The sequence below is a fragment of the Elephas maximus genome, chromosome 4 (assembly GCF_024166365.1).
Source record: "Elephas maximus indicus isolate mEleMax1 chromosome 4, mEleMax1 primary haplotype, whole genome shotgun sequence".
NCBI classification, from domain to species: domain Eukaryota; kingdom Metazoa; phylum Chordata; class Mammalia; order Proboscidea; family Elephantidae; genus Elephas; species Elephas maximus.
Window position 1 is genome coordinate 1,266,555 of NC_064822.1, and position 1,114,202 is coordinate 2,380,756.

The following is a 1,114,202-nucleotide window of genomic DNA, read 5'->3' on the forward strand; positions in this document are numbered from 1 at the left end:
TCTCCCTCTGCCTGCTTTGCTCACAGGACTGGATGAAGTCAGGGACTTCTCCCTTTCACTGAGAAACGTACGGGCTGCTGTTGCCTGGGCGCTCTCTTCTTTGCAAAAGAGTCTGCAGTTCCACGCTTTGAACCGTGGAAAGGCGCCGGGCTCTGCTAAGATTTCCCCCGGCGCTTCGTTTGCCCTGGGCCAAAGCGAGCCTTCACAATAGCTGAACGCTAACACTGCATACTCGTTCCACTTCCAGAACCGGGCTACGGCGAGGCAGTTCTCCGGGGGAAAACGGCCCTTCGCGAAGGGCAGATCTGCCGAGCTCATTGCGGGAAAGCGAAAGCAAAGGACGCTTTTCTCCCTCTAACCGCTTTCGTCAGAGGAACGGGGAAAGTCACAGTGTTCTTTCTCTCCCTGAGATACACACAATCTGACGTTGCCTCTGAGCTCCGTTGCTGGCAAAGAACTGAAACGGACATACATTCCTGTGGGGAAACACAGGGCTTTGCTAGGATTTCTCTAGGCAGTGTGTTTTCCCTGGGCCTCACTGTAGCAACACTATCTCGCCAGGGCAACACTGCATGGGATTTCCTCTGCCAGGAGAGAGCTGCTGCTTTGTAGTTTGTGCTGGGAAACTTTGCTTTGGCAAGTGCCAATTGACCGCATTCAGGCAGAAAGAAAAGAGAATAGCAAGAGGCCTTTTCTCCCCGGCTGCTTTCCCAAGCCCTTCCAGCTCAAACTATGTCGTTGCTCCTCTGGAAGGATCCCTGCACCACGGCGTAGTTTTTCTGAAGAAGCCCTGCGTTTGCAAGAGCAAATGAGGAATTCGTGGCAGGAAAGAGGAAGGAAAGAAAGTTTCTCTCCCTCTGCCTGCTTTGCTCAGAGGACTGCATGAAGTCAGGGAGTTCTCCCTTTCACTGAGAAACGTGCGGGCTGCTGTTGCCTGGGCGCTCTCTTCTTTGCAAAAGAGTCTGCAGTTCCACGCTTTGAACCGTGGAAAGGCGCCGGGCTCTGCTAAGATTTCCCCCGGCGCTTCGTTTGCCCTGGGCCAAAGCGAGCCTTCACAATAGCTGAACGCTAACACTGCATACTCGTTCCACTTCCAGAACCGGGCTACGGCGAGGCAGTTCTCCGGGGGAAAACGGCCCTTCGCGAAGGGCAGATCTGCCGAGCTCATTGCGGGAAAGCGAAAGCAAAGGACGCTTTTCTCCCTCTAACCGCTTTCGTCAGAGGAACGGGGGAAGTCACAGTGTTCTTTCTCTCCCTGAGATACACACAATCTGACGTTGCCTCTGAGCTCCGTTGCTGGCAAAGAACTGAAAGTGACATACATTCCTGTGGGGAAACACAGGGCTTTGCTAGGATTTCTCTAGGCAGTGTGTTTTCCCTGGGCCTCACTGTAGCAACTCTATCTCGCAAGGGCAGAACTGCATGGGATTTCCTCTGCCAGGAGAGAGCTGCTGCTTTGTAGTTTGTGCTGGGAAACCTTGCCTTGGCAAGTGCGAATTGACCGCATTCAGGCAGAAAGAAAAGAGAATAGCAAGAGGCCTTTTCTCCCCGGCTGCTCTGCCAAGCCCTTCCAGCTCAAACTATGTCGTTGCTCCTCTGGAAGGATCCCTGCACCGCGGCGTAGTTTTTCCGAAGAAGCCCTGCGTTTGCAAGAGCAAATGAGGAATTCGTGGCAGGAAAGAGGAAGGAAAGAAAGTTTCTCTCCCTCTGCCTGCTTTGCTCAGAGGACTGCATGAAGTCAGGGACTTCTCCCTTTCACTGAGAAACGTGCGGGCTGCTGTTGCCTGGGCGCTCTCTTCTTTGCAAAAGAGTCTGCAGTTCCACGCTTTGAACCGTGGAACGGCGCCGGGCTCTGCTAAGATTTCCCCCGGCGCTTCGTTTGCCCTGGGCCAAAGCGAGCCTTCACAATAGCTGAACGCTAACACTGCATACTCGTTCCACTTCCAGAACCGGGCTACGGCGAGGCAGTTCTCCGGGGGAAAACGGCCCTTCGCGAAGGGCAGATCTGCCGAGCTCATTGCGGGAAAGCGAAAGCAAAGGACGCTTTTCTCCCTCTAACCGCTTTCGTCAGAGGAACGGGGGAAGTCACAGTGTTCTTTCTCTCACTGAGATACACACAATCTGACGTTGCCTCTGAGCTCCGTTGCTGGCAAAGAACTGAAACTGACATACATTCCTGTGGGGACACCCAGGGCTTTGCTAGGATTTCTCTAGGCAGTGTGTTTTCCCTGGGCCTCACTGTAGCAACACTATCTCGCCAGGGCAACACTGCATGGCATATCCTCTGCCAGGATAGAGCTGCTGCTTTGTAGTTTGTGCTGGGAAACCTTGCTTTGGCAAGTGCCAGTTGACCGCATTCAGGCAGAAAGAAAAGAGAATAGCAAGAGGCCTTTTCTCCCCGGCTGCTTTCCCAAGCCCTTCCAGCTCAAACTATGTCGTTGCTCCTCTGGAAGGATCCCTGCACCGCGGCGTAGTTTTTCCGAAGAAGCCCTGCGTTTGCAAGAGCAAATGAGGAATTCGTGGCAGGAAAGAGGAAGGAAAGAAAGTTTCTCTCCCTCTGCCTGCCTTGCTCAGAGGACTGGATGAAGTCAGGGAGTTCTCCCTTTCACTGAGAAACGTGCGGGCTGCTGTTGCCTGGGCGCTCTCTTCTTTGCAAAAGAGTCTGCAGTTCCACGCTTTGAACCGTGGAAAGGCGCCGGGCTCTGCTAAGATTTCCCCCGGCGCTTCGTTTGCCCTGGGCCAAAGCGAGCCTTCACAATAGCTGAACGCTAACACTGCATACTCGTTCCACTTCCAGAACCGGGCTACGGCGAGGCAGTTCTCCGGGGGAAAACGGCCCTTCGCGAAGGGCAGATCTGCCGAGCTCATTGCGGGAAAGCGAAAGCAAAGGACGCTTTTCTCCCTCTAACCGCTTTCGTCAGAGGAACGGAGGAAGTCACAGTGTTCTTTCTCTCACTGAGATACACACAATCTGACGTTGCCTCTGAGCTCCGTTGCTGGCAAAGAACTGAAACTGACATACATTCCTGTGGGGACACCCAGGGCTTTGCTAGGATTTCTCTAGGCAGTGTGTTTTCCCTGGGCCTCACTGTAGCAACACTATCTCGCCAGGGCAACACTGCATGGCATATCCTCTGCCAGGATAGAGCTGCTGCTTTGTAGTTTGTGCTGGGAAACCTTGCTTTGGCAAGTGCCAATTGACCGCATTCAGGCAGAAAGAAAAGAGAATAGCAAGAGGCCTTTTCTCCCCGGCTGCTCTGCCAAGCCCTTCCAGCTCAAACTATGAAGTTGCTCCTCTGGAAGGATCCCTGCACCGCGGCGTAGTTTTTCCGAAGAAGCCCTGCGTTTGCAAGAGCAAATGAGGAATTCGTGGCAGGAAAGAGGAAGGAAAGAAAGTTTCTCTCCCTCTGCCTGCTTTGCTCACAGGACTGGATGAAGTCAGGGACTTCTCCCTTTCACTGAGAAACGTACGGGCTGCTGTTGCCTGGGCGCTCTCTTCTTTGCAAAAGAGTCTGCAGTTCCACGCTTTGAACCGTGGAAAGGCGCCGGGCTCTGCTAAGATTTCCCCCGGCGCTTCGTTTGCCCTGGGCCAAAGCGAGCCTTCACAATAGCTGAACGCTAACACTGCATACTCGTTCCACTTCCAGAACCGGGCTACGGCGAGGCAGTTCTCCGGGGGAAAACGGCCCTTCGCGAAGGGCAGATCTGCCGAGCTCATTGCGGGAAAGCGAAAGCAAAGGACGCTTTTCTCCCTCTAACCGCTTTCGTCAGAGGAACGGGGGAAGTCACAGTGTTCTTTCTCTCCCTGAGATACACACAATCTGACGTTGCCTCTGAGCTCCGTTGCTGGCAAAGAACTGAAAGTGACATACATTCCTGTGGGGAAACACAGGGCTTTGCTAGGATTTCTCTAGGCAGTGTGTTTTCCCTGGGCCTCACTGTAGCAACTCTATCTCGCAAGGGCAGAACTGCATGGGATTTCCTCTGCCAGGAGAGAGCTGCTGCTTTGTAGTTTGTGCTGGGAAACCTTGCCTTGGCAAGTGCGAATTGACCGCATTCAGGCAGAAAGAAAAGAGAATAGCAAGAGGCCTTTTCTCCCCGGCTGCTCTGCCAAGCCCTTCCAGCTCAAACTATGTCGTTGCTCCTCTGGAAGGATCCCTGCACCGCGGCGTAGTTTTTCCGAAGAAGCCCTGCGTTTGCAAGAGCAAATGAGGAATTCGTGGCAGGAAAGAGGAAGGAAAGAAAGTTTCTCTCCCTCTGCCTGCTTTGCTCAGAGGACTGCATGAAGTCAGGGACTTCTCCCTTTCACTGAGAAACGTGCGGGCTGCTGTTGCCTGGGCGCTCTCTTCTTTGCAAAAGAGTCTGCAGATCCACGCTTTGAACCGTGGAACGGCGCCGGGCTCTGCTAAGATTTCCCCCGGCGCTTCGTTTGCCCTGGGCCAAAGCGAGCCTTCACAATAGCTGAACGCTAACACTGCATACTCGTTCCACTTCCAGAACCGGGCTACGGCGAGGCAGTTCTCCGGGGGAAAACGGCCCTTCGCGAAGGGCAGATCTGCCGAGCTCATTGCGGGAAAGCGAAAGCAAAGGACGCTTTTCTCCCTCTAACCGCTTTCGTCAGAGGAACGGGGGAAGTCACAGTGTTCTTTCTCTCACTGAGATACACACAATCTGACGTTGCCTCTGAGCTCCGTTGCTGGCAAAGAACTGAAACTGACATACATTCCTGTGGGGACACCCAGGGCTTTGCTAGGATTTCTCTAGGCAGTGTGTTTTCCCTGGGCCTCACTGTAGCAACACTATCTCGCCAGGGCAACACTGCATGGCATATCCTCTGCCAGGATAGAGCTGCTGCTTTGTAGTTTGTGCTGGGAAACCTTGCTTTGGCAAGTGCCAATTGACCGCATTCAGGCAGAAAGAAAAGAGAATAGCAAGAGGCCTTTTCTCCCCGGCTGCTTTCCCAAGCCCTTCCAGCTCAAACTATGTCGTTGCTCCTCTGGAAGGATCCCTGCACCGCGGCGTAGTTTTTCCGAAGAAGCCCTGCGTTTGCAAGAGCAAATGAGGAATTCGTGGCAGGAAAGAGGAAGGAAAGAAAGTTTCTCTCCCTCTGCCTGCCTTGCTCAGAGGACTGGATGAAGTCAGGGACTTCTCCCTTTCACTGAGAAACGTGCGGGCTGCTGTTGCCTGGGCGCTCTCTTCTTTGCAAAAGAGTCTGCAGTTCCACGCTTTGAACCGTGGAAAGGCGCCGGGCTCTGCTAAGATTTCCCCCGGCGCTTCGTTTGCCCTGGGCCAAAGCGAGCCTTCACAATAGCTGAACGCTAACACTGCATACTCGTTCCACTTCCAGAACCGGGCTACGGCGAGGCAGTTCTCCGGGGGAAAACGGCCCTTCGCGAAGGGCAGATCTGCCGAGCTCATTGCGGGAAAGCGAAAGCAAAGGACGCTTTTCTCCCTCTAACCGCTTTCGTCAGAGGAACGGGGGAAGTCACAGTGTTCTTTCTCTCACTGAGATACACACAATCTGACGTTGCCTCTGAGCTCCGTTGCTGGCAAAGAACTGAAACGGACATACATTCCTGTGGGGACACCCAGGGCTTTGCTAGGATTTCTCTAGGCAGTGTGTTTTCCCTGGGCCTCACTGTAGCAACACTATCTCGCCAGGGCAACACTGCATGGCATATCCTCTGCCAGGATAGAGCTGCTGCTTTGTAGTTTGTGCTGGGAAACCTTGCTTTGGCAAGTGCCAATTGACCGCATTCAGGCAGAAAGAAAAGAGAATAGCAAGAGGCCTTTTCTCCCCGGCTGCTCTGCCAAGCCCTTCCAGCTCAAACTATGAAGTTGCTCCTCTGGAAGGATCCCTGCACCGCGGCGTAGTTTTTCCGAAGAAGCCCTGCGTTTGCAAGAGCAAATGAGGAATTCGTGGCAGGAAAGAGGAAGGAAAGAAAGTTTCTCTCCCTCTGCCTGCTTTGCTCAGAGGACTGCATGAAGTCAGGGAGTTCTCCCTTTCACTGAGAAACGTGCGGGCTGCTGTTGCCTGGGCGCTCTCTTCTTTGCAAAAGAGTCTGCAGTTCCACGCTTTGAACCGTGGAAAGGCGCCGGGCTCTGCTAAGATTTCCCCCGGCGCTTCGTTTGCCCTGGGCCAAAGCGAGCCTTCACAATAGCTGAACGCTAACACTGCATACTCGTTCCACTTCCAGAACCGGGCTACGGCGAGGCAGTTCTCCGGGGGAAAACGGCCCTTCGCGAAGGGCAGATCTGCCGAGCTCATTGCGGGAAAGCGAAAGCAAAGGACGCTTTTCTCCCTCTAACCGCTTTCGTCAGAGGAACGGGGGAAGTCACAGTGTTCTTTCTCTCACTGAGATACACACAATCTGACGTTGCCTCTGAGCTCCGTTGCTGGCAAAGAACTGAAACGGACATACATTCCTGTGGGGACACCCAGGGCTTTGCTAGGATTTCTCTAGGCAGTGTGTTTTCCCTGGGCCTCACTGTAGCAACACTATCTCGCCAGGGCAACACTGCATGGCATATCCTCTGCCAGGATAGAGCTGCTGCTTTGTAGTTTGTGCTGGGAAACCTTGCTTTGGCAAGTGCCAATTGACCGCATTCAGGCAGAAAGAAAAGAGAATAGCAAGAGGCCTTTTCTCCCCGGCTGCTCTGCCAAGCCCTTCCAGCTCAAACTATGAAGTTGCTCCTCTGGAAGGATCCCTGCACCGCGGCGTAGTTTTTCCGAAGAAGCCCTGCGTTTGCAAGAGCAAATGAGGAATTCGTGGCAGGAAAGAGGAAGGAAAGAAAGTTTCTCTCCCTCTGCCTGCTTTGCTCAGAGGACTGCATGAAGTCAGGGAGTTCTCCCTTTCACTGAGAAACGTGCGGGCTGCTGTTGCCTGGGCGCTCTCTTCTTTGCAAAAGAGTCTGCAGTTCCACGCTTTGAACCGTGGAAAGGCGCCGGGCTCTGCTAAGATTTCCCCCGGCGCTTCGTTTGCCCTGGGCCAAAGCGAGCCTTCACAATAGCTGAACGCTAACACTGCATACTCGTTCCACTTCCAGAACCGGGCTACGGCGAGGCAGTTCTCCGGGGGAAAACGGCCCTTCGCGAAGGGCAGATCTGCCGAGCTCATTGCGGGAAAGCGAAAGCAAAGGACGCTTTTCTCCCTCTAACCGCTTTCGTCAGAGGAACGGGGAAAGTCACAGTGTTCTTTCTCTCCCTGAGATACACACAATCTGACGTTGCCTCTGAGCTCCGTTGCTGGCAAAGAACTGAAACGGACATACATTCCTGTGGGGAAACACAGGGCTTTGCTAGGATTTCTCTAGGCAGTGTGTTTTCCCTGGGCCTCACTGTAGCAACACTATCTCGCCAGGGCAACACTGCATGGGATTTCCTCTGCCAGGAGAGAGCTGCTGCTTTGTAGTTTGTGCTGGGAAACTTTGCTTTGGCAAGTGCCAATTGACCGCATTCAGGCAGAAAGAAAAGAGAATAGCAAGAGGCCTTTTCTCCCCGGCTGCTTTCCCAAGCCCTTCCAGCTCAAACTATGTCGTTGCTCCTCTGGAAGGATCCCTGCACCGCGGCGTAGTTTTTCCGAAGAAGCCCTGCGTTTGCAAGAGCAAATGAGGAATTCGTGGCAGGAAAGAGGAAGGAAAGAAAGTTTCTCTCCCTCTGCCTGCTTTGCTCAGAGGACTGCATGAAGTCAGGGACTTCTCCCTTTCACTGGGAAACGTGCGGGCTGCTGTTGCCTGGGCGCTCTCTTCTTTGCAAAAGAGTCTGCAGTTCCACGCTTTGAACCGTGGAACGGCGCCGGGCTCTGCTAAGATTTCCCCCGGCGCTTCGTTTGCCCTGGGCCAAAGCGAGCCTTCACAATAGCTGAACGCTAACACTGCATACTCGTTCCACTTCCAGAACCGGGCTACGGCGAGGCAGTTCTCCGGGGGAAAACGGCCCTTCGCGAAGGGCAGATCTGCCGAGCTCATTGCGGGAAAGCGAAAGCAAAGGACGCTTTTCTCCCTCTAACCGCTTTCGTCAGAGGAACGGGGGAAGTCACAGTGTTCTTTCTCTCACTGAGATACACACAATCTGACGTTGCCTCTGAGCTCCGTTGCTGGCAAAGAACTGAAACTGACATACATTCCTGTGGGGACACCCAGGGCTTTGCTAGGATTTCTCTAGGCAGTGTGTTTTCCCTGGGCCTCACTGTAGCAACACTATCTCGCCAGGGCAACACTGCATGGCATATCCTCTGCCAGGATAGAGCTGCTGCTTTGTAGTTTGTGCTGGGAAACCTTGCTTTGGCAAGTGCCAATTGACCGCATTCAGGCAGAAAGAAAAGAGAATAGCAAGAGGCCTTTTCTCCCCGGCTGCTCTGCCAAGCCCTTCCAGCTCAAACTATGAAGTTGCTCCTCTGGAAGGATCCCTGCACCGCGGCGTAGTTTTTCCGAAGAAGCCCTGCGTTTGCAAGAGCAAATGAGGAATTCGTGGCAGGAAAGAGGAAGGAAAGAAAGTTTCTCTCCCTCTGCCTGCTTTGCTCACAGGACTGGATGAAGTCAGGGACTTCTCCCTTTCACTGAGAAACGTACGGGCTGCTGTTGCCTGGGCGCTCTCTTCTTTGCAAAAGAGTCTGCAGTTCCACGCTTTGAACCGTGGAAAGGCGCCGGGCTCTGCTAAGATTTCCCCCGGCGCTTCGTTTGCCCTGGGCCAAAGCGAGCCTTCACAATAGCTGAACGCTAACACTGCATACTCGTTCCACTTCCAGAACCGGGCTACGGCGAGGCAGTTCTCCGGGGGAAAACTGCCCTTCGCGAAGGGCAGATCTGCCGAGCTCATTGCGGGAAAGCGAAAGCAAAGGACGCTTTTCTCCCTCTAACCGCTTTCGTCAGAGGAACGGGGAAAGTCACAGTGTTCTTTCTCTCCCTGAGATACACACAATCTGACGTTGCCTCTGAGCTCCGTTGCTGGCAAAGAACTGAAACGGACATACATTCCTGTGGGGAAACACAGGGCTTTGCTAGGATTTCTCTAGGCAGTGTGTTTTCCCTGGGCCTCACTGTAGCAACACTATCTCGCCAGGGCAACACTGCATGGGATTTCCTCTGCCAGGAGAGAGCTGCTGCTTTGTAGTTTGTGCTGGGAAACTTTGCTTTGGCAAGTGCCAATTGACCGCATTCAGGCAGAAAGAAAAGAGAATAGCAAGAGGCCTTTTCTCCCCGGCTGCTTTCCCAAGCCCTTCCAGCTCAAACTATGTCGTTGCTCCTCTGGAAGGATCCCTGCACCACGGCGTAGTTTTTCTGAAGAAGCCCTGCGTTTGCAAGAGCAAATGAGGAATTCGTGGCAGGAAAGAGGAAGGAAAGAAAGTTTCTCTCCCTCTGCCTGCTTTGCTCAGAGGACTGCATGAAGTCAGGGAGTTCTCCCTTTCACTGAGAAACGTGCGGGCTGCTGTTGCCTGGGCGCTCTCTTCTTTGCAAAAGAGTCTGCAGTTCCACGCTTTGAACCGTGGAAAGGCGCCGGGCTCTGCTAAGATTTCCCCCGGCGCTTCGTTTGCCCTGGGCCAAAGCGAGCCTTCACAATAGCTGAACGCTAACACTGCATACTCGTTCCACTTCCAGAACCGGGCTACGGCGAGGCAGTTCTCCGGGGGAAAACGGCCCTTCGCGAAGGGCAGATCTGCCGAGCTCATTGCGGGAAAGCGAAAGCAAAGGACGCTTTTCTCCCTCTAACCGCTTTCGTCAGAGGAACGGGGGAAGTCACAGTGTTCTTTCTCTCCCTGAGATACACACAATCTGACGTTGCCTCTGAGCTCCGTTGCTGGCAAAGAACTGAAAGTGACATACATTCCTGTGGGGACACCCAGGGCTTTGCTAGGATTTCTCTAGGCAGTGTGTTTTCCCTGGGCCTCACTGTAGCAACACTATCTCGCCAGGGCAACACTGCATGGCATATCCTCTGCCAGGATAGAGCTGCTGCTTTGTAGTTTGTGCTGGGAAACCTTGCTTTGGCAAGTGCCAATTGACCGCATTCAGGCAGAAAGAAAAGAGAATAGCAAGAGGCCTTTTCTCCCCGGCTGCTTTCCCAAGCCCTTCCAGCTCAAACTATGTCGTTGCTCCTCTGGAAGGATCCCTGCACCGCGGCGTAGTTTTTCCGAAGAAGCCCTGCGTTTGCAAGAGCAAATGAGGAATTCGTGGCAGGAAAGAGGAAGGAAAGAAAGTTTCTCTCCCTCTGCCTGCCTTGCTCAGAGGACTGGATGAAGTCAGGGACTTCTCCCTTTCACTGAGAAACGTGCGGGCTGCTGTTGCCTGGGCGCTCTCTTCTTTGCAAAAGAGTCTGCAGTTCCACGCTTTGAACCGTGGAAAGGCGCCGGGCTCTGCTAAGATTTCCCCCGGCGCTTCGTTTGCCCTGGGCCAAAGCGAGCCTTCACAATAGCTGAACGCTAACACTGCATACTCGTTCCACTTCCAGAACCGGGCTACGGCGAGGCAGTTCTCCGGGGGAAAACGGCCCTTCGCGAAGGGCAGATCTGCCGAGCTCATTGCGGGAAAGCGAAAGCAAAGGACGCTTTTCTCCCTCTAACCGCTTTCGTCAGAGGAACGGGGGAAGTCACAGTGTTCTTTCTCTCACTGAGATACACACAATCTGACGTTGCCTCTGAGCTCCGTTGCTGGCAAAGAACTGAAACGGACATACATTCCTGTGGGGACACCCAGGGCTTTGCTAGGATTTCTCTAGGCAGTGTGTTTTCCCTGGGCCTCACTGTAGCAACACTATCTCGCCAGGGCAACACTGCATGGCATATCCTCTGCCAGGATAGAGCTGCTGCTTTGTAGTTTGTGCTGGGAAACCTTGCTTTGGCAAGTGCCAATTGACCGCATTCAGGCAGAAAGAAAAGAGAATAGCAAGAGGCCTTTTCTCCCCGGCTGCTCTGCCAAGCCCTTCCAGCTCAAACTATGAAGTTGCTCCTCTGGAAGGATCCCTGCACCGCGGCGTAGTTTTTCCGAAGAAGCCCTGCGTTTGCAAGAGCAAATGAGGAATTCGTGGCAGGAAAGAGGAAGGAAAGAAAGTTTCTCTCCCTCTGCCTGCTTTGCTCAGAGGACTGCATGAAGTCAGGGAGTTCTCCCTTTCACTGAGAAACGTGCGGGCTGCTGTTGCCTGGGCGCTCTCTTCTTTGCAAAAGAGTCTGCAGTTCCACGCTTTGAACCGTGGAAAGGCGCCGGGCTCTGCTAAGATTTCCCCCGGCGCTTCGTTTGCCCTGGGCCAAAGCGAGCCTTCACAATAGCTGAACGCTAACACTGCATACTCGTTCCACTTCCAGAACCGGGCTACGGCGAGGCAGTTCTCCGGGGGAAAACGGCCCTTCGCGAAGGGCAGATCTGCCGAGCTCATTGCGGGAAAGCGAAAGCAAAGGACGCTTTTCTCCCTCTAACCGCTTTCGTCAGAGGAACGGGGAAAGTCACAGTGTTCTTTCTCTCCCTGAGATACACACAATCTGACGTTGCCTCTGAGCTCCGTTGCTGGCAAAGAACTGAAACGGACATACATTCCTGTGGGGAAACACAGGGCTTTGCTAGGATTTCTCTAGGCAGTGTGTTTTCCCTGGGCCTCACTGTAGCAACACTATCTCGCCAGGGCAACACTGCATGGGATTTCCTCTGCCAGGAGAGAGCTGCTGCTTTGTAGTTTGTGCTGGGAAACTTTGCTTTGGCAAGTGCCAATTGACCGCATTCAGGCAGAAAGAAAAGAGAATAGCAAGAGGCCTTTTCTCCCCGGCTGCTTTCCCAAGCCCTTCCAGCTCAAACTATGTCGTTGCTCCTCTGGAAGGATCCCTGCACCGCGGCGTAGTTTTTCCGAAGAAGCCCTGCGTTTGCAAGAGCAAATGAGGAATTCGTGGCAGGAAAGAGGAAGGAAAGAAAGTTTCTCTCCCTCTGCCTGCTTTGCTCAGAGGACTGCATGAAGTCAGGGACTTCTCCCTTTCACTGGGAAACGTGCGGGCTGCTGTTGCCTGGGCGCTCTCTTCTTTGCAAAAGAGTCTGCAGTTCCACGCTTTGAACCGTGGAACGGCGCCGGGCTCTGCTAAGATTTCCCCCGGCGCTTCGTTTGCCCTGGGCCAAAGCGAGCCTTCACAATAGCTGAACGCTAACACTGCATACTCGTTCCACTTCCAGAACCGGGCTACGGCGAGGCAGTTCTCCGGGGGAAAACGGCCCTTCGCGAAGGGCAGATCTGCCGAGCTCATTGCGGGAAAGCGAAAGCAAAGGACGCTTTTCTCCCTCTAACCGCTTTCGTCAGAGGAACGGAGGAAGTCACAGTGTTCTTTCTCTCACTGAGATACACACAATCTGACGTTGCCTCTGAGCTCCGTTGCTGGCAAAGAACTGAAACTGACATACATTCCTGTGGGGACACCCAGGGCTTTGCTAGGATTTCTCTAGGCAGTGTGTTTTCCCTGGGCCTCACTGTAGCAACACTATCTCGCCAGGGCAACACTGCATGGCATATCCTCTGCCAGGATAGAGCTGCTGCTTTGTAGTTTGTGCTGGGAAACCTTGCTTTGGCAAGTGCCAATTGACCGCATTCAGGCAGAAAGAAAAGAGAATAGCAAGAGGCCTTTTCTCCCCGGCTGCTCTGCCAAGCCCTTCCAGCTCAAACTATGAAGTTGCTCCTCTGGAAGGATCCCTGCACCGCGGCGTAGTTTTTCCGAAGAAGCCCTGCGTTTGCAAGAGCAAATGAGGAATTCGTGGCAGGAAAGAGGAAGGAAAGAAAGTTTCTCTCCCTCTGCCTGCTTTGCTCACAGGACTGGATGAAGTCAGGGACTTCTCCCTTTCACTGAGAAACGTACGGGCTGCTGTTGCCTGGGCGCTCTCTTCTTTGCAAAAGAGTCTGCAGTTCCACGCTTTGAACCGTGGAAAGGCGCCGGGCTCTGCTAAGATTTCCCCCGGCGCTTCGTTTGCCCTGGGCCAAAGCGAGCCTTCACAATAGCTGAACGCTAACACTGCATACTCGTTCCACTTCCAGAACCGGGCTACGGCGAGGCAGTTCTCCAGGGGAAAACTGCCCTTCGCGAAGGGCAGATCTGCCGAGCTCATTGCGGGAAAGCGAAAGCAAAGGACGCTTTTCTCCCTCTAACCGCTTTCGTCAGAGGAACGGGGAAAGTCACAGTGTTCTTTCTCTCCCTGAGATACACACAATCTGACGTTGCCTCTGAGCTCCGTTGCTGGCAAAGAACTGAAACGGACATACATTCCTGTGGGGAAACACAGGGCTTTGCTAGGATTTCTCTAGGCAGTGTGTTTTCCCTGGGCCTCACTGTAGCAACACTATCTCGCCAGGGCAACACTGCATGGGATTTCCTCTGCCAGGAGAGAGCTGCTGCTTTGTAGTTTGTGCTGGGAAACTTTGCTTTGGCAAGTGCCAATTGACCGCATTCAGGCAGAAAGAAAAGAGAATAGCAAGAGGCCTTTTCTCCCCGGCTGCTTTCCCAAGCCCTTCCAGCTCAAACTATGTCGTTGCTCCTCTGGAAGGATCCCTGCACCACGGCGTAGTTTTTCTGAAGAAGCCCTGCGTTTGCAAGAGCAAATGAGGAATTCGTGGCAGGAAAGAGGAAGGAAAGAAAGTTTCTCTCCCTCTGCCTGCTTTGCTCAGAGGACTGCATGAAGTCAGGGAGTTCTCCCTTTCACTGAGAAACGTGCGGGCTGCTGTTGCCTGGGCGCTCTCTTCTTTGCAAAAGAGTCTGCAGTTCCACGCTTTGAACCGTGGAAAGGCGCCGGGCTCTGCTAAGATTTCCCCCGGCGCTTCGTTTGCCCTGGGCCAAAGCGAGCCTTCACAATAGCTGAACGCTAACACTGCATACTCGTTCCACTTCCAGAACCGGGCTACGGCGAGGCAGTTCTCCGGGGGAAAACGGCCCTTCGCGAAGGGCAGATCTGCCGAGCTCATTGCGGGAAAGCGAAAGCAAAGGACGCTTTTCTCCCTCTAACCGCTTTCGTCAGAGGAACGGGGGAAGTCACAGTGTTCTTTCTCTCCCTGAGATACACACAATCTGACGTTGCCTCTGAGCTCCGTTGCTGGCAAAGAACTGAAAGTGACATACATTCCTGTGGGGAAACACAGGGCTTTGCTAGGATTTCTCTAGGCAGTGTGTTTTCCCTGGGCCTCACTGTAGCAACTCTATCTCGCAAGGGCAGAACTGCATGGGATTTCCTCTGCCAGGAGAGAGCTGCTGCTTTGTAGTTTGTGCTGGGAAACCTTGCCTTGGCAAGTGCGAATTGACCGCATTCAGGCAGAAAGAAAAGAGAATAGCAAGAGGCCTTTTCTCCCCGGCTGCTCTGCCAAGCCCTTCCAGCTCAAACTATGTCGTTGCTCCTCTGGAAGGATCCCTGCACCGCGGCGTAGTTTTTCCGAAGAAGCCCTGCGTTTGCAAGAGCAAATGAGGAATTCGTGGCAGGAAAGAGGAAGGAAAGAAAGTTTCTCTCCCTCTGCCTGCTTTGCTCAGAGGACTGCATGAAGTCAGGGACTTCTCCCTTTCACTGAGAAACGTGCGGGCTGCTGTTGCCTGGGCGCTCTCTTCTTTGCAAAAGAGTCTGCAGTTCCACGCTTTGAACCGTGGAACGGCGCCGGGCTCTGCTAAGATTTCCCCCGGCGCTTCGTTTGCCCTGGGCCAAAGCGAGCCTTCACAATAGCTGAACGCTAACACTGCATACTCGTTCCACTTCCAGAACCGGGCTACGGCGAGGCAGTTCTCCGGGGGAAAACGGCCCTTCGCGAAGGGCAGATCTGCCGAGCTCATTGCGGGAAAGCGAAAGCAAAGGACGCTTTTCTCCCTCTAACCGCTTTCGTCAGAGGAACGGGGGAAGTCACAGTGTTCTTTCTCTCACTGAGATACACACAATCTGACGTTGCCTCTGAGCTCCGTTGCTGGCAAAGAACTGAAACTGACATACATTCCTGTGGGGACACCCAGGGCTTTGCTAGGATTTCTCTAGGCAGTGTGTTTTCCCTGGGCCTCACTGTAGCAACACTATCTCGCCAGGGCAACACTGCATGGCATATCCTCTGCCAGGATAGAGCTGCTGCTTTGTAGTTTGTGCTGGGAAACCTTGCTTTGGCAAGTGCCAGTTGACCGCATTCAGGCAGAAAGAAAAGAGAATAGCAAGAGGCCTTTTCTCCCCGGCTGCTTTCCCAAGCCCTTCCAGCTCAAACTATGTCGTTGCTCCTCTGGAAGGATCCCTGCACCGCGGCGTAGTTTTTCCGAAGAAGCCCTGCGTTTGCAAGAGCAAATGAGGAATTCGTGGCAGGAAAGAGGAAGGAAAGAAAGTTTCTCTCCCTCTGCCTGCCTTGCTCAGAGGACTGGATGAAGTCAGGGAGTTCTCCCTTTCACTGAGAAACGTGCGGGCTGCTGTTGCCTGGGCGCTCTCTTCTTTGCAAAAGAGTCTGCAGTTCCACGCTTTGAACCGTGGAAAGGCGCCGGGCTCTGCTAAGATTTCCCCCGGCGCTTCGTTTGCCCTGGGCCAAAGCGAGCCTTCACAATAGCTGAACGCTAACACTGCATACTCGTTCCACTTCCAGAACCGGGCTACGGCGAGGCAGTTCTCCGGGGGAAAACGGCCCTTCGCGAAGGGCAGATCTGCCGAGCTCATTGCGGGAAAGCGAAAGCAAAGGACGCTTTTCTCCCTCTAACCGCTTTCGTCAGAGGAACGGAGGAAGTCACAGTGTTCTTTCTCTCACTGAGATACACACAATCTGACGTTGCCTCTGAGCTCCGTTGCTGGCAAAGAACTGAAACTGACATACATTCCTGTGGGGACACCCAGGGCTTTGCTAGGATTTCTCTAGGCAGTGTGTTTTCCCTGGGCCTCACTGTAGCAACACTATCTCGCCAGGGCAACACTGCATGGCATATCCTCTGCCAGGATAGAGCTGCTGCTTTGTAGTTTGTGCTGGGAAACCTTGCTTTGGCAAGTGCCAATTGACCGCATTCAGGCAGAAAGAAAAGAGAATAGCAAGAGGCCTTTTCTCCCCGGCTGCTCTGCCAAGCCCTTCCAGCTCAAACTATGAAGTTGCTCCTCTGGAAGGATCCCTGCACCGCGGCGTAGTTTTTCCGAAGAAGCCCTGCGTTTGCAAGAGCAAATGAGGAATTCGTGGCAGGAAAGAGGAAGGAAAGAAAGTTTCTCTCCCTCTGCCTGCTTTGCTCACAGGACTGGATGAAGTCAGGGACTTCTCCCTTTCACTGAGAAACGTACGGGCTGCTGTTGCCTGGGCGCTCTCTTCTTTGCAAAAGAGTCTGCAGTTCCACGCTTTGAACCGTGGAAAGGCGCCGGGCTCTGCTAAGATTTCCCCCGGCGCTTCGTTTGCCCTGGGCCAAAGCGAGCCTTCACAATAGCTGAACGCTAACACTGCATACTCGTTCCACTTCCAGAACCGGGCTACGGCGAGGCAGTTCTCCGGGGGAAAACGGCCCTTCGCGAAGGGCAGATCTGCCGAGCTCATTGCGGGAAAGCGAAAGCAAAGGACGCTTTTCTCCCTCTAACCGCTTTCGTCAGAGGAACGGGGAAAGTCACAGTGTTCTTTCTCTCCCTGAGATACACACAATCTGACGTTGCCTCTGAGCTCCGTTGCTGGCAAAGAACTGAAACGGACATACATTCCTGTGGGGAAACACAGGGCTTTGCTAGGATTTCTCTAGGCAGTGTGTTTTCCCTGGGCCTCACTGTAGCAACACTATCTCGCCAGGGCAACACTGCATGGGATTTCCTCTGCCAGGAGAGAGCTGCTGCTTTGTAGTTTGTGCTGGGAAACTTTGCTTTGGCAAGTGCCAATTGACCGCATTCAGGCAGAAAGAAAAGAGAATAGCAAGAGGCCTTTTCTCCCCGGCTGCTTTCCCAAGCCCTTCCAGCTCAAACTATGTCGTTGCTCCTCTGGAAGGATCCCTGCACCACGGCGTAGTTTTTCTGAAGAAGCCCTGCGTTTGCAAGAGCAAATGAGGAATTCGTGGCAGGAAAGAGGAAGGAAAGAAAGTTTCTCTCCCTCTGCCTGCTTTGCTCAGAGGACTGCATGAAGTCAGGGAGTTCTCCCTTTCACTGAGAAACGTGCGGGCTGCTGTTGCCTGGGCGCTCTCTTCTTTGCAAAAGAGTCTGCAGTTCCACGCTTTGAACCGTGGAAAGGCGCCGGGCTCTGCTAAGATTTCCCCCGGCGCTTCGTTTGCCCTGGGCCAAAGCGAGCCTTCACAATAGCTGAACGCTAACACTGCATACTCGTTCCACTTCCAGAACCGGGCTACGGCGAGGCAGTTCTCCGGGGGAAAACGGCCCTTCGCGAAGGGCAGATCTGCCGAGCTCATTGCGGGAAAGCGAAAGCAAAGGACGCTTTTCTCCCTCTAACCGCTTTCGTCAGAGGAACGGGGGAAGTCACAGTGTTCTTTCTCTCCCTGAGATACACACAATCTGACGTTGCCTCTGAGCTCCGTTGCTGGCAAAGAACTGAAAGTGACATACATTCCTGTGGGGAAACACAGGGCTTTGCTAGGATTTCTCTAGGCAGTGTGTTTTCCCTGGGCCTCACTGTAGCAACTCTATCTCGCAAGGGCAGAACTGCATGGGATTTCCTCTGCCAGGAGAGAGCTGCTGCTTTGTAGTTTGTGCTGGGAAACCTTGCTTTGGCAAGTGCCAATTGACCGCATTCAGGCAGAAAGAAAAGAGAATAGCAAGAGGCCTTTTCTCCCCGGCTGCTCTGCCAAGCCCTTCCAGCTCAAACTATGAAGTTGCTCCTCTGGAAGGATCCCTGCACCGCGGCGTAGTTTTTCCGAAGAAGCCCTGCGTTTGCAAGAGCAAATGAGGAATTCGTGGCAGGAAAGAGGAAGGAAAGAAAGTTTCTCTCCCTCTGCCTGCTTTGCTCAGAGGACTGCATGAAGTCAGGGAGTTCTCCCTTTCACTGAGAAACGTGCGGGCTGCTGTTGCCTGGGCGCTCTCTTCTTTGCAAAAGAGTCTGCAGTTCCACGCTTTGAACCGTGGAAAGGCGCCGGGCTCTGCTAAGATTTCCCCCGGCGCTTCGTTTGCCCTGGGCCAAAGCGAGCCTTCACAATAGCTGAACGCTAACACTGCATACTCGTTCCACTTCCAGAACCGGGCTACGGCGAGGCAGTTCTCCGGGGGAAAACGGCCCTTCGCGAAGGGCAGATCTGCCGAGCTCATTGCGGGAAAGCGAAAGCAAAGGACGCTTTTCTCCCTCTAACCGCTTTCGTCAGAGGAACGGGGAAAGTCACAGTGTTCTTTCTCTCCCTGAGATACACACAATCTGACGTTGCCTCTGAGCTCCGTTGCTGGCAAAGAACTGAAACGGACATACATTCCTGTGGGGAAACACAGGGCTTTGCTAGGATTTCTCTAGGCAGTGTGTTTTCCCTGGGCCTCACTGTAGCAACACTATCTCGCCAGGGCAACACTGCATGGGATTTCCTCTGCCAGGAGAGAGCTGCTGCTTTGTAGTTTGTGCTGGGAAACTTTGCTTTGGCAAGTGCCAATTGACCGCATTCAGGCAGAAAGAAAAGAGAATAGCAAGAGGCCTTTTCTCCCCGGCTGCTTTCCCAAGCCCTTCCAGCTCAAACTATGTCGTTGCTCCTCTGGAAGGATCCCTGCACCGCGGCGTAGTTTTTCCGAAGAAGCCCTGCGTTTGCAAGAGCAAATGAGGAATTCGTGGCAGGAAAGAGGAAGGAAAGAAAGTTTCTCTCCCTCTGCCTGCTTTGCTCAGAGGACTGCATGAAGTCAGGGACTTCTCCCTTTCACTGGGAAACGTGCGGGCTGCTGTTGCCTGGGCGCTCTCTTCTTTGCAAAAGAGTCTGCAGTTCCACGCTTTGAACCGTGGAACGGCGCCGGGCTCTGCTAAGATTTCCCCCGGCGCTTCGTTTGCCCTGGGCCAAAGCGAGCCTTCACAATAGCTGAACGCTAACACTGCATACTCGTTCCACTTCCAGAACCGGGCTACGGCGAGGCAGTTCTCCGGGGGAAAACGGCCCTTCGCGAAGGGCAGATCTGCCGAGCTCATTGCGGGAAAGCGAAAGCAAAGGACGCTTTTCTCCCTCTAACCGCTTTCGTCAGAGGAACGGGGGAAGTCACAGTGTTCTTTCTCTCACTGAGATACACACAATCTGACGTTGCCTCTGAGCTCCGTTGCTGGCAAAGAACTGAAACTGACATACATTCCTGTGGGGACACCCAGGGCTTTGCTAGGATTTCTCTAGGCAGTGTGTTTTCCCTGGGCCTCACTGTAGCAACACTATCTCGCCAGGGCAACACTGCATGGCATATCCTCTGCCAGGATAGAGCTGCTGCTTTGTAGTTTGTGCTGGGAAACCTTGCTTTGGCAAGTGCCAATTGACCGCATTCAGGCAGAAAGAAAAGAGAATAGCAAGAGGCCTTTTCTCCCCGGCTGCTCTGCCAAGCCCTTCCAGCTCAAACTATGAAGTTGCTCCTCTGGAAGGATCCCTGCACCGCGGCGTAGTTTTTCCGAAGAAGCCCTGCGTTTGCAAGAGCAAATGAGGAATTCGTGGCAGGAAAGAGGAAGGAAAGAAAGTTTCTCTCCCTCTGCCTGCTTTGCTCACAGGACTGGATGAAGTCAGGGACTTCTCCCTTTCACTGAGAAACGTACGGGCTGCTGTTGCCTGGGCGCTCTCTTCTTTGCAAAAGAGTCTGCAGTTCCACGCTTTGAACCGTGGAAAGGCGCCGGGCTCTGCTAAGATTTCCCCCGGCGCTTCGTTTGCCCTGGGCCAAAGCGAGCCTTCACAATAGCTGAACGCTAACACTGCATACTCGTTCCACTTCCAGAACCGGGCTACGGCGAGGCAGTTCTCCGGGGGAAAACGGCCCTTCGCGAAGGGCAGATCTGCCGAGCTCATTGCGGGAAAGCGAAAGCAAAGGACGCTTTTCTCCCTCTAACCGCTTTCGTCAGAGGAACGGGGAAAGTCACAGTGTTCTTTCTCTCCCTGAGATACACACAATCTGACGTTGCCTCTGAGCTCCGTTGCTGGCAAAGAACTGAAACGGACATACATTCCTGTGGGGAAACACAGGGCTTTGCTAGGATTTCTCTAGGCAGTGTGTTTTCCCTGGGCCTCACTGTAGCAACACTATCTCGCCAGGGCAACACTGCATGGGATTTCCTCTGCCAGGAGAGAGCTGCTGCTTTGTAGTTTGTGCTGGGAAACTTTGCTTTGGCAAGTGCCAATTGACCGCATTCAGGCAGAAAGAAAAGAGAATAGCAAGAGGCCTTTTCTCCCCGGCTGCTTTCCCAAGCCCTTCCAGCTCAAACTATGTCGTTGCTCCTCTGGAAGGATCCCTGCACCACGGCGTAGTTTTTCTGAAGAAGCCCTGCGTTTGCAAGAGCAAATGAGGAATTCGTGGCAGGAAAGAGGAAGGAAAGAAAGTTTCTCTCCCTCTGCCTGCTTTGCTCAGAGGACTGCATGAAGTCAGGGAGTTCTCCCTTTCACTGAGAAACGTGCGGGCTGCTGTTGCCTGGGCGCTCTCTTCTTTGCAAAAGAGTCTGCAGTTCCACGCTTTGAACCGTGGAAAGGCGCCGGGCTCTGCTAAGATTTCCCCCGGCGCTTCGTTTGCCCTGGGCCAAAGCGAGCCTTCACAATAGCTGAACGCTAACACTGCATACTCGTTCCACTTCCAGAACCGGGCTACGGCGAGGCAGTTCTCCGGGGGAAAACGGCCCTTCGCGAAGGGCAGATCTGCCGAGCTCATTGCGGGAAAGCGAAAGCAAAGGACGCTTTTCTCCCTCTAACCGCTTTCGTCAGAGGAACGGGGGAAGTCACAGTGTTCTTTCTCTCCCTGAGATACACACAATCTGACGTTGCCTCTGAGCTCCGTTGCTGGCAAAGAACTGAAAGTGACATACATTCCTGTGGGGACACCCAGGGCTTTGCTAGGATTTCTCTAGGCAGTGTGTTTTCCCTGGGCCTCACTGTAGCAACACTATCTCGCCAGGGCAACACTGCATGGCATATCCTCTGCCAGGATAGAGCTGCTGCTTTGTAGTTTGTGCTGGGAAACCTTGCTTTGGCAAGTGCCAATTGACCGCATTCAGGCAGAAAGAAAAGAGAATAGCAAGAGGCCTTTTCTCCCCGGCTGCTTTCCCAAGCCCTTCCAGCTCAAACTATGTCGTTGCTCCTCTGGAAGGATCCCTGCACCGCGGCGTAGTTTTTCCGAAGAAGCCCTGCGTTTGCAAGAGCAAATGAGGAATTCGTGGCAGGAAAGAGGAAGGAAAGAAAGTTTCTCTCCCTCTGCCTGCCTTGCTCAGAGGACTGGATGAAGTCAGGGACTTCTCCCTTTCACTGAGAAACGTGCGGGCTGCTGTTGCCTGGGCGCTCTCTTCTTTGCAAAAGAGTCTGCAGTTCCACGCTTTGAACCGTGGAAAGGCGCCGGGCTCTGCTAAGATTTCCCCCGGCGCTTCGTTTGCCCTGGGCCAAAGCGAGCCTTCACAATAGCTGAACGCTAACACTGCATACTCGTTCCACTTCCAGAACCGGGCTACGGCGAGGCAGTTCTCCGGGGGAAAACGGCCCTTCGCGAAGGGCAGATCTGCCGAGCTCATTGCGGGAAAGCGAAAGCAAAGGACGCTTTTCTCCCTCTAACCGCTTTCGTCAGAGGAACGGGGGAAGTCACAGTGTTCTTTCTCTCACTGAGATACACACAATCTGACGTTGCCTCTGAGCTCCGTTGCTGGCAAAGAACTGAAACGGACATACATTCCTGTGGGGACACCCAGGGCTTTGCTAGGATTTCTCTAGGCAGTGTGTTTTCCCTGGGCCTCACTGTAGCAACACTATCTCGCCAGGGCAACACTGCATGGCATATCCTCTGCCAGGATAGAGCTGCTGCTTTGTAGTTTGTGCTGGGAAACCTTGCTTTGGCAAGTGCCAATTGACCGCATTCAGGCAGAAAGAAAAGAGAATAGCAAGAGGCCTTTTCTCCCCGGCTGCTCTGCCAAGCCCTTCCAGCTCAAACTATGAAGTTGCTCCTCTGGAAGGATCCCTGCACCGCGGCGTAGTTTTTCCGAAGAAGCCCTGCGTTTGCAAGAGCAAATGAGGAATTCGTGGCAGGAAAGAGGAAGGAAAGAAAGTTTCTCTCCCTCTGCCTGCTTTGCTCAGAGGACTGCATGAAGTCAGGGAGTTCTCCCTTTCACTGAGAAACGTGCGGGCTGCTGTTGCCTGGGCGCTCTCTTCTTTGCAAAAGAGTCTGCAGTTCCACGCTTTGAACCGTGGAAAGGCGCCGGGCTCTGCTAAGATTTCCCCCGGCGCTTCGTTTGCCCTGGGCCAAAGCGAGCCTTCACAATAGCTGAACGCTAACACTGCATACTCGTTCCACTTCCAGAACCGGGCTACGGCGAGGCAGTTCTCCGGGGGAAAACGGCCCTTCGCGAAGGGCAGATCTGCCGAGCTCATTGCGGGAAAGCGAAAGCAAAGGACGCTTTTCTCCCTCTAACCGCTTTCGTCAGAGGAACGGGGAAAGTCACAGTGTTCTTTCTCTCCCTGAGATACACACAATCTGACGTTGCCTCTGAGCTCCGTTGCTGGCAAAGAACTGAAACGGACATACATTCCTGTGGGGAAACACAGGGCTTTGCTAGGATTTCTCTAGGCAGTGTGTTTTCCCTGGGCCTCACTGTAGCAACACTATCTCGCCAGGGCAACACTGCATGGGATTTCCTCTGCCAGGAGAGAGCTGCTGCTTTGTAGTTTGTGCTGGGAAACTTTGCTTTGGCAAGTGCCAATTGACCGCATTCAGGCAGAAAGAAAAGAGAATAGCAAGAGGCCTTTTCTCCCCGGCTGCTTTCCCAAGCCCTTCCAGCTCAAACTATGTCGTTGCTCCTCTGGAAGGATCCCTGCACCGCGGCGTAGTTTTTCCGAAGAAGCCCTGCGTTTGCAAGAGCAAATGAGGAATTCGTGGCAGGAAAGAGGAAGGAAAGAAAGTTTCTCTCCCTCTGCCTGCTTTGCTCAGAGGACTGCATGAAGTCAGGGACTTCTCCCTTTCACTGGGAAACGTGCGGGCTGCTGTTGCCTGGGCGCTCTCTTCTTTGCAAAAGAGTCTGCAGTTCCACGCTTTGAACCGTGGAACGGCGCCGGGCTCTGCTAAGATTTCCCCCTGCGCTTCGTTTGCCCTGGGCCAAAGCGAGCCTTCACAATAGCTGAACGCTAACACTGCATACTCGTTCCACTTCCAGAACCGGGCTACGGCGAGGCAGTTCTCCGGGGGAAAACGGCCCTTCGCGAAGGGCAGATCTGCCGAGCTCATTGCGGGAAAGCGAAAGCAAAGGACGCTTTTCTCCCTCTAACCGCTTTCGTCAGAGGAACGGGGGAAGTCACAGTGTTCTTTCTCTCCCTGAGATACACACAATCTGACGTTGCCTCTGAGCTCCGTTGCTGGCAAAGAACTGAAACTGACATACATTCCTGTGGGGACACCCAGGGCTTTGCTAGGATTTCTCTAGGCAGTGTGTTTTCCCTGGGCCTCACTGTAGCAACACTATCTCGCCAGGGCAACACTGCATGGCATATCCTCTGCCAGGATAGAGCTGCTGCTTTGTAGTTTGTGCTGGGAAACCTTGCTTTGGCAAGTGCCAATTGACCGCATTCAGGCAGAAAGAAAAGAGAATAGCAAGAGGCCTTTTCTCCCCGGCTGCTCTGCCAAGCCCTTCCAGCTCAAACTATGAAGTTGCTCCTCTGGAAGGATCCCTGCACCGCGGCGTAGTTTTTCCGAAGAAGCCCTGCGTTTGCAAGAGCAAATGAGGAATTCGTGGCAGGAAAGAGGAAGGAAAGAAAGTTTCTCTCCCTCTGCCTGCTTTGCTCACAGGACTGGATGAAGTCAGGGACTTCTCCCTTTCACTGAGAAACGTACGGGCTGCTGTTGCCTGGGCGCTCTCTTCTTTGCAAAAGAGTCTGCAGTTCCACGCTTTGAACCGTGGAAAGGCGCCGGGCTCTGCTAAGATTTCCCCCGGCGCTTCGTTTGCCCTGGGCCAAAGCGAGCCTTCACAATAGCTGAACGCTAACACTGCATACTCGTTCCACTTCCAGAACCGGGCTACGGCGAGGCAGTTCTCCAGGGGAAAACTGCCCTTCGCGAAGGGCAGATCTGCCGAGCTCATTGCGGGAAAGCGAAAGCAAAGGACGCTTTTCTCCCTCTAACCGCTTTCGTCAGAGGAACGGGGAAAGTCACAGTGTTCTTTCTCTCCCTGAGATACACACAATCTGACGTTGCCTCTGAGCTCCGTTGCTGGCAAAGAACTGAAACGGACATACATTCCTGTGGGGACACCCAGGGCTTTGCTAGGATTTCTCTAGGCAGTGTGTTTTCCCTGGGCCTCACTGTAGCAACACTATCTCGCCAGGGCAACACTGCATGGCATATCCTCTGCCAGGATAGAGCTGCTGCTTTGTAGTTTGTGCTGGGAAACCTTGCTTTGGCAAGTGCCAATAGACCGCATTCAGGCAGAAAGAAAAGAGAATAGCAAGAGGCCTTTTCTCCCCGGCTGCTCTGCCAAGCCCTTCCAGCTCAAACTATGAAGTTGCTCCTCTGGAAGGATCCCTGCACCGCGGCGTAGTTTTTCCGAAGAAGCCCTGCGTTTGCAAGAGCAAATGAGGAATTCGTGGCAGGAAAGAGGAAGGAAAGAAAGTTTCTCTCCCTCTGCCTGCTTTGCTCAGAGGACTGCATGAAGTCAGGGAGTTCTCCCTTTCACTGAGAAACGTGCGGGCTGCTGTTGCCTGGGCGCTCTCTTCTTTGCAAAAGAGTCTGCAGTTCCACGCTTTGAACCGTGGAAAGGCGCCGGGCTCTGCTAAGATTTCCCCCGGCGCTTCGTTTGCCCTGGGCCAAAGCGAGCCTTCACAATAGCTGAACGCTAACACTGCATACTCGTTCCACTTCCAGAACCGGGCTACGGCGAGGCAGTTCTCCGGGGGAAAACGGCCCTTCGCGAAGGGCAGATCTGCCGAGCTCATTGCGGGAAAGCGAAAGCAAAGGACGCTTTTCTCCCTCTAACCGCTTTCGTCAGAGGAACGGGGAAAGTCACAGTGTTCTTTCTCTCCCTGAGATACACACAATCTGACGTTGCCTCTGAGCTCCGTTGCTGGCAAAGAACTGAAACGGACATACATTCCTGTGGGGAAACACAGGGCTTTGCTAGGATTTCTCTAGGCAGTGTGTTTTCCCTGGGCCTCACTGTAGCAACACTATCTCGCCAGGGCAACACTGCATGGGATTTCCTCTGCCAGGAGAGAGCTGCTGCTTTGTAGTTTGTGCTGGGAAACTTTGCTTTGGCAAGTGCCAATTGACCGCATTCAGGCAGAAAGAAAAGAGAATAGCAAGAGGCCTTTTCTCCCCGGCTGCTTTCCCAAGCCCTTCCAGCTCAAACTATGTCGTTGCTCCTCTGGAAGGATCCCTGCACCGCGGCGTAGTTTTTCCGAAGAAGCCCTGCGTTTGCAAGAGCAAATGAGGAATTCGTGGCAGGAAAGAGGAAGGAAAGAAAGTTTCTCTCCCTCTGCCTGCTTTGCTCAGAGGACTGCATGAAGTCAGGGACTTCTCCCTTTCACTGGGAAACGTGCGGGCTGCTGTTGCCTGGGCGCTCTCTTCTTTGCAAAAGAGTCTGCAGTTCCACGCTTTGAACCGTGGAACGGCGCCGGGCTCTGCTAAGATTTCCCCCGGCGCTTCGTTTGCCCTGGGCCAAAGCGAGCCTTCACAATAGCTGAACGCTAACACTGCATACTCGTTCCACTTCCAGAACCGGGCTACGGCGAGGCAGTTCTCCGGGGGAAAACGGCCCTTCGCGAAGGGCAGATCTGCCGAGCTCATTGCGGGAAAGCGAAAGCAAAGGACGCTTTTCTCCCTCTAACCGCTTTCGTCAGAGGAACGGGGGAAGTCACAGTGTTCTTTCTCTCACTGAGATACACACAATCTGACGTTGCCTCTGAGCTCCGTTGCTGGCAAAGAACTGAAACTGACATACATTCCTGTGGGGACACCCAGGGCTTTGCTAGGATTTCTCTAGGCAGTGTGTTTTCCCTGGGCCTCACTGTAGCAACACTATCTCGCCAGGGCAACACTGCATGGCATATCCTCTGCCAGGATAGAGCTGCTGCTTTGTAGTTTGTGCTGGGAAACCTTGCTTTGGCAAGTGCCAATTGACCGCATTCAGGCAGAAAGAAAAGAGAATAGCAAGAGGCCTTTTCTCCCCGGCTGCTCTGCCAAGCCCTTCCAGCTCAAACTATGAAGTTGCTCCTCTGGAAGGATCCCTGCACCGCGGCGTAGTTTTTCCGAAGAAGCCCTGCGTTTGCAAGAGCAAATGAGGAATTCGTGGCAGGAAAGAGGAAGGAAAGAAAGTTTCTCTCCCTCTGCCTGCTTTGCTCACAGGACTGGATGAAGTCAGGGACTTCTCCCTTTCACTGAGAAACGTACGGGCTGCTGTTGCCTGGGCGCTCTCTTCTTTGCAAAAGAGTCTGCAGTTCCACGCTTTGAACCGTGGAAAGGCGCCGGGCTCTGCTAAGATTTCCCCCGGCGCTTCGTTTGCCCTGGGCCAAAGCGAGCCTTCACAATAGCTGAACGCTAACACTGCATACTCGTTCCACTTCCAGAACCGGGCTACGGCGAGGCAGTTCTCCAGGGGAAAACTGCCCTTCGCGAAGGGCAGATCTGCCGAGCTCATTGCGGGAAAGCGAAAGCAAAGGACGCTTTTCTCCCTCTAACCGCTTTCGTCAGAGGAACGGGGAAAGTCACAGTGTTCTTTCTCTCCCTGAGATACACACAATCTGACGTTGCCTCTGAGCTCCGTTGCTGGCAAAGAACTGAAACGGACATACATTCCTGTGGGGAAACACAGGGCTTTGCTAGGATTTCTCTAGGCAGTGTGTTTTCCCTGGGCCTCACTGTAGCAACACTATCTCGCCAGGGCAACACTGCATGGGATTTCCTCTGCCAGGAGAGAGCTGCTGCTTTGTAGTTTGTGCTGGGAAACCTTGCTTTGGCAAGTGCCAATTGACCGCATTCAGGCAGAAAGAAAAGAGAATAGCAAGAGGCCTTTTCTCCCCGGCTGCTTTCCCAAGCCCTTCCAGCTCAAACTATGTCGTTGCTCCTCTGGAAGGATCCCTGCACCACGGCGTAGTTTTTCTGAAGAAGCCCTGCGTTTGCAAGAGCAAATGAGGAATTCGTGGCAGGAAAGAGGAAGGAAAGAAAGTTTCTCTCCCTCTGCCTGCTTTGCTCAGAGGACTGCATGAAGTCAGGGAGTTCTCCCTTTCACTGAGAAACGTGCGGGCTGCTGTTGCCTGGGCGCTCTCTTCTTTGCAAAAGAGTCTGCAGTTCCACGCTTTGAACCGTGGAAAGGCGCCGGGCTCTGCTAAGATTTCCCCCGGCGCTTCGTTTGCCCTGGGCCAAAGCGAGCCTTCACAATAGCTGAACGCTAACACTGCATACTCGTTCCACTTCCAGAACCGGGCTACGGCGAGGCAGTTCTCCGGGGGAAAACGGCCCTTCGCGAAGGGCAGATCTGCCGAGCTCATTGCGGGAAAGCGAAAGCAAAGGACGCTTTTCTCCCTCTAACCGCTTTCGTCAGAGGAACGGGGGAAGTCACAGTGTTCTTTCTCTCCCTGAGATACACACAATCTGACGTTGCCTCTGAGCTCCGTTGCTGGCAAAGAACTGAAAGTGACATACATTCCTGTGGGGAAACACAGGGCTTTGCTAGGATTTCTCTAGGCAGTGTGTTTTCCCTGGGCCTCACTGTAGCAACTCTATCTCGCAAGGGCAGAACTGCATGGGATTTCCTCTGCCAGGAGAGAGCTGCTGCTTTGTAGTTTGTGCTGGGAAACCTTGCCTTGGCAAGTGCGAATTGACCGCATTCAGGCAGAAAGAAAAGAGAATAGCAAGAGGCCTTTTCTCCCCGGCTGCTCTGCCAAGCCCTTCCAGCTCAAACTATGTCGTTGCTCCTCTGGAAGGATCCCTGCACCGCGGCGTAGTTTTTCCGAAGAAGCCCTGCGTTTGCAAGAGCAAATGAGGAATTCGTGGCAGGAAAGAGGAAGGAAAGAAAGTTTCTCTCCCTCTGCCTGCTTTGCTCAGAGGACTGCATGAAGTCAGGGACTTCTCCCTTTCACTGAGAAACGTGCGGGCTGCTGTTGCCTGGGCGCTCTCTTCTTTGCAAAAGAGTCTGCAGTTCCACGCTTTGAACCGTGGAACGGCGCCGGGCTCTGCTAAGATTTCCCCCGGCGCTTCGTTTGCCCTGGGCCAAAGCGAGCCTTCACAATAGCTGAACGCTAACACTGCATACTCGTTCCACTTCCAGAACCGGGCTACGGCGAGGCAGTTCTCCGGGGGAAAACGGCCCTTCGCGAAGGGCAGATCTGCCGAGCTCATTGCGGGAAAGCGAAAGCAAAGGACGCTTTTCTCCCTCTAACCGCTTTCGTCAGAGGAACGGGGGAAGTCACAGTGTTCTTTCTCTCACTGAGATACACACAATCTGACGTTGCCTCTGAGCTCCGTTGCTGGCAAAGAACTGAAACTGACATACATTCCTGTGGGGACACCCAGGGCTTTGCTAGGATTTCTCTAGGCAGTGTGTTTTCCCTGGGCCTCACTGTAGCAACACTATCTCGCCAGGGCAACACTGCATGGCATATCCTCTGCCAGGATAGAGCTGCTGCTTTGTAGTTTGTGCTGGGAAACCTTGCTTTGGCAAGTGCCAGTTGACCGCATTCAGGCAGAAAGAAAAGAGAATAGCAAGAGGCCTTTTCTCCCCGGCTGCTTTCCCAAGCCCTTCCAGCTCAAACTATGTCGTTGCTCCTCTGGAAGGATCCCTGCACCGCGGCGTAGTTTTTCCGAAGAAGCCCTGCGTTTGCAAGAGCAAATGAGGAATTCGTGGCAGGAAAGAGGAAGGAAAGAAAGTTTCTCTCCCTCTGCCTGCCTTGCTCAGAGGACTGGATGAAGTCAGGGAGTTCTCCCTTTCACTGAGAAACGTGCGGGCTGCTGTTGCCTGGGCGCTCTCTTCTTTGCAAAAGAGTCTGCAGTTCCACGCTTTGAACCGTGGAAAGGCGCCGGGCTCTGCTAAGATTTCCCCCGGCGCTTCGTTTGCCCTGGGCCAAAGCGAGCCTTCACAATAGCTGAACGCTAACACTGCATACTCGTTCCACTTCCAGAACCGGGCTACGGCGAGGCAGTTCTCCGGGGGAAAACGGCCCTTCGCGAAGGGCAGATCTGCCGAGCTCATTGCGGGAAAGCGAAAGCAAAGGACGCTTTTCTCCCTCTAACCGCTTTCGTCAGAGGAACGGAGGAAGTCACAGTGTTCTTTCTCTCACTGAGATACACACAATCTGACGTTGCCTCTGAGCTCCGTTGCTGGCAAAGAACTGAAACTGACATACATTCCTGTGGGGACACCCAGGGCTTTGCTAGGATTTCTCTAGGCAGTGTGTTTTCCCTGGGCCTCACTGTAGCAACACTATCTCGCCAGGGCAACACTGCATGGCATATCCTCTGCCAGGATAGAGCTGCTGCTTTGTAGTTTGTGCTGGGAAACCTTGCTTTGGCAAGTGCCAATTGACCGCATTCAGGCAGAAAGAAAAGAGAATAGCAAGAGGCCTTTTCTCCCCGGCTGCTCTGCCAAGCCCTTCCAGCTCAAACTATGAAGTTGCTCCTCTGGAAGGATCCCTGCACCGCGGCGTAGTTTTTCCGAAGAAGCCCTGCGTTTGCAAGAGCAAATGAGGAATTCGTGGCAGGAAAGAGGAAGGAAAGAAAGTTTCTCTCCCTCTGCCTGCTTTGCTCACAGGACTGGATGAAGTCAGGGACTTCTCCCTTTCACTGAGAAACGTACGGGCTGCTGTTGCCTGGGCGCTCTCTTCTTTGCAAAAGAGTCTGCAGTTCCACGCTTTGAACCGTGGAAAGGCGCCGGGCTCTGCTAAGATTTCCCCCGGCGCTTCGTTTGCCCTGGGCCAAAGCGAGCCTTCACAATAGCTGAACGCTAACACTGCATACTCGTTCCACTTCCAGAACCGGGCTACGGCGAGGCAGTTCTCCGGGGGAAAACGGCCCTTCGCGAAGGGCAGATCTGCCGAGCTCATTGCGGGAAAGCGAAAGCAAAGGACGCTTTTCTCCCTCTAACCGCTTTCGTCAGAGGAACGGGGAAAGTCACAGTGTTCTTTCTCTCCCTGAGATACACACAATCTGACGTTGCCTCTGAGCTCCGTTGCTGGCAAAGAACTGAAACGGACATACATTCCTGTGGGGAAACACAGGGCTTTGCTAGGATTTCTGTAGGCAGTGTGTTTTCCCTGGGCCTCACTGTAGCAACACTATCTCGCCAGGGCAACACTGCATGGGATTTCCTCTGCCAGGAGAGAGCTGCTGCTTTGTAGTTTGTGCTGGGAAACTTTGCTTTGGCAAGTGCCAATTGACCGCATTCAGGCAGAAAGAAAAGAGAATAGCAAGAGGCCTTTTCTCCCCGGCTGCTTTCCCAAGCCCTTCCAGCTCAAACTATGTCGTTGCTCCTCTGGAAGGATCCCTGCACCACGGCGTAGTTTTTCTGAAGAAGCCCTGCGTTTGCAAGAGCAAATGAGGAATTCGTGGCAGGAAAGAGGAAGGAAAGAAAGTTTCTCTCCCTCTGCCTGCTTTGCTCAGAGGACTGCATGAAGTCAGGGAGTTCTCCCTTTCACTGAGAAACGTGCGGGCTGCTGTTGCCTGGGCGCTCTCTTCTTTGCAAAAGAGTCTGCAGTTCCACGCTTTGAACCGTGGAAAGGCGCCGGGCTCTGCTAAGATTTCCCCCGGCGCTTCGTTTGCCCTGGGCCAAAGCGAGCCTTCACAATAGCTGAACGCTAACACTGCATACTCGTTCCACTTCCAGAACCGGGCTACGGCGAGGCAGTTCTCCGGGGGAAAACGGCCCTTCGCGAAGGGCAGATCTGCCGAGCTCATTGCGGGAAAGCGAAAGCAAAGGACGCTTTTCTCCCTCTAACCGCTTTCGTCAGAGGAACGGGGGAAGTCACAGTGTTCTTTCTCTCCCTGAGATACACACAATCTGACGTTGCCTCTGAGCTCCGTTGCTGGCAAAGAACTGAAAGTGACATACATTCCTGTGGGGAAACACAGGGCTTTGCTAGGATTTCTCTAGGCAGTGTGTTTTCCCTGGGCCTCACTGTAGCAACTCTATCTCGCAAGGGCAGAACTGCATGGGATTTCCTCTGCCAGGAGAGAGCTGCTGCTTTGTAGTTTGTGCTGGGAAACCTTGCCTTGGCAAGTGCGAATTGACCGCATTCAGGCAGAAAGAAAAGAGAATAGCAAGAGGCCTTTTCTCCCCGGCTGCTCTGCCAAGCCCTTCCAGCTCAAACTATGTCGTTGCTCCTCTGGAAGGATCCCTGCACCGCGGCGTAGTTTTTCCGAAGAAGCCCTGCGTTTGCAAGAGCAAATGAGGAATTCGTGGCAGGAAAGAGGAAGGAAAGAAAGTTTCTCTCCCTCTGCCTGCTTTGCTCAGAGGACTGCATGAAGTCAGGGACTTCTCCCTTTCACTGAGAAACGTGCGGGCTGCTGTTGCCTGGGCGCTCTCTTCTTTGCAAAAGAGTCTGCAGTTCCACGCTTTGAACCGTGGAACGGCGCCGGGCTCTGCTAAGATTTCCCCCGGCGCTTCGTTTGCCCTGGGCCAAAGCGAGCCTTCACAATAGCTGAACGCTAACACTGCATACTCGTTCCACTTCCAGAACCGGGCTACGGCGAGGCAGTTCTCCGGGGGAAAACGGCCCTTCGCGAAGGGCAGATCTGCCGAGCTCATTGCGGGAAAGCGAAAGCAAAGGACGCTTTTCTCCCTCTAACCGCTTTCGTCAGAGGAACGGGGGAAGTCACAGTGTTCTTTCTCTCACTGAGATACACACAATCTGACGTTGCCTCTGAGCTCCGTTGCTGGCAAAGAACTGAAACTGACATACATTCCTGTGGGGACACCCAGGGCTTTGCTAGGATTTCTCTAGGCAGTGTGTTTTCCCTGGGCCTCACTGTAGCAACACTATCTCGCCAGGGCAACACTGCATGGCATATCCTCTGCCAGGATAGAGCTGCTGCTTTGTAGTTTGTGCTGGGAAACCTTGCTTTGGCAAGTGCCAGTTGACCGCATTCAGGCAGAAAGAAAAGAGAATAGCAAGAGGCCTTTTCTCCCCGGCTGCTTTCCCAAGCCCTTCCAGCTCAAACTATGTCGTTGCTCCTCTGGAAGGATCCCTGCACCGCGGCGTAGTTTTTCCGAAGAAGCCCTGCGTTTGCAAGAGCAAATGAGGAATTCGTGGCAGGAAAGAGGAAGGAAAGAAAGTTTCTCTCCCTCTGCCTGCCTTGCTCAGAGGACTGGATGAAGTCAGGGAGTTCTCCCTTTCACTGAGAAACGTGCGGGCTGCTGTTGCCTGGGCGCTCTCTTCTTTGCAAAAGAGTCTGCAGTTCCACGCTTTGAACCGTGGAAAGGCGCCGGGCTCTGCTAAGATTTCCCCCGGCGCTTCGTTTGCCCTGGGCCAAAGCGAGCCTTCACAATAGCTGAACGCTAACACTGCATACTCGTTCCACTTCCAGAACCGGGCTACGGCGAGGCAGTTCTCCGGGGGAAAACGGCCCTTCGCGAAGGGCAGATCTGCCGAGCTCATTGCGGGAAAGCGAAAGCAAAGGACGCTTTTCTCCCTCTAACCGCTTTCGTCAGAGGAACGGAGGAAGTCACAGTGTTCTTTCTCTCACTGAGATACACACAATCTGACGTTGCCTCTGAGCTCCGTTGCTGGCAAAGAACTGAAACTGACATACATTCCTGTGGGGACACCCAGGGCTTTGCTAGGATTTCTCTAGGCAGTGTGTTTTCCCTGGGCCTCACTGTAGCAACACTATCTCGCCAGGGCAACACTGCATGGCATATCCTCTGCCAGGATAGAGCTGCTGCTTTGTAGTTTGTGCTGGGAAACCTTGCTTTGGCAAGTGCCAATTGACCGCATTCAGGCAGAAAGAAAAGAGAATAGCAAGAGGCCTTTTCTCCCCGGCTGCTCTGCCAAGCCCTTCCAGCTCAAACTATGAAGTTGCTCCTCTGGAAGGATCCCTGCACCGCGGCGTAGTTTTTCCGAAGAAGCCCTGCGTTTGCAAGAGCAAATGAGGAATTCGTGGCAGGAAAGAGGAAGGAAAGAAAGTTTCTCTCCCTCTGCCTGCTTTGCTCACAGGACTGGATGAAGTCAGGGACTTCTCCCTTTCACTGAGAAACGTACGGGCTGCTGTTGCCTGGGCGCTCTCTTCTTTGCAAAAGAGTCTGCAGTTCCACGCTTTGAACCGTGGAAAGGCGCCGGGCTCTGCTAAGATTTCCCCCGGCGCTTCGTTTGCCCTGGGCCAAAGCGAGCCTTCACAATAGCTGAACGCTAACACTGCATACTCGTTCCACTTCCAGAACCGGGCTACGGCGAGGCAGTTCTCCGGGGGAAAACGGCCCTTCGCGAAGGGCAGATCTGCCGAGCTCATTGCGGGAAAGCGAAAGCAAAGGACGCTTTTCTCCCTCTAACCGCTTTCGTCAGAGGAACGGGGAAAGTCACAGTGTTCTTTCTCTCCCTGAGATACACACAATCTGACGTTGCCTCTGAGCTCCGTTGCTGGCAAAGAACTGAAACGGACATACATTCCTGTGGGGAAACACAGGGCTTTGCTAGGATTTCTCTAGGCAGTGTGTTTTCCCTGGGCCTCACTGTAGCAACACTATCTCGCCAGGGCAACACTGCATGGGATTTCCTCTGCCAGGAGAGAGCTGCTGCTTTGTAGTTTGTGCTGGGAAACTTTGCTTTGGCAAGTGCCAATTGACCGCATTCAGGCAGAAAGAAAAGAGAATAGCAAGAGGCCTTTTCTCCCCGGCTGCTTTCCCAAGCCCTTCCAGCTCAAACTATGTCGTTGCTCCTCTGGAAGGATACCTGCACCACGGCGTAGTTTTTCTGAAGAAGCCCTGCGTTTGCAAGAGCAAATGAGGAATTCGTGGCAGGAAAGAGGAAGGAAAGAAAGTTTCTCTCCCTCTGCCTGCTTTGCTCAGAGGACTGCATGAAGTCAGGGAGTTCTCCCTTTCACTGAGAAACGTGCGGGCTGCTGTTGCCTGGGCGCTCTCTTCTTTGCAAAAGAGTCTGCAGTTCCACGCTTTGAACCGTGGAAAGGCGCCGGGCTCTGCTAAGATTTCCCCCGGCGCTTCGTTTGCCCTGGGCCAAAGCGAGCCTTCACAATAGCTGAACGCTAACACTGCATACTCGTTCCACTTCCAGAACCGGGCTACGGCGAGGCAGTTCTCCGGGGGAAAACGGCCCTTCGCGAAGGGCAGATCTGCCGAGCTCATTGCGGGAAAGCGAAAGCAAAGGACGCTTTTCTCCCTCTAACCGCTTTCGTCAGAGGAACGGGGGAAGTCACAGTGTTCTTTTTCTCCCTGAGATACACACAATCTGACGTTGCCTCTGAGCTCCGTTGCTGGCAAAGAACTGAAAGTGACATACATTCCTGTGGGGAAACACAGGGCTTTGCTAGGATTTCTCTAGGCAGTGTGTTTTCCCTGGGCCTCACTGTAGCAACACTATCTCGCAAGGGCAGAACTGCATGGGATTTCCTCTGCCAGGAGAGAGCTGCTGCTTTGTAGTTTGTGCTGGGAAACCTTGCTTTGGCAAGTGCCAATTGACCGCATTCAGGCAGAAAGAAAAGAGAATAGCAAGAGGCCTTTTCTCCCCGGCTGCTCTGCCAAGCCCTTCCAGCTCAAACTATGTCGTTGCTCCTCTGGAAGGATCCCTGCACCGCGGCGTAGTTTTTCCGAAGAAGCCCTGCGTTTGCAAGAGCAAATGAGGAATTCGTGGCAGGAAAGAGGAAGGAAAGAAAGTTTCTCTCCCTCTGCCTGCTTTGCTCAGAGGACTGCATGAAGTCAGGGACTTCTCCCTTTCACTGAGAAACGTGCGGGCTGCTGTTGCCTGGGCGCTCTCTTCTTTGCAAAAGAGTCTGCAGTTCCACGCTTTGAACCGTGGAACGGCGCCGGGCTCTGCTAAGATTTCCCCCGGCGCTTCGTTTGCCCTGGGCCAAAGCGAGCCTTCACAATAGCTGAACGCTAACACTGCATACTCGTTCCACTTCCAGAACCGGGCTACGGCGAGGCAGTTCTCCGGGGGAAAACGGCCCTTCGCGAAGGGCAGATCTGCCGAGCTCATTGCGGGAAAGCGAAAGCAAAGGACGCTTTTCTCCCTCTAACCGCTTTCGTCAGAGGAACGGGGGAAGTCACAGTGTTCTTTCTCTCACTGAGATACACACAATCTGACGTTGCCTCTGAGCTCCGTTGCTGGCAAAGAACTGAAAGTGACATACATTCCTGTGGGGACACCCAGGGCTTTGCTAGGATTTCTCTAGGCAGTGTGTTTTCCCTGGGCCTCACTGTAGCAACACTATCTCGCCAGGGCAACACTGCATGGCATATCCTCTGCCAGGATAGAGCTGCTGCTTTGTAGTTTGTGCTGGGAAACCTTGCTTTGGCAAGTGCCAGTTGACCGCATTCAGGCAGAAAGAAAAGAGAATAGCAAGAGGCCTTTTCTCCCCGGCTGCTTTCCCAAGCCCTTCCAGCTCAAACTATGTCGTTGCTCCTCTGGAAGGATCCCTGCACCGCGGCGTAGTTTTTCCGAAGAAGCCCTGCGTTTGCAAGAGCAAATGAGGAATTCGTGGCAGGAAAGAGGAAGGAAAGAAAGTTTCTCTCCCTCTGCCTGCCTTGCTCAGAGGACTGGATGAAGTCAGGGACTTCTCCCTTTCACTGAGAAACGTGCGGGCTGCTGTTGCCTGGGCGCTCTCTTCTTTGCAAAAGAGTCTGCAGTTCCACGCTTTGAACCGTGGAAAGGCGCCGGGCTCTGCTAAGATTTCCCCCGGCGCTTCGTTTGCCCTGGGCCAAAGCGAGCCTTCACAATAGCTGAACGCTAACACTGCATACTCGTTCCACTTCCAGAACCGGGCTACGGCGAGGCAGTTCTCCGGGGGAAAACGGCCCTTCGCGAAGGGCAGATCTGCCGAGCTCATTGCGGGAAAGCGAAAGCAAAGGACGCTTTTCTCCCTCTAACCGCTTTCGTCAGAGGAACGGAGGAAGTCACAGTGTTCTTTCTCTCACTGAGATACACACAATCTGACGTTGCCTCTGAGCTCCGTTGCTGGCAAAGAACTGAAACTGACATACATTCCTGTGGGGACACCCAGGGCTTTGCTAGGATTTCTCTAGGCAGTGTGTTTTCCCTGGGCCTCACTGTAGCAACACTATCTCGCCAGGGCAACACTGCATGGCATATCCTCTGCCAGGATAGAGCTGCTGCTTTGTAGTTTGTGCTGGGAAACCTTGCTTTGGCAAGTGCCAATTGACCGCATTCAGGCAGAAAGAAAAGAGAATAGCAAGAGGCCTTTTCTCCCCGGCTGCTCTGCCAAGCCCTTCCAGCTCAAACTATGTCGTTGCTCCTCTGGAAGGATCCCTGCACCGCGGCGTAGTTTTTCCGAAGAAGCCCTGCGTTTGCAAGAGCAAATGAGGAATTCGTGGCAGGAAAGAGGAAGGAAAGAAAGTTTCTCTCCCTCTGCCTGCTTTGCTCAGAGGACTGCATGAAGTCAGGGACTTCTCCCTTTCACTGAGAAACGTGCGGGCTGCTGTTGCCTGGGCGCTCTCTTCTTTGCAAGAGAGTCTGCAGTTCCACGCTTTGAACCGTGGAACGGCGCCGGGCTCTGCTAAGATTTCCCCCGGCGCTTCGTTTGCCCTGGGCCAAAGCGAGCCTTCACAATAGCTGAACGCTAACACTGCATACTCGTTCCACTTCCAGAACCGGGCTACGGCGAGGCAGTTCTCCGGGGGAAAACGGCCCTTCGCGAAGGGCAGATCTGCCGAGCTCATTGCGGGAAAGCGAAAGCAAAGGACGCTTTTCTCCCTCTAACCGCTTTCGTCAGAGGAACGGGGGAAGTCACAGTGTTCTTTCTCTCCCTGAGATACACACAATCTGACGTTGCCTCTGAGCTCCGTTGCTGGCAAAGAACTGAAAGTCACATACATTCCTGTGGGGAAACACAGGGCTTTGCTAGGATTTCTCTAGGCAGTGTGTTTTCCCTGGGCCTCACTGTAGCAACACTATCTCGCAAGGGCAGAACTGCATGGGATTTCCTCTGCCAGGAGAGAGCTGCTGCTTTGTAGTTTGTGCTGGGAAACCTTGCTTTGGCAAGTGCCAATTGACCGCATTCAGGCAGAAAGAAAAGAGAATAGCAAGAGGCCTTTTCTCCCCGGCTGCTCTGCCAAGCCCTTCCAGCTCAAACTATGTCGTTGCTCCTCTGGAAGGATCCCTGCACCGCGGCGTAGTTTTTCCGAAGAAACCCTGCGTTTGCAAGAGCAAATGAGGAATTCGTGGCAGGAAAGAGGAAGGAAAGAAAGTTTCTCTCCCTCTGCCTGCTTTGCTCAGAGGACTGCATGAAGTCAGGGAGTTCTCCCTTTCACTGAGAAACGTGCGGGCTGCTGTTGCCTGGGCGCTCTCTTCTTTGCAAAAGAGTCTGCAGTTCCACGCTTTGAACCGTGGAAAGGCGCCGGGCTCTGCTAAGATTTCCCCCGGCGCTTCGTTTGCCCTGGGCCAAAGCGAGCCTTCACAATAGCTGAACGCTAACACTGCATACTCGTTCCACTTCCAGAACCGGGCTACGGCGAGGCAGTTCTCCGGGGGAAAACGGCCCTTCGCGAAGGGCAGATCTGCCGAGCTCATTGCGGGAAAGCGAAAGCAAAGGACGCTTTTCTCCCTCTAACCGCTTTCGTCAGAGGAACGGGGGAAGTCACAGTGTTCTTTCTCTCCCTGAGATACACACAATCTGACGTTGCCTCTGAGCTCCGTTGCTGGCAAAGAACTGAAACGGACATACATTCCTGTGGGGAAACACAGGGCTTTGCTAGGATTTCTCTAGGCAGTGTGTTTTCCCTGGGCCTCACTGTAGCAACACTATCTCGCCAGGGCAACACTGCATGGGATTTCCTCTGCCAGGAGAGAGCTGCTGCTTTGTAGTTTGTGCTGGGAAACTTTGCTTTGGCAAGTGCCAATTGACCGCATTCAGGCAGAAAGAAAAGAGAATAGCAAGAGGCCTTTTCTCCCCGGCTGCTTTCCCAAGCCCTTCCAGCTCAAACTATGTCGTTGCTCCTCTGGAAGGATCCCTGCACCGCGGCGTAGTTTTTCCGAAGAAGCCCTGCGTTTGCAAGAGCAAATGAGGAATTCGTGGCAGGAAAGAGGAAGGAAAGAAAGTTTCTCTCCCTCTGCCTGCTTTGCTCAGAGGACTGCATGAAGTCAGGGACTTCTCCCTTTCACTGGGAAACGTGCGGGCTGCTGTTGCCTGGGCGCTCTCTTCTTTGCAAAAGAGTCTGCAGTTCCACGCTTTGAACCGTGGAACGGCGCCGGGCTCTGCTAAGATTTCCCCCGGCGCTTCGTTTGCCCTGGGCCAAAGCGAGCCTTCACAATAGCTGAACGCTAACACTGCATACTCGTTCCACTTCCAGAACCGGGCTACGGCGAGGCAGTTCTCCGGGGGAAAACGGCCCTTCGCGAAGGGCAGATCTGCCGAGCTCATTGCGGGAAAGCGAAAGCAAAGGACGCTTTTCTCCCTCTAACCGCTTTCGTCAGAGGAACGGGGGAAGTCACAGTGTTCTTTCTCTCACTGAGATACACACAATCTGACGTTGCCTCTGAGCTCCGTTGCTGGCAAAGAACTGAAACTGACATACATTCCTGTGGGGACACCCAGGGCTTTGCTAGGATTTCTCTAGGCAGTGTGTTTTCCCTGGGCCTCACTGTAGCAACACTATCTCGCCAGGGCAACACTGCATGGCATATCCTCTGCCAGGATAGAGCTGCTGCTTTGTAGTTTCTGCTGGGAAACCTTGCTTTGGCAAGTGCCAATTGACCGCATTCAGGCAGAAAGAAAAGAGAATAGCAAGAGGCCTTTTCTCCCCGGCTGCTCTGCCAAGCCCTTCCAGCTCAAACTATGAAGTTGCTCCTCTGGAAGGATCCCTGCACCGCGGCGTAGTTTTTCCGAAGAAGCCCTGCGTTTGCAAGAGCAAATGAGGAATTCGTGGCAGGAAAGAGGAAGGAAAGAAAGTTTCTCTCCCTCTGCCTGCTTTGCTCACAGGACTGGATGAAGTCAGGGACTTCTCCCTTTCACTGAGAAACGTACGGGCTGCTGTTGCCTGGGCGCTCTCTTCTTTGCAAAAGAGTCTGCAGTTCCACGCTTTGAACCGTGGAAAGGCGCCGGGCTCTGCTAAGATTTCCCCCGGCGCTTCGTTTGCCCTGGGCCAAAGCGAGCCTTCACAATAGCTGAACGCTAACACTGCATACTCGTTCCACTTCCAGAACCGGGCTACGGCGAGGCAGTTCTCCGGGGGAAAACGGCCCTTCGCGAAGGGCAGATAGGCGAGCTCATTGCGGGAAAGCGAAAGCAAAGGACGCTTTTCTCCCTCTAACCGCTTTCGTCAGAGGAACGGGGGAAGTCACAGTGTTCTTTCTCTCACTGAGATACACACAATCTGACGTTGCCTCTGAGCTCCGTTGCTGGCAAAGAACTGAAACTGACATACATTCCTGTGGGGACACCCAGGGCTTTGCTAGGATTTCTCTAGGCAGTGTGTTTTCCCTGGGCCTCACTGTAGCAACACTATCTCGCCAGGGCAACACTGCATGGCATATCCTCTGCCAGGATAGAGCTGCTGCTTTGTAGTTTGTGCTGGGAAACCTTGCTTTGGCAAGTGCCAATTGACCGCATTCAGGCAGAAAGAAAAGAGAATAGCAAGAGGCCTTTTCTCCCCGGCTGCTCTGCCAAGCCCTTCCAGCTCAAACTATGAAGTTGCTCCTCTGGAAGGATCCCTGCACCGCGGCGTAGTTTTTCCGAAGAAGCCCTGCGTTTGCAAGAGCAAATGAGGAATTCGTGGCAGGAAAGAGGAAGGAAAGAAAGTTTCTCTCCCTCTGCCTGCTTTGCTCAGAGGACTGGATGAAGTCAGGGACTTCTCCCTTTCACTGAGAAACGTACGGGCTGCTGTTGCCTGGGCGCTCTCTTCTTTGCAAAAGAGTCTGCAGTTCCACGCTTTGAACCGTGGAACGGCGCCGGGCTCTGCTAAGATTTCCCCCGGCGCTTCGTTTGCCCTGGGCCAAAGCGAGCCTTCACAATAGCTGAACGCTAACACTGCATACTCGTTCCACTTCCAGAACCGGGCTACGGCGAGGCAGTTCTCCGGGGGAAAACGGCCCTTCGCGAAGGGCAGATCTGCCGAGCTCATTGCGGGAAAGCGAAAGCAAAGGACGCTTTTCTCCCTCTAACCGCTTTCGTCAGAGGAACGGGGGAAGTCACAGTGTTCTTTCTCTCACTGAGATACACACAATCTGACGTTGCCTCTGAGCTCCGTTGCTGGCAAAGAACTGAAACTGACATACATTCCTGTGGGGACACCCAGGGCTTTGCTAGGATTTCTCTAGGCAGTGTGTTTTCCCTGGGCCTCACTGTAGCAACACTATCTCGCCAGGGCAACACTGCATGGCATATCCTCTGCCAGGATAGAGCTGCTGCTTTGTAGTTTGTGCTTGGAAACCTTGCTTTGGCAAGTGCCAATTGACCGCATTCAGGCAGAAAGAAAAGAGAATAGCAAGAGGCCTTTTCTCCCCGGCTGCTCTGCCAAGCCCTTCCAGCTCAAACTATGAAGTTGCTCCTCTGGAAGGATCCCTGCACCGCGGCGTAGTTTTTCCGAAGAAGCCCTGCGTTTGCAAGAGCAAATGAGGAATTCGTGGCAGGAAAGAGGAAGGAAAGAAAGTTTCTCTCCCTCTGCCTGCTTTGCTCACAGGACTGGATGAAGTCAGGGACTTCTCCCTTTCACTGAGAAACGTACGGGCTGCTGTTGCCTGGGCGCTCTCTTCTTTGCAAAAGAGTCTGCAGTTCCACGCTTTGAACCGTGGAAAGGCGCCGGGCTCTGCTAAGATTTCCCCCGGCGCTTCGTTTGCCCTGGGCCAAAGCGAGCCTTCACAATAGCTGAACGCTAACACTGCATACTCGTTCCACTTCCAGAACCGGGCTACGGCGAGGCAGTTCTCCGGGGGAAAACGGCCCTTCGCGAAGGGCAGATCTGCCGAGCTCATTGCGGGAAAGCGAAAGCAAAGGACGCTTTTCTCCCTCTAACCGCTTTCGTCAGAGGAACGGGGAAAGTCACAGTGTTCTTTCTCTCCCTGAGATACACACAATCTGACGTTGCCTCTGAGCTCCGTTGCTGGCAAAGAACTGAAACGGACATACATTCCTGTGGGGAAACACAGGGCTTTGCTAGGATTTCTCTAGGCAGTGTGTTTTCCCTGGGCCTCACTGTAGCAACACTATCTCGCCAGGGCAACACTGCATGGGATTTCCTCTGCCAGGAGAGAGCTGCTGCTTTGTAGTTTGTGCTGGGAAACTTTGCTTTGGCAAGTGCCAATTGACCGCATTCAGGCAGAAAGAAAAGAGAATAGCAAGAGGCCTTTTCTCCCCGGCTGCTTTCCCAAGCCCTTCCAGCTCAAACTATGTCGTTGCTCCTCTGGAAGGATCCCTGCACCACGGCGTAGTTTTTCCGAAGAAGCCCTGCGTTTGCAAGAGCAAATGAGGAATTCGTGGCAGCAAAGAGGAAGGAAAGAAAGTTTCTCTCCCTCTGCCTGCTTTGCTCAGAGGACTGGATGAAGTCAGGGACTTCTCCCTTTCACTGAGAAACGTGCGGGCTGCTGTTGCCTGGGCGCTCTCTTCTTTGCAAAAGAGTCTGCAGTTCCACGCTTTGAACCGTGGAACGGCGCCGGGCTCTGCTAAGATTTCCCCCGGCGCTTCGTTTGCCCTGGGCCAAAGCGAGCCTTCACAATAGCTGAACGCTAACACTGCATACTCGTTCCACTTCCAGAACCGGGCTACGGCGAGGCAGTTCTCCGGGGGAAAACGGCCCTTCGCGAAGGGCAGATCTGCCGAGCTCATTGCGGGAAAGCGAAAGCAAAGGACGCTTTTCTCCCTCTAACCGCTTTCGTCAGAGGAACGGGGAAAGTCACAGTGTTCTTTCTCTCCCTGAGATACACACAATCTGACGTTGCCTCTGAGCTCCGTTGCTGGCAAAGAACTGAAACGGACATACATTCCTGTGGGGAAACACAGGGCTTTGCTAGGATTTCTCTAGGCAGTGTGTTTTCCCTGGGCCTCACTGTAGCAACACTATCTCGCCAGGGCAACACTGCATGGGATTTCCTCTGCCAGGAGAGAGCTGCTGCTTTGTAGTTTGTGCTGGGAAACTTTGCTTTGGCAAGTGCCAATTGACCGCATTCAGGCAGAAAGAAAAGAGAATAGCAAGAGGCCTTTTCTCCCCGGCTGCTTTCCCAAGCCCTTCCAGCTCAAACTATGTCGTTGCTCCTCTGGAAGGATCCCTGCACCGCGGCGTAGTTTTTCCGAAGAAGCCCTGCGTTTGCAAGAGCAAATGAGGAATTCGTGGCAGGAAAGAGGAAGGAAAGAAAGTTTCTCTCCCTCTGCCTGCTTTGCTCAGAGGACTGCATGAAGTCAGGGACTTCTCCCTTTCACTGGGAAACGTGCGGGCTGCTGTTGCCTGGGCGCTCTCTTCTTTGCAAAAGAGTCTGCAGTTCCACGCTTTGAACCGTGGAACGGCGCCGGGCTCTGCTAAGATTTCCCCCGGCGCTTCGTTTGCCCTGGGCCAAAGCGAGCCTTCACAATAGCTGAACGCTAACACTGCATACTCGTTCCACTTCCAGAACCGGGCTACGGCGAGGCAGTTCTCCGGGGGAAAACGGCCCTTCGCGAAGGGCAGATCTGCCGAGCTCATTGCGGGAAAGCGAAAGCAAAGGACGCTTTTCTCCCTCTAACCGCTTTCGTCAGAGGAACGGGGGAAGTCACAGTGTTCTTTCTCTCACTGAGATACACACAATCTGACGTTGCCTCTGAGCTCCGTTGCTGGCAAAGAACTGAAACTGACATACATTCCTGTGGGGACACCCAGGGCTTTGCTAGGATTTCTCTAGGCAGTGTGTTTTCCCTGGGCCTCACTGTAGCAACACTATCTCGCCAGGGCAACACTGCATGGCATATCCTCTGCCAGGATAGAGCTGCTGCTTTGTAGTTTCTGCTGGGAAACCTTGCTTTGGCAAGTGCCAATTGACCGCATTCAGGCAGAAAGAAAAGAGAATAGCAAGAGGCCTTTTCTCCCCGGCTGCTCTGCCAAGCCCTTCCAGCTCAAACTATGAAGTTGCTCCTCTGGAAGGATCCCTGCACCGCGGCGTAGTTTTTCCGAAGAAGCCCTGCGTTTGCAAGAGCAAATGAGGAATTCGTGGCAGGAAAGAGGAAGGAAAGAAAGTTTCTCTCCCTCTGCCTGCTTTGCTCACAGGACTGGATGAAGTCAGGGACTTCTCCCTTTCACTGAGAAACGTACGGGCTGCTGTTGCCTGGGCGCTCTCTTCTTTGCAAAAGAGTCTGCAGTTCCACGCTTTGAACCGTGGAAAGGCGCCGGGCTCTGCTAAGATTTCCCCCGGCGCTTCGTTTGCCCTGGGCCAAAGCGAGCCTTCACAATAGCTGAACGCTAACACTGCATACTCGTTCCACTTCCAGAACCGGGCTACGGCGAGGCAGTTCTCCGGGGGAAAACGGCCCTTCGCGAAGGGCAGATAGGCGAGCTCATTGCGGGAAAGCGAAAGCAAAGGACGCTTTTCTCCCTCTAACCGCTTTCGTCAGAGGAACGGGGGAAGTCACAGTGTTCTTTCTCTCACTGAGATACACACAATCTGACGTTGCCTCTGAGCTCCGTTGCTGGCAAAGAACTGAAACTGACATACATTCCTGTGGGGACACCCAGGGCTTTGCTAGGATTTCTCTAGGCAGTGTGTTTTCCCTGGGCCTCACTGTAGCAACACTATCTCGCCAGGGCAACACTGCATGGCATATCCTCTGCCAGGATAGAGCTGCTGCTTTGTAGTTTGTGCTGGGAAACCTTGCTTTGGCAAGTGCCAATTGACCGCATTCAGGCAGAAAGAAAAGAGAATAGCAAGAGGCCTTTTCTCCCCGGCTGCTCTGCCAAGCCCTTCCAGCTCAAACTATGAAGTTGCTCCTCTGGAAGGATCCCTGCACCGCGGCGTAGTTTTTCCGAAGAAGCCCTGCGTTTGCAAGAGCAAATGAGGAATTCGTGGCAGGAAAGAGGAAGGAAAGAAAGTTTCTCTCCCTCTGCCTGCTTTGCTCAGAGGACTGGATGAAGTCAGGGACTTCTCCCTTTCACTGAGAAACGTACGGGCTGCTGTTGCCTGGGCGCTCTCTTCTTTGCAAAAGAGTCTGCAGTTCCACGCTTTGAACCGTGGAACGGCGCCGGGCTCTGCTAAGATTTCCCCCGGCGCTTCGTTTGCCCTGGGCCAAAGCGAGCCTTCACAATAGCTGAACGCTAACACTGCATACTCGTTCCACTTCCAGAACCGGGCTACGGCGAGGCAGTTCTCCGGGGGAAAACGGCCCTTCGCGAAGGGCAGATCTGCCGAGCTCATTGCGGGAAAGCGAAAGCAAAGGACGCTTTTCTCCCTCTAACCGCTTTCGTCAGAGGAACGGGGGAAGTCACAGTGTTCTTTCTCTCACTGAGATACACACAATCTGACGTTGCCTCTGAGCTCCGTTGCTGGCAAAGAACTGAAACTGACATACATTCCTGTGGGGACACCCAGGGCTTTGCTAGGATTTCTCTAGGCAGTGTGTTTTCCCTGGGCCTCACTGTAGCAACACTATCTCGCCAGGGCAACACTGCATGGCATATCCTCTGCCAGGATAGAGCTGCTGCTTTGTAGTTTGTGCTTGGAAACCTTGCTTTGGCAAGTGCCAATTGACCGCATTCAGGCAGAAAGAAAAGAGAATAGCAAGAGGCCTTTTCTCCCCGGCTGCTCTGCCAAGCCCTTCCAGCTCAAACTATGAAGTTGCTCCTCTGGAAGGATCCCTGCACCGCGGCGTAGTTTTTCCGAAGAAGCCCTGCGTTTGCAAGAGCAAATGAGGAATTCGTGGCAGGAAAGAGGAAGGAAAGAAAGTTTCTCTCCCTCTGCCTGCTTTGCTCACAGGACTGGATGAAGTCAGGGACTTCTCCCTTTCACTGAGAAACGTACGGGCTGCTGTTGCCTGGGCGCTCTCTTCTTTGCAAAAGAGTCTGCAGTTCCACGCTTTGAACCGTGGAAAGGCGCCGGGCTCTGCTAAGATTTCCCCCGGCGCTTCGTTTGCCCTGGGCCAAAGCGAGCCTTCACAATAGCTGAACGCTAACACTGCATACTCGTTCCACTTCCAGAACCGGGCTACGGCGAGGCAGTTCTCCGGGGGAAAACGGCCCTTCGCGAAGGGCAGATCTGCCGAGCTCATTGCGGGAAAGCGAAAGCAAAGGACGCTTTTCTCCCTCTAACCGCTTTCGTCAGAGGAACGGGGAAAGTCACAGTGTTCTTTCTCTCCCTGAGATACACACAATCTGACGTTGCCTCTGAGCTCCGTTGCTGGCAAAGAACTGAAACGGACATACATTCCTGTGGGGAAACACAGGGCTTTGCTAGGATTTCTCTAGGCAGTGTGTTTTCCCTGGGCCTCACTGTAGCAACACTATCTCGCCAGGGCAACACTGCATGGGATTTCCTCTGCCAGGAGAGAGCTGCTGCTTTGTAGTTTGTGCTGGGAAACTTTGCTTTGGCAAGTGCCAATTGACCGCATTCAGGCAGAAAGAAAAGAGAATAGCAAGAGGCCTTTTCTCCCCGGCTGCTTTCCCAAGCCCTTCCAGCTCAAACTATGTCGTTGCTCCTCTGGAAGGATCCCTGCACCACGGCGTAGTTTTTCCGAAGAAGCCCTGCGTTTGCAAGAGCAAATGAGGAATTCGTGGCAGCAAAGAGGAAGGAAAGAAAGTTTCTCTCCCTCTGCCTGCTTTGCTCAGAGGACTGGATGAAGTCAGGGACTTCTCCCTTTCACTGAGAAACGTGCGGGCTGCTGTTGCCTGGGCGCTCTCTTCTTTGCAAAAGAGTCTGCAGTTCCACGCTTTGAACCGTGGAACGGCGCCGGGCTCTGCTAAGATTTCCCCCGGCGCTTCGTTTGCCCTGGGCCAAAGCGAGCCTTCACAATAGCTGAACGCTAACACTGCATACTCGTTCCACTTCCAGAACCGGGCTACGGCGAGGCAGTTCTCCGGGGGAAAACGGCCCTTCGCGAAGGGCAGATCTGCCGAGCTCATTGCGGGAAAGCGAAAGCAAAGGACGCTTTTCTCCCTCTAACCGCTTTCGTCAGAGGAACGGGGAAAGTCACAGTGTTCTTTCTCTCCCTGAGATACACACAATCTGACGTTGCCTCTGAGCTCCGTTGCTGGCAAAGAACTGAAACGGACATACATTCCTGTGGGGAAACACAGGGCTTTGCTAGGATTTCTCTAGGCAGTGTGTTTTCCCTGGGCCTCACTGTAGCAACACTATCTCGCCAGGGCAACACTGCATGGGATTTCCTCTGCCAGGAGAGAGCTGCTGCTTTGTAGTTTGTGCTGGGAAACTTTGCTTTGGCAAGTGCCAATTGACCGCATTCAGGCAGAAAGAAAAGAGAATAGCAAGAGGCCTTTTCTCCCCGGCTGCTTTCCCAAGCCCTTCCAGCTCAAACTATGTCGTTGCTCCTCTGGAAGGATCCCTGCACCGCGGCGTAGTTTTTCCGAAGAAGCCCTGCGTTTGCAAGAGCAAATGAGGAATTCGTGGCAGGAAAGAGGAAGGAAAGAAAGTTTCTCTCCCTCTGCCTGCTTTGCTCAGAGGACTGGATGAAGTCAGGGACTTCTCCCTTTCACTGAGAAACGTGCGGGCTGCTTTTGCCTGGGCGCTCTCTTCTTTGCAAAAGAGTCTGCAGTTCCACGCTTTGAACCGTGGAAAGGCGCCGGGCTCTGCTAAGATTTCCCCCGGCGCTTCGTTTGCCCTGGGCCAAAGCGAGCCTTCACAATAGCTGAACGCTAACACTGCATACTCGTTCCACTTCCAGAACCGGGCTACGGCGAGGCAGTTCTCCGGGGGAAAACGGCCCTTCGCGAAGGGCAGATCTGCCGAGCTCATTGCGGGAAAGCGAAAGCAAAGGACGCTTTTCTCCCTCTAACCGCTTTCGTCAGAGGAACGGGGAAAGTCACAGTGTTCTTTCTCTCCCTGAGATACACACAATCTGACGTTGCCTCTGAGCTCCGTTGCTGGCAAAGAACTGAAACGGACATACATTCCTGTGGGGAAACACAGGGCTTTGCTAGGATTTCTCTAGGCAGTGTGTTTTCCCTGGGCCTCACTGTAGCAACACTATCTCGCCAGGGCAACACTGCATGGGATTTCCTCTGCCAGGAGAGAGCTGCTGCTTTGTAGTTTGTGCTGGGAAACTTTGCTTTGGCAAGTGCCAATTGACCGCATTCAGGCAGAAAGAAAAGAGAATAGCAAGAGGCCTTTTCTCCCCGGCTGCTTTCCCAAGCCCTTCCAGCTCAAACTATGTCGTTGCTCCTCTGGAAGGATCCCTGCACCGCGGCGTAGTTTTTCCGAAGAAGCCCTGCGTTTGCAAGAGCAAATGAGGAATTCGTGGCAGGAAAGAGGAAGGAAAGAAAGTTTCTCTCCCTCTGCCTGCTTTGCTCAGAGGACTGCATGAAGTCAGGGACTTCTCCCTTTCACTGGGAAACGTGCGGGCTGCTGTTGCCTGGGCGCTCTCTTCTTTGCAAAAGAGTCTGCAGTTCCACGCTTTGAACCGTGGAACGGCGCCGGGCTCTGCTAAGATTTCCCCCGGCGCTTCGTTTGCCCTGGGCCAAAGCGAGCCTTCACAATAGCTGAACGCTAACACTGCATACTCGTTCCACTTCCAGAACCGGGCTACGGCGAGGCAGTTCTCCGGGGGAAAACGGCCCTTCGCGAAGGGCAGATCTGCCGAGCTCATTGCGGGAAAGCGAAAGCAAAGGATGCTTTTCTCCCTCTAACCGCTTTCGTCAGAGGAACGGGGGAAGTCACAGTGTTCTTTCTCTCACTGAGATACACACAATCTGACGTTGCCTCTGAGCTCCGTTGCTGGCAAAGAACTGAAACTGACATACATTCCTGTGGGGACACCCAGGGCTTTGCTAGGATTTCTCTAGGCAGTGTGTTTTCCCTGGGCCTCACTGTAGCAACACTATCTCGCCAGGGCAACACTGCATGGCATATCCTCTGCCAGGATAGAGCTGCTGCTTTGTAGTTTGTGCTGGGAAACCTTGCTTTGGCAAGTGCCAATTGACCGCATTCAGGCAGAAAGAAAAGAGAATAGCAAGAGGCCTTTTCTCCCCGGCTGCTCTGCCAAGCCCTTCCAGCTCAAACTATGAAGTTGCTCCTCTGGAAGGATCCCTGCACCGCGGCGTAGTTTTTCCGAAGAAGCCCTGCGTTTGCAAGAGCAAATGAGGAATTCGTGGCAGGAAAGAGGAAGGAAAGAAAGTTTCTCTCCCTCTGCCTGCTTTGCTCACAGGACTGGATGAAGTCAGGGACTTCTCCCTTTCACTGAGAAACGTACGGGCTGCTGTTGCCTGGGCGCTCTCTTCTTTGCAAAAGAGTCTGCAGTTCCACGCTTTGAACCGTGGAAAGGCGCCGGGCTCTGCTAAGATTTCCCCCGGCGCTTCGTTTGCCCTGGGCCAAAGCGAGCCTTCACAATAGCTGAACGCTAACACTGCATACTCGTTCCACTTCCAGAAGCGGGCTACGGCGAGGCAGTTCTCCGGGGGAAAACGGCCCTTCGCGAAGGGCAGATCTGCCGAGCTCATTGCGGGAAAGCGAAAGCAAAGGACGCTTTTCTCCCTCTAACCGCTTTCGTCAGAGGAACGGGGAAAGTCACAGTGTTCTTTCTCTCCCTGAGATACACACAATCTGACGTTGCCTCTGAGCTCCGTTGCTGGCAAAGAACTGAAACGGACATACATTCCTGTGGGGAAACACAGGGCTTTGCTAGGATTTCTCTAGGCAGTGTGTTTTCCCTGGGCCTCACTGTAGCAACACTATCTCGCCAGGGCAACACTGCATGGGATTTCCTCTGCCAGGAGAGAGCTGCTGCTTTGTAGTTTGTGCTGGGAAACTTTGCTTTGGCAAGTGCCAATTGACCGCATTCAGGCAGAAAGAAAAGAGAATAGCAAGAGGCCTTTTCTCCCCGGCTGCTTTCCCAAGCCCTTCCAGCTCAAACTATGTCGTTGCTCCTCTGGAAGGATCCCTGCACCACGGCGTAGTTTTTCTGAAGAAGCCCTGCGTTTGCAAGAGCAAATGAGGAATTCGTGGCAGGAAAGAGGAAGGAAAGAAAGTTTCTCTCCCTCTGCCTGCTTTGCTCAGAGGACTGCATGAAGTCAGGGAGTTCTCCCTTTCACTGAGAAACGTGCGGGCTGCTGTTGCCTGGGCGCTCTCTTCTTTGCAAAAGAGTCTGCAGTTCCACGCTTTGAACCGTGGAAAGGCGCCGGGCTCTGCTAAGATTTCCCCCGGCGCTTCGTTTGCCCTGGGCCAAAGCGAGCCTTCACAATAGCTGAACGCTAACACTGCATACTCGTTCCACTTCCAGAACCGGGCTACGGCGAGGCAGTTCTCCGGGGGAAAACGGCCCTTCGCGAAGGGCAGATCTGCCGAGCTCATTGCGGGAAAGCGAAAGCAAAGGACGCTTTTCTCCCTCTAACCGCTTTCGTCAGAGGAACGGGGGAAGTCACAGTGTTCTTTCTCTCCCTGAGATACACACAATCTGACGTTGCCTCTGAGCTCCGTTGCTGGCAAAGAACTGAAAGTGACATACATTCCTGTGGGGAAACACAGGGCTTTGCTAGGATTTCTCTAGGCAGTGTGTTTTCCCTGGGCCTCACTGTAGCAACTCTATCTCGCCAGGGCAGAACTGCATGGGATTTCCTCTGCCAGGAGAGAGCTGCTGCTTTGTAGTTTGTGCTGGGAAACCTTGCCTTGGCAAGTGCGAATTGACCGCATTCAGGCAGAAAGAAAAGAGAATAGCAAGAGGCCTTTTCTCCCCGGCTGCTCTGCCAAGCCCTTCCAGCTCAAACTATGTCGTTGCTCCTCTGGAAGGATCCCTGCACCGCGGCGTAGTTTTTCCGAAGAAGCCCTGCGTTTGCAAGAGCAAATGAGGAATTCGTGGCAGGAAAGAGGAAGGAAAGAAAGTTTCTCTCCCTCTGCCTGCCTTGCTCAGAGGACTGGATGAAGTCAGGGACTTCTCCCTTTCACTGAGAAACGTGCGGGCTGCTGTTGCCTGGGCGCTCTCTTCTTTGCAAAAGAGTCTGCAGTTCCACGCTTTGAACCGTGGAAAGGCGCCGGGCTCTGCTAAGATTTCCCCCGGCGCTTCGTTTGCCCTGGGCCAAAGCGAGCCTTCACAATAGCTGAACGCTAACACTGCATACTCGTTCCACTTCCAGAACCGGGCTACGGCGAGGCAGTTCTCCGGGGGAAAACGGCCCTTCGCGAAGGGCAGATCTGCCGAGCTCATTGCGGGAAAGCGAAAGCAAAGGACGCTTTTCTCCCTCTAACCGCTTTCGTCAGAGGAACGGGGGAAGTCACAGTGTTCTTTCTCTCACTGAGATACACACAATCTGACGTTGCCTCTGAGCTCCGTTGCTGGCAAAGAACTGAAACTGACATACATTCCTGTGGGGACACCCAGGGCTTTGCTAGGATTTCTCTAGGCAGTGTGTTTTCCCTGGGCCTCACTGTAGCAACACTATCTCGCCAGGGCAACACTGCATGGCATATCCTCTGCCAGGATAGAGCTGCTGCTTTGTAGTTTGTGCTGGGAAACCTTGCTTTGGCAAGTGCCAATTGACCGCATTCAGGCAGAAAGAAAAGAGAATAGCAAGAGGCCTTTTCTCCCCGGCTGCTCTGCCAAGCCCTTCCAGCTCAAACTATGAAGTTGCTCCTCTGGAAGGATCCCTGCACCGCGGCGTAGTTTTTCCGAAGAAGCCCTGCGTTTGCAAGAGCAAATGAGGAATTCGTGGCAGGAAAGAGGAAGGAAAGAAAGTTTCTCTCCCTCTGCCTGCTTTGCTCAGAGGACTGCATGAAGTCAGGGAGTTCTCCCTTTCACTGAGAAACGTGCGGGCTGCTGTTGCCTGGGCGCTCTCTTCTTTGCAAAAGAGTCTGCAGTTCCACGCTTTGAACCGTGGAAAGGCGCCGGGCTCTGCTAAGATTTCCCCCGGCGCTTCGTTTGCCCTGGGCCAAAGCGAGCCTTCACAATAGCTGAACGCTAACACTGCATACTCGTTCCACTTCCAGAAGCGGGCTACGGCGAGGCAGTTCTCCGGGGGAAAACGGCCCTTCGCGAAGGGCAGATCTGCCGAGCTCATTGCGGGAAAGCGAAAGCAAAGGACGCTTTTCTCCCTCTAACCGCTTTCGTCAGAGGAACGGGGAAAGTCACAGTGTTCTTTCTCTCCCTGAGATACACACAATCTGACGTTGCCTCTGAGCTCCGTTGCTGGCAAAGAACTGAAACGGACATACATTCCTGTGGGGAAACACAGGGCTTTGCTAGGATTTCTCTAGGCAGTGTGTTTTCCCTGGGCCTCACTGTAGCAACACTATCTCGCCAGGGCAACACTGCATGGGATTTCCTCTGCCAGGAGAGAGCTGCTGCTTTGTAGTTTGTGCTGGGAAACTTTGCTTTGGCAAGTGCCAATTGACCGCATTCAGGCAGAAAGAAAAGAGAATAGCAAGAGGCCTTTTCTCCCCGGCTGCTTTCCCAAGCCCTTCCAGCTCAAACTATGTCGTTGCTCCTCTGGAAGGATCCCTGCACCACGGCGTAGTTTTTCTGAAGAAGCCCTGCGTTTGCAAGAGCAAATGAGGAATTCGTGGCAGGAAAGAGGAAGGAAAGAAAGTTTCTCTCCCTCTGCCTGCTTTGCTCAGAGGACTGCATGAAGTCAGGGAGTTCTCCCTTTCACTGAGAAACGTGCGGGCTGCTGTTGCCTGGGCGCTCTCTTCTTTGCAAAAGAGTCTGCAGTTCCACGCTTTGAACCGTGGAAAGGCGCCGGGCTCTGCTAAGATTTCCCCCGGCGCTTCGTTTGCCCTGGGCCAAAGCGAGCCTTCACAATAGCTGAACGCTAACACTGCATACTCGTTCCACTTCCAGAACCGGGCTACGGCGAGGCAGTTCTCCGGGGGAAAACGGCCCTTCGCGAAGGGCAGATCTGCCGAGCTCATTGCGGGAAAGCGAAAGCAAAGGACGCTTTTCTCCCTCTAACCGCTTTCGTCAGAGGAACGGGGGAAGTCACAGTGTTCTTTCTCTCCCTGAGATACACACAATCTGACGTTGCCTCTGAGCTCCGTTGCTGGCAAAGAACTGAAAGTGACATACATTCCTGTGGGGAAACACAGGGCTTTGCTAGGATTTCTCTAGGCAGTGTGTTTTCCCTGGGCCTCACTGTAGCAACTCTATCTCGCAAGGGCAGAACTGCATGGGATTTCCTCTGCCAGGAGAGAGCTGCTGCTTTGTAGTTTGTGCTGGGAAACCTTGCCTTGGCAAGTGCGAATTGACCGCATTCAGGCAGAAAGAAAAGAGAATAGCAAGAGGCCTTTTCTCCCCGGCTGCTCTGCCAAGCCCTTCCAGCTCAAACTATGTCGTTGCTCCTCTGGAAGGATCCCTGCACCGCGGCGTAGTTTTTCCGAAGAAGCCCTGCGTTTGCAAGAGCAAATGAGGAATTCGTGGCAGGAAAGAGGAAGGAAAGAAAGTTTCTCTCCCTCTGCCTGCCTTGCTCAGAGGACTGGATGAAGTCAGGGACTTCTCCCTTTCACTGAGAAACGTGCGGGCTGCTGTTGCCTGGGCGCTCTCTTCTTTGCAAAAGAGTCTGCAGTTCCACGCTTTGAACCGTGGAAAGGCGCCGGGCTCTGCTAAGATTTCCCCCGGCGCTTCGTTTGCCCTGGGCCAAAGCGAGCCTTCACAATAGCTGAACGCTAACACTGCATACTCGTTCCACTTCCAGAACCGGGCTACGGCGAGGCAGTTCTCCGGGGGAAAACGGCCCTTCGCGAAGGGCAGATCTGCCGAGCTCATTGCGGGAAAGCGAAAGCAAAGGACGCTTTTCTCCCTCTAACCGCTTTCGTCAGAGGAACGGGGAAAGTCACAGTGTTCTTTCTCTCCCTGAGATACACACAATCTGACGTTGCCTCTGAGCTCCGTTGCTGGCAAAGAACTGAAACGGACATACATTCCTGTGGGGAAACACAGGGCTTTGCTAGGATTTCTCTAGGCAGTGTGTTTTCCCTGGGCCTCACTGTAGCAACACTATCTCGCCAGGGCAACACTGCATGGGATTTCCTCTGCCAGGAGAGAGCTGCTGCTTTGTAGTTTGTGCTGGGAAACTTTGCTTTGGCAAGTGCCAATTGACCGCATTCAGGCAGAAAGAAAAGAGAATAGCAAGAGGCCTTTTCTCCCCGGCTGCTTTCCCAAGCCCTTCCAGCTCAAACTATGTCGTTGCTCCTCTGGAAGGATCCCTGCACCACGGCGTAGTTTTTCTGAAGAAGCCCTGCGTTTGCAAGAGCAAATGAGGAATTCGTGGCAGGAAAGAGGAAGGAAAGAAAGTTTCTCTCCCTCTGCCTGCTTTGCTCAGAGGACTGCATGAAGTCAGGGAGTTCTCCCTTTCACTGAGAAACGTGCGGGCTGCTGTTGCCTGGGCGCTCTCTTCTTTGCAAAAGAGTCTGCAGTTCCACGCTTTGAACCGTGGAAAGGCGCCGGGCTCTGCTAAGATTTCCCCCGGCGCTTCGTTTGCCCTGGGCCAAAGCGAGCCTTCACAATAGCTGAACGCTAACACTGCATACTCGTTCCACTTCCAGAACCGGGCTACGGCGAGGCAGTTCTCCGGGGGAAAACGGCCCTTCGCGAAGGGCAGATCTGCCGAGCTCATTGCGGGAAAGCGAAAGCAAAGGACGCTTTTCTCCCTCTAACCGCTTTCGTCAGAGGAACGGGGGAAGTCACAGTGTTCTTTCTCTCCCTGAGATACACACAATCTGACGTTGCCTCTGAGCTCCGTTGCTGGCAAAGAACTGAAAGTGACATACATTCCTGTGGGGAAACACAGGGCTTTGCTAGGATTTCTCTAGGCAGTGTGTTTTCCCTGGGCCTCACTGTAGCAACTCTATCTCGCAAGGGCAGAACTGCATGGGATTTCCTCTGCCAGGAGAGAGCTGCTGCTTTGTAGTTTGTGCTGGGAAACCTTGCCTTGGCAAGTGCGAATTGACCGCATTCAGGCAGAAAGAAAAGAGAATAGCAAGAGGCCTTTTCTCCCCGGCTGCTCTGCCAAGCCCTTCCAGCTCAAACTATGTCGTTGCTCCTCTGGAAGGATCCCTGCACCGCGGCGTAGTTTTTCCGAAGAAGCCCTGCGTTTGCAAGAGCAAATGAGGAATTCGTGGCAGGAAAGAGGAAGGAAAGAAAGTTTCTCTCCCTCTGCCTGCCTTGCTCAGAGGACTGGATGAAGTCAGGGACTTCTCCCTTTCACTGAGAAACGTGCGGGCTGCTGTTGCCTGGGCGCTCTCTTCTTTGCAAAAGAGTCTGCAGTTCCACGCTTTGAACCGTGGAAAGGCGCCGGGCTCTGCTAAGATTTCCCCCGGCGCTTCGTTTGCCCTGGGCCAAAGCGAGCCTTCACAATAGCTGAACGCTAACACTGCATACTCGTTCCACTTCCAGAACCGGGCTACGGCGAGGCAGTTCTCCGGGGGAAAACGGCCCTTCGCGAAGGGCAGATCTGCCGAGCTCATTGCGGGAAAGCGAAAGCAAAGGACGCTTTTCTCCCTCTAACCGCTTTCGTCAGAGGAACGGGGGAAGTCACAGTGTTCTTTCTCTCACTGAGATACACACAATCTGACGTTGCCTCTGAGCTCCGTTGCTGGCAAAGAACTGAAACTGACATACATTCCTGTGGGGACACCCAGGGCTTTGCTAGGATTTCTCTAGGCAGTGTGTTTTCCCTGGGCCTCACTGTAGCAACACTATCTCGCCAGGGCAACACTGCATGGCATATCCTCTGCCAGGATAGAGCTGCTGCTTTGTAGTTTGTGCTGGGAAACCTTGCTTTGGCAAGTGCCAATTGACCGCATTCAGGCAGAAAGAAAAGAGAATAGCAAGAGGCCTTTTCTCCCCGGCTGCTCTGCCAAGCCCTTCCAGCTCAAACTATGAAGTTGCTCCTCTGGAAGGATCCCTGCACCGCGGCGTAGTTTTTCCGAAGAAGCCCTGCGTTTGCAAGAGCAAATGAGGAATTCGTGGCAGGAAAGAGGAAGGAAAGAAAGTTTCTCTCCCTCTGCCTGCTTTGCTCAGAGGACTGCATGAAGTCAGGGAGTTCTCCCTTTCACTGAGAAACGTGCGGGCTGCTGTTGCCTGGGCGCTCTCTTCTTTGCAAAAGAGTCTGCAGTTCCACGCTTTGAACCGTGGAAAGGCGCCGGGCTCTGCTAAGATTTCCCCCGGCGCTTCGTTTGCCCTGGGCCAAAGCGAGCCTTCACAATAGCTGAACGCTAACACTGCATACTCGTTCCACTTCCAGAACCGGGCTACGGCGAGGCAGTTCTCCGGGGGAAAACGGCCCTTCGCGAAGGGCAGATCTGCCGAGCTCATTGCGGGAAAGCGAAAGCAAAGGACGCTTTTCTCCCTCTAACCGCTTTCGTCAGAGGAACGGGGGAAGTCACAGTGTTCTTTCTCTCCCTGAGATACACACAATCTGACGTTGCCTCTGAGCTCCGTTGCTGGCAAAGAACTGAAACGGACATACATTCCTGTGGGGAAACACAGGGCTTTGCTAGGATTTCTCTAGGCAGTGTGTTTTCCCTGGGCCTCACTGTAGCAACACTATCTCGCCAGGGCAACACTGCATGGGATTTCCTCTGCCAGGAGAGAGCTGCTGCTTTGTAGTTTGTGCTGGGAAACTTTGCTTTGGCAAGTGCCAATTGACCGCATTCAGGCAGAAAGAAAAGAGAATAGCAAGAGGCCTTTTCTCCCCGGCTGCTTTCCCAAGCCCTTCCAGCTCAAACTATGTCGTTGCTCCTCTGGAAGGATCCCTGCACCGCGGCGTAGTTTTTCCGAAGAAGCCCTGCGTTTGCAAGAGCAAATGAGGAATTCGTGGCAGGAAAGAGGAAGGAAAGAAAGTTTCTCTCCCTCTGCCTGCTTTGCTCAGAGGACTGCATGAAGTCAGGGACTTCTCCCTTTCACTGGGAAACGTGCGGGCTGCTGTTGCCTGGGCGCTCTCTTCTTTGCAAAAGAGTCTGCAGTTCCACGCTTTGAACCGTGGAACGGCGCCGGGCTCTGCTAAGATTTCCCCCGGCGCTTCGTTTGCCCTGGGCCAAAGCGAGCCTTCACAATAGCTGAACGCTAACACTGCATACTCGTTCCACTTCCAGAACCGGGCTACGGCGAGGCAGTTCTCCGGGGGAAAACGGCCCTTCGCGAAGGGCAGATCTGCCGAGCTCATTGCGGGAAAGCGAAAGCAAAGGACGCTTTTCTCCCTCTAACCGCTTTCGTCAGAGGAACGGGGGAAGTCACAGTGTTCTTTCTCTCACTGAGATACACACAATCTGACGTTGCCTCTGAGCTCCGTTGCTGGCAAAGAACTGAAACTGACATACATTCCTGTGGGGACACCCAGGGCTTTGCTAGGATTTCTCTAGGCAGTGTGTTTTCCCTGGGCCTCACTGTAGCAACACTATCTCGCCAGGGCAACACTGCATGGCATATCCTCTGCCAGGATAGAGCTGCTGCTTTGTAGTTTGTGCTGGGAAACCTTGCTTTGGCAAGTGCCAATTGACCGCATTCAGGCAGAAAGAAAAGAGAATAGCAAGAGGCCTTTTCTCCCCGGCTGCTCTGCCAAGCCCTTCCAGCTCAAACTATGAAGTTGCTCCTCTGGAAGGATCCCTGCACCGCGGCGTAGTTTTTCCGAAGAAGCCCTGCGTTTGCAAGAGCAAATGAGGAATTCGTGGCAGGAAAGAGGAAGGAAAGAAAGTTTCTCTCCCTCTGCCTGCTTTGCTCAGAGGACTGCATGAAGTCAGGGAGTTCTCCCTTTCACTGAGAAACGTGCGGGCTGCTGTTGCCTGGGCGCTCTCTTCTTTGCAAAAGAGTCTGCAGTTCCACGCTTTGAACCGTGGAAAGGCGCCGGGCTCTGCTAAGATTTCCCCCGGCGCTTCGTTTGCCCTGGGCCAAAGCGAGCCTTCACAATAGCTGAACGCTAACACTGCATACTCGTTCCACTTCCAGAACCGGGCTACGGCGAGGCAGTTCTCCGGGGGAAAACGGCCCTTCGCGAAGGGCAGATCTGCCGAGCTCATTGCGGGAAAGCGAAAGCAAAGGACGCTTTTCTCCCTCTAACCGCTTTCGTCAGAGGAACGGGGGAAGTCACAGTGTTCTTTCTCTCCCTGAGATACACACAATCTGACGTTGCCTCTGAGCTCCGTTGCTGGCAAAGAACTGAAACGGACATACATTCCTGTGGGGAAACACAGGGCTTTGCTAGGATTTCTCTAGGCAGTGTGTTTTCCCTGGGCCTCACTGTAGCAACACTATCTCGCCAGGGCAACACTGCATGGGATTTCCTCTGCCAGGAGAGAGCTGCTGCTTTGTAGTTTGTGCTGGGAAACTTTGCTTTGGCAAGTGCCAATTGACCGCATTCAGGCAGAAAGAAAAGAGAATAGCAAGAGGCCTTTTCTCCCCGGCTGCTTTCCCAAGCCCTTCCAGCTCAAACTATGTCGTTGCTCCTCTGGAAGGATCCCTGCACCGCGGCGTAGTTTTTCCGAAGAAGCCCTGCGTTTGCAAGAGCAAATGAGGAATTCGTGGCAGGAAAGAGGAAGGAAAGAAAGTTTCTCTCCCTCTGCCTGCTTTGCTCAGAGGACTGCATGAAGTCAGGGACTTCTCCCTTTCACTGGGAAACGTGCGGGCTGCTGTTGCCTGGGCGCTCTCTTCTTTGCAAAAGAGTCTGCAGTTCCACGCTTTGAACCGTGGAACGGCGCCGGGCTCTGCTAAGATTTCCCCCGGCGCTTCGTTTGCCCTGGGCCAAAGCGAGCCTTCACAATAGCTGAACGCTAACACTGCATACTCGTTCCACTTCCAGAACCGGGCTACGGCGAGGCAGTTCTCCGGGGGAAAACGGCCCTTCGCGAAGGGCAGATCTGCCGAGCTCATTGCGGGAAAGCGAAAGCAAAGGACGCTTTTCTCCCTCTAACCGCTTTCGTCAGAGGAACGGGGGAAGTCACAGTGTTCTTTCTCTCACTGAGATACACACAATCTGACGTTGCCTCTGAGCTCCGTTGCTGGCAAAGAACTGAAACTGACATACATTCCTGTGGGGACACCCAGGGCTTTGCTAGGATTTCTCTAGGCAGTGTGTTTTCCCTGGGCCTCACTGTAGCAACACTATCTCGCCAGGGCAACACTGCATGGCATATCCTCTGCCAGGATAGAGCTGCTGCTTTGTAGTTTGTGCTGGGAAACCTTGCTTTGGCAAGTGCCAATTGACCGCATTCAGGCAGAAAGAAAAGAGAATAGCAAGAGGCCTTTTCTCCCCGGCTGCTCTGCCAAGCCCTTCCAGCTCAAACTATGAAGTTGCTCCTCTGGAAGGATCCCTGCACCGCGGTGTAGTTTTTCCGAAGAAGCCCTGCGTTTGCAAGAGCAAATGAGGAATTCGTGGCAGGAAAGAGGAAGGAAAGAAAGTTTCTCTCCCTCTGCCTGCTTTGCTCACAGGACTGGATGAAGTCAGGGACTTCTCCCTTTCACTGAGAAACGTACGGGCTGCTGTTGCCTGGGCGCTCTCTTCTTTGCAAAAGAGTCTGCAGTTCCACGCTTTGAACCGTGGAAAGGCGCCGGGCTCTGCTAAGATTTCCCCCGGCGCTTCGTTTGCCCTGGGCCAAAGCGAGCCTTCACAATAGCTGAACGCTAACACTGCATACTCGTTCCACTTCCAGAACCGGGCTACGGCGAGGCTGTTCTCCGGGGGAAAACGGCCCTTCGCGAAGGGCAGATCTGCCGAGCTCATTGCGGGAAAGCGAAAGCAAAGGACGCTTTTCTCCCTCTAACCGCTTTCGTCAGAGGAACGGGGAAAGTCACAGTGTTCTTTCTCTCACTGAGATACACACAATCTGACGTTGCCTCTGAGCTCCGTTGCTGGCAAAGAACTGAAACGGACATACATTCCTGTGGGGAAACACAGGGCTTTGCTAGGATTTCTCTAGGCAGTGTGTTTTCCCTGGGCCTCACTGTAGCAACACTATCTCGCCAGGGCAACACTGCATGGGATTTCCTCTGCCAGGAGAGAGCTGCTGCTTTGTAGTTTGTGCTGGGAAACTTTGCTTTGGCAAGTGCCAATTGACCGCATTCAGGCAGAAAGAAAAGAGAATAGCAAGAGGCCTTTTCTCCCCGGCTGCTTTCCCAAGCCCTTCCAGCTCAAACTATGTCGTTGCTCCTCTGGAAGGATACCTGCACCACGGCGTAGTTTTTCTGAAGAAGCCCTGCGTTTGCAAGAGCAAATGAGGAATTCGTGGCAGGAAAGAGGAAGGAAAGAAAGTTTCTCTCCCTCTGCCTGCTTTGCTCAGAGGACTGCATGAAGTCAGGGAGTTCTCCCTTTCACTGAGAAACGTGCGGGCTGCTGTTGCCTGGGCGCTCTCTTCTTTGCAAAAGAGTCTGCAGTTCCACGCTTTGAACCGTGGAAAGGCGCCGGGCTCTGCTAAGATTTCCCCCGGCGCTTCGTTTGCCCTGGGCCAAAGCGAGCCTTCACAATAGCTGAACGCTAACACTGCATACTCGTTCCACTTCCAGAACCGGGCTACGGCGAGGCAGTTCTCCGGGGGAAAACGGCCCTTCGCGAAGGGCAGATCTGCCGAGCTCATTGCGGGAAAGCGAAAGCAAAGGACGCTTTTCTCCCTCTAACCGCTTTCGTCAGAGGAACGGGGGAAGTCACAGTGTTCTTTCTCTCCCTGAGATACACACAATCTGACGTTGCCTCTGAGCTCCGTTGCTGGCAAAGAACTGAAAGTGACATACATTCCTGTGGGGAAACACAGGGCTTTGCTAGGATTTCTCTAGGCAGTGTGTTTTCCCTGGGCCTCACTGTAGCAACTCTATCTCGCAAGGGCAGAACTGCATGGGGTTTCCTCTGCCAGGAGAGAGCTGCTGCTTTGTAGTTTGTGCTGGGAAACCTTGCTTTGGCAAGTGCCAATTGACCGCATTCAGGCAGAAAGAAAAGAGAATAGCAAGAGGCCTTTTCTCCCCGGCTGCTCTGCCAAGCCCTTCCAGCTCAAACTATGTCGTTGCTCCTCTGGAAGGATCCCTGCACCGCGGCGTAGTTTTTCCGAAGAAGCCCTGCGTTTGCAAGAGCAAATGAGGAATTCGTGGCAGGAAAGAGGAAGGAAAGAAAGTTTCTCTCCCTCTGCCTGCTTTGCTCAGAGGACTGCATGAAGTCAGGGAGTTCTCCCTTTCACTGAGAAACGTGCGGGCTGCTGTTGCCTGGGCGCTCTCTTCTTTGCAAAAGAGTCTGCAGTTCCACGCTTTGAACCGTGGAAAGGCGCCGGGCTCTGCTAAGATTTCCCCCGGCGCTTCGTTTGCCCTGGGCCAAAGCGAGCCTTCACAATAGCTGAACGCTAACACTGCATACTCGTTCCACTTCCAGAACCGGGCTACGGCGAGGCAGTTCTCCGGGGGAAAACGGCCCTTCGCGAAGGGCAGATCTGCCGAGCTCATTGCGGGAAAGCGAAAGCAAAGGACGCTTTTCTCCCTCTAACCGCTTTCGTCAGAGGAACGGGGGAAGTCACAGTGTTCTTTCTCTCACTGAGATACACACAATCTGACGTTGCCTCTGAGCTCCGTTGCTGGCAAAGAACTGAAACGGACATACATTCCTGTGGGGAAACACAGGGCTTTGCTAGGATTTCTCTAGGCAGTGTGTTTTCCCTGGGCCTCACTGTAGCAACACTATCTCGCCAGGGCAACACTGCATGGGATTTCCTCTGCCAGGAGAGAGCTGCTGCTTTGTAGTTTGTGCTGGGAAACTTTGCTTTGGCAAGTGCCAATTGACCGCATTCAGGCAGAAAGAAAAGAGAATAGCAAGAGGCCTTTTCTCCCCGGCTGCTTTCCCAAGCCCTTCCAGCTCAAACTATGTCGTTGCTCCTCTGGAAGGATCCCTGCACCGCGGCGTAGTTTTTCCGAAGAAGCCCTGCGTTTGCAAGAGCAAATGAGGAATTCGTGGCAGGAAAGAGGAAGGAAAGAAAGTTTCTCTCCCTCTGCCTGCTTTGCTCAGAGGACTGCATGAAGTCAGGGACTTCTCCCTTTCACTGGGAAACGTGCTTGCTGCTGTTGCCTGGGCGCTCTCTTCTTTGCAAAAGAGTCTGCAGTTCCACGCTTTGAACCGTGGAACGGCGCCGGGCTCTGCTAAGATTTCCCCCGGCGCTTCGTTTGCCCTGGGCCAAAGCGAGCCTTCACAATAGCTGAACGCTAACACTGCATACTCGTTCCACTTCCAGAACCGGGCTACGGCGAGGCAGTTCTCCGGGGGAAAACGGCCCTTCGCGAAGGGCAGATCTGCCGAGCTCATTGCGGGAAAGCGAAAGCAAAGGACGCTTTTCTCCCTCTAACCGCTTTCGTCAGAGGAACGGGGGAAGTCACAGTGTTCTTTCTCTCACTGAGATACACACAATCTGACGTTGCCTCTGAGCTCCGTTGCTGGCAAAGAACTGAAACTGACATACATTCCTGTGGGGACACCCAGGGCTTTGCTAGGATTTCTCTAGGCAGTGTGTTTTCCCTGGGCCTCACTGTAGCAACACTATCTCGCCAGGGCAACACTGCATGGCATATCCTCTGCCAGGATAGAGCTGCTGCTTTGTAGTTTGTGCTGGGAAACCTTGCTTTGGCAAGTGCCAATTGACCGCATTCAGGCAGAAAGAAAAGAGAATAGCAAGAGGCCTTTTCTCCCCGGCTGCTCTGCCAAGCCCTTCCAGCTCAAACTATGAAGTTGCTCCTCTGGAAGGATCCCTGCACCGCGGCGTAGTTTTTCCGAAGAAGCCCTGCGTTTGCAAGAGCAAATGAGGAATTCGTGGCAGGAAAGAGGAAGGAAAGAAAGTTTCTCTCCCTCTGCCTGCTTTGCTCACAGGACTGGATGAAGTCAGGGACTTCTCCCTTTCACTGAGAAACGTACGGGCTGCTGTTGCCTGGGCGCTCTCTTCTTTGCAAAAGAGTCTGCAGTTCCACGCTTTGAACCGTGGAAAGGCGCCGGGCTCTGCTAAGATTTCCCCCGGCGCTTCGTTTGCCCTGGGCCAAAGCGAGCCTTCACAATAGCTGAACGCTAACACTGCATACTCGTTCCACTTCCAGAACCGGGCTACGGCGAGGCAGTTCTCCGGGGGAAAACGGCCCTTCGCGAAGGGCAGATCTGCCGAGCTCATTGCGGGAAAGCGAAAGCAAAGGACGCTTTTCTCCCTCTAACCGCTTTCGTCAGAGGAACGGGGAAAGTCACAGTGTTCTTTCTCTCCCTGAGATACACACAATCTGACGTTGCCTCTGAGCTCCGTTGCTGGCAAAGAACTGAAACGGACATACATTCCTGTGGGGAAACACAGGGCTTTGCTAGGATTTCTCTAGGCAGTGTGTTTTCCCTGGGCCTCACTGTAGCAACACTATCTCGCCAGGGCAACACTGCATGGGATTTCCTCTGCCAGGAGAGAGCTGCTGCTTTGTAGTTTGTGCTGGGAAACTTTGCTTTGGCAAGTGCCAATTGACCGCATTCAGGCAGAAAGAAAAGAGAATAGCAAGAGGCCTTTTCTCCCCGGCTGCTTTCCCAAGCCCTTCCAGCTCAAACTATGTCGTTGCTCCTCTGGAAGGATCCCTGCACCGCGGCGTAGTTTTTCCGAAGAAGCCCTGCGTTTGCAAGAGCAAATGAGGAATTCGTGGCAGCAAAGAGGAAGGAAAGAAAGTTTCTCTCCCTCTGCCTGCTTTGCTCAGAGGACTGGATGAAGTCAGGGACTTCTCCCTTTCACTGAGAAACGTGCGGGCTGCTGTTGCCTGGGCGCTCTCTTCTTTGCAAAAGAGTCTGCAGTTCCACGCTTTGAACCGTGGAACGGCGCCGGGCTCTGCTAAGATTTCCCCCGGCGCTTCGTTTGCCCTGGGCCAAAGCGAGCCTTCACAATAGCTGAACGCTAACACTGCATACTCGTTCCACTTCCAGAACCGGGCTACGGCGAGGCAGTTCTCCGGGGGAAAACGGCCCTTCGCGAAGGGCAGATCTGCCGAGCTCATTGCGGGAAAGCGAAAGCAAAGGACGCTTTTCTCCCTCTAACCGCTTTCGTCAGAGGAACGGGGGAAGTCACAGTGTTCTTTCTCTCACTGAGATACACACAATCTGACGTTGCCTCTGAGCTCCGTTGCTGGCAAAGAACTGAAACGGACATACATTCCTGTGGGGACACCCAGGGCTTTGCTAGGATTTCTCTAGGCAGTGTGTTTTCCCTGGGCCTCACTGTAGCAACACTATCTCGCCAGGGCAACACTGCATGGGATTTCCTCTGCCAGGATAGAGCTGCTGCTTTGTAGTTTGTGCTGGGAAACCTTGCTTTGGCAAGTGCCAATTGACCGCATTCAGGCAGAAAGAAAAGAGAATAGCAAGAGGCCTTTTCTCCCCGGCTGCTCTGCCAAGCCCTTCCAGCTCAAACTATGAAGTTGCTCCTCTGGAAGGATCCCTGCACCGCGGCGTAGTTTTTCCGAAGAAGCCCTGCGTTTGCAAGAGCAAATGAGGAATTCGTGGCAGGAAAGAGGAAGGAAAGAAAGTTTCTCTCCCTCTGCCTGCTTTGCTCACAGGACTGGATGAAGTCAGGGACTTCTCCCTTTCACTGAGAAACGTACGGGCTGCTGTTGCCTGGGCGCTCTCTTCTTTGCAAAAGAGTCTGCAGTTCCACGCTTTGAACCGTGGAAAGGGGCCGGGCTCTGCTAAGATTTCCCCCGGCGCTTCGTTTGCCCTGGGCCAAAGCGAGCCTTCACAATAGCTGAACGCTAACACTGCATACTCGTTCCACTTCCAGAACCGGGCTACGGCGAGGCAGTTCTCCGGGGGAAAACGGCCCTTCGCGAAGGGCAGATCTGCCGAGCTCATTGCGGGAAAGCGAAAGCAAAGGACGCTTTTCTCCCTCTAACCGCTTTCGTCAGAGGAACGGGGAAAGTCACAGTGTTCTTTCTCTCCCTGAGATACACACAATCTGACGTTGCCTCTGAGCTCCGTTGCTGGCAAAGAACTGAAACGGACATACATTCCTGTGGGGAAACACAGGGCTTTGCTAGGATTTCTCTAGGCAGTGTGTTTTCCCTGGGCCTCACTGTAGCAACACTATCTCGCCAGGGCAACACTGCATGGGATTTCCTCTGCCAGGAGAGAGCTGCTGCTTTGTAGTTTGTGCTGGGAAACTTTGCTTTGGCAAGTGCCAATTGACCGCATTCAGGCAGAAAGAAAAGAGAATAGCAAGAGGCCTTTTCTCCCCGGCTGCTTTCCCAAGCCCTTCCAGCTCAAACTATGTCGTTGCTCCTCTGGAAGGATCCCTGCACCGCGGCGTAGTTTTTCCGAAGAAGCCCTGCGTTTGCAAGAGCAAATGAGGAATTCGTGGCAGCAAAGAGGAAGGAAAGAAAGTTTCTCTCCCTCTGCCTGCTTTGCTCAGAGGACTGGATGAAGTCAGGGACTTCTCCCTTTCACTGAGAAACGTGCGGGCTGCTGTTGCCTGGGCGCTCTCTTCTTTGCAAAAGAGTCTGCAGTTCCACGCTTTGAACCGTGGAACGGCGCCGGGCTCTGCTAAGATTTCCCCCGGCGCTTCGTTTGCCCTGGGCCAAAGCGAGCCTTCACAATAGCTGAACGCTAACACTGCATACTCGTTCCACTTCCAGAAGCGGGCTACGGCGAGGCAGTTCTCCGGGGGAAAACGGCCCTTCGCGAAGGGCAGATCTGCCGAGCTCATTGCGGGAAAGCGAAAGCAAAGGACGCTTTTCTCCCTCTAACCGCTTTCGTCAGAGGAACGGGGGAAGTCACAGTGTTCTTTCTCTCACTGAGATACACACAATCTGACGTTGCCTCTGAGCTCCGTTGCTGGCAAAGAACTGAAACGGACATACATTCCTGTGGGGACACCCAGGGCTTTGCTAGGATTTCTCTAGGCAGTGTGTTTTCCCTGGGCCTCACTGTAGCAACACTATCTCGCCAGGGCAACACTGCATGGGATTTCCTCTGCCAGGATAGAGCTGCTGCTTTGTAGTTTGTGCTGGGAAACCTTGCTTTGGCAAGTGCCAATTGACCGCATTCAGGCAGAAAGAAAAGAGAATAGCAAGAGGCCTTTTCTCCCCGGCTGCTCTGCCAAGCCCTTCCAGCTCAAACTATGTCGTTGCTCCTCTGGAAGGATCCCTGCACCGCGGCGTAGTTTTTCCGAAGAAGCCCTGCGTTTGCAAGAGCAAATGAGGAATTCGTGGCAGGAAAGAGGAAGGAAAGAAAGTTTCTCTCCCTCTGCCTGCTTTGCTCACAGGACTGGATGAAGTCAGGGACTTCTCCCTTTCACTGAGAAACGTACGGGCTGCTGTTGCCTGGGCGCTCTCTTCTTTGCAAAAGAGTCTGCAGTTCCACGCTTTGAACCGTGGAAAGGGGCCGGGCTCTGCTAAGATTTCCCCCGGCGCTTCGTTTGCCCTGGGCCAAAGCGAGCCTTCACAATAGCTGAACGCTAACACTGCATACTCGTTCCACTTCCAGAACCGGGCTACGGCGAGGCAGTTCTCCGGGGGAAAACGGCCCTTCGCGAAGGGCAGATCTGCCGAGCTCATTGCGGGAAAGCGAAAGCAAAGGACGCTTTTCTCCCTCTAACCGCTTTCGTCAGAGGAACGGGGAAAGTCACAGTGTTCTTTCTCTCCCTGAGATACACACAATCTGACGTTGCCTCTGAGCTCCGTTGCTGGCAAAGAACTGAAACGGACATACATTCCTGTGGGGAAACACAGGGCTTTGCTAGGATTTCTCTAGGCAGTGTGTTTTCCCTGGGCCTCACTGTAGCAACACTATCTCGCCAGGGCAACACTGCATGGGATTTCCTCTGCCAGGAGAGAGCTGCTGCTTTGTAGTTTGTGCTGGGAAACTTTGCTTTGGCAAGTGCCAATTGACCGCATTCAGGCAGAAAGAAAAGAGAATAGCAAGAGGCCTTTTCTCCCCGGCTGCTTTCCCAAGCCCTTCCAGCTCAAACTATGTCGTTGCTCCTCTGGAAGGATCCCTGCACCACGGCGTAGTTTTTCCGAAGAAGCCCTGCGTTTGCAAGAGCAAATGAGGAATTCGTGGCAGCAAAGAGGAAGGAAAGAAAGTTTCTCTCCCTCTGCCTGCTTTGCTCAGAGGACTGGATGAAGTCAGGGACTTCTCCCTTTCACTGAGAAACGTGCGGGCTGCTGTTGCCTGGGCGCTCTCTTCTTTGCAAAAGAGTCTGCAGTTCCACGCTTTGAACCGTGGAACGGCGCCGGGCTCTGCTAAGATTTCCCCCGGCGCTTCGTTTGCCCTGGGCCAAAGCGAGCCTTCACAATAGCTGAACGCTAACACTGCATACTCGTTCCACTTCCAGAAGCGGGCTACGGCGAGGCAGTTCTCCGGGGGAAAACGGCCCTTCGCGAAGGGCAGATCTGCCGAGCTCATTGCGGGAAAGCGAAAGCAAAGGACGCTTTTCTCCCTCTAACCGCTTTCGTCAGAGGAACGGGGGAAGTCACAGTGTTCTTTCTCTCCCTGAGATACACACAATCTGACGTTGCCTCTGAGCTCCGTTGCTGGCAAAGAACTGAAACTGACATACATTCCTGTGGGGACACCCAGGGCTTTGCTAGGATTTCTCTAGGCAGTGTGTTTTCCCTGGGCCTCACTGTAGCAACACTATCTCGCCAGGGCAACACTGCATGGCATATCCTCTGCCAGGATAGAGCTGCTGCTTTGTAGTTTGTGCTGGGAAACCTTGCTTTGGCAAGTGCGAATTGACCGCATTCAGGCAGAAAGAAAAGAGAATAGCAAGAGGCCTTTTCTCCCCGGCTGCTCTGCCAAGCCCTTCCAGCTCAAACTATGAAGTTGCTCCTCTGGAAGGATCCCTGCACCGCGGCGTAGTTTTTCCGAAGAAGCCCTGCGTTTGCAAGAGCAAATGAGGAATTCGTGGCAGGAAAGAGGAAGGAAAGAAAGTTTCTCTCCCTCTGCCTGCTTTGCTCACAGGACTGGATGAAGTCAGGGACTTCTCCCTTTCACTGAGAAACGTACGGGCTGCTGTTGCCTGGGCGCTCTCTTCTTTGCAAAAGAGTCTGCAGTTCCACGCTTTGAACCGTGGAAAGGCGCCGGGCTCTGCTAAGATTTCCCCCGGCGCTTCGTTTGCCCTGGGCCAAAGCGAGCCTTCACAATAGCTGAACGCTAACACTGCATACTCGTTCCACTTCCAGAAGCGGGCTACGGCGAGGCAGTTCTCCGGGGGAAAACGGCCCTTCGCGAAGGGCAGATCTGCCGAGCTCATTGCGGGAAAGCGAAAGCAAAGGACGCTTTTCTCCCTCTAACCGCTTTCGTCAGAGGAACGGGGAAAGTCACAGTGTTCTTTCTCTCCCTGAGATACACACAATCTGACGTTGCCTCTGAGCTCCGTTGCTGGCAAAGAACTGAAACTGACATACATTCCTGTGGGGACACCCAGGGCTTTGCTAGGATTTCTCTAGGCAGTGTGTTTTCCCTGGGCCTCACTGTAGCAACACTATCTCGCCAGGGCAACACTGCATGGCATATCCTCTGCCAGGATAGAGCTGCTGCTTTGTAGTTTGTGCTGGGAAACCTTGCTTTGGCAAGTGCCAATTGACCGCATTCAGGCAGAAAGAAAAGAGAATAGCAAGAGGCCTTTTCTCCCCGGCTGCTCTGCCAAGCCCTTCCAGCTCAAACTATGAAGTTGCTCCTCTGGAAGGATCCCTGCACCGCGGCGTAGTTTTTCCGAAGAAGCCCTGCGTTTGCAAGAGCAAATGAGGAATTCGTGGCAGGAAAGAGGAAGGAAAGAAAGTTTCTCTCCCTCTGCCTGCTTTGCTCACAGGACTGGATGAAGTCAGGGACTTCTCCCTTTCACTGAGAAACGTGCGGGCTGCTGTTGCCTGGGCGCTCTCTTCTTTGCAAAAGAGTCTGCAGTTCCACGCTTTGAACCGTGGAAAGGCGCCGGGCTCTGCTAAGATTTCCACCGGCGCTTCGTTTGCCCTGGGCCAAAGCGAGCCTTCACAATAGCTGAACGCTAACACTGCATACTCGTTCCACTTCCAGAACCGGGCTACGGCGAGGCAGTTCTCCGGGGGAAAACGGCCCTTCGCGAAGGGCAGATCTGCCGAGCTCATTGCGGGAAAGCGAAAGCAAAGGACGCTTTTCTCCCTCTAACCGCTTTCGTCAGAGGAACGGGGAAAGTCACAGTGTTCTTTCTCTCCCTGAGATACACACAATCTGACGTTGCCTCTGAGCTCCGTTGCTGGCAAAGAACTGAAACGGACATACATTCCTGTGGGGAAACCCAGGGCTTTGCTAGGATTTCTCTAGGCAGTGTGTTTTCCCTGGGCCTCACTGTAGCAACACTATCTCGCCAGGGCAACACTGCATGGGATTTCCTCTGCCAGGAGAGAGCTGCTGCTTTGTAGTTTGTGCTGGGAAACTTTGCTTTGGCAAGTGCCAATTGACCGCATTCAGGCAGAAAGAAAAGAGAATAGCAAGAGGCCTTTTCTCCCCGGCTGCTTTCCCAAGCCCTTCCAGCTCAAACTATGTCGTTGCTCCTCTGGAAGGATCCCTGCACCACGGCGTAGTTTTTCCGAAGAAGCCCTGCGTTTGCAAGAGCAAATGAGGAATTCGTGGCAGCAAAGAGGAAGGAAAGAAAGTTTCTCTCCCTCTGCCTGCTTTGCTCAGAGGACTGGATGAAGTCAGGGACTTCTCCCTTTCACTGAGAAACGTGCGGGCTGCTGTTGCCTGGGCGCTCTCTTCTTTGCAAAAGAGTCTGCAGTTCCACGCTTTGAACCGTGGAACGGCGCCGGGCTCTGCTAAGATTTCCCCCGGCGCTTCGTTTGCCCTGGGCCAAAGCGAGCCTTCACAATAGCTGAACGCTAACACTGCATACTCGTTCCACTTCCAGAACCGGGCTACGGCGAGGCAGTTCTCCGGGGGAAAACGGCCCTTCGCGAAGGGCAGATCTGCCGAGCTCATTGCGGGAAAGCGAAAGCAAAGGACGCTTTTCTCCCTCTAACCGCTTTCGTCAGAGGAACGGGGAAAGTCACAGTGTTCTTTCTCTCCCTGAGATACACACAATCTGACGTTGCCTCTGAGCTCCGTTGCTGGCAAAGAACTGAAACGGACATACATTCCTGTGGGGAAACACAGGGCTTTGCTAGGATTTCTCTAGGCAGTGTGTTTTCCCTGGGCCTCACTGTAGCAACACTATCTCGCCAGGGCAACACTGCATGGGATTTCCTCTGCCAGGAGAGAGCTGCTGCTTTGTAGTTTGTGCTGGGAAACTTTGCTTTGGCAAGTGCCAATTGACCGCATTCAGGCAGAAAGAAAAGAGAATAGCAAGAGGCCTTTTCTCCCCGGCTGCTTTCCCAAGCCCTTCCAGCTCAAACTATGTCGTTGCTCCTCTGGAAGGATCCCTGCACCACGGCGTAGTTTTTCCGAAGAAGCCCTGCGTTTGCAAGAGCAAATGAGGAATTCGTGGCAGCAAAGAGGAAGGAAAGAAAGTTTCTCTCCCTCTGCCTGCTTTGCTCAGAGGACTGGATGAAGTCAGGGACTTCTCCCTTTCACTGAGAAACGTGCGGGCTGCTGTTGCCTGGGCGCTCTCTTCTTTGCAAAAGAGTCTGCAGTTCCACGCTTTGAACCGTGGAACGGCGCCGGGCTCTGCTAAGATTTCCCCCGGCGCTTCGTTTGCCCTGGGCCAAAGCGAGCCTTCACAATAGCTGAACGCTAACACTGCATACTCGTTCCACTTCCAGAACCGGGCTACGGCGAGGCAGTTCTCCGGGGAAAAACGGCCCTTCGCGAAGGGCAGATAGGCGAGCTCATTGCGGGAAAGCGAAAGCAAAGGACGCTTTTCTCCCTCTAACCGCTTTCGTCAGAGGAACGGGGGAAGTCACAGTGTTCTTTCTCTCCCTGAGATACACACAATCTGACGTTGCCTCTGAGCTCCGTTGCTGGCAAAGAACTGAAACTGACATACATTCCTGTGGGGACACCCAGGGCTTTGCTAGGATTTCTCTAGGCAGTGTGTTTTCCCTGGGCCTCACTGTAGCAACACTATCTCGCCAGGGCAACACTGCATGGCATATCCTCTGCCAGGATAGAGCTGCTGCTTTGTAGTTTGTGCTGGGAAACCTTGCTTTGGCAAGTGCCAATTGACCGCATTCAGGCAGAAAGAAAAGAGAATAGCAAGAGGCCTTTTCTCCCCGGCTGCTCTGCCAAGCCCTTCCAGCTCAAACTATGAAGTTGCTCCTCTGGAAGGATCCCTGCACCGCGGCGTAGTTTTTCCGAAGAAGCCCTGCGTTTGCAAGAGCAAATGAGGAATTCGTGGCAGGAAAGAGGAAGGAAAGAAAGTTTCTCTCCCTCTGCCTGCTTTGCTCACAGGACTGGATGAAGTCAGGGACTTCTCCCTTTCACTGAGAAACGTACGGGCTGCTGTTGCCTGGGCGCTCTCTTCTTTGCAAAAGAGTCTGCAGTTCCACGCTTTGAACCGTGGAAAGGCGCCGGGCTCTGCTAAGATTTCCCCCGGCGCTTCGTTTGCCCTGGGCCAAAGCGAGCCTTCACAATAGCTGAACGCTAACACTGCATACTCGTTCCACTTCCAGAACCGGGCTACGGCGAGGCAGTTCTCCGGGGGAAAACGGCCCTTCGCGAAGGGCAGATCTGCCGAGCTCATTGCGGGAAAGCGAAAGCAAAGGACGCTTTTCTCCCTCTAACCGCTTTCGTCAGAGGAACGGGGAAAGTCACAGTGTTCTTTCTCTCCCTGAGATACACACAATCTGACGTTGCCTCTGAGCTCCGTTGCTGGCAAAGAACTGAAACGGACATACATTCCTGTGGGGAAACACAGGGCTTTGCTAGGATTTCTCTAGGCAGTGTGTTTTCCCTGGGCCTCACTGTAGCAACACTATCTCGCCAGGGCAACACTGCATGGGATTTCCTCTGCCAGGAGAGAGCTGCTGCTTTGTAGTTTGTGCTGGGAAACTTTGCTTTGGCAAGTGCCAATTGACCGCATTCAGGCAGAAAGAAAAGAGAATAGCAAGAGGCCTTTTCTCCCCGGCTGCTTTCCCAAGCCCTTCCAGCTCAAACTATGTCGTTGCTCCTCTGGAAGGATCCCTGCACCACGGCGTAGTTTTTCCGAAGAAGCCCTGCGTTTGCAAGAGCAAATGAGGAATTCGTGGCAGCAAAGAGGAAGGAAAGAAAGTTTCTCTCCCTCTGCCTGCTTTGCTCAGAGGACTGGATGAAGTCAGGGACTTCTCCCTTTCACTGAGAAACGTGCGGGCTGCTGTTGCCTGGGCGCTCTCTTCTTTGCAAAAGAGTCTGCAGTTCCACGCTTTGAACCGTGGAACGGCGCCGGGCTCTGCTAAGATTTCCCCCGGCGCTTCGTTTGCCCTGGGCCAAAGCGAGCCTTCACAATAGCTGAACGCTAACACTGCATACTCGTTCCACTTCCAGAAGCGGGCTACGGCGAGGCAGTTCTCCGGGGGAAAACGGCCCTTCGCGAAGGGCAGATCTGCCGAGCTCATTGCGGGAAAGCGAAAGCAAAGGACGCTTTTCTCCCTCTAACCGCTTTCGTCAGAGGAACGGGGAAAGTCACAGTGTTCTTTCTCTCCCTGAGATACACACAATCTGACGTTGCCTCTGAGCTCCGTTGCTGGCAAAGAACTGAAACGGACATACATTCCTGTGGGGAAACCCAGGGCTTTGCTAGGATTTCTCTAGGCAGTGTGTTTTCCCTGGGCCTCACTGTAGCAACACTATCTCGCCAGGGCAACACTGCATGGGATTTCCTCTGCCAGGAGAGAGCTGCTGCTTTGTAGTTTGTGCTGGGAAACTTTGCTTTGGCAAGTGCCAATTGACCGCATTCAGGCAGAAAGAAAAGAGAATAGCAAGAGGCCTTTTCTCCCCGGCTGCTTTCCCAAGCCCTTCCAGCTCAAACTATGTCGTTGCTCCTCTGGAAGGATCCCTGCACCACGGCGTAGTTTTTCCGAAGAAGCCCTGCGTTTGCAAGAGCAAATGAGGAATTCGTGGCAGCAAAGAGGAAGGAAAGAAAGTTTCTCTCCCTCTGCCTGCTTTGCTCAGAGGACTGGATGAAGTCAGGGACTTCTCCCTTTCACTGAGAAACGTGCGGGCTGCTGTTGCCTGGGCGCTCTCTTCTTTGCAAAAGAGTCTGCAGTTCCACGCTTTGAACCGTGGAACGGCGCCGGGCTCTGCTAAGATTTCCCCCGGCGCTTCGTTTGCCCTGGGCCAAAGCGAGCCTTCACAATAGCTGAACGCTAACACTGCATACTCGTTCCACTTCCAGAACCGGGCTACGGCGAGGCAGTTCTCCGGGGGAAAACGGCCCTTCGCGAAGGGTAGATAGGCGAGCTCATTGCGGGAAAGCGAAAGCAAAGGACGCTTTTCTCCCTCTAACCGCTTTCGTCAGAGGAACGGGGGAAGTCACAGTGTTCTTTCTCTCACTGAGATACACACAATCTGACGTTGCCTCTGAGCTCCGTTGCTGGCAAAGAACTGAAACTGACATACATTCCTGTGGGGACACCCAGGGCTTTGCTAGGATTTCTCTAGGCAGTGTGTTTTCCCTGGGCCTCACTGTAGCAACACTATCTCGCCAGGGCAACACTGCATGGCATATCCTCTGCCAGGATAGAGCTGCTGCTTTGTAGTTTGTGCTGGGAAACCTTGCTTTGGCAAGTGCCAATTGACCGCATTCAGGCAGAAAGAAAAGAGAATAGCAAGAGGCCTTTTCTCCCCGGCTGCTCTGCCAAGCCCTTCCAGCTCAAACTATGTCGTTGCTCCTCTGGAAGGATCCCTGCACCGCGGCGTAGTTTTTCCGAAGAAGCCCTGCGTTTGCAAGAGCAAATGAGGAATTCGTGGCAGGAAAGAGGAAGGAAAGAAAGTTTCTCTCCCTCTGCCTGCTTTGCTCAGAGGACTGGATGAAGTCAGGGAGTTCTCCCTTTCACTGACAAACGTGCGGGCTGCTGTTGCCTGGGCGCTCTCTTCTTTGCAAAAGAGTCTGCAGTTCCACGCTTTGAACCGTGGAAAGGCGCCGGGCTCTGCTAAGATTTCCCCCAGCGCTTCGTTTGCCCTGGGCCAAAGCGAGCCTTCACAATAGCTGAACGCTAACACTGCATACTCGTTCCACTTCCAGAAGCGGGCTACGGCGAGGCAGTTCTCCGGGGGAAAACGGCCCTTCGCGAAGGGCAGATCTGCCGAGCTCATTGCGGGAAAGCGAAAGCAAAGGACGCTTTTCTCCCTCTAACCGCTTTCGTCAGAGGAACGGGGAAAGTCACAGTGTTCTTTCTCTCCCTGAGATACACACAATCTGACGTTGCCTCTGAGCTCCGTTGCTGGCAAAGAACTGAAACTGACATACATTCCTGTGGGGACACCCAGGGCTTTGCTAGGATTTCTCTAGGCAGTGTGTTTTCCCTGGGCCTCACTGTAGCAACACTATCTCGCCGGGGGAACACTGCATGGCATATCCTCTGCCAGGAGAGAGCTGCTGCTTTGTACTTTGTGCTGGGAAACCTTGCTTTGGCAAGTGCCAATTGACCGCATTCAGGCAGAAAGAAAAGAGAATAGCAAGAGGCCTTTTCTCCCCGGCTGCTCTGCCAAGCCCTTCCAGCTCAAACTATGTCGTTGCTCCTCTGGAAGGATCCCTGCACCGCGGCGTAGTTTTTCCGAAGAAGCCCTGCGTTTGCAAGAGCAAATGAGGAATTCGTGGCAGGAAAGAGGAAGGAAAGAAAGTTTCTCTCCCTCTGCCTGCTTTGCTCAGAGGACTGCATGAAGTCAGGGAGTTCTCCCTTTCACTGAGAAACGTGCGGGCTGCTGTTGCCTGGGCGCTCTCTTCTTTGCAAAAGAGTCTGCAGTTCCACGCTTTGAACCGTGGAACGGCGCCGGGCTCTGCTAAGATTTCCCCCGGCGCTTCGTTTGCCCTGGGCCAAAGCGAGCCTTCACAATAGCTGAACGCTAACACTGCATACTCGTTCCACTTCCAGAACCGGGCTACGGCGAGGCAGTTCTCCGGGGGAAAACGGCCCTTCGCGAAGGGCAGATCTGCCGAGCTCATTGCGGGAAAGCGAAAGCAAAGGACGCTTTTCTCCCTCTAACCGCTTTCGTCAGAGGAACGGGGAAAGTCACAGTGTTCTTTCTCTCCCTGAGATACACACAATCTGACGTTGCCTCTGAGCTCCGTTGCTGGCAAAGAACTGAAACTGACATACATTCCTGTGGGGACACCCAGGGCTTTGCTAGGATTTCTCTAGGCAGTGTGTTTTCCCTGGGCCTCACTGTAGCAACACTATCTCGCCGGGGGAACACTGCATGGCATATCCTCTGCCAGGAGAGAGCTGCTGCTTTGTACTTTGTGCTGGGAAACCTTGCTTTGGCAAGTGCCAATTGACCGCATTCAGGCAGAAAGAAAAGAGAATAGCAAGAGGCCTTTTCTCCCCGGCTGCTCTGCCAAGCCCTTCCAGCTCAAACTATGTCGTTGCTCCTCTGGAAGGATCCCTGCACCGCGGCGTAGTTTTTCCGAAGAAGCCCTGCGTTTGCAAGAGCAAATGAGGAATTCGTGGCAGGAAAGAGGAAGGAAAGAAAGTTTCTCTCCCTCTGCCTGCTTTGCTCAGAGGACTGCATGAAGTCAGGGAGTTCTCCCTTTCACTGAGAAACGTGCGGGCTGCTGTTGCCTGGGCGCTCTCTTCTTTGCAAAAGAGTCTGCAGTTCCACGCTTTGAACCGTGGAACGGCGCCGGGCTCTGCTAAGATTTCCCCCGGCGCTTCGTTTGCCCTGGGCCAAAGCGAGCCTTCACAATAGCTGAACGCTAACACTGCATACTCGTTCCACTTCCAGAACCGGGCTACGGCGAGGCAGTTCTCCGGGGGAAAACGGCCCTTCGCGAAGGGCAGATCTGCCGAGCTCATTGCGGGAAAGCGAAAGCAAAGGACGCTTTTCTCCCTCTAACCGCTTTCGTCAGAGGAACGGGGAAAGTCACAGTGTTCTTTCTCTCCCTGAGATACACACAATCTGACGTTGCCTCTGAGCTCCGTTGCTGGCAAAGAACTGAAACGGACATACATTCCTGTGGGGAAACCCAGGGCTTTGCTAGGATTTCTCTAGGCAGTGTGTTTTCCCTGGGCCTCACTGTAGCAACACTATCTCGCCAGGGCAACACTGCATGGGATTTCCTCTGCCAGGAGAGAGCTGCTGCTTTGTAGTTTGTGCTGGGAAACTTTGCTTTGGCAAGTGCCAATTGACCGCATTCAGGCAGAAAGAAAAGAGAATAGCAAGAGGCCTTTTCTCCCCGGCTGCTTTCCCAAGCCCTTCCAGCTCAAACTATGTCGTTGCTCCTCTGGAAGGATCCCTGCACCACGGCGTAGTTTTTCCGAAGAAGCCCTGCGTTTGCAAGAGCAAATGAGGAATTCGTGGCAGCAAAGAGGAAGGAAAGAAAGTTTCTCTCCCTCTGCCTGCTTTGCTCAGAGGACTGGATGAAGTCAGGGACTTCTCCCTTTCACTGAGAAACGTGCGGGCTGCTGTTGCCTGGGCGCTCTCTTCTTTGCAAAAGAGTCTGCAGTTCCACGCTTTGAACCGTGGAACGGCGCCGGGCTCTGCTAAGATTTCCCCCGGCGCTTCGTTTGCCCTGGGCCAAAGCGAGCCTTCACAATAGCTGAACGCTAACACTGCATACTCGTTCCACTTCCAGAACCGGGCTACGGCGAGGCAGTTCTCCGGGGAAAAACGGCCCTTCGCGAAGGGCAGATAGGCGAGCTCATTGCGGGAAAGCGAAAGCAAAGGACGCTTTTCTCCCTCTAACCGCTTTCGTCAGAGGAACGGGGGAAGTCACAGTGTTCTTTCTCTCCCTGAGATACACACAATCTGACGTTGCCTCTGAGCTCCGTTGCTGGCAAAGAACTGAAACTGACATACATTCCTGTGGGGACACCCAGGGCTTTGCTAGGATTTCTCTAGGCAGTGTGTTTTCCCTGGGCCTCACTGTAGCAACACTATCTCGCCAGGGCAACACTGCATGGCATATCCTCTGCCAGGATAGAGCTGCTGCTTTGTAGTTTGTGCTGGGAAACCTTGCTTTGGCAAGTGCCAATTGACCGCATTCAGGCAGAAAGAAAAGAGAATAGCAAGAGGCCTTTTCTCCCCGGCTGCTCTGCCAAGCCCTTCCAGCTCAAACTATGAAGTTGCTCCTCTGGAAGGATCCCTGCACCGCGGCGTAGTTTTTCCGAAGAAGCCCTGCGTTTGCAAGAGCAAATGAGGAATTCGTGGCAGGAAAGAGGAAGGAAAGAAAGTTTCTCTCCCTCTGCCTGCTTTGCTCACAGGACTGGATGAAGTCAGGGACTTCTCCCTTTCACTGAGAAACGTACGGGCTGCTGTTGCCTGGGCGCTCTCTTCTTTGCAAAAGAGTCTGCAGTTCCACGCTTTGAACCGTGGAAAGGCGCCGGGCTCTGCTAAGATTTCCCCCGGCGCTTCGTTTGCCCTGGGCCAAAGCGAGCCTTCACAATAGCTGAACGCTAACACTGCATACTCGTTCCACTTCCAGAACCGGGCTACGGCGAGGCAGTTCTCCGGGGGAAAACGGCCCTTCGCGAAGGGCAGATCTGCCGAGCTCATTGCGGGAAAGCGAAAGCAAAGGACGCTTTTCTCCCTCTAACCGCTTTCGTCAGAGGAACGGGGAAAGTCACAGTGTTCTTTCTCTCCCTGAGATACACACAATCTGACGTTGCCTCTGAGCTCCGTTGCTGGCAAAGAACTGAAACGGACATACATTCCTGTGGGGAAACACAGGGCTTTGCTAGGATTTCTCTAGGCAGTGTGTTTTCCCTGGGCCTCACTGTAGCAACACTATCTCGCCAGGGCAACACTGCATGGGATTTCCTCTGCCAGGAGAGAGCTGCTGCTTTGTAGTTTGTGCTGGGAAACTTTGCTTTGGCAAGTGCCAATTGACCGCATTCAGGCAGAAAGAAAAGAGAATAGCAAGAGGCCTTTTCTCCCCGGCTGCTTTCCCAAGCCCTTCCAGCTCAAACTATGTCGTTGCTCCTCTGGAAGGATCCCTGCACCACGGCGTAGTTTTTCCGAAGAAGCCCTGCGTTTGCAAGAGCAAATGAGGAATTCGTGGCAGCAAAGAGGAAGGAAAGAAAGTTTCTCTCCCTCTGCCTGCTTTGCTCAGAGGACTGGATGAAGTCAGGGACTTCTCCCTTTCACTGAGAAACGTGCGGGCTGCTGTTGCCTGGGCGCTCTCTTCTTTGCAAAAGAGTCTGCAGTTCCACGCTTTGAACCGTGGAACGGCGCCGGGCTCTGCTAAGATTTCCCCCGGCGCTTCGTTTGCCCTGGGCCAAAGCGAGCCTTCACAATAGCTGAACGCTAACACTGCATACTCGTTCCACTTCCAGAAGCGGGCTACGGCGAGGCAGTTCTCCGGGGGAAAACGGCCCTTCGCGAAGGGCAGATCTGCCGAGCTCATTGCGGGAAAGCGAAAGCAAAGGACGCTTTTCTCCCTCTAACCGCTTTCGTCAGAGGAACGGGGAAAGTCACAGTGTTCTTTCTCTCCCTGAGATACACACAATCTGACGTTGCCTCTGAGCTCCGTTGCTGGCAAAGAACTGAAACGGACATACATTCCTGTGGGGAAACCCAGGGCTTTGCTAGGATTTCTCTAGGCAGTGTGTTTTCCCTGGGCCTCACTGTAGCAACACTATCTCGCCAGGGCAACACTGCATGGGATTTCCTCTGCCAGGAGAGAGCTGCTGCTTTGTAGTTTGTGCTGGGAAACTTTGCTTTGGCAAGTGCCAATTGACCGCATTCAGGCAGAAAGAAAAGAGAATAGCAAGAGGCCTTTTCTCCCCGGCTGCTTTCCCAAGCCCTTCCAGCTCAAACTATGTCGTTGCTCCTCTGGAAGGATCCCTGCACCACGGCGTAGTTTTTCCGAAGAAGCCCTGCGTTTGCAAGAGCAAATGAGGAATTCGTGGCAGCAAAGAGGAAGGAAAGAAAGTTTCTCTCCCTCTGCCTGCTTTGCTCAGAGGACTGGATGAAGTCAGGGACTTCTCCCTTTCACTGAGAAACGTGCGGGCTGCTGTTGCCTGGGCGCTCTCTTCTTTGCAAAAGAGTCTGCAGTTCCACGCTTTGAACCGTGGAACGGCGCCGGGCTCTGCTAAGATTTCCCCCGGCGCTTCGTTTGCCCTGGGCCAAAGCGAGCCTTCACAATAGCTGAACGCTAACACTGCATACTCGTTCCACTTCCAGAACCGGGCTACGGCGAGGCAGTTCTCCGGGGGAAAACGGCCCTTCGCGAAGGGCAGATAGGCGAGCTCATTGCGGGAAAGCGAAAGCAAAGGACGCTTTTCTCCCTCTAACCGCTTTCGTCAGAGGAACGGGGGAAGTCACAGTGTTCTTTCTCTCACTGAGATACACACAATCTGACGTTGCCTCTGAGCTCCGTTGCTGGCAAAGAACTGAAACTGACATACATTCCTGTGGGGACACCCAGGGCTTTGCTAGGATTTCTCTAGGCAGTGTGTTTTCCCTGGGCCTCACTGTAGCAACACTATCTCGCCAGGGCAACACTGCATGGCATATCCTCTGCCAGGATAGAGCTGCTGCTTTGTAGTTTGTGCTGGGAAACCTTGCTTTGGCAAGTGCCAATTGACCGCATTCAGGCAGAAAGAAAAGAGAATAGCAAGAGGCCTTTTCTCCCCGGCTGCTCTGCCAAGCCCTTCCAGCTCAAACTATGTCGTTGCTCCTCTGGAAGGATCCCTGCACCGCGGCGTAGTTTTTCCGAAGAAGCCCTGCGTTTGCAAGAGCAAATGAGGAATTCGTGGCAGGAAAGAGGAAGGAAAGAAAGTTTCTCTCCCTCTGCCTGCTTTGCTCAGAGGACTGCATGAAGTCAGGGAGTTCTCCCTTTCACTGACAAACGTGCGGGCTGCTGTTGCCTGGGCGCTCTCTTCTTTGCAAAAGAGTCTGCAGTTCCACGCTTTGAACCGTGGAAAGGCGCCGGGCTCTGCTAAGATTTCCCCCAGCGCTTCGTTTGCCCTGGGCCAAAGCGAGCCTTCACAATAGCTGAACGCTAACACTGCATACTCGTTCCACTTCCAGAACCGGGCTACGGCGAGGCAGTTCTCCGGGGGAAAACGGCCCTTCGCGAAGGGCAGATCTGCCGAGCTCATTGCGGGAAAGCGAAAGCAAAGGACGCTTTTCTCCCTCTAACCGCTTTCGTCAGAGGAACGGGGAAAGTCACAGTGTTCTTTCTCTCCCTGAGATACACACAATCTGACGTTGCCTCTGAGCTCCGTTGCTGGCAAAGAACTGAAACTGACATACATTCCTGTGGGGACACCCAGGGCTTTGCTAGGATTTCTCTAGGCAGTGTGTTTTCCCTGGGCCTCACTGTAGCAACACTATCTCGCCGGGGGAACACTGCATGGCATATCCTCTGCCAGGAGAGAGCTGCTGCTTTGTACTTTGTGCTGGGAAACCTTGCTTTGGCAAGTGCCAATTGACCGCATTCAGGCAGAAAGAAAAGAGAATAGCAAGAGGCCTTTTCTCCCCGGCTGCTCTGCCAAGCCCTTCCAGCTCAAACTATGTCGTTGCTCCTCTGGAAGGATCCCTGCACCGCGGCGTAGTTTTTCCGAAGAAGCCCTGCGTTTGCAAGAGCAAATGAGGAATTCGTGGCAGGAAAGAGGAAGGAAAGAAAGTTTCTCTCCCTCTGCCTGCTTTGCTCAGAGGACTGCATGAAGTCAGGGAGTTCTCCCTTTCACTGAGAAACGTGCGGGCTGCTGTTGCCTGGGCGCTCTCTTCTTTGCAAAAGAGTCTGCAGTTCCACGCTTTGAACCGTGGAAAGGCGCCGGGCTCTGCTAAGATTTCCCCCGGCGCTTCGTTTGCCCTGGGCCAAAGCGAGCCTTCACAATAGCTGAACGCTAACACTGCATACTCGTTCCACTTCCAGAACCGGGCTACGGCGAGGCAGTTCTCCGGGGGAAAACGGCCCTTCGCGAAGGGCAGATCTGCCGAGCTCATTGCGGGAAAGCGAAAGCAAAGGACGCTTTTCTCCCTCTAACCGATTTCGTCAGAGGAACGGGGGAAGTCACAGTGTTCTTTCTCTCACTGAGATACACACAATCTGACGTTGCCTCTGAGCTCCGTTGCTGGCAAAGAACTGAAACTGACATACATTCCTGTGGGGACACCCAGGGCTTTGCTAGGATTTCTCTAGGCAGTGTGTTTTCCCTGGGCCTCACTGTAGCAACACTATCTCGCCAGGGCAACACTGCATGGCATATCCTCTGCCAGGATAGAGCTGCTGCTTTGTAGTTTGTGCTGGGAAACCTTGCTTTGGCAAGTGCCAATTGACCGCATTCAGGCAGAAAGAAAAGAGAATAGCAAGAGGCCTTTTCTCCCCGGCTGCTCTGCCAAGCCCTTCCAGCTCAAACTATGAAGTTGCTCCTCTGGAAGGATCCCTGCACCGCGGCGTAGTTTTTCCGAAGAAGCCCTGCGTTTGCAAGAGCAAATGAGGAATTCGTGGCAGGAAAGAGGAAGGAAAGAAAGTTTCTCTCCCTCTGCCTGCTTTGCTCACAGGACTGGATGAAGTCAGGGACTTCTCCCTTTCACTGAGAAACGTGCGGGCTGCTGTTGCCTGGGCGCTCTCTTCTTTGCAAAAGAGTCTGCAGTTCCACGCTTTGAACCGTGGAACGGCGCCGGGCTCTGCTAAGATTTCCCCCGGCGCTTCGTTTGCCCTGGGCCAAAGCGAGCCTTCACAATAGCTGAACGCTAACACTGCATACTCGTTCCACTTCCAGAACCGGGCTACGGCGAGGCAGTTCTCCGGGGGAAAACGGCCCTTCGCGAAGGGCAGATCTGCCGAGCTCATTGCGGGAAAGCGAAAGCAAAGGACGCTTTTCTCCCTCTAACCGCTTTCGTCAGAGGAACGGGGAAAGTCACAGTGTTCTTTCTCTCCCTGAGATACACACAATCTGACGTTGCCTCTGAGCTCCGTTGCTGGCAAAGAACTGAAACGGACATACATTCCTGTGGGGAAACCCAGGGCTTTGCTAGGATTTCTCTAGGCAGTGTGTTTTCCCTGGGCCTCACTGTAGCAACACTATCTCGCCAGGGCAACACTGCATGGGATTTCCTCTGCCAGGAGAGAGCTGCTGCTTTGTAGTTTGTGCTGGGAAACTTTGCTTTGGCAAGTGCCAATTGACCGCATTCAGGCAGAAAGAAAAGAGAATAGCAAGAGGCCTTTTCTCCCCGGCTGCTTTCCCAAGCCCTTCCAGCTCAAACTATGTCGTTGCTCCTCTGGAAGGATCCCTGCACCACGGCGTAGTTTTTCCGAAGAAGCCCTGCGTTTGCAAGAGCAAATGAGGAATTCGTGGCAGCAAAGAGGAAGGAAAGAAAGTTTCTCTCCCTCTGCCTGCTTTGCTCAGAGGACTGGATGAAGTCAGGGACTTCTCCCTTTCACTGAGAAACGTGCGGGCTGCTGTTGCCTGGGCGCTCTCTTCTTTGCAAAAGAGTCTGCAGTTCCACGCTTTGAACCGTGGAACGGCGCCGGGCTCTGCTAAGATTTCCCCCGGCGCTTCGTTTGCCCTGGGCCAAAGCGAGCCTTCACAATAGCTGAACGCTAACACTGCATACTCGTTCCACTTCCAGAACCGGGCTACGGCGAGGCAGTTCTCCGGGGGAAAACGGCCCTTCGCGAAGGGCAGATCTGCCGAGCTCATTGCGGGAAAGCGAAAGCAAAGGACGCTTTTCTCCCTCTAACCGCTTTCGTCAGAGGAACGGGGGAAGTCACAGTGTTCTTTCTCTCACTGAGATACACACAATCTGACGTTGCCTCTGAGCTCCGTTGCTGGCAAAGAACTGAAACTGACATACATTCCTGTGGGGACACCCAGGGCTTTGCTAGGATTTCTCTAGGCAGTGTGTTTTCCCTGGGCCTCACTGTAGCAACACTATCTCGCCAGGGCAACACTGCATGGCATATCCTCTGCCAGGATAGAGCTGCTGCTTTGTAGATTGTGCTGGGAAACCTTGCTTTGGCAAGTGCCAATTGACCGCATTCAGGCAGAAAGAAAAGAGAATAGCAAGAGGCCTTTTCTCCCCGGCTGCTCTGCCAAGCCCTTCCAGCTCAAACTATGAAGTTGCTCCTCTGGAAGGATCCCTGCACCGCGGCGTAGTTTTTCCGAAGAAGCCCTGCGTTTGCAAGAGCAAATGAGGAATTCGTGGCAGGAAAGAGGAAGGAAAGAAAGTTTCTCTCCCTCTGCCTGCTTTGCTCACAGGACTGGATGAAGTCAGGGACTTCTCCCTTTCACTGAGAAACGTACGGGCTGCTGTTGCCTGGGCGCTCTCTTCTTTGCAAAAGAGTCTGCAGTTCCACGCTTTGAACCGTGGAAAGGCGCCGGGCTCTGCTAAGATTTCCCCCGGCGCTTCGTTTGCCCTGGGCCAAAGCGAGCCTTCACAATAGCTGAACGCTAACACTGCATACTCGTTCCACTTCCAGAACCGGGCTACGGCGAGGCAGTTCTCCGGGGGAAAACGGCCCTTCGCGAAGGGCAGATCTGCCGAGCTCATTGCGGGAAAGCGAAAGCAAAGGACGCTTTTCTCCCTCTAACCGCTTTCGTCAGAGGAACGGGGAAAGTCACAGTGTTCTTTCTCTCCCTGAGATACACACAATCTGACGTTGCCTCTGAGCTCCGTTGCTGGCAAAGAACTGAAACGGACATACATTCCTGTGGGGAAACCCAGGGCTTTGCTAGGATTTCTCTAGGCAGTGTGTTTTCCCTGGGCCTCACTGTAGCAACACTATCTCGCCAGGGCAACACTGCATGGGATTTCCTCTGCCAGGAGAGAGCTGCTGCTTTGTAGTTTGTGCTGGGAAACTTTGCTTTGGCAAGTGCCAATTGACCGCATTCAGGCAGAAAGAAAAGAGAATAGCAAGAGGCCTTTTCTCCCCGGCTGCTTTCCCAAGCCCTTCCAGCTCAAACTATGTCGTTGCTCCTCTGGAAGGATCCCTGCACCACGGCGTAGTTTTTCCGAAGAAGCCCTGCGTTTGCAAGAGCAAATGAGGAATTCGTGGCAGCAAAGAGGAAGGAAAGAAAGTTTCTCTCCCTCTGCCTGCTTTGCTCAGAGGACTGGATGAAGTCAGGGACTTCTCCCTTTCACTGAGAAACGTGCGGGCTGCTGTTGCCTGGGCGCTCTCTTCTTTGCAAAAGAGTCTGCAGTTCCACGCTTTGAACCGTGGAACGGCGCCGGGCTCTGCTAAGATTTCCCCCGGCGCTTCGTTTGCCCTGGGCCAAAGCGAGCCTTCACAATAGCTGAACGCTAACACTGCATACTCGTTCCACTTCCAGAACCGGGCTACGGCGAGGCAGTTCTCCGGGGGAAAACGGCCCTTCGCGAAGGGCAGATCTGCCGAGCTCATTGCGGGAAAGCGAAAGCAAAGGACGCTTTTCTCCCTCTAACCGCTTTCGTCAGAGGAACGGGGGAAGTCACAGTGTTCTTTCTCTCACTGAGATACACACAATCTGACGTTGCCTCTGAGCTCCGTTGCTGGCAAAGAACTGAAACTGACATACATTCCTGTGGGGACACCCAGGGCTTTGCTAGGATTTCTCTAGGCAGTGTGTTTTCCCTGGGCCTCACTGTAGCAACACTATCTCGCCAGGGCAACACTGCATGGCATATCCTCTGCCAGGATAGAGCTGCTGCTTTGTAGATTGTGCTGGGAAACCTTGCTTTGGCAAGTGCCAATTGACCGCATTCAGGCAGAAAGAAAAGAGAATAGCAAGAGGCCTTTTCTCCCCGGCTGCTCTGCCAAGCCCTTCCAGCTCAAACTATGAAGTTGCTCCTCTGGAAGGATCCCTGCACCGCGGCGTAGTTTTTCCGAAGAAGCCCTGCGTTTGCAAGAGCAAATGAGGAATTCGTGGCAGGAAAGAGGAAGGAAAGAAAGTTTCTCTCCCTCTGCCTGCTTTGCTCACAGGACTGGATGAAGTCAGGGACTTCTCCCTTTCACTGAGAAACGTACGGGCTGCTGTTGCCTGGGCGCTCTCTTCTTTGCAAAAGAGTCTGCAGTTCCACGCTTTGAACCGTGGAAAGGCGCCGGGCTCTGCTAAGATTTCCCCCGGCGCTTCGTTTGCCCTGGGCCAAAGCGAGCCTTCACAATAGCTGAACGCTAACACTGCATACTCGTTCCACTTCCAGAACCGGGCTACGGCGAGGCAGTTCTCCGGGGGAAAACGGCCCTTCGCGAAGGGCAGATCTGCCGAGCTCATTGCGGGAAAGCGAAAGCAAAGGACGCTTTTCTCCCTCTAACCGCTTTCGTCAGAGGAACGGGGAAAGTCACAGTGTTCTTTCTCTCCCTGAGATACACACAATCTGACGTTGCCTCTGAGCTCCGTTGCTGGCAAAGAACTGAAACGGACATACATTCCTGTGGGGAAACACAGGGCTTTGCTAGGATTTCTCTAGGCAGTGTGTTTTCCCTGGGCCTCACTGTAGCAACACTATCTCGCCAGGGCAACACTGCATGGGATTTCCTCTGCCAGGAGAGAGCTGCTGCTTTGTAGTTTGTGCTGGGAAACTTTGCTTTGGCAAGTGCCAATTGACCGCATTCAGGCAGAAAGAAAAGAGAATAGCAAGAGGCCTTTTCTCCCCGGCTGCTTTCCCAAGCCCTTCCAGCTCAAACTATGTCGTTGCTCCTCTGGAAGGATCCCTGCACCACAGCGTAGTTTTTCCGAAGAAGCCCTGCGTTTGCAAGAGCAAATGAGGAATTCGTGGCAGCAAAGAGGAAGGAAAGAAAGTTTCTCTCCCTCTGCCTGCTTTGCTCAGAGGACTGGATGAAGTCAGGGACTTCTCCCTTTCACTGAGAAACGTGCGGGCTGCTGTTGCCTGGGCGCTCTCTTCTTTGCAAAAGAGTCTGCAGTTCCACGCTTTGAACCGTGGAAAGGCGCCGGGCTCTGCTAAGATTTCCCCCGGCGCTTCGTTTGCCCTGGGCCAAAGCGAGCCTTCACAATAGCTGAACGCTAACACTGCATACTCGTTCCACTTCCAGAAGCGGGCTACGGCGAGGCAGTTCTCCGGGGGAAAACGGCCCTTCGCGAAGGGCAGATCTGCCGAGCTCATTGCGGGAAAGCGAAAGCAAAGGACGCTTTTCTCCCTCTAACCGCTTTCGTCAGAGGAACGGGGAAAGTCACAGTGTTCTTTCTCTCCCTGAGATACACACAATCTGACGTTGCCTCTGAGCTCCATTGCTGGCAAAGAACTGAAACGGACATATATTCCTGTGGGGAAACACAGGGCTTTGCTAGGATTTCTCTAGGCAGTGTGTTTTCCCTGGGCCTCACTGTAGCAACTCTATCTCGCAAGGGCAGAACTGCATGGGATTTCCTCTGCCAGGAGAGAGCTGCTGCTTTGTAGTTTGTGCTGGGAAACCTTGCCTTGGCAAGTGCGAATTGACCGCATTCAGGCAGAAAGAAAAGAGAATAGCAAGAGGCCTTTTCTCCCCGGCTGCTCTGCCAAGCCCTTCCAGCTCAAACTATGTCGTTGCTCCTCTGGAAGGATCCCTGCACCGCGGCGTAGTTTTTCCGAAGAAGCCCTGCGTTTGCAAGAGCAAATGAGGAATTCGTGGCAGGAAAGAGGAAGGAAAGAAAGTTTCTCTCCCTCTGCCTGCTTTGCTCAGAGGACTGCATGAAGTCAGGGAGTTCTCCCTTTCACTGAGAAACGTGCGGGCTGCTGTTGCCTGGGCGCTCTCTTCTTTGCAAAAGAGTCTGCAGTTCCACGCTTTGAACCGTGGAAAGGCGCCGGGCTCTGCTAAGATTTCCCCCGGCGCTTCGTTTGCCCTGGGCCAAAGCGAGCCTTCACAATAGCTGAACGCTAACACTGCATACTCGTTCCACTTCCAGAACCGGGCTACGGCGAGGCAGTTCTCCGGGGGAAAACGGCCCTTCGCGAAGGGCAGATCTGCCGAGCTCATTGCGGGAAAGCGAAAGCAAAGGACGCTTTTCTCCCTCTAACCGCTTTCGTCAGAGGAACGGGGGAAGTCACAGTGTTCTTTCTCTCACTGAGATACACACAATCTGACGTTGCCTCTGAGCTCCGTTGCTGGCAAAGAACTGAAACTGACATACATTCCTGTGGGGACACCCAGGGCTTTGCTAGGATTTCTCTAGGCAGTGTGTTTTCCCTGGGCCTCACTGTAGCAACACTATCTCGCCAGGGCAACACTGCATGGCATATCCTCTGCCAGGATAGAGCTGCTGCTTTGTAGTTTGTGCTGGGAAACCTTGCTTTGGCAAGTGCCAATTGACCGCATTCAGGCAGAAAGAAAAGAGAATAGCAAGAGGCCTTTCCTTCCCGGCTGCTTTCCCAAGCCCTTCCAGCTCAAACTATGTCGTTGCTCCTCTGGAAGGATCCCTGCACTGCGGCGTAGTTTTTCCGAAGAAGCCCTGCGTTTGCAAGAGCAAATGAGGAATTCGTTGCAGGAAAGAGGAAGGAAAGAAAGTTTCTCTCCCTCTGCCTGCTTTGCTCAGAGGACTGCATGAAGTCAGGGAGTTCTCCCTTTCACTGAGAAACGTGCGGGCTGCTGTTGCCTGGGCGCTCTCTTCTTTGCAAAAGAGTCTGCAGTTCCACGCTTTGAACCGTGGAAAGGCGCCGGGCTCTGCAAAGATTTCCCCCGGCGCTTCGTTTGCCCTGGGCCAAAGCGAGCCTTCACAATAGCTGAACGCTAACACTGCATACTCGTTCCACTTCCAGAAGCGGGCTACGGCGAGGCAGTTCTCCGGGGGAAAACGGCCCTTCGCGAAGGGCAGATCTGCCGAGCTCATTGCGGGAAAGCGAAAGCAAAGGACGCTTTTCTCCCTCTAACCGCTTTCGTCAGAGGAACGGGGAAAGTCACAGTGTTCTTTCTCTCCCTGAGATACACACAATCTGACGTTGCCTCTGAGCTCCGTTGCTGGCAAAGAAGTGAAACGGACATACATTCCTGTGGGGAAACACAGGGCTTTGCTAGGATTTCTCTAGGCAGTGTGTTTTCCCTGGGCCTCACTGTAGCAACACTATCTCGCCGGGGCAACACTGCATGGCATATCCTCTGCCAGGAGAGAGCTGCTGCTTTGTACTTTGTGCTGGGAAACCTTGCTTTGGCAAGTGCCAATTGACCGCATTCAGGCAGAAAGAAAAGAGAATAGCAAGAGGCCTTTTCTCCCCGGCTGCTCTGCCAAGCCCTTCCAGCTCAAACTATGTCGTTGCTCCTCTGGAAGGATCCCTGCACCGCGGCGTAGTTTTTCCGAAGAAGCCCTGCGTTTGCAAGAGCAAATGAGGAATTCGTGGCAGGAAAGAGGAAGGAAAGAAAGTTTCTCTCCCTCTGCCTGCTTTGCTCAGAGGACTGCATGAAGTCAGGGAGTTCTCCCTTTCACTGAGAAACGTGCGGGCTGCTGTTGCCTGGGCGCTCTCTTCTTTGCAAAAGAGTCTGCAGTTCCACGCTTTGAACCGTGGAAAGGCGCCGGGCTCTGCTAAGATTTCCCCCGGCGCTTCGTTTGCCCTGGGCCAAAGCGAGCCTTCACAATAGCTGAACGCTAACACTGCATACTCGTTCCACTTCCAGAACCGGGCTACGGCGAGGCAGTTCTCCGGGGGAAAACGGCCCTTCGCGAAGGGCAGATCTGCCGAGCTCATTGCGGGAAAGCGAAAGCAAAGGACGCTTTTCTCCCTCTAACCGCTTTCGTCAGAGGAACGGGGGAAGTCACAGTGTTCTTTCTCTCACTGAGATACACACAATCTGACGTTGCCTCTGAGCTCCGTTGCTGGCAAAGAACTGAAACGGACATACATTCCTGTGGGGAAACACAGGGCTTTGCTAGGATTTCTCTAGGCAGTGTGTTTTCCCTGGGCCTCACTGTAGCAACACTATCTCGCCAGAGCAACACTGCATGGGATTTCCTCTGCCAGGAGAGAGCTGCTGCTTTGTAGTTTGTGCTGGGAAACTTTACTTTGGCAAGTGCCAATTGACCGCATTCAGGCAGAAAGAAAAGAGAATAGCAAGAGGCCTTTTCTCCCCGGCTGCTCTGCCAAGCCCTTCCAGCTCAAACTATGTCGTTGCTCCTCTGGAAGGATCCCTGCACCGCGGCGTAGTTTTTCCGAAGAAGCCCTGCGTTTGCAAGAGCAAATGAGGAATTCGTGGCAGGAAAGAGGAAGGAAAGAAAGTTTCTCTCCCTCTGCCTGCTTTGCTCAGAGGACCGGATGAAGTCAGGGAGTTCTCCCTTTCACTGAGAAACGTGCGGGCTGCTGTTGCCTGGGCGCTCTCTTCTTTGCAAAAGAGTCTGCAGTTCCACGCTTTGAACCGTGGAAAGGCGCCGGGCTCTGCTAAGAATTCCCCCGGCGCTTCGTTTGCCCTGGGCCAAAGCGAGCCTTCACAATAGCTGAACGCTAACACTGCATACTCGTTCCACTTCCAGAACCGGGCTACGGCGAGGCAGTTCTCCGGGGGAAAACGTCCCTTCGCGAAGGGCAGATCTGCCGAGCTCATTGCGGGAAAGCGAAAGCAAAGGACCCTTTTCTCCCTCTAACCGCCTTCGTCAGAGGAACGGGGGAAGTCACAGTGTTCTTTCTCTCACTGAGATACACACAATCTGACGTTGCCTCTGAGCTCCGTTGCTGGCAAAGAACTGAAACGGACATACATTCCTGTGGGGAAACACAGGGTTTCGCTAGGATTTCTCTAGGCAGTGTGTTTTCCCTGGGCTTCACTGTAGCAACACTATCTCGCCAGGGCAACACTGCATGGCACTTCCTCTGCCAGGAGAGAGCTGCTGCTTTGTAGTTTGTGCTGGGAAACCTTGCTTTGGCAAGTGCCAATTGACCGCATTCAGGCAGAAAGAAAAGAGAATAGCAAGAGGCCTTTTCTCCCCGGCTGCTTTCCCAAGCCCTTCCAGCTCAAACTATGTCGTTGCTCCTCTGGAAGGATCCCTGCACTGCGGCGTAGTTTTTCCGAAGAAGCCCTGCGTTTGCAAGAGCAAATGAGGAATTCGTTGCAGGAAAGAGGAAGGAAAGAAAGTTTCTCTCCCTCTGCCTGCTTTGCTCAGAGGACTGGATGAAGTCAGGGAGTTCTCCCTTTCACTGAGAAACGTGCGGGCTGCTGTTGCCTGGGCGCTCTCTTCTTTGCAAAAGAGTCTGCAGTTCCACGCTTTGAACCGTGGAAAGGCGCCGGGCTCTGCTAAGATTTCCCCCGGCGCTTCGTTTGCCCTGGGCCAAAGCGAGCCTTCACAATAGCTGAACGCTAACACTGCATACTCGTTCCACTTCCAGAAGCGGGCTACGGCGAGGCAGTTCTCCGGGGGAAAACGGCCCTTCGCGAAGGGCAGATCTGCCGAGCTCATTGCGGGAAAGCGAAAGCAAAGGACGCTTTTCTCCCTCTAACCGCTTTCGTCAGAGGAACGGGGAAAGTCACAGTGTTCTTTCTCTCCCTGAGATACACACAATCTGACGTTGCCTCTGAGCTCCGTTGCTGGCAAAGAACTGAAACTGACATACATTCCTGTGGGGACACCCAGGGCTTTGCTAGGATTTCTCTAGGCAGTGTGTTTTCCCTGGGCCTCACTGTAGCAACACTATCTCGCCAGGGCAGAACTGCATGGGATTTCCTCTGCCAGGAGAGAGCTGCTGCTATGTAGTTTGTGCTGGGAAACCTTGCTTTGGCAAGTGCCAATTGACCGCATTCAGGCAGAAAGAAAAGAGAATAGCAAGAGGCCTTTTCTCCCCGGCTGCTCTGCCAAGCCCTTCCAGCTCAAACTATGTCGTTGCTCCTCTGGAAGGATCCCTGCACCGCGGCGTAGTTTTTCCGAAGAAGCCCTGCGTTTGCAAGAGCAAATGAGGAATTCGTGGCAGGAAAGAGGAAGGAAAGAAAGTTTCTCTCCCTCTGCCTGCTTTGCTCAGAGGACTGCATGAAGTCAGGGAGTTCTCCCTTTCACTGAGAAACGTGCGGGCTGCTGTTGCCTGGGCGCTCTCTTCTTTGCAAAAGAGTCTGCAGTTCCACGCTTTGAACCGTGGAAAGGCGCCGGGCTCTGCTAAGATTTCCCCCGGCGCTTCGTTTGCCCTGGGCCAAAGCGAGCCTTCACAATAGCTGAACGCTAACACTGCATACTCGTTCCACTTCCAGAACCGGGCTACGGCGAGGCAGTTCTCCGGGGGAAAACGGCCCTTCGCGAAGGGCAGATCTGCCGAGCTCATTGCGGGAAAGCGAAAGCAAAGGACCCTTTTCTCCCTCTAACCGCCTTCGTCAGAGGAACGGGGGAAGTCACAGTGTTCTTTCTCTCCCTGAGATACACACAATCTGACGTTGCCTCTGAGCTCCGTTGCTGGCAAAGAACTGAAACGGACATACATTCCTGTGGGGAAACACAGGGTTTCGCTAGGATTTCTCTAGGCAGTGTGTTTTCCCTGGGCTTCACTGTAGCAACACTATCTCGCCAGGGCAACACTGCATGGCACTTCCTCTGCCAGGAGAGAGCTGCTGCTTTGTAGTTTGTGCTGGGAAACCTTGCTTTGGCAAGTGCCAATTGACCGCATTCAGGCAGAAAGAAAAGAGAATAGCAAGAGGCCTTTTCTCCCCGGCTGCTTTCCCAAGCCCTTCCAGCTCAAACTATGTCGTTGCTCCTCTGGAAGGATCCCTGCACTGCGGCGTAGTTTTTCCGAAGAAGCCCTGCGTTTGCAAGAGCAAATGAGGAATTCGTTGCAGGAAAGAGGAAGGAAAGAAAGTTTCTCTCCCTCTGCCTGCTTTGCTCAGAGGACTGGATGAAGTCAGGGAGTTCTCCCTTTCACTGAGAAACGTGCGGGCTGCTGTTGCCTGGGCGCTCTCTTCTTTGCAAAAGAGTCTGCAGTTCCACGCTTTGAACCGTGGAAAGCCGCCGGGCTCTGCTAAGATTTCCCCCGGCGCTTCGTTTGCCCTGGGCCAAAGCGAGCCTTCACAATAGCTGAACGCTAACACTGCATACTCGTTCCACTTCCAGAAGCGGGCTACGGCGAGGCAGTTCTCCGGGGGAAAACGGCCCTTCGCGAAGGGCAGATCTGCCGAGCTCATTGCGGGAAAGCGAAAGCAAAGGACGCTTTTCTCCCTCTAACCGCTTTCGTCAGAGGAACGGGGAAAGTCACAGTGTTCTTTCTCTCCCTGAGATACACACAATCTGACGTTGCCTCTGAGCTCCGTTGCTGGCAAAGAACTGAAACTGACATACATTCCTGTGGGGACACCCAGGGCTTTGCTAGGATTTCTCTAGGCAGTGTGTTTTCCCTGGGCCTCACTGTAGCAACACTATCTCGCCAGGGCAGAACTGCATGGGATTTCCTCTGCCAGGAGAGAGCTGCTGCTATGTAGTTTGTGCTGGGAAACCTTGCTTTGGCAAGTGCCAATTGACCGCATTCAGGCAGAAAGAAAAGAGAATAGCAAGAGGCCTTTTCTCCCCGGCTGCTCTGCCAAGCCCTTCCAGCTCAAACTATGTCGTTGCTCCTCTGGAAGGATCCCTGCACCGCGGCGTAGTTTTTCCGAAGAAGCCCTGCGTTTGCAAGAGCAAATGAGGAATTCGTGGCAGGAAAGAGGAAGGAAAGAAAGTTTCTCTCCCTCTGCCTGCTTTGCTCAGAGGACTGCATGAAGTCAGGGAGTTCTCCCTTTCACTGAGAAACGTGCGGGCTGCTGTTGCCTGGGCGCTCTCTTCTTTGCAAAAGAGTCTGCAGTTCCACGCTTTGAACCGTGGAAAGGCGCCGGGCTCTGCTAAGATTTCCCCCGGCGCTTCGTTTGCCCTGGGCCAAAGCGAGCCTTCACAATAGCTGAACGCTAACACTGCATACTCGTTCCACTTCCAGAACCGGGCTACGGCGAGGCAGTTCTCCGGGGGAAAACGGCCCTTCGCGAAGGGCAGATCTGCCGAGCTCATTGCGGGAAAGCGAAAGCAAAGGACGCTTTTCTCCCTCTAACCGCTTTCGTCAGAGGAACGGGGGAAGTCACAGTGTTCTTTCTCTCACTGAGATACACACAATCTGACGTTGCCTCTGAGCTCCGTTGCTGGCAAAGAACTGAAACGGACATACATTCCTGTGGGGAAACACAGGGCTTTGCTAGGATTTCTCTAGGCAGTGTGTTTTCCCTGGGCCTCACTGTAGCAACACTATCTCGCCAGAGCAACACTGCATGGGATTTCCTCTGCCAGGAGAGAGCTGCTGCTTTGTAGTTTGTGCTGGGAAACTTTACTTTGGCAAGTGCCAATTGACCGCATTCAGGCAGAAAGAAAAGAGAATAGCAAGAGGCCTTTTCTCCCCGGCTGCTCTGCCAAGCCCTTCCAGCTCAAACTATGTCGTTGCTCCTCTGGAAGGATCCCTGCACCGCGGCGTAGTTTTTCCGAAGAAGCCCTGCGTTTGCAAGAGCAAATGAGGAATTCGTGGCAGGAAAGAGGAAGGAAAGAAAGTTTCTCTCCCTCTGCCTGCTTTGCTCAGAGGACTGCATGAAGTCAGGGAGTTCTCCCTTTCACTGAGAAACGTGCGGGCTGCTGTTGCCTGGGCGCTCTCTTCTTTGCAAAAGAGTCTGCAGTTCCACGCTTTGAACCGTGGAAAGGCGCCGGGCTCTGCTAAGATTTCCCCCGGCGCTTCGTTTGCCCTGGGCCAAAGCGAGCCTTCACAATAGCTGAACGCTAACACTGCATACTCGTTCCACTTCCAGAACCGGGCTACGGCGAGGCAGTTCTCCGGGGGAAAACGGCCCTTCGCGAAGGGCAGATCTGCCGAGCTCATTGCGGGAAAGCGAAAGCAAAGGACGCTTTTCTCCCTCTAACCGCTTTCGTCAGAGGAACGGGGAAAGTCACAGTGTTCTTTCTCTCCCTGAGATACACACAATCTGACGTTGCCTCTGAGCTCCGTTGCTGGCAAAGAACTGAAACGGACATACATTCCTGTGGGGACACCCAGGGCTTTGCTAGGATTTCTCTAGGCAGTGTGTTTTCCCTGGGCCTCACTGTAGCAACACTATCTCGCCAGGGCAGAACTGCATGGGATTTCCTCTGCCAGGAGAGAGCTGCTGCTATGTAGTTTGTGCTGGGAAACCTTGCTTTGGCAAGTGCCAATTGACCGCATTCAGGCAGAAAGAAAAGAGAATAGCAAGAGGCCTTTTCTCCCCGGCTGCTCTGCCAAGCCCTTCCAGCTCAAACTATGTCGTTGCTCCTCTGGAAGGATCCCTGCACCGCGGCGTAGTTTTTCCGAAGAAGCCCTGCGTTTGCAAGAGCAAATGAGGAATTCGTGGCAGGAAAGAGGAAGGAAAGAAAGTTTCTCCCCCTCTGCCTGCTTTGCTCAGAGGACTGCATGAAGTCAGGGAGTTCTCCCTTTCACTGAGAAACGTGCGGGCTGCTGTTGCCTGGGCGCTCTCTTCTTTGCAAAAGAGTCTGCAGTTCCACGCTTTGAACCGTGGAAAGGCGCCGGGCTCTGCTAAGATTTCCCCCGGCGCTTCGTTTGCCCTGGGCCAAAGCGAGCCTTCACAATAGCTGAACGCTAACACTGCATACTCGTTCCACTTCCAGAACCGGGCTACGGCGAGGCAGTTCTCCGGGGGAAAACGGCCCTTCGCGAAGGGCAGATCTGCCGAGCTCATTGCGGGAAAGCGAAAGCAAAGGACCCTTTTCTCCCTCTAACCGCCTTCGTCAGAGGAACGGGGGAAGTCACAGTGTTCTTTCTCTCCCTGAGATACACACAATCTGACGTTGCCTCTGAGCTCCGTTGCTGGCAAAGAACTGAAACGGACATACATTCCTGTGGGGAAACACAGGGTTTCGCTAGGATTTCTCTAGGCAGTGTGTTTTCCCTGGGCTTCACTGTAGCAACACTATCTCGCCAGGGCAACACTGCATGGCACTTCCTCTGCCAGGAGAGAGCTGCTGCTTTGTAGTTTGTGCTGGGAAACCTTGCTTTGGCAAGTGCCAATTGACCGCATTCAGGCAGAAAGAAAAGAGAATAGCAAGAGGCCTTTCCTTCCCGGCTGCTTTCCCAAGCCCTTCCAGCTCAAACTATGTCGTTGCTCCTCTGGAAGGATCCCTGCACCGCGGCGTAGTTTTTCCGAAGAAGCCCTGCGTTTGCAAGAGCAAATGAGGAATTCGTTGCAGGAAAGAGGAAGGAAAGAAAGTTTCTCTCCCTCTGCCTGCTTTGCTCAGAGGACTGCATGAAGTCAGGGAGTTCTCCCTTTCACTGAGAAACGTGCGGGCTGCTGTTGCCTGGGCGCTCTCTTCTTTGCAAAAGAGTCTGCAGTTCCACGCTTTGAACCGTGGAAAGGCGCCGGGCTCTGCTAAGATTTCCCCCGGCGCTTCGTTTGCCCTGGGCCAAAGCGAGCCTTCACAATAGCTGAACGCTAACACTGCATACTCGTTCCACTTCCAGAACCGGGCTACGGCGAGGCAGTTCTCCGGGGGAAAACGGCCCTTCGCGAAGGGCAGATCTGCCGAGCTCATTGCGGGAAAGCGAAAGCAAAGGACGCTTTTCTCCCTCTAACCGCTTTCGTCAGAGGAACGGGGAAAGTCACAGTGTTCTTTCTCTCCCTGAGATACACACAATCTGACGTTGCCTCTGAGCTCCGTTGCTGGCAAAGAACTGAAACGGACATACATTCCTGTGGGGAAACACAGGGCTTTGCTAGGATTTCTCTAGGCAGTGTGTTTTCCCTGGGCCTCACTGTAGCAACACTATCTCGCCAGGGCAACACTGCATGGCATATCCTCTGCCAGGAGAGAGCTGCTGCTTTGTACTTTGTGCTGGGAAACCTTGCTTTGGCAAGTGCCAATTGACCGCATTCAGGCAGAAAGAAAAGAGAATAGCAAGAGGCCTTTTCTCCCCGGCTGCTCTGCCAAGCCCTTCCAGCTCAAACTATGTCGTTGCTCCTCTGGAAGGATCCCTGCACCGCGGCGTAGTTTTTCCGAAGAAGCCCTGCGTTTGCAAGAGCAAATGAGGAATTCGTGGCAGGAAAGAGGAAGGAAAGAAAGTTTCTCTCCCTCTGCCTGCTTTGCTCAGAGGACTGCATGAAGTCAGGGAGTTCTCCCTTTCACTGAGAAACGTGCGGGCTGCTGTTGCCTGGGCGCTCTCTTCTTTGCAAAAGAGTCTGCAGTTCCACGCTTTGAACCGTGGAAAGGCGCCGGGCTCTGCTAAGATTTCCCCCGGCGCTTCGTTTGCCCTGGGCCAAAGCGAGCCTTCACAATAGCTGAACGCTAACACTGCATACTCGTTCCACTTCCAGAACCGGGCTACGGCGAGGCAGTTCTCCGGGGGAAAACGGCCCTTCGCGAAGGGCAGATCTGCCGAGCTCATTGCGGGAAAGCGAAAGCAAAGGACGCTTTTCTCCCTCTAACCGCTTTCGTCAGAGGAACGGGGGAAGTCACAGTGTTCTTTCTCTCACTGAGATACACACAATCTGACGTTGCCTCTGAGCTCCGTTGCTGGCAAAGAACTGAAACGGACATACATTCCTGTGGGGAAACACAGGGCTTTGCTAGGATTTCTCTAGGCAGTGTGTTTTCCCTGGGCCTCACTGTAGCAACACTATCTCGCCAGAGCAACACTGCATGGGATTTCCTCTGCCAGGAGAGAGCTGCTGCTTTGTAGTTTGTGCTGGGAAACTTTACTTTGGCAAGTGCCAATTGACCGCATTCAGGCAGAAAGAAAAGAGAATAGCAAGAGGCCTTTTCTCCCCGGCTGCTTTCCCAAGCCCTTCCAGCTCAAACTATGTCGTTGCTCCTCTGGAAGGATCCCTGCACCGCGGCGTAGTTTTTCCGAAGAAGCCCTGCGTTTGCAAGAGCAAATGAGGAATTCGTGGCAGGAAAGAGGAAGGAAAGAAAGTTTCTCTCCCTCTGCCTGCTTTGCTCAGAGGACTGCATGAAGTCAGGGAGTTCTCCCTTTCACTGAGAAACGTGCGGGCTGCTGTTGCCTGGGCGCTCTCTTCTTTGCAAAAGAGTCTGCAGTTCCACGCTTTGAACCGTGGAACGGCGCCGGGCTCTGCTAAGATTTTCCCCGGCGCTTCGTTTGCCCTGGGCCAAAGCGAGCCTTCACAATAGCTGAACGCTAACACTGCATACTCGTTCCACTTCCAGAACCGGGCTACGGCGAGGCAGTTCTCCGGGGGAAAACGGCCCTTCGCGAAGGGCAGATCTGCCGAGCTCATTGCGGGAAAGCGAAAGCAAAGGACGCTTTTCTCCCTCTAACCGCTTTCGTCAGAGGAACGGGGGAAGTCACAGTGTTCTTTCTCTCACTGAGATACACACAATCTGACGTTGCCTCTGAGCTCCGTTGCTGGCAAAGAACTGAAACTGACATACATTCCTGTGGGGAAACACAGGGCTTTGCTAGGATTTCTCTAGGCAGTGTGTTTTCCCTGGGCCTCACTGTAGCAACACTATCTCGCCAGGGCAACACTGCATGGCACTTCCTCTGCCAGGAGAGAGCTGCTGCTTTGTAGTTTGTGCTGGGAAACCTTGCTTTGGCAAGTGCCAATAGACCGCATTCAGGCAGAAAGAAAAGAGAATAGCAAGAGGCCTTTTCTCCCCGGCTGCTCTGCCAAGCCCTTCCAGCTCAAACTATGTCGTTGCTCCTCTGGAAGGATCCCTGCACCGCGGCGTAGTTTTTCCGAAGAAGCCCTGCGTTTGCAAGAGCAAATGAGGAATTCGTGGCAGGAAAGAGGAAGGAAAGAAAGTTTCTCTCCCTCTGACTGCTTTGCTCAGAGGACTGCATGAAGTCAGGGAGTTCTCCCTTTCACTGAGAAACGTGCGGGCTGCTGTTGCCTGGGCGCTCTCTTCTTTGCAAAAGAGTCTGCAGTTCCACGTTTTGAACCGTGGAAAGGCGCCGGGCTCTGCTAAGAATTCCCCCGGCGCTTCGTTTGCCCTGGGCCAAAGCGAGCCTTCACAATAGCTGAACGCTAACACTGCATACTCGTTCCACTTCCAGAACCGGGCTACGGCGAGGCAGTTCTCCGGGGGAAAACGGCCCTTCGCGAAGGGCAGATCTGCCGAGCTCATTGCGGGAAAGCGAAAGCAAAGGACCCTTTTCTCCCTCTAACCGCCTTCGTCAGAGGAACGGGGGAAGTCACAGTGTTCTTTCTCTCCCTGAGATACACACAATCTGACGTTGCCTCTGAGCTCCGTTGCTGGCAAAGAACTGAAACGGACATACATTCCTGTGGGGAAACACAGGGTTTCGCTAGGATTTCTCTAGGCAGTGTGTTTTCCCTGGGCTTCACTGTAGCAACACTATCTCGCCAGGGCAACACTGCATGGCACTTCCTCTGCCAGGAGAGAGCTGCTGCTTTGTACTTTGTGCTGGGAAACCTTGCTTTGGCAAGTGCCAATTGACCGCATTCAGGCAGAAAGAAAAGAGAATAGCAAGAGGCCTTTCCTTCCCGGCTGCTTTCCCAAGCCCTTCCAGCTCAAACTATGTCGTTGCTCCTCTGGAAGGATCCCTGCACTGCGGCGTAGTTTTTCCGAAGAAGCCCTGCGTTTGCAAGAGCAAATGAGGAATTCGTTGCAGGAAAGAGGAAGGAAAGAAAGTTTCTCTCCCACTGCCTGCTTTGCTCAGAGGACTGGATGAAGTCAGGGAGTTCTCCCTTTCACTGAGAAACGTGCGGGCTGCTGTTGCCTGGGCGCTCTCTTCTTTGCAAAAGAGTCTGCAGTTCCACGCTTTGAACCGTGGAAAGGCGCCGGGCTCTGCTAAGATTTCCCCCGGCGCTTCGTTTGCCCTGGGCCAAAGCGAGCCTTCACAATAGCTGAACGCTAACACTGCATACTCGTTCCACTTCCAGAACCGGGCTACGGCGAGGCAGTTCTCCGGGGGAAAACGGCCCTTCGCGAAGGGCAGATCTGCCGAGCTCATTGCGGGAAAGCGAAAGCAAAGGACGCTTTTCTCCCTCTAACCGCTTTCGTCAGAGGAACGGGGAAAGTCACAGTGTTCTTTCTCTCCCTGAGATACACACAATCTGACGTTGCCTCTGAGCTCCGTTGCTGGCAAAGAACTGAAACGGACATACATTCCTGTGGGGAAACACAGGGCTTTGCTAGGATTTCTCTAGGCAGTGTGTTTTCCCTGGGCCTCACTGTAGCAACACTATCTCGCCGGGGCAACACTGCATGGCATATCCTCTGCCAGGAGAGAGCTGCTGCTTTGTACTTTGTGCTGGGAAACCTTGCTTTGGCAAGTGCCAATTGACCGCATTCAGGCAGAAAGAAAAGAGAATAGCAAGAGGCCTTTTCTCCCCGGCTGCTCTGCCAAGCCCTTCCAGCTCAAACTATGTCGTTGCTCCTCTGGAAGGATCCCTGCACCGCGGCGTAGTTTTTCCGAAGAAGCCCTGCGTTTGCAAGAGCAAATGAGGAATTCGTGGCAGGAAAGAGGAAGGAAAGAAAGTTTCTCTCCCTCTGCCTGCTTTGCTCAGAGGACTGCATGAAGTCAGGGAGTTCTCCCTTTCACTGAGAAACGTGCGGGCTGCTGTTGCCTGGGCGCTCTCTTCTTTGCAAAAGAGTCTGCAGTTCCACGCTTTGAACCGTGGAAAGGCGCCGGGCTCTGCTAAGATTTCCCCCGGCGCTTCGTTTGCCCTGGGCCAAAGCGAGCCTTCACAATAGCTGAACGCTAACACTGCATACTCGTTCCACTTCCAGAACCGGGCTACGGCGAGGCAGTTCTCCGGGGGAAAACGGCCCTTCGCGAAGGGCAGATCTGCCGAGCTCATTGCGGGAAAGCGAAAGCAAAGGACGCTTTTCTCCCTCTAACCGCTTTCGTCAGAGGAACGGGGGAAGTCACAGTGTTCTTTCTCTCACTGAGATACACACAATCTGACGTTGCCTCTGAGCTCCGTTGCTGGCAAAGAACTGAAACGGACATACATTCCTGTGGGGAAACACAGGGCTTTGCTAGGATTTCTCTAGGCAGTGTGTTTTCCCTGGGCCTCACTGTAGCAACACTATCTCGCCAGGGCAACACTGCATGGGATTTCCTCTGCCAGGAGAGAGCTGCTGCTTTGTAGTTTGTGCTGGGAAACTTTGCTTTGGCAAGTGCCAATTGACCGCATTCAGGCAGAAAGAAAAGAGAATAGCAAGAGGCCTTTTCTCCCCGGCTGCTTTCCCAAGCCCTTCCAGCTCAAACTATGTCGTTGCTCCTCTGGAAGGATCCCTGCACCGCGGCGTAGTTTTTCCGAAGAAGCCCTGCGTTTGCAAGAGCAAATGAGGAATTCGTGGCAGGAAAGAGGAAGGAAAGAAAGTTTCTCTCCCTCTGCCTGCTTTGCTCAGAGGACTGGATGAAGTCAGGGACTTCTCCCTTTCACTGAGAAACGTGCGGGCTGCTGTTGCCTGGGCGCTCTCTTCTTTGCAAAAGAGTCTGCAGTTCCACGCTTTGAACCGTGGAACGGCGCCGGGCTCTGCTAAGATTTCCCCCGGCGCTTCGTTTGCCCTGGGCCAAAGCGAGCCTTCACAATAGCTGAACGCTAACACTGCATACTCGTTCCACTTCCAGAACCGGGCTACGGCGAGGCAGTTCTCCGGGGGAAAACGGCCCTTCGCGAAGGGCAGATCTGCCGAGCTCATTGCGGGAAAGCGAAAGCAAAGGACGCTTTTCTCCCTCTAACCGCTTTCGTCAGAGGAACGGGGGAAGTCACAGTGTTCTTTCTCTCACTGAGATACACACAATCTGACGTTGCCTCTGAGCTCCGTTGCTGGCAAAGAACTGAAACTGACATACATTCCTGTGGGGACACCCAGGGCTTTGCTAGGATTTCTCTAGGCAGTGTGTTTTCCCTGGGCCTCACTGTAGCAACACTATCTCGCCAGGGCAACACTGCATGGCATATCCTCTGCCAGGAGAGAGCTGCTGCTTTGTACTTTGTGCTGGGAAACCTTGCTTTGGCAAGTGCCAATTGACCGCATTCAGGCAGAAAGAAAAGAGAATAGCAAGAGGCCTTTTCTCCCCGGCTGCTCTGCCAAGCCCTTCCAGCTCAAACTATGTCGTTGCTCCTCTGGAAGGATCCCTGCACCGCGGCGTAGTTTTTCCGAAGAAGCCCTGCGTTTGCAAGAGCAAATGAGGAATTCGTGGCAGGAAAGAGGAAGGAAAGAAAGTTTCTCTCCCTCTGCCTGCTTTGCTCAGAGGACTGCATGAAGTCAGGGAGTTCTCCCTTTCACTGAGAAACGTGCGGGCTGCTGTTGCCTGGGCGCTCTCTTCTTTGCAAAAGAGTCTGCAGTTCCACGCTTTGAACCGTGGAAAGGCGCCGGGCTCTGCTAAGATTTCCCCCGGCGCTTCGTTTGCCCTGGGCCAAAGCGAGCCTTCACAATAGCTGAACGCTAACACTGCATACTCGTTCCACTTCCAGAACCGGGCTACGGCGAGGCAGTTCTCCGGGGGAAAACGGCCCTTCGCGAAGGGCAGATCTGCCGAGCTCATTGCGGGAAAGCGAAAGCAAAGGACGCTTTTCTCCCTCTAACCGCTTTCGTCAGAGGAACGGGGGAAGTCACAGTGTTCTTTCTCTCACTGAGATACACACAATCTGACGTTGCCTCTGAGCTCCGTTGCTGGCAAAGAACTGAAACGGACATACATTCCTGTGGGGAAACACAGGGCTTTGCTAGGATTTCTCTAGGCAGTGTGTTTTCCCTGGGCCTCACTGTAGCAACACTATCTCGCCAGAGCAACACTGCATGGGATTTCCTCTGCCAGGAGAGAGCTGCTGCTTTGTAGTTTGTGCTGGGAAACTTTACTTTGGCAAGTGCCAATTGACCGCATTCAGGCAGAAAGAAAAGAGAATAGCAAGAGGCCTTTTCTCCCCGGCTGCTTTCCCAAGCCCTTCCAGCTCAAACTATGTCGTTGCTCCTCTGGAAGGATCCCTGCACCGCGGCGTAGTTTTTCCGAAGAAGCCCTGCGTTTGCAAGAGCAAATGAGGAATTCGTGGCAGGAAAGAGGAAGGAAAGAAAGTTTCTCTCCCTCTGCCTGCTTTGCTCAGAGGACTGCATGAAGTCAGGGAGTTCTCCCTTTCACTGAGAAACGTGTGGGCTGCTGTTGCCTGGGCGCTCTCTTCTTTGCAAAAGAGTCTGCAGTTCCACGCTTTGAACCGTGGAACGGCGCCGGGCTCTGCTAAGATTTTCCCCGGCGCTTCGTTTGCCCTGGGCCAAAGCGAGCCTTCACAATAGCTGAACGCTAACACTGCATACTCGTTCCACTTCCAGAACCGGGCTACGGCGAGGCAGTTCTCCGGGGGAAAACGGCCCTTCGCGAAGGGCAGATCTGCCGAGCTCATTGCGGGAAAGCGAAAGCAAAGGACGCTTTTCTCCCTCTAACCGCTTTCGTCAGAGGAACGGGGGAAGTCACAGTGTTCTTTCTCTCACTGAGATACACACAATCTGACGTTGCCTCTGAGCTCCGTTGCTGGCAAAGAACTGAAACTGACATACATTCCTGTGGGGAAACACAGGGCTTTGCTAGGATTTCTCTAGGCAGTGTGTTTTCCCTGGGCCTCACTGTAGCAACACTATCTCGCCAGGGCAACACTGCATGGCACTTCCTCTGCCAGGAGAGAGCTGCTGCTTTGTAGTTTGTGCTGGGAAACCTTGCTTTGGCAAGTGCCAATAGACCGCATTCAGGCAGAAAGAAAAGAGAATAGCAAGAGGCCTTTTCTCCCCGGCTGCTCTGCCAAGCCCTTCCAGCTCAAACTATGTCGTTGCTCCTCTGGAAGGATCCCTGCACCGCGGCGTAGTTTTTCCGAAGAAGCCCTGCGTTTGCAAGAGCAAATGAGGAATTCGTGGCAGGAAAGAGGAAGGAAAGAAAGTTTCTCTCCCTCTGACTGCTTTGCTCAGAGGACTGCATGAAGTCAGGGAGTTCTCCCTTTCACTGAGAAACGTGCGGGCTGCTGTTGCCTGGGCGCTCTCTTCTTTGCAAAAGAGTCTGCAGTTCCACGTTTTGAACCGTGGAAAGGCGCCGGGCTCTGCTAAGAATTCCCCCGGCGCTTCGTTTGCCCTGGGCCAAAGCGAGCCTTCACAATAGCTGAACGCTAACACTGCATACTCGTTCCACTTCCAGAACCGGGCTACGGCGAGGCAGTTCTCCGGGGGAAAACGGCCCTTCGCGAAGGGCAGATCTGCCGAGCTCATTGCGGGAAAGCGAAAGCAAAGGACCCTTTTCTCCCTCTAACCGCCTTCGTCAGAGGAACGGGGGAAGTCACAGTGTTCTTTCTCTCCCTGAGATACACACAATCTGACGTTGCCTCTGAGCTCCGTTGCTGGCAAAGAACTGAAACGGACATACATTCCTGTGGGGAAACACAGGGTTTCGCTAGGATTTCTCTAGGCAGTGTGTTTTCCCTGGGCTTCACTGTAGCAACACTATCTCGCCAGGGCAACACTGCATGGCACTTCCTCTGCCAGGAGAGAGCTGCTGCTTTGTACTTTGTGCTGGGAAACCTTGCTTTGGCAAGTGCCAATTGACCGCATTCAGGCAGAAAGAAAAGAGAATAGCAAGAGGCCTTTCCTTCCCGGCTGCTTTCCCAAGCCCTTCCAGCTCAAACTATGTCGTTGCTCCTCTGGAAGGATCCCTGCACTGCGGCGTAGTTTTTCCGAAGAAGCCCTGCGTTTGCAAGAGCAAATGAGGAATTCGTTGCAGGAAAGAGGAAGGAAAGAAAGTTTCTCTCCCACTGCCTGCTTTGCTCAGAGGACTGGATGAAGTCAGGGAGTTCTCCCTTTCACTGAGAAACGTGCGGGCTGCTGTTGCCTGGGCGCTCTCTTCTTTGCAAAAGAGTCTGCAGTTCCACGCTTTGAACCGTGGAAAGGCGCCGGGCTCTGCTAAGATTTCCCCCGGCGCTTCGTTTGCCCTGGGCCAAAGCGAGCCTTCACAATAGCTGAACGCTAACACTGCATACTCGTTCCACTTCCAGAACCGGGCTACGGCGAGGCAGTTCTCCGGGGGAAAACGGCCCTTCGCGAAGGGCAGATCTGCCGAGCTCATTGCGGGAAAGCGAAAGCAAAGGACGCTTTTCTCCCTCTAACCGCTTTCGTCAGAGGAACGGGGAAAGTCACAGTGTTCTTTCTCTCCCTGAGATACACACAATCTGACGTTGCCTCTGAGCTCCGTTGCTGGCAAAGAACTGAAACGGACATACATTCCTGTGGGGAAACACAGGGCTTTGCTAGGATTTCTCTAGGCAGTGTGTTTTCCCTGGGCCTCACTGTAGCAACACTATCTCGCCGGGGCAACACTGCATGGCATATCCTCTGCCAGGAGAGAGCTGCTGCTTTGTACTTTGTGCTGGGAAACCTTGCTTTGGCAAGTGCCAATTGACCGCATTCAGGCAGAAAGAAAAGAGAATAGCAAGAGGCCTTTTCTCCCCGGCTGCTCTGCCAAGCCCTTCCAGCTCAAACTATGTCGTTGCTCCTCTGGAAGGATCCCTGCACCGCGGCGTAGTTTTTCCGAAGAAGCCCTGCGTTTGCAAGAGCAAATGAGGAATTCGTGGCAGGAAAGAGGAAGGAAAGAAAGTTTCTCTCCCTCTGCCTGCTTTGCTCAGAGGACTGCATGAAGTCAGGGAGTTCTCCCTTTCACTGAGAAACGTGCGGGCTGCTGTTGCCTGGGCGCTCTCTTCTTTGCAAAAGAGTCTGCAGTTCCACGCTTTGAACCGTGGAAAGGCGCCGGGCTCTGCTAAGATTTCCCCCGGCGCTTCGTTTGCCCTGGGCCAAAGCGAGCCTTCACAATAGCTGAACGCTAACACTGCATACTCGTTCCACTTCCAGAACCGGGCTACGGCGAGGCAGTTCTCCGGGGGAAAACGGCCCTTCGCGAAGGGCAGATCTGCCGAGCTCATTGCGGGAAAGCGAAAGCAAAGGACGCTTTTCTCCCTCTAACCGCTTTCGTCAGAGGAACGGGGGAAGTCACAGTGTTCTTTCTCTCACTGAGATACACACAATCTGACGTTGCCTCTGAGCTCCGTTGCTGGCAAAGAACTGAAACGGACATACATTCCTGTGGGGAAACACAGGGCTTTGCTAGGATTTCTCTAGGCAGTGTGTTTTCCCTGGGCCTCACTGTAGCAACACTATCTCGCCAGGGCAACACTGCATGGGATTTCCTCTGCCAGGAGAGAGCTGCTGCTTTGTAGTTTGTGCTGGGAAACTTTGCTTTGGCAAGTGCCAATTGACCGCATTCAGGCAGAAAGAAAAGAGAATAGCAAGAGGCCTTTTCTCCCCGGCTGCTTTCCCAAGCCCTTCCAGCTCAAACTATGTCGTTGCTCCTCTGGAAGGATCCCTGCACCGCGGCGTAGTTTTTCCGAAGAAGCCCTGCGTTTGCAAGAGCAAATGAGGAATTCGTGGCAGGAAAGAGGAAGGAAAGAAAGTTTCTCTCCCTCTGCCTGCTTTGCTCAGAGGACTGGATGAAGTCAGGGACTTCTCCCTTTCACTGAGAAACGTGCGGGCTGCTGTTGCCTGGGCGCTCTCTTCTTTGCAAAAGAGTCTGCAGTTCCACGCTTTGAACCGTGGAACGGCGCCGGGCTCTGCTAAGATTTCCCCCGGCGCTTCGTTTGCCCTGGGCCAAAGCGAGCCTTCACAATAGCTGAACGCTAACACTGCATACTCGTTCCACTTCCAGAACCGGGCTACGGCGAGGCAGTTCTCCGGGGGAAAACGGCCCTTCGCGAAGGGCAGATCTGCCGAGCTCATTGCGGGAAAGCGAAAGCAAAGGACGCTTTTCTCCCTCTAACCGCTTTCGTCAGAGGAACGGGGGAAGTCACAGTGTTCTTTCTCTCACTGAGATACACACAATCTGACGTTGCCTCTGAGCTCCGTTGCTGGCAAAGAACTGAAACTGACATACATTCCTGTGGGGACACCCAGGGCTTTGCTAGGATTTCTCTAGGCAGTGTGTTTTCCCTGGGCCTCACTGTAGCAACACTATCTCGCCAGGGCAACACTGCATGGCATATCCTCTGCCAGGAGAGAGCTGCTGCTTTGTACTTTGTGCTGGGAAACCTTGCTTTGGCAAGTGCCAATTGACCGCATTCAGGCAGAAAGAAAAGAGAATAGCAAGAGGCCTTTTCTCCCCGGCTGCTCTGCCAAGCCCTTCCAGCTCAAACTATGTCGTTGCTCCTCTGGAAGGATCCCTGCACCGCGGCGTAGTTTTTCCGAAGAAGCCCTGCGTTTGCAAGAGCAAATGAGGAATTCGTGGCAGGAAAGAGGAAGGAAAGAAAGTTTCTCTCCCTCTGCCTGCTTTGCTCAGAGGACTGCATGAAGTCAGGGAGTTCTCCCTTTCACTGAGAAACGTGCGGGCTGCTGTTGCCTGGGCGCTCTCTTCTTTGCAAAAGAGTCTGCAGTTCCACGCTTTGAACCGTGGAAAGGCGCCGGGCTCTGCTAAGATTTCCCCCGGCGCTTCGTTTGCCCTGGGCCAAAGCGAGCCTTCACAATAGCTGAACGCTAACACTGCATACTCGTTCCACTTCCAGAACCGGGCTACGGCGAGGCAGTTCTCCGGGGGAAAACGGCCCTTCGCGAAGGGCAGATCTGCCGAGCTCATTGCGGGAAAGCGAAAGCAAAGGACGCTTTTCTCCCTCTAACCGCTTTCGTCAGAGGAACGGGGGAAGTCACAGTGTTCTTTCTCTCACTGAGATACACACAATCTGACGTTGCCTCTGAGCTCCGTTGCTGGCAAAGAACTGAAACGGACATACATTCCTGTGGGGAAACACAGGGCTTTGCTAGGATTTCTCTAGGCAGTGTGTTTTCCCTGGGCCTCACTGTAGCAACACTATCTCGCCAGGGCAACACTGCATGGGATTTCCTCTGCCAGGAGAGAGCTGCTGCTTTGTAGTTTGTGCTGGGAAACTTTGCTTTGGCAAGTGCCAATTGACCGCATTCAGGCAGAAAGAAAAGAGAATAGCAAGAGGCCTTTTCTCCCCGGCTGCTTTCCCAAGCCCTTCCAGCTCAAACTATGTCGTTGCTCCTCTGGAAGGATCCCTGCACCGCGGCGTAGTTTTTCCGAAGAAGCCCTGCGTTTGCAAGAGCAAATGAGGAATTCGTGGCAGGAAAGAGGAAGGAAAGAAAGTTTCTCTCCCTCTGCCTGCTTTGCTCAGAGGACTGGATGAAGTCAGGGACTTCTCCCTTTCACTGAGAAACGTGCGGGCTGCTGTTGCCTGGGCGCTCTCTTCTTTGCAAAAGAGTCTGCAGTTCCACGCTTTGAACCGTGGAACGGCGCCGGGCTCTGCTAAGATTTCCCCCGGCGCTTCGTTTGCCCTGGGCCAAAGCGAGCCTTCACAATAGCTGAACGCTAACACTGCATACTCGTTCCACTTCCAGAACCGGGCTACGGCGAGGCAGTTCTCCGGGGGAAAACGGCCCTTCGCGAAGGGCAGATCTGCCGAGCTCATTGCGGGAAAGCGAAAGCAAAGGACGCTTTTCTCCCTCTAACCGCTTTCGTCAGAGGAACGGGGGAAGTCACAGTGTTCTTTCTCTCACTGAGATACACACAATCTGACGTTGCCTCTGAGCTCCGTTGCTGGCAAAGAACTGAAACTGACATACATTCCTGTGGGGACACCCAGGGCTTTGCTAGGATTTCTCTAGGCAGTGTGTTTTCCCTGGGCCTCACTGTAGCAACACTATCTCGCCGGGGCAACACTGCATGGCATATCCTCTGCCAGGAGAGAGCTGCTGCTTTGTACTTTGTGCTGGGAAACCTTGCTTTGGCAAGTGCCAATTGACCGCATTCAGGCAGAAAGAAAAGAGAATAGCAAGAGGCCTTTTCTCCCCGGCTGCTCTGCCAAGCCCTTCCAGCTCAAACTATGTCGTTGCTCCTCTGGAAGGATCCCTGCACCGCGGCATAGTTTTTCCGAAGAAGCCCTGCGTTTGCAAGAGCAAATGAGGAATTCGTGGCAGGAAAGAGGAAGGAAAGAAAGTTTCTCTCCCTCTGCCTGCTTTGCTCAGAGGACTGCATGAAGTCAGGGAGTTCTCCCTTTCACTGAGAAACGTGCGGGCTGCTGTTGCCTGGGCGCTCTCTTCTTTGCAAAAGAGTCTGCAGTTCCACGCTTTGAACCGTGGAAAGGCGCCGGGCTCTGCTAAGATTTCCCCCGGCGCTTCGTTTGCCCTGGGCCAAAGCGAGCCTTCACAATAGCTGAACGCTAACACTGCATACTCGTTCCACTTCCAGAACCGGGCTACGGCGAGGCAGTTCTCCGGGGGAAAACGGCCCTTCGCGAAGGGCAGATCTGCCGAGCTCATTGCGGGAAAGCGAAAGCAAAGTACGCTTTTCTCCCTCTAACCGCTTTCGTCAGAGGAACGGGGGAAGTCACAGTGTTCTTTCTCTCACTGAGATACACACAATCTGACGTTGCCTCTGAGCTCCGTTGCTGGCAAAGAACTGAAACGGACATACATTCCTGTGGGGAAACACAGGGCTTTGCTAGGATTTCTCTAGGCAGTGTGTTTTCCCTGGGCCTCACTGTAGCAACACTATCTCGCCAGGGCAACACTGCATGGGATTTCCTCTGCCAGGAGAGAGCTGCTGCTTTGTAGTTTGTGCTGGGAAACTTTGCTTTGGCAAGTGCCAATTGACCGCATTCAGGCAGAAAGAAAAGAGAATAGCAAGAGGCCTTTTCTCCCCGGCTGCTTTCCCAAGCCCTTCCAGCTCAAACTATGTCGTTGCTCCTCTGGAAGGATCCCTGCACCGCGGCGTAGTTTTTCCGAAGAAGCCCTGCGTTTGCAAGAGCAAATGAGGAATTCGTGGCAGGAAAGAGGAAGGAAAGAAAGTTTCTCTCCCTCTGCCTGCTTTGCTCAGAGGACTGGATGAAGTCAGGGACTTCTCCCTTTCACTGAGAAACGTGCGGGCTGCTGTTGCCTGGGCGCTCTCTTCTTTGCAAAAGAGTCTGCAGTTCCACGCTTTGAACCGTGGAACGGCGCCGGGCTCTGCTAAGATTTCCCCCGGCGCTTCGTTTGCCCTGGGCCAAAGCGAGCCTTCACAATAGCTGAACGCTAACACTGCATACTCGTTCCACTTCCAGAACCGGGCTACGGCGAGGCAGTTCTCCGGGGGAAAACGGCCCTTCGCGAAGGGCAGATCTGCCGAGCTCATTGCGGGAAAGCGAAAGCAAAGGACCCTTTTCTCCCTCTAACCGCTTTCGTCAGAGGAACGGGGGAAGTCACAGTGTTCTTTCTCTCACTGAGATACACACAATCTGACGTTGCCTCTGAGCTCCGTTGCTGGCAAAGAACTGAAACTGACATACATTCCTGTGGGGACACCCAGGGCTTTGCTAGGATTTCTCTAGGCAGTGTGTTTTCCCTGGGCCTCACTGTAGCAACACTATCTCGCCAGGGCAACACTGCATGGCATATCCTCTGCCAGGATAGAGCTGCTGCTTTGTAGTTTGTGCTGGGAAACCTTGCTTTGGCAAGTGCCAATTGACCGCATTCAGGCAGAAAGAAAAGAGAATAGCAAGAGGCCTTTTCTCCCCGGCTGCTCTGCCAAGCCCTTCCAGCTCAAACTATGAAGTTGCTCCTCTGGAAGGATCCCTGCACCGCGGCGTAGTTTTTCCGAAGAAGCCCTGCGTTTGCAAGAGCAAATGAGGAATTCGTGGCAGGAAAGAGGAAGGAAAGAAAGTTTCTCTCCCTCTGCCTGCTTTGCTCACAGGACTGGATGAAGTCAGGGACTTCTCCCTTTCACTGAGAAACGTACGGGCTGCTGTTGCCTGGGCGCTCTCTTCTTTGCAAAAGAGTCTGCAGTTCCACGCTTTGAACCGTGGAAAGGCGCCGGGCTCTGCTAAGATTTCCCCCGGCGCTTCGTTTGCCCTGGGCCAAAGCGAGCCTTCACAATAGCTGAACGCTAACACTGCATACTCGTTCCACTTCCAGAACCGGGCTACGGCGAGGCAGTTCTCCGGGGGAAAACGGCCCTTCGCGAAGGGCAGATCTGCCGAGCTCATTGCGGGAAAGCGAAAGCAAAGGACGCTTTTCTCCCTCTAACCGCTTTCGTCAGAGGAACGGGGAAAGTCACAGTGTTCTTTCTCTCCCTGAGATACACACAATCTGACGTTGCCTCTGAGCTCCGTTGCTGGCAAAGAACTGAAACTGACATACATTCCTGTGGGGACACCCAGGGCTTTGCTAGGATTTCTCTAGGCAGTGTGTTTTCCCTGGGCCTCACTGTAGCAACACTATCTCGCCAGGGCAACACTGCATGGCACTTCCTCTGCCAGGAGAGAGCTGCTGCTTTGTAGTTTGTGCTGGGAAACCTTGCTTTGGCAAGTGCCAATAGACCGCATTCAGGCAGAAAGAAAAGAGAATAGCAAGAGGCCTTTTCTCCCCGGCTGCTCTGCCAAGCCCTTCCAGCTCAAACTATGTCGTTGCTCCTCTGGAAGGATCCCTGCACCGCGGCGTAGTTTTTCCGAAGAAGCCCTGCGTTTGCAAGAGCAAATGAGGAATTCGTGGCAGGAAAGAGGAAGGAAAGAAAGTTTCTCTCCCTCTGACTGCTTTGCTCAGAGGACTGCATGAAGTCAGGGAGTTCTCCCTTTCACTGAGAAACGTGCGGGCTGCTGTTGCCTGGGCGCTCTCTTCTTTGCAAAAGAGTCTGCAGTTCCACGTTTTGAACCGTGGAAAGGCGCCGGGCTCTGCTAAGAATTCCCCCGGCGCTTCGTTTGCCCTGGGCCAAAGCGAGCCTTCACAATAGCTGAACGCTAACACTGCATACTCGTTCCACTTCCAGAACCGGGCTACGGCGAGGCAGTTCTCCGGGGGAAAACGGCCCTTCGCGAAGGGCAGATCTGCCGAGCTCATTGCGGGAAAGCGAAAGCAAAGGACCCTTTTCTCCCTCTAACCGCCTTCGTCAGAGGAACGGGGGAAGTCACAGTGTTCTTTCTCTCCCTGAGATACACACAATCTGACGTTGCCTCTGAGCTCCGTTGCTGGCAAAGAACTGAAACGGACATACATTCCTGTGGGGAAACACAGGGTTTCGCTAGGATTTCTCTAGGCAGTGTGTTTTCCCTGGGCTTCACTGTAGCAACACTATCTCGCCAGGGCAACACTGCATGGCACTTCCTCTGCCAGGAGAGAGCTGCTGCTTTGTAGTTTGTGCTGGGAAACCTTGCTTTGGCAAGTGCCAATTGACCGCATTCAGGCAGAAAGAAAAGAGAATAGCAAGAGGCCTTTCCTTCCCGGCTGCTTTCCCAAGCCCTTCCAGCTCAAACTATGTCGTTGCTCCTCTGGAAGGATCCCTGCACTGCGGCGTAGTTTTTCCGAAGAAGCCCTGCGTTTGCAAGAGCAAATGAGGAATTCGTTGCAGGAAAGAGGAAGGAAAGAAAGTTTCTCTCCCTCTGCCTGCTTTGCTCAGAGGACTGGATGAAGTCAGGGAGTTCTCCCTTTCACTGAGAAACGTGCGGGCTGCTGTTGCCTGGGCGCTCTCTTCTTTGCAAAAGAGTCTGCAGTTCCACGCTTTGAACCGTGGAAAGGCGCCGGGCTCTGCTAAGATTTCCCCCGGCGCTTCGTTTGCCCTGGGCCAAAGCGAGCCTTCACAATAGCTGAACGCTAACACTGCATACTCGTTCCACTTCCAGAACCGGGCTACGGCGAGGCAGTTCTCCGGGGGAAAACGGCCCTTCGCGAAGGGCAGATCTGCCGAGCTCATTGCGGGAAAGCGAAAGCAAAGGACGCTTTTCTCCCTCTAACCGCTTTCGTCAGAGGAACGGGGAAAGTCACAGTGTTCTTTCTCTCCCTGAGATACACACAATCTGACGTTGCCTCTGACCTCCATTGCTGGCAAAGAACTGAAACGGACATACATTCCTGTGGGGAAACACAGGGCTTTGCTAGGATTTCTCTAGGCAGTGTGTTTTCCCTGGGCCTCACTGTAGCAACACTATCTCGCCGGGGCAACACTGCATGGCATATCCTCTGCCAGGAGAGAGCTGCTGCTTTGTACTTTGTGCTGGGAAACCTTGCTTTGGCAAGTGCCAATTGACCGCATTCAGGCAGAAAGAAAAGAGAATAGCAAGAGGCCTTTTCTCCCCGGCTGCTCTGCCAAGCCCTTCCAGCTCAAACTATGTCGTTGCTCCTCTGGAAGGATCCCTGCACCGCGGCGTAGTTTTTCCGAAGAAGCCCTGCGTTTGCAAGAGCAAATGAGGAATTCGTGGCAGGAAAGAGGAAGGAAAGAAAGTTTCTCTCCCTCTGCCTGCTTTGCTCAGAGGACTGCATGAAGTCAGGGAGTTCTCCCTTTCACTGAGAAACGTGCGGGCTGCTGTTGCCTGGGCGCTCTCTTCTTTGCAAAAGAGTCTGCAGTTCCACGCTTTGAACCGTGGAAAGGCGCCGGGCTCTGCTAAGATTTCCCCCGGCGCTTCGTTTGCCCTGGGCCAAAGCGAGCCTTCACAATAGCTGAACGCTAACACTGCATACTCGTTCCACTTCCAGAACCGGGCTACGGCGAGGCAGTTCTCCGGGGGAAAACGGCCCTTCGCGAAGGGCAGATCTGCCGAGCTCATTGCGGGAAAGCGAAAGCAAAGGACGCTTTTCTCCCTCTAACCGCTTTCGTCAGAGGAACGGGGGAAGTCACAGTGTTCTTTCTCTCCCTGAGATACACACAATCTGACGTTGCCTCTGAGCTCCGTTGCTGGCAAAGAACTGAAACGGACATACATTCCTGTGGGGAAACACAGGGTTTCGATAGGATTTCTCTAGGCAGTGTGTTTTCCCTGGGCTTCACTGTAGCAACACTATCTCGCCAGGGCAACACTGCATGGCACTTCCTCTGCCAGGAGAGAGCTGCTGCTTTGTAGTTTGTGCTGGGAAACCTTGCTTTGGCAAGTGCCAATTGACCGCATTCAGGCAGAAAGAAAAGAGAATAGCAAGAGGCCTTTCCTTCCCGGCTGCTTTCCCAAGCCCTTCCAGCTCAAACTATGTCGTTGCTCCTCTGGAAGGATCCCTGCACTGCGGCGTAGTTTTTCCGAAGAAGCCCTGCGTTTGCAAGAGCAAATGAGGAATTCGTTGCAGGAAAGAGGAAGGAAAGAAAGTTTCTCTCCCACTGCCTGCTTTGCTCAGAGGACTGGATGAAGTCAGGGAGTTCTCCCTTTCACTGAGAAACGTGCGGGCTGCTGTTGCCTGGGCGCTCTCTTCTTTGCAAAAGAGTCTGCAGTTCCACGCTTTGAACCGTGGAAAGGCGCCGGGCTCTGCTAAGATTTCCCCCGGCGCTTCGTTTGCCCTGGGCCAAAGCGAGCCTTCACAATAGCTGAACGCTAACACTGCATACTCGTTCCACTTCCAGAACCGGGCTACGGCGAGGCAGTTCTCCGGGGGAAAACGGCCCTTCGCGAAGGGCAGATCTGCCGAGCTCATTGCGGGAAAGCGAAAGCAAAGGACGCTTTTCTCCCTCTAACCGCTTTCGTCAGAGGAACGGGGGAAGTCACAGTGTTCTTCCTCTCCCTGAGATACACACAATCTGACGTTGCCTCTGAGCTCCGTTGCTGGCAAAGAACTGAAAGTGACATACATTCCTGTGGGGAAACACAGGGCTTTGCTAGGATTTCTCTAGGCAGTGTGTTTTCCCTGGGCCTCACTGTAGCAACACTATCTCGCCGGGGCAACACTGCATGGCATATCCTCTGCCAGGAGAGAGCTGCTGCTTTGTAGTTTGTGCTGGGAAACCTTGCTTTGGCAAGTGCCAATTGACCGCATTCAGGCAGAAAGAAAAGAGAATAGCAAGAGGCCTTTTCTCCCCGGCTGCTCTGCCAAGCCCTTCCAGCTCAAACTATGTCGTTGCTCCTCTGGAAGGATCCCTGCACCGCGGCGTAGTTTTTCCGAAGAAGCCCTGCGTTTGCAAGAGCAAATGAGGAATTCGTGGCAGGAAAGAGGAAGGAAAGAAAGTTTCTCTCCCTCTGCCTGCTTTGCTCAGAGGACTGGATGAAGTCAGGGACTTCTCCCTTTCACTGAGAAACGTGCGGGCTGCTGTTGCCTGGGCGCTCTCTTCTTTGCAAAAGAGTCTGCAGTTCCACGCTTTGAACCGTGGAACGGCGCCGGGCTCTGCTAAGATTTCCCCCGGCGCTTCGTTTGCCCTGGGCCAAAGCGAGCCTTCACAATAGCTGAACGCTAACACTGCATACTCGTTCCACTTCCAGAACCGGGCTACGGCGAGGCAGTTCTCCGGGGGAAAACGGCCCTTCGCGAAGGGCAGATCTGCCGAGCTCATTGCGGGAAAGCGAAAGCAAAGGACGCTTTTCTCCCTCTAACCGCTTTCGTCAGAGGAACGGGGGAAGTCACAGTGTTCTTTCTCTCACTGAGATACACACAATCTGACGTTGCCTCTGAGCTCCGTTGCTGGCAAAGAACTGAAACTGACATACATTCCTGTGGGGACACCCAGGGCTTTGCTAGGATTTCTCTAGGCAGTGTGTTTTCCCTGGGCCTCACTGTAGCAACACTATCTCGCCAGGGCAACACTGCATGGCATATCCTCTGCCAGGAGAGAGCTGCTGCTTTGTACTTTGTGCTGGGAAACCTTGCTTTGGCAAGTGCCAATTGACCGCATTCAGGCAGAAAGAAAAGAGAATAGCAAGAGGCCTTTTCTCCCCGGCTGCTCTGCCAAGCCCTTCCAGCTCAAACTATGTCGTTGCTCCTCTGGAAGGATCCCTGCACCGCGGCGTAGTTTTTCCGAAGAAGCCCTGCGTTTGCAAGAGCAAATGAGGAATTCGTGGCAGGAAAGAGGAAGGAAAGAAAGTTTCTCTCCCTCTGCCTGCTTTGCTCAGAGGACTGCATGAAGTCAGGGAGTTCTCCCTTTCACTGAGAAACGTGCGGGCTGCTGTTGCCTGGGCGCTCTCTTCTTTGCAAAAGAGTCTGCAGTTCCACGCTTTGAACCGTGGAAAGGCGCCGGGCTCTGCTAAGATTTCCCCCGGCGCTTCGTTTGCCCTGGGCCAAAGCGAGCCTTCACAATAGCTGAACGCTAACACTGCATACTCGTTCCACTTCCAGAACCGGGCTACGGCGAGGCAGTTCTCCGGGGGAAAACGGCCCTTCGCGAAGGGCAGATCTGCCGAGCTCATTGCGGGAAAGCGAAAGCAAAGGACGCTTTTCTCCCTCTAACCGCTTTCGTCAGAGGAACGGGGGAAGTCACAGTGTTCTTTCTCTCACTGAGATACACACAATCTGACGTTGCCTCTGAGCTCCGTTGCTGGCAAAGAACTGAAACGGACATACATTCCTGTGGGGAAACACAGGGCTTTGCTAGGATTTCTCTAGGCAGTGTGTTTTCCCTGGGCCTCACTGTAGCAACACTATCTCGCCAGGGCAACACTGCATGGGATTTCCTCTGCCAGGAGAGAGCTGCTGCTTTGTAGTTTGTGCTGGGAAACTTTGCTTTGGCAAGTGCCAATTGACCGCATTCAGGCAGAAAGAAAAGAGAATAGCAAGAGGCCTTTTCTCCCCGGCTGCTTTCCCAAGCCCTTCCAGCTCAAACTATGTCGTTGCTCCTCTGGAAGGATCCCTGCACCGCGGCGTAGTTTTTCCGAAGAAGCCCTGCGTTTGCAAGAGCAAATGAGGAATTCGTGGCAGGAAAGAGGAAGGAAAGAAAGTTTCTCTCCCTCTGCCTGCTTTGCTCAGAGGACTGGATGAAGTCAGGGACTTCTCCCTTTCACTGAGAAACGTGCGGGCTGCTGTTGCCTGGGCGCTCTCTTCTTTGCAAAAGAGTCTGCAGTTCCACGCTTTGAACCGTGGAACGGCGCCGGGCTCTGCTAAGATTTCCCCCGGCGCTTCGTTTGCCCTGGGCCAAAGCGAGCCTTCACAATAGCTGAACGCTAACACTGCATACTCGTTCCACTTCCAGAACCGGGCTACGGCGAGGCAGTTCTCCGGGGGAAAACGGCCCTTCGCGAAGGGCAGATCTGCCGAGCTCATTGCGGGAAAGCGAAAGCAAAGGACGCTTTTCTCCCTCTAACCGCTTTCGTCAGAGGAACGGGGGAAGTCACAGTGTTCTTTCTCTCACTGAGATACACACAATCTGACGTTGCCTCTGAGCTCCGTTGCTGGCAAAGAACTGAAACTGACATACATTCCTGTGGGGACACCCAGGGCTTTGCTAGGATTTCTCTAGGCAGTGTGTTTTCCCTGGGCCTCACTGTAGCAACACTATCTCGCCAGGGCAACACTGCATGGCATATCCTCTGCCAGGAGAGAGCTGCTGCTTTGTACTTTGTGCTGGGAAACCTTGCTTTGGCAAGTGCCAATTGACCGCATTCAGGCAGAAAGAAAAGAGAATAGCAAGAGGCCTTTTCTCCCCGGCTGCTCTGCCAAGCCCTTCCAGCTCAAACTATGTCGTTGCTCCTCTGGAAGGATCCCTGCACCGCGGCGTAGTTTTTCCGAAGAAGCCCTGCGTTTGCAAGAGCAAATGAGGAATTCGTGGCAGGAAAGAGGAAGGAAAGAAAGTTTCTCTCCCTCTGCCTGCTTTGCTCAGAGGACTGCATGAAGTCAGGGAGTTCTCCCTTTCACTGAGAAACGTGCGGGCTGCTGTTGCCTGGGCGCTCTCTTCTTTGCAAAAGAGTCTGCAGTTCCACGCTTTGAACCGTGGAAAGGCGCCGGGCTCTGCTAAGATTTCCCCCGGCGCTTCGTTTGCCCTGGGCCAAAGCGAGCCTTCACAATAGCTGAACGCTAACACTGCATACTCGTTCCACTTCCAGAACCGGGCTACGGCGAGGCAGTTCTCCGGGGGAAAACGGCCCTTCGCGAAGGGCAGATCTGCCGAGCTCATTGCGGGAAAGCGAAAGCAAAGGACGCTTTTCTCCCTCTAACCGCTTTCGTCAGAGGAACGGGGGAAGTCACAGTGTTCTTTCTCTCACTGAGATACACACAATCTGACGTTGCCTCTGAGCTCCGTTGCTGGCAAAGAACTGAAACGGACATACATTCCTGTGGGGAAACACAGGGCTTTGCTAGGATTTCTCTAGGCAGTGTGTTTTCCCTGGGCCTCACTGTAGCAACACTATCTCGCCAGGGCAACACTGCATGGGATTTCCTCTGCCAGGAGAGAGCTGCTGCTTTGTAGTTTGTGCTGGGAAACTTTGCTTTGGCAAGTGCCAATTGACCGCATTCAGGCAGAAAGAAAAGAGAATAGCAAGAGGCCTTTTCTCCCCGGCTGCTTTCCCAAGCCCTTCCAGCTCAAACTATGTCGTTGCTCCTCTGGAAGGATCCCTGCACCGCGGCGTAGTTTTTCCGAAGAAGCCCTGCGTTTGCAAGAGCAAATGAGGAATTCGTGGCAGGAAAGAGGAAGGAAAGAAAGTTTCTCTCCCTCTGCCTGCTTTGCTCAGAGGACTGGATGAAGTCAGGGACTTCTCCCTTTCACTGAGAAACGTGCGGGCTGCTGTTGCCTGGGCGCTCTCTTCTTTGCAAAAGAGTCTGCAGTTCCACGCTTTGAACCGTGGAACGGCGCCGGGCTCTGCTAAGATTTCCCCCGGCGCTTCGTTTGCCCTGGGCCAAAGCGAGCCTTCACAATAGCTGAACGCTAACACTGCATACTCGTTCCACTTCCAGAACCGGGCTACGGCGAGGCAGTTCTCCGGGGGAAAACGGCCCTTCGCGAAGGGCAGATCTGCCGAGCTCATTGCGGGAAAGCGAAAGCAAAGGACCCTTTTCTCCCTCTAACCGCTTTCGTCAGAGGAACGGGGGAAGTCACAGTGTTCTTTCTCTCACTGAGATACACACAATCTGACGTTGCCTCTGAGCTCCGTTGCTGGCAAAGAACTGAAACTGACATACATTCCTGTGGGGACACCCAGGGCTTTGCTAGGATTTCTCTAGGCAGTGTGTTTTCCCTGGGCCTCACTGTAGCAACACTATCTCGCCAGGGCAACACTGCATGGCATATCCTCTGCCAGGATAGAGCTGCTGCTTTGTAGTTTGTGCTGGGAAACCTTGCTTTGGCAAGTGCCAATTGACCGCATTCAGGCAGAAAGAAAAGAGAATAGCAAGAGGCCTTTTCTCCCCGGCTGCTCTGCCAAGCCCTTCCAGCTCAAACTATGAAGTTGCTCCTCTGGAAGGATCCCTGCACCGCGGCGTAGTTTTTCCGAAGAAGCCCTGCGTTTGCAAGAGCAAATGAGGAATTCGTGGCAGGAAAGAGGAAGGAAAGAAAGTTTCTCTCCCTCTGCCTGCTTTGCTCACAGGACTGGATGAAGTCAGGGACTTCTCCCTTTCACTGAGAAACGTACGGGCTGCTGTTGCCTGGGCGCTCTCTTCTTTGCAAAAGAGTCTGCAGTTCCACGCTTTGAACCGTGGAAAGGCGCCGGGCTCTGCTAAGATTTCCCCCGGCGCTTCGTTTGCCCTGGGCCAAAGCGAGCCTTCACAATAGCTGAACGCTAACACTGCATACTCGTTCCACTTCCAGAACCGGGCTACGGCGAGGCAGTTCTCCGGGGGAAAACGGCCCTTCGCGAAGGGCAGATCTGCCGAGCTCATTGCGGGAAAGCGAAAGCAAAGGACGCTTTTCTCCCTCTAACCGCTTTCGTCAGAGGAACGGGGAAAGTCACAGTGTTCTTTCTCTCCCTGAGATACACACAATCTGACGTTGCCTCTGAGCTCCGTTGCTGGCAAAGAACTGAAACTGACATACATTCCTGTGGGGACACCCAGGGCTTTGCTAGGATTTCTCTAGGCAGTGTGTTTTCCCTGGGCCTCACTGTAGCAACACTATCTCGCCAGGGCAACACTGCATGGCACTTCCTCTGCCAGGAGAGAGCTGCTGCTTTGTAGTTTGTGCTGGGAAACCTTGCTTTGGCAAGTGCCAATAGACCGCATTCAGGCAGAAAGAAAAGAGAATAGCAAGAGGCCTTTTCTCCCCGGCTGCTCTGCCAAGCCCTTCCAGCTCAAACTATGTCGTTGCTCCTCTGGAAGGATCCCTGCACCGCGGCGTAGTTTTTCCGAAGAAGCCCTGCGTTTGCAAGAGCAAATGAGGAATTCGTGGCAGGAAAGAGGAAGGAAAGAAAGTTTCTCTCCCTCTGACTGCTTTGCTCAGAGGACTGCATGAAGTCAGGGAGTTCTCCCTTTCACTGAGAAACGTGCAGGCTGCTGTTGCCTGGGCGCTCTCTTCTTTGCAAAAGAGTCTGCAGTTCCACGTTTTGAACCGTGGAAAGGCGCCGGGCTCTGCTAAGAATTCCCCCGGCGCTTCGTTTGCCCTGGGCCAAAGCGAGCCTTCACAATAGCTGAACGCTAACACTGCATACTCGTTCCACTTCCAGAACCGGGCTACGGCGAGGCAGTTCTCCGGGGGAAAACGGCCCTTCGCGAAGGGCAGATCTGCCGAGCTCATTGCGGGAAAGCGAAAGCAAAGGACCCTTTTCTCCCTCTAACCGCCTTCGTCAGAGGAACGGGGGAAGTCACAGTGTTCTTTCTCTCCCTGAGATACACACAATCTGACGTTGCCTCTGAGCTCCGTTGCTGGCAAAGAACTGAAACGGACATACATTCCTGTGGGGAAACACAGGGTTTCGCTAGGATTTCTCTAGGCAGTGTGTTTTCCCTGGGCTTCACTGTAGCAACACTATCTCGCCAGGGCAACACTGCATGGCACTTCCTCTGCCAGGAGAGAGCTGCTGCTTTGTAGTTTGTGCTGGGAAACCTTGCTTTGGCAAGTGCCAATTGACCGCATTCAGGCAGAAAGAAAAGAGAATAGCAAGAGGCCTTTTCTCCCCGGCTGCTTTCCCAAGCCCTTCCAGCTCAAACTATGTCGTTGCTCCTCTGGAAGGATCCCTGCACCGCGGCGTAGTTTTTCCGAAGAAGCCCTGCGTTTGCAAGAGCAAATGAGGAATTCGTGGCAGGAAAGAGGAAGGAAAGAAAGTTTCTCTCCCTCTGCCTGCTTTGCTCAGAGGACTGGATGAAGTCAGGGACTTCTCCCTTTCACTGAGAAACGTGCGGGCTGCTGTTGCCTGGGCGCTCTCTTCTTTGCAAAAGAGTCTGCAGTTCCACGCTTTGAACCGTGGAACGGCGCCGGGCTCTGCTAAGATTTCCCCCGGCGCTTCGTTTGCCCTGGGCCAAAGCGAGCCTTCACAATAGCTGAACGCTAACACTGCATACTCGTTCCACTTCCAGAACCGGGCTACGGCGAGGCAGTTCTCCGGGGGAAAACGGCCCTTCGCGAAGGGCAGATCTGCCGAGCTCATTGCGGGAAAGCGAAAGCAAAGGACGCTTTTCTCCCTCTAACCGCTTTCGTCAGAGGAACGGGGGAAGTCACAGTGTTCTTTCTCTCACTGAGATACACACAATCTGACGTTGCCTCTGAGCTCCGTTGCTGGCAAAGAACTGAAACTGACATACATTCCTGTGGGGACACCCAGGGCTTTGCTAGGATTTCTCTAGGCAGTGTGTTTTCCCTGGGCCTCACTGTAGCAACACTATCTCGCCAGGGCAACACTGCATGGCATATCCTCTGCCAGGAGAGAGCTGCTGCTTTGTACTTTGTGCTGGGAAACCTTGCTTTGGCAAGTGCCAATTGACCGCATTCAGGCAGAAAGAAAAGAGAATAGCAAGAGGCCTTTTCTCCCCGGCTGCTCTGCCAAGCCCTTCCAGCTCAAACTATGTCGTTGCTCCTCTGGAAGGATCCCTGCACCGCGGCGTAGTTTTTCCGAAGAAGCCCTGCGTTTGCAAGAGCAAATGAGGAATTCGTGGCAGGAAAGAGGAAGGAAAGAAAGTTTCTCTCCCTCTGCCTGCTTTGCTCAGAGGACTGCATGAAGTCAGGGAGTTCTCCCTTTCACTGAGAAACGTGCGGGCTGCTGTTGCCTGGGCGCTCTCTTCTTTGCAAAAGAGTCTGCAGTTCCACGCTTTGAACCGTGGAAAGGCGCCGGGCTCTGCTAAGATTTCCCCCGGCGCTTCGTTTGCCCTGGGCCAAAGCGAGCCTTCACAATAGCTGAACGCTAACACTGCATACTCGTTCCACTTCCAGAACCGGGCTACGGCGAGGCAGTTCTCCGGGGGAAAACGGCCCTTCGCGAAGGGCAGATCTGCCGAGCTCATTGCGGGAAAGCGAAAGCAAAGGACGCTTTTCTCCCTCTAACCGCTTTCGTCAGAGGAACGGGGGAAGTCACAGTGTTCTTTCTCTCACTGAGATACACACAATCTGACGTTGCCTCTGAGCTCCGTTGCTGGCAAAGAACTGAAACGGACATACATTCCTGTGGGGAAACACAGGGCTTTGCTAGGATTTCTCTAGGCAGTGTGTTTTCCCTGGGCCTCACTGTAGCAACACTATCTCGCCAGGGCAACACTGCATGGGATTTCCTCTGCCAGGAGAGAGCTGCTGCTTTGTAGTTTGTGCTGGGAAACTTTGCTTTGGCAAGTGCCAATTGACCGCATTCAGGCAGAAAGAAAAGAGAATAGCAAGAGGCCTTTTCTCCCCGGCTGCTTTCCCAAGCCCTTCCAGCTCAAACTATGTCGTTGCTCCTCTGGAAGGATCCCTGCACCGCGGCGTAGTTTTTCCGAAGAAGCCCTGCGTTTGCAAGAGCAAATGAGGAATTCGTGGCAGGAAAGAGGAAGGAAAGAAAGTTTCTCTCCCTCTGCCTGCTTTGCTCAGAGGACTGGATGAAGTCAGGGACTTCTCCCTTTCACTGAGAAACGTGCGGGCTGCTGTTGCCTGGGCGCTCTCTTCTTTGCAAAAGAGTCTGCAGTTCCACGCTTTGAACCGTGGAACGGCGCCGGGCTCTGCTAAGATTTCCCCCGGCGCTTCGTTTGCCCTGGGCCAAAGCGAGCCTTCACAATAGCTGAACGCTAACACTGCATACTCGTTCCACTTCCAGAACCGGGCTACGGCGAGGCAGTTCTCCGGGGGAAAACGGCCCTTCGCGAAGGGCAGATCTGCCGAGCTCATTGCGGGAAAGCGAAAGCAAAGGACCCTTTTCTCCCTCTAACCGCTTTCGTCAGAGGAACGGGGGAAGTCACAGTGTTCTTTCTCTCACTGAGATACACACAATCTGACGTTGCCTCTGAGCTCCGTTGCTGGCAAAGAACTGAAACTGACATACATTCCTGTGGGGACACCCAGGGCTTTGCTAGGATTTCTCTAGGCAGTGTGTTTTCCCTGGGCCTCACTGTAGCAACACTATCTCGCCAGGGCAACACTGCATGGCATATCCTCTGCCAGGATAGAGCTGCTGCTTTGTAGTTTGTGCTGGGAAACCTTGCTTTGGCAAGTGCCAATTGACCGCATTCAGGCAGAAAGAAAAGAGAATAGCAAGAGGCCTTTTCTCCCCGGCTGCTCTGCCAAGCCCTTCCAGCTCAAACTATGAAGTTGCTCCTCTGGAAGGATCCCTGCACCGCGGCGTAGTTTTTCCGAAGAAGCCCTGCGTTTGCAAGAGCAAATGAGGAATTCGTGGCAGGAAAGAGGAAGGAAAGAAAGTTTCTCTCCCTCTGCCTGCTTTGCTCACAGGACTGGATGAAGTCAGGGACTTCTCCCTTTCACTGAGAAACGTACGGGCTGCTGTTGCCTGGGCGCTCTCTTCTTTGCAAAAGAGTCTGCAGTTCCACGCTTTGAACCGTGGAAAGGCGCCGGGCTCTGCTAAGATTTCCCCCGGCGCTTCGTTTGCCCTGGGCCAAAGCGAGCCTTCACAATAGCTGAACGCTAACACTGCATACTCGTTCCACTTCCAGAACCGGGCTACGGCGAGGCAGTTCTCCGGGGGAAAACGGCCCTTCGCGAAGGGCAGATCTGCCGAGCTCATTGCGGGAAAGCGAAAGCAAAGGACGCTTTTCTCCCTCTAACCGCTTTCGTCAGAGGAACGGGGAAAGTCACAGTGTTCTTTCTCTCCCTGAGATACACACAATCTGACGTTGCCTCTGAGCTCCGTTGCTGGCAAAGAACTGAAACTGACATACATTCCTGTGGGGACACCCAGGGCTTTGCTAGGATTTCTCTAGGCAGTGTGTTTTCCCTGGGCCTCACTGTAGCAACACTATCTCGCCAGGGCAACACTGCATGGCACTTCCTCTGCCAGGAGAGAGCTGCTGCTTTGTAGTTTGTGCTGGGAAACCTTGCTTTGGCAAGTGCCAATAGACCGCATTCAGGCAGAAAGAAAAGAGAATAGCAAGAGGCCTTTTCTCCCCGGCTGCTCTGCCAAGCCCTTCCAGCTCAAACTATGTCGTTGCTCCTCTGGAAGGATCCCTGCACCGCGGCGTAGTTTTTCCGAAGAAGCCCTGCGTTTGCAAGAGCAAATGAGGAATTCGTGGCAGGAAAGAGGAAGGAAAGAAAGTTTCTCTCCCTCTGACTGCTTTGCTCAGAGGACTGCATGAAGTCAGGGAGTTCTCCCTTTCACTGAGAAACGTGCGGGCTGCTGTTGCCTGGGCGCTCTCTTCTTTGCAAAAGAGTCTGCAGTTCCACGTTTTGAACCGTGGAAAGGCGCCGGGCTCTGCTAAGAATTCCCCCGGCGCTTCGTTTGCCCTGGGCCAAAGCGAGCCTTCACAATAGCTGAACGCTAACACTGCATACTCGTTCCACTTCCAGAACCGGGCTACGGCGAGGCAGTTCTCCGGGGGAAAACGGCCCTTCGCGAAGGGCAGATCTGCCGAGCTCATTGCGGGAAAGCGAAAGCAAAGGACCCTTTTCTCCCTCTAACCGCCTTCGTCAGAGGAACGGGGGAAGTCACAGTGTTCTTTCTCTCCCTGAGATACACACAATCTGACGTTGCCTCTGAGCTCCGTTGCTGGCAAAGAACTGAAACGGACATACATTCCTGTGGGGAAACACAGGGTTTCGCTAGGATTTCTCTAGGCAGTGTGTTTTCCCTGGGCTTCACTGTAGCAACACTATCTCGCCAGGGCAACACTGCATGGCACTTCCTCTGCCAGGAGAGAGCTGCTGCTTTGTAGTTTGTGCTGGGAAACCTTGCTTTGGCAAGTGCCAATTGACCGCATTCAGGCAGAAAGAAAAGAGAATAGCAAGAGGCCTTTCCTTCCCGGCTGCTTTCCCAAGCCCTTCCAGCTCAAACTATGTCGTTGCTCCTCTGGAAGGATCCCTGCACTGCGGCGTAGTTTTTCCGAAGAAGCCCTGCGTTTGCAAGAGCAAATGAGGAATTCGTTGCAGGAAAGAGGAAGGAAAGAAAGTTTCTCTCCCTCTGCCTGCTTTGCTCAGAGGACTGGATGAAGTCAGGGAGTTCTCCCTTTCACTGAGAAACGTGCGGGCTGCTGTTGCCTGGGCGCTCTCTTCTTTGCAAAAGAGTCTGCAGTTCCACGCTTTGAACCGTGGAAAGGCGCCGGGCTCTGCTAAGATTTCCCCCGGCGCTTCGTTTGCCCTGGGCCAAAGCGAGCCTTCACAATAGCTGAACGCTAACACTGCATACTCGTTCCACTTCCAGAACCGGGCTACGGCGAGGCAGTTCTCCGGGGGAAAACGGCCCTTCGCGAAGGGCAGATCTGCCGAGCTCATTGCGGGAAAGCGAAAGCAAAGGACGCTTTTCTCCCTCTAACCGCTTTCGTCAGAGGAACGGGGAAAGTCACAGTGTTCTTTCTCTCCCTGAGATACACACAATCTGACGTTGCCTCTGACCTCCATTGCTGGCAAAGAACTGAAACGGACATACATTCCTGTGGGGAAACACAGGGCTTTGCTAGGATTTCTCTAGGCAGTGTGTTTTCCCTGGGCCTCACTGTAGCAACACTATCTCGCCGGGGCAACACTGCATGGCATATCCTCTGCCAGGAGAGAGCTGCTGCTTTGTACTTTGTGCTGGGAAACCTTGCTTTGGCAAGTGCCAATTGACCGCATTCAGGCAGAAAGAAAAGAGAATAGCAAGAGGCCTTTTCTCCCCGGCTGCTCTGCCAAGCCCTTCCAGCTCAAACTATGTCGTTGCTCCTCTGGAAGGATCCCTGCACCGCGGCGTAGTTTTTCCGAAGAAGCCCTGCGTTTGCAAGAGCAAATGAGGAATTCGTGGCAGGAAAGAGGAAGGAAAGAAAGTTTCTCTCCCTCTGCCTGCTTTGCTCAGAGGACTGCATGAAGTCAGGGAGTTCTCCCTTTCACTGAGAAACGTGCGGGCTGCTGTTGCCTGGGCGCTCTCTTCTTTGCAAAAGAGTCTGCAGTTCCACGCTTTGAACCGTGGAAAGGCGCCGGGCTCTGCTAAGATTTCCCCCGGCGCTTCGTTTGCCCTGGGCCAAAGCGAGCCTTCACAATAGCTGAACGCTAACACTGCATACTCGTTCCACTTCCAGAACCGGGCTACGGCGAGGCAGTTCTCCGGGGGAAAACGGCCCTTCGCGAAGGGCAGATCTGCCGAGCTCATTGCGGGAAAGCGAAAGCAAAGGACGCTTTTCTCCCTCTAACCGCTTTCGTCAGAGGAACGGGGGAAGTCACAGTGTTCTTTCTCTCCCTGAGATACACACAATCTGACGTTGCCTCTGAGCTCCGTTGCTGGCAAAGAACTGAAACGGACATACATTCCTGTGGGGAAACACAGGGTTTCGCTAGGATTTCTCTAGGCAGTGTGTTTTCCCTGGGCTTCACTGTAGCAACACTATCTCGCCAGGGCAACACTGCATGGCACTTCCTCTGCCAGGAGAGAGCTGCTGCTTTGTAGTTTGTGCTGGGAAACCTTGCTTTGGCAAGTGCCAATTGACCGCATTCAGGCAGAAAGAAAAGAGAATAGCAAGAGGCCTTTCCTTCCCGGCTGCTTTCCCAAGCCCTTCCAGCTCAAACTATGTCGTTGCTCCTCTGGAAGGATCCCTGCACTGCGGCGTAGTTTTTCCGAAGAAGCCCTGCGTTTGCAAGAGCAAATGAGGAATTCGTTGCAGGAAAGAGGAAGGAAAGAAAGTTTCTCTCCCACTGCCTGCTTTGCTCAGAGGACTGGATGAAGTCAGGGAGTTCTCCCTTTCACTGAGAAACGTGCGGGCTGCTGTTGCCTGGGCGCTCTCTTCTTTGCAAAAGAGTCTGCAGTTCCACGCTTTGAACCGTGGAAAGGCGCCGGGCTCTGCTAAGATTTCCCCCGGCGCTTCGTTTGCCCTGGGCCAAAGCGAGCCTTCACAATAGCTGAACGCTAACACTGCATACTCGTTCCACTTCCAGAACCGGGCTACGGCGAGGCAGTTCTCCGGGGGAAAACGGCCCTTCGCGAAGGGCAGATCTGCCGAGCTCATTGCGGGAAAGCGAAAGCAAAGGACGCTTTTCTCCCTCTAACCGCTTTCGTCAGAGGAACGGGGGAAGTCACAGTGTTCTTTCTCTCCCTGAGATACACACAATCTGACGTTGCCTCTGAGCTCCGTTGCTGGCAAAGAACTGAAACGGACATACATTCCTGTGGGGAAACACAGGGTTTCGCTAGGATTTCTCTAGGCAGTGTGTTTTCCCTGGGCTTCACTGTAGCAACACTATCTCGCCAGGGCAACACTGCATGGCATATCCTCTGCCAGGAGAGAGCTGCTGCTTTGTACTTTGTGCTGGGAAACCTTGCTTTGGCAAGTGCCAATTGACCGCATTCAGGCAGAAAGAAAAGAGAATAGCAAGAGGCCTTTTCTCCCCGGCTGCTCTGCCAAGCCCTTCCAGCTCAAACTATGTCGTTGCTCCTCTGGAAGGATCCCTGCACCGCGGCGTAGTTTTTCCGAAGAAGCCCTGCGTTTGCAAGAGCAAATGAGGAATTCGTGGCAGGAAAGAGGAAGGAAAGAAAGTTTCTCTCCCTCTGCCTGCTTTGCTCAGAGGACTGCATGAAGTCAGGGAGTTCTCCCTTTCACTGAGAAACGTGCGGGCTGCTGTTGCCTGGGCGCTCTCTTCTTTGCAAAAGAGTCTGCAGTTCCACGCTTTGAACCGTGGAAAGGCGCCGGGCTCTGCTAAGATTTCCCCCGGCGCTTCGTTTGCCCTGGGCCAAAGCGAGCCTTCACAATAGCTGAACGCTAACACTGCATACTCGTTCCACTTCCAGAACCGGGCTACGGCGAGGCAGTTCTCCGGGGGAAAACGGCCCTTCGCGAAGGGCAGATCTGCCGAGCTCATTGCGGGAAAGCGAAAGCAAAGGACGCTTTTCTCCCTCTAACCGCTTTCGTCAGAGGAACGGGGGAAGTCACAGTGTTCTTTCTCTCACTGAGATACACACAATCTGACGTTGCCTCTGAGCTCCGTTGCTGGCAAAGAACTGAAACGGACATACATTCCTGTGGGGAAACACAGGGCTTTGCTAGGATTTCTCTAGGCAGTGTGTTTTCCCTGGGCCTCACTGTAGCAACACTATCTCGCCAGGGCAACACTGCATGGGATTTCCTCTGCCAGGAGAGAGCTGCTGCTTTGTAGTTTGTGCTGGGAAACTTTGCTTTGGCAAGTGCCAATTGACCGCATTCAGGCAGAAAGAAAAGAGAATAGCAAGAGGCCTTTTCTCCCCGGCTGCTTTCCCAAGCCCTTCCAGCTCAAACTATGTCGTTGCTCCTCTGGAAGGATCCCTGCACTGCGGCGTAGTTTTTCCGAAGAAGCCCTGCGTTTGCAAGAGCAAATGAGGAATTCGTGGCAGGAAAGAGGAAGGAAAGAAAGTTTCTCTCCCTCTGCCTGCTTTGCTCAGAGGACTGGATGAAGTCAGGGACTTCTCCCTTTCACTGAGAAACGTGCGGGCTGCTGTTGCCTGGGCGCTCTCTTCTTTGCAAAAGAGTCTGCAGTTCCACGCTTTGAACCGTGGAACGGCGCCGGGCTCTGCTAAGATTTCCCCCGGCGCTTCGTTTGCCCTGGGCCAAAGCGAGCCTTCACAATAGCTGAACGCTAACACTGCATACTCGTTCCACTTCCAGAACCGGGCTACGGCGAGGCAGTTCTCCGGGGGAAAACGGCCCTTCGCGAAGGGCAGATCTGCCGAGCTCATTGCGGGAAAGCGAAAGCAAAGGACGCTTTTCTCCCTCTAACCGCTTTCGTCAGAGGAACGGGGGAAGTCACAGTGTTCTTTCTCTCACTGAGATACACACAATCTGACGTTGCCTCTGAGCTCCGTTGCTGGCAAAGAACTGAAACTGACATACATTCCTGTGGGGACACCCAGGGCTTTGCTAGGATTTCTCTAGGCAGTGTGTTTTCCCTGGGCCTCACTGTAGCAACACTATCTCGCCAGGGCAACACTGCATGGCATATCCTCTGCCAGGATAGAGCTGCTGCTTTGTAGTTTGTGCTGGGAAACCTTGCTTTGGCAAGTGCCAATTGACCGCATTCAGGCAGAAAGAAAAGAGAATAGCAAGAGGCCTTTTCTCCCCGGCTGCTCTGCCAAGCCCTTCCAGCTCAAACTATGAAGTTGCTCCTCTGGAAGGATCCCTGCACCGCGGCGTAGTTTTTCCGAAGAAGCCCTGCGTTTGCAAGAGCAAATGAGGAATTCGTGGCAGGAAAGAGGAAGGAAAGAAAGTTTCTCTCCCTCTGCCTGCTTTGCTCACAGGACTGGATGAAGTCAGGGACTTCTCCCTTTCACTGAGAAACGTACGGGCTGCTGTTGCCTGGGCGCTCTCTTCTTTGCAAAAGAGTCTGCAGTTCCACGCTTTGAACCGTGGAAAGGCGCCGGGCTCTGCTAAGATTTCCCCCGGCGCTTCGTTTGCCCTGGGCCAAAGCGAGCCTTCACAATAGCTGAACGCTAACACTGCATACTCGTTCCACTTCCAGAACCGGGCTACGGCGAGGCAGTTCTCCGGGGGAAAACGGCCCTTCGCGAAGGGCAGATCTGCCGAGCTCATTGCGGGAAAGCGAAAGCAAAGGACGCTTTTCTCCCTCTAACCGCTTTCGTCAGAGGAACGGGGAAAGTCACAGTGTTCTTTCTCTCCCTGAGATACACACAATCTGACGTTGCCTCTGAGCTCCGTTGCTGGCAAAGAACTGAAACTGACATACATTCCTGTGGGGACACCCAGGGCTTTGCTAGGATTTCTCTAGGCAGTGTGTTTTCCCTGGGCCTCACTGTAGCAACACTATCTCGCCAGGGCAACACTGCATGGCACTTCCTCTGCCAGGAGAGAGCTGCTGCTTTGTAGTTTGTGCTGGGAAACCTTGCTTTGGCAAGTGCCAATAGACCGCATTCAGGCAGAAAGAAAAGAGAATAGCAAGAGGCCTTTTCTCCCCGGCTGCTCTGCCAAGCCCTTCCAGCTCAAACTATGTCGTTGCTCCTCTGGAAGGATCCCTGCACCGCGGCGTAGTTTTTCCGAAGAAGCCCTGCGTTTGCAAGAGCAAATGAGGAATTCGTGGCAGGAAAGAGGAAGGAAAGAAAGTTTCTCTCCCTCTGACTGCTTTGCTCAGAGGACTGCATGAAGTCAGGGAGTTCTCCCTTTCACTGAGAAACGTGCGGGCTGCTGTTGCCTGGGCGCTCTCTTCTTTGCAAAAGAGTCTGCAGTTCCACGTTTTGAACCGTGGAAAGGCGCCGGGCTCTGCTAAGAATTCCCCCGGCGCTTCGTTTGCCCTGGGCCAAAGCGAGCCTTCACAATAGCTGAACGCTAACACTGCATACTCGTTCCACTTCCAGAACCGGGCTACGGCGAGGCAGTTCTCCGGGGAAAAACGGCCCTTCGCGAAGGGCAGATCTGCCGAGCTCATTGCGGGAAAGCGAAAGCAAAGGACCCTTTTCTCCCTCTAACCGCCTTCGTCAGAGGAACGGGGGAAGTCACAGTGTTCTTTCTCTCCCTGAGATACACACAATCTGACGTTGCCTCTGAGCTCCGTTGCTGGCAAAGAACTGAAACGGACATACATTCCTGTGGGGAAACACAGGGTTTCGCTAGGATTTCTCTAGGCAGTGTGTTTTCCCTGGGCTTCACTGTAGCAACACTATCTCGCCAGGGCAACACTGCATGGCACTTCCTCTGCCAGGAGAGAGCTGCTGCTTTGTAGTTTGTGCTGGGAAACCTTGCTTTGGCAAGTGCCAATTGACCGCATTCAGGCAGAAAGAAAAGAGAATAGCAAGAGGCCTTTCCTTCCCGGCTGCTTTCCCAAGCCCTTCCAGCTCAAACTATGTCGTTGCTCCTCTGGAAGGATCCCTGCACTGCGGCGTAGTTTTTCCGAAGAAGCCCTGCGTTTGCAAGAGCAAATGAGGAATTCGTTGCAGGAAAGAGGAAGGAAAGAAAGTTTCTCTCCCTCTGCCTGCTTTGCTCAGAGGACTGGATGAAGTCAGGGAGTTCTCCCTTTCACTGAGAAACGTGCGGGCTGCTGTTGCCTGGGCGCTCTCTTCTTTGCAAAAGAGTCTGCAGTTCCACGCTTTGAACCGTGGAAAGGCGCCGGGCTCTGCTAAGATTTCCCCCGGCGCTTCGTTTGCCCTGGGCCAAAGCGAGCCTTCACAATAGCTGAACGCTAACACTGCATACTCGTTCCACTTCCAGAACCGGGCTACGGCGAGGCAGTTCTCCGGGGGAAAACGGCCCTTCGCGAAGGGCAGATCTGCCGAGCTCATTGCGGGAAAGCGAAAGCAAAGGACGCTTTTCTCCCTCTAACCGCTTTCGTCAGAGGAACGGGGAAAGTCACAGTGTTCTTTCTCTCCCTGAGATACACACAATCTGACGTTGCCTCTGACCTCCATTGCTGGCAAAGAACTGAAACGGACATACATTCCTGTGGGGAAACACAGGGCTTTGCTAGGATTTCTCTAGGCAGTGTGTTTTCCCTGGGCCTCACTGTAGCAACACTATCTCGCCGGGGCAACACTGCATGGCATATCCTCTGCCAGGAGAGAGCTGCTGCTTTGTAGTTTGTGCTGGGAAACCTTGCTTTGGCAAGTGCCAATTGACCGCATTCAGGCAGAAAGAAAAGAGAATAGCAAGAGGCCTTTTCTCCCCGGCTGCTCTGCCAAGCCCTTCCAGCTCAAACTATGTCGTTGCTCCTCTGGAAGGATCCCTGCACCGCGGCGTAGTTTTTCCGAAGAAGCCCTGCGTTTGCAAGAGCAAATGAGGAATTCGTGGCAGGAAAGAGGAAGGAAAGAAAGTTTCTCTCCCTCTGCCTGCTTTGCTCAGAGGACTGCATGAAGTCAGGGAGTTCTCCCTTTCACTGAGAAACGTGCGGGCTGCTGTTGCCTGGGCGCTCTCTTCTTTGCAAAAGAGTCTGCAGTTCCACGCTTTGAACCGTGGAAAGGCGCCGGGCTCTGCTAAGATTTCCCCCGGCGCTTCGTTTGCCCTGGGCCAAAGCGAGCCTTCACAATAGCTGAACGCTAACACTGCATACTCGTTCCACTTCCAGAACCGGGCTACGGCGAGGCAGTTCTCCGGGGGAAAACGGCCCTTCGCGAAGGGCAGATCTGCCGAGCTCATTGCGGGAAAGCGAAAGCAAAGGACGCTTTTCTCCCTCTAACCGCTTTCGTCAGAGGAACGGGGAAAGTCACAGTGTTCTTTCTCTCCCTGAGATACACACAATCTGACGTTGCCTCTGAGCTCCGTTGCTGGCAAAGAACTGAAACTGACATACATTCCTGTGGGGACACCCAGGGCTTTGCTAGGATTTCTCTAGGCAGTGTGTTTTCCCTGGGCCTCACTGTAGCAACACTATCTCGCCAGGGCAACACTGCATGGCACTTCCTCTGCCAGGAGAGAGCTGCTGCTTTGTAGTTTGTGCTGGGAAACCTTGCTTTGGCAAGTGCCAATAGACCGCATTCAGGCAGAAAGAAAAGAGAATAGCAAGAGGCCTTTTCTCCCCGGCTGCTCTGCCAAGCCCTTCCAGCTCAAACTATGTCGTTGCTCCTCTGGCAGGATCCCTGCACCGCGGCGTAGTTTTTCCGAAGAAGCCCTGCGTTTGCAAGAGCAAATGAAGAATTCGTGGCAGGAAAGAGGAAGGAAAGAAAGTTTCTCTCCCTCTGACTGCTTTGCTCAGAGGACTGCATGAAGTCAGGGAGTTCTCCCTTTCACTGAGAAACGTGCGGGCTGCTGTTGCCTGGGCGCTCTCTTCTTTGCAAAAGAGTCTGCAGTTCCACGTTTTGAACCGTGGAAAGGCGCCGGGCTCTGCTAAGAATTCCCCCGGCGCTTCGTTTGCCCTGGGCCAAAGCGAGCCTTCACAATAGCTGAACGCTAACACTGCATACTCGTTCCACTTCCAGAACCGGGCTACGGCGAGGCAGTTCTCCGGGGGAAAACGGCCCTTCGCGAAGGGCAGATCTGCCGAGCTCATTGCGGGAAAGCGAAAGCAAAGGACCCTTTTCTCCCTCTAACCGCCTTCGTCAGAGGAACGGGGGAAGTCACAGTGTTCTTTCTCTCCCTGAGATACACACAATCTGACGTTGCCTCTGAGCTCCGTTGCTGGCAAAGAACTGAAACGGACATACATTCCTGTGGGGAAACACAGGGTTTCGCTAGGATTTCTCTAGGCAGTGTGTTTTCCCTGGGCTTCACTGTAGCAACACTATCTCGCCAGGGCAACACTGCATGGCACTTCCTCTGCCAGGAGAGAGCTGCTGCTTTGTAGTTTGTGCTGGGAAACCTTGCTTTGGCAAGTGCCAATTGACCGCATTCAGGCAGAAAGAAAAGAGAATAGCAAGAGGCCTTTCCTTCCCGGCTGCTTTCCCAAGCCCTTCCAGCTCAAACTATGTCGTTGCTCCTCTGGAAGGATCCCTGCACTGCGGCGTAGTTTTTCCGAAGAAGCCCTGCGTTTGCAAGAGCAAATGAGGAATTCGTTGCAGGAAAGAGGAAGGAAAGAAAGTTTCTCTCCCTCTGCCTGCTTTGCTCAGAGGACTGGATGAAGTCAGGGAGTTCTCCCTTTCACTGAGAAACGTGCGGGCTGCTGTTGCCTGGGCGCTCTCTTCTTTGCAAAAGAGTCTGCAGTTCCACGCTTTGAACCGTGGAAAGGCGCCGGGCTCTGCTAAGATTTCCCCCGGCGCTTCGTTTGCCCTGGGCCAAAGCGAGCCTTCACAATAGCTGAACGCTAACACTGCATACTCGTTCCACTTCCAGAACCGGGCTACGGCGAGGCAGTTCTCCGGGGGAAAACGGCCCTTCGCGAAGGGCAGATCTGCCGAGCTCATTGCGGGAAAGCGAAAGCAAAGGACGCTTTTCTCCCTCTAACCGCTTTCGTCAGAGGAACGGGGAAAGTCACAGTGTTCTTTCTCTCCCTGAGATACACACAATCTGACGTTGCCTCTGACCTCCATTGCTGGCAAAGAACTGAAACGGACATACATTCCTGTGGGGAAACACAGGGCTTTGCTAGGATTTCTCTAGGCAGTGTGTTTTCCCTGGGCCTCACTGTAGCAACACTATCTCGCCGGGGCAACACTGCATGGCATATCCTCTGCCAGGAGAGAGCTGCTGCTTTGTACTTTGTGCTGGGAAACCTTGCTTTGGCAAGTGCCAATTGACCGCATTCAGGCAGAAAGAAAAGAGAATAGCAAGAGGCCTTTTCTCCCCGGCTGCTCTGCCAAGCCCTTCCAGCTCAAACTATGTCGTTGCTCCTCTGGAAGGATCCCTGCACCGCGGCGTAGTTTTTCCGAAGAAGCCCTGCGTTTGCAAGAGCAAATGAGGAATTCGTGGCAGGAAAGAGGAAGGAAAGAAAGTTTCTCTCCCTCTGCCTGCTTTGCTCAGAGGACTGCATGAAGTCAGGGAGTTCTCCCTTTCACTGAGAAACGTGCGGGCTGCTGTTGCCTGGGCGCTCTCTTCTTTGCAAAAGAGTCTGCAGTTCCACGCTTTGAACCGTGGAAAGGCGCCGGGCTCTGCTAAGATTTCCCCCGGCGCTTCGTTTGCCCTGGGCCAAAGCGAGCCTTCACAATAGCTGAACGCTAACACTGCATACTCGTTCCACTTCCAGAACCGGGCTACGGCGAGGCAGTTCTCCGGGGGAAAACGGCCCTTCGCGAAGGGCAGATCTGCCGAGCTCATTGCGGGAAAGCGAAAGCAAAGGACGCTTTTCTCCCTCTAACCGCTTTCGTCAGAGGAACGGGGGAAGTCACAGTGTTCTTTCTCTCCCTGAGATACACACAATCTGACGTTGCCTCTGAGCTCCGTTGCTGGCAAAGAACTGAAACGGACATACATTCCTGTGGGGAAACACAGGGTTTCGCTAGGATTTCTCTAGGCAGTGTGTTTTCCCTGGGCTTCACTGTAGCAACACTATCTCGCCAGGGCAACACTGCATGGCACTTCCTCTGCCAGGAGAGAGCTGCTGCTTTGTAGTTTGTGCTGGGAAACCTTGCTTTGGCAAGTGCCAATTGACCGCATTCAGGCAGAAAGAAAAGAGAATAGCAAGAGGCCTTTTCTCCCCGGCTGCTCTGCCAAGCCCTTCCAGCTCAAACTATGTCGTTGCTCCTCTGGAAGGATCCCTGCACCGCGGCGTAGTTTTTCCGAAGAAGCCCTGCGTTTGCAAGAGCAAATGAGGAATTCGTGGCAGGAAAGAGGAAGGAAAGAAAGTTTCTCTCCCTCTGCCTGCTTTGCTCACAGGACTGGATGAAGTCAGGGAGTTCTCCCTTTCACTGAGAAACGTGCGGGCTGCTGTTGCCTGGGCGCTCTCTTCTTTGCAAAAGAGTCTGCAGTTCCACGCTTTGAACCGTGGAAAGGCGCCGGGCTCTGCTAAGATTTCCCCCGGCGCTTCGTTTGCCCTGGGCCAAAGCGAGCCTTCACAATAGCTGAACGCTAACACTGCATACTCGTTCCACTTCCAGAACCGGGCTACGGCGAGGCAGTTCTCCGGGGGAAAACGGCCCTTCGCGAAGGGCAGATCTGCCGAGCTCATTGCGGGAAAGCGAAAGCAAAGGACGCTTTTCTCCCTCTAACCGCTTTCGTCAGAGGAACGGGGAAAGTCACAGTGTTCTTTCTCTCCCTGAGATACACACAATCTGACGTTGCCTCTGACCTCCATTGCTGGCAAAGAACTGAAACGGACATACATTCCTGTGGGGAAACACAGGGCTTTGCTAGGATTTCTCTAGGCAGTGTGTTTTCCCTGGGCCTCACTGTAGCAACACTATCTCGCCAGGGCAACACTGCATGGGATTTCCTCTGCCAGGAGAGAGCTGCTGCTTTGTAGTTTGTGCTGGGAAACTTTGCTTTGGCAAGTGCCAATTGACCGCATTCAGGCAGAAAGAAAAGAGAATAGCAAGAGGCCTTTTCTCCCCGGCTGCTTTCCCAAGCCCTTCCAGCTCAAACTATGTCGTTGCTCCTCTGGAAGGATCCCTGCACCGCGGCGTAGTTTTTCCGAAGAAGCCCTGCGTTTGCAAGAGCAAATGAGGAATTCGTGGCAGGAAAGAGGAAGGAAAGAAAGTTTCTCTCCCTCTGCCTGCTTTGCTCAGAGGACTGGATGAAGTCAGGGAGTTCTCCCTTTCACTGAGAAACGTGCGGGCTGCTGTTGCCTGGGCGCTCTCTTCTTTGCAAAAGAGTCTGCAGTTCCACGCTTTGAACCGTGGAACGGCGCCGGGCTCTGCTAAGATTTCCCCCGGCGCTTCGTTTGCCCTGGGCCAAAGCGAGCCTTCACAATAGCTGAACGCTAACACTGCATACTCGTTCCACTTCCAGAACCGGGCTACGGCGAGGCAGTTCTCCGGGGGAAAACGGCCCTTCGCGAAGGGCAGATCTGCCGAGCTCATTGCGGGAAAGCGAAAGCAAAGGACGCTTTTCTCCCTCTAACCGCTTTCGTCAGAGGAACGGGGGAAGTCACAGTGTTCTTTCTCTCACTGAGATACACACAATCTGACGTTGCCTCTGAGCTCCGTTGCTGGCAAAGAACTGAAACTGACATACATTCCTGTGGGGACACCCAGGGCTTTGCTAGGATTTCTCTAGGCAGTGTGTTTTCCCTGGGCCTCACTGTAGCAACACTATCTCGCCAGGGCAACACTGCATGGCATATCCTCTGCCAGGAGAGAGCTGCTGCTTTGTACTTTGTGCTGGGAAACCTTGCTTTGGCAAGTGCCAATTGACCGCATTCAGGCAGAAAGAAAAGAGAATAGCAAGAGGCCTTTTCTCCCCGGCTGCTCTGCCAAGCCCTTCCAGCTCAAACTATGTCGTTGCTCCTCTGGAAGGATCCCTGCACCGCGGCGTAGTTTTTCCGAAGAAGCCCTGCGTTTGCAAGAGCAAATGAGGAATTCGTGGCAGGAAAGAGGAAGGAAAGAAAGTTTCTCTCCCTCTGCCTGCTTTGCTCAGAGGACTGCATGAAGTCAGGGAGTTCTCCCTTTCACTGAGAAACGTGCGGGCTGCTGTTGCCTGGGCGCTCTCTTCTTTGCAAAAGAGTCTGCAGTTCCACGCTTTGAACCGTGGAAAGGCGCCGGGCTCTGCTAAGATTTCCCCCGGCGCTTCGTTTGCCCTGGGCCAAAGCGAGCCTTCACAATAGCTGAACGCTAACACGGCATACTCGTTCCACTTCCAGAACCGGGCTACGGCGAGGCAGTTCTCCGGGGGAAAACGGCCCTTCGCGAAGGGCAGATCTGCCGAGCTCATTGCGGGAAAGCGAAAGCAAAGGACGCTTTTCTCCCTCTAACCGCTTTCGTCAGAGGAACGGGGGAAGTCACAGTGTTCTTTCTCTCACTGAGATACACACAATCTGACGTTGCCTCTGAGCTCCGTTGCTGGCAAAGAACTGAAACGGACATACATTCCTGTGGGGAAACACAGGGCTTTGCTAGGATTTCTCTAGGCAGTGTGTTTTCCCTGGGCCTCACTGTAGCAACACTATCTCGCCAGGGCAACACTGCATGGGATTTCCTCTGCCAGGAGAGAGCTGCTGCTTTGTAGTTTGTGCTGGGAAACTTTGCTTTGGCAAGTGCCAATTGACCGCATTCAGGCAGAAAGAAAAGAGAATAGCAAGAGGCCTTTTCTCCCCGGCTGCTTTCCCAAGCCCTTCCAGCTCAAACTATGTCGTTGCTCCTCTGGAAGGATCCCTGCACCGCGGCGTAGTTTTTCCGAAGAAGCCCTGCGTTTGCAAGAGCAAATGAGGAATTCGTGGCAGGAAAGAGGAAGGAAAGAAAGTTTCTCTCCCTCTGCCTGCTTTGCTCAGAGGACTGGATGAAGTCAGGGAGTTCTCCCTTTCACTGAGAAACGTGCGGGCTGCTGTTGCCTGGGCGCTCTCTTCTTTGCAAAAGAGTCTGCAGTTCCACGCTTTGAACCGTGGAAAGGCGCCGGGCTCTGCTAAGATTTCCCCCGGCGCTTCGTTTGCCCTGGGCCAAAGCGAGCCTTCACAATAGCTGAACGCTAACACTGCATACTCGTTCCACTTCCAGAACCGGGCTACGGCGAGGCAGTTCTCCGGGGGAAAACGGCCCTTCGCGAAGGGCAGATCTGCCGAGCTCATTGCGGGAAAGCGAAAGCAAAGGACGCTTTTCTCCCTCTAACCGCTTTCGTCAGAGGAACGGGGAAAGTCACAGTGTTCTTTCTCTCCCTGAGATACACACAATCTGACGTTGCCTCTGACCTCCATTGCTGGCAAAGAACTGAAACGGACATACATTCCTGTGGGGAAACACAGGGCTTTGCTAGGATTTCTCTAGGCAGTGTGTTTTCCCTGGGCCTCACTGTAGCAACACTATCTCGCCGGGGCAACACTGCATGGCATATCCTCTGCCAGGAGAGAGCTGCTGCTTTGTACTTTGTGCTGGGAAACCTTGCTTTGGCAAGTGCCAATTGACCGCATTCAGGCAGAAAGAAAAGAGAATAGCAAGAGGCCTTTTCTCCCCGGCTGCTCTGCCAAGCCCTTCCAGCTCAAACTATGTCGTTGCTCCTCTGGAAGGATCCCTGCACCGCGGCGTAGTTTTTCCGAAGAAGCCCTGCGTTTGCAAGAGCAAATGAGGAATTCGTGGCAGGAAAGAGGAAGGAAAGAAAGTTTCTCTCCCTCTGCCTGCTTTGCTCAGAGGACTGCATGAAGTCAGGGAGTTCTCCCTTTCACTGAGAAACGTGCGGGCTGCTGTTGCCTGGGCGCTCTCTTCTTTGCAAAAGAGTCTGCAGTTCCACGCTTTGAACCGTGGAAAGGCGCCGGGCTCTGCTAAGATTTCCCCCGGCGCTTCGTTTGCCCTGGGCCAAAGCGAGCCTTCACAATAGCTGAACGCTAACACTGCATACTCGTTCCACTTCCAGAACCGGGCTACGGCGAGGCAGTTCTCCGGGGGAAAACGGCCCTTCGCGAAGGGCAGATCTGCCGAGCTCATTGCGGGAAAGCGAAAGCAAAGGACGCTTTTCTCCCTCTAACCGCTTTCGTCAGAGGAACGGGGGAAGTCACAGTGTTCTTTCTCTCCCTGAGATACACACAATCTGACGTTGCCTCTGAGCTCCGTTGCTGGCAAAGAACTGAAACGGACATACATTCCTGTGGGGAAACACAGGGTTTCGCTAGGATTTCTCTAGGCAGTGTGTTTTCCCTGGGCTTCACTGTAGCAACACTATCTCGCCAGGGCAACACTGCATGGCACTTCCTCTGCCAGGAGAGAGCTGCTGCTTTGTAGTTTGTGCTGGGAAACCTTGCTTTGGCAAGTGCCAATTGACCGCATTCAGGCAGAAAGAAAAGAGAATAGCAAGAGGCCTTTCCTTCCCGGCTGCTTTCCCAAGCCCTTCCAGCTCAAACTATGTCGTTGCTCCTCTGGAAGGATCCCTGCACTGCGGCGTAGTTTTTCCGAAGAAGCCCTGCGTTTGCAAGAGCAAATGAGGAATTCGTTGCAGGAAAGAGGAAGGAAAGAAAGTTTCTCTCCCACTGCCTGCTTTGCTCAGAGGACTGGATGAAGTCAGGGAGTTCTCCCTTTCACTGAGAAACGTGCGGGCTGCTGTTGCCTGGGCGCTCTCTTCTTTGCAAAAGAGTCTGCAGTTCCACGCTTTGAACCGTGGAAAGGCGCCGGGCTCTGCTAAGATTTCCCCCGGCGCTTCGTTTGCCCTGGGCCAAAGCGAGCCTTCACAATAGCTGAACGCTAACACTGCATACTCGTTCCACTTCCAGAACCGGGCTACGGCGAGGCAGTTCTCCGGGGGAAAACGGCCCTTCGCGAAGGGCAGATCTGCCGAGCTCATTGCGGGAAAGCGAAAGCAAAGGACGCTTTTCTCCCTCTAACCGCTTTCGTCAGAGGAACGGGGAAAGTCACAGTGTTCTTTCTCTCCCTGAGATACACACAATCTGACGTTGCCTCTGAGCTCCGTTGCTGGCAAAGAACTGAAACGGACATACATTCCTGTGGGGAAACACAGGGCTTTGCTAGGATTTCTCTAGGCAGTGTGTTTTCCCTGGGCCTCACTGTAGCAACACTATCTCGCCGGGGCAACACTGCATGGCATATCCTCTGCCAGGAGAGAGCTGCTGCTTTGTAGTTTGTGCTGGGAAACCTTGCTTTGGCAAGTGCCAATTGACCGCATTCAGGCAGAAAGAAAAGAGAATAGCAAGAGGCCTTTTCTCCCCGGCTGCTCTGCCAAGCCCTTCCAGCTCAAACTATGTCGTTGCTCCTCTGGAAGGATCCCTGCACCGCGGCGTAGTTTTTCCGAAGAAGCCCTGCGTTTGCAAGAGCAAATGAGGAATTCGTGGCAGGAAAGAGGAAGGAAAGAAAGTTTCTCTCCCTCTGCCTGCTTTGCTCAGAGGACTGCATGAAGTCAGGGAGTTCTCCCTTTCACTGAGAAACGTGCGGGCTGCTGTTGCCTGGGCGCTCTCTTCTTTGCAAAAGAGTCTGCAGTTCCACGCTTTGAACCGTGGAAAGGCGCCGGGCTCTGCTAAGATTTCCCCCGGCGCTTCGTTTGCCCTGGGCCAAAGCGAGCCTTCACAATAGCTGAACGCTAACACTGCATACTCGTTCCACTTCCAGAACCGGGCTACGGCGAGGCAGTTCTCCGGGGGAAAACGGCCCTTCGCGAAGGGCAGATCTGCCGAGCTCATTGCGGGAAAGCGAAAGCAAAGGACGCTTTTCTCCCTCTAACCGCTTTCGTCAGAGGAACGGGGGAAGTCACAGTGTTCTTTCTCTCACTGAGATACACACAATCTGACGTTGCCTCTGAGCTCCGTTGCTGGCAAAGAACTGAAACGGACATACATTCCTGTGGGGAAACACAGGGCTTTGCTAGGATTTCTCTAGGCAGTGTGTTTTCCCTGGGCCTCACTGTAGCAACACTATCTCGCCAGGGCAACACTGCATGGGATTTCCTCTGCCAGGAGAGAGCTGCTGCTTTGTAGTTTGTGCTGGGAAACTTTGCTTTGGCAAGTGCCAATTGACCGCATTCAGGCAGAAAGAAAAGAGAATAGCAAGAGGCCTTTTCTCCCCGGCTGCTTTCCCAAGCCCTTCCAGCTCAAACTATGTCGTTGCTCCTCTGGAAGGATCCCTGCACCGCGGCGTAGTTTTTCCGAAGAAGCCCTGCGTTTGCAAGAGCAAATGAGGAATTCGTGGCAGGAAAGAGGAAGGAAAGAAAGTTTCTCTCCCTCTGCCTGCTTTGCTCAGAGGACTGGATGAAGTCAGGGACTTCTCCCTTTCACTGAGAAACGTGCGGGCTGCTGTTGCCTGGGCGCTCTCTTCTTTGCAAAAGAGTCTGCAGTTCCACGCTTTGAACCGTGGAACGGCGCCGGGCTCTGCTAAGATTTCCCCCGGCGCTTCGTTTGCCCTGGGCCAAAGCGAGCCTTCACAATAGCTGAACGCTAACACTGCATACTCGTTCCACTTCCAGAACCGGGCTACGGCGAGGCAGTTCTCCGGGGGAAAACGGCCCTTCGCGAAGGGCAGATCTGCCGAGCTCATTGCGGGAAAGCGAAAGCAAAGGACGCTTTTCTCCCTCTAACCGCTTTCGTCAGAGGAACGGGGGAAGTCACAGTGTTCTTTCTCTCACTGAGATACACACAATCTGACGTTGCCTCTGAGCTCCGTTGCTGGCAAAGAACTGAAACTGACATACATTCCTGTGGGGACACCCAGGGCTTTGCTAGGATTTCTCTAGGCAGTGTGTTTTCCCTGGGCCTCACTGTAGCAACACTATCTCGCCAGGGCAACACTGCATGGCATATCCTCTGCCAGGAGAGAGCTGCTGCTTTGTACTTTGTGCTGGGAAACCTTGCTTTGGCAAGTGCCAATTGACCGCATTCAGGCAGAAAGAAAAGAGAATAGCAAGAGGCCTTTTCTCCCCGGCTGCTCTGCCAAGCCCTTCCAGCTCAAACTATGAAGTTGCTCCTCTGGAAGGATCCCTGCACCGCGGCGTAGTTTTTCCGAAGAAGCCCTGCGTTTGCAAGAGCAAATGAGGAATTCGTGGCAGGAAAGAGGAAGGAAAGAAAGTTTCTCTCCCTCTGCCTGCTTTGCTCACAGGACTGGATGAAGTCAGGGACTTCTCCCTTTCACTGAGAAACGTACGGGCTGCTGTTGCCTGGGCGCTCTCTTCTTTGCAAAAGAGTCTGCAGTTCCACGCTTTGAACCGTGGAAAGGCGCCGGGCTCTGCTAAGATTTCCCCCGGCGCTTCGTTTGCCCTGGGCCAAAGCGAGCCTTCACAATAGCTGAACGCTAACACTGCATACTCGTTCCACTTCCAGAACCGGGCTACGGCGAGGCAGTTCTCCGGGGGAAAACGGCCCTTCGCGAAGGGCAGATCTGCCGAGCTCATTGCGGGAAAGCGAAAGCAAAGGACGCTTTTCTCCCTCTAACCGCTTTCGTCAGAGGAACGGGGAAAGTCACAGTGTTCTTTCTCTCCCTGAGATACACACAATCTGACGTTGCCTCTGAGCTCCGTTGCTGGCAAAGAACTGAAACTGACATACATTCCTGTGGGGACACCCAGGGCTTTGCTAGGATTTCTCTAGGCAGTGTGTTTTCCCTGGGCCTCACTGTAGCAACACTATCTCGCCAGGGCAACACTGCATGGCACTTCCTCTGCCAGGAGAGAGCTGCTGCTTTGTAGTTTGTGCTGGGAAACCTTGCTTTGGCAAGTGCCAATAGACCGCATTCAGGCAGAAAGAAAAGAGAATAGCAAGAGGCCTTTTCTCCCCGGCTGCTCTGCCAAGCCCTTCCAGCTCAAACTATGTCGTTGCTCCTCTGGAAGGATCCCTGCACCGCGGCGTAGTTTTTCCGAAGAAGCCCTGCGTTTGCAAGAGCAAATGAGGAATTCGTGGCAGGAAAGAGGAAGGAAAGAAAGTTTCTCTCCCTCTGACTGCTTTGCTCAGAGGACTGCATGAAGTCAGGGAGTTCTCCCTTTCACTGAGAAACGTGCGGGCTGCTGTTGCCTGGGCGCTCTCTTCTTTGCAAAAGAGTCTGCAGTTCCACGTTTTGAACCGTGGAAAGGCGCCGGGCTCTGCTAAGAATTCCCCCGGCGCTTCGTTTGCCCTGGGCCAAAGCGAGCCTTCACAATAGCTGAACGCTAACACTGCATACTCGTTCCACTTCCAGAACCGGGCTACGGCGAGGCAGTTCTCCGGGGAAAAACGGCCCTTCGCGAAGGGCAGATCTGCCGAGCTCATTGCGGGAAAGCGAAAGCAAAGGACCCTTTTCTCCCTCTAACCGCCTTCGTCAGAGGAACGGGGGAAGTCACAGTGTTCTTTCTCTCCCTGAGATACACACAATCTGACGTTGCCTCTGAGCTCCGTTGCTGGCAAAGAACTGAAACGGACATACATTCCTGTGGGGAAACACAGGGTTTCGCTAGGATTTCTCTAGGCAGTGTGTTTTCCCTGGGCTTCACTGTAGCAACACTATCTCGCCAGGGCAACACTGCATGGCACTTCCTCTGCCAGGAGAGAGCTGCTGCTTTGTAGTTTGTGCTGGGAAACCTTGCTTTGGCAAGTGCCAATTGACCGCATTCAGGCAGAAAGAAAAGAGAATAGCAAGAGGCCTTTCCTTCCCGGCTGCTTTCCCAAGCCCTTCCAGCTCAAACTATGTCGTTGCTCCTCTGGAAGGATCCCTGCACTGCGGCGTAGTTTTTCCGAAGAAGCCCTGCGTTTGCAAGAGCAAATGAGGAATTCGTTGCAGGAAAGAGGAAGGAAAGAAAGTTTCTCTCCCTCTGCCTGCTTTGCTCAGAGGACTGGATGAAGTCAGGGAGTTCTCCCTTTCACTGAGAAACGTGCGGGCTGCTGTTGCCTGGGCGCTCTCTTCTTTGCAAAAGAGTCTGCAGTTCCACGCTTTGAACCGTGGAAAGGCGCCGGGCTCTGCTAAGATTTCCCCCGGCGCTTCGTTTGCCCTGGGCCAAAGCGAGCCTTCACAATAGCTGAACGCTAACACTGCATACTCGTTCCACTTCCAGAACCGGGCTACGGCGAGGCAGTTCTCCGGGGGAAAACGGCCCTTCGCGAAGGGCAGATCTGCCGAGCTCATTGCGGGAAAGCGAAAGCAAAGGACGCTTTTCTCCCTCTAACCGCTTTCGTCAGAGGAACGGGGAAAGTCACAGTGTTCTTTCTCTCCCTGAGATACACACAATCTGACGTTGCCTCTGACCTCCATTGCTGGCAAAGAACTGAAACGGACATACATTCCTGTGGGGAAACACAGGGCTTTGCTAGGATTTCTCTAGGCAGTGTGTTTTCCCTGGGCCTCACTGTAGCAACACTATCTCGCCGGGGCAACACTGCATGGCATATCCTCTGCCAGGAGAGAGCTGCTGCTTTGTACTTTGTGCTGGGAAACCTTGCTTTGGCAAGTGCCAATTGACCGCATTCAGGCAGAAAGAAAAGAGAATAGCAAGAGGCCTTTTCTCCCCGGCTGCTCTGCCAAGCCCTTCCAGCTCAAACTATGTCGTTGCTCCTCTGGAAGGATCCCTGCACCGCGGCGTAGTTTTTCCGAAGAAGCCCTGCGTTTGCAAGAGCAAATGAGGAATTCGTGGCAGGAAAGAGGAAGGAAAGAAAGTTTCTCTCCCTCTGCCTGCTTTGCTCAGAGGACTGCATGAAGTCAGGGAGTTCTCCCTTTCACTGAGAAACGTGCGGGCTGCTGTTGCCTGGGCGCTCTCTTCTTTGCAAAAGAGTCTGCAGTTCCACGCTTTGAACCGTGGAAAGGCGCCGGGCTCTGCTAAGATTTCCCCCGGCGCTTCGTTTGCCCTGGGCCAAAGCGAGCCTTCACAATAGCTGAACGCTAACACTGCATACTCGTTCCACTTCCAGAACCGGGCTACGGCGAGGCAGTTCTCCGGGGGAAAACGGCCCTTCGCGAAGGGCAGATCTGCCGAGCTCATTGCGGGAAAGCGAAAGCAAAGGACGCTTTTCTCCCTCTAACCGCTTTCGTCAGAGGAACGGGGGAAGTCACAGTGTTCTTTCTCTCACTGAGATACACACAATCTGACGTTGCCTCTGAGCTCCGTTGCTGGCAAAGAACTGAAACGGACATACATTCCTGTGGGGAAACACAGGGCTTTGCTAGGATTTCTCTAGGCAGTGTGTTTTCCCTGGGCCTCACTGTAGCAACACTATCTCGCCAGGGCAACACTGCATGGGATTTCCTCTGCCAGGAGAGAGCTGCTGCTTTGTAGTTTGTGCTGGGAAACTTTGCTTTGGCAAGTGCCAATTGACCGCATTCAGGCAGAAAGAAAAGAGAATAGCAAGAGGCCTTTTCTCCCCGGCTGCTTTCCCAAGCCCTTCCAGCTCAAACTATGTCGTTGCTCCTCTGGAAGGATCCCTGCACTGCGGCGTAGTTTTTCCGAAGAAGCCCTGCGTTTGCAAGAGCAAATGAGGAATTCGTGGCAGGAAAGAGGAAGGAAAGAAAGTTTCTCTCCCTCTGCCTGCTTTGCTCAGAGGACTGGATGAAGTCAGGGACTTCTCCCTTTCACTGAGAAACGTGCGGGCTGCTGTTGCCTGGGCGCTCTCTTCTTTGCAAAAGAGTCTGCAGTTCCACGCTTTGAACCGTGGAACGGCGCCGGGCTCTGCTAAGATTTCCCCCGGCGCTTCGTTTGCCCTGGGCCAAAGCGAGCCTTCACAATAGCTGAACGCTAACACTGCATACTCGTTCCACTTCCAGAACCGGGCTACGGCGAGGCAGTTCTCCGGGGGAAAACGGCCCTTCGCGAAGGGCAGATCTGCCGAGCTCATTGCGGGAAAGCGAAAGCAAAGGACGCTTTTCTCCCTCTAACCGCTTTCGTCAGAGGAACGGGGGAAGTCACAGTGTTCTTTCTCTCACTGAGATACACACAATCTGACGTTGCCTCTGAGCTCCGTTGCTGGCAAAGAACTGAAACTGACATACATTCCTGTGGGGACACCCAGGGCTTTGCTAGGATTTCTCTAGGCAGTGTGTTTTCCCTGGGCCTCACTGTAGCAACACTATCTCGCCAGGGCAACACTGCATGGCATATCCTCTGCCAGGATAGAGCTGCTGCTTTGTAGTTTGTGCTGGGAAACCTTGCTTTGGCAAGTGCCAATTGACCGCATTCAGGCAGAAAGAAAAGAGAATAGCAAGAGGCCTTTTCTCCCCGGCTGCTCTGCCAAGCCCTTCCAGCTCAAACTATGAAGTTGCTCCTCTGGAAGGATCCCTGCACCGCGGCGTAGTTTTTCCGAAGAAGCCCTGCGTTTGCAAGAGCAAATGAGGAATTCGTGGCAGGAAAGAGGAAGGAAAGAAAGTTTCTCTCCCTCTGCCTGCTTTGCTCACAGGACTGGATGAAGTCAGGGACTTCTCCCTTTCACTGAGAAACGTACGGGCTGCTGTTGCCTGGGCGCTCTCTTCTTTGCAAAAGAGTCTGCAGTTCCACGCTTTGAACCGTGGAAAGGCGCCGGGCTCTGCTAAGATTTCCCCCGGCGCTTCGTTTGCCCTGGGCCAAAGCGAGCCTTCACAATAGCTGAACGCTAACACTGCATACTCGTTCCACTTCCAGAACCGGGCTACGGCGAGGCAGTTCTCCGGGGGAAAACGGCCCTTCGCGAAGGGCAGATCTGCCGAGCTCATTGCGGGAAAGCGAAAGCAAAGGACGCTTTTCTCCCTCTAACCGCTTTCGTCAGAGGAACGGGGAAAGTCACAGTGTTCTTTCTCTCCCTGAGATACACACAATCTGACGTTGCCTCTGAGCTCCGTTGCTGGCAAAGAACTGAAACTGACATACATTCCTGTGGGGACACCCAGGGCTTTGCTAGGATTTCTCTAGGCAGTGTGTTTTCCCTGGGCCTCACTGTAGCAACACTATCTCGCCAGGGCAACACTGCATGGCACTTCCTCTGCCAGGAGAGAGCTGCTGCTTTGTAGTTTGTGCTGGGAAACCTTGCTTTGGCAAGTGCCAATAGACCGCATTCAGGCAGAAAGAAAAGAGAATAGCAAGAGGCCTTTTCTCCCCGGCTGCTCTGCCAAGCCCTTCCAGCTCAAACTATGTCGTTGCTCCTCTGGAAGGATCCCTGCACCGCGGCGTAGTTTTTCCGAAGAAGCCCTGCGTTTGCAAGAGCAAATGAGGAATTCGTGGCAGGAAAGAGGAAGGAAAGAAAGTTTCTCTCCCTCTGACTGCTTTGCTCAGAGGACTGCATGAAGTCAGGGAGTTCTCCCTTTCACTGAGAAACGTGCGGGCTGCTGTTGCCTGGGCGCTCTCTTCTTTGCAAAAGAGTCTGCAGTTCCACGTTTTGAACCGTGGAAAGGCGCCGGGCTCTGCTAAGAATTCCCCCGGCGCTTCGTTTGCCCTGGGCCAAAGCGAGCCTTCACAATAGCTGAACGCTAACACTGCATACTCGTTCCACTTCCAGAACCGGGCTACGGCGAGGCAGTTCTCCGGGGAAAAACGGCCCTTCGCGAAGGGCAGATCTGCCGAGCTCATTGCGGGAAAGCGAAAGCAAAGGACCCTTTTCTCCCTCTAACCGCCTTCGTCAGAGGAACGGGGGAAGTCACAGTGTTCTTTCTCTCCCTGAGATACACACAATCTGACGTTGCCTCTGAGCTCCGTTGCTGGCAAAGAACTGAAACGGACATACATTCCTGTGGGGAAACACAGGGTTTCGCTAGGATTTCTCTAGGCAGTGTGTTTTCCCTGGGCTTCACTGTAGCAACACTATCTCGCCAGGGCAACACTGCATGGCACTTCCTCTGCCAGGAGAGAGCTGCTGCTTTGTAGTTTGTGCTGGGAAACCTTGCTTTGGCAAGTGCCAATTGACCGCATTCAGGCAGAAAGAAAAGAGAATAGCAAGAGGCCTTTCCTTCCCGGCTGCTTTCCCAAGCCCTTCCAGCTCAAACTATGTCGTTGCTCCTCTGGAAGGATCCCTGCACTGCGGCGTAGTTTTTCCGAAGAAGCCCTGCGTTTGCAAGAGCAAATGAGGAATTCGTTGCAGGAAAGAGGAAGGAAAGAAAGTTTCTCTCCCTCTGCCTGCTTTGCTCAGAGGACTGGATGAAGTCAGGGAGTTCTCCCTTTCACTGAGAAACGTGCGGGCTGCTGTTGCCTGGGCGCTCTCTTCTTTGCAAAAGAGTCTGCAGTTCCACGCTTTGAACCGTGGAAAGGCGCCGGGCTCTGCTAAGATTTCCCCCGGCGCTTCGTTTGCCCTGGGCCAAAGCGAGCCTTCACAATAGCTGAACGCTAACACTGCATACTCGTTCCACTTCCAGAACCGGGCTACGGCGAGGCAGTTCTCCGGGGGAAAACGGCCCTTCGCGAAGGGCAGATCTGCCGAGCTCATTGCGGGAAAGCGAAAGCAAAGGACGCTTTTCTCCCTCTAACCGCTTTCGTCAGAGGAACGGGGGAAGTCACAGTGTTCTTTCTCTCACTGAGATACACACAATCTGACGTTGCCTCTGAGCTCCGTTGCTGGCAAAGAACTGAAACGGACATACATTCCTGTGGGGAAACACAGGGCTTTGCTAGGATTTCTCTAGGCAGTGTGTTTTCCCTGGGCCTCACTGTAGCAACACTATCTCGCCAGGGCAACACTGCATGGGATTTCCTCTGCCAGGAGAGAGCTGCTGCTTTGTAGTTTGTGCTGGGAAACTTTGCTTTGGCAAGTGCCAATTGACCGCATTCAGGCAGAAAGAAAAGAGAATAGCAAGAGGCCTTTTCTCCCCGGCTGCTTTCCCAAGCCCTTCCAGCTCAAACTATGTCGTTGCTCCTCTGGAAGGATCCCTGCACTGCGGCGTAGTTTTTCCGAAGAAGCCCTGCGTTTGCAAGAGCAAATGAGGAATTCGTGGCAGGAAAGAGGAAGGAAAGAAAGTTTCTCTCCCTCTGCCTGCTTTGCTCAGAGGACTGGATGAAGTCAGGGACTTCTCCCTTTCACTGAGAAACGTGCGGGCTGCTGTTGCCTGGGCGCTCTCTTCTTTGCAAAAGAGTCTGCAGTTCCACGCTTTGAACCGTGGAACGGCGCCGGGCTCTGCTAAGATTTCCCCCGGCGCTTCGTTTGCCCTGGGCCAAAGCGAGCCTTCACAATAGCTGAACGCTAACACTGCATACTCGTTCCACTTCCAGAACCGGGCTACGGCGAGGCAGTTCTCCGGGGGAAAACGGCCCTTCGCGAAGGGCAGATCTGCCGAGCTCATTGCGGGAAAGCGAAAGCAAAGGACGCTTTTCTCCCTCTAACCGCTTTCGTCAGAGGAACGGGGGAAGTCACAGTGTTCTTTCTCTCACTGAGATACACACAATCTGACGTTGCCTCTGAGCTCCGTTGCTGGCAAAGAACTGAAACTGACATACATTCCTGTGGGGACACCCAGGGCTTTGCTAGGATTTCTCTAGGCAGTGTGTTTTCCCTGGGCCTCACTGTAGCAACACTATCTCGCCAGGGCAACACTGCATGGCATATCCTCTGCCAGGATAGAGCTGCTGCTTTGTAGTTTGTGCTGGGAAACCTTGCTTTGGCAAGTGCCAATTGACCGCATTCAGGCAGAAAGAAAAGAGAATAGCAAGAGGCCTTTTCTCCCCGGCTGCTCTGCCAAGCCCTTCCAGCTCAAACTATGAAGTTGCTCCTCTGGAAGGATCCCTGCACCGCGGCGTAGTTTTTCCGAAGAAGCCCTGCGTTTGCAAGAGCAAATGAGGAATTCGTGGCAGGAAAGAGGAAGGAAAGAAAGTTTCTCTCCCTCTGCCTGCTTTGCTCACAGGACTGGATGAAGTCAGGGACTTCTCCCTTTCACTGAGAAACGTACGGGCTGCTGTTGCCTGGGCGCTCTCTTCTTTGCAAAAGAGTCTGCAGTTCCACGCTTTGAACCGTGGAAAGGCGCCGGGCTCTGCTAAGATTTCCCCCGGCGCTTCGTTTGCCCTGGGCCAAAGCGAGCCTTCACAATAGCTGAACGCTAACACTGCATACTCGTTCCACTTCCAGAACCGGGCTACGGCGAGGCAGTTCTCCGGGGGAAAACGGCCCTTCGCGAAGGGCAGATCTGCCGAGCTCATTGCGGGAAAGCGAAAGCAAAGGACGCTTTTCTCCCTCTAACCGCTTTCGTCAGAGGAACGGGGAAAGTCACAGTGTTCTTTCTCTCCCTGAGATACACACAATCTGACGTTGCCTCTGAGCTCCGTTGCTGGCAAAGAACTGAAACTGACATACATTCCTGTGGGGACACCCAGGGCTTTGCTAGGATTTCTCTAGGCAGTGTGTTTTCCCTGGGCCTCACTGTAGCAACACTATCTCGCCAGGGCAACACTGCATGGCACTTCCTCTGCCAGGAGAGAGCTGCTGCTTTGTAGTTTGTGCTGGGAAACCTTGCTTTGGCAAGTGCCAATAGACCGCATTCAGGCAGAAAGAAAAGAGAATAGCAAGAGGCCTTTTCTCCCCGGCTGCTCTGCCAAGCCCTTCCAGCTCAAACTATGTCGTTGCTCCTCTGGAAGGATCCCTGCACCGCGGCGTAGTTTTTCCGAAGAAGCCCTGCGTTTGCAAGAGCAAATGAGGAATTCGTGGCAGGAAAGAGGAAGGAAAGAAAGTTTCTCTCCCTCTGACTGCTTTGCTCAGAGGACTGCATGAAGTCAGGGAGTTCTCCCTTTCACTGAGAAACGTGCGGGCTGCTGTTGCCTGGGCGCTCTCTTCTTTGCAAAAGAGTCTGCAGTTCCACGTTTTGAACCGTGGAAAGGCGCCGGGCTCTGCTAAGAATTCCCCCGGCGCTTCGTTTGCCCTGGGCCAAAGCGAGCCTTCACAATAGCTGAACGCTAACACTGCATACTCGTTCCACTTCCAGAACCGGGCTACGGCGAGGCAGTTCTCCGGGGAAAAACGGCCCTTCGCGAAGGGCAGATCTGCCGAGCTCATTGCGGGAAAGCGAAAGCAAAGGACCCTTTTCTCCCTCTAACCGCCTTCGTCAGAGGAACGGGGGAAGTCACAGTGTTCTTTCTCTCCCTGAGATACACACAATCTGACGTTGCCTCTGAGCTCCGTTGCTGGCAAAGAACTGAAACGGACATACATTCCTGTGGGGAAACACAGGGTTTCGCTAGGATTTCTCTAGGCAGTGTGTTTTCCCTGGGCTTCACTGTAGCAACACTATCTCGCCAGGGCAACACTGCATGGCACTTCCTCTGCCAGGAGAGAGCTGCTGCTTTGTAGTTTGTGCTGGGAAACCTTGCTTTGGCAAGTGCCAATTGACCGCATTCAGGCAGAAAGAAAAGAGAATAGCAAGAGGCCTTTCCTTCCCGGCTGCTTTCCCAAGCCCTTCCAGCTCAAACTATGTCGTTGCTCCTCTGGAAGGATCCCTGCACTGCGGCGTAGTTTTTCCGAAGAAGCCCTGCGTTTGCAAGAGCAAATGAGGAATTCGTTGCAGGAAAGAGGAAGGAAAGAAAGTTTCTCTCCCTCTGCCTGCTTTGCTCAGAGGACTGGATGAAGTCAGGGAGTTCTCCCTTTCACTGAGAAACGTGCGGGCTGCTGTTGCCTGGGCGCTCTCTTCTTTGCAAAAGAGTCTGCAGTTCCACGCTTTGAACCGTGGAAAGGCGCCGGGCTCTGCTAAGATTTCCCCCGGCGCTTCGTTTGCCCTGGGCCAAAGCGAGCCTTCACAATAGCTGAACGCTAACACTGCATACTCGTTCCACTTCCAGAACCGGGCTACGGCGAGGCAGTTCTCCGGGGGAAAACGGCCCTTCGCGAAGGGCAGATCTGCCGAGCTCATTGCGGGAAAGCGAAAGCAAAGGACGCTTTTCTCCCTCTAACCGCTTTCGTCAGAGGAACGGGGAAAGTCACAGTGTTCTTTCTCTCCCTGAGATACACACAATCTGACGTTGCCTCTGACCTCCATTGCTGGCAAAGAACTGAAACGGACATACATTCCTGTGGGGAAACACAGGGCTTTGCTAGGATTTCTCTAGGCAGTGTGTTTTCCCTGGGCCTCACTGTAGCAACACTATCTCGCCGGGGCAACACTGCATGGCATATCCTCTGCCAGGAGAGAGCTGCTGCTTTGTAGTTTGTGCTGGGAAACCTTGCTTTGGCAAGTGCCAATTGACCGCATTCAGGCAGAAAGAAAAGAGAATAGCAAGAGGCCTTTTCTCCCCGGCTGCTCTGCCAAGCCCTTCCAGCTCAAACTATGTCGTTGCTCCTCTGGAAGGATCCCTGCACCGCGGCGTAGTTTTTCCGAAGAAGCCCTGCGTTTGCAAGAGCAAATGAGGAATTCGTGGCAGGAAAGAGGAAGGAAAGAAAGTTTCTCTCCCTCTGCCTGCTTTGCTCAGAGGACTGCATGAAGTCAGGGAGTTCTCCCTTTCACTGAGAAACGTGCGGGCTGCTGTTGCCTGGGCGCTCTCTTCTTTGCAAAAGAGTCTGCAGTTCCACGCTTTGAACCGTGGAAAGGCGCCGGGCTCTGCTAAGATTTCCCCCGGCGCTTCGTTTGCCCTGGGCCAAAGCGAGCCTTCACAATAGCTGAACGCTAACACTGCATACTCGTTCCACTTCCAGAACCGGGCTACGGCGAGGCAGTTCTCCGGGGGAAAACGGCCCTTCGCGAAGGGCAGATCTGCCGAGCTCATTGCGGGAAAGCGAAAGCAAAGGACGCTTTTCTCCCTCTAACCGCTTTCGTCAGAGGAACGGGGAAAGTCACAGTGTTCTTTCTCTCCCTGAGATACACACAATCTGACGTTGCCTCTGAGCTCCGTTGCTGGCAAAGAACTGAAACTGACATACATTCCTGTGGGGACACCCAGGGCTTTGCTAGGATTTCTCTAGGCAGTGTGTTTTCCCTGGGCCTCACTGTAGCAACACTATCTCGCCAGGGCAACACTGCATGGCACTTCCTCTGCCAGGAGAGAGCTGCTGCTTTGTAGTTTGTGCTGGGAAACCTTGCTTTGGCAAGTGCCAATAGACCGCATTCAGGCAGAAAGAAAAGAGAATAGCAAGAGGCCTTTTCTCCCCGGCTGCTCTGCCAAGCCCTTCCAGCTCAAACTATGTCGTTGCTCCTCTGGAAGGATCCCTGCACCGCGGCGTAGTTTTTCCGAAGAAGCCCTGCGTTTGCAAGAGCAAATGAGGAATTCGTGGCAGGAAAGAGGAAGGAAAGAAAGTTTCTCTCCCTCTGACTGCTTTGCTCAGAGGACTGCATGAAGTCAGGGAGTTCTCCCTTTCACTGAGAAACGTGCGGGCTGCTGTTGCCTGGGCGCTCTCTTCTTTGCAAAAGAGTCTGCAGTTCCACGTTTTGAACCGTGGAAAGGCGCCGGGCTCTGCTAAGAATTCCCCCGGCGCTTCGTTTGCCCTGGGCCAAAGCGAGCCTTCACAATAGCTGAACGCTAACACTGCATACTCGTTCCACTTCCAGAACCGGGCTACGGCGAGGCAGTTCTCCGGGGGAAAACGGCCCTTCGCGAAGGGCAGATCTGCCGAGCTCATTGCGGGAAAGCGAAAGCAAAGGACCCTTTTCTCCCTCTAACCGCCTTCGTCAGAGGAACGGGGGAAGTCACAGTGTTCTTTCTCTCCCTGAGATACACACAATCTGACGTTGCCTCTGAGCTCCGTTGCTGGCAAAGAACTGAAACGGACATACATTCCTGTGGGGAAACACAGGGTTTCGCTAGGATTTCTCTAGGCAGTGTGTTTTCCCTGGGCTTCACTGTAGCAACACTATCTCGCCAGGGCAACACTGCATGGCACTTCCTCTGCCAGGAGAGAGCTGCTGCTTTGTAGTTTGTGCTGGGAAACCTTGCTTTGGCAAGTGCCAATTGACCGCATTCAGGCAGAAAGAAAAGAGAATAGCAAGAGGCCTTTCCTTCCCGGCTGCTTTCCCAAGCCCTTCCAGCTCAAACTATGTCGTTGCTCCTCTGGAAGGATCCCTGCACTGCGGCGTAGTTTTTCCGAAGAAGCCCTGCGTTTGCAAGAGCAAATGAGGAATTCGTTGCAGGAAAGAGGAAGGAAAGAAAGTTTCTCTCCCTCTGCCTGCTTTGCTCAGAGGACTGGATGAAGTCAGGGAGTTCTCCCTTTCACTGAGAAACGTGCGGGCTGCTGTTGCCTGGGCGCTCTCTTCTTTGCAAAAGAGTCTGCAGTTCCACGCTTTGAACCGTGGAAAGGCGCCGGGCTCTGCTAAGATTTCCCCCGGCGCTTCGTTTGCCCTGGGCCAAAGCGAGCCTTCACAATAGCTGAACGCTAACACTGCATACTCGTTCCACTTCCAGAACCGGGCTACGGCGAGGCAGTTCTCCGGGGGAAAACGGCCCTTCGCGAAGGGCAGATCTGCCGAGCTCATTGCGGGAAAGCGAAAGCAAAGGACGCTTTTCTCCCTCTAACCGCTTTCGTCAGAGGAACGGGGAAAGTCACAGTGTTCTTTCTCTCCCTGAGATACACACAATCTGACGTTGCCTCTGACCTCCATTGCTGGCAAAGAACTGAAACGGACATACATTCCTGTGGGGAAACACAGGGCTTTGCTAGGATTTCTCTAGGCAGTGTGTTTTCCCTGGGCCTCACTGTAGCAACACTATCTCGCCGGGGCAACACTGCATGGCATATCCTCTGCCAGGAGAGAGCTGCTGCTTTGTACTTTGTGCTGGGAAACCTTGCTTTGGCAAGTGCCAATTGACCGCATTCAGGCAGAAAGAAAAGAGAATAGCAAGAGGCCTTTTCTCCCCGGCTGCTCTGCCAAGCCCTTCCAGCTCAAACTATGTCGTTGCTCCTCTGGAAGGATCCCTGCACCGCGGCGTAGTTTTTCCGAAGAAGCCCTGCGTTTGCAAGAGCAAATGAGGAATTCGTGGCAGGAAAGAGGAAGGAAAGAAAGTTTCTCTCCCTCTGCCTGCTTTGCTCAGAGGACTGCATGAAGTCAGGGAGTTCTCCCTTTCACTGAGAAACGTGCGGGCTGCTGTTGCCTGGGCGCTCTCTTCTTTGCAAAAGAGTCTGCAGTTCCACGCTTTGAACCGTGGAAAGGCGCCGGGCTCTGCTAAGATTTCCCCCGGCGCTTCGTTTGCCCTGGGCCAAAGCGAGCCTTCACAATAGCTGAACGCTAACACTGCATACTCGTTCCACTTCCAGAACCGGGCTACGGCGAGGCAGTTCTCCGGGGGAAAACGGCCCTTCGCGAAGGGCAGATCTGCCGAGCTCATTGCGGGAAAGCGAAAGCAAAGGACGCTTTTCTCCCTCTAACCGCTTTCGTCAGAGGAACGGGGGAAGTCACAGTGTTCTTTCTCTCCCTGAGATACACACAATCTGACGTTGCCTCTGAGCTCCGTTGCTGGCAAAGAACTGAAACGGACATACATTCCTGTGGGGAAACACAGGGTTTCGCTAGGATTTCTCTAGGCAGTGTGTTTTCCCTGGGCTTCACTGTAGCAACACTATCTCGCCAGGGCAACACTGCATGGCACTTCCTCTGCCAGGAGAGAGCTGCTGCTTTGTAGTTTGTGCTGGGAAACCTTGCTTTGGCAAGTGCCAATTGACCGCATTCAGGCAGAAAGAAAAGAGAATAGCAAGAGGCCTTTCCTTCCCGGCTGCTTTCCCAAGCCCTTCCAGCTCAAACTATGTCGTTGCTCCTCTGGAAGGATCCCTGCACTGCGGCGTAGTTTTTCCGAAGAAGCCCTGCGTTTGCAAGAGCAAATGAGGAATTCGTTGCAGGAAAGAGGAAGGAAAGAAAGTTTCTCTCCCTCTGCCTGCTTTGCTCAGAGGACTGGATGAAGTCAGGGAGTTCTCCCTTTCACTGAGAAACGTGCGGGCTGCTGTTGCCTGGGCGCTCTCTTCTTTGCAAAAGAGTCTGCAGTTCCACGCTTTGAACCGTGGAAAGGCGCCGGGCTCTGCTAAGATTTCCCCCGGCGCTTCGTTTGCCCTGGGCCAAAGCGAGCCTTCACAATAGCTGAACGCTAACACTGCATACTCGTTCCACTTCCAGAACCGGGCTACGGCGAGGCAGTTCTCCGGGGGAAAACGGCCCTTCGCGAAGGGCAGATCTGCCGAGCTCATTGCGGGAAAGCGAAAGCAAAGGACGCTTTTCTCCCTCTAACCGCTTTCGTCAGAGGAACGGGGAAAGTCACAGTGTTCTTTCTCTCCCTGAGATACACACAATCTGACGTTGCCTCTGAGCTCCGTTGCTGGCAAAGAACTGAAACGGACATACATTCCTGTGGGGAAACACAGGGCTTTGCTAGGATTTCTCTAGGCAGTGTGTTTTCCCTGGGCCTCACTGTAGCAACACTATCTCGCCGGGGCAACACTGCATGGCATATCCTCTGCCAGGAGAGAGCTGCTGCTTTGTACTTTGTGCTGGGAAACCTTGCTTTGGCAAGTGCCAATTGACCGCATTCAGGCAGAAAGAAAAGAGAATAGCAAGAGGCCTTTTCTCCCCGGCTGCTCTGCCAAGCCCTTCCAGCTCAAACTATGTCGTTGCTCCTCTGGAAGGATCCCTGCACCGCGGCGTAGTTTTTCCGAAGAAGCCCTGCGTTTGCAAGAGCAAATGAGGAATTCGTGGCAGGAAAGAGGAAGGAAAGAAAGTTTCTCTCCCTCTGCCTGCTTTGCTCAGAGGACTGCATGAAGTCAGGGAGTTCTCCCTTTCACTGAGAAACGTGCGGGCTGCTGTTGCCTGGGCGCTCTCTTCTTTGCAAAAGAGTCTGCAGTTCCACGCTTTGAACCGTGGAAAGGCGCCGGGCTCTGCTAAGATTTCCCCCGGCGCTTCGTTTGCCCTGGGCCAAAGCGAGCCTTCACAATAGCTGAACGCTAACACTGCATACTCGTTCCACTTCCAGAACCGGGCTACGGCGAGGCAGTTCTCCGGGGGAAAACGGCCCTTCGCGAAGGGCAGATCTGCCGAGCTCATTGCGGGAAAGCGAAAGCAAAGGACGCTTTTCTCCCTCTAACCGCTTTCGTCAGAGGAACGGGGGAAGTCACAGTGTTCTTTCTCTCACTGAGATACACACAATCTGACGTTGCCTCTGAGCTCCGTTGCTGGCAAAGAACTGAAACGGACATACATTCCTGTGGGGAAACACAGGGCTTTGCTAGGATTTCTCTAGGCAGTGTGTTTTCCCTGGGCCTCACTGTAGCAACACTATCTCGCCAGGGCAACACTGCATGGGATTTCCTCTGCCAGGAGAGAGCTGCTGCTTTGTAGTTTGTGCTGGGAAACTTTGCTTTGGCAAGTGCCAATTGACCGCATTCAGGCAGAAAGAAAAGAGAATAGCAAGAGGCCTTTTCTCCCCGGCTGCTTTCCCAAGCCCTTCCAGCTCAAACTATGTCGTTGCTCCTCTGGAAGGATCCCTGCACCGCGGCGTAGTTTTTCCGAAGAAGCCCTGCGTTTGCAAGAGCAAATGAGGAATTCGTGGCAGGAAAGAGGAAGGAAAGAAAGTTTCTCTCCCTCTGCCTGCTTTGCTCAGAGGACTGGATGAAGTCAGGGACTTCTCCCTTTCACTGAGAAACGTGCGGGCTGCTGTTGCCTGGGCGCTCTCTTCTTTGCAAAAGAGTCTGCAGTTCCACGCTTTGAACCGTGGAACGGCGCCGGGCTCTGCTAAGATTTCCCCCGGCGCTTCGTTTGCCCTGGGCCAAAGCGAGCCTTCACAATAGCTGAACGCTAACACTGCATACTCGTTCCACTTCCAGAACCGGGCTACGGCGAGGCAGTTCTCCGGGGGAAAACGGCCCTTCGCGAAGGGCAGATCTGCCGAGCTCATTGCGGGAAAGCGAAAGCAAAGGACGCTTTTCTCCCTCTAACCGCTTTCGTCAGAGGAACGGGGGAAGTCACAGTGTTCTTTCTCTCACTGAGATACACACAATCTGACGTTGCCTCTGAGCTCCGTTGCTGGCAAAGAACTGAAACTGACATACATTCCTGTGGGGACACCCAGGGCTTTGCTAGGATTTCTCTAGGCAGTGTGTTTTCCCTGGGCCTCACTGTAGCAACACTATCTCGCCAGGGCAACACTGCATGGCATATCCTCTGCCAGGAGAGAGCTGCTGCTTTGTACTTTGTGCTGGGAAACCTTGCTTTGGCAAGTGCCAATTGACCGCATTCAGGCAGAAAGAAAAGAGAATAGCAAGAGGCCTTTTCTCCCCGGCTGCTCTGCCAAGCCCTTCCAGCTCAAACTATGTCGTTGCTCCTCTGGAAGGATCCCTGCACCGCGGCGTAGTTTTTCCGAAGAAGCCCTGCGTTTGCAAGAGCAAATGAGGAATTCGTGGCAGGAAAGAGGAAGGAAAGAAAGTTTCTCTCCCTCTGCCTGCTTTGCTCAGAGGACTGCATGAAGTCAGGGAGTTCTCCCTTTCACTGAGAAACGTGCGGGCTGCTGTTGCCTGGGCGCTCTCTTCTTTGCAAAAGAGTCTGCAGTTCCACGCTTTGAACCGTGGAAAGGCGCCGGGCTCTGCTAAGATTTCCCCCGGCGCTTCGTTTGCCCTGGGCCAAAGCGAGCCTTCACAATAGCTGAACGCTAACACGGCATACTCGTTCCACTTCCAGAACCGGGCTACGGCGAGGCAGTTCTCCGGGGGAAAACGGCCCTTTGCGAAGGGCAGATCTGCCGAGCTCATTGCGGGAAAGCGAAAGCAAAGGACGCTTTTCTCCCTCTAACCGCTTTCGTCAGAGGAACGGGGGAAGTCACAGTGTTCTTTCTCTCACTGAGATACACACAATCTGACGTTGCCTCTGAGCTCCGTTGCTGGCAAAGAACTGAAACGGACATACATTCCTGTGGGGAAACACAGGGCTTTGCTAGGATTTCTCTAGGCAGTGTGTTTTCCCTGGGCCTCACTGTAGCAACACTATCTCGCCAGGGCAACACTGCATGGGATTTCCTCTGCCAGGAGAGAGCTGCTGCTTTGTAGTTTGTGCTGGGAAACTTTGCTTTGGCAAGTGCCAATTGACCGCATTCAGGCAGAAAGAAAAGAGAATAGCAAGAGGCCTTTTCTCCCCGGCTGCTTTCCCAAGCCCTTCCAGCTCAAACTATGTCGTTGCTCCTCTGGAAGGATCCCTGCACCGCGGCGTAGTTTTTCCGAAGAAGCCCTGCGTTTGCAAGAGCAAATGAGGAATTCGTGGCAGGAAAGAGGAAGGAAAGAAAGTTTCTCTCCCTCTGCCTGCTTTGCTCAGAGGACTGGATGAAGTCAGGGAGTTCTCCCTTTCACTGAGAAACGTGCGGGCTGCTGTTGCCTGGGCGCTCTCTTCTTTGCAAAAGAGTCTGCAGTTCCACGCTTTGAACCGTGGAACGGCGCCGGGCTCTGCTAAGATTTCCCCCGGCGCTTCGTTTGCCCTGGGCCAAAGCGAGCCTTCACAATAGCTGAACGCTAACACTGCATACTCGTTCCACTTCCAGAACCGGGCTACGGCGAGGCAGTTCTCCGGGGGAAAACGGCCCTTCGCGAAGGGCAGATCTGCCGAGCTCATTGCGGGAAAGCGAAAGCAAAGGACGCTTTTCTCCCTCTAACCGCTTTCGTCAGAGGAACGGGGGAAGTCACAGTGTTCTTTCTCTCACTGAGATACACACAATCTGACGTTGCCTCTGAGCTCCGTTGCTGGCAAAGAACTGAAACTGACATACATTCCTGTGGGGACACCCAGGGCTTTGCTAGGATTTCTCTAGGCAGTGTGTTTTCCCTGGGCCTCACTGTAGCAACACTATCTCGCCAGGGCAACACTGCATGGCATATCCTCTGCCAGGATAGAGCTGCTGCTTTGTAGTTTGTGCTGGGAAACCTTGCTTTGGCAAGTGCGAATTGACCGCATTCAGGCAGAAAGAAAAGAGAATAGCAAGAGGCCTTTTCTCCCCGGCTGCTCTGCCAAGCCCTTCCAGCTCAAACTATGAAGTTGCTCCTCTGGAAGGATCCCTGCACCGCGGCGTAGTTTTTCCGAAGAAGCCCTGCGTTTGCAAGAGCAAATGAGGAATTCGTGGCAGGAAAGAGGAAGGAAAGAAGTTTCTCTCCCTCTGCCTGCTTTGCTCACAGGACTGGATGAAGTCAGGGACTTCTCCCTTTCACTGAGAAACGTACGGGCTGCTGTTGCCTGGGCGCTCTCTTCTTTGCAAAAGAGTCTGCAGTTCCAGGCTTTGAACCGTGGAAAGGCGCCGGGCTCTGCTAAGATTTCCCCCGGCGCTTCGTTTGCCCTGGGCCAAAGCGAGCCTTCACAATAGCTGAACGCTAACACTGCATACTCGTTCCACTTCCAGAACCGGGCTACGGCGAGGCAGTTCTCCGGGGGAAAACGGCCCTTCGCGAAGGGCAGATCTGCCGAGCTCATTGCGGGAAAGCGAAAGCAAAGGACGCTTTTCTCCCTCTAACCGCTTTCGTCAGAGGAACGGGGAAAGTCACAGTGTTCTTTCTCTCCCTGAGATACACACAATCTGACGTTGCCTCTGAGCTCCGTTGCTGGCAAAGAACTGAAACTGACATACATTCCTGTGGGGACACCCAGGGCTTTGCTAGGATTTCTCTAGGCAGTGTGTTTTCCCTGGGCCTCACTGTAGCAACACTATCTCGCCAGGGCAACACTGCATGGCACTTCCTCTGCCAGGAGAGAGCTGCTGCTTTGTAGTTTGTGCTGGGAAACCTTGCTTTGGCAAGTGCCAATAGACCGCATTCAGGCAGAAAGAAAAGAGAATAGCAAGAGGCCTTTTCTCCCCGGCTGCTCTGCCAAGCCCTTCCAGCTCAAACTATGTCGTTGCTCCTCTGGAAGGATCCCTGCACCGCGGCGTAGTTTTTCCGAAGAAGCCCTGCGTTTGCAAGAGCAAATGAGGAATTCGTGGCAGGAAAGAGGAAGGAAAGAAAGTTTCTCTCCCTCTGCCTGCTTTGCTCAGAGGACTGCATGAAGTCAGGGAGTTCTCCCTTTCACTGAGAAACGTGCGGGCTGCTGTTGCCTGGGCGCTCTCTTCTTTGCAAAAGAGTCTGCAGTTCCACGTTTTGAACCGTGGAAAGGCGCCGGGCTCTGCTAAGAATTCCCCCGGCGCTTCGTTTGCCCTGGGCCAAAGCGAGCCTTCACAATAGCTGAACGCTAACACTGCATACTCGTTCCACTTCCAGAACCGGGCTACGGCGAGGCAGTTCTCCGGGGGAAAACGGCCCTTCGCGAAGGGCAGATCTGCCGAGCTCATTGCGGGAAAGCGAAAGCAAAGGACCCTTTTCTCCCTCTAACCGCCTTCGTCAGAGGAACGGGGGAAGTCACAGTGTTCTTTCTCTCCCTGAGATACACACAATCTGACGTTGCCTCTGAGCTCCGTTGCTGGCAAAGAACTGAAACGGACATACATTCCTGTGGGGAAACACAGGGTTTCGCTAGGATTTCTCTAGGCAGTGTGTTTTCCCTGGGCTTCACTGTAGCAACACTATCTCGCCAGGGCAACACTGCATGGCACTTCCTCTGCCAGGAGAGAGCTGCTGCTTTGTAGTTTGTGCTGGGAAACCTTGCTTTGGCAAGTGCCAATTGACCGCATTCAGGCAGAAAGAAAAGAGAATAGCAAGAGGCCTTTCCTTCCCGGCTGCTTTCCCAAGCCCTTCCAGCTCAAACTATGTCGTTGCTCCTCTGGAAGGATCCCTGCACTGCGGCGTAGTTTTTCCGAAGAAGCCCTGCGTTTGCAAGAGCAAATGAGGAATTCGTTGCAGGAAAGAGGAAGGAAAGAAAGTTTCTCTCCCTCTGCCTGCTTTGCTCAGAGGACTGGATGAAGTCAGGGAGTTCTCCCTTTCACTGAGAAACGTGCGGGCTGCTGTTGCCTGGGCGCTCTCTTCTTTGCAAAAGAGTCTGCAGTTCCACGCTTTGAACCGTGGAAAGGCGCCGGGCTCTGCTAAGATTTCCCCCGGCGCTTCGTTTGCCCTGGGCCAAAGCGAGCCTTCACAATAGCTGAACGCTAACACTGCATACTCGTTCCACTTCCAGAACCGGGCTACGGCGAGGCAGTTCTCCGGGGGAAAACGGCCCTTCGCGAAGGGCAGATCTGCCGAGCTCATTGCGGGAAAGCGAAAGCAAAGGACGCTTTTCTCCCTCTAACCGCTTTCGTCAGAGGAACGGGGAAAGTCACAGTGTTCTTTCTCTCCCTGAGATACACACAATCTGACGTTGCCTCTGACCTCCATTGCTGGCAAAGAACTGAAACGGACATACATTCCTGTGGGGAAACACAGGGCTTTGCTAGGATTTCTCTAGGCAGTGTGTTTTCCCTGGGCCTCACTGTAGCAACACTATCTCGCCGGGGCAACACTGCATGGCATATCCTCTGCCAGGAGAGAGCTGCTGCTTTGTACTTTGTGCTGGGAAACCTTGCTTTGGCAAGTGCCAATTGACCGCATTCAGGCAGAAAGAAAAGAGAATAGCAAGAGGCCTTTTCTCCCCGGCTGCTCTGCCAAGCCCTTCCAGCTCAAACTATGTCGTTGCTCCTCTGGAAGGATCCCTGCACCGCGGCGTAGTTTTTCCGAAGAAGCCCTGCGTTTGCAAGAGCAAATGAGGAATTCGTGGCAGGAAAGAGGAAGGAAAGAAAGTTTCTCTCCCTCTGCCTGCTTTGCTCAGAGGACTGCATGAAGTCAGGGAGTTCTCCCTTTCACTGAGAAACGTGCGGGCTGCTGTTGCCTGGGCGCTCTCTTCTTTGCAAAAGAGTCTGCAGTTCCACGCTTTGAACCGTGGAAAGGCGCCGGGCTCTGCTAAGATTTCCCCCGGCGCTTCGTTTGCCCTGGGCCAAAGCGAGCCTTCACAATAGCTGAACGCTAACACTGCATACTCGTTCCACTTCCAGAACCGGGCTACGGCGAGGCAGTTCTCCGGGGGAAAACGGCCCTTCGCGAAGGGCAGATCTGCCGAGCTCATTGCGGGAAAGCGAAAGCAAAGGACCCTTTTCTCCCTCTAACCGCCTTCGTCAGAGGAACGGGGGAAGTCACAGTGTTCTTTCTCTCCCTGAGATACACACAATCTGACGTTGCCTCTGAGCTCCGTTGCTGGCAAAGAACTGAAACGGACATACATTCCTGTGGGGAAACACAGGGTTTCGCTAGGATTTCTCTAGGCAGTGTGTTTTCCCTGGGCTTCACTGTAGCAACACTATCTCGCCAGGGCAACACTGCATGGCACTTCCTCTGCCAGGAGAGAGCTGCTGCTTTGTAGTTTGTGCTGGGAAACCTTGCTTTGGCAAGTGCCAATTGACCGCATTCAGGCAGAAAGAAAAGAGAATAGCAAGAGGCCTTTCCTTCCCGGCTGCTTTCCCAAGCCCTTCCAGCTCAAACTATGTCGTTGCTCCTCTGGAAGGATCCCTGCACTGCGGCGTAGTTTTTCCGAAGAAGCCCTGCGTTTGCAAGAGCAAATGAGGAATTCGTTGCAGGAAAGAGGAAGGAAAGAAAGTTTCTCTCCCTCTGCCTGCTTTGCTCAGAGGACTGGATGAAGTCAGGGAGTTCTCCCTTTCACTGAGAAACGTGCGGGCTGCTGTTGCCTGGGCGCTCTCTTCTTTGCAAAAGAGTCTGCAGTTCCACGCTTTGAACCGTGGAAAGGCGCCGGGCTCTGCTAAGATTTCCCCCGGCGCTTCGTTTGCCCTGGGCCAAAGCGAGCCTTCACAATAGCTGAACGCTAACACTGCATACTCGTTCCACTTCCAGAACCGGGCTACGGCGAGGCAGTTCTCCGGGGGAAAACGGCCCTTCGCGAAGGGCAGATCTGCCGAGCTCATTGCGGGAAAGCGAAAGCAAAGGACGCTTTTCTCCCTCTAACCGCTTTCGTCAGAGGAACGGGGAAAGTCACAGTGTTCTTTCTCTCCCTGAGATACACACAATCTGACGTTGCCTCTGACCTCCATTGCTGGCAAAGAACTGAAACGGACATACATTCCTGTGGGGAAACACAGGGCTTTGCTAGGATTTCTCTAGGCAGTGTGTTTTCCCTGGGCCTCACTGTAGCAACACTATCTCGCCGGGGCAACACTGCATGGCATATCCTCTGCCAGGAGAGAGCTGCTGCTTTGTACTTTGTGCTGGGAAACCTTGCTTTGGCAAGTGCCAATTGACCGCATTCAGGCAGAAAGAAAAGAGAATAGCAAGAGGCCTTTTCTCCCCGGCTGCTCTGCCAAGCCCTTCCAGCTCAAACTATGTCGTTGCTCCTCTGGAAGGATCCCTGCACCGCGGCGTAGTTTTTCCGAAGAAGCCCTGCGTTTGCAAGAGCAAATGAGGAATTCGTGGCAGGAAAGAGGAAGGAAAGAAAGTTTCTCTCCCTCTGCCTGCTTTGCTCAGAGGACTGCATGAAGTCAGGGAGTTCTCCCTTTCACTGAGAAACGTGCGGGCTGCTGTTGCCTGGGCGCTCTCTTCTTTGCAAAAGAGTCTGCAGTTCCACGCTTTGAACCGTGGAAAGGCGCCGGGCTCTGCTAAGATTTCCCCCGGCGCTTCGTTTGCCCTGGGCCAAAGCGAGCCTTCACAATAGCTGAACGCTAACACTGCATACTCGTTCCACTTCCAGAACCGGGCTACGGCGAGGCAGTTCTCCGGGGGAAAACGGCCCTTCGCGAAGGGCAGATCTGCCGAGCTCATTGCGGGAAAGCGAAAGCAAAGGACGCTTTTCTCCCTCTAACCGCTTTCGTCAGAGGAACGGGGGAAGTCACAGTGTTCTTTCTCTCCCTGAGATACACACAATCTGACGTTGCCTCTGAGCTCCGTTGCTGGCAAAGAACTGAAAGTGACATACATTCCTGTGGGGAAACACAGGGCTTTGCTAGGATTTCTCTAGGCAGTGTGTTTTCCCTGGGCCTCACTGTAGCAACTCTATCTCGCAAGGGCAGAACTGCATGGGATTTCCTCTGCCAGGAGAGAGCTGCTGCTTTGTAGTTTGTGCTGGGAAACCTTGCCTTGGCAAGTGCGAATTGACCGCATTCAGGCAGAAAGAAAAGAGAATAGCAAGAGGCCTTTTCTCCCCGGCTGCTCTGCCAAGCCCTTCCAGCTCAAACTATGTCGTTGCTCCTCTGGAAGGATCCCTGCACCGCGGCGTAGTTTTTCCGAAGAAGCCCTGCGTTTGCAAGAGCAAATGAGGAATTCGTGGCAGGAAAGAGGAAGGAAAGAAAGTTTCTCTCCCTCTGCCTGCTTTGCTCAGAGGACTGCATGAAGTCAGGGACTTCTCCCTTTCACTGAGAAACGTGCGGGCTGCTGTTGCCTGGGCGCTCTCTTCTTTGCAAAAGAGTCTGCAGTTCCACGCTTTGAACCGTGGAAAGGCGCCGGGCTCTGCTAAGATTTCCCCCAGCGCTTCGTTTGCCCTGGGCCAAAGCGAGCCTTCACAATAGCTGAACGCTAACACTGCATACTCGTTCCACTTCCAGAAGCGGGCTACGGCGAGGCAGTTCTCCGGGGGAAAACGGCCCTTCGCGAAGCGCAGATCTGCCGAGCTCATTGCGGGAAAGCGAAAGCAAAGGACGCTTTTCTCCTCTAACCGCTTTCGTCAGAGGAACGGGGAAAGTCACAGTGTTCTTTCTCTCCCTGAGATACACACAATCTGACGTTGCCTCTGAGCTCCGTTGCTGGCAAAGAACTGAAACTGACATACATTCCTGTGGGGACACCCAGGGCTTTGCTAGGATTTCTCTAGGCAGTGTGTTTTCCCTGGGCCTCACTGTAGCAACACTATCTCGCCGGGGCAACACTGCATGGCATATCCTCTGCCAGGAGAGAGCTGCTGCTTTGTACTTTGTGCTGGGAAACCTTGCTTTGGCAAGTGCCAATTGACCGCATTCAGGCAGAAAGAAAAGAGAATAGCATGAGGCCTTTTCTCCCCGGCTGCTCTGCCAAGCCCTTCCAGCTCAAACTATGTCGTTGCTCCTCTGGAAGGATCCCTGCACCGCGGCGTAGTTTTTCCGAAGAAGCCCTGCGTTTGCAAGAGCAAATGAGGAATTCGTGGCAGGAAAGAGGAAGGAAAGAAAGTTTCTCTCCCTCTGACTGCTTTGCTCAGAGGACTGCATGAAGTCAGGGAGTTCTTCCTTTCACTGAGAAACGTGCGGGCTGCTGTTGCCTGGGCGCTCTCTTCTTTGCAAAAGAGTCTGCAGTTCCACGCTTTGAACCGTGGAAAGGCGCCGGGCTCTGCTAAGAATTCCCCCGGCGCTTCGTTTGCCCTGGGCCAAAGCGAGCCTTCACAATAGCTGAACGCTAACACTGCATACTCGTTCCACTTCCAGAACCGGGCTACGGCGAGGCAGTTCTCCGGGGGAAAATGGCCCTTCGCGAAGGGCAGATCTGCCGAGCTCATTGCGGGAAAGCGAAAGCAAAGGACCCTTTTCTCCCTCTAACCGCCTTCGTCAGAGGAACGGGGGAAGTCACAGTGTTCTTTCTCTCCCTGAGATACACACAATCTGACGTTGCCTCTGAGCTCCGTTGCTGGCAAAGAACTGAAACGGACATACATTCCTGTGGGGAAACACAGGGTTTCGCTAGGATTTCTCTAGGCAGTGTGTTTTCCCTGGGCTTCACTGTAGCAACACTATCTCGCCAGGGCAACACTGCATGGCACTTCCTCTGCCAGGAGAGAGCTGCTGCTTTGTAGTTTGTGCTGGGAATCCTTGCTTTGGCAAGTGCCAATTGACCGCATTCAGGCAGAAAGAAAAGAGAATAGCAAGAGGCCTTTCCTTCCCGGCTGCTTTCCCAAGCCCTTCCAGCTCAAACTATGTCGTTGCTCCTCTGGAAGGATCCCTGCACTGCGGCGTAGTTTTTCCGAAGAAGCCCTGCGTTTGCAAGAGCAAATGAGGAATTCGTTGCAGGAAAGAGGAAGGAAAGAAAGTTTCTCTCCCTCTGCCTGCTTTGCTCAGAGGACTGGATGAAGTCAGGGAGTTCTCCCTTTCACTGAGAAACGTGCGGGCTGCTGTTGCCTGGGCGCTCTCTTCTTTGCAAAAGAGTCTGCAGTTCCACGCTTTGAACCATGGAAAGGCGCCGGGCTCTGCTAAGATTTCCCCCGGCGCTTCGTTTGCCCTGGGCCAAAGCGAGCCTTCACAATAGCTGAACGCTAACACTGCATACTCGTTCCACTTCCAGAACCGGGCTACGGCGAGGCAGTTCTCCGGGGGAAAACGGCCCTTCGCGAAGGGCAGATCTGCCGAGCTCATTGCGGGAAAGCGAAAGCAAAGGACGCTTTTCTCCCTCTAACCGCTTTCGTCAGAGGAACGGGGAAAGTCACAGTGTTCTTTCTCTCCCTGAGATACACACAATCTGACGTTGCCTCTGACCTCCATTGCTGGCAAAGAACTGAAACGGACATACATTCCTGTGGGGAAACACAGGGCTTTGCTAGGATTTCTCTAGGCAGAGTGTTTTCCCTGGGCCTCACTGTAGCAACACTATCTCGCCGGGGCAACACTGCATGGCATATCCTCTGCCAGGAGAGAGCTGCTGCTTTGTACTTTGTGCTGGGAAACCTTGCTTTGGCAAGTGCCAATTGACCGCATTCAGGCAGAAAGAAAAGAGAATAGCAAGAGGCCTTTTCTCCCCGGCTGCTCTGCCAAGCCCTTCCAGCTCAAACTATGTCGTTGCTCCTCTGGAAGGATCCCTGCACCGCGGCGTAGTTTTTCCGAAGAAGCCCTGCGTTTGCAAGAGCAAATGAGGAATTCGTGGCAGGAAAGAGGAAGGAAAGAAAGTTTCTCTCCCTCTGCCTGCTTTGCTCAGAGGACTGCATGAAGTCAGGGAGTTCTCCCTTTCACTGAGAAACGTGCGGGCTGCTGTTGCCTGGGCGCTCTCTTCTTTGCAAAAGAGTCTGCAGTTCCACGCTTTGAACCGTGGAAAGGCGCCGGGCTCTGCTAAGATTTCCCCCGGCGCTTCGTTTGCCCTGGGCCAAAGCGAGCCTTCACAATAGCTGAACGCTAACACTGCATACTCGTTCCACTTCCAGAACCGGGCTACGGCGAGGCAGTTCTCCGGGGGAAAACGGCCCTTCGCGAAGGGCAGATCTGCCGAGCTCATTGCGGGAAAGCGAAAGCAAAGGACGCTTTTCTCCCTCTAACCGCTTTCGTCAGAGGAACGGGGAAAGTCACAGTGTTCTTTCTCTCCCTGAGATACACACAATCTGACGTTGCCTCTGACCTCCATTGCTGGCAAAGAACTGAAACGGACATACATTCCTGTGGGGAAACACAGGGCTTTGCTAGGATTTCTCTAGGCAGTGTGTTTTCCCTGGGCCTCACTGTAGCAACACTATCTCGCCGGGGCAACACTGCATGGCATATCCTCTGCCAGGAGAGAGCTGCTGCTTTGTACTTTGTGCTGGGAAACCTTGCTTTGGCAAGTGCCAATTGACCGCATTCAGGCAGAAAGAAAAGAGAATAGCAAGAGGCCTTTTCTCCCCGGCTGCTCTGCCAAGCCCTTCCAGCTCAAACTATGTCGTTGCTCCTCTGGAAGGATCCCTGCACCGCGGCGTAGTTTTTCCGAAGAAGCCCTGCGTTTGCAAGAGCAAATGAGGAATTCGTGGCAGGAAAGAGGAAGGAAAGAAAGTTTCTCTCCCTCTGCCTGCTTTGCTCAGAGGACTGCATGAAGTCAGGGACTTCTCCCTTTCACTGAGAAACGTGCGGGCTGCTGTTGCCTGGGCGCTCTCTTCTTTGCAAAAGAGTCTGCAGTTCCACGCTTTGAACCGTGGAACGGCGCCGGGCTCTGCTAAGATTTCCCCCAGCGCTTCGTTTGCCCTGGGCCAAAGCGAGCCTTCACAATAGCTGAACGCTAACACTGCATACTCGTTCCACTTCCAGAAGCGGGCTACGGCGAGGCAGTTCTCCGGGGGAAAACGGCCCTTCGCGAAGGGCAGATCTGCCGAGCTCATTGCGGGAAAGCGAAAGCAAAGGACGCTTTTCTCCTCTAACCGCTTTCGTCAGAGGAACGGGGAAAGTCACAGTGTTCTTTCTCTCCCTGAGATACACACAATCTGACGTTGCCTCTGAGCTCCGTTGCTGGCAAAGAACTGAAACTGACATACATTCCTGTGGGGACACCCAGGGCTTTGCTAGGATTTCTCTAGGCAGTGTGTTTTCCCTGGGCCTCACTGTAGCAACACTATCTCGCCGGGGCAACACTGCATGGCATATCCTCTGCCAGGAGAGAGCTGCTGCTTTGTACTTTGTGCTGGGAAACCTTGCTTTGGCAAGTGCCAATTGACCGCATTCAGGCAGAAAGAAAAGAGAATAGCATGAGGCCTTTTCTCCCCGGCTGCTCTGCCAAGCCCTTCCAGCTCAAACTATGTCGTTGCTCCTCTGGAAGGATCCCTGCACCGCGGCGTAGTTTTTCCGAAGAAGCCCTGCGTTTGCAAGAGCAAATGAGGAATTCGTGGCAGGAAAGAGGAAGGAAAGAAAGTTTCTCTCCCTCTGACTGCTTTGCTCAGAGGACTGCATGAAGTCAGGGAGTTCTTCCTTTCACTGAGAAACGTGCGGGCTGCTGTTGCCTGGGCGCTCTCTTCTTTGCAAAAGAGTCTGCAGTTCCACGCTTTGAACCGTGGAAAGGCGCCGGGCTCTGCTAAGAATTCCCCCGGCGCTTCGTTTGCCCTGGGCCAAAGCGAGCCTTCACAATAGCTGAACGCTAACACTGCATACTCGTTCCACTTCCAGAACCGGGCTACGGCGAGGCAGTTCTCCGGGGGAAAACGGCCCTTCGCGAAGGGCAGATCTGCCGAGCTCATTGCGGGAAAGCGAAAGCAAAGGACCCTTTTCTCCCTCTAACCGCCTTCGTCAGAGGAACGGGGGAAGTCACAGTGTTCTTTCTCTCCCTGAGATACACACAATCTGACGTTGCCTCTGAGCTCCGTTGCTGGCAAAGAACTGAAAGTGACATACATTCCTGTGGGGAAACACAGGGCTTTGCTAGGATTTCTCTAGGCAGTGTGTTTTCCCTGGGCCTCACTGTAGCAACTCTATCTCGCAAGGGCAGAACTGCATGGGATTTCCTCTGCCAGGAGAGAGCTGCTGCTTTGTAGTTTGTGCTGGGAAACCTTGCCTTGGCAAGTGCGAATTGACCGCATTCAGGCAGAAAGAAAAGAGAATAGCAAGAGGCCTTTTCTCCCCGGCTGCTCTGCCAAGCCCTTCCAGCTCAAACTATGTCGTTGCTCCTCTGGAAGGATCCCTGCACCGCGGCGTAGTTTTTCCGAAGAAGCCCTGCGTTTGCAAGAGCAAATGAGGAATTCGTGGCAGGAAAGAGGAAGGAAAGAAAGTTTCTCTCCCTCTGCCTGCTTTGCTCAGAGGACTGCATGAAGTCAGGGACTTCTCCCTTTCACTGAGAAACGTGCGGGCTGCTGTTGCCTGGGCGCTCTCTTCTTTGCAAAAGAGTCTGCAGTTCCACGCTTTGAACCGTGGAAAGGCGCCGGGCTCTGCTAAGATTTCCCCCGGCGCTTCGTTTGCCCTGGGCCAAAGCGAGCCTTCACAATAGCTGAACGCTAACACTGCATACTCGTTCCACTTCCAGAACCGGGCTACGGCGAGGCAGTTCTCCGGGGGAAAACGGCCCTTCGCGAAGGGCAGATCTGCCGAGCTCATTGCGGGAAAGCGAAAGCAAAGGACGCTTTTCTCCCTCTAACCGCTTTCGTCAGAGGAACGGGGAAAGTCACAGTGTTCTTTCTCTCCCTGAGATACACACAATCTGACGTTGCCTCTGACCTCCATTGCTGGCAAAGAACTGAAAGTGACATACATTCCTGTGGGGAAACACAGGGCTTTGCTAGGATTTCTCTAGGCAGTGTGTTTTCCCTGGGCCTCACTGTAGCAACTCTATCTCGCAAGGGCAGAACTGCATGGGATTTCCTCTGCCAGGAGAGAGCTGCTGCTTTGTAGTTTGTGCTGGGAAACCTTGCCTTGGCAAGTGCGAATTGACCGCATTCAGGCAGAAAGAAAAGAGAATAGCAAGAGGCCTTTTCTCCCCGGCTGCTCTGCCAAGCCCTTCCAGCTCAAACTATGTCGTTGCTCCTCTGGAAGGATCCCTGCACCGCGGCGTAGTTTTTCCGAAGAAGCCCTGCGTTTGCAAGAGCAAATGAGGAATTCGTGGCAGGAAAGAGGAAGGAAAGAAAGTTTCTCTCCCTCTGCCTGCTTTGCTCAGAGGACTGCATGAAGTCAGGGACTTCTCCCTTTCACTGAGAAACGTGCGGGCTGCTGTTGCCTGGGCGCTCTCTTCTTTGCAAAAGAGTCTGCAGTTCCACGCTTTGAACCGTGGAAAGTCGCCGGGCTCTGCTAAGATTTCCCCCAGCGCTTCGTTTGCCCTGGGCCAAAGCGAGCCTTCACAATAGCTGAACGCTAACACTGCATACTCGTTCCACTTCCAGAAGCGGGCTACGGCGAGGCAGTTCTCCGGGGGAAAACGGCCCTTCGCGAAGGGCAGATCTGCCGAGCTCATTGCGGGAAAGCGAAAGCAAAGGACGCTTTTCTCCTCTAACCGCTTTCGTCAGAGGAACGGGGAAAGTCACAGTGTTCTTTCTCTCCCTGAGATACACACAATCTGACGTTGCCTCTGAGCTCCGTTGCTGGCAAAGAACTGAAACTGACATACATTCCTGTGGGGACACCCAGGGCTTTGCTAGGATTTCTCTAGGCAGTGTGTTTTCCCTGGGCCTCACTGTAGCAACACTATCTCGCCGGGGCAACACTGCATGGCATATCCTCTGCCAGGAGAGAGCTGCTGCTTTGTACTTTGTGCTGGGAAACCTTGCTTTGGCAAGTGCCAATTGACCGCATTCAGGCAGAAAGAAAAGAGAATAGCATGAGGCCTTTTCTCCCCGGCTGCTCTGCCAAGCCCTTCCAGCTCAAACTATGTCGTTGCTCCTCTGGAAGGATCCCTGCACCGCGGCGTAGTTTTTCCGAAGAAGCCCTGCGTTTGCAAGAGCAAATGAGGAATTCGTGGCAGGAAAGAGGAAGGAAAGAAAGTTTCTCTCCCTCTGACTGCTTTGCTCAGAGGACTGCATGAAGTCAGGGAGTTCTTCCTTTCACTGAGAAACGTGCGGGCTGCTGTTGCCTGGGCGCTCTCTTCTTTGCAAAAGAGTCTGCAGTTCCACGCTTTGAACCGTGGAAAGGCGCCGGGCTCTGCTAAGAATTCCCCCGGCGCTTCGTTTGCCCTGGGCCAAAGCGAGCCTTCACAATAGCTGAACGCTAACACTGCATACTCGTTCCACTTCCAGAACCGGGCTACGGCGAGGCAGTTCTCCGGGGGAAAACGGCCCTTCGCGAAGGGCAGATCTGCCGAGCTCATTGCGGGAAAGCGAAAGCAAAGGACCCTTTTCTCCCTCTAACCGCCTTCGTCAGAGGAACGGGGGAAGTCACAGTGTTCTTTCTCTCCCTGAGATACACACAATCTGACGTTGCCTCTGAGCTCCGTTGCTGGCAAAGAACTGAAACGGACATACATTCCTGTGGGGAAACACAGGGTTTCGCTAGGATTTCTCTAGGCAGTGTGTTTTCCCTGGGCTTCACTGTAGCAACACTATCTCGCCAGGGCAACACTGCATGGCACTTCCTCTGCCAGGAGAGAGCTGCTGCTTTGTAGTTTGTGCTGGGAAACCTTGCTTTGGCAAGTGCCAATTGACCGCATTCAGGCAGAAAGAAAAGAGAATAGCAAGAGGCCTTTCCTTCCCGGCTGCTTTCCCAAGCCCTTCCAGCTCAAACTATGTCGTTGCTCCTCTGGAAGGATCCCTGCACTGCGGCGTAGTTTTTCCGAAGAAGCCCTGCGTTTGCAAGAGCAAATGAGGAATTCGTTGCAGGAAAGAGGAAGGAAAGAAAGTTTCTCTCCCTCTGCCTGCTTTGCTCAGAGGACTGGATGAAGTCAGGGAGTTCTCCCTTTCACTGAGAAACGTGCGGGCTGCTGTTGCCTGGGCGCTCTCTTCTTTGCAAAAGAGTCTGCAGTTCCACGCTTTGAACCGTGGAAAGGCGCCGGGCTCTGCTAAGATTTCCCCCGGCGCTTCGTTTGCCCTGGGCCAAAGCGAGCCTTCACAATAGCTGAACGCTAACACTGCATACTCGTTCCACTTCCAGAAGCGGGCTACGGCGAGGCAGTTCTCCGGGGGAAAACGGCCCTTCGCGATGGGCAGATCTGCCGAGCTCATTGCGGGAAAGCGAAAGCAAAGGACGCTTTTCTCCCTCTAACCGCTTTCGTCAGAGGAACGGGGAAAGTCACAGTGTTCTTTCTCTCCCTGAGATACACACAATCTGACGTTGCCTCTGACCTCCATTGCTGGCAAAGAACTGAAACGGACATACATTCCTGTGGGGAAACACAGGGCTTTGCTAGGATTTCTCTAGGCAGTGTGTTTTCCCTGGGCCTCACTGTAGCAACACTATCTCGCCGGGGCAACACTGCATGGCATATCCTCTGCCAGGAGAGAGCTGCTGCTTTGTACTTTGTGCTGGGAAACCTTGCTTTGGCAAGTGCCAATTGACCGCATTCAGGCAGAAAGAAAAGAGAATAGCAAGAGGCCTTTTCTCCCCGGCTGCTCTGCCAAGCCCTTCCAGCTCAAACTATGTCGTTGCTCCTCTGGAAGGATCCCTGCACCGCGGCGTAGTTTTTCCGAAGAAGCCCTGCGTTTGCAAGAGCAAATGAGGAATTCGTGGCAGGAAAGAGGAAGGAAAGAAAGTTTCTCTCCCTCTGCCTGCTTTGCTCAGAGGACTGCATGAAGTCAGGGAGTTCTCCCTTTCACTGAGAAACGTGCGGGCTGCTGTTGCCTGGGCGCTCTCTTCTTTGCAAAAGAGTCTGCAGTTCCACGCTTTGAACCGTGGAAAGGCGCCGGGCTCTGCTAAGATTTCCCCCGGCGCTTCGTTTGCCCTGGGCCAAAGCGAGCCTTCACAATAGCTGAACGCTAACACTGCATACTCGTTCCACTTCCAGAACCGGGCTACGGCGAGGCAGTTCTCCGGGGGAAAACGGCCCTTCGCGAAGGGCAGATCTGCCGAGCTCATTGCGGGAAAGCGAAAGCAAAGGACGCTTTTCTCCCTCTAACCGCTTTCGTCAGAGGAACGGGGGAAGTCACAGTGTTCTTTCTCTCCCTGAGATACACACAATCTGACGTTGCCTCTGAGCTCCGTTGCTGGCAAAGAACTGAAACGGACATACATTCCTGTGGGGAAACACAGGGTTTCGCTAGGATTTCTCTAGGCAGTGTGTTTTCCCTGGGCTTCACTGTAGCAACACTATCTCGCCAGGGCAACACTGCATGGCACTTCCTCTGCCAGGAGAGAGCTGCTGCTTTGTAGTTTGTGCTGGGAAACCTTGCTTTGGCAAGTGCCAATTGACCGCATTCAGGCAGAAAGAAAAGAGAATAGCAAGAGGCCTTTCCTTCCCGGCTGCTTTCCCAAGCCCTTCCAGCTCAAACTATGTCGTTGCTCCTCTGGAAGGATCCCTGCACTGCGGCGTAGTTTTTCCGAAGAAGCCCTGCGTTTGCAAGAGCAAATGAGGAATTCGTTGCAGGAAAGAGGAAGGAAAGAAAGTTTCTCTCCCACTGCCTGCTTTGCTCAGAGGACTGGATGAAGTCAGGGAGTTCTCCCTTTCACTGAGAAACGTGCGGGCTGCTGTTGCCTGGGCGCTCTCTTCTTTGCAAAAGAGTCTGCAGTTCCACGCTTTGAACCGTGGAAAGGCGCCGGGCTCTGCTAAGATTTCCCCCGGCGCTTCGTTTGCCCTGGGCCAAAGCGAGCCTTCACAATAGCTGAACGCTAACACTGCATACTCGTTCCACTTCCAGAACCGGGCTACGGCGAGGCAGTTCTCCGGGGGAAAACGGCCCTTCGCGAAGGGCAGATCTGCCGAGCTCATTGCGGGAAAGCGAAAGCAAAGGACGCTTTTCTCCCTCTAACCGCTTTCGTCAGAGGAACGGGGAAAGTCACAGTGTTCTTTCTCTCCCTGAGATACACACAATCTGACGTTGCCTCTGAGCTCCGTTGCTGGCAAAGAACTGAAACGGACATACATTCCTGTGGGGAAACACAGGGCTTTGCTAGGATTTCTCTAGGCAGTGTGTTTTCCCTGGGCCTCACTGTAGCAACACTATCTCGCCGGGGCAACACTGCATGGCATATCCTCTGCCAGGAGAGAGCTGCTGCTTTGTACTTTGTGCTGGGAAACCTTGCTTTGGCAAGTGCCAATTGACCGCATTCAGGCAGAAAGAAAAGAGAATAGCAAGAGGCCTTTTCTCCCCGGCTGCTCTGCCAAGCCCTTCCAGCTCAAACTATGTCGTTGCTCCTCTGGAAGGATCCCTGCACCGCGGCGTAGTTTTTCCGAAGAAGCCCTGCGTTTGCAAGAGCAAATGAGGAATTCGTGGCAGGAAAGAGGAAGGAAAGAAAGTTTCTCTCCCTCTGCCTGCTTTGCTCAGAGGACTGCATGAAGTCAGGGAGTTCTCCCTTTCACTGAGAAACGTGCGGGCTGCTGTTGCCTGGGCGCTCTCTTCTTTGCAAAAGAGTCTGCAGTTCCACGCTTTGAACCGTGGAAAGGCGCCGGGCTCTGCTAAGATTTCCCCCGGCGCTTCGTTTGCCCTGGGCCAAAGCGAGCCTTCACAATAGCTGAACGCTAACACTGCATACTCGTTCCACTTCCAGAACCGGGCTACGGCGAGGCAGTTCTCCGGGGGAAAACGGCCCTTCGCGAAGGGCAGATCTGCCGAGCTCATTGCGGGAAAGCGAAAGCAAAGGACGCTTTTCTCCCTCTAACCGCTTTCGTCAGAGGAACGGGGGAAGTCACAGTGTTCTTTCTCTCACTGAGATACACACAATCTGACGTTGCCTCTGAGCTCCGTTGCTGGCAAAGAACTGAAACGGACATACATTCCTGTGGGGAAACACAGGGCTTTGCTAGGATTTCTCTAGGCAGTGTGTTTTCCCTGGGCCTCACTGTAGCAACACTATCTCGCCAGGGCAACACTGCATGGGATTTCCTCTGCCAGGAGAGAGCTGCTGCTTTGTAGTTTGTGCTGGGAAACTTTGCTTTGGCAAGTGCCAATTGACCGCATTCAGGCAGAAAGAAAAGAGAATAGCAAGAGGCCTTTTCTCCCCGGCTGCTTTCCCAAGCCCTTCCAGCTCAAACTATGTCGTTGCTCCTCTGGAAGGATCCCTGCACCGCGGCGTAGTTTTTCCGAAGAAGCCCTGCGTTTGCAAGAGCAAATGAGGAATTCGTGGCAGGAAAGAGGAAGGAAAGAAAGTTTCTCTCCCTCTGCCTGCTTTGCTCAGAGGACTGGATGAAGTCAGGGACTTCTCCCTTTCACTGAGAAACGTGCGGGCTGCTGTTGCCTGGGCGCTCTCTTCTTTGCAAAAGAGTCTGCAGTTCCACGCTTTGAACCGTGGAACGGCGCCGGGCTCTGCTAAGATTTCCCCCGGCGCTTCGTTTGCCCTGGGCCAAAGCGAGCCTTCACAATAGCTGAACGCTAACACTGCATACTCGTTCCACTTCCAGAACCGGGCTACGGCGAGGCAGTTCTCCGGGGGAAAACGGCCCTTCGCGAAGGGCAGATCTGCCGAGCTCATTGCGGGAAAGCGAAAGCAAAGGACGCTTTTCTCCCTCTAACCGCTTTCGTCAGAGGAACGGGGAAAGTCACAGTGTTCTTTCTCTCCCTGAGATACACACAATCTGACGTTGCCTCTGACCTCCATTGCTGGCAAAGAACTGAAACGGACATACATTCCTGTGGGGAAACACAGGGCTTTGCTAGGATTTCTCTAGGCAGTGTGTTTTCCCTGGGCCTCACTGTAGCAACACTATCTCGCCGGGGCAACACTGCATGGCATATCCTCTGCCAGGAGAGAGCTGCTGCTTTGTACTTTGTGCTGGGAAACCTTGCTTTGGCAAGTGCCAATTGACCGCATTCAGGCAGAAAGAAAAGAGAATAGCAAGAGGCCTTTTCTCCCCGGCTGCTCTGCCAAGCCCTTCCAGCTCAAACTATGTCGTTGCTCCTCTGGAAGGATCCCTGCACCGCGGCGTAGTTTTTCCGAAGAAGCCCTGCGTTTGCAAGAGCAAATGAGGAATTCGTGGCAGGAAAGAGGAAGGAAAGAAAGTTTCTCTCCCTCTGCCTGCTTTGCTCAGAGGACTGCATGAAGTCAGGGAGTTCTCCCTTTCACTGAGAAACGTGCGGGCTGCTGTTGCCTGGGCGCTCTCTTCTTTGCAAAAGAGTCTGCAGTTCCACGCTTTGAACCGTGGAAAGGCGCCGGGCTCTGCTAAGATTTCCCCCGGCGCTTCGTTTGCCCTGGGCCAAAGCGAGCCTTCACAATAGCTGAACGCTAACACTGCATACTCGTTCCACTTCCAGAACCGGGCTACGGCGAGGCAGTTCTCCGGGGGAAAACGGCCCTTCGCGAAGGGCAGATCTGCCGAGCTCATTGCGGGAAAGCGAAAGCAAAGGACGCTTTTCTCCCTCTAACCGCTTTCGTCAGAGGAACGGGGGAAGTCACAGTGTTCTTTCTCTCCCTGAGATACACACAATCTGACGTTGCCTCTGAGCTCCGTTGCTGGCAAAGAACTGAAACGGACATACATTCCTGTGGGGAAACACAGGGTTTCGCTAGGATTTCTCTAGGCAGTGTGTTTTCCCTGGGCTTCACTGTAGCAACACTATCTCGCCAGGGCAACACTGCATGGCACTTCCTCTGCCAGGAGAGAGCTGCTGCTTTGTAGTTTGTGCTGGGAAACCTTGCTTTGGCAAGTGCCAATTGACCGCATTCAGGCAGAAAGAAAAGAGAATAGCAAGAGGCCTTTCCTTCCCGGCTGCTTTCCCAAGCCCTTCCAGCTCAAACTATGTCGTTGCTCCTCTGGAAGGATCCCTGCACTGCGGCGTAGTTTTTCCGAAGAAGCCCTGCGTTTGCAAGAGCAAATGAGGAATTCGTTGCAGGAAAGAGGAAGGAAAGAAAGTTTCTCTCCCACTGCCTGCTTTGCTCAGAGGACTGGATGAAGTCAGGGAGTTCTCCCTTTCACTGAGAAACGTGCGGGCTGCTGTTGCCTGGGCGCTCTCTTCTTTGCAAAAGAGTCTGCAGTTCCACGCTTTGAACCGTGGAAAGGCGCCGGGCTCTGCTAAGATTTCCCCCGGCGCTTCGTTTGCCCTGGGCCAAAGCGAGCCTTCACAATAGCTGAACGCTAACACTGCATACTCGTTCCACTTCCAGAACCGGGCTACGGCGAGGCAGTTCTCCGGGGGAAAACGGCCCTTCGCGAAGGGCAGATCTGCCGAGCTCATTGCGGGAAAGCGAAAGCAAAGGACGCTTTTCTCCCTCTAACCGCTTTCGTCAGAGGAACGGGGAAAGTCACAGTGTTCTTTCTCTCCCTGAGATACACACAATCTGACGTTGCCTCTGAGCTCCGTTGCTGGCAAAGAACTGAAACGGACATACATTCCTGTGGGGAAACACAGGGCTTTGCTAGGATTTCTCTAGGCAGTGTGTTTTCCCTGGGCCTCACTGTAGCAACACTATCTCGCCGGGGCAACACTGCATGGCATATCCTCTGCCAGGAGAGAGCTGCTGCTTTGTACTTTGTGCTGGGAAACCTTGCTTTGGCAAGTGCCAATTGACCGCATTCAGGCAGAAAGAAAAGAGAATAGCAAGAGGCCTTTTCTCCCCGGCTGCTCTGCCAAGCCCTTCCAGCTCAAACTATGTCGTTGCTCCTCTGGAAGGATCCCTGCACCGCGGCGTAGTTTTTCCGAAGAAGCCCTGCGTTTGCAAGAGCAAATGAGGAATTCGTGGCAGGAAAGAGGAAGGAAAGAAAGTTTCTCTCCCTCTGCCTGCTTTGCTCAGAGGACTGCATGAAGTCAGGGAGTTCTCCCTTTCACTGAGAAACGTGCGGGCTGCTGTTGCCTGGGCGCTCTCTTCTTTGCAAAAGAGTCTGCAGTTCCACGCTTTGAACCGTGGAAAGGCGCCGGGCTCTGCTAAGATTTCCCCCGGCGCTTCGTTTGCCCTGGGCCAAAGCGAGCCTTCACAATAGCTGAACGCTAACACTGCATACTCGTTCCACTTCCAGAACCGGGCTACGGCGAGGCAGTTCTCCGGGGGAAAACGGCCCTTCGCGAAGGGCAGATCTGCCGAGCTCATTGCGGGAAAGCGAAAGCAAAGGACGCTTTTCTCCCTCTAACCGCTTTCGTCAGAGGAACGGGGGAAGTCACAGTGTTCTTTCTCTCCCTGAGATACACACAATCTGACGTTGCCTCTGAGCTCCGTTGCTGGCAAAGAACTGAAACGGACATACATTCCTGTGGGGAAACACAGGGTTTCGCTAGGATTTCTCTAGGCAGTGTGTTTTCCCTGGGCTTCACTGTAGCAACACTATCTCGCCAGGGCAACACTGCATGGCACTTCCTCTGCCAGGAGAGAGCTGCTGCTTTGTAGTTTGTGCTGGGAAACCTTGCTTTGGCAAGTGCCAATTGACCGCATTCAGGCAGAAAGAAAAGAGAATAGCAAGAGGCCTTTCCTTCCCGGCTGCTTTCCCAAGCCCTTCCAGCTCAAACTATGTCGTTGCTCCTCTGGAAGGATCCCTGCACTGCGGCGTAGTTTTTCCGAAGAAGCCCTGCGTTTGCAAGAGCAAATGAGGAATTCGTTGCAGGAAAGAGGAAGGAAAGAAAGTTTCTCTCCCACTGCCTGCTTTGCTCAGAGGACTGGATGAAGTCAGGGAGTTCTCCCTTTCACTGAGAAACGTGCGGGCTGCTGTTGCCTGGGCGCTCTCTTCTTTGCAAAAGAGTCTGCAGTTCCACGCTTTGAACCGTGGAAAGGCGCCGGGCTCTGCTAAGATTTCCCCCGGCGCTTCGTTTGCCCTGGGCCAAAGCGAGCCTTCACAATAGCTGAACGCTAACACTGCATACTCGTTCCACTTCCAGAACCGGGCTACGGCGAGGCAGTTCTCCGGGGGAAAACGGCCCTTCGCGAAGGGCAGATCTGCCGAGCTCATTGCGGGAAAGCGAAAGCAAAGGACGCTTTTCTCCCTCTAACCGCTTTCGTCAGAGGAACGGGGAAAGTCACAGTGTTCTTTCTCTCCCTGAGATACACACAATCTGACGTTGCCTCTGAGCTCCGTTGCTGGCAAAGAACTGAAACGGACATACATTCCTGTGGGGAAACACAGGGCTTTGCTAGGATTTCTCTAGGCAGTGTGTTTTCCCTGGGCCTCACTGTAGCAACACTATCTCGCCGGGGCAACACTGCATGGCATATCCTCTGCCAGGAGAGAGCTGCTGCTTTGTAGTTTGTGCTGGGAAACCTTGCTTTGGCAAGTGCCAATTGACCGCATTCAGGCAGAAAGAAAAGAGAATAGCAAGAGGCCTTTTCTCCCCGGCTGCTCTGCCAAGCCCTTCCAGCTCAAACTATGTCGTTGCTCCTCTGGAAGGATCCCTGCACCGCGGCGTAGTTTTTCCGAAGAAGCCCTGCGTTTGCAAGAGCAAATGAGGAATTCGTGGCAGGAAAGAGGAAGGAAAGAAAGTTTCTCTCCCTCTGCCTGCTTTGCTCAGAGGACTGCATGAAGTCAGGGAGTTCTCCCTTTCACTGAGAAACGTGCGGGCTGCTGTTGCCTGGGCGCTCTCTTCTTTGCAAAAGAGTCTGCAGTTCCACGCTTTGAACCGTGGAAAGGCGCCGGGCTCTGCTAAGATTTCCCCCGGCGCTTCGTTTGCCCTGGGCCAAAGCGAGCCTTCACAATAGCTGAACGCTAACACTGCATACTCGTTCCACTTCCAGAACCGGGCTACGGCGAGGCAGTTCTCCGGGGGAAAACGGCCCTTCGCGAAGGGCAGATCTGCCGAGCTCATTGCGGGAAAGCGAAAGCAAAGGACGCTTTTCTCCCTCTAACCGCTTTCGTCAGAGGAACGGGGGAAGTCACAGTGTTCTTTCTCTCACTGAGATACACACAATCTGACGTTGCCTCTGAGCTCCGTTGCTGGCAAAGAACTGAAACGGACATACATTCCTGTGGGGAAACACAGGGCTTTGCTAGGATTTCTCTAGGCAGTGTGTTTTCCCTGGGCCTCACTGTAGCAACACTATCTCGCCAGGGCAACACTGCATGGGATTTCCTCTGCCAGGAGAGAGCTGCTGCTTTGTAGTTTGTGCTGGGAAACTTTGCTTTGGCAAGTGCCAATTGACCGCATTCAGGCAGAAAGAAAAGAGAATAGCAAGAGGCCTTTTCTCCCCGGCTGCTTTCCCAAGCCCTTCCAGCTCAAACTATGTCGTTGCTCCTCTGGAAGGATCCCTGCACCGCGGCGTAGTTTTTCCGAAGAAGCCCTGCGTTTGCAAGAGCAAATGAGGAATTCGTGGCAGGAAAGAGGAAGGAAAGAAAGTTTCTCTCCCTCTGCCTGCTTTGCTCAGAGGACTGGATGAAGTCAGGGACTTCTCCCTTTCACTGAGAAACGTGCGGGCTGCTGTTGCCTGGGCGCTCTCTTCTTTGCAAAAGAGTCTGCAGTTCCACGCTTTGAACCGTGGAACGGCGCCGGGCTCTGCTAAGATTTCCCCCGGCGCTTCGTTTGCCCTGGGCCAAAGCGAGCCTTCACAATAGCTGAACGCTAACACTGCATACTCGTTCCACTTCCAGAACCGGGCTACGGCGAGGCAGTTCTCCGGGGGAAAACGGCCCTTCGCGAAGGGCAGATCTGCCGAGCTCATTGCGGGAAAGCGAAAGCAAAGGACGCTTTTCTCCCTCTAACCGCTTTCGTCAGAGGAACGGGGGAAGTCACAGTGTTCTTTCTCTCACTGAGATACACACAATCTGACGTTGCCTCTGAGCTCCGTTGCTGGCAAAGAACTGAAACTGACATACATTCCTGTGGGGACACCCAGGGCTTTGCTAGGATTTCTCTAGGCAGTGTGTTTTCCCTGGGCCTCACTGTAGCAACACTATCTCGCCAGGGCAACACTGCATGGCATATCCTCTGCCAGGAGAGAGCTGCTGCTTTGTACTTTGTGCTGGGAAACCTTGCTTTGGCAAGTGCCAATTGACCGCATTCAGGCAGAAAGAAAAGAGAATAGCAAGAGGCCTTTTCTCCCCGGCTGCTCTGCCAAGCCCTTCCAGCTCAAACTATGTCGTTGCTCCTCTGGAAGGATCCCTGCACCGCGGCGTAGTTTTTCCGAAGAAGCCCTGCGTTTGCAAGAGCAAATGAGGAATTCGTGGCAGGAAAGAGGAAGGAAAGAAAGTTTCTCTCCCTCTGCCTGCTTTGCTCAGAGGACTGCATGAAGTCAGGGAGTTCTCCCTTTCACTGAGAAACGTGCGGGCTGCTGTTGCCTGGGCGCTCTCTTCTTTGCAAAAGAGTCTGCAGTTCCACGCTTTGAACCGTGGAAAGGCGCCGGGCTCTGCTAAGATTTCCCCCGGCGCTTCGTTTGCCCTGGGCCAAAGCGAGCCTTCACAATAGCTGAACGCTAACACTGCATACTCGTTCCACTTCCAGAACCGGGCTACGGCGAGGCAGTTCTCCGGGGGAAAACGGCCCTTCGCGAAGGGCAGATCTGCCGAGCTCATTGCGGGAAAGCGAAAGCAAAGGACGCTTTTCTCCCTCTAACCGCTTTCGTCAGAGGAACGGGGGAAGTCACAGTGTTCTTTCTCTCACTGAGATACACACAATCTGACGTTGCCTCTGAGCTCCGTTGCTGGCAAAGAACTGAAACGGACATACATTCCTGTGGGGAAACACAGGGCTTTGCTAGGATTTCTCTAGGCAGTGTGTTTTCCCTGGGCCTCACTGTAGCAACACTATCTCGCCAGGGCAACACTGCATGGGATTTCCTCTGCCAGGAGAGAGCTGCTGCTTTGTAGTTTGTGCTGGGAAACTTTGCTTTGGCAAGTGCCAATTGACCGCATTCAGGCAGAAAGAAAAGAGAATAGCAAGAGGCCTTTTCTCCCCGGCTGCTTTCCCAAGCCCTTCCAGCTCAAACTATGTCGTTGCTCCTCTGGAAGGATCCCTGCACTGCGGCGTAGTTTTTCCGAAGAAGCCCTGCATTTGCAAGAGCAAATGAGGAATTCGTGGCAGGAAAGAGGAAGGAAAGAAAGTTTCTCTCCCTCTGCCTGCTTTGCTCAGAGGACTGGATGAAGTCAGGGACTTCTCCCTTTCACTGAGAAACGTGCGGGCTGCTGTTGCCTGGGCGCTCTCTTCTTTGCAAAAGAGTCTGCAGTTCCACGCTTTGAACCGTGGAACGGCGCCGGGCTCTGCTAAGATTTCCCCCGGCGCTTCGTTTGCCCTGGGCCAAAGCGAGCCTTCACAATAGCTGAACGCTAACACTGCATACTCGTTCCACTTCCAGAACCGGGCTACGGCGAGGCAGTTCTCCGGGGGAAAACGGCCCTTCGCGAAGGGCAGATCTGCCGAGCTCATTGCGGGAAAGCGAAAGCAAAGGACGCTTTTCTCCCTCTAACCGCTTTCGTCAGAGGAACGGGGGAAGTCACAGTGTTCTTTCTCTCACTGAGATACACACAATCTGACGTTGCCTCTGAGCTCCGTTGCTGGCAAAGAACTGAAACTGACATACATTCCTGTGGGGACACCCAGGGCTTTGCTAGGATTTCTCTAGGCAGTGTGTTTTCCCTGGGCCTCACTGTAGCAACACTATCTCGCCAGGGCAACACTGCATGGCATATCCTCTGCCAGGATAGAGCTGCTGCTTTGTAGTTTGTGCTGGGAAACCTTGCTTTGGCAAGTGCCAATTGACCGCATTCAGGCAGAAAGAAAAGAGAATAGCAAGAGGCCTTTTCTCCCCGGCTGCTCTGCCAAGCCCTTCCAGCTCAAACTATGAAGTTGCTCCTCTGGAAGGATCCCTGCACCGCGGCGTAGTTTTTCCGAAGAAGCCCTGCGTTTGCAAGAGCAAATGAGGAATTCGTGGCAGGAAAGAGGAAGGAAAGAAAGTTTCTCTCCCTCTGCCTGCTTTGCTCACAGGACTGGATGAAGTCAGGGACTTCTCCCTTTCACTGAGAAACGTACGGGCTGCTGTTGCCTGGGCGCTCTCTTCTTTGCAAAAGAGTCTGCAGTTCCACGCTTTGAACCGTGGAAAGGCGCCGGGCTCTGCTAAGATTTCCCCCGGCGCTTCGTTTGCCCTGGGCCAAAGCGAGCCTTCACAATAGCTGAACGCTAACACTGCATACTCGTTCCACTTCCAGAACCGGGCTACGGCGAGGCAGTTCTCCGGGGGAAAACGGCCCTTCGCGAAGGGCAGATCTGCCGAGCTCATTGCGGGAAAGCGAAAGCAAAGGACGCTTTTCTCCCTCTAACCGCTTTCGTCAGAGGAACGGGGAAAGTCACAGTGTTCTTTCTCTCCCTGAGATACACACAATCTGACGTTGCCTCTGAGCTCCGTTGCTGGCAAAGAACTGAAACTGACATACATTCCTGTGGGGACACCCAGGGCTTTGCTAGGATTTCTCTAGGCAGTGTGTTTTCCCTGGGCCTCACTGTAGCAACACTATCTCGCCAGGGCAACACTGCATGGCACTTCCTCTGCCAGGAGAGAGCTGCTGCTTTGTAGTTTGTGCTGGGAAACCTTGCTTTGGCAAGTGCCAATAGACCGCATTCAGGCAGAAAGAAAAGAGAATAGCAAGAGGCCTTTTCTCCCCGGCTGCTCTGCCAAGCCCTTCCAGCTCAAACTATGTCGTTGCTCCTCTGGAAGGATCCCTGCACCGCGGCGTAGTTTTTCCGAAGAAGCCCTGCGTTTGCAAGAGCAAATGAGGAATTCGTGGCAGGAAAGAGGAAGGAAAGAAAGTTTCTCTCCCTCTGACTGCTTTGCTCAGAGGACTGCATGAAGTCAGGGAGTTCTCCCTTTCACTGAGAAACGTGCGGGCTGCTGTTGCCTGGGCGCTCTCTTCTTTGCAAAAGAGTCTGCAGTTCCACGTTTTGAACCGTGGAAAGGCGCCGGGCTCTGCTAAGAATTCCCCCGGCGCTTCGTTTGCCCTGGGCCAAAGCGAGCCTTCACAATAGCTGAACGCTAACACTGCATACTCGTTCCACTTCCAGAACCGGGCTACGGCGAGGCAGTTCTCCGGGGAAAAACGGCCCTTCGCGAAGGGCAGATCTGCCGAGCTCATTGCGGGAAAGCGAAAGCAAAGGACCCTTTTCTCCCTCTAACCGCCTTCGTCAGAGGAACGGGGGAAGTCACAGTGTTCTTTCTCTCCCTGAGATACACACAATCTGACGTTGCCTCTGAGCTCCGTTGCTGGCAAAGAACTGAAACGGACATACATTCCTGTGGGGAAACACAGGGTTTCGCTAGGATTTCTCTAGGCAGTGTGTTTTCCCTGGGCTTCACTGTAGCAACACTATCTCGCCAGGGCAACACTGCATGGCACTTCCTCTGCCAGGAGAGAGCTGCTGCTTTGTAGTTTGTGCTGGGAAACCTTGCTTTGGCAAGTGCCAATTGACCGCATTCAGGCAGAAAGAAAAGAGAATAGCAAGAGGCCTTTCCTTCCCGGCTGCTTTCCCAAGCCCTTCCAGCTCAAACTATGTCGTTGCTCCTCTGGAAGGATCCCTGCACTGCGGCGTAGTTTTTCCGAAGAAGCCCTGCGTTTGCAAGAGCAAATGAGGAATTCGTTGCAGGAAAGAGGAAGGAAAGAAAGTTTCTCTCCCTCTGCCTGCTTTGCTCAGAGGACTGGATGAAGTCAGGGAGTTCTCCCTTTCACTGAGAAACGTGCGGGCTGCTGTTGCCTGGGCGCTCTCTTCTTTGCAAAAGAGTCTGCAGTTCCACGCTTTGAACCGTGGAAAGGCGCCGGGCTCTGCTAAGATTTCCCCCGGCGCTTCGTTTGCCCTGGGCCAAAGCGAGCCTTCACAATAGCTGAACGCTAACACTGCATACTCGTTCCACTTCCAGAACCGGGCTACGGCGAGGCAGTTCTCCGGGGGAAAACGGCCCTTCGCGAAGGGCAGATCTGCCGAGCTCATTGCGGGAAAGCGAAAGCAAAGGACGCTTTTCTCCCTCTAACCGCTTTCGTCAGAGGAACGGGGAAAGTCACAGTGTTCTTTCTCTCCCTGAGATACACACAATCTGACGTTGCCTCTGACCTCCATTGCTGGCAAAGAACTGAAACGGACATACATTCCTGTGGGGAAACACAGGGCTTTGCTAGGATTTCTCTAGGCAGTGTGTTTTCCCTGGGCCTCACTGTAGCAACACTATCTCGCCGGGGCAACACTGCATGGCATATCCTCTGCCAGGAGAGAGCTGCTGCTTTGTAGTTTGTGCTGGGAAACCTTGCTTTGGCAAGTGCCAATTGACCGCATTCAGGCAGAAAGAAAAGAGAATAGCAAGAGGCCTTTTCTCCCCGGCTGCTCTGCCAAGCCCTTCCAGCTCAAACTATGTCGTTGCTCCTCTGGAAGGATCCCTGCACCGCGGCGTAGTTTTTCCGAAGAAGCCCTGCGTTTGCAAGAGCAAATGAGGAATTCGTGGCAGGAAAGAGGAAGGAAAGAAAGTTTCTCTCCCTCTGCCTGCTTTGCTCAGAGGACTGCATGAAGTCAGGGAGTTCTCCCTTTCACTGAGAAACGTGCGGGCTGCTGTTGCCTGGGCGCTCTCTTCTTTGCAAAAGAGTCTGCAGTTCCACGCTTTGAACCGTGGAAAGGCGCCGGGCTCTGCTAAGATTTCCCCCGGCGCTTCGTTTGCCCTGGGCCAAAGCGAGCCTTCACAATAGCTGAACGCTAACACTGCATACTCGTTCCACTTCCAGAACCGGGCTACGGCGAGGCAGTTCTCCGGGGGAAAACGGCCCTTCGCGAAGGGCAGATCTGCCGAGCTCATTGCGGGAAAGCGAAAGCAAAGGACGCTTTTCTCCCTCTAACCGCTTTCGTCAGAGGAACGGGGAAAGTCACAGTGTTCTTTCTCTCCCTGAGATACACACAATCTGACGTTGCCTCTGAGCTCCGTTGCTGGCAAAGAACTGAAACTGACATACATTCCTGTGGGGACACCCAGGGCTTTGCTAGGATTTCTCTAGGCAGTGTGTTTTCCCTGGGCCTCACTGTAGCAACACTATCTCGCCAGGGCAACACTGCATGGCACTTCCTCTGCCAGGAGAGAGCTGCTGCTTTGTAGTTTGTGCTGGGAAACCTTGCTTTGGCAAGTGCCAATAGACCGCATTCAGGCAGAAAGAAAAGAGAATAGCAAGAGGCCTTTTCTCCCCGGCTGCTCTGCCAAGCCCTTCCAGCTCAAACTATGTCGTTGCTCCTCTGGAAGGATCCCTGCACCGCGGCGTAGTTTTTCCGAAGAAGCCCTGCGTTTGCAAGAGCAAATGAGGAATTCGTGGCAGGAAAGAGGAAGGAAAGAAAGTTTCTCTCCCTCTGACTGCTTTGCTCAGAGGACTGCATGAAGTCAGGGAGTTCTCCCTTTCACTGAGAAACGTGCGGGCTGCTGTTGCCTGGGCGCTCTCTTCTTTGCAAAAGAGTCTGCAGTTCCACGTTTTGAACCGTGGAAAGGCGCCGGGCTCTGCTAAGAATTCCCCCGGCGCTTCGTTTGCCCTGGGCCAAAGCGAGCCTTCACAATAGCTGAACGCTAACACTGCATACTCGTTCCACTTCCAGAACCGGGCTACGGCGAGGCAGTTCTCCGGGGGAAAACGGCCCTTCGCGAAGGGCAGATCTGCCGAGCTCATTGCGGGAAAGCGAAAGCAAAGGACCCTTTTCTCCCTCTAACCGCCTTCGTCAGAGGAACGGGGGAAGTCACAGTGTTCTTTCTCTCCCTGAGATACACACAATCTGACGTTGCCTCTGAGCTCCGTTGCTGGCAAAGAACTGAAACGGACATACATTCCTGTGGGGAAACACAGGGTTTCGCTAGGATTTCTCTAGGCAGTGTGTTTTCCCTGGGCTTCACTGTAGCAACACTATCTCGCCAGGGCAACACTGCATGGCACTTCCTCTGCCAGGAGAGAGCTGCTGCTTTGTAGTTTGTGCTGGGAAACCTTGCTTTGGCAAGTGCCAATTGACCGCATTCAGGCAGAAAGAAAAGAGAATAGCAAGAGGCCTTTCCTTCCCGGCTGCTTTCCCAAGCCCTTCCAGCTCAAACTATGTCGTTGCTCCTCTGGAAGGATCCCTGCACTGCGGCGTAGTTTTTCCGAAGAAGCCCTGCGTTTGCAAGAGCAAATGAGGAATTCGTTGCAGGAAAGAGGAAGGAAAGAAAGTTTCTCTCCCTCTGCCTGCTTTGCTCAGAGGACTGGATGAAGTCAGGGAGTTCTCCCTTTCACTGAGAAACGTGCGGGCTGCTGTTGCCTGGGCGCTCTCTTCTTTGCAAAAGAGTCTGCAGTTCCACGCTTTGAACCGTGGAAAGGCGCCGGGCTCTGCTAAGATTTCCCCCGGCGCTTCGTTTGCCCTGGGCCAAAGCGAGCCTTCACAATAGCTGAACGCTAACACTGCATACTCGTTCCACTTCCAGAACCGGGCTACGGCGAGGCAGTTCTCCGGGGGAAAACGGCCCTTCGCGAAGGGCAGATCTGCCGAGCTCATTGCGGGAAAGCGAAAGCAAAGGACGCTTTTCTCCCTCTAACCGCTTTCGTCAGAGGAACGGGGAAAGTCACAGTGTTCTTTCTCTCCCTGAGATACACACAATCTGACGTTGCCTCTGACCTCCATTGCTGGCAAAGAACTGAAACGGACATACATTCCTGTGGGGAAACACAGGGCTTTGCTAGGATTTCTCTAGGCAGTGTGTTTTCCCTGGGCCTCACTGTAGCAACACTATCTCGCCAGGGCAACACTGCATGGGATTTCCTCTGCCAGGAGAGAGCTGCTGCTTTGTAGTTTGTGCTGGGAAACTTTGCTTTGGCAAGTGCCAATTGACCGCATTCAGGCAGAAAGAAAAGAGAATAGCAAGAGGCCTTTTCTCCCCGGCTGCTTTCCCAAGCCCTTCCAGCTCAAACTATGTCGTTGCTCCTCTGGAAGGATCCCTGCACCGCGGCGTAGTTTTTCCGAAGAAGCCCTGCGTTTGCAAGAGCAAATGAGGAATTCGTGGCAGGAAAGAGGAAGGAAAGAAAGTTTCTCTCCCTCTGCCTGCTTTGCTCAGAGGACTGGATGAAGTCAGGGACTTCTCCCTTTCACTGAGAAACGTGCGGGCTGCTGTTGCCTGGGCGCTCTCTTCTTTGCAAAAGAGTCTGCAGTTCCACGCTTTGAACCGTGGAACGGCGCCGGGCTCTGCTAAGATTTCCCCCGGCGCTTCGTTTGCCCTGGGCCAAAGCGAGCCTTCACAATAGCTGAACGCTAACACTGCATACTCGTTCCACTTCCAGAACCGGGCTACGGCGAGGCAGTTCTCCGGGGGAAAACGGCCCTTCGCGAAGGGCAGATCTGCCGAGCTCATTGCGGGAAAGCGAAAGCAAAGGACGCTTTTCTCCCTCTAACCGCTTTCGTCAGAGGAACGGGGGAAGTCACAGTGTTCTTTCTCTCACTGAGATACACACAATCTGACGTTGCCTCTGAGCTCCGTTGCTGGCAAAGAACTGAAACTGACATACATTCCTGTGGGGACACCCAGGGCTTTGCTAGGATTTCTCTAGGCAGTGTGTTTTCCCTGGGCCTCACTGTAGCAACACTATCTCGCCAGGGCAACACTGCATGGCATATCCTCTGCCAGGAGAGAGCTGCTGCTTTGTACTTTGTGCTGGGAAACCTTGCTTTGGCAAGTGCCAATTGACCGCATTCAGGCAGAAAGAAAAGAGAATAGCAAGAGGCCTTTTCTCCCCGGCTGCTCTGCCAAGCCCTTCCAGCTCAAACTATGTCGTTGCTCCTCTGGAAGGATCCCTGCACCGCGGCGTAGTTTTTCCGAAGAAGCCCTGCGTTTGCAAGAGCAAATGAGGAATTCGTTGCAGGAAAGAGGAAGGAAAGAAAGTTTCTCTCCCACTGCCTGCTTTGCTCAGAGGACTGGATGAAGTCAGGGAGTTCTCCCTTTCACTGAGAAACGTGCGGGCTGCTGTTGCCTGGGCGCTCTCTTCTTTGCAAAAGAGTCTGCAGTTCCACGCTTTGAACCGTGGAAAGGCGCCGGGCTCTGCTAAGATTTCCCCCGGCGCTTCGTTTGCCCTGGGCCAAAGCGAGCCTTCACAATAGCTGAACGCTAACACTGCATACTCGTTCCACTTCCAGAACCGGGCTACGGCGAGGCAGTTCTCCGGGGGAAAACGGCCCTTCGCGAAGGGCAGATCTGCCGAGCTCATTGCGGGAAAGCGAAAGCAAAGGACGCTTTTCTCCCTCTAACCGCTTTCGTCAGAGGAACGGGGAAAGTCACAGTGTTCTTTCTCTCCCTGAGATACACACAATCTGACGTTGCCTCTGAGCTCCGTTGCTGGCAAAGAACTGAAACGGACATACATTCCTGTGGGGAAACACAGGGCTTTGCTAGGATTTCTCTAGGCAGTGTGTTTTCCCTGGGCCTCACTGTAGCAACACTATCTCGCCGGGGCAACACTGCATGGCATATCCTCTGCCAGGAGAGAGCTGCTGCTTTGTACTTTGTGCTGGGAAACCTTGCTTTGGCAAGTGCCAATTGACCGCATTCAGGCAGAAAGAAAAGAGAATAGCAAGAGGCCTTTTCTCCCCGGCTGCTCTGCCAAGCCCTTCCAGCTCAAACTATGTCGTTGCTCCTCTGGAAGGATCCCTGCACCGCGGCGTAGTTTTTCCGAAGAAGCCCTGCGTTTGCAAGAGCAAATGAGGAATTCGTGGCAGGAAAGAGGAAGGAAAGAAAGTTTCTCTCCCTCTGCCTGCTTTGCTCAGAGGACTGCATGAAGTCAGGGAGTTCTCCCTTTCACTGAGAAACGTGCGGGCTGCTGTTGCCTGGGCGCTCTCTTCTTTGCAAAAGAGTCTGCAGTTCCACGCTTTGAACCGTGGAAAGGCGCCGGGCTCTGCTAAGATTTCCCCCGGCGCTTCGTTTGCCCTGGGCCAAAGCGAGCCTTCACAATAGCTGAACGCTAACACTGCATACTCGTTCCACTTCCAGAACCGGGCTACGGCGAGGCAGTTCTCCGGGGGAAAACGGCCCTTCGCGAAGGGCAGATCTGCCGAGCTCATTGCGGGAAAGCGAAAGCAAAGGACGCTTTTCTCCCTCTAACCGCTTTCGTCAGAGGAACGGGGGAAGTCACAGTGTTCTTTCTCTCACTGAGATACACACAATCTGACGTTGCCTCTGAGCTCCGTTGCTGGCAAAGAACTGAAACGGACATACATTCCTGTGGGGAAACACAGGGCTTTGCTAGGATTTCTCTAGGCAGTGTGTTTTCCCTGGGCCTCACTGTAGCAACACTATCTCGCCAGGGCAACACTGCATGGGATTTCCTCTGCCAGGAGAGAGCTGCTGCTTTGTAGTTTGTGCTGGGAAACTTTGCTTTGGCAAGTGCCAATTGACCGCATTCAGGCAGAAAGAAAAGAGAATAGCAAGAGGCCTTTTCTCCCCGGCTGCTTTCCCAAGCCCTTCCAGCTCAAACTATGTCGTTGCTCCTCTGGAAGGATCCCTGCACCGCGGCGTAGTTTTTCCGAAGAAGCCCTGCGTTTGCAAGAGCAAATGAGGAATTCGTGGCAGGAAAGAGGAAGGAAAGAAAGTTTCTCTCCCTCTGCCTGCTTTGCTCAGAGGACTGGATGAAGTCAGGGACTTCTCCCTTTCACTGAGAAACGTGCGGGCTGCTGTTGCCTGGGCGCTCTCTTCTTTGCAAAAGAGTCTGCAGTTCCACGCTTTGAACCGTGGAACGGCGCCGGGCTCTGCTAAGATTTCCCCCGGCGCTTCGTTTGCCCTGGGCCAAAGCGAGCCTTCACAATAGCTGAACGCTAACACTGCATACTCGTTCCACTTCCAGAACCGGGCTACGGCGAGGCAGTTCTCCGGGGGAAAACGGCCCTTCGCGAAGGGCAGATCTGCCGAGCTCATTGCGGGAAAGCGAAAGCAAAGGACGCTTTTCTCCCTCTAACCGCTTTCGTCAGAGGAACGGGGGAAGTCACAGTGTTCTTTCTCTCACTGAGATACACACAATCTGACGTTGCCTCTGAGCTCCGTTGCTGGCAAAGAACTGAAACTGACATACATTCCTGTGGGGACACCCAGGGCTTTGCTAGGATTTCTCTAGGCAGTGTGTTTTCCCTGGGCCTCACTGTAGCAACACTATCTCGCCAGGGCAACACTGCATGGCATATCCTCTGCCAGGAGAGAGCTGCTGCTTTGTACTTTGTGCTGGGAAACCTTGCTTTGGCAAGTGCCAATTGACCGCATTCAGGCAGAAAGAAAAGAGAATAGCAAGAGGCCTTTTCTCCCCGGCTGCTCTGCCAAGCCCTTCCAGCTCAAACTATGTCGTTGCTCCTCTGGAAGGATCCCTGCACCGCGGCGTAGTTTTTCCGAAGAAGCCCTGCGTTTGCAAGAGCAAATGAGGAATTCGTTGCAGGAAAGAGGAAGGAAAGAAAGTTTCTCTCCCACTGCCTGCTTTGCTCAGAGGACTGGATGAAGTCAGGGAGTTCTCCCTTTCACTGAGAAACGTGCGGGCTGCTGTTGCCTGGGCGCTCTCTTCTTTGCAAAAGAGTCTGCAGTTCCACGCTTTGAACCGTGGAAAGGCGCCGGGCTCTGCTAAGATTTCCCCCGGCGCTTCGTTTGCCCTGGGCCAAAGCGAGCCTTCACAATAGCTGAACGCTAACACTGCATACTCGTTCCACTTCCAGAACCGGGCTACGGCGAGGCAGTTCTCCGGGGGAAAACGGCCCTTCGCGAAGGGCAGATCTGCCGAGCTCATTGCGGGAAAGCGAAAGCAAAGGACGCTTTTCTCCCTCTAACCGCTTTCGTCAGAGGAACGGGGAAAGTCACAGTGTTCTTTCTCTCCCTGAGATACACACAATCTGACGTTGCCTCTGAGCTCCGTTGCTGGCAAAGAACTGAAACGGACATACATTCCTGTGGGGAAACACAGGGCTTTGCTAGGATTTCTCTAGGCAGTGTGTTTTCCCTGGGCCTCACTGTAGCAACACTATCTCGCCGGGGCAACACTGCATGGCATATCCTCTGCCAGGAGAGAGCTGCTGCTTTGTACTTTGTGCTGGGAAACCTTGCTTTGGCAAGTGCCAATTGACCGCATTCAGGCAGAAAGAAAAGAGAATAGCAAGAGGCCTTTTCTCCCCGGCTGCTCTGCCAAGCCCTTCCAGCTCAAACTATGTCGTTGCTCCTCTGGAAGGATCCCTGCACCGCGGCGTAGTTTTTCCGAAGAAGCCCTGCGTTTGCAAGAGCAAATGAGGAATTCGTGGCAGGAAAGAGGAAGGAAAGAAAGTTTCTCTCCCTCTGCCTGCTTTGCTCAGAGGACTGCATGAAGTCAGGGAGTTCTCCCTTTCACTGAGAAACGTGCGGGCTGCTGTTGCCTGGGCGCTCTCTTCTTTGCAAAAGAGTCTGCAGTTCCACGCTTTGAACCGTGGAAAGGCGCCGGGCTCTGCTAAGATTTCCCCCGGCGCTTCGTTTGCCCTGGGCCAAAGCGAGCCTTCACAATAGCTGAACGCTAACACTGCATACTCGTTCCACTTCCAGAACCGGGCTACGGCGAGGCAGTTCTCCGGGGGAAAACGGCCCTTCGCGAAGGGCAGATCTGCCGAGCTCATTGCGGGAAAGCGAAAGCAAAGGACGCTTTTCTCCCTCTAACCGCTTTCGTCAGAGGAACGGGGGAAGTCACAGTGTTCTTTCTCTCACTGAGATACACACAATCTGACGTTGCCTCTGAGCTCCGTTGCTGGCAAAGAACTGAAACGGACATACATTCCTGTGGGGAAACACAGGGCTTTGCTAGGATTTCTCTAGGCAGTGTGTTTTCCCTGGGCCTCACTGTAGCAACACTATCTCGCCAGGGCAACACTGCATGGGATTTCCTCTGCCAGGAGAGAGCTGCTGCTTTGTAGTTTGTGCTGGGAAACTTTGCTTTGGCAAGTGCCAATTGACCGCATTCAGGCAGAAAGAAAAGAGAATAGCAAGAGGCCTTTTCTCCCCGGCTGCTTTCCCAAGCCCTTCCAGCTCAAACTATGTCGTTGCTCCTCTGGAAGGATCCCTGCACCGCGGCGTAGTTTTTCCGAAGAAGCCCTGCGTTTGCAAGAGCAAATGAGGAATTCGTGGCAGGAAAGAGGAAGGAAAGAAAGTTTCTCTCCCTCTGCCTGCTTTGCTCAGAGGACTGGATGAAGTCAGGGACTTCTCCCTTTCACTGAGAAACGTGCGGGCTGCTGTTGCCTGGGCGCTCTCTTCTTTGCAAAAGAGTCTGCAGTTCCACGCTTTGAACCGTGGAACGGCGCCGGGCTCTGCTAAGATTTCCCCCGGCGCTTCGTTTGCCCTGGGCCAAAGCGAGCCTTCACAATAGCTGAACGCTAACACTGCATACTCGTTCCACTTCCAGAACCGGGCTACGGCGAGGCAGTTCTCCGGGGGAAAACGGCCCTTCGCGAAGGGCAGATCTGCCGAGCTCATTGCGGGAAAGCGAAAGCAAAGGACGCTTTTCTCCCTCTAACCGCTTTCGTCAGAGGAACGGGGGAAGTCACAGTGTTCTTTCTCTCACTGAGATACACACAATCTGACGTTGCCTCTGAGCTCCGTTGCTGGCAAAGAACTGAAACTGACATACATTCCTGTGGGGACACCCAGGGCTTTGCTAGGATTTCTCTAGGCAGTGTGTTTTCCCTGGGCCTCACTGTAGCAACACTATCTCGCCAGGGCAACACTGCATGGCATATCCTCTGCCAGGAGAGAGCTGCTGCTTTGTACTTTGTGCTGGGAAACCTTGCTTTGGCAAGTGCCAATTGACCGCATTCAGGCAGAAAGAAAAGAGAATAGCAAGAGGCCTTTTCTCCCCGGCTGCTCTGCCAAGCCCTTCCAGCTCAAACTATGTCGTTGCTCCTCTGGAAGGATCCCTGCACCGCGGCGTAGTTTTTCCGAAGAAGCCCTGCGTTTGCAAGAGCAAATGAGGAATTCGTGGCAGGAAAGAGGAAGGAAAGAAAGTTTCTCTCCCTCTGCCTGCTTTGCTCAGAGGACTGCATGAAGTCAGGGAGTTCTCCCTTTCACTGAGAAACGTGCGGGCTGCTGTTGCCTGGGCGCTCTCTTCTTTGCAAAAGAGTCTGCAGTTCCACGCTTTGAACCGTGGAAAGGCGCCGGGCTCTGCTAAGATTTCCCCCGGCGCTTCGTTTGCCCTGGGCCAAAGCGAGCCTTCACAATAGCTGAACGCTAACACGGCATACTCGTTCCACTTCCAGAACCGGGCTACGGCGAGGCAGTTCTCCGGGGGAAAACGGCCCTTCGCGAAGGGCAGATCTGCCGAGCTCATTGCGGGAAAGCGAAAGCAAAGGACGCTTTTCTCCCTCTAACCGCTTTCGTCAGAGGAACGGGGGAAGTCACAGTGTTCTTTCTCTCACTGAGATACACACAATCTGACGTTGCCTCTGAGCTCCGTTGCTGGCAAAGAACTGAAACGGACATACATTCCTGTGGGGAAACACAGGGCTTTGCTAGGATTTCTCTAGGCAGTGTGTTTTCCCTGGGCCTCACTGTAGCAACACTATCTCGCCAGGGCAACACTGCATGGGATTTCCTCTGCCAGGAGAGAGCTGCTGCTTTGTAGTTTGTGCTGGGAAACTTTGCTTTGGCAAGTGCCAATTGACCGCATTCAGGCAGAAAGAAAAGAGAATAGCAAGAGGCCTTTTCTCCCCGGCTGCTTTCCCAAGCCCTTCCAGCTCAAACTATGTCGTTGCTCCTCTGGAAGGATCCCTGCACCGCGGCGTAGTTTTTCCGAAGAAGCCCTGCGTTTGCAAGAGCAAATGAGGAATTCGTGGCAGGAAAGAGGAAGGAAAGAAAGTTTCTCTCCCTCTGCCTGCTTTGCTCAGAGGACTGGATGAAGTCAGGGAGTTCTCCCTTTCACTGAGAAACGTGCGGGCTGCTGTTGCCTGGGCGCTCTCTTCTTTGCAAAAGAGTCTGCAGTTCCACGCTTTGAACCGTGGAACGGCGCCGGGCTCTGCTAAGATTTCCCCCGGCGCTTCGTTTGCCCTGGGCCAAAGCGAGCCTTCACAATAGCTGAACGCTAACACTGCATACTCGTTCCACTTCCAGAACCGGGCTACGGCGAGGCAGTTCTCCGGGGGAAAACGGCCCTTCGCGAAGGGCAGATCTGCCGAGCTCATTGCGGGAAAGCGAAAGCAAAGGACGCTTTTCTCCCTCTAACCGCTTTCGTCAGAGGAACGGGGGAAGTCACAGTGTTCTTTCTCTCACTGAGATACACACAATCTGACGTTGCCTCTGAGCTCCGTTGCTGGCAAAGAACTGAAACTGACATACATTCCTGTGGGGACACCCAGGGCTTTGCTAGGATTTCTCTAGGCAGTGTGTTTTCCCTGGGCCTCACTGTAGCAACACTATCTCGCCAGGGCAACACTGCATGGCATATCCTCTGCCAGGATAGAGCTGCTGCTTTGTAGTTTGTGCTGGGAAACCTTGCTTTGGCAAGTGCCAATTGACCGCATTCAGGCAGAAAGAAAAGAGAATAGCAAGAGGCCTTTTCTCCCCGGCTGCTCTGCCAAGCCCTTCCAGCTCAAACTATGAAGTTGCTCCTCTGGAAGGATCCCTGCACCGCGGCGTAGTTTTTCCGAAGAAGCCCTGCGTTTGCAAGAGCAAATGAGGAATTCGTGGCAGGAAAGAGGAAGGAAAGAAGTTTCTCTCCCTCTGCCTGCTTTGCTCACAGGACTGGATGAAGTCAGGGACTTCTCCCTTTCACTGAGAAACGTACGGGCTGCTGTTGCCTGGGCGCTCTCTTCTTTGCAAAAGAGTCTGCAGTTCCAGGCTTTGAACCGTGGAAAGGCGCCGGGCTCTGCTAAGATTTCCCCCGGCGCTTCGTTTGCCCTGGGCCAAAGCGAGCCTTCACAATAGCTGAACGCTAACACTGCATACTCGTTCCACTTCCAGAACCGGGCTACGGCGAGGCAGTTCTCCGGGGGAAAACGGCCCTTCGCGAAGGGCAGATCTGCCGAGCTCATTGCGGGAAAGCGAAAGCAAAGGACGCTTTTCTCCCTCTAACCGCTTTCGTCAGAGGAACGGGGAAAGTCACAGTGTTCTTTCTCTCCCTGAGATACACACAATCTGACGTTGCCTCTGAGCTCCGTTGCTGGCAAAGAACTGAAACTGACATACATTCCTGTGGGGACACCCAGGGCTTTGCTAGGATTTCTCTAGGCAGTGTGTTTTCCCTGGGCCTCACTGTAGCAACACTATCTCGCCAGGGCAACACTGCATGGCACTTCCTCTGCCAGGAGAGAGCTGCTGCTTTGTAGTTTGTGCTGGGAAACCTTGCTTTGGCAAGTGCCAATAGACCGCATTCAGGCAGAAAGAAAAGAGAATAGCAAGAGGCCTTTTCTCCCCGGCTGCTCTGCCAAGCCCTTCCAGCTCAAACTATGTCGTTGCTCCTCTGGAAGGATCCCTGCACCGCGGCGTAGTTTTTCCGAAGAAGCCCTGCGTTTGCAAGAGCAAATGAGGAATTCGTGGCAGGAAAGAGGAAGGAAAGAAAGTTTCTCTCCCTCTGCCTGCTTTGCTCAGAGGACTGCATGAAGTCAGGGAGTTCTCCCTTTCACTGAGAAACGTGCGGGCTGCTGTTGCCTGGGCGCTCTCTTCTTTGCAAAAGAGTCTGCAGTTCCACGCTTTGAACCGTGGAAAGGCGCCGGGCTCTGCTAAGATTTCCCCCGGCGCTTCGTTTGCCCTGGGCCAAAGCGAGCCTTCACAATAGCTGAACGCTAACACTGCATACTCGTTCCACTTCCAGAACCGGGCTACGGCGAGGCAGTTCTCCGGGGGAAAACGGCCCTTCGCGAAGGGCAGATCTGCCGAGCTCATTGCGGGAAAGCGAAAGCAAAGGACCCTTTTCTCCCTCTAACCGCCTTCGTCAGAGGAACGGGGGAAGTCACAGTGTTCTTTCTCTCCCTGAGATACACACAATCTGACGTTGCCTCTGAGCTCCGTTGCTGGCAAAGAACTGAAACGGACATACATTCCTGTGGGGAAACACAGGGTTTCGCTAGGATTTCTCTAGGCAGTGTGTTTTCCCTGGGCTTCACTGTAGCAACACTATCTCGCCAGGGCAACACTGCATGGCACTTCCTCTGCCAGGAGAGAGCTGCTGCTTTGTAGTTTGTGCTGGGAAACCTTGCTTTGGCAAGTGCCAATTGACCGCATTCAGGCAGAAAGAAAAGAGAATAGCAAGAGGCCTTTCCTTCCCGGCTGCTTTCCCAAGCCCTTCCAGCTCAAACTATGTCGTTGCTCCTCTGGAAGGATCCCTGCACTGCGGCGTAGTTTTTCCGAAGAAGCCCTGCGTTTGCAAGAGCAAATGAGGAATTCGTTGCAGGAAAGAGGAAGGAAAGAAAGTTTCTCTCCCTCTGCCTGCTTTGCTCAGAGGACTGGATGAAGTCAGGGAGTTCTCCCTTTCACTGAGAAACGTGCGGGCTGCTGTTGCCTGGGCGCTCTCTTCTTTGCAAAAGAGTCTGCAGTTCCACGCTTTGAACCGTGGAAAGGCGCCGGGCTCTGCTAAGATTTCCCCCGGCGCTTCGTTTGCCCTGGGCCAAAGCGAGCCTTCACAATAGCTGAACGCTAACACTGCATACTCGTTCCACTTCCAGAACCGGGCTACGGCGAGGCAGTTCTCCGGGGGAAAACGGCCCTTCGCGAAGGGCAGATCTGCCGAGCTCATTGCGGGAAAGCGAAAGCAAAGGACGCTTTTCTCCCTCTAACCGCTTTCGTCAGAGGAACGGGGAAAGTCACAGTGTTCTTTCTCTCCCTGAGATACACACAATCTGACGTTGCCTCTGACCTCCATTGCTGGCAAAGAACTGAAACGGACATACATTCCTGTGGGGAAACACAGGGCTTTGCTAGGATTTCTCTAGGCAGTGTGTTTTCCCTGGGCCTCACTGTAGCAACACTATCTCGCCGGGGCAACACTGCATGGCATATCCTCTGCCAGGAGAGAGCTGCTGCTTTGTACTTTGTGCTGGGAAACCTTGCTTTGGCAAGTGCCAATTGACCGCATTCAGGCAGAAAGAAAAGAGAATAGCAAGAGGCCTTTTCTCCCCGGCTGCTCTGCCAAGCCCTTCCAGCTCAAACTATGTCGTTGCTCCTCTGGAAGGATCCCTGCACCGCGGCGTAGTTTTTCCGAAGAAGCCCTGCGTTTGCAAGAGCAAATGAGGAATTCGTGGCAGGAAAGAGGAAGGAAAGAAAGTTTCTCTCCCTCTGCCTGCTTTGCTCAGAGGACTGCATGAAGTCAGGGAGTTCTCCCTTTCACTGAGAAACGTGCGGGCTGCTGTTGCCTGGGCGCTCTCTTCTTTGCAAAAGAGTCTGCAGTTCCACGCTTTGAACCGTGGAAAGGCGCCGGGCTCTGCTAAGATTTCCCCCGGCGCTTCGTTTGCCCTGGGCCAAAGCGAGCCTTCACAATAGCTGAACGCTAACACTGCATACTCGTTCCACTTCCAGAACCGGGCTACGGCGAGGCAGTTCTCCGGGGGAAAACGGCCCTTCGCGAAGGGCAGATCTGCCGAGCTCATTGCGGGAAAGCGAAAGCAAAGGACCCTTTTCTCCCTCTAACCGCCTTCGTCAGAGGAACGGGGGAAGTCACAGTGTTCTTTCTCTCCCTGAGATACACACAATCTGACGTTGCCTCTGAGCTCCGTTGCTGGCAAAGAACTGAAACGGACATACATTCCTGTGGGGAAACACAGGGTTTCGCTAGGATTTCTCTAGGCAGTGTGTTTTCCCTGGGCTTCACTGTAGCAACACTATCTCGCCAGGGCAACACTGCATGGCACTTCCTCTGCCAGGAGAGAGCTGCTGCTTTGTAGTTTGTGCTGGGAAACCTTGCTTTGGCAAGTGCCAATTGACCGCATTCAGGCAGAAAGAAAAGAGAATAGCAAGAGGCCTTTCCTTCCCGGCTGCTTTCCCAAGCCCTTCCAGCTCAAACTATGTCGTTGCTCCTCTGGAAGGATCCCTGCACTGCGGCGTAGTTTTTCCGAAGAAGCCCTGCGTTTGCAAGAGCAAATGAGGAATTCGTTGCAGGAAAGAGGAAGGAAAGAAAGTTTCTCTCCCTCTGCCTGCTTTGCTCAGAGGACTGGATGAAGTCAGGGAGTTCTCCCTTTCACTGAGAAACGTGCGGGCTGCTGTTGCCTGGGCGCTCTCTTCTTTGCAAAAGAGTCTGCAGTTCCACGCTTTGAACCGTGGAAAGGCGCCGGGCTCTGCTAAGATTTCCCCCGGCGCTTCGTTTGCCCTGGGCCAAAGCGAGCCTTCACAATAGCTGAACGCTAACACTGCATACTCGTTCCACTTCCAGAACCGGGCTACGGCGAGGCAGTTCTCCGGGGGAAAACGGCCCTTCGCGAAGGGCAGATCTGCCGAGCTCATTGCGGGAAAGCGAAAGCAAAGGACGCTTTTCTCCCTCTAACCGCTTTCGTCAGAGGAACGGGGAAAGTCACAGTGTTCTTTCTCTCCCTGAGATACACACAATCTGACGTTGCCTCTGACCTCCATTGCTGGCAAAGAACTGAAACGGACATACATTCCTGTGGGGAAACACAGGGCTTTGCTAGGATTTCTCTAGGCAGTGTGTTTTCCCTGGGCCTCACTGTAGCAACACTATCTCGCCGGGGCAACACTGCATGGCATATCCTCTGCCAGGAGAGAGCTGCTGCTTTGTACTTTGTGCTGGGAAACCTTGCTTTGGCAAGTGCCAATTGACCGCATTCAGGCAGAAAGAAAAGAGAATAGCAAGAGGCCTTTTCTCCCCGGCTGCTCTGCCAAGCCCTTCCAGCTCAAACTATGTCGTTGCTCCTCTGGAAGGATCCCTGCACCGCGGCGTAGTTTTTCCGAAGAAGCCCTGCGTTTGCAAGAGCAAATGAGGAATTCGTGGCAGGAAAGAGGAAGGAAAGAAAGTTTCTCTCCCTCTGCCTGCTTTGCTCAGAGGACTGCATGAAGTCAGGGAGTTCTCCCTTTCACTGAGAAACGTGCGGGCTGCTGTTGCCTGGGCGCTCTCTTCTTTGCAAAAGAGTCTGCAGTTCCACGCTTTGAACCGTGGAAAGGCGCCGGGCTCTGCTAAGATTTCCCCCGGCGCTTCGTTTGCCCTGGGCCAAAGCGAGCCTTCACAATAGCTGAACGCTAACACTGCATACTCGTTCCACTTCCAGAACCGGGCTACGGCGAGGCAGTTCTCCGGGGGAAAACGGCCCTTCGCGAAGGGCAGATCTGCCGAGCTCATTGCGGGAAAGCGAAAGCAAAGGACGCTTTTCTCCCTCTAACCGCTTTCGTCAGAGGAACGGGGGAAGTCACAGTGTTCTTTCTCTCCCTGAGATACACACAATCTGACGTTGCCTCTGAGCTCCGTTGCTGGCAAAGAACTGAAAGTGACATACATTCCTGTGGGGAAACACAGGGCTTTGCTAGGATTTCTCTAGGCAGTGTGTTTTCCCTGGGCCTCACTGTAGCAACTCTATCTCGCAAGGGCAGAACTGCATGGGATTTCCTCTGCCAGGAGAGAGCTGCTGCTTTGTAGTTTGTGCTGGGAAACCTTGCCTTGGCAAGTGCGAATTGACCGCATTCAGGCAGAAAGAAAAGAGAATAGCAAGAGGCCTTTTCTCCCCGGCTGCTCTGCCAAGCCCTTCCAGCTCAAACTATGTCGTTGCTCCTCTGGAAGGATCCCTGCACCGCGGCGTAGTTTTTCCGAAGAAGCCCTGCGTTTGCAAGAGCAAATGAGGAATTCGTGGCAGGAAAGAGGAAGGAAAGAAAGTTTCTCTCCCTCTGCCTGCTTTGCTCAGAGGACTGCATGAAGTCAGGGACTTCTCCCTTTCACTGAGAAACGTGCGGGCTGCTGTTGCCTGGGCGCTCTCTTCTTTGCAAAAGAGTCTGCAGTTCCACGCTTTGAACCGTGGAAAGGCGCCGGGCTCTGCTAAGATTTCCCCCAGCGCTTCGTTTGCCCTGGGCCAAAGCGAGCCTTCACAATAGCTGAACGCTAACACTGCATACTCGTTCCACTTCCAGAAGCGGGCTACGGCGAGGCAGTTCTCCGGGGGAAAACGGCCCTTCGCGAAGCGCAGATCTGCCGAGCTCATTGCGGGAAAGCGAAAGCAAAGGACGCTTTTCTCCTCTAACCGCTTTCGTCAGAGGAACGGGGAAAGTCACAGTGTTCTTTCTCTCCCTGAGATACACACAATCTGACGTTGCCTCTGAGCTCCGTTGCTGGCAAAGAACTGAAACTGACATACATTCCTGTGGGGACACCCAGGGCTTTGCTAGGATTTCTCTAGGCAGTGTGTTTTCCCTGGGCCTCACTGTAGCAACACTATCTCGCCGGGGCAACACTGCATGGCATATCCTCTGCCAGGAGAGAGCTGCTGCTTTGTACTTTGTGCTGGGAAACCTTGCTTTGGCAAGTGCCAATTGACCGCATTCAGGCAGAAAGAAAAGAGAATAGCATGAGGCCTTTTCTCCCCGGCTGCTCTGCCAAGCCCTTCCAGCTCAAACTATGTCGTTGCTCCTCTGGAAGGATCCCTGCACCGCGGCGTAGTTTTTCCGAAGAAGCCCTGCGTTTGCAAGAGCAAATGAGGAATTCGTGGCAGGAAAGAGGAAGGAAAGAAAGTTTCTCTCCCTCTGACTGCTTTGCTCAGAGGACTGCATGAAGTCAGGGAGTTCTTCCTTTCACTGAGAAACGTGCGGGCTGCTGTTGCCTGGGCGCTCTCTTCTTTGCAAAAGAGTCTGCAGTTCCACGCTTTGAACCGTGGAAAGGCGCCGGGCTCTGCTAAGAATTCCCCCGGCGCTTCGTTTGCCCTGGGCCAAAGCGAGCCTTCACAATAGCTGAACGCTAACACTGCATACTCGTTCCACTTCCAGAACCGGGCTACGGCGAGGCAGTTCTCCGGGGGAAAATGGCCCTTCGCGAAGGGCAGATCTGCCGAGCTCATTGCGGGAAAGCGAAAGCAAAGGACCCTTTTCTCCCTCTAACCGCCTTCGTCAGAGGAACGGGGGAAGTCACAGTGTTCTTTCTCTCCCTGAGATACACACAATCTGACGTTGCCTCTGAGCTCCGTTGCTGGCAAAGAACTGAAACGGACATACATTCCTGTGGGGAAACACAGGGTTTCGCTAGGATTTCTCTAGGCAGTGTGTTTTCCCTGGGCTTCACTGTAGCAACACTATCTCGCCAGGGCAACACTGCATGGCACTTCCTCTGCCAGGAGAGAGCTGCTGCTTTGTAGTTTGTGCTGGGAATCCTTGCTTTGGCAAGTGCCAATTGACCGCATTCAGGCAGAAAGAAAAGAGAATAGCAAGAGGCCTTTCCTTCCCGGCTGCTTTCCCAAGCCCTTCCAGCTCAAACTATGTCGTTGCTCCTCTGGAAGGATCCCTGCACTGCGGCGTAGTTTTTCCGAAGAAGCCCTGCGTTTGCAAGAGCAAATGAGGAATTCGTTGCAGGAAAGAGGAAGGAAAGAAAGTTTCTCTCCCTCTGCCTGCTTTGCTCAGAGGACTGGATGAAGTCAGGGAGTTCTCCCTTTCACTGAGAAACGTGCGGGCTGCTGTTGCCTGGGCGCTCTCTTCTTTGCAAAAGAGTCTGCAGTTCCACGCTTTGAACCATGGAAAGGCGCCGGGCTCTGCTAAGATTTCCCCCGGCGCTTCGTTTGCCCTGGGCCAAAGCGAGCCTTCACAATAGCTGAACGCTAACACTGCATACTCGTTCCACTTCCAGAACCGGGCTACGGCGAGGCAGTTCTCCGGGGGAAAACGGCCCTTCGCGAAGGGCAGATCTGCCGAGCTCATTGCGGGAAAGCGAAAGCAAAGGACGCTTTTCTCCCTCTAACCGCTTTCGTCAGAGGAACGGGGAAAGTCACAGTGTTCTTTCTCTCCCTGAGATACACACAATCTGACGTTGCCTCTGACCTCCATTGCTGGCAAAGAACTGAAACGGACATACATTCCTGTGGGGAAACACAGGGCTTTGCTAGGATTTCTCTAGGCAGAGTGTTTTCCCTGGGCCTCACTGTAGCAACACTATCTCGCCGGGGCAACACTGCATGGCATATCCTCTGCCAGGAGAGAGCTGCTGCTTTGTACTTTGTGCTGGGAAACCTTGCTTTGGCAAGTGCCAATTGACCGCATTCAGGCAGAAAGAAAAGAGAATAGCAAGAGGCCTTTTCTCCCCGGCTGCTCTGCCAAGCCCTTCCAGCTCAAACTATGTCGTTGCTCCTCTGGAAGGATCCCTGCACCGCGGCGTAGTTTTTCCGAAGAAGCCCTGCGTTTGCAAGAGCAAATGAGGAATTCGTGGCAGGAAAGAGGAAGGAAAGAAAGTTTCTCTCCCTCTGCCTGCTTTGCTCAGAGGACTGCATGAAGTCAGGGAGTTCTCCCTTTCACTGAGAAACGTGCGGGCTGCTGTTGCCTGGGCGCTCTCTTCTTTGCAAAAGAGTCTGCAGTTCCACGCTTTGAACCGTGGAAAGGCGCCGGGCTCTGCTAAGATTTCCCCCGGCGCTTCGTTTGCCCTGGGCCAAAGCGAGCCTTCACAATAGCTGAACGCTAACACTGCATACTCGTTCCACTTCCAGAACCGGGCTACGGCGAGGCAGTTCTCCGGGGGAAAACGGCCCTTCGCGAAGGGCAGATCTGCCGAGCTCATTGCGGGAAAGCGAAAGCAAAGGACGCTTTTCTCCCTCTAACCGCTTTCGTCAGAGGAACGGGGAAAGTCACAGTGTTCTTTCTCTCCCTGAGATACACACAATCTGACGTTGCCTCTGACCTCCATTGCTGGCAAAGAACTGAAACGGACATACATTCCTGTGGGGAAACACAGGGCTTTGCTAGGATTTCTCTAGGCAGTGTGTTTTCCCTGGGCCTCACTGTAGCAACACTATCTCGCCGGGGCAACACTGCATGGCATATCCTCTGCCAGGAGAGAGCTGCTGCTTTGTACTTTGTGCTGGGAAACCTTGCTTTGGCAAGTGCCAATTGACCGCATTCAGGCAGAAAGAAAAGAGAATAGCAAGAGGCCTTTTCTCCCCGGCTGCTCTGCCAAGCCCTTCCAGCTCAAACTATGTCGTTGCTCCTCTGGAAGGATCCCTGCACCGCGGCGTAGTTTTTCCGAAGAAGCCCTGCGTTTGCAAGAGCAAATGAGGAATTCGTGGCAGGAAAGAGGAAGGAAAGAAAGTTTCTCTCCCTCTGCCTGCTTTGCTCAGAGGACTGCATGAAGTCAGGGACTTCTCCCTTTCACTGAGAAACGTGCGGGCTGCTGTTGCCTGGGCGCTCTCTTCTTTGCAAAAGAGTCTGCAGTTCCACGCTTTGAACCGTGGAACGGCGCCGGGCTCTGCTAAGATTTCCCCCAGCGCTTCGTTTGCCCTGGGCCAAAGCGAGCCTTCACAATAGCTGAACGCTAACACTGCATACTCGTTCCACTTCCAGAAGCGGGCTACGGCGAGGCAGTTCTCCGGGGGAAAACGGCCCTTCGCGAAGGGCAGATCTGCCGAGCTCATTGCGGGAAAGCGAAAGCAAAGGACGCTTTTCTCCTCTAACCGCTTTCGTCAGAGGAACGGGGAAAGTCACAGTGTTCTTTCTCTCCCTGAGATACACACAATCTGACGTTGCCTCTGAGCTCCGTTGCTGGCAAAGAACTGAAACTGACATACATTCCTGTGGGGACACCCAGGGCTTTGCTAGGATTTCTCTAGGCAGTGTGTTTTCCCTGGGCCTCACTGTAGCAACACTATCTCGCCGGGGCAACACTGCATGGCATATCCTCTGCCAGGAGAGAGCTGCTGCTTTGTACTTTGTGCTGGGAAACCTTGCTTTGGCAAGTGCCAATTGACCGCATTCAGGCAGAAAGAAAAGAGAATAGCATGAGGCCTTTTCTCCCCGGCTGCTCTGCCAAGCCCTTCCAGCTCAAACTATGTCGTTGCTCCTCTGGAAGGATCCCTGCACCGCGGCGTAGTTTTTCCGAAGAAGCCCTGCGTTTGCAAGAGCAAATGAGGAATTCGTGGCAGGAAAGAGGAAGGAAAGAAAGTTTCTCTCCCTCTGACTGCTTTGCTCAGAGGACTGCATGAAGTCAGGGAGTTCTTCCTTTCACTGAGAAACGTGCGGGCTGCTGTTGCCTGGGCGCTCTCTTCTTTGCAAAAGAGTCTGCAGTTCCACGCTTTGAACCGTGGAAAGGCGCCGGGCTCTGCTAAGAATTCCCCCGGCGCTTCGTTTGCCCTGGGCCAAAGCGAGCCTTCACAATAGCTGAACGCTAACACTGCATACTCGTTCCACTTCCAGAACCGGGCTACGGCGAGGCAGTTCTCCGGGGGAAAACGGCCCTTCGCGAAGGGCAGATCTGCCGAGCTCATTGCGGGAAAGCGAAAGCAAAGGACCCTTTTCTCCCTCTAACCGCCTTCGTCAGAGGAACGGGGGAAGTCACAGTGTTCTTTCTCTCCCTGAGATACACACAATCTGACGTTGCCTCTGAGCTCCGTTGCTGGCAAAGAACTGAAAGTGACATACATTCCTGTGGGGAAACACAGGGCTTTGCTAGGATTTCTCTAGGCAGTGTGTTTTCCCTGGGCCTCACTGTAGCAACTCTATCTCGCAAGGGCAGAACTGCATGGGATTTCCTCTGCCAGGAGAGAGCTGCTGCTTTGTAGTTTGTGCTGGGAAACCTTGCCTTGGCAAGTGCGAATTGACCGCATTCAGGCAGAAAGAAAAGAGAATAGCAAGAGGCCTTTTCTCCCCGGCTGCTCTGCCAAGCCCTTCCAGCTCAAACTATGTCGTTGCTCCTCTGGAAGGATCCCTGCACCGCGGCGTAGTTTTTCCGAAGAAGCCCTGCGTTTGCAAGAGCAAATGAGGAATTCGTGGCAGGAAAGAGGAAGGAAAGAAAGTTTCTCTCCCTCTGCCTGCTTTGCTCAGAGGACTGCATGAAGTCAGGGACTTCTCCCTTTCACTGAGAAACGTGCGGGCTGCTGTTGCCTGGGCGCTCTCTTCTTTGCAAAAGAGTCTGCAGTTCCACGCTTTGAACCGTGGAAAGGCGCCGGGCTCTGCTAAGATTTCCCCCGGCGCTTCGTTTGCCCTGGGCCAAAGCGAGCCTTCACAATAGCTGAACGCTAACACTGCATACTCGTTCCACTTCCAGAACCGGGCTACGGCGAGGCAGTTCTCCGGGGGAAAACGGCCCTTCGCGAAGGGCAGATCTGCCGAGCTCATTGCGGGAAAGCGAAAGCAAAGGACGCTTTTCTCCCTCTAACCGCTTTCGTCAGAGGAACGGGGAAAGTCACAGTGTTCTTTCTCTCCCTGAGATACACACAATCTGACGTTGCCTCTGACCTCCATTGCTGGCAAAGAACTGAAAGTGACATACATTCCTGTGGGGAAACACAGGGCTTTGCTAGGATTTCTCTAGGCAGTGTGTTTTCCCTGGGCCTCACTGTAGCAACTCTATCTCGCAAGGGCAGAACTGCATGGGATTTCCTCTGCCAGGAGAGAGCTGCTGCTTTGTAGTTTGTGCTGGGAAACCTTGCCTTGGCAAGTGCGAATTGACCGCATTCAGGCAGAAAGAAAAGAGAATAGCAAGAGGCCTTTTCTCCCCGGCTGCTCTGCCAAGCCCTTCCAGCTCAAACTATGTCGTTGCTCCTCTGGAAGGATCCCTGCACCGCGGCGTAGTTTTTCCGAAGAAGCCCTGCGTTTGCAAGAGCAAATGAGGAATTCGTGGCAGGAAAGAGGAAGGAAAGAAAGTTTCTCTCCCTCTGCCTGCTTTGCTCAGAGGACTGCATGAAGTCAGGGACTTCTCCCTTTCACTGAGAAACGTGCGGGCTGCTGTTGCCTGGGCGCTCTCTTCTTTGCAAAAGAGTCTGCAGTTCCACGCTTTGAACCGTGGAAAGTCGCCGGGCTCTGCTAAGATTTCCCCCAGCGCTTCGTTTGCCCTGGGCCAAAGCGAGCCTTCACAATAGCTGAACGCTAACACTGCATACTCGTTCCACTTCCAGAAGCGGGCTACGGCGAGGCAGTTCTCCGGGGGAAAACGGCCCTTCGCGAAGGGCAGATCTGCCGAGCTCATTGCGGGAAAGCGAAAGCAAAGGACGCTTTTCTCCTCTAACCGCTTTCGTCAGAGGAACGGGGAAAGTCACAGTGTTCTTTCTCTCCCTGAGATACACACAATCTGACGTTGCCTCTGAGCTCCGTTGCTGGCAAAGAACTGAAACTGACATACATTCCTGTGGGGACACCCAGGGCTTTGCTAGGATTTCTCTAGGCAGTGTGTTTTCCCTGGGCCTCACTGTAGCAACACTATCTCGCCGGGGCAACACTGCATGGCATATCCTCTGCCAGGAGAGAGCTGCTGCTTTGTACTTTGTGCTGGGAAACCTTGCTTTGGCAAGTGCCAATTGACCGCATTCAGGCAGAAAGAAAAGAGAATAGCATGAGGCCTTTTCTCCCCGGCTGCTCTGCCAAGCCCTTCCAGCTCAAACTATGTCGTTGCTCCTCTGGAAGGATCCCTGCACCGCGGCGTAGTTTTTCCGAAGAAGCCCTGCGTTTGCAAGAGCAAATGAGGAATTCGTGGCAGGAAAGAGGAAGGAAAGAAAGTTTCTCTCCCTCTGACTGCTTTGCTCAGAGGACTGCATGAAGTCAGGGAGTTCTTCCTTTCACTGAGAAACGTGCGGGCTGCTGTTGCCTGGGCGCTCTCTTCTTTGCAAAAGAGTCTGCAGTTCCACGCTTTGAACCGTGGAAAGGCGCCGGGCTCTGCTAAGAATTCCCCCGGCGCTTCGTTTGCCCTGGGCCAAAGCGAGCCTTCACAATAGCTGAACGCTAACACTGCATACTCGTTCCACTTCCAGAACCGGGCTACGGCGAGGCAGTTCTCCGGGGGAAAACGGCCCTTCGCGAAGGGCAGATCTGCCGAGCTCATTGCGGGAAAGCGAAAGCAAAGGACCCTTTTCTCCCTCTAACCGCCTTCGTCAGAGGAACGGGGGAAGTCACAGTGTTCTTTCTCTCCCTGAGATACACACAATCTGACGTTGCCTCTGAGCTCCGTTGCTGGCAAAGAACTGAAACGGACATACATTCCTGTGGGGAAACACAGGGTTTCGCTAGGATTTCTCTAGGCAGTGTGTTTTCCCTGGGCTTCACTGTAGCAACACTATCTCGCCAGGGCAACACTGCATGGCACTTCCTCTGCCAGGAGAGAGCTGCTGCTTTGTAGTTTGTGCTGGGAAACCTTGCTTTGGCAAGTGCCAATTGACCGCATTCAGGCAGAAAGAAAAGAGAATAGCAAGAGGCCTTTCCTTCCCGGCTGCTTTCCCAAGCCCTTCCAGCTCAAACTATGTCGTTGCTCCTCTGGAAGGATCCCTGCACTGCGGCGTAGTTTTTCCGAAGAAGCCCTGCGTTTGCAAGAGCAAATGAGGAATTCGTTGCAGGAAAGAGGAAGGAAAGAAAGTTTCTCTCCCTCTGCCTGCTTTGCTCAGAGGACTGGATGAAGTCAGGGAGTTCTCCCTTTCACTGAGAAACGTGCGGGCTGCTGTTGCCTGGGCGCTCTCTTCTTTGCAAAAGAGTCTGCAGTTCCACGCTTTGAACCGTGGAAAGGCGCCGGGCTCTGCTAAGATTTCCCCCGGCGCTTCGTTTGCCCTGGGCCAAAGCGAGCCTTCACAATAGCTGAACGCTAACACTGCATACTCGTTCCACTTCCAGAAGCGGGCTACGGCGAGGCAGTTCTCCGGGGGAAAACGGCCCTTCGCGAAGGGCAGATCTGCCGAGCTCATTGCGGGAAAGCGAAAGCAAAGGACGCTTTTCTCCCTCTAACCGCTTTCGTCAGAGGAACGGGGAAAGTCACAGTGTTCTTTCTCTCCCTGAGATACACACAATCTGACGTTGCCTCTGACCTCCATTGCTGGCAAAGAACTGAAACGGACATACATTCCTGTGGGGAAACACAGGGCTTTGCTAGGATTTCTCTAGGCAGTGTGTTTTCCCTGGGCCTCACTGTAGCAACACTATCTCGCAAGGGCAGAACTGCATGGGATTTCCTCTGCCAGGAGAGAGCTGCTGCTTTGTAGTTTGTGCTGGGAAACCTTGCTTTGGCAAGTGCCAATTGACCGCATTCAGGCAGAAAGAAAAGAGAATAGCAAGAGGCCTTTTCTCCCCGGCTGCTTTCCCAAGCCCTTCCAGCTCAAAGTATGTCGTTGCTCCTCTGGAAGGATCCCTGCACCGCGGCGTAGTTTTTCCGAAGAAGCCCTGCGTTTGCAAGAGCAAATGAGGAATTCGTGGCAGGAAAGAGGAAGGAAAGAAAGTTTCTCTCCCTCTGCCTGCTTTGCTCAGAGGACTGCATGAAGTCAGGGAGTTCTCCCTTTCACTGAGAAACGTGCGGGCTGCTGTTGCCTGGGCGCTCTCTTCTTTGCAAAAGAGTCTGCAGTTCCACGCTTTGAACCGTGGAAAGGCGCCGGGCTCTGCTAAGATTTCCCCCGGCGCTTCGTTTGCCCTGGGCCAAAGCGAGCCTTCACAATAGCTGAACGCTAACACTGCATACTCGTTCCACTTCCAGAACCGGGCTACGGCGAGGCAGTTCTCCGGGGGAAAACGGCCCTTCGCGAAGGGCAGATCTGCCGAGCTCATTGCGGGAAAGCGAAAGCAAAGGACGCTTTTCTCCCTCTAACCGCTTTCGTCAGAGGAACGGGGGAAGTCACAGTGTTCTTTCTCTCACTGAGATACACACAATCTGACGTTGCCTCTGAGCTCCGTTGCTGGCAAAGAACTGAAACGGACATACATTCCTGTGGGGAAACCCAGGGCTTTGCTAGGATTTCTCTAGGCAGTGTGTTTTCCCTGGGCCTCACTGTAGCAACACTATCTCGCCAGGGCAACACTGCATGGGATTTCCTCTGCCAGGAGAGAGCTGCTGCTTTGTAGTTTGTGCTGGGAAACTTTGCTTTGGCAAGTGCCAATTGACCGCATTCAGGCAGAAAGAAAAGAGAATAGCAAGAGGCCTTTTCTCCCCGGCTGCTTTCCCAAGCCCTTCCAGCTCAAACTATGTCGTTGCTCCTCTGGAAGGATCCCTGCACCGCGGCGTAGTTTTTCCGAAGAAGCCCTGCGTTTGCAAGAGCAAATGAGGAATTCGTGGCAGGAAAGAGGAAGGAAAGAAAGTTTCTCTCCCTCTGCCTGCTTTGCTCAGAGGACTGGATGAAGTCAGGGACTTCTCCCTTTCACTGAGAAACGTGCGGGCTGCTGTTGCCTGGGCGCTCTCTTCTTTGCAAAAGAGTCTGCAGTTCCACGCTTTGAACCGTGGAACGGCGCCGGGCTCTGCTAAGATTTCCCCCGGCGCTTCGTTTGCCCTGGGCCAAAGCGAGCCTTCACAATAGCTGAACGCTAACACTGCATACTCGTTCCACTTCCAGAACCGGGCTACGGCGAGGCAGTTCTCCGGGGGAAAACGGCCCTTCGCGAAGGGCAGATCTGCCGAGCTCATTGCGGGAAAGCGAAAGCAAAGGACGCTTTTCTCCCTCTAACCGCTTTCGTCAGAGGAACGGGGGAAGTCACAGTGTTCTTTCTCTCACTGAGATACACACAATCTGACGTTGCCTCTGAGCTCCGTTGCTGGCAAAGAACTGAAACTGACATACATTCCTGTGGGGACACCCAGGGCTTTGCTAGGATTTCTCTAGGCAGTGTGTTTTCCCTGGGCCTCACTGTAGCAACACTATCTCGCCAGGGCAACACTGCATGGCATATCCTCTGCCAGGATAGAGCTGCTGCTTTGTAGTTTGTGCTGGGAAACCTTGCTTTGGCAAGTGCGAATTGACCGCATTCAGGCAGAAAGAAAAGAGAATAGCAAGAGGCCTTTTCTCCCCGGCTGCTCTGCCAAGCCCTTCCAGCTCAAACTATGAAGTTGCTCCTCTGGAAGGATCCCTGCACCGCGGCGTAGTTTTTCCGAAGAAGCCCTGCGTTTGCAAGAGCAAATGAGGAATTCGTGGCAGGAAAGAGGAAGGAAAGAAAGTTTCTCTCCCTCTGCCTGCTTTGCTCACAGGACCGGATGAAGTCAGGGACTTCTCCCTTTCACTGAGAAACGTACGGGCTGCTGTTGCCTGGGCGCTCTCTTCTTTGCAAAAGAGTCTGCAGTTCCACGCTTTGAACCGTGGAAAGGCGCCGGGCTCTGCTAAGATTTCCCCCGGCGCTTCGTTTGCCCTGGGCCAAAGCGAGCCTTCACAATAGCTGAACGCTAACACTGCATACTCGTTCCACTTCCAGAACCGGGCTACGGCGAGGCAGTTCTCCGGGGGAAAACGGCCCTTCGCGAAGGGCAGATCTGCCGAGCTCATTGCGGGAAAGCGAAAGCAAAGGACGCTTTTCTCCCTCTAACCGCTTTCGTCAGAGGAACGGGGAAAGTCACAGTGTTCTTTCTCTCCCTGAGATACACACAATCTGACGTTGCCTCTGAGCTCCGTTGCTGGCAAAGAACTGAAACGGACATACATTCCTGTGGGGAAACACAGGGCTTTGCTAGGATTTCTCTAGGCAGTGTGTTTTCCCTGGGCCTCACTGTAGCAACACTATCTCGCCAGGGCAACACTGCATGGGATTTCCTCTGCCAGGAGAGAGCTGCTGCTTTGTAGTTTGTGCTGGGAAACTTTGCTTTGGCAAGTGCCAATTGACCGCATTCAGGCAGAAAGAAAAGAGAATAGCAAGAGGCCTTTTCTCCCCGGCTGCTTTCCCAAGCCCTTCCAGCTCAAACTATGTCGTTGCTCCTCTGGAAGGATCCCTGCACGGCGGCGTAGTTTTTCCGAAGAAGCCCTGCGTTTGCAAGAGCAAATGAGGAATTCGTGGCAGGAAAGAGGAAGGAAAGAAAGTTTCTCTCCCTCTGCCTGCTTTGCTCAGAGGACTGCATGAAGTCAGGGAGTTCTCCCTTTCACTGAGAAACGTGCGGGCTGCTGTTGCCTGGGCGCTCTCTTCTTTGCAAAAGAGTCTGCAGTTCCACGCTTTGAACCGTGGAAAGGCGCCGGGCTCTGCTAAGATTTCCCCCGGCGCTTCGTTTGCCCTGGGCCAAAGCGAGCCTTCACAATAGCTGAACGCTAACACTGCATACTCGTTCCACTTCCAGAAGCGGGCTACGGCGAGGCAGTTCTCCGGGGGAAAACGGCCCTTCGCGAAGGGCAGATCTGCCGAGCTCATTGCGGGAAAGCGAAAGCAAAGGACGCTTTTCTCCCTCTAACCGCTTTCGTCAGAGGAACGGGGGAAGTCACAGTGTTCTTTCTCTCCCTGAGATACACACAATCTGACGTTGCCTCTGAGCTCCGTTGCTGGCAAAGAACTGAAAGTGACATACATTCCTGTGGGGAAACACAGGGCTTTGCTAGGATTTCTCTAGGCAGTGTGTTTTCCCTGGGCCTCACTGTAGCAACTCTATCTCGCAAGGGCAGAACTGCATGGGATTTCCTCTGCCAGGAGAGAGCTGCTGCTTTGTAGTTTGTGCTGGGAAACCTTGCCTTGGCAAGTGCGAATTGACCGCATTCAGGCAGAAAGAAAAGAGAATAGCAAGAGGCCTTTTCTCCCCGGCTGCTCTGCCAAGCCCTTCCAGCTCAAACTATGTCGTTGCTCCTCTGGAAGGATCCCTGCACCGCGGCGTAGTTTTTCCGAAGAAGCCCTGCGTTTGCAAGAGCAAATGAGGAATTCGTGGCAGGAAAGAGGAAGGAAAGAAAGTTTCTCTCCCTCTGCCTGCTTTGCTCAGAGGACTGCATGAAGTCAGGGACTTCTCCCTTTCACTGAGAAACGTGCGGGCTGCTGTTGCCTGGGCGCTCTCTTCTTTGCAAAAGAGTCTGCAGTTCCACGCTTTGAACCGTGGAACGGCGCCGGGCTCTGCTAAGATTTCCCCCGGCGCTTCGTTTGCCCTGGGCCAAAGCGAGCCTTCACAATAGCTGAACGCTAACACTGCATACTCGTTCCACTTCCAGAAGCGGGCTACGGCGAGGCAGTTCTCCGGGGGAAAACGGCCCTTCGCGAAGGGCAGATCTGCCGAGCTCATTGCGGGAAAGCGAAAGCAAAGGACGCTTTTCTCCCTCTAACCGCTTTCGTCAGAGGAACGGGGGAAGTCACAGTGTTCTTTCTCTCACTGAGATACACACAATCTGACGTTGCCTCTGAGCTCCGTTGCTGGCAAAGAACTGAAACTGACATACATTCCTGTGGGGACACCCAGGGCTTTGCTAGGATTTCTCAAGGCAGTGTGTTTTCCCTGGGCCTCACTGTAGCAACACTATCTCGCCAGGGCAACACTGCATGGCATATCCTCTGCCAGGATAGAGCTGCTGCTTTGTAGTTTGTGCTGGGAAACCTTGCTTTGGCAAGTGCCAATTGACCGCATTCAGGCAGAAAGAAAAGAGAATAGCAAGAGGCCTTTTCTCCCCGGCTGCTTTCCCAAGCCCTTCCAGCTCAAACTATGTCGTTGCTCCTCTGGAAGGATCCCTGCACCGCGGCGTAGTTTTTCCGAAGAAGCCCTGCGTTTGCAAGAGCAAATGAGGAATTCGTGGCAGGAAAGAGGAAGGAAAGAAAGTTTCTCTCCCTCTGCCTGCTTTGCTCAGAGGACTGGATGAAGTCAGGGACTTCTCCCTTTCACTGAGAAACGTGCGGGCTGCTGTTGCCTGGGCGCTCTCTTCTTTGCAAAAGAGTCTGCAGTTCCACGCTTTGAACCGTGGAACGGCGCCGGGCTCTGCTAAGATTTCCCCCGGCGCTTCGTTTGCCCTGGGCCAAAGCGAGCCTTCACAATAGCTGAACGCTAACACTGCATACTCGTTCCACTTCCAGAACCGGGCTACGGCGAGGCAGTTCTCCGGGGGAAAACGGCCCTTCGCGAAGGGCAGATCTGCCGAGCTCATTGCGGGAAAGCGAAAGCAAAGGACGCTTTTCTCCCTCTAACCGCTTTCGTCAGAGGAACGGGGAAAGTCACAGTGTTCTTTCTCTCCCTGAGATACACACAATCTGACGTTGCCTCTGAGCTCCGTTGCTGGCAAAGAACTGAAACGGACATACATTCCTGTGGGGAAACACAGGGCTTTGCTAGGATTTCTCTAGGCAGTGTGTTTTCCCTGGGCCTCACTGTAGCAACTCTATCTCGCAAGGGCAGAACTGCATGGGATTTCCTCTGCCAGGAGAGAGCTGCTGCTTTGTAGTTTGTGCTGGGAAACCTTGCCTTGGCAAGTGCGAATTGACCGCATTCAGGCAGAAAGAAAAGAGAATAGCAAGAGGCCTTTTCTCCCCGGCTGCTCTGCCAAGCCCTTCCAGCTCAAACTATGTCGTTGCTCCTCTGGAAGGATCCCTGCACCGCGGCGTAGTTTTTCCGAAGAAGCCCTGCGTTTGCAAGAGCAAATGAGGAATTCGTGGCAGGAAAGAGGAAGGAAAGAAAGTTTCTCTCCCTCTGCCTGCTTTGCTCAGAGGACTGCATGAAGTCAGGGAGTTCTCCCTTTCACTGAGAAACGTGCGGGCTGCTGTTGCCTGGGCGCTCTCTTCTTTGCAAAAGAGTCTGCAGTTCCACGCTTTGAACCGTGGAAAGGCGCCGGGCTCTGCTAAGATTTCCCCCAGCGCTTCGTTTGCCCTGGGCGAAAGCGAGCCTTCACAATAGCTGAACGCTAACAAGGCATACTCGTTCCACTTCCAGAAGCGGGCTACGGCGAGGCAGTTCTCCGGGGGAAAACGGCCCTTCGCGAAGGGCAGATCTGCCGAGCTCATTGCGGGAAAGCGAAAGCAAAGGACGCTTTTCTCCTCTAACCGCTTTCGTCAGAGGAACGGGGAAAGTCACAGTGTTCTTTCTCTCCCTGAGATACACACAATCTGACGTTGCCTCTGAGCTCCGTTGCTGGCAAAGAACTGAAACTGACATACATTCCTGTGGGGACACCCAGGGCTTTGCTAGGATTTCTCTAGGCAGTGTGTTTTCCCTGGGCCTCACTGTAGCAACACTATCTCGCCGGGGCAACACTGCATGGCATATCCTCTGCCAGGAGAGAGCTGCTGCTTTGTAGTTTGTGCTGGGAAACCTTGCTTTGGCAAGTGCCAATTGACCGCATTCAGGCAGAAAGAAAAGAGAATAGCAAGAGGCCTTTTCTCCCCGGCTGCTCTGCCAAGCCCTTCCAGCTCAAACTATGTCGTTGCTCCTCTGGAAGGATCCCTGCACCGCGGCGTAGTTTTTCCGAAGAAGCCCTGCGTTTGCAAGAGCAAATGAGGAATTCGTGGCAGGAAAGAGGAAGGAAAGAAAGTTTCTCTCCCTCTGCCTGCTTTGCTCAGAGGACTGCATGAAGTCAGGGACTTCTCCCTTTCACTGAGAAACGTGCGGGCTGCTGTTGCCTGGGCGCTCTCTTCTTTGCAAAAGAGTCTGCAGTTCCACGCTTTGAACCGTGGAACGGCGCCGGGCTCTGCTAAGATTTCCCCCGGCGCTTCGTTTGCCCTGGGCCAAAGCGAGCCTTCACAATAGCTGAACGCTAACACTGCATACTCGTTCCACTTCCAGAACCGGGCTACGGCGAGGCAGTTCTCCGGGGGAAAACGGCCCTTCGCGAAGGGCAGATCTGCCGAGCTCATTGCGGGAAAGCGAAAGCAAAGGACGCTTTTCTCCCTCTAACCGCTTTCGTCAGAGGAACGGGGGAAGTCACAGTGTTCTTTCTCTCACTGAGATACACACAATCTGACGTTGCCTCTGAGCTCCGTTGCTGGCAAAGAACTGAAACGGACATACATTCCTGTGGGGACACCCAGGGCTTTGCTAGGATTTCTCAAGGCAGTGTGTTTTCCCTGGGCCTCACTGTAGCAACACTATCTCGCCAGGGCAACACTGCATGGCATATCCTCTGCCAGGATAGAGCTGCTGCTTTGTAGTTTGTGCTGGGAAACCTTGCTTTGGCAAGTGCCAATTGACCGCATTCAGGCAGAAAGAAAAGAGAATAGCAAGAGGCCTTTTCTCCCCGGCTGCTTTCCCAAGCCCTTCCAGCTCAAACTATGTCGTTGCTCCTCTGGAAGGATCCCTGCACCGCGGCGTAGTTTTTCCGAAGAAGCCCTGCGTTTGCAAGAGCAAATGAGGAATTCGTGGCAGGAAAGAGGAAGGAAAGAAAGTTTCTCTCCCTCTGCCTGCTTTGCTCAGAGGACTGGATGAAGTCAGGGACTTCTCCCTTTCACTGAGAAACGTGCGGGCTGCTGTTGCCTGGGCGCTCTCTTCTTTGCAAAAGAGTCTGCAGTTCCACGCTTTGAACCGTGGAACGGCGCCGGGCTCTGCTAAGATTTCCCCCGGCGCTTCGTTTGCCCTGGGCCAAAGCGAGCCTTCACAATAGCTGAACGCTAACACTGCATACTCGTTCCACTTCCAGAACCGGGCTACGGCGAGGCAGTTCTCCGGGGGAAAACGGCCCTTCGCCAAGGGCAGATCTGCCGAGCTCATTGCGGGAAAGCGAAAGCAAAGGACGCTTTTCTCCCTCTAACCGCTTTCGTCAGAGGAACGGGGAAAGTCACAGTGTTCTTTCTCTCCCTGAGATACACACAATCTGACGTTGCCTCTGAGCTCCGTTGCTGGCAAAGAACTGAAACGGACATACATTCCTGTGGGGAAACACAGGGCTTTGCTAGGATTTCTCTAGGCAGTGTGTTTTCCCTGGGCCTCACTGTAGCAACTCTATCTCGCAAGGGCAGAACTGCATGGGATTTCCTCTGCCAGGAGAGAGCTGCTGCTTTGTAGTTTGTGCTGGGAAACCTTGCCTTGGCAAGTGCGAATTGACCGCATTCAGGCAGAAAGAAAAGAGAATAGCAAGAGGCCTTTTCTCCCCGGCTGCTCTGCCAAGCCCTTCCAGCTCAAACTATGTCGTTGCTCCTCTGGAAGGATCCCTGCACCGCGGCGTAGTTTTTCCGAAGAAGCCCTGCGTTTGCAAGAGCAAATGAGGAATTCGTGGCAGGAAAGAGGAAGGAAAGAAAGTTTCTCTCCCTCTGCCTGCTTTGCTCAGAGGACTGCATGAAGTCAGGGAGTTCTCCCTTTCACTGAGAAACGTGCGGGCTGCTGTTGCCTGGGCGCTCTCTTCTTTGCAAAAGAGTCTGCAGTTCCACGCTTTGAACCGTGGAAAGGCGCCGGGCTCTGCTAAGATTTCCCCCAGCGCTTCGTTTGCCCTGGGCGAAAGCGAGCCTTCACAATAGCTGAACGCTAACAAGGCATACTCGTTCCACTTCCAGAAGCGGGCTACGGCGAGGCAGTTCTCCGGGGGAAAACGGCCCTTCGCGAAGGGCAGATCTGCCGAGCTCATTGCGGGAAAGCGAAAGCAAAGGACGCTTTTCTCCTCTAACCGCTTTCGTCAGAGGAACGGGGAAAGTCACAGTGTTCTTTCTCTCCCTGAGATACACACAATCTGACGTTGCCTCTGAGCTCCGTTGCTGGCAAAGAACTGAAACTGACATACATTCCTGTGGGGACACCCAGGGCTTTGCTAGGATTTCTCTAGGCAGTGTGTTTTCCCTGGGCCTCACTGTAGCAACACTATCTCGCCGGGGCAACACTGCATGGCATATCCTCTGCCAGGAGAGAGCTGCTGCTTTGTAGTTTGTGCTGGGAAACCTTGCTTTGGCAAGTGCCAATTGACCGCATTCAGGCAGAAAGAAAAGAGAATAGCAAGAGGCCTTTTCTCCCCGGCTGCTCTGCCAAGCCCTTCCAGCTCAAACTATGTCGTTGCTCCTCTGGAAGGATCCCTGCACCGCGGCGTAGTTTTTCCGAAGAAGCCCTGCGTTTGCAAGAGCAAATGAGGAATTCGTGGCAGGAAAGAGGAAGGAAAGAAAGTTTCTCTCCCTCTGCCTGCTTTGCTCAGAGGACCGGATGAAGTCAGGGAGTTCTCCCTTTCACTGAGAAACGTGCGGGCTGCTGTTGCCTGGGCGCTCTCTTCTTTGCAAAAGAGTCTGCAGTTCCACGCTTTGAACCGTGGAAAGGCGCCGGGCTCTGCTAAGAATTCCCCCGGCGCTTCGTTTGCCCTGGGCCAAAGCGAGCCTTCACAATAGCTGAACGCTAACACTGCATACTCGTTCCACTTCCAGAACCGGGCTACGGCGAGGCAGTTCTCCGGGGGAAAACGGCCCTTCGCGAAGGGCAGATCTGCCGAGCTCATTGCGGGAAAGCGAAAGCAAAGGACCCTTTTCTCCCTCTAACCGCCTTCGTCAGAGGAACGGGGGAAGTCACAGTGTTCTTTCTCTCCCTGAGATACACACAATCTGACGTTGCCTCTGAGCTCCGTTGCTGGCAAAGAACTGAAACGGACATACATTCCTGTGGGGAAACACAGGGTTTCGCTAGGATTTCTCTAGGCAGTGTGTTTTCCCTGGGCTTCACTGTAGCAACACTATCTCGCCAGGGCAACACTGCATGGCACTTCCTCTGCCAGGAGAGAGCTGCTGCTTTGTAGTTTGTGCTGGGAAACTTTGCTTTGGCAAGTGCCAATTGACCGCATTCAGGCAGAAAGAAAAGAGAATAGCAAGAGGCCTTTTCTCCCCGGCTGCTTTCCCAAGCCCTTCCAGCTCAAACTATGTCGTTGCTTCTCTGGAAGGATCCCTGCACTGCGGCGTAGTTTTTCCGAAGAAGCCCTGCGTTTGCAAGAGCAAATGAGGAATTCGTTGCAGGAAAGAGGAAGGAAAGAAAGTTTCTCTCCCTCTGCCTGCTTTGCTCAGAGGACTGCATGAAGTCAGGGAGTTCTCCCTTTCACTGAGAAACGTGCGGGCTGCTGTTGCCTGGGCGCTCTCTTCTTTGCAAAAGAGTCTGCAGTTCCACGCTTTGAACCGTGGAAAGGCGCCGGGCTCTGCTAAGATTTCCCCCGGCGCTTCGTTTGCCCTGGGCCAAAGCGAGCCTTCACAATAGCTGAACGCTAACACTGCATACTCGTTCCACTTCCAGAAGCGGGCTACGGCGAGGCAGTTCTCCGGGGGAAAACGGCCCTTCGCGAAGGGCAGATCTGCCGAGCTCATTGCGGGAAAGCGAAAGCAAAGGACGCTTTTCTCCCTCTAACCGCTTTCGTCAGAGGAACGGGGAAAGTCACAGTGTTCTTTCTCTCCCTGAGATACACACAATCTGACGTTGCCTCTGAGCTCCGTTGCTGGCAAAGAACTGAAACTGACATACATTCCTGTGGGGACACCCAGGGCTTTGCTAGGATTTCTCTAGGCAGTGTGTTTTCCCTGGGCCTCACTGTAGCAACACTATCTCGCCAGGGCAGAACTGCATGGGATTTCCTCTGCCAGGAGAGAGCTGCTGCTTTGTAGTTTGTGCTGGGAAACCTTGCTTTGGCAAGTGCCAATTGACCGCATTCAGGCAGAAAGAAAAGAGAATAGCAAGAGGCCTTTTCTCCCCGGCTGCTCTGCCAAGCCCTTCCAGCTCAAACTATGTCGTTGCTCCTCTGGAAGGATCCCTGTACCGCGGCGTAGTTTTTCCGAAGAAGCCCTGCGTTTGCAAGAGCAAATGAGGAATTCGTGGCAGGAAAGAGGAAGGAAAGAAAGTTTCTCTCCCTCTGCCTGCTTTGCTCAGAGGACTGCATGAAGTCAGGGAGTTCTCCCTTTCACTGAGAAACGTGCGGGCTGCTGTTGCCTGGGCGCTCTCTTCTTTGCAAAAGAGTCTGCAGTTCCACGCTTTGAACCGTGGAAAGGCGCCGGGCTCTGCTAAGATTTCCCCCGGCGCTTCGTTTGCCCTGGGCCAAAGCGAGCCTTCACAATAGCTGAACGCTAACACTGCATACTCGTTCCACTTCCAGAACCGGGCTACGGCGAGGCAGTTCTCCGGGGGAAAACGGCCCTTCGCGAAGGGCAGATCTGCCGAGCTCATTGCGGGAAAGCGAAAGCAAAGGACGCTTTTCTCCCTCTAACCGCTTTCGTCAGAGGAACGGGGGAAGTCACAGTGTTCTTTCTCTCACTGAGATACACACAATCTGACGTTGCCTCTGAGCTCCGTTGCTGGCAAAGAACTGAAACGGACATACATTCCTGTGGGGAAACACAGGGCTTTGCTAGGATTTCTCTAGGCAGTGTGTTTTCCCTGGGCCTCACTGTAGCAACACTATCTCGCCAGAGCAACACTGCATGGGATTTCCTCTGCCAGGAGAGAGCTGCTGCTTTGTAGTTTGTGCTGGGAAAATTTACTTTGGCAAGTGCCAATTGACCGCATTCAGGCAGAAAGAAAAGAGAATAGCAAGAGGCCTTTTCTCCCCGGCTGCTTTCCCAAGCCCTTCCAGCTCAAACTATGTCGTTGCTCCTCTGGAAGGATCCCTGCACCGCGGCGTAGTTTTTCCGAAGAAGCCCTGCGTTTGCAAGAGCAAATGAGGAATTCGTGGCAGGAAAGAGGAAGGAAAGAAAGTTTCTCTCCCTCTGCCTGCTTTGCTCAGAGGACTGGATGAAGTCAGGGAGTTCTCCCTTTCACTGAGAAACGTGCGGGCTGCTGTTGCCTGGGCGCTCTCTTCTTTGCAAAAGAGTCTGCAGTTCCACGCTTTGAACCGTGGAAAGGCGCCGGGCTCTGCTAAGATTTCCCCCGGCGCTTCGTTTGCCCTGGGCCAAAGCGAGCCTTCACAATAGCTGAACGCTAACACTGCATACTCGTTCCACTTCCAGAACCGGGCTACGGCGAGGCAGTTCTCCGGGGGAAAACGGCCCTTCGCGAAGGGCAGATCTGCCGAGCTCATTGCGGGAAAGCGAAAGCAAAGGACGCTTTTCTCCCTCTAACCGCTTTCGTCAGAGGAACGGGGGAAGTCACAGTGTTCTTTCTCTCACTGAGATACACACAATCTGACGTTGCCTCTGAGCTCCGTTGCTGGCAAAGAACTGAAACGGACATACATTCCTGTGGGGAAACACAGGGCTTTGCTAGGATTTCTCTAGGCAGTGTGTTTTCCCTGGGCCTCACTGTAGCAACACTATCTCGCCAGAGCAACACTGCATGGGATTTCCTCTGCCAGGAGAGAGCTGCTGCTTTGTAGTTTGTGCTGGGAAAATTTACTTTGGCAAGTGCCAATTGACCGCATTCAGGCAGAAAGAAAAGAGAATAGCAAGAGGCCTTTTCTCCCCGGCTGCTTTCCCAAGCCCTTCCAGCTCAAACTATGTCGTTGCTCCTCTGGAAGGATCCCTGCACCGCGGCGTAGTTTTTCCGAAGAAGCCCTGCGTTTGCAAGAGCAAATGAGGAATTCGTGGCAGGAAAGAGGAAGGAAAGAAAGTTTCTCTCCCTCTGCCTGCTTTGCTCAGAGGACTGGATGAAGTCAGGGAGTTCTCCCTTTCACTGAGAAACGTGCGGGCTGCTGTTGCCTGGGCGCTCTCTTCTTTGCAAAAGAGTCTGCAGTTCCACGCTTTGAACCGTGGAACGGCGCCGGGCTCTGCTAAGATTTCCCCCGGCGCTTCGTTTGCCCTGGGCCAAAGCGAGCCTTCACAATAGCTGAACGCTAACACTGCATACTCGTTCCACTTCCAGAAGCGGGCTACGGCGAGGCAGTTCTCCGGGGGAAAACGGCCCTTCGCGAAGGGCAGATCTGCCGAGCTCATTGCGGGAAAGCGAAAGCAAAGGACGCTTTTCTCCCTCTAACCGCTTTCGTCAGAGGAACGGGGAAAGTCACAGTGTTCTTTCTCTCCCTGAGATACACACAATCTGACGTTGCCTCTGAGCTCCGTTGCTGGCAAAGAACTGAAACTGACATACATTCCTGTGGGGACACCCAGGGCTTTGCTAGGATTTCTCTAGGCAGTGTGTTTTCCCTGGGCCTCACTGTAGCAACACTATCTCGCCGGGGCAACACTGCATGGCATATCCTCTGCCAGGAGAGAGCTGCTGCTTTGTACTTTGTGCTGGGAAACCTTGCTTTGGCAAGTGCCAATTGACCGCATTCAGGCAGAAAGAAAAGAGAATAGCAAGAGGCCTTTTCTCCCCGGCTGCTCTGCCAAGCCCTTCCAGCTCAAACTATGTCGTTGCTCCTCTGGAAGGATCCCTGCACCGCGGCGTAGTTTTTCCGAAGAAGCCCTGCGTTTGCAAGAGCAAATGAGGAATTCGTGGCAGGAAAGAGGAAGGAAAGAAAGTTTCTCTCCCTCTGCCTGCTTTGCTCAGAGGACTGCATGAAGTCAGGGAGTTCTCCCTTTCACTGAGAAACGTGCGGGCTGCTGTTGCCTGGGCGCTCTCTTCTTTGCAAAAGAGTCTGCAGTTCCACGCTTTGAACCGTGGAAAGGCGCCGGGCTCTGCTAAGATTTCCCCCGGCGCTTCGTTTGCCCTGGGCCAAAGCGAGCCTTCACAATAGCTGAACGCTAACAAGGCATACTCGTTCCACTTCCAGAACCGGGCTACGGCGAGGCAGTTCTCCGGGGGAAAAAGGCCCTTCGCGAAGGGCAGATCTGCCGAGCTCATTGCGGGAAAGCAAAAGCAAAGGACGCTTTTCTCCCTCTAACCGCTTTCGTCAGAGGAACGGGGGAAGTCACGGTGTTCTTTCTCTCCCTGAGATACACACAATCTGACGTTGCCTCTGAGCTCCATTGCTGGCAAAGAACTGAAACGGACATACATTCCTGTGGGGAAACACAGGGCTTTGCTAGGATTTCTCTAGGCAGTGTGTTTTCCCTGGGCCTCACTGTAGCAACACTATCTCGCCAGGGCAACACTGCATGGCACTTCCTCTGCCAGGAGAGAGCTGCTGCTTTGTAGTTTGTGCTGGGAAACCTTGCTTTGGCAAGTGCCAATAGACCGCATTCAGGCAGAAAGAAAAGAGAATAGCAAGAGGCCTTTTCTCCCCGGCTGCTCTGCCAAGCCCTTCCAGCTCAAACTATGTCGTTGCTCCTCTGGAAGGATCCCTGCACCGCGGCGTAGTTTTTCCGAAGAAGCCCTGCGTTTGCAAGAGCAAATGAGGAATTCGTGGCAGGAAAGAGGAAGGAAAGAAAGTTTCTCTCCCTCTGACTGCTTTGCTCAGAGGACTGCATGAAGTCAGGGAGTTCTCCCTTTCACTGAGAAACGTGCGGGCTGCTGTTGCCTGGGCGCTCTCTTCTTTGCAAAAGAGTCTGCAGTTCCACGCTTTGAACCGTGGAAAGGCGCCGGGCTCTGCTAAGAATTCCCCCGGCGCTTCGTTTGCCCTGGGCCAAAGCGAGCCTTCACAATAGCTGAACGCTAACACTGCATACTCGTTCCACTTCCAGAACCGGGCTACGGCGAGGCAGTTCTCCGGGGAAAAACGGCCCTTCGCGAAGGGCAGATCTGCCGAGCTCATTGCGGGAAAGCGAAAGCAAAGGACCCTTTTCTCCCTCTAACCGCCTTCGTCAGAGGAACGGGGGAAGTCACAGTGTTCTTTCTCTCCCTGAGATACACACAATCTGACGTTGCCTCTGAGCTCCGTTGCTGGCAAAGAACTGAAACTGACATACATTCCTGTGGGGACACCCAGGGCTTTGCTAGGATTTCTCTAGGCAGTGTGTTTTCCCTGGGCCTCACTGTAGCAACACTATCTCGCCAGGGCAACACTGCATGGCACTTCCTCTGCCAGGAGAGAGCTGCTGCTTTGTAGTTTGTGCTGGGAAACCTTGCTTTGGCAAGTGCCAATAGACCGCATTCAGGCAGAAAGAAAAGAGAATAGCAAGAGGCCTTTTCTCCCCGGCTGCTCTGCCAAGCCCTTCCAGCTCAAACTATGTCGTTGCTCCTCTGGAAGGATCCCTGCACCGCGGCGTAGTTTTTCCGAAGAAGCCCTGCGTTTGCAAGAGCAAATGAGGAATTCGTGGCAGGAAAGAGGAAGGAAAGAAAGTTTCTCTCCCTCTGACTGCTTTGCTCAGAGGACTGCATGAAGTCAGGGAGTTCTCCCTTTCACTGAGAAACGTGCGGGCTGCTGTTGCCTGGGCGCTCTCTTCTTTGCAAAAGAGTCTGCAGTTCCACGTTTTGAACCGTGGAAAGGCGCCGGGCTCTGCTAAGAATTCCCCCGGCGCTTCGTTTGCCCTGGGCCAAAGCGAGCCTTCACAATAGCTGAACGCTAACACTGCATACTCGTTCCACTTCCAGAACCGGGCTACGGCGAGGCAGTTCTCCGGGGGAAAACGGCCCTTCGCGAAGGGCAGATCTGCCGAGCTCATTGCGGGAAAGCGAAAGCAAAGGACCCTTTTCTCCCTCTAACCGCCTTCGTCAGAGGAACGGGGGAAGTCACAGTGTTCTTTCTCTCCCTGAGATACACACAATCTGACGTTGCCTCTGAGCTCCGTTGCTGGCAAAGAACTGAAACGGACATACATTCCTGTGGGGAAACACAGGGTTTCGCTAGGATTTCTCTAGGCAGTGTGTTTTCCCTGGGCTTCACTGTAGCAACACTATCTCGCCAGGGCAACACTGCATGGCACTTCCTCTGCCAGGAGAGAGCTGCTGCTTTGTAGTTTGTGCTGGGAAACCTTGCTTTGGCAAGTGCCAATTGACCGCATTCAGGCAGAAAGAAAAGAGAATAGCAAGAGGCCTTTCCTTCCCGGCTGCTTTCCCAAGCCCTTCCAGCTCAAACTATGTCGTTGCTCCTCTGGAAGGATCCCTGCACTGCGGCGTAGTTTTTCCGAAGAAGCCCTGCGTTTGCAAGAGCAAATGAGGAATTCGTTGCAGGAAAGAGGAAGGAAAGAAAGTTTCTCTCCCTCTGCCTGCTTTGCTCAGAGGACTGGATGAAGTCAGGGAGTTCTCCCTTTCACTGAGAAACGTGCGGGCTGCTGTTGCCTGGGCGCTCTCTTCTTTGCAAAAGAGTCTGCAGTTCCACGCTTTGAACCGTGGAAAGGCGCCGGGCTCTGCTAAGATTTCCCCCGGCGCTTCGTTTGCCCTGGGCCAAAGCGAGCCTTCACAATAGCTGAACGCTAACACTGCATACTCGTTCCACTTCCAGAACCGGGCTACGGCGAGGCAGTTCTCCGGGGGAAAACGGCCCTTCGCGAAGGGCAGATCTGCCGAGCTCATTGCGGGAAAGCGAAAGCAAAGGACGCTTTTCTCCCTCTAACCGCTTTCGTCAGAGGAACGGGGAAAGTCACAGTGTTCTTTCTCTCCCTGAGATACACACAATCTGACGTTGCCTCTGACCTCCATTGCTGGCAAAGAACTGAAACGGACATACATTCCTGTGGGGAAACACAGGGCTTTGCTAGGATTTCTCTAGGCAGTGTGTTTTCCCTGGGCCTCACTGTAGCAACACTATCTCGCCGGGGCAACACTGCATGGCATATCCTCTGCCAGGAGAGAGCTGCTGCTTTGTACTTTGTGCTGGGAAACCTTGCTTTGGCAAGTGCCAATTGACCGCATTCAGGCAGAAAGAAAAGAGAATAGCAAGAGGCCTTTTCTCCCCGGCTGCTCTGCCAAGCCCTTCCAGCTCAAACTATGTCGTTGCTCCTCTGGAAGGATCCCTGCACCGCGGCGTAGTTTTTCCGAAGAAGCCCTGCGTTTGCAAGAGCAAATGAGGAATTCGTGGCAGGAAAGAGGAAGGAAAGAAAGTTTCTCTCCCTCTGCCTGCTTTGCTCAGAGGACTGCATGAAGTCAGGGAGTTCTCCCTTTCACTGAGAAACGTGCGGGCTGCTGTTGCCTGGGCGCTCTCTTCTTTGCAAAAGAGTCTGCAGTTCCACGCTTTGAACCGTGGAAAGGCGCCGGGCTCTGCTAAGATTTCCCCCGGCGCTTCGTTTGCCCTGGGCCAAAGCGAGCCTTCACAATAGCTGAACGCTAACACTGCATACTCGTTCCACTTCCAGAAGCGGGCTACGGCGAGGCAGTTCTCCGGGGGAAAACGGCCCTTCGCGAAGGGCAGATCTGCCGAGCTCATTGCGGGAAAGCGAAAGCAAAGGACGCTTTTCTCCCTCTAACCGCTTTCGTCAGAGGAACGGGGGAAGTCACAGTGTTCTTTCTCTCCCTGAGATACACACAATCTGACGTTGCCTCTGAGCTCCGTTGCTGGCAAAGAACTGAAACGGACATACATTCCTGTGGGGAAACACAGGGTTTCGCTAGGATTTCTCTAGGCAGTGTGTTTTCCCTGGGCTTCACTGTAGCAACACTATCTCGCCAGGGCAACACTGCATGGCACTTCCTCTGCCAGGAGAGAGCTGCTGCTTTGTAGTTTGTGCTGGGAAACCTTGCTTTGGCAAGTGCCAATTGACCGCATTCAGGCAGAAAGAAAAGAGAATAGCAAGAGGCCTTTCCTTCCCGGCTGCTTTCCCAAGCCCTTCCAGCTCAAACTATGTCGTTGCTCCTCTGGAAGGATCCCTGCACTGCGGCGTAGTTTTTCCGAAGAAGCCCTGCGTTTGCAAGAGCAAATGAGGAATTCGTTGCAGGAAAGAGGAAGGAAAGAAAGTTTCTCTCCCACTGCCTGCTTTGCTCAGAGGACTGGATGAAGTCAGGGAGTTCTCCCTTTCACTGAGAAACGTGCGGGCTGCTGTTGCCTGGGCGCTCTCTTCTTTGCAAAAGAGTCTGCAGTTCCACGCTTTGAACCGTGGAAAGGCGCCGGGCTCTGCTAAGATTTCCCCCGGCGCTTCGTTTGCCCTGGGCCAAAGCGAGCCTTCACAATAGCTGAACGCTAACACTGCATACTCGTTCCACTTCCAGAACCGGGCTACGGCGAGGCAGTTCTCCGGGGGAAAACGGCCCTTCGCGAAGGGCAGATCTGCCGAGCTCATTGCGGGAAAGCGAAAGCAAAGGACGCTTTTCTCCCTCTAACCGCTTTCGTCAGAGGAACGGGGAAAGTCACAGTGTTCTTTCTCTCCCTGAGATACACACAATCTGACGTTGCCTCTGAGCTCCGTTGCTGGCAAAGAACTGAAACGGACATACATTCCTGTGCGGAAACACAGGGCTATGCTAGGATTTCTCTAGGCAGTGTGTTTTCCCTGGGCCTCACTGTAGCAACACTATCTCGCCGGGGCAACACTGCATGGCATATCCTCTGCCAGGAGAGAGCTGCTGCTTTGTACTTTGTGCTGGGAAACCTTGCTTTGGCAAGTGCCAATTGACCGCATTCAGGCAGAAAGAAAAGAGAATAGCAAGAGGCCTTTTCTCCCCGGCTGCTCTGCCAAGCCCTTCCAGCTCAAACTATGTCGTTGCTCCTCTGGAAGGATCCCTGCACCGCGGCGTAGTTTTTCCGAAGAAGCCCTGCGTTTGCAAGAGCAAATGAGGAATTCGTGGCAGGAAAGAGGAAGGAAAGAAAGTTTCTCTCCCTCTGCCTGCTTTGCTCAGAGGACTGCATGAAGTCAGGGAGTTCTCCCTTTCACTGAGAAACGTGCGGGCTGCTGTTGCCTGGGCGCTCTCTTCTTTGCAAAAGAGTCTGCAGTTCCACGCTTTGAACCGTGGAAAGGCGCCGGGCTCTGCTAAGATTTCCCCCGGCGCTTCGTTTGCCCTGGGCCAAAGCGAGCCTTCACAATAGCTGAACGCTAACACTGCATACTCGTTCCACTTCCAGAACCGGGCTACGGCGAGGCAGTTCTCCGGGGGAAAACGGCCCTTCGCGAAGGGCAGATCTGCCGAGCTCATTGCGGGAAAGCGAAAGCAAAGGACGCTTTTCTCCCTCTAACCGCTTTCGTCAGAGGAACGGGGAAAGTCACAGTGTTCTTTCTCTCCCTGAGATACACACAATCTGACGTTGCCTCTGAGCTCCATTGCTGGCAAAGAACTGAAACTGACATACATTCCTGTGGGGACACCCAGGGCTTTGCTAGGATTTCTCTAGGCAGTGTGTTTTCCCTGGGCCTCACTGTAGCAACACTATCTCGCCAGGGCAACACTGCATGGCACTTCCTCTGCCAGGAGAGAGCTGCTGCTTTGTAGTTTGTGCTGGGAAACCTTGCTTTGGCAAGTGCCAATAGACCGCATTCAGGCAGAAAGAAAAGAGAATAGCAAGAGGCCTTTTCTCCCCGGCTGCTCTGCCAAGCCCTTCCAGCTCAAACTATGTCGTTGCTCCTCTGGAAGGATCCCTGCACCGCGGCGTAGTTTTTCCGAAGAAGCCCTGCGTTTGCAAGAGCAAATGAGGAATTCGTGGCAGGAAAGAGGAAGGAAAGAAAGTTTCTCTCCCTCTGACTGCTTTGCTCAGAGGACTGCATGAAGTCAGGGAGTTCTCCCTTTCACTGAGAAACGTGCGGGCTGCTGTTGCCTGGGCGCTCTCTTCTTTGCAAAAGAGTCTGCAGTTCCACGTTTTGAACCGTGGAAAGGCGCCGGGCTCTGCTAAGAATTCCCCCGGCGCTTCGTTTGCCCTGGGCCAAAGCGAGCCTTCACAATAGCTGAACGCTAACACTGCATACTCGTTCCACTTCCAGAACCGGGCTACGGCGAGGCAGTTCTCCGGGGGAAAACGGCCCTTCGCGAAGGGCAGATCTGCCGAGCTCATTGCGGGAAAGCGAAAGCAAAGGACCCTTTTCTCCCTCTAACCGCCTTCGTCAGAGGAACGGGGGAAGTCACAGTGTTCTTTCTCTCCCTGAGATACACACAATCTGACGTTGCCTCTGAGCTCCGTTGCTGGCAAAGAACTGAAACGGACATACATTCCTGTGGGGAAACACAGGGTTTCGCTAGGATTTCTCTAGGCAGTGTGTTTTCCCTGGGCTTCACTGTAGCAACACTATCTCGCCAGGGCAACACTGCATGGCACTTCCTCTGCCAGGAGAGAGCTGCTGCTTTGTAGTTTGTGCTGGGAAACCTTGCTTTGGCAAGTGCCAATTGACCGCATTCAGGCAGAAAGAAAAGAGAATAGCAAGAGGCCTTTCCTTCCCGGCTGCTTTCCCAAGCCCTTCCAGCTCAAACTATGTCGTTGCTCCTCTGGAAGGATCCCTGCACTGCGGCGTAGTTTTTCCGAAGAAGCCCTGCGTTTGCAAGAGCAAATGAGGAATTCGTTGCAGGAAAGAGGAAGGAAAGAAAGTTTCTCTCCCTCTGCCTGCTTTGCTCAGAGGACTGGATGAAGTCAGGGAGTTCTCCCTTTCACTGAGAAACGTGCGGGCTGCTGTTGCCTGGGCGCTCTCTTCTTTGCAAAAGAGTCTGCAGTTCCACGCTTTGAACCGTGGAAAGGCGCCGGGCTCTGCTAAGATTTCCCCCGGCGCTTCGTTTGCCCTGGGCCAAAGCGAGCCTTCACAATAGCTGAACGCTAACACTGCATACTCGTTCCACTTCCAGAACCGGGCTACGGCGAGGCAGTTCTCCGGGGGAAAACGGCCCTTCGCGAAGGGCAGATCTGCCGAGCTCATTGCGGGAAAGCGAAAGCAAAGGACGCTTTTCTCCCTCTAACCGCTTTCGTCAGAGGAACGGGGAAAGTCACAGTGTTCTTTCTCTCCCTGAGATACACACAATCTGACGTTGCCTCTGACCTCCATTGCTGGCAAAGAACTGAAACGGACATACATTCCTGTGGGGAAACACAGGGCTTTGCTAGGATTTCTCTAGGCAGTGTGTTTTCCCTGGGCCTCACTGTAGCAACACTATCTCGCCGGGGCAACACTGCATGGCATATCCTCTGCCAGGAGAGAGCTGCTGCTTTGTACTTTGTGCTGGGAAACCTTGCTTTGGCAAGTGCCAATTGACCGCATTCAGGCAGAAAGAAAAGAGAATAGCAAGAGGCCTTTTCTCCCCGGCTGCTCTGCCAAGCCCTTCCAGCTCAAACTATGTCGTTGCTCCTCTGGAAGGATCCCTGCACCGCGGCGTAGTTTTTCCGAAGAAGCCCTGCGTTTGCAAGAGCAAATGAGGAATTCGTGGCAGGAAAGAGGAAGGAAAGAAAGTTTCTCTCCCTCTGCCTGCTTTGCTCAGAGGACTGCATGAAGTCAGGGAGTTCTCCCTTTCACTGAGAAACGTGCGGGCTGCTGTTGCCTGGGCGCTCTCTTCTTTGCAAAAGAGTCTGCAGTTCCACGCTTTGAACCGTGGAAAGGCGCCGGGCTCTGCTAAGATTTCCCCCGGCGCTTCGTTTGCCCTGGGCCAAAGCGAGCCTTCACAATAGCTGAACGCTAACACTGCATACTCGTTCCACTTCCAGAACCGGGCTACGGCGAGGCAGTTCTCCGGGGGAAAACGGCCCTTCGCGAAGGGCAGATCTGCCGAGCTCATTGCGGGAAAGCGAAAGCAAAGGACGCTTTTCTCCCTCTAACCGCTTTCGTCAGAGGAACGGGGGAAGTCACAGTGTTCTTTCTCTCCCTGAGATACACACAATCTGACGTTGCCTCTGAGCTCCGTTGCTGGCAAAGAACTGAAACGGACATACATTCCTGTGGGGAAACACAGGGTTTCGCTAGGATTTCTCTAGGCAGTGTGTTTTCCCTGGGCTTCACTGTAGCAACACTATCTCGCCAGGGCAACACTGCATGGCACTTCCTCTGCCAGGAGAGAGCTGCTGCTTTGTAGTTTGTGCTGGGAAACCTTGCTTTGGCAAGTGCCAATTGACCGCATTCAGGCAGAAAGAAAAGAGAATAGCAAGAGGCCTTTCCTTCCCGGCTGCTTTCCCAAGCCCTTCCAGCTCAAACTATGTCGTTGCTCCTCTGGAAGGATCCCTGCACTGCGGCGTAGTTTTTCCGAAGAAGCCCTGCGTTTGCAAGAGCAAATGAGGAATTCGTTGCAGGAAAGAGGAAGGAAAGAAAGTTTCTCTCCCACTGCCTGCTTTGCTCAGAGGACTGGATGAAGTCAGGGAGTTCTCCCTTTCACTGAGAAACGTGCGGGCTGCTGTTGCCTGGGCGCTCTCTTCTTTGCAAAAGAGTCTGCAGTTCCACGCTTTGAACCGTGGAAAGGCGCCGGGCTCTGCTAAGATTTCCCCCGGCGCTTCGTTTGCCCTGGGCCAAAGCGAGCCTTCACAATAGCTGAACGCTAACACTGCATACTCGTTCCACTTCCAGAACCGGGCTACGGCGAGGCAGTTCTCCGGGGGAAAACGGCCCTTCGCGAAGGGCAGATCTGCCGAGCTCATTGCGGGAAAGCGAAAGCAAAGGACGCTTTTCTCCCTCTAACCGCTTTCGTCAGAGGAACGGGGAAAGTCACAGTGTTCTTTCTCTCCCTGAGATACACACAATCTGACGTTGCCTCTGAGCTCCGTTGCTGGCAAAGAACTGAAACGGACATACATTCCTGTGGGGAAACACAGGGCTTTGCTAGGATTTCTCTAGGCAGTGTGTTTTCCCTGGGCCTCACTGTAGCAACACTATCTCGCCGGGGCAACACTGCATGGCATATCCTCTGCCAGGAGAGAGCTGCTGCTTTGTACTTTGTGCTGGGAAACCTTGCTTTGGCAAGTGCCAATTGACCGCATTCAGGCAGAAAGAAAAGAGAATAGCAAGAGGCCTTTTCTCCCCGGCTGCTCTGCCAAGCCCTTCCAGCTCAAACTATGTCGTTGCTCCTCTGGAAGGATCCCTGCACCGCGGCGTAGTTTTTCCGAAGAAGCCCTGCGTTTGCAAGAGCAAATGAGGAATTCGTGGCAGGAAAGAGGAAGGAAAGAAAGTTTCTCTCCCTCTGCCTGCTTTGCTCAGAGGACTGCATGAAGTCAGGGAGTTCTCCCTTTCACTGAGAAACGTGCGGGCTGCTGTTGCCTGGGCGCTCTCTTCTTTGCAAAAGAGTCTGCAGTTCCACGCTTTGAACCGTGGAAAGGCGCCGGGCTCTGCTAAGATTTCCCCCGGCGCTTCGTTTGCCCTGGGCCAAAGCGAGCCTTCACAATAGCTGAACGCTAACACTGCATACTCGTTCCACTTCCAGAACCGGGCTACGGCGAGGCAGTTCTCCGGGGGAAAACGGCCCTTCGCGAAGGGCAGATCTGCCGAGCTCATTGCGGGAAAGCGAAAGCAAAGGACGCTTTTCTCCCTCTAACCGCTTTCGTCAGAGGAACGGGGGAAGTCACAGTGTTCTTTCTCTCACTGAGATACACACAATCTGACGTTGCCTCTGAGCTCCGTTGCTGGCAAAGAACTGAAACTGACATACATTCCTGTGGGGACACCCAGGGCTTTGCTAGGATTTCTCTAGGCAGTGTGTTTTCCCTGGGCCTCACTGTAGCAACACTATCTCGCCAGGGCAACACTGCATGGCATATCCTCTGCCAGGAGAGAGCTGCTGCTTTGTACTTTGTGCTGGGAAACCTTGCTTTGGCAAGTGCCAATTGACCGCATTCAGGCAGAAAGAAAAGAGAATAGCAAGAGGCCTTTTCTCCCCGGCTGCTCTGCCAAGCCCTTCCAGCTCAAACTATGTCGTTGCTCCTCTGGAAGGATCCCTGCACCGCGGCGTAGTTTTTCCGAAGAAGCCCTGCGTTTGCAAGAGCAAATGAGGAATTCGTGGCAGGAAAGAGGAAGGAAAGAAAGTTTCTCTCCCTCTGCCTGCTTTGCTCAGAGGACTGCATGAAGTCAGGGACTTCTCCCTTTCACTGAGAAACGTGCGGGCTGCTGTTGCCTGGGCGCTCTCTTCTTTGCAAAAGAGTCTGCAGTTCCACGCTTTGAACCGTGGAAAGGCGCCGGGCTCTGCTAAGATTTCCCCCGGCGCTTCGTTTGCCCTGGGCCAAAGCGAGCCTTCACAATAGCTGAACGCTAACACTGCATACTCGTTCCACTTCCAGAACCGGGCTACGGCGAGGCAGTTCTCCGGGGGAAAACGGCCCTTCGCGAAGGGCAGATCTGCCGAGCTCATTGCGGGAAAGCGAAAGCAAAGGACGCTTTTCTCCCTCTAACCGCTTTCGTCAGAGGAACGGGGGAAGTCACAGTGTTCTTTCTCTCACTGAGATACACACAATCTGACGTTGCCTCTGAGCTCCGTTGCTGGCAAAGAACTGAAACGGACATACATTCCTGTGGGGAAACACAGGGCTTTGCTAGGATTTCTCTAGGCAGTGTGTTTTCCCTGGGCCTCACTGTAGCAACACTATCTCGCCAGGGCAACACTGCATGGGATTTCCTCTGCCAGGAGAGAGCTGCTGCTTTGTAGTTTGTGCTGGGAAACTTTGCTTTGGCAAGTGCCAATTGACCGCATTCAGGCAGAAAGAAAAGAGAATAGCAAGAGGCCTTTTCTCCCCGGCTGCTTTCCCAAGCCCTTCCAGCTCAAACTATGTCGTTGCTCCTCTGGAAGGATCCCTGCACTGCGGCGTAGTTTTTCCGAAGAAGCCCTGCGTTTGCAAGAGCAAATGAGGAATTCGTGGCAGGAAAGAGGAAGGAAAGAAAGTTTCTCTCCCTCTGCCTGCTTTGCTCAGAGGACTGGATGAAGTCAGGGAGTTCTCCCTTTCACTGAGAAACGTGCGGGCTGCTGTTGCCTGGGCGCTCTCTTCTTTGCAAAAGAGTCTGCAGTTCCACGCTTTGAACCGTGGAACGGCGCCGGGCTCTGCTAAGATTTCCCCCGGCGCTTCGTTTGCCCTGGGCCAAAGCGAGCCTTCACAATAGCTGAACGCTAACACTGCATACTCGTTCCACTTCCAGAACCGGGCTACGGCGAGGCAGTTCTCCGGGGGAAAACGGCCCTTCGCGAAGGGCAGATCTGCCGAGCTCATTGCGGGAAAGCGAAAGCAAAGGACGCTTTTCTCCCTCTAACCGCTTTCGTCAGAGGAACGGGGGAAGTCACAGTGTTCTTTCTCTCACTGAGATACACACAATCTGACGTTGCCTCTGAGCTCCGTTGCTGGCAAAGAACTGAAACTGACATACATTCCTGTGGGGACACCCAGGGCTTTGCTAGGATTTCTCTAGGCAGTGTGTTTTCCCTGGGCCTCACTGTAGCAACACTATCTCGCCAGGGCAACACTGCATGGCATATCCTCTGCCAGGATAGAGCTGCTGCTTTGTAGTTTGTGCTGGGAAACCTTGCTTTGGCAAGTGCCAATTGACCGCATTCAGGCAGAAAGAAAAGAGAATAGCAAGAGGCCTTTTCTCCCCGGCTGCTCTGCCAAGCCCTTCCAGCTCAAACTATGAAGTTGCTCCTCTGGAAGGATCCCTGCACCGCGGCATAGTTTTTCCGAAGAAGCCCTGCGTTTGCAAGAGCAAATGAGGAATTCGTGGCAGGAAAGAGGAAGGAAAGAAGTTTCTCTCCCTCTGCCTGCTTTGCTCAGAGGACTGGATGAAGTCAGGGACTTCTCCCTTTCACTGAGAAACGTACGGGCTGCTGTTGCCTGGGCGCTCTCTTCTTTGCAAAAGAGTCTGCAGTTCCACGCTTTGAACCGTGGAAAGGCGCCGGGCTCTGCTAAGATTTCCCCCGGCGCTTCGTTTGCCCTGGGCCAAAGCGAGCCTTCACAATAGCTGAACGCTAACACTGCATACTCGTTCCACTTCCAGAACCGGGCTACGGCGAGGCAGTTCTCCGGGGGAAAACGGCCCTTCGCGAAGGGCAGATCTGCCGAGCTCATTGCGGGAAAGCGAAAGCAAAGGACGCTTTTCTCCCTCTAACCGCTTTCGTCAGAGGAACGGGGAAAGTCACAGTGTTCTTTCTCTCCCTGAGATACACACAATCTGACGTTGCCTCTGAGCTCCGTTGCTGGCAAAGAACTGAAACTGACATACATTCCTGTGGGGACACCCAGGGCTTTGCTAGGATTTCTCTAGGCAGTGTGTTTTCCCTGGGCCTCACTGTAGCAACACTATCTCGCCAGGGCAACACTGCATGGCACTTCCTCTGCCAGGAGAGAGCTGCTGCTTTGTAGTTTGTGCTGGGAAACCTTGCTTTGGCAAGTGCCAATAGACCGCATTCAGGCAGAAAGAAAAGAGAATAGCAAGAGGCCTTTTCTCCCCGGCTGCTCTGCCAAGCCCTTCCAGCTCAAACTATGTCGTTGCTCCTCTGGAAGGATCCCTGCACCGCGGCGTAGTTTTTCCGAAGAAGCCCTGCGTTTGCAAGAGCAAATGAGGAATTCGTGGCAGGAAAGAGGAAGGAAAGAAAGTTTCTCTCCCTCTGACTGCTTTGCTCAGAGGACTGCATGAAGTCAGGGAGTTCTCCCTTTCACTGAGAAACGTGCGGGCTGCTGTTGCCTGGGCGCTCTCTTCTTTGCAAAAGAGTCTGCAGTTCCACGTTTTGAACCGTGGAAAGGCGCCGGGCTCTGCTAAGAATTCCCCCGGCGCTTCGTTTGCCCTGGGCCAAAGCGAGCCTTCACAATAGCTGAACGCTAACACTGCATACTCGTTCCACTTCCAGAACCGGGCTACGGCGAGGCAGTTCTCCGGGGGAAAACGGCCCTTCGCGAAGGGCAGATCTGCCGAGCTCATTGCGGGAAAGCGAAAGCAAAGGACCCTTTTCTCCCTCTAACCGCCTTCGTCAGAGGAACGGGGGAAGTCACAGTGTTCTTTCTCTCCCTGAGATACACACAATCTGACGTTGCCTCTGAGCTCCGTTGCTGGCAAAGAACTGAAACGGACATACATTCCTGTGGGGAAACACAGGGTTTCGCTAGGATTTCTCTAGGCAGTGTGTTTTCCCTGGGCTTCACTGTAGCAACACTATCTCGCCAGGGCAACACTGCATGGCACTTCCTCTGCCAGGAGAGAGCTGCTGCTTTGTAGTTTGTGCTGGGAAACCTTGCTTTGGCAAGTGCCAATTGACCGCATTCAGGCAGAAAGAAAAGAGAATAGCAAGAGGCCTTTCCTTCCCGGCTGCTTTCCCAAGCCCTTCCAGCTCAAACTATGTCGTTGCTCCTCTGGAAGGATCCCTGCACTGCGGCGTAGTTTTTCCGAAGAAGCCCTGCGTTTGCAAGAGCAAATGAGGAATTCGTTGCAGGAAAGAGGAAGGAAAGAAAGTTTCTCTCCCTCTGCCTGCTTTGCTCAGAGGACTGGATGAAGTCAGGGAGTTCTCCCTTTCACTGAGAAACGTGCGGGCTGCTGTTGCCTGGGCGCTCTCTTCTTTGCAAAAGAGTCTGCAGTTCCACGCTTTGAACCGTGGAAAGGCGCCGGGCTCTGCTAAGATTTCCCCCGGCGCTTCGTTTGCCCTGGGCCAAAGCGAGCCTTCACAATAGCTGAACGCTAACACTGCATACTCGTTCCACTTCCAGAACCGGGCTACGGCGAGGCAGTTCTCCGGGGGAAAACGGCCCTTCGCGAAGGGCAGATCTGCCGAGCTCATTGCGGGAAAGCGAAAGCAAAGGACGCTTTTCTCCCTCTAACCGCTTTCGTCAGAGGAACGGGGAAAGTCACAGTGTTCTTTCTCTCCCTGAGATACACACAATCTGACGTTGCCTCTGACCTCCATTGCTGGCAAAGAACTGAAACGGACATACATTCCTGTGGGGAAACACAGGGCTTTGCTAGGATTTCTCTAGGCAGTGTGTTTTCCCTGGGCCTCACTGTAGCAACACTATCTCGCCGGGGCAACACTGCATGGCATATCCTCTGCCAGGAGAGAGCTGCTGTTTTGTACTTTGTGCTGGGAAACCTTGCTTTGGCAAGTGCCAATTGACCGCATTCAGGCAGAAAGAAAAGAGAATAGCAAGAGGCCTTTTCTCCCCGGCTGCTCTGCCAAGCCCTTCCAGCTCAAACTATGTCGTTGCTCCTCTGGAAGGATCCCTGCACCGCGGCGTAGTTTTTCCGAAGAAGCCCTGCGTTTGCAAGAGCAAATGAGGAATTCGTGGCAGGAAAGAGGAAGGAAAGAAAGTTTCTCTCCCTCTGCCTGCTTTGCTCAGAGGACTGCATGAAGTCAGGGAGTTCTCCCTTTCACTGAGAAACGTGCGGGCTGCTGTTGCCTGGGCGCTCTCTTCTTTGCAAAAGAGTCTGCAGTTCCACGCTTTGAACCGTGGAAAGGCGCCGGGCTCTGCTAAGATTTCCCCCGGCGCTTCGTTTGCCCTGGGCCAAAGCGAGCCTTCACAATAGCTGAACGCTAACACTGCATACTCGTTCCACTTCCAGAACCGGGCTACGGCGAGGCAGTTCTCCGGGGGAAAACGGCCCTTCGCGAAGGGCAGATCTGCCGAGCTCATTGCGGGAAAGCGAAAGCAAAGGACGCTTTTCTCCCTCTAACCGCTTTCGTCAGAGGAACGGGGGAAGTCACAGTGTTCTTTCTCTCCCTGAGATACACACAATCTGACGTTGCCTCTGAGCTCCGTTGCTGGCAAAGAACTGAAAGTGACATACATTCCTGTGGGGAAACACAGGGCTTTGCTAGGATTTCTCTAGGCAGTGTGTTTTCCCTGGGCCTCACTGTAGCAACTCTATCTCGCAAGGGCAGAACTGCATGGGATTTCCTCTGCCAGGAGAGAGCTGCTGCTTTGTAGTTTGTGCTGGGAAACCTTGCCTTGGCAAGTGCGAATTGACCGCATTCAGGCAGAAAGAAAAGAGAATAGCAAGAGGCCTTTTCTCCCCGGCTGCTCTGCCAAGCCCTTCCAGCTCAAACTATGTCGTTGCTCCTCTGGAAGGATCCCTGCACCGCGGCGTAGTTTTTCCGAAGAAGCCCTGCGTTTGCAAGAGCAAATGAGGAATTCGTGGCAGGAAAGAGGAAGGAAAGAAAGTTTCTCTCCCTCTGCCTGCTTTGCTCAGAGGACTGCATGAAGTCAGGGACTTCTCCCTTTCACTGAGAAACGTGCGGGCTGCTGTTGCCTGGGCGCTCTCTTCTTTGCAAAAGAGTCTGCAGTTCCACGCTTTGAACCGTGGAAAGGCGCCGGGCTCTGCTAAGATTTCCCCCAGCGCTTCGTTTGCCCTGGGCCAAAGCGAGCCTTCACAATAGCTGAACGCTAACACTGCATACTCGTTCCACTTCCAGAAGCGGGCTACGGCGAGGCAGTTCTCCGGGGGAAAACGGCCCTTCGCGAAGGGCAGATCTGCCGAGCTCATTGCGGGAAAGCGAAAGCAAAGGACGCTTTTCTCCTCTAACCGCTGTCGTCAGAGGAACGGGGAAAGTCACAGTGTTCTTTCTCTCCCTGAGATACACACAATCTGACGTTGCCTCTGAGCTCCGTTGCTGGCAAAGAACTGAAACTGACATACATTCCTGTGGGGACACCCAGGGCTTTGCTAGGATTTCTCTAGGCAGTGTGTTTTCCCTGGGCCTCACTGTAGCAACACTATCTCGCCGGGGCAACACTGCATGGCATATCCTCTGCCAGGAGAGAGCTGCTGCTTTGTAGTTTGTGCTGGGAAACCTTGCTTTGGCAAGTGCCAATAGACCGCATTCAGGCAGAAAGAAAAGAGAATAGCAAGAGGCCTTTTCTCCCCGGCTGCTCTGCCAAGCCCTTCCAGCTCAAACTATGTCGTTGCTCCTCTGGAAGGATCCCTGCACCGCGGCGTAGTTTTTCCGAAGAAGCCCTGCGTTTGCAAGAGCAAATGAGGAATTCGTGGCAGGAAAGAGGAAGGAAAGAAAGTTTCTCTCCCTCTGACTGCTTTGCTCAGAGGACTGCATGAAGTCAGGGAGTTCTCCCTTTCACTGAGAAACGTGCGGGCTGCTGTTGCCTGGGCGCTCTCTTCTTTGCAAAAGAGTCTGCAGTTCCACGTTTTGAACCGTGGAAAGGCGCCGGGCTCTGCTAAGAATTCCCCCGGCGCTTCGTTTGCCCTGGGCCAAAGCGAGCCTTCACAATAGCTGAACGCTAACACTGCATACTCGTTCCACTTCCAGAACCGGGCTACGGCGAGGCAGTTCTCCGGGGGAAAACGGCCCTTCGCGAAGGGCAGATCTGCCGAGCTCATTGCGGGAAAGCGAAAGCAAAGGACCCTTTTCTCCCTCTAACCGCCTTCGTCAGAGGAACGGGGGAAGTCACAGTGTTCTTTCTCTCCCTGAGATACACACAATCTGACGTTGCCTCTGAGCTCCGTTGCTGGCAAAGAACTGAAACGGACATACATTCCTGTGGGGAAACACAGGGTTTCGCTAGGATTTCTCTAGGCAGTGTGTTTTCCCTGGGCTTCACTGTAGCAACACTATCTCGCCAGGGCAACACTGCATGGCACTTCCTCTGCCAGGAGAGAGCTGCTGCTTTGTAGTTTGTGCTGGGAAACCTTGCTTTGGCAAGTGCCAATTGACCGCATTCAGGCAGAAAGAAAAGAGAATAGCAAGAGGCCTTTCCTTCCCGGCTGCTTTCCCAAGCCCTTCCAGCTCAAACTATGTCGTTGCTCCTCTGGAAGGATCCCTGCACTGCGGCGTAGTTTTTCCGAAGAAGCCCTGCGTTTGCAAGAGCAAATGAGGAATTCGTTGCAGGAAAGAGGAAGGAAAGAAAGTTTCTCTCCCTCTGCCTGCTTTGCTCAGAGGACTGGATGAAGTCAGGGAGTTCTCCCTTTCACTGAGAAACGTGCGGGCTGCTGTTGCCTGGGCGCTCTCTTCTTTGCAAAAGAGTCTGCAGTTCCACGCTTTGAACCGTGGAAAGGCGCCGGGCTCTGCTAAGATTTCCCCCGGCGCTTCGTTTGCCCTGGGCCAAAGCGAGCCTTCACAATAGCTGAACGCTAACACTGCATACTCGTTCCACTTCCAGAACCGGGCTACGGCGAGGCAGTTCTCCGGGGGAAAACGGCCCTTCGCGAAGGGCAGATCTGCCGAGCTCATTGCGGGAAAGCGAAAGCAAAGGACGCTTTTCTCCCTCTAACCGCTTTCGTCAGAGGAACGGGGAAAGTCACAGTGTTCTTTCTCTCCCTGAGATACACACAATCTGACGTTGCCTCTGACCTCCATTGCTGGCAAAGAACTGAAACGGACATACATTCCTGTGGGGAAACACAGGGCTTTGCTAGGATTTCTCTAGGCAGTGTGTTTTCCCTGGGCCTCACTGTAGCAACACTATCTCGCCGGGGCAACACTGCATGGCATATCCTCTGCCAGGAGAGAGCTGCTGCTTTGTACTTTGTGCTGGGAAACCTTGCTTTGGCAAGTGCCAATTGACCGCATTCAGGCAGAAAGAAAAGAGAATAGCAAGAGGCCTTTTCTCCCCGGCTGCTCTGCCAAGCCCTTCCAGCTCAAACTATGTCGTTGCTCCTCTGGAAGGATCCCTGCACCGCGGCGTAGTTTTTCCGAAGAAGCCCTGCGTTTGCAAGAGCAAATGAGGAATTCGTGGCAGGAAAGAGGAAGGAAAGAAAGTTTCTCTCCCTCTGCCTGCTTTGCTCAGAGGACTGCATGAAGTCAGGGAGTTCTCCCTTTCACTGAGAAACGTGCGGGCTGCTGTTGCCTGGGCGCTCTCTTCTTTGCAAAAGAGTCTGCAGTTCCACGCTTTGAACCGTGGAAAGGCGCCGGGCTCTGCTAAGATTTCCCCCGGCGCTTCGTTTGCCCTGGGCCAAAGCGAGCCTTCACAATAGCTGAACGCTAACACTGCATACTCGTTCCACTTCCAGAACCGGGCTACGGCGAGGCAGTTCTCCGGGGGAAAACGGCCCTTCGCGAAGGGCAGATCTGCCGAGCTCATTGCGGGAAAGCGAAAGCAAAGGACGCTTTTCTCCCTCTAACCGCTTTCGTCAGAGGAACGGGGGAAGTCACAGTGTTCTTTCTCTCCCTGAGATACACACAATCTGACGTTGCCTCTGAGCTCCGTTGCTGGCAAAGAACTGAAAGTGACATACATTCCTGTGGGGAAACACAGGGCTTTGCTAGGATTTCTCTAGGCAGTGTGTTTTCCCTGGGCCTCACTGTAGCAACTCTATCTCGCAAGGGCAGAACTGCATGGGATTTCCTCTGCCAGGAGAGAGCTGCTGCTTTGTAGTTTGTGCTGGGAAACCTTGCCTTGGCAAGTGCGAATTGACCGCATTCAGGCAGAAAGAAAAGAGAATAGCAAGAGGCCTTTTCTCCCCGGCTGCTCTGCCAAGCCCTTCCAGCTCAAACTATGTCGTTGCTCCTCTGGAAGGATCCCTGCACCGCGGCGTAGTTTTTCCGAAGAAGCCCTGCGTTTGCAAGAGCAAATGAGGAATTCGTGGCAGGAAAGAGGAAGGAAAGAAAGTTTCTCTCCCTCTGCCTGCTTTGCTCACAGGACTGCATGAAGTCAGGGACTTCTCCCTTTCACTGAGAAACGTGCGGGCTGCTGTTGCCTGGGCGCTCTCTTCTTTGCAAAAGAGTCTGCAGTTCCACGCTTTGAACCGTGGAAAGGCGCCGGGCTCTGCTAAGATTTCCCCCAGCGCTTCGTTTGCCCTGGGCCAAAGCGAGCCTTCACAATAGCTGAACGCTAACACTGCATACTCGTTCCACTTCCAGAAGCGGGCTACGGCGAGGCAGTTCTCCGGGGGAAAACGGCCCTTCGCGAAGCGCAGATCTGCCGAGCTCATTGCGGGAAAGCGAAAGCAAAGGACGCTTTTCTCCTCTAACCGCTTTCGTCAGAGGAACGGGGAAAGTCACAGTGTTCTTTCTCTCCCTGAGATACACACAATCTGACGTTGCCTCTGAGCTCCGTTGCTGGCAAAGAACTGAAACTGACATACATTCCTGTGGGGACACCCAGGGCTTTGCTAGGATTTCTCTAGGCAGTGTGTTTTCCCTGGGCCTCACTGTAGCAACACTATCTCGCCGGGGCAACACTGCATGGCATATCCTCTGCCAGGAGAGAGCTGCTGCTTTGTACTTTGTGCTGGGAAATCTTGCTTTGGCAAGTGCCAATTGACCGCATTCAGGCAGAAAGAAAAGAGAATAGCATGAGGCCTTTTCTCCCCGGCTGCTCTGCCAAGCCCTTCCAGCTCAAACTATGTCGTTGCTCCTCTGGAAGGATCCCTGCACCGCGGCGTAGTTTTTCCGAAGAAGCCCTGCGTTTGCAAGAGCAAATGAGGAATTCGTGGCAGGAAAGAGGAAGGAAAGAAAGTTTCTCTCCCTCTGACTGCTTTGCTCAGAGGACTGCATGAAGTCAGGGAGTTCTTCCTTTCACTGAGAAACGTGCGGGCTGCTGTTGCCTGGGCGCTCTCTTCTTTGCAAAAGAGTCTGCAGTTCCACGCTTTGAACCGTGGAAAGGCGCCGGGCTCTGCTAAGAATTCCCCCGGCGCTTCGTTTGCCCTGGGCCAAAGCGAGCCTTCACAATAGCTGAACGCTAACACTGCATACTCGTTCCACTTCCAGAACCGGGCTACGGCGAGGCAGTTCTCCGGGGGAAAATGGCCCTTCGCGAAGGGCAGATCTGCCGAGCTCATTGCGGGAAAGCGAAAGCAAAGGACCCTTTTCTCCCTCTAACCGCCTTCGTCAGAGGAACGGGGGAAGTCACAGTGTTCTTTCTCTCCCTGAGATACACACAATCTGACGTTGCCTCTGAGCTCCGTTGCTGGCAAAGAACTGAAACGGACATACATTCCTGTGGGGAAACACAGGGTTTCGCTAGGATTTCTCTAGGCAGTGTGTTTTCCCTGGGCTTCACTGTAGCAACACTATCTCGCCAGGGCAACACTGCATGGCACTTCCTCTGCCAGGAGAGAGCTGCTGCTTTGTAGTTTGTGCTGGGAAACCTTGCTTTGGCAAGTGCCAATTGACCGCATTCAGGCAGAAAGAAAAGAGAATAGCAAGAGGCCTTTCCTTCCCGGCTGCTTTCCCAAGCCCTTCCAGCTCAAACTATGTCGTTGCTCCTCTGGAAGGATCCCTGCACTGCGGCGTAGTTTTTCCGAAGAAGCCCTGCGTTTGCAAGAGCAAATGAGGAATTCGTTGCAGGAAAGAGGAAGGAAAGAAAGTTTCTCTCCCTCTGCCTGCTTTGCTCAGAGGACTGGATGAAGTCAGGGAGTTCTCCCTTTCACTGAGAAACGTGCGGGCTGCTGTTGCCTGGGCGCTCTCTTCTTTGCAAAAGAGTCTGCAGTTCCACGCTTTGAACCGTGGAAAGGCGCCGGGCTCTGCTAAGATTTCCCCCGGCGCTTCGTTTGCCCTGGGCCAAAGCGAGCCTTCACAATAGCTGAACGCTAACACTGCATACTCGTTCCACTTCCAGAACCGGGCTACGGCGAGGCAGTTCTCCGGGGGAAAACGGCCCTTCGCGAAGGGCAGATCTGCCGAGCTCATTGCGGGAAAGCGAAAGCAAAGGACGCTTTTCTCCCTCTAACCGCTTTCGTCAGAGGAACGGGGAAAGTCACAGTGTTCTTTCTCTCCCTGAGATACACACAATCTGACGTTGCCTCTGACCTCCATTGCTGGCAAAGAACTGAAACGGACATACATTCCTGTGGGGAAACACAGGGCTTTGCTAGGATTTCTCTAGGCAGAGTGTTTTCCCTGGGCCTCACTGTAGCAACACTATCTCGCCGGGGCAACACTGCATGGCATATCCTCTGCCAGGAGAGAGCTGCTGCTTTGTACTTTGTGCTGGGAAACCTTGCTTTGGCAAGTGCCAATTGACCGCATTCAGGCAGAAAGAAAAGAGAATAGCAAGAGGCCTTTTCTCCCCGGCTGCTCTGCCAAGCCCTTCCAGCTCAAACTATGTCGTTGCTCCTCTGGAAGGATCCCTGCACCGCGGCGTAGTTTTTCCGAAGAAGCCCTGCGTTTGCAAGAGCAAATGAGGAATTCGTGGCAGGAAAGAGGAAGGAAAGAAAGTTTCTCTCCCTCTGCCTGCTTTGCTCAGAGGACTGCATGAAGTCAGGGAGTTCTCCCTTTCACTGAGAAACGTGCGGGCTGCTGTTGCCTGGGCGCTCTCTTCTTTGCAAAAGAGTCTGCAGTTCCACGCTTTGAACCGTGGAAAGGCGCCGGGCTCTGCTAAGATTTCCCCCGGCGCTTCGTTTGCCCTGGGCCAAAGCGAGCCTTCACAATAGCTGAACGCTAACACTGCATACTCGTTCCACTTCCAGAACCGGGCTACGGCGAGGCAGTTCTCCGGGGGAAAACGGCCCTTCGCGAAGGGCAGATCTGCCGAGCTCATTGCGGGAAAGCGAAAGCAAAGGACGCTTTTCTCCCTCTAACCGCTTTCGTCAGAGGAACGGGGGAAGTCACAGTGTTCTTTCTCTCCCTGAGATACACACAATCTGACGTTGCCTCTGAGCTCCGTTGCTGGCAAAGAACTGAAAGTGACATACATTCCTGTGGGGAAACACAGGGCTTTGCTAGGATTTCTCTAGGCAGTGTGTTTTCCCTGGGCCTCACTGTAGCAACTCTATCTCGCAAGGGCAGAACTGCATGGGATTTCCTCTGCCAGGAGAGAGCTGCTGCTTTGTAGTTTGTGCTGGGAAACCTTGCCTTGGCAAGTGCGAATTGACCGCATTCAGGCAGAAAGAAAAGAGAATAGCAAGAGGCCTTTTCTCCCCGGCTGCTCTGCCAAGCCCTTCCAGCTCAAACTATGTCGTTGCTCCTCTGGAAGGATCCCTGCACCGCGGCGTAGTTTTTCCGAAGAAGCCCTGCGTTTGCAAGAGCAAATGAGGAATTCGTTGCAGGAAAGAGGAAGGAAAGAAAGTTTCTCTCCCTCTGACTGCTTTGCTCAGAGGACTGCATGAAGTCAGGGAGTTCTTCCTTTCACTGAGAAACGTGCGGGCTGCTGTTGCCTGGGCGCTCTCTTCTTTGCAAAAGAGTCTGCAGTTCCACGCTTTGAACCGTGGAAAGGCGCCGGGCTCTGCTAAGAATTCCCCCGGCGCTTCGTTTGCCCTGGGCCAAAGCGAGCCTTCACAATAGCTGAACGCTAACACTGCATACTCGTTCCACTTCCAGAACCGGGCTACGGCGAGGCAGTTCTCCGGGGGAAAATGGCCCTTCGCGAAGGGCAGATCTGCCGAGCTCATTGCGGGAAAGCGAAAGCAAAGGACCCTTTTCTCCCTCTAACCGCCTTCGTCAGAGGAACGGGGGAAGTCACAGTGTTCTTTCTCTCCCTGAGATACACACAATCTGACGTTGCCTCTGAGCTCCGTTGCTGGCAAAGAACTGAAACGGACATACATTCCTGTGGGGAAACACAGGGTTTCGCTAGGATTTCTCTAGGCAGTGTGTTTTCCCTGGGCTTCACTGTAGCAACACTATCTCGCCAGGGCAACACTGCATGGCACTTCCTCTGCCAGGAGAGAGCTGCTGCTTTGTAGTTTGTGCTGGGAAACCTTGCTTTGGCAAGTGCCAATTGACCGCATTCAGGCAGAAAGAAAAGAGAATAGCAAGAGGCCTTTCCTTCCCGGCTGCTTTCCCAAGCCCTTCCAGCTCAAACTATGTCGTTGCTCCTCTGGAAGGATCCCTGCACTGCGGCGTAGTTTTTCCGAAGAAGCCCTGCGTTTGCAAGAGCAAATGAGGAATTCGTTGCAGGAAAGAGGAAGGAAAGAAAGTTTCTCTCCCTCTGCCTGCTTTGCTCAGAGGACTGGATGAAGTCAGGGAGTTCTCCCTTTCACTGAGAAACGTGCGGGCTGCTGTTGCCTGGGCGCTCTCTTCTTTGCAAAAGAGTCTGCAGTTCCACGCTTTGAACCGTGGAAAGGCGCCGGGCTCTGCTAAGATTTCCCCCGGCGCTTCGTTTGCCCTGGGCCAAAGCGAGCCTTCACAATAGCTGAACGCTAACACTGCATACTCGTTCCACTTCCAGAACCGGGCTACGGCGAGGCAGTTCTCCGGGGGAAAACGGCCCTTCGCGAAGGGCAGATCTGCCGAGCTCATTGCGGGAAAGCGAAAGCAAAGGACGCTTTTCTCCCTCTAACCGCTTTCGTCAGAGGAACGGGGAAAGTCACAGTGTTCTTTCTCTCCCTGAGATACACACAATCTGACGTTGCCTCTGACCTCCATTGCTGGCAAAGAACTGAAACGGACATACATTCCTGTGGGGAAACACAGGGCTTTGCTAGGATTTCTCTAGGCAGAGTGTTTTCCCTGGGCCTCACTGTAGCAACACTATCTCGCCGGGGCAACACTGCATGGGATTTCCTCTGCCAGGAGAGAGCTGCTGCTTTGTAGTTTGTGCTGGGAAACCTTGCCTTGGCAAGTGCGAATTGACCGCATTCAGGCAGAAAGAAAAGAGAATAGCAAGAGGCCTTTTCTCCCCGGCTGCTCTGCCAAGCCCTTCCAGCTCAAACTATGTCGTTGCTCCTCTGGAAGGATCCCTGCACCGCGGCGTAGTTTTTCCGAAGAAGCCCTGCGTTTGCAAGAGCAAATGAGGAATTCGTGGCAGGAAAGAGGAAGGAAAGAAAGTTTCTCTCCCTCTGCCTGCTTTGCTCAGAGGACTGCATGAAGTCAGGGACTTCTCCCTTTCACTGAGAAACGTGCGGGCTGCTGTTGCCTGGGCGCTCTCTTCTTTGCAAAAGAGTCTGCAGTTCCACGCTTTGAACCGTGGAACGGCGCCGGGCTCTGCTAAGATTTCCCCCAGCGCTTCGTTTGCCCTGGGCCAAAGCGAGCCTTCACAATAGCTGAACGCTAACACTGCATACTCGTTCCACTTCCAGAAGCGGGCTACGGCGAGGCAGTTCTCCGGGGGAAAACGGCCCTTCGCGAAGGGCAGATCTGCCGAGCTCATTGCGGGAAAGCGAAAGCAAAGGACGCTTTTCTCCTCTAACCGCTTTCGTCAGAGGAACGGGGAAAGTCACAGTGTTCTTTCTCTCCCTGAGATACACACAATCTGACGTTGCCTCTGAGCTCCGTTGCTGGCAAAGAACTGAAACTGACATACATTCCTGTGGGGACACCCAGGGCTTTGCTAGGATTTCTCTAGGCAGTGTGTTTTCCCTGGGCCTCACTGTAGCAACACTATCTCGCCGGGGCAACACTGCATGGCATATCCTCTGCCAGGAGAGAGCTGCTGCTTTGTACTTTGTGCTGGGAAACCTTGCTTTGGCAAGTGCCAATTGACCGCATTCAGGCAGAAAGAAAAGAGAATAGCATGAGGCCTTTTCTCCCCGGCTGCTCTGCCAAGCCCTTCCAGCTCAAACTATGTCGTTGCTCCTCTGGAAGGATCCCTGCACCGCGGCGTAGTTTTTCCGAAGAAGCCCTGCGTTTGCAAGAGCAAATGAGGAATTCGTGGCAGGAAAGAGGAAGGAAAGAAAGTTTCTCTCCCTCTGCCTGCTTTGCTCAGAGGACTGGATGAAGTCAGGGAGTTCTCCCTTTCACTGAGAAACGTGCGGGCTGCTGTTGCCTGGGCGCTCTCTTCTTTGCAAAAGAGTCTGCAGTTCCACGCTTTGAACCGTGGAAAGGCGCCGGGCTCTGCTAAGATTTCCCCCGGCGCTTCGTTTGCCCTGGGCCAAAGCGAGCCTTCACAATAGCTGAACGCTAACACTGCATACTCGTTCCACTTCCAGAACCGGGCTACGGCGAGGCAGTTCTCCGGGGGAAAACGGCCCTTCGCGAAGGGCAGATCTGCCGAGCTCATTGCGGGAAAGCGAAAGCAAAGGACGCTTTTCTCCCTCTAACCGCTTTCGTCAGAGGAACGGGGAAAGTCACAGTGTTCTTTCTCTCCCTGAGATACACACAATCTGACGTTGCCTCTGACCTCCATTGCTGGCAAAGAACTGAAACGGACATACATTCCTGTGGGGAAACACAGGGCTTTGCTAGGATTTCTCTAGGCAGAGTGTTTTCCCTGGGCCTCACTGTAGCAACACTATCTCGCCGGGGCAACACTGCATGGCATATCCTCTGCCAGGAGAGAGCTGCTGCTTTGTACTTTGTGCTGGGAAACCTTGCTTTGGCAAGTGCCAATTGACCGCATTCAGGCAGAAAGAAAAGAGAATAGCAAGAGGCCTTTTCTCCCCGGCTGCTCTGCCAAGCCCTTCCAGCTCAAACTATGTCGTTGCTCCTCTGGAAGGATCCCTGCACCGCGGCGTAGTTTTTCCGAAGAAGCCCTGCGTTTGCAAGAGCAAATGAGGAATTCGTGGCAGGAAAGAGGAAGGAAAGAAAGTTTCTCTCCCTCTGCCTGCTTTGCTCAGAGGACTGCATGAAGTCAGGGAGTTCTCCCTTTCACTGAGAAACGTGCGGGCTGCTGTTGCCTGGGCGCTCTCTTCTTTGCAAAAGAGTCTGCAGTTCCACGCTTTGAACCGTGGAAAGGCGCCGGGCTCTGCTAAGATTTCCCCCGGCGCTTCGTTTGCCCTGGGCCAAAGCGAGCCTTCACAATAGCTGAACGCTAACACTGCATACTCGTTCCACTTCCAGAACCGGGCTACGGCGAGGCAGTTCTCCGGGGGAAAACGGCCCTTCGCGAAGGGCAGATCTGCCGAGCTCATTGCGGGAAAGCGAAAGCAAAGGACGCTTTTCTCCCTCTAACCGCTTTCGTCAGAGGAACGGGGGAAGTCACAGTGTTCTTTCTCTCCCTGAGATACACACAATCTGACGTTGCCTCTGAGCTCCGTTGCTGGCAAAGAACTGAAAGTGACATACATTCCTGTGGGGAAACACAGGGCTTTGCTAGGATTTCTCTAGGCAGTGTGTTTTCCCTGGGCCTCACTGTAGCAACTCTATCTCGCAAGGGCAGAACTGCATGGGATTTCCTCTGCCAGGAGAGAGCTGCTGCTTTGTAGTTTGTGCTGGGAAACCTTGCCTTGGCAAGTGCGAATTGACCGCATTCAGGCAGAAAGAAAAGAGAATAGCAAGAGGCCTTTTCTCCCCGGCTGCTCTGCCAAGCCCTTCCAGCTCAAACTATGTCGTTGCTCCTCTGGAAGGATCCCTGCACCGCGGCGTAGTTTTTCCGAAGAAGCCCTGCGTTTGCAAGAGCAAATGAGGAATTCGTGGCAGGAAAGAGGAAGGAAAGAAAGTTTCTCTCCCTCTGCCTGCTTTGCTCAGAGGACTGCATGAAGTCAGGGACTTCTCCCTTTCACTGAGAAACGTGCGGGCTGCTGTTGCCTGGGCGCTCTCTTCTTTGCAAAAGAGTCTGCAGTTCCACGCTTTGAACCGTGGAACGGCGCCGGGCTCTGCTAAGATTTCCCCCAGCGCTTCGTTTGCCCTGGGCCAAAGCGAGCCTTCACAATAGCTGAACGCTAACACTGCATACTCGTTCCACTTCCAGAAGCGGGCTACGGCGAGGCAGTTCTCCGGGGGAAAACGGCCCTTCGCGAAGGGCAGATCTGCCGAGCTCATTGCGGGAAAGCGAAAGCAAAGGACGCTTTTCTCCTCTAACCGCTTTCGTCAGAGGAACGGGGAAAGTCACAGTGTTCTTTCTCTCCCTGAGATACACACAATCTGACGTTGCCTCTGAGCTCCGTTGCTGGCAAAGAACTGAAACTGACATACATTCCTGTGGGGACACCCAGGGCTTTGCTAGGATTTCTCTAGGCAGTGTGTTTTCCCTGGGCCTCACTGTAGCAACACTATCTCGCCGGGGCAACACTGCATGGCATATCCTCTGCCAGGAGAGAGCTGCTGCTTTGTACTTTGTGCTGGGAAACCTTGCTTTGGCAAGTGCCAATTGACCGCATTCAGGCAGAAAGAAAAGAGAATAGCATGAGGCCTTTTCTCCCCGGCTGCTCTGCCAAGCCCTTCCAGCTCAAACTATGTCGTTGCTCCTCTGGAAGGATCCCTGCACCGCGGCGTAGTTTTTCCGAAGAAGCCCTGCGTTTGCAAGAGCAAATGAGGAATTCGTGGCAGGAAAGAGGAAGGAAAGAAAGTTTCTCTCCCTCTGACTGCTTTGCTCAGAGGACTGCATGAAGTCAGGGAGTTCTTCCTTTCACTGAGAAACGTGCGGGCTGCTGTTGCCTGGGCGCTCTCTTCTTTGCAAAAGAGTCTGCAGTTCCACGCTTTGAACCGTGGAAAGGCGCCGGGCTCTGCTAAGAATTCCCCCGGCGCTTCGTTTGCCCTGGGCCAAAGCGAGCCTTCACAATAGCTGAACGCTAACACTGCATACTCGTTCCACTTCCAGAACCGGGCTACGGCGAGGCAGTTCTCCGGGGGAAAACGGCCCTTCGCGAAGGGCAGATCTGCCGAGCTCATTGCGGGAAAGCGAAAGCAAAGGACCCTTTTCTCCCTCTAACCGCCTTCGTCAGAGGAACGGGGGAAGTCACAGTGTTCTTTCTCTCCCTGAGATACACACAATCTGACGTTGCCTCTGAGCTCCGTTGCTGGCAAAGAACTGAAACGGACATACATTCCTGTGGGGAAACACAGGGTTTCGCTAGGATTTCTCTAGGCAGTGTGTTTTCCCTGGGCTTCACTGTAGCAACACTATCTCGCCAGGGCAACACTGCATGGCACTTCCTCTGCCAGGAGAGAGCTGCTGCTTTGTAGTTTGTGCTGGGAAACCTTGCTTTGGCAAGTGCCAATTGACCGCATTCAGGCAGAAAGAAAAGAGAATAGCAAGAGGCCTTTCCTTCCCGGCTGCTTTCCCAAGCCCTTCCAGCTCAAACTATGTCGTTGCTCCTCTGGAAGGATCCCTGCACTGCGGCGTAGTTTTTCCGAAGAAGCCCTGCGTTTGCAAGAGCAAATGAGGAATTCGTTGCAGGAAAGAGGAAGGAAAGAAAGTTTCTCTCCCTCTGCCTGCTTTGCTCAGAGGACTGGATGAAGTCAGGGAGTTCTCCCTTTCACTGAGAAACGTGCGGGCTGCTGTTGCCTGGGCGCTCTCTTCTTTGCAAAAGAGTCTGCAGTTCCACGCTTTGAACCGTGGAAAGGCGCCGGGCTCTGCTAAGATTTCCCCCGGCGCTTCGTTTGCCCTGGGCCAAAGCGAGCCTTCACAATAGCTGAACGCTAACACTGCATACTCGTTCCACTTCCAGAACCGGGCTACGGCGAGGCAGTTCTCCGGGGGAAAACGGCCCTTCGCGAAGGGCAGATCTGCCGAGCTCATTGCGGGAAAGCGAAAGCAAAGGACGCTTTTCTCCCTCTAACCGCTTTCGTCAGAGGAACGGGGAAAGTCACAGTGTTCTTTCTCTCCCTGAGATACACACAATCTGACGTTGCCTCTGACCTCCATTGCTGGCAAAGAACTGAAAGTGACATACATTCCTGTGGGGAAACACAGGGCTTTGCTAGGATTTCTCTAGGCAGTGTGTTTTCCCTGGGCCTCACTGTAGCAACTCTATCTCGCAAGGGCAGAACTGCATGGGATTTCCTCTGCCAGGAGAGAGCTGCTGCTTTGTAGTTTGTGCTGGGAAACCTTGCCTTGGCAAGTGCGAATTGACCGCATTCAGGCAGAAAGAAAAGAGAATAGCAAGAGGCCTTTTCTCCCCGGCTGCTCTGCCAAGCCCTTCCAGCTCAAACTATGTCGTTGCTCCTCTGGAAGGATCCCTGCACCGCGGCGTAGTTTTTCCGAAGAAGCCCTGCGTTTGCAAGAGCAAATGAGGAATTCGTGGCAGGAAAGAGGAAGGAAAGAAAGTTTCTCTCCCTCTGCCTGCTTTGCTCAGAGGACTGCATGAAGTCAGGGACTTCTCCCTTTCACTGAGAAACGTGCGGGCTGCTGTTGCCTGGGCGCTCTCTTCTTTGCAAAAGAGTCTGCAGTTCCACGCTTTGAACCGTGGAAAGTCGCCGGGCTCTGCTAAGATTTCCCCCAGCGCTTCGTTTGCCCTGGGCCAAAGCGAGCCTTCACAATAGCTGAACGCTAACACTGCATACTCGTTCCACTTCCAGAAGCGGGCTACGGCGAGGCAGTTCTCCGGGGGAAAACGGCCCTTCGCGAAGGGCAGATCTGCCGAGCTCATTGCGGGAAAGCGAAAGCAAAGGACGCTTTTCTCCTCTAACCGCTTTCGTCAGAGGAACGGGGAAAGTCACAGTGTTCTTTCTCTCCCTGAGATACACACAATCTGACGTTGCCTCTGAGCTCCGTTGCTGGCAAAGAACTGAAACTGACATACATTCCTGTGGGGACACCCAGGGCTTTGCTAGGATTTCTCTAGGCAGTGTGTTTTCCCTGGGCCTCACTGTAGCAACACTATCTCGCCGGGGCAACACTGCATGGCATATCCTCTGCCAGGAGAGAGCTGCTGCTTTGTACTTTGTGCTGGGAAACCTTGCTTTGGCAAGTGCCAATTGACCGCATTCAGGCAGAAAGAAAAGAGAATAGCATGAGGCCTTTTCTCCCCGGCTGCTCTGCCAAGCCCTTCCAGCTCAAACTATGTCGTTGCTCCTCTGGAAGGATCCCTGCACCGCGGCGTAGTTTTTCCGAAGAAGCCCTGCGTTTGCAAGAGCAAATGAGGAATTCGTGGCAGGAAAGAGGAAGGAAAGAAAGTTTCTCTCCCTCTGACTGCTTTGCTCAGAGGACTGCATGAAGTCAGGGAGTTCTTCCTTTCACTGAGAAACGTGCGGGCTGCTGTTGCCTGGGCGCTCTCTTCTTTGCAAAAGAGTCTGCAGTTCCACGCTTTGAACCGTGGAAAGGCGCCGGGCTCTGCTAAGAATTCCCCCGGCGCTTCGTTTGCCCTGGGCCAAAGCGAGCCTTCACAATAGCTGAACGCTAACACTGCATACTCGTTCCACTTCCAGAACCGGGCTACGGCGAGGCAGTTCTCCGGGGGAAAACGGCCCTTCGCGAAGGGCAGATCTGCCGAGCTCATTGCGGGAAAGCGAAAGCAAAGGACCCTTTTCTCCCTCTAACCGCCTTCGTCAGAGGAACGGGGGAAGTCACAGTGTTCTTTCTCTCCCTGAGATACACACAATCTGACGTTGCCTCTGAGCTCCGTTGCTGGCAAAGAACTGAAACGGACATACATTCCTGTGGGGAAACACAGGGTTTCGCTAGGATTTCTCTAGGCAGTGTGTTTTCCCTGGGCTTCACTGTAGCAACACTATCTCGCCAGGGCAACACTGCATGGCACTTCCTCTGCCAGGAGAGAGCTGCTGCTTTGTAGTTTGTGCTGGGAAACCTTGCTTTGGCAAGTGCCAATTGACCGCATTCAGGCAGAAAGAAAAGAGAATAGCAAGAGGCCTTTCCTTCCCGGCTGCTTTCCCAAGCCCTTCCAGCTCAAACTATGTCGTTGCTCCTCTGGAAGGATCCCTGCACTGCGGCGTAGTTTTTCCGAAGAAGCCCTGCGTTTGCAAGAGCAAATGAGGAATTCGTTGCAGGAAAGAGGAAGGAAAGAAAGTTTCTCTCCCTCTGCCTGCTTTGCTCAGAGGACTGGATGAAGTCAGGGAGTTCTCCCTTTCACTGAGAAACGTGCGGGCTGCTGTTGCCTGGGCGCTCTCTTCTTTGCAAAAGAGTCTGCAGTTCCACGCTTTGAACCGTGGAAAGGCGCCGGGCTCTGCTAAGATTTCCCCCGGCGCTTCGTTTGCCCTGGGCCAAAGCGAGCCTTCACAATAGCTGAACGCTAACACTGCATACTCGTTCCACTTCCAGAACCGGGCTACGGCGAGGCAGTTCTCCGGGGGAAAACGGCCCTTCGCGAAGGGCAGATCTGCCGAGCTCATTGCGGGAAAGCGAAAGCAAAGGACGCTTTTCTCCCTCTAACCGCTTTCGTCAGAGGAACGGGGAAAGTCACAGTGTTCTTTCTCTCCCTGAGATACACACAATCTGACGTTGCCTCTGACCTCCATTGCTGGCAAAGAACTGAAACGGACATACATTCCTGTGGGGAAACACAGGGCTTTGCTAGGATTTCTCTAGGCAGTGTGTTTTCCCTGGGCCTCACTGTAGCAACACTATCTCGCAAGGGCAGAACTGCATGGGATTTCCTCTGCCAGGAGAGAGCTGCTGCTTTGTAGTTTGTGCTGGGAAACCTTGCTTTGGCAAGTGCCAATTGACCGCATTCAGGCAGAAAGAAAAGAGAATAGCAAGAGGCCTTTTCTCCCCGGCTGCTTTCCCAAGCCCTTCCAGCTCAAAGTATGTCGTTGCTCCTCTGGAAGGATCCCTGCACCGCGGCGTAGTTTTTCCGAAGAAGCCCTGCGTTTGCAAGAGCAAATGAGGAATTCGTGGCAGGAAAGAGGAAGGAAAGAAAGTTTCTCTCCCTCTGCCTGCTTTGCTCAGAGGACTGCATGAAGTCAGGGAGTTCTCCCTTTCACTGAGAAACGTGCGGGCTGCTGTTGCCTGGGCGCTCTCTTCTTTGCAAAAGAGTCTGCAGTTCCACGCTTTGAACCGTGGAAAGGCGCCGGGCTCTGCTAAGATTTCCCCCGGCGCTTCGTTTGCCCTGGGCCAAAGCGAGCCTTCACAATAGCTGAACGCTAACACTGCATACTCGTTCCACTTCCAGAACCGGGCTACGGCGAGGCAGTTCTCCGGGGGAAAACGGCCCTTCGCGAAGGGCAGATCTGCCGAGCTCATTGCGGGAAAGCGAAAGCAAAGGACGCTTTTCTCCCTCTAACCGCTTTCGTCAGAGGAACGGGGGAAGTCACAGTGTTCTTTCTCTCACTGAGATACACACAATCTGACGTTGCCTCTGAGCTCCGTTGCTGGCAAAGAACTGAAACGGACATACATTCCTGTGGGGAAACCCAGGGCTTTGCTAGGATTTCTCTAGGCAGTGTGTTTTCCCTGGGCCTCACTGTAGCAACACTATCTCGCCAGGGCAAAACTGCATGGGATTTCCTCTGCCAGGAGAGAGCTGCTGCTTTGTAGTTTGTGCTGGGAAACTTTGCTTTGGCAAGTGCCAATTGACCGCATTCAGGCAGAAAGAAAAGAGAATAGCAAGAGGCCTTTTCTCCCCGGCTGCTTTCCCAAGCCCTTCCAGCTCAAACTATGTCGTTGCTCCTCTGGAAGGATCCCTGCACCGCGGCGTAGTTTTTCCGAAGAAGCCCTGCGTTTGCAAGAGCAAATGAGGAATTCGTGGCAGGAAAGAGGAAGGAAAGAAAGTTTCTCTCCCTCTGCCTGCTTTGCTCAGAGGACTGGATGAAGTCAGGGACTTCTCCCTTTCACTGAGAAACGTGCGGGCTGCTGTTGCCTGGGCGCTCTCTTCTTTGCAAAAGAGTCTGCAGTTCCACGCTTTGAACCGTGGAACGGCGCCGGGCTCTGCTAAGATTTCCCCCGGCGCTTCGTTTGCCCTGGGCCAAAGCGAGCCTTCACAATAGCTGAACGCTAACACTGCATACTCGTTCCACTTCCAGAACCGGGCTACGGCGAGGCAGTTCTCCGGGGGAAAACGGCCCTTCGCGAAGGGCAGATCTGCCGAGCTCATTGCGGGAAAGCGAAAGCAAAGGACGCTTTTCTCCCTCTAACCGCTTTCGTCAGAGGAACGGGGGAAGTCACAGTGTTCTTTCTCTCACTGAGATACACACAATCTGACGTTGCCTCTGAGCTCCGTTGCTGGCAAAGAACTGAAACTGACATACATTCCTGTGGGGACACCCAGGGCTTTGCTAGGATTTCTCTAGGCAGTGTGTTTTCCCTGGGCCTCACTGTAGCAACACTATCTCGCCAGGGCAACACTGCATGGCATATCCTCTGCCAGGATAGAGCTGCTGCTTTGTAGTTTGTGCTGGGAAACCTTGCTTTGGCAAGTGCCAATTGACCGCATTCAGGCAGAAAGAAAAGAGAATAGCAAGAGGCCTTTTCTCCCCGGCTGCTCTGCCAAGCCCTTCCAGCTCAAACTATGAAGTTGCTCCTCTGGAAGGATCCCTGCACCGCGGCGTAGTTTTTCCGAAGAAGCCCTGCGTTTGCAAGAGCAAATGAGGAATTCGTGGCAGGAAAGAGGAAGGAAAGAAAGTTTCTCTCCCTCTGCCTGCTTTGCTCACAGGACTGGATGAAGTCAGGGACTTCTCCCTTTCACTGAGAAACGTGCGGGCTGCTGTTGCCTGGGCGCTCTCTTCTTTGCAAAAGAGTCTGCAGTTCCACGCTTTGAACCGTGGAAAGGCGCCGGGCTCTGCTAAGATTTCCCCCGGCGCTTCGTTTGCCCTGGGCCAAAGCGAGCCTTCACAATAGCTGAACGCTAACACTGCATACTCGTTCCACTTCCAGAAGCGGGCTACGGCGAGGCAGTTCTCCGGGGGAAAACGGCCCTTCGCGAAGGGCAGATCTGCCGAGCTCATTGCGGGAAAGCGAAAGCAAAGGACGCTTTTCTCCCTCTAACCGCTTTCGTCAGAGGAACGGGGGAAGTCACAGTGTTCTTTCTCTCCCTGAGATACACACAATCTGACGTTGCCTCTGAGCTCCGTTGCTGGCAAAGAACTGAAAGTGACATACATTCCTGTGGGGAAACACAGGGCTTTGCTAGGATTTCTCTAGGCAGTGTGTTTTCCCTGGGCCTCACTGTAGCAACTCTATCTCGCAAGGGCAGAACTGCATGGGATTTCCTCTGCCAGGAGAGAGCTGCTGCTTTGTAGTTTGTGCTGGGAAACCTTGCCTTGGCAAGTGCGAATTGACCGCATTCAGGCAGAAAGAAAAGAGAATAGCAAGAGGCCTTTTCTCCCCGGCTGCTCTGCCAAGCCCTTCCAGCTCAAACTATGTCGTTGCTCCTCTGGAAGGATCCCTGCACCGCGGCGTAGTTTTTCCGAAGAAGCCCTGCGTTTGCAAGAGCAAATGAGGAATTCGTGGCAGGAAAGAGGAAGGAAAGAAAGTTTCTCTCCCTCTGCCTGCTTTGCTCAGAGGACTGCATGAAGTCAGGGACTTCTCCCTTTCACTGAGAAACGTGCGGGCTGCTGTTGCCTGGGCGCTCTCTTCTTTGCAAAAGAGTCTGCAGTTCCACGCTTTGAACCGTGGAACGGCGCCGGGCTCTGCTAAGATTTCCCCCGGCGCTTCGTTTGCCCTGGGCCAAAGCGAGCCTTCACAATAGCTGAACGCTAACACTGCATACTCGTTCCACTTCCAGAACCGGGCTACGGCGAGGCAGTTCTCCGGGGGAAAACGGCCCTTCGCGAAGGGCAGATCTGCCGAGCTCATTGCGGGAAAGCGAAAGCAAAGGACGCTTTTCTCCCTCTAACCGCTTTCGTCAGAGGAACGGGGGAAGTCACAGTGTTCTTTCTCTCACTGAGATACACACAATCTGACGTTGCCTCTGAGCTCCGTTGCTGGCAAAGAACTGAAACTGACATACATTCCTGTGGGGACACCCAGGGCTTTGCTAGGATTTCTCAAGGCAGTGTGTTTTCCCTGGGCCTCACTGTAGCAACACTATCTCGCCAGGGCAACACTGCATGGCATATCCTCTGCCAGGATAGAGCTGCTGCTTTGTAGTTTGTGCTGGGAAACCTTGCTTTGGCAAGTGCCAATTGACCGCATTCAGGCAGAAAGAAAAGAGAATAGCAAGAGGCCTTTTCTCCCCGGCTGCTTTCCCAAGCCCTTCCAGCTCAAACTATGTCGTTGCTCCTCTGGAAGGATCCCTGCACCGCGGCGTAGTTTTTCCGAAGAAGCCCTGCGTTTGCAAGAGCAAATGAGGAATTCGTGGCAGGAAAGAGGAAGGAAAGAAAGTTTCTCTCCCTCTGCCTGCTTTGCTCAGAGGACTGGATGAAGTCAGGGACTTCTCCCTTTCACTGAGAAACGTGCGGGCTGCTGTTGCCTGGGCGCTCTCTTCTTTGCAAAAGAGTCTGCAGTTCCACGCTTTGAACCGTGGAACGGCGCCGGGCTCTGCTAAGATTTCCCCCGGCGCTTCGTTTGCCCTGGGCCAAAGCGAGCCTTCACAATAGCTGAACGCTAACACTGCATACTCGTTCCACTTCCAGAACCGGGCTACGGCGAGGCAGTTCTCCGGGGGAAAACGGCCCTTCGCGAAGGGCAGATCTGCCGAGCTCATTGCGGGAAAGCGAAAGCAAAGGACGCTTTTCTCCCTCTAACCGCTTTCGTCAGAGGAACGGGGAAAGTCACAGTGTTCTTTCTCTCCCTGAGATACACACAATCTGACGTTGCCTCTGAGCTCCGTTGCTGGCAAAGAACTGAAACGGACATACATTCCTGTGGGGAAACACAGGGCTTTGCTAGGATTTCTCTAGGCAGTGTGTTTTCCCTGGGCCTCACTGTAGCAACTCTATCTCGCAAGGGCAGAACTGCATGGGATTTCCTCTGCCAGGAGAGAGCTGCTGCTTTGTAGTTTGTGCTGGGAAACCTTGCCTTGGCAAGTGCGAATTGACCGCATTCAGGCAGAAAGAAAAGAGAATAGCAAGAGGCCTTTTCTCCCCGGCTGCTCTGCCAAGCCCTTCCAGCTCAAACTATGTCGTTGCTCCTCTGGAAGGATCCCTGCACCGCGGCGTAGTTTTTCCGAAGAAGCCCTGCGTTTGCAAGAGCAAATGAGGAATTCGTGGCAGGAAAGAGGAAGGAAAGAAAGTTTCTCTCCCTCTGCCTGCTTTGCTCAGAGGACTGCATGAAGTCAGGGAGTTCTCCCTTTCACTGAGAAACGTGCGGGCTGCTGTTGCCTGGGCGCTCTCTTCTTTGCAAAAGAGTCTGCAGTTCCACGCTTTGAACCGTGGAAAGGCGCCGGGCTCTGCTAAGATTTCCCCCAGCGCTTCGTTTGCCCTGGGCGAAAGCGAGCCTTCACAATAGCTGAACGCTAACAAGGCATACTCGTTCCACTTCCAGAAGCGGGCTACGGCGAGGCAGTTCTCCGGGGGAAAACGGCCCTTCGCGAAGGGCAGATCTGCCGAGCTCATTGCGGGAAAGCGAAAGCAAAGGACGCTTTTCTCCTCTAACCGCTTTCGTCAGAGGAACGGGGAAAGTCACAGTGTTCTTTCTCTCCCTGAGATACACTCAATCTGACGTTGCCTCTGAGCTCCGTTGCTGGCAAAGAACTGAAACTGACATACATTCCTGTGGGGACACCCAGGGCTTTGCTAGGATTTCTCTAGGCAGTGTGTTTTCCCTGGGCCTCACTGTAGCAACACTATCTCGCCGGGGCAACACTGCATGGCATATCCTCTGCCAGGAGAGAGCTGCTGCTTTGTAGTTTGTGCTGGGAAACCTTGCTTTGGCAAGTGCCAATTGACCGCATTCAGGCAGAAAGAAAAGAGAATAGCAAGAGGCCTTTTCTCCCCGGCTGCTCTGCCAAGCCCTTCCAGCTCAAACTATGTCGTTGCTCCTCTGGAAGGATCCCTGCACCGCGGCGTAGTTTTTCCGAAGAAGCCCTGCGTTTGCAAGAGCAAATGAGGAATTCGTGGCAGGAAAGAGGAAGGAAAGAAAGTTTCACTCCCTCTGCCTGCTTTGCTCAGAGGACTGCATGAAGTCAGGGAGTTCTCCCTTTCACTGAGAAACGTGCGGGCTGCTGTTGCCTGGGCGCTCTCTTCTTTGCAAAAGAGTCTGCAGTTCCACGCTTTGAACCGTGGAAAGGCGCCGGGCTCTGCTAAGATTTCCCCCAGCGCTTCGTTTGCCCTGGGCCAAAGCGAGCCTTCACAATAGCTGAACGCTAACAAGGCATACTCGTTCCACTTCCAGAACCGGGCTACGGCGAGGCAGTTCTCCGGGGGAAAACGGCCCTTCGCGAAGGGCAGATCTGCCGAGCTCATTGCGGGAAAGCGAAAGCAAAGGACGCTTTTCTCCCTCTAACCGCTTTCGTCAGAGGAACGGGGGAAGTCACGGTGTTCTTTCTCTCCCTGAGATACACACAATCTGACGTTGCCTCTGAGCTCCATTGCTGGCAAAGAACTGAAACGGACATACATTCCTGTGGGGAAACACAGGGCTTTGCTAGGATTTCTCTAGGCAGTGTGTTTTCCCTGGGCCTCACTGTAGCAACACTATCTCGCCAGGGCAACACTGCATGGCACTTCCTCTGCCAGGAGAGAGCTGCTGCTTTGTAGTTTGTGCTGGGAAACCTTGCTTTGGCAAGTGCCAATAGACCGCATTCAGGCAGAAAGAAAAGAGAATAGCAAGAGGCCTTTTCTCCCCGGCTGCTCTGCCAAGCCCTTCCAGCTCAAACTATGTCGTTGCTCCTCTGGAAGGATCCCTGCACCGCGGCGTAGTTTTTCCGAAGAAGCCCTGCGTTTGCAAGAGCAAATGAGGAATTCGTGGCAGGAAAGAGGAAGGAAAGAAAGTTTCTCTCCCTCTGCCTGCTTTGCTCAGAGGACCGGATGAAGTCAGGGAGTTCTCCCTTTCACTGAGAAACGTGCGGGCTGCTGTTGCCTGGGCGCTCTCTTCTTTGCAAAAGAGTCTGCAGTTCCACGCTTTGAACCGTGGAAAGGCGCCGGGCTCTGCTAAGAATTCCCCCGGCGCTTCGTTTGCCCTGGGCCAAAGCGAGCCTTCACAATAGCTGAACGCTAACACTGCATACTCGTTCCACTTCCAGAACCGGGCTACGGCGAGGCAGTTCTCCGGGGGAAAACGGCCCTTCGCGAAGGGCAGATCTGCCGAGCTCATTGCGGGAAAGCGAAAGCAAAGGACCCTTTTCTCCCTCTAACCGCCTTCGTCAGAGGAACGGGGGAAGTCACAGTGTTCTTTCTCTCCCTGAGATACACACAATCTGACGTTGCCTCTGAGCTCCGTTGCTGGCAAAGAACTGAAACGGACATACATTCCTGTGGGGAAACACAGGGTTTCGCTAGGATTTCTCTAGGCAGTGTGTTTTCCCTGGGCTTCACTGTAGCAACACTATCTCGCCAGGGCAACACTGCATGGCACTTCCTCTGCCAGGAGAGAGCTGCTGCTTTGTAGTTTGTGCTGGGAAACTTTGCTTTGGCAAGTGCCAATTGACCGCATTCAGGCAGAAAGAAAAGAGAATAGCAAGAGGCCTTTTCTCCCCGGCTGCTCTGCCAAGCCCTTCCAGCTCAAACTATGAAGTTGCTCCTCTGGAAGGATCCCTGCACCGCGGCGTAGTTTTTCCGAAGAAGCCCTGCGTTTGCAAGAGCAAATGAGGAATTCGTGGCAGGAAAGAGGAAGGAAAGAAAGTTTCTCTCCCTCTGCCTGCTTTGCTCACAGGACTGGATGAAGTCAGGGACTTCTCCCTTTCACTGAGAAACGTGCGGGCTGCTGTTGCCTGGGCGCTCTCTTCTTTGCAAAAGAGTCTGCAGTTCCACGCTTTGAACCGTGGAAAGGCGCCGGGCTCTGCTAAGATTTCCCCCGGCGCTTCGTTTGCCCTGGGCCAAAGCGAGCCTTCACAATAGCTGAACGCTAACACTGCATACTCGTTCCACTTCCAGAAGCGGGCTACGGCGAGGCAGTTCTCCGGGGGAAAACGGCCCTTCGCGAAGGGCAGATCTGCCGAGCTCATTGCGGGAAAGCGAAAGCAAAGGACGCTTTTCTCCCTCTAACCGCTTTCGTCAGAGGAACGGGGGAAGTCACAGTGTTCTTTCTCTCCCTGAGATACACACAATCTGACGTTGCCTCTGAGCTCCGTTGCTGGCAAAGAACTGAAAGTGACATACATTCCTGTGGGGAAACACAGGGCTTTGCTAGGATTTCTCTAGGCAGTGTGTTTTCCCTGGGCCTCACTGTAGCAACTCTATCTCGCAAGGGCAGAACTGCATGGGATTTCCTCTGCCAGGAGAGAGCTGCTGCTTTGTAGTTTGTGCTGGGAAACCTTGCCTTGGCAAGTGCGAATTGACCGCATTCAGGCAGAAAGAAAAGAGAATAGCAAGAGGCCTTTTCTCCCCGGCTGCTCTGCCAAGCCCTTCCAGCTCAAACTATGTCGTTGCTCCTCTGGAAGGATCCCTGCACCGCGGCGTAGTTTTTCCGAAGAAGCCCTGCGTTTGCAAGAGCAAATGAGGAATTCGTGGCAGGAAAGAGGAAGGAAAGAAAGTTTCTCTCCCTCTGCCTGCTTTGCTCAGAGGACTGCATGAAGTCAGGGACTTCTCCCTTTCACTGAGAAACGTGCGGGCTGCTGTTGCCTGGGCGCTCTCTTCTTTGCAAAAGAGTCTGCAGTTCCACGCTTTGAACCGTGGAACGGCGCCGGGCTCTGCTAAGATTTCCCCCGGCGCTTCGTTTGCCCTGGGCCAAAGCGAGCCTTCACAATAGCTGAACGCTAACACTGCATACTCGTTCCACTTCCAGAACCGGGCTACGGCGAGGCAGTTCTCCGGGGGAAAACGGCCCTTCGCGAAGGGCAGATCTGCCGAGCTCATTGCGGGAAAGCGAAAGCAAAGGACGCTTTTCTCCCTCTAACCGCTTTCGTCAGAGGAACGGGGGAAGTCACAGTGTTCTTTCTCTCACTGAGATACACACAATCTGACGTTGCCTCTGAGCTCCGTTGCTGGCAAAGAACTGAAACTGACATACATTCCTGTGGGGACACCCAGGGCTTTGCTAGGATTTCTCAAGGCAGTGTGTTTTCCCTGGGCCTCACTGTAGCAACACTATCTCGCCAGGGCAACACTGCATGGCATATCCTCTGCCAGGATAGAGCTGCTGCTTTGTAGTTTGTGCTGGGAAACCTTGCTTTGGCAAGTGCCAATTGACCGCATTCAGGCAGAAAGAAAAGAGAATAGCAAGAGGCCTTTTCTCCCCGGCTGCTTTCCCAAGCCCTTCCAGCTCAAACTATGTCGTTGCTCCTCTGGAAGGATCCCTGCACCGCGGCGTAGTTTTTCCGAAGAAGCCCTGCGTTTGCAAGAGCAAATGAGGAATTCGTGGCAGGAAAGAGGAAGGAAAGAAAGTTTCTCTCCCTCTGCCTGCTTTGCTCAGAGGACTGGATGAAGTCAGGGACTTCTCCCTTTCACTGAGAAACGTGCGGGCTGCTGTTGCCTGGGCGCTCTCTTCTTTGCAAAAGAGTCTGCAGTTCCACGCTTTGAACCGTGGAACGGCGCCGGGCTCTGCTAAGATTTCCCCCGGCGCTTCGTTTGCCCTGGGCCAAAGCGAGCCTTCACAATAGCTGAACGCTAACACTGCATACTCGTTCCACTTCCAGAACCGGGCTACGGCGAGGCAGTTCTCCGGGGGAAAACGGCCCTTCGCGAAGGGCAGATCTGCCGAGCTCATTGCGGGAAAGCGAAAGCAAAGGACGCTTTTCTCCCTCTAACCGCTTTCGTCAGAGGAACGGGGAAAGTCACAGTGTTCTTTCTCTCCCTGAGATACACACAATCTGACGTTGCCTCTGAGCTCCGTTGCTGGCAAAGAACTGAAACGGACATACATTCCTGTGGGGAAACACAGGGCTTTGCTAGGATTTCTCTAGGCAGTGTGTTTTCCCTGGGCCTCACTGTAGCAACTCTATCTCGCAAGGGCAGAACTGCATGGGATTTCCTCTGCCAGGAGAGAGCTGCTGCTTTGTAGTTTGTGCTGGGAAACCTTGCCTTGGCAAGTGCGAATTGACCGCATTCAGGCAGAAAGAAAAGAGAATAGCAAGAGGCCTTTTCTCCCCGGCTGCTCTGCCAAGCCCTTCCAGCTCAAACTATGTCGTTGCTCCTCTGGAAGGATCCCTGCACCGCGGCGTAGTTTTTCCGAAGAAGCCCTGCGTTTGCAAGAGCAAATGAGGAATTCGTGGCAGGAAAGAGGAAGGAAAGAAAGTTTCTCTCCCTCTGCCTGCTTTGCTCAGAGGACTGCATGAAGTCAGGGAGTTCTCCCTTTCACTGAGAAACGTGCGGGCTGCTGTTGCCTGGGCGCTCTCTTCTTTGCAAAAGAGTCTGCAGTTCCACGCTTTGAACCGTGGAAAGGCGCCGGGCTCTGCTAAGATTTCCCCCAGCGCTTCGTTTGCCCTGGGCGAAAGCGAGCCTTCACAATAGCTGAACGCTAACAAGGCATACTCGTTCCACTTCCAGAAGCGGGCTACGGCGAGGCAGTTCTCCGGGGGAAAACGGCCCTTCGCGAAGGGCAGATCTGCCGAGCTCATTGCGGGAAAGCGAAAGCAAAGGACGCTTTTCTCCTCTAACCGCTTTCGTCAGAGGAACGGGGAAAGTCACAGTGTTCTTTCTCTCCCTGAGATACACTCAATCTGACGTTGCCTCTGAGCTCCGTTGCTGGCAAAGAACTGAAACTGACATACATTCCTGTGGGGACACCCAGGGCTTTGCTAGGATTTCTCTAGGCAGTGTGTTTTCCCTGGGCCTCACTGTAGCAACACTATCTCGCCGGGGCAACACTGCATGGCATATCCTCTGCCAGGAGAGAGCTGCTGCTTTGTAGTTTGTGCTGGGAAACCTTGCTTTGGCAAGTGCCAATTGACCGCATTCAGGCAGAAAGAAAAGAGAATAGCAAGAGGCCTTTTCTCCCCGGCTGCTCTGCCAAGCCCTTCCAGCTCAAACTATGTCGTTGCTCCTCTGGAAGGATCCCTGCACCGCGGCGTAGTTTTTCCGAAGAAGCCCTGCGTTTGCAAGAGCAAATGAGGAATTCGTGGCAGGAAAGAGGAAGGAAAGAAAGTTTCACTCCCTCTGCCTGCTTTGCTCAGAGGACTGCATGAAGTCAGGGAGTTCTCCCTTTCACTGAGAAACGTGCGGGCTGCTGTTGCCTGGGCGCTCTCTTCTTTGCAAAAGAGTCTGCAGTTCCACGCTTTGAACCGTGGAAAGGCGCCGGGCTCTGCTAAGATTTCCCCCAGCGCTTCGTTTGCCCTGGGCCAAAGCGAGCCTTCACAATAGCTGAACGCTAACAAGGCATACTCGTTCCACTTCCAGAACCGGGCTACGGCGAGGCAGTTCTCCGGGGGAAAACGGCCCTTCGCGAAGGGCAGATCTGCCGAGCTCATTGCGGGAAAGCGAAAGCAAAGGACGCTTTTCTCCCTCTAACCGCTTTCGTCAGAGGAACGGGGGAAGTCACGGTGTTCTTTCTCTCCCTGAGATACACACAATCTGACGTTGCCTCTGAGCTCCATTGCTGGCAAAGAACTGAAACGGACATACATTCCTGTGGGGAAACACAGGGCTTTGCTAGGATTTCTCTAGGCAGTGTGTTTTCCCTGGGCCTCACTGTAGCAACACTATCTCGCCAGGGCAACACTGCATGGCACTTCCTCTGCCAGGAGAGAGCTGCTGCTTTGTAGTTTGTGCTGGGAAACCTTGCTTTGGCAAGTGCCAATAGACCGCATTCAGGCAGAAAGAAAAGAGAATAGCAAGAGGCCTTTTCTCCCCGGCTGCTCTGCCAAGCCCTTCCAGCTCAAACTATGTCGTTGCTCCTCTGGAAGGATCCCTGCACCGCGGCGTAGTTTTTCCGAAGAAGCCCTGCGTTTGCAAGAGCAAATGAGGAATTCGTGGCAGGAAAGAGGAAGGAAAGAAAGTTTCTCTCCCTCTGCCTGCTTTGCTCAGAGGACCGGATGAAGTCAGGGAGTTCTCCCTTTCACTGAGAAACGTGCGGGCTGCTGTTGCCTGGGCGCTCTCTTCTTTGCAAAAGAGTCTGCAGTTCCACGCTTTGAACCGTGGAAAGGCGCCGGGCTCTGCTAAGAATTCCCCCGGCGCTTCGTTTGCCCTGGGCCAAAGCGAGCCTTCACAATAGCTGAACGCTAACACTGCATACTCGTTCCACTTCCAGAACCGGGCTACGGCGAGGCAGTTCTCCGGGGGAAAACGGCCCTTCGCGAAGGGCAGATCTGCCGAGCTCATTGCGGGAAAGCGAAAGCAAAGGACCCTTTTCTCCCTCTAACCGCCTTCGTCAGAGGAACGGGGGAAGTCACAGTGTTCTTTCTCTCCCTGAGATACACACAATCTGACGTTGCCTCTGAGCTCCGTTGCTGGCAAAGAACTGAAACGGACATACATTCCTGTGGGGAAACACAGGGTTTCGCTAGGATTTCTCTAGGCAGTGTGTTTTCCCTGGGCTTCACTGTAGCAACACTATCTCGCCAGGGCAACACTGCATGGCACTTCCTCTGCCAGGAGAGAGCTGCTGCTTTGTAGTTTGTGCTGGGAAACTTTGCTTTGGCAAGTGCCAATTGACCGCATTCAGGCAGAAAGAAAAGAGAATAGCAAGAGGCCTTTTCTCCCCGGCTGCTTTCCCAAGCCCTTCCAGCTCAAACTATGTCGTTGCTTCTCTGGAAGGATCCCTGCACTGCGGCGTAGTTTTTCCGAAGAAGCCCTGCGTTTGCAAGAGCAAATGAGGAATTCGTTGCAGGAAAGAGGAAGGAAAGAAAGTTTCTCTCCCTCTGCCTGCTTTGCTCAGAGGACTGCATGAAGTCAGGGAGTTCTCCCTTTCACTGAGAAACGTGCGGGCTGCTGTTGCCTGGGCGCTCTCTTCTTTGCAAAAGAGTCTGCAGTTCCACGCTTTGAACCGTGGAAAGGCGCCGGGCTCTGCTAAGATTTCCCCCGGCGCTTCGTTTGCCCTGGGCCAAAGCGAGCCTTCACAATAGCTGAACGCTAACACTGCATACTCGTTCCACTTCCAGAAGCGGGCTACGGCGAGGCAGTTCCCCGGGGGAAAACGGCCCTTCGCGAAGGGCAGATCTGCCGAGCTCATTGCGGGAAAGCGAAAGCAAAGGACGCTTTTCTCCTCTAACCGCTTTCGTCAGAGGAACGGGGAAAGTCACAGTGTTCTTTCTCTCCCTGAGATACACACAATCTGACGTTGCCTCTGAGCTCCGTTGCTGGCAAAGAACTGAAACTGACATACATTCCTGTGGGGACACCCAGGGCTTTGCTAGGATTTCTCTAGGCAGTGTGTTTTCCCTGGGCCTCACTGTAGCAACACTATCTCGCCGGGGCAACACTGCATGGCATATCCTCTGCCAGGAGAGAGCTGCTGCTTTGTAGTTTGTGCTGGGAAACCTTGCTTTGGCAAGTGCCAATTGACCGCATTCAGGCAGAAAGAAAAGAGAATAGCAAGAGGCCTTTTCTCCCCGGCTGCTCTGCCAAGCCCTTCCAGCTCAAACTATGTCGTTGCTCCTCTGGAAGGATCCCTGCACCGCGGCGTAGTTTTTCCGAAGAAGCCCTGCGTTTGCAAGAGCAAATGAGGAATTCGTGGCAGGAAAGAGGAAGGAAAGAAAGTTTCACTCCCTCTGCCTGCTTTGCTCAGAGGACTGCATGAAGTCAGGGAGTTCTCCCTTTCACTGAGAAACGTGCGGGCTGCTGTTGCCTGGGCGCTCTCTTCTTTGCAAAAGAGTCTGCAGTTCCACGCTTTGAACCGTGGAAAGGCGCCGGGCTCTGCTAAGATTTCCCCCAGCGCTTCGTTTGCCCTGGGCCAAAGCGAGCCTTCACAATAGCTGAACGCTAACAAGGCATACTCGTTCCACTTCCAGAACCGGGCTACGGCGAGGCAGTTCTCCGGGGGAAAACGGCCCTTCGCGAAGGGCAGATCTGCCGAGCTCATTGCGGGAAAGCGAAAGCAAAGGACGCTTTTCTCCCTCTAACCGCTTTCGTCAGAGGAACGGGGGAAGTCACGGTGTTCTTTCTCTCCCTGAGATACACACAATCTGACGTTGCCTCTGAGCTCCATTGCTGGCAAAGAACTGAAACGGACATACATTCCTGTGGGGAAACACAGGGCTTTGCTAGGATTTCTCTAGGCAGTGTGTTTTCCCTGGGCCTCACTGTAGCAACACTATCTCGCCAGGGCAACACTGCATGGCACTTCCTCTGCCAGGAGAGAGCTGCTGCTTTGTAGTTTGTGCTGGGAAACCTTGCTTTGGCAAGTGCCAATAGACCGCATTCAGGCAGAAAGAAAAGAGAATAGCAAGAGGCCTTTTCTCCCCGGCTGCTCTGCCAAGCCCTTCCAGCTCAAACTATGTCGTTGCTCCTCTGGAAGGATCCCTGCACCGCGGCGTAGTTTTTCCGAAGAAGCCCTGCGTTTGCAAGAGCAAATGAGGAATTCGTGGCAGGAAAGAGGAAGGAAAGAAAGTTTCTCTCCCTCTGCCTGCTTTGCTCAGAGGACCGGATGAAGTCAGGGAGTTCTCCCTTTCACTGAGAAACGTGCGGGCTGCTGTTGCCTGGGCGCTCTCTTCTTTGCAAAAGAGTCTGCAGTTCCACGCTTTGAACCGTGGAAAGGCGCCGGGCTCTGCTAAGAATTCCCCCGGCGCTTCGTTTGCCCTGGGCCAAAGCGAGCCTTCACAATAGCTGAACGCTAACACTGCATACTCGTTCCACTTCCAGAACCGGGCTACGGCGAGGCAGTTCTCCGGGGGAAAACGGCCCTTCGCGAAGGGCAGATCTGCCGAGCTCATTGCGGGAAAGCGAAAGCAAAGGACCCTTTTCTCCCTCTAACCGCCTTCGTCAGAGGAACGGGGGAAGTCACAGTGTTCTTTCTCTCCCTGAGATACACACAATCTGACGTTGCCTCTGAGCTCCGTTGCTGGCAAAGAACTGAAACGGACATACATTCCTGTGGGGAAACACAGGGTTTCGCTAGGATTTCTCTAGGCAGTGTGTTTTCCCTGGGCTTCACTGTAGCAACACTATCTCGCCAGGGCAACACTGCATGGCACTTCCTCTGCCAGGAGAGAGCTGCTGCTTTGTAGTTTGTGCTGGGAAACTTTGCTTTGGCAAGTGCCAATTGACCGCATTCAGGCAGAAAGAAAAGAGAATAGCAAGAGGCCTTTTCTCCCCGGCTGCTTTCCCAAGCCCTTCCAGCTCAAACTATGTCGTTGCTTCTCTGGAAGGATCCCTGCACTGCGGCGTAGTTTTTCCGAAGAAGCCCTGCGTTTGCAAGAGCAAATGAGGAATTCGTTGCAGGAAAGAGGAAGGAAAGAAAGTTTCTCTCCCTCTGCCTGCTTTGCTCAGAGGACTGCATGAAGTCAGGGAGTTCTCCCTTTCACTGAGAAACGTGCGGGCTGCTGTTGCCTGGGCGCTCTCTTCTTTGCAAAAGAGTCTGCAGTTCCACGCTTTGAACCGTGGAAAGGCGCCGGGCTCTGCTAAGATTTCCCCCGGCGCTTCGTTTGCCCTGGGCCAAAGCGAGCCTTCACAATAGCTGAACGCTAACACTGCATACTCGTTCCACTTCCAGAAGCGGGCTACGGCGAGGCAGTTCCCCGGGGGAAAACGGCCCTTCGCGAAGGGCAGATCTGCCGAGCTCATTGCGGGAAAGCGAAAGCAAAGGACGCTTTTCTCCCTCTAACCGCTTTCGTCAGAGGAACGGGGAAAGTCACAGTGTTCTTTCTCTCCCTGAGATACACACAATCTGACGTTGCCTCTGAGCTCCGTTGCTGGCAAAGAACTGAAACTGACATACATTCCTGTGGGGACACCCAGGGCTTTGCTAGGATTTCTCTAGGCAGTGTGTTTTCCCTGGGCCTCACTGTAGCAACACTATCTCGCCAGGGCAGAACTGCATGGGATTTCCTCTGCCAGGAGAGAGCTGCTGCTTTGTAGTTTGTGCTGGGAAACCTTGCTTTGGCAAGTGCCAATTGACCGCATTCAGGCAGAAAGAAAAGAGAATAGCAAGAGGCCTTTTCTCCCCGGCTGCTCTGCCAAGCCCTTCCAGCTCAAACTATGTCGTTGCTCCTCTGGAAGGATCCCTGTACCGCGGCGTAGTTTTTCCGAAGAAGCCCTGCGTTTGCAAGAGCAAATGAGGAATTCGTGGCAGGAAAGAGGAAGGAAAGAAAGTTTCTCTCCCTCTGCCTGCTTTGCTCAGAGGACTGCATGAAGTCAGGGAGTTCTCCCTTTCACTGAGAAACGTGCGGGCTGCTGTTGCCTGGGCGCTCTCTTCTTTGCAAAAGAGTCTGCAGTTCCACGCTTTGAACCGTGGAAAGGCGCCGGGCTCTGCTAAGATTTCCCCCGGCGCTTCGTTTGCCCTGGGCCAAAGCGAGCCTTCACAATAGCTGAACGCTAACACTGCATACTCGTTCCACTTCCAGAACCGGGCTACGGCGAGGCAGTTCTCCGGGGGAAAACGGCCCTTCGCGAAGGGCAGATCTGCCGAGCTCATTGCGGGAAAGCGAAAGCAAAGGACGCTTTTCTCCCTCTAACCGCTTTCGTCAGAGGAACGGGGGAAGTCACAGTGTTCTTTCTCTCACTGAGATACACACAATCTGACGTTGCCTCTGAGCTCCGTTGCTGGCAAAGAACTGAAACGGACATACATTCCTGTGGGGAAACACAGGGCTTTGCTAGGATTTCTCTAGGCAGTGTGTTTTCCCTGGGCCTCACTGTAGCAACACTATCTCGCCAGAGCAACACTGCATGGGATTTCCTCTGCCAGGAGAGAGCTGCTGCTTTGTAGTTTGTGCTGGGAAAATTTACTTTGGCAAGTGCCAATTGACCGCATTCAGGCAGAAAGAAAAGAGAATAGCAAGAGGCCTTTTCTCCCCGGCTGCTTTCCCAAGCCCTTCCAGCTCAAACTATGTCGTTGCTCCTCTGGAAGGATCCCTGCACCGCGGCGTAGTTTTTCCGAAGAAGCCCTGCGTTTGCAAGAGCAAATGAGGAATTCGTGGCAGGAAAGAGGAAGGAAAGAAAGTTTCTCTCCCTCTGCCTGCTTTGCTCAGAGGACTGGATGAAGTCAGGGAGTTCTCCCTTTCACTGAGAAACGTGCGGGCTGCTGTTGCCTGGGCGCTCTCTTCTTTGCAAAAGAGTCTGCAGTTCCACGCTTTGAACCGTGGAAAGGCGCCGGGCTCTGCTAAGATTTCCCCCGGCGCTTCGTTTGCCCTGGGCCAAAGCGAGCCTTCACAATAGCTGAACGCTAACACTGCATACTCGTTCCACTTCCAGAACCGGGCTACGGCGAGGCAGTTCTCCGGGGGAAAACGGCCCTTCGCGAAGGGCAGATCTGCCGAGCTCATTGCGGGAAAGCGAAAGCAAAGGACGCTTTTCTCCCTCTAACCGCTTTCGTCAGAGGAACGGGGGAAGTCACAGTGTTCTTTCTCTCACTGAGATACACACAATCTGACGTTGCCTCTGAGCTCCGTTGCTGGCAAAGAACTGAAACGGACATACATTCCTGTGGGGAAACACAGGGCTTTGCTAGGATTTCTCTAGGCAGTGTGTTTTCCCTGGGCCTCACTGTAGCAACACTATCTCGCCAGAGCAACACTGCATGGGATTTCCTCTGCCAGGAGAGAGCTGCTGCTTTGTAGTTTGTGCTGGGAAAATTTACTTTGGCAAGTGCCAATTGACCGCATTCAGGCAGAAAGAAAAGAGAATAGCAAGAGGCCTTTTCTCCCCGGCTGCTTTCCCAAGCCCTTCCAGCTCAAACTATGTCGTTGCTCCTCTGGAAGGATCCCTGCACCGCGGCGTAGTTTTTCCGAAGAAGCCCTGCGTTTGCAAGAGCAAATGAGGAATTCGTGGCAGGAAAGAGGAAGGAAAGAAAGTTTCTCTCCCTCTGCCTGCTTTGCTCAGAGGACTGGATGAAGTCAGGGAGTTCTCCCTTTCACTGAGAAACGTGCGGGCTGCTGTTGCCTGGGCGCTCTCTTCTTTGCAAAAGAGTCTGCAGTTCCACGCTTTGAACCGTGGAACGGCGCCGGGCTCTGCTAAGATTTCCCCCGGCGCTTCGTTTGCCCTGGGCCAAAGCGAGCCTTCACAATAGCTGAACGCTAACACTGCATACTCGTTCCACTTCCAGAAGCGGGCTACGGCGAGGCAGTTCTCCGGGGGAAAACGGCCCTTCGCGAAGGGCAGATCTGCCGAGCTCATTGCGGGAAAGCGAAAGCAAAGGACGCTTTTCTCCCTCTAACCGCTTTCGTCAGAGGAACGGGGAAAGTCACAGTGTTCTTTCTCTCCCTGAGATACACACAATCTGACGTTGCCTCTGAGCTCCGTTGCTGGCAAAGAACTGAAACTGACATACATTCCTGTGGGGACACCCAGGGCTTTGCTAGGATTTCTCTAGGCAGTGTGTTTTCCCTGGGCCTCACTGTAGCAACACTATCTCGCCGGGGCAACACTGCATGGCATATCCTCTGCCAGGAGAGAGCTGCTGCTTTGTACTTTGTGCTGGGAAACCTTGCTTTGGCAAGTGCCAATTGACCGCATTCAGGCAGAAAGAAAAGAGAATAGCAAGAGGCCTTTTCTCCCCGGCTGCTCTGCCAAGCCCTTCCAGCTCAAACTATGTCGTTGCTCCTCTGGAAGGATCCCTGCACCGCGGCGTAGTTTTTCCGAAGAAGCCCTGCGTTTGCAAGAGCAAATGAGGAATTCGTGGCAGGAAAGAGGAAGGAAAGAAAGTTTCTCTCCCTCTGCCTGCTTTGCTCAGAGGACTGCATGAAGTCAGGGAGTTCTCCCTTTCACTGAGAAACGTGCGGGCTGCTGTTGCCTGGGCGCTCTCTTCTTTGCAAAAGAGTCTGCAGTTCCACGCTTTGAACCGTGGAAAGGCGCCGGGCTCTGCTAAGATTTCCCCCGGCGCTTCGTTTGCCCTGGGCCAAAGCGAGCCTTCACAATAGCTGAACGCTAACAAGGCATACTCGTTCCACTTCCAGAACCGGGCTACGGCGAGGCAGTTCTCCGGGGGAAAAAGGCCCTTCGCGAAGGGCAGATCTGCCGAGCTCATTGCGGGAAAGCAAAAGCAAAGGACGCTTTTCTCCCTCTAACCGCTTTCGTCAGAGGAACGGGGGAAGTCACGGTGTTCTTTCTCTCCCTGAGATACACACAATCTGACGTTGCCTCTGAGCTCCATTGCTGGCAAAGAACTGAAACGGACATACATTCCTGTGGGGAAACACAGGGCTTTGCTAGGATTTCTCTAGGCAGTGTGTTTTCCCTGGGCCTCACTGTAGCAACACTATCTCGCCAGGGCAACACTGCATGGCACTTCCTCTGCCAGGAGAGAGCTGCTGCTTTGTAGTTTGTGCTGGGAAACCTTGCTTTGGCAAGTGCCAATAGACCGCATTCAGGCAGAAAGAAAAGAGAATAGCAAGAGGCCTTTTCTCCCCGGCTGCTCTGCCAAGCCCTTCCAGCTCAAACTATGTCGTTGCTCCTCTGGAAGGATCCCTGCACCGCGGCGTAGTTTTTCCGAAGAAGCCCTGCGTTTGCAAGAGCAAATGAGGAATTCGTGGCAGGAAAGAGGAAGGAAAGAAAGTTTCTCTCCCTCTGACTGCTTTGCTCAGAGGACTGCATGAAGTCAGGGAGTTCTCCCTTTCACTGAGAAACTTGCGGGCTGCTGTTGCCTGGGCGCTCTCTTCTTTGCAAAAGAGTCTGCAGTTCCACGTTTTGAACCGTGGAAAGGCGCCGGGCTCTGCTAAGAATTCCCCCGGCGCTTCGTTTGCCCTGGGCCAAAGCGAGCCTTCACAATAGCTGAACGCTAACACTGCATACTCGTTCCACTTCCAGAACCGGGCTACGGCGAGGCAGTTCTCCGGGGGAAAACGGCCCTTCGCGAAGGGCAGATCTGCCGAGCTCATTGCGGGAAAGCGAAAGCAAAGGACCCTTTTCTCCCTCTAACCGCCTTCGTCAGAGGAACGGGGGAAGTCACAGTGTTCTTTCTCTCCCTGAGATACACACAATCTGACGTTGCCTCTGAGCTCCGTTGCTGGCAAAGAACTGAAACGGACATACATTCCTGTGGGGAAACACAGGGTTTCGCTAGGATTTCTCTAGGCAGTGTGTTTTCCCTGGGCTTCACTGTAGCAACACTATCTCGCCAGGGCAACACTGCATGGCACTTCCTCTGCCAGGAGAGAGCTGCTGCTTTGTAGTTTGTGCTGGGAAACCTTGCTTTGGCAAGTGCCAATTGACCGCATTCAGGCAGAAAGAAAAGAGAATAGCAAGAGGCCTTTCCTTCCCGGCTGCTTTCCCAAGCCCTTCCAGCTCAAACTATGTCGTTGCTCCTCTGGAAGGATCCCTGCACTGCGGCGTAGTTTTTCCGAAGAAGCCCTGCGTTTGCAAGAGCAAATGAGGAATTCGTGGCAGGAAAGAGGAAGGAAAGAAAGTTTCACTCCCTCTGCCTGCTTTGCTCAGAGGACTGCATGAAGTCAGGGAGTTCTCCCTTTCACTGAGAAACGTGCGGGCTGCTGTTGCCTGGGCGCTCTCTTCTTTGCAAAAGAGTCTGCAGTTCCACGCTTTGAACCGTGGAAAGGCGCCGGGCTCTGCTAAGATTTCCCCCAGCGCTTCGTTTGCCCTGGGCCAAAGCGAGCCTTCACAATAGCTGAACGCTAACAAGGCATACTCGTTCCACTTCCAGAACCGGGCTACGGCGAGGCAGTTCTCCGGGGGAAAACGGCCCTTCGCGAAGGGCAGATCTGCCGAGCTCATTGCGGGAAAGCGAAAGCAAAGGACGCTTTTCTCCCTCTAACCGCTTTCGTCAGAGGAACGGGGGAAGTCACGGTGTTCTTTCTCTCCCTGAGATACACACAATCTGACGTTGCCTCTGAGCTCCATTGCTGGCAAAGAACTGAAACGGACATACATTCCTGTGGGGAAACACAGGGCTTTGCTAGGATTTCTCTAGGCAGTGTGTTTTCCCTGGGCCTCACTGTAGCAACACTATCTCGCCAGGGCAACACTGCATGGCACTTCCTCTGCCAGGAGAGAGCTGCTGCTTTGTAGTTTGTGCTGGGAAACCTTGCTTTGGCAAGTGCCAATAGACCGCATTCAGGCAGAAAGAAAAGAGAATAGCAAGAGGCCTTTTCTCCCCGGCTGCTCTGCCAAGCCCTTCCAGCTCAAACTATGTCGTTGCTCCTCTGGAAGGATCCCTGCACCGCGGCGTAGTTTTTCCGAAGAAGCCCTGCGTTTGCAAGAGCAAATGAGGAATTCGTGGCAGGAAAGAGGAAGGAAAGAAAGTTTCTCTCCCTCTGCCTGCTTTGCTCAGAGGACCGGATGAAGTCAGGGAGTTCTCCCTTTCACTGAGAAACGTGCGGGCTGCTGTTGCCTGGGCGCTCTCTTCTTTGCAAAAGAGTCTGCAGTTCCACGCTTTGAACCGTGGAAAGGCGCCGGGCTCTGCTAAGAATTCCCCCGGCGCTTCGTTTGCCCTGGGCCAAAGCGAGCCTTCACAATAGCTGAACGCTAACACTGCATACTCGTTCCACTTCCAGAACCGGGCTACGGCGAGGCAGTTCTCCGGGGGAAAACGGCCCTTCGCGAAGGGCAGATCTGCCGAGCTCATTGCGGGAAAGCGAAAGCAAAGGACCCTTTTCTCCCTCTAACCGCCTTCGTCAGAGGAACGGGGGAAGTCACAGTGTTCTTTCTCTCCCTGAGATACACACAATCTGACGTTGCCTCTGAGCTCCGTTGCTGGCAAAGAACTGAAACGGACATACATTCCTGTGGGGAAACACAGGGTTTCGCTAGGATTTCTCTAGGCAGTGTGTTTTCCCTGGGCTTCACTGTAGCAACACTATCTCGCCAGGGCAACACTGCATGGCACTTCCTCTGCCAGGAGAGAGCTGCTGCTTTGTAGTTTGTGCTGGGAAACTTTGCTTTGGCAAGTGCCAATTGACCGCATTCAGGCAGAAAGAAAAGAGAATAGCAAGAGGCCTTTTCTCCCCGGCTGCTTTCCCAAGCCCTTCCAGCTCAAACTATGTCGTTGCTTCTCTGGAAGGATCCCTGCACTGCGGCGTAGTTTTTCCGAAGAAGCCCTGCGTTTGCAAGAGCAAATGAGGAATTCGTTGCAGGAAAGAGGAAGGAAAGAAAGTTTCTCTCCCTCTGCCTGCTTTGCTCAGAGGACTGCATGAAGTCAGGGAGTTCTCCCTTTCACTGAGAAACGTGCGGGCTGCTGTTGCCTGGGCGCTCTCTTCTTTGCAAAAGAGTCTGCAGTTCCACGCTTTGAACCGTGGAAAGGCGCCGGGCTCTGCTAAGATTTCCCCCGGCGCTTCGTTTGCCCTGGGCCAAAGCGAGCCTTCACAATAGCTGAACGCTAACACTGCATACTCGTTCCACTTCCAGAAGCGGGCTACGGCGAGGCAGTTCCCCGGGGGAAAACGGCCCTTCGCGAAGGGCAGATCTGCCGAGCTCATTGCGGGAAAGCGAAAGCAAAGGACGCTTTTCTCCCTCTAACCGCTTTCGTCAGAGGAACGGGGAAAGTCACAGTGTTCTTTCTCTCCCTGAGATACACACAATCTGACGTTGCCTCTGAGCTCCGTTGCTGGCAAAGAACTGAAACTGACATACATTCCTGTGGGGACACCCAGGGCTTTGCTAGGATTTCTCTAGGCAGTGTGTTTTCCCTGGGCCTCACTGTAGCAACACTATCTCGCCAGGGCAGAACTGCATGGGATTTCCTCTGCCAGGAGAGAGCTGCTGCTTTGTAGTTTGTGCTGGGAAACCTTGCTTTGGCAAGTGCCAATTGACCGCATTCAGGCAGAAAGAAAAGAGAATAGCAAGAGGCCTTTTCTCCCCGGCTGCTCTGCCAAGCCCTTCCAGCTCAAACTATGTCGTTGCTCCTCTGGAAGGATCCCTGTACCGCGGCGTAGTTTTTCCGAAGAAGCCCTGCGTTTGCAAGAGCAAATGAGGAATTCGTGGCAGGAAAGAGGAAGGAAAGAAAGTTTCTCTCCCTCTGCCTGCTTTGCTCAGAGGACTGCATGAAGTCAGGGAGTTCTCCCTTTCACTGAGAAACGTGCGGGCTGCTGTTGCCTGGGCGCTCTCTTCTTTGCAAAAGAGTCTGCAGTTCCACGCTTTGAACCGTGGAAAGGCGCCGGGCTCTGCTAAGATTTCCCCCGGCGCTTCGTTTGCCCTGGGCCAAAGCGAGCCTTCACAATAGCTGAACGCTAACACTGCATACTCGTTCCACTTCCAGAACCGGGCTACGGCGAGGCAGTTCTCCGGGGGAAAACGGCCCTTCGCGAAGGGCAGATCTGCCGAGCTCATTGCGGGAAAGCGAAAGCAAAGGACGCTTTTCTCCCTCTAACCGCTTTCGTCAGAGGAACGGGGGAAGTCACAGTGTTCTTTCTCTCACTGAGATACACACAATCTGACGTTGCCTCTGAGCTCCGTTGCTGGCAAAGAACTGAAACGGACATACATTCCTGTGGGGAAACACAGGGCTTTGCTAGGATTTCTCTAGGCAGTGTGTTTTCCCTGGGCCTCACTGTAGCAACACTATCTCGCCAGAGCAACACTGCATGGGATTTCCTCTGCCAGGAGAGAGCTGCTGCTTTGTAGTTTGTGCTGGGAAAATTTACTTTGGCAAGTGCCAATTGACCGCATTCAGGCAGAAAGAAAAGAGAATAGCAAGAGGCCTTTTCTCCCCGGCTGCTTTCCCAAGCCCTTCCAGCTCAAACTATGTCGTTGCTCCTCTGGAAGGATCCCTGCACCGCGGCGTAGTTTTTCCGAAGAAGCCCTGCGTTTGCAAGAGCAAATGAGGAATTCGTGGCAGGAAAGAGGAAGGAAAGAAAGTTTCTCTCCCTCTGCCTGCTTTGCTCAGAGGACTGGATGAAGTCAGGGAGTTCTCCCTTTCACTGAGAAACGTGCGGGCTGCTGTTGCCTGGGCGCTCTCTTCTTTGCAAAAGAGTCTGCAGTTCCACGCTTTGAACCGTGGAAAGGCGCCGGGCTCTGCTAAGATTTCCCCCGGCGCTTCGTTTGCCCTGGGCCAAAGCGAGCCTTCACAATAGCTGAACGCTAACACTGCATACTCGTTCCACTTCCAGAACCGGGCTACGGCGAGGCAGTTCTCCGGGGGAAAACGGCCCTTCGCGAAGGGCAGATCTGCCGAGCTCATTGCGGGAAAGCGAAAGCAAAGGACGCTTTTCTCCCTCTAACCGCTTTCGTCAGAGGAACGGGGGAAGTCACGGTGTTCTTTCTCTCCCTGAGATACACACAATCTGACGTTGCCTCTGAGCTCCATTGCTGGCAAAGAACTGAAACGGACATACATTCCTGTGGGGAAACACAGGGCTTTGCTAGGATTTCTCTAGGCAGTGTGTTTTCCCTGGGCCTCACTGTAGCAACACTATCTCGCCAGGGCAACACTGCATGGCACTTCCTCTGCCAGGAGAGAGCTGCTGCTTTGTAGTTTGTGCCGGGAAACCTTGCTTTGGCAAGTGCCAATAGACCGCATTCAGGCAGAAAGAAAAGAGAATAGCAAGAGGCCTTTTCTCCCCGGCTGCTCTGCCAAGCCCTTCCAGCTCAAACTATGTCGTTGCTCCTCTGGAAGGATCCCTGCACCGCGGCGTAGTTTTTCCGAAGAAGCCCTGCGTTTGCAAGAGCAAATGAGGAATTCGTGGCAGGAAAGAGGAAGGAAAGAAAGTTTCTCTCCCTCTGCCTGCTTTGCTCAGAGGACCGGATGAAGTCAGGGAGTTCTCCCTTTCACTGAGAAACGTGCGGGCTGCTGTTGCCTGGGCGCTCTCTTCTTTGCAAAAGAGTCTGCAGTTCCACGCTTTGAACCGTGGAAAGGCGCCGGGCTCTGCTAAGAATTCCCCCGGCGCTTCGTTTGCCCTGGGCCAAAGCGAGCCTTCACAATAGCTGAACGCTAACACTGCATACTCGTTCCACTTCCAGAACCGGGCTACGGCGAGGCAGTTCTCCGGGGGAAAACGGCCCTTCGCGAAGGGCAGATCTGCCGAGCTCATTGCGGGAAAGCGAAAGCAAAGGACCCTTTTCTCCCTCTAACCGCCTTCGTCAGAGGAACGGGGGAAGTCACAGTGTTCTTTCTCTCCCTGAGATACACACAATCTGACGTTGCCTCTGAGCTCCGTTGCTGGCAAAGAACTGAAACGGACATACATTCCTGTGGGGAAACACAGGGTTTCGCTAGGATTTCTCTAGGCAGTGTGTTTTCCCTGGGCTTCACTGTAGCAACACTATCTCGCCAGGGCAACACTGCATGGCACTTCCTCTGCCAGGAGAGAGCTGCTGCTTTGTAGTTTGTGCTGGGAAACTTTGCTTTGGCAAGTGCCAATTGACCGCATTCAGGCAGAAAGAAAAGAGAATAGCAAGAGGCCTTTTCTCCCCGGCTGCTTTCCCAAGCCCTTCCAGCTCAAACTATGTCGTTGCTTCTCTGGAAGGATCCCTGCACTGCGGCGTAGTTTTTCCGAAGAAGCCCTGCGTTTGCAAGAGCAAATGAGGAATTCGTTGCAGGAAAGAGGAAGGAAAGAAAGTTTCTCTCCCTCTGCCTGCTTTGCTCAGAGGACTGCATGAAGTCAGGGAGTTCTCCCTTTCACTGAGAAACGTGCGGGCTGCTGTTGCCTGGGCGCTCTCTTCTTTGCAAAAGAGTCTGCAGTTCCACGCTTTGAACCGTGGAAAGGCGCCGGGCTCTGCTAAGATTTCCCCCGGCGCTTCGTTTGCCCTGGGCCAAAGCGAGCCTTCACAATAGCTGAACGCTAACACTGCATACTCGTTCCACTTCCAGAAGCGGGCTACGGCGAGGCAGTTCCCCGGGGGAAAACGGCCCTTCGCGAAGGGCAGATCTGCCGAGCTCATTGCGGGAAAGCGAAAGCAAAGGACGCTTTTCTCCCTCTAACCGCTTTCGTCAGAGGAACGGGGAAAGTCACAGTGTTCTTTCTCTCCCTGAGATACACACAATCTGACGTTGCCTCTGAGCTCCGTTGCTGGCAAAGAACTGAAACTGACATACATTCCTGTGGGGACACCCAGGGCTTTGCTAGGATTTCTCTAGGCAGTGTGTTTTCCCTGGGCCTCACTGTAGCAACACTATCTCGCCAGGGCAGAACTGCATGGGATTTCCTCTGCCAGGAGAGAGCTGCTGCTTTGTAGTTTGTGCTGGGAAACCTTGCTTTGGCAAGTGCCAATTGACCGCATTCAGGCAGAAAGAAAAGAGAATAGCAAGAGGCCTTTTCTCCCCGGCTGCTCTGCCAAGCCCTTCCAGCTCAAACTATGTCGTTGCTCCTCTGGAAGGATCCCTGTACCGCGGCGTAGTTTTTCCGAAGAAGCCCTGCGTTTGCAAGAGCAAATGAGGAATTCGTGGCAGGAAAGAGGAAGGAAAGAAAGTTTCTCTCCCTCTGCCTGCTTTGCTCAGAGGACTGCATGAAGTCAGGGAGTTCTCCCTTTCACTGAGAAACGTGCGGGCTGCTGTTGCCTGGGCGCTCTCTTCTTTGCAAAAGAGTCTGCAGTTCCACGCTTTGAACCGTGGAAAGGCGCCGGGCTCTGCTAAGATTTCCCCCGGCGCTTCGTTTGCCCTGGGCCAAAGCGAGCCTTCACAATAGCTGAACGCTAACACTGCATACTCGTTCCACTTCCAGAACCGGGCTACGGCGAGGCAGTTCTCCGGGGGAAAACGGCCCTTCGCGAAGGGCAGATCTGCCGAGCTCATTGCGGGAAAGCGAAAGCAAAGGACGCTTTTCTCCCTCTAACCGCTTTCGTCAGAGGAACGGGGGAAGTCACAGTGTTCTTTCTCTCACTGAGATACACACAATCTGACGTTGCCTCTGAGCTCCGTTGCTGGCAAAGAACTGAAACGGACATACATTCCTGTGGGGAAACACAGGGCTTTGCTAGGATTTCTCTAGGCAGTGTGTTTTCCCTGGGCCTCACTGTAGCAACACTATCTCGCCAGAGCAACACTGCATGGGATTTCCTCTGCCAGGAGAGAGCTGCTGCTTTGTAGTTTGTGCTGGGAAAATTTACTTTGGCAAGTGCCAATTGACCGCATTCAGGCAGAAAGAAAAGAGAATAGCAAGAGGCCTTTTCTCCCCGGCTGCTTTCCCAAGCCCTTCCAGCTCAAACTATGTCGTTGCTCCTCTGGAAGGATCCCTGCACCGCGGCGTAGTTTTTCCGAAGAAGCCCTGCGTTTGCAAGAGCAAATGAGGAATTCGTGGCAGGAAAGAGGAAGGAAAGAAAGTTTCTCTCCCTCTGCCTGCTTTGCTCAGAGGACTGGATGAAGTCAGGGAGTTCTCCCTTTCACTGAGAAACGTGCGGGCTGCTGTTGCCTGGGCGCTCTCTTCTTTGCAAAAGAGTCTGCAGTTCCACGCTTTGAACCGTGGAAAGGCGCCGGGCTCTGCTAAGATTTCCCCCGGCGCTTCGTTTGCCCTGGGCCAAAGCGAGCCTTCACAATAGCTGAACGCTAACACTGCATACTCGTTCCACTTCCAGAACCGGGCTACGGCGAGGCAGTTCTCCGGGGGAAAACGGCCCTTCGCGAAGGGCAGATCTGCCGAGCTCATTGCGGGAAAGCGAAAGCAAAGGACGCTTTTCTCCCTCTAACCGCTTTCGTCAGAGGAACGGGGGAAGTCACAGTGTTCTTTCTCTCACTGAGATACACACAATCTGACGTTGCCTCTGAGCTCCGTTGCTGGCAAAGAACTGAAACGGACATACATTCCTGTGGGGAAACACAGGGCTTTGCTAGGATTTCTCTAGGCAGTGTGTTTTCCCTGGGCCTCACTGTAGCAACACTATCTCGCCAGAGCAACACTGCATGGGATTTCCTCTGCCAGGAGAGAGCTGCTGCTTTGTAGTTTGTGCTGGGAAAATTTACTTTGGCAAGTGCCAATTGACCGCATTCAGGCAGAAAGAAAAGAGAATAGCAAGAGGCCTTTTCTCCCCGGCTGCTTTCCCAAGCCCTTCCAGCTCAAACTATGTCGTTGCTCCTCTGGAAGGATCCCTGCACCGCGGCGTAGTTTTTCCGAAGAAGCCCTGCGTTTGCAAGAGCAAATGAGGAATTCGTGGCAGGAAAGAGGAAGGAAAGAAAGTTTCTCTCCCTCTGCCTGCTTTGCTCAGAGGACTGGATGAAGTCAGGGAGTTCTCCCTTTCACTGAGAAACGTGCGGGCTGCTGTTGCCTGGGCGCTCTCTTCTTTGCAAAAGAGTCTGCAGTTCCACGCTTTGAACCGTGGAACGGCGCCGGGCTCTGCTAAGATTTCCCCCGGCGCTTCGTTTGCCCTGGGCCAAAGCGAGCCTTCACAATAGCTGAACGCTAACACTGCATACTCGTTCCACTTCCAGAAGCGGGCTACGGCGAGGCAGTTCTCCGGGGGAAAACGGCCCTTCGCGAAGGGCAGATCTGCCGAGCTCATTGCGGGAAAGCGAAAGCAAAGGACGCTTTTCTCCCTCTAACCGCTTTCGTCAGAGGAACGGGGAAAGTCACAGTGTTCTTTCTCTCCCTGAGATACACACAATCTGACGTTGCCTCTGAGCTCCGTTGCTGGCAAAGAACTGAAACTGACATACATTCCTGTGGGGACACCCAGGGCTTTGCTAGGATTTCTCTAGGCAGTGTGTTTTCCCTGGGCCTCACTGTAGCAACACTATCTCGCCGGGGCAACACTGCATGGCATATCCTCTGCCAGGAGAGAGCTGCTGCTTTGTACTTTGTGCTGGGAAACCTTGCTTTGGCAAGTGCCAATTGACCGCATTCAGGCAGAAAGAAAAGAGAATAGCAAGAGGCCTTTTCTCCCCGGCTGCTCTGCCAAGCCCTTCCAGCTCAAACTATGTCGTTGCTCCTCTGGAAGGATCCCTGCACCGCGGCGTAGTTTTTCCGAAGAAGCCCTGCGTTTGCAAGAGCAAATGAGGAATTCGTGGCAGGAAAGAGGAAGGAAAGAAAGTTTCTCTCCCTCTGCCTGCTTTGCTCAGAGGACTGCATGAAGTCAGGGAGTTCTCCCTTTCACTGAGAAACGTGCGGGCTGCTGTTGCCTGGGCGCTCTCTTCTTTGCAAAAGAGTCTGCAGTTCCACGCTTTGAACCGTGGAAAGGCGCCGGGCTCTGCTAAGATTTCCCCCGGCGCTTCGTTTGCCCTGGGCCAAAGCGAGCCTTCACAATAGCTGAACGCTAACAAGGCATACTCGTTCCACTTCCAGAACCGGGCTACGGCGAGGCAGTTCTCCGGGGGAAAAAGGCCCTTCGCGAAGGGCAGATCTGCCGAGCTCATTGCGGGAAAGCAAAAGCAAAGGACGCTTTTCTCCCTCTAACCGCTTTCGTCAGAGGAACGGGGGAAGTCACGGTGTTCTTTCTCTCCCTGAGATACACACAATCTGACGTTGCCTCTGAGCTCCATTGCTGGCAAAGAACTGAAACGGACATACATTCCTGTGGGGAAACACAGGGCTTTGCTAGGATTTCTCTAGGCAGTGTGTTTTCCCTGGGCCTCACTGTAGCAACACTATCTCGCCAGGGCAACACTGCATGGCACTTCCTCTGCCAGGAGAGAGCTGCTGCTTTGTAGTTTGTGCTGGGAAACCTTGCTTTGGCAAGTGCCAATAGACCGCATTCAGGCAGAAAGAAAAGAGAATAGCAAGAGGCCTTTTCTCCCCGGCTGCTCTGCCAAGCCCTTCCAGCTCAAACTATGTCGTTGCTCCTCTGGAAGGATCCCTGCACCGCGGCGTAGTTTTTCCGAAGAAGCCCTGCGTTTGCAAGAGCAAATGAGGAATTCGTGGCAGGAAAGAGGAAGGAAAGAAAGTTTCTCTCCCTCTGACTGCTTTGCTCAGAGGACTGCATGAAGTCAGGGAGTTCTCCCTTTCACTGAGAAACTTGCGGGCTGCTGTTGCCTGGGCGCTCTCTTCTTTGCAAAAGAGTCTGCAGTTCCACGTTTTGAACCGTGGAAAGGCGCCGGGCTCTGCTAAGAATTCCCCCGGCGCTTCGTTTGCCCTGGGCCAAAGCGAGCCTTCACAATAGCTGAACGCTAACACTGCATACTCGTTCCACTTCCAGAACCGGGCTACGGCGAGGCAGTTCTCCGGGGGAAAACGGCCCTTCGCGAAGGGCAGATCTGCCGAGCTCATTGCGGGAAAGCGAAAGCAAAGGACCCTTTTCTCCCTCTAACCGCCTTCGTCAGAGGAACGGGGGAAGTCACAGTGTTCTTTCTCTCCCTGAGATACACACAATCTGACGTTGCCTCTGAGCTCCGTTGCTGGCAAAGAACTGAAACGGACATACATTCCTGTGGGGAAACACAGGGTTTCGCTAGGATTTCTCTAGGCAGTGTGTTTTCCCTGGGCTTCACTGTAGCAACACTATCTCGCCAGGGCAACACTGCATGGCACTTCCTCTGCCAGGAGAGAGCTGCTGCTTTGTAGTTTGTGCTGGGAAACCTTGCTTTGGCAAGTGCCAATTGACCGCATTCAGGCAGAAAGAAAAGAGAATAGCAAGAGGCCTTTCCTTCCCGGCTGCTTTCCCAAGCCCTTCCAGCTCAAACTATGTCGTTGCTCCTCTGGAAGGATCCCTGCACTGCGGCGTAGTTTTTCCGAAGAAGCCCTGCGTTTGCAAGAGCAAATGAGGAATTCGTGGCAGGAAAGAGGAAGGAAAGAAAGTTTCTCTCCCTCTGCCTGCTTTGCTCAGAGGACTGCATGAAGTCAGGGAGTTCTCCCTTTCACTGAGAAACGTGCGGGCTGCTGTTGCCTGGGCGCTCTCTTCTTTGCAAAAGAGTCTGCAGTTCCACGCTTTGAACCGTGGAAAGGCGCCGGGCTCTGCTAAGATTTCCCCCGGCGCTTCGTTTGCCCTGGGCCAAAGCGAGCCTTCACAATAGCTGAACGCTAACACTGCATACTCGTTCCACTTCCAGAACCGGGCTACGGCGAGGCAGTTCTCCGGGGGAAAACGGCCCTTCGCGAAGGGCAGATCTGCCGAGCTCATTGCGGGAAAGCGAAAGCAAAGGACGCTTTTCTCCCTCTAACCGCTTTCGTCAGAGGAACGGGGAAAGTCACAGTGTTCTTTCTCTCCCTGAGATACACACAATCTGACGTTGCCTCTGACCTCCATTGCTGGCAAAGAACTGAAACGGACATACATTCCTGTGGGGAAACACAGGGCTTTGCTAGGATTTCTCTAGGCAGTGTGTTTTCCCTGGGCCTCACTGTAGCAACACTATCTCGCAAGGGCAGAACTGCATGGGATTTCCTCTGCCAGGAGAGAGCTGCTGCTTTGTAGTTTGTGCTGGGAAACCTTGCTTTGGCAAGTGCCAATTGACCGAATTCAGGCAGAAAGAAAAGAGAATAGCAAGAGGCCTTTTCTCCCCGGCTGCTTTCCCAAGCCCTTCCAGCTCAAAGTATGTCGTTGCTCCTCTGGAAGGATCCCTGCACCGCGGCGTAGTTTTTCCGAAGAAGCCCTGCGTTTGCAAGAGCAAATGAGGAATTCGTGGCAGGAAAGATGAAGGAAAGAAAGTTTCTCTCCCTCTGCCTGCTTTGCTCAGAGGACTGCATGAAGTCAGGGAGTTCTCCCTTTCACTGAGAAACGTGCGGGCTGCTGTTGCCTGGGCGCTCTCTTCTTTGCAAAAGAGTCTGCAGTTCCACGCTTTGAACCGTGGAAAGGCGCCGGGCTCTGCTAAGATTTCCCCCGGCGCTTCGTTTGCCCTGGGCCAAAGCGAGCCTTCACAATAGCTGAACGCTAACACTGCATACTCGTTCCACTTCCAGAACCGGGCTACGGCGAGGCAGTTCTCCGGGGGAAAACGGCCCTTCGCGAAGGGCAGATCTGCCGAGCTCATTGCGGGAAAGCGAAAGCAAAGGACGCTTTTCTCCCTCTAACCGCTTTCGTCAGAGGAACGGGGGAAGTCACAGTGTTCTTTCTCTCCCTGAGATACACACAATCTGACGTTGCCTCTGAGCTCCGTTGCTGGCAAAGAACTGAAACGGACATACATTCCTGTGGGGAAACCCAGGGCTTTGCTAGGATTTCTCTAGGCAGTGTGTTTTCCCTGGGCCTCACTGTAGCAACACTATCTCGCCAGGGCAACACTGCATGGGATATCCTCTGCCAGGAGAGAGCTGGTGCTTTGTAGTTTGTGCTGGGAAACTTTGCTTTGGCAAGTGCCAATTGACCGCATTCAGGCAGAAAGAAAAGAGAATAGCAAGAGGCCTTTTCTCCCCGGCTGCTTTCCCAAGCCCTTCCAGCTCAAACTATGTCGTTGCTCCTCTGGAAGGATCCCTGCACCGCGGCGTAGTTTTTCCGAAGAAGCCCTGCGTTTGCAAGAGCAAATGAGGAATTCGTGGCAGGAAAGAGGAAGGAAAGAAAGTTTCTCTCCCTCTGCCTGCTTTGCTCAGAGGACTGGATGAAGTCAGGGACTTCTCCCTTTCACTGAGAAACGTGCGGGCTGCTGTTGCCTGGGCGCTCTCTTCTTTGCAAAAGAGTCTGCAGTTCCACGCTTTGAACCGTGGAACGGCGCCGGGCTCTGCTAAGATTTCCCCCGGCGCTTCGTTTGCCCTGGGCCAAAGCGAGCCTTCACAATAGCTGAACGCTAACACTGCATACTCGTTCCACTTCCAGAACCGGGCTACGGCGAGGCAGTTCTCCGGGGGAAAACGGCCCTTCGCGAAGGGCAGATCTGCCGAGCTCATTGCGGGAAAGCGAAAGCAAAGGACGCTTTTCTCCCTCTAACCGCTTTCGTCAGAGGAACGGGGGAAGTCACAGTGTTCTTTCTCTCACTGAGATACACACAATCTGACGTTGCCTCTGAGCTCCGTTGCTGGCAAAGAACTGAAACTGACATACATTCCTGTGGGGACACCCAGGGCTTTGCTAGGATTTCTCTAGGCAGTGTGTTTTCCCTGGGCCTCACTGTAGCAACTCTATCTCGCAAGGGCAGAACTGCATGGGATTTCCTCTGCCAGGAGAGAGCTGCTGCTTTGTAGTTTGTGCTGGGAAACCTTGCCTTGGCAAGTGCGAATTGACCGCATTCAGGCAGAAAGAAAAGAGAATAGCAAGAGGCCTTTTCTCCCCGGCTGCTCTGCCAAGCCCTTCCAGCTCAAACTATGTCGTTGCTCCTCTGGAAGGATCCCTGCACCGCGGCGTAGTTTTTCCGAAGAAGCCCTGCGTTTGCAAGAGCAAATGAGGAATTCGTGGCAGGAAAGAGGAAGGAAAGAAAGTTTCTCTCCCTCTGCCTGCTTTGCTCAGAGGACTGGATGAAGTCAGGGACTTCTCCCTTTCACTGAGAAACGTGCGGGCTGCTGTTGCCTGGGCGCTCTCTTCTTTGCAAAAGAGTCTGCAGTTCCACGCTTTGAACCGTGGAAAGGCGCCGGGGTCTGCTAAGATTTCCCCCAGCGCTTCGTTTGCCCTGGGCCAAAGCGAGCCTTCACAATAGCTGAACGCTAACACTGCATACTCGTTCCACTTCCAGAAGCGGGCTACGGCGAGGCAGTTCTCCGGGGGAAAACGGCCCTTCGCGAAGGGCAGATCTGCCGAGCTCATTGCGGGAAAGCGAAAGCAAAGGACGCTTTTCTCCTCTAACCGCTTTCGTCAGAGGAACGGGGAAAGTCACAGTGTTCTTTCTCTCCCTGAGATACACACAATCTGACGTTGCCTCTGAGCTCCGTTGCTGGCAAAGAACTGAAACTGACATACATTCCTGTGGGGACACCCAGGGCTTTGCTAGGATTTCTCTAGGCAGTGTGTTTTCCCTGGGCCTCACTGTAGCAACACTATCTCGCCGGGGCAACACTGCATGGCATATCCTCTGCCAGGAGAGAGCTGCTGCTTTGTACTTTGTGCTGGGAAACCTTGCTTTGGCAAGTGCCAATTGACCGCATTCAGGCAGAAAGAAAAGAGAATAGCAAGAGGCCTTTCCTTCCCGGCTGCTTTCCCAAGCCCTTCCAGCTCAAACTATGTCGTTGCTCCTCTGGAAGGATCCCTGCACTGCGGCGTAGTTTTTCCGAAGAAGCCCTGCGTTTGCAAGAGAAAATGAGGAATTCGTTGCAGGAAAGAGGAAGGAAAGAAAGTTTCTCTCCCTCTGCCTGCTTTGCTCAGAGGACTGGATGAAGTCAGGGAGTTCTCCCTTTCACTGAGAAACGTGCGGGCTGCTGTTGCCTGGGCGCTCTCTTCTTTGCAAAAGAGTCTGCAGTTCCACGCTTTGAACCGTGGAAAGGCGCCGGGCTCTGCTAAGATTTCCCCCGGCGCTTCGTTTGCCCTGGGCCAAAGCGAGCCTTCACAATAGCTGAACGCTAACACTGCATACTCGTTCCACTTCCAGAACCGGGCTACGGCGAGGCAGTTCTCCGGGGGAAAACGGCCCTTCGCGAAGGGCAGATCTGCCGAGCTCATTGCGGGAAAGCGAAAGCAAAGGACGCTTTTCTCCCTCTAACCGCTTTCGTCAGAGGAACGGGGAAAGTCACAGTGTTCTTTCTCTCCCTGAGATACACACAATCTGACGTTGCCTCTGACCTCCATTGCTGGCAAAGAACTGAAACGGACATACATTCCTGTGGGGAAACACAGGGCTTTGCTAGGATTTCTCTAGGCAGTGTGTTTTCCCTGGGCCTCACTGTAGCAACACTATCTCGCAAGGGCAGAACTGCATGGGATTTCCTCTGCCAGGAGAGAGCTGCTGCTTTGTAGTTTGTGCTGGGAAACCTTGCTTTGGCAAGTGCCAATTGACCGCATTCAGGCAGAAAGAAAAGAGAATAGCAAGAGGCCTTTTCTCCCCGGCTGCTTTCCCAAGCCCTTCCAGCTCAAAGTATGTCGTTGCTCCTCTGGAAGGATCCCTGCACCGCGGCGTAGTTTTTCCGAAGAAGCCCTGCGTTTGCAAGAGCAAATGAGGAATTCGTGGCAGGAAAGATGAAGGAAAGAAAGTTTCTCTCCCTCTGCCTGCTTTGCTCAGAGGACTGCATGAAGTCAGGGAGTTCTCCCTTTCACTGAGAAACGTGCGGGCTGCTGTTGCCTGGGCGCTCTCTTCTTTGCAAAAGAGTCTGCAGTTCCACGCTTTGAACCGTGGAAAGGCGCCGGGCTCTGCTAAGATTTCCCCCGGCGCTTCGTTTGCCCTGGGCCAAAGCGAGCCTTCACAATAGCTGAACGCTAACACTGCATACTCGTTCCACTTCCAGAACCGGGCTACGGCGAGGCAGTTCTCCGGGGGAAAACGGCCCTTCGCGAAGGGCAGATCTGCCGAGCTCATTGCGGGAAAGCGAAAGCAAAGGACGCTTTTCTCCCTCTAACCGCTTTCGTCAGAGGAACGGGGGAAGTCACAGTGTTCTTTCTCTCACTGAGATACACACAATCTGACGTTGCCTCTGAGCTCCGTTGCTGGCAAAGAACTGAAACAGACATACATTCCTGTGGGGAAACCCAGGGCTTTGCTAGGATTTCTCTAGGCAGTGTGTTTTCCCTGGGCCTCACTGTAGCAACACTATCTCGCCAGGGCAACACTGCATGGGATTTCCTCTGCCAGGAGAGAGCTGCTGCTTTGTAGTTTGTGCTGGGAAACTTTGCTTTGGCAAGTGCCAATTGACCGCATTCAGGCAGAAAGAAAAGAGAATAGCAAGAGGCCTTTTCTCCCCGGCTGCTTTCCCAAGCCCTTCCAGCTCAAACTATGTCGTTGCTCCTCTGGAAGGATCCCTGCACCGCGGCGTAGTTTTTCCGAAGAAGCCCTGCGTTTGCAAGAGCAAATGAGGAATTCGTGGCAGGAAAGAGGAAGGAAAGAAAGTTTCTCTCCCTCTGCCTGCTTTGCTCAGAGGACTGGATGAAGTCAGGGACTTCTCCCTTTCACTGAGAAACGTGCGGGCTGCTGTTGCCTGGGCGCTCTCTTCTTTGCAAAAGAGTCTGCAGTTCCACGCTTTGAACCGTGGAACGGCGCCGGGCTCTGCTAAGATTTCCCCCGGCGCTTCGTTTGCCCTGGGCCAAAGCGAGCCTTCACAATAGCTGAACGCTAACACTGCATACTCGTTCCACTTCCAGAACCGGGCTACGGCGAGGCAGTTCTCCGGGGGAAAACGGCCCTTCGCGAAGGGCAGATCTGCCGAGCTCATTGCGGGAAAGCGAAAGCAAAGGACGCTTTTCTCCCTCTAACCGCTTTCGTCAGAGGAACGGGGGAAGTCACAGTGTTCTTTCTCTCACTGAGATACACACAATCTGACGTTGCCTCTGAGCTCCGTTGCTGGCAAAGAACTGAAACTGACATACATTCCTGTGGGGACACCCAGGGCTTTGCTAGGATTTCTCTAGGCAGTGTGTTTTCCCTGGGCCTCACTGTAGCAACACTATCTCGCCAGGGCAACACTGCATGGCATATCCTCTGCCAGGATAGAGCTGCTGCTTTGTAGTTTGTGCTGGGAAACCTTGCTTTGGCAAGTGCCAATTGACCGCATTCAGGCAGAAAGAAAAGAGAATAGCAAGAGGCCTTTTCTCCCCGGCTGCTCTGCCAAGCCCTTCCAGCTCAAACTATGAAGTTGCTCCTCTGGAAGGATCCCTGCACCGCGGCGTAGTTTTTCCGAAGAAGCCCTGCGTTTGCAAGAGCAAATGAGGAATTCGTGGCAGGAAAGAGGAAGGAAAGAAAGTTTCTCTCCCTCTGCCTGCTTTGCTCACAGGACTGGATGAAGTCAGGGACTTCTCCCTTTCACTGAGAAACGTGCGGGCTGCTGTTGCCTGGGCGCTCTCTTCTTTGCAAAAGAGTCTGCAGTTCCACGCTTTGAACCGTGGAAAGGCGCCGGGCTCTGCTAAGATTTCCCCCAGCGCTTCGTTTGCCCTGGGCCAAAGCGAGCCTTCACAATAGCTGAACGCTAACACTGCATACTCGTTCCACTTCCAGAAGCGGGCTACGGCGAGGCAGTTCTCCGGGGGAAAACGGCCCTTCGCGAAGGGCAGATCTGCCGAGCTCATTGCGGGAAAGCGAAAGCAAAGGACGCTTTTCTCCTCTAACCGCTTTCGTCAGAGGAACGGGGAAAGTCACAGTGTTCTTTCTCTCCCTGAGATACACACAATCTGACGTTGCCTCTGAGCTCCGTTGCTGGCAAAGAACTGAAACTGACATACATTCCTGTGGGGAAACCCAGGGCTTTGCTAGGATTTCTCTAGGCAGTGTGTTTTCCCTGGGCCTCACTGTAGCAACACTATCTCGCCAGGGCAACACTGCATGGGATTTCCTCTGCCAGGAGAGAGCTGCTGCTTTGTAGTTTGTGCTGGGAAACTTTGCTTTGGCAAGTGCCAATTGACCGCATTCAGGCAGAAAGAAAAGAGAATAGCAAGAGGCCTTTTCTCCCCGGCTGCTTTCCCAAGCCCTTCCAGCTCAAACTATGTCGTTGCTCCTCTGGAAGGATCCCTGCACCGCGGCGTAGTTTTTCCGAAGAAGCCCTGCGTTTGCAAGAGCAAATGAGGAATTCGTGGCAGGAAAGAGGAAGGAAAGAAAGTTTCTCTCCCTCTGCCTGCTTTGCTCAGAGGACTGGATGAAGTCAGGGACTTCTCCCTTTCACTGAGAAACGTGCGGGCTGCTGTTGCCTGGGCGCTCTCTTCTTTGCAAAAGAGTCTGCAGTTCCACGCTTTGAACCGTGGAACGGCGCCGGGCTCTGCTAAGATTTCCCCCGGCGCTTCGTTTGCCCTGGGCCAAAGCGAGCCTTCACAATAGCTGAACGCTAACACTGCATACTCGTTCCACTTCCAGAACCGGGCTACGGCGAGGCAGTTCTCCGGGGGAAAACGGCCCTTCGCGAAGGGCAGATCTGCCGAGCTCATTGCGGGAAAGCGAAAGCAAAGGACGCTTTTCTCCCTCTAACCGCTTTCGTCAGAGGAACGGGGGAAGTCACAGTGTTCTTTCTCTCACTGAGATACACACAATCTGACGTTGCCTCTGAGCTCCGTTGCTGGCAAAGAACTGAAACTGACATACATTCCTGTGGGGACACCCAGGGCTTTGCTAGGATTTCTCTAGGCAGTGTGTTTTCCCTGGGCCTCACTGTAGCAACACTATCTCGCCAGGGCAACACTGCATGGCATATCCTCTGCCAGGATAGAGCTGCTGCTTTGTAGTTTGTGCTGGGAAACCTTGCTTTGGCAAGTGCCAATTGACCGCATTCAGGCAGAAAGAAAAGAGAATAGCAAGAGGCCTTTTCTCCCCGGCTGCTCTGCCAAGCCCTTCCAGCTCAAACTATGAAGTTGCTCCTCTGGAAGGATCCCTGCACCGCGGCGTAGTTTTTCCGAAGAAGCCCTGCGTTTGCAAGAGCAAATGAGGAATTCGTGGCAGGAAAGAGGAAGGAAAGAAAGTTTCTCTCCCTCTGCCTGCTTTGCTCACAGGACTGGATGAAGTCAGGGACTTCTCCCTTTCACTGAGAAACGTACGGGCTGCTGTTGCCTGGGCGCTCTCTTCTTTGCAAAAGAGTCTGCAGTTCCACGCTTTGAACCGTGGAAAGGCGCCGGGCTCTGCTAAGATTTCCCCCGGCGCTTCGTTTGCCCTGGGCCAAAGCGAGCCTTCACAATAGCTGAACGCTAACACTGCATACTCGTTCCACTTCCAGAACCGGGCTACGGCGAGGCAGTTCTCCGGGGGAAAACGGCCCTTCGCGAAGGGCAGATCTGCCGAGCTCATTGCGGGAAAGCGAAAGCAAAGGACGCTTTTCTCCCTCTAACCGCTTTCGTCAGAGGAACGGGGAAAGTCACAGTGTTCTTTCTCTCCCTGAGATACACACAATCTGACGTTGCCTCTGAGCTCCGTTGCTGGCAAAGAACTGAAACGGACATACATTCCTGTGGGGAAACACAGGGCTTTGCTAGGATTTCTCTAGGCAGTGTGTTTTCCCTGGGCCTCACTGTAGCAACACTATCTCGCCAGGGCAACACTGCATGGGATTTCCTCTGCCAGGAGAGAGCTGCTGCTTTGTAGTTTGTGCTGGGAAACTTTGCTTTGGCAAGTGCCAATTGACCGCATTCAGGCAGAAAGAAAAGAGAATAGCAAGAGGCCTTTTCTCCCCGGCTGCTTTCCCAAGCCCTTCCAGCTCAAACTATGTCGTTGCTCCTCTGGAAGGATCCCTGCACCACGGCGTAGTTTTTCTGAAGAAGCCCTGCGTTTGCAAGAGCAAATGAGGAATTCGTGGCAGGAAAGAGGAAGGAAAGAAAGTTTCTCTCCCTCTGCCTGCTTTGCTCAGAGGACTGCATGAAGTCAGGGAGTTCTCCCTTTCACTGAGAAACGTGCGGGCTGCTGTTGCCTGGGCGCTCTCTTCTTTGCAAAAGAGTCTGCAGTTCCACGCTTTGAACCGTGGAAAGGCGCCGGGCTCTGCTAAGATTTCCCCCGGCGCTTCGTTTGCCCTGGGCCAAAGCGAGCCTTCACAATAGCTGAACGCTAACACTGCATACTCGTTCCACTTCCAGAACCGGGCTACGGCGAGGCAGTTCTCCGGGGGAAAACGGCCCTTCGCGAAGGGCAGATCTGCCGAGCTCATTGCGGGAAAGCGAAAGCAAAGGACGCTTTTCTCCCTCTAACCGCTTTCGTCAGAGGAACGGGGAAAGTCACAGTGTTCTTTCTCTCCCTGAGATACACACAATCTGACGTTGCCTCTGACCTCCATTGCTGGCAAAGAACTGAAACTGACATACATTCCTGTGGGGAAACACAGGGCTTTGCTAGGATTTCTCTAGGCAGTGTGTTTTCCCTGGGCCTCACTGTAGCAACACTATCTCGCAAGGGCAGAACTGCATGGGATTTCCTCTGCCAGGAGAGAGCTGCTGCTTTGTAGTTTGTGCTGGGAAACCTTGCTTTGGCAAGTGCCAATTGACCGCATTCAGGCAGAAAGAAAAGAGAATAGCAAGAGGCCTTTTCTCCCCGGCTGCTTTCCCAAGCCCTTCCAGCTCAAAGTATGTCGTTGCTCCTCTGGAAGGATCCCTGCACCGCGGCGTAGTTTTTCCGAAGAAGCCCTGCGTTTGCAAGAGCAAATGAGGAATTCGTGGCAGGAAAGATGAAGGAAAGAAAGTTTCTCTCCCTCTGCCTGCTTTGCTCAGAGGACTGCATGAAGTCAGGGAGTTCTCCCTTTCACTGAGAAACGTGCGGGCTGCTGTTGCCTGGGCGCTCTCTTCTTTGCAAAAGAGTCTGCAGTTCCACGCTTTGAACCGTGGAAAGGCGCCGGGCTCTGCTAAGATTTCCCCCGGCGCTTCGTTTGCCCTGGGCCAAAGCGAGCCTTCACAATAGCTGAACGCTAACACTGCATACTCGTTCCACTTCCAGAACCGGGCTACGGCGAGGCAGTTCTCCGGGGGAAAACGGCCCTTCGCGAAGGGCAGATCTGCCGAGCTCATTGCGGGAAAGCGAAAGCAAAGGACGCTTTTCTCCCTCTAACCGCTTTCGTCAGAGGAACGGGGGAAGTCACAGCGTTCTTTCTCTCACTGAGATACACACAATCTGACGTTGCCTCTGAGCTCCGTTGCTGGCAAAGAACTGAAACGGACATACATTCCTGTGGGGAAACCCAGGGCTTTGCTAGGATTTCTCTAGGCAGTGTGTTTTCCCTGGGCCTCACTGTAGCAACACTATCTCGCCAGGGCAACACTGCATGGGATTTCCTCTGCCAGGAGAGAGCTGGTGCTTTGTAGTTTGTGCTGGGAAACTTTGCATTGGCAAGTGCCAATTGACCGCATTCAGGCAGAAAGAAAAGAGAATAGCAAGAGGCCTTTTCTCCCCGGCTGCTTTCCCAAGCCCTTCCAGCTCAAACTATGTCGTTGCTCCTCTGGAAGGATCCCTGCACCGCGGCGTAGTTTTTCCGAAGAAGCCCTGCGTTTGCAAGAGCAAATGAGGAATTCGTGGCAGGAAAGAGGAAGGAAAGAAAGTTTCTCTCCCTCTGCCTGCTTTGCTCAGAGGACTGGATGAAGTCAGGGACTTCTCCCTTTCACTGAGAAACGTGCGGGCTGCTGTTGCCTGGGCGCTCTCTTCTTTGCAAAAGAGTCTGCAGTTCCACGCTTTGAACCGTGGAACGGCGCCGGGCTCTGCTAAGATTTCCCCCGGCGCTTCGTTTGCCCTGGGCCAAAGCGAGCCTTCACAATAGCTGAACGCTAACACTGCATACTCGTTCCACTTCCAGAACCGGGCTACGGCGAGGCAGTTCTCCGGGGGAAAACGGCCCTTCGCGAAGGGCAGATCTGCCGAGCTCATTGCGGGAAAGCGAAAGCAAAGGACGCTTTTCTCCCTCTAACCGCTTTCGTCAGAGGAACGGGGGAAGTCACAGTGTTCTTTCTCTCACTGAGATACACACAATCTGACGTTGCCTCTGAGCTCCGTTGCTGGCAAAGAACTGAAACTGACATACATTCCTGTGGGGACACCCAGGGCTTTGCTAGGATTTCTCTAGGCAGTGTGTTTTCCCTGGGCCTCACTGTAGCAACACTATCTCGCCAGGGCAACACTGCATGGCATATCCTCTGCCAGGATAGAGCTGCTGCTTTGTAGTTTGTGCTGGGAAACCTTGCTTTGGCAAGTGCCAATTGACCGCATTCAGGCAGAAAGAAAAGAGAATAGCAAGAGGCCTTTTCTCCCCGGCTGCTCTGCCAAGCCCTTCCAGCTCAAACTATGAAGTTGCTCCTCTGGAAGGATCCCTGCACCGCGGCGTAGTTTTTCCGAAGAAGCCCTGCGTTTGCAAGAGCAAATGAGGAATTCGTGGCAGGAAAGAGGAAGGAAAGAAAGTTTCTCTCCCTCTGCCTGCTTTGCTCACAGGACTGGATGAAGTCAGGGACTTCTCCCTTTCACTGAGAAACGTACGGGCTGCTGTTGCCTGGGCGCTCTCTTCTTTGCAAAAGAGTCTGCAGTTCCACGCTTTGAACCGTGGAAAGGCGCCGGGCTCTGCTAAGATTTCCCCCGGCGCTTCGTTTGCCCTGGGCCAAAGCGAGCCTTCACAATAGCTGAACGCTAACACTGCATACTCGTTCCACTTCCAGAACCGGGCTACGGCGAGGCAGTTCTCCGGGGGAAAACGGCCCTTCGCGAAGGGCAGATCTGCCGAGCTCATTGCGGGAAAGCGAAAGCAAAGGACGCTTTTCTCCCTCTAACCGCTTTCGTCAGAGGAACGGGGAAAGTCACAGTGTTCTTTCTCTCCCTGAGATACACACAATCTGACGTTGCCTCTGAGCTCCGTTGCTGGCAAAGAACTGAAACGGACATACATTCCTGTGGGGAAACACAGGGCTTTGCTAGGATTTCTCTAGGCAGTGTGTTTTCCCTGGGCCTCACTGTAGCAACACTATCTCGCCAGGGCAACACTGCATGGGATTTCCTCTGCCAGGAGAGAGCTGCTGCTTTGTAGTTTGTGCTGGGAAACTTTGCTTTGGCAAGTGCCAATTGACCGCATTCAGGCAGAAAGAAAAGAGAATAGCAAGAGGCCTTTTCTCCCCGGCTGCTTTCCCAAGCCCTTCCAGCTCAAACTATGTCGTTGCTCCTCTGGAAGGATCCCTGCACCACGGCGTAGTTTTTCTGAAGAAGCCCTGCGTTTGCAAGAGCAAATGAGGAATTCGTGGCAGGAAAGAGGAAGGAAAGAAAGTTTCTCTCCCTCTGCCTGCTTTGCTCAGAGGACTGCATGAAGTCAGGGAGTTCTCCCTTTCACTGAGAAACGTGCGGGCTGCTGTTGCCTGGGCGCTCTCTTCTTTGCAAAAGAGTCTGCAGTTCCACGCTTTGAACCGTGGAAAGGCGCCGGGCTCTGCTAAGATTTCCCCCGGCGCTTCGTTTGCCCTGGGCCAAAGCGAGCCTTCACAATAGCTGAACGCTAACACTGCATACTCGTTCCACTTCCAGAACCGGGCTACGGCGAGGCAGTTCTCCGGGGGAAAACGGCCCTTCGCGAAGGGCAGATCTGCCGAGCTCATTGCGGGAAAGCGAAAGCAAAGGACGCTTTTCTCCCTCTAACCGCTTTCGTCAGAGGAACGGGGAAAGTCACAGTGTTCTTTCTCTCCCTGAGATACACACAATCTGACGTTGCCTCTGAGCTCCGTTGCTGGCAAAGAACTGAAAGTGACATACATTCCTGTGGGGAAACACAGGGCTTTGCTAGGATTTCTCTAGGCAGTGTGTTTTCCCTGGGCCTCACTGTAGCAACTCTATCTCGCAAGGGCAGAACTGCATGGGATTTCCTCTGCCAGGAGAGAGCTGCTGCTTTGTAGTTTGTGCTGGGAAACCTTGCCTTGGCAAGTGCGAATTGACCGCATTCAGGCAGAAAGAAAAGAGAATAGCAAGAGGCCTTTTCTCCCCGGCTGCTCTGCCAAGCCCTTCCAGCTCAAACTATGTCGTTGCTCCTCTGGAAGGATCCCTGCACCGCGGCGTAGTTTTTCCGAAGAAGCCCTGCGTTTGCAAGAGCAAATGAGGAATTCGTGGCAGGAAAGAGGAAGGAAAGAAAGTTTCTCTCCCTCTGCCTGCTTTGCTCAGAGGACTGCATGAAGTCAGGGACTTCTCCCTTTCACTGAGAAACGTGCGGGCTGCTGTTGCCTGGGCGCTCTCTTCTTTGCAAAAGAGTCTGCAGTTCCACGCTTTGAACCGTGGAACGGCGCCGGGCTCTGCTAAGATTTCCCCCGGCGCTTCGTTTGCCCTGGGCCAAAGCGAGCCTTCACAATAGCTGAACGCTAACACTGCATACTCGTTCCACTTCCAGAACCGGGCTACGGCGAGGCAGTTCTCCGGGGGAAAACGGCCCTTCGCGAAGGGCAGATCTGCCGAGCTCATTGCGGGAAAGCGAAAGCAAAGGACGCTTTTCTCCCTCTAACCGCTTTCGTCAGAGGAACGGGGGAAGTCACAGTGTTCTTTCTCTCACTGAGATACACACAATCTGACGTTGCCTCTGAGCTCCGTTGCTGGCAAAGAACTGAAACTGACATACATTCCTGTGGGGACACCCAGGGCTTTGCTAGGATTTCTCTAGGCAGTGTGTTTTCCCTGGGCCTCACTGTAGCAACACTATCTCGCCAGGGCAACACTGCATGGCATATCCTCTGCCAGGATAGAGCTGCTGCTTTGTAGTTTGTGCTGGGAAACCTTGCTTTGGCAAGTGCCAATTGACCGCATTCAGGCAGAAAGAAAAGAGAATAGCAAGAGGCCTTTTCTCCCCGGCTGCTCTGCCAAGCCCTTCCAGCTCAAACTATGAAGTTGCTCCTCTGGAAGGATCCCTGCACCGCGGCGTAGTTTTTCCGAAGAAGCCCTGCGTTTGCAAGAGCAAATGAGGAATTCGTGGCAGGAAAGAGGAAGGAAAGAAAGTTTCTCTCCCTCTGCCTGCTTTGCTCACAGGACTGGATGAAGTCAGGGACTTCTCCCTTTCACTGAGAAACGTACGGGCTGCTGTTGCCTGGGCGCTCTCTTCTTTGCAAAAGAGTCTGCAGTTCCACGCTTTGAACCGTGGAAAGGCGCCGGGCTCTGCTAAGATTTCCCCCGGCGCTTCGTTTGCCCTGGGCCAAAGCGAGCCTTCACAATAGCTGAACGCTAACACTGCATACTCGTTCCACTTCCAGAACCGGGCTACGGCGAGGCAGTTCTCCGGGGGAAAACGGCCCTTCGCGAAGGGCAGATCTGCCGAGCTCATTGCGGGAAAGCGAAAGCAAAGGACGCTTTTCTCCCTCTAACCGCTTTCGTCAGAGGAACGGGGGAAGTCACAGTGTTCTTTCTCTCCCTGAGATACACACAATCTGACGTTGCCTCTGAGCTCCGTTGCTGGCAAAGAACTGAAACGGACATACATTCCTGTGGGGAAACACAGGGCTTTGCTAGGATTTCTCTAGGCAGTGTGTTTTCCCTGGGCCTCACTGTAGCAACACTATCTCGCCAGGGCAACACTGCATGGGATTTCCTCTGCCAGGAGAGAGCTGCTGCTTTGTAGTTTGTGCTGGGAAACTTTGCTTTGGCAAGTGCCAATTGACCGCATTCAGGCAGAAAGAAAAGAGAATAGCAAGAGGCCTTTTCTCCCCGGCTGCTTTCCCAAGCCCTTCCAGCTCAAACTATGTCGTTGCTCCTCTGGAAGGATACCTGCACCACGGCGTAGTTTTTCTGAAGAAGCCCTGCGTTTGCAAGAGCAAATGAGGAATTCGTGGCAGGAAAGAGGAAGGAAAGAAAGGTTCTCTCCCTCTGCCTGCTTTGCTCAGAGGACTGCATGAAGTCAGGGAGTTCTCCCTTTCACTGAGAAACGTGCGGGCTGCTGTTGCCTGGGCGCTCTCTTCTTTGCAAAAGAGTCTGCAGTTCCACGCTTTGAACCGTGGAAAGGCGCCGGGCTCTGCTAAGATTTCCCCCGGCGCTTCGTTTGCCCTGGGCCAAAGCGAGCCTTCACAATAGCTGAACGCTAACACTGCATACTCGTTCCACTTCCAGAACCGGGCTACGGCGAGGCAGTTCTCCGGGGGAAAACGGCCCTTCGCGAAGGGCAGATCTGCCGAGCTCATTGCGGGAAAGCGAAAGCAAAGGACGCTTTTCTCCCTCTAACCGCTTTCGTCAGAGGAACGGGGAAAGTCACAGTGTTCTTTCTCTCCCTGAGATACACACAATCTGACGTTGCCTCTGACCTCCATTGCTGGCAAAGAACTGAAACTGACATACATTCCTGTGGGGAAACACAGGGCTTTGCTAGGATTTCTCTAGGCAGTGTGTTTTCCCTGGGCCTCACTGTAGCAACACTATCTCGCAAGGGCAGAACTGCATGGGATTTCCTCTGCCAGGAGAGAGCTGCTGCTTTGTAGTTTGTGCTGGGAAACCTTGCTTTGGCAAGTGCCAATTGACCGCATTCAGGCAGAAAGAAAAGAGAATAGCAAGAGGCCTTTTCTCCCCGGCTGCTTTCCCAAGCCCTTCCAGCTCAAAGTATGTCGTTGCTCCTCTGGAAGGATCCCTGCACCGCGGCGTAGTTTTTCCGAAGAAGCCCTGCGTTTGCAAGAGCAAATGAGGAATTCGTGGCAGGAAAGATGAAGGAAAGAAAGTTTCTCTCCCTCTGCCTGCTTTGCTCAGAGGACTGCATGAAGTCAGGGAGTTCTCCCTTTCACTGAGAAACGTGCGGGCTGCTGTTGCCTGGGCGCTCTCTTCTTTGCAAAAGAGTCTGCAGTTCCACGCTTTGAACCGTGGAAAGGCGCCGGGCTCTGCTAAGATTTCCCCCGGCGCTTCGTTTGCCCTGGGCCAAAGCGAGCCTTCACAATAGCTGAACGCTAACACTGCATACTCGTTCCACTTCCAGAACCGGGCTACGGCGAGGCAGTTCTCCGGGGGAAAACGGCCCTTCGCGAAGGGCAGATCTGCCGAGCTCATTGCGGGAAAGCGAAAGCAAAGGACGCTTTTCTCCCTCTAACCGCTTTCGTCAGAGGAACGGGGGAAGTCACAGCGTTCTTTCTCTCACTGAGATACACACAATCTGACGTTGCCTCTGAGCTCCGTTGCTGGCAAAGAACTGAAACGGACATACATTCCTGTGGGGAAACCCAGGGCTTTGCTAGGATTTCTCTAGGCAGTGTGTTTTCCCTGGGCCTCACTGTAGCAACACTATCTCGCCAGGGCAACACTGCATGGGATTTCCTCTGCCAGGAGAGAGCTGGTGCTTTGTAGTTTGTGCTGGGAAACTTTGCATTGGCAAGTGCCAATTGACCGCATTCAGGCAGAAAGAAAAGAGAATAGCAAGAGGCCTTTTCTCCCCGGCTGCTTTCCCAAGCCCTTCCAGCTCAAAGTATGTCGTTGCTCCTCTGGAAGGATCCCTGCACCGCGGCGTAGTTTTTCCGAAGAAGCCCTGCGTTTGCAAGAGCAAATGAGGAATTCGTGGCAGGAAAGAGGAAGGAAAGAAAGTTTCTCTCCCTCTGCCTGCTTTGCTCAGAGGACTGGATGAAGTCAGGGACTTCTCCCTTTCACTGAGAAACGTGCGGGCTGCTGTTGCCTGGGCGCTCTCTTCTTTGCAAAAGAGTCTGCAGTTCCACGCTTTGAACCGTGGAACGGCGCCGGGCTCTGCTAAGATTTCCCCCGGCGCTTCGTTTGCCCTGGGCCAAAGCGAGCCTTCACAATAGCTGAACGCTAACACTGCATACTCGTTCCACTTCCAGAACCGGGCTACGGCGAGGCAGTTCTCCGGGGGAAAACGGCCCTTCGCGAAGGGCAGATCTGCCGAGCTCATTGCGGGAAAGCGAAAGCAAAGGACGCTTTTCTCCCTCTAACCGCTTTCGTCAGAGGAACGGGGGAAGTCACAGTGTTCTTTCTCTCACTGAGATACACACAATCTGACGTTGCCTCTGAGCTCCGTTGCTGGCAAAGAACTGAAACTGACATACATTCCTGTGGGGACACCCAGGGCTTTGCTAGGATTTCTCTAGGCAGTGTGTTTTCCCTGGGCCTCACTGTAGCAACACTATCTCGCCAGGGCAACACTGCATGGCATATCCTCTGCCAGGATAGAGCTGCTGCTTTGTAGTTTGTGCTGGGAAACCTTGCTTTGGCAAGTGCCAATTGACCGCATTCAGGCAGAAAGAAAAGAGAATAGCAAGAGGCCTTTTCTCCCCGGCTGCTCTGCCAAGCCCTTCCAGCTCAAACTATGAAGTTGCTCCTCTGGAAGGATCCCTGCACCGCGGCGTAGTTTTTCCGAAGAAGCCCTGCGTTTGCAAGAGCAAATGAGGAATTCGTGGCAGGAAAGAGGAAGGAAAGAAAGTTTCTCTCCCTCTGCCTGCTTTGCTCACAGGACTGGATGAAGTCAGGGACTTCTCCCTTTCACTGAGAAACGTACGGGCTGCTGTTGCCTGGGCGCTCTCTTCTTTGCAAAAGAGTCTGCAGTTCCACGCTTTGAACCGTGGAAAGGCGCCGGGCTCTGCTAAGATTTCCCCCGGCGCTTCGTTTGCCCTGGGCCAAAGCGAGCCTTCACAATAGCTGAACGCTAACACTGCATACTCGTTCCACTTCCAGAACCGGGCTACGGCGAGGCAGTTCTCCGGGGGAAAACGGCCCTTCGCGAAGGGCAGATCTGCCGAGCTCATTGCGGGAAAGCGAAAGCAAAGGACGCTTTTCTCCCTCTAACCGCTTTCGTCAGAGGAACGGGGAAAGTCACAGTGTTCTTTCTCTCCCTGAGATACACACAATCTGACGTTGCCTCTGAGCTCCGTTGCTGGCAAAGAACTGAAACGGACATACATTCCTGTGGGGAAACACAGGGCTTTGCTAGGATTTCTCTAGGCAGTGTGTTTTCCCTGGGCCTCACTGTAGCAACACTATCTCGCCAGGGCAACACTGCATGGGATTTCCTCTGCCAGGAGAGAGCTGCTGCTTTGTAGTTTGTGCTGGGAAACTTTGCTTTGGCAAGTGCCAATTGACCGCATTCAGGCAGAAAGAAAAGAGAATAGCAAGAGGCCTTTTCTCCCCGGCTGCTTTCCCAAGCCCTTCCAGCTCAAACTATGTCGTTGCTCCTCTGGAAGGATCCCTGCACCACGGCGTAGTTTTTCTGAAGAAGCCCTGCGTTTGCAAGAGCAAATGAGGAATTCGTGGCAGGAAAGAGGAAGGAAAGAAAGTTTCTCTCCCTCTGCCTGCTTTGCTCAGAGGACTGCATGAAGTCAGGGAGTTCTCCCTTTCACTGAGAAACGTGCGGGCTGCTGTTGCCTGGGCGCTCTCTTCTTTGCAAAAGAGTCTGCAGTTCCACGCTTTGAACCGTGGAAAGGCGCCGGGCTCTGCTAAGATTTCCCCCGGCGCTTCGTTTGCCCTGGGCCAAAGCGAGCCTTCACAATAGCTGAACGCTAACACTGCATACTCGTTCCACTTCCAGAACCGGGCTACGGCGAGGCAGTTCTCCGGGGGAAAACGGCCCTTCGCGAAGGGCAGATCTGCCGAGCTCATTGCGGGAAAGCGAAAGCAAAGGACGCTTTTCTCCCTCTAACCGCTTTCGTCAGAGGAACGGGGAAAGTCACAGTGTTCTTTCTCTCCCTGAGATACACACAATCTGACGTTGCCTCTGAGCTCCGTTGCTGGCAAAGAACTGAAAGTGACATACATTCCTGTGGGGAAACACAGGGCTTTGCTAGGATTTCTCTAGGCAGTGTGTTTTCCCTGGGCCTCACTGTAGCAACTCTATCTCGCAAGGGCAGAACTGCATGGGATTTCCTCTGCCAGGAGAGAGCTGCTGCTTTGTAGTTTGTGCTGGGAAACCTTGCCTTGGCAAGTGCGAATTGACCGCATTCAGGCAGAAAGAAAAGAGAATAGCAAGAGGCCTTTTCTCCCCGGCTGCTCTGCCAAGCCCTTCCAGCTCAAACTATGTCGTTGCTCCTCTGGAAGGATCCCTGCACCGCGGCGTAGTTTTTCCGAAGAAGCCCTGCGTTTGCAAGAGCAAATGAGGAATTCGTGGCAGGAAAGAGGAAGGAAAGAAAGTTTCTCTCCCTCTGCCTGCTTTGCTCAGAGGACTGCATGAAGTCAGGGACTTCTCCCTTTCACTGAGAAACGTGCGGGCTGCTGTTGCCTGGGCGCTCTCTTCTTTGCAAAAGAGTCTGCAGTTCCACGCTTTGAACCGTGGAACGGCGCCGGGCTCTGCTAAGATTTCCCCCGGCGCTTCGTTTGCCCTGGGCCAAAGCGAGCCTTCACAATAGCTGAACGCTAACACTGCATACTCGTTCCACTTCCAGAACCGGGCTACGGCGAGGCAGTTCTCCGGGGGAAAACGGCCCTTCGCGAAGGGCAGATCTGCCGAGCTCATTGCGGGAAAGCGAAAGCAAAGGACGCTTTTCTCCCTCTAACCGCTTTCGTCAGAGGAACGGGGGAAGTCACAGTGTTCTTTCTCTCACTGAGATACACACAATCTGACGTTGCCTCTGAGCTCCGTTGCTGGCAAAGAACTGAAACTGACATACATTCCTGTGGGGACACCCAGGGCTTTGCTAGGATTTCTCTAGGCAGTGTGTTTTCCCTGGGCCTCACTGTAGCAACACTATCTCGCCAGGGCAACACTGCATGGCATATCCTCTGCCAGGATAGAGCTGCTGCTTTGTAGTTTGTGCTGGGAAACCTTGCTTTGGCAAGTGCCAATTGACCGCATTCAGGCAGAAAGAAAAGAGAATAGCAAGAGGCCTTTTCTCCCCGGCTGCTCTGCCAAGCCCTTCCAGCTCAAACTATGAAGTTGCTCCTCTGGAAGGATCCCTGCACCGCGGCGTAGTTTTTCCGAAGAAGCCCTGCGTTTGCAAGAGCAAATGAGGAATTCGTGGCAGGAAAGAGGAAGGAAAGAAAGTTTCTCTCCCTCTGCCTGCTTTGCTCACAGGACTGGATGAAGTCAGGGACTTCTCCCTTTCACTGAGAAACGTACGGGCTGCTGTTGCCTGGGCGCTCTCTTCTTTGCAAAAGAGTCTGCAGTTCCACGCTTTGAACCGTGGAAAGGCGCCGGGCTCTGCTAAGATTTCCCCCGGCGCTTCGTTTGCCCTGGGCCAAAGCGAGCCTTCACAATAGCTGAACGCTAACACTGCATACTCGTTCCACTTCCAGAACCGGGCTACGGCGAGGCAGTTCTCCGGGGGAAAACGGCCCTTCGCGAAGGGCAGATCTGCCGAGCTCATTGCGGGAAAGCGAAAGCAAAGGACGCTTTTCTCCCTCTAACCGCTTTCGTCAGAGGAACGGGGGAAGTCACAGTGTTCTTTCTCTCCCTGAGATACACACAATCTGACGTTGCCTCTGAGCTCCGTTGCTGGCAAAGAACTGAAACGGACATACATTCCTGTGGGGAAACACAGGGCTTTGCTAGGATTTCTCTAGGCAGTGTGTTTTCCCTGGGCCTCACTGTAGCAACACTATCTCGCCAGGGCAACACTGCATGGGATTTCCTCTGCCAGGAGAGAGCTGCTGCTTTGTAGTTTGTGCTGGGAAACTTTGCTTTGGCAAGTGCCAATTGACCGCATTCAGGCAGAAAGAAAAGAGAATAGCAAGAGGCCTTTTCTCCCCGGCTGCTTTCCCAAGCCCTTCCAGCTCAAACTATGTCGTTGCTCCTCTGGAAGGATACCTGCACCACGGCGTAGTTTTTCTGAAGAAGCCCTGCGTTTGCAAGAGCAAATGAGGAATTCGTGGCAGGAAAGAGGAAGGAAAGAAAGGTTCTCTCCCTCTGCCTGCTTTGCTCAGAGGACTGCATGAAGTCAGGGAGTTCTCCCTTTCACTGAGAAACGTGCGGGCTGCTGTTGCCTGGGCGCTCTCTTCTTTGCAAAAGAGTCTGCAGTTCCACGCTTTGAACCGTGGAAAGGCGCCGGGCTCTGCTAAGATTTCCCCCGGCGCTTCGTTTGCCCTGGGCCAAAGCGAGCCTTCACAATAGCTGAACGCTAACACTGCATACTCGTTCCACTTCCAGAACCGGGCTACGGAGAGGCAGTTCTCCGGGGGAAAACGGCCCTTCGCGAAGGGCAGATCTGCCGAGCTCATTGCGGGAAAGCGAAAGCAAAGGACGCTTTTCTCCCTCTAACCGCTTTCGTCAGAGGAACGGGGGAAGTCACAGTGTTCTTTCTCTCCCTGAGATACACACAATCTGCCGTTGCCTCTGAGCTCCGTTGCTGGCAAAGAACTGAAAGTGACATACATTCCTGTGGGGAAACACAGGGCTTTGCTAGGATTTCTCTAGGCAGTGTGTTTTCCCTGGGCCTCACTGTAGCAACACTATCTCGCAAGGGCAGAACTGCATGGGATTTCCTCTGCCAGGAGAGAGCTGCTGCTTTGTAGTTTGTGCTGGGAAACCTTGCTTTGGCAAGTGCCAATTGACCGCATTCAGGCAGAAAGAAAAGAGAATAGCAAGAGGCCTTTTCTCCCCGGCTGCTCTGCCAAGCCCTTCCAGCTCAAACTATGTCGTTGCTCCTCTGGAAGGATCCCTGCACCGCGGCGTAGTTTTTCCGAAGAAGCCCTGCGTTTGCAAGAGCAAATGAGGAATTCGTGGCAGGAAAGAGGAAGGAAAGAAAGTTTCTCTCCCTCTGCCTGCTTTGCTCAGAGGACTGCATGAAGTCAGGGAGTTCTCCCTTTCACTGAGAAACGTGCGGGCTGCTGTTGCCTGGGCGCTCTCTTCTTTGCAAAAGAGTCTGCAGTTCCACGCTTTGAACCGTGGAAAGGCGCCGGGCTCTGCTAAGATTTCCCCCGGCGCTTCGTTTGCCCTGGGCCAAAGCGAGCCTTCACAATAGCTGAACGCTAACACTGCATACTCGTTCCACTTCCAGAACCGGGCTACGGCGAGGCAGTTCTCCGGGGGAAAACGGCCCTTCGCGAAGGGCAGATCTGCCGAGCTCATTGCGGGAAAGCGAAAGCAAAGGACGCTTTTCTCCCTCTAACCGCTTTCGTCAGAGGAACGGGGGAAGTCACAGTGTTCTTTCTCTCACTGAGATACACACAATCTGACGTTGCCTCTGAGCTCCGTTGCTGGCAAAGAACTGAAACGGACATACATTCCTGTGGGGAAACACAGGGCTTTGCTAGGATTTCTCTAGGCAGTGTGTTTTCCCTGGGCCTCACTGTAGCAACACTATCTCGCCAGGGCAACACTGCATGGGATTTCCTCTGCCAGGAGAGAGCTGCTGCTTTGTAGTTTGTGCTGGGAAACTTTGCTTTGGCAAGTGCCAATTGACCGCATTCAGGCAGAAAGAAAAGAGAATAGCAAGAGGCCTTTTCTCCCCGGCTGCTTTCCCAAGCCCTTCCAGCTCAAACTATGTCGTTGCTCCTCTGGAAGGATACCTGCACCACGGCGTAGTTTTTCTGAAGAAGCCCTGCGTTTGCAAGAGCAAATGAGGAATTCGTGGCAGGAAAGAGGAAGGAAAGAAAGGTTCTCTCCCTCTGCCTGCTTTGCTCAGAGGACTGCATGAAGTCAGGGAGTTCTCCCTTTCACTGAGAAACGTGCGGGCTGCTGTTGCCTGGGCGCTCTCTTCTTTGCAAAAGAGTCTGCAGTTCCACGCTTTGAACCGTGGAAAGGCGCCGGGCTCTGCTAAGATTTCCCCCGGCGCTTCGTTTGCCCTGGGCCAAAGCGAGCCTTCACAATAGCTGAACGGTAACACTGCATACTCGTTCCACTTCCAGAACCGGGCTACGGAGAGGCAGTTCTCCGGGGGAAAACGGCCCTTCTTGAAGGGCAGATCTGCCGAGCTCATTGCGGGAAAGCGAAAGCAAAGGACGCTTTTCTCCCTCTAACCGCTTTCGTCAGAGGAACGGGGGAAGTCACAGTGTTCTTTCTCTCCCTGAGATACACACAATCTGCCGTTGCCTCTGAGCTCCGTTGCTGGCAAAGAACTGAAAGTGACATACATTCCTGTGGGGAAACACAGGGCTTTGCTAGGATTTCTCTAGGCAGTGTGTTTTCCCTGGGCCTCACTGTAGCAACACTATCTCGCAAGGGCAGAACTGCATGGGATTTCCTCTGCCAGGAGAGAGCTGCTGCTTTGTAGTTTGTGCTGGGAAACCTTGCTTTGGCAAGTGCCAATTGACCGCATTCAGGCAGAAAGAAAAGAGAATAGCAAGAGGCCTTTTCTCCCCGGCTGCTCTGCCAAGCCCTTCCAGCTCAAACTATGTCGTTGCTCCTCTGGAAGGATCCCTGCACCGCGGCGTAGTTTTTCCGAAGAAGCCCTGCGTTTGCAAGAGCAAATGAGGAATTCGTGGCAGGAAAGAGGAAGGAAAGAAAGTTTCTCTCCCTCTGCCTGCTTTGCTCAGAGGACTGCATGAAGTCAGGGAGTTCTCCCTTTCACTGAGAAACGTGCGGGCTGCTGTTGCCTGGGCGCTCTCTTCTTTGCAAAAGAGTCTGCAGATCCACGCTTTGAACCGTGGAACGGCGCCGGGCTCTGCTAAGATTTCCCCCGGCGCTTCGTTTGCCCTGGGCCAAAGCGAGCCTTCACAATAGCTGAACGCTAACACTGCATACTCGTTCCACTTCCAGAACCGGGCTACGGCGAGGCAGTTCTCCGGGGGAAAACGGCCCTTCGCGAAGGGCAGATCTGCCGAGCTCATTGCGGGAAAGCGAAAGCAAAGGACGCTTTTCTCCCTCTAACCGCTTTCGTCAGAGGAACGGGGGAAGTCACAGTGTTCTTTCTCTCACTGAGATACACACAATCTGACGTTGCCTCTGAGCTCCGTTGCTGGCAAAGAACTGAAACTGACATACATTCCTGTGGGGACACCCAGGGCTTTGCTAGGATTTCTCTAGGCAGTGTGTTTTCCCTGGGCCTCACTGTAGCAACACTATCTCGCCAGGGCAACACTGCATGGCATATCCTCTGCCAGGATAGAGCTGCTGCTTTGTAGTTTGTGCTGGGAAACCTTGCTTTGGCAAGTGCCAATTGACCGCATTCAGGCAGAAAGAAAAGAGAATAGCAAGAGGCCTTTTCTCCCCGGCTGCTTTCCCAAGCCCTTCCAGCTCAAACTATGTCGTTGCTCCTCTGGAAGGATCCCTGCACCGCGGCGTAGTTTTTCCGAAGAAGCCCTGCGTTTGCAAGAGCAAATGAGGAATTCGTGGCAGGAAAGAGGAAGGAAAGAAAGTTTCTCTCCCTCTGCCTGCTTTGCTCAGAGGACTGCATGAAGTCAGGGAGTTCTCCCTTTCACTGAGAAACGTGCGGGCTGCTGTTGCCTGGGCGCTCTCTTCTTTGCAAAAGAGTCTGCAGTTCCACGCTTTGAACCGTGGAAAGGCGCCGGGCTCTGCTAAGATTTCCCCCGGCGCTTCGTTTGCCCTGGGCCAAAGCGAGCCTTCACAATAGCTGAACGCTAACACTGCATACTCGTTCCACTTCCAGAACCGGGCTACGGCGAGGCAGTTCTCCGGGGGAAAACGGCCCTTCGCGAAGGGCAGATCTGCCGAGCTCATTGCGGGAAAGCGAAAGCAAAGGACGCTTTTCTCCCTCTAACCGCTTTCGTCAGAGGAACGGGGGAAGTCACAGTGCTCTTTCTCTCCCTGAGATACACACAATCTGACGTTGCCTCTGAGCTCCGTTGCTGGCAAAGAACTGAAAGTGACATACATTCCTGTGGGGAAACACAGGGCTTTGCTAGGATTTCTCTAGGCAGTGTGTTTTCCCTGGGCCTCACTGTAGCAACTCTATCTCGCAAGGGCAGAACTGCATGGGATTTCCTCTGCCAGGAGAGAGCTGCTGCTTTGTAGTTTGTGCTGGGAAACCTTGCCTTGGCAAGTGCGAATTGACCGCATTCAGGCAGAAAGAAAAGAGAATAGCAAGAGGCCTTTTCTCCCCGGCTGCTCTGCCAAGCCCTTCCAGCTCAAACTATGTCGTTGCTCCTCTGGAAGGATCCCTGCACCGCGGCGTAGTTTTTCCGAAGAAGCCCTGCGTTTGCAAGAGCAAATGAGGAATTCGTGGCAGGAAAGAGGAAGGAAAGAAAGTTTCTCTCCCTCTGCCTGCTTTGCTCAGAGGACTGCATGAAGTCAGGGACTTCTCCCTTTCACTGAGAAACGTGCGGGCTGCTGTTGCCTGGGCGCTCTCTTCTTTGCAAAAGAGTCTGCAGATCCACGCTTTGAACCGTGGAACGGCGCCGGGCTCTGCTAAGATTTCCCCCGGCGCTTCGTTTGCCCTGGGCCAAAGCGAGCCTTCACAATAGCTGAACGCTAACACTGCATACTCGTTCCACTTCCAGAACCGGGCTACGGCGAGGCAGTTCTCCGGGGGAAAACGGCCCTTCGCGAAGGGCAGATCTGCCGAGCTCATTGCGGGAAAGCGAAAGCAAAGGACGCTTTTCTCCCTCTAACCGCTTTCGTCAGAGGAACGGGGGAAGTCACAGTGTTCTTTCTCTCACTGAGATACACACAATCTGACGTTGCCTCTGAGCTCCGTTGCTGGCAAAGAACTGAAACTGACATACATTCCTGTGGGGACACCCAGGGCTTTGCTAGGATTTCTCTAGGCAGTGTGTTTTCCCTGGGCCTCACTGTAGCAACACTATCTCGCCAGGGCAACACTGCATGGCATATCCTCTGCCAGGATAGAGCTGCTGCTTTGTAGTTTGTGCTGGGAAACCTTGCTTTGGCAAGTGCCAATTGACCGCATTCAGGCAGAAAGAAAAGAGAATAGCAAGAGGCCTTTTCTCCCCGGCTGCTTTCCCAAGCCCTTCCAGCTCAAACTATGTCGTTGCTCCTCTGGAAGGATCCCTGCACCGCGGCGTAGTTTTTCCGAAGAAGCCCTGCGTTTGCAAGAGCAAATGAGGAATTCGTGGCAGGAAAGAGGAAGGAAAGAAAGTTTCTCTCCCTCTGCCTGCTTTGCTCAGAGGACTGCATGAAGTCAGGGAGTTCTCCCTTTCACTGAGAAACGTGCGGGCTGCTGTTGCCTGGGCGCTCTCTTCTTTGCAAAAGAGTCTGCAGTTCCACGCTTTGAACCGTGGAAAGGCGCCGGGCTCTGCTAAGATTTCCCCCGGCGCTTCGTTTGCCCTGGGCCAAAGCGAGCCTTCACAATAGCTGAACGCTAACACTGCATACTCGTTCCACTTCCAGAACCGGGCTACGGCGAGGCAGTTCTCCGGGGGAAAACGGCCCTTCGCGAAGGGCAGATCTGCCGAGCTCATTGCGGGAAAGCGAAAGCAAAGGACGCTTTTCTCCCTCTAACCGCTTTCGTCAGAGGAACGGGGAAAGTCACAGTGTTCTTTCTCTCCCTGAGATACACACAATCTGACGTTGCCTCTGAGCTCCGTTGCTGGCAAAGAACTGAAACGGACATACATTCCTGTGGGGAAACACAGGGCTTTGCTAGGATTTCTCTAGGCAGTGTGTTTTCCCTGGGCCTCACTGTAGCAACACTATCTCGCCAGGGCAACACTGCATGGGATTTCCTCTGCCAGGAGAGAGCTGCTGCTTTGTAGTTTGTGCTGGGAAACTTTGCTTTGGCAAGTGCCAATTGACCGCATTCAGGCAGAAAGAAAAGAGAATAGCAAGAGGCCTTTTCTCCCCGGCTGCTTTCCCAAGCCCTTCCAGCTCAAACTATGTCGTTGCTCCTCTGGAAGGATCCCTGCACCGCAGCGTAGTTTTTCCGAAGAAGCCCTGCGTTTGCAAGAGCAAATGAGGAATTCGTGGCAGGAAAGAGGAAGGAAAGAAAGTTTCTCTCCCTCTGCCTGCTTTGCTCAGAGGACTGCATGAAGTCAGGGACTTCTCCCTTTCACTGGGAAACGTGCGGGCTGCTGTTGCCTGGGCGCTCTCTTCTTTGCAAAAGAGTCTGCAGTTCCACGCTTTGAACCGTGGAACGGCGCCGGGCTCTGCTAAGATTTCCCCCGGCGCTTCGTTTGCCCTGGGCCAAAGCGAGCCTTCACAATAGCTGAACGCTAACACTGCATACTCGTTCCACTTCCAGAACCGGGCTACGGCGAGGCAGTTCTCCGGGGGAAAACGGCCCTTCGCGAAGGGCAGATCTGCCGAGCTCATTGCGGGAAAGCGAAAGCAAAGGACGCTTTTCTCCCTCTAACCGCTTTCGTCAGAGGAACGGGGGAAGTCACAGTGTTCTTTCTTTCCCTGAGATACACACAATCTGACGTTGCCTCTGAGCTCCGTTGCTGGCAAAGAACTGAAACGGACATACATTCCTGTGGGGAAACACAGGGCTTTGCTAGGATTTCTCTAGGCAGTGTGTTTTCCCTGGGCCTCACTGTAGCAACACTATCTCGCCAGGGCAACACTGCATGGGATTTCCTCTGCCAGGAGAGAGCTGCTGCTTTGTAGTTTGTGCTGGGAAACTTTGCTTTGGCAAGTGCCAATTGACCGCATTCAGGCAGAAAGAAAAGAGAATAGCAAGAGGCCTTTTCTCCCCGGCTGCTTTCCCAAGCCCTTCCAGCTCAAACTATGTCGTTGCTCCTCTGGAAGGATCCCTGCACCACGGCGTAGTTTTTCTGAAGAAGCCCTGCGTTTGCAAGAGCAAATGAGGAATTCGTGGCAGGAAAGAGGAAGGAAAGAAAGTTTCTCTCCCTCTGCCTGCTTTGCTCAGAGGACTGCATGAAGTCAGGGAGTTCTCCCTTTCACTGAGAAACGTGCGGGCTGCTGTTGCCTGGGCGCTCTCTTCTTTGCAAAAGAGTCTGCAGTTCCACGCTTTGAACCGTGGAAAGGCGCCGGGCTCTGCTAAGATTTCCCCCGGCGCTTCGTTTGCCCTGGGCCAAAGCGAGCCTTCACAATAGCTGAACGCTAACACTGCATACTCGTTCCACTTCCAGAACCGGGCTACGGCGAGGCAGTTCTCCGGGGGAAAACGGCCCTTCGCGAAGGGCAGATCTGCCGAGCTCATTGCGGGAAAGCGAAAGCAAAGGACGCTTTTCTCCCTCTAACCGCTTTCGTCAGAGGAACGGGGGAAGTCACAGTGTTCTTTCTCTCCCTGAGATACACACAATCTGACGTTGCCTCTGAGCTCCGTTGCTGGCAAAGAACTGAAAGTGACATACATTCCTGTGGGGAAACACAGGGCTTTGCTAGGATTTCTCTAGGCAGTGTGTTTTCCCTGGGCCTCACTGTAGCAACTCTATCTCGCAAGGGCAGAACTGCATGGGATTTCCTCTGCCAGGAGAGAGCTGCTGCTTTGTAGTTTGTGCTGGGAAACCTTGCCTTGGCAAGTGCGAATTGACCGCATTCAGGCAGAAAGAAAAGAGAATAGCAAGAGGCCTTTTCTCCCCGGCTGCTCTGCCAAGCCCTTCCAGCTCAAACTATGTCGTTGCTCCTCTGGAAGGATCCCTGCACCGCGGCGTAGTTTTTCCGAAGAAGCCCTGCGTTTGCAAGAGCAAATGAGGAATTCGTGGCAGGAAAGAGGAAGGAAAGAAAGTTTCTCTCCCTCTGCCTGCTTTGCTCAGAGGACTGCATGAAGTCAGGGACTTCTCCCTTTCACTGAGAAACGTGCGGGCTGCTGTTGCCTGGGCGCTCTCTTCTTTGCAAAAGAGTCTGCAGTTCCACGCTTTGAACCGTGGAACGGCGCCGGGCTCTGCTAAGATTTCCCCCGGCGCTTCGTTTGCCCTGGGCCAAAGCGAGCCTTCACAATAGCTGAACGCTAACACTGCATACTCGTTCCACTTCCAGAACCGGGCTACGGCGAGGCAGTTCTCCGGGGGAAAACGGCCCTTCGCGAAGGGCAGATCTGCCGAGCTCATTGCGGGAAAGCGAAAGCAAAGGACGCTTTTCTCCCTCTAACCGCTTTCGTCAGAGGAACGGGGGAAGTCACAGTGTTCTTTCTCTCACTGAGATACACACAATCTGACGTTGCCTCTGAGCTCCGTTGCTGGCAAAGAACTGAAACTGACATACATTCCTGTGGGGACACCCAGGGCTTTGCTAGGATTTCTCTAGGCAGTGTGTTTTCCCTGGGCCTCACTGTAGCAACACTATCTCGCCAGGGCAACACTGCATGGCATATCCTCTGCCAGGATAGAGCTGCTGCTTTGTAGTTTGTGCTGGGAAACCTTGCTTTGGCAAGTGCCAGTTGACCGCATTCAGGCAGAAAGAAAAGAGAATAGCAAGAGGCCTTTTCTCCCCGGCTGCTTTCCCAAGCCCTTCCAGCTCAAACTATGTCGTTGCTCCTCTGGAAGGATCCCTGCACCGCGGCGTAGTTTTTCCGAAGAAGCCCTGCGTTTGCAAGAGCAAATGAGGAATTCGTGGCAGGAAAGAGGAAGGAAAGAAAGTTTCTCTCCCTCTGCCTGCCTTGCTCAGAGGACTGGATGAAGTCAGGGACTTCTCCCTTTCACTGAGAAACGTGCGGGCTGCTGTTGCCTGGGCGCTCTCTTCTTTGCAAAAGAGTCTGCAGTTCCACGCTTTGAACCGTGGAAAGGCGCCGGGCTCTGCTAAGATTTCCCCCGGCGCTTCGTTTGCCCTGGGCCAAAGCGAGCCTTCACAATAGCTGAACGCTAACACTGCATACTCGTTCCACTTCCAGAACCGGGCTACGGCGAGGCAGTTCTCCGGGGGAAAACGGCCCTTCGCGAAGGGCAGATCTGCCGAGCTCATTGCGGGAAAGCGAAAGCAAAGGACGCTTTTCTCCCTCTAACCGCTTTCGTCAGAGGAACGGAGGAAGTCACAGTGTTCTTTCTCTCACTGAGATACACACAATCTGACGTTGCCTCTGAGCTCCGTTGCTGGCAAAGAACTGAAACTGACATACATTCCTGTGGGGACACCCAGGGCTTTGCTAGGATTTCTCTAGGCAGTGTGTTTTCCCTGGGCCTCACTGTAGCAACACTATCTCGCCAGGGCAACACTGCATGGCATATCCTCTGCCAGGATAGAGCTGCTGCTTTGTAGTTTGTGCTGGGAAACCTTGCTTTGGCAAGTGCCAATTGACCGCATTCAGGCAGAAAGAAAAGAGAATAGCAAGAGGCCTTTTCTCCCCGGCTGCTCTGCCAAGCCCTTCCAGCTCAAACTATGAAGTTGCTCCTCTGGAAGGATCCCTGCACCGCGGCGTAGTTTTTCCGAAGAAGCCCTGCGTTTGCAAGAGCAAATGAGGAATTCGTGGCAGGAAAGAGGAAGGAAAGAAAGTTTCTCTCCCTCTGCCTGCTTTGCTCACAGGACTGGATGAAGTCAGGGACTTCTCCCTTTCACTGAGAAACGTACGGGCTGCTGTTGCCTGGGCGCTCTCTTCTTTGCAAAAGAGTCTGCAGTTCCACGCTTTGAACCGTGGAAAGGCGCCGGGCTCTGCTAAGATTTCCCCCGGCGCTTCGTTTGCCCTGGGCCAAAGCGAGCCTTCACAATAGCTGAACGCTAACACTGCATACTCGTTCCACTTCCAGAACCGGGCTACGGCGAGGCAGTTCTCCGGGGGAAAACGGCCCTTCGCGAAGGGCAGATCTGCCGAGCTCATTGCGGGAAAGCGAAAGCAAAGGACGCTTTTCTCCCTCTAACCGCTTTCGTCAGAGGAACGGGGAAAGTCACAGTGTTCTTTCTCTCCCTGAGATACACACAATCTGACGTTGCCTCTGAGCTCCGTTGCTGGCAAAGAACTGAAACGGACATACATTCCTGTGGGGAAACACAGGGCTTTGCTAGGATTTCTCTAGGCAGTGTGTTTTCCCTGGGCCTCACTGTAGCAACACTATCTCGCCAGGGCAACACTGCATGGGATTTCCTCTGCCAGGAGAGAGCTGCTGCTTTGTAGTTTGTGCTGGGAAACTTTGCTTTGGCAAGTGCCAATTGACCGCATTCAGGCAGAAAGAAAAGAGAATAGCAAGAGGCCTTTTCTCCCCGGCTGCTTTCCCAAGCCCTTCCAGCTCAAACTATGTCGTTGCTCCTCTGGAAGGATACCTGCACCACGGCGTAGTTTTTCTGAAGAAGCCCTGCGTTTGCAAGAGCAAATGAGGAATTCGTGGCAGGAAAGAGGAAGGAAAGAAAGTTTCTCTCCCTCTGCCTGCTTTGCTCAGAGGACTGCATGAAGTCAGGGAGTTCTCCCTTTCACTGAGAAACGTGCGGGCTGCTGTTGCCTGGGCGCTCTCTTCTTTGCAAAAGAGTCTGCAGTTCCACGCTTTGAACCGTGGAAAGGCGCCGGGCTCTGCTAAGATTTCCCCCGGCGCTTCGTTTGCCCTGGGCCAAAGCGAGCCTTCACAATAGCTGAACGCTAACACTGCATACTCGTTCCACTTCCAGAACCGGGCTACGGCGAGGCAGTTCTCCGGGGGAAAACGGCCCTTCGCGAAGGGCAGATCTGCCGAGCTCATTGCGGGAAAGCGAAAGCAAAGGACGCTTTTCTCCCTCTAACCGCTTTCGTCAGAGGAACGGGGGAAGTCACAGTGTTCTTTCTCTCCCTGAGATACACACAATCTGACGTTGCCTCTGAGCTCCGTTGCTGGCAAAGAACTGAAAGTGACATACATTCCTGTGGGGAAACACAGGGCTTTGCTAGGATTTCTCTAGGCAGTGTGTTTTCCCTGGGCCTCACTGTAGCAACACTATCTCGCAAGGGCAGAACTGCATGGGATTTCCTCTGCCAGGAGAGAGCTGCTGCTTTGTAGTTTGTGCTGGGAAACCTTGCTTTGGCAAGTGCCAATTGACCGCATTCAGGCAGAAAGAAAAGAGAATAGCAAGAGGCCTTTTCTCCCCGGCTGCTCTGCCAAGCCCTTCCAGCTCAAACTATGTCGTTGCTCCTCTGGAAGGATCCCTGCACCGCGGCGTAGTTTTTCCAAAGAAGCCCTGCGTTTGCAAGAGCAAATGAGGAATTCGTGGCAGGAAAGAGGAAGGAAAGAAAGTTTCTCTCCCTCTGCCTGCTTTGCTCAGAGGACTGCATGAAGTCAGGGAGTTCTCCCTTTCACTGAGAAACGTGCGGGCTGCTGTTGCCTGGGCGCTCTCTTCTTTGCAAAAGAGTCTGCAGTTCCACGCTTTGAACCGTGGAAAGGCGCCGGGCTCTGCTAAGATTTCCCCCGGCGCTTCGTTTGCCCTGGGCCAAAGCGAGCCTTCACAATAGCTGAACGCTAACACTGCATACTCGTTCCACTTCCAGAACCGGGCTACGGCGAGGCAGTTCTCCGGGGGAAAACGGCCCTTCGCGAAGGGCAGATCTGCCGAGCTCATTGCGGGAAAGCGAAAGCAAAGGACGCTTTTCTCCCTCTAACCGCTTTCGTCAGAGGAACGGGGGAAGTCACAGTGTTCTTTCTCTCCCTGAGATACACACAATCTGACGTTGCCTCTGAGCTCCGTTGCTGGCAAAGAACTGAAACGGACATACATTCCTGTGGGGAAACACAGGGCTTTGCTAGGATTTCTCTAGGCAGTGTGTTTTCCCTGGGCCTCACTGTAGCAACACTATCTCGCCAGGGCAACACTGCATGGGATTTCCTCTGCCAGGAGAGAGCTGCTGCTTTGTAGTTTGTGCTGGGAAACTTTGCTTTGGCAAGTGCCAATTGACCGCATTCAGGCAGAAAGAAAAGAGAATAGCAAGAGGCCTTTTCTCCCCGGCTGCTTTCCCAAGCCCTTCCAGCTCAAACTATGTCGTTGCTCCTCTGGAAGGATCCCTGCACCGCGGCGTAGTTTTTCCGAAGAAGCCCTGCGTTTGCAAGAGCAAATGAGGAATTCGTGGCAGGAAAGAGGAAGGAAAGAAAGTTTCTCTCCCTCTGCCTGCTTTGCTCAGAGGACTGCATGAAGTCAGGGACTTCTCCCTTTCACTGGGAAACGTGCGGGCTGCTGTTGCCTGGGCGCTCTCTTCTTTGCAAAAGAGTCTGCAGTTCCACGCTTTGAACCGTGGAACGGCGCCGGGCTCTGCTAAGATTTCCCCCGGCGCTTCGTTTGCCCTGGGCCAAAGCGAGCCTTCACAATAGCTGAACGCTAACACTGCATACTCGTTCCACTTCCAGAACCGGGCTACGGCGAGGCAGTTCTCCGGGGGAAAACGGCCCTTCGCGAAGGGCAGATCTGCCGAGCTCATTGCGGGAAAGCGAAAGCAAAGGACGCTTTTCTCCCTCTAACCGCTTTCGTCAGAGGAACGGGGGAAGTCACAGTGTTCTTTCTCTCACTGAGATACACACAATCTGACGTTGCCTCTGAGCTCCGTTGCTGGCAAAGAACTGAAACTGACATACATTCCTGTGGGGACACCCAGGGCTTTGCTAGGATTTCTCTAGGCAGTGTGTTTTCCCTGGGCCTCACTGTAGCAACACTATCTCGCCAGGGCAACACTGCATGGGATTTCCTCTGCCAGGAGAGAGCTGCTGCTTTGTAGTTTGTGCTGGGAAACTTTGCTTTGGCAAGTGCCAATTGACCGCATTCAGGCAGAAAGAAAAGAGAATAGCAAGAGGCCTTTTCTCCCCGGCTGCTTTCCCAAGCCCTTCCAGCTCAAACTATGTCGTTGCTCCTCTGGAAGGATCCCTGCACCACGGCGTAGTTTTTCTGAAGAAGCCCTGCGTTTGCAAGAGCAAATGAGGAATTCGTGGCAGGAAAGAGGAAGGAAAGAAAGTTTCTCTCCCTCTGCCTGCTTTGCTCAGAGGACTGCATGAAGTCAGGGAGTTCTCCCTTTCACTGAGAAACGTGCGGGCTGCTGTTGCCTGGGCGCTCTCTTCTTTGCAAAAGAGTCTGCAGTTCCACGCTTTGAACCGTGGAAAGGCGCCGGGCTCTGCTAAGATTTCCCCCGGCGCTTCGTTTGCCCTGGGCCAAAGCGAGCCTTCACAATAGCTGAACGCTAACACTGCATACTCGTTCCACTTCCAGAACCGGGCTACGGCGAGGCAGTTCTCCGGGGGAAAACGGCCCTTCGCGAAGGGCAGATCTGCCGAGCTCATTGCGGGAAAGCGAAAGCAAAGGACGCTTTTCTCCCTCTAACCGCTTTCGTCAGAGGAACGGGGGAAGTCACAGTGTTCTTTCTCTCCCTGAGATACACACAATCTGACGTTGCCTCTGAGCTCCGTTGCTGGCAAAGAACTGAAAGTGACATACATTCCTGTGGGGAAACACAGGGCTTTGCTAGGATTTCTCTAGGCAGTGTGTTTTCCCTGGGCCTCACTGTAGCAACTCTATCTCGCAAGGGCAGAACTGCATGGGATTTCCTCTGCCAGGAGAGAGCTGCTGCTTTGTAGTTTGTGCTGGGAAACCTTGCCTTGGCAAGTGCGAATTGACCGCATTCAGGCAGAAAGAAAAGAGAATAGCAAGAGGCCTTTTCTCCCCGGCTGCTCTGCCAAGCCCTTCCAGCTCAAACTATGTCGTTGCTCCTCTGGAAGGATCCCTGCACCGCGGCGTAGTTTTTCCGAAGAAGCCCTGCGTTTGCAAGAGCAAATGAGGAATTCGTGGCAGGAAAGAGGAAGGAAAGAAAGTTTCTCTCCCTCTGCCTGCTTTGCTCAGAGGACTGCATGAAGTCAGGGACTTCTCCCTTTCACTGAGAAACGTGCGGGCTGCTGTTGCCTGGGCGCTCTCTTCTTTGCAAAAGAGTCTGCAGTTCCACGCTTTGAACCGTGGAACGGCGCCGGGCTCTGCTAAGATTTCCCCCGGCGCTTCGTTTGCCCTGGGCCAAAGCGAGCCTTCACAATAGCTGAACGCTAACACTGCATACTCGTTCCACTTCCAGAACCGGGCTACGGCGAGGCAGTTCTCCGGGGGAAAACGGCCCTTCGCGAAGGGCAGATCTGCCGAGCTCATTGCGGGAAAGCGAAAGCAAAGGACGCTTTTCTCCCTCTAACCGCTTTCGTCAGAGGAACGGGGGAAGTCACAGTGTTCTTTCTCTCACTGAGATACACACAATCTGACGTTGCCTCTGAGCTCCGTTGCTGGCAAAGAACTGAAACTGACATACATTCCTGTGGGGACACCCAGGGCTTTGCTAGGATTTCTCTAGGCAGTGTGTTTTCCCTGGGCCTCACTGTAGCAACACTATCTCGCCAGGGCAACACTGCATGGCATATCCTCTGCCAGGATAGAGCTGCTGCTTTGTAGTTTGTGCTGGGAAACCTTGCTTTGGCAAGTGCCAGTTGACCGCATTCAGGCAGAAAGAAAAGAGAATAGCAAGAGGCCTTTTCTCCCCGGCTGCTTTCCCAAGCCCTTCCAGCTCAAACTATGTCGTTGCTCCTCTGGAAGGATCCCTGCACCGCGGCGTAGTTTTTCCGAAGAAGCCCTGCGTTTGCAAGAGCAAATGAGGAATTCGTGGCAGGAAAGAGGAAGGAAAGAAAGTTTCTCTCCCTCTGCCTGCCTTGCTCAGAGGACTGGATGAAGTCAGGGACTTCTCCCTTTCACTGAGAAACGTGCGGGCTGCTGTTGCCTGGGCGCTCTCTTCTTTGCAAAAGAGTCTGCAGTTCCACGCTTTGAACCGTGGAAAGGCGCCGGGCTCTGCTAAGATTTCCCCCGGCGCTTCGTTTGCCCTGGGCCAAAGCGAGCCTTCACAATAGCTGAACGCTAACACTGCATACTCGTTCCACTTCCAGAACCGGGCTACGGCGAGGCAGTTCTCCGGGGGAAAACGGCCCTTCGCGAAGGGCAGATCTGCCGAGCTCATTGCGGGAAAGCGAAAGCAAAGGACGCTTTTCTCCCTCTAACCGCTTTCGTCAGAGGAACGGAGGAAGTCACAGTGTTCTTTCTCTCACTGAGATACACACAATCTGACGTTGCCTCTGAGCTCCGTTGCTGGCAAAGAACTGAAACTGACATACATTCCTGTGGGGACACCCAGGGCTTTGCTAGGATTTCTCTAGGCAGTGTGTTTTCCCTGGGCCTCACTGTAGCAACACTATCTCGCCAGGGCAACACTGCATGGCATATCCTCTGCCAGGATAGAGCTGCTGCTTTGTAGTTTGTGCTGGGAAACCTTGCTTTGGCAAGTGCCAATTGACCGCATTCAGGCAGAAAGAAAAGAGAATAGCAAGAGGCCTTTTCTCCCCGGCTGCTCTGCCAAGCCCTTCCACCTCAAACTATGAAGTTGCTCCTCTGGAAGGATCCCTGCACCGCGGCGTAGTTTTTCCGAAGAAGCCCTGCGTTTGCAAGAGCAAATGAGGAATTCGTGGCAGGAAAGAGGAAGGAAAGAAAGTTTCTCTCCCTCTGCCTGCTTTGCTCACAGGACTGGATGAAGTCAGGGACTTCTCCCTTTCACTGAGAAACGTACGGGCTGCTGTTGCCTGGGCGCTCTCTTCTTTGCAAAAGAGTCTGCAGTTCCACGCTTTGAACCGTGGAAAGGCGCCGGGCTCTGCTAAGATTTCCCCCGGCGCTTCGTTTGCCCTGGGCCAAAGCGAGCCTTCACAATAGCTGAACGCTAACACTGCATACTCGTTCCACTTCCAGAACCGGGCTACGGCGAGGCAGTTCTCCGGGGGAAAACGGCCCTTCGCGAAGGGCAGATCTGCCGAGCTCATTGCGGGAAAGCGAAAGCAAAGGACGCTTTTCTCCCTCTAACCGCTTTCGTCAGAGGAACGGGGAAAGTCACAGTGTTCTTTCTCTCCCTGAGATACACACAATCTGACGTTGCCTCTGAGCTCCGTTGCTGGCAAAGAACTGAAACGGACATACATTCCTGTGGGGAAACACAGGGCTTTGCTAGGATTTCTCTAGGCAGTGTGTTTTCCCTGGGCCTCACTGTAGCAACACTATCTCGCCAGGGCAACACTGCATGGGATTTCCTCTGCCAGGAGAGAGCTGCTGCTTTGTAGTTTGTGCTGGGAAACTTTGCTTTGGCAAGTGCCAATTGACCGCATTCAGGCAGAAAGAAAAGAGAATAGCAAGAGGCCTTTTCTCCCCGGCTGCTTTCCCAAGCCCTTCCAGCTCAAACTATGTCGTTGCTCCTCTGGAAGGATACCTGCACCACGGCGTAGTTTTTCTGAAGAAGCCCTGCGTTTGCAAGAGCAAATGAGGAATTCGTGGCAGGAAAGAGGAAGGAAAGAAAGTTTCTCTCCCTCTGCCTGCTTTGCTCAGAGGACTGCATGAAGTCAGGGAGTTCTCCCTTTCACTGAGAAACGTGCGGGCTGCTGTTGCCTGGGCGCTCTCTTCTTTGCAAAAGAGTCTGCAGTTCCACGCTTTGAACCGTGGAAAGGCGCCGGGCTCTGCTAAGATTTCCCCCGGCGCTTCGTTTGCCCTGGGCCAAAGCGAGCCTTCACAATAGCTGAACGCTAACACTGCATACTCGTTCCACTTCCAGAACCGGGCTACGGCGAGGCAGTTCTCCGGGGGAAAACGGCCCTTCGCGAAGGGCAGATCTGCCGAGCTCATTGCGGGAAAGCGAAAGCAAAGGACGCTTTTCTCCCTCTAACCGCTTTCGTCAGAGGAACGGGGGAAGTCACAGTGTTCTTTCTCTCCCTGAGATACACACAATCTGACGTTGCCTCTGAGCTCCGTTGCTGGCAAAGAACTGAAAGTGACATACATTCCTGTGGGGAAACACAGGGCTTTGCTAGGATTTCTCTAGGCAGTGTGTTTTCCCTGGGCCTCACTGTAGCAACACTATCTCGCAAGGGCAGAACTGCATGGGATTTCCTCTGCCAGGAGAGAGCTGCTGCTTTGTAGTTTGTGCTGGGAAACCTTGCTTTGGCAAGTGCCAATTGACCGCATTCAGGCAGAAAGAAAAGAGAATAGCAAGAGGCCTTTTCTCCCCGGCTGCTCTGCCAAGCCCTTCCAGCTCAAACTATGTCGTTGCTCCTCTGGAAGGATCCCTGCACCGCGGCGTAGTTTTTCCAAAGAAGCCCTGCGTTTGCAAGAGCAAATGAGGAATTCGTGGCAGGAAAGAGGAAGGAAAGAAAGTTTCTCTCCCTCTGCCTGCTTTGCTCAGAGGACTGCATGAAGTCAGGGAGTTCTCCCTTTCACTGAGAAACGTGCGGGCTGCTGTTGCCTGGGCGCTCTCTTCTTTGCAAAAGAGTCTGCAGTTCCACGCTTTGAACCGTGGAAAGGCGCCGGGCTCTGCTAAGATTTCCCCCGGCGCTTCGTTTGCCCTGGGCCAAAGCGAGCCTTCACAATAGCTGAACGCTAACACTGCATACTCGTTCCACTTCCAGAACCGGGCTACGGCGAGGCAGTTCTCCGGGGGAAAACGGCCCTTCGCGAAGGGCAGATCTGCCGAGCTCATTGCGGGAAAGCGAAAGCAAAGGACGCTTTTCTCCCTCTAACCGCTTTCGTCAGAGGAACGGGGGAAGTCACAGTGTTCTTTCTCTCCCTGAGATACACACAATCTGACGTTGCCTCTGAGCTCCGTTGCTGGCAAAGAACTGAAACGGACATACATTCCTGTGGGGAAACACAGGGCTTTGCTAGGATTTCTCTAGGCAGTGTGTTTTCCCTGGGCCTCACTGTAGCAACACTATCTCGCCAGGGCAACACTGCATGGGATTTCCTCTGCCAGGAGAGAGCTGCTGCTTTGTAGTTTGTGCTGGGAAACTTTGCTTTGGCAAGTGCCAATTGACCGCATTCAGGCAGAAAGAAAAGAGAATAGCAAGAGGCCTTTTCTCCCCGGCTGCTTTCCCAAGCCCTTCCAGCTCAAACTATGTCGTTGCTCCTCTGGAAGGATCCCTGCACCGCGGCGTAGTTTTTCCGAAGAAGCCCTGCGTTTGCAAGAGCAAATGAGGAATTCGTGGCAGGAAAGAGGAAGGAAAGAAAGTTTCTCTCCCTCTGCCTGCCTTGCTCAGAGGACTGGATGAAGTCAGGGACTTCTCCCTTTCACTGAGAAACGTGCGGGCTGCTGTTGCCTGGGCGCTCTCTTCTTTGCAAAAGAGTCTGCAGTTCCACGCTTTGAACCGTGGAAAGGCGCCGGGCTCTGCTAAGATTTCCCCCGGCGCTTCGTTTGCCCTGGGCCAAAGCGAGCCTTCACAATAGCTGAACGCTAACACTGCATACTCGTTCCACTTCCAGAACCGGGCTACGGCGAGGCAGTTCTCCGGGGGAAAACGGCCCTTCGCGAAGGGCAGATCTGCCGAGCTCATTGCGGGAAAGCGAAAGCAAAGGACGCTTTTCTCCCTCTAACCGCTTTCGTCAGAGGAACGGAGGAAGTCACAGTGTTCTTTCTCTCACTGAGATACACACAATCTGACGTTGCCTCTGAGCTCCGTTGCTGGCAAAGAACTGAAACTGACATACATTCCTGTGGGGACACCCAGGGCTTTGCTAGGATTTCTCTAGGCAGTGTGTTTTCCCTGGGCCTCACTGTAGCAACACTATCTCGCCAGGGCAACACTGCATGGCATATCCTCTGCCAGGATAGAGCTGCTGCTTTGTAGTTTGTGCTGGGAAACCTTGCTTTGGCAAGTGCCAATTGACCGCATTCAGGCAGAAAGAAAAGAGAATAGCAAGAGGCCTTTTCTCCCCGGCTGCTCTGCCAAGCCCTTCCAGCTCAAACTATGAAGTTGCTCCTCTGGAAGGATCCCTGCACCGCGGCGTAGTTTTTCCGAAGAAGCCCTGCGTTTGCAAGAGCAAATGAGGAATTCGTGGCAGGAAAGAGGAAGGAAAGAAAGTTTCTCTCCCTCTGCCTGCTTTGCTCACAGGACTGGATGAAGTCAGGGACTTCTCCCTTTCACTGAGAAACGTACGGGCTGCTGTTGCCTGGGCGCTCTCTTCTTTGCAAAAGAGTCTGCAGTTCCACGCTTTGAACCGTGGAAAGGCGCCGGGCTCTGCTAAGATTTCCCCCGGCGCTTCGTTTGCCCTGGGCCAAAGCGAGCCTTCACAATAGCTGAACGCTAACACTGCATACTCGTTCCACTTCCAGAACCGGGCTACGGCGAGGCAGTTCTCCGGGGGAAAACGGCCCTTCGCGAAGGGCAGATCTGCCGAGCTCATTGCGGGAAAGCGAAAGCAAAGGACGCTTTTCTCCCTCTAACCGCTTTCGTCAGAGGAACGGGGAAAGTCACAGTGTTCTTTCTCTCCCTGAGATACACACAATCTGACGTTGCCTCTGAGCTCCGTTGCTGGCAAAGAACTGAAACGGACATACATTCCTGTGGGGAAACACAGGGCTTTGCTAGGATTTCTCTAGGCAGTGTGTTTTCCCTGGGCCTCACTGTAGCAACACTATCTCGCCAGGGCAACACTGCATGGGATTTCCTCTGCCAGGAGAGAGCTGCTGCTTTGTAGTTTGTGCTGGGAAACTTTGCTTTGGCAAGTGCCAATTGACCGCATTCAGGCAGAAAGAAAAGAGAATAGCAAGAGGCCTTTTCTCCCCGGCTGCTTTCCCAAGCCCTTCCAGCTCAAACTATGTCGTTGCTCCTCTGGAAGGATACCTGCACCACGGCGTAGTTTTTCTGAAGAAGCCCTGCGTTTGCAAGAGCAAATGAGGAATTCGTGGCAGGAAAGAGGAAGGAAAGAAAGTTTCTCTCCCTCTGCCTGCTTTGCTCAGAGGACTGCATGAAGTCAGGGAGTTCTCCCTTTCACTGAGAAACGTGCGGGCTGCTGTTGCCTGGGCGCTCTCTTCTTTGCAAAAGAGTCTGCAGTTCCACGCTTTGAACCGTGGAAAGGCGCCGGGCTCTGCTAAGATTTCCCCCGGCGCTTCGTTTGCCCTGGGCCAAAGCGAGCCTTCACAATAGCTGAACGCTAACACTGCATACTCGTTCCACTTCCAGAACCGGGCTACGGCGAGGCAGTTCTCCGGGGGAAAACGGCCCTTCGCGAAGGGCAGATCTGCCGAGCTCATTGCGGGAAAGCGAAAGCAAAGGACGCTTTTCTCCCTCTAACCGCTTTCGTCAGAGGAACGGGGGAAGTCACAGTGTTCTTTCTCTCCCTGAGATACACACAATCTGACGTTGCCTCTGAGCTCCGTTGCTGGCAAAGAACTGAAAGTGACATACATTCCTGTGGGGAAACACAGGGCTTTGCTAGGATTTCTCTAGGCAGTGTGTTTTCCCTGGGCCTCACTGTAGCAACACTATCTCGCAAGGGCAGAACTGCATGGGATTTCCTCTGCCAGGAGAGAGCTGCTGCTTTGTAGTTTGTGCTGGGAAACCTTGCTTTGGCAAGTGCCAATTGACCGCATTCAGGCAGAAAGAAAAGAGAATAGCAAGAGGCCTTTTCTCCCCGGCTGCTCTGCCAAGCCCTTCCAGCTCAAACTATGTCGTTGCTCCTCTGGAAGGATCCCTGCACCGCGGCGTAGTTTTTCCAAAGAAGCCCTGCGTTTGCAAGAGCAAATGAGGAATTCGTGGCAGGAAAGAGGAAGGAAAGAAAGTTTCTCTCCCTCTGCCTGCTTTGCTCAGAGGACTGCATGAAGTCAGGGAGTTCTCCCTTTCACTGAGAAACGTGCGGGCTGCTGTTGCCTGGGCGCTCTCTTCTTTGCAAAAGAGTCTGCAGTTCCACGCTTTGAACCGTGGAAAGGCGCCGGGCTCTGCTAAGATTTCCCCCGGCGCTTCGTTTGCCCTGGGCCAAAGCGAGCCTTCACAATAGCTGAACGCTAACACTGCATACTCGTTCCACTTCCAGAACCGGGCTACGGCGAGGCAGTTCTCCGGGGGAAAACGGCCCTTCGCGAAGGGCAGATCTGCCGAGCTCATTGCGGGAAAGCGAAAGCAAAGGACGCTTTTCTCCCTCTAACCGCTTTCGTCAGAGGAACGGGGGAAGTCACAGTGTTCTTTCTCTCCCTGAGATACACACAATCTGACGTTGCCTCTGAGCTCCGTTGCTGGCAAAGAACTGAAACGGACATACATTCCTGTGGGGAAACACAGGGCTTTGCTAGGATTTCTCTAGGCAGTGTGTTTTCCCTGGGCCTCACTGTAGCAACACTATCTCGCCAGGGCAACACTGCATGGGATTTCCTCTGCCAGGAGAGAGCTGCTGCTTTGTAGTTTGTGCTGGGAAACTTTGCTTTGGCAAGTGCCAATTGACCGCATTCAGGCAGAAAGAAAAGAGAATAGCAAGAGGCCTTTTCTCCCCGGCTGCTTTCCCAAGCCCTTCCAGCTCAAACTATGTCGTTGCTCCTCTGGAAGGATCCCTGCACCGCGGCGTAGTTTTTCCGAAGAAGCCCTGCGTTTGCAAGAGCAAATGAGGAATTCGTGGCAGGAAAGAGGAAGGAAAGAAAGTTTCTCTCCCTCTGCCTGCTTTGCTCAGAGGACTGCATGAAGTCAGGGACTTCTCCCTTTCACTGGGAAACGTGCGGGCTGCTGTTGCCTGGGCGCTCTCTTCTTTGCAAAAGAGTCTGCAGTTCCACGCTTTGAACCGTGGAACGGCGCCGGGCTCTGCTAAGATTTCCCCCGGCGCTTCGTTTGCCCTGGGCCAAAGCGAGCCTTCACAATAGCTGAACGCTAACACTGCATACTCGTTCCACTTCCAGAACCGGGCTACGGCGAGGCAGTTCTCCGGGGGAAAACGGCCCTTCGCGAAGGGCAGATCTGCCGAGCTCATTGCGGGAAAGCGAAAGCAAAGGACGCTTTTCTCCCTCTAACCGCTTTCGTCAGAGGAACGGGGGAAGTCACAGTGTTCTTTCTCTCACTGAGATACACACAATCTGACGTTGCCTCTGAGCTCCGTTGCTGGCAAAGAACTGAAACTGACATACATTCCTGTGGGGACACCCAGGGCTTTGCTAGGATTTCTCTAGGCAGTGTGTTTTCCCTGGGCCTCACTGTAGCAACACTATCTCGCCAGGGCAACACTGCATGGCATATCCTCTGCCAGGATAGAGCTGCTGCTTTGTAGTTTGTGCTGGGAAACCTTGCTTTGGCAAGTGCCAATTGACCGCATTCAGGCAGAAAGAAAAGAGAATAGCAAGAGGCCTTTTCTCCCCGGCTGCTCTGCCAAGCCCTTCCAGCTCAAACTATGAAGTTGCTCCTCTGGAAGGATCCCTGCACCGCGGCGTAGTTTTTCCGAAGAAGCCCTGCGTTTGCAAGAGCAAATGAGGAATTCGTGGCAGGAAAGAGGAAGGAAAGAAAGTTTCTCTCCCTCTGCCTGCTTTGCTCACAGGACTGGATGAAGTCAGGGACTTCTCCCTTTCACTGAGAAACGTACGGGCTGCTGTTGCCTGGGCGCTCTCTTCTTTGCAAAAGAGTCTGCAGTTCCACGCTTTGAACCGTGGAACGGCGCCGGGCTCTGCTAAGATTTCCCCCGGCGCTTCGTTTGCCCTGGGCCAAAGCGAGCCTTCACAATAGCTGAACGCTAACACTGCATACTCGTTCCACTTCCAGAACCGGGCTACGGCGAGGCAGTTCTCCGGGGGAAAACGGCCCTTCGCGAAGGGCAGATCTGCCGAGCTCATTGCGGGAAAGCGAAAGCAAAGGACGCTTTTCTCCCTCTAACCGCTTTCGTCAGAGGAACGGGGAAAGTCACAGTGTTCTTTCTCTCCCTGAGATACACACAATCTGACGTTGCCTCTGAGCTCCGTTGCTGGCAAAGAACTGAAACGGACATACATTCCTGTGGGGAAACACAGGGCTTTGCTAGGATTTCTCTAGGCAGTGTGTTTTCCCTGGGCCTCACTGTAGCAACACTATCTCGCCAGGGCAACACTGCATGGGATTTCATCTGCCAGGAGAGAGCTGCTGCTTTGTAGTTTGTGCTGGGAAACTTTGCTTTGGCAAGTGCCAATTGACCGCATTCAGGCAGAAAGAAAAGAGAATAGCAAGAGGCCTTTTCTCCCCGGCTGCTTTCCCAAGCCCTTCCAGCTCAAACTATGTCGTTGCTCCTCTGGAAGGATCCCTGCACCGCGGCGTAGTTTTTCCGAAGAAGCCCTGCGTTTGCAAGAGCAAATGAGGAATTCGTGGCAGCAAAGAGGAAGGAAAGAAAGTTTCTCTCCCTCTGCCTGCTTTGCTCAGAGGACTGGATGAAGTCAGGGACTTCTCCCTTTCACTGAGAAACGTGCGGGCTGCTGTTGCCTGGGCGCTCTCTTCTTTGCAAAAGAGTCTGCAGTTCCACGCTTTGAACCGTGGAACGGCGCCGGGCTCTGCTAAGATTTCCCCCGGCGCTTCGTTTGCCCTGGGCCAAAGCGAGCCTTCACAATAGCTGAACGCTAACACTGCATACTCGTTCCACTTCCAGAACCGGGCTACGGCGAGGCAGTTCTCCGGGGGAAAACGGCCCTTCGCGAAGGGCAGATCTGCCGAGCTCATTGCGGGAAAGCGAAAGCAAAGGACGCTTTTCTCCCTCTAACCGCTTTCGTCAGAGGAACGGGGGAAGTCACAGTGTTCTTTCTCTCACTGAGATACACACAATCTGACGTTGCCTCTGAGCTCCGTTGCTGGCAAAGAACTGAAACTGACATACATTCCTGTGGGGACACCCAGGGCTTTGCTAGGATTTCTCTAGGCAGTGTGTTTTCCCTGGGCCTCACTGTAGCAACACTATCTCGCCAGGGCAACACTGCATGGCATATCCTCTGCCAGGATAGAGCTGCTGCTTTGTAGTTTGTGCTTGGAAACCTTGCTTTGGCAAGTGCCAATTGACCGCATTCAGGCAGAAAGAAAAGAGAATAGCAAGAGGCCTTTTCTCCCCGGCTGCTCTGCCAAGCCCTTCCAGCTCAAACTATGAAGTTGCTCCTCTGGAAGGATCCCTGCACCGCGGCGTAGTTTTTCCGAAGAAGCCCTGCGTTTGCAAGAGCAAATGAGGAATTCGTGGCAGGAAAGAGGAAGGAAAGAAAGTTTCTCTCCCTCTGCCTGCTTTGCTCACAGGACTGGATGAAGTCAGGGACTTCTCCCTTTCACTGAGAAACGTACGGGCTGCTGTTGCCTGGGTGCTCTCTTCTTTGCAAAAGAGTCTGCAGTTCCACGCTTTGAACCGTGGAAAGGCGCCGGGCTCTGCTAAGATTTCCCCCGGCGCTTCGTTTGCCCTGGGCCAAAGCGAGCCTTCACAATAGCTGAACGCTAACACTGCATACTCGTTCCACTTCCAGAACCGGGCTACGGCGAGGCAGTTCTCCGGGGGAAAACGGCCCTTCGCGAAGGGCAGATCTGCCGAGCTCATTGCGGGAAAGCGAAAGCAAAGGACGCTTTTCTCCCTCTAACCGCTTTCGTCAGAGGAACGGGGAAAGTCACAGTGTTCTTTCTCTCCCTGAGATACACACAATCTGACGTTGCCTCTGAGCTCCGTTGCTGGCAAAGAACTGAAACGGACATACATTCCTGTGGGGAAACACAGGGCTTTGCTAGGATTTCTCTAGGCAGTGTGTTTTCCCTGGGCCTCACTGTAGCAACACTATCTCGCCAGGGCAACACTGCATGGGATTTCCTCTGCCAGGAGAGAGCTGCTGCTTTGTAGTTTGTGCTGGGAAACTTTGCTTTGGCAAGGGCCAATTGACCGCATTCAGGCAGAAAGAAAAGAGAATAGCAAGAGGCCTTTTCTCCCCGGCTGCTTTCCCAAGCCCTTCCAGCTCAAACTATGTCGTTGCTCCTCTGGAAGGATCCCTGCACCACGGCGTAGTTTTTCTGAAGAAGCCCTGCGTTTGCAAGAGCAAATGAGGAATTCGTGGCAGCAAAGAGGAAGGAAAGAAAGTTTCTCTCCCTCTGCCTGCTTTGCTCAGAGGACTGGATGAAGTCAGGGACTTCTCCCTTTCACTGAGAAACGTGCGGGCTGCTGTTGCCTGGGCGCTCTCTTCTTTGCAAAAGAGTCTGCAGTTCCACGCTTTGAACCGTGGAACGGCGCCGGGCTCTGCTAAGATTTCCCCCGGCGCTTCGTTTGCCCTGGGCCAAAGCGAGCCTTCACAATAGCTGAACGCTAACACTGCATACTCGTTCCACTTCCAGAACCGGGCTACGGCGAGGCAGTTCTCCGGGGGAAAACGGCCCTTCGCGAAGGGCAGATCTGCCGAGCTCATTGCGGGAAAGCGAAAGCAAAGGACGCTTTTCTCCCTCTAACCGCTTTCGTCAGAGGAACGGGGAAAGTCACAGTGTTCTTTCTCTCCCTGAGATACACACAATCTGACGTTGCCTCTGAGCTCCGTTGCTGGCAAAGAACTGAAACGGACATACATTCCTGTGGGGAAACACAGGGCTTTGCTAGGATTTCTCTAGGCAGTGTGTTTTCCCTGGGCCTCACTGTAGCAACACTATCTCGCCAGGGCAACACTGCATGGGATTTCCTCTGCCAGGAGAGAGCTGCTGCTTTGTAGTTTGTGCTGGGAAACTTTGCTTTGGCAAGTGCCAATTGACCGCATTCAGGCAGAAAGAAAAGAGAATAGCAAGAGGCCTTTTCTCCCCGGCTGCTTTCCCAAGCCCTTCCAGCTCAAACTATGTCGTTGCTCCTCTGGAAGGATCCCTGCACCGCGGCGTAGTTTTTCCGAAGAAGCCCTGCGTTTGCAAGAGCAAATGAGGAATTCGTGGCAGGAAAGAGGAAGGAAAGAAAGTTTCTCTCCCTCTGCCTGCTTTGCTCAGAGGACTGGATGAAGTCAGGGACTTCTCCCTTTCACTGAGAAACGTGCGGGCTGCTTTTGCCTGGGCGCTCTCTTCTTTGCAAAAGAGTCTGCAGTTCCACGCTTTGAACCGTGGAAAGGCGCCGGGCTCTGCTAAGATTTCCCCCGGCGCTTCGTTTGCCCTGGGCCAAAGCGAGCCTTCACAATAGCTGAACGCTAACACTGCATACTCGTTCCACTTCCAGAACCGGGCTACGGCGAGGCAGTTCTCCGGGGGAAAACGGCCCTTCGCGAAGGGCAGATCTGCCGAGCTCATTGCGGGAAAGCGAAAGCAAAGGACGCTTTTCTCCCTCTAACCGCTTTCGTCAGAGGAACGGGGAAAGTCACAGTGTTCTTTCTCTCCCTGAGATACACACAATCTGACGTTGCCTCTGAGCTCCGTTGCTGGCAAAGAACTGAAACGGACATACATTCCTGTGGGGAAACACAGGGCTTTGCTAGGATTTCTCTAGGCAGTGTGTTTTCCCTGGGCCTCACTGTAGCAACACTATCTCGCCAGGGCAACACTGCATGGGATTTCCTCTGCCAGGAGAGAGCTGCTGCTTTGTAGTTTGTGCTGGGAAACTTTGCTTTGGCAAGTGCCAATTGACCGCATTCAGGCAGAAAGAAAAGAGAATAGCAAGAGGCCTTTTCTCCCCGGCTGCTTTCCCAAGCCCTTGCAGCTCAAACTATGTCGTTGCTCCTCTGGAAGGATACCTGCACCACGGCGTAGTTTTTCTGAAGAAGCCCTGCGTTTGCAAGAGCAAATGAGGAATTCGTGGCAGGAAAGAGGAAGGAAAGAAAGTTTCTCTCCCTCTGCCTGCTTTGCTCAGAGGACTGCATGAAGTCAGGGAGTTCTCCCTTTCACTGAGAAACGTGCGGGCTGCTGTTGCCTGGGCGCTCTCTTCTTTGCAAAAGAGTCTGCAGTTCCACGCTTTGAACCGTGGAAAGGCGCCGGGCTCTGCTAAGATTTCCCCCGGCGCTTCGTTTGCCCTGGGCCAAAGCGAGCCTTCACAATAGCTGAACGCTAACACTGCATACTCGTTCCACTTCCAGAACCGGGCTACGGCGAGGCAGTTCTCCGGGGGAAAACGGCCCTTCGCGAAGGGCAGATCTGCCGAGCTCATTGCGGGAAAGCGAAAGCAAAGGACGCTTTTCTCCCTCTAACCGCTTTCGTCAGAGGAACGGGGGAAGTCACAGTGTTCTTTATCTCCCTGAGATACACACAATCTGACGTTGCCTCTGAGCTCCGTTGCTGGCAAAGAACTGAAAGTGACATACATTCCTGTGGGGAAACACAGGGCTTTGCTAGGATTTCTCTAGGCAGTGTGTTTTCCCTGGGCCTCACTGTAGCAACACTATCTCGCAAGGGCAGAACTGCATGGGATTTCCTCTGCCAGGAGAGAGCTGCTGCTTTGTAGTTTGTGCTGGGAAACCTTGCTTTGGCAAGTGCCAATTGACCGCATTCAGGCAGAAAGAAAAGAGAATAGCAAGAGGCCTTTTCTCCCCGGCTGCTCTGCCAAGCCCTTCCAGCTCAAACTATGTCGTTGCTCCTCTGGAAGGATCCCTGCACCGCGGCGTAGTTTTTCCGAAGAAGCCCTGCGTTTGCAAGAGCAAATGAGGAATTCGTGGCAGGAAAGAGGAAGGAAAGAAAGTTTCTCTCCCTCTGCCTGCTTTGCTCAGAGGACTGCATGAAGTCAGGGAGTTCTCCCTTTCACTGAGAAACGTGCGGGCTGCTGTTGCCTGGGCGCTCTCTTCTTTGCAAAAGAGTCTGCAGTTCCACGCTTTGAACCGTGGAAAGGCGCCGGGCTCTGCTAAGATTTCCCCCGGCGCTTCGTTTGCCCTGGGCCAAAGCGAGCCTTCACAATAGCTGAACGCTAACACTGCATACTCGTTCCACTTCCAGAACCGGGCTACGGCGAGGCAGTTCTCCGGGGGAAAACGGCCCTTCGCGAAGGGCAGATCTGCCGAGCTCATTGCGGGAAAGCGAAAGCAAAGGACGCTTTTCTCCCTCTAACCGCTTTCGTCAGAGGAACGGGGGAAGTCACAGTGTTCTTTCTCTCCCTGAGATACACACAATCTGACGTTGCCTCTGAGCTCCGTTGCTGGCAAAGAACTGAAACGGACATACATTCCTGTGGGGAAACACAGGGCTTTGCTAGGATTTCTCTAGGCAGTGTGTTTTCCCTGGGCCTCACTGTAGCAACACTATCTCGCCAGGGCAACACTGCATGGGATTTCCTCTGCCAGGAGAGAGCTGCTGCTTTGTAGTTTGTGCTGGGAAACTTTGCTTTGGCAAGTGCCAATTGACCGCATTCAGGCAGAAAGAAAAGAGAATAGCAAGAGGCCTTTTCTCCCCGGCTGCTTTCCCAAGCCCTTCCAGCTCAAACTATGTCGTTGCTCCTCTGGAAGGATCCCTGCACCGCGGCGTAGTTTTTCCGAAGAAGCCCTGCGTTTGCAAGAGCAAATGAGGAATTCGTGGCAGGAAAGAGGAAGGAAAGAAAGTTTCTCTCCCTCTGCCTGCTTTGCTCAGAGGACTGCATGAAGTCAGGGACTTCTCCCTTTCACTGGGAAACGTGCGGGCTGCTGTTGCCTGGGCGCTCTCTTCTTTGCAAAAGAGTCTGCAGTTCCACGCTTTGAACCGTGGAACGGCGCCGGGCTCTGCTAAGATTTCCCCCGGCGCTTCGTTTGCCCTGGGCCAAAGCGAGCCTTCACAATAGCTGAACGCTAACACTGCATACTCGTTCCACTTCCAGAACCGGGCTACGGCGAGGCAGTTCTCCGGGGGAAAACGGCCCTTCGCGAAGGGCAGATCTGCCGAGCTCATTGCGGGAAAGCGAAAGCAAAGGACGCTTTTCTCCCTCTAACCGCTTTCGTCAGAGGAACGGGGGAAGTCACAGTGTTCTTTCTCTCACTAAGATACACACAATCTGACGTTGCCTCTGAGCTCCGTTGCTGGCAAAGAACTGAAACTGACATACATTCCTGTGGGGACACCCAGGGCTTTGCTAGGATTTCTCTAGGCAGTGTGTTTTCCCTGGGCCTCACTGTAGCAACACTATCTCGCCAGGGCAACACTGCATGGCATATCCTCTGCCAGGATAGAGCTGCTGCTTTGTAGTTTGTGCTGGGAAACCTTGCTTTGGCAAGTGCCAATTGACCGCATTCAGGCAGAAAGAAAAGAGAATAGCAAGAGGCCTTTTCTCCCCGGCTGCTCTGCCAAGCCCTTCCAGCTCAAACTATGAAGTTGCTCCTCTGGAAGGATCCCTGCACCGCGGCGTAGTTTTTCCGAAGAAGCCCTGCGTTTGCAAGAGCAAATGAGGAATTCGTGGCAGGAAAGAGGAAGGAAAGAAAGTTTCTCTCCCTCTGCCTGCTTTGCTCACAGGACTGGATGAAGTCAGGGACTTCTCCCTTTCACTGAGAAACGTACGGGCTGCTGTTGCCTGGGCGCTCTCTTCTTTGCAAAAGAGTCTGCAGTTCCACGCTTTGAACCGTGGAAAGGCGCCGGGCTCTGCTAAGATTTCCCCCGGCGCTTCGTTTGCCCTGGGCCAAAGCGAGCCTTCACAATAGCTGAACGCTAACACTGCATACTCGTTCCACTTCCAGAAGCGGGCTACGGCGAGGCAGTTCTCCGGGGGAAAACGGCCCTTCGCGAAGGGCAGATCTGCCGAGCTCATTGCGGGAAAGCGAAAGCAAAGGACGCTTTTCTCCCTCTAACCGCTTTCGTCAGAGGAACGGGGAAAGTCACAGTGTTCTTTCTCTCCCTGAGATACACACAATCTGACGTTGCCTCTGAGCTCCGTTGCTGGCAAAGAACTGAAACGGACATACATTCCTGTGGGGAAACACAGGGCTTTGCTAGGATTTCTCTAGGCAGTGTGTTTTCCCTGGGCCTCACTGTAGCAACACTATCTCGCCAGGGCAACACTGCATGGGATTTCCTCTGCCAGGAGAGAGCTGCTGCTTTGTAGTTTGTGCTGGGAAACTTTGCTTTGGCAAGTGCCAATTGACCGCATTCAGGCAGAAAGAAAAGAGAATAGCAAGAGGCCTTTTCTCCCCGGCTGCTTTCCCAAGCCCTTCCAGCTCAAACTATGTCGTTGCTCCTCTGGAAGGATCCCTGCACCACGGCGTAGTTTTTCTGAAGAAGCCCTGCGTTTGCAAGAGCAAATGAGGAATTCGTGGCAGGAAAGAGGAAGGAAAGAAAGTTTCTCTCCCTCTGCCTGCTTTGCTCAGAGGACTGCATGAAGTCAGGGAGTTCTCCCTTTCACTGAGAAACGTGCGGGCTGCTGTTGCCTGGGCGCTCTCTTCTTTGCAAAAGAGTCTGCAGTTCCACGCTTTGAACCGTGGAAAGGCGCCGGGCTCTGCTAAGATTTCCCCCGGCGCTTCGTTTGCCCTGGGCCAAAGCGAGCCTTCACAATAGCTGAACGCTAACACTGCATACTCGTTCCACTTCCAGAACCGGGCTACGGCGAGGCAGTTCTCCGGGGGAAAACGGCCCTTCGCGAAGGGCAGATCTGCCGAGCTCATTGCGGGAAAGCGAAAGCAAAGGACGCTTTTCTCCCTCTAACCGCTTTCGTCAGAGGAACGGGGGAAGTCACAGTGTTCTTTCTCTCCCTGAGATACACACAATCTGACGTTGCCTCTGAGCTCCGTTGCTGGCAAAGAACTGAAAGTGACATACATTCCTGTGGGGAAACACAGGGCTTTGCTAGGATTTCTCTAGGCAGTGTGTTTTCCCTGGGCCTCACTGTAGCAACTCTATCTCGCAAGGGCAGAACTGCATGGGATTTCCTCTGCCAGGAGAGAGCTGCTGCTTTGTAGTTTGTGCTGGGAAACCTTGCCTTGGCAAGTGCGAATTGACCGCATTCAGGCAGAAAGAAAAGAGAATAGCAAGAGGCCTTTTCTCCCCGGCTGCTCTGCCAAGCCCTTCCAGCTCAAACTATGTCGTTGCTCCTCTGGAAGGATCCCTGCACCGCGGCGTAGTTTTTCCAAAGAAGCCCTGCGTTTGCAAGAGCAAATGAGGAATTCGTGGCAGGAAAGAGGAAGGAAAGAAAGTTTCTCTCCCTCTGCCTGCTTTGCTCAGAGGACTGCATGAAGTCAGGGAGTTCTCCCTTTCACTGAGAAACGTGCGGGCTGCTGTTGCCTGGGCGCTCTCTTCTTTGCAAAAGAGTCTGCAGTTCCACGCTTTGAACCGTGGAAAGGCGCCGGGCTCTGCTAAGATTTCCCCCGGCGCTTCGTTTGCCCTGGGCCAAAGCGAGCCTTCACAATAGCTGAACGCTAACACTGCATACTCGTTCCACTTCCAGAACCGGGCTACGGCGAGGCAGTTCTCCGGGGGAAAACGGCCCTTCGCGAAGGGCAGATCTGCCGAGCTCATTGCGGGAAAGCGAAAGCAAAGGACGCTTTTCTCCCTCTAACCGCTTTCGTCAGAGGAACGGGGGAAGTCACAGTGTTCTTTCTCTCCCTGAGATACACACAATCTGACGTTGCCTCTGAGCTCCGTTGCTGGCAAAGAACTGAAACGGACATACATTCCTGTGGGGAAACACAGGGCTTTGCTAGGATTTCTCTAGGCAGTGTGTTTTCCCTGGGCCTCACTGTAGCAACACTATCTCGCCAGGGCAACACTGCATGGGATTTCCTCTGCCAGGAGAGAGCTGCTGCTTTGTAGTTTGTGCTGGGAAACTTTGCTTTGGCAAGTGCCAATTGACCGCATTCAGGCAGAAAGAAAAGAGAATAGCAAGAGGCCTTTTCTCCCCGGCTGCTTTCCCAAGCCCTTCCAGCTCAAACTATGTCGTTGCTCCTCTGGAAGGATCCCTGCACCGCGGCGTAGTTTTTCCGAAGAAGCCCTGCGTTTGCAAGAGCAAATGAGGAATTCGTGGCAGGAAAGAGGAAGGAAAGAAAGTTTCTCTCCCTCTGCCTGCTTTGCTCAGAGGACTGCATGAAGTCAGGGACTTCTCCCTTTCACTGAGAAACGTGCGGGCTGCTGTTGCCTGGGCGCTCTCTTCTTTGCAAAAGAGTCTGCAGTTCCACGCTTTGAACCGTGGAACGGCGCCGGGCTCTGCTAAGATTTCCCCCGGCGCTTCGTTTGCCCTGGGCCAAAGCGAGCCTTCACAATAGCTGAACGCTAACACTGCATACTCGTTCCACTTCCAGAACCGGGCTACGGCGAGGCAGTTCTCCGGGGGAAAACGGCCCTTCGCGAAGGGCAGATCTGCCGAGCTCATTGCGGGAAAGCGAAAGCAAAGGACGCTTTTCTCCCTCTAACCGCTTTCGTCAGAGGAACGGGGGAAGTCACAGTGTTCTTTCTCTCACTGAGATACACACAATCTGACGTTGCCTCTGAGCTCCGTTGCTGGCAAAGAACTGAAACTGACATACATTCCTGTGGGGACACCCAGGGCTTTGCTAGGATTTCTCTAGGCAGTGTGTTTTCCCTGGGCCTCACTGTAGCAACACTATCTCGCCAGGGCAACACTGCATGGCATATCCTCTGCCAGGATAGAGCTGCTGCTTTGTAGTTTGTGCTGGGAAACCTTGCTTTGGCAAGTGCCAATTGACCGCATTCAGGCAGAAAGAAAAGAGAATAGCAAGAGGCCTTTTCTCCCCGGCTGCTTTCCCAAGCCCTTCCAGCTCAAACTATGTCGTTGCTCCTCTGGAAGGATCCCTGCACCGCGGCGTAGTTTTTCCGAAGAAGCCCTGCGTTTGCAAGAGCAAATGAGGAATTCGTGGCAGGAAAGAGGAAGGAAAGAAAGTTTCTCTCCCTCTGCCTGCCTTGCTCAGAGGACTGGATGAAGTCAGGGACTTCTCCCTTTCACTGAGAAACGTGCGGGCTGCTGTTGCCTGGGCGCTCTCTTCTTTGCAAAAGAGTCTGCAGTTCCACGCTTTGAACCGTGGAAAGGCGCCGGGCTCTGCTAAGATTTCCCCCGGCGCTTCGTTTGCCCTGGGCCAAAGCGAGCCTTCACAATAGCTGAACGCTAACACTGCATACTCGTTCCACTTCCAGAACCGGGCTACGGCGAGGCAGTTCTCCGGGGGAAAACGGCCCTTCGCGAAGGGCAGATCTGCCGAGCTCATTGCGGGAAAGCGAAAGCAAAGGACGCTTTTCTCCCTCTAACCGCTTTCGTCAGAGGAACGGGGGAAGTCACAGTGTTCTTTCTCTCACTGAGATACACACAATCTGACGTTGCCTCTGAGCTCCGTTGCTGGCAAAGAACTGAAACTGACATACATTCCTGTGGGGACACCCAGGGCTTTGCTAGGATTTCTCTAGGCAGTGTGTTTTCCCTGGGCCTCACTGTAGCAACACTATCTCGCCAGGGCAACACTGCATGGCATATCCTCTGCCAGGATAGAGCTGCTGCTTTGTAGTTTGTGCTGGGAAACCTTGCTTTGGCAAGTGCCAATTGACCGCATTCAGGCAGAAAGAAAAGAGAATAGCAAGAGGCCTTTTCTCCCCGGCTGCTCTGCCAAGCCCTTCCAGCTCAAACTATGAAGTTGCTCCTCTGGAAGGATCCCTGCACCGCGGCGTAGTTTTTCCGAAGAAGCCCTGCGTTTGCAAGAGCAAATGAGGAATTCGTGGCAGGAAAGAGGAAGGAAAGAAAGTTTCTCTCCCTCTGCCTGCTTTGCTCACAGGACTGGATGAAGTCAGGGACTTCTCCCTTTCACTGAGAAACGTACGGGCTGCTGTTGCCTGGGCGCTCTCTTCTTTGCAAAAGAGTCTGCAGTTCCACGCTTTGAACCGTGGAAAGGCGCCGGGCTCTGCTAAGATTTCCCCCGGCGCTTCGTTTGCCCTGGGCCAAAGCGAGCCTTCACAATAGCTGAACGCTAACACTGCATACTCGTTCCACTTCCAGAAGCGGGCTACGGCGAGGCAGTTCTCCGGGGGAAAACGGCCCTTCGCGAAGGGCAGATCTGCCGAGCTCATTGCGGGAAAGCGAAAGCAAAGGACGCTTTTCTCCCTCTAACCGCTTTCGTCAGAGGAACGGGGAAAGTCACAGTGTTCTTTCTCTCCCTGAGATACACACAATCTGACGTTGCCTCTGAGCTCCGTTGCTGGCAAAGAACTGAAACGGACATACATTCCTGTGGGGAAACACAGGGCTTTGCTAGGATTTCTCTAGGCAGTGTGTTTTCCCTGGGCCTCACTGTAGCAACACTATCTCGCCAGGGCAACACTGCATGGGATTTCCTCTGCCAGGAGAGAGCTGCTGCTTTGTAGTTTGTGCTGGGAAACTTTGCTTTGGCAAGTGCCAATTGACCGCATTCAGGCAGAAAGAAAAGAGAATAGCAAGAGGCCTTTTCTCCCCGGCTGCTTTCCCAAGCCCTTCCAGCTCAAACTATGTCGTTGCTCCTCTGGAAGGATCCCTGCACCGCGGCGTAGTTTTTCCGAAGAAGCCCTGCGTTTGCAAGAGCAAATGAGGAATTCGTGGCAGGAAAGAGGAAGGAAAGAAAGTTTCTCTCCCTCTGCCTGCTTTGCTCAGAGGACTGCATGAAGTCAGGGACTTCTCCCTTTCACTGGGAAACGTGCGGGCTGCTGTTGCCTGGGCGCTCTCTTCTTTGCAAAAGAGTCTGCAGTTCCACGCTTTGAACCGTGGAACGGCGCCGGGCTCTGCTAAGATTTCCCCCGGCGCTTCGTTTGCCCTGGGCCAAAGCGAGCCTTCACAATAGCTGAACGCTAACACTGCATACTCGTTCCACTTCCAGAACCGGGCTACGGCGAGGCAGTTCTCCGGGGGAAAACGGCCCTTCGCGAAGGGCAGATCTGCCGAGCTCATTGCGGGAAAGCGAAAGCAAAGGACGCTTTTCTCCCTCTAACCGCTTTCGTCAGAGGAACGGGGGAAGTCACAGTGTTCTTTCTCTCACTGAGATACACACAATCTGACGTTGCCTCTGAGCTCCGTTGCTGGCAAAGAACTGAAACTGACATACATTCCTGTGGGGACACTCAGGGCTTTGCTAGGATTTCTCTAGGCAGTGTGTTTTCCCTGGGCCTCACTGTAGCAACACTATCTCGCCAGGGCAACACTGCATGGCATATCCTCTGCCAGGATAGAGCTGCTGCTTTGTAGTTTGTGCTGGGAAACCTTGCTTTGGCAAGTGCCAATTGACCGCATTCAGGCAGAAAGAAAAGAGAATAGCAAGAGGCCTTTTCTCCCCGGCTGCTCTGCCAAGCCCTTCCAGCTCAAACTATGAAGTTGCTCCTCTGGAAGGATCCCTGCACCGCGGCGTAGTTTTTCCGAAGAAGCCCTGCGTTTGCAAGAGCAAATGAGGAATTCGTGGCAGGAAAGAGGAAGGAAAGAAAGTTTCTCTCCCTCTGCCTGCTTTGCTCACAGGACTGGATGAAGTCAGGGACTTCTCCCTTTCACTGAGAAACGTACGGGCTGCTGTTGCCTGGGCGCTCTCTTCTTTGCAAAAGAGTCTGCAGTTCCACGCTTTGAACCGTGGAAAGGCGCCGGGCTCTGCTAAGATTTCCCCCGGCGCTTCGTTTGCCCTGGGCCAAAGCGAGCCTTCACAATAGCTGAACGCTAACACTGCATACTCGTTCCACTTCCAGAAGCGGGCTACGGCGAGGCAGTTCTCCGGGGGAAAACGGCCCTTCGCGAAGGGCAGATCTGCCGAGCTCATTGCGGGAAAGCGAAAGCAAAGGACGCTTTTCTCCCTCTAACCGCTTTCGTCAGAGGAACGGGGAAAGTCACAGTGTTCTTTCTCTCCCTGAGATACACACAATCTGACGTTGCCTCTGAGCTCCGTTGCTGGCAAAGAACTGAAACGGACATACATTCCTGTGGGGAAACACAGGGCTTTGCTAGGATTTCTCTAGGCAGTGTGTTTTCCCTGGGCCTCACTGTAGCAACACTATCTCGCCAGGGCAACACTGCATGGGATTTCCTCTGCCAGGAGAGAGCTGCTGCTTTGTAGTTTGTGCTGGGAAACTTTGCTTTGGCAAGTGCCAATTGACCGCATTCAGGCAGAAAGAAAAGAGAATAGCAAGAGGCCTTTTCTCCCCGGCTGCTTTCCCAAGCCCTTCCAGCTCAAACTATGTCGTTGCTCCTCTGGAAGGATCCCTGCACCACGGCGTAGTTTTTCTGAAGAAGCCCTGCGTTTGCAAGAGCAAATGAGGAATTCGTGGCAGGAAAGAGGAAGGAAAGAAAGTTTCTCTCCCTCTGCCTGCTTTGCTCAGAGGACTGCATGAAGTCAGGGAGTTCTCCCTTTCACTGAGAAACGTGCGGGCTGCTGTTGCCTGGGCGCTCTCTTCTTTGCAAAAGAGTCTGCAGTTCCACGCTTTGAACCGTGGAAAGGCGCCGGGCTCTGCTAAGATTTCCCCCGGCGCTTCGTTTGCCCTGGGCCAAAGCGAGCCTTCACAATAGCTGAACGCTAACACTGCATACTCGTTCCACTTCCAGAACCGGGCTACGGCGAGGCAGTTCTCCGGGGGAAAACGGCCCTTCGCGAAGGGCAGATCTGCCGAGCTCATTGCGGGAAAGCGAAAGCAAAGGACGCTTTTCTCCCTCTAACCGCTTTCGTCAGAGGAACGGGGGAAGTCACAGTGTTCTTTCTCTCCCTGAGATACACACAATCTGACGTTGCCTCTGAGCTCCGTTGCTGGCAAAGAACTGAAAGTGACATACATTCCTGTGGGGAAACACAGGGCTTTGCTAGGATTTCTCTAGGCAGTGTGTTTTCCCTGGGCCTCACTGTAGCAACTCTATCTCGCAAGGGCAGAACTGCATGGGATTTCCTCTGCCAGGAGAGAGCTGCTGCTTTGTAGTTTGTGCTGGGAAACCTTGCCTTGGCAAGTGCGAATTGACCGCATTCAGGCAGAAAGAAAAGAGAATAGCAAGAGGCCTTTTCTCCCCGGCTGCTCTGCCAAGCCCTTCCAGCTCAAACTATGTCGTTGCTCCTCTGGAAGGATCCCTGCACCGCGGCGTAGTTTTTCCGAAGAAGCCCTGCGTTTGCAAGAGCAAATGAGGAATTCGTGGCAGGAAAGAGGAAGGAAAGAAAGTTTCTCTCCCTCTGCCTGCTTTGCTCAGAGGACTGCATGAAGTCAGGGACTTCTCCCTTTCACTGAGAAACGTGCGGGCTGCTGTTGCCTGGGCGCTCTCTTCTTTGCAAAAGAGTCTGCAGTTCCACGCTTTGAACCGTGGAACGGCGCCGGGCTCTGCTAAGATTTCCCCCGGCGCTTCGTTTGCCCTGGGCCAAAGCGAGCCTTCACAATAGCTGAACGCTAACACTGCATACTCGTTCCACTTCCAGAACCGGGCTACGGCGAGGCAGTTCTCCGGGGGAAAACGGCCCTTCGCGAAGGGCAGATCTGCCGAGCTCATTGCGGGAAAGCGAAAGCAAAGGACGCTTTTCTCCCTCTAACCGCTTTCGTCAGAGGAACGGGGGAAGTCACAGTGTTCTTTCTCTCACTGAGATACACACAATCTGACGTTGCCTCTGAGCTCCGTTGCTGGCAAAGAACTGAAACTGACATACATTCCTGTGGGGACACCCAGGGCTTTGCTAGGATTTCTCTAGGCAGTGTGTTTTCCCTGGGCCTCACTGTAGCAACACTATCTCGCCAGGGCAACACTGCATGGCATATCCTCTGCCAGGATAGAGCTGCTGCTTTGTAGTTTGTGCTGGGAAACCTTGCTTTGGCAAGTGCCAATTGACCGCATTCAGGCAGAAAGAAAAGAGAATAGCAAGAGGCCTTTTCTCCCCGGCTGCTTTCCCAAGCCCTTCCAGCTCAAACTATGTCGTTGCTCCTCTGGAAGGATCCCTGCACCGCGGCGTAGTTTTTCCGAAGAAGCCCTGCGTTTGCAAGAGCAAATGAGGAATTCGTGGCAGGAAAGAGGAAGGAAAGAAAGTTTCTCTCCCTCTGCCTGCCTTGCTCAGAGGACTGGATGAAGTCAGGGACTTCTCCCTTTCACTGAGAAACGTGCGGGTGGCTGTTGCCTGGGCGCTCTCTTCTTTGCAAAAGAGTCTGCAGTTCCACGCTTTGAACCGTGGAAAGGCGCCGGGCTCTGCTAAGATTTCCCCCGGCGCTTCGTTTGCCCTGGGCCAAAGCGAGCCTTCACAATAGCTGAACGCTAACACTGCATACTCGTTCCACTTCCAGAACCGGGCTACGGCGAGGCAGTTCTCCGGGGGAAAACGGCCCTTCGCGAAGGGCAGATCTGCCGAGCTCATTGCGGGAAAGCGAAAGCAAAGGACGCTTTTCTCCCTCTAACCGCTTTCGTCAGAGGAACGGGGGAAGTCACAGTGTTCTTTCTCTCACTGAGATACACACAATCTGACGTTGCCTCTGAGCTCCGTTGCTGGCAAAGAACTGAAACTGACATACATTCCTGTGGGGACACCCAGGGCTTTGCTAGGATTTCTCTAGGCAGTGTGTTTTCCCTGGGCCTCACTGTAGCAACACTATCTCGCCAGGGCAACACTGCATGGCATATCCTCTGCCAGGATAGAGCTGCTGCTTTGTAGTTTGTGCTGGGAAACCTTGCTTTGGCAAGTGCCAATTGACCGCATTCAGGCAGAAAGAAAAGAGAATAGCAAGAGGCCTTTTCTCCCCGGCTGCTTTCCCAAGCCCTTCCAGCTCAAACTATGTCGTTGCTCCTCTGGAAGGATCCCTGCACCGCGGCGTAGTTTTTCCGAAGAAGCCCTGCGTTTGCAAGAGCAAATGAGGAATTCGTGGCAGGAAAGAGGAAGGAAAGAAAGTTTCTCTCCCTCTGCCTGCTTTGCTCAGAGGACTGCATGAAGTCAGGGACTTCTCCCTTTCACTGGGAAACGTGCGGGCTGCTGTTGCCTGGGCGCTCTCTTCTTTGCAAAAGAGTCTGCAGTTCCACGCTTTGAACCGTGGAACGGCGCCGGGCTCTGCTAAGATTTCCCCCGGCGCTTCGTTTGCCCTGGGCCAAAGCGAGCCTTCACAATAGCTGAACGCTAACACTGCATACTCGTTCCACTTCCAGAACCGGGCTACGGCGAGGCAGTTCTCCGGGGGAAAACGGCCCTTCGCGAAGGGCAGATCTGCCGAGCTCATTGCGGGAAAGCGAAAGCAAAGGACGCTTTTCTCCCTCTAACCGCTTTCGTCAGAGGAACGGGGGAAGTCACAGTGTTCTTTCTCTCACTGAGATACACACAATCTGACGTTGCCTCTGAGCTCCGTTGCTGGCAAAGAACTGAAACTGACATACATTCCTGTGGGGACACCCAGGGCTTTGCTAGGATTTCTCTAGGCAGTGTGTTTTCCCTGGGCCTCACTGTAGCAACACTATCTCGCCAGGGCAACACTGCATGGCATATCCTCTGCCAGGATAGAGCTGCTGCTTTGTAGTTTGTGCTGGGAAACCTTGCTTTGGCAAGTGCCAATTGACCGCATTCAGGCAGAAAGAAAAGAGAATAGCAAGAGGCCTTTTCTCCCCGGCTGCTCTGCCAAGCCCTTCCAGCTCAAACTATGAAGTTGCTCCTCTGGAAGGATCCCTGCACCGCGGCGTAGTTTTTCCGAAGAAGCCCTGCGTTTGCAAGAGCAAATGAGGAATTCGTGGCAGGAAAGAGGAAGGAAAGAAAGTTTCTCTCCCTCTGCCTGCTTTGCTCACAGGACTGGATGAAGTCAGGGACTTCTCCCTTTCACTGAGAAACGTACGGGCTGCTGTTGCCTGGGCGCTCTCTTCTTTGCAAAAGAGTCTGCAGTTCCACGCTTTGAACCGTGGAAAGGCGCCGGGCTCTGCTAAGATTTCCCCCGGCGCTTCGTTTGCCCTGGGCCAAAGCGAGCCTTCACAATAGCTGAACGCTAACACTGCATACTCGTTCCACTTCCAGAAGCGGGCTACGGCGAGGCAGTTCTCCGGGGGAAAACGGCCCTTCGCGAAGGGCAGATCTGCCGAGCTCATTGCGGGAAAGCGAAAGCAAAGGACGCTTTTCTCCCTCTAACCGCTTTCGTCAGAGGAACGGGGAAAGTCACAGTGTTCTTTCTCTCCCTGAGATACACACAATCTGACGTTGCCTCTGAGCTCCGTTGCTGGCAAAGAACTGAAACGGACATACATTCCTGTGGGGAAACACAGGGCTTTGCTAGGATTTCTCTAGGCAGTGTGTTTTCCCTGGGCCTCACTGTAGCAACACTATCTCGCCAGGGCAACACTGCATGGGATTTCCTCTGCCAGGAGAGAGCTGCTGCTTTGTAGTTTGTGCTGGGAAACTTTGCTTTGGCAAGTGCCAATTGACCGCATTCAGGCAGAAAGAAAAGAGAATAGCAAGAGGCCTTTTCTCCCCGGCTGCTTTCCCAAGCCCTTCCAGCTCAAACTATGTCGTTGCTCCTCTGGAAGGATCCCTGCACCACGGCGTAGTTTTTCTGAAGAAGCCCTGCGTTTGCAAGAGCAAATGAGGAATTCGTGGCAGGAAAGAGGAAGGAAAGAAAGTTTCTCTCCCTCTGCCTGCTTTGCTCAGAGGACTGCATGAAGTCAGGGAGTTCTCCCTTTCACTGAGAAACGTGCGGGCTGCTGTTGCCTGGGCGCTCTCTTCTTTGCAAAAGAGTCTGCAGTTCCACGCTTTGAACCGTGGAAAGGCGCCGGGCTCTGCTAAGATTTCCCCCGGCGCTTCGTTTGCCCTGGGCCAAAGCGAGCCTTCACAATAGCTGAACGCTAACACTGCATACTCGTTCCACTTCCAGAACCGGGCTACGGCGAGGCAGTTCTCCGGGGGAAAACGGCCCTTCGCGAAGGGCAGATCTGCCGAGCTCATTGCGGGAAAGCGAAAGCAAAGGACGCTTTTCTCCCTCTAACCGCTTTCGTCAGAGGAACGGGGGAAGTCACAGTGTTCTTTCTCTCCCTGAGATACACACAATCTGACGTTGCCTCTGAGCTCCGTTGCTGGCAAAGAACTGAAAGTGACATACATTCCTGTGGGGAAACACAGGGCTTTGCTAGGATTTCTCTAGGCAGTGTGTTTTCCCTGGGCCTCACTGTAGCAACTCTATCTCGCAAGGGCAGAACTGCATGGGATTTCCTCTGCCAGGAGAGAGCTGCTGCTTTGTAGTTTGTGCTGGGAAACCTTGCCTTGGCAAGTGCGAATTGACCGCATTCAGGCAGAAAGAAAAGAGAATAGCAAGAGGCCTTTTCTCCCCGGCTGCTCTGCCAAGCCCTTCCAGCTCAAACTATGTCGTTGCTCCTCTGGAAGGATCCCTGCACCGCGGCGTAGTTTTTCCGAAGAAGCCCTGCGTTTGCAAGAGCAAATGAGGAATTCGTGGCAGGAAAGAGGAAGGAAAGAAAGTTTCTCTCCCTCTGCCTGCTTTGCTCAGAGGACTGCATGAAGTCAGGGACTTCTCCCTTTCACTGAGAAACGTGCGGGCTGCTGTTGCCTGGGCGCTCTCTTCTTTGCAAAAGAGTCTGCAGTTCCACGCTTTGAACCGTGGAACGGCGCCGGGCTCTGCTAAGATTTCCCCCGGCGCTTCGTTTGCCCTGGGCCAAAGCGAGCCTTCACAATAGCTGAACGCTAACACTGCATACTCGTTCCACTTCCAGAACCGGGCTACGGCGAGGCAGTTCTCCGGGGGAAAACGGCCCTTCGCGAAGGGCAGATCTGCCGAGCTCATTGCGGGAAAGCGAAAGCAAAGGACGCTTTTCTCCCTCTAACCGCTTTCGTCAGAGGAACGGGGGAAGTCACAGTGTTCTTTCTCTCACTGAGATACACACAATCTGACGTTGCCTCTGAGCTCCGTTGCTGGCAAAGAACTGAAACTGACATACATTCCTGTGGGGACACCCAGGGCTTTGCTAGGATTTCTCTAGGCAGTGTGTTTTCCCTGGGCCTCACTGTAGCAACACTATCTCGCCAGGGCAACACTGCATGGCATATCCTCTGCCAGGATAGAGCTGCTGCTTTGTAGTTTGTGCTGGGAAACCTTGCTTTGGCAAGTGCCAATTGACCGCATTCAGGCAGAAAGAAAAGAGAATAGCAAGAGGCCTTTTCTCCCCGGCTGCTTTCCCAAGCCCTTCCAGCTCAAACTATGTCGTTGCTCCTCTGGAAGGATCCCTGCACCGCGGCGTAGTTTTTCCGAAGAAGCCCTGCGTTTGCAAGAGCAAATGAGGAATTCGTGGCAGGAAAGAGGAAGGAAAGAAAGTTTCTCTCCCTCTGCCTGCCTTGCTCAGAGGACTGGATGAAGTCAGGGACTTCTCCCTTTCACTGAGAAACGTGCGGGCTGCTGTTGCCTGGGCGCTCTCTTCTTTGCAAAAGAGTCTGCAGTTCCACGCTTTGAACCGTGGAAAGGCGCCGGGCTCTGCTAAGATTTCCCCCGGCGCTTCGTTTGCCCTGGGCCAAAGCGAGCCTTCACAATAGCTGAACGCTAACACTGCATACTCGTTCCACTTCCAGAACCGGGCTACGGCGAGGCAGTTCTCCGGGGGAAAACGGCCCTTCGCGAAGGGCAGATCTGCCGAGCTCATTGCGGGAAAGCGAAAGCAAAGGACGCTTTTCTCCCTCTAACCGCTTTCGTCAGAGGAACGGGGGAAGTCACAGTGTTCTTTCTCTCACTGAGATACACACAATCTGACGTTGCCTCTGAGCTCCGTTGCTGGCAAAGAACTGAAACTGACATACATTCCTGTGGGGACACCCAGGGCTTTGCTAGGATTTCTCTAGGCAGTGTGTTTTCCCTGGGCCTCACTGTAGCAACACTATCTCGCCAGGGCAACACTGCATGGCATATCCTCTGCCAGGATAGAGCTGCTGCTTTGTAGTTTGTGCTGGGAAACCTTGCTTTGGCAAGTGCCAATTGACCGCATTCAGGCAGAAAGAAAAGAGAATAGCAAGAGGCCTTTTCTCCCCGGCTGCTCTGCCAAGCCCTTCCAGCTCAAACTATGAAGTTGCTCCTCTGGAAGGATCCCTGCACCGCGGCGTAGTTTTTCCGAAGAAGCCCTGCGTTTGCAAGAGCAAATGAGGAATTCGTGGCAGGAAAGAGGAAGGAAAGAAAGTTTCTCTCCCTCTGCCTGCTTTGCTCACAGGACTGGATGAAGTCAGGGACTTCTCCCTTTCACTGAGAAACGTACGGGCTGCTGTTGCCTGGGCGCTCTCTTCTTTGCAAAAGAGTCTGCAGTTCCACGCTTTGAACCGTGGAAAGGCGCCGGGCTCTGCTAAGATTTCCCCCGGCGCTTCGTTTGCCCTGGGCCAAAGCGAGCCTTCACAATAGCTGAACGCTAACACTGCATACTCGTTCCACTTCCAGAAGCGGGCTACGGCGAGGCAGTTCTCCGGGGGAAAACGGCCCTTCGCGAAGGGCAGATCTGCCGAGCTCATTGCGGGAAAGCGAAAGCAAAGGACGCTTTTCTCCCTCTAACCGCTTTCGTCAGAGGAACGGGGAAAGTCACAGTGTTCTTTCTCTCCCTGAGATACACACAATCTGACGTTGCCTCTGAGCTCCGTTGCTGGCAAAGAACTGAAACGGACATACATTCCTGTGGGGAAACACAGGGCTTTGCTAGGATTTCTCTAGGCAGTGTGTTTTCCCTGGGCCTCACTGTAGCAACACTATCTCGCCAGGGCAACACTGCATGGGATTTCCTCTGCCAGGAGAGAGCTGCTGCTTTGTAGTTTGTGCTGGGAAACTTTGCTTTGGCAAGTGCCAATTGACCGCATTCAGGCAGAAAGAAAAGAGAATAGCAAGAGGCCCTTTCTCCCCGGCTGCTTTCCCAAGCCCTTCCAGCTCAAACTATGTCGTTGCTCCTCTGGAAGGATACCTGCACCACGGCGTAGTTTTTCTGAAGAAGCCCTGCGTTTGCAAGAGCAAATGAGGAATTCGTGGCAGGAAAGAGGAAGGAAAGAAAGTTTCTCTCCCTCTGCCTGCTTTGCTCAGAGGACTGCATGAAGTCAGGGAGTTCTCCCTTTCACTGAGAAACGTGCGGGCTGCTGTTGCCTGGGCGCTCTCTTCTTTGCAAAAGAGTCTGCAGTTCCACGCTTTGAACCGTGGAAAGGCGCCGGGCTCTGCTAAGATTTCCCCCGGCGCTTCGTTTGCCCTGGGCCAAAGCGAGCCTTCACAATAGCTGAACGCTAACACTGCATACTCGTTCCACTTCCAGAACCGGGCTACGGCGAGGCAGTTCTCCGGGGGAAAACGGCCCTTCGCGAAGGGCAGATCTGCCGAGCTCATTGCGGGAAAGCGAAAGCAAAGGACGCTTTTCTCCCTCTAACCGCTTTCGTCAGAGGAACGGGGGAAGTCACAGTGTTCTTTCTCTCCCTGAGATACACACAATCTGACGTTGCCTCTGAGCTCCGTTGCTGGCAAAGAACTGAAAGTGACATACATTCCTGTGGGGAAACACAGGGCTTTGCTAGGATTTCTCTAGGCAGTGTGTTTTCCCTGGGCCTCACTGTAGCAACACTATCTCGCAAGGGCAGAACTGCATGGGATTTCCTCTGCCAGGAGAGAGCTGCTGCTTTGTAGTTTGTGCTGGGAAACCTTGCTTTGGCAAGTGCCAATTGACCGCATTCAGGCAGAAAGAAAAGAGAATAGCAAGAGGCCTTTTCTCCCCGGCTGCTCTGCCAAGCCCTTCCAGCTCAAACTATGTCGTTGCTCCTCTGGAAGGATCCCTGCACCGCGGCGTAGTTTTTCCAAAGAAGCCCTGCGTTTCCAAGAGCAAATGAGGAATTCGTGGCAGGAAAGAGGAAGGAAAGAAAGTTTCTCTCCCTCTGCCTGCTTTGCTCAGAGGACTGCATGAAGTCAGGGAGTTCTCCCTTTCACTGAGAAACGTGCGGGCTGCTGTTGCCTGGGCGCTCTCTTCTTTGCAAAAGAGTCTGCAGTTCCACGCTTTGAACCGTGGAAAGGCGCCGGGCTCTGCTAAGATTTCCCCCGGCGCTTCGTTTGCCCTGGGCCAAAGCGAGCCTTCACAATAGCTGAACGCTAACACTGCATACTCGTTCCACTTCCAGAACCGGGCTACGGCGAGGCAGTTCTCCGGGGGAAAACGGCCCTTCGCGAAGGGCAGATCTGCCGAGCTCATTGCGGGAAAGCGAAAGCAAAGGACGCTTTTCTCCCTCTAACCGCTTTCGTCAGAGGAACGGGGGAAGTCACAGTGTTCTTTCTCTCCCTGAGATACACACAATCTGACGTTGCCTCTGAGCTCCGTTGCTGGCAAAGAACTGAAACGGACATACATTCCTGTGGGGAAACACAGGGCTTTGCTAGGATTTCTCTAGGCAGTGTGTTTTCCCTGGGCCTCACTGTAGCAACACTATCTCGCCAGGGCAACACTGCATGGGATTTCCTCTGCCAGGAGAGAGCTGCTGCTTTGTAGTTTGTGCTGGGAAACTTTGCTTTGGCAAGTGCCAATTGACCGCATTCAGGCAGAAAGAAAAGAGAATAGCAAGAGGCCTTTTCTCCCCGGCTGCTTTCCCAAGCCCTTCCAGCTCAAACTATGTCGTTGCTCCTCTGGAAGGATCCCTGCACCGCGGCGTAGTTTTTCCGAAGAAGCCCTGCGTTTGCAAGAGCAAATGAGGAATTCGTGGCAGGAAAGAGGAAGGAAAGAAAGTTTCTCTCCCTCTGCCTGCTTTGCTCAGAGGACTGCATGAAGTCAGGGACTTCTCCCTTTCACTGAGAAACGTGCGGGCTGCTGTTGCCTGGGCGCTCTCTTCTTTGCAAAAGAGTCTGCAGTTCCACGCTTTGAACCGTGGAACGGCGCCGGGCTCTGCTAAGATTTCCCCCGGCGCTTCGTTTGCCCTGGGCCAAAGCGAGCCTTCACAATAGCTGAACGCTAACACTGCATACTCGTTCCACTTCCAGAACCGGGCTACGGCGAGGCAGTTCTCCGGGGGAAAACGGCCCTTCGCGAAGGGCAGATCTGCCGAGCTCATTGCGGGAAAGCGAAAGCAAAGGACGCTTTTCTCCCTCTAACCGCTTTCGTCAGAGGAACGGGGGAAGTCACAGTGTTCTTTCTCTCACTGAGATACACACAATCTGACGTTGCCTCTGAGCTCCGTTGCTGGCAAAGAACTGAAACTGACATACATTCCTGTGGGGACACCCAGGGCTTTGCTAGGATTTCTCTAGGCAGTGTGTTTTCCCTGGGCCTCACTGTAGCAACACTATCTCGCCAGGGCAACACTGCATGGCATATCCTCTGCCAGGATAGAGCTGCTGCTTTGTAGTTTGTGCTGGGAAACCTTGCTTTGGCAAGTGCCAATTGACCGCATTCAGGCAGAAAGAAAAGAGAATAGCAAGAGGCCTTTTCTCCCCGGCTGCTTTCCCAAGCCCTTCCAGCTCAAACTATGTCGTTGCTCCTCTGGAAGGATCCCTGCACCGCGGCGTAGTTTTTCCGAAGAAGCCCTGCGTTTGCAAGAGCAAATGAGGAATTCGTGGCAGGAAAGAGGAAGGAAAGAAATTTTCTCTCCCTCTGCCTGCCTTGCTCAGAGGACTGGATGAAGTCAGGGACTTCTCCCTTTCACTGAGAAACGTGCGGGCTGCTGTTGCCTGGGCGCTCTCTTCTTTGCAAAAGAGTCTGCAGTTCCACGCTTTGAACCGTGGAAAGGCGCCGGGCTCTGCTAAGATTTCCCCCGGCGCTTCGTTTGCCCTGGGCCAAAGCGAGCCTTCACAATAGCTGAACGCTAACACTGCATACTCGTTCCACTTCCAGAACCGGGCTACGGCGAGGCAGTTCTCCGGGGGAAAACGGCCCTTCGCGAAGGGCAGATCTGCCGAGCTCATTGCGGGAAAGCGAAAGCAAAGGACGCTTTTCTCCCTCTAACCGCTTTCGTCAGAGGAACGGGGGAAGTCACAGTGTTCTTTCTCTCACTGAGATACACACAATCTGACGTTGCCTCTGAGCTCCGTTGCTGGCAAAGAACTGAAACTGACATACATTCCTGTGGGGACACCCAGGGCTTTGCTAGGATTTCTCTAGGCAGTGTGTTTTCCCTGGGCCTCACTGTAGCAACACTATCTCGCCAGGGCAACACTGCATGGCATATCCTCTGCCAGGATAGAGCTGCTGCTTTGTAGTTTGTGCTGGGAAACCTTGCTTTGGCAAGTGCCAATTGACCGCATTCAGGCAGAAAGAAAAGAGAATAGCAAGAGGCCTTTTCTCCCCGGCTGCTCTGCCAAGCCCTTCCAGCTCAAACTATGAAGTTGCTCCTCTGGAAGGATCCCTGCACCGCGGCGTAGTTTTTCCGAAGAAGCCCTGCGTTTGCAAGAGCAAATGAGGAATTCGTGGCAGGAAAGAGGAAGGAAAGAAAGTTTCTCTCCCTCTGCCTGCTTTGCTCACAGGACTGGATGAAGTCAGGGACTTCTCCCTTTCACTGAGAAACGTACGGGCTGCTGTTGCCTGGGCGCTCTCTTCTTTGCAAAAGAGTCTGCAGTTCCACGCTTTGAACCGTGGAAAGGCGCCGGGCTCTGCTAAGATTTCCCCCGGCGCTTCGTTTGCCCTGGGCCAAAGCGAGCCTTCACAATAGCTGAACGCTAACACTGCATACTCGTTCCACTTCCAGAAGCGGGCTACGGCGAGGCAGTTCTCCGGGGGAAAACGGCCCTTCGCGAAGGGCAGATCTGCCGAGCTCATTGCGGGAAAGCGAAAGCAAAGGACGCTTTTCTCCCTCTAACCGCTTTCGTCAGAGGAACGGGGAAAGTCACAGTGTTCTTTCTCTCCCTGAGATACACACAATCTGACGTTGCCTCTGAGCTCCGTTGCTGGCAAAGAACTGAAACGGACATACATTCCTGTGGGGAAACACAGGGCTTTGCTAGGATTTCTCTAGGCAGTGTGTTTTCCCTGGGCCTCACTGTAGCAACACTATCTCGCCAGGGCAACACTGCATGGGATTTCCTCTGCCAGGAGAGAGCTGCTGCTTTGTAGTTTGTGCTGGGAAACTTTGCTTTGGCAAGTGCCAATTGACCGCATTCAGGCAGAAAGAAAAGAGAATAGCAAGAGGCCTTTTCTCCCCGGCTGCTTTCCCAAGCCCTTCCAGCTCAAACTATGTCGTTGCTCCTCTGGAAGGATACCTGCACCACGGCGTAGTTTTTCTGAAGAAGCCCTGCGTTTGCAAGAGCAAATGAGGAATTCGTGGCAGGAAAGAGGAAGGAAAGAAAGTTTCTCTCCCTCTGCCTGCTTTGCTCAGAGGACTGCATGAAGTCAGGGAGTTCTCCCTTTCACTGAGAAACGTGCGGGCTGCTGTTGCCTGGGCGCTCTCTTCTTTGCAAAAGAGTCTGCAGTTCCACGCTTTGAACCGTGGAAAGGCGCCGGGCTCTGCTAAGATTTCCCCCGGCGCTTCGTTTGCCCTGGGCCAAAGCGAGCCTTCACAATAGCTGAACGCTAACACTGCATACTCGTTCCACTTCCAGAACCGGGCTACGGCGAGGCAGTTCTCCGGGGGAAAACGGCCCTTCGCGAAGGGCAGATCTGCCGAGCTCATTGCGGGAAAGCGAAAGCAAAGGACGCTTTTCTCCCTCTAACCGCTTTCGTCAGAGGAACGGGGGAAGTCACAGTGTTCTTTCTCTCCCTGAGATACACACAATCTGACGTTGCCTCTGAGCTCCGTTGCTGGCAAAGAACTGAAAGTGACATACATTCCTGTGGGGAAACACAGGGCTTTGCTAGGATTTCTCTAGGCAGTGTGTTTTCCCTGGGCCTCACTGTAGCAACACTATCTCGCAAGGGCAGAACTGCATGGGATTTCCTCTGCCAGGAGAGAGCTGCTGCTTTGTAGTTTGTGCTGGGAAACCTTGCTTTGGCAAGTGCCAATTGACCGCATTCAGGCAGAAAGAAAAGAGAATAGCAAGAGGCCTTTTCTCCCCGGCTGCTCTGCCAAGCCCTTCCAGCTCAAACTATGTCGTTGCTCCTCTGGAAGGATCCCTGCACCGCGGCGTAGTTTTTCCAAAGAAGCCCTGCGTTTGCAAGAGCAAATGAGGAATTCGTGGCAGGAAAGAGGAAGGAAAGAAAGTTTCTCTCCCTCTGCCTGCTTTGCTCAGAGGACTGCATGAAGTCAGGGAGTTCTCCCTTTCACTGAGAAACGTGCGGGCTGCTGTTGCCTGGGCGCTCTCTTCTTTGCAAAAGAGTCTGCAGTTCCACGCTTTGAACCGTGGAAAGGCGCCGGGCTCTGCTAAGATTTCCCCCGGCGCTTCGTTTGCCCTGGGCCAAAGCGAGCCTTCACAATAGCTGAACGCTAACACTGCATACTCGTTCCACTTCCAGAACCGGGCTACGGCGAGGCAGTTCTCCGGGGGAAAACGGCCCTTCGCGAAGGGCAGATCTGCCGAGCTCATTGCGGGAAAGCGAAAGCAAAGGACGCTTTTCTCCCTCTAACCGCTTTCGTCAGAGGAACGGGGGAAGTCACAGTGTTCTTTCTCTCCCTGAGATACACACAATCTGACGTTGCCTCTGAGCTCCGTTGCTGGCAAAGAACTGAAACGGACATACATTCCTGTGGGGAAACACAGGGCTTTGCTAGGATTTCTCTAGGCAGTGTGTTTTCCCTGGGCCTCACTGTAGCAACACTATCTCGCCAGGGCAACACTGCATGGGATTTCCTCTGCCAGGAGAGAGCTGCTGCTTTGTAGTTTGTGCTGGGAAACTTTGCTTTGGCAAGTGCCAATTGACCGCATTCAGGCAGAAAGAAAAGAGAATAGCAAGAGGCCTTTTCTCCCCGGCTGCTTTCCCAAGCCCTTCCAGCTCAAACTATGTCGTTGCTCCTCTGGAAGGATCCCTGCACCGCGGCGTAGTTTTTCCGAAGAAGCCCTGCGTTTGCAAGAGCAAATGAGGAATTCGTGGCAGGAAAGAGGAAGGAAAGAAAGTTTCTCTCCCTCTGCCTGCTTTGCTCAGAGGACTGCATGAAGTCAGGGACTTCTCCCTTTCACTGGGAAACGTGCGGGCTGCTGTTGCCTGGGCGCTCTCTTCTTTGCAAAAGAGTCTGCAGTTCCACGCTTTGAACCGTGGAACGGCGCCGGGCTCTGCTAAGATTTCCCCCGGCGCTTCGTTTGCCCTGGGCCAAAGCGAGCCTTCACAATAGCTGAACGCTAACACTGCATACTCGTTCCACTTCCAGAACCGGGCTACGGCGAGGCAGTTCTCCGGGGGAAAACGGCCCTTCGCGAAGGGCAGATCTGCCGAGCTCATTGCGGGAAAGCGAAAGCAAAGGACGCTTTTCTCCCTCTAACCGCTTTCGTCAGAGGAACGGGGGAAGTCACAGTGTTCTTTCTCTCACTGAGATACACACAATCTGACGTTGCCTCTGAGCTCCGTTGCTGGCAAAGAACTGAAACTGACATACATTCCTGTGGGGACACCCAGGGCTTTGCTAGGATTTCTCTAGGCAGTGTGTTTTCCCTGGGCCTCACTGTAGCAACACTATCTCGCCAGGGCAACACTGCATGGCATATCCTCTGCCAGGATAGAGCTGCTGCTTTGTAGTTTGTGCTGGGAAACCTTGCTTTGGCAAGTGCCAATTGACCGCATTCAGGCAGAAAGAAAAGAGAATAGCAAGAGGCCTTTTCTCCCCGGCTGCTCTGCCAAGCCCTTCCAGCTCAAACTATGAAGTTGCTCCTCTGGAAGGATCCCTGCACCGCGGCGTAGTTTTTCCGAAGAAGCCCTGCGTTTGCAAGAGCAAATGAGGAATTCGTGGCAGGAAAGAGGAAGGAAAGAAAGTTTCTCTCCCTCTGCCTGCTTTGCTCACAGGACTGGATGAAGTCAGGGACTTCTCCCTTTCACTGAGAAACGTACGGGCTGCTGTTGCCTGGGCGCTCTCTTCTTTGCAAAAGAGTCTGCAGTTCCACGCTTTGAACCGTGGAAAGGCGCCGGGCTCTGCTAAGATTTCCCCCGGCGCTTCGTTTGCCCTGGGCCAAAGCGAGCCTTCACAATAGCTGAACGCTAACACTGCATACTCGTTCCACTTCCAGAACCGGGCTACGGCGAGGCAGTTCTCCGGGGGAAAACGGCCCTTCGCGAAGGGCAGATAGGCGAGCTCATTGCGGGAAAGCGAAAGCAAAGGACGCTTTTCTCCCTCTAACCGCTTTCGTCAGAGGAACGGGGGAAGTCACAGTGTTCTTTCTCTCACTGAGATACACACAATCTGACGTTGCCTCTGAGCTCCGTTGCTGGCAAAGAACTGAAACTGACATACATTCCTGTGGGGACACCCAGGGCTTTGCTAGGATTTCTCTAGGCAGTGTGTTTTCCCTGGGCCTCACTGTAGCAACACTATCTCGCCAGGGCAACACTGCATGGCATATCCTCTGCCAGGATAGAGCTGCTGCTTTGTAGTTTGTGCTGGGAAACCTTGCTTTGGCAAGTGCCAATTGACCGCATTCAGGCAGAAAGAAAAGAGAATAGCAAGAGGCCTTTTCTCCCCGGCTGCTCTGCCAAGCCCTTCCAGCTCAAACTATGAAGTTGCTCCTCTGGAAGGATCCCTGCACCGCGGCGTAGTTTTTCCGAAGAAGCCCTGCGTTTGCAAGAGCAAATGAGGAATTCGTGGCAGGAAAGAGGAAGGAAAGAAAGTTTCTCTCCCTCTGCCTGCTTTGCTCACAGGACTGGATGAAGTCAGGGACTTCTCCCTTTCACTGAGAAACGTACGGGCTGCTGTTGCCTGGGCGCTCTCTTCTTTGCAAAAGAGTCTGCAGTTCCACGCTTTGAACCGTGGAAAGGCGCCGGGCTCTGCTAAGATTTCCCCCGGCGCTTCGTTTGCCCTGGGCCAAAGCGAGCCTTCACAATAGCTGAACGCTAACACTGCATACTCGTTCCACTTCCAGAACCGGGCTACGGCGAGGCAGTTCTCCGGGGGAAAACGGCCCTTCGCGAAGGGCAGATCTGCCGAGCTCATTGCGGGAAAGCGAAAGCAAAGGACGCTTTTCTCCCTCTAACCGCTTTCGTCAGAGGAACGGGGAAAGTCACAGTGTTCTTTCTCTCCCTGAGATACACACAATCTGACGTTGCCTCTGAGCTCCGTTGCTGGCAAAGAACTGAAACGGACATACATTCCTGTGGGGAAACACAGGGCTTTGCTAGGATTTCTCTAGGCAGTGTGTTTTCCCTGGGCCTCACTGTAGCAACACTATCTCGCCAGGGCAACACTGCATGGGATTTCCTCTGCCAGGAGAGAGCTGCTGCTTTGTAGTTTGTGCTGGGAAACTTTGCTTTGGCAAGTGCCAATTGACCGCATTCAGGCAGAAAGAAAAGAGAATAGCAAGAGGCCTTTTCTCCCCGGCTGCTTTCCCAAGCCCTTCCAGCTCAAACTATGTCGTTGCTCCTCTGGAAGGATCCCTGCACCACGGCGTAGTTTTTCCGAAGAAGCCCTGCGTTTGCAAGAGCAAATGAGGAATTCGTGGCAGCAAAGAGGAAGGAAAGAAAGTTTCTCTCCCTCTGCCTGCTTTGCTCAGAGGACTGGATGAAGTCAGGGACTTCTCCCTTTCACTGAGAAACGTGCGGGCTGCTGTTGCCTGGGCGCTCTCTTCTTTGCAAAAGAGTCTGCAGTTCCACGCTTTGAACCGTGGAACGGCGCCGGGCTCTGCTAAGATTTCCCCCGGCGCTTCGTTTGCCCTGGGCCAAAGCGAGCCTTCACAATAGCTGAACGCTAACACTGCATACTCGTTCCACTTCCAGAACCGGGCTACGGCGAGGCAGTTCTCCGGGGGAAAACGGCCCTTCGCGAAGGGCAGATCTGCCGAGCTCATTGCGGGAAAGCGAAAGCAAAGGACGCTTTTCTCCCTCTAACCGCTTTCGTCAGAGGAACGGGGGAAGTCACAGTGTTCTTTCTCTCACTGAGATACACACAATCTGACGTTGCCTCTGAGCTCCGTTGCTGGCAAAGAACTGAAACTGACATACATTCCTGTGGGGACACCCAGGGCTTTGCTAGGATTTCTCTAGGCAGTGTGTTTTCCCTGGGCCTCACTGTAGCAACACTATCTCGCCAGGGCAACACTGCATGGCATATCCTCTGCCAGGATAGAGCTGCTGCTTTGTAGTTTGTGCTTGGAAACCTTGCTTTGGCAAGTGCCAATTGACCGCATTCAGGCAGAAAGAAAAGAGAATAGCAAGAGGCCTTTTCTCCCCGGCTGCTCTGCCAAGCCCTTCCAGCTCAAACTATGAAGTTGCTCCTCTGGAAGGATCCCTGCACCGCGGCGTAGTTTTTCCGAAGAAGCCCTGCGTTTGCAAGAGCAAATGAGGAATTCGTGGCAGGAAAGAGGAAGGAAAGAAAGTTTCTCTCCCTCTGCCTGCTTTGCTCACAGGACTGGATGAAGTCAGGGACTTCTCCCTTTCACTGAGAAACGTACGGGCTGCTGTTGCCTGGGCGCTCTCTTCTTTGCAAAAGAGTCTGCAGTTCCACGCTTTGAACCGTGGAAAGGCGCCGGGCTCTGCTAAGATTTCCCCCGGCGCTTCGTTTGCCCTGGGCCAAAGCGAGCCTTCACAATAGCTGAACGCTAACACTGCATACTCGTTCCACTTCCAGAACCGGGCTACGGCGAGGCAGTTCTCCGGGGGAAAACGGCCCTTCGCGAAGGGCAGATCTGCCGAGCTCATTGCGGGAAAGCGAAAGCAAAGGACGCTTTTCTCCCTCTAACCGCTTTCGTCAGAGGAACGGGGAAAGTCACAGTGTTCTTTCTCTCCCTGAGATACACACAATCTGACGTTGCCTCTGAGCTCCGTTGCTGGCAAAGAACTGAAACGGACATACATTCCTGTGGGGAAACACAGGGCTTTGCTAGGATTTCTCTAGGCAGTGTGTTTTCCCTGGGCCTCACTGTAGCAACACTATCTCGCCAGGGCAACACTGCATGGGATTTCCTCTGCCAGGAGAGAGCTGCTGCTTTGTAGTTTGTGCTGGGAAACTTTGCTTTGGCAAGGGCCAATTGACCGCATTCAGGCAGAAAGAAAAGAGAATAGCAAGAGGCCTTTTCTCCCCGGCTGCTTTCCCAAGCCCTTCCAGCTCAAACTATGTCGTTGCTCCTCTGGAAGGATCCCTGCACCACGGCGTAGTTTTTCTGAAGAAGCCCTGCGTTTGCAAGAGCAAATGAGGAATTCGTGGCAGCAAAGAGGAAGGAAAGAAAGTTTCTCTCCCTCTGCCTGCTTTGCTCAGAGGACTGGATGAAGTCAGGGACTTCTCCCTTTCACTGAGAAACGTGCGGGCTGCTGTTGCCTGGGCGCTCTCTTCTTTGCAAAAGAGTCTGCAGTTCCACGCTTTGAACCGTGGAACGGCGCCGGGCTCTGCTAAGATTTCCCCCGGCGCTTCGTTTGCCCTGGGCCAAAGCGAGCCTTCACAATAGCTGAACGCTAACACTGCATACTCGTTCCACTTCCAGAACCGGGCTACGGCGAGGCAGTTCTCCGGGGGAAAACGGCCCTTCGCGAAGGGCAGATCTGCCGAGCTCATTGCGGGAAAGCGAAAGCAAAGGACGCTTTTCTCCCTCTAACCGCTTTCGTCAGAGGAACGGGGAAAGTCACAGTGTTCTTTCTCTCCCTGAGATACACACAATCTGACGTTGCCTCTGAGCTCCGTTGCTGGCAAAGAACTGAAACGGACATACATTCCTGTGGGGAAACACAGGGCTTTGCTAGGATTTCTCTAGGCAGTGTGTTTTCCCTGGGCCTCACTGTAGCAACACTATCTCGCCAGGGCAACACTGCATGGGATTTCCTCTGCCAGGAGAGAGCTGCTGCTTTGTAGTTTGTGCTGGGAAACTTTGCTTTGGCAAGTGCCAATTGACCGCATTCAGGCAGAAAGAAAAGAGAATAGCAAGAGGCCTTTTCTCCCCGGCTGCTTTCCCAAGCCCTTCCAGCTCAAACTATGTCGTTGCTCCTCTGGAAGGATCCCTGCACCGCGGCGTAGTTTTTCCGAAGAAGCCCTGCGTTTGCAAGAGCAAATGAGGAATTCGTGGCAGGAAAGAGGAAGGAAAGAAAGTTTCTCTCCCTCTGCCTGCTTTGCTCAGAGGACTGGATGAAGTCAGGGACTTCTCCCTTTCACTGAGAAACGTGCGGGCTGCTTTTGCCTGGGCGCTCTCTTCTTTGCAAAAGAGTCTGCAGTTCCACGCTTTGAACCGTGGAAAGGCGCCGGGCTCTGCTAAGATTTCCCCCGGCGCTTCGTTTGCCCTGGGCCAAAGCGAGCCTTCACAATAGCTGAACGCTAACACTGCATACTCGTTCCACTTCCAGAACCGGGCTACGGCGAGGCAGTTCTCCGGGGGAAAACGGCCCTTCGCGAAGGGCAGATCTGCCGAGCTCATTGCGGGAAAGCGAAAGCAAAGGACGCTTTTCTCCCTCTAACCGCTTTCGTCAGAGGAACGGGGAAAGTCACAGTGTTCTTTCTCTCCCTGAGATACACACAATCTGACGTTGCCTCTGAGCTCCGTTGCTGGCAAAGAACTGAAACGGACATACATTCCTGTGGGGAAACACAGGGCTTTGCTAGGATTTCTCTAGGCAGTGTGTTTTCCCTGGGCCTCACTGTAGCAACACTATCTCGCCAGGGCAACACTGCATGGGATTTCCTCTGCCAGGAGAGAGCTGCTGCTTTGTAGTTTGTGCTGGGAAACTTTGCTTTGGCAAGTGCCAATTGACCGCATTCAGGCAGAAAGAAAAGAGAATAGCAAGAGGCCTTTTCTCCCCGGCTGCTTTCCCAAGCCCTTGCAGCTCAAACTATGTCGTTGCTCCTCTGGAAGGATACCTGCACCACGGCGTAGTTTTTCTGAAGAAGCCCTGCGTTTGCAAGAGCAAATGAGGAATTCGTGGCAGGAAAGAGGAAGGAAAGAAAGTTTCTCTCCCTCTGCCTGCTTTGCTCAGAGGACTGCATGAAGTCAGGGAGTTCTCCCTTTCACTGAGAAACGTGCGGGCTGCTGTTGCCTGGGCGCTCTCTTCTTTGCAAAAGAGTCTGCAGTTCCACGCTTTGAACCGTGGAAAGGCGCCGGGCTCTGCTAAGATTTCCCCCGGCGCTTCGTTTGCCCTGGGCCAAAGCGAGCCTTCACAATAGCTGAACGCTAACACTGCATACTCGTTCCACTTCCAGAACCGGGCTACGGCGAGGCAGTTCTCCGGGGGAAAACGGCCCTTCGCGAAGGGCAGATCTGCCGAGCTCATTGCGGGAAAGCGAAAGCAAAGGACGCTTTTCTCCCTCTAACCGCTTTCGTCAGAGGAACGGGGGAAGTCACAGTGTTCTTTATCTCCCTGAGATACACACAATCTGACGTTGCCTCTGAGCTCCGTTGCTGGCAAAGAACTGAAACGGACATACATTCCTGTGGGGAAACACAGGGCTTTGCTAGGATTTCTCTAGGCAGTGTGTTTTCCCTGGGCCTCACTGTAGCAACACTATCTCGCAAGGGCAGAACTGCATGGGATTTCCTCTGCCAGGAGAGAGCTGCTGCTTTGTAGTTTGTGCTGGGAAACCTTGCTTTGGCAAGTGCCAATTGACCGCATTCAGGCAGAAAGAAAAGAGAATAGCAAGAGGCCTTTTCTCCCCGGCTGCTCTGCCAAGCCCTTCCAGCTCAAACTATGTCGTTGCTCCTCTGGAAGGATCCCTGCACCGCGGCGTAGTTTTTCCGAAGAAGCCCTGCGTTTGCAAGAGCAAATGAGGAATTCGTGGCAGGAAAGAGGAAGGAAAGAAAGTTTCTCTCCCTCTGCCTGCTTTGCTCAGAGGACTGCATGAAGTCAGGGAGTTCTCCCTTTCACTGAGAAACGTGCGGGCTGCTGTTGCCTGGGCGCTCTCTTCTTTGCAAAAGAGTCTGCAGTTCCACGCTTTGAACCGTGGAAAGGCGCCGGGCTCTGCTAAGATTTCCCCCGGCGCTTCGTTTGCCCTGGGCCAAAGCGAGCCTTCACAATAGCTGAACGCTAACACTGCATACTCGTTCCACTTCCAGAACCGGGCTACGGCGAGGCAGTTCTCCGGGGGAAAACGGCCCTTCGCGAAGGGCAGATCTGCCGAGCTCATTGCGGGAAAGCGAAAGCAAAGGACGCTTTTCTCCCTCTAACCGCTTTCGTCAGAGGAACGGGGGAAGTCACAGTGTTCTTTCTCTCCCTGAGATACACACAATCTGACGTTGCCTCTGAGCTCCGTTGCTGGCAAAGAACTGAAACGGACATACATTCCTGTGGGGACACCCAGGGCTTTGCTAGGATTTCTCTAGGCAGTGTGTTTTCCCTGGGCCTCACTGTAGCAACACTATCTCGCCAGGGCAACACTGCATGGGATTTCCTCTGCCAGGAGAGAGCTGCTGCTTTGTAGTTTGTGCTGGGAAACTTTGCTTTGGCAAGTGCCAATTGACCGCATTCAGGCAGAAAGAAAAGAGAATAGCAAGAGGCCTTTTCTCCCCGGCTGCTTTCCCAAGCCCTTCCAGCTCAAACTATGTCGTTGCTCCTCTGGAAGGATCCCTGCACCGCGGCGTAGTTTTTCCGAAGAAGCCCTGCGTTTGCAAGAGCAAATGAGGAATTCGTGGCAGGAAAGAGGAAGGAAAGAAAGTTTCTCTCCCTCTGCCTGCTTTGCTCAGAGGACTGCATGAAGTCAGGGACTTCTCCCTTTCACTGGGAAACGTGCGGGCTGCTGTTGCCTGGGCGCTCTCTTCTTTGCAAAAGAGTCTGCAGTTCCACGCTTTGAACCGTGGAACGGCGCCGGGCTCTGCTAAGATTTCCCCCGGCGCTTCGTTTGCCCTGGGCCAAAGCGAGCCTTCACAATAGCTGAACGCTAACACTGCATACTCGTTCCACTTCCAGAACCGGGCTACGGCGAGGCAGTTCTCCGGGGGAAAACGGCCCTTCGCGAAGGGCAGATCTGCCGAGCTCATTGCGGGAAAGCGAAAGCAAAGGACGCTTTTCTCCCTCTAACCGCTTTCGTCAGAGGAACGGGGGAAGTCACAGTGTTCTTTCTCTCACTGAGATACACACAATCTGACGTTGCCTCTGAGCTCCGTTGCTGGCAAAGAACTGAAACTGACATACATTCCTGTGGGGACACCCAGGGCTTTGCTAGGATTTCTCTAGGCAGTGTGTTTTCCCTGGGCCTCACTGTAGCAACACTATCTCGCCAGGGCAACACTGCATGGCATATCCTCTGCCAGGATAGAGCTGCTGCTTTGTAGTTTGTGCTGGGAAACCTTGCTTTGGCAAGTGCCAAGTGACCGCATTCAGGCAGAAAGAAAAGAGAATAGCAAGAGGCCTTTTCTCCCCGGCTGCTCTGCCAAGCCCTTCCAGCTCAAACTATGAAGTTGCTCCTCTGGAAGGATCCCTGCACCGCGGCGTAGTTTTTCCGAAGAAGCCCTGCGTTTGCAAGAGCAAATGAGGAATTCGTGGCAGGAAAGAGGAAGGAAAGAAAGTTTCTCTCCCTCTGCCTGCTTTGCTCACAGGACTGGATGAAGTCAGGGACTTCTCCCTTTCACTGAGAAACGTACGGGCTGCTGTTGCCTGGGCGCTCTCTTCTTTGCAAAAGAGTCTGCAGTTCCACGCTTTGAACCGTGGAAAGGCGCCGGGCTCTGCTAAGATTTCCCCCGGCGCTTCGTTTGCCCTGGGCCAAAGCGAGCCTTCACAATAGCTGAACGCTAACACTGCATACTCGTTCCACTTCCAGAAGCGGGCTACGGCGAGGCAGTTCTCCGGGGGAAAACGGCCCTTCGCGAAGGGCAGATCTGCCGAGCTCATTGCGGGAAAGCGAAAGCAAAGGACGCTTTTCTCCCTCTAACCGCTTTCGTCAGAGGAACGGGGAAAGTCACAGTGTTCTTTCTCTCCCTGAGATACACACAATCTGACGTTGCCTCTGAGCTCCGTTGCTGGCAAAGAACTGAAACGGACATACATTCCTGTGGGGAAACACAGGGCTTTGCTAGGATTTCTCTAGGCAGTGTGTTTTCCCTGGGCCTCACTGTAGCAACACTATCTCGCCAGGGCAACACTGCATGGGATTTCCTCTGCCAGGAGAGAGCTGCTGCTTTGTAGTTTGTGCTGGGAAACTTTGCTTTGGCAAGTGCCAATTGACCGCATTCAGGCAGAAAGAAAAGAGAATAGCAAGAGGCCTTTTCTCCCCGGCTGCTTTCCCAAGCCCTTCCAGCTCAAACTATGTCGTTGCTCCTCTGGAAGGATCCCTGCACCACGGCGTAGTTTTTCTGAAGAAGCCCTGCGTTTGCAAGAGCAAATGAGGAATTCGTGGCAGGAAAGAGGAAGGAAAGAAAGTTTCTCTCCCTCTGCCTGCTTTGCTCAGAGGACTGCATGAAGTCAGGGAGTTCTCCCTTTCACTGAGAAACGTGCGGGCTGCTGTTGCCTGGGCGCTCTCTTCTTTGCAAAAGAGTCTGCAGTTCCACGCTTTGAACCGTGGAAAGGCGCCGGGCTCTGCTAAGATTTCCCCCGGCGCTTCGTTTGCCCTGGGCCAAAGCGAGCCTTCACAATAGCTGAACGCTAACACTGCATACTCGTTCCACTTCCAGAACCGGGCTACGGCGAGGCAGTTCTCCGGGGGAAAACGGCCCTTCGCGAAGGGCAGATCTGCCGAGCTCATTGCGGGAAAGCGAAAGCAAAGGACGCTTTTCTCCCTCTAACCGCTTTCGTCAGAGGAACGGGGGAAGTCACAGTGTTCTTTCTCTCCCTGAGATACACACAATCTGACGTTGCCTCTGAGCTCCGTTGCTGGCAAAGAACTGAAAGTGACATACATTCCTGTGGGGAAACACAGGGCTTTGCTAGGATTTCTCTAGGCAGTGTGTTTTCCCTGGGCCTCACTGTAGCAACTCTATCTCGCAAGGGCAGAACTGCATGGGATTTCCTCTGCCAGGAGAGAGCTGCTGCTTTGTAGTTTGTGCTGGGAAACCTTGCCTTGGCAAGTGCGAATTGACCGCATTCAGGCAGAAAGAAAAGAGAATAGCAAGAGGCCTTTTCTCCCCGGCTGCTCTGCCAAGCCCTTCCAGCTCAAACTATGTCGTTGCTCCTCTGGAAGGATCCCTGCACCGCGGCGTAGTTTTTCCGAAGAAGCCCTGCGTTTGCAAGAGCAAATGAGGAATTCGTGGCAGGAAAGAGGAAGGAAAGAAAGTTTCTCTCCCTCTGCCTGCTTTGCTCAGAGGACTGCATGAAGTCAGGGACTTCTCCCTTTCACTGAGAAACGTGCGGGCTGCTGTTGCCTGGGCGCTCTCTTCTTTGCAAAAGAGTCTGCAGTTCCACGCTTTGAACCGTGGAACGGCGCCGGGCTCTGCTAAGATTTCCCCCGGCGCTTCGTTTGCCCTGGGCCAAAGCGAGCCTTCACAATAGCTGAACGCTAACACTGCATACTCGTTCCACTTCCAGAACCGGGCTACGGCGAGGCAGTTCTCCGGGGGAAAACGGCCCTTCGCGAAGGGCAGATCTGCCGAGCTCATTGCGGGAAAGCGAAAGCAAAGGACGCTTTTCTCCCTCTAACCGCTTTCGTCAGAGGAACGGGGGAAGTCACAGTGTTCTTTCTCTCACTGAGATACACACAATCTGACGTTGCCTCTGAGCTCCGTTGCTGGCAAAGAACTGAAACTGACATACATTCCTGTGGGGACACCCAGGGCTTTGCTAGGATTTCTCTAGGCAGTGTGTTTTCCCTGGGCCTCACTGTAGCAACACTATCTCGCCAGGGCAACACTGCATGGCATATCCTCTGCCAGGATAGAGCTGCTGCTTTGTAGTTTGTGCTGGGAAACCTTGCTTTGGCAAGTGCCAATTGACCGCATTCAGGCAGAAAGAAAAGAGAATAGCAAGAGGCCTTTTCTCCCCGGCTGCTCTGCCAAGCCCTTCCAGCTCAAACTATGTCGTTGCTCCTCTGGAAGGATCCCTGCACCGCGGCGTAGTTTTTCCGAAGAAGCCCTGCGTTTGCAAGAGCAAATGAGGAATTCGTGGCAGGAAAGAGGAAGGAAAGAAAGTTTCTCTCCCTCTGCCTGCTTTGCTCAGAGGACTGCATGAAGTCAGGGAGTTCTCCCTTTCACTGAGAAACGTGCGGGCTGCTGTTGCCTGGGCGCTCTCTTCTTTGCAAAAGAGTCTGCAGTTCCACGCTTTGAACCGTGGAAAGGCGCCGGGCTCTGCTAAGATTTCCCCCGGCGCTTCGTTTGCCCTGGGCCAAAGCGAGCCTTCACAATAGCTGAACGCTAACACTGCATACTCGTTCCACTTCCAGAACCGGGCTACGGCGAGGCAGTTCTCCGGGGGAAAACGGCCCTTCGCGAAGGGCAGATCTGCCGAGCTCATTGCGGGAAAGCGAAAGCAAAGGACGCTTTTCTCCCTCTAACCGCTTTCGTCAGAGGAACGGGGGAAGTCACAGTGTTCTTTATCTCCCTGAGATACACACAATCTGACGTTGCCTCTGAGCTCCGTTGCTGGCAAAGAACTGAAACGGACATACATTCCTGTGGGGAAACACAGGGCTTTGCTAGGATTTCTCTAGGCAGTGTGTTTTCCCTGGGCCTCACTGTAGCAACACTATCTCGCAAGGGCAGAACTGCATGGGATTTCCTCTGCCAGGAGAGAGCTGCTGCTTTGTAGTTTGTGCTGGGAAACCTTGCTTTGGCAAGTGCCAATTGACCGCATTCAGGCAGAAAGAAAAGAGAATAGCAAGAGGCCTTTTCTCCCCGGCTGCTCTGCCAAGCCCTTCCAGCTCAAACTATGTCGTTGCTCCTCTGGAAGGATCCCTGCACCGCGGCGTAGTTTTTCCGAAGAAGCCCTGCGTTTGCAAGAGCAAATGAGGAATTCGTGGCAGGAAAGAGGAAGGAAAGAAAGTTTCTCTCCCTCTGCCTGCTTTGCTCAGAGGACTGCATGAAGTCAGGGAGTTCTCCCTTTCACTGAGAAACGTGCGGGCTGCTGTTGCCTGGGCGCTCTCTTCTTTGCAAAAGAGTCTGCAGTTCCACGCTTTGAACCGTGGAAAGGCGCCGGGCTCTGCTAAGATTTCCCCCGGCGCTTCGTTTGCCCTGGGCCAAAGCGAGCCTTCACAATAGCTGAACGCTAACACTGCATACTCGTTCCACTTCCAGAACCGGGCTACGGCGAGGCAGTTCTCCGGGGGAAAACGGCCCTTCGCGAAGGGCAGATCTGCCGAGCTCATTGCGGGAAAGCGAAAGCAAAGGACGCTTTTCTCCCTCTAACCGCTTTCGTCAGAGGAACGGGGGAAGTCACAGTGTTCTTTCTCTCCCTGAGATACACACAATCTGACGTTGCCTCTGAGCTCCGTTGCTGGCAAAGAACTGAAACGGACATACATTCCTGTGGGGACACCCAGGGCTTTGCTAGGATTTCTCTAGGCAGTGTGTTTTCCCTGGGCCTCACTGTAGCAACACTATCTCGCCAGGGCAACACTGCATGGGATTTCCTCTGCCAGGAGAGAGCTGCTGCTTTGTAGTTTGTGCTGGGAAACTTTGCTTTGGCAAGTGCCAATTGACCGCATTCAGGCAGAAAGAAAAGAGAATAGCAAGAGGCCTTTTCTCCCCGGCTGCTTTCCCAAGCCCTTCCAGCTCAAACTATGTCGTTGCTCCTCTGGAAGGATCCCTGCACCGCGGCGTAGTTTTTCCGAAGAAGCCCTGCGTTTGCAAGAGCAAATGAGGAATTCGTGGCAGGAAAGAGGAAGGAAAGAAAGTTTCTCTCCCTCTGCCTGCTTTGCTCAGAGGACTGCATGAAGTCAGGGACTTCTCCCTTTCACTGGGAAACGTGCGGGCTGCTGTTGCCTGGGCGCTCTCTTCTTTGCAAAAGAGTCTGCAGTTCCACGCTTTGAACCGTGGAACGGCGCCGGGCTCTGCTAAGATTTCCCCCGGCGCTTCGTTTGCCCTGGGCCAAAGCGAGCCTTCACAATAGCTGAACGCTAACACTGCATACTCGTTCCACTTCCAGAACCGGGCTACGGCGAGGCAGTTCTCCGGGGGAAAACGGCCCTTCGCGAAGGGCAGATCTGCCGAGCTCATTGCGGGAAAGCGAAAGCAAAGGACGCTTTTCTCCCTCTAACCGCTTTCGTCAGAGGAACGGGGGAAGTCACAGTGTTCTTTCTCTCACTGAGATACACACAATCTGACGTTGCCTCTGAGCTCCGTTGCTGGCAAAGAACTGAAACTGACATACATTCCTGTGGGGACACCCAGGGCTTTGCTAGGATTTCTCTAGGCAGTGTGTTTTCCCTGGGCCTCACTGTAGCAACACTATCTCGCCAGGGCAACACTGCATGGCATATCCTCTGCCAGGATAGAGCTGCTGCTTTGTAGTTTGTGCTGGGAAACCTTGCTTTGGCAAGTGCCAAGTGACCGCATTCAGGCAGAAAGAAAAGAGAATAGCAAGAGGCCTTTTCTCCCCGGCTGCTCTGCCAAGCCCTTCCAGCTCAAACTATGAAGTTGCTCCTCTGGAAGGATCCCTGCACCGCGGCGTAGTTTTTCCGAAGAAGCCCTGCGTTTGCAAGAGCAAATGAGGAATTCGTGGCAGGAAAGAGGAAGGAAAGAAAGTTTCTCTCCCTCTGCCTGCTTTGCTCACAGGACTGGATGAAGTCAGGGACTTCTCCCTTTCACTGAGAAACGTACGGGCTGCTGTTGCCTGGGCGCTCTCTTCTTTGCAAAAGAGTCTGCAGTTCCACGCTTTGAACCGTGGAAAGGCGCCGGGCTCTGCTAAGATTTCCCCCGGCGCTTCGTTTGCCCTGGGCCAAAGCGAGCCTTCACAATAGCTGAACGCTAACACTGCATACTCGTTCCACTTCCAGAAGCGGGCTACGGCGAGGCAGTTCTCCGGGGGAAAACGGCCCTTCGCGAAGGGCAGATCTGCCGAGCTCATTGCGGGAAAGCGAAAGCAAAGGACGCTTTTCTCCCTCTAACCGCTTTCGTCAGAGGAACGGGGAAAGTCACAGTGTTCTTTCTCTCCCTGAGATACACACAATCTGACGTTGCCTCTGAGCTCCGTTGCTGGCAAAGAACTGAAACGGACATACATTCCTGTGGGGAAACACAGGGCTTTGCTAGGATTTCTCTAGGCAGTGTGTTTTCCCTGGGCCTCACTGTAGCAACACTATCTCGCCAGGGCAACACTGCATGGGATTTCCTCTGCCAGGAGAGAGCTGCTGCTTTGTAGTTTGTGCTGGGAAACTTTGCTTTGGCAAGTGCCAATTGACCGCATTCAGGCAGAAAGAAAAGAGAATAGCAAGAGGCCTTTTCTCCCCGGCTGCTTTCCCAAGCCCTTCCAGCTCAAACTATGTCGTTGCTCCTCTGGAAGGATCCCTGCACCACGGCGTAGTTTTTCTGAAGAAGCCCTGCGTTTGCAAGAGCAAATGAGGAATTCGTGGCAGGAAAGAGGAAGGAAAGAAAGTTTCTCTCCCTCTGCCTGCTTTGCTCAGAGGACTGCATGAAGTCAGGGAGTTCTCCCTTTCACTGAGAAACGTGCGGGCTGCTGTTGCCTGGGCGCTCTCTTCTTTGCAAAAGAGTCTGCAGTTCCACGCTTTGAACCGTGGAAAGGCGCCGGGCTCTGCTAAGATTTCCCCCGGCGCTTCGTTTGCCCTGGGCCAAAGCGAGCCTTCACAATAGCTGAACGCTAACACTGCATACTCGTTCCACTTCCAGAACCGGGCTACGGCGAGGCAGTTCTCCGGGGGAAAACGGCCCTTCGCGAAGGGCAGATCTGCCGAGCTCATTGCGGGAAAGCGAAAGCAAAGGACGCTTTTCTCCCTCTAACCGCTTTCGTCAGAGGAACGGGGGAAGTCACAGTGTTCTTTCTCTCCCTGAGATACACACAATCTGACGTTGCCTCTGAGCTCCGTTGCTGGCAAAGAACTGAAAGTGACATACATTCCTGTGGGGAAACACAGGGCTTTGCTAGGATTTCTCTAGGCAGTGTGTTTTCCCTGGGCCTCACTGTAGCAACTCTATCTCGCAAGGGCAGAACTGCATGGGATTTCCTCTGCCAGGAGAGAGCTGCTGCTTTGTAGTTTGTGCTGGGAAACCTTGCCTTGGCAAGTGCGAATTGACCGCATTCAGGCAGAAAGAAAAGAGAATAGCAAGAGGCCTTTTCTCCCCGGCTGCTCTGCCAAGCCCTTCCAGCTCAAACTATGTCGTTGCTCCTCTGGAAGGATCCCTGCACCGCGGCGTAGTTTTTCCGAAGAAGCCCTGCGTTTGCAAGAGCAAATGAGGAATTCGTGGCAGGAAAGAGGAAGGAAAGAAAGTTTCTCTCCCTCTGCCTGCTTTGCTCAGAGGACTGCATGAAGTCAGGGACTTCTCCCTTTCACTGAGAAACGTGCGGGCTGCTGTTGCCTGGGCGCTCTCTTCTTTGCAAAAGAGTCTGCAGTTCCACGCTTTGAACCGTGGAACGGCGCCGGGCTCTGCTAAGATTTCCCCCGGCGCTTCGTTTGCCCTGGGCCAAAGCGAGCCTTCACAATAGCTGAACGCTAACACTGCATACTCGTTCCACTTCCAGAACCGGGCTACGGCGAGGCAGTTCTCCGGGGGAAAACGGCCCTTCGCGAAGGGCAGATCTGCCGAGCTCATTGCGGGAAAGCGAAAGCAAAGGACGCTTTTCTCCCTCTAACCGCTTTCGTCAGAGGAACGGGGGAAGTCACAGTGTTCTTTCTCTCACTGAGATACACACAATCTGACGTTGCCTCTGAGCTCCGTTGCTGGCAAAGAACTGAAACTGACATACATTCCTGTGGGGACACCCAGGGCTTTGCTAGGATTTCTCTAGGCAGTGTGTTTTCCCTGGGCCTCACTGTAGCAACACTATCTCGCCAGGGCAACACTGCATGGCATATCCTCTGCCAGGATAGAGCTGCTGCTTTGTAGTTTGTGCTGGGAAACCTTGCTTTGGCAAGTGCCAATTGACCGCATTCAGGCAGAAAGAAAAGAGAATAGCAAGAGGCCTTTTCTCCCCGGCTGCTTTCCCAAGCCCTTCCAGCTCAAACTATGTCGTTGCTCCTCTGGAAGGATCCCTGCACCGCGGCGTAGTTTTTCCGAAGAAGCCCTGCGTTTGCAAGAGCAAATGAGGAATTCGTGGCAGGAAAGAGGAAGGAAAGAAAGTTTCTCTCCCTCTGCCTGCCTTGCTCAGAGGACTGGATGAAGTCAGGGACTTCTCCCTTTCACTGAGAAACGTGCGGGCTGCTGTTGCCTGGGCGCTCTCTTCTTTGCAAAAGAGTCTGCAGTTCCACGCTTTGAACCGTGGAAAGGCGCCGGGCTCTGCTAAGATTTCCCCCGGCGCTTCGTTTGCCCTGGGCCAAAGCGAGCCTTCACAATAGCTGAACGCTAACACTGCATACTCGTTCCACTTCCAGAACCGGGCTACGGCGAGGCAGTTCTCCGGGGGAAAACGGCCCTTCGCGAAGGGCAGATCTGCCGAGCTCATTGCGGGAAAGCGAAAGCAAAGGACGCTTTTCTCCCTCTAACCGCTTTCGTCAGAGGAACGGGGGAAGTCACAGTGTTCTTTCTCTCACTGAGATACACACAATCTGACGTTGCCTCTGAGCTCCGTTGCTGGCAAAGAACTGAAACTGACATACATTCCTGTGGGGACACCCAGGGCTTTGCTAGGATTTCTCTAGGCAGTGTGTTTTCCCTGGGCCTCACTGTAGCAACACTATCTCGCCAGGGCAACACTGCATGGCATATCCTCTGCCAGGATAGAGCTGCTGCTTTGTAGTTTGTGCTGGGAAACCTTGCTTTGGCAAGTGCCAATTGACCGCATTCAGGCAGAAAGAAAAGAGAATAGCAAGAGGCCTTTTCTCCCCGGCTGCTCTGCCAAGCCCTTCCAGCTCAAACTATGAAGTTGCTCCTCTGGAAGGATCCCTGCACCGCGGCGTAGTTTTTCCGAAGAAGCCCTGCGTTTGCAAGAGCAAATGAGGAATTCGTGGCAGGAAAGAGGAAGGAAAGAAAGTTTCTCTCCCTCTGCCTGCTTTGCTCAGAGGACTGCATGAAGTCAGGGAGTTCTCCCTTTCACTGAGAAACGTGCGGGCTGCTGTTGCCTGGGCGCTCTCTTCTTTGCAAAAGAGTCTGCAGTTCCACGCTTTGAACCGTGGAAAGGCGCCGGGCTCTGCTAAGATTTCCCCCGGCGCTTCGTTTGCCCTGGGCCAAAGCGAGCCTTCACAATAGCTGAACGCTAACACTGCATACTCGTTCCACTTCCAGAACCGGGCTACGGCGAGGCAGTTCTCCGGGGGAAAACGGCCCTTCGCGAAGGGCAGATCTGCCGAGCTCATTGCGGGAAAGCGAAAGCAAAGGACGCTTTTCTCCCTCTAACCGCTTTCGTCAGAGGAACGGGGGAAGTCACAGTGTTCTTTCTCTCCCTGAGATACACACAATCTGACGTTGCCTCTGAGCTCCGTTGCTGGCAAAGAACTGAAAGTGACATACATTCCTGTGGGGAAACACAGGGCTTTGCTAGGATTTCTCTAGGCAGTGTGTTTTCCCTGGGCCTCACTGTAGCAACACTATCTCGCAAGGGCAGAACTGCATGGGATTTCCTCTGCCAGGAGAGAGCTGCTGCTTTGTAGTTTGTGCTGGGAAACCTTGCTTTGGCAAGTGCCAATTGACCGCATTCAGGCAGAAAGAAAAGAGAATAGCAAGAGGCCTTTTCTCCCCGGCTGCTCTGCCAAGCCCTTCCAGCTCAAACTATGTCGTTGCTCCTCTGGAAGGATCCCTGCACCGCGGCGTAGTTTTTCCGAAGAAGCCCTGCGTTTGCAAGAGCAAATGAGGAATTCGTGGCAGGAAAGAGGAAGGAAAGAAAGTTTCTCTCCCTCTGCCTGCTTTGCTCAGAGGACTGCATGAAGTCAGGGAGTTCTCCCTTTCACTGGGAAACGTGCGGGCTGCTGTTGCCTGGGCGCTCTCTTCTTTGCAAAAGAGTCTGCAGTTCCACGCTTTGAACCGTGGAACGGCGCCGGGCTCTGCTAAGATTTCCCCCGGCGCTTCGTTTGCCCTGGGCCAAAGCGAGCCTTCACAATAGCTGAACGCTAACACTGCATACTCGTTCCACTTCCAGAACCGGGCTACGGCGAGGCAGTTCTCCGGGGGAAAACGGCCCTTCGCGAAGGGCAGATCTGCCGAGCTCATTGCGGGAAAGCGAAAGCAAAGGACGCTTTTCTCCCTCTAACCGCTTTCGTCAGAGGAACGGGGGAAGTCACAGTGTTCTTTCTCTCACTGAGATACACACAATCTGACGTTGCCTCTGAGCTCCGTTGCTGGCAAAGAACTGAAACTGACATACATTCCTGTGGGGACACCCAGGGCTTTGCTAGGATTTCTCTAGGCAGTGTGTTTTCCCTGGGCCTCACTGTAGCAACACTATCTCGCCAGGGCAACACTGCATGGCATATCCTCTGCCAGGATAGAGCTGCTGCTTTGTAGTTTGTGCTGGGAAACCTTGCTTTGGCAAGTGCCAATTGACCGCATTCAGGCAGAAAGAAAAGAGAATAGCAAGAGGCCTTTTCTCCCCGGCTGCTCTGCCAAGCCCTTCCAGCTCAAACTATGAAGTTGCTCCTCTGGAAGGATCCCTGCACCGCGGTGTAGTTTTTCCGAAGAAGCCCTGCGTTTGCAAGAGCAAATGAGGAATTCGTGGCAGGAAAGAGGAAGGAAAGAAAGTTTCTCTCCCTCTGCCTGCTTTGCTCACAGGACTGGATGAAGTCAGGGACTTCTCCCTTTCACTGAGAAACGTACGGGCTGCTGTTGCCTGGGCGCTCTCTTCTTTGCAAAAGAGTCTGCAGTTCCACGCTTTGAACCGTGGAAAGGCGCCGGGCTCTGCTAAGATTTCCCCCGGCGCTTCGTTTGCCCTGGGCCAAAGCGAGCCTTCACAATAGCTGAACGCTAACACTGCATACTCGTTCCACTTCCAGAACCGGGCTACGGCGAGGCAGTTCTCCGGGGGAAAACGGCCCTTCGCGAAGGGCAGATCTGCCGAGCTCATTGCGGGAAAGCGAAAGCAAAGGACGCTTTTCTCCCTCTAACCGCTTTCGTCAGAGGAACGGGGAAAGTCACAGTGTTCTTTCTCTCACTGAGATACACACAATCTGACGTTGCCTCTGAGCTCCGTTGCTGGCAAAGAACTGAAACGGACATACATTCCTGTGGGGAAACACAGGGCTTTGCTAGGATTTCTCTAGGCAGTGTGTTTTCCCTGGGCCTCACTGTAGCAACACTATCTCGCCAGGGCAACACTGCATGGGATTTCCTCTGCCAGGAGAGAGCTGCTGCTTTGTAGTTTGTGCTGGGAAACCTTGCTTTGGCAAGTGCCAATTGACCGCATTCAGGCAGAAAGAAAAGAGAATAGCAAGAGGCCTTTTCTCCCCGGCTGCTTTCCCAAGCCCTTCCAGCTCAAAATATGTCGTTGCTCCTCTGGAAGGATACCTGCACCACGGCGTAGTTTTTCTGAAGAAGCCCTGCGTTTGCAAGAGCAAATGAGGAATTCGTGGCAGGAAAGAGGAAGGAAAGAAAGTTTCTCTCCCTCTGCCTGCTTTGCTCAGAGGACTGCATGAAGTCAGGGAGTTCTCCCTTTCACTGAGAAACGTGCGGGCTGCTGTTGCCTGGGCGCTCTCTTCTTTGCAAAAGAGTCTGCAGTTCCACGCTTTGAACCGTGGAAAGGCGCCGGGCTCTGCTAAGATTTCCCCCGGCGCTTCGTTTGCCCTGGGCCAAAGCGAGCCTTCACAATAGCTGAACGCTAACACTGCATACTCGTTCCACTTCCAGAAGCGGGCTACGGCGAGGCAGTTCTCCGGGGGAAAACGGCCCTTCGCGAAGGGCAGATCTGCCGAGCTCATTGCGGGAAAGCGAAAGCAAAGGACGCTTTTCTCCCTCTAACCGCTTTCGTCAGAGGAACGGGGGAAGTCACAGTGTTCTTTCTCTCCCTGAGATACACACAATCTGACGTTGCCTCTGAGCTCCGTTGCTGGCAAAGAACTGAAAGTGACATACATTCCTGTGGGGAAACACAGGGCTTTGCTAGGATTTCTCTAGGCAGTGTGTTTTCCCTGGGCCTCACTGTAGCAACTCTATCTCGCAAGGGCAGAACTGCATGGGATTTCCTCTGCCAGGAGAGAGCTGCTGCTTTGTAGTTTGTGCTGGGAAACCTTGCTTTGGCAAGTGCCAATTGACCGCATTCAGGCAGAAAGAAAAGAGAATAGCAAGAGGCCTTTTCTCCCCGGCTGCTCTGCCAAGCCCTTCCAGCTCAAACTATGTCGTTGCTCCTCTGGAAGGATCCCTGCACCGCGGCGTAGTTTTTCCGAAGAAGCCCTGCGTTTGCAAGAGCAAATGAGGAATTCGTGGCAGGAAAGAGGAAGGAAAGAAAGTTTCTCTCCCTCTGCCTGCTTTGCTCAGAGGACTGCATGAAGTCAGGGAGTTCTCCCTTTCACTGAGAAACGTGCGGGCTGCTGTTGCCTGGGCGCTCTCTTCTTTGCAAAAGAGTCTGCAGTTCCACGCTTTGAACCGTGGAAAGGCGCCGGGCTCTGCTAAGATTTCCCCCGGCGCTTCGTTTGCCCTGGGCCAAAGCGAGCCTTCACAATAGCTGAACGCTAACACTGCATACTCGTTCCACTTCCAGAAGCGGGCTACGGCGAGGCAGTTCTCCGGGGGAAAACGGCCCTTCGCGAAGGGCAGATCTGCCGAGCTCATTGCGGGAAAGCGAAAGCAAAGGACGCTTTTCTCCCTCTAACCGCTTTCGTCAGAGGAACGGGGGAAGTCACAGTGTTCTTTCTCTCACTGAGATACACACAATCTGACGTTGCCTCTGAGCTCCGTTGCTGGCAAAGAACTGAAACGGACATACATTCCTGTGGGGAAACACAGGGCTTTGCTAGGATTTCTCTAGGCAGTGTGTTTTCCCTGGGCCTCACTGTAGCAACACTATCTCGCCAGGGCAACACTGCATGGGATTTCCTCTGCCAGGAGAGAGCTGCTGCTTTGTAGTTTGTGCTGGGAAACTTTGCTTTGGCAAGTGCCAATTGACCGCATTCAGGCAGAAAGAAAAGAGAATAGCAAGAGGCCTTTTCTCCCCGGCTGCTTTCCCAAGCCCTTCCAGCTCAAACTATGTCGTTGCTCCTCTGGAAGGATACCTGCACCACGGCGTAGTTTTTCTGAAGAAGCCCTGCGTTTGCAAGAGCAAATGAGGAATTCGTGGCAGGAAAGAGGAAGGAAAGAAAGTTTCTCTCCCTCTGCCTGCTTTGCTCAGAGGACTGCATGAAGTCAGGGAGTTCTCCCTTTCACTGAGAAACGTGCGGGCTGCTGTTGCCTGGGCGCTCTCTTCTTTGCAAAAGAGTCTGCAGTTCCACGCTTTGAACCGTGGAAAGGCGCCGGGCTCTGCTAAGATTTCCCCCGGCGCTTCGTTTGCCCTGGGCCAAAGCGAGCCTTCACAATAGCTGAACGCTAACACTGCATACTCGTTCCACTTCCAGAACCGGGCTACGGCGAGGCAGTTCTCCGGGGGAAAACGGCCCTTCGCGAAGGGCAGATCTGCCGAGCTCATTGCGGGAAAGCGAAAGCAAAGGACGCTTTTCTCCCTCTAACCGCTTTCGTCAGAGGAACGGGGGAAGTCACAGTGTTCTTTCTCTCACTGAGATACACACAATCTGACGTTGCCTCTGAGCTCCGTTGCTGGCAAAGAACTGAAACTGACATACATTCCTGTGGGGACACCCAGGGCTTTGCTAGGATTTCTCTAGGCAGTGTGTTTTCCCTGGGCCTCACTGTAGCAACACTATCTCGCCAGGGCAACACTGCATGGCATATCCTCTGCCAGGATAGAGCTGCTGCTTTGTAGTTTGTGCTGGGAAACCTTGCTTTGGCAAGTGCCAATTGACCGCATTCAGGCAGAAAGAAAAGAGAATAGCAAGAGGCCTTTTCTCCCCGGCTGCTCTGCCAAGCCCTTCCAGCTCAAACTATGAAGTTGCTCCTCTGGAAGGATCCCTGCACCGCGGTGTAGTTTTTCCGAAGAAGCCCTGCGTTTGCAAGAGCAAATGAGGAATTCGTGGCAGGAAAGAGGAAGGAAAGAAAGTTTCTCTCCCTCTGCCTGCTTTGCTCACAGGACTGGATGAAGTCAGGGACTTCTCCCTTTCACTGAGAAACGTACGGGCTGCTGTTGCCTGGGCGCTCTCTTCTTTGCAAAAGAGTCTGCAGTTCCACGCTTTGAACCGTGGAAAGGCGCCGGGCTCTGCTAAGATTTCCCCCGGCGCTTCGTTTGCCCTGGGCCAAAGCGAGCCTTCACAATAGCTGAACGCTAACACTGCATACTCGTTCCACTTCCAGAACCGGGCTACGGCGAGGCAGTTCTCCGGGGGAAAACGGCCCTTCGCGAAGGGCAGATCTGCCGAGCTCATTGCGGGAAAGCGAAAGCAAAGGACGCTTTTCTCCCTCTAACCGCTTTCGTCAGAGGAACGGGGAAAGTCACAGTGTTCTTTCTCTCACTGAGATACACACAATCTGACGTTGCCTCTGAGCTCCGTTGCTGGCAAAGAACTGAAACGGACATACATTCCTGTGGGGAAACACAGGGCTTTGCTAGGATTTCTCTAGGCAGTGTGTTTTCCCTGGGCCTCACTGTAGCAACACTATCTCGCCAGGGCAACACTGCATGGGATTTCCTCTGCCAGGAGAGAGCTGCTGCTTTGTAGTTTGTGCTGGGAAACTTTGCTTTGGCAAGTGCCAATTGACCGCATTCAGGCAGAAAGAAAAGAGAATAGCAAGAGGCCTTTTCTCCCCGGCTGCTTTCCCAAGCCCTTCCAGCTCAAAATATGTCGTTGCTCCTCTGGAAGGATACCTGCACCACGGCGTAGTTTTTCTGAAGAAGCCCTGCGTTTGCAAGAGCAAATGAGGAATTCGTGGCAGGAAAGAGGAAGGAAAGAAAGTTTCTCTCCCTCTGCCTGCTTTGCTCAGAGGACTGCATGAAGTCAGGGAGTTCTCCCTTTCACTGAGAAACGTGCGGGCTGCTGTTGCCTGGGCGCTCTCTTCTTTGCAAAAGAGTCTGCAGTTCCACGCTTTGAACCGTGGAAAGGCGCCGGGCTCTGCTAAGATTTCCCCCGGCGCTTCGTTTGCCCTGGGCCAAAGCGAGCCTTCACAATAGCTGAACGCTAACACTGCATACTCGTTCCACTTCCAGAACCGGGCTACGGCGAGGCAGTTCTCCGGGGGAAAACGGCCCTTCGCGAAGGGCAGATCTGCCGAGCTCATTGCGGGAAAGCGAAAGCAAAGGACGCTTTTCTCCCTCTAACCGCTTTCGTCAGAGGAACGGGGGAAGTCACAGTGTTCTTTCTCTCCCTGAGATACACACAATCTGACGTTGCCTCTGAGCTCCGTTGCTGGCAAAGAACTGAAAGTGACATACATTCCTGTGGGGAAACACAGGGCTTTGCTAGGATTTCTCTAGGCAGTGTGTTTTCCCTGGGCCTCACTGTAGCAACTCTATCTCGCAAGGGCAGAACTGCATGGGATTTCCTCTGCCAGGAGAGAGCTGCTGCTTTGTAGTTTGTGCTGGGAAACCTTGCTTTGGCAAGTGCCAATTGACCGCATTCAGGCAGAAAGAAAAGAGAATAGCAAGAGGCCTTTTCTCCCCGGCTGCTCTGCCAAGCCCTTCCAGCTCAAACTATGTCGTTGCTCCTCTGGAAGGATCCCTGCACCGCGGCGTAGTTTTTCCGAAGAAGCCCTGCGTTTGCAAGAGCAAATGAGGAATTCGTGGCAGGAAAGAGGAAGGAAAGAAAGTTTCTCTCCCTCTGCCTGCTTTGCTCAGAGGACTGCATGAAGTCAGGGAGTTCTCCCTTTCACTGAGAAACGTGCGGGCTGCTGTTGCCTGGGCGCTCTCTTCTTTGCAAAAGAGTCTGCAGTTCCACGCTTTGAACCGTGGAAAGGCGCCGGGCTCTGCTAAGATTTCCCCCGGCGCTTCGTTTGCCCTGGGCCAAAGCGAGCCTTCACAATAGCTGAACGCTAACACTGCATACTCGTTCCACTTCCAGAAGCGGGCTACGGCGAGGCAGTTCTCCGGGGGAAAACGGCCCTTCGCGAAGGGCAGATCTGCCGAGCTCATTGCGGGAAAGCGAAAGCAAAGGACGCTTTTCTCCCTCTAACCGCTTTCGTCAGAGGAACGGGGGAAGTCACAGTGTTCTTTCTCTCACTGAGATACACACAATCTGACGTTGCCTCTGAGCTCCGTTGCTGGCAAAGAACTGAAACGGACATACATTCCTGTGGGGAAACACAGGGCTTTGCTAGGATTTCTCTAGGCAGTGTGTTTTCCCTGGGCCTCACTGTAGCAACACTATCTCGCCAGGGCAACACTGCATGGGATTTCCTCTGCCAGGAGAGAGCTGCTGCTTTGTAGTTTGTGCTGGGAAACTTTGCTTTGGCAAGTGCCAATTGACCGCATTCAGGCAGAAAGAAAAGAGAATAGCAAGAGGCCTTTTCTCCCCGGCTGCTTTCCCAAGCCCTTCCAGCTCAAACTATGTCGTTGCTCCTCTGGAAGGATACCTGCACCACGGCGTAGTTTTTCTGAAGAAGCCCTGCGTTTGCAAGAGCAAATGAGGAATTCGTGGCAGGAAAGAGGAAGGAAAGAAAGTTTCTCTCCCTCTGCCTGCTTTGCTCAGAGGACTGCATGAAGTCAGGGAGTTCTCCCTTTCACTGAGAAACGTGCGGGCTGCTGTTGCCTGGGCGCTCTCTTCTTTGCAAAAGAGTCTGCAGTTCCACGCTTTGAACCGTGGAAAGGCGCCGGGCTCTGCTAAGATTTCCCCCGGCGCTTCGTTTGCCCTGGGCCAAAGCGAGCCTTCACAATAGCTGAACGCTAACACTGCATACTCGTTCCACTTCCAGAACCGGGCTACGGCGAGGCAGTTCTCCGGGGGAAAACGGCCCTTCGCGAAGGGCAGATCTGCCGAGCTCATTGCGGGAAAGCGAAAGCAAAGGACGCTTTTCTCCCTCTAACCGCTTTCGTCAGAGGAACGGGGGAAGTCACAGTGTTCTTTCTCTCACTGAGATACACACAATCTGACGTTGCCTCTGAGCTCCGTTGCTGGCAAAGAACTGAAACGGACATACATTCCTGTGGGGAAACACAGGGCTTTGCTAGGATTTCTCTAGGCAGTGTGTTTTCCCTGGGCCTCACTGTAGCAACACTATCTCGCCAGGGCAACACTGCATGGGATTTCCTCTGCCAGGAGAGAGCTGCTGCTTTGTAGTTTGTGCTGGGAAACTTTGCTTTGGCAAGTGCCAATTGACCGCATTCAGGCAGAAAGAAAAGAGAATAGCAAGAGGCCTTTTCTCCCCGGCTGCTTTCCCAAGCCCTTCCAGCTCAAACTATGTCGTTGCTCCTCTGGAAGGATCCCTGCACCGCGGCGTAGTTTTTCCGAAGAAGCCCTGCGTTTGCAAGAGCAAATGAGGAATTCGTGGCAGGAAAGAGGAAGGAAAGAAAGTTTCTCTCCCTCTGCCTGCTTTGCTCAGAGGACTGCATGAAGTCAGGGACTTCTCCCTTTCACTGGGAAACGTGCGGGCTGCTGTTGCCTGGGCGCTCTCTTCTTTGCAAAAGAGTCTGCAGTTCCACGCTTTGAACCGTGGAACGGCGCCGGGCTCTGCTAAGATTTCCCCCGGCGCTTCGTTTGCCCTGGGCCAAAGCGAGCCTTCACAATAGCTGAACGCTAACACTGCATACTCGTTCCACTTCCAGAACCGGGCTACGGCGAGGCAGTTCTCCGGGGGAAAACGGCCCTTCGCGAAGGGCAGATCTGCCGAGCTCATTGCGGGAAAGCGAAAGCAAAGGACGCTTTTCTCCCTCTAACCGCTTTCGTCAGAGGAACGGGGGAAGTCACAGTGTTCTTTCTCTCACTGAGATACACACAATCTGACGTTGCCTCTGAGCTCCGTTGCTGGCAAAGAACTGAAACTGACATACATTCCTGTGGGGACACCCAGGGCTTTGCTAGGATTTCTCTAGGCAGTGTGTTTTCCCTGGGCCTCACTGTAGCAACACTATCTCGCCAGGGCAACACTGCATGGCATATCCTCTGCCAGGATAGAGCTGCTGCTTTGTAGTTTGTGCTGGGAAACCTTGCTTTGGCAAGTGCCAATTGACCGCATTCAGGCAGAAAGAAAAGAGAATAGCAAGAGGCCTTTTCTCCCCGGCTGCTCTGCCAAGCCCTTCCAGCTCAAACTATGAAGTTGCTCCTCTGGAAGGATCCCTGCACCGCGGCGTAGTTTTTCCGAAGAAGCCCTGCGTTTGCAAGAGCAAATGAGGAATTCGTGGCAGGAAAGAGGAAGGAAAGAAAGTTTCTCTCCCTCTGCCTGCTTTGCTCACAGGACTGGATGAAGTCAGGGACTTCTCCCTTTCACTGAGAAACGTGCGGGCTGCTGTTGCCTGGGCGCTCTCTTCTTTGCAAAAGAGTCTGCAGTTCCACGCTTTGAACCGTGGAAAGGCGCCGGGCTCTGCTAAGATTTCCCCCGGCGCTTCGTTTGCCCTGGGCCAAAGCGAGCCTTCACAATAGCTGAACGCTAACACTGCATACTCGTTCCACTTCCAGAACCGGGCTACGGCGAGGCAGTTCTCCGGGGGAAAACGGCCCTTCGCGAAGGGCAGATCTGCCGAGCTCATTGCGGGAAAGCGAAAGCAAAGGACGCTTTTCTCCCTCTAACCGCTTTCGTCAGAGGAACGGGGGAAGTCACAGTGTTCTTTCTCTCACTGAGATACACACAATCTGACGTTGCCTCTGAGCTCCGTTGCTGGCAAAGAACTGAAACGGACATACATTCCTGTGGGGAAACACAGGGCTTTGCTAGGATTTCTCTAGGCAGTGTGTTTTCCCTGGGCCTCACTGTAGCAACACTATCTCGCCAGGGCAACACTGCATGGGATTTCCTCTGCCAGGAGAGAGCTGCTGCTTTGTAGTTTGTGCTGGGAAACTTTGCTTTGGCAAGTGCCAATTGACCGCATTCAGGCAGAAAGAAAAGAGAATAGCAAGAGGCCTTTTCTCCCCGGCTGCTTTCCCAAGCCCTTCCAGCTCAAACTATGTCGTTGCTCCTCTGGAAGGATACCTGCACCACGGCGTAGTTTTTCTGAAGAAGCCCTGCGTTTGCAAGAGCAAATGAGGAATTCGTGGCAGGAAAGAGGAAGGAAAGAAAGTTTCTCTCCCTCTGCCTGCTTTGCTCAGAGGACTGCATGAAGTCAGGGAGTTCTCCCTTTCACTGAGAAACGTGCGGGCTGCTGTTGCCTGGGCGCTCTCTTCTTTGCAAAAGAGTCTGCAGTTCCACGCTTTGAACCGTGGAAAGGCGCCGGGCTCTGCTAAGATTTCCCCCGGCGCTTCGTTTGCCCTGGGCCAAAGCGAGCCTTCACAATAGCTGAACGCTAACACTGCATACTCGTTCCACTTCCAGAACCGGGCTACGGCGAGGCAGTTCTCCGGGGGAAAACGGCCCTTCGCGAAGGGCAGATCTGCCGAGCTCATTGCGGGAAAGCGAAAGCAAAGGACGCTTTTCTCCCTCTAACCGCTTTCGTCAGAGGAACGGGGGAAGTCACAGTGTTCTTTCTCTCACTGAGATACACACAATCTGACGTTGCCTCTGAGCTCCGTTGCTGGCAAAGAACTGAAACGGACATACATTCCTGTGGGGAAACACAGGGCTTTGCTAGGATTTCTCTAGGCAGTGTGTTTTCCCTGGGCCTCACTGTAGCAACACTATCTCGCCAGGGCAACACTGCATGGGATTTCCTCTGCCAGGAGAGAGCTGCTGCTTTGTAGTTTGTGCTGGGAAACTTTGCTTTGGCAAGTGCCAATTGACCGCATTCAGGCAGAAAGAAAAGAGAATAGCAAGAGGCCTTTTCTCCCCGGCTGCTTTCCCAAGCCCTTCCAGCTCAAACTATGTCGTTGCTCCTCTGGAAGGATCCCTGCACCGCGGCGTAGTTTTTCCGAAGAAGCCCTGCGTTTGCAAGAGCAAATGAGGAATTCGTGGCAGGAAAGAGGAAGGAAAGAAAGTTTCTCTCCCTCTGCCTGCTTTGCTCAGAGGACTGCATGAAGTCAGGGACTTCTCCCTTTCACTGGGAAACGTGCGGGCTGCTGTTGCCTGGGCGCTCTCTTCTTTGCAAAAGAGTCTGCAGTTCCACGCTTTGAACCGTGGAACGGCGCCGGGCTCTGCTAAGATTTCCCCCGGCGCTTCGTTTGCCCTGGGCCAAAGCGAGCCTTCACAATAGCTGAACGCTAACACTGCATACTCGTTCCACTTCCAGAACCGGGCTACGGCGAGGCAGTTCTCCGGGGGAAAACGGCCCTTCGCGAAGGGCAGATCTGCCGAGCTCATTGCGGGAAAGCGAAAGCAAAGGACGCTTTTCTCCCTCTAACCGCTTTCGTCAGAGGAACGGGGGAAGTCACAGTGTTCTTTCTCTCACTGAGATACACACAATCTGACGTTGCCTCTGAGCTCCGTTGCTGGCAAAGAACTGAAACTGACATACATTCCTGTGGGGACACCCAGGGCTTTGCTAGGATTTCTCTAGGCAGTGTGTTTTCCCTGGGCCTCACTGTAGCAACACTATCTCGCCAGGGCAACACTGCATGGCATATCCTCTGCCAGGATAGAGCTGCTGCTTTGTAGTTTGTGCTGGGAAACCTTGCTTTGGCAAGTGCCAATTGACCGCATTCAGGCAGAAAGAAAAGAGAATAGCAAGAGGCCTTTTCTCCCCGGCTGCTCTGCCAAGCCCTTCCAGCTCAAACTATGAAGTTGCTCCTCTGGAAGGATCCCTGCACCGCGGCGTAGTTTTTCCGAAGAAGCCCTGCGTTTGCAAGAGCAAATGAGGAATTCGTGGCAGGAAAGAGGAAGGAAAGAAAGTTTCTCTCCCTCTGCCTGCTTTGCTCACAGGACTGGATGAAGTCAGGGACTTCTCCCTTTCACTGAGAAACGTACGGGCTGCTGTTGCCTGGGCGCTCTCTTCTTTGCAAAAGAGTCTGCAGTTCCACGCTTTGAACCGTGGAAAGGCGCCGGGCTCTGCTAAGATTTCCCCCGGCGCTTCGTTTGCCCTGGGCCAAAGCGAGCCTTCACAATAGCTGAACGCTAACACTGCATACTCGTTCCACTTCCAGAACCGGGCTACGGCGAGGCAGTTCTCCGGGGGAAAACGGCCCTTCGCGAAGGGCAGATCTGCCGAGCTCATTGCGGGAAAGCGAAAGCAAAGGACGCTTTTCTCCCTCTAACCGCTTTCGTCAGAGGAACGGGGAAAGTCACAGTGTTCTTTCTCTCCCTGAGATACACACAATCTGACGTTGCCTCTGAGCTCCGTTGCTGGCAAAGAACTGAAACGGACATACATTCCTGTGGGGAAACACAGGGCTTTGCTAGGATTTCTATAGGCAGTGTGTTTTCCCTGGGCCTCACTGTAGCAACACTATCTCGCCAGGGCAACACTGCATGGGATTTCCTCTGCCAGGAGAGAGCTGCTGCTTTGTAGTTTGTGCTGGGAAACTTTGCTTTGGCAAGTGCCAATTGACCGCATTCAGGCAGAAAGAAAAGAGAATAGCAAGAGGCCTTTTCTCCCCGGCTGCTTTCCCAAGCCCTTCCAGCTCAAACTATGTCGTTGCTCCTCTGGAAGGATCCCTGCACCGCGGCGTAGTTTTTCCGAAGAAGCCCTGCGTTTGCAAGAGCAAATGAGGAATTCGTGGCAGCAAAGAGGAAGGAAAGAAAGTTTCTCTCCCTCTGCCTGCTTTGCTCAGAGGACTGGATGAAGTCAGGGACTTCTCCCTTTCACTGAGAAACGTGCGGGCTGCTGTTGCCTGGGCGCTCTCTTCTTTGCAAAAGAGTCTGCAGTTCCACGCTTTGAACCGTGGAACGGCGCCGGGCTCTGCTAAGATTTCCCCCGGCGCTTCGTTTGCCCTGGGCCAAAGCGAGCCTTCACAATAGCTGAACGCTAACACTGCATACTCGTTCCACTTCCAGAACCGGGCTACGGCGAGGCAGTTCTCCGGGGGAAAACGGCCCTTCGCGAAGGGCAGATCTGCCGAGCTCATTGCGGGAAAGCGAAAGCAAAGGACGCTTTTCTCCCTCTAACCGCTTTCGTCAGAGGAACGGGGGAAGTCACAGTGTTCTTTCTCTCACTGAGATACACACAATCTGACGTTGCCTCTGAGCTCCGTTGCTGGCAAAGAACTGAAACTGACATACATTCCTGTGGGGACACCCAGGGCTTTGCTAGGATTTCTCTAGGCAGTGTGTTTTCCCTGGGCCTCACTGTAGCAACACTATCTCGCCAGGGCAACACTGCATGGCATATCCTCTGCCAGGATAGAGCTGCTGCTTTGTAGTTTGTGCTGGGAAACCTTGCTTTGGCAAGTGCCAATTGACCGCATTCAGGCAGAAAGAAAAGAGAATAGCAAGAGGCCTTTTCTCCCCGGCTGCTCTGCCAAGCCCTTCCAGCTCAAACTATGAAGTTGCTCCTCTGGAAGGATCCCTGCACCGCGGCGTAGTTTTTCCGAAGAAGCCCTGCGTTTGCAAGAGCAAATGAGGAATTCGTGGCAGGAAAGAGGAAGGAAAGAAAGTTTCTCTCCCTCTGCCTGCTTTGCTCACAGGACTGGATGAAGTCAGGGACTTCTCCCTTTCACTGAGAAACGTACGGGCTGCTGTTGCCTGGGCGCTCTCTTCTTTGCAAAAGAGTCTGCAGTTCCACGCTTTGAACCGTGGAAAGGCGCCGGGCTCTGCTAAGATTTCCCCCGGCGCTTCGTTTGCCCTGGGCCAAAGCGAGCCTTCACAATAGCTGAACGCTAACACTGCATACTCGTTCCACTTCCAGAACCGGGCTACGGCGAGGCAGTTCTCCGGGGGAAAACGGCCCTTCGCGAAGGGCAGATCTGCCGAGCTCATTGCGGGAAAGCGAAAGCAAAGGACGCTTTTCTCCCTCTAACCGCTTTCGTCAGAGGAACGGGGGAAGTCACAGTGTTCTTTCTCTCCCTGAGATACACACAATCTGACGTTGCCTCTGAGCTCCGTTGCTGGCAAAGAACTGAAACTGACATACATTCCTGTGGGGACACCCAGGGCTTTGCTAGGATTTCTCTAGGCAGTGTGTTTTCCCTGGGCCTCACTGTAGCAACACTATCTCGCCAGGGCAACACTGCATGGCATATCCTCTGCCAGGATAGAGCTGCTGCTTTGTAGTTTGTGCTGGGAAACCTTGCTTTGGCAAGTGCCAATTGACCGCATTCAGGCAGAAAGAAAAGAGAATAGCAAGAGGCCTTTTCTCCCCGGCTGCTCTGCCAAGCCCTTCCAGCTCAAACTATGAAGTTGCTCCTCTGGAAGGATCCCTGCACCGCGGCGTAGTTTTTCCGAAGAAGCCCTGCGTTTGCAAGAGCAAATGAGGAATTCGTGGCAGGAAAGAGGAAGGAAAGAAAGTTTCTCTCCCTCTGCCTGCTTTGCTCAGAGGACTGGATGAAGTCAGGGACTTCTCCCTTTCACTGAGAAACGTGCGGGCTGCTGTTGCCTGGGCGCTCTCTTCTTTGCAAAAGAGTCTGCAGTTCCACGCTTTGAACCGTGGAAAGGCGCCGGGCTCTGCTAAGATTTCCACCGGCGCTTCGTTTGCCCTGGGCCAAAGCGAGCCTTCACAATAGCTGAACGCTAACACTGCATACTCGTTCCACTTCCAGAACCGGGCTACGGCGAGGCAGTTCTCCGGGGGAAAACGGCCCTTCGCGAAGGGCAGATCTGCCGAGCTCATTGCGGGAAAGCGAAAGCAAAGGACGCTTTTCTCCCTCTAACCGCTTTCGTCAGAGGAACGGGGAAAGTCACAGTGTTCTTTCTCTCCCTGAGATACACACAATCTGACGTTGCCTCTGAGCTCCATTGCTGGCAAAGAACTGAAACGGACATACATTCCTGTGGGGAAACACAGGGCTTTGCTAGGATTTCTCTAGGAAGTGTGTTTTCCCTGGGCCTCACTGTAGCAACTCTATCTCGCAAGGGCAGAACTGCATGGGATTTCCTCTGCCAGGAGAGAGCTGCTGCTTTGTAGTTTGTGCTGGGAAACCTTGCCTTGGCAAGTGCGAATTGACCGCATTCAGGCAGAAAGAAAAGAGAATAGCAAGAGGCCTTTTCTCCCCGGCTGCTCTGCCAAGCCCTTCCAGCTCAAACTATGTCGTTGCTCCTCTGGAAGGATCCCTGCACCGCGGCGTAGTTTTTCCGAAGAAGCCCGGCGTTTGCAAGAGCAAATGAGGAATTCGTGGCAGGAAAGAGGAAGGAAAGAAAGTTTCTCTCCCTCTGCCTGCTTTGCTCAGAGGACTGGATGAAGTCAGGGAGTTCTCCCTTTCACTGAGAAACGTGCGGGCTGCTGTTGCCTGGGCGCTCTCTTCTTTGCAAAAGAGTCTGCAGTTCCACGCTTTGAACCGTGGAAAGGCGCCGGGCTCTGCTAAGATTTCCCCCAGCGCTTCGTTTGCCCTGGGCCAAAGCGAGCCTTCACAATAGCTGAACGCTAACACTGCATACTCGTTCCACTTCCAGAAGCGGGCTACGGCGAGGCAGTTCTCCGGGGGAAAACGGCCCTTCGCGAAGGGCAGATCTGCCGAGCTCATTGCGGGAAAGCGAAAGCAAAGGACGCTTTTCTCCCTCTAACCGCTTTCGTCAGAGGAACGGGGAAAGTCACAGTGTTCTTTCTCTCCCTGAGATACACACAATCTGACGTTGCCTCTGAGCTCCGTTGCTGGCAAAGAACTGAAACTGACATACATTCCTGTGGGGACACCCAGGGCTTTGCTAGGATTTCTCTAGGCAGTGTGTTTTCCCTGGGCCTCACTGTAGCAACACTATCTCGCCAGGGCAACACTGCATGGCATATCCTCTGCCAGGATAGAGCTGCTGCTTTGTAGTTTGTGCTGGGAAACCTTGCTTTGGCAAGTGCCAATTGACCGCATTCAGGCAGAAAGAAAAGAGAATAGCAAGAGGCCTTTTCTCCCCGGCTGCTCTGCCAAGCCCTTCCAGCTCAAACTATGTCGTTGCTCCTCTGGAAGGATCCCTGCACCGCGGCGTAGTTTTTCCGAAGAAGCCCTGCGTTTGCAAGAGCAAATGAGGAATTCGTGGCAGCAAAGAGGAAGGAAAGAAAGTTTCTCTCCCTCTGCCTGCTTTGCTCAGAGGACTGGATGAAGTCAGGGACTTCTCCCTTTCACTGAGAAACGTGCGGGCTGCTGTTGCCTGGGCGCTCTCTTCTTTGCAAAAGAGTCTGCAGTTCCACGCTTTGAACCGTGGAACGGCGCCGGGCTCTGCTAAGATTTCCCCCGGCGCTTCGTTTGCCCTGGGCCAAAGCGAGCCTTCACAATAGCTGAACGCTAACACTGCATACTCGTTCCACTTCCAGAACCGGGCTACGGCGAGGCAGTTCTCCGGGGGAAAACGGCCCTTCGCGAAGGGCAGATCTGCCGAGCTCATTGCGGGAAAGCGAAAGCAAAGGACGCTTTTCTCCCTCTAACCGCTTTCGTCAGAGGAACGGGGGAAGTCACAGTGTTCTTTCTCTCACTGAGATACACACAATCTGACGTTGCCTCTGAGCTCCGTTGCTGGCAAAGAACTGAAACTGACATACATTCCTGTGGGGACACCCAGGGCTTTGCTAGGATTTCTCTAGGCAGTGTGTTTTCCCTGGGCCTCACTGTAGCAACACTATCTCGCCAGGGCAACACTGCATGGCATATCCTCTGCCAGGATAGAGCTGCTGCTTTGTAGTTTGTGCTGGGAAACCTTGCTTTGGCAAGTGCGAATTGACCGCATTCAGGCAGAAAGAAAAGAGAATAGCAAGAGGCCTTTTCTCCCCGGCTGCTCTGCCAAGCCCTTCCAGCTCAAACTATGAAGTTGCTCCTCTGGAAGGATCCCTGCACCGCGGCGTAGTTTTTCCGAAGAAGCCCTGCGTTTGCAAGAGCAAATGAGGAATTCGTGGCAGGAAAGAGGAAGGAAAGAAAGTTTCTCTCCCTCTGCCTGCTTTGCTCACAGGACTGGATGAAGTCAGGGACTTCTCCCTTTCACTGAGAAACGTACGGGCTGCTGTTGCCTGGGCGCTCTCTTCTTTGCAAAAGAGTCTGCAGTTCCACGCTTTGAACCGTGGAAAGGCGCCGGGCTCTGCTAAGATTTCCCCCGGCGCTTCGTTTGCCCTGGGCCAAAGCGAGCCTTCACAATAGCTGAACGCTAACACTGCATACTCGTTCCACTTCCAGAACCGGGCTACGGCGAGGCAGTTCTCCGGGGGAAAACGGCCCTTCGCGAAGGGCAGATCTGCCGAGCTCATTGCGGGAAAGCGAAAGCAAAGGACGCTTTTCTCCCTCTAACCGCTTTCGTCAGAGGAACGGGGAAAGTCACAGTGTTCTTTCTCTCCCTGAGATACACACAATCTGACGTTGCCTCTGAGCTCCGTTGCTGGCAAAGAACTGAAACTGACATACATTCCTGTGGGGACACCCAGGGCTTTGCTAGGATTTCTCTAGGCAGTGTGTTTTCCCTGGGCCTCACTGTAGCAACACTATCTCGCCAGGGCAACACTGCATGGCATATCCTCTGCCAGGATAGAGCTGCTGCTTTGTAGTTTGTGCTGGGAAACCTTGCTTTGGCAAGTGCCAATTGACCGCATTCAGGCAGAAAGAAAAGAGAATAGCAAGAGGCCTTTTCTCCCCGGCTGCTCTGCCAAGCCCTTCCAGCTCAAACTATGAAGTTGCTCCTCTGGAAGGATCCCTGCACCGCGGCGTAGTTTTTCCGAAGAAGCCCTGCGTTTGCAAGAGCAAATGAGGAATTCGTGGCAGGAAAGAGGAAGGAAAGAAAGTTTCTCTCCCTCTGCCTGCTTTGCTCACAGGACTGGATGAAGTCAGGGACTTCTCCCTTTCACTGAGAAACGTACGGGCTGCTGTTGCCTGGGCGCTCTCTTCTTTGCAAAAGAGTCTGCAGTTCCACGCTTTGAACCGTGGAACGGCGCCGGGCTCTGCTAACATTTCCCCCGGCGCTTCGTTTGCCCTGGGCCAAAGCGAGCCTTCACAATAGCTGAACGCTAACACTGCATACTCGTTCCACTTCCAGAACCGGGCTACGGCGAGGCAGTTCTCCGGGGGAAAACGGCCCTTCGCGAAGGGCAGATCTGCCGAGCTCATTGCGGGAAAGCGAAAGCAAAGGACGCTTTTCTCCCTCTAACCGCTTTCGTCAGAGGAACGGGGAAAGTCACAGTGTTCTTTCTCTCCCTGAGATACACACAATCTGACGTTGCCTCTGAGCTCCGTTGCTGGCAAAGAACTGAAACGGACATACATTCCTGTGGGGAAACACAGGGCTTTGCTAGGATTTCTCTAGGCAGTGTGTTTTCCCTGGGCCTCACTGTAGCAACACTATCTCGCCAGGGCAACACTGCATGGGATTTCCTCTGCCAGGAGAGAGCTGCTGCTTTGTAGTTTGTGCTGGGAAACTTTGCTTTGGCAAGTGCCAATTGACCGCATTCAGGCAGAAAGAAAAGAGAATAGCAAGAGGCCTTTTCTCCCCGGCTGCTTTCCCAAGCCCTTCCAGCTCAAACTATGTCGTTGCTCCTCTGGAAGGATCCCTGCACCACGGCGTAGTTTTTCCGAAGAAGCCCTGCGTTTGCAAGAGCAAATGAGGAATTCGTGGCAGCAAAGAGGAAGGAAAGAAAGTTTCTCTCCCTCTGCCTGCTTTGCTCAGAGGACTGGATGAAGTCAGGGACTTCTCCCTTTCACTGAGAAACGTACGGGCTGCTGTTGCCTGGGCGCTCTCTTCTTTGCAAAAGAGTCTGCAGTTCCACGCTTTGAACCGTGGAAAGGCGCCGGGCTCTGCTAAGATTTCCCCCGGCGCTTCGTTTGCCCTGGGCCAAAGCGAGCCTTCACAATAGCTGAACGCTAACACTGCATACTCGTTCCACTTCCAGAAGCGGGCTACGGCGAGGCAGTTCTCCGGGGGAAAACGGCCCTTCGCGAAGGGCAGATCTGCCGAGCTCATTGCGGGAAAGCGAAAGCAAAGGACGCTTTTCTCCCTCTAACCGCTTTCGTCAGAGGAACGGGGAAAGTCACAGTGTTCTTTCTCTCCCTGAGATACACACAATCTGACGTTGCCTCTGAGCTCCGTTGCTGGCAAAGAACTGAAACTGACATACATTCCTGTGGGGACACCCAGGGCTTTGCTAGGATTTCTCTAGGCAGTGTGTTTTCCCTGGGCCTCACTGTAGCAACACTATCTCGCCAGGGCAACACTGCATGGCATATCCTCTGCCAGGATAGAGCTGCTGCTTTGTAGTTTGTGCTGGGAAACCTTGCTTTGGCAAGTGCGAATTGACCGCATTCAGGCAGAAAGAAAAGAGAATAGCAAGAGGCCTTTTCTCCCCGGCTGCTCTGCCAAGCCCTTCCAGCTCAAACTATGAAGTTGCTCCTCTGGAAGGATCCCTGCACCGCGGCGTAGTTTTTCCGAAGAAGCCCTGCGTTTGCAAGAGCAAATGAGGAATTCGTGGCAGGAAAGAGGAAGGAAAGAAAGTTTCTCTCCCTCTGCCTGCTTTGCTCACAGGACTGGATGAAGTCAGGGACTTCTCCCTTTCACTGAGAAACGTACGGGCTGCTGTTGCCTGGGCGCTCTCTTCTTTGCAAAAGAGTCTGCAGTTCCACGCTTTGAACCGTGGAAAGGCGCCGGGCTCTGCTAAGATTTCCCCCGGCGCTTCGTTTGCCCTGGGCCAAAGCGAGCCTTCACAATAGCTGAACGCTAACACTGCATACTCGTTCCACTTCCAGAACCGGGCTACGGCGAGGCAGTTCTCCGGGGGAAAACGGCCCTTCGCGAAGGGCAGATCTGCCGAGCTCATTGCGGGAAAGCGAAAGCAAAGGACGCTTTTCTCCCTCTAACCGCTTTCGTCAGAGGAACGGGGAAAGTCACAGTGTTCTTTCTCTCCCTGAGATACACACAATCTGACGTTGCCTCTGAGCTCCGTTGCTGGCAAAGAACTGAAACGGACATACATTCCTGTGGGGAAACCCAGGGCTTTGCTAGGATTTCTCTAGGCAGTGTGTTTTCCCTGGGCCTCACTGTAGCAACACTATCTCGCCAGGGCAACACTGCATGGGATTTCCTCTGCCAGGAGAGAGCTGCTGCTTTGTAGTTTGTGCTGGGAAACTTTGCTTTGGCAAGTGCCAATTGACCGCATTCAGGCAGAAAGAAAAGAGAATAGCAAGAGGCCTTTTCTCCCCGGCTGCTTTCCCAAGCCCTTCCAGCTCAAACTATGTCGTTGCTCCTCTGGAAGGATCCCTGCACCACGGCGTAGTTTTTCTGAAGAAGCCCTGCGTTTGCAAGAGCAAATGAGGAATTCGTGGCAGCAAAGAGGAAGGAAAGAAAGTTTCTCTCCCTCTGCCTGCTTTGCTCAGAGGACTGGATGAAGTCAGGGACTTCTCCCTTTCACTGAGAAACGTGCGGGCTGCTGTTGCCTGGGCGCTCTCTTCTTTGCAAAAGAGTCTGCAGTTCCACGCTTTGAACCGTGGAACGGCGCCGGGCTCTGCTAAGATTTCCCCCGGCGCTTCGTTTGCCCTGGGCCAAAGCGAGCCTTCACAATAGCTGAACGCTAACACTGCATACTCGTTCCACTTCCAGAACCGGGCTACGGCGAGGCAGTTCTCCGGGGGAAAACGGCCCTTCGCGAAGGGCAGATCTGCCGAGCTCATTGCGGGAAAGCGAAAGCAAAGGACGCTTTTCTCCCTCTAACCGCTTTCGTCAGAGGAACGGGGAAAGTCACAGTGTTCTTTCTCTCCCTGAGATACACACAATCTGACGTTGCCTCTGAGCTCCGTTGCTGGCAAAGAACTGAAACGGACATACATTCCTGTGGGGAAACACAGGGCTTTGCTAGGATTTCTCTAGGCAGTGTGTTTTCCCTGGGCCTCACTGTAGCAACACTATCTCGCCAGGGCAACACTGCATGGGATTTCCTCTGCCAGGAGAGAGCTGCTGCTTTGTAGTTTGTGCTGGGAAACTTTGCTTTGGCAAGTGCCAATTGACCGCATTCAGGCAGAAAGAAAAGAGAATAGCAAGAGGCCTTTTCTCCCCGGCTGCTTTCCCAAGCCCTTCCAGCTCAAACTATGTCGTTGCTCCTCTGGAAGGATCCCTGCACCACGGCGTAGTTTTTCCGAAGAAGCCCTGCGTTTGCAAGAGCAAATGAGGAATTCGTGGCAGGAAAGAGGAAGGAAAGAAAGTTTCTCTCCCTCTGCCTGCTTTGCTCAGAGGACTGGATGAAGTCAGGGACTTCTCCCTTTCACTGAGAAACGTGCGGGCTGCTGTTGCCTGGGCGCTCTCTTCTTTGCAAAAGAGTCTGCAGTTCCACGCTTTGAACCGTGGAACGGCGCCGGGCTCTGCTAAGATTTCCCCCGGCGCTTCGTTTGCCCTGGGCCAAAGCGAGCCTTCACAATAGCTGAACGCTAACACTGCATACTCGTTCCACTTCCAGAACCGGGCTACGGCGAGGCAGTTCTCCGGGGGAAAACGGCCCTTCGCGAAGGGCAGATAGGCGAGCTCATTGCGGGAAAGCGAAAGCAAAGGACGCTTTTCTCCCTCTAACCGCTTTCGTCAGAGGAACGGGGGAAGTCACAGTGTTCTTTCTCTCACTGAGATACACACAATCTGACGTTGCCTCTGAGCTCCGTTGCTGGCAAAGAACTGAAACTGACATACATTCCTGTGGGGACACCCAGGGCTTTGCTAGGATTTCTCTAGGCAGTGTGTTTTCCCTGGGCCTCACTGTAGCAACTCTATCTCGCAAGGGCAGAACTGCATGGGATTTCCTCTGCCAGGAGAGAGCTGCTGCTTTGTAGTTTGTGCTGGGAAACCTTGCTTTGGCAAGTGCCAATTGACCGCATTCAGGCAGAAAGAAAAGAGAATAGCAAGAGGCCTTTTCTCCCCGGCTGCTCTGCCAAGCCCTTCCAGCTCAAACTATGTCGTTGCTCCTCTGGAAGGATCCCTGCACCGCGGCGTAGTTTTTCCGAAGAAGCCCTGCGTTTGCAAGAGCAAATGAGGAATTCGTGGCAGGAAAGAGGAAGGAAAGAAAGTTTCTCTCCCTCTGCCTGCTTTGCTCACAGGACTGGATGAAGTCAGGGACTTCTCCCTTTCACTGAGAAACGTACGGGCTGCTGTTGCCTGGGCGCTCTCTTCTTTGCAAAAGAGTCTGCAGTTCCACGCTTTGAACCGTGGAAAGGCGCCGGGCTCTGCTAAGATTTCCCCCGGCGCTTCGTTTGCCCTGGGCCAAAGCGAGCCTTCACAATAGCTGAACGCTAACACTGCATACTCGTTCCACTTCCAGAACCGGGCTACGGCGAGGCAGTTCTCCGGGGGAAAACGGCCCTTCGCGAAGGGCAGATCTGCCGAGCTCATTGCGGGAAAGCGAAAGCAAAGGACGCTTTTCTCCCTCTAACCGCTTTCGTCAGAGGAACGGGGAAAGTCACAGTGTTCTTTCTCTCCCTGAGATACACACAATCTGACGTTGCCTCTGAGCTCCGTTGCTGGCAAAGAACTGAAACGGACATACATTCCTGTGGGGAAACACAGGGCTTTGCTAGGATTTCTCTAGGCAGTGTGTTTTCCCTGGGCCTCACTGTAGCAACACTATCTCGCCAGGGCAACACTGCATGGGATTTCCTCTGCCAGGAGAGAGCTGCTGCTTTGTAGTTTGTGCTGGGAAACTTTGCTTTGGCAAGTGCCAATTGACCGCATTCAGGCAGAAAGAAAAGAGAATAGCAAGAGGCCTTTTCTCCCCGGCTGCTTTCCCAAGCCCTTCCAGCTCAAACTATGTCGTTGCTCCTCTGGAAGGATCCCTGCACCACGGCGTAGTTTTTCCGAAGAAGCCCTGCGTTTGCAAGAGCAAATGAGGAATTCGTGGCAGCAAAGAGGAAGGAAAGAAAGTTTCTCTCCCTCTGCCTGCTTTGCTCAGAGGACTGGATGAAGTCAGGGACTTCTCCCTTTCACTGAGAAACGTGCGGGCTGCTGTTGCCTGGGCGCTCTCTTCTTTGCAAAAGAGTCTGCAGTTCCACGCTTTGAACCGTGGAACGGCGCCGGGCTCTGCTAAGATTTCCCCCGGCGCTTCGTTTGCCCTGGGCCAAAGCGAGCCTTCACAATAGCTGAACGCTAACACTGCATACTCGTTCCACTTCCAGAACCGGGCTACGGCGAGGCAGTTCTCCGGGGGAAAACGGCCCTTCGCGAAGGGCAGATCTGCCGAGCTCATTGCGGGAAAGCGAAAGCAAAGGACGCTTTTCTCCCTCTAACCGCTTTCGTCAGAGGAACGGGGGAAGTCACAGTGTTCTTTCTCTCACTGAGATACACACAATCTGACGTTGCCTCTGAGCTCCGTTGCTGGCAAAGAACTGAAACTGACATACATTCCTGTGGGGACACCCAGGGCTTTGCTAGGATTTCTCTAGGCAGTGTGTTTTCCCTGGGCCTCACTGTAGCAACACTATCTCGCCAGGGCAACACTGCATGGCATATCCTCTGCCAGGATAGAGCTGCTGCTTTGTAGTTTGTGCTGGGAAACCTTGCTTTGGCAAGTGCCAATTGACCGCATTCAGGCAGAAAGAAAAGAGAATAGCAAGAGGCCTTTTCTCCCCGGCTGCTCTGCCAAGCCCTTCCAGCTCAAACTATGAAGTTGCTCCTCTGGAAGGATCCCTGCACCGCGGCGTAGTTTTTCCGAAGAAGCCCTGCGTTTGCAAGAGCAAATGAGGAATTCGTGGCAGGAAAGAGGAAGGAAAGAAAGTTTCTCTCCCTCTGCCTGCTTTGCTCAGAGGACTGGATGAAGTCAGGGACTTCTCCCTTTCACTGAGAAACGTGCGGGCTGCTGTTGCCTGGGCGCTCTCTTCTTTGCAAAAGAGTCTGCAGTTCCACGCTTTGAACCGTGGAAAGGCGCCGGGCTCTGCTAAGATTTCCACCGGCGCTTCGTTTGCCCTGGGCCAAAGCGAGCCTTCACAATAGCTGAACGCTAACACTGCATACTCGTTCCACTTCCAGAAGCGGCCTACGGCGAGGCAGTTCTCCGGGGGAAAACGGCCCTTCGCGAAGGGCAGATCTGCCGAGCTCATTGCGGGAAAGCGAAAGCAAAGGACGCTTTTCTCCCTCTAACCGCTTTCGTCAGAGGAACGGGGAAAGTCACAGTGTTCTTTCTCTCCCTGAGATACACACAATCTGACGTTGCCTCTGAGCTCCATTGCTGGTAAAGAACTGAAACGGACATACATTCCTGTGGGGAAACACAGGGCTTTGCTAGGATTTCTCTAGGCAGTGTGTTTTCCCTGGGCCTCACTGTAGCAACTCTATCTCGCAAGGGCAGAACTGCATGGGATTTCCTCTGCCAGGAGAGAGCTGCTGCTTTGTAGTTTGTGCTGGGAAACCTTGCCTTGGCAAGTGCGAATTGACCGCATTCAGGCAGAAAGAAAAGAGAATAGCAAGAGGCCTTTTCTCCCCGGCTGCTCTGCCAAGCCCTTCCAGCTCAAACTATGTCGTTGCTCCTCTGGAAGGATCCCTGCACCGCGGCGTAGTTTTTCCGAAGCAGCCCTGCGTTTGCAAGAGCAAATGAGGAATTCGTGGCAGGAAAGAGGAAGGAAAGAAAGTTTCTCTCCCTCTGCCTGCTTTGCTCAGAGGACTGGATGAAGTCAGGGAGTTCTCCCTTTCACTGAGAAACGTGCGGGCTGCTGTTGCCTGGGCGCTCTCTTCTTTGCAAAAGAGTCTGCAGTTCCACGCTTTGAACCGTGGAAAGGCGCCGGGCTCTGCTAAGATTTCCCCCAGCGCTTCGTTTGCCCTGGGCCAAAGCGAGCCTTCACAATAGCTGAACGCTAACACTGCATACTCGTTCCACTTCCAGAAGCGGGCTACGGCGAGGCAGTTCTCCGGGGGAAAACGGCCCTTCGCGAAGGGCAGATCTGCCGAGCTCATTGCGGGAAAGCGAAAGCAAAGGACGCTTTTCTCCCTCTAACCGCTTTCGTCAGAGGAACGGGGAAAGTCACAGTGTTCTTTCTCTCCCTGAGATACACACAATCTGACGTTGCCTCTGAGCTCCGTTGCTGGCAAAGAACTGAAACTGACATACATTCCTGTGGGGACACCCAGGGCTTTGCTAGGATTTCTCTAGGCAGTGTGTTTTCCCTGGGCCTCACTGTAGCAACACTATCTCGCCGGGGGAACACTGCATGGCATATCCTCTGCCAGGAGAGAGCTGCTGCTTTGTACTTTGTGCTGGGAAACCTTGCTTTGGCAAGTGCCAATTGACCGCATTCAGGCAGAAAGAAAAGAGAATAGCAAGAGGCCTTTTCTCCCCGGCTGCTCTGCCAAGCCCTTCCAGCTCAAACTATGAAGTTGCTCCTCTGGAAGGATCCCTGCACCGCGGCGTAGTTTTTCCGAAGAAGCCCTGCGTTTGCAAGAGCAAATGAGGAATTCGTGGCAGGAAAGAGGAAGGAAAGAAAGTTTCTCTCCCTCTGCCTGCTTTGCTCAGAGGACTGCATGAAGTCAGGGAGTTCTCCCTTTCACTGAGAAACGTGCGGGCTGCTGTTGCCTGGGCGCTCTCTTCTTTGCAAAAGAGTCTGCAGTTCCACGCTTTGAACCGTGGAAAGGCGCCGGGCTCTGCTAAGATTTCCCCCGGCGCTTCGTTTGCCCTGGGCCAAAGCGAGCCTTCACAATAGCTGAACGCTAACACTGCATACTCGTTCCACTTCCAGAAGCGGGCTACGGCGAGGCAGTTCTCCGGGGGAAAACGGCCCTTCGCGAAGGGCAGATCTGCCGAGCTCATTGCGGGAAAGCGAAAGCAAAGGACGCTTTTCTCCCTCTAACCGCTTTCGTCAGAGGAACGGGGGAAGTCACAGTGTTCTTTCTCTCACTGAGATACACACAATCTGACGTTGCCTCTGAGCTCCGTTGCTGGCAAAGAACTGAAACTGACATACATTCCTGTGGGGACACCCAGGGCTTTGCTAGGATTTCTCTAGGCAGTGTGTTTTCCCTGGGCCTCACTGTAGCAACACTATCTCGCCAGGGCAACACTGCATGGCATATCCTCTGCCAGGATAGAGCTGCTGCTTTGTAGTTTGTGCTGGGAAACCTTGCTTTGGCAAGTGCCAATTGACCGCATTCAGGCAGAAAGAAAAGAGAATAGCAAGAGGCCTTTTCTCCCCGGCTGCTCTGCCAAGCCCTTCCAGCTCAAACTATGAAGTTGCTCCTCTGGAAGGATCCCTGCACCGCGGCGTAGTTTTTCCGAAGAAGCCCTGCGTTTGCAAGAGCAAATGAGGAATTCGTGGCAGGAAAGAGGAAGGAAAGAAAGTTTCTCTCCCTCTGCCTGCTTTGCTCAGAGGACTGGATGAAGTCAGGGACTTCTCCCTTTCACTGAGAAACGTGCGGGCTGCTGTTGCCTGGGCGCTCTCTTCTTTGCAAAAGAGTCTGCAGTTCCACGCTTTGAACCGTGGAAAGGCGCCGGGCTCTGCTAAGATTTCCACCGGCGCTTCGTTTGCCCTGGGCCAAAGCGAGCCTTCACAATAGCTGAACGCTAACACTGCATACTCGTTCCACTTCCAGAAGCGGCCTACGGCGAGGCAGTTCTCCGGGGGAAAACGGCCCTTCGCGAAGGGCAGATCTGCCGAGCTCATTGCGGGAAAGCGAAAGCAAAGGACGCTTTTCTCCCTCTAACCGCTTTCGTCAGAGGAACGGGGAAAGTCACAGTGTTCTTTCTCTCCCTGAGATACACACAATCTGACGTTGCCTCTGAGCTCCATTGCTGGTAAAGAACTGAAACGGACATACATTCCTGTGGGGAAACACAGGGCTTTGCTAGGATTTCTCTAGGCAGTGTGTTTTCCCTGGGCCTCACTGTAGCAACTCTATCTCGCAAGGGCAGAACTGCATGGGATTTCCTCTGCCAGGAGAGAGCTGCTGCTTTGTAGTTTGTGCTGGGAAACCTTGCCTTGGCAAGTGCGAATTGACCGCATTCAGGCAGAAAGAAAAGAGAATAGCAAGAGGCCTTTTCTCCCCGGCTGCTCTGCCAAGCCCTTCCAGCTCAAACTATGTCGTTGCTCCTCTGGAAGGATCCCTGCACCGCGGCGTAGTTTTTCCGAAGCAGCCCTGCGTTTGCAAGAGCAAATGAGGAATTCGTGGCAGGAAAGAGGAAGGAAAGAAAGTTTCTCTCCCTCTGCCTGCTTTGCTCAGAGGACTGGATGAAGTCAGGGAGTTCTCCCTTTCACTGAGAAACGTGCGGGCTGCTGTTGCCTGGGCGCTCTCTTCTTTGCAAAAGAGTCTGCAGTTCCACGCTTTGAACCGTGGAAAGGCGCCGGGCTCTGCTAAGATTTCCCCCAGCGCTTCGTTTGCCCTGGGCCAAAGCGAGCCTTCACAATAGCTGAACGCTAACACTGCATACTCGTTCCACTTCCAGAAGCGGGCTACGGCGAGGCAGTTCTCCGGGGGAAAACGGCCCTTCGCGAAGGGCAGATCTGCCGAGCTCATTGCGGGAAAGCGAAAGCAAAGGACGCTTTTCTCCCTCTAACCGCTTTCGTCAGAGGAACGGGGAAAGTCACAGTGTTCTTTCTCTCCCTGAGATACACACAATCTGACGTTGCCTCTGAGCTCCGTTGCTGGCAAAGAACTGAAACTGACATACATTCCTGTGGGGACACCCAGGGCTTTGCTAGGATTTCTCTAGGCAGTGTGTTTTCCCTGGGCCTCACTGTAGCAACACTATCTCGCCGGGGGAACACTGCATGGCATATCCTCTGCCAGGAGAGAGCTGCTGCTTTGTACTTTGTGCTGGGAAACCTTGCTTTGGCAAGTGCCAATTGACCGCATTCAGGCAGAAAGAAAAGAGAATAGCAAGAGGCCTTTTCTCCCCGGCTGCTCTGCCAAGCCCTTCCAGCTCAAACTATGAAGTTGCTCCTCTGGAAGGATCCCTGCACCGCGGCGTAGTTTTTCCGAAGAAGCCCTGCGTTTGCAAGAGCAAATGAGGAATTCGTGGCAGGAAAGAGGAAGGAAAGAAAGTTTCTCTCCCTCTGCCTGCTTTGCTCAGAGGACTGCATGAAGTCAGGGAGTTCTCCCTTTCACTGAGAAACGTGCGGGCTGCTGTTGCCTGGGCGCTCTCTTCTTTGCAAAAGAGTCTGCAGTTCCACGCTTTGAACCGTGGAAAGGCGCCGGGCTCTGCTAAGATTTCCCCCGGCGCTTCGTTTGCCCTGGGCCAAAGCGAGCCTTCACAATAGCTGAACGCTAACACTGCATACTCGTTCCACTTCCAGAAGCGGGCTACGGCGAGGCAGTTCTCCGGGGGAAAACGGCCCTTCGCGAAGGGCAGATCTGCCGAGCTCATTGCGGGAAAGCGAAAGCAAAGGACGCTTTTCTCCCTCTAACCGCTTTCGTCAGAGGAACGGGGGAAGTCACAGTGTTCTTTCTCTCACTGAGATACACACAATCTGACGTTGCCTCTGAGCTCCGTTGCTGGCAAAGAACTGAAACTGACATACATTCCTGTGGGGACACCCAGGGCTTTGCTAGGATTTCTCTAGGCAGTGTGTTTTCCCTGGGCCTCACTGTAGCAACACTATCTCGCCAGGGCAACACTGCATGGCATATCCTCTGCCAGGATAGAGCTGCTGCTTTGTAGTTTGTGCTGGGAAACCTTGCTTTGGCAAGTGCCAATTGACCGCATTCAGGCAGAAAGAAAAGAGAATAGCAAGAGGCCTTTTCTCCCCGGCTGCTCTGCCAAGCCCTTCCAGCTCAAACTATGAAGTTGCTCCTCTGGAAGGATCCCTGCACCGCGGCGTAGTTTTTCCGAAGAAGCCCTGCGTTTGCAAGAGCAAATGAGGAATTCGTGGCAGGAAAGAGGAAGGAAAGAAAGTTTCTCTCCCTCTGCCTGCTTTGCTCACAGGACTGGATGAAGTCAGGGACTTCTCCCTTTCACTGAGAAACGTACGGGCTGCTGTTGCCTGGGCGCTCTCTTCTTTGCAAAAGAGTCTGCAGTTCCACGCTTTGAACCGTGGAACGGCGCCGGGCTCTGCTAAGATTTCCCCCGGCGCTTCGTTTGCCCTGGGCCAAAGCGAGCCTTCACAATAGCTGAACGCTAACACTGCATACTCGTTCCACTTCCAGAACCGGGCTACGGCGAGGCAGTTCTCCGGGGGAAAACGGCCCTTCGCGAAGGGCAGATCTGCCGAGCTCATTGCGGGAAAGCGAAAGCAAAGGACGCTTTTCTCCCTCTAACCGCTTTCGTCAGAGGAACGGGGAAAGTCACAGTGTTCTTTCTCTCCCTGAGATACACACAATCTGACGTTGCCTCTGAGCTCCGTTGCTGGCAAAGAACTGAAACGGACATACATTCCTGTGGGGAAACACAGGGCTTTGCTAGGATTTCTCTAGGCAGTGTGTTTTCCCTGGGCCTCACTGTAGCAACACTATCTCGCCAGGGCAACACTGCATGGGATTTCCTCTGCCAGGAGAGAGCTGCTGCTTTGTAGTTTGTGCTGGGAAACTTTGCTTTGGCAAGTGCCAATTGACCGCATTCAGGCAGAAAGAAAAGAGAATAGCAAGAGGCCTTTTCTCCCCGGCTGCTTTCCCAAGCCCTTCCAGCTCAAACTATGTCGTTGCTCCTCTGGAAGGATCCCTGCACCACGGCGTAGTTTTTCCGAAGAAGCCCTGCGTTTGCAAGAGCAAATGAGGAATTCGTGGCAGCAAAGATGAAGGAAAGAAAGTTTCTCTCCCTCTGCCTGCTTTGCTCAGAGGACTGGATGAAGTCAGGGACTTCTCCCTTTCACTGAGAAACGTGCGGGCTGCTGTTGCCTGGGCGCTCTCTTCTTTGCAAAAGAGTCTGCAGTTCCACGCTTTGAACCGTGGAACGGCGCCGGGCTCTGCTAAGATTTCCCCCGGCGCTTCGTTTGCCCTGGGCCAAAGCGAGCCTTCACAATAGCTGAACGCTAACACTGCATACTCGTTCCACTTCCAGAACCGGGCTACGGCGAGGCAGTTCTCCGGGGGAAAACGGCCCTTCGCGAAGGGCAGATAGGCGAGCTCATTGCGGGAAAGCGAAAGCAAAGGACGCTTTTCTCCCTCTAACCGCTTTCGTCAGAGGAACGGGGGAAGTCACAGTGTTCTTTCTCTCACTGAGATACACACACTCTGACGTTGCCTCTGAGCTCCGTTGCTGGCAAAGAACTGAAACTGACATACATTCCTGTGGGGACACCCAGGGCTTTGCTAGGATTTCTCTAGGCAGTGTGTTTTCCCTGGGCCTCACTGTAGCAACACTATCTCGCCAGGGCAACACTGCATGGCATATCCTCTGCCAGGATAGAGCTGCTGCTTTGTAGTTTGTGCTGGGAAACCTTGCTTTGGCAAGTGCCAATTGACCGCATTCAGGCAGAAAGAAAAGAGAATAGCAAGAGGCCTTTTCTCCCCGGCTGCTCTGCCAAGCCCTTCCAGCTCAAACTATGAAGTTGCTCCTCTGGAAGGATCCCTGCACCGCGGCGTAGTTTTTCCGAAGAAGCCCTGCGTTTGCAAGAGCAAATGAGGAATTCGTGGCAGGAAAGAGGAAGGAAAGAAAGTTTCTCTCCCTCTGCCTGCTTTGCTCACAGGACTGGATGAAGTCAGGGACTTCTCCCTTTCACTGAGAAACGTACGGGCTGCTGTTGCCTGGGCGCTCTCTTCTTTGCAAAAGAGTCTGCAGTTCCACGCTTTGAACCGTGGAAAGGCGCCGGGCTCTGCTAAGATTTCCCCCGGCGCTTCGTTTGCCCTGGGCCAAAGCGAGCCTTCACAATAGCTGAACGCTAACACTGCATACTCGTTCCACTTCCAGAAGCGGGCTACGGCGAGGCAGTTCTCCGGGGGAAAACGGCCCTTCGCGAAGGGCAGATCTGCCGAGCTCATTGCGGGAAAGCGAAAGCAAAGGACGCTTTTCTCCCTCTAACCGCTTTCGTCAGAGGAACGGGGAAAGTCACAGTGTTCTTTCTCTCCCTGAGATACACACAATCTGACGTTGCCTCTGAGCTCCGTTGCTGGCAAAGAACTGAAACTGACATACATTCCTGTGGGGACACCCAGGGCTTTGCTAGGATTTCTCTAGGCAGTGTGTTTTCCCTGGGCCTCACTGTAGCAACACTATCTCGCCAGGGCAACACTGCATGGCATATCCTCTGCCAGGATAGAGCTGCTGCTTTGTAGTTTGTGCTGGGAAACCTTGCTTTGGCAAGTGCGAATTGACCGCATTCAGGCAGAAAGAAAAGAGAATAGCAAGAGGCCTTTTCTCCCCGGCTGCTCTGCCAAGCCCTTCCAGCTCAAACTATGAAGTTGCTCCTCTGGAAGGATCCCTGCACCGCGGCGTAGTTTTTCCGAAGAAGCCCTGCGTTTGCAAGAGCAAATGAGGAATTCGTGGCAGGAAAGAGGAAGGAAAGAAAGTTTCTCTCCCTCTGCCTGCTTTGCTCACAGGACTGGATGAAGTCAGGGACTTCTCCCTTTCACTGAGAAACGTACGGGCTGCTGTTGCCTGGGCGCTCTCTTCTTTGCAAAAGAGTCTGCAGTTCCACGCTTTGAACCGTGGAACGGCGCCGGGCTCTGCTAAGATTTCCCCCGGCGCTTCGTTTGCCCTGGGCCAAAGCGAGCCTTCACAATAGCTGAACGCTAACACTGCATACTCGTTCCACTTCCAGAACCGGGCTACGGCGAGGCAGTTCTCCGGGGGAAAACGGCCCTTCGCGAAGGGCAGATCTGCCGAGCTCATTGCGGGAAAGCGAAAGCAAAGGACGCTTTTCTCCCTCTAACCGCTTTCGTCAGAGGAACGGGGGAAGTCACAGTGTTCTTTCTCTCACTGAGATACACACAATCTGACGTTGCCTCTGAGCTCCGTTGCTGGCAAAGAACTGAAACTGACATACATTCCTGTGGGGACACCCAGGGCTTTGCTAGGATTTCTCTAGGCAGTGTGTTTTCCCTGGGCCTCACTGTAGCAACACTATCTCGCCAGGGCAACACTGCATGGCATATCCTCTGCCAGGATAGAGCTGCTGCTTTGTAGTTTGTGCTGGGAAACCTTGCTTTGGCAAGTGCCAATTGACCGCATTCAGGCAGAAAGAAAAGAGAATAGCAAGAGGCCTTTTCTCCCCGGCTGCTCTGCCAAGCCCTTCCAGCTCAAACTATGAAGTTGCTCCTCTGGAAGGATCCCTGCACCGCGGCGTAGTTTTTCCGAAGAAGCCCTGCGTTTGCAAGAGCAAATGAGGAATTCGTGGCAGGAAAGAGGAAGGAAAGAAAGTTTCTCTCCCTCTGCCTGCTTTGCTCAGAGGACTGGATGAAGTCAGGGACTTCTCCCTTTCACTGAGAAACGTGCGGGCTGCTGTTGCCTGGGCGCTCTCTTCTTTGCAAAAGAGTCTGCAGTTCCACGCTTTGAACCGTGGAAAGGCGCCGGGCTCTGCTAAGATTTCCACCGGCGCTTCGTTTGCCCTGGGCCAAAGCGAGCCTTCACAATAGCTGAACGCTAACACTGCATACTCGTTCCACTTCCAGAAGCGGCCTACGGCGAGGCAGTTCTCCGGGGGAAAACGGCCCTTCGCGAAGGGCAGATCTGCCGAGCTCATTGCGGGAAAGCGAAAGCAAAGGACGCTTTTCTCCCTCTAACCGCTTTCGTCAGAGGAACGGGGAAAGTCACAGTGTTCTTTCTCTCCCTGAGATACACACAATCTGACGTTGCCTCTGAGCTCCATTGCTGGCAAAGAACTGAAACGGACATACATTCCTGTGGGGAAACACAGGGCTTTGCTAGGATTTCTCTAGGCAGTGTGTTTTCCCTGGGCCTCACTGTAGCAACTCTATCTCGCAAGGGCAGAACTGCATGGGATTTCCTCTGCCAGGAGAGAGCTGCTGCTTTGTAGTTTGTGCTGGGAAACCTTGCCTTGGCAAGTGCGAATTGACCGCATTCAGGCAGAAAGAAAAGAGAATAGCAAGAGGCCTTTTCTCCCCGGCTGCTCTGCCAAGCCCTTCCAGCTCAAACTATGTCGTTGCTCCTCTGGAAGGATCCCTGCACCACGGCGTAGTTTTTCCGAAGCAGCCCTGCGTTTGCAAGAGCAAATGAGGAATTCGTGGCAGGAAAGAGGAAGGAAAGAAAGTTTCTCTCCCTCTGCCTGCTTTGCTCAGAGGACTGGATGAAGTCAGGGAGTTCTCCCTTTCACTGAGAAACGTGCGGGCTGCTGTTGCCTGGGCGCTCTCTTCTTTGCAAAAGAGTCTGCAGTTCCACGCTTTGAACCGTGGAAAGGCGCCGGGCTCTGCTAAGATTTCCCCCAGCGCTTCGTTTGCCCTGGGCCAAAGCGAGCCTTCACAATAGCTGAACGCTAACACTGCATACTCGTTCCACTTCCAGAAGCGGGCTACGGCGAGGCAGTTCTCCGGGGGAAAACGGCCCTTCGCGAAGGGCAGATCTGCCGAGCTCATTGCGGGAAAGCGAAAGCAAAGGACGCTTTTCTCCCTCTAACCGCTTTCGTCAGAGGAACGGGGAAAGTCACAGTGTTCTTTCTCTCCCTGAGATACACACAATCTGACGTTGCCTCTGAGCTCCGTTGCTGGCAAAGAACTGAAACTGACATACATTCCTGTGGGGACACCCAGGGCTTTGCTAGGATTTCTCTAGGCAGTGTGTTTTCCCTGGGCCTCACTGTAGCAACACTATCTCGCCGGGGGAACACTGCATGGCATATCCTCTGCCAGGAGAGAGCTGCTGCTTTGTACTTTGTGCTGGGAAACCTTGCTTTGGCAAGTGCCAATTGACCGCATTCAGGCAGAAAGAAAAGAGAATAGCAAGAGGCCTTTTCTCCCCGGCTGCTCTGCCAAGCCCTTCCAGCTCAAACTATGTCGTTGCTCCTCTGGAAGGATCCCTGCACCGCGGCGTAGTTTTTCCGAAGAAGCCCTGCGTTTGCAAGAGCAAATGAGGAATTCGTGGCAGGAAAGAGGAAGGAAAGAAAGTTTCTCTCCCTCTGCCTGCTTTGCTCAGAGGACTGCATGAAGTCAGGGAGTTCTCCCTTTCACTGAGAAACGTGCGGGCTGCTGTTGCCTGGGCGCTCTCTTCTTTGCAAAAGAGTCTGCAGTTCCACGCTTTGAACCGTGGAAAGGCGCCGGGCTCTGCTAAGATTTCCCCCGGCGCTTCGTTTGCCCTGGGCCAAAGCGAGCCTTCACAATAGCTGAACGCTAACACTGCATACTCGTTCCACTTCCAGAACCGGGCTACGGCGAGGCAGTTCTCCGGGGGAAAACGGCCCTTCGCGAAGGGCAGATCTGCCGAGCTCATTGCGGGAAAGCGAAAGCAAAGGACGCTTTTCTCCCTCTAACCGCTTTCGTCAGAGGAACGGGGGAAGTCACAGTGTTCTTTCTCTCACTGAGATACACACAATCTGACGTTGCCTCTGAGCTCCGTTGCTGGCAAAGAACTGAAACTGACATACATTCCTGTGGGGACACCCAGGGCTTTGCTAGGATTTCTCTAGGCAGTGTGTTTTCCCTGGGCCTCACTGTAGCAACACTATCTCGCCAGGGCAACACTGCATGGCATATCCTCTGCCAGGATAGAGCTGCTGCTTTGTAGTTTGTGCTGGGAAACCTTGCTTTGGCAAGTGCGAATTGACCGCATTCAGGCAGAAAGAAAAGAGAATAGCAAGAGGCCTTTTCTCCCCGGCTGCTCTGCCAAGCCCTTCCAGCTCAAACTATGAAGTTGCTCCTCTGGAAGGATCCCTGCACCGCGGCGTAGTTTTTCCGAAGAAGCCCTGCGTTTGCAAGAGCAAATGAGGAATTCGTGGCAGGAAAGAGGAAGGAAAGAAAGTTTCTCTCCCTCTGCCTGCTTTGCTCACAGGACTGGATGAAGTCAGGGACTTCTCCCTTTCACTGAGAAACGTACGGGCTGCTGTTGCCTGGGCGCTCTCTTCTTTGCAAAAGAGTCTGCAGTTCCACGCTTTGAACCGTGGAAAGGCGCCGGGCTCTGCTAAGATTTCCCCCGGCGCTTCGTTTGCCCTGGGCCAAAGCGAGCCTTCACAATAGCTGAACGCTAACACGGCATACTCGTTCCACTTCCAGAACCGGGCTACGGCGAGGCAGTTCTCCGGGGGAAAACGGCCCTTCGCGAAGGGCAGATCTGCCGAGCTCATTGCGGGAAAGCGAAAGCAAAGGACGCTTTTCTCCCTCTAACCGCTTTCGTCAGAGGAACGGGGAAAGTCACAGTGTTCTTTCTCTCCCTGAGATACACACAATCTGACGTTGCCTCTGAGCTCCGTTGCTGGCAAAGAACTGAAACGGACATACATTCCTGTGGGGAAACACAGGGCTTTGCTAGGATTTCTCTAGGCAGTGTGTTTTCCCTGGGCCTCACTGTAGCAACACTATCTCGCCAGGGCAACACTGCATGGGATTTCCTCTGCCAGGAGAGAGCTGCTGCTTTGTAGTTTGTGCTGGGAAACTTTGCTTTGGCAAGTGCCAATTGACCGCATTCAGGCAGAAAGAAAAGAGAATAGCAAGAGGCCTTTTCTCCCCGGCTGCTTTCCCAAGCCCTTCCAGCTCAAACTATGTCGTTGCTCCTCTGGAAGGATCCCTGCACCACGGCGTAGTTTTTCCGAAGAAGCCCTGCGTTTGCAAGAGCAAATGAGGAATTCGTGGCAGCAAAGAGGAAGGAAAGAAAGTTTCTCTCCCTCTGCCTGCTTTGCTCAGAGGACTGGATGAAGTCAGGGACTTCTCCCTTTCACTGAGAAACGTGCGGGCTGCTGTTGCCTGGGCGCTCTCTTCTTTGCAAAAGAGTCTGCAGTTCCACGCTTTGAACCGTGGAAAGGCGCCGGGCTCTGCTAAGATTTCCACCGGCGCTTCGTTTGCCCTGGGCCAAAGCGAGCCTTCACAATAGCTGAACGCTAACACTGCATACTCGTTCCACTTCCAGAAGCGGGCTACGGCGAGGCAGTTCTCCGGGGGAAAACGGCCCTTCGCGAAGGGCAGATCTGCCGAGCTCATTGCGGGAAAGCGAAAGCAAAGGACGCTTTTCTCCCTCTAACCGCTTTCGTCAGAGGAACGGGGAAAGTCACAGTGTTCTTTCTCTCCCTGAGATACACACAATCTGACGTTGCCTCTGAGCTCCATTGCTGGCAAAGAACTGAAACGGACATACATTCCTGTGGGGAAACACAGGGCTTTGCTAGGATTTCTCTAGGCAGTGTGTTTTCCCTGGGCCTCACTGTAGCAACTCTATCTCGCAAGGGCAGAACTGCATGGGATTTCCTCTGCCAGGAGAGAGCTGCTGCTTTGTAGTTTGTGCTGGGAAACCTTGCCTTGGCAAGTGCGAATTGACCGCATTCAGGCAGAAAGAAAAGAGAATAGCAAGAGGCCTTTTCTCCCCGGCTGCTCTGCCAAGCCCTTCCAGCTCAAACTATGTCGTTGCTCCTCTGGAAGGATCCCTGCACCGCGGCGTAGTTTTTCCGAAGAAGCCCTGCGTTTGCAAGAGCAAATGAGGAATTCGTGGCAGGAAAGAGGAAGGAAAGAAAGTTTCTCTCCCTCTGCCTGCTTTGCTCAGAGGACTGCATGAAGTCAGGGAGTTCTCCCTTTCACTGAGAAACGTGCGGGCTGCTGTTGCCTGGGCGCTCTCTTCTTTGCAAAAGAGTCTGCAGTTCCACGCTTTGAACCGTGGAACGGCGCCGGGCTCTGCTAAGATTTCCCCCGGCGCTTCGTTTGCCCTGGGCCAAAGCGAGCCTTCACAATAGCTGAACGCTAACACTGCATACTCGTTCCACTTCCAGAACCGGGCTACGGCGAGGCAGTTCTCCGGGGGAAAACGGCCCTTCGCGAAGGGCAGATAGGCGAGCTCATTGCGGGAAAGCGAAAGCAAAGGACGCTTTTCTCCCTCTAACCGCTTTCGTCAGAGGAACGGGGGAAGTCACAGTGTTCTTTCTCTCACTGAGATACACACACTCTGACGTTGCCTCTGAGCTCCGTTGCTGGCAAAGAACTGAAACTGACATACATTCCTGTGGGGACACCCAGGGCTTTGCTAGGATTTCTCTAGGCAGTGTGTTTTCCCTGGGCCTCACTGTAGCAACACTATCTCGCCAGGGCAACACTGCATGGCATATCCTCTGCCAGGATAGAGCTGCTGCTTTGTAGTTTGTGCTGGGAAACCTTGCTTTGGCAAGTGCCAATTGACCGCATTCAGGCAGAAAGAAAAGAGAATAGCAAGAGGCCTTTTCTCCCCGGCTGCTCTGCCAAGCCCTTCCAGCTCAAACTATGAAGTTGCTCCTCTGGAAGGATCCCTGCACCGCGGCGTAGTTTTTCCGAAGAAGCCCTGCGTTTGCAAGAGCAAATGAGGAATTCGTGGCAGGAAAGAGGAAGGAAAGAAAGTTTCTCTCCCTCTGCCTGCTTTGCTCAGAGGACTGGATGAAGTCAGGGACTTCTCCCTTTCACTGAGAAACGTGCGGGCTGCTGTTGCCTGGGCGCTCTCTTCTTTGCAAAAGAGTCTGCAGTTCCACGCTTTGAACCGTGGAAAGGCGCCGGGCTCTGCTAAGATTTCCCCCGGCGCTTCGTTTGCCCTGGGCCAAAGCGAGCCTTCACAATAGCTGAACGCTAACACTGCATACTCGTTCCACTTCCAGAACCGGGCTACGGCGAGGCAGTTCTCCGGGGGAAAACGGCCCTTCGCGAAGGGCAGATCTGCCGAGCTCATTGCGGGAAAGCGAAAGCAAAGGACGCTTTTCTCCCTCTAACCGCTTTCGTCAGAGGAACGGGGAAAGTCACAGTGTTCTTTCTCTCCCTGGGATACACACAATCTGACGTTGCCTCTGAGCTCCATTGCTGGCAAAGAACTGAAACGGACATACATTCCTGTGGGGAAACACAGGGCTTTGCTAGGATTTCTCTAGGCAGTGTGTTTTCCCTGGGCCTCACTGTAGCAACTCTATCTCGCAAGGGCAGAACTGCATGGGATTTCCTCTGCCAGGAGAGAGCTGCTGCTTTGTAGTTTGTGCTGGGAAACCTTGCCTTGGCAAGTGCGAATTGACCGCATTCAGGCAGAAAGAAAAGAGAATAGCAAGAGGCCTTTTCTCCCCGGCTGCTCTGCCAAGCCCTTCCAGCTCAAACTATGTCGTTGCTCCTCTGGAAGGATCCCTGCACCACGGCGTAGTTTTTCCGAAGCAGCCCTGCGTTTGCAAGAGCAAATGAGGAATTCGTGGCAGGAAAGAGGAAGGAAAGAAAGTTTCTCTCCCTCTGCCTGCTTTGCTCAGAGGACTGGATGAAGTCAGGGACTTCTCCCTTTCACTGAGAAACGTGCGGGCTGCTGTTGCCTGGGCGCTCTCTTCTTTGCAAAAGAGTCTGCAGTTCCACGCTTTGAACCGTGGAAAGGCGCCGGGCTCTGCTAAGATTTCCCCCGGCGCTTCGTTTGCCCTGGGCCAAAGCGAGCATTCACAATAGCTGAACGCTAACACTGCATACTCGTTCCACTTCCAGAAGCGGGCTACGGCGAGGCAGTTCTCCGGGGGAAAACGGCCCTTCGCGAAGGGCAGATCTGCCGAGCTCATTGCGGGAAAGCGAAAGCAAAGGACGCTTTTCTCCCTCTAACCGCTTTCGTCAGAGGAACGGGGAAAGTCACAGTGTTCTTTCTCTCCCTGAGATACACACAATCTGACGTTGCCTCTGAGCTCCGTTGCTGGCAAAGAACTGAAACTGACATACATTCCTGTGGGGACACCCAGGGCTTTGCTAGGATTTCTCTAGGCAGTGTGTTTTCCCTGGGCCTCACTGTAGCAACACTATCTCGCCGGGGGAACACTGCATGGCATATCCTCTGCCAGGAGAGAGCTGCTGCTTTGTACTTTGTGCTGGGAAACCTTGCTTTGGCAAGTGCCAATTGACCGCATTCAGGCAGAAAGAAAAGAGAATAGCAAGAGGCCTTTTCTCCCCGGCTGCTCTGCCAAGCCCTTCCAGCTCAAACTATGTCGATGCTCCTCTGGAAGGATCCCTGCACCGCGGCGTAGTTTTTCCGAAGAAGCCCTGCGTTTGCAAGAGCAAATGAGGAATTCGTGGCAGGAAAGAGGAAGGAAAGAAAGTTTCTCTCCCTCTGCCTGCTTTGCTCAGAGGACTGCATGAAGTCAGGGAGTTCTCCCTTTCACTGAGAAACGTGCGGGCTGCTGTTGCCTGGGCGCTCTCTTCTTTGCAAAAGAGTCTGCAGTTCCACGCTTTGAACCGTGGAAAGGCGCCGGGCTCTGCTAAGATTTCCCCCGGCGCTTCGTTTGCCCTGGGCCAAAGCGAGCCTTCACAATAGCTGAACGCTAACACTGCATACTCGTTCCACTTCCAGAACCGGGCTACGGCGAGGCAGTTCTCCGGGGGAAAACGGCCCTTCGCGAAGGGCAGATCTGCCGAGCTCATTGCGGGAAAGCGAAAGCAAAGGACGCTTTTCTCCCTCTAACCGCTTTCGTCAGAGGAACGGGGGAAGTCACAGTGTTCTTTCTCTCACTGAGATACACACAATCTGACGTTGCCTCTGAGCTCCGTTGCTGGCAAAGAACTGAAACTGACATACATTCCTGTGGGGACACCCAGGGCTTTGCTAGGATTTCTCTAGGCAGTGTGTTTTCCCTGGGCCTCACTGTAGCAACACTATCTCGCCAGGGCAACACTGCATGGCATATCCTCTGCCAGGATAGAGCTGCTGCTTTGTAGTTTGTGCTGGGAAACCTTGCTTTGGCAAGTGCGAATTGACCGCATTCAGGCAGAAAGAAAAGAGAATAGCAAGAGGCCTTTACTCCCCGGCTGCTCTGCCAAGCCCTTCCAGCTCAAACTATGAAGTTGCTCCTCTGGAAGGATCCCTGCACCGCGGCGTAGTTTTTCCGAAGAAGCCCTGCGTTTGCAAGAGCAAATGAGGAATTCGTGGCAGGAAAGAGGAAGGAAAGAAAGTTTCTCTCCCTCTGCCTGCTTTGCTCACAGGACTGGATGAAGTCAGGGACTTCTCCCTTTCACTGAGAAACGTACGGGCTGCTGTTGCCTGGGCGCTCTCTTCTTTGCAAAAGAGTCTGCAGTTCCACGCTTTGAACCGTGGAAAGGCGCCGGGCTCTGCTAAGATTTCCCCCGGCGCTTCGTTTGCCCTGGGCCAAAGCGAGCCTTCACAATAGCTGAACGCTAACACTGCATACTCGTTCCACTTCCAGAACCGGGCTACGGCGAGGCAGTTCTCCGGGGGAAAACGGCCCTTCGCGAAGGGCAGATCTGCCGAGCTCATTGCGGGAAAGCGAAAGCAAAGGACGCTTTTCTCCCTCTAACCGCTTTCGTCAGAGGAACGGGGAAAGTCACAGTGTTCTTTCTCTCCCTGAGATACACACAATCTGACGTTGCCTCTGAGCTCCGTTGCTGGCAAAGAACTGAAACTGACATACATTCCTGTGGGGACACCCAGGGCTTTGCTAGGATTTCTCTAGGCAGTGTGTTTTCCCTGGGCCTCACTGTAGCAACACTATCTCGCCAGGGCAACACTGCATGGCATATCCTCTGCCAGGATAGAGCTGCTGCTTTGTAGTTTGTGCTGGGAAACCTTGCTTTGGCAAGTGCGAATTGACCGCATTCAGGCAGAAAGAAAAGAGAATAGCAAGAGGCCTTTTCTCCCCGGCTGCTCTGCCAAGCCCTTCCAGCTCAAACTATGAAGTTGCTCCTCTGGAAGGATCCCTGCACCGCGGCGTAGTTTTTCCGAAGAAGCCCTGCGTTTGCAAGAGCAAATGAGGAATTCGTGGCAGGAAAGAGGAAGGAAAGAAAGTTTCTCTCCCTCTGCCTGCTTTGCTCACAGGACTGGATGAAGTCAGGGACTTCTCCCTTTCACTGAGAAACGTACGGGCTGCTGTTGCCTGGGCGCTCTCTTCTTTGCAAAAGAGTCTGCAGTTCCACGCTTTGAACCGTGGAAAGGCGCCGGGCTCTGCTAAGATTTCCCCCGGCGCTTCGTTTGCCCTGGGCCAAAGCGAGCCTTCACAATAGCTGAACGCTAACACTGCATACTCGTTCCACTTCCAGAACCGGGCTACGGCGAGGCAGTTCTCCGGGGGAAAACGGCCCTTCGCGAAGGGCAGATCTGCCGAGCTCATTGCGGGAAAGCGAAAGCAAAGGACGCTTTTCTCCCTCTAACCGCTTTCGTCAGAGGAACGGGGAAAGTCACAGTGTTCTTTCTCTCCCTGAGATACACACAATCTGACGTTGCCTCTGAGCTCCGTTGCTGGCAAAGAACTGAAACGGACATACATTCCTGTGGGGAAACACAGGGCTTTGCTAGGATTTCTCTAGGCAGTGTGTTTTCCCTGGGCCTCACTGTAGCAACACTATCTCGCCAGGGCAACACTGCATGGGATTTCCTCTGCCAGGAGAGAGCTGCTGCTTTGTAGTTTGTGCTGGGAAACTTTGCTTTGGCAAGTGCCAATTGACCGCATTCAGGCAGAAAGAAAAGAGAATAGCAAGAGGCCTTTTCTCCCCGGCTGCTTTCCCAAGCCCTTCCAGCTCAAACTATGTCGTTGCTCCTCTGGAAGGATCCCTGCACCACGGCGTAGTTTTTCCGAAGAAGCCCTGCGTTTGCAAGAGCAAATGAGGAATTCGTGGCAGCAAAGAGGAAGGAAAGAAAGTTTCTCTCCCTCTGCCTGCTTTGCTCAGAGGACTGGATGAAGTCAGGGACTTCTCCCTTTCACTGAGAAACGTGCGGGCTGCTGTTGCCTGGGCGCTCTCTTCTTTGCAAAAGAGTCTGCAGTTCCACGCTTTGAACCGTGGAACGGCGCCGGGCTCTGCTAAGATTTCCCCCGGCGCTTCGTTTGCCCTGGGCCAAAGCGAGCCTTCACAATAGCTGAACGCTAACACTGCATACTCGTTCCACTTCCAGAACCGGGCTACGGCGAGGCAGTTCTCCGGGGGAAAACGGCCCTTCGCGAAGGGCAGATAGGCGAGCTCATTGCGGGAAAGCGAAAGCAAAGGACGCTTTTCTCCCTCTAACCGCTTTCGTCAGAGGAACGGGGGAAGTCACAGTGTTCTTTCTCTCACTGAGATACACACACTCTGACGTTGCCTCTGAGCTCCGTTGCTGGCAAAGAACTGAAACTGACATACATTCCTGTGGGGACACCCAGGGCTTTGCTAGGATTTCTCTAGGCAGTGTGTTTTCCCTGGGCCTCACTGTAGCAACACTATCTCGCCAGGGCAACACTGCATGGCATATCCTCTGCCAGGATAGAGCTGCTGCTTTGTAGTTTGTGCTGGGAAACCTTGCTTTGGCAAGTGCCAATTGACCGCATTCAGGCAGAAAGAAAAGAGAATAGCAAGAGGCCTTTTCTCCCCGGCTGCTCTGCCAAGCCCTTCCAGCTCAAACTATGAAGTTGCTCCTCTGGAAGGATCCCTGCACCGCGGCGTAGTTTTTCCGAAGAAGCCCTGCGTTTGCAAGAGCAAATGAGGAATTCGTGGCAGGAAAGAGGAAGGAAAGAAAGTTTCTCTCCCTCTGCCTGCTTTGCTCACAGGACTGGATGAAGTCAGGGACTTCTCCCTTTCACTGAGAAACGTACGGGCTGCTGTTGCCTGGGCGCTCTCTTCTTTGCAAAAGAGTCTGCAGTTCCACGCTTTGAACCGTGGAAAGGCGCCGGGCTCTGCTAAGATTTCCCCCGGCGCTTCGTTTGCCCTGGGCCAAAGCGAGCCTTCACAATAGCTGAACGCTAACACTGCATACTCGTTCCACTTCCAGAACCGGGCTACGGCGAGGCAGTTCTCCGGGGGAAAACGGCCCTTCGCGAAGGGCAGATCTGCCGAGCTCATTGCGGGAAAGCGAAAGCAAAGGACGCTTTTCTCCCTCTAACCGCTTTCGTCAGAGGAACGGGGAAAGTCACAGTGTTCTTTCTCTCCCTGAGATACACACAATCTGACGTTGCCTCTGAGCTCCGTTGCTGGCAAAGAACTGAAACGGACATACATTCCTGTGGGGAAACACAGGGCTTTGCTAGGATTTCTCTAGGCAGTGTGTTTTCCCTGGGCCTCACTGTAGCAACACTATCTCGCCAGGGCAACACTGCATGGGATTTCCTCTGCCAGGAGAGAGCTGCTGCTTTGTAGTTTGTGCTGGGAAACTTTGCTTTGGCAAGTGCCAATTGACCGCATTCAGGCAGAAAGAAAAGAGAATAGCAAGAGGCCTTTTCTCCCCGGCTGCTTTCCCAAGCCCTTCCAGCTCAAACTATGTCGTTGCTCCTCTGGAAGGATCCCTGCACCACGGCGTAGTTTTTCTGAAGAAGCCCTGCGTTTGCAAGAGCAAATGAGGAATTCGTGGCAGCAAAGAGGAAGGAAAGAAAGTTTCTCTCCCTCTGCCTGCTTTGCTCAGAGGACTGGATGAAGTCAGGGACTTCTCCCTTTCACTGAGAAACGTGCGGGCTGCTGTTGCCTGGGCGCTCTCTTCTTTGCAAAAGAGTCTGCAGTTCCACGCTTTGAACCGTGGAACGGCGCCGGGCTCTGCTAAGATTTCCCCCGGCGCTTCGTTTGCCCTGGGCCAAAGCGAGCCTTCACAATAGCTGAACGCTAACACTGCATACTCGTTCCACTTCCAGAACCGGGCTACGGCGAGGCAGTTCTCCGGGGGAAAACGGCCCTTCGCGAAGGGCAGATCTGCCGAGCTCATTGCGGGAAAGCGAAAGCAAAGGACGCTTTTCTCCCTCTAACCGCTTTCGTCAGAGGAACGGGGAAAGTCACAGTGTTCTTTCTCTCCCTGAGATACACACAATCTGACGTTGCCTCTGAGCTCCGTTGCTGGCAAAGAACTGAAACGGACATACATTCCTGTGGGGAAACCCAGGGCTTTGCTAGGATTTCTCTAGGCAGTGTGTTTTCCCTGGGCCTCACTGTAGCAACACTATCTCGCCAGGGCAACACTGCATGGGATTTCCTCTGCCAGGAGAGAGCTGCTGCTTTGTAGTTTGTGCTGGGAAACTTTGCTTTGGCAAGTGCCAATTGACCGCATTCAGGCAGAAAGAAAAGAGAATAGCAAGAGGCCTTTTCTCCCCGGCTGCTTTCCCAAGCCCTTCCAGCTCAAACTATGTCGTTGCTCCTCTGGAAGGATCCCTGCACCACGGCGTAGTTTTTCCGAAGAAGCCCTGCGTTTGCAAGAGCAAATGAGGAATTCGTGGCAGCAAAGAGGAAGGAAAGAAAGTTTCTCTCCCTCTGCCTGCTTTGCTCAGAGGACTGGATGAAGTCAGGGACTTCTCCCTTTCACTGAGAAACGTGCGGGCTGCTGTTGCCTGGGCGCTCTCTTCTTTGCAAAAGAGTCTGCAGTTCCACGCTTTGAACCGTGGAACGGCGCCGGGCTCTGCTAAGATTTCCCCCGGCGCTTCGTTTGCCCTGGGCCAAAGCGAGCCTTCACAATAGCTGAACGCTAACACTGCATACTCGTTCCACTTCCAGAAGCGGGCTACGGCGAGGCAGTTCTCCGGGGGAAAACGGCCCTTCGCGAAGGGCAGATCTGCCGAGCTCATTGCGGGAAAGCGAAAGCAAAGGACGCTTTTCTCCCTCTAACCGCTTTCGTCAGAGGAACGGGGAAAGTCACAGTGTTCTTTCTCTCCCTGAGATACACACAATCTGACGTTGCCTCTGAGCTCCGTTGCTGGCAAAGAACTGAAACTGACATACATTCCTGTGGGGACACCCAGGGCTTTGCTAGGATTTCTCTAGGCAGTGTGTTTTCCCTGGGCCTCACTGTAGCAACACTATCTCGCCAGGGCAACACTGCATGGCATATCCTCTGCCAGGATAGAGCTGCTGCTTTGTAGTTTGTGCTGGGAAACCTTGCTTTGGCAAGTGCCAATTGACCGCATTCAGGCAGAAAGAAAAGAGAATAGCAAGAGGCCTTTTCTCCCCGGCTGCTCTGCCAAGCCCTTCCAGCTCAAACTATGAAGTTGCTCCTCTGGAAGGATCCCTGCACCGCGGCGTAGTTTTTCCGAAGAAGCCCTGCGTTTGCAAGAGCAAATGAGGAATTCGTGGCAGGAAAGAGGAAGGAAAGAAAGTTTCTCTCCCTCTGCCTGCTTTGCTCACAGGACTGGATGAAGTCAGGGACTTCTCCCTTTCACTGAGAAACGTACGGGCTGCTGTTGCCTGGGCGCTCTCTTCTTTGCAAAAGAGTCTGCAGTTCCACGCTTTGAACCGTGGAACGGCGCCGGGCTCTGCTAAGATTTCCCCCGGCGCTTCGTTTGCCCTGGGCCAAAGCGAGCCTTCACAATAGCTGAACGCTAACACTGCATACTCGTTCCACTTCCAGAACCGGGCTACGGCGAGGCAGTTCTCCGGGGGAAAACGGCCCTTCGCGAAGGGCAGATCTGCCGAGCTCATTGCGGGAAAGCGAAAGCAAAGGACGCTTTTCTCCCTCTAACCGCTTTCGTCAGAGGAACGGGGAAAGTCACAGTGTTCTTTCTCTCCCTGAGATACACACAATCTGACGTTGCCTCTGAGCTCCGTTGCTGGCAAAGAACTGAAACGGACATACATTCCTGTGGGGAAACACAGGGCTTTGCTAGGATTTCTCTAGGCAGTGTGTTTTCCCTGGGCCTCACTGTAGCAACACTATCTCGCCAGGGCAACACTGCATGGGATTTCCTCTGCCAGGAGAGAGCTGCTGCTTTGTAGTTTGTGCTGGGAAACTTTGCTTTGGCAAGTGCCAATTGACCGCATTCAGGCAGAAAGAAAAGAGAATAGCAAGAGGCCTTTTCTCCCCGGCTGCTTTCCCAAGCCCTTCCAGCTCAAACTATGTCGTTGCTCCTCTGGAAGGATCCCTGCACCACGGCGTAGTTTTTCCGAAGAAGCCCTGCGTTTGCAAGAGCAAATGAGGAATTCGTGGCAGCAAAGAGGAAGGAAAGAAAGTTTCTCTCCCTCTGCCTGCTTTGCTCAGAGGACTGGATGAAGTCAGGGACTTCTCCCTTTCACTGAGAAACGTGCGGGCTGCTGTTGCCTGGGCGCTCTCTTCTTTGCAAAAGAGTCTGCAGTTCCACGCTTTGAACCGTGGAAAGGCGCCGGGCTCTGCTAAGATTTCCCCCGGCGCTTCGTTTGCCCTGGGCCAAAGCGAGCCTTCACAATAGCTGAACGCTAACACTGCATACTCGTTCCACTTCCAGAAGCGGGCTACGGCGAGGCAGTTCTCCGGGGGAAAACGGCCCTTCGCGAAGGGCAGATCTGCCGAGCTCATTGCGGGAAAGCGAAAGCAAAGGACGCTTTTCTCCCTCTAACCGCTTTCGTCAGAGGAACGGGGAAAGTCACAGTGTTCTTTCTCTCCCTGAGATACACACAATCTGACGTTGCCTCTGAGCTCCGTTGCTGGCAAAGAACTGAAACTGACATACATTCCTGTGGGGACACCCAGGGCTTTGCTAGGATTTCTCTAGGCAGTGTGTTTTCCCTGGGCCTCACTGTAGCAACACTATCTCGCCAGGGCAACACAGCATGGCATATCCTCTGCCAGGATAGAGCTGCTGCTTTGTAGTTTGTGCTGGGAAACCTTGCTTTGGCAAGTGCGAATTGACCGCATTCAGGCAGAAAGAAAAGAGAATAGCAAGAGGCCTTTTCTCCCCGGCTGCTCTGCCAAGCCCTTCCAGCTCAAACTATGAAGTTGCTCCTCTGGAAGGATCCCTGCACCGCGGCGTAGTTTTTCCGAAGAAGCCCTGCGTTTGCAAGAGCAAATGAGGAATTCGTGGCAGGAAAGAGGAAGGAAAGAAAGTTTCTCTCCCTCTGCCTGCTTTGCTCACAGGACTGGATGAAGTCAGGGACTTCTCCCTTTCACTGAGAAACGTACGGGCTGCTGTTGCCTGGGCGCTCTCTTCTTTGCAAAAGAGTCTGCAGTTCCACGCTTTGAACCGTGGAACGGCGCCGGGCTCTGCTAAGATTTCCCCCGGCGCTTCGTTTGCCCTGGGCCAAAGCGAGCCTTCACAATAGCTGAACGCTAACACTGCATACTCGTTCCACTTCCAGAACCGGGCTACGGCGAGGCAGTTCTCCGGGGGAAAACGGCCCTTCGCGAAGGGCAGATCTGCCGAGCTCATTGCGGGAAAGCGAAAGCAAAGGACGCTTTTCTCCCTCTAACCGCTTTCGTCAGAGGAACGGGGAAAGTCACAGTGTTCTTTCTCTCCCTGAGATACACACAATCTGACGTTGCCTCTGAGCTCCGTTGCTGGCAAAGAACTGAAACGGACATACATTCCTGTGGGGAAACCCAGGGCTTTGCTAGGATTTCTCTAGGCAGTGTGTTTTCCCTGGGCCTCACTGTAGCAACACTATCTCGCCAGGGCAACACTGCATGGGATTTCCTCTGCCAGGAGAGAGCTGCTGCTTTGTATTTTGTGCTGGGAAACTTTGCTTTGGCAAGTGCCAATTGACCGCATTCAGGCAGAAAGAAAAGAGAATAGCAAGAGGCCTTTTCTCCCCGGCTGCTTTCCCAAGCCCTTCCAGCTCAAACTATGTCGTTGCTCCTCTGGAAGGATCCCTGCACCACGGCGTAGTTTTTCTGAAGAAGCCCTGCGTTTGCAAGAGCAAATGAGGAATTCGTGGCAGCAAAGAGGAAGGAAAGAAAGTTTCTCTCCCTCTGCCTGCTTTGCTCAGAGGACTGGATGAAGTCAGGGACTTCTCCCTTTCACTGAGAAACGTGCGGGCTGCTGTTGCCTGGGCGCTCTCTTCTTTGCAAAAGAGTCTGCAGTTCCACGCTTTGAACCGTGGAACGGCGCCGGGCTCTGCTAAGATTTCCCCCGGCGCTTCGTTTGCCCTGGGCCAAAGCGAGCCTTCACAATAGCTGAACGCTAACACTGCATACTCGTTCCACTTCCAGAACCGGGCTACGGCGAGGCAGTTCTCCGGGGGAAAACGGCCCTTCGCGAAGGGCAGATCTGCCGAGCTCATTGCGGGAAAGCGAAAGCAAAGGACGCTTTTCTCCCTCTAACCGCTTTCGTCAGAGGAACGGGGAAAGTCACAGTGTTCTTTCTCTCCCTGAGATACACACAATCTGACGTTGCCTCTGAGCTCCGTTGCTGGCAAAGAACTGAAACGGACATACATTCCTGTGGGGAAACACAGGGCTTTGCTAGGATTTCTCTAGGCAGTGTGTTTTCCCTGGGCCTCACTGTAGCAACACTATCTCGCCAGGGCAACACTGCATGGGATTTCCTCTGCCAGGAGAGAGCTGCTGCTTTGTAGTTTGTGCTGGGAAACTTTGCTTTGGCAAGTGCCAATTGACCGCATTCAGGCAGAAAGAAAAGAGAATAGCAAGAGGCCTTTTCTCCCCGGCTGCTTTCCCAAGCCCTTCCAGCTCAAACTATGTCGTTGCTCCTCTGGAAGGATCCCTGCACCACGGCGTAGTTTTTCCGAAGAAGCCCTGCGTTTGCAAGAGCAAATGAGGAATTCGTGGCAGCAAAGAGGAAGGAAAGAAAGTTTCTCTCCCTCTGCCTGCTTTGCTCAGAGGACTGGATGAAGTCAGGGACTTCTCCCTTTCACTGAGAAACGTGCGGGCTGCTGTTGCCTGGGCGCTCTCTTCTTTGCAAAAGAGTCTGCAGTTCCACGCTTTGAACCGTGGAACGGCGCCGGGCTCTGCTAAGATTTCCCCCGGCGCTTCGTTTGCCCTGGGCCAAAGCGAGCCTTCACAATAGCTGAACGCTAACACTGCATACTCGTTCCACTTCCAGAACCGGGCTACGGCGAGGCAGTTCTCCGGGGGAAAACGGCCCTTCGCGAAGGGCAGATCTGCCGAGCTCATTGCGGGAAAGCGAAAGCAAAGGACGCTTTTCTCCCTCTAACCGCTTTCGTCAGAGGAACGGGGGAAGTCACAGTGTTCTTTCTCTCACTGAGATACACACAATCTGACGTTGCCTCTGAGCTCCGTTGCTGGCAAAGAACTGAAACTGACATACATTCCTGTGGGGACACCCAGGGCTTTGCTAGGATTTCTCTAGGCAGTGTGTTTTCCCTGGGCCTCACTGTAGCAACACTATCTCGCCAGGGCAACACTGCATGGCATATCCTCTGCCAGGATAGAGCTGCTGCTTTGTAGTTTGTGCTGGGAAACCTTGCTTTGGCAAGTGCGAATTGACCGCATTCAGGCAGAAAGAAAAGAGAATAGCAAGAGGCCTTTTCTCCCCGGCTGCTCTGCCAAGCCCTTCCAGCTCAAACTATGAAGTTGCTCCTCTGGAAGGATCCCTGCACCGCGGCGTAGTTTTTCCGAAGAAGCCCTGCGTTTGCAAGAGCAAATGAGGAATTCGTGGCAGGAAAGAGGAAGGAAAGAAAGTTTCTCTCCCTCTGCCTGCTTTGCTCAGAGGACTGGATGAAGTCAGGGAGTTCTCCCTTTCACTGAGAAACGTGCGGGCTGCTGTTGCCTGGGCGCTCTCTTCTTTGCAAAAGAGTCTGCAGTTCCACGCTTTGAACCGTGGAACGGCGCCGGGCTCTGCTAAGATTTCCCCCGGCGCTTCGTTTGCCCTGGGCCAAAGCGAGCCTTCACAATAGCTGAACGCTAACACTGCATACTCGTTCCACTTCCAGAACCGGGCTACGGCGAGGCAGTTCTCCGGGGGAAAATGGCCCTTCGCGAAGGGCAGATCTGCCGAGCTCATTGCGGGAAAGCGAAAGCAAAGGACCCTTTTCTCCCTCTAACCGCCTTCGTCAGAGGAACGGGGGAAGTCACAGTGTTCTTTCTCTCCCTGAGATACACACAATCTGACGTTGCCTCTGAGCTCCGTTGCTGGCAAAGAACTGAAACGGACATACATTCCTGTGGGGAAACACAGGGTTTCGCTAGGATTTCTCTAGGCAGTGTGTTTTCCCTGGGCTTCACTGTAGCAACACTATCTCGCCAGGGCAACACTGCATGGCACTTCCTCTGCCAGGAGAGAGCTGCTGCTTTGTAGTTTGTGCTGGGAAACCTTGCTTTGGCAAGTGCCAATTGACCGCATTCAGGCAGAAAGAAAAGAGAATAGCAAGAGGCCTTTCCTTCCCGGCTGCTTTCCCAAGCCCTTCCAGCTCAAACTATGTCGTTGCTCCTCTGGAAGGATCCCTGCACTGCGGCGTAGTTTTTCCGAAGAAGCCCTGCGTTTGCAAGAGCAAATGAGGAATTCGTTGCAGGAAAGAGGAAGGAAAGAAAGTTTCTCTCCCTCTGCCTGCTTTGCTCAGAGGACTGGATGAAGTCAGGGAGTTCTCCCTTTCACTGAGAAACGTGCGGGCTGCTGTTGCCTGGGCGCTCTCTTCTTTGCAAAAGAGTCTGCAGTTCCACGCTTTGAACCGTGGAAAGGCGCCGGGCTCTGCTAAGATTTCCCCCGGCGCTTCGTTTGCCCTGGGCCAAAGCGAGCCTTCACAATAGCTGAACGCTAACACTGCATACTCGTTCCACTTCCAGAACCGGGCTACGGCGAGGCAGTTCTCCGGGGGAAAACGGCCCTTCGCGAAGGGCAGATCTGCCGAGCTCATTGCGGGAAAGCGAAAGCAAAGGACGCTTTTCTCCCTCTAACCGCTTTCGTCAGAGGAACGGGGAAAGTCACAGTGTTCTTTCTCTCCCTGAGATACACACAATCTGACGTTGCCTCTGACCTCCATTGCTGGCAAAGAACTGAAACGGACATACATTCCTGTGGGGAAACACAGGGCTTTGCTAGGATTTCTCTAGGCAGAGTGTTTTCCCTGGGCCTCACTGTAGCAACACTATCTCGCCGGGGCAACACTGCATGGCATATCCTCTGCCAGGAGAGAGCTGCTGCTTTGTACTTTGTGCTGGGAAACCTTGCTTTGGCAAGTGCCAATTGACCGCATTCAGGCAGAAAGAAAAGAGAATAGCAAGAGGCCTTTTCTCCCCGGCTGCTCTGCCAAGCCCTTCCAGCTCAAACTATGTCGTTGCTCCTCTGGAAGGATCCCTGCACCGCGGCGTAGTTTTTCCGAAGAAGCCCTGCGTTTGCAAGAGCAAATGAGGAATTCGTGGCAGGAAAGAGGAAGGAAAGAAAGTTTCTCTCCCTCTGCCTGCTTTGCTCAGAGGACTGCATGAAGTCAGGGAGTTCTCCCTTTCACTGAGAAACGTGCGGGCTGCTGTTGCCTGGGCGCTCTCTTCTTTGCAAAAGAGTCTGCAGTTCCACGCTTTGAACCGTGGAAAGGCGCCGGGCTCTGCTAAGATTTCCCCCGGCGCTTCGTTTGCCCTGGGCCAAAGCGAGCCTTCACAATAGCTGAACGCTAACACTGCATACTCGTTCCACTTCCAGAACCGGGCTACGGCGAGGCAGTTCTCCGGGGGAAAACGGCCCTTCGCGAAGGGCAGATCTGCCGAGCTCATTGCGGGAAAGCGAAAGCAAAGGACGCTTTTCTCCCTCTAACCGCTTTCGTCAGAGGAACGGGGGAAGTCACAGTGTTCTTTCTCTCCCTGAGATACACACAATCTGACGTTGCCTCTGAGCTCCGTTGCTGGCAAAGAACTGAAAGTGACATACATTCCTGTGGGGAAACACAGGGCTTTGCTAGGATTTCTCTAGGCAGTGTGTTTTCCCTGGGCCTCACTGTAGCAACTCTATCTCGCAAGGGCAGAACTGCATGGGATTTCCTCTGCCAGGAGAGAGCTGCTGCTTTGTAGTTTGTGCTGGGAAACCTTGCCTTGGCAAGTGCGAATTGACCGCATTCAGGCAGAAAGAAAAGAGAATAGCAAGAGGCCTTTTCTCCCCGGCTGCTCTGCCAAGCCCTTCCAGCTCAAACTATGTCGTTGCTCCTCTGGAAGGATCCCTGCACCGCGGCGTAGTTTTTCCGAAGAAGCCCTGCGTTTGCAAGAGCAAATGAGGAATTCGTGGCAGGAAAGAGGAAGGAAAGAAAGTTTCTCTCCCTCTGCCTGCTTTGCTCAGAGGACTGCATGAAGTCAGGGACTTCTCCCTTTCACTGAGAAACGTGCGGGCTGCTGTTGCCTGGGCGCTCTCTTCTTTGCAAAAGAGTCTGCAGTTCCACGCTTTGAACCGTGGAACGGCGCCGGGCTCTGCTAAGATTTCCCCCAGCGCTTCGTTTGCCCTGGGCCAAAGCGAGCCTTCACAATAGCTGAACGCTAACACTGCATACTCGTTCCACTTCCAGAAGCGGGCTACGGCGAGGCAGTTCTCCGGGGGAAAACGGCCCTTCGCGAAGGGCAGATCTGCCGAGCTCATTGCGGGAAAGCGAAAGCAAAGGACGCTTTTCTCCTCTAACCGCTTTCGTCAGAGGAACGGGGAAAGTCACAGTGTTCTTTCTCTCCCTGAGATACACACAATCTGACGTTGCCTCTGAGCTCCGTTGCTGGCAAAGAACTGAAACTGACATACATTCCTGTGGGGACACCCAGGGCTTTGCTAGGATTTCTCTAGGCAGTGTGTTTTCCCTGGGCCTCACTGTAGCAACACTATCTCGCCGGGGCAACACTGCATGGCATATCCTCTGCCAGGAGAGAGCTGCTGCTTTGTACTTTGTGCTGGGAAACCTTGCTTTGGCAAGTGCCAATTGACCGCATTCAGGCAGAAAGAAAAGAGAATAGCATGAGGCCTTTTCTCCCCGGCTGCTCTGCCAAGCCCTTCCAGCTCAAACTATGTCGTTGCTCCTCTGGAAGGATCCCTGCACCGCGGCGTAGTTTTTCCGAAGAAGCCCTGCGTTTGCAAGAGCAAATGAGGAATTCGTGGCAGGAAAGAGGAAGGAAAGAAAGTTTCTCTCCCTCTGCCTGCTTTGCTCAGAGGACTGGATGAAGTCAGGGAGTTCTCCCTTTCACTGAGAAACGTGCGGGCTGCTGTTGCCTGGGCGCTCTCTTCTTTGCAAAAGAGTCTGCAGTTCCACGCTTTGAACCGTGGAAAGGCGCCGGGCTCTGCTAAGATTTCCCCCGGCGCTTCGTTTGCCCTGGGCCAAAGCGAGCCTTCACAATAGCTGAACGCTAACACTGCATACTCGTTCCACTTCCAGAACCGGGCTACGGCGAGGCAGTTCTCTGGGGGAAAACGGCCCTTCGCGAAGGGCAGATCTGCCGAGCTCATTGCGGGAAAGCGAAAGCAAAGGACGCTTTTCTCCCTCTAACCGCTTTCGTCAGAGGAACGGGGAAAGTCACAGTGTTCTTTCTCTCCCTGAGATACACACAATCTGACGTTGCCTCTGACCTCCATTGCTGGCAAAGAACTGAAACGGACATACATTCCTGTGGGGAAACACAGGGCTTTGCTAGGATTTCTCTAGGCAGAGTGTTTTCCCTGGGCCTCACTGTAGCAACACTATCTCGCCGGGGCAACACTGCATGGCATATCCTCTGCCAGGAGAGAGCTGCTGCTTTGTACTTTGTGCTGGGAAACCTTGCTTTGGCAAGTGCCAATTGACCGCATTCAGGCAGAAAGAAAAGAGAATAGCAAGAGGCCTTTTCTCCCCGGCTGCTCTGCCAAGCCCTTCCAGCTCAAACTATGTCGTTGCTCCTCTGGAAGGATCCCTGCACCGCGGCGTAGTTTTTCCGAAGAAGCCCTGCGTTTGCACGAGGAAATGAGGAATTCGTGGCAGGAAAGAGGAAGGAAAGAAAGTTTCTCTCCCTCTGCCTGCTTTGCTCAGAGGACTGCATGAAGTCAGGGAGTTCTCCCTTTCACTGAGAAACGTGCGGGCTGCTGTTGCCTGGGCGCTCTCTTCTTTGCAAAAGAGTCTGCAGTTCCACGCTTTGAACCGTGGAAAGGCGCCGGGCTCTGCTAAGATTTCCCCCGGCGCTTCGTTTGCCCTGGGCCAAAGCGAGCCTTCACAATAGCTGAACGCTAACACTGCATACTCGTTCCACTTCCAGAACCGGGCTACGGCGAGGCAGTTCTCCGGGGGAAAACGGCCCTTCGCGAAGGGCAGATCTGCCGAGCTCATTGCGGGAAAGCGAAAGCAAAGGACGCTTTTCTCCCTCTAACCGCTTTCGTCAGAGGAACGGGGGAAGTCACAGTGTTCTTTCTCTCCCTGAGATACACACAATCTGACGTTGCCTCTGAGCTCCGTTGCTGGCAAAGAACTGAAAGTGACATACATTCCTGTGGGGAAACACAGGGCTTTGCTAGGATTTCTCTAGGCAGTGTGTTTTCCCTGGGCCTCACTGTAGCAACTCTATCTCGCAAGGGCAGAACTGCATGGGATTTCCTCTGCCAGGAGAGAGCTGCTGCTTTGTAGTTTGTGCTGGGAAACCTTGCCTTGGCAAGTGCGAATTGACCGCATTCAGGCAGAAAGAAAAGAGAATAGCAAGAGGCCTTTTCTCCCCGGCTGCTCTGCCAAGCCCTTCCAGCTCAAACTATGTCGTTGCTCCTCTGGAAGGATCCCTGCACCGCGGCGTAGTTTTTCCGAAGAAGCCCTGCGTTTGCAAGAGCAAATGAGGAATTCGTGGCAGGAAAGAGGAAGGAAAGAAAGTTTCTCTCCCTCTGCCTGCTTTGCTCAGAGGACTGCATGAAGTCAGGGACTTCTCCCTTTCACTGAGAAACGTGCGGGCTGCTGTTGCCTGGGCGCTCTCTTCTTTGCAAAAGAGTCTGCAGTTCCACGCTTTGAACCGTGGAACGGCGCCGGGCTCTGCTAAGATTTCCCCCAGCGCTTCGTTTGCCCTGGGCCAAAGCGAGCCTTCACAATAGCTGAACGCTAACACTGCATACTCGTTCCACTTCCAGAAGCGGGCTACGGCGAGGCAGTTCTCCGGGGGAAAACGGCCCTTCGCGAAGGGCAGATCTGCCGAGCTCATTGCGGGAAAGCGAAAGCAAAGGACGCTTTTCTCCTCTAACCGCTTTCGTCAGAGGAACGGGGAAAGTCACAGTGTTCTTTCTCTCCCTGAGATACACACAATCTGACGTTGCCTCTGAGCTCCGTTGCTGGCAAAGAACTGAAACTGACATACATTCCTGTGGGGACACCCAGGGCTTTGCTAGGATTTCTCTAGGCAGTGTGTTTTCCCTGGGCCTCACTGTAGCAACACTATCTCGCCGGGGCAACACTGCATGGCATATCCTCTGCCAGGAGAGAGCTGCTGCTTTGTACTTTGTGCTGGGAAACCTTGCTTTGGCAAGTGCCAATTGACCGCATTCAGGCAGAAAGAAAAGAGAATAGCATGAGGCCTTTTCTCCCCGGCTGCTCTGCCAAGCCCTTCCAGCTCAAACTATGTCGTTGCTCCTCTGGAAGGATCCCTGCACCGCGGCGTAGTTTTTCCGAAGAAGCCCTGCGTTTGCAAGAGCAAATGAGGAATTCGTGGCAGGAAAGAGGAAGGAAAGAAAGTTTCTCTCCCTCTGACTGCTTTGCTCAGAGGACTGCATGAAGTCAGGGAGTTCTTCCTTTCACTGAGAAACGTGCGGGCTGCTGTTGCCTGGGCGCTCTCTTCTTTGCAAAAGAGTCTGCAGTTCCACGCTTTGAACCGTGGAAAGGCGCCGGGCTCTGCTAAGAATTCCCCCGGCGCTTCGTTTGCCCTGGGCCAAAGCGAGCCTTCACAATAGCTGAACGCTAACACTGCATACTCGTTCCACTTCCAGAACCGGGCTACGGCGAGGCAGTTCTCCGGGGGAAAACGGCCCTTCGCGAAGGGCAGATCTGCCGAGCTCATTGCGGGAAAGCGAAAGCAAAGGACCCTTTTCTCCCTCTAACCGCCTTCGTCAGAGGAACGGGGGAAGTCACAGTGTTCTTTCTCTCCCTGAGATACACACAATCTGACGTTGCCTCTGAGCTCCGTTGCTGGCAAAGAACTGAAACGGACATACATTCCTGTGGGGAAACACAGGGTTTCGCTAGGATTTCTCTAGGCAGTGTGTTTTCCCTGGGCTTCACTGTAGCAACACTATCTCGCCAGGGCAACACTGCATGGCACTTCCTCTGCCAGGAGAGAGCTGCTGCTTTGTAGTTTGTGCTGGGAAACCTTGCTTTGGCAAGTGCCAATTGACCGCATTCAGGCAGAAAGAAAAGAGAATAGCAAGAGGCCTTTCCTTCCCGGCTGCTTTCCCAAGCCCTTCCAGCTCAAACTATGTCGTTGCTCCTCTGGAAGGATCCCTGCACTGCGGCGTAGTTTTTCCGAAGAAGCCCTGCGTTTGCAAGAGCAAATGAGGAATTCGTTGCAGGAAAGAGGAAGGAAAGAAAGTTTCTCTCCCTCTGCCTGCTTTGCTCAGAGGACTGGATGAAGTCAGGGAGTTCTCCCTTTCACTGAGAAACGTGCGGGCTGCTGTTGCCTGGGCGCTCTCTTCTTTGCAAAAGAGTCTGCAGTTCCACGCTTTGAACCGTGGAAAGGCGCCGGGCTCTGCTAAGATTTCCCCCGGCGCTTCGTTTGCCCTGGGCCAAAGCGAGCCTTCACAATAGCTGAACGCTAACACTGCATACTCGTTCCACTTCCAGAACCGGGCTACGGCGAGGCAGTTCTCCGGGGGAAAACGGCCCTTCGCGAAGGGCAGATCTGCCGAGCTCATTGCGGGAAAGCGAAAGCAAAGGACGCTTTTCTCCCTCTAACCGCTTTCGTCAGAGGAACGGGGAAAGTCACAGTGTTCTTTCTCTCCCTGAGATACACACAATCTGACGTTGCCTCTGACCTCCATTGCTGGCAAAGAACTGAAACGGACATACATTCCTGTGGGGAAACACAGGGCTTTGCTAGGATTTCTCTAGGCAGTGTGTTTTCCCTGGGCCTCACTGTAGCAACACTATCTCGCAAGGGCAGAACTGCATGGGATTTCCTCTGCCAGGAGAGAGCTGCTGCTTTGTAGTTTGTGCTGGGAAACCTTGCTTTGGCAAGTGCCAATTGACCGCATTCAGGCAGAAAGAAAAGAGAATAGCAAGAGGCCTTTTCTCCCCGGCTGCTTTCCCAAGCCCTTCCAGCTCAAAGTATGTCGTTGCTCCTCTGGAAGGATCCCTGCACCGCGGCGTAGTTTTTCCGAAGAAGCCCTGCGTTTGCAAGAGCAAATGAGGAATTCGTGGCAGGAAAGAGGAAGGAAAGAAAGTTTCTCTCCCTCTGCCTGCTTTGCTCAGAGGACTGCATGAAGTCAGGGAGTTCTCCCTTTCACTGAGAAACGTGCGGGCTGCTGTTGCCTGGGCGCTCTCTTCTTTGCAAAAGAGTCTGCAGTTCCACGCTTTGAACCGTGGAAAGGCGCCGGGCTCTGCTAAGATTTCCCCCGGCGCTTCGTTTGCCCTGGGCCAAAGCGAGCCTTCACAATAGCTGAACGCTAACACTGCATACTCGTTCCACTTCCAGAACCGGGCTACGGCGAGGCAGTTCTCCGGGGGAAAACGGCCCTTCGCGAAGGGCAGATCTGCCGAGCTCATTGCGGGAAAGCGAAAGCAAAGGACGCTTTTCTCCCTCTAACCGCTTTCGTCAGAGGAACGGGGGAAGTCACAGTGTTCTTTCTCTCACTGAGATACACACAATCTGACGTTGCCTCTGAGCTCCGTTGCTGGCAAAGAACTGAAACGGACATACATTCCTGTGGGGAAATCCAGGGCTTTGCTAGGATTTCTCTAGGCAGTGTGTTTTCCCTGGGCTTCACTGTAGCAACACTATCTCGCCAGGGCAACACTGCATGGCACTTCCTCTGCCAGGAGAGAGCTGCTGCTTTGTAGTTTGTGCTGGGAAACCTTGCTTTGGCAAGTGCCAATTGACCGCATTCAGGCAGAAAGAAAAGAGAATAGCAAGAGGCCTTTCCTTCCCGGCTGCTTTCCCAAGCCCTTCCAGCTCAAACTATGTCGTTGCTCCTCTGGAAGGATCCCTGCACTGCGGCGTAGTTTTTCCGAAGAAGCCCTGCGTTTGCAAGAGCAAATGAGGAATTCGTTGCAGGAAAGAGGAAGGAAAGAAAGTTTCTCTCCCTCTGCCTGCTTTGCTCAGAGGACTGGATGAAGTCAGGGAGTTCTCCCTTTCACTGAGAAACGTGCGGGCTGCTGTTGCCTGGGCGCTCTCTTCTTTGCAAAAGAGTCTGCAGTTCCACGCTTTGAACCGTGGAAAGGCGCCGGGCTCTGCTAAGATTTCCCCCGGCGCTTCGTTTGCCCTGGGCCAAAGCGAGCCTTCACAATAGCTGAACGCTAACACTGCATACTCGTTCCACTTCCAGAACCGGGCTACGGCGAGGCAGTTCTCCGGGGGAAAACGGCCCTTCGCGAAGGGCAGATCTGCCGAGCTCATTGCGGGAAAGCGAAAGCAAAGGACGCTTTTCTCCCTCTAACCGCTTTCGTCAGAGGAACGGGGAAAGTCACAGTGTTCTTTCTCTCCCTGAGATACACACAATCTGACGTTGCCTCTGACCTCCATTGCTGGCAAAGAACTGAAACGGACATACATTCCTGTGGGGAAACACAGGGCTTTGCTAGGATTTCTCTAGGCAGTGTGTTTTCCCTGGGCCTCACTGTAGCAACACTATCTCGCAAGGGCAGAACTGCATGGGATTTCCTCTGCCAGGAGAGAGCTGCTGCTTTGTAGTTTGTGCTGGGAAACCTTGCTTTGGCAAGTGCCAATTGACCGCATTCAGGCAGAAAGAAAAGAGAATAGCAAGAGGCCTTTTCTCCCCGGCTGCTTTCCCAAGCCCTTCCAGCTCAAAGTATGTCGTTGCTCCTCTGGAAGGATCCCTGCACCGCGGCGTAGTTTTTCCGAAGAAGCCCTGCGTTTGCAAGAGCAAATGAGGAATTCGTGGCAGGAAAGAGGAAGGAAAGAAAGTTTCTCTCCCTCTGCCTGCTTTGCTCAGAGGACTGCATGAAGTCAGGGAGTTCTCCCTTTCACTGAGAAACGTGCGGGCTGCTGTTGCCTGGGCGCTCTCTTCTTTGCAAAAGAGTCTGCAGTTCCACGCTTTGAACCGTGGAAAGGCGCCGGGCTCTGCTAAGATTTCCCCCAGCGCTTCGTTTGCCCTGGGCCAAAGCGAGCCTTCACAATAGCTGAACGCTAACACTGCATACTCGTTCCACTTCCAGAACCGGGCTACGGCGAGGCAGTTCTCCGGGGGAAAACGGCCCTTCGCGAAGGGCAGATCTGCCGAGCTCATTGCGGGAAAGCGAAAGCAAAGGACGCTTTTCTCCCTCTAACCGCTTTCGTCAGAGGAACGGGGGAAGTCACAGTGTTCTTTCTCTCACTGAGATACACACAATCTGACGTTGCCTCTGAGCTCCGTTGCTGGCAAAGAACTGAAACGGACATACATTCCTGTGGGGAAATCCAGGGCTTTGCTAGGATTTCTCTAGGCAGTGTGTTTTCCCTGGGCCTCACTGTAGCAACACTATCTCGCCAGGGCAACACTGCATGGGATTTCCTCTGCCAGGAGAGAGCTGCTGCTTTGTAGTTTGTGCTGGGAAACTTTGCTTTGGCAAGTGCCAATTGACCGCATTCAGGCAGAAAGAAAAGAGAATAGCAAGAGGCCTTTTCTCCCCGGCTGCTTTCCCAAGCCCTTCCAGCTCAAACTATGTCGTTGCTCCTCTGGAAGGATCCCTGCACCGCGGCGTAGTTTTTCCGAAGAAGCCCTGCGTTTGCAAGAGCAAATGAGGAATTCGTGGCAGGAAAGAGGAAGGAAAGAAAGTTTCTCTCCCTCTGCCTGCTTTGCTCAGAGGACTGGATGAAGTCAGGGACTTCTCCCTTCACTGAGAAACGTGCGGGCTGCTGTTGCCTGGGCGCTCTCTTCTTTGCAAAAGAGTCTGCAGTTCCACGCTTTGAACCGTGGAACGGCGCCGGGCTCTGCTAAGATTTCCCCCGGCGCTTCGTTTGCCCTGGGCCAAAGCGAGCCTTCACAATAGCTGAACGCTAACACTGCATACTCGTTCCACTTCCAGAACCGGGCTACGGCGAGGCAGTTCTCCGGGGGAAAACGGCCCTTCGCGAAGGGCAGATCTGCCGAGCTCATTGCGGGAAAGCGAAAGCAAAGGACGCTTTTCTCCCTCTAACCGCTTTCGTCAGAGGAACGGGGGAAGTCACAGTGTTCTTTCTCTCACTGAGATACACACAATCTGACGTTGCCTCTGAGCTCCGTTGCTGGCAAAGAACTGAAACTGACATACATTCCTGTGGGGACACCCAGGGCTTTGCTAGGATTTCTCTAGGCAGTGTGTTTTCCCTGGGCCTCACTGTAGCAACACTATCTCGCCAGGGCAACACTGCATGGCATATCCTCTGCCAGGATAGAGCTGCTGCTTTGTAGTTTGTGCTGGGAAACCTTGCTTTGGCAAGTGCGAATTGACCGCATTCAGGCAGAAAGAAAAGAGAATAGCAAGAGGCCTTTTCTCCCCGGCTGCTCTGCCAAGCCCTTCCAGCTCAAACTATGAAGTTGCTCCTCTGGAAGGATCCCTGCACCGCGGCGTAGTTTTTCCGAAGAAGCCCTGCGTTTGCAAGAGCAAATGAGGAATTCGTGGCAGGAAAGAGGAAGGAAAGAAAGTTTCTCTCCCTCTGCCTGCTTTGCTCACAGGACTGGATGAAGTCAGGGACTTCTCCCTTTCACTGAGAAACGTACGGGCTGCTGTTGCCTGGGCGCTCTCTTCTTTGCAAAAGAGTCTGCAGTTCCACGCTTTGAACCGTGGAAAGGCGCCGGGCTCTGCTAAGATTTCCCCCGGCGCTTCGTTTGCCCTGGGCCAAAGCGAGCCTTCACAATAGCTGAACGCTAACACTGCATACTCGTTCCACTTCCAGAACCGGGCTACGGCGAGGCAGTTCTCCGGGGGAAAACGGCCCTTCGCGAAGGGCAGATCTGCCGAGCTCATTGCGGGAAAGCGAAAGCAAAGGACGCTTTTCTCCCTCTAACCGCTTTCGTCAGAGGAACGGGGAAAGTCACAGTGTTCTTTCTCTCCCTGAGATACACACAATCTGACGTTGCCTCTGAGCTCCGTTGCTGGCAAAGAACTGAAACGGACATACATTCCTGTGGGGAAACACAGGGCTTTGCTAGGATTTCTCTAGGCAGTGTGTTTTCCCTGGGCCTCACTGTAGCAACACTATCTCGCCAGGGCAACACTGCATGGGATTTCCTCTGCCAGGAGAGAGCTGCTGCTTTGTAGTTTGTGCTGGGAAACTTTGCTTTGGCAAGTGCCAATTGACCGCATTCAGGCAGAAAGAAAAGAGAATAGCAAGAGGCCTTTTCTCCCCGGCTGCTTTCCCAAGCCCTTCCAGCTCAAACTATGTCGTTGCTCCTCTGGAAGGATCCCTGCACGGCGGCGTAGTTTTTCCGAAGAAGCCCTGCGTTTGCAAGAGCAAATGAGGAATTCGTGGCAGGAAAGAGGAAGGAAAGAAAGTTTCTCTCCCTCTGCCTGCTTTGCTCAGAGGACTGCATGAAGTCAGGGAGTTCTCCCTTTCACTGAGAAACGTGCGGGCTGCTGTTGCCTGGGCGCTCTCTTCTTTGCAAAAGAGTCTGCAGTTCCACGCTTTGAACCGTGGAAAGGCGCCGGGCTCTGCTAAGATTTCCCCCGGCGCTTCGTTTGCCCTGGGCCAAAGCGAGCCTTCACAATAGCTGAACGCTAACACTGCATACTCGTTCCACTTCCAGAAGCGGGCTACGGCGAGGCAGTTCTCCGGGGGAAAACGGCCCTTCGCGAAGGGCAGATCTGCCGAGCTCATTGCGGGAAAGCGAAAGCAAAGGACGCTTTTCTCCCTCTAACCGCTTTCGTCAGAGGAACGGGGGAAGTCACAGTGTTCTTTCTCTCCCTGAGATACACACAATCTGACGTTGCCTCTGAGCTCCGTTGCTGGCAAAGAACTGAAAGTGACATACATTCCTGTGGGGAAACACAGGGCTTTGCTAGGATTTCTCTAGGCAGTGTGTTTTCCCTGGGCCTCACTGTAGCAACTCTATCTCGCAAGGGCAGAACTGCATGGGATTTCCTCTGCCAGGAGAGAGCTGCTGCTTTGTAGTTTGTGCTGGGAAACCTTGCCTTGGCAAGTGCGAATTGACCGCATTCAGGCAGAAAGAAAAGAGAATAGCAAGAGGCCTTTTCTCCCCGGCTGCTCTGCCAAGCCCTTCCAGCTCAAACTATGTCGTTGCTCCTCTGGAAGGATCCCTGCACCGCGGCGTAGTTTTTCCGAAGAAGCCCTGCGTTTGCAAGAGCAAATGAGGAATTCGTGGCAGGAAAGAGGAAGGAAAGAAAGTTTCTCTCCCTCTGCCTGCTTTGCTCAGAGGACTGCATGAAGTCAGGGACTTCTCCCTTTCACTGAGAAACGTGCGGGCTGCTGTTGCCTGGGCGCTCTCTTCTTTGCAAAAGAGTCTGCAGTTCCACGCTTTGAACCGTGGAACGGCGCCGGGCTCTGCTAAGATTTCCCCCGGCGCTTCGTTTGCCCTGGGCCAAAGCGAGCCTTCACAATAGCTGAACGCTAACACTGCATACTCGTTCCACTTCCAGAACCGGGCTACGGCGAGGCAGTTCTCCGGGGGAAAACGGCCCTTCGCGAAGGGCAGATCTGCCGAGCTCATTGCGGGAAAGCGAAAGCAAAGGACGCTTTTCTCCCTCTAACCGCTTTCGTCAGAGGAACGGGGGAAGTCACAGTGTTCTTTCTCTCACTGAGATACACACAATCTGACGTTGCCTCTGAGCTCCGTTGCTGGCAAAGAACTGAAACTGACATACATTCCTGTGGGGACACCCAGGGCTTTGCTAGGATTTCTCAAGGCAGTGTGTTTTCCCTGGGCCTCACTGTAGCAACACTATCTCGCCAGGGCAACACTGCATGGCATATCCTCTGCCAGGATAGAGCTGCTGCTTTGTAGTTTGTGCTGGGAAACCTTGCTTTGGCAAGTGCCAATTGACCGCATTCAGGCAGAAAGAAAAGAGAATAGCAAGAGGCCTTTTCTCCCCGGCTGCTTTCCCAAGCCCTTCCAGCTCAAACTATGTCGTTGCTCCTCTGGAAGGATCCCTGCACCGCGGCGTAGTTTTTCCGAAGAAGCCCTGCGTTTGCAAGAGCAAATGAGGAATTCGTGGCAGGAAAGAGGAAGGAAAGAAAGTTTCTCTCCCTCTGCCTGCTTTGCTCAGAGGACTGGATGAAGTCAGGGACTTCTCCCTTTCACTGAGAAACGTGCGGGCTGCTGTTGCCTGGGCGCTCTCTTCTTTGCAAAAGAGTCTGCAGTTCCACGCTTTGAACCGTGGAACGGCGCCGGGCTCTGCTAAGATTTCCCCCGGCGCTTCGTTTGCCCTGGGCCAAAGCGAGCCTTCACAATAGCTGAACGCTAACACTGCATACTCGTTCCACTTCCAGAACCGGGCTACGGCGAGGCAGTTCTCCGGGGGAAAACGGCCCTTCGCGAAGGGCAGATCTGCCGAGCTCATTGCGGGAAAGCGAAAGCAAAGGACGCTTTTCTCCCTCTAACCGCTTTCGTCAGAGGAACGGGGAAAGTCACAGTGTTCTTTCTCTCCCTGAGATACACACAATCTGACGTTGCCTCTGAGCTCCGTTGCTGGCAAAGAACTGAAACGGACATACATTCCTGTGGGGAAACACAGGGCTTTGCTAGGATTTCTCTAGGCAGTGTGTTTTCCCTGGGCCTCACTGTAGCAACTCTATCTCGCAAGGGCAGAACTGCATGGGATTTCCTCTGCCAGGAGAGAGCTGCTGCTTTGTAGTTTGTGCTGGGAAACCTTGCCTTGGCAAGTGCGAATTGACCGCATTCAGGCAGAAAGAAAAGAGAATAGCAAGAGGCCTTTTCTCCCCGGCTGCTCTGCCAAGCCCTTCCAGCTCAAACTATGTCGTTGCTCCTCTGGAAGGATCCCTGCACCGCGGCGTAGTTTTTCCGAAGAAGCCCTGCGTTTGCAAGAGCAAATGAGGAATTCGTGGCAGGAAAGAGGAAGGAAAGAAAGTTTCTCTCCCTCTGCCTGCTTTGCTCAGAGGACTGCATGAAGTCAGGGAGTTCTCCCTTTCACTGAGAAACGTGCGGGCTGCTGTTGCCTGGGCGCTCTCTTCTTTGCAAAAGAGTCTGCAGTTCCACGCTTTGAACCGTGGAAAGGCGCCGGGCTCTGCTAAGATTTCCCCCAGCGCTTCGTTTGCCCTGGGCGAAAGCGAGCCTTCACAATAGCTGAATGCTAACAAGGCATACTCGTTCCACTTCCAGAACCGGGCTACGGCGAGGCAGTTCTCCGGGGGAAAACGGCCCTTCGCGAAGGGCAGATCTGCCGAGCTCATTGCGGGAAAGCGAAAGCAAAGGACGCTTTTCTCCTCTAACCGCTTTCGTCAGAGGAACGGGGAAAGTCACAGTGTTCTTTCTCTCCCTGAGATACACACAATCTGACGTTGCCTCTGAGCTCCGTTGCTGGCAAAGAACTGAAACTGACATACATTCCTGTGGGGACACCCAGGGCTTTGCTAGGATTTCTCTAGGCAGTGTGTTTTCCCTGGGCCTCACTGTAGCAACACTATCTCGCCGGGGCAACACTGCATGGCATATCCTCTGCCAGGAGAGAGCTGCTGCTTTGTAGTTTGTGCTGGGAAACCTTGCTTTGGCAAGTGCCAATTGACCGCATTCAGGCAGAAAGAAAAGAGAATAGCAAGAGGCCTTTTCTCCCCGGCTGCTCTGCCAAGCCCTTCCAGCTCAAACTATGTCGTTGCTCCTCTGGAAGGATCCCTGCACCGCGGCGTAGTTTTTCCGAAGAAGCCCTGCGTTTGCAAGAGCAAATGAGGAATTCGTGGCAGGAAAGAGGAAGGAAAGAAAGTTTCACTCCCTCTGCCTGCTTTGCTCAGAGGACTGCATGAAGTCAGGGAGTTCTCCCTTTCACTGAGAAACGTGCGGGCTGCTGTTGCCTGGGCGCTCTCTTCTTTGCAAAAGAGTCTGCAGTTCCACGCTTTGAACCGTGGAAAGGCGCCGGGCTCTGCTAAGATTTCCCCCAGCGCTTCGTTTGCCCTGGGCCAAAGCGAGCCTTCACAATAGCTGAACGCTAACAAGGCATACTCGTTCCACTTCCAGAACCGGGCTACGGCGAGGCAGTTCTCCGGGGGAAAACGGCCCTTCGCGAAGGGCAGATCTGCCGAGCTCATTGCGGGAAAGCGAAAGCAAAGGACGCTTTTCTCCCTCTAACCGCTTTCGTCAGAGGAACGGGGGAAGTCACGGTGTTCTTTCTCTCCCTGAGATACACACAATCTGACGTTGCCTCTGAGCTCCATTGCTGGCAAAGAACTGAAACGGACATACATTCCTGTGGGGAAACACAGGGCTTTGCTAGGATTTCTCTAGGCAGTGTGTTTTCCCTGGGCCTCACTGTAGCAACACTATCTCGCCAGGGCAACACTGCATGGCACTTCCTCTGCCAGGAGAGAGCTGCTGCTTTGTAGTTTGTGCTGGGAAACCTTGCTTTGGCAAGTGCCAATAGACCGCATTCAGGCAGAAAGAAAAGAGAATAGCAAGAGGCCTTTTCTCCCCGGCTGCTCTGCCAAGCCCTTCCAGCTCAAACTATGTCGTTGCTCCTCTGGAAGGATCCCTGCACCGCGGCGTAGTTTTTCCGAAGAAGCCCTGCGTTTGCAAGAGCAAATGAGGAATTCGTGGCAGGAAAGAGGAAGGAAAGAAAGTTTCTCTCCCTCTGCCTGCTTTGCTCAGAGGACCGGATGAAGTCAGGGAGTTCTCCCTTTCACTGAGAAACGTGCGGGCTGCTGTTGCCTGGGCGCTCTCTTCTTTGCAAAAGAGTCTGCAGTTCCACGCTTTGAACCGTGGAAAGGCGCCGGGCTCTGCTAAGAATTCCCCCGGCGCTTCGTTTGCCCTGGGCCAAAGCGAGCCTTCACAATAGCTGAACGCTAACACTGCATACTCGTTCCACTTCCAGAACCGGGCTACGGCGAGGCAGTTCTCCGGGGGAAAACGGCCCTTCGCGAAGGGCAGATCTGCCGAGCTCATTGCGGGAAAGCGAAAGCAAAGGACCCTTTTCTCCCTCTAACCGCCTTCGTCAGAGGAACGGGGGAAGTCACAGTGTTCTTTCTCTCCCTGAGATACACACAATCTGACGTTGCCTCTGAGCTCCGTTGCTGGCAAAGATCTGAAACGGACATACATTCCTGTGGGGAAACACAGGGTTTCGCTAGGATTTCTCTAGGCAGTGTGTTTTCCCTGGGCTTCACTGTAGCAACACTATCTCGCCAGGGCAACACTGCATGGCACTTCCTCTGCCAGGAGAGAGCTGCTGCTTTGTAGTTTGTGCTGGGAAACTTTGCTTTGGCAAGTGCCAATTGACCGCATTCAGGCAGAAAGAAAAGAGAATAGCAAGAGGCCTTTTCTCCCCGGCTGCTTTCCCAAGCCCTTCCAGCTCAAACTATGTCGTTGCTTCTCTGGAAGGATCCCTGCACTGCGGCGTAGTTTTTCCGAAGAAGCCCTGCGTTTGCAAGAGCAAATGAGGAATTCGTTGCAGGAAAGAGGAAGGAAAGAAAGTTTCTCTCCCTCTGCCTGCTTTGCTCAGAGGACTGCATGAAGTCAGGGAGTTCTCCCTTTCACTGAGAAACGTGCGGGCTGCTGTTGCCTGGGCGCTCTCTTCTTTGCAAAAGAGTCTGCAGTTCCACGCTTTGAACCGTGGAAAGGCGCCGGGCTCTGCTAAGATTTCCCCCGGCGCTTCGTTTGCCCTGGGCCAAAGCGAGCCTTCACAATAGCTGAACGCTAACACTGCATACTCGTTCCACTTCCAGAAGCGGGCTACGGCGAGGCAGTTCTCCGGGGGAAAACGGCCCTTCGCGAAGGGCAGATCTGCCGAGCTCATTGCGGGAAAGCGAAAGCAAAGGACGCTTTTCTCCCTCTAACCGCTTTCGTCAGAGGAACGGGGGAAGTCACAGTGTTCTTTCTCTCCCTGAGATACACACAATCTGACGTTGCCTCTGAGCTCCGTTGCTGGCAAAGAACTGAAACTGACATACATTCCTGTGGGGACACCCAGGGCTTTGCTAGGATTTCTCTAGGCAGTGTGTTTTCCCTGGGCCTCACTGTAGCAACACTATCTCGCCAGGGCAGAACTGCATGGGATTTCCTCTGCCAGGAGAGAGCTGCTGCTTTGTAGTTTGTGCTGGGAAACCTTGCTTTGGCAAGTGCCAATTGACCGCATTCAGGCAGAAAGAAAAGAGAATAGCAAGAGGCCTTTTCTCCCCGGCTGCTCTGCCAAGCCCTTCCAGCTCAAACTATGTCGTTGCTCCTCTGGAAGGATCCCTGTACCGCGGCGTAGTTTTTCCGAAGAAGCCCTGCGTTTGCAAGAGCAAATGAGGAATTCGTGGCAGGAAAGAGGAAGGAAAGAAAGTTTCTCTCCCTCTGCCTGCTTTGCTCAGAGGACTGCATGAAGTCAGGGAGTTCTCCCTTTCACTGAGAAACGTGCGGGCTGCTGTTGCCTGGGCGCTCTCTTCTTTGCAAAAGAGTCTGCAGTTCCACGCTTTGAACCGTGGAAAGGCGCCGGGCTCTGCTAAGATTTCCCCCGGCGCTTCGTTTGCCCTGGGCCAAAGCGAGCCTTCACAATAGCTGAACGCTAACACTGCATACTCGTTCCACTTCCAGAACGGCGAGGCAGTTCTCCGGGGGAAAACGGCCCTTCGCGAAGGGCAGATCTGCCGAGCTCATTGCGGGAAAGCGAAAGCAAAGGACGCTTTTCTCCCTCTAACCGCTTTCGTCAGAGGAACGGGGGAAGTCACAGTGTTCTTTCTCTCACTGAGATACACACAATCTGACGTTGCCTCTGAGCTCCGTTGCTGGCAAAGAACTGAAACGGACATACATTCCTGTGGGGAAACACAGGGCTTTGCTAGGATTTCTCTAGGCAGTGTGTTTTCCCTGGGCCTCACTGTAGCAACACTATCTCGCCAGAGCAACACTGCATGGGATTTCCTCTGCCAGGAGAGAGCTGCTGCTTTGTAGTTTGTGCTGGGAAAATTTACTTTGGCAAGTGCCAATTGACCGCATTCAGGCAGAAAGAAAAGAGAATAGCAAGAGGCCTTTTCTCCCCGGCTGCTTTCCCAAGCCCTTCCAGCTCAAACTATGTCGTTGCTCCTCTGGAAGGATCCCTGCACCGCGGCGTAGTTTTTCCGAAGAAGCCCTGCGTTTGCAAGAGCAAATGAGGAATTCGTGGCAGGAAAGAGGAAGGAAAGAAAGTTTCTCTCCCTCTGCCTGCTTTGCTCAGAGGACTGGATGAAGTCAGGGAGTTCTCCCTTTCACTGAGAAACGTGCGGGCTGCTGTTGCCTGGGCGCTCTCTTCTTTGCAAAAGAGTCTGCAGTTCCACGCTTTGAACCGTGGAAAGGCGCCGGGCTCTGCTAAGATTTCCCCCGGCGCTTCGTTTGCCCTGGGCCAAAGCGAGCCTTCACAATAGCTGAACGCTAACACTGCATACTCGTTCCACTTCCAGAACCGGGCTACGGCGAGGCAGTTCTCCGGGGGAAAACGGCCCTTCGCGAAGGGCAGATCTGCCGAGCTCATTGCGGGAAAGCGAAAGCAAAGGACGCTTTTCTCCCTCTAACCGCTTTCGTCAGAGGAACGGGGGAAGTCACAGTGTTCTTTCTCTCACTGAGATACACACAATCTGACGTTGCCTCTGAGCTCCGTTGCTGGCAAAGAACTGAAACGGACATACATTCCTGTGGGGAAACACAGGGCTTTGCTAGGATTTCTCTAGGCAGTGTGTTTTCCCTGGGCCTCACTGTAGCAACACTATCTCGCCAGAGCAACACTGCATGGGATTTCCTCTGCCAGGAGAGAGCTGCTGCTTTGTAGTTTGTGCTGGGAAAATTTACTTTGGCAAGTGCCAATTGACCGCATTCAGGCAGAAAGAAAAGAGAATAGCAAGAGGCCTTTTCTCCCCGGCTGCTTTCCCAAGCCCTTCCAGCTCAAACTATGTCGTTGCTCCTCTGGAAGGATCCCTGCACCGCGGCGTAGTTTTTCCGAAGAAGCCCTGCGTTTGCAAGAGCAAATGAGGAATTCGTGGCAGGAAAGAGGAAGGAAAGAAAGTTTCTCTCCCTCTGCCTGCTTTGCTCAGAGGACTGGATGAAGTCAGGGAGTTCTCCCTTTCACTGAGAAACGTGCGGGCTGCTGTTGCCTGGGCGCTCTCTTCTTTGCAAAAGAGTCTGCAGTTCCACGCTTTGAACCGTGGAACGGCGCCGGGCTCTGCTAAGATTTCCCCCGGCGCTTCGTTTGCCCTGGGCCAAAGCGAGCCTTCACAATAGCTGAACGCTAACACTGCATACTCGTTCCACTTCCAGAAGCGGGCTACGGCGAGGCAGTTCTCCGGGGGAAAACGGCCCTTCGCGAAGGGCAGATCTGCCGAGCTCATTGCGGGAAAGCGAAAGCAAAGGACGCTTTTCTCCCTCTAACCGCTTTCGTCAGAGGAACGGGGAAAGTCACAGTGTTCTTTCTCTCCCTGAGATACACACAATCTGACGTTGCCTCTGAGCTCCGTTGCTGGCAAAGAACTGAAACTGACATACATTCCTGTGGGGACACCCAGGGCTTTGCTAGGATTTCTCTAGGCAGTGTGTTTTCCCTGGGCCTCACTGTAGCAACACTATCTCGCCGGGGCAACACTGCATGGCATATCCTCTGCCAGGAGAGAGCTGCTGCTTTGTACTTTGTGCTGGGAAACCTTGCTTTGGCAAGTGCCAATTGACCGCATTCAGGCAGAAAGAAAAGAGAATAGCAAGAGGCCTTTTCTCCCCGGCTGCTCTGCCAAGCCCTTCCAGCTCAAACTATGTCGTTGCTCCTCTGGAAGGATCCCTGCACCGCGGCGTAGTTTTTCCGAAGAAGCCCTGCGTTTGCAAGAGCAAATGAGGAATTCGTGGCAGGAAAGAGGAAGGAAAGAAAGTTTCTCTCCCTCTGCCTGCTTTGCTCAGAGGACTGCATGAAGTCAGGGAGTTCTCCCTTTCACTGAGAAACGTGCGGGCTGCTGTTGCCTGGGCGCTCTCTTCTTTGCAAAAGAGTCTGCAGTTCCACGCTTTGAACCGTGGAAAGGCGCCGGGCTCTGCTAAGATTTCCCCCGGCGCTTCGTTTGCCCTGGGCCAAAGCGAGCCTTCACAATAGCTGAACGCTAACAAGGCATACTCGTTCCACTTCCAGAACCGGGCTACGGCGAGGCAGTTCTCCGGGGGAAAAAGGCCCTTCGCGAAGGGCAGATCTGCCGAGCTCATTGCGGGAAAGCAAAAGCAAAGGACGCTTTTCTCCCTCTAACCGCTTTCGTCAGAGGAACGGGGGAAGTCACGGTGTTCTTTCTCTCCCTGAGATACACACAATCTGACGTTGCCTCTGAGCTCCATTGCTGGCAAAGAACTGAAACGGACATACATTCCTGTGGGGAAACACAGGGCTTTGCTAGGATTTCTCTAGGCAGTGTGTTTTCCCTGGGCCTCACTGTAGCAACACTATCTCGCCAGGGCAACACTGCATGGCACTTCCTCTGCCAGGAGAGAGCTGCTGCTTTGTAGTTTGTGCTGGGAAACCTTGCTTTGGCAAGTGCCAATAGACCGCATTCAGGCAGAAAGAAAAGAGAATAGCAAGAGGCCTTTTCTCCCCGGCTGCTCTGCCAAGCCCTTCCAGCTCAAACTATGTCGTTGCTCCTCTGGAAGGATCCCTGCACCGCGGCGTAGTTTTTCCGAAGAAGCCCTGCGTTTGCAAGAGCAAATGAGGAATTCGTGGCAGGAAAGAGGAAGGAAAGAAAGTTTCTCTCCCTCTGACTGCTTTGCTCAGAGGACTGCATGAAGTCAGGGAGTTCTCCCTTTCACTGAGAAACGTGCGGGCTGCTGTTGCCTGGGCGCTCTCTTCTTTGCAAAAGAGTCTGCAGTTCCACGTTTTGAACCGTGGAAAGGCGCCGGGCTCTGCTAAGAATTCCCCCGGCGCTTCGTTTGCCCTGGGCCAAAGCGAGCCTTCACAATAGCTGAACGCTAACACTGCATACTCGTTCCACTTCCAGAACCGGGCTACGGCGAGGCAGTTCTCCGGGGGAAAACGGCCCTTCGCGAAGGGCAGATCTGCCGAGCTCATTGCGGGAAAGCGAAAGCAAAGGACGCTTTTCTCCCTCTAACCGCTTTCGTCAGAGGAACGGGGGAAGTCACAGTGTTCTTTCTCTCACTGAGATACACACAATCTGACGTTGCCTCTGAGCTCCGTTGCTGGCAAAGAACTGAAACGGACATACATTCCTGTGGGGAAACCCAGGGCTTTGCTAGGATTTCTCTAGGCAGTGTGTTTTCCCTGGGCCTCACTGTAGCAACACTATCTCGCCAGGGCAACACTGCATGGGATATCCTCTGCCAGGAGAGAGCTGGTGCTTTGTAGTTTGTGCTGGGAAACTTTGCTTTGGCAAGTGCCAATTGACCGCATTCAGGCAGAAAGAAAAGAGAATAGCAAGAGGCCTTTTCTCCCCGGCTGCTTTCCCAAGCCCTTCCAGCTCAAACTATGTCGTTGCTCCTCTGGAAGGATCCCTGCACCGCGGCGTAGTTTTTCCGAAGAAGCCCTGCGTTTGCAAGAGCAAATGAGGAATTCGTGGCAGGAAAGAGGAAGGAAAGAAAGTTTCTCTCCCTCTGCCTGCTTTGCTCAGAGGACTGGATGAAGTCAGGGACTTCTCCCTTTCACTGAGAAACGTGCGGGCTGCTGTTGCCTGGGCGCTCTCTTCTTTGCAAAAGAGTCTGCAGTTCCACGCTTTGAACCGTGGAACGGCGCCGGGCTCTGCTAAGATTTCCCCCGGCGCTTCGTTTGCCCTGGGCCAAAGCGAGCCTTCACAATAGCTGAACGCTAACACTGCATACTCGTTCCACTTCCAGAACCGGGCTACGGCGAGGCAGTTCTCCGGGGGAAAACGGCCCTTCGCGAAGGGCAGATCTGCCGAGCTCATTGCGGGAAAGCGAAAGCAAAGGACGCTTTTCTCCCTCTAACCGCTTTCGTCAGAGGAACGGGGGAAGTCACAGTGTTCTTTCTCTCACTGAGATACACACAATCTGACGTTGCCTCTGAGCTCCGTTGCTGGCAAAGAACTGAAACTGACATACATTCCTGTGGGGACACCCAGGGCTTTGCTAGGATTTCTCTAGGCAGTGTGTTTTCCCTGGGCCTCACTGTAGCAACACTATCTCGCCAGGGCAACACTGCATGGCATATCCTCTGCCAGGATAGAGCTGCTGCTTTGTAGTTTGTGCTGGGAAACCTTGCTTTGGCAAGTGCCAATTGACCGCATTCAGGCAGAAAGAAAAGAGAATAGCAAGAGGCCTTTTCTCCCCGGCTGCTCTGCCAAGCCCTTCCAGCTCAAACTATGTCGTTGCTCCTCTGGAAGGATCCCTGCACCGCGGCGTAGTTTTTCCGAAGAAGCCCTGCGTTTGCAAGAGCAAATGAGGAATTCGTGGCAGGAAAGAGGAAGGAAAGAAAGTTTCTCTCCCTCTGCCTGCTTTGCTCAGAGGACTGCATGAAGTCAGGGAGTTCTCCCTTTCACTGAGAAACGTGCGGGCTGCTGTTGCCTGGGCGCTCTCTTCTTTGCAAAAGAGTCTGCAGTTCCAGGCTTTGAACCGTGGAAAGGCGCCGGGCTCTGCTAAGATTTCCCCCGGCGCTTCGTTTGCCCTGGGCCAAAGCGAGCCTTCACAATAGCTGAACGCTAACACTGCATACTCGTTCCACTTCCAGAACCGGGCTACGGCGAGGCAGTTCTCCGGGGGAAAACGGCCCTTCGCGAAGGGCAGATCTGCCGAGCTCATTGCGGGAAAGCGAAAGCAAAGGACGCTTTTCTCCCTCTAACCGCTTTCGTCAGAGGAACGGGGGAAGTCACAGTGTTCTTTCTCTCCCTGAGAAACACACAATCTGACGTTGCCTCTGAGCTCCGTTGCTGGCAAAGAACTGAAAGTGACATACATTCCTGTGGGGAAACACAGGGCTTTGCTAGGATTTCTCTAGGCAGTGTGTTTTCCCTGGGCCTCACTGTAGCAACTCTATCTCGCAAGGGCAGAACTGCATGGGATTTCCTCTGCCAGGAGAGAGCTGCTGCTTTGTAGTTTGTGCTGGGAAACCTTGCCTTGGCAAGTGCGAATTGACCGCATTCAGGCAGAAAGAAAAGAGAATAGCAAGAGGCCTTTTCTCCCCGGCTGCTCTGCCAAGCCCTTCCAGCTCAAACTATGTCGTTGCTCCTCTGGAAGGATCCCTGCACCGCGGCGTAGTTTTTCCGAAGAAGCCCTGCGTTTGCAAGAGCAAATGAGGAATTCGTGGCAGGAAAGAGGAAGGAAAGAAAGTTTCTCTCCCTCTGCCTGCTTTGCTCAGAGGACTGGATGAAGTCAGGGACTTCTCCCTTTCACTGAGAAACGTGCGGGCTGCTGTTGCCTGGGCGCTCTCTTCTTTGCAAAAGAGTCTGCAGTTCCACGCTTTGAACCGTGGAAAGGCGCCGGGCTCTGCTAAGATTTCCCCCAGCGCTTCGTTTGCCCTGGGCCAAAGCGAGCCTTCACAATAGCTGAACGCTAACACTGCATACTCGTTCCACTTCCAGAAGCGGGCTACGGCGAGGCAGTTCTCCGGGGGAAAACGGCCCTTCGCGAAGGGCAGATCTGCCGAGCTCATTGCGGGAAAGCGAAAGCAAAGGACGCTTTTCTCCTCTAACCGCTTTCGTCAGAGGAACGGGGAAAGTCACAGTGTTCTTTCTCTCCCTGAGATACACACAATCTGACGTTGCCTCTGAGCTCCGTTGCTGGCAAAGAACTGAAACTGACATACATTCCTGTGGGGACACCCAGGGCTTTGCTAGGATTTCTCTAGGCAGTGTGTTTTCCCTGGGCCTCACTGTAGCAACACTATCTCGCCGGGGCAACACTGCATGGCATATCCTCTGCCAGGAGAGAGCTGCTGCTTTGTACTTTGTGCTGGGAAACCTTGCTTTGGCAAGTGCCAATTGACCGCATTCAGGCAGAAAGAAAAGAGAATAGCATGAGGCCTTTTCTCCCCGGCTGCTCTGCCAAGCCCTTCCAGCTCAAACTATGTCGTTGCTCCTCTGGAATTATCCCTGCACCGCGGCGTAGTTTTTCCGAAGAAGCCCTGCGTTTGCAAGAGCAAATGAGGAATTCGTGGCAGGAAAGAGGAAGGAAAGAAAGTTTCTCTCCCTCTGACTGCTTTGCTCAGAGGACTGCATGAAGTCAGGGAGTTCTTCCTTTCACTGAGAAACGTGCGGGCTGCTGTTGCCTGGGCGCTCTCTTCTTTGCAAAAGAGTCTGCAGTTCCACGCTTTGAACCGTGGAAAGGCGCCGGGCTCTGCTAAGAATTCCCCCGGCGCTTCGTTTGCCCTGGGCCAAAGCGAGCCTTCACAATAGCTGAACGCTAACACTGCATACTCGTTCCACTTCCAGAACCGGGCTACGGCGAGGCAGTTCTCCGGGGGAAAACGGCCCTTCGCGAAGGGCAGATCTGCCGAGCTCATTGCGGGAAAGCGAAAGCAAAGGACCCTTTTCTCCCTCTAACCGCCTTCGTCAGAGGAACGGGGGAAGTCACAGTGTTCTTTCTCTCCCTGAGATACACACAATCTGACGTTGCCTCTGAGCTCCGTTGCTGGCAAAGAACTGAAACGGACATACATTCCTGTGGGGAAACACAGGGTTTCGCTAGGATTTCTCTAGGCAGTGTGTTTTCCCTGGGCTTCACTGTAGCAACACTATCTCGCCAGGGCAACACTGCATGGCACTTCCTCTGCCAGGAGAGAGCTGCTGCTTTGTAGTTTGTGCTGGGAAACCTTGCTTTGGCAAGTGCCAATTGACCGCATTCAGGCAGAAAGAAAAGAGAATAGCAAGAGGCCTTTCCTTCCCGGCTGCTTTCCCAAGCCCTTCCAGCTCAAACTATGTCGTTGCTCCTCTGGAAGGATCCCTGCACTGCGGCGTAGTTTTTCCGAAGAAGCCCTGCGTTTGCAAGAGAAAATGAGGAATTCGTTGCAGGAAAGAGGAAGGAAAGAAAGTTTCTCTCCCTCTGCCTGCTTTGCTCAGAGGACTGGATGAAGTCAGGGAGTTCTCCCTTTCACTGAGAAACGTGCGGGCTGCTGTTGCCTGGGCGCTCTCTTCTTTGCAAAAGAGTCTGCAGTTCCACGCTTTGAACCGTGGAAAGGCGCCGGGCTCTGCTAAGATTTCCCCCGGCGCTTCGTTTGCCCTGGGCCAAAGCGAGCCTTCACAATAGCTGAACGCTAACACTGCATACTCGTTCCACTTCCAGAACCGGGCTACGGCGAGGCAGTTCTCCGGGGGAAAACGGCCCTTCGCGAAGGGCAGATCTGCCGAGCTCATTGCGGGAAAGCGAAAGCAAAGGACGCTTTTCTCCCTCTAACCGCTTTCGTCAGAGGAACGGGGAAAGTCACAGTGTTCTTTCTCTCCCTGAGATACACACAATCTGACGTTGCCTCTGACCTCCATTGCTGGCAAAGAACTGAAACGGACATACATTCCTGTGGGGAAACACAGGGCTTTGCTAGGATTTCTCTAGGCAGTGTGTTTTCCCTGGGCCTCACTGTAGCAACACTATCTCGCAAGGGCAGAACTGCATGGGATTTCCTCTGCCAGGAGAGAGCTGCTGCTTTGTAGTTTGTGCTGGGAAACCTTGCTTTGGCAAGTGCCAATTGACCGCATTCAGGCAGAAAGAAAAGAGAATAGCAAGAGGCCTTTTCTCCCCGGCTGCTTTCCCAAGCCCTTCCAGCTCAAAGTATGTCGTTGCTCCTCTGGAAGGATCCCTGCACCGCGGCGTAGTTTTTCCGAAGAAGCCCTGCGTTTGCAAGAGCAAATGAGGAATTCGTGGCAGGAAAGATGAAGGAAAGAAAGTTTCTCTCCCTCTGCCTGCTTTGCTCAGAGGACTGCATGAAGTCAGGGAGTTCTCCCTTTCACTGAGAAACGTGCGGGCTGCTGTTGCCTGGGCGCTCTCTTCTTTGCAAAAGAGTCTGCAGTTCCACGCTTTGAACCGTGGAAAGGCGCCGGGCTCTGCTAAGATTTCCCCCGGCGCTTCGTTTGCCCTGGGCCAAAGCGAGCCTTCACAATAGCTGAACGCTAACACTGCATACTCGTTCCACTTCCAGAACCGGGCTACGGCGAGGCAGTTCTCCGGGGGAAAACGGCCCTTCGCGAAGGGCAGATCTGCCGAGCTCATTGCGGGAAAGCGAAAGCAAAGGACGCTTTTCTCCCTCTAACCGCTTTCGTCAGAGGAACGGGGGAAGTCACAGTGTTCTTTCTCTCACTGAGATACACACAATCTGACGTTGCCTCTGAGCTCCGTTGCTGGCAAAGAACTGAAACTGACATACATTCCTGTGGGGAAACCCAGGGCTTTGCTAGGATTTCTCTAGGCAGTGTGTTTTCCCTGGGCCTCACTGTAGCAACACTATCTCGCCAGGGCAACACTGCATGGGATTTCCTCTGCCAGGAGAGAGCTGCTGCTTTGTAGTTTGTGCTGGGAAACTTTGCTTTGGCAAGTGCCAATTGACCGCATTCAGGCAGAAAGAAAAGAGAATAGCAAGAGGCCTTTTCTCCCCGGCTGCTTTCCCAAGCCCTTCCAGCTCAAACTATGTCGTTGCTCCTCTGGAAGGATCCCTGCACCGCGGCGTAGTTTTTCCGAAGAAGCCCTGCGTTTGCAAGAGCAAATGAGGAATTCGTGGCAGCAAAGAGGAAGGAAAGAAAGTTTCTCTCCCTCTGCCTGCTTTGCTCACAGGACTGGATGAAGTCAGGGACTTCTCCCTTTCACTGAGAAACGTACGGGCTGCTGTTGCCTGGGCGCTCTCTTCTTTGCAAAAGAGTCTGCAGTTCCACGCTTTGAACCGTGGAAAGGCGCCGGGCTCTGCTAAGATTTCCCCCGGCGCTTCGTTTGCCCTGGGCCAAAGCGAGCCTTCACAATAGCTGAACGCTAACACTGCATACTCGTTCCACTTCCAGAACCGGGCTACGGCGAGGCAGTTCTCCGGGGGAAAACGGCCCTTCGCGAAGGGCAGATCTGCCGAGCTCATTGCGGGAAAGCGAAAGCAAAGGACGCTTTTCTCCCTCTAACCGCTTTCGTCAGAGGAACGGGGAAAGTCACAGTGTTCTTTCTCTCCCTGAGATACACACAATCTGACGTTGCCTCTGAGCTCCGTTGCTGGCAAAGAACTGAAACGGACATACATTCCTGTGGGGAAACACAGGGCTTTGCTAGGATTTCTCTAGGCAGTGTGTTTTCCCTGGGCCTCACTGTAGCAACACTATCTCGCCAGGGCAACACTGCATGGGATTTCCTCTGCCAGGAGAGAGCTGCTGCTTTGTAGTTTGTGCTGGGAAACTTTGCTTTGGCAAGTGCCAATTGACCGCATTCAGGCAGAAAGAAAAGAGAATAGCAAGAGGCCTTTTCTCCCCGGCTGCTTTCCCAAGCCCTTCCAGCTCAAACTATGTCGTTGCTCCTCTGGAAGGATCCCTGCACCACGGCGTAGTTTTTCTGAAGAAGCCCTGCGTTTGCAAGAGCAAATGAGGAATTCGTGGCAGGAAAGAGGAAGGAAAGAAAGTTTCTCTCCCTCTGCCTGCTTTGCTCAGAGGACTGCATGAAGTCAGGGAGTTCTCCCTTTCACTGAGAAACGTGCGGGCTGCTGTTGCCTGGGCGCTCTCTTCTTTGCAAAAGAGTCTGCAGTTCCACGCTTTGAACCGTGGAAAGGCGCCGGGCTCTGCTAAGATTTCCCCCGGCGCTTCGTTTGCCCTGGGCCAAAGCGAGCCTTCACAATAGCTGAACGCTAACACTGCATACTCGTTCCACTTCCAGAACCGGGCTACGGCGAGGCAGTTCTCCGGGGGAAAACGGCCCTTCGCGAAGGGCAGATCTGCCGAGCTCATTGCGGGAAAGCAAAAGCAAAGGACGCTTTTCTCCCTCTAACCGCTTTCGTCAGAGGAACGGGGAAAGTCACAGTGTTCTTTCTCTCCCTGAGATACACACAATCTGACGTTGCCTCTGACCTCCATTGCTGGCAAAGAACTGAAACGGACATACATTCCTGTGGGGAAACACAGGGCTTTGCTAGGATTTCTCTAGGCAGTGTGTTTTCCCTGGGCCTCACTGTAGCAACACTATCTCGCAAGGGCAGAACTGCATGGGATTTCCTCTGCCAGGAGAGAGCTGCTGCTTTGTAGTTTGTGCTGGGAAACCTTGCTTTGGCAAGTGCCAATTGACCGCATTCAGGCAGAAAGAAAAGAGAATAGCAAGAGGCCTTTTCTCCCCGGCTGCTTTCCCAAGCCCTTCCAGCTCAAAGTATGTCGTTGCTCCTCTGGAAGGATCCCTGCACCGCGGCGTAGTTTTTCCGAAGAAGCCCTGCGTTTGCAAGAGCAAATGAGGAATTCGTGGCAGCAAAGAGGAAGGAAAGAAAGTTTCTCTCCCTCTGCCTGCTTTGCTCAGAGGACTGCATGAAGTCAGGGAGTTCTCCCTTTCACTGAGAAACGTGCGGGCTGCTGTTGCCTGGGCGCTCTCTTCTTTGCAAAAGAGTCTGCAGTTCCACGCTTTGAACCGTGGAAAGGCGCCGGGCTCTGCTAAGATTTCCCCCGGCGCTTCGTTTGCCCTGGGCCAAAGCGAGCCTTCACAATAGCTGAACGCTAACACTGCATACTCGTTCCACTTCCAGAACCGGGCTACGGCGAGGCAGTTCTCCGGGGGAAAACGGCCCTTCGCGAAGGGCAGATCTGCCGAGCTCATTGCGGGAAAGCGAAAGCAAAGGACGCTTTTCTCCCTCTAACCGCTTTCGTCAGAGGAACGGGGGAAGTCACAGTGTTCTTTCTCTCACTGAGATACACACAATCTGACGTTGCCTCTGAGCTCCGTTGCTGGCAAAGAACTGAAACGGACATACATTCCTGTGGGGAAACCCAGGGCTTTGCTAGGATTTCTCTAGGCAGTGTGTTTTCCCTGGGCCTCACTGTAGCAACACTATCTCGCCAGGGCAACACTGCATGGGATTTCCTCTGCCAGGAGAGAGCTGGTGCTTTGTAGTTTGTGCTGGGAAACTTTGCTTTGGCAAGTGCCAATTGACCGCATTCAGGCAGAAAGAAAAGAGAATAGCAAGAGGCCTTTTCTCCCCGGCTGCTTTCCCAAGCCCTTCCAGCTCAAACTATGTCGTTGCTCCTCTGGAAGGATCCCTGCACCGCGGCGTAGTTTTTCCGAAGAAGCCCTGCGTTTGCAAGAGCAAATGAGGAATTCGTGGCAGGAAAGAGGAAGGAAAGAAAGTTTCTCTCCCTCTGCCTGCTTTGCTCAGAGGACTGGATGAAGTCAGGGACTTCTCCCTTTCACTGAGAAACGTGCGGGCTGCTGTTGCCTGGGCGCTCTCTTCTTTGCAAAAGAGTCTGCAGTTCCACGCTTTGAACCGTGGAACGGCGCCGGGCTCTGCTAAGATTTCCCCCGGCGCTTCGTTTGCCCTGGGCCAAAGCGAGCCTTCACAATAGCTGAACGCTAACACTGCATACTCGTTCCACTTCCAGAACCGGGCTACGGCGAGGCAGTTCTCCGGGGGAAAACGGCCCTTCGCGAAGGGCAGATCTGCCGAGCTCATTGCGGGAAAGCGAAAGCAAAGGACGCTTTTCTCCCTCTAACCGCTTTCGTCAGAGGAACGGGGGAAGTCACAGTGTTCTTTCTCTCACTGAGATACACACAATCTGACGTTGCCTCTGAGCTCCGTTGCTGGCAAAGAACTGAAACTGACATACATTCCTGTGGGGACACCCAGGGCTTTGCTAGGATTTCTCTAGGCAGTGTGTTTTCCCTGGGCCTCACTGTAGCAACACTATCTCGCCAGGGCAACACTGCATGGCATATCCTCTGCCAGGATAGAGCTGCTGCTTTGTAGTTTGTGCTGGGAAACCTTGCTTTGGCAAGTGCCAATTGACCGCATTCAGGCAGAAAGAAAAGAGAATAGCAAGAGGCCTTTTCTCCCCGGCTGCTCTGCCAAGCCCTTCCAGCTCAAACTATGAAGTTGCTCCTCTGGAAGGATCCCTGCACCGCGGCGTAGTTTTTCCGAAGAAGCCCTGCGTTTGCAAGAGCAAATGAGGAATTCGTGGCAGGAAAGAGGAAGGAAAGAAAGTTTCTCTCCCTCTGCCTGCTTTGCTCACAGGACTGGATGAAGTCAGGGACTTCTCCCTTTCACTGAGAAACGTACGGGCTGCTGTTGCCTGGGCGCTCTCTTCTTTGCAAAAGAGTCTGCAGTTCCACGCTTTGAACCGTGGAAAGGCGCCGGGCTCTGCTAAGATTTCCCCCGGCGCTTCGTTTGCCCTGGGCCAAAGCGAGCCTTCACAATAGCTGAACGCTAACACTGCATACTCGTTCCACTTCCAGAACCGGGCTACGGCGAGGCAGTTCTCCGGGGGAAAACGGCCCTTCGCGAAGGGCAGATCTGCCGAGCTCATTGCGGGAAAGCGAAAGCAAAGGACGCTTTTCTCCCTCTAACCGCTTTCGTCAGAGGAACGGGGAAAGTCACAGTGTTCTTTCTCTCCCTGAGATACACACAATCTGACGTTGCCTCTGAGCTCCGTTGCTGGCAAAGAACTGAAACGGACATACATTCCTGTGGGGAAACACAGGGCTTTGCTAGGATTTCTCTAGGCAGTGTGTTTTCCCTGGGCCTCACTGTAGCAACACTATCTCGCCAGGGCAACACTGCATGGGATTTCCTCTGCCAGGAGAGAGCTGCTGCTTTGTAGTTTGTGCTGGGAAACTTTGCTTTGGCAAGTGCCAATTGACCGCATTCAGGCAGAAAGAAAAGAGAATAGCAAGAGGCCTTTTCTCCCCGGCTGCTTTCCCAAGCCCTTCCAGCTCAAACTATGTCGTTGCTCCTCTGGAAGGATACCTGCACCACGGCGTAGTTTTTCTGAAGAAGCCCTGCGTTTGCAAGAGCAAATGAGGAATTCGTGGCAGGAAAGAGGAAGGAAAGAAAGTTTCTCTCCCTCTGCCTGCTTTGCTCAGAGGACTGCATGAAGTCAGGGAGTTCTCCCTTTCACTGAGAAACGTGCGGGCTGCTGTTGCCTGGGCGCTCTCTTCTTTGCAAAAGAGTCTGCAGTTCCACGCTTTGAACCGTGGAAAGGCGCCGGGCTCTGCTAAGATTTCCCCCGGCGCTTCGTTTGCCCTGGGCCAAAGCGAGCCTTCACAATAGCTGAACGCTAACACTGCATACTCGTTCCACTTCCAGAACCGGGCTACGGCGAGGCAGTTCTCCGGGGGAAAACGGCCCTTCGCGAAGGGCAGATCTGCCGAGCTCATTGCGGGAAAGCGAAAGCAAAGGACGCTTTTCTCCCTCTAACCGCTTTCGTCAGAGGAACGGGGAAAGTCACAGTGTTCTTTCTCTCCCTGAGATACACACAATCTGACGTTGCCTCTGAGCTCCGTTGCTGGCAAAGAACTGAAAGTGACATACATTCCTGTGGGGAAACACAGGGCTTTGCTAGGATTTCTCTAGGCAGTGTGTTTTCCCTGGGCCTCACTGTAGCAACTCTATCTCGCAAGGGCAGAACTGCATGGGATTTCCTCTGCCAGGAGAGAGCTGCTGCTTTGTAGTTTGTGCTGGGAAACCTTGCCTTGGCAAGTGCGAATTGACCGCATTCAGGCAGAAAGAAAAGAGAATAGCAAGAGGCCTTTTCTCCCCGGCTGCTCTGCCAAGCCCTTCCAGCTCAAACTATGTCGTTGCTCCTCTGGAAGGATCCCTGCACCGCGGCGTAGTTTTTCCGAAGAAGCCCTGCGTTTGCAAGAGCAAATGAGGAATTCGTGGCAGGAAAGAGGAAGGAAAGAAAGTTTCTCTCCCTCTGCCTGCTTTGCTCAGAGGACTGCATGAAGTCAGGGACTTCTCCCTTTCACTGAGAAACGTGCGGGCTGCTGTTGCCTGGGCGCTCTCTTCTTTGCAAAAGAGTCTGCAGTTCCACGCTTTGAACCGTGGAACGGCGCCGGGCTCTGCTAAGATTTCCCCCGGCGCTTCGTTTGCCCTGGGCCAAAGCGAGCCTTCACAATAGCTGAACGCTAACACTGCATACTCGTTCCACTTCCAGAACCGGGCTACGGCGAGGCAGTTCTCCGGGGGAAAACGGCCCTTCGCGAAGGGCAGATCTGCCGAGCTCATTGCGGGAAAGCGAAAGCAAAGGACGCTTTTCTCCCTCTAACCGCTTTCGTCAGAGGAACGGGGGAAGTCACAGTGTTCTTTCTCTCACTGAGATACACACAATCTGACGTTGCCTCTGAGCTCCGTTGCTGGCAAAGAACTGAAACTGACATACATTCCTGTGGGGACACCCAGGGCTTTGCTAGGATTTCTCTAGGCAGTGTGTTTTCCCTGGGCCTCACTGTAGCAACACTATCTCGCCAGGGCAACACTGCATGGCATATCCTCTGCCAGGATAGAGCTGCTGCTTTGTAGTTTGTGCTGGGAAACCTTGCTTTGGCAAGTGCCAATTGACCGCATTCAGGCAGAAAGAAAAGAGAATAGCAAGAGGCCTTTTCTCCCCGGCTGCTCTGCCAAGCCCTTCCAGCTCAAACTATGAAGTTGCTCCTCTGGAAGGATCCCTGCACCGCGGCGTAGTTTTTCCGAAGAAGCCCTGCGTTTGCAAGAGCAAATGAGGAATTCGTGGCAGGAAAGAGGAAGGAAAGAAAGTTTCTCTCCCTCTGCCTGCTTTGCTCACAGGACTGGATGAAGTCAGGGACTTCTCCCTTTCACTGAGAAACGTACGGGCTGCTGTTGCCTGGGCGCTCTCTTCTTTGCAAAAGAGTCTGCAGTTCCACGCTTTGAACCGTGGAAAGGCGCCGGGCTCTGCTAAGATTTCCCCCGGCGCTTCGTTTGCCCTGGGCCAAAGCGAGCCTTCACAATAGCTGAACGCTAACACTGCATACTCGTTCCACTTCCAGAACCGGGCTACGGCGAGGCAGTTCTCCGGGGGAAAACGGCCCTTCGCGAAGGGCAGATCTGCCGAGCTCATTGCGGGAAAGCGAAAGCAAAGGACGCTTTTCTCCCTCTAACCGCTTTCGTCAGAGGAACGGGGGAAGTCACAGTGTTCTTTCTCTCCCTGAGATACACACAATCTGACGTTGCCTCTGAGCTCCGTTGCTGGCAAAGAACTGAAACGGACATACATTCCTGTGGGGAAACACAGGGCTTTGCTAGGATTTCTCTAGGCAGTGTGTTTTCCCTGGGCCTCACTGTAGCAACACTATCTCGCCAGGGCAACACTGCATGGGATTTCCTCTGCCAGGAGAGAGCTGCTGCTTTGTAGTTTGTGCTGGGAAACTTTGCTTTGGCAAGTGCCAATTGACCGCATTCAGGCAGAAAGAAAAGAGAATAGCAAGAGGCCTTTTCTCCCCGGCTGCTTTCCCAAGCCCTTCCAGCTCAAACTATGTCGTTGCTCCTCTGGAAGGATACCTGCACCACGGCGTAGTTTTTCTGAAGAAGCCCTGCGTTTGCAAGAGCAAATGAGGAATTCGTGGCAGGAAAGAGGAAGGAAAGAAAGGTTCTCTCCCTCTGCCTGCTTTGCTCAGAGGACTGCATGAAGTCAGGGAGTTCTCCCTTTCACTGAGAAACGTGCGGGCTGCTGTTGCCTGGGCGCTCTCTTCTTTGCAAAAGAGTCTGCAGTTCCACGCTTTGAACCGTGGAAAGGCGCCGGGCTCTGCTAAGATTTCCCCCGGCGCTTCGTTTGCCCTGGGCCAAAGCGAGCCTTCACAATAGCTGAACGCTAACACTGCATACTCGTTCCACTTCCAGAACCGGGCTACGGAGAGGCAGTTCTCCGGGGGAAAACGGCCCTTCGCGAAGGGCAGATCTGCCGAGCTCATTGCGGGAAAGCGAAAGCAAAGGACGCTTTTCTCCCTCTAACCGCTTTCGTCAGAGGAACGGGGGAAGTCACAGTGTTCTTTCTCTCCCTGAGATACACACAATCTGCCGTTGCCTCTGAGCTCCGTTGCTGGCAAAGAACTGAAAGTGACATACATTCCTGTGGGGAAACACAGGGCTTTGCTAGGATTTCTCTAGGCAGTGTGTTTTCCCTGGGCCTCACTGTAGCAACACTATCTCGCAAGGGCAGAACTGCATGGGATTTCCTCTGCCAGGAGAGAGCTGCTGCTTTGTAGTTTGTGCTGGGAAACCTTGCTTTGGCAAGTGCCAATTGACCGCATTCAGGCAGAAAGAAAAGAGAATAGCAAGAGGCCTTTTCTCCCCGGCTGCTCTGCCAAGCCCTTCCAGCTCAAACTATGTCGTTGCTCCTCTGGAAGGATCCCTGCACCGCGGCGTAGTTTTTCCGAAGAAGCCCTGCGTTTGCAAGAGCAAATGAGGAATTCGTGGCAGGAAAGAGGAAGGAAAGAAAGTTTCTCTCCCTCTGCCTGCTTTGCTCAGAGGACTGCATGAAGTCAGGGAGTTCTCCCTTTCACTGAGAAACGTGCGGGCTGCTGTTGCCTGGGCGCTCTCTTCTTTGCAAAAGAGTCTGCAGTTCCACGCTTTGAACCGTGGAAAGGCGCCGGGCTCTGCTAAGATTTCCCCCGGCGCTTCGTTTGCCCTGGGCCAAAGCGAGCCTTCACAATAGCTGAACGCTAACACTGCATACTCGTTCCACTTCCAGAACCGGGCTACGGCGAGGCAGTTCTCCGGGGGAAAACGGCCCTTCGCGAAGGGCAGATCTGCCGAGCTCATTGCGGGAAAGCGAAAGCAAAGGACGCTTTTCTCCCTCTAACCGCTTTCGTCAGAGGAACGGGGGAAGTCACAGTGTTCTTTCTCTCACTGAGATACACACAATCTGACGTTGCCTCTGAGCTCCGTTGCTGGCAAAGAACTGAAACGGACATACATTCCTGTGGGGAAACACAGGGCTTTGCTAGGATTTCTCTAGGCAGTGTGTTTTCCCTGGGCCTCACTGTAGCAACACTATCTCGCCAGGGCAACACTGCATGGGATTTCCTCTGCCAGGAGAGAGCTGCTGCTTTGTAGTTTGTGCTGGGAAACTTTGCTTTGGCAAGTGCCAATTGACCGCATTCAGGCAGAAAGAAAAGAGAATAGCAAGAGGCCTTTTCTCCCCGGCTGCTTTCCCAAGCCCTTCCAGCTCAAACTATGTCGTTGCTCCTCTGGAAGGATACCTGCACCACGGCGTAGTTTTTCTGAAGAAGCCCTGCGTTTGCAAGAGCAAATGAGGAATTCGTGGCAGGAAAGAGGAAGGAAAGAAAGGTTCTCTCCCTCTGCCTGCTTTGCTCAGAGGACTGCATGAAGTCAGGGAGTTCTCCCTTTCACTGAGAAACGTGCGGGCTGCTGTTGCCTGGGCGCTCTCTTCTTTGCAAAAGAGTCTGCAGTTCCACGCTTTGAACCGTGGAAAGGCGCCGGGCTCTGCTAAGATTTCCCCCGGCGCTTCGTTTGCCCTGGGCCAAAGCGAGCCTTCACAATAGCTGAACGCTAACACTGCATACTCGTTCCACTTCCAGAACCGGGCTACGGAGAGGCAGTTCTCCGGGGGAAAACGGCCCTTCACGAAGGGCAGATCTGCCGAGCTCATTGCGGGAAAGCGAAAGCAAAGGACGCTTTTCTCCCTCTAACCGCTTTCGTCAGAGGAACGGGGGAAGTCACAGTGTTCTTTCTCTCCCTGAGATACACACAATCTGCCGTTGCCTCTGAGCTCCGTTGCTGGCAAAGAACTGAAAGTGACATACATTCCTGTGGGGAAACACAGGGCTTTGCTAGGATTTCTCTAGGCAGTGTGTTTTCCCTGGGCCTCACTGTAGCAACACTATCTCGCAAGGGCAGAACTGCATGGGATTTCCTCTGCCAGGAGAGAGCTGCTGCTTTGTAGTTTGTGCTGGGAAACCTTGCTTTGGCAAGTGCCAATTGACCGCATTCAGGCAGAAAGAAAAGAGAATAGCAAGAGGCCTTTTCTCCCCGGCTGCTCTGCCAAGCCCTTCCAGCTCAAACTATGTCGTTGCTCCTCTGGAAGGATCCCTGCACCGCGGCGTAGTTTTTCCGAAGAAGCCCTGCGTTTGCAAGAGCAAATGAGGAATTCGTGGCAGGAAAGAGGAAGGAAAGAAAGTTTCTCTCCCTCTGCCTGCTTTGCTCAGAGGACTGCATGAAGTCAGGGAGTTCTCCCTTTCACTGAGAAACGTGCGGGCTGCTGTTGCCTGGGCGCTCTCTTCTTTGCAAAAGAGTCTGCAGTTCCACGCTTTGAACCGTGGAAAGGCGCCGGGCTCTGCTAAGATTTCCCCCGGCGCTTCGTTTGCCCTGGGCCAAAGCGAGCCTTCACAATAGCTGAACGCTAACACTGCATACTCGTTCCACTTCCAGAACCGGGCTACGGCGAGGCAGTTCTCCGGGGGAAAACGGCCCTTCGCGAAGGGCAGATCTGCCGAGCTCATTGCGGGAAAGCGAAAGCAAAGGACGCTTTTCTCCCTCTAACCGCTTTCGTCAGAGGAACGGGGGAAGTCACAGTGTTCTTTCTCTCACTGAGATACACACAATCTGACGTTGCCTCTGAGCTCCGTTGCTGGCAAAGAACTGAAACGGACATACATTCCTGTGGGGAAACACAGGGCTTTGCTAGGATTTCTCTAGGCAGTGTGTTTTCCCTGGGCCTCACTGTAGCAACACTATCTCGCCAGGGCAACACTGCATGGGATTTCCTCTTCCAGGAGAGAGCTGCTGCTTTGTAGTTTGTGCTGGGAAACTTTGCTTTGGCAAGTGCCAATTGACCGCATTCAGGCAGAAAGAAAAGAGAATAGCAAGAGGCCTTTTCTCCCCGGCTGCTTTCCCAAGCCCTTCCAGCTCAAACTATGTCGTTGCTCCTCTGGAAGGATCCCTGCACCGCGGCGTAGTTTTTCCGAAGAAGCCCTGCGTTTGCAAGAGCAAATGAGGAATTCGTGGCAGGAAAGAGGAAGGAAAGAAAGTTTCTCTCCCTCTGCCTGCTTTGCTCAGAGGACTGCATGAAGTCAGGGACTTCTCCCTTTCACTGGGAAACGTGCGGGCTGCTGTTGCCTGGGCGCTCTCTTCTTTGCAAAAGAGTCTGCAGTTCCACGCTTTGAACCGTGGAACGGCGCCGGGCTCTGCTAAGATTTCCCCCGGCGCTTCGTTTGCCCTGGGCCAAAGCGAGCCTTCACAATAGCTGAACGCTAACACTGCATACTCGTTCCACTTCCAGAACCGGGCTACGGCGAGGCAGTTCTCCGGGGGAAAACGGCCCTTCGCGAAGGGCAGATCTGCCGAGCTCATTGCGGGAAAGCGAAAGCAAAGGACGCTTTTCTCCCTCTAACCGCTTTCGTCAGAGGAACGGGGGAAGTCACAGTGTTCTTTCTCTCACTGAGATACACACAATCTGACGTTGCCTCTGAGCTCCGTTGCTGGCAAAGAACTGAAACTGACATACATTCCTGTGGGGACACCCAGGGCTTTGCTAGGATTTCTCTAGGCAGTGTGTTTTCCCTGGGCCTCACTGTAGCAACACTATCTCGCCAGGGCAACACTGCATGGCATATCCTCTGCCAGGATAGAGCTGCTGCTTTGTAGTTTGTGCTGGGAAACCTTGCTTTGGCAAGTGCCAATTGACCGCATTCAGGCAGAAAGAAAAGAGAATAGCAAGAGGCCTTTTCTCCCCGGCTGCTCTGCCAAGCCCTTCCAGCTCAAACTATGAAGTTGCTCCTCTGGAAGGATCCCTGCACCGCGGCGTAGTTTTTCCGAAGAAGCCCTGCGTTTGCAAGAGCAAATGAGGAATTCGTGGCAGGAAAGAGGAAGGAAAGAAAGTTTCTCTCCCTCTGCCTGCTTTGCTCACAGGACTGGATGAAGTCAGGGACTTCTCCCTTTCACTGAGAAACGTACGGGCTGCTGTTGCCTGGGCGCTCTCTTCTTTGCAAAAGAGTCTGCAGTTCCACGCTTTGAACCGTGGAAAGGCGCCGGGCTCTGCTAAGATTTCCCCCGGCGCTTCGTTTGCCCTGGGCCAAAGCGAGCCTTCACAATAGCTGAACGCTAACACTGCATACTCGTTCCACTTCCAGAACCGGGCTACGGCGAGGCAGTTCTCCGGGGGAAAACGGCCCTTCGCGAAGGGCAGATCTGCCGAGCTCATTGCGGGAAAGCGAAAGCAAAGGACGCTTTTCTCCCTCTAACCGCTTTCGTCAGAGGAACGGGGAAAGTCACAGTGTTCTTTCTCTCACTGAGATACACACAATCTGACGTTGCCTCTGAGCTCCGTTGCTGGCAAAGAACTGAAACGGACATACATTCCTGTGGGGAAACACAGGGTTTTGCTAGGATTTCTCTAGGCAGTGTGTTTTCCCTGGGCCTCACTGTAGCAACACTATCTCGCCAGGGCAACACTGCATGGGATTTCCTCTGCCAGGAGAGAGCTGCTGCTTTGTAGTTTGTGCTGGGAAACTTTGCTTTGGCAAGTGCCAATTGACCGCATTCAGGCAGAAAGAAAAGAGAATAGCAAGAGGCCTTTTCTCCCCGGCTGCTTTCCCAAGCCCTTCCAGCTCAAACTATGTCGTTGCTCCTCTGGAAGGATCCCTGCACCACGGCGTAGTTTTTCTGAAGAAGCCCTGCGTTTGCAAGAGCAAATGAGGAATTCGTGGCAGGAAAGAGGAAGGAAAGAAAGTTTCTCTCCCTCTGCCTGCTTTGCTCAGAGGACTGCATGAAGTCAGGGAGTTCTCCCTTTCACTGAGAAACGTGCGGGCTGCTGTTGCCTGGGCGCTCTCTTCTTTGCAAAAGAGTCTGCAGTTCCACGCTTTGAACCGTGGAAAGGCGCCGGGCTCTGCTAAGATTTCCCCCGGCGCTTCGTTTGCCCTGGGCCAAAGCGAGCCTTCACAATAGCTGAACGCTAACACTGCATACTCGTTCCACTTCCAGAACCGGGCTACGGCGAGGCAGTTCTCCGGGGGAAAACGGCCCTTCGCGAAGGGCAGATCTGCCGAGCTCATTGCGGGAAAGCGAAAGCAAAGGACGCTTTTCTCCCTCTAACCGCTTTCGTCAGAGGAACGGGGGAAGTCACAGTGTTCTTTCTCTCCCTGAGATACACACAATCTGACGTTGCCTCTGAGCTCCGTTGCTGGCAAAGAACTGAAAGTGACATACATTCCTGTGGGGAAACACAGGGCTTTGCTAGGATTTCTCTAGGCAGTGTGTTTTCCCTGGGCCTCACTGTAGCAACTCTATCTCGCAAGGGCAGAACTGCATGGGATTTCCTCTGCCAGGAGAGAGCTGCTGCTTTGTAGTTTGTGCTGGGAAACCTTGCCTTGGCAAGTGCGAATTGACCGCATTCAGGCAGAAAGAAAAGAGAATAGCAAGAGGCCTTTTCTCCCCGGCTGCTCTGCCAAGCCCTTCCAGCTCAAACTATGTCGTTGCTCCTCTGGAAGGATCCCTGCACCGCGGCGTAGTTTTTCCGAAGAAGCCCTGCGTTTGCAAGAGCAAATGAGGAATTCGTGGCAGGAAAGAGGAAGGAAAGAAAGTTTCTCTCCCTCTGCCTGCTTTGCTCAGAGGACTGCATGAAGTCAGGGACTTCTCCCTTTCACTGAGAAACGTGCGGGCTGCTGTTGCCTGGGCGCTCTCTTCTTTGCAAAAGAGTCTGCAGATCCACGCTTTGAACCGTGGAACGGCGCCGGGCTCTGCTAAGATTTCCCCCGGCGCTTCGTTTGCCCTGGGCCAAAGCGAGCCTTCACAATAGCTGAACGCTAACACTGCATACTCGTTCCACTTCCAGAACCGGGCTACGGCGAGGCAGTTCTCCGGGGGAAAACGGCCCTTCGCGAAGGGCAGATCTGCCGAGCTCATTGCGGGAAAGCGAAAGCAAAGGACGCTTTTCTCCCTCTAACCGCTTTCGTCAGAGGAACGGGGGAAGTCACAGTGTTCTTTCTCTCACTGAGATACACACAATCTGACGTTGCCTCTGAGCTCCGTTGCTGGCAAAGAACTGAAACTGACATACATTCCTGTGGGGACACCCAGGGCTTTGCTAGGATTTCTCTAGGCAGTGTGTTTTCCCTGGGCCTCACTGTAGCAACACTATCTCGCCAGGGCAACACTGCATGGCATATCCTCTGCCAGGATAGAGCTGCTGCTTTGTAGTTTGTGCTGGGAAACCTTGCTTTGGCAAGTGCCAATTGACCGCATTCAGGCAGAAAGAAAAGAGAATAGCAAGAGGCCTTTTCTCCCCGGCTGCTTTCCCAAGCCCTTCCAGCTCAAACTATGTCGTTGCTCCTCTGGAAGGATCCCTGCACCGCGGCGTAGTTTTTCCGAAGAAGCCCTGCGTTTGCAAGAGCAAATGAGGAATTCGTGGCAGGAAAGAGGAAGGAAAGAAAGTTTCTCTCCCTCTGCCTGCTTTGCTCAGAGGACTGCATGAAGTCAGGGACTTCTCCCTTTCACTGAGAAACGTGCGGGCTGCTGTTGCCTGGGCGCTCTCTTCTTTGCAAAAGAGTCTGCAGTTCCACGCTTTGAACCGTGGAAAGGCGCCGGGCTCTGCTAAGATTTCCCCCGGCGCTTCGTTTGCCCTGGGCCAAAGCGAGCCTTCACAATAGCTGAACGCTAACACTGCATACTCGTTCCACTTCCAGAACCGGGCTACGGCGAGGCAGTTCTCCGGGGGAAAACGGCCCTTCGCGAAGGGCAGATCTGCCGAGCTCATTGCGGGAAAGCGAAAGCAAAGGACGCTTTTCTCCCTCTAACCGCTTTCGTCAGAGGAACGGGGGAAGTCACAGTGTTCTTTCTCTCCCTGAGATACACACAATCTGACGTTGCCTCTGAGCTCCGTTGCTGGCAAAGAACTGAAAGTGACATACATTCCTGTGGGGAAACACAGGGCTTTGCTAGGATTTCTCTAGGCAGTGTGTTTTCCCTGGGCCTCACTGTAGCAACTCTATCTCGCAAGGGCAGAACTGCATGGGATTTCCTCTGCCAGGAGAGAGCTGCTGCTTTGTAGTTTGTGCTGGGAAACCTTGCCTTGGCAAGTGCGAATTGACCGCATTCAGGCAGAAAGAAAAGAGAATAGCAAGAGGCCTTTTCTCCCCGGCTGCTCTGCCAAGCCCTTCCAGCTCAAACTATGTCGTTGCTCCTCTGGAAGGATCCCTGCACCGCGGCGTAGTTTTTCCGAAGAAGCCCTGCGTTTGCAAGAGCAAATGAGGAATTCGTGGCAGGAAAGAGGAAGGAAAGAAAGTTTCTCTCCCTCTGCCTGCTTTGCTCAGAGGACTGCATGAAGTCAGGGACTTCTCCCTTTCACTGAGAAACGTGCGGGCTGCTGTTGCCTGGGCGCTCTCTTCTTTGCAAAAGAGTCTGCAGATCCACGCTTTGAACCGTGGAACGGCGCCGGGCTCTGCTAAGATTTCCCCCGGCGCTTCGTTTGCCCTGGGCCAAAGCGAGCCTTCACAATAGCTGAACGCTAACACTGCATACTCGTTCCACTTCCAGAACCGGGCTACGGCGAGGCAGTTCTCCGGGGGAAAACGGCCCTTCGCGAAGGGCAGATCTGCCGAGCTCATTGCGGGAAAGCGAAAGCAAAGGACGCTTTTCTCCCTCTAACCGCTTTCGTCAGAGGAACGGGGGAAGTCACAGTGTTCTTTCTCTCACTGAGATACACACAATCTGACGTTGCCTCTGAGCTCCGTTGCTGGCAAAGAACTGAAACTGACATACATTCCTGTGGGGACACCCAGGGCTTTGCTAGGATTTCTCTAGGCAGTGTGTTTTCCCTGGGCCTCACTGTAGCAACACTATCTCGCCAGGGCAACACTGCATGGCATATCCTCTGCCAGGATAGAGCTGCTGCTTTGTAGTTTGTGCTGGGAAACCTTGCTTTGGCAAGTGCCAATTGACCGCATTCAGGCAGAAAGAAAAGAGAATAGCAAGAGGCCTTTTCTCCCCGGCTGCTTTCCCAAGCCCTTCCAGCTCAAACTATGTCGTTGCTCCTCTGGAAGGATCCCTGCACCGCGGCGTAGTTTTTCCGAAGAAGCCCTGCGTTTGCAAGAGCAAATGAGGAATTCGTGGCAGGAAAGAGGAAGGAAAGAAAGTTTCTCTCCCTCTGCCTGCTTTGCTCAGAGGACTGCATGAAGTCAGGGAGTTCTCCCTTTCACTGAGAAACGTGCGGGCTGCTGTTGCCTGGGCGCTCTCTTCTTTGCAAAAGAGTCTGCAGTTCCACGCTTTGAACCGTGGAAAGGCGCCGGGCTCTGCTAAGATTTCCCCCGGCGCTTCGTTTGCCCTGGGCCAAAGCGAGCCTTCACAATAGCTGAACGCTAACACTGCATACTCGTTCCACTTCCAGAACCGGGCTACGGCGAGGCAGTTCTCCGGGGGAAAACGGCCCTTCGCGAAGGGCAGATCTGCCGAGCTCATTGCGGGAAAGCGAAAGCAAAGGACGCTTTTCTCCCTCTAACCGCTTTCGTCAGAGGAACGGGGGAAGTCACAGTGTTCTTTCTCTCCCTGAGATACACACAATCTGACGTTGCCTCTGAGCTCCGTTGCTGGCAAAGAACTGAAAGTGACATACATTCCTGTGGGGAAACACAGGGCTTTGCTAGGATTTCTCTAGGCAGTGTGTTTTCCCTGGGCCTCACTGTAGCAACTCTATCTCGCAAGGGCAGAACTGCATGGGATTTCCTCTGCCAGGAGAGAGCTGCTGCTTTGTAGTTTGTGCTGGGAAACCTTGCCTTGGCAAGTGCGAATTGACCGCATTCAGGCAGAAAGAAAAGAGAATAGCAAGAGGCCTTTTCTCCCCGGCTGCTCTGCCAAGCCCTTCCAGCTCAAACTATGTCGTTGCTCCTCTGGAAGGATCCCTGCACCGCGGCGTAGTTTTTCCGAAGAAGCCCTGCGTTTGCAAGAGCAAATGAGGAATTCGTGGCAGGAAAGAGGAAGGAAAGAAAGTTTCTCTCCCTCTGCCTGCTTTGCTCAGAGGACTGCATGAAGTCAGGGACTTCTCCCTTTCACTGAGAAACGTGCGGGCTGCTGTTGCCTGGGCGCTCTCTTCTTTGCAAAAGAGTCTGCAGATCCACGCTTTGAACCGTGGAACGGCGCCGGGCTCTGCTAAGATTTCCCCCGGCGCTTCGTTTGCCCTGGGCCAAAGCGAGCCTTCACAATAGCTGAACGCTAACACTGCATACTCGTTCCACTTCCAGAACCGGGCTACGGCGAGGCAGTTCTCCGGGGGAAAACGGCCCTTCGCGAAGGGCAGATCTGCCGAGCTCATTGCGGGAAAGCGAAAGCAAAGGACGCTTTTCTCCCTCTAACCGCTTTCGTCAGAGGAACGGGGGAAGTCACAGTGTTCTTTCTCTCACTGAGATACACACAATCTGACGTTGCCTCTGAGCTCCGTTGCTGGCAAAGAACTGAAACTGACATACATTCCTGTGGGGACACCCAGGGCTTTGCTAGGATTTCTCTAGGCAGTGTGTTTTCCCTGGGCCTCACTGTAGCAACACTATCTCGCCAGGGCAACACTGCATGGCATATCCTCTGCCAGGATAGAGCTGCTGCTTTGTAGTTTGTGCTGGGAAACCTTGCTTTGGCAAGTGCCAATTGACCGCATTCAGGCAGAAAGAAAAGAGAATAGCAAGAGGCCTTTTCTCCCCGGCTGCTCTGCCAAGCCCTTCCAGCTCAAACTATGTCGTTGCTCCTCTGGAAGGATCCCTGCACCGCGGCGTAGTTTTTCCGAAGAAGCCCTGCGTTTGCAAGAGCAAATGAGGAATTCGTGGCAGGAAAGAGGAAGGAAAGAAAGTTTCTCTCCCTCTGCCTGCTTTGCTCAGAGGACTGCATGAAGTCAGGGAGTTCTCCCTTTCACTGAGAAACGTGCGGGCTGCTGTTGCCTGGGCGCTCTCTTCTTTGCAAAAGAGTCTGCAGTTCCACGCTTTGAACCGTGGAAAGGCGCCGGGCTCTGCTAAGATTTCCCCCGGCGCTTCGTTTGCCCTGGGCCAAAGCGAGCCTTCACAATAGCTGAACGCTAACACTGCATACTCGTTCCACTTCCAGAACCGGGCTACGGCGAGGCAGTTCTCCGGGGGAAAACGGCCCTTCGCGAAGGGCAGATCTGCCGAGCTCATTGCGGGAAAGCGAAAGCAAAGGACGCTTTTCTCCCTCTAACCGCTTTCGTCAGAGGAACGGGGGAAGTCACAGTGTTCTTTCTCTCACTGAGATACACACAATCTGACGTTGCCTCTGAGCTCCGTTGCTGGCAAAGAACTGAAACGGACATACATTCCTGTGGGGAAACACAGGGCTTTGCTAGGATTTCTCTAGGCAGTGTGTTTTCCCTGGGCCTCACTGTAGCAACACTATCTCGCCAGGGCAACACTGCATGGGATTTCCTCTGCCAGGAGAGAGCTGCTGCTTTGTAGTTTGTGCTGGGAAACTTTGCTTTGGCAAGTGCCAATTGACCGCATTCAGGCAGAAAGAAAAGAGAATAGCAAGAGGCCTTTTCTCCCCGGCTGCTTTCCCAAGCCCTTCCAGCTCAAACTATGTCGTTGCTCCTCTGGAAGGATACCTGCACCACGGCGTAGTTTTTCTGAAGAAGCCCTGCGTTTGCAAGAGCAAATGAGGAATTCGTGGCAGGAAAGAGGAAGGAAAGAAAGGTTCTCTCCCTCTGCCTGCTTTGCTCAGAGGACTGCATGAAGTCAGGGACTTCTCCCTTTCACTGAGAAACGTGCGGGCTGCTGTTGCCTGGGCGCTCTCTTCTTTGCAAAAGAGTCTGCAGTTCCACGCTTTGAACCGTGGAAAGGCGCCGGGCTCTGCTAAGATTTCCCCCGGCGCTTCGTTTGCCCTGGGCCAAAGCGAGCCTTCACAATAGCTGAACGCTAACACTGCATACTCGTTCCACTTCCAGAACCGGGCTACGGAGAGGCAGTTCTCCGGGGGAAAACGGCCCTTCGCGAAGGGCAGATCTGCCGAGCTCATTGCGGGAAAGCGAAAGCAAAGGACGCTTTTCTCCCTCTAACCGCTTTCGTCAGAGGAACGGGGGAAGTCACAGTGTTCTTTCTCTCCCTGAGATACACACAATCTGCCGTTGCCTCTGAGCTCCGTTGCTGGCAAAGAACTGAAAGTGACATACATTCCTGTGGGGAAACACAGGGCTTTGCTAGGATTTCTCTAGGCAGTGTGTTTTCCCTGGGCCTCACTGTAGCAACACTATCTCGCAAGGGCAGAACTGCATGGGATTTCCTCTGCCAGGAGAGAGCTGCTGCTTTGTAGTTTGTGCTGGGAAACCTTGCTTTGGCAAGTGCCAATTGACCGCATTCAGGCAGAAAGAAAAGAGAATAGCAAGAGGCCTTTTCTCCCCGGCTGCTCTGCCAAGCCCTTCCAGCTCAAACTATGTCGTTGCTCCTCTGGAAGGATCCCTGCACCGCGGCGTAGTTTTTCCGAAGAAGCCCTGCGTTTGCAAGAGCAAATGAGGAATTCGTGGCAGGAAAGAGGAAGGAAAGAAAGTTTCTCTCCCTCTGCCTGCTTTGCTCAGAGGACTGCATGAAGTCAGGGAGTTCTCCCTTTCACTGAGAAACGTGCGGGCTGCTGTTGCCTGGGCGCTCTCTTCTTTGCAAAAGAGTCTGCAGTTCCACGCTTTGAACCGTGGAAAGGCGCCGGGCTCTGCTAAGATTTCCCCCGGCGCTTCGTTTGCCCTGGGCCAAAGCGAGCCTTCACAATAGCTGAACGCTAACACTGCATACTCGTTCCACTTCCAGAACCGGGCTACGGCGAGGCAGTTCTCCGGGGGAAAACGGCCCTTCGCGAAGGGCAGATCTGCCGAGCTCATTGCGGGAAAGCGAAAGCAAAGGACGCTTTTCTCCCTCTAACCGCTTTCGTCAGAGGAACGGGGGAAGTCACAGTGTTCTTTCTCTCACTGAGATACACACAATCTGACGTTGCCTCTGAGCTCCGTTGCTGGCAAAGAACTGAAACGGACATACATTCCTGTGGGGAAACACAGGGCTTTGCTAGGATTTCTCTAGGCAGTGTGTTTTCCCTGGGCCTCACTGTAGCAACACTATCTCGCCAGGGCAACACTGCATGGGATTTCCTCTGCCAGGAGAGAGCTGCTGCTTTGTAGTTTGTGCTGGGAAACTTTGCTTTGGCAAGTGCCAATTGACCGCATTCAGGCAGAAAGAAAAGAGAATAGCAAGAGGCCTTTTCTCCCCGGCTGCTTTCCCAAGCCCTTCCAGCTCAAACTATGTCGTTGCTCCTCTGGAAGGATCCCTGCACCGCGGCGTAGTTTTTCCGAAGAAGCCCTGCGTTTGCAAGAGCAAATGAGGAATTCGTGGCAGGAAAGAGGAAGGAAAGAAAGTTTCTCTCCCTCTGCCTGCTTTGCTCAGAGGACTGCATGAAGTCAGGGACTTCTCCCTTTCACTGGGAAACGTGCGGGCTGCTGTTGCCTGGGCGCTCTCTTCTTTGCAAAAGAGTCTGCAGTTCCACGCTTTGAACCGTGGAAAGGCGCCGGGCTCTGCTAAGATTTCCCCCGGCGCTTCGTTTGCCCTGGGCCAAAGCGAGCCTTCACAATAGCTGAACGCTAACACTGCATACTCGTTCCACTTCCAGAACCGGGCTACGGCGAGGCAGTTCTCCGGGGGAAAACGGCCCTTCGCGAAGGGCAGATCTGCCGAGCTCATTGCGGGAAAGCGAAAGCAAAGGACGCTTTTCTCCCTCTAACCGCTTTCGTCAGAGGAACGGGGGAAGTCACAGTGTTCTTTCTCTCACTGAGATACACACAATCTGACGTTGCCTCTGAGCTCCGTTGCTGGCAAAGAACTGAAACTGACATACATTCCTGTGGGGACACCCAGGGCTTTGCTAGGATTTCTCTAGGCAGTGTGTTTTCCCTGGGCCTCACTGTAGCAACACTATCTCGCCAGGGCAACACTGCATGGCATATCCTCTGCCAGGATAGAGCTGCTGCTTTGTAGTTTGTGCTGGGAAACCTTGCTTTGGCAAGTGCCAATTGACCGCATTCAGGCAGAAAGAAAAGAGAATAGCAAGAGGCCTTTTCTCCCCGGCTGCTCTGCCAAGCCCTTCCAGCTCAAACTATGAAGTTGCTCCTCTGGAAGGATCCCTGCACCGCGGCGTAGTTTTTCCGAAGAAGCCCTGCGTTTGCAAGAGCAAATGAGGAATTCGTGGCAGGAAAGAGGAAGGAAAGAAAGTTTCTCTCCCTCTGCCTGCTTTGCTCACAGGACTGGATGAAGTCAGGGACTTCTCCCTTTCACTGAGAAACGTACGGGCTGCTGTTGCCTGGGCGCTCTCTTCTTTGCAAAAGAGTCTGCAGTTCCACGCTTTGAACCGTGGAAAGGCGCCGGGCTCTGCTAAGATTTCCCCCGGCGCTTCGTTTGCCCTGGGCCAAAGCGAGCCTTCACAATAGCTGAACGCTAACACTGCATACTCGTTCCACTTCCAGAACCGGGCTACGGCGAGGCAGTTCTCCGGGGGAAAACGGCCCTTCGCGAAGGGCAGATCTGCCGAGCTCATTGCGGGAAAGCGAAAGCAAAGGACGCTTTTCTCCCTCTAACCGCTTTCGTCAGAGGAACGGGGAAAGTCACAGTGTTCTTTCTCTCACTGAGATACACACAATCTGACGTTGCCTCTGAGCTCCGTTGCTGGCAAAGAACTGAAACGGACATACATTCCTGTGGGGAAACACAGGGCTTTGCTAGGATTTCTCTAGGCAGTGTGTTTTCCCTGGGCCTCACTGTAGCAACACTATCTCGCCAGGGCAACACTGCATGGGATTTCCTCTGCCAGGAGAGAGCTGCTGCTTTGTAGTTTGTGCTGGGAAACTTTGCTTTGGCAAGTGCCAATTGACCGCATTCAGGCAGAAAGAAAAGAGAATAGCAAGAGGCCTTTTCTCCCCGGCTGCTTTCCCAAGCCCTTCCAGCTCAAACTATGTCGTTGCTCCTCTGGAAGGATCCCTGCACCACGGCGTAGTTTTTCTGAAGAAGCCCTGCGTTTGCAAGAGCAAATGAGGAATTCGTGGCAGGAAAGAGGAAGGAAAGAAAGTTTCTCTCCCTCTGCCTGCTTTGCTCAGAGGACTGCATGAAGTCAGGGAGTTCTCCCTTTCACTGAGAAACGTGCGGGCTGCTGTTGCCTGGGCGCTCTCTTCTTTGCAAAAGAGTCTGCAGTTCCACGCTTTGAACCGTGGAAAGGCGCCGGGCTCTGCTAAGATTTCCCCCGGCGCTTCGTTTGCCCTGGGCCAAAGCGAGCCTTCACAATAGCTGAACGCTAACACTGCATACTCGTTCCACTTCCAGAACCGGGCTACGGCGAGGCAGTTCTCCGGGGGAAAACGGCCCTTCGCGAAGGGCAGATCTGCCGAGCTCATTGCGGGAAAGCGAAAGCAAAGGACGCTTTTCTCCCTCTAACCGCTTTCGTCAGAGGAACGGGGGAAGTCACAGTGTTCTTTCTCTCCCTGAGATACACACAATCTGACGTTGCCTCTGAGCTCCGTTGCTGGCAAAGAACTGAAAGTGACATACATTCCTGTGGGGAAACACAGGGCTTTGCTAGGATTTCTCTAGGCAGTGTGTTTTCCCTGGGCCTCACTGTAGCAACTCTATCTCGCAAGGGCAGAACTGCATGGGATTTCCTCTGCCAGGAGAGAGCTGCTGCTTTGTAGTTTGTGCTGGGAAACCTTGCCTTGGCAAGTGCGAATTGACCGCATTCAGGCAGAAAGAAAAGAGAATAGCAAGAGGCCTTTTCTCCCCGGCTGCTCTGCCAAGCCCTTCCAGCTCAAACTATGTCGTTGCTCCTCTGGAAGGATCCCTGCACCGCGGCGTAGTTTTTCCGAAGAAGCCCTGCGTTTGCAAGAGCAAATGAGGAATTCGTGGCAGGAAAGAGGAAGGAAAGAAAGTTTCTCTCCCTCTGCCTGCTTTGCTCAGAGGACTGCATGAAGTCAGGGACTTCTCCCTTTCACTGAGAAACGTGCGGGCTGCTGTTGCCTGGGCGCTCTCTTCTTTGCAAAAGAGTCTGCAGATCCACGCTTTGAACCGTGGAACGGCGCCGGGCTCTGCTAAGATTTCCCCCGGCGCTTCGTTTGCCCTGGGCCAAAGCGAGCCTTCACAATAGCTGAACGCTAACACTGCATACTCGTTCCACTTCCAGAACCGGGCTACGGCGAGGCAGTTCTCCGGGGGAAAACGGCCCTTCGCGAAGGGCAGATCTGCCGAGCTCATTGCGGGAAAGCGAAAGCAAAGGACGCTTTTCTCCCTCTAACCGCTTTCGTCAGAGGAACGGGGGAAGTCACAGTGTTCTTTCTCTCACTGAGATACACACAATCTGACGTTGCCTCTGAGCTCCGTTGCTGGCAAAGAACTGAAACTGACATACATTCCTGTGGGGACACCCAGGGCTTTGCTAGGATTTCTCTAGGCAGTGTGTTTTCCCTGGGCCTCACTGTAGCAACACTATCTCGCCAGGGCAACACTGCATGGCATATCCTCTGCCAGGATAGAGCTGCTGCTTTGTAGTTTGTGCTGGGAAACCTTGCTTTGGCAAGTGCCAATTGACCGCATTCAGGCAGAAAGAAAAGAGAATAGCAAGAGGCCTTTTCTCCCCGGCTGCTTTCCCAAGCCCTTCCAGCTCAAACTATGTCGTTGCTCCTCTGGAAGGATCCCTGCACCGCGGCGTAGTTTTTCCGAAGAAGCCCTGCGTTTGCAAGAGCAAATGAGGAATTCGTGGCAGGAAAGAGGAAGGAAAGAAAGTTTCTCTCCCTCTGCCTGCTTTGCTCAGAGGACTGCATGAAGTCAGGGAGTTCTCCCTTTCACTGAGAAACGTGCGGGCTGCTGTTGCCTGGGCGCTCTCTTCTTTGCAAAAGAGTCTGCAGTTCCACGCTTTGAACCGTGGAAAGGCGCCGGGCTCTGCTAAGATTTCCCCCGGCGCTTCGTTTGCCCTGGGCCAAAGCGAGCCTTCACAATAGCTGAACGCTAACACTGCATACTCGTTCCACTTCCAGAACCGGGCTACGGCGAGGCAGTTCTCCGGGGGAAAACGGCCCTTCGCGAAGGGCAGATCTGCCGAGCTCATTGCGGGAAAGCGAAAGCAAAGGACGCTTTTCTCCCTCTAACCGCTTTCGTCAGAGGAACGGGGAAAGTCACAGTGTTCTTTCTCTCACTGAGATACACACAATCTGACGTTGCCTCTGAGCTCCGTTGCTGGCAAAGAACTGAAACGGACATACATTCCTGTGGGGAAACACAGGGCTTTGCTAGGATTTCTCTAGGCAGTGTGTTTTCCCTGGGCCTCACTGTAGCAACACTATCTCGCCAGGGCAACACTGCATGGGATTTCCTCTGCCAGGAGAGAGCTGCTGCTTTGTAGTTTGTGCTGGGAAACTTTGCTTTGGCAAGTGCCAATTGACCGCATTCAGGCAGAAAGAAAAGAGAATAGCAAGAGGCCTTTTCTCCCCGGCTGCTTTCCCAAGCCCTTCCAGCTCAAACTATGTCGTTGCTCCTCTGGAAGGATCCCTGCACCACGGCGTAGTTTTTCCGAAGAAGCCCTGCGTTTGCAAGAGCAAATGAGGAATTCGTGGCAGGAAAGAGGAAGGAAAGAAAGTTTCTCTCCCTCTGCCTGCTTTGCTCAGAGGACTGCATGAAGTCAGGGAGTTCTCCCTTTCACTGAGAAACGTGCGGGCTGCTGTTGCCTGGGCGCTCTCTTCTTTGCAAAAGAGTCTGCAGTTCCACGCTTTGAACCGTGGAAAGGCGCCGGGCTCTGCTAAGATTTCCCCCGGCGCTTCGTTTGCCCTGGGCCAAAGCGAGCCTTCACAATAGCTGAACGCTAACACTGCATACTCGTTCCACTTCCAGAACCGGGCTACGGCGAGGCAGTTCTCCGGGGGAAAACGGCCCTTCGCGAAGGGCAGATCTGCCGAGCTCATTGCGGGAAAGCGAAAGCAAAGGACGCTTTTCTCCCTCTAACCGCTTTCGTCAGAGGAACGGGGGAAGTCACAGTGTTCTTTCTCTCCCTGAGATACACACAATCTGACGTTGCCTCTGAGCTCCGTTGCTGGCAAAGAACTGAAAGTGACATACATTCCTGTGGGGAAACACAGGGCTTTGCTAGGATTTCTCTAGGCAGTGTGTTTTCCCTGGGCCTCACTGTAGCAACTCTATCTCGCAAGGGCAGAACTGCATGGGATTTCCTCTGCCAGGAGAGAGCTGCTGCTTTGTAGTTTGTGCTGGGAAACCTTGCCTTGGCAAGTGCGAATTGACCGCATTCAGGCAGAAAGAAAAGAGAATAGCAAGAGGCCTTTTCTCCCCGGCTGCTCTGCCAAGCCCTTCCAGCTCAAACTATGTCGTTGCTCCTCTGGAAGGATCCCTGCACCGCGGCGTAGTTTTTCCGAAGAAGCCCTGCGTTTGCAAGAGCAAATGAGGAATTCGTGGCAGGAAAGAGGAAGGAAAGAAAGTTTCTCTCCCTCTGCCTGCTTTGCTCAGAGGACTGCATGAAGTCAGGGACTTCTCCCTTTCACTGAGAAACGTGCGGGCTGCTGTTGCCTGGGCGCTCTCTTCTTTGCAAAAGAGTCTGCAGATCCACGCTTTGAACCGTGGAACGGCGCCGGGCTCTGCTAAGATTTCCCCCGGCGCTTCGTTTGCCCTGGGCCAAAGCGAGCCTTCACAATAGCTGAACGCTAACACTGCATACTCGTTCCACTTCCAGAACCGGGCTACGGCGAGGCAGTTCTCCGGGGGAAAACGGCCCTTCGCGAAGGGCAGATCTGCCGAGCTCATTGCGGGAAAGCGAAAGCAAAGGACGCTTTTCTCCCTCTAACCGCTTTCGTCAGAGGAACGGGGGAAGTCACAGTGTTCTTTCTCTCACTGAGATACACACAATCTGACGTTGCCTCTGAGCTCCGTTGCTGGCAAAGAACTGAAACTGACATACATTCCTGTGGGGACACCCAGGGCTTTGCTAGGATTTCTCTAGGCAGTGTGTTTTCCCTGGGCCTCACTGTAGCAACACTATCTCGCCAGGGCAACACTGCATGGCATATCCTCTGCCAGGATAGAGCTGCTGCTTTGTAGTTTGTGCTGGGAAACCTTGCTTTGGCAAGTGCCAATTGACCGCATTCAGGCAGAAAGAAAAGAGAATAGCAAGAGGCCTTTTCTCCCCGGCTGCTTTCCCAAGCCCTTCCAGCTCAAACTATGTCGTTGCTCCTCTGGAAGGATCCCTGCACCGCGGCGTAGTTTTTCCGAAGAAGCCCTGCGTTTGCAAGAGCAAATGAGGAATTCGTGGCAGGAAAGAGGAAGGAAAGAAAGTTTCTCTCCCTCTGCCTGCTTTGCTCAGAGGACTGCATGAAGTCAGGGAGTTCTCCCTTTCACTGAGAAACGTGCGGGCTGCTGTTGCCTGGGCGCTCTCTTCTTTGCAAAAGAGTCTGCAGTTCCACGCTTTGAACCGTGGAAAGGCGCCGGGCTCTGCTAAGATTTCCCCCGGCGCTTCGTTTGCCCTGGGCCAAAGCGAGCCTTCACAATAGCTGAACGCTAACACTGCATACTCGTTCCACTTCCAGAACCGGGCTACGGCGAGGCAGTTCTCCGGGGGAAAACGGCCCTTCGCGAAGGGCAGATCTGCCGAGCTCATTGCGGGAAAGCGAAAGCAAAGGACGCTTTTCTCCCTCTAACCGCTTTCGTCAGAGGAACGGGGGAAGTCACAGTGTTCTTTCTCTCCCTGAGATACACACAATCTGACGTTGCCTCTGAGCTCCGTTGCTGGCAAAGAACTGAAAGTGACATACATTCCTGTGGGGAAACACAGGGCTTTGCTAGGATTTCTCTAGGCAGTGTGTTTTCCCTGGGCCTCACTGTAGCAACTCTATCTCGCAAGGGCAGAACTGCATGGGATTTCCTCTGCCAGGAGAGAGCTGCTGCTTTGTAGTTTGTGCTGGGAAACCTTGCCTTGGCAAGTGCGAATTGACCGCATTCAGGCAGAAAGAAAAGAGAATAGCAAGAGGCCTTTTCTCCCCGGCTGCTCTGCCAAGCCCTTCCAGCTCAAACTATGTCGTTGCTCCTCTGGAAGGATCCCTGCACCGCGGCGTAGTTTTTCCGAAGAAGCCCTGCGTTTGCAAGAGCAAATGAGGAATTCGTGGCAGGAAAGAGGAAGGAAAGAAAGTTTCTCTCCCTCTGCCTGCTTTGCTCAGAGGACTGCATGAAGTCAGGGACTTCTCCCTTTCACTGAGAAACGTGCGGGCTGCTGTTGCCTGGGCGCTCTCTTCTTTGCAAAAGAGTCTGCAGATCCACGCTTTGAACCGTGGAACGGCGCCGGGCTCTGCTAAGATTTCCCCCGGCGCTTCGTTTGCCCTGGGCCAAAGCGAGCCTTCACAATAGCTGAACGCTAACACTGCATACTCGTTCCACTTCCAGAACCGGGCTACGGCGAGGCAGTTCTCCGGGGGAAAACGGCCCTTCGCGAAGGGCAGATCTGCCGAGCTCATTGCGGGAAAGCGAAAGCAAAGGACGCTTTTCTCCCTCTAACCGCTTTCGTCAGAGGAACGGGGGAAGTCACAGTGTTCTTTCTCTCACTGAGATACACACAATCTGACGTTGCCTCTGAGCTCCGTTGCTGGCAAAGAACTGAAACTGACATACATTCCTGTGGGGACACCCAGGGCTTTGCTAGGATTTCTCTAGGCAGTGTGTTTTCCCTGGGCCTCACTGTAGCAACACTATCTCGCCAGGGCAACACTGCATGGCATATCCTCTGCCAGGATAGAGCTGCTGCTTTGTAGTTTGTGCTGGGAAACCTTGCTTTGGCAAGTGCCAATTGACCGCATTCAGGCAGAAAGAAAAGAGAATAGCAAGAGGCCTTTTCTCCCCGGCTGCTTTCCCAAGCCCTTCCAGCTCAAACTATGTCGTTGCTCCTCTGGAAGGATCCCTGCACCGCGGCGTAGTTTTTCCGAAGAAGCCCTGCGTTTGCAAGAGCAAATGAGGAATTCGTGGCAGGAAAGAGGAAGGAAAGAAAGTTTCTCTCCCTCTGCCTGCTTTGCTCAGAGGACTGCATGAAGTCAGGGAGTTCTCCCTTTCACTGAGAAACGTGCGGGCTGCTGTTGCCTGGGCGCTCTCTTCTTTGCAAAAGAGTCTGCAGTTCCACGCTTTGAACCGTGGAAAGGCGCCGGGCTCTGCTAAGATTTCCCCCGGCGCTTCGTTTGCCCTGGGCCAAAGCGAGCCTTCACAATAGCTGAACGCTAACACTGCATACTCGTTCCACTTCCAGAACCGGGCTACGGCGAGGCAGTTCTCCGGGGGAAAACGGCCCTTCGCGAAGGGCAGATCTGCCGAGCTCATTGCGGGAAAGCGAAAGCAAAGGACGCTTTTCTCCCTCTAACCGCTTTCGTCAGAGGAACGGGGAAAGTCACAGTGTTCTTTCTCTCCCTGAGATACACACAATCTGACGTTGCCTCTGAGCTCCGTTGCTGGCAAAGAACTGAAACGGACATACATTCCTGTGGGGAAACACAGGGCTTTGCTAGGATTTCTCTAGGCAGTGTGTTTTCCCTGGGCCTCACTGTAGCAACACTATCTCGCCAGGGCAACACTGCATGGGATTTCCTCTGCCAGGAGAGAGCTGCTGCTTTGTAGTTTGTGCTGGGAAACTTTGCTTTGGCAAGTGCCAATTGACCGCATTCAGGCAGAAAGAAAAGAGAATAGCAAGAGGCCTTTTCTCCCCGGCTGCTCTGCCAAGCCCTTCCAGCTCAAACTATGTCGTTGCTCCTCTGGAAGGATCCCTGCACCGCGGCGTAGTTTTTCCGAAGAAGCCCTGCGTTTGCAAGAGCAAATGAGGAATTCGTGGCAGGAAAGAGGAAGGAAAGAAAGTTTCTCTCCCTCTGCCTGCTTTGCTCAGAGGACTGCATGAAGTCAGGGACTTCTCCCTTTCACTGGGAAACGTGCGGGCTGCTGTTGCCTGGGCGCTCTCTTCTTTGCAAAAGAGTCTGCAGTTCCACGCTTTGAACCGTGGAACGGCGCCGGGCTCTGCTAAGATTTCCCCCGGCGCTTCGTTTGCCCTGGGCCAAAGCGAGCCTTCACAATAGCTGAACGCTAACACTGCATACTCGTTCCACTTCCAGAACCGGGCTACGGCGAGGCAGTTCTCCGGGGGAAAACGGCCCTTCGCGAAGGGCAGATCTGCCGAGCTCATTGCGGGAAAGCGAAAGCAAAGGACGCTTTTCTCCCTCTAACCGCTTTCGTCAGAGGAACGGGGGAAGTCACAGTGTTCTTTCTCTCCCTGAGATACACACAATCTGACGTTGCCTCTGAGCTCCGTTGCTGGCAAAGAACTGAAACTGACATACATTCCTGTGGGGACACCCAGGGCTTTGCTAGGATTTCTCTAGGCAGTGTGTTTTCCCTGGGCCTCACTGTAGCAACACTATCTCGCCAGGGCAACACTGCATGGCATATCCTCTGCCAGGATAGAGCTGCTGCTTTGTAGTTTGTGCTGGGAAACCTTGCTTTGGCAAGTGCCAATTGACCGCATTCAGGCAGAAAGAAAAGAGAATAGCAAGAGGCCTTTTCTCCCCGGCTGCTCTGCCAAGCCCTTCCAGCTCAAACTATGAAGTTGCTCCTCTGGAAGGATCCCTGCACCGCGGCGTAGTTTTTCCGAAGAAGCCCTGCGTTTGCAAGAGCAAATGAGGAATTCGTGGCAGGAAAGAGGAAGGAAAGAAAGTTTCTCTCCCTCTGCCTGCTTTGCTCACAGGACTGGATGAAGTCAGGGACTTCTCCCTTTCACTGAGAAACGTACGGGCTGCTGTTGCCTGGGCGCTCTCTTCTTTGCAAAAGAGTCTGCAGTTCCACGCTTTGAACCGTGGAAAGGCGCCGGGCTCTGCTAAGATTTCCCCCGGCGCTTCGTTTGCCCTGGGCCAAAGCGAGCCTTCACAATAGCTGAACGCTAACACTGCATACTCGTTCCACTTCCAGAACCGGGCTACGGCGAGGCAGTTCTCCAGGGGAAAACTGCCCTTCGCGAAGGGCAGATCTGCCGAGCTCATTGCGGGAAAGCGAAAGCAAAGGACGCTTTTCTCCCTCTAACCGCTTTCGTCAGAGGAACGGGGAAAGTCACAGTGTTCTTTCTCTCCCTGAGATACACACAATCTGACGTTGCCTCTGAGCTCCGTTGCTGGCAAAGAACTGAAACGGACATACATTCCTGTGGGGAAACACAGGGCTTTGCTAGGATTTCTCTAGGCAGTGTGTTTTCCCTGGGCCTCACTGTAGCAACACTATCTCGCCAGGGCAACACTGCATGGGATTTCCTCTGCCAGGAGAGAGCTGCTGCTTTGTAGTTTGTGCTGGGAAACTTTGCTTTGGCAAGTGCCAATTGACCGCATTCAGGCAGAAAGAAAAGAGAATAGCAAGAGGCCTTTTCTCCCCGGCTGCTTTCCCAAGCCCTTCCAGCTCAAACTATGTCGTTGCTCCTCTGGAAGGATCCCTGCACCACGGCGTAGTTTTTCTGAAGAAGCCCTGCGTTTGCAAGAGCAAATGAGGAATTCGTGGCAGGAAAGAGGAAGGAAAGAAAGTTTCTCTCCCTCTGCCTGCTTTGCTCAGAGGACTGCATGAAGTCAGGGAGTTCTCCCTTTCACTGAGAAACGTGCGGGCTGCTGTTGCCTGGGCGCTCTCTTCTTTGCAAAAGAGTCTGCAGTTCCACGCTTTGAACCGTGGAAAGGCGCCGGGCTCTGCTAAGATTTCCCCCGGCGCTTCGTTTGCCCTGGGCCAAAGCGAGCCTTCACAATAGCTGAACGCTAACACTGCATACTCGTTCCACTTCCAGAACCGGGCTACGGCGAGGCAGTTCTCCGGGGGAAAACGGCCCTTCGCGAAGGGCAGATCTGCCGAGCTCATTGCGGGAAAGCGAAAGCAAAGGACGCTTTTCTCCCTCTAACCGCTTTCGTCAGAGGAACGGGGGAAGTCACAGTGTTCTTTCTCTCCCTGAGATACACACAATCTGACGTTGCCTCTGAGCTCCGTTGCTGGCAAAGAACTGAAAGTGACATACATTCCTGTGGGGAAACACAGGGCTTTGCTAGGATTTCTCTAGGCAGTGTGTTTTCCCTGGGCCTCACTGTAGCAACTCTATCTCGCAAGGGCAGAACTGCATGGGATTTCCTCTGCCAGGAGAGAGCTGCTGCTTTGTAGTTTGTGCTGGGAAACCTTGCCTTGGCAAGTGCGAATTGACCGCATTCAGGCAGAAAGAAAAGAGAATAGCAAGAGGCCTTTTCTCCCCGGCTGCTCTGCCAAGCCCTTCCAGCTCAAACTATGTCGTTGCTCCTCTGGAAGGATCCCTGCACCGCGGCGTAGTTTTTCCGAAGAAGCCCTGCGTTTGCAAGAGCAAATGAGGAATTCGTGGCAGGAAAGAGGAAGGAAAGAAAGTTTCTCTCCCTCTGCCTGCTTTGCTCAGAGGACTGCATGAAGTCAGGGACTTCTCCCTTTCACTGAGAAACGTGCGGGCTGCTGTTGCCTGGGCGCTCTCTTCTTTGCAAAAGAGTCTGCAGTTCCACGCTTTGAACCGTGGAACGGCGCCGGGCTCTGCTAAGATTTCCCCCGGCGCTTCGTTTGCCCTGGGCCAAAGCGAGCCTTCACAATAGCTGAACGCTAACACTGCATACTCGTTCCACTTCCAGAACCGGGCTACGGCGAGGCAGTTCTCCGGGGGAAAACGGCCCTTCGCGAAGGGCAGATCTGCCGAGCTCATTGCGGGAAAGCGAAAGCAAAGGACGCTTTTCTCCCTCTAACCGCTTTCGTCAGAGGAACGGGGGAAGTCACAGTGTTCTTTCTCTCACTGAGATACACACAATCTGACGTTGCCTCTGAGCTCCGTTGCTGGCAAAGAACTGAAACTGACATACATTCCTGTGGGGACACCCAGGGCTTTGCTAGGATTTCTCTAGGCAGTGTGTTTTCCCTGGGCCTCACTGTAGCAACACTATCTCGCCAGGGCAACACTGCATGGCATATCCTCTGCCAGGATAGAGCTGCTGCTTTGTAGTTTGTGCTGGGAAACCTTGCTTTGGCAAGTGCCAGTTGACCGCATTCAGGCAGAAAGAAAAGAGAATAGCAAGAGGCCTTTTCTCCCCGGCTGCTTTCCCAAGCCCTTCCAGCTCAAACTATGTCGTTGCTCCTCTGGAAGGATCCCTGCACCGCGGCGTAGTTTTTCCGAAGAAGCCCTGCGTTTGCAAGAGCAAATGAGGAATTCGTGGCAGGAAAGAGGAAGGAAAGAAAGTTTCTCTCCCTCTGCCTGCCTTGCTCAGAGGACTGGATGAAGTCAGGGACTTCTCCCTTTCACTGAGAAACGTGCGGGCTGCTGTTGCCTGGGCGCTCTCTTCTTTGCAAAAGAGTCTGCAGTTCCACGCTTTGAACCGTGGAAAGGCGCCGGGCTCTGCTAAGATTTCCCCCGGCGCTTCGTTTGCCCTGGGCCAAAGCGAGCCTTCACAATAGCTGAACGCTAACACTGCATACTCGTTCCACTTCCAGAACCGGGCTACGGCGAGGCAGTTCTCCGGGGGAAAACGGCCCTTCGCGAAGGGCAGATCTGCCGAGCTCATTGCGGGAAAGCGAAAGCAAAGGACGCTTTTCTCCCTCTAACCGCTTTCGTCAGAGGAACGGAGGAAGTGACAGTGTTCTTTCTCTCACTGAGATACACACAATCTGACGTTGCCTCTGAGCTCCGTTGCTGGCAAAGAACTGAAACGGACATACATTCCTGTGGGGACACCCAGGGCTTTGCTAGGATTTCTCTAGGCAGTGTGTTTTCCCTGGGCCTCACTGTAGCAACACTATCTCGCCAGGGCAACACTGCATGGCATATCCTCTGCCAGGATAGAGCTGCTGCTTTGTAGTTTGTGCTGGGAAACCTTGCTTTGGCAAGTGCCAATTGACCGCATTCAGGCAGAAAGAAAAGAGAATAGCAAGAGGCCTTTTCTCCCCGGCTGCTCTGCCAAGCCCTTCCAGCTCAAACTATGAAGTTGCTCCTCTGGAAGGATCCCTGCACCGCGGCGTAGTTTTTCCGAAGAAGCCCTGCGTTTGCAAGAGCAAATGAGGAATTCGTGGCAGGAAAGAGGAAGGAAAGAAAGTTTCTCTCCCTCTGCCTGCTTTGCTCACAGGACTGGATGAAGTCAGGGACTTCTCCCTTTCACTGAGAAACGTACGGGCTGCTGTTGCCTGGGCGCTCTCTTCTTTGCAAAAGAGTCTGCAGTTCCACGCTTTGAACCGTGGAAAGGCGCCGGGCTCTGCTAAGATTTCCCCCGGCGCTTCGTTTGCCCTGGGCCAAAGCGAGCCTTCACAATAGCTGAACGCTAACACTGCATACTCGTTCCACTTCCAGAACCGGGCTACGGCGAGGCAGTTCTCCGGGGGAAAACGGCCCTTCGCGAAGGGCAGATCTGCCGAGCTCATTGCGGGAAAGCGAAAGCAAAGGACGCTTTTCTCCCTCTAACCGCTTTCGTCAGAGGAACGGGGGAAGTCACAGTGTTCTTTCTCTCACTGAGATACACACAATCTGACGTTGCCTCTGAGCTCCGTTGCTGGCAAAGAACTGAAACTGACATACATTCCTGTGGGGACACCCAGGGCTTTGCTAGGATTTCTCTAGGCAGTGTGTTTTCCCTGGGCCTCACTGTAGCAACACTATCTCGCCAGGGCAACACTGCATGGGATTTCCTCTGCCAGGAGAGAGCTGCTGCTTTGTAGTTTGTGCTGGGAAACTTTGCTTTGGCAAGTGCCAATTGACCGCATTCAGGCAGAAAGAAAAGAGAATAGCAAGAGGCCTTTTCTCCCCGGCTGCTTTCCCAAGCCCTTCCAGCTCAAACTATGTCGTTGCTCCTCTGGAAGGATCCCTGCACCACGGCGTAGTTTTTCTGAAGAAGCCCTGCGTTTGCAAGAGCAAATGAGGAATTCGTGGCAGGAAAGAGGAAGGAAAGAAAGTTTCTCTCCCTCTGCCTGCTTTGCTCAGAGGACTGCATGAAGTCAGGGAGTTCTCCCTTTCACTGAGAAACGTGCGGGCTGCTGTTGCCTGGGCGCTCTCTTCTTTGCAAAAGAGTCTGCAGTTCCACGCTTTGAACCGTGGAAAGGCGCCGGGCTCTGCTAAGATTTCCCCCGGCGCTTCGTTTGCCCTGGGCCAAAGCGAGCCTTCACAATAGCTGAACGCTAACACTGCATACTCGTTCCACTTCCAGAACCGGGCTACGGCGAGGCAGTTCTCCGGGGGAAAACGGCCCTTCGCGAAGGGCAGATCTGCCGAGCTCATTGCGGGAAAGCGAAAGCAAAGGACGCTTTTCTCCCTCTAACCGCTTTCGTCAGAGGAACGGGGGAAGTCACAGTGTTCTTTCTCTCCCTGAGATACACACAATCTGACGTTGCCTCTGAGCTCCGTTGCTGGCAAAGAACTGAAAGTGACATACATTCCTGTGGGGAAACACAGGGCTTTGCTAGGATTTCTCTAGGCAGTGTGTTTTCCCTGGGCCTCACTGTAGCAACTCTATCTCGCAAGGGCAACACTGCATGGGATTTCCTCTGCCAGGAGAGAGCTGCTGCTTTGTAGTTTGTGCTGGGAAACCTTGCCTTGGCAAGTGCGAATTGACCGCATTCAGGCAGAAAGAAAAGAGAATAGCAAGAGGCCTTTTCTCCCCGGCTGCTCTGCCAAGCCCTTCCAGCTCAAACTATGTCGTTGCTCCTCTGGAAGGATCCCTGCACCGCGGCGTAGTTTTTCCGAAGAAGCCCTGCGTTTGCAAGAGCAAATGAGGAATTCGTGGCAGGAAAGAGGAAGGAAAGAAAGTTTCTCTCCCTCTGCCTGCTTTGCTCAGAGGACTGCATGAAGTCAGGGACTTCTCCCTTTCACTGAGAAACGTGCGGGCTGCTGTTGCCTGGGCGCTCTCTTCTTTGCAAAAGAGTCTGCAGTTCCACGCTTTGAACCGTGGAACGGCGCCGGGCTCTGCTAAGATTTCCCCCGGCGCTTCGTTTGCCCTGGGCCAAAGCGAGCCTTCACAATAGCTGAACGCTAACACTGCATACTCGTTCCACTTCCAGAACCGGGCTACGGCGAGGCAGTTCTCCGGGGGAAAACGGCCCTTCGCGAAGGGCAGATCTGCCGAGCTCATTGCGGGAAAGCGAAAGCAAAGGACGCTTTTCTCCCTCTAACCGCTTTCGTCAGAGGAACGGGGGAAGTCACAGTGTTCTTTCTCTCACTGAGATACACACAATCTGACGTTGCCTCTGAGCTCCGTTGCTGGCAAAGAACTGAAACTGACATACATTCCTGTGGGGACACCCAGGGCTTTGCTAGGATTTCTCTAGGCAGTGTGTTTTCCCTGGGCCTCACTGTAGCAACACTATCTCGCCAGGGCAACACTGCATGGCATATCCTCTGCCAGGATAGAGCTGCTGCTTTGTAGTTTGTGCTGGGAAACCTTGCTTTGGCAAGTGCCAGTTGACCGCATTCAGGCAGAAAGAAAAGAGAATAGCAAGAGGCCTTTTCTCCCCGGCTGCTTTCCCAAGCCCTTCCAGCTCAAACTATGTCGTTGCTCCTCTGGAAGGATCCCTGCACCGCGGCGTAGTTTTTCCGAAGAAGCCCTGCGTTTGCAAGAGCAAATGAGGAATTCGTGGCAGGAAAGAGGAAGGAAAGAAAGTTTCTCTCCCTCTGCCTGCCTTGCTCAGAGGACTGGATGAAGTCAGGGACTTCTCCCTTTCACTGAGAAACGTGCGGGCTGCTGTTGCCTGGGCGCTCTCTTCTTTGCAAAAGAGTCTGCAGTTCCACGCTTTGAACCGTGGAAAGGCGCCGGGCTCTGCTAAGATTTCCCCCGGCGCTTCGTTTGCCCTGGGCCAAAGCGAGCCTTCACAATAGCTGAACGCTAACACTGCATACTCGTTCCACTTCCAGAACCGGGCTACGGCGAGGCAGTTCTCCGGGGGAAAACGGCCCTTCGCGAAGGGCAGATCTGCCGAGCTCATTGCGGGAAAGCGAAAGCAAAGGACGCTTTTCTCCCTCTAACCGCTTTCGTCAGAGGAACGGAGGAAGTCACAGTGTTCTTTCTCTCACTGAGATACACACAATCTGACGTTGCCTCTGAGCTCCGTTGCTGGCAAAGAACTGAAACTGACATACATTCCTGTGGGGACACCCAGGGCTTTGCTAGGATTTCTCTAGGCAGTGTGTTTTCCCTGGGCCTCACTGTAGCAACACTATCTCGCCAGGGCAACACTGCATGGCATATCCTCTGCCAGGATAGAGCTGCTGCTTTGTAGTTTGTGCTGGGAAACCTTGCTTTGGCAAGTGCCAATTGACCGCATTCAGGCAGAAAGAAAAGAGAATAGCAAGAGGCCTTTTCTCCCCGGCTGCTCTGCCAAGCCCTTCCAGCTCAAACTATGAAGTTGCTCCTCTGGAAGGATCCCTGCACCGCGGCGTAGTTTTTCCGAAGAAGCCCTGCGTTTGCAAGAGCAAATGAGGAATTCGTGGCAGGAAAGAGGAAGGAAAGAAAGTTTCTCTCCCTCTGCCTGCTTTGCTCACAGGACTGGATGAAGTCAGGGACTTCTCCCTTTCACTGAGAAACGTACGGGCTGCTGTTGCCTGGGCGCTCTCTTCTTTGCAAAAGAGTCTGCAGTTCCACGCTTTGAACCGTGGAAAGGCGCCGGGCTCTGCTAAGATTTCCCCCGGCGCTTCGTTTGCCCTGGGCCAAAGCGAGCCTTCACAATAGCTGAACGCTAACACTGCATACTCGTTCCACTTCCAGAACCGGGCTACGGAGAGGCAGTTCTCCGGGGGAAAACGGCCCTTCGCGAAGGGCAGATCTGCCGAGCTCATTGCGGGAAAGCGAAAGCAAAGGACGCTTTTCTCCCTCTAACCGCTTTCGTCAGAGGAACGGGGAAAGTCACAGTGTTCTTTCTCTCCCTGAGATACACACAATCTGACGTTGCCTCTGAGCTCCGTTGCTGGCAAAGAACTGAAACGGACATACATTCCTGTGGGGAAACACAGGGCTTTGCTAGGATTTCTCTAGGCAGTGTGTTTTCCCTGGGCCTCACTGTAGCAACACTATCTCGCCAGGGCAACACTGCATGGGATTTCCTCTGCCAGGAGAGAGCTGCTGCTTTGTAGTTTGTGCTGGGAAACTTTGCTTTGGCAAGTGCCAATTGACCGCATTCAGGCAGAAAGAAAAGAGAATAGCAAGAGGCCTTTTCTCCCCGGCTGCTTTCCCAAGCCCTTCCAGCTCAAACTATGTCGTTGCTCCTCTGGAAGGATACCTGCACCACGGCGTAGTTTTTCTGAAGAAGCCCTGCGTTTGCAAGAGCAAATGAGGAATTCGTGGCAGGAAAGAGGAAGGAAAGAAAGTTTCTCTCCCTCTGCCTGCTTTGCTCAGAGGACTGCATGAAGTCAGGGAGTTCTCCCTTTCACTGAGAAACGTGCGGGCTGCTGTTGCCTGGGCGCTCTCTTCTTTGCAAAAGAGTCTGCAGTTCCACGCTTTGAACCGTGGAAAGGCGCCGGGCTCTGCTAAGATTTCCCCCGGCGCTTCGTTTGCCCTGGGCCAAAGCGAGCCTTCACAATAGCTGAACGCTAACACTGCATACTCGTTCCACTTCCAGAACCGGGCTACGGCGAGGCAGTTCTCCGGGGGAAAACGGCCCTTCGCGAAGGGCAGATCTGCCGAGCTCATTGCGGGAAAGCGAAAGCAAAGGACGCTTTTCTCCCTCTAACCGCTTTCGTCAGAGGAACGGGGGAAGTCACAGTGTTCTTTCTCTCCCTGAGATACACACAATCTGCCGTTGCCTCTGAGCTCCGTTGCTGGCAAAGAACTGAAAGTGACATACATTCCTGTGGGGAAACACAGGGCTTTGCTAGGATTTCTCTAGGCAGTGTGTTTTCCCTGGGCCTCACTGTAGCAACACTATCTCGCAAGGGCAGAACTGCATGGGATTTCCTCTGCCAGGAGAGAGCTGCTGCTTTGTAGTTTGTGCTGGGAAACCTTGCTTTGGCAAGTGCCAATTGACCGCATTCAGGCAGAAAGAAAAGAGAATAGCAAGAGGCCTTTTCTCCCCGGCTGCTCTGCCAAGCCCTTCCAGCTCAAACTATGTCGTTGCTCCTCTGGAAGGATCCCTGCACCGCGGCGTAGTTTTTCCGAAGAAGCCCTGCGTTTGCAAGAGCAAATGAGGAATTCGTGGCAGGAAAGAGGAAGGAAAGAAAGTTTCTCTCCCTCTGCCTGCTTTGCTCAGAGGACTGCATGAAGTCAGGGAGTTCTCCCTTTCACTGAGAAACGTGCGGGCTGCTGTTGCCTGGGCGCTCTCTTCTTTGCAAAAGAGTCTGCAGTTCCACGCTTTGAACCGTGGAAAGGCGCCGGGCTCTGCTAAGATTTCCCCCGGCGCTTCGTTTGCCCTGGGCCAAAGCGAGCCTTCACAATAGCTGAACGCTAACACTGCATACTCGTTCCACTTCCAGAACCGGGCTACGGCGAGGCAGTTCTCCGGGGGAAAACGGCCCTTCGCGAAGGGCAGATCTGCCGAGCTCATTGCGGGAAAGCGAAAGCAAAGGACGCTTTTCTCCCTCTAACCGCTTTCGTCAGAGGAACGGGGGAAGTCACAGTGTTCTTTCTCTCACTGAGATACACACAATCTGACGTTGCCTCTGAGCTCCGTTGCTGGCAAAGAACTGAAACGGACATACATTCCTGTGGGGAAACACAGGGCTTTGCTAGGATTTCTCTAGGCAGTGTGTTTTCCCTGGGCCTCACTGTAGCAACACTATCTCGCCAGGGCAACACTGCATGGGATTTCCTCTGCCAGGAGAGAGCTGCTGCTTTGTAGTTTGTGCTGGGAAACTTTGCTTTGGCAAGTGCCAATTGACCGCATTCAGGCAGAAAGAAAAGAGAATAGCAAGAGGCCTTTTCTCCCCGGCTGCTTTCCCAAGCCCTTCCAGCTCAAACTATGTCGTTGCTCCTCTGGAAGGATCCCTGCACCGCGGCGTAGTTTTTCCGAAGAAGCCCTGCGTTTGCAAGAGCAAATGAGGAATTCGTGGCAGGAAAGAGGAAGGAAAGAAAGTTTCTCTCCCTCTGCCTGCTTTGCTCAGAGGACTGCATGAAGTCAGGGACTTCTCCCTTTCACTGGGAAACGTGCGGGCTGCTGTTGCCTGGGCGCTCTCTTCTTTGCAAAAGAGTCTGCAGTTCCACGCTTTGAACCGTGGAACGGCGCCGGGCTCTGCTAAGATTTCCCCCGGCGCTTCGTTTGCCCTGGGCCAAAGCGAGCCTTCACAATAGCTGAACGCTAACACTGCATACTCGTTCCACTTCCAGAACCGGGCTACGGCGAGGCAGTTCTCCGGGGGAAAACGGCCCTTCGCGAAGGGCAGATCTGCCGAGCTCATTGCGGGAAAGCGAAAGCAAAGGACGCTTTTCTCCCTCTAACCGCTTTCGTCAGAGGAACGGGGGAAGTCACAGTGTTCTTTCTCTCCCTGAGATACACACAATCTGCCGTTGCCTCTGAGCTCCGTTGCTGGCAAAGAACTGAAAGTGACATACATTCCTGTGGGGAAACACAGGGCTTTGCTAGGATTTCTCTAGGCAGTGTGTTTTCCCTGGGCCTCACTGTAGCAACACTATCTCGCAAGGGCAGAACTGCATGGGATTTCCTCTGCCAGGAGAGAGCTGCTGCTTTGTAGTTTGTGCTGGGAAACCTTGCTTTGGCAAGTGCCAATTGACCGCATTCAGGCAGAAAGAAAAGAGAATAGCAAGAGGCCTTTTCTCCCCGGCTGCTCTGCCAAGCCCTTCCAGCTCAAACTATGTCGTTGCTCCTCTGGAAGGATCCCTGCACCGCGGCGTAGTTTTTCCGAAGAAGCCCTGCGTTTGCAAGAGCAAATGAGGAATTCGTGGCAGGAAAGAGGAAGGAAAGAAAGTTTCTCTCCCTCTGCCTGCTTTGCTCAGAGGACTGCATGAAGTCAGGGAGTTCTCCCTTTCACTGAGAAACGTGCGGGCTGCTGTTGCCTGGGCGCTCTCTTCTTTGCAAAAGAGTCTGCAGTTCCACGCTTTGAACCGTGGAAAGGCGCCGGGCTCTGCTAAGATTTCCCCCGGCGCTTCGTTTGCCCTGGGCCAAAGCGAGCCTTCACAATAGCTGAACGCTAACACTGCATACTCGTTCCACTTCCAGAACCGGGCTACGGCGAGGCAGTTCTCCGGGGGAAAACGGCCCTTCGCGAAGGGCAGATCTGCCGAGCTCATTGCGGGAAAGCGAAAGCAAAGGACGCTTTTCTCCCTCTAACCGCTTTCGTCAGAGGAACGGGGGAAGTCACAGTGTTCTTTCTCTCACTGAGATACACACAATCTGACGTTGCCTCTGAGCTCCGTTGCTGGCAAAGAACTGAAACGGACATACATTCCTGTGGGGAAACACAGGGCTTTGCTAGGATTTCTCTAGGCAGTGTGTTTTCCCTGGGCCTCACTGTAGCAACACTATCTCGCCAGGGCAACACTGCATGGGATTTCCTCTGCCAGGAGAGAGCTGCTGCTTTGTAGTTTGTGCTGGGAAACTTTGCTTTGGCAAGTGCCAATTGACCGCATTCAGGCAGAAAGAAAAGAGAATAGCAAGAGGCCTTTTCTCCCCGGCTGCTTTCCCAAGCCCTTCCAGCTCAAACTATGTCGTTGCTCCTCTGGAAGGATCCCTGCACCGCGGCGTAGTTTTTCCGAAGAAGCCCTGCGTTTGCAAGAGCAAATGAGGAATTCGTGGCAGGAAAGAGGAAGGAAAGAAAGTTTCTCTCCCTCTGCCTGCTTTGCTCAGAGGACTGCATGAAGTCAGGGACTTCTCCCTTTCACTGGGAAACGTGCGGGCTGCTGTTGCCTGGGCGCTCTCTTCTTTGCAAAAGAGTCTGCAGTTCCACGCTTTGAACCGTGGAACGGCGCCGGGCTCTGCTAAGATTTCCCCCGGCGCTTCGTTTGCCCTGGGCCAAAGCGAGCCTTCACAATAGCTGAACGCTAACACTGCATACTCGTTCCACTTCCAGAACCGGGCTACGGCGAGGCAGTTCTCCGGGGGAAAACGGCCCTTCGCGAAGGGCAGATCTGCCGAGCTCATTGCGGGAAAGCGAAAGCAAAGGACGCTTTTCTCCCTCTAACCGCTTTCGTCAGAGGAACGGGGGAAGTCACAGTGTTCTTTCTCTCACTGAGATACACACAATCTGACGTTGCCTCTGAGCTCCGTTGCTGGCAAAGAACTGAAACTGACATACATTCCTGTGGGGACACCCAGGGCTTTGCTAGGATTTCTCTAGGCAGTGTGTTTTCCCTGGGCCTCACTGTAGCAACACTATCTCGCCAGGGCAACACTGCATGGCATATCCTCTGCCAGGATAGAGCTGCTGCTTTGTAGTTTGTGCTGGGAAACCTTGCTTTGGCAAGTGCCAATTGACCGCATTCAGGCAGAAAGAAAAGAGAATAGCAAGAGGCCTTTTCTCCCCGGCTGCTCTGCCAAGCCCTTCCAGCTCAAACTATGAAGTTGCTCCTCTGGAAGGATCCCTGCACCGCGGCGTAGTTTTTCCGAAGAAGCCCTGCGTTTGCAAGAGCAAATGAGGAATTCGTGGCAGGAAAGAGGAAGGAAAGAAAGTTTCTCTCCCTCTGCCTGCTTTGCTCACAGGACTGGATGAAGTCAGGGACTTCTCCCTTTCACTGAGAAACGTACGGGCTGCTGTTGCCTGGGCGCTCTCTTCTTTGCAAAAGAGTCTGCAGTTCCACGCTTTGAACCGTGGAAAGGCGCCGGGCTCTGCTAAGATTTCCCCCGGCGCTTCGTTTGCCCTGGGCCAAAGCGAGCCTTCACAATAGCTGAACGCTAACACTGCATACTCGTTCCACTTCCAGAACCGGGCTACGGCGAGGCAGTTCTCCGGGGGAAAACGGCCCTTCGCGAAGGGCAGATCTGCCGAGCTCATTGCGGGAAAGCGAAAGCAAAGGACGCTTTTCTCCCTCTAACCGCTTTCGTCAGAGGAACGGGGAAAGTCACAGTGTTCTTTCTCTCACTGAGATACACACAATCTGACGTTGCCTCTGAGCTCCGTTGCTGGCAAAGAACTGAAACGGACATACATTCCTGTGGGGAAACACAGGGCTTTGCTAGGATTTCTCTAGGCAGTGTGTTTTCCCTGGGCCTCACTGTAGCAACACTATCTCGCCAGGGCAACACTGCATGGGATTTCCTCTGCCAGGAGAGAGCTGCTGCTTTGTAGTTTGTGCTGGGAAACTTTGCTTTGGCAAGTGCCAATTGACCGCATTCAGGCAGAAAGAAAAGAGAATAGCAAGAGGCCTTTTCTCCCCGGCTGCTTTCCCAAGCCCTTCCAGCTCAAACTATGTCGTTGCTCCTCTGGAAGGATCCCTGCACCACGGCGTAGTTTTTCCGAAGAAGCCCTGCGTTTGCAAGAGCAAATGAGGAATTCGTGGCAGGAAAGAGGAAGGAAAGAAAGTTTCTCTCCCTCTGCCTGCTTTGCTCAGAGGACTGCATGAAGTCAGGGAGTTCTCCCTTTCACTGAGAAACGTGCGGGCTGCTGTTGCCTGGGCGCTCTCTTCTTTGCAAAAGAGTCTGCAGTTCCACGCTTTGAACCGTGGAAAGGCGCCGGGCTCTGCTAAGATTTCCCCCGGCGCTTCGTTTGCCCTGGGCCAAAGCGAGCCTTCACAATAGCTGAACGCTAACACTGCATACTCGTTCCACTTCCAGAACCGGGCTACGGCGAGGCAGTTCTCCGGGGGAAAACGGCCCTTCGCGAAGGGCAGATCTGCCGAGCTCATTGCGGGAAAGCGAAAGCAAAGGACGCTTTTCTCCCTCTAACCGCTTTCGTCAGAGGAACGGGGGAAGTCACAGTGTTCTTTCTCTCCCTGAGATACACACAATCTGCCGTTGCCTCTGAGCTCCGTTGCTGGCAAAGAACTGAAAGTGACATACATTCCTGTGGGGAAACACAGGGCTTTGCTAGGATTTCTCTAGGCAGTGTGTTTTCCCTGGGCCTCACTGTAGCAACACTATCTCGCAAGGGCAGAACTGCATGGGATTTCCTCTGCCAGGAGAGAGCTGCTGCTTTGTAGTTTGTGCTGGGAAACCTTGCTTTGGCAAGTGCGAATTGACCGCATTCAGGCAGAAAGAAAAGAGAATAGCAAGAGGCCTTTTCTCCCCGGCTGCTCTGCCAAGCCCTTCCAGCTCAAACTATGTCGTTGCTCCTCTGGAAGGATCCCTGCACCGCGGCGTAGTTTTTCCGAAGAAGCCCTGCGTTTGCAAGAGCAAATGAGGAATTCGTGGCAGGAAAGAGGAAGGAAAGAAAGTTTCTCTCCCTCTGCCTGCTTTGCTCAGAGGACTGCATGAAGTCAGGGAGTTCTCCCTTTCACTGAGAAACGTGCGGGCTGCTGTTGCCTGGGCGCTCTCTTCTTTGCAAAAGAGTCTGCAGTTCCACGCTTTGAACCGTGGAAAGGCGCCGGGCTCTGCTAAGATTTCCCCCGGCGCTTCGTTTGCCCTGGGCCAAAGCGAGCCTTCACAATAGCTGAACGCTAACACTGCATACTCGTTCCACTTCCAGAACCGGGCTACGGCGAGGCAGTTCTCCGGGGGAAAACGGCCCTTCGCGAAGGGCAGATCTGCCGAGCTCATTGCGGGAAAGCGAAAGCAAAGGACGCTTTTCTCCCTCTAACCGCTTTCGTCAGAGGAACGGGGGAAGTCACAGTGTTCTTTCTCTCACTGAGATACACACAATCTGACGTTGCCTCTGAGCTCCGTTGCTGGCAAAGAACTGAAACGGACATACATTCCTGTGGGGAAACACAGGGCTTTGCTAGGATTTCTCTAGGCAGTGTGTTTTCCCTGGGCCTCACTGTAGCAACACTATCTCGCCAGGGCAACACTGCATGGGATTTCCTCTGCCAGGAGAGAGCTGCTGCTTTGTAGTTTGTGCTGGGAAACTTTGCTTTGGCAAGTGCCAATTGACCGCATTCAGGCAGAAAGAAAAGAGAATAGCAAGAGGCCTTTTCTCCCCGGCTGCTTTCCCAAGCCCTTCCAGCTCAAACTATGTCGTTGCTCCTCTGGAAGGATCCCTGCACCGCGGCGTAGTTTTTCCGAAGAAGCCCTGCGTTTGCAAGAGCAAATGAGGAATTCGTGGCAGGAAAGAGGAAGGAAAGAAAGTTTCTCTCCCTCTGCCTGCTTTGCTCAGAGGACTGCATGAAGTCAGGGACTTCTCCCTTTCACTGGGAAACGTGCGGGCTGCTGTTGCCTGGGCGCTCTCTTCTTTGCAAAAGAGTCTGCAGTTCCACGCTTTGAACCGTGGAACGGCGCCGGGCTCTGCTAAGATTTCCCCCGGCGCTTCGTTTGCCCTGGGCCAAAGCGAGCCTTCACAATAGCTGAACGCTAACACTGCATACTCGTTCCACTTCCAGAACCGGGCTACGGCGAGGCAGTTCTCCGGGGGAAAACGGCCCTTCGCGAAGGGCAGATCTGCCGAGCTCATTGCGGGAAAGCGAAAGCAAAGGACGCTTTTCTCCCTCTAACCGCTTTCGTCAGAGGAACGGGGGAAGTCACAGTGTTCTTTCTCTCACTGAGATACACACAATCTGACGTTGCCTCTGAGCTCCGTTGCTGGCAAAGAACTGAAACTGACATACATTCCTGTGGGGACACCCAGGGCTTTGCTAGGATTTCTCTAGGCAGTGTGTTTTCCCTGGGCCTCACTGTAGCAACACTATCTCGCCAGGGCAACACTGCATGGCATATCCTCTGCCAGGATAGAGCTGCTGCTTTGTAGTTTGTGCTGGGAAACCTTGCTTTGGCAAGTGCCAATTGACCGCATTCAGGCAGAAAGAAAAGAGAATAGCAAGAGGCCTTTTCTCCCCGGCTGCTCTGCCAAGCCCTTCCAGCTCAAACTATGAAGTTGCTCCTCTGGAAGGATCCCTGCACCGCGGCGTAGTTTTTCCGAAGAAGCCCTGCGTTTGCAAGAGCAAATGAGGAATTCGTGGCAGGAAAGAGGAAGGAAAGAAAGTTTCTCTCCCTCTGCCTGCTTTGCTCACAGGACTGGATGAAGTCAGGGACTTCTCCCTTTCACTGAGAAACGTACGGGCTGCTGTTGCCTGGGCGCTCTCTTCTTTGCAAAAGAGTCTGCAGTTCCACGCTTTGAACCGTGGAAAGGCGCCGGGCTCTGCTAAGATTTCCCCCGGCGCTTCGTTTGCCCTGGGCCAAAGCGAGCCTTCACAATAGCTGAACGCTAACACTGCATACTCGTTCCACTTCCAGAACCGGGCTACGGCGAGGCAGTTCTCCGGGGGAAAACGGCCCTTCGCGAAGGGCAGATCTGCCGAGCTCATTGCGGGAAAGCGAAAGCAAAGGACGCTTTTCTCCCTCTAACCGCTTTCGTCAGAGGAACGGGGAAAGTCACAGTGTTCTTTCTCTCACTGAGATACACACAATCTGACGTTGCCTCTGAGCTCCGTTGCTGGCAAAGAACTGAAACGGACATACATTCCTGTGGGGAAACACAGGGCTTTGCTAGGATTTCTCTAGGCAGTGTGTTTTCCCTGGGCCTCACTGTAGCAACACTATCTCGCCAGGGCAACACTGCATGGGATTTCCTCTGCCAGGAGAGAGCTGCTGCTTTGTAGTTTGTGCTGGGAAACTTTGCTTTGGCAAGTGCCAATTGACCGCATTCAGGCAGAAAGAAAAGAGAATAGCAAGAGGCCTTTTCTCCCCGGCTGCTTTCCCAAGCCCTTCCAGCTCAAACTATGTCGTTGCTCCTCTGGAAGGATCCCTGCACCACGGCGTAGTTTTTCTGAAGAAGCCCTGCGTTTGCAAGAGCAAATGAGGAATTCGTGGCAGGAAAGAGGAAGGAAAGAAAGTTTCTCTCCCTCTGCCTGCTTTGCTCAGAGGACTGCATGAAGTCAGGGAGTTCTCCCTTTCACTGAGAAACGTGCGGGCTGCTGTTGCCTGGGCGCTCTCTTCTTTGCAAAAGAGTCTGCAGTTCCACGCTTTGAACCGTGGAAAGGCGCCGGGCTCTGCTAAGATTTCCCCCGGCGCTTCGTTTGCCCTGGGCCAAAGCGAGCCTTCACAATAGCTGAACGCTAACACTGCATACTCGTTCCACTTCCAGAACCGGGCTACGGCGAGGCAGTTCTCCGGGGGAAAACGGCCCTTCGCGAAGGGCAGATCTGCCGAGCTCATTGCGGGAAAGCGAAAGCAAAGGACGCTTTTCTCCCTCTAACCGCTTTCGTCAGAGGAACGGGGGAAGTCACAGTGTTCTTTCTCTCCCTGAGATACACACAATCTGACGTTGCCTCTGAGCTCCGTTGCTGGCAAAGAACTGAAAGTGACATACATTCCTGTGGGGAAACACAGGGCTTTGCTAGGATTTCTCTAGGCAGTGTGTTTTCCCTGGGCCTCACTGTAGCAACTCTATCTCGCAAGGGCAGAACTGCATGGGATTTCCTCTGCCAGGAGAGAGCTGCTGCTTTGTAGTTTGTGCTGGGAAACCTTGCCTTGGCAAGTGCGAATTGACCGCATTCAGGCAGAAAGAAAAGAGAATAGCAAGAGGCCTTTTCTCCCCGGCTGCTCTGCCAAGCCCTTCCAGCTCAAACTATGTCGTTGCTCCTCTGGAAGGATCCCTGCACCGCGGCGTAGTTTTTCCGAAGAAGCCCTGCGTTTGCAAGAGCAAATGAGGAATTCGTGGCAGGAAAGAGGAAGGAAAGAAAGTTTCTCTCCCTCTGCCTGCTTTGCTCAGAGGACTGCATGAAGTCAGGGACTTCTCCCTTTCACTGAGAAACGTGCGGGCTGCTGTTGCCTGGGCGCTCTCTTCTTTGCAAAAGAGTCTGCAGATCCACGCTTTGAACCGTGGAACGGCGCCGGGCTCTGCTAAGATTTCCCCCGGCGCTTCGTTTGCCCTGGGCCAAAGCGAGCCTTCACAATAGCTGAACGCTAACACTGCATACTCGTTCCACTTCCAGAACCGGGCTACGGCGAGGCAGTTCTCCGGGGGAAAACGGCCCTTCGCGAAGGGCAGATCTGCCGAGCTCATTGCGGGAAAGCGAAAGCAAAGGACGCTTTTCTCCCTCTAACCGCTTTCGTCAGAGGAACGGGGGAAGTCACAGTGTTCTTTCTCTCACTGAGATACACACAATCTGACGTTGCCTCTGAGCTCCGTTGCTGGCAAAGAACTGAAACTGACATACATTCCTGTGGGGACACCCAGGGCTTTGCTAGGATTTCTCTAGGCAGTGTGTTTTCCCTGGGCCTCACTGTAGCAACACTATCTCGCCAGGGCAACACTGCATGGCATATCCTCTGCCAGGATAGAGCTGCTGCTTTGTAGTTTGTGCTGGGAAACCTTGCTTTGGCAAGTGCCAATTGACCGCATTCAGGCAGAAAGAAAAGAGAATAGCAAGAGGCCTTTTCTCCCCGGCTGCTTTCCCAAGCCCTTCCAGCTCAAACTATGTCGTTGCTCCTCTGGAAGGATCCCTGCACCGCGGCGTAGTTTTTCCGAAGAAGCCCTGCGTTTGCAAGAGCAAATGAGGAATTCGTGGCAGGAAAGAGGAAGGAAAGAAAGTTTCTCTCCCTCTGCCTGCTTTGCTCAGAGGACTGCATGAAGTCAGGGAGTTCTCCCTTTCACTGAGAAACGTGCGGGCTGCTGTTGCCTGGGCGCTCTCTTCTTTGCAAAAGAGTCTGCAGTTCCACGCTTTGAACCGTGGAAAGGCGCCGGGCTCTGCTAAGATTTCCCCCGGCGCTTCGTTTGCCCTGGGCCAAAGCGAGCCTTCACAATAGCTGAACGCTAACACTGCATACTCGTTCCACTTCCAGAACCGGGCTACGGCGAGGCAGTTCTCCGGGGGAAAACGGCCCTTCGCGAAGGGCAGATCTGCCGAGCTCATTGCGGGAAAGCGAAAGCAAAGGACGCTTTTCTCCCTCTAACCGCTTTCGTCAGAGGAACGGGGGAAGTCACAGTGTTCTTTCTCTCCCTGAGATACACACAATCTGACGTTGCCTCTGAGCTCCGTTGCTGGCAAAGAACTGAAAGTGACATACATTCCTGTGGGGAAACACAGGGCTTTGCTAGGATTTCTCTAGGCAGTGTGTTTTCCCTGGGCCTCACTGTAGCAACTCTATCTCGCAAGGGCAGAACTGCATGGGATTTCCTCTGCCAGGAGAGAGCTGCTGCTTTGTAGTTTGTGCTGGGAAACCTTGCCTTGGCAAGTGCGAATTGACCGCATTCAGGCAGAAAGAAAAGAGAATAGCAAGAGGCCTTTTCTCCCCGGCTGCTCTGCCAAGCCCTTCCAGCTCAAACTATGTCGTTGCTCCTCTGGAAGGATCCCTGCACCGCGGCGTAGTTTTTCCGAAGAAGCCCTGCGTTTGCAAGAGCAAATGAGGAATTCGTGGCAGGAAAGAGGAAGGAAAGAAAGTTTCTCTCCCTCTGCCTGCTTTGCTCAGAGGACTGCATGAAGTCAGGGACTTCTCCCTTTCACTGAGAAACGTGCGGGCTGCTGTTGCCTGGGCGCTCTCTTCTTTGCAAAAGAGTCTGCAGATCCACGCTTTGAACCGTGGAACGGCGCCGGGCTCTGCTAAGATTTCCCCCGGCGCTTCGTTTGCCCTGGGCCAAAGCGAGCCTTCACAATAGCTGAACGCTAACACTGCATACTCGTTCCACTTCCAGAACCGGGCTACGGCGAGGCAGTTCTCCGGGGGAAAACGGCCCTTCGCGAAGGGCAGATCTGCCGAGCTCATTGCGGGAAAGCGAAAGCAAAGGACGCTTTTCTCCCTCTAACCGCTTTCGTCAGAGGAACGGGGGAAGTCACAGTGTTCTTTCTCTCACTGAGATACACACAATCTGACGTTGCCTCTGAGCTCCGTTGCTGGCAAAGAACTGAAACTGACATACATTCCTGTGGGGACACCCAGGGCTTTGCTAGGATTTCTCTAGGCAGTGTGTTTTCCCTGGGCCTCACTGTAGCAACACTATCTCGCCAGGGCAACACTGCATGGCATATCCTCTGCCAGGATAGAGCTGCTGCTTTGTAGTTTGTGCTGGGAAACCTTGCTTTGGCAAGTGCCAATTGACCGCATTCAGGCAGAAAGAAAAGAGAATAGCAAGAGGCCTTTTCTCCCCGGCTGCTTTCCCAAGCCCTTCCAGCTCAAACTATGTCGTTGCTCCTCTGGAAGGATCCCTGCACCGCGGCGTAGTTTTTCCGAAGAAGCCCTGCGTTTGCAAGAGCAAATGAGGAATTCGTGGCAGGAAAGAGGAAGGAAAGAAAGTTTCTCTCCCTCTGCCTGCTTTGCTCAGAGGACTGCATGAAGTCAGGGAGTTCTCCCTTTCACTGAGAAACGTGCGGGCTGCTGTTGCCTGGGCGCTCTCTTCTTTGCAAAAGAGTCTGCAGTTCCACGCTTTGAACCGTGGAAAGGCGCCGGGCTCTGCTAAGATTTCCCCCGGCGCTTCGTTTGCCCTGGGCCAAAGCGAGCCTTCACAATAGCTGAACGCTAACACTGCATACTCGTTCCACTTCCAGAACCGGGCTACGGCGAGGCAGTTCTCCGGGGGAAAACGGCCCTTCGCGAAGGGCAGATCTGCCGAGCTCATTGCGGGAAAGCGAAAGCAAAGGACGCTTTTCTCCCTCTAACCGCTTTCGTCAGAGGAACGGGGGAAGTCACAGTGTTCTTTCTCTCCCTGAGATACACACAATCTGACGTTGCCTCTGAGCTCCGTTGCTGGCAAAGAACTGAAAGTGACATACATTCCTGTGGGGAAACACAGGGCTTTGCTAGGATTTCTCTAGGCAGTGTGTTTTCCCTGGGCCTCACTGTAGCAACTCTATCTCGCAAGGGCAGAACTGCATGGGATTTCCTCTGCCAGGAGAGAGCTGCTGCTTTGTAGTTTGTGCTGGGAAACCTTGCCTTGGCAAGTGCGAATTGACCGCATTCAGGCAGAAAGAAAAGAGAATAGCAAGAGGCCTTTTCTCCCCGGCTGCTCTGCCAAGCCCTTCCAGCTCAAACTATGTCGTTGCTCCTCTGGAAGGATCCCTGCACCGCGGCGTAGTTTTTCCGAAGAAGCCCTGCGTTTGCAAGAGCAAATGAGGAATTCGTGGCAGGAAAGAGGAAGGAAAGAAAGTTTCTCTCCCTCTGCCTGCTTTGCTCAGAGGACTGCATGAAGTCAGGGACTTCTCCCTTTCACTGAGAAACGTGCGGGCTGCTGTTGCCTGGGCGCTCTCTTCTTTGCAAAAGAGTCTGCAGATCCACGCTTTGAACCGTGGAACGGCGCCGGGCTCTGCTAAGATTTCCCCCGGCGCTTCGTTTGCCCTGGGCCAAAGCGAGCCTTCACAATAGCTGAACGCTAACACTGCATACTCGTTCCACTTCCAGAACCGGGCTACGGCGAGGCAGTTCTCCGGGGGAAAACGGCCCTTCGCGAAGGGCAGATCTGCCGAGCTCATTGCGGGAAAGCGAAAGCAAAGGACGCTTTTCTCCCTCTAACCGCTTTCGTCAGAGGAACGGGGAAAGTCACAGTGTTCTTTCTCTCACTGAGATACACACAATCTGACGTTGCCTCTGAGCTCCGTTGCTGGCAAAGAACTGAAACTGACATACATTCCTGTGGGGACACCCAGGGCTTTGCTAGGATTTCTCTAGGCAGTGTGTTTTCCCTGGGCCTCACTGTAGCAACACTATCTCGCCAGGGCAACACTGCATGGCATATCCTCTGCCAGGATAGAGCTGCTGCTTTGTAGTTTGTGCTGGGAAACCTTGCTTTGGCAAGTGCCAATTGACCGCATTCAGGCAGAAAGAAAAGAGAATAGCAAGAGGCCTTTTCTCCCCGGCTGCTTTCCCAAGCCCTTCCAGCTCAAACTATGTCGTTGCTCCTCTGGAAGGATCCCTGCACCGCGGCGTAGTTTTTCCGAAGAAGCCCTGCGTTTGCAAGAGCAAATGAGGAATTCGTGGCAGGAAAGAGGAAGGAAAGAAAGTTTCTCTCCCTCTGCCTGCTTTGCTCAGAGGACTGCATGAAGTCAGGGAGTTCTCCCTTTCACTGAGAAACGTGCGGGCTGCTGTTGCCTGGGCGCTCTCTTCTTTGCAAAAGAGTCTGCAGTTCCACGCTTTGAACCGTGGAAAGGCGCCGGGCTCTGCTAAGATTTCCCCCGGCGCTTCGTTTGCCCTGGGCCAAAGCGAGCCTTCACAATAGCTGAACGCTAACACTGCATACTCGTTCCACTTCCAGAACCGGGCTACGGCGAGGCAGTTCTCCGGGGGAAAACGGCCCTTCGCGAAGGGCAGATCTGCCGAGCTCATTGCGGGAAAGCGAAAGCAAAGGACGCTTTTCTCCCTCTAACCGCTTTCGTCAGAGGAACGGGGGAAGTCACAGTGTTCTTTCTCTCCCTGAGATACACACAATCTGACGTTGCCTCTGAGCTCCGTTGCTGGCAAAGAACTGAAAGTGACATACATTCCTGTGGGGAAACACAGGGCTTTGCTAGGATTTCTCTAGGCAGTGTGTTTTCCCTGGGCCTCACTGTAGCAACTCTATCTCGCAAGGGCAGAACTGCATGGGATTTCCTCTGCCAGGAGAGAGCTGCTGCTTTGTAGTTTGTGCTGGGAAACCTTGCCTTGGCAAGTGCGAATTGACCGCATTCAGGCAGAAAGAAAAGAGAATAGCAAGAGGCCTTTTCTCCCCGGCTGCTCTGCCAAGCCCTTCCAGCTCAAACTATGTCGTTGCTCCTCTGGAAGGATCCCTGCACCGCGGCGTAGTTTTTCCGAAGAAGCCCTGCGTTTGCAAGAGCAAATGAGGAATTCGTGGCAGGAAAGAGGAAGGAAAGAAAGTTTCTCTCCCTCTGCCTGCTTTGCTCAGAGGACTGCATGAAGTCAGGGACTTCTCCCTTTCACTGAGAAACGTGCGGGCTGCTGTTGCCTGGGCGCTCTCTTCTTTGCAAAAGAGTCTGCAGATCCACGCTTTGAACCGTGGAACGGCGCCGGGCTCTGCTAAGATTTCCCCCGGCGCTTCGTTTGCCCTGGGCCAAAGCGAGCCTTCACAATAGCTGAACGCTAACACTGCATACTCGTTCCACTTCCAGAACCGGGCTACGGCGAGGCAGTTCTCCGGGGGAAAACGGCCCTTCGCGAAGGGCAGATCTGCCGAGCTCATTGCGGGAAAGCGAAAGCAAAGGACGCTTTTCTCCCTCTAACCGCTTTCGTCAGAGGAACGGGGGAAGTCACAGTGTTCTTTCTCTCACTGAGATACACACAATCTGACGTTGCCTCTGAGCTCCGTTGCTGGCAAAGAACTGAAACTGACATACATTCCTGTGGGGACACCCAGGGCTTTGCTAGGATTTCTCTAGGCAGTGTGTTTTCCCTGGGCCTCACTGTAGCAACACTATCTCGCCAGGGCAACACTGCATGGCATATCCTCTGCCAGGATAGAGCTGCTGCTTTGTAGTTTGTGCTGGGAAACCTTGCTTTGGCAAGTGCCAATTGACCGCATTCAGGCAGAAAGAAAAGAGAATAGCAAGAGGCCTTTTCTCCCCGGCTGCTTTCCCAAGCCCTTCCAGCTCAAACTATGTCGTTGCTCCTCTGGAAGGATCCCTGCACCGCGGCGTAGTTTTTCCGAAGAAGCCCTGCGTTTGCAAGAGCAAATGAGGAATTCGTGGCAGGAAAGAGGAAGGAAAGAAAGTTTCTCTCCCTCTGCCTGCTTTGCTCAGAGGACTGCATGAAGTCAGGGAGTTCTCCCTTTCACTGAGAAACGTGCGGGCTGCTGTTGCCTGGGCGCTCTCTTCTTTGCAAAAGAGTCTGCAGTTCCACGCTTTGAACCGTGGAAAGGCGCCGGGCTCTGCTAAGATTTCCCCCGGCGCTTCGTTTGCCCTGGGCCAAAGCGAGCCTTCACAATAGCTGAACGCTAACACTGCATACTCGTTCCACTTCCAGAACCGGGCTACGGCGAGGCAGTTCTCCGGGGGAAAACGGCCCTTCGCGAAGGGCAGATCTGCCGAGCTCATTGCGGGAAAGCGAAAGCAAAGGACGCTTTTCTCCCTCTAACCGCTTTCGTCAGAGGAACGGGGGAAGTCACAGTGTTCTTTCTCTCCCTGAGATACACACAATCTGACGTTGCCTCTGAGCTCCGTTGCTGGCAAAGAACTGAAACTGACATACATTCCTGTGGGGACACCCAGGGCTTTGCTAGGATTTCTCTAGGCAGTGTGTTTTCCCTGGGCCTCACTGTAGCAACACTATCTCGCCAGGGCAACACTGCATGGCATATCCTCTGCCAGGATAGAGCTGCTGCTTTGTAGTTTGTGCTGGGAAACCTTGCTTTGGCAAGTGCCAATTGACCGCATTCAGGCAGAAAGAAAAGAGAATAGCAAGAGGCCTTTTCTCCCCGGCTGCTCTGCCAAGCCCTTCCAGCTCAAACTATGAAGTTGCTCCTCTGGAAGGATCCCTGCACCGCGGCGTAGTTTTTCCGAAGAAGCCCTGCGTTTGCAAGAGCAAATGAGGAATTCGTGGCAGGAAAGAGGAAGGAAAGAAAGTTTCTCTCCCTCTGCCTGCTTTGCTCACAGGACTGGATGAAGTCAGGGACTTCTCCCTTTCACTGAGAAACGTACGGGCTGCTGTTGCCTGGGCGCTCTCTTCTTTGCAAAAGAGTCTGCAGTTCCACGCTTTGAACCGTGGAAAGGCGCCGGGCTCTGCTAAGATTTCCCCCGGCGCTTCGTTTGCCCTGGGCCAAAGCGAGCCTTCACAATAGCTGAACGCTAACACTGCATACTCGTTCCACTTCCAGAACCGGGCTACGGCGAGGCAGTTCTCCAGGGGAAAACTGCCCTTCGCGAAGGGCAGATCTGCCGAGCTCATTGCGGGAAAGCGAAAGCAAAGGACGCTTTTCTCCCTCTAACCGCTTTCGTCAGAGGAACGGGGAAAGTCACAGTGTTCTTTCTCTCCCTGAGATACACACAATCTGACGTTGCCTCTGAGCTCCGTTGCTGGCAAAGAACTGAAACGGACATACATTCCTGTGGGGAAACACAGGGCTTTGCTAGGATTTCTCTAGGCAGTGTGTTTTCCCTGGGCCTCACTGTAGCAACACTATCTCGCCAGGGCAACACTGCATGGGATTTCCTCTGCCAGGAGAGAGCTGCTGCTTTGTAGTTTGTGCTGGGAAACTTTGCTTTGGCAAGTGCCAATTGACCGCATTCAGGCAGAAAGAAAAGAGAATAGCAAGAGGCCTTTTCTCCCCGGCTGCTTTCCCAAGCCCTTCCAGCTCAAACTATGTCGTTGCTCCTCTGGAAGGATCCCTGCACCACGGCGTAGTTTTTCTGAAGAAGCCCTGCGTTTGCAAGAGCAAATGAGGAATTCGTGGCAGGAAAGAGGAAGGAAAGAAAGTTTCTCTCCCTCTGCCTGCTTTGCTCAGAGGACTGCATGAAGTCAGGGAGTTCTCCCTTTCACTGAGAAACGTGCGGGCTGCTGTTGCCTGGGCGCTCTCTTCTTTGCAAAAGAGTCTGCAGTTCCACGCTTTGAACCGTGGAAAGGCGCCGGGCTCTGCTAAGATTTCCCCCGGCGCTTCGTTTGCCCTGGGCCAAAGCGAGCCTTCACAATAGCTGAACGCTAACACTGCATACTCGTTCCACTTCCAGAACCGGGCTACGGCGAGGCAGTTCTCCGGGGGAAAACGGCCCTTCGCGAAGGGCAGATCTGCCGAGCTCATTGCGGGAAAGCGAAAGCAAAGGACGCTTTTCTCCCTCTAACCGCTTTCGTCAGAGGAACGGGGGAAGTCACAGTGTTCTTTCTCTCCCTGAGATACACACAATCTGACGTTGCCTCTGAGCTCCGTTGCTGGCAAAGAACTGAAAGTGACATACATTCCTGTGGGGAAACACAGGGCTTTGCTAGGATTTCTCTAGGCAGTGTGTTTTCCCTGGGCCTCACTGTAGCAACTCTATCTCGCAAGGGCAGAACTGCATGGGATTTCCTCTGCCAGGAGAGAGCTGCTGCTTTGTAGTTTGTGCTGGGAAACCTTGCCTTGGCAAGTGCGAATTGACCGCATTCAGGCAGAAAGAAAAGAGAATAGCAAGAGGCCTTTTCTCCCCGGCTGCTCTGCCAAGCCCTTCCAGCTCAAACTATGTCGTTGCTCCTCTGGAAGGATCCCTGCACCGCGGCGTAGTTTTTCCGAAGAAGCCCTGCGTTTGCAAGAGCAAATGAGGAATTCGTGGCAGGAAAGAGGAAGGAAAGAAAGTTTCTCTCCCTCTGCCTGCTTTGCTCAGAGGACTGCATGAAGTCAGGGACTTCTCCCTTTCACTGAGAAACGTGCGGGCTGCTGTTGCCTGGGCGCTCTCTTCTTTGCAAAAGAGTCTGCAGTTCCACGCTTTGAACCGTGGAACGGCGCCGGGCTCTGCTAAGATTTCCCCCGGCGCTTCGTTTGCCCTGGGCCAAAGCGAGCCTTCACAATAGCTGAACGCTAACACTGCATACTCGTTCCACTTCCAGAACCGGGCTACGGCGAGGCAGTTCTCCGGGGGAAAACGGCCCTTCGCGAAGGGCAGATCTGCCGAGCTCATTGCAGGAAAGCGAAAGCAAAGGACGCTTTTCTCCCTCTAACCGCTTTCGTCAGAGGAACGGGGGAAGTCACAGTGTTCTTTCTCTCACTGAGATACACACAATCTGACGTTGCCTCTGAGCTCCGTTGCTGGCAAAGAACTGAAACTGACATACATTCCTGTGGGGACACCCAGGGCTTTGCTAGGATTTCTCTAGGCAGTGTGTTTTCCCTGGGCCTCACTGTAGCAACACTATCTCGCCAGGGCAACACTGCATGGCATATCCTCTGCCAGGATAGAGCTGCTGCTTTGTAGTTTGTGCTGGGAAACCTTGCTTTGGCAAGTGCCAGTTGACCGCATTCAGGCAGAAAGAAAAGAGAATAGCAAGAGGCCTTTTCTCCCCGGCTGCTTTCCCAAGCCCTTCCAGCTCAAACTATGTCGTTGCTCCTCTGGAAGGATCCCTGCACCGCGGCGTAGTTTTTCCGAAGAAGCCCTGCGTTTGCAAGAGCAAATGAGGAATTCGTGGCAGGAAAGAGGAAGGAAAGAAAGTTTCTCTCCCTCTGCCTGCCTTGCTCAGAGGACTGGATGAAGTCAGGGACTTCTCCCTTTCACTGAGAAACGTGCGGGCTGCTGTTGCCTGGGCGCTCTCTTCTTTGCAAAAGAGTCTGCAGTTCCACGCTTTGAACCGTGGAAAGGCGCCGGGCTCTGCTAAGATTTCCCCCGGCGCTTCGTTTGCCCTGGGCCAAAGCGAGCCTTCACAATAGCTGAACGCTAACACTGCATACTCGTTCCACTTCCAGAACCGGGCTACGGCGAGGCAGTTCTCCGGGGGAAAACGGCCCTTCGCGAAGGGCAGATCTGCCGAGCTCATTGCGGGAAAGCGAAAGCAAAGGACGCTTTTCTCCCTCTAACCGCTTTCGTCAGAGGAACGGAGGAAGTGACAGTGTTCTTTCTCTCACTGAGATACACACAATCTGACGTTGCCTCTGAGCTCCGTTGCTGGCAAAGAACTGAAACGGACATACATTCCTGTGGGGACACCCAGGGCTTTGCTAGGATTTCTCTAGGCAGTGTGTTTTCCCTGGGCCTCACTGTAGCAACACTATCTCGCCAGGGCAACACTGCATGGCATATCCTCTGCCAGGATAGAGCTGCTGCTTTGTAGTTTGTGCTGGGAAACCTTGCTTTGGCAAGTGCCAATTGACCGCATTCAGGCAGAAAGAAAAGAGAATAGCAAGAGGCCTTTTCTCCCCGGCTGCTCTGCCAAGCCCTTCCAGCTCAAACTATGAAGTTGCTCCTCTGGAAGGATCCCTGCACCGCGGCGTAGTTTTTCCGAAGAAGCCCTGCGTTTGCAAGAGCAAATGAGGAATTCGTGGCAGGAAAGAGGAAGGAAAGAAAGTTTCTCTCCCTCTGCCTGCTTTGCTCACAGGACTGGATGAAGTCAGGGACTTCTCCCTTTCACTGAGAAACGTACGGGCTGCTGTTGCCTGGGCGCTCTCTTCTTTGCAAAAGAGTCTGCAGTTCCACGCTTTGAACCGTGGAAAGGCGCCGGGCTCTGCTAAGATTTCCCCCGGCGCTTCGTTTGCCCTGGGCCAAAGCGAGCCTTCACAATAGCTGAACGCTAACACTGCATACTCGTTCCACTTCCAGAAGCGGGCTACGGCGAGGCAGTTCTCCGGGGGAAAACGGCCCTTCGCGAAGGGCAGATCTGCCGAGCTCATTGCGGGAAAGCGAAAGCAAAGGACGCTTTTCTCCCTCTAACCGCTTTCGTCAGAGGAACGGGGAAAGTCACAGTGTTCTTTCTCTCCCTGAGATACACACAATCTGACGTTGCCTCTGAGCTCCGTTGCTGGCAAAGAACTGAAACGGACATACATTCCTGTGGGGAAACACAGGGCTTTGCTAGGATTTCTCTAGGCAGTGTGTTTTCCCTGGGCCTCACTGTAGCAACACTATCTCGCCAGGGCAACACTGCATGGGATTTCCTCTGCCAGGAGAGAGCTGCTGCTTTGTAGTTTGTGCTGGGAAACTTTGCTTTGGCAAGTGCCAATTGACCGCATTCAGGCAGAAAGAAAAGAGAATAGCAAGAGGCCTTTTCTCCCCGGCTGCTTTCCCAAGCCCTTCCAGCTCAAACTATGTCGTTGCTCCTCTGGAAGGATACCTGCACCACGGCGTAGTTTTTCTGAAGAAGCCCTGCGTTTGCAAGAGCAAATGAGGAATTCGTGGCAGGAAAGAGGAAGGAAAGAAAGTTTCTCTCCCTCTGCCTGCTTTGCTCAGAGGACTGCATGAAGTCAGGGAGTTCTCCCTTTCACTGAGAAACGTGCGGGCTGCTGTTGCCTGGGCGCTCTCTTCTTTGCAAAAGAGTCTGCAGTTCCACGCTTTGAACCGTGGAAAGGCGCCGGGCTCTGCTAAGATTTCCCCCGGCGCTTCGTTTGCCCTGGGCCAAAGCGAGCCTTCACAATAGCTGAACGCTAACACTGCATACTCGTTCCACTTCCAGAACCGGGCTACGGCGAGGCAGTTCTCCGGGGGAAAACGGCCCTTCGCGAAGGGCAGATCTGCCGAGCTCATTGCGGGAAAGCGAAAGCAAAGGACGCTTTTCTCCCTCTAACCGCTTTCGTCAGAGGAACGGGGGAAGTCACAGTGTTCTTTCTCTCCCTGAGATACACACAATCTGACGTTGCCTCTGAGCTCCGTTGCTGGCAAAGAACTGAAAGTGACATACATTCCTGTGGGGAAACACAGGGCTTTGCTAGGATTTCTCTAGGCAGTGTGTTTTCCCTGGGCCTCACTGTAGCAACACTATCTCGCAAGGGCAGAACTGCATGGGATTTCCTCTGCCAGGAGAGAGCTGCTGCTTTGTAGTTTGTGCTGGGAAACCTTGCTTTGGCAAGTGCCAATTGACCGCATTCAGGCAGAAAGAAAAGAGAATAGCAAGAGGCCTTTTCTCCCCGGCTGCTCTGCCAAGCCCTTCCAGCTCAAACTATGTCGTTGCTCCTCTGGAAGGATCCCTGCACCGCGGCGTAGTTTTTCCAAAGAAGCCCTGCGTTTGCAAGAGCAAATGAGGAATTCGTGGCAGGAAAGAGGAAGGAAAGAAAGTTTCTCTCCCTCTGCCTGCTTTGCTCAGAGGACTGCATGAAGTCAGGGAGTTCTCCCTTTCACTGAGAAACGTGCGGGCTGCTGTTGCCTGGGCGCTCTCTTCTTTGCAAAAGAGTCTGCAGTTCCACGCTTTGAACCGTGGAAAGGCGCCGGGCTCTGCTAAGATTTCCCCCGGCGCTTCGTTTGCCCTGGGCCAAAGCGAGCCTTCACAATAGCTGAACGCTAACACTGCATACTCGTTCCACTTCCAGAACCGGGCTACGGCGAGGCAGTTCTCCGGGGGAAAACGGCCCTTCGCGAAGGGCAGATCTGCCGAGCTCATTGCGGGAAAGCGAAAGCAAAGGACGCTTTTCTCCCTCTAACCGCTTTCGTCAGAGGAACGGGGGAAGTCACAGTGTTCTTTCTCTCCCTGAGATACACACAATCTGACGTTGCCTCTGAGCTCCGTTGCTGGCAAAGAACTGAAACGGACATACATTCCTGTGGGGAAACACAGGGCTTTGCTAGGATTTCTCTAGGCAGTGTGTTTTCCCTGGGCCTCACTGTAGCAACACTATCTCGCCAGGGCAACACTGCATGGGATTTCCTCTGCCAGGAGAGAGCTGCTGCTTTGTAGTTTGTGCTGGGAAACTTTGCTTTGGCAAGTGCCAATTGACCGCATTCAGGCAGAAAGAAAAGAGAATAGCAAGAGGCCTTTTCTCCCCGGCTGCTTTCCCAAGCCCTTCCAGCTCAAACTATGTCGTTGCTCCTCTGGAAGGATCCCTGCACCGCGGCGTAGTTTTTCCGAAGAAGCCCTGCGTTTGCAAGAGCAAATGAGGAATTCGTGGCAGGAAAGAGGAAGGAAAGAAAGTTTCTCTCCCTCTGCCTGCTTTGCTCAGAGGACTGCATGAAGTCAGGGACTTCTCCCTTTCACTGGGAAACGTGCGGGCTGCTGTTGCCTGGGCGCTCTCTTCTTTGCAAAAGAGTCTGCAGTTCCACGCTTTGAACCGTGGAACGGCGCCGGGCTCTGCTAAGATTTCCCCCGGCGCTTCGTTTGCCCTGGGCCAAAGCGAGCCTTCACAATAGCTGAACGCTAACACTGCATACTCGTTCCACTTCCAGAACCGGGCTACGGCGAGGCAGTTCTCCGGGGGAAAACGGCCCTTCGCGAAGGGCAGATCTGCCGAGCTCATTGCGGGAAAGCGAAAGCAAAGGACGCTTTTCTCCCTCTAACCGCTTTCGTCAGAGGAACGGGGGAAGTCACAGTGTTCTTTCTCTCACTGAGATACACACAATCTGACGTTGCCTCTGAGCTCCGTTGCTGGCAAAGAACTGAAACTGACATACATTCCTGTGGGGACACCCAGGGCTTTGCTAGGATTTCTCTAGGCAGTGTGTTTTCCCTGGGCCTCACTGTAGCAACACTATCTCGCCAGGGCAACACTGCATGGCATATCCTCTGCCAGGATAGAGCTGCTGCTTTGTAGTTTGTGCTGGGAAACCTTGCTTTGGCAAGTGCCAGTTGACCGCATTCAGGCAGAAAGAAAAGAGAATAGCAAGAGGCCTTTTCTCCCCGGCTGCTTTCCCAAGCCCTTCCAGCTCAAACTATGTCGTTGCTCCTCTGGAAGGATCCCTGCACCGCGGCGTAGTTTTTCCGAAGAAGCCCTGCGTTTGCAAGAGCAAATGAGGAATTCGTGGCAGGAAAGAGGAAGGAAAGAAAGTTTCTCTCCCTCTGCCTGCCTTGCTCAGAGGACTGGATGAAGTCAGGGACTTCTCCCTTTCACTGAGAAACGTGCGGGCTGCTGTTGCCTGGGCGCTCTCTTCTTTGCAAAAGAGTCTGCAGTTCCACGCTTTGAACCGTGGAAAGGCGCCGGGCTCTGCTAAGATTTCCCCCGGCGCTTCGTTTGCCCTGGGCCAAAGCGAGCCTTCACAATAGCTGAACGCTAACACTGCATACTCGTTCCACTTCCAGAACCGGGCTACGGCGAGGCAGTTCTCCGGGGGAAAACGGCCCTTCGCGAAGGGCAGATCTGCCGAGCTCATTGCGGGAAAGCGAAAGCAAAGGACGCTTTTCTCCCTCTAACCGCTTTCGTCAGAGGAACGGAGGAAGTCACAGTGTTCTTTCTCTCACTGAGATACACACAATCTGACGTTGCCTCTGAGCTCCGTTGCTGGCAAAGAACTGAAACTGACATACATTCCTGTGGGGACACCCAGGGCTTTGCTAGGATTTCTCTAGGCAGTGTGTTTTCCCTGGGCCTCACTGTAGCAACACTATCTCGCCAGGGCAACACTGCATGGCATATCCTCTGCCAGGATAGAGCTGCTGCTTTGTAGTTTGTGCTGGGAAACCTTGCTTTGGCAAGTGCCAATTGACCGCATTCAGGCAGAAAGAAAAGAGAATAGCAAGAGGCCTTTTCTCCCCGGCTGCTCTGCCAAGCCCTTCCAGCTCAAACTATGAAGTTGCTCCTCTGGAAGGATCCCTGCACCGCGGCGTAGTTTTTCCGAAGAAGCCCTGCGTTTGCAAGAGCAAATGAGGAATTCGTGGCAGGAAAGAGGAAGGAAAGAAAGTTTCTCTCCCTCTGCCTGCTTTGCTCACAGGACTGGATGAAGTCAGGGACTTCTCCCTTTCACTGAGAAACGTACGGGCTGCTGTTGCCTGGGCGCTCTCTTCTTTGCAAAAGAGTCTGCAGTTCCACGCTTTGAACCGTGGAAAGGCGCCGGGCTCTGCTAAGATTTCCCCCGGCGCTTCGTTTGCCCTGGGCCAAAGCGAGCCTTCACAATAGCTGAACGCTAACACTGCATACTCGTTCCACTTCCAGAACCGGGCTACGGAGAGGCAGTTCTCCGGGGGAAAACGGCCCTTCGCGAAGGGCAGATCTGCCGAGCTCATTGCGGGAAAGCGAAAGCAAAGGACGCTTTTCTCCCTCTAACCGCTTTCGTCAGAGGAACGGGGAAAGTCACAGTGTTCTTTCTCTCCCTGAGATACACACAATCTGACGTTGCCTCTGAGCTCCGTTGCTGGCAAAGAACTGAAACGGACATACATTCCTGTGGGGAAACACAGGGCTTTGCTAGGATTTCTCTAGGCAGTGTGTTTTCCCTGGGCCTCACTGTAGCAACACTATCTCGCCAGGGCAACACTGCATGGGATTTCCTCTGCCAGGAGAGAGCTGCTGCTTTGTAGTTTGTGCTGGGAAACTTTGCTTTGGCAAGTGCCAATTGACCGCATTCAGGCAGAAAGAAAAGAGAATAGCAAGAGGCCTTTTCTCCCCGGCTGCTTTCCCAAGCCCTTCCAGCTCAAACTATGTCGTTGCTCCTCTGGAAGGATACCTGCACCACGGCGTAGTTTTTCTGAAGAAGCCCTGCGTTTGCAAGAGCAAATGAGGAATTCGTGGCAGGAAAGAGGAAGGAAAGAAAGTTTCTCTCCCTCTGCCTGCTTTGCTCAGAGGACTGCATGAAGTCAGGGAGTTCTCCCTTTCACTGAGAAACGTGCGGGCTGCTGTTGCCTGGGCGCTCTCTTCTTTGCAAAAGAGTCTGCAGTTCCACGCTTTGAACCGTGGAAAGGCGCCGGGCTCTGCTAAGATTTCCCCCGGCGCTTCGTTTGCCCTGGGCCAAAGCGAGCCTTCACAATAGCTGAACGCTAACACTGCATACTCGTTCCACTTCCAGAACCGGGCTACGGCGAGGCAGTTCTCCGGGGGAAAACGGCCCTTCGCGAAGGGCAGATCTGCCGAGCTCATTGCGGGAAAGCGAAAGCAAAGGACGCTTTTCTCCCTCTAACCGCTTTCGTCAGAGGAACGGGGGAAGTCACAGTGTTCTTTCTCTCCCTGAGATACACACAATCTGACGTTGCCTCTGAGCTCCGTTGCTGGCAAAGAACTGAAAGTGACATACATTCCTGTGGGGAAACACAGGGCTTTGCTAGGATTTCTCTAGGCAGTGTGTTTTCCCTGGGCCTCACTGTAGCAACACTATCTCGCAAGGGCAGAACTGCATGGGATTTCCTCTGCCAGGAGAGAGCTGCTGCTTTGTAGTTTGTGCTGGGAAACCTTGCTTTGGCAAGTGCCAATTGACCGCATTCAGGCAGAAAGAAAAGAGAATAGCAAGAGGCCTTTTCTCCCCGGCTGCTCTGCCAAGCCCTTCCAGCTCAAACTATGTCGTTGCTCCTCTGGAAGGATCCCTGCACCGCGGCGTAGTTTTTCCAAAGAAGCCCTGCGTTTGCAAGAGCAAATGAGGAATTCGTGGCAGGAAAGAGGAAGGAAAGAAAGTTTCTCTCCCTCTGCCTGCTTTGCTCAGAGGACTGCATGAAGTCAGGGAGTTCTCCCTTTCACTGAGAAACGTGCGGGCTGCTGTTGCCTGGGCGCTCTCTTCTTTGCAAAAGAGTCTGCAGTTCCACGCTTTGAACCGTGGAAAGGCGCCGGGCTCTGCTAAGATTTCCCCCGGCGCTTCGTTTGCCCTGGGCCAAAGCGAGCCTTCACAATAGCTGAACGCTAACACTGCATACTCGTTCCACTTCCAGAACCGGGCTACGGCGAGGCAGTTCTCCGGGGGAAAACGGCCCTTCGCGAAGGGCAGATCTGCCGAGCTCATTGCGGGAAAGCGAAAGCAAAGGACGCTTTTCTCCCTCTAACCGCTTTCGTCAGAGGAACGGGGGAAGTCACAGTGTTCTTTCTCTCCCTGAGATACACACAATCTGACGTTGCCTCTGAGCTCCGTTGCTGGTAAAGAACTGAAACGGACATACATTCCTGTGGGGAAACACAGGGCTTTGCTAGGATTTCTCTAGGCAGTGTGTTTTCCCTGGGCCTCACTGTAGCAACACTATCTCGCCAGGGCAACACTGCATGGGATTTCCTCTGCCAGGAGAGAGCTGCTGCTTTGTAGTTTGTGCTGGGAAACTTTGCTTTGGCAAGTGCCAATTGACCGCATTCAGGCAGAAAGAAAAGAGAATAGCAAGAGGCCTTTTCTCCCCGGCTGCTTTCCCAAGCCCTTCCAGCTCAAACTATGTCGTTGCTCCTCTGGAAGGATCCCTGCACCGCGGCGTAGTTTTTCCGAAGAAGCCCTGCGTTTGCAAGAGCAAATGAGGAATTCGTGGCAGGAAAGAGGAAGGAAAGAAAGTTTCTCTCCCTCTGCCTGCTTTGCTCAGAGGACTGCATGAAGTCAGGGACTTCTCCCTTTCACTGGGAAACGTGCGGGCTGCTGTTGCCTGGGCGCTCTCTTCTTTGCAAAAGAGTCTGCAGTTCCATGCTTTGAACCGTGGAACGGCGCCGGGCTCTGCTAAGATTTCCCCCGGCGCTTCGTTTGCCCTGGGCCAAAGCGAGCCTTCACAATAGCTGAACGCTAACACTGCATACTCGTTCCACTTCCAGAACCGGGCTACGGCGAGGCAGTTCTCCGGGGGAAAACGGCCCTTCGCGAAGGGCAGATCTGCCGAGCTCATTGCGGGAAAGCGAAAGCAAAGGACGCTTTTCTCCCTCTAACCGCTTTCGTCAGAGGAACGGGGGAAGTCACAGTGTTCTTTCTCTCACTGAGATACACACAATCTGACGTTGCCTCTGAGCTCCGTTGCTGGCAAAGAACTGAAACTGACATACATTCCTGTGGGGACACCCAGGGCTTTGCTAGGATTTCTCTAGGCAGTGTGTTTTCCCTGGGCCTCACTGTAGCAACACTATCTCGCCAGGGCAACACTGCATGGCATATCCTCTGCCAGGATAGAGCTGCTGCTTTGTAGTTTGTGCTGGGAAACCTTGCTTTGGCAAGTGCCAATTGACCGCATTCAGGCAGAAAGAAAAGAGAATAGCAAGAGGCCTTTTCTCCCCGGCTGCTCTGCCAAGCCCTTCCAGCTCAAACTATGAAGTTGCTCCTCTGGAAGGATCCCTGCACCGCGGCGTAGTTTTTCCGAAGAAGCCCTGCGTTTGCAAGAGCAAATGAGGAATTCGTGGCAGGAAAGAGGAAGGAAAGAAAGTTTCTCTCCCTCTGCCTGCTTTGCTCACAGGACTGGATGAAGTCAGGGACTTCTCCCTTTCACTGAGAAACGTACGGGCTGCTGTTGCCTGGGCGCTCTCTTCTTTGCAAAAGAGTCTGCAGTTCCACGCTTTGAACCGTGGAAAGGCGCCGGGCTCTGCTAAGATTTCCCCCGGCGCTTCGTTTGCCCTGGGCCAAAGCGAGCCTTCACAATAGCTGAACGCTAACACTGCATACTCGTTCCACTTCCAGAACCGGGCTACGGCGAGGCAGTTCTCCGGGGGAAAACGGCCCTTCGCGAAGGGCAGATAGGCGAGCTCATTGCGGGAAAGCGAAAGCAAAGGACGCTTTTCTCCCTCTAACCGCTTTCGTCAGAGGAACGGGGGAAGTCACAGTGTTCTTTCTCTCACTGAGATACACACAATCTGACGTTGCCTCTGAGCTCCGTTGCTGGCAAAGAACTGAAACTGACATACATTCCTGTGGGGACACCCAGGGCTTTGCTAGGATTTCTCTAGGCAGTGTGTTTTCCCTGGGCCTCACTGTAGCAACACTATCTCGCCAGGGCAACACTGCATGGCATATCCTCTGCCAGGATAGAGCTGCTGCTTTGTAGTTTGTGCTGGGAAACCTTGCTTTGGCAAGTGCCAATTGACCGCATTCAGGCAGAAAGAAAAGAGAATAGCAAGAGGCCTTTTCTCCCCGGCTGCTCTGCCAAGCCCTTCCAGCTCAAACTATGAAGTTGCTCCTCTGGAAGGATCCCTGCACCGCGGCGTAGTTTTTCCGAAGAAGCCCTGCGTTTGCAAGAGCAAATGAGGAATTCGTGGCAGGAAAGAGGAAGGAAAGAAAGTTTCTCTCCCTCTGCCTGCTTTGCTCACAGGACTGGATGAAGTCAGGGACTTCTCCCTTTCACTGAGAAACGTACGGGCTGCTGTTGCCTGGGCGCTCTCTTCTTTGCAAAAGAGTCTGCAGTTCCACGCTTTGAACCGTGGAAAGGCGCCGGGCTCTGCTAAGATTTCCCCCGGCGCTTCGTTTGCCCTGGGCCAAAGCGAGCCTTCACAATAGCTGAACGCTAACACTGCATACTCGTTCCACTTCCAGAACCGGGCTACGGCGAGGCAGTTCTCCGGGGGAAAACGGCCCTTCGCGAAGGGCAGATCTGCCGAGCTCATTGCGGGAAAGCGAAAGCAAAGGACGCTTTTCTCCCTCTAACCGCTTTCGTCAGAGGAACGGGGAAAGTCACAGTGTTCTTTCTCTCCCTGAGATACACACAATCTGACGTTGCCTCTGAGCTCCGTTGCTGGCAAAGAACTGAAACGGACATACATTCCTGTGGGGAAACACAGGGCTTTGCTAGGATTTCTCTAGGCAGTGTGTTTTCCCTGGGCCTCACTGTAGCAACACTATCTCGCCAGGGCAACACTGCATGGGATTTCCTCTGCCAGGAGAGAGCTGCTGCTTTGTAGTTTGTGCTGGGAAACTTTGCTTTGGCAAGTGCCAATTGACCGCATTCAGGCAGAAAGAAAAGAGAATAGCAAGAGGCCTTTTCTCCCCGGCTGCTTTCCCAAGCCCTTCCAGCTCAAACTATGTCGTTGCTCCTCTGGAAGGATCCCTGCACCGCGGCGTAGTTTTTCCGAAGAAGCCCTGCGTTTGCAAGAGCAAATGAGGAATTCGTGGCAGCAAAGAGGAAGGAAAGAAAGTTTCTCTCCCTCTGCCTGCTTTGCTCAGAGGACTGGATGAAGTCAGGGACTTCTCCCTTTCACTGAGAAACGTGCGGGCTGCTGTTGCCTGGGCGCTCTCTTCTTTGCAAAAGAGTCTGCAGTTCCACGCTTTGAACCGTGGAACGGCGCCGGGCTCTGCTAAGATTTCCCCCGGCGCTTCGTTTGCCCTGGGCCAAAGCGAGCCTTCACAATAGCTGAACGCTAACACTGCATACTCGTTCCACTTCCAGAACCGGGCTACGGCGAGGCAGTTCTCCGGGGGAAAACGGCCCTTCGCGAAGGGCAGATCTGCCGAGCTCATTGCGGGAAAGCGAAAGCAAAGGACGCTTTTCTCCCTCTAACCGCTTTCGTCAGAGGAACGGGGGAAGTCACAGTGTTCTTTCTCTCACTGAGATACACACAATCTGACGTTGCCTCTGAGCTCCGTTGCTGGCAAAGAACTGAAACTGACATACATTCCTGTGGGGACACCCAGGGCTTTGCTAGGATTTCTCTAGGCAGTGTGTTTTCCCTGGGCCTCACTGTAGCAACACTATCTCGCCAGGGCAACACTGCATGGCATATCCTCTGCCAGGATAGAGCTGCTGCTTTGTAGTTTGTGCTGGGAAACCTTGCTTTGGCAAGTGCCAATTGACCGCATTCAGGCAGAAAGAAAAGAGAATAGCAAGAGGCCTTTTCTCCCCGGCTGCTCTGCCAAGCCCTTCCAGCTCAAACTATGAAGTTGCTCCTCTGGAAGGATCCCTGCACCGCGGCGTAGTTTTTCCGAAGAAGCCCTGCGTTTGCAAGAGCAAATGAGGAATTCGTGGCAGGAAAGAGGAAGGAAAGAAAGTTTCTCTCCCTCTGCCTGCTTTGCTCACAGGACTGGATGAAGTCAGGGACTTCTCCCTTTCACTGAGAAACGTACGGGCTGCTGTTGCCTGGGCGCTCTCTTCTTTGCAAAAGAGTCTGCAGTTCCACGCTTTGAACCGTGGAAAGGCGCCGGGCTCTGCTAAGATTTCCCCCGGCGCTTCGTTTGCCCTGGGCCAAAGCGAGCCTTCACAATAGCTGAACGCTAACACTGCATACTCGTTCCACTTCCAGAACCGGGCTACGGCGAGGCAGTTCTCCGGGGGAAAACGGCCCTTCGCGAAGGGCAGATCTGCCGAGCTCATTGCGGGAAAGCGAAAGCAAAGGACGCTTTTCTCCCTCTAACCGCTTTCGTCAGAGGAACGGGGAAAGTCACAGTGTTCTTTCTCTCCCTGAGATACACACAATCTGACGTTGCCTCTGAGCTCCGTTGCTGGCAAAGAACTGAAACGGACATACATTCCTGTGGGGAAACACAGGGCTTTGCTAGGATTTCTCTAGGCAGTGTGTTTTCCCTGGGCCTCACTGTAGCAACACTATCTCGCCAGGGCAACACTGCATGGGATTTCCTCTGCCAGGAGAGAGCTGCTGCTTTGTAGTTTGTGCTGGGAAACTTTGCTTTGGCAAGGGTCAATTGACCGCATTCAGGCAGAAAGAAAAGAGAATAGCAAGAGGCCTTTTCTCCCCGGCTGCTTTCCCAAGCCCTTCCAGCTCAAACTATGTCGTTGCTCCTCTGGAAGGATCCCTGCACCACGGCGTAGTTTTTCTGAAGAAGCCCTGCGTTTGCAAGAGCAAATGAGGAATTCGTGGCAGCAAAGAGGAAGGAAAGAAAGTTTCTCTCCCTCTGCCTGCTTTGCTCAGAGGACTGGATGAAGTCAGGGACTTCTCCCTTTCACTGAGAAACGTGCGGGCTGCTGTTGCCTGGGCGCTCTCTTCTTTGCAAAAGAGTCTGCAGTTCCACGCTTTGAACCGTGGAACGGCGCCGGGCTCTGCTAAGATTTCCCCCGGCGCTTCGTTTGCCCTGGGCCAAAGCGAGCCTTCACAATAGCTGAACGCTAACACTGCATACTCGTTCCACTTCCAGAACCGGGCTACGGCGAGGCAGTTCTCCGGGGGAAAACGGCCCTTCGCGAAGGGCAGATCTGCCGAGCTCATTGCGGGAAAGCGAAAGCAAAGGACGCTTTTCTCCCTCTAACCGCTTTCGTCAGAGGAACGGGGAAAGTCACAGTGTTCTTTCTCTCCCTGAGATACACACAATCTGACGTTGCCTCTGAGCTCCGTTGCTGGCAAAGAACTGAAACGGACATACATTCCTGTGGGGAAACACAGGGCTTTGCTAGGATTTCTCTAGGCAGTGTGTTTTCCCTGGGCCTCACTGTAGCAACACTATCTCGCCAGGGCAACACTGCATGGGATTTCCTCTGCCAGGAGAGAGCTGCTGCTTTGTAGTTTGTGCTGGGAAACTTTGCTTTGGCAAGTGCCAATTGACCGCATTCAGGCAGAAAGAAAAGAGAATAGCAAGAGGCCTTTTCTCCCCGGCTGCTTTCCCAAGCCCTTCCAGCTCAAACTATGTCGTTGCTCCTCTGGAAGGATCCCTGCACCGCGGCGTAGTTTTTCCGAAGAAGCCCTGCGTTTGCAAGAGCAAATGAGGAATTCGTGGCAGGAAAGAGGAAGGAAAGAAAGTTTCTCTCCCTCTGCCTGCTTTGCTCAGAGGACTGGATGAAGTCAGGGACTTCTCCCTTTCACTGAGAAACGTGCGGGCTGCTTTTGCCTGGGCGCTCTCTTCTTTGCAAAAGAGTCTGCAGTTCCACGCTTTGAACCGTGGAAAGGCGCCGGGCTCTGCTAAGATTTCCCCCGGCGCTTCGTTTGCCCTGGGCCAAAGCGAGCCTTCACAATAGCTGAACGCTAACACTGCATACTCGTTCCACTTCCAGAACCGGGCTACGGCGAGGCAGTTCTCCGGGGGAAAACGGCCCTTCGCGAAGGGCAGATCTGCCGAGCTCATTGCGGGAAAGCGAAAGCAAAGGACGCTTTTCTCCCTCTAACCGCTTTCGTCAGAGGAACGGGGAAAGTCACAGTGTTCTTTCTCTCCCTGAGATACACACAATCTGACGTTGCCTCTGAGCTCCGTTGCTGGCAAAGAACTGAAACGGACATACATTCCTGTGGGGAAACACAGGGCTTTGCTAGGATTTCTCTAGGCAGTGTGTTTTCCCTGGGCCTCACTGTAGCAACACTATCTCGCCAGGGCAACACTGCATGGGATTTCCTCTGCCAGGAGAGAGCTGCTGCTTTGTAGTTTGTGCTGGGAAACTTTGCTTTGGCAAGTGCCAATTGACCGCATTCAGGCAGAAAGAAAAGAGAATAGCAAGAGGCCTTTTCTCCCCGGCTGCTTTCCCAAGCCCTTGCAGCTCAAACTATGTCGTTGCTCCTCTGGAAGGATACCTGCACCACGGCGTAGTTTTTCTGAAGAAGCCCTGCGTTTGCAAGAGCAAATGAGGAATTCGTGGCAGGAAAGAGGAAGGAAAGAAAGTTTCTCTCCCTCTGCCTGCTTTGCTCAGAGGACTGCATGAAGTCAGGGAGTTCTCCCTTTCACTGAGAAACGTGCGGGCTGCTGTTGCCTGGGCGCTCTCTTCTTTGCAAAAGAGTCTGCAGTTCCACGCTTTGAACCGTGGAAAGGCGCCGGGCTCTGCTAAGATTTCCCCCGGCGCTTCGTTTGCCCTGGGCCAAAGCGAGCCTTCACAATAGCTGAACGCTAACACTGCATACTCGTTCCACTTCCAGAACCGGGCTACGGCGAGGCAGTTCTCCGGGGGAAAACGGCCCTTCGCGAAGGGCAGATCTGCCGAGCTCATTGCGGGAAAGCGAAAGCAAAGGACGCTTTTCTCCCTCTAACCGCTTTCGTCAGAGGAACGGGGGAAGTCACAGTGTTCTTTATCTCCCTGAGATACACACAATCTGACGTTGCCTCTGAGCTCCGTTGCTGGCAAAGAACTGAAAGTGACATACATTCCTGTGGGGAAACACAGGGCTTTGCTAGGATTTCTCTAGGCAGTGTGTTTTCCCTGGGCCTCACTGTAGCAACACTATCTCGCAAGGGCAGAACTGCATGGGATTTCCTCTGCCAGGAGAGAGCTGCTGCTTTGTAGTTTGTGCTGGGAAACCTTGCTTTGGCAAGTGCCAATTGACCGCATTCAGGCAGAAAGAAAAGAGAATAGCAAGAGGCCTTTTCTCCCCGGCTGCTCTGCCAAGCCCTTCCAGCTCAAACTATGTCGTTGCTCCTCTGGAAGGATCCCTGCACCACGGCGTAGTTTTTCCGAAGAAGCCCTGCGTTTGCAAGAGCAAATGAGGAATTCGTGGCAGGAAAGAGGAAGGAAAGAAAGTTTCTCTCCCTCTGCCTGCTTTGCTCACAGGACTGGATGAAGTCAGGGACTTCTCCCTTTCACTGAGAAACGTACGGGCTGCTGTTGCCTGGGCGCTCTCTTCTTTGCAAAAGAGTCTGCAGTTCCACGCTTTGAACCGTGGAAAGGCGCCGGGCTCTGCTAAGATTTCCCCCGGCGCTTCGTTTGCCCTGGGCCAAAGCGAGCCTTCACAATAGCTGAACGCTAACACTGCATACTCGTTCCACTTCCAGAAGCGGGCTACGGCGAGGCAGTTCTCCGGGGGAAAACGGCCCTTCGCGAAGGGCAGATCTGCCGAGCTCATTGCGGGAAAGCGAAAGCAAAGGACGCTTTTCTCCCTCTAACCGCTTTCGTCAGAGGAACGGGGAAAGTCACAGTGTTCTTTCTCTCCCTGAGATACACACAATCTGACGTTGCCTCTGAGCTCCGTTGCTGGCAAAGAACTGAAACGGACATACATTCCTGTGGGGAAACACAGGGCTTTGCTAGGATTTCTCTAGGCAGTGTGTTTTCCCTGGGCCTCACTGTAGCAACACTATCTCGCCAGGGCAACACTGCATGGGATTTCCTCTGCCAGGAGAGAGCTGCTGCTTTGTAGTTTGTGCTGGGAAACTTTGCTTTGGCAAGTGCCAATTGACCGCATTCAGGCAGAAAGAAAAGAGAATAGCAAGAGGCCTTTTCTCCCCGGCTGCTTTCCCAAGCCCTTCCAGCTCAAACTATGTCGTTGCTCCTCTGGAAGGATCCCTGCACCACGGCGTAGTTTTTCTGAAGAAGCCCTGCGTTTGCAAGAGCAAATGAGGAATTCGTGGCAGGAAAGAGGAAGGAAAGAAAGTTTCTCTCCCTCTGCCTGCTTTGCTCAGAGGACTGCATGAAGTCAGGGAGTTCTCCCTTTCACTGAGAAACGTGCGGGCTGCTGTTGCCTGGGCGCTCTCTTCTTTGCAAAAGAGTCTGCAGTTCCACGCTTTGAACCGTGGAAAGGCGCCGGGCTCTGCTAAGATTTCCCCCGGCGCTTCGTTTGCCCTGGGCCAAAGCGAGCCTTCACAATAGCTGAACGCTAACACTGCATACTCGTTCCACTTCCAGAACCGGGCTACGGCGAGGCAGTTCTCCGGGGGAAAACGGCCCTTCGCGAAGGGCAGATCTGCCGAGCTCATTGCGGGAAAGCGAAAGCAAAGGACGCTTTTCTCCCTCTAACCGCTTTCGTCAGAGGAACGGGGAAAGTCACAGTGTTCTTTCTCTCCCTGAGATACACACAATCTGACGTTGCCTCTGAGCTCCGTTGCTGGCAAAGAACTGAAAGTGACATACATTCCTGTGGGGAAACACAGGGCTTTGCTAGGATTTCTCTAGGCAGTGTGTTTTCCCTGGGCCTCACTGTAGCAACTCTATCTCGCAAGGGCAGAACTGCATGGGATTTCCTCTGCCAGGAGAGAGCTGCTGCTTTGTAGTTTGTGCTGGGAAACCTTGCCTTGGCAAGTGCGAATTGACCGCATTCAGGCAGAAAGAAAAGAGAATAGCAAGAGGCCTTTTCTCCCCGGCTGCTCTGCCAAGCCCTTCCAGCTCAAACTATGTCGTTGCTCCTCTGGAAGGATCCCTGCACCGCGGCGTAGTTTTTCCGAAGAAGCCCTGCGTTTGCAAGAGCAAATGAGGAATTCGTGGCAGGAAAGAGGAAGGAAAGAAAGTTTCTCTCCCTCTGCCTGCTTTGCTCAGAGGACTGCATGAAGTCAGGGACTTCTCCCTTTCACTGAGAAACGTGCGGGCTGCTGTTGCCTGGGCGCTCTCTTCTTTGCAAAAGAGTCTGCAGTTCCACGCTTTGAACCGTGGAACGGCGCCGGGCTCTGCTAAGATTTCCCCCGGCGCTTCGTTTGCCCTGGGCCAAAGCGAGCCTTCACAATAGCTGAACGCTAACACTGCATACTCGTTCCACTTCCAGAACCGGGCTACGGCGAGGCAGTTCTCCGGGGGAAAACGGCCCTTCGCGAAGGGCAGATCTGCCGAGCTCATTGCGGGAAAGCGAAAGCAAAGGACGCTTTTCTCCCTCTAACCGCTTTCGTCAGAGGAACGGGGGAAGTCACAGTGTTCTTTCTCTCACTGAGATACACACAATCTGACGTTGCCTCTGAGCTCCGTTGCTGGCAAAGAACTGAAACTGACATACATTCCTGTGGGGACACCCAGGGCTTTGCTAGGATTTCTCTAGGCAGTGTGTTTTCCCTGGGCCTCACTGTAGCAACACTATCTCGCCAGGGCAACACTGCATGGCATATCCTCTGCCAGGATAGAGCTGCTGCTTTGTAGTTTGTGCTGGGAAACCTTGCTTTGGCAAGTGCCAATTGACCGCATTCAGGCAGAAAGAAAAGAGAATAGCAAGAGGCCTTTTCTCCCCGGCTGCTTTCCCAAGCCCTTCCAGCTCAAACTATGTCGTTGCTCCTCTGGAAGGATCCCTGCACCGCGGCGTAGTTTTTCCGAAGAAGCCCTGCGTTTGCAAGAGCAAATGAGGAATTCGTGGCAGGAAAGAGGAAGGAAAGAAAGTTTCTCTCCCTCTGCCTGCCTTGCTCAGAGGACTGGATGAAGTCAGGGACTTCTCCCTTTCACTGAGAAACGTGCGGGCTGCTGTTGCCTGGGCGCTCTCTTCTTTGCAAAAGAGTCTGCAGTTCCACGCTTTGAACCGTGGAAAGGCGCCGGGCTCTGCTAAGATTTCCCCCGGCGCTTCGTTTGCCCTGGGCCAAAGCGAGCCTTCACAATAGCTGAACGCTAACACTGCATACTCGTTCCACTTCCAGAACCGGGCTACGGCGAGGCAGTTCTCCGGGGGAAAACGGCCCTTCGCGAAGGGCAGATCTGCCGAGCTCATTGCGGGAAAGCGAAAGCAAAGGACGCTTTTCTCCCTCTAACCGCTTTCGTCAGAGGAACGGGGGAAGTCACAGTGTTCTTTCTCTCACTGAGATACACACAATCTGACGTTGCCTCTGAGCTCCGTTGCTGGCAAAGAACTGAAACTGACATACATTCCTGTGGGGACACCCAGGGCTTTGCTAGGATTTCTCTAGGCAGTGTGTTTTCCCTGGGCCTCACTGTAGCAACACTATCTCGCCAGGGCAACACTGCATGGCATATCCTCTGCCAGGAGAGAGCTGCTGCTTTGTAGTTTGTGCTGGGAAACCTTGCCTTGGCAAGTGCGAATTGACCGCATTCAGGCAGAAAGAAAAGAGAATAGCAAGAGGCCTTTTCTCCCCGGCTGCTCTGCCAAGCCCTTCCAGCTCAAACTATGTCGTTGCTCCTCTGGAAGGATCCCTGCACCGCGGCGTAGTTTTTCCGAAGAAGCCCTGCGTTTGCAAGAGCAAATGAGGAATTCGTGGCAGGAAAGAGGAAGGAAAGAAAGTTTCTCTCCCTCTGCCTGCTTTGCTCAGAGGACTGCATGAAGTCAGGGACTTCTCCCTTTCACTGAGAAACGTGCGGGCTGCTGTTGCCTGGGCGCTCTCTTCTTTGCAAAAGAGTCTGCAGTTCCACGCTTTGAACCGTGGAACGGCGCCGGGCTCTGCTAAGATTTCCCCCGGCGCTTCGTTTGCCCTGGGCCAAAGCGAGCCTTCACAATAGCTGAACGCTAACACTGCATACTCGTTCCACTTCCAGAACCGGGCTACGGCGAGGCAGTTCTCCGGGGGAAAACGGCCCTTCGCGAAGGGCAGATCTGCCGAGCTCATTGCGGGAAAGCGAAAGCAAAGGACGCTTTTCTCCCTCTAACCGCTTTCGTCAGAGGAACGGGGGAAGTCACAGTGTTCTTTCTCTCACTGAGATACACACAATCTGACGTTGCCTCTGAGCTCCGTTGCTGGCAAAGAACTGAAACTGACATACATTCCTGTGGGGACACCCAGGGCTTTGCTAGGATTTCTCTAGGCAGTGTGTTTTCCCTGGGCCTCACTGTAGCAACACTATCTCGCCAGGGCAACACTGCATGGCATATCCTCTGCCAGGATAGAGCTGCTGCTTTGTAGTTTGTGCTGGGAAACCTTGCTTTGGCAAGTGCCAATTGACCGCATTCAGGCAGAAAGAAAAGAGAATAGCAAGAGGCCTTTTCTCCCCGGCTGCTTTCCCAAGCCCTTCCAGCTCAAACTATGTCGTTGCTCCTCTGGAAGGATCCCTGCACCGCGGCGTAGTTTTTCCGAAGAAGCCCTGCGTTTGCAAGAGCAAATGAGGAATTCGTGGCAGGAAAGAGGAAGGAAAGAAAGTTTCTCTCCCTCTGCCTGCCTTGCTCAGAGGACTGGATGAAGTCAGGGACTTCTCCCTTTCACTGAGAAACGTGCGGGCTGCTGTTGCCTGGGCGCTCTCTTCTTTGCAAAAGAGTCTGCAGTTCCACGCTTTGAACCGTGGAAAGGCGCCGGGCTCTGCTAAGATTTCCCCCGGCGCTTCGTTTGCCCTGGGCCAAAGCGAGCCTTCACAATAGCTGAACGCTAACACTGCATACTCGTTCCACTTCCAGAACCGGGCTACGGCGAGGCAGTTCTCCGGGGGAAAACGGCCCTTCGCGAAGGGCAGATCTGCCGAGCTCATTGCGGGAAAGCGAAAGCAAAGGACGCTTTTCTCCCTCTAACCGCTTTCGTCAGAGGAACGGGGGAAGTCACAGTGTTCTTTCTCTCACTGAGATACACACAATCTGACGTTGCCTCTGAGCTCCGTTGCTGGCAAAGAACTGAAACTGACATACATTCCTGTGGGGACACCCAGGGCTTTGCTAGGATTTCTCTAGGCAGTGTGTTTTCCCTGGGCCTCACTGTAGCAACACTATCTCGCCAGGGCAACACTGCATGGCATATCCTCTGCCAGGATAGAGCTGCTGCTTTGTAGTTTGTGCTGGGAAACCTTGCTTTGGCAAGTGCCAATTGACCGCATTCAGGCAGAAAGAAAAGAGAATAGCAAGAGGCCTTTTCTCCCCGGCTGCTCTGCCAAGCCCTTCCAGCTCAAACTATGAAGTTGCTCCTCTGGAAGGATCCCTGCACCGCGGCGTAGTTTTTCCGAAGAAGCCCTGCGTTTGCAAGAGCAAATGAGGAATTCGTGGCAGGAAAGAGGAAGGAAAGAAAGTTTCTCTCCCTCTGCCTGCTTTGCTCACAGGACTGGATGAAGTCAGGGACTTCTCCCTTTCACTGAGAAACGTACGGGCTGCTGTTGCCTGGGCGCTCTCTTCTTTGCAAAAGAGTCTGCAGTTCCACGCTTTGAACCGTGGAAAGGCGCCGGGCTCTGCTAAGATTTCCCCCGGCGCTTCGTTTGCCCTGGGCCAAAGCGAGCCTTCACAATAGCTGAACGCTAACACTGCATACTCGTTCCACTTCCAGAAGCGGGCTACGGCGAGGCAGTTCTCCGGGGGAAAACGGCCCTTCGCGAAGGGCAGATCTGCCGAGCTCATTGCGGGAAAGCGAAAGCAAAGGACGCTTTTCTCCCTCTAACCGCTTTCGTCAGAGGAACGGGGAAAGTCACAGTGTTCTTTCTCTCCCTGAGATACACACAATCTGACGTTGCCTCTGAGCTCCGTTGCTGGCAAAGAACTGAAACGGACATACATTCCTGTGGGGAAACACAGGGCTTTGCTAGGATTTCTCTAGGCAGTGTGTTTTCCCTGGGCCTCACTGTAGCAACACTATCTCGCCAGGGCAACACTGCATGGGATTTCCTCTGCCAGGAGAGAGCTGCTGCTTTGTAGTTTGTGCTGGGAAACTTTGCTTTGGCAAGTGCCAATTGACCGCATTCAGGCAGAAAGAAAAGAGAATAGCAAGAGGCCTTTTCTCCCCGGCTGCTTTCCCAAGCCCTTCCAGCTCAAACTATGTCGTTGCTCCTCTGGAAGGATACCTGCACCACGGCGTAGTTTTTCTGAAGAAGCCCTGCGTTTGCAAGAGCAAATGAGGAATTCGTGGCAGGAAAGAGGAAGGAAAGAAAGTTTCTCTCCCTCTGCCTGCTTTGCTCAGAGGACTGCATGAAGTCAGGGAGTTCTCCCTTTCACTGAGAAACGTGCGGGCTGCTGTTGCCTGGGCGCTCTCTTCTTTGCAAAAGAGTCTGCAGTTCCACGCTTTGAACCGTGGAAAGGCGCCGGGCTCTGCTAAGATTTCCCCCGGCGCTTCGTTTGCCCTGGGCCAAAGCGAGCCTTCACAATAGCTGAACGCTAACACTGCATACTCGTTCCACTTCCAGAACCGGGCTACGGCGAGGCAGTTCTCCGGGGGAAAACGGCCCTTCACGAAGGGCAGATCTGCCGAGCTCATTGCGGGAAAGCGAAAGCAAAGGACGCTTTTCTCCCTCTAACCGCTTTCGTCAGAGGAACGGGGGAAGTCACAGTGTTCTTTCTCTCCCTGAGATACACACAATCTGACGTTGCCTCTGAGCTCCGTTGCTGGCAAAGAACTGAAAGTGACATACATTCCTGTGGGGAAACACAGGGCTTTGCTAGGATTTCTCTAGGCAGTGTGTTTTCCCTGGGCCTCACTGTAGCAACACTATCTCGCAAGGGCAGAACTGCATGGGATTTCCTCTGCCAGGAGAGAGCTGCTGCTTTGTAGTTTGTGCTGGGAAACCTTGCTTTGGCAAGTGCCAATTGACCGCATTCAGGCAGAAAGAAAAGAGAATAGCAAGAGGCCTTTTCTCCCCGGCTGCTCTGCCAAGCCCTTCCAGCTCAAACTATGTCGTTGCTCCTCTGGAAGGATCCCTGCACCGCGGCGTAGTTTTTCCAAAGAAGCCCTGCGTTTGCAAGAGCAAATGAGGAATTCGTGGCAGGAAAGAGGAAGGAAAGAAAGTTTCTCTCCCTCTGCCTGCTTTGCTCAGAGGACTGCATGAAGTCAGGGAGTTCTCCCTTTCACTGAGAAACGTGCGGGCTGCTGTTGCCTGGGCGCTCTCTTCTTTGCAAAAGAGTCTGCAGTTCCACGCTTTGAACCGTGGAAAGGCGCCGGGCTCTGCTAAGATTTCCCCCGGCGCTTCGTTTGCCCTGGGCCAAAGCGAGCCTTCACAATAGCTGAACGCTAACACTGCATACTCGTTCCACTTCCAGAACCGGGCTACGGCGAGGCAGTTCTCCGGGGGAAAACGGCCCTTCGCGAAGGGCAGATCTGCCGAGCTCATTGCGGGAAAGCGAAAGCAAAGGACGCTTTTCTCCCTCTAACCGCTTTCGTCAGAGGAACGGGGGAAGTCACAGTGTTCTTTCTCTCCCTGAGATACACACAATCTGACGTTGCCTCTGAGCTCCGTTGCTGGCAAAGAACTGAAACGGACATACATTCCTGTGGGGAAACACAGGGCTTTGCTAGGATTTCTCTAGGCAGTGTGTTTTCCCTGGGCCTCACTGTAGCAACACTATCTCGCCAGGGCAACACTGCATGGGATTTCCTCTGCCAGGAGAGAGCTGCTGCTTTGTAGTTTGTGCTGGGAAACTTTGCTTTGGCAAGTGCCAATTGACCGCATTCAGGCAGAAAGAAAAGAGAATAGCAAGAGGCCTTTTCTCCCCGGCTGCTTTCCCAAGCCCTTCCAGCTCAAACTATGTCGTTGCTCCTCTGGAAGGATCCCTGCACCGCGGCGTAGTTTTTCCGAAGAAGCCCTGCGTTTGCAAGAGCAAATGAGGAATTCGTGGCAGGAAAGAGGAAGGAAAGAAAGTTTCTCTCCCTCTGCCTGCTTTGCTCAGAGGACTGCATGAAGTCAGGGACTTCTCCCTTTCACTGGGAAACGTGCGGGCTGCTGTTGCCTGGGCGCTCTCTTCTTTGCAAAAGAGTCTGCAGTTCCACGCTTTGAACCGTGGAACGGCGCCGGGCTCTGCTAAGATTTCCCCCGGCGCTTCGTTTGCCCTGGGCCAAAGCGAGCCTTCACAATAGCTGAACGCTAACACTGCATACTCGTTCCACTTCCAGAACCGGGCTACGGCGAGGCAGTTCTCCGGGGGAAAACGGCCCTTCGCGAAGGGCAGATCTGCCGAGCTCATTGCGGGAAAGCGAAAGCAAAGGACGCTTTTCTCCCTCTAACCGCTTTCGTCAGAGGAACGGGGGAAGTCACAGTGTTCTTTCTCTCACTGAGATACACACAATCTGACGTTGCCTCTGAGCTCCGTTGCTGGCAAAGAACTGAAACTGACATACATTCCTGTGGGGACACCCAGGGCTTTGCTAGGATTTCTCTAGGCAGTGTGTTTTCCCTGGGCCTCACTGTAGCAACACTATCTCGCCAGGGCAACACTGCATGGCATATCCTCTGCCAGGATAGAGCTGCTGCTTTGTAGTTTGTGCTGGGAAACCTTGCTTTGGCAAGTGCCAATTGACCGCATTCAGGCAGAAAGAAAAGAGAATAGCAAGAGGCCTTTTCTCCCCGGCTGCTCTGCCAAGCCCTTCCAGCTCAAACTATGAAGTTGCTCCTCTGGAAGGATCCCTGCACCGCGGCGTAGTTTTTCCGAAGAAGCCCTGCGTTTGCAAGAGCAAATGAGGAATTCGTGGCAGCAAAGAGGAAGGAAAGAAAGTTTCTCTCCCTCTGCCTGCTTTGCTCAGAGGACTGGATGAAGTCAGGGACTTCTCCCTTTCACTGAGAAACGTGCGGGCTGCTGTTGCCTGGGCGCTCTCTTCTTTGCAAAAGAGTCTGCAGTTCCACGCTTTGAACCGTGGAACGGCGCCGGGCTCTGCTAAGATTTCCCCCGGCGCTTCGTTTGCCCTGGGCCAAAGCGAGCCTTCACAATAGCTGAACGCTAACACTGCATACTCGTTCCACTTCCAGAACCGGGCTACGGCGAGGCAGTTCTCCGGGGGAAAACGGCCCTTCGCGAAGGGCAGATCTGCCGAGCTCATTGCGGGAAAGCGAAAGCAAAGGACGCTTTTCTCCCTCTAACCGCTTTCGTCAGAGGAACGGGGGAAGTCACAGTGTTCTTTCTCTCACTGAGATACACACAATCTGACGTTGCCTCTGAGCTCCGTTGCTGGCAAAGAACTGAAACTGACATACATTCCTGTGGGGACACCCAGGGCTTTGCTAGGATTTCTCTAGGCAGTGTGTTTTCCCTGGGCCTCACTGTAGCAACACTATCTCGCCAGGGCAACACTGCATGGCATATCCTCTGCCAGGATAGAGCTGCTGCTTTGTAGTTTGTGCTGGGAAACCTTGCTTTGGCAAGTGCCAATTGACCGCATTCAGGCAGAAAGAAAAGAGAATAGCAAGAGGCCTTTTCTCCCCGGCTGCTCTGCCAAGCCCTTCCAGCTCAAACTATGAAGTTGCTCCTCTGGAAGGATCCCTGCACCGCGGCGTAGTTTTTCCGAAGAAGCCCTGCGTTTGCAAGAGCAAATGAGGAATTCGTGGCAGGAAAGAGGAAGGAAAGAAAGTTTCTCTCCCTCTGCCTGCTTTGCTCACAGGACTGGATGAAGTCAGGGACTTCTCCCTTTCACTGAGAAACGTACGGGCTGCTGTTGCCTGGGCGCTCTCTTCTTTGCAAAAGAGTCTGCAGTTCCACGCTTTGAACCGTGGAAAGGCGCCGGGCTCTGCTAAGATTTCCCCCGGCGCTTCGTTTGCCCTGGGCCAAAGCGAGCCTTCACAATAGCTGAACGCTAACACTGCATACTCGTTCCACTTCCAGAACCGGGCTACGGCGAGGCAGTTCTCCGGGGGAAAACGGCCCTTCGCGAAGGGCAGATCTGCCGAGCTCATTGCGGGAAAGCGAAAGCAAAGGACGCTTTTCTCCCTCTAACCGCTTTCGTCAGAGGAACGGGGAAAGTCACAGTGTCCTTTCTCTCCCTGAGATACACACAATCTGACGTTGCCTCTGAGCTCCGTTGCTGGCAAAGAACTGAAACGGACATACATTCCTGTGGGGAAACACAGGGCTTTGCTAGGATTTCTCTAGGCAGTGTGTTTTCCCTGGGCCTCACTGTAGCAACACTATCTCGCCAGGGCAACACTGCATGGGATTTCCTCTGCCAGGAGAGAGCTGCTGCTTTGTAGTTTGTGCTGGGAAACTTTGCTTTGGCAAGGGCCAATTGACCGCATTCAGGCAGAAAGAAAAGAGAATAGCAAGAGGCCTTTTCTCCCCGGCTGCTTTCCCAAGCCCTTCCAGCTCAAACTATGTCGTTGCTCCTCTGGAAGGATCCCTGCACCACGGCGTAGTTTTTCTGAAGAAGCCCTGCGTTTGCAAGAGCAAATGAGGAATTCGTGGCAGCAAAGAGGAAGGAAAGAAAGTTTCTCTCCCTCTGCCTGCTTTGCTCAGAGGACTGGATGAAGTCAGGGACTTCTCCCTTTCACTGAGAAACGTGCGGGCTGCTGTTGCCTGGGCGCTCTCTTCTTTGCAAAAGAGTCTGCAGTTCCACGCTTTGAACCGTGGAACGGCGCCGGGCTCTGCTAAGATTTCCCCCGGCGCTTCGTTTGCCCTGGGCCAAAGCGAGCCTTCACAATAGCTGAACGCTAACACTGCATACTCGTTCCACTTCCAGAACCGGGCTACGGCGAGGCAGTTCTCCGGGGGAAAACGGCCCTTCGCGAAGGGCAGATCTGCCGAGCTCATTGCGGGAAAGCGAAAGCAAAGGACGCTTTTCTCCCTCTAACCGCTTTCGTCAGAGGAACGGGGAAAGTCACAGTGTTCTTTCTCTCCCTGAGATACACACAATCTGACGTTGCCTCTGAGCTCCGTTGCTGGCAAAGAACTGAAACGGACATACATTCCTGTGGGGAAACACAGGGCTTTGCTAGGATTTCTCTAGGCAGTGTGTTTTCCCTGGGCCTCACTGTAGCAACACTATCTCGCCAGGGAAACACTGCATGGGATTTCCTGTGCCAGGAGAGAGCTGCTGCTTTGTAGTTTGTGCTGGGAAACTTTGCTTTGGCAAGTGCCAATTGACCGCATTCAGGCAGAAAGAAAAGAGAATAGCAAGAGGCCTTTTCTCCCCGGCTGCTTTCCCAAGCCCTTCCAGCTCAAACTATGTCGTTGCTCCTCTGGAAGGATCCCTGCACCGCGGCGTAGTTTTTCCGAAGAAGCCCTGCGTTTGCAAGAGCAAATGAGGAATTCGTGGCAGGAAAGAGGAAGGAAAGAAAGTTTCTCTCCCTCTGCCTGCTTTGCTCAGAGGACTGGATGAAGTCAGGGACTTCTCCCTTTCACTGAGAAACGTGCGGGCTGCTTTTGCCTGGGCGCTCTCTTCTTTGCAAAAGAGTCTGCAGTTCCACGCTTTGAACCGTGGAAAGGCGCCGGGCTCTGCTAAGATTTCCCCCGGCGCTTCGTTTGCCCTGGGCCAAAGCGAGCCTTCACAATAGCTGAACGCTAACACTGCATACTCGTTCCACTTCCAGAACCGGGCTACGGCGAGGCAGTTCTCCGGGGGAAAACGGCCCTTCGCGAAGGGCAGATCTGCCGAGCTCATTGCGGGAAAGCGAAAGCAAAGGACGCTTTTCTCCCTCTAACCGCTTTCGTCAGAGGAACGGGGAAAGTCACAGTGTTCTTTCTCTCCCTGAGATACACACAATCTGACGTTGCCTCTGAGCTCCGTTGCTGGCAAAGAACTGAAACGGACATACATTCCTGTGGGGAAACACAGGGCTTTGCTAGGATTTCTCTAGGCAGTGTGTTTTCCCTGGGCCTCACTGTAGCAACACTATCTCGCCAGGGCAACACTGCATGGGATTTCCTCTGCCAGGAGAGAGCTGCTGCTTTGTAGTTTGTGCTGGGAAACTTTGCTTTGGCAAGTGCCAATTGACCGCATTCAGGCAGAAAGAAAAGAGAATAGCAAGAGGCCTTTTCTCCCCGGCTGCTTTCCCAAGCCCTTGCAGCTCAAACTATGTCGTTGCTCCTCTGGAAGGATACCTGCACCACGGCGTAGTTTTTCTGAAGAAGCCCTGCGTTTGCAAGAGCAAATGAGGAATTCGTGGCAGGAAAGAGGAAGGAAAGAAAGTTTCTCTCCCTCTGCCTGCTTTGCTCAGAGGACTGCATGAAGTCAGGGAGTTCTCCCTTTCACTGAGAAACGTGCGGGCTGCTGTTGCCTGGGCGCTCTCTTCTTTGCAAAAGAGTCTGCAGTTCCACGCTTTGAACCGTGGAAAGGCGCCGGGCTCTGCTAAGATTTCCCCCGGCGCTTCGTTTGCCCTGGGCCAAAGCGAGCCTTCACAATAGCTGAACGCTAACACTGCATACTCGTTCCACTTCCAGAACCGGGCTACGGCGAGGCAGTTCTCCGGGGGAAAACGGCCCTTCGCGAAGGGCAGATCTGCCGAGCTCATTGCGGGAAAGCGAAAGCAAAGGACGCTTTTCTCCCTCTAACCGCTTTCGTCAGAGGAACGGGGGAAGTCACAGTGTTCTTTATCTCCCTGAGATACACACAATCTGACGTTGCCTCTGAGCTCCGTTGCTGGCAAAGAACTGAAAGTGACATACATTCCTGTGGGGAAACACAGGGCTTTGCTAGGATTTCTCTAGGCAGTGTGTTTTCCCTGGGCCTCACTGTAGCAACACTATCTCGCAAGGGCAGAACTGCATGGGATTTCCTCTGCCAGGAGAGAGCTGCTGCTTTGTAGTTTGTGCTGGGAAACCTTGCTTTGGCAAGTGCCAATTGACCGCATTCAGGCAGAAAGAAAAGAGAATAGCAAGAGGCCTTTTCTCCCCGGCTGCTCTGCCAAGCCCTTCCAGCTCAAACTATGTCGTTGCTCCTCTGGAAGGATCCCTGCACCGCGGCGTAGTTTTTCCGAAGAAGCCCTGCGTTTGCAAGAGCAAATGAGGAATTCGTGGCAGGAAAGAGGAAGGAAAGAAAGTTTCTCTCCCTCTGCCTGCTTTGCTCAGAGGACTGCATGAAGTCAGGGAGTTCTCCCTTTCACTGAGAAACGTGCGGGCTGCTGTTGCCTGGGCGCTCTCTTCTTTGCAAAAGAGTCTGCAGTTCCACGCTTTGAACCGTGGAAAGGCGCCGGGCTCTGCTAAGATTTCCCCCGGCGCTTCGTTTGCCCTGGGCCAAAGCGAGCCTTCACAATAGCTGAACGCTAACACTGCATACTCGTTCCACTTCCAGAACCGGGCTACGGCGAGGCAGTTCTCCGGGGGAAAACGGCCCTTCGCGAAGGGCAGATCTGCCGAGCTCATTGCGGGAAAGCGAAAGCAAAGGACGCTTTTCTCCCTCTAACCGCTTTCGTCAGAGGAACGGGGGAAGTCACAGTGTTCTTTCTCTCCCTGAGATACACACAATCTGACGTTGCCTCTGAGCTCCGTTGCTGGCAAAGAACTGAAACGGACATACATTCCTGTGGGGAAACACAGGGCTTTGCTAGGATTTCTCTAGGCAGTGTGTTTTCCCTGGGCCTCACTGTAGCAACACTATCTCGCCAGGGCAACACTGCATGGGATTTCCTCTGCCAGGAGAGAGCTGCTGCTTTGTAGTTTGTGCTGGGAAACTTTGCTTTGGCAAGTGCCAATTGACCGCATTCAGGCAGAAAGAAAAGAGAATAGCAAGAGGCCTTTTCTCCCCGGCTGCTTTCCCAAGCCCTTCCAGCTCAAACTATGTCGTTGCTCCTCTGGAAGGATCCCTGCACCGCGGCGTAGTTTTTCCGAAGAAGCCCTGCGTTTGCAAGAGCAAATGAGGAATTCGTGGCAGGAAAGAGGAAGGAAAGAAAGTTTCTCTCCCTCTGCCTGCTTTGCTCAGAGGACTGCATGAAGTCAGGGACTTCTCCCTTTCACTGGGAAACGTGCGGGCTGCTGTTGCCTGGGCGCTCTCTTCTTTGCAAAAGAGTCTGCAGTTCCACGCTTTGAACCGTGGAACGGCGCCGGGCTCTGCTAAGATTTCCCCCGGCGCTTCGTTTGCCCTGGGCCAAAGCGAGCCTTCACAATAGCTGAACGCTAACACTGCATACTCGTTCCACTTCCAGAACCGGGCTACGGCGAGGCAGTTCTCCGGGGGAAAACGGCCCTTCGCGAAGGGCAGATCTGCCGAGCTCATTGCGGGAAAGCGAAAGCAAAGGACGCTTTTCTCCCTCTAACCGCTTTCGTCAGAGGAACGGGGGAAGTCACAGTGTTCTTTCTCTCACTGAGATACACACAATCTGACGTTGCCTCTGAGCTCCGTTGCTGGCAAAGAACTGAAACTGACATACATTCCTGTGGGGACACCCAGGGCTTTGCTAGGATTTCTCTAGGCAGTGTGTTTTCCCTGGGCCTCACTGTAGCAACACTATCTCGCCAGGGCAACACTGCATGGCATATCCTCTGCCAGGATAGAGCTGCTGCTTTGTAGTTTGTGCTGGGAAACCTTGCTTTGGCAAGTGCCAATTGACCGCATTCAGGCAGAAAGAAAAGAGAATAGCAAGAGGCCTTTTCTCCCCGGCTGCTCTGCCAAGCCCTTCCAGCTCAAACTATGAAGTTGCTCCTCTGGAAGGATCCCTGCACCGCGGCGTAGTTTTTCCGAAGAAGCCCTGCGTTTGCAAGAGCAAATGAGGAATTCGTGGCAGCAAAGAGGAAGGAAAGAAAGTTTCTCTCCCTCTGCCTGCTTTGCTCAGAGGACTGGATGAAGTCAGGGACTTCTCCCTTTCACTGAGAAACGTGCGGGCTGCTGTTGCCTGGGCGCTCTCTTCTTTGCAAAAGAGTCTGCAGTTCCACGCTTTGAACCGTGGAACGGCGCCGGGCTCTGCTAAGATTTCCCCCGGCGCTTCGTTTGCCCTGGGCCAAAGCGAGCCTTCACAATAGCTGAACGCTAACACTGCATACTCGTTCCACTTCCAGAACCGGGCTACGGCGAGGCAGTTCTCCGGGGGAAAACGGCCCTTCGCGAAGGGCAGATCTGCCGAGCTCATTGCGGGAAAGCGAAAGCAAAGGACGCTTTTCTCCCTCTAACCGCTTTCGTCAGAGGAACGGGGGAAGTCACAGTGTTCTTTCTCTCACTGAGATACACACAATCTGACGTTGCCTCTGAGCTCCGTTGCTGGCAAAGAACTGAAACTGACATACATTCCTGTGGGGACACCCAGGGCTTTGCTAGGATTTCTCTAGGCAGTGTGTTTTCCCTGGGCCTCACTGTAGCAACACTATCTCGCCAGGGCAACACTGCATGGCATATCCTCTGCCAGGATAGAGCTGCTGCTTTGTAGTTTGTGCTGGGAAACCTTGCTTTGGCAAGTGCCAATTGACCGCATTCAGGCAGAAAGAAAAGAGAATAGCAAGAGGCCTTTTCTCCCCGGCTGCTCTGCCAAGCCCTTCCAGCTCAAACTATGAAGTTGCTCCTCTGGAAGGATCCCTGCACCGCGGCGTAGTTTTTCCGAAGAAGCCCTGCGTTTGCAAGAGCAAATGAGGAATTCGTGGCAGGAAAGAGGAAGGAAAGAAAGTTTCTCTCCCTCTGCCTGCTTTGCTCACAGGACTGGATGAAGTCAGGGACTTCTCCCTTTCACTGAGAAACGTACGGGCTGCTGTTGCCTGGGCGCTCTCTTCTTTGCAAAAGAGTCTGCAGTTCCACGCTTTGAACCGTGGAAAGGCGCCGGGCTCTGCTAAGATTTCCCCCGGCGCTTCGTTTGCCCTGGGCCAAAGCGAGCCTTCACAATAGCTGAACGCTAACACTGCATACTCGTTCCACTTCCAGAACCGGGCTACGGCGAGGCAGTTCTCCGGGGGAAAACGGCCCTTCGCGAAGGGCAGATCTGCCGAGCTCATTGCGGGAAAGCGAAAGCAAAGGACGCTTTTCTCCCTCTAACCGCTTTCGTCAGAGGAACGGGGAAAGTCACAGTGTCCTTTCTCTCCCTGAGATACACACAATCTGACGTTGCCTCTGAGCTCCGTTGCTGGCAAAGAACTGAAACGGACATACATTCCTGTGGGGAAACACAGGGCTTTGCTAGGATTTCTCTAGGCAGTGTGTTTTCCCTGGGCCTCACTGTAGCAACACTATCTCGCCAGGGCAACACTGCATGGGATTTCCTCTGCCAGGAGAGAGCTGCTGCTTTGTAGTTTGTGCTGGGAAACTTTGCTTTGGCAAGGGCCAATTGACCGCATTCAGGCAGAAAGAAAAGAGAATAGCAAGAGGCCTTTTCTCCCCGGCTGCTTTCCCAAGCCCTTCCAGCTCAAACTATGTCGTTGCTCCTCTGGAAGGATCCCTGCACCACGGCGTAGTTTTTCTGAAGAAGCCCTGCGTTTGCAAGAGCAAATGAGGAATTCGTGGCAGCAAAGAGGAAGGAAAGAAAGTTTCTCTCCCTCTGCCTGCTTTGCTCAGAGGACTGGATGAAGTCAGGGACTTCTCCCTTTCACTGAGAAACGTGCGGGCTGCTGTTGCCTGGGCGCTCTCTTCTTTGCAAAAGAGTCTGCAGTTCCACGCTTTGAACCGTGGAACGGCGCCGGGCTCTGCTAAGATTTCCCCCGGCGCTTCGTTTGCCCTGGGCCAAAGCGAGCCTTCACAATAGCTGAACGCTAACACTGCATACTCGTTCCACTTCCAGAACCGGGCTACGGCGAGGCAGTTCTCCGGGGGAAAACGGCCCTTCGCGAAGGGCAGATCTGCCGAGCTCATTGCGGGAAAGCGAAAGCAAAGGACGCTTTTCTCCCTCTAACCGCTTTCGTCAGAGGAACGGGGAAAGTCACAGTGTTCTTTCTCTCCCTGAGATACACACAATCTGACGTTGCCTCTGAGCTCCGTTGCTGGCAAAGAACTGAAACGGACATACATTCCTGTGGGGAAACACAGGGCTTTGCTAGGATTTCTCTAGGCAGTGTGTTTTCCCTGGGCCTCACTGTAGCAACACTATCTCGCCAGGGAAACACTGCATGGGATTTCCTGTGCCAGGAGAGAGCTGCTGCTTTGTAGTTTGTGCTGGGAAACTTTGCTTTGGCAAGTGCCAATTGACCGCATTCAGGCAGAAAGAAAAGAGAATAGCAAGAGGCCTTTTCTCCCCGGCTGCTTTCCCAAGCCCTTCCAGCTCAAACTATGTCGTTGCTCCTCTGGAAGGATCCCTGCACCGCGGCGTAGTTTTTCCGAAGAAGCCCTGCGTTTGCAAGAGCAAATGAGGAATTCGTGGCAGGAAAGAGGAAGGAAAGAAAGTTTCTCTCCCTCTGCCTGCTTTGCTCAGAGGACTGGATGAAGTCAGGGACTTCTCCCTTTCACTGAGAAACGTGCGGGCTGCTTTTGCCTGGGCGCTCTCTTCTTTGCAAAAGAGTCTGCAGTTCCACGCTTTGAACCGTGGAAAGGCGCCGGGCTCTGCTAAGATTTCCCCCGGCGCTTCGTTTGCCCTGGGCCAAAGCGAGCCTTCACAATAGCTGAACGCTAACACTGCATACTCGTTCCACTTCCAGAACCGGGCTACGGCGAGGCAGTTCTCCGGGGGAAAACGGCCCTTCGCGAAGGGCAGATCTGCCGAGCTCATTGCGGGAAAGCGAAAGCAAAGGACGCTTTTCTCCCTCTAACCTCTTTCGTCAGAGGAACGGGGAAAGTCACAGTGTTCTTTCTCTCCCTGAGATACACACAATCTGACGTTGCCTCTGAGCTCCGTTGCTGGCAAAGAACTGAAACGGACATACATTCCTGTGGGGAAACACAGGGCTTTGCTAGGATTTCTCTAGGCAGTGTGTTTTCCCTGGGCCTCACTGTAGCAACACTATCTCGCCAGGGCAACACTGCATGGGATTTCCTCTGCCAGGAGAGAGCTGCTGCTTTGTAGTTTGTGCTGGGAAACTTTGCTTTGGCAAGTGCCAATTGACCGCATTCAGGCAGAAAGAAAAGAGAATAGCAAGAGGCCTTTTCTCCCCGGCTGCTTTCCCAAGCCCTTGCAGCTCAAACTATGTCGTTGCTCCTCTGGAAGGATACCTGCACCACGGCGTAGTTTTTCTGAAGAAGCCCTGCGTTTGCAAGAGCAAATGAGGAATTCGTGGCAGGAAAGAGGAAGGAAAGAAAGTTTCTCTCCCTCTGCCTGCTTTGCTCAGAGGACTGCATGAAGTCAGGGAGTTCTCCCTTTCACTGAGAAACGTGCGGGCTGCTGTTGCCTGGGCGCTCTCTTCTTTGCAAAAGAGTCTGCAGTTCCACGCTTTGAACCGTGGAAAGGCGCCGGGCTCTGCTAAGATTTCCCCCGGCGCTTCGTTTGCCCTGGGCCAAAGCGAGCCTTCACAATAGCTGAACGCTAACACTGCATACTCGTTCCACTTCCAGAACCGGGCTACGGCGAGGCAGTTCTCCGGGGGAAAACGGCCCTTCGCGAAGGGCAGATCTGCCGAGCTCATTGCGGGAAAGCGAAAGCAAAGGACGCTTTTCTCCCTCTAACCGCTTTCGTCAGAGGAACGGGGGAAGTCACAGTGTTCTTTATCTCCCTGAGATACACACAATCTGACGTTGCCTCTGAGCTCCGTTGCTGGCAAAGAACTGAAAGTGACATACATTCCTGTGGGGAAACACAGGGCTTTGCTAGGATTTCTCTAGGCAGTGTGTTTTCCCTGGGCCTCACTGTAGCAACACTATCTCGCAAGGGCAGAACTGCATGGGATTTCCTCTGCCAGGAGAGAGCTGCTGCTTTGTAGTTTGTGCTGGGAAACCTTGCTTTGGCAAGTGCCAATTGACCGCATTCAGGCAGAAAGAAAAGAGAATAGCAAGAGGCCTTTTCTCCCCGGCTGCTCTGCCAAGCCCTTCCAGCTCAAACTATGTCGTTGCTCCTCTGGAAGGATCCCTGCACCGCGGCGTAGTTTTTCCGAAGAAGCCCTGCGTTTGCAAGAGCAAATGAGGAATTCGTGGCAGGAAAGAGGAAGGAAAGAAAGTTTCTCTCCCTCTGCCTGCTTTGCTCAGAGGACTGCATGAAGTCAGGGAGTTCTCCCTTTCACTGAGAAACGTGCGGGCTGCTGTTGCCTGGGCGCTCTCTTCTTTGCAAAAGAGTCTGCAGTTCCACGCTTTGAACCGTGGAAAGGCGCCGGGCTCTGCTAAGATTTCCCCCGGCGCTTCGTTTGCCCTGGGCCAAAGCGAGCCTTCACAATAGCTGAACGCTAACACTGCATACTCGTTCCACTTCCAGAACCGGGCTACGGCGAGGCAGTTCTCCGGGGGAAAACGGCCCTTCGCGAAGGGCAGATCTGCCGAGCTCATTGCGGGAAAGCGAAAGCAAAGGACGCTTTTCTCCCTCTAACCGCTTTCGTCAGAGGAACGGGGGAAGTCACAGTGTTCTTTCTCTCCCTGAGATACACACAATCTGACGTTGCCTCTGAGCTCCGTTGCTGGCAAAGAACTGAAACGGACATACATTCCTGTGGGGAAACACAGGGCTTTGCTAGGATTTCTCTAGGCAGTGTGTTTTCCCTGGGCCTCACTGTAGCAACACTATCTCGCCAGGGCAACACTGCATGGGATTTCCTCTGCCAGGAGAGAGCTGCTGCTTTGTAGTTTGTGCTGGGAAACTTTGCTTTGGCAAGTGCCAATTGACCGCATTCAGGCAGAAAGAAAAGAGAATAGCAAGAGGCCTTTTCTCCCCGGCTGCTTTCCCAAGCCCTTCCAGCTCAAACTATGTCGTTGCTCCTCTGGAAGGATCCCTGCACCGCGGCGTAGTTTTTCCGAAGAAGCCCTGCGTTTGCAAGAGCAAATGAGGAATTCGTGGCAGGAAAGAGGAAGGAAAGAAAGTTTCTCTCCCTCTGCCTGCTTTGCTCAGAGGACTGCATGAAGTCAGGGACTTCTCCCTTTCACTGGGAAACGTGCGGGCTGCTGTTGCCTGGGCGCTCTCTTCTTTGCAAAAGAGTCTGCAGTTCCACGCTTTGAACCGTGGAACGGCGCCGGGCTCTGCTAAGATTTCCCCCGGCGCTTCGTTTGCCCTGGGCCAAAGCGAGCCTTCACAATAGCTGAACGCTAACACTGCATACTCGTTCCACTTCCAGAACCGGGCTACGGCGAGGCAGTTCTCCGGGGGAAAACGGCCCTTCGCGAAGGGCAGATCTGCCGAGCTCATTGCGGGAAAGCGAAAGCAAAGGACGCTTTTCTCCCTCTAACCGCTTTCGTCAGAGGAACGGGGGAAGTCACAGTGTTCTTTCTCTCCCTGAGATACACACAATCTGACGTTGCCTCTGAGCTCCGTTGCTGGCAAAGAACTGAAACTGACATACATTCCTGTGGGGACACCCAGGGCTTTGCTAGGATTTCTCTAGGCAGTGTGTTTTCCCTGGGCCTCACTGTAGCAACACTATCTCGCCAGGGCAACACTGCATGGCATATCCTCTGCCAGGATAGAGCTGCTGCTTTGTAGTTTGTGCTGGGAAACCTTGCTTTGGCAAGTGCGAATTGACCGCATTCAGGCAGAAAGAAAAGAGAATAGCAAGAGGCCTTTTCTCCCCGGCTGCTCTGCCAAGCCCTTCCAGCTCAAACTATGAAGTTGCTCCTCTGGAAGGATCCCTGCACCGCGGCGTAGTTTTTCCGAAGAAGCCCTGCGTTTGCAAGAGCAAATGAGGAATTCGTGGCAGGAAAGAGGAAGGAAAGAAAGTTTCTCTCCCTCTGCCTGCTTTGCTCACAGGACTGGATGAAGTCAGGGACTTCTCCCTTTCACTGAGAAACGTACGGGCTGCTGTTGCCTGGGCGCTCTCTTCTTTGCAAAAGAGTCTGCAGTTCCACGCTTTGAACCGTGGAAAGGCGCCGGGCTCTGCTAAGATTTCCCCCGGCGCTTCGTTTGCCCTGGGCCAAAGCGAGCCTTCACAATAGCTGAACGCTAACACTGCATACTCGTTCCACTTCCAGAAGCGGGCTACGGCGAGGCAGTTCTCCGGGGGAAAACGGCCCTTCGCGAAGGGCAGATCTGCCGAGCTCATTGCGGGAAAGCGAAAGCAAAGGACGCTTTTCTCCCTCTAACCGCTTTCGTCAGAGGAACGGGGAAAGTCACAGTGTTCTTTCTCTCCCTGAGATACACACAATCTGACGTTGCCTCTGAGCTCCGTTGCTGGCAAAGAACTGAAACGGACATACATTCCTGTGGGGAAACACAGGGCTTTGCTAGGATTTCTCTAGGCAGTGTGTTTTCCCTGGGCCTCACTGTAGCAACACTATCTCGCCGGGGGAACACTGCATGGCATATCCTCTGCCAGGAGAGAGCTGCTGCTTTGTACTTTGTGCTGGGAAACCTTGCTTTGGCAAGTGCCAATTGACCGCATTCAGGCAGAAAGAAAAGAGAATAGCAAGAGGCCTTTTCTCCCCGGCTGCTCTGCCAAGCCCTTCCAGCTCAAACTATGTCGTTGCTCCTCTGGAAGGATCCCTGCACCGCGGCGTAGTTTTTCCGAAGAAGCCCTGCGTTTGCAAGAGCAAATGAGGAATTCGTGGCAGGAAAGAGGAAGGAAAGAAAGTTTCTCTCCCTCTGCCTGCTTTGCTCAGAGGACTGGATGAAGTCAGGGACTTCTCCCTTTCACTGAGAAACGTGCGGGCTGCTGTTGCCTGGGCGCTCTCTTCTTTGCAAAAGAGTCTGCAGTTCCACGCTTTGAACCGTGGAACGGCGCCGGGCTCTGCTAAGATTTCCCCCGGCGCTTCGTTTGCCCTGGGCCAAAGCGAGCCTTCACAATAGCTGAACGCTAACACTGCATACTCGTTCCACTTCCAGAACCGGGCTACGGCGAGGCAGTTCTCCGGGGGAAAACGGCCCTTCGCGAAGGGCAGATCTGCCGAGCTCATTGCGGGAAAGCGAAAGCAAAGGACGCTTTTCTCCCTCTAACCGCTTTCGTCAGAGGAACGGGGGAAGTCACAGTGTTCTTTCTCTCACTGAGATACACACAATCTGACGTTGCCTCTGAGCTCCGTTGCTGGCAAAGAACTGAAACTGACATACATTCCTGTGGGGACACCCAGGGCTTTGCTAGGATTTCTCTAGGCAGTGTGTTTTCCCTGGGCCTCACTGTAGCAACACTATCTCGCCAGGGCAACACTGCATGGCATATCCTCTGCCAGGATAGAGCTGCTGCTTTGTAGTTTGTGCTGGGAAACCTTGCTTTGGCAAGTGCGAATTGACCGCATTCAGGCAGAAAGAAAAGAGAATAGCAAGAGGCCTTTTCTCCCCGGCTGCTCTGCCAAACCCTTCCAGCTCAAACTATGAAGTTGCTCCTCTGGAAGGATCCCTGCACCGCGGCGTAGTTTTTCCGAAGAAGCCCTGCGTTTGCAAGAGCAAATGAGGAATTCGTGGCAGGAAAGAGGAAGGAAAGAAAGTTTCTCTCCCTCTGCCTGCTTTGCTCACAGGACTGGATGAAGTCAGGGACTTCTCCCTTTCACTGAGAAACGTACGGGCTGCTGTTGCCTGGGCGCTCTCTTCTTTGCAAAAGAGTCTGCAGTTCCACGCTTTGAACCGTGGAAAGGCGCCGGGCTCTGCTAAGATTTCCCCCGGCGCTTCGTTTGCCCTGGGCCAAAGCGAGCCTTCACAATAGCTGAACGCTAACACTGCATACTCGTTCCACTTCCAGAACCGGGCTACGGCGAGGCAGTTCTCCGGGGGAAAACGGCCCTTCGCGAAGGGCAGATCTGCCGAGCTCATTGCGGGAAAGCGAAAGCAAAGGACGCTTTTCTCCCTCTAACCGCTTTCGTCAGAGGAACGGGGAAAGTCACAGTGTTCTTTCTCTCCCTGAGATACACACAATCTGACGTTGCCTCTGAGCTCCGTTGCTGGCAAAGAACTGAAACTGACATACATTCCTGTGGGGACACCCAGGGCTTTGCTAGGATTTCTCTAGGCAGTGTGTTTTCCCTGGGCCTCACTGTAGCAACACTATCTCGCCAGGGCAACACTGCATGGCATATCCTCTGCCAGGATAGAGCTGCTGCTTTGTAGTTTGTGCTGGGAAACCTTGCTTTGGCAAGTGCCAATTGACAGCATTCAGGCAGAAAGAAAAGAGAATAGCAAGAGGCCTTTTCTCCCCGGCTGCTCTGCCAAGCCCTTCCAGCTCAAACTATGAAGTTGCTCCTCTGGAAGGATCCCTGCACCGCGGCGTAGTTTTTCCGAAGAAGCCCTGCGTTTGCAAGAGCAAATGAGGAATTCGTGGCAGGAAAGAGGAAGGAAAGAAAGTTTCTCTCCCTCTGCCTGCTTTGCTCACAGGACTGGATGAAGTCAGGGACTTCTCCCTTTCACTGAGAAACGTACGGGCTGCTGTTGCCTGGGCGCTCTCTTCTTTGCAAAAGAGTCTGCAGTTCCACGCTTTGAACCGTGGAACGGCGCCGGGCTCTGCTAACATTTCCCCCGGCGCTTCGTTTGCCCTGGGCCAAAGCGAGCCTTCACAATAGCTGAACGCTAACACTGCATACTCGTTCCACTTCCAGAACCGGGCTACGGCGAGGCAGTTCTCCGGGGGAAAACGGCCCTTCGCGAAGGGCAGATCTGCCGAGCTCATTGCGGGAAAGCGAAAGCAAAGGACGCTTTTCTCCCTCTAACCGCTTTCGTCAGAGGAACGGGGAAAGTCACAGTGTTCTTTCTCTCCCTGAGATACACACAATCTGACGTTGCCTCTGAGCTCCGTTGCTGGCAAAGAACTGAAACGGACATACATTCCTGTGGGGAAACACAGGGCTTTGCTAGGATTTCTCTAGGCAGTGTGTTTTCCCTGGGCCTCACTGTAGCAACACTATCTCGCCAGGGCAACACTGCATGGGATTTCCTCTGCCAGGAGAGAGCTGCTGCTTTGTAGTTTGTGCTGGGAAACTTTGCTTTGGCAAGTGCCAATTGACCGCATTCAGGCAGAAAGAAAAGAGAATAGCAAGAGGCCTTTTCTCCCCGGCTGCTTTCCCAAGCCCTTCCAGCTCAAACTATGTCGTTGCTCCTCTGGAAGGATCCCTGCACCACGGCGTAGTTTTTCCGAAGAAGCCCTGCGTTTGCAAGAGCAAATGAGGAATTCGTGGCAGCAAAGAGGAAGGAAAGAAAGTTTCTCTCCCTCTGCCTGCTTTGCTCAGAGGACTGGATGAAGTCAGGGACTTCTCCCTTTCACTGAGAAACGTACGGGCTGCTGTTGCCTGGGCGCTCTCTTCTTTGCAAAAGAGTCTGCAGTTCCACGCTTTGAACCGTGGAAAGGCGCCGGGCTCTGCTAAGATTTCCCCCGGCGCTTCGTTTGCCCTGGGCCAAAGCGAGCCTTCACAATAGCTGAACGCTAACACTGCATACTCGTTCCACTTCCAGAAGCGGGCTACGGCGAGGCAGTTCTCCGGGGGAAAACGGCCCTTCGCGAAGGGCAGATCTGCCGAGCTCATTGCGGGAAAGCGAAAGCAAAGGACGCTTTTCTCCCTCTAACCGCTTTCGTCAGAGGAACGGGGAAAGTCACAGTGTTCTTTCTCTCCCTGAGATACACACAATCTGACGTTGCCTCTGAGCTCCGTTGCTGGCAAAGAACTGAAACTGACATACATTCCTGTGGGGACACCCAGGGCTTTGCTAGGATTTCTCTAGGCAGTGTGTTTTCCCTGGGCCTCACTGTAGCAACACTATCTCGCCAGGGCAACACTGCATGGCATATCCTCTGCCAGGATAGAGCTGCTGCTTTGTAGTTTGTGCTGGGAAACCTTGCTTTGGCAAGTGCGAATTGACCGCATTCAGGCAGAAAGAAAAGAGAATAGCAAGAGGCCTTTTCTCCCCGGCTGCTCTGCCAAGCCCTTCCAGCTCAAACTATGAAGTTGCTCCTCTGGAAGGATCCCTGCACCGCGGCGTAGTTTTTCCGAAGAAGCCCTGCGTTTGCAAGAGCAAATGAGGAATTCGTGGCAGGAAAGAGGAAGGAAAGAAAGTTTCTCTCCCTCTGCCTGCTTTGCTCACAGGACTGGATGAAGTCAGGGACTTCTCCCTTTCACTGAGAAACGTACGGGCTGCTGTTGCCTGGGCGCTCTCTTCTTTGCAAAAGAGTCTGCAGTTCCACGCTTTGAACCGTGGAAAGGCGCCGGGCTCTGCTAAGATTTCCCCCGGCGCTTCGTTTGCCCTGGGCCAAAGCGAGCCTTCACAATAGCTGAACGCTAACACTGCATACTCGTTCCACTTCCAGAACCGGGCTACGGCGAGGCAGTTCTCCGGGGGAAAACGGCCCTTCGCGAAGGGCAGATCTGCCGAGCTCATTGCGGGAAAGCGAAAGCAAAGGACGCTTGTCTCCCTCTAACCGCTTTCGTCAGAGGAACGGGGAAAGTCACAGTGTTCTTTCTCTCCCTGAGATACACACAATCTGACGTTGCCTCTGAGCTCCGTTGCTGGCAAAGAACTGAAACGGACATACATTCCTGTGGGGAAACACAGGGCTTTGCTAGGATTTCTCTAGGCAGTGTGTTTTCCCTGGGCCTCACTGTAGCAACACTATCTCGCCAGGGCAACACTGCATGGGATTTCCTCTGCCAGGAGAGAGCTGCTGCTTTGTAGTTTGTGCTGGGAAACTTTGCTTTGGCAAGTGCCAATTGACCGCATTCAGGCAGAAAGAAAAGAGAATAGCAAGAGGCCTTTTCTCCCCGGCTGCTTTCCCAAGCCCTTCCAGCTCAAACTATGTCGTTGCTCCTCTGGAAGGATCCCTGCACCACGGCGTAGTTTTTCCGAAGAAGCCCTGCGTTTGCAAGAGCAAATGAGGAATTCGTGGCAGCAAAGAGGAAGGAAAGAAAGTTTCTCTCCCTCTGCCTGCTTTGCTCAGAGGACTGGATGAAGTCAGGGACTTCTCCCTTTCACTGAGAAACGTGCGGGCTGCTGTTGCCTGGGCGCTCTCTTCTTTGCAAAAGAGTCTGCAGTTCCACGCTTTGAACCGTGGAACGGCGCCGGGCTCTGCTAAGATTTCCCCCGGCGCTTCGTTTGCCCTGGGCCAAAGCGAGCCTTCACAATAGCTGAACGCTAACACTGCATACTCGTTCCACTTCCAGAACCGGGCTACGGCGAGGCAGTTCTCCGGGGGAAAACGGCCCTTCGCGAAGGGCAGATCTGCCGAGCTCATTGCGGGAAAGCGAAAGCAAAGGACGCTTTTCTCCCTCTAACCGCTTTCGTCAGAGGAACGGGGGAAGTCACAGTGTTCTTTCTCTCACTGAGATACACACAATCTGACGTTGCCTCTGAGCTCCGTTGCTGGCAAAGAACTGAAACTGACATACATTCCTGTGGGGACACCCAGGGCTTTGCTAGGATTTCTCTAGGCAGTGTGTTTTCCCTGGGCCTCACTGTAGCAACACTATCTCGCCAGGGCAACACTGCATGGCATATCCTCTGCCAGGATAGAGCTGCTGCTTTGTAGTTTGTGCTGGGAAACCTTGCTTTGGCAAGTGCCAATTGACCGCATTCAGGCAGAAAGAAAAGAGAATAGCAAGAGGCCTTTTCTCCCCGGCTGCTCTGCCAAGCCCTTCCAGCTCAAACTATGAAGTTGCTCCTCTGGAAGGATCCCTGCACCGCGGCGTAGTTTTTCCGAAGAAGCCCTGCGTTTGCAAGAGCAAATGAGGAATTCGTGGCAGGAAAGAGGAAGGAAAGAAAGTTTCTCTCCCTCTGCCTGCTTTGCTCAGAGGACTGGATGAAGTCAGGGACTTCTCCCTTTCACTGAGAAACGTGCGGGCTGCTGTTGCCTGGGCGCTCTCTTCTTTGCAAAAGAGTCTGCAGTTCCACGCTTTGAACCGTGGAAAGGCGCCGGGCTCTGCTAAGATTTCCACCGGCGCTTCGTTTGCCCTGGGCCAAAGCGAGCCTTCACAATAGCTGAACGCTAACACTGCATACTCGTTCCACTTCCAGAAGCGGCCTACGGCGAGGCAGTTCTCCGGGGGAAAACGGCCCTTCGCGAAGGGCAGATCTGCCGAGCTCATTGCGGGAAAGCGAAAGCAAAGGACGCTTGTCTCCCTCTAACCGCTTTCGTCAGAGGAACGGGGAAAGTCACAGTGTTCTTTCTCTCCCTGAGATACACACAATCTGACGTTGCCTCTGAGCTCCATTGCTGGCAAAGAACTGAAACGGACATACATTCCTGTGGGGAAACACAGGGCTTTGCTAGGATTTCTCTAGGCAGTGTGTTTTCCCTGGGCCTCACTGTAGCAACTCTATCTCGCAAGGGCAGAACTGCATGGGATTTCCTCTGCCAGGAGAGAGCTGCTGCTTTGTAGTTTGTGCTGGGAAACCTTGCCTTGGCAAGTGCGAATTGACCGCATTCAGGCAGAAAGAAAAGAGAATAGCAAGAGGCCTTTTCTCCCCGGCTGCTCTGCCAAGCCCTTCCAGCTCAAACTATGTCGTTGCTCCTCTGGAAGGATCCCTGCACCGCGGCGTAGTTTTTCCGAAGCAGCCCTGCGTTTGCAAGAGCAAATGAGGAATTCGTGGCAGGAAAGAGGAAGGAAAGAAAGTTTCTCTCCCTCTGCCTGCTTTGCTCAGAGGACTGGATGAAGTCAGGGAGTTCTCCCTTTCACTGAGAAACGTGCGGGCTGCTGTTGCCTGGGCGCTCTCTTCTTTGCAAAAGAGTCTGCAGTTCCACGCTTTGAACCGTGGAAAGGCGCCGGGCTCTGCTAAGATTTCCCCCAGCGCTTCGTTTGCCCTGGGCCAAAGCGAGCCTTCACAATAGCTGAACGCTAACACTGCATACTCGTTCCACTTCCAGAAGCGGGTTACGGCGAGGCAGTTCTCCGGGGGAAAACGGCCCTTCGCGAAGGGCAGATCTGCCGAGCTCATTGCGGGAAAGCGAAAGCAAAGGACGCTTTTCTCCCTCTAACCGCTTTCGTCAGAGGAACGGGGGAAGTCACAGTGTTCTTTCTCTCACTGAGATACACACAATCTGACGTTGCCTCTGAGCTCCGTTGCTGGCAAAGAACTGAAACTGACATACATTCCTGTGGGGACACCCAGGGCTTTGCTAGGATTTCTCTAGGCAGTGTGTTTTCCCTGGGCCTCACTGTAGCAACACTATCTCGCCAGGGCAACACTGCATGGCATATCCTCTGCCAGGATAGAGCTGCTGCTTTGTAGTTTGTGCTGGGAAACCTTGCTTTGGCAAGTGCCAATTGACCGCATTCAGGCAGAAAGAAAAGAGAATAGCAAGAGGCCTTTTCTCCCCGGCTGCTCTGCCAAGCCCTTCCAGCTCAAACTATGAAGTTGCTCCTCTGGAAGGATCCCTGCACCGCGGCGTAGTTTTTCCGAAGAAGCCCTGCGTTTGCAAGAGCAAATGAGGAATTCGTGGCAGGAAAGAGGAAGGAAAGAAAGTTTCTCTCCCTCTGCCTGCTTTGCTCACAGGACTGGATGAAGTCAGGGACTTCTCCCTTTCACTGAGAAACGTACGGGCTGCTGTTGCCTGGGCGCTCTCTTCTTTGCAAAAGAGTCTGCAGTTCCACGCTTTGAACCGTGGAACGGCGCCGGGCTCTGCTAAGATTTCCCCCGGCGCTTCGTTTGCCCTGGGCCAAAGCGAGCCTTCACAATAGCTGAACGCTAACACTGCATACTCGTTCCACTTCCAGAACCGGGCTACGGCGAGGCAGTTCTCCGGGGGAAAACGGCCCTTCGCGAAGGGCAGATCTGCCGAGCTCATTGCGGGAAAGCGAAAGCAAAGGACGCTTTTCTCCCTCTAACCGCTTTCGTCAGAGGAACGGGGAAAGTCACAGTGTTCTTTCTCTCCCTGAGATACACACAATCTGACGTTGCCTCTGAGCTCCGTTGCTGGCAAAGAACTGAAACGGACATACATTCCTGTGGGGAAACACAGGGCTTTGCTAGGATTTCTCTAGGCAGTGTGTTTTCCCTGGGCCTCACTGTAGCAACACTATCTCGCCAGGGCAACACTGCATGGGATTTCCTCTGCCAGGAGAGAGCTGCTGCTTTGTAGTTTGTGCTGGGAAACTTTGCTTTGGCAAGTGCCAATTGACCGCATTCAGGCAGAAAGAAAAGAGAATAGCAAGAGGCCTTTTCTCCCCGGCTGCTTTCCCAAGCCCTTCCAGCTCAAACTATGAAGTTGCTCCTCTGGAAGGATCCCTGCACCGCGGCGTAGTTTTTCCGAAGAAGCCCTGCGTTTGCAAGAGCAAATGAGGAATTCGTGGCAGGAAAGAGGAAGGAAAGAAAGTTTCTCTCCCTCTGCCTGCTTTGCTCACAGGACTGGATGAAGTCAGGGACTTCTCCCTTTCACTGAGAAACGTACGGGCTGCTGTTGCCTGGGCGCTCTCTTCTTTGCAAAAGAGTCTGCAGTTCCACGCTTTGAACCGTGGAACGGCGCCGGGCTCTGCTAAGATTTCCCCCGGCGCTTCGTTTGCCCTGGGCCAAAGCGAGCCTTCACAATAGCTGAACGCTAACACTGCATACTCGTTCCACTTCCAGAACCGGGCTACGGCGAGGCAGTTCTCCGGGGGAAAACGGCCCTTCGCGAAGGGCAGATCTGCCGAGCTCATTGCGGGAAAGCGAAAGCAAAGGACGCTTTTCTCCCTCTAACCGCTTTCGTCAGAGGAACGGGGGAAGTCACAGTGTTCTTTCTCTCACTGAGATACACACAATCTGACGTTGCCTCTGAGCTCCGTTGCTGGCAAAGAACTGAAACTGACATACATTCCTGTGGGGACACCCAGGGCTTTGCTAGGATTTCTCTAGGCAGTGTGTTTTCCCTGGGCCTCACTGTAGCAACACTATCTCGCCAGGGCAACACTGCATGGCATATCCTCTGCCAGGATAGAGCTGCTGCTTTGTAGTTTGTGCTGGGAAACCTTGCTTTGGCAAGTGCGAATTGACCGCATTCAGGCAGAAAGAAAAGAGAATAGCAAGAGGCCTTTTCTCCCCGGCTGCTCTGCCAAGCCCTTCCAGCTCAAACTATGAAGTTGCTCCTCTGGAAGGATCCCTGCACCGCGGCGTAGTTTTTCCGAAGAAGCCCTGCGTTTGCAAGAGCAAATGAGGAATTCGTGGCAGGAAAGAGGAAGGAAAGAAAGTTTCTCTCCCTCTGCCTGCTTTGCTCACAGGACTGGATGAAGTCAGGGACTTCTCCCTTTCACTGAGAAACGTACGGGCTGCTGTTGCCTGGGCGCTCTCTTCTTTGCAAAAGAGTCTGCAGTTCCACGCTTTGAACCGTGGAACGGCGCCGGGCTCTGCTAAGATTTCCCCCGGCGCTTCGTTTGCCCTGGGCCAAAGCGAGCCTTCACAATAGCTGAACGCTAACACTGCATACTCGTTCCACTTCCAGAACCGGGCTACGGCGAGGCAGTTCTCCGGGGGAAAACGGCCCTTCGCGAAGGGCAGATCTGCCGAGCTCATTGCGGGAAAGCGAAAGCAAAGGACGCTTTTCTCCCTCTAACCGCTTTCGTCAGAGGAACGGGGGAAGTCACAGTGTTCTTTCTCTCACTGAGATACACACAATCTGACGTTGCCTCTGAGCTCCGTTGCTGGCAAAGAACTGAAACTGACATACATTCCTGTGGGGACACCCAGGGCTTTGCTAGGATTTCTCTAGGCAGTGTGTTTTCCCTGGGCCTCACTGTAGCAACACTATCTCGCCAGGGCAACACTGCATGGGATTTCCTCTGCCAGGAGAGAGCTGCTGCTTTGTAGTTTGTGCTGGGAAACCTTGCTTTGGCAAGTGCCAATTGACCGCATTCAGGCAGAAAGAAAAGAGAATAGCAAGAGGCCTTTTCTCCCCGGCTGCTCTGCCAAGCCCTTCCAGCTCAAACTATGAAGTTGCTCCTCTGGAAGGATCCCTGCACCGCGGCGTAGTTTTTCCGAAGAAGCCCTGCGTTTGCAAGAGCAAATGAGGAATTCGTGGCAGGAAAGAGGAAGGAAAGAAAGTTTCTCTCCCTCTGCCTGCTTTGCTCAGAGGACTGGATGAAGTCAGGGACTTCTCCCTTTCACTGAGAAACGTGCGGGCTGCTGTTGCCTGGGCGCTCTCTTCTTTGCAAAAGAGTCTGCAGTTCCACGCTTTGAACCGTGGAAAGGCGCCGGGCTCTGCTAAGATTTCCACCGGCGCTTCGTTTGCCCTGGGCCAAAGCGAGCCTTCACAATAGCTGAACGCTAACACTGCATACTCGTTCCACTTCCAGAAGCGGCCTACGGCGAGGCAGTTCTCCGGGGGAAAACGGCCCTTCGCGAAGGGCAGATCTGCCGAGCTCATTGCGGGAAAGCGAAAGCAAAGGACGCTTTTCTCCCTCTAACCGCTTTCGTCAGAGGAACGGGGAAAGTCACAGTGTTCTTTCTCTCCCTGAGATACACACAATCTGACGTTGCCTCTGAGCTCCATTGCTGGCAAAGAACTGAAACGGACATACATTCCTGTGGGGAAACACAGGGCTTTGCTAGGATTTCTCTAGGCAGTGTGTTTTCCCTGGGCCTCACTGTAGCAACTCTATCTCGCAAGGGCAGAACTGCATGGGATTTCCTCTGCCAGGAGAGAGCTGCTGCTTTGTAGTTTGTGCTGGGAAACCTTGCCTTGGCAAGTGCGAATTGACCGCATTCAGGCAGAAAGAAAAGAGAATAGCAAGAGGCCTTTTCTCCCCGGCTGCTCTGCCAAGCCCTTCCAGCTCAAACTATGTCGTTGCTCCTCTGGAAGGATCCCTGCACCACGGCGTAGTTTTTCCGAAGCAGCCCTGCGTTTGCAAGAGCAAATGAGGAATTCGTGGCAGGAAAGAGGAAGGAAAGAAAGTTTCTCTCCCTCTGCCTGCTTTGCTCAGAGGACTGGATGAAGTCAGGGAGTTCTCCCTTTCACTGAGAAACGTGCGGGCTGCTGTTGCCTGGGCGCTCTCTTCTTTGCAAAAGAGTCTGCAGTTCCACGCTTTGAACCGTGGAAAGGCGCCGGGCTCTGCTAAGATTTCCCCCGGCGCTTCGTTTGCCCTGGGCCAAAGCGAGCCTTCACAATAGCTGAACGCTAACACTGCATACTCGTTCCACTTCCAGAAGCGGGCTACGGCGAGGCAGTTCTCCGGGGGAAAACGGCCCTTCGCGAAGGGCAGATCTGCCGAGCTCATTGCGGGAAAGCGAAAGCAAAGGACGCTTTTCTCCCTCTAACCGCTTTCGTCAGAGGAACGGGGAAAGTCACAGTGTTCTTTCTCTCCCTGAGATACACACAATCTGACGTTGCCTCTGAGCTCCGTTGCTGGCAAAGAACTGAAACTGACATACATTCCTGTGGGGACACCCAGGGCTTTGCTAGGATTTCTCTAGGCAGTGTGTTTTCCCTGGGCCTCACTGTAGCAACACTATCTCGCCGGGGGAACACTGCATGGCATATCCTCTGCCAGGAGAGAGCTGCTGCTTTGTACTTTGTGCTGGGAAACCTTGCTTTGGCAAGTGCCAATTGACCGCATTCAGGCAGAAAGAAAAGAGAATAGCAAGAGGCCTTTTCTCCCCGGCTGCTCTGCCAAGCCCTTCCAGCTCAAACTATGTCGTTGCTCCTCTGGAAGGATCCCTGCACCGCGGCGTAGTTTTTCCGAAGAAGCCCTGCGTTTGCAAGAGCAAATGAGGAATTCGTGGCAGGAAAGAGGAAGGAAAGAAAGTTTCTCTCCCTCTGCCTGCTTTGCTCAGAGGACTGCATGAAGTCAGGGAGTTCTCCCTTTCACTGAGAAACGTGCGGGCTGCTGTTGCCTGGGCGCTCTCTTCTTTGCAAAAGAGTCTGCAGTTCCACGCTTTGAACCGTGGAAAGGCGCCGGGCTCTGCTAAGATTTCCCCCGGCGCTTCGTTTGCCCTGGGCCAAAGCGAGCCTTCACAATAGCTGAACGCTAACACTGCATACTCGTTCCACTTCCAGAAGCGGCCTACGGCGAGGCAGTTCTCCGGGGGAAAACGGCCCTTCGCGAAGGGCAGATCTGCCGAGCTCATTGCGGGAAAGCGAAAGCAAAGGACGCTTTTCTCCCTCTAACCGCTTTCGTCAGAGGAACGGGGGAAGTCACAGTGTTCTTTCTCTCACTGAGATACACACAATCTGACGTTGCCTCTGAGCTCCGTTGCTGGCAAAGAACTGAAACTGACATACATTCCTGTGGGGACACCCAGGGCTTTGCTAGGATTTCTCTAGGCAGTGTGTTTTCCCTGGGCCTCACTGTAGCAACACTATCTCGCCAGGGCAACACTGCATGGCATATCCTCTGCCAGGATAGAGCTGCTGCTTTGTACTTTGTGCTGGGAAACCTTGCTTTGGCAAGTGCCAATTGACCGCATTCAGGCAGAAAGAAAAGAGAATAGCAAGAGGCCTTTTCTCCCCGGCTGCTCTGCCAAGCCCTTCCAGCTCAAACTATGAAGTTGCTCCTCTGGAAGGATCCCTGCACCGCGGCGTAGTTTTTCCGAAGAAGCCCTGCGTTTGCAAGAGCAAATGAGGAATTCGTGGCAGGAAAGAGGAAGGAAAGAAAGTTTCTCTCCCTCTGCCTGCTTTGCTCACAGGACTGGATGAAGTCAGGGACTTCTCCCTTTCACTGAGAAACGTACGGGCTGCTGTTGCCTGGGCGCTCTCTTCTTTGCAAAAGAGTCTGCAGTTCCACGCTTTGAACCGTGGAACGGCGCCGGGCTCTGCTAAGATTTCCCCCGGCGCTTCGTTTGCCCTGGGCCAAAGCGAGCCTTCACAATAGCTGAACGCTAACACTGCATACTCGTTCCACTTCCAGAACCGGGCTACGGCGAGGCAGTTCTCCGGGGGAAAACGGCCCTTCGCGAAGGGCAGATCTGCCGAGCTCATTGCGGGAAAGCGAAAGCAAAGGACGCTTTTCTCCCTCTAACCGCTTTCGTCAGAGGAACGGGGAAAGTCACAGTGTTCTTTCTCTCCCTGAGATACACACAATCTGACGTTGCCTCTGAGCTCCGTTGCTGGCAAAGAACTGAAACGGACATACATTCCTGTGGGGAAACACAGGGCTTTGCTAGGATTTCTCTAGGCAGTGTGTTTTCCCTGGGCCTCACTGTAGCAACACTATCTCGCCAGGGCAACACTGCATGGGATTTCCTCTGCCAGGAGAGAGCTGCTGCTTTGTAGTTTGTGCTGGGAAACTTTGCTTTGGCAAGTGCCAATTGACCGCATTCAGGCAGAAAGAAAAGAGAATAGCAAGAGGCCTTTTCTCCCCGGCTGCTTTCCCAAGCCCTTCCAGCTCAAACTATGTCGTTGCTCCTCTGGAAGGATCCCTGCACCACGGCGTAGTTTTTCCGAAGAAGCCCTGCGTTTGCAAGAGCAAATGAGGAATTCGTGGCAGCAAAGAGGAAGGAAAGAAAGTTTCTCTCCCTCTGCCTGCTTTGCTCAGAGGACTGGATGAAGTCAGGGACTTCTCCCTTTCACTGAGAAACGTGCGGGCTGCTGTTGCCTGGGCGCTCTCTTCTTTGCAAAAGAGTCTGCAGTTCCACGCTTTGAACCGTGGAACGGCGCCGGGCTCTGCTAAGATTTCCCCCGGCGCTTCGTTTGCCCTGGGCCAAAGCGAGCCTTCACAATAGCTGAACGCTAACACTGCATACTCGTTCCACTTCCAGAACCGGGCTACGGCGAGGCAGTTCTCCGGGGGAAAACGGCCCTTCGCGAAGGGCAGATAGGCGAGCTCATTGCGGGAAAGCGAAAGCAAAGGACGCTTTTCTCCCTCTAACCGCTTTCGTCAGAGGAACGGGGGAAGTCACAGTGTTCTTTCTCTCACTGAGATACACACACTCTGACGTTGCCTCTGAGCTCCGTTGCTGGCAAAGAACTGAAACTGACATACATTCCTGTGGGGACACCCAGGGCTTTGCTAGGATTTCTCTAGGCAGTGTGTTTTCCCTGGGCCTCACTGTAGCAACACTATCTCGCCAGGGCAACACTGCATGGCATATCCTCTGCCAGGATAGAGCTGCTGCTTTGTAGTTTGTGCTGGGAAACCTTGCTTTGGCAAGTGCCAATTGACCGCATTCAGGCAGAAAGAAAAGAGAATAGCAAGAGGCCTTTTCTCCCCGGCTGCTCTGCCAAGCCCTTCCAGCTCAAACTATGAAGTTGCTCCTCTGGAAGGATCCCTGCACCGCGGCGTAGTTTTTCCGAAGAAGCCCTGCGTTTGCAAGAGCAAATGAGGAATTCGTGGCAGGAAAGAGGAAGGAAAGAAAGTTTCTCTCCCTCTGCCTGCTTTGCTCACAGGACTGGATGAAGTCAGGGACTTCTCCCTTTCACTGAGAAACTTACGGGCTGCTGTTGCCTGGGCGCTCTCTTCTTTGCAAAAGAGTCTGCAGTTCCACGCTTTGAACCGTGGAAAGGCGCCGGGCTCTGCTAAGATTTCCCCCGGCGCTTCGTTTGCCCTGGGCCAAAGCGAGCCTTCACAATAGCTGAACGCTAACACTGCATACTCGTTCCACTTCCAGAAGCGGGCTACGGCGAGGCAGTTCTCCGGGGGAAAACGGCCCTTCGCGAAGGGCAGATCTGCCGAGCTCATTGCGGGAAAGCGAAAGCAAAGGACGCTTTTCTCCCTCTAACCGCTTTCGTCAGAGGAACGGGGGAAGTCACAGTGTTCTTTCTCTCACTGAGATACACACAATCTGACGTTGCCTCTGAGCTCCGTTGCTGGCAAAGAACTGAAACTGACATACATTCCTGTGGGGACACCCAGGGCTTTGCTAGGATTTCTCTAGGCAGTGTGTTTTCCCTGGGCCTCACTGTAGCAACACTATCTCGCCAGGGCAACACTGCATGGCATATCCTCTGCCAGGATAGAGCTGCTGCTTTGTAGTTTGTGCTGGGAAACCTTGCTTTGGCAAGTGCGAATTGACCGCATTCAGGCAGAAAGAAAAGAGAATAGCAAGAGGCCTTTTCTCCCCGGCTGCTCTGCCAAGCCCTTCCAGCTCAAACTATGAAGTTGCTCCTCTGGAAGGATCCCTGCACCGCGGCGTAGTTTTTCCGAAGAAGCCCTGCGTTTGCAAGAGCAAATGAGGAATTCGTGGCAGGAAAGAGGAAGGAAAGAAAGTTTCTCTCCCTCTGCCTGCTTTGCTCACAGGACTGGATGAAGTCAGGGACTTCTCCCTTTCACTGAGAAACGTACGGGCTGCTGTTGCCTGGGCGCTCTCTTCTTTGCAAAAGAGTCTGCAGTTCCACGCTTTGAACCGTGGAACGGCGCCGGGCTCTGCTAAGATTTCCCCCGGCGCTTCGTTTGCCCTGGGCCAAAGCGAGCCTTCACAATAGCTGAACGCTAACACTGCATACTCGTTCCACTTCCAGAACCGGGCTACGGCGAGGCAGTTCTCCGGGGGAAAACGGCCCTTCGCGAAGGGCAGATCTGCCGAGCTCATTGCGGGAAAGCGAAAGCAAAGGACGCTTTTCTCCCTCTAACCGCTTTCGTCAGAGGAACGGGGAAAGTCACAGTGTTCTTTCTCTCCCTGAGATACACACAATCTGACGTTGCCTCTGAGCTCCGTTGCTGGCAAAGAACTGAAACGGACATACATTCCTGTGGGGAAACACAGGGCTTTGCTAGGATTTCTCTAGGCAGTGTGTTTTCCCTGGGCCTCACTGTAGCAACACTATCTCGCCAGGGCAACACTGCATGGGATTTCCTCTGCCAGGAGAGAGCTGCTGCTTTGTAGTTTGTGCTGGGAAACTTTGCTTTGGCAAGTGCCAATTGACCGCATTCAGGCAGAAAGAAAAGAGAATAGCAAGAGGCCTTTTCTCCCCGGCTGCTTTCCCAAGCCCTTCCAGCTCAAACTATGTCGTTGCTCCTCTGGAAGGATCCCTGCACCACGGCGTAGTTTTTCCGAAGAAGCCCTGCGTTTGCAAGAGCAAATGAGGAATTCGTGGCAGCAAAGAGGAAGGAAAGAAAGTTTCTCTCCCTCTGCCTGCTTTGCTCAGAGGACTGGATGAAGTCAGGGACTTCTCCCTTTCACTGAGAAACGTGCGGGCTGCTGTTGCCTGGGCGCTCTCTTCTTTGCAAAAGAGTCTGCAGTTCCACGCTTTGAACCGTGGAACGGCGCCGGGCTCTGCTAAGATTTCCCCCGGCGCTTCGTTTGCCCTGGGCCAAAGCGAGCCTTCACAATAGCTGAACGCTAACACTGCATACTCGTTCCACTTCCAGAACCGGGCTACGGCGAGGCAGTTCTCCGGGGGAAAACGGCCCTTCGCGAAGGGCAGATAGGCGAGCTCATTGCGGGAAAGCGAAAGCAAAGGACGCTTTTCTCCCTCTAACCGCTTTCGTCAGAGGAACGGGGGAAGTCACAGTGTTCTTTCTCTCACTGAGATACACACACTCTGACGTTGCCTCTGAGCTCCGTTGCTGGCAAAGAACTGAAACTGACATACATTCCTGTGGGGACACCCAGGGCTTTGCTAGGATTTCTCTAGGCAGTGTGTTTTCCCTGGGCCTCACTGTAGCAACACTATCTCGCCAGGGCAACACTGCATGGCATATCCTCTGCCAGGATAGAGCTGCTGCTTTGTAGTTTGTGCTGGGAAACCTTGCTTTGGCAAGTGCCAATTGACCGCATTCAGGCAGAAAGAAAAGAGAATAGCAAGAGGCCTTTTCTCCCCGGCTGCTCTGCCAAGCCCTTCCAGCTCAAACTATGAAGTTGCTCCTCTGGAAGGATCCCTGCACCGCGGCGTAGTTTTTCCGAAGAAGCCCTGCGTTTGCAAGAGCAAATGAGGAATTCGTGGCAGGAAAGAGGAAGGAAAGAAAGTTTCTCTCCCTCTGCCTGCTTTGCTCACAGGACTGGATGAAGTCAGGGACTTCTCCCTTTCACTGAGAAACGTACGGGCTGCTGTTGCCTGGGCGCTCTCTTCTTTGCAAAAGAGTCTGCAGTTCCACGCTTTGAACCGTGGAAAGGCGCCGGGCTCTGCTAAGATTTCCCCCGGCGCTTCGTTTGCCCTGGGCCAAAGCGAGCCTTCACAATAGCTGAACGCTAACACTGCATACTCGTTCCACTTCCAGAAGCGGGCTACGGCGAGGCAGTTCTCCGGGGGAAAACGGCCCTTCGCGAAGGGCAGATCTGCCGAGCTCATTGCGGGAAAGCGAAAGCAAAGGACGCTTTTCTCCCTCTAACCGCTTTCGTCAGAGGAACGGGGAAAGTCACAGTGTTCTTTCTCTCCCTGAGATACACACAATCTGACGTTGCCTCTGAGCTCCGTTGCTGGCAAAGAACTGAAACTGACATACATTCCTGTGGGGACACCCAGGGCTTTGCTAGGATTTCTCTAGGCAGTGTGTTTTCCCTGGGCCTCACTGTAGCAACACTATCTCGCCAGGGCAACACTGCATGGCATATCCTCTGCCAGGATAGAGCTGCTGCTTTGTAGTTTGTGCTGGGAAACCTTGCTTTGGCAAGTGCGAATTGACCGCATTCAGGCAGAAAGAAAAGAGAATAGCAAGAGGCCTTTTCTCCCCGGCTGCTCTGCCAAGCCCTTCCAGCTCAAACTATGAAGTTGCTCCTCTGGAAGGATCCCTGCACCGCGGCGTAGTTTTTCCGAAGAAGCCCTGCGTTTGCAAGAGCAAATGAGGAATTCGTGGCAGGAAAGAGGAAGGAAAGAAAGTTTCTCTCCCTCTGCCTGCTTTGCTCACAGGACTGGATGAAGTCAGGGACTTCTCCCTTTCACTGAGAAACGTACGGGCTGCTGTTGCCTGGGCGCTCTCTTCTTTGCAAAAGAGTCTGCAGTTCCACGCTTTGAACCGTGGAACGGCGCCGGGCTCTGCTAAGATTTCCCCCGGCGCTTCGTTTGCCCTGGGCCAAAGCGAGCCTTCACAATAGCTGAACGCTAACACTGCATACTCGTTCCACTTCCAGAACCGGGCTACGGCGAGGCAGTTCTCCGGGGGAAAACGGCCCTTCGCGAAGGGCAGATCTGCCGAGCTCATTGCGGGAAAGCGAAAGCAAAGGACGCTTTTCTCCCTCTAACCGCTTTCGTCAGAGGAACGGGGGAAGTCACAGTGTTCTTTCTCTCACTGAGATACACACAATCTGACGTTGCCTCTGAGCTCCGTTGCTGGCAAAGAACTGAAACTGACATACATTCCTGTGGGGACACCCAGGGCTTTGCTAGGATTTCTCTAGGCAGTGTGTTTTCCCTGGGCCTCACTGTAGCAACACTATCTCGCCAGGGCAACACTGCATGGCATATCCTCTGCCAGGATAGAGCTGCTGCTTTGTAGTTTGTGCTGGGAAACCTTGCTTTGGCAAGTGCCAATTGACCGCATTCAGGCAGAAAGAAAAGAGAATAGCAAGAGGCCTTTTCTCCCCGGCTGCTCTGCCAAGCCCTTCCAGCTCAAACTATGAAGTTGCTCCTCTGGAAGGATCCCTGCACCGCGGCGTAGTTTTTCCGAAGAAGCCCTGCGTTTGCAAGAGCAAATGAGGAATTCGTGGCAGGAAAGAGGAAGGAAAGAAAGTTTCTCTCCCTCTGCCTGCTTTGCTCAGAGGACTGGATGAAGTCAGGGACTTCTCCCTTTCACTGAGAAACGTGCGGGCTGCTGTTGCCTGGGCGCTCTCTTCTTTGCAAAAGAGTCTGCAGTTCCACGCTTTGAACCGTGGAAAGGCGCCGGGCTCTGCTAAGATTTCCACCGGCGCTTCGTTTGCCCTGGGCCAAAGCGAGCCTTCACAATAGCTGAACGCTAACACTGCATACTCGTTCCACTTCCAGAAGCGGCCTACGGCGAGGCAGTTCTCCGGGGGAAAACGGCCCTTCGCGAAGGGCAGATCTGCCGAGCTCATTGCGGGAAAGCGAAAGCAAAGGACGCTTTTCTCCCTCTAACCGCTTTCGTCAGAGGAACGGGGAAAGTCACAGTGTTCTTTCTCTCCCTGAGATACACACAATCTGACGTTGCCTCTGAGCTCCATTGCTGGCAAAGAACTGAAACGGACATACATTCCTGTGGGGAAACACAGGGCTTTGCTAGGATTTCTCTAGGCAGTGTGTTTTCCCTGGGCCTCACTGTAGCAACTCTATCTCGCAAGGGCAGAACTGCATGGGATTTCCTCTGCCAGGAGAGAGCTGCTGCTTTGTAGTTTGTGCTGGGAAACCTTGCCTTGGCAAGTGCGAATTGACCGCATTCAGGCAGAAAGAAAAGAGAATAGCAAGAGGCCTTTTCTCCCCGGCTGCTCTGCCAAGCCCTTCCAGCTCAAACTATGTCGTTGCTCCTCTGGAAGGATCCCTGCACCACGGCGTAGTTTTTCCGAAGCAGCCCTGCGTTTGCAAGAGCAAATGAGGAATTCGTGGCAGGAAAGAGGAAGGAAAGAAAGTTTCTCTCCCTCTGCCTGCTTTGCTCAGAGGACTGGATGAAGTCAGGGAGTTCTCCCTTTCACTGAGAAACGTGCGGGCTGCTGTTGCCTGGGCGCTCTCTTCTTTGCAAAAGAGTCTGCAGTTCCACGCTTTGAACCGTGGAAAGGCGCCGGGCTCTGCTAAGATTTCCCCCGGCGCTTCGTTTGCCCTGGGCCAAAGCGAGCCTTCACAATAGCTGAACGCTAACACTGCATACTCGTTCCACTTCCAGAAGCGGGCTACGGCGAGGCAGTTCTCCGGGGGAAAACGGCCCTTCGCGAAGGGCAGATCTGCCGAGCTCATTGCGGGAAAGCGAAAGCAAAGGACGCTTTTCTCCCTCTAACCGCTTTCGTCAGAGGAACGGGGAAAGTCACAGTGTTCTTTCTCTCCCTGAGATACACACAATCTGACGTTGCCTCTGAGCTCCGTTGCTGGCAAAGAACTGAAACTGACATACATTCCTGTGGGGACACCCAGGGCTTTGCTAGGATTTCTCTAGGCAGTGTGTTTTCCCTGGGCCTCACTGTAGCAACACTATCTCGCCGGGGGAACACTGCATGGCATATCCTCTGCCAGGAGAGAGCTGCTGCTTTGTACTTTGTGCTGGGAAACCTTGCTTTGGCAAGTGCCAATTGACCGCATTCAGGCAGAAAGAAAAGAGAATAGCAAGAGGCCTTTTCTCCCCGGCTGCTCTGCCAAGCCCTTCCAGCTCAAACTATGTCGTTGCTCCTCTGGAAGGATCCCTGCACCGCGGCGTAGTTTTTCCGAAGAAGCCCTGCGTTTGCAAGAGCAAATGAGGAATTCGTGGCAGGAAAGAGGAAGGAAAGAAAGTTTCTCTCCCTCTGCCTGCTTTGCTCAGAGGACTGCATGAAGTCAGGGAGTTCTCCCTTTCACTGAGAAACGTGCGGGCTGCTGTTGCCTGGGCGCTCTCTTCTTTGCAAAAGAGTCTGCAGTTCCACGCTTTGAACCGTGGAAAGGCGCCGGGCTCTGCTAAGATTTCCCCCGGCGCTTCGTTTGCCCTGGGCCAAAGCGAGCCTTCACAATAGCTGAACGCTAACACTGCATACTCGTTCCACTTCCAGAAGCGGCCTACGGCGAGGCAGTTCTCCGGGGGAAAACGGCCCTTCGCGAAGGGCAGATCTGCCGAGCTCATTGCGGGAAAGCGAAAGCAAAGGACGCTTTTCTCCCTCTAACCGCTTTCGTCAGAGGAACGGGGGAAGTCACAGTGTTCTTTCTCTCACTGAGATACACACAATCTGACGTTGCCTCTGAGCTCCGTTGCTGGCAAAGAACTGAAACTGACATACATTCCTGTGGGGACACCCAGGGCTTTGCTAGGATTTCTCTAGGCAGTGTGTTTTCCCTGGGCCTCACTGTAGCAACACTATCTCGCCAGGGCAACACTGCATGGCATATCCTCTGCCAGGATAGAGCTGCTGCTTTGTAGTTTGTGCTGGGAAACCTTGCTTTGGCAAGTGCCAATTGACCGCATTCAGGCAGAAAGAAAAGAGAATAGCAAGAGGCCTTTTCTCCCCGGCTGCTCTGCCAAGCCCTTCCAGCTCAAACTATGAAGTTGCTCCTCTGGAAGGATCCCTGCACCGCGGCGTAGTTTTTCCGAAGAAGCCCTGCGTTTGCAAGAGCAAATGAGGAATTCGTGGCAGGAAAGAGGAAGGAAAGAAAGTTTCTCTCCCTCTGCCTGCTTTGCTCACAGGACTGGATGAAGTCAGGGACTTCTCCCTTTCACTGAGAAACGTACGGGCTGCTGTTGCCTGGGCGCTCTCTTCTTTGCAAAAGAGTCTGCAGTTCCACGCTTTGAACCGTGGAAAGGCGCCGGGCTCTGCTAAGATTTCCCCCGGCGCTTCGTTTGCCCTGGGCCAAAGCGAGCCTTCACAATAGCTGAACGCTAACACTGCATACTCGTTCCACTTCCAGAACCGGGCTACGGCGAGGCAGTTCTCCGGGGGAAAACGGCCCTTCGCGAAGGGCAGATCTGCCGAGCTCATTGCGGGAAAGCGAAAGCAAAGGACGCTTTTCTCCCTCTAACCGCTTTCGTCAGAGGAACGGGGAAAGTCACAGTGTTCTTTCTCTCCCTGAGATACACACAATCTGACGTTGCCTCTGAGCTCCGTTGCTGGCAAAGAACTGAAACTGACATACATTCCTGTGGGGACACCCAGGGCTTTGCTAGGATTTCTCTAGGCAGTGTGTTTTCCCTGGGCCTCACTGTAGCAACACTATCTCGCCAGGGCAACACTGCATGGCATATCCTCTGCCAGGATAGAGCTGCTGCTTTGTAGTTTGTGCTGGGAAACCTTGCTTTGGCAAGTGCGAATTGACCGCATTCAGGCAGAAAGAAAAGAGAATAGCAAGAGGCCTTTTCTCCCCGGCTGCTCTGCCAAGCCCTTCCAGCTCAAACTATGAAGTTGCTCCTCTGGAAGGATCCCTGCACCGCGGCGTAGTTTTTCCGAAGAAGCCCTGCGTTTGCAAGAGCAAATGAGGAATTCGTGGCAGGAAAGAGGAAGGAAAGAAAGTTTCTCTCCCTCTGCCTGCTTTGCTCACAGGACTGGATGAAGTCAGGGACTTCTCCCTTTCACTGAGAAACGTACGGGCTGCTGTTGCCTGGGCGCTCTCTTCTTTGCAAAAGAGTCTGCAGTTCCACGCTTTGAACCGTGGAAAGGCGCCGGGCTCTGCTAAGATTTCCCCCGGCGCTTCGTTTGCCCTGGGCCAAAGCGAGCCTTCACAATAGCTGAACGCTAACACTGCATACTCGTTCCACTTCCAGAACCGGGCTACGGCGAGGCAGTTCTCCGGGGGAAAACGGCCCTTCGCGAAGGGCAGATCTGCCGAGCTCATTGCGGGAAAGCGAAAGCAAAGGACGCTTTTCTCCCTCTAACCGCTTTCGTCAGAGGAACGGGGAAAGTCACAGTGTTCTTTCTCTCCCTGAGATACACACAATCTGACGTTGCCTCTGAGCTCCGTTGCTGGCAAAGAACTGAAACGGACATACATTCCTGTGGGGAAACACAGGGCTTTGCTAGGATTTCTCTAGGCAGTGTGTTTTCCCTGGGCCTCACTGTAGCAACACTATCTCGCCAGGGCAACACTGCATGGGATTTCCTCTGCCAGGAGAGAGCTGCTGCTTTGTAGTTTGTGCTGGGAAACTTTGCTTTGGCAAGTGCCAATTGACCGCATTCAGGCAGAAAGAAAAGAGAATAGCAAGAGGCCTTTTCTCCCCGGCTGCTTTCCCAAGCCCTTCCAGCTCAAACTATGTCGTTGCTCCTCTGGAAGGATCCCTGCACCACGGCGTAGTTTTTCTGAAGAAGCCCTGCGTTTGCAAGAGCAAATGAGGAATTCGTGGCAGCAAAGAGGAAGGAAAGAAAGTTTCTCTCCCTCTGCCTGCTTTGCTCAGAGGACTGGATGAAGTCAGGGACTTCTCCCTTTCACTGAGAAACGTGCGGGCTGCTGTTGCCTGGGCGCTCTCTTCTTTGCAAAAGAGTCTGCAGTTCCACGCTTTGAACCGTGGAACGGCGCCGGGCTCTGCTAAGATTTCCCCCGGCGCTTCGTTTGCCCTGGGCCAAAGCGAGCCTTCACAATAGCTGAACGCTAACACTGCATACTCGTTCCACTTCCAGAACCGGGCTACGGCGAGGCAGTTCTCCGGGGGAAAACGGCCCTTCGCGAAGGGCAGATAGGCGAGCTCATTGCGGGAAAGCGAAAGCAAAGGACGCTTTTCTCCCTCTAACCGCTTTCGTCAGAGGAACGGGGGAAGTCACAGTGTTCTTTCTCTCACTGAGATACACACACTCTGACGTTGCCTCTGAGCTCCGTTGCTGGCAAAGAACTGAAACTGACATACATTCCTGTGGGGACACCCAGGGCTTTGCTAGGATTTCTCTAGGCAGTGTGTTTTCCCTGGGCCTCACTGTAGCAACACTATCTCGCCAGGGCAACACTGCATGGCATATCCTCTGCCAGGATAGAGCTGCTGCTTTGTAGTTTGTGCTGGGAAACCTTGCTTTGGCAAGTGCCAATTGACCGCATTCAGGCAGAAAGAAAAGAGAATAGCAAGAGGCCTTTTCTCCCCGGCTGCTCTGCCAAGCCCTTCCAGCTCAAACTATGAAGTTGCTCCTCTGGAAGGATCCCTGCACCGCGGCGTAGTTTTTCCGAAGAAGCCCTGCGTTTGCAAGAGCAAATGAGGAATTCGTGGCAGGAAAGAGGAAGGAAAGAAAGTTTCTCTCCCTCTGCCTGCTTTGCTCACAGGACTGGATGAAGTCAGGGACTTCTCCCTTTCACTGAGAAACGTACGGGCTGCTGTTGCCTGGGCGCTCTCTTCTTTGCAAAAGAGTCTGCAGTTCCACGCTTTGAACCGTGGAAAGGCGCCGGGCTCTGCTAAGATTTCCCCCGGCGCTTCGTTTGCCCTGGGCCAAAGCGAGCCTTCACAATAGCTGAACGCTAACACTGCATACTCGTTCCACTTCCAGAACCGGGCTACGGCGAGGCAGTTCTCCGGGGGAAAACGGCCCTTCGCGAAGGGCAGATCTGCCGAGCTCATTGCGGGAAAGCGAAAGCAAAGGACGCTTTTCTCCCTCTAACCGCTTTCGTCAGAGGAACGGGGAAAGTCACAGTGTTCTTTCTCTCCCTGAGATACACACAATCTGACGTTGCCTCTGAGCTCCGTTGCTGGCAAAGAACTGAAACGGACATACATTCCTGTGGGGAAACACAGGGCTTTGCTAGGATTTCTCTAGGCAGTGTGTTTTCCCTGGGCCTCACTGTAGCAACACTATCTCGCCAGGGCAACACTGCATGGGATTTCCTCTGCCAGGAGAGAGCTGCTGCTTTGTAGTTTGTGCTGGGAAACTTTGCTTTGGCAAGTGCCAATTGACCGCATTCAGGCAGAAAGAAAAGAGAATAGCAAGAGGCCTTTTCTCCCCGGCTGCTTTCCCAAGCCCTTCCAGCTCAAACTATGTCGTTGCTCCTCTGGAAGGATCCCTGCACCACGGCGTAGTTTTTCTGAAGAAGCCCTGCGTTTGCAAGAGCAAATGAGGAATTCGTGGCAGCAAAGAGGAAGGAAAGAAAGTTTCTCTCCCTCTGCCTGCTTTGCTCAGAGGACTGGATGAAGTCAGGGACTTCTCCCTTTCACTGAGAAACGTGCGGGCTGCTGTTGCCTGGGCGCTCTCTTCTTTGCAAAAGAGTCTGCAGTTCCACGCTTTGAACCGTGGAACGGCGCCGGGCTCTGCTAAGATTTCCCCCGGCGCTTCGTTTGCCCTGGGCCAAAGCGAGCCTTCACAATAGCTGAACGCTAACACTGCATACTCGTTCCACTTCCAGAACCGGGCTACGGCGAGGCAGTTCTCCGGGGGAAAACGGCCCTTCGCGAAGGGCAGATCTGCCGAGCTCATTGCGGGAAAGCGAAAGCAAAGGACGCTTTTCTCCCTCTAACCGCTTTCGTCAGAGGAACGGGGAAAGTCACAGTGTTCTTTCTCTCCCTGAGATACACACAATCTGACGTTGCCTCTGAGCTCCGTTGCTGGCAAAGAACTGAAACGGACATACATTCCTGTGGGGAAACCCAGGGCTTTGCTAGGATTTCTCTAGGCAGTGTGTTTTCCCTGGGCCTCACTGTAGCAACACTATCTCGCCAGGGCAACACTGCATGGGATTTCCTCTGCCAGGAGAGAGCTGCTGCTTTGTAGTTTGTGCTGGGAAACTTTGCTTTGGCAAGTGCCAATTGACCGCATTCAGGCAGAAAGAAAAGAGAATAGCAAGAGGCCTTTTCTCCCCGGCTGCTTTCCCAAGCCCTTCCAGCTCAAACTATGTCGTTGCTCCTCTGGAAGGATCCCTGCACCACGGCGTAGTTTTTCCGAAGAAGCCCTGCGTTTGCAAGAGCAAATGAGGAATTCGTGGCAGCAAAGAGGAAGGAAAGAAAGTTTCTCTCCCTCTGCCTGCTTTGCTCAGAGGACTGGATGAAGTCAGGGACTTCTCCCTTTCACTGAGAAACGTGCGGGCTGCTGTTGCCTGGGCGCTCTCTTCTTTGCAAAAGAGTCTGCAGTTCCACGCTTTGAACCGTGGAACGGCGCCGGGCTCTGCTAAGATTTCCCCCGGCGCTTCGTTTGCCCTGGGCCAAAGCGAGCCTTCACAATAGCTGAACGCTAACACTGCATACTCGTTCCACTTCCAGAACCGGGCTACGGCGAGGCAGTTCTCCGGGGAAAAACGGCCCTTCGCGAAGGGCAGATAGGCGAGCTCATTGCGGGAAAGCGAAAGCAAAGGACGCTTTTCTCCCTCTAACCGCTTTCGTCAGAGGAACGGGGGAAGTCACAGTGTTCTTTCTCTCCCTGAGATACACACAATCTGACGTTGCCTCTGAGCTCCGTTGCTGGCAAAGAACTGAAACTGACATACATTCCTGTGGGGACACCCAGGGCTTTGCTAGGATTTCTCTAGGCAGTGTGTTTTCCCTGGGCCTCACTGTAGCAACACTATCTCGCCAGGGCAACACTGCATGGCATATCCTCTGCCAGGATAGAGCTGCTGCTTTGTAGTTTGTGCTGGGAAACCTTGCTTTGGCAAGTGCCAATTGACCGCATTCAGGCAGAAAGAAAAGAGAATAGCAAGAGGCCTTTTCTCCCCGGCTGCTCTGCCAAGCCCTTCCAGCTCAAACTATGAAGTTGCTCCTCTGGAAGGATCCCTGCACCGCGGCGTAGTTTTTCCGAAGAAGCCCTGCGTTTGCAAGAGCAAATGAGGAATTCGTGGCAGGAAAGAGGAAGGAAAGAAAGTTTCTCTCCCTCTGCCTGCTTTGCTCAGAGGACTGGATGAAGTCAGGGACTTCTCCCTTTCACTGAGAAACGTGCGGGCTGCTGTTGCCTGGGCGCTCTCTTCTTTGCAAAAGAGTCTGCAGTTCCACGCTTTGAACCGTGGAAAGGCGCCGGGCTCTGCTAAGATTTCCCCCGGCGCTTCGTTTGCCCTGGGCCAAAGCGAGCCTTCACAATAGCTGAACGCTAACACTGCATACTCGTTCCACTTCCAGAACCGGGCTACGGCGAGGCAGTTCTCCGGGGGAAAACGGCCCTTCGCGAAGGGCAGATCTGCCGAGCTCATTGCGGGAAAGCGAAAGCAAAGGACGCTTTTCTCCCTCTAACCGCTTTCGTCAGAGGAACGGGGGAAGTCACAGTGTTCTTTCTCTCACTGAGATACACACACTCTGACGTTGCCTCTGAGCTCCGTTGCTGGCAAAGAACTGAAACTGACATACATTCCTGTGGGGACACCCAGGGCTTTGCTAGGATTTCTCTAGGCAGTGTGTTTTCCCTGGGCCTCACTGTAGCAACACTATCTCGCCAGGGCAACACTGCATGGCATATCCTCTGCCAGGATAGAGCTGCTGCTTTGTAGTTTGTGCTGGGAAACCTTGCTTTGGCAAGTGCCAATTGACCGCATTCAGGCAGAAAGAAAAGAGAATAGCAAGAGGCCTTTTCTCCCCGGCTGCTCTGCCAAGCCCTTCCAGCTCAAACTATGAAGTTGCTCCTCTGGAAGGATCCCTGCACCGCGGCGTAGTTTTTCCGAAGAAGCCCTGCGTTTGCAAGAGCAAATGAGGAATTCGTGGCAGGAAAGAGGAAGGAAAGAAAGTTTCTCTCCCTCTGCCTGCTTTGCTCACAGGACTGGATGAAGTCAGGGACTTCTCCCTTTCACTGAGAAACGTACGGGCTGCTGTTGCCTGGGCGCTCTCTTCTTTGCAAAAGAGTCTGCAGTTCCACGCTTTGAACCGTGGAAAGGCGCCGGGCTCTGCTAAGATTTCCCCCGGCGCTTCGTTTGCCCTGGGCCAAAGCGAGCCTTCACAATAGCTGAACGCTAACACTGCATACTCGTTCCACTTCCAGAACCGGGCTACGGCGAGGCAGTTCTCCGGGGGAAAACGGCCCTTCGCGAAGGGCAGATCTGCCGAGCTCATTGCGGGAAAGCGAAAGCAAAGGACGCTTTTCTCCCTCTAACCGCTTTCGTCAGAGGAACGGGGAAAGTCACAGTGTTCTTTCTCTCCCTGAGATACACACAATCTGACGTTGCCTCTGAGCTCCGTTGCTGGCAAAGAACTGAAACTGACATACATTCCTGTGGGGACACCCAGGGCTTTGCTAGGATTTCTCTAGGCAGTGTGTTTTCCCTGGGCCTCACTGTAGCAACACTATCTCGCCAGGGCAACACTGCATGGCATATCCTCTGCCAGGATAGAGCTGCTGCTTTGTAGTTTGTGCTGGGAAACCTTGCTTTGGCAAGTGCCAATTGACCGCATTCAGGCAGAAAGAAAAGAGAATAGCAAGAGGCCTTTTCTCCCCGGCTGCTCTGCCAAGCCCTTCCAGCTCAAACTATGAAGTTGCTCCTCTGGAAGGATCCCTGCACCGCGGCGTAGTTTTTCCGAAGAAGCCCTGCGTTTGCAAGAGCAAATGAGGAATTCGTGGCAGGAAAGAGGAAGGAAAGAAAGTTTCTCTCCCTCTGCCTGCTTTGCTCACAGGACTGGATGAAGTCAGGGACTTCTCCCTTTCACTGAGAAACGTACGGGCTGCTGTTGCCTGGGCGCTCTCTTCTTTGCAAAAGAGTCTGCAGTTCCACGCTTTGAACCGTGGAACGGCGCCGGGCTCTGCTAACATTTCCCCCGGCGCTTCGTTTGCCCTGGGCCAAAGCGAGCCTTCACAATAGCTGAACGCTAACACTGCATACTCGTTCCACTTCCAGAACCGGGCTACGGCGAGGCAGTTCTCCGGGGGAAAACGGCCCTTCGCGAAGGGCAGATCTGCCGAGCTCATTGCGGGAAAGCGAAAGCAAAGGACGCTTTTCTCCCTCTAACCGCTTTCGTCAGAGGAACGGGGAAAGTCACAGTGTTCTTTCTCTCCCTGAGATACACACAATCTGACGTTGCCTCTGAGCTCCGTTGCTGGCAAAGAACTGAAACGGACATACATTCCTGTGGGGAAACACAGGGCTTTGCTAGGATTTCTCTAGGCAGTGTGTTTTCCCTGGGCCTCACTGTAGCAACACTATCTCGCCAGGGCAACACTGCATGGGATTTCCTCTGCCAGGAGAGAGCTGCTGCTTTGTAGTTTGTGCTGGGAAACTTTGCTTTGGCAAGTGCCAATTGACCGCATTCAGGCAGAAAGAAAAGAGAATAGCAAGAGGCCTTTTCTCCCCGGCTGCTTTCCCAAGCCCTTCCAGCTCAAACTATGTCGTTGCTCCTCTGGAAGGATCCCTGCACCACGGCGTAGTTTTTCCGAAGAAGCCCTGCGTTTGCAAGAGCAAATGAGGAATTCGTGGCAGCAAAGAGGAAGGAAAGAAAGTTTCTCTCCCTCTGCCTGCTTTGCTCAGAGGACTGGATGAAGTCAGGGACTTCTCCCTTTCACTGAGAAACGTGCGGGCTGCTGTTGCCTGGGCGCTCTCTTCTTTGCAAAAGAGTCTGCAGTTCCACGCTTTGAACCGTGGAAAGGCGCCGGGCTCTGCTAAGATTTCCCCCGGCGCTTCGTTTGCCCTGGGCCAAAGCGAGCCTTCACAATAGCTGAACGCTAACACTGCATACTCGTTCCACTTCCAGAAGCGGGCTACGGCGAGGCAGTTCTCCGGGGGAAAACGGCCCTTCGCGAAGGGCAGATCTGCCGAGCTCATTGCGGGAAAGCGAAAGCAAAGGACGCTTTTCTCCCTCTAACCGCTTTCGTCAGAGGAACGGGGAAAGTCACAGTGTTCTTTCTCTCCCTGAGATACACACAATCTGACGTTGCCTCTGAGCTCCGTTGCTGGCAAAGAACTGAAACTGACATACATTCCTGTGGGGACACCCAGGGCTTTGCTAGGATTTCTCTAGGCAGTGTGTTTTCCCTGGGCCTCACTGTAGCAACACTATCTCGCCAGGGCAACACAGCATGGCATATCCTCTGCCAGGATAGAGCTGCTGCTTTGTAGTTTGTGCTGGGAAACCTTGCTTTGGCAAGTGCGAATTGACCGCATTCAGGCAGAAAGAAAAGAGAATAGCAAGAGGCCTTTTCTCCCCGGCTGCTCTGCCAAGCCCTTCCAGCTCAAACTATGAAGTTGCTCCTCTGGAAGGATCCCTGCACCGCGGCGTAGTTTTTCCGAAGAAGCCCTGCGTTTGCAAGAGCAAATGAGGAATTCGTGGCAGGAAAGAGGAAGGAAAGAAAGTTTCTCTCCCTCTGCCTGCTTTGCTCACAGGACTGGATGAAGTCAGGGACTTCTCCCTTTCACTGAGAAACGTACGGGCTGCTGTTGCCTGGGCGCTCTCTTCTTTGCAAAAGAGTCTGCAGTTCCACGCTTTGAACCGTGGAACGGCGCCGGGCTCTGCTAAGATTTCCCCCGGCGCTTCGTTTGCCCTGGGCCAAAGCGAGCCTTCACAATAGCTGAACGCTAACACTGCATACTCGTTCCACTTCCAGAACCGGGCTACGGCGAGGCAGTTCTCCGGGGGAAAACGGCCCTTCGCGAAGGGCAGATCTGCCGAGCTCATTGCGGGAAAGCGAAAGCAAAGGACGCTTTTCTCCCTCTAACCGCTTTCGTCAGAGGAACGGGGAAAGTCACAGTGTTCTTTCTCTCCCTGAGATACACACAATCTGACGTTGCCTCTGAGCTCCGTTGCTGGCAAAGAACTGAAACGGACATACATTCCTGTGGGGAAACCCAGGGCTTTGCTAGGATTTCTCTAGGCAGTGTGTTTTCCCTGGGCCTCACTGTAGCAACACTATCTCGCCAGGGCAACACTGCATGGGATTTCCTCTGCCAGGAGAGAGCTGCTGCTTTGTAGTTTGTGCTGGGAAACTTTGCTTTGGCAAGTGCCAATTGACCGCATTCAGGCAGAAAGAAAAGAGAATAGCAAGAGGCCTTTTCTCCCCGGCTGCTTTCCCAAGCCCTTCCAGCTCAAACTATGTCGTTGCTCCTCTGGAAGGATCCCTGCACCACGGCGTAGTTTTTCTGAAGAAGCCCTGCGTTTGCAAGAGCAAATGAGGAATTCGTGGCAGCAAAGAGGAAGGAAAGAAAGTTTCTCTCCCTCTGCCTGCTTTGCTCAGAGGACTGGATGAAGTCAGGGACTTCTCCCTTTCACTGAGAAACGTGCGGGCTGCTGTTGCCTGGGCGCTCTCTTCTTTGCAAAAGAGTCTGCAGTTCCACGCTTTGAACCGTGGATCGGCGCCGGGCTCTGCTAAGATTTCCCCCGGCGCTTCGTTTGCCCTGGGCCAAAGCGAGCCTTCACAATAGCTGAACGCTAACACTGCATACTCGTTCCACTTCCAGAACCGGGCTACGGCGAGGCAGTTCTCCGGGGGAAAACGGCCCTTCGCGAAGGGCAGATCTGCCGAGCTCATTGCGGGAAAGCGAAAGCAAAGGACGCTTTTCTCCCTCTAACCGCTTTCGTCAGAGGAACGGGGAAAGTCACAGTGTTCTTTCTCTCCCTGAGATACACACAATCTGACGTTGCCTCTGAGCTCCGTTGCTGGCAAAGAACTGAAACGGACATACATTCCTGTGGGGAAACACAGGGCTTTGCTAGGATTTCTCTAGGCAGTGTGTTTTCCCTGGGCCTCACTGTAGCAACACTATCTCGCCAGGGCAACACTGCATGGGATTTCCTCTGCCAGGAGAGAGCTGCTGCTTTGTAGTTTGTGCTGGGAAACTTTGCTTTGGCAAGTGCCAATTGACCGCATTCAGGCAGAAAGAAAAGAGAATAGCAAGAGGCCTTTTCTCCCCGGCTGCTTTCCCAAGCCCTTCCAGCTCAAACTATGTCGTTGCTCCTCTGGAAGGATCCCTGCACCACGGCGTAGTTTTTCCGAAGAAGCCCTGCGTTTGCAAGAGCAAATGAGGAATTCGTGGCAGCAAAGAGGAAGGAAAGAAAGTTTCTCTCCCTCTGCCTGCTTTGCTCACAGGACTGGATGAAGTCAGGGACTTCTCCCTTTCACTGAGAAACGTGCGGGCTGCTGTTGCCTGGGCGCTCTCTTCTTTGCAAAAGAGTCTGCAGTTCCACGCTTTGAACCGTGGAACGGCGCCGGGCTCTGCTAAGATTTCCCCCGGCGCTTCGTTTGCCCTGGGCCAAAGCGAGCCTTCACAATAGCTGAACGCTAACACTGCATACTCGTTCCACTTCCAGAAGCGGGCTACGGCGAGGCAGTTCTCCGGGGGAAAACGGCCCTTCGCGAAGGGCAGATCTGCCGAGCTCATTGCGGGAAAGCGAAAGCAAAGGACGCTTTTCTCCCTCTAACCGCTTTCGTCAGAGGAACGGGGGAAGTCACAGTGTTCTTTCTCTCACTGAGATACACACAATCTGACGTTGCCTCTGAGCTCCGTTGCTGGCAAAGAACTGAAACTGACATACATTCCTGTGGGGACACCCAGGGCTTTGCTAGGATTTCTCTAGGCAGTGTGTTTTCCCTGGGCCTCACTGTAGCAACACTATCTCGCCAGGGCAACACTGCATGGCATATCCTCTGCCAGGATAGAGCTGCTGCTTTGTAGTTTGTGCTGGGAAACCTTGCTTTGGCAAGTGCCAATTGACCGCATTCAGGCAGAAAGAAAAGAGAATAGCAAGAGGCCTTTTCTCCCCGGCTGCTCTGCCAAGCCCTTCCAGCTCAAACTATGAAGTTGCTCCTCTGGAAGGATCCCTGCACCGCGGCGTAGTTTTTCCGAAGAAGCCCTGCGTTTGCAAGAGCAAATGAGGAATTCGTGGCAGGAAAGAGGAAGGAAAGAAAGTTTCTCTCCCTCTGCCTGCTTTGCTCAGAGGACTGGATGAAGTCAGGGACTTCTCCCTTTCACTGAGAAACGTGCGGGCTGCTGTTGCCTGGGCGCTCTCTTCTTTGCAAAAGAGTCTGCAGTTCCACGCTTTGAACCGTGGAAAGGCGCCGGGCTCTGCTAAGATTTCCACCGGCGCTTCGTTTGCCCTGGGCCAAAGCGAGCCTTCACAATAGCTGAACGCTAACACTGCATACTCGTTCCACTTCCAGAAGCGGCCTACGGCGAGGCAGTTCTCCGGGGGAAAACGGCCCTTCGCGAAGGGCAGATCTGCCGAGCTCATTGCGGGAAAGCGAAAGCAAAGGACGCTTTTCTCCCTCTAACCGCTTTCGTCAGAGGAACGGGGAAAGTCACAGTGTTCTTTCTCTCCCTGAGATACACACAATCTGACGTTGCCTCTGAGCTCCGTTGCTGGCAAAGAACTGAAACTGACATACATTCCTGTGGGGACACCCAGGGCTTTGCTAGGATTTCTCTAGGCAGTGTGTTTTCCCTGGGCCTCACTGTAGCAACACTATCTCGCCAGGGCAACACTGCATGGCATATCCTCTGCCAGGATAGAGCTGCTGCTTTGTAGTTTGTGCTGGGAAACCTTGCTTTGGCAAGTGCCAATTGACCGCATTCAGGCAGAAAGAAAAGAGAATAGCAAGAGGCCTTTTCTCCCCGGCTGCTCTGCCAAGCCCTTCCAGCTCAAACTATGAAGTTGCTCCTCTGGAAGGATCCCTGCACCGCGGCGTAGTTTTTCCGAAGAAGCCCTGCGTTTGCAAGAGCAAATGAGGAATTCGTGGCAGGAAAGAGGAAGGAAAGAAAGTTTCTCTCCCTCTGCCTGCTTTGCTCACAGGACTGGATGAAGTCAGGGACTTCTCCCTTTCACTGAGAAACGTACGGGCTGCTGTTGCCTGGGCGCTCTCTTCTTTGCAAAAGAGTCTGCAGTTCCACGCTTTGAACCGTGGAAAGGCGCCGGGCTCTGCTAAGATTTCCCCCGGCGCTTCGTTTGCCCTGGGCCAAAGCGAGCCTTCACAATAGCTGAACGCTAACACTGCATACTCGTTCCACTTCCAGAACCGGGCTACGGCGAGGCAGTTCTCCGGGGGAAAACGGCCCTTCGCGAAGGGCAGATCTGCCGAGCTCATTGCGGGAAAGCGAAAGCAAAGGACGCTTTTCTCCCTCTAACCGCTTTCGTCAGAGGAACGGGGAAAGTCACAGTGTTCTTTCTCTCCCTGAGATACACACAATCTGACGTTGCCTCTGAGCTCCGTTGCTGGCAAAGAACTGAAACGGACATACATTCCTGTGGGGAAACACAGGGCTTTGCTAGGATTTCTCTAGGCAGTGTGTTTTCCCTGGGCCTCACTGTAGCAACACTATCTCGCCAGGGCAACACTGCATGGGATTTCCTCTGCCAGGAGAGAGCTGCTGCTTTGTAGTTTGTGCTGGGAAACTTTGCTTTGGCAAGTGCCAATTGACCGCATTCAGGCAGAAAGAAAAGAGAATAGCAAGAGGCCTTTTCTCCCCGGCTGCTTTCCCAAGCCCTTCCAGCTCAAACTATGTCGTTGCTCCTCTGGAAGGATCCCTGCACCACGGCGTAGTTTTTCCGAAGAAGCCCTGCGTTTGCAAGAGCAAATGAGGAATTCGTGGCAGCAAAGAGGAAGGAAAGAAAGTTTCTCTCCCTCTGCCTGCTTTGCTCAGAGGACTGGATGAAGTCAGGGACTTCTCCCTTTCACTGAGAAACGTGCGGGCTGCTGTTGCCTGGGCGCTCTCTTCTTTGCAAAAGAGTCTGCAGTTCCACGCTTTGAACCGTGGAACGGCGCCGGGCTCTGCTAAGATTTCCCCCGGCGCTTCGTTTGCCCTGGGCCAAAGCGAGCCTTCACAATAGCTGAACGCTAACACTGCATACTCGTTCCACTTCCAGAACCGGGCTACGGCGAGGCAGTTCTCCGGGGGAAAACGGCCCTTCGCGAAGGGCAGATAGGCGAGCTCATTGCGGGAAAGCGAAAGCAAAGGACGCTTTTCTCCCTCTAACCGCTTTCGTCAGAGGAACGGGGGAAGTCACAGTGTTCTTTCTCTCACTGAGATACACACACTCTGACGTTGCCTCTGAGCTCCGTTGCTGGCAAAGAACTGAAACTGACATACATTCCTGTGGGGACACCCAGGGCTTTGCTAGGATTTCTCTAGGCAGTGTGTTTTCCCTGGGCCTCACTGTAGCAACACTATCTCGCCAGGGCAACACTGCATGGCATATCCTCTGCCAGGATAGAGCTGCTGCTTTGTAGTTTGTGCTGGGAAACCTTGCTTTGGCAAGTGCCAATTGACCGCATTCAGGCAGAAAGAAAAGAGAATAGCAAGAGGCCTTTTCTCCCCGGCTGCTCTGCCAAGCCCTTCCAGCTCAAACTATGAAGTTGCTCCTCTGGAAGGATCCCTGCACCGCGGCGTAGTTTTTCCGAAGAAGCCCTGCGTTTGCAAGAGCAAATGAGGAATTCGTGGCAGGAAAGAGGAAGGAAAGAAAGTTTCTCTCCCTCTGCCTGCTTTGCTCACAGGACTGGATGAAGTCAGGGACTTCTCCCTTTCACTGAGAAACGTACGGGCTGCTGTTGCCTGGGCGCTCTCTTCTTTGCAAAAGAGTCTGCAGTTCCACGCTTTGAACCGTGGAAAGGCGCCGGGCTCTGCTAAGATTTCCCCCGGCGCTTCGTTTGCCCTGGGCCAAAGCGAGCCTTCACAATAGCTGAACGCTAACACTGCATACTCGTTCCACTTCCAGAACCGGGCTACGGCGAGGCAGTTCTCCGGGGGAAAACGGCCCTTCGCGAAGGGCAGATCTGCCGAGCTCATTGCGGGAAAGCGAAAGCAAAGGACGCTTTTCTCCCTCTAACCGCTTTCGTCAGAGGAACGGGGAAAGTCACAGTGTTCTTTCTCTCCCTGAGATACACACAATCTGACGTTGCCTCTGAGCTCCATTGCTGGCAAAGAACTGAAACGGACATACATTCCTGTGGGGAAACACAGGGCTTTGCTAGGATTTCTCTAGGCAGTGTGTTTTCCCTGGGCCTCACTGTAGCAACACTATCTCGCCAGGGCAACACTGCATGGGATTTCCTCTGCCAGGAGAGAGCTGCTGCTTTGTAGTTTGTGCTGGGAAACTTTGCTTTGGCAAGTGCCAATTGACCGCATTCAGGCAGAAAGAAAAGAGAATAGCAAGAGGCCTTTTCTCCCCGGCTGCTTTCCCAAGCCCTTCCAGCTCAAACTATGTCGTTGCTCCTCTGGAAGGATCCCTGCACCACGGCGTAGTTTTTCTGAAGAAGCCCTGCGTTTGCAAGAGCAAATGAGGAATTCGTGGCAGCAAAGAGGAAGGAAAGAAAGTTTCTCTCCCTCTGCCTGCTTTGCTCAGAGGACTGGATGAAGTCAGGGACTTCTCCCTTTCACTGAGAAACGTGCGGGCTGCTGTTGCCTGGGCGCTCTCTTCTTTGCAAAAGAGTCTGCAGTTCCACGCTTTGAACCGTGGAACGGCGCCGGGCTCTGCTAAGATTTCCCCCGGCGCTTCGTTTGCCCTGGGCCAAAGCGAGCCTTCACAATAGCTGAACGCTAACACTGCATACTCGTTCCACTTCCAGAACCGGGCTACGGCGAGGCAGTTCTCCGGGGGAAAACGGCCCTTCGCGAAGGGCAGATCTGCCGAGCTCATTGCGGGAAAGCGAAAGCAAAGGACGCTTTTCTCCCTCTAACCGCTTTCGTCAGAGGAACGGGGAAAGTCACAGTGTTCTTTCTCTCCCTGAGATACACACAATCTGACGTTGCCTCTGAGCTCCGTTGCTGGCAAAGAACTGAAACGGACATACATTCCTGTGGGGAAACACAGGGCTTTGCTAGGATTTCTCTAGGCAGTGTGTTTTCCCTGGGCCTCACTGTAGCAACACTATCTCGCCAGGGCAACACTGCATGGGATTTCCTCTGCCAGGAGAGAGCTGCTGCTTTGTAGTTTGTGCTGGGAAACTTTGCTTTGGCAAGTGCCAATTGACCGCATTCAGGCAGAAAGAAAAGAGAATAGCAAGAGGCCTTTTCTCCCCGGCTGCTTTCCCAAGCCCTTCCAGCTCAAACTATGTCGTTGCTCCTCTGGAAGGATCCCTGCACCACGGCGTAGTTTTTCCGAAGAAGCCCTGCGTTTGCAAGAGCAAATGAGGAATTCGTGGCAGCAAAGAGGAAGGAAAGAAAGTTTCTCTCCCTCTGCCTGCTTTGCTCAGAGGACTGGATGAAGTCAGGGACTTCTCCCTTTCACTGAGAAACGTGCGGGCTGCTGTTGCCTGGGCGCTCTCTTCTTTGCAAAAGAGTCTGCAGTTCCACGCTTTGAACCGTGGAACGGCGCCGGGCTCTGCTAAGATTTCCCCCGGCGCTTCGTTTGCCCTGGGCCAAAGCGAGCCTTCACAATAGCTGAACGCTAACACTGCATACTCGTTCCACTTCCAGAACCGGGCTACGGCGAGGCAGTTCTCCGGGGGAAAACGGCCCTTCGCGAAGGGCAGATAGGCGAGCTCATTGCGGGAAAGCGAAAGCAAAGGACGCTTTTCTCCCTCTAACCGCTTTCGTCAGAGGAACGGGGGAAGTCACAGTGTTCTTTCTCTCACTGAGATACACACACTCGGACGTTGCCTCTGAGCTCCGTTGCTGGCAAAGAACTGAAACTGACATACATTCCTGTGGGGACACCCAGGGCTTTGCTAGGATTTCTCTAGGCAGTGTGTTTTCCCTGGGCCTCACTGTAGCAACACTATCTCGCCAGGGCAACACTGCATGGCATATCCTCTGCCAGGATAGAGCTGCTGCTTTGTAGTTTGTGCTGGGAAACCTTGCTTTGGCAAGTGCCAATTGACCGCATTCAGGCAGAAAGAAAAGAGAATAGCAAGAGGCCTTTTCTCCCCGGCTGCTCTGCCAAGCCCTTCCAGCTCAAACTATGAAGTTGCTCCTCTGGAAGGATCCCTGCACCGCGGCGTAGTTTTTCCGAAGAAGCCCTGCGTTTGCAAGAGCAAATGAGGAATTCGTGGCAGGAAAGAGGAAGGAAAGAAAGTTTCTCTCCCTCTGCCTGCTTTGCTCACAGGACTGGATGAAGTCAGGGACTTCTCCCTTTCACTGAGAAACGTACGGGCTGCTGTTGCCTGGGCGCTCTCTTCTTTGCAAAAGAGTCTGCAGTTCCACGCTTTGAACCGTGGAAAGGCGCCGGGCTCTGCTAAGATTTCCCCCGGCGCTTCGTTTGCCCTGGGCCAAAGCGAGCCTTCACAATAGCTGAACGCTAACACTGCATACTCGTTCCACTTCCAGAACCGGGCTACGGCGAGGCAGTTCTCCGGGGGAAAACGGCCCTTCGCGAAGGGCAGATCTGCCGAGCTCATTGCGGGAAAGCGAAAGCAAAGGACGCTTTTCTCCCTCTAACCGCTTTCGTCAGAGGAACGGGGAAAGTCACAGTGTTCTTTCTCTCCCTGAGATACACACAATCTGACGTTGCCTCTGAGCTCCGTTGCTGGCAAAGAACTGAAACGGACATACATTCCTGTGGGGAAACACAGGGCTTTGCTAGGATTTCTCTAGGCAGTGTGTTTTCCCTGGGCCTCACTGTAGCAACACTATCTCGCCAGGGCAACACTGCATGGGATTTCCTCTGCCAGGAGAGAGCTGCTGCTTTGTAGTTTGTGCTGGGAAACTTTGCTTTGGCAAGTGCCAATTGACCGCATTCAGGCAGAAAGAAAAGAGAATAGCAAGAGGCCTTTTCTCCCCGGCTGCTTTCCCAAGCCCTTCCAGCTCAAACTATGTCGTTGCTCCTCTGGAAGGATCCCTGCACCACGGCGTAGTTTTTCTGAAGAAGCCCTGCGTTTGCAAGAGCAAATGAGGAATTCGTGGCAGCAAAGAGGAAGGAAAGAAAGTTTCTCTCCCTCTGCCTGCTTTGCTCAGAGGACTGGATGAAGTCAGGGACTTCTCCCTTTCACTGAGAAACGTGCGGGCTGCTGTTGCCTGGGCGCTCTCTTCTTTGCAAAAGAGTCTGCAGTTCCACGCTTTGAACCGTGGAACGGCGCCGGGCTCTGCTAAGATTTCCCCCGGCGCTTCGTTTGCCCTGGGCCAAAGCGAGCCTTCACAATAGCTGAACGCTAACACTGCATACTCGTTCCACTTCCAGAACCGGGCTACGGCGAGGCAGTTCTCCGGGGGAAAACGGCCCTTCGCGAAGGGCAGATCTGCCGAGCTCATTGCGGGAAAGCGAAAGCAAAGGACGCTTTTCTCCCTCTAACCGCTTTCGTCAGAGGAACGGGGAAAGTCACAGTGTTCTTTCTCTCCCTGAGATACACACAATCTGACGTTGCCTCTGAGCTCCGTTGCTGGCAAAGAACTGAAACGGACATACATTCCTGTGGGGAAACACAGGGCTTTGCTAGGATTTCTCTAGGCAGTGTGTTTTCCCTGGGCCTCACTGTAGCAACACTATCTCGCCAGGGCAACACTGCATGGGATTTCCTCTGCCAGGAGAGAGCTGCTGCTTTGTAGTTTGTGCTGGGAAACTTTGCTTTGGCAAGTGCCAATTGACCGCATTCAGGCAGAAAGAAAAGAGAATAGCAAGAGGCCTTTTCTCCCCGGCTGCTTTCCCAAGCCCTTCCAGCTCAAACTATGTCGTTGCTCCTCTGGAAGGATCCCTGCACCACGGCGTAGTTTTTCTGAAGAAGCCCTGCGTTTGCAAGAGCAAATGAGGAATTCGTGGCAGCAAAGAGGAAGGAAAGAAAGTTTCTCTCCCTCTGCCTGCTTTGCTCAGAGGACTGGATGAAGTCAGGGACTTCTCCCTTTCACTGAGAAACGTGCGGGCTGCTGTTGCCTGGGCGCTCTCTTCTTTGCAAAAGAGTCTGCAGTTCCACGCTTTGAACCGTGGAACGGCGCCGGGCTCTGCTAAGATTTCCCCCGGCGCTTCGTTTGCCCTGGGCCAAAGCGAGCCTTCACAATAGCTGAACGCTAACACTGCATACTCGTTCCACTTCCAGAACCGGGCTACGGCGAGGCAGTTCTCCGGGGAAAAACGGCCCTTCGCGAAGGGCAGATAGGCGAGCTCATTGCGGGAAAGCGAAAGCAAAGGACGCTTTTCTCCCTCTAACCGCTTTCGTCAGAGGAACGGGGGAAGTCACAGTGTTCTTTCTCTCCCTGAGATACACACAATCTGACGTTGCCTCTGAGCTCCGTTGCTGGCAAAGAACTGAAACTGACATACATTCCTGTGGGGACACCCAGGGCTTTGCTAGGATTTCTCTAGGCAGTGTGTTTTCCCTGGGCCTCACTGTAGCAACACTATCTCGCCAGGGCAACACTGCATGGCATATCCTCTGCCAGGATAGAGCTGCTGCTTTGTAGTTTGTGCTGGGAAACCTTGCTTTGGCAAGTGCCAATTGACCGCATTCAGGCAGAAAGAAAAGAGAATAGCAAGAGGCCTTTTCTCCCCGGCTGCTCTGCCAAGCCCTTCCAGCTCAAACTATGAAGTTGCTCCTCTGGAAGGATCCCTGCACCGCGGCGTAGTTTTTCCGAAGAAGCCCTGCGTTTGCAAGAGCAAATGAGGAATTCGTGGCAGGAAAGAGGAAGGAAAGAAAGTTTCTCTCCCTCTGCCTGCTTTGCTCAGAGGACTGGATGAAGTCAGGGACTTCTCCCTTTCACTGAGAAACGTGCGGGCTGCTGTTGCCTGGGCGCTCTCTTCTTTGCAAAAGAGTCTGCAGTTCCACGCTTTGAACCGTGGAAAGGCGCCGGGCTCTGCTAAGATTTCCCCCGGCGCTTCGTTTGCCCTGGGCCAAAGCGAGCCTTCACAATAGCTGAACGCTAACACTGCATACTCGTTCCACTTCCAGAACCGGGCTACGGCGAGGCAGTTCTCCGGGGGAAAACGGCCCTTCGCGAAGGGCAGATCTGCCGAGCTCATTGCGGGAAAGCGAAAGCAAAGGACGCTTTTCTCCCTCTAACCGCTTTCGTCAGAGGAACGGGGGAAGTCACAGTGTTCTTTCTCTCACTGAGATACACACAATCTGACGTTGCCTCTGAGCTCCGTTGCTGGCAAAGAACTGAAACTGACATACATTCCTGTGGGGACACCCAGGGCTTTGCTAGGATTTCTCTAGGCAGTGTGTTTTCCCTGGGCCTCACTGTAGCAACACTATCTCGCCAGGGCAACACTGCATGGCATATCCTCTGCCAGGATAGAGCTGCTGCTTTGTAGTTTGTGCTGGGAAACCTTGCTTTGGCAAGTGCGAATTGACCGCATTCAGGCAGAAAGAAAAGAGAATAGCAAGAGGCCTTTTCTCCCCGGCTGCTCTGCCAAGCCCTTCCAGCTCAAACTATGAAGTTGCTCCTCTGGAAGGATCCCTGCACCGCGGCGTAGTTTTTCCGAAGAAGCCCTGCGTTTGCAAGAGCAAATGAGGAATTCGTGGCAGGAAAGAGGAAGGAAAGAAAGTTTCTCTCCCTCTGCCTGCTTTGCTCACAGGACTGGATGAAGTCAGGGACTTCTCCCTTTCACTGAGAAACGTACGGGCTGCTGTTGCCTGGGCGCTCTCTTCTTTGCAAAAGAGTCTGCAGTTCCACGCTTTGAACCGTGGAAAGGCGCCGGGCTCTGCTAAGATTTCCCCCGGCGCTTCGTTTGCCCTGGGCCAAAGCGAGCCTTCACAATAGCTGAACGCTAACACTGCATACTCGTTCCACTTCCAGAACCGGGCTACGGCGAGGCAGTTCTCCGGGGGAAAACGGCCCTTCGCGAAGGGCAGATCTGCCGAGCTCATTGCGGGAAAGCGAAAGCAAAGGACGCTTTTCTCCCTCTAACCGCTTTCGTCAGAGGAACGGGGAAAGTCACAGTGTTCTTTCTCTCCCTGAGATACACACAATCTGACGTTGCCTCTGAGCTCCGTTGCTGGCAAAGAACTGAAACTGACATACATTCCTGTGGGGACACCCAGGGCTTTGCTAGGATTTCTCTAGGCAGTGTGTTTTCCCTGGGCCTCACTGTAGCAACACTATCTCGCCAGGGCAACACAGCATGGCATATCCTCTGCGAGGATAGAGCTGCTGCTTTGTAGTTTGTGCTGGGAAACCTTGCTTTGGCAAGTGCCAATTGACCGCATTCAGGCAGAAAGAAAAGAGAATAGCAAGAGGCCTTTTCTCCCCGGCTGCTCTGCCAAGCCCTTCCAGCTCAAACTATGAAGTTGCTCCTCTGGAAGGATCCCTGCACCGCGGCGTAGTTTTTCCGAAGAAGCCCTGCGTTTGCAAGAGCAAATGAGGAATTCGTGGCAGGAAAGAGGAAGGAAAGAAAGTTTCTCTCCCTCTGCCTGCTTTGCTCACAGGACTGGATGAAGTCAGGGACTTCTCCCTTTCACTGAGAAACGTACGGGCTGCTGTTGCCTGGGCGCTCTCTTCTTTGCAAAAGAGTCTGCAGTTCCACGCTTTGAACCGTGGAACGGCGCCGGGCTCTGCTAACATTTCCCCCGGCGCTTCGTTTGCCCTGGGCCAAAGCGAGCCTTCACAATAGCTGAACGCTAACACTGCATACTCGTTCCACTTCCAGAACCGGGCTACGGCGAGGCAGTTCTCCGGGGGAAAACGGCCCTTCGCGAAGGGCAGATCTGCCGAGCTCATTGCGGGAAAGCGAAAGCAAAGGACGCTTTTCTCCCTCTAACCGCTTTCGTCAGAGGAACGGGGAAAGTCACAGTGTTCTTTCTCTCCCTGAGATACACACAATCTGACGTTGCCTCTGAGCTCCGTTGCTGGCAAAGAACTGAAACGGACATACATTCCTGTGGGGAAACACAGGGCTTTGCTAGGATTTCTCTAGGCAGTGTGTTTTCCCTGGGCCTCACTGTAGCAACACTATCTCGCCAGGGCAACACTGCATGGGATTTCCTCTGCCAGGAGAGAGCTGCTGCTTTGTAGTTTGTGCTGGGAAACTTTGCTTTGGCAAGTGCCAATTGACCGCATTCAGGCAGAAAGAAAAGAGAATAGCAAGAGGCCTTTTCTCCCCGGCTGCTTTCCCAAGCCCTTCCAGCTCAAACTATGTCGTTGCTCCTCTGGAAGGATCCCTGCACCACGGCGTAGTTTTTCCGAAGAAGCCCTGCGTTTGCAAGAGCAAATGAGGAATTCGTGGCAGCAAAGAGGAAGGAAAGAAAGTTTCTCTCCCTCTGCCTGCTTTGCTCAGAGGACTGGATGAAGTCAGGGACTTCTCCCTTTCACTGAGAAACGTGCGGGCTGCTGTTGCCTGGGCGCTCTCTTCTTTGCAAAAGAGTCTGCAGTTCCACGCTTTGAACCGTGGAAAGGCGCCGGGCTCTGCTAAGATTTCCCCCGGCGCTTCGTTTGCCCTGGGCCAAAGCGAGCCTTCACAATAGCTGAACGCTAACACTGCATACTCGTTCCACTTCCAGAAGCGGGCTACGGCGAGGCAGTTCTCCGGGGGAAAACGGCCCTTCGCGAAGGGCAGATCTGCCGAGCTCATTGCGGGAAAGCGAAAGCAAAGGACGCTTTTCTCCCTCTAACCGCTTTCGTCAGAGGAACGGGGAAAGTCACAGTGTTCTTTCTCTCCCTGAGATACACACAATCTGACGTTGCCTCTGAGCTCCGTTGCTGGCAAAGAACTGAAACTGACATACATTCCTGTGGGGACACCCAGGGCTTTGCTAGGATTTCTCTAGGCAGTGTGTTTTCCCTGGGCCTCACTGTAGCAACACTATCTCGCCAGGGCAACACAGCATGGCATATCCTCTGCCAGGATAGAGCTGCTGCTTTGTAGTTTGTGCTGGGAAACCTTGCTTTGGCAAGTGCGAATTGACCGCATTCAGGCAGAAAGAAAAGAGAATAGCAAGAGGCCTTTTCTCCCCGGCTGCTCTGCCAAGCCCTTCCAGCTCAAACTATGAAGTTGCTCCTCTGGAAGGATCCCTGCACCGCGGCGTAGTTTTTCCGAAGAAGCCCTGCGTTTGCAAGAGCAAATGAGGAATTCGTGGCAGGAAAGAGGAAGGAAAGAAAGTTTCTCTCCCTCTGCCTGCTTTGCTCACAGGACTGGATGAAGTCAGGGACTTCTCCCTTTCACTGAGAAACGTACGGGCTGCTGTTGCCTGGGCGCTCTCTTCTTTGCAAAAGAGTCTGCAGTTCCACGCTTTGAACCGTGGAACGGCGCCGGGCTCTGCTAAGATTTCCCCCGGCGCTTCGTTTGCCCTGGGCCAAAGCGAGCCTTCACAATAGCTGAACGCTAACACTGCATACTCGTTCCACTTCCAGAACCGGGCTACGGCGAGGCAGTTCTCCGGGGGAAAACGGCCCTTCGCGAAGGGCAGATCTGCCGAGCTCATTGCGGGAAAGCGAAAGCAAAGGACGCTTTTCTCCCTCTAACCGCTTTCGTCAGAGGAACGGGGAAAGTCACAGTGTTCTTTCTCTCCCTGAGATACACACAATCTGACGTTGCCTCGGAGCTCCGTTGTTGGCAAAGAACTGAAACGGACATACATTCCTGTGGGGAAACCCAGGGCTTTGCTAGGATTTCTCTAGGCAGTGTGTTTTCCCTGGGCCTCACTGTAGCAACACTATCTCGCCAGGGCAACACTGCATGGGATTTCCTCTGCCAGGAGAGAGCTGCTGCTTTGTAGTTTGTGCTGGGAAACTTTGCTTTGGCAAGTGCCAATTGACCGCATTCAGGCAGAAAGAAAAGAGAATAGCAAGAGGCCTTTTCTCCCCGGCTGCTTTCCCAAGCCCTTCCAGCTCAAACTATGTCGTTGCTCCTCTGGAAGGATCCCTGCACCACGGCGTAGTTTTTCTGAAGAAGCCCTGCGTTTGCAAGAGCAAATGAGGAATTCGTGGCAGCAAAGAGGAAGGAAAGAAAGTTTCTCTCCCTCTGCCTGCTTTGCTCAGAGGACTGGATGAAGTCAGGGACTTCTCCCTTTCACTGAGAAACGTGCGGGCTGCTGTTGCCTGGGCGCTCTCTTCTTTGCAAAAGAGTCTGCAGTTCCACGCTTTGAACCGTGGAACGGCGCCGGGCTCTGCTAAGATTTCCCCCGGCGCTTCGTTTGCCCTGGGCCAAAGCGAGCCTTCACAATAGCTGAACGCTAACACTGCATACTCGTTCCACTTCCAGAACCGGGCTACGGCGAGGCAGTTCTCCGGGGGAAAACGGCCCTTCGCGAAGGGCAGATCTGCCGAGCTCATTGCGGGAAAGCGAAAGCAAAGGACGCTTTTCTCCCTCTAACCGCTTTCGTCAGAGGAACGGGGAAAGTCACAGTGTTCTTTCTCTCCCTGAGATACACACAATCTGACGTTGCCTCTGAGCTCCGTTGCTGGCAAAGAACTGAAACGGACATACATTCCTGTGGGGAAACACAGGGCTTTGCTAGGATTTCTCTAGGCAGTGTGTTTTCCCTGGGCCTCACTGTAGCAACACTATCTCGCCAGGGCAACACTGCATGGGATTTCCTCTGCCAGGAGAGAGCTGCTGCTTTGTAGTTTGTGCTGGGAAACTTTGCTTTGGCAAGTGCCAATTGACCGCATTCAGGCAGAAAGAAAAGAGAATAGCAAGAGGCCTTTTCTCCCCGGCTGCTTTCCCAAGCCCTTCCAGCTCAAACTATGTCGTTGCTCCTCTGGAAGGATCCCTGCACCACGGCGTAGTTTTTCCGAAGAAGCCCTGCGTTTGCAAGAGCAAATGAGGAATTCGTGGCAGCAAAGAGGAAGGAAAGAAAGTTTCTCTCCCTCTGCCTGCTTTGCTCAGAGGACTGGATGAAGTCAGGGACTTCTCCCTTTCACTGAGAAACGTGCGGGCTGCTGTTGCCTGGGCGCTCTCTTCTTTGCAAAAGAGTCTGCAGTTCCACGCTTTGAACCGTGGAACGGCGCCGGGCTCTGCTAAGATTTCCCCCGGCGCTTCGTTTGCCCTGGGCCAAAGCGAGCCTTCACAATAGCTGAACGCTAACACTGCATACTCGTTCCACTTCCAGAACCGGGCTACGGCGAGGCAGTTCTCCGGGGGAAAACGGCCCTTCGCGAAGGGCAGATCTGCCGAGCTCATTGCGGGAAAGCGAAAGCAAAGGACGCTTTTCTCCCTCTAACCGCTTTCGTCAGAGGAACGGGGGAAGTCACAGTGTTCTTTCTCTCACTGAGATACACACAATCTGACGTTGCCTCTGAGCTCCGTTGCTGGCAAAGAACTGAAACTGACATACATTCCTGTGGGGACACCCAGGGCTTTGCTAGGATTTCTCTAGGCAGTGTGTTTTCCCTGGGCCTCACTGTAGCAACACTATCTCGCCAGGGCAACACTGCATGGCATATCCTCTGCCAGGATAGAGCTGCTGCTTTGTAGTTTGTGCTGGGAAACCTTGCTTTGGCAAGTGCCAATTGACCGCATTCAGGCAGAAAGAAAAGAGAATAGCAAGAGGCCTTTTCTCCCCGGCTGCTCTGCCAAGCCCTTCCAGCTCAAACTATGAAGTTGCTCCTCTGGAAGGATCCCTGCACCGCGGCGTAGTTTTTCCGAAGAAGCCCTGCGTTTGCAAGAGCAAATGAGGAATTCGTGGCAGGAAAGAGGAAGGAAAGAAAGTTTCTCTCCCTCTGCCTGCTTTGCTCAGAGGACTGGATGAAGTCAGGGACTTCTCCCTTTCACTGAGAAACGTGCGGGCTGCTGTTGCCTGGGCGCTCTCTTCTTTGCAAAAGAGTCTGCAGTTCCACGCTTTGAACCGTGGAAAGGCGCCGGGCTCTGCTAAGATTTCCACCGGCGCTTCGTTTGCCCTGGGCCAAAGCGAGCCTTCACAATAGCTGAACGCTAACACTGCATACTCGTTCCACTTCCAGAAGCGGCCTACGGCGAGGCAGTTCTCCGGGGGAAAACGGCCCTTCGCGAAGGGCAGATCTGCCGAGCTCATTGCGGGAAAGCGAAAGCAAAGGACGCTTTTCTCCCTCTAACCGCTTTCGTCAGAGGAACGGGGAAAGTCACAGTGTTCTTTCTCTCCCTGAGATACACACAATCTGACGTTGCCTCTGAGCTCCATTGCTGGCAAAGAACTGAAACGGACATACATTCCTGTGGGGAAACACAGGGCTTTGCTAGGATTTCTCTAGGCAGTGTGTTTTCCCTGGGCCTCACTGTAGCAACTCTATCTCGCAAGGGCAGAACTGCATGGGATTTCCTCTGCCAGGAGAGAGCTGCTGCTTTGTAGTTTGTGCTGGGAAACCTTGCCTTGGCAAGTGCGAATTGACCGCATTCAGGCAGAAAGAAAAGAGAATAGCAAGAGGCCTTTTCTCCCCGGCTGCTCTGCCAAGCCCTTCCAGCTCAAACTATGAAGTTGCTCCTCTGGAAGGATCCCTGCACCGCGGCGTAGTTTTTCCGAAGAAGCCCTGCGTTTGCAAGAGCAAATGAGGAATTCGTGGCAGGAAAGAGGAAGGAAAGAAAGTTTCTCTCCCTCTGCCTGCTTTGCTCACAGGACTGGATGAAGTCAGGGACTTCTCCCTTTCACTGAGAAACGTACGGGCTGCTGTTGCCTGGGCGCTCTCTTCTTTGCAAAAGAGTCTGCAGTTCCACGCTTTGAACCGTGGAACGGCGCCGGGCTCTGCTAAGATTTCCCCCGGCGCTTCGTTTGCCCTGGGCCAAAGCGAGCCTTCACAATAGCTGAACGCTAACACTGCATACTCGTTCCACTTCCAGAACCGGGCTACGGCGAGGCAGTTCTCCGGGGGAAAACGGCCCTTCGCGAAGGGCAGATCTGCCGAGCTCATTGCGGGAAAGCGAAAGCAAAGGACGCTTTTCTCCCTCTAACCGCTTTCGTCAGAGGAACGGGGAAAGTCACAGTGTTCTTTCTCTCCCTGAGATACACACAATCTGACGTTGCCTCTGAGCTCCGTTGCTGGCAAAGAACTGAAACGGACATACATTCCTGTGGGGAAACACAGGGCTTTGCTAGGATTTCTCTAGGCAGTGTGTTTTCCCTGGGCCTCACTGTAGCAACACTATCTCGCCAGGGCAACACTGCATGGGATTTCCTCTGCCAGGAGAGAGCTGCTGCTTTGTAGTTTGTGCTGGGAAACTTTGCTTTGGCAAGTGCCAATTGACCGCATTCAGGCAGAAAGAAAAGAGAATAGCAAGAGGCCTTTTCTCCCCGGCTGCTTTCCCAAGCCCTTCCAGCTCAAACTATGTCGTTGCTCCTCTGGAAGGATCCCTGCACCACGGCGTAGTTTTTCCGAAGAAGCCCTGCGTTTGCAAGAGCAAATGAGGAATTCGTGGCAGCAAAGAGGAAGGAAAGAAAGTTTCTCTCCCTCTGCCTGCTTTGCTCAGAGGACTGGATGAAGTCAGGGACTTCTCCCTTTCACTGAGAAACGTGCGGGCTGCTGTTGCCTGGGCGCTCTCTTCTTTGCAAAAGAGTCTGCAGTTCCACGCTTTGAACCGTGGAACGGCGCCGGGCTCTGCTAAGATTTCCCCCGGCGCTTCGTTTGCCCTGGGCCAAAGCGAGCCTTCACAATAGCTGAACGCTAACACTGCATACTCGTTCCACTTCCAGAACCGGGCTACGGCGAGGCAGTTCTCCGGGGGAAAACGGCCCTTCGCGAAGGGCAGATAGGCGAGCTCATTGCGGGAAAGCGAAAGCAAAGGACGCTTTTCTCCCTCTAACCGCTTTCGTCAGAGGAACGGGGGAAGTCACAGTGTTCTTTCTCTCCCTGAGATACACACACTCTGACGTTGCCTCTGAGCTCCGTTGCTGGCAAAGAACTGAAACTGACATACATTCCTGTGGGGACACCCAGGGCTTTGCTAGGATTTCTCTAGGCAGTGTGTTTTCCCTGGGCCTCACTGTAGCAACACTATCTCGCCAGGGCAACACTGCATGGCATATCCTCTGCCAGGATAGAGCTGCTGCTTTGTAGTTTGTGCTGGGAAACCTTGCTTTGGCAAGTGCCAATTGACCGCATTCAGGCAGAAAGAAAAGAGAATAGCAAGAGGCCTTTTCTCCCCGGCTGCTCTGCCAAGCCCTTCCAGCTCAAACTATGAAGTTGCTCCTCTGGAAGGATCCCTGCACCGCGGCGTAGTTTTTCCGAAGAAGCCCTGCGTTTGCAAGAGCAAATGAGGAATTCGTGGCAGGAAAGAGGAAGGAAAGAAAGTTTCTCTCCCTCTGCCTGCTTTGCTCACAGGACTGGATGAAGTCAGGGACTTCTCCCTTTCACTGAGAAACGTACGGGCTGCTGTTGCCTGGGCGCTCTCTTCTTTGCAAAAGAGTCTGCAGTTCCACGCTTTGAACCGTGGAAAGGCGCCGGGCTCTGCTAAGATTTCCCCCGGCGCTTCGTTTGCCCTGGGCCAAAGCGAGCCTTCACAATAGCTGAACGCTAACACTGCATACTCGTTCCACTTCCAGAAGCGGGCTACGGCGAGGCAGTTCTCCGGGGGAAAACGGCCCTTCGCGAAGGGCAGATCTGCCGAGCTCATTGCGGGAAAGCGAAAGCAAAGGACGCTTTTCTCCCTCTAACCGCTTTCGTCAGAGGAACGGGGAAAGTCACAGTGTTCTTTCTCTCCCTGAGATACACACAATCTGACGTTGCCTCTGAGCTCCGTTGCTGGCAAAGAACTGAAACTGACATACATTCCTGTGGGGACACCCAGGGCTTTGCTAGGATTTCTCTAGGCAGTGTGTTTTCCCTGGGCCTCACTGTAGCAACACTATATCGCCAGGGCAACACTGCATGGCATATCCTCTGCCAGGATAGAGCTGCTGCTTTGTAGTTTGTGCTGGGAAACCTTGCTTTGGCAAGTGCGAATAGACCGCATTCAGGCAGAAAGAAAAGAGAATAGCAAGAGGCCTTTTCTCCCCGGCTGCTCTGCCAAGCCCTTCCAGCTCAAACTATGAAGTTGCTCCTCTGGAAGGATCCCTGCACCGCGGCGTAGTTTTTCCGAAGAAGCCCTGCGTTTGCAAGAGCAAATGAGGAATTCGTGGCAGGAAAGAGGAAGGAAAGAAAGTTTCTCTCCCTCTGCCTGCTTTGCTCACAGGACTGGATGAAGTCAGGGACTTCTCCCTTTCACTGAGAAACGTACGGGCTGCTGTTGCCTGGGCGCTCTCTTCTTTGCAAAAGAGTCTGCAGTTCCACGCTTTGAACCGTGGAACGGCGCCGGGCTCTGCTAAGATTTCCCCCGGCGCTTCGTTTGCCCTGGGCCAAAGCGAGCCTTCACAATAGCTGAACGCTAACACTGCATACTCGTTCCACTTCCAGAACCGGGCTACGGCGAGGCAGTTCTCCGGGGGAAAACGGCCCTTCGCGAAGGGCAGATCTGCCGAGCTCATTGCGGGAAAGCGAAAGCAAAGGACGCTTTTCTCCCTCTAACCGCTTTCGTCAGAGGAACGGGGGAAGTCACAGTGTTCTTTCTCTCACTGAGATACACACAATCTGACGTTGCCTCTGAGCTCCGTTGCTGGCAAAGAACTGAAACTGACATACATTCCTGTGGGGACACCCAGGGCTTTGCTAGGATTTCTCTAGGCAGTGTGTTTTCCCTGGGCCTCACTGTAGCAACACTATCTCGCCAGGGCAACACTGCATGGCATATCCTCTGCCAGGATAGAGCTGCTGCTTTGTAGTTTGTGCTGGGAAACCTTGCTTTGGCAAGTGCCAATTGACCGCATTCAGGCAGAAAGAAAAGAGAATAGCAAGAGGCCTTTTCTCCCCGGCTGCTCTGCCAAGCCCTTCCAGCTCAAACTATGAAGTTGCTCCTCTGGAAGGATCCCTGCACCGCGGCGTAGTTTTTCCGAAGAAGCCCTGCGTTTGCAAGAGCAAATGAGGAATTCGTGGCAGGAAAGAGGAAGGAAAGAAAGTTTCTCTCCCTCTGCCTGCTTTGCTCAGAGGACTGGATGAAGTCAGGGACTTCTCCCTTTCACTGAGAAACGGGCGGGCTGCTGTTGCCTGGGCGCTCTCTTCTTTGCAAAAGAGTCTGCAGTTCCACGCTTTGAACCGTGGAAAGGCGCCGGGCTCTGCTAAGATTTCCACCGGCGCTTCGTTTGCCCTGGGCCAAAGCGAGCCTTCACAATAGCTGAACGCTAACACTGCATACTCGTTCCACTTCCAGAAGCGGCCTACGGCGAGGCAGTTCTCCGGGGGAAAACGGCCCTTCGCGAAGGGCAGATCTGCCGAGCTCATTGCGGGAAAGCGAAAGCAAAGGACGCTTTTCTCCCTCTAACCGCTTTCGTCAGAGGAACGGGGAAAGTCACAGTGTTCTTTCTCTCCCTGAGATACACACAATCTGACGTTGCCTCTGAGCTCCATTGCTGGCAAAGAACTGAAACGGACATACATTCCTGTGGGGAAACACAGGGCTTTGCTAGGATTTCTCTAGGCAGTGTGTTTTCCCTGGGCCTCACTGTAGCAACTCTATCTCGCAAGGGCAGAACTGCATGGGATTTCCTCTGCCAGGAGAGAGCTGCTGCTTTGTAGTTTGTGCTGGGAAACCTTGCCTTGGCAAGTGCGAATTGACCGCATTCAGGCAGAAAGAAAAGAGAATAGCAAGAGGCCTTTTCTCCCCGGCTGCTCTGCCAAGCCCTTCCAGCTCAAACTATGTCGTTGCTCCTCTGGAAGGATCCCTGCACCGCGGCGTAGTTTTTCCGAAGAAGCCCGGCGTTTGCAAGAGCAAATGAGGAATTCGTGGCAGGAAAGAGGAAGGAAAGAAAGTTTCTCTCCCTCTGCCTGCTTTGCTCAGAGGACTGGATGAAGTCAGGGAGTTCTCCCTTTCACTGAGAAACGTGCGGGCTGCTGTTGCCTGGGCGCTCTCTTCTTTGCAAAAGAGTCTGCAGTTCCACGCTTTGAACCGTGGAAAGGCGCCGGGCTCTGCTAAGATTTCCCCCAGCGCTTCGTTTGCCCTGGGCCAAAGCGAGCCTTCACAATAGCTGAACGCTAACACTGCATACTCGTTCCACTTCCAGAAGCGGGCTACGGCGAGGCAGTTCTCCGGGGGAAAACGGCCCTTCGCGAAGGGCAGATCTGCCGAGCTCATTGCGGGAAAGCGAAAGCAAAGGACGCTTTTCTCCCTCTAACCGCTTTCGTCAGAGGAACGGGGAAAGTCACAGTGTTCTTTCTCTCCCTGAGATACACACAATCTGACGTTGCCTCTGAGCTCCGTTGCTGGCAAAGAACTGAAACTGACATACATTCCTGTGGGGACACCCAGGGCTTTGCTAGGATTTCTCTAGGCAGTGTGTTTTCCCTGGGCCTCACTGTAGCAACACTATCTCGCCGGGGGAACACTGCATGGCATATCCTCTGCCAGGAGAGAGCTGCTGCTTTGTACTTTGTGCTGGGAAACCTTGCTTTGGCAAGTGCCAATTGACCGCATTCAGGCAGAAAGAAAAGAGAATAGCAAGAGGCCTTTTCTCCCCGGCTGCTCTGCCAAGCCCTTCCAGCTCAAACTATGAAGTTGCTCCTCTGGAAGGATCCCTGCACCGCGGCGTAGTTTTTCCGAAGAAGCCCTGCGTTTGCAAGAGCAAATGAGGAATTCGTGGCAGGAAAGAGGAAGGAAAGAAAGTTTCTCTCCCTCTGCCTGCTTTGCTCACAGGACTGGATGAAGTCAGGGACTTCTCCCTTTCACTGAGAAGCGTACGGGCTGCTGTTGCCTGGGCGCTCTCTTCTTTGCAAAAGAGTCTGCAGTTCCACGCTTTGAACCGTGGAAAGGCGCCGGGCTCTGCTAAGATTTCCCCCGGCGCTTCGTTTGCCCTGGGCCAAAGCGAGCCTTCACAATAGCTGAACGCTAACACTGCATACTCGTTCCACTTCCAGAACCGGGCTACGGCGAGGCAGTTCTCCGGGGGAAAACGGCCCTTCGCGAAGGGCAGATCTGCCGAGCTCATTGCGGGAAAGCGAAAGCAAAGGACGCTTTTCTCCCTCTAACCGCTTTCGTCAGAGGAACGGGGAAAGTCACAGTGTTCTTTCTCTCCCTGAGATACACACAATCTGACGTTGCCTCTGAGCTCCGTTGCTGGCAAAGAACTGAAACGGACATACATTCCTGTGGGGAAACACAGGGCTTTGCTAGGATTTCTCTAGGCAGTGTGTTTTCCCTGGGCCTCACTGTAGCAACACTATCTCGCCAGGGCAACACTGCATGGGATTTCCTCTGCCAGGAGAGAGCTGCTGCTTTGTAGTTTGTGCTGGGAAACTTTGCTTTGGCAAGTGCCAATTGACCGCATTCAGGCAGAAAGAAAAGAGAATAGCAAGAGGCCTTTTCTCCCCGGCTGCTTTCCCAAGCCCTTCCAGCTCAAACTATGTCGTTGCTCCTCTGGAAGGATCCCTGCACCACGGCGTAGTTTTTCCGAAGAAGCCCTGCGTTTGCAAGAGCAAATGAGGAATTCGTGGCAGCAAAGAGGAAGGAAAGAAAGTTTCTCTCCCTCTGCCTGCTTTGCTCAGAGGACTGGATGAAGTCAGGGACTTCTCCCTTTCACTGAGAAACGTGCGGGCTGCTGTTGCCTGGGCGCTCTCTTCTTTGCAAAAGAGTCTGCAGTTCCACGCTTTGAACCGTGGAAAGGCGCCGGGCTCTGCTAAGATTTCCACCGGCGCTTCGTTTGCCCTGGGCCAAAGCGAGCCTTCACAATAGCTGAACGCTAACACTGCATACTCGTTCCACTTCCAGAAGCGGGCTACGGCGAGGCAGTTCTCCGGGGGAAAACGGCCCTTCGCGAAGGGCAGATCTGCCGAGCTCATTGCGGGAAAGCGAAAGCAAAGGACGCTTTTCTCCCTCTAACCGCTTTCGTCAGAGGAACGGGGAAAGTCACAGTGTTCTTTCTCTCCCTGAGATACACACAATCTGACGTTGCCTCTGAGCTCCATTGCTGGCAAAGAACTGAAACGGACATATATTCCTGTGGGGAAACACAGGGCTTTGCTAGGATTTCTCTAGGCAGTGTGTTTTCCCTGGGCCTCACTGTAGCAACTCTATCTCGCAAGGGCAGAACTGCATGGGATTTCCTCTGCCAGGAGAGAGCTGCTGCTTTGTAGTTTGTGCTGGGAAACCTTGCCTTGGCAAGTGCGAATTGACCGCATTCAGGCAGAAAGAAAAGAGAATAGCAAGAGGCCTTTTCTCCCCGGCTGCTCTGCCAAGCCCTTCCAGCTCAAACTATGTCGTTGCTCCTCTGGAAGGATCCCTGCACCGCGGCGTAGTTTTTCCGAAGAAGCCCTGCGTTTGCAAGAGCAAATGAGGAATTCGTGGCAGGAAAGAGGAAGGAAAGAAAGTTTCTCTCCCTCTGCCTGCTTTGCTCAGAGGACTGCATGAAGTCAGGGAGTTCTCCCTTTCACTGAGAAACGTGCGGGCTGCTGTTGCCTGGGCGCTCTCTTCTTTGCAAAAGAGTCTGCAGTTCCACGCTTTGAACCGTGGAAAGGCGCCGGGCTCTGCTAAGATTTCCCCCGGCGCTTCGTTTGCCCTGGGCCAAAGCGAGCCTTCACAATAGCTGAACGCTAACACTGCATACTCGTTCCACTTCCAGAACCGGGCTACGGCGAGGCAGTTCTCCGGGGGAAAACGGCCCTTCGCGAAGGGCAGATCTGCCGAGCTCATTGCGGGAAAGCGAAAGCAAAGGACGCTTTTCTCCCTCTAACCGCTTTCGTCAGAGGAACGGGGGAAGTCACAGTGTTCTTTCTCTCACTGAGATACACACAATCTGACGTTGCCTCTGAGCTCCGTTGCTGGCAAAGAACTGAAACTGTCATACATTCCTGTGGGGACACCCAGGGCTTTGCTAGGATTTCTCTAGGCAGTGTGTTTTCCCTGGGCCTCACTGTAGCAACACTATCTCGCCAGGGCAACACTGCATGGCATATCCTCTGCCAGGATAGAGCTGCTGCTTTGTAGTTTGTGCTGGGAAACCTTGCTTTGGCAAGTGCCAATTGACCGCATTCAGGCAGAAAGAAAAGAGAATAGCAAGAGGCCTTTCCTTCCCGGCTGCTTTCCCAAGCCCTTCCAGCTCAAACTATGTCGTTGCTCCTCTGGAAGGATCCCTGCACTGCGGCGTAGTTTTTCCGAAGAAGCCCTGCGTTTGCAAGAGCAAATGAGGAATTCGTTGCAGGAAAGAGGAAGGAAAGAAAGTTTCTCTCCCTCTGCCTGCTTTGCTCAGAGGACTGCATGAAGTCAGGGAGTTCTCCCTTTCACTGAGAAACGTGCGGGCTGCTGTTGCCTGGGCGCTCTCTTCTTTGCAAAAGAGTCTGCAGTTCCACGCTTTGAACCGTGGAAAGGCGCCGGGCTCTGCAAAGATTTCCCCCGGCGCTTCGTTTGCCCTGGGCCAAAGCGAGCCTTCACAATAGCTGAACGCTAACACTGCATACTCGTTCCACTTCCAGAAGCGGGCTACGGCGAGGCAGTTCTCCGGGGGAAAACGGCCCTTCGCGAAGGGCAGATCTGCCGAGCTCATTGCGGGAAAGCGAAAGCAAAGGACGCTTTTCTCCCTCTAACCGCTTTCGTCAGAGGAACGGGGAAAGTCACAGTGTTCTTTCTCTCCCTGAGATACACACAATCTGACGTTGCCTCTGAGCTCCGTTGCTGGCAAAGAACTGAAACGGACATACATTCCTGTGGGGAAACACAGGGCTTTGCTAGGATTTCTCTAGGCAGTGTGTTTTCCCTGGGCCTCACTGTAGCAACACTATCTCGCTGGGGCAACACTGCATGGCATATCCTCTGCCAGGAGAGAGCTGCTGCTTTGTACTTTGTGCTGGGAAACCTTGCTTTGGCAAGTGCCAATTGACCGCATTCAGGCAGAAAGAAAAGAGAATAGCAAGAGGCCTTTTCTCCCCGGCTGCTCTGCCAAGCCCTTCCAGCTCAAACTATGTCGTTGCTCCTCTGGAAGGATCCCTGCACCGCGGCGTAGTTTTTCCGAAGAAGCCCTGCGTTTGCAAGAGCAAATGAGGAATTCGTGGCAGGAAAGAGGAAGGAAAGAAAGTTTCTCTCCCTCTGCCTGCTTTGCTCAGAGGACTGCATGAAGTCAGGGAGTTCTCCCTTTCACTGAGAAACGTGCGGGCTGCTGTTGCCTGGGCGCTCTCTTCTTTGCAAAAGAGTCTGCAGTTCCACGCTTTGAACCGTGGAAAGGCGCCGGGCTCTGCTAAGATTTCCCCCGGCGCTTCGTTTGCCCTGGGCCAAAGCGAGCCTTCACAATAGCTGAACGCTAACACTGCATACTCGTTCCACTTCCAGAACCGGGCTACGGCGAGGCAGTTCTACGGGGGAAAACGGCCCTTCGCGAAGGGCAGATCTGCCGAGCTCATTGCGGGAAAGCGAAAGCAAAGGACGCTTTTCTCCCTCTAACCGCTTTCGTCAGAGGAACGGGGGAAGTCACAGTGTTCTTTCTCTCACTGAGATACACACAATCTGACGTTGCCTCTGAGCTCCGTTGCTGGCAAAGAACTGAAACGGACATACATTCCTGTGGGGAAACACAGGGCTTTGCTAGGATTTCTCTAGGCAGTGTGTTTTCCCTGGGCCTCACTGTAGCAACACTATCTCGCCAGAGCAACACTGCATGGGATTTCCTCTGCCAGGAGAGAGCTGCTGCTTTGTAGTTTGTGCTGGGAAACTTTACTTTGGCAAGTGCCAATTGACCGCATTCAGGCAGAAAGAAAAGAGAATAGCAAGAGGCCTTTTCTCCCCGGCTGCTCTGCCAAGCCCTTCCAGCTCAAACTATGTCGTTGCTCCTCTGGAAGGATCCCTGCACCGCGGCGTAGTTTTTCCGAAGAAGCCCTGCGTTTGCAAGAGCAAATGAGGAATTCGTGGCAGGAAAGAGGAAGGAAAGAAAGTTTCTCTCCCTCTGCCTGCTTTGCTCAGAGGACCGGATGAAGTCAGGGAGTTCTCCCTTTCACTGAGAAACGTGCGGGCTGCTGTTGCCTGGGCGCTCTCTTCTTTGCAAAAGAGTCTGCAGTTCCACGCTTTGAACCGTGGAAAGGCACCGGGCTCTGCTAAGAATTCCCCCGGCGCTTCGTTTGCCCTGGGCCAAAGCGAGCCTTCACAATAGCTGAACGCTAACACTGCATACTCGTTCCACTTCCAGAACCGGGCTACGGCGAGGCAGTTCTCCGGGGGAAAACGGCCCTTCGCGAAGGGCAGATCTGCCGAGCTCATTGCGGGAAAGCGAAAGCAAAGGACGCTTTTCTCCCTCTAACCGCTTTCGTCAGAGGAACGGGGAAAGTCACAGTGTTCTTTCTCTCCCTGAGATACACACAATCTGACGTTGCCTCTGAGCTCCGTTGCTGGCAAAGAACTGAAACGGACATACATTCCTGTGGGGAAACACAGGGCTTTGCTAGGATTTCTCTAGGCAGTGTGTTTTCCCTGGGCCTCACTGTAGCAACACTATCTCGCCAGGGCAACACTGCATGGGATTTCCTCTGCCAGGAGAGAGCTGCTGCTTTGTAGTTTGTGCTGGGAAACTTTGCTTTGGCAAGTGCCAATTGACCGCATTCAGGCAGAAAGAAAAGAGAATAGCAAGAGGCCTTTTCTCCCCGGCTGCTTTCCCAAGCCCTTCCAGCTCAAACTATGTCGTTGCTCCTCTGGAAGGATCCCTGCACCACGGCGTAGTTTTTCCGAAGAAGCCCTGCGTTTGCAAGAGCAAATGAGGAATTCGTGGCAGCAAAGAGGAAGGAAAGAAAGTTTCTCTCCCTCTGCCTGCTTTGCTCAGAGGACTGGATGAAGTCAGGGACTTCTCCCTTTCACTGAGAAACGTGCGGGCTGCTGTTGCCTGGGCGCTCTCTTCTTTGCAAAAGAGTCTGCAGTTCCACGCTTTGAACCGTGGAAAGGCGCCGGGCTCTGCTAAGATTTCCACCGGCGCTTCGTTTGCCCTGGGCCAAAGCGAGCCTTCACAATAGCTGAACGCTAACACTGCATACTCGTTCCACTTCCAGAAGCGGGCTACGGCGAGGCAGTTCTCCGGGGGAAAACGGCCCTTCGCGAAGGGCAGATCTGCCGAGCTCATTGCGGGAAAGCGAAAGCAAAGGACGCTTTTCTCCCTCTAACCGCTTTCGTCAGAGGAACGGGGAAAGTCACAGTGTTCTTTCTCTCCCTGAGATACACACAATCTGACGTTGCCTCTGAGCTCCATTGCTGGCAAAGAACTGAAACGGACATATATTCCTGTGGGGAAACACAGGGCTTTGCTAGGATTTCTCTAGGCAGTGTGTTTTCCCTGGGCCTCACTGTAGCAACTCTATCTCGCAAGGGCAGAACTGCATGGGATTTCCTCTGCCAGGAGAGAGCTGCTGCTTTGTAGTTTGTGCTGGGAAACCTTGCCTTGGCAAGTGCGAATTGACCGCATTCAGGCAGAAAGAAAAGAGAATAGCAAGAGGCCTTTTCTCCCCGGCTGCTCTGCCAAGCCCTTCCAGCTCAAACTATGTCGTTGCTCCTCTGGAAGGATCCCTGCACCGCGGCGTAGTTTTTCCGAAGAAGCCCTGCGTTTGCAAGAGCAAATGAGGAATTCGTGGCAGGAAAGAGGAAGGAAAGAAAGTTTCTCTCCCTCTGCCTGCTTTGCTCAGAGGACTGCATGAAGTCAGGGAGTTCTCCCTTTCACTGAGAAACGTGCGGGCTGCTGTTGCCTGGGCGCTCTCTTCTTTGCAAAAGAGTCTGCAGTTCCACGCTTTGAACCGTGGAAAGGCGCCGGGCTCTGCTAAGATTTCCCCCGGCGCTTCGTTTGCCCTGGGCCAAAGCGAGCCTTCACAATAGCTGAACGCTAACACTGCATACTCGTTCCACTTCCAGAACCGGGCTACGGCGAGGCAGTTCTCCGGGGGAAAACGGCCCTTCGCGAAGGGCAGATCTGCCGAGCTCATTGCGGGAAAGCGAAAGCAAAGGACGCTTTTCTCCCTCTAACCGCTTTCGTCAGAGGAACGGGGGAAGTCACAGTGTTCTTTCTCTCACTGAGATACACACAATCTGACGTTGCCTCTGAGCTCCGTTGCTGGCAAAGAACTGAAACTGACATACATTCCTGTGGGGACACCCAGGGCTTTGCTAGGATTTCTCTAGGCAGTGTGTTTTCCCTGGGCCTCACTGTAGCAACACTATCTCGCCAGGGCAACACTGCATGGCATATCCTCTGCCAGGATAGAGCTGCTGCTTTGTAGTTTGTGCTGGGAAACCTTGCTTTGGCAAGTGCCAATTGACCGCATTCAGGCAGAAAGAAAAGAGAATAGCAAGAGGCCTTTCCTTCCCGGCTGCTTTCCCAAGCCCTTCCAGCTCAAACTATGTCGTTGCTCCTCTGGAAGGATCCCTGCACTGCGGCGTAGTTTTTCCGAAGAAGCCCTGCGTTTGCAAGAGCAAATGAGGAATTCGTTGCAGGAAAGAGGAAGGAAAGAAAGTTTCTCTCCCTCTGCCTGCTTTGCTCAGAGGACTGCATGAAGTCAGGGAGTTCTCCCTTTCACTGAGAAACGTGCGGGCTGCTGTTGCCTGGGCGCTCTCTTCTTTGCAAAAGAGTCTGCAGTTCCACGCTTTGAACCGTGGAAAGGCGCCGGGCTCTGCAAAGATTTCCCCCGGCGCTTCGTTTGCCCTGGGCCAAAGCGAGCCTTCACAATAGCTGAACGCTAACACTGCATACTCGTTCCACTTCCAGAAGCGGGCTACGGCGAGGCAGTTCTCCGGGGGAAAACGGCCCTTCGCGAAGGGCAGATCTGCCGAGCTCATTGCGGGAAAGCGAAAGCAAAGGACGCTTTTCTCCCTCTAACCGCTTTCGTCAGAGGAACGGGGGAAGTCACAGTGTTCTTTCTCTCACTGAGATACACACAATCTGACGTTGCCTCTGAGCTCCGTTGCTGGCAAAGAACTGAAACGGACATACATTCCTGTGGGGAAACACAGGGCTTTGCTAGGATTTCTCTAGGCAGTGTGTTTTCCCTGGGCCTCACTGTAGCAACACTATCTCGCCGGGGCAACACTGCATGGCATATCCTCTGCCAGGAGAGAGCTGCTGCTTTGTACTTTGTGCTGGGAAACCTTGCTTTGGCAAGTGCCAATTGACCGCATTCAGGCAGAAAGAAAAGAGAATAGCAAGAGGCCTTTTCTCCCCGGCTGCTCTGCCAAGCCCTTCCAGCTCAAACTATGTCGTTGCTCCTCTGGAAGGATCCCTGCACCGCGGCGTAGTTTTTCCGAAGAAGCCCTGCGTTTGCAAGAGCAAATGAGGAATTCGTGGCAGGAAAGAGGAAGGAAAGAAAGTTTCTCTCCCTCTGCCTGCTTTGCTCAGAGGACTGCATGAAGTCAGGGAGTTCTCCCTTTCACTGAGAAACGTGCGGGCTGCTGTTGCCTGGGCGCTCTCTTCTTTGCAAAAGAGTCTGCAGTTCCACGCTTTGAACCGTGGAAAGGCGCCGGGCTCTGCTAAGATTTCCCCCGGCGCTTCGTTTGCCCTGGGCCAAAGCGAGCCTTCACAATAGCTGAACGCTAACACTGCATACTCGTTCCACTTCCAGAACCGGGCTACGGCGAGGCAGTTCTACGGGGGAAAACGGCCCTTCGCGAAGGGCAGATCTGCCGAGCTCATTGCGGGAAAGCGAAAGCAAAGGACGCTTTTCTCCCTCTAACCGCTTTCGTCAGAGGAACGGGGGAAGTCACAGTGTTCTTTCTCTCACTGAGATACACACAATCTGACGTTGCCTCTGAGCTCCGTTGCTGGCAAAGAACTGAAACGGACATACATTCCTGTGGGGAAACACAGGGCTTTGCTAGGATTTCTCTAGGCAGTGTGTTTTCCCTGGGCCTCACTGTAGCAACACTATCTCGCCAGAGCAACACTGCATGGGATTTCCTCTGCCAGGAGAGAGCTGCTGCTTTGTAGTTTGTGCTGGGAAACTTTACTTTGGCAAGTGCCAATTGACCGCATTCAGGCAGAAAGAAAAGAGAATAGCAAGAGGCCTTTTCTCCCCGGCTGCTCTGCCAAGCCCTTCCAGCTCAAACTATGTCGTTGCTCCTCTGGAAGGATCCCTGCACCGCGGCGTAGTTTTTCCGAAGAAGCCCTGCGTTTGCAAGAGCAAATGAGGAATTCGTGGCAGGAAAGAGGAAGGAAAGAAAGTTTCTCTCCCTCTGCCTGCTTTGCTCAGAGGACCGGATGAAGTCAGGGAGTTCTCCCTTTCACTGAGAAACGTGCGGGCTGCTGTTGCCTGGGCGCTCTCTTCTTTGCAAAAGAGTCTGCAGTTCCACGCTTTGAACCGTGGAAAGGCGCCGGGCTCTGCTAAGAATTCCCCCGGCGCTTCGTTTGCCCTGGGCCAAAGCGAGCCTTCACAATAGCTGAACGCTAACACTGCATACTCGTTCCACTTCCAGAACCGGGCTACGGCGAGGCAGTTCTCCGGGGGAAAACGTCCCTTCGCGAAGGGCAGATCTGCCGAGCTCATTGCGGGAAAGCGAAAGCAAAGGACCCTTTTCTCCCTCTAACCGCCTTCGTCAGAGGAACGGGGGAAGTCACAGTGTTCTTTCTCTCACTGAGATACACACAATCTGACGTTGCCTCTGAGCTCCGTTGCTGGCAAAGAACTGAAACGGACATACATTCCTGTGGGGAAACACAGGGTTTCGCTAGGATTTCTCTAGGCAGTGTGTTTTCCCTGGGCTTCACTGTAGCAACACTATCTCGCCAGGGCAACACTGCATGGCACTTCCTCTGCCAGGAGAGAGCTGCTGCTTTGTAGTTTGTGCTGGGAAACCTTGCTTTGGCAAGTGCCAATTGACCGCATTCAGGCAGAAAGAAAAGAGAATAGCAAGAGGCCTTTCCTTCCCGGCTGCTTTCCCAAGCCCTTCCAGCTCAAACTATGTCGTTGCTCCTCTGGAAGGATCCCTGCACTGCGGCGTAGTTTTTCCGAAGAAGCCCTGCGTTTGCAAGAGCAAATGAGGAATTCGTTGCAGGAAAGAGGAAGGAAAGAAAGTTTCTCTCCCTCTGCCTGCTTTGCTCAGAGGACTGCATGAAGTCAGGGAGTTCTCCCTTTCACTGAGAAACGTGCGGGCTGCTGTTGCCTGGGCGCTCTCTTCTTTGCAAAAGAGTCTGCAGTTCCACGCTTTGAACCGTGGAAAGGCGCCGGGCTCTGCAAAGATTTCCCCCGGCGCTTCGTTTGCCCTGGGCCAAAGCGAGCCTTCACAATAGCTGAACGCTAACACTGCATACTCGTTCCACTTCCAGAAGCGGGCTACGGCGAGGCAGTTCTCCGGGGGAAAACGGCCCTTCGCGAAGGGCAGATCTGCCGAGCTCATTGCGGGAAAGCGAAAGCAAAGGACGCTTTTCTCCCTCTAACCGCTTTCGTCAGAGGAACGGGGAAAGTCACAGTGTTCTTTCTCTCCCTGAGATACACACAATCTGACGTTGCCTCTGAGCTCCGTTGCTGGCAAAGAACTGAAACGGACATACATTCCTGTGGGGAACCCAGGGCTTTGCTAGGATTTCTCTAGGCAGTGTGTTTTCCCTGGGCCTCACTGTAGCAACACTATCTCGCTGGGGCAACACTGCATGGCATATCCTCTGCCAGGAGAGAGCTGCTGCTTTGTACTTTGTGCTGGGAAACCTTGCTTTGGCAAGTGCCAATTGACCGCATTCAGGCAGAAAGAAAAGAGAATAGCAAGAGGCCTTTTCTCCCCGGCTGCTCTGCCAAGCCCTTCCAGCTCAAACTATGTCGTTGCTCCTCTGGAAGGATCCCTGCACCGCGGCGTAGTTTTTCCGAAGAAGCCCTGCGTTTGCAAGAGCAAATGAGGAATTCGTGGCAGGAAAGAGGAAGGAAAGAAAGTTTCTCTCCCTCTGCCTGCTTTGCTCAGAGGACTGCATGAAGTCAGGGAGTTCTCCCTTTCACTGAGAAACGTGCGGGCTGCTGTTGCCTGGGCGCTCTCTTCTTTGCAAAAGAGTCTGCAGTTCCACGCTTTGAACCGTGGAAAGGCGCCGGGCTCTGCTAAGATTTCCCCCGGCGCTTCGTTTGCCCTGGGCCAAAGCGAGCCTTCACAATAGCTGAACGCTAACACTGCATACTCGTTCCACTTCCAGAACCGGGCTACGGCGAGGCAGTTCTACGGGGGAAAACGGCCCTTCGCGAAGGGCAGATCTGCCGAGCTCATTGCGGGAAAGCGAAAGCAAAGGACGCTTTTCTCCCTCTAACCGCTTTCGTCAGAGGAACGGGGGAAGTCACAGTGTTCTTTCTCTCACTGAGATACACACAATCTGACGTTGCCTCTGAGCTCCGTTGCTGGCAAAGAACTGAAACGGACATACATTCCTGTGGGGAAACACAGGGCTTTGCTAGGATTTCTCTAGGCAGTGTGTTTTCCCTGGGCCTCACTGTAGCAACACTATCTCGCCAGAGCAACACTGCATGGGATTTCCTCTGCCAGGAGAGAGCTGCTGCTTTGTAGTTTGTGCTGGGAAACTTTACTTTGGCAAGTGCCAATTGACCGCATTCAGGCAGAAAGAAAAGAGAATAGCAAGAGGCCTTTTCTCCCCGGCTGCTCTGCCAAGCCCTTCCAGCTCAAACTATGTCGTTGCTCCTCTGGAAGGATCCCTGCACCGCGGCGTAGTTTTTCCGAAGAAGCCCTGCGTTTGCAAGAGCAAATGAGGAATTCGTGGCAGGAAAGAGGAAGGAAAGAAAGTTTCTCTCCCTCTGCCTGCTTTGCTCAGAGGACCGGATGAAGTCAGGGAGTTCTCCCTTTCACTGAGAAACGTGCGGGCTGCTGTTGCCTGGGCGCTCTCTTCTTTGCAAAAGAGTCTGCAGTTCCACGCTTTGAACCGTGGAAAGGCGCCGGGCTCTGCTAAGAATTCCCCCGGCGCTTCGTTTGCCCTGGGCCAAAGCGAGCCTTCACAATAGCTGAACGCTAACACTGCATACTCGTTCCACTTCCAGAACCGGGCTACGGCGAGGCAGTTCTCCGGGGGAAAACGGCCCTTCGCGAAGGGCAGATCTGCCGAGCTCATTGCGGGAAAGCGAAAGCAAAGGACGCTTTTCTCCCTCTAACCGCTTTCGTCAGAGGAACGGGGAAAGTCACAGTGTTCTTTCTCTCCCTGAGATACACACAATCTGACGTTGCCTCTGAGCTCCGTTGCTGGCAAAGAACTGAAACGGACATACATTCCTGTGGGGAAACACAGGGCTTTGCTAGGATTTCTCTAGGCAGTGTGTTTTCCCTGGGCCTCACTGTAGCAACACTATCTCGCCAGGGCAACACTGCATGGGATTTCCTCTGCCAGGAGAGAGCTGCTGCTTTGTAGTTTGTGCTGGGAAACTTTGCTTTGGCAAGTGCCAATTGACCGCATTCAGGCAGAAAGAAAAGAGAATAGCAAGAGGCCTTTTCTCCCCGGCTGCTTTCCCAAGCCCTTCCAGCTCAAACTATGTCGTTGCTCCTCTGGAAGGATCCCTGCACCACGGCGTAGTTTTTCCGAAGAAGCCCTGCGTTTGCAAGAGCAAATGAGGAATTCGTGGCAGCAAAGAGGAAGGAAAGAAAGTTTCTCTCCCTCTGCCTGCTTTGCTCAGAGGACTGGATGAAGTCAGGGACTTCTCCCTTTCACTGAGAAACGTGCGGGCTGCTGTTGCCTGGGCGCTCTCTTCTTTGCAAAAGAGTCTGCAGTTCCACGCTTTGAACCGTGGAAAGGCGCCGGGCTCTGCTAAGATTTCCACCGGGGCTTCGTTTGCCCTGGGCCAAAGCGAGCCTTCACAATAGCTGAACGCTAACACTGCATACTCGTTCCACTTCCAGAAGCGGGCTACGGCGAGGCAGTTCTCCGGGGGAAAACGGCCCTTCGCGAAGGGCAGATCTGCCGAGCTCATTGCGGGAAAGCGAAAGCAAAGGACGCTTTTCTCCCTCTAACCGCTTTCGTCAGAGGAACGGGGAAAGTCACAGTGTTCTTTCTCTCCCTGAGATACACACAATCTGACGTTGCCTCTGAGCTCCATTGCTGGCAAAGAACTGAAACGGACATATATTCCTGTGGGGAAACACAGGGCTTTGCTAGGATTTCTCTAGGCAGTGTGTTTTCCCTGGGCCTCACTGTAGCAACTCTATCTCGCAAGGGCAGAACTGCATGGGATTTCCTCTGCCAGGAGAGAGCTGCTGCTTTGTAGTTTGTGCTGGGAAACCTTGCCTTGGCAAGTGCGAATTGACCGCATTCAGGCAGAAAGAAAAGAGAATAGCAAGAGGCCTTTTCTCCCCGGCTGCTCTGCCAAGCCCTTCCAGCTCAAACTATGTCGTTGCTCCTCTGGAAGGATCCCTGCACCGCGGCGTAGTTTTTCCGAAGAAGCCCTGCGTTTGCAAGAGCAAATGAGGAATTCGTGGCAGGAAAGAGGAAGGAAAGAAAGTTTCTCTCCCTCTGCCTGCTTTGCTCAGAGGACTGCATGAAGTCAGGGAGTTCTCCCTTTCACTGAGAAACGTGCGGGCTGCTGTTGCCTGGGCGCTCTCTTCTTTGCAAAAGAGTCTGCAGTTCCACGCTTTGAACCGTGGAAAGGCGCCGGGCTCTGCTAAGATTTCCCCCGGCGCTTCGTTTGCCCTGGGCCAAAGCGAGCCTTCACAATAGCTGAACGCTAACACTGCATACTCGTTCCACTTCCAGAACCGGGCTACGGCGAGGCAGTTCTCCGGGGGAAAACGGCCCTTCGCGAAGGGCAGATCTGCCGAGCTCATTGCGGGAAAGCGAAAGCAAAGGACGCTTTTCTCCCTCTAACCGCTTTCGTCAGAGGAACGGGGGAAGTCACAGTGTTCTTTCTCTCACTGAGATACACACAATCTGACGTTGCCTCTGAGCTCCGTTGCTGGCAAAGAACTGAAACTGACATACATTCCTGTGGGGACACCCAGGGCTTTGCTAGGATTTCTCTAGGCAGTGTGTTTTCCCTGGGCCTCACTGTAGCAACACTATCTCGCCAGGGCAACACTGCATGGCATATCCTCTGCCAGGATAGAGCTGCTGCTTTGTAGTTTGTGCTGGGAAACCTTGCTTTGGCAAGTGCCAATTGACCGCATTCAGGCAGAAAGAAAAGAGAATAGCAAGAGGCCTTTCCTTCCCGGCTGCTTTCCCAAGCCCTTCCAGCTCAAACTATGTCGTTGCTCCTCTGGAAGGATCCCTGCACTGCGGCGTAGTTTTTCCGAAGAAGCCCTGCGTTTGCAAGAGCAAATGAGGAATTCGTTGCAGGAAAGAGGAAGGAAAGAAAGTTTCTCTCCCTCTGCCTGCTTTGCTCAGAGGACTGCATGAAGTCAGGGAGTTCTCCCTTTCACTGAGAAACGTGCGGGCTGCTGTTGCCTGGGCGCTCTCTTCTTTGCAAAAGAGTCTGCAGTTCCACGCTTTGAACCGTGGAAAGGCGCCGGGCTCTGCAAAGATTTCCCCCGGCGCTTCGTTTGCCCTGGGCCAAAGCGAGCCTTCACAATAGCTGAACGCTAACACTGCATACTCGTTCCACTTCCAGAAGCGGGCTACGGCGAGGCAGTTCTCCGGGGGAAAACGGCCCTTCGCGAAGGGCAGATCTGCCGAGCTCATTGCGGGAAAGCGAAAGCAAAGGACGCTTTTCTCCCTCTAACCGCTTTCGTCAGAGGAACGGGGAAAGTCACAGTGTTCTTTCTCTCCCTGAGATACACACAATCTGACGTTGCCTCTGAGCTCCGTTGCTGGCAAAGAACTGAAACGGACATACATTCCTGTGGGGAAACACAGGGCTTTGCTAGGATTTCTCTAGGCAGTGTGTTTTCCCTGGGCCTCACTGTAGCAACACTATCTCGCCGGGGCAACACTGCATGGCATATCCTCTGCCAGGAGAGAGCTGCTGCTTTGTACTTTGTGCTGGGAAACCTTGCTTTGGCAAGTGCCAATTGACCGCATTCAGGCAGAAAGAAAAGAGAATAGCAAGAGGCCTTTTCTCCCCGGCTGCTCTGCCAAGCCCTTCCAGCTCAAACTATGTCGTTGCTCCTCTGGAAGGATCCCTGCACCGCGGCGTAGTTTTTCCGAAGAAGCCCTGCGTTTGCAAGAGCAAATGAGGAATTCGTGGCAGGAAAGAGGAAGGAAAGAAAGTTTCTCTCCCTCTGCCTGCTTTGCTCAGAGGACTGCATGAAGTCAGGGAGTTCTCCCTTTCACTGAGAAACGTGCGGGCTGCTCTTGCCTGGGCGCTCTCTTCTTTGCAAAAGAGTCTGCAGTTCCACGCTTTGAACCGTGGAAAGGCGCCGGGCTCTGCTAAGATTTCCCCCGGCGCTTCGTTTGCCCTGGGCCAAAGCGAGCCTTCACAATAGCTGAACGCTAACACTGCATACTCGTTCCACTTCCAGAACCGGGCTACGGCGAGGCAGTTCTACGGGGGAAAACGGCCCTTCGCGAAGGGCAGATCTGCCGAGCTCATTGCGGGAAAGCGAAAGCAAAGGACGCTTTTCTCCCTCTAACCGCTTTCGTCAGAGGAACGGGGGAAGTCACAGTGTTCTTTCTCTCACTGAGATACACACAATCTGACGTTGCCTCTGAGCTCCGTTGCTGGCAAAGAACTGAAACGGACATACATTCCTGTGGGGAAACACAGGGCTTTGCTAGGATTTCTCTAGGCAGTGTGTTTTCCCTGGGCCTCACTGTAGCAACACTATCTCGCCAGAGCAACACTGCATGGGATTTCCTCTGCCAGGAGAGAGCTGCTGCTTTGTAGTTTGTGCTGGGAAACTTTACTTTGGCAAGTGCCAATTGACCGCATTCAGGCAGAAAGAAAAGAGAATAGCAAGAGGCCTTTTCTCCCCGGCTGCTCTGCCAAGCCCTTCCAGCTCAAACTATGTCGTTGCTCCTCTGGAAGGATCCCTGCACCGCGGCGTAGTTTTTCCGAAGAAGCCCTGCGTTTGCAAGAGCAAATGAGGAATTCGTGGCAGGAAAGAGGAAGGAAAGAAAGTTTCTCTCCCTCTGCCTGCTTTGCTCAGAGGACCGGATGAAGTCAGGGAGTTCTCCCTTTCACTGAGAAACGTGCGGGCTGCTGTTGCCTGGGCGCTCTCTTCTTTGCAAAAGAGTCTGCAGTTCCACGCTTTGAACCGTGGAAAGGCGCCGGGCTCTGCTAAGAATTCCCCCGGCGCTTCGTTTGCCCTGGGCCAAAGCGAGCCTTCACAATAGCTGAACGCTAACACTGCATACTCGTTCCACTTCCAGAACCGGGCTACGGCGAGGCAGTTCTCCGGGGGAAAACGTCCCTTCGCGAAGGGCAGATCTGCCGAGCTCATTGCGGGAAAGCGAAAGCAAAGGACCCTTTTCTCCCTCTAACCGCCTTCGTCAGAGGAACGGGGGAAGTCACAGTGTTCTTTCTCTCACTGAGATACACACAATCTGACGTTGCCTCTGAGCTCCGTTGCTGGCAAAGAACTGAAACGGACATACATTCCTGTGGGGAAACACAGGGTTTCGCTAGGATTTCTCTAGGCAGTGTGTTTTCCCTGGGCTTCACTGTAGCAACACTATCTCGCCAGGGCAACACTGCATGGCACTTCCTCTGCCAGGAGAGAGCTGCTGCTTTGTAGTTTGTGCTGGGAAACCTTGCTTTGGCAAGTGCCAATTGACCGCATTCAGGCAGAAAGAAAAGAGAATAGCAAGAGGCCTTTTCTCCCCGGCTGCTTTCCCAAGCCCTTCCAGCTCAAACTATGTCGTTGCTCCTCTGGAAGGATCCCTGCACTGCGGCGTAGTTTTTCCGAAGAAGCCCTGCGTTTGCAAGAGCAAATGAGGAATTCGTTGCAGGAAAGAGGAAGGAAAGAAAGTTTCTCTCCCTCTGCCTGCTTTGCTCAGAGGACTGGATGAAGTCAGGGAGTTCTCCCTTTCACTGAGAAACGTGCGGGCTGCTGTTGCCTGGGCGCTCTCTTCTTTGCAAAAGAGTCTGCAGTTCCACGCTTTGAACCGTGGAAAGGCGCCGGGCTCTGCTAAGATTTCCCCCGGCGCTTCGTTTGCCCTGGGCCAAAGCGAGCCTTCACAATAGCTGAACGCTAACACTGCATACTCGTTCCACTTCCAGAAGCGGGCTACGGCGAGGCAGTTCTCCGGGGGAAAACGGCCCTTCGCGAAGGGCAGATCTGCCGAGCTCATTGCGGGAAAGCGAAAGCAAAGGACGCTTTTCTCCCTCTAACCGCTTTCGTCAGAGGAACGGGGAAAGTCACAGTGTTCTTTCTCTCCCTGAGATACACACAATCTGACGTTGCCTCTGAGCTCCGTTGCTGGCAAAGAACTGAAACTGACATACATTCCTGTGGGGACACCCAGGGCTTTGCTAGGATTTCTCTAGGCAGTGTGTTTTCCCTGGGCCTCACTGTAGCAACACTATCTCGCCAGGGCAGAACTGCATGGGATTTCCTCTGCCAGGAGAGAGCTGCTGCTATGTAGTTTGTGCTGGGAAACCTTGCTTTGGCAAGTGCCAATTGACCGCATTCAGGCAGAAAGAAAAGAGAATAGCAAGAGGCCTTTTCTCCCCGGCTGCTCTGCCAAGCCCTTCCAGCTCAAACTATGTCGTTGCTCCTCTGGAAGGATCCCTGCACCGCGGCGTAGTTTTTCCGAAGAAGCCCTGCGTTTGCAAGAGCAAATGAGGAATTCGTGGCAGGAAAGAGGAAGGAAAGAAAGTTTCTCTCCCTCTGCCTGCTTTGCTCAGAGGACTGCATGAAGTCAGGGAGTTCTCCCTTTCACTGAGAAACGTGCGGGCTGCTGTTGCCTGGGCGCTCTCTTCTTTGCAAAAGAGTCTGCAGTTCCACGCTTTGAACCGTGGAAAGGCGCCGGGCTCTGCTAAGATTTCCCCCGGCGCTTCGTTTGCCCTGGGCCAAAGCGAGCCTTCACAATAGCTGAACGCTAACACTGCATACTCGTTCCACTTCCAGAACCGGGCTACGGCGAGGCAGTTCTCCGGGGGAAAACGGCCCTTCGCGAAGGGCAGATCTGCCGAGCTCATTGCGGGAAAGCGAAAGCAAAGGACCCTTTTCTCCCTCTAACCGCCTTCGTCAGAGGAACGGGGGAAGTCACAGTGTTCTTTCTCTCCCTGAGATACACACAATCTGACGTTGCCTCTGAGCTCCGTTGCTGGCAAAGAACTGAAACGGACATACATTCCTGTGGGGAAACACAGGGTTTCGCTAGGATTTCTCTAGGCAGTGTGTTTTCCCTGGGCTTCACTGTAGCAACACTATCTCGCCAGGGCAACACTGCATGGCACTTCCTCTGCCAGGAGAGAGCTGCTGCTTTGTAGTTTGTGCTGGGAAACCTTGCTTTGGCAAGTGCCAATTGACCGCATTCAGGCAGAAAGAAAAGAGAATAGCAAGAGGCCTTTTCTCCCCGGCTGCTTTCCCAAGCCCTTCCAGCTCAAACTATGTCGTTGCTCCTCTGGAAGGATCCCTGCACTGCGGCGTAGTTTTTCCGAAGAAGCCCTGCGTTTGCAAGAGCAAATGAGGAATTCGTTGCAGGAAAGAGGAAGGAAAGAAAGTTTCTCTCCCTCTGCCTGCTTTGCTCAGAGGACTGGATGAAGTCAGGGAGTTCTCCCTTTCACTGAGAAACGTGCGGGCTGCTGTTGCCTGGGCGCTCTCTTCTTTACAAAAGAGTCTGCAGTTCCACGCTTTGAACCGTGGAAAGGCGCCGGGCTCTGCTAAGATTTCCCCCGGCGCTTCGTTTGCCCTGGGCCAAAGCGAGCCTTCACAATAGCTGAACGCTAACACTGCATACTCGTTCCACTTCCAGAAGCGGGCTACGGCGAGGCAGTTCTCCGGGGGAAAACGGCCCTTCGCGAAGGGCAGATCTGCCGAGCTCATTGCGGGAAAGCGAAAGCAAAGGACGCTTTTCTCCCTCTAACCGCTTTCGTCAGAGGAACGGGGAAAGTCACAGTGTTCTTTCTCTCCCTGAGATACACACAATCTGACGTTGCCTCTGAGCTCCGTTGCTGGCAAAGAACTGAAACTGACATACATTCCTGTGGGGACACCCAGGGCTTTGCTAGGATTTCTCTAGGCAGTGTGTTTTCCCTGGGCCTCACTGTAGCAACACTATCTCGCCAGGGCAGAACTGCATGGGATTTCCTCTGCCAGGAGAGAGCTGCTGCTATGTAGTTTGTGCTGGGAAACCTTGCTTTGGCAAGTGCCAATTGACCGCATTCAGGCAGAAAGAAAAGAGAATAGCAAGAGGCCTTTTCTCCCCGGCTGCTCTGCCAAGCCCTTCCAGCTCAAACTATGTCGTTGCTCCTCTGGAAGGATCCCTGCACCGCGGCGTAGTTTTTCCGAAGAAGCCCTGCGTTTGCAAGAGCAAATGAGGAATTCGTGGCAGGAAAGAGGAAGGAAAGAAAGTTTCTCTCCCTCTGCCTGCTTTGCTCAGAGGACTGCATGAAGTCAGGGAGTTCTCCCTTTCACTGAGAAACGTGCGGGCTGCTGTTGCCTGGGCGCTCTCTTCTTTGCAAAAGAGTCTGCAGTTCCACGCTTTGAACCGTGGAAAGGCGCCGGGCTCTGCTAAGATTTCCCCCGGCGCTTCGTTTGCCCTGGGCCAAAGCGAGCCTTCACAATAGCTGAACGCTAACACTGCATACTCGTTCCACTTCCAGAACCGGGCTACGGCGAGGCAGTTCTCCGGGGGAAAACGGCCCTTCGCGAAGGGCAGATCTGCCGAGCTCATTGCGGGAAAGCGAAAGCAAAGGACCCTTTTCTCCCTCTAACCGCCTTCGTCAGAGGAACGGGGGAAGTCACAGTGTTCTTTCTCTCCCTGAGATACACACAATCTGACGTTGCCTCTGAGCTCCGTTGCTGGCAAAGAACTGAAACGGACATACATTCCTGTGGGGAAACACAGGGTTTCGCTAGGATTTCTCTAGGCAGTGTGTTTTCCCTGGGCTTCACTGTAGCAACACTATCTCACCAGGGCAACACTGCATGGCACTTCCTCTGCCAGGAGAGAGCTGCTGCTTTGTAGTTTGTGCTGGGAAACCTTGCTTTGGCAAGTGCCAATTGACCGCATTCAGGCAGAAAGAAAAGAGAATAGCAAGAGGCCTTTTCTCCCCGGCTGCTCTGCCAAGCCCTTCCAGCTCAAACTATGTCGTTGCTCCTCTGGAAGGATCCCTGCACCGCGGCGTAGTTTTTCCGAAGAAGCCCTGCGTTTGCAAGAGCAAATGAGGAATTCGTGGCAGGAAAGAGGAAGGAAAGAAAGTTTCTCTCCCTCTGCCTGCTTTGCTCAGAGGACTGCATGAAGTCAGGGAGTTCTCCCTTTCACTGAGAAACGTGCGGGCTGCTGTTGCCTGGGCGCTCTCTTCTTTGCAAAAGAGTCTGCAGTTCCACGCTTTGAACCGTGGAAAGGCGCCGGGCTCTGCTAAGATTTCCCCCGGCGCTTCGTTTGCCCTGGGCCAAAGCGAGCCTTCACAATAGCTGAACGCTAACACTGCATACTCGTTCCACTTCCAGAACCGGGCTACGGCGAGGCAGTTCTACGGGGGAAAACGGCCCTTCGCGAAGGGCAGATCTGCCGAGCTCATTGCGGGAAAGCGAAAGCAAAGGACGCTTTTCTCCCTCTAACCGCTTTCGTCAGAGGAACGGGGGAAGTCACAGTGTTCTTTCTCTCACTGAGATACACACAATCTGACGTTGCCTCTGAGCTCCGTTGCTGGCAAAGAACTGAAACGGACATACATTCCTGTGGGGAAACACAGGGCTTTGCTAGGATTTCTCTAGGCAGTGTGTTTTCCCTGGGCCTCACTGTAGCAACACTATCTCGCCAGAGCAACACTGCATGGGATTTCCTCTGCCAGGAGAGAGCTGCTGCTTTGTAGTTTGTGCTGGGAAACTTTACTTTGGCAAGTGCCAATTGACCGCATTCAGGCAGAAAGAAAAGAGAATAGCAAGAGGCCTTTTCTCCCCGGCTGCTCTGCCAAGCCCTTCCAGCTCAAACTATGTCGTTGCTCCTCTGGAAGGATCCCTGCACCGCGGCGTAGTTTTTCCGAAGAAGCCCTGCGTTTGCAAGAGCAAATGAGGAATTCGTGGCAGGAAAGAGGAAGGAAAGAAAGTTTCTCTCCCTCTGCCTGCTTTGCTCAGAGGACCGGATGAAGTCAGGGAGTTCTCCCTTTCACTGAGAAACGTGCGGGCTGCTGTTGCCTGGGCGCTCTCTTCTTTGCAAAAGAGTCTGCAGTTCCACGCTTTGAACCGTGGAAAGGCGCCGGGCTCTGCTAAGAATTCCCCCGGCGCTTCGTTTGCCCTGGGCCAAAGCGAGCCTTCACAATAGCTGAACGCTAACACTGCATACTCGTTCCACTTCCAGAACCGGGCTACGGCGAGGCAGTTCTCCGGGGGAAAACGGCCCTTCGCGAAGGGCAGATCTGCCGAGCTCATTGCGGGAAAGCGAAAGCAAAGGACGCTTTTCTCCCTCTAACCGCTTTCGTCAGAGGAACGGGGAAAGTCACAGTGTTCTTTCTCTCCCTGAGATACACACAATCTGACGTTGCCTCTGAGCTCCGTTGCTGGCAAAGAACTGAAACGGACATACATTCCTGTGGGGAAACACAGGGCTTTGCTAGGATTTCTCTAGGCAGTGTGTTTTCCCTGGGCCTCACTGTAGCAACACTATCTCGCCAGGGCAACACTGCATGGGATTTCCTCTGCCAGGAGAGAGCTGCTGCTTTGTAGTTTGTGCTGGGAAACTTTGCTTTGGCAAGTGCCAATTGACCGCATTCAGGCAGAAAGAAAAGAGAATAGCAAGAGGCCTTTTCTCCCCGGCTGCTTTCCCAAGCCCTTCCAGCTCAAACTATGTCGTTGCTCCTCTGGAAGGATCCCTGCACCACGGCGTAGTTTTTCCGAAGAAGCCCTGCGTTTGCAAGAGCAAATGAGGAATTCGTGGCAGCAAAGAGGAAGGAAAGAAAGTTTCTCTCCCTCTGCCTGCTTTGCTCAGAGGACTGGATGAAGTCAGGGACTTCTCCCTTTCACTGAGAAACGTGCGGGCTGCTGTTGCCTGGGCGCTCTCTTCTTTGCAAAAGAGTCTGCAGTTCCACGCTTTGAACCGTGGAAAGGCGCCGGGCTCTGCTAAGATTTCCACCGGCGCTTCGTTTGCCCTGGGCCAAAGCGAGCCTTCACAATAGCTGAACGCTAACACTGCATACTCGTTCCACTTCCAGAAGCGGGCTACGGCGAGGCAGTTCTCCGGGGGAAAACGGCCCTTCGCGAAGGGCAGATCTGCCGAGCTCATTGCGGGAAAGCGAAAGCAAAGGACGCTTTTCTCCCTCTAACCGCTTTCGTCAGAGGAACGGGGAAAGTCACAGTGTTCTTTCTCTCCCTGAGATACACACAATCTGACGTTGCCTCTGAGCTCCGTTGCTGGCAAAGAACTGAAACGGACATACATTCCTGTGGGGAAACACAGGGCTTTGCTAGGATTTCTCTAGGCAGTGTGTTTTCCCTGGGCCTCACTGTAGCAACACTATCTCGCCGGGGCAACACTGCATGGCATATCCTCTGCCAGGAGAGAGCTGCTGCTTTGTACTTTGTGCTGGGAAACCTTGCTTTGGCAAGTGCCAATTGACCGCATTCAGGCAGAAAGAAAAGAGAATAGCAAGAGGCCTTTTCTCCCCGGCTGCTCTGCCAAGCCCTTCCAGCTCAAACTATGTCGTTGCTCCTCTGGAAGGATCCCTGCACCGCGGCGTAGTTTTTCCGAAGAAGCCCTGCGTTTGCAAGAGCAAATGAGGAATTCGTGGCAGGAAAGAGGAAGGAAAGAAAGTTTCTCTCCCTCTGCCTGCTTTGCTCAGAGGACTGCATGAAGTCAGGGAGTTCTCCCTTTCACTGAGAAACGTGCGGGCTGCTGTTGCCTGGGCGCTCTCTTCTTTGCAAAAGAGTCTGCAGTTCCACGCTTTGAACCGTGGAAAGGCGCCGGGCTCTGCTAAGATTTCCCCCGGCGCTTCGTTTGCCCTGGGCCAAAGCGAGCCTTCACAATAGCTGAACGCTAACACTGCATACTCGTTCCACTTCCAGAACCGGGCTACGGCGAGGCAGTTCTACGGGGGAAAACGGCCCTTCGCGAAGGGCAGATCTGCCGAGCTCATTGCGGGAAAGCGAAAGCAAAGGACGCTTTTCTCCCTCTAACCGCTTTCGTCAGAGGAACGGGGGAAGTCACAGTGTTCTTTCTCTCACTGAGATACACACAATCTGACGTTGCCTCTGAGCTCCGTTGCTGGCAAAGAACTGAAACGGACATACATTCCTGTGGGGAAACACAGGGCTTTGCTAGGATTTCTCTAGGCAGTGTGTTTTCCCTGGGCCTCACTGTAGCAACACTATCTCGCCAGAGCAACACTGCATGGGATTTCCTCTGCCAGGAGAGAGCTGCTGCTTTGTAGTTTGTGCTGGGAAACTTTACTTTGGCAAGTGCCAATTGACCGCATTCAGGCAGAAAGAAAAGAGAATAGCAAGAGGCCTTTTCTCCCCGGCTGCTCTGCCAAGCCCTTCCAGCTCAAACTATGTCGTTGCTCCTCTGGAAGGATCCCTGCACCGCGGCGTAGTTTTTCCGAAGAAGCCCTGCGTTTGCAAGAGCAAATGAGGAATTCGTGGCAGGAAAGAGGAAGGAAAGAAAGTTTCTCTCCCTCTGCCTGCTTTGCTCAGAGGACTGGATGAAGTCAGGGAGTTCTCCCTTTCACTGAGAAACGTGCGGGCTGCTGTTGCCTGGGCGCTCTCTTCTTTGCAAAAGAGTCTGCAGTTCCACGCTTTGAACCGTGGAAAGGCGCCGGGCTCTGCTAAGAATTCCCCCGGCGCTTCGTTTGCCCTGGGCCAAAGCGAGCCTTCACAATAGCTGAACGCTAACACTGCATACTCGTTCCACTTCCAGAACCGGGCTACGGCGAGGCAGTTCTCCGGGGGAAAACGTCCCTTCGCGAAGGGCAGATCTGCCGAGCTCATTGCGGGAAAGCGAAAGCAAAGGACCCTTTTCTCCCTCTAACCGCCTTCGTCAGAGGAACGGGGGAAGTCACAGTGTTCTTTCTCTCACTGAGATACACACAATCTGACGTTGCCTCTGAGCTCCGTTGCTGGCAAAGAACTGAAACGGACATACATTCCTGTGGGGAAACACAGGGTTTCGCTAGGATTTCTCTAGGCAGTGTGTTTTCCCTGGGCTTCACTGTAGCAACACTATCTCGCCAGGGCAACACTGCATGGCACTTCCTCTGCCAGGAGAGAGCTGCTGCTTTGTAGTTTGTGCTGGGAAACCTTGCTTTGGCAAGTGCCAATTGACCGCATTCAGGCAGAAAGAAAAGAGAATAGCAAGAGGCCTTTTCTCCCCGGCTGCTTTCCCAAGCCCTTCCAGCTCAAACTATGTCGTTGCTCCTCTGGAAGGATCCCTGCACTGCGGCGTAGTTTTTCCGAAGAAGCCCTGCGTTTGCAAGAGCAAATGAGGAATTCGTTGCAGGAAAGAGGAAGGAAAGAAAGTTTCTCTCCCTCTGCCTGCTTTGCTCAGAGGACTGGATGAAGTCAGGGAGTTCTCCCTTTCACTGAGAAACGTGCGGGCTGCTGTTGCCTGGGCGCTCTCTTCTTTGCAAAAGAGTCTGCAGTTCCACGCTTTGAACCGTGGAAAGGCGCCGGGCTCTGCTAAGATTTCCCCCGGCGCTTCGTTTGCCCTGGGCCAAAGCGAGCCTTCACAATAGCTGAACGCTAACACTGCATACTCGTTCCACTTCCAGAAGCGGGCTACGGCGAGGCAGTTCTCCGGGGGAAAACGGCCCTTCGCGAAGGGCAGATCTGCCGAGCTCATTGCGGGAAAGCGAAAGCAAAGGACGCTTTTCTCCCTCTAACCGCTTTCGTCAGAGGAACGGGGAAAGTCACAGTGTTCTTTCTCTCCCTGAGATACACACAATCTGACGTTGCCTCTGAGCTCCGTTGCTGGCAAAGAACTGAAACTGACATACATTCCTGTGGGGACACCCAGGGCTTTGCTAGGATTTCTCTAGGCAGTGTGTTTTCCCTGGGCCTCACTGTAGCAACACTATCTCGCCAGGGCAGAACTGCATGGGATTTCCTCTGCCAGGAGAGAGCTGCTGCTATGTAGTTTGTGCTGGGAAACCTTGCTTTGGCAAGTGCCAATTGACCGCATTCAGGCAGAAAGAAAAGAGAATAGCAAGAGGCCTTTTCTCCCCGGCTGCTCTGCCAAGCCCTTCCAGCTCAAACTATGTCGTTGCTCCTCTGGAAGGATCCCTGCACCGCGGCGTAGTTTTTCCGAAGAAGCCCTGCGTTTGCAAGAGCAAATGAGGAATTCGTGGCAGGAAAGAGGAAGGAAAGAAAGTTTCTCTCCCTCTGCCTGCTTTGCTCAGAGGACTGCATGAAGTCAGGGAGTTCTCCCTTTCACTGAGAAACGTGCGGGCTGCTGTTGCCTGGGCGCTCTCTTCTTTGCAAAAGAGTCTGCAGTTCCACGCTTTGAACCGTGGAAAGGCGCCGGGCTCTGCTAAGATTTCCCCCGGCGCTTCGTTTGCCCTGGGCCAAAGCGAGCCTTCACAATAGCTGAACGCTAACACTGCATACTCGTTCCACTTCCAGAACCGGGCTACGGCGAGGCAGTTCTCCGGGGGAAAACGGCCCTTCGCGAAGGGCAGATCTGCCGAGCTCATTGCGGGAAAGCGAAAGCAAAGGACCCTTTTCTCCCTCTAACCGCCTTCGTCAGAGGAACGGGGGAAGTCACAGTGTTCTTTCTCTCCCTGAGATACACACAATCTGACGTTGCCTCTGAGCTCCGTTGCTGGCAAAGAACTGAAACGGACATACATTCCTGTGGGGAAACACAGGGTTTCGCTAGGATTTCTCTAGGCAGTGTGTTTTCCCTGGGCTTCACTGTAGCAACACTATCTCGCCAGGGCAACACTGCATGGCACTTCCTCTGCCAGGAGAGAGCTGCTGCTTTGTAGTTTGTGCTGGGAAACCTTGCTTTGGCAAGTGCCAATTGACCGCATTCAGGCAGAAAGAAAAGAGAATAGCAAGAGGCCTTTTCTCCCCGGCTGCTTTCCCAAGCCCTTCCAGCTCAAACTATGTCGTTGCTCCTCTGGAAGGATCCCTGCACTGCGGCGTAGTTTTTCCGAAGAAGCCCTGCGTTTGCAAGAGCAAATGAGGAATTCGTTGCAGGAAAGAGGAAGGAAAGAAAGTTTCTCTCCCTCTGCCTGCTTTGCTCAGAGGACTGGATGAAGTCAGGGAGTTCTCCCTTTCACTGAGAAACGTGCGGGCTGCTGTTGCCTGGGCGCTCTCTTCTTTACAAAAGAGTCTGCAGTTCCACGCTTTGAACCGTGGAAAGGCGCCGGGCTCTGCTAAGATTTCCCCCGGCGCTTCGTTTGCCCTGGGCCAAAGCGAGCCTTCACAATAGCTGAACGCTAACACTGCATACTCGTTCCACTTCCAGAAGCGGGCTACGGCGAGGCAGTTCTCCGGGGGAAAACGGCCCTTCGCGAAGGGCAGATCTGCCGAGCTCATTGCGGGAAAGCGAAAGCAAAGGACGCTTTTCTCCCTCTAACCGCTTTCGTCAGAGGAACGGGGAAAGTCACAGTGTTCTTTCTCTCCCTGAGATACACACAATCTGACGTTGCCTCTGAGCTCCGTTGCTGGCAAAGAACTGAAACTGACATACATTCCTGTGGGGACACCCAGGGCTTTGCTAGGATTTCTCTAGGCAGTGTGTTTTCCCTGGGCCTCACTGTAGCAACACTATCTCGCCAGGGCAGAACTGCATGGGATTTCCTCTGCCAGGAGAGAGCTGCTGCTATGTAGTTTGTGCTGGGAAACCTTGCTTTGGCAAGTGCCAATTGACCGCATTCAGGCAGAAAGAAAAGAGAATAGCAAGAGGCCTTTTCTCCCCGGCTGCTCTGCCAAGCCCTTCCAGCTCAAACTATGTCGTTGCTCCTCTGGAAGGATCCCTGCACCGCGGCGTAGTTTTTCCGAAGAAGCCCTGCGTTTGCAAGAGCAAATGAGGAATTCGTGGCAGGAAAGAGGAAGGAAAGAAAGTTTCTCTCCCTCTGCCTGCTTTGCTCAGAGGACTGCATGAAGTCAGGGAGTTCTCCCTTTCACTGAGAAACGTGCGGGCTGCTGTTGCCTGGGCGCTCTCTTCTTTGCAAAAGAGTCTGCAGTTCCACGCTTTGAACCGTGGAAAGGCGCCGGGCTCTGCTAAGATTTCCCCCGGCGCTTCGTTTGCCCTGGGCCAAAGCGAGCCTTCACAATAGCTGAACGCTAACACTGCATACTCGTTCCACTTCCAGAACCGGGCTACGGCGAGGCAGTTCTCCGGGGGAAAACGGCCCTTCGCGAAGGGCAGATCTGCCGAGCTCATTGCGGGAAAGCGAAAGCAAAGGACCCTTTTCTCCCTCTAACCGCCTTCGTCAGAGGAACGGGGGAAGTCACAGTGTTCTTTCTCTCCCTGAGATACACACAATCTGACGTTGCCTCTGAGCTCCGTTGCTGGCAAAGAACTGAAACGGACATACATTCCTGTGGGGAAACACAGGGTTTCGCTAGGATTTCTCTAGGCAGTGTGTTTTCCCTGGGCTTCACTGTAGCAACACTATCTCACCAGGGCAACACTGCATGGCACTTCCTCTGCCAGGAGAGAGCTGCTGCTTTGTAGTTTGTGCTGGGAAACCTTGCTTTGGCAAGTGCCAATTGACCGCATTCAGGCAGAAAGAAAAGAGAATAGCAAGAGGCCTTTTCTCCCCGGCTGCTCTGCCAAGCCCTTCCAGCTCAAACTATGTCGTTGCTCCTCTGGAAGGATCCCTGCACCGCGGCGTAGTTTTTCCGAAGAAGCCCTGCGTTTGCAAGAGCAAATGAGGAATTCGTGGCAGGAAAGAGGAAGGAAAGAAAGTTTCTCTCCCTCTGCCTGCTTTGCTCAGAGGACTGCATGAAGTCAGGGAGTTCTCCCTTTCACTGAGAAACGTGCGGGCTGCTGTTGCCTGGGCGCTCTCTTCTTTGCAAAAGAGTCTGCAGTTCCACGCTTTGAACCGTGGAAAGGCGCCGGGCTCTGCTAAGATTTCCCCCGGCGCTTCGTTTGCCCTGGGCCAAAGCGAGCCTTCACAATAGCTGAACGCTAACACTGCATACTCGTTCCACTTCCAGAACCGGGCTACGGCGAGGCAGTTCTCCGGGGGAAAACGGCCCTTCGCGAAGGGCAGATCTGCCGAGCTCATTGCGGGAAAGCGAAAGCAAAGGACGCTTTTCTCCCTCTAACCGCTTTCGTCAGAGGAACGGGGGAAGTCACAGTGTTCTTTCTCTCACTGAGATACACACAATCTGACGTTGCCTCTGAGCTCCGTTGCTGGCAAAGAACTGAAACGGACATACATTCCTGTGGGGAAACACAGGGCTTTGCTAGGATTTCTCTAGGCAGTGTGTTTTCCCTGGGCCTCACTGTAGCAACACTATCTCGCCAGAGCAACACTGCATGGGATTTCCTCTGCCAGGAGAGAGCTGCTGCTTTGTAGTTTGTGCTGGGAAACTTTACTTTGGCAAGTGCCAATTGACCGCATTCAGGCAGAAAGAAAAGAGAATAGCAAGAGGCCTTTTCTCCCCGGCTGCTCTGCCAAGCCCTTCCAGCTCAAACTATGTCGTTGCTCCTCTGGAAGGATCCCTGCACCGCGGCGTAGTTTTTCCGAAGAAGCCCTGCGTTTGCAAGAGCAAATGAGGAATTCGTGGCAGGAAAGAGGAAGGAAAGAAAGTTTCTCTCCCTCTGCCTGCTTTGCTCAGAGGACCGGATGAAGTCAGGGAGTTCTCCCTTTCACTGAGAAACGTGCGGGCTGCTGTTGCCTGGGCGCTCTCTTCTTTGCAAAAGAGTCTGCAGTTCCACGCTTTGAACCGTGGAAAGGCGCCGGGCTCTGCTAAGAATTCCCCCGGCGCTTCGTTTGCCCTGGGCCAAAGCGAGCCTTCACAATAGCTGAACGCTAACACTGCATACTCGTTCCACTTCCAGAACCGGGCTACGGCGAGGCAGTTCTCCGGGGGAAAACGTCCCTTCGCGAAGGGCAGATCTGCCGAGCTCATTGCGGGAAAGCGAAAGCAAAGGACCCTTTTCTCCCTCTAACCGCCTTCGTCAGAGGAACGGGGGAAGTCACAGTGTTCTTTCTCTCACTGAGATACACACAATCTGACGTTGCCTCTGAGCTCCGTTGCTGGCAAAGAACTGAAACGGACATACATTCCTGTGGGGAAACACAGGGTTTCGCTAGGATTTCTCTAGGCAGTGTGTTTTCCCTGGGCTTCACTGTAGCAACACTATCTCGCCGGGGCAACACTGCATGGCACTTCCTCTGCCAGGAGAGAGCTGCTGCTTTGTAGTTTGTGCTGGGAAACCTTGCTTTGGCAAGTGCCAATTGACCGCATTCAGGCAGAAAGAAAAGAGAATAGCAAGAGGCCTTTTCTCCCCGGCTGCTTTCCCAAGCCCTTCCAGCTCAAACTATGTCGTTGCTCCTCTGGAAGGATCCCTGCACTGCGGCGTAGTTTTTCCGAAGAAGCCCTGCGTTTGCAAGAGCAAATGAGGAATTCGTTGCAGGAAAGAGGAAGGAAAGAAAGTTTCTCTCCCTCTGCCTGCTTTGCTCAGAGGACTGCATGAAGTCAGGGAGTTCTCCCTTTCACTGAGAAACGTGCGGGCTGCTGTTGCCTGGGCGCTCTCTTCTTTGCAAAAGAGTCTGCAGTTCCACGCTTTGAACCGTGGAAAGGCGCCGGGCTCTGCTAAGATTTCCCCCGGCGCTTCGTTTGCCCTGGGCCAAAGCGAGCCTTCACAATAGCTGAACGCTAACACTGCATACTCGTTCCACTTCCAGAACCGGGCTACGGCGAGGCAGTTCTCCGGGGGAAAACGGCCCTTCGCGAAGGGCAGATCTGCCGAGCTCATTGCGGGAAAGCGAAAGCAAAGGACGCTTTTCTCCCTCTAACCGCTTTCGTCAGAGGAACGGGGAAAGTCACAGTGTTCTTTCTCTCCCTGAGATACACACAATCTGACGTTGCCTCTGAGCTCCGTTGCTGGCAAAGAACTGAAACGGACATACATTCCTGTGGGGACACCCAGGGCTTTGCTAGGATTTCTCTAGGCAGTGTGTTTTCCCTGGGCCTCACTGTAGCAACACTATCTCGCCAGGGCAGAACTGCATGGGATTTCCTCTGCCAGGAGAGAGCTGCTGCTATGTAGTTTGTGCTGGGAAACCTTGCTTTGGCAAGTGCCAATTGACCGCATTCAGGCAGAAAGAAAAGAGAATAGCAAGAGGCCTTTTCTCCCCGGCTGCTCTGCCAAGCCCTTCCAGCTCAAACTATGTCGTTGCTCCTCTGGAAGGATCCCTGCACCGCGGCGTAGTTTTTCCGAAGAAGCCCTGCGTTTGCAAGAGCAAATGAGGAATTCGTGGCAGGAAAGAGGAAGGAAAGAAAGTTTCTCTCCCTCTGCCTGCTTTGCTCAGAGGACTGCATGAAGTCAGGGAGTTCTCCCTTTCACTGAGAAACGTGCGGGCTGCTGTTGCCTGGGCGCTCTCTTCTTTGCAAAAGAGTCTGCAGTTCCACGCTTTGAACCGTGGAAAGGCGCCGGGCTCTGCTAAGATTTCCCCCGGCGCTTCGTTTGCCCTGGGCCAAAGCGAGCCTTCACAATAGCTGAACGCTAACACTGCATACTCGTTCCACTTCCAGAACCGGGCTACGGCGAGGCAGTTCTCCGGGGGAAAACGGCCCTTCGCGAAGGGCAGATCTGCCGAGCTCATTGCGGGAAAGCGAAAGCAAAGGACGCTTTTCTCCCTCTAACCGCTTTCGTCAGAGGAACGGGGGAAGTCACAGTGTTCTTTCTCTCACTGAGATACACACAATCTGACGTTGCCTCTGAGCTCCGTTGCTGGCAAAGAACTGAAACGGACATACATTCCTGTGGGGAAACACAGGGCTTTGCTAGGATTTCTCTAGGCAGTGTGTTTTCCCTGGGCCTCACTGTAGCAACACTATCTCGCCAGAGCAACACTGCATGGGATTTCCTCTGCCAGGAGAGAGCTGCTGCTTTGTAGTTTGTGCTGGGAAACTTTACTTTGGCAAGTGCCAATTGACCGCATTCAGGCAGAAAGAAAAGAGAATAGCAAGAGGCCTTTTCTCCCCGGCTGCTCTGCCAAGCCCTTCCAGCTCAAACTATGTCGTTGCTCCTCTGGAAGGATCCCTGCACCGCGGCGTAGTTTTTCCGAAGAAGCCCTGCGTTTGCAAGAGCAAATGAGGAATTCGTGGCAGGAAAGAGGAAGGAAAGAAAGTTTCTCTCCCTCTGCCTGCTTTGCTCAGAGGACCGGATGAAGTCAGGGAGTTCTCCCTTTCACTGAGAAACGTGCGGGCTGCTGTTGCCTGGGCGCTCTCTTCTTTGCAAAAGAGTCTGCAGTTCCACGCTTTGAACCGTGGAAAGGCACCGGGCTCTGCTAAGAATTCCCCCGGCGCTTCGTTTGCCCTGGGCCAAAGCGAGCCTTCACAATAGCTGAACGCTAACACTGCATACTCGTTCCACTTCCAGAACCGGGCTACGGCGAGGCAGTTCTCCGGGGGAAAACGGCCCTTCGCGAAGGGCAGATCTGCCGAGCTCATTGCGGGAAAGCGAAAGCAAAGGACGCTTTTCTCCCTCTAACCGCTTTCGTCAGAGGAACGGGGAAAGTCACAGTGTTCTTTCTCTCCCTGAGATACACACAATCTGACGTTGCCTCTGAGCTCCGTTGCTGGCAAAGAACTGAAACGGACATACATTCCTGTGGGGAAACACAGGGCTTTGCTAGGATTTCTCTAGGCAGTGTGTTTTCCCTGGGCCTCACTGTAGCAACACTATCTCGCCAGGGCAACACTGCATGGGATTTCCTCTGCCAGGAGAGAGCTGCTGCTTTGTAGTTTGTGCTGGGAAACTTTGCTTTGGCAAGTGCCAATTGACCGCATTCAGGCAGAAAGAAAAGAGAATAGCAAGAGGCCTTTTCTCCCCGGCTGCTTTCCCAAGCCCTTCCAGCTCAAACTATGTCGTTGCTCCTCTGGAAGGATCCCTGCACCACGGCGTAGTTTTTCCGAAGAAGCCCTGCGTTTGCAAGAGCAAATGAGGAATTCGTGGCAGCAAAGAGGAAGGAAAGAAAGTTTCTCTCCCTCTGCCTGCTTTGCTCAGAGGACTGGATGAAGTCAGGGACTTCTCCCTTTCACTGAGAAACGTGCGGGCTGCTGTTGCCTGGGCGCTCTCTTCTTTGCAAAAGAGTCTGCAGTTCCACGCTTTGAACCGTGGAAAGGCGCCGGGCTCTGCTAAGATTTCCACCGGCGCTTCGTTTGCCCTGGGCCAAAGCGAGCCTTCACAATAGCTGAACGCTAACACTGCATACTCGTTCCACTTCCAGAAGCGGGCTACGGCGAGGCAGTTCTCCGGGGGAAAACGGCCCTTCGCGAAGGGCAGATCTGCCGAGCTCATTGCGGGAAAGCGAAAGCAAAGGACGCTTTTCTCCCTCTAACCGCTTTCGTCAGAGGAACGGGGAAAGTCACAGTGTTCTTTCTCTCCCTGAGATACACACAATCTGACGTTGCCTCTGAGCTCCATTGCTGGCAAAGAACTGAAACGGACATATATTCCTGTGGGGAAACACAGGGCTTTGCTAGGATTTCTCTAGGCAGTGTGTTTTCCCTGGGCCTCACTGTAGCAACTCTATCTCGCAAGGGCAGAACTGCATGGGATTTCCTCTGCCAGGAGAGAGCTGCTGCTTTGTAGTTTGTGCTGGGAAACCTTGCCTTGGCAAGTGCGAATTGACCGCATTCAGGCAGAAAGAAAAGAGAATAGCAAGAGGCCTTTTCTCCCCGGCTGCTCTGCCAAGCCCTTCCAGCTCAAACTATGTCGTTGCTCCTCTGGAAGGATCCCTGCACCGCGGCGTAGTTTTTCCGAAGAAGCCCTGCGTTTGCAAGAGCAAATGAGGAATTCGTGGCAGGAAAGAGGAAGGAAAGAAAGTTTCTCTCCCTCTGCCTGCTTTGCTCAGAGGACTGCATGAAGTCAGGGAGTTCTCCCTTTCACTGAGAAACGTGCGGGCTGCTGTTGCCTGGGCGCTCTCTTCTTTGCAAAAGAGTCTGCAGTTCCACGCTTTGAACCGTGGAAAGGCGCCGGGCTCTGCTAAGATTTCCCCCGGCGCTTCGTTTGCCCTGGGCCAAAGCGAGCCTTCACAATAGCTGAACGCTAACACTGCATACTCGTTCCACTTCCAGAACCGGGCTACGGCGAGGCAGTTCTCCGGGGGAAAACGGCCCTTCGCGAAGGGCAGATCTGCCGAGCTCATTGCGGGAAAGCGAAAGCAAAGGACGCTTTTCTCCCTCTAACCGCTTTCGTCAGAGGAACGGGGGAAGTCACAGTGTTCTTTCTCTCACTGAGATACACACAATCTGACGTTGCCTCTGAGCTCCGTTGCTGGCAAAGAACTGAAACTGACATACATTCCTGTGGGGACACCCAGGGCTTTGCTAGGATTTCTCTAGGCAGTGTGTTTTCCCTGGGCCTCACTGTAGCAACACTATCTCGCCAGGGCAACACTGCATGGCATATCCTCTGCCAGGATAGAGCTGCTGCTTTGTAGTTTGTGCTGGGAAACCTTGCTTTGGCAAGTGCCAATTGACCGCATTCAGGCAGAAAGAAAAGAGAATAGCAAGAGGCCTTTCCTTCCCGGCTGCTTTCCCAAGCCCTTCCAGCTCAAACTATGTCGTTGCTCCTCTGGAAGGATCCCTGCACTGCGGCGTAGTTTTTCCGAAGAAGCCCTGCGTTTGCAAGAGCAAATGAGGAATTCGTTGCAGGAAAGAGGAAGGAAAGAAAGTTTCTCTCCCTCTGCCTGCTTTGCTCAGAGGACTGCATGAAGTCAGGGAGTTCTCCCTTTCACTGAGAAACGTGCGGGCTGCTGTTGCCTGGGCGCTCTCTTCTTTGCAAAAGAGTCTGCAGTTCCACGCTTTGAACCGTGGAAAGGCGCCGGGCTCTGCAAAGATTTCCCCCGGCGCTTCGTTTGCCCTGGGCCAAAGCGAGCCTTCACAATAGCTGAACGCTAACACTGCATACTCGTTCCACTTCCAGAAGCGGGCTACGGCGAGGCAGTTCTCCGGGGGAAAACGGCCCTTCGCGAAGGGCAGATCTGCCGAGCTCATTGCGGGAAAGCGAAAGCAAAGGACGCTTTTCTCCCTCTAACCGCTTTCGTCAGAGGAACGGGGGAAGTCACAGTGTTCTTTCTCTCACTGAGATACACACAATCTGACGTTGCCTCTGAGCTCCGTTGCTGGCAAAGAACTGAAACGGACATACATTCCTGTGGGGAAACACAGGGCTTTGCTAGGATTTCTCTAGGCAGTGTGTTTTCCCTGGGCCTCACTGTAGCAACACTATCTCGCCGGGGCAACACTGCATGGCATATCCTCTGCCAGGAGAGAGCTGCTGCTTTGTACTTTGTGCTGGGAAACCTTGCTTTGGCAAGTGCCAATTGACCGCATTCAGGCAGAAAGAAAAGAGAATAGCAAGAGGCCTTTTCTCCCCGGCTGCTCTGCCAAGCCCTTCCAGCTCAAACTATGTCGTTGCTCCTCTGGAAGGATCCCTGCACCGCGGCGTAGTTTTTCCGAAGAAGCCCTGCGTTTGCAAGAGCAAATGAGGAATTCGTGGCAGGAAAGAGGAAGGAAAGAAAGTTTCTCTCCCTCTGCCTGCTTTGCTCAGAGGACTGCATGAAGTCAGGGAGTTCTCCCTTTCACTGAGAAACGTGCGGGCTGCTGTTGCCTGGGCGCTCTCTTCTTTGCAAAAGAGTCTGCAGTTCCACGCTTTGAACCGTGGAAAGGCGCCGGGCTCTGCTAAGATTTCCCCCGGCGCTTCGTTTGCCCTGGGCCAAAGCGAGCCTTCACAATAGCTGAACGCTAACACTGCATACTCGTTCCACTTCCAGAACCGGGCTACGGCGAGGCAGTTCTACGGGGGAAAACGGCCCTTCGCGAAGGGCAGATCTGCCGAGCTCATTGCGGGAAAGCGAAAGCAAAGGACGCTTTTCTCCCTCTAACCGCTTTCGTCAGAGGAACGGGGGAAGTCACAGTGTTCTTTCTCTCACTGAGATACACACAATCTGACGTTGCCTCTGAGCTCCGTTGCTGGCAAAGAACTGAAACGGACATACATTCCTGTGGGGAAACACAGGGCTTTGCTAGGATTTCTCTAGGCAGTGTGTTTTCCCTGGGCCTCACTGTAGCAACACTATCTCGCCAGAGCAACACTGCATGGGATTTCCTCTGCCAGGAGAGAGCTGCTGCTTTGTAGTTTGTGCTGGGAAACTTTACTTTGGCAAGTGCCAATTGACCGCATTCAGGCAGAAAGAAAAGAGAATAGCAAGAGGCCTTTTCTCCCCGGCTGCTCTGCCAAGCCCTTCCAGCTCAAACTATGTCGTTGCTCCTCTGGAAGGATCCCTGCACCGCGGCGTAGTTTTTCCGAAGAAGCCCTGCGTTTGCAAGAGCAAATGAGGAATTCGTGGCAGGAAAGAGGAAGGAAAGAAAGTTTCTCTCCCTCTGCCTGCTTTGCTCAGAGGACCGGATGAAGTCAGGGAGTTCTCCCTTTCACTGAGAAACGTGCGGGCTGCTGTTGCCTGGGCGCTCTCTTCTTTGCAAAAGAGTCTGCAGTTCCACGCTTTGAACCGTGGAAAGGCGCCGGGCTCTGCTAAGAATTCCCCCGGCGCTTCGTTTGCCCTGGGCCAAAGCGAGCCTTCACAATAGCTGAACGCTAACACTGCATACTCGTTCCACTTCCAGAACCGGGCTACGGCGAGGCAGTTCTCCGGGGGAAAACGTCCCTTCGCGAAGGGCAGATCTGCCGAGCTCATTGCGGGAAAGCGAAAGCAAAGGACCCTTTTCTCCCTCTAACCGCCTTCGTCAGAGGAACGGGGGAAGTCACAGTGTTCTTTCTCTCACTGAGATACACACAATCTGACGTTGCCTCTGAGCTCCGTTGCTGGCAAAGAACTGAAACGGACATACATTCCTGTGGGGAAACACAGGGTTTCGCTAGGATTTCTCTAGGCAGTGTGTTTTCCCTGGGCTTCACTGTAGCAACACTATCTCGCCAGGGCAACACTGCATGGCACTTCCTCTGCCAGGAGAGAGCTGCTGCTTTGTAGTTTGTGCTGGGAAACCTTGCTTTGGCAAGTGCCAATTGACCGCATTCAGGCAGAAAGAAAAGAGAATAGCAAGAGGCCTTTCCTTCCCGGCTGCTTTCCCAAGCCCTTCCAGCTCAAACTATGTCGTTGCTCCTCTGGAAGGATCCCTGCACTGCGGCGTAGTTTTTCCGAAGAAGCCCTGCGTTTGCAAGAGCAAATGAGGAATTCGTTGCAGGAAAGAGGAAGGAAAGAAAGTTTCTCTCCCTCTGCCTGCTTTGCTCAGAGGACTGCATGAAGTCAGGGAGTTCTCCCTTTCACTGAGAAACGTGCGGGCTGCTGTTGCCTGGGCGCTCTCTTCTTTGCAAAAGAGTCTGCAGTTCCACGCTTTGAACCGTGGAAAGGCGCCGGGCTCTGCAAAGATTTCCCCCGGCGCTTCGTTTGCCCTGGGCCAAAGCGAGCCTTCACAATAGCTGAACGCTAACACTGCATACTCGTTCCACTTCCAGAAGCGGGCTACGGCGAGGCAGTTCTCCGGGGGAAAACGGCCCTTCGCGAAGGGCAGATCTGCCGAGCTCATTGCGGGAAAGCGAAAGCAAAGGACGCTTTTCTCCCTCTAACCGCTTTCGTCAGAGGAACGGGGAAAGTCACAGTGTTCTTTCTCTCCCTGAGATACACACAATCTGACGTTGCCTCTGAGCTCCGTTGCTGGCAAAGAACTGAAACGGACATACATTCCTGTGGGGAACCCAGGGCTTTGCTAGGATTTCTCTAGGCAGTGTGTTTTCCCTGGGCCTCACTGTAGCAACACTATCTCGCTGGGGCAACACTGCATGGCATATCCTCTGCCAGGAGAGAGCTGCTGCTTTGTACTTTGTGCTGGGAAACCTTGCTTTGGCAAGTGCCAATTGACCGCATTCAGGCAGAAAGAAAAGAGAATAGCAAGAGGCCTTTTCTCCCCGGCTGCTCTGCCAAGCCCTTCCAGCTCAAACTATGTCGTTGCTCCTCTGGAAGGATCCCTGCACCGCGGCGTAGTTTTTCCGAAGAAGCCCTGCGTTTGCAAGAGCAAATGAGGAATTCGTGGCAGGAAAGAGGAAGGAAAGAAAGTTTCTCTCCCTCTGCCTGCTTTGCTCAGAGGACTGCATGAAGTCAGGGAGTTCTCCCTTTCACTGAGAAACGTGCGGGCTGCTGTTGCCTGGGCGCTCTCTTCTTTGCAAAAGAGTCTGCAGTTCCACGCTTTGAACCGTGGAAAGGCGCCGGGCTCTGCTAAGATTTCCCCCGGCGCTTCGTTTGCCCTGGGCCAAAGCGAGCCTTCACAATAGCTGAACGCTAACACTGCATACTCGTTCCACTTCCAGAAGCGGGCTACGGCGAGGCAGTTCTCCGGGGGAAAACGGCCCTTCGCGAAGGGCAGATCTGCCGAGCTCATTGCGGGAAAGCGAAAGCAAAGGACGCTTTTCTCCCTCTAACCGCTTTCGTCAGAGGAACGGGGGAAGTCACAGTGTTCTTTCTCTCACTGAGATACACACAATCTGACGTTGCCTCTGAGCTCCGTTGCTGGCAAAGAACTGAAACGGACATACATTCCTGTGGGGAAACACAGGGCTTTGCTAGGATTTCTCTAGGCAGTGTGTTTTCCCTGGGCCTCACTGTAGCAACACTATCTCGCCAGAGCAACACTGCATGGGATTTCCTCTGCCAGGAGAGAGCTGCTGCTTTGTAGTTTGTGCTGGGAAACTTTACTTTGGCAAGTGCCAATTGACCGCATTCAGGCAGAAAGAAAAGAGAATAGCAAGAGGCCTTTTCTCCCCGGCTGCTCTGCCAAGCCCTTCCAGCTCAAACTATGTCGTTGCTCCTCTGGAAGGATCCCTGCACCGCGGCGTAGTTTTTCCGAAGAAGCCCTGCGTTTGCAAGAGCAAATGAGGAATTCGTGGCAGGAAAGAGGAAGGAAAGAAAGTTTCTCTCCCTCTGCCTGCTTTGCTCAGAGGACCGGATGAAGTCAGGGAGTTCTCCCTTTCACTGAGAAACGTGCGGGCTGCTGTTGCCTGGGCGCTCTCTTCTTTGCAAAAGAGTCTGCAGTTCCACGCTTTGAACCGTGGAAAGGCGCCGGGCTCTGCTAAGAATTCCCCCGGCGCTTCGTTTGCCCTGGGCCAAAGCGAGCCTTCACAATAGCTGAACGCTAACACTGCATACTCGTTCCACTTCCAGAACCGGGCTACGGCGAGGCAGTTCTCCGGGGGAAAACGGCCCTTCGCGAAGGGCAGATCTGCCGAGCTCATTGCGGGAAAGCGAAAGCAAAGGACGCTTTTCTCCCTCTAACCGCTTTCGTCAGAGGAACGGGGAAAGTCACAGTGTTCTTTCTCTCCCTGAGATACACACAATCTGACGTTGCCTCTGAGCTCCGTTGCTGGCAAAGAACTGAAACGGACATACATTCCTGTGGGGAAACACAGGGCTTTGCTAGGATTTCTCTAGGCAGTGTGTTTTCCCTGGGCCTCACTGTAGCAACACTATCTCGCCAGGGCAACACTGCATGGGATTTCCTCTGCCAGGAGAGAGCTGCTGCTTTGTAGTTTGTGCTGGGAAACTTTGCTTTGGCAAGTGCCAATTGACCGCATTCAGGCAGAAAGAAAAGAGAATAGCAAGAGGCCTTTTCTCCCCGGCTGCTTTCCCAAGCCCTTCCAGCTCAAACTATGTCGTTGCTCCTCTGGAAGGATCCCTGCACCACGGCGTAGTTTTTCCGAAGAAGCCCTGCGTTTGCAAGAGCAAATGAGGAATTCGTGGCAGCAAAGAGGAAGGAAAGAAAGTTTCTCTCCCTCTGCCTGCTTTGCTCAGAGGACTGGATGAAGTCAGGGACTTCTCCCTTTCACTGAGAAACGTGCGGGCTGCTGTTGCCTGGGCGCTCTCTTCTTTGCAAAAGAGTCTGCAGTTCCACGCTTTGAACCGTGGAAAGGCGCCGGGCTCTGCTAAGATTTCCACCGGGGCTTCGTTTGCCCTGGGCCAAAGCGAGCCTTCACAATAGCTGAACGCTAACACTGCATACTCGTTCCACTTCCAGAAGCGGGCTACGGCGAGGCAGTTCTCCGGGGGAAAACGGCCCTTCGCGAAGGGCAGATCTGCCGAGCTCATTGCGGGAAAGCGAAAGCAAAGGACGCTTTTCTCCCTCTAACCGCTTTCGTCAGAGGAACGGGGAAAGTCACAGTGTTCTTTCTCTCCCTGAGATACACACAATCTGACGTTGCCTCTGAGCTCCATTGCTGGCAAAGAACTGAAACGGACATATATTCCTGTGGGGAAACACAGGGCTTTGCTAGGATTTCTCTAGGCAGTGTGTTTTCCCTGGGCCTCACTGTAGCAACTCTATCTCGCAAGGGCAGAACTGCATGGGATTTCCTCTGCCAGGAGAGAGCTGCTGCTTTGTAGTTTGTGCTGGGAAACCTTGCCTTGGCAAGTGCGAATTGACCGCATTCAGGCAGAAAGAAAAGAGAATAGCAAGAGGCCTTTTCTCCCCGGCTGCTCTGCCAAGCCCTTCCAGCTCAAACTATGTCGTTGCTCCTCTGGAAGGATCCCTGCACCGCGGCGTAGTTTTTCCGAAGAAGCCCTGCGTTTGCAAGAGCAAATGAGGAATTCGTGGCAGGAAAGAGGAAGGAAAGAAAGTTTCTCTCCCTCTGCCTGCTTTGCTCAGAGGACTGCATGAAGTCAGGGAGTTCTCCCTTTCACTGAGAAACGTGCGGGCTGCTGTTGCCTGGGCGCTCTCTTCTTTGCAAAAGAGTCTGCAGTTCCACGCTTTGAACCGTGGAAAGGCGCCGGGCTCTGCTAAGATTTCCCCCGGCGCTTCGTTTGCCCTGGGCCAAAGCGAGCCTTCACAATAGCTGAACGCTAACACTGCATACTCGTTCCACTTCCAGAACCGGGCTACGGCGAGGCAGTTCTCCGGGGGAAAACGGCCCTTCGCGAAGGGCAGATCTGCCGAGCTCATTGCGGGAAAGCGAAAGCAAAGGACGCTTTTCTCCCTCTAACCGCTTTCGTCAGAGGAACGGGGGAAGTCACAGTGTTCTTTCTCTCACTGAGATACACACAATCTGACGTTGCCTCTGAGCTCCCTTGCTGGCAAAGAACTGAAACTGACATACATTCCTGTGGGGACACCCAGGGCTTTGCTAGGATTTCTCTAGGCAGTGTGTTTTCCCTGGGCCTCACTGTAGCAACACTATCTCGCCAGGGCAACACTGCATGGCATATCCTCTGCCAGGATAGAGCTGCTGCTTTGTAGTTTGTGCTGGGAAACCTTGCTTTGGCAAGTGCCAATTGACCGCATTCAGGCAGAAAGAAAAGAGAATAGCAAGAGGCCTTTCCTTCCCGGCTGCTTTCCCAAGCCCTTCCAGCTCAAACTATGTCGTTGCTCCTCTGGAAGGATCCCTGCACTGCGGCGTAGTTTTTCCGAAGAAGCCCTGCGTTTGCAAGAGCAAATGAGGAATTCGTTGCAGGAAAGAGGAAGGAAAGAAAGTTTCTCTCCCTCTGCCTGCTTTGCTCAGAGGACTGCATGAAGTCAGGGAGTTCTCCCTTTCACTGAGAAACGTGCGGGCTGCTGTTGCCTGGGCGCTCTCTTCTTTGCAAAAGAGTCTGCAGTTCCACGCTTTGAACCGTGGAAAGGCGCCGGGCTCTGCAAAGATTTCCCCCGGCGCTTCGTTTGCCCTGGGCCAAAGCGAGCCTTCACAATAGCTGAACGCTAACACTGCATACTCGTTCCACTTCCAGAAGCGGGCTACGGCGAGGCAGTTCTCCGGGGGAAAACGGCCCTTCGCGAAGGGCAGATCTGCCGAGCTCATTGCGGGAAAGCGAAAGCAAAGGACGCTTTTCTCCCTCTAACCGCTTTCGTCAGAGGAACGGGGAAAGTCACAGTGTTCTTTCTCTCCCTGAGATACACACAATCTGACGTTGCCTCTGAGCTCCGTTGCTGGCAAAGAACTGAAACGGACATACATTCCTGTGGGGAAACACAGGGCTTTGCTAGGATTTCTCTAGGCAGTGTGTTTTCCCTGGGCCTCACTGTAGCAACACTATCTCGCCGGGGCAACACTGCATGGCATATCCTCTGCCAGGAGAGAGCTGCTGCTTTGTACTTTGTGCTGGGAAACCTTGCTTTGGCAAGTGCCAATTGACCGCATTCAGGCAGAAAGAAAAGAGAATAGCAAGAGGCCTTTTCTCCCCGGCTGCTCTGCCAAGCCCTTCCAGCTCAAACTATGTCGTTGCTCCTCTGGAAGGATCCCTGCACCGCGGCGTAGTTTTTCCGAAGAAGCCCTGCGTTTGCAAGAGCAAATGAGGAATTCGTGGCAGGAAAGAGGAAGGAAAGAAAGTTTCTCTCCCTCTGCCTGCTTTGCTCAGAGGACTGCATGAAGTCAGGGAGTTCTCCCTTTCACTGAGAAACGTGCGGGCTGCTCTTGCCTGGGCGCTCTCTTCTTTGCAAAAGAGTCTGCAGTTCCACGCTTTGAACCGTGGAAAGGCGCCGGGCTCTGCTAAGATTTCCCCCGGCGCTTCGTTTGCCCTGGGCCAAAGCGAGCCTTCACAATAGCTGAACGCTAACACTGCATACTCGTTCCACTTCCAGAACCGGGCTACGGCGAGGCAGTTCTACGGGGGAAAACGGCCCTTCGCGAAGGGCAGATCTGCCGAGCTCATTGCGGGAAAGCGAAAGCAAAGGACGCTTTTCTCCCTCTAACCGCTTTCGTCAGAGGAACGGGGGAAGTCACAGTGTTCTTTCTCTCACTGAGATACACACAATCTGACGTTGCCTCTGAGCTCCGTTGCTGGCAAAGAACTGAAACGGACATACATTCCTGTGGGGAAACACAGGGCTTTGCTAGGATTTCTCTAGGCAGTGTGTTTTCCCTGGGCCTCACTGTAGCAACACTATCTCGCCAGAGCAACACTGCATGGGATTTCCTCTGCCAGGAGAGAGCTGCTGCTTTGTAGTTTGTGCTGGGAAACTTTACTTTGGCAAGTGCCAATTGACCGCATTCAGGCAGAAAGAAAAGAGAATAGCAAGAGGCCTTTTCTCCCCGGCTGCTCTGCCAAGCCCTTCCAGCTCAAACTATGTCGTTGCTCCTCTGGAAGGATCCCTGCACCGCGGCGTAGTTTTTCCGAAGAAGCCCTGCGTTTGCAAGAGCAAATGAGGAATTCGTGGCAGGAAAGAGGAAGGAAAGAAAGTTTCTCTCCCTCTGCCTGCTTTGCTCAGAGGACCGGATGAAGTCAGGGAGTTCTCCCTTTCACTGAGAAACGTGCGGGCTGCTGTTGCCTGGGCGCTCTCTTCTTTGCAAAAGAGTCTGCAGTTCCACGCTTTGAACCGTGGAAAGGCGCCGGGCTCTGCTAAGAATTCCCCCGGCGCTTCGTTTGCCCTGGGCCAAAGCGAGCCTTCACAATAGCTGAACGCTAACACTGCATACTCGTTCCACTTCCAGAACCGGGCTACGGCGAGGCAGTTCTCCGGGGGAAAACGTCCCTTCGCGAAGGGCAGATCTGCCGAGCTCATTGCGGGAAAGCGAAAGCAAAGGACCCTTTTCTCCCTCTAACCGCCTTCGTCAGAGGAACGGGGGAAGTCACAGTGTTCTTTCTCTCACTGAGATACACACAATCTGACGTTGCCTCTGAGCTCCGTTGCTGGCAAAGAACTGAAACGGACATACATTCCTGTGGGGAAACACAGGGTTTCGCTAGGATTTCTCTAGGCAGTGTGTTTTCCCTGGGCTTCACTGTAGCAACACTATCTCGCCAGGGCAACACTGCATGGCACTTCCTCTGCCAGGAGAGAGCTGCTGCTTTGTAGTTTGTGCTGGGAAACCTTGCTTTGGCAAGTGCCAATTGACCGCATTCAGGCAGAAAGAAAAGAGAATAGCAAGAGGCCTTTTCTCCCCGGCTGCTTTCCCAAGCCCTTCCAGCTCAAACTATGTCGTTGCTCCTCTGGAAGGATCCCTGCACTGCGGCGTAGTTTTTCCGAAGAAGCCCTGCGTTTGCAAGAGCAAATGAGGAATTCGTTGCAGGAAAGAGGAAGGAAAGAAAGTTTCTCTCCCTCTGCCTGCTTTGCTCAGAGGACTGGATGAAGTCAGGGAGTTCTCCCTTTCACTGAGAAACGTGCGGGCTGCTGTTGCCTGGGCGCTCTCTTCTTTGCAAAAGAGTCTGCAGTTCCACGCTTTGAACCGTGGAAAGGCGCCGGGCTCTGCTAAGATTTCCCCCGGCGCTTCGTTTGCCCTGGGCCAAAGCGAGCCTTCACAATAGCTGAACGCTAACACTGCATACTCGTTCCACTTCCAGAAGCGGGCTACGGCGAGGCAGTTCTCCGGGGGAAAACGGCCCTTCGCGAAGGGCAGATCTGCCGAGCTCATTGCGGGAAAGCGAAAGCAAAGGACGCTTTTCTCCCTCTAACCGCTTTCGTCAGAGGAACGGGGAAAGTCACAGTGTTCTTTCTCTCCCTGAGATACACACAATCTGACGTTGCCTCTGAGCTCCGTTGCTGGCAAAGAACTGAAACTGACATACATTCCTGTGGGGACACCCAGGGCTTTGCTAGGATTTCTCTAGGCAGTGTGTTTTCCCTGGGCCTCACTGTAGCAACACTATCTCGCCAGGGCAGAACTGCATGGGATTTCCTCTGCCAGGAGAGAGCTGCTGCTATGTAGTTTGTGCTGGGAAACCTTGCTTTGGCAAGTGCCAATTGACCGCATTCAGGCAGAAAGAAAAGAGAATAGCAAGAGGCCTTTTCTCCCCGGCTGCTCTGCCAAGCCCTTCCAGCTCAAACTATGTCGTTGCTCCTCTGGAAGGATCCCTGCACCGCGGCGTAGTTTTTCCGAAGAAGCCCTGCGTTTGCAAGAGCAAATGAGGAATTCGTGGCAGGAAAGAGGAAGGAAAGAAAGTTTCTCTCCCTCTGCCTGCTTTGCTCAGAGGACTGCATGAAGTCAGGGAGTTCTCCCTTTCACTGAGAAACGTGCGGGCTGCTGTTGCCTGGGCGCTCTCTTCTTTGCAAAAGAGTCTGCAGTTCCACGCTTTGAACCGTGGAAAGGCGCCGGGCTCTGCTAAGATTTCCCCCGGCGCTTCGTTTGCCCTGGGCCAAAGCGAGCCTTCACAATAGCTGAACGCTAACACTGCATACTCGTTCCACTTCCAGAACCGGGCTACGGCGAGGCAGTTCTCCGGGGGAAAACGGCCCTTCGCGAAGGGCAGATCTGCCGAGCTCATTGCGGGAAAGCGAAAGCAAAGGACCCTTTTCTCCCTCTAACCGCCTTCGTCAGAGGAACGGGGGAAGTCACAGTGTTCTTTCTCTCCCTGAGATACACACAATCTGACGTTGCCTCTGAGCTCCGTTGCTGGCAAAGAACTGAAACGGACATACATTCCTGTGGGGAAACACAGGGTTTCGCTAGGATTTCTCTAGGCAGTGTGTTTTCCCTGGGCTTCACTGTAGCAACACTATCTCGCCAGGGCAACACTGCATGGCACTTCCTCTGCCAGGAGAGAGCTGCTGCTTTGTAGTTTGTGCTGGGAAACCTTGCTTTGGCAAGTGCCAATTGACCGCATTCAGGCAGAAAGAAAAGAGAATAGCAAGAGGCCTTTTCTCCCCGGCTGCTTTCCCAAGCCCTTCCAGCTCAAACTATGTCGTTGCTCCTCTGGAAGGATCCCTGCACTGCGGCGTAGTTTTTCCGAAGAAGCCCTGCGTTTGCAAGAGCAAATGAGGAATTCGTTGCAGGAAAGAGGAAGGAAAGAAAGTTTCTCTCCCTCTGCCTGCTTTGCTCAGAGGACTGGATGAAGTCAGGGAGTTCTCCCTTTCACTGAGAAACGTGCGGGCTGCTGTTGCCTGGGCGCTCTCTTCTTTACAAAAGAGTCTGCAGTTCCACGCTTTGAACCGTGGAAAGGCGCCGGGCTCTGCTAAGATTTCCCCCGGCGCTTCGTTTGCCCTGGGCCAAAGCGAGCCTTCACAATAGCTGAACGCTAACACTGCATACTCGTTCCACTTCCAGAAGCGGGCTACGGCGAGGCAGTTCTCCGGGGGAAAACGGCCCTTCGCGAAGGGCAGATCTGCCGAGCTCATTGCGGGAAAGCGAAAGCAAAGGACGCTTTTCTCCCTCTAACCGCTTTCGTCAGAGGAACGGGGAAAGTCACAGTGTTCTTTCTCTCCCTGAGATACACACAATCTGACGTTGCCTCTGAGCTCCGTTGCTGGCAAAGAACTGAAACTGACATACATTCCTGTGGGGACACCCAGGGCTTTGCTAGGATTTCTCTAGGCAGTGTGTTTTCCCTGGGCCTCACTGTAGCAACACTATCTCGCCAGGGCAGAACTGCATGGGATTTCCTCTGCCAGGAGAGAGCTGCTGCTATGTAGTTTGTGCTGGGAAACCTTGCTTTGGCAAGTGCCAATTGACCGCATTCAGGCAGAAAGAAAAGAGAATAGCAAGAGGCCTTTTCTCCCCGGCTGCTCTGCCAAGCCCTTCCAGCTCAAACTATGTCGTTGCTCCTCTGGAAGGATCCCTGCACCGCGGCGTAGTTTTTCCGAAGAAGCCCTGCGTTTGCAAGAGCAAATGAGGAATTCGTGGCAGGAAAGAGGAAGGAAAGAAAGTTTCTCTCCCTCTGCCTGCTTTGCTCAGAGGACTGCATGAAGTCAGGGAGTTCTCCCTTTCACTGAGAAACGTGCGGGCTGCTGTTGCCTGGGCGCTCTCTTCTTTGCAAAAGAGTCTGCAGTTCCACGCTTTGAACCGTGGAAAGGCGCCGGGCTCTGCTAAGATTTCCCCCGGCGCTTCGTTTGCCCTGGGCCAAAGCGAGCCTTCACAATAGCTGAACGCTAACACTGCATACTCGTTCCACTTCCAGAACCGGGCTACGGCGAGGCAGTTCTCCGGGGGAAAACGGCCCTTCGCGAAGGGCAGATCTGCCGAGCTCATTGCGGGAAAGCGAAAGCAAAGGACCCTTTTCTCCCTCTAACCGCCTTCGTCAGAGGAACGGGGGAAGTCACAGTGTTCTTTCTCTCCCTGAGATACACACAATCTGACGTTGCCTCTGAGCTCCGTTGCTGGCAAAGAACTGAAACGGACATACATTCCTGTGGGGAAACACAGGGTTTCGCTAGGATTTCTCTAGGCAGTGTGTTTTCCCTGGGCTTCACTGTAGCAACACTATCTCACCAGGGCAACACTGCATGGCACTTCCTCTGCCAGGAGAGAGCTGCTGCTTTGTAGTTTGTGCTGGGAAACCTTGCTTTGGCAAGTGCCAATTGACCGCATTCAGGCAGAAAGAAAAGAGAATAGCAAGAGGCCTTTTCTCCCCGGCTGCTCTGCCAAGCCCTTCCAGCTCAAACTATGTCGTTGCTCCTCTGGAAGGATCCCTGCACCGCGGCGTAGTTTTTCCGAAGAAGCCCTGCGTTTGCAAGAGCAAATGAGGAATTCGTGGCAGGAAAGAGGAAGGAAAGAAAGTTTCTCTCCCTCTGCCTGCTTTGCTCAGAGGACTGCATGAAGTCAGGGAGTTCTCCCTTTCACTGAGAAACGTGCGGGCTGCTGTTGCCTGGGCGCTCTCTTCTTTGCAAAAGAGTCTGCAGTTCCACGCTTTGAACCGTGGAAAGGCGCCGGGCTCTGCTAAGATTTCCCCCGGCGCTTCGTTTGCCCTGGGCCAAAGCGAGCCTTCACAATAGCTGAACGCTAACACTGCATACTCGTTCCACTTCCAGAACCGGGCTACGGCGAGGCAGTTCTACGGGGGAAAACGGCCCTTCGCGAAGGGCAGATCTGCCGAGCTCATTGCGGGAAAGCGAAAGCAAAGGACGCTTTTCTCCCTCTAACCGCTTTCGTCAGAGGAACGGGGGAAGTCACAGTGTTCTTTCTCTCACTGAGATACACACAATCTGACGTTGCCTCTGAGCTCCGTTGCTGGCAAAGAACTGAAACGGACATACATTCCTGTGGGGAAACACAGGGCTTTGCTAGGATTTCTCTAGGCAGTGTGTTTTCCCTGGGCCTCACTGTAGCAACACTATCTCGCCAGAGCAACACTGCATGGGATTTCCTCTGCCAGGAGAGAGCTGCTGCTTTGTAGTTTGTGCTGGGAAACTTTACTTTGGCAAGTGCCAATTGACCGCATTCAGGCAGAAAGAAAAGAGAATAGCAAGAGGCCTTTTCTCCCCGGCTGCTCTGCCAAGCCCTTCCAGCTCAAACTATGTCGTTGCTCCTCTGGAAGGATCCCTGCACCGCGGCGTAGTTTTTCCGAAGAAGCCCTGCGTTTGCAAGAGCAAATGAGGAATTCGTGGCAGGAAAGAGGAAGGAAAGAAAGTTTCTCTCCCTCTGCCTGCTTTGCTCAGAGGACCGGATGAAGTCAGGGAGTTCTCCCTTTCACTGAGAAACGTGCGGGCTGCTGTTGCCTGGGCGCTCTCTTCTTTGCAAAAGAGTCTGCAGTTCCACGCTTTGAACCGTGGAAAGGCGCCGGGCTCTGCTAAGAATTCCCCCGGCGCTTCGTTTGCCCTGGGCCAAAGCGAGCCTTCACAATAGCTGAACGCTAACACTGCATACTCGTTCCACTTCCAGAACCGGGCTACGGCGAGGCAGTTCTCCGGGGGAAAACGGCCCTTCGCGAAGGGCAGATCTGCCGAGCTCATTGCGGGAAAGCGAAAGCAAAGGACGCTTTTCTCCCTCTAACCGCTTTCGTCAGAGGAACGGGGAAAGTCACAGTGTTCTTTCTCTCCCTGAGATACACACAATCTGACGTTGCCTCTGAGCTCCGTTGCTGGCAAAGAACTGAAACGGACATACATTCCTGTGGGGAAACACAGGGCTTTGCTAGGATTTCTCTAGGCAGTGTGTTTTCCCTGGGCCTCACTGTAGCAACACTATCTCGCCAGGGCAACACTGCATGGGATTTCCTCTGCCAGGAGAGAGCTGCTGCTTTGTAGTTTGTGCTGGGAAACTTTGCTTTGGCAAGTGCCAATTGACCGCATTCAGGCAGAAAGAAAAGAGAATAGCAAGAGGCCTTTTCTCCCCGGCTGCTTTCCCAAGCCCTTCCAGCTCAAACTATGTCGTTGCTCCTCTGGAAGGATCCCTGCACCACGGCGTAGTTTTTCCGAAGAAGCCCTGCGTTTGCAAGAGCAAATGAGGAATTCGTGGCAGCAAAGAGGAAGGAAAGAAAGTTTCTCTCCCTCTGCCTGCTTTGCTCAGAGGACTGGATGAAGTCAGGGACTTCTCCCTTTCACTGAGAAACGTGCGGGCTGCTGTTGCCTGGGCGCTCTCTTCTTTGCAAAAGAGTCTGCAGTTCCACGCTTTGAACCGTGGAAAGGCGCCGGGCTCTGCTAAGATTTCCACCGGCGCTTCGTTTGCCCTGGGCCAAAGCGAGCCTTCACAATAGCTGAACGCTAACACTGCATACTCGTTCCACTTCCAGAAGCGGGCTACGGCGAGGCAGTTCTCCGGGGGAAAACGGCCCTTCGCGAAGGGCAGATCTGCCGAGCTCATTGCGGGAAAGCGAAAGCAAAGGACGCTTTTCTCCCTCTAACCGCTTTCGTCAGAGGAACGGGGAAAGTCACAGTGTTCTTTCTCTCCCTGAGATACACACAATCTGACGTTGCCTCTGAGCTCCGTTGCTGGCAAAGAACTGAAACGGACATACATTCCTGTGGGGAAACACAGGGCTTTGCTAGGATTTCTCTAGGCAGTGTGTTTTCCCTGGGCCTCACTGTAGCAACACTATCTCGCCGGGGCAACACTGCATGGCATATCCTCTGCCAGGAGAGAGCTGCTGCTTTGTACTTTGTGCTGGGAAACCTTGCTTTGGCAAGTGCCAATTGACCGCATTCAGGCAGAAAGAAAAGAGAATAGCAAGAGGCCTTTTCTCCCCGGCTGCTCTGCCAAGCCCTTCCAGCTCAAACTATGTCGTTGCTCCTCTGGAAGGATCCCTGCACCGCGGCGTAGTTTTTCCGAAGAAGCCCTGCGTTTGCAAGAGCAAATGAGGAATTCGTGGCAGGAAAGAGGAAGGAAAGAAAGTTTCTCTCCCTCTGCCTGCTTTGCTCAGAGGACTGCATGAAGTCAGGGAGTTCTCCCTTTCACTGAGAAACGTGCGGGCTGCTGTTGCCTGGGCGCTCTCTTCTTTGCAAAAGAGTCTGCAGTTCCACGCTTTGAACCGTGGAAAGGCGCCGGGCTCTGCTAAGATTTCCCCCGGCGCTTCGTTTGCCCTGGGCCAAAGCGAGCCTTCACAATAGCTGAACGCTAACACTGCATACTCGTTCCACTTCCAGAACCGGGCTACGGCGAGGCAGTTCTACGGGGGAAAACGGCCCTTCGCGAAGGGCAGATCTGCCGAGCTCATTGCGGGAAAGCGAAAGCAAAGGACGCTTTTCTCCCTCTAACCGCTTTCGTCAGAGGAACGGGGGAAGTCACAGTGTTCTTTCTCTCACTGAGATACACACAATCTGACGTTGCCTCTGAGCTCCGTTGCTGGCAAAGAACTGAAACGGACATACATTCCTGTGGGGAAACACAGGGCTTTGCTAGGATTTCTCTAGGCAGTGTGTTTTCCCTGGGCCTCACTGTAGCAACACTATCTCGCCAGAGCAACACTGCATGGGATTTCCTCTGCCAGGAGAGAGCTGCTGCTTTGTAGTTTGTGCTGGGAAACTTTACTTTGGCAAGTGCCAATTGACCGCATTCAGGCAGAAAGAAAAGAGAATAGCAAGAGGCCTTTTCTCCCCGGCTGCTCTGCCAAGCCCTTCCAGCTCAAACTATGTCGTTGCTCCTCTGGAAGGATCCCTGCACCGCGGCGTAGTTTTTCCGAAGAAGCCCTGCGTTTGCAAGAGCAAATGAGGAATTCGTGGCAGGAAAGAGGAAGGAAAGAAAGTTTCTCTCCCTCTGCCTGCTTTGCTCAGAGGACCGGATGAAGTCAGGGAGTTCTCCCTTTCACTGAGAAACGTGCGGGCTGCTGTTGCCTGGGCGCTCTCTTCTTTGCAAAAGAGTCTGCAGTTCCACGCTTTGAACCGTGGAAAGGCGCCGGGCTCTGCTAAGAATTCCCCCGGCGCTTCGTTTGCCCTGGGCCAAAGCGAGCCTTCACAATAGCTGAACGCTAACACTGCATACTCGTTCCACTTCCAGAACCGGGCTACGGCGAGGCAGTTCTCCGGGGGAAAACGTCCCTTCGCGAAGGGCAGATCTGCCGAGCTCATTGCGGGAAAGCGAAAGCAAAGGACCCTTTTCTCCCTCTAACCGCCTTCGTCAGAGGAACGGGGGAAGTCACAGTGTTCTTTCTCTCACTGAGATACACACAATCTGACGTTGCCTCTGAGCTCCGTTGCTGGCAAAGAACTGAAACGGACATACATTCCTGTGGGGAAACACAGGGTTTCGCTAGGATTTCTCTAGGCAGTGTGTTTTCCCTGGGCTTCACTGTAGCAACACTATCTCGCCAGGGCAACACTGCATGGCACTTCCTCTGCCAGGAGAGAGCTGCTGCTTTGTAGTTTGTGCTGGGAAACCTTGCTTTGGCAAGTGCCAATTGACCGCATTCAGGCAGAAAGAAAAGAGAATAGCAAGAGGCCTTTTCTCCCCGGCTGCTTTCCCAAGCCCTTCCAGCTCAAACTATGTCGTTGCTCCTCTGGAAGGATCCCTGCACTGCGGCGTAGTTTTTCCGAAGAAGCCCTGCGTTTGCAAGAGCAAATGAGGAATTCGTTGCAGGAAAGAGGAAGGAAAGAAAGTTTCTCTCCCTCTGCCTGCTTTGCTCAGAGGACTGGATGAAGTCAGGGAGTTCTCCCTTTCACTGAGAAACGTGCGGGCTGCTGTTGCCTGGGCGCTCTCTTCTTTGCAAAAGAGTCTGCAGTTCCACGCTTTGAACCGTGGAAAGGCGCCGGGCTCTGCTAAGATTTCCCCCGGCGCTTCGTTTGCCCTGGGCCAAAGCGAGCCTTCACAATAGCTGAACGCTAACACTGCATACTCGTTCCACTTCCAGAAGCGGGCTACGGCGAGGCAGTTCTCCGGGGGAAAACGGCCCTTCGCGAAGGGCAGATCTGCCGAGCTCATTGCGGGAAAGCGAAAGCAAAGGACGCTTTTCTCCCTCTAACCGCTTTCGTCAGAGGAACGGGGAAAGTCACAGTGTTCTTTCTCTCCCTGAGATACACACAATCTGACGTTGCCTCTGAGCTCCGTTGCTGGCAAAGAACTGAAACTGACATACATTCCTGTGGGGACACCCAGGGCTTTGCTAGGATTTCTCTAGGCAGTGTGTTTTCCCTGGGCCTCACTGTAGCAACACTATCTCGCCAGGGCAGAACTGCATGGGATTTCCTCTGCCAGGAGAGAGCTGCTGCTATGTAGTTTGTGCTGGGAAACCTTGCTTTGGCAAGTGCCAATTGACCGCATTCAGGCAGAAAGAAAAGAGAATAGCAAGAGGCCTTTTCTCCCCGGCTGCTCTGCCAAGCCCTTCCAGCTCAAACTATGTCGTTGCTCCTCTGGAAGGATCCCTGCACCGCGGCGTAGTTTTTCCGAAGAAGCCCTGCGTTTGCAAGAGCAAATGAGGAATTCGTGGCAGGAAAGAGGAAGGAAAGAAAGTTTCTCTCCCTCTGCCTGCTTTGCTCAGAGGACTGCATGAAGTCAGGGAGTTCTCCCTTTCACTGAGAAACGTGCGGGCTGCTGTTGCCTGGGCGCTCTCTTCTTTGCAAAAGAGTCTGCAGTTCCACGCTTTGAACCGTGGAAAGGCGCCGGGCTCTGCTAAGATTTCCCCCGGCGCTTCGTTTGCCCTGGGCCAAAGCGAGCCTTCACAATAGCTGAACGCTAACACTGCATACTCGTTCCACTTCCAGAACCGGGCTACGGCGAGGCAGTTCTCCGGGGGAAAACGGCCCTTCGCGAAGGGCAGATCTGCCGAGCTCATTGCGGGAAAGCGAAAGCAAAGGACCCTTTTCTCCCTCTAACCGCCTTCGTCAGAGGAACGGGGGAAGTCACAGTGTTCTTTCTCTCCCTGAGATACACACAATCTGACGTTGCCTCTGAGCTCCGTTGCTGGCAAAGAACTGAAACGGACATACATTCCTGTGGGGAAACACAGGGTTTCGCTAGGATTTCTCTAGGCAGTGTGTTTTCCCTGGGCTTCACTGTAGCAACACTATCTCGCCAGGGCAACACTGCATGGCACTTCCTCTGCCAGGAGAGAGCTGCTGCTTTGTAGTTTGTGCTGGGAAACCTTGCTTTGGCAAGTGCCAATTGACCGCATTCAGGCAGAAAGAAAAGAGAATAGCAAGAGGCCTTTTCTCCCCGGCTGCTTTCCCAAGCCCTTCCAGCTCAAACTATGTCGTTGCTCCTCTGGAAGGATCCCTGCACTGCGGCGTAGTTTTTCCGAAGAAGCCCTGCGTTTGCAAGAGCAAATGAGGAATTCGTTGCAGGAAAGAGGAAGGAAAGAAAGTTTCTCTCCCTCTGCCTGCTTTGCTCAGAGGACTGGATGAAGTCAGGGAGTTCTCCCTTTCACTGAGAAACGTGCGGGCTGCTGTTGCCTGGGCGCTCTCTTCTTTACAAAAGAGTCTGCAGTTCCACGCTTTGAACCGTGGAAAGGCGCCGGGCTCTGCTAAGATTTCCCCCGGCGCTTCGTTTGCCCTGGGCCAAAGCGAGCCTTCACAATAGCTGAACGCTAACACTGCATACTCGTTCCACTTCCAGAAGCGGGCTACGGCGAGGCAGTTCTCCGGGGGAAAACGGCCCTTCGCGAAGGGCAGATCTGCCGAGCTCATTGCGGGAAAGCGAAAGCAAAGGACGCTTTTCTCCCTCTAACCGCTTTCGTCAGAGGAACGGGGAAAGTCACAGTGTTCTTTCTCTCCCTGAGATACACACAATCTGACGTTGCCTCTGAGCTCCGTTGCTGGCAAAGAACTGAAACTGACATACATTCCTGTGGGGACACCCAGGGCTTTGCTAGGATTTCTCTAGGCAGTGTGTTTTCCCTGGGCCTCACTGTAGCAACACTATCTCGCCAGGGCAGAACTGCATGGGATTTCCTCTGCCAGGAGAGAGCTGCTGCTATGTAGTTTGTGCTGGGAAACCTTGCTTTGGCAAGTGCCAATTGACCGCATTCAGGCAGAAAGAAAAGAGAATAGCAAGAGGCCTTTTCTCCCCGGCTGCTCTGCCAAGCCCTTCCAGCTCAAACTATGTCGTTGCTCCTCTGGAAGGATCCCTGCACCGCGGCGTAGTTTTTCCGAAGAAGCCCTGCGTTTGCAAGAGCAAATGAGGAATTCGTGGCAGGAAAGAGGAAGGAAAGAAAGTTTCTCTCCCTCTGCCTGCTTTGCTCAGAGGACTGCATGAAGTCAGGGAGTTCTCCCTTTCACTGAGAAACGTGCGGGCTGCTGTTGCCTGGGCGCTCTCTTCTTTGCAAAAGAGTCTGCAGTTCCACGCTTTGAACCGTGGAAAGGCGCCGGGCTCTGCTAAGATTTCCCCCGGCGCTTCGTTTGCCCTGGGCCAAAGCGAGCCTTCACAATAGCTGAACGCTAACACTGCATACTCGTTCCACTTCCAGAACCGGGCTACGGCGAGGCAGTTCTCCGGGGGAAAACGGCCCTTCGCGAAGGGCAGATCTGCCGAGCTCATTGCGGGAAAGCGAAAGCAAAGGACCCTTTTCTCCCTCTAACCGCCTTCGTCAGAGGAACGGGGGAAGTCACAGTGTTCTTTCTCTCCCTGAGATACACACAATCTGACGTTGCCTCTGAGCTCCGTTGCTGGCAAAGAACTGAAACGGACATACATTCCTGTGGGGAAACACAGGGTTTCGCTAGGATTTCTCTAGGCAGTGTGTTTTCCCTGGGCTTCACTGTAGCAACACTATCTCACCAGGGCAACACTGCATGGCACTTCCTCTGCCAGGAGAGAGCTGCTGCTTTGTAGTTTGTGCTGGGAAACCTTGCTTTGGCAAGTGCCAATTGACCGCATTCAGGCAGAAAGAAAAGAGAATAGCAAGAGGCCTTTTCTCCCCGGCTGCTCTGCCAAGCCCTTCCAGCTCAAACTATGTCGTTGCTCCTCTGGAAGGATCCCTGCACCGCGGCGTAGTTTTTCCGAAGAAGCCCTGCGTTTGCAAGAGCAAATGAGGAATTCGTGGCAGGAAAGAGGAAGGAAAGAAAGTTTCTCTCCCTCTGCCTGCTTTGCTCAGAGGACTGCATGAAGTCAGGGAGTTCTCCCTTTCACTGAGAAACGTGCGGGCTGCTGTTGCCTGGGCGCTCTCTTCTTTGCAAAAGAGTCTGCAGTTCCACGCTTTGAACCGTGGAAAGGCGCCGGGCTCTGCTAAGATTTCCCCCGGCGCTTCGTTTGCCCTGGGCCAAAGCGAGCCTTCACAATAGCTGAACGCTAACACTGCATACTCGTTCCACTTCCAGAACCGGGCTACGGCGAGGCAGTTCTCCGGGGGAAAACGGCCCTTCGCGAAGGGCAGATCTGCCGAGCTCATTGCGGGAAAGCGAAAGCAAAGGACGCTTTTCTCCCTCTAACCGCTTTCGTCAGAGGAACGGGGGAAGTCACAGTGTTCTTTCTCTCACTGAGATACACACAATCTGACGTTGCCTCTGAGCTCCGTTGCTGGCAAAGAACTGAAACGGACATACATTCCTGTGGGGAAACACAGGGCTTTGCTAGGATTTCTCTAGGCAGTGTGTTTTCCCTGGGCCTCACTGTAGCAACACTATCTCGCCAGAGCAACACTGCATGGGATTTCCTCTGCCAGGAGAGAGCTGCTGCTTTGTAGTTTGTGCTGGGAAACTTTACTTTGGCAAGTGCCAATTGACCGCATTCAGGCAGAAAGAAAAGAGAATAGCAAGAGGCCTTTTCTCCCCGGCTGCTCTGCCAAGCCCTTCCAGCTCAAACTATGTCGTTGCTCCTCTGGAAGGATCCCTGCACCGCGGCGTAGTTTTTCCGAAGAAGCCCTGCGTTTGCAAGAGCAAATGAGGAATTCGTGGCAGGAAAGAGGAAGGAAAGAAAGTTTCTCTCCCTCTGCCTGCTTTGCTCAGAGGACCGGATGAAGTCAGGGAGTTCTCCCTTTCACTGAGAAACGTGCGGGCTGCTGTTGCCTGGGCGCTCTCTTCTTTGCAAAAGAGTCTGCAGTTCCACGCTTTGAACCGTGGAAAGGCGCCGGGCTCTGCTAAGAATTCCCCCGGCGCTTCGTTTGCCCTGGGCCAAAGCGAGCCTTCACAATAGCTGAACGCTAACACTGCATACTCGTTCCACTTCCAGAACCGGGCTACGGCGAGGCAGTTCTCCGGGGGAAAACGTCCCTTCGCGAAGGGCAGATCTGCCGAGCTCATTGCGGGAAAGCGAAAGCAAAGGACCCTTTTCTCCCTCTAACCGCCTTCGTCAGAGGAACGGGGGAAGTCACAGTGTTCTTTCTCTCACTGAGATACACACAATCTGACGTTGCCTCTGAGCTCCGTTGCTGGCAAAGAACTGAAACGGACATACATTCCTGTGGGGAAACACAGGGTTTCGCTAGGATTTCTCTAGGCAGTGTGTTTTCCCTGGGCTTCACTGTAGCAACACTATCTCGCCGGGGCAACACTGCATGGCACTTCCTCTGCCAGGAGAGAGCTGCTGCTTTGTAGTTTGTGCTGGGAAACCTTGCTTTGGCAAGTGCCAATTGACCGCATTCAGGCAGAAAGAAAAGAGAATAGCAAGAGGCCTTTTCTCCCCGGCTGCTTTCCCAAGCCCTTCCAGCTCAAACTATGTCGTTGCTCCTCTGGAAGGATCCCTGCACTGCGGCGTAGTTTTTCCGAAGAAGCCCTGCGTTTGCAAGAGCAAATGAGGAATTCGTTGCAGGAAAGAGGAAGGAAAGAAAGTTTCTCTCCCTCTGCCTGCTTTGCTCAGAGGACTGCATGAAGTCAGGGAGTTCTCCCTTTCACTGAGAAACGTGCGGGCTGCTGTTGCCTGGGCGCTCTCTTCTTTGCAAAAGAGTCTGCAGTTCCACGCTTTGAACCGTGGAAAGGCGCCGGGCTCTGCTAAGATTTCCCCCGGCGCTTCGTTTGCCCTGGGCCAAAGCGAGCCTTCACAATAGCTGAACGCTAACACTGCATACTCGTTCCACTTCCAGAACCGGGCTACGGCGAGGCAGTTCTCCGGGGGAAAACGGCCCTTCGCGAAGGGCAGATCTGCCGAGCTCATTGCGGGAAAGCGAAAGCAAAGGACGCTTTTCTCCCTCTAACCGCTTTCGTCAGAGGAACGGGGAAAGTCACAGTGTTCTTTCTCTCCCTGAGATACACACAATCTGACGTTGCCTCTGAGCTCCGTTGCTGGCAAAGAACTGAAACGGACATACATTCCTGTGGGGACACCCAGGGCTTTGCTAGGATTTCTCTAGGCAGTGTGTTTTCCCTGGGCCTCACTGTAGCAACACTATCTCGCCAGGGCAGAACTGCATGGGATTTCCTCTGCCAGGAGAGAGCTGCTGCTATGTAGTTTGTGCTGGGAAACCTTGCTTTGGCAAGTGCCAATTGACCGCATTCAGGCAGAAAGAAAAGAGAATAGCAAGAGGCCTTTTCTCCCCGGCTGCTCTGCCAAGCCCTTCCAGCTCAAACTATGTCGTTGCTCCTCTGGAAGGATCCCTGCACCGCGGCGTAGTTTTTCCGAAGAAGCCCTGCGTTTGCAAGAGCAAATGAGGAATTCGTGGCAGGAAAGAGGAAGGAAAGAAAGTTTCTCCCCCTCTGCCTGCTTTGCTCAGAGGACTGCATGAAGTCAGGGAGTTCTCCCTTTCACTGAGAAACGTGCGGGCTGCTGTTGCCTGGGCGCTCTCTTCTTTGCAAAAGAGTCTGCAGTTCCACGCTTTGAACCGTGGAAAGGCGCCGGGCTCTGCTAAGATTTCCCCCGGCGCTTCGTTTGCCCTGGGCCAAAGCGAGCCTTCACAATAGCTGAACGCTAACACTGCATACTCGTTCCACTTCCAGAACCGGGCTACGGCGAGGCAGTTCTCCGGGGGAAAACGGCCCTTCGCGAAGGGCAGATCTGCCGAGCTCATTGCGGGAAAGCGAAAGCAAAGGACCCTTTTCTCCCTCTAACCGCCTTCGTCAGAGGAACGGGGGAAGTCACAGTGTTCTTTCTCTCCCTGAGATACACACAATCTGACGTTGCCTCTGAGCTCCGTTGCTGGCAAAGAACTGAAACGGACATACATTCCTGTGGGGAAACACAGGGTTTCGCTAGGATTTCTCTAGGCAGTGTGTTTTCCCTGGGCTTCACTGTAGCAACACTATCTCGCCAGGGCAACACTGCATGGCACTTCCTCTGCCAGGAGAGAGCTGCTGCTTTGTAGTTTGTGCTGGGAAACCTTGCTTTGGCAAGTGCCAATTGACCGCATTCAGGCAGAAAGAAAAGAGAATAGCAAGAGGCCTTTCCTTCCCGGCTGCTTTCCCAAGCCCTTCCAGCTCAAACTATGTCGTTGCTCCTCTGGAAGGATCCCTGCACTGCGGCGTAGTTTTTCCGAAGAAGCCCTGCGTTTGCAAGAGCAAATGAGGAATTCGTTGCAGGAAAGAGGAAGGAAAGAAAGTTTCTCTCCCTCTGCCTGCTTTGCTCAGAGGACTGCATGAAGTCAGGGAGTTCTCCCTTTCACTGAGAAACGTGCGGGCTGCTGTTGCCTGGGCGCTCTCTTCTTTGCAAAAGAGTCTGCAGTTCCACGCTTTGAACCGTGGAACGGCGCCGGGCTCTGCTAAGATTTCCCCCGGCGCTTCGTTTGCCCTGGGCCAAAGCGAGCCTTCACAATAGCTGAACGCTAACACTGCATACTCGTTCCACTTCCAGAACCGGGCTACGGCGAGGCAGTTCTCCGGGGGAAAACGGCCCTTCGCGAAGGGCAGATCTGCCGAGCTCATTGCGGGAAAGCGAAAGCAAAGGACGCTTTTCTCCCTCTAACCGCTTTCGTCAGAGGAACGGGGAAAGTCACAGTGTTCTTTCTCTCCCTGAGATACACACAATCTGACGTTGCCTCTGAGCTCCGTTGCTGGCAAAGAACTGAAACGGACATACATTCCTGTGGGGAAACACAGGGCTTTGCTAGGATTTCTCTAGGCAGTGTGTTTTCCCTGGGCCTCACTGTAGCAACACTATCTCGCCGGGGCAACACTGCATGGCATATCCTCTGCCAGGAGAGAGCTGCTGCTTTGTACTTTGTGCTGGGAAACCTTGCTTTGGCAAGTGCCAATTGACCGCATTCAGGCAGAAAGAAAAGAGAATAGCAAGAGGCCTTTTCTCCCCGGCTGCTCTGCCAAGCCCTTCCAGCTCAAACTATGTCGTTGCTCCTCTGGAAGGATCCCTGCACCGCGGCGTAGTTTTTCCGAAGAAGCCCTGCGTTTGCAAGAGCAAATGAGGAATTCGTGGCAGGAAAGAGGAAGGAAAGAAAGTTTCTCTCCCTCTGCCTGCTTTGCTCAGAGGACTGCATGAAGTCAGGGAGTTCTCCCTTTCACTGAGAAACGTGCGGGCTGCTGTTGCCTGGGCGCTCTCTTCTTTGCAAAAGAGTCTGCAGTTCCACGCTTTGAACCGTGGAAAGGCGCCGGGCTCTGCTAAGATTTCCCCCGGCGCTTCGTTTGCCCTGGGCCAAAGCGAGCCTTCACAATAGCTGAACGCTAACACTGCATACTCGTTCCACTTCCAGAACCGGGCTACGGCGAGGCAGTTCTCCGGGGGAAAACGGCCCTTCGCGAAGGGCAGATCTGCCGAGCTCATTGCGGGAAAGCGAAAGCAAAGGACGCTTTTCTCCCTCTAACCGCTTTCGTCAGAGGAACGGGGGAAGTCACAGTGTTCTTTCTCTCACTGAGATACACACAATCTGACGTTGCCTCTGAGCTCCGTTGCTGGCAAAGAACTGAAACGGACATACATTCCTGTGGGGAAACACAGGGCTTTGCTAGGATTTCTCTAGGCAGTGTGTTTTCCCTGGGCCTCACTGTAGCAACACTATCTCGCCAGAGCAACACTGCATGGGATTTCCTCTGCCAGGAGAGAGCTGCTGCTTTGTAGTTTGTGCTGGGAAACTTTACTTTGGCAAGTGCCAATTGACCGCATTCAGGCAGAAAGAAAAGAGAATAGCAAGAGGCCTTTTCTCCCCGGCTGCTTTCCCAAGCCCTTCCAGCTCAAACTATGTCGTTGCTCCTCTGGAAGGATCCCTGCACCGCGGCGTAGTTTTTCCGAAGAAGCCCTGCGTTTGCAAGAGCAAATGAGGAATTCGTGGCAGGAAAGAGGAAGGAAAGAAAGTTTCTCTCCCTCTGCCTGCTTTGCTCAGAGGACTGCATGAAGTCAGGGAGTTCTCCCTTTCACTGAGAAACGTGCGGGCTGCTGTTGCCTGGGCGCTCTCTTCTTTGCAAAAGAGTCTGCAGTTCCACGCTTTGAACCGTGGAACGGCGCCGGGCTCTGCTAAGATTTCCCCCGGCGCTTCGTTTGCCCTGGGCCAAAGCGAGCCTTCACAATAGCTGAACGCTAACACTGCATACTCGTTCCACTTCCAGAACCGGGCTACGGCGAGGCAGTTCTCCGGGGGAAAACGGCCCTTCGCGAAGGGCAGATCTGCCGAGCTCATTGCGGGAAAGCGAAAGCAAAGGACGCTTTTCTCCCTCTAACCGCTTTCGTCAGAGGAACGGGGGAAGTCACAGTGTTCTTTCTCTCACTGAGATACACACAATCTGACGTTGCCTCTGAGCTCCGTTGCTGGCAAAGAACTGAAACTGACATACATTCCTGTGGGGAAACACAGGGCTTTGCTAGGATTTCTCTAGGCAGTGTGTTTTCCCTGGGCCTCACTGTAGCAACACTATCTCGCCAGGGCAACACTGCATGGCACTTCCTCTGCCAGGAGAGAGCTGCTGCTTTGTAGTTTGTGCTGGGAAACCTTGCTTTGGCAAGTGCCAATAGACCGCATTCAGGCAGAAAGAAAAGAGAATAGCAAGAGGCCTTTTCTCCCCGGCTGCTCTGCCAAGCCCTTCCAGCTCAAACTATGTCGTTGCTCCTCTGGAAGGATCCCTGCACCGCGGCGTAGTTTTTCCGAAGAAGCCCTGCGTTTGCAAGAGCAAATGAGGAATTCGTGGCAGGAAAGAGGAAGGAAAGAAAGTTTCTCTCCCTCTGACTGCTTTGCTCAGAGGACTGCATGAAGTCAGGGAGTTCTCCCTTTCACTGAGAAACGTGCGGGCTGCTGTTGCCTGGGCGCTCTCTTCTTTGCAAAAGAGTCTGCAGTTCCACGTTTTGAACCGTGGAAAGGCGCCGGGCTCTGCTAAGAATTCCCCCGGCGCTTCGTTTGCCCTGGGCCAAAGCGAGCCTTCACAATAGCTGAACGCTAACACTGCATACTCGTTCCACTTCCAGAACCGGGCTACGGCGAGGCAGTTCTCCGGGGGAAAACGGCCCTTCGCGAAGGGCAGATCTGCCGAGCTCATTGCGGGAAAGCGAAAGCAAAGGACCCTTTTCTCCCTCTAACCGCCTTCGTCAGAGGAACGGGGGAAGTCACAGTGTTCTTTCTCTCCCTGAGATACACACAATCTGACGTTGCCTCTGAGCTCCGTTGCTGGCAAAGAACTGAAACGGACATACATTCCTGTGGGGAAACACAGGGTTTCGCTAGGATTTCTCTAGGCAGTGTGTTTTCCCTGGGCTTCACTGTAGCAACACTATCTCGCCAGGGCAACACTGCATGGCACTTCCTCTGCCAGGAGAGAGCTGCTGCTTTGTACTTTGTGCTGGGAAACCTTGCTTTGGCAAGTGCCAATTGACCGCATTCAGGCAGAAAGAAAAGAGAATAGCAAGAGGCCTTTCCTTCCCGGCTGCTTTCCCAAGCCCTTCCAGCTCAAACTATGTCGTTGCTCCTCTGGAAGGATCCCTGCACTGCGGCGTAGTTTTTCCGAAGAAGCCCTGCGTTTGCAAGAGCAAATGAGGAATTCGTTGCAGGAAAGAGGAAGGAAAGAAAGTTTCTCTCCCACTGCCTGCTTTGCTCAGAGGACTGGATGAAGTCAGGGAGTTCTCCCTTTCACTGAGAAACGTGCGGGCTGCTGTTGCCTGGGCGCTCTCTTCTTTGCAAAAGAGTCTGCAGTTCCACGCTTTGAACCGTGGAAAGGCGCCGGGCTCTGCTAAGATTTCCCCCGGCGCTTCGTTTGCCCTGGGCCAAAGCGAGCCTTCACAATAGCTGAACGCTAACACTGCATACTCGTTCCACTTCCAGAACCGGGCTACGGCGAGGCAGTTCTCCGGGGGAAAACGGCCCTTCGCGAAGGGCAGATCTGCCGAGCTCATTGCGGGAAAGCGAAAGCAAAGGACGCTTTTCTCCCTCTAACCGCTTTCGTCAGAGGAACGGGGAAAGTCACAGTGTTCTTTCTCTCCCTGAGATACACACAATCTGACGTTGCCTCTGAGCTCCGTTGCTGGCAAAGAACTGAAACGGACATACATTCCTGTGGGGAAACACAGGGCTTTGCTAGGATTTCTCTAGGCAGTGTGTTTTCCCTGGGCCTCACTGTAGCAACACTATCTCGCCGGGGCAACACTGCATGGCATGTCCTCTGCCAGGAGAGAGCTGCTGCTTTGTACTTTGTGCTGGGAAACCTTGCTTTGGCAAGTGCCAATTGACCGCATTCAGGCAGAAAGAAAAGAGAATAGCAAGAGGCCTTTTCTCCCCGGCTGCTCTGCCAAGCCCTTCCAGCTCAAACTATGTCGTTGCTCCTCTGGAAGGATCCCTGCACCGCGGCGTAGTTTTTCCGAAGAAGCCCTGCGTTTGCAAGAGCAAATGAGGAATTCGTGGCAGGAAAGAGGAAGGAAAGAAAGTTTCTCTCCCTCTGCCTGCTTTGCTCAGAGGACTGCATGAAGTCAGGGAGTTCTCCCTTTCACTGAGAAACGTGCGGGCTGCTGTTGCCTGGGCGCTCTCTTCTTTGCAAAAGAGTCTGCAGTTCCACGCTTTGAACCGTGGAAAGGCGCCGGGCTCTGCTAAGATTTCCCCCGGCGCTTCGTTTGCCCTGGGCCAAAGCGAGCCTTCACAATAGCTGAACGCTAACACTGCATACTCGTTCCACTTCCAGAACCGGGCTACGGCGAGGCAGTTCTCCGGGGGAAAACGGCCCTTCGCGAAGGGCAGATCTGCCGAGCTCATTGCGGGAAAGCGAAAGCAAAGGACGCTTTTCTCCCTCTAACCGCTTTCGTCAGAGGAACGGGGGAAGTCACAGTGTTCTTTCTCTCACTGAGATACACACAATCTGACGTTGCCTCTGAGCTCCGTTGCTGGCAAAGAACTGAAACGGACATACATTCCTGTGGGGAAACACAGGGCTTTGCTAGGATTTCTCTAGGCAGTGTGTTTTCCCTGGGCCTCACTGTAGCAACACTATCTCGCCAGGGCAACACTGCATGGGATTTCCTCTGCCAGGAGAGAGCTGCTGCTTTGTAGTTTGTGCTGGGAAACTTTGCTTTGGCAAGTGCCAATTGACCGCATTCAGGCAGAAAGAAAAGAGAATAGCAAGAGGCCTTTTCTCCCCGGCTGCTTTCCCAAGCCCTTCCAGCTCAAACTATGTCGTTGCTCCTCTGGAAGGATCCCTGCACCGCGGCGTAGTTTTTCCGAAGAAGCCCTGCGTTTGCAAGAGCAAATGAGGAATTCGTGGCAGGAAAGAGGAAGGAAAGAAAGTTTCTCTCCCTCTGCCTGCTTTGCTCAGAGGACTGGATGAAGTCAGGGACTTCTCCCTTTCACTGAGAAACGTGCGGGCTGCTGTTGCCTGGGCGCTCTCTTCTTTGCAAAAGAGTCTGCAGTTCCACGCTTTGAACCGTGGAACGGCGCCGGGCTCTGCTAAGATTTCCCCCGGCGCTTCGTTTGCCCTGGGCCAAAGCGAGCCTTCACAATAGCTGAACGCTAACACTGCATACTCGTTCCACTTCCAGAACCGGGCTACGGCGAGGCAGTTCTCCGGGGGAAAACGGCCCTTCGCGAAGGGCAGATCTGCCGAGCTCATTGCGGGAAAGCGAAAGCAAAGGACGCTTTTCTCCCTCTAACCGCTTTCGTCAGAGGAACGGGGGAAGTCACAGTGTTCTTTCTCTCCCTGAGATACACACAATCTGACGTTGCCTCTGAGCTCCGTTGCTGGCAAAGAACTGAAACTGACATACATTCCTGTGGGGACACCCAGGGCTTTGCTAGGATTTCTCTAGGCAGTGTGTTTTCCCTGGGCCTCACTGTAGCAACACTATCTCGCCAGGGCAACACTGCATGGCATATCCTCTGCCAGGAGAGAGCTGCTGCTTTGTACTTTGTGCTGGGAAACCTTGCTTTGGCAAGTGCCAATTGACCGCATTCAGGCAGAAAGAAAAGAGAATAGCAAGAGGCCTTTTCTCCCCGGCTGCTCTGCCAAGCCCTTCCAGCTCAAACTATGTCGTTGCTCCTCTGGAAGGATCCCTGCACCGCGGCGTAGTTTTTCCGAAGAAGCCCTGCGTTTGCAAGAGCAAATGAGGAATTCGTGGCAGGAAAGAGGAAGGAAAGAAAGTTTCTCTCCCTCTGCCTGCTTTGCTCAGAGGACTGCATGAAGTCAGGGAGTTCTCCCTTTCACTGAGAAACGTGCGGGCTGCTGTTGCCTGGGCGCTCTCTTCTTTGCAAAAGAGTCTGCAGTTCCACGCTTTGAACCGTGGAAAGGCGCCGGGCTCTGCTAAGATTTCCCCCGGCGCTTCGTTTGCCCTGGGCCAAAGCGAGCCTTCACAATAGCTGAACGCTAACACTGCATACTCGTTCCACTTCCAGAACCGGGCTACGGCGAGGCAGTTCTCCGGGGGAAAACGGCCCTTCGCGAAGGGCAGATCTGCCGAGCTCATTGCGGGAAAGCGAAAGCAAAGGACGCTTTTCTCCCTCTAACCGCTTTCGTCAGAGGAACGGGGGAAGTCACAGTGTTCTTTCTCTCACTGAGATACACACAATCTGACGTTGCCTCTGAGCTCCGTTGCTGGCAAAGAACTGAAACGGACATACATTCCTGTGGGGAAACACAGGGCTTTGCTAGGATTTCTCTAGGCAGTGTGTTTTCCCTGGGCCTCACTGTAGCAACACTATCTCGCCAGGGCAACACTGCATGGGATTTCCTCTGCCAGGAGAGAGCTGCTGCTTTGTAGTTTGTGCTGGGAAACTTTGCTTTGGCAAGTGCCAATTGACCGCATTCAGGCAGAAAGAAAAGAGAATAGCAAGAGGCCTTTTCTCCCCGGCTGCTTTCCCAAGCCCTTCCAGCTCAAACTATGTCGTTGCTCCTCTGGAAGGATCCCTGCACCGCGGCGTAGTTTTTCCGAAGAAGCCCTGCGTTTGCAAGAGCAAATGAGGAATTCGTGGCAGGAAAGAGGAAGGAAAGAAAGTTTCTCTCCCTCTGCCTGCTTTGCTCAGAGGACTGGATGAAGTCAGGGACTTCTCCCTTTCACTGAGAAACGTGCGGGCTGCTGTTGCCTGGGCGCTCTCTTCTTTGCAAAAGAGTCTGCAGTTCCACGCTTTGAACCGTGGAACGGCGCCGGGCTCTGCTAAGATTTCCCCCGGCGCTTCGTTTGCCCTGGGCCAAAGCGAGCCTTCACAATAGCTGAACGCTAACACTGCATACTCGTTCCACTTCCAGAACCGGGCTACGGCGAGGCAGTTCTCCGGGGGAAAACGGCCCTTCGCGAAGGGCAGATCTGCCGAGCTCATTGCGGGAAAGCGAAAGCAAAGGACGCTTTTCTCCCTCTAACCGCTTTCGTCAGAGGAACGGGGGAAGTCACAGTGTTCTTTCTCTCCCTGAGATACACACAATCTGACGTTGCCTCTGAGCTCCGTTGCTGGCAAAGAACTGAAACTGACATACATTCCTGTGGGGACACCCAGGGCTTTGCTAGGATTTCTCTAGGCAGTGTGTTTTCCCTGGGCCTCACTGTAGCAACACTATCTCGCCAGGGCAACACTGCATGGCATATCCTCTGCCAGGAGAGAGCTGCTGCTTTGTACTTTGTGCTGGGAAACCTTGCTTTGGCAAGTGCCAATTGACCGCATTCAGGCAGAAAGAAAAGAGAATAGCAAGAGGCCTTTTCTCCCCGGCTGCTCTGCCAAGCCCTTCCAGCTCAAACTATGTCGTTGCTCCTCTGGAAGGATCCCTGCACCGCGGCGTAGTTTTTCCGAAGAAGCCCTGCGTTTGCAAGAGCAAATGAGGAATTCGTGGCAGGAAAGAGGAAGGAAAGAAAGTTTCTCTCCCTCTGCCTGCTTTGCTCAGAGGACTGCATGAAGTCAGGGAGTTCTCCCTTTCACTGAGAAACGTGCGGGCTGCTGTTGCCTGGGCGCTCTCTTCTTTGCAAAAGAGTCTGCAGTTCCACGCTTTGAACCGTGGAAAGGCGCCGGGCTCTGCTAAGATTTCCCCCGGCGCTTCGTTTGCCCTGGGCCAAAGCGAGCCTTCACAATAGCTGAACGCTAACACTGCATACTCGTTCCACTTCCAGAACCGGGCTACGGCGAGGCAGTTCTCCGGGGGAAAACGGCCCTTCGCGAAGGGCAGATCTGCCGAGCTCATTGCGGGAAAGCGAAAGCAAAGGACGCTTTTCTCCCTCTAACCGCTTTCGTCAGAGGAACGGGGGAAGTCACAGTGTTCTTTCTCTCACTGAGATACACACAATCTGACGTTGCCTCTGAGCTCCGTTGCTGGCAAAGAACTGAAACGGACATACATTCCTGTGGGGAAACACAGGGCTTTGCTAGGATTTCTCTAGGCAGTGTGTTTTCCCTGGGCCTCACTGTAGCAACACTATCTCGCCAGGGCAACACTGCATGGGATTTCCTCTGCCAGGAGAGAGCTGCTGCTTTGTAGTTTGTGCTGGGAAACTTTGCTTTGGCAAGTGCCAATTGACCGCATTCAGGCAGAAAGAAAAGAGAATAGCAAGAGGCCTTTTCTCCCCGGCTGCTTTCCCAAGCCCTTCCAGCTCAAACTATGTCGTTGCTCCTCTGGAAGGATCCCTGCACCGCGGCGTAGTTTTTCCGAAGAAGCCCTGCGTTTGCAAGAGCAAATGAGGAATTCGTGGCAGGAAAGAGGAAGGAAAGAAAGTTTCTCTCCCTCTGCCTGCTTTGCTCAGAGGACTGGATGAAGTCAGGGACTTCTCCCTTTCACTGAGAAACGTGCGGGCTGCTGTTGCCTGGGCGCTCTCTTCTTTGCAAAAGAGTCTGCAGTTCCACGCTTTGAACCGTGGAACGGCGCCGGGCTCTGCTAAGATTTCCCCCGGCGCTTCGTTTGCCCTGGGCCAAAGCGAGCCTTCACAATAGCTGAACGCTAACACTGCATACTCGTTCCACTTCCAGAACCGGGCTACGGCGAGGCAGTTCTCCGGGGGAAAACGGCCCTTCGCGAAGGGCAGATCTGCCGAGCTCATTGCGGGAAAGCGAAAGCAAAGGACGCTTTTCTCCCTCTAACCGCTTTCGTCAGAGGAACGGGGGAAGTCACAGTGTTCTTTCTCTCACTGAGATACACACAATCTGACGTTGCCTCTGAGCTCCGTTGCTGGCAAAGAACTGAAACTGACATACATTCCTGTGGGGACACCCAGGGCTTTGCTAGGATTTCTCTAGGCAGTGTGTTTTCCCTGGGCCTCACTGTAGCAACACTATCTCGCCAGGGCAACACTGCATGGCATATCCTCTGCCAGGATAGAGCTGCTGCTTTGTAGTTTGTGCTGGGAAACCTTGCTTTGGCAAGTGCCAATTGACCGCATTCAGGCAGAAAGAAAAGAGAATAGCAAGAGGCCTTTTCTCCCCGGCTGCTCTGCCAAGCCCTTCCAGCTCAAACTATGAAGTTGCTCCTCTGGAAGGATTCCTGCACCGCGGCGTAGTTTTTCCGAAGAAGCCCTGCGTTTGCAAGAGCAAATGAGGAATTCGTGGCAGGAAAGAGGAAGGAAAGAAAGTTTCTCTCCCTCTGCCTGCTTTGCTCACAGGACTGGATGAAGTCAGGGACTTCTCCCTTTCACTGAGAAACGTACGGGCTGCTGTTGCCTGGGCGCTCTCTTCTTTGCAAAAGAGTCTGCAGTTCCACGCTTTGAACCGTGGAAAGGCGCCGGGCTCTGCTAAGATTTCCCCCGGCGCTTCGTTTGCCCTGGGCCAAAGCGAGCCTTCACAATAGCTGAACGCTAACACTGCATACTCGTTCCACTTCCAGAACCGGGCTACGGCGAGGCAGTTCTCCGGGGGAAAACGGCCCTTCGCGAAGGGCAGATCTGCCGAGCTCATTGCGGGAAAGCGAAAGCAAAGGACGCTTTTCTCCCTCTAACCGCTTTCGTCAGAGGAACGGGGAAAGTCACAGTGTTCTTTCTCTCCCTGAGATACACACAATCTGACGTTGCCTCTGAGCTCCGTTGCTGGCAAAGAACTGAAACTGACATACATTCCTGTGGGGACACCCAGGGCTTTGCTAGGATTTCTCTAGGCAGTGTGTTTTCCCTGGGCCTCACTGTAGCAACACTATCTCGCCAGGGCAACACTGCATGGCACTTCCTCTGCCAGGAGAGAGCTGCTGCTTTGTAGTTTGTGCTGGGAAACCTTGCTTTGGCAAGTGCCAATAGACCGCATTCAGGCAGAAAGAAAAGAGAATAGCAAGAGGCCTTTTCTCCCCGGCTGCTCTGCCAAGCCCTTCCAGCTCAAACTATGTCGTTGCTCCTCTGGAAGGATCCCTGCACCGCGGCGTAGTTTTTCCGAAGAAGCCCTGCGTTTGCAAGAGCAAATGAGGAATTCGTGGCAGGAAAGAGGAAGGAAAGAAAGTTTCTCTCCCTCTGACTGCTTTGCTCAGAGGACTGCATGAAGTCAGGGAGTTCTCCCTTTCACTGAGAAACGTGCGGGCTGCTGTTGCCTGGGCGCTCTCTTCTTTGCAAAAGAGTCTGCAGTTCCACGTTTTGAACCGTGGAAAGGCGCCGGGCTCTGCTAAGAATTCCCCCGGCGCTTCGTTTGCCCTGGGCCAAAGCGAGCCTTCACAATAGCTGAACGCTAACACTGCATACTCGTTCCACTTCCAGAACCGGGCTACGGCGAGGCAGTTCTCCGGGGGAAAACGGCCCTTCGCGAAGGGCAGATCTGCCGAGCTCATTGCGGGAAAGCGAAAGCAAAGGACCCTTTTCTCCCTCTAACCGCCTTCGTCAGAGGAACGGGGGAAGTCACAGTGTTCTTTCTCTCCCTGAGATACACACAATCTGACGTTGCCTCTGAGCTCCGTTGCTGGCAAAGAACTGAAACGGACATACATTCCTGTGGGGAAACACAGGGTTTCGCTAGGATTTCTCTAGGCAGTGTGTTTTCCCTGGGCTTCACTGTAGCAACACTATCTCGCCAGGGCAACACTGCATGGCACTTCCTCTGCCAGGAGAGAGCTGCTGCTTTGTAGTTTGTGCTGGGAAACCTTGCTTTGGCAAGTGCCAATTGACCGCATTCAGGCAGAAAGAAAAGAGAATAGCAAGAGGCCTTTCCTTCCCGGCTGCTTTCCCAAGCCCTTCCAGCTCAAACTATGTCGTTGCTCCTCTGGAAGGATCCCTGCACTGCGGCGTAGTTTTTCCGAAGAAGCCCTGCGTTTGCAAGAGCAAATGAGGAATTCGTTGCAGGAAAGAGGAAGGAAAGAAAGTTTCTCTCCCTCTGCCTGCTTTGCTCAGAGGACTGGATGAAGTCAGGGAGTTCTCCCTTTCACTGAGAAACGTGCGGGCTGCTGTTGCCTGGGCGCTCTCTTCTTTGCAAAAGAGTCTGCAGTTCCACGCTTTGAACCGTGGAAAGGCGCCGGGCTCTGCTAAGATTTCCCCCGGCGCTTCGTTTGCCCTGGGCCAAAGCGAGCCTTCACAATAGCTGAACGCTAACACTGCATACTCGTTCCACTTCCAGAACCGGGCTACGGCGAGGCAGTTCTCCGGGGGAAAACGGCCCTTCGCGAAGGGCAGATCTGCCGAGCTCATTGCGGGAAAGCGAAAGCAAAGGACGCTTTTCTCCCTCTAACCGCTTTCGTCAGAGGAACGGGGAAAGTCACAGTGTTCTTTCTCTCCCTGAGATACACACAATCTGACGTTGCCTCTGACCTCCATTGCTGGCAAAGAACTGAAACGGACATACATTCCTGTGGGGAAACACAGGGCTTTGCTAGGATTTCTCTAGGCAGTGTGTTTTCCCTGGGCCTCACTGTAGCAACACTATCTCGCCGGGGCAACACTGCATGGCATATCCTCTGCCAGGAGAGAGCTGCTGCTTTGTACTTTGTGCTGGGAAACCTTGCTTTGGCAAGTGCCAATTGACCGCATTCAGGCAGAAAGAAAAGAGAATAGCAAGAGGCCTTTTCTCCCCGGCTGCTCTGCCAAGCCCTTCCAGCTCAAACTATGTCGTTGCTCCTCTGGAAGGATCCCTGCACCGCGGCGTAGTTTTTCCGAAGAAGCCCTGCGTTTGCAAGAGCAAATGAGGAATTCGTGGCAGGAAAGAGGAAGGAAAGAAAGTTTCTCTCCCTCTGCCTGCTTTGCTCAGAGGACTGCATGAAGTCAGGGAGTTCTCCCTTTCACTGAGAAACGTGCGGGCTGCTGTTGCCTGGGCGCTCTCTTCTTTGCAAAAGAGTCTGCAGTTCCACGCTTTGAACCGTGGAAAGGCGCCGGGCTCTGCTAAGATTTCCCCCGGCGCTTCGTTTGCCCTGGGCCAAAGCGAGCCTTCACAATAGCTGAACGCTAACACTGCATACTCGTTCCACTTCCAGAACCGGGCTACGGCGAGGCAGTTCTCCGGGGGAAAACGGCCCTTCGCGAAGGGCAGATCTGCCGAGCTCATTGCGGGAAAGCGAAAGCAAAGGACGCTTTTCTCCCTCTAACCGCTTTCGTCAGAGGAACGGGGGAAGTCACAGTGTTCTTTCTCTCCCTGAGATACACACAATCTGACGTTGCCTCTGAGCTCCGTTGCTGGCAAAGAACTGAAACGGACATACATTCCTGTGGGGAAACACAGGGTTTCGCTAGGATTTCTCTAGGCAGTGTGTTTTCCCTGGGCTTCACTGTAGCAACACTATCTCGCCAGGGCAACACTGCATGGCACTTCCTCTGCCAGGAGAGAGCTGCTGCTTTGTAGTTTGTGCTGGGAAACCTTGCTTTGGCAAGTGCCAATTGACCGCATTCAGGCAGAAAGAAAAGAGAATAGCAAGAGGCCTTTCCTTCCCGGCTGCTTTCCCAAGCCCTTCCAGCTCAAACTATGTCGTTGCTCCTCTGGAAGGATCCCTGCACCGCGGCGTAGTTTTTCCGAAGAAGCCCTGCGTTTGCAAGAGCAAATGAGGAATTCGTGGCAGGAAAGAGGAAGGAAAGAAAGTTTCTCTCCCTCTGCCTGCTTTGCTCAGAGGACTGGATGAAGTCAGGGACTTCTCCCTTTCACTGAGAAACGTGCGGGCTGCTGTTGCCTGGGCGCTCTCTTCTTTGCAAAAGAGTCTGCAGTTCCACGCTTTGAACCGTGGAACGGCGCCGGGCTCTGCTAAGATTTCCCCCGGCGCTTCGTTTGCCCTGGGCCAAAGCGAGCCTTCACAATAGCTGAACGCTAACACTGCATACTCGTTCCACTTCCAGAACCGGGCTACGGCGAGGCAGTTCTCCGGGGGAAAACGGCCCTTCGCGAAGGGCAGATCTGCCGAGCTCATTGCGGGAAAGCGAAAGCAAAGGACGCTTTTCTCCCTCTAACCGCTTTCGTCAGAGGAACGGGGAAAGTCACAGTGTTCTTTCTCTCCCTGAGATACACACAATCTGACGTTGCCTCTGAGCTCCGTTGCTGGCAAAGAACTGAAACTGACATACATTCCTGTGGGGACACCCAGGGCTTTGCTAGGATTTCTCTAGGCAGTGTGTTTTCCCTGGGCCTCACTGTAGCAACACTATCTCGCCAGGGCAACACTGCATGGCATATCCTCTGCCAGGAGAGAGCTGCTGCTTTGTACTTTGTGCTGGGAAACCTTGCTTTGGCAAGTGCCAATTGACCGCATTCAGGCAGAAAGAAAAGAGAATAGCAAGAGGCCTTTTCTCCCCGGCTGCTCTGCCAAGCCCTTCCAGCTCAAACTATGTCGTTGCTCCTCTGGAAGGATCCCTGCACCGCGGCGTAGTTTTTCCGAAGAAGCCCTGCGTTTGCAAGAGCAAATGAGGAATTCGTGGCAGGAAAGAGGAAGGAAAGAAAGTTTCTCTCCCTCTGCCTGCTTTGCTCAGAGGACTGCATGAAGTCAGGGAGTTCTCCCTTTCACTGAGAAACGTGCGGGCTGCTGTTGCCTGGGCGCTCTCTTCTTTGCAAAAGAGTCTGCAGTTCCACGCTTTGAACCGTGGAAAGGCGCCGGGCTCTGCTAAGATTTCCCCCGGCGCTTCGTTTGCCCTGGGCCAAAGCGAGCCTTCACAATAGCTGAACGCTAACACTGCATACTCGTTCCACTTCCAGAACCGGGCTACGGCGAGGCAGTTCTCCGGGGGAAAACGGCCCTTCGCGAAGGGCAGATCTGCCGAGCTCATTGCGGGAAAGCGAAAGCAAAGGACGCTTTTCTCCCTCTAACCGCTTTCGTCAGAGGAACGGGGGAAGTCACAGTGTTCTTTCTCTCACTGAGATACACACAATCTGACGTTGCCTCTGAGCTCCGTTGCTGGCAAAGAACTGAAACGGACATACATTCCTGTGGGGAAACACAGGGCTTTGCTAGGATTTCTCTAGGCAGTGTGTTTTCCCTGGGCCTCACTGTAGCAACACTATCTCGCCAGGGCAACACTGCATGGGATTTCCTCTGCCAGGAGAGAGCTGCTGCTTTGTAGTTTGTGCTGGGAAACTTTGCTTTGGCAAGTGCCAATTGACCGCATTCAGGCAGAAAGAAAAGAGAATAGCAAGAGGCCTTTTCTCCCCGGCTGCTTTCCCAAGCCCTTCCAGCTCAAACTATGTCGTTGCTCCTCTGGAAGGATCCCTGCACCGCGGCGTAGTTTTTCCGAAGAAGCCCTGCGTTTGCAAGAGCAAATGAGGAATTCGTGGCAGGAAAGAGGAAGGAAAGAAAGTTTCTCTCCCTCTGCCTGCTTTGCTCAGAGGACTGGATGAAGTCAGGGACTTCTCCCTTTCACTGAGAAACGTGCGGGCTGCTGTTGCCTGGGCGCTCTCTTCTTTGCAAAAGAGTCTGCAGTTCCACGCTTTGAACCGTGGAACGGCGCCGGGCTCTGCTAAGATTTCCCCCGGCGCTTCGTTTGCCCTGGGCCAAAGCGAGCCTTCACAATAGCTGAACGCTAACACTGCATACTCGTTCCACTTCCAGAACCGGGCTACGGCGAGGCAGTTCTCCGGGGGAAAACGGCCCTTCGCGAAGGGCAGATCTGCCGAGCTCATTGCGGGAAAGCGAAAGCAAAGGACGCTTTTCTCCCTCTAACCGCTTTCGTCAGAGGAACGGGGGAAGTCACAGTGTTCTTTCTCTCACTGAGATACACACAATCTGACGTTGCCTCTGAGCTCCGTTGCTGGCAAAGAACTGAAACTGACATACATTCCTGTGGGGACACCCAGGGCTTTGCTAGGATTTCTCTAGGCAGTGTGTTTTCCCTGGGCCTCACTGTAGCAACACTATCTCGCCAGGGCAACACTGCATGGCATATCCTCTGCCAGGATAGAGCTGCTGCTTTGTAGTTTGTGCTGGGAAACCTTGCTTTGGCAAGTGCCAATTGACCGCATTCAGGCAGAAAGAAAAGAGAATAGCAAGAGGCCTTTTCTCCCCGGCTGCTCTGCCAAGCCCTTCCAGCTCAAACTATGAAGTTGCTCCTCTGGAAGGATTCCTGCACCGCGGCGTAGTTTTTCCGAAGAAGCCCTGCGTTTGCAAGAGCAAATGAGGAATTCGTGGCAGGAAAGAGGAAGGAAAGAAAGTTTCTCTCCCTCTGCCTGCTTTGCTCACAGGACTGGATGAAGTCAGGGACTTCTCCCTTTCACTGAGAAACGTACGGGCTGCTGTTGCCTGGGCGCTCTCTTCTTTGCAAAAGAGTCTGCAGTTCCACGCTTTGAACCGTGGAAAGGCGCCGGGCTCTGCTAAGATTTCCCCCGGCGCTTCGTTTGCCCTGGGTCAAAGCGAGCCTTCACAATAGCTGAACGCTAACACTGCATACTCGTTCCACTTCCAGAACCGGGCTACGGCGAGGCAGTTCTCCGGGGGAAAACGGCCCTTCGCGAAGGGCAGATCTGCCGAGCTCATTGCGGGAAAGCGAAAGCAAAGGACGCTTTTCTCCCTCTAACCGCTTTCGTCAGAGGAACGGGGAAAGTCACAGTGTTCTTTCTCTCCCTGAGATACACACAATCTGACGTTGCCTCTGAGCTCCGTTGCTGGCAAAGAACTGAAACTGACATACATTCCTGTGGGGACACCCAGGGCTTTGCTAGGATTTCTCTAGGCAGTGTGTTTTCCCTGGGCCTCACTGTAGCAACACTATCTCGCCAGGGCAACACTGCATGGCACTTCCTCTGCCAGGAGAGAGCTGCTGCTTTGTAGTTTGTGCTGGGAAACCTTGCTTTGGCAAGTGCCAATAGACCGCATTCAGGCAGAAAGAAAAGAGAATAGCAAGAGGCCTTTTCTCCCCGGCTGCTCTGCCAAGCCCTTCCAGCTCAAACTATGTCGTTGCTCCTCTGGAAGGATCCCTGCACCGCGGCGTAGTTTTTCCGAAGAAGCCCTGCGTTTGCAAGAGCAAATGAGGAATTCGTGGCAGGAAAGAGGAAGGAAAGAAAGTTTCTCTCCCTCTGACTGCTTTGCTCAGAGGACTGCATGAAGTCAGGGAGTTCTCCCTTTCACTGAGAAACGTGCGGGCTGCTGTTGCCTGGGCGCTCTCTTCTTTGCAAAAGAGTCTGCAGTTCCACGTTTTGAACCGTGGAAAGGCGCCGGGCTCTGCTAAGAATTCCCCCGGCGCTTCGTTTGCCCTGGGCCAAAGCGAGCCTTCACAATAGCTGAACGCTAACACTGCATACTCGTTCCACTTCCAGAACCGGGCTACGGCGAGGCAGTTCTCCGGGGGAAAACGGCCCTTCGCGAAGGGCAGATCTGCCGAGCTCATTGCGGGAAAGCGAAAGCAAAGGACCCTTTTCTCCCTCTAACCGCCTTCGTCAGAGGAACGGGGGAAGTCACAGTGTTCTTTCTCTCCCTGAGATACACACAATCTGACGTTGCCTCTGAGCTCCGTTGCTGGCAAAGAACTGAAACGGACATACATTCCTGTGGGGAAACACAGGGTTTCGCTAGGATTTCTCTAGGCAGTGTGTTTTCCCTGGGCTTCACTGTAGCAACACTATCTCGCCAGGGCAACACTGCATGGGATTTCCTCTGCCAGGAGAGAGCTGCTGCTTTGTAGTTTGTGCTGGGAAACTTTGCTTTGGCAAGTGCCAATTGACCGCATTCAGGCAGAAAGAAAAGAGAATAGCAAGAGGCCTTTTCTCCCCGGCTGCTTTCCCAAGCCCTTCCAGCTCAAACTATGTCGTTGCTCCTCTGGAAGGATCCCTGCACCGCGGCGTAGTTTTTCCGAAGAAGCCCTGCGTTTGCAAGAGCAAATGAGGAATTCGTGGCAGGAAAGAGGAAGGAAAGAAAGTTTCTCTCCCTCTGCCTGCTTTGCTCACAGGACTGGATGAAGTCAGGGACTTCTCCCTTTCACTGAGAAACGTGCGGGCTGCTGTTGCCTGGGCGCTCTCTTCTTTGCAAAAGAGTCTGCAGTTCCACGCTTTGAACCGTGGAACGGCGCCGGGCTCTGCTAAGATTTCCCCCGGCGCTTCGTTTGCCCTGGGCCAAAGCGAGCCTTCACAATAGCTGAACGCTAACACTGCATACTCGTTCCACTTCCAGAACCGGGCTACGGCGAGGCAGTTCTCCGGGGGAAAACGGCCCTTCGCGAAGGGCAGATCTGCCGAGCTCATTGCGGGAAAGCGAAAGCAAAGGACGCTTTTCTCCCTCTAACCGCTTTCGTCAGAGGAACGGGGGAAGTCACAGTGTTCTTTCTCTCACTGAGATACACACAATCTGACGTTGCCTCTGAGCTCCGTTGCTGGCAAAGAACTGAAACTGACATACATTCCTGTGGGGACACCCAGGGCTTTGCTAGGATTTCTCTAGGCAGTGTGTTTTCCCTGGGCCTCACTGTAGCAACACTATCTCGCCAGGGCAACACTGCATGGCATATCCTCTGCCAGGAGAGAGCTGCTGCTTTGTACTTTGTGCTGGGAAACCTTGCTTTGGCAAGTGCCAATTGACCGCATTCAGGCAGAAAGAAAAGAGAATAGCAAGAGGCCTTTTCTCCCCGGCTGCTCTGCCAAGCCCTTCCAGCTCAAACTATGTCGTTGCTCCTCTGGAAGGATCCCTGCACCGCGGCGTAGTTTTTCCGAAGAAGCCCTGCGTTTGCAAGAGCAAATGAGGAATTCGTGGCAGGAAAGAGGAAGGAAAGAAAGTTTCTCTCCCTCTGCCTGCTTTGCTCAGAGGACTGCATGAAGTCAGGGAGTTCTCCCTTTCACTGAGAAACGTGCGGGCTGCTGTTGCCTGGGCGCTCTCTTCTTTGCAAAAGAGTCTGCAGTTCCACGCTTTGAACCGTGGAAAGGCGCCGGGCTCTGCTAAGATTTCCCCCGGCGCTTCGTTTGCCCTGGGCCAAAGCGAGCCTTCACAATAGCTGAACGCTAACACTGCATACTCGTTCCACTTCCAGAACCGGGCTACGGCGAGGCAGTTCTCCGGGGGAAAACGGCCCTTCGCGAAGGGCAGATCTGCCGAGCTCATTGCGGGAAAGCGAAAGCAAAGGACGCTTTTCTCCCTCTAACCGCTTTCGTCAGAGGAACGGGGGAAGTCACAGTGTTCTTTCTCTCACTGAGATACACACAATCTGACGTTGCCTCTGAGCTCCGTTGCTGGCAAAGAACTGAAACGGACATACATTCCTGTGGGGAAACACAGGGCTTTGCTAGGATTTCTCTAGGCAGTGTGTTTTCCCTGGGCCTCACTGTAGCAACACTATCTCGCCAGGGCAACACTGCATGGGATTTCCTCTGCCAGGAGAGAGCTGCTGCTTTGTAGTTTGTGCTGGGAAACTTTGCTTTGGCAAGTGCCAATTGACCGCATTCAGGCAGAAAGAAAAGAGAATAGCAAGAGGCCTTTTCTCCCCGGCTGCTTTCCCAAGCCCTTCCAGCTCAAACTATGTCGTTGCTCCTCTGGAAGGATCCCTGCACTGCGGCGTAGTTTTTCCGAAGAAGCCCTGCGTTTGCAAGAGCAAATGAGGAATTCGTGGCAGGAAAGAGGAAGGAAAGAAAGTTTCTCTCCCTCTGCCTGCTTTGCTCAGAGGACTGGATGAAGTCAGGGACTTCTCCCTTTCACTGAGAAACGTGCGGGCTGCTGTTGCCTGGGCGCTCTCTTCTTTGCAAAAGAGTCTGCAGTTCCACGCTTTGAACCGTGGAACGGCGCCGGGCTCTGCTAAGATTTCCCCCGGCGCTTCGTTTGCCCTGGGCCAAAGCGAGCCTTCACAATAGCTGAACGCTAACACTGCATACTCGTTCCACTTCCAGAACCGGGCTACGGCGAGGCAGTTCTCCGGGGGAAAACGGCCCTTCGCGAAGGGCAGATCTGCCGAGCTCATTGCGGGAAAGCGAAAGCAAAGGACGCTTTTCTCCCTCTAACCGCTTTCGTCAGAGGAACGGGGGAAGTCACAGTGTTCTTTCTCTCACTGAGATACACACAATCTGACGTTGCCTCTGAGCTCCGTTGCTGGCAAAGAACTGAAACTGACATACATTCCTGTGGGGACACCCAGGGCTTTGCTAGGATTTCTCTAGGCAGTGTGTTTTCCCTGGGCCTCACTGTAGCAACACTATCTCGCCAGGGCAACACTGCATGGCATATCCTCTGCCAGGATAGAGCTGCTGCTTTGTAGTTTGTGCTGGGAAACCTTGCTTTGGCAAGTGCCAATTGACCGCATTCAGGCAGAAAGAAAAGAGAATAGCAAGAGGCCTTTTCTCCCCGGCTGCTCTGCCAAGCCCTTCCAGCTCAAACTATGAAGTTGCTCCTCTGGAAGGATCCCTGCACCGCGGTGTAGTTTTTCCGAAGAAGCCCTGCGTTTGCAAGAGCAAATGAGGAATTCGTGGCAGGAAAGAGGAAGGAAAGAAAGTTTCTCTCCCTCTGCCTGCTTTGCTCACAGGACTGGATGAAGTCAGGGACTTCTCCCTTTCACTGAGAAACGTACGGGCTGCTGTTGCCTGGGCGCTCTCTTCTTTGCAAAAGAGTCTGCAGTTCCACGCTTTGAACCGTGGAAAGGCGCCGGGCTCTGCTAAGATTTCCCCCGGCGCTTCGTTTGCCCTGGGCCAAAGCGAGCCTTCACAATAGCTGAACGCTAACACTGCATACTCGTTCCACTTCCAGAACCGGGCTACGGCGAGGCAGTTCTCCGGGGGAAAACGGCCCTTCGCGAAGGGCAGATCTGCCGAGCTCATTGCGGGAAAGCGAAAGCAAAGGACGCTTTTCTCCCTCTAACCGCTTTCGTCAGAGGAACGGGGGAAGTCACAGTGTTCTTTCTCTCACTGAGATACACACAATCTGACGTTGCCTCTGAGCTCCGTTGCTGGCAAAGAACTGAAACGGACATACATTCCTGTGGGGAAACACAGGGCTTTGCTAGGATTTCTCTAGGCAGTGTGTTTTCCCTGGGCCTCACTGTAGCAACACTATCTCGCCAGGGCAACACTGCATGGGATTTCCTCTGCCAGGAGAGAGCTGCTGCTTTGTAGTTTGTGCTGGGAAACTTTGCTTTGGCAAGTGCCAATTGACCGCATTCAGGCAGAAAGAAAAGAGAATAGCAAGAGGCCTTTTCTCCCCGGCTGCTTTCCCAAGCCCTTCCAGCTCAAACTATGTCGTTGCTCCTCTGGAAGGATCCCTGCACTGCGGCGTAGTTTTTCCGAAGAAGCCCTGCGTTTGCAAGAGCAAATGAGGAATTCGTGGCAGGAAAGAGGAAGGAAAGAAAGTTTCTCTCCCTCTGCCTGCTTTGCTCAGAGGACTGGATGAAGTCAGGGACTTCTCCCTTTCACTGAGAAACGTGCGGGCTGCTGTTGCCTGGGCGCTCTCTTCTTTGCAAAAGAGTCTGCAGTTCCACGCTTTGAACCGTGGAACGGCGCCGGGCTCTGCTAAGATTTCCCCCGGCGCTTCGTTTGCCCTGGGCCAAAGCGAGCCTTCACAATAGCTGAACGCTAACACTGCATACTCGTTCCACTTCCAGAACCGGGCTACGGCGAGGCAGTTCTCCGGGGGAAAACGGCCCTTCGCGAAGGGCAGATCTGCCGAGCTCATTGCGGGGAAAGCGAAAGCAAAGGACGCTTTTCTCCCTCTAACCGCTTTCGTCAGAGGAACGGGGGAAGTCACAGTGTTCTTTCTCTCACTGAGATACACACAATCTGACGTTGCCTCTGAGCTCCGTTGCTGGCAAAGAACTGAAACTGACATACATTCCTGTGGGGACACCCAGGGCTTTGCTAGGATTTCTCTAGGCAGTGTGTTTTCCCTGGGCCTCACTGTAGCAACACTATCTCGCCAGGGCAACACTGCATGGCATATCCTCTGCCAGGATAGAGCTGCTGCTTTGTAGTTTGTGCTGGGAAACCTTGCTTTGGCAAGTGCCAATTGACCGCATTCAGGCAGAAAGAAAAGAGAATAGCAAGAGGCCTTTTCTCCCCGGCTGCTCTGCCAAGCCCTTCCAGCTCAAACTATGAAGTTGCTCCTCTGGAAGGATCCCTGCACCGCGGCGTAGTTTTTCCGAAGAAGCCCTGCGTTTGCAAGAGCAAATGAGGAATTCGTGGCAGGAAAGAGGAAGGAAAGAAAGTTTCTCTCCCTCTGCCTGCTTTGCTCACAGGACTGGATGAAGTCAGGGACTTCTCCCTTTCACTGAGAAACGTACGGGCTGCTGTTGCCTGGGCGCTCTCTTCTTTGCAAAAGAGTCTGCAGTTCCACGCTTTGAACCGTGGAAAGGCGCCGGGCTCTGCTAAGATTTCCCCCGGCGCTTCGTTTGCCCTGGGCCAAAGCGAGCCTTCACAATAGCTGAACGCTAACACTGCATACTCGTTCCACTTCCAGAACCGGGCTACGGCGAGGCAGTTCTCCGGGGGAAAACGGCCCTTCGCGAAGGGCAGATCTGCCGAGCTCATTGCGGGAAAGCGAAAGCAAAGGACGCTTTTCTCCCTCTAACCGCTTTCGTCAGAGGAACGGGGAAAGTCACAGTGTTCTTTCTCTCCCTGAGATACACACAATCTGACGTTGCCTCTGAGCTCCGTTGCTGGCAAAGAACTGAAACTGACATACATTCCTGTGGGGACACCCAGGGCTTTGCTAGGATTTCTCTAGGCAGTGTGTTTTCCCTGGGCCTCACTGTAGCAACACTATCTCGCCAGGGCAACACTGCATGGCACTTCCTCTGCCAGGAGAGAGCTGCTGCTTTGTAGTTTGTGCTGGGAAACCTTGCTTTGGCAAGTGCCAATAGACCGCATTCAGGCAGAAAGAAAAGAGAATAGCAAGAGGCCTTTTCTCCCCGGCTGCTCTGCCAAGCCCTTCCAGCTCAAACTATGTCGTTGCTCCTCTGGAAGGATCCCTGCACCGCGGCGTAGTTTTTCCGAAGAAGCCCTGCGTTTGCAAGAGCAAATGAGGAATTCGTGGCAGGAAAGAGGAAGGAAAGAAAGTTTCTCTCCCTCTGACTGCTTTGCTCAGAGGACTGCATGAAGTCAGGGACTTCTCCCTTTCACTGAGAAACGTGCGGGCTGCTGTTGCCTGGGCGCTCTCTTCTTTGCAAAAGAGTCTGCAGTTCCACGTTTTGAACCGTGGAAAGGCGCCGGGCTCTGCTAAGAATTCCCCCGGCGCTTCGTTTGCCCTGGGCCAAAGCGAGCCTTCACAATAGCTGAACGCTAACACTGCATACTCGTTCCACTTCCAGAACCGGGCTACGGCGAGGCAGTTCTCCGGGGAAAAACGGCCCTTCGCGAAGGGCAGATCTGCCGAGCTCATTGCGGGAAAGCGAAAGCAAAGGACCCTTTTCTCCCTCTAACCGCCTTCGTCAGAGGAACGGGGGAAGTCACAGTGTTCTTTCTCTCCCTGAGATACACACAATCTGACGTTGCCTCTGAGCTCCGTTGCTGGCAAAGAACTGAAACGGACATACATTCCTGTGGGGAAACACAGGGTTTCGCTAGGATTTCTCTAGGCAGTGTGTTTTCCCTGGGCTTCACTGTAGCAACACTATCTCGCCGGGGCAACACTGCATGGCACTTCCTCTGCCAGGAGAGAGCTGCTGCTTTGTAGTTTGTGCTGGGAAACCTTGCTTTGGCAAGTGCCAATTGACCGCATTCAGGCAGAAAGAAAAGAGAATAGCAAGAGGCCTTTCCTTCCCGGCTGCTTTCCCAAGCCCTTCCAGCTCAAACTATGTCGTTGCTCCTCTGGAAGGATCCCTGCACTGCGGCGTAGTTTTTCCGAAGAAGCCCTGCGTTTGCAAGAGCAAATGAGGAATTCGTTGCAGGAAAGAGGAAGGAAAGAAAGTTTCTCTCCCTCTGCCTGCTTTGCTCAGAGGACCGGATGAAGTCAGGGAGTTCTCCCTTTCACTGAGAAACGTGCGGGCTGCTGTTGCCTGGGCGCTCTCTTCTTTGCAAAAGAGTCTGCAGTTCCACGCTTTGAACCGTGGAAAGGCGCCGGGCTCTGCTAAGATTTCCCCCGGCGCTTCGTTTGCCCTGGGCCAAAGCGAGCCTTCACAATAGCTGAACGCTAACACTGCATACTCGTTCCACTTCCAGAACCGGGCTACGGCGAGGCAGTTCTCCGGGGGAAAACGGCCCTTCGCGAAGGGCAGATCTGCCGAGCTCATTGCGGGAAAGCGAAAGCAAAGGACGCTTTTCTCCCTCTAACCGCTTTCGTCAGAGGAACGGGGAAAGTCACAGTGTTCTTTCTCTCCCTGAGATACACACAATCTGACGTTGCCTCTGACCTCCATTGCTGGCAAAGAACTGAAACGGACATACATTCCTGTGGGGAAACACAGGGCTTTGCTAGGATTTCTCTAGGCAGTGTGTTTTCCCTGGGCCTCACTGTAGCAACACTATCTCGCCGGGGCAACACTGCATGGCATATCCTCTGCCAGGAGAGAGCTGCTGCTTTGTACTTTGTGCTGGGAAACCTTGCTTTGGCAAGTGCCAATTGACCGCATTCAGGCAGAAAGAAAAGAGAATAGCAAGAGGCCTTTTCTCCCCGGCTGCTCTGCCAAGCCCTTCCAGCTCAAACTATGTCGTTGCTCCTCTGGAAGGATCCCTGCACCGCGGCGTAGTTTTTCCGAAGAAGCCCTGCGTTTGCAAGAGCAAATGAGGAATTCGTGGCAGGAAAGAGGAAGGAAAGAAAGTTTCTCTCCCTCTGCCTGCTTTGCTCAGAGGACTGCATGAAGTCAGGGAGTTCTCCCTTTCACTGAGAAACGTGCGGGCTGCTGTTGCCTGGGCGCTCTCTTCTTTGCAAAAGAGTCTGCAGTTCCACGCTTTGAACCGTGGAAAGGCGCCGGGCTCTGCTAAGATTTCCCCCGGCGCTTCGTTTGCCCTGGGCCAAAGCGAGCCTTCACAATAGCTGAACGCTAACACTGCATACTCGTTCCACTTCCAGAACCGGGCTACGGCGAGGCAGTTCTCCGGGGGAAAACGGCCCTTCGCGAAGGGCAGATCTGCCGAGCTCATTGCGGGAAAGCGAAAGCAAAGGACGCTTTTCTCCCTCTAACCGCTTTCGTCAGAGGAACGGGGAAAGTCACAGTGTTCTTTCTCTCCCTGAGATACACACAATCTGACGTTGCCTCTGAGCTCCGTTGCTGGCAAAGAACTGAAACTGACATACATTCCTGTGGGGACACCCAGGGCTTTGCTAGGATTTCTCTAGGCAGTGTGTTTTCCCTGGGCCTCACTGTAGCAACACTATCTCGCCAGGGCAACACTGCATGGCACTTCCTCTGCCAGGAGAGAGCTGCTGCTTTGTAGTTTGTGCTGGGAAACCTTGCTTTGGCAAGTGCCAATAGACCGCATTCAGGCAGAAAGAAAAGAGAATAGCAAGAGGCCTTTTCTCCCCGGCTGCTCTGCCAAGCCCTTCCAGCTCAAACTATGTCGTTGCTCCTCTGGAAGGATCCCTGCACCGCGGCGTAGTTTTTCCGAAGAAGCCCTGCGTTTGCAAGAGCAAATGAGGAATTCGTGGCAGGAAAGAGGAAGGAAAGAAAGTTTCTCTCCCTCTGACTGCTTTGCTCAGAGGACTGCATGAAGTCAGGGAGTTCTCCCTTTCACTGAGAAACGTGCGGGCTGCTGTTGCCTGGGCGCTCTCTTCTTTGCAAAAGAGTCTGCAGTTCCACGTTTTGAACCGTGGAAAGGCGCCGGGCTCTGCTAAGAATTCCCCCGGCGCTTCGTTTGCCCTGGGCCAAAGCGAGCCTTCACAATAGCTGAACGCTAACACTGCATACTCGTTCCACTTCCAGAACCGGGCTACGGCGAGGCAGTTCTCCGGGGGAAAACGGCCCTTCGCGAAGGGCAGATCTGCCGAGCTCATTGCGGGAAAGCGAAAGCAAAGGACCCTTTTCTCCCTCTAACCGCCTTCGTCAGAGGAACGGGGGAAGTCACAGTGTTCTTTCTCTCCCTGAGATACACACAATCTGACGTTGCCTCTGAGCTCCGTTGCTGGCAAAGAACTGAAACGGACATACATTCCTGTGGGGAAACACAGGGTTTCGCTAGGATTTCTCTAGGCAGTGTGTTTTCCCTGGGCTTCACTGTAGCAACACTATCTCGCCAGGGCAACACTGCATGGCACTTCCTCTGCCAGGAGAGAGCTGCTGCTTTGTAGTTTGTGCTGGGAAACCTTGCTTTGGCAAGTGCCAATTGACCGCATTCAGGCAGAAAGAAAAGAGAATAGCAAGAGGCCTTTCCTTCCCGGCTGCTTTCCCAAGCCCTTCCAGCTCAAACTATGTCGTTGCTCCTCTGGAAGGATCCCTGCACTGCGGCGTAGTTTTTCCGAAGAAGCCCTGCGTTTGCAAGAGCAAATGAGGAATTCGTTGCAGGAAAGAGGAAGGAAAGAAAGTTTCTCTCCCTCTGCCTGCTTTGCTCAGAGGACTGGATGAAGTCAGGGAGTTCTCCCTTTCACTGAGAAACGTGCGGGCTGCTGTTGCCTGGGCGCTCTCTTCTTTGCAAAAGAGTCTGCAGTTCCACGCTTTGAACCGTGGAAAGGCGCCGGGCTCTGCTAAGATTTCCCCCGGCGCTTCGTTTGCCCTGGGCCAAAGCGAGCCTTCACAATAGCTGAACGCTAACACTGCATACTCGTTCCACTTCCAGAACCGGGCTACGGCGAGGCAGTTCTCCGGGGGAAAACGGCCCTTCGCGAAGGGCAGATCTGCCGAGCTCATTGCGGGAAAGCGAAAGCAAAGGACGCTTTTCTCCCTCTAACCGCTTTCGTCAGAGGAACGGGGAAAGTCACAGTGTTCTTTCTCTCCCTGATATACACACAATCTGACGTTGCCTCTGACCTCCATTGCTGGCAAAGAACTGAAACGGACATACATTCCTGTGGGGAAACACAGGGCTTTGCTAGGATTTCTCTAGGCAGTGTGTTTTCCCTGGGCCTCACTGTAGCAACACTATCTCGCCGGGGCAACACTGCATGGCATATCCTCTGCCAGGAGAGAGCTGCTGCTTTGTACTTTGTGCTGGGAAACCTTGCTTTGGCAAGTGCCAATTGACCGCATTCAGGCAGAAAGAAAAGAGAATAGCAAGAGGCCTTTTCTCCCCGGCTGCTCTGCCAAGCCCTTCCAGCTCAAACTATGTCGTTGCTCCTCTGGAAGGATCCCTGCACCGCGGCGTAGTTTTTCCGAAGAAGCCCTGCGTTTGCAAGAGCAAATGAGGAATTCGTGGCAGGAAAGAGGAAGGAAAGAAAGTTTCTCTCCCTCTGCCTGCTTTGCTCAGAGGACTGCATGAAGTCAGGGAGTTCTCCCTTTCACTGAGAAACGTGCGGGCTGCTGTTGCCTGGGCGCTCTCTTCTTTGCAAAAGAGTCTGCAGTTCCACGCTTTGAACCGTGGAAAGGCGCCGGGCTCTGCTAAGATTTCCCCCGGCGCTTCGTTTGCCCTGGGCCAAAGCGAGCCTTCACAATAGCTGAACGCTAACACTGCATACTCGTTCCACTTCCAGAACCGGGCTACGGCGAGGCAGTTCTCCGGGGGAAAACGGCCCTTCGCGAAGGGCAGATCTGCCGAGCTCATTGCGGGAAAGCGAAAGCAAAGGACGCTTTTCTCCCTCTAACCGCTTTCGTCAGAGGAACGGGGGAAGTCACAGTGTTCTTTCTCTCCCTGAGATACACACAATCTGACGTTGCCTCTGAGCTCCGTTGCTGGCAAAGAACTGAAACGGACATACATTCCTGTGGGGAAACACAGGGTTTCGCTAGGATTTCTCTAGGCAGTGTGTTTTCCCTGGGCTTCACTGTAGCAACACTATCTCGCCAGGGCAACACTGCATGGCACTTCCTCTGCCAGGAGAGAGCTGCTGCTTTGTAGTTTGTGCTGGGAAACCTTGCTTTGGCAAGTGCCAATTGACCGCATTCAGGCAGAAAGAAAAGAGAATAGCAAGAGGCCTTTCCTTCCCGGCTGCTTTCCCAAGCCCTTCCAGCTCAAACTATGTCGTTGCTCCTCTGGAAGGATCCCTGCACTGCGGCGTAGTTTTTCCGAAGAAGCCCTGCGTTTGCAAGAGCAAATGAGGAATTCGTTGCAGGAAAGAGGAAGGAAAGAAAGTTTCTCTCCCACTGCCTGCTTTGCTCAGAGGACTGGATGAAGTCAGGGAGTTCTCCCTTTCACTGAGAAACGTGCGGGCTGCTGTTGCCTGGGCGCTCTCTTCTTTGCAAAAGAGTCTGCAGTTCCACGCTTTGAACCGTGGAAAGGCGCCGGGCTCTGCTAAGATTTCCCCCGGCGCTTCGTTTGCCCTGGGCCAAAGCGAGCCTTCACAATAGCTGAACGCTAACACTGCATACTCGTTCCACTTCCAGAACCGGGCTACGGCGAGGCAGTTCTCCGGGGGAAAACGGCCCTTCGCGAAGGGCAGATCTGCCGAGCTCATTGCGGGAAAGCGAAAGCAAAGGACGCTTTTCTCCCTCTAACCGCTTTCGTCAGAGGAACGGGGAAAGTCACAGTGTTCTTTCTCTCCCTGAGATACACACAATCTGACGTTGCCTCTGAGCTCCGTTGCTGGCAAAGAACTGAAACGGACATACATTCCTGTGGGGAAACACAGGGCTTTGCTAGGATTTCTCTAGGCAGTGTGTTTTCCCTGGGCCTCACTGTAGCAACACTATCTCGCCGGGGCAACACTGCATGGCATATCCTCTGCCAGGAGAGAGCTGCTGCTTTGTACTTTGTGCTGGGAAACCTTGCTTTGGCAAGTGCCAATTGACCGCATTCAGGCAGAAAGAAAAGAGAATAGCAAGAGGCCTTTTCTCCCCGGCTGCTCTGCCAAGCCCTTCCAGCTCAAACTATGTCGTTGCTCCTCTGGAAGGATCCCTGCACCGCGGCGTAGTTTTTCCGAAGAAGCCCTGCGTTTGCAAGAGCAAATGAGGAATTCGTGGCAGGAAAGAGGAAGGAAAGAAAGTTTCTCTCCCTCTGCCTGCTTTGCTCAGAGGACTGCATGAAGTCAGGGAGTTCTCCCTTTCACTGAGAAACGTGCGGGCTGCTGTTGCCTGGGCGCTCTCTTCTTTGCAAAAGAGTCTGCAGTTCCACGCTTTGAACCGTGGAAAGGCGCCGGGCTCTGCTAAGATTTCCCCCGGCGCTTCGTTTGCCCTGGGCCAAAGCGAGCCTTCACAATAGCTGAACGCTAACACTGCATACTCGTTCCACTTCCAGAACCGGGCTACGGCGAGGCAGTTCTCCGGGGGAAAACGGCCCTTCGCGAAGGGCAGATCTGCCGAGCTCATTGCGGGAAAGCGAAAGCAAAGGACGCTTTTCTCCCTCTAACCGCTTTCGTCAGAGGAACGGGGGAAGTCACAGTGTTCTTTCTCTCCCTGAGATACACACAATCTGACGTTGCCTCTGAGCTCCGTTGCTGGCAAAGAACTGAAACGGACATACATTCCTGTGGGGAAACACAGGGCTTTGCTAGGATTTCTCTAGGCAGTGTGTTTTCCCTGGGCCTCACTGTAGCAACACTATCTCGCCAGGGCAACACTGCATGGGATTTCCTCTGCCAGGAGAGAGCTGCTGCTTTGTAGTTTGTGCTGGGAAACTTTGCTTTGGCAAGTGCCAATTGACCGCATTCAGGCAGAAAGAAAAGAGAATAGCAAGAGGCCTTTTCTCCCCGGCTGCTTTCCCAAGCCCTTCCAGCTCAAACTATGTCGTTGCTCCTCTGGAAGGATCCCTGCACCGCGGCGTAGTTTTTCCGAAGAAGCCCTGCGTTTGCAAGAGCAAATGAGGAATTCGTGGCAGGAAAGAGGAAGGAAAGAAAGTTTCTCTCCCTCTGCCTGCTTTGCTCAGAGGACTGGATGAAGTCAGGGACTTCTCCCTTTCACTGAGAAACGTGCGGGCTGCTGTTGCCTGGGCGCTCTCTTCTTTGCAAAAGAGTCTGCAGTTCCACGCTTTGAACCGTGGAAAGGCGCCGGGCTCTGCTAAGATTTCCCCCGGCGCTTCGTTTGCCCTGGGCCAAAGCGAGCCTTCACAATAGCTGAACGCTAACACTGCATACTCGTTCCACTTCCAGAACCGGGCTACGGCGAGGCAGTTCTCCGGGGGAAAACGGCCCTTCGCGAAGGGCAGATCTGCCGAGCTCATTGCGGGAAAGCGAAAGCAAAGGACGCTTTTCTCCCTCTAACCGCTTTCGTCAGAGGAACGGGGGAAGTCACAGTGTTCTTTCTCTCACTGAGATACACACAATCTGACGTTGCCTCTGAGCTCCGTTGCTGGCAAAGAACTGAAACTGACATACATTCCTGTGGGGACACCCAGGGCTTTGCTAGGATTTCTCTAGGCAGTGTGTTTTCCCTGGGCCTCACTGTAGCAACACTATCTCGCCAGGGCAACACTGCATGGCATATCCTCTGCCAGGAGAGAGCTGCTGCTTTGTACTTTGTGCTGGGAAACCTTGCTTTGGCAAGTGCCAATTGACCGCATTCAGGCAGAAAGAAAAGAGAATAGCAAGAGGCCTTTTCTCCCCGGCTGCTCTGCCAAGCCCTTCCAGCTCAAACTATGTCGTTGCTCCTCTGGAAGGATCCCTGCACCGCGGCGTAGTTTTTCCGAAGAAGCCCTGCGTTTGCAAGAGCAAATGAGGAATTCGTGGCAGGAAAGAGGAAGGAAAGAAAGTTTCTCTCCCTCTGCCTGCTTTGCTCAGAGGACTGCATGAAGTCAGGGAGTTCTCCCTTTCACTGAGAAACGTGCGGGCTGCTGTTGCCTGGGCGCTCTCTTCTTTGCAAAAGAGTCTGCAGTTCCACGCTTTGAACCGTGGAAAGGCGCCGGGCTCTGCTAAGATTTCCCCCGGCGCTTCGTTTGCCCTGGGCCAAAGCGAGCCTTCACAATAGCTGAACGCTAACACTGCATACTCGTTCCACTTCCAGAACCGGGCTACGGCGAGGCAGTTCTCCGGGGGAAAACGGCCCTTCGCGAAGGGCAGATCTGCCGAGCTCATTGCGGGAAAGCGAAAGCAAAGGACGCTTTTCTCCCTCTAACCGCTTTCGTCAGAGGAACGGGGAAAGTCACAGTGTTCTTTCTCTCCCTGAGATACACACAATCTGACGTTGCCTCTGAGCTCCGTTGCTGGCAAAGAACTGAAACGGACATACATTCCTGTGGGGAAACACAGGGCTTTGCTAGGATTTCTCTAGGCAGTGTGTTTTCCCTGGGCCTCACTGTAGCAACACTATCTCGCCAGGGCAACACTGCATGGGATTTCCTCTGCCAGGAGAGAGCTGCTGCTTTGTAGTTTGTGCTGGGAAACTTTGCTTTGGCAAGTGCCAATTGACCGCATTCAGGCAGAAAGAAAAGAGAATAGCAAGAGGCCTTTTCTCCCCGGCTGCTCTGCCAAGCCCTTCCAGCTCAAACTATGTCGTTGCTCCTCTGGAAGGATCCCTGCACCGCGGCGTAGTTTTTCCGAAGAAGCCCTGCGTTTGCAAGAGCAAATGAGGAATTCGTGGCAGGAAAGAGGAAGGAAAGAAAGTTTCTCTCCCTCTGCCTGCTTTGCTCAGAGGACTGCATGAAGTCAGGGACTTCTCCCTTTCACTGAGAAACGTGCGGGCTGCTGTTGCCTGGGCGCTCTCTTCTTTGCAAAAGAGTCTGCAGTTCCACGCTTTGAACCGTGGAACGGCGCCGGGCTCTGCTAAGATTTCCCCCGGCGCTTCGTTTGCCCTGGGCCAAAGCGAGCCTTCACAATAGCTGAACGCTAACACTGCATACTCGTTCCACTTCCAGAAGCGGGCTACGGCGAGGCAGTTCTCCGGGGGAAAACGGCCCTTCGCGAAGGGCAGATCTGCCGAGCTCATTGCGGGAAAGCGAAAGCAAAGGACGCTTTTCTCCTCTAACCGCTTTCGTCAGAGGAACGGGGAAAGTCACAGTGTTCTTTCTCTCCCTGAGATACACACAATCTGACGTTGCCTCTGAGCTCCGTTGCTGGCAAAGAACTGAAACTGACATACATTCCTGTGGGGACACCCAGGGCTTTGCTAGGATTTCTCTAGGCAGTGTGTTTTCCCTGGGCCTCACTGTAGCAACACTATCTCGCCGGGGCAACACTGCATGGCATATCCTCTGCCAGGAGAGAGCTGCTGCTTTGTACTTTGTGCTGGGAAACCTTGCTTTGGCAAGTGCCAATTGACCGCATTCAGGCAGAAAGAAAAGAGAATAGCATGAGGCCTTTTCTCCCCGGCTGCTCTGCCAAGCCCTTCCAGCTCAAACTATGTCGTTGCTCCTCTGGAAGGATCCCTGCACCGCGGCGTAGTTTTTCCGAAGAAGCCCTGCGTTTGCAAGAGCAAATGAGGAATTCGTGGCAGGAAAGAGGAAGGAAAGAAAGTTTCTCTCCCTCTGACTGCTTTGCTCAGAGGACTGCATGAAGTCAGGGAGTTCTTCCTTTCACTGAGAAACGTGCGGGCTGCTGTTGCCTGGGCGCTCTCTTCTTTGCAAAAGAGTCTGCAGTTCCACGCTTTGAACCGTGGAAAGGCGCCGGGCTCTGCTAAGAATTCCCCCGGCGCTTCGTTTGCCCTGGGCCAAAGCGAGCCTTCACAATAGCTGAACGCTAACACTGCATACTCGTTCCACTTCCAGAACCGGGCTACGGCGAGGCAGTTCTCCGGGGGAAAACGGCCCTTCGCGAAGGGCAGATCTGCCGAGCTCATTGCGGGAAAGCGAAAGCAAAGGACCCTTTTCTCCCTCTAACCGCCTTCGTCAGAGGAACGGGGGAAGTCACAGTGTTCTTTCTCTCCCTGAGATACACACAATCTGACGTTGCCTCTGAGCTCCGTTGCTGGCAAAGAACTGAAACGGACATACATTCCTGTGGGGAAACACAGGGTTTCGCTAGGATTTCTCTAGGCAGTGTGTTTTCCCTGGGCTTCACTGTAGCAACACTATCTCGCCAGGGCAACACTGCATGGCACTTCCTCTGCCAGGAGAGAGCTGCTGCTTTGTAGTTTGTGCTGGGAAACCTTGCTTTGGCAAGTGCCAATTGACCGCATTCAGGCAGAAAGAAAAGAGAATAGCAAGAGGCCTTTCCTTCCCGGCTGCTTTCCCAAGCCCTTCCAGCTCAAACTATGTCGTTGCTCCTCTGGAAGGATCCCTGCACTGCGGCGTAGTTTTTCCGAAGAAGCCCTGCGTTTGCAAGAGCAAATGAGGAATTCGTTGCAGGAAAGAGGAAGGAAAGAAAGTTTCTCTCCCTCTGCCTGCTTTGCTCAGAGGACTGGATGAAGTCAGGGAGTTCTCCCTTTCACTGAGAAACGTGCGGGCTGCTGTTGCCTGGGCGCTCTCTTCTTTGCAAAAGAGTCTGCAGTTCCACGCTTTGAACCGTGGAAAGGCGCCGGGCTCTGCTAAGATTTCCCCCGGCGCTTCGTTTGCCCTGGGCCAAAGCGAGCCTTCACAATAGCTGAACGCTAACACTGCATACTCGTTCCACTTCCAGAACCGGGCTACGGCGAGGCAGTTCTCCGGGGGAAAACGGCCCTTCGCGAAGGGCAGATCTGCCGAGCTCATTGCGGGAAAGCGAAAGCAAAGGACGCTTTTCTCCCTCTAACCGCTTTCGTCAGAGGAACGGGGAAAGTCACAGTGTTCTTTCTCTCCCTGAGATACACACAATCTGACGTTGCCTCTGACCTCCATTGCTGGCAAAGAACTGAAACGGACATACATTCCTGTGGGGAAACACAGGGCTTTGCTAGGATTTCTCTAGGCAGAGTGTTTTCCCTGGGCCTCACTGTAGCAACACTATCTCGCCGGGGCAACACTGCATGGCATATCCTCTGCCAGGAGAGAGCTGCTGCTTTGTACTTTGTGCTGGGAAACCTTGCTTTGGCAAGTGCCAATTGACCGCATTCAGGCAGAAAGAAAAGAGAATAGCAAGAGGCCTTTTCTCCCCGGCTGCTCTGCCAAGCCCTTCCAGCTCAAACTATGTCGTTGCTCCTCTGGAAGGATCCCTGCACCGCGGCGTAGTTTTTCCGAAGAAGCCCTGCGTTTGCAAGAGCAAATGAGGAATTCGTGGCAGGAAAGAGGAAGGAAAGAAAGTTTCTCTCCCTCTGCCTGCTTTGCTCAGAGGACTGCATGAAGTCAGGGAGTTCTCCCTTTCACTGAGAAACGTGCGGGCTGCTGTTGCCTGGGCGCTCTCTTCTTTGCAAAAGAGTCTGCAGTTCCACGCTTTGAACCGTGGAAAGGCGCCGGGCTCTGCTAAGATTTCCCCCGGCGCTTCGTTTGCCCTGGGCCAAAGCGAGCCTTCACAATAGCTGAACGCTAACACTGCATACTCGTTCCACTTCCAGAACCGGGCTACGGCGAGGCAGTTCTCCGGGGGAAAACGGCCCTTCGCGAAGGGCAGATCTGCCGAGCTCATTGCGGGAAAGCGAAAGCAAAGGACGCTTTTCTCCCTCTAACCGCTTTCGTCAGAGGAACGGGGGAAGTCACAGTGTTCTTTCTCTCCCTGAGATACACACAATCTGACGTTGCCTCTGAGCTCCGTTGCTGGCAAAGAACTGAAAGTGACATACATTCCTGTGGGGAAACACAGGGCTTTGCTAGGATTTCTCTAGGCAGTGTGTTTTCCCTGGGCCTCACTGTAGCAACTCTATCTCGCAAGGGCAGAACTGCATGGGATTTCCTCTGCCAGGAGAGAGCTGCTGCTTTGTAGTTTGTGCTGGGAAACCTTGCCTTGGCAAGTGCGAATTGACCGCATTCAGGCAGAAAGAAAAGAGAATAGCAAGAGGCCTTTTCTCCCCGGCTGCTCTGCCAAGCCCTTCCAGCTCAAACTATGTCGTTGCTCCTCTGGAAGGATCCCTGCACCGCGGCGTAGTTTTTCCGAAGAAGCCCTGCGTTTGCAAGAGCAAATGAGGAATTCGTGGCAGGAAAGAGGAAGGAAAGAAAGTTTCTCTCCCTCTGCCTGCTTTGCTCAGAGGACTGCATGAAGTCAGGGACTTCTCCCTTTCACTGAGAAACGTGCGGGCTGCTGTTGCCTGGGCGCTCTCTTCTTTGCAAAAGAGTCTGCAGTTCCACGCTTTGAACCGTGGAACGGCGCCGGGCTCTGCTAAGATTTCCCCCAGCGCTTCGTTTGCCCTGGGCCAAAGCGAGCCTTCACAATAGCTGAACGCTAACACTGCATACTCGTTCCACTTCCAGAAGCGGGCTACGGCGAGGCAGTTCTCCGGGGGAAAACGGCCCTTCGCGAAGGGCAGATCTGCCGAGCTCATTGCGGGAAAGCGAAAGCAAAGGACGCTTTTCTCCTCTAACCGCTTTCGTCAGAGGAACGGGGAAAGTCACAGTGTTCTTTCTCTCCCTGAGATACACACAATCTGACGTTGCCTCTGAGCTCCGTTGCTGGCAAAGAACTGAAACTGACATACATTCCTGTGGGGACACCCAGGGCTTTGCTAGGATTTCTCTAGGCAGTGTGTTTTCCCTGGGCCTCACTGTAGCAACACTATCTCGCCGGGGCAACACTGCATGGCATATCCTCTGCCAGGAGAGAGCTGCTGCTTTGTACTTTGTGCTGGGAAACCTTGCTTTGGCAAGTGCCAATTGACCGCATTCAGGCAGAAAGAAAAGAGAATAGCATGAGGCCTTTTCTCCCCGGCTGCTCTGCCAAGCCCTTCCAGCTCAAACTATGTCGTTGCTCCTCTGGAAGGATCCCTGCACCGCGGCGTAGTTTTTCCGAAGAAGCCCTGCGTTTGCAAGAGCAAATGAGGAATTCGTGGCAGGAAAGAGGAAGGAAAGAAAGTTTCTCTCCCTCTGACTGCTTTGCTCAGAGGACTGCATGAAGTCAGGGAGTTCTTCCTTTCACTGAGAAACGTGCGGGCTGCTGTTGCCTGGGCGCTCTCTTCTTTGCAAAAGAGTCTGCAGTTCCACGCTTTGAACCGTGGAAAGGCGCCGGGCTCTGCTAAGAATTCCCCCGGCGCTTCGTTTGCCCTGGGCCAAAGCGAGCCTTCACAATAGCTGAACGCTAACACTGCATACTCGTTCCACTTCCAGAACCGGGCTACGGCGAGGCAGTTCTCCGGGGGAAAACGGCCCTTCGCGAAGGGCAGATCTGCCGAGCTCATTGCGGGAAAGCGAAAGCAAAGGACCCTTTTCTCCCTCTAACCGCCTTCGTCAGAGGAACGGGGGAAGTCACAGTGTTCTTTCTCTCCCTGAGATACACACAATCTGACGTTGCCTCTGAGCTCCGTTGCTGGCAAAGAACTGAAACGGACATACATTCCTGTGGGGAAACACAGGGTTTCGCTAGGATTTCTCTAGGCAGTGTGTTTTCCCTGGGCTTCACTGTAGCAACACTATCTCGCCAGGGCAACACTGCATGGCACTTCCTCTGCCAGGAGAGAGCTGCTGCTTTGTAGTTTGTGCTGGGAAACCTTGCTTTGGCAAGTGCCAATTGACCGCATTCAGGCAGAAAGAAAAGAGAATAGCAAGAGGCCTTTCCTTCCCGGCTGCTTTCCCAAGCCCTTCCAGCTCAAACTATGTCGTTGCTCCTCTGGAAGGATCCCTGCACTGCGGCGTAGTTTTTCCGAAGAAGCCCTGCGTTTGCAAGAGCAAATGAGGAATTCGTTGCAGGAAAGAGGAAGGAAAGAAAGTTTCTCTCCCTCTGCCTGCTTTGCTCAGAGGACTGGATGAAGTCAGGGAGTTCTCCCTTTCACTGAGAAACGTGCGGGCTGCTGTTGCCTGGGCGCTCTCTTCTTTGCAAAAGAGTCTGCAGTTCCACGCTTTGAACCGTGGAAAGGCGCCGGGCTCTGCTAAGATTTCCCCCGGCGCTTCGTTTGCCCTGGGCCAAAGCGAGCCTTCACAATAGCTGAACGCTAACACTGCATACTCGTTCCACTTCCAGAACCGGGCTACGGCGAGGCAGTTCTCCGGGGGAAAACGGCCCTTCGCGAAGGGCAGATCTGCCGAGCTCATTGCGGGAAAGCGAAAGCAAAGGACGCTTTTCTCCCTCTAACCGCTTTCGTCAGAGGAACGGGGAAAGTCACAGTGTTCTTTCTCTCCCTGAGATACACACAATCTGACGTTGCCTCTGACCTCCATTGCTGGCAAAGAACTGAAACGGACATACATTCCTGTGGGGAAACACAGGGCTTTGCTAGGATTTCTCTAGGCAGTGTGTTTTCCCTGGGCCTCACTGTAGCAACACTATCTCGCAAGGGCAGAACTGCATGGGATTTCCTCTGCCAGGAGAGAGCTGCTGCTTTGTAGTTTGTGCTGGGAAACCTTGCTTTGGCAAGTGCCAATTGACCGCATTCAGGCAGAAAGAAAAGAGAATAGCAAGAGGCCTTTTCTCCCCGGCTGCTTTCCCAAGCCCTTCCAGCTCAAAGTATGTCGTTGCTCCTCTGGAAGGATCCCTGCACCGCGGCGTAGTTTTTCCGAAGAAGCCCTGCGTTTGCAAGAGCAAATGAGGAATTCGTGGCAGGAAAGAGGAAGGAAAGAAAGTTTCTCTCCCTCTGCCTGCTTTGCTCAGAGGACTGCATGAAGTCAGGGAGTTCTCCCTTTCACTGAGAAACGTGCGGGCTGCTGTTGCCTGGGCGCTCTCTTCTTTGCAAAAGAGTCTGCAGTTCCACGCTTTGAACCGTGGAAAGGCGCCGGGCTCTGCTAAGATTTCCCCCGGCGCTTCGTTTGCCCTGGGCCAAAGCGAGCCTTCACAATAGCTGAACGCTAACACTGCATACTCGTTCCACTTCCAGAACCGGGCTACGGCGAGGCAGTTCTCCGGGGGAAAACGGCCCTTCGCGAAGGGCAGATCTGCCGAGCTCATTGCGGGAAAGCGAAAGCAAAGGACGCTTTTCTCCCTCTAACCGCTTTCGTCAGAGGAACGGGGAAAGTCACAGTGTTCTTTCTCTCCCTGAGATACACACAATCTGACGTTGCCTCTGACCTCCATTGCTGGCAAAGAACTGAAACGGACATACATTCCTGTGGGGAAACACAGGGCTTTGCTAGGATTTCTCTAGGCAGAGTGTTTTCCCTGGGCCTCACTGTAGCAACACTATCTCGCCGGGGCAACACTGCATGGCATATCCTCTGCCAGGAGAGAGCTGCTGCTTTGTACTTTGTGCTGGGAAACCTTGCTTTGGCAAGTGCCAATTGACCGCATTCAGGCAGAAAGAAAAGAGAATAGCAAGAGGCCTTTTCTCCCCGGCTGCTCTGCCAAGCCCTTCCAGCTCAAACTATGTCGTTGCTCCTCTGGAAGGATCCCTGCACCGCGGCGTAGTTTTTCCGAAGAAGCCCTGCGTTTGCAAGAGCAAATGAGGAATTCGTGGCAGGAAAGAGGAAGGAAAGAAAGTTTCTCTCCCTCTGCCTGCTTTGCTCAGAGGACTGCATGAAGTCAGGGAGTTCTCCCTTTCACTGAGAAACGTGCGGGCTGCTGTTGCCTGGGCGCTCTCTTCTTTGCAAAAGAGTCTGCAGTTCCACGCTTTGAACCGTGGAAAGGCGCCGGGCTCTGCTAAGATTTCCCCCGGCGCTTCGTTTGCCCTGGGCCAAAGCGAGCCTTCACAATAGCTGAACGCTAACACTGCATACTCGTTCCACTTCCAGAACCGGGCTACGGCGAGGCAGTTCTCCGGGGGAAAACGGCCCTTCGCGAAGGGCAGATCTGCCGAGCTCATTGCGGGAAAGCGAAAGCAAAGGACGCTTTTCTCCCTCTAACCGCTTTCGTCAGAGGAACGGGGGAAGTCACAGTGTTCTTTCTCTCCCTGAGATACACACAATCTGACGTTGCCTCTGAGCTCCGTTGCTGGCAAAGAACTGAAAGTGACATACATTCCTGTGGGGAAACACAGGGCTTTGCTAGGATTTCTCTAGGCAGTGTGTTTTCCCTGGGCCTCACTGTAGCAACTCTATCTCGCAAGGGCAGAACTGCATGGGATTTCCTCTGCCAGGAGAGAGCTGCTGCTTTGTAGTTTGTGCTGGGAAACCTTGCCTTGGCAAGTGCGAATTGACCGCATTCAGGCAGAAAGAAAAGAGAATAGCAAGAGGCCTTTTCTCCCCGGCTGCTCTGCCAAGCCCTTCCAGCTCAAACTATGTCGTTGCTCCTCTGGAAGGATCCCTGCACCGCGGCGTAGTTTTTCCGAAGAAGCCCTGCGTTTGCAAGAGCAAATGAGGAATTCGTGGCAGGAAAGAGGAAGGAAAGAAAGTTTCTCTCCCTCTGCCTGCTTTGCTCAGAGGACTGCATGAAGTCAGGGACTTCTCCCTTTCACTGAGAAACGTGCGGGCTGCTGTTGCCTGGGCGCTCTCTTCTTTGCAAAAGAGTCTGCAGTTCCACGCTTTGAACCGTGGAACGGCGCCGGGCTCTGCTAAGATTTCCCCCAGCGCTTCGTTTGCCCTGGGCCAAAGCGAGCCTTCACAATAGCTGAACGCTAACACTGCATACTCGTTCCACTTCCAGAAGCGGGCTACGGCGAGGCAGTTCTCCGGGGGAAAACGGCCCTTCGCGAAGGGCAGATCTGCCGAGCTCATTGCGGGAAAGCGAAAGCAAAGGACGCTTTTCTCCTCTAACCGCTTTCGTCAGAGGAACGGGGAAAGTCACAGTGTTCTTTCTCTCCCTGAGATACACACAATCTGACGTTGCCTCTGAGCTCCGTTGCTGGCAAAGAACTGAAACTGACATACATTCCTGTGGGGACACCCAGGGCTTTGCTAGGATTTCTCTAGGCAGTGTGTTTTCCCTGGGCCTCACTGTAGCAACACTATCTCGCCGGGGCAACACTGCATGGCATATCCTCTGCCAGGAGAGAGCTGCTGCTTTGTACTTTGTGCTGGGAAACCTTGCTTTGGCAAGTGCCAATTGACCGCATTCAGGCAGAAAGAAAAGAGAATAGCAAGAGGCCTTTTCTCCCCGGCTGCTCTGCCAAGCCCTTCCAGCTCAAACTATGTCGTTGCTCCTCTGGAAGGATCCCTGCACCGCGGCGTAGTTTTTCCGAAGAAGCCCTGCGTTTGCAAGAGCAAATGAGGAATTCGTGGCAGGAAAGAGGAAGGAAAGAAAGTTTCTCTCCCTCTGACTGCTTTGCTCAGAGGACTGCATGAAGTCAGGGAGTTCTTCCTTTCACTGAGAAACGTGCGGGCTGCTGTTGCCTGGGCGCTCTCTTCTTTGCAAAAGAGTCTGCAGTTCCACGCTTTGAACCGTGGAAAGGCGCCGGGCTCTGCTAAGAATTCCCCCGGCGCTTCGTTTGCCCTGGGCCAAAGCGAGCCTTCACAATAGCTGAACGCTAACACTGCATACTCGTTCCACTTCCAGAACCGGGCTACGGCGAGGCAGTTCTCCGGGGGAAAACGGCCCTTCGCGAAGGGCAGATCTGCCGAGCTCATTGCGGGAAAGCGAAAGCAAAGGACCCTTTTCTCCCTCTAACCGCCTTCGTCAGAGGAACGGGGGAAGTCACAGTGTTCTTTCTCTCCCTGAGATACACACAATCTGACGTTGCCTCTGAGCTCCGTTGCTGGCAAAGAACTGAAACGGACATACATTCCTGTGGGGAAACACAGGGTTTCGCTAGGATTTCTCTAGGCAGTGTGTTTTCCCTGGGCTTCACTGTAGCAACACTATCTCGCCAGGGCAACACTGCATGGCACTTCCTCTGCCAGGAGAGAGCTGCTGCTTTGTAGTTTGTGCTGGGAAACCTTGCTTTGGCAAGTGCCAATTGACCGCATTCAGGCAGAAAGAAAAGAGAATAGCAAGAGGCCTTTCCTTCCCGGCTGCTTTCCCAAGCCCTTCCAGCTCAAACTATGTCGTTGCTCCTCTGGAAGGATCCCTGCACTGCGGCGTAGTTTTTCCGAAGAAGCCCTGCGTTTGCAAGAGCAAATGAGGAATTCGTTGCAGGAAAGAGGAAGGAAAGAAAGTTTCTCTCCCTCTGCCTGCTTTGCTCAGAGGACTGGATGAAGTCAGGGAGTTCTCCCTTTCACTGAGAAACGTGCGGGCTGCTGTTGCCTGGGCGCTCTCTTCTTTGCAAAAGAGTCTGCAGTTCCACGCTTTGAACCGTGGAAAGGCGCCGGGCTCTGCTAAGATTTCCCCCGGCGCTTCGTTTGCCCTGGGCCAAAGCGAGCCTTCACAATAGCTGAACGCTAACACTGCATACTCGTTCCACTTCCAGAACCGGGCTACGGCGAGGCAGTTCTCCGGGGGAAAACGGCCCTTCGCGAAGGGCAGATCTGCCGAGCTCATTGCGGGAAAGCGAAAGCAAAGGACGCTTTTCTCCCTCTAACCGCTTTCGTCAGAGGAACGGGGAAAGTCACAGTGTTCTTTCTCTCCCTGAGATACACACAATCTGACGTTGCCTCTGACCTCCATTGCTGGCAAAGAACTGAAACGGACATACATTCCTGTGGGGAAACACAGGGCTTTGCTAGGATTTCTCTAGGCAGTGTGTTTTCCCTGGGCCTCACTGTAGCAACACTATCTCGCAAGGGCAGAACTGCATGGGATTTCCTCTGCCAGGAGAGAGCTGCTGCTTTGTAGTTTGTGCTGGGAAACCTTGCTTTGGCAAGTGCCAATTGACCGCATTCAGGCAGAAAGAAAAGAGAATAGCAAGAGGCCTTTTCTCCCCGGCTGCTTTCCCAAGCCCTTCCAGCTCAAAGTATGTCGTTGCTCCTCTGGAAGGATCCCTGCACCGCGGCGTAGTTTTTCCGAAGAAGCCCTGCGTTTGCAAGAGCAAATGAGGAATTCGTGGCAGGAAAGAGGAAGGAAAGAAAGTTTCTCTCCCTCTGCCTGCTTTGCTCAGAGGACTGCATGAAGTCAGGGAGTTCTCCCTTTCACTGAGAAACGTGCGGGCTGCTGTTGCCTGGGCGCTCTCTTCTTTGCAAAAGAGTCTGCAGTTCCACGCTTTGAACCGTGGAAAGGCGCCGGGCTCTGCTAAGATTTCCCCCGGCGCTTCGTTTGCCCTGGGCCAAAGCGAGCCTTCACAATAGCTGAACGCTAACACTGCATACTCGTTCCACTTCCAGAACCGGGCTACGGCGAGGCAGTTCTCCGGGGGAAAACGGCCCTTCGCGAAGGGCAGATCTGCCGAGCTCATTGCGGGAAAGCGAAAGCAAAGGACGCTTTTCTCCCTCTAACCGCTTTCGTCAGAGGAACGGGGGAAGTCACAGTGTTCTTTCTCTCACTGAGATACACACAATCTGACGTTGCCTCTGAGCTCCGTTGCTTTCAAAGAACTGAAAGTGACATACATTCCTGTGGGGAAACCCAGGGCTTTGCTAGGATTTCTCTAGGCAGTGTGTTTTCCCTGGGCCTCACTGTAGCAACACTATCTCGCCAGGGCAACACTGCATGGGATTTCCTCTGCCAGGAGAGAGCTGCTGCTTTGTAGTTTGTGCTGGGAAACTTTGCTTTGGCAAGTGCCAATTGACCGCATTCAGGCAGAAAGAAAAGAGAATAGCAAGAGGCCTTTTCTCCCCGGCTGCTTTCCCAAGCCCTTCCAGCTCAAACTATGTCGTTGCTCCTCTGGAAGGATCCCTGCACCGCGGCGTAGTTTTTCCGAAGAAGCCCTGCGTTTGCAAGAGCAAATGAGGAATTCGTGGCAGGAAAGAGGAAGGAAAGAAAGTTTCTCTCCCTCTGCCTGCTTTGCTCAGAGGACTGGATGAAGTCAGGGACTTCTCCCTTTCACTGAGAAACGTGCGGGCTGCTGTTGCCTGGGCGCTCTCTTCTTTGCAAAAGAGTCTGCAGTTCCACGCTTTGAACCGTGGAACGGCGCCGGGCTCTGCTAAGATTTCCCCCGGCGCTTCGTTTGCCCTGGGCCAAAGCGAGCCTTCACAATAGCTGAACGCTAACACTGCATACTCGTTCCACTTCCAGAACCGGGCTACGGCGAGGCAGTTCTCCGGGGGAAAACGGCCCTTCGCGAAGGGCAGATCTGCCGAGCTCATTGCGGGAAAGCGAAAGCAAAGGACGCTTTTCTCCCTCTAACCGCTTTCGTCAGAGGAACGGGGGAAGTCACAGTGTTCTTTCTCTCACTGAGATACACACAATCTGACGTTGCCTCTGAGCTCCGTTGCTGGCAAAGAACTGAAACTGACATACATTCCTGTGGGGACACCCAGGGCTTTGCTAGGATTTCTCTAGGCAGTGTGTTTTCCCTGGGCCTCACTGTAGCAACACTATCTCGCCAGGGCAACACTGCATGGCATATCCTCTGCCAGGATAGAGCTGCTGCTTTGTAGTTTGTGCTGGGAAACCTTGCTTTGGCAAGTGCGAATTGACCGCATTCAGGCAGAAAGAAAAGAGAATAGCAAGAGGCCTTTTCTCCCCGGCTGCTCTGCCAAGCCCTTCCAGCTCAAACTATGAAGTTGCTCCTCTGGAAGGATCCCTGCACCGCGGCGTAGTTTTTCCGAAGAAGCCCTGCGTTTGCAAGAGCAAATGAGGAATTCGTGGCAGGAAAGAGGAAGGAAAGAAAGTTTCTCTCCCTCTGCCTGCTTTGCTCACAGGACTGGATGAAGTCAGGGACTTCTCCCTTTCACTGAGAAACGTACGGGCTGCTGTTGCCTGGGCGCTCTCTTCTTTGCAAAAGAGTCTGCAGTTCCACGCTTTGAACCGTGGAAAGGCGCCGGGCTCTGCTAAGATTTCCCCCGGCGCTTCGTTTGCCCTGGGCCAAAGCGAGCCTTCACAATAGCTGAACGCTAACACTGCATACTCGTTCCACTTCCAGAACCGGGCTACGGCGAGGCAGTTCTCCGGGGGAAAACGGCCCTTCGCGAAGGGCAGATCTGCCGAGCTCATTGCGGGAAAGCGAAAGCAAAGGACGCTTTTCTCCCTCTAACCGCTTTCGTCAGAGGAACGGGGAAAGTCACAGTGTTCTTTCTCTCCCTGAGATACACACAATCTGACGTTGCCTCTGAGCTCCGTTGCTGGCAAAGAACTGAAACGGACATACATTCCTGTGGGGAAACACAGGGCTTTGCTAGGATTTCTCTAGGCAGTGTGTTTTCCCTGGGCCTCACTGTAGCAACACTATCTCGCCAGGGCAACACTGCATGGGATTTCCTCTGCCAGGAGAGAGCTGCTGCTTTGTAGTTTGTGCTGGGAAACTTTGCTTTGGCAAGTGCCAATTGACCGCATTCAGGCAGAAAGAAAAGAGAATAGCAAGAGGCCTTTTCTCCCCGGCTGCTTTCCCAAGCCCTTCCAGCTCAAACTATGTCGTTGCTCCTCTGGAAGGATCCCTGCACGGCGGCGTAGTTTTTCCGAAGAAGCCCTGCGTTTGCAAGAGCAAATGAGGAATTCGTGGCAGGAAAGAGGAAGGAAAGAAAGTTTCTCTCCCTCTGCCTGCTTTGCTCAGAGGACTGCATGAAGTCAGGGAGTTCTCCCTTTCACTGAGAAACGTGCGGGCTGCTGTTGCCTGGGCGCTCTCTTCTTTGCAAAAGAGTCTGCAGTTCCACGCTTTGAACCGTGGAAAGGCGCCGGGCTCTGCTAAGATTTCCCCCGGCGCTTCGTTTGCCCTGGGCCAAAGCGAGCCTTCACAATAGCTGAACGCTAACACTGCATACTCGTTCCACTTCCAGAAGCGGGCTACGGCGAGGCAGTTCTCCGGGGGAAAACGGCCCTTCGCGAAGGGCAGATCTGCCGAGCTCATTGCGGGAAAGCGAAAGCAAAGGACGCTTTTCTCCCTCTAACCGCTTTCGTCAGAGGAACGGGGGAAGTCACAGTGTTCTTTCTCTCCCTGAGATACACACAATCTGACGTTGCCTCTGAGCTCCGTTGCTGGCAAAGAACTGAAAGTGACATACATTCCTGTGGGGAAACACAGGGCTTTGCTAGGATTTCTCTAGGCAGTGTGTTTTCCCTGGGCCTCACTGTAGCAACTCTATCTCGCAAGGGCAGAACTGCATGGGATTTCCTCTGCCAGGAGAGAGCTGCTGCTTTGTAGTTTGTGCTGGGAAACCTTGCCTTGGCAAGTGCGAATTGACCGCATTCAGGCAGAAAGAAAAGAGAATAGCAAGAGGCCTTTTCTCCCCGGCTGCTCTGCCAAGCCCTTCCAGCTCAAACTATGTCGCTCCTCTGGAAGGATCCCTGCACCGCGGCGTAGTTTTTCCGAAGAAGCCCTGCGTTTGCAAGAGCAAATGAGGAATTCGTGGCAGGAAAGAGGAAGGAAAGAAAGTTTCTCTCCCTCTGCCTGCTTTGCTCAGAGGACTGCATGAAGTCAGGGACTTCTCCCTTTCACTGAGAAACGTGCGGGCTGCTGTTTCCTGGGCGCTCTCTTCTTTGCAAAAGAGTCTGCAGTTCCACGCTTTGAACCGTGGAACGGCGCCGGGCTCTGCTAAGATTTCCCCCGGCGCTTCGTTTGCCCTGGGCCAAAGCGAGCCTTCACAATAGCTGAACGCTAACACTGCATACTCGTTCCACTTCCAGAACCGGGCTACGGCGAGGCAGTTCTCCGGGGGAAAACGGCCCTTCGCGAAGGGCAGATCTGCCGAGCTCATTGCGGGAAAGCGAAAGCAAAGGACGCTTTTCTCCCTCTAACCGCTTTCGTCAGAGGAACGGGGGAAGTCACAGTGTTCTTTCTCTCACTGAGATACACACAATCTGACGTTGCCTCTGAGCTCCGTTGCTGGCAAAGAACTGAAACTGATATACATTCCTGTGGGGACACCCAGGGCTTTGCTAGGATTTCTCTAGGCAGTGTGTTTTCCCTGGGCCTCACTGTAGCAACACTATCTCGCCAGGGCAACACTGCATGGCATATCCTCTGCCAGGATAGAGCTGCTGCTTTGTAGTTTGTGCTGGGAAACCTTGCTTTGGCAAGTGCCAATTGACCGCATTCAGGCAGAAAGAAAAGAGAATAGCAAGAGGCCTTTTCTCCCCGGCTGCTTTCCCAAGCCCTTCCAGCTCAAACTATGTCGTTGCTCCTCTGGAAGGATCCCTGCACCGCGGCGTAGTTTTTCCGAAGAAGCCCTGCGTTTGCAAGAGCAAATGAGGAATTCGTGGCAGGAAAGAGGAAGGAAAGAAAGTTTCTCTCCCTCTGCCTGCTTTGCTCAGAGGACTGGATGAAGTCAGGGAGTTCTCCCTTTCACTGAGAAACGTGCGGGCTGCTGTTGCCTGGGCGCTCTCTTCTTTGCAAAAGAGTCTGCAGTTCCACGCTTTGAACCGTGGAACGGCGCCGGGCTCTGCTAAGATTTCCCCCGGCGCTTCGTTTGCCCTGGGCCAAAGCGAGCCTTCACAATAGCTGAACGCTAACACTGCATACTCGTTCCACTTCCAGAACCGGGCTACGGCGAGGCAGTTCTCCGGGGGAAAACGGCCCTTCGCGAAGGGCAGATCTGCCGAGCTCATTGCGGGAAAGCGAAAGCAAAGGACGCTTTTCTCCCTCTAACCGCTTTCGTCAGAGGAACGGGGAAAGTCACAGTGTTCTTTCTCTCCCTGAGATACACACAATCTGACGTTGCCTCTGAGCTCCGTTGCTGGCAAAGAACTGAAACGGACATACATTCCTGTGGGGAAACACAGGGCTTTGCTAGGATTTCTCTAGGCAGTGTGTTTTCCCTGGGCCTCACTGTAGCAACTCTATCTCGCAAGGGCAGAACTGCATGGGATTTCCTCTGCCAGGAGAGAGCTGCTGCTTTGTAGTTTGTGCTGGGAAACCTTGCCTTGGCAAGTGCGAATTGACCGCATTCAGGCAGAAAGAAAAGAGAATAGCAAGAGGCCTTTTCTCCCCGGCTGCTCTGCCAAGCCCTTCCAGCTCAAACTATGTCGTTGCTCCTCTGGAAGGATCCCTGCACCGCGGCGTAGTTTTTCCGAAGAAGCCCTGCGTTTGCAAGAGCAAATGAGGAATTCGTGGCAGGAAAGAGGAAGGAAAGAAAGTTTCTCTCCCTCTGCCTGCTTTGCTCAGAGGACTGCATGAAGTCAGGGAGTTCTCCCTTTCACTGAGAAACGTGCGGGCTGCTGTTGCCTGGGCGCTCTCTTCTTTGCAAAAGAGTCTGCAGTTCCACGCTTTGAACCGTGGAAAGGCGCCGGGCTCTGCTAAGATTTCCCCCAGCGCTTCGTTTGCCCTGGGCGAAAGCGAGCCTTCACAATAGCTGAACGCTAACAAGGCATACTCGTTCCACTTCCAGAAGCGGGCTACGGCGAGGCAGTTCTCCGGGGGAAAACGGCCCTTCGCGAAGGGCAGATCTGCCGAGCTCATTGCGGGAAAGCGAAAGCAAAGGACGCTTTTCTCCTCTAACCGCTTTCGTCAGAGGAACGGGGAAAGTCACAGTGTTCTTTCTCTCCCTGAGATACACACAATCTGACGTTGCCTCTGAGCTCCGTTGCTGGCAAAGAACTGAAACTGACATACATTCCTGTGGGGACACCCAGGGCTTTGCTAGGATTTCTCTAGGCAGTGTGTTTTCCCTGGGCCTCACTGTAGCAACACTATCTCGCCGGGGCAACACTGCATGGCATATCCTCTGCCAGGAGAGAGCTGCTGCTTTGTAGTTTGTGCTGGGAAACCTTGCTTTGGCAAGTGCCAATTGACCGCATTCAGGCAGAAAGAAAAGAGAATAGCAAGAGGCCTTTTCTCCCCGGCTGCTCTGCCAAGCCCTTCCAGCTCAAACTATGTCGTTGCTCCTCTGGAAGGATCCCTGCACCGCGGCGTAGTTTTTCCGAAGAAGCCCTGCGTTTGCAAGAGCAAATGAGGAATTCGTGGCAGGAAAGAGGAAGGAAAGAAAGTTTCACTCCCTCTGCCTGCTTTGCTCAGAGGACTGCATGAAGTCAGGGAGTTCTCCCTTTCACTGAGAAACGTGCGGGCTGCTGTTGCCTGGGCGCTCTCTTCTTTGCAAAAGAGTCTGCAGTTCCACGCTTTGAACCGTGGAAAGGCGCCGGGCTCTGCTAAGATTTCCCCCAGCGCTTCGTTTGCCCTGGGCCAAAGCGAGCCTTCACAATAGCTGAACGCTAACAAGGCATACTCGTTCCACTTCCAGAACCGGGCTACGGCGAGGCAGTTCTCCGGGGGAAAACGGCCCTTCGCGAAGGGCAGATCTGCCGAGCTCATTGCGGGAAAGCGAAAGCAAAGGACGCTTTTCTCCCTCTAACCGCTTTCGTCAGAGGAACGGGGGAAGTCACGGTGTTCTTTCTCTCCCTGAGATACACACAATCTGACGTTGCCTCTGAGCTCCATTGCTGGCAAAGAACTGAAACGGACATACATTCCTGTGGGGAAACACAGGGCTTTGCTAGGATTTCTCTAGGCAGTGTGTTTTCCCTGGGCCTCACTGTAGCAACACTATCTCGCCAGGGCAACACTGCATGGCACTTCCTCTGCCAGGAGAGAGCTGCTGCTTTGTAGTTTGTGCTGGGAAACCTTGCTTTGGCAAGTGCCAATAGACCGCATTCAGGCAGAAAGAAAAGAGAATAGCAAGAGGCCTTTTCTCCCCGGCTGCTTTCCCAAGCCCTTCCAGCTCAAAGTATGTCGTTGCTCCTCTGGAAGGATCCCTGCACCGCGGCGTAGTTTTTCCGAAGAAGCCCTGCGTTTGCAAGAGCAAATGAGGAATTCGTGGCAGGAAAGAGGAAGGAAAGAAAGTTTCTCTCCCTCTGCCTGCTTTGCTCAGAGGACTGCATGAAGTCAGGGAGTTCTCCCTTTCACTGAGAAACGTGCGGGCTGCTGTTGCCTGGGCGCTCTCTTCTTTGCAAAAGAGTCTGCAGTTCCACGCTTTGAACCGTGGAAAGGCGCCGGGCTCTGCTAAGATTTCCCCCGGCGCTTCGTTTGCCCTGGGCCAAAGCGAGCCTTCACAATAGCTGAACGCTAACACTGCATACTCGTTCCACTTCCAGAACCGGGCTACGGCGAGGCAGTTCTCCGGGGGAAAACGGCCCTTCGCGAAGGGCAGATCTGCCGAGCTCATTGCGGGAAAGCGAAAGCAAAGGACGCTTTTCTCCCTCTAACCGCTTTCGTCAGAGGAACGGGGGAAGTCACAGTGTTCTTTCTCTCACTGAGATACACACAATCTGACGTTGCCTCTGAGCTCCGTTGCTTTCAAAGAACTGAAAGTGACATACATTCCTGTGGGGAAACCCAGGGCTTTGCTAGGATTTCTCTAGGCAGTGTGTTTTCCCTGGGCCTCACTGTAGCAACACTATCTCGCCAGGGCAACACTGCATGGGATTTCCTCTGCCAGGAGAGAGCTGCTGCTTTGTAGTTTGTGCTGGGAAACTTTGCTTTGGCAAGTGCCAATTGACCGCATTCAGGCAGAAAGAAAAGAGAATAGCAAGAGGCCTTTTCTCCCCGGCTGCTTTCCCAAGCCCTTCCAGCTCAAACTATGTCGTTGCTCCTCTGGAAGGATCCCTGCACCGCGGCGTAGTTTTTCCGAAGAAGCCCTGCGTTTGCAAGAGCAAATGAGGAATTCGTGGCAGGAAAGAGGAAGGAAAGAAAGTTTCTCTCCCTCTGCCTGCTTTGCTCAGAGGACTGGATGAAGTCAGGGACTTCTCCCTTTCACTGAGAAACGTGCGGGCTGCTGTTGCCTGGGCGCTCTCTTCTTTGCAAAAGAGTCTGCAGTTCCACGCTTTGAACCGTGGAACGGCGCCGGGCTCTGCTAAGATTTCCCCCGGCGCTTCGTTTGCCCTGGGCCAAAGCGAGCCTTCACAATAGCTGAACGCTAACACTGCATACTCGTTCCACTTCCAGAACCGGGCTACGGCGAGGCAGTTCTCCGGGGGAAAACGGCCCTTCGCGAAGGGCAGATCTGCCGAGCTCATTGCGGGAAAGCGAAAGCAAAGGACGCTTTTCTCCCTCTAACCGCTTTCGTCAGAGGAACGGGGGAAGTCACAGTGTTCTTTCTCTCACTGAGATACACACAATCTGACGTTGCCTCTGAGCTCCGTTGCTGGCAAAGAACTGAAACTGACATACATTCCTGTGGGGACACCCAGGGCTTTGCTAGGATTTCTCTAGGCAGTGTGTTTTCCCTGGGCCTCACTGTAGCAACACTATCTCGCCAGGGCAACACTGCATGGCATATCCTCTGCCAGGATAGAGCTGCTGCTTTGTAGTTTGTGCTGGGAAACCTTGCTTTGGCAAGTGCGAATTGACCGCATTCAGGCAGAAAGAAAAGAGAATAGCAAGAGGCCTTTTCTCCCCGGCTGCTCTGCCAAGCCCTTCCAGCTCAAACTATGAAGTTGCTCCTCTGGAAGGATCCCTGCACCGCGGCGTAGTTTTTCCGAAGAAGCCCTGCGTTTGCAAGAGCAAATGAGGAATTCGTGGCAGGAAAGAGGAAGGAAAGAAAGTTTCTCTCCCTCTGCCTGCTTTGCTCACAGGACTGGATGAAGTCAGGGACTTCTCCCTTTCACTGAGAAACGTACGGGCTGCTGTTGCCTGGGCGCTCTCTTCTTTGCAAAAGAGTCTGCAGTTCCACGCTTTGAACCGTGGAAAGGCGCCGGGCTCTGCTAAGATTTCCCCCGGCGCTTCGTTTGCCCTGGGCCAAAGCGAGCCTTCACAATAGCTGAACGCTAACACTGCATACTCGTTCCACTTCCAGAACCGGGCTACGGCGAGGCAGTTCTCCGGGGGAAAACGGCCCTTCGCGAAGGGCAGATCTGCCGAGCTCATTGCGGGAAAGCGAAAGCAAAGGACGCTTTTCTCCCTCTAACCGCTTTCGTCAGAGGAACGGGGAAAGTCACAGTGTTCTTTCTCTCCCTGAGATACACACAATCTGACGTTGCCTCTGAGCTCCGTTGCTGGCAAAGAACTGAAACGGACATACATTCCTGTGGGGAAACACAGGGCTTTGCTAGGATTTCTCTAGGCAGTGTGTTTTCCCTGGGCCTCACTGTAGCAACACTATCTCGCCAGGGCAACACTGCATGGGATTTCCTCTGCCAGGAGAGAGCTGCTGCTTTGTAGTTTGTGCTGGGAAACTTTGCTTTGGCAAGTGCCAATTGACCGCATTCAGGCAGAAAGAAAAGAGAATAGCAAGAGGCCTTTTCTCCCCGGCTGCTTTCCCAAGCCCTTCCAGCTCAAACTATGTCGTTGCTCCTCTGGAAGGATCCCTGCACGGCGGCGTAGTTTTTCCGAAGAAGCCCTGCGTTTGCAAGAGCAAATGAGGAATTCGTGGCAGGAAAGAGGAAGGAAAGAAAGTTTCTCTCCCTCTGCCTGCTTTGCTCAGAGGACTGCATGAAGTCAGGGAGTTCTCCCTTTCACTGAGAAACGTGCGGGCTGCTGTTGCCTGGGCGCTCTCTTCTTTGCAAAAGAGTCTGCAGTTCCACGCTTTGAACCGTGGAAAGGCGCCGGGCTCTGCTAAGATTTCCCCCGGCGCTTCGTTTGCCCTGGGCCAAAGCGAGCCTTCACAATAGCTGAACGCTAACACTGCATACTCGTTCCACTTCCAGAAGCGGGCTACGGCGAGGCAGTTCTCCGGGGGAAAACGGCCCTTCGCGAAGGGCAGATCTGCCGAGCTCATTGCGGGAAAGCGAAAGCAAAGGACGCTTTTCTCCCTCTAACCGCTTTCGTCAGAGGAACGGGGGAAGTCACAGTGTTCTTTCTCTCCCTGAGATACACACAATCTGACGTTGCCTCTGAGCTCCGTTGCTGGCAAAGAACTGAAAGTGACATACATTCCTGTGGGGAAACACAGGGCTTTGCTAGGATTTCTCTAGGCAGTGTGTTTTCCCTGGGCCTCACTGTAGCAACTCTATCTCGCAAGGGCAGAACTGCATGGGATTTCCTCTGCCAGGAGAGAGCTGCTGCTTTGTAGTTTGTGCTGGGAAACCTTGCCTTGGCAAGTGCGAATTGACCGCATTCAGGCAGAAAGAAAAGAGAATAGCAAGAGGCCTTTTCTCCCCGGCTGCTCTGCCAAGCCCTTCCAGCTCAAACTATGTCGCTCCTCTGGAAGGATCCCTGCACCGCGGCGTAGTTTTTCCGAAGAAGCCCTGCGTTTGCAAGAGCAAATGAGGAATTCGTGGCAGGAAAGAGGAAGGAAAGAAAGTTTCTCTCCCTCTGCCTGCTTTGCTCAGAGGACTGCATGAAGTCAGGGACTTCTCCCTTTCACTGAGAAACGTGCGGGCTGCTGTTGCCTGGGCGCTCTCTTCTTTGCAAAAGAGTCTGCAGTTCCACGCTTTGAACCGTGGAACGGCGCCGGGCTCTGCTAAGATTTCCCCCGGCGCTTCGTTTGCCCTGGGCCAAAGCGAGCCTTCACAATAGCTGAACGCTAACACTGCATACTCGTTCCACTTCCAGAACCGGGCTACGGCGAGGCAGTTCTCCGGGGGAAAACGGCCCTTCGCGAAGGGCAGATCTGCCGAGCTCATTGCGGGAAAGCGAAAGCAAAGGACGCTTTTCTCCCTCTAACCGCTTTCGTCAGAGGAACGGGGGAAGTCACAGTGTTCTTTCTCTCACTGAGATACACACAATCTGACGTTGCCTCTGAGCTCCGTTGCTGGCAAAGAACTGAAACTGATATACATTCCTGTGGGGACACCCAGGGCTTTGCTAGGATTTCTCTAGGCAGTGTGTTTTCCCTGGGCCTCACTGTAGCAACACTATCTCGCCAGGGCAACACTGCATGGCATATCCTCTGCCAGGATAGAGCTGCTGCTTTGTAGTTTGTGCTGGGAAACCTTGCTTTGGCAAGTGCCAATTGACCGCATTCAGGCAGAAAGAAAAGAGAATAGCAAGAGGCCTTTTCTCCCCGGCTGCTTTCCCAAGCCCTTCCAGCTCAAACTATGTCGTTGCTCCTCTGGAAGGATCCCTGCACCGCGGCGTAGTTTTTCCGAAGAAGCCCTGCGTTTGCAAGAGCAAATGAGGAATTCGTGGCAGGAAAGAGGAAGGAAAGAAAGTTTCTCTCCCTCTGCCTGCTTTGCTCAGAGGACTGGATGAAGTCAGGGAGTTCTCCCTTTCACTGAGAAACGTGCGGGCTGCTGTTGCCTGGGCGCTCTCTTCTTTGCAAAAGAGTCTGCAGTTCCACGCTTTGAACCGTGGAACGGCGCCGGGCTCTGCTAAGATTTCCCCCGGCGCTTCGTTTGCCCTGGGCCAAAGCGAGCCTTCACAATAGCTGAACGCTAACACTGCATACTCGTTCCACTTCCAGAACCGGGCTACGGCGAGGCAGTTCTCCGGGGGAAAACGGCCCTTCGCGAAGGGCAGATCTGCCGAGCTCATTGCGGGAAAGCGAAAGCAAAGGACGCTTTTCTCCCTCTAACCGCTTTCGTCAGAGGAACGGGGAAAGTCACAGTGTTCTTTCTCTCCCTGAGATACACACAATCTGACGTTGCCTCTGAGCTCCGTTGCTGGCAAAGAACTGAAACGGACATACATTCCTGTGGGGAAACACAGGGCTTTGCTAGGATTTCTCTAGGCAGTGTGTTTTCCCTGGGCCTCACTGTAGCAACTCTATCTCGCAAGGGCAGAACTGCATGGGATTTCCTCTGCCAGGAGAGAGCTGCTGCTTTGTAGTTTGTGCTGGGAAACCTTGCCTTGGCAAGTGCGAATTGACCGCATTCAGGCAGAAAGAAAAGAGAATAGCAAGAGGCCTTTTCTCCCCGGCTGCTCTGCCAAGCCCTTCCAGCTCAAACTATGTCGTTGCTCCTCTGGAAGGATCCCTGCACCGCGGCGTAGTTTTTCCGAAGAAGCCCTGCGTTTGCAAGAGCAAATGAGGAATTCGTGGCAGGAAAGAGGAAGGAAAGAAAGTTTCTCTCCCTCTGCCTGCTTTGCTCAGAGGACTGCATGAAGTCAGGGAGTTCTCCCTTTCACTGAGAAACGTGCGGGCTGCTGTTGCCTGGGCGCTCTCTTCTTTGCAAAAGAGTCTGCAGTTCCACGCTTTGAACCGTGGAAAGGCGCCGGGCTCTGCTAAGATTTCCCCCAGCGCTTCGTTTGCCCTGGGCGAAAGCGAGCCTTCACAATAGCTGAACGCTAACAAGGCATACTCGTTCCACTTCCAGAAGCGGGCTACGGCGAGGCAGTTCTCCGGGGGAAAACGGCCCTTCGCGAAGGGCAGATCTGCCGAGCTCATTGCGGGAAAGCGAAAGCAAAGGACGCTTTTCTCCTCTAACCGCTTTCGTCAGAGGAACGGGGAAAGTCACAGTGTTCTTTCTCTCCCTGAGATACACACAATCTGACGTTGCCTCTGAGCTCCGTTGCTGGCAAAGAACTGAAACTGACATACATTCCTGTGGGGACACCCAGGGCTTTGCTAGGATTTCTCTAGGCAGTGTGTTTTCCCTGGGCCTCACTGTAGCAACACTATCTCGCCGGGGCAACACTGCATGGCATATCCTCTGCCAGGAGAGAGCTGCTGCTTTGTAGTTTGTGCTGGGAAACCTTGCTTTGGCAAGTGCCAATTGACCGCATTCAGGCAGAAAGAAAAGAGAATAGCAAGAGGCCTTTTCTCCCCGGCTGCTCTGCCAAGCCCTTCCAGCTCAAACTATGTCGTTGCTCCTCTGGAAGGATCCCTGCACCGCGGCGTAGTTTTTCCGAAGAAGCCCTGCGTTTGCAAGAGCAAATGAGGAATTCGTGGCAGGAAAGAGGAAGGAAAGAAAGTTTCACTCCCTCTGCCTGCTTTGCTCAGAGGACTGCATGAAGTCAGGGAGTTCTCCCTTTCACTGAGAAACGTGCGGGCTGCTGTTGCCTGGGCGCTCTCTTCTTTGCAAAAGAGTCTGCAGTTCCACGCTTTGAACCGTGGAAAGGCGCCGGGCTCTGCTAAGATTTCCCCCAGCGCTTCGTTTGCCCTGGGCCAAAGCGAGCCTTCACAATAGCTGAACGCTAACAAGGCATACTCGTTCCACTTCCAGAACCGGGCTACGGCGAGGCAGTTCTCCGGGGGAAAACGGCCCTTCGCGAAGGGCAGATCTGCCGAGCTCATTGCGGGAAAGCGAAAGCAAAGGACGCTTTTCTCCCTCTAACCGCTTTCGTCAGAGGAACGGGGGAAGTCACGGTGTTCTTTCTCTCCCTGAGATACACACAATCTGACGTTGCCTCTGAGCTCCATTGCTGGCAAAGAACTGAAACGGACATACATTCCTGTGGGGAAACACAGGGCTTTGCTAGGATTTCTCTAGGCAGTGTGTTTTCCCTGGGCCTCACTGTAGCAACACTATCTCGCCAGGGCAACACTGCATGGCACTTCCTCTGCCAGGAGAGAGCTGCTGCTTTGTAGTTTGTGCTGGGAAACCTTGCTTTGGCAAGTGCCAATAGACCGCATTCAGGCAGAAAGAAAAGAGAATAGCAAGAGGCCTTTTCTCCCCGGCTGCTCTGCCAAGCCCTTCCAGCTCAAACTATGTCGTTGCTCCTCTGGAAGGATCCCTGCACCGCGGCGTAGTTTTTCCGAAGAAGCCCTGCGTTTGCAAGAGCAAATGAGGAATTCGTGGCAGGAAAGAGGAAGGAAAGAAAGTTTCTCTCCCTCTGCCTGCTTTGCTCAGAGGACCGGATGAAGTCAGGGAGTTCTCCCTTTCACTGAGAAACGTGCGGGCTGCTGTTGCCTGGGCGCTCTCTTCTTTGCAAAAGAGTCTGCAGTTCCACGCTTTGAACCGTGGAAAGGCGCCGGGCTCTGCTAAGAATTCCCCCGGCGCTTCGTTTGCCCTGGGCCAAAGCGAGCCTTCACAATAGCTGAACGCTAACACTGCATACTCGTTCCACTTCCAGAACCGGGCTACGGCGAGGCAGTTCTCCGGGGGAAAACGGCCCTTCGCGAAGGGCAGATCTGCCGAGCTCATTGCGGGAAAGCGAAAGCAAAGGACCCTTTTCTCCCTCTAACCGCCTTCGTCAGAGGAACGGGGGAAGTCACAGTGTTCTTTCTCTCCCTGAGATACACACAATCTGACGTTGCCTCTGAGCTCCGTTGCTGGCAAAGAACTGAAACGGACATACATTCCTGTGGGGAAACACAGGGTTTCGCTAGGATTTCTCTAGGCAGTGTGTTTTCCCTGGGCTTCACTGTAGCAACACTATCTCGCCAGGGCAACACTGCATGGCACTTCCTCTGCCAGGAGAGAGCTGCTGCTTTGTAGTTTGTGCTGGGAAACTTTGCTTTGGCAAGTGCCAATTGACCGCATTCAGGCAGAAAGAAAAGAGAATAGCAAGAGGCCTTTTCTCCCCGGCTGCTTTCCCAAGCCCTTCCAGCTCAAACTATGTCGTTGCTTCTCTGGAAGGATCCCTGCACTGCGGCGTAGTTTTTCTGAAGAAGCCCTGCGTTTGCAAGAGCAAATGAGGAATTCGTTGCAGGAAAGAGGAAGGAAAGAAAGTTTCTCTCCCTCTGCCTGCTTTGCTCAGAGGACTGCATGAAGTCAGGGAGTTCTCCCTTTCACTGAGAAACGTGCGGGCTGCTGTTGCCTGGGCGCTCTCTTCTTTGCAAAAGAGTCTGCAGTTCCACGCTTTGAACCGTGGAAAGGCGCCGGGCTCTGCTAAGATTTCCCCCGGCGCTTCGTTTGCCCTGGGCCAAAGCGAGCCTTCACAATAGCTGAACGCTAACACTGCATACTCGTTCCACTTCCAGAAGCGGGCTACGGCGAGGCAGTTCTCCGGGGGAAAACGGCCCTTCGCGAAGGGCAGATCTGCCGAGCTCATTGCGGGAAAGCGAAAGCAAAGGACGCTTTTCTCCCTCTAACCGCTTTCGTCAGAGGAACGGGGAAAGTCACAGTGTTCTTTCTCTCCCTGAGATACACACAATCTGACGTTGCCTCTGAGCTCCGTTGCTGGCAAAGAACTGAAACTGACATACATTCCTGTGGGGACACCCAGGGCTTTGCTAGGATTTCTCTAGGCAGTGTGTTTTCCCTGGGCCTCACTGTAGCAACACTATCTCGCCAGGGCAGAACTGCATGGGATTTCCTCTGCCAGGAGAGAGCTGCTGCTTTGTAGTTTGTGCTGGGAAACCTTGCTTTGGCAAGTGCCAATTGACCGCATTCAGGCAGAAAGAAAAGAGAATAGCAAGAGGCCTTTTCTCCCCGGCTGCTCTGCCAAGCCCTTCCAGCTCAAACTATGTCGTTGCTCCTCTGGAAGGATCCCTGTACCGCGGCGTAGTTTTTCCGAAGAAGCCCTGCGTTTGCAAGAGCAAATGAGGAATTCGTGGCAGGAAAGAGGAAGGAAAGAAAGTTTCTCTCCCTCTGCCTGCTTTGCTCAGAGGACTGCATGAAGTCAGGGAGTTCTCCCTTTCACTGAGAAACGTGCGGGCTGCTGTTGCCTGGGCGCTCTCTTCTTTGCAAAAGAGTCTGCAGTTCCACGCTTTGAACCGTGGAAAGGCGCCGGGCTCTGCTAAGATTTCCCCCGGCGCTTCGTTTGCCCTGGGCCAAAGCGAGCCTTCACAATAGCTGAACGCTAACACTGCATACTCGTTCCACTTCCAGAACCGGGCTACGGCGAGGCAGTTCTCCGGGGGAAAACGGCCCTTCGCGAAGGGCAGATCTGCCGAGCTCATTGCGGGAAAGCGAAAGCAAAGGACGCTTTTCTCCCTCTAACCGCTTTCGTCAGAGGAACGGGGGAAGTCACAGTGTTCTTTCTCTCACTGAGATACACACAATCTGACGTTGCCTCTGAGCTCCGTTGCTGGCAAAGAACTGAAACGGACATACATTCCTGTGGGGAAACACAGGGCTTTGCTAGGATTTCTCTAGGCAGTGTGTTTTCCCTGGGCCTCACTGTAGCAACACTATCTCGCCAGAGCAACACTGCATGGGATTTCCTCTGCCAGGAGAGAGCTGCTGCTTTGTAGTTTGTGCTGGGAAAATTTACTTTGGCAAGTGCCAATTGACCGCATTCAGGCAGAAAGAAAAGAGAATAGCAAGAGGCCTTTTCTCCCCGGCTGCTTTCCCAAGCCCTTCCAGCTCAAACTATGTCGTTGCTCCTCTGGAAGGATCCCTGCACCGCGGCGTAGTTTTTCCGAAGAAGCCCTGCGTTTGCAAGAGCAAATGAGGAATTCGTGGCAGGAAAGAGGAAGGAAAGAAAGTTTCTCTCCCTCTGCCTGCTTTGCTCAGAGGACTGGATGAAGTCAGGGAGTTCTCCCTTTCACTGAGAAACGTGCGGGCTGCTGTTGCCTGGGCGCTCTCTTCTTTGCAAAAGAGTCTGCAGTTCCACGCTTTGAACCGTGGAAAGGCGCCGGGCTCTGCTAAGATTTCCCCCGGCGCTTCGTTTGCCCTGGGCCAAAGCGAGCCTTCACAATAGCTGAACGCTAACACTGCATACTCGTTCCACTTCCAGAAGCGGGCTACGGCGAGGCAGTTCTCCGGGGGAAAACGGCCCTTCGCGAAGGGCAGATCTGCCGAGCTCATTGCGGGAAAGCGAAAGCAAAGGACGCTTTTCTCCCTCTAACCGCTTTCGTCAGAGGAACGGGGGAAGTCACAGTGTTCTTTCTCTCACTGAGATACACACAATCTGACGTTGCCTCTGAGCTCCGTTGCTGGCAAAGAACTGAAACGGACATACATTCCTGTGGGGAAACACAGGGCTTTGCTAGGATTTCTCTAGGCAGTGTGTTTTCCCTGGGCCTCACTGTAGCAACACTATCTCGCCAGAGCAACACTGCATGGGATTTCCTCTGCCAGGAGAGAGCTGCTGCTTTGTAGTTTGTGCTGGGAAAATTTACTTTGGCAAGTGCCAATTGACCGCATTCAGGCAGAAAGAAAAGAGAATAGCAAGAGGCCTTTTCTCCCCGGCTGCTTTCCCAAGCCCTTCCAGCTCAAACTATGTCGTTGCTCCTCTGGAAGGATCCCTGCACCGCGGCGTAGTTTTTCCGAAGAAGCCCTGCGTTTGCAAGAGCAAATGAGGAATTCGTGGCAGGAAAGAGGAAGGAAAGAAAGTTTCTCTCCCTCTGCCTGCTTTGCTCAGAGGACTGGATGAAGTCAGGGAGTTCTCCCTTTCACTGAGAAACGTGCGGGCTGCTGTTGCCTGGGCGCTCTCTTCTTTGCAAAAGAGTCTGCAGTTCCACGCTTTGAACCGTGGAACGGCGCCGGGCTCTGCTAAGATTTCCCCCGGCGCTTCGTTTGCCCTGGGCCAAAGCGAGCCTTCACAATAGCTGAACGCTAACACTGCATACTCGTTCCACTTCCAGAAGCGGGCTACGGCGAGGCAGTTCTCCGGGGGAAAACGGCCCTTCGCGAAGGGCATATCTGCCGAGCTCATTGCGGGAAAGCGAAAGCAAAGGACGCTTTTCTCCCTCTAACCGCTTTCGTCAGAGGAACGGGGAAAGTCACAGTGTTCTTTCTCTCCCTGAGATACACACAATCTGACGTTGCCTCTGAGCTCCGTTGCTGGCAAAGAACTGAAACTGACATACATTCCTGTGGGGACACCCAGGGCTTTGCTAGGATTTCTCTAGGCAGTGTGTTTTCCCTGGGCCTCACTGTAGCAACACTATCTCGCCGGGGCAACACTGCATGGCATATCCTCTGCCAGGAGAGAGCTGCTGCTTTGTAGTTTGTGCTGGGAAACCTTGCTTTGGCAAGTGCCAATTGACCGCATTCAGGCAGAAAGAAAAGAGAATAGCAAGAGGCCTTTTCTCCCCGGCTGCTCTGCCAAGCCCTTCCAGCTCAAACTATGTCGTTGCTCCTCTGGAAGGATCCCTGCACCGCGGCGTAGTTTTTCCGAAGAAGCCCTGCGTTTGCAAGAGCAAATGAGGAATTCGTGGCAGGAAAGAGGAAGGAAAGAAAGTTTCTCTCCCTCTGCCTGCTTTGCTCAGAGGACTGCATGAAGTCAGGGACTTCTCCCTTTCACTGAGAAACGTGCGGGCTGCTGTTGCCTGGGCGCTCTCTTCTTTGCAAAAGAGTCTGCAGTTCCACGCTTTGAACCGTGGAAAGGCGCCGGGCTCTGCTAAGATTTCCCCCGGCGCTTCGTTTGCCCTGGGCCAAAGCGAGCCTTCACAATAGCTGAACGCTAACAAGGCATACTCGTTCCACTTCCAGAACCGGGCTACGGCGAGGCAGTTCTCCGGGGGAAAAAGGCCCTTCGCGAAGGGCAGATCTGCCGAGCTCATTGCGGGAAAGCAAAAGCAAAGGACGCTTTTCTCCCTCTAACCGCTTTCGTCAGAGGAACGGGGGAAGTCACGGTGTTCTTTCTCTCCCTGAGATACACACAATCTGACGTTGCCTCTGAGCTCCATTGCTGGCAAAGAACTGAAACGGACATACATTCCTGTGGGGAAACACAGGGCTTTGCTAGGATTTCTCTAGGCAGTGTGTTTTCCCTGGGCCTCACTGTAGCAACACTATCTCGCCAGGGCAACACTGCATGGCACTTCCTCTGCCAGGAGAGAGCTGCTGCTTTGTAGTTTGTGCTGGGAAACCTTGCTTTGGCAAGTGCCAATAGACCGCATTCAGGCAGAAAGAAAAGAGAATAGCAAGAGGCCTTTTCTCCCCGGCTGCTCTGCCAAGCCCTTCCAGCTCAAACTATGTCGTTGCTCCTCTGGAAGGATCCCTGCACCGCGGCGTAGTTTTTCCGAAGAAGCCCTGCGTTTGCAAGAGCAAATGAGGAATTCGTGGCAGGAAAGAGGAAGGAAAGAAAGTTTCTCTCCCTCTGACTGCTTTGCTCAGAGGACTGCATGAAGTCAGGGAGTTCTCCCTTTCACTGAGAAACGTGCGGGCTGCTGTTGCCTGGGCGCTCTCTTCTTTGCAAAAGAGTCTGCAGTTCCACGTTTTGAACCGTGGAAAGGCGCCGGGCTCTGCTAAGAATTCCCCCGGCGCTTCGTTTGCCCTGGGCCAAAGCGAGCCTTCACAATAGCTGAACGCTAACACTGCATACTCGTTCCACTTCCAGAACCGGGCTACGGCGAGGCAGTTCTCCGGGGGAAAACGGCCCTTCGCGAAGGGCAGATCTGCCGAGCTCATTGCGGGAAAGCGAAAGCAAAGGACCCTTTTCTCCCTCTAACCGCCTTCGTCAGAGGAACGGGGGAAGTCACAGTGTTCTTTCTCTCCCTGAGATACACACAATCTGACGTTGCCTCTGAGCTCCGTTGCTGGCAAAGAACTGAAACGGACATACATTCCTGTGGGGAAACACAGGGTTTCGCTAGGATTTCTCTAGGCAGTGTGTTTTCCCTGGGCTTCACTGTAGCAACACTATCTCGCCAGGGCAACACTGCATGGCACTTCCTCTGCCAGGAGAGAGCTGCTGCTTTGTAGTTTGTGCTGGGAAACCTTGCTTTGGCAAGTGCCAATTGACCGCATTCAGGCAGAAAGAAAAGAGAATAGCAAGAGGCCTTTCCTTCCCGGCTGCTTTCCCAAGCCCTTCCAGCTCAAACTATGTCGTTGCTCCTCTGGAAGGATCCCTGCACTGCGGCGTAGTTTTTCCGAAGAAGCCCTGCGTTTGCAAGAGCAAATGAGGAATTCGTGGCAGGAAAGAGGAAGGAAAGAAAGTTTCTCTCCCTCTGCCTGCTTTGCTCAGAGGACTGCATGAAGTCAGGGAGTTCTCCCTTTCACTGAGAAACGTGCGGGCTGCTGTTGCCTGGGCGCTCTCTTCTTTGCAAAAGAGTCTGCAGTTCCACGCTTTGAACCGTGGAAAGGCGCCGGGCTCTGCTAAGATTTCCCCCGGCGCTTCGTTTGCCCTGGGCCAAAGCGAGCCTTCACAATAGCTGAACGCTAACACTGCATACTCGTTCCACTTCCAGAACCGGGCTACGGCGAGGCAGTTCTCCGGGGGAAAACGGCCCTTCGCGAAGGGCAGATCTGCCGAGCTCATTGCGGGAAAGCGAAAGCAAAGGACGCTTTTCTCCCTCTAACCGCTTTCGTCAGAGGAACGGGGAAAGTCACAGTGTTCTTTCTCTCCCTGAGATACACACAATCTGACGTTGCCTCTGACCTCCATTGCTGGCAAAGAACTGAAACGGACATACATTCCTGTGGGGAAACACAGGGCTTTGCTAGGATTTCTCTAGGCAGTGTGTTTTCCCTGGGCCTCACTGTAGCAACACTATCTCGCAAGGGCAGAACTGCATGGGATTTCCTCTGCCAGGAGAGAGCTGCTGCTTTGTAGTTTGTGCTGGGAAACCTTGCTTTGGCAAGTGCCAATTGACCGAATTCAGGCAGAAAGAAAAGAGAATAGCAAGAGGCCTTTTCTCCCCGGCTGCTTTCCCAAGCCCTTCCAGCTCAAAGTATGTCGTTGCTCCTCTGGAAGGATCCCTGCACCGCGGCGTAGTTTTTCCGAAGAAGCCCTGCGTTTGCAAGAGCAAATGAGGAATTCGTGGCAGGAAAGATGAAGGAAAGAAAGTTTCTCTCCCTCTGCCTGCTTTGCTCAGAGGACTGCATGAAGTCAGGGAGTTCTCCCTTTCACTGAGAAACGTGCGGGCTGCTGTTGCCTGGGCGCTCTCTTCTTTGCAAAAGAGTCTGCAGTTCCACGCTTTGAACCGTGGAAAGGCGCCGGGCTCTGCTAAGATTTCCCCCGGCGCTTCGTTTGCCCTGGGCCAAAGCGAGCCTTCACAATAGCTGAACGCTAACACTGCATACTCGTTCCACTTCCAGAACCGGGCTACGGCGAGGCAGTTCTCCGGGGGAAAACGGCCCTTCGCGAAGGGCAGATCTGCCGAGCTCATTGCGGGAAAGCGAAAGCAAAGGACGCTTTTCTCCCTCTAACCGCTTTCGTCAGAGGAACGGGGGAAGTCACAGTGTTCTTTCTCTCACTGAGATACACACAATCTGACGTTGCCTCTGAGCTCCGTTGCTGGCAAAGAACTGAAACGGACATACATTCCTGTGGGGAAACCCAGGGCTTTGCTAGGATTTCTCTAGGCAGTGTGTTTTCCCTGGGCCTCACTGTAGCAACACTATCTCGCCAGGGCAACACTGCATGGGATATCCTCTGCCAGGAGAGAGCTGGTGCTTTGTAGTTTGTGCTGGGAAACTTTGCTTTGGCAAGTGCCAATTGACCGCATTCAGGCAGAAAGAAAAGAGAATAGCAAGAGGCCTTTTCTCCCCGGCTGCTTTCCCAAGCCCTTCCAGCTCAAACTATGTCGTTGCTCCTCTGGAAGGATCCCTGCACCGCGGCGTAGTTTTTCCGAAGAAGCCCTGCGTTTGCAAGAGCAAATGAGGAATTCGTGGCAGGAAAGAGGAAGGAAAGAAAGTTTCTCTCCCTCTGCCTGCTTTGCTCAGAGGACTGGATGAAGTCAGGGACTTCTCCCTTTCACTGAGAAACGTGCGGGCTGCTGTTGCCTGGGCGCTCTCTTCTTTGCAAAAGAGTCTGCAGTTCCACGCTTTGAACCGTGGAACGGCGCCGGGCTCTGCTAAGATTTCCCCCGGCGCTTCGTTTGCCCTGGGCCAAAGCGAGCCTTCACAATAGCTGAACGCTAACACTGCATACTCGTTCCACTTCCAGAACCGGGCTACGGCGAGGCAGTTCTCCGGGGGAAAACGGCCCTTCGCGAAGGGCAGATCTGCCGAGCTCATTGCGGGAAAGCGAAAGCAAAGGACGCTTTTCTCCCTCTAACCGCTTTCGTCAGAGGAACGGGGGAAGTCACAGTGTTCTTTCTCTCACTGAGATACACACAATCTGACGTTGCCTCTGAGCTCCGTTGCTGGCAAAGAACTGAAACTGACATACATTCCTGTGGGGACACCCAGGGCTTTGCTAGGATTTCTCTAGGCAGTGTGTTTTCCCTGGGCCTCACTGTAGCAACACTATCTCGCCAGGGCAACACTGCATGGCATATCCTCTGCCAGGATAGAGCTGCTGCTTTGTAGTTTGTGCTGGGAAACCTTGCTTTGGCAAGTGCCAATTGACCGCATTCAGGCAGAAAGAAAAGAGAATAGCAAGAGGCCTTTTCTCCCCGGCTGCTCTGCCAAGCCCTTCCAGCTCAAACTATGTCGTTGCTCCTCTGGAAGGATCCCTGCACCGCGGCGTAGTTTTTCCGAAGAAGCCCTGCGTTTGCAAGAGCAAATGAGGAATTCGTGGCAGGAAAGAGGAAGGAAAGAAAGTTTCTCTCCCTCTGCCTGCTTTGCTCAGAGGACTGGATGAAGTCAGGGAGTTCTCCCTTTCACTGAGAAACGTGCGGGCTGCTGTTGCCTGGGCGCTCTCTTCTTTGCAAAAGAGTCTGCAGTTCCAGGCTTTGAACCGTGGAAAGGCGCCGGGCTCTGCTAAGATTTCCCCCGGCGCTTCGTTTGCCCTGGGCCAAAGCGAGCCTTCACAATAGCTGAACGCTAACACTGCATACTCGTTCCACTTCCAGAACCGGGCTACGGCGAGGCAGTTCTCCGGGGGAAAACGGCCCTTCGCGAAGGGCAGATCTGCCGAGCTCATTGCGGGAAAGCGAAAGCAAAGGACGCTTTTCTCCCTCTAACCGCTTTCGTCAGAGGAACGGGGAAAGTCACAGTGTTCTTTCTCTCCCTGAGATACACACAATCTGACGTTGCCTCTGACCTCCATTGCTGGCAAAGAACTGAAACGGACATACATTCCTGTGGGGAAACACAGGGCTTTGCTAGGATTTCTCTAGGCAGTGTGTTTTCCCTGGGCCTCACTGTAGCAACACTATCTCGCAAGGGCAGAACTGCATGGGATTTCCTCTGCCAGGAGAGAGCTGCTGCTTTGTAGTTTGTGCTGGGAAACCTTGCTTTGGCAAGTGCCAATTGACCGCATTCAGGCAGAAAGAAAAGAGAATAGCAAGAGGCCTTTTCTCCCCGGCTGCTTTCCCAAGCCCTTCCAGCTCAAAGTATGTCGTTGCTCCTCTGGAAGGATCCCTGCACCGCGGCGTAGTTTTTCCGAAGAAGCCCTGCGTTTGCAAGAGCAAATGAGGAATTCGTGGCAGGAAAGATGAAGGAAAGAAAGTTTCTCTCCCTCTGCCTGCTTTGCTCAGAGGACTGCATGAAGTCAGGGAGTTCTCCCTTTCACTGAGAAACGTGCGGGCTGCTGTTGCCTGGGCGCTCTCTTCTTTGCAAAAGAGTCTGCAGTTCCACGCTTTGAACCGTGGAAAGGCGCCGGGCTCTGCTAAGATTTCCCCCGGCGCTTCGTTTGCCCTGGGCCAAAGCGAGCCTTCACAATAGCTGAACGCTAACACTGCATACTCGTTCCACTTCCAGAACCGGGCTACGGCGAGGCAGTTCTCCGGGGGAAAACGGCCCTTCGCGAAGGGCAGATCTGCCGAGCTCATTGCGGGAAAGCGAAAGCAAAGGACGCTTTTCTCCCTCTAACCGCTTTCGTCAGAGGAACGGGGGAAGTCACAGTGTTCTTTCTCTCACTGAGATACACACAATCTGACGTTGCCTCTGAGCTCCGTTGCTGGCAAAGAACTGAAACGGACATACATTCCTGTGGGGAAACCCAGGGCTTTGCTAGGATTTCTCTAGGCAGTGTGTTTTCCCTGGGCCTCACTGTAGCAACACTATCTCGCCAGGGCAACACTGCATGGGATTTCCTCTGCCAGGAGAGAGCTGGTGCTTTGTAGTTTGTGCTGGGAAACTTTGCTTTGGCAAGTGCCAATTGACCGCATTCAGGCAGAAAGAAAAGAGAATAGCAAGAGGCCTTTTCTCCCCGGCTGCTTTCCCAAGCCCTTCCAGCTCAAACTATGTCGTTGCTCCTCTGGAAGGATCCCTGCACCGCGGCGTAGTTTTTCCGAAGAAGCCCTGCGTTTGCAAGAGCAAATGAGGAATTCGTGGCAGGAAAGAGGAAGGAAAGAAAGTTTCTCTCCCTCTGCCTGCTTTGCTCAGAGGACTGCATGAAGTCAGGGAGTTCTCCCTTTCACTGAGAAACGTGCGGGCTGCTGTTGCCTGGGCGCTCTCTTCTTTGCAAAAGAGTCTGCAGTTCCACGCTTTGAACCGTGGAAAGGCGCCGGGCTCTGCTAAGATTTCCCCCGGCGCTTCGTTTGCCCTGGGCCAAAGCGAGCCTTCACAATAGCTGAACGCTAACACTGCATACTCGTTCCACTTCCAGAACCGGGCTACGGCGAGGCAGTTCTCCGGGGGAAAACGGCCCTTCGCGAAGGGCAGATCTGCCGAGCTCATTGCGGGAAAGCGAAAGCAAAGGACGCTTTTCTCCCTCTAACCGCTTTCGTCAGAGGAACGGGGAAAGTCACAGTGTTCTTTCTCTCCCTGAGATACACACAATCTGACGTTGCCTCTGAGCTCCGTTGCTGGCAAAGAACTGAAAGTGACATACATTCCTGTGGGGAAACACAGGGCTTTGCTAGGATTTCTCTAGGCAGTGTGTTTTCCCTGGGCCTCACTGTAGCAACTCTATCTCGCAAGGGCAGAACTGCATGGGATTTCCTCTGCCAGGAGAGAGCTGCTGCTTTGTAGTTTGTGCTGGGAAACCTTGCCTTGGCAAGTGCGAATTGACCGCATTCAGGCAGAAAGAAAAGAGAATAGCAAGAGGCCTTTTCTCCCCGGCTGCTCTGCCAAGCCCTTCCAGCTCAAACTATGTCGTTGCTCCTCTGGAAGGATCCCTGCACCGCGGCGTAGTTTTTCCGAAGAAGCCCTGCGTTTGCAAGAGCAAATGAGGAATTCGTGGCAGGAAAGAGGAAGGAAAGAAAGTTTCTCTCCCTCTGCCTGCTTTGCTCAGAGGACTGCATGAAGTCAGGGACTTCTCCCTTTCACTGAGAAACGTGCGGGCTGCTGTTGCCTGGGCGCTCTCTTCTTTGCAAAAGAGTCTGCAGTTCCACGCTTTGAACCGTGGAACGGCGCCGGGCTCTGCTAAGATTTCCCCCGGCGCTTCGTTTGCCCTGGGCCAAAGCGAGCCTTCACAATAGCTGAACGCTAACACTGCATACTCGTTCCACTTCCAGAACCGGGCTACGGCGAGGCAGTTCTCCGGGGGAAAACGGCCCTTCGCGAAGGGCAGATCTGCCGAGCTCATTGCGGGAAAGCGAAAGCAAAGGACGCTTTTCTCCCTCTAACCGCTTTCGTCAGAGGAACGGGGGAAGTCACAGTGTTCTTTCTCTCACTGAGATACACACAATCTGACGTTGCCTCTGAGCTCCGTTGCTGGCAAAGAACTGAAACTGACATACATTCCTGTGGGGACACCCAGGGCTTTGCTAGGATTTCTCTAGGCAGTGTGTTTTCCCTGGGCCTCACTGTAGCAACACTATCTCGCCAGGGCAACACTGCATGGCATATCCTCTGCCAGGATAGAGCTGCTGCTTTGTAGTTTGTGCTGGGAAACCTTGCTTTGGCAAGTGCCAATTGACCGCATTCAGGCAGAAAGAAAAGAGAATAGCAAGAGGCCTTTTCTCCCCGGCTGCTCTGCCAAGCCCTTCCAGCTCAAACTATGAAGTTGCTCCTCTGGAAGGATCCCTGCACCGCGGCGTAGTTTTTCCGAAGAAGCCCTGCGTTTGCAAGAGCAAATGAGGAATTCGTGGCAGGAAAGAGGAAGGAAAGAAAGTTTCTCTCCCTCTGCCTGCTTTGCTCAGAGGACTGGATGAAGTCAGGGAGTTCTCCCTTTCACTGAGAAACGTGCGGGCTGCTGTTGCCTGGGCGCTCTCTTCTTTGCAAAAGAGTCTGCAGTTCCACGCTTTGAACCGTGGAAAGGCGCCGGGCTCTGCTAAGATTTCCCCCGGCGCTTCGTTTGCCCTGGGCCAAAGCGAGCCTTCACAATAGCTGAACGCTAACACTGCATACTCGTTCCACTTCCAGAACCGGGCTACGGCGAGGCAGTTCTCCGGGGGAAAACGGCCCTTCGCGAAGGGCAGATCTGCCGAGCTCATTGCGGGAAAGCGAAAGCAAAGGACGCTTTTCTCCCTCTAACCGCTTTCGTCAGAGGAACGGGGGAAGTCACAGTGTTCTTTCTCTCCCTGAGATACACACAATCTGACGTTGCCTCTGAGCTCCGTTGCTGGCAAAGAACTGAAACGGACATACATTCCTGTGGGGAAACACAGGGCTTTGCTAGGATTTCTCTAGGCAGTGTGTTTTCCCTGGGCCTCACTGTAGCAACACTATCTCGCCAGGGCAACACTGCATGGGATTTCCTCTGCCAGGAGAGAGCTGCTGCTTTGTAGTTTGTGCTGGGAAACTTTGCTTTGGCAAGTGCCAATTGACCGCATTCAGGCAGAAAGAAAAGAGAATAGCAAGAGGCCTTTTCTCCCCGGCTGCTTTCCCAAGCCCTTCCAGCTCAAACTATGTCGTTGCTCCTCTGGAAGGATACCTGCACCACGGCGTAGTTTTTCTGAAGAAGCCCTGCGTTTGCAAGAGCAAATGAGGAATTCGTGGCAGGAAAGAGGAAGGAAAGAAAGGTTCTCTCCCTCTGCCTGCTTTGCTCAGAGGACTGCATGAAGTCAGGGAGTTCTCCCTTTCACTGAGAAACGTGCGGGCTGCTGTTGCCTGGGCGCTCTCTTCTTTGCAAAAGAGTCTGCAGTTCCACGCTTTGAACCGTGGAAAGGCGCCGGGCTCTGCTAAGATTTCCCCCGGCGCTTCGTTTGCCCTGGGCCAAAGCGAGCCTTCACAATAGCTGAACGCTAACACTGCATACTCGTTCCACTTCCAGAACCGGGCTACGGAGAGGCAGTTCTCCGGGGGAAAACGGCCCTTCGCGAAGGGCAGATCTGCCGAGCTCATTGCGGGAAAGCGAAAGCAAAGGACGCTTTTCTCCCTCTAACCGCTTTCGTCAGAGGAACGGGGGAAGTCACAGTGTTCTTTCTCTCCCTGAGATACACACAATCTGCCGTTGCCTCTGAGCTCCGTTGCTGGCAAAGAACTGAAAGTGACATACATTCCTGTGGGGAAACACAGGGCTTTGCTAGGATTTCTCTAGGCAGTGTGTTTTCCCTGGGCCTCACTGTAGCAACACTATCTCGCAAGGGCAGAACTGCATGGGATTTCCTCTGCCAGGAGAGAGCTGCTGCTTTGTAGTTTGTGCTGGGAAACCTTGCTTTGGCAAGTGCCAATTGACCGCATTCAGGCAGAAAGAAAAGAGAATAGCAAGAGGCCTTTTCTCCCCGGCTGCTCTGCCAAGCCCTTCCAGCTCAAACTATGTCGTTGCTCCTCTGGAAGGATCCCTGCACCGCGGCGTAGTTTTTCCGAAGAAGCCCTGCGTTTGCAAGAGCAAATGAGGAATTCGTGGCAGGAAAGAGGAAGGAAAGAAAGTTTCTCTCCCTCTGCCTGCTTTGCTCAGAGGACTGCATGAAGTCAGGGAGTTCTCCCTTTCACTGAGAAACGTGCGGGCTGCTGTTGCCTGGGCGCTCTCTTCTTTGCAAAAGAGTCTGCAGTTCCACGCTTTGAACCGTGGAAAGGCGCCGGGCTCTGCTAAGATTTCCCCCGGCGCTTCGTTTGCCCTGGGCCAAAGCGAGCCTTCACAATAGCTGAACGCTAACACTGCATACTCGTTCCACTTCCAGAACCGGGCTACGGCGAGGCAGTTCTCCGGGGGAAAACGGCCCTTCGCGAAGGGCAGATCTGCCGAGCTCATTGCGGGAAAGCGAAAGCAAAGGACGCTTTTCTCCCTCTAACCGCTTTCGTCAGAGGAACGGGGGAAGTCACAGTGTTCTTTCTCTCACTGAGATACACACAATCTGACGTTGCCTCTGAGCTCCGTTGCTGGCAAAGAACTGAAACGGACATACATTCCTGTGGGGAAACACAGGGCTTTGCTAGGATTTCTCTAGGCAGTGTGTTTTCCCTGGGCCTCACTGTAGCAACACTATCTCGCCAGGGCAACACTGCATGGGATTTCCTCTGCCAGGAGAGAGCTGCTGCTTTGTAGTTTGTGCTGGGAAACTTTGCTTTGGCAAGTGCCAATTGACCGCATTCAGGCAGAAAGAAAAGAGAATAGCAAGAGGCCTTTTCTCCCCGGCTGCTTTCCCAAGCCCTTCCAGCTCAAACTATGTCGTTGCTCCTCTGGAAGGATACCTGCACCACGGCGTAGTTTTTCTGAAGAAGCCCTGCGTTTGCAAGAGCAAATGAGGAATTCGTGGCAGGAAAGAGGAAGGAAAGAAAGGTTCTCTCCCTCTGCCTGCTTTGCTCAGAGGACTGCATGAAGTCAGGGAGTTCTCCCTTTCACTGAGAAACGTGCGGGCTGCTGTTGCCTGGGCGCTCTCTTCTTTGCAAAAGAGTCTGCAGTTCCACGCTTTGAACCGTGGAAAGGCGCCGGGCTCTGCTAAGATTTCCCCCGGCGCTTCGTTTGCCCTGGGCCAAAGCGAGCCTTCACAATAGCTGAACGCTAACACTGCATACTCGTTCCACTTCCAGAACCGGGCTACGGAGAGGCAGTTCTCCGGGGGAAAACGGCCCTTCGCGAAGGGCAGATCTGCCGAGCTCATTGCGGGAAAGCGAAAGCAAAGGACGCTTTTCTCCCTCTAACCGCTTTCGTCAGAGGAACGGGGGAAGTCACAGTGTTCTTTCTCTCCCTGAGATACACACAATCTGCCGTTGCCTCTGAGCTCCGTTGCTGGCAAAGAACTGAAAGTGACATACATTCCTGTGGGGAAACACAGGGCTTTGCTAGGATTTCTCTAGGCAGTGTGTTTTCCCTGGGCCTCACTGTAGCAACACTATCTCACAAGGGCAGAACTGCATGGGATTTCCTCTGCCAGGAGAGAGCTGCTGCTTTGTAGTTTGTGCTGGGAAACCTTGCTTTGGCAAGTGCCAATTGACCGCATTCAGGCAGAAAGAAAAGAGAATAGCAAGAGGCCTTTTCTCCCCGGCTGCTCTGCCAAGCCCTTCCAGCTCAAACTATGTCGTTGCTCCTCTGGAAGGATCCCTGCACCGCGGCGTAGTTTTTCCGAAGAAGCCCTGCGTTTGCAAGAGCAAATGAGGAATTCGTGGCAGGAAAGAGGAAGGAAAGAAAGTTTCTCTCCCTCTGCCTGCTTTGCTCAGAGGACTGCATGAAGTCAGGGACTTCTCCCTTTCACTGAGAAAGGTGCGGGCTGCTGTTGCCTGGGCGCTCTCTTCTTTGCAAAAGAGTCTGCAGTTCCACGCTTTGAACCGTGGAACGGCGCCGGGCTCTGCTAAGATTTCCCCCGGCGCTTCGTTTGCCCTGGGCCAAAGCGAGCCTTCACAATAGCTGAACGCTAACACTGCATACTCGTTCCACTTCCAGAACCGGGCTACGGCGAGGCAGTTCTCCGGGGGAAAACGGCCCTTCGCGAAGGGCAGATCTGCCGAGCTCATTGCGGGAAAGCGAAAGCAAAGGACGCTTTTCTCCCTCTAACCGCTTTCGTCAGAGGAACGGGGGAAGTCACAGTGTTCTTTCTCTCACTGAGATACACACAATCTGACGTTGCCTCTGAGCTCCGTTGCTGGCAAAGAACTGAAACTGACATACATTCCTGTGGGGACACCCAGGGCTTTGCTAGGATTTCTCTAGGCAGTGTGTTTTCCCTGGGCCTCACTGTAGCAACACTATCTCGCCAGGGCAACACTGCATGGCATATCCTCTGCCAGGATAGAGCTGCTGCTTTGTAGTTTGTGCTGGGAAACCTTGCTTTGGCAAGTGCCAATTGACCGCATTCAGGCAGAAAGAAAAGAGAATAGCAAGAGGCCTTTTCTCCCCGGCTGCTCTGCCAAGCCCTTCCAGCTCAAACTATGAAGTTGCTCCTCTGGAAGGATCCCTGCACCGCGGCGTAGTTTTTCCGAAGAAGCCCTGCGTTTGCAAGAGCAAATGAGGAATTCGTGGCAGGAAAGAGGAAGGAAAGAAAGTTTCTCTCCCTCTGCCTGCTTTGCTCACAGGACTGGATGAAGTCAGGGACTTCTCCCTTTCACTGAGAAACGTACGGGCTGCTGTTGCCTGGGCGCTCTCTTCTTTGCAAAAGAGTCTGCAGTTCCACGCTTTGAACCGTGGAAAGGCGCCGGGCTCTGCTAAGATTTCCCCCGGCGCTTCGTTTGCCCTGGGCCAAAGCGAGCCTTCACAATAGCTGAACGCTAACACTGCATACTCGTTCCACTTCCAGAACCGGGCTACGGCGAGGCAGTTCTCCGGGGGAAAACGGCCCTTCGCGAAGGGCAGATCTGCCGAGCTCATTGCGGGAAAGCGAAAGCAAAGGACGCTTTTCTCCCTCTAACCGCTTTCGTCAGAGGAACGGGGGAAGTCACAGTGTTCTTTCTCTCCCTGAGATACACACAATCTGACGTTGCCTCTGAGCTCCGTTGCTGGCAAAGAACTGAAACGGACATACATTCCTGTGGGGAAACACAGGGCTTTGCTAGGATTTCTCTAGGCAGTGTGTTTTCCCTGGGCCTCACTGTAGCAACACTATCTCGCCAGGGCAACACTGCATGGGATTTCCTCTGCCAGGAGAGAGCTGCTGCTTTGTAGTTTGTGCTGGGAAACTTTGCTTTGGCAAGTGCCAATTGACCGCATTCAGGCAGAAAGAAAAGAGAATAGCAAGAGGCCTTTTCTCCCCGGCTGCTTTCCCAAGCCCTTCCAGCTCAAACTATGTCGTTGCTCCTCTGGAAGGATACCTGCACCACGGCGTAGTTTTTCTGAAGAAGCCCTGCGTTTGCAAGAGCAAATGAGGAATTCGTGGCAGGAAAGAGGAAGGAAAGAAAGGTTCTCTCCCTCTGCCTGCTTTGCTCAGAGGACTGCATGAAGTCAGGGAGTTCTCCCTTTCACTGAGAAACGTACGGGCTGCTGTTGCCTGGGCGCTCTCTTCTTTGCAAAAGAGTCTGCAGTTCCACGCTTTGAACCGTGGAAAGGCGCCGGGCTCTGCTAAGATTTCCCCCGGCGCTTCGTTTGCCCTGGGCCAAAGCGAGCCTTCACAATAGCTGAACGCTAACACTGCATACTCGTTCCACTTCCAGAACCGGGCTACGGAGAGGCAGTTCTCCGGGGGAAAACGGCCCTTCGCGAAGGGCAGATCTGCCGAGCTCATTGCGGGAAAGCGAAAGCAAAGGACGCTTTTCTCCCTCTAACCGCTTTCGTCAGAGGAACGGGGGAAGTCACAGTGTTCTTTCTCTCCCTGAGATACACACAATCTGCCGTTGCCTCTGAGCTCCGTTGCTGGCAAAGAACTGAAAGTGACATACATTCCTGTGGGGAAACACAGGGCTTTGCTAGGATTTCTCTAGGCAGTGTGTTTTCCCTGGGCCTCACTGTAGCAACACTATCTCGCAAGGGCAGAACTGCATGGGATTTCCTCTGCCAGGAGAGAGCTGCTGCTTTGTAGTTTGTGCTGGGAAACCTTGCTTTGGCAAGTGCCAATTGACCGCATTCAGGCAGAAAGAAAAGAGAATAGCAAGAGGCCTTTTCTCCCCGGCTGCTCTGCCAAGCCCTTCCAGCTCAAACTATGTCGTTGCTCCTCTGGAAGGATCCCTGCACCGCGGCGTAGTTTTTCCGAAGAAGCCCTGCGTTTGCAAGAGCAAATGAGGAATTCGTGGCAGGAAAGAGGAAGGAAAGAAAGTTTCTCTCCCTCTGCCTGCTTTGCTCAGAGGACTGCATGAAGTCAGGGAGTTCTCCCTTTCACTGAGAAACGTGCGGGCTGCTGTTGCCTGGGCGCTCTCTTCTTTGCAAAAGAGTCTGCAGTTCCACGCTTTGAACCGTGGAAAGGCGCCGGGCTCTGCTAAGATTTCCCCCGGCGCTTCGTTTGCCCTGGGCCAAAGCGAGCCTTCACAATAGCTGAACGCTAACACTGCATACTCGTTCCACTTCCAGAACCGGGCTACGGCGAGGCAGTTCTCCGGGGGAAAACGGCCCTTCGCGAAGGGCAGATCTGCCGAGCTCATTGCGGGAAAGCGAAAGCAAAGGACGCTTTTCTCCCTCTAACCGCTTTCGTCAGAGGAACGGGGGAAGTCACAGTGTTCTTTCTCTCACTGAGATACACACAATCTGACGTTGCCTCTGAGCTCCGTTGCTGGCAAAGAACTGAAACGGACATACATTCCTGTGGGGAAACACAGGGCTTTGCTAGGATTTCTCTAGGCAGTGTGTTTTCCCTGGGCCTCACTGTAGCAACACTATCTCGCCAGGGCAACACTGCATGGGATTTCCTCTGCCAGGAGAGAGCTGCTGCTTTGTAGTTTGTGCTGGGAAACTTTGCTTTGGCAAGTGCCAATTGACCGCATTCAGGCAGAAAGAAAAGAGAATAGCAAGAGGCCTTTTCTCCCCGGCTGCTTTCCCAAGCCCTTCCAGCTCAAACTATGTCGTTGCTCCTCTGGAAGGATACCTGCACCACGGCGTAGTTTTTCTGAAGAAGCCCTGCGTTTGCAAGAGCAAATGAGGAATTCGTGGCAGGAAAGAGGAAGGAAAGAAAGGTTCTCTCCCTCTGCCTGCTTTGCTCAGAGGACTGCATGAAGTCAGGGAGTTCTCCCTTTCACTGAGAAACGTGCGGGCTGCTGTTGCCTGGGCGCTCTCTTCTTTGAAAAGAGTCTGCAGTTCCACGCTTTGAACCGTGGAAAGGCGCCGGGCTCTGCTAAGATTTCCCCCGGCGCTTCGTTTGCCCTGGGCCAAAGCGAGCCTTCACAATAGCTGAACGCTAACACTGCATACTCGTTCCACTTCCAGAACCGGGCTACGGAGAGGCAGTTCTCCGGGGGAAAACGGCCCTTCGCGAAGGGCAGATCTGCCGAGCTCATTGCGGGAAAGCGAAAGCAAAGGACGCTTTTCTCCCTCTAACCGCTTTCGTCAGAGGAACGGGGGAAGTCACAGTGTTCTTTCTCTCCCTGAGATACACACAATCTGCCGTTGCCTCTGAGCTCCGTTGCTGGCAAAGAACTGAAAGTGACATACATTCCTGTGGGGAAACACAGGGCTTTGCTAGGATTTCTCTAGGCAGTGTGTTTTCCCTGGGCCTCACTGTAGCAACACTATCTCGCAAGGGCAGAACTGCATGGGATTTCCTCTGCCAGGAGAGAGCTGCTGCTTTGTAGTTTGTGCTGGGAAACCTTGCTTTGGCAAGTGCCAATTGACCGCATTCAGGCAGAAAGAAAAGAGAATAGCAAGAGGCCTTTTCTCCCCGGCTGCTCTGCCAAGCCCTTCCAGCTCAAACTATGTCGTTGCTCCTCTGGAAGGATCCCTGCACCGCGGCGTAGTTTTTCCGAAGAAGCCCTGCGTTTGCAAGAGCAAATGAGGAATTCGTGGCAGGAAAGAGGAAGGAAAGAAAGTTTCTCTCCCTCTGCCTGCTTTGCTCAGAGGACTGCATGAAGTCAGGGAGTTCTCCCTTTCACTGAGAAACGTGCGGGCTGCTGTTGCCTGGGCGCTCTCTTCTTTGCAAAAGAGTCTGCAGTTCCACGCTTTGAACCGTGGAAAGGCGCCGGGCTCTGCTAAGATTTCCCCCGGCGCTTCGTTTGCCCTGGGCCAAAGCGAGCCTTCACAATAGCTGAACGCTAACACTGCATACTCGTTCCACTTCCAGAACCGGGCTACGGCGAGGCAGTTCTCCGGGGGAAAACGGCCCTTCGCGAAGGGCAGATCTGCCGAGCTCATTGCGGGAAAGCGAAAGCAAAGGACGCTTTTCTCCCTCTAACCGCTTTCGTCAGAGGAACGGGGGAAGTCACAGTGTTCTTTCTCTCCCTGAGATACACACAATCTGACGTTGCCTCTGAGCTCCGTTGCTGGCAAAGAACTGAAAGTGACATACATTCCTGTGGGGAAACACAGGGCTTTGCTAGGATTTCTCTAGGCAGTGTGTTTTCCCTGGGCCTCACTGTAGCAACTCTATCTCGCAAGGGCAGAACTGCATGGGATTTCCTCTGCCAGGAGAGAGCTGCTGCTTTGTAGTTTGTGCTGGGAAACCTTGCCTTGGCAAGTGCGAATTGACCGCATTCAGGCAGAAAGAAAAGAGAATAGCAAGAGGCCTTTTCTCCCCGGCTGCTCTGCCAAGCCCTTCCAGCTCAAACTATGTCGTTGCTCCTCTGGAAGGATCCCTGCACCGCGGCGTAGTTTTTCCGAAGAAGCCCTGCGTTTGCAAGAGCAAATGAGGAATTCGTGGCAGGAAAGAGGAAGGAAAGAAAGTTTCTCTCCCTCTGCCTGCTTTGCTCAGAGGACTGCATGAAGTCAGGGACTTCTCCCTTTCACTGAGAAACGTGCGGGCTGCTGTTGCCTGGGCGCTCTCTTCTTTGCAAAAGAGTCTGCAGATCCACGCTTTGAACCGTGGAACGGCGCCGGGCTCTGCTAAGATTTCCCCCGGCGCTTCGTTTGCCCTGGGCCAAAGCGAGCCTTCACAATAGCTGAACGCTAACACTGCATACTCGTTCCACTTCCAGAACCGGGCTACGGCGAGGCAGTTCTCCGGGGGAAAACGGCCCTTCGCGAAGGGCAGATCTGCCGAGCTCATTGCGGGAAAGCGAAAGCAAAGGACGCTTTTCTCCCTCTAACCGCTTTCGTCAGAGGAACGGGGGAAGTCACAGTGTTCTTTCTCTCACTGAGATACACACAATCTGACGTTGCCTCTGAGCTCCGTTGCTGGCAAAGAACTGAAACTGACATACATTCCTGTGGGGACACCCAGGGCTTTGCTAGGATTTCTCTAGGCAGTGTGTTTTCCCTGGGCCTCACTGTAGCAACACTATCTCGCCAGGGCAACACTGCATGGCATATCCTCTGCCAGGATAGAGCTGCTGCTTTGTAGTTTGTGCTGGGAAACCTTGCTTTGGCAAGTGCCAATTGACCGCATTCAGGCAGAAAGAAAAGAGAATAGCAAGAGGCCTTTTCTCCCCGGCTGCTTTCCCAAGCCCTTCCAGCTCAAACTATGTCGTTGCTCCTCTGGAAGGATCCCTGCACCGCGGCGTAGTTTTTCCGAAGAAGCCCTGCGTTTGCAAGAGCAAATGAGGAATTCGTGGCAGGAAAGAGGAAGGAAAGAAAGTTTCTCTCCCTCTGCCTGCTTTGCTCAGAGGACTGCATGAAGTCAGGGAGTTCTCCCTTTCACTGAGAAACGTGCGGGCTGCTGTTGCCTGGGCGCTCTCTTCTTTGCAAAAGAGTCTGCAGTTCCACGCTTTGAACCGTGGAAAGGCGCCGGGCTCTGCTAAGATTTCCCCCGGCGCTTCGTTTGCCCTGGGCCAAAGCGAGCCTTCACAATAGCTGAACGCTAACACTGCATACTCGTTCCACTTCCAGAACCGGGCTACGGCGAGGCAGTTCTCCGGGGGAAAACGGCCCTTCGCGAAGGGCAGATCTGCCGAGCTCATTGCGGGAAAGCGAAAGCAAAGGACGCTTTTCTCCCTCTAACCGCTTTCGTCAGAGGAACGGGGGAAGTCACAGTGTTCTTTCTCTCCCTGAGATACACACAATCTGACGTTGCCTCTGAGCTCCGTTGCTGGCAAAGAACTGAAAGTGACATACATTCCTGTGGGGAAACACAGGGCTTTGCTAGGATTTCTCTAGGCAGTGTGTTTTCCCTGGGCCTCACTGTAGCAACTCTATCTCGCAAGGGCAGAACTGCATGGGATTTCCTCTGCCAGGAGAGAGCTGCTGCTTTGTAGTTTGTGCTGGGAAACCTTGCCTTGGCAAGTGCGAATTGACCGCATTCAGGCAGAAAGAAAAGAGAATAGCAAGAGGCCTTTTCTCCCCGGCTGCTCTGCCAAGCCCTTCCAGCTCAAACTATGTCGTTGCTCCTCTGGAAGGATCCCTGCACCGCGGCGTAGTTTTTCCGAAGAAGCCCTGCGTTTGCAAGAGCAAATGAGGAATTCGTGGCAGGAAAGAGGAAGGAAAGAAAGTTTCTCTCCCTCTGCCTGCTTTGCTCAGAGGACTGCATGAAGTCAGGGACTTCTCCCTTTCACTGAGAAACGTGCGGGCTGCTGTTGCCTGGGCGCTCTCTTCTTTGCAAAAGAGTCTGCAGATCCACGCTTTGAACCGTGGAACGGCGCCGGGCTCTGCTAAGATTTCCCCCGGCGCTTCGTTTGCCCTGGGCCAAAGCGAGCCTTCACAATAGCTGAACGCTAACACTGCATACTCGTTCCACTTCCAGAACCGGGCTACGGCGAGGCAGTTCTCCGGGGGAAAACGGCCCTTCGCGAAGGGCAGATCTGCCGAGCTCATTGCGGGAAAGCGAAAGCAAAGGACGCTTTTCTCCCTCTAACCGCTTTCGTCAGAGGAACGGGGGAAGTCACAGTGTTCTTTCTCTCACTGAGATACACACAATCTGACGTTGCCTCTGAGCTCCGTTGCTGGCAAAGAACTGAAACTGACATACATTCCTGTGGGGACACCCAGGGCTTTGCTAGGATTTCTCTAGGCAGTGTGTTTTCCCTGGGCCTCACTGTAGCAACACTATCTCGCCAGGGCAACACTGCATGGCATATCCTCTGCCAGGATAGAGCTGCTGCTTTGTAGTTTGTGCTGGGAAACCTTGCTTTGGCAAGTGCCAATTGACCGCATTCAGGCAGAAAGAAAAGAGAATAGCAAGAGGCCTTTTCTCCCCGGCTGCTTTCCCAAGCCCTTCCAGCTCAAACTATGTCGTTGCTCCTCTGGAAGGATCCCTGCACCGCGGCGTAGTTTTTCCGAAGAAGCCCTGCGTTTGCAAGAGCAAATGAGGAATTCGTGGCAGGAAAGAGGAAGGAAAGAAAGTTTCTCTCCCTCTGCCTGCTTTGCTCAGAGGACTGCATGAAGTCAGGGAGTTCTCCCTTTCACTGAGAAACGTGCGGGCTGCTGTTGCCTGGGCGCTCTCTTCTTTGCAAAAGAGTCTGCAGTTCCACGCTTTGAACCGTGGAAAGGCGCCGGGCTCTGCTAAGATTTCCCCCGGCGCTTCGTTTGCCCTGGGCCAAAGCGAGCCTTCACAATAGCTGAACGCTAACACTGCATACTCGTTCCACTTCCAGAACCGGGCTACGGCGAGGCAGTTCTCCGGGGGAAAACGGCCCTTCGCGAAGGGCAGATCTGCCGAGCTCATTGCGGGAAAGCGAAAGCAAAGGACGCTTTTCTCCCTCTAACCGCTTTCGTCAGAGGAACGGGGAAAGTCACAGTGTTCTTTCTCTCCCTGAGATACACACAATCTGACGTTGCCTCTGAGCTCCGTTGCTGGCAAAGAACTGAAACGGACATACATTCCTGTGGGGAAACACAGGGCTTTGCTAGGATTTCTCTAGGCAGTGTGTTTTCCCTGGGCCTCACTGTAGCAACACTATCTCGCCAGGGCAACACTGCATGGGATTTCCTCTGCCAGGAGAGAGCTGCTGCTTTGTAGTTTGTGCTGGGAAACTTTGCTTTGGCAAGTGCCAATTGACCGCATTCAGGCAGAAAGAAAAGAGAATAGCAAGAGGCCTTTTCTCCCCGGCTGCTTTCCCAAGCCCTTCCAGCTCAAACTATGTCGTTGCTCCTCTGGAAGGATCCCTGCACCGCGGCGTAGTTTTTCCGAAGAAGCCCTGCGTTTGCAAGAGCAAATGAGGAATTCGTGGCAGGAAAGAGGAAGGAAAGAAAGTTTCTCTCCCTCTGCCTGCTTTGCTCACAGGACTGGATGAAGTCAGGGACTTCTCCCTTTCACTGAGAAACATACGGGCTGCTGTTGCCTGGGCGCTCTCTTCTTTGCAAAAGAGTCTGCAGTTCCACGCTTTGAACCGTGGAAAGGCGCCGGGCTCTGCTAAGATTTCCCCCGGCGCTTCGTTTGCCCTGGGCCAAAGCGAGCCTTCACAATAGCTGAACGCTAACACTGCATACTCGTTCCACTTCCAGAACCGGGCTACGGCGAGGCAGTTCTCCAGGGGAAAACTGCCCTTCGCGAAGGGCAGATCTGCCGAGCTCATTGCGGGAAAGCGAAAGCAAAGGACGCTTTTCTCCCTCTAACCGCTTTCGTCAGAGGAACGGGGAAAGTCACAGTGTTCTTTCTCTCCCTGAGATACACACAATCTGACGTTGCCTCTGAGCTCCGTTGCTGGCAAAGAACTGAAACGGACATACATTCCTGTGGGGAAACACAGGGCTTTGCTAGGATTTCTCTAGGCAGTGTGTTTTCCCTGGGCCTCACTGTAGCAACACTATCTCGCCAGGGCAACACTGCATGGGATTTCCTCTGCCAGGAGAGAGCTGCTGCTTTGTAGTTTGTGCTGGGAAACTTTGCTTTGGCAAGTGCCAATTGACCGCATTCAGGCAGAAAGAAAAGAGAATAGCAAGAGGCCTTTTCTCCCCGGCTGCTTTCCCAAGCCCTTCCAGCTCAAACTATGTCGTTGCTCCTCTGGAAGGATCCCTGCACCACGGCGTAGTTTTTCTGAAGAAGCCCTGCGTTTGCAAGAGCAAATGAGGAATTCGTGGCAGGAAAGAGGAAGGAAAGAAAGTTTCTCTCCCTCTGCCTGCTTTGCTCAGAGGACTGCATGAAGTCAGGGAGTTCTCCCTTTCACTGAGAAACGTGCGGGCTGCTGTTGCCTGGGCGCTCTCTTCTTTGCAAAAGAGTCTGCAGTTCCACGCTTTGAACCGTGGAAAGGCGCCGGGCTCTGCTAAGATTTCCCCCGGCGCTTCGTTTGCCCTGGGCCAAAGCGAGCCTTCACAATAGCTGAACGCTAACACTGCATACTCGTTCCACTTCCAGAACCGGGCTACGGCGAGGCAGTTCTCCGGGGGAAAACGGCCCTTCGCGAAGGGCAGATCTGCCGAGCTCATTGCGGGAAAGCGAAAGCAAAGGACGCTTTTCTCCCTCTAACCGCTTTCGTCAGAGGAACGGGGGAAGTCACAGTGTTCTTTCTCTCCCTGAGATACACACAATCTGACGTTGCCTCTGAGCTCCGTTGCTGGCAAAGAACTGAAAGTGACATACATTCCTGTGGGGAAACACAGGGCTTTGCTAGGATTTCTCTAGGCAGTGTGTTTTCCCTGGGCCTCACTGTAGCAACTCTATCTCGCAAGGGCAGAACTGCATGGGATTTCCTCTGCCAGGAGAGAGCTGCTGCTTTGTAGTTTGTGCTGGGAAACCTTGCCTTGGCAAGTGCGAATTGACCGCATTCAGGCAGAAAGAAAAGAGAATAGCAAGAGGCCTTTTCTCCCCGGCTGCTCTGCCAAGCCCTTCCAGCTCAAACTATGTCGTTGCTCCTCTGGAAGGATCCCTGCACCGCGGCGTAGTTTTTCCGAAGAAGCCCTGCGTTTGCAAGAGCAAATGAGGAATTCGTGGCAGGAAAGAGGAAGGAAAGAAAGTTTCTCTCCCTCTGCCTGCTTTGCTCAGAGGACTGCATGAAGTCAGGGACTTCTCCCTTTCACTGAGAAACGTGCGGGCTGCTGTTGCCTGGGCGCTCTCTTCTTTGCAAAAGAGTCTGCAGATCCACGCTTTGAACCGTGGAACGGCGCCGGGCTCTGCTAAGATTTCCCCCGGCGCTTCGTTTGCCCTGGGCCAAAGCGAGCCTTCACAATAGCTGAACGCTAACACTGCATACTCGTTCCACTTCCAGAACCGGGCTACGGCGAGGCAGTTCTCCGGGGGAAAACGGCCCTTCGCGAAGGGCAGATCTGCCGAGCTCATTGCGGGAAAGCGAAAGCAAAGGACGCTTTTCTCCCTCTAACCGCTTTCGTCAGAGGAACGGGGGAAGTCACAGTGTTCTTTCTCTCACTGAGATACACACAATCTGACGTTGCCTCTGAGCTCCGTTGCTGGCAAAGAACTGAAACTGACATACATTCCTGTGGGGACACCCAGGGCTTTGCTAGGATTTCTCTAGGCAGTGTGTTTTCCCTGGGCCTCACTGTAGCAACACTATCTCGCCAGGGCAACACTGCATGGCATATCCTCTGCCAGGATAGAGCTGCTGCTTTGTAGTTTGTGCTGGGAAACCTTGCTTTGGCAAGTGCCAATTGACCGCATTCAGGCAGAAAGAAAAGAGAATAGCAAGAGGCCTTTTCTCCCCGGCTGCTTTCCCAAGCCCTTCCAGCTCAAACTATGTCGTTGCTCCTCTGGAAGGATCCCTGCACCGCGGCGTAGTTTTTCCGAAGAAGCCCTGCGTTTGCAAGAGCAAATGAGGAATTCGTGGCAGGAAAGAGGAAGGAAAGAAAGTTTCTCTCCCTCTGCCTGCTTTGCTCAGAGGACTGCATGAAGTCAGGGAGTTCTCCCTTTCACTGAGAAACGTGCGGGCTGCTGTTGCCTGGGCGCTCTCTTCTTTGCAAAAGAGTCTGCAGTTCCACGCTTTGAACCGTGGAAAGGCGCCGGGCTCTGCTAAGATTTCCCCCGGCGCTTCGTTTGCCCTGGGCCAAAGCGAGCCTTCACAATAGCTGAACGCTAACACTGCATACTCGTTCCACTTCCAGAACCGGGCTACGGCGAGGCAGTTCTCCGGGGGAAAACGGCCCTTCGCGAAGGGCAGATCTGCCGAGCTCATTGCGGGAAAGCGAAAGCAAAGGACGCTTTTCTCCCTCTAACCGCTTTCGTCAGAGGAACGGGGAAAGTCACAGTGTTCTTTCTCTCCCTGAGATACACACAATCTGACGTTGCCTCTGAGCTCCGTTGCTGGCAAAGAACTGAAACGGACATACATTCCTGTGGGGAAACACAGGGCTTTGCTAGGATTTCTCTAGGCAGTGTGTTTTCCCTGGGCCTCACTGTAGCAACACTATCTCGCCAGGGCAACACTGCATGGGATTTCCTCTGCCAGGAGAGAGCTGCTGCTTTGTAGTTTGTGCTGGGAAACTTTGCTTTGGCAAGTGCCAATTGACCGCATTCAGGCAGAAAGAAAAGAGAATAGCAAGAGGCCTTTTCTCCCCGGCTGCTTTCCCAAGCCCTTCCAGCTCAAACTATGTCGTTGCTCCTCTGGAAGGATCCCTGCACCGCGGCGTAGTTTTTCCGAAGAAGCCCTGCGTTTGCAAGAGCAAATGAGGAATTCGTGGCAGGAAAGAGGAAGGAAAGAAAGTTTCTCTCCCTCTGCCTGCTTTGCTCACAGGACTGGATGAAGTCAGGGACTTCTCCCTTTCACTGAGAAACATACGGGCTGCTGTTGCCTGGGCGCTCTCTTCTTTGCAAAAGAGTCTGCAGTTCCACGCTTTGAACCGTGGAAAGGCGCCGGGCTCTGCTAAGATTTCCCCCGGCGCTTCGTTTGCCCTGGGCCAAAGCGAGCCTTCACAATAGCTGAACGCTAACACTGCATACTCGTTCCACTTCCAGAACCGGGCTACGGCGAGGCAGTTCTCCAGGGGAAAACTGCCCTTCGCGAAGGGCAGATCTGCCGAGCTCATTGCGGGAAAGCGAAAGCAAAGGACGCTTTTCTCCCTCTAACCGCTTTCGTCAGAGGAACGGGGAAAGTCACAGTGTTCTTTCTCTCCCTGAGATACACACAATCTGACGTTGCCTCTGAGCTCCGTTGCTGGCAAAGAACTGAAACGGACATACATTCCTGTGGGGAAACACAGGGCTTTGCTAGGATTTCTCTAGGCAGTGTGTTTTCCCTGGGCCTCACTGTAGCAACACTATCTCGCCAGGGCAACACTGCATGGGATTTCCTCTGCCAGGAGAGAGCTGCTGCTTTGTAGTTTGTGCTGGGAAACTTTGCTTTGGCAAGTGCCAATTGACCGCATTCAGGCAGAAAGAAAAGAGAATAGCAAGAGGCCTTTTCTCCCCGGCTGCTTTCCCAAGCCCTTCCAGCTCAAACTATGTCGTTGCTCCTCTGGAAGGATCCCTGCACCACGGCGTAGTTTTTCTGAAGAAGCCCTGCGTTTGCAAGAGCAAATGAGGAATTCGTGGCAGGAAAGAGGAAGGAAAGAAAGTTTCTCTCCCTCTGCCTGCTTTGCTCAGAGGACTGCATGAAGTCAGGGAGTTCTCCCTTTCACTGAGAAACGTGCGGGCTGCTGTTGCCTGGGCGCTCTCTTCTTTGCAAAAGAGTCTGCAGTTCCACGCTTTGAACCGTGGAAAGGCGCCGGGCTCTGCTAAGATTTCCCCCGGCGCTTCGTTTGCCCTGGGCCAAAGCGAGCCTTCACAATAGCTGAACGCTAACACTGCATACTCGTTCCACTTCCAGAACCGGGCTACGGCGAGGCAGTTCTCCGGGGGAAAACGGCCCTTCGCGAAGGGCAGATCTGCCGAGCTCATTGCGGGAAAGCGAAAGCAAAGGACGCTTTTCTCCCTCTAACCGCTTTCGTCAGAGGAACGGGGGAAGTCACAGTGTTCTTTCTCTCCCTGAGATACACACAATCTGACGTTGCCTCTGAGCTCCGTTGCTGGCAAAGAACTGAAAGTGACATACATTCCTGTGGGGAAACACAGGGCTTTGCTAGGATTTCTCTAGGCAGTGTGTTTTCCCTGGGCCTCACTGTAGCAACTCTATCTCGCAAGGGCAGAACTGCATGGGATTTCCTCTGCCAGGAGAGAGCTGCTGCTTTGTAGTTTGTGCTGGGAAACCTTGCCTTGGCAAGTGCGAATTGACCGCATTCAGGCAGAAAGAAAAGAGAATAGCAAGAGGCCTTTTCTCCCCGGCTGCTCTGCCAAGCCCTTCCAGCTCAAACTATGTCGTTGCTCCTCTGGAAGGATCCCTGCACCGCGGCGTAGTTTTTCCGAAGAAGCCCTGCGTTTGCAAGAGCAAATGAGGAATTCGTGGCAGGAAAGAGGAAGGAAAGAAAGTTTCTCTCCCTCTGCCTGCTTTGCTCAGAGGACTGCATGAAGTCAGGGACTTCTCCCTTTCACTGAGAAACGTGCGGGCTGCTGTTGCCTGGGCGCTCTCTTCTTTGCAAAAGAGTCTGCAGATCCACGCTTTGAACCGTGGAACGGCGCCGGGCTCTGCTAAGATTTCCCCCGGCGCTTCGTTTGCCCTGGGCCAAAGCGAGCCTTCACAATAGCTGAACGCTAACACTGCATACTCGTTCCACTTCCAGAACCGGGCTACGGCGAGGCAGTTCTCCGGGGGAAAACGGCCCTTCGCGAAGGGCAGATCTGCCGAGCTCATTGCGGGAAAGCGAAAGCAAAGGACGCTTTTCTCCCTCTAACCGCTTTCGTCAGAGGAACGGGGGAAGTCACAGTGTTCTTTCTCTCACTGAGATACACACAATCTGACGTTGCCTCTGAGCTCCGTTGCTGGCAAAGAACTGAAACTGACATACATTCCTGTGGGGACACCCAGGGCTTTGCTAGGATTTCTCTAGGCAGTGTGTTTTCCCTGGGCCTCACTGTAGCAACACTATCTCGCCAGGGCAACACTGCATGGCATATCCTCTGCCAGGATAGAGCTGCTGCTTTGTAGTTTGTGCTGGGAAACCTTGCTTTGGCAAGTGCCAATTGACCGCATTCAGGCAGAAAGAAAAGAGAATAGCAAGAGGCCTTTTCTCCCCGGCTGCTTTCCCAAGCCCTTCCAGCTCAAACTATGTCGTTGCTCCTCTGGAAGGATCCCTGCACCGCGGCGTAGTTTTTCCGAAGAAGCCCTGCGTTTGCAAGAGCAAATGAGGAATTCGTGGCAGGAAAGAGGAAGGAAAGAAAGTTTCTCTCCCTCTGCCTGCTTTGCTCAGAGGACTGCATGAAGTCAGGGAGTTCTCCCTTTCACTGAGAAACGTGCGGGCTGCTGTTGCCTGGGCGCTCTCTTCTTTGCAAAAGAGTCTGCAGTTCCACGCTTTGAACCGTGGAAAGGCGCCGGGCTCTGCTAAGATTTCCCCCGGCGCTTCGTTTGCCCTGGGCCAAAGCGAGCCTTCACAATAGCTGAACGCTAACACTGCATACTCGTTCCACTTCCAGAACCGGGCTACGGCGAGGCAGTTCTCCGGGGGAAAACGGCCCTTCGCGAAGGGCAGATCTGCCGAGCTCATTGCGGGAAAGCGAAAGCAAAGGACGCTTTTCTCCCTCTAACCGCTTTCGTCAGAGGAACGGGGGAAGTCACAGTGTTCTTTCTCTCCCTGAGATACACACAATCTGACGTTGCCTCTGAGCTCCGTTGCTGGCAAAGAACTGAAAGTGACATACATTCCTGTGGGGAAACACAGGGCTTTGCTAGGATTTCTCTAGGCAGTGTGTTTTCCCTGGGCCTCACTGTAGCAACTCTATCTCGCAAGGGCAGAACTGCATGGGATTTCCTCTGCCAGGAGAGAGCTGCTGCTTTGTAGTTTGTGCTGGGAAACCTTGCCTTGGCAAGTGCGAATTGACCGCATTCAGGCAGAAAGAAAAGAGAATAGCAAGAGGCCTTTTCTCCCCGGCTGCTCTGCCAAGCCCTTCCAGCTCAAACTATGTCGTTGCTCCTCTGGAAGGATCCCTGCACCGCGGCGTAGTTTTTCCGAAGAAGCCCTGCGTTTGCAAGAGCAAATGAGGAATTCGTGGCAGGAAAGAGGAAGGAAAGAAAGTTTCTCTCCCTCTGCCTGCTTTGCTCAGAGGACTGCATGAAGTCAGGGACTTCTCCCTTTCACTGAGAAACGTGCGGGCTGCTGTTGCCTGGGCGCTCTCTTCTTTGCAAAAGAGTCTGCAGATCCACGCTTTGAACCGTGGAACGGCGCCGGGCTCTGCTAAGATTTCCCCCGGCGCTTCGTTTGCCCTGGGCCAAAGCGAGCCTTCACAATAGCTGAACGCTAACACTGCATACTCGTTCCACTTCCAGAACCGGGCTACGGCGAGGCAGTTCTCCGGGGGAAAACGGCCCTTCGCGAAGGGCAGATCTGCCGAGCTCATTGCGGGAAAGCGAAAGCAAAGGACGCTTTTCTCCCTCTAACCGCTTTCGTCAGAGGAACGGGGGAAGTCACAGTGTTCTTTCTCTCACTGAGATACACACAATCTGACGTTGCCTCTGAGCTCCGTTGCTGGCAAAGAACTGAAACTGACATACATTCCTGTGGGGACACCCAGGGCTTTGCTAGGATTTCTCTAGGCAGTGTGTTTTCCCTGGGCCTCACTGTAGCAACACTATCTCGCCAGGGCAACACTGCATGGCATATCCTCTGCCAGGATAGAGCTGCTGCTTTGTAGTTTGTGCTGGGAAACCTTGCTTTGGCAAGTGCCAATTGACCGCATTCAGGCAGAAAGAAAAGAGAATAGCAAGAGGCCTTTTCTCCCCGGCTGCTTTCCCAAGCCCTTCCAGCTCAAACTATGTCGTTGCTCCTCTGGAAGGATCCCTGCACCGCGGCGTAGTTTTTCCGAAGAAGCCCTGCGTTTGCAAGAGCAAATGAGGAATTCGTGGCAGGAAAGAGGAAGGAAAGAAAGTTTCTCTCCCTCTGCCTGCTTTGCTCAGAGGACTGCATGAAGTCAGGGAGTTCTCCCTTTCACTGAGAAACGTGCGGGCTGCTGTTGCCTGGGCGCTCTCTTCTTTGCAAAAGAGTCTGCAGTTCCACGCTTTGAACCGTGGAAAGGCGCCGGGCTCTGCTAAGATTTCCCCCGGCGCTTCGTTTGCCCTGGGCCAAAGCGAGCCTTCACAATAGCTGAACGCTAACACTGCATACTCGTTCCACTTCCAGAACCGGGCTACGGCGAGGCAGTTCTCCGGGGGAAAACGGCCCTTCGCGAAGGGCAGATCTGCCGAGCTCATTGCGGGAAAGCGAAAGCAAAGGACGCTTTTCTCCCTCTAACCGCTTTCGTCAGAGGAACGGGGAAAGTCACAGTGTTCTTTCTCTCCCTGAGATACACACAATCTGACGTTGCCTCTGAGCTCCGTTGCTGGCAAAGAACTGAAACGGACATACATTCCTGTGGGGAAACACAGGGCTTTGCTAGGATTTCTCTAGGCAGTGTGTTTTCCCTGGGCCTCACTGTAGCAACACTATCTCGCCAGGGCAACACTGCATGGGATTTCCTCTGCCAGGAGAGAGCTGCTGCTTTGTAGTTTGTGCTGGGAAACTTTGCTTTGGCAAGTGCCAATTGACCGCATTCAGGCAGAAAGAAAAGAGAATAGCAAGAGGCCTTTTCTCCCCGGCTGCTTTCCCAAGCCCTTCCAGCTCAAACTATGTCGTTGCTCCTCTGGAAGGATCCCTGCACCGCGGCGTAGTTTTTCCGAAGAAGCCCTGCGTTTGCAAGAGCAAATGAGGAATTCGTGGCAGGAAAGAGGAAGGAAAGAAAGTTTCTCTCCCTCTGCCTGCTTTGCTCACAGGACTGGATGAAGTCAGGGACTTCTCCCTTTCACTGAGAAACGTACGGGCTGCTGTTGCCTGGGCGCTCTCTTCTTTGCAAAAGAGTCTGCAGTTCCACGCTTTGAACCGTGGAAAGGCGCCGGGCTCTGCTAAGATTTCCCCCGGCGCTTCGTTTGCCCTGGGCCAAAGCGAGCCTTCACAATAGCTGAACGCTAACACTGCATACTCGTTCCACTTCCAGAACCGGGCTACGGCGAGGCAGTTCTCCAGGGGAAAACTGCCCTTCGCGAAGGGCAGATCTGCCGAGCTCATTGCGGGAAAGCGAAAGCAAAGGACGCTTTTCTCCCTCTAACCGCTTTCGTCAGAGGAACGGGGAAAGTCACAGTGTTCTTTCTCTCCCTGAGATACACACAATCTGACGTTGCCTCTGAGCTCCGTTGCTGGCAAAGAACTGAAACGGACATACATTCCTGTGGGGAAACACAGGGCTTTGCTAGGATTTCTCTAGGCAGTGTGTTTTCCCTGGGCCTCACTGTAGCAACACTATCTCGCCAGGGCAACACTGCATGGGATTTCCTCTGCCAGGAGAGAGCTGCTGCTTTGTAGTTTGTGCTGGGAAACTTTGCTTTGGCAAGTGCCAATTGACCGCATTCAGGCAGAAAGAAAAGAGAATAGCAAGAGGCCTTTTCTCCCCGGCTGCTTTCCCAAGCCCTTCCAGCTCAAACTATGTCGTTGCTCCTCTGGAAGGATCCCTGCACCACGGCGTAGTTTTTCTGAAGAAGCCCTGCGTTTGCAAGAGCAAATGAGGAATTCGTGGCAGGAAAGAGGAAGGAAAGAAAGTTTCTCTCCCTCTGCCTGCTTTGCTCAGAGGACTGCATGAAGTCAGGGAGTTCTCCCTTTCACTGAGAAACGTGCGGGCTGCTGTTGCCTGGGCGCTCTCTTCTTTGCAAAAGAGTCTGCAGTTCCACGCTTTGAACCGTGGAAAGGCGCCGGGCTCTGCTAAGATTTCCCCCGGCGCTTCGTTTGCCCTGGGCCAAAGCGAGCCTTCACAATAGCTGAACGCTAACACTGCATACTCGTTCCACTTCCAGAACCGGGCTACGGCGAGGCAGTTCTCCGGGGGAAAACGGCCCTTCGCGAAGGGCAGATCTGCCGAGCTCATTGCGGGAAAGCGAAAGCAAAGGACGCTTTTCTCCCTCTAACCGCTTTCGTCAGAGGAACGGGGGAAGTCACAGTGTTCTTTCTCTCCCTGAGATACACACAATCTGACGTTGCCTCTGAGCTCCGTTGCTGGCAAAGAACTGAAAGTGACATACATTCCTGTGGGGAAACACAGGGCTTTGCTAGGATTTCTCTAGGCAGTGTGTTTTCCCTGGGCCTCACTGTAGCAACTCTATCTCGCAAGGGCAGAACTGCATGGGATTTCCTCTGCCAGGAGAGAGCTGCTGCTTTGTAGTTTGTGCTGGGAAACCTTGCCTTGGCAAGTGCGAATTGACCGCATTCAGGCAGAAAGAAAAGAGAATAGCAAGAGGCCTTTTCTCCCCGGCTGCTCTGCCAAGCCCTTCCAGCTCAAACTATGTCGTTGCTCCTCTGGAAGGATCCCTGCACCGCGGCGTAGTTTTTCCGAAGAAGCCCTGCGTTTGCAAGAGCAAATGAGGAATTCGTGGCAGGAAAGAGGAAGGAAAGAAAGTTTCTCTCCCTCTGCCTGCTTTGCTCAGAGGACTGGATGAAGTCAGGGACTTCTCCCTTTCACTGAGAAACGTGCGGGCTGCTGTTGCCTGGGCGCTCTCTTCTTTGCAAAAGAGTCTGCAGATCCACGCTTTGAACCGTGGAACGGCGCCGGGCTCTGCTAAGATTTCCCCCGGCGCTTCGTTTGCCCTGGGCCAAAGCGAGCCTTCACAATAGCTGAACGCTAACACTGCATACTCGTTCCACTTCCAGAACCGGGCTACGGCGAGGCAGTTCTCCGGGGGAAAACGGCCCTTCGCGAAGGGCAGATCTGCCGAGCTCATTGCGGGAAAGCGAAAGCAAAGGACGCTTTTCTCCCTCTAACCGCTTTCGTCAGAGGAACGGGGGAAGTCACAGTGTTCTTTCTCTCACTGAGATACACACAATCTGACGTTGCCTCTGAGCTCCGTTGCTGGCAAAGAACTGAAACTGACATACATTCCTGTGGGGACACCCAGGGCTTTGCTAGGATTTCTCTAGGCAGTGTGTTTTCCCTGGGCCTCACTGTAGCAACACTATCTCGCCAGGGCAACACTGCATGGCATATCCTCTGCCAGGATAGAGCTGCTGCTTTGTAGTTTGTGCTGGGAAACCTTGCTTTGGCAAGTGCCAATTGACCGCATTCAGGCAGAAAGAAAAGAGAATAGCAAGAGGCCTTTTCTCCCCGGCTGCTTTCCCAAGCCCTTCCAGCTCAAACTATGTCGTTGCTCCTCTGGAAGGATCCCTGCACCGCGGCGTAGTTTTTCCGAAGAAGCCCTGCGTTTGCAAGAGCAAATGAGGAATTCGTGGCAGGAAAGAGGAAGGAAAGAAAGTTTCTCTCCCTCTGCCTGCTTTGCTCAGAGGACTGCATGAAGTCAGGGAGTTCTCCCTTTCACTGAGAAACGTGCGGGCTGCTGTTGCCTGGGCGCTCTCTTCTTTGCAAAAGAGTCTGCAGTTCCACGCTTTGAACCGTGGAAAGGCGCCGGGCTCTGCTAAGATTTCCCCCGGCGCTTCGTTTGCCCTGGGCCAAAGCGAGCCTTCACAATAGCTGAACGCTAACACTGCATACTCGTTCCACTTCCAGAACCGGGCTACGGCGAGGCAGTTCTCCGGGGGAAAACGGCCCTTCGCGAAGGGCAGATCTGCCGAGCTCATTGCGGGAAAGCGAAAGCAAAGGACGCTTTTCTCCCTCTAACCGCTTTCGTCAGAGGAACGGGGAAAGTCACAGTGTTCTTTCTCTCCCTGAGATACACACAATCTGACGTTGCCTCTGAGCTCCGTTGCTGGCAAAGAACTGAAACGGACATACATTCCTGTGGGGAAACACAGGGCTTTGCTAGGATTTCTCTAGGCAGTGTGTTTTCCCTGGGCCTCACTGTAGCAACACTATCTCGCCAGGGCAACACTGCATGGGATTTCCTCTGCCAGGAGAGAGCTGCTGCTTTGTAGTTTGTGCTGGGAAACTTTGCTTTGGCAAGTGCCAATTGACCGCATTCAGGCAGAAAGAAAAGAGAATAGCAAGAGGCCTTTTCTCCCCGGCTGCTTTCCCAAGCCCTTCCAGCTCAAACTATGTCGTTGCTCCTCTGGAAGGATCCCTGCACCGCGGCGTAGTTTTTCCGAAGAAGCCCTGCGTTTGCAAGAGCAAATGAGGAATTCGTGGCAGGAAAGAGGAAGGAAAGAAAGTTTCTCTCCCTCTGCCTGCTTTGCTCACAGGACTGGATGAAGTCAGGGACTTCTCCCTTTCACTGAGAAACGTACGGGCTGCTGTTGCCTGGGCGCTCTCTTCTTTGCAAAAGAGTCTGCAGTTCCACGCTTTGAACCGTGGAAAGGCGCCGGGCTCTGCTAAGATTTCCCCCGGCGCTTCGTTTGCCCTGGGCCAAAGCGAGCCTTCACAATAGCTGAACGCTAACACTGCATACTCGTTCCACTTCCAGAACCGGGCTACGGCGAGGCAGTTCTCCAGGGGAAAACTGCCCTTCGCGAAGGGCAGATCTGCCGAGCTCATTGCGGGAAAGCGAAAGCAAAGGACGCTTTTCTCCCTCTAACCGCTTTCGTCAGAGGAACGGGGAAAGTCACAGTGTTCTTTCTCTCCCTGAGATACACACAATCTGACGTTGCCTCTGAGCTCCGTTGCTGGCAAAGAACTGAAACGGACATACATTCCTGTGGGGAAACACAGGGCTTTGCTAGGATTTCTCTAGGCAGTGTGTTTTCCCTGGGCCTCACTGTAGCAACACTATCTCGCCAGGGCAACACTGCATGGGATTTCCTCTGCCAGGAGAGAGCTGCTGCTTTGTAGTTTGTGCTGGGAAACTTTGCTTTGGCAAGTGCCAATTGACCGCATTCAGGCAGAAAGAAAAGAGAATAGCAAGAGGCCTTTTCTCCCCGGCTGCTTTCCCAAGCCCTTCCAGCTCAAACTATGTCGTTGCTCCTCTGGAAGGATCCCTGCACCACGGCGTAGTTTTTCTGAAGAAGCCCTGCGTTTGCAAGAGCAAATGAGGAATTCGTGGCAGGAAAGAGGAAGGAAAGAAAGTTTCTCTCCCTCTGCCTGCTTTGCTCAGAGGACTGCATGAAGTCAGGGAGTTCTCCCTTTCACTGAGAAACGTGCGGGCTGCTGTTGCCTGGGCGCTCTCTTCTTTGCAAAAGAGTCTGCAGTTCCACGCTTTGAACCGTGGAAAGGCGCCGGGCTCTGCTAAGATTTCCCCCGGCGCTTCGTTTGCCCTGGGCCAAAGCGAGCCTTCACAATAGCTGAACGCTAACACTGCATACTCGTTCCACTTCCAGAACCGGGCTACGGCGAGGCAGTTCTCCGGGGGAAAACGGCCCTTCGCGAAGGGCAGATCTGCCGAGCTCATTGCGGGAAAGCGAAAGCAAAGGACGCTTTTCTCCCTCTAACCGCTTTCGTCAGAGGAACGGGGGAAGTCACAGTGTTCTTTCTCTCCCTGAGATACACACAATCTGACGTTGCCTCTGAGCTCCGTTGCTGGCAAAGAACTGAAAGTGACATACATTCCTGTGGGGAAACACAGGGCTTTGCTAGGATTTCTCTAGGCAGTGTGTTTTCCCTGGGCCTCACTGTAGCAACTCTATCTCGCAAGGGCAGAACTGCATGGGATTTCCTCTGCCAGGAGAGAGCTGCTGCTTTGTAGTTTGTGCTGGGAAACCTTGCCTTGGCAAGTGCGAATTGACCGCATTCAGGCAGAAAGAAAAGAGAATAGCAAGAGGCCTTTTCTCCCCGGCTGCTCTGCCAAGCCCTTCCAGCTCAAACTATGTCGTTGCTCCTCTGGAAGGATCCCTGCACCGCGGCGTAGTTTTTCCGAAGAAGCCCTGCGTTTGCAAGAGCAAATGAGGAATTCGTGGCAGGAAAGAGGAAGGAAAGAAAGTTTCTCTCCCTCTGCCTGCTTTGCTCAGAGGACTGCATGAAGTCAGGGACTTCTCCCTTTCACTGAGAAACGTGCGGGCTGCTGTTGCCTGGGCGCTCTCTTCTTTGCAAAAGAGTCTGCAGTTCCACGCTTTGAACCGTGGAACGGCGCCGGGCTCTGCTAAGATTTCCCCCGGCGCTTCGTTTGCCCTGGGCCAAAGCGAGCCTTCACAATAGCTGAACGCTAACACTGCATACTCGTTCCACTTCCAGAACCGGGCTACGGCGAGGCAGTTCTCCGGGGGAAAACGGCCCTTCGCGAAGGGCAGATCTGCCGAGCTCATTGCGGGAAAGCGAAAGCAAAGGACGCTTTTCTCCCTCTAACCGCTTTCGTCAGAGGAACGGGGGAAGTCACAGTGTTCTTTCTCTCACTGAGATACACACAATCTGACGTTGCCTCTGAGCTCCGTTGCTGGCAAAGAACTGAAACTGACATACATTCCTGTGGGGACACCCAGGGCTTTGCTAGGATTTCTCTAGGCAGTGTGTTTTCCCTGGGCCTCACTGTAGCAACACTATCTCGCCAGGGCAACACTGCATGGCATATCCTCTGCCAGGATAGAGCTGCTGCTTTGTAGTTTGTGCTGGGAAACCTTGCTTTGGCAAGTGCCAGTTGACCGCATTCAGGCAGAAAGAAAAGAGAATAGCAAGAGGCCTTTTCTCCCCGGCTGCTTTCCCAAGCCCTTCCAGCTCAAACTATGTCGTTGCTCCTCTGGAAGGATCCCTGCACCGCGGCGTAGTTTTTCCGAAGAAGCCCTGCGTTTGCAAGAGCAAATGAGGAATTCGTGGCAGGAAAGAGGAAGGAAAGAAAGTTTCTCTCCCTCTGCCTGCTTTGCTCAGAGGACTGCATGAAGTCAGGGAGTTCTCCCTTTCACTGAGAAACGTGCGGGCTGCTGTTGCCTGGGCGCTCTCTTCTTTGCAAAAGAGTCTGCAGTTCCACGCTTTGAACCGTGGAAAGGCGCCGGGCTCTGCTAAGATTTCCCCCGGCGCTTCGTTTGCCCTGGGCCAAAGCGAGCCTTCACAATAGCTGAACGCTAACACTGCATACTCGTTCCACTTCCAGAACCGGGCTACGGCGAGGCAGTTCTCCGGGGGAAAACGGCCCTTCGCGAAGGGCAGATCTGCCGAGCTCATTGCGGGAAAGCGAAAGCAAAGGACGCTTTTCTCCCTCTAACCGCTTTCGTCAGAGGAACGGGGGAAGTCACAGTGTTCTTTCTCTCCCTGAGATACACACAATCTGACGTTGCCTCTGAGCTCCGTTGCTGGCAAAGAACTGAAACGGACATACATTCCTGTGGGGAAACACAGGGCTTTGCTAGGATTTCTCTAGGCAGTGTGTTTTCCCTGGGCCTCACTGTAGCAACACTATCTCGCCAGGGCAACACTGCATGGGATTTCCTCTGCCAGGAGAGAGCTGCTGCTTTGTAGTTTGTGCTGGGAAACTTTGCTTTGGCAAGTGCCAATTGACCGCATTCAGGCAGAAAGAAAAGAGAATAGCAAGAGGCCTTTTCTCCCCGGCTGCTTTCCCAAGCCCTTCCAGCTCAAACTATGTCGTTGCTCCTCTGGAAGGATCCCTGCACCGCGGCGTAGTTTTTCCGAAGAAGCCCTGCGTTTGCAAGAGCAAATGAGGAATTCGTGGCAGGAAAGAGGAAGGAAAGAAAGTTTCTCTCCCTCTGCCTGCTTTGCTCAGAGGACTGCATGAAGTCAGGGACTTCTCCCTTTCACTGAGAAACGTGCGGGCTGCTGTTGCCTGGGCGCTCTCTTCTTTGCAAAAGAGTCTGCAGTTCCACGCTTTGAACCGTGGAACGGCGCCGGGCTCTGCTAAGATTTCCCCCGGCGCTTCGTTTGCCCTGGGCCAAAGCGAGCCTTCACAATAGCTGAACGCTAACACTGCATACTCGTTCCACTTCCAGAACCGGGCTACGGCGAGGCAGTTCTCCGGGGGAAAACGGCCCTTCGCGAAGGGCAGATCTGCCGAGCTCATTGCGGGAAAGCGAAAGCAAAGGACGCTTTTCTCCCTCTAACCGCTTTCGTCAGAGGAACGGGGGAAGTCACAGTGTTCTTTCTCTCACTGAGATACACACAATCTGACGTTGCCTCTGAGCTCCGTTGCTGGCAAAGAACTGAAACTGACATACATTCCTGTGGGGACACCCAGGGCTTTGCTAGGATTTCTCTAGGCAGTGTGTTTTCCCTGGGCCTCACTGTAGCAACACTATCTCGCCAGGGCAACACTGCATGGCATATCCTCTGCCAGGATAGAGCTGCTGCTTTGTAGTTTGTGCTGGGAAACCTTGCTTTGGCAAGTGCCAATTGACCGCATTCAGGCAGAAAGAAAAGAGAATAGCAAGAGGCCTTTTCTCCCCGGCTGCTCTGCCAAGCCCTTCCAGCTCAAACTATGAAGTTGCTCCTCTGGAAGGATCCCTGCACCGCGGTGTAGTTTTTCCGAAGAAGCCCTGCGTTTGCAAGAGCAAATGAGGAATTCGTGGCAGGAAAGAGGAAGGAAAGAAAGTTTCTCTCCCTCTGCCTGCTTTGCTCACAGGACTGGATGAAGTCAGGGACTTCTCCCTTTCACTGAGAAACGTACGGGCTGCTGTTGCCTGGGCGCTCTCTTCTTTGCAAAAGAGTCTGCAGTTCCACGCTTTGAACCGTGGAAAGGCGCCGGGCTCTGCTAAGATTTCCCCCGGCGCTTCGTTTGCCCTGGGCCAAAGCGAGCCTTCACAATAGCTGAACGCTAACACTGCATACTCGTTCCACTTCCAGAACCGGGCTACGGCGAGGCAGTTCTCCGGGGGAAAACGGCCCTTCGCGAAGGGCAGATCTGCCGAGCTCATTGCGGGAAAGCGAAAGCAAAGGACGCTTTTCTCCCTCTAACCGCTTTCGTCAGAGGAACGGGGGAAGTCACAGTGTTCTTTCTCTCACTGAGATACACACAATCTGACGTTGCCTCTGAGCTCCGTTGCTGGCAAAGAACTGAAACTGACATACATTCCTGTGGGGACACCCAGGGCTTTGCTAGGATTTCTCTAGGCAGTGTGTTTTCCCTGGGCCTCACTGTAGCAACACTATCTCGCCAGGGCAACACTGCATGGCATATCCTCTGCCAGGATAGAGCTGCTGCTTTGTAGTTTGTGCTGGGAAACCTTGCTTTGGCAAGTGCCAATTGACCGCATTCAGGCAGAAAGAAAAGAGAATAGCAAGAGGCCTTTTCTCCCCGGCTGCTCTGCCAAGCCCTTCCAGCTCAAACTATGAAGTTGCTCCTCTGGAAGGATCCCTGCACCGCGGCGTAGTTTTTCCGAAGAAGCCCTGCGTTTGCAAGAGCAAATGAGGAATTCGTGGCAGGAAAGAGGAAGGAAAGAAAGTTTCTCTCCCTCTGCCTGCTTTGCTCACAGGACTGGATGAAGTCAGGGACTTCTCCCTTTCACTGAGAAACGTACGGGCTGCTGTTGCCTGGGCGCTCTCTTCTTTGCAAAAGAGTCTGCAGTTCCACGCTTTGAACCGTGGAAAGGCGCCGGGCTCTGCTAAGATTTCCCCCGGCGCTTCGTTTGCCCTGGGCCAAAGCGAGCCTTCACAATAGCTGAACGCTAACACTGCATACTCGTTCCACTTCCAGAACCGGGCTACGGCGAGGCAGTTCTCCGGGGGAAAACGGCCCTTCGCGAAGGGCAGATCTGCCGAGCTCATTGCGGGAAAGCGAAAGCAAAGGACGCTTTTCTCCCTCTAACCGCTTTCGTCAGAGGAACGGGGAAAGTCACAGTGTTCTTTCTCTCCCTGAGATACACACAATCTGACGTTGCCTCTGAGCTCCGTTGCTGGCAAAGAACTGAAACGGACATACATTCCTGTGGGGAAACACAGGGCTTTGCTAGGATTTCTCTAGGCAGTGTGTTTTCCCTGGGCCTCACTGTAGCAACACTATCTCGCCAGGGCAACACTGCATGGGATTTCCTCTGCCAGGAGAGAGCTGCTGCTTTGTAGTTTGTGCTGGGAAACTTTGCTTTGGCAAGTGCCAATTGACCGCATTCAGGCAGAAAGAAAAGAGAATAGCAAGAGGCCTTTTCTCCCCGGCTGCTTTCCCAAGCCCTTCCAGCTCAAACTATGTCGTTGCTCCTCTGGAAGGATCCCTGCACCGCGGCGTAGTTTTTCCGAAGAAGCCCTGCGTTTGCAAGAGCAAATGAGGAATTCGTGGCAGCAAAGAGGAAGGAAAGAAAGTTTCTCTCCCTCTGCCTGCTTTGCTCAGAGGACTGGATGAAGTCAGGGACTTCTCCCTTTCACTGAGAAACGTGCGGGCTGCTGTTGCCTGGGCGCTCTCTTCTTTGCAAAAGAGTCTGCAGTTCCACGCTTTGAACCGTGGAACGGCGCCGGGCTCTGCTAAGATTTCCCCCGGCGCTTCGTTTGCCCTGGGCCAAAGCGAGCCTTCACAATAGCTGAACGCTAACACTGCATACTCGTTCCACTTCCAGAACCGGGCTACGGCGAGGCAGTTCTCCGGGGGAAAACGGCCCTTCGCGAAGGGCAGATCTGCCGAGCTCATTGCGGGAAAGCGAAAGCAAAGGACGCTTTTCTCCCTCTAACCGCTTTCGTCAGAGGAACGGGGGAAGTCACAGTGTTCTTTCTCTCACTGAGATACACACAATCTGACGTTGCCTCTGAGCTCCGTTGCTGGCAAAGAACTGAAACTGACATACATTCCTGTGGGGACACCAAGGGCTTTGCTAGGATTTCTCTAGGCAGTGTGTTTTCCCTGGGCCTCACTGTAGCAACACTATCTCGCCAGGGCAACACTGCATGGCATATCCTCTGCCAGGATAGAGCTGCTGCTTTGTAGTTTGTGCTTGGAAACCTTGCTTTGGCAAGTGCCAATTGACCGCATTCAGGCAGAAAGAAAAGAGAATAGCAAGAGGCCTTTTCTCCCCGGCTGCTCTGCCAAGCCCTTCCAGCTCAAACTATGAAGTTGCTCCTCTGGAAGGATCCCTGCACCGCGGCGTAGTTTTTCCGAAGAAGCCCTGCGTTTGCAAGAGCAAATGAGGAATTCGTGGCAGGAAAGAGGAAGGAAAGAAAGTTTCTCTCCCTCTGCCTGCTTTGCTCACAGGACTGGATGAAGTCAGGGACTTCTCCCTTTCACTGAGAAACGTACGGGCTGCTGTTGCCTGGGCGCTCTCTTCTTTGCAAAAGAGTCTGCAGTTCCACGCTTTGAACCGTGGAAAGGCGCCGGGCTCTGCTAAGATTTCCCCCGGCGCTTCGTTTGCCCTGGGCCAAAGCGAGCCTTCACAATAGCTGAACGCTAACACTGCATACTCGTTCCACTTCCAGAACCGGGCTACGGCGAGGCAGTTCTCCGGGGGAAAACGGCCCTTCGCGAAGGGCAGATCTGCCGAGCTCATTGCGGGAAAGCGAAAGCAAAGGACGCTTTTCTCCCTCTAACCGCTTTCGTCAGAGGAACGGGGAAAGTCACAGTGTTCTTTCTCTCCCTGAGATACACACAATCTGACGTTGCCTCTGAGCTCCGTTGCTGGCAAAGAACTGAAACGGACATACATTCCTGTGGGGAAACACAGGGCTTTGCTAGGATTTCTCTAGGCAGTGTGTTTTCCCTGGGCCTCACTGTAGCAACACTATCTCGCCAGGGCAACACTGCATGGGATTTCCTCTGCCAGGAGAGAGCTGCTGCTTTGTAGTTTGTGCTGGGAAACTTTGCTTTGGCAAGGGCCAATTGACCGCATTCAGGCAGAAAGAAAAGAGAATAGCAAGAGGCCTTTTCTCCCCGGCTGCTTTCCCAAGCCCTTCCAGCTCAAACTATGTCGTTGCTCCTCTGGAAGGATCCCTGCACCACGGCGTAGTTTTTCTGAAGAAGCCCTGCGTTTGCAAGAGCAAATGAGGAATTCGTGGCAGCAAAGAGGAAGGAAAGAAAGTTTCTCTCCCTCTGCCTGCTTTGCTCAGAGGACTGGATGAAGTCAGGGACTTCTCCCTTTCACTGAGAAACGTGCGGGCTGCTGTTGCCTGGGCGCTCTCTTCTTTGCAAAAGAGTCTGCAGTTCCACGCTTTGAACCGTGGAACGGCGCCGGGCTCTGCTAAGATTTCCCCCGGCGCTTCGTTTGCCCTGGGCCAAAGCGAGCCTTCACAATAGCTGAACGCTAACACTGCATACTCGTTCCACTTCCAGAACCGGGCTACGGCGAGGCAGTTCTCCGGGGGAAAACGGCCCTTCGCGAAGGGCAGATCTGCCGAGCTCATTGCGGGAAAGCGAAAGCAAAGGACGCTTTTCTCCCTCTAACCGCTTTCGTCAGAGGAACGGGGAAAGTCACAGTGTTCTTTCTCTCCCTGAGATACACACAATCTGACGTTGCCTCTGAGCTCCGTTGCTGGCAAAGAACTGAAACGGACATACATTCCTGTGGGGAAACACAGGGCTTTGCTAGGATTTCTCTAGGCAGTGTGTTTTCCCTGGGCCTCACTGTAGCAACACTATCTCGCCAGGGCAACACTGCATGGGATTTCCTCTGCCAGGAGAGAGCTGCTGCTTTGTAGTTTGTGCTGGGAAACTTTGCTTTGGCAAGTGCCAATTGACCGCATTCAGGCAGAAAGAAAAGAGAATAGCAAGAGGCCTTTTCTCCCCGGCTGCTTTCCCAAGCCCTTCCAGCTCAAACTATGTCGTTGCTCCTCTGGAAGGATCCCTGCACCGCGGCGTAGTTTTTCCGAAGAAGCCCTGCGTTTGCAAGAGCAAATGAGGAATTCGTGGCAGGAAAGAGGAAGGAAAGAAAGTTTCTCTCCCTCTGCCTGCTTTGCTCAGAGGACTGCATGAAGTCAGGGACTTCTCCCTTTCACTGGGAAACGTGCGGGCTGCTGTTGCCTGGGCGCTCTCTTCTTTGCAAAAGAGTCTGCAGTTCCACGCTTTGAACCGTGGAACGGCGCCGGGCTCTGCTAAGATTTCCCCCGGCGCTTCGTTTGCCCTGGGCCAAAGCGAGCCTTCACAATAGCTGAACGCTAACACTGCATACTCGTTCCACTTCCAGAACCGGGCTACGGCGAGGCAGTTCTCCGGGGGAAAACGGCCCTTCGCGAAGGGCAGATCTGCCGAGCTCATTGCGGGAAAGCGAAAGCAAAGGACGCTTTTCTCCCTCTAACCGCTTTCGTCAGAGGAACGGGGAAAGTCACAGTGTTCTTTCTCTCCCTGAGATACACACAATCTGACGTTGCCTCTGAGCTCCGTTGCTGGCAAAGAACTGAAACGGACATACATTCCTGTGGGGAAACACAGGGCTTTGCTAGGATTTCTCTAGGCAGTGTGTTTTCCCTGGGCCTCACTGTAGCAACACTATCTCGCCAGGGCAACACTGCATGGGATTTCCTCTGCCAGGAGAGAGCTGCTGCTTTGTAGTTTGTGCTGGGAAACTTTGCTTTGGCAAGGGCCAATTGACCGCATTCAGGCAGAAAGAAAAGAGAATAGCAAGAGGCCTTTTCTCCCCGGCTGCTTTCCCAAGCCCTTCCAGCTCAAACTATGTCGTTGCTCCTCTGGAAGGATCCCTGCACCACGGCGTAGTTTTTCTGAAGAAGCCCTGCGTTTGCAAGAGCAAATGAGGAATTCGTGGCAGCAAAGAGGAAGGAAAGAAAGTTTCTCTCCCTCTGCCTGCTTTGCTCAGAGGACTGGATGAAGTCAGGGACTTCTCCCTTTCACTGAGAAACGTGCGGGCTGCTGTTGCCTGGGCGCTCTCTTCTTTGCAAAAGAGTCTGCAGTTCCACGCTTTGAACCGTGGAACGGCGCCGGGCTCTGCTAAGATTTCCCCCGGCGCTTCGTTTGCCCTGGGCCAAAGCGAGCCTTCACAATAGCTGAACGCTAACACTGCATACTCGTTCCACTTCCAGAACCGGGCTACGGCGAGGCAGTTCTCCGGGGGAAAACGGCCCTTCGCGAAGGGCAGATCTGCCGAGCTCATTGCGGGAAAGCGAAAGCAAAGGACGCTTTTCTCCCTCTAACCGCTTTCGTCAGAGGAACGGGGAAAGTCACAGTGTTCTTTCTCTCCCTGAGATACACACAATCTGACGTTGCCTCTGAGCTCCGTTGCTGGCAAAGAACTGAAACGGACATACATTCCTGTGGGGAAACACAGGGCTTTGCTAGGATTTCTCTAGGCAGTGTGTTTTCCCTGGGCCTCACTGTAGCAACACTATCTCGCCAGGGCAACACTGCATGGCATATCCTCTGCCAGGATAGAGCTGCTGCTTTGTAGTTTGTGCTGGGAAACCTTGCTTTGGCAAGTGCCAATTGACCGCATTCAGGCAGAAAGAAAAGAGAATAGCAAGAGGCCTTTTCTCCCCGGCTGCTCTGCCAAGCCCTTCCAGCTCAAACTATGAAGTTGCTCCTCTGGAAGGATCCCTGCACCGCGGTGTAGTTTTTCCGAAGAAGCCCTGCGTTTGCAAGAGCAAATGAGGAATTCGTGGCAGGAAAGAGGAAGGAAAGAAAGTTTCTCTCCCTCTGCCTGCTTTGCTCACAGGACTGGATGAAGTCAGGGACTTCTCCCTTTCACTGAGAAACGTACGGGCTGCTGTTGCCTGGGCGCTCTCTTCTTTGCAAAAGAGTCTGCAGTTCCACGCTTTGAACCGTGGAAAGGCGCCGGGCTCTGCTAAGATTTCCCCCGGCGCTTCGTTTGCCCTGGGCCAAAGCGAGCCTTCACAATAGCTGAACGCTAACACTGCATACTCGTTCCACTTCCAGAACCGGGCTACGGCGAGGCAGTTCTCCGGGGGAAAACGGCCCTTCGCGAAGGGCAGATCTGCCGAGCTCATTGCGGGAAAGCGAAAGCAAAGGACGCTTTTCTCCCTCTAACCGCTTTCGTCAGAGGAACGGGGGAAGTCACAGTGTTCTTTCTCTCACTGAGATACACACAATCTGACGTTGCCTCTGAGCTCCGTTGCTGGCAAAGAACTGAAACTGACATACATTCCTGTGGGGACACCCAGGGCTTTGCTAGGATTTCTCTAGGCAGTGTGTTTTCCCTGGGCCTCACTGTAGCAACACTATCTCGCCAGGGCAACACTGCATGGCATATCCTCTGCCAGGATAGAGCTGCTGCTTTGTAGTTTGTGCTGGGAAACCTTGCTTTGGCAAGTGCCAATTGACCGCATTCAGGCAGAAAGAAAAGAGAATAGCAAGAGGCCTTTTCTCCCCGGCTGCTCTGCCAAGCCCTTCCAGCTCAAACTATGAAGTTGCTCCTCTGGAAGGATCCCTGCACCGCGGCGTAGTTTTTCCGAAGAAGCCCTGCGTTTGCAAGAGCAAATGAGGAATTCGTGGCAGGAAAGAGGAAGGAAAGAAAGTTTCTCTCCCTCTGCCTGCTTTGCTCACAGGACTGGATGAAGTCAGGGACTTCTCCCTTTCACTGAGAAACGTACGGGCTGCTGTTGCCTGGGCGCTCTCTTCTTTGCAAAAGAGTCTGCAGTTCCACGCTTTGAACCGTGGAAAGGCGCCGGGCTCTGCTAAGATTTCCCCCGGCGCTTCGTTTGCCCTGGGCCAAAGCGAGCCTTCACAATAGCTGAACGCTAACACTGCATACTCGTTCCACTTCCAGAACCGGGCTACGGCGAGGCAGTTCTCCGGGGGAAAACGGCCCTTCGCGAAGGGCAGATCTGCCGAGCTCATTGCGGGAAAGCGAAAGCAAAGGACGCTTTTCTCCCTCTAACCGCTTTCGTCAGAGGAACGGGGAAAGTCACAGTGTTCTTTCTCTCCCTGAGATACACACAATCTGACGTTGCCTCTGAGCTCCGTTGCTGGCAAAGAACTGAAACGGACATACATTCCTGTGGGGAAACACAGGGCTTTGCTAGGATTTCTCTAGGCAGTGTGTTTTCCCTGGGCCTCACTGTAGCAACACTATCTCGCCAGGGCAACACTGCATGGGATTTCCTCTGCCAGGAGAGAGCTGCTGCTTTGTAGTTTGTGCTGGGAAACTTTGCTTTGGCAAGTGCCAATTGACCGCATTCAGGCAGAAAGAAAAGAGAATAGCAAGAGGCCTTTTCTCCCCGGCTGCTTTCCCAAGCCCTTCCAGCTCAAACTATGTCGTTGCTCCTCTGGAAGGATCCCTGCACCGCGGCGTAGTTTTTCCGAAGAAGCCCTGCGTTTGCAAGAGCAAATGAGGAATTCGTGGCAGCAAAGAGGAAGGAAAGAAAGTTTCTCTCCCTCTGCCTGCTTTGCTCAGAGGACTGGATGAAGTCAGGGACTTCTCCCTTTCACTGAGAAACGTGCGGGCTGCTGTTGCCTGGGCGCTCTCTTCTTTGCAAAAGAGTCTGCAGTTCCACGCTTTGAACCGTGGAACGGCGCCGGGCTCTGCTAAGATTTCCCCCGGCGCTTCGTTTGCCCTGGGCCAAAGCGAGCCTTCACAATAGCTGAACGCTAACACTGCATACTCGTTCCACTTCCAGAACCGGGCTACGGCGAGGCAGTTCTCCGGGGGAAAACGGCCCTTCGCGAAGGGCAGATCTGCCGAGCTCATTGCGGGAAAGCGAAAGCAAAGGACGCTTTTCTCCCTCTAACCGCTTTCGTCAGAGGAACGGGGGAAGTCACAGTGTTCTTTCTCTCACTGAGATACACACAATCTGACGTTGCCTCTGAGCTCCGTTGCTGGCAAAGAACTGAAACTGACATACATTCCTGTGGGGACACCAAGGGCTTTGCTAGGATTTCTCTAGGCAGTGTGTTTTCCCTGGGCCTCACTGTAGCAACACTATCTCGCCAGGGCAACACTGCATGGCATATCCTCTGCCAGGATAGAGCTGCTGCTTTGTAGTTTGTGCTTGGAAACCTTGCTTTGGCAAGTGCCAATTGACCGCATTCAGGCAGAAAGAAAAGAGAATAGCAAGAGGCCTTTTCTCCCCGGCTGCTCTGCCAAGCCCTTCCAGCTCAAACTATGAAGTTGCTCCTCTGGAAGGATCCCTGCACCGCGGCGTAGTTTTTCCGAAGAAGCCCTGCGTTTGCAAGAGCAAATGAGGAATTCGTGGCAGGAAAGAGGAAGGAAAGAAAGTTTCTCTCCCTCTGCCTGCTTTGCTCACAGGACTGGATGAAGTCAGGGACTTCTCCCTTTCACTGAGAAACGTACGGGCTGCTGTTGCCTGGGCGCTCTCTTCTTTGCAAAAGAGTCTGCAGTTCCACGCTTTGAACCGTGGAAAGGCGCCGGGCTCTGCTAAGATTTCCCCCGGCGCTTCGTTTGCCCTGGGCCAAAGCGAGCCTTCACAATAGCTGAACGCTAACACTGCATACTCGTTCCACTTCCAGAACCGGGCTACGGCGAGGCAGTTCTCCGGGGGAAAACGGCCCTTCGCGAAGGGCAGATCTGCCGAGCTCATTGCGGGAAAGCGAAAGCAAAGGACGCTTTTCTCCCTCTAACCGCTTTCGTCAGAGGAACGGGGAAAGTCACAGTGTTCTTTCTCTCCCTGAGATACACACAATCTGACGTTGCCTCTGAGCTCCGTTGCTGGCAAAGAACTGAAACGGACATACATTCCTGTGGGGAAACACAGGGCTTTGCTAGGATTTCTCTAGGCAGTGTGTTTTCCCTGGGCCTCACTGTAGCAACACTATCTCGCCAGGGCAACACTGCATGGGATTTCCTCTGCCAGGAGAGAGCTGCTGCTTTGTAGTTTGTGCTGGGAAACTTTGCTTTGGCAAGGGCCAATTGACCGCATTCAGGCAGAAAGAAAAGAGAATAGCAAGAGGCCTTTTCTCCCCGGCTGCTTTCCCAAGCCCTTCCAGCTCAAACTATGTCGTTGCTCCTCTGGAAGGATCCCTGCACCACGGCGTAGTTTTTCTGAAGAAGCCCTGCGTTTGCAAGAGCAAATGAGGAATTCGTGGCAGCAAAGAGGAAGGAAAGAAAGTTTCTCTCCCTCTGCCTGCTTTGCTCAGAGGACTGGATGAAGTCAGGGACTTCTCCCTTTCACTGAGAAACGTGCGGGCTGCTGTTGCCTGGGCGCTCTCTTCTTTGCAAAAGAGTCTGCAGTTCCACGCTTTGAACCGTGGAACGGCGCCGGGCTCTGCTAAGATTTCCCCCGGCGCTTCGTTTGCCCTGGGCCAAAGCGAGCCTTCACAATAGCTGAACGCTAACACTGCATACTCGTTCCACTTCCAGAACCGGGCTACGGCGAGGCAGTTCTCCGGGGGAAAACGGCCCTTCGCGAAGGGCAGATCTGCCGAGCTCATTGCGGGAAAGCGAAAGCAAAGGACGCTTTTCTCCCTCTAACCGCTTTCGTCAGAGGAACGGGGAAAGTCACAGTGTTCTTTCTCTCCCTGAGATACACACAATCTGACGTTGCCTCTGAGCTCCGTTGCTGGCAAAGAACTGAAACGGACATACATTCCTGTGGGGAAACACAGGGCTTTGCTAGGATTTCTCTAGGCAGTGTGTTTTCCCTGGGCCTCACTGTAGCAACACTATCTCGCAAGGGCAGAACTGCATGGGATTTCCTCTGCCAGGAGAGAGCTGCTGCTTTGTAGTTTGTGCTGGGAAACCTTGCTTTGGCAAGTGCCAATTGACCGCATTCAGGCAGAAAGAAAAGAGAATAGCAAGAGGCCTTTTCTCCCCGGCTGCTCTGCCAAGCCCTTCCAGCTCAAACTATGTCGTTGCTCCTCTGGAAGGATCCCTGCACCGCGGCGTAGTTTTTCCGAAGAAGCCCTGCGTTTGCAAGAGCAAATGAGGAATTCGTGGCAGGAAAGAGGAAGGAAAGAAAGTTTCTCTCCCTCTGCCTGCTTTGCTCAGAGGACTGCATGAAGTCAGGGAGTTCTCCCTTTCACTGAGAAACGTGCGGGCTGCTGTTGCCTGGGCGCTCTCTTCTTTGCAAAAGAGTCTGCAGTTCCACGCTTTGAACCGTGGAAAGGCGCCGGGCTCTGCTAAGATTTCCCCCGGCGCTTCGTTTGCCCTGGGCCAAAGCGAGCCTTCACAATAGCTGAACGCTAACACTGCATACTCGTTCCACTTCCAGAACCGGGCTACGGCGAGGCAGTTCTCCGGGGGAAAACGGCCCTTCGCGAAGGGCAGATCTGCCGAGCTCATTGCGGGAAAGCGAAAGCAAAGGACGCTTTTCTCCCTCTAACCGCTTTCGTCAGAGGAACGGGGGAAGTCACAGTGTTCTTTCTCTCCCTGAGATACACACAATCTGACGTTACCTCTGAGCTCCGTTGCTGGCAAAGAACTGAAACTGACATACATTCCTGTGGGGACACCCAGGGCTTTGCTAGGATTTCTCTAGGCAGTGTGTTTTCCCTGGGCCTCACTGTAGCAACACTATCTCGCCAGGGCAACACTGCATGGCATATCCTCTGCCAGGATAGAGCTGCTGCTTTGTAGTTTGTGCTGGGAAACCTTGCTTTGGCAAGTGCCAAGTGACCGCATTCAGGCAGAAAGAAAAGAGAATAGCAAGAGGCCTTTTCTCCCCGGCTGCTTTCCCAAGCCCTTCCAGCTCAAACTATGAAGTTGCTCCTCTGGAAGGATCCCTGCACCACGGCGTAGTTTTTCTGAAGAAGCCCTGCGTTTGCAAGAGCAAATGAGGAATTCGTGGCAGGAAAGAGGAAGGAAAGAAAGTTTCTCTCCCTCTGCCTGCTTTGCTCAGAGGACTGCATGAAGTCAGGGAGTTCTCCCTTTCACTGAGAAACGTACGGGCTGCTGTTGCCTGGGCGCTCTCTTCTTTGCAAAAGAGTCTGCAGTTCCACGCTTTGAACCGTGGAAAGGCGCCGGGCTCTGCTAAGATTTCCCCCGGCGCTTCGTTTGCCCTGGGCCAAAGCGAGCCTTCACAATAGCTGAACGCTAACACTGCATACTCGTTCCACTTCCAGAACCGGGCTACGGCGAGGCAGTTCTCCGGGGGAAAACGGCCCTTCGCGAAGGGCAGATCTGCCGAGCTCATTGCGGGAAAGCGAAAGCAAAGGACGCTTTTCTCCCTCTAACCGCTTTCGTCAGAGGAACGGGGGAAGTCACAGTGTTCTTTCTCTCCCTGAGATACACACAATCTGACGTTGCCTCTGAGCTCCGTTGCTGGCAAAGAACTGAAAGTGACATACATTCCTGTGGGGAAACACAGGGCTTTGCTAGGATTTCTCTAGGCAGTGTGTTTTCCCTGGGCCTCACTGTAGCAACTCTATCTCGCAAGGGCAGAACTGCATGTGATTTCCTCTGCCAGGAGAGAGCTGCTGCTTTGTAGTTTGTGCTGGGAAACCTTGCCTTGGCAAGTGCGAATTGACCGCATTCAGGCAGAAAGAAAAGAGAATAGCAAGAGGCCTTTTCTCCCCGGCTGCTCTGCCAAGCCCTTCCAGCTCAAACTATGTCGTTGCTCCTCTGGAAGGATCCCTGCACCGCGGCGTAGTTTTTCCGAAGAAGCCCTGCGTTTGCAAGAGCAAATGAGGAATTCGTGGCAGGAAAGAGGAAGGAAAGAAAGTTTCTCTCCCTCTGCCTGCTTTGCTCAGAGGACTGCATGAAGTCAGGGACTTCTCCCTTTCACTGAGAAACGTGCGGGCTGCTGTTGCCTGGGCGCTCTCTTCTTTGCAAAAGAGTCTGCAGTTCCACGCTTTGAACCGTGGAACGGCGCCGGGCTCTGCTAAGATTTCCCCCGGTGCTTCGTTTGCCCTGGGCCAAAGCGAGCCTTCACAATAGCTGAACGCTAACACTGCATACTCGTTCCACTTCCAGAACCGGGCTACGGCGAGGCAGTTCTCCGGGGGAAAACGGCCCTTCGCGAAGGGCAGATCTGCCGAGCTCATTGCGGGAAAGCGAAAGCAAAGGACGCTTTTCTCCCTCTAACCGCTTTCGTCAGAGGAACGGGGGAAGTCACAGTGTTCTTTCTCTCACTGAGATACACACAATCTGACGTTGCCTCTGAGCTCCGTTGCTGGCAAAGAACTGAAACTGACATACATTCCTGTGGGGACACCCAGGGCTTTGCTAGGATTTCTCTAGGCAGTGTGTTTTCCCTGGGCCTCACTGTAGCAACACTATCTCGCCAGGGCAACACTGCATGGCATATCCTCTGCCAGGATAGAGCTGCTGCTTTGTAGTTTGTGCTGGGAAACCTTGCTTTGGCAAGTGCCAATTGACCGCATTCAGGCAGAAAGAAAAGAGAATAGCAAGAGGCCTTTTCTCCCCGGCTGCTTTCCCAAGCCCTTCCAGCTCAAACTATGTCGTTGCTCCTCTGGAAGGATCCCTGCACCGCGGCGTAGTTTTTCCGAAGAAGCCCTGCGTTTGCAAGAGCAAATGAGGAATTCGTGGCAGGAAAGAGGAAGGAAAGAAAGTTTCTCTCCCTCTGCCTGCCTTGCTCAGAGGACTGGATGAAGTCAGGGACTTCTCCCTTTCACTGAGAAACGTGCGGGCTGCTGTTGCCTGGGCGCTCTCTTCTTTGCAAAAGAGTCTGCAGTTCCACGCTTTGAACCGTGGAAAGGCGCCGGGCTCTGCTAAGATTTCCCCCGGCGCTTCGTTTGCCCTGGGCCAAAGCGAGCCTTCACAATAGCTGAACGCTAACACTGCATACTCGTTCCACTTCCAGAACCGGGCTACGGCGAGGCAGTTCTCCGGGGGAAAACGGCCCTTCGCGAAGGGCAGATCTGCCGAGCTCATTGCGGGAAAGCGAAAGCAAAGGACGCTTTTCTCCCTCTAACCGCTTTCGTCAGAGGAACGGGGGAAGTCACAGTGTTCTTTCTCTCACTGAGATACACACAATCTGACGTTGCCTCTGAGCTCCGTTGCTGGCAAAGAACTGAAACTGACATACATTCCTGTGGGGACACCCAGGGCTTTGCTAGGATTTCTCTAGGCAGTGTGTTTTCCCTGGGCCTCACTGTAGCAACACTATCTCGCCAGGGCAACACTGCATGGCATATCCTCTGCCAGGATAGAGCTGCTGCTTTGTAGTTTGTGCTGGGAAACCTTGCTTTGGCAAGTGCCAATTGACCGCATTCAGGCAGAAAGAAAAGAGAATAGCAAGAGGCCTTTTCTCCCCGGCTGCTCTGCCAAGCCCTTCCAGCTCAAACTATGAAGTTGCTCCTCTGGAAGGATCCCTGCACCGCGGCGTAGTTTTTCCGAAGAAGCCCTGCGTTTGCAAGAGCAAATGAGGAATTCGTGGCAGGAAAGAGGAAGGAAAGAAAGTTTCTCTCCCTCTGCCTGCTTTGCTCACAGGACTGGATGAAGTCAGGGACTTCTCCCTTTCACTGAGAAACGTACGGGCTGCTGTTGCCTGGGCGCTCTCTTCTTTGCAAAAGAGTCTGCAGTTCCACGCTTTGAACCGTGGAAAGGCGCCGGGCTCTGCTAAGATTTCCCCCGGCGCTTCGTTTGCCCTGGGCCAAAGCGAGCCTTCACAATAGCTGAACGCTAACACTGCATACTCGTTCCACTTCCAGAAGCGGGCTACGGCGAGGCAGTTCTCCGGGGGAAAACGGCCCTTCGCGAAGGGCAGATCTGCCGAGCTCATTGCGGGAAAGCGAAAGCAAAGGACGCTTTTCTCCCTCTAACCGCTTTCGTCAGAGGAACGGGGAAAGTCACAGTGTTCTTTCTCTCCCTGAGATACACACAATCTGACGTTGCCTCTGAGCTCCGTTGCTGGCAAAGAACTGAAACGGACATACATTCCTGTGGGGAAACACAGGGCTTTGCTAGGATTTCTCTAGGCAGTGTGTTTTCCCTGGGCCTCACTGTAGCAACACTATCTCGCCAGGGCAACACTGCATGGGATTTCCTCTGCCAGGAGAGAGCTGCTGCTTTGTAGTTTGTGCTGGGAAACCTTGCTTTGGCAAGTGCCAATTGACCGCATTCAGGCAGAAAGAAAAGAGAATAGCAAGAGGCCTTTTCTCCCCGGCTGCTCTGCCAAGCCCTTCCAGCTCAAACTATGTCGTTGCTCCTCTGGAAGGATCCCTGCACCGCGGCGTAGTTTTTCCGAAGAAGCCCTGCGTTTGCAAGAGCAAATGAGGAATTCGTGGCAGGAAAGAGGAAGGAAAGAAAGTTTCTCTCCCTCTGCCTGCTTTGCTCAGAGGACTGCATGAAGTCAGGGAGTTCTCCCTTTCACTGGGAAACGTGCGGGCTGCTGTTGCCTGGGCGCTCTCTTCTTTGCAAAAGAGTCTGCAGTTCCACGCTTTGAACCGTGGAACGGCGCCGGGCTCTGCTAAGATTTCCCCCGGCGCTTCGTTTGCCCTGGGCCAAAGCGAGCCTTCACAATAGCTGAACGCTAACACTGCATACTCGTTCCACTTCCAGAACCGGGCTACGGCGAGGCAGTTCTCCGGGGGAAAACGGCCCTTCGCGAAGGGCAGATCTGCCGAGCTCATTGCGGGAAAGCGAAAGCAAAGGACGCTTTTCTCCCTCTAACCGCTTTCGTCAGAGGAACGGGGGAAGTCACAGTGTTCTTTCTCTCACTGAGATACACACAATCTGACGTTGCCTCTGAGCTCCGTTGCTGGCAAAGAACTGAAACTGACATACATTCCTGTGGGGACACCCAGGGCTTTGCTAGGATTTCTCTAGGCAGTGTGTTTTCCCTGGGCCTCACTGTAGCAACACTATCTCGCCAGGGCAACACTGCATGGCATATCCTCTGCCAGGATAGAGCTGCTGCTTTGTAGTTTGTGCTGGGAAACCTTGCTTTGGCAAGTGCCAATTGACCGCATTCAGGCAGAAAGAAAAGAGAATAGCAAGAGGCCTTTTCTCCCCGGCTGCTCTGCCAAGCCCTTCCAGCTCAAACTATGAACTTGCTCCTCTGGAAGGATCCCTGCACCGCGGTGTAGTTTTTCCGAAGAAGCCCTGCGTTTGCAAGAGCAAATGAGGAATTCGTGGCAGGAAAGAGGAAGGAAAGAAAGTTTCTCTCCCTCTGCCTGCTTTGCTCACAGGACTGGATGAAGTCAGGGACTTCTCCCTTTCACTGAGAAACGTACGGGCTGCTGTTGCCTGGGCGCTCTCTTCTTTGCAAAAGAGTCTGCAGTTCCACGCTTTGAACCGTGGAAAGGCGCCGGGCTCTGCTAAGATTTCCCCCGGCGCTTCGTTTGCCCTGGGCCAAAGCGAGCCTTCACAATAGCTGAACGCTAACACTGCATACTCGTTCCACTTCCAGAACCGGGCTACGGCGAGGCAGTTCTCCGGGGGAAAACGGCCCTTCGCGAAGGGCAGATCTGCCGAGCTCATTGCGGGAAAGCGAAAGCAAAGGACGCTTTTCTCCCTCTAACCGCTTTCGTCAGAGGAACGGGGGAAGTCACAGTGTTCTTTCTCTCACTGAGATACACACAATCTGACGTTGCCTCTGAGCTCCGTTGCTGGCAAAGAACTGAAACTGACATACATTCCTGTGGGGACACCCAGGGCTTTGCTAGGATTTCTCTAGGCAGTGTGTTTTCCCTGGGCCTCACTGTAGCAACACTATCTCGCCAGGGCAACACTGCATGGCATATCCTCTGCCAGGATAGAGCTGCTGCTTTGTAGTTTGTGCTGGGAAACCTTGCTTTGGCAAGTGCCAATTGACCGCATTCAGGCAGAAAGAAAAGAGAATAGCAAGAGGCCTTTTCTCCCCGGCTGCTTTCCCAAGCCCTTCCAGCTCAAACTATGTCGTTGCTCCTCTGGAAGGATACCTGCACCACGGCGTAGTTTTTCTGAAGAAGCCCTGCGTTTGCAAGAGCAAATGAGGAATTCGTGGCAGGAAAGAGGAAGGAAAGAAAGTTTCTCTCCCTCTGCCTGCTTTGCTCAGAGGACTGCATGAAGTCAGGGAGTTCTCCCTTTCACTGAGAAACGTGCGGGCTGCTGTTGCCTGGGCGCTCTCTTCTTTGCAAAAGAGTCTGCAGTTCCACGCTTTGAACCGTGGAAAGGCGCCGGGCTCTGCTAAGATTTCCCCCGGCGCTTCGTTTGCCCTGGGCCAAAGCGAGCCTTCACAATAGCTGAACGCTAACACTGCATACTCGTTCCACTTCCAGAACCGGGCTACGGCGAGGCAGTTCTCCGGGGGAAAACGGCCCTTCGCGAAGGGCAGATCTGCCGAGCTCATTGCGGGAAAGCGAAAGCAAAGGACGCTTTTCTCCCTCTAACCGCTTTCGTCAGAGGAACGGGGGAAGTCACAGTGTTCTTTCTCTCCCTGAGATACACACAATCTGCCGTTGCCTCTGAGCTCCGTTGCTGGCAAAGAACTGAAAGTGACATACATTCCTGTGGGGAAACACAGGGCTTTGCTAGGATTTCTCTAGGCAGTGTGTTTTCCCTGGGCCTCACTGTAGCAACTCTATCTCGCAAGGGCAGAACTGCATGGGATTTCCTCTGCCAGGAGAGAGCTGCTGCTTTGTAGTTTGTGCTGGGAAACCTTGCTTTGGCAAGTGCCAATTGACCGCATTCAGGCAGAAAGAAAAGAGAATAGCAAGAGGCCTTTTCTCCCCGGCTGCTCTGCCAAGCCCTTCCAGCTCAAACTATGTCGTTGCTCCTCTGGAAGGATCCCTGCACCGCGGCGTAGTTTTTCCGAAGAAGCCCTGCGTTTGCAAGAGCAAATGAGGAATTCGTGGCAGGAAAGAGGAAGGAAAGAAAGTTTCTCTCCCTCTGCCTGCTTTGCTCAGAGGACTGCATGAAGTCAGGGAGTTCTCCCTTTCACTGAGAAACGTGCGGGCTGCTGTTGCCTGGGCGCTCTCTTCTTTGCAAAAGAGTCTGCAGTTCCACGCTTTGAACCGTGGAAAGGCGCCGGGCTCTGCTAAGATTTCCCCCGGCGCTTCGTTTGCCCTGGGCCAAAGCGAGCCTTCACAATAGCTGAACGCTAACACTGCATACTCGTTCCACTTCCAGAACCGGGCTACGGCGAGGCAGTTCTCCGGGGGAAAACGGCCCTTCGCGAAGGGCAGATCTGCCGAGCTCATTGCGGGAAAGCGAAAGCAAAGGACGCTTTTCTCCCTCTAACCGCTTTCGTCAGAGGAACGGGGGAAGTCACAGTGTTCTTTCTCTCACTGAGATACACACAATCTGACGTTGCCTCTGAGCTCCGTTGCTGGCAAAGAACTGAAACGGACATACATTCCTGTGGGGAAACACAGGGCTTTGCTAGGATTTCTCTAGGCAGTGTGTTTTCCCTGGGCCTCACTGTAGCAACACTATCTCGCCAGGGCAACACTGCATGGGATTTCCTCTGCCAGGAGAGAGCTGCTGCTTTGTAGTTTGTGCTGGGAAACTTTGCTTTGGCAAGTGCCAATTGACCGCATTCAGGCAGAAAGAAAAGAGAATAGCAAGAGGCCTTTTCTCCCCGGCTGCTTTCCCAAGCCCTTCCAGCTCAAACTATGTCGTTGCTCCTCTGGAAGGATCCCTGCACCGCGGCGTAGTTTTTCCGAAGAAGCCCTGCGTTTGCAAGAGCAAATGAGGAATTCGTGGCAGGAAAGAGGAAGGAAAGAAAGTTTCTCTCCCTCTGCCTGCTTTGCTCAGAGGACTGCATGAAGTCAGGGACTTCTCCCTTTCACTGGGAAACGTGCGGGCTGCTGTTGCCTGGGCGCTCTCTTCTTTGCAAAAGAGTCTGCAGTTCCACGCTTTGAACCGTGGAACGGCGCCGGGCTCTGCTAAGATTTCCCCCGGCGCTTCGTTTGCCCTGGGCCAAAGCGAGCCTTCACAATAGCTGAACGCTAACACTGCATACTCGTTCCACTTCCAGAACCGGGCTACGGCGAGGCAGTTCTCCGGGGGAAAACGGCCCTTCGCGAAGGGCAGATCTGCCGAGCTCATTGCGGGAAAGCGAAAGCAAAGGACGCTTTTCTCCCTCTAACCGCTTTCGTCAGAGGAACGGGGGAAGTCACAGTGTTCTTTCTCTCCCTGAGATACACACAATCTGCCGTTGCCTCTGAGCTCCGTTGCTGGCAAAGAACTGAAAGTGACATACATTCCTGTGGGGAAACACAGGGCTTTGCTAGGATTTCTCTAGGCAGTGTGTTTTCCCTGGGCCTCACTGTAGCAACACTATCTCGCAAGGGCAGAACTGCATGGGATTTCCTCTGCCAGGAGAGAGCTGCTGCTTTGTAGTTTGTGCTGGGAAACCTTGCTTTGGCAAGTGCCAATTGACCGCATTCAGGCAGAAAGAAAAGAGAATAGCAAGAGGCCTTTTCTCCCCGGCTGCTCTGCCAAGCCCTTCCAGCTCAAACTATGTCGTTGCTCCTCTGGAAGGATCCCTGCACCGCGGCGTAGTTTTTCCGAAGAAGCCCTGCGTTTGCAAGAGCAAATGAGGAATTCGTGGCAGGAAAGAGGAAGGAAAGAAAGTTTCTCTCCCTCTGCCTGCTTTGCTCAGAGGACTGCATGAAGTCAGGGAGTTCTCCCTTTCACTGAGAAACGTGCGGGCTGCTGTTGCCTGGGCGCTCTCTTCTTTGCAAAAGAGTCTGCAGTTCCACGCTTTGAACCGTGGAAAGGCGCCGGGCTCTGCTAAGATTTCCCCCGGCGCTTCGTTTGCCCTGGGCCAAAGCGAGCCTTCACAATAGCTGAACGCTAACACTGCATACTCGTTCCACTTCCAGAACCGGGCTACGGCGAGGCAGTTCTCCGGGGGAAAACGGCCCTTCGCGAAGGGCAGATCTGCCGAGCTCATTGCGGGAAAGCGAAAGCAAAGGACGCTTTTCTCCCTCTAACCGCTTTCGTCAGAGGAACGGGGGAAGTCACAGTGTTCTTTCTCTCCCTGAGATACACACAATCTGACGTTGCCTCTGAGCTCCGTTGCTGGCAAAGAACTGAAAGTGACATACATTCCTGTGGGGAAACACAGGGCTTTGCTAGGATTTCTCTAGGCAGTGTGTTTTCCCTGGGCCTCACTGTAGCAACTCTATCTCGCAAGGGCAGAACTGCATGGGATTTCCTCTGCCAGGAGAGAGCTGCTGCTTTGTAGTTTGTGCTGGGAAACCTTGCCTTGGCAAGTGCGAATTGACCGCATTCAGGCAGAAAGAAAAGAGAATAGCAAGAGGCCTTTTCTCCCCGGCTGCTCTGCCAAGCCCTTCCAGCTCAAACTATGTCGTTGCTCCTCTGGAAGGATCCCTGCACCGCGGCGTAGTTTTTCCGAAGAAGCCCTGCGTTTGCAAGAGCAAATGAGGAATTCGTGGCAGGAAAGAGGAAGGAAAGAAAGTTTCTCTCCCTCTGCCTGCTTTGCTCAGAGGACTGCATGAAGTCAGGGACTTCTCCCTTTCACTGAGAAACGTGCGGGCTGCTGTTGCCTGGGCGCTCTCTTCTTTGCAAAAGAGTCTGCAGATCCACGCTTTGAACCGTGGAACGGCGCCGGGCTCTGCTAAGATTTCCCCCGGCGCTTCGTTTGCCCTGGGCCAAAGCGAGCCTTCACAATAGCTGAACGCTAACACTGCATACTCGTTCCACTTCCAGAACCGGGCTACGGCGAGGCAGTTCTCCGGGGGAAAACGGCCCTTCGCGAAGGGCAGATCTGCCGAGCTCATTGCGGGAAAGCGAAAGCAAAGGACGCTTTTCTCCCTCTAACCGCTTTCGTCAGAGGAACGGGGGAAGTCACAGTGTTCTTTCTCTCACTGAGATACACACAATCTGACGTTGCCTCTGAGCTCCGTTGCTGGCAAAGAACTGAAACTGACATACATTCCTGTGGGGACACCCAGGGCTTTGCTAGGATTTCTCTAGGCAGTGTGTTTTCCCTGGGCCTCACTGTAGCAACACTATCTCGCCAGGGCAACACTGCATGGCATATCCTCTGCCAGGATAGAGCTGCTGCTTTGTAGTTTGTGCTGGGAAACCTTGCTTTGGCAAGTGCCAATTGACCGCATTCAGGCAGAAAGAAAAGAGAATAGCAAGAGGCCTTTTCTCCCCGGCTGCTTTCCCAAGCCCTTCCAGCTCAAACTATGTCGTTGCTCCTCTGGAAGGATCCCTGCACCGCGGCGTAGTTTTTCCGAAGAAGCCCTGCGTTTGCAAGAGCAAATGAGGAATTCGTGGCAGGAAAGAGGAAGGAAAGAAAGTTTCTCTCCCTCTGCCTGCTTTGCTCAGAGGACTGCATGAAGTCAGGGAGTTCTCCCTTTCACTGAGAAACGTGCGGGCTGCTGTTGCCTGGGCGCTCTCTTCTTTGCAAAAGAGTCTGCAGTTCCACGCTTTGAACCGTGGAAAGGCGCCGGGCTCTGCTAAGATTTCCCCCGGCGCTTCGTTTGCCCTGGGCCAAAGCGAGCCTTCACAATAGCTGAACGCTAACACTGCATACTCGTTCCACTTCCAGAACCGGGCTACGGCGAGGCAGTTCTCCGGGGGAAAACGGCCCTTCGCGAAGGGCAGATCTGCCGAGCTCATTGCGGGAAAGCGAAAGCAAAGGACGCTTTTCTCCCTCTAACCGCTTTCGTCAGAGGAACGGGGGAAGTCACAGTGTTCTTTCTCTCCCTGAGATACACACAATCTGACGTTGCCTCTGAGCTCCGTTGCTGGCAAAGAACTGAAAGTGACATACATTCCTGTGGGGAAACACAGGGCTTTGCTAGGATTTCTCTAGGCAGTGTGTTTTCCCTGGGCCTCACTGTAGCAACTCTATCTCGCAAGGGCAGAACTGCATGGGATTTCCTCTGCCAGGAGAGAGCTGCTGCTTTGTAGTTTGTGCTGGGAAACCTTGCCTTGGCAAGTGCGAATTGACCGCATTCAGGCAGAAAGAAAAGAGAATAGCAAGAGGCCTTTTCTCCCCGGCTGCTCTGCCAAGCCCTTCCAGCTCAAACTATGTCGTTGCTCCTCTGGAAGGATCCCTGCACCGCGGCGTAGTTTTTCCGAAGAAGCCCTGCGTTTGCAAGAGCAAATGAGGAATTCGTGGCAGGAAAGAGGAAGGAAAGAAAGTTTCTCTCCCTCTGCCTGCTTTGCTCAGAGGACTGCATGAAGTCAGGGACTTCTCCCTTTCACTGAGAAACGTGCGGGCTGCTGTTGCCTGGGCGCTCTCTTCTTTGCAAAAGAGTCTGCAGATCCACGCTTTGAACCGTGGAACGGCACCGGGCTCTGCTAAGATTTCCCCCGGCGCTTCGTTTGCCCTGGGCCAAAGCGAGCCTTCACAATAGCTGAACGCTAACACTGCATACTCGTTCCACTTCCAGAACCGGGCTACGGCGAGGCAGTTCTCCGGGGGAAAACGGCCCTTCGCGAAGGGCAGATCTGCCGAGCTCATTGCGGGAAAGCGAAAGCAAAGGACGCTTTTCTCCCTCTAACCGCTTTCGTCAGAGGAACGGGGGAAGTCACAGTGTTCTTTCTCTCACTGAGATACACACAATCTGACGTTGCCTCTGAGCTCCGTTGCTGGCAAAGAACTGAAACTGACATACATTCCTGTGGGGACACCCAGGGCTTTGCTAGGATTTCTCTAGGCAGTGTGTTTTCCCTGGGCCTCACTGTAGCAACACTATCTCGCCAGGGCAACACTGCATGGCATATCCTCTGCCAGGATAGAGCTGCTGCTTTGTAGTTTGTGCTGGGAAACCTTGCTTTGGCAAGTGCCAATTGACCGCATTCAGGCAGAAAGAAAAGAGAATAGCAAGAGGCCTTTTCTCCCCGGCTGCTTTCCCAAGCCCTTCCAGCTCAAACTATGTCGTTGCTCCTCTGGAAGGATCCCTGCACCGCGGCGTAGTTTTTCCGAAGAAGCCCTGCGTTTGCAAGAGCAAATGAGGAATTCGTGGCAGGAAAGAGGAAGGAAAGAAAGTTTCTCTCCCTCTGCCTGCTTTGCTCAGAGGACTGCATGAAGTCAGGGAGTTCTCCCTTTCACTGAGAAACGTGCGGGCTGCTGTTGCCTGGGCGCTCTCTTCTTTGCAAAAGAGTCTGCAGTTCCACGCTTTGAACCGTGGAAAGGCGCCGGGCTCTGCTAAGATTTCCCCCGGCGCTTCGTTTGCCCTGGGCCAAAGCGAGCCTTCACAATAGCTGAACGCTAACACTGCATACTCGTTCCACTTCCAGAACCGGGCTACGGCGAGGCAGTTCTCCGGGGGAAAACGGCCCTTCGCGAAGGGCAGATCTGCCGAGCTCATTGCGGGAAAGCGAAAGCAAAGGACGCTTTTCTCCCTCTAACCGCTTTCGTCAGAGGAACGGGGAAAGTCACAGTGTTCTTTCTCTCCCTGAGATACACACAATCTGACGTTGCCTCTGAGCTCCGTTGCTGGCAAAGAACTGAAACGGACATACATTCCTGTGGGGAAACACAGGGCTTTGCTAGGATTTCTCTAGGCAGTGTGTTTTCCCTGGGCCTCACTGTAGCAACACTATCTCGCCAGGGCAACACTGCATGGGATTTCCTCTGCCAGGAGAGAGCTGCTGCTTTGTAGTTTGTGCTGGGAAACTTTGCTTTGGCAAGTGCCAATTGACCGCATTCAGGCAGAAAGAAAAGAGAATAGCAAGAGGCCTTTTCTCCCCGGCTGCTTTCCCAAGCCCTTCCAGCTCAAACTATGTCGTTGCTCCTCTGGAAGGATCCCTGCACCGCGGCGTAGTTTTTCCGAAGAAGCCCTGCGTTTGCAAGAGCAAATGAGGAATTCGTGGCAGGAAAGAGGAAGGAAAGAAAGTTTCTCTCCCTCTGCCTGCTTTGCTCACAGGACTGGATGAAGTCAGGGACTTCTCCCTTTCACTGAGAAACGTACGGGCTGCTGTTGCCTGGGCGCTCTCTTCTTTGCAAAAGAGTCTGCAGTTCCACGCTTTGAACCGTGGAAAGGCGCCGGGCTCTGCTAAGATTTCCCCCGGCGCTTCGTTTGCCCTGGGCCAAAGCGAGCCTTCACAATAGCTGAACGCTAACACTGCATACTCGTTCCACTTCCAGAACCGGGCTACGGCGAGGCAGTTCTCCAGGGGAAAACTGCCCTTCGCGAAGGGCAGATCTGCCGAGCTCATTGCGGGAAAGCGAAAGCAAAGGACGCTTTTCTCCCTCTAACCGCTTTCGTCAGAGGAACGGGGAAAGTCACAGTGTTCTTTCTCTCCCTGAGATACACACAATCTGACGTTGCCTCTGAGCTCCGTTGCTGGCAAAGAACTGAAACGGACATACATTCCTGTGGGGAAACACAGGGCTTTGCTAGGATTTCTCTAGGCAGTGTGTTTTCCCTGGGCCTCACTGTAGCAACACTATCTCGCCAGGGCAACACTGCATGGGATTTCCTCTGCCAGGAGAGAGCTGCTGCTTTGTAGTTTGTGCTGGGAAACTTTGCTTTGGCAAGTGCCAATTGACCGCATTCAGGCAGAAAGAAAAGAGAATAGCAAGAGGCCTTTTCTCCCCGGCTGCTTTCCCAAGCCCTTCCAGCTCAAACTATGTCGTTGCTCCTCTGGAAGGATCCCTGCACCACGGCGTAGTTTTTCTGAAGAAGCCCTGCGTTTGCAAGAGCAAATGAGGAATTCGTGGCAGGAAAGAGGAAGGAAAGAAAGTTTCTCTCCCTCTGCCTGCTTTGCTCAGAGGACTGCATGAAGTCAGGGAGTTCTCCCTTTCACTGAGAAACGTGCGGGCTGCTGTTGCCTGGGCGCTCTCTTCTTTGCAAAAGAGTCTGCAGTTCCACGCTTTGAACCGTGGAAAGGCGCCGGGCTCTGCTAAGATTTCCCCCGGCGCTTCGTTTGCCCTGGGCCAAAGCGAGCCTTCACAATAGCTGAACGCTAACACTGCATACTCGTTCCACTTCCAGAACCGGGCTACGGCGAGGCAGTTCTCCGGGGGAAAACGGCCCTTCGCGAAGGGCAGATCTGCCGAGCTCATTGCGGGAAAGCGAAAGCAAAGGACGCTTTTCTCCCTCTAACCGCTTTCGTCAGAGGAACGGGGGAAGTCACAGTGTTCTTTCTCTCCCTGAGATACACACAATCTGACGTTGCCTCTGAGCTCCGTTGCTGGCAAAGAACTGAAAGTGACATACATTCCTGTGGGGAAACACAGGGCTTTGCTAGGATTTCTCTAGGCAGTGTGTTTTCCCTGGGCCTCACTGTAGCAACTCTATCTCGCAAGGGCAGAACTGCATGGGATTTCCTCTGCCAGGAGAGAGCTGCTGCTTTGTAGTTTGTGCTGGGAAACCTTGCCTTGGCAAGTGCGAATTGACCGCATTCAGGCAGAAAGAAAAGAGAATAGCAAGAGGCCTTTTCTCCCCGGCTGCTCTGCCAAGCCCTTCCAGCTCAAACTATGAAGTTGCTCCTCTGGAAGGATCCCTGCACCGCGGCGTAGTTTTTCCGAAGAAGCCCTGCGTTTGCAAGAGCAAATGAGGAATTCGTGGCAGGAAAGAGGAAGGAAAGAAAGTTTCTCTCCCTCTGCCTGCTTTGCTCAGAGGACTGGATGAAGTCAGGGACTTCTCCCTTTCACTGAGAAACGTGCGGGCTGCTGTTGCCTGGGCGCTCTCTTCTTTGCAAAAGAGTCTGCAGATCCACGCTTTGAACCGTGGAACGGCGCCGGGCTCTGCTAAGATTTCCCCCGGCGCTTCGTTTGCCCTGGGCCAAAGCGAGCCTTCACAATAGCTGAACGCTAACACTGCATACTCGTTCCACTTCCAGAACCGGGCTACGGCGAGGCAGTTCTCCGGGGGAAAACGGCCCTTCGCGAAGGGCAGATCTGCCGAGCTCATTGCGGGAAAGCGAAAGCAAAGGACGCTTTTCTCCCTCTAACCGCTTTCGTCAGAGGAACGGGGGAAGTCACAGTGTTCTTTCTCTCACTGAGATACACACAATCTGACGTTGCCTCTGAGCTCCGTTGCTGGCAAAGAACTGAAACGGACATACATTCCTGTGGGGAAACACAGGGCTTTGCTAGGATTTCTCTAGGCAGTGTGTTTTCCCTGGGCCTCACTGTAGCAACACTATCTCGCCAGGGCAACACTGCATGGGATTTCCTCTGCCAGGAGAGAGCTGCTGCTTTGTAGTTTGTGCTGGGAAACTTTGCTTTGGCAAGTGCCAATTGACCGCATTCAGGCAGAAAGAAAAGAGAATAGCAAGAGGCCTTTTCTCCCCGGCTGCTTTCCCAAGCCCTTCCAGCTCAAACTATGTCGTTGCTCCTCTGGAAGGATCCCTGCACCGCGGCGTAGTTTTTCCGAAGAAGCCCTGCGTTTGCAAGAGCAAATGAGGAATTCGTGGCAGGAAAGAGGAAGGAAAGAAAGTTTCTCTCCCTCTGCCTGCTTTGCTCACAGGACTGGATGAAGTCAGGGACTTCTCCCTTTCACTGAGAAACGTACGGGCTGCTGTTGCCTGGGCGCTCTCTTCTTTGCAAAAGAGTCTGCAGTTCCACGCTTTGAACCGTGGAAAGGCGCCGGGCTCTGCTAAGATTTCCCCCGGCGCTTCGTTTGCCCTGGGCCAAAGCGAGCCTTCACAATAGCTGAACGCTAACACTGCATACTCGTTCCACTTCCAGAACCGGGCTACGGCGAGGCAGTTCTCCAGGGGAAAACTGCCCTTCGCGAAGGGCAGATCTGCCGAGCTCATTGCGGGAAAGCGAAAGCAAAGGACGCTTTTCTCCCTCTAACCGCTTTCGTCAGAGGAACGGGGAAAGTCACAGTGTTCTTTCTCTCCCTGAGATACACACAATCTGACGTTGCCTCTGAGCTCCGTTGCTGGCAAAGAACTGAAACGGACATACATTCCTGTGGGGAAACACAGGGCTTTGCTAGGATTTCTCTAGGCAGTGTGTTTTCCCTGGGCCTCACTGTAGCAACACTATCTCGCCAGGGCAACACTGCATGGGATTTCCTCTGCCAGGAGAGAGCTGCTGCTTTGTAGTTTGTGCTGGGAAACTTTGCTTTGGCAAGTGCCAATTGACCGCATTCAGGCAGAAAGAAAAGAGAATAGCAAGAGGCCTTTTCTCCCCGGCTGCTTTCCCAAGCCCTTCCAGCTCAAACTATGTCGTTGCTCCTCTGGAAGGATCCCTGCACCACGGCGTAGTTTTTCTGAAGAAGCCCTGCGTTTGCAAGAGCAAATGAGGAATTCGTGGCAGGAAAGAGGAAGGAAAGAAAGTTTCTCTCCCTCTGCCTGCTTTGCTCAGAGGACTGCATGAAGTCAGGGAGTTCTCCCTTTCACTGAGAAACGTGCGGGCTGCTGTTGCCTGGGCGCTCTCTTCTTTGCAAAAGAGTCTGCAGTTCCACGCTTTGAACCGTGGAAAGGCGCCGGGCTCTGCTAAGATTTCCCCCGGCGCTTCGTTTGCCCTGGGCCAAAGCGAGCCTTCACAATAGCTGAACGCTAACACTGCATACTCGTTCCACTTCCAGAACCGGGCTACGGCGAGGCAGTTCTCCGGGGGAAAACGGCCCTTCGCGAAGGGCAGATCTGCCGAGCTCATTGCGGGAAAGCGAAAGCAAAGGACGCTTTTCTCCCTCTAACCGCTTTCGTCAGAGGAACGGGGGAAGTCACAGTGTTCTTTCTCTCCCTGAGATACACACAATCTGACGTTGCCTCTGAGCTCCGTTGCTGGCAAAGAACTGAAAGTGACATACATTCCTGTGGGGAAACACAGGGCTTTGCTAGGATTTCTCTAGGCAGTGTGTTTTCCCTGGGCCTCACTGTAGCAACTCTATCTCGCAAGGGCAGAACTGCATGGGATTTCCTCTGCCAGGAGAGAGCTGCTGCTTTGTAGTTTGTGCTGGGAAACCTTGCCTTGGCAAGTGCGAATTGACCGCATTCAGGCAGAAAGAAAAGAGAATAGCAAGAGGCCTTTTCTCCCCGGCTGCTCTGCCAAGCCCTTCCAGCTCAAACTATGTCGTTGCTCCTCTGGAAGGATCCCTGCACCGCGGCGTAGTTTTTCCGAAGAAGCCCTGCGTTTGCAAGAGCAAATGAGGAATTCGTGGCAGGAAAGAGGAAGGAAAGAAAGTTTCTCTCCCTCTGCCTGCTTTGCTCAGAGGACTGCATGAAGTCAGGGACTTCTCCCTTTCACTGAGAAACGTGCGGGCTGCTGTTGCCTGGGCGCTCTCTTCTTTGCAAAAGAGTCTGCAGTTCCACGCTTTGAACCGTGGAACGGCGCCGGGCTCTGCTAAGATTTCCCCCGGCGCTTCGTTTGCCCTGGGCCAAAGCGAGCCTTCACAATAGCTGAACGCTAACACTGCATACTCGTTCCACTTCCAGAACCGGGCTACGGCGAGGCAGTTCTCCGGGGGAAAACGGCCCTTCGCGAAGGGCAGATCTGCCGAGCTCATTGCGGGAAAGCGAAAGCAAAGGACGCTTTTCTCCCTCTAACCGCTTTCGTCAGAGGAACGGGGGAAGTCACAGTGTTCTTTCTCTCACTGAGATACACACAATCTGACGTTGCCTCTGAGCTCCGTTGCTGGCAAAGAACTGAAACTGACATACATTCCTGTGGGGACACCCAGGGCTTTGCTAGGATTTCTCTAGGCAGTGTGTTTTCCCTGGGCCTCACTGTAGCAACACTATCTCGCCAGGGCAACACTGCATGGCATATCCTCTGCCAGGATAGAGCTGCTGCTTTGTAGTTTGTGCTGGGAAACCTTGCTTTGGCAAGTGCCAGTTGACCGCATTCAGGCAGAAAGAAAAGAGAATAGCAAGAGGCCTTTTCTCCCCGGCTGCTTTCCCAAGCCCTTCCAGCTCAAACTATGTCGTTGCTCCTCTGGAAGGATCCCTGCACCGCGGCGTAGTTTTTCCGAAGAAGCCCTGCGTTTGCAAGAGCAAATGAGGAATTCGTGGCAGGAAAGAGGAAGGAAAGAAAGTTTCTCTCCCTCTGCCTGCTTTGCTCAGAGGACTGCATGAAGTCAGGGAGTTCTCCCTTTCACTGAGAAACGTGCGGGCTGCTGTTGCCTGGGCGCTCTCTTCTTTGCAAAAGAGTCTGCAGTTCCACGCTTTGAACCGTGGAAAGGCGCCGGGCTCTGCTAAGATTTCCCCCGGCGCTTCGTTTGCCCTGGGCCAAAGCGAGCCTTCACAATAGCTGAACGCTAACACTGCATACTCGTTCCACTTCCAGAACCGGGCTACGGCGAGGCAGTTCTCCGGGGGAAAACGGCCCTTCGCGAAGGGCAGATCTGCCGAGCTCATTGCGGGAAAGCGAAAGCAAAGGACGCTTTTCTCCCTCTAACCGCTTTCGTCAGAGGAACGGGGGAAGTCACAGTGTTCTTTCTCTCCCTGAGATACACACAATCTGACGTTGCCTCTGAGCTCCGTTGCTGGCAAAGAACTGAAACGGACATACATTCCTGTGGGGAAACACAGGGCTTTGCTAGGATTTCTCTAGGCAGTGTGTTTTCCCTGGGCCTCACTGTAGCAACACTATCTCGCCAGGGCAACACTGCATGGGATTTCCTCTGCCAGGAGAGAGCTGCTGCTTTGTAGTTTGTGCTGGGAAACTTTGCTTTGGCAAGTGCCAATTGACCGCATTCAGGCAGAAAGAAAAGAGAATAGCAAGAGGCCTTTTCTCCCCGGCTGCTTTCCCAAGCCCTTCCAGCTCAAACTATGTCGTTGCTCCTCTGGAAGGATCCCTGCACCGCGGCGTAGTTTTTCCGAAGAAGCCCTGCGTTTGCAAGAGCAAATGAGGAATTCGTGGCAGGAAAGAGGAAGGAAAGAAAGTTTCTCTCCCTCTGCCTGCTTTGCTCAGAGGACTGCATGAAGTCAGGGACTTCTCCCTTTCACTGGGAAACGTGCGGGCTGCTGTTGCCTGGGCGCTCTCTTCTTTGCAAAAGAGTCTGCAGTTCCACGCTTTGAACCGTGGAACGGCGCCGGGCTCTGCTAAGATTTCCCCCGGCGCTTCGTTTGCCCTGGGCCAAAGCGAGCCTTCACAATAGCTGAACGCTAACACTGCATACTCGTTCCACTTCCAGAACCGGGCTACGGCGAGGCAGTTCTCCGGGGGAAAACGGCCCTTCGCGAAGGGCAGATCTGCCGAGCTCATTGCGGGAAAGCGAAAGCAAAGGACGCTTTTCTCCCTCTAACCGCTTTCGTCAGAGGAACGGGGGAAGTCACAGTGTTCTTTCTCTCCCTGAGATACACACAATCTGACGTTGCCTCTGAGCTCCGTTGCTGGCAAAGAACTGAAAGTGACATACATTCCTGTGGGGAAACACAGGGCTTTGCTAGGATTTCTCTAGGCAGTGTGTTTTCCCTGGGCCTCACTGTAGCAACTCTATCTCGCAAGGGCAGAACTGCATGGGATTTCCTCTGCCAGGAGAGAGCTGCTGCTTTGTAGTTTGTGCTGGGAAACCTTGCCTTGGCAAGTGCGAATTGACCGCATTCAGGCAGAAAGAAAAGAGAATAGCAAGAGGCCTTTTCTCCCCGGCTGCTCTGCCAAGCCCTTCCAGCTCAAACTATGTCGTTGCTCCTCTGGAAGGATCCCTGCACCGCGGCGTAGTTTTTCCGAAGAAGCCCTGCGTTTGCAAGAGCAAATGAGGAATTCGTGGCAGGAAAGAGGAAGGAAAGAAAGTTTCTCTCCCTCTGCCTGCTTTGCTCAGAGGACTGCATGAAGTCAGGGACTTCTCCCTTTCACTGAGAAACGTGCGGGCTGCTGTTGCCTGGGCGCTCTCTTCTTTGCAAAAGAGTCTGCAGTTCCACGCTTTGAACCGTGGAACGGCGCCGGGCTCTGCTAAGATTTCCCCCGGCGCTTCGTTTGCCCTGGGCCAAAGCGAGCCTTCACAATAGCTGAACGCTAACACTGCATACTCGTTCCACTTCCAGAACCGGGCTACGGCGAGGCAGTTCTCCGGGGGAAAACGGCCCTTCGCGAAGGGCAGATCTGCCGAGCTCATTGCGGGAAAGCGAAAGCAAAGGACGCTTTTCTCCCTCTAACCGCTTTCGTCAGAGGAACGGGGGAAGTCACAGTGTTCTTTCTCTCACTGAGATACACACAATCTGACGTTGCCTCTGAGCTCCGTTGCTGGCAAAGAACTGAAACTGACATACATTCCTGTGGGGACACCCAGGGCTTTGCTAGGATTTCTCTAGGCAGTGTGTTTTCCCTGGGCCTCACTGTAGCAACACTATCTCGCCAGGGCAACACTGCATGGCATATCCTCTGCCAGGATAGAGCTGCTGCTTTGTAGTTTGTGCTGGGAAACCTTGCTTTGGCAAGTGCCAGTTGACCGCATTCAGGCAGAAAGAAAAGAGAATAGCAAGAGGCCTTTTCTCCCCGGCTGCTTTCCCAAGCCCTTCCAGCTCAAACTATGTCGTTGCTCCTCTGGAAGGATCCCTGCACCGCGGCGTAGTTTTTCCGAAGAAGCCCTGCGTTTGCAAGAGCAAATGAGGAATTCGTGGCAGGAAAGAGGAAGGAAAGAAAGTTTCTCTCCCTCTGCCTGCTTTGCTCAGAGGACTGCATGAAGTCAGGGAGTTCTCCCTTTCACTGAGAAACGTGCGGGCTGCTGTTGCCTGGGCGCTCTCTTCTTTGCAAAAGAGTCTGCAGTTCCACGCTTTGAACCGTGGAAAGGCGCCGGGCTCTGCTAAGATTTCCCCCGGCGCTTCGTTTGCCCTGGGCCAAAGCGAGCCTTCACAATAGCTGAACGCTAACACTGCATACTCGTTCCACTTCCAGAACCGGGCTACGGCGAGGCAGTTCTCCGGGGGAAAACGGCCCTTCGCGAAGGGCAGATCTGCCGAGCTCATTGCGGGAAAGCGAAAGCAAAGGACGCTTTTCTCCCTCTAACCGCTTTCGTCAGAGGAACGGGGGAAGTCACAGTGTTCTTTCTCTCCCTGAGATACACACAATCTGACGTTGCCTCTGAGCTCCGTTGCTGGCAAAGAACTGAAACGGACATACATTCCTGTGGGGAAACACAGGGCTTTGCTAGGATTTCTCTAGGCAGTGTGTTTTCCCTGGGCCTCACTGTAGCAACACTATCTCGCCAGGGCAACACTGCATGGGATTTCCTCTGCCAGGAGAGAGCTGCTGCTTTGTAGTTTGTGCTGGGAAACTTTGCTTTGGCAAGTGCCAATTGACCGCATTCAGGCAGAAAGAAAAGAGAATAGCAAGAGGCCTTTTCTCCCCGGCTGCTTTCCCAAGCCCTTCCAGCTCAAACTATGTCGTTGCTCCTCTGGAAGGATCCCTGCACCGCGGCGTAGTTTTTCCGAAGAAGCCCTGCGTTTGCAAGAGCAAATGAGGAATTCGTGGCAGGAAAGAGGAAGGAAAGAAAGTTTCTCTCCCTCTGCCTGCTTTGCTCAGAGGACTGCATGAAGTCAGGGACTTCTCCCTTTCACTGGGAAACGTGCGGGCTGCTGTTGCCTGGGCGCTCTCTTCTTTGCAAAAGAGTCTGCAGTTCCACGCTTTGAACCGTGGAACGGCGCCGGGCTCTGCTAAGATTTCCCCCGGCGCTTCGTTTGCCCTGGGCCAAAGCGAGCCTTCACAATAGCTGAACGCTAACACTGCATACTCGTTCCACTTCCAGAACCGGGCTACGGCGAGGCAGTTCTCCGGGGGAAAACGGCCCTTCGCGAAGGGCAGATCTGCCGAGCTCATTGCGGGAAAGCGAAAGCAAAGGACGCTTTTCTCCCTCTAACCGCTTTCGTCAGAGGAACGGGGGAAGTCACAGTGTTCTTTCTCTCACTGAGATACACACAATCTGACGTTGCCTCTGAGCTCCGTTGCTGGCAAAGAACTGAAACTGACATACATTCCTGTGGGGACACCCAGGGCTTTGCTAGGATTTCTCTAGGCAGTGTGTTTTCCCTGGGCCTCACTGTAGCAACACTATCTCGCCAGGGCAACACTGCATGGCATATCCTCTGCCAGGATAGAGCTGCTGCTTTGTAGTTTGTGCTGGGAAACCTTGCTTTGGCAAGTGCCAATTGACCGCATTCAGGCAGAAAGAAAAGAGAATAGCAAGAGGCCTTTTCTCCCCGGCTGCTCTGCCAAGCCCTTCCAGCTCAAACTATGAAGTTGCTCCTCTGGAAGGATCCCTGCACCGCGGTGTAGTTTTTCCGAAGAAGCCCTGCGTTTGCAAGAGCAAATGAGGAATTCGTGGCAGGAAAGAGGAAGGAAAGAAAGTTTCTCTCCCTCTGCCTGCTTTGCTCACAGGACTGGATGAAGTCAGGGACTTCTCCCTTTCACTGAGAAACGTACGGGCTGCTGTTGCCTGGGCGCTCTCTTCTTTGCAAAAGAGTCTGCAGTTCCACGCTTTGAACCGTGGAAAGGCGCCGGGCTCTGCTAAGATTTCCCCCGGCGCTTCGTTTGCCCTGGGCCAAAGCGAGCCTTCACAATAGCTGAACGCTAACACTGCATACTCGTTCCACTTCCAGAACCGGGCTACGGCGAGGCAGTTCTCCGGGGGAAAACGGCCCTTCGCGAAGGGCAGATAGGCGAGCTCATTGCGGGAAAGCGAAAGCAAAGGACGCTTTTCTCCCTCTAACCGCTTTCGTCAGAGGAACGGGGGAAGTCACAGTGTTCTTTCTCTCACTGAGATACACACAATCTGACGTTGCCTCTGAGCTCCGTTGCTGGCAAAGAACTGAAACTGACATACATTCCTGTGGGGACACCCAGGGCTTTGCTAGGATTTCTCTAGGCAGTGTGTTTTCCCTGGGCCTCACTGTAGCAACACTATCTCGCCAGGGCAACACTGCATGGCATATCCTCTGCCAGGATAGAGCTGCTGCTTTGTAGTTTGTGCTGGGAAACCTTGCTTTGGCAAGTGCCAATTGACCGCATTCAGGCAGAAAGAAAAGAGAATAGCAAGAGGCCTTTTCTCCCCGGCTGCTCTGCCAAGCCCTTCCAGCTCAAACTATGAAGTTGCTCCTCTGGAAGGATCCCTGCACCGCGGCGTAGTTTTTCCGAAGAAGCCCTGCGTTTGCAAGAGCAAATGAGGAATTCGTGGCAGGAAAGAGGAAGGAAAGAAAGTTTCTCTCCCTCTGCCTGCTTTGCTCACAGGACTGGATGAAGTCAGGGACTTCTCCCTTTCACTGAGAAACGTACGGGCTGCTGTTGCCTGGGCGCTCTCTTCTTTGCAAAAGAGTCTGCAGTTCCACGCTTTGAACCGTGGAAAGGCGCCGGGCTCTGCTAAGATTTCCCCCGGCGCTTCGTTTGCCCTGGGCCAAAGCGAGCCTTCACAATAGCTGAACGCTAACACTGCATACTCGTTCCACTTCCAGAACCGGGCTACGGCGAGGCAGTTCTCCGGGGGAAAACGGCCCTTCGCGAAGGGCAGATCTGCCGAGCTCATTGCGGGAAAGCGAAAGCAAAGGACGCTTTTCTCCCTCTAACCGCTTTCGTCAGAGGAACGGGGAAAGTCACAGTGTTCTTTCTCTCCCTGAGATACACACAATCTGACGTTGCCTCTGAGCTCCGTTGCTGGCAAAGAACTGAAACGGACATACATTCCTGTGGGGAAACACAGGGCTTTGCTAGGATTTCTCTAGGCAGTGTGTTTTCCCTGGGCCTCACTGTAGCAACACTATCTCGCCAGGGCAACACTGCATGGGATTTCCTCTGCCAGGAGAGAGCTGCTGCTTTGTAGTTTGTGCTGGGAAACTTTGCTTTGGCAAGTGCCAATTGACCGCATTCAGGCAGAAAGAAAAGAGAATAGCAAGAGGCCTTTTCTCCCCGGCTGCTTTCCCAAGCCCTTCCAGCTCAAACTATGTCGTTGCTCCTCTGGAAGGATCCCTGCACCGCGGCGTAGTTTTTCCGAAGAAGCCCTGCGTTTGCAAGAGCAAATGAGGAATTCGTGGCAGCAAAGAGGAAGGAAAGAAAGTTTCTCTCCCTCTGCCTGCTTTGCTCAGAGGACTGCATGAAGTCAGGGACTTCTCCCTTTCACTGAGAAACGTGCGGGCTGCTGTTGCCTGGGCGCTCTCTTCTTTGCAAAAGAGTCTGCAGTTCCACGCTTTGAACCGTGGAACGGCGCCGGGCTCTGCTAAGATTTCCCCCGGCGCTTCGTTTGCCCTGGGCCAAAGCGAGCCTTCACAATAGCTGAACGCTAACACTGCATACTCGTTCCACTTCCAGAACCGGGCTACGGCGAGGCAGTTCTCCGGGGGAAAACGGCCCTTCGCGAAGGGCAGATCTGCCGAGCTCATTGCGGGAAAGCGAAAGCAAAGGACGCTTTTCTCCCTCTAACCGCTTTCGTCAGAGGAACGGGGGAAGTCACAGTGTTCTTTCTCTCACTGAGATACACACAATCTGACGTTGCCTCTGAGCTCCGTTGCTGGCAAAGAACTGAAACTGACATACATTCCTGTGGGGACACCCAGGGCTTTGCTAGGATTTCTCTAGGCAGTGTGTTTTCCCTGGGCCTCACTGAAGCAACACTATCTCGCCAGGGCAACACTGCATGGCATATCCTCTGCCAGGATAGAGCTGCTGCTTTGTAGTTTGTGCTTGGAAACCTTGCTTTGGCAAGTGCCAATTGACCGCATTCAGGCAGAAAGAAAAGAGAATAGCAAGAGGCCTTTTCTCCCCGGCTGCTCTGCCAAGCCCTTCCAGCTCAAACTATGAAGTTGCTCCTCTGGAAGGATCCCTGCACCGCGGCGTAGTTTTTCCGAAGAAGCCCTGCGTTTGCAAGAGCAAATGAGGAATTCGTGGCAGGAAAGAGGAAGGAAAGAAAGTTTCTCTCCCTCTGCCTGCTTTGCTCACAGGACTGGATGAAGTCAGGGACTTCTCCCTTTCACTGAGAAACGTACGGGCTGCTGTTGCCTGGGCGCTCTCTTCTTTGCAAAAGAGTCTGCAGTTCCACGCTTTGAACCGTGGAAAGGCGCCGGGCTCTGCTAAGATTTCCCCCGGCGCTTCGTTTGCCCTGGGCCAAAGCGAGCCTTCACAATAGCTGAACGCTAACACTGCATACTCGTTCCACTTCCAGAACCGGGCTACGGCGAGGCAGTTCTCCGGGGGAAAACGGCCCTTCGCGAAGGGCAGATCTGCCGAGCTCATTGCGGGAAAGCGAAAGCAAAGGACGCTTTTCTCCCTCTAACCGCTTTCGTCAGAGGAACGGGGAAAGTCACAGTGTTCTTTCTCTCCCTGAGATACACACAATCTGACGTTGCCTCTGAGCTCCGTTGCTGGCAAAGAACTGAAACGGACATACATTCCTGTGGGGAAACACAGGGCTTTGCTAGGATTTCTCTAGGCAGTGTGTTTTCCCTGGGCCTCACTGTAGCAACACTATCTCGCCAGGGCAACACTGCATGGGATTTCCTCTGCCAGGAGAGAGCTGCTGCTTTGTAGTTTGTGCTGGGAAACTTTGCTTTGGCAAGGGCCAATTGACCGCATTCAGGCAGAAAGAAAAGAGAATAGCAAGAGGCCTTTTCTCCCCGGCTGCTTTCCCAAGCCCTTCCAGCTCAAACTATGTCGTTGCTCCTCTGGAAGGATCCCTGCACCACGGCGTAGTTTTTCTGAAGAAGCCCTGCGTTTGCAAGAGCAAATGAGGAATTCGTGGCAGCAAAGAGGAAGGAAAGAAAGTTTCTCTCCCTCTGCCTGCTTTGCTCAGAGGACTGGATGAAGTCAGGGACTTCTCCCTTTCACTGAGAAACGTGCGGGCTGCTGTTGCCTGGGCGCTCTCTTCTTTGCAAAAGAGTCTGCAGTTCCACGCTTTGAACCGTGGAACGGCGCCGGGCTCTGCTAAGATTTCCCCCGGCGCTTCGTTTGCCCTGGGCCAAAGCGAGCCTTCACAATAGCTGAACGCTAACACTGCATACTCGTTCCACTTCCAGAACCGGGCTACGGCGAGGCAGTTCTCCGGGGGAAAACGGCCCTTCGCGAAGGGCAGATCTGCCGAGCTCATTGCGGGAAAGCGAAAGCAAAGGACGCTTTTCTCCCTCTAACCGCTTTCGTCAGAGGAACGGGGAAAGTCACAGTGTTCTTTCTCTCCCTGAGATACACACAATCTGACGTTGCCTCTGAGCTCCGTTGCTGGCAAAGAACTGAAACGGACATACATTCCTGTGGGGAAACACAGGGCTTTGCTAGGATTTCTCTAGGCAGTGTGTTTTCCCTGGGCCTCACTGTAGCAACACTATCTCGCAAGGGCAGAACTGCATGGGATTTCCTCTGCCAGGAGAGAGCTGCTGCTTTGTAGTTTGTGCTGGGAAACCTTGCTTTGGCAAGTGCCAATTGACCGCATTCAGGCAGAAAGAAAAGAGAATAGCAAGAGGCCTTTTCTCCCCGGCTGCTCTGCCAAGCCCTTCCAGCTCAAACTATGTCGTTGCTCCTCTGGAAGGATCCCTGCACCGCGGCGTAGTTTTTCCGAAGAAGCCCTGCGTTTGCAAGAGCAAATGAGGAATTCGTGGCAGGAAAGAGGAAGGAAAGAAAGTTTCTCTCCCTCTGCCTGCTTTGCTCAGAGGACTGCATGAAGTCAGGGAGTTCTCCCTTTCACTGAGAAACGTGCGGGCTGCTGTTGCCTGGGCGCTCTCTTCTTTGCAAAAGAGTCTGCAGTTCCACGCTTTGAACCGTGGAAAGGCGCCGGGCTCTGCTAAGATTTCCCCCGGCGCTTCGTTTGCCCTGGGCCAAAGCGAGCCTTCACAATAGCTGAACGCTAACACTGCATACTCGTTCCACTTCCAGAACCGGGCTACGGCGAGGCAGTTCTCCGGGGGAAAACGGCCCTTCGCGAAGGGCAGATCTGCCGAGCTCATTGCGGGAAAGCGAAAGCAAAGGACGCTTTTCTCCCTCTAACCGCTTTCGTCAGAGGAACGGGGGAAGTCACAGTGTTCTTTCTCTCCCTGAGATACACACAATCTGACGTTGCCTCTGAGCTCCGTTGCTGGCAAAGAACTGAAACTGACATACATTCCTGTGGGGACACCCAGGGCTTTGCTAGGATTTCTCTAGGCAGTGTGTTTTCCCTGGGCCTCACTGTAGCAACACTATCTCGCCAGGGCAACACTGCATGGCATATCCTCTGCCAGGATAGAGCTGCTGCTTTGTAGTTTGTGCTGGGAAACCTTGCTTTGGCAAGTGCCAATTGACCGCATTCAGGCAGAAAGAAAAGAGAATAGCAAGAGGCCTTTTCTCCCCGGCTGCTCTGCCAAGCCCTTCCAGCTCAAACTATGAAGTTGCTCCTCTGGAAGGATCCCTGCACCGCGGTGTAGTTTTTCCGAAGAAGCCCTGCGTTTGCAAGAGCAAATGAGGAATTCGTGGCAGGAAAGAGGAAGGAAAGAAAGTTTCTCTCCCTCTGCCTGCTTTGCTCACAGGACTGGATGAAGTCAGGGACTTCTCCCTTTCACTGAGGAACGTACGGGCTGCTGTTGCCTGGGCGCTCTCTTCTTTGCAAAATAGTCTGCAGTTCCACGCTTTGAACCGTGGAAAGGCGCCGGGCTCTGCTAAGATTTCCCCCGGCGCTTCGTTTGCCCTGGGCCAAAGCGAGCCTTCACAATCGCTGAACGCTAACACTGCATACTCGTTCCACTTCCAGAACCGGGCTACGGCGAGGCAGTTCTCCGGGGGAAAACGGCCCTTCGCGAAGGGCAGATAGGCGAGCTCATTGCGGGAAAGCGAAAGCAAAGGACGCTTTTCTCCCTCTAACCGCTTTCGTCAGAGGAACGGGGGAAGTCACAGTGTTCTTTCTCTCACTGAGATACACACAATCTGACGTTGCCTCTGAGCTCCGTTGCTGGCAAAGAACTGAAACTGACATACATTCCTGTGGGGACACCCAGGGCTTTGCTAGGATTTCTCTAGGCAGTGTGTTTTCCCTGGGCCTCACTGTAGCAACACTATCTCGCCAGGGCAACACTGCATGGCATATCCTCTGCCAGGATAGAGCTGCTGCTTTGTAGTTTGTGCTGGGAAACCTTGCTTTGGCAAGTGCCAATTGACCGCATTCAGGCAGAAAGAAAAGAGAATAGCAAGAGGCCTTTTCTCCCCGGCTGCTCTGCCAAGCCCTTCCAGCTCAAACTATGAAGTTGCTCCTCTGGAAGGATCCCTGCACCGCGGCGTAGTTTTTCCGAAGAAGCCCTGCGTTTGCAAGAGCAAATGAGGAATTCGTGGCAGGAAAGAGGAAGGAAAGAAAGTTTCTCTCCCTCTGCCTGCTTTGCTCACAGGACTGGATGAAGTCAGGGACTTCTCCCTTTCACTGAGAAACGTACGGGCTGCTGTTGCCTGGGCGCTCTCTTCTTTGCAAAAGAGTCTGCAGTTCCACGCTTTGAACCGTGGAAAGGCGCCGGGCTCTGCTAAGATTTCCCCCGGCGCTTCGTTTGCCCTGGGCCAAAGCGAGCCTTCACAATAGCTGAACGCTAACACTGCATACTCGTTCCACTTCCAGAACCGGGCTACGGCGAGGCAGTTCTCCGGGGGAAAACGGCCCTTCGCGAAGGGCAGATCTGCCGAGCTCATTGCGGGAAAGCGAAAGCAAAGGACGCTTTTCTCCCTCTAACCGCTTTCGTCAGAGGAACGGGGAAAGTCACAGTGTTCTTTCTCTCCCTGAGATACACACAATCTGACGTTGCCTCTGAGCTCCGTTGCTGGCAAAGAACTGAAACGGACATACATTCCTGTGGGGAAACACAGGGCTTTGCTAGGATTTCTCTAGGCAGTGTGTTTTCCCTGGGCCTCACTGTAGCAACACTATCTCGCCAGGGCAACACTGCATGGGATTTCCTCTGCCAGGAGAGAGCTGCTGCTTTGTAGTTTGTGCTGGGAAACTTTGCTTTGGCAAGTGCCAATTGACCGCATTCAGGCAGAAAGAAAAGAGAATAGCAAGAGGCCTTTTCTCCCCGGCTGCTTTCCCAAGCCCTTCCAGCTCAAACTATGTCGTTGCTCCTCTGGAAGGATCCCTGCACCGCGGCGTAGTTTTTCCGAAGAAGCCCTGCGTTTGCAAGAGCAAATGAGGAATTCGTGGCAGCAAAGAGGAAGGAAAGAAAGTTTCTCTCCCTCTGCCTGCTTTGCTCAGAGGACTGCATGAAGTCAGGGACTTCTCCCTTTCACTGAGAAACGTGCGGGCTGCTGTTGCCTGGGCGCTCTCTTCTTTGCAAAAGAGTCTGCAGTTCCACGCTTTGAACCGTGGAACGGCGCCGGGCTCTGCTAAGATTTCCCCCGGCGCTTCGTTTGCCCTGGGCCAAAGCGAGCCTTCACAATAGCTGAACGCTAACACTGCATACTCGTTCCACTTCCAGAACCGGGCTACGGCGAGGCAGTTCTCCGGGGGAAAACGGCCCTTCGCGAAGGGCAGATCTGCCGAGCTCATTGCGGGAAAGCGAAAGCAAAGGACGCTTTTCTCCCTCTAACCGCTTTCGTCAGAGGAACGGGGGAAGTCACAGTGTTCTTTCTCTCACTGAGATACACACAATCTGACGTTGCCTCTGAGCTCCGTTGCTGGCAAAGAACTGAAACTGACATACATTCCTGTGGGGACACCCAGGGCTTTGCTAGGATTTCTCTAGGCAGTGTGTTTTCCCTGGGCCTCACTGTAGCAACACTATCTCGCCAGGGCAACACTGCATGGCATATCCTCTGCCAGGATAGAGCTGCTGCTTTGTAGTTTGTGCTTGGAAACCTTGCTTTGGCAAGTGCCAATTGACCGCATTCAGGCAGAAAGAAAAGAGAATAGCAAGAGGCCTTTTCTCCCCGGCTGCTCTGCCAAGCCCTTCCAGCTCAAACTATGAAGTTGCTCCTCTGGAAGGATCCCTGCACCGCGGCGTAGTTTTTCCGAAGAAGCCCTGCGTTTGCAAGAGCAAATGAGGAATTCGTGGCAGGAAAGAGGAAGGAAAGAAAGTTTCTCTCCCTCTGCCTGCTTTGCTCACAGGACTGGATGAAGTCAGGGACTTCTCCCTTTCACTGAGAAACGTACGGGCTGCTGTTGCCTGGGCGCTCTCTTCTTTGCAAAAGAGTCTGCAGTTCCACGCTTTGAACCGTGGAAAGGCGCCGGGCTCTGCTAAGATTTCCCCCGGCGCTTCGTTTGCCCTGGGCCAAAGCGAGCCTTCACAATAGCTGAACGCTAACACTGCATACTCGTTCCACTTCCAGAACCGGGCTACGGCGAGGCAGTTCTCCGGGGGAAAACGGCCCTTCGCGAAGGGCAGATCTGCCGAGCTCATTGCGGGAAAGCGAAAGCAAAGGACGCTTTTCTCCCTCTAACCGCTTTCGTCAGAGGAACGGGGAAAGTCACAGTGTTCTTTCTCTCCCTGAGATACACACAATCTGACGTTGCCTCTGAGCTCCGTTGCTGGCAAAGAACTGAAACGGACATACATTCCTGTGGGGAAACACAGGGCTTTGCTAGGATTTCTCTAGGCAGTGTGTTTTCCCTGGGCCTCACTGTAGCAACACTATCTCGCCAGGGCAACACTGCATGGGATTTCCTCTGCCAGGAGAGAGCTGCTGCTTTGTAGTTTGTGCTGGGAAACTTTGCTTTGGCAAGGGCCAATTGACCGCATTCAGGCAGAAAGAAAAGAGAATAGCAAGAGGCCTTTTCTCCCCGGCTGCTTTCCCAAGCCCTTCCAGCTCAAACTATGTCGTTGCTCCTCTGGAAGGATCCCTGCACCACGGCGTAGTTTTTCTGAAGAAGCCCTGCGTTTGCAAGAGCAAATGAGGAATTCGTGGCAGCAAAGAGGAAGGAAAGAAAGTTTCTCTCCCTCTGCCTGCTTTGCTCAGAGGACTGGATGAAGTCAGGGACTTCTCCCTTTCACTGAGAAACGTGCGGGCTGCTGTTGCCTGGGCGCTCTCTTCTTTGCAAAAGAGTCTGCAGTTCCACGCTTTGAACCGTGGAACGGCGCCGGGCTCTGCTAAGATTTCCCCCGGCGCTTCGTTTGCCCTGGGCCAAAGCGAGCCTTCACAATAGCTGAACGCTAACACTGCATACTCGTTCCACTTCCAGAACCGGGCTACGGCGAGGCAGTTCTCCGGGGGAAAACGGCCCTTCGCGAAGGGCAGATCTGCCGAGCTCATTGCGGGAAAGCGAAAGCAAAGGACGCTTTTCTCCCTCTAACCGCTTTCGTCAGAGGAACGGGGAAAGTCACAGTGTTCTTTCTCTCCCTGAGATACACACAATCTGACGTTGCCTCTGAGCTCCGTTGCTGGCAAAGAACTGAAACGGACATACATTCCTGTGGGGAAACACAGGGCTTTGCTAGGATTTCTCTAGGCAGTGTGTTTTCCCTGGGCCTCACTGTAGCAACACTATCTCGCAAGGGCAGAACTGCATGGGATTTCCTCTGCCAGGAGAGAGCTGCTGCTTTGTAGTTTGTGCTGGGAAACCTTGCTTTGGCAAGTGCCAATTGACCGCATTCAGGCAGAAAGAAAAGAGAATAGCAAGAGGCCTTTTCTCCCCGGCTGCTCTGCCAAGCCCTTCCAGCTCAAACTATGTCGTTGCTCCTCTGGAAGGATCCCTGCACCGCGGCGTAGTTTTTCCGAAGAAGCCCTGCGTTTGCAAGAGCAAATGAGGAATTCGTGGCAGGAAAGAGGAAGGAAAGAAAGTTTCTCTCCCTCTGCCTGCTTTGCTCAGAGGACTGCATGAAGTCAGGGAGTTCTCCCTTTCACTGAGAAACGTGCGGGCTGCTGTTGCCTGGGCGCTCTCTTCTTTGCAAAAGAGTCTGCAGTTCCACGCTTTGAACCGTGGAAAGGCGCCGGGCTCTGCTAAGATTTCCCCCGGCGCTTCGTTTGCCCTGGGCCAAAGCGAGCCTTCACAATAGCTGAACGCTAACACTGCATACTCGTTCCACTTCCAGAACCGGGCTACGGCGAGGCAGTTCTCCGGGGGAAAACGGCCCTTCGCGAAGGGCAGATCTGCCGAGCTCATTGCGGGAAAGCGAAAGCAAAGGACGCTTTTCTCCCTCTAACCGCTTTCGTCAGAGGAACGGGGGAAGTCACAGTGTTCTTTCTCTCCCTGAGATACACACAATCTGACGTTGCCTCTGAGCTCCGTTGCTGGCAAAGAACTGAAACTGACATACATTCCTGTGGGGACACCCAGGGCTTTGCTAGGATTTCTCTAGGCAGTGTGTTTTCCCTGGGCCTCACTGTAGCAACACTATCTCGCCAGGGCAACACTGCATGGCATATCCTCTGCCAGGATAGAGCTGCTGCTTTGTAGTTTGTGCTGGGAAACCTTGCTTTGGCAAGTGCCAAGTGACCGCATTCAGGCAGAAAGAAAAGAGAATAGCAAGAGGCCTTTTCTCCCCGGCTGCTTTCCCAAGCCCTTCCAGCTCAAACTATGAAGTTGCTCCTCTGGAAGGATCCCTGCACCACGGCGTAGTTTTTCTGAAGAAGCCCTGCGTTTGCAAGAGCAAATGAGGAATTCGTGGCAGGAAAGAGGAAGGAAAGAAAGTTTCTCTCCCTCTGCCTGCTTTGCTCAGAGGACTGCATGAAGTCAGGGAGTTCTCCCTTTCACTGAGAAACGTGCGGGCTGCTGTTGCCTGGGCGCTCTCTTCTTTGCAAAAGAGTCTGCAGTTCCACGCTTTGAACCGTGGAAAGGCGCCGGGCTCTGCTAAGATTTCCCCCGGCGCTTCGTTTGCCCTGGGCCAAAGCGAGCCTTCACAATAGCTGAACGCTAACACTGCATACTCGTTCCACTTCCAGAAGCGGGCTACGGCGAGGCAGTTCTCCGGGGGAAAACGGCCCTTCGCGAAGGGCAGATCTGCCGAGCTCATTGCGGGAAAGCGAAAGCAAAGGACGCTTTTCTCCCTCTAACCGCTTTCGTCAGAGGAACGGGGGAAGTCACAGTGTTCTTTCTCTCCCTGAGATACACACAATCTGACGTTGCCTCTGAGCTCCGTTGCTGGCAAAGAACTGAAAGTGACATACATTCCTGTGGGGAAACACAGGGCTTTGCTAGGATTTCTCTAGGCAGTGTGTTTTCCCTGGGCCTCACTGTAGCAACTCTATCTCGCAAGGGCAGAACTGCATGGGATTTCCTCTGCCAGGAGAGAGCTGCTGCTTTGTAGTTTGTGCTGGGAAACCTTGCCTTGGCAAGTGCGAATTGACCGCATTCAGGCAGAAAGAAAAGAGAATAGCAAGAGGCCTTTTCTCCCCGGCTGCTCTGCCAAGCCCTTCCAGCTCAAACTATGTCGTTGCTCCTCTGGAAGGATCCCTGCACCGCGGCGTAGTTTTTCCGAAGAAGCCCTGCGTTTGCAAGAGCAAATGAGGAATTCGTGGCAGGAAAGAGGAAGGAAAGAAAGTTTCTCTCCCTCTGCCTGCTTTGCTCAGAGGACTGCATGAAGTCAGGGACTTCTCCCTTTCACTGAGAAACGTGCGGGCTGCTGTTGCCTGGGCGCTCTCTTCTTTGCAAAAGAGTCTGCAGTTCCACGCTTTGAACCGTGGAACGGCGCCGGGCTCTGCTAAGATTTCCCCCGGCGCTTCGTTTGCCCTGGGCCAAAGCGAGCCTTCACAATAGCTGAACGCTAACACTGCATACTCGTTCCACTTCCAGAACCGGGCTACGGCGAGGCAGTTCTCCGGGGGAAAACGGCCCTTCGCGAAGGGCAGATCTGCCGAGCTCATTGCGGGAAAGCGAAAGCAAAGGACGCTTTTCTCCCTCTAACCGCTTTCGTCAGAGGAACGGGGGAAGTCACAGTGTTCTTTCTCTCACTGAGATACACACAATCTGACGTTGCCTCTGAGCTCCGTTGCTGGCAAAGAACTGAAACTGACATACATTCCTGTGGGGACACCCAGGGCTTTGCTAGGATTTCTCTAGGCAGTGTGTTTTCCCTGGGCCTCACTGTAGCAACACTATCTCGCCAGGGCAACACTGCATGGCATATCCTCTGCCAGGATAGAGCTGCTGCTTTGTAGTTTGTGCTGGGAAACCTTGCTTTGGCAAGTGCCAATTGACCGCATTCAGGCAGAAAGAAAAGAGAATAGCAAGAGTCCTTTTCTCCCCGGCTGCTTTCCCAAGCCCTTCCAGCTCAAACTATGTCGTTGCTCCTCTGGAAGGATCCCTGCACCGCGGCGTAGTTTTTCCGAAGAAGCCCTGCGTTTGCAAGAGCAAATGAGGAATTCGTGGCAGGAAAGAGGAAGGAAAGAAAGTTTCTCTCCCTCTGCCTGCCTTGCTCAGAGGACTGGATGAAGTCAGGGACTTCTCCCTTTCACTGAGAAACGTGCGGGCTGCTGTTGCCTGGGCGCTCTCTTCTTTGCAAAAGAGTCTGCAGTTCCACGCTTTGAACCGTGGAAAGGCGCCGGGCTCTGCTAAGATTTCCCCCGGCGCTTCGTTTGCCCTGGGCCAAAGCGAGCCTTCACAATAGCTGAACGCTAACACTGCATACTCGTTCCACTTCCAGAACCGGGCTACGGCGAGGCAGTTCTCCGGGGGAAAACGGCCCTTCGCGAAGGGCAGATCTGCCGAGCTCATTGCGGGAAAGCGAAAGCAAAGGACGCTTTTCTCCCTCTAACCGCTTTCGTCAGAGGAACGGGGGAAGTCACAGTGTTCTTTCTCTCACTGAGATACACACAATCTGACGTTGCCTCTGAGCTCCGTTGCTGGCAAAGAACTGAAACTGACATACATTCCTGTGGGGACACCCAGGGCTTTGCTAGGATTTCTCTAGGCAGTGTGTTTTCCCTGGGCCTCACTGTAGCAACACTATCTCGCCAGGGCAACACTGCATGGCATATCCTCTGCCAGGATAGAGCTGCTGCTTTGTAGTTTGTGCTGGGAAACCTTGCTTTGGCAAGTGCGAATTGACCGCATTCAGGCAGAAAGAAAAGAGAATAGCAAGAGGCCTTTTCTCCCCGGCTGCTCTGCCAAGCCCTTCCAGCTCAAACTATGAAGTTGCTCCTCTGGAAGGATCCCTGCACCGCGGCGTAGTTTTTCCGAAGAAGCCCTGCGTTTGCAAGAGCAAATGAGGAATTCGTGGCAGGAAAGAGGAAGGAAAGAAAGTTTCTCTCCCTCTGCCTGCTTTGCTCACAGGACTGGATGAAGTCAGGGACTTCTCCCTTTCACTGAGAAACGTACGGGCTGCTGTTGCCTGGGCGCTCTCTTCTTTGCAAAAGAGTCTGCAGTTCCACGCTTTGAACCGTGGAAAGGCGCCGGGCTCTGCTAAGATTTCCCCCGGCGCTTCGTTTGCCCTGGGCCAAAGCGAGCCTTCACAATAGCTGAACGCTAACACTGCATACTCGTTCCACTTCCAGAACCGGGCTACGGCGAGGCAGTTCTCCGGGGGAAAACGGCCCTTCGCGAAGGGCAGATCTGCCGAGCTCATTGCGGGAAAGCGAAAGCAAAGGACGCTTTTCTCCCTCTAACCGCTTTCGTCAGAGGAACGGGGAAAGTCACAGTGTTCTTTCTCTCCCTGAGATACACACAATCTGACGTTGCCTCTGAGCTCCGTTGCTGGCAAAGAACTGAAACGGACATACATTCCTGTGGGGAAACACAGGGCTTTGCTAGGATTTCTCTAGGCAGTGTGTTTTCCCTGGGCCTCACTGTAGCAACACTATCTCGCCAGGGCAACACTGCATGGGATTTCCTCTGCCAGGAGAGAGCTGCTGCTTTGTAGTTTGTGCTGGGAAACCTTGCTTTGGCAAGTGCCAATTGACCGCATTCAGGCAGAAAGAAAAGAGAATAGCAAGAGGCCTTTTCTCCCCGGCTGCTCTGCCAAGCCCTTCCAGCTCAAACTATGTCGTTGCTCCTCTGGAAGGATCCCTGCACCGCGGCGTAGTTTTTCCGAAGAAGCCCTGCGTTTGCAAGAGCAAATGAGGAATTCGTGGCAGGAAAGAGGAAGGAAAGAAAGTTTCTCTCCCTCTGCCTGCTTTGCTCAGAGGACTGCATGAAGTCAGGGAGTTCTCCCTTTCACTGGGAAACGTGCGGGCTGCTGTTGCCTGGGCGCTCTCTTCTTTGCAAAAGAGTCTGCAGTTCCACGCTTTGAACCGTGGAACGGCGCCGGGCTCTGCTAAGATTTCCCCCGGCGCTTCGTTTGCCCTGGGCCAAAGCGAGCCTTCACAATAGCTGAACGCTAACACTGCATACTCGTTCCACTTCCAGAACCGGGCTACGGCGAGGCAGTTCTCCGGGGGAAAACGGCCCTTCGCGAAGGGCAGATCTGCCGAGCTCATTGCGGGAAAGCGAAAGCAAAGGACGCTTTTCTCCCTCTAACCGCTTTCGTCAGAGGAACGGGGGAAGTCACAGTGTTCTTTCTCTCACTGAGATACACACAATCTGACGTTGCCTCTGAGCTCCGTTGCTGGCAAAGAACTGAAACTGACATACATTCCTGTGGGGACACCCAGGGCTTTGCTAGGATTTCTCTAGGCAGTGTGTTTTCCCTGGGCCTCACTGTAGCAACACTATCTCGCCAGGGCAACACTGCATGGCATATCCTCTGCCAGGATAGAGCTGCTGCTTTGTAGTTTGTGCTGGGAAACCTTGCTTTGGCAAGTGCCAATTGACCGCATTCAGGCAGAAAGAAAAGAGAATAGCAAGAGGCCTTTTCTCCCCGGCTGCTCTGCCAAGCCCTTCCAGCTCAAACTATGAACTTGCTCCTCTGGAAGGATCCCTGCACCGCGGTGTAGTTTTTCCGAAGAAGCCCTGCGTTTGCAAGAGCAAATGAGGAATTCGTGGCAGGAAAGAGGAAGGAAAGAAAGTTTCTCTCCCTCTGCCTGCTTTGCTCACAGGACTGGATGAAGTCAGGGACTTCTCCCTTTCACTGAGAAACGTACGGGCTGCTGTTGCCTGGGCGCTCTCTTCTTTGCAAAAGAGTCTGCAGTTCCACGCTTTGAACCGTGGAAAGGCGCCGGGCTCTGCTAAGATTTCCCCCGGCGCTTCGTTTGCCCTGGGCCAAAGCGAGCCTTCACAATAGCTGAACGCTAACACTGCATACTCGTTCCACTTCCAGAACCGGGCTACGGCGAGGCAGTTCTCCGGGGGAAAACGGCCCTTCGCGAAGGGCAGATCTGCCGAGCTCATTGCGGGAAAGCGAAAGCAAAGGACGCTTTTCTCCCTCTAACCGCTTTCGTCAGAGGAACGGGGAAAGTCACAGTGTTCTTTCTCTCACTGAGATACACACAATCTGACGTTGCCTCTGAGCTCCGTTGCTGGCAAAGAACTGAAACGGACATACATTCCTGTGGGGAAACACAGGGCTTTGCTAGGATTTCTCTAGGCAGTGTGTTTTCCCTGGGCCTCACTGTAGCAACACTATCTCGCCAGGGCAACACTGCATGGGATTTCCTCTGCCAGGAGAGAGCTGCTGCTTTGTAGTTTGTGCTGGGAAACTTTGCTTTGGCAAGTGCCAATTGACCGCATTCAGGCAGAAAGAAAAGAGAATAGCAAGAGGCCTTTTCTCCCCGGCTGCTTTCCCAAGCCCTTCCAGCTCAAACTATGTCGTTGCTCCTCTGGAAGGATACCTGCACCACGGCGTAGTTTTTCTGAAGAAGCCCTGCGTTTGCAAGAGCAAATGAGGAATTCGTGGCAGGAAAGAGGAAGGAAAGAAAGTTTCTCTCCCTCTGCCTGCTTTGCTCAGAGGACTGCATGAAGTCAGGGAGTTCTCCCTTTCACTGAGAAACGTGCGGGCTGCTGTTGCCTGGGCGCTCTCTTCTTTGCAAAAGAGTCTGCAGTTCCACGCTTTGAACCGTGGAAAGGCGCCGGGCTCTGCTAAGATTTCCCCCGGCGCTTCGTTTGCCCTGGGCCAAAGCGAGCCTTCACAATAGCTGAACGCTAACACTGCATACTCGTTCCACTTCCAGAACCGGGCTACGGCGAGGCAGTTCTCCGGGGGAAAACGGCCCTTCGCGAAGGGCAGATCTGCCGAGCTCATTGCGGGAAAGCGAAAGCAAAGGACGCTTTTCTCCCTCTAACCGCTTTCGTCAGAGGAACGGGGGAAGTCACAGTGTTCTTTCTCTCCCTGAGATACACACAATCTGACGTTGCCTCTGAGCTCCGTTGCTGGCAAAGAACTGAAAGTGACATACATTCCTGTGGGGAAACACAGGGCTTTGCTAGGATTTCTCTAGGCAGTGTGTTTTCCCTGGGCCTCACTGTAGCAACTCTATCTCGCAAGGGCAGAACTGCATGGGATTTCCTCTGCCAGGAGAGAGCTGCTGCTTTGTAGTTTGTGCTGGGAAACCTTGCTTTGGCAAGTGCCAATTGACCGCATTCAGGCAGAAAGAAAAGAGAATAGCAAGAGGCCTTTTCTCCCCGGCTGCTCTGCCAAGCCCTTCCAGCTCAAACTATGTCGTTGCTCCTCTGGAAGGATCCCTGCACCGCGGCGTAGTTTTTCCGAAGAAGCCCTGCGTTTGCAAGAGCAAATGAGGAATTCGTGGCAGGAAAGAGGAAGGAAAGAAAGTTTCTCTCCCTCTGCCTGCTTTGCTCAGAGGACTGCATGAAGTCAGGGAGTTCTCCCTTTCACTGAGAAACGTGCGGGCTGCTGTTGCCTGGGCGCTCTCTTCTTTGCAAAAGAGTCTGCAGTTCCACGCTTTGAACCGTGGAACGGCGCCGGGCTCTGCTAAGATTTCCCCCGGCGCTTCGTTTGCCCTGGGCCAAAGCGAGCCTTCACAATAGCTGAACGCTAACACTGCATACTCGTTCCACTTCCAGAACCGGGCTACGGCGAGGCAGTTCTCCGGGGGAAAACGGCCCTTCGCGAAGGGCAGATCTGCCGAGCTCATTGCGGGAAAGCGAAAGCAAAGGACGCTTTTCTCCCTCTAACCGCTTTCGTCAGAGGAACGGGGGAAGTCACAGTGTTCTTTCTCTCACTGAGATACACACAATCTGACGTTGCCTCTGAGCTCCGTTGCTGGCAAAGAACTGAAACTGACATACATTCCTGTGGGGACACCCAGGGCTTTGCTAGGATTTCTCTAGGCAGTGTGTTTTCCCTGGGCCTCACTGTAGCAACACTATCTCGCCAGGGCAACACTGCATGGCATATCCTCTGCCAGGATAGAGCTGCTGCTTTGTAGTTTGTGCTGGGAAACCTTGCTTTGGCAAGTGCCAATTGACCGCATTCAGGCAGAAAGAAAAGAGAATAGCAAGAGGCCTTTTCTCCCCGGCTGCTCTGCCAAGCCCTTCCAGCTCAAACTATGAAGTTGCTCCTCTGGAAGGATCCCTGCACCGCGGCGTAGTTTTTCCGAAGAAGCCCTGCGTTTGCAAGAGCAAATGAGGAATTCGTGGCAGGAAAGAGGAAGGAAAGAAAGTTTCTCTCCCTCTGCCTGCTTTGCTCACAGGACTGGATGAAGTCAGGGACTTCTCCCTTTCACTGAGAAACGTACGGGCTGCTGTTGCCTGGGCGCTCTCTTCTTTGCAAAAGAGTCTGCAGTTCCACGCTTTGAACCGTGGAAAGGCGCCGGGCTCTGCTAAGATTTCCCCCGGCGCTTCGTTTGCCCTGGGCCAAAGCGAGCCTTCACAATAGCTGAACGCTAACACTGCATACTCGTTCCACTTCCAGAACCGGGCTACGGCGAGGCAGTTCTCCGGGGGAAAACGGCCCTTCGCGAAGGGCAGATCTGCCGAGCTCATTGCGGGAAAGCGAAAGCAAAGGACGCTTTTCTCCCTCTAACCGCTTTCGTCAGAGGAACGGGGAAAGTCACAGTGTTCTTTCTCTCCCTGAGATACACACAATCTGACGTTGCCTCTGAGCTCCGTTGCTGGCAAAGAACTGAAACGGACATACATTCCTGTGGGGAAACACAGGGCTTTGCTAGGATTTCTCTAGGCAGTGTGTTTTCCCTGGGCCTCACTGTAGCAACACTATCTCGCCAGGGCAACACTGCATGGGATTTCCTCTGCCAGGAGAGAGCTGCTGCTTTGTAGTTTGTGCTGGGAAACTTTGCTTTGGCAAGTGCCAATTGACCGCATTCAGGCAGAAAGAAAAGAGAATAGCAAGAGGCCTTTTCTCCCCGGCTGCTTTCCCAAGCCCTTCCAGCTCAAACTATGTCGTTGCTCCTCTGGAAGGATCCCTGCACCGCGGCGTAGTTTTTCCGAAGAAGCCCTGCGTTTGCAAGAGCAAATGAGGAATTCGTGGCAGCAAAGAGGAAGGAAAGAAAGTTTCTCTCCCTCTGCCTGCTTTGCTCAGAGGACTGGATGAAGTCAGGGACTTCTCCCTTTCACTGAGAAACGTGCGGGCTGCTGTTGCCTGGGCGCTCTCTTCTTTGCAAAAGAGTCTGCAGTTCCACGCTTTGAACCGTGGAACGGCGCCGGGCTCTGCTAAGATTTCCCCCGGCGCTTCGTTTGCCCTGGGCCAAAGCGAGCCTTCACAATAGCTGAACGCTAACACTGCATACTCGTTCCACTTCCAGAACCGGGCTACGGCGAGGCAGTTCTCCGGGGGAAAACGGCCCTTCGCGAAGGGCAGATCTGCCGAGCTCATTGCGGGAAAGCGAAAGCAAAGGACGCTTTTCTCCCTCTAACCGCTTTCGTCAGAGGAACGGGGGAAGTCACAGTGTTCTTTCTCTCACTGAGATACACACAATCTGACGTTGCCTCTGAGCTCCGTTGCTGGCAAAGAACTGAAACTGACATACATTCCTGTGGGGACACCCAGGGCTTTGCTAGGATTTCTCTAGGCAGTGTGTTTTCCCTGGGCCTCACTGTAGCAACACTATCTCGCCAGGGCAACACTGCATGGCATATCCTCTGCCAGGATAGAGCTGCTGCTTTGTAGTTTGTGCTGGGAAACCTTGCTTTGGCAAGTGCCAATTGACCGCATTCAGGCAGAAAGAAAAGAGAATAGCAAGAGGCCTTTTCTCCCCGGCTGCTCTGCCAAGCCCTTCCAGCTCAAACTATGAAGTTGCTCCTCTGGAAGGATCCCTGCACCGCGGCGTAGTTTTTCCGAAGAAGCCCTGCGTTTGCAAGAGCAAATGAGGAATTCGTGGCAGGAAAGAGGAAGGAAAGAAAGTTTCTCTCCCTCTGCCTGCTTTGCTCACAGGACTGGATGAAGTCAGGGACTTCTCCCTTTCACTGAGAAACGTACGGGCTGCTGTTGCCTGGGCGCTCTCTTCTTTGCAAAAGAGTCTGCAGTTCCACGCTTTGAACCGTGGAAAGGCGCCGGGCTCTGCTAAGATTTCCCCCGGCGCTTCGTTTGCCCTGGGCCAAAGCGAGCCTTCACAATAGCTGAACGCTAACACTGCATACTCGTTCCACTTCCAGAACCGGGCTACGGCGAGGCAGTTCTCCGGGGGAAAACGGCCCTTCGCGAAGGGCAGATCTGCCGAGCTCATTGCGGGAAAGCGAAAGCAAAGGACGCTTTTCTCCCTCTAACCGCTTTCGTCAGAGGAACGGGGAAAGTCACAGTGTTCTTTCTCTCCCTGAGATACACACAATCTGACGTTGCCTCTGAGCTCCGTTGCTGGCAAAGAACTGAAACGGACATACATTCCTGTGGGGAAACACAGGGCTTTGCTAGGATTTCTCTAGGCAGTGTGTTTTCCCTGGGCCTCACTGTAGCAACACTATCTCGCCAGGGCAACACTGCATGGGATTTCCTCTGCCAGGAGAGAGCTGCTGCTTTGTAGTTTGTGCTGGGAAACTTTGCTTTGGCAAGTGCCAATTGACCGCATTCAGGCAGAAAGAAAAGAGAATAGCAAGAGGCCTTTTCTCCCCGGCTGCTTTCCCAAGCCCTTCCAGCTCAAACTATGTCGTTGCTCCTCTGGAAGGATCCCTGCACCACGGCGTAGTTTTTCCGAAGAAGCCCTGCGTTTGCAAGAGCAAATGAGGAATTCGTGGCAGCAAAGAGGAAGGAAAGAAAGTTTCTCTCCCTCTGCCTGCTTTGCTCAGAGGACTGGATGAAGTCAGGGACTTCTCCCTTTCACTGAGAAACGTGCGGGCTGCTGTTGCCTGGGCGCTCTCTTCTTTGCAAAAGAGTCTGCAGTTCCACGCTTTGAACCGTGGAACGGCGCCGGGCTCTGCTAAGATTTCCCCCGGCGCTTCGTTTGCCCTGGGCCAAAGCGAGCCTTCACAATAGCTGAACGCTAACACTGCATACTCGTTCCACTTCCAGAACCGGGCTACGGCGAGGCAGTTCTCCGGGGGAAAACGGCCCTTCGCGAAGGGCAGATCTGCCGAGCTCATTGCGGGAAAGCGAAAGCAAAGGACGCTTTTCTCCCTCTAACCGCTTTCGTCAGAGGAACGGGGAAAGTCACAGTGTTCTTTCTCTCCCTGAGATACACACAATCTGACGTTGCCTCTGAGCTCCGTTGCTGGCAAAGAACTGAAACGGACATACATTCCTGTGGGGAAACCCAGGGCTTTGCTAGGATTTCTCTAGGCAGTGTGTTTTCCCTGGGCCTCACTGTAGCAACACTATCTCGCCAGGGCAACACTGCATGGGATTTCCTCTGCCAGGAGAGAGCTGCTGCTTTGTAGTTTGTGCTGGGAAACTTTGCTTTGGCAAGTGCCAATTGACCGCATTCAGGCAGAAAGAAAAGAGAATAGCAAGAGGCCTTTTCTCCCCGGCTGCTTTCCCAAGCCCTTCCAGCTCAAACTATGTCGTTGCTCCTCTGGAAGGATCCCTGCACCACGGCGTAGTTTTTCCGAAGAAGCCCTGCGTTTGCAAGAGCAAATGAGGAATTCGTGGCAGCAAAGAGGAAGGAAAGAAAGTTTCTCTCCCTCTGCCTGCTTTGCTCAGAGGACTGGATGAAGTCAGGGACTTCTCCCTTTCACTGAGAAACGTGCGGGCTGCTGTTGCCTGGGCGCTCTCTTCTTTGCAAAAGAGTCTGCAGTTCCACGCTTTGAACCGTGGAACGGCGCCGGGCTCTGCTAAGATTTCCCCCGGCGCTTCGTTTGCCCTGGGCCAAAGCGAGCCTTCACAATAGCTGAACGCTAACACTGCATACTCGTTCCACTTCCAGAACCGGGCTACGGCGAGGCAGTTCTCCGGGGGAAAACGGCCCTTCGCGAAGGGCAGATAGGCGAGCTCATTGCGGGAAAGCGAAAGCAAAGGACGCTTTTCTCCCTCTAACCGCTTTCGTCAGAGGAACGGGGGAAGTCACAGTGTTCTTTCTCTCACTGAGATACACACAATCTGACGTTGCCTCTGAGCTCCGTTGCTGGCAAAGAACTGAAACTGACATACATTCCTGTGGGGACACCCAGGGCTTTGCTAGGATTTCTCTAGGCAGTGTGTTTTCCCTGGGCCTCACTGTAGCAACACTATCTCGCCAGGGCAACACTGCATGGCATATCCTCTGCCAGGATAGAGCTGCTGCTTTGTAGTTTGTGCTGGGAAACCTTGCTTTGGCAAGTGCCAATTGACCGCATTCAGGCAGAAAGAAAAGAGAATAGCAAGAGGCCTTTTCTCCCCGGCTGCTCTGCCAAGCCCTTCCAGCTCAAACTATGTCGTTGCTCCTCTGGAAGGATCCCTGCACCGCGGCGTAGTTTTTCCGAAGAAGCCCTGCGTTTGCAAGAGCAAATGAGGAATTCGTGGCAGGAAAGAGGAAGGAAAGAAAGTTTCTCTCCCTCTGCCTGCTTTGCTCAGAGGACTGGATGAAGTCAGGGAGTTCTCCCTTTCACTGACAAACGTGCGGGCTGCTGTTGCCTGGGCGCTCTCTTCTTTGCAAAAGAGTCTGCAGTTCCACGCTTTGAACCGTGGAAAGGCGCCGGGCTCTGCTAAGATTTCCCCCAGCGCTTCGTTTGCCCTGGGCCAAAGCGAGCCTTCACAATAGCTGAACGCTAACACTGCATACTCGTTCCACTTCCAGAAGCGGGCTACGGCGAGGCAGTTCTCCGGGGGAAAACGGCCCTTCGCGAAGGGCAGATCTGCCGAGCTCATTGCGGGAAAGCGAAAGCAAAGGACGCTTTTCTCCCTCTAACCGCTTTCGTCAGAGGAACGGGGAAAGTCACAGTGTTCTTTCTCTCCCTGAGATACACACAATCTGACGTTGCCTCTGAGCTCCGTTGCTGGCAAAGAACTGAAACTGACATACATTCCTGTGGGGACACCCAGGGCTTTGCTAGGATTTCTCTAGGCAGTGTGTTTTCCCTGGGCCTCACTGTAGCAACACTATCTCGCCAGGGCAACACTGCATGGCATATCCTCTGCCAGGATAGAGCTGCTGCTTTGTAGTTTGTGCTGGGAAACCTTGCTTTGGCAAGTGCCAATTGACCGCATTCAGGCAGAAAGAAAAGAGAATAGCAAGAGGCCTTTTCTCCCCGGCTGCTCTGCCAAGCCCTTCCAGCTCAAACTATGAAGTTGCTCCTCTGGAAGGATCCCTGCACCGCGGCGTAGTTTTTCCGAAGAAGCCCTGCGTTTGCAAGAGCAAATGAGGAATTCGTGGCAGGAAAGAGGAAGGAAAGAAAGTTTCTCTCCCTCTGCCTGCTTTGCTCACAGGACTGGATGAAGTCAGGGACTTCTCCCTTTCACTGAGAAACGTGCGGGCTGCTGTTGCCTGGGCGCTCTCTTCTTTGCAAAAGAGTCTGCAGTTCCACGCTTTGAACCGTGGAACGGCGCCGGGCTCTGCTAAGATTTCCCCCGGCGCTTCGTTTGCCCTGGGCCAAAGCGAGCCTTCACAATAGCTGAACGCTAACACTGCATACTCGTTCCACTTCCAGAACCGGGCTACGGCGAGGCAGTTCTCCGGGGGAAAACGGCCCTTCGCGAAGGGCAGATCTGCCGAGCTCATTGCGGGAAAGCGAAAGCAAAGGACGCTTTTCTCCCTCTAACCGCTTTCGTCAGAGGAACGGGGAAAGTCACAGTGTTCTTTCTCTCCCTGAGATACACACAATCTGACGTTGCCTCTGAGCTCCGTTGCTGGCAAAGAACTGAAACGGACATACATTCCTGTGGGGAAACCCAGGGCTTTGCTAGGATTTCTCTAGGCAGTGTGTTTTCCCTGGGCCTCACTGTAGCAACACTATCTCGCCAGGGCAACACTGCATGGGATTTCCTCTGCCAGGAGAGAGCTGCTGCTTTGTAGTTTGTGCTGGGAAACTTTGCTTTGGCAAGTGCCAATTGACCGCATTCAGGCAGAAAGAAAAGAGAATAGCAAGAGGCCTTTTCTCCCCGGCTGCTTTCCCAAGCCCTTCCAGCTCAAACTATGTCGTTGCTCCTCTGGAAGGATCCCTGCACCACGGCGTAGTTTTTCCGAAGAAGCCCTGCGTTTGCAAGAGCAAATGAGGAATTCGTGGCAGCAAAGAGGAAGGAAAGAAAGTTTCTCTCCCTCTGCCTGCTTTGCTCAGAGGACTGGATGAAGTCAGGGAGTTCTCCCTTTCACTGAGAAACGTGCGGGCTGCTGTTGCCTGGGCGCTCTCTTCTTTGCAAAAGAGTCTGCAGTTCCACGCTTTGAACCGTGGAACGGCGCCGGGCTCTGCTAAGATTTCCCCCGGCGCTTCGTTTGCCCTGGGCCAAAGCGAGCCTTCACAATAGCTGAACGCTAACACTGCATACTCGTTCCACTTCCAGAACCGGGCTACGGCGAGGCAGTTCTCCGGGGGAAAACGGCCCTTCGCGAAGGGCAGATCTGCCGAGCTCATTGCGGGAAAGCGAAAGCAAAGGACGCTTTTCTCCCTCTAACCGCTTTCGTCAGAGGAACGGGGGAAGTCACAGTGTTCTTTCTCTCACTGAGATACACACAATCTGACGTTGCCTCTGAGCTCCGTTGCTGGCAAAGAACTGAAACTGACATACATTCCTGTGGGGACACCCAGGGCTTTGCTAGGATTTCTCTAGGCAGTGTGTTTTCCCTGGGCCTCACTGTAGCAACACTATCTCGCCAGGGCAACACTGCATGGCATATCCTCTGCCAGGATAGAGCTGCTGCTTTGTAGTTTGTGCTGGGAAACCTTGCTTTGGCAAGTGCCAATTGACCGCATTCAGGCAGAAAGAAAAGAGAATAGCAAGAGGCCTTTTCTCCCCGGCTGCTCTGCCAAGCCCTTCCAGCTCAAACTATGAAGTTGCTCCTCTGGAAGGATCCCTGCACCGCGGCGTAGTTTTTCCGAAGAAGCCCTGCGTTTGCAAGAGCAAATGAGGAATTCGTGGCAGGAAAGAGGAAGGAAAGAAAGTTTCTCTCCCTCTGCCTGCTTTGCTCACAGGACTGGATGAAGTCAGGGACTTCTCCCTTTCACTGAGAAACGTACGGGCTGCTGTTGCCTGGGCGCTCTCTTCTTTGCAAAAGAGTCTGCAGTTCCACGCTTTGAACCGTGGAAAGGCGCCGGGCTCTGCTAAGATTTCCCCCGGCGCTTCGTTTGCCCTGGGCCAAAGCGAGCCTTCACAATAGCTGAACGCTAACACTGCATACTCGTTCCACTTCCAGAACCGGGCTACGGCGAGGCAGTTCTCCGGGGGAAAACGGCCCTTCGCGAAGGGCAGATCTGCCGAGCTCATTGCGGGAAAGCGAAAGCAAAGGACGCTTTTCTCCCTCTAACCGCTTTCGTCAGAGGAACGGGGAAAGTCACAGTGTTCTTTCTCTCCCTGAGATACACACAATCTGACGTTGCCTCTGAGCTCCGTTGCTGGCAAAGAACTGAAACGGACATACATTCCTGTGGGGAAACACAGGGCTTTGCTAGGATTTCTCTAGGCAGTGTGTTTTCCCTGGGCCTCACTGTAGCAACACTATCTCGCCAGGGCAACACTGCATGGGATTTCCTCTGCCAGGAGAGAGCTGCTGCTTTGTAGTTTGTGCTGGGAAACTTTGCTTTGGCAAGTGCCAATTGACCGCATTCAGGCAGAAAGAAAAGAGAATAGCAAGAGGCCTTTTCTCCCCGGCTGCTTTCCCAAGCCCTTCCAGCTCAAACTATGTCGTTGCTCCTCTGGAAGGATCCCTGCACCACGGCGTAGTTTTTCCGAAGAAGCCCTGCGTTTGCAAGAGCAAATGAGGAATTCGTGGCAGCAAAGAGGAAGGAAAGAAAGTTTCTCTCCCTCTGCCTGCTTTGCTCAGAGGACTGGATGAAGTCAGGGACTTCTCCCTTTCACTGAGAAACGTGCGGGCTGCTGTTGCCTGGGCGCTCTCTTCTTTGCAAAAGAGTCTGCAGTTCCACGCTTTGAACCGTGGAACGGCGCCGGGCTCTGCTAAGATTTCCCCCGGCGCTTCGTTTGCCCTGGGCCAAAGCGAGCCTTCACAATAGCTGAACGCTAACACTGCATACTCGTTCCACTTCCAGAACCGGGCTACGGCGAGGCAGTTCTCCGGGGGAAAACGGCCCTTCGCGAAGGGCAGATCTGCCGAGCTCATTGCGGGAAAGCGAAAGCAAAGGACGCTTTTCTCCCTCTAACCGCTTTCGTCAGAGGAACGGGGAAAGTCACAGTGTTCTTTCTCTCCCTGAGATACACACAATCTGACGTTGCCTCTGAGCTCCGTTGCTGGCAAAGAACTGAAACGGACATACATTCCTGTGGGGAAACCCAGGGCTTTGCTAGGATTTCTCTAGGCAGTGTGTTTTCCCTGGGCCTCACTGTAGCAACACTATCTCGCCAGGGCAACACTGCATGGGATTTCCTCTGCCAGGAGAGAGCTGCTGCTTTGTAGTTTGTGCTGGGAAACTTTGCTTTGGCAAGTGCCAATTGACCGCATTCAGGCAGAAAGAAAAGAGAATAGCAAGAGGCCTTTTCTCCCCGGCTGCTTTCCCAAGCCCTTCCAGCTCAAACTATGTCGTTGCTCCTCTGGAAGGATCCCTGCACCACGGCGTAGTTTTTCCGAAGAAGCCCTGCGTTTGCAAGAGCAAATGAGGAATTCGTGGCAGCAAAGAGGAAGGAAAGAAAGTTTCTCTCCCTCTGCCTGCTTTGCTCAGAGGACTGGATGAAGTCAGGGACTTCTCCCTTTCACTGAGAAACGTGCGGGCTGCTGTTGCCTGGGCGCTCTCTTCTTTGCAAAAGAGTCTGCAGTTCCACGCTTTGAACCGTGGAACGGCGCCGGGCTCTGCTAAGATTTCCCCCGGCGCTTCGTTTGCCCTGGGCCAAAGCGAGCCTTCACAATAGCTGAACGCTAACACTGCATACTCGTTCCACTTCCAGAACCGGGCTACGGCGAGGCAGTTCTCCGGGGGAAAACGGCCCTTCGCGAAGGGCAGATAGGCGAGCTCATTGCGGGAAAGCGAAAGCAAAGGACGCTTTTCTCCCTCTAACCGCTTTCGTCAGAGGAACGGGGGAAGTCACAGTGTTCTTTCTCTCACTGAGATACACACAATCTGACGTTGCCTCTGAGCTCCGTTGCTGGCAAAGAACTGAAACTGACATACATTCCTGTGGGGACACCCAGGGCTTTGCTAGGATTTCTCTAGGCAGTGTGTTTTCCCTGGGCCTCACTGTAGCAACACTATCTCGCCAGGGCAACACTGCATGGCATATCCTCTGCCAGGATAGAGCTGCTGCTTTGTAGTTTGTGCTGGGAAACCTTGCTTTGGCAAGTGCCAATTGACCGCATTCAGGCAGAAAGAAAAGAGAATAGCAAGAGGCCTTTTCTCCCCGGCTGCTCTGCCAAGCCCTTCCAGCTCAAACTATGTCGTTGCTCCTCTGGAAGGATCCCTGCACCGCGGCGTAGTTTTTCCGAAGAAGCCCTGCGTTTGCAAGAGCAAATGAGGAATTCGTGGCAGGAAAGAGGAAGGAAAGAAAGTTTCTCTCCCTCTGCCTGCTTTGCTCAGAGGACTGGATGAAGTCAGGGAGTTCTCCCTTTCACTGACAAACGTGCGGGCTGCTGTTGCCTGGGCGCTCTCTTCTTTGCAAAAGAGTCTGCAGTTCCACGCTTTGAACCGTGGAAAGGCGCCGGGCTCTGCTAAGATTTCCCCCAGCGCTTCGTTTGCCCTGGGCCAAAGCGAGCCTTCACAATAGCTGAACGCTAACACTGCATACTCGTTCCACTTCCAGAAGCGGGCTACGGCGAGGCAGTTCTCCGGGGGAAAACGGCCCTTCGCGAAGGGCAGATCTGCCGAGCTCATTGCGGGAAAGCGAAAGCAAAGGACGCTTTTCTCCCTCTAACCGCTTTCGTCAGAGGAACGGGGAAAGTCACAGTGTTCTTTCTCTCCCTGAGATACACACAATCTGACGTTGCCTCTGAGCTCCGTTGCTGGCAAAGAACTGAAACTGACATACATTCCTGTGGGGACACCCAGGGCTTTGCTAGGATTTCTCTAGGCAGTGTGTTTTCCCTGGGCCTCACTGTAGCAACACTATCTCGCCAGGGCAACACTGCATGGCATATCCTCTGCCAGGATAGAGCTGCTGCTTTGTAGTTTGTGCTGGGAAACCTTGCTTTGGCAAGTGCCAATTGACCGCATTCAGGCAGAAAGAAAAGAGAATAGCAAGAGGCCTTTTCTCCCCGGCTGCTCTGCCAAGCCCTTCCAGCTCAAACTATGAAGTTGCTCCTCTGGAAGGATCCCTGCACCGCGGCGTAGTTTTTCCGAAGAAGCCCTGCGTTTGCAAGAGCAAATGAGGAATTCGTGGCAGGAAAGAGGAAGGAAAGAAAGTTTCTCTCCCTCTGCCTGCTTTGCTCACAGGACTGGATGAAGTCAGGGACTTCTCCCTTTCACTGAGAAACGTGCGGGCTGCTGTTGCCTGGGCGCTCTCTTCTTTGCAAAAGAGTCTGCAGTTCCACGCTTTGAACCGTGGAACGGCGCCGGGCTCTGCTAAGATTTCCCCCGGCGCTTCGTTTGCCCTGGGCCAAAGCGAGCCTTCACAATAGCTGAACGCTAACACTGCATACTCGTTCCACTTCCAGAACCGGGCTACGGCGAGGCAGTTCTCCGGGGGAAAACGGCCCTTCGCGAAGGGCAGATCTGCCGAGCTCATTGCGGGAAAGCGAAAGCAAAGGACGCTTTTCTCCCTCTAACCGCTTTCGTCAGAGGAACGGGGAAAGTCACAGTGTTCTTTCTCTCCCTGAGATACACACAATCTGACGTTGCCTCTGAGCTCCGTTGCTGGCAAAGAACTGAAACGGACATACATTCCTGTGGGGAAACCCAGGGCTTTGCTAGGATTTCTCTAGGCAGTGTGTTTTCCCTGGGCCTCACTGTAGCAACACTATCTCGCCAGGGCAACACTGCATGGGATTTCCTCTGCCAGGAGAGAGCTGCTGCTTTGTAGTTTGTGCTGGGAAACTTTGCTTTGGCAAGTGCCAATTGACCGCATTCAGGCAGAAAGAAAAGAGAATAGCAAGAGGCCTTTTCTCCCCGGCTGCTTTCCCAAGCCCTTCCAGCTCAAACTATGTCGTTGCTCCTCTGGAAGGATCCCTGCACCACGGCGTAGTTTTTCCGAAGAAGCCCTGCGTTTGCAAGAGCAAATGAGGAATTCGTGGCAGCAAAGAGGAAGGAAAGAAAGTTTCTCTCCCTCTGCCTGCTTTGCTCAGAGGACTGGATGAAGTCAGGGAGTTCTCCCTTTCACTGAGAAACGTGCGGGCTGCTGTTGCCTGGGCGCTCTCTTCTTTGCAAAAGAGTCTGCAGTTCCACGCTTTGAACCGTGGAACGGCGCCGGGCTCTGCTAAGATTTCCCCCGGCGCTTCGTTTGCCCTGGGCCAAAGCGAGCCTTCACAATAGCTGAACGCTAACACTGCATACTCGTTCCACTTCCAGAACCGGGCTACGGCGAGGCAGTTCTCCGGGGGAAAACGGCCCTTCGCGAAGGGCAGATCTGCCGAGCTCATTGCGGGAAAGCGAAAGCAAAGGACGCTTTTCTCCCTCTAACCGCTTTCGTCAGAGGAACGGGGGAAGTCACAGTGTTCTTTCTCTCACTGAGATACACACAATCTGACGTTGCCTCTGAGCTCCGTTGCTGGCAAAGAACTGAAACTGACATACATTCCTGTGGGGACACCCAGGGCTTTGCTAGGATTTCTCTAGGCAGTGTGTTTTCCCTGGGCCTCACTGTAGCAACACTATCTCGCCAGGGCAACACTGCATGGCATATCCTCTGCCAGGATAGAGCTGCTGCTTTGTAGATTGTGCTGGGAAACCTTGCTTTGGCAAGTGCCAATTGACCGCATTCAGGCAGAAAGAAAAGAGAATAGCAAGAGGCCTTTTCTCCCCGGCTGCTCTGCCAAGCCCTTCCAGCTCAAACTATGAAGTTGCTCCTCTGGAAGGATCCCTGCACCGCGGCGTAGTTTTTCCGAAGAAGCCCTGCGTTTGCAAGAGCAAATGAGGAATTCGTGGCAGGAAAGAGGAAGGAAAGAAAGTTTCTCTCCCTCTGCCTGCTTTGCTCACAGGACTGGATGAAGTCAGGGACTTCTCCCTTTCACTGAGAAACGTACGGGCTGCTGTTGCCTGGGCGCTCTCTTCTTTGCAAAAGAGTCTGCAGTTCCACGCTTTGAACCGTGGAACGGCGCCGGGCTCTGCTAAGATTTCCCCCGGCGCTTCGTTTGCCCTGGGCCAAAGCGAGCCTTCACAATAGCTGAACGCTAACACTGCATACTCGTTCCACTTCCAGAACCGGGCTACGGCGAGGCAGTTCTCCGGGGGAAAACGGCCCTTCGCGAAGGGCAGATCTGCCGAGCTCATTGCGGGAAAGCGAAAGCAAAGGACGCTTTTCTCCCTCTAACCGCTTTCGTCAGAGGAACGGGGAAAGTCACAGTGTTCTTTCTCTCCCTGAGATACACACAATCTGACGTTGCCTCTGAGCTCCGTTGCTGGCAAAGAACTGAAACGGACATACATTCCTGTGGGGAAACACAGGGCTTTGCTAGGATTTCTCTAGGCAGTGTGTTTTCCCTGGGCCTCACTGTAGCAACACTATCTCGCCAGGGCAACACTGCATGGGATTTCCTCTGCCAGGAGAGAGCTGCTGCTTTGTAGTTTGTGCTGGGAAACTTTGCTTTGGCAAGTGCCAATTGACCGCATTCAGGCAGAAAGAAAAGAGAATAGCAAGAGGCCTTTTCTCCCCGGCTGCTTTCCCAAGCCCTTCCAGCTCAAACTATGTCGTTGCTCCTCTGGAAGGATCCCTGCACCACGGCGTAGTTTTTCTGAAGAAGCCCTGCGTTTGCAAGAGCAAATGAGGAATTCGTGGCAGCAAAGAGGAAGGAAAGAAAGTTTCTCTCCCTCTGCCTGCTTTGCTCACAGGACTGGATGAAGTCAGGGACTTCTCCCTTTCACTGAGAAACGTGCGGGCTGCTGTTGCCTGGGCGCTCTCTTCTTTGCAAAAGAGTCTGCAGTTCCACGCTTTGAACCGTGGAACGGCGCCGGGCTCTGCTAAGATTTCCCCCGGCGCTTCGTTTGCCCTGGGCCAAAGCGAGCCTTCACAATAGCTGAACGCTAACACTGCATACTCGTTCCACTTCCAGAACCGGGCTACGGCGAGGCAGTTCTCCGGGGGAAAACGGCCCTTCGCGAAGGGCAGATCTGCCGAGCTCATTGCGGGAAAGCGAAAGCAAAGGACGCTTTTCTCCCTCTAACCGCTTTCGTCAGAGGAACGGGGAAAGTCACAGTGTTCTTTCTCTCCCTGAGATACACACAATCTGACGTTGCCTCTGAGCTCCGTTGCTGGCAAAGAACTGAAACGGACATACATTCCTGTGGGGAAACCCAGGGCTTTGCTAGGATTTCTCTAGGCAGTGTGTTTTCCCTGGGCCTCACTGTAGCAACACTATCTCGCCAGGGCAACACTGCATGGGATTTCCTCTGCCAGGAGAGAGCTGCTGCTTTGTAGTTTGTGCTGGGAAACTTTGCTTTGGCAAGTGCCAATTGACCGCATTCAGGCAGAAAGAAAAGAGAATAGCAAGAGGCCTTTTCTCCCCGGCTGCTTTCCCAAGCCCTTCCAGCTCAAACTATGTCGTTGCTCCTCTGGAAGGATCCCTGCACCACGGCGTAGTTTTTCCGAAGAAGCCCTGCGTTTGCAAGAGCAAATGAGGAATTCGTGGCAGCAAAGAGGAAGGAAAGAAAGTTTCTCTCCCTCTGCCTGCTTTGCTCAGAGGACTGGATGAAGTCAGGGACTTCTCCCTTTCACTGAGAAACGTGCGGGCTGCTGTTGCCTGGGCGCTCTCTTCTTTGCAAAAGAGTCTGCAGTTCCACGCTTTGAACCGTGGAACGGCGCCGGGCTCTGCTAAGATTTCCCCCGGCGCTTCGTTTGCCCTGGGCCAAAGCGAGCCTTCACAATAGCTGAACGCTAACACTGCATACTCGTTCCACTTCCAGAACCGGGCTACGGCGAGGCAGTTCTCCGGGGAAAAACGGCCCTTCGCGAAGGGCAGATAGGCGAGCTCATTGCGTGAAAGCGAAAGCAAAGGACGCTTTTCTCCCTCTAACCGCTTTCGTCAGAGGAACGGGGGAAGTCACAGTGTTCTTTCTCTCCCTGAGATACACACAATCTGACGTTGCCTCTGAGCTCCGTTGCTGGCAAAGAACTGAAACTGACATACATTCCTGTGGGGACACCCAGGGCTTTGCTAGGATTTCTCTAGGCAGTGTGTTTTCCCTGGGCCTCACTGTAGCAACACTATCTCGCCAGGGCAACACTGCATGGCATATCCTCTGCCAGGATAGAGCTGCTGCTTTGTAGTTTGTGCTGGGAAACCTTGCTTTGGCAAGTGCCAATTGACCGCATTCAGGCAGAAAGAAAAGAGAATAGCAAGAGGCCTTTTCTCCCCGGCTGCTCTGCCAAGCCCTTCCAGCTCAAACTATGAAGTTGCTCCTCTGGAAGGATCCCTGCACCGCGGCGTAGTTTTTCCGAAGAAGCCCTGCGTTTGCAAGAGCAAATGAGGAATTCGTGGCAGGAAAGAGGAAGGAAAGAAAGTTTCTCTCCCTCTGCCTGCTTTGCTCGTGCGGGCTGCTGTTGCCTGGGCGCTCTCTTCTTTGCAAAAGAGTCTGCAGTTCCACGCTTTGAACCGTGGAAAGGCGCCGGGCTCTGCTAAGATTTCCACCGGCGCTTCGTTTGCCCTGGGCCAAAGCGAGCCTTCACAATAGCTGAACGCTAACACTGCATACTCGTTCCACTTCCAGAAGCGGGCTACGGCGAGGCAGTTCTCCGGGGGAAAACGGCCCTTCGCGAAGGGCAGATCTGCCGAGCTCATTGCGGGAAAGCGAAAGCAAAGGACGCTTTTCTCCCTCTAACCGCTTTCGTCAGAGGAACGGGGAAAGTCACAGTGTTCTTTCTCTCCCTGAGATACACACAATCTGACGTTGCCTCTGAGCTCCATTGCTGGCAAAGAACTGAAACGGACATACATTCCTGTGGGGAAACACAGGGCTTTGCTAGGATTTCTCTAGGCAGTGTGTTTTCCCTGGGCCTCACTGTAGCAACTCTATCTCGCAAGGGCAGAACTGCATGGGATTTCCTCTGCCAGGAGAGAGCTGCTGCTTTGTAGTTTGTGCTGGGAAACCTTGCCTTGGCAAGTGCGAATTGACCGCATTCAGGCAGAAAGAAAAGAGAATAGCAAGAGGCCTTTTCTCCCCGGCTGCTCTGCCAAGCCCTTCCAGCTCAAACTATGTCGTTGCTCCTCTGGAAGGATCCCTGCACCGCGGCGTAGTTTTTCCGAAGAAGCCCGGCGTTTGCAAGAGCAAATGAGGAATTCGTGGCAGGAAAGAGGAAGGAAAGAAAGTTTCTCTCCCTCTGCCTGCTTTGCTCAGAGGACTGGATGAAGTCAGGGAGTTCTCCCTTTCACTGAGAAACGTGCGGGCTGCTGTTGCCTGGGCGCTCTCTTCTTTGCAAAAGAGTCTGCAGTTCCACGCTTTGAACCGTGGAAAGGCGCCGGGCTCTGCTAAGATTTCCCCCAGCGCTTCGTTTGCCCTGGGCCAAAGCGAGCCTTCACAATAGCTGAACGCTAACACTGCATACTCGTTCCACTTCCAGAAGCGGGCTACGGCGAGGCAGTTCTCCGGGGGAAAACGGCCCTTCGCGAAGGGCAGATCTGCCGAGCTCATTGCGGGAAAGCGAAAGCAAAGGACGCTTTTCTCCCTCTAACCGCTTTCGTCAGAGGAACGGGGGAAGTCACAGTGTTCTTTCTCTCACTGAGATACACACAATCTGACGTTGCCTCTGAGCTCCGTTGCTGGCAAAGAACTGAAACTGACATACATTCCTGTGGGGACACCCAGGGCTTTGCTAGGATTTCTCTAGGCAGTGTGTTTTCCCTGGGCCTCACTGTAGCAACACTATCTCGCCAGGGCAACACTGCATGGCATATCCTCTGCCAGGATAGAGCTGCTGCTTTGTAGTTTGTGCTGGGAAACCTTGCTTTGGCAAGTGCCAATTGACCGCATTCAGGCAGAAAGAAAAGAGAATAGCAAGAGGCCTTTTCTCCCCGGCTGCTCTGCCAAGCCCTTCCAGCTCAAACTATGAAGTTGCTCCTCTGGAAGGATCCCTGCACCGCGGCGTAGTTTTTCCGAAGAAGCCCTGCGTTTGCAAGAGCAAATGAGGAATTCGTGGCAGGAAAGAGGAAGGAAAGAAAGTTTCTCTCCCTCTGCCTGCTTTGCTCACAGGACTGGATGAAGTCAGGGACTTCTCCCTTTCACTGAGAAACGTACGGGCTGCTGTTGCCTGGGCGCTCTCTTCTTTGCAAAAGAGTCTGCAGTTCCACGCTTTGAACCGTGGAAAGGCGCCGGGCTCTGCTAAGATTTCCCCCGGCGCTTCGTTTGCCCTGGGCCAAAGCGAGCCTTCACAATAGCTGAACGCTAACACTGCATACTCGTTCCACTTCCAGAACCGGGCTACGGCGAGGCAGTTCTCCGGGGGAAAACGGCCCTTCGCGAAGGGCAGATCTGCCGAGCTCATTGCGGGAAAGCGAAAGCAAAGGACGCTTTTCTCCCTCTAACCGCTTTCGTCAGAGGAACGGGGAAAGTCACAGTGTTCTTTCTCTCCCTGAGATACACACAATCTGACGTTGCCTCTGAGCTCCGTTGCTGGCAAAGAACTGAAACGGACATACATTCCTGTGGGGAAACACAGGGCTTTGCTAGGATTTCTCTAGGCAGTGTGTTTTCCCTGGGCCTCACTGTAGCAACACTATCTCGCCAGGGCAACACTGCATGGGATTTCCTCTGCCAGGAGAGAGCTGCTGCTTTGTAGTTTGTGCTGGGAAACTTTGCTTTGGCAAGTGCCAATTGACCGCATTCAGGCAGAAAGAAAAGAGAATAGCAAGAGGCCTTTTCTCCCCGGCTGCTTTCCCAAGCCCTTCCAGCTCAAACTATGTCGTTGCTCCTCTGGAAGGATCCCTGCACCACGGCGTAGTTTTTCCGAAGAAGCCCTGCGTTTGCAAGAGCAAATGAGGAATTCGTGGCAGCAAAGAGGAAGGAAAGAAAGTTTCTCTCCCTCTGCCTGCTTTGCTCAGAGGACTGGATGAAGTCAGGGACTTCTCCCTTTCACTGAGAAACGTGCGGGCTGCTGTTGCCTGGGCGCTCTCTTCTTTGCAAAAGAGTCTGCAGTTCCACGCTTTGAACCGTGGAACGGCGCCGGGCTCTGCTAAGATTTCCCCCGGCGCTTCGTTTGCCCTGGGCCAAAGCGAGCCTTCACAATAGCTGAACGCTAACACTGCATACTCGTTCCACTTCCAGAACCGGGCTACGGCGAGGCAGTTCTCCGGGGGAAAACGGCCCTTCGCGAAGGGCAGATAGGCGAGCTCATTGCGGGAAAGCGAAAGCAAAGGACGCTTTTCTCCCTCTAACCGCTTTCGTCAGAGGAACGGGGGAAGTCACAGTGTTCTTTCTCTCACTGAGATACACACACTCTGACGTTGCCTCTGAGCTCCGTTGCTGGCAAAGAACTGAAACTGACATACATTCCTGTGGGGACACCCAGGGCTTTGCTAGGATTTCTCTAGGCAGTGTGTTTTCCCTGGGCCTCACTGTAGCAACACTATCTCGCCAGGGCAACACTGCATGGCATATCCTCTGCCAGGATAGAGCTGCTGCTTTGTAGTTTGTGCTGGGAAACCTTGCTTTGGCAAGTGCCAATTGACCGCATTCAGGCAGAAAGAAAAGAGAATAGCAAGAGGCCTTTTCTCCCCGGCTGCTCTGCCAAGCCCTTCCAGCTCAAACTATGAAGTTGCTCCTCTGGAAGGATCCCTGCACCGCGGCGTAGTTTTTCCGAAGAAGCCCTGCGTTTGCAAGAGCAAATGAGGAATTCGTGGCAGGAAAGAGGAAGGAAAGAAAGTTTCTCTCCCTCTGCCTGCTTTGCTCACAGGACTGGATGAAGTCAGGGACTTCTCCCTTTCACTGAGAAACGTACGGGCTGCTGTTGCCTGGGCGCTCTCTTCTTTGCAAAAGAGTCTGCAGTTCCACGCTTTGAACCGTGGAAAGGCGCCGGGCTCTGCTAAGATTTCCCCCGGCGCTTCGTTTGCCCTGGGCCAAAGCGAGCCTTCACAATAGCTGAACGCTAACACTGCATACTCGTTCCACTTCCAGAAGCGGGCTACGGCGAGGCAGTTCTCCGGGGGAAAACGGCCCTTCGCGAAGGGCAGATCTGCCGAGCTCATTGCGGGAAAGCGAAAGCAAAGGACGCTTTTCTCCCTCTAACCGCTTTCGTCAGAGGAACGGGGAAAGTCACAGTGTTCTTTCTCTCCCTGAGATACACACAATCTGACGTTGCCTCTGAGCTCCGTTGCTGGCAAAGAACTGAAACTGACATACATTCCTGTGGGGACACCCAGGGCTTTGCTAGGATTTCTCTAGGCAGTGTGTTTTCCCTGGGCCTCACTGTAGCAACACTATCTCGCCGGGGGAACACTGCATGGCATATCCTCTGCCAGGAGAGAGCTGCTGCTTTGTACTTTGTGCTGGGAAACCTTGCTTTGGCAAGTGCCAATTGACCGCATTCAGGCAGAAAGAAAAGAGAATAGCAAGAGGCCTTTTCTCCCCGGCTGCTCTGCCAAGCCCTTCCAGCTCAAACTATGTCGTTGCTCCTCTGGAAGGATCCCTGCACCGCGGCGTAGTTTTTCCGAAGAAGCCCTGCGTTTGCAAGAGCAAATGAGGAATTCGTGGCAGGAAAGAGGAAGGAAAGAAAGTTTCTCTCCCTCTGCCTGCTTTGCTCAGAGGACTGCATGAAGTCAGGGAGTTCTCCCTTTCACTGAGAAACGTGCGGGCTGCTGTTGCCTGGGCGCTCTCTTCTTTGCAAAAGAGTCTGCAGTTCCACGCTTTGAACCGTGGAAAGGCGCCGGGCTCTGCTAAGATTTCCCCCGGCGCTTCGTTTGCCCTGGGCCAAAGCGAGCCTTCACAATAGCTGAACGCTAACACTGCATACTCGTTCCACTTCCAGAAGCGGGCTACGGCGAGGCAGTTCTCCGGGGGAAAACGGCCCTTCGCGAAGGGCAGATCTGCCGAGCTCATTGCGGGAAAGCGAAAGCAAAGGACGCTTTTCTCCCTCTAACCGCTTTCGTCAGAGGAACGGGGGAAGTCACAGTGTTCTTTCTCTCACTGAGATACACACAATCTGACGTTGCCTCTGAGCTCCGTTGCTGGCAAAGAACTGAAACTGACATACATTCCTGTGGGGACACCCAGGGCTTTGCTAGGATTTCTCTAGGCAGTGTGTTTTCCCTGGGCCTCACTGTAGCAACACTATCTCGCCAGGGCAACACTGCATGGCATATCCTCTGCCAGGATAGAGCTGCTGCTTTGTAGTTTGTGCTGGGAAACCTTGCTTTGGCAAGTGCCAATTGACCGCATTCAGGCAGAAAGAAAAGAGAATAGCAAGAGGCCTTTTCTCCCCGGCTGCTCTGCCAAGCCCTTCCAGCTCAAACTATGAAGTTGCTCCTCTGGAAGGATCCCTGCACCGCGGCGTAGTTTTTCCGAAGAAGCCCTGCGTTTGCAAGAGCAAATGAGGAATTCGTGGCAGGAAAGAGGAAGGAAAGAAAGTTTCTCTCCCTCTGCCTGCTTTGCTCACAGGACTGGATGAAGTCAGGGACTTCTCCCTTTCACTGAGAAACGTACGGGCTGCTGTTGCCTGGGCGCTCTCTTCTTTGCAAAAGAGTCTGCAGTTCCACGCTTTGAACCGTGGAAAGGCGCCGGGCTCTGCTAAGATTTCCCCCGGCGCTTCGTTTGCCCTGGGCCAAAGCGAGCCTTCACAATAGCTGAACGCTAACACTGCATACTCGTTCCACTTCCAGAACCGGGCTACGGCGAGGCAGTTCTCCGGGGGAAAACGGCCCTTCGCGAAGGGCAGATCTGCCGAGCTCATTGCGGGAAAGCGAAAGCAAAGGACGCTTTTCTCCCTCTAACCGCTTTCGTCAGAGGAACGGGGAAAGTCACAGTGTTCTTTCTCTCCCTGAGATACACACAATCTGACGTTGCCTCTGAGCTCCGTTGCTGGCAAAGAACTGAAACGGACATACATTCCTGTGGGGAAACACAGGGCTTTGCTAGGATTTCTCTAGGCAGTGTGTTTTCCCTGGGCCTCACTGTAGCAACACTATCTCGCCAGGGCAACACTGCATGGGATTTCCTCTGCCAGGAGAGAGCTGCTGCTTTGTAGTTTGTGCTGGGAAACTTTGCTTTGGCAAGTGCCAATTGACCGCATTCAGGCAGAAAGAAAAGAGAATAGCAAGAGGCCTTTTCTCCCCGGCTGCTTTCCCAAGCCCTTCCAGCTCAAACTATGTCCTTGCTCCTCTGGAAGGATCCCTGCACCACGGCGTAGTTTTTCCGAAGAAGCCCTGCGTTTGCAAGAGCAAATGAGGAATTCGTGGCAGCAAAGAGGAAGGAAAGAAAGTTTCTCTCCCTCTGCCTGCTTTGCTCAGAGGACTGGATGAAGTCAGGGACTTCTCCCTTTCACTGAGAAACGTGCGGGCTGCTGTTGCCTGGGCGCTCTCTTCTTTGCAAAAGAGTCTGCAGTTCCACGCTTTGAACCGTGGAACGGCGCCGGGCTCTGCTAAGATTTCCCCCGGCGCTTCGTTTGCCCTGGGCCAAAGCGAGCCTTCACAATAGCTGAACGCTAACACTGCATACTCGTTCCACTTCCAGAACCGGGCTACGGCGAGGCAGTTCTCCGGGGGAAAACGGCCCTTCGCGAAGGGCAGATAGGCGAGCTCATTGCGGGAAAGCGAAAGCAAAGGACGCTTTTCTCCCTCTAACCGCTTTCGTCAGAGGAACGGGGGAAGTCACAGTGTTCTTTCTCTCACTGAGATACACACACTCTGACGTTGCCTCTGAGCTCCGTTGCTGGCAAAGAACTGAAACTGACATACATTCCTGTGGGGACACCCAGGGCTTTGCTAGGATTTCTCTAGGCAGTGTGTTTTCCCTGGGCCTCACTGTAGCAACACTATCTCGCCGGGGCAACACTGCATGGCATATCCTCTGCCAGGATAGAGCTGCTGCTTTGTAGTTTGTGCTGGGAAACCTTGCTTTGGCAAGTGCCAATTGACCGCATTCAGGCAGAAAGAAAAGAGAATAGCAAGAGGCCTTTTCTCCCCGGCTGCTCTGCCAAGCCCTTCCAGCTCAAACTATGAAGTTGCTCCTCTGGAAGGATCCCTGCACCGCGGCGTAGTTTTTCCGAAGAAGCCCTGCGTTTGCAAGAGCAAATGAGGAATTCGTGGCAGGAAAGAGGAAGGAAAGAAAGTTTCTCTCCCTCTGCCTGCTTTGCTCAGAGGACTGGATGAAGTCAGGGACTTCTCCCTTTCACTGAGAAACGTGCGGGCTGCTGTTGCCTGGGCGCTCTCTTCTTTGCAAAAGAGTCTGCAGTTCCACGCTTTGAACCGTGGAAAGGCGCCGGGCTCTGCTAAGATTTCCACCGGCGCTTCGTTTGCCCTGGGCCAAAGCGAGCCTTCACAATAGCTGAACGCTAACACTGCATACTCGTTCCACTTCCAGAAGCGGCCTACGGCGAGGCAGTTCTCCGGGGGAAAACGGCCCTTCGCGAAGGGCAGATCTGCCGAGCTCATTGCGGGAAAGCGAAAGCAAAGGACGCTTTTCTCCCTCTAACCGCTTTCGTCAGAGGAACGGGGAAAGTCACAGTGTTCTTTCTCTCCCTGAGATACACACAATCTGACGTTGCCTCTGAGCTCCATTGCTGGCAAAGAACTGAAACGGACATACATTCCTGTGGGGAAACACAGGGCTTTGCTAGGATTTCTCTAGGCAGTGTGTTTTCCCTGGGCCTCACTGTAGCAACTCTATCTCGCAAGGGCAGAACTGCATGGGATTTCCTCTGCCAGGAGAGAGCTGCTGCTTTGTAGTTTGTGCTGGGAAACCTTGCCTTGGCAAGTGCGAATTGACCGCATTCAGGCAGAAAGAAAAGAGAATAGCAAGAGGCCTTTTCTCCCCGGCTGCTCTGCCAAGCCCTTCCAGCTCAAACTATGTCGTTGCTCCTCTGGAAGGATCCCTGCACCGCGGCGTAGTTTTTCCGAAGAAGCCCTGCGTTTGCAAGAGCAAATGAGGAATTCGTGGCAGGAAAGAGGAAGGAAAGAAAGTTTCTCTCCCTCTGCCTGCTTTGCTCAGAGGACTGGATGAAGTCAGGGACTTCTCCCTTTCACTGAGAAACGTGCGGGCTGCTGTTGCCTGGGCGCTCTCTTCTTTGCAAAAGAGTCTGCAGTTCCACGCTTTGAACCGTGGAAAGGCGCCGGGCTCTGCTAAGATTTCCCCCAGCGCTTCGTTTGCCCTGGGCCAAAGCGAGCCTTCACAATAGCTGAACGCTAACACTGCATACTCGTTCCACTTCCAGAAGCGGGCTACGGCGAGGCAGTTCTCCGGGGGAAAACGGCCCTTCGCGAAGGGCAGATCTGCCGAGCTCATTGCGGGAAAGCGAAAGCAAAGGACGCTTTTCTCCCTCTAACCGCTTTCGTCAGAGGAACGGGGAAAGTCACAGTGTTCTTTCTCTCCCTGAGATACACACAATCTGACGTTGCCTCTGAGCTCCGTTGCTGGCAAAGAACTGAAACTGACATACATTCCTGTGGGGACACCCAGGGCTTTGCTAGGATTTCTCTAGGCAGTGTGTTTTCCCTGGGCCTCACTGTAGCAACACTATCTCGCCGGGGGAACACTGCATGGCATATCCTCTGCCAGGAGAGAGCTGCTGCTTTGTACTTTGTGCTGGGAAACCTTGCTTTGGCAAGTGCCAATTGACCGCATTCAGGCAGAAAGAAAAGAGAATAGCAAGAGGCCTTTTCTCCCCGGCTGCTCTGCCAAGCCCTTCCAGCTCAAACTATGTCGTTGCTCCTCTGGAAGGATCCCTGCACCGCGGCGTAGTTTTTCCGAAGAAGCCCTGCGTTTGCAAGAGCAAATGAGGAATTCGTGGCAGGAAAGAGGAAGGAAAGAAAGTTTCTCTCCCTCTGCCTGCTTTGCTCAGAGGACTGCATGAAGTCAGGGAGTTCTCCCTTTCACTGAGAAACGTGCGGGCTGCTGTTGCCTGGGCGCTCTCTTCTTTGCAAAAGAGTCTGCAGTTCCACGCTTTGAACCGTGGAAAGGCGCCGGGCTCTGCTAAGATTTCCCCCGGCGCTTCGTTTGCCCTGGGCCAAAGCGAGCCTTCACAATAGCTGAACGCTAACACTGCATACTCGTTCCACTTCCAGAACCGGGCTACGGCGAGGCAGTTCTCCGGGGGAAAACGGCCCTTCGCGAAGGGCAGATCTGCCGAGCTCATTGCGGGAAAGCGAAAGCAAAGGACGCTTTTCTCCCTCTAACCGCTTTCGTCAGAGGAACGGGGGAAGTCACAGTGTTCTTTCTCTCACTGAGATACACACAATCTGACGTTGCCTCTGAGCTCCGTTGCTGGCAAAGAACTGAAACTGACATACATTCCTGTGGGGACACCCAGGGCTTTGCTAGGATTTCTCTAGGCAGTGTGTTTTCCCTGGGCCTCACTGTAGCAACACTATCTCGCCAGGGCAACACTGCATGGCATATCCTCTGCCAGGATAGAGCTGCTGCTTTGTAGTTTGTGCTGGGAAACCTTGCTTTGGCAAGTGCGAATTGACCGCATTCAGGCAGAAAGAAAAGAGAATAGCAAGAGGCCTTTTCTCCCCGGCTGCTCTGCCAAGCCCTTCCAGCTCAAACTATGAAGTTGCTCCTCTGGAAGGATCCCTGCACCGCGGCGTAGTTTTTCCGAAGAAGCCCTGCGTTTGCAAGAGCAAATGAGGAATTCGTGGCAGGAAAGAGGAAGGAAAGAAAGTTTCTCTCCCTCTGCCTGCTTTGCTCACAGGACTGGATGAAGTCAGGGACTTCTCCCTTTCACTGAGAAACGTACGGGCTGCTGTTGCCTGGGCGCTCTCTTCTTTGCAAAAGAGTCTGCAGTTCCACGCTTTGAACCGTGGAAAGGCGCCGGGCTCTGCTAAGATTTCCCCCGGCGCTTCGTTTGCCCTGGGCCAAAGCGAGCCTTCACAATAGCTGAACGCTAACACTGCATACTCGTTCCACTTCCAGAACCGGGCTACGGCGAGGCAGTTCTCCGGGGGAAAACGGCCCTTCGCGAAGGGCAGATCTGCCGAGCTCATTGCGGGAAAGCGAAAGCAAAGGACGCTTTTCTCCCTCTAACCGCTTTCGTCAGAGGAACGGGGAAAGTCACAGTGTTCTTTCTCTCCCTGAGATACACACAATCTGACGTTGCCTCTGAGCTCCGTTGCTGGCAAAGAACTGAAACTGACATACATTCCTGTGGGGACACCCAGGGCTTTGCTAGGATTTCTCTAGGCAGTGTGTTTTCCCTGGGCCTCACTGTAGCAACACTATCTCGCCGGGGGAACACTGCATGGCATATCCTCTGCCAGGAGAGAGCTGCTGCTTTGTACTTTGTGCTGGGAAACCTTGCTTTGGCAAGTGCCAATTGACCGCATTCAGGCAGAAAGAAAAGAGAATAGCAAGAGGCCTTTTCTCCCCGGCTGCTCTGCCAAGCCCTTCCAGCTCAAACTATGTCGTTGCTCCTCTGGAAGGATCCCTGCACCGCGGCGTAGTTTTTCCGAAGAAGCCCTGCGTTTGCAAGAGCAAATGAGGAATTCGTGGCAGGAAAGAGGAAGGAAAGAAAGTTTCTCTCCCTCTGCCTGCTTTGCTCACAGGACTGGATGAAGTCAGGGACTTCTCCCTTTCACTGAGAAACGTACGGGCTGCTGTTGCCTGGGCGCTCTCTTCTTTGCAAAAGAGTCTGCAGTTCCACGCTTTGAACCGTGGAAAGGCGCCGGGCTCTGCTAAGATTTCCCCCGGCGCTTCGTTTGCCCTGGGCCAAAGCGAGCCTTCACAATAGCTGAACGCTAACACTGCATACTCGTTCCACTTCCAGAACCGGGCTACGGCGAGGCAGTTCTCCGGGGGAAAACGGCCCTTCGCGAAGGGCAGATCTGCCGAGCTCATTGCGGGAAAGCGAAAGCAAAGGACGCTTTTCTCCCTCTAACCGCTTTCGTCAGAGGAACGGGGAAAGTCACAGTGTTCTTTCTCTCCCTGAGATACACACAATCTGACGTTGCCTCTGAGCTCCGTTGCTGGCAAAGAACTGAAACGGACATACATTCCTGTGGGGAAACACAGGGCTTTGCTAGGATTTCTCTAGGCAGTGTGTTTTCCCTGGGCCTCACTGTAGCAACACTATCTCGCCAGGGCAACACTGCATGGGATTTCCTCTGCCAGGAGAGAGCTGCTGCTTTGTAGTTTGTGCTGGGAAACTTTGCTTTGGCAAGTGCCAATTGACCGCATTCAGGCAGAAAGAAAAGAGAATAGCAAGAGGCCTTTTCTCCCCGGCTGCTTTCCCAAGCCCTTCCAGCTCAAACTATGTCGTTGCTCCTCTGGAAGGATCCCTGCACCACGGCGTAGTTTTTCCGAAGAAGCCCTGCGTTTGCAAGAGCAAATGAGGAATTCGTGGCAGCAAAGAGGAAGGAAAGAAAGTTTCTCTCCCTCTGCCTGCTTTGCTCAGAGGACTGGATGAAGTCAGGGACTTCTCCCTTTCACTGAGAAACGTGCGGGCTGCTGTTGCCTGGGCGCTCTCTTCTTTGCAAAAGAGTCTGCAGTTCCACGCTTTGAACCGTGGAAAGGCGCCGGGCTCTGCTAAGATTTCCCCCGGCGCTTCGTTTGCCCTGGGCCAAAGCGAGCCTTCACAATAGCTGAACGCTAACACTGCATACTTGTTCCACTTCCAGAACCGGGCTACGGCGAGGCAGTTCTCCGGGGGAAAACGGCCCTTCGCGAAGGGCAGATAGGCGAGCTCATTGCGGGAAAGCGAAAGCAAAGGACGCTTTTCTCCCTCTAACCGCTTTCGTCAGAGGAACGGGGGAAGTCACAGTGTTCTTTCTCTCACTGAGATACACACACTCTGACGTTGCCTCTGAGCTCCGTTGCTGGCAAAGAACTGAAACTGACATACATTCCTGTGGGGACACCCAGGGCTTTGCTAGGATTTCTCTAGGCAGTGTGTTTTCCCTGGGCCTCACTGTAGCAACACTATCTCGCCAGGGCAACACTGCATGGCATATCCTCTGCCAGGATAGAGCTGCTGCTTTGTACTTTGTGCTGGGAAACCTTGCTTTGGCAAGTGCCAATTGACCGCATTCAGGCAGAAAGAAAAGAGAATAGCAAGAGGCCTTTTCTCCCCGGCTGCTCTGCCAAGCCCTTCCAGCTCAAACTATGAAGTTGCTCCTCTGGAAGGATCCCTGCACCGCGGCGTAGTTTTTCCGAAGAAGCCCTGCGTTTGCAAGAGCAAATGAGGAATTCGTGGCAGGAAAGAGGAAGGAAAGAAAGTTTCTCTCCCTCTGCCTGCTTTGCTCACAGGACTGGATGAAGTCAGGGACTTCTCCCTTTCACTGAGAAACGTACGGGCTGCTGTTGCCTGGGCGCTCTCTTCTTTGCAAAAGAGTCTGCAGTTCCACGCTTTGAACCGTGGAACGGCGCCGGGCTCTGCTAAGATTTCCCCCGGCGCTTCGTTTGCCCTGGGCCAAAGCGAGCCTTCACAATAGCTGAACGCTAACACTGCATACTCGTTCCACTTCCAGAACCGGGCTACGGCGAGGCAGTTCTCCGGGGGAAAACGGCCCTTCGCGAAGGGCAGATCTGCCGAGCTCATTGCCGGAAAGCGAAAGCAAAGGACGCTTTTCTCCCTCTAACCGCTTTCGTCAGAGGAACGGGGAAAGTCACAGTGTTCTTTCTCTCCCTGAGATACACACAATCTGACGTTGCCTCTGAGCTCCGTTGCTGGCAAAGAACTGAAACGGACATACATTCCTGTGGGGAAACACAGGGCTTTGCTAGGATTTCTCTAGGCAGTGTGTTTTCCCTGGGCCTCACTGTAGCAACACTATCTCGCCAGGGCAACACTGCATGGGATTTCCTCTGCCAGGAGAGAGCTGCTGCTTTGTAGTTTGTGCTGGGAAACTTTGCTTTGGCAAGTGCCAATTGACCGCATTCAGGCAGAAAGAAAAGAGAATAGCAAGAGGCCTTTTCTCCCCGGCTGCTTTCCCAAGCCCTTCCAGCTCAAACTATGTCGTTGCTCCTCTGGAAGGATCCCTGCACCACGGCGTAGTTTTTCCGAAGAAGCCCTGCGTTTGCAAGAGCAAATGAGGAATTCGTGGCAGGAAAGAGGAAGGAAAGAAAGTTTCTCTCCCTCTGCCTGCTTTGCTCAGAGGACTGGATGAAGTCAGGGACTTCTCCCTTTCACTGAGAAACGTGCGGGCTGCTGTTGCCTGGGCGCTCTCTTCTTTGCAAAAGAGTCTGCAGTTCCACGCTTTGAACCGTGGAAAGGCGCCGGGCTCTGCTAAGATTTCCCCCGGCGCTTCGTTTGCCCTGGGCCAAAGCGAGCCTTCACAATAGCTGAACGCTAACACTGCATACTCGTTCCACTTCCAGAAGCGGGCTACGGCGAGGCAGTTCTCCGGGGGAAAACGGCCCTTCGCGAAGGGCAGATCTGCCGAGCTCATTGCGGGAAAGCGAAAGCAAAGGACGCTTTTCTCCCTCTAACCGCTTTCGTCAGAGGAACGGGGAAAGTCACAGTGTTCTTTCTCTCCCTGAGATACACACAATCTGACGTTGCCTCTGAGCTCCGTTGCTGGCAAAGAACTGAAACTGACATACATTCCTGTGGGGACACCCAGGGCTTTGCTAGGATTTCTCTAGGCAGTGTGTTTTCCCTGGGCCTCACTGTAGCAACACTATCTCGCCGGGGGAACACTGCATGGCATATCCTCTGCCAGGAGAGAGCTGCTGCTTTGTACTTTGTGCTGGGAAACCTTGCTTTGGCAAGTGCCAATTGACCGCATTCAGGCAGAAAGAAAAGAGAATAGCAAGAGGCCTTTTCTCCCCGGCTGCTCTGCCAAGCCCTTCCAGCTCAAACTATGTCGTTGCTCCTCTGGAAGGATCCCTGCACCGCGGCGTAGTTTTTCCGAAGAAGCCCTGCGTTTGCAAGAGCAAATGAGGAATTCGTGGCAGGAAAGAGGAAGGAAAGAAAGTTTCTCTCCCTCTGCCTGCTTTGCTCACAGGACTGGATGAAGTCAGGGACTTCTCCCTTTCACTGAGAAACGTACGGGCTGCTGTTGCCTGGGCGCTCTCTTCTTTGCAAAAGAGTCTGCAGTTCCACGCTTTGAACCGTGGAAAGGCGCCGGGCTCTGCTAAGATTTCCCCCGGCGCTTCGTTTGCCCTGGGCCAAAGCGAGCCTTCACAATAGCTGAACGCTAACACTGCATACTCGTTCCACTTCCAGAACCGGGCTACGGCGAGGCAGTTCTCCGGGGGAAAACGGCCCTTCGCGAAGGGCAGATCTGCCGAGCTCATTGCGGGAAAGCGAAAGCAAAGGACGCTTTTCTCCCTCTAACCGCTTTCGTCAGAGGAACGGGGAAAGTCACAGTGTTCTTTCTCTCCCTGAGATACACACAATCTGACGTTGCCTCTGAGCTCCGTTGCTGGCAAAGAACTGAAACGGACATACATTCCTGTGGGGAAACACAGGGCTTTGCTAGGATTTCTCTAGGCAGTGTGTTTTCCCTGGGCCTCACTGTAGCAACACTATCTCGCCAGGGCAACACTGCATGGGATTTCCTCTGCCAGGAGAGAGCTGCTGCTTTGTAGTTTGTGCTGGGAAACTTTGCTTTGGCAAGTGCCAATTGACCGCATTCAGGCAGAAAGAAAAGAGAATAGCAAGAGGCCTTTTCTCCCCGGCTGCTTTCCCAAGCCCTTCCAGCTCAAACTATGTCGTTGCTCCTCTGGAAGGATCCCTGCACCACGGCGTAGTTTTTCCGAAGAAGCCCTGCGTTTGCAAGAGCAAATGAGGAATTCGTGGCAGCAAAGAGGAAGGAAAGAAAGTTTCTCTCCCTCTGCCTGCTTTGCTCAGAGGACTGGATGAAGTCAGGGACTTCTCCCTTTCACTGAGAAACGTGCGGGCTGCTGTTGCCTGGGCGCTCTCTTCTTTGCAAAAGAGTCTGCAGTTCCACGCTTTGAACCGTGGAAAGGCGCCGGGCTCTGCTAAGATTTCCCCCGGCGCTTCGTTTGCCCTGGGCCAAAGCGAGCCTTCACAATAGCTGAACGCTAACACTGCATACTTGTTCCACTTCCAGAACCGGGCTACGGCGAGGCAGTTCTCCGGGGGAAAACGGCCCTTCGCGAAGGGCAGATAGGCGAGCTCATTGCGGGAAAGCGAAAGCAAAGGACGCTTTTCTCCCTCTAACCGCTTTCGTCAGAGGAACGGGGGAAGTCACAGTGTTCTTTCTCTCACTGAGATACACACACTCTGACGTTGCCTCTGAGCTCCGTTGCTGGCAAAGAACTGAAACTGACATACATTCCTGTGGGGACACCCAGGGCTTTGCTAGGATTTCTCTAGGCAGTGTGTTTTCCCTGGGCCTCACTGTAGCAACACTATCTCGCCAGGGCAACACTGCATGGCATATCCTCTGCCAGGATAGAGCTGCTGCTTTGTACTTTGTGCTGGGAAACCTTGCTTTGGCAAGTGCCAATTGACCGCATTCAGGCAGAAAGAAAAGAGAATAGCAAGAGGCCTTTTCTCCCCGGCTGCTCTGCCAAGCCCTTCCAGCTCAAACTATGAAGTTGCTCCTCTGGAAGGATCCCTGCACCGCGGCGTAGTTTTTCCGAAGAAGCCCTGCGTTTGCAAGAGCAAATGAGGAATTCGTGGCAGGAAAGAGGAAGGAAAGAAAGTTTCTCTCCCTCTGCCTGCTTTGCTCACAGGACTGGATGAAGTCAGGGACTTCTCCCTTTCACTGAGAAACGTACGGGCTGCTGTTGCCTGGGCGCTCTCTTCTTTGCAAAAGAGTCTGCAGTTCCACGCTTTGAACCGTGGAACGGCGCCGGGCTCTGCTAAGATTTCCCCCGGCGCTTCGTTTGCCCTGGGCCAAAGCGAGCCTTCACAATAGCTGAACGCTAACACTGCATACTCGTTCCACTTCCAGAACCGGGCTACGGCGAGGCAGTTCTCCGGGGGAAAACGGCCCTTCGCGAAGGGCAGATCTGCCGAGCTCATTGCCGGAAAGCGAAAGCAAAGGACGCTTTTCTCCCTCTAACCGCTTTCGTCAGAGGAACGGGGAAAGTCACAGTGTTCTTTCTCTCCCTGAGATACACACAATCTGACGTTGCCTCTGAGCTCCGTTGCTGGCAAAGAACTGAAACGGACATACATTCCTGTGGGGAAACACAGGGCTTTGCTAGGATTTCTCTAGGCAGTGTGTTTTCCCTGGGCCTCACTGTAGCAACACTATCTCGCCAGGGCAACACTGCATGGGATTTCCTCTGCCAGGAGAGAGCTGCTGCTTTGTAGTTTGTGCTGGGAAACTTTGCTTTGGCAAGTGCCAATTGACCGCATTCAGGCAGAAAGAAAAGAGAATAGCAAGAGGCCTTTTCTCCCCGGCTGCTTTCCCAAGCCCTTCCAGCTCAAACTATGTCGTTGCTCCTCTGGAAGGATCCCTGCACCACGGCGTAGTTTTTCCGAAGAAGCCCTGCGTTTGCAAGAGCAAATGAGGAATTCGTGGCAGGAAAGAGGAAGGAAAGAAAGTTTCTCTCCCTCTGCCTGCTTTGCTCAGAGGACTGGATGAAGTCAGGGACTTCTCCCTTTCACTGAGAAACGTGCGGGCTGCTGTTGCCTGGGCGCTCTCTTCTTTGCAAAAGAGTCTGCAGTTCCACGCTTTGAACCGTGGAAAGGCGCCGGGCTCTGCTAAGATTTCCCCCGGCGCTTCGTTTGCCCTGGGCCAAAGCGAGCCTTCACAATAGCTGAACGCTAACACTGCATACTCGTTCCACTTCCAGAAGCGGGCTACGGCGAGGCAGTTCTCCGGGGGAAAACGGCCCTTCGCGAAGGGCAGATCTGCCGAGCTCATTGCGGGAAAGCGAAAGCAAAGGACGCTTTTCTCCCTCTAACCGCTTTCGTCAGAGGAACGGGGAAAGTCACAGTGTTCTTTCTCTCCCTGAGATACACACAATCTGACGTTGCCTCTGAGCTCCGTTGCTGGCAAAGAACTGAAACTGACATACATTCCTGTGGGGACACCCAGGGCTTTGCTAGGATTTCTCTAGGCAGTGTGTTTTCCCTGGGCCTCACTGTAGCAACACTATCTCGCCGGGGGAACACTGCATGGCATATCCTCTGCCAGGAGAGAGCTGCTGCTTTGTACTTTGTGCTGGGAAACCTTGCTTTGGCAAGTGCCAATTGACCGCATTCAGGCAGAAAGAAAAGAGAATAGCAAGAGGCCTTTTCTCCCCGGCTGCTCTGCCAAGCCCTTCCAGCTCAAACTATGTCGTTGCTCCTCTGGAAGGATCCCTGCACCGCGGCGTAGTTTTTCCGAAGAAGCCCTGCGTTTGCAAGAGCAAATGAGGAATTCGTGGCAGGAAAGAGGAAGGAAAGAAAGTTTCTCTCCCTCTGCCTGCTTTGCTCACAGGACTGGATGAAGTCAGGGACTTCTCCCTTTCACTGAGAAACGTACGGGCTGCTGTTGCCTGGGCGCTCTCTTCTTTGCAAAAGAGTCTGCAGTTCCACGCTTTGAACCGTGGAAAGGCGCCGGGCTCTGCTAAGATTTCCCCCGGCGCTTCGTTTGCCCTGGGCCAAAGCGAGCCTTCACAATAGCTGAACGCTAACACTGCATACTCGTTCCACTTCCAGAACCGGGCTACGGCGAGGCAGTTCTCCGGGGGAAAACGGCCCTTCGCGAAGGGCAGATCTGCCGAGCTCATTGCGGGAAAGCGAAAGCAAAGGACGCTTTTCTCCCTCTAACCGCTTTCGTCAGAGGAACGGGGAAAGTCACAGTGTTCTTTCTCTCCCTGAGATACACACAATCTGACGTTGCCTCTGAGCTCCGTTGCTGGCAAAGAACTGAAACGGACATACATTCCTGTGGGGAAACACAGGGCTTTGCTAGGATTTCTCTAGGCAGTGTGTTTTCCCTGGGCCTCACTGTAGCAACACTATCTCGCCAGGGCAACACTGCATGGGATTTCCTCTGCCAGGAGAGAGCTGCTGCTTTGTAGTTTGTGCTGGGAAACTTTGCTTTGGCAAGTGCCAATTGACCGCATTCAGGCAGAAAGAAAAGAGAATAGCAAGAGGCCTTTTCTCCCCGGCTGCTTTCCCAAGCCCTTCCAGCTCAAACTATGTCGTTGCTCCTCTGGAAGGATCCCTGCACCACGGCGTAGTTTTTCCGAAGAAGCCCTGCGTTTGCAAGAGCAAATGAGGAATTCGTGGCAGCAAAGAGGAAGGAAAGAAAGTTTCTCTCCCTCTGCCTGCTTTGCTCAGAGGACTGGATGAAGTCAGGGACTTCTCCCTTTCACTGAGAAACGTGCGGGCTGCTGTTGCCTGGGCGCTCTCTTCTTTGCAAAAGAGTCTGCAGTTCCACGCTTTGAACCGTGGAAAGGCGCCGGGCTCTGCTAAGATTTCCCCCGGCGCTTCGTTTGCCCTGGGCCAAAGCGAGCCTTCACAATAGCTGAACGCTAACACTGCATACTCGTTCCACTTCCAGAACCGGGCTACGGCGAGGCAGTTCTCCGGGGGAAAACGGCCCTTCGCGAAGGGCAGATAGGCGAGCTCATTGCGGGAAAGCGAAAGCAAAGGACGCTTTTCTCCCTCTAACCGCTTTCGTCAGAGGAACGGGGGAAGTCACAGTGTTCTTTCTCTCACTGAGATACACACACTCTGACGTTGCCTCTGAGCTCCGTTGCTGGCAAAGAACTGAAACTGACATACATTCCTGTGGGGACACCCAGGGCTTTGCTAGGATTTCTCTAGGCAGTGTGTTTTCCCTGGGCCTCACTGTAGCAACACTATCTCGCCAGGGCAACACTGCATGGCATATCCTCTGCCAGGATAGAGCTGCTGCTTTGTACTTTGTGCTGGGAAACCTTGCTTTGGCAAGTGCCAATTGACCGCATTCAGGCAGAAAGAAAAGAGAATAGCAAGAGGCCTTTTCTCCCCGGCTGCTCTGCCAAGCCCTTCCAGCTCAAACTATGAAGTTGCTCCTCTGGAAGGATCCCTGCACCGCGGCGTAGTTTTTCCGAAGAAGCCCTGCGTTTGCAAGAGCAAATGAGGAATTCGTGGCAGGAAAGAGGAAGGAAAGAAAGTTTCTCTCCCTCTGCCTGCTTTGCTCACAGGACTGGATGAAGTCAGGGACTTCTCCCTTTCACTGAGAAACGTACGGGCTGCTGTTGCCTGGGCGCTCTCTTCTTTGCAAAAGAGTCTGCAGTTCCACGCTTTGAACCGTGGAACGGCGCCGGGCTCTGCTAAGATTTCCCCCGGCGCTTCGTTTGCCCTGGGCCAAAGCGAGCCTTCACAATAGCTGAACGCTAACACTGCATACTCGTTCCACTTCCAGAACCGGGCTACGGCGAGGCAGTTCTCCGGGGGAAAACGGCCCTTCGCGAAGGGCAGATCTGCCGAGCTCATTGCCGGAAAGCGAAAGCAAAGGACGCTTTTCTCCCTCTAACCGCTTTCGTCAGAGGAACGGGGAAAGTCACAGTGTTCTTTCTCTCCCTGAGATACACACAATCTGACGTTGCCTCTGAGCTCCGTTGCTGGCAAAGAACTGAAACGGACATACATTCCTGTGGGGAAACACAGGGCTTTGCTAGGATTTCTCTAGGCAGTGTGTTTTCCCTGGGCCTCACTGTAGCAACACTATCTCGCCAGGGCAACACTGCATGGGATTTCCTCTGCCAGGAGAGAGCTGCTGCTTTGTAGTTTGTGCTGGGAAACTTTGCTTTGGCAAGTGCCAATTGACCGCATTCAGGCAGAAAGAAAAGAGAATAGCAAGAGGCCTTTTCTCCCCGGCTGCTTTCCCAAGCCCTTCCAGCTCAAACTATGTCGTTGCTCCTCTGGAAGGATCCCTGCACCACGGCGTAGTTTTTCCGAAGAAGCCCTGCGTTTGCAAGAGCAAATGAGGAATTCGTGGCAGGAAAGAGGAAGGAAAGAAAGTTTCTCTCCCTCTGCCTGCTTTGCTCAGAGGACTGGATGAAGTCAGGGACTTCTCCCTTTCACTGAGAAACGTGCGGGCTGCTGTTGCCTGGGCGCTCTCTTCTTTGCAAAAGAGTCTGCAGTTCCACGCTTTGAACCGTGGAAAGGCGCCGGGCTCTGCTAAGATTTCCCCCGGCGCTTCGTTTGCCCTGGGCCAAAGCGAGCCTTCACAATAGCTGAACGCTAACACTGCATACTCGTTCCACTTCCAGAAGCGGGCTACGGCGAGGCAGTTCTCCGGGGGAAAACGGCCCTTCGCGAAGGGCAGATCTGCCGAGCTCATTGCGGGAAAGCGAAAGCAAAGGACGCTTTTCTCCCTCTAACCGCTTTCGTCAGAGGAACGGGGAAAGTCACAGTGTTCTTTCTCTCCCTGAGATACACACAATCTGACGTTGCCTCTGAGCTCCGTTGCTGGCAAAGAACTGAAACTGACATACATTCCTGTGGGGACACCCAGGGCTTTGCTAGGATTTCTCTAGGCAGTGTGTTTTCCCTGGGCCTCACTGTAGCAACACTATCTCGCCGGGGGAACACTGCATGGCATATCCTCTGCCAGGAGAGAGCTGCTGCTTTGTACTTTGTGCTGGGAAACCTTGCTTTGGCAAGTGCCAATTGACCGCATTCAGGCAGAAAGAAAAGAGAATAGCAAGAGGCCTTTTCTCCCCGGCTGCTCTGCCAAGCCCTTCCAGCTCAAACTATGTCGTTGCTCCTCTGGAAGGATCCCTGCACCGCGGCGTAGTTTTTCCGAAGAAGCCCTGCGTTTGCAAGAGCAAATGAGGAATTCGTGGCAGGAAAGAGGAAGGAAAGAAAGTTTCTCTCCCTCTGCCTGCTTTGCTCACAGGACTGGATGAAGTCAGGGACTTCTCCCTTTCACTGAGAAACGTACGGGCTGCTGTTGCCTGGGCGCTCTCTTCTTTGCAAAAGAGTCTGCAGTTCCACGCTTTGAACCGTGGAAAGGCGCCGGGCTCTGCTAAGATTTCCCCCGGCGCTTCGTTTGCCCTGGGCCAAAGCGAGCCTTCACAATAGCTGAACGCTAACACTGCATACTCGTTCCACTTCCAGAACCGGGCTACGGCGAGGCAGTTCTCCGGGGGAAAACGGCCCTTCGCGAAGGGCAGATCTGCCGAGCTCATTGCGGGAAAGCGAAAGCAAAGGACGCTTTTCTCCCTCTAACCGCTTTCGTCAGAGGAACGGGGAAAGTCACAGTGTTCTTTCTCTCCCTGAGATACACACAATCTGACGTTGCCTCTGAGCTCCGTTGCTGGCAAAGAACTGAAACGGACATACATTCCTGTGGGGAAACACAGGGCTTTGCTAGGATTTCTCTAGGCAGTGTGTTTTCCCTGGGCCTCACTGTAGCAACACTATCTCGCCAGGGCAACACTGCATGGGATTTCCTCTGCCAGGAGAGAGCTGCTGCTTTGTAGTTTGTGCTGGGAAACTTTGCTTTGGCAAGTGCCAATTGACCGCATTCAGGCAGAAAGAAAAGAGAATAGCAAGAGGCCTTTTCTCCCCGGCTGCTTTCCCAAGCCCTTCCAGCTCAAACTATGTCGTTGCTCCTCTGGAAGGATCCCTGCACCACGGCGTAGTTTTTCCGAAGAAGCCCTGCGTTTGCAAGAGCAAATGAGGAATTCGTGGCAGCAAAGAGGAAGGAAAGAAAGTTTCTCTCCCTCTGCCTGCTTTGCTCAGAGGACTGGATGAAGTCAGGGACTTCTCCCTTTCACTGAGAAACGTGCGGGCTGCTGTTGCCTGGGCGCTCTCTTCTTTGCAAAAGAGTCTGCAGTTCCACGCTTTGAACCGTGGAAAGGCGCCGGGCTCTGCTAAGATTTCCCCCGGCGCTTCGTTTGCCCTGGGCCAAAGCGAGCCTTCACAATAGCTGAACGCTAACACTGCATACTCGTTCCACTTCCAGAACCGGGCTACGGCGAGGCAGTTCTCCGGGGGAAAACGGCCCTTCGCGAAGGGCAGATAGGCGAGCTCATTGCGGGAAAGCGAAAGCAAAGGACGCTTTTCTCCCTCTAACCGCTTTCGTCAGAGGAACGGGGGAAGTCACAGTGTTCTTTCTCTCACTGAGATACACACACTCTGACGTTGCCTCTGAGCTCCGTTGCTGGCAAAGAACTGAAACTGACATACATTCCTGTGGGGACACCCAGGGCTTTGCTAGGATTTCTCTAGGCAGTGTGTTTTCCCTGGGCCTCACTGTAGCAACACTATCTCGCCAGGGCAACACTGCATGGCATATCCTCTGCCAGGATAGAGCTGCTGCTTTGTACTTTGTGCTGGGAAACCTTGCTTTGGCAAGTGCCAATTGACCGCATTCAGGCAGAAAGAAAAGAGAATAGCAAGAGGCCTTTTCTCCCCGGCTGCTCTGCCAAGCCCTTCCAGCTCAAACTATGAAGTTGCTCCTCTGGAAGGATCCCTGCACCGCGGCGTAGTTTTTCCGAAGAAGCCCTGCGTTTGCAAGAGCAAATGAGGAATTCGTTGCAGGAAAGAGGAAGGAAAGAAAGTTTCTCTCCCTCTGCCTGCTTTGCTCACAGGACTGGATGAAGTCAGGGACTTCTCCCTTTCACTGAGAAACGTACGGGCTGCTGTTGCCTGGGCGCTCTCTTCTTTGCAAAAGAGTCTGCAGTTCCACGCTTTGAACCGTGGAACGGCGCCGGGCTCTGCTAAGATTTCCCCCGGCGCTTCGTTTGCCCTGGGCCAAAGCGAGCCTTCACAATAGCTGAACGCTAACACTGCATACTCGTTCCACTTCCAGAACCGGGCTACGGCGAGGCAGTTCTCCGGGGGAAAACGGCCCTTCGCGAAGGGCAGATCTGCCGAGCTCATTGCGGGAAAGCGAAAGCAAAGGACGCTTTTCTCCCTCTAACCGCTTTCGTCAGAGGAACGGGGAAAGTCACAGTGTTCTTTCTCTCCCTGAGATACACACAATCTGACGTTGCCTCTGAGCTCCGTTGCTGGCAAAGAACTGAAACGGACATACATTCCTGTGGGGAAACACAGGGCTTTGCTAGGATTTCTCTAGGCAGTGTGTTTTCCCTGGGCCTCACTGTAGCAACACTATCTCGCCAGGGCAACACTGCATGGGATTTCCTCTGCCAGGAGAGAGCTGCTGCTTTGTAGTTTGTGCTGGGAAACTTTGCTTTGGCAAGTGCCAATTGACCGCATTCAGGCAGAAAGAAAAGAGAATAGCAAGAGGCCTTTTCTCCCCGGCTGCTTTCCCAAGCCCTTCCAGCTCAAACTATGTCGTTGCTCCTCTGGAAGGATCCCTGCACCACGGCGTAGTTTTTCCGAAGAAGCCCTGCGTTTGCAAGAGCAAATGAGGAATTCGTGGCAGCAAAGAGGAAGGAAAGAAAGTTTCTCTCCCTCTGCCTGCTTTGCTCAGAGGACTGGATGAAGTCAGGGACTTCTCCCTTTCACTGAGAAACGTGCGGGCTGCTGTTGCCTGGGCGCTCTCTTCTTTGCAAAAGAGTCTGCAGTTCCACGCTTTGAACCGTGGAAAGGCGCCGGGCTCTGCTAAGATTTCCCCCGGCGCTTCGTTTGCCCTGGGCCAAAGCGAGCCTTCACAATAGCTGAACGCTAACACTGCATACTCGTTCCACTTCCAGAAGCGGGCTACGGCGAGGCAGTTCTCCGGGGGAAAACGGCCCTTCGCGAAGGGCAGATCTGCCGAGCTCATTGCGGGAAAGCGAAAGCAAAGGACGCTTTTCTCCCTCTAACCGCTTTCGTCAGAGGAACGGGGAAAGTCACAGTGTTCTTTCTCTCCCTGAGATACACACAATCTGACGTTGCCTCTGAGCTCCGTTGCTGGCAAAGAACTGAAACTGACATACATTCCTGTGGGGACACCCAGGGCTTTGCTAGGATTTCTCTAGGCAGTGTGTTTTCCCTGGGCCTCACTGTAGCAACACTATCTCGCCGGGGGAACACTGCATGGCATATCCTCTGCCAGGAGAGAGCTGCTGCTTTGTACTTTGTGCTGGGAAACCTTGCTTTGGCAAGTGCCAATTGACCGCATTCAGGCAGAAAGAAAAGAGAATAGCAAGAGGCCTTTTCTCCCCGGCTGCTCTGCCAAGCCCTTCCAGCTCAAACTATGTCGTTGCTCCTCTGGAAGGATCCCTGCACCGCGGCGTAGTTTTTCCGAAGAAGCCCTGCGTTTGCAAGAGCAAATGAGGAATTCGTGGCAGGAAAGAGGAAGGAAAGAAAGTTTCTCTCCCTCTGCCTGCTTTGCTCACAGGACTGGATGAAGTCAGGGACTTCTCCCTTTCACTGAGAAACGTACGGGCTGCTGTTGCCTGGGCGCTCTCTTCTTTGCAAAAGAGTCTGCAGTTCCACGCTTTGAACCGTGGAAAGGCGCCGGGCTCTGCTAAGATTTCCCCCGGCGCTTCGTTTGCCCTGGGCCAAAGCGAGCCTTCACAATAGCTGAACGCTAACACTGCATACTCGTTCCACTTCCAGAACCGGGCTACGGCGAGGCAGTTCTCCGGGGGAAAACGGCCCTTCGCGAAGGGCAGATCTGCCGAGCTCATTGCGGGAAAGCGAAAGCAAAGGACGCTTTTCTCCCTCTAACCGCTTTCGTCAGAGGAACGGGGAAAGTCACAGTGTTCTTTCTCTCCCTGAGATACACACAATCTGACGTTGCCTCTGAGCTCCGTTGCTGGCAAAGAACTGAAACGGACATACATTCCTGTGGGGAAACACAGGGCTTTGCTAGGATTTCTCTAGGCAGTGTGTTTTCCCTGGGCCTCACTGTAGCAACACTATCTCGCCAGGGCAACACTGCATGGGATTTCCTCTGCCAGGAGAGAGCTGCTGCTTTGTAGTTTGTGCTGGGAAACTTTGCTTTGGCAAGTGCCAATTGACCGCATTCAGGCAGAAAGAAAAGAGAATAGCAAGAGGCCTTTTCTCCCCGGCTGCTTTCCCAAGCCCTTCCAGCTCAAACTATGTCGTTGCTCCTCTGGAAGGATCCCTGCACCACGGCGTAGTTTTTCCGAAGAAGCCCTGCGTTTGCAAGAGCAAATGAGGAATTCGTGGCAGCAAAGAGGAAGGAAAGAAAGTTTCTCTCCCTCTGCCTGCTTTGCTCAGAGGACTGGATGAAGTCAGGGACTTCTCCCTTTCACTGAGAAACGTGCGGGCTGCTGTTGCCTGGGCGCTCTCTTCTTTGCAAAAGAGTCTGCAGTTCCACGCTTTGAACCGTGGAAAGGCGCCGGGCTCTGCTAAGATTTCCCCCGGCGCTTCGTTTGCCCTGGGCCAAAGCGAGCCTTCACAATAGCTGAACGCTAACACTGCATACTCGTTCCACTTCCAGAACCGGGCTACGGCGAGGCAGTTCTCCGGGGGAAAACGGCCCTTCGCGAAGGGCAGATAGGCGAGCTCATTGCGGGAAAGCGAAAGCAAAGGACGCTTTTCTCCCTCTAACCGCTTTCGTCAGAGGAACGGGGGAAGTCACAGTGTTCTTTCTCTCACTGAGATACACACACTCTGACGTTGCCTCTGAGCTCCGTTGCTGGCAAAGAACTGAAACTGACATACATTCCTGTGGGGACACCCAGGGCTTTGCTAGGATTTCTCTAGGCAGTGTGTTTTCCCTGGGCCTCACTGTAGCAACACTATCTCGCCAGGGCAACACTGCATGGCATATCCTCTGCCAGGATAGAGCTGCTGCTTTGTACTTTGTGCTGGGAAACCTTGCTTTGGCAAGTGCCAATTGACCGCATTCAGGCAGAAAGAAAAGAGAATAGCAAGAGGCCTTTTCTCCCCGGCTGCTCTGCCAAGCCCTTCCAGCTCAAACTATGAAGTTGCTCCTCTGGAAGGATCCCTGCACCGCGGCGTAGTTTTTCCGAAGAAGCCCTGCGTTTGCAAGAGCAAATGAGGAATTCGTTGCAGGAAAGAGGAAGGAAAGAAAGTTTCTCTCCCTCTGCCTGCTTTGCTCACAGGACTGGATGAAGTCAGGGACTTCTCCCTTTCACTGAGAAACGTACGGGCTGCTGTTGCCTGGGCGCTCTCTTCTTTGCAAAAGAGTCTGCAGTTCCACGCTTTGAACCGTGGAACGGCGCCGGGCTCTGCTAAGATTTCCCCCGGCGCTTCGTTTGCCCTGGGCCAAAGCGAGCCTTCACAATAGCTGAACGCTAACACTGCATACTCGTTCCACTTCCAGAACCGGGCTACGGCGAGGCAGTTCTCCGGGGGAAAACGGCCCTTCGCGAAGGGCAGATCTGCCGAGCTCATTGCGGGAAAGCGAAAGCAAAGGACGCTTTTCTCCCTCTAACCGCTTTCGTCAGAGGAACGGGGAAAGTCACAGTGTTCTTTCTCTCCCTGAGATACACACAATCTGACGTTGCCTCTGAGCTCCGTTGCTGGCAAAGAACTGAAACGGACATACATTCCTGTGGGGAAACACAGGGCTTTGCTAGGATTTCTCTAGGCAGTGTGTTTTCCCTGGGCCTCACTGTAGCAACACTATCTCGCCAGGGCAACACTGCATGGGATTTCCTCTGCCAGGAGAGAGCTGCTGCTTTGTAGTTTGTGCTGGGAAACTTTGCTTTGGCAAGTGCCAATTGACCGCATTCAGGCAGAAAGAAAAGAGAATAGCAAGAGGCCTTTTCTCCCCGGCTGCTTTCCCAAGCCCTTCCAGCTCAAACTATGTCGTTGCTCCTCTGGAAGGATCCCTGCACCACGGCGTAGTTTTTCCGAAGAAGCCCTGCGTTTGCAAGAGCAAATGAGGAATTCGTGGCAGCAAAGAGGAAGGAAAGAAAGTTTCTCTCCCTCTGCCTGCTTTGCTCAGAGGACTGGATGAAGTCAGGGACTTCTCCCTTTCACTGAGAAACGTGCGGGCTGCTGTTGCCTGGGCGCTCTCTTCTTTGCAAAAGAGTCTGCAGTTCCACGCTTTGAACCGTGGAAAGGCGCCGGGCTCTGCTAAGATTTCCCCCGGCGCTTCGTTTGCCCTGGGCCAAAGCGAGCCTTCACAATAGCTGAACGCTAACACTGCATACTCGTTCCACTTCCAGAACCGGGCTACGGCGAGGCAGTTCTCCGGGGGAAAACGGCCCTTCGCGAAGGGCAGATAGGCGAGCTCATTGCGGGAAAGCGAAAGCAAAGGACGCTTTTCTCCCTCTAACCGCTTTCGTCAGAGGAACGGGGGAAGTCACAGTGTTCTTTCTCTCACTGAGATACACACACTCTGACGTTGCCTCTGAGCTCCGTTGCTGGCAAAGAACTGAAACTGACATACATTCCTGTGGGGACACCCAGGGCTTTGCTAGGATTTCTCTAGGCAGTGTGTTTTCCCTGGGCCTCACTGTAGCAACACTATCTCGCCGCGGCAACACTGCATGGCATATCCTCTGCCAGGATAGAGCTGCTGCTTTGTAGTTTGTGCTGGGAAACCTTGCTTTGGCAAGTGCCAATTGACCGCATTCAGGCAGAAAGAAAAGAGAATAGCAAGAGGCCTTTTCTCCCCGGCTGCTCTGCCAAGCCCTTCCAGCTCAAACTATGAAGTTGCTCCTCTGGAAGGATCCCTGCACCGCGGCGTAGTTTTTCCGAAGAAGCCCTGCGTTTGCAAGAGCAAATGAGGAATTCGTGGCAGGAAAGAGGAAGGAAAGAAAGTTTCTCTCCCTCTGCCTGCTTTGCTCAGAGGACTGGATGAAGTCAGGGACTTCTCCCTTTCACTGAGAAACGTGCGGGCTGCTGTTGCCTGGGCGCTCTCTTCTTTGCAAAAGAGTCTGCAGTTCCACGCTTTGAACCGTGGAAAGGCGCCGGGCTCTGCTAAGATTTCCACCGGCGCTTCGTTTGCCCTGGGCCAAAGCGAGCCTTCACAATAGCTGAACGCTAACACTGCATACTCGTTCCACTTCCAGAAGCGGCCTACGGCGAGGCAGTTCTCCGGGGGAAAACGGCCCTTCGCGAAGGGCAGATCTGCCGAGCTCATTGCGGGAAAGCGAAAGCAAAGGACGCTTTTCTCCCTCTAACCGCTTTCGTCAGAGGAACGGGGAAAGTCACAGTGTTCTTTCTCTCCCTGAGATACACACAATCTGACGTTGCCTCTGAGCTCCATTGCTGGCAAAGAACTGAAACGGACATACATTCCTGTGGGGAAACACAGGGCTTTGCTAGGATTTCTCTAGGCAGTGTGTTTTCCCTGGGCCTCACTGTAGCAACTCTATCTCGCAAGGGCAGAACTGCATGGGATTTCCTCTGCCAGGAGAGAGCTGCTGCTTTGTAGTTTGTGCTGGGAAACCTTGCCTTGGCAAGTGCGAATTGACCGCATTCAGGCAGAAAGAAAAGAGAATAGCAAGAGGCCTTTTCTCCCCGGCTGCTCTGCCAAGCCCTTCCAGCTCAAACTATGTCGTTGCTCCTCTGGAAGGATCCCTGCACCGCGGCGTAGTTTTTCCGAAGCAGCCCTGCGTTTGCAAGAGCAAATGAGGAATTCGTGGCAGGAAAGAGGAAGGAAAGAAAGTTTCTCTCCCTCTGCCTGCTTTGCTCAGAGGACTGGATGAAGTCAGGGAGTTCTCCCTTTCACTGAGAAACGTGCGGGCTGCTGTTGCCTGGGCGCTCTCTTCTTTGCAAAAGAGTCTGCAGTTCCACGCTTTGAACCGTGGAAAGGCGCCGGGCTCTGCTAAGATTTCCCCCAGCGCTTCGTTTGCCCTGGGCCAAAGCGAGCCTTCACAATAGCTGAACGCTAACACTGCATACTCGTTCCACTTCCAGAAGCGGGCTACGGCGAGGCAGTTCTCCGGGGGAAAACGGCCCTTCGCGAAGGGCAGATCTGCCGAGCTCATTGCGGGAAAGCGAAAGCAAAGGACGCTTTTCTCCCTCTAACCGCTTTCGTCAGAGGAACGGGGAAAGTCACAGTGTTCTTTCTCTCCCTGAGATACACACAATCTGACGTTGCCTCTGAGCTCCGTTGCTGGCAAAGAACTGAAACTGACATACATTCCTGTGGGGACACCCAGGGCTTTGCTAGGATTTCTCTAGGCAGTGTGTTTTCCCTGGGCCTCACTGTAGCAACACTATCTCGCCGGGGGAACACTGCATGGCATATCCTCTGCCAGGAGAGAGCTGCTGCTTTGTACTTTGTGCTGGGAAACCTTGCTTTGGCAAGTGCCAATTGACCGCATTCAGGCAGAAAGAAAAGAGAATAGCAAGAGGCCTTTTCTCCCCGGCTGCTCTGCCAAGCCCTTCCAGCTCAAACTATGTCGTTGCTCCTCTGGAAGGATCCCTGCACCGCGGCGTAGTTTTTCCGAAGAAGCCCTGCGTTTGCAAGAGCAAATGAGGAATTCGTGGCAGGAAAGAGGAAGGAAAGAAAGTTTCTCTCCCTCTGCCTGCTTTGCTCAGAGGACTGCATGAAGTCAGGGAGTTCTCCCTTTCACTGAGAAACGTGCGGGCTGCTGTTGCCTGGGCGCTCTCTTCTTTGCAAAAGAGTCTGCAGTTCCACGCTTTGAACCGTGGAAAGGCGCCGGGCTCTGCTAAGATTTCCCCCGGCGCTTCGTTTGCCCTGGGCCAAAGCGAGCCTTCACAATAGCTGAACGCTAACACTGCATACTCGTTCCACTTCCAGAACCGGGCTACGGCGAGGCAGTTCTCCGGGGGAAAACGGCCCTTCGCGAAGGGCAGATCTGCCGAGCTCATTGCGGGAAAGCGAAAGCAAAGGACGCTTTTCTCCCTCTAACCGCTTTCGTCAGAGGAACGGGGGAAGTCACAGTGTTCTTTCTCTCACTGAGATACACACAATCTGACGTTGCCTCTGAGCTCCGTTGCTGGCAAAGAACTGAAACTGACATACATTCCTGTGGGGACACCCAGGGCTTTGCTAGGATTTCTCTAGGCAGTGTGTTTTCCCTGGGCCTCACTGTAGCAACACTATCTCGCCAGGGCAACACTGCATGGCATATCCTCTGCCAGGATAGAGCTGCTGCTTTGTAGTTTGTGCTGGGAAACCTTGCTTTGGCAAGTGCGAATTGACCGCATTCAGGCAGAAAGAAAAGAGAATAGCAAGAGGCCTTTTCTCCCCGGCTGCTCTGCCAAGCCCTTCCAGCTCAAACTATGAAGTTGCTCCTCTGGAAGGATCCCTGCACCGCGGCGTAGTTTTTCCGAAGAAGCCCTGCGTTTGCAAGAGCAAATGAGGAATTCGTGGCAGGAAAGAGGAAGGAAAGAAAGTTTCTCTCCCTCTGCCTGCTTTGCTCACAGGACTGGATGAAGTCAGGGACTTCTCCCTTTCACTGAGAAACGTACGGGCTGCTGTTGCCTGGGCGCTCTCTTCTTTGCAAAAGAGTCTGCAGTTCCACGCTTTGAACCGTGGAAAGGCGCCGGGCTCTGCTAAGATTTCCCCCGGCGCTTCGTTTGCCCTGGGCCAAAGCGAGCCTTCACAATAGCTGAACGCTAACACTGCATACTCGTTCCACTTCCAGAACCGGGCTACGGCGAGGCAGTTCTCCGGGGGAAAACGGCCCTTCGCGAAGGGCAGATCTGCCGAGCTCATTGCGGGAAAGCGAAAGCAAAGGACGCTTTTCTCCCTCTAACCGCTTTCGTCAGAGGAACGGGGAAAGTCACAGTGTTCTTTCTCTCCCTGAGATACACACAATCTGACGTTGCCTCTGAGCTCCGTTGCTGGCAAAGAACTGAAACTGACATACATTCCTGTGGGGACACCCAGGGCTTTGCTAGGATTTCTCTAGGCAGTGTGTTTTCCCTGGGCCTCACTGTAGCAACACTATCTCGCCAGGGCAACACTGCATGGCGTATCCTCTGCCAGGATAGAGCTGCTGCTTTGTAGTTTGTGCTGGGAAACCTTGCTTTGGCAAGTGCCAATTGACCGCATTCAGGCAGAAAGAAAAGAGAATAGCAAGAGGCCTTTTCTCCCCGGCTGCTCTGCCAAGCCCTTCCAGCTCAAACTATGAAGTTGCTCCTCTAGAAGGATCCCTGCACCGCGGCGTAGTTTTTCCGAAGAAGCCCTGCGTTTGCAAGAGCAAATGAGGAATTCGTGGCAGGAAAGAGGAAGGAAAGAAAGTTTCTCTCCCTCTGCCTGCTTTGCTCACAGGACTGGATGAAGTCAGGGACTTCTCCCTTTCACTGAGAAACGTACGGGCTGCTGTTGCCTGGGCGCTCTCTTCTTTGCAAAAGAGTCTGCAGTTCCACGCTTTGAACCGTGGAACGGCGCCGGGCTCTGCTAAGATTTCCCCCGGCGCTTCGTTTGCCCTGGGCCAAAGCGAGCCTTCACAATAGCTGAACGCTAACACTGCATACTCGTTCCACTTCCAGAACCGGGCTACGGCGAGGCAGTTCTCCGGGGGAAAACGGCCCTTCGCGAAGGGCAGATCTGCCGAGCTCATTGCCGGAAAGCGAAAGCAAAGGACGCTTTTCTCCCTCTAACCGCTTTCGTCAGAGGAACGGGGAAAGTCACAGTGTTCTTTCTCTCCCTGAGATACACACAATCTGACGTTGCCTCTGAGCTCCGTTGCTGGCAAAGAACTGAAACGGACATACATTCCTGTGGGGAAACACAGGGCTTTGCTAGGATTTCTCTAGGCAGTGTGTTTTCCCTGGGCCTCACTGTAGCAACACTATCTCGCCAGGGCAACACTGCATGGGATTTCCTCTGCCAGGAGAGAGCTGCTGCTTTGTAGTTTGTGCTGGGAAACTTTGCTTTGGCAAGTGCCAATTGACCGCATTCAGGCAGAAAGAAAAGAGAATAGCAAGAGGCCTTTTCTCCCCGGCTGCTTTCCCAAGCCCTTCCAGCTCAAACTATGTCGTTGCTCCTCTGGAAGGATCCCTGCACCACGGCGTAGTTTTTCCGAAGAAGCCCTGCGTTTGCAAGAGCAAATGAGGAATTCGTGGCAGGAAAGAGGAAGGAAAGAAAGTTTCTCTCCCTCTGCCTGCTTTGCTCAGAGGACTGGATGAAGTCAGGGACTTCTCCCTTTCACTGAGAAACGTGCGGGCTGCTGTTGCCTGGGCGCTCTCTTCTTTGCAAAAGAGTCTGCAGTTCCACGCTTTGAACCGTGGAAAGGCGCCGGGCTCTGCTAAGATTTCCCCCGGCGCTTCGTTTGCCCTGGGCCAAAGCGAGCCTTCACAATAGCTGAACGCTAACACTGCATACTCGTTCCACTTCCAGAAGCGGGCTACGGCGAGGCAGTTCTCCGGGGGAAAACGGCCCTTCGCGAAGGGCAGATCTGCCGAGCTCATTGCGGGAAAGCGAAAGCAAAGGACGCTTTTCTCCCTCTAACCGCTTTCGTCAGAGGAACGGGGAAAGTCACAGTGTTCTTTCTCTCCCTGAGATACACACAATCTGACGTTGCCTCTGAGCTCCGTTGCTGGCAAAGAACTGAAACTGACATACATTCCTGTGGGGACACCCAGGGCTTTGCTAGGATTTCTCTAGGCAGTGTGTTTTCCCTGGGCCTCACTGTAGCAACACTATCTCGCCGGGGGAACACTGCATGGCATATCCTCTGCCAGGAGAGAGCTGCTGCTTTGTACTTTGTGCTGGGAAACCTTGCTTTGGCAAGTGCCAATTGACCGCATTCAGGCAGAAAGAAAAGAGAATAGCAAGAGGCCTTTTCTCCCCGGCTGCTCTGCCAAGCCCTTCCAGCTCAAACTATGTCGTTGCTCCTCTGGAAGGATCCCTGCACCGCGGCGTAGTTTTTCCGAAGAAGCCCTGCGTTTGCAAGAGCAAATGAGGAATTCGTGGCAGGAAAGAGGAAGGAAAGAAAGTTTCTCTCCCTCTGCCTGCTTTGCTCACAGGACTGGATGAAGTCAGGGACTTCTCCCTTTCACTGAGAAACGTACGGGCTGCTGTTGCCTGGGCGCTCTCTTCTTTGCAAAAGAGTCTGCAGTTCCACGCTTTGAACCGTGGAAAGGCGCCGGGCTCTGCTAAGATTTCCCCCGGCGCTTCGTTTGCCCTGGGCCAAAGCGAGCCTTCACAATAGCTGAACGCTAACACTGCATACTCGTTCCACTTCCAGAACCGGGCTACGGCGAGGCAGTTCTCCGGGGGAAAACGGCCCTTCGCGAAGGGCAGATCTGCCGAGCTCATTGCGGGAAAGCGAAAGCAAAGGACGCTTTTCTCCCTCTAACCGCTTTCGTCAGAGGAACGGGGAAAGTCACAGTGTTCTTTCTCTCCCTGAGATACACACAATCTGACGTTGCCTCTGAGCTCCGTTGCTGGCAAAGAACTGAAACGGACATACATTCCTGTGGGGAAACACAGGGCTTTGCTAGGATTTCTCTAGGCAGTGTGTTTTCCCTGGGCCTCACTGTAGCAACACTATCTCGCCAGGGCAACACTGCATGGGATTTCCTCTGCCAGGAGAGAGCTGCTGCTTTGTAGTTTGTGCTGGGAAACTTTGCTTTGGCAAGTGCCAATTGACCGCATTCAGGCAGAAAGAAAAGAGAATAGCAAGAGGCCTTTTCTCCCCGGCTGCTTTCCCAAGCCCTTCCAGCTCAAACTATGTCGTTGCTCCTCTGGAAGGATCCCTGCACCACGGCGTAGTTTTTCCGAAGAAGCCCTGCGTTTGCAAGAGCAAATGAGGAATTCGTGGCAGCAAAGAGGAAGGAAAGAAAGTTTCTCTCCCTCTGCCTGCTTTGCTCAGAGGACTGGATGAAGTCAGGGACTTCTCCCTTTCACTGAGAAACGTGCGGGCTGCTGTTGCCTGGGCGCTCTCTTCTTTGCAAAAGAGTCTGCAGTTCCACGCTTTGAACCGTGGAAAGGCGCCGGGCTCTGCTAAGATTTCCCCCGGCGCTTCGTTTGCCCTGGGCCAAAGCGAGCCTTCACAATAGCTGAACGCTAACACTGCATACTCGTTCCACTTCCAGAACCGGGCTACGGCGAGGCAGTTCTCCGGGGGAAAACGGCCCTTCGCGAAGGGCAGATAGGCGAGCTCATTGCGGGAAAGCGAAAGCAAAGGACGCTTTTCTCCCTCTAACCGCTTTCGTCAGAGGAACGGGGGAAGTCACAGTGTTCTTTCTCTCACTGAGATACACACACTCTGACGTTGCCTCTGAGCTCCGTTGCTGGCAAAGAACTGAAACTGACATACATTCCTGTGGGGACACCCAGGGCTTTGCTAGGATTTCTCTAGGCAGTGTGTTTTCCCTGGGCCTCACTGTAGCAACACTATCTCGCCAGGGCAACACTGCATGGCATATCCTCTGCCAGGATAGAGCTGCTGCTTTGTACTTTGTGCTGGGAAACCTTGCTTTGGCAAGTGCCAATTGACCGCATTCAGGCAGAAAGAAAAGAGAATAGCAAGAGGCCTTTTCTCCCCGGCTGCTCTGCCAAGCCCTTCCAGCTCAAACTATGAAGTTGCTCCTCTGGAAGGATCCCTGCACCGCGGCGTAGTTTTTCCGAAGAAGCCCTGCGTTTGCAAGAGCAAATGAGGAATTCGTGGCAGGAAAGAGGAAGGAAAGAAAGTTTCTCTCCCTCTGCCTGCTTTGCTCAGAGGACTGGATGAAGTCAGGGACTTCTCCCTTTCACTGAGAAACGTGCGGGCTGCTGTTGCCTGGGCGCTCTCTTCTTTGCAAAAGAGTCTGCAGTTCCACGCTTTGAACCGTGGAAAGGCGCCGGGCTCTGCTAAGATTTCCCCCAGCGCTTCGTTTGCCCTGGGCCAAAGCGAGCCTTCACAATAGCTGAACGCTAACACTGCATACTCGTTCCACTTCCAGAAGCGGGCTACGGCGAGGCAGTTCTCCGGGGGAAAACGGCCCTTCGCGAAGGGCAGATCTGCCGAGCTCATTGCGGGAAAGCGAAAGCAAAGGACGCTTTTCTCCCTCTAACCGCTTTCGTCAGAGGAACGGGGAAAGTCACAGTGTTCTTTCTCTCCCTGAGATACACACAATCTGACGTTGCCTCTGAGCTCCGTTGCTGGCAAAGAACTGAAACTGACATACATTCCTGTGGGGACACCCAGGGCTTTGCTAGGATTTCTCTAGGCAGTGTGTTTTCCCTGGGCCTCACTGTAGCAACACTATCTCGCCGGGGGAACACTGCATGGCATATCCTCTGCCAGGAGAGAGCTGCTGCTTTGTACTTTGTGCTGGGAAACCTTGCTTTGGCAAGTGCCAATTGACCGCATTCAGGCAGAAAGAAAAGAGAATAGCAAGAGGCCTTTTCTCCCCGGCTGCTCTGCCAAGCCCTTCCAGCTCAAACTATGAAGTTGCTCCTCTGGAAGGATCCCTGCACCGCGGCGTAGTTTTTCCGAAGAAGCCCTGCGTTTGCAAGAGCAAATGAGGAATTCGTGGCAGGAAAGAGGAAGGAAAGAAAGTTTCTCTCCCTCTGCCTGCTTTGCTCACAGGACTGGATGAAGTCAGGGACTTCTCCCTTTCACTGAGAAACGTACGGGCTGCTGTTGCCTGGGCGCTCTCTTCTTTGCAAAAGAGTCTGCAGTTCCACGCTTTGAACCGTGGAAAGGCGCCGGGCTCTGCTAAGATTTCCCCCGGCGCTTCGTTTGCCCTGGGCCAAAGCGAGCCTTCACAATAGCTGAACGCTAACACTGCATACTCGTTCCACTTCCAGAACCGGGCTACGGCGAGGCAGTTCTCCGGGGGAAAACGGCCCTTCGCGAAGGGCAGATCTGCCGAGCTCATTGCGGGAAAGCGAAAGCAAAGGACGCTTTTCTCCCTCTAACCGCTTTCGTCAGAGGAACGGGGAAAGTCACAGTGTTCTTTCTCTCCCTGAGATACACACAATCTGACGTTGCCTCTGAGCTCCGTTGCTGGCAAAGAACTGAAACTGACATACATTCCTGTGGGGACACCCAGGGCTTTGCTAGGATTTCTCTAGGCAGTGTGTTTTCCCTGGGCCTCACTGTAGCAACACTATCTCGCCAGGGCAACACTGCATGGCATATCCTCTGCCAGGATAGAGCTGCTGCTTTGTAGTTTGTGCTGGGAAACCTTGCTTTGGCAAGTGCGAATTGACCGCATTCAGGCAGAAAGAAAAGAGAATAGCAAGAGGCCTTTTCTCCCCGGCTGCTCTGCCAAGCCCTTCCAGCTCAAACTATGAAGTTGCTCCTCTGGAAGGATCCCTGCACCGCGGCGTAGTTTTTCCGAAGAAGCCCTGCGTTTGCAAGAGCAAATGAGGAATTCGTGGCAGGAAAGAGGAAGGAAAGAAAGTTTCTCTCCCTCTGCCTGCTTTGCTCACAGGACTGGATGAAGTCAGGGACTTCTCCCTTTCACTGAGAAACGTACGGGCTGCTGTTGCCTGGGCGCTCTCTTCTTTGCAAAAGAGTCTGCAGTTCCACGCTTTGAACCGTGGAAAGGCGCCGGGCTCTGCTAAGATTTCCCCCAGCGCTTCGTTTGCCCTGGGCCAAAGCGAGCCTTCACAATAGCTGAACGCTAACACTGCATACTCGTTCCACTTCCAGAACCGGGCTACGGCGAGGCAGTTCTCCGGGGGAAAACGGCCCTTCGCGAAGGGCAGATCTGCCGAGCTCATTGCGGGAAAGCGAAAGCAAAGGACGCTTTTCTCCCTCTAACCGCTTTCGTCAGAGGAACGGGGAAAGTCACAGTGTTCTTTCTCTCCCTGAGATACACACAATCTGACGTTGCCTCTGAGCTCCGTTGCTGGCAAAGAACTGAAACGGACATACATTCCTGTGGGGAAACACAGGGCTTTGCTAGGATTTCTCTAGGCAGTGTGTTTTCCCTGGGCCTCACTGTAGCAACACTATCTCGCCAGGGCAACACTGCATGGGATTTCCTCTGCCAGGAGAGAGCTGCTGCTTTGTAGTTTGTGCTGGGAAACTTTGCTTTGGCAAGTGCCAATTGACCGCATTCAGGCAGAAAGAAAAGAGAATAGCAAGAGGCCTTTTCTCCCCGGCTGCTTTCCCAAGCCCTTCCAGCTCAAACTATGTCGTTGCTCCTCTGGAAGGATCCCTGCACCACGGCGTAGTTTTTCCGAAGAAGCCCTGCGTTTGCAAGAGCAAATGAGGAATTCGTGGCAGGAAAGAGGAAGGAAAGAAAGTTTCTCTCCCTCTGCCTGCTTTGCTCAGAGGACTGGATGAAGTCAGGGAGTTCTCCCTTTCACTGAGAAACGTGCGGGCTGCTGTTGCCTGGGCGCTCTCTTCTTTGCAAAAGAGTCTGCAGTTCCACGCTTTGAACCGTGGAACGGCGCCGGGCTCTGCTAAGATTTCCCCCGGCGCTTCGTTTGCCCTGGGCCAAAGCGAGCCTTCACAATAGCTGAACGCTAACACTGCATACTCGTTCCACTTCCAGAACCGGGCTACGGCGAGGCAGTTCTCCGGGGGAAAACGGCCCTTCGCGAAGGGCAGATAGGCGAGCTCATTGCGGGAAAGCGAAAGCAAAGGACGCTTTTCTCCCTCTAACCGCTTTCGTCAGAGGAACGGGGGAAGTCACAGTGTTCTTTCTCTCACTGAGATACACACAATCTGACGTTGCCTCTGAGCTCCGTTGCTGGCAAAGAACTGAAACTGACATACATTCCTGTGGGGACACCCAGGGCTTTGCTAGGATTTCTCTAGGCAGTGTGTTTTCCCTGGGCCTCACTGTAGCAACACTATATCGCCAGGGCAACACTGCATGGCATATCCTCTGCCAGGATAGAGCTGCTGCTTTGTAGTTTGTGCTGGGAAACCTTGCTTTGGCAAGTGCCAATTGACCGCATTCAGGCAGAAAGAAAAGAGAATAGCAAGAGGCCTTTTCTCCCCGGCTGCTCTGCCAAGCCCTTCCAGCTCAAACTATGAAGTTGCTCCTCTGGAAGGATCCCTGCACCGCGGCGTAGTTTTTCCGAAGAAGCCCTGCGTTTGCAAGAGCAAATGAGGAATTCGTGGCAGGAAAGAGGAAGGAAAGAAAGTTTCTCTCCCTCTGCCTGCTTTGCTCAGAGGACTGGATGAAGTCAGGGACTTCTCCCTTTCACTGAGAAACGTGCGGGCTGCTGTTGCCTGGGCGCTCTCTTCTTTGCAAAAGAGTCTGCAGTTCCACGCTTTGAACCGTGGAAAGGCGCCGGGCTCTGCTAAGATTTCCACCGGCGCTTCGTTTGCCCTGGGCCAAAGCGAGCCTTCACAATAGCTGAACGCTAACACTGCATACTCGTTCCACTTCCAGAAGCGGGCTACGGCGAGGCAGTTCTCCGGGGGAAAACGGCCCTTCGCGAAGGGCAGATCTGCCGAGCTCATTGCGGGAAAGCGAAAGCAAAGGACGCTTTTCTCCCTCTAACCGCTTTCGTCAGAGGAACGGGGAAAGTCACAGTGTTCTTTCTCTCCCTGAGATACACACAATCTGACGTTGCCTCTGAGCTCCATTGCTGGCAAAGAACTGAAACGGACATACATTCCTGTGGGGAAACACAGGGCTTTGCTAGGATTTCTCTAGGCAGTGTGTTTTCCCTGGGCCTCACTGTAGCAACTCTATCTCGCAAGGGCAGAACTGCATGGGATTTCCTCTGCCAGGAGAGAGCTGCTGCTTTGTAGTTTGTGCTGGGAAACCTTGCCTTGGCAAGTGCGAATTGACCGCATTCAGGCAGAAAGAAAAGAGAATAGCAAGAGGCCTTTTCTCCCCGGCTGCTCTGCCAAGCCCTTCCAGCTCAAACTATGTCGTTGCTCGTCTGGAAGGATCCCTGCACCGCGGCGTAGTTTTTCCGAAGAAGCCCTGCGTTTGCAAGAGCAAATGAGGAATTCGTGGCAGGAAAGAGGAAGGAAAGAAAGTTTCTCTCCCTCTGCCTGCTTTGCTCACAGGACTGGATGAAGTCAGGGACTTCTCCCTTTCACTGAGAAACGTACGGGCTGCTGTTGCCTGGGCGCTCTCTTCTTTGCAAAAGAGTCTGCAGTTCCACGCTTTGAACCGTGGAAAGGCGCCGGGCTCTGCTAAGATTTCCCCCGGCGCTTCGTTTGCCCTGGGCCAAAGCGAGCCTTCACAATAGCTGAACGCTAACACTGCATACTCGTTCCACTTCCAGAACCGGGCTACGGCGAGGCAGTTCTCCGGGGGAAAACGGCCCTTCGCGAAGGGCAGATCTGCCGAGCTCATTGCGGGAAAGCGAAAGCAAAGGACGCTTTTCTCCCTCTAACCGCTTTCGTCAGAGGAACGGGGAAAGTCACAGTGTTCTTTCTCTCCCTGAGATACACACAATCTGACGTTGCCTCTGAGCTCCGTTGCTGGCAAAGAACTGAAACTGACATACATTCCTGTGGGGACACCCAGGGCTTTGCTAGGATATCTCTAGGCAGTGTGTTTTCCCTGGGCCTCACTGTAGCAACACTATCTCGCCAGGGCAACACTGCATGGCATATCCTCTGCCAGGATAGAGCTGCTGCTTTGTAGTTTGTGCTGGGAAACCTTGCTTTGGCAAGTGCCAATTGACCGCATTCAGGCAGAAAGAAAAGAGAATAGCAAGAGGCCTTTTCTCCCCGGCTGCTCTGCCAAGCCCTTCCAGCTCAAACTATGAAGTTGCTCCTCTGGAAGGATCCCTGCACCGCGGCGTAGTTTTTCCGAAGAAGCCCTGCGTTTGCAAGAGCAAATGAGGAATTCGTGGCAGGAAAGAGGAAGGAAAGAAAGTTTCTCTCCCTCTGCCTGCTTTGCTCACAGGACTGGATGAAGTCAGGGACTTCTCCCTTTCACTGAGAAACGTACGGGCTGCTGTTGCCTGGGCGCTCTCTTCTTTGCAAAAGAGTCTGCAGTTCCACGCTTTGAACCGTGGAAAGGCGCCGGGCTCTGCTAAGATTTCCCCCGGCGCTTCGTTTGCCCTGGGCCAAAGCGAGCCTTCACAATAGCTGAACGCTAACACTGCATACTCGTTCCACTTCCAGAACCGGGCTACGGCGAGGCAGTTCTCCGGGGGAAAACGGCCCTTCGCGAAGGGCAGATCTGCCGAGCTCATTGCGGGAAAGCGAAAGCAAAGGACGCTTTTCTCCCTCTAACCGCTTTCGTCAGAGGAACGGGGAAAGTCACAGTGTTCTTTCTCTCCCTGAGATACACACAATCTGACGTTGCCTCTGAGCTCCGTTGCTGGCAAAGAACTTAAACGGACATACATTCCTGTGGGGAAACACAGGGCTTTGCTAGGATTTCTCTAGGCAGTGTGTTTTCCCTGGGCCTCACTGTAGCAACACTATCTCGCCAGGGCAACACTGCATGGGATTTCCTCTGCCAGGAGAGAGCTGCTGCTTTGTAGTTTGTGCTGGGAAACTTTGCTTTGGCAAGTGCCAATTGACCGCATTCAGGCAGAAAGAAAAGAGAATAGCAAGAGGCCTTTTCTCCCCGGCTGCTCTGCCAAGCCCTTCCAGCTCAAACTATGAAGTTGCTCCTCTGGAAGGATCCCTGCACCGCGGCGTAGTTTTTCCGAAGAAGCCCTGCGTTTGCAAGAGCAAATGAGGAATTCGTGGCAGGAAAGAGGAAGGAAAGAAAGTTTCTCTCCCTCTGCCTGCTTTGCTCAGAGGACTGGATGAAGTCAGGGACTTCTCCCTTTCACTGAGAAACGTGCGGGCTGCTGTTGCCTGGGCGCTCTCTTCTTTGCAAAAGAGTCTGCAGTTCCACGCTTTGAACCGTGGAAAGGCGCCGGGCTCTGCTAAGATTTCCACCGGCGCTTCGTTTGCCCTGGGCCAAAGCGAGCCTTCACAATAGCTGAACGCTAACACTGCATACTCGTTCCACTTCCAGAAGCGGGCTACGGCGAGGCAGTTCTCCGGGGGAAAACGGCCCTTCGCGAAGGGCAGATCTGCCGAGCTCATTGCGGGAAAGCGAAAGCAAAGGACGCTTTTCTCCCTCTAACCGCTTTCGTCAGAGGAACGGGGAAAGTCACAGTGTTCTTTCTCTCCCTGAGATACACACAATCTGACGTTGCCTCTGAGCTCCATTGCTGGCAAAGAACTGAAACGGACATACATTCCTGTGGGGAAACACAGGGCTTTGCTAGGATTTCTCTAGGCAGTGTGTTTTCCCTGGGCCTCACTGTAGCAACTCTATCTCGCAAGGGCAGAACTGCATGGGATTTCCTCTGCCAGGAGAGAGCTGCTGCTTTGTAGTTTGTGCTGGGAAACCTTGCCTTGGCAAGTGCGAATTGACCGCATTCAGGCAGAAAGAAAAGAGAATAGCAAGAGGCCTTTTCTCCCCGGCTGCTCTGCCAAGCCCTTCCAGCTCAAACTATGTCGTTGCTCGTCTGGAAGGATCCCTGCACCGCGGCGTAGTTTTTCCGAAGAAGCCCTGCGTTTGCAAGAGCAAATGAGGAATTCGTGGCAGGAAAGAGGAAGGAAAGAAAGTTTCTCTCCCTCTGCCTGCTTTGCTCACAGGACTGGATGAAGTCAGGGACTTCTCCCTTTCACTGAGAAACGTACGGGCTGCTGTTGCCTGGGCGCTCTCTTCTTTGCAAAAGAGTCTGCAGTTCCACGCTTTGAACCGTGGAAAGGCGCCGGGCTCTGCTAAGATTTCCCCCGGCGCTTCGTTTGCCCTGGGCCAAAGCGAGCCTTCACAATAGCTGAACGCTAACACTGCATACTCGTTCCACTTCCAGAACCGGGCTACGGCGAGGCAGTTCTCCGGGGGAAAACGGCCCTTCGCGAAGGGCAGATCTGCCGAGCTCATTGCGGGAAAGCGAAAGCAAAGGACGCTTTTCTCCCTCTAACCGCTTTCGTCAGAGGAACGGGGAAAGTCACAGTGTTCTTTCTCTCCCTGAGATACACACAATCTGACGTTGCCTCTGAGCTCCGTTGCTGGCAAAGAACTGAAACTGACATACATTCCTGTGGGGACACCCAGGGCTTTGCTAGGATATCTCTAGGCAGTGTGTTTTCCCTGGGCCTCACTGTAGCAACACTATCTCGCCAGGGCAACACTGCATGGCATATCCTCTGCCAGGATAGAGCTGCTGCTTTGTAGTTTGTGCTGGGAAACCTTGCTTTGGCAAGTGCCAATTGACCGCATTCAGGCAGAAAGAAAAGAGAATAGCAAGAGGCCTTTTCTCCCCGGCTGCTCTGCCAAGCCCTTCCAGCTCAAACTATGAAGTTGCTCCTCTGGAAGGATCCCTGCACCGCGGCGTAGTTTTTCCGAAGAAGCCCTGCGTTTGCAAGAGCAAATGAGGAATTCGTGGCAGGAAAGAGGAAGGAAAGAAAGTTTCTCTCCCTCTGCCTGCTTTGCTCACAGGACTGGATGAAGTCAGGGACTTCTCCCTTTCACTGAGAAACGTACGGGCTGCTGTTGCCTGGGCGCTCTCTTCTTTGCAAAAGAGTCTGCAGTTCCACGCTTTGAACCGTGGAAAGGCGCCGGGCTCTGCTAAGATTTCCCCCGGCGCTTCGTTTGCCCTGGGCCAAAGCGAGCCTTCACAATAGCTGAACGCTAACACTGCATACTCGTTCCACTTCCAGAACCGGGCTACGGCGAGGCAGTTCTCCGGGGGAAAACGGCCCTTCGCGAAGGGCAGATCTGCCGAGCTCATTGCGGGAAAGCGAAAGCAAAGGACGCTTTTCTCCCTCTAACCGCTTTCGTCAGAGGAACGGGGAAAGTCACAGTGTTCTTTCTCTCCCTGAGATACACACAATCTGACGTTGCCTCTGAGCTCCGTTGCTGGCAAAGAACTTAAACGGACATACATTCCTGTGGGGAAACACAGGGCTTTGCTAGGATTTCTCTAGGCAGTGTGTTTTCCCTGGGCCTCACTGTAGCAACACTATCTCGCCAGGGCAACACTGCATGGGATTTCCTCTGCCAGGAGAGAGCTGCTGCTTTGTAGTTTGTGCTGGGAAACTTTGCTTTGGCAAGTGCCAATTGACCGCATTCAGGCAGAAAGAAAAGAGAATAGCAAGAGGCCTTTTCTCCCCGGCTGCTTTCCCAAGCCCTTCCAGCTCAAACTATGTCGTTGCTCCTCTGGAAGGATCCCTGCACCACGGCGTAGTTTTTCCGAAGAAGCCCTGCGTTTGCAAGAGCAAATGAGGAATTCGTGGCAGCAAAGAGGAAGGAAAGAAAGTTTCTCTCCCTCTGCCTGCTTTGCTCAGAGGACTGGATGAAGTCAGGGAGTTCTCCCTTTCACTGAGAAACGTGCGGGCTGCTGTTGCCTGGGCGCTCTCTTCTTTGCAAAAGAGTCTGCAGTTCCACGCTTTGAACCGTGGAACGGCGCCGGGCTCTGCTAAGATTTCCCCCGGCGCTTCGTTTGCCCTGGGCCAAAGCGAGCCTTCACAATAGCTGAACGCTAACACTGCATACTCGTTCCACTTCCAGAACCGGGCTACGGCGAGGCAGTTCTCCGGGGGAAAACGGCCCTTCGCGAAGGGCAGATAGGCGAGCTCATTGCGGGAAAGCGAAAGCAAAGGACGCTTTTCTCCCTCTAACCGCTTTCGTCAGAGGAACGGGGGAAGTCACAGTGTTCTTTCTCTCACTGAGATACACACAATCTGACGTTGCCTCTGAGCTCCGTTGCTGGCAAAGAACTGAAACTGACATACATTCCTGTGGGGACACCCAGGGCTTTGCTAGGATTTCTCTAGGCAGTGTGTTTTCCCTGGGCCTCACTGTAGCAACACTATCTCGCCAGGGCAACACTGCATGGCATATCCTCTGCCAGGATAGAGCTGCTGCTTTGTAGTTTGTGCTGGGAAACCTTGCTTTGGCAAGTGCCAATTGACCGCATTCAGGCAGAAAGAAAAGAGAATAGCAAGAGGCCTTTTCTCCCCGGCTGCTCTGCCAAGCCCTTCCAGCTCAAACTATGAAGTTGCTCCTCTGGAAGGATCCCTGCACCGCGGCGTAGTTTTTCCGAAGAAGCCCTGCGTTTGCAAGAGCAAATGAGGAATTCGTGGCAGGAAAGAGGAAGGAAAGAAAGTTTCTCTCCCTCTGCCTGCTTTGCTCAGAGGACTGGATGAAGTCAGGGACTTCTCCCTTTCACTGAGAAACGTGCGGGCTGCTGTTGCCTGGGCGCTCTCTTCTTTGCAAAAGAGTCTGCAGTTCCACGCTTTGAACCGTGGAAAGGCGCCGGGCTCTGCTAAGATTTCCACCGGCGCTTCGTTTGCCCTGGGCCAAAGCGAGCCTTCACAATAGCTGAACGCTAACACTGCATACTCGTTCCACTTCCAGAAGCGGGCTACGGCGAGGCAGTTCTCCGGGGGAAAACGGCCCTTCGCGAAGGGCAGATCTGCCGAGCTCATTGCGGGAAAGCGAAAGCAAAGGACGCTTTTCTCCCTCTAACCGCTTTCGTCAGAGGAACGGGGAAAGTCACAGTGTTCTTTCTCTCCCTGAGATACACACAATCTGACGTTGCCTCTGAGCTCCATTGCTGGCAAAGAACTGAAACGGACATACATTCCTGTGGGGAAACACAGGGCTTTGCTAGGATTTCTCTAGGCAGTGTGTTTTCCCTGGGCCTCACTGTAGCAACTCTATCTCGCAAGGGCAGAACTGCATGGGATTTCCTCTGCCAGGAGAGAGCTGCTGCTTTGTAGTTTGTGCTGGGAAACCTTGCCTTGGCAAGTGCGAATTGACCGCATTCAGGCAGAAAGAAAAGAGAATAGCAAGAGGCCTTTTCTCCCCGGCTGCTCTGCCAAGCCCTTCCAGCTCAAACTATGTCGTTGCTCCTCTGGAAGGATCCCTGCACCGCGGCGTAGTTTTTCCGAAGAAGCCCTGCGTTTGCAAGAGCAAATGAGGAATTCGTGGCAGGAAAGAGGAAGGAAAGAAAGTTTCTCTCCCTCTGCCTGCTTTGCTCAGAGGACTGGATGAAGTCAGGGAGTTCTCCCTTTCACTGAGAAACGTGCGGGCTGCTGTTGCCTGGGCGCTCTCTTCTTTGCAAAAGAGTCTGCAGTTCCACGCTTTGAACCGTGGAACGGCGCCGGGCTCTGCTAAGATTTCCCCCGGCGCTTCGTTTGCCCTGGGCCAAAGCGAGCCTTCACAATAGCTGAACGCTAACACTGCATACTCGTTCCACTTCCAGAACCGGGCTACGGCGAGGCAGTTCTCCGGGGGAAAACGGCCCTTCGCGAAGGGCAGATAGGCGAGCTCATTGCGGGAAAGCGAAAGCAAAGGACGCTTTTCTCCCTCTAACCGCTTTCGTCAGAGGAACGGGGGAAGTCACAGTGTTCTTTCTCTCACTGAGATACACACAATCTGACGTTGCCTCTGAGCTCCGTTGCTGGCAAAGAACTGAAACTGACATACATTCCTGTGGGGACACCCAGGGCTTTGCTAGGATTTCTCTAGGCAGTGTGTTTTCCCTGGGCCTCACTGTAGCAACACTATCTCGCCAGGGCAACACTGCATGGCATATCCTCTGCCAGGATAGAGCTGCTGCTTTGTAGTTTGTGCTGGGAAACCTTGCTTTGGCAAGTGCCAATTGACCGCATTCAGGCAGAAAGAAAAGAGAATAGCAAGAGGCCTTTTCTCCCCGGCTGCTCTGCCAAGCCCTTCCAGCTCAAACTATGAAGTTGCTCCTCTGGAAGGATCCCTGCACCGCGGCGTAGTTTTTCCGAAGAAGCCCTGCGTTTGCAAGAGCAAATGAGGAATTCGTGGCAGCAAAGAGGAAGGAAAGAAAGTTTCTCTCCCTCTGCCTGCTTTGCTCAGAGGACTGGATGAAGTCAGGGACTTCTCCCTTTCACTGAGAAACGTGCGGGCTGCTGTTGCCTGGGCGCTCTCTTCTTTGCAAAAGAGTCTGCAGTTCCACGCTTTGAACCGTGGAAAGGCGCCGGGCTCTGCTAAGATTTCCCCCGGCGCTTCGTTTGCCCTGGGCCAAAGCGAGCCTTCACAATAGCTGAACGCTAACACTGCATACTCGTTCCACTTCCAGAAGCGGGCTACGGCGAGGCAGTTCTCCGGGGGAAAACGGCCCTTCGCGAAGGGCAGATCTGCCGAGCTCATTGCGGGAAAGCGAAAGCAAAGGACGCTTTTCTCCCTCTAACCGCTTTCGTCAGAGGAACGGGGAAAGTCACAGTGTTCTTTCTCTCCCTGAGATACACACAATCTGACGTTGCCTCTGAGCTCCGTTGCTGGCAAAGAACTGAAACTGACATACATTCCTGTGGGGACACCCAGGGCTTTGCTAGGATTTCTCTAGGCAGTGTGTTTTCCCTGGGCCTCACTGTAGCAACACTATCTCGCCGGGGGAACACTGCATGGCATATCCTCTGCCAGGAGAGAGCTGCTGCTTTGTAGTTTGTGCTGGGAAACCTTGCTTTGGCAAGTGCCAATTGACCGCATTCAGGCAGAAAGAAAAGAGAATAGCAAGAGGCCTTTTCTCCCCGGCTGCTCTGCCAAGCCCTTCCAGCTCAAACTATGTCGTTGCTCCTCTGGAAGGATCCCTGCACCGCGGCGTAGTTTTTCCGAAGAAGCCCTGCGTTTGCAAGAGCAAATGAGGAATTCGTGGCAGGAAAGAGGAAGGAAAGAAAGTTTCTCTCCCTCTGCCTGCTTTGCTCACAGGACTGGATGAAGTCAGGGACTTCTCCCTTTCACTGAGAAACGTACGGGCTGCTGTTGCCTGGGCGCTCTCTTCTTTGCAAAAGAGTCTGCAGTTCCACGCTTTGAACCGTGGAAAGGCGCCGGGCTCTGCTAAGATTTCCCCCGGCGCTTCGTTTGCCCTGGGCCAAAGCGAGCCTTCACAATAGCTGAACGCTAACACTGCATACTCGTTCCACTTCCAGAACCGGGCTACGGCGAGGCAGTTCTCCGGGGGAAAACGGCCCTTCGCGAAGGGCAGATCTGCCGAGCTCATTGCGGGAAAGCGAAAGCAAAGGACGCTTTTCTCCCTCTAACCGCTTTCGTCAGAGGAACGGGGAAAGTCACAGTGTTCTTTCTCTCCCTGAGATACACACAATCTGACGTTGCCTCTGAGCTCCGTTGCTGGCAAAGAACTGAAACGGACATACATTCCTGTGGGGAAACACAGGGCTTTGCTAGGATTTCTCTAGGCAGTGTGTTTTCCCTGGGCCTCACTGTAGCAACACTATCTCGCCAGGGCAACACTGCATGGGATTTCCTCTGCCAGGAGAGAGCTGCTGCTTTGTAGTTTGTGCTGGGAAACTTTGCTTTGGCAAGTGCCAATTGACCGCATTCAGGCAGAAAGAAAAGAGAATAGCAAGAGGCCTTTTCTCCCCGGCTGCTTTCCCAAGCCCTTCCAGCTCAAACTATGTCGTTGCTCCTCTGGAAGGATCCCTGCACCACGGCGTAGTTTTTCCGAAGAAGCCCTGCGTTTGCAAGAGCAAATGAGGAATTCGTGGCAGCAAAGAGGAAGGAAAGAAAGTTTCTCTCCCTCTGCCTGCTTTGCTCAGAGGACTGGATGAAGTCAGGGACTTCTCCCTTTCACTGAGAAACGTGCGGGCTGCTGTTGCCTGGGCGCTCTCTTCTTTGCAAAAGAGTCTGCAGTTCCACGCTTTGAACCGTGGAAAGGCGCCGGGCTCTGCTAAGATTTCCCCCGGCGCTTCGTTTGCCCTGGGCCAAAGCGAGCCTTCACAATAGCTGAACGCTAACACTGCATACTCGTTCCACTTCCAGAACCGGGCTACGGCGAGGCAGTTCTCCGGGGGAAAACGGCCCTTCGCGAAGGGCAGATAGGCGAGCTCATTGCGGGAAAGCGAAAGCAAAGGACGCTTTTCTCCCTCTAACCGCTTTCGTCAGAGGAACGGGGGAAGTCACAGTGTTCTTTCTCTCACTGAGATACACACACTCTGACGTTGCCTCTGAGCTCCGTTGCTGGCAAAGAACTGAAACTGACATACATTCCTGTGGGGACACCCAGGGCTTTGCTAGGATTTCTCTAGGCAGTGTGTTTTCCCTGGGCCTCACTGTAGCAACACTATCTCGCCAGGGCAACACTGCATGGCATATCCTCTGCCAGGATAGAGCTGCTGCTTTGTAGTTTGTGCTGGGAAACCTTGCTTTGGCAAGTGCCAATTGACCGCATTCAGGCAGAAAGAAAAGAGAATAGCAAGAGGCCTTTTCTCCCCGGCTGCTCTGCCAAGCCCTTCCAGCTCAAACTATGAAGTTGCTCCTCTGGAAGGATCCCTGCACCGCGGCGTAGTTTTTCCGAAGAAGCCCTGCGTTTGCAAGAGCAAATGAGGAATTCGTGGCAGGAAAGAGGAAGGAAAGAAAGTTTCTCTCCCTCTGCCTGCTTTGCTCAGAGGACTGGATGAAGTCAGGGACTTCTCCCTTTCACTGAGAAACGTGCGGGCTGCTGTTGCCTGGGCGCTCTCTTCTTTGCAAAAGAGTCTGCAGTTCCACGCTTTGAACCGTGGAAAGGCGCCGGGCTCTGCTAAGATTTCCACCGGCGCTTCGTTTGCCCTGGGCCAAAGCGAGCCTTCACAATAGCTGAACGCTAACACTGCATACTCGTTCCACTTCCAGAAGCGGGCTACGGCGAGGCAGTTCTCCGGGGGAAAACGGCCCTTCGCGAAGGGCAGATCTGCCGAGCTCATTGCGGGAAAGCGAAAGCAAAGGACGCTTTTCTCCCTCTAACCGCTTTCGTCAGAGGAACGGGGAAAGTCACAGTGTTCTTTCTCTCCCTGAGATACACACAATCTGACGTTGCCTCTGAGCTCCATTGCTGGCAAAGAACTGAAACGGACATACATTCCTGTGGGGAAACACAGGGCTTTGCTAGGATTTCTCTAGGCAGTGTGTTTTCCCTGGGCCTCACTGTAGCAACTCTATCTCGCAAGGGCAGAACTGCATGGGATTTCCTCTGCCAGGAGAGAGCTGCTGCTTTGTAGTTTGTGCTGGGAAACCTTGCCTTGGCAAGTGCGAATTGACCGCATTCAGGCAGAAAGAAAAGAGAATAGCAAGAGGCCTTTTCTCCCCGGCTGCTCTGCCAAGCCCTTCCAGCTCAAACTATGTCGTTGCTCCTCTGGAAGGATCCCTGCACCGCGGCGTAGTTTTTCCGAAGCAGCCCTGCGTTTGCAAGAGCAAATGAGGAATTCGTGGCAGGAAAGAGGAAGGAAAGAAAGTTTCTCTCCCTCTGCCTGCTTTGCTCAGAGGACTGGATGAAGTCAGGGAGTTCTCCCTTTCACTGAGAAACGTGCGGGCTGCTGTTGCCTGGGCGCTCTCTTCTTTGCAAAAGAGTCTGCAGTTCCACGCTTTGAACCGTGGAAAGGCGCCGGGCTCTGCTAAGATTTCCCCCAGCGCTTCGTTTGCCCTGGGCCAAAGCGAGCCTTCACAATAGCTGAACGCTAACACTGCATACTCGTTCCACTTCCAGAAGCGGGCTACGGCGAGGCAGTTCTCCGGGGGAAAACGGCCCTTCGCGAAGGGCAGATCTGCCGAGCTCATTGCGGGAAAGCGAAAGCAAAGGACGCTTTTCTCCCTCTAACCGCTTTCGTCAGAGGAACGGGGAAAGTCACAGTGTTCTTTCTCTCCCTGAGATACACACAATCTGACGTTGCCTCTGAGCTCCGTTGCTGGCAAAGAACTGAAACTGACATACATTCCTGTGGGGACACCCAGGGCTTTGCTAGGATTTCTCTAGGCAGTGTGTTTTCCCTGGGCCTCACTGTAGCAACACTATCTCGCCGGGGGAACACTGCATGGCATATCCTCTGCCAGGAGAGAGCTGCTGCTTTGTACTTTGTGCTGGGAAACCTTGCTTTGGCAAGTGCCAATTGACCGCATTCAGGCAGAAAGAAAAGAGAATAGCAAGAGGCCTTTTCTCCCCGGCTGCTCTGCCAAGCCCTTCCAGCTCAAACTATGAAGTTGCTCCTCTGGAAGGATCCCTGCACCGCGGCGTAGTTTTTCCGAAGAAGCCCTGCGTTTGCAAGAGCAAATGAGGAATTCGTGGCAGGAAAGAGGAAGGAAAGAAAGTTTCTCTCCCTCTGCCTGCTTTGCTCACAGGACTGGATGAAGTCAGGGACTTCTCCCTTTCACTGAGAAACGTACGGGCTGCTGTTGCCTGGGCGCTCTCTTCTTTGCAAAAGAGTCTGCAGTTCCACGCTTTGAACCGTGGAAAGGCGCCGGGCTCTGCTAAGATTTCCCCCGGCGCTTCGTTTGCCCTGGGCCAAAGCGAGCCTTCACAATAGCTGAACGCTAACACTGCATACTCGTTCCACTTCCAGAACCGGGCTACGGCGAGGCAGTTCTCCGGGGGAAAACGGCCCTTCGCGGAGGGCAGATCTGCCGAGCTCATTGCGGGAAAGCGAAAGCAAAGGACGCTTTTCTCCCTCTAACCGCTTTCGTCAGAGGAACGGGGAAAGTCACAGTGTTCTTTCTCTCCCTGAGATACACACAATCTGACGTTGCCTCTGAGCTCCGTTGCTGGCAAAGAACTGAAACTGACATACATTCCTGTGGGGACACCCAGGGCTTTGCTAGGATTTCTCTAGGCAGTGTGTTTTCCCTGGGCCTCACTGTAGCAACACTATCTCGCCAGGGCAACACTGCATGGCATATCCTCTGCCAGGATAGAGCTGCTGCTTTGTAGTTTGTGCTGGGAAACCTTGCTTTGGCAAGTGCGAATTGACCGCATTCAGGCAGAAAGAAAAGAGAATAGCAAGAGGCCTTTTCTCCCCGGCTGCTCTGCCAAGCCCTTCCAGCTCAAACTATGAAGTTGCTCCTCTGGAAGGATCCCTGCACCGCGGCGTAGTTTTTCCGAAGAAGCCCTGCGTTTGCAAGAGCAAATGAGGAATTCGTGGCAGGAAAGAGGAAGGAAAGAAAGTTTCTCTCCCTCTGCCTGCTTTGCTCACAGGACTGGATGAAGTCAGGGACTTCTCCCTTTCACTGAGAAACGTACGGGCTGCTGTTGCCTGGGCGCTCTCTTCTTTGCAAAAGAGTCTGCAGTTCCACGCTTTGAACCGTGGAAAGGCGCCGGGCTCTGCTAAGATTTCCCCCAGCGCTTCGTTTGCCCTGGGCCAAAGCGAGCCTTCACAATAGCTGAACGCTAACACTGCATACTCGTTCCACTTCCAGAACCGGGCTACGGCGAGGCAGTTCTCCGGGGGAAAACGGCCCTTCGCGAAGGGCAGATCTGCCGAGCTCATTGCGGGAAAGCGAAAGCAAAGGACGCTTTTCTCCCTCTAACCGCTTTCGTCAGAGGAACGGGGAAAGTCACAGTGTTCTTTCTCTCCCTGAGATACACACAATCTGACGTTGCCTCTGAGCTCCGTTGCTGGCAAAGAACTGAAACGGACATACATTCCTGTGGGGACACCCAGGGCTTTGCTAGGATTTCTCTAGGCAGTGTGTTTTCCCTGGGCCTCACTGTAGCAACACTATCTCGCCGGGGGAACACTGCATGGCATATCCTCTGCCAGGAGAGAGCTGCTGCTTTGTACTTTGTGCTGGGAAACCTTGCTTTGGCAAGTGCCAATTGACCGCATTCAGGCAGAAAGAAAAGAGAATAGCAAGAGGCCTTTTCTCCCCGGCTGCTCTGCCAAGCCCTTCCAGCTCAAACTATGTCGTTGCTCCTCTGGAAGGATCCCTGCACCGCGGCGTAGTTTTTCCGAAGAAGCCCTGCGTTTGCAAGAGCAAATGAGGAATTCGTGGCAGGAAAGAGGAAGGAAAGAAAGTTTCTCTCCCTCTGCCTGCTTTGCTCACAGGACTGGATGAAGTCAGGGACTTCTCCCTTTCACTGAGAAACGTACGGGCTGCTGTTGCCTGGGCGCTCTCTTCTTTGCAAAAGAGTCTGCAGTTCCACGCTTTGAACCGTGGAAAGGCGCCGGGCTCTGCTAAGATTTCCCCCGGCGCTTCGTTTGCCCTGGGCCAAAGCGAGCCTTCACAATAGCTGAACGCTAACACTGCATACTCGTTCCACTTCCAGAACCGGGCTACGGCGAGGCAGTTCTCCGGGGGAAAACGGCCCTTCGCGAAGGGCAGATCTGCCGAGCTCATTGCGGGAAAGCGAAAGCAAAGGACGCTTTTCTCCCTCTAACCGCTTTCGTCAGAGGAACGGGGAAAGTCACAGTGTTCTTTCTCTCCCTGAGATACACACAATCTGACGTTGCCTCTGAGCTCCGTTGCTGGCAAAGAACTGAAACGGACATACATTCCTGTGGGGAAACACAGGGCTTTGCTAGGATTTCTCTAGGCAGTGTGTTTTCCCTGGGCCTCACTGTAGCAACACTATCTCGCCAGGGCTACACTGCATGGGATTTCCTCTGCCAGGAGAGAGCTGCTGCTTTGTAGTTTGTGCTGGGAAACTTTGCTTTGGCAAGTGCCAATTGACCGCATTCAGGCAGAAAGAAAAGAGAATAGCAAGAGGCCTTTTCTCCCCGGCTGCTTTCCCAAGCCCTTCCAGCTCAAACTATGTCGTTGCTCCTCTGGAAGGATCCCTGCACCACGGCGTAGTTTTTCCGAAGAAGCCCTGCGTTTGCAAGAGCAAATGAGGAATTCGTGGCAGCAAAGAGGAAGGAAAGAAAGTTTCTCTCCCTCTGCCTGCTTTGCTCAGAGGACTGGATGAAGTCAGGGACTTCTCCCTTTCACTGAGAAACGTGCGGGCTGCTGTTGCCTGGGCGCTCTCTTCTTTGCAAAAGAGTCTGCAGTTCCACGCTTTGAACCGTGGAAAGGCGCCGGGCTCTGCTAAGATTTCCCCCGGCGCTTCGTTTGCCCTGGGCCAAAGCGAGCCTTCACAATAGCTGAACGCTAACACTGCATACTCGTTCCACTTCCAGAACCGGGCTACGGCGAGGCAGTTCTCCGGGGGAAAACGGCCCTTCGCGAAGGGCAGATAGGCGAGCTCATTGCGGGAAAGCGAAAGCAAAGGACGCTTTTCTCCCTCTAACCGCTTTCGTCAGAGGAACGGGGGAAGTCACAGTGTTCTTTCTCTCACTGAGATACACACACTCTGACGTTGCCTCTGAGCTCCGTTGCTGGCAAAGAACTGAAACTGACATACATTCCTGTGGGGACACCCAGGGCTTTGCTAGGATTTCTCTAGGCAGTGTGTTTTCCCTGGGCCTCACTGTAGCAACACTATCTCGCCAGGGCAACACTGCATGGCATATCCTCTGCCAGGATAGAGCTGCTGCTTTGTAGTTTGTGCTGGGAAACCTTGCTTTGGCAAGTGCCAATTGACCGCATTCAGGCAGAAAGAAAAGAGAATAGCAAGAGGCCTTTTCTCCCCGGCTGCTCTGCCAAGCCCTTCCAGCTCAAACTATGAAGTTGCTCCTCTGGAAGGATCCCTGCACCGCGGCGTAGTTTTTCCGAAGAAGCCCTGCGTTTGCAAGAGCAAATGAGGAATTCGTGGCAGGAAAGAGGAAGGAAAGAAAGTTTCTCTCCCTCTGCCTGCTTTGCTCAGAGGACTGGATGAAGTCAGGGACTTCTCCCTTTCACTGAGAAACGTGCGGGCTGCTGTTGCCTGGGCGCTCTCTTCTTTGCAAAAGAGTCTGCAGTTCCACGCTTTGAACCGTGGAAAGGCGCCGGGCTCTGCTAAGATTTCCACCGGCGCTTCGTTTGCCCTGGGCCAAAGCGAGCCTTCACAATAGCTGAACGCTAACACTGCATACTCGTTCCACTTCCAGAAGCGGGCTACGGCGAGGCAGTTCTCCGGGGGAAAACGGCCCTTCGCGAAGGGCAGATCTGCCGAGCTCATTGCGGGAAAGCGAAAGCAAAGGACGCTTTTCTCCCTCTAACCGCTTTCGTCAGAGGAACGGGGAAAGTCACAGTGTTCTTTCTCTCCCTGAGATACACACAATCTGACGTTGCCTCTGAGCTCCATTGCTGGCAAAGAACTGAAACGGACATACATTCCTGTGGGGAAACACAGGGCTTTGCTAGGATTTCTCTAGGCAGTGTGTTTTCCCTGGGCCTCACTGTAGCAACTCTATCTCGCAAGGGCAGAACTGCATGGGATTTCCTCTGCCAGGAGAGAGCTGCTGCTTTGTAGTTTGTGCTGGGAAACCTTGCCTTGGCAAGTGCGAATTGACCGCATTCAGGCAGAAAGAAAAGAGAATAGCAAGAGGCCTTTTCTCCCCGGCTGCTCTGCCAAGCCCTTCCAGCTCAAACTATGTCGTTGCTCCTCTGGAAGGATCCCTGCACCGCGGCGTAGTTTTTCCGAAGCAGCCCTGCGTTTGCAAGAGCAAATGAGGAATTCGTGGCAGGAAAGAGGAAGGAAAGAAAGTTTCTCTCCCTCTGCCTGCTTTGCTCAGAGGACTGGATGAAGTCAGGGAGTTCTCCCTTTCACTGAGAAACGTGCGGGCTGCTGTTGCCTGGGCGCTCTCTTCTTTGCAAAAGAGTCTGCAGTTCCACGCTTTGAACCGTGGAAAGGCGCCGGGCTCTGCTAAGATTTCCCCCAGCGCTTCGTTTGCCCTGGGCCAAAGCGAGCCTTCACAATAGCTGAACGCTAACACTGCATACTCGTTCCACTTCCAGAAGCGGGCTACGGCGAGGCAGTTCTCCGGGGGAAAACGGCCCTTCGCGAAGGGCAGATCTGCCGAGCTCATTGCGGGAAAGCGAAAGCAAAGGACGCTTTTCTCCCTCTAACCGCTTTCGTCAGAGGAACGGGGAAAGTCACAGTGTTCTTTCTCTCCCTGAGATACACACAATCTGACGTTGCCTCTGAGCTCCGTTGCTGGCAAAGAACTGAAACTGACATACATTCCTGTGGGGACACCCAGGGCTTTGCTAGGATTTCTCTAGGCAGTGTGTTTTCCCTGGGCCTCACTGTAGCAACACTATCTCGCCGGGGGAACACTGCATGGCATATCCTCTGCCAGGAGAGAGCTGCTGCTTTGTACTTTGTGCTGGGAAACCTTGCTTTGGCAAGTGCCAATTGACCGCATTCAGGCAGAAAGAAAAGAGAATAGCAAGAGGCCTTTTCTCCCCGGCTGCTCTGCCAAGCCCTTCCAGCTCAAACTATGAAGTTGCTCCTCTGGAAGGATCCCTGCACCGCGGCGTAGTTTTTCCGAAGAAGCCCTGCGTTTGCAAGAGCAAATGAGGAATTCGTGGCAGGAAAGAGGAAGGAAAGAAAGTTTCTCTCCCTCTGCCTGCTTTGCTCACAGGACTGGATGAAGTCAGGGACTTCTCCCTTTCACTGAGAAACGTACGGGCTGCTGTTGCCTGGGCGCTCTCTTCTTTGCAAAAGAGTCTGCAGTTCCACGCTTTGAACCGTGGAAAGGCGCCGGGCTCTGCTAAGATTTCCCCCGGCGCTTCGTTTGCCCTGGGCCAAAGCGAGCCTTCACAATAGCTGAACGCTAACACTGCATACTCGTTCCACTTCCAGAACCGGGCTACGGCGAGGCAGTTCTCCGGGGGAAAACGGCCCTTCGCGAAGGGCAGATCTGCCGAGCTCATTGCGGGAAAGCGAAAGCAAAGGACGCTTTTCTCCCTCTAACCGCTTTCGTCAGAGGAACGGGGAAAGTCACAGTGTTCTTTCTCTCCCTGAGATACACACAATCTGACGTTGCCTCTGAGCTCCGTTGCTGGCAAAGAACTGAAACTGACATACATTCCTGTGGGGACACCCAGGGCTTTGCTAGGATTTCTCTAGGCAGTGTGTTTTCCCTGGGCCTCACTGTAGCAACACTATCTCGCCAGGGCAACACTGCATGGCATATCCTCTGCCAGGATAGAGCTGCTGCTTTGTAGTTTGTGCTGGGAAACCTTGCTTTGGCAAGTGCGAATTGACCGCATTCAGGCAGAAAGAAAAGAGAATAGCAAGAGGCCTTTTCTCCCCGGCTGCTCTGCCAAGCCCTTCCAGCTCAAACTATGAAGTTGCTCCTCTGGAAGGATCCCTGCACCGCGGCGTAGTTTTTCCGAAGAAGCCCTGCGTTTGCAAGAGCAAATGAGGAATTCGTGGCAGGAAAGAGGAAGGAAAGAAAGTTTCTCTCCCTCTGCCTGCTTTGCTCACAGGACTGGATGAAGTCAGGGACTTCTCCCTTTCACTGAGAAACGTACGGGCTGCTGTTGCCTGGGCGCTCTCTTCTTTGCAAAAGAGTCTGCAGTTCCACGCTTTGAACCGTGGAAAGGCGCCGGGCTCTGCTAAGATTTCCCCCAGCGCTTCGTTTGCCCTGGGCCAAAGCGAGCCTTCACAATAGCTGAACGCTAACACTGCATACTCGTTCCACTTCCAGAACCGGGCTACGGCGAGGCAGTTCTCCGGGGGAAAACGGCCCTTCGCGAAGGGCAGATCTGCCGAGCTCATTGCGGGAAAGCGAAAGCAAAGGACGCTTTTCTCCCTCTAACCGCTTTCGTCAGAGGAACGGGGAAAGTCACAGTGTTCTTTCTCTCCCTGAGATACACACAATCTGACGTTGCCTCTGAGCTCCGTTGCTGGCAAAGAACTGAAACGGACATACATTCCTGTGGGGAAACACAGGGCTTTGCTAGGATTTCTCTAGGCAGTGTGTTTTCCCTGGGCCTCACTGTAGCAACACTATCTCGCCAGGGCAACACTGCATGGGATTTCCTCTGCCAGGAGAGAGCTGCTGCTTTGTAGTTTGTGCTGGGAAACTTTGCTTTGGCAAGTGCCAATTGACCGCATTCAGGCAGAAAGAAAAGAGAATAGCAAGAGGCCTTTTCTCCCCGGCTGCTTTCCCAAGCCCTTCCAGCTCAAACTATGTCGTTGCTCCTCTGGAAGGATCCCTGCACCACGGCGTAGTTTTTCCGAAGAAGCCCTGCGTTTGCAAGAGCAAATGAGGAATTCGTGGCAGCAAAGAGGAAGGAAAGAAAGTTTCTCTCCCTCTGCCTGCTTTGCTCAGAGGACTGGATGAAGTCAGGGAGTTCTCCCTTTCACTGAGAAACGTGCGGGCTGCTGTTGCCTGGGCGCTCTCTTCTTTGCAAAAGAGTCTGCAGTTCCACGCTTTGAACCGTGGAACGGCGCCGGGCTCTGCTAAGATTTCCCCCGGCGCTTCGTTTGCCCTGGGCCAAAGCGAGCCTTCACAATAGCTGAACGCTAACACTGCATACTCGTTCCACTTCCAGAACCGGGCTACGGCGAGGCAGTTCTCCGGGGGAAAACGGCCCTTCGCGAAGGGCAGATAGGCGAGCTCATTGCGGGAAAGCGAAAGCAAAGGACGCTTTTCTCCCTCTAACCGCTTTCGTCAGAGGAACGGGGGAAGTCACAGTGTTCTTTCTCTCACTGAGATACACACAATCTGACGTTGCCTCTGAGCTCCGTTGCTGGCAAAGAACTGAAACTGACATACATTCCTGTGGGGACACCCAGGGCTTTGCTAGGATTTCTCTAGGCAGTGTGTTTTCCCTGGGCCTCACTGTAGCAACACTATCTCGCCAGGGCAACACTGCATGGCATATCCTCTGCCAGGATAGAGCTGCTGCTTTGTAGTTTGTGCTGGGAAACCTTGCTTTGGCAAGTGCCAATTGACCGCATTCAGGCAGAAAGAAAAGAGAATAGCAAGAGGCCTTTTCTCCCCGGCTGCTCTGCCAAGCCCTTCCAGCTCAAACTATGAAGTTGCTCCTCTGGAAGGATCCCTGCACCGCGGCGTAGTTTTTCCGAAGAAGCCCTGCGTTTGCAAGAGCAAATGAGGAATTCGTGGCAGGAAAGAGGAAGGAAAGAAAGTTTCTCTCCCTCTGCCTGCTTTGCTCAGAGGACTGGATGAAGTCAGGGACTTCTCCCTTTCACTGAGAAACGTGCGGGCTGCTGTTGCCTGGGCGCTCTCTTCTTTGCAAAAGAGTCTGCAGTTCCACGCTTTGAACCGTGGAAAGGCGCCGGGCTCTGCTAAGATTTCCACCGGCGCTTCGTTTGCCCTGGGCCAAAGCGAGCCTTCACAATAGCTGAACGCTAACACTGCATACTCGTTCCACTTCCAGAAGCGGGCTACGGCGAGGCAGTTCTCCGGGGGAAAACGGCCCTTCGCGAAGGGCAGATCTGCCGAGCTCATTGCGGGAAAGCGAAAGCAAAGGACGCTTTTCTCCCTCTAACCGCTTTCGTCAGAGGAACGGGGAAAGTCACAGTGTTCTTTCTCTCCCTGAGATACACACAATCTGACGTTGCCTCTGAGCTCCATTGCTGGCAAAGAACTGAAACGGACATACATTCCTGTGGGGAAACACAGGGCTTTGCTAGGATTTCTCTAGGCAGTGTGTTTTCCCTGGGCCTCACTGTAGCAACTCTATCTCGCAAGGGCAGAACTGCATGGGATTTCCTCTGCCAGGAGAGAGCTGCTGCTTTGTAGTTTGTGCTGGGAAACCTTGCCTTGGCAAGTGCGAATTGACCGCATTCAGGCAGAAAGAAAAGAGAATAGCAAGAGGCCTTTTCTCCCCGGCTGCTCTGCCAAGCCCTTCCAGCTCAAACTATGTCGTTGCTCCTCTGGAAGGATCCCTGCACCGCGGCGTAGTTTTTCCGAAGAAGCCCTGCGTTTGCAAGAGCAAATGAGGAATTCGTGGCAGCAAAGAGGAAGGAAAGAAAGTTTCTCTCCCTCTGCCTGCTTTGCTCAGAGGACTGGATGAAGTCAGGGAGTTCTCCCTTTCACTGAGAAACGTGCGGGCTGCTGTTGCCTGGGCGCTCTCTTCTTTGCAAAAGAGTCTGCAGTTCCACGCTTTGAACCGTGGAAAGGCGCCGGGCTCTGCTAAGATTTCCCCCAGCGCTTCGTTTGCCCTGGGCCAAAGCGAGCCTTCACAATAGCTGAACGCTAACACTGCATACTCGTTCCACTTCCAGAAGCGGGCTACGGCGAGGCAGTTCTCCGGGGGAAAACGGCCCTTCGCGAAGGGCAGATCTGCCGAGCTCATTGCGGGAAAGCGAAAGCAAAGGACGCTTTTCTCCCTCTAACCGCTTTCGTCAGAGGAACGGGGAAAGTCACAGTGTTCTTTCTCTCCCTGAGATACACACAATCTGACGTTGCCTCTGAGCTCCATTGCTGGCAAAGAACTGAAACGGACATACATTCCTGTGGGGAAACACAGGGCTTTGCTAGGATTTCTCTAGGCAGTGTGTTTTCCCTGGGCCTCACTGTAGCAACTCTATCTCGCAAGGGCAGAACTGCATGGGATTTCCTCTGCCAGGAGAGAGCTGCTGCTTTGTAGTTTGTGCTGGGAAACCTTGCCTTGGCAAGTGCGAATTGACCGCATTCAGGCAGAAAGAAAAGAGAATAGCAAGAGGCCTTTTCTCCCCGGCTGCTCTGCCAAGCCCTTCCAGCTCAAACTATGTCGTTGCTCGTCTGGAAGGATCCCTGCACCGCGGCGTAGTTTTTCCGAAGAAGCCCTGCGTTTGCAAGAGCAAATGAGGAATTCGTGGCAGGAAAGAGGAAGGAAAGAAAGTTTCTCTCCCTCTGCCTGCTTTGCTCACAGGACTGGATGAAGTCAGGGACTTCTCCCTTTCACTGAGAAACGTACGGGCTGCTGTTGCCTGGGCGCTCTCTTCTTTGCAAAAGAGTCTGCAGTTCCACGCTTTGAACCGTGGAAAGGCGCCGGGCTCTGCTAAGATTTCCCCCGGCGCTTCGTTTGCCCTGGGCCAAAGCGAGCCTTCACAATAGCTGAACGCTAACACTGCATACTCGTTCCACTTCCAGAACCGGGCTACGGCGAGGCAGTTCTCCGGGGGAAAACGGCCCTTCGCGAAGGGCAGATCTGCCGAGCTCATTGCGGGAAAGCGAAAGCAAAGGACGCTTTTCTCCCTCTAACCGCTTTCGTCAGAGGAACGGGGAAAGTCACAGTGTTCTTTCTCTCCCTGAGATGCACACAATCTGACGTTGCCTCTCAGCTCCGTTGCTGGCAAAGAACTGAAACTGACATACATTCCTGTGGGGACACCCAGGGCTTTGCTAGGATTTCTCTAGGCAGTGTGTTTTCCCTGGGCCTCACTGTAGCAACACTATCTCGCCAGGGCAACACTGCATGGCATATCCTCTGCCAGGATAGAGCTGCTGCTTTGTAGTTTGTGCTGGGAAACCTTGCTTTGGCAAGTGCCAATTGACCGCATTCAGGCAGAAAGAAAAGAGAATAGCAAGAGGCCTTTTCTCCCCGGCTGCTCTGCCAAGCCCTTCCAGCTCAAACTATGAAGTTGCTCCTCTGGAAGGATCCCTGCACCGCGGCGTAGTTTTTCCGAAGAAGCCCTGCGTTTGCAAGAGCAAATGAGGAATTCATGGCAGGAAAGAGGAAGGAAAGAAAGTTTCTCTCCCTCTGCCTGCTTTGCTCACAGGACTGGATGAAGTCAGGGACTTCTCCCTTTCACTGAGAAACGTACGGGCTGCTGTTGCCTGGGCGCTCTCTTCTTTGCAAAAGAGTCTGCAGTTCCACGCTTTGAACCGTGGAAAGGCGCCGGGCTCTGCTAAGATTTCCCCCGGCGCTTCGTTTGCCCTGGGCCAAAGCGAGCCTTCACAATAGCTGAACGCTAACACTGCATACTCGTTCCACTTCCAGAACCGGGCTACGGCGAGGCAGTTCTCCGGGGGAAAACGGCCCTTCGCGAAGGGCAGATCTGCCGAGCTCATTGCGGGAAAGCGAAAGCAAAGGACGCTTTTCTCCCTCTAACCGCTTTCGTCAGAGGAACGGGGAAAGTCACAGTGTTCTTTCTCTCCCTGAGATACACACAATCTGACGTTGCCTCTGAGCTCCGTTGCTGGCAAAGAACTGAAACGGACATACATTCCTGTGGGGAAACACAGGGCTTTGCTAGGATTTCTCTAGGCAGTGTGTTTTCCCTGGGCCTCACTGTAGCAACACTATCTCGCCAGGGCAACACTGCATGGGATTTCCTCTGCCAGGAGAGAGCTGCTGCTTTGTAGTTTGTGCTGGGAAACTTTGCTTTGGCAAGTGCCAATTGACCGCATTCAGGCAGAAAGAAAAGAGAATAGCAAGAGGCCTTTTCTCCCCGGCTGCTTTCCCAAGCCCTTCCAGCTCAAACTATGTCGTTGCTCCTCTGGAAGGATCCCTGCACCACGGCGTAGTTTTTCCGAAGAAGCCCTGCGTTTGCAAGAGCAAATGAGGAATTCGTGGCAGCAAAGAGGAAGGAAAGAAAGTTTCTCTCCCTCTGCCTGCTTTGCTCAGAGGACTGGATGAAGTCAGGGACTTCTCCCTTTCACTGAGAAACGTGCGGGCTGCTGTTGCCTGGGCGCTCTCTTCTTTGCAAAAGAGTCTGCAGTTCCACGCTTTGAACCGTGGAACGGCGCCGGGCTCTGCTAAGATTTCCCCCGGCGCTTCGTTTGCCCTGGGCCAAAGCGAGCCTTCACAATAGCTGAACGCTAACACTGCATACTCGTTCCACTTCCAGAAGCGGGCTACGGCGAGGCAGTTCTCCGGGGGAAAACGGCCCTTCGCGAAGGGCAGATAGGCGAGCTCATTGCGGGAAAGCGAAAGCAAAGGACGCTTTTCTCCCTCTAACCGCTTTCGTCAGAGGAACGGGGGAAGTCACAGTGTTCTTTCTCTCACTGAGATACACACAATCTGACGTTGCCTCTGAGCTCCGTTGCTGGCAAAGAACTGAAACTGACATACATTCCTGTGGGGACACCCAGGGCTTTGCTAGGATTTCTCTAGGCAGTGTGTTTTCCCTGGGCCTCACTGTAGCAACACTATCTCGCCAGGGCAACACTGCATGGCATATCCTCTGCCAGGATAGAGCTGCTGCTTTGTAGTTTGTGCTGGGAAACCTTGCTTTGGCAAGTGCCAATTGACCGCATTCAGGCAGAAAGAAAAGAGAATAGCAAGAGGCCTTTTCTCCCCGGCTGCTCTGCCAAGCCCTTCCAGCTCAAACTATGAAGTTGCTCCTCTGGAAGGATCCCTGCACCGCGGCGTAGTTTTTCCGAAGAAGCCCTGCGTTTGCAAGAGCAAATGAGGAATTCGTGGCAGGAAAGAGGAAGGAAAGAAAGTTTCTCTCCCTCTGCCTGCTTTGCTCAGAGGACTGGATGAAGTCAGGGACTTCTCCCTTTCACTGAGAAACGTGCGGGCTGCTGTTGCCTGGGCGCTCTCTTCTTTGCAAAAGAGTCTGCAGTTCCACGCTTTGAACCGTGGAAAGGCGCCGGGCTCTGCTAAGATTTCCACCGGCGCTTCGTTTGCCCTGGGCCAAAGCGAGCCTTCACAATAGCTGAACGCTAACACTGCATACTCGTTCCACTTCCAGAAGCGGGCTACGGCGAGGCAGTTCTCCGGGGGAAAACGGCCCTTCGCGAAGGGCAGATCTGCCGAGCTCATTGCGGGAAAGCGAAAGCAAAGGACGCTTTTCTCCCTCTAACCGCTTTCGTCAGAGGAACGGGGAAAGTCACAGTGTTCTTTCTCTCCCAGAGATACACACAATCTGACGTTGCCTCTGAGCTCCATTGCTGGCAAAGAACTGAAACGGACATACATTCCTGTGGGGAAACACAGGGCTTTGCTAGGATTTCTCTAGGCAGTGTGTTTTCCCTGGGCCTCACTGTAGCAACTCTATCTCGCAAGGGCAGAACTGCATGGGATTTCCTCTGCCAGGAGAGAGCTGCTGCTTTGTAGTTTGTGCTGGGAAACCTTGCCTTGGCAAGTGCGAATTGACCGCATTCAGGCAGAAAGAAAAGAGAATAGCAAGAGGCCTTTTCTCCCCGGCTGCTCTGCCAAGCCCTTCCAGCTCAAACTATGTCGTTGCTCCTCTGGAAGGATCCCTGCACCGCGGCGTAGTTTTTCCGAAGAAGCCCTGCGTTTGCAAGAGCAAATGAGGAATTCGTGGCAGGAAAGAGGAAGGAAAGAAAGTTTCTCTCCCTCTGCCTGCTTTGCTCAGAGGACTGGATGAAGTCAGGGAGTTCTCCCTTTCACTGAGAAACGTGCGGGCTGCTGTTGCCTGGGCGCTCTCTTCTTTGCAAAAGAGTCTGCAGTTCCACGCTTTGAACCGTGGAAAGGCGCCGGGCTCTGCTAAGATTTCCCCCAGCGCTTCGTTTGCCCTGGGCCAAAGCGAGCCTTCACAATAGCTGAACGCTAACACTGCATACTCGTTCCACTTCCAGAAGCGGGCTACGGCGAGGCAGTTCTCCGGGGGAAAACGGCCCTTCGCGAAGGGCAGATCTGCCGAGCTCATTGCGGGAAAGCGAAAGCAAAGGACGCTTTTCTCCCTCTAACCGCTTTCGTCAGAGGAACGGGGAAAGTCACAGTGTTCTTTCTCTCCCTGAGATACACACAATCTGACGTTGCCTCTGAGCTCCGTTGCTGGCAAAGAACTGAAACTGACATACATTCCTGTGGGGACACCCAGGGCTTTGCTAGGATTTCTCTAGGCAGTGTGTTTTCCCTGGGCCTCACTGTAGCAACACTATCTCGCCAGGGCAACACTGCATGGCATATCCTCTGCCAGGAGAGAGCTGCTGCTTTGTACTTTGTGCTGGGAAACCTTGCTTTGGCAAGTGCCAATTGACCGCATTCAGGCAGAAAGAAAAGAGAATAGCAAGAGGCCTTTTCTCCCCGGCTGCTCTGCCAAGCCCTTCCAGCTCAAACTATGTCGTTGCTCCTCTGGAAGGATCCCTGCACCGCGGCGTAGTTTTTCCGAAGAAGCCCTGCGTTTGCAAGAGCAAATGAGGAATTCGTGGCAGGAAAGAGGAAGGAAAGAAAGTTTCTCTCCCTCTGCCTGCTTTGCTCACAGGACTGGATGAAGTCAGGGACTTCTCCCTTTCACTGAGAAACGTACGGGCTGCTGTTGCCTGGGCGCTCTCTTCTTTGCAAAAGAGTCTGCAGTTCCACGCTTTGAACCGTGGAAAGGCGCCGGGCTCTGCTAAGATTTCCCCCGGCGCTTCGTTTGCCCTGGGCCAAAGCGAGCCTTCACAATAGCTGAACGCTAACACTGCATACTCGTTCCACTTCCAGAACCGGGCTACGGCGAGGCAGTTCTCCGGGGGAAAACGGCCCTTCGCGAAGGGCAGATCTGCCGAGCTCATTGCGGGAAAGCGAAAGCAAAGGACGCTTTTCTCCCTCTAACCGCTTTCGTCAGAGGAACGGGGAAAGTCACAGTGTTCTTTCTCTCCCTGAGATACACACAATCTGACGTTGCCTCTGAGCTCCGTTGCTGGCAAAGAACTGAAACGGACATACATTCCTGTGGGGAAACACAGGGCTTTGCTAGGATTTCTCTAGGCAGTGTGTTTTCCCTGGGCCTCACTGTAGCAACACTATCTCGCCAGGGCAACACTGCATGGGATTTCCTCTGCCAGGAGAGAGCTGCTGCTTTGTAGTTTGTGCTGGGAAACTTTGCTTTGGCAAGTGCCAATTGACCGCATTCAGGCAGAAAGAAAAGAGAATAGCAAGAGGCCTTTTCTCCCCGGCTGCTTTCCCAAGCCCTTCCAGCTCAAACTATGTCGTTGCTCCTCTGGAAGGATCCCTGCACCACGGCGTAGTTTTTCCGAAGAAGCCCTGCGTTTGCAAGAGCAAATGAGGAATTCGTGGCAGCAAAGAGGAAGGAAAGAAAGTTTCTCTCCCTCTGCCTGCTTTGCTCAGAGGACTGGATGAAGTCAGGGACTTCTCCCTTTCACTGAGAAACGTGCGGGCTGCTGTTGCCTGGGCGCTCTCTTCTTTGCAAAAGAGTCTGCAGTTCCACGCTTTGAACCGTGGAACGGCGCCGGGCTCTGCTAAGATTTCCCCCGGCGCTTCGTTTGCCCTGGGCCAAAGCGAGCCTTCACAATAGCTGAACGCTAACACTGCATACTCGTTCCACTTCCAGAAACGGGCTACGGCGAGGCAGTTCTCCGGGGGAAAACGGCCCTTCGCGAAGGGCAGATAGGCGAGCTCATTGCGGGAAAGCGAAAGCAAAGGACGCTTTTCTCCCTCTAACCGCTTTCGTCAGAGGAACGGGGGAAGTCACAGTGTTCTTTCTCTCACTGAGATACACACAATCTGACGTTGCCTCTGAGCTCCGTTGCTGGCAAAGAACTGAAACTGACATACATTCCTGTGGGGACACCCAGGGCTTTGCTAGGATTTCTCTAGGCAGTGTGTTTTCCCTGGGCCTCACTGTAGCAACACTATCTCGCCAGGGCAACACTGCATGGCATATCCTCTGCCAGGATAGAGCTGCTGCTTTGTAGTTTGTGCTGGGAAACCTTGCTTTGGCAAGTGCCAATTGACCGCATTCAGGCAGAAAGAAAAGAGAATAGCAAGAGGCCTTTTCTCCCCGGCTGCTCTGCCAAGCCCTTCCAGCTCAAACTATGAAGTTGCTCCTCTGGAAGGATCCCTGCACCGCGGCGTAGTTTTTCCGAAGAAGCCCTGCGTTTGCAAGAGCAAATGAGGAATTCGTGGCAGGAAAGAGGAAGGAAAGAAAGTTTCTCTCCCTCTGCCTGCTTTGCTCAGAGGACTGGATGAAGTCAGGGACTTCTCCCTTTCACTGAGAAACGTGCGGGCTGCTGTTGCCTGGGCGCTCTCTTCTTTGCAAAAGAGTCTGCAGTTCCACGCTTTGAACCGTGGAAAGGCGCCGGGCTCTGCTAAGATTTCCACCGGCGCTTCGTTTGCCCTGGGCCAAAGCGAGCCTTCACAATAGCTGAACGCTAACACTGCATACTCGTTCCACTTCCAGAAGCGGGCTACGGCGAGGCAGTTCTCCGGGGGAAAACGGCCCTTCGCGAAGGGCAGATCTGCCGAGCTCATTGCGGGAAAGCGAAAGCAAAGGACGCTTTTCTCCCTCTAACCGCTTTCGTCAGAGGAACGGGGAAAGTCACAGTGTTCTTTCTCTCCCAGAGATACACACAATCTGACGTTGCCTCTGAGCTCCATTGCTGGCAAAGAACTGAAACGGACATACATTCCTGTGGGGAAACACAGGGCTTTGCTAGGATTTCTCTAGGCAGTGTGTTTTCCCTGGGCCTCACTGTAGCAACTCTATCTCGCAAGGGCAGAACTGCATGGGATTTCCTCTGCCAGGAGAGAGCTGCTGCTTTGTAGTTTGTGCTGGGAAACCTTGCCTTGGCAAGTGCGAATTGACCGCATTCAGGCAGAAAGAAAAGAGAATAGCAAGAGGCCTTTTCTCCCCGGCTGCTCTGCCAAGCCCTTCCAGCTCAAACTATGTCGTTGCTCCTCTGGAAGGATCCCTGCACCGCGGCGTAGTTTTTCCGAAGAAGCCCTGCGTTTGCAAGAGCAAATGAGGAATTCGTGGCAGGAAAGAGGAAGGAAAGAAAGTTTCTCTCCCTCTGCCTGCTTTGCTCAGAGGACTGGATGAAGTCAGGGAGTTCTCCCTTTCACTGAGAAACGTGCGGGCTGCTGTTGCCTGGGCGCTCTCTTCTTTGCAAAAGAGTCTGCAGTTCCACGCTTTGAACCGTGGAAAGGCGCCGGGCTCTGCTAAGATTTCCCCCAGCGCTTCGTTTGCCCTGGGCCAAAGCGAGCCTTCACAATAGCTGAACGCTAACACTGCATACTCGTTCCACTTCCAGAAGCGGGCTACGGCGAGGCAGTTCTCCGGGGGAAAACGGCCCTTCGCGAAGGGCAGATCTGCCGAGCTCATTGCGGGAAAGCGAAAGCAAAGGACGCTTTTCTCCCTCTAACCGCTTTCGTCAGAGGAACGGGGAAAGTCACAGTGTTCTTTCTCTCCCTGAGATACACACAATCTGACGTTGCCTCTGAGCTCCGTTGCTGGCAAAGAACTGAAACTGACATACATTCCTGTGGGGACACCCAGGGCTTTGCTAGGATTTCTCTAGGCAGTGTGTTTTCCCTGGGCCTCACTGTAGCAACACTATCTCGCCAGGGCAACACTGCATGGCATATCCTCTGCCAGGAGAGAGCTGCTGCTTTGTACTTTGTGCTGGGAAACCTTGCTTTGGCAAGTGCCAATTGACCGCATTCAGGCAGAAAGAAAAGAGAATAGCAAGAGGCCTTTTCTCCCCGGCTGCTCTGCCAAGCCCTTCCAGCTCAAACTATGTCGTTGCTCCTCTGGAAGGATCCCTGCACCGCGGCGTAGTTTTTCCGAAGAAGCCCTGCGTTTGCAAGAGCAAATGAGGAATTCGTGGCAGGAAAGAGGAAGGAAAGAAAGTTTCTCTCCCTCTGCCTGCTTTGCTCACAGGACTGGATGAAGTCAGGGACTTCTCCCTTTCACTGAGAAACGTACGGGCTGCTGTTGCCTGGGCGCTCTCTTCTTTGCAAAAGAGTCTGCAGTTCCACGCTTTGAACCGTGGAAAGGCGCCGGGCTCTGCTAAGATTTCCACCGGCGCTTCGTTTGCCCTGGGCCAAAGCGAGCCTTCACAATAGCTGAACGCTAACACTGCATACTCGTTCCACTTCCAGAACTGGGCTACGGCGAGGCAGTTCTCCGGGGGAAAACGGCCCTTCGCGAAGGGCAGATCTGCCGAGCTCATTGCGGGAAAGCGAAAGCAAAGGACGCTTTTCTCCCTCTAACCGCTTTCGTCAGAGGAACGGGGAAAGTCACAGTGTTCTTTCTCTCCCTGAGATACACACAATCTGACGTTGCCTCTGAGCTCCGTTGCTGGCAAAGAACTGAAACGGACATACATTCCTGTGGGGAAACACAGGGCTTTGCTAGAATTTCTCTAGGCAGTGTGTTTTCCCTGGGCCTCACTGTAGCAACACTATCTCGCCAGGGCAACACTGCATGGGATTTCCTCTGCCAGGAGAGAGCTGCTGCTTTGTAGTTTGTGCTGGGAAACTTTGCTTTGGCAAGTGCCAATTGACCGCATTCAGGCAGAAAGAAAAGAGAATAGCAAGAGGCCTTTTCTCCCCGGCTGCTTTCCCAAGCCCTTCCAGCTCAAACTATGTCGTTGCTCCTCTGGAAGGATCCCTGCACCACGGCGTAGTTTTTCCGAAGAAGCCCTGCGTTTGCAAGAGCAAATGAGGAATTCGTGGCAGGAAAGAGGAAGGAAAGAAAGTTTCTCTCCCTCTGCCTGCTTTGCTCAGAGGACTGGATGAAGTCAGGGACTTCTCCCTTTCACTGAGAAACGTGCGGGCTGCTGTTGCCTGGGCGCTCTCTTCTTTGCAAAAGAGTCTGCAGTTCCACGCTTTGAACCGTGGAACGGCGCCGGGCTCTGCTAAGATTTCCCCCGGCGCTTCGTTTGCCCTGGGCCAAAGCGAGCCTTCACAATAGCTGAACGCTAACACTGCATACTCGTTCCACTTCCAGAAGCGGGCTACGGCGAGGCAGTTCTCCGGGGGAAAACGGCCCTTCGCGAAGGGCAGATAGGCGAGCTCATTGCGGGAAAGCGAAAGCAAAGGACGCTTTTCTCCCTCTAACCGCTTTCGTCAGAGGAACGGGGGAAGTCACAGTGTTCTTTCTCTCACTGAGATACACACAATCTGACGTTGCCTCTGAGCTCCGTTGCTGGCAAAGAACTGAAACTGACATACATTCCTGTGGGGACACCCAGGGCTTTGCTAGGATTTCTCTAGGCAGTGTGTTTTCCCTGGGCCTCACTGTAGCAACACTATCTCGCCAGGGCAACACTGCATGGCATATCCTCTGCCAGGATAGAGCTGCTGCTTTGTAGTTTGTGCTGGGAAACCTTGCTTTGGCAAGTGCCAATTGACCGCATTCAGGCAGAAAGAAAAGAGAATAGCAAGAGGCCTTTTCTCCCCGGCTGCTCTGCCAAGCCCTTCCAGCTCAAACTATGAAGTTGCTCCTCTGGAAGGATCCCTGCACCGCGGCGTAGTTTTTCCGAAGAAGCCCTGCGTTTGCAAGAGCAAATGAGGAATTCGTGGCAGGAAAGAGGAAGGAAAGAAAGTTTCTCTCCCTCTGCCTGCTTTGCTCAGAGGACTGGATGAAGTCAGGGACTTCTCCCTTTCACTGAGAAACGTGCGGGCTGCTGTTGCCTGGGCGCTCTCTTCTTTGCAAAAGAGTCTGCAGTTCCACGCTTTGAACCGTGGAAAGGCGCCGGGCTCTGCTAAGATTTCCACCGGCGCTTCGTTTGCCCTGGGCCAAAGCGAGCCTTCACAATAGCTGAACGCTAACACTGCATACTCGTTCCACTTCCAGAAGCGGGCTACGGCGAGGCAGTTCTCCGGGGGAAAACGGCCCTTCGCGAAGGGCAGATCTGCCGAGCTCATTGCGGGAAAGCGAAAGCAAAGGACGCTTTTCTCCCTCTAACCGCTTTCGTCAGAGGAACGGGGAAAGTCACAGTGTTCTTTCTCTCCCTGAGATACACACAATCTGACGTTGCCTCTGAGCTCCATTGCTGGCAAAGAACTGAAACGGACATACATTCCTGTGGGGAAACACAGGGCTTTGCTAGGATTTCTCTAGGCAGTGTGTTTTCCCTGGGCCTCACTGTAGCAACTCTATCTCGCAAGGGCAGAACTGCATGGGATTTCCTCTGCCAGGAGAGAGCTGCTGCTTTGTAGTTTGTGCTGGGAAACCTTGCCTTGGCAAGTGCGAATTGACCGCATTCAGGCAGAAAGAAAAGAGAATAGCAAGAGGCCTTTTCTCCCCGGCTGCTCTGCCAAGCCCTTCCAGCTCAAACTATGTCGTTGCTCCTCTGGAAGGATCCCTGCACCGCGGCGTAGTTTTTCCGAAGAAGCCCTGCGTTTGCAAGAGCAAATGAGGAATTCGTGGCAGGAAAGAGGAAGGAAAGAAAGTTTCTCTCCCTCTGCCTGCTTTGCTCAGAGGACTGGATGAAGTCAGGGAGTTCTCCCTTTCACTGAGAAACGTGCGGGCTGCTGTTGCCTGGGCGCTCTCTTCTTTGCAAAAGAGTCTGCAGTTCCACGCTTTGAACCGTGGAAAGGCGCCGGGCTCTGCTAAGATTTCCCCCAGCGCTTCGTTTGCCCTGGGCCAAAGCGAGCCTTCACAATAGCTGAACGCTAACACTGCATACTCGTTCCACTTCCAGAAGCGGGCTACGGCGAGGCAGTTCTCCGGGGGAAAACGGCCCTTCGCGAAGGGCAGATCTGCCGAGCTCATTGCGGGAAAGCGAAAGCAAAGGACGCTTTTCTCCCTCTAACCGCTTTCGTCAGAGGAACGGGGAAAGTCACAGTGTTCTTTCTCTCCCTGAGATACACACAATCTGACGTTGCCTCTGAGCTCCGTTGCTGGCAAAGAACTGAAACTGACATACATTCCTGTGGGGACACCCAGGGCTTTGCTAGGATTTCTCTAGGCAGTGTGTTTTCCCTGGGCCTCACTGTAGCAACACTATCTCGCCAGGGCAACACTGCATGGCATATCCTCTGCCAGGAGAGAGCTGCTGCTTTGTACTTTGTGCTGGGAAACCTTGCTTTGGCAAGTGCCAATTGACCGCATTCAGGCAGAAAGAAAAGAGAATAGCAAGAGGCCTTTTCTCCCCGGCTGCTCTGCCAAGCCCTTCCAGCTCAAACTATGTCGTTGCTCCTCTGGAAGGATCCCTGCACCGCGGCGTAGTTTTTCCGAAGAAGCCCTGCGTTTGCAAGAGCAAATGAGGAATTCGTGGCAGGAAAGAGGAAGGAAAGAAAGTTTCTCTCCCTCTGCCTGCTTTGCTCACAGGACTGGATGAAGTCAGGGACTTCTCCCTTTCACTGAGAAACGTACGGGCTGCTGTTGCCTGGGCGCTCTCTTCTTTGCAAAAGAGTCTGCAGTTCCACGCTTTGAACCGTGGAAAGGCGCCGGGCTCTGCTAAGATTTCCACCGGCGCTTCGTTTGCCCTGGGCCAAAGCGAGCCTTCACAATAGCTGAACGCTAACACTGCATACTCGTTCCACTTCCAGAACTGGGCTACGGCGAGGCAGTTCTCCGGGGGAAAACGGCCCTTCGCGAAGGGCAGATCTGCCGAGCTCATTGCGGGAAAGCGAAAGCAAAGGTCGCTTTTCTCCCTCTAACCGCTTTCGTCAGAGGAACGGGGAAAGTCACAGTGTTCTTTCTCTCCCTGAGATACACACAATCTGACGTTGCCTCTGAGCTCCGTTGCTGGCAAAGAACTGAAACGGACATACATTCCTGTGGGGAAACACAGGGCTTTGCTAGAATTTCTCTAGGCAGTGTGTTTTCCCTGGGCCTCACTGTAGCAACACTATCTCGCCAGGGCAACACTGCATGGGATTTCCTCTGCCAGGAGAGAGCTGCTGCTTTGTAGTTTGTGCTGGGAAACTTTGCTTTGGCAAGTGCCAATTGACCGCATTCAGGCAGAAAGAAAAGAGAATAGCAAGAGGCCTTTTCTCCCCGGCTGCTTTCCCAAGCCCTTCCAGCTCAAACTATGTCGTTGCTCCTCTGGAAGGATCCCTGCACCACGGCGTAGTTTTTCCGAAGAAGCCCTGCGTTTGCAAGAGCAAATGAGGAATTCGTGGCAGCAAAGAGGAAGGAAAGAAAGTTTCTCTCCCTCTGCCTGCTTTGCTCAGAGGACTGGATGAAGTCAGGGACTTCTCCCTTTCACTGAGAAACGTGCGGGCTGCTGTTGCCTGGGCGCTCTCTTCTTTGCAAAAGAGTCTGCAGTTCCACGCTTTGAACCGTGGAACGGCGCCGGGCTCTGCTAAGATTTCCCCCGGCGCTTCGTTTGCCCTGGGCCAAAGCGAGCCTTCACAATAGCTGAACGCTAACACTGCATACTCGTTCCACTTCCAGAAACGGGCTACGGCGAGGCAGTTCTCCGGGGGAAAACGGCCCTTCGCGAAGGGCAGATAGGCGAGCTCATTGCGGGAAAGCGAAAGCAAAGGACGCTTTTCTCCCTCTAACCGCTTTCGTCAGAGGAACGGGGGAAGTCACAGTGTTCTTTCTCTCACTGAGATACACACAATCTGACGTTGCCTCTGAGCTCCGTTGCTGGCAAAGAACTGAAACTGACATACATTCCTGTGGGGACACCCAGGGCTTTGCTAGGATTTCTCTAGGCAGTGTGTTTTCCCTGGGCCTCACTGTAGCAACACTATCTCGCCAGGGCAACACTGCATGGCATATCCTCTGCCAGGATAGAGCTGCTGCTTTGTAGTTTGTGCTGGGAAACCTTGCTTTGGCAAGTGCCAATTGACCGCATTCAGGCAGAAAGAAAAGAGAATAGCAAGAGGCCTTTTCTCCCCGGCTGCTCTGCCAAGCCCTTCCAGCTCAAACTATGAAGTTGCTCCTCTGGAAGGATCCCTGCACCGCGGCGTAGTTTTTCCGAAGAAGCCCTGCGTTTGCAAGAGCAAATGAGGAATTCGTGGCAGGAAAGAGGAAGGAAAGAAAGTTTCTCTCCCTCTGCCTGCTTTGCTCAGAGGACTGGATGAAGTCAGGGACTTCTCCCTTTCACTGAGAAACGTGCGGGCTGCTGTTGCCTGGGCGCTCTCTTCTTTGCAAAAGAGTCTGCAGTTCCACGCTTTGAACCGTGGAAAGGCGCCGGGCTCTGCTAAGATTTCCACCGGCGCTTCGTTTGCCCTGGGCCAAAGCGAGCCTTCACAATAGCTGAACGCTAACACTGCATACTCGTTCCACTTCCAGAAGCGGGCTACGGCGAGGCAGTTCTCCGGGGGAAAACGGCCCTTCGCGAAGGGCAGATCTGCCGAGCTCATTGCGGGAAAGCGAAAGCAAAGGACGCTTTTCTCCCTCTAACCGCTTTCGTCAGAGGAACGGGGAAAGTCACAGTGTTCTTTCTCTCCCAGAGATACACACAATCTGACGTTGCCTCTGAGCTCCATTGCTGGCAAAGAACTGAAACGGACATACATTCCTGTGGGGAAACACAGGGCTTTGCTAGGATTTCTCTAGGCAGTGTGTTTTCCCTGGGCCTCACTGTAGCAACTCTATCTCGCAAGGGCAGAACTGCATGGGATTTCCTCTGCCAGGAGAGAGCTGCTGCTTTGTAGTTTGTGCTGGGAAACCTTGCCTTGGCAAGTGCGAATTGACCGCATTCAGGCAGAAAGAAAAGAGAATAGCAAGAGGCCTTTTCTCCCCGGCTGCTCTGCCAAGCCCTTCCAGCTCAAACTATGTCGTTGCTCCTCTGGAAGGATCCCTGCACCGCGGCGTAGTTTTTCCGAAGAAGCCCTGCGTTTGCAAGAGCAAATGAGGAATTCGTGGCAGGAAAGAGGAAGGAAAGAAAGTTTCTCTCCCTCTGCCTGCTTTGCTCAGAGGACTGGATGAAGTCAGGGAGTTCTCCCTTTCACTGAGAAACGTGCGGGCTGCTGTTGCCTGGGCGCTCTCTTCTTTGCAAAAGAGTCTGCAGTTCCACGCTTTGAACCGTGGAAAGGCGCCGGGCTCTGCTAAGATTTCCCCCAGCGCTTCGTTTGCCCTGGGCCAAAGCGAGCCTTCACAATAGCTGAACGCTAACACTGCATACTCGTTCCACTTCCAGAAGCGGGCTACGGCGAGGCAGTTCTCCGGGGGAAAACGGCCCTTCGCGAAGGGCAGATCTGCCGAGCTCATTGCGGGAAAGCGAAAGCAAAGGACGCTTTTCTCCCTCTAACCGCTTTCGTCAGAGGAACGGGGAAAGTCACAGTGTTCTTTCTCTCCCTGAGATACACACAATCTGACGTTGCCTCTGAGCTCCGTTGCTGGCAAAGAACTGAAACTGACATACATTCCTGTGGGGACACCCAGGGCTTTGCTAGGATTTCTCTAGGCAGTGTGTTTTCCCTGGGCCTCACTGTAGCAACACTATCTCGCCAGGGCAACACTGCATGGCATATCCTCTGCCAGGAGAGAGCTGCTGCTTTGTACTTTGTGCTGGGAAACCTTGCTTTGGCAAGTGCCAATTGACCGCATTCAGGCAGAAAGAAAAGAGAATAGCAAGAGGCCTTTTCTCCCCGGCTGCTCTGCCAAGCCCTTCCAGCTCAAACTATGTCGTTGCTCCTCTGGAAGGATCCCTGCACCGCGGCGTAGTTTTTCCGAAGAAGCCCTGCGTTTGCAAGAGCAAATGAGGAATTCGTGGCAGGAAAGAGGAAGGAAAGAAAGTTTCTCTCCCTCTGCCTGCTTTGCTCACAGGACTGGATGAAGTCAGGGACTTCTCCCTTTCACTGAGAAACGTACGGGCTGCTGTTGCCTGGGCGCTCTCTTCTTTGCAAAAGAGTCTGCAGTTCCACGCTTTGAACCGTGGAAAGGCGCCGGGCTCTGCTAAGATTTCCACCGGCGCTTCGTTTGCCCTGGGCCAAAGCGAGCCTTCACAATAGCTGAACGCTAACACTGCATACTCGTTCCACTTCCAGAACTGGGCTACGGCGAGGCAGTTCTCCGGGGGAAAACGGCCCTTCGCGAAGGGCAGATCTGCCGAGCTCATTGCGGGAAAGCGAAAGCAAAGGACGCTTTTCTCCCTCTAACCGCTTTCGTCAGAGGAACGGGGAAAGTCACAGTGTTCTTTCTCTCCCTGAGATACACACAATCTGACGTTGCCTCTGAGCTCCGTTGCTGGCAAAGAACTGAAACGGACATACATTCCTGTGGGGAAACACAGGGCTTTGCTAGAATTTCTCTAGGCAGTGTGTTTTCCCTGGGCCTCACTGTAGCAACACTATCTCGCCAGGGCAACACTGCATGGGATTTCCTCTGCCAGGAGAGAGCTGCTGCTTTGTAGTTTGTGCTGGGAAACTTTGCTTTGGCAAGTGCCAATTGACCGCATTCAGGCAGAAAGAAAAGAGAATAGCAAGAGGCCTTTTCTCCCCGGCTGCTTTCCCAAGCCCTTCCAGCTCAAACTATGTCGTTGCTCCTCTGGAAGGATCCCTGCACCACGGCGTAGTTTTTCCGAAGAAGCCCTGCGTTTGCAAGAGCAAATGAGGAATTCGTGGCAGGAAAGAGGAAGGAAAGAAAGTTTCTCTCCCTCTGCCTGCTTTGCTCAGAGGACTGGATGAAGTCAGGGACTTCTCCCTTTCACTGAGAAACGTGCGGGCTGCTGTTGCCTGGGCGCTCTCTTCTTTGCAAAAGAGTCTGCAGTTCCACGCTTTGAACCGTGGAACGGCGCCGGGCTCTGCTAAGATTTCCCCCGGCGCTTCGTTTGCCCTGGGCCAAAGCGAGCCTTCACAATAGCTGAACGCTAACACTGCATACTCGTTCCACTTCCAGAAGCGGGCTACGGCGAGGCAGTTCTCCGGGGGAAAACGGCCCTTCGCGAAGGGCAGATAGGCGAGCTCATTGCGGGAAAGCGAAAGCAAAGGACGCTTTTCTCCCTCTAACCGCTTTCGTCAGAGGAACGGGGGAAGTCACAGTGTTCTTTCTCTCACTGAGATACACACAATCTGACGTTGCCTCTGAGCTCCGTTGCTGGCAAAGAACTGAAACTGACATACATTCCTGTGGGGACACCCAGGGCTTTGCTAGGATTTCTCTAGGCAGTGTGTTTTCCCTGGGCCTCACTGTAGCAACACTATCTCGCCAGGGCAACACTGCATGGCATATCCTCTGCCAGGATAGAGCTGCTGCTTTGTAGTTTGTGCTGGGAAACCTTGCTTTGGCAAGTGCCAATTGACCGCATTCAGGCAGAAAGAAAAGAGAATAGCAAGAGGCCTTTTCTCCCCGGCTGCTCTGCCAAGCCCTTCCAGCTCAAACTATGAAGTTGCTCCTCTGGAAGGATCCCTGCACCGCGGCGTAGTTTTTCCGAAGAAGCCCTGCGTTTGCAAGAGCAAATGAGGAATTCGTGGCAGGAAAGAGGAAGGAAAGAAAGTTTCTCTCCCTCTGCCTGCTTTGCTCAGAGGACTGGATGAAGTCAGGGACTTCTCCCTTTCACTGAGAAACGTGCGGGCTGCTGTTGCCTGGGCGCTCTCTTCTTTGCAAAAGAGTCTGCAGTTCCACGCTTTGAACCGTGGAAAGGCGCCGGGCTCTGCTAAGATTTCCACCGGCGCTTCGTTTGCCCTGGGCCAAAGCGAGCCTTCACAATAGCTGAACGCTAACACTGCATACTCGTTCCACTTCCAGAAGCGGGCTACGGCGAGGCAGTTCTCCGGGGGAAAACGGCCCTTCGCGAAGGGCAGATCTGCCGAGCTCATTGCGGGAAAGCGAAAGCAAAGGACGCTTTTCTCCCTCTAACCGCTTTCGTCAGAGGAACGGGGAAAGTCACAGTGTTCTTTCTCTCCCTGAGATACACACAATCTGACGTTGCCTCTGAGCTCCATTGCTGGCAAAGAACTGAAACGGACATACATTCCTGTGGGGAAACACAGGGCTTTGCTAGGATTTCTCTAGGCAGTGTGTTTTCCCTGGGCCTCACTGTAGCAACTCTATCTCGCAAGGGCAGAACTGCATGGGATTTCCTCTGCCAGGAGAGAGCTGCTGCTTTGTAGTTTGTGCTGGGAAACCTTGCCTTGGCAAGTGCGAATTGACCGCATTCAGGCAGAAAGAAAAGAGAATAGCAAGAGGCCTTTTCTCCCCGGCTGCTCTGCCAAGCCCTTCCAGCTCAAACTATGTCGTTGCTCCTCTGGAAGGATCCCTGCACCGCGGCGTAGTTTTTCCGAAGAAGCCCTGCGTTTGCAAGAGCAAATGAGGAATTCGTGGCAGGAAAGAGGAAGGAAAGAAAGTTTCTCTCCCTCTGCCTGCTTTGCTCAGAGGACTGGATGAAGTCAGGGAGTTCTCCCTTTCACTGAGAAACGTGCGGGCTGCTGTTGCCTGGGCGCTCTCTTCTTTGCAAAAGAGTCTGCAGTTCCACGCTTTGAACCGTGGAAAGGCGCCGGGCTCTGCTAAGATTTCCCCCAGCGCTTCGTTTGCCCTGGGCCAAAGCGAGCCTTCACAATAGCTGAACGCTAACACTGCATACTCGTTCCACTTCCAGAAGCGGGCTACGGCGAGGCAGTTCTCCGGGGGAAAACGGCCCTTCGCGAAGGGCAGATCTGCCGAGCTCATTGCGGGAAAGCGAAAGCAAAGGACGCTTTTCTCCCTCTAACCGCTTTCGTCAGAGGAACGGGGAAAGTCACAGTGTTCTTTCTCTCCCTGAGATACACACAATCTGACGTTGCCTCTGAGCTCCGTTGCTGGCAAAGAACTGAAACTGACATACATTCCTGTGGGGACACCCAGGGCTTTGCTAGGATTTCTCTAGGCAGTGTGTTTTCCCTGGGCCTCACTGTAGCAACACTATCTCGCCAGGGCAACACTGCATGGCATATCCTCTGCCAGGAGAGAGCTGCTGCTTTGTACTTTGTGCTGGGAAACCTTGCTTTGGCAAGTGCCAATTGACCGCATTCAGGCAGAAAGAAAAGAGAATAGCAAGAGGCCTTTTCTCCCCGGCTGCTCTGCCAAGCCCTTCCAGCTCAAACTATGTCGTTGCTCCTCTGGAAGGATCCCTGCACCGCGGCGTAGTTTTTCCGAAGAAGCCCTGCGTTTGCAAGAGCAAATGAGGAATTCGTGGCAGGAAAGAGGAAGGAAAGAAAGTTTCTCTCCCTCTGCCTGCTTTGCTCACAGGACTGGATGAAGTCAGGGACTTCTCCCTTTCACTGAGAAACGTACGGGCTGCTGTTGCCTGGGCGCTCTCTTCTTTGCAAAAGAGTCTGCAGTTCCACGCTTTGAACCGTGGAAAGGCGCCGGGCTCTGCTAAGATTTCCACCGGCGCTTCGTTTGCCCTGGGCCAAAGCGAGCCTTCACAATAGCTGAACGCTAACACTGCATACTCGTTCCACTTCCAGAACTGGGCTACGGCGAGGCAGTTCTCCGGGGGAAAACGGCCCTTCGCGAAGGGCAGATCTGCCGAGCTCATTGCGGGAAAGCGAAAGCAAAGGTCGCTTTTCTCCCTCTAACCGCTTTCGTCAGAGGAACGGGGAAAGTCACAGTGTTCTTTCTCTCCCTGAGATACACACAATCTGACGTTGCCTCTGAGCTCCGTTGCTGGCAAAGAACTGAAACGGACATACATTCCTGTGGGGAAACACAGGGCTTTGCTAGAATTTCTCTAGGCAGTGTGTTTTCCCTGGGCCTCACTGTAGCAACACTATCTCGCCAGGGCAACACTGCATGGGATTTCCTCTGCCAGGAGAGAGCTGCTGCTTTGTAGTTTGTGCTGGGAAACTTTGCTTTGGCAAGTGCCAATTGACCGCATTCAGGCAGAAAGAAAAGAGAATAGCAAGAGGCCTTTTCTCCCCGGCTGCTTTCCCAAGCCCTTCCAGCTCAAACTATGTCGTTGCTCCTCTGGAAGGATCCCTGCACCACGGCGTAGTTTTTCCGAAGAAGCCCTGCGTTTGCAAGAGCAAATGAGGAATTCGTGGCAGCAAAGAGGAAGGAAAGAAAGTTTCTCTCCCTCTGCCTGCTTTGCTCAGAGGACTGGATGAAGTCAGGGACTTCTCCCTTTCACTGAGAAACGTGCGGGCTGCTGTTGCCTGGGCGCTCTCTTCTTTGCAAAAGAGTCTGCAGTTCCACGCTTTGAACCGTGGAACGGCGCCGGGCTCTGCTAAGATTTCCCCCGGCGCTTCGTTTGCCCTGGGCCAAAGCGAGCCTTCACAATAGCTGAACGCTAACACTGCATACTCGTTCCACTTCCAGAACCGGGCTACGGCGAGGCAGTTCTCCGGGGGAAAACGGCCCTTCGCGAAGGGCAGATAGGCGAGCTCATTGCGGGAAAGCGAAAGCAAAGGACGCTTTTCTCCCTCTAACCGCTTTCGTCAGAGGAACGGGGGAAGTCACAGTGTTCTTTCTCTCACTGAGATACACACAATCTGACGTTGCCTCTGAGCTCCGTTGCTGGCAAAGAACTGAAACTGACATACATTCCTGTGGGGACACCCAGGGCTTTGCTAGGATTTCTCTAGGCAGTGTGTTTTCCCTGGGCCTCACTGTAGCAACACTATCTCGCCAGGGCAACACTGCATGGCATATCCTCTGCCAGGATAGAGCTGCTGCTTTGTAGTTTGTGCTGGGAAACCTTGCTTTGGCAAGTGCCAATTGACTGCATTCAGGCAGAAAGAAAAGAGAATAGCAAGAGGCCTTTTCTCCCCGGCTGCTCTGCCAAGCCCTTCCAGCTCAAACTATGAAGTTGCTCCTCTGGAAGGATCCCTGCACCGCGGCGTAGTTTTTCCGAAGAAGCCCTGCGTTTGCAAGAGCAAATGAGGAATTCGTGGCAGGAAAGAGGAAGGAAAGAAAGTTTCTCTCCCTCTGCCTGCTTTGCTCACAGGACTGGATGAAGTCAGGGACTTCTCCCTTTCACTGAGAAACGTGCGGGCTGCTGTTGCCTGGGCGCTCTCTTCTTTGCAAAAGAGTCTGCAGTTCCACGCTTTGAACCGTGGAAAGGCGCCGGGCTCTGCTAAGATTTCCACCGGCGCTTCGTTTGCCCTGGGCCAAAGCGAGCCTTCACAATAGCTGAACGCTAACACTGCATACTCGTTCCACTTCCAGAAGCGGGCTACGGCGAGGCAGTTCTCCGGGGGAAAACGGCCCTTCGCGAAGGGCAGATCTGCCGAGCTCATTGCGGGAAAGCGAAAGCAAAGGACGCTTTTCTCCCTCTAACCGCTTTCGTCAGAGGAACGGGGAAAGTCACAGTGTTCTTTCTCTCCCTGAGATACACACAATCTGACGTTGCCTCTGAGCTCCATTGCTGGCAAAGAACTGAAACGGACATACATTCCTGTGGGGAAACACAGGGCTTTGCTAGGATTTCTCTAGGCAGTGTGTTTTCCCTGGGCCTCACTGTAGCAACTCTATCTCGCAAGGGCAGAACTGCATGGGATTTCCTCTGCCAGGAGAGAGCTGCTGCTTTGTAGTTTGTGCTGGGAAACCTTGCCTTGGCAAGTGCGAATTGACCGCATTCAGGCAGAAAGAAAAGAGAATAGCAAGAGGCCTTTTCTCCCCGGCTGCTCTGCCAAGCCCTTCCAGCTCAAACTATGTCGTTGCTCCTCTGGAAGGATCCCTGCACCGCGGCGTAGTTTTTCCGAAGAAGCCCTGCGTTTGCAAGAGCAAATGAGGAATTCGTGGCAGGAAAGAGGAAGGAAAGAAAGTTTCTCTCCCTCTGCCTGCTTTGCTCAGAGGACTGGATGAAGTCAGGGAGTTCTCCCTTTCACTGAGAAACGTGCGGGCTGCTGTTGCCTGGGCGCTCTCTTCTTTGCAAAAGAGTCTGCAGTTCCACGCTTTGAACCGTGGAAAGGCGCCGGGCTCTGCTAAGATTTCCCCCAGCGCTTCGTTTGCCCTGGGCCAAAGCGAGCCTTCACAATAGCTGAACGCTAACACTGCATACTCGTTCCACTTCCAGAAGCGGGCTACGGCGAGGCAGTTCTCCGGGGGAAAACGGCCCTTCGCGAAGGGCAGATCTGCCGAGCTCATTGCGGGAAAGCGAAAGCAAAGGACGCTTTTCTCCCTCTAACCGCTTTCGTCAGAGGAACGGGGAAAGTCACAGTGTTCTTTCTCTCCCTGAGATACACACAATCTGACGTTGCCTCTGAGCTCCGTTGCTGGCAAAGAACTGAAACTGACATACATTCCTGTGGGGACACCCAGGGCTTTGCTAGGATTTCTCTAGGCAGTGTGTTTTCCCTGGGCCTCACTGTAGCAACACTATCTCGCCGGGGCAACACTGCATGGCATATCCTCTGCCAGGAGAGAGCTGCTGCTTTGTACTTTGTGCTGGGAAACCTTGCTTTGGCAAGTGCCAATTGACCGCATTCAGGCAGAAAGAAAAGAGAATAGCAAGAGGCCTTTTCTCCCCGGCTGCTCTGCCAAGCCCTTCCAGCTCAAACTATGTCGTTGCTCCTCTGGAAGGATCCCTGCACCGCGGCGTAGTTTTTCCGAAGAAGCCCTGCGTTTGCAAGAGCAAATGAGGAATTCGTGGCAGGAAAGAGGAAGGAAAGAAAGTTTCTCTCCCTCTGCCTGCTTTGCTCAGAGGACCGGATGAAGTCAGGGAGTTCTCCCTTTCACTGAGAAACGTGCGGGCTGCTGTTGCCTGGGCGCTCTCTTCTTTGCAAAAGAGTCTGCAGTTCCACGCTTTGAACCGTGGAACGGCGCCGGGCTCTGCTAAGATTTCCCCCGGCGCTTCGTTTGCCCTGGGCCAAAGCGAGCCTTCACAATAGCTGAACGCTAACACTGCATACTCGTTCCACTTCCAGAAGCGGGCTACGGCGAGGCAGTTCTCCGGGGGAAAACGGCCCTTCGCGAAGGGCAGATCTGCCGAGCTCATTGCGGGAAAGCGAAAGCAAAGGACGCTTTTCTCCCTCTAACCGCTTTCGTCAGAGGAACGGGGGAAGTCACAGTGTTCTTTCTCTCACTGAGATACACACAATCTGACGTTGCCTCTGAGCTCCGTTGCTGGCAAAGAACTGAAACTGACATACATTCCTGTGGGGACACCCAGGGCTTTGCTAGGATTTCTCTAGGCAGTGTGTTTTCCCTGGGCCTCACTGTAGCAACACTATCTCGCCAGGGCAACACTGCATGGCATATCCTCTGCCAGGATAGAGCTGCTGCTTTGTAGTTTGTGCTGGGAAACCTTGCTTTGGCAAGTGCCAATTGACCGCATTCAGGCAGAAAGAAAAGAGAATAGCAAGAGGCCTTTTCTCCCCGGCTGCTCTGCCAAGCCCTTCCAGCTCAAACTATGAAGTTGCTCCTCTGGAAGGATCCCTGCACCGCGGCGTAGTTTTTCCGAAGAAGCCCTGCGTTTGCAAGAGCAAATGAGGAATTCGTGGCAGGAAAGAGGAAGGAAAGAAAGTTTCTCTCCCTCTGCCTGCTTTGCTCACAGGACTGGATGAAGTCAGGGACTTCTCCCTTTCACTGAGAAACGTGCGGGCTGCTGTTGCCTGGGCGCTCTCTTCTTTGCAAAAGAGTCTGCAGTTCCACGCTTTGAACCGTGGAACGGCGCCGGGCTCTGCTAAGATTTCCCCCGGCGCTTCGTTTGCCCTGGGCCAAAGCGAGCCTTCACAATAGCTGAACGCTAACACTGCATACTCGTTCCACTTCCAGAACCGGGCTACGGCGAGGCAGTTCTCCGGGGGAAAACGGCCCTTCGCGAAGGGCAGATCTGCCGAGCTCATTGCGGGAAAGCGAAAGCAAAGGACGCTTTTCTCCCTCTAACCGCTTTCGTCAGAGGAACGGGGAAAGTCACAGTGTTCTTTCTCTCCCTGAGATACACACAATCTGACGTTGCCTCTGAGCTCCGTTGCTGGCAAAGAACTGAAACGGACATACATTCCTGTGGGGAAACACAGGGCTTTGCTAGGATTTCTCTAGGCAGTGTGTTTTCCCTGGGCCTCACTGTAGCAACACTATCTCGCCAGGGCAACACTGCATGGGATTTCCTCTGCCAGGAGAGAGCTGCTGCTTTGTAGTTTGTGCTGGGAAACTTTGCTTTGGCAAGTGCCAATTGACCGCATTCAGGCAGAAAGAAAAGAGAATAGCAAGAGGCCTTTTCTCCCCGGCTGCTTTCCCAAGCCCTTCCAGCTCAAACTATGTCGTTGCTCCTCTGGAAGGATCCCTGCACCACGGCGTAGTTTTTCCGAAGAAGCCCTGCGTTTGCAAGAGCAAATGAGGAATTCGTGGCAGCAAAGAGGAAGGAAAGAAAGTTTCTCTCCCTCTGCCTGCTTTGCTCAGAGGACTGGATGAAGTCAGGGACTTCTCCCTTTCACTGAGAAACGTGCGGGCTGCTGTTGCCTGGGCGCTCTCTTCTTTGCAAAAGAGTCTGCAGTTCCACGCTTTGAACCGTGGAACGGCGCCGGGCTCTGCTAAGATTTCCCCCGGCGCTTCGTTTGCCCTGGGCCAAAGCGAGCCTTCACAATAGCTGAACGCTAACACTGCATACTCGTTCCACTTCCAGAACCGGGCTACGGCGAGGCAGTTCTCCGGGGGAAAACGGCCCTTCGCGAAGGGCAGATAGGCGAGCTCATTGCGGGAAAGCAAAAGCAAAGGACGCTTTTCTCCCTCTAACCGCTTTCGTCAGAGGAACGGGGGAAGTCACAGTGTTCTTTCTCTCACTGAGATACACACAATCTGACGTTGCCTCTGAGCTCCGTTGCTGGCAAAGAACTGAAACTGACATACATTCCTGTGGGGACACCCAGGGCTTTGCTAGGATTTCTCTAGGCAGTGTGTTTTCCCTGGGCCTCACTGTAGCAACACTATCTCGCCAGGGCAACACTGCATGGCATATCCTCTGCCAGGATAGAGCTGCTGCTTTGTAGTTTGTGCTGGGAAACCTTGCTTTGGCAAGTGCGAATTGACCGCATTCAGGCAGAAAGAAAAGAGAATAGCAAGAGGCCTTTTCTCCCCGGCTGCTCTGCCAAGCCCTTCCAGCTCAAACTATGAAGTTGCTCCTCTGGAAGGATCCCTGCACCGCGGCGTAGTTTTTCCGAAGAAGCCCTGCGTTTGCAAGAGCAAATGAGGAATTCGTGGCAGGAAAGAGGAAGGAAAGAAAGTTTCTCTCCCTCTGCCTGCTTTGCTCAGAGGACTGGATGAAGTCAGGGACTTCTCCCTTTCACTGAGAAACGTGCGGGCTGCTGTTGCCTGGGCGCTCTCTTCTTTGCAAAAGAGTCTGCAGTTCCACGCTTTGAACCGTGGAAAGGCGCCGGGCTCTGCTAAGATTTCCACCGGCGCTTCGTTTGCCCTGGGCCAAAGCGAGCCTTCACAATAGCTGAACGCTAACACTGCATACTCGTTCCACTTCCAGAAGCGGGCTACGGCGAGGCAGTTCTCCGGGGGAAAACGGCCCTTCGCGAAGGGCAGATCTGCCGAGCTCATTGCGGGAAAGCGAAAGCAAAGGACGCTTTTCTCCCTCTAACCGCTTTCGTCAGAGGAACGGGGAAAGTCACAGTGTTCTTTCTCTCCCTGAGATACACACAATCTGACGTTGCCTCTGAGCTCCATTGCTGGCAAAGAACTGAAACGGACATACATTCCTGTGGGGAAACACAGGGCTTTGCTAGGATTTCTCTAGGCAGTGTGTTTTCCCTGGGCCTCACTGTAGCAACTCTATCTCGCAAGGGCAGAACTGCATGGGATTTCCTCTGCCAGGAGAGAGCTGCTGCTTTGTAGTTTGTGCTGGGAAACCTTGCCTTGGCAAGTGCGAATTGACCGCATTCAGGCAGAAAGAAAAGAGAATAGCAAGAGGCCTTTTCTCCCCGGCTGCTCTGCCAAGCCCTTCCAGCTCAAACTATGTCGTTGCTCCTCTGGAAGGATCCCTGCACCGCGGCGTAGTTTTTCCGAAGAAGCCCTGCGTTTGCAAGAGCAAATGAGGAATTCGTGGCAGGAAAGAGGAAGGAAAGAAAGTTTCTCTCCCTCTGCCTGCTTTGCTCAGAGGACTGGATGAAGTCAGGGAGTTCTCCCTTTCACTGAGAAACGTGCGGGCTGCTGTTGCCTGGGCGCTCTCTTCTTTGCAAAAGAGTCTGCAGTTCCACGCTTTGAACCGTGGAAAGGCGCCGGGCTCTGCTAAGATTTCCCCCAGCGCTTCGTTTGCCCTGGGCCAAAGCGAGCCTTCACAATAGCTGAACGCTAACACTGCATACTCGTTCCACTTCCAGAAGCGGGCTACGGCGAGGCAGTTCTCCGGGGGAAAACGGCCCTTCGCGAAGGGCAGATCTGCCGAGCTCATTGCGGGAAAGCGAAAGCAAAGGACGCTTTTCTCCCTCTAACCGCTTTCGTCAGAGGAACGGGGAAAGTCACAGTGTTCTTTCTCTCCCTGAGATACACACAATCTGACGTTGCCTCTGAGCTCCGTTGCTGGCAAAGAACTGAAACGGACATACATTCCTGTGGGGAAACACAGGGCTTTGCTAGAATTTCTCTAGGCAGTGTGTTTTCCCTGGGCCTCACTGTAGCAACACTATCTCGCCAGGGCAACACTGCATGGGATTTCCTCTGCCAGGAGAGAGCTGCTGCTTTGTAGTTTGTGCTGGGAAACTTTGCTTTGGCAAGTGCCAATTGACCGCATTCAGGCAGAAAGAAAAGAGAATAGCAAGAGGCCTTTTCTCCCCGGCTGCTTTCCCAAGCCCTTCCAGCTCAAACTATGTCGTTGCTCCTCTGGAAGGATCCCTGCACCACGGCGTAGTTTTTCTGAAGAAGCCCTGCGTTTGCAAGAGCAAATGAGGAATTCGTGGCAGCAAAGAGGAAGGAAAGAAAGTTTCTCTCCCTCTGCCTGCTTTGCTCAGAGGACTGGATGAAGTCAGGGACTTCTCCCTTTCACTGAGAAACGTGCGGGCTGCTGTTGCCTGGGCGCTCTCTTCTTTGCAAAAGAGTCTGCAGTTCCACGCTTTGAACCGTGGAACGGCGCCGGGCTCTGCTAAGATTTCCCCCGGCGCTTCGTTTGCCCTGGGCCAAAGCGAGCCTTCACAATAGCTGAACGCTAACACTGCATACTCGTTCCACTTCCAGAACCGGGCTACGGCGAGGCAGTTCTCCGGGGGAAAACGGCCCTTCGCGAAGGGCAGATCTGCCGAGCTCATTGCGGGAAAGCGAAAGCAAAGGACGCTTTTCTCCCTCTAACCGCTTTCGTCAGAGGAACGGGGAAAGTCACAGTGTTCTTTCTCTCCCTGAGATACACACAATCTGACGTTGCCTCTGAGCTCCGTTGCTGGCAAAGAACTGAAACGGACATACATTCCTGTGGGGAAACACAGGGCTTTGCTAGGATTTCTCTAGGCAGTGTGTTTTCCCTGGGCCTCACTGTAGCAACACTATCTCGCCAGGGCAACACTGCATGGGATTTCCTCTGCCAGGAGAGAGCTGCTGCTTTGTAGTTTGTGCTGGGAAACTTTGCTTTGGCAAGTGCCAATTGACCGCATTCAGGCAGAAAGAAAAGAGAATAGCAAGAGGCCTTTTCTCCCCGGCTGCTTTCCCAAGCCCTTCCAGCTCAAACTATGTCGTTGCTCCTCTGGAAGGATCCCTGCACCACGGCGTAGTTTTTCCGAAGAAGCCCTGCGTTTGCAAGAGCAAATGAGGAATTCGTGGCAGCAAAGAGGAAGGAAAGAAAGTTTCTCTCCCTCTGCCTGCTTTGCTCAGAGGACTGGATGAAGTCAGGGACTTCTCCCTTTCACTGAGAAACGTGCGGGCTGCTGTTGCCTGGGCGCTCTCTTCTTTGCAAAAGAGTCTGCAGTTCCACGCTTTGAACCCTGGAACGGCGCCGGGCTCTGCTAAGATTTCCCCCGGCGCTTCGTTTGCCCTGGGCCAAAGCGAGCCTTCACAATAGCTGAACGCTAACACTGCATACTCGTTCCACTTCCAGAACCGGGCTACGGCGAGGCAGTTCTCCGGGGGAAAACGGCCCTTCGCGAAGGGCAGATAGGCGAGCTCATTGCGGGAAAGCGAAAGCAAAGGACGCTTTTCTCCCTCTAACCGCTTTCGTCAGAGGAACGGGGGAAGTCACAGTGTTCTTTCTCTCACTGAGATACACACAATCTGACGTTGCCTCTGAGCTCCGTTGCTGGCAAAGAACTGAAACTGACATACATTCCTGTGGGGACACCCAGGGCTTTGCTAGGATTTCTCTAGGCAGTGTGTTTTCCCTGGGCCTCACTGTAGCAACACTATCTCGCCAGGGCAACACTGCATGGCATATCCTCTGCCAGGATAGAGCTGCTGCTTTGTAGTTTGTGCTGGGAAACCTTGCTTTGGCAAGTGCCAATTGACCGCATTCAGGCAGAAAGAAAAGAGAATAGCAAGAGGCCTTTTCTCCCCGGCTGCTCTGCCAAGCCCTTCCAGCTCAAACTATGAAGTTGCTCCTCTGGAAGGATCCCTGCACCGCGGCGTAGTTTTTCCGAAGAAGCCCTGCGTTTGCAAGAGCAAATGAGGAATTCGTGGCAGGAAAGAGGAAGGAAAGAAAGTTTCTCTCCCTCTGCCTGCTTTGCTCAGAGGACTGGATGAAGTCAGGGACTTCTCCCTTTCACTGAGAAACGTGCGGGCTGCTGTTGCCTGGGCGCTCTCTTCTTTGCAAAAGAGTCTGCAGTTCCACGCTTTGAACCGTGGAAAGGCGCCGGGCTCTGCTAAGATTTCCACCGGCGCTTCGTTTGCCCTGGGCCAAAGCGAGCCTTCACAATAGCTGAACGCTAACACTGCATACTCGTTCCACTTCCAGAAGCGGGCTACGGCGAGGCAGTTCTCCGGGGGAAAACGGCCCTTCGCGAAGGGCAGATCTGCCGAGCTCATTGCGGGAAAGCGAAAGCAAAGGACGCTTTTCTCCCTCTAACCGCTTTCGTCAGAGGAACGGGGAAAGTCACAGTGTTCTTTCTCTCCCAGAGATACACACAATCTGACGTTGCCTCTGAGCTCCGTTGCTGGCAAAGAACTGAAACTGACATACATTCCTGTGGGGACACCCAGGGCTTTGCTAGGATTTCTCTAGGCAGTGTGTTTTCCCTGGGCCTCACTGTAGCAACACTATCTCGCCGGGGCAACACTGCATGGCATATCCTCTGCCAGGAGAGAGCTGCTGCTTTGTACTTTGTGCTGGGAAACCTTGCTTTGGCAAGTGCCAATTGACCGCATTCAGGCAGAAAGAAAAGAGAATAGCAAGAGGCCTTTTCTCCCCGGCTGCTCTGCCAAGCCCTTCCAGCTCAAACTATGTCGTTGCTCCTCTGGAAGGATCCCTGCACCGCGGCGTAGTTTTTCCGAAGAAGCCCTGCGTTTGCAAGAGCAAATGAGGAATTCGTGGCAGGAAAGAGGAAGGAAAGAAAGTTTCTCTCCCTCTGCCTGCTTTGCTCAGAGGACTGCATGAAGTCAGGGAGTTCTCCCTTTCACTGAGAAACGTGCGGGCTGCTGTTGCCTGGGCGCTCTCTTCTTTGCAAAAGAGTCTGCAGTTCCACGCTTTGAACCGTGGAACGGCGCCGGGCTCTGCTAAGATTTCCCCCGGCGCTTCGTTTGCCCTGGGCCAAAGCGAGCCTTCACAATAGCTGAACGCTAACACTGCATACTCGTTCCACTTCCAGAACCGGGCTACGGCGAGGCAGTTCTCCGGGGGAAAACGGCCCTTCGCGAAGGGCAGATCTGCCGAGCTCATTGCGGGAAAGCGAAAGCAAAGGACGCTTTTCTCCCTCTAACCGCTTTCGTCAGAGGAACGGGGGAAGTCACAGTGTTCTTTCTCTCACTGAGATACACACAATCTGACGTTGCCTCTGAGCTCCGTTGCTGGCAAAGAACTGAAACTGACATACATTCCTGTGGGGACACCCAGGGCTTTGCTAGGATTTCTCTAGGCAGTGTGTTTTCCCTGGGCCTCACTGTAGCAACACTATCTCGCCAGGGCAACACTGCATGGCATATCCTCTGCCAGGATAGAGCTGCTGCTTTGTAGTTTGTGCTGGGAAACCTTGCTTTGGCAAGTGCCAATTGACCGCATTCAGGCAGAAAGAAAAGAGAATAGCAAGAGGCCTTTTCTCCCCGGCTGCTCTGCCAAGCCCTTCCAGCTCAAACTATGAAGTTGCTCCTCTGGAAGGATCCCTGCACCGCGGCGTAGTTTTTCCGAAGAAGCCCTGCGTTTGCAAGAGCAAATGAGGAATTCGTGGCAGGAAAGAGGAAGGAAAGAAAGTTTCTCTCCCTCTGCCTGCTTTGCTCAGAGGACTGGATGAAGTCAGGGACTTCTCCCTTTCACTGAGAAACGTGCGGGCTGCTGTTGCCTGGGCGCTCTCTTCTTTGCAAAAGAGTCTGCAGTTCCACGCTTTGAACCGTGGAAAGGCGCCGGGCTCTGCTAAGATTTCCACCGGCGCTTCGTTTGCCCTGGGCCAAAGCGAGCCTTCACAATAGCTGAACGCTAACACTGCATACTCGTTCCACTTCCAGAAGCGGGCTACGGCGAGGCAGTTCTCCGGGGGAAAACGGCCCTTCGCGAAGGGCAGATCTGCCGAGCTCATTGCGGGAAAGCGAAAGCAAAGGACGCTTTTCTCCCTCTAACCGCTTTCGTCAGAGGAACGGGGAAAGTCACAGTGTTCTTTCTCTCCCTGAGATACACACAATCTGACGTTGCCTCTGAGCTCCATTGCTGGCAAAGAACTGAAACGGACATACATTCCTGTGGGGAAACACAGGGCTTTGCTAGGATTTCTCTAGGCAGTGTGTTTTCCCTGGGCCTCACTGTAGCAACTCTATCTCGCAAGGGCAGAACTGCATGGGATTTCCTCTGCCAGGAGAGAGCTGCTGCTTTGTAGTTTGTGCTGGGAAACCTTGCCTTGGCAAGTGCGAATTGACCGCATTCAGGCAGAAAGAAAAGAGAATAGCAAGAGGCCTTTTCTCCCCGGCTGCTCTGCCAAGCCCTTCCAGCTCAAACTATGTCGTTGCTCCTCTGGAAGGATCCCTGCACCGCGGCGTAGTTTTTCCGAAGAAGCCCTGCGTTTGCAAGAGCAAATGAGGAATTCGTGGCAGGAAAGAGGAAGGAAAGAAAGTTTCTCTCCCTCTGCCTGCTTTGCTCACAGGACTGGATGAAGTCAGGGAGTTCTCCCTTTCACTGAGAAACGTGCGGGCTGCTGTTGCCTGGGCGCTCTCTTCTTTGCAAAAGAGTCTGCAGTTCCACGCTTTGAACCGTGGAAAGGCGCCGGGCTCTGCTAAGATTTCCCCCAGCGCTTCGTTTGCCCTGGGCCAAAGCGAGCCTTCACAATAGCTGAACGCTAACACTGCATACTCGTTCCACTTCCAGAACCGGGCTACGGCGAGGCAGTTCTCCGGGGGAAAACGGCCCTTCGCGAAGGGCAGATCTGCCGAGCTCATTGCGGGAAAGCGAAAGCAAAGGACGCTTTTCTCCCTCTAACCGCTTTCGTCAGAGGAACGGGGAAAGTCACAGTGTTCTTTCTCTCCCTGAGATACACACAATCTGACGTTGCCTCTGAGCTCCATTGCTGGCAAAGAACTGAAACGGACATACATTCCTGTGGGGAAACACAGGGCTTTGCTAGGATTTCTCTAGGCAGTGTGTTTTCCCTGGGCCTCACTGTAGCAACTCTATCTCGCAAGGGCAGAACTGCATGGGATTTCCTCTGCCAGGAGAGAGCTGCTGCTTTGTAGTTTGTGCTGGGAAACCTTGCCTTGGCAAGTGCGAATTGACCGCATTCAGGCAGAAAGAAAAGAGAATAGCAAGAGGCCTTTTCTCCCCGGCTGCTCTGCCAAGCCCTTCCAGCTCAAACTATGTCGTTGCTCCTCTGGAAGGATCCCTGCACCGCGGCGTAGTTTTTCCGAAGAAGCCCTGCGTTTGCAAGAGCAAATGAGGAATTCGTGGCAGGAAAGAGGAAGGAAAGAAAGTTTCTCTCCCTCTGCCTGCTTTGCTCAGAGGACTGGATGAAGTCAGGGAGTTCTCCCTTTCACTGAGAAACGTGCGGGCTGCTGTTGCCTGGGCGCTCTCTTCTTTGCAAAAGAGTCTGCAGTTCCACGCTTTGAACCGTGGAAAGGCGCCGGGCTCTGCTAAGATTTCCCCCAGCGCTTCGTTTGCCCTGGGCCAAAGCGAGCCTTCACAATAGCTGAACGCTAACACTGCATACTCGTTCCACTTCCAGAACCGGGCTACGGCGAGGCAGTTCTCCGGGGGAAAACGGCCCTTCGCGAAGGGCAGATCTGCCGAGCTCATTGCGGGAAAGCGAAAGCAAAGGACGCTTTTCTCCCTCTAACCGCTTTCGTCAGAGGAACGGGGGAAGTCACAGTGTTCTTTCTCTCACTGAGATACACACAATCTGACGTTGCCTCTGAGCTCCGTTGCTGGCAAAGAACTGAAACTGACATACATTCCTGTGGGGACACCCAGGGCTTTGCTAGGATTTCTCTAGGCAGTGTGTTTTCCCTGGGCCTCACTGTAGCAACACTATCTCGCCAGGGCAACACTGCATGGCATATCCTCTGCCAGGATAGAGCTGCTGCTTTGTAGTTTGTGCTGGGAAACCTTGCTTTGGCAAGTGCGAATTGACCGCATTCAGGCAGAAAGAAAAGAGAATAGCAAGAGGCCTTTTCTCCCCGGCTGCTCTGCCAAGCCCTTCCAGCTCAAACTATGAAGTTGCTCCTCTGGAAGGATCCCTGCACCGCGGCGTAGTTTTTCCGAAGAAGCCCTGCGTTTGCAAGAGCAAATGAGGAATTCGTGGCAGGAAAGAGGAAGGAAAGAAAGTTTCTCTCCCTCTGCCTGCTTTGCTCACAGGACTGGATGAAGTCAGGGACTTCTCCCTTTCACTGAGAAACGTACGGGCTGCTGTTGCCTGGGCGCTCTCTTCTTTGCAAAAGAGTCTGCAGTTCCACGCTTTGAACCGTGGAAAGGCGCCGGGCTCTGCTAAGATTTCCCCCGGCGCTTCGTTTGCCCTGGGCCAAAGCGAGCCTTCACAATAGCTGAACGCTAACACTGCATACTCGTTCCACTTCCAGAACCGGGCTACGGCGAGGCAGTTCTCCGGGGGAAAACGGCCCTTCGCGAAGGGCAGATCTGCCGAGCTCATTGCGGGAAAGCGAAAGCAAAGGACGCTTTTCTCCCTCTAACCGCTTTCGTCAGAGGAACGGGGAAAGTCACAGTGTTCTTTCTCTCCCTGAGATACACACAATCTGACGTTGCCTCTGAGCTCCGTTGCTGGCAAAGAACTGAAACGGACATACATTCCTGTGGGGAAACACAGGGCTTTGCTAGGATTTCTCTAGGCAGTGTGTTTTCCCTGGGCCTCACTGTAGCAACACTATCTCGCCAGGGCAACACTGCATGGCATATCCTCTGCCAGGATAGAGCTGCTGCTTTGTAGTTTGTGCTGGGAAACCTTGCTTTGGCAAGTGCCAATTGACCGCATTCAGGCAGAAAGAAAAGAGAATAGCAAGAGGCCTTTTCTCCCCGGCTGCTCTGCCAAGCCCTTCCAGCTCAAACTATGAAGTTGCTCCTCTGGAAGGATCCCTGCACCGCGGCGTAGTTTTTCCGAAGAAGCCCTGCGTTTGCAAGAGCAAATGAGGAATTCGTGGCAGGAAAGAGGAAGGAAAGAAAGTTTCTCTCCCTCTGCCTGCTTTGCTCAGAGGACTGGATGAAGTCAGGGACTTCTCCCTTTCACTGAGAAACGTGCGGGCTGCTGTTGCCTGGGCGCTCTCTTCTTTGCAAAAGAGTCTGCAGTTCCACGCTTTGAACCGTGGAAAGGCGCCGGGCTCTGCTAAGATTTCCACCGGCGCTTCGTTTGCCCTGGGCCAAAGCGAGCCTTCACAATAGCTGAACGCTAACACTGCATACTCGTTCCACTTCCAGAAGCGGGCTACGGCGAGGCAGTTCTCCGGGGGAAAACGGCCCTTCGCGAAGGGCAGATCTGCCGAGCTCATTGCGGGAAAGCGAAAGCAAAGGACGCTTTTCTCCCTCTAACCGCTTTCGTCAGAGGAACGGGGAAAGTCACAGTGTTCTTTCTCTCCCTGAGATACACACAATCTGACGTTGCCTCTGAGCTCCATTGCTGGCAAAGAACTGAAACGGACATACATTCCTGTGGGGAAACACAGGGCTTTGCTAGGATTTCTCTAGGCAGTGTGTTTTCCCTGGGCCTCACTGTAGCAACTCTATCTCGCAAGGGCAGAACTGCATGGGATTTCCTCTGCCAGGAGAGAGCTGCTGCTTTGTAGTTTGTGCTGGGAAACCTTGCCTTGGCAAGTGCGAATTGACCGCATTCAGGCAGAAAGAAAAGAGAATAGCAAGAGGCCTTTTCTCCCCGGCTGCTCTGCCAAGCCCTTCCAGCTCAAACTATGTCGTTGCTCCTCTGGAAGGATCCCTGCACCGCGGCGTAGTTTTTCCGAAGAAGCCCTGCGTTTGCAAGAGCAAATGAGGAATTCGTGGCAGGAAAGAGGAAGGAAAGAAAGTTTCTCTCCCTCTGCCTGCTTTGCTCAGAGGACTGGATGAAGTCAGGGAGTTCTCCCTTTCACTGAGAAACGTGCGGGCTGCTGTTGCCTGGGCGCTCTCTTCTTTGCAAAAGAGTCTGCAGTTCCACGCTTTGAACCGTGGAAAGGCGCCGGGCTCTGCTAAGATTTCCCCCAGCGCTTCGTTTGCCCTGGGCCAAAGCGAGCCTTCACAATAGCTGAACGCTAACACTGCATACTCGTTCCACTTCCAGAACCGGGCTACGGCGAGGCAGTTCTCCGGGGGAAAACGGCCCTTCGCGAAGGGCAGATCTGCCGAGCTCATTGCGGGAAAGCGAAAGCAAAGGACGCTTTTCTCCCTCTAACCGCTTTCGTCAGAGAAACGGGGGAAGTCACAGTGTTCTTTCTCTCACTGAGATACACACAATCTGACGTTGCCTCTGAGCTCCGTTGCTGGCAAAGAACTGAAACTGACATACATTCCTGTGGGGACACCCAGGGCTTTGCTAGGATTTCTCTAGGCAGTGTGTTTTCCCTGGGCCTCACTGTAGCAACACTATCTCGCCAGGGCAACACTGCATGGCATATCCTCTGCCAGGATAGAGCTGCTGCTTTGTAGTTTGTGCTGGGAAACCTTGCTTTGGCAAGTGCCAATTGACCGCATTCAGGCAGAAAGAAAAGAGAATAGCAAGAGGCCTTTTCTCCCCGGCTGCTCTGCCAAGCCCTTCCAGCTCAAACTATGAAGTTGCTCCTCTGGAAGGATCCCTGCACCGCGGCGTAGTTTTTCCGAAGAAGCCCTGCGTTTGCAAGAGCAAATGAGGAATTCGTGGCAGGAAAGAGGAAGGAAAGAAAGTTTCTCTCCCTCTGCCTGCTTTGCTCACAGGACTGGATGAAGTCAGGGACTTCTCCCTTTCACTGAGAAACGTACGGGCTGCTGTTGCCTGGGCGCTCTCTTCTTTGCAAAAGAGTCTGCAGTTCCACGCTTTGAACCGTGGAAAGGCGCCGGGCTCTGCTAAGATTTCCCCCGGCGCTTCGTTTGCCCTGGGCCAAAGCGAGCCTTCACAATAGCTGAACGCTAACACTGCATACTCGTTCCACTTCCAGAACCGGGCTACGGCGAGGCAGTTCTCCGGGGGAAAACGGCCCTTCGCGAAGGGCAGATCTGCCGAGCTCATTGCGGGAAAGCGAAAGCAAAGGACGCTTTTCTCCCTCTAACCGCTTTCGTCAGAGGAACGGGGAAAGTCACAGTGTTCTTTCTCTCCCTGAGATACACACAATCTGACGTTGCCTCTGAGCTCCGTTGCTGGCAAAGAACTGAAACGGACATACATTCCTGTGGGGAAACCCAGGGCTTTGCTAGGATTTCTCTAGGCAGTGTGTTTTCCCTGGGCCTCACTGTAGCAACACTATCTCGCCAGGGCAACACTGCATGGGATTTCCTCTGCCAGGAGAGAGCTGCTGCTTTGTAGTTTGTGCTGGGAAACTTTGCTTTGGCAAGTGCCAATTGACCGCATTCAGGCAGAAAGAAAAGAGAATAGCAAGAGGCCTTTTCTCCCCGGCTGCTTTCCCAAGCCCTTCCAGCTCAAACTATGTCGTTGCTCCTCTGGAAGGATCCCTGCACCACGGCGTAGATTTTCCGAAGAAGCCCTGCGTTTGCAAGAGCAAATGAGGAATTCGTGGCAGCAAAGAGGAAGGAAAGAAAGTTTCTCTCCCTCTGCCTGCTTTGCTCAGAGGACTGGATGAAGTCAGGGAGTTCTCCCTTTCACTGAGAAACGTGCGGGCTGCTGTTGCCTGGGCGCTCTCTTCTTTGCAAAAGAGTCTGCAGTTCCACGCTTTGAACCGTGGAACGGCGCCGGGCTCTGCTAAGATTTCCCCCGGCGCTTCTTTTGCCCTGGGCCAAAGCGAGCCTTCACAATAGCTGAACGCTAACACTGCATACTCGTTCCACTTCCAGAACCGGGCTACGGCGAGGCAGTTCTCCGGGGGAAAACGGCCCTTCGCGAAGGGCAGATAGGCGAGCTCATTGCGGGAAAGCGAAAGCAAAGGACGCTTTTCTCCCTCTAACCGCTTTCGTCAGAGGAACGGGGGAAGTCACAGTGTTCTTTCTCTCACTGAGATACACACAATCTGACGTTGCCTCTGAGCTCCGTTGCTGGCAAAGAACTGAAACTGACATACATTCCTGTGGGGACACCCAGGGCTTTGCTAGGATTTCTCTAGGCAGTGTGTTTTCCCTGGGCCTCACTGTAGCAACACTATCTCGCCAGGGCAACACTGCATGGCATATCCTCTGCCAGGATAGAGCTGCTGCTTTGTAGTTTGTGCTGGGAAACCTTGCTTTGGCAAGTGCCAATTGACCGCATTCAGGCAGAAAGAAAAGAGAATAGCAAGAGGCCTTTTCTCCCCGGCTGCTCTGCCAAGCCCTTCCAGCTCAAACTATGAAGTTGCTCCTCTGGAAGGATCCCTGCACCGCGGCGTAGTTTTTCCGAAGAAGCCCTGCGTTTGCAAGAGCAAATGAGGAATTCGTGGCAGGAAAGAGGAAGGAAAGAAAGTTTCTCTCCCTCTGCCTGCTTTGCTCAGAGGACTGGATGAAGTCAGGGACTTCTCCCTTTCACTGAGAAACGTGCGGGCTGCTGTTGCCTGGGCGCTCTCTTCTTTGCAAAAGAGTCTGCAGTTCCACGCTTTGAACCGTGGAAAGGCGCCGGGCTCTGCTAAGATTTCCCCCGGCTCTTCGTTTGCCCTGGGCCAAAGCGAGCCTTCACAATAGCTGAACGCTAACACTGCATACTCGTTCCACTTCCAGAAGCGGGCTACGGCGAGGCAGTTCTCCGGGGGAAAACGGCCCTTCGCGAAGGGCAGATCTGCCGAGCTCATTGCGGGAAAGCGAAAGCAAAGGACGCTTTTCTCCCTCTAACCGCTTTCGTCAGAGGAACGGGGAAAGTCACAGTGTTCTTTCTCTCCCTGAGATACACACAATCTGACGTTGCCTCTGAGCTCCATTGCTGGCAAAGAACTGAAACGGACATACATTCCTGTGGGGAAACACAGGGCTTTGCTAGGATTTCTCTAGGCAGTGTGTTTTCCCTGGGCCTCACTGTAGCAACTCTATCTCGCAAGGGCAGAACTGCATGGGATTTCCTCTGCCAGGAGAGAGCTGCTGCTTTGTAGTTTGTGCTGGGAAACCTTGCCTTGGCAAGTGCGAATTGACCGCATTCAGGCAGAAAGAAAAGAGAATAGCAAGAGGCCTTTTCTCCCCGGCTGCTCTGCCAAGCCCTTCCAGCTCAAACTATGTCGTTGCTCCTCTGGAAGGATCCCTGCACCGCGGCGTAGTTTTTCCGAAGCAGCCCTGCGTTTGCAAGAGCAAATGAGGAATTCGTGGCAGGAAAGAGGAAGGAAAGAAAGTTTCTCTCCCTCTGCCTGCTTTGCTCAGAGGACTGGATGAAGTCAGGGAGTTCTCCCTTTCACTGAGAAACGTGCGGGCTGCTGTTGCCTGGGCGCTCTCTTCTTTGCAAAAGAGTCTGCAGTTCCACGCTTTGAACCGTGGAAAGGCGCCGGGCTCTGCTAAGATTTCCCCCAGCGCTTCGTTTGCCCTGGGCCAAAGCGAGCCTTCACAATAGCTGAACGCTAACACTGCATACTCGTTCCACTTCCAGAAGCGGGCTACGGCGAGGCAGTTCTCCGGGGGAAAACGGCCCTTCGCGAAGGGCAGATCTGCCGAGCTCATTGCGGGAAAGCGAAAGCAAAGGACGCTTTTCTCCCTCTAACCGCTTTCGTCAGAGGAACGGGGAAAGTCACAGTGTTCTTTCTCTCCCAGAGATACACACAATCTGACGTTGCCTCTGAGCTCCGTTGCTGGCAAAGAACTGAAACTGACATACATTCCTGTGGGGACACCCAGGGCTTTGCTAGGATTTCTCTAGGCAGTGTGTTTTCCCTGGGCCTCACTGTAGCAACACTATCTCGCCGGGGCAACACTGCATGGCATATCCTCTGCCAGGAGAGAGCTGCTGCTTTGTACTTTGTGCTGGGAAACCTTGCTTTGGCAAGTGCCAATTGACCGCATTCAGGCAGAAAGAAAAGAGAATAGCAAGAGGCCTTTTCTCCCCGGCTGCTCTGCCAAGCCCTTCCAGCTCAAACTATGTCGTTGCTCCTCTGGAAGGATCCCTGCACCGCGGCGTAGTTTTTCCGAAGAAGCCCTGCGTTTGCAAGAGCAAATGAGGAATTCGTGGCAGGAAAGAGGAAGGAAAGAAAGTTTCTCTCCCTCTGCCTGCTTTGCTCACAGGACTGGATGAAGTCAGGGACTTCTCCCTTTCACTCAGAAACGTACGGGCTGCTGTTGCCTGGGCGCTCTCTTCTTTGCAAAAGAGTCTGCAGTTCCACGCTTTGAACCGTGGAAAGGCGCCGGGCTCTGCTAAGATTTCCCCCGGCGCTTCGTTTGCCCTGGGCCAAAGCGAGCCTTCACAATAGCTGAACGCTAACACTGCATACTCGTTCCACTTCCAGAAGCGGGCTACGGCGAGGCAGTTCTCCGGGGGAAAACGGCCCTTCGCGAAGGGCAGATCTGCCGAGCTCATTGCGGGAAAGCGAAAGCAAAGGACGCTTTTCTCCCTCTAACCGCTTTCGTCAGAGGAACGGGGAAAGTCACAGTGTTCTTTCTCTCCCTGAGATACACACAATCTGACGTTGCCTCTGAGCTCCGTTGCTGGCAAAGAACTGAAACGGACATACATTCCTGTGGGGAAACACAGGGCTTTGCTAGGATTTCTCTAGGCAGTGTGTTTTCCCTGGGCCTCACTGTAGCAACACTATCTCGCCAGGGCAACACTGCATGGGATTTCCTCTGCCAGGAGAGAGCTGCTGCTTTGTAGTTTGTGCTGGGAAACTTTGCTTTGGCAAGTGCCAATTGACCGCATTCAGGCAGAAAGAAAAGAGAATAGCAAGAGGCCTTTTCTCCCCGGCTGCTTTCCCAAGCCCTTCCAGCTCAAACTATGTCGTTGCTCCTCTGGAAGGATCCCTGCACCACGGCGTAGTTTTTCCGAAGAAGCCCTGCGTTTGCAAGAGCAAATGAGGAATTCGTGGCAGGAAAGAGGAAGGAAAGAAAGTTTCTCTCCCTCTGCCTGCTTTGCTCAGAGGACTGGATGAAGTCAGGGACTTCTCCCTTTCACTGAGAAACGTGCGGGCTGCTGTTGCCTGGGCGCTCTCTTCTTTGCAAAAGAGTCTGCAGTTCCACGCTTTGAACCCTGGAACGGCGCCGGGCTCTGCTAAGATTTCCCCCGGCGCTTCGTTTGCCCTGGGCCAAAGCGAGCCTTCACAATAGCTGAACGCTAACACTGCATACTCGTTCCACTTCCAGAACCGGGCTACGGCGAGGCAGTTCTCCGGGGGAAAACGGCCCTTCGCGAAGGGCAGATCTGCCGAGCTCATTGCGGGAAAGCGAAAGCAAAGGACGCTTTTCTCCCTCTAACCGCTTTCGTCAGAGGAACGGGGGAAGTCACAGTGTTCTTTCTCTCACTGAGATACACACAATCTGACGTTGCCTCTGAGCTCCGTTGCTGGCAAAGAACTGAAACTGACATACATTCCTGTGGGGACACCCAGGGCTTTGCTAGGATTTCTCTAGGCAGTGTGTTTTCCCTGGGCCTCACTGTAGCAACTCTATCTCGCAAGGGCAGAACTGCATGGGATTTCCTCTGCCAGGAGAGAGCTGCTGCTTTGTAGTTTGTGCTGGGAAACCTTGCTTTGGCAAGTGCGAATTGACCGCATTCAGGCAGAAAGAAAAGAGAATAGCAAGAGGCCTTTTCTCCCCGGCTGCTCTGCCAAGCCCTTCCAGCTCAAACTATGAAGCTGCTCCTCTGGAAGGATCCCTGCACCGCGGCGTAGTTTTTCCGAAGAAGCCCTGCGTTTGCAAGAGCAAATGAGGAATTCGTGGCAGGAAAGAGGAAGGAAAGAAAGTTTCTCTCCCTCTGCCTGCTTTGCTCAGAGGACTGGATGAAGTCAGGGAGTTCTCCCTTTCACTGAGAAACGTGCGGGCTGCTGTTGCCTGGGCGCTCTCTTCTTTGCAAAAGAGTCTGCAGTTCCACGCTTTGAACCGTGGAAAGGCGCCGGGCTCTGCTAAGATTTCCCCCAGCGCTTCGTTTGCCCTGGGCCAAAGCGAGCCTTCACAATAGCTGAACGCTAACACTGCATACTCGTTCCACTTCCAGAACCGGGCTACGGCGAGGCAGTTCTCCGGGGGAAAACGGCCCTTCGCGAAGGGCAGATCTGCCGAGCTCATTGCGGGAAAGCGAAAGCAAAGGACGCTTTTCTCCCTCTAACCGCTTTCGTCAGAGGAACGGGGGAAGTCACAGTGTTCTTTCTCTCACTGAGATACACACAATCTGACGTTGCCTCTGAGCTCCGTTGCTGGCAAAGAACTGAAACTGACATACATTCCTGTGGGGACACCCAGGGCTTTGCTAGGATTTCTCTAGGCAGTGTGTTTTCCCTGGGCCTCACTGTAGCAACACTATCTCGCCAGGGCAACACTGCATGGCATATCCTCTGCCAGGATAGAGCTGCTGCTTTGTAGTTTGTGCTGGGAAACCTTGCTTTGGCAAGTGCGAATTGACCGCATTCAGGCAGAAAGAAAAGAGAATAGCAAGAGGCCTTTTCTCCCCGGCTGCTCTGCCAAGCCCTTCCAGCTCAAACTATGAAGCTGCTCCTCTGGAAGGATCCCTGCACCGCGGCGTAGTTTTTCCGAAGAAGCCCTGCGTTTGCAAGAGCAAATGAGGAATTCGTGGCAGGAAAGAGGAAGGAAAGAAAGTTTCTCTCCCTCTGCCTGCTTTGCTCACAGGACTGGATGAAGTCAGGGACTTCTCCCTTTCACTGAGAAACGTACGGGCTGCTGTTGCCTGGGCGCTCTCTTCTTTGCAAAAGAGTCTGCAGTTCCACGCTTTGAACCGTGGAAAGGCGCCGGGCTCTGCTAAGATTTCCCCCGGCGCTTCGTTTGCCCTGGGCCAAAGCGAGCCTTCACAATAGCTGAACGCTAACACTGCATACTCGTTCCACTTCCAGAACCGGGCTACGGCGAGGCAGTTCTCCGGGGGAAAACGGCCCTTCGCGAAGGGCAGATCTGCCGAGCTCATTGCGGGAAAGCGAAAGCAAAGGACGCTTTTCTCCCTCTAACCGCTTTCGTCAGAGGAACGGGGAAAGTCACAGTGTTCTTTCTCTCCCTGAGATACACACAATCTGACGTTGCCTCTGAGCTCCGTTGCTGGCAAAGAACTGAAACGGACATACATTCCTGTGGGGAAACACAGGGCTTTGCTAGGATTTCTCTAGGCAGTGTGTTTTCCCTGGGCCTCACTGTAGCAACACTATCTCGCCAGGGCAACACTGCATGGGATTTCCTCTGCCAGGAGAGAGCTGCTGCTTTGTAGTTTGTGCTGGGAAACTTTGCTTTGGCAAGTGCCAATTGACCGCATTCAGGCAGAAAGAAAAGAGAATAGCAAGAGGCCTTTTCTCCCCGGCTGCTTTCCCAAGCCCTTCCAGCTCAAACTATGTCGTTGCTCCTCTGGAAGGATCCCTGCACCACGGCGTAGATTTTCCGAAGAAGCCCTGCGTTTGCAAGAGCAAATGAGGAATTCGTGGCAGCAAAGAGGAAGGAAAGAAAGTTTCTCTCCCTCTGCCTGCTTTGCTCAGAGGACTGGATGAAGTCAGGGAGTTCTCCCTTTCACTGAGAAACGTGCGGGCTGCTGTTGCCTGGGCGCTCTCTTCTTTGCAAAAGAGTCTGCAGTTCCACGCTTTGAACCGTGGAAAGGCGCCGGGCTCTGCTAAGATTTCCCCCGGCGCTTCGTTTGCCCTGGGCCAAAGCGAGCCTTCACAATAGCTGAACGCTAACACTGCATACTCGTTCCACTTCCAGAACCGGGCTACGGCGAGGCAGTTCTCCGGGGGAAAACGGCCCTTCGCGAAGGGCAGATAGGCGAGCTCATTGCGGGAAAGCGAAAGCAAAGGACGCTTTTCTCCCTCTAACCGCTTTCGTCAGAGGAACGGGGGAAGTCACAGTGTTCTTTCTCTCACTGAGATACACACAATCTGACGTTGCCTCTGAGCTCCGTTGCTGGCAAAGAACTGAAACTGACATACATTCCTGTGGGGACACCCAGGGCTTTGCTAGGATTTCTCTAGGCAGTGTGTTTTCCCTGGGCCTCACTGTAGCAACACTATCTCGCCAGGGCAACACTGCATGGCATATCCTCTGCCAGGATAGAGCTGCTGCTTTGTAGTTTGTGCTGGGAAACCTTGCTTTGGCAAGTGCCAATTGACCGCATTCAGGCAGAAAGAAAAGAGAATAGCAAGAGGCCTTTTCTCCCCGGCTGCTCTGCCAAGCCCTTCCAGCTCAAACTATGAAGTTGCTCCTCTGGAAGGATCCCTGCACCGCGGCGTAGTTTTTCCGAAGAAGCCCTGCGTTTGCAAGAGCAAATGAGGAATTCGTGGCAGGAAAGAGGAAGGAAAGAAAGTTTCTCTCCCTCTGCCTGCTTTGCTCAGAGGACTGGATGAAGTCAGGGACTTCTCCCTTTCACTGAGAAACGTGCGGGCTGCTGTTGCCTGGGCGCTCTCTTCTTTGCAAAAGAGTCTGCAGTTCCACGCTTTGAACCGTGGAAAGGCGCCGGGCTCTGCTAAGATTTCCCCCGGCGCTTCGTTTGCCCTGGGCCAAAGCGAGCCTTCACAATAGCTGAACGCTAACACTGCATACTCGTTCCACTTCCAGAAGCGGGCTACGGCGAGGCAGTTCTCCGGGGGAAAACGGCCCTTCGCGAAGGGCAGATCTGCCGAGCTCATTGCGGGAAAGCGAAAGCAAAGGACGCTTTTCTCCCTCTAACCGCTTTCGTCAGAGGAACGGGGAAAGTCACAGTGTTCTTTCTCTCCCTGAGATACACACAATCTGACGTTGCCTCTGAGCTCCATTGCTGGCAAAGAACTGAAACGGACATACATTCCTGTGGGGAAACACAGGGCTTTGCTAGGATTTCTCTAGGCAGTGTGTTTTCCCTGGGCCTCACTGTAGCAACTCTATCTCGCAAGGGCAGAACTGCATGGGATTTCCTCTGCCAGGAGAGAGCTGCTGCTTTGTAGTTTGTGCTGGGAAACCTTGCCTTGGCAAGTGCGAATTGACCGCATTCAGGCAGAAAGAAAAGAGAATAGCAAGAGGCCTTTTCTCCCCGGCTGCTCTGCCAAGCCCTTCCAGCTCAAACTATGTCGTTGCTCCTCTGGAAGGATCCCTGCACCGCGGCGTAGTTTTTCCGAAGCAGCCCTGCGTTTGCAAGAGCAAATGAGGAATTCGTGGCAGGAAAGAGGAAGGAAAGAAAGTTTCTCTCCCTCTGCCTGCTTTGCTCAGAGGACTGGATGAAGTCAGGGAGTTCTCCCTTTCACTGAGAAACGTGCGGGCTGCTGTTGCCTGGGCGCTCTCTTCTTTGCAAAAGAGTCTGCAGTTCCACGCTTTGAACCGTGGAAAGGCGCCGGGCTCTGCTAAGATTTCCCCCAGCGCTTCGTTTGCCCTGGGCCAAAGCGAGCCTTCACAATAGCTGAACGCTAACACTGCATACTCGTTCCACTTCCAGAAGCGGGCTACGGCGAGGCAGTTCTCCGGGGGAAAACGGCCCTTCGCGAAGGGCAGATCTGCCGAGCTCATTGCGGGAAAGCGAAAGCAAAGGACGCTTTTCTCCCTCTAACCGCTTTCGTCAGAGGAACGGGGAAAGTCACAGTGTTCTTTCTCTCCCAGAGATACACACAATCTGACGTTGCCTCTGAGCTCCGTTGCTGGCAAAGAACTGAAACTGACATACATTCCTGTGGGGACACCCAGGGCTTTGCTAGGATTTCTCTAGGCAGTGTGTTTTCCCTGGGCCTCACTGTAGCAACACTATCTCGCCGGGGCAACACTGCATGGCATATCCTCTGCCAGGAGAGAGCTGCTGCTTTGTACTTTGTGCTGGGAAACCTTGCTTTGGCAAGTGCCAATTGACCGCATGCAGGCAGAAAGAAAAGAGAATAGCAAGAGGCCTTTTCTCCCCGGCTGCTCTGCCAAGCCCTTCCAGCTCAAACTATGTCGTTGCTCCTCTGGAAGGATCCCTGCACCGCGGCGTAGTTTTTCCGAAGAAGCCCTGCGTTTGCAAGAGCAAATGAGGAATTCGTGGCAGGAAAGAGGAAGGAAAGAAAGTTTCTCTCCCTCTGCCTGCTTTGCTCAGAGGACTGCATGAAGTCAGGGAGTTCTCCCTTTCACTGAGAAACGTGCGGGCTGCTGTTGCCTGGGCGCTCTCTTCTTTGCAAAAGAGTCTGCAGTTCCACGCTTTGAACCGTGGAACGGCGCCGGGCTCTGCTAAGATTTCCCCCGGCGCTTCGTTTGCCCTGGGCCAAAGCGAGCCTTCACAATAGCTGAACGCTAACACTGCATACTCGTTCCACTTCCAGAACCGGGCTACGGCGAGGCAGTTCTCCGGGGGAAAACGGCCCTTCGCGAAGGGCAGATCTGCCGAGCTCATTGCGGGAAAGCGAAAGCAAAGGACGCTTTTCTCCCTCTAACCGCTTTCGTCAGAGAAACGGGGGAAGTCACAGTGTTCTTTCTCTCACTGAGATACACACAATCTGACGTTGCCTCTGAGCTCCGTTGCTGGCAAAGAACTGAAACTGACATACATTCCTGTGGGGACACCCAGGGCTTTGCTAGGATTTCTCTAGGCAGTGTGTTTTCCCTGGGCCTCACTGTAGCAACACTATCTCGCCAGGGCAACACTGCATGGCATATCCTCTGCCAGGATAGAGCTGCTGCTTTGTAGTTTGTGCTGGGAAACCTTGCTTTGGCAAGTGCGAATTGACCGCATTCAGGCAGAAAGAAAAGAGAATAGCAAGAGGCCTTTTCTCCCCGGCTGCTCTGCCAAGCCCTTCCAGCTCAAACTATGAAGTTGCTCCTCTGGAAGGATCCCTGCACCGCGGCGTAGTTTTTCCGAAGAAGCCCTGCGTTTGCAAGAGCAAATGAGGAATTCGTGGCAGGAAAGAGGAAGGAAAGAAAGTTTCTCTCCCTCTGCCTGCTTTGCTCACAGGACTGGATGAAGTCAGGGACTTCTCCCTTTCACTCAGAAACGTACGGGCTGCTGTTGCCTGGGCGCTCTCTTCTTTGCAAAAGAGTCTGCAGTTCCACGCTTTGAACCGTGGAAAGGCGCCGGGCTCTGCTAAGATTTCCCCCGGCGCTTCGTTTGCCCTGGGCCAAAGCGAGCCTTCACAATAGCTGAACGCTAACACTGCATACTCGTTCCACTTCCAGAACCGGGCTACGGCGAGGCAGTTCTCCGGGGGAAAACGGCCCTTCGCGAAGGGCAGATCTGCCGAGCTCATTGCGGGAAAGCGAAAGCAAAGGACGCTTTTCTCCCTCTAACCGCTTTCGTCAGAGGAACGGGGAAAGTCACAGTGTTCTTTCTCTCCCTGAGATACACACAATCTGACGTTGCCTCTGAGCTCCGTTGCTGGCAAAGAACTGAAACGGACATACATTCCTGTGGGGAAACACAGGGCTTTGCTAGGATTTCTCTAGGCAGTGTGTTTTCCCTGGGCCTCACTGTAGCAACACTATCTCGCCAGGGCAACACTGCATGGGATTTCCTCTGCCAGGAGAGAGCTGCTGCTTTGTAGTTTGTGCTGGGAAACTTTGCTTTGGCAAGTGCCAATTGACCGCATTCAGGCAGAAAGAAAAGAGAATAGCAAGAGGCCTTTTCTCCCCGGCTGCTTTCCCAAGCCCTTCCAGCTCAAACTATGTCGTTGCTCCTCTGGAAGGATCCCTGCACCACGGCGTAGTTTTTCCGAAGAAGCCCTGCGTTTGCAAGAGCAAATGAGGAATTCGTGGCAGGAAAGAGGAAGGAAAGAAAGTTTCTCTCCCTCTGCCTGCTTTGCTCAGAGGACTGGATGAAGTCAGGGACTTCTCCCTTTCACTGAGAAACGTGCGGGCTGCTGTTGCCTGGGCGCTCTCTTCTTTGCAAAAGAGTCTGCAGTTCCACGCTTTGAACCGTGGAACGGCGCCGGGCTCTGCTAAGATTTCCCCCGGCGCTTCGTTTGCCCTGGGCCAAAGCGAGCCTTCACAATAGCTGAACGCTAACACTGCATACTCGTTCCACTTCCAGAACCGGGCTACGGCGAGGCAGTTCTCCGGGGGAAAACGGCCCTTCGCGAAGGGCAGATCTGCCGAGCTCATTGCGGGAAAGCGAAAGCAAAGGACGCTTTTCTCCCTCTAACCGCTTTCGTCAGAGGAACGGGGGAAGTCACAGTGTTCTTTCTCTCACTGAGATACACACAATCTGACGTTGCCTCTGAGCTCCGTTGCTGGCAAAGAACTGAAACTGACATACATTCCTGTGGGGACACCCAGGGCTTTGCTAGGATTTCTCTAGGCAGTGTGTTTTCCCTGGGCCTCACTGTAGCAACACTATCTCGCCAGGGCAACACTGCATGGCATATCCTCTGCCAGGATAGAGCTGCTGCTTTGTAGTTTGTGCTGGGAAACCTTGCTTTGGCAAGTGCCAATTGACCGCATTCAGGCAGAAAGAAAAGAGAATAGCAAGAGGCCTTTTCTCCCCGGCTGCTCTGCCAAGCCCTTCCAGCTCAAACTATGAAGTTGCTCCTCTGGAAGGATCCCTGCACCGCGGCGTAGTTTTTCCGAAGAAGCCCTGCGTTTGCAAGAGCAAATGAGGAATTCGTGGCAGGAAAGAGGAAGGAAAGAAAGTTTCTCTCCCTCTGCCTGCTTTGCTCAGAGGACTGGATGAAGTCAGGGACTTCTCCCTTTCACTGAGAAACGTGCGGGCTGCTGTTGCCTGGGCGCTCTCTTCTTTGCAAAAGAGTCTGCAGTTCCACGCTTTGAACCGTGGAAAGGCGCCGGGCTCTGCTAAGATTTCCACCGGCGCTTCGTTTGCCCTGGGCCAAAGCGAGCCTTCACAATAGCTGAACGCTAACACTGCATACTCGTTCCACTTCCAGAAGCGGGCTACGGCGAGGCAGTTCTCCGGGGGAAAACGGCCCTTCGCGAAGGGCAGATCTGCCGAGCTCATTGCGGGAAAGCGAAAGCAAAGGACGCTTTTCTCCCTCTAACCGCTTTCGTCAGAGGAACGGGGAAAGTCACAGTGTTCTTTCTCTCCCTGAGATACACACAATCTGACGTTGCCTCTGAGCTCCATTGCTGGCAAAGAACTGAAACGGACATACATTCCTGTGGGGAAACACAGGGCTTTGCTAGGATTTCTCTAGGCAGTGTGTTTTCCCTGGGCCTCACTGTAGCAACTCTATCTCGCAAGGGCAGAACTGCATGGGATTTCCTCTGCCAGGAGAGAGCTGCTGCTTTGTAGTTTGTGCTGGGAAACCTTGCCTTGGCAAGTGCGAATTGACCGCATTCAGGCAGAAAGAAAAGAGAATAGCAAGAGGCCTTTTCTCCCCGGCTGCTCTGCCAAGCCCTTCCAGCTCAAACTATGTCGTTGCTCGTCTGGAAGGATCCCTGCACCGCGGCGTAGTTTTTCCGAAGAAGCCCTGCGTTTGCAAGAGCAAATGAGGAATTCGTGGCAGGAAAGAGGAAGGAAAGAAAGTTTCTCTCCCTCTGCCTGCTTTGCTCAGAGGACTGGATGAAGTCAGGGACTTCTCCCTTTCACTGAGAAACGTGCGGGCTGCTGTTGCCTGGGCGCTCTCTTCTTTGCAAAAGAGTCTGCAGTTCCACGCTTTGAACCGTGGAAAGGCGCCGGGCTCTGCTAAGATTTCCCCCAGCGCTTCGTTTGCCCTGGGCCAAAGCGAGCCTTCACAATAGCTGAACGCTAACACTGCATACTCGTTCCACTTCCAGAAGCGGGCTACGGCGAGGCAGTTCTCCGGGGGAAAACGGCCCTTCGCGAAGGGCAGATCTGCCGAGCTCATTGCGGGAAAGCGAAAGCAAAGGACGCTTTTCTCCCTCTAACCGCTTTCGTCAGAGGAACGGGGAAAGTCACAGTGTTCTTTCTCTCCCTGAGATACACACAATCTGACGTTGCCTCTGAGCTCCATTGCTGGCAAAGAACTGAAACGGACATACATTCCTGTGGGGAAACACAGGGCTTTGCTAGGATTTCTCTAGGCAGTGTGTTTTCCCTGGGCCTCACTGTAGCAACTCTATCTCGCAAGGGCAGAACTGCATGGGATTTCCTCTGCCAGGAGAGAGCTGCTGCTTTGTAGTTTGTGCTGGGAAACCTTGCCTTGGCAAGTGCGAATTGACCGCATTCAGGCAGAAAGAAAAGAGAATAGCAAGAGGCCTTTTCTCCCCGGCTGCTCTGCCAAGCCCTTCCAGCTCAAACTATGTCGTTGCTCCTCTGGAAGGATCCCTGCACCGCGGCGTAGTTTTTCCGAAGAAGCCCTGCGTTTGCAAGAGCAAATGAGGAATTCGTGGCAGGAAAGAGGAAGGAAAGAAAGTTTCTCTCCCTCTGCCTGCTTTGCTCAGAGGACTGGATGAAGTCAGGGAGTTCTCCCTTTCACTGAGAAACGTGCGGGCTGCTGTTGCCTGGGCGCTCTCTTCTTTGCAAAAGAGTCTGCAGTTCCACGCTTTGAACCGTGGAAAGGCGCCGGGCTCTGCTAAGATTTCCCCCAGCGCTTCGTTTGCCCTGGGCCAAAGCGAGCCTTCACAATAGCTGAACGCTAACACTGCATACTCGTTCCACTTCCAGAACCGGGCTACGGCGAGGCAGTTCTCCGGGGGAAAACGGCCCTTCACGAAGGGCAGATCTGCCGAGCTCATTGCGGGAAAGCGAAAGCAAAGGACGCTTTTCTCCCTCTAACCGCTTTCGTCAGAGGAACGGGGGAAGTCACAGTGTTCTTTCTCTCACTGAGATACACACAATCTGACGTTGCCTCTGAGCTCCGTTGCTGGCAAAGAACTGAAACTGACATACATTCCTGTGGGGACACCCAGGGCTTTGCTAGGATTTCTCTAGGCAGTGTGTTTTCCCTGGGCCTCACTGTAGCAACACTATCTCGCCAGGGCAACACTGCATGGCATATCCTCTGCCAGGATAGAGCTGCTGCTTTGTAGTTTGTGCTGGGAAACCTTGCTTTGGCAAGTGCGAATTGACCGCATTCAGGCAGAAAGAAAAGAGAATAGCAAGAGGCCTTTTCTCCCCGGCTGCTCTGCCAAGCCCTTCCAGCTCAAACTATGAAGTTGCTCCTCTGGAAGGATCCCTGCACCGCGGCGTAGTTTTTCCGAAGAAGCCCTGCGTTTGCAAGAGCAAATGAGGAATTCGTGGCAGGAAAGAGGAAGGAAAGAAAGTTTCTCTCCCTCTGCCTGCTTTGCTCACAGGACTGGATGAAGTCAGGGACTTCTCCCTTTCACTGAGAAACGTACGGGCTGCTGTTGCCTGGGCGCTCTCTTCTTTGCAAAAGAGTCTGCAGTTCCACGCTTTGAACCGTGGAAAGGCGCCGGGCTCTGCTAAGATTTCCCCCGGCGCTTCGTTTGCCCTGGGCCAAAGCGAGCCTTCACAATAGCTGAACGCTAACACTGCATACTCGTTCCACTTCCAGAACCGGGCTACGGCGAGGCAGTTCTCCGGGGGAAAACGGCCCTTCGCGAAGGGCAGATCTGCCGAGCTCATTGCGGGAAAGCGAAAGCAAAGGACGCTTTTCTCCCTCTAACCGCTTTCGTCAGAGGAACGGGGAAAGTCACAGTGTTCTTTCTCTCCCTGAGATACACACAATCTGACGTTGCCTCTGAGCTCCGTTGCTGGCAAAGAACTGAAACGGACATACATTCCTGTGGGGAAACACAGGGCTTTGCTAGGATTTCTCTAGGCAGTGTGTTTTCCCTGGGCCTCACTGTAGCAACACTATCTCGCCAGGGCAACACTGCATGGGATTTCCTCTGCCAGGAGAGAGCTGCTGCTTTGTAGTTTGTGCTGGGAAACTTTGCTTTGGCAAGTGCCAATTGACCGCATTCAGGCAGAAAGAAAAGAGAATAGCAAGAGGCCTTTTCTCCCCGGCTGCTTTCCCAAGCCCTTCCAGCTCAAACTATGTCGTTGCTCCTCTGGAAGGATCCCTGCACCACGGCGTAGATTTTCCGAAGAAGCCCTGCGTTTGCAAGAGCAAATGAGGAATTCGTGGCAGCAAAGAGGAAGGAAAGAAAGTTTCTCTCCCTCTGCCTACTTTGCTCAGAGGACTGGATGAAGTCAGGGAGTTCTCCCTTTCACTGAGAAACGTGCGGGCTGCTGTTGCCTGGGCGCTCTCTTCTTTGCAAAAGAGTCTGCAGTTCCACGCTTTGAACCGTGGAACGGCGCCGGGCTCTGCTAAGATTTCCCCCGGCGCTTCGTTTGCCCTGGGCCAAAGCGAGCCTTCACAATAGCTGAACGCTAACACTGCATACTCGTTCCTCTTCCAGAACCGGGCTACGGCGAGGCAGTTCTCCGGGGGAAAACGGCCCTTCGCGAAGGGCAGATAGGCGAGCTCATTGCGGGAAAGCGAAAGCAAAGGACGCTTTTCTCCCTCTAACCGCTTTCGTCAGAGGAACGGGGGAAGTCACAGTGTTCTTTCTCTCCCTGAGATACACACAATCTGACGTTGCCTCTGAGCTCCGTTGCTGGCAAAGAACTGAAACTGACATACATTCCTGTGGGGACACCCAGGGCTTTGCTAGGATTTCTCTAGGCAGTGTGTTTTCCCTGGGCCTCACTGTAGCAACACTATCTCGCCAGGGCAACACTGCATGGCATATCCTCTGCCAGGATAGAGCTGCTGCTTTGTAGTTTGTGCTGGGAAACCTTGCTTTGGCAAGTGCCAATTGACCGCATTCAGGCAGAAAGAAAAGAGAATAGCAAGAGGCCTTTTCTCCCCGGCTGCTCTGCCAAGCCCTTCCAGCTCAAACTATGAAGTTGCTCCTCTGGAAGGATCCCTGCACCGCGGCGTAGTTTTTCCGAAGAAGCCCTGCGTTTGCAAGAGCAAATGAGGAATTCGTGGCAGGAAAGAGGAAGGAAAGAAAGTTTCTCTCCCTCTGCCTGCTTTGCTCAGAGGACTGGATGAAGTCAGGGACTTCTCCCTTTCACTGAGAAACGTGCGGGCTGCTGTTGCCTGGGCGCTCTCTTCTTTGCAAAAGAGTCTGCAGTTCCACGCTTTGAACCGTGGAAAGGCGCCGGGCTCTGCTAAGATTTCCACCGGCGCTTCGTTTGCCCTGGGCCAAAGCGAGCCTTCACAATAGCTGAACGCTAACACTGCATACTCGTTCCACTTCCAGAAGCGGGCTACGGCGAGGCAGTTCTCCGGGGGAAAACGGCCCTTCGCGAAGGGCAGATCTGCCGAGCTCATTGCGGGAAAGCGAAAGCAAAGGACGCTTTTCTCCCTCTAACCGCTTTCGTCAGAGGAACGGGGAAAGTCACAGTGTTCTTTCTCTCCCTGAGATACACACAATCTGACGTTGCCTCTGAGCTCCATTGCTGGCAAAGAACTGAAACGGACATACATTCCTGTGGGGAAACACAGGGCTTTGCTAGGATTTCTCTAGGCAGTGTGTTTTCCCTGGGCCTCACTGTAGCAACTCTATCTCGCAAGGGCAGAACTGCATGGGATTTCCTCTGCCAGGAGAGAGCTGCTGCTTTGTAGTTTGTGCTGGGAAACCTTGCCTTGGCAAGTGCGAATTGACCGCATTCAGGCAGAAAGAAAAGAGAATAGCAAGAGGCCTTTTCTCCCCGGCTGCTCTGCCAAGCCCTTCCAGCTCAAACTATGAAGTTGCTCCTCTGGAAGGATCCCTGCACCGCGGCGTAGTTTTTCCGAAGAAGCCCTGCGTTTGCAAGAGCAAATGAGGAATTCGTGGCAGGAAAGAGGAAGGAAAGAAAGTTTCTCTCCCTCTGCCTGCTTTGCTCACAGGACTGGATGAAGTCAGGGACTTCTCCCTTTCACTGAGAAACGTACGGGCTGCTGTTGCCTGGGCGCTCTCTTCTTTGCAAAAGAGTCTGCAGTTCCACGCTTTGAACCGTGGAAAGGCGCCGGGCTCTGCTAAGATTTCCCCCGGCGCTTCGTTTGCCCTGGGCCAAAGCGAGCCTTCACAATAGCTGAACGCTAACACTGCATACTCGTTCCACTTCCAGAACCGGGCTACGGCGAGGCAGTTCTCCGGGGGAAAACGGCCCTTCGCGAAGGGCAGATCTGCCGAGCTCATTGCGGGAAAGCGAAAGCAAAGGACGCTTTTCTCCCTCTAACCGCTTTCGTCAGAGGAACGGGGAAAGTCACAGTGTTCTTTCTCTCCCTGAGATACACACAATCTGACGTTGCCTCTGAGCTCCGTTGCTGGCAAAGAACTGAAACGGACATACATTCCTGTGGGGAAACACAGGGCTTTGCTAGGATTTCTCTAGGCAGTGTGTTTTCCCTGGGCCTCACTGTAGCAACACTATCTCGCCAGGGCAACACTGCATGGGATTTCCTCTGCCAGGAGAGAGCTGCTGCTTTGTAGTTTGTGCTGGGAAACTTTGCTTTGGCAAGTGCCAATTGACCGCATTCAGGCAGAAAGAAAAGAGAATAGCAAGAGGCCTTTTCTCCCCGGCTGCTTTCCCAAGCCCTTCCAGCTCAAACTATGTCGTTGCTCCTCTGGAAGGATCCCTGCACCACGGCGTAGATTTTCCGAAGAAGCCCTGCGTTTGCAAGAGCAAATGAGGAATTCGTGGCAGCAAAGAGGAAGGAAAGAAAGTTTCTCTCCCTCTGCCTGCTTTGCTCAGAGGACTGGATGAAGTCAGGGAGTTCTCCCTTTCACTGAGAAACGTGCGGGCTGCTGTTGCCTGGGCGCTCTCTTCTTTGCAAAAGAGTCTGCAGTTCCACGCTTTGAACCGTGGAACGGCGCCGGGCTCTGCTAAGATTTCCCCCGGCGCTTCGTTTGCCCTGGGCCAAAGCGAGCCTTCACAATAGCTGAACGCTAACACTGCATACTCGTTCCACTTCCAGAACCGGGCTACGGCGAGGCAGTTCTCCGGGGGAAAACGGCCCTTCGCGAAGGGCAGATAGGCGAGCTCATTGCGGGAAAGCGAAAGCAAAGGACGCTTTTCTCCCTCTAACCGCTTTCGTCAGAGGAACGGGGGAAGTCACAGTGTTCTTTCTCTCACTGAGATACACACAATCTGACGTTGCCTCTGAGCTCCGTTGCTGGCAAAGAACTGAAACTGACATACATTCCTGTGGGGACACCCAGGGCTTTGCTAGGATTTCTCTAGGCAGTGTGTTTTCCCTGGGCCTCACTGTAGCAACACTATCTCGCCAGGGCAACACTGCATGGCATATCCTCTGCCAGGATAGAGCTGCTGCTTTGTAGTTTGTGCTGGGAAACCTTGCTTTGGCAAGTGCCAATTGACCGCATTCAGGCAGAAAGAAAAGAGAATAGCAAGAGGCCTTTTCTCCCCGGCTGCTCTGCCAAGCCCTTCCAGCTCAAACTATGAAGTTGCTCCTCTGGAAGGATCCCTGCACCGCGGCGTAGTTTTTCCGAAGAAGCCCTGCGTTTGCAAGAGCAAATGAGGAATTCGTGGCAGGAAAGAGGAAGGAAAGAAAGTTTCTCTCCCTCTGCCTGCTTTGCTCAGAGGACTGGATGAAGTCAGGGACTTCTCCCTTTCACTGAGAAACGTGCGGGCTGCTGTTGCCTGGGCGCTCTCTTCTTTGCAAAAGAGTCTGCAGTTCCACGCTTTGAACCGTGGAAAGGCGCCGGGCTCTGCTAAGATTTCCACCGGCGCTTCGTTTGCCCTGGGCCAAAGCGAGCCTTCACAATAGCTGAACGCTAACACTGCATACTCGTTCCACTTCCAGAAGCGGGCTACGGCGAGGCAGTTCTCCGGGGGAAAACGGCCCTTCGCGAAGGGCAGATCTGCCGAGCTCATTGCGGGAAAGCGAAAGCAAAGGACGCTTTTCTCCCTCTAACCGCTTTCGTCAGAGGAACGGGGAAAGTCACAGTGTTCTTTCTCTCCCTGAGATACACACAATCTGACGTTGCCTCTGAGCTCCATTGCTGGCAAAGAACTGAAACGGACATACATTCCTGTGGGGAAACACAGGGCTTTGCTAGGATTTCTCTAGGCAGTGTGTTTTCCCTGGGCCTCACTGTAGCAACACTATCTCGCCGGGGCAACACTGCATGGCATATCCTCTGCCAGGAGAGAGCTGCTGCTTTGTACTTTGTGCTGGGAAACCTTGCTTTGGCAAGTGCCAATTGACCGCATTCAGGCAGAAAGAAAAGAGAATAGCAAGAGGCCTTTTCTCCCCGGCTGCTCTGCCAAGCCCTTCCAGCTCAAACTATGTCGTTGCTCCTCTGGAAGGATCCCTGCACCGCGGCGTAGTTTTTCCGAAGAAGCCCTGCGTTTGCAAGAGCAAATGAGGAATTCGTGGCAGGAAAGAGGAAGGAAAGAAAGTTTCTCTCCCTCTGCCTGCTTTGCTCAGAGGACTGCATGAAGTCAGGGAGTTCTCCCTTTCACTGAGAAACGTGCGGGCTGCTGTTGCCTGGGCGCTCTCTTCTTTGCAAAAGAGTCTGCAGTTCCACGCTTTGAACCGTGGAACGGCGCCGGGCTCTGCTAAGATTTCCCCCGGCTCTTCGTTTGCCCTGGGCCAAAGCGAGCCTTCACAATAGCTGAACGCTAACACTGCATACTCGTTCCACTTCCAGAACCGGGCTACGGCGAGGCAGTTCTCCGGGGGAAAACGGCCCTTCGCGAAGGGCAGATCTGCCGAGCTCATTGCGGGAAAGCGAAAGCAAAGGACGCTTTTCTCCCTCTAACCGCTTTCGTCAGAGAAACGGGGGAAGTCACAGTGTTCTTTCTCTCACTGAGATACACACAATCTGACGTTGCCTCTGAGCTCCGTTGCTGGCAAAGAACTGAAACTGACATACATTCCTGTGGGGACACCCAGGGCTTTGCTAGGATTTCTCTAGGCAGTGTGTTTTCCCTGGGCCTCACTGTAGCAACACTATCTCGCCAGGGCAACACTGCATGGCATATCCTCTGCCAGGATAGAGCTGCTGCTTTGTAGTTTGTGCTGGGAAACCTTGCTTTGGCAAGTGCGAATTGACCGCATTCAGGCAGAAAGAAAAGAGAATAGCAAGAGGCCTTTTCTCCCCGGCTGCTCTGCCAAGCCCTTCCAGCTCAAACTATGAAGTTGCTCCTCTGGAAGGATCCCTGCACCGCGGCGTAGTTTTTCCGAAGAAGCCCTGCGTTTGCAAGAGCAAATGAGGAATTCGTGGCAGGAAAGAGGAAGGAAAGAAAGTTTCTCTCCCTCTGCCTGCTTTGCTCACAGGACTGGATGAAGTCAGGGACTTCTCCCTTTCACTCAGAAACGTACGGGCTGCTGTTGCCTGGGCGCTCTCTTCTTTGCAAAAGAGTCTGCAGTTCCACGCTTTGAACCGTGGAAAGGCGCCGGGCTCTGCTAAGATTTCCCCCGGCGCTTCGTTTGCCCTGGGCCAAAGCGAGCCTTCACAATAGCTGAACGCTAACACTGCATACTCGTTCCACTTCCAGAACCGGGCTACGGCGAGGCAGTTCTCCGGGGGAAAACGGCCCTTCGCGAAGGGCAGATCTGCCGAGCTCATTGCGGGAAAGCGAAAGCAAAGGACGCTTTTCTCCCTCTAACCGCTTTCGTCAGAGGAACGGGGAAAGTCACAGTGTTCTTTCTCTCCCTGAGATACACACAATCTGACGTTGCCTCTGAGCTCCGTTGCTGGCAAAGAACTGAAACGGACATACATTCCTGTGGGGAAACACAGGGCTTTGCTAGGATTTCTCTAGGCAGTGTGTTTTCCCTGGGCCTCACTGTAGCAACTCTATCTCGCAAGGGCAGAACTGCATGGGATTTCCTCTGCCAGGAGAGAGCTGCTGCTTTGTAGTTTGTGCTGGGAAACCTTGCTTTGGCAAGTGCGAATTGACCGCATTCAGGCAGAAAGAAAAGAGAATAGCAAGAGGCCTTTTCTCCCCGGCTGCTCTGCCAAGCCCTTCCAGCTCAAACTATGAAGTTGCTCCTCTGGAAGGATCCCTGCACCGCGGCGTAGTTTTTCCGAAGAAGCCCTGCGTTTGCAAGAGCAAATGAGGAATTCGTGGCAGGAAAGAGGAAGGAAAGAAAGTTTCTCTCCCTCTGCCTGCTTTGCTCACAGGACTGGATGAAGTCAGGGACTTCTCCCTTTCACTGAGAAACGTACGGGCTGCTGTTGCCTGGGCGCTCTCTTCTTTGCAAAAGAGTCTGCAGTTCCACGCTTTGAACCGTGGAAAGGCGCCGGGCTCTGCTAAGATTTCCCCCGGCGCTTCGTTTGCCCTGGGCCAAAGCGAGCCTTCACAATAGCTGAACGCTAACACTGCATACTCGTTCCACTTCCAGAACCGGGCTACGGCGAGGCAGTTCTCCGGGGGAAAACGGCCCTTCGCGAAGGGCAGATCTGCCGAGCTCATTGCGGGAAAGCGAAAGCAAAGGACGCTTTTCTCCCTCTAACCGCTTTCGTCAGAGGAACGGGGAAAGTCACAGTGTTCTTTCTCTCCCTGAGATACACACAATCTGACGTTGCCTCTGAGCTCCGTTGCTGGCAAAGAACTGAAACGGACATACATTCCTGTGGGGAAACACAGGGCTTTGCTAGGATTTCTCTAGGCAGTGTGTTTTCCCTGGGCCTCACTGTAGCAACACTATCTCGCCAGGGCAACACTGCATGGGATTTCCTCTGCCAGGAGAGAGCTGCTGCTTTGTAGTTTGTGCTGGGAAACTTTGCTTTGGCAAGTGCCAATTGACCGCATTCAGGCAGAAAGAAAAGAGAATAGCAAGAGGCCTTTTCTCCCCGGCTGCTTTCCCAAGCCCTTCCAGCTCAAACTATGTCGTTGCTCCTCTGGAAGGATCCCTGCACCACGGCGTAGATTTTCCGAAGAAGCCCTGCGTTTGAAAGAGCAAATGAGGAATTCGTGGCAGCAAAGAGGAAGGAAAGAAAGTTTCTCTCCCTCTGCCTGCTTTGCTCAGAGGACTGGATGAAGTCAGGGAGTTCTCCCTTTCACTGAGAAACGTGCGGGCTGCTGTTGCCTGGGCGCTCTCTTCTTTGCAAAAGAGTCTGCAGTTCCACGCTTTGAACCGTGGAACGGCGCCGGGCTCTGCTAAGATTTCCCCCGGCGCTTCGTTTGCCCTGGGCCAAAGCGAGCCTTCACAATAGCTGAACGCTAACACTGCATACTCGTTCCACTTCCAGAACCGGGCTACGGCGAGGCAGTTCTCCGGGGGAAAACGGCCCTTCGCGAAGGGCAGATAGGCGAGCTCATTGCGGGAAAGCGAAAGCAAAGGACGCTTTTCTCCCTCTAACCGCTTTCGTCAGAGGAACGGGGGAAGTCACAGTGTTCTTTCTCTCACTGAGATACACACAATCTGACGTTGCCTCTGAGCTCCGTTGCTGGCAAAGAACTGAAACTGACATACATTCCTGTGGGGACACCCAGGGCTTTGCTAGGATTTCTCTAGGCAGTGTGTTTTCCCTGGGCCTCACTGTAGCAACACTATCTCGCCAGGGCAACACTGCATGGCATATCCTCTGCCAGGATAGAGCTGCTGCTTTGTAGTTTGTGCTGGGAAACCTTGCTTTGGCAAGTGCCAATTGACCGCATTCAGGCAGAAAGAAAAGAGAATAGCAAGAGGCCTTTTCTCCCCGGCTGCTCTGCCAAGCCCTTCCAGCTCAAACTATGAAGTTGCTCCTCTGGAAGGATCCCTGCACCGCGGCGTAGTTTTTCCGAAGAAGCCCTGCGTTTGCAAGAGCAAATGAGGAATTCGTGGCAGGAAAGAGGAAGGAAAGAAAGTTTCTCTCCCTCTGCCTGCTTTGCTCAGAGGACTGGATGAAGTCAGGGACTTCTCCCTTTCACTGAGAAACGTGCGGGCTGCTGTTGCCTGGGCGCTCTCTTCTTTGCAAAAGAGTCTGCAGTTCCACGCTTTGAACCGTGGAAAGGCGCCGGGCTCTGCTAAGATTTCCACCGGCGCTTCGTTTGCCCTGGGCCAAAGCGAGCCTTCACAATAGCTGAACGCTAACACTGCATACTCGTTCCACTTCCAGAAGCGGGCTACGGCGAGGCAGTTCTCCGGGGGAAAACGGCCCTTCGCGAAGGGCAGATCTGCCGAGCTCATTGCGGGAAAGCGAAAGCAAAGGACGCTTTTCTCCCTCTAACCGCTTTCGTCAGAGGAACGGGGAAAGTCACAGTGTTCTTTCTCTCCCTGAGATACACACAATCTGACGTTGCCTCTGAGCTCCATTGCTGGCAAAGAACTGAAACGGACATACATTCCTGTGGGGAAACACAGGGCTTTGCTAGGATTTCTCTAGGCAGTGTGTTTTCCCTGGGCCTCACTGTAGCAACTCTATCTCGCAAGGGCAGAACTGCATGGGATTTCCTCTGCCAGGAGAGAGCTGCTGCTTTGTAGTTTGTGCTGGGAAACCTTGCCTTGGCAAGTGCGAATTGACCGCATTCAGGCAGAAAGAAAAGAGAATAGCAAGAGGCCTTTTCTCCCCGGCTGCTCTGCCAAGCCCTTCCAGCTCAAACTATGTCGTTGCTCCTCTGGAAGGATCCCTGCACCGCGGCGTAGTTTTTCCGAAGAAGCCCTGCGTTTGCAAGAGCAAATGAGGAATTCGTGGCAGGAAAGAGGAAGGAAAGAAAGTTTCTCTCCCTCTGCCTGCTTTGCTCACAGGACTGGATGAAGTCAGGGACTTCTCCCTTTCACTGAGAAACGTACGGGCTGCTGTTGCCTGGGCGCTCTCTTCTTTGCAAAAGAGTCTGCAGTTCCACGCTTTGAACCGTGGAAAGGCGCCGGGCTCTGCTAAGATTTCCCCCGGCGCTTCGTTTGCCCTGGGCCAAAGCGAGCCTTCACAATAGCTGAACGCTAACACTGCATACTCGTTCCACTTCCAGAACCGGGCTACGGCGAGGCAGTTCTCCGGGGGAAAACGGCCCTTCGCGAAGGGCAGATCTGCCGAGCTCATTGCGGGAAAGCGAAAGCAAAGGACGCTTTTCTCCCTCTAACCGCTTTCGTCAGAGGAACGGGGAAAGTCACAGTGTTCTTTCTCTCCCTGAGATACACACAATCTGACGTTGCCTCTGAGCTCCGTTGCTGGCAAAGAACTGAAACGGACATACATTCCTGTGGGGAAACACAGGGCTTTGCTAGGATTTCTCTAGGCAGTGTGTTTTCCCTGGGCCTCACTGTAGCAACACTATCTCGCCAGGGCAACACTGCATGGGATTTCCTCTGCCAGGAGAGAGCTGCTGCTTTGTAGTTTGTGCTGGGAAACTTTGCTTTGGCAAGTGCCAATTGACCGCATTCAGGCAGAAAGAAAAGAGAATAGCAAGAGGCCTTTTCTCCCCGGCTGCTTTCCCAAGCCCTTCCAGCTCAAACTATGTCGTTGCTCCTCTGGAAGGATCCCTGCACCACGGCGTAGATTTTCCGAAGAAGCCCTGCGTTTGCAAGAGCAAATGAGGAATTCGTGGCAGCAAAGAGGAAGGAAAGAAAGTTTCTCTCCCTCTGCCTGCTTTGCTCAGAGGACTGGATGAAGTCAGGGAGTTCTCCCTTTCACTGAGAAACGTGCGGGCTGCTGTTGCCTGGGCGCTCTCTTCTTTGCAAAAGAGTCTGCAGTTCCACGCTTTGAACCGTGGAACGGCGCCGGGCTCTGCTAAGATTTCCCCCGGCGCTTCGTTTGCCCTGGGCCAAAGCGAGCCTTCACAATAGCTGAACGCTAACACTGCATACTCGTTCCACTTCCAGAACCGGGCTACGGCGAGGCAGTTCTCCGGGGGAAAACGGCCCTTCGCGAAGGGCAGATAGGCGAGCTCATTGCGGGAAAGCGAAAGCAAAGGACGCTTTTCTCCCTCTAACCGCTTTCGTCAGAGGAACGGGGGAAGTCACAGTGTTCTTTCTCTCACTGAGATACACACAATCTGACGTTGCCTCTGAGCTCCGTTGCTGGCAAAGAACAAACTGACATACATTCCTGTGGGGACACCCAGGGCTTTGCTAGGATTTCTCTAGGCAGTGTGTTTTCCCTGGGCCTCACTGTAGCAACACTATCTCGCCAGGGCAACACTGCATGGCATATCCTCTGCCAGGATAGAGCTGCTGCTTTGTAGTTTGTGCTGGGAAACCTTGCTTTGGCAAGTGCCAATTGACCGCATTCAGGCAGAAAGAAAAGAGAATAGCAAGAGGCCTTTTCTCCCCGGCTGCTCTGCCAAGCCCTTCCAGCTCAAACTATGAAGTTGCTCCTCTGGAAGGATCCCTGCACCGCGGCGTAGTTTTTCCGAAGAAGCCCTGCGTTTGCAAGAGCAAATGAGGAATTCGTGGCAGGAAAGAGGAAGGAAAGAAAGTTTCTCTCCCTCTGCCTGCTTTGCTCAGAGGACTGGATGAAGTCAGGGACTTCTCCCTTTCACTGAGAAACGTGCGGGCTGCTGTTGCCTGGGCGCTCTCTTCTTTGCAAAAGAGTCTGCAGTTCCACGCTTTGAACCGTGGAAAGGCGCCGGGCTCTGCTAAGATTTCCACCGGCGCTTCGTTTGCCCTGGGCCAAAGCGAGCCTTCACAATAGCTGAACGCTAACACTGCATACTCGTTCCACTTCCAGAAGCGGGCTACGGCGAGGCAGTTCTCCGGGGGAAAACGGCCCTTCGCGAAGGGCAGATCTGCCGAGCTCATTGCGGGAAAGCGAAAGCAAAGGACGCTTTTCTCCCTCTAACCGCTTTCGTCAGAGGAACGGGGAAAGTCACAGTGTTCTTTCTCTCCCTGAGATACACACAATCTGACGTTGCCTCTGAGCTCCATTGCTGGCAAAGAACTGAAACGGACATACATTCCTGTGGGGAAACACAGGGCTTTGCTAGGATTTCTCTAGGCAGTGTGTTTTCCCTGGGCCTCACTGTAGCAACTCTATCTCGCAAGGGCAGAACTGCATGGGATTTCCTCTGCCAGGAGAGAGCTGCTGCTTTGTAGTTTGTGCTGGGAAACCTTGCCTTGGCAAGTGCGAATTGACCGCATTCAGGCAGAAAGAAAAGAGAATAGCAAGAGGCCTTTTCTCCCCGGCTGCTCTGCCAAGCCCTTCCAGCTCAAACTATGTCGTTGCTCCTCTGGAAGGATCCCTGCACCGCGGCGTAGTTTTTCCGAAGCAGCCCTGCGTTTGCAAGAGCAAATGAGGAATTCGTGGCAGGAAAGAGGAAGGAAAGAAAGTTTCTCTCCCTCTGCCTGCTTTGCTCAGAGGACTGGATGAAGTCAGGGAGTTCTCCCTTTCACTGAGAAACGTGCGGGCTGCTGTTGCCTGGGCGCTCTCTTCTTTGCAAAAGAGTCTGCAGTTCCACGCTTTGAACCGTGGAAAGGCGCCGGGCTCTGCTAAGATTTCCCCCAGCGCTTCGTTTGCCCTGGGCCAAAGCGAGCCTTCACAATAGCTGAACGCTAACACTGCATACTCGTTCCACTTCCAGAAGCGGGCTACGGCGAGGCAGTTCTCCGGGGGAAAACGGCCCTTCGCGAAGGGCAGATCTGCCGAGCTCATTGCGGGAAAGCGAAAGCAAAGGACGCTTTTCTCCCTCTAACCGCTTTCGTCAGAGGAACGGGGAAAGTCACAGTGTTCTTTCTCTCCCAGAGATACACACAATCTGACGTTGCCTCTGAGCTCCGTTGCTGGCAAAGAACTGAAACTGACATACATTCCTGTGGGGACACCCAGGGCTTTGCTAGGATTTCTCTAGGCAGTGTGTTTTCCCTGGGCCTCACTGTAGCAACACTATCTCGCCGGGGCAACACTGCATGGCATATCCTCTGCCAGGAGAGAGCTGCTGCTTTGTACTTTGTGCTGGGAAACCTTGCTTTGGCAAGTGCCAATTGACCGCATTCAGGCAGAAAGAAAAGAGAATAGCAAGAGGCCTTTTCTCCCCGGCTGCTCTGCCAAGCCCTTCCAGCTCAAACTATGTCGTTGCTCCTCTGGAAGGATCCCTGCACCGCGGCGTAGTTTTTCCGAAGAAGCCCTGCGTTTGCAAGAGCAAATGAGGAATTCGTGGCAGGAAAGAGGAAGGAAAGAAAGTTTCTCTCCCTCTGCCTGCTTTGCTCAGAGGACTGCATGAAGTCAGGGAGTTCTCCCTTTCACTGAGAAACGTGCGGGCTGCTGTTGCCTGGGCGCTCTCTTCTTTGCAAAAGAGTCTGCAGTTCCACGCTTTGAACCGTGGAACGGCGCCGGGCTCTGCTAAGATTTCCCCCGGCGCTTCGTTTGCCCTGGGCCAAAGCGAGCCTTCACAATAGCTGAACGCTAACACTGCATACTCGTTCCACTTCCAGAACCGGGCTACGGCGAGGCAGTTCTCCGGGGGAAAACGGCCCTTCGCGAAGGGCAGATCTGCCGAGCTCATTGCGGGAAAGCGAAAGCAAAGGACGCTTTTCTCCCTCTAACCGCTTTCGTCAGAGAAACGGGGGAAGTCACAGTGTTCTTTCTCTCACTGAGATACACACAATCTGACGTTGCCTCTGAGCTCCGTTGCTGGCAAAGAACTGAAACTGACATACATTCCTGTGGGGACACCCAGGGCTTTGCTAGGATTTCTCTAGGCAGTGTGTTTTCCCTGGGCCTCACTGTAGCAACACTATCTCGCCAGGGCAACACTGCATGGCATATCCTCTGCCAGGATAGAGCTGCTGCTTTGTAGTTTGTGCTGGGAAACCTTGCTTTGGCAAGTGCGAATTGACCGCATTCAGGCAGAAAGAAAAGAGAATAGCAAGAGGCCTTTTCTCCCCGGCTGCTCTGCCAAGCCCTTCCAGCTCAAACTATGAAGTTGCTCCTCTGGAAGGATCCCTGCACCGCGGCGTAGTTTTTCCGAAGAAGCCCTGCGTTTGCAAGAGCAAATGAGGAATTCGTGGCAGGAAAGAGGAAGGAAAGAAAGTTTCTCTCCCTCTGCCTGCTTTGCTCACAGGACTGGATGAAGTCAGGGACTTCTCCCTTTCACTGAGAAACGTACGGGCTGCTGTTGCCTGGGCGCTCTCTTCTTTGCAAAAGAGTCTGCAGTTCCACGCTTTGAACCGTGGAAAGGCGCCGGGCTCTGCTAAGATTTCCCCCGGCGCTTCGTTTGCCCTGGGCCAAAGCGAGCCTTCACAATAGCTGAACGCTAACACTGCATACTCGTTCCACTTCCAGAACCGGGCTACGGCGAGGCAGTTCTCCGGGGGAAAACGGCCCTTCGCGAAGGGCAGATCTGCCGAGCTCATTGCGGGAAAGCGAAAGCAAAGGACGCTTTTCTCCCTCTAACCGCTTTCGTCAGAGGAACGGGGAAAGTCACAGTGTTCTTTCTCTCCCTGAGATACACACAATCTGACGTTGCCTCTGAGCTCCGTTGCTGGCAAAGAACTGAAACGGACATACATTCCTGTGGGGAAACACAGGGCTTTGCTAGGATTTCTCTAGGCAGTGTGTTTTCCCTGGGCCTCACTGTAGCAACACTATCTCGCCAGGGCAACACTGCATGGGATTTCCTCTGCCAGGAGAGAGCTGCTGCTTTGTAGTTTGTGCTGGGAAACTTTGCTTTGGCAAGTGCCAATTGACCGCATTCAGGCAGAAAGAAAAGAGAATAGCAAGAGGCCTTTTCTCCCCGGCTGCTTTCCCAAGCCCTTCCAGCTCAAACTATGTCGTTGCTCCTCTGGAAGGATCCCTGCACCACGGCGTAGTTTTTCCGAAGAAGCCCTGCGTTTGCAAGAGCAAATGAGGAATTCGTGGCAGGAAAGAGGAAGGAAAGAAAGTTTCTCTCCCTCTGCCTGCTTTGCTCAGAGGACTGGATGAAGTCAGGGACTTCTCCCTTTCACTGAGAAACGTGCGGGCTGCTGTTGCCTGGGCGCTCTCTTCTTTGCAAAAGAGTCTGCAGTTCCACGCTTTGAACCGTGGAACGGCGCCGGGCTCTGCTAAGATTTCCCCCGGCGCTTCGTTTGCCCTGGGCCAAAGCGAGCCTTCACAATAGCTGAACGCTAACACTGCATACTCGTTCCACTTCCAGAACCGGGCTACGGCGAGGCAGTTCTCCGGGGGAAAACGGCCCTTCGCGAAGGGCAGATCTGCCGAGCTCATTGCGGGAAAGCGAAAGCAAAGGACGCTTTTCTCCCTCTAACCGCTTTCGTCAGAGGAACGGGGGAAGTCACAGTGTTCTTTCTCTCACTGAGATACACACAATCTGACGTTGCCTCTGAGCTCCGTTGCTGGCAAAGAACTGAAACTGACATACATTCCTGTGGGGACACCCAGGGCTTTGCTAGGATTTCTCTAGGCAGTGTGTTTTCCCTGGGCCTCACTGTAGCAACACTATCTCGCCAGGGCAACACTGCATGGCATATCCTCTGCCAGGATAGAGCTGCTGCTTTGTAGTTTGTGCTGGGAAACCTTGCTTTGGCAAGTGCCAATTGACCGCATTCAGGCAGAAAGAAAAGAGAATAGCAAGAGGCCTTTTCTCCCCAGCTGCTCTGCCAAGCCCTTCCAGCTCAAACTATGAAGTTGCTCCTCTGGAAGGATCCCTGCACCGCGGCGTAGTTTTTCCGAAGAAGCCCTGCGTTTGCAAGAGCAAATGAGGAATTCGTGGCAGGAAAGAGGAAGGAAAGAAAGTTTCTCTCCCTCTGCCTGCTTTGCTCAGAGGACTGGATGAAGTCAGGGACTTCTCCCTTTCACTGAGAAACGTGCGGGCTGCTGTTGCCTGGGCGCTCTCTTCTTTGCAAAAGAGTCTGCAGTTCCACGCTTTGAACCGTGGAAAGGCGCCGGGCTCTGCTAAGATTTCCACCGGCGCTTCGTTTGCCCTGGGCCAAAGCGAGCCTTCACAATAGCTGAACGCTAACACTGCATACTCGTTCCACTTCCAGAAGCGGGCTACGGCGAGGCAGTTCTCCGGGGGAAAACGGCCCTTCGCGAAGGGCAGATCTGCCGAGCTCATTGCGGGAAAGCGAAAGCAAAGGACGCTTTTCTCCCTCTAACCGCTTTCGTCAGAGGAACGGGGAAAGTCACAGTGTTCTTTCTCTCCCTGAGATACACACAATCTGACGTTGCCTCTGAGCTCCATTGCTGGCAAAGAACTGAAACGGACATACATTCCTGTGGGGAAACACAGGGCTTTGCTAGGATTTCTCTAGGCAGTGTGTTTTCCCTGGGCCTCACTGTAGCAACTCTATCTCGCAAGGGCAGAACTGCATGGGATTTCCTCTGCCAGGAGAGAGCTGCTGCTTTGTAGTTTGTGCTGGGAAACCTTGCCTTGGCAAGTGCGAATTGACCGCATTCAGGCAGAAAGAAAAGAGAATAGCAAGAGGCCTTTTCTCCCCGGCTGCTCTGCCAAGCCCTTCCAGCTCAAACTATGTCGTTGCTCCTCTGGAAGGATCCCTGCACCGCGGCGTAGTTTTTCCGAAGAAGCCCTGCGTTTGCAAGAGCAAATGAGGAATTCGTGGCAGGAAAGAGGAAGGAAAGAAAGTTTCTCTCCCTCTGCCTGCTTTGCTCACAGGACTGGATGAAGTCAGGGACTTCTCCCTTTCACTGAGAAACGTACGGGCTGCTGTTGCCTGGGCGCTCTCTTCTTTGCAAAAGAGTCTGCAGTTCCACGCTTTGAACCGTGGAAAGGCGCCGGGCTCTGCTAAGATTTCCCCCGGCGCTTCGTTTGCCCTGGGCCAAAGCGAGCCTTCACAATAGCTGAACGCTAACACTGCATACTCGTTCCACTTCCAGAACCGGGCTACGGCGAGGCAGTTCTCCGGGGGAAAACGGCCCTTCGCGAAGGGCAGATCTGCCGAGCTCATTGCGGGAAAGCGAAAGCAAAGGACGCTTTTCTCCCTCTAACCGCTTTCGTCAGAGGAACGGGGAAAGTCACAGTGTTCTTTCTCTCCCTGAGATACACACAATCTGACGTTGCCTCTGAGCTCCGTTGCTGGCAAAGAACTGAAACGGACATACATTCCTGTGGGGAAACACAGGGCTTTGCTAGGATTTCTCTAGGCAGTGTGTTTTCCCTGGGCCTCACTGTAGCAACACTATCTCGCCAGGGCAACACTGCATGGGATTTCCTCTGCCAGGAGAGAGCTGCTGCTTTGTAGTTTGTGCTGGGAAACTTTGCTTTGGCAAGTGCCAATTGACCGCATTCAGGCAGAAAGAAAAGAGAATAGCAAGAGGCCTTTTCTCCCCGGCTGCTTTCCCAAGCCCTTCCAGCTCAAACTATGTCGTTGCTCCTCTGGAAGGATCCCTGCACCACGGCGTAGATTTTCCGAAGAAGCCCTGCGTTTGCAAGAGCAAATGAGGAATTCGTGGCAGGAAAGAGGAAGGAAAGAAAGTTTCTCTCCCTCTGCCTGCTTTGCTCAGAGGACTGGATGAAGTCAGGGAGTTCTCCCTTTCACTGAGAAACGTGCGGGCTGCTGTTGCCTGGGCGCTCTCTTCTTTGCAAAAGAGTCTGCAGTTCCACGCTTTGAACCGTGGAACGGCGCCGGGCTCTGCTAAGATTTCCCCCGGCGCTTCGTTTGCCCTGGGCCAAAGCGAGCCTTCACAATAGCTGAACGCTAACACTGCATACTCGTTCCACTTCCAGAACCGGGCTACGGCGAGGCAGTTCTCCGGGGGAAAACGGCCCTTCGCGAAGGGTAGATAGGCGAGCTCATTGCGGGAAAGCGAAAGCAAAGGACGCTTTTCTCCCTCTAACCGCTTTCGTCAGAGGAACGGGGGAAGTCACAGTGTTCTTTCTCTCACTGAGATACACACAATCTGACGTTGCCTCTGAGCTCCGTTGCTGGCAAAGAACTGAAACTGACATACATTCCTGTGGGGACACCCAGGGCTTTGCTAGGATTTCTCTAGGCAGTGTGTTTTCCCTGGGCCTCACTGTAGCAACACTATCTCGCCAGGGCAACACTGCATGGCATATCCTCTGCCAGGATAGAGCTGCTGCTTTGTAGTTTGTGCTGGGAAACCTTGCTTTGGCAAGTGCCAATTGACCGCATTCAGGCAGAAAGAAAAGAGAATAGCAAGAGGCCTTTTCTCCCCGGCTGCTCTGCCAAGCCCTTCCAGCTCAAACTATGAAGTTGCTCCTCTGGAAGGATCCCTGCACCGCGGCGTAGTTTTTCCGAAGAAGCCCTGCGTTTGCAAGAGCAAATGAGGAATTCGTGGCAGGAAAGAGGAAGGAAAGAAAGTTTCTCTCCCTCTGCCTGCTTTGCTCAGAGGACTGGATGAAGTCAGGGACTTCTCCCTTTCACTGAGAAACGTGCGGGCTGCTGTTGCCTGGGCGCTCTCTTCTTTGCAAAAGAGTCTGCAGTTCCACGCTTTGAACCGTGGAAAGGCGCCGGGCTCTGCTAAGATTTCCACCGGCGCTTCGTTTGCCCTGGGCCAAAGCGAGCCTTCACAATAGCTGAACGCTAACACTGCATACTCGTTCCACTTCCAGAAGCGGGCTACGGCGAGGCAGTTCTCCGGGGGAAAACGGCCCTTCGCGAAGGGCAGATCTGCCGAGCTCATTGCGGGAAAGCGAAAGCAAAGGACGCTTTTCTCCCTCTAACCGCTTTCGTCAGAGGAACGGGGAAAGTCACAGTGTTCTTTCTCTCCCTGAGATACACACAATCTGACGTTGCCTCTGAGCTCCATTGCTGGCAAAGAACTGAAACGGACATACATTCCTGTGGGGAAACACAGGGCTTTGCTAGGATTTCTCTAGGCAGTGTGTTTTCCCTGGGCCTCACTGTAGCAACTCTATCTCGCAAGGGCAGAACTGCATGGGATTTCCTCTGCCAGGAGAGAGCTGCTGCTTTGTAGTTTGTGCTGGGAAACCTTGCCTTGGCAAGTGCGAATTGACCGCATTCAGGCAGAAAGAAAAGAGAATAGCAAGAGGCCTTTTCTCCCCGGCTGCTCTGCCAAGCCCTTCCAGCTCAAACTATGTCGTTGCTCCTCTGGAAGGATCCCTGCACCGCGGCGTAGTTTTTCCGAAGCAGCCCTGCGTTTGCAAGAGCAAATGAGGAATTCGTGGCAGGAAAGAGGAAGGAAAGAAAGTTTCTCTCCCTCTGCCTGCTTTGCTCAGAGGACTGGATGAAGTCAGGGAGTTCTCCCTTTCACTGAGAAACGTGCGGGCTGCTGTTGCCTGGGCGCTCTCTTCTTTGCAAAAGAGTCTGCAGTTCCACGCTTTGAACCGTGGAAAGGCGCCGGGCTCTGCTAAGATTTCCCCCAGCGCTTCGTTTGCCCTGGGCCAAAGCGAGCCTTCACAATAGCTGAACGCTAACACTGCATACTCGTTCCACTTCCAGAAGCGGGCTACGGCGAGGCAGTTCTCCGGGGGAAAACGGCCCTTCGCGAAGGGCAGATCTGCCGAGCTCATTGCGGGAAAGCGAAAGCAAAGGACGCTTTTCTCCCTCTAACCGCTTTCGTCAGAGGAACGGGGAAAGTCACAGTGTTCTTTCTCTCCCAGAGATACACACAATCTGACGTTGCCTCTGAGCTCCGTTGCTGGCAAAGAACTGAAACTGACATACATTCCTGTGGGGACACCCAGGGCTTTGCTAGGATTTCTCTAGGCAGTGTGTTTTCCCTGGGCCTCACTGTAGCAACACTATCTCGCCGGGGCAACACTGCATGGCATATCCTCTGCCAGGAGAGAGCTGCTGCTTTGTACTTTGTGCTGGGAAACCTTGCTTTGGCAAGTGCCAATTGACCGCATTCAGGCAGAAAGAAAAGAGAATAGCAAGAGGCCTTTTCTCCCCGGCTGCTCTGCCAAGCCCTTCCAGCTCAAACTATGTCGTTGCTCCTCTGGAAGGATCCCTGCACCGCGGCGTAGTTTTTCCGAAGAAGCCCTGCGTTTGCAAGAGCAAATGAGGAATTCGTGGCAGGAAAGAGGAAGGAAAGAAAGTTTCTCTCCCTCTGCCTGCTTTGCTCAGAGGACTGCATGAAGTCAGGGAGTTCTCCCTTTCACTGAGAAACGTGCGGGCTGCTGTTGCCTGGGCGCTCTCTTCTTTGCAAAAGAGTCTGCAGTTCCACGCTTTGAACCGTGGAACGGCGCCGGGCTCTGCTAAGATTTCCCCCGGCGCTTCGTTTGCCCTGGGCCAAAGCGAGCCTTCACAATAGCTGAACGCTAACACTGCATACTCGTTCCACTTCCAGAAGCGGGCTACGGCGAGGCAGTTCTCCGGGGGAAAACGGCCCTTCGCGAAGGGCAGATCTGCCGAGCTCATTGCGGGAAAGCGAAAGCAAAGGACGCTTTTCTCCCTCTAACCGCTTTCGTCAGAGAAACGGGGGAAGTCACAGTGTTCTTTCTCTCACTGAGATACACACAATCTGACGTTGCCTCTGAGCTCCGTTGCTGGCAAAGAACTGAAACTGACATACATTCCTGTGGGGACACCCAGGGCTTTGCTAGGATTTCTCTAGGCAGTGTGTTTTCCCTGGGCCTCACTGTAGCAACACTATCTCGCCAGGGCAACACTGCATGGCATATCCTCTGCCAGGATAGAGCTGCTGCTTTGTAGTTTGTGCTGGGAAACCTTGCTTTGGCAAGTGCGAATTGACCGCATTCAGGCAGAAAGAAAAGAGAATAGCAAGAGGCCTTTTCTCCCCGGCTGCTCTGCCAAGCCCTTCCAGCTCAAACTATGAAGTTGCTCCTCTGGAAGGATCCCTGCACCGCGGCATAGTTTTTCCGAAGAAGCCCTGCGTTTGCAAGAGCAAATGAGGAATTCGTGGCAGGAAAGAGGAAGGAAAGAAAGTTTCTCTCCCTCTGCCTGCTTTGCTCACAGGACTGGATGAAGTCAGGGACTTCTCCCTTTCACTGAGAAACGTACGGGCTGCTGTTGCCTGGGCGCTCTCTTCTTTGCAAAAGAGTCTGCAGTTCCACGCTTTGAACCGTGGAAAGGCGCCGGGCTCTGCTAAGATTTCCCCCGGCGCTTCGTTTGCCCTGGGCCAAAGCGAGCCTTCACAATAGCTGAACGCTAACACTGCATACTCGTTCCACTTCCAGAACCGGGCTACGGCGAGGCAGTTCTCCGGGGGAAAACGGCCCTTCGCGAAGGGCAGATCTGCCGAGCTCATTGCGGGAAAGCGAAAGCAAAGGACGCTTTTCTCCCTCTAACCGCTTTCGTCAGAGGAACGGGGAAAGTCACAGTGTTCTTTCTCTCCCTGAGATACACACAATCTGACGTTGCCTCTGAGCTCCGTTGCTGGCAAAGAACTGAAACGGACATACATTCCTGTGGGGAAACACAGGGCTTTGCTAGGATTTCTCTAGGCAGTGTGTTTTCCCTGGGCCTCACTGTAGCAACACTATCTCGCCAGGGCAACACTGCATGGGATTTCCTCTGCCAGGAGAGAGCTGCTGCTTTGTAGTTTGTGCTGGGAAACTTTGCTTTGGCAAGTGCCAATTGACCGCATTCAGGCAGAAAGAAAAGAGAATAGCAAGAGGCCTTTTCTCCCCGGCTGCTTTCCCAAGCCCTTCCAGCTCAAACTATGTCGTTGCTCCTCTGGAAGGATCCCTGCACCACGGCGTAGTTTTTCCGAAGAAGCCCTGCGTTTGCAAGAGCAAATGAGGAATTCGTGGCAGGAAAGAGGAAGGAAAGAAAGTTTCTCTCCCTCTGCCTGCTTTGCTCAGAGGACTGGATGAAGTCAGGGACTTCTCCCTTTCACTGAGAAACGTGCGGGCTGCTGTTGCCTGGGCGCTCTCTTCTTTGCAAAAGAGTCTGCAGTTCCACGCTTTGAACCGTGGAACGGCGCCGGGCTCTGCTAAGATTTCCCCCGGCGCTTCGTTTGCCCTGGGCCAAAGCGAGCCTTCACAATAGCTGAACGCTAACACTGCATACTCGTTCCACTTCCAGAACCGGGCTACGGCGAGGCAGTTCTCCGGGGGAAAACGGCCCTTCGCGAAGGGCAGATCTGCCGAGCTCATTGCGGGAAAGCGAAAGCAAAGGACGCTTTTCTCCCTCTAACCGCTTTCGTCAGAGGAACGGGGGAAGTCACAGTGTTCTTTCTCTCACTGAGATACACACAATCTGACGTTGCCTCTGAGCTCCGTTGCTGGCAAAGAACTGAAACTGACATACATTCCTGTGGGGACACCCAGGGCTTTGCTAGGATTTCTCTAGGCAGTGTGTTTTCCCTGGGCCTCACTGTAGCAACACTATCTCGCCAGGGCAACACTGCATGGCATATCCTCTGCCAGGATAGAGCTGCTGCTTTGTAGTTTGTGCTGGGAAACCTTGCTTTGGCAAGTGCCAATTGACCGCATTCAGGCAGAAAGAAAAGAGAATAGCAAGAGGCCTTTTCTCCCCGGCTGCTCTGCCAAGCCCTTCCAGCTCAAACTATGAAGTTGCTCCTCTGGAAGGATCCCTGCACCGCGGCGTAGTTTTTCCGAAGAAGCCCTGCGTTTGCAAGAGCAAATGAGGAATTCGTGGCAGGAAAGAGGAAGGAAAGAAAGTTTCTCTCCCTCTGCCTGCTTTGCTCAGAGGACTGGATGAAGTCAGGGACTTCTCCCTTTCACTGAGAAACGTGCGGGCTGCTGTTGCCTGGGCGCTCTCTTCTTTGCAAAAGAGTCTGCAGTTCCACGCTTTGAACCGTGGAAAGGCGCCGGGCTCTGCTAAGATTTCCACCGGCGCTTCGTTTGCCCTGGGCCAAAGCGAGCCTTCACAATAGCTGAACGCTAACACTGCATACTCGTTCCACTTCCAGAAGCGGGCTACGGCGAGGCAGTTCTCCGGGGGAAAACGGCCCTTCGCGAAGGGCAGATCTGCCGAGCTCATTGCGGGAAAGCGAAAGCAAAGGACGCTTTTCTCCCTCTAACCGCTTTCGTCAGAGGAACGGGGAAAGTCACAGTGTTCTTTCTCTCCCTGAGATACACACAATCTGACGTTGCCTCTGAGCTCCATTGCTGGCAAAGAACTGAAACGGACATACATTCCTGTGGGGAAACACAGGGCTTTGCTAGGATTTCTCTAGGCAGTGTGTTTTCCCTGGGCCTCACTGTAGCAACTCTATCTCGCAAGGGCAGAACTGCATGGGATTTCCTCTGCCAGGAGAGAGCTGCTGCTTTGTAGTTTGTGCTGGGAAACCTTGCCTTGGCAAGTGCGAATTGACCGCATTCAGGCAGAAAGAAAAGAGAATAGCAAGAGGCCTTTTCTCCCCGGCTGCTCTGCCAAGCCCTTCCAGCTCAAACTATGTCGTTGCTCCTCTGGAAGGATCCCTGCACCGCGGCGTAGTTTTTCCGAAGAAGCCCTGCGTTTGCAAGAGCAAATGAGGAATTCGTGGCAGGAAAGAGGAAGGAAAGAAAGTTTCTCTCCCTCTGCCTGCTTTGCTCAGAGGACTGGATGAAGTCAGGGAGTTCTCCCTTTCACTGAGAAACGTGCGGGCTGCTGTTGCCTGGGCGCTCTCTTCTTTGCAAAAGAGTCTGCAGTTCCACGCTTTGAACCGTGGAAAGGCGCCGGGCTCTGCTAAGATTTCCCCCAGCGCTTCGTTTGCCCTGGGCCAAAGCGAGCCTTCACAATAGCTGAACGCTAACACTGCATACTCGTTCCACTTCCAGAAGCGGGCTACGGCGAGGCAGTTCTCCGGGGGAAAACGGCCCTTCGCGAAGGGCAGATCTGCCGAGCTCATTGCGGGAAAGCGAAAGCAAAGGACGCTTTTCTCCCTCTAACCGCTTTCGTCAGAGGAACGGGGAAAGTCACAGTGTTCTTTCTCTCCCTGAGATACACACAATCTGACGTTGCCTCTGAGCTCCGTTGCTGGCAAAGAACTGAAACTGACATACATTCCTGTGGGGACACCCAGGGCTTTGCTAGGATTTCTCTAGGCAGTGTGTTTTCCCTGGGCCTCACTGTAGCAACACTATCTCGCCGGGGCAACACTGCATGGCATATCCTCTGCCAGGAGAGAGCTGCTGCTTTGTAGTTTGTGCTGGGAAACCTTGCTTTGGCAAGTGCCAATTGACCGCATTCAGGCAGAAAGAAAAGAGAATAGCAAGAGGCCTTTTCTCCCCGGCTGCTCTGCCAAGCCCTTCCAGCTCAAACTATGTCGTTGCTCCTCTGGAAGGATCCCTGCACCGCGGCGTAGTTTTTCCGAAGAAGCCCTGCGTTTGCAAGAGCAAATGAGGAATTCGTGGCAGGAAAGAGGAAGGAAAGAAAGTTTCTCTCCCTCTGCCTGCTTTGCTCACAGGACTGGATGAAGTCAGGGAGTTCTCCCTTTCACTGAGAAACGTGCGGGCTGCTGTTGCCTGGGCGCTCTCTTCTTTGCAAAAGAGTCTGCAGTTCCACGCTTTGAACCGTGGAACGGCGCCGGGCTCTGCTAAGATTTCCCCCGGCGCTTCGTTTGCCCTGGGCCAAAGCGAGCCTTCACAATAGCTGAACGCTAACACTGCATACTCGTTCCACTTCCAGAACCGGGCTACGGCGAGGCAGTTCTCCGGGGGAAAACGGCCCTTCGCGAAGGGCAGATCTGCCGAGCTCATTGCGGGAAAGCGAAAGCAAAGGACGCTTTTCTCCCTCTAACCGCTTTCGTCAGAGGAACGGGGAAAGTCACAGTGTTCTTTCTCTCCCTGAGATACACACAATCTGACGTTGCCTCTGAGCTCCGTTGCTGGCAAAGAACTGAAACTGACATACATTCCTGTGGGGACACCCAGGGCTTTGCTAGGATTTCTCTAGGCAGTGTGTTTTCCCTGGGCCTCACTGTAGCAACACTATCTCGCCAGGGCAACACTGCATGGCATATCCTCTGCCAGGATAGAGCTGCTGCTTTGTAGTTTGTGCTGGGAAACCTTGCTTTGGCAAGTGCGAATTGACCGCATTCAGGCAGAAAGAAAAGAGAATAGCAAGAGGCCTTTTCTCCCCGGCTGCTCTGCCAAGCCCTTCCAGCTCAAACTATGAAGTTGCTCCTCTGGAAGGATCCCTGCACCGCGGCGTAGTTTTTCCGAAGAAGCCCTGCGTTTGCAAGAGCAAATGAGGAATTCGTGGCAGGAAAGAGGAAGGAAAGAAAGTTTCTCTCCCTCTGCCTGCTTTGCTCACAGGACTGGATGAAGTCAGGGACTTCTCCCTTTCACTGAGAAACGTACGGGCTGCTGTTGCCTGGGCGCTCTCTTCTTTGCAAAAGAGTCTGCAGTTCCACGCTTTGAACCGTGGAAAGGCGCCGGGCTCTGCTAAGATTTCCCCCGGCGCTTCGTTTGCCCTGGGCCAAAGCGAGCCTTCACAATAGCTGAACGCTAACACTGCATACTCGTTCCACTTCCAGAACCGGGCTACGGCGAGGCAGTTCTCCGGGGGAAAACGGCCCTTCGCGAAGGGCAGATCTGCCGAGCTCATTGCGGGAAAGCGAAAGCAAAGGACGCTTTTCTCCCTCTAACCGCTTTCGTCAGAGGAACGGGGAAAGTCACAGTGTTCTTTCTCTCCCTGAGATACACACAATCTGACGTTGCCTCTGAGCTCCGTTGCTGGCAAAGAACTGAAACTGACATACATTCCTGTGGGGACACCCAGGGCTTTGCTAGGATTTCTCTAGGCAGTGTGTTTTCCCTGGGCCTCACTGTAGCAACACTATCTCGCCAGGGCAACACTGCATGGCATATCCTCTGCCAGGATAGAGCTGCTGCTTTGTAGTTTGTGCTGGGAAACCTTGCTTTGGCAAGTGCGAATTGACCGCATTCAGGCAGAAAGAAAAGAGAATAGCAAGAGGCCTTTTCTCCCCGGCTGCTCTGCCAAGCCCTTCCAGCTCAAACTATGAAGTTGCTCCTCTGGAAGGATCCCTGCACCGCGGCGTAGTTTTTCCGAAGAAGCCCTGCGTTTGCAAGAGCAAATGAGGAATTCGTGGCAGGAAAGAGGAAGGAAAGAAAGTTTCTCTCCCTCTGCCTGCTTTGCTCACAGGACTGGATGAAGTCAGGGAGTTCTCCCTTTCACTGAGAAACGTGCGGGCTGCTGTTGCCTGGGCGCTCTCTTCTTTGCAAAAGAGTCTGCAGTTCCACGCTTTGAACCGTGGAACGGCGCCGGGCTCTGCTAAGATTTCCCCCGGCGCTTCGTTTGCCCTGGGCCAAAGCGAGCCTTCACAATAGCTGAACGCTAACACTGCATACTCGTTCCACTTCCAGAACCGGGCTACGGCGAGGCAGTTCTCCGGGGGAAAACGGCCCTTCGCGAAGGGCAGATCTGCCGAGCTCATTGCGGGAAAGCGAAAGCAAAGGACGCTTTTCTCCCTCTAACCGCTTTCGTCAGAGGAACGGGGGAAGTCACAGTGTTCTTTCTCTCACTGAGATACACACAATCTGACGTTGCCTCTGAGCTCCGTTGCTGGCAAAGAACTGAAACTGACATACATTCCTGTGGGGACACCCAGGGCTTTGCTAGGATTTCTCTAGGCAGTGTGTTTTCCCTGGGCCTCACTGTAGCAACACTATCTCGCCAGGGCAACACTGCATGGCATATCCTCTGCCAGGATAGAGCTGCTGCTTTGTAGTTTGTGCTGGGAAACCTTGCTTTGGCAAGTGCCAATTGACCGCATTCAGGCAGAAAGAAAAGAGAATAGCAAGAGGCCTTTTCTCCCCGGCTGCTCTGCCAAGCCCTTCCAGCTCAAACTATGAAGTTGCTCCTCTGGAAGGATCCCTGCACCGCGGCGTAGTTTTTCCGAAGAAGCCCTGCGTTTGCAAGAGCAAATGAGGAATTCGTGGCAGGAAAGAGGAAGGAAAGAAAGTTTCTCTCCCTCTGCCTGCTTTGCTCAGAGGACTGGATGAAGTCAGGGACTTCTCCCTTTCACTGAGAAACGTGCGGGCTGCTGTTGCCTGGGCGCTCTCTTCTTTGCAAAAGAGTCTGCAGTTCCACGCTTTGAACCGTGGAAAGGCGCCGGGCTCTGCTAAGATTTCCACCGGCGCTTCGTTTGCCCTGGGCCAAAGCGAGCCTTCACAATAGCTGAACGCTAACACTGCATACTCGTTCCACTTCCAGAACCGGGCTACGGCGAGGCAGTTCTCCGGGGGAAAACGGCCCTTCGCGAAGGGCAGATCTGCCGAGCTCATTGCGGGAAAGCGAAAGCAAAGGACGCTTTTCTCCCTCTAACCGCTTTCGTCAGAGGAACGGGGAAAGTCACAGTGTTCTTTCTCTCCCTGAGATACACACAATCTGACGTTGCCTCTGAGCTCCATTGCTGGCAAAGAACTGAAACGGACATACATTCCTGTGGGGAAACACAGGGCTTTGCTAGGATTTCTCTAGGCAGTGTGTTTTCCCTGGGCCTCACTGTAGCAACTCTATCTCGCAAGGGCAGAACTGCATGGGATTTCCTCTGCCAGGAGAGAGCTGCTGCTTTGTAGTTTGTGCTGGGAAACCTTGCCTTGGCAAGTGCGAATTGACCGCATTCAGGCAGAAAGAAAAGAGAATAGCAAGAGGCCTTTTCTCCCCGGCTGCTCTGCCAAGCCCTTCCAGCTCAAACTATGTCGTTGCTCCTCTGGAAGGATCCCTGCACCGCGGCGTAGTTTTTCCGAAGAAGCCCTGCGTTTGCAAGAGCAAATGAGGAATTCGTGGCAGGAAAGAGGAAGGAAAGAAAGTTTCTCTCCCTCTGCCTGCTTTGCTCAGAGGACTGGATGAAGTCAGGGAGTTCTCCCTTTCACTGAGAAACGTGCGGGCTGCTGTTGCCTGGGCGCTCTCTTCTTTGCAAAAGAGTCTGCAGTTCCACGCTTTGAACCGTGGAAAGGCGCCGGGCTCTGCTAAGATTTCCCCCAGCGCTTCGTTTGCCCTGGGCCAAAGCGAGCCTTCACAATAGCTGAACGCTAACACTGCATACTCGTTCCACTTCCAGAAGCGGGCTACGGCGAGGCAGTTCTCCGGGGGAAAACGGCCCTTCGCGAAGGGCAGATCTGCCGAGCTCATTGCGGGAAAGCGAAAGCAAAGGACGCTTTTCTCCCTCTAACCGCTTTCGTCAGAGGAACGGGGAAAGTCACAGTGTTCTTTCTCTCCCTGAGATACACACAATCTGACGTTGCCTCTGAGCTCCGTTGCTGGCAAAGAACTGAAACTGACATACATTCCTGTGGGGACACCCAGGGCTTTGCTAGGATTTCTCTAGGCAGTGTGTTTTCCCTGGGCCTCACTGTAGCAACACTATCTCGCCGGGGCAACACTGCATGGCATATCCTCTGCCAGGAGAGAGCTGCTGCTTTGTACTTTGTGCTGGGAAACCTTGCTTTGGCAAGTGCCAATTGACCGCATTCAGGCAGAAAGAAAAGAGAATAGCAAGAGGCCTTTTCTCCCCGGCTGCTCTGCCAAGCCCTTCCAGCTCAAACTATGTCGTTGCTCCTCTGGAAGGATCCCTGCACCGCGGCGTAGTTTTTCCGAAGAAGCCCTGCGTTTGCAAGAGCAAATGAGGAATTCGTGGCAGGAAAGAGGAAGGAAAGAAAGTTTCTCTCCCTCTGCCTGCTTTGCTCACAGGACTGGATGAAGTCAGGGAGTTCTCCCTTTCACTGAGAAACGTGCGGGCTGCTGTTGCCTGGGCGCTCTCTTCTTTGCAAAAGAGTCTGCAGTTCCACGCTTTGAACCGTGGAACGGCGCCGGGCTCTGCTAAGATTTCCCCCGGCGCTTCGTTTGCCCTGGGCCAAAGCGAGCCTTCACAATAGCTGAACGCTAACACTGCATACTCGTTCCACTTCCAGAACCGGGCTACGGCGAGGCAGTTCTCCGGGGGAAAACGGCCCTTCGCGAAGGGCAGATCTGCCGAGCTCATTGCGGGAAAGCGAAAGCAAAGGACGCTTTTCTCCCTCTAACCGCTTTCGTCAGAGGAACGGGGAAAGTCACAGTGTTCTTTCTCTCCCTGAGATACACACAATCTGACGTTGCCTCTGAGCTCCGTTGCTGGCAAAGAACTGAAACTGACATACATTCCTGTGGGGACACCCAGGGCTTTGCTAGGATTTCTCTAGGCAGTGTGTTTTCCCTGGGCCTCACTGTAGCAACACTATCTCGCCAGGGCAACACTGCATGGCATATCCTCTGCCAGGATAGAGCTGCTGCTTTGTAGTTTGTGCTGGGAAACCTTGCTTTGGCAAGTGCGAATTGACCGCATTCAGGCAGAAAGAAAAGAGAATAGCAAGAGGCCTTTTCTCCCCGGCTGCTCTGCCAAGCCCTTCCAGCTCAAACTATGAAGTTGCTCCTCTGGAAGGATCCCTGCACCGCGGCGTAGTTTTTCCGAAGAAGCCCTGCGTTTGCAAGAGCAAATGAGGAATTCGTGGCAGGAAAGAGGAAGGAAAGAAAGTTTCTCTCCCTCTGCCTGCTTTGCTCACAGGACTGGATGAAGTCAGGGACTTCTCCCTTTCACTGAGAAACGTACGGGCTGCTGTTGCCTGGGCGCTCTCTTCTTTGCAAAAGAGTCTGCAGTTCCACGCTTTGAACCGTGGAAAGGCGCCGGGCTCTGCTAAGATTTCCCCCGGCGCTTCGTTTGCCCTGGGCCAAAGCGAGCCTTCACAATAGCTGAACGCTAACACTGCATACTCGTTCCACTTCCAGAACCGGGCTACGGCGAGGCAGTTCTCCGGGGGAAAACGGCCCTTCGCGAAGGGCAGATCTGCCGAGCTCATTGCGGGAAAGCGAAAGCAAAGGACGCTTTTCTCCCTCTAACCGCTTTCGTCAGAGGAACGGGGAAAGTCACAGTGTTCTTTCTCTCCCTGAGATACACACAATCTGACGTTGCCTCTGAGCTCCGTTGCTGGCAAAGAACTGAAACGGACATACATTCCTGTGGGGACACCCAGGGCTTTGCTAGGATTTCTCTAGGCAGTGTGTTTTCCCTGGGCCTCACTGTAGCAACACTATCTCGCCAGGGCAACACTGCATGGCATATCCTCTGCCAGGATAGAGCTGCTGCTTTGTAGTTTGTGCTGGGAAACCTTGCTTTGGCAAGTGCCAATTGACCGCATTCAGGCAGAAAGAAAAGAGAATAGCAAGAGGCCTTTTCTCCCCGGCTGCTCTGCCAAGCCCTTCCAGCTCAAACTATGAAGTTGCTCCTCTGGAAGGATCCCTGCACCGCGGCGTAGTTTTTCCGAAGAAGCCCTGCGTTTGCAAGAGCAAATGAGGAATTCGTGGCAGGAAAGAGGAAGGAAAGAAAGTTTCTCTCCCTCTGCCTGCTTTGCTCACAGGACTGGATGAAGTCAGGGAGTTCTCCCTTTCACTGAGAAACGTGCGGGCTGCTGTTGCCTGGGCGCTCTCTTCTTTGCAAAAGAGTCTGCAGTTCCACGCTTTGAACCGTGGAACGGCGCCGGGCTCTGCTAAGATTTCCCCCGGCGCTTCGTTTGCCCTGGGCCAAAGCGAGCCTTCACAATAGCTGAACGCTAACACTGCATACTCGTTCCACTTCCAGAACCGGGCTACGGCGAGGCAGTTCTCCGGGGGAAAACGGCCCTTCGCGAAGGGCAGATCTGCCGAGCTCATTGCGGGAAAGCGAAAGCAAAGGACGATTTTCTCCCTCTAACCGCTTTCGTCAGAGGAACGGGGAAAGTCACAGTGTTCTTTCTCTCCCTGAGATACACACAATCTGACGTTGCCTCTGAGCTCCGTTGCTGGCAAAGAACTGAAACGGACATACATTCCTGTGGGGAAATACAGGGCTTTGCTAGGATTTCTCTAGGCAGTGTGTTTTCCCTGGGCCTCACTGTAGCAACACTATCTCGCCAGGGCAACACTGCATGGGATTTCCTCTGCCAGGAGAGAGCTGCTGCTTTGTAGTTTGTGCTGGGAAACTTTGCTTTGGCAAGTGCCAATTGACCGCATTCAGGCAGAAAGAAAAGAGAATAGCAAGAGGCCTTTTCTCCCCGGCTGCTTTCCCAAGCCCTTCCAGCTCAAACTATGTCGTTGCTCCTCTGGAAGGATCCCTGCACCACGGCGTAGTTTTTCCGAAGAAGCCCTGCGTTTGCAAGAGCAAATGAGGAATTCGTGGCAGCAAAGAGGAAGGAAAGAAAGTTTCTCTCCCTCTGCCTGCTTTGCTCAGAGGACTGGATGAAGTCAGGGACTTCTCCCTTTCACTGAGAAACGTGCGGGCTGCTGTTGCCTGGGCGCTCTCTTCTTTGCAAAAGAGTCTGCAGTTCCACGCTTTGAACCGTGGAACGGCGCCGGGCTCTGCTAAGATTTCCCCCGGCGCTTCGTTTGCCCTGGGCCAAAGCGAGCCTTCACAATAGCTGAACGCTAACACTGCATACTCGTTCCACTTCCAGAACCGGGCTACGGCGAGGCAGTTCTCCGGGGGAAAACGGCCCTTTGCGAATGGCAGATATGCGAGCTCATTGCGGGAAAGCGAAAGCAAAGGACGCTTTTCTCCCTCTAACCGCTTTCGTCAGAGGAACGGGGGAAGTCACAGTGTTCTTTCTCTCACTGAGATACACATACTCTGACGTTGCCTCTGAGCTCCGTTGCTGGCAAAGAACTGAAACTGACATACATTCCTGTGGGGACACCCAGGGCTTTGCTAGGATTTCTCTAGGCAGTGTGTTTTCCCTGGGCCTCACTGTAGCAACACTATCTCGCCAGGGCAACACTGCATGGCATATCCTCTGCCAGGATAGAGCTGCTGCTTTGTAGTTTGTGCTGGGAAACCTTGCTTTGGCAAGTGCCAATTGACCGCATTCAGGCAGAAAGAAAAGAGAATAGCAAGAGGCCTTTTCTCCCCGGCTGCTCTGCCAAGCCCTTCCAGCTCAAACTATGAAGTTGCTCCTCTGGAAGGATCCCTGCACCGCGGCGTAGTTTTTCCGAAGAAGCCCTGCGTTTGCAAGAGCAAATGAGGAATTCGTGGCAGGAAAGAGGAAGGAAAGAAAGTTTCTCTCCCTCTGCCTGCTTTGCTCAGAGGACTGGATGAAGTCAGGGACTTCTCCCTTTCACTGAGAAACGTGCGGGCTGCTGTTGCCTGGGCGCTCTCTTCTTTGCAAAAGAGTCTGCAGTTCCACGCTTTGAACCGTGGAAAGGCGCCGGGCTCTGCTAAGATTTCCACCGGCGCTTCGTTTGCCCTGGGCCAAAGCGAGCCTTCACAATAGCTGAACGCTAACACTGCATACTCGTTCCACTTCCAGAAGCGGGCTACGGCGAGGCAGTTCTCCGGGGGAAAACGGCCCTTCGCGAAGGGCAGATCTGCCGAGCTCATTGCGGGAAAGCGAAAGCAAAGGACGCTTTTCTCCCTCTAACCGCTTTCGTCAGAGGAACGGGGAAAGTCACAGTGTTCTTTCTCTCCCTGAGATACACACAATCTGACGTTGCCTCTGAGCTCCATTGCTGGCAAAGAACTGAAACGGACATACATTCCTGTGGGGAAACACAGGGCTTTGCTAGGATTTCTCTAGGCAGTGTGTTTTCCCTGGGCCTCACTGTAGCAACTCTATCTCGCAAGGGCAGAACTGCATGGGATTTCCTCTGCCAGGAGAGAGCTGCTGCTTTGTAGTTTGTGCTGGGAAACCTTGCCTTGGCAAGTGCGAATTGACCGCATTCAGGCAGAAAGAAAAGAGAATAGCAAGAGGCCTTTTCTCCCCGGCTGCTCTGCCAAGCCCTTCCAGCTCAAACTATGTCGTTGCTCCTCTGGAAGGATCCCTGCACCGCGGCGTAGTTTTTCCGAAGAAGCCCTGCGTTTGCAAGAGCAAATGAGGAATTCGTGGCAGGAAAGAGGAAGGAAAGAAAGTTTCTCTCCCTCTGCCTGCTTTGCTCAGAGGACTGGATGAAGTCAGGGAGTTCTCCCTTTCACTGAGAAACGTGCGGGCTGCTGTTGCCTGGGCGCTCTCTTCTTTGCAAAAGAGTCTGCAGTTCCACGCTTTGAACCGTGGAAAGGCGCCGGGCTCTGCTAAGATTTCCCCCAGCGCTTCGTTTGCCCTGGGCCAAAGCGAGCCTTCACAATAGCTGAACGCTAACACTGCATACTCGTTCCACTTCCAGAAGCGGGCTACGGCGAGGCAGTTCTCCGGGGGAAAACGGCCCTTCGCGAAGGGCAGATCTGCCGAGCTCATTGCGGGAAAGCGAAAGCAAAGGACGCTTTTCTCCCTCTAACCGCTTTCGTCAGAGGAACGGGGAAAGTCACAGTGTTCTTTCTCTCCCTGAGATACACACAATCTGACGTTGCCTCTGAGCTCCGTTGCTGGCAAAGAACTGAAACTGACATACATTCCTGTGGGGACACCCAGGGCTTTGCTAGGATTTCTCTAGGCAGTGTGTTTTCCCTGGGCCTCACTGTAGCAACACTATCTCGCCAGGGCAACACTGCATGGCATATCCTCTGCCAGGAGAGAGCTGCTGCTTTGTACTTTGTGCTGGGAAACCTTGCTTTGGCAAGTGCCAATTGACCGCATTCAGGCAGAAAGAAAAGAGAATAGCAAGAGGCCTTTTCTCCCCGGCTGCTCTGCCAAGCCCTTCCAGCTCAAACTATGTCGTTGCTCCTCTGGAAGGATCCCTGCACCGCGGCGTAGTTTTTCCGAAGAAGCCCTGCGTTTGCAAGAGCAAATGAGGAATTCGTGGCAGGAAAGAGGAAGGAAAGAAAGTTTCTCTCCCTCTGCCTGCTTTGCTCACAGGACTGGATGAAGTCAGGGACTTCTCCCTTTCACTGAGAAACGTACGGGCTGCTGTTGCCTGGGCGCTCTCTTCTTTGCAAAAGAGTCTGCAGTTCCACGCTTTGAACCGTGGAAAGGCGCCGGGCTCTGCTAAGATTTCCACCGGCGCTTCGTTTGCCCTGGGCCAAAGCGAGCCTTCACAATAGCTGAACGCTAACACTGCATACTCGTTCCACTTCCAGAACTGGGCTACGGCGAGGCAGTTCTCCGGGGGAAAACGGCCCTTCGCGAAGGGCAGATCTGCCGAGCTCATTGCGGGAAAGCGAAAGCAAAGGTCGCTTTTCTCCCTCTAACCGCTTTCGTCAGAGGAACGGGGAAAGTCACAGTGTTCTTTCTCTCCCTGAGATACACACAATCTGACGTTGCCTCTGAGCTCCGTTGCTGGCAAAGAACTGAAACGGACATACATTCCTGTGGGGAAACACAGGGCTTTGCTAGAATTTCTCTAGGCAGTGTGTTTTCCCTGGGCCTCACTGTAGCAACACTATCTCGCCAGGGCAACACTGCATGGGATTTCCTCTGCCAGGAGAGAGCTGCTGCTTTGTAGTTTGTGCTGGGAAACTTTGCTTTGGCAAGTGCCAATTGACCGCATTCAGGCAGAAAGAAAAGAGAATAGCAAGAGGCCTTTTCTCCCCGGCTGCTTTCCCAAGCCCTTCCAGCTCAAACTATGTCGTTGCTCCTCTGGAAGGATCCCTGCACCACGGCGTAGTTTTTCCGAAGAAGCCCTGCGTTTGCAAGAGCAAATGAGGAATTCGTGGCAGCAAAGAGGAAGGAAAGAAAGTTTCTCTCCCTCTGCCTGCTTTGCTCAGAGGACTGGATGAAGTCAGGGACTTCTCCCTTTCACTGAGAAACGTGCGGGCTGCTGTTGCCTGGGCGCTCTCTTCTTTGCAAAAGAGTCTGCAGTTCCACGCTTTGAACCGTGGAACGGCGCCGGGCTCTGCTAAGATTTCCCCCGGCGCTTCGTTTGCCCTGGGCCAAAGCGAGCCTTCACAATAGCTGAACGCTAACACTGCATACTCGTTCCACTTCCAGAACCGGGCTACGGCGAGGCAGTTCTCCGGGGGAAAACGGCCCTTCGCGAAGGGCAGATAGGCGAGCTCATTGCGGGAAAGCGAAAGCAAAGGACGCTTTTCTCCCTCTAACCGCTTTCGTCAGAGGAACGGGGGAAGTCACAGTGTTCTTTCTCTCACTGAGATACACACAATCTGACGTTGCCTCTGAGCTCCGTTGCTGGCAAAGAACTGAAACTGACATACATTCCTGTGGGGACACCCAGGGCTTTGCTAGGATTTCTCTAGGCAGTGTGTTTTCCCTGGGCCTCACTGTAGCAACACTATCTCGCCAGGGCAACACTGCATGGCATATCCTCTGCCAGGATAGAGCTGCTGCTTTGTAGTTTGTGCTGGGAAACCTTGCTTTGGCAAGTGCCAATTGACTGCATTCAGGCAGAAAGAAAAGAGAATAGCAAGAGGCCTTTTCTCCCCGGCTGCTCTGCCAAGCCCTTCCAGCTCAAACTATGAAGTTGCTCCTCTGGAAGGATCCCTGCACCGCGGCGTAGTTTTTCCGAAGAAGCCCTGCGTTTGCAAGAGCAAATGAGGAATTCGTGGCAGGAAAGAGGAAGGAAAGAAAGTTTCTCTCCCTCTGCCTGCTTTGCTCAGAGGACTGGATGAAGTCAGGGACTTCTCCCTTTCACTGAGAAACGTGCGGGCTGCTGTTGCCTGGGCGCTCTCTTCTTTGCAAAAGAGTCTGCAGTTCCACGCTTTGAACCGTGGAAAGGCGCCGGGCTCTGCTAAGATTTCCACCGGCGCTTCGTTTGCCCTGGGCCAAAGCGAGCCTTCACAATAGCTGAACGCTAACACTGCATACTCGTTCCACTTCCAGAAGCGGGCTACGGCGAGGCAGTTCTCCGGGGGAAAACGGCCCTTCGCGAAGGGCAGATCTGCCGAGCTCATTGCGGGAAAGCGAAAGCAAAGGACGCTTTTCTCCCTCTAACCGCTTTCGTCAGAGGAACGGGGAAAGTCACAGTGTTCTTTCTCTCCCTGAGATACACACAATCTGACGTTGCCTCTGAGCTCCATTGCTGGCAAAGAACTGAAACGGACATACATTCCTGTGGGGAAACACAGGGCTTTGCTAGGATTTCTCTAGGCAGTGTGTTTTCCCTGGGCCTCACTGTAGCAACTCTATCTCGCAAGGGCAGAACTGCATGGGATTTCCTCTGCCAGGAGAGAGCTGCTGCTTTGTAGTTTGTGCTGGGAAACCTTGCCTTGGCAAGTGCGAATTGACCGCATTCAGGCAGAAAGAAAAGAGAATAGCAAGAGGCCTTTTCTCCCCGGCTGCTCTGCCAAGCCCTTCCAGCTCAAACTATGTCGTTGCTCCTCTGGAAGGATCCCTGCACCGCGGCGTAGTTTTTCCGAAGAAGCCCTGCGTTTGCAAGAGCAAATGAGGAATTCGTGGCAGGAAAGAGGAAGGAAAGAAAGTTTCTCTCCCTCTGCCTGCTTTGCTCAGAGGACTGGATGAAGTCAGGGAGTTCTCCCTTTCACTGAGAAACGTGCGGGCTGCTGTTGCCTGGGCGCTCTCTTCTTTGCAAAAGAGTCTGCAGTTCCACGCTTTGAACCGTGGAAAGGCGCCGGGCTCTGCTAAGATTTCCCCCAGCGCTTCGTTTGCCCTGGGCCAAAGCGAGCCTTCACAATAGCTGAACGCTAACACTGCATACTCGTTCCACTTCCAGAAGCGGGCTACGGCGAGGCAGTTCTCCGGGGGAAAACGGCCCTTCGCGAAGGGCAGATCTGCCGAGCTCATTGCGGGAAAGCGAAAGCAAAGGACGCTTTTCTCCCTCTAACCGCTTTCGTCAGAGGAACGGGGAAAGTCACAGTGTTCTTTCTCTCCCTGAGATACACACAATCTGACGTTGCCTCTGAGCTCCGTTGCTGGCAAAGAACTGAAACTGACATACATTCCTGTGGGGACACCCAGGGCTTTGCTAGGATTTCTCTAGGCAGTGTGTTTTCCCTGGGCCTCACTGTAGCAACACTATCTCGCCGGGGCAACACTGCATGGCATATCCTCTGCCAGGAGAGAGCTGCTGCTTTGTACTTTGTGCTGGGAAACCTTGCTTTGGCAAGTGCCAATTGACCGCATTCAGGCAGAAAGAAAAGAGAATAGCAAGAGGCCTTTTCTCCCCGGCTGCTCTGCCAAGCCCTTCCAGCTCAAACTATGTCGTTGCTCCTCTGGAAGGATCCCTGCACCGCGGCGTAGTTTTTCCGAAGAAGCCCTGCGTTTGCAAGAGCAAATGAGGAATTCGTGGCAGGAAAGAGGAAGGAAAGAAAGTTTCTCTCCCTCTGCCTGCTTTGCTCAGAGGACCGGATGAAGTCAGGGAGTTCTCCCTTTCACTGAGAAACGTGCGGGCTGCTGTTGCCTGGGCGCTCTCTTCTTTGCAAAAGAGTCTGCAGTTCCACGCTTTGAACCGTGGAACGGCGCCGGGCTCTGCTAAGATTTCCCCCGGCGCTTCGTTTGCCCTGGGCCAAAGCGAGCCTTCACAATAGCTGAACGCTAACACTGCATACTCGTTCCACTTCCAGAACCGGGCTACGGCGAGGCAGTTCTCCGGGGGAAAACGGCCCTTCGCGAAGGGCAGATCTGCCGAGCTCATTGCGGGAAAGCGAAAGCAAAGGACGCTTTTCTCCCTCTAACCGCTTTCGTCAGAGGAACGGGGGAAGTCACAGTGTTCTTTCTCTCACTGAGATACACACAATCTGACGTTGCCTCTGAGCTCCGTTGCTGGCAAAGAACTGAAACTGACATACATTCCTGTGGGGACACCCAGGGCTTTGCTAGGATTTCTCTAGGCAGTGTGTTTTCCCTGGGCCTCACTGTAGCAACACTATCTCGCCAGGGCAACACTGCATGGCATATCCTCTGCCAGGATAGAGCTGCTGCTTTGTAGTTTGTGCTGGGAAACCTTGCTTTGGCAAGTGCCAATTGACCGCATTCAGGCAGAAAGAAAAGAGAATAGCAAGAGGCCTTTTCTCCCCGGCTGCTCTGCCAAGCCCTTCCAGCTCAAACTATGAAGTTGCTCCTCTGGAAGGATCCCTGCACCGCGGCGTAGTTTTTCCGAAGAAGCCCTGCGTTTGCAAGAGCAAATGAGGAATTCGTGGCAGGAAAGAGGAAGGAAAGAAAGTTTCTCTCCCTCTGCCTGCTTTGCTCACAGGACTGGATGAAGTCAGGGACTTCTCCCTTTCACTGAGAAACGTGCGGGCTGCTGTTGCCTGGGCGCTCTCTTCTTTGCAAAAGAGTCTGCAGTTCCACGCTTTGAACCGTGGAACGGCGCCGGGCTCTGCTAAGATTTCCCCCGGCGCTTCGTTTGCCCTGGGCCAAAGCGAGCCTTCACAATAGCTGAACGCTAACACTGCATACTCGTTCCACTTCCAGAACCGGGCTACGGCGAGGCAGTTCTCCGGGGGAAAACGGCCCTTCGCGAAGGGCAGATCTGCCGAGCTCATTGCGGGAAAGCGAAAGCAAAGGACGCTTTTCTCCCTCTAACCGCTTTCGTCAGAGGAACGGGGAAAGTCACAGTGTTCTTTCTCTCCCTGAGATACACACAATCTGACGTTGCCTCTGAGCTCCGTTGCTGGCAAAGAACTGAAACGGACATACATTCCTGTGGGGAAACACAGGGCTTTGCTAGGATTTCTCTAGGCAGTGTGTTTTCCCTGGGCCTCACTGTAGCAACACTATCTCGCCAGGGCAACACTGCATGGGATTTCCTCTGCCAGGAGAGAGCTGCTGCTTTGTAGTTTGTGCTGGGAAACTTTGCTTTGGCAAGTGCCAATTGACCGCATTCAGGCAGAAAGAAAAGAGAATAGCAAGAGGCCTTTTCTCCCCGGCTGCTTTCCCAAGCCCTTCCAGCTCAAACTATGTCGTTGCTCCTCTGGAAGGATCCCTGCACCACGGCGTAGTTTTTCCGAAGAAGCCCTGCGTTTGCAAGAGCAAATGAGGAATTCGTGGCAGCAAAGAGGAAGGAAAGAAAGTTTCTCTCCCTCTGCCTGCTTTGCTCAGAGGACTGGATGAAGTCAGGGACTTCTCCCTTTCACTGAGAAACGTGCGGGCTGCTGTTGCCTGGGCGCTCTCTTCTTTGCAAAAGAGTCTGCAGTTCCACGCTTTGAACCGTGGAACGGCGCCGGGCTCTGCTAAGATTTCCCCCGGCGCTTCGTTTGCCCTGGGCCAAAGCGAGCCTTCACAATAGCTGAACGCTAACACTGCATACTCGTTCCACTTCCAGAACCGGGCTACGGCGAGGCAGTTCTCCGGGGGAAAACGGCCCTTCGCGAAGGGCAGATAGGCGAGCTCATTGCGGGAAAGCAAAAGCAAAGGACGCTTTTCTCCCTCTAACCGCTTTCGTCAGAGGAACGGGGGAAGTCACAGTGTTCTTTCTCTCACTGAGATACACACAATCTGACGTTGCCTCTGAGCTCCGTTGCTGGCAAAGAACTGAAACTGACATACATTCCTGTGGGGACACCCAGGGCTTTGCTAGGATTTCTCTAGGCAGTGTGTTTTCCCTGGGCCTCACTGTAGCAACACTATCTCGCCAGGGCAACACTGCATGGCATATCCTCTGCCAGGATAGAGCTGCTGCTTTGTAGTTTGTGCTGGGAAACCTTGCTTTGGCAAGTGCGAATTGACCGCATTCAGGCAGAAAGAAAAGAGAATAGCAAGAGGCCTTTTCTCCCCGGCTGCTCTGCCAAGCCCTTCCAGCTCAAACTATGAAGTTGCTCCTCTGGAAGGATCCCTGCACCGCGGCGTAGTTTTTCCGAAGAAGCCCTGCGTTTGCAAGAGCAAATGAGGAATTCGTGGCAGGAAAGAGGAAGGAAAGAAAGTTTCTCTCCCTCTGCCTGCTTTGCTCAGAGGACTGGATGAAGTCAGGGACTTCTCCCTTTCACTGAGAAACGTGCGGGCTGCTGTTGCCTGGGCGCTCTCTTCTTTGCAAAAGAGTCTGCAGTTCCACGCTTTGAACCGTGGAAAGGCGCCGGGCTCTGCTAAGATTTCCACCGGCGCTTCGTTTGCCCTGGGCCAAAGCGAGCCTTCACAATAGCTGAACGCTAACACTGCATACTCGTTCCACTTCCAGAAGCGGGCTACGGCGAGGCAGTTCTCCGGGGGAAAACGGCCCTTCGCGAAGGGCAGATCTGCCGAGCTCATTGCGGGAAAGCGAAAGCAAAGGACGCTTTTCTCCCTCTAACCGCTTTCGTCAGAGGAACGGGGAAAGTCACAGTGTTCTTTCTCTCCCTGAGATACACACAATCTGACGTTGCCTCTGAGCTCCATTGCTGGCAAAGAACTGAAACGGACATACATTCCTGTGGGGAAACACAGGGCTTTGCTAGGATTTCTCTAGGCAGTGTGTTTTCCCTGGGCCTCACTGTAGCAACTCTATCTCGCAAGGGCAGAACTGCATGGGATTTCCTCTGCCAGGAGAGAGCTGCTGCTTTGTAGTTTGTGCTGGGAAACCTTGCCTTGGCAAGTGCGAATTGACCGCATTCAGGCAGAAAGAAAAGAGAATAGCAAGAGGCCTTTTCTCCCCGGCTGCTCTGCCAAGCCCTTCCAGCTCAAACTATGTCGTTGCTCCTCTGGAAGGATCCCTGCACCGCGGCGTAGTTTTTCCGAAGAAGCCCTGCGTTTGCAAGAGCAAATGAGGAATTCGTGGCAGGAAAGAGGAAGGAAAGAAAGTTTCTCTCCCTCTGCCTGCTTTGCTCAGAGGACTGGATGAAGTCAGGGAGTTCTCCCTTTCACTGAGAAACGTGCGGGCTGCTGTTGCCTGGGCGCTCTCTTCTTTGCAAAAGAGTCTGCAGTTCCACGCTTTGAACCGTGGAAAGGCGCCGGGCTCTGCTAAGATTTCCCCCAGCGCTTCGTTTGCCCTGGGCCAAAGCGAGCCTTCACAATAGCTGAACGCTAACACTGCATACTCGTTCCACTTCCAGAAGCGGGCTACGGCGAGGCAGTTCTCCGGGGGAAAACGGCCCTTCGCGAAGGGCAGATCTGCCGAGCTCATTGCGGGAAAGCGAAAGCAAAGGACGCTTTTCTCCCTCTAACCGCTTTCGTCAGAGGAACGGGGAAAGTCACAGTGTTCTTTCTCTCCCTGAGATACACACAATCTGACGTTGCCTCTGAGCTCCGTTGCTGGCAAAGAACTGAAACTGACATACATTCCTGTGGGGACACCCAGGGCTTTGCTAGGATTTCTCTAGGCAGTGTGTTTTCCCTGGGCCTCACTGTAGCAACACTATCTCGCCGGGGCAACACTGCATGGCATATCCTCTGCCAGGAGAGAGCTGCTGCTTTGTACTTTGTGCTGGGAAACCTTGCTTTGGCAAGTGCCAATTGACCGCATTCAGGCAGAAAGAAAAGAGAATAGCAAGAGGCCTTTTCTCCCCGGCTGCTCTGCCAAGCCCTTCCAGCTCAAACTATGTCGTTGCTCCTCTGGAAGGATCCCTGCACCGCGGCGTAGTTTTTCCGAAGAAGCCCTGCGTTTGCAAGAGCAAATGAGGAATTCGTGGCAGGAAAGAGGAAGGAAAGAAAGTTTCTCTCCCTCTGCCTGCTTTGCTCAGAGGACCGGATGAAGTCAGGGAGTTCTCCCTTTCACTGAGAAACGTGCGGGCTGCTGTTGCCTGGGCGCTCTCTTCTTTGCAAAAGAGTCTGCAGTTCCACGCTTTGAACCGTGGAACGGCGCCGGGCTCTGCTAAGATTTCCCCCGGCGCTTCGTTTGCCCTGGGCCAAAGCGAGCCTTCACAATAGCTGAACGCTAACACTGCATACTCGTTCCACTTCCAGAAGCGGGCTACGGCGAGGCAGTTCTCCGGGGGAAAACGGCCCTTCGCGAAGGGCAGATCTGCCGAGCTCATTGCGGGAAAGCGAAAGCAAAGGACGCTTTTCTCCCTCTAACCGCTTTCGTCAGAGGAACGGGGGAAGTCACAGTGTTCTTTCTCTCACTGAGATACACACAATCTGACGTTGCCTCTGAGCTCCGTTGCTGGCAAAGAACTGAAACTGACATACATTCCTGTGGGGACACCCAGGGCTTTGCTAGGATTTCTCTAGGCAGTGTGTTTTCCCTGGGCCTCACTGTAGCAACACTATCTCGCCAGGGCAACACTGCATGGCATATCCTCTGCCAGGATAGAGCTGCTGCTTTGTAGTTTGTGCTGGGAAACCTTGCTTTGGCAAGTGCCAATTGACCGCATTCAGGCAGAAAGAAAAGAGAATAGCAAGAGGCCTTTTCTCCCCGGCTGCTCTGCCAAGCCCTTCCAGCTCAAACTATGAAGTTGCTCCTCTGGAAGGATCCCTGCACCGCGGCGTAGTTTTTCCGAAGAAGCCCTGCGTTTGCAAGAGCAAATGAGGAATTCGTGGCAGGAAAGAGGAAGGAAAGAAAGTTTCTCTCCCTCTGCCTGCTTTGCTCACAGGACTGGATGAAGTCAGGGACTTCTCCCTTTCACTGAGAAACGTGCGGGCTGCTGTTGCCTGGGCGCTCTCTTCTTTGCAAAAGAGTCTGCAGTTCCACGCTTTGAACCGTGGAAAGGCGCCGGGCTCTGCTAAGATTTCCACCGGCGCTTCGTTTGCCCTGGGCCAAAGCGAGCCTTCACAATAGCTGAACGCTAACACTGCATACTCGTTCCACTTCCAGAAGCGGGCTACGGCGAGGCAGTTCTCCGGGGGAAAACGGCCCTTCGCGAAGGGCAGATCTGCCGAGCTCATTGCGGGAAAGCGAAAGCAAAGGACGCTTTTCTCCCTCTAACCGCTTTCGTCAGAGGAACGGGGAAAGTCACAGTGTTCTTTCTCTCCCTGAGATACACACAATCTGACGTTGCCTCTGAGCTCCATTGCTGGCAAAGAACTGAAACGGACATACATTCCTGTGGGGAAACACAGGGCTTTGCTAGGATTTCTCTAGGCAGTGTGTTTTCCCTGGGCCTCACTGTAGCAACTCTATCTCGCAAGGGCAGAACTGCATGGGATTTCCTCTGCCAGGAGAGAGCTGCTGCTTTGTAGTTTGTGCTGGGAAACCTTGCCTTGGAAAGTGCGAATTGACCGCATTCAGGCAGAAAGAAAAGAGAATAGCAAGAGGCCTTTTCTCCCCGGCTGCTCTGCCAAGCCCTTCCAGCTCAAACTATGTCGTTGCTCCTCTGGAAGGATCCCTGCACCGCGGCGTAGTTTTTCCGAAGAAGCCCTGCGTTTGCAAGAGCAAATGAGGAATTCGTGGCAGGAAAGAGGAAGGAAAGAAAGTTTCTCTCCCTCTGCCTGCTTTGCTCAGAGGACTGGATGAAGTCAGGGAGTTCTCCCTTTCACTGAGAAACGTGCGGGCTGCTGTTGCCTGGGCGCTCTCTTCTTTGCAAAAGAGTCTGCAGTTCCACGCTTTGAACCGTGGAAAGGCGCCGGGCTCTGCTAAGATTTCCCCCAGCGCTTCGTTTGCCCTGGGCCAAAGCGAGCCTTCACAATAGCTGAACGCTAACACTGCATACTCGTTCCACTTCCAGAAGCGGGCTACGGCGAGGCAGTTCTCCGGGGGAAAACGGCCCTTCGCGAAGGGCAGATCTGCCGAGCTCATTGCGGGAAAGCGAAAGCAAAGGACGCTTTTCTCCCTCTAACCGCTTTCGTCAGAGGAACGGGGAAAGTCACAGTGTTCTTTCTCTCCCTGAGATACACACAATCTGACGTTGCCTCTGAGCTCCGTTGCTGGCAAAGAACTGAAACTGACATACATTCCTGTGGGGACACCCAGGGCTTTGCTAGGATTTCTCTAGGCAGTGTGTTTTCCCTGGGCCTCACTGTAGCAACACTATCTCGCCGGGGGAACACTGCATGGCATATCCTCTGCCAGGAGAGAGCTGCTGCTTTGTACTTTGTGCTGGGAAACCTTGCTTTGGCAAGTGCCAATTGACCGCATTCAGGCAGAAAGAAAAGAGAATAGCAAGAGGCCTTTTCTCCCCGGCTGCTCTGCCAAGCCCTTCCAGCTCAAACTATGTCGTTGCTCCTCTGGAAGGATCCCTGCACCGCGGCGTAGTTTTTCCGAAGAAGCCCTGCGTTTGCAAGAGCAAATGAGGAATTCGTGGCAGGAAAGAGGAAGGAAAGAAAGTTTCTCTCCCTCTGCCTGCTTTGCTCAGAGGACTGCATGAAGTCAGGGAGTTCTCCCTTTCACTGAGAAACGTACGGGCTGCTGTTGCCTGGGCGCTCTCTTCTTTGCAAAAGAGTCTGCAGTTCCACGCTTTGAACCGTGGAAAGGCGCCGGGCTCTGCTAAGATTTCCCCCGGCGCTTCGTTTGCCCTGGGCCAAAGCGAGCCTTCACAATAGCTGAACGCTAACACTGCATACTCGTTCCACTTCCAGAACCGGGCTACGGCGAGGCAGTTCTCCGGGGGAAAACGGCCCTTCGCGAAGGGCAGATCTGCCGAGCTCATTGCGGGAAAGCGAAAGCAAAGGACGCTTTTCTCCCTCTAACCGCTTTCGTCAGAGGAACGGGGAAAGTCACAGTGTTCTTTCTCTCCCTGAGATACACACAATCTGACGTTGCCTCTGAGCTCCGTTGCTGGCAAAGAACTGAAACGGACATACATTCCTGTGGGGAAACACAGGGCTTTGCTAGGATTTCTCTAGGCAGTGTGTTTTCCCTGGGCCTCACTGTAGCAACACTATCTCGCCAGGGCAACACTGCATGGGATTTCCTCTGCCAGGAGAGAGCTGCTGCTTTGTAGTTTGTGCTGGGAAACTTTGCTTTGGCAAGTGCCAATTGACCGCATTCAGGCAGAAAGAAAAGAGAATAGCAAGAGGCCTTTTCTCCCCGGCTGCTTTCCCAAGCCCTTCCAGCTCAAACTATGTCGTTGCTCCTCTGGAAGGATCCCTGCACCACGGCGTAGTTTTTCCGAAGAAGCCCTGCGTTTGCAAGAGCAAATGAGGAATTCGTGGCAGCAAAGAGGAAGGAAAGAAAGTTTCTCTCCCTCTGCCTGCTTTGCTCAGAGGACTGGATGAAGTCAGGGAGTTCTCCCTTTCACTGAGAAACGTGCGGGCTGCTGTTGCCTGGGCGCTCTCTTCTTTGCAAAAGAGTCTGCAGTTCCACGCTTTGAACCGTGGAACGGCGCCGGGCTCTGCTAAGATTTCCCCCGGCGCTTCGTTTGCCCTGGGCCAAAGCGAGCCTTCACAATAGCTGAACGCTAACACTGCATACTCGTTCCACTTCCAGAAACGGGCTACGGCGAGGCAGTTCTCCGGGGGAAAACGGCCCTTCGCGAAGGGCAAATAGGCGAGCTCATTGCGGGAAAGCGAAAGCAAAGGACGCTTTTCTCCCTCTAACCGCTTTCGTCAGAGGAACGGGGGAAGTCACAGTGTTCTTTCTCTCACTGAGATACACACAATCTGACGTTGCCTCTGAGCTCCGTTGCTGGCAAAGAACTGAAACTGACATACATTCCTGTGGGGACACCCAGGGCTTTGCTAGGATTTCTCTAGGCAGTGTGTTTTCCCTGGGCCTCACTGTAGCAACACTATCTCGCCAGGGCAACACTGCATGGCATATCCTCTGCCAGGATAGAGCTGCTGCTTTGTAGTTTGTGCTGGGAAACCTTGCTTTGGCAAGTGCCAATTGACCGCATTCAGGCAGAAAGAAAAGAGAATAGCAAGAGGCCTTTTCTCCCCGGCTGCTCTGCCAAGCCCTTCCAGCTCAAACTATGAAGTTGCTCCTCTGGAAGGATCCCTGCACCGCGGCGTAGTTTTTCCGAAGAAGCCCTGCGTTTGCAAGAGCAAATGAGGAATTCGTGGCAGGAAAGAGGAAGGAAAGAAAGTTTCTCTCCCTCTGCCTGCTTTGCTCAGAGGACTGGATGAAGTCAGGGACTTCTCCCTTTCACTGAGAAACGTGCGGGCTGCTGTTGCCTGGGCGCTCTCTTCTTTGCAAAAGAGTCTGCAGTTCCACGCTTTGAACCGTGGAAAGGCGCCGGGCTCTGCTAAGATTTCCACCGGCGCTTCGTTTGCCCTGGGCCAAAGCGAGCCTTCACAATAGCTGAACGCTAACACTGCATACTCGTTCCACTTCCAGAAGCGGGCTACGGCGAGGCAGTTCTCCGGGGGAAAACGGCCCTTCGCGAAGGGCAGATCTGCCGAGCTCATTGCGGGAAAGCGAAAGCAAAGGACGCTTTTCTCCCTCTAACCGCTTTCGTCAGAGGAACGGGGAAAGTCACAGTGTTCTTTCTCTCCCTGAGATACACACAATCTGACGTTGCCTCTGAGCTCCATTGCTGGCAAAGAACTGAAACGGACATACATTCCTGTGGGGAAACACAGGGCTTTGCTAGGATTTCTCTAGGCAGTGTGTTTTCCCTGGGCCTCACTGTAGCAACTCTATCTCGCAAGGGCAGAACTGCATGGGATTTCCTCTGCCAGGAGAGAGCTGCTGCTTTGTAGTTTGTGCTGGGAAACCTTGCCTTGGCAAGTGCGAATTGACCGCATTCAGGCAGAAAGAAAAGAGAATAGCAAGAGGCCTTTTCTCCCCGGCTGCTCTGCCAAGCCCTTCCAGCTCAAACTATGTCGTTGCTCCTCTGGAAGGATCCCTGCACCGCGGCGTAGTTTTTCCGAAGAAGCCCTGCGTTTGCAAGAGCAAATGAGGAATTCGTGGCAGGAAAGAGGAAGGAAAGAAAGTTTCTCTCCCTCTGCCTGCTTTGCTCAGAGGACTGGATGAAGTCAGGGAGTTCTCCCTTTCACTGAGAAACGTGCGGGCTGCTGTTGCCTGGGCGCTCTCTTCTTTGCAAAAGAGTCTGCAGTTCCACGCTTTGAACCGTGGAAAGGCGCCGGGCTCTGCTAAGATTTCCCCCAGCGCTTCGTTTGCCCTGGGCCAAAGCGAGCCTTCACAATAGCTGAACGCTAACACTGCATACTCGTTCCACTTCCAGAAGCGGGCTACGGCGAGGCAGTTCTCCGGGGGAAAACGGCCCTTCGCGAAGGGCAGATCTGCCGAGCTCATTGCGGGAAAGCGAAAGCAAAGGACGCTTTTCTCCCTCTAACCGCTTTCGTCAGAGGAACGGGGAAAGTCACAGTGTTCTTTCTCTCCCTGAGATACACACAATCTGACGTTGCCTCTGAGCTCCGTTGCTGGCAAAGAACTGAAACGGACATACATTCCTGTGGGGAAACACAGGGCTTTGCTAGAATTTCTCTAGGCAGTGTGTTTTCCCTGGGCCTCACTGTAGCAACACTATCTCGCCAGGGCAACACTGCATGGGATTTCCTCTGCCAGGAGAGAGCTGCTGCTTTGTAGTTTGTGCTGGGAAACTTTGCTTTGGCAAGTGCCAATTGACCGCATTCAGGCAGAAAGAAAAGAGAATAGCAAGAGGCCTTTTCTCCCCGGCTGCTTTCCCAAGCCCTTCCAGCTCAAACTATGTCGTTGCTCCTCTGGAAGGATCCCTGCACCACGGCGTAGTTTTTCTGAAGAAGCCCTGCGTTTGCAAGAGCAAATGAGGAATTCGTGGCAGCAAAGAGGAAGGAAAGAAAGTTTCTCTCCCTCTGCCTGCTTTGCTCAGAGGACTGGATGAAGTCAGGGACTTCTCCCTTTCACTGAGAAACGTGCGGGCTGCTGTTGCCTGGGCGCTCTCTTCTTTGCAAAAGAGTCTGCAGTTCCACGCTTTGAACCGTGGAACGGCGCCGGGCTCTGCTAAGATTTCCCCCGGCGCTTCGTTTGCCCTGGGCCAAAGCGAGCCTTCACAATAGCTGAACGCTAACACTGCATACTCGTTCCACTTCCAGAACCGGGCTACGGCGAGGCAGTTCTCCGGGGGAAAACGGCCCTTCGCGAAGGGCAGATCTGCCGAGCTCATTGCGGGAAAGCGAAAGCAAAGGACGCTTTTCTCCCTCTAACCGCTTTCGTCAGAGGAACGGGGAAAGTCACAGTGTTCTTTCTCTCCCTGAGATACACACAATCTGACGTTGCCTCTGAGCTCCGTTGCTGGCAAAGAACTGAAACGGACATACATTCCTGTGGGGAAACACAGGGCTTTGCTAGGATTTCTCTAGGCAGTGTGTTTTCCCTGGGCCTCACTGTAGCAACACTATCTCGCCAGGGCAACACTGCATGGGATTTCCTCTGCCAGGAGAGAGCTGCTGCTTTGTAGTTTGTGCTGGGAAACTTTGCTTTGGCAAGTGCCAATTGACCGCATTCAGGCAGAAAGAAAAGAGAATAGCAAGAGGCCTTTTCTCCCCGGCTGCTTTCCCAAGCCCTTCCAGCTCAAACTATGTCGTTGCTCCTCTGGAAGGATCCCTGCACCACGGCGTAGTTTTTCCGAAGAAGCCCTGCGTTTGCAAGAGCAAATGAGGAATTCGTGGCAGCAAAGAGGAAGGAAAGAAAGTTTCTCTCCCTCTGCCTGCTTTGCTCAGAGGACTGGATGAAGTCAGGGACTTCTCCCTTTCACTGAGAAACGTGCGGGCTGCTGTTGCCTGGGCGCTCTCTTCTTTGCAAAAGAGTCTGCAGTTCCACGCTTTGAACCCTGGAACGGCGCCGGGCTCTGCTAAGATTTCCCCCGGCGCTTCGTTTGCCCTGGGCCAAAGCGAGCCTTCACAATAGCTGAACGCTAACACTGCATACTCGTTCCACTTCCAGAACCGGGCTACGGCGAGGCAGTTCTCCGGGGGAAAACGGCCCTTCGCGAAGGGCAGATAGGCGAGCTCATTGCGGGAAAGCGAAAGCAAAGGACGCTTTTCTCCCTCTAACCGCTTTCGTCAGAGGAACGGGGGAAGTCACAGTGTTCTTTCTCTCACTGAGATACACACAATCTGACGTTGCCTCTGAGCTCCGTTGCTGGCAAAGAACTGAAACTGACATACATTCCTGTGGGGACACCCAGGGCTTTGCTAGGATTTCTCTAGGCAGTGTGTTTTCCCTGGGCCTCACTGTAGCAACACTATCTCGCCAGGGCAACACTGCATGGCATATCCTCTGCCAGGATAGAGCTGCTGCTTTGTAGTTTGTGCTGGGAAACCTTGCTTTGGCAAGTGCCAATTGACCGCATTCAGGCAGAAAGAAAAGAGAATAGCAAGAGGCCTTTTCTCCCCGGCTGCTCTGCCAAGCCCTTCCAGCTCAAACTATGAAGTTGCTCCTCTGGAAGGATCCCTGCACCGCGGCGTAGTTTTTCCGAAGAAGCCCTGCGTTTGCAAGAGCAAATGAGGAATTCGTGGCAGGAAAGAGGAAGGAAAGAAAGTTTCTCTCCCTCTGCCTGCTTTGCTCAGAGGACTGGATGAAGTCAGGGACTTCTCCCTTTCACTGAGAAACGTGCGGGCTGCTGTTGCCTGGGCGCTCTCTTCTTTGCAAAAGAGTCTGCAGTTCCACGCTTTGAACCGTGGAAAGGCGCCGGGCTCTGCTAAGATTTCCACCGGCGCTTCGTTTGCCCTGGGCCAAAGCGAGCCTTCACAATAGCTGAACGCTAACACTGCATACTCGTTCCACTTCCAGAAGCGGGCTACGGCGAGGCAGTTCTCCGGGGGAAAACGGCCCTTCGCGAAGGGCAGATCTGCCGAGCTCATTGCGGGAAAGCGAAAGCAAAGGACGCTTTTCTCCCTCTAACCGCTTTCGTCAGAGGAACGGGGAAAGTCACAGTGTTCTTTCTCTCCCAGAGATACACACAATCTGACGTTGCCTCTGAGCTCCGTTGCTGGCAAAGAACTGAAACTGACATACATTCCTGTGGGGACACCCAGGGCTTTGCTAGGATTTCTCTAGGCAGTGTGTTTTCCCTGGGCCTCACTGTAGCAACACTATCTCGCCGGGGCAACACTGCATGGCATATCCTCTGCCAGGAGAGAGCTGCTGCTTTGTACTTTGTGCTGGGAAACCTTGCTTTGGCAAGTGCCAATTGACCGCATTCAGGCAGAAAGAAAAGAGAATAGCAAGAGGCCTTTTCTCCCCGGCTGCTCTGCCAAGCCCTTCCAGCTCAAACTATGTCGTTGCTCCTCTGGAAGGATCCCTGCACCGCGGCGTAGTTTTTCCGAAGAAGCCCTGCGTTTGCAAGAGCAAATGAGGAATTCGTGGCAGGAAAGAGGAAGGAAAGAAAGTTTCTCTCCCTCTGCCTGCTTTGCTCAGAGGACTGCATGAAGTCAGGGAGTTCTCCCTTTCACTGAGAAACGTGCGGGCTGCTGTTGCCTGGGCGCTCTCTTCTTTGCAAAAGAGTCTGCAGTTCCACGCTTTGAACCGTGGAACGGCGCCGGGCTCTGCTAAGATTTCCCCCGGCGCTTCGTTTGCCCTGGGCCAAAGCGAGCCTTCACAATAGCTGAACGCTAACACTGCATACTCGTTCCACTTCCAGAACCGGGCTACGGCGAGGCAGTTCTCCGGGGGAAAACGGCCCTTCGCGAAGGGCAGATCTGCCGAGCTCATTGCGGGAAAGCGAAAGCAAAGGACGCTTTTCTCCCTCTAACCGCTTTCGTCAGAGGAACGGGGGAAGTCACAGTGTTCTTTCTCTCACTGAGATACACACAATCTGACGTTGCCTCTGAGCTCCGTTGCTGGCAAAGAACTGAAACTGACATACATTCCTGTGGGGACACCCAGGGCTTTGCTAGGATTTCTCTAGGCAGTGTGTTTTCCCTGGGCCTCACTGTAGCAACACTATCTCGCCAGGGCAACACTGCATGGCATATCCTCTGCCAGGATAGAGCTGCTGCTTTGTAGTTTGTGCTGGGAAACCTTGCTTTGGCAAGTGCCAATTGACCGCATTCAGGCAGAAAGAAAAGAGAATAGCAAGAGGCCTTTTCTCCCCGGCTGCTCTGCCAAGCCCTTCCAGCTCAAACTATGAAGTTGCTCCTCTGGAAGGATCCCTGCACCGCGGCGTAGTTTTTCCGAAGAAGCCCTGCGTTTGCAAGAGCAAATGAGGAATTCGTGGCAGGAAAGAGGAAGGAAAGAAAGTTTCTCTCCCTCTGCCTGCTTTGCTCAGAGGACTGGATGAAGTCAGGGACTTCTCCCTTTCACTGAGAAACGTGCGGGCTGCTGTTGCCTGGGCGCTCTCTTCTTTGCAAAAGAGTCTGCAGTTCCACGCTTTGAACCGTGGAAAGGCGCCGGGCTCTGCTAAGATTTCCACCGGCGCTTCGTTTGCCCTGGGCCAAAGCGAGCCTTCACAATAGCTGAACGCTAACACTGCATACTCGTTCCACTTCCAGAAGCGGGCTACGGCGAGGCAGTTCTCCGGGGGAAAACGGCCCTTCGCGAAGGGCAGATCTGCCGAGCTCATTGCGGGAAAGCGAAAGCAAAGGACGCTTTTCTCCCTCTAACCGCTTTCGTCAGAGGAACGGGGAAAGTCACAGTGTTCTTTCTCTCCCTGAGATACACACAATCTGACGTTGCCTCTGAGCTCCATTGCTGGCAAAGAACTGAAACGGACATACATTCCTGTGGGGAAACACAGGGCTTTGCTAGGATTTCTCTAGGCAGTGTGTTTTCCCTGGGCCTCACTGTAGCAACTCTATCTCGCAAGGGCAGAACTGCATGGGATTTCCTCTGCCAGGAGAGAGCTGCTGCTTTGTAGTTTGTGCTGGGAAACCTTGCCTTGGCAAGTGCGAATTGACCGCATTCAGGCAGAAAGAAAAGAGAATAGCAAGAGGCCTTTTCTCCCCGGCTGCTCTGCCAAGCCCTTCCAGCTCAAACTATGTCGTTGCTCCTCTGGAAGGATCCCTGCACCGCGGCGTAGTTTTTCCGAAGAAGCCCTGCGTTTGCAAGAGCAAATGAGGAATTCGTGGCAGGAAAGAGGAAGGAAAGAAAGTTTCTCTCCCTCTGCCTGCTTTGCTCACAGGACTGGATGAAGTCAGGGAGTTCTCCCTTTCACTGAGAAACGTGCGGGCTGCTGTTGCCTGGGCGCTCTCTTCTTTGCAAAAGAGTCTGCAGTTCCACGCTTTGAACCGTGGAAAGGCGCCGGGCTCTGCTAAGATTTCCCCCAGCGCTTCGTTTGCCCTGGGCCAAAGCGAGCCTTCACAATAGCTGAACGCTAACACTGCATACTCGTTCCACTTCCAGAACCGGGCTACGGCGAGGCAGTTCTCCGGGGGAAAACGGCCCTTCGCGAAGGGCAGATCTGCCGAGCTCATTGCGGGAAAGCGAAAGCAAAGGACGCTTTTCTCCCTCTAACCGCTTTCGTCAGAGGAACGGGGAAAGTCACAGTGTTCTTTCTCTCCCTGAGATACACACAATCTGACGTTGCCTCTGAGCTCCATTGCTGGCAAAGAACTGAAACGGACATACATTCCTGTGGGGAAACACAGGGCTTTGCTAGGATTTCTCTAGGCAGTGTGTTTTCCCTGGGCCTCACTGTAGCAACTCTATCTCGCAAGGGCAGAACTGCATGGGATTTCCTCTGCCAGGAGAGAGCTGCTGCTTTGTAGTTTGTGCTGGGAAACCTTGCCTTGGCAAGTGCGAATTGACCGCATTCAGGCAGAAAGAAAAGAGAATAGCAAGAGGCCTTTTCTCCCCGGCTGCTCTGCCAAGCCCTTCCAGCTCAAACTATGTCGTTGCTCCTCTGGAAGGATCCCTGCACCGCGGCGTAGTTTTTCCGAAGAAGCCCTGCGTTTGCAAGAGCAAATGAGGAATTCGTGGCAGGAAAGAGGAAGGAAAGAAAGTTTCTCTCCCTCTGCCTGCTTTGCTCAGAGGACTGGATGAAGTCAGGGAGTTCTCCCTTTCACTGAGAAACGTGCGGGCTGCTGTTGCCTGGGCGCTCTCTTCTTTGCAAAAGAGTCTGCAGTTCCACGCTTTGAACCGTGGAAAGGCGCCGGGCTCTGCTAAGATTTCCCCCAGCGCTTCGTTTGCCCTGGGCCAAAGCGAGCCTTCACAATAGCTGAACGCTAACACTGCATACTCGTTCCACTTCCAGAACCGGGCTACGGCGAGGCAGTTCTCCGGGGGAAAACGGCCCTTCGCGAAGGGCAGATCTGCCGAGCTCATTGCGGGAAAGCGAAAGCAAAGGACGCTTTTCTCCCTCTAACCGCTTTCGTCAGAGGAACGGGGAAAGTCACAGTGTTCTTTCTCTCCCTGAGATACACACAATCTGACGTTGCCTCTGAGCTCCGTTGCTGGCAAAGAACTGAAACGGACATACATTCCTGTGGGGAAACACAGGGCTTTGCTAGGATTTCTCTAGGCAGTGTGTTTTCCCTGGGCCTCACTGTAGCAACACTATCTCGCCAGGGCAACACTGCATGGCATATCCTCTGCCAGGATAGAGCTGCTGCTTTGTAGTTTGTGCTGGGAAACCTTGCTTTGGCAAGTGCCAATTGACCGCATTCAGGCAGAAAGAAAAGAGAATAGCAAGAGGCCTTTTCTCCCCGGCTGCTCTGCCAAGCCCTTCCAGCTCAAACTATGAAGTTGCTCCTCTGGAAGGATCCCTGCACCGCGGCGTAGTTTTTCCGAAGAAGCCCTGCGTTTGCAAGAGCAAATGAGGAATTCGTGGCAGGAAAGAGGAAGGAAAGAAAGTTTCTCTCCCTCTGCCTGCTTTGCTCAGAGGACTGGATGAAGTCAGGGACTTCTCCCTTTCACTGAGAAACGTGCGGGCTGCTGTTGCCTGGGCGCTCTCTTCTTTGCAAAAGAGTCTGCAGTTCCACGCTTTGAACCGTGGAAAGGCGCCGGGCTCTGCTAAGATTTCCACCGGCGCTTCGTTTGCCCTGGGCCAAAGCGAGCCTTCACAATAGCTGAACGCTAACACTGCATACTCGTTCCACTTCCAGAAGCGGGCTACGGCGAGGCAGTTCTCCGGGGGAAAACGGCCCTTCGCGAAGGGCAGATCTGCCGAGCTCATTGCGGGAAAGCGAAAGCAAAGGACGCTTTTCTCCCTCTAACCGCTTTCGTCAGAGGAACGGGGAAAGTCACAGTGTTCTTTCTCTCCCTGAGATACACACAATCTGACGTTGCCTCTGAGCTCCATTGCTGGCAAAGAACTGAAACGGACATACATTCCTGTGGGGAAACACAGGGCTTTGCTAGGATTTCTCTAGGCAGTGTGTTTTCCCTGGGCCTCACTGTAGCAACTCTATCTCGCAAGGGCAGAACTGCATGGGATTTCCTCTGCCAGGAGAGAGCTGCTGCTTTGTAGTTTGTGCTGGGAAACCTTGCCTTGGCAAGTGCGAATTGACCGCATTCAGGCAGAAAGAAAAGAGAATAGCAAGAGGCCTTTTCTCCCCGGCTGCTCTGCCAAGCCCTTCCAGCTCAAACTATGTCGTTGCTCCTCTGGAAGGATCCCTGCACCGCGGCGTAGTTTTTCCGAAGAAGCCCTGCGTTTGCAAGAGCAAATGAGGAATTCGTGGCAGGAAAGAGGAAGGAAAGAAAGTTTCTCTCCCTCTGCCTGCTTTGCTCAGAGGACTGGATGAAGTCAGGGAGTTCTCCCTTTCACTGAGAAACGTGCGGGCTGCTGTTGCCTGGGCGCTCTCTTCTTTGCAAAAGAGTCTGCAGTTCCACGCTTTGAACCGTGGAAAGGCGCCGGGCTCTGCTAAGATTTCCCCCAGCGCTTCGTTTGCCCTGGGCCAAAGCGAGCCTTCACAATAGCTGAACGCTAACACTGCATACTCGTTCCACTTCCAGAACCGGGCTACGGCGAGGCAGTTCTCCGGGGGAAAACGGCCCTTCGCGAAGGGCAGATGTGCCGAGCTCATTGCGGGAAAGCGAAAGCAAAGGACGCTTTTCTCCCTCTAACCGCTTTCGTCAGAGAAACGGGGGAAGTCACAGTGTTCTTTCTCTCACTGAGATACACACAATCTGACGTTGCCTCTGAGCTCCGTTGCTGGCAAAGAACTGAAACTGACATACATTCCTGTGGGGACACCCAGGGCTTTGCTAGGATTTCTCTAGGCAGTGTGTTTTCCCTGGGCCTCACTGTAGCAACACTATCTCGCCAGGGCAACACTGCATGGCATATCCTCTGCCAGGATAGAGCTGCTGCTTTGTAGTTTGTGCTGGGAAACCTTGCTTTGGCAAGTGCGAATTGACCGCATTCAGGCAGAAAGAAAAGAGAATAGCAAGAGGCCTTTTCTCCCCGGCTGCTCTGCCAAGCCCTTCCAGCTCAAACTATGAAGTTGCTCCTCTGGAAGGATCCCTGCACCGCGGCGTAGTTTTTCCGAAGAAGCCCTGCGTTTGCAAGAGCAAATGAGGAATTCGTGGCAGGAAAGAGGAAGGAAAGAAAGTTTCTCTCCCTCTGCCTGCTTTGCTCACAGGACTGGATGAAGTCAGGGACTTCTCCCTTTCACTGAGAAACGTACGGGCTGCTGTTGCCTGGGCGCTCTCTTCTTTGCAAAAGAGTCTGCAGTTCCACGCTTTGAACCGTGGAAAGGCGCCGGGCTCTGCTAAGATTTCCCCCGGCGCTTCGTTTGCCCTGGGCCAAAGCGAGCCTTCACAATAGCTGAACGCTAACACTGCATACTCGTTCCACTTCCAGAACCGGGCTACGGCGAGGCAGTTCTCCGGGGGAAAACGGCCCTTCGCGAAGGGCAGATCTGCCGAGCTCATTGCGGGAAAGCGAAAGCAAAGGACGCTTTTCTCCCTCTAACCGCTTTCGTCAGAGGAACGGGGAAAGTCACAGTGTTCTTTCTCTCCCTGAGATACACACAATCTGACGTTGCCTCTGAGCTCCGTTGCTGGCAAAGAACTGAAACGGACATACATTCCTGTGGGGAAACCCAGGGCTTTGCTAGGATTTCTCTAGGCAGTGTGTTTTCCCTGGGCCTCACTGTAGCAACACTATCTCGCCAGGGCAACACTGCATGGGATTTCCTCTGCCAGGAGAGAGCTGCTGCTTTGTAGTTTGTGCTGGGAAACTTTGCTTTGGCAAGTGCCAATTGACCGCATTCAGGCAGAAAGAAAAGAGAATAGCAAGAGGCCTTTTCTCCCCGGCTGCTTTCCCAAGCCCTTCCAGCTCAAACTATGTCGTTGCTCCTCTGGAAGGATCCCTGCACCACGGCGTAGATTTTCCGAAGAAGCCCTGCGTTTGCAAGAGCAAATGAGGAATTCGTGGCAGCAAAGAGGAAGGAAAGAAAGTTTCTCTCCCTCTGCCTGCTTTGCTCAGAGGACTGGATGAAGTCAGGGAGTTCTCCCTTTCACTGAGAAACGTGCGGGCTGCTGTTGCCTGGGCGCTCTCTTCTTTGCAAAAGAGTCTGCAGTTCCACGCTTTGAACCGTGGAACGGCGCCGGGCTCTGCTAAGATTTCCCCCGGCGCTTCTTTTGCCCTGGGCCAAAGCGAGCCTTCACAATAGCTGAACGCTAACACTGCATACTCGTTCCACTTCCAGAACCGGGCTACGGCGAGGCAGTTCTCCGGGGGAAAACGGCCCTTCGCGAAGGGCAGATAGGCGAGCTCATTGCGGGAAAGCGAAAGCAAAGGACGCTTTTCTCCCTCTAACCGCTTTCGTCAGAGGAACGGGGGAAGTCACAGTGTTCTTTCTCTCACTGAGATACACACAATCTGACGTTGCCTCTGAGCTCCGTTGCTGGCAAAGAACTGAAACTGACATACATTCCTGTGGGGACACCCAGGGCTTTGCTAGGATTTCTCTAGGCAGTGTGTTTTCCCTGGGCCTCACTGTAGCAACACTATCTCGCCAGGGCAACACTGCATGGCATATCCTCTGCCAGGATAGAGCTGCTGCTTTGTAGTTTGTGCTGGGAAACCTTGCTTTGGCAAGTGCCAATTGACCGCATTCAGGCAGAAAGAAAAGAGAATAGCAAGAGGCCTTTTCTCCCCGGCTGCTCTGCCAAGCCCTTCCAGCTCAAACTATGAAGTTGCTCCTCTGGAAGGATCCCTGCACCGCGGCGTAGTTTTTCCGAAGAAGCCCTGCGTTTGCAAGAGCAAATGAGGAATTCGTGGCAGGAAAGAGGAAGGAAAGAAAGTTTCTCTCCCTCTGCCTGCTTTGCTCAGAGGACTGGATGAAGTCAGGGACTTCTCCCTTTCACTGAGAAACGTGCGGGCTGCTGTTGCCTGGGCGCTCTCTTCTTTGCAAAAGAGTCTGCAGTTCCACGCTTTGAACCGTGGAAAGGCGCCGGGCTCTGCTAAGATTTCCCCCGGCGCTTCGTTTGCCCTGGGCCAAAGCGAGCCTTCACAATAGCTGAACGCTAACACTGCATACTCGTTCCACTTCCAGAAGCGGGCTACGGCGAGGCAGTTCTCCGGGGGAAAACGGCCCTTCGCGAAGGGCAGATCTGCCGAGCTCATTGCGGGAAAGCGAAAGCAAAGGACGCTTTTCTCCCTCTAACCGCTTTCGTCAGAGGAACGGGGAAAGTCACAGTGTTCTTTCTCTCCCTGAGATACACACAATCTGACGTTGCCTCTGAGCTCCATTGCTGGCAAAGAACTGAAACGGACATACATTCCTGTGGGGAAACACAGGGCTTTGCTAGGATTTCTCTAGGCAGTGTGTTTTCCCTGGGCCTCACTGTAGCAACTCTATCTCGCAAGGGCAGAACTGCATGGGATTTCCTCTGCCAGGAGAGAGCTGCTGCTTTGTAGTTTGTGCTGGGAAACCTTGCCTTGGCAAGTGCGAATTGACCGCATTCAGGCAGAAAGAAAAGAGAATAGCAAGAGGCCTTTTCTCCCCGGCTGCTCTGCCAAGCCCTTCCAGCTCAAACTATGTCGTTGCTCCTCTGGAAGGATCCCTGCACCGCGGCGTAGTTTTTCCGAAGCAGCCCTGCGTTTGCAAGAGCAAATGAGGAATTCGTGGCAGGAAAGAGGAAGGAAAGAAAGTTTCTCTCCCTCTGCCTGCTTTGCTCAGAGGACTGGATGAAGTCAGGGACTTCTCCCTTTCACTGAGAAACGTGCGGGCTGCTGTTGCCTGGGCGCTCTCTTCTTTGCAAAAGAGTCTGCAGTTCCACGCTTTGAACCGTGGAAAGGCGCCGGGCTCTGCTAAGATTTCCCCCAGCGCTTCGTTTGCCCTGGGCCAAAGCGAGCCTTCACAATAGCTGAACGCTAACACTGCATACTCGTTCCACTTCCAGAAGCGGGCTACGGCGAGGCAGTTCTCCGGGGGAAAACGGCCCTTCGCGAAGGGCAGATCTGCCGAGCTCATTGCGGGAAAGCGAAAGCAAAGGACGCTTTTCTCCCTCTAACCGCTTTCGTCAGAGGAACGGGGAAAGTCACAGTGTTCTTTCTCTCCCAGAGATACACACAATCTGACGTTGCCTCTGAGCTCCGTTGCTGGCAAAGAACTGAAACTGACATACATTCCTGTGGGGACACCCAGGGCTTTGCTAGGATTTCTCTAGGCAGTGTGTTTTCCCTGGGCCTCACTGTAGCAACACTATCTCGCCGGGGCAACACTGCATGGCATATCCTCTGCCAGGAGAGAGCTGCTGCTTTGTACTTTGTGCTGGGAAACCTTGCTTTGGCAAGTGCCAATTGACCGCATTCAGGCAGAAAGAAAAGAGAATAGCAAGAGGCCTTTTCTCCCCGGCTGCTCTGCCAAGCCCTTCCAGCTCAAACTATGTCGTTGCTCCTCTGGAAGGATCCCTGCACCGCGGCGTAGTTTTTCCGAAGAAGCCCTGCGTTTGCAAGAGCAAATGAGGAATTCGTGGCAGGAAAGAGGAAGGAAAGAAAGTTTCTCTCCCTCTGCCTGCTTTGCTCACAGGACTGGATGAAGTCAGGGACTTCTCCCTTTCACTCAGAAACGTACGGGCTGCTGTTGCCTGGGCGCTCTCTTCTTTGCAAAAGAGTCTGCAGTTCCACGCTTTGAACCGTGGAAAGGCGCCGGGCTCTGCTAAGATTTCCCCCGGCGCTTCGTTTGCCCTGGGCCAAAGCGAGCCTTCACAATAGCTGAACGCTAACACTGCATACTCGTTCCACTTCCAGAACCGGGCTACGGCGAGGCAGTTCTCCGGGGGAAAACGGCCCTTCGCGAAGGGCAGATCTGCCGAGCTCATTGCGGGAAAGCGAAAGCAAAGGACGCTTTTCTCCCTCTAACCGCTTTCGTCAGAGGAACGGGGAAAGTCACAGTGTTCTTTCTCTCCCTGAGATACACACAATCTGACGTTGCCTCTGAGCTCCGTTGCTGGCAAAGAACTGAAACGGACATACATTCCTGTGGGGAAACACAGGGCTTTGCTAGGATTTCTCTAGGCAGTGTGTTTTCCCTGGGCCTCACTGTAGCAACACTATCTCGCCAGGGCAACACTGCATGGGATTTCCTCTGCCAGGAGAGAGCTGCTGCTTTGTAGTTTGTGCTGGGAAACTTTGCTTTGGCAAGTGCCAATTGACCGCATTCAGGCAGAAAGAAAAGAGAATAGCAAGAGGCCTTTTCTCCCCGGCTGCTTTCCCAAGCCCTTCCAGCTCAAACTATGTCGTTGCTCCTCTGGAAGGATCCCTGCACCACGGCGTAGTTTTTCCGAAGAAGCCCTGCGTTTGCAAGAGCAAATGAGGAATTCGTGGCAGGAAAGAGGAAGGAAAGAAAGTTTCTCTCCCTCTGCCTGCTTTGCTCAGAGGACTGGATGAAGTCAGGGACTTCTCCCTTTCACTGAGAAACGTGCGGGCTGCTGTTGCCTGGGCGCTCTCTTCTTTGCAAAAGAGTCTGCAGTTCCACGCTTTGAACCCTGGAACGGCGCCGGGCTCTGCTAAGATTTCCCCCGGCGCTTCGTTTGCCCTGGGCCAAAGCGAGCCTTCACAATAGCTGAACGCTAACACTGCATACTCGTTCCACTTCCAGAACCGGGCTACGGCGAGGCAGTTCTCCGGGGGAAAACGGCCCTTCGCGAAGGGCAGATCTGCCGAGCTCATTGCGGGAAAGCGAAAGCAAAGGACGCTTTTCTCCCTCTAACCGCTTTCGTCAGAGGAACGGGGGAAGTCACAGTGTTCTTTCTCTCACTGAGATACACACAATCTGACGTTGCCTCTGAGCTCCGTTGCTGGCAAAGAACTGAAACTGACATACATTCCTGTGGGGACACCCAGGGCTTTGCTAGGATTTCTCTAGGCAGTGTGTTTTCCCTGGGCCTCACTGTAGCAACTCTATCTCGCAAGGGCAGAACTGCATGGGATTTCCTCTGCCAGGAGAGAGCTGCTGCTTTGTAGTTTGTGCTGGGAAACCTTGCCTTGGCAAGTGCGAATTGACCGCATTCAGGCAGAAAGAAAAGAGAATAGCAAGAGGCCTTTTCTCCCCGGCTGCTCTGCCAAGCCCTTCCAGCTCAAACTATGTCGTTGCTCCTCTGGAAGGATCCCTGCACCGCGGCGTAGTTTTTCCGAAGAAGCCCTGCGTTTGCAAGAGCAAATGAGGAATTCGTGGCAGGAAAGAGGAAGGAAAGAAAGTTTCTCTCCCTCTGCCTGCTTTGCTCAGAGGACTGCATGAAGTCAGGGAGTTCTCCCTTTCACTGAGAAACGTGCGGGCTGCTGTTGCCTGGGCGCTCTCTTCTTTGCAAAAGAGTCTGCAGTTCCACGCTTTGAACCGTGGAAAGGCGCCGGGCTCTGCTAAGATTTCCCCCAGCGCTTCGTTTGCCCTGGGCCAAAGCGAGCCTTCACAATAGCTGAACGCTAACACTGCATACTCGTTCCACTTCCAGAACCGGGCTACGGCGAGGCAGTTCTCCGGGGGAAAACGGCCCTTCGCGAAGGGCAGATCTGCCGAGCTCATTGCGGGAAAGCGAAAGCAAAGGACGCTTTTCTCCCTCTAACCGCTTTCGTCAGAGGAACGGGGGAAGTCACAGTGTTCTTTCTCTCACTGAGATACACACAATCTGACGTTGCCTCTGAGCTCCGTTGCTGGCAAAGAACTGAAACTGACATACATTCCTGTGGGGACACCCAGGGCTTTGCTAGGATTTCTCTAGGCAGTGTGTTTTCCCTGGGCCTCACTGTAGCAACACTATCTCGCCAGGGCAACACTGCATGGCATATCCTCTGCCAGGATAGAGCTGCTGCTTTGTAGTTTGTGCTGGGAAACCTTGCTTTGGCAAGTGCGAATTGACCGCATTCAGGCAGAAAGAAAAGAGAATAGCAAGAGGCCTTTTCTCCCCGGCTGCTCTGCCAAGCCCTTCCAGCTCAAACTATGAAGCTGCTCCTCTGGAAGGATCCCTGCACCGCGGCGTAGTTTTTCCGAAGAAGCCCTGCGTTTGCAAGAGCAAATGAGGAATTCGTGGCAGGAAAGAGGAAGGAAAGAAAGTTTCTCTCCCTCTGCCTGCTTTGCTCACAGGACTGGATGAAGTCAGGGACTTCTCCCTTTCACTGAGAAACGTACGGGCTGCTGTTGCCTGGGCGCTCTCTTCTTTGCCAAAGAGTCTGCAGTTCCACGCTTTGAACCGTGGAAAGGCGCCGGGCTCTGCTAAGATTTCCCCCGGCGCTTCGTTTGCCCTGGGCCAAAGCGAGCCTTCACAATAGCTGAACGCTAACACTGCATACTCGTTCCACTTCCAGAACCGGGCTACGGCGAGGCAGTTCTCCGGGGGAAAACGGCCCTTCGCGAAGGGCAGATCTGCCGAGCTCATTGCGGGAAAGCGAAAGCAAAGGACGCTTTTCTCCCTCTAACCGCTTTCGTCAGAGGAACGGGGAAAGTCACAGTGTTCTTTCTCTCCCTGAGATACACACAATCTGACGTTGCCTCTGAGCTCCGTTGCTGGCAAAGAACTGAAACGGACATACATTCCTGTGGGGAAACACAGGGCTTTGCTAGGATTTCTCTAGGCAGTGTGTTTTCCCTGGGCCTCACTGTAGCAACACTATCTCGCCAGGGCAACACTGCATGGGATTTCCTCTGCCAGGAGAGAGCTGCTGCTTTGTAGTTTGTGCTGGGAAACTTTGCTTTGGCAAGTGCCAATTGACCGCATTCAGGCAGAAAGAAAAGAGAATAGCAAGAGGCCTTTTCTCCCCGGCTGCTTTCCCAAGCCCTTCCAGCTCAAACTATGTCGTTGCTCCTCTGGAAGGATCCCTGCACCACGGCGTAGATTTTCCGAAGAAGCCCTGCGTTTGCAAGAGCAAATGAGGAATTCGTGGCAGCAAAGAGGAAGGAAAGAAAGTTTCTCTCCCTCTGCCTGCTTTGCTCAGAGGACTGGATGAAGTCAGGGAGTTCTCCCTTTCACTGAGAAACGTGCGGGCTGCTGTTGCCTGGGCGCTCTCTTCTTTGCAAAAGAGTCTGCAGTTCCACGCTTTGAACCGTGGAAAGGCGCCGGGCTCTGCTAAGATTTCCCCCGGCGCTTCGTTTGCCCTGGGCCAAAGCGAGCCTTCACAATAGCTGAACGCTAACACTGCATACTCGTTCCACTTCCAGAACCGGGCTACGGCGAGGCAGTTCTCCGGGGGAAAACGGCCCTTCGCGAAGGGCAGATAGGCGAGCTCATTGCGGGAAAGCGAAAGCAAAGGACGCTTTTCTCCCTCTAACCGCTTTCGTCAGAGGAACGGGGGAAGTCACAGTGTTCTTTCTCTCACTGAGATACACACAATCTGACGTTGCCTCTGAGCTCCGTTGCTGGCAAAGAACTGAAACTGACATACATTCCTGTGGGGACACCCAGGGCTTTGCTAGGATTTCTCTAGGCAGTGTGTTTTCCCTGGGCCTCACTGTAGCAACACTATCTCGCCAGGGCAACACTGCATGGCATATCCTCTGCCAGGATAGAGCTGCTGCTTTGTAGTTTGTGCTGGGAAACCTTGCTTTGGCAAGTGCCAATTGACCGCATTCAGGCAGAAAGAAAAGAGAATAGCAAGAGGCCTTTTCTCCCCGGCTGCTCTGCCAAGCCCTTCCAGCTCAAACTATGAAGTTGCTCCTCTGGAAGGATCCCTGCACCGCGGCGTAGTTTTTCCGAAGAAGCCCTGCGTTTGCAAGAGCAAATGAGGAATTCGTGGCAGGAAAGAGGAAGGAAAGAAAGTTTCTCTCCCTCTGCCTGCTTTGCTCAGAGGACTGGATGAAGTCAGGGACTTCTCCCTTTCACTGAGAAACGTGCGGGCTGCTGTTGCCTGGGCGCTCTCTTCTTTGCAAAAGAGTCTGCAGTTCCACGCTTTGAACCGTGGAAAGGCGCCGGGCTCTGCTAAGATTTCCCCCGGCGCTTCGTTTGCCCTGGGCCAAAGCGAGCCTTCACAATAGCTGAACGCTAACACTGCATACTCGTTCCACTTCCAGAAGCGGGCTACGGCGAGGCAGTTCTCCGGGGGAAAACGGCCCTTCGCGAAGGGCAGATCTGCCGAGCTCATTGCGGGAAAGCGAAAGCAAAGGACGCTTTTCTCCCTCTAACCGCTTTCGTCAGAGGAACGGGGAAAGTCACAGTGTTCTTTCTCTCCCTGAGATACACACAATCTGACGTTGCCTCTGAGCTCCATTGCTGGCAAAGAACTGAAACGGACATACATTCCTGTGGGGAAACACAGGGCTTTGCTAGGATTTCTCTAGGCAGTGTGTTTTCCCTGGGCCTCACTGTAGCAACTCTATCTCGCAAGGGCAGAACTGCATGGGATTTCCTCTGCCAGGAGAGAGCTGCTGCTTTGTAGTTTGTGCTGGGAAACCTTGCCTTGGCAAGTGCGAATTGACCGCATTCAGGCAGAAAGAAAAGAGAATAGCAAGAGGCCTTTTCTCCCCGGCTGCTCTGCCAAGCCCTTCCAGCTCAAACTATGTCGTTGCTCCTCTGGAAGGATCCCTGCACCGCGGCGTAGTTTTTCCGAAGCAGCCCTGCGTTTGCAAGAGCAAATGAGGAATTCGTGGCAGGAAAGAGGAAGGAAAGAAAGTTTCTCTCCCTCTGCCTGCTTTGCTCAGAGGACTGGATGAAGTCAGGGAGTTCTCCCTTTCACTGAGAAACGTGCGGGCTGCTGTTGCCTGGGCGCTCTCTTCTTTGCAAAAGAGTCTGCAGTTCCACGCTTTGAACCGTGGAAAGGCGCCGGGCTCTGCTAAGATTTCCCCCAGCGCTTCGTTTGCCCTGGGCCAAAGCGAGCCTTCACAATAGCTGAACGCTAACACTGCATACTCGTTCCACTTCCAGAAGCGGGCTACGGCGAGGCAGTTCTCCGGGGGAAAACGGCCCTTCGCGAAGGGCAGATCTGCCGAGCTCATTGCGGGAAAGCGAAAGCAAAGGACGCTTTTCTCCCTCTAACCGCTTTCGTCAGAGGAACGGGGAAAGTCACAGTGTTCTTTCTCTCCCAGAGATACACACAATCTGACGTTGCCTCTGAGCTCCGTTGCTGGCAAAGAACTGAAACTGACATACATTCCTGTGGGGACACCCAGGGCTTTGCTAGGATTTCTCTAGGCAGTGTGTTTTCCCTGGGCCTCACTGTAGCAACACTATCTCGCCGGGGCAACACTGCATGGCATATCCTCTGCCAGGAGAGAGCTGCTGCTTTGTACTTTGTGCTGGGAAACCTTGCTTTGGCAAGTGCCAATTGACCGCATTCAGGCAGAAAGAAAAGAGAATAGCAAGAGGCCTTTTCTCCCCGGCTGCTCTGCCAAGCCCTTCCAGCTCAAACTATGTCGTTGCTCCTCTGGAAGGATCCCTGCACCGCGGCGTAGTTTTTCCGAAGAAGCCCTGCGTTTGCAAGAGCAAATGAGGAATTCGTGGCAGGAAAGAGGAAGGAAAGAAAGTTTCTCTCCCTCTGCCTGCTTTGCTCAGAGGACTGCATGAAGTCAGGGAGTTCTCCCTTTCACTGAGAAACGTGCGGGCTGCTGTTGCCTGGGCGCTCTCTTCTTTGCAAAAGAGTCTGCAGTTCCACGCTTTGAACCGTGGAACGGCGCCGGGCTCTGCTAAGATTTCCCCCGGCGCTTCGTTTGCCCTGGGCCAAAGCGAGCCTTCACAATAGCTGAACGCTAACACTGCATACTCGTTCCACTTCCAGAACCGGGCTACGGCGAGGCAGTTCTCCGGGGGAAAACGGCCCTTCGCGAAGGGCAGATCTGCCGAGCTCATTGCGGGAAAGCGAAAGCAAAGGACGCTTTTCTCCCTCTAACCGCTTTCGTCAGAGAAACGGGGGAAGTCACAGTGTTCTTTCTCTCACTGAGATACACACAATCTGACGTTGCCTCTGAGCTCCGTTGCTGGCAAAGAACTGAAACTGACATACATTCCTGTGGGGACACCCAGGGCTTTGCTAGGATTTCTCTAGGCAGTGTGTTTTCCCTGGGCCTCACTGTAGCAACACTATCTCGCCAGGGCAACACTGCATGGCATATCCTCTGCCAGGATAGAGCTGCTGCTTTGTAGTTTGTGCTGGGAAACCTTGCTTTGGCAAGTGCGAATTGACCGCATTCAGGCAGAAAGAAAAGAGAATAGCAAGAGGCCTTTTCTCCCCGGCTGCTCTGCCAAGCCCTTCCAGCTCAAACTATGAAGTTGCTCCTCTGGAAGGATCCCTGCACCGCGGCGTAGTTTTTCCGAAGAAGCCCTGCGTTTGCAAGAGCAAATGAGGAATTCGTGGCAGGAAAGAGGAAGGAAAGAAAGTTTCTCTCCCTCTGCCTGCTTTGCTCACAGGACTGGATGAAGTCAGGGACTTCTCCCTTTCACTGAGAAACGTACGGGCTGCTGTTGCCTGGGCGCTCTCTTCTTTGCAAAAGAGTCTGCAGTTCCACGCTTTGAACCGTGGAAAGGCGCCGGGCTCTGCTAAGATTTCCCCCGGCGCTTCGTTTGCCCTGGGCCAAAGCGAGCCTTCACAATAGCTGAACGCTAACACTGCATACTCGTTCCACTTCCAGAACCGGGCTACGGCGAGGCAGTTCTCCGGGGGAAAACGGCCCTTCGCGAAGGGCAGATCTGCCGAGCTCATTGCGGGAAAGCGAAAGCAAAGGACGCTTTTCTCCCTCTAACCGCTTTCGTCAGAGGAACGGGGAAAGTCACAGTGTTCTTTCTCTCCCTGAGATACACACAATCTGACGTTGCCTCTGAGCTCCGTTGCTGGCAAAGAACTGAAACGGACATACATTCCTGTGGGGAAACACAGGGCTTTGCTAGGATTTCTCTAGGCAGTGTGTTTTCCCTGGGCCTCACTGTAGCAACACTATCTCGCCAGGGCAACACTGCATGGGATTTCCTCTGCCAGGAGAGAGCTGCTGCTTTGTAGTTTGTGCTGGGAAACTTTGCTTTGGCAAGTGCCAATTGACCGCATTCAGGCAGAAAGAAAAGAGAATAGCAAGAGGCCTTTTCTCCCCGGCTGCTTTCCCAAGCCCTTCCAGCTCAAACTATGTCGTTGCTCCTCTGGAAGGATCCCTGCACCACGGCGTAGTTTTTCCGAAGAAGCCCTGCGTTTGCAAGAGCAAATGAGGAATTCGTGGCAGGAAAGAGGAAGGAAAGAAAGTTTCTCTCCCTCTGCCTGCTTTGCTCAGAGGACTGGATGAAGTCAGGGACTTCTCCCTTTCACTGAGAAACGTGCGGGCTGCTGTTGCCTGGGCGCTCTCTTCTTTGCAAAAGAGTCTGCAGTTCCACGCTTTGAACCGTGGAACGGCGCCGGGCTCTGCTAAGATTTCCCCCAGCGCTTCGTTTGCCCTGGGCCAAAGCGAGCCTTCACAATAGCTGAACGCTAACACTGCATACTCGTTCCACTTCCAGAACCGGGCTACGGCGAGGCAGTTCTCCGGGGGAAAACGGCCCTTCGCGAAGGGCAGATCTGCCGAGCTCATTGCGGGAAAGCGAAAGCAAAGGACGCTTTTCTCCCTCTAACCGCTTTCGTCAGAGGAACGGGGGAAGTCACAGTGTTCTTTCTCTCACTGAGATACACACAATCTGACGTTGCCTCTGAGCTCCGTTGCTGGCAAAGAACTGAAACTGACATACATTCCTGTGGGGACACCCAGGGCTTTGCTAGGATTTCTCTAGGCAGTGTGTTTTCCCTGGGCCTCACTGTAGCAACACTATCTCGCCAGGGCAACACTGCATGGCATATCCTCTGCCAGGATAGAGCTGCTGCTTTGTAGTTTGTGCTGGGAAACCTTGCTTTGGCAAGTGCCAATTGACCGCATTCAGGCAGAAAGAAAAGAGAATAGCAAGAGGCCTTTTCTCCCCGGCTGCTCTGCCAAGCCCTTCCAGCTCAAACTATGAAGTTGCTCCTCTGGAAGGATCCCTGCACCGCGGCGTAGTTTTTCCGAAGAAGCCCTGCGTTTGCAAGAGCAAATGAGGAATTCGTGGCAGGAAAGAGGAAGGAAAGAAAGTTTCTCTCCCTCTGCCTGCTTTGCTCAGAGGACTGGATGAAGTCAGGGACTTCTCCCTTTCACTGAGAAACGTGCGGGCTGCTGTTGCCTGGGCGCTCTCTTCTTTGCAAAAGAGTCTGCAGTTCCACGCTTTGAACCGTGGAAAGGCGCCGGGCTCTGCTAAGATTTCCACCGGCGCTTCGTTTGCCCTGGGCCAAAGCGAGCCTTCACAATAGCTGAACGCTAACACTGCATACTCGTTCCACTTCCAGAAGCGGGCTACGGCGAGGCAGTTCTCCGGGGGAAAACGGCCCTTCGCGAAGGGCAGATCTGCCGAGCTCATTGCGGGAAAGCGAAAGCAAAGGACGCTTTTCTCCCTCTAACCGCTTTCGTCAGAGGAACGGGGAAAGTCACAGTGTTCTTTCTCTCCCTGAGATACACACAATCTGACGTTGCCTCTGAGCTCCATTGCTGGCAAAGAACTGAAACGGACATACATTCCTGTGGGGAAACACAGGGCTTTGCTAGGATTTCTCTAGGCAGTGTGTTTTCCCTGGGCCTCACTGTAGCAACTCTATCTCGCAAGGGCAGAACTGCATGGGATTTCCTCTGCCAGGAGAGAGCTGCTGCTTTGTAGTTTGTGCTGGGAAACCTTGCCTTGGCAAGTGCGAATTGACCGCATTCAGGCAGAAAGAAAAGAGAATAGCAAGAGGCCTTTTCTCCCCGGCTGCTCTGCCAAGCCCTTCCAGCTCAAACTATGTCGTTGCTCGTCTGGAAGGATCCCTGCACCGCGGCGTAGTTTTTCCGAAGAAGCCCTGCGTTTGCAAGAGCAAATGAGGAATTCGTGGCAGGAAAGAGGAAGGAAAGAAAGTTTCTCTCCCTCTGCCTGCTTTGCTCAGAGGACTGGATGAAGTCAGGGACTTCTCCCTTTCACTGAGAAACGTGCGGGCTGCTGTTGCCTGGGCGCTCTCTTCTTTGCAAAAGAGTCTGCAGTTCCACGCTTTGAACCGTGGAAAGGCGCCGGGCTCTGCTAAGATTTCCCCCAGCGCTTCGTTTGCCCTGGGCCAAAGCGAGCCTTCACAATAGCTGAACGCTAACACTGCATACTCGTTCCACTTCCAGAAGCGGGCTACGGCGAGGCAGTTCTCCGGGGGAAAACGGCCCTTCGCGAAGGGCAGATCTGCCGAGCTCATTGCGGGAAAGCGAAAGCAAAGGACGCTTTTCTCCCTCTAACCGCTTTCGTCAGAGGAACGGGGAAAGTCACAGTGTTCTTTCTCTCCCTGAGATACACACAATCTGACGTTGCCTCTGAGCTCCATTGCTGGCAAAGAACTGAAACGGACATACATTCCTGTGGGGAAACACAGGGCTTTGCTAGGATTTCTCTAGGCAGTGTGTTTTCCCTGGGCCTCACTGTAGCAACTCTATCTCGCAAGGGCAGAACTGCATGGGATTTCCTCTGCCAGGAGAGAGCTGCTGCTTTGTAGTTTGTGCTGGGAAACCTTGCCTTGGCAAGTGCGAATTGACCGCATTCAGGCAGAAAGAAAAGAGAATAGCAAGAGGCCTTTTCTCCCCGGCTGCTCTGCCAAGCCCTTCCAGCTCAAACTATGTCGTTGCTCCTCTGGAAGGATCCCTGCACCGCGGCGTAGTTTTTCCGAAGAAGCCCTGCGTTTGCAAGAGCAAATGAGGAATTCGTGGCAGGAAAGAGGAAGGAAAGAAAGTTTCTCTCCCTCTGCCTGCTTTGCTCAGAGGACTGGATGAAGTCAGGGAGTTCTCCCTTTCACTGAGAAACGTGCGGGCTGCTGTTGCCTGGGCGCTCTCTTCTTTGCAAAAGAGTCTGCAGTTCCACGCTTTGAACCGTGGAAAGGCGCCGGGCTCTGCTAAGATTTCCCCCAGCGCTTCGTTTGCCCTGGGCCAAAGCGAGCCTTCACAATAGCTGAACGCTAACACTGCATACTCGTTCCACTTCCAGAACCGGGCTACGGCGAGGCAGTTCTCCGGGGGAAAACGGCCCTTCACGAAGGGCAGATCTGCCGAGCTCATTGCGGGAAAGCGAAAGCAAAGGACGCTTTTCTCCCTCTAACCGCTTTCGTCAGAGGAACGGGGGAAGTCACAGTGTTCTTTCTCTCACTGAGATACACACAATCTGACGTTGCCTCTGAGCTCCGTTGCTGGCAAAGAACTGAAACTGACATACATTCCTGTGGGGACACCCAGGGCTTTGCTAGGATTTCTCTAGGCAGTGTGTTTTCCCTGGGCCTCACTGTAGCAACACTATCTCGCCAGGGCAACACTGCATGGCATATCCTCTGCCAGGATAGAGCTGCTGCTTTGTAGTTTGTGCTGGGAAACCTTGCTTTGGCAAGTGCCAATTGACCGCATTCAGGCAGAAAGAAAAGAGAATAGCAAGAGGCCTTTTCTCCCCGGCTGCTCTGCCAAGCCCTTCCAGCTCAAACTATGAAGTTGCTCCTCTGGAAGGATCCCTGCACCGCGGCGTAGTTTTTCCGAAGAAGCCCTGCGTTTGCAAGAGCAAATGAGGAATTCGTGGCAGGAAAGAGGAAGGAAAGAAAGTTTCTCTCCCTCTGCCTGCTTTGCTCACAGGACTGGATGAAGTCAGGGACTTCTCCCTTTCACTGAGAAACGTACGGGCTGCTGTTGCCTGGGCGCTCTCTTCTTTGCAAAAGAGTCTGCAGTTCCACGCTTTGAACCGTGGAAAGGCGCCGGGCTCTGCTAAGATTTCCCCCGGCGCTTCGTTTGCCCTGGGCCAAAGCGAGCCTTCACAATAGCTGAACGCTAACACTGCATACTCGTTCCACTTCCAGAACCGGGCTACGGCGAGGCAGTTCTCCGGGGGAAAACGGCCCTTCGCGAAGGGCAGATCTGCCGAGCTCATTGCGGGAAAGCGAAAGCAAAGGACGCTTTTCTCCCTCTAACCGCTTTCGTCAGAGGAACGGGGAAAGTCACAGTGTTCTTTCTCTCCCTGAGATACACACAATCTGACGTTGCCTCTGAGCTCCGTTGCTGGCAAAGAACTGAAACGGACATACATTCCTGTGGGGAAACACAGGGCTTTGCTAGGATTTCTCTAGGCAGTGTGTTTTCCCTGGGCCTCACTGTAGCAACACTATCTCGCCAGGGCAACACTGCATGGGATTTCCTCTGCCAGGAGAGAGCTGCTGCTTTGTAGTTTGTGCTGGGAAACTTTGCTTTGGCAAGTGCCAATTGACCGCATTCAGGCAGAAAGAAAAGAGAATAGCAAGAGGCCTTTTCTCCCCGGCTGCTTTCCCAAGCCCTTCCAGCTCAAACTATGTCGTTGCTCCTCTGGAAGGATCCCTGCACCACGGCGTAGATTTTCCGAAGAAGCCCTGCGTTTGCAAGAGCAAATGAGGAATTCGTGGCAGCAAAGAGGAAGGAAAGAAAGTTTCTCTCCCTCTGCCTACTTTGCTCAGAGGACTGGATGAAGTCAGGGAGTTCTCCCTTTCACTGAGAAACGTGCGGGCTGCTGTTGCCTGGGCGCTCTCTTCTTTGCAAAAGAGTCTGCAGTTCCACGCTTTGAACCGTGGAACGGCGCCGGGCTCTGCTAAGATTTCCCCCGGCGCTTCGTTTGCCCTGGGCCAAAGCGAGCCTTCACAATAGCTGAACGCTAACACTGCATACTCGTTCCACTTCCAGAACCGGGCTACGGCGAGGCAGTTCTCCGGGGGAAAACGGCCCTTCGCGAAGGGCAGATAGGCGAGCTCATTGCGGGAAAGCGAAAGCAAAGGACGCTTTTCTCCCTCTAACCGCTTTCGTCAGAGGAACGGGGGAAGTCACAGTGTTCTTTCTCTCCCTGAGATACACACAATCTGACGTTGCCTCTGAGCTCCGTTGCTGGCAAAGAACTGAAACTGACATACATTCCTGTGGGGACACCCAGGGCTTTGCTAGGATTTCTCTAGGCAGTGTGTTTTCCCTGGGCCTCACTGTAGCAACACTATCTCGCCAGGGCAACACTGCATGGCATATCCTCTGCCAGGATAGAGCTGCTGCTTTGTAGTTTGTGCTGGGAAACCTTGCTTTGGCAAGTGCCAATTGACCGCATTCAGGCAGAAAGAAAAGAGAATAGCAAGAGGCCTTTTCTCCCCGGCTGCTCTGCCAAGCCCTTCCAGCTCAAACTATGAAGTTGCTCCTCTGGAAGGATCCCTGCACCGCGGCGTAGTTTTTCCGAAGAAGCCCTGCGTTTGCAAGAGCAAATGAGGAATTCGTGGCAGGAAAGAGGAAGGAAAGAAAGTTTCTCTCCCTCTGCCTGCTTTGCTCAGAGGACTGGATGAAGTCAGGGACTTCTCCCTTTCACTGAGAAACGTGCGGGCTGCTGTTGCCTGGGCGCTCTCTTCTTTGCAAAAGAGTCTGCAGTTCCACGCTTTGAACCGTGGAAAGGCGCCGGGCTCTGCTAAGATTTCCACCGGCGCTTCGTTTGCCCTGGGCCAAAGCGAGCCTTCACAATAGCTGAACGCTAACACTGCATACTCGTTCCACTTCCAGAAGCGGGCTACGGCGAGGCAGTTCTCCGGGGGAAAACGGCCCTTCGCGAAGGGCAGATCTGCCGAGCTCATTGCGGGAAAGCGAAAGCAAAGGACGCTTTTCTCCCTCTAACCGCTTTCGTCAGAGGAACGGGGAAAGTCACAGTGTTCTTTCTCTCCCTGAGATACACACAATCTGACGTTGCCTCTGAGCTCCATTGCTGGCAAAGAACTGAAACGGACATACATTCCTGTGGGGAAACACAGGGCTTTGCTAGGATTTCTCTAGGCAGTGTGTTTTCCCTGGGCCTCACTGTAGCAACTCTATCTCGCAAGGGCAGAACTGCATGGGATTTCCTCTGCCAGGAGAGAGCTGCTGCTTTGTAGTTTGTGCTGGGAAACCTTGCCTTGGCAAGTGCGAATTGACCGCATTCAGGCAGAAAGAAAAGAGAATAGCAAGAGGCCTTTTCTCCCCGGCTGCTCTGCCAAGCCCTTCCAGCTCAAACTATGAAGTTGCTCCTCTGGAAGGATCCCTGCACCGCGGCGTAGTTTTTCCGAAGAAGCCCTGCGTTTGCAAGAGCAAATGAGGAATTCGTGGCAGGAAAGAGGAAGGAAAGAAAGTTTCTCTCCCTCTGCCTGCTTTGCTCACAGGACTGGATGAAGTCAGGGACTTCTCCCTTTCACTGAGAAACGTACGGGCTGCTGTTGCCTGGGCGCTCTCTTCTTTGCAAAAGAGTCTGCAGTTCCACGCTTTGAACCGTGGAAAGGCGCCGGGCTCTGCTAAGATTTCCCCCGGCGCTTCGTTTGCCCTGGGCCAAAGCGAGCCTTCACAATAGCTGAACGCTAACACTGCATACTCGTTCCACTTCCAGAACCGGGCTACGGCGAGGCAGTTCTCCGGGGGAAAACGGCCCTTCGCGAAGGGCAGATCTGCCGAGCTCATTGCGGGAAAGCGAAAGCAAAGGACGCTTTTCTCCCTCTAACCGCTTTCGTCAGAGGAACGGGGAAAGTCACAGTGTTCTTTCTCTCCCTGAGATACACACAATCTGACGTTGCCTCTGAGCTCCGTTGCTGGCAAAGAACTGAAACGGACATACATTCCTGTGGGGAAACACAGGGCTTTGCTAGGATTTCTCTAGGCAGTGTGTTTTCCCTGGGCCTCACTGTAGCAACTCTATCTCGCAAGGGCAGAACTGCATGGGATTTCCTCTGCCAGGAGAGAGCTGCTGCTTTGTAGTTTGTGCTGGGAAACCTTGCCTTGGCAAGTGCGAATTGACCGCATTCAGGCAGAAAGAAAAGAGAATAGCAAGAGGCCTTTTCTCCCCGGCTGCTCTGCCAAGCCCTTCCAGCTCAAACTATGTCGTTGCTCCTCTGGAAGGATCCCTGCACCGCGGCGTAGTTTTTCCGAAGAAGCCCTGCGTTTGCAAGAGCAAATGAGGAATTCGTGGCAGGAAAGAGGAAGGAAAGAAAGTTTCTCTCCCTCTGCCTGCTTTGCTCAGAGGACTGGATGAAGTCAGGGAGTTCTCCCTTTCACTGAGAAACGTGCGGGCTGCTGTTGCCTGGGCGCTCTCTTCTTTGCAAAAGAGTCTGCAGTTCCACGCTTTGAACCGTGGAAAGGCGCCGGGCTCTGCTAAGATTTCCCCCAGCGCTTCGTTTGCCCTGGGCCAAAGCGAGCCTTCACAATAGCTGAACGCTAACACTGCATACTCGTTCCACTTCCAGAACCGGGCTACGGCGAGGCAGTTCTCCGGGGGAAAACGGCCCTTCACGAAGGGCAGATCTGCCGAGCTCATTGCGGGAAAGCGAAAGCAAAGGACGCTTTTCTCCCTCTAACCGCTTTCGTCAGAGGAACGGGGGAAGTCACAGTGTTCTTTCTCTCACTGAGATACACACAATCTGACGTTGCCTCTGAGCTCCGTTGCTGGCAAAGAACTGAAACTGACATACATTCCTGTGGGGACACCCAGGGCTTTGCTAGGATTTCTCTAGGCAGTGTGTTTTCCCTGGGCCTCACTGTAGCAACACTATCTCGCCAGGGCAACACTGCATGGCATATCCTCTGCCAGGATAGAGCTGCTGCTTTGTAGTTTGTGCTGGGAAACCTTGCTTTGGCAAGTGCCAATTGACCGCATTCAGGCAGAAAGAAAAGAGAATAGCAAGAGGCCTTTTCTCCCCGGCTGCTCTGCCAAGCCCTTCCAGCTCAAACTATGAAGTTGCTCCTCTGGAAGGATCCCTGCACCGCGGCGTAGTTTTTCCGAAGAAGCCCTGCGTTTGCAAGAGCAAATGAGGAATTCGTGGCAGGAAAGAGGAAGGAAAGAAAGTTTCTCTCCCTCTGCCTGCTTTGCTCACAGGACTGGATGAAGTCAGGGACTTCTCCCTTTCACTGAGAAACGTACGGGCTGCTGTTGCCTGGGCGCTCTCTTCTTTGCAAAAGAGTCTGCAGTTCCACGCTTTGAACCGTGGAAAGGCGCCGGGCTCTGCTAAGATTTCCCCCGGCGCTTCGTTTGCCCTGGGCCAAAGCGAGCCTTCACAATAGCTGAACGCTAACACTGCATACTCGTTCCACTTCCAGAACCGGGCTACGGCGAGGCAGTTCTCCGGGGGAAAACGGCCCTTCGCGAAGGGCAGATCTGCCGAGCTCATTGCGGGAAAGCGAAAGCAAAGGACGCTTTTCTCCCTCTAACCGCTTTCGTCAGAGGAACGGGGAAAGTCACAGTGTTCTTTCTCTCCCTGAGATACACACAATCTGACGTTGCCTCTGAGCTCCGTTGCTGGCAAAGAACTGAAACGGACATACATTCCTGTGGGGAAACACAGGGCTTTGCTAGGATTTCTCTAGGCAGTGTGTTTTCCCTGGGCCTCACTGTAGCAACACTATCTCGCCAGGGCAACACTGCATGGGATTTCCTCTGCCAGGAGAGAGCTGCTGCTTTGTAGTTTGTGCTGGGAAACTTTGCTTTGGCAAGTGCCAATTGACCGCATTCAGGCAGAAAGAAAAGAGAATAGCAAGAGGCCTTTTCTCCCCGGCTGCTTTCCCAAGCCCTTCCAGCTCAAACTATGTCGTTGCTCCTCTGGAAGGATCCCTGCACCACGGCGTAGATTTTCCGAAGAAGCCCTGCGTTTGCAAGAGCAAATGAGGAATTCGTGGCAGCAAAGAGGAAGGAAAGAAAGTTTCTCTCCCTCTGCCTACTTTGCTCAGAGGACTGGATGAAGTCAGGGAGTTCTCCCTTTCACTGAGAAACGTGCGGGCTGCTGTTGCCTGGGCGCTCTCTTCTTTGCAAAAGAGTCTGCAGTTCCACGCTTTGAACCGTGGAACGGCGCCGGGCTCTGCTAAGATTTCCCCCGGCGCTTCGTTTGCCCTGGGCCAAAGCGAGCCTTCACAATAGCTGAACGCTAACACTGCATACTCGTTCCACTTCCAGAACCGGGCTACGGCGAGGCAGTTCTCCGGGGGAAAACGGCCCTTCGCGAAGGGCAGATAGGCGAGCTCATTGCGGGAAAGCGAAAGCAAAGGACGCTTTTCTCCCTCTAACCGCTTTCGTCAGAGGAACGGGGGAAGTCACAGTGTTCTTTCTCTCCCTGAGATACACACAATCTGACGTTGCCTCTGAGCTCCGTTGCTGGCAAAGAACTGAAACTGACATACATTCCTGTGGGGACACCCAGGGCTTTGCTAGGATTTCTCTAGGCAGTGTGTTTTCCCTGGGCCTCACTGTAGCAACACTATCTCGCCAGGGCAACACTGCATGGCATATCCTCTGCCAGGATAGAGCTGCTGCTTTGTAGTTTGTGCTGGGAAACCTTGCTTTGGCAAGTGCCAATTGACCGCATTCAGGCAGAAAGAAAAGAGAATAGCAAGAGGCCTTTTCTCCCCGGCTGCTCTGCCAAGCCCTTCCAGCTCAAACTATGAAGTTGCTCCTCTGGAAGGATCCCTGCACCGCGGCGTAGTTTTTCCGAAGAAGCCCTGCGTTTGCAAGAGCAAATGAGGAATTCGTGGCAGGAAAGAGGAAGGAAAGAAAGTTTCTCTCCCTCTGCCTGCTTTGCTCAGAGGACTGGATGAAGTCAGGGACTTCTCCCTTTCACTGAGAAACGTGCGGGCTGCTGTTGCCTGGGCGCTCTCTTCTTTGCAAAAGAGTCTGCAGTTCCACGCTTTGAACCGTGGAAAGGCGCCGGGCTCTGCTAAGATTTCCACCGGCGCTTCGTTTGCCCTGGGCCAAAGCGAGCCTTCACAATAGCTGAACGCTAACACTGCATACTCGTTCCACTTCCAGAAGCGGGCTACGGCGAGGCAGTTCTCCGGGGGAAAACGGCCCTTCGCGAAGGGCAGATCTGCCGAGCTCATTGCGGGAAAGCGAAAGCAAAGGACGCTTTTCTCCCTCTAACCGCTTTCGTCAGAGGAACGGGGAAAGTCACAGTGTTCTTTCTCTCCCTGAGATACACACAATCTGACGTTGCCTCTGAGCTCCATTGCTGGCAAAGAACTGAAACGGACATACATTCCTGTGGGGAAACACAGGGCTTTGCTAGGATTTCTCTAGGCAGTGTGTTTTCCCTGGGCCTCACTGTAGCAACTCTATCTCGCAAGGGCAGAACTGCATGGGATTTCCTCTGCCAGGAGAGAGCTGCTGCTTTGTAGTTTGTGCTGGGAAACCTTGCCTTGGCAAGTGCGAATTGACCGCATTCAGGCAGAAAGAAAAGAGAATAGCAAGAGGCCTTTTCTCCCCGGCTGCTCTGCCAAGCCCTTCCAGCTCAAACTATGAAGTTGCTCCTCTGGAAGGATCCCTGCACCGCGGCGTAGTTTTTCCGAAGAAGCCCTGCGTTTGCAAGAGCAAATGAGGAATTCGTGGCAGGAAAGAGGAAGGAAAGAAAGTTTCTCTCCCTCTGCCTGCTTTGCTCACAGGACTGGATGAAGTCAGGGACTTCTCCCTTTCACTGAGAAACGTACGGGCTGCTGTTGCCTGGGCGCTCTCTTCTTTGCAAAAGAGTCTGCAGTTCCACGCTTTGAACCGTGGAAAGGCGCCGGGCTCTGCTAAGATTTCCCCCGGCGCTTCGTTTGCCCTGGGCCAAAGCGAGCCTTCACAATAGCTGAACGCTAACACTGCATACTCGTTCCACTTCCAGAACCGGGCTACGGCGAGGCAGTTCTCCGGGGGAAAACGGCCCTTCGCGAAGGGCAGATCTGCCGAGCTCATTGCGGGAAAGCGAAAGCAAAGGACGCTTTTCTCCCTCTAACCGCTTTCGTCAGAGGAACGGGGAAAGTCACAGTGTTCTTTCTCTCCCTGAGATACACACAATCTGACGTTGCCTCTGAGCTCCGTTGCTGGCAAAGAACTGAAACGGACATACATTCCTGTGGGGAAACACAGGGCTTTGCTAGGATTTCTCTAGGCAGTGTGTTTTCCCTGGGCCTCACTGTAGCAACACTATCTCGCCAGGGCAACACTGCATGGGATTTCCTCTGCCAGGAGAGAGCTGCTGCTTTGTAGTTTGTGCTGGGAAACTTTGCTTTGGCAAGTGCCAATTGACCGCATTCAGGCAGAAAGAAAAGAGAATAGCAAGAGGCCTTTTCTCCCCGGCTGCTTTCCCAAGCCCTTCCAGCTCAAACTATGTCGTTGCTCCTCTGGAAGGATCCCTGCACCACGGCGTAGATTTTCCGAAGAAGCCCTGCGTTTGCAAGAGCAAATGAGGAATTCGTGGCAGCAAAGAGGAAGGAAAGAAAGTTTCTCTCCCTCTGCCTGCTTTGCTCAGAGGACTGGATGAAGTCAGGGAGTTCTCCCTTTCACTGAGAAACGTACGGGCTGCTGTTGCCTGGGCGCTCTCTTCTTTGCAAAAGAGTCTGCAGTTCCACGCTTTGAACCGTGGAACGGCGCCGGGCTCTGCTAAGATTTCCCCCGGCGCTTCGTTTGCCCTGGGCCAAAGCGAGCCTTCACAATAGCTGAACGCTAACACTGCATACTCGTTCCACTTCCAGAACCGGGCTACGGCGAGGCAGTTCTCCGGGGGAAAACGGCCCTTCGCGAAGGGCAGATAGGCGAGCTCATTGCGGGAAAGCGAAAGCAAAGGACGCTTTTCTCCCTCTAACCGCTTTCGTCAGAGGAACGGGGGAAGTCACAGTGTTCTTTCTCTCACTGAGATACACACAATCTGACGTTGCCTCTGAGCTCCGTTGCTGGCAAAGAACTGAAACTGACATACATTCCTGTGGGGACACCCAGGGCTTTGCTAGGATTTCTCTAGGCAGTGTGTTTTCCCTGGGCCTCACTGTAGCAACACTATCTCGCCAGGGCAACACTGCATGGCATATCCTCTGCCAGGATAGAGCTGCTGCTTTGTAGTTTGTGCTGGGAAACCTTGCTTTGGCAAGTGCCAATTGACCGCATTCAGGCAGAAAGAAAAGAGAATAGCAAGAGGCCTTTTCTCCCCGGCTGCTCTGCCAAGCCCTTCCAGCTCAAACTATGAAGTTGCTCCTCTGGAAGGATCCCTGCACCGCGGCGTAGTTTTTCCGAAGAAGCCCTGCGTTTGCAAGAGCAAATGAGGAATTCGTGGCAGGAAAGAGGAAGGAAAGAAAGTTTCTCTCCCTCTGCCTGCTTTGCTCAGAGGACTGGATGAAGTCAGGGACTTCTCCCTTTCACTGAGAAACGTGCGGGCTGCTGTTGCCTGGGCGCTCTCTTCTTTGCAAAAGAGTCTGCAGTTCCACGCTTTGAACCGTGGAAAGGCGCCGGGCTCTGCTAAGATTTCCACCGGCGCTTCGTTTGCCCTGGGCCAAAGCGAGCCTTCACAATAGCTGAACGCTAACACTGCATACTCGTTCCACTTCCAGAAGCGGGCTACGGCGAGGCAGTTCTCCGGGGGAAAACGGCCCTTCGCGAAGGGCAGATCTGCCGAGCTCATTGCGGGAAAGCGAAAGCAAAGGACGCTTTTCTCCCTCTAACCGCTTTCGTCAGAGGAACGGGGAAAGTCACAGTGTTCTTTCTCTCCCTGAGATACACACAATCTGACGTTGCCTCTGAGCTCCATTGCTGGCAAAGAACTGAAACGGACATACATTCCTGTGGGGAAACACAGGGCTTTGCTAGGATTTCTCTAGGCAGTGTGTTTTCCCTGGGCCTCACTGTAGCAACACTATCTCGCCGGGGCAACACTGCATGGCATATCCTCTGCCAGGAGAGAGCTGCTGCTTTGTACTTTGTGCTGGGAAACCTTGCTTTGGCAAGTGCCAATTGACCGCATTCAGGCAGAAAGAAAAGAGAATAGCAAGAGGCCTTTTCTCCCCGGCTGCTCTGCCAAGCCCTTCCAGCTCAAACTATGTCGTTGCTCCTCTGGAAGGATCCCTGCACCGCGGCGTAGTTTTTCCGAAGAAGCCCTGCGTTTGCAAGAGCAAATGAGGAATTCGTGGCAGGAAAGAGGAAGGAAAGAAAGTTTCTCTCCCTCTGCCTGCTTTGCTCAGAGGACTGCATGAAGTCAGGGACTTCTCCCTTTCACTGAGAAACGTGCGGGCTGCTGTTGCCTGGGCGCTCTCTTCTTTGCAAAAGAGTCTGCAGTTCCACGCTTTGAACCGTGGAACGGCGCCGGGCTCTGCTAAGATTTCCCCCGGCTCTTCGTTTGCCCTGGGCCAAAGCGAGCCTTCACAATAGCTGAACGCTAACACTGCATACTCGTTCCACTTCCAGAACCGGGCTACGGCGAGGCAGTTCTCCGGGGGAAAACGGCCCTTCGCGAAGGGCAGATCTGCCGAGCTCATTGCGGGAAAGCGAAAGCAAAGGACGCTTTTCTCCCTCTAACCGCTTTCGTCAGAGAAACGGGGGAAGTCACAGTGTTCTTTCTCTCACTGAGATACACACAATCTGACGTTGCCTCTGAGCTCCGTTGCTGGCAAAGAACTGAAACTGACATACATTCCTGTGGGGACACCCAGGGCTTTGCTAGGATTTCTCTAGGCAGTGTGTTTTCCCTGGGCCTCACTGTAGCAACACTATCTCGCCAGGGCAACACTGCATGGCATATCCTCTGCCAGGATAGAGCTGCTGCTTTGTAGTTTGTGCTGGGAAACCTTGCTTTGGCAAGTGCGAATTGACCGCATTCAGGCAGAAAGAAAAGAGAATAGCAAGAGGCCTTTTCTCCCCGGCTGCTCTGCCAAGCCCTTCCAGCTCAAACTATGAAGTTGCTCCTCTGGAAGGATCCCTGCACCGCGGCGTAGTTTTTCCGAAGAAGCCCTGCGTTTGCAAGAGCAAATGAGGAATTCGTGGCAGGAAAGAGGAAGGAAAGAAAGTTTCTCTCCCTCTGCCTGCTTTGCTCACAGGACTGGATGAAGTCAGGGACTTCTCCCTTTCACTGAGAAACGTACGGGCTGCTGTTGCCTGGGCGCTCTCTTCTTTGCAAAAGAGTCTGCAGTTCCACGCTTTGAACCGTGGAAAGGCGCCGGGCTCTGCTAAGATTTCCCCCGGCGCTTCGTTTGCCCTGGGCCAAAGCGAGCCTTCACAATAGCTGAACGCTAACACTGCATACTCGTTCCACTTCCAGAACCGGGCTACGGCGAGGCAGTTCTCCGGGGGAAAACGGCCCTTCGCGAAGGGCAGATCTGCCGAGCTCATTGCGGGAAAGCGAAAGCAAAGGACGCTTTTCTCCCTCTAACCGCTTTCGTCAGAGGAACGGGGAAAGTCACAGTGTTCTTTCTCTCCCTGAGATACACACAATCTGACGTTGCCTCTGAGCTCCGTTGCTGGCAAAGAACTGAAACGGACATACATTCCTGTGGGGAAACACAGGGCTTTGCTAGGATTTCTCTAGGCAGTGTGTTTTCCCTGGGCCTCACTGTAGCAACACTATCTCGCCAGGGCAACACTGCATGGGATTTCCTCTGCCAGGAGAGAGCTGCTGCTTTGTAGTTTGTGCTGGGAAACTTTGCTTTGGCAAGTGCCAATTGACCGCATTCAGGCAGAAAGAAAAGAGAATAGCAAGAGGCCTTTTCTCCCCGGCTGCTTTCCCAAGCCCTTCCAGCTCAAACTATGTCGTTGCTCCTCTGGAAGGATCCCTGCACCACGGCGTAGATTTTCCGAAGAAGCCCTGCGTTTGCAAGAGCAAATGAGGAATTCGTGGCAGCAAAGAGGAAGGAAAGAAAGTTTCTCTCCCTCTGCCTGCTTTGCTCAGAGGACTGGATGAAGTCAGGGAGTTCTCCCTTTCACTGAGAAACGTACGGGCTGCTGTTGCCTGGGCGCTCTCTTCTTTGCAAAAGAGTCTGCAGTTCCACGCTTTGAACCGTGGAACGGCGCCGGGCTCTGCTAAGATTTCCCCCGGCGCTTCGTTTGCCCTGGGCCAAAGCGAGCCTTCACAATAGCTGAACGCTAACACTGCATACTCGTTCCACTTCCAGAACCGGGCTACGGCGAGGCAGTTCTCCGGGGGAAAACGGCCCTTCGCGAAGGGCAGATAGGCGAGCTCATTGCGGGAAAGCGAAAGCAAAGGACGCTTTTCTCCCTCTAACCGCTTTCGTCAGAGGAACGGGGGAAGTCACAGTGTTCTTTCTCTCACTGAGATACACACAATCTGACGTTGCCTCTGAGCTCCGTTGCTGGCAAAGAACTGAAACTGACATACATTCCTGTGGGGACACCCAGGGCTTTGCTAGGATTTCTCTAGGCAGTGTGTTTTCCCTGGGCCTCACTGTAGCAACACTATCTCGCCAGGGCAACACTGCATGGCATATCCTCTGCCAGGATAGAGCTGCTGCTTTGTAGTTTGTGCTGGGAAACCTTGCTTTGGCAAGTGCCAATTGACCGCATTCAGGCAGAAAGAAAAGAGAATAGCAAGAGGCCTTTTCTCCCCGGCTGCTCTGCCAAGCCCTTCCAGCTCAAACTATGAAGTTGCTCCTCTGGAAGGATCCCTGCACCGCGGCGTAGTTTTTCCGAAGAAGCCCTGCGTTTGCAAGAGCAAATGAGGAATTCGTGGCAGGAAAGAGGAAGGAAAGAAAGTTTCTCTCCCTCTGCCTGCTTTGCTCAGAGGACTGGATGAAGTCAGGGACTTCTCCCTTTCACTGAGAAACGTGCGGGCTGCTGTTGCCTGGGCGCTCTCTTCTTTGCAAAAGAGTCTGCAGTTCCACGCTTTGAACCGTGGAAAGGCGCCGGGCTCTGCTAAGATTTCCACCGGCGCTTCGTTTGCCCTGGGCCAAAGCGAGCCTTCACAATAGCTGAACGCTAACACTGCATACTCGTTCCACTTCCAGAAGCGGGCTACGGCGAGGCAGTTCTCCGGGGGAAAACGGCCCTTCGCGAAGGGCAGATCTGCCGAGCTCATTGCGGGAAAGCGAAAGCAAAGGACGCTTTTCTCCCTCTAACCGCTTTCGTCAGAGGAACGGGGAAAGTCACAGTGTTCTTTCTCTCCCTGAGATACACACAATCTGACGTTGCCTCTGAGCTCCATTGCTGGCAAAGAACTGAAACGGACATACATTCCTGTGGGGAAACACAGGGCTTTGCTAGGATTTCTCTAGGCAGTGTGTTTTCCCTGGGCCTCACTGTAGCAACACTATCTCGCCGGGGCAACACTGCATGGCATATCCTCTGCCAGGAGAGAGCTGCTGCTTTGTACTTTGTGCTGGGAAACCTTGCTTTGGCAAGTGCCAATTGACCGCATTCAGGCAGAAAGAAAAGAGAATAGCAAGAGGCCTTTTCTCCCCGGCTGCTCTGCCAAGCCCTTCCAGCTCAAACTATGTCGTTGCTCCTCTGGAAGGATCCCTGCACCGCGGCGTAGTTTTTCCGAAGAAGCCCTGCGTTTGCAAGAGCAAATGAGGAATTCGTGGCAGGAAAGAGGAAGGAAAGAAAGTTTCTCTCCCTCTGCCTGCTTTGCTCAGAGGACTGCATGAAGTCAGGGACTTCTCCCTTTCACTGAGAAACGTGCGGGCTGCTGTTGCCTGGGCGCTCTCTTCTTTGCAAAAGAGTCTGCAGTTCCACGCTTTGAACCGTGGAACGGCGCCGGGCTCTGCTAAGATTTCCCCCGGCTCTTCGTTTGCCCTGGGCCAAAGCGAGCCTTCACAATAGCTGAACGCTAACACTGCATACTCGTTCCACTTCCAGAACCGGGCTACGGCGAGGCAGTTCTCCGGGGGAAAACGGCCCTTCGCGAAGGGCAGATCTGCCGAGCTCATTGCGGGAAAGCGAAAGCAAAGGACGCTTTTCTCCCTCTAACCGCTTTCGTCAGAGAAACGGGGGAAGTCACAGTGTTCTTTCTCTCACTGAGATACACACAATCTGACGTTGCCTCTGAGCTCCGTTGCTGGCAAAGAACTGAAACTGACATACATTCCTGTGGGGACACCCAGGGCTTTGCTAGGATTTCTCTAGGCAGTGTGTTTTCCCTGGGCCTCACTGTAGCAACACTATCTCGCCAGGGCAACACTGCATGGCATATCCTCTGCCAGGATAGAGCTGCTGCTTTGTAGTTTGTGCTGGGAAACCTTGCTTTGGCAAGTGCGAATTGACCGCATTCAGGCAGAAAGAAAAGAGAATAGCAAGAGGCCTTTTCTCCCCGGCTGCTCTGCCAAGCCCTTCCAGCTCAAACTATGAAGTTGCTCCTCTGGAAGGATCCCTGCACCGCGGCGTAGTTTTTCCGAAGAAGCCCTGCGTTTGCAAGAGCAAATGAGGAATTCGTGGCAGGAAAGAGGAAGGAAAGAAAGTTTCTCTCCCTCTGCCTGCTTTGCTCACAGGACTGGATGAAGTCAGGGACTTCTCCCTTTCACTCAGAAACGTACGGGCTGCTGTTGCCTGGGCGCTCTCTTCTTTGCAAAAGAGTCTGCAGTTCCACGCTTTGAACCGTGGAAAGGCGCCGGGCTCTGCTAAGATTTCCCCCGGCGCTTCGTTTGCCCTGGGCCAAAGCGAGCCTTCACAATAGCTGAACGCTAACACTGCATACTCGTTCCACTTCCAGAACCGGGCTACGGCGAGGCAGTTCTCCGGGGGAAAACGGCCCTTCGCGAAGGGCAGATCTGCCGAGCTCATTGCGGGAAAGCGAAAGCAAAGGACGCTTTTCTCCCTCTAACCGCTTTCGTCAGAGGAACGGGGAAAGTCACAGTGTTCTTTCTCTCCCTGAGATACACACAATCTGACGTTGCCTCTGAGCTCCGTTGCTGGCAAAGAACTGAAACGGACATACATTCCTGTGGGGAAACACAGGGCTTTGCTAGGATTTCTCTAGGCAGTGTGTTTTCCCTGGGCCTCACTGTAGCAACTCTATCTCGCAAGGGCAGAACTGCATGGGATTTCCTCTGCCAGGAGAGAGCTGCTGCTTTGTAGTTTGTGCTGGGAAACCTTGCTTTGGCAAGTGCGAATTGACCGCATTCAGGCAGAAAGAAAAGAGAATAGCAAGAGGCCTTTTCTCCCCGGCTGCTCTGCCAAGCCCTTCCAGCTCAAACTATGAAGTTGCTCCTCTGGAAGGATCCCTGCACCGCGGCGTAGTTTTTCCGAAGAAGCCCTGCGTTTGCAAGAGCAAATGAGGAATTCGTGGCAGGAAAGAGGAAGGAAAGAAAGTTTCTCTCCCTCTGCCTGCTTTGCTCACAGGACTGGATGAAGTCAGGGACTTCTCCCTTTCACTGAGAAACGTACGGGCTGCTGTTGCCTGGGCGCTCTCTTCTTTGCAAAAGAGTCTGCAGTTCCACGCTTTGAACCGTGGAAAGGCGCCGGGCTCTGCTAAGATTTCCCCCGGCGCTTCGTTTGCCCTGGGCCAAAGCGAGCCTTCACAATAGCTGAACGCTAACACTGCATACTCGTTCCACTTCCAGAACCGGGCTACGGCGAGGCAGTTCTCCGGGGGAAAACGGCCCTTCGCGAAGGGCAGATCTGCCGAGCTCATTGCGGGAAAGCGAAAGCAAAGGACGCTTTTCTCCCTCTAACCGCTTTCGTCAGAGGAACGGGGAAAGTCACAGTGTTCTTTCTCTCCCTGAGATACACACAATCTGACGTTGCCTCTGAGCTCCGTTGCTGGCAAAGAACTGAAACGGACATACATTCCTGTGGGGAAACACAGGGCTTTGCTAGGATTTCTCTAGGCAGTGTGTTTTCCCTGGGCCTCACTGTAGCAACACTATCTCGCCAGGGCAACACTGCATGGGATTTCCTCTGCCAGGAGAGAGCTGCTGCTTTGTAGTTTGTGCTGGGAAACTTTGCTTTGGCAAGTGCCAATTGACCGCATTCAGGCAGAAAGAAAAGAGAATAGCAAGAGGCCTTTTCTCCCCGGCTGCTTTCCCAAGCCCTTCCAGCTCAAACTATGTCGTTGCTCCTCTGGAAGGATCCCTGCACCACGGCGTAGATTTTCCGAAGAAGCCCTGCGTTTGCAAGAGCAAATGAGGAATTCGTGGCAGCAAAGAGGAAGGAAAGAAAGTTTCTCTCCCTCTGCCTGCTTTGCTCAGAGGACTGGATGAAGTCAGGGAGTTCTCCCTTTCACTGAGAAACGTGCGGGCTGCTGTTGCCTGGGCGCTCTCTTCTTTGCAAAAGAGTCTGCAGTTCCACGCTTTGAACCGTGGAACGGCGCCGGGCTCTGCTAAGATTTCCCCCGGCGCTTCGTTTGCCCTGGGCCAAAGCGAGCCTTCACAATAGCTGAACGCTAACACTGCATACTCGTTCCACTTCCAGAACCGGGCTACGGCGAGGCAGTTCTCCGGGGGAAAACGGCCCTTCGCGAAGGGCAGATAGGCGAGCTCATTGCGGGAAAGCGAAAGCAAAGGACGCTTTTCTCCCTCTAACCGCTTTCGTCAGAGGAACGGGGGAAGTCACAGTGTTCTTTCTCTCACTGAGATACACACAATCTGACGTTGCCTCTGAGCTCCGTTGCTGGCAAAGAACTGAAACTGACATACATTCCTGTGGGGACACCCAGGGCTTTGCTAGGATTTCTCTAGGCAGTGTGTTTTCCCTGGGCCTCACTGTAGCAACACTATCTCGCCAGGGCAACACTGCATGGCATATCCTCTGCCAGGATAGAGCTGCTGCTTTGTAGTTTGTGCTGGGAAACCTTGCTTTGGCAAGTGCCAATTGACCGCATTCAGGCAGAAAGAAAAGAGAATAGCAAGAGGCCTTTTCTCCCCGGCTGCTCTGCCAAGCCCTTCCAGCTCAAACTATGAAGTTGCTCCTCTGGAAGGATCCCTGCACCGCGGCGTAGTTTTTCCGAAGAAGCCCTGCGTTTGCAAGAGCAAATGAGGAATTCGTGGCAGGAAAGAGGAAGGAAAGAAAGTTTCTCTCCCTCTGCCTGCTTTGCTCAGAGGACTGGATGAAGTCAGGGACTTCTCCCTTTCACTGAGAAACGTGCGGGCTGCTGTTGCCTGGGCGCTCTCTTCTTTGCAAAAGAGTCTGCAGTTCCACGCTTTGAACCGTGGAAAGGCGCCGGGCTCTGCTAAGATTTCCACCGGCGCTTCGTTTGCCCTGGGCCAAAGCGAGCCTTCACAATAGCTGAACGCTAACACTGCATACTCGTTCCACTTCCAGAAGCGGGCTACGGCGAGGCAGTTCTCCGGGGGAAAACGGCCCTTCGCGAAGGGCAGATCTGCCGAGCTCATTGCGGGAAAGCGAAAGCAAAGGACGCTTTTCTCCCTCTAACCGCTTTCGTCAGAGGAACGGGGAAAGTCACAGTGTTCTTTCTCTCCCTGAGATACACACAATCTGACGTTGCCTCTGAGCTCCATTGCTGGCAAAGAACTGAAACGGACATACATTCCTGTGGGGAAACACAGGGCTTTGCTAGGATTTCTCTAGGCAGTGTGTTTTCCCTGGGCCTCACTGTAGCAACTCTATCTCGCAAGGGCAGAACTGCATGGGATTTCCTCTGCCAGGAGAGAGCTGCTGCTTTGTAGTTTGTGCTGGGAAACCTTGCCTTGGCAAGTGCGAATTGACCGCATTCAGGCAGAAAGAAAAGAGAATAGCAAGAGGCCTTTTCTCCCCGGCTGCTCTGCCAAGCCCTTCCAGCTCAAACTATGTCGTTGCTCCTCTGGAAGGATCCCTGCACCGCGGCGTAGTTTTTCCGAAGAAGCCCTGCGTTTGCAAGAGCAAATGAGGAATTCGTGGCAGGAAAGAGGAAGGAAAGAAAGTTTCTCTCCCTCTGCCTGCTTTGCTCACAGGACTGGATGAAGTCAGGGACTTCTCCCTTTCACTGAGAAACGTACGGGCTGCTGTTGCCTGGGCGCTCTCTTCTTTGCAAAAGAGTCTGCAGTTCCACGCTTTGAACCGTGGAACGGCGCCGGGCTCTGCTAAGATTTCCCCCGGCGCTTCGTTTGCCCTGGGCCAAAGCGAGCCTTCACAATAGCTGAACGCTAACACTGCATACTCGTTCCACTTCCAGAACCGGGCTACGGCGAGGCAGTTCTCCGGGGGAAAACGGCCCTTCGCGAAGGGCAGATCTGCCGAGCTCATTGCGGGAAAGCGAAAGCAAAGGACGCTTTTCTCCCTCTAACCGCTTTCGTCAGAGGAACGGGGAAAGTCACAGTGTTCTTTCTCTCCCTGAGATACACACAATCTGACGTTGCCTCTGAGCTCCGTTGCTGGCAAAGAACTGAAACGGACATACATTCCTGTGGGGAAACACAGGGCTTTGCTAGGATTTCTCTAGGCAGTGTGTTTTCCCTGGGCCTCACTGTAGCAACACTATCTCGCCAGGGCAACACTGCATGGGATTTCCTCTGCCAGGAGAGAGCTGCTGCTTTGTAGTTTGTGCTGGGAAACTTTGCTTTGGCAAGTGCCAATTGACCGCATTCAGGCAGAAAGAAAAGAGAATAGCAAGAGGCCTTTTCTCCCCGGCTGCTTTCCCAAGCCCTTCCAGCTCAAACTATGTCGTTGCTCCTCTGGAAGGATCCCTGCACCACGGCGTAGATTTTCCGAAGAAGCCCTGCGTTTGCAAGAGCAAATGAGGAATTCGTGGCAGCAAAGAGGAAGGAAAGAAAGTTTCTCTCCCTCTGCCTGCTTTGCTCAGAGGACTGGATGAAGTCAGGGAGTTCTCCCTTTCACTGAGAAACGTGCGGGCTGCTGTTGCCTGGGCGCTCTCTTCTTTGCAAAAGAGTCTGCAGTTCCACGCTTTGAACCGTGGAACGGCGCCGGGCTCTGCTAAGATTTCCCCCGGCGCTTCGTTTGCCCTGGGCCAAAGCGAGCCTTCACAATAGCTGAACGCTAACACTGCATACTCGTTCCACTTCCAGAACCGGGCTACGGCGAGGCAGTTCTCCGGGGGAAAACGGCCCTTCGCGAAGGGCAGATAGGCGAGCTCATTGCGGGAAAGCGAAAGCAAAGGACGCTTTTCTCCCTCTAACCGCTTTCGTCAGAGGAACGGGGGAAGTCACAGTGTTCTTTCTCTCACTGAGATACACACAATCTGACGTTGCCTCTGAGCTCCGTTGCTGGCAAAGAACTGAAACTGACATACATTCCTGTGGGGACACCCAGGGCTTTGCTAGGATTTCTCTAGGCAGTGTGTTTTCCCTGGGCCTCACTGTAGCAACACTATCTCGCCAGGGCAACACTGCATGGCATATCCTCTGCCAGGATAGAGCTGCTGCTTTGTAGTTTGTGCTGGGAAACCTTGCTTTGGCAAGTGCCAATTGACCGCATTCAGGCAGAAAGAAAAGAGAATAGCAAGAGGCCTTTTCTCCCCGGCTGCTCTGCCAAGCCCTTCCAGCTCAAACTATGAAGTTGCTCCTCTGGAAGGATCCCTGCACCGCGGCGTAGTTTTTCCGAAGAAGCCCTGCGTTTGCAAGAGCAAATGAGGAATTCGTGGCAGGAAAGAGGAAGGAAAGAAAGTTTCTCTCCCTCTGCCTGCTTTGCTCAGAGGACTGGATGAAGTCAGGGACTTCTCCCTTTCACTGAGAAACGTGCGGGCTGCTGTTGCCTGGGCGCTCTCTTCTTTGCAAAAGAGTCTGCAGTTCCACGCTTTGAACCGTGGAAAGGCGCCGGGCTCTGCTAAGATTTCCACCGGCGCTTCGTTTGCCCTGGGCCAAAGCGAGCCTTCACAATAGCTGAACGCTAACACTGCATACTCGTTCCACTTCCAGAAGCGGGCTACGGCGAGGCAGTTCTCCGGGGGAAAACGGCCCTTCGCGAAGGGCAGATCTGCCGAGCTCATTGCGGGAAAGCGAAAGCAAAGGACGCTTTTCTCCCTCTAACCGCTTTCGTCAGAGGAACGGGGAAAGTCACAGTGTTCTTTCTCTCCCTGAGATACACACAATCTGACGTTGCCTCTGAGCTCCATTGCTGGCAAAGAACTGAAACGGACATACATTCCTGTGGGGAAACACAGGGCTTTGCTAGGATTTCTCTAGGCAGTGTGTTTTCCCTGGGCCTCACTGTAGCAACTCTATCTCGCAAGGGCAGAACTGCATGGGATTTCCTCTGCCAGGAGAGAGCTGCTGCTTTGTAGTTTGTGCTGGGAAACCTTGCCTTGGCAAGTGCGAATTGACCGCATTCAGGCAGAAAGAAAAGAGAATAGCAAGAGGCCTTTTCTCCCCGGCTGCTCTGCCAAGCCCTTCCAGCTCAAACTATGTCGTTGCTCCTCTGGAAGGATCCCTGCACCGCGGCGTAGTTTTTCCGAAGCAGCCCTGCGTTTGCAAGAGCAAATGAGGAATTCGTGGCAGGAAAGAGGAAGGAAAGAAAGTTTCTCTCCCTCTGCCTGCTTTGCTCAGAGGACTGGATGAAGTCAGGGAGTTCTCCCTTTCACTGAGAAACGTGCGGGCTGCTGTTGCCTGGGCGCTCTCTTCTTTGCAAAAGAGTCTGCAGTTCCACGCTTTGAACCGTGGAAAGGCGCCGGGCTCTGCTAAGATTTCCCCCAGCGCTTCGTTTGCCCTGGGCCAAAGCGAGCCTTCACAATAGCTGAACGCTAACACTGCATACTCGTTCCACTTCCAGAAGCGGGCTACGGCGAGGCAGTTCTCCGGGGGAAAACGGCCCTTCGCGAAGGGCAGATCTGCCGAGCTCATTGCGGGAAAGCGAAAGCAAAGGACGCTTTTCTCCCTCTAACCGCTTTCGTCAGAGGAACGGGGAAAGTCACAGTGTTCTTTCTCTCCCAGAGATACACACAATCTGACGTTGCCTCTGAGCTCCGTTGCTGGCAAAGAACTGAAACTGACATACATTCCTGTGGGGACACCCAGGGCTTTGCTAGGATTTCTCTAGGCAGTGTGTTTTCCCTGGGCCTCACTGTAGCAACACTATCTCGCCGGGGCAACACTGCATGGCATATCCTCTGCCAGGAGAGAGCTGCTGCTTTGTACTTTGTGCTGGGAAACCTTGCTTTGGCAAGTGCCAATTGACCGCATTCAGGCAGAAAGAAAAGAGAATAGCAAGAGGCCTTTTCTCCCCGGCTGCTCTGCCAAGCCCTTCCAGCTCAAACTATGTCGTTGCTCCTCTGGAAGGATCCCTGCACCGCGGCGTAGTTTTTCCGAAGAAGCCCTGCGTTTGCAAGAGCAAATGAGGAATTCGTGGCAGGAAAGAGGAAGGAAAGAAAGTTTCTCTCCCTCTGCCTGCTTTGCTCAGAGGACTGCATGAAGTCAGGGAGTTCTCCCTTTCACTGAGAAACGTGCGGGCTGCTGTTGCCTGGGCGCTCTCTTCTTTGCAAAAGAGTCTGCAGTTCCACGCTTTGAACCGTGGAACGGCGCCGGGCTCTGCTAAGATTTCCCCCGGCGCTTCGTTTGCCCTGGGCCAAAGCGAGCCTTCACAATAGCTGAACGCTAACACTGCATACTCGTTCCACTTCCAGAACCGGGCTACGGCGAGGCAGTTCTCCGGGGGAAAACGGCCCTTCGCGAAGGGCAGATCTGCCGAGCTCATTGCGGGAAAGCGAAAGCAAAGGACGCTTTTCTCCCTCTAACCGCTTTCGTCAGAGAAACGGGGGAAGTCACAGTGTTCTTTCTCTCACTGAGATACACACAATCTGACGTTGCCTCTGAGCTCCGTTGCTGGCAAAGAACTGAAACTGACATACATTCCTGTGGGGACACCCAGGGCTTTGCTAGGATTTCTCTAGGCAGTGTGTTTTCCCTGGGCCTCACTGTAGCAACACTATCTCGCCAGGGCAACACTGCATGGCATATCCTCTGCCAGGATAGAGCTGCTGCTTTGTAGTTTGTGCTGGGAAACCTTGCTTTGGCAAGTGCGAATTGACCGCATTCAGGCAGAAAGAAAAGAGAATAGCAAGAGGCCTTTTCTCCCCGGCTGCTCTGCCAAGCCCTTCCAGCTCAAACTATGAAGTTGCTCCTCTGGAAGGATCCCTGCACCGCGGCGTAGTTTTTCCGAAGAAGCCCTGCGTTTGCAAGAGCAAATGAGGAATTCGTGGCAGGAAAGAGGAAGGAAAGAAAGTTTCTCTCCCTCTGCCTGCTTTGCTCACAGGACTGGATGAAGTCAGGGACTTCTCCCTTTCACTGAGAAACGTACGGGCTGCTGTTGCCTGGGCGCTCTCTTCTTTGCAAAAGAGTCTGCAGTTCCACGCTTTGAACCGTGGAAAGGCGCCGGGCTCTGCTAAGATTTCCCCCGGCGCTTCGTTTGCCCTGGGCCAAAGCGAGCCTTCACAATAGCTGAACGCTAACACTGCATACTCGTTCCACTTCCAGAACCGGGCTACGGCGAGGCAGTTCTCCGGGGGAAAACGGCCCTTCGCGAAGGGCAGATCTGCCGAGCTCATTGCGGGAAAGCGAAAGCAAAGGACGCTTTTCTCCCTCTAACCGCTTTCGTCAGAGGAACGGGGAAAGTCACAGTGTTCTTTCTCTCCCTGAGATACACACAATCTGACGTTGCCTCTGAGCTCCGTTGCTGGCAAAGAACTGAAACGGACATACATTCCTGTGGGGAAACACAGGGCTTTGCTAGGATTTCTCTAGGCAGTGTGTTTTCCCTGGGCCTCACTGTAGCAACACTATCTCGCCAGGGCAACACTGCATGGGATTTCCTCTGCCAGGAGAGAGCTGCTGCTTTGTAGTTTGTGCTGGGAAACTTTGCTTTGGCAAGTGCCAATTGACCGCATTCAGGCAGAAAGAAAAGAGAATAGCAAGAGGCCTTTTCTCCCCGGCTGCTTTCCCAAGCCCTTCCAGCTCAAACTATGTCGTTGCTCCTCTGGAAGGATCCCTGCACCACGGCGTAGTTTTTCCGAAGAAGCCCTGCGTTTGCAAGAGCAAATGAGGAATTCGTGGCAGGAAAGAGGAAGGAAAGAAAGTTTCTCTCCCTCTGCCTGCTTTGCTCAGAGGACTGGATGAAGTCAGGGACTTCTCCCTTTCACTGAGAAACGTGCGGGCTGCTGTTGCCTGGGCGCTCTCTTCTTTGCAAAAGAGTCTGCAGTTCCACGCTTTGAACCGTGGAACGGCGCCGGGCTCTGCTAAGATTTCCCCCGGCGCTTCGTTTGCCCTGGGCCAAAGCGAGCCTTCACAATAGCTGAACGCTAACACTGCATACTCGTTCCACTTCCAGAACCGGGCTACGGCGAGGCAGTTCTCCGGGGGAAAACGGCCCTTCGCGAAGGGCAGATCTGCCGAGCTCATTGCGGGAAAGCGAAAGCAAAGGACGCTTTTCTCCCTCTAACCGCTTTCGTCAGAGGAACGGGGGAAGTCACAGTGTTCTTTCTCTCACTGAGATACACACAATCTGACGTTGCCTCTGAGCTCCGTTGCTGGCAAAGAACTGAAACTGACATACATTCCTGTGGGGACACCCAGGGCTTTGCTAGGATTTCTCTAGGCAGTGTGTTTTCCCTGGGCCTCACTGTAGCAACACTATCTCGCCAGGGCAACACTGCATGGCATATCCTCTGCCAGGATAGAGCTGCTGCTTTGTAGTTTGTGCTGGGAAACCTTGCTTTGGCAAGTGCCAATTGACCGCATTCAGGCAGAAAGAAAAGAGAATAGCAAGAGGCCTTTTCTCCCCGGCTGCTCTGCCAAGCCCTTCCAGCTCAAACTATGAAGTTGCTCCTCTGGAAGGATCCCTGCACCGCGGCGTAGTTTTTCCGAAGAAGCCCTGCGTTTGCAAGAGCAAATGAGGAATTCGTGGCAGGAAAGAGGAAGGAAAGAAAGTTTCTCTCCCTCTGCCTGCTTTGCTCAGAGGACTGGATGAAGTCAGGGACTTCTCCCTTTCACTGAGAAACGTGCGGGCTGCTGTTGCCTGGGCGCTCTCTTCTTTGCAAAAGAGTCTGCAGTTCCACGCTTTGAACCGTGGAAAGGCGCCGGGCTCTGCTAAGATTTCCACCGGCGCTTCATTTGCCCTGGGCCAAAGCGAGCCTTCACAATAGCTGAACGCTAACACTGCATACTCGTTCCACTTCCAGAAGCGGGCTACGGCGAGGCAGTTCTCCGGGGGAAAACGGCCCTTCGCGAAGGGCAGATCTGCCGAGCTCATTGCGGGAAAGCGAAAGCAAAGGACGCTTTTCTCCCTCTAACCGCTTTCGTCAGAGGAACGGGGAAAGTCACAGTGTTCTTTCTCTCCCTGAGATACACACAATCTGACGTTGCCTCTGAGCTCCATTGCTGGCAAAGAACTGAAACGGACATACATTCCTGTGGGGAAACACAGGGCTTTGCTAGGATTTCTCTAGGCAGTGTGTTTTCCCTGGGCCTCACTGTAGCAACTCTATCTCGCAAGGGCAGAACTGCATGGGATTTCCTCTGCCAGGAGAGAGCTGCTGCTTTGTAGTTTGTGCTGGGAAACCTTGCCTTGGCAAGTGCGAATTGACCGCATTCAGGCAGAAAGAAAAGAGAATAGCAAGAGGCCTTTTCTCCCCGGCTGCTCTGCCAAGCCCTTCCAGCTCAAACTATGTCGTTGCTCCTCTGGAAGGATCCCTGCACCGCGGCGTAGTTTTTCCGAAGAAGCCCTGCGTTTGCAAGAGCAAATGAGGAATTCGTGGCAGGAAAGAGGAAGGAAAGAAAGTTTCTCTCCCTCTGCCTGCTTTGCTCACAGGACTGGATGAAGTCAGGGACTTCTCCCTTTCACTGAGAAACGTACGGGCTGCTGTTGCCTGGGCGCTCTCTTCTTTGCAAAAGAGTCTGCAGTTCCACGCTTTGAACCGTGGAAAGGCGCCGGGCTCTGCTAAGATTTCCCCCGGCGCTTCGTTTGCCCTGGGCCAAAGCGAGCCTTCACAATAGCTGAACGCTAACACTGCATACTCGTTCCACTTCCAGAACCGGGCTACGGCGAGGCAGTTCTCCGGGGGAAAACGGCCCTTCGCGAAGGGCAGATCTGCCGAGCTCATTGCGGGAAAGCGAAAGCAAAGGACGCTTTTCTCCCTCTAACCGCTTTCGTCAGAGGAACGGGGAAAGTCACAGTGTTCTTTCTCTCCCTGAGATACACACAATCTGACGTTGCCTCTGAGCTCCGTTGCTGGCAAAGAACTGAAACGGACATACATTCCTGTGGGGAAACACAGGGCTTTGCTAGGATTTCTCTAGGCAGTGTGTTTTCCCTGGGCCTCACTGTAGCAACACTATCTCGCCAGGGCAACACTGCATGGGATTTCCTCTGCCAGGAGAGAGCTGCTGCTTTGTAGTTTGTGCTGGGAAACTTTGCTTTGGCAAGTGCCAATTGACCGCATTCAGGCAGAAAGAAAAGAGAATAGCAAGAGGCCTTTTCTCCCCGGCTGCTTTCCCAAGCCCTTCCAGCTCAAACTATGTCGTTGCTCCTCTGGAAGGATCCCTGCACCACGGCGTAGATTTTCCGAAGAAGCCCTGCGTTTGCAAGAGCAAATGAGGAATTCGTGGCAGGAAAGAGGAAGGAAAGAAAGTTTCTCTCCCTCTGCCTGCTTTGCTCAGAGGACTGGATGAAGTCAGGGAGTTCTCCCTTTCACTGAGAAACGTGCGGGCTGCTGTTGCCTGGGCGCTCTCTTCTTTGCAAAAGAGTCTGCAGTTCCACGCTTTGAACCGTGGAACGGCGCCGGGCTCTGCTAAGATTTCCCCCGGCGCTTCGTTTGCCCTGGGCCAAAGCGAGCCTTCACAATAGCTGAACGCTAACACTGCATACTCGTTCCACTTCCAGAACCGGGCTACGGCGAGGCAGTTCTCCGGGGGAAAACGGCCCTTCGCGAAGGGTAGATAGGCGAGCTCATTGCGGGAAAGCGAAAGCAAAGGACGCTTTTCTCCCTCTAACCGCTTTCGTCAGAGGAACGGGGGAAGTCACAGTGTTCTTTCTCTCACTGAGATACACACAATCTGACGTTGCCTCTGAGCTCCGTTGCTGGCAAAGAACTGAAACTGACATACATTCCTGTGGGGACACCCAGGGCTTTGCTAGGATTTCTCTAGGCAGTGTGTTTTCCCTGGGCCTCACTGTAGCAACACTATCTCGCCAGGGCAACACTGCATGGCATATCCTCTGCCAGGATAGAGCTGCTGCTTTGTAGTTTGTGCTGGGAAACCTTGCTTTGGCAAGTGCCAATTGACCGCATTCAGGCAGAAAGAAAAGAGAATAGCAAGAGGCCTTTTCTCCCCGGCTGCTCTGCCAAGCCCTTCCAGCTCAAACTATGAAGTTGCTCCTCTGGAAGGATCCCTGCACCGCGGCGTAGTTTTTCCGAAGAAGCCCTGCGTTTGCAAGAGCAAATGAGGAATTCGTGGCAGGAAAGAGGAAGGAAAGAAAGTTTCTCTCCCTCTGCCTGCTTTGCTCAGAGGACTGGATGAAGTCAGGGACTTCTCCCTTTCACTGAGAAACGTGCGGGCTGCTGTTGCCTGGGCGCTCTCTTCTTTGCAAAAGAGTCTGCAGTTCCACGCTTTGAACCGTGGAAAGGCGCCGGGCTCTGCTAAGATTTCCACCGGCGCTTCGTTTGCCCTGGGCCAAAGCGAGCCTTCACAATAGCTGAACGCTAACACTGCATACTCGTTCCACTTCCAGAAGCGGGCTACGGCGAGGCAGTTCTCCGGGGGAAAACGGCCCTTCGCGAAGGGCAGATCTGCCGAGCTCATTGCGGGAAAGCGAAAGCAAAGGACGCTTTTCTCCCTCTAACCGCTTTCGTCAGAGGAACGGGGAAAGTCACAGTGTTCTTTCTCTCCCTGAGATACACACAATCTGACGTTGCCTCTGAGCTCCATTGCTGGCAAAGAACTGAAACGGACATACATTCCTGTGGGGAAACACAGGGCTTTGCTAGGATTTCTCTAGGCAGTGTGTTTTCCCTGGGCCTCACTGTAGCAACTCTATCTCGCAAGGGCAGAACTGCATGGGATTTCCTCTGCCAGGAGAGAGCTGCTGCTTTGTAGTTTGTGCTGGGAAACCTTGCCTTGGCAAGTGCGAATTGACCGCATTCAGGCAGAAAGAAAAGAGAATAGCAAGAGGCCTTTTCTCCCCGGCTGCTCTGCCAAGCCCTTCCAGCTCAAACTATGTCGTTGCTCCTCTGGAAGGATCCCTGCACCGCGGCGTAGTTTTTCCGAAGCAGCCCTGCGTTTGCAAGAGCAAATGAGGAATTCGTGGCAGGAAAGAGGAAGGAAAGAAAGTTTCTCTCCCTCTGCCTGCTTTGCTCAGAGGACTGGATGAAGTCAGGGAGTTCTCCCTTTCACTGAGAAACGTGCGGGCTGCTGTTGCCTGGGCGCTCTCTTCTTTGCAAAAGAGTCTGCAGTTCCACGCTTTGAACCGTGGAAAGGCGCCGGGCTCTGCTAAGATTTCCCCCAGCGCTTCGTTTGCCCTGGGCCAAAGCGAGCCTTCACAATAGCTGAACGCTAACACTGCATACTCGTTCCACTTCCAGAAGCGGGCTACGGCGAGGCAGTTCTCCGGGGGAAAACGGCCCTTCGCGAAGGGCAGATCTGCCGAGCTCATTGCGGGAAAGCGAAAGCAAAGGACGCTTTTCTCCCTCTAACCGCTTTCGTCAGAGGAACGGGGAAAGTCACAGTGTTCTTTCTCTCCCAGAGATACACACAATCTGACGTTGCCTCTGAGCTCCGTTGCTGGCAAAGAACTGAAACTGACATACATTCCTGTGGGGACACCCAGGGCTTTGCTAGGATTTCTCTAGGCAGTGTGTTTTCCCTGGGCCTCACTGTAGCAACACTATCTCGCCGGGGCAACACTGCATGGCATATCCTCTGCCAGGAGAGAGCTGCTGCTTTGTACTTTGTGCTGGGAAACCTTGCTTTGGCAAGTGCCAATTGACCGCATTCAGGCAGAAAGAAAAGAGAATAGCAAGAGGCCTTTTCTCCCCGGCTGCTCTGCCAAGCCCTTCCAGCTCAAACTATGTCGTTGCTCCTCTGGAAGGATCCCTGCACCGCGGCGTAGTTTTTCCGAAGAAGCCCTGCGTTTGCAAGAGCAAATGAGGAATTCGTGGCAGGAAAGAGGAAGGAAAGAAAGTTTCTCTCCCTCTGCCTGCTTTGCTCAGAGGACTGCATGAAGTCAGGGAGTTCTCCCTTTCACTGAGAAACGTGCGGGCTGCTGTTGCCTGGGCGCTCTCTTCTTTGCAAAAGAGTCTGCAGTTCCACGCTTTGAACCGTGGAACGGCGCCGGGCTCTGCTAAGATTTCCCCCGGCGCTTCGTTTGCCCTGGGCCAAAGCGAGCCTTCACAATAGCTGAACGCTAACACTGCATACTCGTTCCACTTCCAGAACCGGGCTACGGCGAGGCAGTTCTCCGGGGGAAAACGGCCCTTCGCGAAGGGCAGATCTGCCGAGCTCATTGCGGGAAAGCGAAAGCAAAGGACGCTTTTCTCCCTCTAACCGCTTTCGTCAGAGAAACGGGGGAAGTCACAGTGTTCTTTCTCTCACTGAGATACACACAATCTGACGTTGCCTCTGAGCTCCGTTGCTGGCAAAGAACTGAAACTGACATACATTCCTGTGGGGACACCCAGGGCTTTGCTAGGATTTCTCTAGGCAGTGTGTTTTCCCTGGGCCTCACTGTAGCAACACTATCTCGCCAGGGCAACACTGCATGGCATATCCTCTGCCAGGATAGAGCTGCTGCTTTGTAGTTTGTGCTGGGAAACCTTGCTTTGGCAAGTGCGAATTGACCGCATTCAGGCAGAAAGAAAAGAGAATAGCAAGAGGCCTTTTCTCCCCGGCTGCTCTGCCAAGCCCTTCCAGCTCAAACTATGAAGTTGCTCCTCTGGAAGGATCCCTGCACCGCGGCATAGTTTTTCCGAAGAAGCCCTGCGTTTGCAAGAGCAAATGAGGAATTCGTGGCAGGAAAGAGGAAGGAAAGAAAGTTTCTCTCCCTCTGCCTGCTTTGCTCACAGGACTGGATGAAGTCAGGGACTTCTCCCTTTCACTGAGAAACGTACGGGCTGCTGTTGCCTGGGCGCTCTCTTCTTTGCAAAAGAGTCTGCAGTTCCACGCTTTGAACCGTGGAAAGGCGCCGGGCTCTGCTAAGATTTCCCCCGGCGCTTCGTTTGCCCTGGGCCAAAGCGAGCCTTCACAATAGCTGAACGCTAACACTGCATACTCGTTCCACTTCCAGAACCGGGCTACGGCGAGGCAGTTCTCCGGGGGAAAACGGCCCTTCGCGAAGGGCAGATCTGCCGAGCTCATTGCGGGAAAGCGAAAGCAAAGGACGCTTTTCTCCCTCTAACCGCTTTCGTCAGAGGAACGGGGAAAGTCACAGTGTTCTTTCTCTCCCTGAGATACACACAATCTGACGTTGCCTCTGAGCTCCGTTGCTGGCAAAGAACTGAAACGGACATACATTCCTGTGGGGAAACACAGGGCTTTGCTAGGATTTCTCTAGGCAGTGTGTTTTCCCTGGGCCTCACTGTAGCAACACTATCTCGCCAGGGCAACACTGCATGGGATTTCCTCTGCCAGGAGAGAGCTGCTGCTTTGTAGTTTGTGCTGGGAAACTTTGCTTTGGCAAGTGCCAATTGACCGCATTCAGGCAGAAAGAAAAGAGAATAGCAAGAGGCCTTTTCTCCCCGGCTGCTTTCCCAAGCCCTTCCAGCTCAAACTATGTCGTTGCTCCTCTGGAAGGATCCCTGCACCACGGCGTAGTTTTTCCGAAGAAGCCCTGCGTTTGCAAGAGCAAATGAGGAATTCGTGGCAGGAAAGAGGAAGGAAAGAAAGTTTCTCTCCCTCTGCCTGCTTTGCTCAGAGGACTGGATGAAGTCAGGGACTTCTCCCTTTCACTGAGAAACGTGCGGGCTGCTGTTGCCTGGGCGCTCTCTTCTTTGCAAAAGAGTCTGCAGTTCCACGCTTTGAACCGTGGAACGGCGCCGGGCTCTGCTAAGATTTCCCCCGGCGCTTCGTTTGCCCTGGGCCAAAGCGAGCCTTCACAATAGCTGAACGCTAACACTGCATACTCGTTCCACTTCCAGAACCGGGCTACGGCGAGGCAGTTCTCCGGGGGAAAACGGCCCTTCGCGAAGGGCAGATCTGCCGAGCTCATTGCGGGAAAGCGAAAGCAAAGGACGCTTTTCTCCCTCTAACCGCTTTCGTCAGAGGAACGGGGGAAGTCACAGTGTTCTTTCTCTCACTGAGATACACACAATCTGACGTTGCCTCTGAGCTCCGTTGCTGGCAAAGAACTGAAACTGACATACATTCCTGTGGGGACACCCAGGGCTTTGCTAGGATTTCTCTAGGCAGTGTGTTTTCCCTGGGCCTCACTGTAGCAACACTATCTCGCCAGGGCAACACTGCATGGCATATCCTCTGCCAGGATAGAGCTGCTGCTTTGTAGTTTGTGCTGGGAAACCTTGCTTTGGCAAGTGCCAATTGACCGCATTCAGGCAGAAAGAAAAGAGAATAGCAAGAGGCCTTTTCTCCCCGGCTGCTCTGCCAAGCCCTTCCAGCTCAAACTATGAAGTTGCTCCTCTGGAAGGATCCCTGCACCGCGGCGTAGTTTTTCCGAAGAAGCCCTGCGTTTGCAAGAGCAAATGAGGAATTCGTGGCAGGAAAGAGGAAGGAAAGAAAGTTTCTCTCCCTCTGCCTGCTTTGCTCAGAGGACTGGATGAAGTCAGGGACTTCTCCCTTTCACTGAGAAACGTGCGGGCTGCTGTTGCCTGGGCGCTCTCTTCTTTGCAAAAGAGTCTGCAGTTCCACGCTTTGAACCGTGGAAAGGCGCCGGGCTCTGCTAAGATTTCCACCGGCGCTTCATTTGCCCTGGGCCAAAGCGAGCCTTCACAATAGCTGAACGCTAACACTGCATACTCGTTCCACTTCCAGAAGCGGGCTACGGCGAGGCAGTTCTCCGGGGGAAAACGGCCCTTCGCGAAGGGCAGATCTGCCGAGCTCATTGCGGGAAAGCGAAAGCAAAGGACGCTTTTCTCCCTCTAACCGCTTTCGTCAGAGGAACGGGGAAAGTCACAGTGTTCTTTCTCTCCCTGAGATACACACAATCTGACGTTGCCTCTGAGCTCCATTGCTGGCAAAGAACTGAAACGGACATACATTCCTGTGGGGAAACACAGGGCTTTGCTAGGATTTCTCTAGGCAGTGTGTTTTCCCTGGGCCTCACTGTAGCAACTCTATCTCGCAAGGGCAGAACTGCATGGGATTTCCTCTGCCAGGAGAGAGCTGCTGCTTTGTAGTTTGTGCTGGGAAACCTTGCCTTGGCAAGTGCGAATTGACCGCATTCAGGCAGAAAGAAAAGAGAATAGCAAGAGGCCTTTTCTCCCCGGCTGCTCTGCCAAGCCCTTCCAGCTCAAACTATGTCGTTGCTCCTCTGGAAGGATCCCTGCACCGCGGCGTAGTTTTTCCGAAGAAGCCCTGCGTTTGCAAGAGCAAATGAGGAATTCGTGGCAGGAAAGAGGAAGGAAAGAAAGTTTCTCTCCCTCTGCCTGCTTTGCTCACAGGACTGGATGAAGTCAGGGACTTCTCCCTTTCACTGAGAAACGTACGGGCTGCTGTTGCCTGGGCGCTCTCTTCTTTGCAAAAGAGTCTGCAGTTCCACGCTTTGAACCGTGGAAAGGCGCCGGGCTCTGCTAAGATTTCCCCCGGCGCTTCGTTTGCCCTGGGCCAAAGCGAGCCTTCACAATAGCTGAACGCTAACACTGCATACTCGTTCCACTTCCAGAACCGGGCTACGGCGAGGCAGTTCTCCGGGGGAAAACGGCCCTTCGCGAAGGGCAGATCTGCCGAGCTCATTGCGGGAAAGCGAAAGCAAAGGACGCTTTTCTCCCTCTAACCGCTTTCGTCAGAGGAACGGGGAAAGTCACAGTGTTCTTTCTCTCCCTGAGATACACACAATCTGACGTTGCCTCTGAGCTCCGTTGCTGGCAAAGAACTGAAACGGACATACATTCCTGTGGGGAAACACAGGGCTTTGCTAGGATTTCTCTAGGCAGTGTGTTTTCCCTGGGCCTCACTGTAGCAACACTATCTCGCCAGGGCAACACTGCATGGGATTTCCTCTGCCAGGAGAGAGCTGCTGCTTTGTAGTTTGTGCTGGGAAACTTTGCTTTGGCAAGTGCCAATTGACCGCATTCAGGCAGAAAGAAAAGAGAATAGCAAGAGGCCTTTTCTCCCCGGCTGCTTTCCCAAGCCCTTCCAGCTCAAACTATGTCGTTGCTCCTCTGGAAGGATCCCTGCACCACGGCGTAGATTTTCCGAAGAAGCCCTGCGTTTGCAAGAGCAAATGAGGAATTCGTGGCAGGAAAGAGGAAGGAAAGAAAGTTTCTCTCCCTCTGCCTGCTTTGCTCAGAGGACTGGATGAAGTCAGGGAGTTCTCCCTTTCACTGAGAAACGTGCGGGCTGCTGTTGCCTGGGCGCTCTCTTCTTTGCAAAAGAGTCTGCAGTTCCACGCTTTGAACCGTGGAACGGCGCCGGGCTCTGCTAAGATTTCCCCCGGCGCTTCGTTTGCCCTGGGCCAAAGCGAGCCTTCACAATAGCTGAACGCTAACACTGCATACTCGTTCCACTTCCAGAACCGGGCTACGGCGAGGCAGTTCTCCGGGGGAAAACGGCCCTTCGCGAAGGGTAGATAGGCGAGCTCATTGCGGGAAAGCGAAAGCAAAGGACGCTTTTCTCCCTCTAACCGCTTTCGTCAGAGGAACGGGGGAAGTCACAGTGTTCTTTCTCTCACTGAGATACACACAATCTGACGTTGCCTCTGAGCTCCGTTGCTGGCAAAGAACTGAAACTGACATACATTCCTGTGGGGACACCCAGGGCTTTGCTAGGATTTCTCTAGGCAGTGTGTTTTCCCTGGGCCTCACTGTAGCAACACTATCTCGCCAGGGCAACACTGCATGGCATATCCTCTGCCAGGATAGAGCTGCTGCTTTGTAGTTTGTGCTGGGAAACCTTGCTTTGGCAAGTGCCAATTGACCGCATTCAGGCAGAAAGAAAAGAGAATAGCAAGAGGCCTTTTCTCCCCGGCTGCTCTGCCAAGCCCTTCCAGCTCAAACTATGAAGTTGCTCCTCTGGAAGGATCCCTGCACCGCGGCGTAGTTTTTCCGAAGAAGCCCTGCGTTTGCAAGAGCAAATGAGGAATTCGTGGCAGGAAAGAGGAAGGAAAGAAAGTTTCTCTCCCTCTGCCTGCTTTGCTCAGAGGACTGGATGAAGTCAGGGACTTCTCCCTTTCACTGAGAAACGTGCGGGCTGCTGTTGCCTGGGCGCTCTCTTCTTTGCAAAAGAGTCTGCAGTTCCACGCTTTGAACCGTGGAAAGGCGCCGGGCTCTGCTAAGATTTCCACCGGCGCTTCGTTTGCCCTGGGCCAAAGCGAGCCTTCACAATAGCTGAACGCTAACACTGCATACTCGTTCCACTTCCAGAAGCGGGCTACGGCGAGGCAGTTCTCCGGGGGAAAACGGCCCTTCGCGAAGGGCAGATCTGCCGAGCTCATTGCGGGAAAGCGAAAGCAAAGGACGCTTTTCTCCCTCTAACCGCTTTCGTCAGAGGAACGGGGAAAGTCACAGTGTTCTTTCTCTCCCTGAGATACACACAATCTGACGTTGCCTCTGAGCTCCATTGCTGGCAAAGAACTGAAACGGACATACATTCCTGTGGGGAAACACAGGGCTTTGCTAGGATTTCTCTAGGCAGTGTGTTTTCCCTGGGCCTCACTGTAGCAACTCTATCTCGCAAGGGCAGAACTGCATGGGATTTCCTCTGCCAGGAGAGAGCTGCTGCTTTGTAGTTTGTGCTGGGAAACCTTGCCTTGGCAAGTGCGAATTGACCGCATTCAGGCAGAAAGAAAAGAGAATAGCAAGAGGCCTTTTCTCCCCGGCTGCTCTGCCAAGCCCTTCCAGCTCAAACTATGTCGTTGCTCCTCTGGAAGGATCCCTGCACCGCGGCGTAGTTTTTCCGAAGCAGCCCTGCGTTTGCAAGAGCAAATGAGGAATTCGTGGCAGGAAAGAGGAAGGAAAGAAAGTTTCTCTCCCTCTGCCTGCTTTGCTCAGAGGACTGGATGAAGTCAGGGAGTTCTCCCTTTCACTGAGAAACGTGCGGGCTGCTGTTGCCTGGGCGCTCTCTTCTTTGCAAAAGAGTCTGCAGTTCCACGCTTTGAACCGTGGAAAGGCGCCGGGCTCTGCTAAGATTTCCCCCAGCGCTTCGTTTGCCCTGGGCCAAAGCGAGCCTTCACAATAGCTGAACGCTAACACTGCATACTCGTTCCACTTCCAGAAGCGGGCTACGGCGAGGCAGTTCTCCGGGGGAAAACGGCCCTTCGCGAAGGGCAGATCTGCCGAGCTCATTGCGGGAAAGCGAAAGCAAAGGACGCTTTTCTCCCTCTAACCGCTTTCGTCAGAGGAACGGGGAAAGTCACAGTGTTCTTTCTCTCCCAGAGATACACACAATCTGACGTTGCCTCTGAGCTCCGTTGCTGGCAAAGAACTGAAACTGACATACATTCCTGTGGGGACACCCAGGGCTTTGCTAGGATTTCTCTAGGCAGTGTGTTTTCCCTGGGCCTCACTGTAGCAACACTATCTCGCCGGGGCAACACTGCATGGCATATCCTCTGCCAGGAGAGAGCTGCTGCTTTGTACTTTGTGCTGGGAAACCTTGCTTTGGCAAGTGCCAATTGACCGCATTCAGGCAGAAAGAAAAGAGAATAGCAAGAGGCCTTTTCTCCCCGGCTGCTCTGCCAAGCCCTTCCAGCTCAAACTATGTCGTTGCTCCTCTGGAAGGATCCCTGCACCGCGGCGTAGTTTTTCCGAAGAAGCCCTGCGTTTGCAAGAGCAAATGAGGAATTCGTGGCAGGAAAGAGGAAGGAAAGAAAGTTTCTCTCCCTCTGCCTGCTTTGCTCAGAGGACTGCATGAAGTCAGGGAGTTCTCCCTTTCACTGAGAAACGTGCGGGCTGCTGTTGCCTGGGCGCTCTCTTCTTTGCAAAAGAGTCTGCAGTTCCACGCTTTGAACCGTGGAACGGCGCCGGGCTCTGCTAAGATTTCCCCCGGCGCTTCGTTTGCCCTGGGCCAAAGCGAGCCTTCACAATAGCTGAACGCTAACACTGCATACTCGTTCCACTTCCAGAACCGGGCTACGGCGAGGCAGTTCTCCGGGGGAAAACGGCCCTTCGCGAAGGGCAGATCTGCCGAGCTCATTGCGGGAAAGCGAAAGCAAAGGACGCTTTTCTCCCTCTAACCGCTTTCGTCAGAGAAACGGGGGAAGTCACAGTGTTCTTTCTCTCACTGAGATACACACAATCTGACGTTGCCTCTGAGCTCCGTTGCTGGCAAAGAACTGAAACTGACATACATTCCTGTGGGGACACCCAGGGCTTTGCTAGGATTTCTCTAGGCAGTGTGTTTTCCCTGGGCCTCACTGTAGCAACACTATCTCGCCAGGGCAACACTGCATGGCATATCCTCTGCCAGGATAGAGCTGCTGCTTTGTAGTTTGTGCTGGGAAACCTTGCTTTGGCAAGTGCGAATTGACCGCATTCAGGCAGAAAGAAAAGAGAATAGCAAGAGGCCTTTTCTCCCCGGCTGCTCTGCCAAGCCCTTCCAGCTCAAACTATGAAGTTGCTCCTCTGGAAGGATCCCTGCACCGCGGCATAGTTTTTCCGAAGAAGCCCTGCGTTTGCAAGAGCAAATGAGGAATTCGTGGCAGGAAAGAGGAAGGAAAGAAAGTTTCTCTCCCTCTGCCTGCTTTGCTCACAGGACTGGATGAAGTCAGGGACTTCTCCCTTTCACTGAGAAACGTACGGGCTGCTGTTGCCTGGGCGCTCTCTTCTTTGCAAAAGAGTCTGCAGTTCCACGCTTTGAACCGTGGAAAGGCGCCGGGCTCTGCTAAGATTTCCCCCGGCGCTTCGTTTGCCCTGGGCCAAAGCGAGCCTTCACAATAGCTGAACGCTAACACTGCATACTCGTTCCACTTCCAGAACCGGGCTACGGCGAGGCAGTTCTCCGGGGGAAAACGGCCCTTCGCGAAGGGCAGATCTGCCGAGCTCATTGCGGGAAAGCGAAAGCAAAGGACGCTTTTCTCCCTCTAACCGCTTTCGTCAGAGGAACGGGGAAAGTCACAGTGTTCTTTCTCTCCCTGAGATACACACAATCTGACGTTGCCTCTGAGCTCCGTTGCTGGCAAAGAACTGAAACGGACATACATTCCTGTGGGGAAACACAGGGCTTTGCTAGGATTTCTCTAGGCAGTGTGTTTTCCCTGGGCCTCACTGTAGCAACACTATCTCGCCAGGGCAACACTGCATGGGATTTCCTCTGCCAGGAGAGAGCTGCTGCTTTGTAGTTTGTGCTGGGAAACTTTGCTTTGGCAAGTGCCAATTGACCGCATTCAGGCAGAAAGAAAAGAGAATAGCAAGAGGCCTTTTCTCCCCGGCTGCTTTCCCAAGCCCTTCCAGCTCAAACTATGTCGTTGCTCCTCTGGAAGGATCCCTGCACCACGGCGTAGTTTTTCCGAAGAAGCCCTGCGTTTGCAAGAGCAAATGAGGAATTCGTGGCAGGAAAGAGGAAGGAAAGAAAGTTTCTCTCCCTCTGCCTGCTTTGCTCAGAGGACTGGATGAAGTCAGGGACTTCTCCCTTTCACTGAGAAACGTGCGGGCTGCTGTTGCCTGGGCGCTCTCTTCTTTGCAAAAGAGTCTGCAGTTCCACGCTTTGAACCGTGGAACGGCGCCGGGCTCTGCTAAGATTTCCCCCGGCGCTTCGTTTGCCCTGGGCCAAAGCGAGCCTTCACAATAGCTGAACGCTAACACTGCATACTCGTTCCACTTCCAGAACCGGGCTACGGCGAGGCAGTTCTCCGGGGGAAAACGGCCCTTCGCGAAGGGCAGATCTGCCGAGCTCATTGCGGGAAAGCGAAAGCAAAGGACGCTTTTCTCCCTCTAACCGCTTTCGTCAGAGGAACGGGGGAAGTCACAGTGTTCTTTCTCTCACTGAGATACACACAATCTGACGTTGCCTCTGAGCTCCGTTGCTGGCAAAGAACTGAAACTGACATACATTCCTGTGGGGACACCCAGGGCTTTGCTAGGATTTCTCTAGGCAGTGTGTTTTCCCTGGGCCTCACTGTAGCAACACTATCTCGCCAGGGCAACACTGCATGGCATATCCTCTGCCAGGATAGAGCTGCTGCTTTGTAGTTTGTGCTGGGAAACCTTGCTTTGGCAAGTGCCAATTGACCGCATTCAGGCAGAAAGAAAAGAGAATAGCAAGAGGCCTTTTCTCCCCGGCTGCTCTGCCAAGCCCTTCCAGCTCAAACTATGAAGTTGCTCCTCTGGAAGGATCCCTGCACCGCGGCGTAGTTTTTCCGAAGAAGCCCTGCGTTTGCAAGAGCAAATGAGGAATTCGTGGCAGGAAAGAGGAAGGAAAGAAAGTTTCTCTCCCTCTGCCTGCTTTGCTCAGAGGACTGGATGAAGTCAGGGACTTCTCCCTTTCACTGAGAAACGTGCGGGCTGCTGTTGCCTGGGCGCTCTCTTCTTTGCAAAAGAGTCTGCAGTTCCACGCTTTGAACCGTGGAAAGGCGCCGGGCTCTGCTAAGATTTCCACCGGCGCTTCGTTTGCCCTGGGCCAAAGCGAGCCTTCACAATAGCTGAACGCTAACACTGCATACTCGTTCCACTTCCAGAAGCGGGCTACGGCGAGGCAGTTCTCCGGGGGAAAACGGCCCTTCGCGAAGGGCAGATCTGCCGAGCTCATTGCGGGAAAGCGAAAGCAAAGGACGCTTTTCTCCCTCTAACCGCTTTCGTCAGAGGAACGGGGAAAGTCACAGTGTTCTTTCTCTCCCTGAGATACACACAATCTGACGTTGCCTCTGAGCTCCATTGCTGGCAAAGAACTGAAACGGACATACATTCCTGTGGGGAAACACAGGGCTTTGCTAGGATTTCTCTAGGCAGTGTGTTTTCCCTGGGCCTCACTGTAGCAACTCTATCTCGCAAGGGCAGAACTGCATGGGATTTCCTCTGCCAGGAGAGAGCTGCTGCTTTGTAGTTTGTGCTGGGAAACCTTGCCTTGGCAAGTGCGAATTGACCGCATTCAGGCAGAAAGAAAAGAGAATAGCAAGAGGCCTTTTCTCCCCGGCTGCTCTGCCAAGCCCTTCCAGCTCAAACTATGTCGTTGCTCCTCTGGAAGGATCCCTGCACCGCGGCGTAGTTTTTCCGAAGAAGCCCTGCGTTTGCAAGAGCAAATGAGGAATTCGTGGCAGGAAAGAGGAAGGAAAGAAAGTTTCTCTCCCTCTGCCTGCTTTGCTCAGAGGACTGGATGAAGTCAGGGAGTTCTCCCTTTCACTGAGAAACGTGCGGGCTGCTGTTGCCTGGGCGCTCTCTTCTTTGCAAAAGAGTCTGCAGTTCCACGCTTTGAACCGTGGAAAGGCGCCGGGCTCTGCTAAGATTTCCCCCAGCGCTTCGTTTGCCCTGGGCCAAAGCGAGCCTTCACAATAGCTGAACGCTAACACTGCATACTCGTTCCACTTCCAGAAGCGGGCTACGGCGAGGCAGTTCTCCGGGGGAAAACGGCCCTTCGCGAAGGGCAGATCTGCCGAGCTCATTGCGGGAAAGCGAAAGCAAAGGACGCTTTTCTCCCTCTAACCGCTTTCGTCAGAGGAACGGGGAAAGTCACAGTGTTCTTTCTCTCCCTGAGATACACACAATCTGACGTTGCCTCTGAGCTCCGTTGCTGGCAAAGAACTGAAACTGACATACATTCCTGTGGGGACACCCAGGGCTTTGCTAGGATTTCTCTAGGCAGTGTGTTTTCCCTGGGCCTCACTGTAGCAACACTATCTCGCCGGGGCAACACTGCATGGCATATCCTCTGCCAGGAGAGAGCTGCTGCTTTGTACTTTGTGCTGGGAAACCTTGCTTTGGCAAGTGCCAATTGACCGCATTCAGGCAGAAAGAAAAGAGAATAGCAAGAGGCCTTTTCTCCCCGGCTGCTCTGCCAAGCCCTTCCAGCTCAAACTATGTCGTTGCTCCTCTGGAAGGATCCCTGCACCGCGGCGTAGTTTTTCCGAAGAAGCCCTGCGTTTGCAAGAGCAAATGAGGAATTCGTGGCAGGAAAGAGGAAGGAAAGAAAGTTTCTCTCCCTCTGCCTGCTTTGCTCACAGGACTGGATGAAGTCAGGGAGTTCTCCCTTTCACTGAGAAACGTGCGGGCTGCTGTTGCCTGGGCGCTCTCTTCTTTGCAAAAGAGTCTGCAGTTCCACGCTTTGAACCGTGGAACGGCGCCGGGCTCTGCTAAGATTTCCCCCGGCGCTTCGTTTGCCCTGGGCCAAAGCGAGCCTTCACAATAGCTGAACGCTAACACTGCATACTCGTTCCACTTCCAGAACCGGGCTACGGCGAGGCAGTTCTCCGGGGGAAAACGGCCCTTCGCGAAGGGCAGATCTGCCGAGCTCATTGCGGGAAAGCGAAAGCAAAGGACGCTTTTCTCCCTCTAACCGCTTTCGTCAGAGGAACGGGGAAAGTCACAGTGTTCTTTCTCTCCCTGAGATACACACAATCTGACGTTGCCTCTGAGCTCCGTTGCTGGCAAAGAACTGAAACTGACATACATTCCTGTGGGGACACCCAGGGCTTTGCTAGGATTTCTCTAGGCAGTGTGTTTTCCCTGGGCCTCACTGTAGCAACACTATCTCGCCAGGGCAACACTGCATGGCATATCCTCTGCCAGGATAGAGCTGCTGCTTTGTAGTTTGTGCTGGGAAACCTTGCTTTGGCAAGTGCGAATTGACCGCATTCAGGCAGAAAGAAAAGAGAATAGCAAGAGGCCTTTTCTCCCCGGCTGCTCTGCCAAGCCCTTCCAGCTCAAACTATGAAGTTGCTCCTCTGGAAGGATCCCTGCACCGCGGCGTAGTTTTTCCGAAGAAGCCCTGCGTTTGCAAGAGCAAATGAGGAATTCGTGGCAGGAAAGAGGAAGGAAAGAAAGTTTCTCTCCCTCTGCCTGCTTTGCTCACAGGACTGGATGAAGTCAGGGACTTCTCCCTTTCACTGAGAAACGTACGGGCTGCTGTTCCCTGGGCGCTCTCTTCTTTGCAAAAGAGTCTGCAGTTCCACGCTTTGAACCGTGGAAAGGCGCCGGGCTCTGCTAAGATTTCCCCCGGCGCTTCGTTTGCCCTGGGCCAAAGCGAGCCTTCACAATAGCTGAACGCTAACACTGCATACTCGTTCCACTTCCAGAACCGGGCTACGGCGAGGCAGTTCTCCGGGGGAAAACGGCCCTTCGCGAAGGGCAGATCTGCCGAGCTCATTGCGGGAAAGCGAAAGCAAAGGACGCTTTTCTCCCTCTAACCGCTTTCGTCAGAGGAACGGGGAAAGTCACAGTGTTCTTTCTCTCCCTGAGATACACACAATCTGACGTTGCCTCTGAGCTCCGTTGCTGGCAAAGAACTGAAACTGACATACATTCCTGTGGGGACACCCAGGGCTTTGCTAGGATTTCTCTAGGCAGTGTGTTTTCCCTGGGCCTCACTGTAGCAACACTATCTCGCCAGGGCAACACTGCATGGCATATCCTCTGCCAGGATAGAGCTGCTGCTTTGTAGTTTGTGCTGGGAAACCTTGCTTTGGCAAGTGCGAATTGACCGCATTCAGGCAGAAAGAAAAGAGAATAGCAAGAGGCCTTTTCTCCCCGGCTGCTCTGCCAAGCCCTTCCAGCTCAAACTATGAAGTTGCTCCTCTGGAAGGATCCCTGCACCGCGGCGTAGTTTTTCCGAAGAAGCCCTGCGTTTGCAAGAGCAAATGAGGAATTCGTGGCAGGAAAGAGGAAGGAAAGAAAGTTTCTCTCCCTCTGCCTGCTTTGCTCACAGGACTGGATGAAGTCAGGGAGTTCTCCCTTTCACTGAGAAACGTGCGGGCTGCTGTTGCCTGGGCGCTCTCTTCTTTGCAAAAGAGTCTGCAGTTCCACGCTTTGAACCGTGGAACGGCGCCGGGCTCTGCTAAGATTTCCCCCGGCGCTTCGTTTGCCCTGGGCCAAAGCGAGCCTTCACAATAGCTGAACGCTAACACTGCATACTCGTTCCACTTCCAGAACCGGGCTACGGCGAGGCAGTTCTCCGGGGGAAAACGGCCCTTCGCGAAGGGCAGATCTGCCGAGCTCATTGCGGGAAAGCGAAAGCAAAGGACGCTTTTCTCCCTCTAACCGCTTTCGTCAGAGGAACGGGGGAAGTCACAGTGTTCTTTCTCTCACTGAGATACACACAATCTGACGTTGCCTCTGAGCTCCGTTGCTGGCAAAGAACTGAAACTGACATACATTCCTGTGGGGACACCCAGGGCTTTGCTAGGATTTCTCTAGGCAGTGTGTTTTCCCTGGGCCTCACTGTAGCAACACTATCTCGCCAGGGCAACACTGCATGGCATATCCTCTGCCAGGATAGAGCTGCTGCTTTGTAGTTTGTGCTGGGAAACCTTGCTTTGGCAAGTGCCAATTGACCGCATTCAGGCAGAAAGAAAAGAGAATAGCAAGAGGCCTTTTCTCCCCGGCTGCTCTGCCAAGCCCTTCCAGCTCAAACTATGAAGTTGCTCCTCTGGAAGGATCCCTGCACCGCGGCGTAGATTTTCCGAAGAAGCCCTGCGTTTGCAAGAGCAAATGAGGAATTCGTGGCAGGAAAGAGGAAGGAAAGAAAGTTTCTCTCCCTCTGCCTGCTTTGCTCAGAGGACTGGATGAAGTCAGGGACTTCTCCCTTTCACTGAGAAACGTGCGGGCTGCTGTTGCCTGGGCGCTCTCTTCTTTGCAAAAGAGTCTGCAGTTCCACGCTTTGAACCGTGGAAAGGCGCCGGGCTCTGCTAAGATTTCCACCGGCGCTTCGTTTGCCCTGGGCCAAAGCGAGCCTTCACAATAGCTGAACGCTAACACTGCATACTCGTTCCACTTCCAGAACCGGGCTACGGCGAGGCAGTTCTCCGGGGGAAAACGGCCCTTCGCGAAGGGCAGATCTGCCGAGCTCATTGCGGGAAAGCGAAAGCAAAGGACGCTTTTCTCCCTCTAACCGCTTTCGTCAGAGGAACGGGGAAAGTCACAGTGTTCTTTCTCTCCCTGAGATACACACAATCTGACGTTGCCTCTGAGCTCCATTGCTGGCAAAGAACTGAAACGGACATACATTCCTGTGGGGAAACACAGGGCTTTGCTAGGATTTCTCTAGGCAGTGTGTTTTCCCTGGGCCTCACTGTAGCAACTCTATCTCGCAAGGGCAGAACTGCATGGGATTTCCTCTGCCAGGAGAGAGCTGCTGCTTTGTAGTTTGTGCTGGGAAACCTTGCCTTGGCAAGTGCGAATTGACCGCATTCAGGCAGAAAGAAAAGAGAATAGCAAGAGGCCTTTTCTCCCCGGCTGCTCTGCCAAGCCCTTCCAGCTCAAACTATGTCGTTGCTCCTCTGGAAGGATCCCTGCACCGCGGCGTAGTTTTTCCGAAGAAGCCCTGCGTTTGCAAGAGCAAATGAGGAATTCGTGGCAGGAAAGAGGAAGGAAAGAAAGTTTCTCTCCCTCTGCCTGCTTTGCTCAGAGGACTGGATGAAGTCAGGGAGTTCTCCCTTTCACTGAGAAACGTGCGGGCTGCTGTTGCCTGGGCGCTCTCTTCTTTGCAAAAGAGTCTGCAGTTCCACGCTTTGAACCGTGGAAAGGCGCCGGGCTCTGCTAAGATTTCCCCCAGCGCTTCGTTTGCCCTGGGCCAAAGCGAGCCTTCACAATAGCTGAACGCTAACACTGCATACTCGTTCCACTTCCAGAAGCGGGCTACGGCGAGGCAGTTCTCCGGGGGAAAACGGCCCTTCGCGAAGGGCAGATCTGCCGAGCTCATTGCGGGAAAGCGAAAGCAAAGGACGCTTTTCTCCCTCTAACCGCTTTCGTCAGAGGAACGGGGAAAGTCACAGTGTTCTTTCTCTCCCTGAGATACACACAATCTGACGTTGCCTCTGAGCTCCGTTGCTGGCAAAGAACTGAAACTGACATACATTCCTGTGGGGACACCCAGGGCTTTGCTAGGATTTCTCTAGGCAGTGTGTTTTCCCTGGGCCTCACTGTAGCAACACTATCTCGCCGGGGCAACACTGCATGGCATATCCTCTGCCAGGAGAGAGCTGCTGCTTTGTACTTTGTGCTGGGAAACCTTGCTTTGGCAAGTGCCAATTGACCGCATTCAGGCAGAAAGAAAAGAGAATAGCAAGAGGCCTTTTCTCCCCGGCTGCTCTGCCAAGCCCTTCCAGCTCAAACTATGTCGTTGCTCCTCTGGAAGGATCCCTGCACCGCGGCGTAGTTTTTCCGAAGAAGCCCTGCGTTTGCAAGAGCAAATGAGGAATTCGTGGCAGGAAAGAGGAAGGAAAGAAAGTTTCTCTCCCTCTGCCTGCTTTGCTCACAGGACTGGATGAAGTCAGGGAGTTCTCCCTTTCACTGAGAAACGTGCGGGCTGCTGTTGCCTGGGCGCTCTCTTCTTTGCAAAAGAGTCTGCAGTTCCACGCTTTGAACCGTGGAACGGCGCCGGGCTCTGCTAAGATTTCCCCCGGCGCTTCGTTTGCCCTGGGCCAAAGCGAGCCTTCACAATAGCTGAACGCTAACACTGCATACTCGTTCCACTTCCAGAACCGGGCTACGGCGAGGCAGTTCTCCGGGGGAAAACGGCCCTTCGCGAAGGGCAGATCTGCCGAGCTCATTGCGGGAAAGCGAAAGCAAAGGACGCTTTTCTCCCTCTAACCGCTTTCGTCAGAGGAACGGGGAAAGTCACAGTGTTCTTTCTCTCCCTGAGATACACACAATCTGACGTTGCCTCTGAGCTCCGTTGCTGGCAAAGAACTGAAACTGACATACATTCCTGTGGGGACACCCAGGGCTTTGCTAGGATTTCTCTAGGCAGTGTGTTTTCCCTGGGCCTCACTGTAGCAACACTATCTCGCCAGGGCAACACTGCATGGCATATCCTCTGCCAGGATAGAGCTGCTGCTTTGTAGTTTGTGCTGGGAAACCTTGCTTTGGCAAGTGCGAATTGACCGCATTCAGGCAGAAAGAAAAGAGAATAGCAAGAGGCCTTTTCTCCCCGGCTGCTCTGCCAAGCCCTTCCAGCTCAAACTATGAAGTTGCTCCTCTGGAAGGATCCCTGCACCGCGGCGTAGTTTTTCCGAAGAAGCCCTGCGTTTGCAAGAGCAAATGAGGAATTCGTGGCAGGAAAGAGGAAGGAAAGAAAGTTTCTCTCCCTCTGCCTGCTTTGCTCACAGGACTGGATGAAGTCAGGGACTTCTCCCTTTCACTGAGAAACGTACGGGCTGCTGTTGCCTGGGCGCTCTCTTCTTTGCAAAAGAGTCTGCAGTTCCACGCTTTGAACCGTGGAAAGGCGCCGGGCTCTGCTAAGATTTCCCCCGGCGCTTCGTTTGCCCTGGGCCAAAGCGAGCCTTCACAATAGCTGAACGCTAACACTGCATACTCGTTCCACTTCCAGAACCGGGCTACGGCGAGGCAGTTCTCCGGGGGAAAACGGCCCTTCGCGAAGGGCAGATCTGCCGAGCTCATTGCGGGAAAGCGAAAGCAAAGGACGCTTTTCTCCCTCTAACCGCTTTCGTCAGAGGAACGGGGAAAGTCACAGTGTTCTTTCTCTCCCTGAGATACACACAATCTGACGTTGCCTCTGAGCTCCGTTGCTGGCAAAGAACTGAAACGGACATACATTCCTGTGGGGACACCCAGGGCTTTGCTAGGATTTCTCTAGGCAGTGTGTTTTCCCTGGGCCTCACTGTAGCAACACTATCTCGCCAGGGCAACACTGCATGGCATATCCTCTGCCAGGATAGAGCTGCTGCTTTGTAGTTTGTGCTGGGAAACCTTGCTTTGGCAAGTGCCAATTGACCGCATTCAGGCAGAAAGAAAAGAGAATAGCAAGAGGCCTTTTCTCCCCGGCTGCTCTGCCAAGCCCTTCCAGCTCAAACTATGAAGTTGCTCCTCTGGAAGGATCCCTGCACCGCGGCGTAGTTTTTCCGAAGAAGCCCTGCGTTTGCAAGAGCAAATGAGGAATTCGTGGCAGGAAAGAGGAAGGAAAGAAAGTTTCTCTCCCTCTGCCTGCTTTGCTCACAGGACTGGATGAAGTCAGGGAGTTCTCCCTTTCACTGAGAAACGTGCGGGCTGCTGTTGCCTGGGCGCTCTCTTCTTTGCAAAAGAGTCTGCAGTTCCACGCTTTGAACCGTGGAACGGCGCCGGGCTCTGCTAAGATTTCCCCCGGCGCTTCGTTTGCCCTGGGCCAAAGCGAGCCTTCACAATAGCTGAACGCTAACACTGCATACTCGTTCCACTTCCAGAACCGGGCTACGGCGAGGCAGTTCTCCGGGGGAAAACGGCCCTTCGCGAAGGGCAGATCTGCCGAGCTCATTGCGGGAAAGCGAAAGCAAAGGACGATTTTCTCCCTCTAACCGCTTTCGTCAGAGGAACGGGGAAAGTCACAGTGTTCTTTCTCTCCCTGAGATACACACAATCTGACGTTGCCTCTGAGCTCCGTTGCTGGCAAAGAACTGAAACGGACATACATTCCTGTGGGGAAATACAGGGCTTTGCTAGGATTTCTCTAGGCAGTGTGTTTTCCCTGGGCCTCACTGTAGCAACACTATCTCGCCAGGGCAACACTGCATGGGATTTCCTCTGCCAGGAGAGAGCTGCTGCTTTGTAGTTTGTGCTGGGAAACTTTGCTTTGGCAAGTGCCAATTGACCGCATTCAGGCAGAAAGAAAAGAGAATAGCAAGAGGCCTTTTCTCCCCGGCTGCTTTCCCAAGCCCTTCCAGCTCAAACTATGTCGTTGCTCCTCTGGAAGGATCCCTGCACCACGGCGTAGTTTTTCCGAAGAAGCCCTGCGTTTGCAAGAGCAAATGAGGAATTCGTGGCAGCAAAGAGGAAGGAAAGAAAGTTTCTCTCCCTCTGCCTGCTTTGCTCAGAGGACTGGATGAAGTCAGGGACTTCTCCCTTTCACTGAGAAACGTGCGGGCTGCTGTTGCCTGGGCGCTCTCTTCTTTGCAAAAGAGTCTGCAGTTCCACGCTTTGAACCGTGGAACGGCGCCGGGCTCTGCTAAGATTTCCCCCGGCGCTTCGTTTGCCCTGGGCCAAAGCGAGCCTTCACAATAGCTGAACGCTAACACTGCATACTCGTTCCACTTCCAGAACCGGGCTACGGCGAGGCAGTTCTCCGGGGGAAAACGGCCCTTTGCGAATGGCAGATATGCGAGCTCATTGCGGGAAAGCGAAAGCAAAGGACGCTTTTCTCCCTCTAACCGCTTTCGTCAGAGGAACGGGGGAAGTCACAGTGTTCTTTCTCTCACTGAGATACACATACTCTGACGTTGCCTCTGAGCTCCGTTGCTGGCAAAGAACTGAAACTGACATACATTCCTGTGGGGACACCCAGGGCTTTGCTAGGATTTCTCTAGGCAGTGTGTTTTCCCTGGGCCTCACTGTAGCAACACTATCTCGCCAGGGCAACACTGCATGGCATATCCTCTGCCAGGATAGAGCTGCTGCTTTGTAGTTTGTGCTGGGAAACCTTGCTTTGGCAAGTGCCAATTGACCGCATTCAGGCAGAAAGAAAAGAGAATAGCAAGAGGCCTTTTCTCCCCGGCTGCTCTGCCAAGCCCTTCCAGCTCAAACTATGAAGTTGCTCCTCTGGAAGGATCCCTGCACCGCGGCGTAGTTTTTCCGAAGAAGCCCTGCGTTTGCAAGAGCAAATGAGGAATTCGTGGCAGGAAAGAGGAAGGAAAGAAAGTTTCTCTCCCTCTGCCTGCTTTGCTCAGAGGACTGGATGAAGTCAGGGAGTTCTCCCTTTCACTGAGAAACGTGCGGGCTGCTGTTGCCTGGGCGCTCTCTTCTTTGCAAAAGAGTCTGCAGTTCCACGCTTTGAACCGTGGAAAGGCGCCGGGCTCTGCTAAGATTTCCACCGGCGCTTCGTTTGCCCTGGGCCAAAGCGAGCCTTCACAATAGCTGAACGCTAACACTGCATACTCGTTCCACTTCCAGAACCGGGCTACGGCGAGGCAGTTCTCCGGGGGAAAACGGCCCTTCGCGAAGGGCAGATCTGCCGAGCTCATTGCGGGAAAGCGAAAGCAAAGGACGCTTTTCTCCCTCTAACCGCTTTCGTCAGAGGAACGGGGAAAGTCACAGTGTTCTTTCTCTCCCTGAGATACACACAATCTGACGTTGCCTCTGAGCTCCATTGCTGGCAAAGAACTGAAACGGACATACATTCCTGTGGGGAAACACAGGGCTTTGCTAGGATTTCTCTAGGCAGTGTGTTTTCCCTGGGCCTCACTGTAGCAACTCTATCTCGCAAGGGCAGAACTGCATGGGATTTCCTCTGCCAGGAGAGAGCTGCTGCTTTGTAGTTTGTGCTGGGAAACCTTGCCTTGGCAAGTGCGAATTGACCGCATTCAGGCAGAAAGAAAAGAGAATAGCAAGAGGCCTTTTCTCCCCGGCTGCTCTGCCAAGCCCTTCCAGCTCAAACTATGTCGTTGCTCCTCTGGAAGGATCCCTGCACCGCGGCGTAGTTTTTCCGAAGCAGCCCTGCGTTTGCAAGAGCAAATGAGGAATTCGTGGCAGGAAAGAGGAAGGAAAGAAAGTTTCTCTCCCTCTGCCTGCTTTGCTCAGAGGACTGGATGAAGTCAGGGAGTTCTCCCTTTCACTGAGAAACGTGCGGGCTGCTGTTGCCTGGGCGCTCTCTTCTTTGCAAAAGAGTCTGCAGTTCCACGCTTTGAACCGTGGAAAGGCGCCGGGCTCTGCTAAGATTTCCCCCAGCGCTTCGTTTGCCCTGGGCCAAAGCGAGCCTTCACAATAGCTGAACGCTAACACTGCATACTCGTTCCACTTCCAGAAGCGGGCTACGGCGAGGCAGTTCTCCGGGGGAAAACGGCCCTTCGCGAAGGGCAGATCTGCCGAGCTCATTGCGGGAAAGCGAAAGCAAAGGACGCTTTTCTCCCTCTAACCGCTTTCGTCAGAGGAACGGGGAAAGTCACAGTGTTCTTTCTCTCCCTGAGATACACACAATCTGACGTTGCCTCTGAGCTCCGTTGCTGGCAAAGAACTGAAACTGACATACATTCCTGTGGGGACACCCAGGGCTTTGCTAGGATTTCTCTAGGCAGTGTGTTTTCCCTGGGCCTCACTGTAGCAACACTATCTCGCCGGGGCAACACTGCATGGCATATCCTCTGCCAGGAGAGAGCTGCTGCTTTGTACTTTGTGCTGGGAAACCTTGCTTTGGCAAGTGCCAATTGACCGCATTCAGGCAGAAAGAAAAGAGAATAGCAAGAGGCCTTTTCTCCCCGGCTGCTCTGCCAAGCCCTTCCAGCTCAAACTATGTCGTTGCTCCTCTGGAAGGATCCCTGCACCGCGGCGTAGTTTTTCCGAAGAAGCCCTGCGTTTGCAAGAGCAAATGAGGAATTCGTGGCAGCAAAGAGGAAGGAAAGAAAGTTTCTCTCCCTCTGCCTGCTTTGCTCAGAGGACTGCATGAAGTCAGGGAGTTCTCCCTTTCACTGAGAAACGTGCGGGCTGCTGTTGCCTGGGCGCTCTCTTCTTTGCAAAAGAGTCTGCAGTTCCACGCTTTGAACCGTGGAAAGGCGCCGGGCTCTGCTAAGATTTCCCCCGGCGCTTCGTTTGCCCTGGGCCAAAGCGAGCCTTCACAATAGCTGAACGCTAACACTGCATACTCGTTCCACTTCCAGAACCGGGCTACGGCGAGGCAGTTCTCCGGGGGAAAACGGCCCTTCGCGAAGGGCAGATCTGCCGAGCTCATTGCGGGAAAGCGAAAGCAAAGGACGCTTTTCTCCCTCTAACCGCTTTCGTCAGAGGAACGGGGGAAGTCACAGTGTTCTTTCTCTCACTGAGATACACACAATCTGACGTTGCCTCTGAGCTCCGTTGCTGGCAAAGAACTGAAACTGACATACATTCCTGTGGGGACACCCAGGGCTTTGCTAGGATTTCTCTAGGCAGTGTGTTTTCCCTGGGCCTCACTGTAGCAACACTATCTCGCCAGGGCAACACTGCATGGCATATCCTCTGCCAGGATAGAGCTGCTGCTTTGTAGTTTGTGCTGGGAAACCTTGCTTTGGCAAGTGCGAATTGACCGCATTCAGGCAGAAAGAAAAGAGAATAGCAAGAGGCCTTTTCTCCCCGGCTGCTCTGCCAAGCCCTTCCAGCTCAAACTATGAAGTTGCTCCTCTGGAAGGATCCCTGCACCGCGGCGTAGTTTTTCCGAAGAAGCCCTGCGTTTGCAAGAGCAAATGAGGAATTCGTGGCAGGAAAGAGGAAGGAAAGAAAGTTTCTCTCCCTCTGCCTGCTTTGCTCAGAGGACTGGATGAAGTCAGGGACTTCTCCCTTTCACTGAGAAACGTACGGGCTGCTGTTGCCTGGGCGCTCTCTTCTTTGCAAAAGAGTCTGCAGTTCCACGCTTTGAACCGTGGAAAGGCGCCGGGCTCTGCTAAGATTTCCCCCGGCGCTTCGTTTGCCCTGGGCCAAAGCGAGCCTTCACAATAGCTGAACGCTAACACTGCATACTCGTTCCACTTCCAGAACCGGGCTACGGCGAGGCAGTTCTCCGGGGGAAAACGGCCCTTCGCGAAGGGCAGATCTGCCGAGCTCATTGCGGGAAAGCGAAAGCAAAGGACGCTTTTCTCCCTCTAACCGCTTTCGTCAGAGGAACGGGGAAAGTCACAGTGTTCTTTCTCTCCCTGAGATACACACAATCTGACGTTGCCTCTGAGCTCCGTTGCTGGCAAAGAACTGAAACTGACATACATTCCTGTGGGGACACCCAGGGCTTTGCTAGGATTTCTCTAGGCAGTGTGTTTTCCCTGGGCCTCACTGTAGCAACACTATCTCGCCGGGGGAACACTGCATGGCATATCCTCTGCCAGGAGAGAGCTGCTGCTTTGTACTTTGTGCTGGGAAACCTTGCTTTGGCAAGTGCCAATTGACCGCATTCAGGCAGAAAGAAAAGAGAATAGCAAGAGGCCTTTTCTCCCCGGCTGCTCTGCCAAGCCCTTCCAGCTCAAACTATGTCGTTGCTCCTCTGGAAGGATCCCTGCACCGCGGCGTAGTTTTTCCGAAGAAGCCCTGCGTTTGCAAGAGCAAATGAGGAATTCGTGGCAGGAAAGAGGAAGGAAAGAAAGTTTCTCTCCCTCTGCCTGCTTTGCTCAGAGGACTGCATGAAGTTAGGGAGTTCTCCCTTTCACTGAGAAACGTGCGGGCTGCTGTTGCCTGGGCGCTCTCTTCTTTGCAAAAGAGTCTGCAGTTCCACGCTTTGAACCGTGGAAAGGCGCCGGGCTCTGCTAAGATTTCCCCCGGCGCTTCGTTTGCCCTGGGCCAAAGCGAGCCTTCACAATAGCTGAACGCTAACACTGCATACTCGTTCCACTTCCAGAACCGGGCTACGGCGAGGCAGTTCTCCGGGGGAAAACGGCCCTTCGCGAAGGGCAGATCTGCCGAGCTCATTGCGGGAAAGCGAAAGCAAAGGACGCTTTTCTCCCTCTAACCGCTTTCGTCAGAGGAACGGGGGAAGTCACAGTGTTCTTTCTCTCACTGAGATACACACAATCTGACGTTGCCTCTGAGCTCCGTTGCTGGCAAAGAACTGAAACTGACATACATTCCTGTGGGGACACCCAGGGCTTTGCTAGGATTTCTCTAGGCAGTGTGTTTTCCCTGGGCCTCACTGTAGCAACACTATCTCGCCAGGGCAACACTGCATGGCATATCCTCTGCCAGGATAGAGCTGCTGCTTTGTAGTTTGTGCTGGGAAACCTTGCTTTGGCAAGTGCCAATTGACCGCATTCAGGCAGAAAGAAAAGAGAATAGCAAGAGGCCTTTTCTCCCCGGCTGCTCTGCCAAGCCCTTCCAGCTCAAACTATGAAGTTGCTCCTCTGGAAGGATCCCTGCACCGCGGCGTAGTTTTTCCGAAGAAGCCCTGCGTTTGCAAGAGCAAATGAGGAATTCGTGGCAGGAAAGAGGAAGGAAAGAAAGTTTCTCTCCCTCTGCCTGCTTTGCTCACAGGACTGGATGAAGTCAGGGACTTCTCCCTTTCACTGAGAAACGTACGGGCTGCTGTTGCCTGGGCGCTCTCTTCTTTGCAAAAGAGTCTGCAGTTCCACGCTTTGAACCGTGGAAAGGCGCCGGGCTCTGCTAAGATTTCCCCCGGCGCTTCGTTTGCCCTGGGCCAAAGCGAGCCTTCACAATAGCTGAACGCTAACACTGCATACTCGTTCCACTTCCAGAACCGGGCTACGGCGAGGCAGTTCTCCGGGGGAAAACGGCCCTTCGCGAAGGGCAGATCTGCCGAGCTCATTGCGGGAAAGCGAAAGCAAAGGACGCTTTTCTCCCTCTAACCGCTTTCGTCAGAGGAACGGGGAAAGTCACAGTGTTCTTTCTCTCCCTGAGATACACACAATCTGACGTTGCCTCTGAGCTCCGTTGCTGGCAAAGAACTGAAACTGACATACATTCCTGTGGGGACACCCAGGGCTTTGCTAGGATTTCTCTAGGCAGTGTGTTTTCCCTGGGCCTCACTGTAGCAACACTATCTCGCCAGGGCAACACTGCATGGCATATCCTCTGCCAGGATAGAGCTGCTGCTTTGTAGTTTGTGCTGGGAAACCTTGCTTTGGCAAGTGCGAATTGACCGCATTCAGGCAGAAAGAAAAGAGAATAGCAAGAGGCCTTTTCTCCCCGGCTGCTCTGCCAAGCCCTTCCAGCTCAAACTATGAAGTTGCTCCTCTGGAAGGATCCCTGCACCGCGGCGTAGTTTTTCCGAAGAAGCCCTGCGTTTGCAAGAGCAAATGAGGAATTCGTGGCAGGAAAGAGGAAGGAAAGAAAGTTTCTCTCCCTCTGCCTGCTTTGCTCAGAGGACTGGATGAAGTCAGGGAGTTCTCCCTTTCACTGAGAAACGTGCGGGCTGCTGTTGCCTGGGCGCTCTCTTCTTTGCAAAAGAGTCTGCAGTTCCACGCTTTGAACCGTGGAACGGCGCCGGGCTCTGCTAAGATTTCCCCCGGCGCTTCGTTTGCCCTGGGCCAAAGCGAGCCTTCACAATAGCTGAACGCTAACACTGCATACTCGTTCCACTTCCAGAACCGGGCTACGGCGAGGCAGTTCTCCGGGGGAAAACGGCCCTTCGCGAAGGGCAGATCTGCCGAGCTCATTGCGGGAAAGCGAAAGCAAAGGACGCTTTTCTCCCTCTAACCGCTTTCGTCAGAGGAACGGGGAAAGTCACAGTGTTCTTTCTCTCCCTGAGATACACACAATCTGACGTTGCCTCTGAGCTCCGTTGCTGGCAAAGAACTGAAACGGACATACATTCCTGTGGGGAAACACAGGGCTTTGCTAGGATTTCTCTAGGCAGTGTGTTTTCCCTGGGCCTCACTGTAGCAACACTATCTCGCCAGGGCAACACTGCATGGGATTTCCTCTGCCAGGAGAGAGCTGCTGCTTTGTAGTTTGTGCTGGGAAACTTTGCTTTGGCAAGTGCCAATTGACCGCATTCAGGCAGAAAGAAAAGAGAATAGCAAGAGGCCTTTTCTCCCCGGCTGCTTTCCCAAGCCCTTCCAGCTCAAACTATGTCGTTGCTCCTCTGGAAGGATCCCTGCACCACGGCGTAGTTTTTCCGAAGAAGCCCTGCGTTTGCAAGAGCAAATGAGGAATTCGTGGCAGCAAAGAGGAAGGAAAGAAAGTTTCTCTCCCTCTGCCTGCTTTGCTCAGAGGACTGGATGAAGTCAGGGAGTTCTCCCTTTCACTGAGAAACGTGCGGGCTGCTGTTGCCTGGGCGCTCTCTTCTTTGCAAAAGAGTCTGCAGTTCCACGCTTTGAACCGTGGAAAGGCGCCGGGCTCTGCTAAGATTTCCCCCAGCGCTTCGTTTGCCCTGGGCCAAAGCGAGCCTTCACAATAGCTGAACGCTAACACTGCATACTCGTTCCACTTCCAGAAGCGGGCTACGGCGAGGCAGTTCTCCGGGGGAAAACGGCCCTTCGCGAAGGGCAGATCTGCCGAGCTCATTGCGGGAAAGCGAAAGCAAAGGACGCTTTTCTCCCTCTAACCGCTTTCGTCAGAGGAACGGGGAAAGTCACAGTGTTCTTTCTCTCCCTGAGATACACACAATCTGACGTTGCCTCTGAGCTCCGTTGCTGGCAAAGAACTGAAACTGACATACATTCCTGTGGGGACACCCAGGGCTTTGCTAGGATTTCTCTAGGCAGTGTGTTTTCCCTGGGCCTCACTGTAGCAACACTATCTCGCCGGGGGAACACTGCATGGCATATCCTCTGCCAGGAGAGAGCTGCTGCTTTGTACTTTGTGCTGGGAAACCTTGCTTTGGCAAGTGCCAATTGACCGCATTCAGGCAGAAAGAAAAGAGAATAGCAAGAGGCCTTTTCTCCCCGGCTGCTCTGCCAAGCCCTTCCAGCTCAAACTATGTCGTTGCTCCTCTGGAAGGATCCCTGCACCGCGGCGTAGTTTTTCCGAAGAAGCCCTGCGTTTGCAAGAGCAAATGAGGAATTCGTGGCAGGAAAGAGGAAGGAAAGAAAGTTTCTCTCCCTCTGCCTGCTTTGCTCAGAGGACTGCATGAAGTCAGGGAGTTCTCCCTTTCACTGAGAAACGTGCGGGCTGCTGTTGCCTGGTCGCTCTCTTCTTTGCAAAAGAGTCTGCAGTTCCACGCTTTGAACCGTGGAACGGCGCCGGGCTCTGCTAAGATTTCCCCCGGCGCTTCGTTTGCCCTGGGCCAAAGCGAGCCTTCACAATAGCTGAACGCTAACACTGCATACTCGTTCCACTTCCAGAACCGGGCTACGGCGAGGCAGTTCTCCGGGGGAAAACGGCCCTTCGCGAAGGGCAGATCTGCCGAGCTCATTGCGGGAAAGCGAAAGCAAAGGACGCTTTTCTCCCTCTAACCGCTTTCGTCAGAGGAACGGGGGAAGTCACAGTGTTCTTTCTCTCACTGAGATACACACAATCTGACGTTGCCTCTGAGCTCCGTTGCTGGCAAAGAACTGAAACTGACATACATTCCTGTGGGGACACCCAGGGCTTTGCTAGGATTTCTCTAGGCAGTGTGTTTTCCCTGGGCCTCACTGTAGCAACACTATCTCGCCAGGGCAACACTGCATGGCATATCCTCTGCCAGGATAGAGCTGCTGCTTTGTAGTTTGTGCTGGGAAACCTTGCTTTGGCAAGTGCGAATTGACCGCATTCAGGCAGAAAGAAAAGAGAATAGCAAGAGGCCTTTTCTCCCCGGCTGCTCTGCCAAGCCCTTCCAGCTCAAACTATGAAGTTGCTCCTCTGGAAGGATCCCTGCACCGCGGCGTAGTTTTTCCGAAGAAGCCCTGCGTTTGCAAGAGCAAATGAGGAATTCGTGGCAGGAAAGAGGAAGGAAAGAAAGTTTCTCTCCCTCTGCCTGCTTTGCTCACAGGACTGGATGAAGTCAGGGACTTCTCCCTTTCACTGAGAAACGTACGGGCTGCTGTTGCCTGGGCGCTCTCTTCTTTGCAAAAGAGTCTGCAGTTCCACGCTTTGAACCGTGGAAAGGCGCCGGGCTCTGCTAAGATTTCCCCCGGCGCTTCGTTTGCCCTGGGCCAAAGCGAGCCTTCACAATAGCTGAACGCTAACACTGCATACTCGTTCCACTTCCAGAACCGGGCTACGGCGAGGCAGTTCTCCGGGGGAAAACGGCCCTTCGCGAAGGGCAGATCTGCCGAGCTCATTGCGGGAAAGCGAAAGCAAAGGACGCTTTTCTCCCTCTAACCGCTTTCGTCAGAGGAACGGGGGAAGTCACAGTGTTCTTTCTCTCACTGAGATACACATACTCTGACGTTGCCTCTGAGCTCCGTTGCTGGCAAAGAACTGAAACTGACATACATTCCTGTGGGGACACCCAGGGCTTTGCTAGGATTTCTCTAGGCAGTGTGTTTTCCCTGGGCCTCACTGTAGCAACACTATCTCGCCAGGGCAACACTGCATGGCATATCCTCTGCCAGGATAGAGCTGCTGCTTTGTAGTTTGTGCTGGGAAACCTTGCTTTGGCAAGTGCCAATTGACCGCATTCAGGCAGAAAGAAAAGAGAATAGCAAGAGGCCTTTTCTCCCCGGCTGCTCTGCCAAGCCCTTCCAGCTCAAACTATGAAGTTGCTCCTCTGGAAGGATCCCTGCACCGCGGCGTAGTTTTTCCGAAGAAGCCCTGCGTTTGCAAGAGCAAATGAGGAATTCGTGGCAGGAAAGAGGAAGGAAAGAAAGTTTCTCTCCCTCTGCCTGCTTTGCTCAGAGGACTGGATGAAGTCAGGGACTTCTCCCTTTCACTGAGAAACGTGCGGGCTGCTGTTGCCTGGGCGCTCTCTTCTTTGCAAAAGAGTCTGCAGTTCCACGCTTTGAACCGTGGAAAGGCGCCGGGCTCTGCTAAGATTTCCACCGGCGCTTCGTTTGCCCTGGGCCAAAGCGAGCCTTCACAATAGCTGAACGCTAACACTGCATACTCGTTCCACTTCCAGAAGCGGGCTACGGCGAGGCAGTTCTCCGGGGGAAAACGGCCCTTCGCGAAGGGCAGATCTGCCGAGCTCATTGCGGGAAAGCGAAAGCAAAGGACGCTTTTCTCCCTCTAACCGCTTTCGTCAGAGGAACGGGGAAAGTCACAGTGTTCTTTCTCTCCCTGAGATACACACAATCTGACGTTGCCTCTGAGCTCCATTGCTGGCAAAGAACTGAAACGGACATACATTCCTGTGGGGAAACACAGGGCTTTGCTAGGATTTCTCTAGGCAGTGTGTTTTCCCTGGGCCTCACTGTAGCAACTCTATCTCGCAAGGGCAGAACTGCATGGGATTTCCTCTGCCAGGAGAGAGCTGCTGCTTTGTAGTTTGTGCTGGGAAACCTTGCCTTGGCAAGTGCGAATTGACCGCATTCAGGCAGAAAGAAAAGAGAATAGCAAGAGGCCTTTTCTCCCCGGCTGCTCTGCCAAGCCCTTCCAGCTCAAACTATGTCGTTGCTCCTCTGGAAGGATCCCTGCACCGCGGCGTAGTTTTTCCGAAGAAGCCCTGCGTTTGCAAGAGCAAATGAGGAATTCGTGGCAGGAAAGAGGAAGGAAAGAAAGTTTCTCTCCCTCTGCCTGCTTTGCTCAGAGGACTGGATGAAGTCAGGGAGTTCTCCCTTTCACTGAGAAACGTGCGGGCTGCTGTTGCCTGGGCGCTCTCTTCTTTGCAAAAGAGTCTGCAGTTCCACGCTTTGAACCGTGGAAAGGCGCCGGGCTCTGCTAAGATTTCCCCCAGCGCTTCGTTTGCCCTGGGCCAAAGCGAGCCTTCACAATAGCTGAACGCTAACACTGCATACTCGTTCCACTTCCAGAAGCGGGCTACGGCGAGGCAGTTCTCCGGGGGAAAACGGCCCTTCGCGAAGGGCAGATCTGCCGAGCTCATTGCGGGAAAGCGAAAGCAAAGGACGCTTTTCTCCCTCTAACCGCTTTCGTCAGAGGAACGGGGAAAGTCACAGTGTTCTTTCTCTCCCTGAGATACACACAATCTGACGTTGCCTCTGAGCTCCGTTGCTGGCAAAGAACTGAAACTGACATACATTCCTGTGGGGACACCCAGGGCTTTGCTAGGATTTCTCTAGGCAGTGTGTTTTCCCTGGGCCTCACTGTAGCAACACTATCTCGCCGGGGCAACACTGCATGGCATATCCTCTGCCAGGAGAGAGCTGCTGCTTTGTACTTTGTGCTGGGAAACCTTGCTTTGGCAAGTGCCAATTGACCGCATTCAGGCAGAAAGAAAAGAGAATAGCAAGAGGCCTTTTCTCCCCGGCTGCTCTGCCAAGCCCTTCCAGCTCAAACTATGTCGTTGCTCCTCTGGAAGGATCCCTGCACCGCGGCGTAGTTTTTCCGAAGAAGCCCTGCGTTTGCAAGAGCAAATGAGGAATTCGTGGCAGGAAAGAGGAAGGAAAGAAAGTTTCTCTCCCTCTGCCTGCTTTGCTCACAGGACTGGATGAAGTCAGGGAGTTCTCCCTTTCACTGAGAAACGTGCGGGCTGCTGTTGCCTGGGCGCTCTCTTCTTTGCAAAAGAGTCTGCAGTTCCACGCTTTGAACCGTGGAAAGGCGCCGGGCTCTGCTAAGATTTCCCCCGGCGCTTCGTTTGCCCTGGGCCAAAGCGAGCCTTCACAATAGCTGAACGCTAACACTGCATACTCGTTCCACTTCCAGAACCGGGCTACGGCGAGGCAGTTCTCCGGGGGAAAACGGCCCTTCGCGAAGGGCAGATCTGCCGAGCTCATTGCGGGAAAGCGAAAGCAAAGGACGCTTTTCTCCCTCTAACCGCTTTCGTCAGAGGAACGGGGAAAGTCACAGTGTTCTTTCTCTCCCTGAGATACACACAATCTGACGTTGCCTCTGAGCTCCGTTGCTGGCAAAGAACTGAAACTGACATACATTCCTGTGGGGACACCCAGGGCTTTGCTAGGATTTCTCTAGGCAGTGTGTTTTCCCTGGGCCTCACTGTAGCAACACTATCTCGCCAGGGCAACACTGCATGGCATATCCTCTGCCAGGATAGAGCTGCTGCTTTGTAGTTTGTGCTGGGAAACCTTGCTTTGGCAAGTGCGAATTGACCGCATTCAGGCAGAAAGAAAAGAGAATAGCAAGAGGCCTTTTCTCCCCGGCTGCTCTGCCAAGCCCTTCCAGCTCAAACTATGAAGTTGCTCCTCTGGAAGGATCCCTGCACCGCGGCGTAGTTTTTCCGAAGAAGCCCTGCGTTTGCAAGAGCAAATGAGGAATTCGTGGCAGGAAAGAGGAAGGAAAGAAAGTTTCTCTCCCTCTGCCTGCTTTGCTCACAGGACTGGATGAAGTCAGGGAGTTCTCCCTTTCACTGAGAAACGTGCGGGCTGCTGTTGCCTGGGCGCTCTCTTCTTTGCAAAAGAGTCTGCAGTTCCACGCTTTGAACCGTGGAACGGCGCCGGGCTCTGCTAAGATTTCCCCCGGCGCTTCGTTTGCCCTGGGCCAAAGCGAGCCTTCACAATAGCTGAACGCTAACACTGCATACTCGTTCCACTTCCAGAACCGGGCTACGGCGAGGCAGTTCTCCGGGGGAAAACGGCCCTTCGCGAAGGGCAGATCTGCCGAGCTCATTGCGGGAAAGCGAAAGCAAAGGACGATTTTCTCCCTCTAACCGCTTTCGTCAGAGGAACGGGGAAAGTCACAGTGTTCTTTCTCTCCCTGAGATACACACAATCTGACGTTGCCTCTGAGCTCCGTTGCTGGCAAAGAACTGAAACGGACATACATTCCTGTGGGGAAACACAGGGCTTTGCTAGGATTTCTCTAGGCAGTGTGTTTTCCCTGGGCCTCACTGTAGCAACACTATCTCGCCAGGGCAACACTGCATGGGATTTCCTCTGCCAGGAGAGAGCTGCTGCTTTGTAGTTTGTGCTGGGAAACTTTGCTTTGGCAAGTGCCAATTGACCGCATTCAGGCAGAAAGAAAAGAGAATAGCAAGAGGCCTTTTCTCCCCGGCTGCTTTCCCAAGCCCTTCCAGCTCAAACTATGTCGTTGCTCCTCTGGAAGGATCCCTGCACCACGGCGTAGTTTTTCCGAAGAAGCCCTGCGTTTGCAAGAGCAAATGAGGAATTCGTGGCAGCAAAGAGGAAGGAAAGAAAGTTTCTCTCCCTCTGCCTGCTTTGCTCAGAGGACTGGATGAAGTCAGGGACTTCTCCCTTTCACTGAGAAACGTGCGGGCTGCTGTTGCCTGGGCGCTCTCTTCTTTGCAAAAGAGTCTGCAGTTCCACGCTTTGAACCGTGGAACGGCGCCGGGCTCTGCTAAGATTTCCCCCGGCGCTTCGTTTGCCCTGGGCCAAAGCGAGCCTTCACAATAGCTGAACGCTAACACTGCATACTCGTTCCACTTCCAGAACCGGGCTACGGCGAGGCAGTTCTCCGGGGGAAAACGGCCCTTTGCGAATGGCAGATATGCGAGCTCATTGCGGGAAAGCGAAAGCAAAGGACGCTTTTCTCCCTCTAACCGCTTTCGTCAGAGGAACGGGGGAAGTCACAGTGTTCTTTCTCTCACTGAGATACACATACTCTGACGTTGCCTCTGAGCTCCGTTGCTGGCAAAGAACTGAAACTGACATACATTCCTGTGGGGACACCCAGGGCTTTGCTAGGATTTCTCTAGGCAGTGTGTTTTCCCTGGGCCTCACTGTAGCAACACTATCTCGCCAGGGCAACACTGCATGGCATATCCTCTGCCAGGATAGAGCTGCTGCTTTGTAGTTTGTGCTGGGAAACCTTGCTTTGGCAAGTGCCAATTGACCGCATTCAGGCAGAAAGAAAAGAGAATAGCAAGAGGCCTTTTCTCCCCGGCTGCTCTGCCAAGCCCTTCCAGCTCAAACTATGAAGTTGCTCCTCTGGAAGGATCCCTGCACCGCGGCGTAGTTTTTCCGAAGAAGCCCTGCGTTTGCAAGAGCAAATGAGGAATTCGTGGCAGGAAAGAGGAAGGAAAGAAAGTTTCTCTCCCTCTGCCTGCTTTGCTCAGAGGACTGGATGAAGTCAGGGACTTCTCCCTTTCACTGAGAAACGTGCGGGCTGCTGTTGCCTGGGCGCTCTCTTCTTTGCAAAAGAGTCTGCAGTTCCACGCTTTGAACCGTGGAAAGGCGCCGGGCTCTGCTAAGATTTCCACCGGCGCTTCGTTTGCCCTGGGCCAAAGCGAGCCTTCACAATAGCTGAACGCTAACACTGCATACTCGTTCCACTTCCAGAACCGGGCTACGGCGAGGCAGTTCTCCGGGGGAAAACGGCCCTTCGCGAAGGGCAGATCTGCCGAGCTCATTGCGGGAAAGCGAAAGCAAAGGACGCTTTTCTCCCTCTAACCGCTTTCGTCAGAGGAACGGGGAAAGTCACAGTGTTCTTTCTCTCCCTGAGATACACACAATCTGACGTTGCCTCTGAGCTCCATTGCTGGCAAAGAACTGAAACGGACATACATTCCTGTGGGGAAACACAGGGCTTTGCTAGGATTTCTCTAGGCAGTGTGTTTTCCCTGGGCCTCACTGTAGCAACTCTATCTCGCAAGGGCAGAACTGCATGGGATTTCCTCTGCCAGGAGAGAGCTGCTGCTTTGTAGTTTGTGCTGGGAAACCTTGTCTTGGCAAGTGCGAATTGACCGCATTCAGGCAGAAAGAAAAGAGAATAGCAAGAGGCCTTTTCTCCCCGGCTGCTCTGCCAAGCCCTTCCAGCTCAAACTATGTCGTTGCTCCTCTGGAAGGATCCCTGCACCGCGGCGTAGTTTTTCCGAAGCAGCCCTGCGTTTGCAAGAGCAAATGAGGAATTCGTGGCAGGAAAGAGGAAGGAAAGAAAGTTTCTCTCCCTCTGCCTGCTTTGCTCAGAGGACTGGATGAAGTCAGGGAGTTCTCCCTTTCACTGAGAAACGTGCGGGCTGCTGTTGCCTGGGCGCTCTCTTCTTTGCAAAAGAGTCTGCAGTTCCACGCTTTGAACCGTGGAAAGGCGCCGGGCTCTGCTAAGATTTCCCCCAGCGCTTCGTTTGCCCTGGGCCAAAGCGAGCCTTCACAATAGCTGAACGCTAACACTGCATACTCGTTCCACTTCCAGAAGCGGGCTACGGCGAGGCAGTTCTCCGGGGGAAAACGGCCCTTCGCGAAGGGCAGATCTGCCGAGCTCATTGCGGGAAAGCGAAAGCAAAGGACGCTTTTCTCCCTCTAACCGCTTTCGTCAGAGGAACGGGGAAAGTCACAGTGTTCTTTCTCTCCCTGAGATACACACAATCTGACGTTGCCTCTGAGCTCCGTTGCTGGCAAAGAACTGAAACTGACATACATTCCTGTGGGGACACCCAGGGCTTTGCTAGGATTTCTCTAGGCAGTGTGTTTTCCCTGGGCCTCACTGTAGCAACACTATCTCGCCGGGGGAACACTGCATGGCATATCCTCTGCCAGGAGAGAGCTGCTGCTTTGTACTTTGTGCTGGGAAACCTTGCTTTGGCAAGTGCCAATTGACCGCATTCAGGCAGAAAGAAAAGAGAATAGCAAGAGGCCTTTTCTCCCCGGCTGCTCTGCCAAGCCCTTCCAGCTCAAACTATGTCGTTGCTCCTCTGGAAGGATCCCTGCACCGCGGCGTAGTTTTTCCGAAGAAGCCCTGCGTTTGCAAGTGCAAATGAGGAATTCGTGGCAGCAAAGAGGAAGGAAAGAAAGTTTCTCTCCCTCTGCCTGCTTTGCTCAGAGGACTGCATGAAGTCAGGGAGTTCTCCCTTTCACTGAGAAACGTGCGGGCTGCTGTTGCCTGGGCGCTCTCTTCTTTGCAAAAGAGTCTGCAGTTCCACGCTTTGAACCGTGGAAAGGCGCCGGGCTCTGCTAAGATTTCCCCCGGCGCTTCGTTTGCCCTGGGCCAAAGCGAGCCTTCACAATAGCTGAACGCTAACACTGCATACTCGTTCCACTTCCAGAACCGGGCTACGGCGAGGCAGTTCTCCGGGGGAAAACGGCCCTTCGCGAAGGGCAGATCTGCCGAGCTCATTGCGGGAAAGCGAAAGCAAAGGACGCTTTTCTCCCTCTAACCGCTTTCGTCAGAGGAACGGGGGAAGTCACAGTGTTCTTTCTCTCACTGAGATACACACAATCTGACGTTGCCTCTGAGCTCCGTTGCTGGCAAAGAACTGAAACTGACATACATTCCTGTGGGGACACCCAGGGCTTTGCTAGGATTTCTCTAGGCAGTGTGTTTTCCCTGGGCCTCACTGTAGCAACACTATCTCGCCAGGGCAACACTGCATGGCATATCCTCTGCCAGGATAGAGCTGCTGCTTTGTAGTTTGTGCTGGGAAACCTTGCTTTGGCAAGTGCCAATTGACCGCATTCAGGCAGAAAGAAAAGAGAATAGCAAGAGGCCTTTTCTCCCCGGCTGCTCTGCCAAGCCCTTCCAGCTCAAACTATGAAGTTGCTCCTCTGGAAGGATCCCTGCACCGCGGCGTAGTTTTTCCGAAGAAGCCCTGCGTTTGCAAGAGCAAATGAGGAATTCGTGGCAGGAAAGAGGAAGGAAAGAAAGTTTCTCTCCCTCTGCCTGCTTTGCTCACAGGACTGGATGAAGTCAGGGACTTCTCCCTTTCACTGAGAAACGTACGGGCTGCTGTTGCCTGGGCGCTCTCTTCTTTGCAAAAGAGTCTGCAGTTCCACGCTTTGAACCGTGGAAAGGCGCCGGGCTCTGCTAAGATTTCCCCCGGCGCTTCGTTTGCCCTGGGCCAAAGCGAGCCTTCACAATAGCTGAACGCTAACACTGCATACTCGTTCCACTTCCAGAACCGGGCTACGGCGAGGCAGTTCTCCGGGGGAAAACGGCCCTTCGCGAAGGGCAGATCTGCCGAGCTCATTGCGGGAAAGCGAAAGCAAAGGACGCTTTTCTCCCTCTAACCGCTTTCGTCAGAGGAACGGGGAAAGTCACAGTGTTCTTTCTCTCCCTGAGATACACACAATCTGACGTTGCCTCTGAGCTCCGTTGCTGGCAAAGAACTGAAACTGACATACATTCCTGTGGGGACACCCAGGGCTTTGCTAGGATTTCTCTAGGCAGTGTGTTTTCCCTGGGCCTCACTGTAGCAACACTATCTCGCCGGGGGAACACTGCATGGCATATCCTCTGCCAGGAGAGAGCTGCTGCTTTGTACTTTGTGCTGGGAAACCTTGCTTTGGCAAGTGCCAATTGACCGCATTCAGGCAGAAAGAAAAGAGAATAGCAAGAGGCCTTTTCTCCCCGGCTGCTCTGCCAAGCCCTTCCAGCTCAAACTATGTCGTTGCTCCTCTGGAAGGATCCCTGCACCGCGGCGTAGTTTTTCCGAAGAAGCCCTGCGTTTGCAAGAGCAAATGAGGAATTCGTGGCAGGAAAGAGGAAGGAAAGAAAGTTTCTCTCCCTCTGCCTGCTTTGCTCAGAGGACTGCATGAAGTTAGGGAGTTCTCCCTTTCACTGAGAAACGTGCGGGCTGCTGTTGCCTGGGCGCTCTCTTCTTTGCAAAAGAGTCTGCAGTTCCACGCTTTGAACCGTGGAAAGGCGCCGGGCTCTGCTAAGATTTCCCCCGGCGCTTCGTTTGCCCTGGGCCAAAGCGAGCCTTCACAATAGCTGAACGCTAACACTGCATACTCGTTCCACTTCCAGAACCGGGCTACGGCGAGGCAGTTCTCCGGGGGAAAACGGCCCTTCGCGAAGGGCAGATCTGCCGAGCTCATTGCGGGAAAGCGAAAGCAAAGGACGCTTTTCTCCCTCTAACCGCTTTCGTCAGAGGAACGGGGGAAGTCACAGTGTTCTTTCTCTCACTGAGATACACACAATCTGACGTTGCCTCTGAGCTCCGTTGCTGGCAAAGAACTGAAACTGACATACATTCCTGTGGGGACACCCAGGGCTTTGCTAGGATTTCTCTAGGCAGTGTGTTTTCCCTGGGCCTCACTGTAGCAACACTATCTCGCCAGGGCAACACTGCATGGCATATCCTCTGCCAGGATAGAGCTGCTGCTTTGTAGTTTGTGCTGGGAAACCTTGCTTTGGCAAGTGCCAATTGACCGCATTCAGGCAGAAAGAAAAGAGAATAGCAAGAGGCCTTTTCTCCCCGGCTGCTCTGCCAAGCCCTTCCAGCTCAAACTATGAAGTTGCTCCTCTGGAAGGATCCCTGCACCGCGGCGTAGTTTTTCCGAAGAAGCCCTGCGTTTGCAAGAGCAAATGAGGAATTCGTGGCAGGAAAGAGGAAGGAAAGAAAGTTTCTCTCCCTCTGCCTGCTTTGCTCACAGGACTGGATGAAGTCAGGGACTTCTCCCTTTCACTGAGAAACGTACGGGCTGCTGTTGCCTGGGCGCTCTCTTCTTTGCAAAAGAGTCTGCAGTTCCACGCTTTGAACCGTGGAAAGGCGCCGGGCTCTGCTAAGATTTCCCCCGGCGCTTCGTTTGCCCTGGGCCAAAGCGAGCCTTCACAATAGCTGAACGCTAACACTGCATACTCGTTCCACTTCCAGAACCGGGCTACGGCGAGGCAGTTCTCCGGGGGAAAACGGCCCTTCGCGAAGGGCAGATCTGCCGAGCTCATTGCGGGAAAGCGAAAGCAAAGGACGCTTTTCTCCCTCTAACCGCTTTCGTCAGAGGAACCGGGAAAGTCACAGTGTTCTTTCTCTCCCTGAGATACACACAATCTGACGTTGCCTCTGAGCTCCGTTGCTGGCAAAGAACTGAAACTGACATACATTCCTGTGGGGACACCCAGGGCTTTGCTAGGATTTCTCTAGGCAGTGTGTTTTCCCTGGGCCTCACTGTAGCAACACTATCTCGCCAGGGCAACACTGCATGGCATATCCTCTGCCAGGATAGAGCTGCTGCTTTGTAGTTTGTGCTGGGAAACCTTGCTTTGGCAAGTGCGAATTGACCGCATTCAGGCAGAAAGAAAAGAGAATAGCAAGAGGCCTTTTCTCCCCGGCTGCTCTGCCAAGCCCTTCCAGCTCAAACTATGAAGTTGCTCCTCTGGAAGGATCCCTGCACCGCGGCGTAGTTTTTCCGAAGAAGCCCTGCGTTTGCAAGAGCAAATGAGGAATTCGTGGCAGGAAAGAGGAAGGAAAGAAAGTTTCTCTCCCTCTGCCTGCTTTGCTCACAGGACTGGATGAAGTCAGGGACTTCTCCCTTTCACTGAGAAACGTGCGGGCTGCTGTTGCCTGGGCGCTCTCTTCTTTGCAAAAGAGTCTGCAGTTCCACGCTTTGAACCGTGGAACGGCGCCGGGCTCTGCTAAGATTTCCCCCGGCGCTTCGTTTGCCCTGGGCCAAAGCGAGCCTTCACAATAGCTGAACGCTAACACTGCATACTCGTTCCACTTCCAGAACCGGGCTACGGCGAGGCAGTTCTCCGGGGGAAAACGGCCCTTCGCGAAGGGCAGATCTGCCGAGCTCATTGCGGGAAAGCGAAAGCAAAGGACGCTTTTCTCCCTCTAACCGCTTTCGTCAGAGGAACGGGGAAAGTCACAGTGTTCTTTCTCTCCCTGAGATACACACAATCTGACGTTGCCTCTGAGCTCCGTTGCTGGCAAAGAACTGAAACGGACATACATTCCTGTGGGGAAACACAGGGCTTTGCTAGGATTTCTCTAGGCAGTGTGTTTTCCCTGGGCCTCACTGTAGCAACACTATCTCGCCAGGGCAACACTGCATGGGATTTCCTCTGCCAGGAGAGAGCTGCTGCTTTGTAGTTTGTGCTGGGAAACTTTGCTTTGGCAAGTGCCAATTGACCGCATTCAGGCAGAAAGAAAAGAGAATAGCAAGAGGCCTTTTCTCCCCGGCTGCTTTCCCAAGCCCTTCCAGCTCAAACTATGTCGTTGCTCCTCTGGAAGGATCCCTGCACCACGGCGTAGTTTTTCCGAAGAAGCCCTGCGTTTGCAAGAGCAAATGAGGAATTCGTGGCAGCAAAGAGGAAGGAAAGAAAGTTTCTCTCCCTCTGCCTGCTTTGCTCAGAGGACTGGATGAAGTCAGGGACTTCTCCCTTTCACTGAGAAACGTGCGGGCTGCTGTTGCCTGGGCGCTCTCTTCTTTGCAAAAGAGTCTGCAGTTCCACGCTTTGAACCGTGGAACGGCGCCGGGCTCTGCTAAGATTTCCCCCGGCGCTTCGTTTGCCCTGGGCCAAAGCGAGCCTTCACAATAGCTGAACGCTAACACTGCATACTCGTTCCACTTCCAGAACCGGGCTACGGCGAGGCATTTCTCCGGGGGAAAACGGCCCTTCGCGAATGGCAGATATGCGAGCTCATTGCGGGAAAGCGAAAGCAAAGGACGCTTTTCTCCCTCTAACCGCTTTCGTCAGAGGAACGGGGGAAGTCACAGTGTTCTTTCTCTCACTGAGATACACACACTCTGACGTTGCCTCTGAGCTCCGTTGCTGGCAAAGAACTGAAACTGACATACATTCCTGTGGGGACACCCAGGGCTTTGCTAGGATTTCTCTAGGCAGTGTGTTTTCCCTGGGCCTCACTGTAGCAACACTATCTCGCCAGGGCAACACTGCATGGCATATCCTCTGCCAGGATAGAGCTGCTGCTTTGTAGTTTGTGCTGGGAAACCTTGCTTTGGCAAGTGCCAATTGACCGCATTCAGGCAGAAAGAAAAGAGAATAGCAAGAGGCCTTTTCTCCCCGGCTGCTCTGCCAAGCCCTTCCAGCTCAAACTATGAAGTTGCTCCTCTGGAAGGATCCCTGCACCGCGGCGTAGTTTTTCCGAAGAAGCCCTGCGTTTGCAAGAGCAAATGAGGAATTCGTGGCAGGAAAGAGGAAGGAAAGAAAGTTTCTCTCCCTCTGCCTGCTTTGCTCAGAGGACTGGATGAAGTCAGGGACTTCTCCCTTTCACTGAGAAACGTACGGGCTGCTGTTGCCTGGGCGCTCTCTTCTTTGCAAAAGAGTCTGCAGTTCCACGCTTTGAACCGTGGAAAGGCGCCGGGCTCTGCTAAGATTTCCACCGGCGCTTCGTTTGCCCTGGGCCAAAGCGAGCCTTCACAATAGCTGAACGCTAACACTGCATACTCGTTCCACTTCCAGAAGCGGGCTACGGCGAGGCAGTTCTCCGGGGGAAAACGGCCCTTCGCGAAGGGCAGATCTGCCGAGCTCATTGCGGGAAAGCGAAAGCAAAGGACGCTTTTCTCCCTCTAACCGCTTTCGTCAGAGGAACGGGGAAAGTCACAGTGTTCTTTCTCTCCCTGAGATACACACAATCTGACGTTGCCTCTGAGCTCCATTGCTGGCAAAGAACTGAAACGGACATACATTCCTGTGGGGAAACACAGGGCTTTGCTAGGATTTCTCTAGGCAGTGTGTTTTCCCTGGGCCTCACTGTAGCAACTCTATCTCGCAAGGGCAGAACTGCATGGGATTTCCTCTGCCAGGAGAGAGCTGCTGCTTTGTAGTTTGTGCTGGGAAACCTTGCCTTGGCAAGTGCGAATTGACCGCATTCAGGCAGAAAGAAAAGAGAATAGCAAGAGGCCTTTTCTCCCCGGCTGCTCTGCCAAGCCCTTCCAGCTCAAACTATGTCGTTGCTCCTCTGGAAGGATCCCTGCACCGCGGCGTAGTTTTTCCGAAGCAGCCCTGCGTTTGCAAGAGCAAATGAGGAATTCGTGGCAGGAAAGAGGAAGGAAAGAAAGTTTCTCTCCCTCTGCCTGCTTTGCTCAGAGGACTGGATGAAGTCAGGGAGTTCTCCCTTTCACTGAGAAACGTGCGGGCTGCTGTTGCCTGGGCGCTCTCTTCTTTGCAAAAGAGTCTGCAGTTCCACGCTTTGAACCGTGGAAAGGCGCCGGGCTCTGCTAAGATTTCCCCCAGCGCTTCGTTTGCCCTGGGCCAAAGCGAGCCTTCACAATAGCTGAACGCTAACACTGCATACTCGTTCCACTTCCAGAAGCGGGCTACGGCGAGGCAGTTCTCCGGGGGAAAACGGCCCTTCGCGAAGGGCAGATCTGCCGAGCTCATTGCGGGAAAGCGAAAGCAAAGGACGCTTTTCTCCCTCTAACCGCTTTCGTCAGAGGAACGGGGAAAGTCACAGTGTTCTTTCTCTCCCTGAGATACACACAATCTGACGTTGCCTCTGAGCTCCGTTGCTGGCAAAGAACTGAAACTGACATACATTCCTGTGGGGACACCCAGGGCTTTGCTAGGATTTCTCTAGGCAGTGTGTTTTCCCTGGGCCTCACTGTAGCAACACTATCTCGCCGGGGGAACACTGCATGGCATATCCTCTGCCAGGAGAGAGCTGCTGCTTTGTACTTTGTGCTGGGAAACCTTGCTTTGGCAAGTGCCAATTGACCGCATTCAGGCAGAAAGAAAAGAGAATAGCAAGAGGCCTTTTCTCCCCGGCTGCTCTGCCAAGCCCTTCCAGCTCAAACTATGTCGTTGCTCCTCTGGAAGGATCCCTGCACCGCGGCGTAGTTTTTCCGAAGAAGCCCTGCGTTTGCAAGAGCAAATGAGGAATTCGTGGCAGGAAAGAGGAAGGAAAGAAAGTTTCTCTCCCTCTGCCTGCTTTGCTCAGAGGACTGCATGAAGTCAGGGAGTTCTCCCTTTCACTGAGAAACGTGCGGGCTGCTGTTGCCTGGGCGCTCTCTTCTTTGCAAAAGAGTCTGCAGTTCCACGCTTTGAACCGTGGAAAGGTGCCGGGCTCTGCTAAGATTTCCCCCGGCGCTTCGTTTGCCCTGGGCCAAAGCGAGCCTTCACAATAGCTGAACGCTAACACTGCATACTCGTTCCACTTCCAGAACCGGGCTACGGCGAGGCAGTTCTCCGGGGGAAAACGGCCCTTCGCGAAGGGCAGATCTGCCGAGCTCATTGCGGGAAAGCGAAAGCAAAGGACGCTTTTCTCCCTCTAACCGCTTTCGTCAGAGGAACGGGGGAAGTCACAGTGTTCTTTCTCTCACTGAGATACACACAATCTGACGTTGCCTCTGAGCTCCGTTGCTGGCAAAGAACTGAAACTGACATACATTCCTGTGGGGACACCCAGGGCTTTGCTAGGATTTCTCTAGGCAGTGTGTTTTCCCTGGGCCTCACTGTAGCAACACTATCTCGCCAGGGCAACACTGCATGGCATATCCTCTGCCAGGATAGAGCTGCTGCTTTGTAGTTTGTGCTGGGAAACCTTGCTTTGGCAAGTGCCAATTGACCGCATTCAGGCAGAAAGAAAAGAGAATAGCAAGAGGCCTTTTCTCCCCGGCTGCTCTGCCAAGCCCTTCCAGCTCAAACTATGAAGTTGCTCCTCTGGAAGGATCCCTGCACCGCGGCGTAGTTTTTCCGAAGAAGCCCTGCGTTTGCAAGAGCAAATGAGGAATTCGTGGCAGGAAAGAGGAAGGAAAGAAAGTTTCTCTCCCTCTGCCTGCTTTGCTCACAGGACTGGATGAAGTCAGGGACTTCTCCCTTTCACTGAGAAACGTACGGGCTGCTGTTGCCTGGGCGCTCTCTTCTTTGCAAAAGAGTCTGCAGTTCCACGCTTTGAACCGTGGAAAGGCGCCGGGCTCTGCTAAGATTTCCCCCGGCGCTTCGTTTGCCCTGGGCCAAAGCGAGCCTTCACAATAGCTGAACGCTAACACTGCATACTCGTTCCACTTCCAGAACCGGGCTACGGCGAGGCAGTTCTCCGGGGGAAAACGGCCCTTCGCGAAGGGCAGATCTGCCGAGCTCATTGCGGGAAAGCGAAAGCAAAGGACGCTTTTCTCCCTCTAACCGCTTTCGTCAGAGGAACCGGGAAAGTCACAGTGTTCTTTCTCTCCCTGAGATACACACAATCTGACGTTGCCTCTGAGCTCCGTTGCTGGCAAAGAACTGAAACTGACATACATTCCTGTGGGGACACCCAGGGCTTTGCTAGGATTTCTCTAGGCAGTGTGTTTTCCCTGGGCCTCACTGTAGCAACACTATCTCGCCAGGGCAACACTGCATGGCATATCCTCTGCCAGGATAGAGCTGCTGCTTTGTAGTTTGTGCTGGGAAACCTTGCTTTGGCAAGTGCGAATTGACCGCATTCAGGCAGAAAGAAAAGAGAATAGCAAGAGGCCTTTTCTCCCCGGCTGCTCTGCCAAGCCCTTCCAGCTCAAACTATGAAGTTGCTCCTCTGGAAGGATCCCTGCACCGCGGCGTAGTTTTTCCGAAGAAGCCCTGCGTTTGCAAGAGCAAATGAGGAATTCGTGGCAGGAAAGAGGAAGGAAAGAAAGTTTCTCTCCCTCTGCCTGCTTTGCTCACAGGACTGGATGAAGTCAGGGACTTCTCCCTTTCACTGAGAAACGTGCGGGCTGCTGTTGCCTGGGCGCTCTCTTCTTTGCAAAAGAGTCTGCAGTTCCACGCTTTGAACCGTGGAACGGCGCCGGGCTCTGCTAAGATTTCCCCCGGCGCTTCGTTTGCCCTGGGCCAAAGCGAGCCTTCACAATAGCTGAACGCTAACACTGCATACTCGTTCCACTTCCAGAACCGGGCTACGGCGAGGCAGTTCTCCGGGGGAAAACGGCCCTTCGCGAAGGGCAGATCTGCCGAGCTCATTGCGGGAAAGCGAAAGCAAAGGACGCTTTTCTCCCTCTAACCGCTTTCGTCAGAGGAACGGGGAAAGTCACAGTGTTCTTTCTCTCCCTGAGATACACACAATCTGACGTTGCCTCTGAGCTCCGTTGCTGGCAAAGAACTGAAACGGACATACATTCCTGTGGGGAAACACAGGGCTTTGCTAGGATTTCTCTAGGCAGTGTGTTTTCCCTGGGCCTCACTGTAGCAACACTATCTCGCCAGGGCAACACTGCATGGGATTTCCTCTGCCAGGAGAGAGCTGCTGCTTTGTAGTTTGTGCTGGGAAACTTTGCTTTGGCAAGTGCCAATTGACCGCATTCAGGCAGAAAGAAAAGAGAATAGCAAGAGGCCTTTTCTCCCCGGCTGCTTTCCCAAGCCCTTCCAGCTCAAACTATGTCGTTGCTCCTCTGGAAGGATCCCTGCACCACGGCGTAGTTTTTCCGAAGAAGCCCTGCGTTTGCAAGAGCAAATGAGGAATTCGTGGCAGCAAAGAGGAAGGAAAGAAAGTTTCTCTCCCTCTGCCTGCTTTGCTCAGAGGACTGGATGAAGTCAGGGACTTCTCCCTTTCACTGAGAAACGTGCGGGCTGCTGTTGCCTGGGCGCTCTCTTCTTTGCAAAAGAGTCTGCAGTTCCACGCTTTGAACCGTGGAACGGCGCCGGGCTCTGCTAAGATTTCCCCCGGCGCTTCGTTTGCCCTGGGCCAAAGCGAGCCTTCACAATAGCTGAACGCTAACACTGCATACTCGTTCCACTTCCAGAACCGGGCTACGGCGAGGCATTTCTCCGGGGGAAAACGGCCCTTCGCGAATGGCAGATATGCGAGCTCATTGCGGGAAAGCGAAAGCAAAGGACGCTTTTCTCCCTCTAACCGCTTTCGTCAGAGGAACGGGGGAAGTCACAGTGTTCTTTCTCTCACTGAGATACACACACTCTGACGTTGCCTCTGAGCTCCGTTGCTGGCAAAGAACTGAAACTGACATACATTCCTGTGGGGACACCCAGGGCTTTGCTAGGATTTCTCTAGGCAGTGTGTTTTCCCTGGGCCTCACTGTAGCAACACTATCTCGCCAGGGCAACACTGCATGGCATATCCTCTGCCAGGATAGAGCTGCTGCTTTGTAGTTTGTGCTGGGAAACCTTGCTTTGGCAAGTGCCAATTGACCGCATTCAGGCAGAAAGAAAAGAGAATAGCAAGAGGCCTTTTCTCCCCGGCTGCTCTGCCAAGCCCTTCCAGCTCAAACTATGAAGTTGCTCCTCTGGAAGGATCCCTGCACCGCGGCGTAGTTTTTCCGAAGAAGCCCTGCGTTTGCAAGAGCAAATGAGGAATTCGTGGCAGGAAAGAGGAAGGAAAGAAAGTTTCTCTCCCTCTGCCTGCTTTGCTCAGAGGACTGGATGAAGTCAGGGACTTCTCCCTTTCACTGAGAAACGTACGGGCTGCTGTTGCCTGGGCGCTCTCTTCTTTGCAAAAGAGTCTGCAGTTCCACGCTTTGAACCGTGGAAAGGCGCCGGGCTCTGCTAAGATTTCCACCGGCGCTTCGTTTGCCCTGGGCCAAAGCGAGCCTTCACAATAGCTGAACGCTAACACTGCATACTCGTTCCACTTCCAGAAGCGGGCTACGGCGAGGCAGTTCTCCGGGGGAAAACGGCCCTTCGCGAAGGGCAGATCTGCCGAGCTCATTGCGGGAAAGCGAAAGCAAAGGACGCTTTTCTCCCTCTAACCGCTTTCGTCAGAGGAACGGGGAAAGTCACAGTGTTCTTTCTCTCCCTGAGATACACACAATCTGACGTTGCCTCTGAGCTCCATTGCTGGCAAAGAACTGAAACGGACATACATTCCTGTGGGGAAACACAGGGCTTTGCTAGGATTTCTCTAGGCAGTGTGTTTTCCCTGGGCCTCACTGTAGCAACTCTATCTCGCAAGGGCAGAACTGCATGGGATTTCCTCTGCCAGGAGAGAGCTGCTGCTTTGTAGTTTGTGCTGGGAAACCTTGCCTTGGCAAGTGCGAATTGACCGCATTCAGGCAGAAAGAAAAGAGAATAGCAAGAGGCCTTTTCTCCCCGGCTGCTCTGCCAAGCCCTTCCAGCTCAAACTATGTCGTTGCTCCTCTGGAAGGATCCCTGCACCGCGGCGTAGTTTTTCCGAAGCAGCCCTGCGTTTGCAAGAGCAAATGAGGAATTCGTGGCAGGAAAGAGGAAGGAAAGAAAGTTTCTCTCCCTCTGCCTGCTTTGCTCAGAGGACTGGATGAAGTCAGGGACTTCTCCCTTTCACTGAGAAACGTGCGGGCTGCTGTTGCCTGGGCGCTCTCTTCTTTGCAAAAGAGTCTGCAGTTCCACGCTTTGAACCGTGGAACGGCGCCGGGCTCTGCTAAGATTTCCCCCGGCGCTTCGTTTGCCCTGGGCCAAAGCGAGCCTTCACAATAGCTGAACGCTAACACTGCATACTCGTTCCACTTCCAGAACCGGGCTACGGCGAGGCATTTCTCCGGGGGAAAACGGCCCTTCGCGAATGGCAGATATGCGAGCTCATTGCGGGAAAGCGAAAGCAAAGGACGCTTTTCTCCCTCTAACCGCTTTCGTCAGAGGAACGGGGGAAGTCACAGTGTTCTTTCTCTCACTGAGATACACACACTCTGACGTTGCCTCTGAGCTCCGTTGCTGGCAAAGAACTGAAACTGACATACATTCCTGTGGGGACACCCAGGGCTTTGCTAGGATTTCTCTAGGCAGTGTGTTTTCCCTGGGCCTCACTGTAGCAACACTATCTCGCCAGGGCAACACTGCATGGCATATCCTCTGCCAGGATAGAGCTGCTGCTTTGTAGTTTGTGCTGGGAAACCTTGCTTTGGCAAGTGCGAATTGACCGCATTCAGGCAGAAAGAAAAGAGAATAGCAAGAGGCCTTTTCTCCCCGGCTGCTCTGCCAAGCCCTTCCAGCTCAAACTATGAAGTTGCTCCTCTGGAAGGATCCCTGCACCGCGGCGTAGTTTTTCCGAAGAAGCCCTGCGTTTGCAAGAGCAAATGAGGAATTCGTGGCAGGAAAGAGGAAGGAAAGAAAGTTTCTCTCCCTCTGCCTGCTTTGCTCACAGGACTGGATGAAGTCAGGGACTTCTCCCTTTCACTGAGAAACGTACGGGCTGCTGTTGCCTGGGCGCTCTCTTCTTTGCAAAAGAGTCTGCAGTTCCACGCTTTGAACCGTGGAAAGGCGCCGGGCTCTGCTAAGATTTCCCCCGGCGCTTCGTTTGCCCTGGGCCAAAGCGAGCCTTCACAATAGCTGAACGCTAACACTGCATACTCGTTCCACTTCCAGAACCGGGCTACGGCGAGGCAGTTCTCCGGGGGAAAACGGCCCTTCGCGAAGGGCAGATCTGCCGAGCTCATTGCGGGAAAGCGAAAGCAAAGGACGCTTTTCTCCCTCTAACCGCTTTCGTCAGAGGAACGGGGAAAGTCACAGTGTTCTTTCTCTCCCTGAGATACACACAATCTGACGTTGCCTCTGAGCTCCGTTGCTGGCAAAGAACTGAAACTGACATACATTCCTGTGGGGACACCCAGGGCTTTGCTAGGATTTCTCTAGGCAGTGTGTTTTCCCTGGGCCTCACTGTAGCAACACTATCTCGCCAGGGCAACACTGCATGGCATATCCTCTGCCAGGATAGAGCTGCTGCTTTGTAGTTTGTGCTGGGAAACCTTGCTTTGGCAAGTGCCAATTGACCGCATTCAGGCAGAAAGAAAAGAGAATAGCAAGAGGCCTTTTCTCCCCGGCTGCTCTGCCAAGCCCTTCCAGCTCAAACTATGAAGTTGCTCCTCTGGAAGGATCCCTGCACCGCGACGTAGTTTTTCCGAAGAAGCCCTGCGTTTGCAAGAGCAAATGAGGAATTCGTGGCAGGAAAGAGGAAGGAAAGAAACTTTCTCTCCCTCTGCCTGCTTTGCTCACAGGACTGGATGAAGTCAGGGACTTCTCCCTTTCACTGAGAAACGTGCGGGCTGCTGTTGCCTGGGCGCTCTCTTCTTTGCAAAAGAGTCTGCAGTTCCACGCTTTGAACCGTGGAACGGCGCCGGGCTCTGCTAAGATTTCCCCCGGCGCTTCGTTTGCCCTGGGCCAAAGCGAGCCTTCACAATAGCTGAACGCTAACACTGCATACTCGTTCCACTTCCAGAACCGGGCTACGGCGAGGCAGTTCTCCGGGGGAAAACGGCCCTTCGCGAAGGGCAGATCTGCCGAGCTCATTGCGGGAAAGCGAAAGCAAAGGACGCTTTTCTCCCTCTAACCGCTTTCGTCAGAGGAACGGGGAAAGTCACAGTGTTCTTTCTCTCCCTGAGATACACACAATCTGACATTGCCTCTGAGCTCCGTTGCTGGCAAAGAACTGAAACGGACATACATTCCTGTGGGGAAACACAGGGCTTTGCTAGGATTTCTCTAGGCAGTGTGTTTTCCCTGGGCCTCACTGTAGCAACACTATCTCGCCAGGGCAACACTGCATGGGATTTCCTCTGCCAGGAGAGAGCTGCTGCTTTGTAGTTTGTGCTGGGAAACTTTGCTTTGGCAAGTGCCAATTGACCGCATTCAGGCAGAAAGAAAAGAGAATAGCAAGAGGCCTTTTCTCCCCGGCTGCTTTCCCAAGCCCTTCCAGCTCAAACTATGTCGTTGCTCCTCTGGAAGGATCCCTGCACCACGGCGTAGTTTTTCCGAAGAAGCCCTGCGTTTGCAAGAGCAAATGAGGAATTCGTGGCAGCAAAGAGGAAGGAAAGAAAGTTTCTCTCCCTCTGCCTGCTTTGCTCAGAGGACTGGATGAAGTCAGGGACTTCTCCCTTTCACTGAGAAACGTGCGGGCTGCTGTTGCCTGGGCGCTCTCTTCTTTGCAAAAGAGTCTGCAGTTCCACGCTTTGAACCGTGGAACGGCGCCGGGCTCTGCTAAGATTTCCCCCGGCGCTTCGTTTGCCCTGGGCCAAAGCGAGCCTTCACAATAGCTGAACGCTAACACTGCATACTCGTTCCACTTCCAGAACCGGGCTACGGCGAGGCATTTCTCCGGGGGAAAACGGCCCTTCGCGAATGGCAGATATGCGAGCTCATTGCGGGAAAGCGAAAGCAAAGGACGCTTTTCTCCCTCTAACCGCTTTCGTCAGAGGAACGGGGGAAGTCACAGTGTTCTTTCTCTCACTGAGATACACACACTCTGACGTTGCCTCTGAGCTCCGTTGCTGGCAAAGAACTGAAACTGACATACATTCCTGTGGGGACACCCAGGGCTTTGCTAGGATTTCTCTAGGCAGTGTGTTTTCCCTGGGCCTCACTGTAGCAACACTATCTCGCCAGGGCAACACTGCATGGCATATCCTCTGCCAGGATAGAGCTGCTGCTTTGTAGTTTGTGCTGGGAAACCTTGCTTTGGCAAGTGCGAATTGACCGCATTCAGGCAGAAAGAAAAGAGAATAGCAAGAGGCCTTTTCTCCCCGGCTGCTCTGCCAAGCCCTTCCAGCTCAAACTATGAAGTTGCTCCTCTGGAAGGATCCCTGCACCGCGGCGTAGTTTTTCCGAAGAAGCCCTGCGTTTGCAAGAGCAAATGAGGAATTCGTGGCAGGAAAGAGGAAGGAAAGAAAGTTTCTCTCCCTCTGCCTGCTTTGCTCACAGGACTGGATGAAGTCAGGGACTTCTCCCTTTCACTGAGAAACGTACGGGCTGCTGTTGCCTGGGCGCTCTCTTCTTTGCAAAAGAGTCTGCAGTTCCACGCTTTGAACCGTGGAAAGGCGCCGGGCTCTGCTAAGATTTCCCCCGGCGCTTCGTTTGCCCTGGGCCAAAGCGAGCCTTCACAATAGCTGAACGCTAACACTGCATACTCGTTCCACTTCCAGAACCGGGCTACGGCGAGGCAGTTCTCCGGGGGAAAACGGCCCTTCGCGAAGGGCAGATCTGCCGAGCTCATTGCGGGAAAGCGAAAGCAAAGGACGCTTTTCTCCCTCTAACCGCTTTCGTCAGAGGAACGGGGAAAGTCACAGTGTTCTTTCTCTCCCTGAGATACACACAATCTGACGTTGCCTCTGAGCTCCGTTGCTGGCAAAGAACTGAAACTGACATACATTCCTGTGGGGACACCCAGGGCTTTGCTAGGATTTCTCTAGGCAGTGTGTTTTCCCTGGGCCTCACTGTAGCAACACTATCTCGCCAGGGCAACACTGCATGGCATATCCTCTGCCAGGATAGAGCTGCTGCTTTGTAGTTTGTGCTGGGAAACCTTGCTTTGGCAAGTGCCAATTGACCGCATTCAGGCAGAAAGAAAAGAGAATAGCAAGAGGCCTTTTCTCCCCGGCTGCTCTGCCAAGCCCTTCCAGCTCAAACTATGAAGTTGCTCCTCTGGAAGGATCCCTGCACCGCGACGTAGTTTTTCCGAAGAAGCCCTGCGTTTGCAAGAGCAAATGAGGAATTCGTGGCAGGAAAGAGGAAGGAAAGAAACTTTCTCTCCCTCTGCCTGCTTTGCTCACAGGACTGGATGAAGTCAGGGACTTCTCCCTTTCACTGAGAAACGTGCGGGCTGCTGTTGCCTGGGCGCTCTCTTCTTTGCAAAAGAGTCTGCAGTTCCACGCTTTGAACCGTGGAACGGCGCCGGGCTCTGCTAAGATTTCCCCCGGCGCTTCGTTTGCCCTGGGCCAAAGCGAGCCTTCACAATAGCTGAACGCTAACACTGCATACTCGTTCCACTTCCAGAACCGGGCTACGGCGAGGCAGTTCTCCGGGGGAAAACGGCCCTTCGCGAAGGGCAGATCTGCCGAGCTCATTGCGGGAAAGCGAAAGCAAAGGACGCTTTTCTCCCTCTAACCGCTTTCGTCAGAGGAACGGGGAAAGTCACAGTGTTCTTTCTCTCCCTGAGATACACACAATCTGACGTTGCCTCTGAGCTCCGTTGCTGGCAAAGAACTGAAACGGACATACATTCCTGTGGGGAAACACAGGGCTTTGCTAGGATTTCTCTAGGCAGTGTGTTTTCCCTGGGCCTCACTGTAGCAACACTATCTCGCCAGGGCAACACTGCATGGGATTTCCTCTGCCAGGAGAGAGCTGCTGCTTTGTAGTTTGTGCTGGGAAACTTTGCTTTGGCAAGTGCCAATTGACCGCATTCAGGCAGAAAGAAAAGAGAATAGCAAGAGGCCTTTTCTCCCCGGCTGCTTTCCCAAGCCCTTCCAGCTCAAACTATGTCGTTGCTCCTCTGGAAGGATCCCTGCACCACGGCGTAGTTTTTCCGAAGAAGCCCTGCGTTTGCAAGAGCAAATGAGGAATTCGTGGCAGCAAAGAGGAAGGAAAGAAAGTTTCTCTCCCTCTGCCTGCTTTGCTCAGAGGACTGGATGAAGTCAGGGACTTCTCCCTTTCACTGAGAAACGTGCGGGCTGCTGTTGCCTGGGCGCTCTCTTCTTTGCAAAAGAGTCTGCAGTTCCACGCTTTGAACCGTGGAACGGCGCCGGGCTCTGCTAAGATTTCCCCCGGCGCTTCGTTTGCCCTGGGCCAAAGCGAGCCTTCACAATAGCTGAACGCTAACACTGCATACTCGTTCCACTTCCAGAACCGGGCTACGGCGAGGCATTTCTCCGGGGGAAAACGGCCCTTCGCGAATGGCAGATATGCGAGCTCATTGCGGGAAAGCGAAAGCAAAGGACGCTTTTCTCCCTCTAACCGCTTTCGTCAGAGGAACGGGGGAAGTCACAGTGTTCTTTCTCTCACTGAGATACACACACTCTGACGTTGCCTCTGAGCTCCGTTGCTGGCAAAGAACTGAAACTGACATACATTCCTGTGGGGACACCCAGGGCTTTGCTAGGATTTCTCTAGGCAGTGTGTTTTCCCTGGGCCTCACTGTAGCAACACTATCTCGCCAGGGCAACACTGCATGGCATATCCTCTGCCAGGATAGAGCTGCTGCTTTGTAGTTTGTGCTGGGAAACCTTGCTTTGGCAAGTGCGAATTGACCGCATTCAGGCAGAAAGAAAAGAGAATAGCAAGAGGCCTTTTCTCCCCGGCTGCTCTGCCAAGCCCTTCCAGCTCAAACTATGAAGTTGCTCCTCTGGAAGGATCCCTGCACCGCGGCGTAGTTTTTCCGAAGAAGCCCTGCGTTTGCAAGAGCAAATGAGGAATTCGTGGCAGGAAAGAGGAAGGAAAGAAAGTTTCTCTCCCTCTGCCTGCTTTGCTCACAGGACTGGATGAAGTCAGGGACTTCTCCCTTTCACTGAGAAACGTACGGGCTGCTGTTGCCTGGGCGCTCTCTTCTTTGCAAAAGAGTCTGCAGTTCCACGCTTTGAACCGTGGAAAGGCGCCGGGCTCTGCTAAGATTTCCCCCGGCGCTTCGTTTGCCCTGGGCCAAAGCGAGCCTTCACAATAGCTGAACGCTAACACTGCATACTCGTTCCACTTCCAGAACCGGGCTACGGCGAGGCAGTTCTCCGGGGGAAAACGGCCCTTCGCGAAGGGCAGATCTGCCGAGCTCATTGCGGGAAAGCGAAAGCAAAGGACGCTTTTCTCCCTCTAACCGCTTTCGTCAGAGGAACGGGGAAAGTCACAGTGTTCTTTCTCTCCCTGAGATACACACAATCTGACGTTGCCTCTGAGCTCCGTTGCTGGCAAAGAACTGAAACTGACATACATTCCTGTGGGGACACCCAGGGCTTTGCTAGGATTTCTCTAGGCAGTGTGTTTTCCCTGGGCCTCACTGTAGCAACACTATCTCGCCAGGGCAACACTGCATGGCATATCCTCTGCCAGGATAGAGCTGCTGCTTTGTAGTTTGTGCTGGGAAACCTTGCTTTGGCAAGTGCCAATTGACCGCATTCAGGCAGAAAGAAAAGAGAATAGCAAGAGGCCTTTTCTCCCCGGCTGCTCTGCCAAGCCCTTCCAGCTCAAACTATGAAGTTGCTCCTCTGGAAGGATCCCTGCACCGCGACGTAGTTTTTCCGAAGAAGCCCTGCGTTTGCAAGAGCAAATGAGGAATTCGTGGCAGGAAAGAGGAAGGAAAGAAACTTTCTCTCCCTCTGCCTGCTTTGCTCACAGGACTGGATGAAGTCAGGGACTTCTCCCTTTCACTGAGAAACGTGCGGGCTGCTGTTGCCTGGGCGCTCTCTTCTTTGCAAAAGAGTCTGCAGTTCCACGCTTTGAACCGTGGAACGGCGCCGGGCTCTGCTAAGATTTCCCCCGGCGCTTCGTTTGCCCTGGGCCAAAGCGAGCCTTCACAATAGCTGAACGCTAACACTGCATACTCGTTCCACTTCCAGAACCGGGCTACGGCGAGGCAGTTCTCCGGGGGAAAACGGCCCTTCGCGAAGGGCAGATCTGCCGAGCTCATTGCGGGAAAGCGAAAGCAAAGGACGCTTTTCTCCCTCTAACCGCTTTCGTCAGAGGAACGGGGAAAGTCACAGTGTTCTTTCTCTCCCTGAGATACACACAATCTGACGTTGCCTCTGAGCTCCGTTGCTGGCAAAGAACTGAAACGGACATACATTCCTGTGGGGAAACACAGGGCTTTGCTAGGATTTCTCTAGGCAGTGTGTTTTCCCTGGGCCTCACTGTAGCAACACTATCTCGCCAGGGCAACACTGCATGGGATTTCCTCTGCCAGGAGAGAGCTGCTGCTTTGTAGTTTGTGCTGGGAAACTTTGCTTTGGCAAGTGCCAATTGACCGCATTCAGGCAGAAAGAAAAGAGAATAGCAAGAGGCCTTTTCTCCCCGGCTGCTTTCCCAAGCCCTTCCAGCTCAAACTATGTCGTTGCTCCTCTGGAAGGATCCCTGCACCACGGCGTAGTTTTTCCGAAGAAGCCCTGCGTTTGCAAGAGCAAATGAGGAATTCGTGGCAGCAAAGAGGAAGGAAAGAAAGTTTCTCTCCCTCTGCCTGCTTTGCTCAGAGGACTGGATGAAGTCAGGGACTTCTCCCTTTCACTGAGAAACGTGCGGGCTGCTGTTGCCTGGGCGCTCTCTTCTTTGCAAAAGAGTCTGCAGTTCCACGCTTTGAACCGTGGAACGGCGCCGGGCTCTGCTAAGATTTCCCCCGGCGCTTCGTTTGCCCTGGGCCAAAGCGAGCCTTCACAATAGCTGAACGCTAACACTGCATACTCGTTCCACTTCCAGAACCGGGCTACGGCGAGGCAGTTCTCCGGGGGAAAACGGCCCTTCGCGAATGGCAGATATGCGAGCTCATTGCGGGAAAGCGAAAGCAAAGGACGCTTTTCTCCCTCTAACCGCTTTCGTCAGAGGAACGGGGGAAGTCACAGTGTTCTTTCTCTCACTGAGATACACACACTCTGACGTTGCCTCTGAGCTCCGTTGCTGGCAAAGAACTGAAACTGACATACATTCCTGTGGGGACACCCAGGGCTTTGCTAGGATTTCTCTAGGCAGTGTGTTTTCCCTGGGCCTCACTGTAGCAACACTATCTCGCCAGGGCAACACTGCATGGCATATCCTCTGCCAGGATAGAGCTGCTGCTTTGTAGTTTGTGCTGGGAAACCTTGCTTTGGCAAGTGCCAATTGACCGCATTCAGGCAGAAAGAAAAGAGAATAGCAAGAGGCCTTTTCTCCCCGGCTGCTCTGCCAAGCCCTTCCAGCTCAAACTATGAAGTTGCTCCTCTGGAAGGATCCCTGCACCGCGGCGTAGTTTTTCCGAAGAAGCCCTGCGTTTGCAAGAGCAAATGAGGAATTCGTGGCAGGAAAGAGGAAGGAAAGAAAGTTTCTCTCCCTCTGCCTGCTTTGCTCACAGGACTGGATGAAGTCAGGGACTTCTCCCTTTCACTGAGAAACGTACGGGCTGCTGTTGCCTGGGCGCTCTCTTCTTTGCAAAAGAGTCTGCAGTTCCACGCTTTGAACCGTGGAAAGGCGCCGGGCTCTGCTAAGATTTCCCCCGGCGCTTCGTTTGCCCTGGGCCAAAGCGAGCCTTCACAATAGCTGAACGCTAACACTGCATACTCGTTCCACTTCCAGAACCGGGCTACGGCGAGGCAGTTCTCCGGGGGAAAACGGCCCTTCGCGAAGGGCAGATCTGCCGAGCTCATTGCGGGAAAGCGAAAGCAAAGGACGCTTTTCTCCCTCTAACCGCTTTCGTCAGAGGAACGGGGAAAGTCACAGTGTTCTTTCTCTCCCTGAGATACACACAATCTGACGTTGCCTCTGAGCTCCGTTGCTGGCAAAGAACTGAAACTGACATACATTCCTGTGGGGACACCCAGGGCTTTGCTAGGATTTCTCTAGGCAGTGTGTTTTCCCTGGGCCTCACTGTAGCAACACTATCTCGCCAGGGCAACACTGCATGGCATATCCTCTGCCAGGATAGAGCTGCTGCTTTGTAGTTTGTGCTGGGAAACCTTGCTTTGGCAAGTGCCAATTGACCGCATTCAGGCAGAAAGAAAAGAGAATAGCAAGAGGCCTTTTCTCCCCGGCTGCTCTGCCAAGCCCTTCCAGCTCAAACTATGAAGTTGCTCCTCTGGAAGGATCCCTGCACCGCGACGTAGTTTTTCCGAAGAAGCCCTGCGTTTGCAAGAGCAAATGAGGAATTCGTGGCAGGAAAGAGGAAGGAAAGAAACTTTCTCTCCCTCTGCCTGCTTTGCTCACAGGACTGGATGAAGTCAGGGACTTCTCCCTTTCACTGAGAAACGTGCGGGCTGCTGTTGCCTGGGCGCTCTCTTCTTTGCAAAAGAGTCTGCAGTTCCACGCTTTGAACCGTGGAACGGCGCCGGGCTCTGCTAAGATTTCCCCCGGCGCTTCGTTTGCCCTGGGCCAAAGCGAGCCTTCACAATAGCTGAACGCTAACACTGCATACTCGTTCCACTTCCAGAACCGGGCTACGGCGAGGCAGTTCTCCGGGGGAAAACGGCCCTTCGCGAAGGGCAGATCTGCCGAGCTCATTGCGGGAAAGCGAAAGCAAAGGACGCTTTTCTCCCTCTAACCGCTTTCGTCAGAGGAACGGGGAAAGTCACAGTGTTCTTTCTCTCCCTGAGATACACACAATCTGACGTTGCCTCTGAGCTCCGTTGCTGGCAAAGAACTGAAACGGACATACATTCCTGTGGGGAAACACAGGGCTTTGCTAGGATTTCTCTAGGCAGTGTGTTTTCCCTGGGCCTCACTGTAGCAACACTATCTCGCCAGGGCAACACTGCATGGGATTTCCTCTGCCAGGAGAGAGCTGCTGCTTTGTAGTTTGTGCTGGGAAACTTTGCTTTGGCAAGTGCCAATTGACCGCATTCAGGCAGAAAGAAAAGAGAATAGCAAGAGGCCTTTTCTCCCCGGCTGCTTTCCCAAGCCCTTCCAGCTCAAACTATGTCGTTGCTCCTCTGGAAGGATCCCTGCACCACGGCGTAGTTTTTCCGAAGAAGCCCTGCGTTTGCAAGAGCAAATGAGGAATTCGTGGCAGCAAAGAGGAAGGAAAGAAAGTTTCTCTCCCTCTGCCTGCTTTGCTCAGAGGACTGGATGAAGTCAGGGACTTCTCCCTTTCACTGAGAAACGTGCGGGCTGCTGTTGCCTGGGCGCTCTCTTCTTTGCAAAAGAGTCTGCAGTTCCACGCTTTGAACCGTGGAACGGCGCCGGGCTCTGCTAAGATTTCCCCCGGCGCTTCGTTTGCCCTGGGCCAAAGCGAGCCTTCACAATAGCTGAACGCTAACACTGCATACTCGTTCCACTTCCAGAACCGGGCTACGGCGAGGCATTTCTCCGGGGGAAAACGGCCCTTCGCGAATGGCAGATATGCGAGCTCATTGCGGGAAAGCGAAAGCAAAGGACGCTTTTCTCCCTCTAACCGCTTTCGTCAGAGGAACGGGGGAAGTCACAGTGTTCTTTCTCTCACTGAGATACACACACTCTGACGTTGCCTCTGAGCTCCGTTGCTGGCAAAGAACTGAAACTGACATACATTCCTGTGGGGACACCCAGGGCTTTGCTAGGATTTCTCTAGGCAGTGTGTTTTCCCTGGGCCTCACTGTAGCAACACTATCTCGCCAGGGCAACACTGCATGGCATATCCTCTGCCAGGATAGAGCTGCTGCTTTGTAGTTTGTGCTGGGAAACCTTGCTTTGGCAAGTGCGAATTGACCGCATTCAGGCAGAAAGAAAAGAGAATAGCAAGAGGCCTTTTCTCCCCGGCTGCTCTGCCAAGCCCTTCCAGCTCAAACTATGAAGTTGCTCCTCTGGAAGGATCCCTGCACCGCGGCGTAGTTTTTCCGAAGAAGCCCTGCGTTTGCAAGAGCAAATGAGGAATTCGTGGCAGGAAAGAGGAAGGAAAGAAAGTTTCTCTCCCTCTGCCTGCTTTGCTCACAGGACTGGATGAAGTCAGGGACTTCTCCCTTTCACTGAGAAACGTACGGGCTGCTGTTGCCTGGGCGCTCTCTTCTTTGCAAAAGAGTCTGCAGTTCCACGCTTTGAACCGTGGAAAGGCGCCGGGCTCTGCTAAGATTTCCCCCGGCGCTTCGTTTGCCCTGGGCCAAAGCGAGCCTTCACAATAGCTGAACGCTAACACTGCATACTCGTTCCACTTCCAGAACCGGGCTACGGCGAGGCAGTTCTCCGGGGGAAAACGGCCCTTCGCGAAGGGCAGATCTGCCGAGCTCATTGCGGGAAAGCGAAAGCAAAGGACGCTTTTCTCCCTCTAACCGCTTTCGTCAGAGGAACGGGGAAAGTCACAGTGTTCTTTCTCTCCCTGAGATACACACAATCTGACGTTGCCTCTGAGCTCCGTTGCTGGCAAAGAACTGAAACTGACATACATTCCTGTGGGGACACCCAGGGCTTTGCTAGGATTTCTCTAGGCAGTGTGTTTTCCCTGGGCCTCACTGTAGCAACACTATCTCGCCAGGGCAACACTGCATGGCATATCCTCTGCCAGGATAGAGCTGCTGCTTTGTAGTTTGTGCTGGGAAACCTTGCTTTGGCAAGTGCCAATTGACCGCATTCAGGCAGAAAGAAAAGAGAATAGCAAGAGGCCTTTTCTCCCCGGCTGCTCTGCCAAGCCCTTCCAGCTCAAACTATGAAGTTGCTCCTCTGGAAGGATCCCTGCACCGCGACGTAGTTTTTCCGAAGAAGCCCTGCGTTTGCAAGAGCAAATGAGGAATTCGTGGCAGGAAAGAGGAAGGAAAGAAACTTTCTCTCCCTCTGCCTGCTTTGCTCACAGGACTGGATGAAGTCAGGGACTTCTCCCTTTCACTGAGAAACGTGCGGGCTGCTGTTGCCTGGGCGCTCTCTTCTTTGCAAAAGAGTCTGCAGTTCCACGCTTTGAACCGTGGAACGGCGCCGGGCTCTGCTAAGATTTCCCCCGGCGCTTCGTTTGCCCTGGGCCAAAGCGAGCCTTCACAATAGCTGAACGCTAACACTGCATACTCGTTCCACTTCCAGAACCGGGCTACGGCGAGGCAGTTCTCCGGGGGAAAACGGCCCTTCGCGAAGGGCAGATCTGCCGAGCTCATTGCGGGAAAGCGAAAGCAAAGGACGCTTTTCTCCCTCTAACCGCTTTCGTCAGAGGAACGGGGAAAGTCACAGTGTTCTTTCTCTCCCTGAGATACACACAATCTGACGTTGCCTCTGAGCTCCGTTGCTGGCAAAGAACTGAAACGGACATACATTCCTGTGGGGAAACACAGGGCTTTGCTAGGATTTCTCTAGGCAGTGTGTTTTCCCTGGGCCTCACTGTAGCAACACTATCTCGCCAGGGCAACACTGCATGGGATTTCCTCTGCCAGGAGAGAGCTGCTGCTTTGTAGTTTGTGCTGGGAAACTTTGCTTTGGCAAGTGCCAATTGACCGCATTCAGGCAGAAAGAAAAGAGAATAGCAAGAGGCCTTTTCTCCCCGGCTGCTTTCCCAAGCCCTTCCAGCTCAAACTATGTCGTTGCTCCTCTGGAAGGATCCCTGCACCACGGCGTAGTTTTTCCGAAGAAGCCCTGCGTTTGCAAGAGCAAATGAGGAATTCGTGGCAGCAAAGAGGAAGGAAAGAAAGTTTCTCTCCCTCTGCCTGCTTTGCTCAGAGGACTGGATGAAGTCAGGGACTTCTCCCTTTCACTGAGAAACGTGCGGGCTGCTGTTGCCTGGGCGCTCTCTTCTTTGCAAAAGAGTCTGCAGTTCCACGCTTTGAACCGTGGAACGGCGCCGGGCTCTGCTAAGATTTCCCCCGGCGCTTCGTTTGCCCTGGGCCAAAGCGAGCCTTCACAATAGCTGAACGCTAACACTGCATACTCGTTCCACTTCCAGAACCGGGCTACGGCGAGGCATTTCTCCGGGGGAAAACGGCCCTTCGCGAATGGCAGATATGCGAGCTCATTGCGGGAAAGCGAAAGCAAAGGACGCTTTTCTCCCTCTAACCGCTTTCGTCAGAGGAACGGGGGAAGTCACAGTGTTCTTTCTCTCACTGAGATACACACACTCTGACGTTGCCTCTGAGCTCCGTTGCTGGCAAAGAACTGAAACTGACATACATTCCTGTGGGGACACCCAGGGCTTTGCTAGGATTTCTCTAGGCAGTGTGTTTTCCCTGGGCCTCACTGTAGCAACACTATCTCGCCAGGGCAACACTGCATGGCATATCCTCTGCCAGGATAGAGCTGCTGCTTTGTAGTTTGTGCTGGGAAACCTTGCTTTGGCAAGTGCCAATTGACCGCATTCAGGCAGAAAGAAAAGAGAATAGCAAGAGGCCTTTTCTCCCCGGCTGCTCTGCCAAGCCCTTCCAGCTCAAACTATGAAGTTGCTCCTCTGGAAGGATCCCTGCACCGCGGCGTAGTTTTTCCGAAGAAGCCCTGCGTTTGCAAGAGCAAATGAGGAATTCGTGGCAGGAAAGAGGAAGGAAAGAAAGTTTCTCTCCCTCTGCCTGCTTTGCTCAGAGGACTGGATGAAGTCAGGGACTTCTCCCTTTCACTGAGAAACGTACGGGCTGCTGTTGCCTGGGCGCTCTCTTCTTTGCAAAAGAGTCTGCAGTTCCACGCTTTGAACCGTGGAAAGGCGCCGGGCTCTGCTAAGATTTCCACCGGCGCTTCGTTTGCCCTGGGCCAAAGCGAGCCTTCACAATAGCTGAACGCTAACACTGCATACTCGTTCCACTTCCAGAAGCGGGCTACGGCGAGGCAGTTCTCCGGGGGAAAACGGCCCTTCGCGAAGGGCAGATCTGCCGAGCTCATTGCGGGAAAGCGAAAGCAAAGGACGCTTTTCTCCCTCTAACCGCTTTCGTCAGAGGAACGGGGAAAGTCACAGTGTTCTTTCTCTCCCTGAGATACACACAATCTGACGTTGCCTCTGAGCTCCATTGCTGGCAAAGAACTGAAACGGACATACATTCCTGTGGGGAAACACAGGGCTTTGCTAGGATTTCTCTAGGCAGTGTGTTTTCCCTGGGCCTCACTGTAGCAACTCTATCTCGCAAGGGCAGAACTGCATGGGATTTCCTCTGCCAGGAGAGAGCTGCTGCTTTGTAGTTTGTGCTGGGAAACCTTGCCTTGGCAAGTGCGAATTGACCGCATTCAGGCAGAAAGAAAAGAGAATAGCAAGAGGCCTTTTCTCCCCGGCTGCTCTGCCAAGCCCTTCCAGCTCAAACTATGTCGTTGCTCCTCTGGAAGGATCCCTGCACCGCGGCGTAGTTTTTCCGAAGCAGCCCTGCGTTTGCAAGAGCAAATGAGGAATTCGTGGCAGGAAAGAGGAAGGAAAGAAAGTTTCTCTCCCTCTGCCTGCTTTGCTCAGAGGACTGGATGAAGTCAGGGAGTTCTCCCTTTCACTGAGAAACGTGCGGGCTGCTGTTGCCTGGGCGCTCTCTTCTTTGCAAAAGAGTCTGCAGTTCCACGCTTTGAACCGTGGAAAGGCGCCGGGCTCTGCTAAGATTTCCCCCAGCGCTTCGTTTGCCCTGGGCCAAAGCGAGCCTTCACAATAGCTGAACGCTAACACTGCATACTCGTTCCACTTCCAGAAGCGGGCTACGGCGAGGCAGTTCTCCGGGGGAAAACGGCCCTTCGCGAAGGGCAGATCTGCCGAGCTCATTGCGGGAAAGCGAAAGCAAAGGACGCTTTTCTCCCTCTAACCGCTTTCGTCAGAGGAACGGGGAAAGTCACAGTGTTCTTTCTCTCCCTGAGATACACACAATCTGACGTTGCCTCTGAGCTCCGTTGCTGGCAAAGAACTGAAACTGACATACATTCCTGTGGGGACACCCAGGGCTTTGCTAGGATTTCTCTAGGCAGTGTGTTTTCCCTGGGCCTCACTGTAGCAACACTATCTCGCCGGGGGAACACTGCATGGCATATCCTCTGCCAGGAGAGAGCTGCTGCTTTGTACTTTGTGCTGGGAAACCTTGCTTTGGCAAGTGCCAATTGACCGCATTCAGGCAGAAAGAAAAGAGAATAGCAAGAGGCCTTTTCTCCCCGGCTGCTCTGCCAAGCCCTTCCAGCTCAAACTATGTCGTTGCTCCTCTGGAAGGATCCCTGCACCGCGGCGTAGTTTTTCCGAAGAAGCCCTGCGTTTGCAAGAGCAAATGAGGAATTCGTGGCAGGAAAGAGGAAGGAAAGAAAGTTTCTCTCCCTCTGCCTGCTTTGCTCAGAGGACTGCATGAAGTCAGGGAGTTCTCCCTTTCACTGAGAAACGTGCGGGCTGCTGTTGCCTGGGCGCTCTCTTCTTTGCAAAAGAGTCTGCAGTTCCACGCTTTGAACCGTGGAAAGGTGCCGGGCTCTGCTAAGATTTCCCCCGGCGCTTCGTTTGCCCTGGGCCAAAGCGAGCCTTCACAATAGCTGAACGCTAACACTGCATACTCGTTCCACTTCCAGAACCGGGCTACGGCGAGGCAGTTCTCCGGGGGAAAACGGCCCTTCGCGAAGGGCAGATCTGCCGAGCTCATTGCGGGAAAGCGAAAGCAAAGGACGCTTTTCTCCCTCTAACCGCTTTCGTCAGAGGAACGGGGGAAGTCACAGTGTTCTTTCTCTCACTGAGATACACACAATCTGACGTTGCCTCTGAGCTCCGTTGCTGGCAAAGAACTGAAACGGACATACATTCCTGTGGGGACACCCAGGGCTTTGCTAGGATTTCTCTAGGCAGTGTGTTTTCCCTGGGCCTCACTGTAGCAACACTATCTCGCCAGGGCAACACTGCATGGCATATCCTCTGCCAGGATAGAGCTGCTGCTTTGTAGTTTGTGCTGGGAAACCTTGCTTTGGCAAGTGCCAATTGACCGCATTCAGGCAGAAAGAAAAGAGAATAGCAAGAGGCCTTTTCTCCCCGGCTGCTCTGCCAAGCCCTTCCAGCTCAAACTATGAAGTTGCTCCTCTGGAAGGATCCCTGCACCGCGGCGTAGTTTTTCCGAAGAAGCCCTGCGTTTGCAAGAGCAAATGAGGAATTCGTGGCAGGAAAGAGGAAGGAAAGAAAGTTTCTCTCCCTCTGCCTGCTTTGCTCACAGGACTGGATGAAGTCAGGGACTTCTCCCTTTCACTGAGAAACGTACGGGCTGCTGTTGCCTGGGCGCTCTCTTCTTTGCAAAAGAGTCTGCAGTTCCACGCTTTGAACCGTGGAAAGGCGCCGGGCTCTGCTAAGATTTCCCCCGGCGCTTCGTTTGCCCTGGGCCAAAGCGAGCCTTCACAATAGCTGAACGCTAACACTGCATACTCGTTCCACTTCCAGAACCGGGCTACGGCGAGGCAGTTCTCCGGGGGAAAACGGCCCTTCGCGAAGGGCAGATCTGCCGAGCTCATTGCGGGAAAGCGAAAGCAAAGGACGCTTTTCTCCCTCTAACCGCTTTCGTCAGAGGAACCGGGAAAGTCACAGTGTTCTTTCTCTCCCTGAGATACACACAATCTGACGTTGCCTCTGAGCTCCGTTGCTGGCAAAGAACTGAAACTGACATACATTCCTGTGGGGACACCCAGGGCTTTGCTAGGATTTCTCTAGGCAGTGTGTTTTCCCTGGGCCTCACTGTAGCAACACTATCTCGCCAGGGCAACACTGCATGGCATATCCTCTGCCAGGATAGAGCTGCTGCTTTGTAGTTTGTGCTGGGAAACCTTGCTTTGGCAAGTGCGAATTGACCGCATTCAGGCAGAAAGAAAAGAGAATAGCAAGAGGCCTTTTCTCCCCGGCTGCTCTGCCAAGCCCTTCCAGCTCAAACTATGAAGTTGCTCCTCTGGAAGGATCCCTGCACCGCGGCGTAGTTTTTCCGAAGAAGCCCTGCGTTTGCAAGAGCAAATGAGGAATTCGTGGCAGGAAAGAGGAAGGAAAGAAAGTTTCTCTCCCTCTGCCTGCTTTGCTCACAGGACTGGATGAAGTCAGGGACTTCTCCCTTTCACTGAGAAACGTGCGGGCTGCTGTTGCCTGGGCGCTCTCTTCTTTGCAAAAGAGTCTGCAGTTCCACGCTTTGAACCGTGGAACGGCGCCGGGCTCTGCTAAGATTTCCCCCGGCGCTTCGTTTGCCCTGGGCCAAAGCGAGCCTTCACAATAGCTGAACGCTAACACTGCATACTCGTTCCACTTCCAGAACCGGGCTACGGCGAGGCAGTTCTCCGGGGGAAAACGGCCCTTCGCGAAGGGCAGATCTGCCGAGCTCATTGCGGGAAAGCGAAAGCAAAGGACGCTTTTCTCCCTCTAACCGCTTTCGTCAGAGGAACGGGGAAAGTCACAGTGTTCTTTCTCTCCCTGAGATACACACAATCTGACGTTGCCTCTGAGCTCCGTTGCTGGCAAAGAACTGAAACGGACATACATTCCTGTGGGGAAACACAGGGCTTTGCTAGGATTTCTCTAGGCAGTGTGTTTTCCCTGGGCCTCACTGTAGCAACACTATCTCGCCAGGGCAACACTGCATGGGATTTCCTCTGCCAGGAGAGAGCTGCTGCTTTGTAGTTTGTGCTGGGAAACTTTGCTTTGGCAAGTGCCAATTGACCGCATTCAGGCAGAAAGAAAAGAGAATAGCAAGAGGCCTTTTCTCCCCGGCTGCTTTCCCAAGCCCTTCCAGCTCAAACTATGTCGTTGCTCCTCTGGAAGGATCCCTGCACCACGGCGTAGTTTTTCCGAAGAAGCCCTGCGTTTGCAAGAGCAAATGAGGAATTCGTGGCAGCAAAGAGGAAGGAAAGAAAGTTTCTCTCCCTCTGCCTGCTTTGCTCAGAGGACTGGATGAAGTCAGGGACTTCTCCCTTTCACTGAGAAACGTGCGGGCTGCTGTTGCCTGGGCGCTCTCTTCTTTGCAAAAGAGTCTGCAGTTCCACGCTTTGAACCGTGGAACGGCGCCGGGCTCTGCTAAGATTTCCCCCGGCGCTTCGTTTGCCCTGGGCCAAAGCGAGCCTTCACAATAGCTGAACGCTAACACTGCATACTCGTTCCACTTCCAGAACCGGGCTACGGCGAGGCATTTCTCCGGGGGAAAACGGCCCTTCGCGAATGGCAGATATGCGAGCTCATTGCGGGAAAGCGAAAGCAAAGGACGCTTTTCTCCCTCTAACCGCTTTCGTCAGAGGAACGGGGGAAGTCACAGTGTTCTTTCTCTCACTGAGATACACACACTCTGACGTTGCCTCTGAGCTCCGTTGCTGGCAAAGAACTGAAACTGACATACATTCCTGTGGGGACACCCAGGGCTTTGCTAGGATTTCTCTAGGCAGTGTGTTTTCCCTGGGCCTCACTGTAGCAACACTATCTCGCCAGGGCAACACTGCATGGCATATCCTCTGCCAGGATAGAGCTGCTGCTTTGTAGTTTGTGCTGGGAAACCTTGCTTTGGCAAGTGCCAATTGACCGCATTCAGGCAGAAAGAAAAGAGAATAGCAAGAGGCCTTTTCTCCCCGGCTGCTCTGCCAAGCCCTTCCAGCTCAAACTATGAAGTTGCTCCTCTGGAAGGATCCCTGCACCGCGGCGTAGTTTTTCCGAAGAAGCCCTGCGTTTGCAAGAGCAAATGAGGAATTCGTGGCAGGAAAGAGGAAGGAAAGAAAGTTTCTCTCCCTCTGCCTGCTTTGCTCAGAGGACTGGATGAAGTCAGGGACTTCTCCCTTTCACTGAGAAACGTACGGGCTGCTGTTGCCTGGGCGCTCTCTTCTTTGCAAAAGAGTCTGCAGTTCCACGCTTTGAACCGTGGAAAGGCGCCGGGCTCTGCTAAGATTTCCACCGGCGCTTCGTTTGCCCTGGGCCAAAGCGAGCCTTCACAATAGCTGAACGCTAACACTGCATACTCGTTCCACTTCCAGAAGCGGGCTACGGCGAGGCAGTTCTCCGGGGGAAAACGGCCCTTCGCGAAGGGCAGATCTGCCGAGCTCATTGCGGGAAAGCGAAAGCAAAGGACGCTTTTCTCCCTCTAACCGCTTTCGTCAGAGGAACGGGGAAAGTCACAGTGTTCTTTCTCTCCCTGAGATACACACAATCTGACGTTGCCTCTGAGCTCCATTGCTGGCAAAGAACTGAAACGGACATACATTCCTGTGGGGAAACACAGGGCTTTGCTAGGATTTCTCTAGGCAGTGTGTTTTCCCTGGGCCTCACTGTAGCAACTCTATCTCGCAAGGGCAGAACTGCATGGGATTTCCTCTGCCAGGAGAGAGCTGCTGCTTTGTAGTTTGTGCTGGGAAACCTTGCCTTGGCAAGTGCGAATTGACCGCATTCAGGCAGAAAGAAAAGAGAATAGCAAGAGGCCTTTTCTCCCCGGCTGCTCTGCCAAGCCCTTCCAGCTCAAACTATGTCGTTGCTCCTCTGGAAGGATCCCTGCACCGCGGCGTAGTTTTTCCGAAGCAGCCCTGCGTTTGCAAGAGCAAATGAGGAATTCGTGGCAGGAAAGAGGAAGGAAAGAAAGTTTCTCTCCCTCTGCCTGCTTTGCTCAGAGGACTGGATGAAGTCAGGGAGTTCTCCCTTTCACTGAGAAACGTGCGGGCTGCTGTTGCCTGGGCGCTCTCTTCTTTGCAAAAGAGTCTGCAGTTCCACGCTTTGAACCGTGGAAAGGCGCCGGGCTCTGCTAAGATTTCCCCCAGCGCTTCGTTTGCCCTGGGCCAAAGCGAGCCTTCACAATAGCTGAACGCTAACACTGCATACTCGTTCCACTTCCAGAAGCGGGCTACGGCGAGGCAGTTCTCCGGGGGAAAACGGCCCTTCGCGAAGGGCAGATCTGCCGAGCTCATTGCGGGAAAGCGAAAGCAAAGGACGCTTTTCTCCCTCTAACCGCTTTCGTCAGAGGAACGGGGAAAGTCACAGTGTTCTTTCTCTCCCTGAGATACACACAATCTGACGTTGCCTCTGAGCTCCGTTGCTGGCAAAGAACTGAAACTGACATACATTCCTGTGGGGACACCCAGGGCTTTGCTAGGATTTCTCTAGGCAGTGTGTTTTCCCTGGGCCTCACTGTAGCAACACTATCTCGCCGGGGGAACACTGCATGGCATATCCTCTGCCAGGAGAGAGCTGCTGCTTTGTACTTTGTGCTGGGAAACCTTGCTTTGGCAAGTGCCAATTGACCGCATTCAGGCAGAAAGAAAAGAGAATAGCAAGAGGCCTTTTCTCCCCGGCAGCTCTGCCAAGCCCTTCCAGCTCAAACTATGTCGTTGCTCCTCTGGAAGGATCCCTGCACCGCGGCGTAGTTTTTCCGAAGAAGCCCTGCGTTTGCAAGAGCAAATGAGGAATTCGTGGCAGGAAAGAGGAAGGAAAGAAAGTTTCTCTCCCTCTGCCTGCTTTGCTCAGAGGACTGCATGAAGTCAGGGAGTTCTCCCTTTCACTGAGAAACGTGCGGGCTGCTGTTGCCTGGGCGCTCTCTTCTTTGCAAAAGAGTCTGCAGTTCCACGCTTTGAACCGTGGAAAGGTGCCGGGCTCTGCTAAGATTTCCCCCGGCGCTTCGTTTGCCCTGGGCCAAAGCGAGCCTTCACAATAGCTGAACGCTAACACTGCATACTTGTTCCACTTCCAGAACCGGGCTACGGCGAGGCAGTTCTCCGGGGGAAAACGGCCCTTCGCGAAGGGCAGATCTGCCGAGCTCATTGCGGGAAAGCGAAAGCAAAGGACGCTTTTCTCCCTCTAACCGCTTTCGTCAGAGGAACGGGGGAAGTCACAGTGTTCTTTCTCTCACTGAGATACACACAATCTGACGTTGCCTCTGAGCTCCGTTGCTGGCAAAGAACTGAAACTGACATACATTCCTGTGGGGACACCCAGGGCTTTGCTAGGATTTCTCTAGGCAGTGTGTTTTCCCTGGGCCTCACTGTAGCAACACTATCTCGCCAGGGCAACACTGCATGGCATATCCTCTGCCAGGATAGAGCTGCTGCTTTGTAGTTTGTGCTGGGAAACCTTGCTTTGGCAAGTGCGAATTGACCGCATTCAGGCAGAAAGAAAAGAGAATAGCAAGAGGCCTTTTCTCCCCGGCTGCTCTGCCAAGCCCTTCCAGCTCAAACTATGAAGTTGCTCCTCTGGAAGGATCCCTGCACCGCGGCGTAGTTTTTCCGAAGAAGCCCTGCGTTTGCAAGAGCAAATGAGGAATTCGTGGCAGGAAAGAGGAAGGAAAGAAAGTTTCTCTCCCTCTGCCTGCTTTGCTCACAGGACTGGATGAAGTCAGGGACTTCTCCCTTTCACTGAGAAACGTACGGGCTGCTGTTGCCTGGGCGCTCTCTTCTTTGCAAAAGAGTCTGCAGTTCCACGCTTTGAACCGTGGAAAGGCGCCGGGCTCTGCTAAGATTTCCCCCGGCGCTTCGTTTGCCCTGGGCCAAAGCGAGCCTTCACAATAGCTGAACGCTAACACTGCATACTCGTTCCACTTCCAGAACCGGGCTACGGCGAGGCAGTTCTCCGGGGGAAAACGGCCCTTCGCGAAGGGCAGATCTGCCGAGCTCATTGCGGGAAAGCGAAAGCAAAGGACGCTTTTCTCCCTCTAACCGCTTTCGTCAGAGGAACGGGGAAAGTCACAGTGTTCTTTCTCTCCCTGAGATACACACAATCTGACGTTGCCTCTGAGCTCCGTTGCTGGCAAAGAACTGAAACTGACATACATTCCTGTGGGGACACCCAGGGCTTTGCTAGGATTTCTCTAGGCAGTGTGTTTTCCCTGGGCCTCACTGTAGCAACACTATCTCGCCAGGGCAACACTGCATGGCATATCCTCTGCCAGGATAGAGCTGCTGCTTTGTAGTTTGTGCTGGGAAACCTTGCTTTGGCAAGTGCCAATTGACCGCATTCAGGCAGAAAGAAAAGAGAATAGCAAGAGGCCTTTTCTCCCCGGCTGCTCTGCCAAGCCCTTCCAGCTCAAACTATGAAGTTGCTCCTCTGGAAGGATCCCTGCACCGCGACGTAGTTTTTCCGAAGAAGCCCTGCGTTTGCAAGAGCAAATGAGGAATTCGTGGCAGGAAAGAGGAAGGAAAGAAACTTTCTCTCCCTCTGCCTGCTTTGCTCACAGGACTGGATGAAGTCAGGGACTTCTCCCTTTCACTGAGAAACGTGCGGGCTGCTGTTGCCTGGGCGCTCTCTTCTTTGCAAAAGAGTCTGCAGTTCCACGCTTTGAACCGTGGAACGGCGCCGGGCTCTGCTAAGATTTCCCCCGGCGCTTCGTTTGCCCTGGGCCAAAGCGAGCCTTCACAATAGCTGAACGCTAACACTGCATACTCGTTCCACTTCCAGAACCGGGCTACGGCGAGGCAGTTCTCCGGGGGAAAACGGCCCTTCGCGAAGGGCAGATCTGCCGAGCTCATTGCGGGAAAGCGAAAGCAAAGGACGCTTTTCTCCCTCTAACCGCTTTCGTCAGAGGAACGGGGAAAGTCACAGTGTTCTTTCTCTCCCTGAGATACACACAATCTGACGTTGCCTCTGAGCTCCGTTGCTGGCAAAGAACTGAAACGGACATACATTCCTGTGGGGAAACACAGGGCTTTGCTAGGATTTCTCTAGGCAGTGTGTTTTCCCTGGGCCTCACTGTAGCAACACTATCTCGCCAGGGCAACACTGCATGGGATTTCCTCTGCCAGGAGAGAGCTGCTGCTTTGTAGTTTGTGCTGGGAAACTTTGCTTTGGCAAGTGCCAATTGACCGCATTCAGGCAGAAAGAAAAGAGAATAGCAAGAGGCCTTTTCTCCCCGGCTGCTTTCCCAAGCCCTTCCAGCTCAAACTATGTCGTTGCTCCTCTGGAAGGATCCCTGCACCACGGCGTAGTTTTTCCGAAGAAGCCCTGCGTTTGCAAGAGCAAATGAGGAATTCGTGGCAGCAAAGAGGAAGGAAAGAAAGTTTCTCTCCCTCTGCCTGCTTTGCTCAGAGGACTGGATGAAGTCAGGGACTTCTCCCTTTCACTGAGAAACGTGCGGGCTGCTGTTGCCTGGGCGCTCTCTTCTTTGCAAAAGAGTCTGCAGTTCCACGCTTTGAACCGTGGAACGGCGCCGGGCTCTGCTAAGATTTCCCCCGGCGCTTCGTTTGCCCTGGGCCAAAGCGAGCCTTCACAATAGCTGAACGCTAACACTGCATACTCGTTCCACTTCCAGAACCGGGCTACGGCGAGGCAGTTCTCCGGGGGAAAACGGCCCTTCGCGAATGGCAGATATGCGAGCTCATTGCGGGAAAGCGAAAGCAAAGGACGCTTTTCTCCCTCTAACCGCTTTCGTCAGAGGAACGGGGGAAGTCACAGTGTTCTTTCTCTCACTGAGATACACACACTCTGACGTTGCCTCTGAGCTCCGTTGCTGGCAAAGAACTGAAACTGACATACATTCCTGTGGGGACACCCAGGGCTTTGCTAGGATTTCTCTAGGCAGTGTGTTTTCCCTGGGCCTCACTGTAGCAACACTATCTCGCCAGGGCAACACTGCATGGCATATCCTCTGCCAGGATAGAGCTGCTGCTTTGTAGTTTGTGCTGGGAAACCTTGCTTTGGCAAGTGCCAATTGACCGCATTCAGGCAGAAAGAAAAGAGAATAGCAAGAGGCCTTTTCTCCCCGGCTGCTCTGCCAAGCCCTTCCAGCTCAAACTATGAAGTTGCTCCTCTGGAAGGATCCCTGCACCGCGGTGTAGTTTTTCCGAAGAAGCCCTGCGTTTGCAAGAGCAAATGAGGAATTCGTGGCAGGAAAGAGGAAGGAAAGAAAGTTTCTCTCCCTCTGCCTGCTTTGCTCAGAGGACTGGATGAAGTCAGGGACTTCTCCCTTTCACTGAGAAACGTGCGGGCTGCTGTTGCCTGGGCGCTCTCTTCTTTGCAAAAGAGTCTGCAGTTCCACGCTTTGAACCGTGGAAAGGCGCCGGGCTCTGCTAAGATTTCCACCGGCGCTTCGTTTGCCCTGGGCCAAAGCGAGCCTTCACAATAGCTGAACGCTAACACTGCATACTCGTTCCACTTCCAGAAGCGGGCTACGGCGAGGCAGTTCTCCGGGGGAAAACGGCCCTTCGCGAAGGGCAGATCTGCCGAGCTCATTGCGGGAAAGCGAAAGCAAAGGACGCTTTTCTCCCTCTAACCGCTTTCGTCAGAGGAACGGGGGAAGTCACAGTGTTCTTTCTCTCACTGAGATACACACAATCTGACGTTGCCTCTGAGCTCCGTTGCTGGCAAAGAACTGAAACTGACATACATTCCTGTGGGGACACCCAGGGCTTTGCTAGGATTTCTCTAGGCAGTGTGTTTTCCCTGGGCCTCACTGTAGCAACACTATCTCGCCAGGGCAACACTGCATGGCATATCCTCTGCCAGGATAGAGCTGCTGCTTTGTAGTTTGTGCTGGGAAACCTTGCTTTGGCAAGTGCGAATTGACCGCATTCAGGCAGAAAGAAAAGAGAATAGCAAGAGGCCTTTTCTCCCCGGCTGCTCTGCCAAGCCCTTCCAGCTCAAACTATGAAGTTGCTCCTCTGGAAGGATCCCTGCACCGCGGCGTAGTTTTTCCGAAGAAGCCCTGCGTTTGCAAGAGCAAATGAGGAATTCGTGGCAGGAAAGAGGAAGGAAAGAAAGTTTCTCTCCCTCTGCCTGCTTTGCTCACAGGACTGGATGAAGTCAGGGACTTCTCCCTTTCACTGAGAAACGTACGGGCTGCTGTTGCCTGGGCGCTCTCTTCTTTGCAAAAGAGTCTGCAGTTCCACGCTTTGAACCGTGGAAAGGCGCCGGGCTCTGCTAAGATTTCCCCCGGCGCTTCGTTTGCCCTGGGCCAAAGCGAGCCTTCACAATAGCTGAACGCTAACACTGCATACTCGTTCCACTTCCAGAACCGGGCTACGGCGAGGCAGTTCTCCGGGGGAAAACGGCCCTTCGCGAAGGGCAGATCTGCCGAGCTCATTGCGGGAAAGCGAAAGCAAAGGACGCTTTTCTCCCTCTAACCGCTTTCGTCAGAGGAACGGGGAAAGTCACAGTGTTCTTTCTCTCCCTGAGATACACACAATCTGACGTTGCCTCTGAGCTCCGTTGCTGGCAAAGAACTGAAACTGACATACATTCCTGTGGGGACACCCAGGGCTTTGCTAGGATTTCTCTAGGCAGTGTGTTTTCCCTGGGCCTCACTGTAGCAACACTATCTCGCCAGGGCAACACTGCATGGCATATCCTCTGCCAGGATAGAGCTGCTGCTTTGTAGTTTGTGCTGGGAAACCTTGCTTTGGCAAGTGCCAATTGACCGCATTCAGGCAGAAAGAAAAGAGAATAGCAAGAGGCCTTTTCTCCCCGGCTGCTCTGCCAAGCCCTTCCAGCTCAAACTATGAAGTTGCTCCTCTGGAAGGATCCCTGCACCGCGACGTAGTTTTTCCGAAGAAGCCCTGCGTTTGCAAGAGCAAATGAGGAATTCGTGGCAGGAAAGAGGAAGGAAAGAAACTTTCTCTCCCTCTGCCTGCTTTGCTCACAGGACTGGATGAAGTCAGGGACTTCTCCCTTTCACTGAGAAACGTGCGGGCTGCTGTTGCCTGGGCGCTCTCTTCTTTGCAAAAGAGTCTGCAGTTCCACGCTTTGAACCGTGGAACGGCGCCGGGCTCTGCTAAGATTTCCCCCGGCGCTTCGTTTGCCCTGGGCCAAAGCGAGCCTTCACAATAGCTGAACGCTAACACTGCATACTCGTTCCACTTCCAGAACCGGGCTACGGCGAGGCAGTTCTCCGGGGGAAAACGGCCCTTCGCGAAGGGCAGATCTGCCGAGCTCATTGCGGGAAAGCGAAAGCAAAGGACGCTTTTCTCCCTCTAACCGCTTTCGTCAGAGGAACGGGGAAAGTCACAGTGTTCTTTCTCTCCCTGAGATACACACAATCTGACGTTGCCTCTGAGCTCCGTTGCTGGCAAAGAACTGAAACGGACATACATTCCTGTGGGGAAACACAGGGCTTTGCTAGGATTTCTCTAGGCAGTGTGTTTTCCCTGGGCCTCACTGTAGCAACACTATCTCGCCAGGGCAACACTGCATGGGATTTCCTCTGCCAGGAGAGAGCTGCTGCTTTGTAGTTTGTGCTGGGAAACTTTGCTTTGGCAAGTGCCAATTGACCGCATTCAGGCAGAAAGAAAAGAGAATAGCAAGAGGCCTTTTCTCCCCGGCTGCTTTCCCAAGCCCTTCCAGCTCAAACTATGTCGTTGCTCCTCTGGAAGGATCCCTGCACCACGGCGTAGTTTTTCCGAAGAAGCCCTGCGTTTGCAAGAGCAAATGAGGAATTCGTGGCAGCAAAGAGGAAGGAAAGAAAGTTTCTCTCCCTCTGCCTGCTTTGCTCAGAGGACTGGATGAAGTCAGGGACTTCTCCCTTTCACTGAGAAACGTGCGGGCTGCTGTTGCCTGGGCGCTCTCTTCTTTGCAAAAGAGTCTGCAGTTCCACGCTTTGAACCGTGGAACGGCGCCGGGCTCTGCTAAGATTTCCCCCGGCGCTTCGTTTGCCCTGGGCCAAAGCGAGCCTTCACAATAGCTGAACGCTAACACTGCATACTCGTTCCACTTCCAGAACCGGGCTACGGCGAGGCAGTTCTCCGGGGGAAAACGGCCCTTCGCGAATGGCAGATATGCGAGCTCATTGCGGGAAAGCGAAAGCAAAGGACGCTTTTCTCCCTCTAACCGCTTTCGTCAGAGGAACGGGGGAAGTCACAGTGTTCTTTCTCTCACTGAGATACACACACTCTGACGTTGCCTCTGAGCTCCGTTGCTGGCAAAGAACTGAAACTGACATACATTCCTGTGGGGACACCCAGGGCTTTGCTAGGATTTCTCTAGGCAGTGTGTTTTCCCTGGGCCTCACTGTAGCAACACTATCTCGCCAGGGCAACACTGCATGGCATATCCTCTGCCAGGATAGAGCTGCTGCTTTGTAGTTTGTGCTGGGAAACCTTGCTTTGGCAAGTGCCAATTGACCGCATTCAGGCAGAAAGAAAAGAGAATAGCAAGAGGCCTTTTCTCCCCGGCTGCTCTGCCAAGCCCTTCCAGCTCAAACTATGAAGTTGCTCCTCTGGAAGGATCCCTGCACCGCGGTGTAGTTTTTCCGAAGAAGCCCTGCGTTTGCAAGAGCAAATGAGGAATTCGTGGCAGGAAAGAGGAAGGAAAGAAAGTTTCTCTCCCTCTGCCTGCTTTGCTCAGAGGACTGGATGAAGTCAGGGACTTCTCCCTTTCACTGAGAAACGTGCGGGCTGCTGTTGCCTGGGCGCTCTCTTCTTTGCAAAAGAGTCTGCAGTTCCACGCTTTGAACCGTGGAAAGGCGCCGGGCTCTGCTAAGATTTCCACCGGCGCTTCGTTTGCCCTGGGCCAAAGCGAGCCTTCACAATAGCTGAACGCTAACACTGCATACTCGTTCCACTTCCAGAAGCGGGCTACGGCGAGGCAGTTCTCCGGGGGAAAACGGCCCTTCGCGAAGGGCAGATCTGCCGAGCTCATTGCGGGAAAGCGAAAGCAAAGGACGCTTTTCTCCCTCTAACCGCTTTCGTCAGAGGAACGGGGAAAGTCACAGTGTTCTTTCTCTCCCTGAGATACACACAATCTGACGTTGCCTCTGAGCTCCATTGCTGGCAAAGAACTGAAACGGACATACATTCCTGTGGGGAAACACAGGGCTTTGCTAGGATTTCTCTAGGCAGTGTGTTTTCCCTGGGCCTCACTGTAGCAACTCTATCTCGCAAGGGCAGAACTGCATGGGATTTCCTCTGCCAGGAGAGAGCTGCTGCTTTGTAGTTTGTGCTGGGAAACCTTGCCTTGGCAAGTGCGAATTGACCGCATTCAGGCAGAAAGAAAAGAGAATAGCAAGAGGCCTTTTCTCCCCGGCTGCTCTGCCAAGCCCTTCCAGCTCAAACTATGTCGTTGCTCCTCTGGAAGGATCCCTGCACCGCGGCGTAGTTTTTCCGAAGAAGCCCTGCGTTTGCAAGAGCAAATGAGGAATTCGTGGCAGGAAAGAGGAAGGAAAGAAAGTTTCTCTCCCTCTGCCTGCTTTGCTCAGAGGACTGCATGAAGTCAGGGAGTTCTCCCTTTCACTGAGAAACGTGCGGGCTGCTGTTGCCTGGGCGCTCTCTTCTTTGCAAAAGAGTCTGCAGTTCCACGCTTTGAACCGTGGAAAGGCGCCGGGCTCTGCTAAGATTTCCACCGGCGCTTCGTTTGCCCTGGGCCAAAGCGAGCCTTCACAATAGCTGAACGCTAACACTGCATACTCGTTCCACTTCCAGAACCGGGCTACGGCGAGGCAGTTCTCCGGGGGAAAACGGCCCTTCGCGAAGGGCAGATCTGCCGAGCTCATTGCGGGAAAGCGAAAGCAAAGGACGCTTTTCTCCCTCTAACCGCTTTCGTCAGAGGAACGGGGGAAGTCACAGTGTTCTTTCTCTCACTGAGATACACACAATCTGACGTTGCCTCTGAGCTCCGTTGCTGGCAAAGAACTGAAACTGACATACATTCCTGTGGGGACACCCAGGGCTTTGCTAGGATTTCTCTAGGCAGTGTGTTTTCCCTGGGCCTCACTGTAGCAACACTATCTCGCCAGGGCAACACTGCATGGCATATCCTCTGCCAGGATAGAGCTGCTGCTTTGTAGTTTGTGCTGGGAAACCTTGCTTTGGCAAGTGCGAATTGACCGCATTCAGGCAGAAAGAAAAGAGAATAGCAAGAGGCCTTTTCTCCCCGGCTGCTCTGCCAAGCCCTTCCAGCTCAAACTATGAAGTTGCTCCTCTGGAAGGATCCCTGCACCGCGGCGTAGTTTTTCCGAAGAAGCCCTGCGTTTGCAAGAGCAAATGAGGAATTCGTGGCAGGAAAGAGGAAGGAAAGAAAGTTTCTCTCCCTCTGCCTGCTTTGCTCACAGGACTGGATGAAGTCAGGGACTTCTCCCTTTCACTGAGAAACGTACGGGCTGCTGTTGCCTGGGCGCTCTCTTCTTTGCAAAAGAGTCTGCAGTTCCACGCTTTGAACCGTGGAAAGGCGCCGGGCTCTGCTAAGATTTCCCCCGGCGCTTCGTTTGCCCTGGGCCAAAGCGAGCCTTCACAATAGCTGAACGCTAACACTGCATACTCGTTCCACTTCCAGAACCGGGCTACGGCGAGGCAGTTCTCCGGGGGAAAACGGCCCTTCGCGAAGGGCAGATCTGCCGAGCTCATTGCGGGAAAGCGAAAGCAAAGGACGCTTTTCTCCCTCTAACCGCTTTCGTCAGAGGAACGGGGAAAGTCACAGTGTTCTTTCTCTCCCTGAGATACACACAATCTGACGTTGCCTCTGAGCTCCGTTGCTGGCAAAGAACTGAAACTGACATACATTCCTGTGGGGACAGCCAGGGCTTTGCTAGGATTTCTCTAGGCAGTGTGTTTTCCCTGGGCCTCACTGTAGCAACACTATCTCGCCAGGGCAACACTGCATGGCATATCCTCTGCCAGGATAGAGCTGCTGCTTTGTAGTTTGTGCTGGGAAACCTTGCTTTGGCAAGTGCGAATTGACCGCATTCAGGCAGAAAGAAAAGAGAATAGCAAGAGGCCTTTTCTCCCCGGCTGCTCTGCCAAGCCCTTCCAGCTCAAACTATGAAGTTGCTCCTCTGGAAGGATCCCTGCACCGCGGCGTAGTTTTTCCGAAGAAGCCCTGCGTTTGCAAGAGCAAATGAGGAATTCGTGGCAGGAAAGAGGAAGGAAAGAAAGTTTCTCTCCCTCTGCCTGCTTTGCTCAGAGGACTGGATGAAGTCAGGGACTTCTCCCTTTCACTGAGAAACGTGCGGGCTGCTGTTGCCTGGGCGCTCTCTTCTTTGCAAAAGAGTCTGCAGTTCCACGCTTTGAACCGTGGAACGGCGCCGGGCTCTGCTAAGATTTCCCCCGGCGCTTCGTTTGCCCTGGGCCAAAGCGAGCCTTCACAATAGCTGAACGCTAACACTGCATACTCGTTCCACTTCCAGAACCGGGCTACGGCGAGGCAGTTCTCCGGGGGAAAACGGCCCTTCGCGAATGGCAGATATGCGAGCTCATTGCGGGAAAGCGAAAGCAAAGGACGCTTTTCTCCCTCTAACCGCTTTCGTCAGAGGAACGGGGGAATTCACAGTGTTCTTTCTCTCACTGAGATACACACACTCTGACGTTGCCTCTGAGCTCCGTTGCTGGCAAAGAACTGAAACTGACATACATTCCTGTGGGGACACCCAGGGCTTTGCTAGGATTTCTCTAGGCAGTGTGTTTTCCCTGGGCCTCACTGTAGCAACACTATCTCGCCAGGGCAACACTGCATGGCATATCCTCTGCCAGGATAGAGCTGCTGCTTTGTAGTTTGTGCTGGGAAACCTTGCTTTGGCAAGTGCCAATTGACCGCATTCAGGCAGAAAGAAAAGAGAATAGCAAGAGGCCTTTTCTCCCCGGCTGCTCTGCCAAGCCCTTCCAGCTCAAACTATGAAGTTGCTCCTCTGGAAGGATCCCTGCACCGCGGCGTAGTTTTTCCGAAGAAGCCCTGCGTTTGCAAGAGCAAATGAGGAATTCGTGGCAGGAAAGAGGAAGGAAAGAAAGTTTCTCTCCCTCTGCCTGCTTTGCTCAGAGGACTGGATGAAGTCAGGGACTTCTCCCTTTCACTGAGAAACGTGCGGGCTGCTGTTGCCTGGGCGCTCTCTTCTTTGCAAAAGAGTCTGCAGTTCCACGCTTTGAACCGTGGAAAGGCGCCGGGCTCTGCTAAGATTTCCACCGGCGCTTCGTTTGCCCTGGGCCAAAGCGAGCCTTCACAATAGCTGAACGCTAACACTGCATACTCGTTCCACTTCCAGAAGCGGGCTACGGCGAGGCAGTTCTCCGGGGGAAAACGGCCCTTCGCGAAGGGCAGATCTGCCGAGCTCATTGCGGGAAAGCGAAAGCAAAGGACGCTTTTCTCCCTCTAACCGCTTTCGTCAGAGGAACGGGGAAAGTCACAGTGTTCTTTCTCTCCCTGAGATACACACAATCTGACGTTGCCTCTGAGCTCCATTGCTGGCAAAGAACTGAAACGGACATACATTCCTGTGGGGAAACACAGGGCTTTGCTAGGATTTCTCTAGGCAGTGTGTTTTCCCTGGGCCTCACTGTAGCAACTCTATCTCGCAAGGGCAGAACTGCATGGGATTTCCTCTGCCAGGAGAGAGCTGCTGCTTTGTAGTTTGTGCTGGGAAACCTTGCCTTGGCAAGTGCGAATTGACCGCATTCAGGCAGAAAGAAAAGAGAATAGCAAGAGGCCTTTTCTCCCCGGCTGCTCTGCCAAGCCCTTCCAGCTCAAACTATGTCGTTGCTCCTCTGGAAGGATCCCTGCACCGCGGCGTAGTTTTTCCGAAGCAGCCCTGCGTTTGCAAGAGCAAATGAGGAATTCGTGGCAGGAAAGAGGAAGGAAAGAAAGTTTCTCTCCCTCTGCCTGCTTTGCTCAGAGGACTGGATGAAGTCAGGGAGTTCTCCCTTTCACTGAGAAACGTGCGGGCTGCTGTTGCCTGGGCGCTCTCTTCTTTGCAAAAGAGTCTGCAGTTCCACGCTTTGAACCGTGGAAAGGCGCCGGGCTCTGCTAAGATTTCCCCCAGCGCTTCGTTTGCCCTGGGCCAAAGCGAGCCTTCACAATAGCTGAACGCTAACACTGCATACTCGTTCCACTTCCAGAAGCGGGCTACGGCGAGGCAGTTCTCCGGGGGAAAACGGCCCTTCGCGAAGGGCAGATCTGCCGAGCTCATTGCGGGAAAGCGAAAGCAAAGGACGCTTTTCTCCCTCTAACCGCTTTCGTCAGAGGAACGGGGAAAGTCACAGTGTTCTTTCTCTCCCTGAGATACACACAATCTGACGTTGCCTCTGAGCTCCGTTGCTGGCAAAGAACTGAAACTGACATACATTCCTGTGGGGACACCCAGGGCTTTGCTAGGATTTCTCTAGGCAGTGTGTTTTCCCTGGGCCTCACTGTAGCAACACTATCTCGCCGGGGGAACACTGCATGGCATATCCTCTGCCAGGAGAGAGCTGCTGCTTTGTACTTTGTGCTGGGAAACCTTGCTTTGGCAAGTGCCAATTGACCGCATTCAGGCAGAAAGAAAAGAGAATAGCAAGAGGCCTTTTCTCCCCGGCTGCTCTGCCAAGCCCTTCCAGCTCAAACTATGTCGTTGCTCCTCTGGAAGGATCCCTGCACCGCGGCGTAGTTTTTCCGAAGAAGCCCTGCGTTTGCAAGAGCAAATGAGGAATTCGTGGCAGGAAAGAGGAAGGAAAGAAAGTTTCTCTCCCTCTGCCTGCTTTGCTCAGAGGACTGGATGAAGTCAGGGACTTCTCCCTTTCACTGAGAAACGTACGGGCTGCTGTTGCCTGGGCGCTCTCTTCTTTGCAAAAGAGTCTGCAGTTCCACGCTTTGAACCGTGGAAAGGCGCCGGGCTCTGCTAAGATTTCCCCCGGCGCTTCGTTTGCCCTGGGCCAAAGCGAGCCTTCACAATAGCTGAACGCTAACACTGCATACTCGTTCCACTTCCAGAACCGGGCTACGGCGAGGCAGTTCTCCGGGGGAAAGCGGCCCTTCGCGAAGGGCAGATCTGCCGAGCTCATTGCGGGAAAGCGAAAGCAAAGGACGCTTTTCTCCCTCTAACCGCTTTCGTCAGAGGAACGGGGAAAGTCACAGTGTTCTTTCTCTCCCTGAGATACACACAATCTGACGTTGCCTCTGAGCTCCGTTGCTGGCAAAGAACTGAAACGGACATACATTCCTGTGGGGAAACACAGGGCTTTGCTAGGATTTCTCTAGGCAGTGTGTTTTCCCTGGGCCTCACTGTAGCAACACTATCTCGCCAGGGCAACACTGCATGGGATTTCCTCTGCCAGGAGAGAGCTGCTGCTTTGTAGTTTGTGCTGGGAAACTTTGCTTTGGCAAGTGCCAATTGACCGCATTCAGGCAGAAAGAAAAGAGAATAGCAAGAGGCCTTTTCTCCCCGGCTGCTTTCCCAAGCCCTTCCAGCTCAAACTATGTCGTTGCTCCTCTGGAAGGATCCCTGCACCACGGCGTAGTTTTTCCGAAGAAGCCCTGCGTTTGCAAGAGCAAATGAGGAATTCGTGGCAGCAAAGAGGAAGGAAAGAAAGTTTCTCTCCCTCTGCCTGCTTTGCTCAGAGGACTGGATGAAGTCAGGGACTTCTCCCTTTCACTGAGAAACGTGCGGGCTGCTGTTGCCTGGGCGCTCTCTTCTTTGCAAAAGAGTCTGCAGTTCCACGCTTTGAACCGTGGAACGGCGCCGGGCTCTGCTAAGATTTCCCCCGGCGCTTCGTTTGCCCTGGGCCAAAGCGAGCCTTCACAATAGCTGAACGCTAACACTGCATACTCGTTCCACTTCCAGAACCGGGCTACGGCGAGGCAGTTCTCCGGGGGAAAACGGCCCTTCGCGAATGGCAGATAGGCGAGCTCATTGCGGGAAAGCGAAAGCAAAGGACGCTTTTCTCCCTCTAACCGCTTTCGTCAGAGGAACGGGGGAAGTCACAGTGTTCTTTCTCTCACTGAGATACACACACTCTGACGTTGCCTCTGAGCTCCGTTGCTGGCAAAGAACTGAAACTGACATACATTCCTGTGGGGACACCCAGGGCTTTGCTAGGATTTCTCTAGGCAGTGTGTTTTCCCTGGGCCTCACTGTAGCAACACTATCTCGCCAGGGCAACACTGCATGGCATATCCTCTGCCAGGATAGAGCTGCTGCTTTGTAGTTTGTGCTGGGAAACCTTGCTTTGGCAAGTGCCAATTGACCGCATTCAGGCAGAAAGAAAAGAGAATAGCAAGAGGCCTTTTCTCCCCGGCTGCTCTGCCAAGCCCTTCCAGCTCAAACTATGAAGTTGCTCCTCTGGAAGGATCCCTGCACCGCGGCGTAGTTTTTCCGAAGAAGCCCTGCGTTTGCAAGAGCAAATGAGGAATTCGTGGCAGGAAAGAGGAAGGAAAGAAAGTTTCTCTCCCTCTGCCTGCTTTGCTCAGAGGACTGGATGAAGTCAGGGACTTCTCCCTTTCACTGAGAAACGTGCGGGCTGCTGTTGCCTGGGCGCTCTCTTCTTTGCAAAAGAGTCTGCAGTTCCACGCTTTGAACCGTGGAAAGGCGCCGGGCTCTGCTAAGATTTCCCCCGGCGCTTCGTTTGCCCTGGGCCAAAGCGAGCCTTCACAATAGCTGAACGCTAACACTGCATACTCGTTCCACTTCCAGAACCGGGCTACGGCGAGGCAGTTCTCCGGGGGAAAACGGCCCTTCGCGAAGGGCAGATCTGCCGAGCTCATTGCGAGAAAGCGAAAGCAAAGGACGCTTTTCTCCCTCTAACCGCTTTCGTCAGAGGAACGGGGAAAGTCACAGTGTTCTTTCTCTCCCTGAGATACACACAATCTGACGTTGCCTCTGAGCTCCATTGCTGGCAAAGAACTGAAACGGACATACATTCCTGTGGGGAAACACAGGGCTTTGCTAGGATTTCTCTAGGCAGTGTGTTTTCCCTGGGCCTCACTGTAGCAACTCTATCTCGCAAGGGCAGAACTGCATGGGATTTCCTCTGCCAGGAGAGAGCTGCTGCTTTGTAGTTTGTGCTGGGAAACCTTGCCTTGGCAAGTGCGAATTGACCGCATTCAGGCAGAAAGAAAAGAGAATAGCAAGAGGCCTTTTCTCCCCGGCTGCTCTGCCAAGCCCTTCCAGCTCAAACTATGTCGTTGCTCCTCTGGAAGGATCCCTGCACCGCGGCGTAGTTTTTCCGAAGAAGCCCTGCGTTTGCAAGAGCAAATGAGGAATTCGTGGCAGGAAAGAGGAAGGAAAGAAAGTTTCTCTCCCTCTGCCTGCTTTGCTCAGAGGACTGCATGAAGTCAGGGAGTTCTCCCTTTCACTGAGAAACGTGCGGGCTGCTGTTGCCTGGGCGCTCTCTTCTTTGCAAAAGAGTCTGCAGTTCCACGCTTTGAACCGTGGAAAGGCGCCGGGCTCTGCTAAGATTTCCACCGGCGCTTCGTTTGCCCTGGGCCAAAGCGAGCCTTCACAATAGCTGAACGCTAACACTGCATACTCGTTCCACTTCCAGAACCGGGCTACGGCGAGGCAGTTCTCCGGGGGAAAACGGCCCTTCGCGAAGGGCAGATCTGCCGAGCTCATTGCGGGAAAGCGAAAGCAAAGGACGCTTTTCTCCCTCTAACCGCTTTCGTCAGAGGAACGGGGGAAGTCACAGTGTTCTTTCTCTCACTGAGATACACACAATCTGACGTTGCCTCTGAGCTCCGTTGCTGGCAAAGAACTGAAACTGACATACATTCCTGTGGGGACACCCAGGGCTTTGCTAGGATTTCTCTAGGCAGTGTGTTTTCCCTGGGCCTCACTGTAGCAACACTATCTCGCCAGGGCAACACTGCATGGCATATCCTCTGCCAGGATAGAGCTGCTGCTTTGTAGTTTGTGCTGGGAAACCTTGCTTTGGCAAGTGCGAATTGACCGCATTCAGGCAGAAAGAAAAGAGAATAGCAAGAGGCCTTTTCTCCCCGGCTGCTCTGCCAAGCCCTTCCAGCTCAAACTATGAAGTTGCTCCTCTGGAAGGATCCCTGCACCGCGGCGTAGTTTTTCCGAAGAAGCCCTGCGTTTGCAAGAGCAAATGAGGAATTCGTGGCAGGAAAGAGGAAGGAAAGAAAGTTTCTCTCCCTCTGCCTGCTTTGCTCACAGGACTGGATGAAGTCAGGGACTTCTCCCTTTCACTGAGAAACGTACGGGCTGCTGTTGCCTGGGCGCTCTCTTCTTTGCAAAAGAGTCTGCAGTTCCACGCTTTGAACCGTGGAAAGGCGCCGGGCTCTGCTAAGATTTCCCCCGGCGCTTCGTTTGCCCTGGGCCAAAGCGAGCCTTCACAATAGCTGAACGCTAACACTGCATACTCGTTCCACTTCCAGAACCGGGCTACGGCGAGGCAGTTCTCCGGGGGAAAACGGCCCTTCGCGAAGGGCAGATCTGCCGAGCTCATTGCGGGAAAGCGAAAGCAAAGGACGCTTTTCTCCCTCTAACCGCTTTCGTCAGAGGAACGGGGAAAGTCACAGTGTTCTTTCTCTCCCTGAGATACACACAATCTGACGTTGCCTCTGAGCTCCGTTGCTGGCAAAGAACTGAAACTGACATACATTCCTGTGGGGACAGCCAGGGCTTTGCTAGGATTTCTCTAGGCAGTGTGTTTTCCCTGGGCCTCACTGTAGCAACACTATCTCGCCAGGGCAACACTGCATGGCATATCCTCTGCCAGGATAGAGCTGCTGCTTTGTAGTTTGTGCTGGGAAACCTTGCTTTGGCAAGTGCGAATTGACCGCATTCAGGCAGAAAGAAAAGAGAATAGCAAGAGGCCTTTTCTCCCCGGCTGCTCTGCCAAGCCCTTCCAGCTCAAACTATGAAGTTGCTCCTCTGGAAGGATCCCTGCACCGCGGCGTAGTTTTTCCGAAGAAGCCCTGCGTTTGCAAGAGCAAATGAGGAATTCGTGGCAGGAAAGAGGAAGGAAAGAAAGTTTCTCTCCCTCTGCCTGCTTTGCTCAGAGGACTGGATGAAGTCAGGGACTTCTCCCTTTCACTGAGAAACGTGCGGGCTGCTGTTGCCTGGGCGCTCTCTTCTTTGCAAAAGAGTCTGCAGTTCCACGCTTTGAACCGTGGAACGGCGCCGGGCTCTGCTAAGATTTCCCCCGGCGCTTCGTTTGCCCTGGGCCAAAGCGAGCCTTCACAATAGCTGAACGCTAACACTGCATACTCGTTCCACTTCCAGAACCGGGCTACGGCGAGGCAGTTCTCCGGGGGAAAACGGCCCTTCGCGAATGGCAGATATGCGAGCTCATTGCGGGAAAGCGAAAGCAAAGGACGCTTTTCTCCCTCTAACCGCTTTCGTCAGAGGAACGGGGGAATTCACAGTGTTCTTTCTCTCACTGAGATACACACACTCTGACGTTGCCTCTGAGCTCCGTTGCTGGCAAAGAACTGAAACTGACATACATTCCTGTGGGGACACCCAGGGCTTTGCTAGGATTTCTCTAGGCAGTGTGTTTTCCCTGGGCCTCACTGTAGCAACACTATCTCGCCAGGGCAACACTGCATGGCATATCCTCTGCCAGGATAGAGCTGCTGCTTTGTAGTTTGTGCTGGGAAACCTTGCTTTGGCAAGTGCCAATTGACCGCATTCAGGCAGAAAGAAAAGAGAATAGCAAGAGGCCTTTTCTCCCCGGCTGCTCTGCCAAGCCCTTCCAGCTCAAACTATGAAGTTGCTCCTCTGGAAGGATCCCTGCACCGCGGCGTAGTTTTTCCGAAGAAGCCCTGCGTTTGCAAGAGCAAATGAGGAATTCGTGGCAGGAAAGAGGAAGGAAAGAAAGTTTCTCTCCCTCTGCCTGCTTTGCTCACAGGACTGGATGAAGTCAGGGACTTCTCCCTTTCACTGAGAAACGTGCGGGCTGCTGTTGCCTGGGCGCTCTCTTCTTTGCAAAAGAGTCTGCAGTTCCACGCTTTGAACCGTGGAAAGGCGCCGGGCTCTGCTAAGATTTCCACCGGCGCTTCGTTTGCCCTGGGCCAAAGCGAGCCTTCACAATAGCTGAACGCTAACACTGCATACTCGTTCCACTTCCAGAAGCGGGCTACGGCGAGGCAGTTCTCCGGGGGAAAACGGCCCTTCGCGAAGGGCAGATCTGCCGAGCTCATTGCGGGAAAGCGAAAGCAAAGGACGCTTTTCTCCCTCTAACCGCTTTCGTCAGAGGAACGGGGAAAGTCACAGTGTTCTTTCTCTCCCTGAGATACACACAATCTGACGTTGCCTCTGAGCTCCATTGCTGGCAAAGAACTGAAACGGACATACATTCCTGTGGGGAAACACAGGGCTTTGCTAGGATTTCTCTAGGCAGTGTGTTTTCCCTGGGCCTCACTGTAGCAACTCTATCTCGCAAGGGCAGAACTGCATGGGATTTCCTCTGCCAGGAGAGAGCTGCTGCTTTGTAGTTTGTGCTGGGAAACCTTGCCTTGGCAAGTGCGAATTGACCGCATTCAGGCAGAAAGAAAAGAGAATAGCAAGAGGCCTTTTCTCCCCGGCTGCTCTGCCAAGCCCTTCCAGCTCAAACTATGTCGTTGCTCCTCTGGAAGGATCCCTGCACCGCGGCGTAGTTTTTCCGAAGCAGCCCTGCGTTTGCAAGAGCAAATGAGGAATTCGTGGCAGGAAAGAGGAAGGAAAGAAAGTTTCTCTCCCTCTGCCTGCTTTGCTCAGAGGACTGGATGAAGTCAGGGAGTTCTCCCTTTCACTGAGAAACGTGCGGGCTGCTGTTGCCTGGGCGCTCTCTTCTTTGCAAAAGAGTCTGCAGTTCCACGCTTTGAACCGTGGAAAGGCGCCGGGCTCTGCTAAGATTTCCCCCAGCGCTTCGTTTGCCCTGGGCCAAAGCGAGCCTTCACAATAGCTGAACGCTAACACTGCATACTCGTTCCACTTCCAGAAGCGGGCTACGGCGAGGCAGTTCTCCGGGGGAAAACGGCCCTTCGCGAAGGGCAGATCTGCCGAGCTCATTGCGGGAAAGCGAAAGCAAAGGACGCTTTTCTCCCTCTAACCGCTTTCGTCAGAGGAACGGGGAAAGTCACAGTGTTCTTTCTCTCCCTGAGATACACACAATCTGACGTTGCCTCTGAGCTCCGTTGCTGGCAAAGAACTGAAACTGACATACATTCCTGTGGGGACACCCAGGGCTTTGCTAGGATTTCTCTAGGCAGTGTGTTTTCCCTGGGCCTCACTGTAGCAACACTATCTCGCCGGGGGAACACTGCATGGCATATCCTCTGCCAGGAGAGAGCTGCTGCTTTGTACTTTGTGCTGGGAAACCTTGCTTTGGCAAGTGCCAATTGACCGCATTCAGGCAGAAAGAAAAGAGAATAGCAAGAGGCCTTTTCTCCCCGGCTGCTCTGCCAAGCCCTTCCAGCTCAAACTATGTCGTTGCTCCTCTGGAAGGATCCCTGCACCGCGGCGTAGTTTTTCCGAAGAAGCCCTGCGTTTGCAAGAGCAAATGAGGAATTCGTGGCAGGAAAGAGGAAGGAAAGAAAGTTTCTCTCCCTCTGCCTGCTTTGCTCAGAGGACTGGATGAAGTCAGGGACTTCTCCCTTTCACTGAGAAACGTGCGGGCTGCTGTTGCCTGGGCGCTCTCTTCTTTGCAAAAGAGTCTGCAGTTCCACGCTTTGAACCGTGGAAAGGCGCCGGGCTCTGCTAAGATTTCCCCCGGCGCTTCGTTTGCCCTGGGCCAAAGCGAGCCTTCACAATAGCTGAACGCTAACACTGCATACTCGTTCCACTTCCAGAACCGGGCTACGGCGAGGCAGTTCTCCGGGGGAAAGCGGCCCTTCGCGAAGGGCAGATCTGCCGAGCTCATTGCGGGAAAGCGAAAGCAAAGGACGCTTTTCTCCCTCTAACCGCTTTCGTCAGAGGAACGGGGAAAGTCACAGTGTTCTTTCTCTCCCTGAGATACACACAATCTGACGTTGCCTCTGAGCTCCGTTGCTGGCAAAGAACTGAAACGGACATACATTCCTGTGGGGAAACACAGGGCTTTGCTAGGATTTCTCTAGGCAGTGTGTTTTCCCTGGGCCTCACTGTAGCAACACTATCTCGCCAGGGCAACACTGCATGGGATTTCCTCTGCCAGGAGAGAGCTGCTGCTTTGTAGTTTGTGCTGGGAAACTTTGCTTTGGCAAGTGCCAATTGACCGCATTCAGGCAGAAAGAAAAGAGAATAGCAAGAGGCCTTTTCTCCCCGGCTGCTTTCCCAAGCCCTTCCAGCTCAAACTATGTCGTTGCTCCTCTGGAAGGATCCCTGCACCACGGCGTAGTTTTTCCGAAGAAGCCCTGCGTTTGCAAGAGCAAATGAGGAATTCGTGGCAGCAAAGAGGAAGGAAAGAAAGTTTCTCTCCCTCTGCCTGCTTTGCTCAGAGGACTGGATGAAGTCAGGGACTTCTCCCTTTCACTGAGAAACGTGCGGGCTGCTGTTGCCTGGGCGCTCTCTTCTTTGCAAAAGAGTCTGCAGTTCCACGCTTTGAACCGTGGAACGGCGCCGGGCTCTGCTAAGATTTCCCCCGGCGCTTCGTTTGCCCTGGGCCAAAGCGAGCCTTCACAATAGCTGAACGCTAACACTGCATACTCGTTCCACTTCCAGAACCGGGCTACGGCGAGGCAGTTCTCCGGGGGAAAACGGCCCTTCGCGAATGGCAGATAGGCGAGCTCATTGCGGGAAAGCGAAAGCAAAGGACGCTTTTCTCCCTCTAACCGCTTTCGTCAGAGGAACGGGGGAAGTCACAGTGTTCTTTCTCTCACTGAGATACACACACTCTGACGTTGCCTCTGAGCTCCGTTGCTGGCAAAGAACTGAAACTGACATACATTCCTGTGGGGACACCCAGGGCTTTGCTAGGATTTCTCTAGGCAGTGTGTTTTCCCTGGGCCTCACTGTAGCAACACTATCTCGCCAGGGCAACACTGCATGGCATATCCTCTGCCAGGATAGAGCTGCTGCTTTGTAGTTTGTGCTGGGAAACCTTGCTTTGGCAAGTGCCAATTGACCGCATTCAGGCAGAAAGAAAAGAGAATAGCAAGAGGCCTTTTCTCCCCGGCTGCTCTGCCAAGCCCTTCCAGCTCAAACTATGAAGTTGCTCCTCTGGAAGGATCCCTGCACCGCGGCGTAGTTTTTCCGAAGAAGCCCTGCGTTTGCAAGAGCAAATGAGGAATTCGTGGCAGGAAAGAGGAAGGAAAGAAAGTTTCTCTCCCTCTGCCTGCTTTGCTCAGAGGACTGGATGAAGTCAGGGACTTCTCCCTTTCACTGAGAAACGTGCGGGCTGCTGTTGCCTGGGCGCTCTCTTCTTTGCAAAAGAGTCTGCAGTTCCACGCTTTGAACCGTGGAAAGGCGCCGGGCTCTGCTAAGATTTCCCCCGGCGCTTCGTTTGCCCTGGGCCAAAGCGAGCCTTCACAATAGCTGAACGCTAACACTGCATACTCGTTCCACTTCCAGAACCGGGCTACGGCGAGGCAGTTCTCCGGGGGAAAACGGCCCTTCGCGAAGGGCAGATCTGCCGAGCTCATTGCGGGAAAGCGAAAGCAAAGGACGCTTTTCTCCCTCTAACCGCTTTCGTCAGAGGAACGGGGAAAGTCACAGTGTTCTTTCTCTCCCTGAGATACACACAATCTGACGTTGCCTCTGAGCTCCATTGCTGGCAAAGAACTGAAACGGACATACATTCCTGTGGGGAAACACAGGGCTTTGCTAGGATTTCTCTAGGCAGTGTGTTTTCCCTGGGCCTCACTGTAGCAACTCTATCTCGCAAGGGCAGAACTGCATGGGATTTCCTCTGCCAGGAGAGAGCTGCTGCTTTGTAGTTTGTGCTGGGAAACCTTGCCTTGGCAAGTGCGAATTGACCGCATTCAGGCAGAAAGAAAAGAGAATAGCAAGAGGCCTTTTCTCCCCGGCTGCTCTGCCAAGCCCTTCCAGCTCAAACTATGTCGTTGCTCCTCTGGAAGGATCCCTGCACCGCGGCGTAGTTTTTCCGAAGCAGCCCTGCGTTTGCAAGAGCAAATGAGGAATTCGTGGCAGGAAAGAGGAAGGAAAGAAAGTTTCTCTCCCTCTGCCTGCTTTGCTCAGAGGACTGGATGAAGTCAGGGAGTTCTCCCTTTCACTGAGAAACGTGCGGGCTGCTGTTGCCTGGGCGCTCTCTTCTTTGCAAAAGAGTCTGCAGTTCCACGCTTTGAACCGTGGAAAGGCGCCGGGCTCTGCTAAGATTTCCCCCAGCGCTTCGTTTGCCCTGGGCCAAAGCGAGCCTTCACAATAGCTGAACGCTAACACTGCATACTCGTTCCACTTCCAGAAGCGGGCTACGGCGAGGCAGTTCTCCGGGGGAAAACGGCCCTTCGCGAAGGGCAGATCTGCCGAGCTCATTGCGGGAAAGCGAAAGCAAAGGACGCTTTTCTCCCTCTAACCGCTTTCGTCAGAGGAACGGGGAAAGTCACAGTGTTCTTTCTCTCCCTGAGATACACACAATCTGACGTTGCCTCTGAGCTCCGTTGCTGGCAAAGAACTGAAACTGACATACATTCCTGTGGGGACACCCAGGGCTTTGCTAGGATTTCTCTAGGCAGTGTGTTTTCCCTGGGCCTCACTGTAGCAACACTATCTCGCCAGGGCAACACTGCATGGCATATCCTCTGCCAGGATAGAGCTGCTGCTTTGTAGTTTGTGCTGGGAAACCTTGCTTTGGCAAGTGCGAATTGACCGCATTCAGGCAGAAAGAAAAGAGAATAGCAAGAGGCCTTTTCTCCCCGGCTGCTCTGCCAAGCCCTTCCAGCTCAAACTATGAAGTTGCTCCTCTGGAAGGATCCCTGCACCGCGGCGTAGTTTTTCCGAAGAAGCCCTGCGTTTGCAAGAGCAAATGAGGAATTCGTGGCAGGAAAGAGGAAGGAAAGAAAGTTTCTCTCCCTCTGCCTGCTTTGCTCACAGGACTGGATGAAGTCAGGGACTTCTCCCTTTCACTGAGAAACGTACGGGCTGCTGTTGCCTGGGCGCTCTCTTCTTTGCAAAAGAGTCTGCAGTTCCACGCTTTGAACCGTGGAAAGGCGTCGGGCTCTGCTAAGATTTCCCCCGGCGCTTCGTTTGCCCTGGGCCAAAGCGAGCCTTCACAATAGCTGAACGCTAACACTGCATACTCGTTCCACTTCCAGAACCGGGCTACGGCGAGGCAGTTCTCCGGGGGAAAACGGCCCTTCGCGAAGGGCAGATCTGCCGAGCTCATTGCGGGAAAGCGAAAGCAAAGGACGCTTTTCTCCCTCTAACCGCTTTCGTCAGAGGAACGGGGAAAGTCACAGTGTTCTTTCTCTCCCTGAGATACACACAATCTGACGTTGCCTCTGAGCTCCGTTGCTGGCAAAGAACTGAAACGGACATACATTCCTGTGGGGAAACACAGGGCTTTGCTAGGATTTCTCTAGGCAGTGTGTTTTCCCTGGGCCTCACTGTAGCAACACTATCTCGCCAGGGCAACACTGCATGGGATTTCCTCTGCCAGGAGAGAGCTGCTGCTTTGTAGTTTGTGCTGGGAAACTTTGCTTTGGCAAGTGCCAATTGACCGCATTCAGGCAGAAAGAAAAGAGAATAGCAAGAGGCCTTTTCTCCCCGGCTGCTTTCCCAAGCCCTTCCAGCTCAAACTATGTCGTTGCTCCTCTGGAAGGATCCCTGCACCACGGCGTAGATTTTCCGAAGAAGCCCTGCGTTTGCAAGAGCAAATGAGGAATTCGTGGCAGCAAAGAGGAAGGAAAGAAAGTTTCTCTCCCTCTGCCTGCTTTGCTCAGAGGACTGGATGAAGTCAGGGAGTTCTCCCTTTCACTGAGAAACGTGCGGGCTGCTGTTGCCTGGGCGCTCTCTTCTTTGCAAAAGAGTCTGCAGTTCCACGCTTTGAACCGTGGAACGGCGCCGGGCTCTGCTAAGATTTCCCCCGGCGCTTCGTTTGCCCTGGGCCAAAGCGAGCCTTCACAATAGCTGAACGCTAACACTGCATACTCGTTCCACTTCCAGAACCGGGCTACGGCGAGGCAGTTCTCCGGGGGAAAACGGCCCTTCGCGAAGGACAGATAGGCGAGCTCATTGCGGGAAAGCGAAAGCAAAGGACGCTTTTCTCCCTCTAACCGCTTTCGTCAGAGGAACGGGGGAAGTCACAGTGTTCTTTCTCTCACTGAGATACACACAATCTGACGTTGCCTCTGAGCTCCGTTGCTGGCAAAGAACTGAAACGGACATACATTCCTGTGGGGACACCCAGGGCTTTGCTAGGATTTCTCTAGGCAGTGTGTTTTCCCTGGGCCTCACTGTAGCAACACTATCTCGCCAGGGCAACACTGCATGGCATATCCTCTGCCAGGATAGAGCTGCTGCTTTGTAGTTTGTGCTGGGAAACCTTGCTTTGGCAAGTGCCAATTGACCGCATTCAGGCAGAAAGAAAAGAGAATAGCAAGAGGCCTTTTCTCCCCGGCTGCTCTGCCAAGCCCTTCCAGCTCAAACTATGTCGTTGCTCCTCTGGAAGGATCCCTGCACCGCGGCGTAGTTTTTCCGAAGAAGCCCTGCGTTTGCAAGAGCAAATGAGGAATTCGTGGCAGGAAAGAGGAAGGAAAGAAAGTTTCTCTCCCTCTGCCTGCTTTGCTCACAGGACTGGATGAAGTCAGGGAGTTCTCCCTTTCACTGAGAAACGTGCGGGCTGCTGTTGCCTGAGCGCTCTCTTCTTTGCAAAAGAGTCTGCAGTTCCACGCTTTGAACCGTGGAAAGGCGCCGGGCTCTGCTAAGATTTCCCCCAGCGCTTCGTTTGCCCTGGGCCAAAGCGAGCCTTCACAATAGCTGAACGCTAACACTGCATACTCGTTCCACTTCCAGAAGCGGGCTACGGCGAGGCAGTTCTCCGGGGGAAAACGGCCCTTCGCGAAGGGCAGATCTGCCGAGCTCATTGCGGGAAAGCGAAAGCAAAGGACGCTTTTCTCCCTCTAACCGCTTTCATCAGAGGAACGGGGAAAGTCACAGTGTTCTTTCTCTCCCTGAGATACACACAATCTGACGTTGCCTCTGAGCTCCGTTGCTGGCAAAGAACTGAAACTGACATACATTCCTGTGGGGACACCCAGGGCTTTGCTAGGATTTCTCTAGGCAGTGTGTTTTCCCTGGGCCTCACTGTAGCAACACTATCTCGCCGGGGCAACACTGCATGGCATATCCTCTGCCAGGAGAGAGCTGCTGCTTTGTAGTTTGTGCTGGGAAACCTTGCTTTGGCAAGTGCCAATTGACCGCATTCAGGCAGAAAGAAAAGAGAATAGCAAGAGGCCTTTTCTCCCCGGCTGCTCTGCCAAGCCCTTCCAGCTCAAACTATGTCGTTGCTCCTCTGGAAGGATCCCTGCACCGCGGCGTAGTTTTTCCGAAGAAGCCCTGCGTTTGCAAGAGCAAATGAGGAATTCGTGGCAGGAAAGAGGAAGGAAAGAAAGTTTCTCTCCCTCTGCCTGCTTTGCTCAGAGGACCGGATGAAGTCAGGGAGTTCTCCCTTTCACTGAGAAACGTGCGGGCTGCTGTTGCCTGGGCGCTCCCTTCTTTGCAAAAGAGTCTGCAGTTCCAGGCTTTGAACTGTGGAAAGGCGCCGGGCTCTGCTAAGATTTCCCCCGGCGCTTCGTTTGCCCTGGGCCAAAGCGAGCCTTCACAATACCTGAACGCTAACACTGCATACTCGTTCCACTTCCAGAACCGGGCTACGGCGAGGCAGTTCTCCGGGGGAAAACGGCCCTTCGCGAAGGGCAGATCTGCCGAGCTCATTGCGGGAAAGCGAAAGCAAAGGACGCTTTTCTCCCTCTAACCGCTTTCGTCAGAGGAACGGGGGAAGTCACAGTGTTCTTTCTCTCCCTGAGATACACACAATCTGACGTTGCCTCTGAGCTCCGTTGCTGGCAAAGAACTGAAAGTGACATACATTCCTGTGGGGAAACACAGGGCTTTGCTAGGATTTCTCTAGGCAGTGTGTTTTCCCTGGGCCTCACTGTAGCAACACTATCTCGCCAGGGCAACACTGCATGGCACTTCCTCTGCCAGGAGAGAGCTGCTGCTTTGGAGTTTGTGCTGGGATACCTTGCTTTGGCAAGTGCGAATTGACCGCATTCAGGCAGAAAGAAAAGAGAATAGCAAGAGGCCTTTTCTCCCCGGCTGCTCTGCCAAGCCCTTCCAGCTCAAACTATGTCGTTGCTCCTCTGGAAGGATCCCTGCACCGCGACGTAGTTTTTCCGAAGAAGCCCTGCGTTTGCAAGAGCAAATGAGGAATTCGTGGCAGGAAAGAGGAAGGAAAGAAAGTTTCTCTCCCTCTGCCTGCTTTGCTCACAGGACTGGATGAAGTCAGGGACTTCTCCCTTTCACTGAGAAACGTACGGGCTGCTGTTGCCTGGGCGCTCTCTTCTTTGCAAAAGAGTCTGCAGTTCCACGCTTTGAACCGTGGAAAGGCGCCGGGCTCTGCTAAGATTTCCCCCGGCGCTTCGTTTGCCCTGGGCCAAAGCGAGCCTTCACAATAGCTGAACGCTAACACTGCATACTCGTTCCACTTCCAGAAGCGGGCTACGGCGAGGCAGTTCTCCGGGGGAAAACGGCCCTTCGCGAAGGGCAGATCTGCCGAGCTCATTGCGGGAAAGCGAAAGCAAAGGACGCTTTTCTCCCTCTAACCGCTTTCGTCAGAGGAACGGGGAAAGTCACAGTGTTCTTTCTCTCCCTGAGATACACACAATCTGACGTTGCCTCTGAGCTCCATTGCTGGCAAAGAACTGAAACGGACATACATTCCTGTGGGGAAACACAGGGCTTTGCTAGGATTTCTCTAGGCAGTGTGTTTTCCCTGGGCCTCACTGTAGCAACTCTATCTCGCAAGGGCAGAACTGCATGGGATTTCCTCTGCCAGGAGAGAGCTGCTGCTTTGTAGTTTGTGCTGGGAAACCTTGCCTTGGCAAGTGCGAATTGACCGCATTCAGGCAGAAAGAAAAGAGAATAGCAAGAGGCCTTTTCTCCCCGGCTGCTCTGCCAAGCCCTTCCAGCTCAAACTATGTCGTTGCTCCTCTGGAAGGATCCCTGCACCGCGGCGTAGTTTTTCCGAAGAAGCCCTGCGTTTGCAAGAGCAAATGAGGAATTCGTGGCAGGAAAGAGGAAGGAAAGAAAGTTTCTCTCCCTCTGCCTGCTTTGCTCAGAGGACTGGATGAAGTCAGGGAGTTCTCCCTTTCACTGAGAAACGTGCGGGCTGCTGTTGCCTGGGCGCTCTCTTCTTTGCAAAAGAGTCTGCAGTTCCACGCTTTGAACCGTGGAAAGGCGCCGGGCTCTGCTAAGATTTCCCCCGGCGCTTCGTTTGCCCTGGGCCAAAGCGAGCCTTCACAATAGCTGAACGCTAACACTGCATACTCGTTCCACTTCCAGAAGCGGGCTACGGCGAGGCAGTTCTCCGGGGGAAAACGGCCCTTCGCGAAGGGCAGATCTGCCGAGCTCATTGCGGGAAAGCGAAAGCAAAGGACGCTTTTCTCCCTCTAACCGCTTTCGTCAGAGGAACGGGGAAAGTCACAGTGTTCTTTCTCTCCCTGAGATACACACAATCTGACGTTGCCTCTGAGCTCCGTTGCTGGCAAAGAACTGAAACTGACATACATTCCTGTGGGGACACCCAGGGCTTTGCTAGGATTTCTCTAGGCAGTGTGTTTTCCCTGGGCCTCACTGTAGCAACACTATCTCGCCGGGGCAACACTGCATGGCATATCCTCTGCCAGGAGAGAGCTGCTGCTTTGTAGTTTGTGCTGGGAAACCTTGCTTTGGCAAGTGCCAATTGACCGCATTCAGGCAGAAAGAAAAGAGAATAGCAAGAGGCCTTTTCTCCCCGGCTGCTCTGCCAAGCCCTTCCAGCTCAAACTATGTCGTTGCTCCTCTGGAAGGATCCCTGCACCGCGGCGTAGTTTTTCCGAAGAAGCCCTGCGTTTGCAAGAGCAAATGAGGAATTCGTGGCAGGAAAGAGGAAGGAAAGAAAGTTTCTCTCCCTCTGCCTGCTTTGCTCAGAGGACTGCATGAAGTCAGGGAGTTCTCCCTTTCACTGAGAAACGTGCGGGCTGCTGTTGCCTGGGCGCTCTCTTCTTTGCAAAAGAGTCTGCAGTTCCACGCTTTGAACCGTGGAAAGGCGCCGGGCTCTGCTAAGATTTCCCCCGGCGCTTCGTTTGCCCTGGGCCAAAGCGAGCCTTCACAATAGCTGAACGCTAACACTGCATACTCGTTCCACTTCCAGAACCGGGCTACGGCGAGGCAGTTCTCCGGGGGAAAACGGCCCTTCGCGAAGGGCAGATCTGCCGAGCTCATTGCGGGAAAGCGAAAGCAAAGGACGCTTTTCTCCCTCTAACCGCTTTCGTCAGAGGAACGGGGGAAGTCACAGTGTTCTTTCTCTCACTGAGATACACACAATCTGACGTTGCCTCTGAGCTCCGTTGCTGGCAAAGAACTGAAACTGACATACATTCCTGTGGGGACACCCAGGGCTTTGCTAGGATTTCTCTAGGCAGTGTGTTTTCCCTGGGCCTCACTGTAGCAACACTATCTCGCCAGGGCAACACTGCATGGCATATCCTCTGCCAGGATAGAGCTGCTGCTTTGTAGTTTGTGCTGGGAAACCTTGCTTTGGCAAGTGCCAATTGACCGCATTCAGGCAGAAAGAAAAGAGAATAGCAAGAGGCCTTTTCTCCCCGGCTGCTCTGCCAAGCCCTTCCAGCTCAAACTATGAAGTTGCTCCTCTGGAAGGATCCCTGCACCGCGGCGTAGTTTTTCCGAAGAAGCCCTGCGTTTGCAAGAGCAAATGAGGAATTCGTGGCAGGAAAGAGGAAGGAAAGAAAGTTTCTCTCCCTCTGCCTGCTTTGCTCACAGGACTGGATGAAGTCAGGGACTTCTCCCTTTCACTGAGAAACGTACGGGCTGCTGTTGCCTGGGCGCTCTCTTCTTTGCAAAAGAGTCTGCAGTTCCACGCTTTGAACCGTGGAAAGGCGCCGGGCTCTGCTAAGATTTCCCCCAGCGCTTCGTTTGCCCTGGGCCAAAGCGAGCCTTCACAATAGCTGAACGCTAACACTGCATACTCGTTCCACTTCCAGAAGCGGGCTACGGCGAGGCAGTTCTCCGGGGGAAAACGGCCCTTCGCGAAGGGCAGATCTGCCGAGCTCATTGCGGGAAAGCGAAAGCAAAGGACGCTTTTCTCCCTCTAACCGCTTTCGTCAGAGGAACGGGGAAAGTCACAGTGTTCTTTCTCTCCCTGAGATACACACAATCTGACGTTGCCTCTGAGCTCCGTTGCTGGCAAAGAACTGAAACTGACATACATTCCTGTGGGGACACCCAGGGCTTTGCTAGGATTTCTCTAGGCAGTGTGTTTTCCCTGGGCCTCACTGTAGCAACACTATCTCGCCGGGGCAACACTGCATGGCATATCCTCTGCCAGGAGAGAGCTGCTGCTTTGTAGTTTGTGCTGGGAAACCTTGCTTTGGCAAGTGCCAATTGACCGCATTCAGGCAGAAAGAAAAGAGAATAGCAAGAGGCCTTTTCTCCCCGGCTGCTCTGCCAAGCCCTTCCAGCTCAAACTATGAAGTTGCTCCTCTGGAAGGATCCCTGCACCGCGGCATAGTTTTTCCGAAGAAGCCCTGCGTTTGCAAGAGCAAATGAGGAATTCGTGGCAGGAAAGAGGAAGGAAAGAAAGTTTCTCTCCCTCTGCCTGCTTTGCTCACAGGACTGGATGAAGTCAGGGACTTCTCCCTTTCACTGAGAAACGTACGGGCTGCTGTTGCCTGGGCGCTCTCTTCTTTGCAAAAGAGTCTGCAGTTCCACGCTTTGAACCGTGGAAAGGCGCCAGGCTCTGCTAAGATTTCCCCCGGCGCTTCGTTTGCCCTGGGCCAAAGCGAGCCTTCACAATAGCTGAACGCTAACACTGCATACTCGTTCCACTTCCAGAAGCGGGCTACGGCGAGGCAGTTCTCCGGGGGAAAACGGCCCTTCGCGAAGGGCAGATCTGCCGAGCTCATTGCGGGAAAGCGAAAGCAAAGGACGCTTTTCTCCCTCTAACCGCTTTCGTCAGAGGAACGGGGAAAGTCACAGTGTTCTTTCTCTCCCTGAGATACACACAATCTGACGTTGCCTCTGAGCTCCATTGCTGGCAAAGAACTGAAACGGACATACATTCCTGTGGGGAAACACAGGGCTTTGCTAGGATTTCTCTAGGCAGTGTGTTTTCCCTGGGCCTCACTGTAGCAACTCTATCTCGCAAGGGCAGAACTGCATGGGATTTCCTCTGCCAGGAGAGAGCTGCTGCTTTGTAGTTTGTGCTGGGAAACCTTGCCTTGGCAAGTGCGAATTGACCGCATTCAGGCAGAAAGAAAAGAGAATAGCAAGAGGCCTTTTCTCCCCGGCTGCTCTGCCAAGCCCTTCCAGCTCAAACTATGTCGTTGCTCCTCTGGAAGGATCCCTGCACCGCGGCGTAGTTTTTCCGAAGAAGCCCTGCGTTTGCAAGAGCAAATGAGGAATTCGTGGCAGGAAAGAGGAAGGAAAGAAAGTTTCTCTCCCTCTGCCTGCTTTGCTCAGAGGACTGGATGAAGTCAGGGAGTTCTCCCTTTCACTGAGAAACGTGCGGGCTGCTGTTGCCTGGGCGCTCTCTTCTTTGCAAAAGAGTCTGCAGTTCCACGCTTTGAACCGTGGAAAGGCGCCGGGCTCTGCTAAGATTTCCCCCGGCGCTTCGTTTGCCCTGGGCCAAAGCGAGCCTTCACAATAGCTGAACGCTAACACTGCATACTCGTTCCACTTCCAGAACCGGGCTACGGCGAGGCAGTTCTCCGGGGGAAAACGGCCCTTCGCGAAGGGCAGATCTGCCGAGCTCATTGCGGGAAAGCGAAAGCAAAGGACGCTTTTCTCCCTCTAACCGCTTTCGTCAGAGGAACGGGGAAAGTCACAGTGTTCTTTCTCTCCCTGAGATACACACAATCTGACGTTGCCTCTGAGCTCCGTTGCTGGCAAAGAACTGAAACTGACATACATTCCTGTGGGGACACCCAGGGCTTTGCTAGGATTTCTCTAGGCAGTGTGTTTTCCCTGGGCCTCACTGTAGCAACACTATCTCGCCGGGGCAACACTGCATGGCATATCCTCTGCCAGGAGAGAGCTGCTGCTTTGTAGTTTGTGCTGGGAAACCTTGCTTTGGCAAGTGCCAATTGACCGCATTCAGGCAGAAAGAAAAGAGAATAGCAAGAGGCCTTTTCTCCCCGGCTGCTCTGCCAAGCCCTTCCAGCTCAAACTATGTCGTTGCTCCTCTGGAAGGATCCCTGCACCGCGGCGTAGTTTTTCCGAAGAAGCCCTGCGTTTGCAAGAGCAAATGAGGAATTCGTGGCAGGAAAGAGGAAGGAAAGAAAGTTTCTCTCCCTCTGCCTGCTTTGCTCAGAGGACTGCATGAAGTCAGGGAGTTCTCCCTTTCACTGAGAAACGTGCGGGCTGCTGTTGCCTGGGCGCTCTCTTCTTTGCAAAAGAGTCTGCAGTTCCACGCTTTGAACCGTGGAAAGGCGCCGGGCTCTGCTAAGATTTCCCCCGGCGCTTCGTTTGCCCTGGGCCAAAGCGAGCCTTCACAATAGCTGAACGCTAACACTGCATACTCGTTCCACTTCCAGAACCGGGCTACGGCGAGGCAGTTCTCCGGGGGAAAACGGCCCTTCGCGAAGGGCAGATCTGCCGAGCTCATTGCGGGAAAGCGAAAGCAAAGGACGCTTTTCTCCCTCTAACCGCTTTCGTCAGAGGAACGGGGGAAGTCACAGTGTTCTTTCTCTCACTGAGATACACACAATCTGACGTTGCCTCTGAGCTCCGTTGCTGGCAAAGAACTGAAACTGACATACATTCCTGTGGGGACACCCAGGGCTTTGCTAGGATTTCTCTAGGCAGTGTGTTTTCCCTGGGCCTCACTGTAGCAACACTATCTCGCCAGGGCAACACTGCATGGCATATCCTCTGCCAGGATAGAGCTGCTGCTTTGTAGTTTGTGCTGGGAAACCTTGCTTTGGCAAGTGCCAATTGACCGCATTCAGGCAGAAAGAAAAGAGAATAGCAAGAGGCCTTTTCTCCCCGGCTGCTCTGCCAAGCCCTTCCAGCTCAAACTATGAAGTTGCTCCTCTGGAAGGATCCCTGCACCGCGGCGTAGTTTTTCCGAAGAAGCCCTGCGTTTGCAAGAGCAAATGAGGAATTCGTGGCAGGAAAGAGGAAGGAAAGAAAGTTTCTCTCCCTCTGCCTGCTTTGCTCACAGGACTGGATGAAGTCAGGGACTTCTCCCTTTCACTGAGAAACGTACGGGCTGCTGTTGCCTGGGCGCTCTCTTCTTTGCAAAAGAGTCTGCAGTTCCACGCTTTGAACCGTGGAAAGGCGCCGGGCTCTGCTAAGATTTCCCCCGGCGCTTCGTTTGCCCTGGGCCAAAGCGAGCCTTCACAATAGCTGAACGCTAACACTGCATACTCGTTCCACTTCCAGAACCGGGCTACGGCGAGGCAGTTCTCCGGGGGAAAACGGCCCTTCGCGAAGGGCAGATCTGCCGAGCTCATTGCGGGAAAGCGAAAGCAAAGGACGCTTTTCTCCCTCTAACCGCTTTCGTCAGAGGAACGGGGAAAGTCACAGTGTTCTTTCTCTCCCTGAGATACACACAATCTGACGTTGCCTCTGAGCTCCGTTGCTGGCAAAGAACTGAAACGGACATACATTCCTGTGGGGAAACACAGGGCTTTGCTAGGATTTCTCTAGGCAGTGTGTTTTCCCTGGGCCTCACTGTAGCAACACTATCTCGCCAGGGCAACACTGCATGGGATTTCCTCTGCCAGGAGAGAGCTGCTGCTTTGTAGTTTGTGCTGGGAAACTTTGCTTTGGCAAGTGCCAATTGACCGCATTCAGGCAGAAAGAAAAGAGAATAGCAAGAGGCCTTTTCTCCCCGGCTGCTTTCCCAAGCCCTTCCAGCTCAAACTATGTCGTTGCTCCTCTGGAAGGATCCCTGCACCACGGCGTAGTTTTTCCGAAGAAGCCCTGCGTTTGCAAGAGCAAATGAGGAATTCGTGGCAGGAAAGAGGAAGGAAAGAAAGTTTCTCTCCCTCTGCCTGCTTTGCTCAGAGGACTGGATGAAGTCAGGGACTTCTCCCTTTCACTGAGAAACGTGCGGGCTGCTGTTGCCTGGGCGCTCTCTTCTTTGCAAAAGAGTCTGCAGTTCCACGCTTTGAACCGTGGAACGGCGCCGGGCTCTGCTAAGATTTCCCCCGGCGCTTCGTTTGCCCTGGGCCAAAGCGAGCCTTCACAATAGCTGAACGCTAACACTGCATACTCGTTCCACTTCCAGAACCGGGCTACGGCGAGGCAGTTCTCCGGGGGAAAACGGCCCTTCGCGAAGGGCAGATCTGCCGAGCTCATTGCGGGAAAGCGAAAGCAAAGGACGCTTTTCTCCCTCTAACCGCTTTCGTCAGAGGAACGGGGGAAGTCACAGTGTTCTTTCTCTCACTGAGATACACACAATCTGACGTTGCCTCTGAGCTCCGTTGCTGGCAAAGAACTGAAACTGACATACATTCCTGTGGGGACACCCAGGGCTTTGCTAGGATTTCTCTAGGCAGTGTGTTTTCCCTGGGCCTCACTGTAGCAACACTATCTCGCCAGGGCAACACTGCATGGCATATCCTCTGCCAGGATAGAGCTGCTGCTTTGTAGTTTGTGCTGGGAAACCTTGCTTTGGCAAGTGCGAATTGACCGCATTCAGGCAGAAAGAAAAGAGAATAGCAAGAGGCCTTTTCTCCCCGGCTGCTCTGCCAAGCCCTTCCAGCTCAAACTATGAAGTTGCTCCTCTGGAAGGATCCCTGCACCGCGGCGTAGTTTTTCCGAAGAAGCCCTGCGTTTGCAAGAGCAAATGAGGAATTCGTGGCAGGAAAGAGGAAGGAAAGAAAGTTTCTCTCCCTCTGCCTGCTTTGCTCAGAGGACTGGATGAAGTCAGGGACTTCTCCCTTTCACTGAGAAACGTACGGGCTGCTGTTGCCTGGGCGCTCTCTTCTTTGCAAAAGAGTCTGCAGTTCCACGCTTTGAACCGTGGAAAGGCGCCGGGCTCTGCTAAGATTTCCCCCGGCGCTTCGTTTGCCCTGGGCCAAAGCGAGCCTTCACAATAGCTGAACGCTAACACTGCATACTCGTTCCACTTCCAGAACCGGGCTACGGCAAGGCAGTTCTCCGGGGGAAAACGGCCCTTCGCGAAGGGCAGATCTGCCGAGCTCATTGCGGGAAAGCGAAAGCAAAGGACGCTTTTCTCCCTCTAACCGCTTTCGTCAGAGGAACGGGGAAAGTCACAGTGTTCTTTCTCTCCCTGAGATACACACAATCTGACGTTGCCTCTGAGCTCCATTGCTGGCAAAGAACTGAAACTGACATACATTCCTGTGGGGAAACACAGGGCTTTGCTAGGATTTCTCTAGGCAGTGTGTTTTCCCTGGGCCTCACTGTAGCAACTCTATCTCGCAAGGGCAGAACTGCATGGGATTTCCTCTGCCAGGAGAGAGCTGCTGCTTTGTAGTTTGTGCTGGGAAACCTTGCCTTGGCAAGTGCGAATTGACCGCATTCAGGCAGAAAGAAAAGAGAATAGCAAGAGGCCTTTTCTCCCCGGCTGCTCTGCCAAGCCCTTCCAGCTCAAACTATGTCGTTGCTCCTCTGGAAGGATCCCTGCACCGCGGCGTAGTTTTTCCGAAGAAGCCCTGCGTTTGCAAGAGCAAATGAGGAATTCGTGGCAGGAAAGAGGAAGGAAAGAAAGTTTCTCTCCCTCTGCCTGCTTTGCTCAGAGGACTGGATGAAGTCAGGGAGTTCTCCCTTTCACTGAGAAACGTGCGGGCTGCTGTTGCCTGGGCGCTCTCTTCTTTGCAAAAGAGTCTGCAGTTCCACGCTTTGAACCGTGGAAAGGCGCCGGGCTCTGCTAAGATTTCCCCCAGCGCTTCGTTTGCCATGGGCCAAAGCGAGCCTTCACAATAGCTGAACGCTGATACTGCATACTCGTTCCACTTCCAGAAGCGGGCTACGGCGAGGCAGTTCTCCGGGGGAAAACGGCCCTTCGCGAAGGGCAGATCTGCCGAGCTCATTGCGGGAAAGCGAAAGCAAAGGACGCTTTTCTCCCTCTAACCGCTTTCGTCAGAGGAACGGGGAAAGTCACAGTGTTCTTTCTCTCCCTGAGATACACACAATCTGACGTTGCCTCTGAGCTCCGTTGCTGGCAAAGAACTGAAACTGACATACATTCCTGTGGGGACACCCAGGGCTTTGCTAGGATTTCTCTAGGCAGTGTGTTTTCCCTGGGCCTCACTGTAGCAACACTATCTCGCCGGGGCAACACTGCATGGCATATCCTCTGCCAGGAGAGAGCTGCTGCTTTGTAGTTTGTGCTGGGAAACCTTGCTTTGGCAAGTGCGAATTGACCGCATTCAGGCAGAAAGAAAAGAGAATAGCAAGAGGCCTTTTCTCCCCGGCTGCTCTGCCAAGCCCTTCCAGCTCAAACTATGTCGTTGCTCCTCTGGAAGGATCCCTGCACCGCGGCGTAGTTTTTCCGAAGAAGCCCTGCGTTTGCAAGAGCAAATGAGGAATTCGTGGCAGGAAAGAGGAAGGAAAGAAAGTTTCTCTCCCTCTGCCTGCTTTGCTCAGAGGACTGCATGAAGTCAGGGAGTTCTCCCTTTCACTGAGAAACGTGCGGGCTGCTGTTGCCTGGGCGCTCTCTTCTTTGCAAAAGAGTCTGCAGTTCCACGCTTTGAACCGTGGAAAGGCGCCGGGCTCTGCTAAGATTTCCCCCGGCGCTTCGTTTGCCCTGGGCCAAAGCGAGCCTTCACAATAGCTGAACGCTAACACTGCATACTCGTTCCACTTCCAGAACCGGGCTACGGCGAGGCAGTTCTCCGGGGGAAAACGGCCCTTCGCGAAGGGCAGATCTGCCGAGCTCATTGCGGGAAAGCGAAAGCAAAGGACGCTTTTCTCCCTCTAACCGCTTTCGTCAGAGGAACGGGGGAAGTCACAGTGTTCTTTCTCTCACTGAGATACACACAATCTGACGTTGCCTCTGAGCTCCGTTGCTGGCAAAGAACTGAAACTGACATACATTCCTGTGGGGACACCCAGGGCTTTGCTAGGATTTCTCTAGGCAGTGTGTTTTCCCTGGGCCTCACTGTAGCAACACTATCTCGCCAGGGCAACACTGCATGGCATATCCTCTGCCAGGATAGAGCTGCTGCTTTGTAGTTTGTGCTGGGAAACCTTGCTTTGGCAAGTGCGAATTGACCGCATTCAGGCAGAAAGAAAAGAGAATAGCAAGAGGCCTTTTCTCCCCGGCTGCTCTGCCAAGCCCTTCCAGCTCAAACTATGAAGTTGCTCCTCTGGAAGGATCCCTGCACCGCGGCGTAGTTTTTCCGAAGAAGCCCTGCGTTTGCAAGAGCAAATGAGGAATTCGTGGCAGGAAAGAGGAAGGAAAGAAAGTTTCTCTCCCTCTGCCTGCTTTGCTCACAGGACTGGATGAAGTCAGGGACTTCTCCCTTTCACTGAGAAACGTACGGGCTGCTGTTGCCTGGGCGCTCTCTTCTTTGCAAAAGAGTCTGCAGTTCCACGCTTTGAACCGTGGAAAGGCGCCGGGCTCTGCTAAGATTTCCCCCGGCGCTTCGTTTGCCCTGGGCCAAAGCGAGCCTTCACAATAGCTGAACGCTAACACTGCATACTCGTTCCACTTCCAGAACCGGGCTACGGCGAGGCAGTTCTCCGGGGGAAAACGGCCCTTCGCGAAGGGCAGATCTGCCGAGCTCATTGCGGGAAAGCGAAAGCAAAGGACGCTTTTCTCCCTCTAACCGCTTTCGTCAGAGGAACGGGGAAAGTCACAGTGTTCTTTCTCTCCCTGAGATACACACAATCTGACGTTGCCTCTGAGCTCCGTTGCTGGCAAAGAACTGAAACGGACATACATTCCTGTGGGGAAACACAGGGCTTTGCTAGGATTTCTCTAGGCAGTGTGTTTTCCCTGGGCCTCACTGTAGCAACACTATCTCGCCAGGGCAACACTGCATGGGATTTCCTCTGCCAGGAGAGAGCTGCTGCTTTGTAGTTTGTGCTGGGAAACCTTGCCTTGGCAAGTGCGAATTGACCGCATTCAGGCAGAAAGAAAAGAGAATAGCAAGAGGCCTTTTCTCCCCGGCTGCTCTGCCAAGCCCTTCCAGCTCAAACTATGTCGTTGCTCCTCTGGAAGGATCCCTGCACCGCGGCGTAGTTTTTCCGAAGAAGCCCTGCGTTTGCAAGAGCAAATGAGGAATTCGTGGCAGGAAAGAGGAAGGAAAGAAAGTTTCTCTCCCTCTGCCTGCTTTGCTCAGAGGACTGGATGAAGTCAGGGAGTTCTCCCTTTCACTGAGAAACGTGCGGGCTGCTGTTGCCTGGGCGCTCTCTTCTTTGCAAAAGAGTCTGCAGTTCCACGCTTTGAACCGTGGAAAGGCGCCGGGCTCTGCTAAGATTTCCCCCAGCGCTTCGTTTGCCATGGGCCAAAGCGAGCCTTCACAATAGCTGAACGCTAACACTGCATACTCGTTCCACTTCCAGAAGCGGGCTACGGCGAGGCAGTTCTCCGGGGGAAAACGGCCCTTCGCGAAGGGCAGATCTGCCGAGCTCATTGCGGGAAAGCGAAAGCAAAGGACGCTTTTCTCCCTCTAACCGCTTTCGTCAGAGGAACGGGGAAAGTCACAGTGTTCTTTCTCTCCCTGAGATACACACAATCTGACGTTGCCTCTGAGCTCCGTTGCTGGCAAAGAACTGAAACTGACATACATTCCTGTGGGGACACCCAGGGCTTTGCTAGGATTTCTCTAGGCAGTGTGTTTTCCCTGGGCCTCACTGTAGCAACACTATCTCGCCGGGGCAACACTGCATGGCATATCCTCTGCCAGGAGAGAGCTGCTGCTTTGTACTTTGTGCTGGGAAACCTTGCTTTGGCAAGTGCCAATTGACCGCATTCAGGCAGAAAGAAAAGAGAATAGCAAGAGGCCTTTTCTCCCCGGCTGCTCTGCCAAGCCCTTCCAGCTCAAACTATGTCGTTGCTCCTCTGGAAGGATCCCTGCACCGCGGCGTAGTTTTTCCGAAGAAGCCCTGCGTTTGCAAGAGCAAATGAGGAATTCGTGGCAGGAAAGAGGAAGGAAAGAAAGTTTCTCTCCCTCTGCCTGCTTTGCTCAGAGGACTGCATGAAGTCAGGGAGTTCTCCCTTTCACTGAGAAACGTGCGGGCTGCTGTTGCCTGGGCGCTCTCTTCTTTGCAAAAGAGTCTGCAGTTCCACGCTTTGAACCGTGGAAAGGCGCCGGGCTCTGCTAAGATTTCCCCCGGCGCTTCGTTTGCCCTGGGCCAAAGCGAGCCTTCACAATAGCTGAACGCTAACACTGCATACTCGTTCCACTTCCAGAACCGGGCTACGGCGAGGCAGTTCTCCGGGGGAAAACGGCCCTTCGCGAAGGGCAGATCTGCCGAGCTCATTGCGGGAAAGCGAAAGCAAAGGACGCTTTTCTCCCTCTAACCGCTTTCGTCAGAGGAACGGGGGAAGTCACAGTGTTCTTTCTCTCACTGAGATACACAAAATCTGACGTTGCCTCTGAGCTCCGTTGCTGGCAAAGAACTGAAACTGACATACATTCCTGTGGGGACACCCAGGGCTTTGCTAGGATTTCTCTAGGCAGTGTGTTTTCCCTGGGCCTCACTGTAGCAACACTATCTCGCCAGGGCAACACTGCATGGCATATCCTCTGCCAGGATAGAGCTGCTGCTTTGTAGTTTGTGCTGGGAAACCTTGCTTTGGCAAGTGCGAATTGACCGCATTCAGGCAGAAAGAAAAGAGAATAGCAAGAGGCCTTTTCTCCCCGGCTGCTCTGCCAAGCCCTTCCAGCTCAAACTATGAAGTTGCTCCTCTGGAAGGATCCCTGCACCGCGGCGTAGTTTTTCCGAAGAAGCCCTGCGTTTGCAAGAGCAAATGAGGAATTCGTGGCAGGAAAGAGGAAGGAAAGAAAGTTTCTCTCCCTCTGCCTGCTTTGCTCACAGGACTGGATGAAGTCAGGGACTTCTCCCTTTCACTGAGAAACGTACGGGCTGCTGTTGCCTGGGCGCTCTCTTCTTTGCAAAAGAGTCTGCAGTTCCACGCTTTGAACCGTGGAAAGGCGCCGGGCTCTGCTAAGATTTCCCCCGGCGCTTCGTTTGCCCTGGGCCAAAGCGAGCCTTCACAATAGCTGAACGCTAACACTGCATACTCGTTCCACTTCCAGAACCGGGCTACGGCGAGGCAGTTCTCCGGGGGAAAACGGCCCTTCGCGAAGGGCAGATCTGCCGAGCTCATTGCGGGAAAGCGAAAGCAAAGGACGCTTTTCTCCCTCTAACCGCTTTCGTCAGAGGAACGGGGAAAGTCACAGTGTTCTTTCTCTCCCTGAGATACACACAATCTGACGTTGCCTCTGAGCTCCGTTGCTGGCAAAGAACTGAAACGGACATACATTCCTGTGGGGAAACACAGGGCTTTGCTAGGATTTCTCTAGGCAGTGTGTTTTCCCTGGGCCTCACTGTAGCAACACTATCTCGCCAGGGCAACACTGCATGGGATTTCCTCTGCCAGGAGAGAGCTGCTGCTTTGTAGTTTGTGCTGGGAAACTTTGCTTTGGCAAGTGCCAATTGACCGCATTCAGGCAGAAAGAAAAGAGAATAGCAAGAGGCCTTTTCTCCCGGCTGCTTTCCCAAGCCCTTCCAGCTCAAACTATGTCGTTGCTCCTCTGGAAGGATCCCTGCACCGCGGCGTAGTTTTTCCGAAGAAGCCCTGCGTTTGCAAGAGCAAATGAGGAATTCGTGGCAGGAAAGAGGAAGGAAAGAAAGTTTCTCTCCCTCTGCCTGCTTTGCTCACAGGACTGGATGAAGTCAGGGACTTCTCCCTTTCACTGAGAAACGTACGGGCTGCTGTTGCCTGGGCGCTCTCTTCTTTGCAAAAGAGTCTGCAGTTCCACGCTTTGAACCGTGGAAAGGCGCCGGGCTCTGCTAAGATTTCCCCCGGCGCTTCGTTTGCCCTGGGCCAAAGCGAGCCTTCACAATAGCTGAACGCTAACACTGCATACTCGTTCCACTTCCAGAACCGGGCTACGGCGAGGCAGTTCTCCGGGGGAAAACGGCCCTTCGCGAAGGGCAGATCTGCCGAGCTCATTGCGGGAAAGCGAAAGCAAAGGACGCTTTTCTCCCTCTAACCGCTTTCGTCAGAGGAACGGGGAAAGTCACAGTGTTCTTTCTCTCCCTGAGATACACACAATCTGACGTTGCCTCTGAGCTCCGTTGCTGGCAAAGAACTGAAACGGACATACATTCCTGTGGGGAAACACAGGGCTTTGCTAGGATTTCTCTAGGCAGTGTGTTTTCCCTGGGCCTCACTGTAGCAACACTATCTCGCCAGGGCAACACTGCATGGGATTTCCTCTGCCAGGAGAGAGCTGCTGCTTTGTAGTTTGTGCTGGGAAACTTTGCTTTGGCAAGTGCCAATTGACCGCATTCAGGCAGAAAGAAAAGAGAATAGCAAGAGGCCTTTTCTCCCCGGCTGCTTTCCCAAGCCCTTCCAGCTCAAACTATGTCGTTGCTCCTCTGGAAGGATCCCTGCACCACGGCGTAGTTTTTCCGAAGAAGCCCTGCGTTTGCAAGAGCAAATGAGGAATTCGTGGCAGGAAAGAGGAAGGAAAGAAAGTTTCTCTCCCTCTGCCTGCTTTGCTCAGAGGACTGGATGAAGTCAGGGACTTCTCCCTTTCACTGAGAAACGTGCGGGCTGCTGTTGCCTGGGCGCTCTCTTCTTTGCAAAAGAGTCTGCAGTTCCACGCTTTGAACCGTGGAACGGCGCCGGGCTCTGCTAAGATTTCCCCCGGCGCTTCGTTTGCCCTGGGCCAAAGCGAGCCTTCACAATAGCTGAACGCTAACACTGCATACTCGTTCCACTTCCAGAACCGGGCTACGGCGAGGCAGTTCTCCGGGGGAAAACGGCCCTTCGCGAAGGGCAGATCTGCCGAGCTCATTGCGGGAAAGCGAAAGCAAAGGACGCTTTTCTCCCTCTAACCGCTTTCGTCAGAGGAACGGGGGAAGTCACAGTGTTCTTTCTCTCACTGAGATACACACAATCTGACGTTGCCTCTGAGCTCCGTTGCTGGCAAAGAACTGAAACTGACATACATTCCTGTGGGGACACCCAGGGCTTTGCTAGGATTTCTCTAGGCAGTGTGTTTTCCCTGGGCCTCACTGTAGCAACACTATCTCGCCGGGGCAACACTGCATGGCATATCCTCTGCCAGGATAGAGCTGCTGCTTTGTAGTTTGTGCTGGGAAACCTTGCTTTGGCAAGTGCGAATTGACCGCATTCAGGCAGAAAGAAAAGAGAATAGCAAGAGGCCTTTTCTCCCCGGCTGCTCTGCCAAGCCCTTCCAGCTCAAACTATGAAGTTGCTCCTCTGGAAGGATCCCTGCACCGCGGCGTAGTTTTTCCGAAGAAGCCCTGCGTTTGCAAGAGCAAATGAGGAATTCGTGGCAGGAAAGAGGAAGGAAAGAAAGTTTCTCTCCCTCTGCCTGCTTTGCTCACAGGACTGGATGAAGTCAGGGACTTCTCCCTTTCACTGAGAAACGTACGGGCTGCTGTTGCCTGGGCGCTCTCTTCTTTGCAAAAGAGTCTGCAGTTCCACGCTTTGAACCGTGGAAAGGCGCCGGGCTCTGCTAAGATTTCCCCCGGCGCTTCGTTTGCCCTGGGCCAAAGCGAGCCTTCACAATAGCTGAACGCTAACACTGCATACTCGTTCCACTTCCAGAACCGGGCTACGGCGAGGCAGTTCTCCGGGGGAAAACGGCCCTTCGCGAAGGGCAGATCTGCCGAGCTCATTGCGGGAAAGCGAAAGCAAAGGACGCTTTTCTCCCTCTAACCGCTTTCGTCAGAGGAACGGGGAAAGTCACAGTGTTCTTTCTCTCCCTGAGATACACACAATCTGACGTTGCCTCTGAGCTCCGTTGCTGGCAAAGAACTGAAACGGACATACATTCCTGTGGGGAAACACAGGGCTTTGCTAGGATTTCTCTAGGCAGTGTGTTTTCCCTGGGCCTCACTGTAGCAACACTATCTCGCCAGGGCAACACTGCATGGGATTTCCTCTGCCAGGAGAGAGCTGCTGCTTTGTAGTTTGTGCTGGGAAACCTTGCCTTGGCAAGTGCGAATTGACCGCATTCAGGCAGAAAGAAAAGAGAATAGCAAGAGGCCTTTTCTCCCCGGCTGCTCTGCCAAGCCCTTCCAGCTCAAACTATGTCGTTGCTCCTCTGGAAGGATCCCTGCACCGCGGCGTAGTTTTTCCGAAGAAGCCCTGCGTTTGCAAGAGCAAATGAGGAATTCGTGGCAGGAAAGAGGAAGGAAAGAAAGTTTCTCTCCCTCTGCCTGCTTTGCTCAGAGGACTGGATGAAGTCAGGGAGTTCTCCCTTTCACTGAGAAACGTGCGGGCTGCTGTTGCCTGGGCGCTCTCTTCTTTGCAAAAGAGTCTGCAGTTCCACGCTTTGAACCGTGGAAAGGCGCCGGGCTCTGCTAAGATTTCCCCCAGCGCTTCGTTTACCCTGGGCCAAAGCGAGCCTTCACAATAGCTGAACGCTAACACTGCATACTCGTTCCACTTCCAGAAGCGGGCTACGGCGAGGCAGTTCTCCGGGGGAAAACGGCCCTTCGCGAAGGGCAGATCTGCCGAGCTCATTGCGGGAAAGCGAAAGCAAAGGACGCTTTTCTCCCTCTAACCGCTTTCGTCAGAGGAACGGGGAAAGTCACAGTGTTCTTTCTCTCCCTGAGATACACACAATCTGACGTTGCCTCTGAGCTCCGTTGCTGGCAAAGAACTGAAACTGACATACATTCCTGTGGGGACACCCAGGGCTTTGCTAGGATTTCTCTAGGCAGTGTGTTTTCCCTGGGCCTCACTGTAGCAACACTATCTCGCCGGGGCAACACTGCATGGCATATCCTCTGCCAGGAGAGAGCTGCTGCTTTGTACTTTGTGCTGGGAAACCTTGCTTTGGCAAGTGCCAATTGACCGCATTCAGGCAGAAAGAAAAGAGAATAGCAAGAGGCCTTTTCTCCCCGGCTGCTCTGCCAAGCCCTTCCAGCTCAAACTATGTCGTTGCTCCTCTGGAAGGATCCCTGCACCGCGGCGTAGTTTTTCCGAAGAAGCCCTGCGTTTGCAAGAGCAAATGAGGAATTCGTGGCAGGAAAGAGGAAGGAAAGAAAGTTTCTCTCCCTCTGCCTGCTTTGCTCAGAGGACTGCATGAAGTCAGGGAGTTCTCCCTTTCACTGAGAAACGTGCGGGCTGCTGTTGCCTGGGCGCTCTCTTCTTTGCAAAAGAGTCTGCAGTTCCACGCTTTGAACCGTGGAAAGGCGCCGGGCTCTGCTAAGATTTCCCCCGGCGCTTCGTTTGCCCTGGGCCAAAGCGAGCCTTCACAATAGCTGAACGCTAACACTGCATACTCGTTCCACTTCCAGAACCGGGCTACGGCGAGGCAGTTCTCCGGGGGAAAACGGCCCTTCGCGAAGGGCAGATCTGCCGAGCTCATTGCGGGAAAGCGAAAGCAAAGGACGCTTTTCTCCCTCTAACCGCTTTCGTCAGAGGAACGGGGGAAGTCACAGTGTTCTTTCTCTCCCTGAGATACACACAATCTGACGTTGCCTCTGAGCTCCGTTGCTGGCAAAGAACTGAAAGTGACATACATTCCTGTGGGGAAACACAGGGCTTTGCTAGGATTTCTCTAGGCAGTGTGTTTTCCCTGGGCCTCACTGTAGCAACTCTATCTCGCAAGGGCAGAACTGCATGGGATTTCCTCTGCCAGGAGAGAGCTGCTGCTTTGTAGTTTGTGCTGGGAAACTTTGCTTTGGCAAGTGCCAATTGACCGCATTCAGGCAGAAAGAAAAGAGAATAGCAAGAGGCCTTTTCTCCCCGGCTGCTTTCCCAAGCCCTTCCAGCTCAAACTATGTCGTTGCTCCTCTGGAAGGATCCCTGCACCGCGGCGTAGTTTTTCCGAAGAAGCCCTGCGTTTGCAAGAGCAAATGAGGAATTCGTGGCAGGAAAGAGGAAGGAAAGAAAGTTTCTCTCCCTCTGCCTGCTTTGCTCAGAGGACTGGATGAAGTCAGGGACTTCTCCCTTTCACTGAGAAACGTGCGGGCTGCTGTTGCCTGGGCGCTCTCTTCTTTGCAAAAGAGTCTGCAGTTCCACGCTTTGAACCGTGGAACGGCGCCGGGCTCTGCTAAGATTTCCCCCGGCGCTTCGTTTGCCCTGGGCCAAAGCGAGCCTTCACAATAGCTGAACGCTAACACTGCATACTCGTTCCACTTCCAGAACCGGGCTACGGCGAGGCAGTTCTCCGGGGGAAAACGGCCCTTCGCGAAGGGCAGATCTGCCGAGCTCATTGCGGGAAAGCGAAAGCAAAGGACGCTTTTCTCCCTCTAACCGCTTTCGTCAGAGGAACGGGGGAAGTCACAGTGTTCTTTCTCTCACTGAGATACACACAATCTGACGTTGCCTCTGAGCTCCGTTGCTGGCAAAGAACTGAAACTGACATACATTCCTGTGGGGACACCCAGGGCTTTGCTAGGATTTCTCTAGGCAGTGTGTTTTCCCTGGGCCTCACTGTAGCAACACTATCTCGCCAGGGCAACACTGCATGGCATATCCTCTGCCAGGATAGAGCTGCTGCTTTGTAGTTTGTGCTGGGAAACCTTGCTTTGGCAAGTGCGAATTGACCGCATTCAGGCAGAAAGAAAAGAGAATAGCAAGAGGCCTTTTCTCCCCGGCTGCTCTGCCAAGCCCTTCCAGCTCAAACTATGAAGTTGCTCCTCTGGAAGGATCCCTGCACCGCGGCGTAGTTTTTCCGAAGAAGCCCTGCGTTTGCAAGAGCAAATGAGGAATTCGTGGCAGGAAAGAGGAAGGAAAGAAAGTTTCTCTCCCTCTGCCTGCTTTGCTCACAGGACTGGATG